The sequence below is a fragment of the Puma concolor genome, chromosome A2, assembly GCF_028749965.1.
Source record: "Puma concolor isolate L17-30 chromosome A2, mPumCon1.1.hap2, whole genome shotgun sequence".
NCBI lineage: Eukaryota > Metazoa > Chordata > Mammalia > Carnivora > Felidae > Puma > Puma concolor.
Window position 1 is genome coordinate 73,466,359 of NC_141668.1, and position 913,838 is coordinate 74,380,196.

General features: G+C 38.2%; 9 protein-coding genes, 2 long non-coding RNA genes, 2 other non-coding genes and 2 pseudogenes across 33 annotated transcripts; 10 read left to right on the forward strand and 5 right to left on the reverse strand.

Moving 5' to 3' along the window:
• Nucleotides 1-44,917: 44,917 nt before the first annotated feature.
• VPS50 (VPS50 subunit of EARP/GARPII complex) lies at nucleotides 44,918-177,979 on the reverse strand. Of its 3 annotated transcripts, XM_025929639.2 has the most exons (28): nucleotides 177,823-177,979; nucleotides 170,750-170,818; nucleotides 155,563-155,685; nucleotides 154,176-154,247; nucleotides 151,861-151,914; nucleotides 150,962-151,032; nucleotides 149,916-150,033; nucleotides 149,797-149,832; nucleotides 148,536-148,618; nucleotides 134,098-134,140; nucleotides 132,242-132,340; nucleotides 130,470-130,610; nucleotides 115,025-115,157; nucleotides 111,569-111,657; nucleotides 104,774-104,868; nucleotides 104,366-104,464; nucleotides 92,158-92,248; nucleotides 88,293-88,469; nucleotides 84,590-84,708; nucleotides 82,343-82,449; nucleotides 72,193-72,314; nucleotides 64,398-64,478; nucleotides 56,663-56,811; nucleotides 55,556-55,652; nucleotides 54,350-54,508; nucleotides 50,788-50,909; nucleotides 48,831-49,020; nucleotides 44,918-45,638 (listed from the first exon to the last, which is right to left on the reverse strand). In XM_025929639.2, the coding sequence occupies exons 1-28, from the start codon at nucleotides 177,853-177,855 to the stop codon at nucleotides 45,519-45,521; spliced, it is 2,892 nt and encodes a 963-aa protein (XP_025785424.1). In that variant the 5' UTR covers nucleotides 177,856-177,979; the 3' UTR covers nucleotides 44,918-45,518. The 3 variants fall into 3 exon arrangements, with proteins under 3 accessions (XP_025785424.1, XP_086552307.1, XP_086552300.1); XM_086696181.1 differs by lacking the exon at nucleotides 154,176-154,247; XM_086696174.1 differs by lacking the exon at nucleotides 170,750-170,818 and having other exon boundaries at nucleotides 177,823-177,964.
• A 6,483-nt stretch (nucleotides 177,980-184,462) lies between these two features.
• On the forward strand, nucleotides 184,463-228,424 carry HEPACAM2 (HEPACAM family member 2). 4 transcript variants are annotated; one of them, XM_086696200.1, is made up of 10 exons: nucleotides 184,465-184,861; nucleotides 192,262-192,612; nucleotides 196,455-196,739; nucleotides 207,755-208,051; nucleotides 218,593-218,718; nucleotides 218,808-218,832; nucleotides 218,924-218,961; nucleotides 220,319-220,392; nucleotides 224,105-224,214; nucleotides 227,754-228,424. In XM_086696200.1, exons 1-10 carry the CDS (start codon nucleotides 184,783-184,785, stop codon nucleotides 227,755-227,757), a joined length of 1,389 nt encoding a protein of 462 aa, XP_086552326.1. In that variant the 5' UTR covers nucleotides 184,465-184,782; the 3' UTR covers nucleotides 227,758-228,424. The 4 variants fall into 4 exon arrangements, with proteins under 4 accessions (XP_025785573.1, XP_086552326.1, XP_086552323.1 ...); XM_086696196.1 differs by having other exon boundaries at nucleotides 184,467-184,861; nucleotides 192,259-192,612; XM_025929788.2 differs by lacking the exon at nucleotides 227,754-228,424 and having other exon boundaries at nucleotides 184,463-184,861; nucleotides 224,105-224,218.
• A 31,740-nt stretch (nucleotides 228,425-260,164) lies between these two features.
• On the forward strand, nucleotides 260,165-279,688 carry SAMD9L (sterile alpha motif domain containing 9 like). Of its 2 annotated transcripts, XM_025929262.2 has the most exons (4): nucleotides 260,165-260,377; nucleotides 263,687-263,884; nucleotides 269,334-269,438; nucleotides 274,592-279,688. In XM_025929262.2, exon 4 carries the CDS (start codon nucleotides 274,612-274,614, stop codon nucleotides 279,382-279,384), a length of 4,773 nt encoding a protein of 1,590 aa, XP_025785047.1. In that variant the 5' UTR covers nucleotides 260,165-260,377; nucleotides 263,687-263,884; nucleotides 269,334-269,438; nucleotides 274,592-274,611; the 3' UTR covers nucleotides 279,385-279,688. The 2 variants fall into 2 exon arrangements, with proteins under 2 accessions (XP_025785047.1, XP_086552344.1); XM_086696218.1 differs by lacking the exon at nucleotides 263,687-263,884.
• A 20,587-nt stretch (nucleotides 279,689-300,275) lies between these two features.
• LOC112866329 (sterile alpha motif domain-containing protein 9) lies at nucleotides 300,276-312,738 on the forward strand. The gene is given in 15 exon segments (XM_025929280.2): nucleotides 300,276-300,410; nucleotides 300,412-300,459; nucleotides 300,462-300,543; nucleotides 300,546-300,690; nucleotides 300,692-300,777; nucleotides 300,780-300,958; nucleotides 300,961-301,186; nucleotides 301,189-301,653; nucleotides 301,656-302,119; nucleotides 302,121-302,556; nucleotides 302,559-302,732; nucleotides 302,735-302,897; nucleotides 302,899-303,011; nucleotides 303,335-303,453; nucleotides 312,565-312,738. Coding segments are annotated over 15 exon segments (3,009 nt in total).
• Nucleotides 312,739-318,033: 5,295 nt separating this feature from the next.
• LOC112866768 (uncharacterized) lies at nucleotides 318,034-481,370 on the forward strand. 2 transcript variants are annotated; one of them, XR_015247289.1, is made up of 4 exons: nucleotides 318,034-318,185; nucleotides 338,721-338,860; nucleotides 382,652-382,766; nucleotides 480,987-481,370. It is a non-coding gene; the product is annotated as an uncharacterized LOC112866768 (long non-coding RNA). The 2 variants fall into 2 exon arrangements; XR_015247295.1 differs by lacking the exon at nucleotides 480,987-481,370 and adding an exon at nucleotides 396,194-397,528.
• Nucleotides 381,091-381,632, reverse strand: LOC112866766 (chromobox protein homolog 3 pseudogene; annotated as a pseudogene).
• On the reverse strand, nucleotides 417,302-492,942 carry LOC147583264 (uncharacterized). Of its 5 annotated transcripts, none has more exons than XR_015247284.1 (5): nucleotides 492,741-492,942; nucleotides 488,736-488,809; nucleotides 479,993-480,185; nucleotides 471,236-471,298; nucleotides 417,302-417,651 (listed from the first exon to the last, which is right to left on the reverse strand). It is a non-coding gene; the product is annotated as an uncharacterized LOC147583264 (long non-coding RNA). The 5 variants fall into 5 exon arrangements; XR_015247286.1 differs by lacking the exon at nucleotides 417,302-417,651 and adding an exon at nucleotides 456,562-458,127; XR_015247285.1 differs by lacking the exon at nucleotides 417,302-417,651 and adding an exon at nucleotides 459,202-465,644.
• Nucleotides 476,381-476,489, forward strand: LOC112867143 (U6 spliceosomal RNA). The gene has a single exon (XR_003224185.1). It is a non-coding gene; the product is annotated as a U6 spliceosomal RNA (small nuclear RNA).
• On the forward strand, nucleotides 492,427-753,831 carry CDK6 (cyclin dependent kinase 6). Of its 2 annotated transcripts, none has more exons than XM_086696222.1 (8): nucleotides 492,427-492,826; nucleotides 495,705-496,310; nucleotides 563,074-563,209; nucleotides 614,287-614,454; nucleotides 677,043-677,152; nucleotides 732,183-732,233; nucleotides 737,457-737,592; nucleotides 743,266-753,831. In XM_086696222.1, the coding sequence occupies exons 2-8, from the start codon at nucleotides 496,078-496,080 to the stop codon at nucleotides 743,410-743,412; spliced, it is 981 nt and encodes a 326-aa protein (XP_086552348.1). In that variant the 5' UTR covers nucleotides 492,427-492,826; nucleotides 495,705-496,077; the 3' UTR covers nucleotides 743,413-753,831. The 2 variants fall into 2 exon arrangements, with proteins under 2 accessions (XP_086552348.1, XP_086552345.1); XM_086696219.1 differs by lacking the exon at nucleotides 492,427-492,826 and adding an exon at nucleotides 495,424-495,592.
• Nucleotides 536,194-536,298, forward strand: LOC112867085 (U6 spliceosomal RNA). The gene has a single exon (XR_003224154.1). It is a non-coding gene; the product is annotated as a U6 spliceosomal RNA (small nuclear RNA).
• Nucleotides 753,832-762,502: 8,671 nt separating the features above from the next.
• On the forward strand, nucleotides 762,503-763,608 carry LOC147583265 (large ribosomal subunit protein eL21 pseudogene; annotated as a pseudogene).
• Nucleotides 763,609-767,158: 3,550 nt separating this feature from the next.
• Nucleotides 767,159-798,681, forward strand: FAM133B (family with sequence similarity 133 member B). Of its 3 annotated transcripts, none has more exons than XM_025929808.2 (11): nucleotides 767,159-767,315; nucleotides 777,844-777,941; nucleotides 779,763-779,841; nucleotides 780,721-780,795; nucleotides 780,908-780,940; nucleotides 781,395-781,457; nucleotides 782,024-782,116; nucleotides 783,420-783,470; nucleotides 791,903-791,995; nucleotides 794,040-794,087; nucleotides 797,187-798,681. In XM_025929808.2, the coding sequence occupies exons 1-11, from the start codon at nucleotides 767,292-767,294 to the stop codon at nucleotides 797,271-797,273; spliced, it is 744 nt and encodes a 247-aa protein (XP_025785593.1). In that variant the 5' UTR covers nucleotides 767,159-767,291; the 3' UTR covers nucleotides 797,274-798,681. The 3 variants fall into 3 exon arrangements, with proteins under 3 accessions (XP_025785593.1, XP_086552428.1, XP_086552437.1); XM_086696302.1 differs by having other exon boundaries at nucleotides 794,040-794,081; XM_086696311.1 differs by lacking the exon at nucleotides 767,159-767,315 and adding an exon at nucleotides 767,353-767,664.
• Nucleotides 798,682-799,819: 1,138 nt separating this feature from the next.
• PEX1 (peroxisomal biogenesis factor 1) lies at nucleotides 799,820-886,659 on the forward strand. Of its 4 annotated transcripts, XM_086696288.1 has the most exons (29): nucleotides 799,820-800,770; nucleotides 800,802-801,001; nucleotides 810,555-810,710; nucleotides 810,965-811,069; nucleotides 818,917-819,068; nucleotides 822,308-822,412; nucleotides 837,765-837,908; nucleotides 840,720-840,803; nucleotides 841,218-841,332; nucleotides 841,424-842,109; nucleotides 843,986-844,105; nucleotides 847,156-847,279; nucleotides 847,523-847,623; nucleotides 848,514-848,596; nucleotides 849,712-849,844; nucleotides 856,927-857,023; nucleotides 858,730-858,900; nucleotides 860,326-860,480; nucleotides 865,598-865,787; nucleotides 865,991-866,157; nucleotides 867,592-867,726; nucleotides 871,036-871,100; nucleotides 874,244-874,386; nucleotides 874,465-874,568; nucleotides 875,367-875,543; nucleotides 876,937-877,167; nucleotides 878,339-878,536; nucleotides 878,822-878,952; nucleotides 880,900-885,118. In XM_086696288.1, exons 2-29 carry the CDS (start codon nucleotides 800,854-800,856, stop codon nucleotides 880,982-880,984), a joined length of 4,305 nt encoding a protein of 1,434 aa, XP_086552414.1. In that variant the 5' UTR covers nucleotides 799,820-800,770; nucleotides 800,802-800,853; the 3' UTR covers nucleotides 880,985-885,118. The 4 variants fall into 4 exon arrangements, 3 of the variants coding, with proteins under 3 accessions (XP_086552414.1, XP_086552404.1, XP_086552394.1); XR_015247303.1 differs by lacking the exons at nucleotides 799,820-800,770; nucleotides 800,802-801,001; nucleotides 810,555-810,710; ... (1 more) ...; nucleotides 818,917-819,068; nucleotides 822,308-822,412 and adding exons at nucleotides 832,477-832,701; nucleotides 885,981-886,659 and having other exon boundaries at nucleotides 880,900-882,163; XM_086696268.1 differs by lacking the exons at nucleotides 799,820-800,770; nucleotides 800,802-801,001; nucleotides 810,555-810,710; ... (1 more) ...; nucleotides 818,917-819,068; nucleotides 822,308-822,412 and adding an exon at nucleotides 832,477-832,701.
• Nucleotides 824,429-832,271, reverse strand: RBM48 (RNA binding motif protein 48). Of its 2 annotated transcripts, none has more exons than XM_025929618.2 (5): nucleotides 832,104-832,266; nucleotides 831,266-831,456; nucleotides 829,420-829,565; nucleotides 827,385-827,950; nucleotides 824,429-825,077 (listed from the first exon to the last, which is right to left on the reverse strand). In XM_025929618.2, exons 1-5 carry the CDS (start codon nucleotides 832,212-832,214, stop codon nucleotides 824,991-824,993), a joined length of 1,101 nt encoding a protein of 366 aa, XP_025785403.1. In that variant the 5' UTR covers nucleotides 832,215-832,266; the 3' UTR covers nucleotides 824,429-824,990. The 2 variants fall into 2 exon arrangements, with proteins under 2 accessions (XP_025785403.1, XP_086552423.1); XM_086696297.1 differs by lacking the exon at nucleotides 824,429-825,077 and adding an exon at nucleotides 827,051-827,144 and having other exon boundaries at nucleotides 832,104-832,271.
• Nucleotides 886,660-893,682: 7,023 nt separating the features above from the next.
• GATAD1 (GATA zinc finger domain containing 1) lies at nucleotides 893,683-905,671 on the reverse strand. Of its 3 annotated transcripts, XM_086696333.1 has the most exons (7): nucleotides 905,203-905,671; nucleotides 904,293-904,418; nucleotides 904,129-904,193; nucleotides 903,522-903,600; nucleotides 902,584-902,643; nucleotides 898,876-899,059; nucleotides 893,683-895,115 (listed from the first exon to the last, which is right to left on the reverse strand). In XM_086696333.1, the coding sequence occupies exons 1-7, from the start codon at nucleotides 905,452-905,454 to the stop codon at nucleotides 894,925-894,927; spliced, it is 957 nt and encodes a 318-aa protein (XP_086552459.1). In that variant the 5' UTR covers nucleotides 905,455-905,671; the 3' UTR covers nucleotides 893,683-894,924. The 3 variants fall into 3 exon arrangements, with proteins under 3 accessions (XP_086552459.1, XP_086552456.1, XP_086552450.1); XM_086696330.1 differs by lacking the exons at nucleotides 903,522-903,600; nucleotides 904,129-904,193 and having other exon boundaries at nucleotides 898,854-899,059; XM_086696324.1 differs by lacking the exons at nucleotides 903,522-903,600; nucleotides 904,129-904,193 and having other exon boundaries at nucleotides 905,203-905,666.
• Between the last annotated feature and the right edge of the window lie 8,167 nt (nucleotides 905,672-913,838).

The window sequence follows — 913,838 nt, forward strand, 5'->3', positions numbered from 1 at the left end:
TATGCTAGGGAAATATAAACCCAGAGAAATGTGGGGTCATCTCTTAATATCGGACTAAATAGAATTCAAAACAAAAAAATCATAAAGAACAGAAAGAAAATTATGTACTAATAAAAGAAATAATTGCACAAGAAGATTATAACCATCATAAACTCATATGTACCCTAAAATACAGCTGCAAAATACATCAATACTGAAAGAACTTCAGGAAGAAATAGGCAATTTACCAGTTGTAGTTGATGATTTTAACACACCTGCTTCAGACTCTGATAGGTGAAGCAAATATTACAAGTGTTACAAAAATATCTGGAAAATATAACTACCCAAACTCAACCTATTGAAAATATATTAACTATGCTCAACAAACAGGAAACCTGCATTCTTTTTGAGTATAGACAGAATGTTTACAAAAATAGCCATCTTTAAGATCATAAAGAAAATCTGTATTCATTCCAAATGATTAATACCATTCAGAAGATCTCAGACCATAAAGCAATATAATTAGAAATTAATAACAAAGTTATAGGTTGAGCAGTCTGATGTTGGAAATAATAAATATTTTACTATAACGTCTTAAAAATTATAGAATGGTGACTGACTTATATTAGTATCATATTACTTTTAAATTTATGAGACATACCTAAAGCAGTTCTTTGAAGGACACTTAGACTTTTTTTTTTTTTCCAACCTAAATTAGTTATTTAAGCCACCTCCTGCCTTGAGCAAAGGGATGGAAGATCAGTACATTGGTCATCATTTGATACAAGTAAGGAAGGTGAGCATAAGGTCCCATATACTTTTCTAGCCCGTGTGCAGAGTCATGGTCCAAACCAGTGCTGTGGTCCCCACTGGGTAATGGGAAGAACACTTAAACTTTAGACACATTTATCCAAGAAGAAATAAGAGGGTGAGCCACAGAATGAAAGCAAAACAACATAAGAAGGAAAATGTTATGTGAGAAAGTCCCTTGAGGCAATGGTATTTTCCATGTACTCTATCAGGCAAGATATCTCAGAATTCATGCCCCACAAAGGTTTATAGACCAAATTAAGATTGCTCAAATCATGCAGTTTTTTTTAATCAACTGAAAACACTCAATCAGAAATTTAGAGAAGAAGATCTTAGGATAGAATACAGCAAAATAGACTAACCATACTACCTGAATCCTTAGTGTTTGCATTTCTTCTCTGGGCCATATATTCCCATAGATATGAAGACCAGAGTTGAGGTTTGAGCAGTGAGGCACAGAAGAGGAAAGATGCCTAGAGCCAACATATGGTACTTGATCTACCAGACAGATGCAAGACTAAGTACTCATGGCTACAACTGTAGCTTCCAATTACCATAATTAACAGCTATGGGTTTTATCTTCTTTTCTTGGGCAGAGGACAACAGGAACTACAATGCCACCATTGATGGCATATTTAATCTCATGACCACTGAATGTCTTAGAAGCCTAATGTATATGTACAGTATCATTAATACTGGGGTTTGTATGCCTTGGTACCTTTAGTGATCTTAAATACTTGGTGCCTTGTCGTCCCTCCATATCTTATAGTCTATGTTAAACACACATATGCTCCATTCAAATTATTCTACATCTAATATAGCTCACAGGTTACTAATCTACTTATTATTCATACTTCTCATTTACTTTCTTTGTCTTCTATAGCAGAATTAAATGTTCTAAATAACTCATCACACATGTACTTCAAGGGATATAGGTTTCAGAGCAGAAGTCAATAAAAAAAAAAAGAACAAAAAAGAGAAGGACAACAAACCCAAATATTTAGTTCTTCAAAAAAAATTATTAAAGAAAAAGGCCTCTAATGAGACTGATCAAGAAAAAAAGAGGATAGGATGCTTTTACTGTAAAAATACATAATAGGGTTGCCTGGGTGGCTCAGTTGATTAACTGTCCAACTTTGGCCTAGGTCATGATCTCAGGGTTCATGAGTTTGAGCCCTAAATCAAGCTCTGCACTAACAGCTCAGAGCCTGGAGCCTGCTTCAGATTCTGTGTCTCCCTCTCTCTCTGCCCCTCCCCTGCTTATACTCTGTCTCTCTTTCTCTCTCTCAAAAATAAATATTTAAAAAAAATTTAAAATACATAATAAAATGATGAATAATTAGGACACCACAGAGATTATAAAAGCAATAAGAGCATTAAAATTTCTGTATGCTATACAACCATATGCTAATACATTTGAAAACTTAGATGAAACTAAATATCTAGAAAATATATATATAAATGGGAGAAATTGGACACAAAAAACAGAAAACTTCAATAAACTAGTCAAACACCAGTCTTAGATGGTTTTATGGATAAGTCCCATCAAATTTGTTGAGGAATTGTTAATTTCTGCCACAAAATATTTTCCAGATATACAAGATTTTCCAGAATATATAACAAAGGTGATACCACAAATCAGGGGGAAATAATGATTTGTTTAATAGATGGTATTGGAAAAACTGGATCACAACATAGAGAAAAATAAAATTGGATCACTTCTTAAGAGTCCAGGGATATTAACTTTCTAATGATATAAGGTAAATATATGCATTTATAAGGCACCTGGGTGGCTCAGTCAGTTAAGCATCTGACTCTTAATTTTGGCTCAGGTCATGATCTCACGGTTCATAGGATTGAGCCCTGTGTCAGGCTCTGTGCTAACAAGATGGAGCCTGCTTGGAACTCTCGCTCTCCCTCGCTCTCTGCCCCTCTCCCACCCTTGCAGGCACACATGTGCTCCCATGCTCTCTCTCTCAAAATAAATAAACTTAAAAATACATATGCATATATATGTATGCATATATATGTATGCAAAAAGAATATGTAAACAAATAGCTTGATGGCAGGGAAATATTTCTTAAACAAATAGCATAAATCAAAAGGCAAAAAAAAAAAAAAAAAGAATTTGTTTACATTAAAGATACCTAACCAACAAGAAACAGTGTTCCTTATTAAATAGATATCTTTAATTGGCAAATGATAGGAAGCAAGATAACACTGATTTAATAACTAGAACATAAAAAGAACTTTCACAAATCAACAAGAAAAATATTGGCATGGGATATGCACAAGCAGGTTACCGAAGAGGTCATCCAAAAAGTTAAAAAGTATATGCAGATATGCACAAAATCCTTAGTTAGCAGAAAAGTGCTCACTAAAACAATAATGCCACTATTAGATATGGGAACATGACTATTTCCAGGGGGAACCACCAAGGTCTGTACCTCATCTTGTGAGAGAAGGGAAACAAAGTGGGCATTATTTTTTACTGATTCAAAAGTTTCACAGATGAGGGGTGCCTGGATGGATCAGTCAGTTGAGCGTCCAACTCTTGATTTTGGCCTAGGTCATGATTCCTGGGTTGTGGGATCCAGCCCTGCATCAGACTCTGTACTGAGCATGGAGCCTGCTTAAAATTCTCTCTCTTTCTCCCGCTGCCTCTCTCCCCTGCTTCCACTCTCTGTCTCTAAAGTAAGAATAGGATAGGATAGTATAGGATAGGATAGGATGATAGAATAATAATAAGTAAATAAATAAAAAAAATTTTAGAGGCAGAGCCAAGATGGCGGAACAGCATAGACTTTTTTTGTGTGTCTCGTGTCCATGAAATACAGCCAGACCAACACTAAACCATCTTACACACCTAGAAAACTGATTTGAGGATTAACACAACAATCTGCACAACCTGAACCACAGAATTCAGCAGGTACGTGGCATGGAGAGGTGAACTTGGGGAGAGAGAAGCCAGTGGCCGGCAGGAAGCCACTTTTGCAGGTGGAGAGAGGACAGAGACTGGGGGGATGGGGAAGAATATAGGAAAAGCACCCCTCCCCAATAGCAGTTGGAGAGAAAGTAGAAAATTGGAAACAGCTGCAGGGACTAAACTAAAAAGGGAGAAAGGAGAAAGGAGAGGGTTTAAATTCCATTAAGACTGTAAACAAGGGGAGCTTAAAGTCTGCAACTCCGCAGCTCCATACCTGGCAGTGCTCTGGTGGGAAGGGCGAATCCCCAGGAACAGAGTGGGGTCCGAGAGGTTCTCGGTCCACACGGGGAAAAGCGGTTCCACTGATGGAAGGACATTTGGTGGAGACTGTCCCAGCAGACCCCAGAAAATGGCCACATTCGCTGGTGCTGGAACAAGGTCATTAAGGGTGAAGCCTGGTGCCAGATGTGTGTTGTGATTTTCCATAATCCCTGAAAAGCTGCTGTTACACTATCTCGCGAACTTTTTCTGTGGTGGGCTGGCACCTGGCGGCAGTCTTTAGGCACCAGCAGCAGCAGGGTCCCGCAAACATTCCTGGGTGCAGCTGACATTCGGCCATTGCTTGGAGAGACCCTCCCACAGAGGGGCTGAATGGGTCAAAGCTGCAGTCCTTCAGAAGTAAGGGGCTGGGGAAAACAGCCACATCGGAGACAAAACTTGGGAGAGAGGTACTGCCTGGGGCTTGGTCACGAACAGTGAAGAAGTGGGGAGTGGACAAAAGCTGAAGACAGAGGATGGGTGTGCGATTGCTGATCAGGGAGAACAGAATTCGGATACTGGAGCCTGGGTAGCTGGGTGACGCCATTTTTTTACCACTCCCGCACATGCTCATAGGTACTACAAGCACCTGCAACAATCCACCACAGTAGGCTAGCAGCACCATCTGGTGGAGAATGGAGCCATTACACTGAGCCCCGCCCAAATAGGCCAACCTCTCTCTTCAAGAACACAAGTCTCACCACCTACTTAGTTTATGGACTATAAAGTGCTACATAATCTGACTTCTAGGGGAAAACGAAGTAATTTCAGTCCTATTTCAATCTGTTAGCAGATCCATCTATTCAATTTTCTTTTTTTGTTTTTTTACACTACTTTTCTTTTTCTTGAATACAGAAAGAGAAAAAATTCATTTTTATTTTCAATTTTTATTAAAAATATTTTTAATTTTTTCACTATATTTTTTACTTTTGTGTAATTTTTTTTCAAATTCTATCTTACTTCCATCATTTTATTTTAGTCTACTTTGGTGTATTCACCTTTTCAAATTTTCAAACGATTTCCTTTTTTTTTCCTTTTTCTTCTTCTCTTTTTCATTTCTTTTCTTTTTCTTGAATTAATGCAGAGAGAAGAAAACTTCATTTTTACTTTCAATTTCTATTAAAAATATTTTTCTTAATTTGTTTTACTATATTTGTTGCTTTTATGTAAATTTTTTTAATTCTATTTTACTCCCATCATTTTTAGTCTACTACAGTGTATTTACTTTTTCAATTTTTCAAACGATTTCTTTTTTTCTCTTTTTCGTTTCTTTTCTTGAATACAGAAAGAAAAAAAATTCATTTTCCTTTTTAATTTTTATTACAAATATTTTTCTTTAATATTTTTATACTATATTCTTTACTTTTGTGTAAATTTTTTCAAATTCTGTTTCATTCCCATCATTTCATTTTAGTCTACTTCAGTGTATTCATTTTTTCAAATTCTCAATTTCCTTCCCCCCTCCCGCCTTTTTTTCTCTAATCTGTCAAACCACTTTCAACACCCAGACCAAAACACACCTAGGATCTAGCCACTCTGGAACACAGTATGGAGGTTTCTCAAAAAACTAAAAATAGAACTACCCTACAACCCAGAAATTTCACTACTTGGCATTTATCCAAGGGATACAGGTGTGCTGTTTCAAAGGGACACATGCACCCCCATGTTTATAGCAGCACTATCAACAATAGCTAAAGTATGGAAAGAGCCCAAATGTCCATCGATGGATGAATGGATAAAGAAGATGTGGTATATATATACAATGAAGTATTATCAGCAATCAAAAAGGATGAAATCTTGCCATTTGCAACTACATGGATGGAACCGGAGGGTATTATGCTAAGTGAAATTAGTCAGTCAGAGAAAGACAAAAATCATATGACTTCACTCATATGAGGACTTTAAGAGACAAAACAGGTGAACATAAGGGAAGGGAAACAAAAATAATATAAAAACAGGGAGGGGGACAAAACAGAAGAGACTCATAAATATGGAGAGCAAACTGAGGGTTATTGGAGTGGTTGTGGGAGGGGGGATGGCCTAATTGGATAAGGGACACTAAGGAATCTTCTTCTGAAATCATTGTTGCACTATATGCTAACTAATTTGGATGTAAATTTAAAAAAATAAAACAAGTAAAAAAAATTTTTTTTAGGGGCACCTGGGTGGCTCAGTCAGTTGGACATTTCCAACTTTGGCTCAGGTCATGATCTCACGGTCCATGAGCTTGAGCCCCACGTCGGGCTCTGTGCTGACAGCTTGGAGCCTGAAGCCTGTTTCAGATTGTGTGTCTCCCTCTCTCTGACCTTCCCCCATTCATGCTCTGTCTCTCTCTGTCTCAAAAATAAATAAATGTTAAAAAAAATTATGAAAAAAAATTTTTAAAAACAAGTTTCACAGATGATATATATTTTAGGACTGGACAGGTATCCGTATTCAGGGGAAAGCAATCCTCCTCCAGTTCATTGGGAGACTAGAAAGAATAGAGAAAAAAAATTCTGAAATACTAGAAAAAAAGCAAACCAACGTTTGGAACTTAGTGACTAGAAAAATACATAAAGAAGGGATAACTCTCAACCTGATTTATATGACAACTATGTGGTCAAGGAGGGTGAAACTAAAGCACTTAATCAGCAATGACAACCAAAAACCCTACCAATAAAAAACTCAATTAATAACAAGAAATAACCCCTGTACTTAGTATATGCTAAAATAGTTGAATCAGAGAAAATACATTGTGTGTTTAAAAAGTGAATAAATCTCCATTCTAGAACAGTGAGTATGTTGATGTACTGATAAGTCAATCATCACCTCTCCATTCACACCACCATCTAAGAGAATCTGTTTTCCACCCATGCTTTGGCAGCTATGTTTAGGCCAGATGATCTCACTGTCTGCCACAGCACATTGGACTATAAGCAGATACCTAACCTAAGCTGAACTAGTAAAATTCTCTCTGTCTCAGGAATCCTAAGAGACATAAACACTATTAATTTCATGGTGATGGACTTTGGAGATAAAAGTCCACAAAGATCCTGATTTGGTAGCCATTTTTAGCCATAAATACAGTGATAAATAATGAGAATCTGGAGAACAAAATAGACAGACTGAGGGAATAGAGACAAAGAGCTATGATGAGAGTGAGAGAGTAACAGAGAAAGAGAGAGAGAGTGAGAGAGAGAGAGAGAGATGAGGGGAGAGAGAGGGAGAGTGAGAGAAATGGAAAAAATAGCTGCCTGATTGCTTTCTATCTCTGAAGAGACCTGGCTGTATTTCCAACAATTGGATTCTATAATATTGCCATGTATTCTTACAATTAATCGCTCTTTTCTTGAAATAGTTTCAGTGGATTCCTGTCCAAATATCACAATGTGCCCTAAGATAATTGGCTTCTTAGAACATATGTCTAAGCCCTGAACAAAAACTTGCCAAGGCTAATTAAATGCACCAGACATACTCTTCTTACTCCTATAGGAATGAATAGTAATGTCATAAAAAAAAAATGTTCCCTGTCAGAGGGTTTTAGGTAAGAAGCGGAGGGTCATGGAAGCACAGATGGTTTTCATCTCTTCTTCCAAATGATGGTAGTAACTTTGTCAGGGAAAGAAGATAAAATGAAAGGAGTCCAAGCTGAGGATATGAGTGAAAAATAGAATTTGGTTTTCTGAATTTTATTACAATAGTACATTGAGTCTCTGCTGAGGAGCTTCCGGCTCTACCTAAAGGCTAAGAGGATTCTACTGGGCAGAAAACTTACTGGTAAAATTCAAAAAAAAAATGTTTTGGGAACTAAAAAATGAGAACGAAAGGAGTAATAGTGCCCAGATACTGCTCCACAACTTTCTCTGGAGGGCCCCAGCATGCCAGATAAAGCAAACCGAAGAAGAATAGGGTATGTTTCATGGAAAAGTATCTGGGAAGAAAGTCAGAAATAATTCTTCTATCCTACAAATCTATATGACAGTGTGAAGTGTGGTAGTAACAAAGTGAATCAGAAACATTAACACAAATAGACGAGTACTGTCACATGAATGTTACAGAAAGTTGGAGAGTCAACAGCAATAGAAAGATGTGATGTCATGTGTGTATGTCTGCATGTATGTGTATAATGTGTATAATGATGTCAAACACATAAGTTTTATTATATACATATATTTTTTAACTCAACTATCAAACAAGTGAAAGACCACAATACTATATTGAGAATATATGGAAAAATCATTGATATACCTATAAAACCAACAGTGGACCTAATGAGGAAGGGGAAAAGAGCATCAAAAGAAATCAGCATGGTATTCATGAAGCTCTCTAAGTAAGATACAGAACATTATGTATCTCATGAATGTGCACAGCTGGAATTCCTAGTTCTATTAGTGGTTCGTTAGGTAGTTCAGATTCTTTCAGAAACCAACCAAGAACTTTGATAAAATATTAAAATCATCTTGTTAAAAACAAAAAGTGAAAACAAGAAAAAAACCAAGGCACAAAATCAAAAGTGGATGGAAAATAATAATCCAGAATCATGAGTGCTCCCAGAAGCCATTCACACATTGAGGGCATTTGTTGATGTGAACCTTAATTTTGACAGATAAGGAAGACAGACAACTTAAAACAGAAATCCCCAATAAGCTATCATCCCCAAAATCCTGTCAGGATTCAGAAAGAGGGTAAATTTAAAGTGAAATAATTTATGGAATTACATTCCATCCCACTCTTCAAGATAAACTAGGGAATTTCAACTCTTGAACTTAGTTTAAATTCTTCAGAAACACTTGTGCTGTCCACTGGTGCTTTAGCAAAAGAAAACCTAAATGTCCTGGCAAACTCAAGTGTTCTATTTTTAAAGGGGCGCCTGGGTGGCACAGTCGGTTAAGCGTCCGACTTCAGCCAGGTCACGATCTCGCGGTCCGTGAGTTCGAGCCCCGCGACAGGCTCTGGGCTGATGGCTCAGAGCCTGGAACCTGTTTCCGATTCTGTGTCTCCCTCTCTCTCTGCCCCTCCCCCGTTCATGCTTTGTCTCTCTCTGTTCCAAAAATAAATGAACGTTGAAATATGTAAGTGTAAGCTTTGCCAATAGTAAAAAAAAAAGTGTATGCAAAGTGTAAAAAAAAAGTGTATATAGATGTGTGTGTGTGTGTATGTGTATATATATATATATATATATATATATATATATATATATATATATCTCCTGTGCAGCACACAGTCAAAAATGACTAGGCACGTAGGAACAAGGCTACATGAAAAGAACAGGAAAAAAAATAGACTTGCAAACACATTAGATATTTAAATTGGTGTGTGTGTGGGCTATGAGATAATTCTGCTATGTTAAACATACAAAAAAGACAAGATATCTGCAAACGATAAAAAAAGTTTAAGTAGTATGCTAAAAGAATCAAATACAATTTCTGTAATGAAAAATATAATAATATTTGGGAGACAGTATATGAGTTTAATGGACAGTAATAAGACAGAAGTATAGAGGATTCATGGACTAAAAGAAAAGTGAGAATACAAGGAGCCAAGATGGCAGAACAGCATAGAAGCTTTGTGTGTGTCTCGCATCCATGAAATACAGCCAGACCAACACTAAACCATCCGACACACCTAGAAAACCAATTGGAAGATTAACACAACAATCTGCACAACCTGAACCACAGAATTCAGCAGGTATGCGACACGAAGAGCTGAACTTGGGGAGCAAGAAGCCCCGGAAGGTAGGGAACCACTTTTGTGGGTAGAGAGAGGACGGAGACTGGGGACCGGGGGAGCATACAGGAAAAGCACCCCTCCCCAAAAGCAGCTGGAGAGAAAGTGGAAAATTGGAAACAGCCACAGGGACTAACCTAAAAAGGGAGAAAGGAGAAAGGAGAGGGTTTAAATTCCATTAAGACTGTAAACAAGAGGAATGCAAAGGCTGCAACTCCGCAGCTCGATACCTGGCAGTGCTCTGGTGGGAAAGGTGAATCCCCAGGAACAGAGTGGGGTCCGGGAGGTTCTCGGGCCACACGGGGAAAAGCGGTTTCACTGCTGGAAAGACATTTGGTAGAGACTGTTGAAGACACCTGGTCCCAGCAGACCCCAGAAGGCAGCCACATTCGCTGGTGCTGGGGCAAGGTTGTCGGGCCACACGGGGAAAAGCGGTTTCACTGCTGGAAAGACATTTGGTAGAGACTGTTGAAGACACCTGGTCCCAGCAGACCCCAGAAGGCAGCCACATTCGCTGGTGCTGGGGCAAGGTTGTTGAGGGTGAAGCCTGGTGCCAGATGTGTGTTGTGATTTTCCATGGTCCCTGAAACGCTGAGGCTACACTGTCTCTCAATCTTTTTTTGAGGCGGGCTGGCACCTGGCCGCAGTCCCGGGGCGCTGGCAACAGCAGGGTCCAGTGGGCATTCCTGGGTGCAGGTGACATTCAGCCATTGCTCATTTGGCCATTGCTCGGTGAGAGCCTCCCGCAGAGGGGCAGAACGGGTCAAAGCCGCAGTCCTTCAGAAGTAAGGGGCCGGGGAAAACAGCTGCATCTGAGACAAAACTTGGGAGAGAGGTACTGCCTGAGGCCTGGTCACGGAGAGTGGAAAAGCGAGGAGTGGACGAGAGCTGAAGACGGAGGACCGGTGCACGACTGCTGATCGGGAGAACAGACTGGGTGGCTGGGTGACGCCATTTTTTTACCGCTCCCGCGCATGCGCATGTGCATGCGCACCGACCAGCACTGCAACAATCCACCCCAGTAGGCTAGCAGCGCCATCTAGTGGAGAGCAGAGCTGTAACACCGAGCCCTGCCCAACTGGGCCAACTTCACACTTCAAGAACACAAACCTCACCACGGCTTAATTTATGGACTGTAAAGAGCTACGTGGACTGACCTCTAGGGGAAAACGAAGCAATTTCAGTCCTACTTCAATCTGTTACCAGGTTTGTCTATGCAATTTTTTTCTCTCTTTTTCCTTTTCTCTTTTACACTTTTTTCTTTTTCTTGAATACAGAAAGAGAAAAAACTCATTTTTATTTTCAATTTTTATTAAAAATATGTCTTTAATTTTTATTACTATATTTTTGAGTGTAAATTTTTTTCAAATCCTACTTTACTTCCACCACTTTATTTTAGTCTACTTCTGTGTACTCACCTTCTCAAATTTTCAAACAATTTCCTTTTTTTATTTCTTTTTCTTTTTTCTTTTTCATTTCTTTTCTTTTTCTTGAATGCAGAAAGAGAAAAACTTCATTTTTACTTTCAATTTCTTTTAACAATATTTTTATTTAATTTTTATTACTATATTTTTTGCTTTTATGTAAATTTTTTCAATTTCTTAGTCCCATCATTTTATTTCTGTCTACTACAGTGTATTCACTTTTTCAAATTTCAAACTATTTCTTTTTGTCTTTTCTTTTATCTTTTTTCTCTTTTTTGTTTCTTTTCTTTTTTCTTAAATACAGAAAATGAAAAAATTCCTATTTCTTTTTAATTTTTATTAAAAATATTTTTCTATAATTTTTTCTACTCTATTCTCTACTTTTGTGTATTTTAGTCTACTTTATTGTATTCATTTTTTCAAATTCTCAAACTATTTCCTTTTTCTCTCTCTCTCCCCCCTTTTCTTGTTGTTTTGTTTTTTTTTTGTTTGTTTGTTTTTTTTGTTTCTCTAATCTGTCAAACCACTTTCTACACCCAGACCAAAACATACCTAGGATCTAGCATCATCTATTCGATTTGTGTGTGTGTGTGTGTGTGTGTGTGTGTGTGTGTGTGTGTTCTCAATTTTTAATTTTAATATTTTGTTAATTTTAATTTTTTTAATTTCAATTTTTCTACCTCATTAATTCCTTTTCTCCCTTCAAAATAACAAAACGAAGGAATTCACCCCAAAAGAAAGAGCACAAAGAAACAACAGCCAGGGATTTAACCAACACAGACACAAGCAAGATGTCTGAACCAGAATTTAGAATCACAATAATAAGAATACTAGCTGAAGTCGAAAATAGATTAGAATCCCTTTCTGCAGAGATAAAAGAAGCAAAAAATAGCCAGAATGAAATTAAAAATGCTATATCTGAGCTGCAATTACGGATGGATGCAGCAGCAGCAAAGATGGACAAGGCAGAACAGAGAATCAGCGATATAGAGGACAAACTTACAGAGAATAACGAAACAGAAAACAAGAGGGAGATTAAGGCAAAAGAGCATGATTTAAGAAATAGAGAAATCAGTGACTCATTAAAAAGAAACATCAGAATCATAGGGGTCCCAGAAGAGGAAGAGAGAGATTTAGGGGGAGAAGGGTTATATGAGCAAATCATAGCAGAAAACTTTCCTAACCTGGGGAAAGACACAGACATCAAAATCCAGGAAGCACAGAGGACCCCCATTAGATTCCACAAAAACCGACCATCAACAAGGCATATCACAGTCAAATTCACAAAATACTCAGGCAAGGAGAGAATCATGAAAGTAGCAAGGGAAAAAAAGTCCCTAACCTACAAGGGAGAACAGATCAGGTTTGCAGCAGACCTATCCACAGAAACTTGGCAGGCCAGAAAGGAGTGGCAGGATATATTCGATGTGTGAATCAGAAAAATATGCAGCCAAGAATTCTTTATCCAGCAAGGCTGTCATTCAAAATAGAAGGAGAGATAAAAAGTTTCCCAGATAAACAAAAATTAAAGGAGTTTGTGATGACTAAATCAGCCCTGCAAGAAATTTTAAGGGGGACTCTCGAGGGGAGAAAAGATGGAAAAAAAAAATATATATATATATCAAAATATTTATCAAAATATCAAGATATATATAAATAAATATCAAAAAGAAGCAAAGATTAGAAAGGACCAGAGAACACCACCAGAAACTCCAACTCTACAAGCATCATAATGGCAATAAATTCATATCTTTCAGTACTCACTCTAAACATCAATGGACTCAATGCTCCAATCAAAAGACAAAGGGTAACAGAATGGATAAGAAAACAAGACCCATCTATATGCTGTTTACAAGAGACCCACATTAGACCTAAAGACACCTTCAGATTGAAAATAAGGGGATGGAGAACCATCTATAATGCTAATGGTCAACAAAAGAAAGCCAGAGTAGCCATACTTATATCAGATATCTAGACTTTAAAATAAAGACTGTATCAAGAGATGCAGAAGGGCATTATATCATAATCAAGGGGTCTATGCACCAAAAATACCTCTAACAATTGTAAACATTTATGTGCCAAATGTGAAAGCACCCAAAGATATAAATCAATTAATCACAAACATAAAGAAACTCATCGATAGTAATACCATAATACCATAGTGGGGTGACTTCAACACCCCACTCACAGCAATGGACAGATCATCTAATCCAAAAATCAACAAGGAAACAATGGTTTTGAATGACACACTGGACCCAATGGACTTAACAGATATATTCAGAACATTTCATCCTAAAGCAGCAGAATATACATTCTTCTCCAGTGCACATGGAACATTCTCTAGAATAGACCATATACTGGGACACAAATCAGCCCTAATTAAGTACAGAAAGATTGAGACCATACCGTGCATATTATCAGACCACAAGAAAAAATTTGGAAAGGTAACAAATACTTGGAGACTGAAGAACATCCTACTAAAGAATGAGTGGGCTAACCAAGCAGTTAAAGAGGAAATTAAAAAGTATACAGAAGTCAATGAAAATGATAGCACCACAACCCAAAACCTCTGGGACGCACCAAAGGCGATCATAACAGGAAAGTATATAGCAATCCAGGCCTTCCTAAAGAAGGAAGAAAGATCTCAGATACACAACCTAACGTTACGCCTTAAGGAGCTGGAAGAAGAACAGCAAATAAAACCAAAACCAGCAGAAGACAGGAAACAATAAAGATTAGAGCAAAAATTAATGCTATTGAAACCAAAAAAACAAACAAACAAACAAACAAAACCACAGTAGAACAGATCAATGAAACCAGAAGCTGGTTCTTTGAAAGAATTAACAAAATTGATAAACCACTAGCCAGTTTGATCAAGAAGAAAAAGGAAAGGACCCAAATAAGTACAATCAAGAATGAAAGAGGAGAAATCACAACCAACACAACAGAAATAAAAACAATAATAAGAGGATATTATGAACAATTCTATGCCAATAAAATGCAGAATCTGGAAGAAATGGACAAATTTCTAGAAACATATACACTACCAAAACTGAAACAGGAAGAAATAGAAAATTTGAACATACCCATAACCAGTAAGGAAATCAAATTAGTAAGCAAAAATCTACCAAAAAACAAGAGTCCAGGGCCAGATGGCTTTCCAGGGGAATTCTACCAAACATTTAAGGAAGAGTTAACACCTATTCTCTTGAAACTGTTCCAAAAAATAGAAATGGAAGGGAAACTTCCAAACTCTTTCTATGAAGCCAGCATTACCTTGATTCCAAAACCAGACAGAGACCCCACTAAAAAGAACTATAGACCAATTTCCCTGAAGAATGCGGATGCAAAAATCCTCAACAAGATATTAGCCAACTAGATCCAACAATACATTAAAAAAATTATTCACCACGACCAAGTGGGATTTATACCAGGGATGCAGGGCTGGTTCAATATCCGTAAAACAATTAATGTGATTCATCACATCAATAAAAGAAAGGACAAGAACCATATGCTCCTCTCAGTAGATGCAGAGAAAGCATTTGACAAAATACAGCATCCTTTCTTGATAAAAACCCTCAAGAAAGTAGGTATAGAAGGATCATACCTTGAGATGATAAAAGCCATATACGCGTGACCCAACTCTAATATCATCTTCAATGGGGAAAAACTGAGAGCTTCCCCCCTAAGGTCAGGAACAAGACAGGGATGTCCACTCTCGTCACTGTTATTCAACGTAGTATTGGAAGTCTTAGCCTCTGCAATCACACAACACAAAGAAATAAAGGCATCCAAATCGGCCAGGAGGAAGTCAAACTTTCCCTCTTCACAGATGACATGATACTCTATATGGAAAACCCAAAAGATTCCACCAAAAAACTGCTAGAACTGATTCATGAATTTAGCAAAGTTGCAGGATATAAAATCAATGCACAGAAATCGGTTGCATTCCTATACACCAACAATGAAGCAACAGAAAGAGAAATCAAGGAATCAATCCCATTTACAGTAGCACCAAAAACCATAAAATACCTAGGAATAAATCTAACCAAAGAGGTAAAAAATCTATATGCTGAAAACTATAGAAATCTTATGAAAGAAACTGAAGAAGACACAAAGAAACGGAAAAAGATTCCACGGTCCTGGAGAGAAAGAACAAATATTGTTAAAATGTCAATACTACCCAAAGCAATGTACATATTCAACGCAATCCCTATCAAAGAAACACCAGCACTCTTCACAGAGCTAGAACAAAGAATCTTCAAATTTGTATGGAACCAGAAAAGACCCTGAATAGCCAAAGCAATCTTGAAAAAGAAAACCAAAGCAGGAGGCATCACAATCCCAGACTTCAAGCTATACTACAAAGCTGTAATCATCAAGACAGTATGGTACTGTCTCAAGAACAGACACTCAAATCAATGGAATAGAACAGAGAACCCAGAAATGGACCCACATACGTATGGCCAACTAATCTTTGACAAAGCAGCAAAGAATATCCAATGGAATAAAGACAGTCTCTTCAGCAAGTGGTGCTGGGAAAACCGGACAGCAACATGCGGAAGAATGAACCTGGACCACTTTCTTACACCATACACAAAAATAAACCCAAATGGATGAAAGACCTCAATGTAAGACAGGAAGCCATCAAAATCCTCGAGGAGAAATCAGGTAAAAACCTCTTTGATCTTGCCCGCAGCAATTTCTTACTCAACACATCTCCGGAGGCAAGGGAAACAAAAGCAAAAATGAACTGCTGGGACCTCATCAACATTAAAAGCTTCTACAGAGTGAAGGAAACAATCAGCAAAACTAAAAGGCAACCAACAGAATGGGAGAAGATATTTGCAAATGACATATCAGATAAAGCGTTAGTATCCAAAATCTATAAAGAACTTATCAAACTCAACACCCAAAAAAACAAATAATCCAGTGAAGAAATGGGCAAAAGACATGAATAGACACTCCTCCAAAGAAGACATCCAGATGGCCAACTATACATGAGAAAATTTTCAACATCACTCATCATCAGGGAAATACAAATCAAAACCACAACGAGATACCACCTGACACCTGTCAGAATGGCTAACATTAACAACTCAGGCAAAAACAGATGTTGGCGAGGATGCAGAGAAAAGGGATCTCTTTTGCATTGCTGGTGGGAATGCAAGCTAGTGCAGCCACTCTGGAACACAGTATGGAGGTTTCTCAAAAAAACAAAAATAGAACCACCCTATGACCCAGCAATTGCACTACTAGGCATTTATCCAAGGGATACAGGTGTGCTGTTTCGAAGGGACACATGCACCCCCATGTTTATAGCAGCACTATCAACAACAGCCAAAGTGTGGAAAGAGCCCAAATGTCCATTGATGGATGAACGGATAAAGAAGATGTGGTATATATATACAATGGAGTATTATCAGCAATCAAAAAGGATGAAATCTTGCCATTTGCAACTACATGGATGGAACCGGAGGGTATTACGCTAAGTGAAATTAGTCAGTCAGAGAAAGACAAAAATCATATGACTTCACTCATATGAGGACTTTAAGAGACAAAACAGGTGAACATAAGGGAAGGGAAACAAAAATAATATAAAAACAGGGAGGGGGACAAAACAAAACAGACTCATAAATATGGATAACAAACTGAGGGTTGCTGGAGGAGTTGTGGGAGGGGGGATGGGCTAAATGGGTAAGGGGCATTAAGGAATCTACTCCTGAAATCATTGCTTCACTATATACTAATTTGGATGTAAATTTTAAAACATAAAAAATAAATTATAAAAAAAGAAGAAAGAAAGAAAATAATAAGGAAGAGAAAAAAAGAAAAGTGAGATTATAATATCTGGAGTTCACACAGACTGATAGAAGAAACAGGTAAAAGAGAGACTAAGAAATGTGAGGTCTAACATCTATTTAATCAGAACTCCAAACAGAATGAAGAGAATGAATTGCAAGTAATATTCAAAGAGATAAGGGCTTAGAATTTTCCATAAACTTGAAACACATCAATCCACAGACATAAAGAACCCAATAAAGCCAAGAAGAGTAAATAAAAAGAAATTCAGTCATACAGACTAAATTCACAGAAATCCAAAAATAGCAACTCTTTTTTTTCCTTCAAAGTTTATTTATTTTGAGAGAGGAGGGGGGAGGCACAGAGAGAAAGAGAGTGACAGTGAGAGTGAGAGAGAGAGAGAGAGAGAGACAAAGAGAGAGAGAATCCCAAGCAAGCTCCGGACTGCCAATGCAGAGCCCAACGAGGGGCCTGAACTTCCGAAATGAGATCATGAGATGATGACCTGAGCCAAAATCAAGAGTCTAACGCTGAACCAACTGAGCCACCCAGGTACTCCCAAAATAGCAACTCTTAAAGAGCAATCAATGACAAAAAACAGACTAACTCCTCATGGGTGAATGAGTTAGTTCTCAACATTAATAATGAAAGACAGTAGAATGTGAGAATCAATAGGATAAAATAAAATTAATATCAATCTAGATTATGCGCTAATTCAAAGGATCTTTTAAGAATAAAGGCAAAATAGAGAAGAGGCACATTCAGAATGGCAGAGTAAGGACTTCCAAAAATCTGCTCCTCCATGATAGCAACAGGAACACTGGCAAAAGCTGTCAAAATCAATATTCTCAGAACTCTGAAAATTAACCAAAGGCTGAATTATTCTGGGAAAGTCATTAAGCCTCAGCTAGAGGCTTCTCCCTGGGAAAGGAAAAAGTTGGAGCATACCTCTAATGTTCCAGCTTTTGGGGCCAGGGAATACCCCAGAGACTTATTTCTGTCTCACGCACTAGGAACCAGAATACTCTAGGAGCCTGGGGGCTGCTGAGGACAAAAGAAAGCTGGGAGGTTTGCAGCAGCTCCAGAGAGCCTGCAGTACTGCAGACAGACACCAGAGGGAGGAAGAGCTTACAAACTCCTGGGGGGGGAATAATGGCAAATCCCTCTAATTGAGAAATCATGCACACAAATCCAGGAAAGACACATCAAAAGCAAAGTGTTGAGAGACCGCCAGAGTCTCTAGCCAGACTGATTTGGTAGAGGGCTTTCCTTGTGCAAAGCCAATTTGTAAAGACTGATCAATCATTTCCTAAGGACACTAAGTCGGGAGCTAAATGACAGTGGCCATTCTCAAACACAGGTCTTCATACTTCAAGTGTCACCATTTTCACCACATCAGCTTACCTGTATATGAGAAAGCTTCAGATGATAATAGATGTTTCACATAACATCCATCTCCACTGGCTATTCCTGGTCTGTAAAACTTAGTAGAGATGGTGGAAGACAAATTGTGGATGCTGCTCAGATATTTCCTTGGTGGTTTAAATATGTATCATGCATCCTAAGTGAGTCCATTTGTATTCAGAATTTTCATTAGTAAATTCACAATACTTTGAAAATCAGTTAAGATTTAATTCATAGCCCTGGGGATGGCTGTTGAGGACTATATTTATAGAGACTGGTGTGCAGAGAGCATGATTGAGGATTTGTCAAGTTTCAAACACCATCATTAAAATGCATAATTATTTTTGCACTCAGGATGTTCAAAGCCTTCACATTTGTCCTAAGGAGCCTTTGCCCAACAAAGTATATAAGACACTGCTATCATAGGCATATAATTTATACTAGGCATGTATCCATCAGTTTGCAGATTTAAAAACAAAAACAAAAACAGATTGGGCTTGTGGCAGACAATGCGAGCGTTGTTTGGTTTTTCCCTTAGGAAAGCACTGGCCGCCCAGATGTGTGATTAGCTGGCAGCCACCAGCTGTTAATTCCATGTCCCCCCCCCCACCCCTGTATTCTGAGCTGAGCACACACTCTTCTCACAGTGGCCCCAACCAATGACTAAGTGACTAATTTTTTTTTTTTTTAAAGTAGGCTTCCCACTCAATGCAGAGCCCAACATGGGGCTTGAACTCAGGACCATGAGATCAGACCTAAGCTGAGATCAAGAGTCAGAGGCTTAACTGACTGAGTCACCCAGGCGCCCCTAAAACTCTGCATTTTTAACAAGCTGATGCCAGGTGATTCCCCAAGTGATCCCAATGCTGTTGGTCCTTGACCACACCTTCCTGAGTATCTTCTAGCCAGGAGAATTCAGCATGCCACATTTGCTAGTGTATTTTACAGAGGAAAGGTAAGAACATGGTTTCATCTGGAAAGCCAGAAGAGTTTCTTCGATAATGACAAATGAGGTTTTACTTTGATCACATGCTATGGTAAGTGCTATACATAATTTCGTTTTATCCCCTGAAATACCATATCAGGGAAGATATTATTCCCATCTTATGGATCACAAAGTAAGATTCAGCCAGCTAACTTGCCCAATGACACATGATCAGTAGGTGGCAAGAGACATTCTGACTAGGAAAGAACAGGTATTCTTATTTGCAGTTAAGATTTTGAAAATCAACTAAATGAAAGAAAATATAACCAGTCTGAAGAGAAGACTAGCCCACTTCTCACTTTCTTTAGATTATAGTTCTAGGAATTTTCCCAAAAGGAATGTGAAGCAAAAGAGAGAATGAATAGTGTTCAAATTCTGAGATTTCTGAACAAATTCTGGGGAAGGTAAGCCCATGCCATACTTTATTTACTGAAGGCAAAATCCTTATCTTTATTAATAGAAACACTTTCATGCTTGAAATTCTGTCGTATTTATTAATTTATGTTTGTGGATTTTTGAGTGCTCATGAATCAAACATACACCTTACATTAGCCCAAAAGGGATGCAATGTCAAAAATTACAAATATAAGTATGCAACCAAACCCAAATGGAGTTTCACTGAATCCTAAATATTTACAAAGTTGCTGAATAATCCAGCCCTTTACAGATCTGGAGGGACCCCTGGCTGGCTCAGTTGGAAGAACATGCGACTCTTGATCTTAGGGTCATGGGTTCAGCCCTATGTTGGGTGTAGAGATTACTTAAATAAAAAAAACTTTATTTTTTTTTAATTTTTTTAAATGTGTATTTATTTTGAGGGAGAGAGAGACAGAGTGTGAGAGGGGAGGGGCAGAGAGAGAGGGAGACATGGAATCCCAAGAGGGCTCCAGGCTCCTAGCTGTCAACACAGAGCCCAATGTGGATATCGAACTCACAAACTGCGAGATCATGACCCAAGCTGCAGTCAGACGTTTAACTGACTGAGCCACCCAGGCACCCAAATAAATAAAACTTAAAAAAAGTGTGTAAGTGATCCCCTTCTCTATTAGTAAGGACTTAAAAAGAAGAGTCAAATTTATATTTTATCCTATTCTTTGAATCACTCTTTTAACACCTACAAGAAAAGAAAGCAACACAATGGACTAATACCATAAGCCAAGAAAGCAGAATCCAGATGTTTTTAAGTTTTTCTTCCTGAACAATAGTACAACTAAAAGATATTGTCGATTCCACAAAAAAATTCTCTAGTTATATTAATTATTAGTTGACAGAACTTTAAAGAATAAATTTAGCTTCATAATGCACTCTATCAAAAAAGCATTTTGGAGGGGGCACCTGGCTGGCTCAGTTGGTGGAGTATGCGACTCTTGATCTTGGGGGTTGTAAGTTCAAGCCTCACATTTGGTTAGAGATTAAAATAAAATAAATATAAATTAAGTAAGTAAAAAGAAAATAAAAACTTTTTTTAAAAAAGCATTTTGCAGATGGTAATTTCAGCCTGTTATTTATGTAAAGACTTATTCAGCTTGACAACTATTTGAGTGCCCACTAGTGGTTAAAAACAGTTCTGCACAACAGTTGACCTCATCTCTTGAAGAAACTGAGGGCCCTACAAGCTTGATTCAGAGTCTGCAAAATATTCAACCAACTCTCCTGCTCTCTTCAAAAAGCCGAATCACTTGGAGGAAGCAGACATGAAAAGTGAAATTTAGTATCTATTATTTTTTAAAAATACAATTCACAAATTACATTTTCATTTTTTTGGAAAGTAAGATTTCTTCCAGCAAAAAACAATGCCAAGTAAACCTGATGTGACAGGCAGCCTGGTTGAAAGAGTGTGAGTGGAGAAGGAGCAGAGAGAGAGGGAGACACAGAATCTAAAACAAGCTCCAGGCTCTGAGCTGTCAGCACAGAGCTCAATGCTGGGGCTGGAACTCACAAACCCGCAAGATCATGACCTGAGCTGAAGTCGGACGCTTAACCGACTGAGCCACCCAGGCGCCCCTAGCTTCCTGGTTTTATGAACACCAAAGTGTAGAGAGGCCCAGTGATTCACCCAAGGCCACAAACCTTTGAACCCATGGCCTGTCCAACTCCAGAGATCCTTCGACTACAAGACTTGGGCTTCCCTAAACAGGCATCCAGGTCCTGCTGCTCTCTGGGGAGACTGTGATTTGTCCCAGATTTGTCATCATCTTAACGAGGAAATTCTGGTAAATCATGACTTTCCAAGGCTAAAAATCCTCTGCCAAGTAAACATAGTGCCTGGAATTCATTAATTCATTATTTATTTTTGAGTGGCCACTCTAATTCATTCAAAATTTATTTATTGGATACTAAGGTCTAGGAGTTCAGCAATGGATAAGAATGACAGAGTCCCTGCTCTTAAGAACCTTATATTCAAATGGAATAAAATAAACAATAGGCAAGAAAAACAATAAGTAAAATTTTCCCAATAGTAATAATGCTATGAAAAAGAATACATGGGGCGCCTGGGTTGCTCAGTTGGTTAAGCGTCCGACTTTGACTCAGGTCATGATCTCATGGTTGGTGAGTTCAAGCCCTGTGTCCTGCTCTGTGCTGACAGCTCAGAGCCTAGAGCCTGCTTCAGATTCTGTGTCTCCCCCTCTCTCTCTGCCCCTGCCATGCTCACTATCTGTCTGTCTCTACACCCCCCACCCAAAAACAAATAAGCATTGAAAAAGAATACAAAAAAAGGGGATATAATAGGGAAAAACTAGGTGGCTATAGGAGCTTTGATACTTGAGGTAGGGTTACCAGGAAAGCACCTCTAAGGAACTGACGTTTGCACTGAGCCCTAATAGGAAAGAGCCAGCCATGGGAAGATCTGGGAGAATAGCAAATGCAGAGGCCCTCAGGGGGTGAAATGTTGACATGTTTGGGTATCAGAGACAGCAGTGTGGCTGGATCAGACTGAGAATAATCAGAGTATCATCAGAGAGGTGCACGGGACATGCTCAATAGATGGTATTAGAGAACCAAGTTGGACTGTGCATTTTGAAAACAGTATCAGAACAGTGGTCTACTAAGGATATTTTTTCAGATGTTTGTATTTATTGTCATTAAAAAAAACCTCGTTAATTATATTAAACTCAAATCCCATGTTGCTGTACATTTTAAACATTTTTTTCTTACCTTTTTTAAAAATAAATATATATTATTTCAAATGTTCATTTCTGAGAGAGAGACACAGAGTGTGAGCGGGGGATAGGCAAAGAGAGAGAGGGAGACACTGAATCTGAAGCAGGCTCCAGGCTCTGAGCTGTCAGCACAGCACCCAACGTGGGGCTTGCAGTTGTGAACCACCAGATCATGACCTGACCCGAAATCAGATGCTTAACCAACTGTGCCAGCCACCCAGGCGCCTCCTTACACAATTAAAAAAAATTTTTGTGTTTATTTTTGAGAGAGAGAGACAGAGCACAAGGAGGGGTGGGCAAAGAGAGAGGGAAACAGAGAATCCGAAACAGGTCCAGGCTCTGAGCTGTCAGCACAGAGCCCGATGTGCGGCTTGAACCCACGAACTGCGAGATCATGACCTGAGCTGAAGTCAGACGCTTAACCGACTGAGCCACCCAGGCACCATGTAAACAATTTTTTTAATAATGAGACATCATGAACTTGAGTACAAAGCCCAAGAATTCAACAAGTGAAGCTAGTGTAATAGCCTTGGTAGTCTTGGCACAGATCTGCCTGGAAGGCAATGAAGAAGCAAGTGTAAACCCCTAAACATTGACTGTAAGGTTTTCTTCCCTTAGTTTATCATAATAGGGGTAGTTTACCTGGAAGATTGGAACATAACCAATCTCTTGTTAAAGATATTTTTTGCTAAACATTTTGTGGCTTTTTGGAACTCTTTACATTTGTACATAATTGTCTTGAACAATGCTGCTGTGTGAAAAAATGGTCAAATCATGCAGGGGAAATAGGTATGCCCCACTTAGCAGTGAATGATCTTTTAATTCCAATGGATGCTTCACATAATGGGGGTAAACTGAACACCAAGGCTGGGGGAAGAAAGTCTCACCACAGGCCTGCCCGAGATTTAGCATCATGGCACTTCTTTGTAGGCACTTTTCTGAACATCTTGCTTTTCATGAAAAGAGAGGTACTCACTTCACAATCTGAGAGACACCAAGGAAATCCCAAAGAATATCCCTCTGGAAAAGGACATGATACCCTAACATTAAGCTTTGAATGAACTCCACAGTAACTGCTGGGGTTTCCCTTTTTCCTTCCAATTTCTGTCTTTAGCCCCTTCTCCCCCCACCCATGAATCTTCAAGGGGCCCTCTTAGGATGTTTAACAAAGCAGAACAGAGCATTTTTCTTCCCAAACTTGCAAACCTGTTTTAGAACATGTCCTGTGTTGGGTGTGGCCCAATTGGATCTGATTTGTCAAACCAGGAACTTCCAATAAAGCTTATGTTCCCATTTTTTCACTTTATAAACCGATTATTACACAGATCTACCCCAAATAGAAACAAATGGTGTTATCCGTCTAAACAGACATACACATATTATCCTCTCTGGCACTGGAAAAATGTGTTATCTCCTGGGGACAATCAAAAGGTTTTTGGTTTATACTCTGAACAGGAACCCCGTTCTGCAGCTAATATAGGAGGTGAGGCTCTAGTCAAAGCAAGGATTTTCTGAAATCACCAGTCTCTTCTTAAAACTGTTAATTTTATATGCTAAAGTTGTTGCACTTAGTAGGAGACATGAGACCAAAGAAACTAGCCAATATTCATTCATATTTCTGTAGGCTCCAAGAGGACATACTAAAAATAAGGAAAACTTACTACATTCGTGATGGTTCTCCAGAGAAGCAGCTGAGATCTCTATACATGTATAAAAGATTTATTATGTGGAATTGGCTTGTGGAAGCTAACTAGTCCCAAGATCTGCAGGGTGAGTCAGCAAGCTGGAGATCCTGGAGAGTGATGGTATAGTTCCGGTCAGAGGACTGCTGGCTCAAGACCCAGGGAGAGCAGATATTTCAGTTTGAGTCCAAAGACAGGAAAAAGCCACTGTCCCAGTTCAAAAGCAGTCAGGTAGAAAGAAATTCTCTCCTACTTGCGGGCAGGTCAGCCTTTTTTGTTCTATTCAGACCTTCAAATGATTCCATGAGATCTGCTTCCATTAGAAAGACCAATCTGCATCACCCCATCTACTGATTCAAATGTTTTCTTTTTATTTTTTTTTAATGTTTATTTATTTTTGAGACAGAGAGAGACAGAGCATGAACGGGGGAGGGTCAGAGAGAGAGGGAGACACAGAATCTGAAACAGGCTCTAGGCTCTGAGCTGTCAGCACAGAGCCCGACACGGGGCTCAAACTCACGGACCGTGAGATCATGACCTGAGCCGAAGTCGGACGCTTAACCGACTGAGCCACCCAGGCGCCCCTCAAATGTTAATCTAATCTCAAAACCTCACCAAAACACCCAAAATAATGTTTGACCAAATATCTGGGTACCCCCATGGCCCAGTCAAGTTCACACATAAATTAACCATCTTTACCAATATCACTATATCTTAAGCCATACCTCAAAACTATAATTGTTTGATGGAGGTTATGAAGCCAGAGGCTTGACTTTTTCATTCAAAAAATAATCCTACTTTGAGGCCAGACACTGGGTTCCTGGACCTGTTTTGAAAGCATAAACAGAACTATAGTTGTATTAGTCACATTATTAACTTAGCTCCACATTTTGTTTTGTTCCCTACTTGTTTTATGTCTCTTAATCTCATGCACAATTAATCATTAACTTTGCCTTTTATCCCTACTCTCTGCCTACTGTTTGTAGAGACCTATTGGTGATGGATGGTAACATTTGTCTTGAAACTGACTTATCTTATCTTACCAGGTCCTGGATAGCTTTCATCATCTAGAAGAATGCATACCTCCTGTTTCAAGGCCCCTCCCCCCAAGGTTTCAAAAAATCCTTTACCCTCCTCTCCTGTCCCTAGGCTCAACAGGGCAAGGCAGCTTTGGGAATGATCCCCCTGCCCTTCTGATAACAAAGCTTTCTTTGCTTCAAAACCAGTGTCTCACACATTGGCTTAGTGTGTATCATGTGCATGGGCAAGTTTCAGTTCAGTAACAGCTTTACTTGGGGCATTTTCAAAGGGTTAAGTGTGGTCATCAGAAATACTGGAAGTTCTATGCTACGAGTTTTTTTGTACAATGTAGATTATGCCTCATGTATTTTGTGTAATTGAGACTTACTATTAGAAGCTGGGGATTCTCTTTATACTGTCCTTGATATTAAGAAACTTGTTAAACTTCCTTCACGAAGAACCAAACAACCTAGATGTCCCATGACCAACTTCAGAATAAAGATAAAATCTCAAATAACCAGAAGCTTTGAGTAAGTAGTATTTTCCAACATTTCTTTTAGAAGAAACAGAACACAGGTAATGCAGCACAAATCATGAGATTTAATCAAAATGCCAACCCACAAGAGACGACAGATACAGTTGATCTCTTCCACCTATATTGACGTGTTTGAATAATGAGAAATCTGAGTGAGGATTCTGAGACACTACAACGTATTCAATCACTGTCAAACAAATAATAACAAAAACCTCTCAATTATCTACCAATGAGTGTGCATTTACTAGACTGAGATACTTAGAAATAGTTTGTCAATAAATACTGAATCCCAAAGGGTGTGGAGATGCAGTTTGAGTTCTAGAGTGAGACAGGCTTCAGTGATATCAAACACGATGGCATACGGGACCTGAGCAAGCTATTTAAAAGGGTCTTCGAGGGGCGCCTGGGTGGCTCAGTGGGTTAAGCGTCCGACTTCGGCTCAGGTCATGATCTCACGGTCCGTGAGTTTGAGCCCTGCGTCGGGCTCTGTGTTGACAGCTCAGAGCCTAGAGCCTGTTTCAGATTCTATGTCTCCCTCTCTCTCTGCCCCTCCCCTGTCCATGCTCTGTCTCTCTGTCTCAAAAATAAATACGTGAAAAAAAAATTTTTTAAAGGGTCTTCGTGTTTAGCTGGTTCTGAGAAGGCAAATGTTCATGGGACTTTTGCTTGGTGTCAGGCTCATGCAGGGGAATAAAGCTGACTTTCCGGGGCGCCTGGGTGGCGCAGTCAGTTAAGCGTCCGACTTCAGCCAGGTCACGATCTCGCGGTCCGTGAGTTCGAGCCCCGCGTCGGGCTCTGGGCTGATGGCTCAGAGCCTGGAGCCTGTTTCCGATTCTGTGTCTCCCTCTCTCTCTGCCCCTCCCCCGTTCATGCTCTGTCTCTCTCTGTCCCAAAAATAAATAAACGTTGAAAAAAAAAAAAAAAAAAAAAAGCTGACTTTCCAAGAAAAGAAAGGACTCCCTGGGCAGATGAAGAAGAAATGTCCTCACCTGGGAAAGAGTAGACAATCCCTATATGCCCAATTTTGTACAAGACTCCAGATGGGGATATAAAGGAAAAGAGCTTGTGGAGGTGGCTACACAGCCCTAAGGTGCTATGGAGACCTCTGGTTCTTGATTTGTATAAAAGAATAGTGAGTAGGTTGTCATCACACGTGAGTATGAGGCTGAAGAACACAGACCCAAGAACCAAACTGTGCAGCAGCATCTGCGGTGGTCAAGGCCAACTGACCTTAACCTATTTTCCAAAAGCTACGTAAGTCCCTATAATTCCTCCATGGTCTTAGTAGACGTAAGGGCCCCAGAAAACATAACTGAAATCAAACTTAATATCTTGGCAAGTGGGAACATTAACATATATAAGTTTTTAAACAGCTTTATTGAGGCAAAATTGACACAATAAACTGCATTTGCAGTTCCTTGATAGCTAATGAGTTAGAGCATCTTTCCATGTGTTTATTGGCAAACAACAGATCTTTTTTTGGTGAGGTATACATTCATATATTTTGTTCACTTTTTAACTGTAATTCTGGTTCCTAATTATTGAGTTTTGAGAGTTCTTTATATACTCTAGATACAATTCCTTAATCAAATATGTGATTTGCAAATATGTTCTCTCAGCTTGTGACTTGTCGTTTTTTTCTCTTAATGTCTTTCAAAGATCTTAATTTTTGTGCAGTCCAATTTATAAATTTCTCTTATGGATCATGCCTTTGGTATTGAGTTTAAGAAATCTTTGCCTGATCCAAAGTTACTAAGAATTTTTCCTGTGTTTCTTTCTAGAACTTTAAAATTTTTAGATTTTATATTTAGATCTAGGATCCATTTTGAGCTAATTTTTATATATGATGCAATCTATGGATCAATTCTTTGTTGTTATTGTTGTTTTCTTTTGCATATAGGTATATAATGGTTCTAGCAACATTTGTGGAAAAGACTATCTTTCTCCAATAAATGGCCTTTGTACTTTGTTAAAAATCAATATAGAACCACATATGTGTGCATCTATTTCTGGAACTTCCAATCTGTTCCATTGGTCTATATGTTTATCTTGACAGAACTACTAAACCATCTTGATTACTGTAGGTTTATAATAAGTCTTGAATTCAAAGTGAATAAGACTATTGACAGCAGACATCTTGGCTTTGTTCCCAAACTTAGGGAGAAAGAATTCAGTCTGTCACTATTAACTATAATGTTATTTGTAGCATTTTTATAGATACTCTTCTTCAAGCGGAATAAATTCCCCTCTATTCCTTTCTCGGATAGTTTTTAGCATGAATGAATGATGAATTTTTTTCAAGTGCTTTTTGTGCATTACTCTTTCTCCACTGAATTGACTCCAATTGGGTCAAACTGGAATCAAGAGCAGAGAGATAACAGGAGAATCTCCAAACACTTGAAAACTGAGCAACATACTTCTAAGTAATCTTTATGTCAGAATTCTCAAGGAAAATCAAAAGATAAACTGAACCAAATGAAAACAGATCATATCAAAGCAAGCAGAAAGAAGAAATAACAAAATAAGAGTAGAAATAAGTGAAACTGAAAACAGAAAAACAAAGTCAATGAACTAAAGAGCTGGTTCTTCGCAAAGATCAGTAAGTTAGACAAACCTTAAGACAAGACTTAAAAATGAAAAAAGAGAAAAGACACAAATTATCAACATCAGGAATCACAAATGAAACTAGGTATCACTACAGAAACTGCAGACACCAAAAGGATAATAAGGGAGTATTACAAAGAATTCCATAGAAATAAATCTGACAGTTTACAAGAAATGAAGCAAATACTCAAAAACACAAATTACTACCACTTACTATGAAACAGATTATTGGAATAGCCCTCTATATGTTTAGGAAAGTGCATTTGTAATTTATTTTATTTTATTTTACTTATTAAAGTCTATTTATTTATTTTGAAAGAGAGAGAGAGAAAGAAAGGGGGCTGAGGGCAGAGAGAGAGAAAGAGAGAGGAAGACACAGAATCCCAACCAGGCTCTGTGCTATCAGCTCAGAGCCCAACAGAGGACTCAAATTCATGAACCGTGAGACCGTGATCTGAGCCAAAATCAAGAGTTGGATGCTTAACCAAGGCAACCCTGCAAGAAGAAATAGAAAATTTGAACAGGCCTATAACCAATAAAGAAATTGAATGAATAATCAAAAATCTCCCAAAAAATAAGAGGCCAGGGCCAGATGGCTTTCCAGGGGAATTCTACCAAACATTTAAAGAAGAGTTAAATTCTTTTGAAGCTGTTCCAAAAAATAGAAATGGAAGGAAAACTTCCAAACTCATTCTATGAAGCCAGGATTACCTTGATTCCAAAACCAAAGACCCCACTAAAAAGAACTACAGACCAATATCCTTGATGAATATGTATGCAAAAATCCTCAACAAGATACTAGCCAACCGGATCCAACAATACATTAAAAAAATTATTCACCACGACCAAGTGGGATTTATACCAGGGATGCAGGGCTGGTTTAGTCTCCACAAAACAATAAATATGATACATCACATCAATAAAAGAAAGGCAAGAACCACAAGATCCTCTCAATAGATGCAGAGAAAGAATTTGACAAAATACAGCATCCTTTTTTGATAAAAACCCTCAAGAAAGTAGGGATAGAAGGATCATACCTCAAGATCATAAAAGCCATATATGAAAGACACATTGTAAATATCATCCTCAATGGGGAAAAACTGAGAGCTTTCCCCATAAGGTCAGGAACAAGACAGGGATGTTCACTCTTGCCACTGTTATTTAACACAGTGTTGGAAGTCTTAGCCTCAGCAATCAGAGAGCACAAAGCAATAAAAGGCATCCAAATCGGCCAGGAGGAAGCCAAACTTTCAGTCTTCACAGATGACCTGAGACTCTATATGGAAAACCCAAAAGATTCCACCCAAAAAACTGTTAGAACTGATCCATGAAGTCAGCAAAGTCACAGGATAGAAAATCAATGCAAAGCAATCAGTTGCATTTCTATACACCAATAATGAAGCAACAGAAAGAGAAATCAAGGAATCGATCCCATTTACAACCGCACCAAAACCCATAAAATACCTAGGAATAAACCTAACCAAAGAGGTAAAAAAATCTATACACTGAAAACTATAGAAAGCTTATGAAAGAAGTTAAAGGCACAAAAAAATAGAAAAAGATTCCATGCTCATGTATTGGAAGAACAAATATTGCTAAAATGTTGATACTAGCCAAAGCAGTCTACATATTCCATGCAATCCCTATCACAATAACACCAGCATTCTCCACAGAGCTAGGACAAACAATCCTAAAATTTGTATGGAAACCGAAAAGACCCCAAATAGCCAAAGCAATCCTGAAAAAGAAAACCAAAGATGGAGGCATCATAATCCCAGATTTCAAAATGCATTACAAAGCTGTAATCATCAGGACAGTATGGTACTGGCACAAAAACAGACACTCAGATCAATGGAACAGAATAGAGAACCCAGAAATGGACCCACAAATATATGATCAACTAGTCTTTGACAAAGCAGGAAATAATATCCAAAGACAGTCTCTTCAGTAAATGGTGTTGGGAAAACTGGACAGCAACATGCAGAAAAATGAACCTGGACCACTTTCTTACACCATACACAAAAAAAAAAACTCAAAATGGATGAAAGACTTAGGTAAGACAGGAAGCCATCAAAATCCTAGAGGACAGAACAGGCAAAAACTTCTATGACCTCAGACACAGCAACCTCTTAGTCAACATGTCTCTGGAGGCAAGGGAAATAAGCATAACTGAACTACTGGAACAGCATCAAGAAAAAAGCTTCTGCACAGAGAAGGAAACAATAAAAAAAATCAACTTCCTCCAAAGAAGACATCCGATGGCTAACAGACACATGAAAAGATGCTCACCATCACAGATATACAAATCAAAACCACAATGAGATACCACCTGACACCAGTCAGAATGGCTAACATTAACAACACAGGCAACAACAGATATTGGTGAGGATGCATAGAAAGAGGATCTCCTTTGCATTGTTGGTGGCAATGCAAACTGGTGCAGGCACTCTGGAAAACAGTATGGAGGTTCCTCAAAAAGTTAAAAATAGAATCACCCTACAATCTAGCAATTGCACTACTAGGTATTTATCCAGGGGATACAGGTGTGCTGTTTCAAAGGGCACATGCACCCCAATGTTTATAGCAGTGCTACTGACAATAGGTAAAGTATGGAAAGAGCCCAATGTCCAACGACAGATGAATGAATAAAGAAGATGTAGTATGTATTTGTGTGTGTGTGTGTGTGTGTGTATAATGGAGTATTACTCAGCAATCAAAAGAATGAAATCTTGCCATTTGCAACTATGTGGATGGAACTAGAGGGTGATACGCTAAGCAAAATTAGTCAGAGAAAAACAAATATCATATGACTTCACTCATATGAGGACTTTAAGACACAGATGAACACAAGGGAAGGGAAGCAAAAATAATATAAAAACATGGAGGGGGACAAAATATAAGAGACTCAAATATAGAGAACAAACTTAGGGCTGCTGGAGTGGTTGTGGGTGGGTGGGGGAAGGGCTAAATGGGTAAGAGGCATTAAGATAAACACTTGTTGGGATGAGCATTGGGTGTTATATACACGGGATGAATCACTGGAATCTACTCCCGAAATCATTATTGCACTATATGCTAACTAACTTGGATGTAAATTTTAAAAAATTAAAATTAAAATTAAAAAAAATAAAACAAAAACCTATTCAGAAAATAAATAATATTTTTTCTAAGCAATGGAAGAAATTAATTATGTAACTAATACCGTGCCATCATCAGAAACCCTGAGTAAAATACTATATTTTGTTTCTCTCACAAAACATAAATACATAAATACATAAAATAATAAAAGAGAGTACAAAAGAAAACTACAGACCAATACTCCTCATGAATATAGACACAAAAGAATATTAAAAAATAGAATTCAGGGGCGCCTGGGTGGCGCAGTCAGTTAAGCATCCGATTTCAGCCAGGTCACGATCTCGCGGTCTGTGAGTTCGAGCCCCGCGTCAGGCTCTGGGCTGATGGCTCAGAGCCTGGAGCCTGTTTCCGATTCTGTGTCTCCCTCTCTCTCTGCCCCTCTCCCGTTCATGCTCTGTCTCTCTCTGTCCCCAAAAAATAAATAAACATTGAAAAAAAAATAGAATTCAGCAATTATAAAAATAATTCTACACCATGACAAAATGGGGTTTATTCCACAGATGAAAAGTTGATTCAGCATTTCAAAAAATAAGCAATGTAGGGGCGCCTGGGTGGCGCAGTCGGTTGAGCGTCCGACTTCAGCCAGGTCACGATCTCGCGGTCCGTGAGTTCGAGCCCCGCGTCGGGCTCTGGGCTGATGGCTCAGAGCCTGGAGCCTGTTTCCGATTCTGTGTCTCCCTCTCTCTCTGCCCCTCCCCCGTTCATGCTCTGTCTCTCTCTGTCCCAAAAATAAATAAACGTTGAAAAAAAAAAATTAAAAAAAAAAAATAAGCAATGTAATCCACATAACAACAGGCTAAAGGAGAAATTACATGTGGATTACGTTTCCCTCAATGGCCAGAAGTACAATTACATTACAAACCGGGATAGGCCCTAGGAACATGTCAAAACAATGGCATTTCAGAGGCACTTCAGAGCTGGGTTTTAGTATGCTTTGTAAAATTCCTAAGACACCATAAGTGGTCAAGGTATAGAGGCTTGTGCTACCTATTAGCTCTATTGAAGGTTAAAATTACCAACTTATACAGTGACTAAGTCGATTTTCCAGTTTAATGACATAGAAAGCAGAACAAAGGGAAAACAGGAAAATCATCACTCATTTAAGAGTTAATAATAATAATAGCAACTTATTAGCTGATAAGGCTTGCTTTCAGAACAAATCCTAAAGCATCATTTTTTATCCAATTGCATAATGACTGTTGCAGAGCAAATATGATGAGCCCTAACCTGTCATCTCTTTGAACTGGTGCACTGTGGAGTATGAAGAACGCCTTGCTCTAGGTGGAGGCGTCCAATGGAAAATATGGAGACTGCCTAAAACAAACAGAAGGCCTACCCAGGCTTAATGTTAAAAGTGTTCATAACATGATTCAGAAAAATATAACACATCTTAGAAACACCATAATGGCTTACTCATTTCCTATAAAGACACATTGTTTTTAGAGAATTCTAAGAAATTGACACAAAGCCAGCTAAACAGGACTGTGGAACATAGAGCATCCCCTAAGTCTTCAACTGCACAGCCTGACTGTGAAAGGCTGAGGGGACCAAGTGGTAATCAAAGCACACTTGGGGAGAAGACAACTTGCCCAAGGGAGGTGAAATATCTAATTCCAACTGCTGGTGCTATCTGTCCATATATCCCACATTCCAGTTCACGCTCATCAACTCCAACCTTCCCTCAGGGACTCTTTCCAGTTCGGCTCCCACTTGCTCCAATAAAACTATACTATAGAAGTAGATCTCAAATCTGAAGACATACTCTATACAGCTTATTCTGAGGAAGGCAGAGGCACCTGAGGAATTCTGGTTTTGCCTTGCTGATGGTTTCGTCATTCAGGAAGGAAGAAGGACTGGTGTGGGCGCACTGCACACAGTAGAAGGCACTATTTCCTGCGAAGTTCATGTGAGTGTTGCCCCCTGCAGCTGAGTGGGACACAACCTACAGCCCTGCAGGCAGTTTTTTAAAACTTCAAATAGGGGAATACTGATTAATAAAGTGGAGATGATGAGAGTATTGGAAGAACAGAACCAAATTCCTAGGATCCATGGTAGCATGGCCATAAATGGCCCCTAGGAAATAATAATAATGTTACTAAGAATCTTACAGATTTTACCTCATTTAATCCTCCACAAAATATGACAAATGATTCCATTGTTCCAATTTTACAGATGAGGAAACTGAGGCACAAGGAGGTTATATAACTTGTCCAAGTTCCCCTAGCATATTAGACTCTGAAGTTGAGTTGCTTAACCACTATGCTATATATGGTGTCCTCCAAAAGAGATCACGTTTCAGAAAATGGTCAGGAAAAGATATCACAGTCCTGTGTCCAGAGACTGAAAGGGAATTCATCTCTAGAAGAACATTTGAAGAAAGAATGAAAAAGAAAAAAAAAGGAAAGAAAGTCTTATGGAATTCCCAGCCATCATTCTGAGGAAGGAGACAGCGTTGTCTGAAGATGATAGGGTGTCTTCCAAAGGTATATTCTGCTCATCTCACTGCCAAAAATAACAATGAAAATAAAGGTAGGTATATAATCAGGGTCAAATACAAGAATGACAAGGGACCTTTTAGGAGGTTAAAGCATGGTATGGCTTGAGATAAAAGCAGCTTCACCACAACTCTAAGGGTTTTTACATATGTGCTCTAAGCAGAAAGAACAGGAAAACACATCGCTGCTTGAAGCATATGGAGTAATATTAATTAGACTTAAAAAAAAAAAAAAAACAATCCATCCATTACAGTAAGAAAGGGAAAAAAACATGATTAAGATAAGTGGAGGGGCGCCTGGGTGGCGCAGTCGGTTAAGCGTCCGACTTCAGCCAGGTCACGATCTCGCGGTCCGTGAGTTCGAGCCCCGCGTCAGGCTCTGGGCTGATGGCTCAGAGCCTGGAGCCTGCTTCGGATTCTGTGACTCCCTCTCTCTCTGCCCCTCCCCCCTTCATGCTCTGTCTCTCTCTGTCCCAAAAATAAATAAACGTTGAAAAAAAAAATTAAAAAAAAAAAAAAGATAAGTGGAACTCAAAGATAGATAATATACCAAAGCACACAAACACCTAGAAATTTACAGGAGTTCAAGTTTCCCTCCTGTGGTCATAAAGGAACTAGAAGTAAGAATTAGAAATTTATGCACAATTATATTGAGTGGAGAAGAGATGTCTGAAGTGTGGAATTAGGTGAATAATATTCTAATATATTGAAAGAATTAAGCTTCCCACACAATCATCTGGTGAGCTTACCATTGAATACTTGGCATAATTCAAGAATAAAATATTTAAAAATAGTTTGTGAGCACTTATAAAATTTAAAGGTCTTCATCAAAAGCCAGCATGGATTCAAGTGAGGACAAAAATACCAAAATATTTTCACTTTCCATTTTGAGGGCATTGCTAGTATTGTATTCCTAGAAAAGAATATCACAAAATTTCATATTACCTTGTGGCCAAACTGGAAAAACAAGGGGAAAGTGAAAAAAGGTAGTGCATTCATGGCTCTAATATACTTGTTCAAAGAGTTCTGATTACTGGAGCTGCCTTGTTACAGGGCTGAGACCTCTGTCCTTGGTTCTATCCCACTCACATTCTTGTCTACTTGACTAAGGACCTACAAGAAATACTTCCTTATCACTTGAGCAGCAAAGACATGCTTCACATTCTGAATGACAGAATCCAGAACCAAAAAATTCCAAATAGCTAACAAGGTCCAAAGTAACAAAATAGTATTTTTTTAGATGAAAATTACATAAGATGTTGAATTAACATTTAAAACAATCTACTGTACAAATGCTGAAGAGGGCAGCATTTTTTTTTTAATTAAAAAAAGATTCTTTTTTATTTTAGAGAGAGAAAGAGAGCACTAGTGAGGGAGAGGCGCAGAGGGAGAGAATCTTAAGCAGATTCTATGTTCAGCACAGAGCCCAATTCAGGGCTTGATCCTACAACCCTGGGATCATGACCTGAGCTGAAATCCATTTGGACTCCCAACCAACTGAGCCAACCAGGTATTTCTAAAGATGGCAGGATTTTAATAGCACTGAATAAACTCAAGATCTTTAGGTGAATATATGCTCAAAATGAGTTGACATTCTACATGTGATCTGGTTATCATTAGTCAACACAGCTACTCACAGGTGTTAATGGAAAAGAAACAGACAGGTTTCTATATTCTTCCTGATCACAGGGCACAACAGAGGACAATGAGAGTAGGCCCAATGGAGTGTAGTTTCAGACCTAGGAAGATCTCTGATGTTCAGAACTTGTGAGAAAGCAAGTTACCTGTTGCTGGAAATTCTCAGGAAGTAGCTAGGACTGACTGGGTAGGAATGCTGAAAGGATATCATCCCTTGTGAATACCCTCAAGTTACGGACATCCATAACTTTCCTAGTGGAAGGTTGCACTAGGTGGCCTCTTAAGTCCCCTACCAGCTTCAAAACTGTTGGATTTTACTCTGGAAGCTTCTCAGCACTTTGTCTTCTTATTCCCTGGGGCTGCATACTGAGCTCCCTGCTGTGAGGCCCGTATGCTGCTTTCCACACAGATTCACTGGATCCTGGGGAAACAGGATATTACTGGACTTGGGTTTACAAAAGACTCCTGGACACTTCCTGCCTACTCGTCACTCTCCCAACTCTATACAGATCTACTGTGGACTCCCCAAATCATGGTGAAGAGATCACTGCTTTGTCTTTTTTCTGCATGCTCAACTGTTACCAATATTTACTAAAGTATTTTTGACTCTCCAACTCTACCTTGCCAGATGGAGAATTCTAGTGTCATGCTGTTACTGCTAAGTCTTCCTATTTCAAATACTACAGTTCCATCATTTATGCATTGTCCCTGAAGCTTAGGGTACAGCAGCTCATCCCACCAACTGGTCTGTGCCTGCCCACCCCAACCCCTGCACTTCTATGCCACCATCATTTTGATTATATCACAATCTCTTCCCAAAGTTCCTCGTCACACTCTCCTGAAGATGAAATCTAAGAGCTAAAAAGGCAAAAGAAGAGTCAAAGGAAAAAGAGGAATACTTGACCTTTAACAAAAAAAACCAAAACTCTATTTTGGCTTAAAATGAAAAAAGCAGCTATCAAAATGCCTTAAACCACAAGAGCCAAGTTCCTATTATTATTGTTAAATACCAGCCAAACAACACTTCACATCACCAATATGTTGAAAACTGCTGTAATGTACGTGCTCATGGTGAGCAATGGTACTTCACTTACAAAGATCACCTTGGCTTGTCTCTACAAGATGCTTCGAAAATCATTTAAACCAGCGTCCAACAAGTGAGCTTTTAAACAGAAAGACAAGTACTTACTGAGAAAAGTGTATCAGGTAATGCCAAATCTCAGTCTCTGGTGTGTGCTAATTATAATCTCATTTACAATTTTATTACTGACACATGCTTAAGTCTCAGGGACTAAACTGCAGGTAGTTTGCTTGGAACAAGCCTTGTCTCAAAAATTAAGGACTCTGAAGAGGTAGCTGATGGACCTCAGCCTTAATAAATTTTAAAATAACCATCCCATTATCTGAAGAAACAGATACCATGTAGTACATTTGTTTGTTTAGTCAATGAAGTTGGGGTGCAGGGAGATGTGTGTGAACATAGGAGCCTGGAGAGGAAAATATCAGGTTCTTGCATTATAAATTTACAAACTACAAAGAAATTTACTAAGAGAATTGAGAGTACTCTCCTGACAATCTTAAAATACTGGTAAATGGCAGGGTTCTACCTCCATTAATGCCTCTGTTGGTCTGCTGCTTTTCTTTGCTTCTCACTAAACATCTAAATACCACTTTTCTTCTTTCAACCCTCAAGGAAGCTGAACTAGTGAGTCTAAGAAACTCCTAATTTAAGTGTGAATGAAAATGTGCCCACTTACAGAACTCCTTCTTCTTTCCCCAAAACATTGTAAGATTGGAGCTAGAGAAAGAGGTTGGGGAAGAAAGGTATGGAGAGCTAAGCAGAAAAGGGGGGAGGGCACATGGGCAAGAGAGCAGAAAAGGGACTCAGTGCTGAGCTGCCCAAGTGTGGACATTTCTATTCTGTGGGCCACCTACTACTAGACAACCCCAGATGTAAGCCCCCCAAATGGAGAAAACCTTTTCCACACCCGAGATGGAACCTGAACAGAACACCTGGAATTACCTTAGAAGCTGATATAGCAGCAGAAACACCACCACTGTCACATGAATCACACCTGAATTTCTTAAGTCAGAAGAGGGTCTCTTGGGTGGTTTACCAAGAGAATGCATGAAGGAAACGACACCTCAACACTTTCCTGTCATAATGGTATAAACAATGATTCTCACTTCCCCAAATTGAGACACATCACTCACCCACAAGAGGCTCTGCTATTAAATCTGGAATCACTAAAACCGTAAGGAATCCCACAGAGACCCAGCACACATTCTACAGTGTGCCAACTAACTCCTCACGAAGGAGGCGGATGTACAGCCAAGGAATTGATAGTAGGATGCAGTTCAGGCAGCCTAGCATTCTCAAGAAATGTGATGAGGTCCGTCAGTGGCCAGTATGTGGATCACACAGTGAGAACAATGGACTCAAGTTCTGGTTCCATCCCTTGCAGTGTGACTTTGGGAAAACTGCCTCAGCCTCCTGGCCCCTAGTCACCATCTGCACAAAACAATAGCCCTATTAAGTTGGTACTGTTATTGTTCCCATCTTAGACATACAGAAATACTCTTTAAAATTATGGCACAGAAGGGTAACTGGAGACTAGCGAGAGTGCAAGAATATGAACTCAACAGAACTCCAGCCACCAACACTCCAGCTCACGTTAAGCTTCCCTTACCAAATAGGCAACTGGCTTCTCTCTCCATCTGATTCAATTAGTGGCTGAAAGAATCAATGACCAAATCTCTGTAAAATGATACATTATTCCTCCAGTTCCATGGTCTCACTGCACATGACTCTTGCACCAATTAAAAATCTCCTGGGAAATCTCTTTCCACTCAAGTCAATGTGAAGGACATACACATGTTTGTTGGCCTGTTCCAACAGTAGTCACTCATACAGGTTCTAATGGGGAAGGCAGCACTATAAGATTTATTTTATGGAAAAGTAGCAATTGTTATACTAAAGTGGACAGAAAAATAGTGTCTAAAAACAAAAAACAAACAAAAACGGCCTTGTCAGCAGTCAGTCTGGAATAGCTATCCTACAGCCCTGTGAAGGGAAAGAAAGTTCCAGGTGAACAGCTTTTCTGGATCGCTTTGTCTCAGGGTGTCTTTGAAGTCAGTAGTTCTCAAAGTTCAGTATGCGTCAGAGTTATTAAAACGCCAATTGTACAGTCCTACCTGCAGAGTTTCTGATTCTATAGGTCTCTAGTGGGGCCTGAGAATTTGCTTGTTTAATGAGTTCTCAGGTGATGCTGAGGCTGATGATCTGGGGCCATACTTTGATAACCACTGGTCTAGGGCAGTCTATTAAAACATGTCAAGTTTTATCTCAGTCTGTAGGCGTTAAAAACTTAAGACAGTGAAGTAAGTTATTGCTTCTTTTTAAACTGCTAACCTTTTGGCTTCCAATGCCAGTGTGCACCTCTCTTCAACAATTACTAATTAATCCTTTTCCACAACACTGAGAAGTCAATAAACAAATAGCCATTACACGTCTGATCCAGTACAAGGAGCTCTGGGGTGTAAAGAAATATACTTGCGACAATCCAGCCCCAAAGAACCAAGCAGCACTTGAGGACAGTTTAGGGAGGAATTCTAGCTCAAAGGGCCTGAGTATTTATTTGCATTCCACTTGACCATTCCATCCATCATATAGTTTTGAGCTAAGTAATATTCTGTGCTAAGTGCTACCAAGATGGATATAGCGGAACACACAGATAGAAGTTCTGGGAAATTCCCTCATCTATACAGACTCCCCTCTCCCCCAAGCTGATGGATGGAGGCCATTCATTCCCTTGGATGCAGAGATTAAAATTCGAATTCAAGTGCCTGTAGGTACAGCCGGGCCCACATTGTCCACATCTCAAACTGCCTGTCATTCATTATTGAATAAGATCGGCTGCTTAATTCATTTGTGTCTCCTGCTTGGCTGCACAGGATATCTGCCACGTCTTCTCAGTCTTTTCTGTGCCCCTCTCCCTGCCCCTTGTGTGTGCCAACCACACTGCCTTTTCTGATCCTCAAGCACACTCTTCCCTCAGCCTCCTCACCTCATGCCAGTTCTTCTTCACTTGAACATGTCCTCCTCAGTGTAGTTTTTCCCACTTCTGAACTCTCCTTTGGAGTACCCCCCAGAATGAAATGTGTTTATCTTACATCTGTTTATCCTACTAGATTTAGACTCTTGAGGACAGGAACTATTTGTCCAATCCATTAGAGACCAGCCAGCTCCTGACACAAGACAGTACCCTGGAGCTAGCTCCAGTTGCCTGAACGATGAGCCAGTTAGGGAAAGGGCTGCCCCAGAACTCATCTTCCCAAAGGAGAAGGCTTCTGCTTCCCAGCCAGAGGAACTACACTGCTCACAGGCCCCAGGTCACTACACTAGGTGGTCAGTTGCTCTCACATTTGTGGCTAACACCCCCCCCCCCAAATACACACACACACACACACACACACACACACACACACACACACACACACACACAGAGTCTCTGCATTCTCCCAGCCCTCTCTCACCTCTCATGGTGATAATGTTGGGGATGGGTGAAGGGGGTTTGGGGGGGGGAGGGGAAACAACGCCTTTTCTTTCTCTCTCTCTCTCTCTTTTTTTTTACTTTTTGCTGTCCCAGGCTTGTCAGTTTCCCCAAGAAAGCCTATTCCTTAATCTATCCTGTGTGATGTGGAAACTGTCCTGAGCTCAATTTCAAGGAAGATAGCAATCCTAAAGGGATAAAATTTCTATGACCAATGCTTATTAATATTCATGGGCCAAGTAAGATTTTTCTGCCTCCTAAAGAAAGCTTTGGGTTTATTCTATATGCTGATGACTCCCACATTTACATCTACAGCCCTGACTTCTCCAGATTCACGTGCACAGCTGCCTCTTCTACACCTCCAATGTTGTATCTCAAACACAGCTGTCCAAGTATTCCCTTGATCTTCACAAACCCAGTTCTGTCAAAGACTTCTACTTTCTCAGGCGAAAGTTTTAGAATCATCTTTAATCCCTCTTTTCTCAAACATCACATCAACCAATCAACAAATCCTAATGTCTCTACCTTTGAAACACATCCAGAATCTGCTCACTCCTCACCATATCCTGCAGACAGAGCCTCCATAATTCTATTCTTGGTTTGCTGTATTAGATTCTTACTCTGTCTCATTGCTTCGGTCTTTGTCCCCCTACGGCCTTTTCTCAAATACACAGGTAGAGGGATTTTGCTAAAACCTAAGTCAGAAATGAGGTGCCCACTCTGTTCACAATCTTCCAAATGCTTCCCATCTGCAAGTAAAATCCAAAGGCTCACAGGTCTTCACTCTGTGTGACTCATCCTGCTACACCCTTTCCATTTCTAATCTCCCCCACTTACTGTGCCTGCTATGCTGGCCTCCTTACACTTCTCAGAGCTGAAGCCTTCACCCTGAGCCTTCACTTTGCATTTACTACTCCCTCAGCCTGCAACCCTCCACCTCAGATAACAGCATGACTGGCCTCCTCATTTCCTTCCAAGAGAGATCTTCTGCAATCTTCCTTGTTAAAATTCTATTTCCACCGTGATCACCACCATTCCCTATCACTTCTTCCCCAGAGCACCTACTCTGGTAAAGGACAGGTTTCATGGAAAGTAAAGCATCTTGGTTGAGTTCTTAAAGGTGGAATTGTCGGGGCGCCTGGGTGGCGCAGTCGGTTAAGCGTCCGACTTCAGCCAGGTCACGATCTCGCGGTCCGTGAGTTCGAGCCCCGCGTCGGGCTCTGGGCTGATGGCTCAGAGCCTGGAGCCTGTTTCCGATTCTGTGTCTCCCTCTCTCTCTGCCCCTCGCCTGTTCATGCTCTGTCTCTCTCTGTCCCAAAAATAAATAAACGTTGAAAAAAAAAATTAAAAAAAAAAAAGGTGGAATTGTGATAGGAAGTAGGGACAACAGAAGTAAAATAAGGTAGACAGCAGGCAGTCAGCAAAGCTGTCTTCTAATAGCTACCCAAGGGTGTAATTACATGTCAGTGTAGGCTCCAGAAGTGACTTCTGTTGAAATGGGAACCCTGACTAAAATATCCCTTCCATCTAAGGCTATGCTGTTTGTGGTAGCTGGACCAAAAGGCCCACAATATGGAAATGTCTTTTCTTTAAAACATAAATCCTTTTGGTTACTGATAGGCAGAATCAAGAAACAAGGGATGGTGAAGAAACAGAATAAAATATAGGCTGTAGATTAAAACAAAAACAAAAACACCTCTTTTCTGGACTGAAAGGCTTGGCTCAGTGTGAAAAAGTCCTCAAAGAGCAAATCTGGAAATTTCAGTCTTGAGATCAAGAAGTGATCACTAAAGAAACTTATAAATATGGCTCTTCATCAAAACCAAAAAGCAAAACAAAAAAATGTTATAAATAAATCATATCAATAAAGTACCAAAATTCCAGAAAGAGACTAGTTATCCTTCTTCCCTGAATTCCTGCCCCTTCCTCCAACATCCCTAGCAAATAGAGAATCTAACTGTGGGTTTGTTTTCAAACTGAAAAAATGATGCAGATATACTTAGCAAGATTCACAAAAGGATACAACAATCAAGAAAAGTGTATTAGAGTTAATGAACTATGTTTCTCCATTGAGTTTGAACAAGAATTCTCAGGTATAGGGGCACCTGGGTGGCTCAGTCAGTTAAGCATCCATCTTCAGCTCAGTTCTGATCTCACCGTTCATGGGTTCAAGCCCCGCATCAGGCTCTGTGCTGACAGCTCAGAGCCTGGAGCCTGCTTTGGATTCTGTGTCTCCCTCTCTCTCTGACCCTCCCCCACTTGCACTCTGTGTGTCTCTCTCTCAAAAATAAATAAACATTTTAAAAAAACTTAAAAAAAAAAAAGAATTCTCATGTATAAAATGTGACATAGTTTTGTCCTGGGGAATGTTGTGTAGCTTAAACTTTTTGATGGCCTTTAAAAATTTGTGGATGATATGAATTGAGCAAATATTTTCTGTAATACTAAAAAAGAAAATCTGCAAAAAGCTGCACTAGTCTTAATATTTACAAAGATCACACCAGAATGTTAATAATTTTGTCACTACTCATTCTGAAGAGTTAAATATCATTTGTGTTAACCACTATGTATGTATTAAAATTGCCTCAAAGGATAAATATAGAAACGTAAATATTTTCCCCTGGACTTGTTCATTTTGCTCTGAGTACAATTTGTATTTCATCTTCGGGTCCAATTTTTCATTACAAAAGATAACTATACTTTCAAAGTGAAATGAATTACAAGCTTTTTTTATGACTACATTTTAGTGAGTAGGTAAAGAAAAAAGCTATTCAATCTAACTTAAAGTTTCAGTTTAGCACTCAGCTAAACAGGAATTTTCAAAGGAAATTCTGCTTAAAGATATGATAAAATACCATATGATCCTGGCTTCAAGCAAAATTCGATTTCATTTTGTAAGTTGAGCAAATGGGCTTACTAGTCAAAGTGAACTTATAAGATCTCTGTAGATTTTACAAACTGAATCAAACTCAGTCATTTGAATTGCTATGCATCTCTCTAGCATTTTTTAATGCAAGACAATGTATTTGTAGAAATAATCATTCTTTCCCAGGGGATGCAATTTTCTCCTGCTCCCATATCAACTTAAAATCTTGAATTTCATAAGACACTTTCATACCAAATGCCACGGTTAAGGAAAACTTAGACACAAAAAGAAAATTTTTGCTACAGTAAAACTTTTGGAACACAATTAATTCCATTTATATTCTCAAGCTTTTCAATTCTATTTATCTTAATGTTAGCTTCACAAAATGTTACATGGTTATAACTCATTATCACTGCATAATGTATTTGAGAAATGTCTGGTTAACTCTCTTGTTTTTAGGTAATTTCACAGCTCAAGTATCTGGTTACTGTTTTGATGCTAATGAACACTCATTAAGCTACCTTGAAATGCACAAAAGTTTTTAAAATTTTTATCAAAGCACAGTATACGTAAGTTAAAAGATCTGTCCAATTGCATGGTTAATTCTCTAACAAGTAATTATTTTGTATTAATTCCTATCACCCTGGAAAACACTCTAACAGGTAGGTAACTGCTGTTCATGCTACCTAGGGCAAACTAAAGTAGAAATTAAAGAAAGCCAACTAGAAAGCCCATGTAAAAAAGAATAAATAAGTGGCTCCCAATCAACAGAGAAAATGAGATTGATTAGCTCTTTATGTGCCCAACTGAATATGTCATTTAAACACAAGGACCAAGCTTATTTCATATTCATTTTCTTCCAGCGGCTCTGTATGGATAATGGCTCCTGGCAAAATCTGCCTTCCAAGTACACAGTCCAATGCCACGAGTAGACCATAATAGCACCAAGCTCATACCTTTTTACAAGAGGAAAGTTTTACTGTCAATATTGACAGTAAATGAACTGCAAAGGGAGAGGCTGAAAACAAAAACCTCATCATACAGACACATATACTAGCATCCAGAGATGTATTCTCAAAGCACTTTGTATTCTAATGTGCTGGTTATGAAAATCTGCAGGGACTGGCAGACACCGAGTGGCTATCACCTCCTTATTCACCTCCATGCCTGCCCTACATGCCACCCTCTGCCCTCCATTTCAGCATCTCAGTTCCCAGAAGGCTCACAGGACACAAAGCCCATTTCTCATGAAATGATGCTTTAGGATTCTATGAGCTGTTGATGTTGTAGGTCACGCCCAGTAATCCTGGACCAACACCACACAAACCTAAGAGCCTTCTACTCCCTAGTCATAAAGAACATGAAAAAAACTCCTGATCAGTCAGTTGGAAGGAGTGCATGGGAAACTGATTTTCGTGTCATATATGTTGACAGAAGGTCTCTGGTTTCAAAAGCAAAGTACATAGTTATTAACTGAGTTCCAAAGTTTATCACTAGCTAGCTCACATTATTTTACATCTGTAATACAAAGCAGACATCTAAGAAAGATGAACATATGACCATAAACTTATTCTTGACTAACAGTCCTTTCCCTAAGTCAGCTAAGCCAGGTTTTGCCATCCTAAGACAAAAGTTGAAATCAAAGAGAGCCACTTATGTGGAAAATGTCCCACATTAAAAAAAATCCCACAATCACCATTCTGTGTGCTACTCAGGCACTGAATAGGTACACCCAATAAGTTACTTTTCACCATTGGTTTCGGGATATAAGATCATTACAATTAGACCATACTAAAAAATTCCTTATTATCGCTTCCTAAACTATACCTGCCATGGAAAAATATCAAAATTTAGTCTCACATAGGCTGATAGTGTTAGAGTATAATATTTATTCAATTTCATCATTTATGATCACTGTTTTAACCAAATTAACCCCAAGATAAACTCTGACATTCAAAAACACAGAGAGCATACTGATTTTTCAACTATTTTGCTTACATGTACTTTTCAATTCTCATGCAGTGCTCATAATTAGGAGATACTGTACAGAAAACCTCTCATTTATGCTTTCAAGAACCAAGTAGAGAGGGCAAAAAAAATACCAACATAAATTCATTCTCCAAAAAGTGTCCGTGGATGTACTGCCACTGTTCCTTCTAATTGCATATCTACAGTACATTCTTCGGTAAAATATGTTACTGCAGTCACATAACAATACTTATGACGAGGCAATGATATCATTTCAGGAAAAGAATACAACAGATGAGACTAAAAGTTGAAGAGAAGGACCAGAGCGTATAAAAGTCATTTGAGAATACCACACAGGCTTCAGTGTTTTCCACTTTCCAGCTGGAAGGAACATGCACAGAGATTTCTTAGCAGACAATTGTCAGGAGTGCATGAAAAATTGGCTTTCATGTCATCTATGTTGAGAGAAGATCAATGTCATTGAGGAAAAAAAATGCGTTCATTATCTTTTGGGTCTGTCTATATCATCTATAGCAGCTAGAAGTTTTTGTCTTGCTTTCTTATTGATATGGGATCCCAGGCAAACATTTACCAGATTGGTAAGCTGCTTCGTTGAGTACTCCTGCTTGGAAAAAAAAAAAAAAAAAATCCAAATTTAGTACGCTGAAAGACATGTTTGATCAACGCAAGGAAAGAACAGACACTCAGTTTTCAGTGCATAGTAACTGAGCACTACAAATCCGTGAAAAGCAGTGAAAATTATAGTTTAAGATATGGAAGACAAATTGTTTACTGAGCTGTAATAACAAGAAGGATACTGTAGCAACCATTTGAAACAGAAAGCACTGGAATCTTTTTAATTATGGCAAAGTAATCTGATATGCCCACTTTTAAACTACACACCTTATGCTTATTTCTGTGATACTTTATTAAGTTACTAAAATACACTGACCTCCCAAATTTTTTAAATGTTACTAAGTAAAGTATTTTCTGGAATCCACATTTTGCAAACATTTTAGGTGAAAGAAATAAATCTCTAACCACAGAACAACTTTTCTGAGATACGATAAATAAGTAAGGTAACAAGGATCAGGAAGGTACTAGATTTTAATCCTTCATACTGTCATTGTAGCTAATAAGTAAAATGAAGACTACAAGTATTTTATGCTGTACAAATCTATTTGGTTCCTGAATTTCAGATAATGAGTTGCTAGGATGAGAATGAATAGGGACTCATCAGAAAGGTTTGCATATTGATCTGGTTATAGAGGATCAATAGCAAGAGTTCAGGTAAGGAAAGAGAGTTCTACACCAAATCTAATAAGAAAAGTCATCTGTCAGGATGGCCTGGGTGGCTTAGTGGGTTAAGCGTCCAATTCTTGATCTCATCTCAGGTCATTATCTCACAGTTCATGAGCTCAAGCCCAAAGTTGGGCTCTGCACTGACAGCAGGGAGCCTGCTTGAGATTCTCTCTCTCCCTCTCTCTCTCTCTGCCCCTCCCACTTGTGTTCAAGTTCTCCTCTCTCTCTCTCTTTCTCTCTCAAAGAAATAAATATTAAAAGAAAATGAGGGCGCCTGGGTGGCGCAGTCGGTTGAGCATCCGACTTCAGCCAGGTCACGATCTCGCGGTCCGTGAGTTCGAGCCCCGCGTCAGGCTCTGGGCTGATGGCTCGGAGCCTGGAGCCTGTTTCCGATTCTGTGTCTCCCTCTCTCCCTGCCCCTCCCCCATTCATGCTCTGTCTCTCTCTGTCCCAAGAATAAATAAACGTTGAAAAAAAAATTTAAAAAAAAAAAGAAAATGAAAGAAAAGTCATCTATCTGAGGTGCCTGAGTGGCTCAGTTAGTTAAGCGTCCAACTGAGCCCTGTGTCAGGCTCCAAGCTGATAGCACAGAACCTATGGGATTCTCTCTCTCTCTCTCTCTCTCTCTCTCTCTGCACTTCCCCTGCTCTCCCTCTCCTTCAAAATAAAAACTTAAAAAAAAAAGTCATCTGTCTTCACTGGAGGTAGCCACTAAAGATAGTATAATTTAAAAATATGAGAAAGAGTTCATTTAAAAATTCAGCAGGGGCACCCGGGTGGCTCAGTTAAGCGTCCAACTTCGGCTCAGGTCATGATCTCACGGTTCGTGAGTTCGAGCCCTGCGTCGAGCTCTCTACTGTCAGCATGGAGCCCCCTTCAGATCCTCTGTCCTCTTCTCTCTCTGCCCCTCCTATGCTCTCTCTCAAAAATAAACACAAAAAAATACAAACTACCACCAAAATTTTTAAAACTTAATCTATTAATTAATTTTAAAAAATAAAAATTCAGCAAACTATTCAGTTTGTGTATCTGCTCTGAGAGCACCTGTTGTTAGCATCTGGTAAATTCTGTCAGTTAACACTTAACAAGTATTCACTGCCATCAGCACTGGGCTAGACCTTGTGAGGAGTTCCCTGGAAAGCAGGACAGTCAGCTCCTGAGAAAATTTCAGTGAATTACATATATCAGTTAAAGTTCTCACAAAATACTAGACTAAAAATTTTGGCTCACTATATTAAAAGAGGAAACTAAAAAACTAAAAACAAGAGGAAACTACAGTTCAGAAAGGTATTATTCTTGCATCGAATAATGGATATCTAAGAGCTGTGCTTTCTCTCCTCAGTTACTTGTATTCTTTCCCTAAATGCCTTCCTCAGTAGCAACATCAAAGTATTTGTAGCTTACTTTACTAAATGAATTCTAATAACATCCAGCACTTCATCTGCACCTGCTTTAGCATTCTGGTTTTCAAATGTCAGATGTCAGTGGGACTAAAAGGGGTGACATTTTTCACAATTCTGGTGTATTGGTCAAAATCATTGAAAATAATATATACATTTTCTACTTTGCTCCTACAGACCTGAAACTGACCTACAGTGGGCACATTTGCACAAAACTCAGGCTAATATTCATTTAGTTTTTCTAGAGTATTGAAACCAGACAGGATGAGGCTGATAAAATATAAATAATTCCTTATTTCCTTACCCAGTCAAATGAAGTTAAAATTTACTTAGCTTTTACCCATGATGTTACAGTATAAGTAAATGTGAGCACCAGAGTTACTGAAGGAATAAAATTTGGTGATAATTTTAATACTTCCCATATTTTCATTAAATCTGTCTTCACATACTGTCTACCTAGACAAATGACAGAACAATCACATAGAAAAGCTCCCCATATTGAGTATGCTCTGGTGATACAGGGTGAGTTGAACTGTGCCCAAAATTCAGCATCCGATATAACACATAATAAATAATATTGTTCTCTACTTATCTCTATATCCACACAAAAGAAAAATGATCACATCTATACTCAAGGTAAAGTCTAATGTAGGATGAAGTTAAATTTAGTCTTTTAAATATTAACATAAATATTTAAATTAATCATCACTAATACATGTCAGTGTGGTCAGGATGATACCAGTTCATTGTTGGGGGCTAGAAGGCTTAAGTTATATAATAGACTTTAGCTTGTAAATCATTTCAATGTTGCTGTCTTCAATTTGTCTTGATGTTAACCAACTTCAGCCTTTTCCCACAACACAGTTGAAGGATAAACATAGCTAAAGTTCAGGCTCCGGCTACCTTTCCAGATAATTACTATTACAGTTCAGAAAGATCTCAAAAGGATTTGATTACTCAAAGGGCACTGCATAGATACTGTGTGAATATGGCAAAGAACTGGCTGTTTCTTTATATTTCACTCTCATGACTTTGAATTATATAATATACCAGACAAGAACAGCACAAAGAAAAAGGAATAAAAACTTAATTAACTATTTTCCAGCTCTCACCCTGTGCTCTTTGATCCAGCGTTCCATGTCATTCTCGGTTAGATAGTAGGCTTTAATATAGGTTTCCACAAATTCTTTATCAGGAATGGGTCTGATATCTGTTAGTTTTTCAAGTTTCATTAAAAACTGTTGAAAATCCAATTGCATCAAGGCACGACCCTCATTACTGCACTTCTTGACGTTGGCATATCTAAGATACACAATAATAAAAAAAATAGAGGATGGAAAAAGAAACCTGTAGGTATTTCAACTTTTCTTAACCTGTATGTGGACAGATTCTCTAGGAATGAGAGTGTTATAAGAAAAAGAACACATGAGCCTTGTGTCAGAAGGACTGGGTTGTGTCCAGACCCTGTCACTCAGCAGTCATTTTACCTACGGGGCCTCAGTTTCTTCATTTGCAAACCAAAAAGATCAAATAACTTACAAAGTTCTTTGCTGCTCTACAGACTACAGTTCCCCACAGTCAATTAACATAATCATCTGTAAGAAAGTTAAATTGGTATTCCAATACATTTGACTGCCAAGAATTATTTATAAAAAACGAAGCTATGAATACTCCAAAGTAATCTTAGTTTCATAAAACTGTTCAATATTGTAACTACTGGGTGCAAAGGAAACAAATGTAATAATTCCCCTATGAACAGTCAGCGAACCAGAGAAACGGGTGAGCATCTGAGCAAAGAAGGTATATACATACTTTTCATAATAAAACACTTTACAGACTTATTCTGACACCTGACACTACTGAAAAACTGTGTTCTAAGGTGGAGTAGTAATAAGAATAAATGTATTAACCCTATGAGGACAACATTTTATTACTCATAAGTCAGTGTCTCATTCCTTCAATAATATTCCAACCCTAGGAACGCAGTACTTCCCCTAAGGAAATCTGCAAGGAAACTAAAGTGCATATTATTTGAAGTGACCAGGCTTTTTTTTTTTTTTTTTTAATAATAAAAAGTGCTTCGTACAGAAATAAAACCTTCACTTTTCTACTTTATTAAATAAATTTATTAAAAATACTTTTCAGTCATGACTGTTGACAAGGCCATTCTGTGACATACAGCACTGTTGATTTTTCAATACAGAGTGCCAAAACGTCAGCTTGTCACTGTCACCTTCCCACTCTCTAAGACGTTCTTTATAACAAAGAAGAACTGAAAAGAAATCAGATAAATGATAATGTGGAAATTTACCTGATGTGCAACTCCAGACCATATGAATGGTCTATACCAGATTGCTTTCCAGAGAGAGTCTGTGTTCTAGATGCAAACATGGTCTTTGAGCGAGTGGGAAAATTAGTACTGAAAGATCTTTAAACTCAACATATGAAAGATGTATATAGTTTACAATGTTATGATGATATCATTAACAGATATAGTGGTTATGAGGACTGATTTTGTCATCAGAAAATCAGTAGTTCATAAACCTTGGTGTTTGAAAACTGTGTGAACCTTGATAAGTTATTTAACCTCTCTAGGCCTCGATTTTCTGAAGGTAGATTTTCTCCTTGATAAAACAGAGAGAGAAATGCTTCTGTCAAAGAGATTATGTTAGGATTTGGTGATATAATCCTGTCAAGTGCTTGATCTAATAAATGACACACAGTGCTCAATAAATGTTATCTATAATCATCATCATCATAATTATATTATTAAGGAATAATGACTATTAGGAGTTTAACTTTCTGATAACCATTAGACGCTACTTTCCATGCTCCTCTACTAGCTGGTTCTAGGTCACCACAGAGAAAAAAAAGCACAGACAGAAGAGCCACAGTGGGGTTTAAAGTTTCTTCAATTATGTTCTATAGTCAAACCTGAATTATTATAGGATTATATTTACTATTATTTATGACATTCTCTACCTATTCTCTCCAGTGGTGATAATATGCAATGTTATTGCATTATGATTTATCACTGAAGACTCAGATAATGCTTTCATGAAAACTTACCCTTCCACAATAGTTCTATTAGCCAGCCGTATACAGTGTTCCCAAAGTATATTAGACACAGGTAGGGGTATCCGAACTCTCTTAGAAACCTCGTTTAACCTCCTGTTAAACTGCTCAAATTCCTAAGAAGACAAAAATCATGGCCATATATGAATATAATTATAATGCCACATTGTTTTCCCATCTTACTGGCAAAGAAGAATGTTTAGAAAGACTCAGAGTCAAACTAAGTAAAACAAAAAGCAAGAATGCAAAAGATAACTTGGACTTAGTATGAAGGGTTTTGTTTTTTAAAGTATATCAAACTGCATAAACTATGTTGTGATACAGAGTACACTACATTTCATCTCAACAGATTAAACAATGCAACCAATGTTCAAATGCTTCTTCATCTCAAATTCTTCTATGACTGTTGGTATGGACTAAAAGAGTTTAATCACCTAAAATGTTTTTAAAGTTATCTTCAAGAAACTCAGTTTAATTTTTTTTTTAATGTTTATTCATTTATTTTTGAGAGAGAGAGTGTGTGTGAATGGGGGAAGGACAGAGAGATACACACAAAAACCAAAGCAGGCTCCAGGTTCTGAGCTGTCAGCACAGAGCCCAATGCGGGGCTCAAACTCACAAACCGTGAGATCATGACCTGAGCCAATGCTGGACGCTTAACCAAATGAGCCACCCAGGCGCCCCAGAAACCCAGTTTAAAAAACTGTCTTAAAAGTTTTCAACTCAGAGTGAACTGTGAACCATTTGTAATTTGAGGCAATACTCCTTAGAGAGCAATCAGATAAAGTATTCTCTTTCCTAAACATTTTTTAAACGTAAATAATTATATTCTGAATGATTTGAAAGTCATGTGATAGCTGCAAATTTTTAGTACAAAGGAAAAAAATAAAATAAAACCATTCTGGTTTCCTGCAGAAAAACTGAATATTTTTATTACTTATTAGTAACTTCTATGGTACCAGTGTACTAAAAATAAAAATACATGTGACTAATTTAGACAATTTCTAACAATTACATGAAAGCAAATGGTTTACCCTTCATTAAATATATTTCTAGCTTCTCTGGACTATTATCGTCTAAATATGTTCATTTACAAAAGTAAATGCTATAGATCCTTCCTTGACAATATATTGCAAATAAATATAACAAGGCTTAAAATGACATTTCTCCTTTAGTTTCCTCAAAACAGGTGCCACACAATGCTTAATAAGTCAAGACTGACATGTGTTCAAATTTTCTAATAACACACAGGAGGAAAAAGAATCTAATCGTCACCAGTCAAGCTACTATACGATTACTTGTTATTCTTTTGCTAATCACAATTTTTTTGATGACTTATTTTTGACAGTTAATTGCTTTTAATTATTTATGAAAAAGTAAACTTTCAATCCACTAAGCTTACTTTTGAGAATCAAAGTTAAATAAACAATTGCTCTTCATCCTTTTTGTTTTATGAGTCTAGCAGACACTACCATTTGCTACTGCATTCATGCTTCACTAAACTCTGCTTTAGCTTTCCAGAGTCTTGATTCAGTACTTTTTCACTAATATATATTTAAAAAATTTTTAATGTAATTTTTTTAATGTTTATTTATTTTTGAGAGGGAGAGAGACAGAGTATGAGCAGGGGAGGGCCAGAGACAGAGGGAGACACAGAATCCAAAGTAGGCCCCAGGCTCTGAGCTGTCAGCACAGAGCCCAATACGGGGCTTCGAACTCACAAACTGTGAGAACATGACCTGAGCTGAAGTCGGACACTTAACCGACGGAGCCACCCAGGCGCGCCACTAATATTTTAAAGATAAGGTTATATGCTAACTGTATGAAATGTCACTCTACTCATTGTTAAATTCAATGTTCAAGAATGCTTCTTATTAAATGAATAATAAAAGCATTTCATTTAACTTATGATTCTGGCGGGGGCAACAAATGCAAATTGCTTTTTACCTAAAGGTTTGGACTTGGAAAAGTAATAGAAAGAATAAAAGTTATATAAAAGTTTCTTTAGAGAAGGTGGATTTAAGTTGCTCAAAACTGGGTTCAGGTTGATAATCGGAATACATTGGTTCCTTCTCATAATATTAATGTTTCTTATAATCAAGAATAACTAGACAAGTAGGTTCCATCTAGTATATATATTCACTGAGTGTAGAAGTCTCATTCTTCTTACACCCATCTATGAGTACCATGGTCAGCATGCCATAAAAAAATAAAATCAATCTTTCAAAAGCAAAATTGTTTAAAAAAAATGGTGTGTGTGATTATTTATAAATTACATTTGTCTATCACATTCCAAATTAAAATTCCCAATTGAGACCTCCTGGGTGCCCTAGAAAGCAAAGTTCTCCCAGAGTGGCAATTAGAGAGCACCCTTGTTGTCACTCACCCTTCAGACTTGACACTATCCCCTAGACATTGCTAACTGATGTCCCACCCTTAGTTCCTAAGTGGGAGTTTTCATCACAGAACTCTAGAAGGGCACCAGGCATTGCTGGGAGTTGGCACACTAGATGATGAATTCCGCTGCTATCTCTGTTTTGATCTCTGGCTTTGCTTATTGGTTCACAAGTGTCCCTGGCTACCATGTGTTGCCCAGGACTAAGCAGGTAAGAATGTTTATGTAAATGAGATAAAAGTCAGGAGCTTAAGAAGGCCCATTTTCTTTTCACTGACAAATATGAAAAACAAAACTTTTCTGAAAGTGGTTTTCCTTAGATGCCCTTTCCTCACCTCAGACACCTGCATGGCTCATCTCCTCGCTTCCTTTGGGCCTCTCCACAACCCTCCCTTTATCAGGATCCTCCTCTGACCACAAGTAAATTAACAGTATTACCACCCTGCCCCCAACCCCACCCTGCCACTCTCTATATCACTTCTGCTGCTTATTTACTTTTTCACTGGACTATTCATCATCTGACATGTGTTATCTTCATTTATGTCTTTACTGTTGTCTCTATATGGGTAGTAAATTCCTTGAGGGCATGTAAGTTCCTTAATTCCCCAACTATATTGTCAGCACCTAGATCAGTGTGTGGCAGATGTCAGGTGATCTACGAGTATCTCTTGATGCATAAATGACAAAAAATGAACAATTCTTTCCAGAAAAATTTTAAATGTAAGTTTGGAATGCAAAGGTGTTTGCATGACACACTGCAAAAGTAATGTGATTTTTAGGGAAAAAAAAAAAAAGCAAAATAGAGTAATCAAGGGCCTGGTCTCTTGCTGATAAATCTGCACAAGTACAGAAATATCTTCTAATTAAATAGAAATATCTTCTTGTCACCACAGTCATGGTTACTGAGATTACATAATATTAACTTGAACTCTCATTCAAGATGGGAAATTAGCGAGCAAAACCAAAAAATCTGCATAGTATTCTTGGGTCTGAAAGAACACAAAATTCGAAAAGCAAGTCTATTCCAGTACAGGGGCTTTAATATCACGATGCTAGAAATGTGATAACAACTATAACCTCACCACCTCAGGGCAACTGCAATGAGCGGAATAGTTCTCCTGATAGACTCCACTTTGACAAAGATGTTCCCAGAGTACTTGCCTTCAGCAGGGCATCTACATATATGTTGTGCTGTGACATAATTTCTTTCACATCCCACTTCACATTAGCCATTAGGAGCAGCATCTGTTCATAATCAATAGCTTTACCAGCTACAATCCAATAAATTGGCTTGCGTAGTTCACTGGCAGTTGAGACTGTCTGAAATAAATTTCACAGAAATGAAAAATGACAGATATTTTCTAAAAACCTCAGATTTACCAAAAATATTTTGTGCCTACTTCTAGTATAAATCACATCTAAAAATAAAACACTGCATATCTGAAGATTTCAATTACGAAAACACTTTAGTTCATAGGTAGAGGTCTTACTCAAAACATAATCTTGAGACATACAATCAGTTTGAGGCCACGGATACTACAACTTTAAAGAACCAGAGATACTCATGGAGACTAGCAAAGATTTCTCAAATTTTTACACTTCTCTCCATTTCTACTCTAAATGTCCAACCTCAAGATTTTGTCCTCTCAACTGTATATCTGTAAGAGCCTGCAAGCCAGTCTCCCTGCCTGCAGGCTTGCCATCTACTGCCGCCAGCTACTCTAACACACACACCAACTGCACCGCTTACCTGTTTCAAATCCTCCGGGACCTTCCCAGTACCTCGAAATAAAGCCCACCTCTTGGCTGAGAACACTGCGCACCATGTGGCTCCTGCTTATCACCTAGCCATCTTTCTCATCGCTAGCCCTCTTCCCTGCTCTGACAATTTGAGTTTTCTTCAGCTGCTTACATCCACCATGCTCTCACTGGCTGATATTCATGTAAGCCATTCCCTTGGTTTGGAAAATACTGATATACCCAGCTGGTCTGGTTTAAACATCACTTCCTCCAGACAGCCTTTCCAGACAACCTTCTCCCACCACACCTCCTTTCCTCCCCCCCGCCCCCCCCCCCCCCCCCCCCGCCCCCAGCCAAAGTTTAAACAGCCTGCTGCTATTTCCTTCCCATTATCGTAATTTAATGTAAATGCAGTTTTGATGGGCTCTCTCTCTCTCTTTCTCTCATTAGACTAAAAGTTATATGAGGTGCTCAGTAAGTATTTAACACAGGAATTCATGAGTGAATAAACATATTCTAATCGCTCTCGTGGAATACTGAGACTGGCCAATAGCTAAAACACCTGAAATAATGTGTGACAATCTTATCTTGCTCACAGTTGAAATGATTTCCGAGACCATCTCTGACCTGTGAATAAAACTGCTGAAGAAAGGGCTTTTTGACTGCAGGCATCACAGCATCCAGATGGGGTTGAAGGAACTCAAACTGTTCAGCCAAAAATACCCTAAAGAGAACAAATAACCCACCGTGTAAGCAGAGTGCAGGATCTAGAGCCTGTCACTACTTTTGTAATCTTTAAGATCTCTAAGCCAAAGTTTAACCATTAAAATTCTTTCCCACTTTAGTGAACTGCCTTGTATTAGCTCATTTACAACCTACCCAAAACTTAATGCTGAGTTTATCGCTGAATGTGAGCAGAGGTGCAAAAAGAGGGACTTCAAAAAACTACTCTGGAAACTACAAGGTGAAGAGCTATGCTGCTTTGCATGTGAGACAGGAGCAAAGATCACAGAAAAAAAACTGAAGAAAAAATACAACAGTATTTTTTGAAAGGATTTCTTATGAAGATCCTATTTAATTATACAGAACAGATCTCTAAATTCACAGATTTAACATCTGGCACTTCTCAGAAGTAACCTCATGTGACACTTGGCTGAGACATACACGTGAACTTCAGGTCAGGAAGCTGTGTGCAGGAGTGGGAGTCATTTGCCTGGAGAACTGCCAGCAGCTATCCCATTTTTCTCTACATTTTGTTATGTACACAAAAACTCAAGTTATATTGGACTACATTTTATGGAAGAAGTCATATGCGTTAAGTGTATTAAAAATCGGGGGATTTTTAAAGGTCAAGAAATATTCTCACTGGTGTCAAGGGCTGACTATATCTACCACTAAACTAACAATGTAACTACAGTTTCTCTAGAACCACAATTCAATAGGAAAATATAAAGTATACTACAACTTTTTTTTTTAAAGTTTTACTTTAAAGCAAGGGTCACCTTGCTAAAGACTGAAACCTAAAAGATTTCCCTTCTTTCATTTATAGAACTGAAAAACAACCATGCAGTTTTAAAAATCAATTGATAATCTATTTTAGGATATACTTCTCAGAAATATATAAGTAACATTCAGAAGAGGGAGATGTATACAGCTAGAAATCTAATTATACAATGCTTACTCTTAACTTTTCTTAAGTACTTAATGGCAAAGCAACTGTTTTTAACAACTTACAAGGATTCTGTGGCGACCACTCTTTCTGCCAACCCATATAATGTATCCCCAGATGTCAAAACCACTAGGTGACTAAGGTGTGGGCTTGGTACCTTCTCCTTTCTCTCTTCTGCTGCTGTGAGTGTGCCAGTAGGATCTGCTGAAACTTCCTGAAAATATAACACAAGTACAAACACAGCCTGAAATCAAATCTAATAGCAATAAACCATGTGATTTTACAAAACTGGACCTATAATTAAAATACTCGTAGGCATACATATTAATTACATTTAGTCTCTGTTCTTTCTTTTCCTTCCTTTATATTTTCTAACTACTGGAAATTTCCTTTTGGTATTAAGTGAATATGACCCAACTCTATGTGCCATTATTATCTGTGCATGACCTAAAGTTGGCCAACACAAGCAATCTTTATGAATTGGCAGATGTTTCATAAAGACAATAGTAAGATGCCCTTCAAGAACCTGTAAACAAGGAAAGAGATTGCCTCTTGAGGATCATCACGCTGGAACATTACAAAATCATGATATAATTAACCATTTCACATCTGAACTTTAATTAAGGTTAACTTTGGTATAATCTCAAGAAGGCAGGACTAGAATGCACTTACAACCTGAAACTGGACTAACTGTATTGTGTAAGTCTGCAGTCACACTGCTGATGAGAAGGAAGATAGATGGTTAATGGGAATAAAAGAAAGGGATGCCCGGAGAGCAGAGTGTATTGAGCTTTAAAAGATCCGCAAAGACAATTATTGCACAGAATTTGGACACAAACAAATCTAAAAGTGTACAAAATGTAAATCTAGGTTACTTCTTAAATCAGTTACATAGTCACAAATCTCCAACACTTGCCTTACGAATGAAAAAGACATCAAATGCACAGTGGGAGCATAACAGGCTTATAAATTTAGCCCAATGGAACTAAAACATTATAAAACCTTTTAAGTTAGAAAAATGGTTTTATTCTTCTTTAGTTCTTTTTTATATCTTATCTTCTACTAAAGATATTGTTTCTTTTCAATCTCTAATTACTCAATTAGCATTTAAAAGTTATTTTGGGAACAACTGCACTTTCTCTAAGGGGAATCAGGATAAGGAAACTATGCGAGTTAATCAATGTCACCACTCCATTATTTATTTCCTACTAAAAAGGAAAATAATCACACCCTCCTGCTTGTGCGTGTACACACACATGCACGTACACGCACACACGTACACACACACACAAACACAAAATTACAACTGGCTGCCTATGCTATTTAATTTAATGCCTGTGGTCATTTAAATCACCATCTACCAGACTGTCCAAGTGAGAAACCTTGGAATCATTCATGCCTCTCCCTTTCCTCCCCTCCATCATGCCTTAGCACACACCTCTCATGTCTGTTTCTTCCTCTCGCCCTGCTTCATTAGGACCTAGGCCCCACAGCATTCTTGCCTGGACTAACAGTCCCCAAATACAGACCTCTGCCTCTAGCTTTTCCTATTTCCACTCCATTTTGCACACAGTTCACTGGTTGATATTTTTAGAATCCCAAGTGATCTTCCTAAAAGGGAGACGTGATCACACCACTCCCCAGTTTAAAAGTCCCAATGGACTATCCACTCCTTACAGAAAAAAAAGCCTAAACTGTTACCATGATACTACTTTTTACAGTGATACCAGCTATCTCGCCAGCCTCATTTCCACCTAATCTATGACTCTAAGGTCTAGCCACACTGGACTTGCTACACCTGTCCTACTGACACTCTTGTCTTACCTGCTCTCTTCTTGTCTCCCTGGCTCTTTCCTCCTCATTTCTTAAGTGCGAGGTCATATTCACCTCCTTTCTATAACTTTCTCAATCTCCCAAGAAGAATTAGTATCTTTCTTGTGTTAGCATATCTACATGTATACTTAATGTCTGTATGTGGCATAAAGTACACTTAGTCAATTGTTTCCTGACCCTTCCACCTCACTGTGAGTTCTTAGAGGGCTGGGACCAATTTCACCGCCTTTGTATCTTAAGACGTTGGTATGCTTCCTGGCATTAGCAGGCCCTCTAATAGTTTAATTGATGGAGACAAGACAGTCTTTACTGTTATCAAGGTCCCCACTGGCATCCCATGGCCAAGTCCAAAAGTCAACTCTGAATATCCATTTTAGTTAACCTACTGTAGCATCCTACATAGCTAATCTTGAAAAACTTTCTTAGTTTCCAGAGCACCATACCCTTCTAGTTTTTCTCCTAAGGCACCAGCCACTTCTCAGATTCCTTTGCTAGTTTGTCCTCCTCCCCCAGATCTTTAAACAGTGGAGTGTCCTAGAGTTCAGTCCTTGGACTTCTCCCACTCACAATCTACTCCCTAGATGGATTTTCTCTCCCAGTTTAAATATCAGCCACATGCCAAGGGCTCAAAATGTACATGCTAGCCCTGACCTCTCTCTTACCTGTAGTGCATTTAACATACCTGAAAACTGAACTCAAATGTGTCCCTCCTAAAAGTCTTATCTATCTACAGTAATGGCACTTCCATTCTCCAGAAGTTAGGTGTCATCATTGACTCCTCTCACAGTCATATCCCACTTCCAATCCATCAACAGATCTGACAGGTCTACCTTCAAAACAGATCCAGCATCTGATCCTGTTTCACTACTTCTTCCGCTAACACTTTGGTACAAGCCCCCTCATCTCTCTCAGTAGCCAAAATAATTCTCTTTTACCTAATTTCAGCTCTTCTGCTTAAAGCTCTTTAATAGCTTCCTGTGTTACTCAGAGTAAAATCAGCCTTATGAGATTTAGGCTCCGGCTACCTCTTTGGTTTTATCTATCACCAACCCTCTTCTATGCTTCATTCTAATTATACTCACCTCTGTGCTGTTCCTGGAATAGGCCAAGCATGGTCCCAACCTCAGGGTCTTTGCATTCCTTGTTCCCTCCACCTGAAACACTTCTCCCCAAAATATTCCCTCTCTATTAGAAAAGAAGTTGCACATGAGTAGGGAGTTTTGTCTGATTGCTGTCTCCCCACCAAAATTGTATCCTCAATTCCCAGACAGGATATGGCATCATATATAAAGTGTTCCATAAACAGGCACTAAATAAATGTTTCTTAAATAAATGAATTCTCATTCAGGTGGCTCACTCCTCTATTTCTTCCTTCGGGGATCTACTTCAATGTTACCTTCCCAGAAAGGCCTTGTGTGATCCCCTAAACAAACTAATACCCTTTTTCTCCTCTTTCTACCCTTTCCTAGTTCTATGTAATTCCTGACACAATCTGACATTAAACTGGATATTCATTTATTCCTTATGTGCCTCTTCTACCAGAAAGCCCATCCATTGGTCTTCCACAAAGTATCCCAGCACTCACCTGTTTGCTGACTGACTTAATAATAAAGATACCTATCCAACTATCATGTATCCCTTGAGCCTTACACTGTCCTCACGTAGCTCCTTGCCTTCCATATACTTCCAATACCTCCTATAATATTCTGTATTTTCTTCTTAGGTCAGAGTTGTGAATATCCATCTCAGAACAAGTCAAGAGATGGTGAGGAGAACTGAAACACTGAAACAAGAAAAACTAATAAAGAAACTGGGCGAAGAGATCACTCACTTAGGCAAGATAGCTAACTAAGCTAGCCGAAGTGGCCCCAATGGGGTAGAAATAGATAACAGAATAGTTCCAGAGAGGGAGAAATGGCTGCATCACAACAAAGCACTTTCTATCAAGCAGAAGTCTACAGCAAGAAGGGTGATGAGTTCCCTATGGAAAGAGGTTCAGTCAGGAGCTGACAGTTACTCGGAATGTATAAAAGCTGTAAGACTGAATGAGCACAGGTAAGCTTCTTTCTATGTTTATATGAGTAGAAACTTGGGAGTATTAGACTCCATAAGTATATTCGAAGCATCAAACACACCCTGTTTCAAAATATTTTGCAATAAACTGACAAAAACAGACATGAACTTTGCCAATATTGTAAAATCTCAAACTCAAAAGAGCTCCAGGAAAACCATAAATACCACACATTTGTAACAGCAGAGTTACTTCTGAATTTCATTCTTTTATGATAAGTTATCACCATATATATAACATATATTTAAAAACTAAAGGTTTCTGTGAATGTAGATATTAACTAGTTAATTTAGGATAGAAAAGGGAGGTGGTGCTGGAAGGCAAAGAGAGGTTATATCTGTAGCCTGAGAGAAATGCAGTTGATCTCTGGGTATGATGGGAAAGGCCACAAGCACTCACCTACTACCTCCTCGACCTACTCCTTACCTACCTCCAATTCAAATGTGTTGAACTCCCTCTGTACTCACAGAGCTCTTTCACAAAAACATTCCCGCAGAGATCACTGGCATTGCTGTCCCCACTTCAAAGAGTTTGCATTAGGATGCCATTCCTTGTTCCTAGTCAACACTGGTATTTTAGGCATAAAAATTATGGTAATTATCTGCTTAAAGGCTAATGTTCTGTGTTTATATTCAGGAAAACACCCATGAAGAGAGCAAGAGAATAACAACAATGTCAAGTTGATATAAATAAATGGTATGTGCTTATTGCAACTGTCAATGGAAAAGCTCCAAAACTGGATCAGTGCTTCAGATTACACCACTACAATACGGAAAAGATATAAAACCCTTTGAAGACTTTGAGGAATAAAGCCTTAATCAAAATCTTTAGTTTCACAGTGAAAGTCACAATGTTTAACCTTTCCTGCCACTAATAATTACGACTACAAAGAGAAGTCGTTTTTATGGAATTTTCTGGACCGATTTAAAATACATTTTTATTATCAAAGCACAGGTATCAAAGCACAAAGGTTTGATAGTCAAATATCTTAAAGCAAACAATTTAACATCACCAGATAACTAAAAATTCACAGTTCTGGTACCAGTGTGATCTATACTAGCTTCCTTTTCTTGTCTTCCCCTTGTAGACTCCTTTTCTTGAAAGTCTATTTGATGTGTCAAGTTGTCTTATATTTACATTGAATTTATACAATAAATGCTTTAAGGTGGCATTTTTAAGACCATAATGATTCCAAGTTGCCTTTTACAGCTTAAAGAGAAGGAAAACTTAGAAGATATATATGGAGAAAATGGAAAAATTACCAGAAATGTGCTCATTAAAATTTTAACTAACACATAGGGGAAATACAGGAAAAAAAATACAACTTCCATCTAGTGGTTCCAGATTGATTAGGCTATAAATTATTTTAATAGCCAAAGAATGTATTGAATAGCAAGAAACCAATTAATGTTCTCTGCCAATGTAGATGCAAATTAATGAAGTGAAGAAAAAGTAATATACCAGCATATGAAAACCTGAGATCAAGGTCTAGAAAATGACAAATATATTTTCTAAAATAATAAACCAATTCTTATCAGTATGAATAATAATTTAACATGTAAAACACTGGAAACCAACAGAAAATTCGGGAAAAACTTCTGTATTACTGGAGGAGGAGTAAGGACCCTGGAGAGGCCCTGTCAAAAAACAGTCAGCACTACTTACAAACTGAAGAAGCAATGACTACTCACATGGTCTTCTGAGCCAAGATGCTATCTGATTTAAGAGATGGCAAGGGTAAGGACTTAAAGAAAAGATATCTTTAAAAGATGAAGTGCCAAAGAAAAAAGCAGGCACATCTATCTAACCATTTACTAGGGAGGGGGCATGTGGTTTTTGAAAATACATTTCTAAAGTTGACTACCAGTTCTGGAAAAAATTTATCCAATGAACACAGAACTGGTCAGACATGCTACAGATACATTGTTATCAATAGATGGGTGGCAGCTTGTCTCAAAGAATAGCTAGTTCGGTCCCACTGTTTACTCGATAATACTTCATTACACACCATAAGGCAAAATCTGAAGCATCAAATCCACTCTTTAAGACTAAAAATTGGAACTGCAGTTTGACAATCATAAACTAGTAACTAACAGGACAGAGATGTCAGAACAAATGACTCTAGTGGTAAATTTTGACCTGTCAAGCTTTTTTTCAAAAAACTGTATTATTATTATTATTATTATTATTATTATTATTATTATTATTTTACTAGGAAAATAATAATAGGAATCCATCACTACAACTGTCATGAAGCCCAGACTGGATTAAGAGCAATGAGTTCTAGAGGTAACTGCACCCCACTCTGGACTTTCTGGTTATGACTATTCAGTTCATCAATTTCAAGGCTTTCAACCAGAAACAAGAAAAACTTTAGCTGTGGACTAAGATCTGGAAAACAAGATCTGATTGATGGTCAAGGTTGTACTAAGTGTCAAACCAAGAGAAGCAAAACTGAAACACAGATACCTTCTAATGGGGTTGGAAGCCAATGGATTTTGTAAAACCAAAACAAAAAAATAAATAAATGGCTGGGTCAAATAAGGAGCCTGGACTCTGAAAATGAAGATCAGGATTAAATGGATAACAAAGCCAAGAACAAAAGCCAGATTAAGCCAGGAGACAAGAAACTCATGGACTGGAGTTTATTCACTTATTCTATGAACATTTACTGAAAAAGTGTATAGTTTGCAGAGCTAAGTGTTATGAAAATATATATGTGCTGAGCAAGAAGATCTCCAAATTATAAGGGAGATGGATATAGGTGATTTCCTCTGTGTAAACAGTGCTCATCTGAGATATGAGCACATACCTCTCTCGTTTTATTCACATCTCTGCTCAAAGATCACCATTCTTACCACTGTGCTTCATTTTCTTCTTAGCATTTCTCAGTATCTGATACTATATTACATATTTGTTTATCTGTCTGCCTCAATAAAACATAAGTTCCCAGACAGAAGTACCTCTACTGTGCAGTGATGAATATCTAGCACTACAACCATGCCCAACAAATAATAATTACAATGAGTATTTCCTAAAAGAATGAATGATTACATTGCTTTACTAAAAACTTCAATAGCAGAAGTATGTACATAGCACAGAGCTTATGAGAAAAGAGGAAAATGACTGCTTGTTTGGGTAGGTGAAGAAATAAAGAAAAATCAGAGGATCCTGAGATTAATGTAGATGCAGAGAAATGTGGCGAACAACAAAAATCTCTGGCTACAGTGACCCATCACAAGAAAAAAAAATTGTTATTTTAAATGCCGAGGTTACTTTAAACACTACAAATGCTCAGCCCTATATTGCTGCCTAATCTATTTTCTTAAGATACACATTACATCAAGTGACCCAACAGTCAAGAATCCAGACCCCATACTGCATAGCCAACTACACCCAAGCCTCTTCCTTGAATTTCAAGTGGCTCTAAATACTCCCTGCAACACAACTCTTCAGTATATATCAGTATCCCAATCACAAAGATGGCCAAACTTTGGGCCAGGCTTGCTCCCACCTCGAGGCCTGTTCTCAGCTTCTGAACCTTATTTGGAATGCCATTCTTTCTTTTTTCCCACTAACCCCTTGCCTGCTCTTCAAAGACTAGAACTCTCACTTCTTCCTTTAGCCATTCTCTGAAATCAAGTTTCCACATAAAACTTTCCTCCCTTTGGACCTGTACTGGATATATAGCCAATATTATACTCTTTCATGAGGATCAGTTTTCTCTTTCCAATCAGACTATAAGAAACCTCTATTTACTTCCTACAAGCATGTAGAGCAATACTGAGGACTCAGGCACTCAATATATATACAGACACACATTTATATGTAGTTGATTGGATGGTTAATTTTTATTTAATATAACCCCAAAGAATTAATTCCAAATGATTACTCACCATATCGATAAGGCTTTCTTGTATTCTGTTAAGAGTTGTTCTTAGTCTACTACTACTAAGGCCTAGTCCTGTTGATTCCAGCTGAAAAAGAAAAAGAAAGGCATATGCTACCATCACTTCGGAGATAATCTTTCATATGTTATACCTTCATATTAACTCAAGTTAAGTATCCATTGAGTTTTCATTCAGACACTTAGTCTTCGGAAGGTCTCCAAACTACATTTAAAAATTTCAAAACATCAAGTCAAACCTTAGCCCTTAAGGGAACAAGAGAACTATTTCACACATTTGCATTTACAGGTCACACTAGCATCTGTCAATCTCATAAATTAATTAGGAGAGAGCTCACCAGTATCTTTTTCCCATAAGTTATTATTTTTAGTTATAAAACTTATGATTTCTGATACTTAAAGATAGTGTACTGCATCATACTTATGTATAAGCATAATAATGTAGACTGTTTTAAATTTATTTTTCTAACACAAATTAGAGACAGCCCAAATCCTCAAAAATGAAGAAAACTTTTTATTAGCCTCAGTAAACATTTCACAGTATAGAATTCGCTTTACTACATCAAAGTCAAAGCACATATAAATACCCCAAGAACATAAATGAGAAGAGACAGTTGACTGTTAAATCATGAAAAGCCAGGTAGTTGCGTCCTTGGGTGATGATTCAATTGATGAATATAAATTTAATTTAGAGGTAATCATAGATATATATAGACCTCTAGAAAGATGTTAAAATGTTCTGTATGAGCCCAAAATTTTAAAGTATTAATAGTAAACTATAAAATATATCATCTCACTAATTCATTTATATATATGTTTGTGTATACATACACACACATACATACACATACACAACATATTGTTCCTCATCCTTACATATCTGAGATAGGATGAAAACAAGTAATTACTTACACAACATGTGACAGAAATCCTAAAGCTAAAATAGTTGTGTGATGGCATGGTACAGTAAAACATGAAAACATGAACTCATTTTATGTGGTAATTTCAAAATACATTTTACTTTCACTACATTTTATAAACTTTATTATTTCATTTTCCCTCTTTTTTCACTAGAGTATTATTTTTATATAGTCAAATTCAGCCATCGCAAGTATAGTTTGATGAATTTTGGTAGTTGTATAGTCTTATACTAATACCACAATCAACAGATAGAATTTTCCTCACCTTGAAAAATGCCCTTATGCCCTTTGCACTTGATTTCCTCTCTCCAATCTTACCCTCTGATCTATCACTACAGTTTTGCCTTTTTAAAAATTTTGTATAAATAGAATCATACATGTGTAGTCTTTTGTGTTTGACTTTCTTGTCTTTAGCATGCTTTTGAAATTCATCCATGTTATAAGCCTATTAGTAATTCATGCTCTTTTATTGCTTAATAGTGTTCCAAAATATGGATATATCACAGTGTGTTTACTTATTCACCAGGTGACGTACATTTGGGTTTCAGTTTGAATAATGTCACTATGAACATTCACATATATATCCTTGAGAAGACATATATTTTCTATTCTTTTGGGTAAATATCTACCAGTGGAATTTCTGATTCATATAATAAGCATAGTTTTAGCTTTATAAGGTACTGCCATACTGTATTCTAGTGGCTGTATTATTCTTCATTTCTACAAGCAATGTATGTAAATTCTAGTTATTCCATTTATGGTCTGAATGTTTGTTGTCCCCTCAGAATTCATATGGTAAAGCTCTAACCTCTAATGAGATGCTATCTGGAGATGGGAGAGGTAATTAGGGTTAGATGAGGTCATGAGAGTGGGGCCCTCATGAGAGGTTTGGTGCCCTTGTAAGAAAAGACACAGTGCATAATTTATGCTTCTTTTTCTACTTTCTTAAGGTGGAAGCTTATCATTACTTGAGTCTTTCTTCTTTTCTATTACAGGCATTTAATTTTTTTTTTTTCAACATTTATTTATTTTTGGGACAGAGAGAGACAGAGCATGAACGGGGGAGGGGCAGAGAGAGAGGGAGACACACAGAATCAGAAACAGGCTCCAGGCTCTGAGCCGTCAGCCCAGAGCCCGACGCGGGGCTCGAACTCACGGACCGCGAGACCGTGACCTGGCTGAAGTCGGACGCTTAACCGACTGCGCCACCCAGGGGCCCCTCTATTACAGGCATTTAAAACTAGACACTTCCCTTAAGTACTGATTTAGCTGTATTGCACAGCTTGATATGTTGTGCTTTCACTATTATTCACTTTTAAGTATTTTCTAACTTCTCATGATTTTTTTTCTTTAAGCCAACTTTTATTTAGAAGTGTGTTAATCTCCAAATGCTTAGATTTTTTTCCCAGTTATCTTATGGTTATTGGTTTCTAATTTAATTACATTGTCATCAGAGAACATATTCTGTATGATTTCAATCTTTTAACTTGATTAGAATATACTTAATGGTCTCTCTCTCTCTCTCTCTCTAGATACACACACACACACACACACACACACATATTATACACACACACATGCATATATATATCCTCACTTTGCGTATTTTTTACATTTAAAGTGTTTCTTTTGTTTTGTTTTAATCCATTCTGACAATCTCTACCTTTTGAGTGTTTAGTCCATTAACATTTAACGTGATTATTGATCGGATCTAAATCTACCATTCATTATATGTTATATCTTTTTTTGTTCCTTGGTTCCTCCTTTCCTGTCTCTTCTGATTATATGAATTTTATATTTTAGAATTCTAGTTTAAGGGGTGCCTGGGTGGCTTAGTTGGTTAAGTGTCCGACTCTTGGTTTCAGCTCAGGTCACAGTCTCACGGTTTGTGAGTTCAAGTCCCATGCAGACTCTGAGCTAAAAGTACAGAGCCTCCTTGGGATTTTCTCTCTCTCTCTCTCTCTCTCTCTGCCCTTCCCCTGCGCTTGCTCTCTCTTTCTCAAAATAAATAAATAAAAACTTAAAAAAGAAAAAAGAAGGGGTGACTGGTGGCTCAGTCAGTTAAGCGTCCAACTTCGGCTCAGGTCATGATCTCACAGTTTGTGAGTTCGAGCCCCACATCGATCTCTGCGCTGACACTTCGGAGCCTGGAACCTGCTTTAGATTCTCTGTCTCCCTCTCTCTCTGCCACTCCCCCACTCGTGCTCTGTTTCTCTCTCTCAAAAATAAATAAACATTAAAAAACAGTTTTTTAAAAAAAGGAATTCTAATTTAATTTTCCTTTTGGTAAAGAGTTAATCTGCAATATTATTTTTCATTGTCCTGTGAATTATAATATACATTCTTATATTACACAATCCATTTACTGTTTAACATAATATACAGAAATCTTGCCATCTTATAGATCCATATCCCCCCACGTATCTTGTGGTAGTTGTTACATGTAATATATTTACATATATTATGAACTCTAGAAAATAATGTTATGATTTCACTTTTAAACAGATACATGGTTTATAAAGAAATTAAAAGGAAAAAGAAAAAAATAATCTTTTGCATTTCCCCAAGTAGTTTCCATAACCAATGCTCTTTATTCTTTCCTCAGGATCTAAGTTTTCTGGTATCATTTTCCTTTAGCCTGAAAAAAATTCATTCAGCATTTCAGTATTACATGTCTGTTGGTGACAAATTCTTAGGTTTTTTTTTTCTTTTTATCTAAAAACAACTTAATTTCACATTCATTCTTGATATGGTGTTTTTGCTAGATATAAAATTCTGAATGGACATTCTTTTCCTCTCTTTCAGTACCTTAAAGATGTATTACTCTCTCCTACAGCCTCCACAATTTCTCATGAGAAGTCAGCTGATTCAGATCATTGGTCCCTTTATGTAATAAGTCTATTGTCATTTTCAGAGACTGCTTCACCATGAGGTACCCTGCTGTATGTTCCTTTGTTCTTATTCTGCTTGCTGTTCATTTAGTAACTTGTATCTGCAAATTTTTGGTCAAAGTTTCCTCAAATATTTTTTGTACCTCATTCTCTCTCTCTTGTCTCCATCTGGTATTCCAATTACATGTATGTTTGATCATTTGACTTAACATGTCCCTAAGGCTTTGATCATTTTGTTTTCCAATCTTCCAATTTATCTTCAAGTTTTACATATTCTTTCCTCTATCATGTCCATTTAGCTGTAAAGTACATTCAGTAATTTTTTTTAATTGCTAAAATTGCATTTTTCAGTTCTAGGATTTCCCTTTGACTTTTTATTACTGTTTCTACTAGAACTTCCTACTTCTCTACTGAGATGTTCATACATTTAAAACATCTTTCTACTTTATTCAAGATAGTTCTAATAGTCCACTTAAAATATTATCCTTTAGTTCCAACATCTTAAGGGATCAAACTAAATTGACTTTCATTTTACTTAAGGATGTACTCTGCTTTTTTTTACTTCTATGTATGTTGGGTGAAGTTAGACTGCATCATCAATTTAATTCTGGAGATTTGGGATTCTATTATTTTTTTCCACTGGGTACTGTTTCCTTTGTTTGCATTATGTAATTTTCTTGGCTGAGCTTGTACTACAAACTGTCTCTTATGCAACAACTTCACTCTCTGTTCAGATCTTTTTTCTTTGGCTGTAGTTAATCTGTTTCATATATACATGGTTATGGGTTAATCAAAGATGGAGGTAAAAAAGCTTGGGAATCCCCTCCCTGGCCCTTTTTCTTCTGAACTTCCCCCCTACTATTTTCATTGTTCTCAATTTCCTGGCTTCAATTTTCTGGTTCCCCAATCCATAAAGACAAAGTTTTCCTATGCTTGCCTCTACCTTTGTGCTGAGTGAACTGTACTTAATCCCAGGCTCAAAGACCATGGAGATGGAATTTATTTTTTTACACCTCCCCTTTCCCCAATCTACACACTAGCACGAACTCCCCCACCCAGAGTCTATATGCTTCGTTCATTCTCCAGTATCTTCAGATAGTTGTCTTTTGTATAACATTCAGGTTTTGTAATTGTTTTCTACAGGCAGTATCATCCCGTTAGACTGTAGTCCTACATATCCAGAAGTGGAAGTTAATTTGTTCATAAAAAAATTAAAAACTGAATCACAGACACTCTATTAAAGAAGTTTCATTAATGAAAGGTAACTTTAAATGATGCTCACAAACTGTTTTCAAGTAACAACACTCATCAGATTAACTTGGATAAGAAATAATTAGGACATCAATCCATGTGTCCTAAGAATCCACTATGTGCTACTTTGTTAAGGTAAGCTACAGAATGGTCTTCATGAGAGGCTATGAACAGGAAAAACCACAGAAAACATAACTCAAGAGGTGACCAATGGAAGGCTGGGGCAAGGCAAGATAAAGCAACACTACAAGTAACATTATTATAATAGAACCAAATGGATTAGATATATAATACAGTATGGTGTTGTAGGCTATAAACAGTTCAATGAAGAGCAAGAGCTTCTGGAGGAGTTAGTTTAAAGAGGAAGAATCCCTTAGCCTGCTGCATACACTATGGCCTCCCAGCCAATGACTTTCTAGAAACCCTGGGAAACAGATTCTTCCATATGCAGCACCCATCTGAATTCACTCATACAAGTATCTTTCTTCTCTGGGAGAAAAGTAGGAGCAACTATGTACCACTGTGCTCTTCCTATTCTACCCATTACCTAATTACCCCTCCCCTCCTACCACATAAGACTCAATAGCTAACAGGGCAACTTGGAGTATATGTATACACACATATACATACATACATACATATTTGAATACTGAAATTTCTAGGATTTCTAAAAGACTTAAAAGCTTATTTTCTTAGGAAATTAAAAGTTTACCTCTTCAATCTTATATACTTGCATATGCTTATTTATGCTATTTATTTAGATTGTCTTGTTCCAAAAGGAATTTAAAGTAGCTAATTAAGACGAATATAATCTTGCAAGGTAAAAAACAAAAACAAAAACAAACTTTAAATGTATGTAAAATTAAGCTAAGTAAAATATGGGTAGAAGGATGAAGTGTTTCTTTTTACAAATTTGTAAAACCCTTTATAGATTGTCTTTGTTTTGCTTTAAACAGTGTTTCCTTCATTTTTGCAGAATCAAAAACAGCAGAATCTAAATTATATTCTATTTGAAGATGTGCTGTTTTCAATATTGACATGGTCGAATAAAGCTAGTATTACTAAGCATACTCTAACAAAAGAAGTCTTTCTTAAAAAGTACAAGTAAGAGGCAGAGTAAATGCTATATTCATTCAGACATATTCACTCATATGCACATTTTGTATAGGTTCATATAATACAAAATGTTTCTAATATGATATATGGGTAGACACCCAGGTTAAAGACAGAAATGCTTATCACTGACAGCTAATTACCTGAATACAGTGAAATGTCTGTTACTGAGTCTTACAGGATTGAAAATGCTTTTAATACAAGTTATAAGGTTAATGTGTTCTTTAAAACATACTCTATTTTAAATAACATATGCAGCATATCTTATAATAAATACCTAACTATACTTTGCTAACTTTCTCAGGTCCTAGTGAACCCTACTGTAAACAAATCTGTGCCAGTATTTAATCAGTATTATAATCAGCTAGAAAGTCATGTCCAAAAGTATTAGTTCCCAAAAGTTTCCAAAGGACCCTATATTAACACATCTTATCAATAATGTGGTCCAGAACTGTTCTACCCAATATGATAGTCACTAGCTACCTGTGGCTATTTATATTTAGCAATAAATTAGCTAAAATTAAATACAATTAAAAATTCAGTTCCTCAGTCATACTAATTACATTTCAAGTGCTCAAAGGTCACATGTGGCTAGTGACTACCATATGAGTGCAAATTTAGAGCATTTCCATTACTTTAAACTTCTCTTGGATAGTGCTGCTGGTCTGCAGGTTTGGCCCAGGAGACACAGTAAGGCTCATCTAGAAGACTGAAAGATTCTGACAATTAGCTAAAACCCCAGAATGTCTTTCTTCTTTAATATTTATGTATTGAGTTTCCAAATTCAAAGAATTAATATTTAATAGCAACAAATTCTGTAGCAATAATCTGTCTGTGATTATTGGTATTCTTTCTAAAAGATATATTAGACAATTAAGAACATAGGAAATTCAGATCCCATATTAAAAGATAAATTCACATGTTTTTAAAAAGATACAAAATATACGAAAAGTTAGTATTATGATATATTCATAGGGCCCAGCAGTATACTTTTACACAGAAATCTATTGACTATCTAGGTGAACCACATAATAATTACCAAATATCATATAAGGTACCTGTCTAATACCATGTTGTTTTCTTTAGGAGTAGAAAAAGACAAATGCAATAAGAGCTTGTGGAAACACAAAAAGGAGGTACAGGAAATGATTCTGTGGCAGACAGAAGGTTCAGTTCAAAGGTTTTCAATTATTTTAATAAATGCTTGCCATTATCTTCTGACTGTAGGCGTGCCTGCTAAGATTTGTAAGCCAATATTAAAAATGTCTCATTTACTATGTAGTAATTACACACTGAGCCATATTTAAACAAGGCAACCCACACATTTTTCATTGCCAAAATGCATCAAGGTTAAAAACAGATGCTGCACTTTTTCTGCCAAAATTTGAATAACATAAAATATGTGTATCATATCAGAGCTTAAGATTAATATATAAATAAGGTAATTAAGCAGACAAAAAGGTGACATCAAAAATTCTGTTAGATTTTCGATGGATAATTTTAAAAATAATATTATTTGTATATTTCATACAAAGAGAATGAAAAATTTTACATTTTAAAAATAAATGAATTTTTAAAGAAACAGACTTTCCCACCAAAGGTGACTTACTGAATCATTTCGACCAAAAAAGGTATATATTGCATACAAGTAATAATCAAATAGCTGAGACATGAAATGGATAACATCAAAGGCAATTGGCTTAAGAATGTTCATCATCTGCATATATTTACCTGAAAAAAATCAAAATTAGAAAAAAATTAAAATCTGTTAAGTCTATCATTATAGAGACACTATATCAAATGTATTTTTTAATGAAATATTACATTCCTAGTCCCATTAGCCATTTTCAAGTACTCAATAGTCATTTGTGGCTAGTGGTTATTGTACTGGACAGCACAGATACAGAACAGTTACAGCATCTTGGAAAGTACTACTGGAGAGCACTGACATAAATAATACCTACAAAAATATTTTTATACTAATATATTTTACTGTTTGTCAAATATTCATGGAACATCTATACTCTTTTATAAATAACACAGCACACACTATAGTTCCACATTCTTGGATTCCATTTGAAATAATTTCTTCCAATAAAATAAAATAAATTAAAAAAAATTTTTTTTAATAAATTAAATAAAATAATTTCTTCAAAAATGTTTAGGCATAATAATACCAAAGACAATGTACTTGAAAAAAAGCTTTTCCTTTTTCACAAGCTTATATACACAGAGCAAAAGTAAAAAAGCAAGAAGAAAAAGGACACATAGAAGGCACATCCTATTCCCTTGAACCCTAGCCCTGTGAAATCTTGTGTCAGAGGCCAAGAACATTTCTTTATCACTACATCACTCAAGAGCTCAACACTCTCAAAGTGCCAAAAAAATGTCCTATTCGTTCCTTCCTTTGGGAGATGCCAATATTATGTTCTCTTCTCCCTAAACATATGACACAGTTACAGAAAAAAATATTTAAAAACTCAAATCTCAAAAAAAAGTAAAATGAAAAAAATAAAACCTCAAATCTCTACATTTATAAACTTGTTAATGTATTTGAAGGGTGCACGGGAGATGGGCTGAATCAAGTAATAAATAATAACAAGTCCCTAATTGTGTTTCTTTTTTATGGGGAATAATAGGGAAAGAAGCACATCTATTAAAAAATGCTCTTCTGCAGAAGATGTTAAAACAGGCCATTTGCTTAATTTCCAAATGAGCAAATAATTCAGGTGCTCACTCTACTTAATGTAACTGCTATAAATTTTAAATTGGTACTATTGAAGACACCATGACTCAAGAGAAAACACATTAACTGCAGTAGAAAAAAATTTACTCTAATGGAAATATCTACTATGGAAACCATTTCTTTATTATTTAAGAACTCAGTACAGCTGCTTTAATTTACATACGAAATGATTCTAAACAATACTCAGATGGTCAGGAAAAGAAACACACACACACACACACACACACACACACACACACCAAAAAGTAAAAACCATTCAACTCAGATTCTATTCTTATTCTTATTTGTAAGTCTTTTGTTTTAGAATCATGATTTGTAATTATTTCACACAGACTTTTTTAAAAAAATCACAATGGAAAAATATTTGAAAATTATGCTCCTAGAACTTTCTAGATCACTATGCAGGTATTTCATCAATTACAAACATGTAGGTTTTAAACTGCAACTATTTACACAAAAAATGTGACACTGAAAACAATTTTAAAATATCATGTTTTAATTGATATCTGTTTTGAGATATCAATTAGAGAGAGAGATAATAAGAGATGATAAGTAAAATGAAGTAGAATGCAAATATCTGGGTTAATATATATCCAGAACACAAAGCTCCTCTCCATTACTAGTAAGATTAACCATTGTTTATATAATTAATCTTAAGGAAGAATATATAAATGAATTATTAATAGGTAAAGCTATTTTAAATGTTGCATTCAAAAGAAAAAAAAACTAGATAAAAACCCACCACTCTCAAAAAAATGTTTAAATATATTTATATTCATTCATTCAATTCATTCAACAAACAATTTCTGAAGGCTTATTATGTCCTTGGCTTTGTGTTAAGACACAAGGTGTTAGAGTCCCTGCTCTCATACCTTAAATGGTCAGATGAGGGAGGCGGCCATTGATATGCAGGCTGCCAGCATATTAAAACATAAGAATAAGAATAAGAATAAGAATAAGAATAAGAATAAGAATAAGAATAAGAATAAGAATAAGAATAAGAATAAGAATAAGAATAAGAGCTCTGTTCCAGTTCGTGAGGGCACAGTAGGCTTTTGGAGGCTGGAGGAGGCCTATGTACCTTCTCAGAATTACTGAATTAAAAGAATTTTACAGTAGTTTAAGCCTGTATCTATGAAGAGAAAGGGATGAGGAGGGAAAGGCGAGTAGGTATGATCACCAGAAAATGAGAAATCTCGAAAAATTTCTACACCAAGCAATTTCTAAATTGGTAAACCTTTGTGATAAAGGACCAAAGAGTACATAGTTTTAGGCTTTGCATGCCATACAGTCTATGTTGCAACTACTCAGCTCTGCTGGTCTCTGTTTCAACTACTCAACTCTGCCTTTGTAGCACAAAAACAGCCATAGACAATATGTAAACAAATGAGCATGGGTGTATTCCAATAAAACTTTATTTACAAAAACAGGTAGCCTAACTCACTTGACCTGCATGTTATAGTGTCCCAACCCCTGTCTGGATGACACATAAGAGACAGGAGAGTTTGACGGAATAATACAAAGAAATCCATAAACCACAAGACGACCATGAAGGAGATAAAAGCTATTCTGTAGGATGGTGACTGCTTAGACTTGGTGGGCAGTGCAAGAGGGCAGGAGCCAGAAATAGAGCTGAGAAAGGATGGATTCATTAAGGGTCCATTACCCTTAAATTACCATTCAGCACGTCTTCCTCTATCACTATCCCTCACCAACAATAGAGTAGAGGCTACCAGAATATTCCCAAGGAAAAAACAAAAGAAAACAAAAACTCTTAGGATTTCTCTCAAAAAGAAGTAAATAAATGACATGAACAAACCAAACAAAAAAACTGAGCAAAATTAAAAAAAAATAATAAATTAGAAAGGCAAAGGCTTCTAGTGTGCATGTTAGCACCACAGATTAAAATCTACCTAATTCTAAAAATTGGGGGATCTGTCCCCATAAAGTAAAGATTGCTAGTAAATCCACCCAGCCTTGCCCGGTTCTATAGGAAGTTCCCAGTCAGGATCCCTACTGAGGAGAAAGGGGCAGGAAGAGCATAGCTCTCATTACTCAGCAAGGGACACCCACAGCAGCTATGCAGGCCTTCTATTTTGGATTTGAAGAGGTCATCAAAAATCACCAGTCCCAGAGAGTAAAAGTAAAAAGAAATGCTGATCCCAGAGAAAACAGTAAGTCAAGCTAAAGAAATGTAACAATTATATAAACCTTATAACAGAAGAATATGGGGGGTGGGGGGAAAGAATACACAAGGGCTCTTTTTTTTTTTTTTAAATTTTTTTTTTCAACGTTTTTATTTATTTTTGCGACAGAGAGAGACAGAGCATGAACGGGGGAGGGGCAGAGAGAGAGGGAGACACAGAATCGGAAACAGGCTCCAGGCTCTGAGCCATCAGCCCAGAGCCGGACGCGGGGCTCGAACTCACGGACCGCGAGATCGTGACCTGGCTGAAGTCGGACGCTTAACCGACTGCGCCACCCAGGCGCCCCACACAAGGGCTCTTAAAGAATTTAAGTGATTTTAAAATTAAAAATGAAAGAAAAAAATGGAAAAATGGAAGTCTTCTAGAAGATCGAGAAAATACAGGAGACATAAAGGGGCCATTCTAAAAGACCAACACTTAAGCAATGAGAAATCAAAGAAAGAGAGGGTAGAGAAAATGGGGAAGTGGAAATCATCAAATAAATAGTAGCATTAGTCACAGCTGAGGAGCATAAGAACTTTCAGATTGAAAAGGGTCACGAACTACCCAACACACTTAATGAAAAATAACTCACACCTAAACACATCAGCAGAGATTTCTGAAACATCAAGGAAAAAAAAAATACTAAAAGCTTTCAGAGAGAGAGAGAGAGAGAGAGAAAGAAGAGAGAGAAAAGAAATTCAACTACAGTAAAATGAGAACACTACAGGTTTCAACTTTCTGAGGAAAAATAATTCTTAATCTGTAATTCTATTATGCACAGCTGAATTGTCATTCCGTGAAAGGGCAGAATAAAGACATTCAAAATGACAAGAATTCAAAACATTTACCTCTCATTACTCTTTCCTGGGAAATTGCAACTAGAAGACAAACAAAAACAGACCAAGAAATTGCCTCCAGGCTGGTGGTAGGGAGGCCTGGGGTGGGAGACTGCTGTTTCCTCACAATCTCTTCTTTACTATTTACTGCCTTACAGTGAGAATACTACCTTAATAAAAGGGTAAAAGCAAGGCTCTGAAGTTAGCCGGCCTCGTTTAAAAATGTGGTCGGTCAGTGAATGGAGATGTGGTTCAGATGCACTCCACCTTCTCTTCCTTCCCTTCTAGAACTCCCTTCAGAGGACATGAGAGTGGAGTGCACAACAGCATGCTTTGGAAACATGGAGGAAGGTTACTTAATACACAGCCCAGATGGATGCAGGACTGGCTGATGCCTCAGGAGGGAGGACCTCAGGCCCCATGTGAGGAGGGTTCCTGGCTTTGTGAGAGAAAGAATTCAAGAGCAAGCCACTTAGAGGAAGGGACAAGGATTTATTAAATATAAAAGTAAGCAAGGAACTACTTCACAAAGTAGCAGTCTCTCCTCCCAGGTGAGAAAGAGGACCCCGCCCCCCTCCTTTGCCTCTAAGGAAAGGTTTTATAAGTTTTATTTAAATTAGCTAACCATATAGGGAGGGGTTTAGTCTTTAACTTAGGTTTTATCATTCACATTGGGCAGTTTTTCCATTGTTTTAGGGTTATGGAATTACCCACAGGAAGCAATTTTAAGAAAGTCCAGCCTGTGTAGCTTTTTACTGCTGGAGAGAGTGAGGCTTATGGTTTTCCATGAGTCTGATCTTGTGACTCTTTTTATGACCTGCTGCTTTTAGGTTAAGGGTCAGTCTAAAATCAAAATGGCTATACTTCGGTCAACTTGTCTCCCTAGCCTCCCTTCCCTCCTGCCTCAAGATGACTAAGAAAAGCATCTCTTCCCAAATGATCACCTGCAAGAAGTTCTTATTCCTGTTTCCAGTCTATATTATAACCTCTGTGAACTTCGTCCAGGTGTAAGAATCAACATTCCTGATTTCCTTTACCAGTTGTGAAGCATGAAAAGAACTTACTGGCTCTAGGAACAGACAATCTGGGCTCTACTAGTTAGCAGCTATGTGACATTAGGCAAGTTATTTACCTCTGGGCTTTAATTATTTGGTGTATAAAAGGGGTATTGTAAAGAATTCATGAGAAAATGTGTGTAAAGTGTTTACATGGCCTATAACAAGGGAGCAAGAAATCTTAGCTACTGCTATCATTTTAAAATAATTATAGTTATGACGAATGCAGGAAGGGGCAAGTACAGAGTGCTAGGTAAAGAAACTTAGGGGCGCCTGGGTGGCTCAGCTGGTTAAGCAACTGACTTCAGCTCAGGTCATGATCTCAGAGTTCCTGGGTTCGAGCCCTGTATGGAGCTCTGTGCTGACAGCTCAAAGCCTGAAGCCTGCTTCGGATTCTGTGTCTCCCAATCTTTATGCCCTTCCCTCCTCACGCTCTGTCTTTCTCTCTCTCTCTCTCTCTCTCTCAAAAATAAATACACATGAAAAAAAAAAAAAAAGAAACAAAGAAAAGAAACCTAACCTCATGAGGAAACGCAAAAGAAAGAGCATCGTTTACATTATCATCCTAAAATCTAGACTGTGGGTCCTGCATACTCATGGAGAGGAGACACGGAGGGACTGGCAAAGAAACCAACCAAGGAACAAGATGGAGGAGAACTATACCACCAAGAGGAACAGTGGGCCTGCCTTACCCAGCTCATCAGCACAGAGAACAAATATTTTAAAATATTTCACATAAATAACAGAGCAATTACCACATGAAAGCTGGCCCAGGGAAATTCATTTTGAGAGCCACACTTTTACACAGAGGAACAAATTCAAGGGTACAGAGAAGGTGCTGTGTGTGTGTTCCTCCACTGTTGATTAACACAAAAGAGGAGGAGAAAGTGTTGCTCCAATATTCAAGATTTTAAAAATCAAGGTTTGTCAGTTCAGTATACTGGGCACCTACAAAAGCACTGGCTGAATGCTCTATATGCTGCAAAGATGACTCTGACCGTTCTCATCTGTAGGGGCTGACAAATTGATGGGGAGGAGCAAGAACAGAATCTGAGCTGGAAGGATGTTAGCTATTCTTATCACAGCGCACTAAGTTGAAACACCATTAATGGATATAAATAGCACATAAAGGCAAGCTGGAAATGCTATAAATGAGCCATAAAGGAAAGGAAAAGTTAGTTCAGCTCATAAAATTTAGAAAAACACATTGAACAATGAACTGAAGACCACAGTCTATTACCTAAGTCTTTAACTACCAGCTTTTATTCTATCATTTCATTGTTATTTATTTTTATTCTGTTTTTTGAATATTCTATTTCAGCCTCCCAAATCTCCTATATGATTTTCTTGCACATTTTGCTGAAGGATGACACTTCTTGGGTCATCCTCTCAAAATATCATGTTGTATATAGAGCTATCAGCTCAGAAAGTGTTTTAAAACTGTTTAAAAGTATTTCATATAAATAACAAAATGTAAGTATCTTGTAGAGAAACAAAAATATTGGAATGTAATCTAAATTAAATAATGACATATTTTTTTCCTTAAACATTACATATCAAAATATTAAAGTTTCTGAGATAACTTTATTCTGGTTTCATGTTAAGTCTGGATACATGACGTGCTGGTGTGTTATGATTTTCAGCTGCTAAAGTAATGTAATAAATAATTTTATCCTAAGGTCTGTAGTTTTGATAAGCATGGATTTTGGCAACCTGACTTCTGCCCCTCTCAAACCTATCATACCTGCTCAAGTGAGAGCTGCCTCCAGGAGAAGAAAATCTTGAATAGGAAGCCTATCTCAGTGATGAGACACATTCCTTAAAATTTCTCTACCTCTGCAAGAAATTGTCAGGTTAACAGAATTTTCTCTTTACTCAAGCAAGCATTCTGATTAGTTCTCTGCACTTGTGAAAGGCTCCCTGGGCTTTTCTAACAGATTTAGGTACCACCTAGGGCTGGGAAACCCCATTAACACTTTTTTGTTTAATCTCTCCTAATTACCTGCCAAATAAATACTACTTGAAAAGGACATTTTGAATATGCCTTTAATGTTCTAAAATGTGCCTCCCAACTATTGAATAATTAGTTCCTTCATCTTCCCAGGCACCCAAAATTAATCAACCTTATTTACACAACTGTACTTCTGGCTTTGTAAGAAGAGACATTACCTTTGCGGGTTTATTATCTTCAAGCACCTCTATAGCATTTACTGGTTGGAGACCCCTTAGTGAGTGGTTCTCTTAAAGTTGTATTTTATGAATATGTACAAACTGAAGATAAAGACATCCCAGGGAGAGAAAGCGGTAGGCATAAAAATCTACAGGAGGGAATAATGGAAGCACCTAATCCCAGCCCTAAATGGGAAGATGTGAGAGTTAAAATAGCATACTAGGCATTGTTTACTAATTGAAATTCTAGTAAAAGATCTGGTGGTGGTGAAGGCTGCAATTACAATCGTCAGATTCTCTTCACTGAGTAAGGTTTTATTCAGGACTGTCTGCTTTATAGGGTTGACATACCAAAAGCTCGTTAGAACACAACTTTTCCCCCATTTCTTAAATCCACTATTAGAAAACAATGTCCACTATGTCAATCAGTAATCCTTCTATAAGAATTTGTTGTTACTGACTTCTGAATTTAGCACCAATAGCACATTTCTATCCATTTCTTACATAATGAGAATAGCAGAATGCAGTTTTTTCATTTCCTTATGTCTGCTAAGAAGTGAAGATTTGCATCTGTTGTCTGCATTAAACTGAATGAAACATGATTTGCCCCCCTCCTCAATTTTGTTTCAGCCTTATATTTGATTTAGTTCTACTAAATGTATGTCTTTTAGAGTAAAAGTAGTTGATAACCTCTAGTTCTTTTTGAACTAGGTGAGGTTAAAAATATAAACTATCACTAAATGGGATTGATTGTATTATTTTCCCCATTTATCCCAACCCACTCCCCTTCCCTGTAAGAAGATTATGCATCCTCCTCTACTGTAGGAGAGTATTCATACTCTAAAGAGTATGAATCTTAACCTGAATACAAATCTTAACCTGTAGTGCCTTCCTGGGCGCAAGTGTACCTCTCTCTCCAATAGTCAAGCCTGACTTACCATGGCCAGTGACATATGTCACAGGAAGTCAGTGTACCACATCAGGGTGGAAGCCTTAAGGGTCATAACATGGACTGACTCCTGCTCTTTTCCCCATGTTCCAAATTGGTACTATTCTTTCAGCGTGAATCTCAGAATGACACATGAAACAGATCAAAGGTGATCAGGAGCCAATACAGTACATCATGTAAACTTTTGTGGCTGAAAGCCACTGATGTGTTAGGGTGATTTGTTCCTTCAACACAACCAGGCAAAAGATGACTTCATTAAACTACATCTCTCAAGCAGTGTGTTCAGACACCAGAAACTACAGTGAGTCCAGAAAGCTGAGGAGGATGACAAGGATTTTGGAATATTTGTCAGTGGGAACCACATAAGGGAAATGAGCACACTGACCCCAAAGAAAGAACTGGTGGAGCATACAGAAAGGAAGGACAGTATAACTACCACCCAGACCTGAAAAGTGATCACAGGGAAGAATAGGAGAAAAAAGTATAGACTTACTCTTTTTACTTTTAAAGGCGTAACTAAGACCAACAGATAAAAGTACAGAGAAAAAGAAATTGATTTATCACAAGGAAGAGATTTCTACCAATTAAATCAGTCTAATAGTTGAATGAGTAGTCTCGCAAAAATAAGACGTACAGTCACTCACTGTGAGACATGAAACAAAAGCTAGGTGACCACCACAAATTAGGGGCATTAAAGAAAGAAATCCTAGTTTTATAGGAATTTATACCAGATGACCTCTCAGAACCCTTCCAGTTCTGGTTCTATAAATTCTAGACAGGAACTCATAATGCTATGTTCAGTTAGCTCTCTTGGATAAAGAAGAAAGGCTAATTTCCCTGGCAATAATCAGCCAAAAAAACACTTTAGAATATGGTCATTTTTTGGTGTGTCATAAAAATATACAAATTTTTCTTTTCCTCTCAATTCATTATTACTTTTCCACTATTTTTCCTAAAGGAAATGGGACTTCTAAGAAACATTTTGTCTACTTTGCCCTATTCACTAATGAAATTTAGAAATTATCTTCAAGAATACAGACTATTTTATCAGAGTCAAGAGTAATCAAACTAGGCAGCAGGATATTATCATCTCCATATAGAATACAGAGGTTTTTTGTTGTTGTTCTAGAACACCATTAAAATTCCTGACTGGTATAGATGACTTAATTAATTTGAGAAGACATCTCTATAACTTATATGCCAAATGTACAGACTTACTTGTGAGACATAAAGGTTAGGATGGCATATAAAATGTTGAAATTTTGAATGTTAAAAATTCCACATCATCTTCAAACCTAAATATTTTAAATGGCATTTCTTCACATTATTTGCTTTCTACAAAATCATCAATAAAGGTCTTATCTGTAATAAGAATAACTCTTTCTATGGTGTGAACATTTAGCTCTTATGTCTGAAAATGCCAGAGAATCACTATCCACTCTGCCTGTCTGACAGGAAGATTGTGAAGATCAATGAACTAAGCATGACATAGTATAAATGTGAAATGGGTACTATCATCATCCTACACACACCTCTAATTCACATAGAGAATTTTTCATTACATACCAAATAACTGGAATATTTTAGAAAAAGTAGAAGACACAAATACCAAGTAGTTAACTGAAAAAGAAAAACTGACATTAATATTAGTATTATACTATTTGAAACAATTATGATGAGAAAGCATTGACCTCTAACAGTCTTAAAACCTTCCTTGTGGTAAGCATTGGAGTGTACAATGAAAACCCCAATAAAAGTAACAAAAGTAGACTAATTTAACTAACAATGTTTTTTTTAAAAGGTGTAGCTACTTACCAACAAGTCTTATTACATTCAGTGTTGTATTTGTTAAGATGGGTGCATTCACTTTATTTAGACTGTAATCTGATTTCTTCCTGCTTTTTAAAGTTTCCCTAGAAACGCTTAATATGGAAAAACAAAACAGAGTTGCAATTAGGGTTGTCATCTAGTAAATCAGTAAGTTATTGAGATTAGGATCTATCCTCCATTTTTAATTAGTTATGAAAAATGTTACCATGTATCAGGTAGGGATATAAAGATTATCTCCTGTCCTTAGAAAGTTTACAGTCTAGAGGAGAAGAGTAATTCATAAACAGAGAACTAAAGTACTATACTCTATTTCTTTGATTCAAAGACATTAATTAACAACTTTAAAAAAAGCTATGTTACTTTAAAAAATAGATGTTTCAGGGAAATTCTGTATCAAATGTACCAAACATCCTGATTTCAGACTTATAAATATGAAAACATAGAATCTAAACCTAATATCTAAAACATAAGGTATAATGACAGAGTCTGGGGTTAGGTATGACACTAGGTTCAAAGAAAAAGTAGAACTTATGTGATAAGTACAGGAAAAAAGGGGGACACAGAGGTAAAAGAAGAGAGTGTGCTCAGAGAAGCATAAAGAGCTCGCAATGCCAGCATGGAGAATGCGTGGGCTGAGGGAAAAGTGATAAGAAGAAAGGTAAAAGCCAGGTCACTGAAGGCAATCACATCTAAAGAGTATGAATCTTAACCTGAATACAAATCTTAAGCAGAAAAATGACATGATCAAATTTTTAGATTAAGAAAAAAAAATCTACATTTGTATCCAAGAATGGATTAGGAGGGGGTAAAACTAGACACAGGTAGCCAAGGTAAGAGGGCTGATCCAATGATCTGGCACAGAGATGATTTCTGCATGAATTTCGGTGATATCAGTGAAATACAAGACATTTTGATAAATTCTAGAGACACTTTGAGGTTGGAATCGATAGTAATTGATTGAATGCAGGTTGTAGTTCACATTATTCATACTTCTTAGTGGTAAGTTAGGTGGGTAACTGCATAACCCTACAAAAAAATGCAAGTATATACACACATATACTGGCAGACACTATCTTACATGTTCATTTCAATTAGGGCTTTCCTTTTAGCCAAAATATACCCGAAATATCCAGTGAAGAAGTTCAACAACACAGTTCTACTTGGTTCATAACAGATCACAGATGGGAGATATTTAAACATCATATATATGTGGAAAAAAATGGAAACAATTTTTGACATTAAAATATCCATTACCACACAAGTAGATCATTTTTGAGGAGAGAAATTATATTGATTAGGGTTTCAAATTAAATAGGTACTAACTAGGTACTTTGGGGGTAAAAAGTAGGGCAGAATGTACTTAAATCTATCATTAAGAATAAAGTATATTTGCAGTCACTAAATGTCTGATGTTCAGTCATGAAATTAACTCACTCACATCTAAGAATCAGCCCATTTAAGTGGGAGAAGGTGACAAAAAATTCTTATGTAATTATCATAGTTTTTGAACAGGACAGTTTATCATAGAAACAAAACAATGAAGGAACCTTAACAGAAGGCCCAAATATATTTGTAAATGTAATTGACATCGGAAAAATGAGTGGAGACTCTCTGCATTTACTAGATTGAGGCAGAAACTCCACATACAGAACAAATGACTACTTTCCTCCTTGAGGTTTTTTTTTTCCTTTTTTTTAATGTTTATTTTTGAGAGAGAGAGAGAGAGAGCACGCGCGCGCGAGCGAGCATGAGCGGGGGAGGGGCAGAGACAGAGGGAGACACAGAATCTGAAGCAGGCTCCAAGCTCTGAGCTGTCAGCACAGAGCCCAATGCGATGCTCAAACTCACAAACCACGGCATCATGACCTGAGCCAAAGTCAGATGCTTAACCGACTGAGCTACCCAGGTGCCCTTCCTCCTTGAGGTTCTTTTAACTTATGTGAAGCAGGAACTGCCTCCAAAGACAGCTCTGATTTTATAAATCAAAAAGTTTGTTTTTCTGCAAAAACCACTGCTCTCTAAATTAAGAGCCCTTTGATTATGCCCAATATAAAAAAATAAAAACTATTTTTTTAACCTTGCAGGAATCATTTAAAAACATATCAACTTGTCACATGACATCATAACCTACAGAAATTTTTAATTTTTGTTTTTTGTTTTTTCTTAACCCTTAAAGGAAATACTGTATTTAAAAGCACAACATAGAAAAGCATACAATCTAAGAACAATTACCTTTTCACAGGTGCATCACCTGTCTGTTCATCCACATAATCTCGTTTTAGCTCCTCAGGAACATCACTGTCACTGTCATACTCCTGATAGGCACTTTTTTCTTGTTCATCAGATTCATACTGAAGAAAACACAGTATATTCAACAATGGGTATGAACAGCCAACCTTTCTTGGAATCTTTCAACACAACAAAAGTATCCAATTTTTAAGAAGTAGTTTATGGAAGAAAGTTCTTAGTAATTCATTTTTAATTTTGCCATCAAGAATCATAGTAATCATTTCCATTTTCTCCATCATCTACCTTAACCAGCTCAAAAGAAAAAAAGGAAAATAAGATACAAACATTATACCTACAAAAGTTTCTAAATGTCTCCTAAAAAATCAAATCTCCACATAAAGAAAACAAACAAACAAAAACAAGAATCCTGATAGCTCTCAGGAGAGGAAAAGAGTGTACATTTGACTAAAAACAAAAAATCTCGTCTCTTCCTCCAAGTCGTTTCATGATACTTCCATTTTGCTAATTCATTATAAAGAGGTTGAGTGTACAATTCTGGCACTCTGGAAGTGTTAATTCAGCGTAATAAACTCTTACAACACACATGCTAATGTTCTAATTTATTATGAGGAGATTCAATTCCAAGGGTGGCTTAGAAAATTATGCTTAGCACCATGGGACTAATGAGAGCAAGGGCAAAAATGGTGGATTTCCCCTTGAGAGGAAGGGTGCCTATCTAACCTTTTCATCATCTTTATGGCACCATGGCCCAGTGCCAGCATGGGAGAGGACAGTGGAGTCCAGACTCAGGAAAGAAAGCAGTTGCAGCAATAGCATTATCGCTTAGCATTTTAAGTTAGTATGATTAAATAATGGCTAACATTTCTTCAGTGTTAAGTGCTAAGTGTTTTCATGAATTTTCTCACTGAATCTTCAAAACAATTCTATGACAAAGTTTTATCCCCATATTCCAGTTGAGGAGACCAGTATAAAGACAACATGGAAAGAAATTGGTCCCCTAATTCAACACATTTTTTTGAAAGTCTAAAGCAGTGGAACAGGCCATAGTAAGATCTTGACCTTAACTCTCAAGAACTTATGTGGTACCTAGAAAGATTAGATCACATATTAATAACAGCAAACAAGATTTCTATAGGCATTCTTACCCACTTGTATACAATGTGATCGTGATAACATTCAGAAAGGTAATTCACACACACCAGGACATTCTGGTTATAACAACAGAGCTTCATGATTCCACAGTACAAGAGATCCTCATTTTTAAGGATTCTGTGTTTGCAAACTTCCCTACTTGCTAAACTTTATTTGTAACCCCAACATTCACGACACCTTCACTGTCAACCATAGATATGCACAGAGTATGCAGAAACTTTTGAGTTACCCAAAATGCACATTCCTAGCTGAAGGCAAACAAGGTAACGCTCTACCTTTTTGCCTCATCTATCTTACTTCCTTTTTTTTAGAAATTGTATTTATTTTATTTTAAAATTTATTTAAAAAAATTTTAAATGTTTATTTTTGAGACAGAGTGTGAGCAGGGGAGGGGCAGAGAGAGAGGGAGACAGAATTCAAAGCAGGCTCCAGGTTCTGAGCTGTCAGCACAGAGCCAGACACAGGGTTCGAACTTATGAACCGCGAGATCATGAGCTGAGCCGAAGTCAGACACTCAACCGATTGAGCCATCTAGGTATCCCTTTAAATTTACTTGAGAGAGAGAGAGAGAGAGAGAGCATGAGCAGGGGAGAGGGACCGGGGGGGGGGGGGGGAAAGAGAGAGAGAGAGAGAGAGAGAGAGAGAGAGAGAGAGAGAGAGAGAGAGAATTCTAAGCAGGCTCCATGCTCAGCATGGCGTCCAATGCGGGGCTCAATCCCATGACTCTGGGATCATGGCTTGAGACGAAATCAGGAGTCAGATGATCAACCGACTGAGCCACCCAAGCATCCCTTCATCTCTCTTACTTAAACAATGTCCATTTCACTGTCTATTTAGTGCCACATTTAAAAAATATCTGTGCTTTTTGCTGGTGATTTCACTGTTTAGAATGGCTCCTAAGTGTAGGACTAAAGTTTTGTCTAGTGCTCCTGAGCACAAGACTGTAGTATATCTTACAGTAAAAATACATGTGTTAGATAAGCTTCATTCAGGCAGGAATTATAGTGCTGCTGGCTGTGAGTTCAACGTTAATAGACCAACACTTTATATTAACTTAGATGTCTTTAAGCAAAAATATACATAAAACAAGGTTATACATTGATCGGTTGATGAAAATGTGACCAAAGGCTCACAGGAACTGAATCCCGTATTTCACCTAGGAACAATGGTTCTGTATTTACTAATTCAGCATTCAGAGGGACTTTATAGAACACAATTGACACGAATAATGAGAATCAAGTGCTATGCGCGATTCAATTAGCAAATCATCAGTACAGGTGGATATATTATTTCAAAATGTTGAAAAGACTTTTAATTCCTCTCAGTTTAGTCTGCTTTATAGAGGCAAAGTGTCACCCAGAATCACTAAATTACAAATGTAAGTACAGCTTCCTATGAAATAATTTCTACTTTATGATAAAACATAACAAATGGTATACTTTCATGGCAATGTTTTTTTAAATTATATCTTCACTAAACAAAAAATAAAAATGCCAAAACTAAAATACACACACAATTTCAACAGATTTTTGTCAAATCTGAACAGTTTCACTTCAGCTTCATTAAATCTAAAACAAAAATCAGGGGCGCCTGGGTGGCGCAGTCGGTTAAGCGTCCGACTTCAGCCAGGTCACGATCTCGCGGTCTGTGAGTTCAAGCCCCGCGTCAGGCTCTGGGCTGATGGCTCAGAGCCTGGAGCCTGTTTCCGATTCTGTGTCTCCCTCTCTCTCTGCCTCTCCCCCGTTCATGCTCTGTCTCTCTCTGTCCCAAAAATAAAATAAACGTTGGAAAAAAATAAAACAAAAATCATACAGGGTCCGTCTGGAAGTGACGAAGATCAGAAGAACCCATCCAAATTAAAAACTGTATAAACACAGGTAACTGTGAAGTAAGCATTCCCTCACTGTAAATATAGGGAAACGGAGGATCATAAAGTTAAAGTAAGTTGCCAAGGAACACACATCTAATAAATAATAAAGGTGATATTCATTCCAACTGCCTTCAAATCCTTTCCATTAACTCACACAAACTCTGGTTTATATTATGTTTTTGAGCTATTCAAAGTGTTAAAACATTGTACTTCTAAACATCCCGGCCAGGTAACCAAGCAAGACATTACTCTCTCAAATAAAGGAACATGGACAAAATGATTCAGGTGCCCAAGAGAGAGGATGAGAAGTAAGTGCAGATGATCTATTCCCTAATCCATCTATCCAACAAATCACATAAATATGCAGTGAAGAAACTACCCCTACCTGATTCAGTAATCTAGTAAGAACATACAGAAATCTAATAAGAGCACAAAATAAACATAAAGGCAAAATGTATTCTTCAAAAGGACATTTTCAACAGAGCATACTATAAAGCCATTACTGTACAAGTGTTATCGCAGGTATATAAGCATATAGGTAGGAAGATGGGTGGTGAATGGATAAATGGGTCTAGCCAATCACCTTGCTCCTTGGGTAGAGAACACTTTTCAATAAGAAAATCTCACTTACATTCCACAGTAGGTTTTAAAAACACTACATACCCCATTAGAAGCCAGGACATCTTCTGTTTCTTCATCTTTATGGTTGGCCTGAATTTCAAATGGATTCCCATCACTACAGTACTGCTCAAACAAGGTCACTGTTTTTGAAGAAGTTGAGGCTGGCTGCTTACTAGGTGAAACTGATGGGGAACGAGACTGTTCCATGAATTTAAATTCCTAGACATTAAAAAAAATGAGTCAGATATCTTTTAGCAACAATAAAATTCAAGTACATAATATATTCCATCAATGTACATGCAGAGTTAGAGAAAAAAAAATTAAACCTGATTCTTCAGGTTATTCACTTTTTAATCTTCAAAGTCGTCTGAAAACACAAACTTGAAAATACATGCTCAAAGTTTTCTCTAAAGACAACTCAGTTGCTGATATCACTTTAAGAAGCATTACCTAAATCAAGCTACTTTTGGCTTACTTTATGGAACTGCACAGAAAGTTTTTGAAAACAACTTGAATTTGAATAATTCTAAAAAATTTCACATAGCAGCAAAGACCTAGCAGAATATGGTTTTAATCAATAAAAGGCCACAATAAAAATTGTTAGGTCAGACATCTTGTATACTTATATGTTTACACCATTTAAGATATTCTACAAAAATACATCAAAATCTTTCTTTGTTATATTGCAGTGAAGAACTTAAAAACTTTCATTCTATAAACTTGCATTTATTTTTCTTCATATATCTAGAAGCAGGTAACACAAACACACATACTGAGGTCAAATGATAACATCTTCTAGACCTAAAGCTTGCCATTAATCAATTATATTCCATTAACTTCTTACATATGTTGGGAATATCACCTGGCTTCTCTGTGCCTCAATTTCCTCACCTAAAATGAGAGAGTCAATCTACAGTAAGAGAACCACAATGCTAATGCTAAAGAGTTGTAGCACCCAGCACAAATCATGCATTTCTCATAAGAGGAAACTGAGGTAGTCCAGAGGCATTCAGTGCTGAGTTCAAGATCACATTGCTTATTAGTGGAAAAGATGGAATAATCTTTAAAGTTTATTTGAATTCCAAAACTCTTGATATGATGATTTTTCACAAAAATTTTGTAATTTTGCAACTTGGTAATGTTTTTAATATTTTTAATATTAATACTAAATTTCACATTTTTCATATTCAAAGATAATATTCTTAAAAGTTACATAGGCTTGTTAAATTTCAAATGACGTGTTTATTTTCTTTTTAAATTGCAACTACACATTAAATCAAAATCATAATAATGCTTAAAAACAATGCTATTATTTTTATCATTCTAAACAAGGGAAGACGCTAAATTAATGAGATGATTTTTTATTTTTATTTTTTTAATTTTTTTTTAATGTATTTATTTTTGAGACAGAGAGAGACAGAGCATGAACGGGAGAGGGTCAGAGAGAGAGGGAGACACAGAATCTGAAACAGGCTCCAGGCTCTGAGCAGTCAGCACAGAGCCCGAAGCCGGGCTCGAACTCACATACCGCGAGATCGTGACCTGAGCAGAAGTCGGACGCTTAACCGACTGAGCCACCCAGGCGCCCCTGAGATGATTTTTTAAACCAAATCTATAGTACATGTGTCAAGTGAACACGATCTCAGTTGTGAATAGTTTTTAAGGTGACTACTTTTTAAAATAGTTGTTAGAACCCTTAACATTACCTCTACTCTCTCTTTTTTTTTTTTAAAGATTTTAAGTATTAATCTCCACACCCAACATGGGATTTGAACCCACAACTCTGAAATCAAGAGTTGCATACTTCACCAACTGAGCCAGCCAGACACCCCTAGAACTACTGTCTTAAGAAAACTTTAAGTGCATAATAACAGTACTTTTAACTATAGGCAAAATCTTGTACAGTAGATCTTTATCCACCTTGCAAAACTGAAAATTCAAGGTAACTACTTTAAGGAGATAATGTTCAATTGGATAGAAATATTTCAAATGTATCTTGTAAAAAAAATGTTTTATATTTACACCAAGTACATGTGCTCATATACACAAACATAATTTGATAGTTAAATACAAATTCAAACAAAATTATTTAAATAGGGATTCTAAAATCAATGCTAGAATTCTATTTTTTTTTTTAATTTGTTTTCAACTTTTATTTATTTTTGGGACAGAGAGAGACAGAGCATGAACGGGCGAGGGACAGAGAGAGAGGGAGACACAGAATCGGAAACAGGCTCCAGGCTCTGAGCCATCAGCCCAGAGCCCAACGCGGGGCTCGAACTCACGGACCACGAGATCGTGACCTGGCTGAAGTCGGACGCTTAACCGACTGCACCACCCAGGCGCCCCTTTTTTCTTTTTTTTTTTTTTTTTTTTTTTTAATTTTTTTTCAACGTTTATTTATTTTTGGGACAGAGAGAGACAGAGCATGAACGGGCGAGGGGCAGAGAGAGAGGGAGACACAGAATCGGAATTTGCTAGAATTCTAAATAATGTTATGGAATCATATTAAGATTTCTAAAATAATGTTAAAATCAATGTTAATTTTGCTGTCTTTCAAACATTTATTAATCAACACATCTCACTGTATTTAATATTTCCACACTAGGAAGGCAATATGATAGAACTGAATAAGAAGTTAGCTCTTAAAAAACCATAAAGACTATCCTTATATAAAACTTTTAATCGTGCATTCTTTACATTTATTCAGAATACAAAAGTTGCTTGTAGAATGCCATTCCTTCCAAGGGCAAAAGCTAAACATACTGGATCTTTAATGCAGGGATCTAAGTTTATATATTGTGTTTTGACATTTGGTATTTGTAGATCATCATCTATCACACAAGGAGTATTTATCTACAAGTGTGTTTCAACCAAGGCTTAGAAAACAACTCAATTAATATTTTCATAGATCATATATTCTATAAAGATGCAAGGAATAAATTAACTAATAAAAATTAATTAAGAGTATTTTTTATAAGTACCTCTTTTATTTCCGAGGAATTGTCTCACTACAAGGCACATTTATGAGTTGCAACATAAATTAAGAATCTATTAGTGGGACGCCTGGGTGGCGCAGTCGGTTAAGCGTCCGACTTCAGCCAGGTCACGATCTCGCGGTCCGTGAGTTCGAGCCCCGCGTCGGGCTCTGGGCTGATGGCTCGGAGCCTGGAGCCTGTTTCCGATTCTGTGTCTCCCTCTCTCTCTGCCCCTCCCCCGTTCATGCTCTGTCTCTCTCTGTCCCAAAAATAAATAAACGTTGAAAAAAAAAAAATTAAAAAAAAAAAAAAAAAAAAGAATCTATTAGTCCCTTTAAGAAATGACAAACAAGGGTGCTTGGGTGGGTCAGTAGGTTGAGCGTCCAACTCTTGATTTTGGCTCAGGTCATGATCCCAGCATCATGAGATCGAGCCCCATGTCAGTCTCTGCACTGGTGGAGCCTGTTTGGGATTCTCCCCCTCCCTCTTTCTCTCTTTCTCTTTAATCCTCTCCCCCACCTGCCTACTCTCTGAGCTCTCTGTCTAAAATAAAATTTTAAAATTAAAAAAAAAGAAATTACAAATATTCTGTAAATATAAGCTTTTTCATTAAAGACCATCAAAATACAGCTGATTAATTTTCTGCAAAATTTAAATAAATCATTATTAGATCTTCTTCTGAAATCAAAAGAAAAAGATTAGGCAAAAGAGCTTTCCTGAAGTGCATAAACAGAATTTGTAAAAAGAGACAGATTTTGATATCTATAAAAGGATCACTCTTACAAAAGAGGTTTGCTATTAATCACTATTAAATAAGGAAGGAAGACACTATTCTTTAATGATTTTATGAATGATTTTTTAATATCTGGGTTTTTTTAAAAAGATGACGAAATAAAAGACAGATTTATTTGTTCCTAAGAAACACTTACGTGAAGTTGCAAAATGCTGAAATTTGACTTAACAGGACAAAGCTCCCAGGTCTCATTCTCTAGAAACATCCTCAATTCATCAAGCCGTGTCCTTAAAAAAACAAAACACTCCAAAAAGTTAGGAGAAAAGTAAACTGCACACAAGATTTAAGAAAATAAAATTTAATTATAGAATTATCATCATAATCACAATCAACTTTGAGAATCCATTCAAATCAACACAGCAAACACAAACATTTACTTTTACTTGTTACTATCTTACCATTAAGAGAAAAAATTCTCAAATATTTACTAAACTCACAATATCTTTATTACAAAAATAATGTACAGGAAATGATATTTTAATTAAGGGATTAAACTAAAAGCTACTCACCAATTCACATACTTAAACTATCCCTAGCTAATTATATATCAATGCCAAAAAACAGAGAAATAATTTACAAAGTTTATGACATCAGTAACACTAATAAATGCTTTATGCTAAACAGCAAAGATCTTAATCATACTTACTAAGCCACAAGATCAAGATGATTATCAGTCTCCAAATATATTTAGCTCAGTCCCTATCTCTACACAGCATTTACAAATTAAATGAGCAAATATGGTACTTATATGGCCAGCACTGCACTAATCATTTACATCATATTGATCTCTTCTTACTTTTTTAATGCTATTGCAGTTTACTGTCTATCGTGGATCATATATATATCATACATTATATAGGCAGTTCCAGAAGAATAACTACTTCTTTCCAATTGACCCAGGAAACAAAGGGCCAGTGCCCGCCCCTACTTTTCCCTTCTTGTAACAGTTTCGTTGTTATTACTAAACTGCCAAAACCAAAATCTAGATTTTTAAAAAAATCCACAGGTTCTAAAGTAAAGAGACAATAAATAGGTAAATCTATAAACAGCAAAAACTGCTCCAAATATTAGAATTAACAGAGGGGGACTTTAAGATAACTATTATAATTAAGTTAAATAAAATAGAGAAAAAGAAGTACAAAATGGGTAGAAAAGAGAATTTCAAAGAATTGCAGTAATAAAAACAAAAAGAGAATCAGACATTCTGTAACTGAAAAATATAATCACCTTGAGTTAAAAATTGGTTAAGTAAACAGAAGACAGATTGACAGAAACTATCCAAACTGAAGCATGAATTGAAAACATAAAAGAAGCAACAGAAAAGATCATAAAACATAGATGAGTCACAGTCAAAACAGCTAGTATGCATGCAACTGAATTGAGAGGACAGAGAAATGAACAGAAGCAATATTTGAGGAGGTAATGGCTGAGAATATTCCAAAAGTGATTGTGCCCGAACCACACACCATATACAAAAATGAACTAAAATGGACCACAGACCTAATGTAAGAACTCAGAACTATAAAAGTTTACAACTCTTACAGTTCAACAATAAAAAGACAAATAACCCAACTGAGAAACGGGCAAAGGTTTTGATCAGACATTTCTGCAAAGATTCACAAATGACCAATAAGCATATAAAAAAATGTTGAATATCATCAGTCATTAGGGAAATGGAATCAAAAGCATAATGAGACACTACACCACTGAGACAGCTATACTCAGAGATCGACAATAACAGGTATTGATAAGGATCTGTAGAAATTAGAGCTCTTATACAGTGCTGATGGGAATTTAAAATGGGGCAGCCACTTTGGAAAACAGTTTGGGGGTTCTTCAAAACATTAAGCGTGGAGTTACCACTTAACCTGGGAATTCCACTCTGTATCGGTTTCTGGTGCTACTGTAACAAACCACCAGAACCTGAGTGGCTTAAAGCAACAGAAATTTATTCTCTAACAGCTCTGGAGGCCAGAGTCTGAAACAGTATTCACCAGGTTGCAATCAAGGTGTCAGCAGGGCTATACTCTCTGCAGAAGCTCCAAACATCATCTACAAATGTGTTCCTTGCTTCTTTCAGCTTATGGTGGTTATCACCATTCTATGGTTTGTAGCCTCAGCGTTCCAATCTCTGCCAATCTTCATATTACTTTCTCTGTGTCTTTTCCTCTGTGTTTGTGTCAAAGCATGAGAAAACTCAACTTGCCAATACTGGCTTTTAAGATGGAAATGGTCATGTGCAAGGACGGGTGAGCAGCTTCTAAAAGCTGAGGATGTTCCCTTGCTGACAACCACCAAGAAAATAGGGATCTCAATCCTAAAACCATAAGAAACTGAATTCTGCCAACATCCTGAATGTGCTCAAATGTGTATTCTTCCTCAAAGCCTTTTGATTAGAGCCCGGCCCTGCTTACACCTTGATTTTGGCTCTGTGAGACCTTAAAGTTGAGCACCAAGCCAATCCAGACGTCGAACCTCAGAACTGTGGCGCAATAAATGGATGTTGTTTTAAGCTGTTAAGCTCACAGCAATTTATTACCTAATAATATAAAACTATTACAGTGATAAAAGGTACCAACTCACAGACAAAAGCAGCTTTAGTAAACCCCCTCCTGCATAAGGAGTATACAAAAAATAAGACAGGAAGTAAAAGTATACAATAAAAACATAGAAAAATACTAGAAGGGTAAGACAAAGTAAATGCAGTTAGAAAGTTGGTTCTTACATTACTCTGGAAGTATACTAACCTAAGATCAACTATAACAGAACAGGAATGTACAGTGAAATGACAGTGACCACTATAAGAATCCATTTTTAAGAAGCTAACTGAGGGAAAAAAAACAGTATAAAAGTAAAAAATATGCATGATCAATCCAAAAGAAAGGAGGACAATTAATAAATGAAAAAAGAATAACACTTTTAGAAATAAAACAATATGATGGATTTAAACTCAACTATGCCAATGAATACATTAAATGGAAATAGGAAAAACCGTTCAAACAAAATACAAAACTCATAAGACTGGATTTAAAAACAACAGCAACATTGGGGGTGCCTGGGTGGCTCAGTCAATTAAGCGTCTGACTTCAGCTCAGGTCATGATCTCAAGATTCGTGAGAGTTCAAGCCCCATGTCGGGCTCCGTGTTGACAGCTCAGAGCTTGGAGCCTGCTTCAGAATCTGTGTCTCCGGCTCTCTCTCTGCCCCTCCCCTGCTTGCTCTCTCTCTCTCTCTCTCTCTCTCTCAAAAATAAATAAACATTAAAAAAAATAATAAAACAACAACAACACAACAAACTACATGCTATTTACATGAGATACACTTTAAATATAAGGCCATAATTAGACTGAAAGTAAAAATTAAACAGAAACATGATTTCTTAAAATTACGAAATAAGGTGGAATTTTTTTATCAAAATTTTTTTCTTCACCTACTGTGATGATCTTTATGGTATTTTTCCTATATCCTGTTAGTTAGTAAATTAAATTAATTTTAAATATTTCGTCAACCTTATTCTCCCTCTTAAACATTATCTGTTTGTGATGTTATTATCCTTTTTAGGTATCACTGAATGCAATTTGCTAATATTTGTTTAGAAGTTTTACATCTATATTTTTAGGAGATACTAGCCTATAATTTTTCTTTTTGTAATGTCCTTGGTACGTTTTGGTACCAGTGCTATGATGACCTCATAAAATACATTATGAAGCATTCCCTTTTCCTCTATTCTCTGAAGGAGTGGTGTTGATTTTTCCTCCTTAAGTTGGGTAGAATTTACCAGGAAAGGCAGCAGGCCTAGAGATGGAAATGTTTTAAAGTACATATTCAACTTCTTGAAAATACATATGTCTATTCAGATTTTCTGTATTTCACTTTGTTACCTTATTAAATTTTGTTTTATAAGAAACTTGCTCTTTTCATCTACATTGTCAATTTCATTAGCAGAAGGCTGTTCTTATCATTTTATTACATATCTATATTACTAAACATTTACTGTATTCTTTTTTTAATTGAAGTATAGTTGACACCCTATTATATTTTTAATGTCTAGGATCTATAAATACCCTCTTTTTAAATGCTGATATTGATAATTGGTTTTCTTTTTTTTTGGCTCAGTCATGCTAGTAGTTTTATAGAATTTTACTATACATTTGCTTTCTATTTCAGTGATTTCTGCTCTTATCATTTTTCTCCCTCTGTTTCTTCTTGTTTAATTTGCTGTCATCTTTGTAAGTTTTTGAAAGTGAAGTTAAGTGTACTGATTTTCAAACTTTCTCCTTTTCCAAAAACATGAACTTAAAGCTAGAAACTCTCCCCCCTCTACTTTAGGTGAATCCCACAATTTTGATGTGATGGTTTCATTATTATTCATTTAAAAACACTAACTTCCAATATGATTCTTCTTTGACCACTAAAAATAGGTTGCTTAATTTCCAAAAACTAGTAGGTTTTTCTTGTTACCTCTCTGTTACTTATTTCTAGTTTAATTTCACTGTGGTCAGAGAATATAATCTCTATAATTTCAATCCTTTGACATTTTTTAAGTACTTGCTTTATGGCACAACAGATGATCAATTTTGATAAACTTCCTGTGTGCTCTTGAAAAAAATACATATCCTGTAATTGTGTGTGTCTCTCACAAACACAAATGAGGCAAATGTTGGTCAAACACATATCCTTAGTGATTTCTTGCCTGCTTTCATTATCAATCATGAAAAGTGGTATATAAAAAAATTCTATCATTATAGAATTGTCTATTTCTCCTTTTAGTCTGAATATTTTGCTTTATATGTTTAAGAGTTATGTCAGTAGGGGCATACAAATTTAGAATTATTGTTCTTCCTAATGAGTAACCCCTTATTATTATGAAGTATTCTCTTTATTTTTAGCAATACTTCTTTAAAAAAATTTTTTTTCAACGTTTATTTATTTTTGGGACAGAGAGAGACAGAGCATGAACGGGGGAGGGGCAGAGAGAGAGGGAGACACAGAATCGGAAACAGGCTCCAGGCTCTGAGCCATCAGCCCAGAGCCCGACGCGGGGCTCGAACTCACGGACCGCGAGATCGTGACCTGGCTGAAGTCGGACGCTTAACCGACTGCGCCACCCAGGCGCCCCTTTAGCAATACTTCTTGACTTAAAGTCTACTTTGTCTCTTGGGAATTTCTTTAATCTAATACAAAGTATCTACAACCGACTACCACAAATATCATACTTAACAGCAAAGCACTGCACAATTAAGACACCCCCCCCACTTGTCATGACTTGTATTCAAAACTGTGCCAGAGGTCTTAACCAGTACAAAGATTAGAAAGGAATACATAAAACCATCATTATTCACAAATGACATAACTGTATACACAGAAAATTCAAAAGAATCTTCAACTATTAGATTTAATAAAATGCTAATTTAACCACCAGATCACAGGAATTTCAGGTCAACATACTAAGTCAATTTATATATATGTATATGTGTGTGTGTGTATACATATATATATGTATGCATATGTGCAAGAAACAACTGGAAACTTTAAATACAAATCAAAACTCAGAATAGCATAAAAAAGACTTTAGAGAATGTTCAAAAACAGGCATGACTAATCAACAGTGATAGAAGTCAGAACAGTGGTTACCTCTAAGGATGGTTTTGACTGGAAAATTGTGTATCTTAATCTGGGTAGTTTATGTGGTATACACATATGTAAAATTTATGGATTTGTCCATTAAGATGTATGTACACTTGAATATTACACTTCAATATTTTTTTCAAAAGATAAAACCTTAATAATCCTCTCACTCCACTCCCTAAACTGTCTGCAATAAAGGCAGGCTTATTTTAAAAATATGGCCACCAAGGGCCTTAGGAAATGTCAATCCAATTGTGAAGGGTCGCAAGGTCATGACTAGGAGACAGCAGAGAGAGGGTCCTTTATTTCCAAATCTTATTCTTTTCATTGCACTATTGTTAAAAAATCTACTTATTTTGTGACTATAAATGATAAATTGGTTAATATTGTCCAAATTGATTCATTAGAGCCACAGAAAACTTCCTTTACACCTTTTTGCCCAAGAACATTTTACACAAATTGGAAGATTTGCATTTTACTTCTTTCTTCTATTTTACTCTACTAATACACACAAAGAATAGCAGTTATGATGAAAAAGCAGTGTGTATACAAACTACAAACTGCAGTCAGATGCTGAATAACAGATATGACTGCAGACACATTACTTGAAGAGCAATCCTAGTTATTACTATTTAAGCAGTTTAGGTGCCCTCTGTGTCTTTTAGAAATAAGATACAAGTAGGATACAAAGAAGCTTCTGTGGCATACAAAAGAACAGGTACAATTAAAACGAAATTTGAAAGATTGTAAAGGGCAAATATAGTAAAGAAGAACAATGACCAATCTGAGAGGCATCTCAAATGTACTGACCTCTGAATTAAAGGAAAAAAAAATCCATGAATTAGAACTGTGTGATACCCCGATCTTTTATTTAACTTGATAAAAGACTTGATGCAATATAAGGTAGATTCCAAAAACGAATGATAAAAACAAAGACTTCAAAGAAGGTAAAGATGCCAGTACAAGCCCATCACATTTGTAAGAAAAGGAAGTTGATGCTCAGAGAAGAAAACCAAATTACTGAGGAGGTGAAGTTAGTGAGTAGCACAATAGAGGCAGGAACCCAAGGCCACTGATAACACCACACTGCCCCCAAATACTTTACCAGCGGGAAGAAAACTGGAAGTCAATAACAATAGTATAAAGGAGGAGTTTATACTCCTCCTCTTAACAATAGTATAAGTGGAGTTTAATAGTGGTCCACCCACTATTACTGTGTTCTGTTGCAGAGGGAGTTAGTCTGACATCAGATATACACCATGAAGATTCTGTTCCCAATTTAACTCAAAAATTTAAGCCCTACTGCATAGAGATGCAAATGTTTTTATTTTTTATGTAATCTAATTTACAGATTATTTTAAATGCTAAAAATAATTTATTGGTACCATTATAATCAAATTCAAGAACGTCTGTTTTCTGAAAAATATTTTTCCTATTCTCCCCAGAAATACAGTGAAGAGAGTTGCAACAATATCTCCTATCCCACACACATTCTCTCCTGCGACATGACTTTACCAGTATCCCATCAAATTTCTCTCCTCTTGAATCTGGGCCAACCTCTTGACAGGCTTGTATTCCAAGGAATGTGGTAAAAGGACTGCATGACTTTTTTTGTTTGTTTGTTTGTTTGTTTGTTTGTTTTGAGGGCAGGGAGGGAGGGGCAGAGAGAGAGAATCTTAAACAGGCTCCATGCTTCGCACAGAGCCCAACACAGGGCTCAACTTCACAGCCACTAGATCATGGCCTGAGCCGGTATCAAGAGTCAAACGCTTAACCAACTGAGCCATCCAGGACTGCATGGCTTCTAAACATACATCAGAAAAGGCCATGAAGCGTCTACCTGTGTTTTTTGGAAAATTAGTGTTGTTGGAAGCCAGCTGCCATATAAGAAGCCCAACCATTCTGAGATCACCATACTGGAAAAGCTACATGCAGGCACTCTGGCTAACAAACCCAACTTTGTACATCCTCCGAGCCACCTCCACCAAGGTACAAGCAAAGGTACCATGGATCCTCTAGTTAAATCACTTGGTCCAGGTAGAAAACAAAGAGAAGTACTGTATATGGATAATAAACTTGATCCTAGAAACACACATCTTAAAGATACTTTAAAAGTAAATCTTTCTTGGGGCGCCTGGGTGGCGCAGTCGGTTAAGCGTCCGACTTCAGCCAGGTCACGATCTCGCGGTCCGGGAGTTCGAGCCCCGCGTCAGGCTCTGGGCTGATGGCTCGGAGCCTGGAGCCTGTTTCCGATTCTGTGTCTCCCTCTCTCTCTGCCCCTCCCCCGTTCATGCTCTGTCTCTCTCTGTCCCAAAAATAAATAAAAAACATTGAAAAAAAAATTTTTTTTTAAATAAAAAAAAAAAAAAAAAAAGTAAATCTTTCTTGGGGAGCCTGGATGGCTCAGTTAGGCATCTGACTGTTGATTTCACCTCAGGTCATGATCTCATGGTTCTGAGATCAAGCCCCACATTGGGCTCCAGGCTGGGTGTGAAGCCTGCTTACTATTCTCTCTCTCCTTCTGCCCTACATGCACGCACGTATGCTCTCTCTCTCTCTCTCTCTGTCAGAAATAAAAAAGAAATAAAACTTTCTTACTCAGTCAATGGGAGAGTTTTTCTCCCTAAAAGGATAGGTGACCACTCCCCTCTTTTAACACCAGTTGCTGGACCTTTAGGATCCTTGAAAATATTTTATAAGATTTGATTATTAGAGTAATTAAAAATTAAGATGCACTTGTTTTAAATAGAATGTTTTGACAATTACATATTCTACATAATTTTTTTGTCATTACTATTTAAATCAGAGAATTTGTGCTTTGGGAATTCTGCAGCATCTGGCAGAAGGATTGCTTTGGATGTATACAAACTTGGTACATGAACATAAAGGAATTTGGGGGAATAAAACCTATATATTTGTAAGGTCAGAATTCATATTGATATAGACTGTGCTCCCTCATAGTCTCATATAATTTTGCCCTAGAAAAAGATAATTGCATACAGTCTTTTATACAACTATCACAAGCCAACATGAGCACACTTTATAAATAGAAGATGTTCCACCCAAAGAGTAAAATGCTTCTATTTTCATCTTTTTATTATGCCTACATTTTCAAACCAATAGTCTAAGTAGACTCTAAGTCTGAATAATTTGGTCCAAGAATTTCTTCATTCTCAAAAGCTCTATTTGGTAGTAGAAAACCATGAAACAAATTGGGAGCATATTTTAACATTTTTATTAACAAAATTAAAACCCACTTGATCTGTATTTCGCCATGCTTCATACTGCTTTTCAATATTTATGTAGTATAATTTGATTTGGTGACTAAGACATTAAATTGGCATTTAACAGATTTAGATTCATCACTAGCTAACGCAATGACTTCTGTCAATTCAGTATTATCATACATTGGCATCACTTCTAAACCACCTGTAAAGTTTATCTTGCTTTATAAAGAAAAAGATACACTTCAGAACACATTAATGGTTGGCACTAATTTTACCAAATGATTTTTATTGTAATTTTCTAAATGGCAGCTGTTGGAGAGATAATGACTATAGCCAGTATATAAGCTAGACTTGTTTAGAAACTGGGAGTAGAGAAAAATCTTTAAAAGAAAGTTAAATGTTTACTTTTTAACATATTCAACAGCCTAACATACAATGCAGCAAGGAAAAAAGGACAAGATCTGCTGGCAACACTTATGGAGACCTTTTCGACTAGCCACCTCATTTTGCAGTTGATAGAACCAATATCCCAGAGAAGTTAAATGATTTGTCCAATGTCAGGGAGCTGGCAAGCAGCAAAAGTGGGATAAGAGCCCAAGTCTATCTCCCAGTCCAGCTCTCTTTCTAAAAATACAGTATAGGGGCTCCTGGGTGGCTCCGTCGGTTAAGCATCCGACTTTGACCCAGGTCACAATCTCATGGTTCATGGGTTCAAGCCCCGCATCTGGCTCTGTGCTGACAGCTCAGAGCCTGGAGCCTGCTTCAGATTCTGTGTCTCCCTCTCTCTCTGCCCCTCCCCCGCTCACACTCTTGTCTGTCTCTCTCAAAAATAAATAAAACATTAGGGGCGCCTGGGTGGCTCAGTCGGTTAAGCGTCCGACTTCGGCTCAGGTCATGATCTCACGGTTCGTGAGTTCAAGCCCCGTGTCTGGCTCTGTGCTGACAGCTCAGAGCCTGAAGCCTGTTTCAGATTCTGTGTCTCCCTCTCTCTCTGCCCCGCCCCCGCTCACACTCTTGTCTGTCTCTCTCAAAAATAAATAAAACATTAGGGGCGCCTGGGTGGCTCAGTCGGTTAAGCGTCCGACTTCGGCTCAGGTCATGATCTCACGGTTCGTGAGTTCAAGCCCCGTGTCGGGCTCTGTGCTGACAGCTCAGAGCCTGAAGCCTGTTTCAGATTCTGTGTCTCCCTCTCTCTCTCTGACCCTGCCCTGTTCATGCTCTGTCTTTCTATGTCTCAAAAATAAACGTTAAAAAAAAAATTAAATAAATAAATAAAACATTAAAAATTTTTTTTTTTTTAAATACAGCACAGCCTCTTCAATGGGAAACAAATTTCATAAACACTTCTAAGAGAAGTCCATTAAAACTTTGAGTGTTTTGGAAACATTTAACAATTCATTTCTACAATCTCTAATTTCATCAAGGTGAACTTTGATGAGGAAACTCCATCATGGTCATAGTCTAGAAATGCCAGTGCCTGGCTGCCATAGATGACAGACACCTTTTGACAACAAGTAAAGTAAAAAGCAGAAGAGAGATAATTAAATAAGTGTTTTTGCATTGCACAAATCTTGCAATCACTAGAAACACCAAAATGTCTCCCAGCTGTCTTACTGAATAAAAGTAATCTTTGAAAATGCATATGTGGCATGCTTTCATTCTGACAGGTAAGTGAGGCTTCTGGTTCCTTCATAGTTCCTTATCCTTTCCCACCTCTGATTTAAAAACTAATTATTTTAGGGGCGCCTGGGTGGCTCAGTCAGCTAAGCGTCCGACTTCAGCTCAGGTCATGATCTCGCATTTCGTGGGTTCGAGCCCCGCGTCGGGCTCTGTGCTGACAGCTCAGAGCCTGGAGCCTATTTCAGATTCTATGTCTCCCTCTCTCTCTGACCCACCCCGTTCATGCTCTATCTCTGTCTCAAAAATAAATAAACGTTAAAAAAATTTTTTTAAAAATAAAAACTAATTATTTTGGAGCACCTGGGTGGTTCAGTTGGTTAAACATCCAAGTCTTGATCTTAGCTCAGGTCTTGATCTCAGGGTTCTGAGTTCAAGCCCCATGTCAGGCTCCATAAAGTAAAATAAAAACTGCTCCTTTTGTACAGCAATGCATAAAAGTCAGGCCATCTGTTTCAACATGGCTTACGTTTTAACAGGAAAAAAAAAATTATAAATAAATAAAGGCAGTGTTACTGTTTCATGCTGTCCCCTTTCCACTGTTTTCCTGAGGTATGATCAATTAAAACATTTTTTTTTAAATTTTCTAAACATTCTCTTCAATTCAATTATAAAATTCAAAGGCTCTACTTTTGTACTGGATCAATCTAAATCCCTTTCAAAACATATTTAATAGTTCACGATTAACACAGAACACTTGTACTTAAATATATTTAATAATAAATTAGTCAATAGTTTGATGTCCAATAATCTCTCTTCTGATATGACATCAATGACTGTAACCATGTATTGACCCTGAACAAGGAGAAAAAGCAGAATTTAAAATCCTCACCAACCCTGGCATCAAATAACAACCAAAAAAATCAAACCTTGGGGCACCTGGGTGGCTCAGTCGGTTGAGCATCCGACTTCAGCTCAGGTCATGATCTCGCGGTTTATGGGTTCGAGCCCCGCGTCAGGCTCTGTGCTGACAGCTCAGAGCCTGGAGCCTGCTTCGGATTCTGTGTCTCCCTCTCCCTTTGCCCCTCCCCCGCTTGTGCTCTGTCTCTGTCTCTCAAAAATGAATAAATGTAAAAACAAAATTTTTTAAAAAGTAAAAATGTACAATAAAATTAATATACAATTCAAATGATAAATTGTATATAAGGGATACAGTACATATAGTACAGGGCTCACCTTATATCAGGAAAGGGCTAACAAATAGCTCTCTCGATTTAATGCTGCTTTAATATCCAATCACATTGCTAATTAAACATTCTTTCCTACCTTCCTCCATTCCCAAAACCATTCCTAATCACCCTTTCTAAAGTCAGTGATGACTGTTTTGGAATGTAATACATAATCTTGACTTTGTGGCTTGATCCTAAATATCATGTCCTGTTCTTTAGAAGCCTTCTTACTCCTAAAAGGCAGATGCATTTCAGTAACCCCTCAGTGAGTGCTGCCTCCACCGATCTAACTTTCTTACCAGCTCACACCACATATGGAGGTATAGAATAGTGGCCAAATTGTTTTGGTGAACTCTGACATAATAATCATCTTTCACCCAAAGAGAAACTGGTTCAATATTTAGTTCAACATTTTGAGCCCCTCAAAACAATCTATTAAATTTATAATAAATAAGTAATGCGGATATTTTATGGTATTTTGGAGGGAAAAAAGTCCTTAACCATCTTAAAAAGACTTCAAAGAACAAATTCTTCCAAATTCAAAAGTAATTGTTTTAAACCCATTAATGCTATAAGGTTTAAACATGAGACAAAGTATTCTCATTATGTACATAAGTCTATTCACATTTTATTAGAGTTCCTACCTATGGTAGTTCTTAAAATAATTGACGCTTTGTTTTCTGATGGACTCTTGCAAAACTTCAGATTTGCTACCACAAAATTCTTCTCCAACTTGCATCAACCTAGTTGGATAAAAAAATTCATATTAATTTCAGTAACATCCTTATAGAACAAAAGTAGTCTAGGTCATCTTTCTTCAAAGATAACAAACCAAAAAAATGGATGTTTGAAGAAATTCTAAACATCACAAATTCATTATGGTTTAGGGACATCTGAAGGACAGAAACCCAGCAGAAATTAGATGATGAATGTTCAATTGTCTTCATTTCCATGAAGAAGTTACACCTGATAACTCACTGATTCATGATTTCTTTGATTACCATGGTTGAATGAAACAAACTAAAGAATTAAAACAAGATCTCAAACAGTACCTGCTGATTATATCCAAAACAAAGATGAAATCATCATATTTAAATATAGACAAATCTGTTCCAAGCAAGTAGGTTTTTACTTTTAGTTGAACATCCTGTAAAACAAAACAAAAAAATATTTCAGGTAAACCCAAAATATAGAAAATAAGTTCCCAGAACCATTTATTCTATAGTTACAAATTAAAATGAGACAGGAATATATTACTAAGAATATATATTTAGGACAATAACCAATATCCTTACAGTGGTATCATAGGGACAATTCCACACGCATCAGTATAAAAATAGTAATGGCCACAATCATCACTATTAATACATACACACACATGTAAGATAAGAATTATACCCAAGTGTTGGCTATGAAGATAAAAATCATCACTTATGTGTAGCTTGGTAGGCTAGAAACCCCAAAATATCCAATTAAAAAATAATTAGAATTAATAAGATAACTATTTCAAGTGATGATGTATAATACATAAAAATTAAGTTTTCAGGTATTTCTGCTGTAGCACCTTAAAATGAAGAGATACCATTTATTTATTTATTTTTAATTTTTTTTTTAACATTTATTATTTATTTTTGAGACAGAGAGAGACAGAGCATGAACGGGGGAGGGTCAGAGAGAGGGAGACACAGAAGCTGAAACAGGCTCCAGGCTCTGAGCTGTCAGCACAGAGCCCGATGCGGGGCTTAAACTCACGGACCGCGAGATCATGACCTGAGATGAAGTCGGCGGCTTAACTGACTGAGCTACTACCCAGGCGCCCCGAAGAGATTCCATTTAAAATAAATGTTAAAAGTGTAATATACTTGGGAAAAATTTTAAAAGGCAATATCAGACCTATAAGAAAGAACTATCAACTTTAATAGGATACAAAAGAAATTTCAATAAGAGAGTCAAGGGACTGAATGAGTGACTAAATAGTGCAAGTCAACTTTTCCAAATTAATGCAGTGGTTGAATGAAATTCTAACCAAATCACAAAAAACTTTTCCTTTGAACAATCACTCTAAAATTCACCAGAAATAAGAAACGGGCAATAACCTCTTTTTTTAAAATAAAGCTTTGAAAAGACAGCTTAAAAGGTATAAGTGAACGGAGTGACTGGGTGGCTCAGTCGGTTAAGCATCCGACTTCAGCTCAGGTCATGATCTCACTGCTCGTGAGTTCAAGCCCCGCATCAGGTTCTGTGTTGACAGCTCAGAGCCTGGAGCCTGCTTCAGATACTGTGTCTCCCCCCTCTCTGCCCCTCCCATGTTCATTCTCTCTCTCTCTCAATAATAAATAAATGCTTAAAAATTTTTTTTTAAAGATGTAAGTGATGTTGGAGGACTTGTACTATCTGCATTAAATACATAAAAAACTATTTTTTAAAAAAGAATACTACCAATACCCAAAGAATCAATAAAATATGACACCTCAGAAATAGTGCTAATATATATGCGTGAGCTTAAGAAACCGCAATAAAAACTACTGTTTGCCCATTATTTACTTTTTGTCAGCATTATGCTAAAAACTTCATATATTATCATTAATCCTAAAATCGTTCTGTTGAGCAGGCATTTATTATCCTAAGAGATAAAAAACTGAAAATAGGTCAAGTAATTGTCTAAATTCACATGGACCGTGAATGACAAAGCTAAGACTTGAACCCAGGTCTCTCTGCCTCCAAAGTCTCTTTTCACCACTGGACCTTGCTACAAGGAGGCATCACAAATAAAGACACAAGAAAAAAAATCATCCAGAAAATAGTGAAAGGAAAACCAACTAGATCTGGGGGGAAGAACAACTCTCTCCTCTCTATATCACACATCAAAAGATATATAAAAGGACTGAATAAGTGTTTTTGTATGTTTTCAAAAGATTAAAAATTAATCCAATAAAGCAAAAATATTTTCTGAGTACCTATTAAGTGTTCTAGGCAGTACTCTACGTACTTGGGATATAGCAATTAATGTAAAGATTGCAATGTATAGATAACGTATAGATAAATATCTATAATTACCAGATGAATTTGACCTGAGCTTTACATAGGAAAAAATAGTTTAAGAATAAATGTAGCATAAATTACAAAGGACAAAGGTCAATAGTTTGACTTCATAAAAATGCAGATCATCTGCATATTGAAAATAAGTGAACAGACATATGATATACAAAAGATTACTCATTATCATATAAATCATTTAGAACTTATGAACAAAAAACAAATAATTCACAAATCAGTTAAATTATGGAGTTTTTAAATGTTTACCTTCTCTAATAATTAAAGAAGTATGAATTAAAACACTAATAAAAATATAAACAGATTCAACTGCCTTATTAAAAGATAAAGTCTCTCAAAAAAAACATTTCTTTTATATTTATAGAAGACACAAACATGATCCAAAAGCATTTAAAATAAAGACACAAAGGAAAATATGAACAAAATAAACACAGCAATGGTAATAATAAAACAAGCTAGAACTCATAGCAAAATGCCTCAGGACAAAAGAACTATATATTTTTTTTAATTAATGAAGGGAATTATGTACAAAGAAGGTAGGTAAAGTGGTTATTAGCATTGCAGCATCAATCAACCTAGCATCCAAGTATAAAAAGCAAAAGCTATTGTTAGAAATAAAACAAAAACCTGACAAAATTACAATTCTTCTGAAAGAGTAAAACCCCTCCCTCAGAATGACACAGGCCAAGGAAACAAAAAATAAATAAAATATAGATTAGAATAATACAATTAATAATAAGCTTGCTTTAATATATACATAGAACTTAACTCCCACCACAAAGAAGAAATGCATGGTTATTTTAACAAATGCCCAAGGAAAACATTTTTCAGTGGGTGTCTAATAGGATGTAAAGAAAATCTCAAATTCACAAAAAGTAGAAATATTGCAACCCTAATTCTCTATAGTAAAAAGAAATAATAAGCACATGAATAATATGAATAATTTCTTACATATCAAATACTTAAAGATAAAATAAAAATCTTGGAAGATCAAGACTTTCATATAGTTAGGTTTGTAAGCTCCATAAGGTCAAGTATCATGGGTTCACCGCTGTGTTCTCAAATTGACAGTTTCTGCCAAATGGTACAATTGATACAAACTTTTTTATTACAGACTTTCTAGTTGAGTCAAAATGCATGGAAAATATTCTAAAAATTTTTGTATCAAAAACCACAGTCATTCTGATTTTGAATTTAATTTTTATGTACGAAAGGTTAAATATCTTCTTAGAATTTAATTATCCCTATATTTATGACGAATGTATACAAATTGTCACACACTCATTTATGCGTTGGAATTCAGGATTTCAGATGTTAGAAATGTATTATGGCACATATATAGCATATATCATATAACAGCCCCAGTGGGGTGTAAGGCAGTATCCCAAAATAAAATGCATTAATATTCCTGCAACATATAAATGTTCACTTTAATGAGATAAACACTACAAAAAGTTTAATGACAATACTGGTCTGGTTCTGCTGCTGAATGAATTCAAATTGGGTCAGGTTTGCCTGCTGAATATGTTATCAAAAAACATTTGTTTTTCATAGGTTTTGCTTTTTCAAATTGAATTGAGCCTTGTACTTTCAACTGACAAACACTAAATGCGTTCCTAATGTATGCAAAATACTGTTTAGAACTAGTTGAGAACTGTGGTAGGGGGCAAATGAGACTTGGGAGTGGTGGAGATGAAGATATTCTAAAGCTTGAAACGTACAACACAATAATCTATACTCAAAAGAATGATCACTTTCATTAAACTAGCTAAATGCTTAAATTTACTAAACCTCATATTTAACAGATTCTACTATATCAGGAATGATATCAGATTGCCAGACTGAATGGACACTAGCTATATGAAATGCCAGGTCAGTATTTCAAAGTACACTGAATTACCAGAAATTCTGCCATGGATTCTACAATTTCAAGTACAATCAGTGTTATTAGGAGACTATATCAGGAAATTAAATCAGAAATAACTCCTATCTGACCCTACACTTATATTCAGTGGGTATGAGATTTCCCTTTCCAGTATATATAAAATTCACAAAAACGTCAGCCCAAACCCATAATTAAAATAAATTAAAAAGCAGTTAAAGGGGGCAGCTGGGTGGCTCAGTCAATTAAGTATCTTACCTCGGCCTAGGTCATGATACCATAGTTTTTGAGTTCAAGCCCCACGTCGAGCTCTGTGCTGACAGCTCAGAGCCTGGAGCCTGCTTTTGATTCTGTGCCTCCCTCTCTCTCTGTCCCTGCCCCACTCCTACTCTTTCTCTCTCAAAAATAAAAACAAACATTTAAAAAAAAAAAAAAAAGCAGTTTAGGGATGCCTGGGGGGGCTCAGTTGATTAAGCACACAACTCTTGATTTCAGTTCAGGTCATGATCTCAGGGTACATGGGATCAAGCCACACATTGGGCTCCATGCACTGATATCATGGAGCCTGCTTAGGATTCTTTCTCTCCCTCTCTCTCTCTGCCCCTCACCACACTCTCTCTCTCAAAATAAATAAACTTTTTTTTTAAGTAGTTTAATATAGAATAAAGGCCATATATGAAAAACCCACAGCTAACATCATACTCAATGGTAAAAAACTGAGAGCTTTTCCTCCAAGATTAGGAATAAGAAAAAGATGCCCACTCTTGCTACTTTTATTCAACACTGGATGTCCTAGCCAAAGCAATTAGACAAGAAAAAGAAAGGAGGCATCCATATTTGTAAGGAAGAACTTAAACTGTCACTGGCAGATTATAGGGTATTATACATAGAAAACCTTAAAGACTTGACCAAAAAACTACTAGAAGTAAAAAATAAGTTCAACAAAATTTCAAATTACAAAATTAATACCTAGAAATCGGTAGCATTTCTATAAACTAATAACAAAGTGGCAGAAAGAGAAATTAAGAAAATAATTCCACTTATTGCTGCGCCAAAAAGAATAAAACACCTAGGAATAAACAACCAAAAAAGGTGAAAGACCTTTACTCTGAAAACTATGAAACAATGAAAGAAATTGAAGACAACACAAACAAATGGAAGGATATTCCATGCTCATGGACTCAAAGAATATTGTTAAAATGTCCATACCAGCCAAAGCAACCTACAGATTTAATGCAATCCCTATCAAAATACCAACAGCACTTTTCATAGAGCTAGAACAAACAATCCAAAATTTGTATGGAACCACAAAAAAGACCCCAAATAGCCAAAGCAATCTTGAGAAAGAACAACAAAGCTGGAGGTATCACAATGCCAGATTTCAAGATATATTACAAAACTGAAACAATCAAAACAGTATATTACTGGCACAAAAACAGATACATAGACCAATGGAGTATAATAGCCCAGAAATAAGCCCACACTTGTATGGTCAATTAATCTATGATAAAGAAGGCAAGAATACACCATGGGAGAAAAGACAATTTCTTCAATAAATGATGCTGGGAAAACTGGAAAGCTACATGCAAAAGAATGAAACTGGACCACTTTCTTCCCTAAGTACAAAAACAAATTCAAAATGGATTAAAGACCTAAATGTGACACCTGAAACCATAAAACTCCTAAAAGAAAACATAAGCAGTAATCTCTTGGACATTAGCCTTAGCAACATCTTTACAGATTTTTTACCTCAGGCAAGGGCAACAAAAGCAAAAATAAAGTATTGGAACTACACAAAAATAAAATGCTTTTTCATGGCGAAAGAAACCATCAACAAAATGGAAAGACAACCTACTGAATGGGAGACGATATATGCAAATGATATATCTGAGAAGGGATTAATACCCAAAATATATAAAGAAATTATACAACTCAACTGCAAAAAAAATCCTCAAATAATCCAATTAAAAATGGGAAAAGGACCTGAGTAGACATTTTTCCAAAGAAGGCATACAGATGGCCAACAGACACATGAAAAGATCTCAATGTCACTAATCATCAGAGAAATGCAAATCAGAACCATGAGATATCACCCTATACCTGTCAAAATGGCTAAAATCAAAAAAGAGATGAAATAACAAGTGTTGCTGAAGATGTGAAAAAAAAGGAACTCTTGATTTAGCACTACTGATAGGAATGTAAATTGGTGTAACCACTGTGGAAAATAGTACTGAAGTTCCTCAAAAAATTAAGAATAGAATTACTATATGATCCAAAAGAGCAGCCCAAAAAGAACAAAAAAGAGTTATCTTCAAAGAAATTACACTTTTGTCTAGGAAGTAATAAATTTAAAGAAATTAACAAATTTAATTATCTGATAATAACTATGCCACTAAACTGTAAAAGAAAAGTTTAAGAAGATACATTCAGTCAATAAACATGTAAGATGCCCTCAAGGCACAAAATCACTGACTTAGAAAAAACTTTTTCATTCTACACTAGATGTTAACCCAACTATCACCTATTTAGTTTTCCTTTATCTAAAATTAACAGAAAGGAAAGAAAACATAAATAAATGAAATAAAAATAAATAAGAGTATCTCAATAAGAAAGCAATTTCTTAAGGTAAGCGTGCATTTGCTAGGACACTAAAAGCAAAAATGTAACCAAGGAATATATATATATTTCCAATAGAGATTTTCAAATTAGAAGATTTACAGACAAATAAAACTGTGAACTAAATTACAGAAATTAAATTAAATGACAGATATAGTCCAAAGAAAAACTAACATATAACTAAATCTATAAGGAATACAAATAAGTACAGAAAAGTTCAAACACCGAATTTCTAAAACTTTGACATGAAAGTTTCAGTTGCTTTTGTAAAGAAAATAATTTTAAAAACCCAAACCTGCCATATTCGTGTAAGTCCATGTTCCAATTTCTTTTTTATGTAGCCACGATCAAAATTAGTTTCTTCAGTACCCATATTACTCCCTTCTGAAAATAAAAGAGGATACACATTTTCAGATTTGATTCCCATTTTTGTTTTCCGAAAAAAACATTTTAACTCTCATGTATTGTAAGCCTATGTAAAATATACAAATATTTATACAATCAAAACAATGTCAAAAATAGGTATTAGGATTAAACCCATTTGATAAGATACACAAATTCAGACTGTGAAATGTTAAGTACTCTACACTTAAGACCACTCAGTACCTATGTGATTGCAGCTGGAATTCTAACTTGGGTAGTGTGATTGCAGAGACAAGGTTCTCGATGACTGCCAGGGCGTTACAGGAACCAATAACCTAAGTATCAGTTAATATGCATGTTACCAAAAGTACAGATTGCAGAACTGCACATGCAGTAAGGTAATGATGCATATGTTTTATATTTTTCATAATCCAGGATAGTCTTATCCATTCCAAATAATCTAACAATGTCCAGTTCAACAGGTAAGAGCAATGATGTGCTTCAAAACAAATTTCCCCCCTAAAAGCAACTGAAAATGCAATTATGTACATTTATATTAAAAAGATTATGCCTTTTTATGACTAAACTATGTGGAACAACTGAGAAGGTTATTTCATCTTAGGCTAGCAGAGTGTCCACTGGTAACCAGCAAAAGGCCCTCGCATAGGCCACATCCCAGGTTCATGCCTCATGTACCTTTGACCACTCCTACAGCTGAAGCTATTTATTATCTGTTCAGTGTGGCTACCAAGAATCCAGCAGCTCAGGGCAGTGCACCCAGACTATACCTTTAGAGTTTTATTTTATGATAGTAAAGTGTTAAGATACCAAGAGTATCATTACAGCAGGTGACCTCGAGACTGTTTCAGCTTTATAAAGTTCTGTGAAGAAAAATTTTCAAATTTCGGACTCCTACAATTGTATTTCTTAATGTGAATATGAAAGGATTAATTTCAAGTGAAAAAAATGACTTTTTGGAGTTCTAGATAATGTCAGCTGTTAGGCTCATCAGAGTCCTGAATATTCTTAAAATACACAAAATCAGGTCAAGGAATTATAGCAGAGAGGATTAAGTATGAAAGGCTCAATTGGTGTTTTAAGTTTGACTCTATAACCCAATAAAAATACATACATATATACAATAATACATGCAAACTATGAGCCTGAAGCAGAAAAGCAAACCTCACTATGATGAATACATATTGTCCCCTAAACTCTTATTTTATATCTAAAGTTGTATTAATTTTGTTCCAAACTTTGTCTTTGGTTTCTCCTTAATGTATTAGAAAAGGGAAAACAGGTGCTGAAATGTCTTAACAGTTTCTGCAACTAGAAAAAAAAAGAAAGGTTGCCAAAACAGGATAAACTTGTGAAGATCTGGAATCCCATTAAGCCGAGCAATTCCCCAAGTAACCTGAGGTTTAAAAAGAAAAAGGCATACGTATATTTCATTAATAATAGTCTTATTATTATCTCTTGACCCATTTCATTTGATATTAACAACAACCAGTGTAAGCACTTCATATTTTCTCTAAACTTTACACCAAATCTACAAGTAGATGTGTTACTACCCTATATGGGACTTTTTATTTGTTCTGTTTTTTTTTTTAATCTATCATTCTAAGAGGAAAGCTGAGGCATGGAGAAGATAAACTTCTTCACATTCTTATCTTTGGAAAATGGCAGTCAAAATTGGAAGCCATGTATCTCTGACTGCAAAGCCCATGCTCACAGAGGTAGTACAGGGATGAGAGTATAGGAGTTAGGTAAAAACAGTCTGGCCTAGAAACCTAGCTCAGTGTCCACTCCTTTCTTCTGCTTTCTCATCTTTCCCTACCTTTGCCATCCTCCAAGCAATACTTCTAAAAGGATTCTTTCTGTAGAATTTTCCTCTGTTATTTTTTTCAAGTTTATTTATTTATTTTGAGAGAGAAAGAGAGAGAGAATGAGCAGGAGAGGGGCAGAGAGAGAGAGAGAGAGGGAGGGAGAGGGAGAGGGAGAGGGAGAGAATACCAAGAAGGCTCCATGCTTAGCACAGAGCCCGACATGGGGCTCAGTCTCATGACCATGAGATCATGACTTAAGACTATCAAGAGTTGGATGCTTAACTGAGCCACCGGGGCACCCCCATTATTTTTTGCTATCTATATATTCTATATATATTTATAAGCTTCTTATGAGTCAAGACAAATATTAAACTTATGTCTTCTATACTACCAGAATCCTACAGTAAGATTTGAGTGAGCTTCCACCCACCCAACCACAGAAACCAAGCATCTCAGAAATTAGAAGCTACTAAAATAATTTGATTGATTAGCTACATTAAATTGTGTGCAAAACAAAAACTTGTGCAGTATAATTTATTTTGACCATATTAAACAAAATGCTGATAAAAGCATTTAGTACTTTTAAAAAGTATCTCGAATACTTAATCTAAGCTATTGTACAAGGATAATCACTTAAGACATATAGTTATATAAATGAAGTAATTTAAATATAATGTCTAGTTAATATAATTTCTCAAAGATTTGTTCCTTATGTAGCTGACTATACCATAGTCATTTAAAGTTGTGGTTTTTATTCAAAGATTAATATTTTAAAACCTTGCTTTTTATGAAATTTTAAGTCCTACTGTGTTTTCACAGGAAGAAAAATGTAATTATTAATCCTTAGAATCTAGCTTTATTAGTCCAACTTGACAACTAGCAAAAAGATTTAATAGTAAACATTAGCATTAATTTTACAGTAAATTTGGACAGACCAATGCCTTAATTAGTTTGGAATTAATTTTTTCAAAAACCTTTTGTTAATAATTTAGTCCTAAAGCCATCATGACATATTCCTGAAAACTGGTAGTATCTGTCACTTAAGAAGTCCTTTGGCCCAGTTAATCCCCAAAGATAATGGAGATTGTAAAGAAAATGAATGACTTGGGGCACCTGGGTGGCTTAGTCAGTTAAGCATCTGACTTTCGCTCAGGTCATGATCTCACGGTTCATGGGTTCGAGCCCCACATCACGCTCTGTGCTGACAGCTCACAGCCTGGAGCCTGCTTCGGATTGTGTCTCCCTCTCTCTCTGCCCCTCCCCCACTTGTGCTCTGTCTGTCTCTCAAAAATGAATAAATGTTAAAAAAAAAAAATGATTTCCAGGGTGCCTGGGTGGCTCAGTCAGTTAACATCCAGCTCTTGATAACAGCTCAGGTCACAATCTCACAGTTCATGAATCGTGCCCTGCGTCAGGCTCCACGCTGACAGTGCAGAGCCTGCTTGGGATTTTCTCTCTCCCTCTCTCTCTGCCCTCCCCTGCTCAGGCTTTCTTTCTCTCTCTGTTTCTCAAAATAAATAAATAAACTTAAAAAAAAATTATAGATTAAAATGATTTCATACCAGCAGCAGAAGTAGTATCCTCATTGTCGTGCTTTTCATGCCATTCCATAGTCCTGTAATAGCTGAGCATAACTTCCCACAGTGCTTTGCACAGGTCTGCAAGGCATGGAATATAGCTGTCTGGGGTAACATGCTGAAGAAAATGAGAAAAGTTAACTTGAAAATTATCACAACTTGCCAAAAGGAAATCAATCAATCAATCATGTCATTTGTGCAAACTAAATACCTTTGACAATTTCTAAATTCTAGAAATTACATGGATATTACAGATATTCCATACCTATTAATATTTAAAAATAATGTTTTATATAATGTGGCTATGATATAATATGTGGTCTCAGATCTCCCTAATGAAAATGTGTGGATTTACCCCCCTCTATCCTTTGTATAAACTACCAGTTTGTCCTTCTTCCCTTTTTTTCCTGCAGGTAGAGTGATGCCTCCATCCTATTTTGTAGGCTTTCTGTCAAAATGGAACATCTGCTTCATCATTTGAGATTTCCTAACATTTCTTCTTTTGGTAATTAACCCACAAGAACCAATCATGCTGATAAAACACTGAAAGGCTAGTAAGACTGGTATATTAAGCTCTCCAAAGTAAATAGCTGGTAGAAATAAGTACATAGCAAGTATAGTTATGGTGTGACTGATGCTTAGGATAGCACAGGTCAGTAGTGGTCCTCTCTCTTTCAAGAAGTTTTTTCTCTCCATAATGATCTTTCCCTCCTCTAAGCTCCTTGTTTATTAAAACATTCATCAAGCAATTAATAAAAATACTAACTTGTATGACTCAGTCCATTTTTATGTAAGCATGTCAAATCTCTGAAATTCAACTAGGAAGTAGTAAAATAAAAGAGTTGTTAAGCTCTGGAGTCATAGCCCAAGTTGGGTTTAAGCCAAGAATGGCAGGATGGTTCAATCTTACAAAATCTATTAATATAATTCATCATGTTAACAGTGTAACAAAAAAAAATCAAATGATTATTCTAAAAGATGCTGGAATAAACCTTTTGACAAAATTCAACAGCCGTCTGTAATAATAACTCATAAAAAATAAAAATGGATGGATATTTCCTTAAGATAAGAAAACTAAGGCATACCCCCTGTGGTTAGGAACAAGACAAAGAAGCCCACTATCTCCACCACTATTTAACAATGTTCTGGAGGGATTAACCAATACAATTACACTATAAAAAAGAATAAGAAGCAAATAAACAGGAAAATAAGAAACCAAACTATAACTATCTGCAGATGATATAATAATATATCTAGAATATAATTCTTAGGGAATCAGTGATAAAAGTAACTAAAACAATAAAATAATTCAGCAAGGTAGCAGGTTATAAAATTAGTGCATTTGTATATATATTAATATAGATACAAATATATATATATATATATATATATATATATATATATATATATATAATAACCATTTGGAAGATACTCAGAATGAGAAACTTCCACTTATAATAACAAAAGAGATAAAAAAGATGAAATTTTTTGGAACTTAACAAATAATGATCCAAAATTCTATGAAGAAAACTGAAAGACATAAAATAGACTGGAACAGAGAGACATCTCTTATTCTTGACTAGGATGTGTCAACATCATCAAGATACCAATTCTCCCTAATTTATGAATTTACTGAGACAGAAATTAAAAAAAGGCCAGAAATAGGTCCAGCCTCATATGAAAATAGAGTATTTGATGAATATAGGTGAAGATAGTTTTTTTCATAAATAGTGTTAGGATAACTGGATAGTCAGTTGGAAAAAGACAAAGTTAGACCCACTCCTCACACCATACATAAGAATAAACTCCAAAAGGATAAGAGATCTAAATGTAAAAAATAAAACTATACTAGCACTAGAAGAAAATTTGAGTTAATTCTTCCCTCAGCTTGATGTAAGGAAAGGCTTTCTAACTATGACTCAAAATTAGAGGTAATAAAATGTAAAAGTTGATACATTTTACTACATAAAAATTTTTAAAAAGAATTTACATGGCAAAACAAAACACTATAAACAAGGTCAAAAGACAAATTTAACAAACTTGAAAAATATTCACAACATATATCGCAACAAAGTGTTAATATCATGCATTTATAAAGAACTCTCTGGGGCTTCTGGAGGGCTCAGTCAGGTATGCATCCGACTCTTGATTTCGGCTCAGGTCATGATCTCACAGTTCGTGGGATTGAGCCCCATCTTGAACTCCATACTGTCAGTGGGGCCTACTTGGGATTCTCTCTCTTCCTCTCTCTCTGTGCCTCTCCCACTCACTCTCTTGCTCTCTCTCAAAATAAATGAATAAACTTAAAAACAAACAAACAAAAAACTCCTAAAAGTTTTTGGGGGAAAAGACCAAGCATCCTATAAAAGAATGGAAAGAAGTTACAAGCAAACTTCACAAAAAGAGATACAAAAATGCCATTAAACATATGAAAAACATGTCCCACTTCACTCATAACAGGACATATGTACATTAAAACTACAATAAGATATAAATTCTCACTCATCAGATTGGTGAAAATTTTAAAGTTGACCACTAACAAAGAATCTCTTCTTGACCAAACTCTAGCTAAGATTCTCTGAGCCCTCTTCTTGACTAGGCCTCATTCTTGGCCTGTAAAAAATCAAACAAAACAGTAACATAGTTTGTAAAAGCTCAAGGCTGCATACTAGGATGACCCTAGTCCCCATTAACATGCCTACTGAGAAAACTCAAGCCTGCCAAAAGAATTTACTGTTTCTTTCAGCTAACACCTGAAGATAGGCCTCCTGTCTCCCAGCCTCTGAGGGAGAGAGTAGGAGCCTAACTTCCATAAGTGCCAGTCAGCAAACCCAGATGGGCTTCACAAGGATTAACCCCTACCTCCTGCTTTTTGTAATTTTTCATTTCCTGACTCTAAGCTCCAACTCATACCTTTCCCCTCTAAAATGCTCAGTAACCTCTGTACAAAATGAAAGGTGAACTTGGTTCACACTGGATTCTTTTCCATTTCTCAACAGTGTATTATTGATTAAAATCTTTCCATACAACTTTAATTAGTATTTGGCTTTGTTTATCTTTGATACTCTGTATACTCTGTTGGCAAGGCTATGAAAAAGCACCCACCCTCATACACTGCTAGTGGGAATGAAAAATGATATAACCCTATGGAGGAGAATTTGGCATTGTTTAACAAAACTACATGTGCATGTTCCCTTTGACCCAGCAATCCTGCTTCTAGGAATTTATCCTGAATTTATCCTCAAACAATGTGAAAATACTTATGCACAAGATTATTTATTGTGAAGGATTATTTGTAATCACAAAATATTGGAATCCATCTAAATGTCCAAATAGGAGACTGGTTGAATAAACTAGTGTTTATACACACAAAGGAGCACTATGTGTGTATAAACTATGAAAATGTAAGTTGACAACACATACTTAAATTTTAATTGAAAAAAATTTTTCCTGGTAACCATCCATTTGTTTGCTATAGCTAAGAGTCTGTTATTTGGTTTGTCTGTTTTTTATCCTTTGTTCATTTGTTTTGTTTCTTAAATTCCACATAAATTTTTTTCTCTGACTGACTTATTTCACTTAGCATCATATTCTCTAGCTCCCTGTAAGAGGGGAGGTAGTTGAGAAGATGTGTGAAACAGGTAATGGGGATTAAGAGTACATCAAGATTTTATGAGCACTGAGTAATGTACTGAATTGTTGAATTACTCTGTTGTACACCTGAAACTAATCCAACACTGTATGTTAACTATACAGGAATTAAATTTTTTTTTTAATTTCCCCTTCATGACATACATATATGAGAAAGGGAATTTTTTTTAATTATATACAGGTTTTTTATATATATAAAATATATTTTTAAAAACACTGAAGTTAGTTACCTTTACAAGGTGGGGCTGGGAATGAAATGGAAGAAACGTAGGAGGAAGTGACACTTTTCTAAATATACCACATAGGCTATAAGTAACCTATTCATAGAAGAATTAGAATGACCATCCACATTTACACATGGCTTACAGAGATTAATATAAAATATTATTGCATATTTATTCCATAATTTGGAGTAATTTTTTATGTATATATTTCATGTTTACTTTTATAATTACCACTTGACAATGAACCAGTCTTGATTGTTTTTCCCTTTGGTTTATTTTTATCCCATCATAACAAATCTCTTATAGCACACACATTTAATAAAAACTTGATACTGATGCACATGGTCAAGAAAAAGTGAAAAGCAGAGGGCAAAGAAAAAAAAATCACAAAAAAAGTTCTGGGCTGCAACTCCTCAATCATTCACCTAAATAAAGGTACTCTTCTACAAGTCAATTTTTTTCACTTTCATAAACTCAACTTTACATAAATTTATATTTACATTATGCAAATAAATTTAATCTAATTATATACCAACATTCTTTGGGGTAGATAAAAGGAAGACAATTCTTATTTCTTCCCAAAGAAAAATTATGGCTATACAAATAATTGTGTTATAGCCCACCAATTAATTTTTATTACACTTGTCACAGTTTAACAAACCAGAAAATTGAATCTTAGAACTACTACTACCTTCTATTTTCCACCCAGCCACTGTCTAGCTACATTATTTGCCTATTTTTTCTAGGAAAAGGAGGTTCTTTACTACGTTTCGTCTTGATGATTTGTTGAAATTTAATGTGTTCGGACAAGATACACAGAGATGTATACGTATTTTTTCCCAAAAAAGTTGAAATTATTGAAGTTATAGCAAGCTTTTTGTCACCAAACTGACCCAAGTGTAAATAATTCATAAATCCAGCTAAACCACTGCACATGCCCAAAAGTCTCCCAAAAGAATCCATACTTTATCATCTTCAAAAATGTTCATACATACAAACATAAGACTATGATGCACTGAGCACAAGATAACAAGATGACTCTTGCCTAAATTTTTAATTTAAAATAGAAACAAATGCAGAGATTCATTGTACTAAATACATAGTTTAAGAAAAAAGGGCAAGGTGGGCTAGATAAAAAAATACTGTTTTCAATACATTTAAGCCCGGATGTGTTCATTTCTGCACTTGAAGACCATGTTGGCAATAAATTAAAAGAGTCATTTCATTTTATAACTGGACTCCAAAAACCACTTTCCACTATACCATGTAACTAAGTGGTGTCAACTCTCATAGCAACAAATGGTTCTCTCATGCTTTTAACACCTTATTACTAAAATCATTCACAACTAGTATTCTCTCATTACTTTATAAAAATCTCCTCTAAATTTCAAATAGAGAACCTTTATTACACAGACATGGGTGAATCATAACTATAACAAAAGAAATTCAAAGAAACCAACAAATAAGCAAATAATTGCGCAAGTAATCAAAAACTAAAAGGCAGGCCAAGAAGAGAATCTGGGTTTCTGAATTAACAGCCCATGAAACCTCCACTCAGACATCTATTCTTTTTCGCACCAGCAAGGCGTATTAGAAACAGGCTTAGAGAAGGAACTGGAAGTCCTGGGTCCAGCCAGCACCAGTTCCACAACTTATCAGTCACATACCCTTCCACAAAACACCACTCTGGATTTAAGTTTCGCCTTTCATAAAATAGTGTTAGAGATTCCTGGATCTAACTACCTCATCACTAGTTTAATCCACTCACCAATTACTAAATGCCTAATACTTCATCTCAATTCAAATCCCAATTAAGGGAGGATTCGTTTAGAAAAAACCAGGAATACCAAGGCAGAGGAGCACCATATTGTAATTCCAGTTCTATGTTTGTATCACGTATCAATCATAGCAATGAAATCTTGATCAATTTAGATAATATTCACAGCAAGACATCCCAAAGAACTGAAATAACATGTCTTTAAATTCTTTTAAAAACTAAGAATATATGGGAAATAGAAATTTAATTATCAAATATTACTCTGTGTTCAAGAGTTATTTTCCATTGCCATTCTTTGAAAGCTAGTAGTGTCAATTTATTCAGCAAAGGTTGTGAGGTGAAGGGAAAAGAAAAAAAAAGTACGGTATTTTAGAAATATCTCTCAAAAACATACAGACAAGAAAGAATATTTTAAGTAATCTAAAAAATTTTAAATCCATAACCTCTATACAGATAACATAGATCTCTAGTAACTCTGAAGGTTATAAAAGGTAACAGAGGGAGCAGGATTTGGAGAATATTCACAAATCTGGATATTACAATGTAAAAAATTTCAACACAGTATTACCATTATGCTTGAACTATTCAAACATCAAAATAGGCTTTTTTTTTTAATGTGTATCTATTTTTATTTTTGAGAGAGAATGTGCGTGCATGTGAAGGGGAGGAGCAGAGAAAGAGAAGGAGAGGGAGAATCCCAAGCAGGCTCCACACTATCGGCACAGAGCCCGATGCGAGGCTCAGACTCATGAACCATGAGATCATGATCTGAGCGGAGTAGGACGCTTAACCAACTGATCTGAGCGGAGTAGGAGCTGAGTGGGACACTTAACCAACTGAACCACCCAGGCACCCCCCAAATAGGCTTCGTAATCAAATCTTGAAGAACACTTTAAAAAAATCCACAGATATCATATCCCTTTCTTCCTCACTGTCAGCTAACACTTTGCACCTTCCATTTCTGCTATTTAACCATCTCAACCAACATACCTGGTCAAAATAAAAATTATGAAATTAGCTTATTAAAACAGCAACATTCCAGCCCAGACTATAAGCAGTAAGTGAGACTCTAAGGACATTTTCAAAGAACGTGAAATGAACATAAGCAGCCTTTCCAAATCTGAAGCATGCAATGAAAAAAAGTCATCTTTTAAAAGTTGCTTAAGTGCAAAGTGGTAAATATGAAAAAAAAGATGCTGCAGAATTTAGTTTTCTCTTATTAATTTACTTTTATGTTCCTCAGAAATCTCTACTACCAAATACAAAAATTTCAGGAAGATGATTTTTCTATTAAAACGTCAAAATAAAAATTCTTAAGGAGTATCTTAAGGTATTTTTTGTTGTTGTTTCACTTTGATTTAGCATTCTGATCACATCATGACAAACATAAAGGGAACAGATGTCTTGGCATCCTCACAGGGCTCCCCAACTCCCAGCCACTGCCACCCTCCATCCCCAACTTCAAACACACACTGATAGATTTAAAAAAAAAAAAAACCCACAAAGAGTTAGCAGTATCTTCAGATGAATACTGCTAGTGCTGTGAGCTGCATCACCAGAAGCTGGTGGGGAGGATCACTGCCTATCCGGGAGGATCACTACCTGTCCGGGAGGACCACTGCCTGTTGGGGAGGCTTCAGGAAAGATGTTGCAGACTCAAACAGCACTTGGCCCTGGAGCTAAAAACATCTCTGGGGAGGCTAAACTCCAGACCTAAGGAAGTGTCTGGGCCAAGCAATTACAAGATCTTTCCAACCTTGAATTACTTCTGTGAGGGCCACGCTGTACAAAATATGAATATCTTCAGTACTTTTTAGCCACTGGAAGCCAGAAATGTGCACAGTATGGCGGACTGGATAGCCACACGTTTGGGCTTAGGGCCCGACTTTGTGACTTACTCAGTCATGATGTTATAAATATCACTTCATTTATCTAAACACCCCAAGGGATAAAGCAAATAATCTAAATTCTCTCTACTAGGTTATTCTGAAGCTTTAAACACTATGACTCTCCAAAGACAACAATATACATACGCTGTAGCAAAACTTCTCTTGTGTCAAACTAGATTCATTCATGATTTAAAAACACAAATGTATCATGGTGAAAAAACAGGCACTCTCATCTCCCAGGCATTTTTATCATTAATGCTAAAATTGTATATATCTATGAAGTCATATGCAATAAGTATGATATAAATGATGCTAACTCGGAACTAAGAACCTCGCACCTTCTAAATTGTGAAACAGAAAGGTCTCCTTTAAATTCAAATTGCTATTAAATGGCCTTAATCAAATAGTTTAATACTCAAACAAAGCAGGTATAACCAGAATACATAATTTATCTTTCAAAGTTACAAGTGATAAAATGCTGTGAGATTACCACAAAAGAAAGGGGGCAGTATTTAAATGTAAAAACACTATCAAATTAAAAATAAGGTTTCTTGACAGGTCTCAAGAATGACTTTCTACCAGGAAATTATTTTTTGTTTCTGCTGACAGTGTGTGCCAGGCTTTAAAAATAGGTTGGTTTTTCAACATTTATTCCCATCCTCCACAACAACACACACACACACACACACACACACACACACACACACACACACACATCACCCAGCAGACTACCTTACACTGACTGGTTCTTAGATGTGGGCAGCCCAGGGGCCTTGCCACACCTGAGCCAGTTTCAAGTGACCAGAAAACCCCTCCATTTCCAAAGAGGCCAGGCTGGATGCCCAGATAACTACAACCCAAAGTATGTACTCCATTGGCACTCATTAGTCTCCAAGAATACTGAAAACAACCAAATATTCATACTAAAAATCCAGTTAAAGCAAGTCAGACAACCTAACACTGCTCACTACCCCAACCCCCCAGCTCCCACCCCAGACACAGCCACATACATTGTGCTCAAAAGTTGCAGCTTTCTCTTAACAGTAAGATACGGTTTTGCTTTCCTTAGAACCTTAAAGAACTATGTTGACCCCAATGACACTTTATGTTGTTTCAACTTTTCTTATCCTACCTCTGATCATAATTAATGTGATCTTACTAGGTTATAAATTCTGTAACGCCTTATCTATCCTTGTTGAGCTAAACTACTTGATTAACAAAAGCTGAGCAATGACAAGGGAACTGGTTTCTAACTTAGCAAGTCAGAGTACCAAGATAATGGAATTTTATGTCCTATTCCAGCATCCATGAAAGAAAGGGTCACAGGCTAGCGTGTCAGTTTGCAAGTAGGATAAAATTTCAGACCCTTCACGGTTCTTGACAATCCAGAGAATAAATGGCAGAGAAAATTTTTCCTTACCTATCTTTTGATTAAGTTTTGAACTTTAAAAATTACCAAAACCTAGTTTTTACCTTAAATATATAAAAATCAATATATATTCATATATAAAAAATATGAGTGGTGATGGTACAAATATGTGATAATAAATCCAACAGCTGAATTCTTTGGAGTATTCTACAACTGACCTGAGACAGCAACTCAAGTAAATACATAATATTGCTCTTCTAACTAAAAAGGCTTCTCTCTTTGACCAAATGTTCAAATTTGTAGCTTCCAGTAAGACAGAAAATGTCTGTTCACCTATCTAACCAAATCAACCAAATTAACCCCAATAATCAATTAAGTGTCCCAGTTGAATTTCCTTCACATCCTAAATATGCCTGACTGATAAACAACATAAATTATTTTGATATGCTACCTTCTGGTATCTGACAATTAAGCTATTAAATACAAAATAATCAGCTTCATGTGTACAAGGAGAGGGATAAGAGCAGACATTGCCGATGAGGAGTGTAAACTGAAACACACTTTCTAGAGGGCAATTTTGGAAAAATGAACCAAAAGCCTTTCACAATACAATTTCATTTCTCAACACTTACCCTAAATAATTAAAGATGTAGGTAAAGACTTAGCTTTAAGTCTATTTACTATAGTGTTGTTCATAATGACAAAAGCTAGAAATAACATAAATACCTAAGAATAGGAAGCTGGTTAATTAATCCACAGGATCTTACACTGAAACACTGTCAAGCTATTAAAAGTTATGTGGGTAGCATATTTACTGAAATGGAAAATTATTTATAATATAGAAAGTGGGAAAAATGTTATAAAACTGTGTATACAGCATAATCCCACTTTTAAAAGCTATTTGCTTACATACACATTAAAAGAACCAGCTTTGCATGCATAAATATTAATTTTCTCCTTTTTGCTTATCTGTATTTTCTTACAACTAATGTTTTACTTGTATAATTTCAAATATGTATACTTTTAAGAGTAAACATGTTAATTAATGATTGCTTAATTTGAGCAACTATTTATATAATCTACATTCTGTCTAACTCTATAAAGACTGTAAGTGATATAAGAACATATAAATACTAGACTAGTTTAAGTCAGAAAACAGCAAAAGGATAAAGAGGCAGTTAATTCTACAGAGAACAAAAACATGATTATTACTATACATGAACATTGAATTTAGCTCTGAACTTCCTAGCGACTTATCATTCATTGTAAAGATAGTCCATATACTCTCACACTATTTGATGAGAGAAAATATATTCTTCATAACAGAAAATGCCCTGAGAGTTTGGGAATAGAAACATGTTTTGACTAAAAAGAAGACTTGTCTTTAGGTTTCTATATGAACATTAAAATGAACGATATCTTCAACAGAGGACTTACTAAAGACATTTACTAACTCTCAAAAAACTGACACTGAATTATAATTCAATATCAAAAGCTACTACTCAGAAGAATGAAAGTTTAAAAGCCTAGAAGAATGGAGTATTACACTAGCCTTCGGTTTGTCTCTCTACAATGTATGCACACAAGGCACCTGTAAAGTACACAGCACAAAGAAGGTACATAATGTTGGTTTCCTTTCCGTCATATTTAACTTAAATTTGAAATGTGTCAACACCACACCAATTAGACACTAAGAGGTAAATCCAATTTACTCAAGAAACATTAAGCATCTCCAATGTGCCAGACTCTGAGAAAACTCATACTGAAATGATTTCAAAAATTTTTTTCTAAAAAAACAAAAAACAAAAACAAACAAACAAACAAAAAACTAACTCATTTTTCACCAAAGTATTACTACATTACCAAGCTCATTTCAAAAACAGAACTCAAAACTCATTAAGTTCATTTGGAAATGAAAAACTGAAAAATGGTTGGGAAAATTTCAGCCAGATTTAGCCAGCTTTATTATCATAAAATTAATCAATAACATCCTAATTAACATCTTTAAAAAGCTCCCCAAAGAAATCCAACAGCCTGCCAAACAAGGCTGTAAATAAATTTTTATAAATGATGCATACTTCATAAACTTTCAAATAACCTACAAATAGTTTCTCTACAAAGTTACTAAGTAAAGAGCATCTACTTGGTGTCTAGAAATCTCTCCACAGACTGGTATAAACATGTAGGGGTACATCAATGTACCCCACAATGTATTTGTGCTTCAAAATAATGTACATATTTTTAAAGCCTAAATTACTGATCTAAATAAAAACTTTAAGCCAATATATTCAAGAAAAACAGGAAAACCAGACAGAAAGATAAACTATAAAAAGAAAAATTGTGCTTCTAATTAAATCTTTCGGAAAACATTGTTTAGTAAAGAAAGAAAAGTAAGTACATTCAATTACAAAATGATTTCAAAAAGTTCAAAGCCAACTAAACTTTTAAACTCAGAGCAGTGGCTGACAGGACACAGAATTGGAGAAATGCCATAACAGAATAGGATGCTATTGGCCTTAAAAACTCTGAAGTTCTCGGTTTATCAGAGTAAACAGAAACAGAACACTAATTTTACCCCAGATTTCTTTGTAAAGGGATATCAAAGAAAAAAAAATAGTACAATTTCATTCTAGCTCCTCTAGTAATAAACAGATACCTGTGAGTGGTTTAAAATAATACTATGAATGAGGGCAAGCGGATGATTAGAGTTCTATTTCCAATCTCTTTCCATTTAAATGAAACATAATTGTTCCCTATTTCCAGGAACTCTCATCCCTCTCTCAACTCTGCTGAGTATACTATTTCATGTATTTCACTTTTTAATGTTATATTTAAATGCTATCTAGGATTAAGGATTTCCTTCAAAATATTGCTATTAAACAGAGAAAACCAACTGCCCAAATGCCTGAACTCTTTCTTCTCATTTCTAAAATCTACCAGTCAACACCTTTTACACATCTCCTTCTTTCTTCTTTCTTACCTGACATAAGACTCTCCCACTAGCACATCCTCAATAAGTATTTTTTAAATGTTTTATTTTGTTTGTTTGTTTGTGTGTTTGTTTATTGAGACAGAGAGAGACAGAATACGAGCAGGGGAGGGCCAGAGAGAGAGGGAGATACAGTTTCTGAAGCAGGTTCCAGGCTCTGAGCTGTCAGCGCAGAACCCAATTCGGGGCTCGAACCCATGAACCGTGAGATCATGACCTGAGCCGAAGTTGGATGCTTAACCAACTGAGCCATCCAGGCGCCCCACTCAATATGTATTATCAGTTACTTTTAATTGGGGCTAAAATTATTCACAATTGCTACATATTAAAAAATCAAGAACCTTACATTCAAAAACAAGGTTCCTTCACAAATCATCTCCCTTGCTTGAGCTGTGCCATTACAGATCCTTTATATTTGTTCCCACCAGGAAAACATATTTAAATTTCCTTTCATCAGTTTATTTACTAAATTTCTAAGGGTTGTTTCCATTTTTCTCTCCTGAAGTAATCACCTTCATCTGTAGAATTCAGTTTCTAAAAGGTCACATCTTTTCATCAAACTAACAAATAAATAAATGTGATGAGAAATAATTTCTTTCTAATCTTCCCTGGTTTAAACATGTCAAATAGAATACAATATTATAAAACAAATTAAAACTTGCTTAGATTTCAAAGAGATATCCACACTCATCTGCTTGTAACAGTACTGCTTAAATACTTCTAAGAGGCATGGGGTAAAGTTCTGAACTTTGTTAATTTTTTGTTGAGAATTGTGCCAAACAAAATGGGCCACCTTAAAATGGATCACATCCTTCACCTCATTATTCAGCTCCTCTACAACATAAAGAGCCCACCATACCTAATTCTGTTAAATCCTTTTCTCAAAGAAATTCCTCCAGGGGGCATCTGGGTGGCTCCAGTTGGTTAGGTGTCCAACTCTTGATTTTGGCTCAGGTCATGATCTTACTGTTTGTGAGATGGAGCCCCGTGTTGGGCTCTGTGCTAACAGTGCAGAGGCTGCTTGGGATTCTCTCCTCCCTCTCTGTCCGCCCCTCCCCTGTGTTCTCTCTCTCTCTCACTCTCTCAAAATAAATAAATAAAATAAACTTAAAAAAAAAAAAAAAAGAAAGAAAAGAAATTTCTCCATGAAGCCATCATCAACATCTGCTATTACTCTCACCACTTCAAAACTCCTTCAAAGAATGTTTTAGCACAGCCTGAATATAAACCAGGAGTGTAAACTGTGTTGGATGTATAACAACGTATGTGCCAGCTGTTCTGTACAGGGGCTGGGAGGGTGGTTCTATGACAAAGCTCTAGTATACCGATAAATCACTTGTTTCCTTAATTTAACTGTATATACCTCGCTGTAATCATACATAGATGAATAATTTTATAAAGAATTACCAGATGTTTCCTGGAGTCATTTTAAGAAGGATTTACTCAAAATAAAATCAAGGAAGATAAGCCCTTTGTTATCTGATAATTTAAATATACACAGCTACTTCAAAAATCAGCTTCAAAAAAAACAGTGAAATTGTTTAAAAATGCTATGGTAAAAACTTTAAGCACAAATTTTTGTTCATAAACATTTATAAATTAAGTACAACTTTCATCTTTGTATTTTGTAAATGTACAGAGAACTTTCTCAAGAAGTAGGAGCACAAATATGTCTCTGACTTAAAAACACATCAAAGTTTAATGGTAACAAAGTACACTATACATATACACAAACACACACCAGATTTAATCAAAGTAAAGATTTAAGGACAAAAGCCTAATTTGTTTAAATGTTTGTTTTAATTATTTTTTTGTTTTAATTATTAAAAGTTATTTTCTGCTGTAACAGAGAAATCACTAACTTGTAATAAATTGCTTTACCATGAGACATCTATTCGTGACAACACTAATATAATAAAAAAAAATGAAATCGTGACAACACTAATATAATCAAAAAAATGAAACTGATTGCTTGGATATTTAATTTAAAAATATATACTATGAACCTAAGAAAACACATGGATAAGAAGATAAACAACACATTTCAAAATCACTGAAATATAACAAATGATGGCTGTACTTAGAACTGGATAACTAAAAATGTAATTATGCAACTATATCATACTTGAAGTTAATAATCATTAAGTTTGTGAAATAGTTCTCGTGATTTATGAAATGATTTTTGAAAAAAAAATTTTAAGCTTTATTAACAACCATCCACTGCCATTATTAACTTAATCCTTAATCTATCCTATATAATCACATCCTCCTGGAATATTTATTGTCTCTTAAGAATACTTCCCAATGGCCATAAAACCTGCACTTTTGACAAACTCAGTAAAGAATGAAGATTAGCTTAATTTTACACTGGTTTCTAGACATAATTACAGTAGAGAATAGATATCTACTTGCCATAACTGTTATTTTCTGAGTAGATGTTAGAAATAATTCAAGAAAGTCTCCAGTGAGAGACACAGAACATTGTTGAGCTAGAAATAAAGAGACCAAGGTCAACAATGACCTCCATATTATCAAATTAAGTGGTCATTTCTGTAATATCACTTTATGCAGACTCTCAGAAGCATCGGACATAGTTTTACAGTCAATTCTTCTTGAAATACTTCTTCTGTAGGCTGTTCCACCATCTCCTAGTTTTTCTCCTACCCAGCTAGCTGCTCTTTCTCAGACTCTTCTATTGGTCTCTCCTCCCTACCTAATCCCTGAATGTCACAAGGCCGAAGGGCCCCATAGTTCATTTCTCTACACCCATTTCCCCAATATTCTTATCAAGTACCATGGACTTAAGTATAGTTAGATGCTGATGACTCCCAAATCTAACTTCAGCTCGTCTCCATAAGTTCTTTTATCCAACTGCCTCCTCAACAAGTCCACTTGAATGTTAATTGGCATCAAACAGAATTCATGACTTTCTACTACAAATCAGTCTTCCTTATAAACACAAATGACACCACTGTTCTCCCAGTTGTTCATCATTCTCTTTTCCTCACACTCTATATCAATCCATCAGCAGGACCAATTCTAAAACAGAGCCCAACTCAGTTCACTTCTCACCTGTGGTTATATGACCTACAGACCTCTGTTTCTTTAAGAAGGAAAAGAAATTGGTTACAGATGCTGACAAAAATAGCATTTATACACATGGAAAGACTGACCGAAAGTGTATACAGGGAACCAGCAAAGATGATTGCTTTAGAAGGACCTTACATGCAATCACAGAAGAGAATTAAGAGCCTGAGAGAAAAGGGTAAAAGAAGCTATGACAGAGTAAAGAGTCCATTTAGAAGCAACTGCACTCCATAAATCTATACTACCTCATCAACCTTTACCATTTGTGTGACTGAATCTTCCATTACGAGAAAAAGAATAATATGGGGGAAAAAAAAACGTTTGGCAAACATATTTGTTTTTATTTCAGTAGCATCTTCAAATAATAGGTGCTATGAAAAATGGAATATGAATTTAAAAACTAAAAAAGAGAGACATATGAACAGTTATTAAATTACTACATACTGTACAGAGATCCTTATATTGCAGCTTTTGGAATTTTGTATCTGTGTTTCCTGAACATAGTTCCACATAACCAAGAACAACTTGAAACACAGTATTATGAATGGCTTGAGTGAAGTGCATGTGAAGTTGATCCATTGCTGTCTATGGAAAGAAAAAAACATATAACATAATTTCATGTTATTAAAATAAATAAATTTCAATGGATGTGAAAAACATAAGAAAAAAATCTTTACCAATTATAAATTAGGCACAAAGATCACTGTTTTTCATAAAATTATAATTGTACTGTTGATTATTTGCAAATAACCCTTCAAGTAACCATAACATCATATTCCTAAAGATAAATATGAATCATGAACACTGCTCTGTTGCTTTGTGTTTATGACTGGTACCCATCCTGCTCTTTCTTAGACATGTCAGGCATAATCACACCTTTGGATTTGCTCTGCCATCATTCCCTTATATTGTTCAGGATGCTTCTCAATGGTCACCTTCTCAAAGAACCATTTCTTGATCATCCTGTATAAATCAGTACTTGACTCTATAGACTTACGCTGATATCTATTTCTTTATAGCACTTGTTACAGCCAACATCCTGCTTCCCTCACTAAAAGACACATGAGGGCTCATACAGAGGTGCCTGGAGCAATGCACACCGTAGGTACTAATAAATATTTAACAAGTAAAAGAATTAGCCTAATGGGGGAAATTAGACGTTATGATCATATTTTTAAGGGTCTTTAAATATGTCTCTCAAAATTACCAAGCATCTACCTTCTTGTAATTTTTCCTAGGTAGCCTAAGACACACAAATTAATTAACTATGGTAAACAACCAAATTTCTTTATCCAGATTTTAAAATGTAAACAGAGTTTAAGTGGTTGGGTAAATTCTTAGATCTCCTTCTAAGACAGGAGATCATTTAAGGGAAGAAAACATTTACATCTATCATATTTAGCTATTTTTTAGATAAATGTATAATCCTATACATGGAGATGGTACAATTAACTTTCAAATAATGACACCCTTTGCAAATTTTTCAAGGAAGCCCTTGAACAGTAAGAGTATGTAAAGCCATGCACCATGAGGGTAAGTGAGAACAATCGGAGAATAAAAGAATTATTTGAAAAATCTGATAAATGAGGGGCACTGGGTGGCTCAATCAATTAAACCTCGACTCTTGATTTTGGCTCAGGTCATGATCTCACAGTGTGTGGGATCAAGCCCTGCATCGGGCTCTGTGCTTGAGATTCTTTCTCTCCCTCTCTCTCTCTGCCCCTCCCCCACATATACTCTCACACACTCTCTCTCAAAATAAATAAATAAGCATTAAAAAAAGAGAAAAATCCAATAAATGAAATGGACCTATTTTACAGGTAAACATACACAGTACACAAAAGTTGACATACCACTTTGAGGGAAACATGCTGGCCCATCTAGGAACCATGAATCTCAATCAGGACCAAGAGCTGAGGTACAAGACTACACATCCTCTCCAAATGAATTATCTTATAATACACTTTTTTAAAAAAAACCTACATAAAATTGTGAAAATATTAAACCTGACAAACACTTCATAGTTCAAAACAAACCTCTGTAACGTTACACTCCATACACTCTGAGCCTATGTGAACCTATGTTAATATGGCATAAAAATTTACTTTGTTAAATGAAACTTTTTAAGGACACTCTACATTAGTAAATATATTCAGCATTCATAAAGATCAACAGATTCCCAATTAATAAAAAGTAAATATTCTTTCAAAACTAACCTGTGTTTTTCCAAGAAGTCGATAAGCTTGCTGAACCTTGGTGTAATGGTTAATGTCAAAATTCTTGCAGATTTTGGAAAGAGCTACATCCAACTGCTCCTATGGAATTAAAAGAGAAGGCAAGAGGCAGTTAAGGAATTATGTTTTCAAGGCAATGAGAAGAAAGTATTTAATTTCTCACTTTTAATTAATATCTAAAGACATTTACTATCCTACTAGATTTAATAGTCAAAAACAAATTTAGGTATTTTTTTTTACTGTTTTTTATTTTTGAGAGAGAGAGAGAGAGGCAGAGCACGAGCAGGGGAGGGGTAGAGAGAGAGGGAGACACAATCTGAAACAGGCTCCAGGCTCTGAGCTGTCAGCATAGAGCCTGACACGGGGCTCAAACTCCCGAACCATGAGATCATGACCTGAGCTGAAGTCGGAGGCTCAACCGACTGAGTCACCCAGACACTCCTAAGATGTTCTTTTTAATTTTTTTAATGTTTATTTATTTTTGAGAGAGACAGAGCGCGAGCAGGGGAGGGACAGAGAGGGAGACACAGAACCCAAAGCAGGCTCCAGACTCTGAGCTGTCAGCACAGAGCCCAAAACGGAGCTCTAACTCACAAATTGCAGGATCATGATCTGAGCCGAAGTCCGACGCGCAACTGACTGAGCCACCCAGGTGCCCCTACTAAGATGTTACTAATATGTGAGTATCTAAAAACCCATGCTTAGTGTTTCAAGGGACACCAAATCAGTACAATAGTAACTAAAGGAATCTTATTTTTATTGGTACTTTATGTTTCCTCAAGCAATTGCTAAAATCTTACAATTGTATGAACTGAATTTGTAAGACTATTAAAAAATAATAAAACAGTCCTTCTATATAATCACTAAAAAGTAATGCTCAACAAAACTACATTGACCTTCTAAGCACATACTTTAAGGTATATCTAAATGCATGAACTTTGTTTAAGGATTTCTATGTCAATGATTTCATTGTAACATAATGATTCTCTACATAAGTACAGAATAATATTATATATTGTGAGTGAAGAAATACTGAGCTTTCAAAAGAAAGTCCTCAATATTCAAGAGATTATTTACTTAAAAGCATTACCTTTATGTTTATCAAACTGTCATTCTTATAATTAGTAAATGATTGGAGTTATGATAAAAAAAAAAAAACTACCTTCAAAAAAGGTCATTTGAAAGTCCAGCCTCATATTTTATAAGCACTCTCATCAGGAAAACAGTAAAATAAAATATCAGAAAAAAATAAGTCTAATTACATTTATTAAAACGAATAATTTTTGCAATGTTTTGCAATGACTGCCAAAGACAGCAATGAACTCTGAATAAATGCAGGAAGAAAAGCAAGACTTCATGCTCACAAGGACATATCTTTTCCTTTCCATTTCTACATTTTTGATGAACTGTATGAAATATCAGAAGGCTTAGGAATTTAGGAGGATTCATCAGCCAATAATTATTCTTATGTAACTTAGCTCACTGAACTAAAAAAGTTAATAATAAAAAAATAATTAATACATGGTAAATATTTTGTCTATAATTTACATGAAAACCTATCTATAACTAACAGTTTGGGGATCTTTCCAGATATGGTGTTTTCAGATACAAAATACCATTTTCAGATCCCAAAACTCCAAAAGCATTATTGAGTTTACAAGAAGACTAACATTAACTTGACCATGCACAGATATTCCAAACAAAAAACAATAAACAAAGTGTTGTGATCTAGAACACTGGTAATAACACAAAAGTCAAAACATAAGATTCATATGTACTATTCAAAAACCTCTGAAAAGAAAAAAAAACATTATAACTTATGATATAATCCTTCTTACCTCAATTTGTTCTAAAGTATCTTGAAGCTTTGAATTCAATTCACTATTAAATAAAACAGAGTTAGATGTTACTGTCTATCTTTAAAAGAGACAAACTAAGTGCTAAATATATACTAGCTGAATAAATAATTCATAAATTCACAAATAAATGGTAAGAGAACTAAGTTATGCTGATTCTACAGACAGTACAATAAAACAAGGAAAATAAAAGGGTAATAATTAGAAAAGAATAAAAGAGTCATTACTAGCAGCAATAGGGAGACACTCCTAAATAATCTGTAGATAAAACTAAGAACTTAAGAAATTCACAGTTGATAGCAAGTTTTAAAGATTAAAAAGTATAATATCGATAAAAAGTAAAATTTCAAACGTAAAATCAATTTCTATATATCAGGAACAAAGAATTAGATAATGAAAAATTTTAAAATACCATTTCAAAAAACCAAATATCTCAGAATAAATCTAACAAAACATATCCAATACAAAACTGTGCTAAAGTAAAGAAGATGTAAATACCTGAAGATATATACCATGTAAAAAAAACTATAACCTTTGATATAGTTATCAGTTCTCACCAAAATGATCTAGAATACCTGAAATTTTAATCAAAACTCCAGCAGGTTCTTCTTTATGTATGTATATGGAAACTGGCAAGCTGCTTCTAAAATTTATGCGGAAACTCAAATGGTTAAAAATAGTCAGGAATCAGCAACATGCAGAAGAATGAAACTAGACCACTTTCTTACACCATTCACAAAAATAAACTCAAAATGGATAAAGGACCTGAATGTGAGACAGGAAACCATCAAAACACTAGAGGAAAAAGCAGGAAAAGACCTCTCTGACCTCAGCCACAGCAATTTCTTACTTGACACATCCCCAAAGGCAAGGGAATTAAAAGCAAAAATGAACTACTGGGACCTCATGAAGATAAAAAGCTTCTGCACAGCAAAGGGAACAATCAACAAAACTAAAAGGCAACTGATGGAATGGGAAAAGATATTTGCAAATGACATATCGGACAAAGGGCTAGTATCCAAAATCTATAAAGAGCTCACCAAACTCCACACCCGAAAAACAAATAATCCAGTGAAGAAATGGGCAGAAAACATGAATAGACACTTCTCTAAAGAAGACACCTGGATAGCCAACAGGCACATGAAAAGATGCTCAACATCGCTCCTCGTCAGGGCAATACAAATTAAAACCACACTCAGATATCACCTCACGCCAGTCAGAGTGGCCAAAATTAACAAATCAGGAGACTATAGATGCTGGAGAGGAGGTGGAGAAACGGGAACCGTCTTGCACTGTTGGTGGGAATGCAAACTGGTACAGCCACTCTGGAAAACAGTGTGGAGGTTCCTCAAAAAATTAAAAATAGACCTACCCTACGACTGAGCAGTAGCACTGCTAGGAATTTACCCAAGGGATACAGGAGTACTGATGCATAGGGGCACGTGTATCCCAATGTTTATAGCAGCACTCTCAACAATAGCTAAATTGTGGAAAGAGCCTAAATGTCCATCAACTGATGAATGGATAAAGAAATTGTGGCTTATATACACAATGGAGTACTACACGGCAATGAGAAAGAATGAAATATGGCCCTTTGTAGCAACGTGGATGGAACTGGAGAGTGTGATGCTAAGTGAAATAAGCCATACAGAGAAAGACAGATACCATATGTTTTCACTCTTATGTGGATCCTGAGAAACTTAACAGAAACCCATGGGGGAGGGGAAGGAGAAAAAAAAAAAAAGAGGTTAGAGTGGGAGAGAGCCAAAGCTTAAGAGACTCTTAAAACACTGAGAACAAACTGAGGGTTGATTGGGGGTGGGAGGGAGGGGAGGGGAGGTGATGGGCATTGAAGAGGGCATCTTTTGGGATGAGCACTGGGTGTTGTACGGAAACCAATTTGACAATAAATTTCATATATTAAAAAAAAAAGGAGTATCTTGAAGAACAATGTTGGAAGGCATATACTAAAATGTGTAAAGGTTATAAAGTCACAGCAGTAAGAGTGTGTTACAAACAGAAGAACATAAGGGGCAAAAGGCTTGAACAGATACATGACAAAGGAGATGACTGGCCAATAAACACATAATAGGCACTTCAAGTAGGCATTCAGGAAATGCAAATTAAAGCTCCAATAACACTCCATAATAAACAACCAGAATGGCTAAAAACATTTTTAAAATATGAAAAGACGACATCAACAAATGTCGGCCAGGATGCAGAACAAACGGAACACTCAGTTCAATGTTGGAGGAATGGAAAATTGATACAACTTCTTTGAAAAAATATAACATCTACCAAAACTCAACACACACTTACATTCCGGGAGTCCTAGATACATATCTTACAGGAATGCATACATAACCCTTGCAGCATTACTTGTAACAAGTAAAACTTAAAGCAACACAATTGTCCATAAACAATTAAATGGATAAAGTGTGATATCTTTATATGATGAAATACTATAGCAATGAAAATGCTATCACATGAATCTCAAAGACGTATTAGACAAAAGAAGTCCACTATATAGAAGTCACTATATGATTCCATTTATATCTATATAAAGTTCAAAACAGGCAAAACTAAATTTAATGACAGAAGCTAGAATTGTGGTTACCTTGAGAGAATAATGACTGGGATTAGGCAAGAAGGTAGTTTCTGGGGTAACAGTTCCTATGACATAATTACATAACTATGTTTACTTTGTAAGAATTTATCTAGTTATACACGTAGGTTATGTGACTGAATATGATTTTGAATATGATTTTTCCCTTTAATTCCTCCTAAGTCAGTTAAAAAAACTAAAAATCAGAAGTGAAATTATTTGAATTATCTCATTATTTAAAAGGATCTGTGATATCTAACAAAATAAATACAATCATAGAGAAAGTATTTTAACAAAAAAAATTAAGGCAAACTAAAATAAAATAGAGCAAGTGAAAGGTATAATTTAGTACACAAAAATTATACAAGGTATCTTTTCTGAATTCTTTTTAATGTTTATCTATTTTTGAGACACAGAGAAAGCATTAGCAGGCGAGGGGCAGAGAGAGAGTGGGAGACAGAATTTGAAGCAGACTCCAGGCTCCGACCAGTCAGCACAGAGCTGTCAGCACAGAGCCCAAAGGTGGGGCTCGAACTCACAAACCGTGAGATCATGACCTGAACCGAAGTCAGACACTACTTAACCAACTGAGCCACCCAGGTGCCCATATACAAGGTATTGTTTTACAATTGTTAATCTCTTCATAAACTTGACTCTCAAAGTCTTACCAGCCAAAACAAATAGGGAGAGTCCAAGTATACAATTTGGTGTCCATAATATCAAAAATACTCAAGGGAAAAACAAAACCAAAAAACCCAAACAGAAGTTACTTTTGTTGGCATTTAAGTTCTGAGAGAAAATTTTACCAGAGTCCTTATAAAGGGAACAATGACCTTTTATCTCCTAAGGCACAACACTCTTCCTAATAGCCTTACAGAATATATAATAATGGATTCATGGATTCCATGCATTCACTTCTTACCAAGCCTTTTAATGCAAGCTGAGAAAATAACACCAGCGTGGTTATTTATATGTAGATACAGATATAGATACATAGATATAAAGCACTTTGTCAGAATAGTAAAACCCGTAACACAAGTACCCATTTTTGATGGTCTCAGGGATAAATGTTTAAACATACAGAGAAATTAGACAATTTTCTACAAATATTATTTATCATAAGCACACTTTTGATTAAAGTCAAGAATTGGAGATTACTTTAGTAAAACCTGCAAAATGAGCAAAACTATACACTTTGACAATCAACAGTGTAGGACTGTTAAGGTCTTTAACAAGGATTTATGCCTGAAAAATACCCATACACAGCCAAAGACATATCCAAAGGGATATTTGTAGGCAAGACTGAGATTTTCCTTAAAAAAAAAAAAAAAAAAAAAAGATTCTGGGACAATCTCTGTCCAAAGAACAATGAATGAAAGAATGAATGAATGAATGAAAGAAAATGAGACTTAAAGGCCCCAAAATAACACACTAAAAATGACAGTCATTATAAGTACCTTGGCACTTAGAAAGAATTAAAGTTTCTCAGCAATACCACCCCACCTCCCACCCCCGGCCAAGTCAGTATCTTCTCAAGTTCTACTTTGGAACATATTTGAAACATACATTCTTGAGTATATTCCTCAAGTTGTTCTTTCTCCTATGTTCTCTGTCTTTTGATTTATATCATCTTTTGATTTATATCATCACCACCCATTCAATCCAAGCTGGAAATCTCCATGTCATCTTTAATTCTTCCTTTGCTTCCTATGTGACTGATAATCAAATCCTGCCAATTCTACCATTTCAGTATTTCTCATATCCCTCTATGCTTCTCTTTTCTCAATTATGTGCCCAAACTCAAGAACTATCACCTTTTGCTTGAATTACCTTAATAGTTTCCCAACGAATCTCTGCACACGATACCCACACCCACTCTTCAATCCATCATCCATTTATTTGACAAACACCATCAACCTACTGCATACCAAACATTATACAACATCCTCCCAAAAGCTCTCAGGGATAGCTTGAGCAGGGGTCTTAATTTCAGATTGGATTTGGGCAGTATTCTGTTTGATCTGGCAGATACAATTTTTCAAATAGCTTATACATGAAAGGCTTCAGACAAGGCCTGACCACTCCTGTGGGCAGGACCATTTCTTGCTATCTTACTCACATCTGGCAGCTTCATGTTACCAACCTGAATCTGCAGCTCCTAATTAAAGTAGAATTCACGTTAATCCATGGAGGTTCTCCATTAAACCAAAGATAAAGCCCCAAACTGATATAGCATGTAAGATTCTGAACAATGACATGAAAAATTAACTTCCCCGTCACTTTTTAATGCCTACATTTCAGGGACCTGGACTACGTGCAATTCCCTAATAACCCCCAGACTTTCACACCCTCTGTTCTACTTGTATGTAACGTTCATGAGAAATAGAACATACTTTCTCTTCTTCTCACTCACAAATGCCCATCTGTCTTTCCAGGCCCATCCAAATGTCATCTTTTCCAGGAAGTCTTCTCCTGCTGACTGTTCCCCTCAGTTTCATAATACTCTGTTTCCAACATACCGAATTATAGAAGGGAGTATCTGTGACTGTCTCCCTTAGCAAAGACTGTGGCTTATTCTCCAGGAATCTCCAGGACTAACTAAACTCATAGCCTGGCTCACTGCTGAGTCAAATTTGCAATTCAAACATAGTGAAATTTTCCCAACATTCCTTTAGCCCCTATTTTCTATCTCAATAAATAAAACTACAGAGATAGAAAAAGAGAAAGGAAAATGTTTTAGAAGAAAAAGAACTGCACTAAAGTCTGGGTCTACAGGTGCCTTAGGAAGAGGAAAAGAGAAATAAGCAGAACTAAAGCAGTTCTACTCCTCTATCATACAGGGCTCAGAAGTTCACCTATGGCTGAAGATAGAGACACAGAGACAGAGAGGCAAGAATACCTGGAATCGTAAGTAGGTTAGAGCTGGTAAACATATTCTTATAGGGAGTATTTTGAGTTTGGGAGAAAAAGAAATATATCTAAACTCATTCATAGGTGAGAGTAATGATTTCAACTCCTCAACTGAAAAAAATGGACTTTAGTATTTATGAAATCATCATAAATCTGGATGCTTTTAGTGCTTCTATTACTTATGGTTAAAATGACTCTATATCCTATGTATTAAGAGTTAATGTAAACATGGTAATGTAAATAGTATGTATAAGACTTTAAATAGAAAATCTTTAAATCAAACATTTTGGCTTTAAAATGTTTTCAGAATCTACAACTGCATTTTGACAATTTATTATTAATTGAAAACACATACATAAAAAGTAGGTGATTAAGGAGTGTATATATTAACCGTGCAGCCTTCAAGAAGACCTTTAGCCATCATTTATAAATATGAATTCATGCCATTTCAGTCAATTAATGAAAGTATGCTAAAAGGATCTATTCATAAACATTTGGATAAATAAAAGCTACATTATGGTAAAAGAAATTACCAGTTCTAAGATAGAAGGCTAAAAGCTATTAAAGGCTATTTGCAAGCTGAATAGGATAAATCAAACAATTTGAGGGGGCATTTTTAACATCACTACAGAAGATATTAAACATAACATATTCATAAATAACTACCTAACATTGTTCTTTTAAACAGCTGATCTACAATATACACACTCAAAGAACAAGTCCTGGAAAGGCTGCATATAAATCAAAATTGTGTACAAGATTGACCACACAAGAGACAACATGGTACAGAGGTAGTTAGCATCTTAATTATCTTTCCCTGGTCTGTTATTAATGAGCCATGATTTAAGTCAAGTCTCTTAATATCCCTGGGCATCAGTTTCCTATATAAAAGTGTGCTATATCTAAAGGGTTGCTTCCTGCTCTAAAGTTTTAAGATTATATGCGAAATACCAGTTACCCAATTACTACATCTTTGTGTATGATTCAGTAGAGTGCTAAAACTTTAAAATGAGCTTGAGTAAAATTTATACTTCCAAGCTTACACTATGTGTCCATGGACCCTGGATATTTCAGGTATTTAGATCAGAGATCTATTCCAGTGGTTTCAATTTACTCATAGCTGGCAGAGTTTATTAACATACTGCAGAGAAAACCTGACTTTCCAACACTTTGAAGCTAAACCAACAATGGTGAGATACCAGGAAATTTCCACGTGGTCCTTCAAACCATGAACAGATTGTAAAAGAATTAAGATGACTTTGAATCTACCCAGATCTCTGTCCTCACTCTGCTCAGAAATCTGAGTCCACTACTAAGAATACTACAGATATTCAAAACATCTCTAAACTTTATGAATTATAATTCTTGAGCAGAGATCAGGCCCAGGAGCCAAATCTAGCCAATAGCCTGTTTCTAAATAAAGTTTCACTGGAAAACAGACACATGAACTTGTTTACATACCATCTATGGCTACTTTCAGACCACAAGGGCAGAGGTGAACAGTTGCAAACTGAAACCTTACTGCCTAACAAAGCTTAAACTATTATCTGGCTCCTTAAAGACAAAGCTTGCCTACCCTGTGCTAAAGTTCAGCAGACCTTTCAGCTGGTCAATTAATCAAAGTTAAAATGGGAATATTTGTATGTTGTGTGTATGTATGTTTACATGTATGTTGAACGTTTTAACAAAAATTGTATAACTGCAATTCATTTACCCACTTCTGATTTAGAGCCAAAATCTTTTCTCTTGAGCAGAGTTTTAACTTCTTAGTCTTACATGAGCCAAATCACAAATAAATTGTCCATAATTTCAAGTTTCAATTTCTCTACGATGAGGCAAGAATTTAAAGACAAATGTGGAACAATCCAAATGCCAAATCACATTTAGTTACCTTATATCCCCCAACTTTTATGAGTTGTCTCATCCAAAACAAATTCAAAAGGAAACATATTTTTAACAATATGTTTTGTTTTTCCAATGCATTTAACTTACTTTCAAAAACTTTTTTCCTTAGTTTATTTACTTAAGCAACATAAATACGATAACGGATAACAAATACAACCGGTAGAAACAGGTTTGGGAAAAAAATAAAATTAACTCAGCTACTGGGGCAGATTTAAAAAAATCATCCTCCTAGCCATGAGCATCCGCTATATATAACAGTTAGCACACTACTAGATGGTATAATGTAGTAGTAATTATTTTTTTTTTAATTTTTTTTAACGTTTATTTATTTTTGAGACAGAGCATGAACAGGGGAGGGTCAGAGAGAGGGAGACACAGAATCTGAAACAGGCTCCAGGCTCTGAGCTGTCAGCACAGAGCCCGACTCGGGGCTCAAACTCACAGACCGCGAGATCATGACCTGAGCCGAAGTCGGCCGCTTAACCGACTGAGCCACCCAGGCGCCCCAATGTAGTAGTGGTTACGAGCAACAGGTTCTGCATTCCAAGAGACCAAAGTTTAAATCCTGGCTCTGTCACTTATTTTACAAAGCACCAATTTCCTCACCTATAAAATAGAGACAATAATAATACCTTTGTGGAATATTTTGTCAACACCAAGGAAGAAAAAGTATGGGAAATGATTAGTACAGTGCTTGACACATACAAAAGTCCAAACAATGTTTAAATATTATCACAACCACCATTACTATCACCGTTACCATGATTCAATTTTTAAAAGCTAAAAAATAAAGCTTTAGTAAGAAAACCTTATACAAATCTAATTTAGAATTACTCTACAGTCAATGCTGTCAAAGCTGACAGTGCCTAGCTTCTACTCACACTCTTACAGATGTCAATATTTCCATTCTTGCAGGGGTATAAGAAAGTAAGCCATTCACAGCATGAACATTTCTGATGGTCTTTTGTTTATGTACTCTGTGTTCTTAACTGGCATATTATCCCACAGTCCTGTCCGTTAACTGCCTGTTATTATAAGCTCCTAGAGAACAAACACATTTCAAAAGCTCCTGGTAAAACAAGTAACGTAGCAACTTATGCAGATGAGGATTAAATAATACGTCCTTCTTGTCTCATCATGTAGAAGTAAAGTGTCCGACACAGATGACTTTTCTAGACAACTGGTAAAATTTTGGAACACCAAATAAAAAGAAAAATCCTTAAAATGTCTAAAAAAAGAAAAAAGACACTATTTATAAGAATGAGAACAGCATCTGACCTTGTCCTACAAACAGAAGGCTGATGGACAACTGAGCAATGTGTTCCATTTTGTAAGAAAAAAATAACTTTTCTTTCAATCATGGGTATGGACTAAGTTAACATCTCTTCAAAATCTGAAGATGTATTGCCCATGTATCCCATATCAAAACAAACAAACAAAAAAATCTTAAAGAGGTAACTGTAACAAAACTGTAACAAAACAAGACAAAGGAAAACATGTAAAAAAGGAAATATTACAGTTGAGTAGGACCTAAAAAAGGTGAAAAATGTTCAACAAATAAAAAAAAACCACCAATGGATTTTTATTTTCACAGAGACAAAAAATGACTTTTTAAATAAATCCAAACACTCTACTTAGTTCTGCACATAATATTTATATAGTCATAATACAAGAAATACAATTTCTATTAGGTTCATTTTTTTAGAAGTAACCTACCGAGAAAACACAGAAGATTTAATTATAGCTGCAAAAAGAATATAAATTTTACAAACTTGATGAAATAAAAATAACTGTTTCACTAACAAAACCTGGAAGATAGAGGAGTAAAAGGAAGTATACCAAATTCTTATATTTTACTGGAATTTTAATATGAGTAAACAGAGAATCAACAACTATCTACAATGATGAATCATGAAAAAGATACTTTGACACAGTATTTTAAATTACAATGAAATCTACTGGGAAAAAAAACTAATAAGCTGTGAAAGTGGTTTACTCCAGGGAGTAGGAAAAAGAATGGTGGGTAGGGCAGAAAGAAACAGTTCACCTTTTGTTTAAGACACTTTTGTTTAAATTTTTTTTTTGACATTTATTTATTTTTGAGAGACAGAGAGACAGAGAGACAGAGCACAAGGTGGAGAGGGGCAGAGAGTGAGGGAGGCACAGAATCTAAAGCAGGTTCCAGACTCTGAGCTGTCAGCAAAGAGCTGGATGCAGGGCTCGAACCCAGGAACCATGAGATCATGACACGAGCCGAAGTCAGACACTTAACCGACTGAGCCACCCATGTGCTCCTAAGACACTTTTGTTTAAATATTATGTTTTGCTATTAGATTTTACTTTACATTTTTTCAAAATGACGCAGCATGGGGGAGGGAGACAGAGGAAAATTAAATAAAAAGATAAGGAGTACAGGCAATATGAGAATAGCATGCTATGGATTATTCGGCCCAAGCTGACCGAACAACTAGTACTCCAGATCTACTCATGGGTCTCACTAGCTGGCCTGATGATCTAGCAGAAATACTCACTGTTCAAATGCTACCCCAGCCAGAGCTCCTATGTTCCCCTTGCTTGAACCTAAACAGAGACAGAGCATGACGTCTTGCTAGAAAGGAATGAAGGGCAACACGGGAAGCATAGTCCCTACAGTACCACTGTACTTGTACCCAAAAGCTGTGTTCGTTATTTTATGATTTATTTAAAGGAGTTCTACAACCGAAAATTTTCATTCAACTGCCAAGTTCATATTCTGAGGGGGAGGGGGGAAGGGTATTCCAAAGATTTTGAGAAATTAAATACATGTGCCTATGCTACAGTACTCAACAAAGATACTCTAGTTCTGATGGTATACAAACTTTTCAGTGCATAATCCAGAATGCTCTCAGATTCCCTCAAGTAGTTTCATTCAAATGAAACAAAAAAAAACTAAAGCAGTTTTGACTTTTAAAAACAACTTTTCTTGAAACTAATTTAGATAAATTTCAAGTGAAAAAGAAGTTAAATGCTTCATTCGCAGACACACTTAAACACATTCTGATTTCCATTCCCAGTAAATCGAACTATATGATTCTGTCGATCAACTCAAGAAATGTAAGTAATGTAAAAATGTTCCTGTCAGTTATAAAAGTGAACACAACTGGTGCTATAGTATCTTTTATCAAAGATGCTGAAACACACCGTATCTAAAGGAAAATACAAGGTACTGAAGGGGTACAAGTTTTCTTCCAGTTTTCAATCTACTGGGTACATTGTATTACTTGGTACTGTGTGTATTAAACTACACAGTCATATAACCTGAGACAATATAGTGAAGGGCTCTTTATGCAGAAGCAAATACATGTTCTTCCTGCTTTCAGAATCATAAGAGTTAGCCCTCAGTTGCCCTATGTAATCTACTCCTAAGATCACAGGGTCTCTGCCATCTACCAAAAACCTTATTTCCAATAAAAGAGCAATGTGACTAGCAAAAAAAAAAAAAAAGAGGAACATACACTCCACCTCCAAAAAATTAAGAAGTGGACAAACAGGTACATTGTGCATATGAACTTGCTTAAAATATATTTTTAAAAATATTACACCAGAGTCCAGAAATGCTCTGCATCACAGGTGGTTCTCTTCTGGACACTTCTAAAGAGAAGATACTTCATGATTCTCTAGTTATCAACAGAAATGAAAATAAATTTAAATATTAAAGAAAATGAGAGTATAAATAGTCAGAAACTAGTTACTATTCCTATGAGTACCAGAGTGTCAAATGATTTTTCACTCGGATTCACTCAGGTACAAGCAAAGATTAAATCTTGCCTTTGGTTAAATTCCACATCTCCAGGTAAATTAAATGAATTTTGAAAGTGTTGATCAATCATGTCTGAACAATCCTAATGAGAGAGCTCAAGAACAGGTTCAGTATTGTATTTAGAAGACCAGAGGAGAGGCGCCTGGGTGGCTCAGTTGGTTGAGTGTCCAACTGTGGCTCAGGTCATGATCTCATGGTTTGTGGGTTCAAGTCCCACATCGGGCTCCCTGCTGTCAGTGCAGAGTCTGCTTTAGATCCTCCGTCCCCATCTCTCTCTGCCCCTCCTGTGCTTGCACTCTCTCTCTCTCTCAAAAGTAATAAAACTAAAAAAAGAAATTAAGAAAATAAAAAATAAAATAAAAATACTAGAGGAAAAAGAAAAACAGATAGGAAAATAAATGCACAGAATAAAAAGCATGCATCTAATTAATAAAAGGAAGTTAGAATAAAATTCCTTTCATTTTTGTGGACTCAACCTGACCCACACATCTACTAACACTGTCACTATATCCCATATCACACTATCTACCAGAAGTGAACAAACTTCTCATGCTCTCCCAACTAGGAACAAAAGTGTAAAAAACAAGAGGTAAAGGGAAAAGGGGACTGGGTTGAGCAGGATGAATGGTGGCTAGCAAAACAAACGGCACTGGTGTGTGGGAAGAGGAATTCTGGTGGAGCGGCTGCCATGACTACCAAAGAATTCTAACTAATAGCTAAGCTCTCTGAGCCACCCTTGACACTGTCACTAAATCACTAAGATAAAAACACAGCTCTTAACAGATTTCCTGGGAAGCCTAAAGTAAAATTAATTCCTTAGGACATTTTAAGACATTTTTGCATGTATTTTTACCTATTTTAAGAGAGTAAGACAAACTTTTATTATTATTACATGCACAATTCACATGTGTAAACACAGCATGCTTCTTATATAAGGTACTCCCTAAAATAAAATAATTATTACTTTAAATCACCATTCTAGATCTTTTCAATTCCAACCTTTTACCAGGTTGGATAACTGTATTCACACCTCCTCCATATATCACTACATACCTTAATGAGAAAGAACTTAGAAGCCACTTCATGCTAACTTTAAAAAGCCCAAATAAAAATTTATTTAAAAAACATTTTGTATAGTTAACTCTCATCAAGTAAGAAAATTACTTTGGCACAGCTAAAATTTTTCATTATTGAAGAAAACAAAGTGCCAACACATGTCACCTGCTACCTCAATTTCCTGCCACCAAGTTTCCTATTATAATAGATGGTGACCTTTTTAAAGTCTACTCTAATACCTACAACGCCTTCACACATTATGTTCTCTATTTTATTTTCAACCTCTCACTTTCCCATAGATTTTCAGATATTCAGCTTTCCCCCCTCAATTACACATCTCCCTTCTTTATAAAATTTCCTCATCCTATACTTCTGCTTCAAGCAAACTGTCCCAACAAAGTCAGCTATGATTTCTTTGTTGCTATAAATCCAATAGATAGATATTTTCAATCCTCATTTTGCTTGTTATCTCTGCAACAAAGATTTCACCATTATACTCAGAATGTACTATCTACAACCCTCATACCTTGTCTTAGCTAACTCCTATGCCCCTCTTTCAGGCCCCCCTTAGTCTTGACCTCTAAGGAGAGTTCGATCTCAATGCTTCCCCTGTAAGTTCCACTTCTGTCTCCCTAAGGCCTCATCCCACTACGCTTTCTTCAGTCCTTCGGCCTTATCCTGATTACATTATGTGTAATTCATCATTATTCAGCCAATTCCAAAGCAAAGCGCCTGGCATATAATAAACAGTAATGTATAACCATCTGAATTATGTTCACCCAATCATACATAAGTGCTCTCACTATAACTGATCACCACAAAACAAACTAAATGTGTGCTATGCTCTTCAGGACCCAGAAAGCCTTGTTAGAAATTGTCAAATACACGCAACATATCAGAGCTAACTCTCTAATCACTCAATTTAAATTTTAAAAATCTAAATAACATAATCAAAGTTTTTAATAGTGACAGTTAATCAGTGTCACAATGGATAAAAACAAAATATCACTGGAACTATCTAACTATGCATTTCCTAATCAAATAAAAAGTGTTGCTTCAGTATGCACGATCCTAAAGAAAAAAAAAATACCATAAATATTTAAATAGCATCTCTTGCAGGGAAATTGCTAGCTCCTTTCCCACATCCTGCAGAGACCTATGATGTGGGAGTATATTAAAAGAAAAAATTTAATTAAAGCTATATTAATGTTTTCATCTACCATAATCCTTTTATTTTTCAGATACTAACAATCAACATCTATGCATCATGTTCAATGACGGCCAGAATTTCCATACAGGTGAGACTGAGGGGCTGTATATTCTAGGACAGGTATGAATTTAATTTGAAACTGGGTTTGCTTGGCAAGCACACTATTTTACTTACAGTGTATGTTTATTTGTGATGGTTTTAGAGGAATGATGGAAACTACACCTGGGGATTGAGCCTCCCCAAGGGACTGCCACCAGCAATGCAAAACCTTCATTTTAAGCAGACCAAAAACCCATTAATAAAGCAGAACTAATAACAAAGGCTGCAGTGGCCATTTTAACATTATACATTTTATAAATAACTAAAGATGTAACACCTTAAATACATAATCACTTAAATATGACAAAGATGGTTATTACATAAAATTAAAACACACTTAAGTTTTCCAAAATAATTCTTATCAGGATGAGCCAAACACTTGAACCATCTGGATCTGAAAAACAAACTGTGGTAACACTCTCAATATTTATAAGCTGGGCAAAGTTAAGTAGGAAAAATTCCCAAGAGATGCAAGAGAAACGTAAACAGATACATTATTCTTCTCTACTACTCCATATACTGGAAATAATATATGTATATACACATACATATATACATATATATATATATATATATATATATATATATATATATATATATAAGAGTTTGAATGAAGTGACAAGAAAGGCTAGGATTAAAAAGTATCTGATCTTTCCCACCTTAAGAATTATTATTTATAATTTCATCGTACTGCCCATTTATGAACAAGAATGTTAAAACAGAACATACCACTTAATGTTAATTTTCAATGTTTGTTAACATTCTATGTTACACAGCTAGCTCCTATGTTAAAAACTGGCAATAGAGTCAGCTTTAAAATTTTTACATTACCTTACCTTATGCAACTATAATGTTTAAAAGTGCTGGCGGCTTTCTGACATTCCAGGCACAACTGAATAGCTCCTGGATAGTCTTCCTCCTTAAGATAACAATAGAAGTCATTAGACAGGAACATTTTCCTAAAATGTTTCCCTTGAAAAACAACTAATCTCTGTTTACGCTCCATCCAAAAGTTAGAGAACCAGAAAATTTTAATTCCTCTTAAATAAGGATTAGAATACCAATGATAGATAAATAATAAAATATAAAAAGACAACTAGTTCCAAGCCTAACATGTATGTGTAGATAAAATATTCTCCACCCTTATATACACAGTAACAGCCTTTAAGATCATGACAGGTGGATAAAGCCTATACAGAATAACAAGATGCTTCACAGGGAAGCTGTTCTTTAACTGTTAACATATCTTCTTTCAGTAATGTTTACATAAAATGTTTCAAAACAGTATGAATTTCACTTGTAATCAACATTCAACAGTCCTACCACCAAGAAACCAATAAATATTTTAAAACAAAACTAGAAAAAAGTGAAATATTCATTAATAGCCTTGGAATGTTTTTATCACCTAAACACTAACTTAATGCCAAATAAAATTTTCTTTTTTTTTAATTATTATTATTATTTTTTAAATTATTTTTAATGTTTATTTTTGAGAGAGAGAGACACACACACAGAGCATGAGCACGGGAGGGGCAGAGAGAGAGGGAGACACAGAATCCAAAGCAGGCTCCAGGCTCTGAGCTGTCAGCACAGAGCCCAACGTAGGGCTTGAACTCTCAAACCGTGAGACTGTGACCTGAGCCAAAGTCGGACACTTAACCGACTGAGCCACCCAGGGGCCCCCCAAATGAAATTTTCACATGCATTTCTCAATTCAAAGTTTAGAAGTTATGCAGGGATTACAGATAGCTCACTCAGAAAACCGATTAATATATGAGATACCAAACATAACTCAAGTATGATATATTCCTTAAATCACTACTATATATTTGATACAAAAGATAATTTTATTGCTATTTGGGTGACTGAAGTTAACATTCCCACAATGCTACAAAGTAAACATTTTCCCAAATAAATTTTTCTAAATGAAATATGTCAATAGAAAAATGCTCTAGAGCTAGTAAATTTACATGTCTAAAAAATGTTCTTTATGCCATACAGCAATTTGAAAAAAATGTACATCTGAATGTTTTCCACTATAATTTTTTCTGTTTAATATCATCAAGATGGTGAAATTTTCAAATTTTGTTTACTTACCTCTAGCATTTCACTTAAGCGCACATCTGTTCTTTGCTGAAGAAAAACAACAATCAAAGGTTAAATCTGTTTTAACCATAAAATTAAGTTTTAATTTTTAAATAGTAACCTGTACATACCAATGTTTTTATGGTTCTCAGAGATTTCAGAAGTCCAATCAGCAACTGACGTTTCCTTTGATTTGCAAGAAGGCCTAAACTAGCTTGAGTAAAACCTTCCTTGGCAATATTCAAGTGTCTGCAAAAGTGAAGAACAGTTATACTTTTCTATAATAATAAGAATACTATTTGTACAGAACAAGTAGGCAACTGATGAGGTAGTATCCTCGATTACTCTTAAAACCAGGGATTATGACTACTATTTGACAAATTTATTCAACGGCTCAATCTAAACCAGCGCTACTCAAAGCATGGTGGGTGGACTGGTGCCAATCCTCAAATTGTTATTTATTCATCACAATAAAAGTACAGAAATTGAGAGTAAATATTAAAAAACCACTTAGAGGGGCGCCTGGGTGGCGCAGTCGGTTAAGCGTCCGACTTCAGCCAGGTCACGATCTCGCGGTCCGTGAGTTCGAGCCCCATGTCAGGCTCTGGGCTGATGGCTCGGAGCCTGGAGCCTGTTTCCGATTCTGTGTCTCCCTCTCTCTCTGCCCCTCCCCCGTTCATGCTCTGTCTCTCTCTGTCCCAAAAATAAATAAAAACGTTGAAAAAAAAAGAAAAAAAAATTTTAAAAACCACTTAGAGAAAAAACTGACATAATGATTTTATGTTTGATGAATTAATAATTAAAAAACTGAGACTATATTTTATATATTTTTGGTTATTTTGTTATTTTCTTAGAATTTTGTTTTTATTGCATTTTATAAAAATAGTCTAATAAGTTGGAAATTTAAAGAAAAAAATACTGATCCTTGTATTTTGAGAAGCACTAACCTAAGCAATATAAAAACAGTAGTATGTTAAAGCCATAACTAGACTTACAGACATTTCATTTCACACATACCTTCTCAGTGCAGTTTTTAAATCATAATATATGTTCAGTTAATGAATGGTGTTCTAAAAAACATACTCATAATAAAAAAATCAATTATCAACAATGGTTTTGCAATTTTTCTTAAAATGTTTTTCCATCTTAAAAAACAAAATACCATCAAATATAATACCTTCTCCCATTTGTGCAGATGACAGCAGCTAACTGAAGACCTGTCTGTAATGAGGTAACTCTTTCAAGTTCCTAAGGAAAATTAGGTATAGGTTATTGTTGGAGGTTTTTTTTTTTTTTAATTATTCATATGATACTCTAACAAAAACTTTAGTGGGTTTCAAAGAAAAGCTTGCTTGGGAAACAAAGTAGCAACAAAAATACCTAAACTTAAAAGTTGTTGGTATATTTTTCACAAAATAAGTTAAAATGACTACTTCCAAATGATTTTCATAATGACATATGATAAAATATTTAGTCAATATTGCTTATACGGAAATCTAGACCAAACCCATTTTACAAGCATAAACAAGTACTAATAATACATCTACTGAAACGTTTCTACCCAACAGAACTTCCGGAGATAATCAAGGATATGACAAATATGATTTCTGTTTGCTAAGATGCTATGACAATGGATGTCTTCATTTGAACAGTGCTGGATATTTCAATGGATTCTGAAGTCTCTGATTTTCAGATACAAAGATAGATTCAGCTATAAGATTCCAATTTTATTATATTTTAAAGACAGATTGTTACACTGCCATTGAGCAGTCATTATTAATGATCTATGTGTTACAAAGTACACAGAAGCAATTTTCACTGGGCCTTCTAAAGTTTGAACAAACCAAAAAGATTGCTTTAGAATCATCAATAAAACTTTCACTTCTTCAGTTTGGTAAATTCCCCAAATAAGAGAGAAAAACATACATAAAAAGGCCCTCCTACACCCCAAATAGAGTCGATATGTTGCTACAGAATAACTACAAACAAGACAATAAATTACTTCAACAGTTTCAAGTATAAGTCACTAAAGCATTTTTTAAATTTTACTATTAAAAATAACAAATATCATCCTACCTTTACATAAGCAGGCTGTTTTTCAAGGATTAAATCTGCTACTTTTTTAGAGACCTATAAAAACATGCAATCAAAGGAAGTAAAAGAAAAAGCCACATGCTTCCTATTCCACTTTACATTTTGAATTTTTGCAAGAATATTCCATAGGTCTTCCCAATAACTTCTAGCATGCTTTGGGCTATGAAATTAGTAAAAGAGGTATAACAGAGAGCACAGTACTTAATCCTTAATAGAAACTCAATAAATGGTCATTACTACTATTAATAATATCAGTATCAATTGATTTAACTAGTATGTACAAAAGTATAACATCTTTAAGGGCACAAGATTTGCTTTCAAAAGATGAACACATAAGATAAATATCTAATCAGCTGAATTTATGGAGACAGTATCTGGCAAACAGAGATCATCCTGAACCCTTCAGACCCTCTACCACATAAAAAGACAAACAGTAATTTGGTCCTCTATTTCTGAAAACTGGAAAACATGTTTTTGGATTTTTTTTTTTTTTTAATGTTATGAACATACCTAAGGTGTCCTTGGTCAATTCCATGAAAATTGTTAGTATGTTATACAAATTAGAATTATAATGATTTTGAATATGAGACTCTCATTTCACAATTTCAGGGGCACCTACTAGGCTACACTACAGGTACCATGGAGCATGGCATATCCAAGACATTTTTAGCCTTGATGCTCAGGAAACTCAATTAGTTGAGTTTCCCTTCCCCTTCCCAAGCAAACTGAGAACAAAGCATTACACATACATTCAATTATTGCATTCATCCTTCTAGATTTTAACTCCTTTGAATTTATATACATATGAATATGTATAGATGTTCCCAGACAGAAACTCACCTAATTTTACCAAATTGGTTTTTTTTTTTTTTTTTTTTTAAGTTTAAAATAGGGGCACCCGGGTGGCTCAGTTGGTAAAGCGTCCGACTTCGGCTCAGGTCATGATCTCACTGTTCATGAGTTCAAGACCCACATCAGACTCTGTGCTGACAGCTCAGAACCTGGAGCCTGCTTGGTATTCTGTGTCTGTCTCCCTCTCTCTCTGCCTCTCCCCTGCTTGCTCTCTCTCTCTCTCTGTCTTTCTCTCTCTCAAAAATAAACATTACCAAAATGTATTAAAAAATACATACATAAATAAATAGTTTAAAATAGATGATAGAGTTGTTAATCTGCACTGTGCCAGGCAGCGTACTAAGTGCATTCCCTATATTATCTCCGTTACTACTCATGACAATATATTAAAATGAATTACATGCTTCCTCATTTTCCAGATGAGTAATCTTAAATATAGTAGTAACTCACCCACAGCCCCCACAGTAAGTTACAAGGCTGGGATTCAAGCCCAGGTTGACCAAATTCCAAAGGTCATTATGCAGTATAGCCCTTGTGGTGGGATTCTTTCCCCAAAGAATACTAGCACATCCAAGTACAAGATAAACACACACATATTTAAACATGCTGAAACCAACAGAAGGCAAGAGATGCCACCATCTGCTGAAATCTAGTTCTCCAAAATCACAACACACTTTTACCACACAACCCTCTACTGGTCAAGTCCCTTTCCCAGACCACTGCTGTTACCCCGAGGGAGATCCCAGCACCCACTGAGACCACTGAGTATAACACAAAAGAAAGAGAAGTACATCTTCCTTTATTTGTCAGATGTATTATTAAAAATCACATCTTAAATTCAGATACATTTATTACTAGTGCTCCGTTACTATTAAAAAAAATTAACAAGACCACATACTAACATTAATCTTCTACAGTATAGTCTGAGTATTATTAAAAGAGCTCAGCCTAATGCAAGGAAAATCACAGAATCAAAGAATTTTACAGCATCAGAGAAAATGCAGGCCTAACGCACTGCTTCACAGAGAACATGAAATAGATTTAGCAAGGCTAGGTGACTTACCCAATGCTACACAATTAATCAGTGACTACAATTCAGACTTTCTGAATCTTAACTCTCTATTCTCTATGGGCCTCTTTCAACTAGAAGTGGGGGCCTTTATTCTGAGATAAGAAACTGTAAGTGGGGAAAAGATACTTAGCAATCTAAAAAAAAGTTCAAAATTCTTTGATTACATTTAGGATTCCAGAGAAAGAACTAGCAAATCTATATTAAGGAAATGTGAGAAGCTGAATAAATTTTAAAATAAATGTATCACTGAGTCTGAGTCATGTTAAATAATATTTGTTTAATATATTAAGTTAAACCATAAAATCTGCAAACATTACACCTCTCTGCTGTGTCTCATTTAGTCATGTCAGAAAGAAAGGTGTTTTTTACTTACTGCAGCTTGTTGTTGTTTCAATTTGTCTCTGTACTCCTCTAATTCTTGCAAATTGAGAATAGGAGGGAGCTTCTAAAAGATACCCACAAATAAAGAGTAAAAAAATAGCTTACTTTTGTTTCATTTACCTACATACCTGACTTATAAACAGTGTCACATCCCATTCCCACCCACTCCTCTTGGCCTCCCCAATCTCCCCACTGGACTTCAGACACAAAACCCTACACACCTTTGTTAGCCAACCCACTGGTGCTCAAGTTCCATCCCTCACACAGCCCTATAGGACAGGAGAACAAGAGAAAGTCCCTCATCCTAACCACCCTCTCTACCAGCCACAGGTATATCCCTATTGCCTACAACAGAATTCAAAATATATTTCCCCTCTGAAACACTATGAATAGTAACTACATGCTACAGTGTGAGAGTGATAGTTGCTGGAGTGCATTCTAGATTACACACCAGCTTTCAGAAGGTAGTATGGGAAACTAGCAAGAATACATGCCATACATGCCACTGTGTATACCAGAAACTCCAAGTTAGACTCCAAGTCTCAATCAATAGATTGATGAAACTTCAGAATGAGTGGGTGCTGACTATGTACATCCTGCGTATAAAGTAAATATGCATACTGTACTTGGTTTCATCTAAAATCAAAATTGACTATTCTTTTCTGAACTTCCTGTAAATTTAAAATGACAACAGTATAAACATTATGGCATAGAGGTCTTTATCATGGCTAAACAATTATGTAAAGATACATTCATGAGGGGCACCTGGGTGGCTTAGCTGGTTAAGCATCTGACTTTGGCTTGGTCATGATCTCATAGTTCATGAATTCAAGCCCCGCATAGGGCTCTGAACTGACAGTGTGCAGACTGCCTGGGATTCTTTCTCTCCCTCTCTCTCTGCCCCTCCCCAACTTGCTCTCTAAAAAATAAATAAATAAATAAATACATACATACATACATACATACATAAATAAAGTAAAGAAAGAAACCAACCTAAAAGAAAAAGAAACATGATTGAAAATCTTAGAGCTTTTCTAAATATATTTAGACAATATAAAATAAGATAAAGGCAGCATATCAACATATTGTAGGCTAAAAGTTAAAAACCAAAAATATAGAAACGTTTCCTGGACCAATATTCTACAGCAGCACTTAATTTTACATTTTTCTAAAATAATTTCAGTGTAAAAACAATGTGGACAGTTCATTTAATCATAATACGGTCATCAGAGACCAGTCCTGGTATTAAGACAGACAGATAGAGGAAAGAGAAAGAAAGAAAAAGAAAGAACACCCCTAAAAAGCATTCAACTCTCACCCATGAATTCAGTCACTGAACAAGACAGAGTTTAGATAGGTTTTAATGAATTTTTTTTTACCTCCAGCTCATATTTAACAATATCAAATGAGTCCGTAGAAAAATATACTTGTTCAATACTATTAATTAGTTCTTGTTCAGCTTGAGGGTCACTAGGCTGTTCTCGAAGTTCTCGGAATTCCTCCTTTAAGGAAAAAAATCACAATTAAAGTACTTGTAGCTATTATAATTCTACCTGCATGGAAATAAATAATCATCTATTTTAACAATCACAAATCTCCTGGGGGCCCATTCTGAGCAAGGAAACAAACTGACAGAAACCATGAAGGTTCATGGAAAATTAGGACTACTAAGACACTAAAAACTATTCATCTATTGGAGAAAAAAAAGGGGGGAGGGTTAGAGATTCAGATTTTATTTTCAATTCTGTGTGTGTCAACTGGTAGGTAAAAGAATTTAGAAGTTTAACAAAAGGAAAAAACAAAGTGTCTATGTAACCTGCTGTATATACATACCACATATATACATATTTTCATCATTTAACATTCTAAAATCCGTCTCAGCACAGATAACCAGCGAATGCCTCAATGACTTGTGGGGTCACCGTCAGCATTAGAACCCTGAGCAGAGCAAACATTCTTCCCCGTGCTGGCAATCTCACTGCTTGGCTAAGACATACTGGCTCCAGAAAAGACTGCAAGTTTAGCTCTGTAATCCTATGAGGCCTCCTTCAAAGGGTGCTGATACCACAGTTAATAATCTGATTATGAACCTAAAGCTCTGTATTTGATAAAATGCTTTCTTCTTAATGATATAGAACAGGGCTTCTGTGGACTTACACAACTAAAAAGAGCCTGACAGACAAATCCCTACCCCTAATGTCAGCATCCTAATCCTCTCAATTTTACTGCATCATTGGATAAACCTTCAGTTAACTGGAAGTTTCATTAATTCAGATACCCCCTCTCTGCCACACTAATTAACCAACATTATTTTTATACACATATAACAATTTCGTCCTTTGATTTTTTTATTCATATTAATCTCAAATATATTTAAGAACACAAAAGGAACTAATATTTAAAAGAATTTTACAGTCACTAAAATAACATTTCACAAAAATTCTTAATAAATCACCACTGATTAAATATGCAAAAATTATAATGTCTATCAGAGAACATTATTTTTCAGAGAAACTCTAGATTATTTTATTATAGGGCATACTTTTCATTTATAAAAAAAACCTAGCTTATATATCTTTTAGGCTTTAATTTATATTTTAAATATGTAAAGTGATTAATTATAAAATTATCTCCTCTTAGATTCAAGCTAAAAGAAAATATTAGAGCAATAAATCTGAAACTCAAGAGAAAAACTGTTTAAAATTCCAATAAATTTAAAAGAGAAGGCAAAGTCACACAAACATCAAATCTGCATAATTAAGAGTGCATGGAAAAGAAAATGCCTCTTCTGTACCAAAACTCAACTTATAAAATATACTAACCAAAAAAGGTCAAAGACACAGTCATCACTGATATAGCATGCAATCAAATACTATAAGTAAGAAACCCTGTGTCCTAACAGAAGAAGCTGCATTGGTGGGGGGGGGGGGGGGGGGGGGGTTCTACAACAAACACACTAATCTACATAACACCCTGGACAATGGAGCTGAGGAACAGACCTGGGTTAAAACCATACTACTTATAGAAAGGTTTCCAACTAACCTACTCATGGGCAACCTCCAAGCATTTAATAAAAATTTGAAATGAGTGAGACATGAAATAGAAAACAAGATCAGGGGCGCCTGGGTGGCTCAGTCAGTTGAGCATCCGACTTCAGCTCAGGTCATGATCTCACAGTTCTTGGGTTCGAGCCCCGTGTTGGGTTCTGTGCTGACAGCTCAGAGCCTGGAGCCTGTTTCAGATTCTGTGTCTCCCTCTCTCTCTGCCCCTCCCCGTTCACGCTCTGTCTCTGTCTCAAGAATAAATAAACATTAAAAAAAATAATAAAAAAAAAAGAAAACAAGATCAGATATTCCTGGAAATCTCCCTCCCTAAAAGTCCATAGGCATTTGAAATACCAGCTTCAGATGCTGCAAACTGAGGTAGGGAAAAAGACCCAAGTCAGGATATGGCAATATCCTCCCTAGGAATTTCCTCCCTAGGAATTTCACAGCACCACTAACAAACAAATGTAGTTGGTACCATTCAAAAAAAATTTTTTTTTAATATTATAAAAACTGCTAAGATTGAAAACATCAAGTACGAAGTCAAGCAAAAATTCAAATAGATTGCAATGAATGAATATTTTCATCTTAAATGTATAAATGCCAAGGATATCTAACTCCATGCTGAAGTTCTCTATACACTACCTAATTAATTGATCTGAAGGTAAAGACACTTAGGTTTTAGTTACAACTCTGGTATTAGCTTTGGGTAACTTAGTCTCTCCGTGCCTAATTTTTTTTTCATCTGTAAAGGACAAACATACACATACGATGACAGTGAAACAAATATCCAAAGTTATTAAGAATGTCAAAGGGAAAACACAATTTCAGTTATAAATATCTCACAAGTGTACATTCTACAAAATGTAATGAATCTGTAAAAGGAGTACAATCTGTATATGTATATAAAAGGTCAAATGCCATTCATTCTTGGAGAACTAAGCAATTATATCACAGAGAGCAGACAAACCCATAGAATTTCAAAGAACAGACACATAACACATGACACTCTAAGTAACCTAGACTAAGGACATTGGCATAAAACCGAGAAAGGCAGAAAAAGAAACCTAGCACACAAAGTAGAATTCAACCCAAGACAAATGCCCAATGCTATATCCCTATAAAATACCCTCTCCTTTCAGATAATTTAGTGGCTCCTGTGTGAAAACAATATATCCGAACTCATTCAGACAAACTCCATTGTGCCTACATCCCAATCACCTCGTTCCTTTTAATCCCAGTGCACCTGCAGGCTGCCAGACTCTGCTTCTACCTAATCATTCTCTAAATGTTTCACTACTGTTAGTGCTGCCTGCTCAATTTGATTATACACCTTTGGAGAACTGAGATTTCTCCTTATTCTCCATCATTATGCTCCACAGTGCCAAGGCACATTGTAGATAACAATCACTGATCTAACTAAAATTAATTTATCCAGTGAATTGTATGAAAAAAAAGGAGAACAAAAAGAAAGGAAAAGACAATATGTTGTTTTGACAGTCAAAACTTTCCCTAAAGTCTTAATAAAATGTCTCTTCTAACTAGAAATAATAATAAGTGTTAAATGATTTTAGGGATACTTTAAGCATATAAATTAGAAAAATAAACAGAAACAGCTAGATTGTACATTCTCAAAACAAATACTCCATAATTTTGCCATTATATAAACTGGTTTCCTAGGATTGGTGATGTACAAAAATACATACTTCTTCACCTCAAACCAATTTTGCAAGCCAACATATATGTATGAAGCAAAATTTTACATAAACAAAATGAACAGAAGATTTCCTACAAAAAAAATTAAAATGCAAAATCAAGGGAATAGAATATTAAATGAAACTTCTTATACCATATAAAAATAAGTGATTTTTTTAAAGTGACAATAATATTCGATACTTAAACTCAGTTTGAGAATATTTTGGTCTTACAGACTGCTTTTACTAATAAAATTCTTTAAAGGATTTTATTTTATCATAAATCTTACGTCACATAGTAACTAATACATATTATCATTGGAGTGGTACAAATGCTCCATAAAACTTGAAAATCCAAAAATAATTTGTCAATGACAAACCATCAATATGTGCCAGAACTTGCTTGTTAATGATAATCCACTACACTTCAAATAAAGAAAACTAAGCAAAAATACAATGGCAAGAACAGAACAAGTCTCTCTTCCATACTATCATTAAGAAATAACCTGTTAACTTTCAAAGCTCTGTTATCATACCTTTCTCCATCAAGTCACATATTTCAATTTAACATTTATTTTAATTCCCACTATACAAAAATTCTCTATACTAGGTAATAAAGAAACAAAGCTGAGTAAAAAAACTAGCAGCTAAATAACAGGAAAGGTCAGATGAATAAACAATGCCCCTGCCAGGCATTACATAAGGGAGTACAAACAAAACACAGGGGTATCAAAGGGCAGTGAGTTCACATCTGATGAAAAAGGTACCATTTAGAGAAGATAGAACAGGCAAAATTTCAAATTTGAGAAATGTGGGGAAATAAGGCAGCAAATACAAAGCAAAGCACAAGTAAAAAGTGTAGCAGGAAAGCATACAACAGGTTAAACATCAGAGAGTGGCTTCACAGGGTAGAAAAACGTCAGCGGGAGCATCTACATATATACCGAGGCAATAAAATGCAACAGTTGAGATTTTTTTAAACCCAATAATATATTTTTATATACACTAGAGCCATATTTTCCCTTTACTAAAAATAAAATACCTTAACACATATCACTGTGCCAGACACTATATCAAAAAAGTAAGCATAAATATTCAATATATTCTTAACGTAATAAACCAAGCAGGATTATTTTAGGAAAGTGGTAGAAAACAAAGAAGTTAGTCAATATTTTAGAAGCTGTCTTTTCCAGCAGTCACAATACACTGTAGGATTGCCTCTAATTCTACCTAGCCTATTTTTTTTCCATTTTGATCCATCTCTGAGATAAAGTGATAGGAACATACATATAAAATGCACATCATAAGTGTAACTATGAAAAATGAAGAAAAACAATCATAACAGAAATTTAAGTGAACATCTTTGTTTCAGCCAAGCCATTTTTCCTCTCAACATAACAACAAAAGGTTTTATGAGAACTGGGGATTCAAGTCTATGAAACAATTGGAGCCCTCAAGTGTAAGGTGTTATAAAACATTTCCAGTATATTTATGGTTTCTAAGGAAATAGGCTATAACTTTACAAAACAATTTCCCACTTAAGAGTTCATCTCTTAAGGGAATATATTCAAGTTTAGGAGAAAAAAAAGACCACAGATTTTGCATTTAACCACTACTTTTAAATTATACAAAATACCATGCAAATTAAAAATACAAAATCAAGTTCAAATTTTTCAATTCTATTCACTTTTGTAAGTGTAAAAAGTGAGTTATGACAACTTCACAGTTCTCCTTACCATTATTAAATTGAATTTTCTCTTTAATTTTGAAAAGCAATTTAATCTAATTTTTGAACCCACAGAACAGCCTGGAAATTTATAATCTCCAACAGTAGATCTTTATTCAAACAAAAAAAGATGAATGCAAAATCTTCATTCCACAAGTCAAGTTTCAAAACCCCACAAAAAATGTACAGAATAAAAAAATGAAATGCAAACCAACTTCCATTTCCGTGACTGGTTTATTAGACTACGGTTCACATTACATATCTGAATAGCAGACTGCATTGTGTTGAGAGGGAATGAGGTAGAAAAAAAAGAAATTTTATTCTTGTAAAGCATGAACTGAGGTTTACCAAGACAAATCTTACCAAGACAAATGCTGTGGTTTTCTTTTTAACTATTTGCACATTTCTTCGTCAATCAACATAAAAAAGCTACTCTGTTATAATAAATTCTAAAAATGGAAATTACAGTTTTATCAAACTTAGTAACACCTTACAGCTCGAAATGAGAGCAAAAAATGTTTAGCTACCAAAATCTATACAGAGCTAAAAGGAAGAACAAAACATCAAGTTTTCAATATGCAATCAGTGTTACAAAAATCATAAATCATTGAACAAAAATAGTTTTGTTTCGGATGAAAAGGATTCAAGATCAGATACCCTAAAGCCATACATAGACCATATAAATCTGTAATGAAATGCCAGATGTTGGCTTACGTGGGGAAATGGTACATTTTCTTAAAATCCCACTAGAACAACAATAATGATACATCAAAGCAGCCAGCTCATTATCAGTTTGTGTTTGTGTGTTTTAAATAAAACATAGCTTTTAAAGCCTGTTTGTGTTTGTTTTTGTTTTGTTTTTTTCCAGGCTTTCAATGCCATCTAGTGGAATACTGGTGAGGTTACAATGAAGGGAGATTTTGAGAAAATGATTTATAGATTTTTCTAGAAGGTTATTAAAGTGGCATTATTTTAACCCAGATTTACAACATATTTAAGTGATTGAAATAATGTATTTTTAATCACTTTCTACATAATAACAGCATTCCAAATGGAGACATTTGTCTTTAAAGAAAAAGATCAAGAATACGTACTGATGTTATTCACAGAAATATAATTATTAACATACGCTAAAAATACAAAATTAGAAAGCAAACATTTCATACGTGATACTCTGCCAAATATTTTTATTTACTTCTTTTACTTAACAGTTATATTCTTAACAGGCATTTTTATAAATTTATTTCTATTAAAAGGAAAATATTAAAGATAATAGCTTTAAGACATCAAATATACATATATATATATTTATTTTTAAGCTATCTTTAAAAATTTCTCAACTTCAGCAAACAACATCAAGCTGCCTGCCACATACCTGTCCATTTGGAAGCTAATACTAAAGAAAAGACACATCACAAACTGAAGAGAGAAAAATCCAGTGTATAGTCTGCATTGTTTTTCTTTTAGTTTTAAAAACATTTCATCAGACCCTTTTTCTTTTTTTTTTCAATATATGAAGTTTATTGTCAAATTGGTTTCCAAAGAACACCCAGTGCTCATCCCACAAGGTGCCCTCCTCAATACCCATCACCCACCCTCCCCTCCCTCCCACCCCCCATCAACCCTCAGTTTGTTCTCAGTTCTCAACAGTCTCTTATGCTTTGGCTCTCTCCCACTCTAACCTCTTTTTTTTTTTTTTTCCTTCCCCTCCCCCATGGGTTCCTGTTAAGTTTCTCAGGATCCACATAAGAGTGAAACCATATGGTATCTGTCTTTCTCTGTATGGCTTATTTCACTTAGCATCACACTCTCCAGTTCCATCCACGTTGCTACAAAAGGCCATATTTCATTTTTTCTCATTGCCACGTAGTACTCCATTGTGTATATAAACCACAATTTCTTTATCCATTCATCAGTTGATGGACATTTAGGCTCTTTCCATAATTTGGCTATTGTTGAGAGTGCTGCTATAAACATTGGGGTACGAGTGCCCCTATGCATCAGTACTCCTGTATTCCTTGGGTAAATTCCTAGCAGTGCTATTGCTGGGTCATAGGGCAGGTCTATTTTTAATTTTTTGAGGAACCTCCACACTGTTTTCCAGAGTGGCTGCACCAATTTGCATTCCCACCAACAGTGCAAGAGGGGTCCCATTTCTCCACCTCCTCTCCAGCATCTATAGTCTCCTGATTTGTTAATTTTGGCCACTCTGACTGGCGTGAGGTGATATCTGAGTGTGGTTTTGATTTGTATTTCTCTGATGATCAGACCCTTTTTCCAAAAGAAGAAATGCTATCTATTCTGAGAAAAGACATCACAACACCTTCAATCTCACTGTCTAAAAACTGCAGTCTTGGGGTGCATAGATGGCTCAGTGCTTTAAGCGTGGGACTTCGGCTCAGGTCATGATCTCTCGATTTCTGAGTTTGAACCCTGCCTGGGCTTTGTGCTGACAACGCAGAGCCTGCTTAGGATCTTCTGTCTCCCTCTCTCTGCCAGGCCCCTCCTCATGCTCTCTCTGTCTCTCTCAAAAGTAAGTAATCATTAAAAAAAAAAAAAAACTTAAAAACTGCAGTTTTTCCAGTATCTTCACCTTCCACATCCAATAAAATCCTCAGTCCTAAATTCTTTTAAAATGTCTCTCAAATTTAGCCCTTCTCCATTTCCTAAATTTTAGAAGTCTTTTCATGGATGCTAAAAAGTCAAGTCAAATTCATTTATCTTACTTCACAGAAGTATTTTACACGTGAGAAAACATTCTGCACAAACTCCCAGAATGTTATATAAGAGAAGGTATACAGTAAATATTTGTGGAATGCATTAAACATACAAACAAAAATACCTTCTTATATTTAGACAAATGTATTTTCAAGTTTTGACGGCAACAGAGATATCTTTTGTCCTCTTGGCCTATATTTGTCTTACATGAAAAAAGTCAAAGGCATAGCTAAACCAACCATGTGTAATAGTAAACCTAGCTGAATCCTATTTGTATTATGAGTTAGGAGAATCAGGGCCTTAAAAACAAAAAAAATTTTGTCTTTAAAGAATAATACCAGAAGGTAGAAGCTCAGAAAAATTCATAAAACAATATTAACATTATTCATAAATTCATAAAACAATATTAACAATATTAATAATAATATTAATTAAACATAAAACAATATTAACATACTCTTTTCTTATCAGTACTCTTTTTATATGTAAGCATTATGGAAGAACTATGGAAAATGTTTACTTAAAGTCAAAATACAGATTTATAAGGTTCTGAATATTAATATTTTTAATCAGGATTCAACAAATACTCTCAAATGCAACCCTAATAAGTTCTGTAACTAGTAACCACGTGGCTATTGTTATTATTATATATTATAATAAATTTTGGTCTCAAGTCTTCATAAGTCTTGTAACCAATTAAAATAAGTGAAAACCTTTCACATAATTCAGAAAGTATAAATTTCTCCAAATGAATAACAAATTTAGTCAGTAAATACTATATAGATCAGTTTCCTCTATTTTTACTTCAGCATGAAAATCCCATTAATTTGAATTATAACAGAATCCATTTCCCAGTAATGAAATTTTAGGTCATCACTAACTCTTTACTCTTTCCCACAAAAATGTCAATAAAATTTCAAAAATTTTCTTCTACAATAGTTCCTGTAGTTCCCCTTTTTCCATTCTTGTCACCGTGTCCTCCACTTGGCCAAAGATTCCCAAACACTGCTCCACATTGGAATCACATAGGGATTTCTTAACACTGCTGACACCTGGCTCCACCCCACATACTGTCACTTAATTACAATGGGTAGGGCTGTGGGTTATTAGTTATTCTAATATGCAGCAAAGCTTGGACACCACTGATCTTACCTCTGAATGATTTAAGCTAAGATTTTTGAAATCTTTCTCAAAGTTTCCTTTTCTATAGAAAATGCTGCAAATAATCCTATTTTTTTTTCTTTCTACACTATTTTCTCCACCAAAATTCCAAATTTCCAGTATATGGATTATTTGACTCACATCTCTTAAAATGGAATACAGTGTCATGCTGTCCATAAAAGGCAGAAGTTGTACTAGATGATTTCTTTTTTTCCCCCCAAGTTTATTTATTTATTTGTGGGGGGATGAGTGGGAGGGAGAGGAGAGAGAGAATCCCAAGCAGACTCCGCACTGCCAGTACACAGCCCAACGCAGGGTTCAAACTCACAACCCCTGAGATCATGCATGACCTGAGCTGAAACCAAGAGTCAGACGCTTAACCAACTGAGCCACCCAGGTGCCCCGTACCTGATGACTTCTAAGGTTTCTTCCCACTCAGAATTTATATAGTTCTCAAAACAACAACAACAACAACAACAACAACAACAAAACAGTCCTTTCTGGATTCTCAAGCACACCTAATGCCCTTCTTCAGTTTTCCTTAACCATCTGCCTTTCTGTAATGAGTTGCACCATATGAAATTTGCCAGTATTAGATTATTTTTAACCTAAACAAACAGCCTTTCTTATGATTCATCCTAACATTCCCCTTCTATTTATTCTTTACACCAGAACCTTTTAACATAACACAACCCAAGCTAAACCATTTCCTTCTTGAAAACCCCAGTGAAATCTCACTTCCTTGTTACAACTTAGATAAGAAAAGGAAGAAGACATGGGTCCATACAGAAAAACCAAGGAGGCCTTTTTTAAAAATGTTCTACATACATATACTTGAATGAGGTAAAGCATTAGATGAAGTTAATGTTTAAAAGTTTCTCTATACAAGTATTTACACAGACTACTTAAGAAGCATAAATTGGATTTTTTACTTCTGGCATTAGAATATCAAGGGAACCCAAATTAAGACAGTGAGGTGGGTTCTTTTGGTGGTGTTCTTTTGTTTGTCTGTTTTTTTACTGATGATTCAATATTTGTATATATTGCAACATGATCATAGTAAGTCCATCACCCAGTACACAGAATATTTTTTCTTGGATAAGAACTTTAAAATCTACTCTCTTAGCAACTTTAGAATATGCAATACAGTATTATTAACTATAGTCACCATGCTGTATGTTATGTCCCAATGACTTATTTAGTTTGTAACTGGAAGTTAATACTTCTTGACCCCTTCACCCATTTTGCCCACCCCCAAACCCCTTGCCTCTGGTAGCCACCAATCTGTTCTCTATATCTATGACTTGTTGCTTTTTTTGTTTTGTTTTCTTTTTAGATTCCACATATAAGTGAAATCATATGGTATTTGATCATATGGTCTTTCTCTGACTTTTTTTACTCAGTAAAATTCACGCAAGGTCCATCCATAGTGTTAAAAACGGCAAGACTGCATTCGTGTCTGTGGCTGATAATATTCCATTGTTATGTATTTGTGTGTATATGTGTGTACACACACACACACACACACATTTACGTTATCCATTCATCCATCTATGAACACTTAGGTTGTTTCCATGTCTTGGCTGTTGTAAATAACGCTGCTGTAAACATGAGGGTGCATATATCTTTTCAACTTAGTGTTTCCATTTTCCTTATAAGTGGAATTGCTGGATCATACAGTAGTTCTATTTTTAATTTTTTGTTGTCCATAGTGGTTGTACCAATGTATATTCCCACCAATGGTAAACAAGAGCTTCCTTTTCTCCTTTGCCAACTTGTTATTTCTTGTCTTTTTGATAACAGGCAATGTAACAGGTATAAATTAAGTTCAAAAATATCTACCCAAGCCAAATAACCGGGTAGCTTGTTTTTTAAACCTAGTAATATACTGCAAGCATTTTCTCTGCAATACGTTTCACTAAGTTTAAAACCCAAGCTTCAGAATAATTTATAGGAAAACATTTTTGAAACAGAAAAGGAAGGAGGAAACTACACTGACTACTCCATGTGAAAGAGCCTCCAGCTTCACAGTCTACATTACCACTCTATTTCCTTCATAGTATTTGTCATACTTTGCATCACCTTGTTTACTGCCTATCTTCCCTCTGCTTGAACCTAGGTAAGCTCTCTGGCAGCAGAGAAGTTTTCTCTTGTCTACTGCTATATTCAGTCCCTAGAGAATGTCTAGCACAAAATAGATGCTCAATAAATTTTGAATATGCATGGGGAAAAGATCAGAAGGCAAAGTTAACCTTGACTGTGTTGGTGATTTTTGTGATTTTTTTAGGTATCTTTTTCTGTTTACCGTATTTTTTGTTCACAGTATATACTAACTTTTTATTACAGGAAAAGGTTATTTTAAAATAATAATTTTGGGGCGCCTGGGTGGCGCAGTCGGTTAAGCGTCCGACTTCAGCCAGGTCACGATCTCGCGGTCCGGGAGTTCGAGCCCCGCGTCGGGCTCTGGGCTGATGGCTCAGAGCCTGGAGCCTGTTTCCGATTCTGTGTCTCCCTCTCTCTCTGCCCCTCCCCCGTTCATGCTCTGTCTCTCTCTGTCCCAAAAATAAATAAAAACGTTGAAAAAAAAATTTAAAAAAAAATAATAATAATAATTTTAGGGGCGCCTGGGTGGCGCAGTCGGTTAAGCGTCCGACTTCAGCCAGGTCACGATCTCGCGGTCCGTGAGTTCGAGCCCCGCGTCAGGCTCTGGGCTGATAGCTCAGAGCCTGGAGCCTGTTTCCGATTCTGTGTCTCCCTCTCTCTCCGCCCCTCCCCCGTTCATGCTCTGTCTCTCTCTGTCCCAAAAATAAATAAACGTTGAAAAAAAAATTTTTTTAAATAATAATTTTAAATTCATGTTTTACATTTTGTTGAAATATTTTTAACAACTTAAAAAACTCAATATAAAAGTTATTTTTTGAAGCCATAGAAGTTCAATCATCAAGAACTAGCCGTGACACTAATTTTAAGACAACTGTATAAAAATAAATCATGTAAGGGACACCTGGGTGGTTCAGTCACATAAGCATCCAACTCTTGATTTCAGCTCAGGTTTATGATCTGACAGTTCATGAATTTGAGCCCCTTGTGGAACTCTGTGCTGACAGTGCAGAGCCTGCTTAGGATGCTCTCTCTCTTGCCCTCTCCCGCTGCCCTCGCCAATGTGCACATACACTCTCTCTCTCTCTCTCTCTCTCAAAATAAATAAATAAACTTAAAAAAATAATACTTCTATTAAAAAAATAAATCATGAAAAATATATATCACCATCACTCATCATCAGGGAAATGCAAATCAAAACCACAATGCAGTATCATTTCACATCTGGTAGAATGGCTATCATCAAAAAGACAAAAGATAATGACTTAAATTAGTGAGGACGTGGAGAAAGAGGAACCCTGTGCGCTGTTGGTGGGAATAAAAATTGGTACAGCCACTATGGAAAACAGTATGAAGGTTCCTCAAAATAATTAAAAATTCAGCAATCCCATTTCTGGATATATATCCAAAGGACATGAAAATACCATCTCAAGGAGATATATGCATTCCCACGTTCACTGCAGCATTCCAATATCCAAGGTATGGAAACAATTGTCAGTCAAAAGATGAACACATCAAGATGTAGTACGTATATACAATGGAATTTTATTCAGCCATAAGAAAGAAGGAAATACTGCCATTTGTGACAGCATGGGTGGACCAAGAGGGGCATTATGCTAAGTAAAATAAATCACATAGAGACAGACAAATACTGTATGATATCACTTATATGTTGAATATTAAAAAGTCAAACTCATAGAAACAGAGACCAGAATGATGGTTACCAGAGGCTGAGGGGTGGGGTAGATGGGGAGATGTTGGTCAAAAAGTACACACTTCTAGACAGAAGATGAATAAATTCTGGGGATGTAATAAAAACTTTATATATATTATATATATTATATATATTATATATATGACCTAACTATAGAGTAACATCTAAATTGTGTTTTGGGGTTTTTTTTGAGAGAGAGACAGAGACAGAAACAGAGTGCAAGCAGGGGAGGGGCAGAGAGAGAAGAAAATACAGAATCCAAAGCAGCTCCAGGCTTTGAGCTTCCAGCACAGAGTCCCATGGGGGGCTTGAACTCACAAACCTTGAGATCATGACCTGAGCTGAAGTTGGACACTTAACCAACTGAGCCATGCAGGCGCTCAAATAACATCTAAATTATGAAACATATACTCAGCATTGAAGTTATACCAAACTACACTGTATAAGGGCATTTCTGAACACAAGTCTTCTTAACTCTTAATTTCAGTCTTGAGTAGGAACTTCACCCATCTCAAACTTGGTGTACTGACTGGAGTTTCACTACTCTCCTGATCCAGCAACTCTTAAAGTCTCAAAAATACACAGAGGAGAAGGCAGCAGTCAGCTCACCCTGCAGCACTTGTGATGTTTCCAGAGAATGCACAGAGAGAACAGAACAAGCACAAGGACTTATGAGCTTTCTTGAGTAAGGCTACATTTAAGCCCAATGCCATGATACTAATTTTACTATTAATTGTTTTATAATTTAACTTAGCTTCTTAGTGAGTGTCAATCAGACCAATGCCCCAAGCTTAATCATCACCTGAATCATATACATACCCTGATCATATGATCCCAGACTAGCCTCTCCACCCAGAAGCAGTCATCTCAAATTACACACCACAAGCCACTGATGGGGCTGCGGGTGGGGAGGTCAGTGAGGAGACTGGGTAATGAGATCATTATAAATTCACTACCTACAAGTACTGGAAAAACATCAAGGTGCACAGTGTAAAAGACAACAGGGGTGCCTGGGTAGCTTAGTCAGTTTAGTGGCCGACGTGGGCTCAGTTCGTGATCTCACAGTTTGTGGGTTCAAGCCCAGCATTGCGCTCTGTGCTGACAGCTCAGAGCCTGCAGCCTGCTTCCGATTCTGTGTCTCCCTCTCTCTCTGCCCCTCCCTGGCTTGTGCTCTGTCTCTCTCTCAAAATAATAAATAAACATTAAAAAAAAAAAAAAAGACGACAAAGTTCACACAAGGTTTAAAAACGACAAAGTTCTTACGCAATACAACATCTAATGCAATCCAATTTAAGGCATGTTTATGATGCATGATAATCTTTTTTCTAGAGTCAAAGAAATAAAAAGAATTGTCAATTAGGATTTATGGTTATTGCTTAGTTCCCAATTTCATCACATGCAATAATCTTTTATAACATTATATAAAACTATTCAAAATGCCTCTTTAAGGTTTTTGTCAAATCATTTCATGCAAAAGGGCTGGCTGGAATATTATCATATTTGGAGAATATGTTTGGGTCTGCTCCCAAATAAAGCCTAAGCTGTAAATACAAAATTCACATTAGGGGATAAGGCTCCTCACGGGGATGGGAAATCACTCTCCTAAGCAGCTGACACTGAGGCGTCATGAGAGGACTTATGATTGCTGACCAAGAGAAACAAGCCCTACGTATTAAGATGCCAGACACAGGAAACAAATAGTATTTTGAAATATCATCCTCAAATTGAAAATCACAAGAGCAGACATTCAGAAGACGATGCTTTGATCTGTGATGGAGCTGCTATTCACCAAGGCAGCTTCGAATGGCAATATCCCAGAGTGAGGAACAGCACGGTTGTTTTTTGTTTTTTGTTTTTTTTTAACAACGGTTAGTAATTCTCCTGAGGGAAAGCCAACTAGCTTTCAAGTAACACCTATTAAAATATGTAAACATAAGTTCACATGAATCAGGAGATTAAAATCTAAGATATTTATAATTTATTATAAACTATACTTTAGCTACTTACTCAAAAATGTCTGCTCCATAACAAAAATATATTTGGCTCCAAATGTTACAGCATAAAAAGTAAATTATTTCATTTTATTTCTCCAAATTACAGTATATAAATCAATAAGTTCCATATATACATATAAAACTGATTTCAGGCTAAGAATTTGATACAATAATAAATTCTAAATTTATCAATTTTGCATTTTTCTGTTTCACTATAATGAATCATACTGCATCCCAATGAGTAATGAAAGCAAAAACAAGCCCCAAGCCCACTATACTATAAAAATTTACCTAGTTTTATCATAACTACCATCTTCCTGTGGGAAGGAAAGGCTTCTGTGAATCAATTATTATCCAAAGGCAATATTATTTTTTAAGGAAGTGAAAAGTCACGCTCACACATATAGATCAATACCTTTCCAGGGACCCGGAGACTCTCAATGGCACCAAGATCACTAAGGTTCTCCGGAGGGCTTTTCAGACCCTTAAAAAAATAATAATAAAAAGAATTTTAATTCTGCTGCAGAACTATAAAATGATAGAACATATTTACTAAAATAGAAATCACCATTAAAAACAGAAATTTTCCTGCTTTAAAATATATAGAACGTACGTTCTAAAAACAGCTGTCACTTAATATACTTAATATGTATTAATATGATATTAAATAGTATTTAATAATAGTATTATTAAATCAAGTAAAGATGTACTTTTGGAAGTTTAAAATAAAAATATTATATGACATCTTCATAACTAATGGCTGAAGTCTAATTTAACCATAGTTTAAAAACAACGAAAAGAAAAGAAAATTGGGTGACAAAAAGCATTCTATAAAAGGACTTATCTATTAATCATTACCAAATTCACCTGATAAAAAGGAACAAGTATTATGATTCTCTGATATAATACACCAACCAATTGAGCTAATCAAAGACTTTTAAATAATGCTAATTGCTTAATTAATACGTAAGTAATCCCTTGATTCTACCTGATTATTTCTCACCAATGCACCCAATTTGTACCGTATAACAAATCTCCTATCTTGCTGCTTTCTACTGTTCTTTAGCTCCCTGGTACCTGGTAATTTCTATATTCACAATCTACTGAGGGACTCTGAAAGTCTCATTTGTACCAGGGAAAGTGAACAAGACAGAAAGAAGTTAGCAATCTAACTTTTCTTTGAAAGCCTCTTTTTAAACATAGGCTATTCAAAGCAGATAACTAAAATCCCTGTAAATATTAGTCTGTGAGGGGCACCTGGGTGGCTCAGTTGGTTAAGTGTCCGACTTCAGCTCAGGTCACTATCTCAGAGTTGTGGGGGTTCTGGATGGGGCTCCAGGCTGACAGCTCAGAGCCTGGAGCCTGCTTCAATTTCTGTCTCCTTCTCTGCCCCTGCCCTGCTCGCATTCTGTCTCTCTCTCTCAAAAATAAATAAACATTTGAAAAAACTGTGAGCAAAATTAGCTGATGCATAAATTTGAGTTTTGTCCTTTAGGTACCTTATATTGGTCCTTTGATGTCCTTAGTAGCCAAAATATATGGTTTACTTAGGTTGACTATTGGAGAGTTAGAGCAGAACTTGCTTATTTTTAAACTATAGAGCCATGTATTCTATCTTCCCTATTATAAAATATGGCCAGTCATGACTACAATTTTTTATGACAGCAGGTGCTTTGCCTCACTCCCAAGTATTCCATTACTCCCAGAAGACTCCACACCCAGGTTTCTCTCACTTTCATTCTCTCTCATATTCTCTCTTTCTACCCCTCTCCCTCTCTCTCTCACACACACATACACACATACATGCACATATATATACATAAACGCACAAGTGTAAAACTTCATAATTTGATTCAAAAGCATGAGCACCCCTAAAATATATTTTAAAAATATAACTGTCATGCCTTTTAAATAAATATTTTTAAAAGTACAGATTTGTGTAATCAATCCAACAGAAATTCTTGGAGGAATATATCACATGTAATTTTCTCTTTCCCCAGAGCTACTCAGTAAAGAAACCAATGCCTTAAATGTAAAGTGATACACACTAATATCTAGGAAAGGGCCTTACCTCCAGATTAGTCACCCCATATAATAATCTGCTAATACTATATGGCAACTTTCTAACAAATGTACAAAATAAAAGTCGTAAAAATTGGAAACCCTATTACATGTTGGGAAGCACGGGAGCTCAGTGATTCAGGGAATGGGCTCTGTGGTCTTGAACAACTTACCTACCTTGCCTGTCTTTATATTCTAATTATGGTGACAATAATGCAGAGGCCAGTGGTAAGGAGTAAAGGAGATAATGTATGTGGGAGGCCAAAAACAGTGTCTGGTATATGGCAAGCATTCTTTAAGTGCTAACCATTATTCTGAATATTACTGTGATCACAGAGAAATGCTTCTCTTTTATCAAAACAAAAATGAAGAATTACATAAGTGTCTCAGAGCACATCTGACACTCACCTGTATTTTTCACATAAATGTCTCAGAGCACAACATCTGGTACTCATGTGTATTTTAAGATTAGCAAGTTTATTAGCAAGTTTATAAATTTCTATTGACAAAAAAGAAATCATTTTTATCTTTACTTCTCTAAAGCAGGAATTCATGGTTATAACTGTAGTACTCTGCTTTTACCGAATTGAAACTCACTGTAATCATTAACCATTATTTGACTTTCTTTTATATTTAGTATTTGTTTTGAAAATTTCCTCGGTTTAAATTTATAAAAAGCTCAGCATAAATAATACCTGCCTCTGATCTCTTTTGCATTGCTTGTGGGAATGCAAACTGGTACAGCCACTCTGGAAAACAGTATGGAGGTTCCTCAAAAAATTAAAAATAGAACTACCCTACAACCCAGCAATTGAACTACTAGGTATTTATCCAACGGATACAGGGATGCTATTTCAAAGGGGCACATGCACCCCCATTTTTATAGCAGTGCTTTCAACAATAGCCAAATGGAAAGAGCCCAAATGTCCATCGATGGATGAATGGATAAAGAAGATGTGGTATATATATACAATGGAGTATTACTCGGCAATCAAAAAGAATGAAATCTTGCCATTTGCAACTATGTGGATGGAAATGGAGGGTGTCATGCTAAGTGAAATTAGTCAGTCAGAGAAAGACAAATATCATATGACTTAACTCATATGAGGACTTTAAGACACAGATGAACATAAGGGAAGGGAAGCAAAAATAATATAAAAACAGGGATACGGACAAAACAGAAGAGACTCTTCAATGTGGAGAACATACAGAGGGTTAATGGATGGGTTGTGGAGGGGGTGGGCTAAATGGGTAAGGGGCATTAAGGAATCTACTCCTGAAATCATTGTTGTGCTATATGCTAACTTGGATGTAAATTTAAAAATATATAAATAAAAAAATTTTTTACAAAATACCTGCCTCTGCACTTTATTTCTTTGCCCAAAGCACATTTTAACACTTCAGACTACTTCTATTATGCCTAAATGAATCTTCTATTTCCATTTATGAGACCAGCAACTAAATGTCCCAATGATCAAAAGGAGCATGTGAGGTGATGTCTGCCTCTTTCTCTCTTCAGCAAAATTCAACATAGTGGCTGTACTCAGTCCTCAATTTCTCTCTAACCCACCTAATCCAGCTTTCCTCCCCACCACTTCATGAGAAGTGCTACTGTCAGGTCACCAATGACCTCCATGCTGCTTGATCCAAAGCTCATTCTCACCTTCTGCCACCCATCTGCTGCAGCATTTAGCACAGGTGATCACTCCTTCCTCTTTTCAATTCTTTACGTGGTTTCCAGGACCCACACTACTTGGTTGTTGTCTTTATCCAACATTTATCCAACAAATATTTATTCAGTGTCTGATAGGGGACAGGTGGTCTTTGAGATGCTGTGGTCTTACCTCACCAGCTGCTCCTTCTCAGTCTGCCTTGCTAGATCCACCCTACCCTTCCAGCATTGAAATCTCAAGAGCTCCAACCATGGACTGTTTTATATCCACACTCAATCCATTGGTGATCTTAGCCACTTTATATACCTTATATATGTTTTTAAGTCCCAAATTTTTATCTATATCCTGTGCTTCTCCTCAGAAATTCAGACTCTTAGCCAAGTGCCTATTTTTAATCTTGCCACTTAAATATCTAAAAGAGGCTTTTAAAAAGCAAGTCTAAAAACTTTCTGCCTTCCCTGAATCTGTTCCTTCCTCAGCCTTACCCATTTCGTTAAATGCCAATTCTAATTGAGGGGGCCAAACCATCTGGAATCAACCTTAATGCTTCTCCTTCTCTCACAGCCCAAATCTGATCTGTCAAGAAGTCCTGTCAACTCTAAATTTACAATATACCCACAGATCCAGCCTCTTCTCAATCCTTCCACCACGAGGACTCTATATAAGGCCCACATCCTCTCTCATTCAGATACTGCAATAGCATCCTTACTGTTCTCCCTTTTTTTGCTCTTTTTCCCTCTTCAAACTATTCTTTAAAAAGAGGCCAGTCTTTGCTGGCAGTGAGGAGCCTGCTTAGGATTGTCTCTCTCTCCCTGTCTCTGCGCCTCCCTCACTCTCTCTCAAAATAAATAAATACACATTAAAAAAATAAATAAGTAAATAAAAGAGGCCAAAAATGTCTTTGTGAAGTCCACATATGTAAAATGGCATCACTCCTCTGCTTGCTATTTCAATCAAAATAGAAGCATGGCTTTGCTATTAGTAAGGAAAAAAGTAGTAGGAGATGAGGTCACGATGAGGTCCTTTGTGATCCGGCTTCCTGCTTTCGGCTCTCATCCCGACCTCATTTTCTACTATTTTCTCCTCACTTTACTCCACCCGCACTGGCCTCTGTTCCTCAGCCATGGTCCTGCCTCAAGACCTCCACATTTGCTCTTCCTTCCACCCGGAATGCTCCTTCCCAAATATCCACATGGTTTGCTTCCTCACTTCCTTCAGGTTTTTACTCAAATGTCACCTTCTCAGTGAGGCCTTCCACAGCCACCCTATCTAAAATTATCAACAACCGCAAATTGCCAACAACTCCAGACCTCCCTATCCCCTATTCTTCCAAAGCATTAATCCCTATGTCTGCCTGAGCACTTGTCTGATTTGTTCACTGCTGCACACCCCCAAACTTAGAATAGTGCCTGGCACATAGTGCTCTGTAAACATTTGTTGAATGAATTGAAAAAACAGAGGCCAGCATAATAGAGAAAGCTGAACAACAGACCTCATGTAAATAAACAGAGCTAACAAAGCCCACCCTCCCACTCTTTTCCAAAGCAAGATCCTTGCAAAGCTGAAATGCCAAAAAAACCCGTAAGTTTCATAGACCTTTCATATTTCTCCACATTAACAATATTATTTGCATATTCTTTAGCCTCACAAAAAAGAAACATCTTTGTGTATATGTAATACTACTACATTTAACCCAATAATAAATGTTACTAAATAAAAATCTCCCAATGTAACTCCAGGCAGCACTCTATTTTCACATCTTAAAGATTTATGAAATGTGTATTCATAACGATTAAATATGTGGAAGTCAAGCCATAAACAAATATAATTAGGATGACTTTTAAAATCTGTGTAAAACTTCTAACTTTACTTCACTTTTTACACAGTATGTTCCAGTTATTTTGTATGTGTTCTTTAGGGTTTTTCTATCCTAAGCACTGATTTGAGCTGCTCAAGTCCAATAAGCAACTGATTGAGGCTGAAGAGTCACCATTTACACAACAATTCACTACATTTAGGAGATCTAAACATATCACGGGTATCTGGACTTGTGTATTTTTTCTCTCCCTTCAGTATTACAAAATAAGGTTAAAAACCAATAAAACAACCAATGTTGCTATACAGTGATGACTACACTGAACTATATGGCAAGCAACATGACAGAAGACCAAATTTAGCTGATGCACAAAAGTCCAAATTCAGCATTCTAGAAGCAGTTTAGGAGTAGCAGTGATATAATGTATATTGGTGTAAAAATTAAAGAGATACTAAAAAAAAAGCAAACAGATACCAAAAATCAGCCTGAAATCATCTCCTATTGTTACTACAACAGCCTGCTTCCAGTTTTCCTGCTTTCTCAGCATCAGTGCAGCCACTGAGATGAACTCTGTGATCAAGCACTTCCTTCATAAGACCCAGATGCTGTGTTAACTCCTTGATCTCTTTACCTTCATATCATATGAACATCACCATCAATCTGACACCATGAGATACATGTTATCATCCCTATTTTAAAGATGTGGAAACAAATGCTCAAAAAAGGTGACTTCTTCAAGGTCACATAGCTACTACTGGATGGAGCAAGATGCAAACATCCCTGAGTAACAAGTGGTATGAACCATAATACCAGTACTCAACAAATGTGAGGGATCGCCACTTACTTAAATCTTTTATTGTTTACAGAACTTTTAAATTTTATTTTTGTGACATTAACAATACAATTTAAGAGGAGTAAAATAATCACGTAGGACTCATGTATTCTTCACAAGATATCTACCATTTGTAACCTATTCAGGTATCTCTCAAATTCTGAATTCTCAAATAAGAATTTAATTTGGAATCTGTTTTCTAATAAACAACAAACCTAACTCACAAATGAAACTTTCACTAAATGACTATCCTTCATATTCTCCAAAGTTCTCAAAATCTCTAATTTACAACCCTGAATTAACTTCTCTCATATAAAAGTAATAAAGTATGGCCAATTATGGTGAAATATTAGAGTTGAATAAATAAAGGTATCTAAAATCATAATTTCTTGCTTGAAGAAAGCTGAGACATGACTAGGAAGTCCATAACATTTATGAGATGGAATAAAAACCAAAGTTTTTTATTCATGAATTATCATTGTGGCAAAAAATAAAAGACCATTATTTTGCCATAACAATGATTTTTTAAGTATAATTTCTCACGCATTAACTTATTGGTGGTGACTCTCAGAATTGTAAGATAAGATTAACAAAAATAATTATTTTCATTTTAGCATCTGGAAATTTAGGCTATAAGGTTTGGGAACTTGCCCAAAGTCACCAACCTACCAATTCTGTCTTCAACTCATCCACTTTTTTTCACTCTTTCCAGGTCATCTCTATTGCACAGACCCCACCCGCCTACCCAGGCCACCTGCTCAGAGACGACAGGCAGCCTGGATAAAGGGAGTCCTGCAGGCAGCTGGGACTGTCACTGGAACGACGGCAAAAGGGAGAGGAAGGGAAACCAAGATAGCCTTCACTGAAACTCCCTCATTGACCTTATCTAAAGGAATGTTTCTGGGACGCCGCTACCCGCCTGAGCAGAGCTCGGATCAGGGCGGCTCAGATTAGTTTTCCAGGGTGTGCCCCGACTTTCCAGTGCCCCTGACACCTGCCACCAGCCATACCTTAGGCGTCCGCCCGTCCCGGTCCAGAGACAGACCATCTAGACTCCTCTACCAGCAGAAACGAAGGAGGCCTTTGCTTCAGCCTCTGCGACTTACCTGTCGGGTCATAAGAGATTTGATTTTTTGCATGTCGAAATCGTGAAAGGGGTATTCTGTGGCAAAGAACTGACAAATCACGCCCAAACACCAGACAGCTGGCCGGTACACAGGGAAGCCATAGTGAGTAGTCACGTGGAGCTGCCGACCCTGGTCATCCTCTCTCGTTCCCTGAGCATGCTGGGAATTGTAGTCTTCCGGCTGCCACCGACACCCGCAATGAAAAGGAGAGGACAGCCCAGGTACTACATTTCCCAGCAAGCAAAACAGTGGATGCTTCAGTTAAGCCTGCAAGTCTTGTTGCTCTGAGTGACCACGGCGACCGCCTGTCTTTACGGAATTCCTTGCCCTTGGTAACTCCATTGATAAAACGAAAAGCTAACTCGTAGGTGACCAGGCATTGAACGACAGGAACAAGCATTGAGAAGACAGTATATAAACCAGACTGACGTGATTCCCCTAAGAGTATAATGGAGGAAACCCCACCTGGTAGAGACGGGCGGAGTGGGAGGACCTGAGATTGACGTGACAGGAACTCAAGGGAAGGCAGTCTCCCAGAATTGACCTGAGAACCTGGGACTCTCTAGCTGGCTCTGGGCTTGGCCTGAAGAAAGGTGTGGTCCAGGTTGTCCAATAGGCAGCTGTCCAGGGTTAGGGCTGTTCTTTCTCAGTCTTGGCATCCACTAAAAAAAAACTATAAAACCCAAAGATTTAACCCCTACCTATTTCACTACCTTCCTAATCTAAGGCAAGTCAAGATGGAAAATGCAACAATAATAAGTACGCATGTCACTTTAAAGTTCTCATTTCAACTTTTAGTAATTCAGTTAAATTGAGGAAGGTAGAAGAGTCTTTCGGGTTTAATTTAAGGAAGAACTTTCCAGGGGCACCTGGCTGGCTCAGTTGGTGGAACATGTGACTCTTGATCTTGGGATTGTGAGTTCAAGTCCCATGTTGGGTGTAGAGATTACTTTAAAAAAAAAAAAAAAAAGTTCTAGTTATGAGAACACCAGGGGGGAAAAAAAGCGACCCAGCACTAACAACAGGTAACAATTATTGAGCGCTTACTACATGTCAAGAACTCTGCTAATAGCTTTACATATATTAGCTCATTTATCCACATAAGCATCCTATGGGGTTGGTACAATTATCCCCATTTTATTTTTTTTTCTATTATCCCCATTTTAAAGATGAAGAAACTAAGGTATGGAGAAACTAAATAACTTGTCTGAGATTACTGCAGGCATGCAAGCAGAAACTGAAGGACTGATTATGCAGATGTTGGATTTTTTAAGTTTATGTATTTATTTTGAGAGAGAGAGAGAGAGAAAGCACGAGGCAGGGAGGAGCAGAGAGAGACGGAGGGAGAGATAATCCCAAGCAGGCTCTGCACTGTTAGCTCAGAGCCCGACATGGGGCTCAAACCCATAAACTGCAAGATCATGACCAGAACCAAAGTGGGCCACTTAACAAACTGAGTCACCCAGACATCCCCAAGATGTTGCTTTAAGTAAGAATTTCATGTATGGTGTTGCAGAGTGAGTCCTGAAGGGTGGTAGCAATAATTCTTTTTAAATTTACTTTTAATTAATGTTTATCAGAAACCCATGATTTCAAAAGTATTTCTTAGGACAACTGAAAAAGTGTTGAAGTGTGCCAAACTAATGAAAAACTTCGGTAAAAAAAATAGTATGGATGGTACTAAGATATGGCAAAAATAATAAAAGTAGTTTGCAAATGACTGAAGTTTAGAGGACCTTACAGAGGTTATTTCCAGTTCTGAAATTATTATTTGACTTCAGTGTCTTGTCTTTTGTCTTTGTCTCATTTTTACAAATGAGGTTGTAATATTTGACCTAGGGTTTTTGTAAGCATAAATGAGATGATGTAGGTGAATGCAATTTATACATTGTAAAACACCTTACAATTATGAAGTATTCTAGTCACAATTCTTCCCAGTTCTCTGCTCCAAAAGAACCACCCTGTGCATACTTCTGTCGTGCTTAACAGTTCTTTTTGAAATTATGTTTACCTATATGCTTCTCTGTTATTTGTACCCCATAAAAAATTCCAGGTACTTTTGGGCAACCCTAGTTTAGTTTATTCTTTACCTGCTCTGGTCTTTATTGCCAGCCAGTTCTTACTGTATGAAAATCTTCAATATTTAAAAGTCTCTGAAAGCACCAAAAGAAACAGAAACTGCTGACTATATTGGCATGTAAAATGAAACCCAATTCAATTTTTGATTGTTAGGCACTAGGCAACACTACACTAAGCACTTTAGATTAGTAATATACAGTCTCAGTCCTCAAAGAGTTTACAGTCTAGTTGAAAAGCATATATTATAGCTGATCCAAGACCAGTAGTTCTCAAACCTGACCATTCAAATTCACTGGCGGAGTCTGCCATTGCTAATGTTTTCTTTTAGGTTCTTTGTTTAAGATCCTCAGTGATTCTTATAGGCAGCCAGCTCTAGAATTTCATATCCATTCTTTAGAAATGAGAAAATTTTTCCATCTCAGGTTTCAAGGTCACACATTTTAAAATTAGAGCTTGAGTCAGAACTAGAACCCATATCCAAACCCAGAATTTTCCCTTTATATAGTCAATACACAAAGTTACAAGTGACAAAACAAAAAACTTTTTTATTCCATGTATTTGTCTTTTTCTATCAGCCAAAGCGGGGAAATGAGAGTTTTCTGTATCTCCATGACCCTGAAAAGTCAAGAAAGCATTAAAACTTTGTTTTACTCGAATACTCTTAAGTTTTAGTTTATTTCTTATAAACTAAAAAGAAATGAACAATCCAGTCTTCTAAAAGTTTAAAGGCTGTAACTATAATGTTGAAAACATGTAAAGTAAATCAGTGCTATTGTCTAAATAAACTATATTTTCTAGGGGCGCCTGGGTGGCGCAGTCGGTTAAGCGTCCGACTTCAGCCAGGTCACGATCTCGCGGTCTGGGAGTTCAAGCCCCGCGTCGGGCTCTGGGCTGATGGCTCAGAGCCTGGAGCCTGTTTCTGATTCTGTGTCTCCCTCTCTCTCTGCCCCTCCCCCGTTCATGCTCTCTCTCTGTCCCAAAAATAAATAAACGTTGAAAAAAAATTAAAAAAAAAACTATATTTTCTAATTCAGCATACCCTAACATGATAGAAAATAATTGAGCCATACGTGATGCATTTTTAATTCCCTAAACTAAACAAACAAACCTAGAGCCCTAAAGAACACTTTTTAAAAAGTGAAGCATGTTATCTCATTTCCATTTTTCAAAAATGAATGTAAGGCTTATTTAGGACTTTCATATTTCCCTGAAGGACGTTAGTGGTAGGCCAGAGTAAACTAGTGGAAAGTTTCGATGGCCTGCCAATAAGTCTTAAGAAAGGCTTCCTGGATGGTAGGCCCTTGGTAAAGGAGTGACAGCCCCATTTTTGGAACATCAGAGCAAAGAGTTTAAGTTGATCTGGACAAGGCAGCAGCATTAGCAGGAAAGTAGGATAAGGGCATATTTCTGGTGGCCCAAACAAAAGGAGCCTCTGGAAACTTAAATAAAAGCTGGTTTGATTAGGAAGATACATTTCAAATCATCCTATAAACATGAAAGCAGCACAAAGTTGTGGCCTCTCCAGGATGAAGTAACTACACTTTCGGAGCAAGGAGTAGCAAAAACAAAAACAAAAACAAAAACAAAAACAAAAACACTTACTGAAGGTAAAGCAGTGACCTGGAGAAGAGCCCAGGAAGGAAGACTGCTACATAGTCATTTAGCAGCCACATGAGGAGACCTAGGCTTCTGGGAGACAGAACTATACAGGAGTGAATACCAGCACAGCCAGAGGCGATTGCGATGGCCTCCTCTAGAAGCCAGCTCTTTCCAATAGCCTGTAAATTGAAATCTAATTACAACATAAGACAGTGCTTTCTTTCACCAGTTCTTTTTAAAAATTTTTTTTTCAACGTTTATTTATTTTTGGGACAGAGAGAGACAGAGCATGAACAGGCGAGGGGCAGAGAGAGAGAGAGGGAGACACAGAATCGGAAACAGGCTCCAGGCTCTGAGCCATCAGCCCAGAGCCCGACGCGGGGCTCGAACTCACGGACCGCGAGATCGCGACCTGGCTGAAGTCGGACGCTTAACCACTGCGCCACCCAGGCGCCCCGCTTTCACCAGTTCTTAGTCCCCACTATTCTACATTGACCTTGGCATTGGCATTTTACCACTTTTCCAATTCTTCTTACCATTCCAAAATATTCATATGCTACTAATAAATAATGAATGCAGGGGTTTGAAATGCATGTAGCGGACTGCTTGCCTTATGAAACAAGACCAATCTTATTTACAATTTAAACTAGATGATAAATAGTGTGACGTGAAAAGCTGCAAAAAAAGCCCTTCCCTAAAATCTCCCCCCAACACAGTGACTCCTTTCATTGCTTGAAATTTTATTTTATTTTTTTACTTTAGAGACAGGGGAGAGTCAGAGAGAGAGAATCTTAAGCAGTCATGCTTAGATTAGAGCCTGACATGGTTCTCAATCCCATGTCCCTGGGATCATGACCTGAGCTGAAATTAAGAATTGGACCCTCAACTGACTGAGCCACCCAAGTGCCTCTCATTGCTTGAAGTTTAATTACCATGGATATAGATTGATTAATCAGACTTTTCACTTTAAATGTAATTATAACTAAGATCAATAAGTAGGCTACTGAAAAGTATAGTACAGCAGAACCCCTCTGTGGGTTACAAGTCAAATGTGAGATATTGATGGTGGGGAATTTCTCATATAATAAAGCACTTGAAACCATTTTCAGCAACCATGTAAAAATTGACAACAGTTGAAGTTCTATTTTATCATTACCTTGTACGACTTCCTGTGCAAACATCCTGTATTTAGAAATGACTGGGACCCGTAAGAGTTTATGCCCACCACCCGCCACTAGAGGGCGCCTTGCATTGCATATGCCACGTAGCACTTTCCCCAGGCGTTAGGTACAGGTGTTGCCGTTTTTTCGTGTGTGCCATGACATGAAAAGATCACAACTATGATTCATTTTGGCATTTGTTTATATAGTGTCTGTTATCACCTATTTCATAAAATAAAGGACATTTTAAAATATCATGCAAAAGAAACAAAAAATCTCAGAATAAAAATCAGCCCTTTATATTGAGTAAACCTAACATTAAGAAAAAACATCACTACATTGTCTTCATTTCTCTCATTTTGCCTAGGACCCAAAAGGTTTCCTTATGTGCCAGCACTGGGTTCGAAAAACACTGGAAAGAGCTTATTTTAAAAAAGACAATTAGAGATTAATATTGATTTAAAAGACATGAGGGAAATCTATGTGATATCGATATTTCTGAATTATATTTTGTACAAACCAATATTAAAATTATATGCACTTCTTAACATCAGCTGAGAATCAGAAGACATGGGCCAACGAGCATTTGGCGTTTATTTCTCAGGGAACAACTTAACAAAAATACGAGTTAGGCACCAGGTAGGTGCTAAGGATCCATAACAAATTCGACTGGTTTCTGTATTCGAGTTGCCCAGAGCAAAAATAAACATGCAATAAAATTAATTGAGATTAGTGAGATAAGTGCTGCAGTAGATGTATGTCCAAGATTTAGAGGCACCACAGAGAAAATTGTGCTATAGTAATTACCTGGGAGGAAGCTCTGGCTGTTTTTCCGAATCATGGAGAGATCATAAAATGACCTCTGGAGAGGCCTCAGGTTTTCCAAAAGTCACTTACTCTCTCTCTCTTTGCCTATAGAAGCATTTCTGGAAGTGTTGGGAGCCTTAATGCAAAAAGTGTTTCAAAACTTGGATTCCAAAATAACTATCATTCCTTTTTTTTTTTTAACCTTTAATTACGCTTGGGAATCTCTTTCCTCTTATCATTTAACTCCTTCAGTGAGCCTTTATGGTTAAAAATGATTTATGCTAGGAAATTTTGCTAGATTTGGTGAGATTTTCTCACATACTTTGTTATATGCTTTATGTTACATGCTTTTGTTACATACTTTATGTAGTGGAAGTCTTGGACTAGAGCCTTCTTGCAATAAATGAAATTAAATGGGAGTTAACTTATAACTTAGTAAATTAAGAGGAAGTGCTAAGGCTGCTTGCTCCCATGGCAATAAAGAGGCCAGGCTGAAAAGCTATAGCCCTGACACCACAGCAGAGACTATAAGAGCTTCTCTGGGCCATTGGTTTACTTCCTCTATGCTTCAGCTGTGAAAATGTAGCTTCAGATATTATCTGTTTTCATTATAATTATGCATGGTCCATGATTCACTGTCACTTGGAAACACACCTGCGGTTTGCTTTTAAAAATAACATGAATCCATAGATTGAATAAAACCATGCCAGACATTTGTAATAGAAAATATTACATAGAAAAAATCAGTTTTAAAGATATTCAGTGCTCTGTTTTGATTCTTTAGTATAATTTTTACATGTTACTTAGTGACTTGATGATTTATAACTATTTAGCAGATACATGAAATACTTCAATTTTCATAGAAAAAGAATTTTAATTTCAAAATTATGGTATAGTTTTTGCCTGATAGGAAACCAACTTACATTTTTCAGGAAATTTCACAATATGCTTTCATTATGAAAGCATACTATTCTTCAGTAAAGTCACCCAAAAGGATGTTCTCCTTCATGTGATTATTAATAACTAAGAATGATTCATGAAATACACTGACAATTACTGATAGTCTGATAATCGCTAAAAAGCTGTTCTAAAGTCATAAGCCGGTATTCTTGCAGAGCACATAACAGGTGTTCCCACTCCCTGTGTCCTTTGTATACACATTCATTCTGTATTCAAATCACAGAAGCAAGAGACAGGATAGGGTCTGTTACCTCACTGCTAATTTCCCTAGCAAATAAACCACCAGCTGCTGGTCCATGAACCAAGTTGCCACCAGGAACAGGGCACTGTATGCATGGGACAGGATGCTTTCATGGAGTCCTTCAGCAGCACGGTTGGGATCTTTCAGTGCAAAATATACCTCCTTCTCTTAGGTAAGGCACTGCATGAATTGTGTTTCAGCTGTTGTTTGGGTTTTCTTTAATTGTGGGCATAAGGTAAATATTTGCTTTAAGCTGCAGATTCACTCAGATAATTGAAAAACAGCTCAGAACCTTTTAAACAATAACACACTTTGTTCCAGAAAAGAAGCAGAACATTTTAGGAGAAATGAGGCTCAATAAGTAGATGATTGTAGTTTTCTTAGAACAACATTTATTGTCAACAGCATTCATTAAAGACCTAAAAACGGAATGAATTTCTTCTTTTTACAGTTTACATATAGATTTAATAGTCTTTAATGCATTCTATTTTGGCAAGTATTCACATAGGCCATAAATTTGTGACTGATTTTAGTGCAACTTGAAACAGTTTATGAAAATGATTTTAATTAAAGATATTGTAGTAAACTGTCAGCTCTACTTCATTTTGAGTTACCTATCACAAAATGTGTTAAGTATAATTTCTCCAAATACCTTTAGCCTTTCTCTTTGCCCAATGGCTAGTCCTATTTTTTTTTCTTGACTTTACTGTTTTCCCCTCATTCTCCTCTTTGGTCTTAGAGTTTGAGTCTTCCTTCAACATTCCTACTATTTTATGTCAATTTTTTTCACTAGGTGTTCTGTTTTTCATTCTTCCTACTTATCAGGTTTAAAAGTCAAGTTTATTTCTTGTTTTATCTATAGTCAATAGATAGGGACTTAAAAAAAGACTTTATTCTTTAAATTATAAGAACAGATTAGCTAAATAATTTAAGTGTTAGCCTTTTTCAGTAGTTTCAAGCCTTGCTTTCACTGGTATCTTTTGTTATAGTTTTCACTATAAATGTGATTATTATTCAAATTTATACCTAATGTTGTATATATCCCACATATTTGAAATGTTCAGTTGTAAATTTTTCTAAGAAGTGTTTGAATTTCCCATAGTTGTGATTGTTCCAGTGTTTATGTTGTCAAACTCAAGCCTATGTAGTTTTTAGTTTTTGAAATTCTTAGAAAAAATAAACAATTACCATAACAGACTTCTTGCCTTTGTGCATTTTTCTGGGTTCTGAAAGTATCCTACGTGTCAGTGCCCCCACTTATTTTTAACTGTATAACAATAGGAATGCTGCCATTTCCTTAAGTGATATTTTTGTAATTGGCTTTAAGAAGAACTTATAGACAATTTATTTGAAGATTTTGACTAAAATAAAATTAAAATGTACTTTAGAGAAATAGCATGTTCATAAGTAGTTAAAGCGGTTATCCCTTAAGTTATTCATATGTAAATCCACTTTTCTCCATTGATAGTGTGTTGTAAAGACCATATGTAATGTGGAAATCTTTTTGCTTTTAGAATATTGGATATCTGATTGTTTTTTCTTTTTTTTTTTAAGTTTATTTATTGATTTTGAGAGACAGAGAGTGCGTGAGGGGAGTAGGACGGGAGAGAGAGAGAATCCCAAGCAGTCTCCACACTGTCAGCATAGAGCCTGATGTGGGACTCACCAATAGTGAGTTGATGACCTGAGCCAAAATCAAGAGCCAAACACTTAACTGGCTGAGCCACCCAGGTGCCCCCCTGATTGTTTTTTCTTTTTGAAAAAAATCTTAAAAATCTGAAGCCCAAGGGGTGCCTGGGTGGCACAGTCAGTTAAGCTTCCAACTTTGCCTCAGGTCATGATCTTGTGGTTCGTGGGTTCAAGACTCACTTCGGGCTCTGTGCTGACAGCTCAGAGCCTGGAGCCTGATTCAGATTTATCTCCCTCTCTCTCTATCCCTCCCCTGCTCATGCTCTGTCTCTCTCTGTCTCTCAAAAATAAATAAATATTTAAAAATTTTTTTTTTAATTTGAAGCCCAAAATGTAGTTTGTAAAGTCTACTCAAAGTACAACTCCATAATTTCTATTTTCTCTAAAGATACAGGAGTTTATTTTCAGTCAACAATAGTTGTGTTATGCTTGCTAATATTATACATGATAAAGGGGAAGTAAATGCCAACTATTTTGAGGTACAGCTAGAGGTCACTTTTTGAAGTCTGATGTTTATATCCAATACAGTGCAACTAGTCTACGGAATATTTGTTGCTGGAATATAGATAAGTTTCACAATATGACTTCAAGTGTTCCTTACCACTGGATCAGTCTTTTATAGTGCTGTTGTTATACAGCTTAAGGGAGTCTCTAAAAGTGAAATTATTGCTATAATATTGTACCTCAGATTATTAATGTTTCTCCAAGTTAGTATAATGCCTTATATGCAAAAAGTCTAAGAGTTTTCCTTTTTTATATTTAGGAAGTAGGTGTTAGTGACTCTAATAATAAAATTTAATTTTTATTTAAGTCCAATTATTTGGAATATCAAAGGAAATTAAAATTTCATCAATTTTTTTACATTTATTTTCTTAAAGTTTATTTGTTCATACAGAGGTTAACTTTCTAAAATCAGTAGTTTTAATTCTTTAGGTTTTCTCATAAAACTAGAAAAGAGAGCTTGAGAAATTTTCAAAATGAAGCTAATTTTTTTAAGTTAATAAACTACTATTTTGACAGCACAGATTCATCACATCTGTGTGTGACACACAGCAATGGCAAAAAGTGTGTGTTCTGAAAGTGTAGAGGAATTATCCAAGTATCTGTTTATTCACTAAAGTTTACTACATGTAAGGATTACATCATATCAATAGGTTCTTTCCTGCAAAATGAAAAGATTTTAGTAGCTGAGATAAGTTACTGTATGAAGTGAAATACATTCTTTGCTGATAGTCTTATAATGTGCTACCTATAATTTATCTGATAAAAATGGTGTAGACGGTCTAAGGAAAAAGCTATTATAATAGCTGTGCTATCTCTCACTGTCATATGTATATTTGAAAAATCACACATATTTGAAAAAAATTTAAATGATATGATTTCATATCATTTGATATTATAAACATTGAATACATTCAGAGGTATTGGTAGCAATATATTATTTAAGGCATTATTACATGACACAGTTTTCCAAATAGCTCAAAAAACTAGTTAACCCTCCTTAAACAATTATTATAAATGCTGTATAAAATGTTATTTTCTTCTAAAGTAGTTTTATTATTCCTGGGCTGCAACATTTGTATTGTATTTAATCTTTTATTAAATAATATTTGCTTTCCACAACTCCAGTTATAGACTCTCCAATCAGTCTTTTTTGTACTTACTATTCAACATTCTGATTCAAGATACAAAAGTCACCAACATTTCTATTCCAGTCATGCTAGCACTCCATATTTGTAAAGTGCCTCCCAAGCATTTTCAGACTATTACAATCTCAGTTACTCTTTAAACTACAACTACAACTACAACTACCAAAAAAAAAAAAAAAAAAAAAAAAAAGTAGATGAAAAACCGTTCTTCCCTTTTCCAAAATACAAAAGGAAAAAAAAAAAAAAAACCTACACAAGGACTGCTGACCTCCCCAAACAAGAACGCCATCTAAACCTAGAGCTCACTGTCAAAGGCAATTCCTGAGTTGTAAGTCAGCAGCCACACAGCTTTTTCCAGGGCATTCTCAAGACAATGATGTGGATTCCCACCATCCCCCATGGTTCCTTGGCAAAAAACACAGAGTTTCTGCCTTATTAAAAGATATCCAGGGTTTGTGACTTAATAAGCAGACTAAAACCTGAGACTCAATACTTCAAATTTCTTTGGGCCCTTTCAATTAAATATGGGCCCTTCACCTTCAAGTGTAAGGTAGTCAAATGCAAAGTGTCAAATACAAAAAAATTTTATTTCTTGCTTACCGGGAATGTGTCCAGAGCTTCTTATCCCCACTTTCAATGAAAAGCATGTAGATGCATGTTGTTTGTGCAGATAACACAGATGCTAAGAAGAATCTTTTCCTTTACTGGTCCCTCATCCAAATGCCCAATGTCTTTCTGAATCTGTGACTTGAAGAACCTCACTCTCTTCTGTTGACCCCTGCTTCACATACCACAATCATTATGAGGTTTAAGTCCTAGATTCACTTTCTCTTCTTTTTTCTCTCTCTTATGATTTCCTTGCAGAAACCACCACTCCTTTTCTGCAATCCACTTTATTTCCTCTTTAGAATTCCTAGCACCAGTTCCTTCTTTTTCTAATGATTCAGATGAGGAACAACTACAAATTAAACATTCTTGCACTTGCCAGAAAAGAAAACAGAAGCAAATCCTATACCTTTGTAACTCCTTTGTTACAAACCAAATCACTAAAATGAATGTGCAGGCACAGCCCTTTCTCAGGAGGAAAAAAAAAAAAATTACAAAGTCCATCACAAATACAGAAACTAAGGAGACTATAGGACACACAATTCTTTTGCCCAGATAGTCACCTAAGTCTCAGTCCATACAGTCAGTTTCTGGTGAGCACCTAGGAGTTCCTTCTCCCCCTAACATTCTGTAATCTTCCTCTTTATGTTTTCTGCTGAGTTCTCTAACTTTCCTGCTGGACCCCAGTCTCACTCTCTACCAACAGCTAGCCAAAGACCAAAATGATGGAAACCTTTGCACTCACCTCTATCCTGGGAAGCAAAGGGAGAGGTTTACTGTTGGTAAAATTTGATTCCTTATAGTAACAGGCCTACATCTTTCCATTTCTCCAAAGAAATCATTGCACAAACAGACCTTTCTACCTTTCCCTTCCTAATACTGGTGGCCTTTTTATAACACAACTTAGAGAAAGCTTAAAGGTTGTCTCTCAAGTAGGGGTGAAAAAGGAAAGCAAGAAAAGAAAAGAACTATTTTTATACGAGAAAATTGAAATTGTAAGATCTATTTGTGCCCAAATTTTTATATTTCCTCACCTAGGATTTTATTCCACCTTTACTCATCTATATTTGGCTTCATCGAGTTTTCTCTTTGTAGTGGATCATTCCAGTAGCTACAGACATAGTGTTCAGCACCCATTCAAAGAAACAGAAGAAGGAACAGAACACTTTTCTGCTCCCCTTCACAGCAAAACTCCCCAGAAATGTTGTCTATACTCACTGTCTGCAGTTTCCATTCTTTTTTCCCCTCACTGTTCAAAATATTTCACATTTCAATTCCACCCATTCTCTCCCCCACTATTTCAAATGTTCATATGATGTTGGTAGTATACTACTCCCTTTTAAAAAGAGGATGTTGAGGGGCGCCTGGGTGGCGCAGTCGGTTAAGCGTCCGACTTCAGCCAGGTCACGATCTCGCGGTCCGGGAGTTCGAGCCCCGCGTCAGGCTCTGGGCTGATGGCTCGGAGCCTGGAGCCTGTTTCCGATTCTGTGTCTCCCTCTCTCTCTGCCCCTCCCCCGTTCATGCTCTGTCTCTCTCTGTCCCAAAAATAAATAAACGTTGAAAAAAAAAATTAAAAAAAAAAAAAAAAGAGGATGTTGAAAAGAAAGAAAGGGTGTGCCTGGATGGCTCAGTGGGTCAAGCGTCCGACTTCAGCTTGGGTCATGATCTCATGGTTCACAAGATCAGGTCCTGCCTTGGGCTCTGTGCTGACAGCTCAGAGCCTGGAGCCTGCTTTGTATTCTGTACCATCCTCTCTCTCTGCCCCTCCCCCGCTCGCTCTCTCGCTCTCTCTCTTTTTCTCTCTCTCTCCCTCAAAAATAAACATTTAAGAAAAAATGAGGATGTTGTGGGGTGCCTGGGTGGCTCAGTCAGTTAAGTGTCTGACTTTTGATTTTGGCTCAGGTCTTAATCCCAGGGTACTGGGATCAAGCCCTTCCTTGGGCTCTCTGCTGAGCATGAAGCCTACTTGAGATTCTCTCTCTCTCCCTCTGCCCCTCTCCCCTGTTCTCTCTCTCTCTCTCTCTCTAAAATAAAAAAAATATATTTAAAAAATAAAATGAGGATGTTGAAGCAAAGAGCTTTTAATTAGGATTCTAGCAACATGGTAGTCTGAACTAAGGAGTCTCTTCTCAATTGCAAACACACAGAAGTGCTACATAACATTTAAAAATGTATATCATGGCTCAAGGTAAAGGTGTGGAAATTTCCAGGTGCCAGAAAATAGGAAGAAACCTGCAGATGTAGCAGTGAGTGCATGGGCCCAAACAACTCAGGCAGCCAGGATGCTGGGAGCCAGGGCCTCGCATTAGCAGAACTCCATCCCCCCAAGTCCTCCAGGCCCTCATTCTCTCTTAAACCCACATTAATCAAGCTTTCATTCCCAGTATATCCTTTCAGTATTGCCTCTTGTATGTCAAATGGGCTTCTAAAATGAACATATCCAAAACTGACTCCCAATTTGCGCCCCCCCACCAAAAGTCTATTCTCCTCAGTCTTCCCCATGGTTAATTTATTAGTTGCCCATTAACAAATGACATCCATTCTTCCAGTTGATCATATCAACAACCTTGGACTCATTCTTGACTCTTCTTTATTTCTTGTATTTCACCCCAATGTGCCATCAAATCCTGTTAGCATCACCAGCCTTTCTCACAATACCTTTTACTACCATACTAGTCTACAGTACAAATATCTCTTGCCTACTTTATTGCAGTCACCTCCTAAGTGGTCTCCCTGCTCCTGCTCTTGCCCCTATCTCAGTCTTTTCTCACAGCTGCTAGAGTATATCTAGAAGAAGGAGAAGGAGGAGAAGGAGAAGGAGGAAGAGGGAGGAGCAGGAAGAGGAGAAGGAGGAAGTCAAGAAGAAGGAGAAATATCATATCCCTGTCTGCTCACAAAACTCCAGTTTAATCCCCATCTCACTCGGAAAAAGTGCCAAAGTGCTTGCTGTGACCATGAGACACCGCCTGATCTGGCCCCAACCACCTTGCTGACCTCATGTCCTACCACACTCCTCCTCCACTCTGTTCCCTCTGCTCCTGCCTCTTGCTGTTCCTCAAACACACACCAGGTTCCTGTTTCTGGGCAAGAATTATTGATCATAACTGGTAATGGCTTCATGCCACTCTTCTTGGGATATTTCCATGTGACAAGGCTTTGGCTAAAGGCTAAAACTTCCAATAATAGACTAGAACCCATTTCAGAAGACTTTGGAGGGAGATTCTGAGGAGGAAGTAGCCCCTCAATGTTTCTTGAATCACATAGTTTCATTATGATATAATATGAATCAAACACAGTTTCATAATTCTAGAGGTGTCATTGGACTTTAGAACTAATAATCTTTCCCAGTTCTCCTTTTCTCAAAGATAATAACTTCTGCTTTTCCTTCAATCAACTCAATCAACACTCAATCACTCAATCAACATAGTCTTTGGGTGGGGTTTTTAAAATTGCAGAAGGTTTGAGAGACAAATATTTGCCTCTCCAGGTAACAGGTACTAGAATGGTCAGTACCTAGAAGCCTCTCTCCTTTGTAAGCATTATCACCTAATCAGGTTTTCTCTGTATTGCCCCTTAGATTGTGAAATGTGGCTCAGGATCATTACAACTTTCCTTTCCTTCACAGCAGGCGCTTGCTTGGGGCTGAAAGTGACAGTGCCATCACGCACCGTTCATGGCATCAGGGGTCAGGCCCTCTACCTCCCCGTGCACTATGGATTCCACACTCCAGCATCAGACATCCAGATCATATGGCTGTTTGAGAGACCCCACACAATGCCCAAATATTTACTGGGCTCTGTGAATGAGTCTGTGGTTCCCGACTTGGAATACCAACACAAGTTCACCATGATGCCACCCAATGCATCTCTGCTTATCAACCCACTGCAATTCACTGATGAAGGCAATTACATCGTGAAGGTCAACATTCAGGGAAATGGAACTCTCTCAGCCAGTCAGAAGATACAAGTCACCGTTGATGGTGAGTCCACTATCAGTGATGTGGGCAGCTGGGTAGCATGGCAGTTAGTAACAGCTCAGGAGATTAGACCATGTGGGCTTTAGGTCCTGGCTCTGCAACTTTGGGCAATTAATTAACCCCCAAGGCCTCAGTGTTTCAGGTACAAATTACATTATCTATCTCATGAGGCACATGTAAAGTATACGCATGTGAAATATATACACAGTGCCCAACTAAAGGTAATCAAGCAATGAGTAGAACTTATTATTTGTTTGCCTGGAAACTATCAAGGATAAAGTCACTGATATAATAATATGGAGGAAATTTTATTTTCTCAGTGTCAGAACACGCTCTAGGAAGAGCCCTCTTTGTCACATGAACATTCTATTTTGGCACACAGTTTGCGGGAGGATGAGACTTGCTCAAGGACCATACTTAAGGAACAATAGAAATTGCTGGAAATAATCCTCTGAGGGAATGTAGAATCAGCTAAATTTCACACATCTATTTTCCTTAATGAGGTATATAAGTAGCGTACCCCAAATATACAGTGTCCAAATCACAGCTTCTGATGTCTCCCCTTAAACCTGATTATTTAACAGGTTAGTATTTAAAATGCCCTCCATTTTAGTAAGTACTAACTCCATTCTATCAGTTGCTCAGGACAAAACTTTGCATCACCATTGACCCCCTCTTTCTCTCGTATCCCACATCTAGGCAAGAAGTTAATAACTCTGTAGGCTTTACCTTCAAAATGTAAAGTTCAGTTACTTCTTATTACCCCCTCTCCCACCCCTTTCAACCGCACCACCAGCTCTGACCTGGACTATCCCTAATAGCCTGCTACCTGGTCTCTCTGCCTACACTCCAGCCTCCTGACACTTAAAATCCTCCCATGGTTTTCTGTCTCAATTAGAATAAGAGCCAAAGTACTAACAACATCCTACAGGGCCCACATGACTACCCACCCCCCGCCCCCGCAGCATACCCAACATCTCTGATTCCATTTCCTACCTCCCTTCCCCCTCACTCACTCTGTTCTGACCACACTGGCCTCAGAGCTCTTCCTATCACAGGACAAACATTTTGTAGATGTCAGGGCCTTATAAGTCAGGGCCTTTGTACTTGCTATTCGATCTACTTAGATTGCTTTTCTCTTAGATAATAGCATGGTTCCCTCCTCTATTTCCTTTAGGTCCCAGCCAAAATGTCACTTTATCTGTGAAGGTTTTCCTGACCACCTTATAGAAAGTATAACCTCATTCCTCCAAACAGGAGAGAGAGAGAGAGAGAGAGAGAGAGAGAGAGAGAGAGAGAGAGAGAGAGACTATCTATCTTGAGTTCTGCTTTCTTCTTTTCATAGCACTTATTTCCACCTAGATTTTATTTGATTATTATTTCTCTCCTTCCCCTAGAACATGAGGTCCATGGGAACAGGGACCTTTTATTGTTTACAGCTTTGTCCTCAGTACCTAAAAACTGATACTGGCCATTAGTAGGCACTCAGTAAGTGTGCATGGGGTAAATGAGTGGAGACCAGAGATACTGCAAGGAAGCAAAGGCACAGGATGTGAAAGCAAATGCCTACAGAGCAACTATGAAAAGAGAAAAGGGAGACAATGTTCATGAAATTCTCCTGAGTAGTATCCTATCTCTCCCTAAAACTTAATGGAATATCCATTACTTTTTAATATATAGTAAATTGGATCTGTTTAGGGAAATGCAACTAAAAAAATCATATCAGGGGTTTAGGGTCTATCTATGTAAAAAAATCTTCCCAGGAAACTTCCACATCTGAGTCACACTCTTTAAGGCAGGTGTTATGATCACAGTCTATTCTGATTGGTTCTCCCCATATAAGACCTTGACATTACTTATTTGACTTATGCCATACCACATCTATTTCCACACAGAGAGATAAGCTTTTCCTAAGTAAAACATAAGCTTTTCCTAAGTAATAGATATACACAACTCATTTTTCTTTTTTAATCATAATAATGTAAAGAAAAGCTATTCCATCCACATCCTTTGTTCTTACCAGGAACTATAAAAGACTAAACTGGGGGCACCTGGGTGGCTCACTTGGTTGAGCATCTGACTCTTGATTTCAGTGCAAGTCATGATCCCAGGGTCATAGGATTGAGCCCCAAATTGGGCTGTGCACTGGGTATGGAACCTGCTTAGGATTCTCTGCCTCTTTCCCTCTGCCCCTCTCCCTTGCTCACTTGCTCTCTAAAATAAAAGCAAAGGGGCGCCTGGGTGGCGCAGTCGGTTGAGCGTCCGACTTCAGCCAGGTCACGATCTCGCGGTCCGGGAGTTCGAGCCCCGCGTCAGGCTCTGGGCTGATGGCTCAGAGCCTGGAGCCTGTTTCCGATTCTGTGTCTCCCTCTCTCTCTGCCCCTCCCCCGTTCATGCTCTGTCTCTCTCTGTCCCAAAAATAAATAAACGTTGAAAAAAAAAAAATTTAAAATAAAAGCAAAAATAATAAAAAGTTTAAATTGAATGGACAAATTCAGTTGTCCTCATCTTAAGAAAGGCTAGAGGCTTCAGAGCTACTCGGGTCCCCTGCAAACTGTTTCAACCACCTTTCTCCTTATTTTTCATTTTCTCCTATATTCTCTAGGCTGAAGGATTGGGTCTGTCTGTTTTCTACTGCACATTTCTCCGTATAGAAAAATGTGAGCATGAGTCAAGAGAAATTTACCTGCAGAGATGCATCAACCCCAATTTAAAGCTTGATAGCAAATTGAAATCTAAACATTAGAGTCAATCATTTCTCACTTATATACCATCTCATTCTCTCTGTGTCCTGTGATGATGCATGGAAGATTATGAAATGCATATCTCTCCAAAATGCAGAAAAGAAACACAACCAGATATGCAGCTCTCTTCATTTTGTCACTGACTGCTGTGTAACTGGGCAAGTCACTGTCCTGTATCAAACAGAACCAACAACCTCAAAGATTAGTGAAATTTACTGAAAGTATTTGTGGATACTTATATAATGCCAACCTTTACCCAACAATTTTAGAGTGAAAACCAAGGGAGGAAATATTTGCTCATTCTTGGAAATGTGTTCATTTGACAAATAATACTATGTACCAGATTCATGACATGAAACTATTTTCCTATGACTTGAAGTTCCAACAGGAATCACTATTGAATTTGTCTTTTATGTCTCTAATGGGATGTAATTGCAATAACACATTTTATCCTATTTTCAAACTGAGTCAGTGTTGAAATGTAGGCTTTGGTTTTGGTAAAGTGGCTAACATAATGTTGCAATTCCACAGCAGTTAAAACGTAATTAGTTCACTCACAAAGAAAGAAAAGTAAGTGGTGAATATGTGATTCTCTAAAACTTTCCCTCAATATTCCACAAGTATAATGTATCTGAGCTTTATATTTTCAGATAGTGGATAAAGATTTAGGTTCATCTATCCCAACCAGCTGCTCTTGAGATATTAGAACAAACCAAAAAGAGGGAAATATCTTGTTAAAATTTGCCTGTGAGAGTATATATACCTTTATGGTGTTGGAGACAGTACAATGCACAGGAAATAAGGAAGCTGGTGTTCTCTACACTAACTGCATTATCTATAAAGTAAAGGTTTTCGTGAGAAAATCCTTGAAAAGTACATTCTAGAATTTGGCTATTTCTGGTATAAATGATATTTTTGTATTTTATCACTTTGCATTTTTCCATTAGTTTTTTATTCTTCTTTATCTTCTGAACCGTCCACATCTACAAAATGTAAAATTTTAGATTCATTTCCCCAGGATTTGGTATTTGAAAGACCGCACGGATTTGTATTATAACTCTGTGGTGGCAAAAATCACTTTTGTCTCTTTTGATATTGCAGATCCTGTCACAAAGCCAGTGGTACAGATTCAGCCTTCCTCTGGCGCCGTGGAGTATGTGGGGAACATGACCCTGACATGCCTCGTGGAAGAGGGCACCCGGGTGGCTTACCAGTGGCTAAAAAACAAAAGACCTGTCCGTACCAGCTCTACCACCTCCTTTTCTCTCCAAAACAACACTCTTCATATTGCTCCAGTGACCAAAGAAGACATCGGGAATTACACTTGCCTGGTGAAGAATCCTGTCAGTGAGATGGAAAGTGACATCATTATGCCTACCATATATTGTAAGTTTTTTAAAAATACGTACTCATGCGTTTTCTTCTGGGTAGTTTACACAAGGGTTGTCGTCACAGAGAATATCAATACCAGCTGTCATTTGTTTTTTAAGCTACTGTAATACAGTACTAGTTGTAATTACATTTCCTATACACTGCCTTGTCAGGAAATACAGCTCATAGCACAACCCTGTTTCTTGAAGTTCAGGTTGAGATACCGGCCATGGGCCTTTTAGGCTACATTTTCTGACTTAGTCCATTGTGTGACCTTACTTCCAGTAGCAAGTAGGAACCTCAATTTCAAAAACCCAGAACCATGCTGAAGGACTAATTTATCCAACCCAAGGACAAAGAACTGGTGATTATAAAGTGGGAGAGGGTGTGTTCTGTTGCTGACCACAGAAAGAATGTTCCCAGATTATGCATGGGTATTGTATCCCAGGTTATGGCTGTTCTCTCTGCCCATTTTCTCATCTCCGTTCTTAGAGGCTGGGTGCGGGAAGGATCATAGTCAGAAAAACCTGAATTATTCTGAAAGTAGGTATTAAGGTTCTCAGAGGATCAGTAATTACTTCAGATTTCAATTTCTCTGGTTCTTTTCTTCTGTCATTGTTGCTGTTATTGTTTAATCTCATATACAGAGTTAAGTTCATCAAACTCTTCAGTTTATGTCATATTATTATCCTAACCCAACCAAGATCCCTCTTTCTTTATTGTATTATTTTTCCCAGTCCCCTCTATTCCATGGCTCCACCTCTAATATGTTTAATATGGCATTCTAATTTCAGCTTCACACAGAGTTTCTCAACATCCACACTAGTGACATCTTGGGCTGGACAACTCTTTGTTGTGGGGGATGTCCTATGTATTATAGGATGTTTAACAGCATCCCTGGCCTCCCCCCCACCCCCTGCAATTATGATAACTAAAAATGTCGCTGGACATTGCTATATGTCCCCTGTGTGGGGAGAGGTACAAAAATCTCCCCTAGTTGAGAACCAATGACCTATCATATTGGGAAGCCTTCATATCAGTCACTATGTAGCTTAGAGCATTAGCCACAACAGTGTAACAAAAAGAGTGAGGCATGGCAAAGGAAAACTCACCCCTGTGGCAGGAGGGTGGAGGTTTCAGTTAGGTGAACCATAGGGCAGAATTAAGCGTGGTAAGTGTATCTACTTAATCTTCAAGTATATCTGTATAATAATACTAGGAGAGGCCTAAAGCCTAGTGTTTAAGTAAACAGACCTAAGTGGTAAACTGATTCTGTCATTACCCATATGAACTTAAGAATTTCCTTGACCTTGGGGTGCCTGGGTGGGTCAGTCGATTGGGCATCTAACTTTGGCTCAGGTCATGATCTCATGATTCATGGGTTCAGGCCCTGCATTGGGCTCTGTGCTCACAGCTCAGAGCCTGGAGCCTGCTTTGGAATCTGTGTCTCCCTCTCTCTCTGCCCCTCACATTCTGTCTCTCTCAAAAATAAATAAATATATTTTAAAAATTAAAAAAAAAATTCCTTGACCTTTCTGAGATAGTTAAAACCGCCTCACCATATGGCTGTGGTTCAATTAGGTACTGTCTGAAAAATAGCCAAATACTGATACAAAGCAAGCATCCAGTAAACAGAGGCTGTTTATGTTGTCAGTTCTATTTTCTTCAATAGAAAATTGATAGAGCCCTCTTGAGGAAGTGTGTTACTTTTTGGAGAAAAGCACCATATGTACCAAATGTAGGTTTTTCCAACTAAATAAAACTGAGCTCCAGCAATGGAGCAGGAATAGCGACTGCAAGGAGAGGAGTGCAGTGGTATGATTCAGGTTTACAGTTATGTTTGCTTGAACCAGCAAAATTAAGCCGATAAAAACAGAATCATTGAATCTTGGAACTGGAAGCTATTCTATAGTTACAGCAGAAGTGAGAAAATGTGCACAATAAAGTGTATAAAATAGAATGTCGTAGATACCATAGGGAAGTATACAAAGGACCATAGTAGCTAGGAACATGAACTCAGGAGCCAGGGCCCTAGTTGCAAACCCTGGATCTACTACCTTACCCCTCTGTGCCTCAGTTTCCTCATCCAAATAATGGTAATAATAGTAGTACCTATTTCATAGAGTTACTGTGAGGATTAAATCTGTTACTACATGTAAATTGCTTAGAACAGTGACTGGCTCATAGTAAGTACGCTGTTAGCCATTACTAGCACTACAATATTATGAGGCTATAGATGAATTTCATTCAGAGAAGGAAAACATTACTTCTGGCTAGAGAGAAGGTGAAATTTGAGATGGACCTTTGGGTATGGGTATGATTGGGGCAATGGCAACGTCTGGAAAAACCATTCAGGCGATGGGGACTACAGGAAACCAAACACAAAGCAGAGGTCAAAGGTTAGGCAAATGGTCCAGTTTAGAGTGTAGGATACAGCAAGGGGCATAGTAGGCCAGATGGTCAGATAGATATGTTTGAGTTAAATCATTGAGAGCTTTGAACACTGGGTATTATTTGATAAACAATGAGGAAAAATTATTTTTTAAACAAAGGTCCAAATATAAAAAGACTAGAGAATGGTCTATAAGCTAATACTTAGACATACATATTCTAGGCTAAATCAAAAAATGTTTGCCAAAAGAGCACGTTTTCAAGTTAGATCACAAACATCATACAATTATAGAAATGGTATATATAGGAAAGAAAAAAAAGGGGAAGTAGGACATATTGACCTACAATACAGAGAGAAAAAGTCATCAGTTTTGAACTATAAAGAGTGACTACACATATCTAAGAGCAATTTGAAATATTTTTTTCTGAAAAGTATTATTCACATAGAAATAGAAAACAAACTTCATACATTGTATAATTCATTTTTGGTGTAGGGGAACCTAAGAGGATTAACTCCTAGTCCACCCTAGTCCAGAATGCATTGTCTCAAAGATTAACCATTCCCCAAATTATATTCAAAAGTGCTGAAGAAGAAGGAAATTATAGTTTTTTACCAAGAAATACCAAAATGCCACACACTCCAAGCAACTTACTTAAGATTTGTTACGGTCATTAATTATATTGTGTTTGACAATGGCATTATTTTCATGGCTGAATGTTTACAGTTTTATATAATTTTATATTCAGATAACATTGTGAAAATGTTCTGTCTGTCTTAAAGTGTAGGCTGAGAAATAGATTCACAAAGAATGTATAAACTGTGCCTATCCGCATGACGACCATTGCACTGGAGTGAAAAATTCAGATTTCGTGTGGTCTGTTTATAAGTGTAGTCATATTCTTGACTGAAGTTTTTCTGACATGAATTAACACTTCCATTCAACTACAAGTAGCACAGACCTAAGTACTGAAGTTATTTAAACACAGTGAAAAAAATATGAGCAGGCCAAGTATATGAAATCTAGGATTATGTAGATAAATCTTTACATTGTTTATTGCTTGGTCTAAATGGTTTACCTTCACATACAAGGTACAAAATTCAAAACCAGATATTAAACCATCCAGATATCATCCACTGAATATCAATCCCAAGGAACTTCCCATTATTCAGTGAGATGAGAGGCAGTAGGAGCTTATGGTGGAACATTCCTTATTAACTGATGATCTGTTGTTTCAATCACATTAATTAATTCTATTTTTTTTAATTTTTTTTTAACGTTTATTTATTTTTGAGACAGAGAGAGACAGAGCATGAACAGGGGAGGGGCAGAGAGAGAGGGAGACACAGAATCTGAAACAGGCTCCAGGCTCTGAGCCGTCAGCACAGAGCCCAACGCGGGGCTCGAACTCACGGGCCGTGAGATCATGACCTGAGCCAAAGTCAGATGCTTAACTGACCGAGCCACCCAGGTGCCCCTGTTTCAATCACATTAAATACTAGTTAATATCATGTCATTTGGGAGAGCAGTGGAGAGCACAGTAGTGATGAGCCTGAGCTGAAAATTCAGACTGCCTCAGTTAAAGCCTTGGTTCTGCCATTGGCAGGATGTGTAAGTGATCCCATGTCCTCATCTCCTTATCTACAGTTCTCAGTGTAAGTCTAATACCTGTCTCAAGAGGGATAGGGAGGATTAGGTGAGATTTTATGAATAAAGAAGCCAGTGAGCAGCACATAGGAAGAACTCAATGATCTTAGCTTTTTTTTTCTTCCTTTTTTATTTCTTGTTTTTTTCCCTTGTGCCAAAACTATTCTGACATAATTGGAAACATGGCAGCAAGAAGTTATGGAGAGCTTGGGTAATTTAGAAGATGCCTGCAAAGAGAAAATGGAAAGAATACCTTGAGAAGAACATTTGTCTTTCCCAAACATTACCATTGGTTAACATACGTTATTTTGTTTACATGAAAATAGTTTCTTTACATCAATTCTTTCTTATATCTATCTATCTCTTCATCTATTTGCCTACCTTTAAACTCTAGCCATGGATTTAAATGAAAAATTCCTGGGGGAAATTGCATAAACAATCACAGATACATGAAAGTATCTTTTGCATCTTTAAATACACTTTTGTTTGGCTATATCATTTACTTTAATCTGGCAAAGTAAGAATAAGATTTTTCTTTTGACATGTACAAGTTCATGCCCCAATCTCATTATTATCATAGAATATGGTGATATACCATGTGTAAAGAATAAAAATGAGGGAAAAATCATAATCCTTTCTATAAATATTAAATATTATATGCTTTAAACTCTTGAATCTTCTTTCTTATCCTGTGTTATTTTAAAGAATTAAACTATCCCCATCTGAATAAATTCAGATTTCGCAGAACATGTCTTCTATTATAGACTGAACTTCCTTCTTTACATTCTTTTAGATATAGTATATGGAAATCTCACAGAGAAATGTCAGTCATGATTAAAGACTAATGGCAGATAGTAGAAAGAAGAACATTTAGAAAATGTACATATGTATGTTCCACTCACACATTATAAAGATGAATTATGTAAATTATTTAAGAACAATTACTAGTCTTATTAAGAGGTAATTGTGAATATAGTATTATTAATTTTCTTTCTTGATTAATTTTACATTCAAATGCAAAACTCTTCACTCAGTCAACATCTCATCTTACTGACCTTCATTCATTCTTTTATTCACTCAATCACTCATAATTTTTTGATTCAAAAATCAAACATCATGGTCTAGTTTGTGCTAAATAATTATTACTTATTACATAACATATAGAAACACAACACAGACTCATTAATTTTTAAATTTTTCTTTCTGTTGCTATTTTAGCCCATTTTATTGTTTGTTTTTGTTTGTATTGGTTTGATTTGGGATTACAGTAATTAAATAAAATATATAATGGAAATATTGGTCATTTATCCTTTCTGTTGATGTGGCACCCTTATTTTTGCAGTCTATATCATTTTATGAAAACTGGGAATGTGTGCCTTGGTTGATGTTCCCACTTCCCTTTCTTCACTTGGTTGCACCCTCCTCTTCCTTCACAGTATCATCTTCCCCAGAAAGGCTCATCTGCTCTTGCCTTGTCTCACCTCTTCAGAGTCGAAAAGAGATTTGCTGTACTCCTGTAGCACCATCTTTCCTGGCACTCACTGCACTGGAGTCTTTCTGCTCATAAGCACCCCAATCCCAAGTAGGAGCTCTGCGTTATTCATCTCAATACTCCCTGACACAGATTAAGATTAACCAACTCAATACGAGTTTCTTGAACTTGACTAAAATGGAACAGCTTTCCTCATATCCCTTTCAAATTACAGGGTTACTTGAGGATGCTGTAACAAGGCTAAATTCCCATAATAAGATAACAGCGTCTCGATTATAGTGCTTTGGCCTTTCATTTAGTTTTTTTGTTTTTTTGTGTGTTTGTTTCTGATCTTTAGAAAAGTTCCTCAATAAAAATGTCATATTGCAAAATTCTCCCATGGAGGTCTACATCATAACTTAGAATTTCAGTATGAATCTACTACTCTGTTTTCTTTTTTTTTTTCTTTTTTTTCAACGTTTTATTTATTTTTGGGACAGAGAGAGACAGAGCATGAACGGGGGAGGGGCAGAGAGAGAGGGAGACACAGAATCGGAAACAGGCTCCAGGCTCTGAGCCATCAGCCCAGAGCCCGACGCGGGGCTCGAACTCCCGGACCGCGAGATCGTGACCTGGCTGAAGTCGGACGCCTAACCGACTGCGCCACCCAGGCGCCCCTACTACTCTGTTTTCTTAAGGCACTGTTTCTATGACAGCTTCCTTCATGAAAGCAGGAGTTATTTTTTTATTTTAGCAGAAAAAGTATAACAGAATCTGTCAAGATTGGCCATGTATGTATGAGGTCATGATGTCATAACCTGGTATTGGATTTGGTGGAATATAACGTCAAGTCAGTAATTCAGACAAATACCTACTTGTAGTTCATGAAATGTCTATGCCCTCCAGCTCTGTTGTGAATAATAACCCAGTAACCACTGTATTTTGTGTGCAACATATGGCACGGCTGCAGGGAAGTACTCTAAGTGATAAAAATTAAAGGAAAAAAAAAAAAGGTCATTCACTGTAAATACTTACCATCTGCTCCCCAAGCAGGGTGGCAAGCAGCATCATGATAGAAATTTAGGTACTGTTCCCGCCCAGTCATAAATTGTGAAAAAGAACAGATGATATGTGATTTTATAAGTCACTTAGTAAACAGCCATTTCTGAGGCAAAGAGTTTAATTCTACTGGGAGTTCTCTGCCACAGGCAAGAAACTAAACCATAATCCAAAGTCAAAATAGAATTATCCTTCTTTCATTTTCAATGTCAGAGGCCACACTGGTTGAATCACTCCAAATGTCTTCAATTGGATTGCCCATTCTGATGAATAATGTATTAGGCTACACCTCACAGTAAAAGATGGACAGACTAAAGTGCTCAAAAGGAAATAACATCATAGTGTAGTAAGAAAAAACATTCTAAGAGTGAAGAGTGCAGAGTGCAAGAGAGAAGAGAAAGAAAGAAAGAAAGAAAGAAAGAAAGAAAGAAAGAAAGAAAGAAAGAAAGGCAATCTGTGTGTATGTGTGTGTGTGTGTGTGTGAGAGAGAGAGAGAGAGAGAGAGAGAGAGAGAGAGAGAAGTATAGAAGATTTAAAGATTGGGGTGCTTTGGGTGGCTCAGTCACTTAAGCGTCTGACTCTTAATCTCAGCTCAGGTTATGATCTCATGGGTTCATGAGTTTGAACCCCCAGCTCTGCACACAGACAGCATGGAACCTGCTTGGGATGCTGTCTCTGCCCCTCCCCCCCTCAAAATAAATAAATAAACTTTAAAAAATTTAAAAAAAAGATTTAAAAATCATACACTGAAATATGGATATTCATTCTTTGAATGGTAAAATAACAAATAAGTTTTCTTTCCATCTTCATGATTCTCTGAATTTTAGGGTTTTATGCAATGAACATATATTTCTTGTATAATCAGATAAAATATGTTACATTTTAATAAATCATATCAGAAGAAAGGAATTTAAATGGTTCAAGGTATTAGATTCCAGGAACTGGAAGAAATGTTTGTATGGGGGCTGAGAGAGTTTGAGGGATTCTAAGGCTAACTCTGAAGAGTCAGATATAGCATTTAATTAAGGCAGAAGAGAAAAGTTTATGCCAATCATGAAACCCAACAAATGAGGAAGTAGCAAAATCAAAATATACATGCATACAGGAAAGATATGCTAAGATTCCTTTCTTTATAAGCATATTTTATTTGAAACTAGAGCAATATTATTAAATTAGGTAATCAACCTTATTCACCACTTGGCTCTGACAGTGGACTTCCTTTACATATTGAGTCCACTCTACAAAATGAAAGAATTACTATTTTTTTCTTTTTAATTTTTTTATAATGTTTTTATTTATTTTTGCGACAGAGAGAGACAGAGCATGAACAGGGGAGGGGCAGAGAGAGAGGGAGACACAGAATTGGAAGCAGGCTCCAGGCTCTGAGCTGTCAGCACAGAGCCTGATGCGGGGCTTGAACCCACAGACTGTGAGATCATGACCTGAGCCGAAGTCGGACGCTTAACTGACTGAGCCACCCAGGCACCCCAAGAATTACTATTTTTGAGAATACTCCATTATGTGGCAGGATCCTAAGGCAATTCCAATTGAGGAGTTCTCAAAAAGTTTCGAGTAACATCAGCACACTGAAAAGAATATCACTCATTTTTATGTGTATCAAATTATCAAGCAATTTGTTTTTATAGTGACATTCCATAAACTCTGAAAGCCAGTGAAAACAGAGACTTAAACTGAATGGCTGTATTTTTATGACCACACTTCTCTTATCACAGCTCACAGAAAAGCTCTCTCAGACTTTAGTTTTTGTGCACAGACCTGGGTCTCTTGCTGTTCCAACCTTAGTTGTTTCCTTCCCTTGGTTTCCTACAATATGAAGCATAACCAGTACCCACCAGTTGGTGGTCTTTGCTTCTTTAATGTTCTATCAATGCTGACAATGTAAGGGGATGCTGTTGCTGCACTGAGCCCGGGAGAATAGCCACAGGAATCCTGTCTATCACACCTCAGATTGCCCCCGCAATGCCTAGAACAATATTATGCACACGGTAACATATCAATGCCTAGAACAATATTAGGCACACAGTAACATCTCAATATTGATTTTGGTCGAGTGACTGAAAACAACTTTTCATTTCCGTTATACAACCTACATTTAGCGGAATTCAGAATAAAAGGGTTCCATTTAGCACACACTTCTGAAAGAGTGGTTTTCCCCCTGAGACTGTATCATAGCCTGAAATGACAGGGTTCTAGTACAGCTAGTACAGTTACAGGAAAGGCTATTCATTTCTCTTCACTTTAATTATTCATCTCCTGTTCCTGATTACTTCAAATTTGAAGATACTAACTTCTATGTTCGCTTCCTGAAATCAGGATCATCTCATATATATATATATATATATATATATATATATATATATATATACCTGTAAGTTTCCTTCAGATGTCTGTGTCTTTAGGAAGCAAGAATGTGTAAAGTGCATGTTCCCTAGCTAAATATAATTTATTGTTTTGCATCTTCAGTTCCTGTTTTATCTTAGGAAATGTGTTTCTCCAATGATAGATTGGTCAGAAAATGCTGACATAATAGAGAACCACTCTGGGAATCCGCAAATTTGAGGTTGGCTTGTCAGTATCCAAAATAGCTTTAGCATATCATTAATCACTCAAAGGTATTTCAAAGGTAGAAAGAACTTTGTCAACCATTCATCCAGTCAGTGTTTCATAGTAAAGGTGAAAAAAGTGAGATCTAAAAGTTTAAATGACTTCTGAAGAACACGTAACTAACAATTGACAAAATCAGGATTAAATGTAGTGATAACTGATAATGACTACTGTATAATCATTACATCATATTATTCCATACAATGAGAGATGAATAGTCAGTACATTTTTTTAAAAAAATCAGAACCTTGGGGCACCTGGCTGACTCTTCGGTTGAGCGACTGACTCTTGGTTTCAGTGCAGGTCACTATTGGTGAGATTGAGCCCAGCATCAGGCTCTGTACTGGCAGCATGGAGCCTGCTTGGGATTCTATCTCCCTCTACCTCTGCTTCTCCCCTGCTTGCACTTTCTCTCTCTCTATCTAAATAAATAAATATTGAAAAAAAAGTCAGAACTCTGAGACTAGGTTATTACTGAGCAAACCACCATAGCCTTTTCTAGTTTACCAATTCCTTGAGTGTAAGAACTGTGTCTTACACATTTTTTTCTCTCATATATTAAATATACCATCTAACAATATCTCTCAAACAGGACTTTTTGATTTATTACTTGATTAAATGGGTACAGAATTAATATGTAATTAGATAATTACTTATTATAGAACTAATAATATAGTTATACAATAAGAAATTGTTCTGTTACAGAAAATTATGCCACATACATTTTTGGGGAGGTAATGTGAATGATCAAATACATATATTATAGAATCCTAGCTCTGCTATATAATAGCTATGTGACCATGGGAAAATTAATTTTTTAAATGTTTCTTCCTTCATCTTATAATGGGAATAACATCTACCTCATGTGGTCGCTTTAAAGATTAAATGTGGTAGTCTGTGTAAGTACTTAAAGTGCCTTTATATGGAAAGTAGCCAATAAATATTGGTTATGACCAGCTGAAAAATGAACATAATCATACCTAAACCTTGAAGTTTTTAGAATAGAAGCCAGGATTTAGACTGAACAAGAAAAACTTATCTAGCTGGGAAAATTTTTAAATCTGTCTTTATTTTTGAAAGAAAGCAATGGGAAATGTGTCTTTATCTGCAGCCATTCTGGTGCCATAGAAATAGCAAAATGCTACAAGAATATTGCAGTAAGGACAAACACCATGGGATATCCATGACTAAATATTTGTCAATGATGCTCAATGAATATTTGTTAATAATAATGAAGAGATTATTTTTCCAAATAGAATTCTAAGCTTAGTTTGCAGGGAGGAATATTTAAAATTCTTTAACTGCTAATGGGACACTTCTGTATCTATTTGCACAAATTTGTGCTCCATGTGAAACTATGTATTTTATAAATATTTGCATGGCTTACCCTAGAACTGAGAATAAAAACAGATAATACTCAAAATATGGCTGTCAATGAGAAAATAATGGCCATAATCTATTTTTTAAAGTGCTTTCAAGTGCAACTCTGTTTTAAGAAAGATGGAACTTATCTAACATGATTGCAGACGTATCAATACTTTACTCAAAACTTAGCATGACAGTTATGATGGCAGTGTCTCTGAAATTACACACTAAGTTTCAAGCCTTTCACTATATCAGATAAATTCAATCACACCTCAAATAATTTCCATTGTTGTGGATATCAGAATAACACATTTTTAGGTCCTCATGATTTATTGGGAATCTAAATGAGGATCTATCTGCCAAGTTGAACATGAAGACTTTCATAGAAAGTAAAATGCTAAGCTCTCCAAAATTCTATAACTATATTGTGATTATTTATGCCACCCCTTTATTTCCTTTTTCAATTAATGCAGATGGACCTTATGGACTTCAAGTTAATTCTGACAAAGGGCTAAAAGTAGGGGAAGTGTTTACTGTTGACACTGGAGAAGCCATCTTGTTTTACTGTTCTGCTGATTCTTACCCCCCCAACACCTACTCCTGGATCCGGAGGACTGACAATACAACATATGTCATCAAGCATGGACCTCGCTTGGAAGTTACATCTGAGAAAGTAGCCCAAAAGCCAACTGATTATGTGTGCTGTGCTTACAACAATGTAACTGGACGGCGAGATGAAGCTCATTTCACAGTCATCATCACTTCTGTAGGTAAGTGTGACATAAAAGGCAAGGATCCCAAGGAAACACAAATGCATGCTGGCCTTCTAATAGTCCAATTTTATACCTGTGTGGAAGAGAAAGCCATTGTGGATTGTTGATAAACGCTAAGAAACTCTCTTTCCTGAGTAAACTAATCCATGCTTCTATGAGTCAAAGAAAGAAAACCCAAAACATAATGGAGGGGGAATTCAATTGTTAACTCTCAAGGACTATGAAGAAAAAGGGAATTCAATAAATGACTCTAAATATGCATTTATGCTCTTGATTTTACAAACAGGAACATAAGAGAAGCAGTTTCCTCATTTAAACTGGGTTTATATCTGCTATTGCATTAGCTCAGGTGAATAAATCTCAGTGAGTTGGAAATCTGGTTTTCCTACTATCTAATTTGACTCCTCTTCTCATTGTCTTTCATGGGCCTCCCTTCCTCTTTTATCACTTAAACACCTGCAATCTGTGGAAGTTCTCAACAAGGGTCTCAACACCTTGGAAACTACAAATTTTGTAGGTCTGTGAAATTTGACATTCTTTAGAAATTAATTCTAAATTCTTCAGAAAAATCTGATTTTTCAGAAAGCTTATTGATCCACAAAAAGTTAAATATCACTGCCCAAAAATGTATGCTTGTCAAATTCCCATCCTTTTAAGCCTTCTCTTCTCTGTAATATAATTTTATTTTCCTATATGATTTCCTTCACTCCCATGGTTTCATATAACACTGGTACATCCAAAATCTATATCTTTAAAGCTCTAAAACTGTATACTCAGTTACCTTCTGATTATCTCCAATTTGAAATACCAGAGGCAGGGTATAAGTCCAACATACCAAAACTGAACCATCTTCTTTCCCCCAAATAACTATTATTTCTGTATTCCCTGTTTAAGTGAATGGCCCTGTTGTCTACCAACCTAAACCAGAAAGCTAAATGCCACTCCAGACCCCTTTCTCTTGCTTATTGCTGTGCCCAGCATCCCATCACCACGTTTGTCCATTCTCCTTCCTTCCTACCTCTTAAACCCATTTTATTCTCTCCTTATTCCTTCTCCTTCTTTCCTGAATTTCTTCTCCTCTCCCTCTCCTTTTCCCTCTCCCTTTCCTCCTCCTCATCCCCCTCTTCCATCTTGTCCTCATCCCCCACCTTTTTCTCCTTTTGCTTCTTCCTCTACTACTTCTACTGCTACTATCAAGTCCTTCCTGGACTCAGCTTTTCACATAAAGACAAGTCAGTATCCACGTGGGGAACACCTGACAGCAGGCTTGGGCAGGGATGGGTGGCTAGGGTGCCTATTAGTGGTGTAGGAACAAGTGAGCAAAAGGTAACACCAAACAATACTTTCTCAATTGATATCTTCTCTTTCTCTGTCTTTACAGCCCTTGTGTCTAGATTAGGGCCCATGATATAGAAAGAGTTAATACATTTTGTTGAATAAATGAAGCAAGAATATAATCCTTATAATTCTTAGGCTAAATGTTTTAGTATGTAGCTATTGGGCCATGTGCATCAAAATCACCTGGGGAGGTCTAATGATGTATTTTCATTAAGACACCTCAGACCTATTGGGTCAGGACCTTGAAGGTAGGATCTAGGAATCTGAATATTAAACAAGCACAAGTGTGGCAATTATGTGTTTAAGGTGTTTCTTTTTCCCCCATAGTCTTTTGAGCTTATTAAAAAGCCACCAAGAATTCTAAGACTATAACAAACTACAAATTGATAAAGAAATACATAGTGGATAGAATCCCTCCATGATTCCTTAAAGTTGAATGTATTCATATTTGTGAAATCACCTGAATATATTGGAATTTGTATAACTGTCATGGTGAAGTTTTATTTTTTTATGTGAAGAAAATACCACACTGTCTAGAAAAGTGTTATCCAATAGAAATTTTTGCAGTGAAGGAAATATTTGATCTGCACTAGCCAGTATGGTAACCACTACCTTCATTTGGTTTTTGAGCATTTAATTTTTTTTAATGTTTAGTTTTATTTTTGAGAGAAGGAAAGAGAGGGCATGAGTGGGACAGTGGCAGGGAGAGAGGGAGACACAGAATCAGAAGCAGGTTTCAGTGGCTTTTGAGCATTTAAATTTAGCTTTGCAACTGAGGGACTGAATTTATGTTATTTATTAAATATTTAAATTTTATTTGAAATTATAAATAAATTAAATAGCCACGTGTATCTGGTGGCTACCATATTGGACAATGCAGCTCTAGAATTTTTACCTGAGTTATGTGTCATTTGGGAAGTAGATAATAATTTATTTCCTTTATAGCTCCCCAAAGCGTATCTGTGTTTAGGGTGCTCTAAATCTGACACTCATTTATTCATTATTTAGCACCTAATATTGGCCAAATACTGGGGTAGGCATTGAGAATGCCAACTGAAAAAAAATTCCTGCTAACAAAATGACCACAGCTTAATATACACAGCAGGCATATGAACAGCTAAGGTGCATCATTTGCTTTCTATTTTATTAAAATTTTATTAGGATTAACCAGCTCTTAACCTCAGTGGCTGACCAAAACATAATTTTAAAGCAAGCCATAATTAAGCATATAAAGTAGTTGACTAGCAATCTGGGTGTCATCTTAGACTTGTTCCTTATTCTCATTGCAAATGAAAACATAGCTCCAATATGTAGTTGTATACCACATTGACAACTTTCACACTGCCTGAACTTTCTCCATTAATATTTGGCTAAGGTATTTTCATAATATCAGAAGCCCCCAATATTTGATTAAGATCTTATTACTGATGCCCAAAGACAGCTACAGTCTTTATATCAAATAATTGCCTTTTGCAAAATATGAAAAACCTGTTTGACCTGTACAAAGACCAGGTATTTGTTATTATAGTAAATAAGAAGAGCAGGTGCTTATTTTTCAGAGGGATTCAGAGTTGTCAACATTAGTGACCTTTTTGTGGTTTTTAGAGCTATTTTTCAACTCCTATATGTCCACAGAACTTTTACTCAAACAGCAACAAATGCCAAAGAAAATGAGTAGTATTGATGTGTTTTAAGTATTTGATTTTTTTTAAGTTTTCCAAATTAATGAATCTCCGCAATGGAGATTAAATATACACTAACCTACAGTGAAAAAATGAACATCACCTGTAACTACCATTTGAGCACTTACTGATCATACACTCTGAGAAGCAATCTATGTTAAGATCTGTAGAGAATTTTGAGGGATAAGATACCTGCCTCTGAGATATTTTCAGAGCCAAGTTGTGTTTGGTGTAACCAGAGTCTAGTACTAAGAAATAGATGAACGTTTTTGTTTTTAGTGAGGCACATAACATGGTGGCCAACCAAAAAGTTTCAGCAAAAAGCTGTGGAGGGCAATGGACAAAGGAGTCAAAGATGACTCCAAGATCACAAATAAGGAAAGAAAATAACAAGGTCAGGAAAGAATCAAAAGTTTTATTGGAGACTTTCAGTTGGGGAGAGGAAGGCCAGAGAAAGTGATGTTTGACTCCAGATGGTGCCTTCTACCTCGGGGCTATGATTCACATCTAATTTGAGACATTAATTGACCTTTCTGTCTCAGTGGAGATATACTACAGAAAACAGGGACAATGGGCAAGGTCACACAGCTAGTAAGTCATAAAATAATATCTGAATTCAAAGCCCTTGTTTTAATCATTATATAAACTGCCTCCCTTGACATTCTTGACTGAGAATATCAGTAAAACTATGGTCTTTCTAGAACGTATACCACATATCCAGGATAGTGTATATTTTCTCATCACCTTACCTAACTTTGTGCTATATACAAAGAGATACTCTGGTTTGTCCATGACATGTATATGCTTTCATATTAATGAGAAATTATGAAATACCTGTAACTAAAAATAATATCTAGAATATAAGTTTCAAGGAAACAATAGCAATTAAAATAATACATTAGCATTTGTATTTGAAAAATAAATGATTTTATTTCTTTGATTAAGGACTTCCTTGAATGCAGATGTCCATGATTTACAATTTTAATGGGGTCTAAACCACTATTGTGACATGCAATATATATAAAATGAAAGTTTATGATGAGAATTCAAGTGTTCACACTTAATGAAGATATTCAAATATATAAATTATTAGAATTCCCAAGAACCACATGGCTATAATTCAGAATTTAGATATAATAGAAATGTCTTGAATTTGTATGTGATCCTGAGAAATCTATCACTTTGAGAAAGAAAGAGAGAACGCACGTGCGCACACGTGGGGGAGGGGCAGAGAGGGAGAAGGAGAGAGAGAGAATCCCAAGCAGGCTCTGCACCACCAGCATGGAGCTCAATGTGGGGCTTGAACTCACAAACCATGAGATCATGACCTGAACCAAAGTCTGACGCTTAACTGAGTCACCCAAGTGTCCCTATCATTTTTTTATATTTATTTCTATTGTACATCATTTCATACAGAAGAGAATAGGAAAATGATCCAAAGTAGGAAAATGAATTGACTAATTTCTTCTACCTAGAAACTTCTCATGTTAAGATCTTAAGGAGACATATTTCACTTTGTGCCACTGGAGAAAACAGCTAAGATAGAACTACAGCCCTGACATCCAGACCCTAAGACCTTAGACATCCCCATGAGCTTTTAGCACAGAATAACTGTGTCAGTCAGGTGGAGCCATGGGAGAGTATAGAAACAGCATCCTCCTCAATATGGGGCTTTCATCTCTATAGGGACAGGAATCAGCTGTCATAATCAGCAAGCAGACTGTCTGGGAGAGATCTCAGAACTCCATTCTGATCTCAGAATGGACGAGCAGACTGGTGGCATATGGCTGCCCTGTTCTGGGTGCAGTCTCTCAAACAGCAGGGCTGTGATGCCATGGAAACCACACCTCTTGCCCATATTTGCACTTAATTATGTTATTTCATTTTATTTGTTTGCCTAAGGAGGGGGCAAATAGCATTTGCAGTAGAGCTTTGGTAAATGAGTCAATCATATTTAAATAATGAAGAGAATGGCATGCTATGAGATAAACTGTAGGAAACTCTCTAAAAGAAAGAATGGGGCTCCTGCAAGTGTCTAGAACTGCATTCAGAATTCCTATACATTCTCTGTAGCAATAGGATCAGAATTTATCTGCTGCCTTACTTTCAAGTGGGGGTTTCAGAAGTCCATCTCTCCAAGACACACTTGCCTAGAACTGAGACTACAGCAACTATGCCCCTTGATTTGATCCTTGACATATTTGGCATTTTTTATTTTGTGAAAGGAAGTAAATTTCAAGTTCTGGGATGGAGAATCAGTGTCAAGAGATAGTCAGGATGCTCTAGAGGAGAAGGAGGCCTAACAGGGAATATCATTTGTTCTGAGAAAAGGGACTATGCTTATTCCTCTTTTTCCAGGGAAAGGATTTGCCATAGCCAAGGTTTTGGGGTGACAGACATTGGCCACTATAGGGTGGTTCTCTGATGTAGGGCTAACAGAGCTAAAGGGAAAAGAGGCAAGAGGACAATAAGGAAGGAATCTAAAGAGATAAGGAAGTAATGGTAAAGGGAATAAGTGGGATCCTCTGAAGGACAGAATGTGCAAATTCGATCATTTTAGGAAACACAAATCAAAAAGGACAAAAAGCTAAAAATGAAGGAGACGCAAGGAGATGTCTTATCCAAATGTAAGACATCTAATCATTGTATGTTAAACTAACTGCCAGGCTTCAGAATCATGGAAGTGCCTGGCAAAGAGCTTATGTATTCAAGAGTGTAACTTCACCATTAGAATGAGAAGTACTTGGAAATAATAATTATTAGCATATTTTCAAGATTAAGGGGGTAAAAACAGCAAAGACTATACTAAAATATTTTCCTACGGTTTTTCTCATGGTATAAAGCACATAACAGAAGCTTGAGAAGAATAAATCAGCATTCAGTACTTTTTTGAGGGGTTAGTGGAATTTTGGTGAAGACAATCTATCAAGAAGTGAAACAGCTGAAACACATCAAGTCTGGTGTTAGAAAGGTGGAAGGTAAAAGTGATTATATAGGAGCCTACCTGCCATTACAAAACCACTCTTTGACTATGGATTAACAGGAAAAAAATGAACTTGCAGTCAGAAAAAAACCTATGTTCCAGTCTTAGTTATGACTTACTGTAGCAAATATTTTAGTTTCTTGGAGACTATTTCTTTATCTGTACCTATAAATGGTACTTTAATTTTTAAAATTATTTACATTTTAGTGATATGATACATCTCTACCAAATAAATGGGAAACAAATGTACATTTGGTTTTAATTACATATGATGATTATACATTTAATTGTGCACATCTGAAAATTGGCTAGTTTTGATTTTAATATATGATCTAGAATGAAGAAATAGAAGGGAACCTGGGTGGCTCAGTTGGTTGAGCATCCGACTCCAGATTTCGGCTCAGGTCAAAATCCCCCAGGGTCGGGAAATCGAGTCCTGTGTCTGGCTCCATGCTGAGCAGGGAGACTGCTTAAGATTTCTCTCTCTCTCTCTCTCTCTCTCTCTCTCTCTCTCTCTCTGCCCGTCTTCCCCTCTCAACTCTCTCTCTCAAAAAAAAATTAAATTAAACGAAGAAATAGAGAATTCACTTGCTAAAAGTGGTGCCCAAATCATATTCTATATTTAGTATTTCACCCTTATTACTTTGCTTTTCTATCCCTGCTGGTGTTTCAAGAGAGTATTCTATTTGCCTTTATCTTACTGACAATGACACCAGAGTATGGGTTCTTCCAAATTTATATTTTAGAAGTAAAACAGATTAGCTTTTGTTGAGTTTCTAAAATTCTACCTCTAGGATAATAGAGAATGTGGAAATCAATCATACAAAGAACAATAAAACCGTTCAGGGATTTTGATTCTGAAGAAGAGAATTCTCAGGGGAGATGTGACAGAAAAATCATGCAGAAAAAGGATTTGACTTATTAGTTGTAATTTCATTGGTAGAACTGAAGAGATTTGAGCTTAATGGTGGAAGGATTGCTGTTTCTCATATAATGGTAAGGTAGAAGTGATGGAAAGAGCATAGAACTATAGTCAGACATTATTGAGTTCAACTTTGTGTATCCTGAGTGTTAGCTGTCCCATCTTTTATATGGAACTTATTCTTGTATTTTGGAGGCCAGTGGAAGTGGTAAGCAGTAAAAGTATTAATTTTGGTTAGTTTTTTTTTTCATCTTCAAAGTCTAAGACACAAAGAAAAAATGTATAACCAACAAGCAACTAGAGAAGAAAAGAGAAATAAAATGAAGTCCTGATTAATCCAAATGAAGATAAGAAAGGAGAGACAAAAATGGAGGAAATATAGAAAAAATAATAAGATTGTAGATCTAAAACAAAATATATTAATAATTTCATTAAATATTAAGGTACTAAATATTCCAACTAAAAGACAAAAATTGTCAAACTGGATTACAAAAGACTATTCAGGAGCACCTGGGTGGCTCAGTAGGTTAGACGCCTGATTTCAGCTCAGGTCACAGTCTCATGATTTGTGAGATTGAGCCCCACATCCAGCTCTGTGCTGACAGTGTGGAGCCTACTTGGGATTCTCTCTCTCCCTCTCTCTCTCTTCCCATCCCCCACTCATACTCTCTCTCTCAATAAATAAATAAATAAACTTAAAAAATACTATTCAATGCAAAAAATACTATTTGATGATTATAAGATATACATCGTATATATAAGGATACTGAAATTGAAAGTAAAAGGATGAACAAATAAACCATACAAATAGCCAAAAGAAAGCTGATATACCACTACTATTATCAGACAAATTACATAAGAATTGGATAAATTTTTTGAGACAAGAAGTAATACTTCAGATTAAAAAAGTGGACATTTCATAAGCGTAAAGTGGTCTCTCGAGGTACCTGGGTGGCTTAGTCAGTTGCGCGTCTGACTTCGGTTCAGGTCATAATCTCACAGTTTGTGGGTTCGAGCCCCACATTGGGCTCTGTGCTGACGGCTCAGAGCCTGGAGCCTGCTTCGGATTCTGTGTCTCCCTCCCTCTCTGCTCCTCCCCCACTCATGCTGTCTCTCTCTCTCCTTCAAAAATAAATAAAATCATTAAAAAAAATTTTTAATAAAAAAAAAAAAGAGTAAAGTGGTCTCTCCAGCAGGAGGATATAAGCATTCTGAACTTGTATGCATCTACTAGCAGTGCTTCAAAGTGTATCTAATAAATAGCAAAAATTAACAAAGTAGAAAAATCCATAATCAGAGTAGGAGATTTTAGCGTACATCTCTTGGTAACTAATAGAATAAACAGGCAAAAACTTAGTAGGAATAGAGAAAAATAATCTGACCTAATTGAATTAATATAGAATTTAACATACAACAACTGTAGAATATACCCTCTTTTCATATGACCATGTATATGGTCATCTTTCTAAAATCTTGGTATTCAAAAGATTGAAATCAAACAGGGTCTGTCCTCTAGAGTAGACTTCAACTAAAAATCAATAACAGAAAACAAAACTAGAAAAATTCCCAACTTAAATAAATAAAGCAAGATGTTTTCTAAATAGCCCATAGGTCAAATAAGAAATCTCAGTGAAGGGGTGCCTGGGTGGCTCAGTTGGTTGAGCAGCCGACTTCAGCTCAGGTCATGATCTCATGGTTTGTGAGCTCAAGCTCCGCGTCAGGCTCTGTGCTGACAGCTGAGAGCCTGGAGCCTGCTTCAGATTCTCTGTCTCCCTCTCTCTCTCTCTCTGCCCCTCTCTCGATCACACTCTCTCTCTACCTCAGAAATAAATAAACATTAAAAAAATTTTTTTAAAGAAATCTCAATGAAAATTATAAAATATTATAATTTTATAATATAATAATTTCTTAATCATGAAAATACTACTTATAAAAAACTCACTGGATGTGTTGTTCTATAGTAAGATTGTCTACACTTAATAAAGTGATGGAGAGGGGTGCCAGTGTGGCTCACTCAGTTGAGTGTCCGACTCTTGATTTCAGCTCAGGTCATGATTTCATGGTCATGAGATCGAGCCCTGAGTCAGGCATGGAACCTGCTTAACATTCTCCCTCTCCCTCTGCCCCTCTCCCATGTGTACTCTCTCTCTTTCTCTGAAATAAAAAAAGACAAAAAAAGAGAAAGTGATGGAGAAAATAATAATGCCAAATAAATTTAAGAGTATATTATGTCCATAGCCATCACATTATCTATGGCACAAAAAATTGAGGAAATATTCTTCCAGCATCAAAAACTATTATTCAGTCCAGCAGTTATTCACATGATTGATGAATGAATGAAGTTCCAATGTATGCTGTCATTTCCTTTTCATCACACTAAATATCAACCAACATTCATATTAAAACTAAACTTGTTCATTTATGATGTAACCTATTTCTTTGTTCAATTACATAGTAATCATAGTAGTTATTTAAAGTCTAATTTTTTCAAATATGGTTGAATTTAACCCATAGATGGAAAATATAAGAGTTTAGCAAAAAGCAACAAATGCATTTCCTGAGAATCAGCTATGTGTAATTAACAGTAAAGAGTATTGCATATTTTATAATTATTTCTAAGTTATGTGCTACACTTCCTTTATACCATTAAAATTTGTAATTTTTGTATGTATATATGTGAATACATTTTTTGAGACTCAATTACTGGTAGGCCACTGGATAGTGTCCTATTTACATAATACACTTCATATAAGACTCTCTGGCTGCCCCAAATTCTAGAATATTAGAGAAACAACAAAACTTAAAGGCCTCTTACTCTAACCTCATTTCACTAGTGTGAGAATCAAGGCCATCAGTCAAGTGGCTCACCCAAAGTTGCCCAGCTCTTTAGAAAGAACAAACCTGTGAGGTAGGAGCAGAGTAACTGAAGAAAGGCTCAGACCTCACAAAGAGACCACCCAAATGCTAAAGTAGTTCCAAATTAAAAAGGCCAGCTTTCCAACAGTGGGAGAATATAAATTATTAAGAGAGAAAATAAGGAAAAATAATCTTTCTAATAAGTTTTTGGTGTTCTAGGCTAGATCTAGAATCAAAAATCACATACCACCTGCCTAGAAAATCCATGTACCTGGTTTATACTAAGAGTGAGACAAAAGGAAAGAGAGAGAACCACTTAGCATCTGGGGATATTTGATACAATGAGATCAAAGTTAAATGGTTAAATGGTGGTGAACACTATTGGAAAGTATGACATAAGCTATATACGACATCTATTTCAACACATCAGTTGTATCCTGGGCAGCTTACCACATTTCCAATCACAAATATCCTTAGCAAATTTAGGCCATTGTGATCAAATCGCTGTGTGTCCTAAAATAAGTGCATTCCTTCTGTTTGGTCTTTCTCATTCTCACTCACCTGCTCACTCCCGCTCTCTCATGTTCTCTCTCTCTCTCTCTCTCTCTCTCTTTCTCTCTACATATAAACATAAAATAAGTAATATATAATATACAGATGCAGTAATGTCCCCAGGTAAAGCATAAAAAAGTCAAACCATATAGTAATTTATTATTGATCTTTAATAAAAATATTTAAAATATGTCTTTTTATTTAGGACTCGAGAAGCTTGCACAAAAGGGGAAATCATTGTCCCCTTTAGCAAGTATAACCGGAATATCACTCTTTTTAATTATATCCATGTGTCTTCTCTTCCTATGGAAAAAATATCAACCCTATAAAGGTAGGTTAAAATTAGAAAGAAAATTTACAAATGGTTTTATATATGTGCTAAAAATTACCTTACTGTGTTTTTTTTCCTCTTGGTTTTAGTTATAAAACAGAAGCTAGAAGGCAGGTAATACATACATTTCTACAAATATAATTTTTTCTTGAATGCCTTTTCCTCAGTTATTATCAGTAACAGAAATGCCTCTTTGTCTTTTCAGACCAGAAACAGAATACAGGAAAGCTCAAACATTTTCAGGTAATGGCTATGCTGAAAGGGACTAATGTAATGTTAATGTATATTAATTAATATTGCTCATTTTAATTATTATATATAATGTACTATTGATGTAATAGAATTCATATAAGGTATGAACTGCTATAATGCAAACAATCCCTTAACTTTGAATAGTGCCCTCATTTTACAAAGCGCTATCCCTTGAATTGGTTTTACTGTAAGTCATACAAATCTGTAAAATAAACCTGAAAGGCACTGAACTCCATTTTATAGGCTAGAGAACCAAGGCTCAGAGATTAAGTCACTTGCTCACCATCACTGAGTTCTTCTGAATCCTAATTTATTGATCCTTTTATTATTTTGAAAATGCCCAAGACCCTCTCACTTCATTCATTCCTAAAGCAGGGACAATGCTGGCAGCTCCCTCCCCAGGAGCAGTGGGCAGGGAGGTTTGGCAGGTTTGCTGCTTCTTTGTCCCCAGCTGGCCCCCTTATTGCCCTTCACTATTGATTCCCTACTAAGTTGTTATAAATTAAGAATGGGGCTACCCTCCAGGCCTTGGAGTCACATGATGCTGGGTTTCAGTGCCCTGTATGCCACTTTTTCCCAATGTCACCTTGGGAAAATTAACTAATTTTTTCTGACCTCAACTTTCCTCATCTATATATATAATGGAGGTAATTACTGCCCCCTCCCTCCACCAGGGCCGTGAGGAGAATTAAATACAATGATGTAGGTGGAGTGCCTAATATGCCAGGATGCTTAGTGAATGTGGGTCTGCATCCTCTTATCAAGCCCCAGAGACCATCTGGTTCCTCCCAACCACCCCACTCCCATCATTTTACAGATGATAGTTTGGGTGATTTTGATATTACACTGCATTATATTTTGTACCTATGGGCAGCTACAATAGTACATTATATATAATAATTTAAAATGAATAATATACATTATACATAGATATTAGTAGTTCTGGTGGTCTCTATTTTAGATCTGACAGGGTGTAATAAATACTATGTGTAGACTAAGAGATGCTGTGATTCCCAGGCTGAAGCCTTGGTGTGCTAACTCTCTGAGTTAGTTACAAAGGACAAAACTGCCCACGTGCGTTTATTTGACTATATGATACACCTTTCCCACATCAGGCTTTAAGAATAATTGTCCCAATTCAATTCCAGTTCTCAGCTTCGGAATGAGTGATTTCCAACACTGCTTAGTTGACAATATGACCACAGGGAATTAGGAAATGTTAAATTGGTTTTATACACATATCACTTGAAACAAACAATAACGGTAAGTTTTACAAAGTCTTAAAAAAAAAACTACAATAGCAGATGGAGGTATTTGATTTGTAAGTAGTATTTGTTTTACATTTCAGGCCATGAAGATGCTCTGGAAGACTTCGGAATATATGAATTTGTTGCTTTTCCAGATGCTGCTGGTGTTCTCAGGGTTGGTTTTCCTAATGGCTGATTAACCAGAGGTGTAAGCAGCATTCACTTAAGTGTTTAGGCAGTGTGGTCAAGTGGTTGCACTACCTTCAGCAGAGTTTGCTCACTTTGTAAAGAAAGATGTTGTTGGATCTGAGGAGCTAAAGCATCTTTTGTGGCCTTTATAAATAAGGCTAACACGAATTAGGAAGTTACACTAATTCGTAAACATTCTTTACCTGGTAAGCTCAGTGAAGAGAAAACCAGCTAGGTTGAAGTTCAAGAGAACCGAACAAATAGGGAATCAGGGACCCTGATTTAAATCATTTTGCATCACCTTGATGGCTACAGCCTGTCACTTCACTGAACTCTCTGTCTATACCTCAGTTTTTTCTTCACTTCCCCTCATGTTTTGCGGAGACAATTGATCATACCCTTATGCTGTTCAGAAGAAAGCTACTATGTAAACCCAAATTATGCAAGTGCACATCTTTACTTTCATCCTAAATTGCCTGTGATGCAAGAAGGGGAGCTTTTACACTGTTGAAACATTTTGTTTTTCAGTGTGCAAAGACAAGATCTTTTAAAACAATCAGTTTTGTTTAACAGACATAAAGAATGTTCTCTAAACTAATCAGCTCATTAACATTTTTATAGACTTTTGTAGGGCCTCTGCTTCCGAGTTCCCCTATAATAGTTCACTTAGGGAAGGGACCATAAATCGACTACTTGCTTTGGGCATTTTCCTTTTTTTTTCTTCTTAAAGAACTATTTGTCATTAGGGATTAGTTACCTCACCTGTTCAGTGAATTCTATCAATGTGTAAGGTTCATCCAGTAATTTTCCTAGCCACCGACTTTATTTCACAAATGCCATGTGAGTAATAGAGGGAGACTGATTGGATTTCATCCTTCTGAGGGCAAGTCGGCAGCACCAGCTCCCACATCATCACAAAGCTTTGCACTGCCCTATTCAGTCTCAGACAGCATTGACTCACCTTTCACTTCTACAACCAAAAAGACAAAAATAAATATTTGTAGATCAATTATTTCAAACAGCTTCTCACCACAGCAGAAAGCACCCCTCTCAGGTGTGGCTTTTAAGTAGGAAAGCAGGAAACTGGAGAGCTAATAAGACTTAGAATTGAATTTTTGAAGCTGGGAGTTTCTTTATTTAAAATAATGCAGTTTGGGGGTGCCTGAATGGCTGTCGGTTAAGCGGCCAACTTCGGTTCGGGTCATGATCACTGGTGAGTTCCACCCCGCATTGGGCTCTGTGCTGACAGCTCAGAACCTGGAGCCTGCTTCAGATTGTGTCTCCCTCACTCTCTGCCCCTCCCTCACTTGCACTCTCTCTCTCTCTCCTCAAAAATAAATAAAACATTTAAAAAATTTTAATTAATAAAACAATGCAGTTTTTATTCCTAGGAATTCATTAGAAAGGAGTGAGATCTATGTAAAAAACTTAAAATTTAGCCTGTGATTAATCAGTACTCGGTTTCAAGATGTTATTTCGGAGGACCTCTATTTGCCCAAAATACTATAATCCCTAAGAACATGGGGCAGAGAAATGAACACTTTGAGTACATATCAAAAGCCCCACTTATTTCTGTCATAAGTGCAATAATGTAATTTGGAGCCATACCAATCTTCAAAGCCGAAAATTCCTGACGAATCAGTGAAGGTTCTTCAACTGCCGGTGCCAGGTGCTTTGGGAAAAAGTGAGAAATCAACACCAACAACAGAAAGAAAAGCATGAGCAGCAGGACACGTGTAGGAGAACCTATGTGGGAAGAAGCTGGCATGGTGGTTCTGTGTAAAGATTAGCAGCCAAATGCAATGGCTTTGAGGAGAAAGGGAAAAATAATATTAAAACCAAGATATCAAAATTGAAGTTAAGAAGGAAAACAAACTCAATTACTAACTTTTGCGGTTTTTAAAAATGAGAATAATCTCTTGGCTTGTTGTGGCACATGTACACATGGACTCCTCCTCCTCTCTCTACTTGCTGGAATTTTGCTGTCCGTTTAGCACCTCTTTGAGAAATTGGACAGAAAGCAAGGGCATGAAAGGAACAAATTTATTACTTGTTGCCAGCTCTAATATTAGCTTAGGTAAGTAAGTTAGTTATTATCTGTAGATTGCTTTTATCATAGGTCCTGGACACCCCCATACCAAAGAAAATCAAGAGTTGATCTCAAGTACACTTGACCCTTGAACATCATGGGGGTTAGGGGTGCCAACCCTACCCAGTCAAAAATCTGCCTGTAACTTTTGACTCCCCCCAAACTTAACTACTAATAACCTACTGTTGACCAACAGTCTTACCAATAACATCAACAGTCGGTTAATGCATAGTTGTCTTATATACTGTATTCTTACAATAAAATAAACTAGAGAAAAGAAAATGTTGGGTGGTTCAGTCAGTTAAGTGTCTAACTTCAGATCAGGTCATGATCTCGCGGTTTGTGAGTTCAAGCCCTGCATCAGGCTGTCTGCTGTCAGCACAGAGCCTGCTTCGGACCCTCTGTCCCCCTCTCACTCTGCCCCTCCCCCACTTGCTCTCTCTCTCTCTCTCTCTCACTCTCTCAAAAATAAAAAAAAAACATAAAAAAAGAAGAAATGTTAAGAAAATCATAAGGAAGAAAAAATATATTTATAGTATTGTCCTGTATTTATTGAAAAATATGCATGTATAAGTGGACCTGCACAGTTCAAAGCTGATTTGTGCAAGGGTCATCTGTACAAACTGTAAACCAAAATCTCCTTGGCACATAAATGAGAGGATGAATCACATATCCTAGGGCTGCGCTTTGAGAACTTTAGCAAGTGGAATGGAAACAATTTCCAAAGAAAACACAAAGCTAAGATGTTCCAATGTAACATAGCAGGCTAAACTGGAATGAGTTGTCAGATGATTTATCAAGGGCAAGAGTCCTCTAGGTGGAGCTGTATAAACAGGGAGGCCTGAAAATAGGAAATGTGATGAAAATCGGAATAGCTCGGGATGAGGAGGGGAACCAGACTTTACCTAACTAATTGGAATGCAATGTTTACAGGGGAAAAGAACATTATCGGATACAAGAAAGTGGAGTTAATAAAACATGAATGCCAGTTTTAATAAAAATGCATGTTGGCTTTTACCAGGTAGAAATATACTACAATACTTTCCACATTCTTCCAAGCCTTCAGTTTTTAGAACCCACTACTGCATTCAAACCAAAACATCTGCCTTTGTGTTCTATATTTCTTGGTACTTGTCTTTATTAACTTGCAGTGTGATCAGGGCTTTTGGTTGTGCGTTATTTTTTCTATTCAACCATCCTTGCGTGTATAATTGGCAAGTAGTGTCAAAAAGCTAACTGAGATGTAATATAAAAGATAATCATATATGCTCTCTGGTTCTAAGCTATCCTGATATCTTCTCTTTTGCTATTTTTTCTTTCTATTATATTTCCTTTACAGTACTGCCAGCTCTTTTTCTTAAATGAAGAAAAAAAAAAGCGATAGCTTTTGTCAAGCTCTTCCTCTTCTGACTTCATAGCTATGCTGCCACACAAACTACCATAGGGTAAGTGCAGGAAACTGTAGCAAGGAGAAATGAACATCGTAGGGAAGATAACCAGATCTAGTTCTCTAATCATCACTACTTCCAATTGTTTTCAACCATGCAGTAGAGTAGACACACTATTTACTAGTCTGCTAATTTTTTTTTTAACGTGCCACATTTTCTAGATGCCAAGCAGGTCTATTCCAGCCTCTGATGGTGTATCAGGACAAGATTTGAACAGTACCATTTACGAAGTCATTCAGCACATCCCTGCCCAACAGCACGACTGTCCAGAGTAAGTATGAACTTGCATTTGGTGATGCTACTTTGTAGAGGCTCAGCATTCAGTCCCTGCTTTCCCCAGAATTTATTGAAAGACTCAGAAGAAATAAATTAAAACAGGAAATTATAGCTTCTGTACATTTGAAGAAATTTCCCCACTGGAAAATAATTTTAGGGAAAAAATAGATAAACACAAGTATCTCCTAGGATTGTGCACTTGGGCCAGTGGACTAGGCGCAGAGCTCTGGAATCCAGTGTTTCCCCCAGTGAATCTACATCTGGGTATGAAACAGATTTTCAGGCAGGTTTGCAAGCCATTTTTGGTTATCTTGATGATTTTCCAATGACTGTGGTGGTTTTGGAGCCAATGATCTGTTACTACAAATAGGACCAGGAAAAAAAAAAACCTACAAAATATGCACAGCTCTGTCACCATCAAATGCCCAACCTCTTACAGATTCAAAGTAGTCTACTCTCAAGTGAACAGAATCACAGCAAGGACTGGCCTCACGCCCAGGGAGGATAAAACCTGAGCTGAGGCCAAAGCCAGGAAACTACTTATCTAGTTAACCTCAGGGCTGACACTAAGGAGTTGCCCTCCCTTCCCAGCCAGGGAGAAACTAAGCCTACAGCTTTCTGAAATAATGAAATGAACTTCCCTTTTTTGTGCTGTAGCTGCCCACAGGCATAACTGCCACAAATCATCTTCCATCGTTTCTTTATTTGTCATTTATTGACTTTGAAAAGAACATCAATAACCACATGGCAGGAACTTCCCCTCTGGCAAAAGAAACAGTGCTAGCAAAGTAATTCAGGCACACCTCTGGATAAATACCAAAAATAACAGCTAACAGTGGATGAATGCATGGGAAATCATCTTAGCAGGAGGAGACCAGTCCTGGGGGTGGCAGCGGGGGGGGGGGGACTCTGTAGTCATTTAAGGGCTAAGTGGTGAGACATGTCAGAAGACCCATCAATGCACTCCTTCTTGACCCAGGGTGCCTGGAGAAAAGGGAGTCAGGTAATTTAGAAGCAGACCCTGACAGAGCTAGGAACTTATGGTTTGAAAAGAAAAGAAAATGTTTTAAAGAATTATATTATTAATCTAGTAGAACACAAGAGTTGGACTATTATTCCATGACAGTTAAAAAAAAAAACCAAAATCCTACCTCTCAAAAATGATACCTGACTCTCTTTACTTCTGGAATAGAAAATAAGGGATATTTTTCTTTGTTACATATAAGGAACAGAAAGAGTTTTCAGAGTATATCTGCTTCCCAATTTTGAGATTATATCCAATTAAAAATGTTATCCTATTTAAATTCATGTGTTTTTCTATGTCTTTCACTCTGCATTATCTATTTTTTCCAATTAGAAGGCAAACAAAACAAATGAAAACTTGAGGTTTATCTTTTAAAGCTCCCAAATATAAAATAAATGCTGATTTATTTACAAAACTGTAGAATATGGCAGCTACAGTTTCAGAACACAAAATAAAATGATTGGGTTGGTTTTGTGTGTGTGGGGAAAAAAACACTATCTCTAAGTTAAAAAAGAAAATCACCCTCTGAAACTAGACTGCTTTCAGACATGAGCAATATCTTTAGGGTTTCTTGGGAATATAAAACTTTATTTCAGAAATAAACTTGGAAGGTTGAAAATAAAGCAGAAATGCTTTTTTTTCTAGCACATAAAGGACTATTCGAAACTGCTATTGAGGACATGCTCCCTCAAGGGGCAGCAACCCCAGAACCCAAGTTCACACCCCCTGTCCTCCTCCCCATCTCCATGGCCTCTTTTCACCTCCTTTCCTGTCTTCCTAGTCTTTCTTGGCTTCCCTTTGTTGTCTTTGTCTTCCAAAGACTCTCTTTTCCTTTACCTCCATCCTTGGACGTCTGCCTCTCTGAATCTTTCTTTCTTTTTTCTTCTCTCTCTGGAAAACTGTCTCCCTTCTCTCTAAAATCTCTTTTAAAATTTCCTTCTTCTCCCTTTCTTCCAACTCATACTAAAGGGGAGCCAACATTTTTTAAAGTGTCATTTTCCTTGAATACAGACTTATTTTACCTATTCTAAATTTTAACAATGAACAAGTACAGTGCTTTCTTTTCTTTCATCGGAAACTGTTATACACTTATTTTATTTACAGCCAATCTAATAAACATTTCCAGACTATTAACTATCTGCTAAGGATAGAGGTTAAGTAAGGCTCAGTCTCTTAAGGATTCCATAGTTTAGTGGACTCTTGTTTGTTTATTTTATCTAAAGACTCATGGTCCTTAGTAGAATAAATATTCCTCAATAAAGCAAGTATTCCCTAAACCTATGGAGGCTATTTTTCTCTCCTGACTGCCTATCACTTTATTCTTTCTTTTTTTTTTTTTTTTAATTTTTTTTTCAACGTTTTTTATTTATTTTTCGGACAGAGAGAGACAGAGCATGAACGGGGGAGGGGCAGAGAGAGAGGGAGACACAGAATCGGAAACAAGCTCCAGGCTCTGAGCCATCAGCCCAGAGCCTGACGCGGGGCTCGAACTCACGGACCGCGAGATCGTGACCTGAGCTGAAGTTGGACGCTTAACCGACTGCGCCACCCAGGCGCCCCATCACTTTATTCTTTAAGTCCAGTTAAACTTAACGATCAATTTTATGAATAATGTAGTATTACAGGTGGTTAGTGAATCTCTCTCATTCCCCCATTCCCAAAGTGAAGGTGCCAACTCTGGGTAAAGAAAAATAACTTACTGCTTTTTTGTACCTCTGTTTGACAGTTGCTTCTGTAATAGAAAAGACAGCCAAAAAATTCTTTCATTGGCTCTTAGATTATTCTAGCAGTGTTGTTTTCATTACTGCATGTGTCTGTTACCTAATTGGACTGGTGTTTAACAAATTGGTAAGTTGACCTGTTTTTGTATTTTAGTACTCAGCTGTTATTTGTTTATTGAACTGATGGGTACATTTATTTAAATGCTATCTGTTGACCGCATGGAATGCTCCAGGCACAGTTTGTTTTAAACCCATGACTGCTGGGCACCTGGGTGGCTCAGTCGGTTGAGTGTCTGACTTCTGCTCAGGTCATGATCTCGCAGTTTGTCAGTTCGAGCCCCGTGTCGGGCTCTGTGCTGACAGCTCAGAGCCTGGAGTCTGCTTCAGATTCTGTCTCTCTCTCTGCCCCTCCCCCATTCATGCTCTCTCTCTCTCTCTCTCTCTCTCTCTCTCTCTCTCTCTGCCGCTCCTCCACTCACGCTCTGTCTCTCTCCCCTTCGGAAATAAATAAACATTTAAAAAAAAAATTATAAACCCATGACTTGGCTGTTGAGTCATTTGAGTAAGTAAACCTTTTACTAAACCTTTACTTTCAAAAGGAAATTATCTACAGAATTCAGTGATCGCTTACTCTTTACACTTACTGGTTTATAAATGTAATTTTCTTGAACTAGTTTAAAACACTCGTTATTTGCAGCTATTGAAAGGAATAAGAGTTTAAGGTTCCTCTACCTGGGGAACTGGAAATCTGTAGAATATTTTATGCATCTTGTAACATCTCTTTGCCAGGTGAGCATTCTTGGGTAAAGCTGTGCACTGGAGTGAAATAATGAAGGAACATTTTGAGGAAAAAAAGTGGAAATGTATATTCACCCGGAATCAGTGAAGAAATCAAGCCCAATACCTCTTACTCATTCCTCCTTTTTAATGCAGAATATAGTCATTTATAAAACTGGACTGAAGGTTTCCCAGCATACACACAATGCATTGTGCTACAGAGGAACATGGTGGGAAAATAGTTCTCAGTGGACAGTCTTTATCATGCTGACTGAGAGGAAGAAAAAGATGGGACTTTCCAATCACTCTTTTCATATCAAATTTCTCTAAAAAGCTCAATTAGTTCTAATCTATACTTCCACTTTCAACAACACTGACTATCCTATTTGAGTGAAGAATGTGGAAACTTCATGTTTGTAAAATTTCCAGCAGGCTTTGTTTTATTAAATTCTCATTCATGCCAAACTACTATACTAATTTTAAAAAATATTATTCCCAAATTTCCTTCTTGCTATTTGTACCACAGAATAAGGGTGACCATCACAACAGCAAGACTTGCCTTCTCCTAGGTTGTCAATTACCAATGGCTTTTCTGAAAAGAAAGAAAACACTGAAGGAAATGACATTTTTATTTTTGTTCAAGGAAAGATGAATTCAAATAAATTATTCTGGTTTTGTTTTTATATGGCCTTGATTCTTTGTCTGGTAGGGCAAAATTTTTACATAAAAGTCAGATTGTACAATTAGATTTTTTATCCTTGTTTCTCAATGTGCAATAAAGTATAGATGGTAGACAGCTACTAACATAAGAATCTTGCTCTTTCATTGCTTTTTTTTTTTTCCAGGCTTGAAGTTTTTACTTTATTGAATTGCTGATTCTGGGAAAGATCTCCCTACTTGTATATTGCTGTATTAAAAAAATCAGATAGAGGGGTGTCTGGGTGGCTCATTCAGCTAAGTGGCTGGCTCTTGATTTCTGCTCAGGTCATGATCAAGCCCCACATTGGACTCTGCACTGATGGTACAGAGCCTGCTTGGGATTGTCTCTCTCCCTCTCTCTTTGCCCCTTCCCTGCTTGTGCTCTCTCTCTCTCTCTCTCTCTCTCTCTCTCTCAATAAATAAGCATTTTTTAAAAATCAGTTAGAGACCAAGTGGTAGAATCAGAAAACACCAATTTACAACCTCCAAGTGAAATAACTGATTCCGATACCAATCGTCATGAGGCAAGACTGCTAGATAAATGGTACCATATAAAACTACTAGATGACCAAGCATCAGGTTGCAGAAACGTGAAGGGAAGGTGGTCTGAGGCCTAGAGAGAAGTAAGTACACAAAGTAGCACAAGGCAGCTGGGCAGGATGCAAGAGGCCCAGGGAGTGGGGACAGTAAGGTCATCTGAGTGTGGTGGATCTGGAAGACGAAAGATGGATATTTGTGTGTAATGACATTGGCTACAAACACTCTGACCTGGCAGTGCCACACTTTAAGATTTCATTTTGGCCAAATAAAGGTAGCAACAACCCAAATATTCAACAATCGGGGGTTTTTAAATGACATTAGATCCATGCAGTGGTGCACACTGTAACTATTAAAAAAGAAGATATACGCCTGTATTTACTGACTTGAAACTATTATTATTGTACACTATTATTTTATACACTTCTTTTTCAAAGTGTTTCAACTGAACCACTATTTTTACACTGTACTTTCCGGGTTTTCACAGAAGCGGAAGGTAAAAGGAAAATTAAGACAGCCCACAGCCCCTTTCTGGTCTTCTTTCTCTGCCACCTTATGGATTTTTTTCTGCTGGAAAAGTCCACCAGTCCCACCACAAATATTTTCTTTTGCATTTGGTAAAAACTGTTTTTATCTAATTAGAAAAAGAAGTAATGCCCATTGTAAATATACATATAATATATGTACATACATACTTGGAAATGCAGAAGGCTAACCATAAGATACCTAAAATCACCCATAGAGAGTAGATCTTAAACGTTCTCACAAGAACAGCAAAAAAAAAATTGCAGTCATGTGAGGTGATGGTTGTGTTAACTAACCTTATTGTGGTAAATTATTTCACAACATATGCATGTACCAAATCATCACACCTTAAACATATACCATGTTATATGTCAATTATATCTCAATAAGTCTAGAAAAATAATATAAAATCACTTGTATTCTCTCTCAGAAATAGCCTATTAACATTTTCCTAGATTAGTTATGCATGTATTCGTTCATACACCTTCCAGTTCTGGGAAGGATTTATGGTTTATATGATTCAGCTCATATAAATGCATGATGTAACAAGAAAATACACCAAAAAAATAAAGTTGATACAGAAAACAGGATGAAGGAACAATGTGAGTTTACAAAGGCAAGCTGAAAGCAGAAATGGTGTTAATAACCAGCATGATGAATTCCCCTTCATCTCTTAGTATTGTTTTATACCGCCAAGATCACACGGCATATACAGGTAGATGTCTGAGGAGGTACTTCTAAACTGAATGCAAGATGTAACTGTCAGAGCCAAAGAAAGGTTGCAGCCCCATCGCAGGGCTGGGAGACAGTAGCTTTCCCAGCCACCACTCCTCACAGGTCCATCTGCCTCTCCCCTCCTTTCTCCATCTCTAATCCCCTTCCCCCACCCCACCCCCACATGCCCAAGCATCTCTTTCTTGGAGACCAGATTGACTACAATGAGCTGCAGCTGTACCTCTGTGTTCCCCTCCCAAGACCCAGCCCTGGAACACTTTAAACCACAGACCATCTTATACAGCCTTTTCTACAATAGTTAATCATACACTCACATGATTCACACCAAAGTCCTATAAAAAGCATATGCACCAAGGCAGGTGTTTGCATTCCTTTTTTTGATTTGTGTTTTTGGTTTGGTTACCTTTGTGTATCCCTCCAGAGTATCTTACCACAAACCAAAGGAGACACAAACACATATTTTTGTTTTTTCCAACTCACTTTCCAACCACTTGTAATGCCTCTCATTTCTGTATTGCTCTCTCTCCCCTGCACAAACACACAGACTCTCTGAGAGCATGGTTCCACTCAAAGCAACAAGGAATTGCTGAAGGGAGAAATGCACAGGATCTAGAATCCAATTAACTTTTGCTGTCATTGGTGTGTGACACTGGATGACTCACTGCTTTTGTTAGTAAATGGGAATGAAAATCTCATAAATTAATCAAGTTTCCAAGGGAAGTGATGAACCAAACCCAGGTGTTTACCTAATTAACAAATTAATCTTTAAAAACCAGCCTGAAGTTCTTTCCTTATTACTAAACATAATCTTAGCTGAGCTCTTGTTAAAATGTTTACCTTTACATTACTGCTTCTCACTTGGAATAGAATTATATTCCTGGTATTCATTAAAGAGTATACCCTACAGATAGACTTTTAAACAAAGAAAAATAAAATACTTATGAATAAAACATAGTTTCCCTTGTTTTTCTGACCATTTCTGTGTTTCCATGTTAATAAGACAATTTCAGTTAAAACAAACTGCACACGTACACTCAAAGATAGTCCATGTGATCAGTTTTACAAGATCATAGCACCTTATGAGGTTTTGTTAAAATAATAAAACTGAGTGATAACACAGTACATGGCATATGGGTAGTATTTATATATATTATTAAAGATTTAATTTGTTTTTAGGAAGTTTTTATTTTCTGTTTCTATATTACTGTGTATGCCTGTGAATTCCTATGTGATTCTTATATGTTCCTCTAAAGCTCATGTTCAAATATACATGAATGTATATGTTTTAGTTTCATGAAGCTGTAAAAAAAAGCAAAGCTTTCTTTCTCGCAAGCAGACATGGAAATCAGACATAGCACTTGGATTTAACACTGTTACTTTCTGTCCTTCTCATCTCTGAGATACAATGTTTATTGGCATTACCATGTTAACCTTGAGGTTTATAAACACTTTCATACCCATTACTGACCTTGATCTTCACAAGATAAACTTCGTGGGCTATCATAAGCATGCCCATTTTACAGATGAAGAACAGAGACTCAGGAAGTTAAAAGACTGTGAAAATCACCAAACCAGTGAGTGGCAGAGCTGATCCCTACACCGCACTTCTGGCTCCAAAGTCCAGGGTCAATTCCAACGTACCACATTATTTCTCTGGACAGAGCATGCTGGAGTAGAGGGCACGCCAACTTTTCTTCTGTCAGTCCTACTTTAGGAACTTCGTTAGTTTCAAATACTATTGGCTCCCCAGCAAACAGTTTATTTCATTTTCGGGTCAGAACTTTCTCACTTGAATATACTCCTAGGGAAGATGACAACTCAACTGCTCGCCATACAATAGGACATAAACTGGCAGATTGCTTCCTCCCTACAGCAAAATTCCACTTTAGGTTAATGACAAGATTTCTGAAGCTTTGGAGCTGTCAGCTCCTTAAATTCTACATAAAGCAGTTGTCCCAGGAGGTTGACACTTCAGAGACTCTCAGGATCACATATTCTTCTGAGCGTCCCATATGGCATCCATCCCGACATATGTGCTTTAGAACACAGACAATAAATGTTTTTTGAGTTGTACTGAATTAGATTACCTGCCCTCTGCATATTTAATGAAGACCACATTCATAGAAAGCAAATAAATTACTATGTTTCCAATAACCAAGTTTCTCTGAGACTGATTCTCAGGGGCACTTGATAACTTTGGGAGTTATTTTTCCTACAGTTCACTGAGACCTTAAACTGTTTTGTTCTTCAGGAAGACAAGTTGTGAGAGTACGACTGTATCTACAAAATTTTATCCTTATTACTTATAAAGTAACTAGTGTATGACCCACAGGTCACTTGTCAGGACTAGTTAAGGTTTCCAAATAGAAATGTCTGATAAACAGTTGCATATCCAGGATGAGAACTTTGAGAAGAGGTCTAGATTTAAGAAATAAATTTGAATCTTACAATGCCTTTGGCAGTGAATAACAGAAAACTCTGACTAAAACTGACTTAGAATAATTTATTATCTCAAATGACAGGAAGTTGAGATGCAAAGTAGACTCCAGGAATGGTTAATTTAATGACTCAAGAGTATCATTGTTACAGCAAACAGTTAGTGCCCAGGAAGAGACAAGCCACACGCACTCGGGGAATCAGAAAAGACTGTTTATTTCGCACCAGTGCTGGCCCAGCAGAGTCACCTCCAAAGGCTGACCTGGTGCTGGCCTCCTTTTATGGGTGGGATTAAAGGGACTCAAAGAGAAATAAAATGGGGGGAACCTATCGGTTGTGCTACATGGGCAGTTGGTGGACAAAGGAGGCAAGCAAGATTCCAGAAGCTAAAAGTATGCAAGGGGAGTATCCAGTATCAGACATCTGGCTGGCCCCCTTTTTTATCTGCTCTTCCCAGATTTCCTTCTCATCATCAAGAACCCAAGTTCTCCTCCATTTCTCCACTCTGCTCTCATGGTTACAGATGGCTGCAGCAATTGCAGGAATTACATCCAGACACCACAAACTCCAGAACATGGAAAAAGCCACCTTTTCCTAGGTTTTGTTTGTTTGTTTTGCTTTGTTTTTTTAGTATAAAGAAACCTTTCCCAGCAGTCTCCACCAGAATTCCAGTAATGTTTCCTTGGCTATACCACATGTCCTTTCCTAAAGGGACTACTGGCAAGAGGTATGAGATTATCTTCACTCCCCTGGACATGAAGATGAAGTCAATACTCCCAGAAGCACATGCCTGGGTGTGAGAACAGTGGACATCCGAATAGAATTGAAGTTGTTAGGGAAATGAGGAACAAGTGGAAATGAATGCAAGAGGATGAGATCAAGAGCAAACAGATGGAAACACCCTTGGAAATACCAACTTCAGGAGATTAAAGAGAAGCGAAGGAAGGTTAAGAAGCAAGAGAACCTGGAAAGAGATTTTAATGATACTCTGGGCATACTTTAAAAAGACAGTGTGAGAGAGAAATTAAACATGAATTTTATCCTTGTGTATCCATAAATATCTAAGAAAGAGGGTGGTCCTATATATTTTTGTCTCTGGTGAAGGAGGTTCCTGTGTTTACAATGACCACCATCTAAAACCACATAGTCTCAGACAATTCTATTTTAGAGAAATTTCATTAGTCTAATTAACATATAACTTAATATATTTTTAAATTAAATTCACTTTTTTAACTTTATGATTTTTCATATTAAAAAATTTACCAACTGCAAGTTCTGATTCTTAGTTTAAAGCCCTCAGTGGTAAACGCCTGGGTAGCTCAGTTAGTTAAGCATCTGACTTCGGCTCAGGTTATGATCTTATGTTCATGAGTTCAAGCCATGCGTTGGGCTCTGTGCTAACAGCTCAGAGCCTGGAGCCTGCTTCTGATACTGTGTCTCCCTCTCTCTTGGCTCCTCCCCCATTCATGTTCTGTCTCTCTCTGTCTCTCAAAAATAAATAAACATTAAAAAATTAAAAAAAAATAAAGCCCTCAGTAGTAGAGACTAACCTGTCTATAGTCATAATTGGATGTTGATACACAAAGACATTTGCTTGATTCCATATCCATCCTTGATTTAGTTTCCCATATCATGAAGGAAATTGTTCATCACCTCCCCACTTTTCCAACATACATACTTAAAATTGCATTTGTTTTAAGCCATCTACTCTCAAAAAGTCCCAATTTGAACAATAAAAATACATACTATACATGGAAAAACCTCCATGATCTGTCTCTTTGTCTTCTGGAAAATTCTTGTTTACTCTTCAAGATTATCAGTGCCAATATCACCCCTGCTGGGCAGCTGCCTTGATAATGTCCAAGTCTCTTACACGGGCTCATGGTGCTACTCACAAAACTCTGTAGGAGCCCTGGTCATGTCCACTTACCCATACAAGACAATGGGTGAAATAATTTTAAATAAATGAAATAATATTTAGTTACTAGGTTACAAACCTAGAATTGATATTAGCAAAATGTGAGTGTACATATCCATGCAAAACCAAACACTGTTTTCTTGTTCCCAGCCACCATTGTTTAATCTGTATATGAGAGGACATGACCAAACAAGCTCTTTAATTTTTTAAAATTCCATAGCCTATGATTTTATTAACTTACTAAAAATATCTCTTTCTTCTTAGCAGACAGATAATGTCAGATCGAAATCTTAACCAAGCTGCTGCCTTTGCTTAAATAACTGAACAAGGAACTAGACATAAAAGGTTTGTTTTCTCATTTAAGAACTCAGCATGTCACCTCACATGTACCCTTATCATTTTTATGCAGCACTATGTAGTGTAAGCACCAATTAGTAATTATACATACTATAGCATTGCCAAAAACTTATTATGTCAGTAAAATATTCAAAAATTTTCTAGAACATTTTTGGATTTCTTTTTCTTTTTTAAATTATCTGTTTAAAGGAAGAGAACAAGAAGCCAGCCTAAACACTTATCAATGGGTGACCAGGTAAATACTGGTCAAATAGAATTAGGTCACTCTGTGACTCTTAAAAAGCAAAGATATAAATCTATATGTAATACATGGGGGAAAGTTCTATACATATTATTAGCTGAAAAGCAGTACATCGCAGGTCAGTTTTTATGGTATGATTCTTTATGTGAATAGAAACATTATTTCTTTATGCAAAGAAAATATTCAGTAGAAAACATACTAAATTATCAATGGTAGCAACTACTGGAAAGAAGAAAGGAGTAGTGGGTGGGGAGGCTTAATTTTTTTTGTTTTTTACTTCACATAAATCTGCACTGCTTGCTATATATGTTTAAATAATAACATAAAAGAAAAAAATTTATATAAGGAGAGCCTAACATTATAAATCATTTATTTGACTGAAATTCCATTTGTTCAACATTGTTCTGTCCTTTTCAATTACTTTCTTTTCTTTTTCTCCATTTTTCTGGTGCCTTTCCTCTGATTTTCCTTCCTCCCCTCCCCCCCCCCCAATTTCATTTCTCCTTGTTTTAATTCCTGTCTTTAATTTCTTTCTTCCCGCTCCCAAACTGGATCCTGGAAGGTAGAAATCAGAGAATGTGAACAGGGAACATTCGTATCAGCTGGTGGCTCTGGGCATGGCCCAGGACTTCCTGAATGGAGGATTCTGAACTAACCATGTGGTTCTGGCCACGTGAGAGGAACCGTGGCCAAGACAGAAGGACATCAAGATCCAGAGATAAATATCAAGATATTTAAAACAAAATTTTATTGCTGAAACCCAGAATTTTTTTTCTTCATCAGAATGTATAGATATTTGGCTTAAATGGCCTGGTCATTTCTCCTACTGGACTATAGAAGGAGGAGGAAGGGTGAAACCTGGAGTAAAGAAGCCTCTGTCACCAAGAAAGGATGGGGTATTGGCTATCATGGCAACTGCAAGGTTAGTCAGAAGGGTTAGTCAAAGATATAAAATAACTGGGGTCTTGCTTCTTATGGCTAAAAGTTTATGTCATTGAACTGAATTGAATTGAAGTTGAATTAAAACACATTAAATTGGAACCCACAAGACTAATTGAAGAAGAGGGCTTTCATAGATATATTTAATTAATTTATTGTTGCAATAGATGCCCACTTCTGCTAGGTACTTAAAATATATTCTCCCCCAAAATTCAAATCAAACCCACAAGACATCATCTTACACCTGTCAGAATGTCAGAAAAACAAGAAATAACAAATGTTGGAGAAGATGTAGAGTAAAAGGAACCCTCGTACACTTTGGTAGAAATGTAAATTTATGCAAGCACTGTGGAAATCAGTAGGATATTCCTCAAAAATAAAAATAGAAATACAATACAATCCAATAATTCCACTCCTGGGTATGTGCCCAAAGAAAACTAAAACACTAATTCAAAAAGATACATGTACCCCAATGTTTATTCCAGCATTATATTTACAATAGCAAAGATTGGAAGCAGCCCAAGTGTCCATCCATAGATGAGTGGATAAAGAAGATGTGGGATGTGTGTTTGGGTGTGTGTGGGTGTGTGTGTGTGTGTGTGTGTGTGTGTGTGTGATGGAATATTACTCAGTCATAAAAAAAGAACAAGATCTTGCCATTTGCAATAAAATAGATGGACCTAGAGGGCATTATGCTAAGTGAAATAACTCAAAGAAAGAAAGACAGATACCATATGATTTCGCTTATGTGTGGAATCTAAAAACCAACACAAATGAACAAATAAAGCAGAAACTTTAGGGGGGATGGGCAAAAAGAAGTGAAGGGGAATGGGAGGTGCAGGTATCCAGTTATGGAAAGAATAAGTGACAAGAATAAAGGCACAGCATAAGGAATATAGTTGGTGATACTGCAGTGGCATTGTATGGTAACAAATGGTAGCTACACTTGCGCTGAACATAACATAATCTACAGAGTTGTCAAATCACTAAGTTGTAGACCTGAAAGAAGCTAATATAACTTTGTGTGTCAACTATACTTCAATTTTAAAAAGGCAAATATATATATTTTAAATATATATAGTCTTCAAATATACACACCTGTATGTGTGTATGTATATGTACATATATACATATATGTGTATATATGTATATTCTTCCTTAACCGTAAGAATAACTTTATAAAGCATTATCCCTACTTTATAGATGAACAAACTGAGTTTCAGAGAAGTTAGGTCACCCATTCAAAGTCATTAAGTGATGAATAAATGTCTGTGTCTCTCTCTCAGCTCTCTCCCAGCCAATCCAGCAAAGACTTTTTTTGTGAAATTCTATGAGAGGCTTCATGAAGCCATGTGTTTATTTACAATGTCCCCAGCTAAAGCCTCTAAGCTCTCTGGAATAAAACAGTCATGGAACTGTTTAATCAACTGTTTAATTTGTTTAGTGCTCAGGTGGTTTTCACTTTTCAGACGGTAACCAGAAAAAGTAGAGAATTTTTTGAGCAGAATCAACAAACTATAATCAAAAGGAGTATGTCTCTCTTGCTATGTACATAATATATACACATATATACGTACAAATACATGTATTTCTATATGTAAACATATATATACATATTTGTACATATTCAGTCAATATTTCCATTGTATGAAGCCGACCTGTATGTAAACTACTTTATCTGCAGAGAGAAAAAGATAAGGCAGTGTTCTTGAAAGTTCTGGAATTGGGTACCCAGAATTTTAACTCATATTTCTGATACCAAGCTGGTCCCAGAAGGTTGTCAGTGAGATCTTTATTTATATAGAAACAAGAAGGCCCAGGATATATGTGTGTGTGTGTGTGTGTGTGTGTGTGTGTGTGTGTGTGTGTGTGTGTAATGTGACTCTGAAAGATCTCTGAAGCAGTGGGTACTTGTTTAAACTAGTGTAAAGTAGTTTCAATGGGTAGATTCGATTCCCATGTCCTCTGCATCTAGTGCATTTTCATCATAAGTGGCAAGGTAGTAAGGATTAGCATTTCGTGACATACCTTTGGAAAGGCACAAACACAAATGCCTCCTATTGCTTTTCTTCCCTTCCTATCTTCCCACCAAAAAGTGGGGTGATAAAACCATTTTCTACTGTCATTGCTGAAGGAAGTTACAGAGGGAAAGCCAACTATCAGATTTTCATTTCAAACTAAGTCAGGGCAAGCGCTATTTGATGTATGTTCTGTCTGTATCACTAGGAGCCCTTTGGTCTTCTAAGAAAAGCAGGTTCTCTTCAAGCTTGTTTGCTTCTCAGTCACTGACCTATTGAAGTCTAGAAGTGTTAGGTAAGAAATCACATGGATGCCAAGAATAGCTGACCAATTCCCACTGCCTCTGTGTACGCAGTGGACAGTGGGAACATGCAAAACCATTTCTGCCAGGACACGTCAATTTGGCATTTATATGTTTTGCTTAAAACACAATTTTCATACCGCAAAACTAGGTTACTATACAATTTAGCAAATTAAATATGTCACATGAACTCACATTCAGAGTGGTATAGTGCTAATCTTTATGACCAGATCATGCTCACATGATCTTTCTTTGACTTTCTGACCCATGACCTATGTTTTCTTCTTGGGAAAAAAAAGACACACAAAAGCTATAGAAGCAGAAGAATGAAAAGTTTTGCATAAGACAGTTGGTATTTTAAGAAATAGCTTGCAAATAGTGTATCCCACAGCCTAGAGCACAAGAAAAATGCAAATAGGCTTACATTGTTACAGAGTCTCATGTACGTCAATTAGGACTAAAAGTATAAGTTTAGAATGGGGATTTTAGATAATGTTAAAAACAGAAACTATTATTTTTCTAGAAATGTAGCTTACCTGCCACAAAAGAGGGTGGCTGAAATGTCCATACACAATCCCTGCCAACCTAGGAGTCTGGGAGTGGTTCCTTTCCTTTATGCTTTAGTGCCACCTATGGTTCCAAATTAGAAAGTGTTCGTTTAAAACTAGCATCATTAAAAATAAATTCTAGAAACTGTAAACACTATCCTGGTTTTAAATTAGCATACTTATCACTCGATTACATTTTGCCTTTTGGGTTTGAATAAATAAACTGAATATCTTTCTGGAGGGCAATTTGACAATATGCATTATGAGATTTTAAAATGTTTAGACTCTTCAGCCCAGTAATTTCATGTTTAGGAAATGATAAGAGGCAAAGACACATGTATGAGAACATATATTATGATATTATTTAAAAGAAACTAATGTTCAAATGATTGTAATACATAAATAAGATGGAACATGATGAAGCCATTTAAAAATATTTTTTAAAAAAAGAAAATCACCTTTAGTTGTAATTTCTATAATTTTTTTCCTTATAGAAAGTTTAGGTCTTGGGGCACCTGGGTGGTTCAGTCGGTTAAGTGTTTGGCTCTTGGTTTCTGCTCAGGTCACCATTTTGTCATTTGTGAGTTTGAGCCCCACATCAGGCTCTGTGCTGACAGTGCGGAGCCTGCTTGGGATTCTCTCTCTCTCTCCCTCTCTCTCTGCCCCTCTCCCACTCACTCTCTCTCCCTCTCTCAAAATAAATAAACTTTTTTTTTAAAAAAGAAAGATTTTAGGTCTTTTATAAAGTGTTAAAAACCTAAAGAGTGTGAAATAGCATACCAAAAATAATATAATCCATAACTGACAAAACTAAACAACTATGTACCTAAAAAATCAAATTTATAAATAGGCTGGAAGAAATTATTTTTATTTTTCATACCCATCAGTAAAGATACATGTGATAAATTCCATATTTTGCAGAGAAAACGAAGTCATCAGATGGAAACTTCTCCATCTTTCTAAAATGAAGCACGCGTACCTCCTTTGTGTATCTGTCCTGGTCTGCATCTCTCCAATTATCATAGAGGGACCTAATCTCTCCACCTCTGCTTGGAGTTCTTCCCCCTCTCCTACTCAAGAACTGTACACTATCCATTATCCCTTTTCTTCTCATCAGTATAGCCAACCTTTCAATTAACTGTTTTCCACCAGCTTTAAAATATACTCAAATGTCTGTTATTTAAAATAATAAACATTAAATAATAATAATTCCTTACTCAAACTCATGTCCTCCATATCCCGACTTCTAGCAAAATATAGTCTTCTCTCTCTCACTTCACAGTGTTCTTAATTTTCTATATAAGTTATCACAATGTTTGCAACTTCTGCTCAATCCTAAACTAACTCCAGTTTGGTATATGGCCCCATTACCCCATTAAAACACCTGTTAAGCCACTAATGGCCTCAATATTGCTAAATTTACGGCTTTTTTCAGTATTCATTGCAGTATCTCAGCATAGTCAACACTCCTGACCTATGTGTTGAAATACTCACTATTTTCAATTTTCCCCTCTTTTCTAGCCACTCCTCTATCTCCTTTGCTGCTTCTCTTCCTATTGGTCACTAAATATCATGGCTCAGTCTTTGGCCCTCTTTCCACTCTATATCTCTTCTAGGCAATTTCTTCTTAGCTATGGTTGATTACCATTGATACACAAATGAGTCACAAGTGCTAATTTCTAGTCCAGTGTTTCCCTCTGAGCTCCAGGAACACATATAAAAATACATACATTTTTTTTCACTTCTTAGAGGTCTCCAAGGTATCTTAGTATCTATTTGACCAAAATCTAATTACGATTTTTCCTTCTAAATTTCTTCTTTAAGTTCTATAAATGGCTCCACCACCAATCTAGTTATGCAAACCAAATCCTAAAAGTCACCCTTGATGCTTCCACCTCCTTCACCATGCATATGTAATCTACGTTCAAGCCCTGTCGCTTCTATTTCCTACCTCTTAAACCTATCTTCTCTCCAACTCTACCACCATATAGATCCAGGTCACCATTATTTCTTGTCTGCATTACTGCAATAGACATATTAGTTGTATGTATGTATGTATGTATGTCTACACGCACTTTTTAGGGCTTCTAGTATAATGTTGGGTAGGAGTGGTGAGAGAGGAGGACATTTCTGTCTTGATCTCAGGGAAAAAGCATCTAGCTTCTCACAGCAAAGTATGATTTTAGTTGTAGGTTTTTGTAGATGTTCTTCCTCAAGCAGAGAAATTTCTCCTCTATGCCTAGTTTGCTGAGAATTTTTATTATGAATGGGTGTTGGATTTTGTCAAATGCTTTTGCTGTATCAATTGATACGATTGTATGATTTTTCTCCTTTAGCTCATTGATGAGGTGGGTCACATTAATTAATTTTCAAATGTCAAAACAGCCTTTCATACTTTCATACCTGGAATAATCCCACTTGGTTCAGATGTATAATTCTTTTTATTTTTTTTATTATTATTTTTTTAATATATGAAATTTATTGTCAAATTGGTTTCCATACAACACCCAGTGCTCATCCCAAAAGGTGCCCTCCTCAATACCCATCACCCACCCTCTCCTCCCTCCCACCCCCCATCAGCCCTCAGTTTGTTCTCAGTTTTTAACAGTCTCTTATGCTTTGGCTCTCTCCCACTCTAACCTCTTTTTTTTTTTTTTTTCCTTCCCCTCCCCCATGGGTTCCTGTTAAGTTTCTCAGGATCCACATAAGAGTGAAACCATATGGTATCTGTCTTTCTCTGTATGGCTTATTTCACTTAGCATCACACTCTCCAGTTCCATCCACGTTGCTACAAAAGGCCATATTTCATTTTTTCTCATTCCATTGTGTATATAAACCACAATTTCTTTATCCATTCATCAGTTGATGGACATTTAGGCTCTTTCCATAATTTGGCTATTGTTGAGAGTGCTGCTATGAACATTGGGGTACAAGTGCCCCTATGCATCAGTACTCCTGTATCCCTTGGATAAATTCCTAGCAGTCCTAGCAGTGTATAATTCTTTTTAAACACTGGTGGATTTGATTTGCAAATACCTTGTTGAAGATTTTTGCATGCATATTCATGAAAGATAGAGGTTTATAGCTTTTCTTTCTAATGATGTCTTTGTCAGGTTTTGGCATTAGAGCAATTCTAGCCTTGTAAAATGAGTTAGGATGTTCCCTCAGCCTCTAGTTTCTGGAAAAGATTGCATGCCACCAGTATTTGTTTCTTTCTAAATGTCTGGTAGAAATCACCAATAAAACTATCTAGGTCTAGTGCTTTCTTTTTTGGAAGATCATTAATTATTGATTTGATGCCTTAAAAAATATAGGCCTGTTCAGATTATCTATTTCTCCTTGTGTGAATTTTGATAGTTGGTGTCTTGTAAGAAATAGGTCCATTTCATCAAAGATCCCAAATTTGTAACAAAAGAGTTGTTTGTGGTATTCTCCTATTAACTTTGTAATGTCAGTGGGATAAGTAGTGATGACCTCTCTCTTTTTTATTGTTGTTGTTCACTGTTCTTTCTTACTTATTTTCTTTCCTTTGTTTTCTTTTCTTTCTTTCTTTCTTTTCTTTCTTTCATTTTATGTTTTTATTTTAATCCCAGTTAGTTAACAGTGTGATGAACTTTCTTTCATTTCTGATATCATCAATTTATGTTTTATTTTTTTATTGTTTTGTTAGTCTGTGTAATGGGTTGAATTGCATACCCCCAAAATTCATATGTTTAAGTCATAATCCCTAGTACCTAGGAATGTGACCTTTTGTAAATAAGGTCATTGCAGATATAATTTGTTAAGATGAGGTCATACTGGAGTAGGGTGGGCCTCTAATCCAATATGATTGGTGACCTGTGAGGAAACAGAGACACATACAGGGAAGACTATGTGAAGACACAAGGAGAACACCATGTACAAGCCAAGGGATGCCTGAGGCCACCAGAAGTTAGGCAAGAAGCATGGCACAGATTCTCCCTCGCAGGCCTCAGAAGAAACCAAGCCTGCCAGTGCCTCCATCTTGGACATCTAACCTCCACAACTGTGAGATAATAAATTTCTGTTGTTTATAAGCCACCCAGTTTGTTGTAATTTGTTTCACTAGCCCAACAAATTAAAACTCTGGGCCCTGGAGAATGCATGAGCTATAGGTTTCAAACGCTTTAAATTCCTCTAGTGTCCTTGGTTTTGCATCCTCCTTAAATAATGTCTGTATTTTGGAGTTCTTTTAGCTATAATCCACTATGATTATACTGGAGCCCTGTTGATGTGGTGTTAAGGTGTGGGGGAGAGAAAGCCTTCTATAATCCTATAATTAAATCTGTCTTTTAGTGGGCTTGCATTCCTTGGCTGTAACTTTCAAAACTATTCCTTAACTTCTTAAGAAAGGAAGGCAAAAGTGAGTTGGATATGGGTAAAGGCCCTTCCTCATAGATGGGGTAAGACTCTGGGAAAGTCTTTTCCACTAAGAGTAGGCCTTTGTTATGAAGTATAATCTGGGTGCAGTTCAAAATGGTTACTTTTCTTCTCCCCCCGCCAGAGCTAGGAGGCAGAATTTTCTCGGCTCTTCACCTGGAGGTAAAGCCCATGAAAATGTGGGTCCCTCTTAGGACTAAGAGTTTCTCTTCTTGTGTTAGTCCACACTCAGCCTCCAGCAATTTATCAAAATTACCATTTTGGTGTCCTCACCATTTTATGGCTTCATTGGCTTCTGCTCCAGGTAAGTAAATCTCAGCTATGATTCTTTGTGTTTGCCTATGCGTCCAGATTTTAGTTTGCAATTTTCCCTGTGACCTCAGTTCTTTGACGGGTCCAAGAAAAGTCACTGATTTTTATTTCATTCAACATTTCTCTTATTGTAAGGTTGGGAACAACTATTTCAGAGCCTCATACATGTCAAAGCTGAAACCAGAAGTCAGAATTATTATTATTTTTCAGATAATTGTGGATATTCTTTCTTTTTTTTTTGAAGTTTATTTATTTATTTTGAGAGAGAGAGAAAGAGTGCAAGAGCTGCAGCCGGGGGCGGGGGGGTGGGGGGGGTGGAGAGAGAGAGTGCGGGAGAGAATACCGAGCAGGCTCCTCACTGTCAGCACAGAACCTGACGCAGGGCTCGATCTCACAAACTGAAATCATGACCTGAGCCGAAATCAAGAGTTGGATGCTTAACCGATTTAGACACCCAGGTGACCCCCGAAATATTTTTTAAGCACAATATAATGCCTAAAATATATTTTACATTCATTTAAGATTCTTTATAATGTTAAAAAGAAAACCACAGGTCAAAAATAGTGTCTATTAGGCCAAATCCCTAAACTGGGGCTTAATATATAATCTGATTTTAGTTTCAAGCTCCCCTCAAAATCTAGTCTTAACCAGTCAGTCAGAAATTTTCCAATGGGTGCTAATGGGTTTGCTGCATGGACCTCTTTATTCCCCAAAGGAAGATGAGGTAATCTGCATGATAAGACCCGCCCCCCCTCACCTTTTACTTGCTAGATGGAATGCTGCCTGATTCATAAATCTACTAATAAAGGCAATTAGACCTTTAAAATTTACTCAGTTGAATTTTTGTTATTTAACAGTAATCATAAGCCTTTTACAGTATTATTTTCAAGTTTTTAAATTTTATTTTTTTTTCAAGTTTTTAAATTTTAAATGAATGGGGCCATATTGTAAATACCTTCCAACTCACTTTTATCATGCATTAATAAATTTTGTAGATTAATTCATGTTGATGCATGTAGGCCTAATTCATCCATCTTAATTGTTGTGTAATATTAAATTTTATGAATATCTCACAATGTATTTATCTTTCCTCTGACTGTTGGACATTTGAATTTTTTTTTGTTCTTTGCTAGAACAACAAATATTCTCATTCACTTATTTCATGAACTTATGTGAGATATTCTTCATGGTATAAACCTAGAAACTGAAAATCCAGGTTAGGGTCATGGAAATCTTTAGCTTCTCTAATGCTGACTAATTTCTCTCCTTAACAATTTATATTCCCACCAGGAACTTATGAGCATTTTGTTGCACCAACTCTTTATATTTTTCCAAAATAATGGATGTAAAATAGTACCTCATTATATAGGTTTGATATATATTTCCCTGATTACTACTGAAGATGAAATCTTTTCTTTTTTTTTTTAAATGTATATTTCTCTTTTTTTAAATTTTTTTCATGTTTATTTATTTTTGAGACAGAGAGAGACAGAGCATTAACAGGGGAGGGGCAGAGAGAAAGGGAGACACAGAATCTGAAACAGGCTCCAGGCTCTGAGCTGTCAGCACAGAGCCCGATGCGGGGCTTGAATTCACGGACCGCGAGACCATGACCTGAGCCGAAGTCGGACGCTTAACCCACCGAGCCACCCAGGCGCCCCGAAGATGAAATCTTTTCTTATGTTTACTGTCCATTCAGATTCTCTCCTCTATAAATTAATTCTTTACATCTTGTGTCCATTTTTTCTAATAAGTTGTCATTTTTATTGATTTGTAGAAGCTTTTTGCATACTGGATATTAATCCTTTGTTGATTTTATAATCCTATCTTGATTATGTGACTTGTGTTTTCTCTCTTATAAAATATCTTTGTTAGTTAGGATGCAGTGGGATGTTACGCAAATAAGAGGACTGAAAGCTATAAACAGAAGGGAGAAAGATGAAGGGACAAATGTGTTTTGTTTTGCAGAACCAACAATTCCAGCCAAGGAGACCTCAACTAGGTGTTTCACCTAATCACTCCTTGCTAGATGTGTCTTGCCTGACAGCCCCTTACACAAGCCACTTTGAGCTGAACTGGAGCTGAGGACCTGTGCAGAAGTCTCCCTGAGTTGTCCTGAAGTTACCTTTAGCTTATTATAATCCTAAGAGCTCCTGTGGGCAGAATTCGCTGCAATTTTTTGAACACATGATGTATGCACTAGCATGTTTACATACACAATTAAACCAAAGTGCTTATGTAAACTCCCTACACCCACCTCCTAATACTAATACTCCCTACACCCACCTCCTAATACTAATTTTCCATTGAATAAAAGTTTCTGATACTAACCTCATGGGAGACAGTGCTTTGAGAGCTATCTCCCTGTCTCCTTACTTGTAAGAAGAACTAAAAAAATTTCTTTGCTTTCAATATTTCCATGGGTTGTGTTCAACTTGATGCACCCCAAGAGGTGAAACCCTTGAGTTCAGTTGTATCTTGTTACAAAAGAATTTTTTAATGTTAAAAAATGTAATATTTTCCTTTATGGTTTGTGCCTTATGGCAAAAATCCTTTTTCAAGTCTCAGGTTTTAAATATTTTTCTGGGGGTGCCTGGGTGGCTCAGTCAGTTGAGCATCTGACTTTTGGTTTTGGCTCAGGTCATGATCCCAGGGTTGTGGAATTGAGCCCCATGTCGGGCTACATGCTGAGCACGGAGCCTGCTTGAGATTCTCTCTTTCTCTCCCTCTGTCCCTGGCCTCTACTCATGTGCTCTCTCTCTAAAAATAGAAAGAAAATAAATAAATATGCATATATTTTTTCTGAAATCCTTTCATTTCATATTTAGGTTTTTAATTCAACTAGATTGTGTTTTGTCAATTTCGTCATGTAATTTAGTTTTTCCTTCATATGTTTCAAGGTTATGTTTTTATTTATTTATTTATTTATTTATTTATTTATTTATTTATTTATTTATTTTTTAATTTACATCCAAGTTAGTTACCATATAGTGCAATAATGATTTCAGGAGTAGATTCCAGTGATTCATCCCCTATGTATAACACCCAGTGCTCATCCCAACAAGTGTCTTCCTTAATGCCCCTTACACATTTAGCCCATCCCCTCACCTACAACCCCTCCAGCAACCCTCAGTTTGTTGTCTATATTTAAGGGTCTGTTTTGTCCCCCTTCTTGATTTTATATTATTTTTGCTTCCCTTCCATTATGTTCATCTGTTTTGTATCTTAAATTCCTCATATGACTGAAGTCATATGATATTTGTCTTTTCTCTGACTAATTTCACTTAGTATAATACACTCTAGTTCCATCCATGTAGTTGCAAATGGCAAGATTTCATTCTTTTTGATTGCCGAGTAATACTCCAGTGTGTGTGTGTGTGTGTGTGTGTGTGTGTGTCCATTCATCTGTCTGTGGAAATTTGGGTTCTTTCCATATTTTGGCTATTGTCAACAGTGCTGCTGTAAATATTGGGGTGCATGTGCCCCTTTGAAACAGCATACCTATACCCCTGGATAAATACCTAATAATGCAATAGCTGGGTCGTAGGGTCGTTCTATTTTTTATTTTTTGAGGAACCTCTATACTGAGTGGCTGCACCAATTTGCATTCTCACCAGCAATGCAAAAGAGATCCTCTTTCTAGGCATCCTCGCCGACATCTATTGTTGCCTGAGTTGTTAATTTTAGCTATTCTGACTGGTGTGAGGTGGTATCTCACTGTGATTTAATTTGTATTTCCCTGATGATGAGTGATGGTGAGCATTTTTTCATGTGTTTGTTAGCCATCTGGATGTCTTCCTTGGAGAAGTGTCTATTCATGTCTTCTGCCCACTTCTTCACTGGATTATTTATTTTTTGGATGTTGAGTTTGGTAAGTTCTTTATAGATTTTGGATACTTACCCTTTATATATTACATTTGCAAACATCTTCTCCCATTGCATTGGTTGCCTTTTAGTTTTACTGATTGTGGCCTTCGCCATGCAGAATCTTTTTATTTTGATGAGATTCCAATAGTTCATTTTTGCTTTGGTTTCCCTTGCCTCCAGAGACGTGCTGAATAAGAAGTTGCTGCTGGCAAGGTCAAAGAGGTTTTTGCCTGCTTTCTCCTCAAGGATTTTGATGGCTTCCTACATTTAGGTATCTTATCCATTTTGAGTTTATTTTTGTGTATGGTGTGAGAAAGTGGTCCAGCTTCTGCATGTTGCTGTCCAGTTTTCCCAACACCATTTGCTGAAGAGACTATCTTTATTCCATTGGGTATTCTCTCCTGCTTTGTCAAAGATTACTTGGCCATACATTTGTGGGTCCATTTCTGGGTTCCGTATTGTGTTCCATTGATCTGAGTGTCTGTTTTTGTGCCAGTATCATACTGTCTTGATGATTACAGCTTTGTAATACAGCTTGACATCTGGGATTGTGATGCCTCCAGATTTCATTTTCTTTTTCAAGATTGCTTTGGCTATTCAGGGTCTTTTCTGATTCCATACAATTTTAGGATTGTTTGTTCTAGCCCTGTGAAGAATGCTGATGTTATTTTGATAGGGATTGCATTGAATATGCAGATTACTTTGGGTAGTATTGACATTTCAATATTTGTTCTTCCAATCCATGAGCATTGAACACTTTTCCATTTTTTGTGTGTCTTCTTCAATTTCTTTCATAAGCTTTCTATAGTTTTCAGTGTAGAGATTTTTCACCACTTTGGTTAGGTTTATTCCTAGATATTTTATGGTTTTTGGTGCAATTGTAAATGGAATCAATTCCTTAATTCTCTTTCTGTTGTTTCATTATTGATGTATAGGGATGCAACTGATTTTTGTGCATTGATTTTCTATCCTGCAACTTTGCTGAATTCATGGATCAATTCTGGCAGTTTTTTTGTGGAATCTTTTGGGTTTTCCATATAGAGTATCATGTCATCTGCAAAGAGTGAAAGTTTGACTTCCTCCTTGTCAATGTGGATACCATTTCTTCCTTTGTGTTGTCTGATTGCTGAGCCTAGGACTTCCAACACTATGTTGCATAACAGTGGTGAGAGTGTATATCCCTATCATGTTCCTGACCTTAGGAGGAAAGCTCTCAGTTTTTCCCCATTGAGGATATGTTAGTGATAGGTCTTTCATATTGGTATTTTATGATCTTGAGGTTATCATCCTTCTATCCCTAGTTTCTTGAGGGTTTTTATCAAAAAAGATGCTATATTTTGTCAAATTCTTTCTCTGCATCTATTAAGAGGATCATGTGGCTCTTGTCCTTTCTTTTATTGATGTGATGTATCACATTGATTGTTTTGCGGATATTGAACCAGCCCTGTATCCCAGGTATGAATCCCGCTTGGTCGTGGTGAATAATTTTTTTAGTGTATGTTGGATCTGGTTGGCTAGTATCTTGTTGAGGATTTTTGCATCCATGTTCATCAGGGAAATTGGTCTGTAGTTCCCCTCTTTAGTGGTTTTTTTGTCTGGTTTTGGGATCAAGGTAATGCTGACTTCATAGAATGAGTTTGGAAGTTTTCCTTCCATTTCTATTTTTTGGAACTGCTTAAAGAGAATAGGTGTTAACTCTTCTTTAAGTGTTTGGTAGAATTCCCCTGGAAAGCCATCTGGCCCTGGACTCTAGTTTTTTGGGAGATTTTTGATTACTGATTCAATTTCTTTCCTGGTTATGGGTCTGTTCAAATTTTCTATTTCTTCCTGTTTCAGTTTTGGTAGTTTATGTTTCTAGGAATTGGTCCATTTCTTCCAGATTCCCCATTTTATTGGCATATAATTGCTCATAATAGTGTATTATTATTGTTTGTATTTCTGTAGTGTTGATTGTGATCTCTCCTCTTTCATTCTTGATTTTATTTATTTGGGTCCTTTCCTTTTTCTTTTTGATCAAACTGTCTAGGGGTTTATCAATTTTGTTAATTCTTTCAAAGAACCAGCTCCTGATTCCATTGATCTCTTCTACTGTTTTGTTTTTTGGTTTGTTTTGGTTTCAATAGCAGTGACTTATGCACTAATCTTTATTATTTCCCATCTTCTGCTGGTTTTGGGTTTTATTTGCTGTTCTTTTTCCAGCTGTTTAAGGTGTAAGGTTAGGTTGTGTATCTGAAACCTTTCTTCCTTCTTTAGGAAGGCCTGGATTGCTGTATGCTTCCCTCTTATGACCACCTTTGCTACATTCCAGAGATTTGGGGTTGTGGTGTTATCATTTTCATTGGCTTCCATGTACTTTTTAATTTCCTTTTTAACTTCTTGGTTAGCCCACTCATTCTTTAGTAGGATGTTCTTTAGTCTCCAAGTATTTGTTGTCTTTCCAAATTTTTTCTTGTGGTTGGTTTCGAATTTCATAGCATTGTGGTCTGAAAATATATAAACAGTATGATCTCAATCTTTTTGTACTTGTTGAGGGCTGATTTGTATCCCAGTATGTGATCTATTCTGGAGAATGTCCCATGGCCACTCGAGAAGAATGTGTATTCTACTGCTTTAGGATGCAATATTCTGAATATATCTGTTAAGTCCATCTGGTCCAGTGTGTCATTCAAAGCAAATGTTTCCTTTCAAGGTAATGTTTTTAGGGGCCCACAAATTCATCATTATATTTTCTTGGTAGAATGTTCATTCCTATAAAAGTCTGTTGTCTTACATTCTATTTTATTTTATTTCATATTAACATTGATATATCCTTTGTTATTTGCCTGGTGTATTTTTAAATACTTTTTTTAATTTTTGAAATGTGTATTTATTTTTGGGAGAGAGACAGAGACAGAGACAGAGACAGAGACAGAGGATCCGAAGTGGGCTCTGTGCTGACAGCAGAGAGCCCAATGTGGGGCTCAAACTCCCAAACCACGAGATCATGTTGGATGATGAAGTTGGATGCTTAACCAACTGAACCACCCAGCAGCCCATTAAATATTTTATTTTTATTTTATCTGGGTTTTTTGTAAGCTATATATAGTCAACATAACAGACTGAATATCAGTAAGTGAGTTTATGCATTTACATTCACTGTGATCAGTATATATTTGCATTTTCCCTTCATGTTTCATGTTTTCTGTTTATCATCCTTTCTCTTTGTTTCTTTTTTTTTCTGTTTTCCTATCTCCTGTTAAATTGGTAAAATGTTCTACATTTCTTACATCCCCTACTTTCATGGAAGTTGTGAAATGTATTTCTCTTCCCTTAGTGGTACCCTATATTCTTAAAATCACTTTTTTAAAAAATATATGAAATCAATCCATATCTCTATCACTATCCCTGAAAAATACATACTTTAATATTACTTCATCAGAACACACACACACACACACACACACACACACCTTATTACTGCTGGCTAGAGTTCTGGTTAGAGAATAAAACTTTCAGCATATTTTATGAATTTGTGTGCCTCCATATTTTTCTCAATGTCCTATGTGTCTATAAAATGTTTTTAAGGTTTTTTTTAATTTATTTTGAGAAACAGAGAAAGAGTGCAGGCAGGGGAGGGGCAGAGAGAGAGGGAGAGAGACAATCCCAAGCAGGGATTGACAGAGAGAGACAGAGACAAGAGACAGAGGATCCGAAGTGGGCTCTGTGCTGTCAGCATAGAGTCCAATGCAAGGCTGGAACCCATGACCATGAGATCATGACCTGAGCCAAAATCAAGAGTCGGATGCTTAGCCAACTGAGCCCCCCAGGCACCTCATGTTTCCAATTTTTTAAGTCATGTGTGTTCCCTCTAGGTTCACTTCTCTTCCAATTACCATTCACCATGCAATCATTTTTTCAATAAGAATCAATTAGTGACAAATCCTCTAGATATTTTATGTCTGAAAATGTCTTAATTTAGTTTTCACCTTTGAATTATGGTTTACCTAAATGTAAGTTTCCAGACTGATGCATACTTTCTCTCAAAATATTCAATATATTACTCCACTGTCTTTTCTCATCAGATATGTCCCTTTCTTCATCTTCTTTCTTGCTATCTTTCTTTTTTTAGAGAAAGAGAGAGTGCATGAGCAGGGAAAGGGGGGGGAGAGGGGCGGAGGGAGAGAGAGTATCCTAACCAGGCTGCGTGCTCAGCATGGTGCCCAACATGGACTTCAGTCCCATGAACCTGAAATCATGACCTGAGCAGATATCAAGAGTTGGTCACTCAACTGACTGAGCCACCCAGGTGCCCTCATCAGATGTTTATGATGAGAGTTTGCTCCCAGACTTTTGTAGATTATTTGGAACTTTTCCTTTGGGAGTTTAAATCTTTTAGATTTATATTTAAGTTTCACTATGCTATGTCTAGCTATGGATTTATTTTTATTTCATCTGCTTTTGTTATCTTTATTTTCAAACTAAGATTTCATGTTTTTCCTCAATCTTGAAAAGTATCTACCATTATCTCGGTAATAATTGCAATGTCATTATTTTCTTCACTTTTTCTAGAGTAATTAGACGTATGTTGAAGTCTCTCAAGCTATTCACAATGTATTTCAATGGTTCTTTCATATATTTTTATTTACTGTTTTTCTCTGTGCTTCATTTGGAGAAATTTCTCAAAAGTATCTTTCAATGCACAAATTTTCTTTTTTACTATAATCAGAATTGATCGTGTTTTTTGAAGATAAACATATATGTATTAAATATATCTACATATTTACATAACATATAAACATACATATATACATAACATGCATACGTAACATATGCATATATCATATATAAATATAATATACAAATACAACAAAATTGATATAATATTTATGTATTTATATAATATATATTTTTATATATGTGTATATGTGTAGATTTTCCAAGATTTTCTTTTTTTTTATTTTTTAAACGTTTATTTATTTTTGAGAGAGAGAGAGAGAGAGAGAGAGAGAGAGAGACACAGAGTGCGAGCAGGGGAAGGGCAGAGAGAGAGGGAGACACAGAATCTGAAGCAGGCTCCAGGCTCTGAGCTGTCAGCATGGAGCCTGATGCAGGGCTTGAACTCATGAACTGTGAGATTATGATGTGAGCCAAAGTCAGATGCTTAACCAACTGAGCTACCCAGGTGCCCCTTCCAAGATTTTTAATTAACTATTTCCTCTCTCTCTTTTTTTAATTTAATTTCTACCTTTGGCATAATTTCTAATTATATTTATGGCTAGTATCTCTTCAATTATCTCTGTAACAATCCTAAACATGCTTATCAAAAATTTATAATCCTAAACATGCTTATCAAAAATTGAGTTACTTTTTTTGGAATGAATTCATAGTTTTGTTGTCTATCTTTCTGACATTAGTTGGTTTGTGCATTTTGGAATTTGGGTTTGTGAACTCATTTCAAGTGGACTCATTCCTTTTCTCTCTCACTCTCTCATTCCCAATCTCTTTTCTCTCTTCACCATTTATCAGTCTCAGTTTGGCAGACTTGCAATTGCCTCCACATGGCATTCAAGACTCTCATTGTAGTAATATTGAAGTTGTCACTGCTGGAGTCCTCAGACAGTTGTGTTGGTTCAGTTTCTGCTTGGTTCCTGGTTGTGAGACAATGTCTGTTTTCTCCCAACTCCCTGAATAGACCTAGCTTCACAGAAACAGTGACCACATCCCTGCCTAATGTGCAGTGGCCGTCCAAAGATTAGCCTTGTGGCCTGTTCTTGCTGCATGAATCATTCTCAGTGTTGGATAGAGAATGGCCCATGGGATTTCTTCATGGCTCCGTGGTGAGAGTTATTCAGAAGCATTACAGAAATTCCTCCCTCTCCCTCAGCAGGCAGTTTTGAGCTCATCCCAGAGCCATTCCTTAATTTACCAAGTGACCTCTTGGTGCTGACACAGTGGGACCCTTTTCCAGCTTACTTCACAACTCTTGAAATTATGATCTTTGGGGGACTGGAGCCTGCATCCCCTGCTATTCCTGCCTAGCTATCAATCTCATGCCTTGTGTCCCAACTCTATTGTCCTAGTGAGTAGGAGAGAGCTTTCCACTGCCCTTTACTCACACTACTGAGAGTAACTCAGGCTCTTTCCTCTATCCTCTTCACTACTTTCTCCCAGCTAACTCCTAGGCACCCTAGGATCCTGGATCCTAAGGCACGGTAATTTTTTAATTACCTGATCCCTCTTGTTCAAATTCTCAATGGTCTGCACTGTCCTTCAAGGTATGACACAGAAAAATTGAACTTTTTTGAATATTGAAGCTAAAGTGAGTAGTAGTACCTACTAATTGCTGGGTTCTACTAACCACTACGCCATAACATATGCCCACAGAAAACAGCGATGATGGGGCGCCTGGGTGGCGCAGTCGGTTAAGCGTCCGACTTCAGCCAGGTCACGATCTCGCGGTCCGTGAGTTCGAGCCCCGCGTCGGGCTCTGGGCTGATGGCTCAGAGCCTGGAGCCTGTTTCCGATTCTGTGTCTCCCTCTCTCTCTGCCCCTCCCCCGTTCATGCTCTGTCTCTCTCTGTCCCAAAAATAAATAAACGTTGAAAAAAAAAAAAAAAGAAAACAGCGATGATGGATCCTCTTTTCTCCACAGATAATAATTTGCCTGGGATGATGCAAGGAATAAAATACAACAGATCATTTCATTTTTTTAGTTATTTGTTTTTGCATAGCTTTGGTCTGCCATTTAAATAAACTCTACACAGAAGCTTACATGAAAAGTTTAATACATATCTAACCAAACACTTTTCTGCTCAGTATGTTCAAGAGTATTTCAGGAAGAAAGACACATGTATTACTATTAAAAGAGCTGCAAAACTGAGAGGGGTGGTCATTAGGAACCTCTGGTACACAGAGACTCTGTCCTTTGGAAGACCTGGGTCAGATCCCCCAGAAGTACCACTTGCTGTACAACCTGAATGAGGCAGAACTTCAGCTATGAACACTGATTCTCATGGAAACATAGTTCTTTTGCAGGAAACTGGACAGAGTCCAGGTAGTTGGAGAAAACAAAAGGAGTACACTAACTTGGAATGATTACTATATATGAAAGTTGCCTGAGAAAACAAAGCAAAAAGCTGCCTCCACCTGGAATCTGCTTCTAAATGGTGGAAGAAACCCCAGTCTCAGGGCCATAGGAACTGCTGCAAGCACATTTCTTTCCCTCACCAGATGGCAAATCCTGTAATACGTAATACCACTTCCCTCACAACCTACTCGTATAGACCACAGCTGCACATTCAGAATGCATTCCTATCATTATACTTAATGGTATCTTCAGGGCTTTTTTACACATTGCTTCATCTCAGATGATCTTAAAAGGAGCCCTATCATCCTCATCTTAATAGATGGAAAAACTGAGACAAATAGAGATTAAATAACTTGGCCAAGATCACAAGACTAGCATATTGCTGAGTCAGAACTTTCCAGGTCTTTCCAGAACAATAAATCTTCTTTTGTCTTCAAATAGATCTCTTGAGTCTGATGTATTTTTGTGTGGAATCTCATGTCAGTGAATCATACAACCTATAATCACTCTGGTGATATGCACTCCAGAGGCACCCTACTCAGGAAGACAAACACATATGCAAAGAGGTGTCAATTTCAGTAAGGATAAATTAGTCCAGGGTCGAAAGGGTCTGATATAACCAACCTAACACTAAGTGCCTGGCTGGGATCTTCAAAGGACAGTATCATATTGAGGGCTCAGAACTGATCTATGCTGTGGGCAGGTAGGTCAACAAGCAGGGGTAGTAGCTAGAACCAGCGTCCTAAGAAGAGTTCATGCTATTGGGAACATGAATAGCCTTCAAACCTGCCATGATGGCCACTGCATTCAAGGGCCTATTATATAAGCAGTGAAGTGACTGGGAACAGAAGCGCTGACATGAGTTGCTCTGTCTGGTAAGACAGATTGGTTTTTTAGTGCCTTCTCTTCAGTGGATGCTCTCTGGTGGGCATAACATTAGGCAAAAGGATCCACAGAGTTTGTGATCACTCCCAAAGATCCATTCATATGCCTCTTCCTCAAACTCCCTTGTTTCCAAGATTCCATTTTGCTCTTTGAAGCCCCTGAACAGCCACCTAAGCCATGTGACTGCTCGGGGTAGGGGGTGAGGTCCATGTTTATCCATACTTCAGATCATTTCCCCCTCTATACAAATGAATGACCAACTGCACTGCTTATATCCCTTCCACTGAAAGGATTTCTTTATTATTTTTTGTCAAGGTTACTGTTGAGTGTAGCTGTAGGTTAGTAACAGTCCATTTTTGATTAGCACCAATATGCTGAGCTGACTCATTTGTGAACTGAGCCTCATTTTCTACCTTTTCTCTCAGTTGTCATGAAGAATCACCCATGATGTCATATAGATAATTTGAGGAAGAGGCAACAGTGCAATTGAGATAGATGATTTGAATTCTGGGCCTGTTTCAGATATTAATACACCTGTTTCTGTAATTACTCTTGACCTCTGAACCTCCTCAGATATGATTTAAATGTACTATTCTATCATTTGACAGAATGCTATTTTACGAGCTTGACTGCATGACTCATTGGATCTGATAGTATTTATCTTGTGTTGTGAAACTCTGGTCACATAATCATTCAATGTCCAGTGGTCAGGCACTCAGTCTCTTCCACAGATCTTTTTCAAACATCAAGTAGTTCTCTGCTACAAAAGTCCTGCTACTAGTCCACAACCCTGGAGAATCTGCAATGTGTCTCTCATATTAGGCCTTTCTAGGGACTCTACGAAGGATTTTTATCCACAATGGATAGCTCTAGCATCATGGAATCTGTTGGGCCACATGCCTGAATAGCAGAGCAGCTTACACCACACTCTGGATCTTCTACAGAACTTCTTCTTCCTCTACCCTCTGTAGACCATATAATCCCTAAGAACTTTGTTGATATAACAAGGCCCTGAATTTGTGTGGTGCATCTTTCACCTTCTGGCATGTATTTGTCTTACTAAGGAATCCAGAGTATTTGCTATTTCCCATACAGAAAGTCTAATTTGCGTGATATTACCAACATAGTGGACAAATATGTTTTATGAAATAGCCACATGATCCAGGTTCTTGCAGACCATATTAAAACTACATTAAGAGACTTACTGTAATCCAGAGTAACTGCATGGATATGTATTGTTCTCCTTCCAGTTTAAATGCAAGTTGTTTTTGACTGCAATTACTTTTTTTTTTTTTTTAATTTTTTTCAACGTTTTTTATTTTATTTTTGGGACAGAGAGAGACAGAGCATGCACGGGGGAGGGGCAGAGAGAGAGGGAGACACAGAATCGGAAACAGGCTCCAGGCTCCGAGCCATCAGCCCAGAGCCCGACGCGGGGCTCGAACTCACAGACCGCAAGATCGTGACCCGGCTGAAGTCGGACGCTTAACCGACTGCGCCACCCAGGCGTCCCTTGACTGCAATTACTGACAGAGATTGAAAGTAATACATTAACCAGATCAATAGCTGCATATCAAGTCCCAGAGTTTGTGTTGATCAGTTGCAGTAGAGATACCAAATCTGGCACAGCAGCTATGGTTGGGACTACCATTTAGTTGAGCTTATGATAGTCCACCACCATATGCTTGACTTATCTACTTTTGCAAGGGTCATATAAAAGATTTGAATGGAGAAATGAGGCCCACTACTCACTCTTTTGCTATGTTTTTGATAGGAGTGCTAATCTTTGCAACTCTCCTCAGGATAACATATTGCTTCCTTATTCACTGTCTTGGCAGGAGGATGTATGGGCAACTTTAGGAGCTTCTATTTGGTCCACTCTACTGTAATGACACTTGTTTGATAGGTCATGAAACCAATGTAAGAGTTTTGTGAGCTGATAAGAATCTTTGTCACAGTTGTGTACTCTTCGACTGGAGAAGTAACCAGTGTGAGTTTGCAAATGCATTGGATCTACCTGTAAGATGGACTTGTGCCATGACTCTATTATTTGTTTCCTCCATGAGCCCCCACTCTAACCAGAGGACCACAGTGGCATTTTGGATCCTTGGCATTAGTGTCATCTCAGAACTTATATCCAACAATCCTCAAGAGGTCTAGGTAATCCTCTTTCTTCACTGTACATTCAAGTAAATGAGTACATGTCCCTGTGGGGAAGAACTGAGGAAATATTTATCATATTTATTTGTTATAGCACTGCAGGGACTTTATGAAGAGCAAGTTGGCTTAGACCTCAAAACTGGCTATAGGAACATAATTATCTAAATGGTAACTGACATCTGCTCTCCAGCTGTTAATCTTTTGGATTATGTAAGCCTGGTTATACTTGTCATAGTTATCATAGTTTTGGATTGCCCATTCATCTTCTTCCCAGAACACACTGTGATCTCTTAAACAAACAACAGGCCCTAGTTGCCATTCTGTTTTTGCTGCTATGAAAAGATGAGCTCAATGATAAATTTTTCACTGGAGAATATTACATATAAAAGAAGCAACAGACAGGACAATTGACACAAGTTTAAAATAATCTTAACTCATAATCCTGACCCCTCAACATGTTTTTCCTGTATTCCCATCCTTGATTTGTTGGACCACCATTCGACCTGTTTCTCAAATTTAAAAATTTCGGAATGATCCAAGACTTCTCACTCTTCCTACACGTGTATATCTATATCATACATTCTAACAAGTCCAAATTTTTCATAAATAAATAAAATATAAATAAAAGTAATAGATGACATGGAAAAAAAAGAACAGAAAGAAATATAGTTAAAAGTAAATTTCTTCTTATCCCTAAGCCCCAGTCTCTTTTCTCAGATGTAATGATATAATTTCCTGCTAACTTTCAAAAGTTTTATGCCTATACCAGCTTATGTGTACGTGTGTGTATGCAGAGTCTATGTTTATATACTGTTACATACTTAAAAAAATTTTTTACACAAACAGGAGTGTACAATATACCCTATCCTACTCCTGAATTATTTCCCTTGGATTCTGGAAATCATTCTGTTTTAAAAAAATTTTAATGGCTGTATTTCATTTATATGACTATATTACCAATTCCTATTTATAGTCAGTTAGGGTACTGCCAATTTTTCTTTGATATTATCAACATGCTTCAGCAAATATCTTTGTATAAACATCTTGGTACCAAGTGTTTTGAAATTTTTCACAAAAGAGTCTTAGCAGGAAATTTTCTAGTATTTTCTAGTATTTTCTTTAACTGGAAACTTTCTAGTATGAATTGATATAGTAAAGCATCCTAAAACAAATAAGAAAAACACGACTAATTTGATAGAAAAATGTACAAAAAACGTGAACAGGAATTTCACAGAAGAGGAAGCATAAATAGCCCTAAACCTATGAAAAATATTTCAAAATTTGAAGTATGGCTTCCACTGAATGCATATCACTTTTGCACCATCGTAAAAATTTTCAACCTCACTAATAATAAGGGAATGGAAATTACAACCACAGCAAGATAGGATTTCACCTGGTCTTGAATGACAAAAATTAGAAAGTCTCTAGGGGCACCTAGGTGGCTCAGTTGGTTAAGTGTCTGACTTTGGCTCAGGTCATGATCTCACAGTTCGTGAGTTCAAGCACGGTGTCAAGCTCTGTGCTGACAGCTCAGAGTCTGGAGCCTGCTTTGGATTCTGTGTCTCCCTCTGTCTCTGCCCTTCCCCCACTCACACTCTGTCTATCTCTCTCTCTCTCAAAAATAAATAAACATTAAAAAAAAGTCTCATAATACCAAGAGTTAGCAAGGATGTAGAATAAGGAGAACTCTTACTAACACTACTAATAGGAGTGTAAACTGGTGTGACAACTTTGGGAAACACTATGGCTTATAGATGCCTGTCTTCTCCCTGCATCTTCATGTAGTCTTTTCTGTGTGTGTGTGTGTGTGTGTGTGTGTGTGTGTGTGTGTGTGTGTCTATATCCTAATCTCTTCTTACAAGGACACCAGTCATGTTAGATAAGAGCCCACCCTAGTGACCTCTTTTTAACTTAAATATCTCTTTAAAGACTCTATCTCAGGGCACCTGGGTGGTCAGTCAGTTAGGTATCTGACTCTTGGTTTTGGCTCAGGCCGTGATCTCAGGGTCATGGGACCAGGCCCTGTGTCAGGATATGTGCTGGGCATAGAGCCTGCTTGGGATTCTCTCTCTCCCTCTCTCTCTGCCCTTTCCCTGCTTGCACTGTCTTGCTCTATTTCTCAAAATAAATAAATAAACTTTTTTAAAGACCTTATCTCCAAATACAGTCACGTTCTGAGGTACTGAGGGTTAGGACTTCAACATATGAATTTTGGAGAGGCACACTTCATCCCATAACAGGCACTTAAATCACATTGAGATTTTAATGTTTTCTTCTGTATTTATACGTTTTTTCCATAGGGTCCCCACCACCACAATTTCTGAACTCTTATGACTTAAAATACTGTCTGATGAATAGTTTCTAAGCAATGGTTCAAATTTTTTTGATAATTTTATGAGGTGTTAACTTTGATATTTTACATCCTTCCAAGTCCAAATAAACCATTCCTGAGCAAAACTGAAACTGACTGCATTTCTAACTTCCTCATTCTGCTTCTTCACTGCTGATCTCACACACGGTCAGAGGAGTTGGCGTATTGGGAGACCAGAGAACTCCACAAGTTCATTGTTTGGATTTCTAAAAGGATCTTACAATCTTATTTCTCCTGCCCACTAGGAAAGGATTAAGAAAACAAAGGTTGAAATCAACAGCTTCAACTTTTCAATATAAGAAGAAGTTTTCAGGAAAATCCTGGTAAGTTACAGAATCAGTAAACCTTTAAATTTTCTGCCGATGGTGTGGCTATTTTTTAAAATCCCAGCTGTACTTTTTATATAAATACTTGTGTTTATACATAAATGATTGCTTGTAAAAATGTTGAAAGTAATTAGAAATATCAATAGATTAAATATGTAGCAACATATTTAACTGAGGCTAACTTTGTGAATGCTCTTCTAGAAAGAAATGTACCGTTAAGTGTACTTGTAGTGGTGAGAACCTTATGGTCCCACAGGGCAGTAGGAAAGACAACAGAAAAACAATGCAAAGTTCAGGAATGTAAACGTTAAAGATTGTAAAGGAACCTGTGGTCATGTGAAACTGTGTAAAATTCTGTCTTCCGTAACTTAAGATGTTATTAGAAGCTTTACATTTAATCAAAGATAACACTCTCCAAAGACTATTTTTCTTTGTAAGAAGTCCCTTCACATTCATTTTTTTTTACAGCAATCTAGTTAAAAACTGAAAATGGAAACTTAACCAGGAAATGAAACTTAACTTGTGTTGTGTATGGTTTCGTTTCTTCAGACCAGCAGAGGGAGATGTGTAGCCCTCCCAGACTAGCATCAGAATCCTGCAGAGCCTCTCCCTGATGATCAGCTCTGAGTCCTACGGAACAGGACTGCTTGGGGCATAGATATCTGGGATGCTCTGAGGACGCCCCTGAGATGAGGGTGGGTGGGCACCAGTGCTTGACCCTATGCACTCTGATGATTTGGCATTTCTTGTTCAACACCTAAAGAGAGAAAACTGGAGCAGTTGCTGGAGGATGGCATCCTGTAGCTCCTTTGCTAATAATTAATGGTATTACTGATAAGATTTGTGTTCACAATTGTTTCAAAACAGGAAGATGAGGGCCCCCAGGAAGCCAGAGTTATGTCAGGTCAATCTCAAAATTTGTCCACACCAGTCATTTTGATCTTTGCTTAGCTCCAACAATATATATGCAGATGCTCTTATAACTGATAAGGTACAAACGATTTTAAAAGCATTATTGAATATAGTAAGTTCAAATCATTATATGTTCACAACTGCTGTCATGAGAGGAGAGGGAGGTTGAGAACCTTTTGTGACATTATAATAGGTCCAAGATATTAGTAAAGAGTTTAGTGTATCATATTAAGACAAGGTATTGCCGATTTTTCCATATAACAAAAGGAAAGACTCCAGATTTGGGGAATAAACGTCTGTGACCTTATCTGAGAACAGTGTTTCTATCTCCCTGGTACCTACTGGCAGAATCTGAAGGAAGAGAAAGCTGCCACCTCTAAGGTGGCACAAAGTTACCCTTGCAGCACTGGACACAGCACACAGTGAGTTGCTGGCTGTATAGAGGCATAAAAGCTGTAAGAAGAAGGGATATACTGCAGAGGGAAATTTCTGATGTGCTGCCTCATTCCTAAAATGTTGGGCCTTAAAAAATATTGTTTAAATAAAGTTAAAAAAATTAAAAGGGGTGCCTGGCTGGCTCACAGAAGAACATGTGACTCTTGATCTTGGGGTCATGAGTTCAAGCCCCACATTGCGTGTAGAGATTACGAAAAATTTAAAAAATAACAAACTTTAGAATGTTGGGCCTTGGTGGAATTGCTATAATCACTGGCTAAAACAAAAGAGAAACCTTGAGTCTGTCCTCTCAGTCTTTGGGATATCCAGAGACAGGGTGGACGGTTAAATTACTGAAAGAGAACTCTGGCTAAGAGAAGTTTTGCAGCAGATCCGAGCAGGGTGTGTCTGTGGGAAGGGGGTACGTCCCTCACGAGGAGATCAACTTTCCAGAGCAGAGGCAGCAGATGAGAACAGCAGAGGTGCTGAGGCTCTGACACTGAGGACCCGGAAGAAAGAGAAAGAGAGAGAGAGAGAGAGAGAGAGAGAGAGAGAGAGAGAGAGAGAGAGAGACACCTAGTCCAGTATGAGAAATGACCTTATTTGGAAACTGTGAGTGACACAGCAGAAATGATACAGGATATTATGAAACTAGGGTACCTAGAAGGACTGAAGGAGAAAACATACTTATTAACTTTCCTTTCCTTTGGACAAAATTTCCTTTTCCTTCTTTGTGACCAGGTGATTGAAGTTAGAACTAGTTCTGGCCCTAATGAACAGCCCAGTAAGAATGTCTAGATTTCTGTGTGAGATTCAAGCCGAGTGAAAGAACTGCCCTAGTGAAATGAGCAGTCGTTTGGTCCTTTGACCCACAGACATAGCTAATTCAAGAGTTGTCAAAAATGTATTACTTTAAACTACTCTGAGAAAATGTTGCTCATTCAACAAATTTTTTGTTAAAAGCTACTCTGCTAAGCACTGTAAAATAGTAAATACATGTAAAAACTCCTGATCCTCATGAAGTACACAGAAATAATGGGTGGGACAGAAAAAGAAACAAGATAAATAGGTAGGAGTATGTGGAATACTTTATTGTGATAAATCCTAAGTATATATATTTAAGGGAAAAAAATAACAGAGAAGAACAGGAAATACTGGAGATGGAATAAAGTTTTCAGCAGGCTGGCCACCCATGCCTCAGTAAGAAGGTGACATGTGATGAAAGACTAAGCAAAGGGAAGGAGTGAGCCCTGCAGGTATCTGAGGGCATCCCACAGAGAGGAAGCAAGGACAATGCCAGAAGCAGAAGTAGGTTCTTCCTGCAAGAAACAAGAAGGGGCTGGACCAGCTTTAGAAAGGGAAATGAAAATAAGATTTAATATCAGAAGGGTAACAGGGTGCCAGGTCATGTGAGGCCTTATAGTTTATAATAAAGGGCTCAGCTTTCACTCTGAGTCAAATGGTAAGCCACTGGAGGGACTGAACAGAATATTAGCATGTGATTTACATTTGAACAGGGTCACTCTGGCTGCTATTTTGAGAAGTCTCCAGCAGGATCAATAAGAGCAAGGGTGAAACAAGTGAGGGAGCTGCTCCTGACATCCAGGAGAGAGAGGTGGGGGCTTTGACGGGTTGGTAGTGGTGGAGATGCCAGATGTGTTTTAGAGAGACAACCTACAGGATTTGCACCACATTGAATGTGGAATGTGGCAGAAGGGGAAGAGAATGCCTGCAACAAATTTTTGGATGTTTGTTTAATTTATTAAAAGTATTTAAATACAGGGGTGATGCCATCTTGGTGGAGGATGTTCTTTTCATTATTCTTTCAAATCTTGTACATGTTTGACTTTTCACAATAGGAAGTTAGGGGGGAAATCTGTCTCATAGAGTTCCTAAGCAACAATCCAATCAATTCCATTTTAATTTTCTGTGATATCATTTTGTTTTTTGATGTAACAGATTCTCAACAAAAGGCAAACTGGAAAAGGACCAGATCTGTTCTGCCTACATCTGTATTTCCTCACAGATGCTTTCCAGGACATGACTCTTGCAAATTTTCAAGAAAGGACAACTAATCTAATAGCTTGAGATCAAAGAACCTCACAAAGAGTTATTTCAAGTTGCTGATATAAAAAGGAAGTTTTCAGAAAAGTCTCGGTGAGTTTCTAATCATTAAAGATACCTGTTTCATCAAATTTCTTTAAAAACCTGTCTTTAAAAACTAAGTCTAAAACATAGAGTAGAACTTTGAAAATGAATATATTTTCAAGTGCACATGAGCTATTTCTAATGAAACAATTTTAAAGGAATGAGAAATATTCCTGTTTGTAACATGCATGTGTCGCTAGATGTAACTTGCACTGGCTGCAGAATTCTTAAAAAAAATTTTAACACTTATTTATTTTTGAGAGACAGAGAGAGACAGAGCATGAGCAGCGGAGGGACAAAGAGAGAGGGAGACACAGAATCTGAAGCAGGCTCCGGGGCTCTGAGCTGTCAGCACAGAGCGCAACGCGAGGCTCAAACTCACAAACTGTGAGATCATGACCTGAGCCGAAGTCGGACACTTAACCGACTGAGCCACCCAGGTGCCCCTGAAGAATTCTTTAAGAAAGAAACCTTCCAACCACCATGATGCAGAGTGTTTCTGAAAGTGGAAGTCTCCAGAGATGAGTCTAGAAAGACCTACGTAAAATGTTGATCAGAGGATCAGGAATTGAAGCATAGCAACCTGTGTAGAAAATTATAGCCATGTGCAGCTATGTCAAACCCTGTCCTGTATAACTCAAAATGATATCAAAGTTAAAGATTAGACCCACCGAAGTCTAATTATTTTATTTTTTAAAACATTTATTTATTTACGTAATCTCTACACCCAAAATGGGGCTTGAACTCACAAACCCAAGATCGAGAGTTGTATGTTCTTCTGACTGAACCAGCCAGGCACCTCTAATCATTTTATTTAAGACTTTCCTTTACAACTAGCTTGTACAAAGACTATGGGAGGAAATACATCATTTTAACGTGCACTTCCAGAAAATATAACCAACCAAATTTCCCTCCATCAGTTTCATTTCTGAAGAACAGTAGGCTTGCTGATCTCCAATTGTGAGCATTCTTTACAAGAGGCAAAGATACTTGTGGGCTGCTGAGACCCAGCTTCCTGGAGGCAGGGGTGGGCACCACTGCTTGCCCTAAAAGCTGTTTGGTTTGATCCTTCCTGATCAACCCCAAAGCGAGAAAATAAAAGTCCTTAAGAAATGGGTCCTGAGGGCGCCTGGTTGGCTCAGTTGGTTAAGTGTCTAACTCTTGATTTCATTCAGTTCAGGTCATGTCTCACAGTTTGTGAGATCAAGCCCCGTGTCAGGCTCTCTGCTGATGGTGCAGAGCTTGCTTGGGATTCTCTCCTTCCTTTCTCTCTCTCCCTCTCTCTAGAAGAAAGAAAGAAAGAAAGAAAGAAAGAAAGAAAGAAAGAAAGAAAGAAAGGAAGGAAGGAAGGAAGGAAGGAAGGAAGGAAGGAAGGAAGGAAGGAAGGAAGGAAGGAAGGAAGGAAGGAAGGAAAGAAAGAAAGAAAGAAAGAAAGAAAGAAAGAAAGAAAGAAAGAAAGAAAGAAAGGAAAGGAAAGGAAAGGAAAGGAAAGGAAAGAAGGAAGGAAGGAAGGAAGGAAGGGGTCCTGAATTGAGTACTCATAAGGAGAACTCTGGGGTTCAAAAATTTCCCATAACATAATAAAGAAGATAAGGTAGAGGTCTTCTCCCCAGTTCCAAGCAGAACAACACCTTTATCCATTTCAGACCTTAAGGTTTTACATGCTTTTCTTTTGAAGAAGCAGAACAAAAGCAAACAACAACCAAGACAGCACTGGTTCTGTCCCATGCTCCTATACAATGAAAACAGGTTGGCTGAGAGGAGACATAATTAATCATGACATTGTTTTCCTGATCACAACCCCTCCCCTTTATTTATACTATGTAACTGCTTGTTATACATAAAGGTCCCTCATATTTAAATAATATGCCAACACTCCAGGACATGAATCTAATCAGATAATGTTCATGAAATGACTTTGTCAGCCTCAGAACAGTGAAATATGTCAAAGTTCTACATAAATGTTAAGGAATCATCACCCAAAACAAGGTTGAATAATACATTGAGCCAAAGAGTTATACCAAAGCATTATTAAAGCATTTTGCCCAAATCATGGCCATCTTGAATTAAATAAATGATCCAAATATGGATCATAGACTATATAAGATGCTTGTATAATTGACAGAGTGCAAAATTTATGTGAAAGCATTACCAAATATATAGTAACTTCAAATCATTATGAATCGTCTCAGCTCTTATCATAGTAGTGGGCAGCTGAGAAAGTTTTTACTGTTATAAAGGGTCTTCATCTTTGAACAGTGGGGAACCTGTGAGATAAAGTACAGATTAAAAACAGATTTGGGGAGGACAGATGCACTTCCAATTTGAGGAGAGTGCTCCCATCTCCCTGTAATTTCCAGCAGAATTCAAACAATAAAGGAGAAAATGTCTCTCTGGCAGGTGGCCCAAAGACCAGCCCTTCCACATCCCCACATTATACACAGACACACACTCCTTGTAGAGTGCTGGAGTCTAGTGGGATTGGTATACTCACTGGCTATATCAGAAGAGAAAATCTAGAGCTTTTCCTTGTAATATCTGGGGTACCCAGAGGAGAAGGTGAGAAAGGACTCTGACTAAAAGAAGATATTGCCACAGACCTGGACAGAGCACATCTGTGGAGAATGACAAGAGCATCTCCAGTAGAGATGCCCAGAGATGCGTGGGTCTCCTCTCTAGAACAGGGAGTTATAGACAGTCTGTTCAAAGAAGAGAAACTAAAATAGAATGTATGGACTTAGTAACAGAAGAGAAGTCAAGAAGCAGTACAGTGGCAGATGTGGTTTTAGGAGCTCAAGGAAGCTCTCTTCTGATTGTTTCAATTTCCTAGTTGCAATAGGAAGCAGGGTTATAGCAGAAAGTGACAATGGTGAGGAGGTGTTGGAGATTTGTGTGAATGTGTGAAATAGCCATTTAAGACAGTGAGAGAGTGAATATAGCAAGGAAACAGGATGGTAGCTCAGAGCATTTAACAGTCTGCTGGAGGACAGTGGTCATGACTATAATGTGAGACCAGGCAGGTTATGGAGGGTCATGTCCAGCCATGTTCCACCGAGTTGACACAGACAGAGTACAGAGGAGGGAGGACAGAGCAAGTGATTACAATGAATGAACAAAGAAAATCAAGCTAGTTACAAGGGAGAAGCAGTGAGGAGATGCAGGAGGGAGGTATTTGAATCTGAGATGCTGGAAGGCTTGTAGCCATTAGTGATTCTATTAGTTGGCTAGGGTTGCTGTAACAAAGTACCACAAAGTGAGTGGCTTAAACCACAGAAATGTATTATCTCACAGTTCTGGAGGCTGGAAGTCTTCAAGATCAAGATGTTGGTGAGATTGTTTCCCGCAGAGGGCTGTAAACTGGAATATGTTCCTTGCTCTTCTTCTAGCTTCTGGTGGTTTGCTGGCAATCTCTGGCATTCCTTGGCTCACAGATCACCCCTATCCCTGCCTTCTTCTGCACGTGGTGTTCTCCATGTGTGTGTGTGCCTCTGTGTCTGAATTTCCCCTTCCTATAAAGATACCAGTTATACTGAATTAGGGCCCACTCTAATGGCTTCCTGTAAACATCAGCAATGACCCTATATCCAAAAGGGCTGCATTCCAAGGTAGTGGGGCTAGGACTTTGTCACATCAACCTAAACTTGTCAGGAGGTAATAATTAAGCAAGAGTGTCTATTTGGGACCAAAGAATATGTACTTTGGGATACACAGATTTAGGTAGCAACCCACATAGTGTCCCACTAAGCAAAAGTCAGGGGGGTTTAAGGCAAAAAGGGAATGCTTATATTCATAATGTTGCTTACTAAGGATTTTTGACTGGGGATCTCAGTCGGTTAAGTGTCTGAGTTCAGCTCAGATCATGATCTACAGTTTCTGGGTTCGAGCCCTGCGTCAGACTCTGTGCTGACAGCTTAGAGCCTGGTACCTGCTTCAGATTCTGTGTCTCCCACTCTCTTTGTCCCTCCCCTACTCATGCTCTGTCTCTCTCTGTCTCTCAAAAACAAATAAACATTAAAAAAATGTTTAAAGGGGCACCTGAGTGGCTCAGTCGGTTAAGCGTCCAACTGCGGCCCAGGTCATGATCTTGTAGTTCTTGAGTTCAAGCCCCACGTTTGGCTCTGTGCTGACAGCTCAGAGACGGGAGCCTTCTTCGGATTCCGTGTCTCCCTCTCTCTCTGCCTCTCCCCAATCACACTGTTTCTCTCTCTCTCTCAAAAATAAACATTAAAAAAATTTTTTTAATGTTAAAAAAGAATTTTTGATTGTTTTTGGTGGCAGAAAGCTAATCTTGACTGAATATAACTGATTGCTAAGGCTATCACTAAGTAAAACCTCTTCCTAGCAAGTAGAAAATTTGGGCTAAGTCCTTGCAATACTTTTGATTGGGCCAGGTTTAAAAGTTCATGGTTCCTCCAGTGAGGGCATGTATATGGCCCATCTCCTTAATGGCTCCATTTTAAAACCTCTTGACATAAGTGACGCCCTTTCCTTTCACCTATCACAAACATATAGGTTTTTTGAGGGAGGTGGTCATAATTCAACCCATAACAGTTATCATAAGGTCAATGATGTGACTGTTAAGACTGGAGTTGGGGGGAGGTCAAGATCATTAGACAAGAGGCAGTCAAGAGGGAGAAACTGTATTGAAGGATCATTTGAGCCACCAAAAATTGTGACAGGAAGTGTCTGAGGGCATGAGTGCCTCTTCCCTTCAGCTACCTACAAAAGGAGGTCAAAATATATTAAAATATATAAAAAAGCAAGTTTGGTTAAACGTCGACTTCCGCTCAGGTCATGATCTCATAGTTCATTAGTTTGGGCCCCTCATAAGGTTATCTGCTGACAGCACAGAGCCCGCTTTAGATCCTGTCTCCCTCTCTCTCTCTCTCTCTCTCTCTGCCCCTCCCTCCCCCACCTCTCAAAAATAAAAGTTTAAAAATGTATGGGGCGCCTGGGTGGCGCAGTCAGTTAAGCGTCCGACTTCAGCCAGGTCACGATCTCGCGGTCCGTGAGTTCGAGCCCCGCATCAGGCTCTGGGCTGATGGCTCAGAGCCTGGAGCCTGTTTCCGATTCTGTGTCTCCCTCTCTCTCTGCCCCTCCCCCGTTCATGCTCTGTCTCTCTCTGTCCCAAAAATAAATAAACGTTGAAAAATAAATAAATAAATAAATAAATAAATAAATAAATAAATATTTAAAAATAATACAGTAGTCATTTTTTATTCAAACTTTTCTCCAAAGTGACCTCAAAAAATCTTTCATTAGGATTATGTTTACTAATAACTGCTTCTACTATTCCGCATATAGTGCTTGTAAACAGGTAAGGCAGGACCCCTCCCTTCAGCTTATCTGAAATGACACTTAGGACCTCTGCAGAGGAAGCAGGAGGATCCAGGCTCTGGGGTATGTGGAGTCATCTCCTGGTCAGTAATTCCCTTTGCTCTGGAATTCTCTTTGGCAGACCCAGTACCTGGATCTGGGAGCAGGAGCACGGACAGCCCACTGTGGAGCACCACCACACCCATCTCCTTGGACCCTGTAGATAGGACTTTGGAAGTCCTACCAGGTAGACTATGCCTTACTCCCTTCACTCTGCCCCCCAGACTTGTTCCCTCTACCTGCCTCCCACCCTACTCCAGAAGCCCCACTTTAACTTCACCTGTCCAATGTCCCCACTTTCCTCATAGTGACATTCCTCCCCTCGTCACAGATCCCAGTCCTTTGCCCGTTATTGAGTCTTACACAAAGCACGATCACAATTTATTATTATAAACTGTTTTGAATGTATGTGTGTGGCTTTTTTTTTCTTTTTTAAATTTGCTCCATTGGATTATAAGTACTATGAAAAAACTTCACATCTGTTTTGGTTACCATTATTTTTCTTGAGCATGATGCCTAACAGGTGCTCAATAAACATTTGTCGAGTGAATAAACAAATGATATTTATTTCTGGTTGCGATATGTGCACTAATTCTTATGGAACCTCAAAGACTTCTTGGATCTACACTGTAAAGTGAATGGAATCGATCATATGAAATATGTTTATAATGTTCATTGTGCCAGTAGCTCATAGTTCTGCTAATTGGCTCAGGACTAGGTATGTCCTGCAGACTGAAGGCAAAGTGAAATCATATGGTATTTGTCTTTCTCTGACTGACTTATTTAGCTTAGCATAATACTCCCTAGCTCCATCCACATTGTTACAAATGGAAAGATTTCATTTTTTTATGGCTGAGTAATATTTCATTGTATATTTACCACTTCTTTATCCATTCATCATTTGATATATACTTGAGCTGTTTCCATAGTTTGGCTATTGTAGATAAAGCTGCTATAAATATTGAGGTACATATATTCCTTTGAGTTAGTATTTTTGTATTCTTTGAGTAAATACCTAGTAGTGCAATTGCTGGATTGTAGAGTAATTCTATTTTTAACTTTTTGAGAAACATCCATACTGTAATCCAAAGTGGCTGCACCAATTTGCATTCCCACCAATAGTGCAAGATGGTTCCTGTGTCTCCACATGCTCACCAATACCTATTGTTTCTTGTGTTGTTAATTTTAGCCATTCTGACAGGTGTTGAGGGGAAATCTCATTGCAGTTTTGATTTGTATCTCCTGATTATCAATGATGTTGAGCATCTTTTCATATGTCTGTTGGCCATCTGGAACGTCTTCTTTGGAAAAATGTCTATCGTGTCTTCTGCCCATTTTAATTAGATTATTCACTTTTGTGGTGTTGAGTCTATATAGCTCTTTATAGATTTTGGATACTAACCTTTTATAAGATGTCACTTGCAAATATCTTCTCCCATTCCATATGTTGCCTTTTAGTTTTGTTGATCGTTTCCTTTGCCATACAGAAGCTTTTTATTTTGATGAAGTCCCAATAGTTTATATTTGCTTTTGTTTCCCTTGCCTCAGGAGGCATATATAGAAAGAAGTTGCTATGGCCGATGTCAAAGAAGTTACTGCATGTGTTTTCCTCCAGGATTTTTATGGTTTCAGGTTTCACCTTTAGGTCTTTAATCCATTTTGAATTTATTTTTGCTTGGTGCAAAAAGAGGTCCAGTTTCATTCTCTTGCATGTGGCCGTCCAGTTTTACCAACACCATTTGTTGAAGAGACTTTTTCCCATTGGATATTCTTTACTGGGTTTTTTTGAAGATTAATTGACCATATAATTATGGGTTTATTTCTGGGTTTTCTATTCTGTTCCACTGATCTACATATCTATTTTTGTGCCAGTACCACACTGTTTTGATTACTACAGCTTTCTAATATAACTTGAAGTCCAGAATTGTTATGCCTCCAGTTTTGCTTTTTCTTTTTCAAGATTGCTTTGGCTATTCGAGGTCTTTTGTGGTTCCACACACAAAAAAAATTTTTTTTTAATTTTAGAGAGAAAGAGCATGCAACTGGGGGAGTGGGGCAGAGAGAGAGAATGAATCTCAAGCAGGCTCCATGCTCAGCATGGAGCCCAACATGGGGCTCAATCCCACAATCTAGGGATCATGACCTGAGCCAATATCAAGAGTTGGATTTTCAACTGAGATTGAAAATTTCAGATTTTCCAACTGAGCACCAGGTACCCCAGTTCCATACAAATTTTAGGATTATTTGTTCTAATTCTGTGAAAAAATGTTGTTGATATTTTGATAGGGATTGTATTAAATGTGTAGATTGCTCTGGGTTACATGGACATTTTAACAATATTTGTTCTTCCAGTCCATGAGCATGGAATGTCTTTCCTTTTTTTTTTTTTTTTTTTTTTTTTTTTTTGCATCACCTTCAATTTCTTTCATTAGTGCTTTAAATTCTTCAAAGTACAGGTTTTTTTCACCTGTTTGGTTAGGTTTATTCCCAGGTATCTTATTGTTTTTGGTGCAATTAAAAATGGGATTGATTTTCTCTTCTTGTGGCTTCATTATTGCTGTATAGAAATGCAACATATTTTTGTACATTGATTTTGTATTCTGCAACTCTACTGAATTCATTTATCAGTTCTAGCATTTTTCTTTGGTGAAGTCTTTCAGGTTTTATGTATAGAGTATCATGTCATATGCAGATAGTGAAAGTCTTACTTCTTTCTTATAGATTTGGATGCCTTTTATTTCTTTGTGTTGTCTAAGTCCTGTTGCTAGGACTTCCAGTAATATGTTAAATAACAGTAGTGATAGTGGATATCCCCATCTTGTTCCTGACTGTAGAGGAAAGGCTCTCAATTTTTCCCCATTGAGGATGATATTAGCTGTGGGTTTTTCATATATGGTCTTTATTGTGTTGAAGTATGTTCCCTCTAGACCTACTTTGTTGAGGTTTTTATCATGAATGGATGTTGTAGCTTGTCAACTCTTTTTTTGCATATATTGAAATGATAATATGGTTCTTATCCATTATTTTATTAAGGTGGCATATCACATTGATTGATTTGAAAATATTGAACCACTTGGCAACCCAGGAATAAATCCGATTTGATCATGGTGAATAATTTGGGTCCTTTCTCTTTTTGATAAGTCTGGCTAGAGGTTTATTTTATTAATTGTATTATTTTTTTTCAAAGAACCAGCTCCTGCTTTCATTGATCTGTTCTATTGTTTTTTAAGTTTATGTATCATTTATTTCTGCTCTAATCTTTATTATTTCCTTCCTTCTGCCAGCTTTAGGCTTTTTTGTTGTTGTTGTTCTATTTCTAGCTGCTTTAGGTGTAAGGTTAGGCTGTTTATTTGAGATTTTTCTTGCTTTTGAGGCAAGCCTGTATTGTATATACTTCCCTCTTAGGACCACTTTTGCTGCATCCCAAAGACTGTTTGAGATTTCATTTTCATTTGTTTCCATGCATTTTTTAATTCCTTTTTTGATTTCCTGGTTGACCCATTCATTGTTTACTAGCATGTTGTTTAACTGCCATGTATTTGTGATCTTTCCAATTTTTATCTTGTGGTTGACTTCTAGTTTCATAGTGTCATGGTCAGAAAAAGTATGTAGTATGAGTTCAATCTTTTTGTATTTGTTGAGGCCTATTTTGTGACCTAATATGTGACCTATTCTAGAGGATGTTCTGTGAGCACTTGAAAGAATGTATATTCTGCTGTTTGGGGTCAATTTCTGGGATATTTAGGATGATTTGATAGTTAACTACTTGTGTTCATGAGTCATAATGAATCTAGGGTCCTCCTACTCCGCTGCCATCTTCCTCTCCTTTCTTATTGCAGTTTTTATTTGTAGTTCCCTGATGATAAGTGATGATGAGCATCTTTTTATATATCTGTTGGCCATCTGTATGTCTTCTTTGGCGAAATGTCTATTCATGTCTTCTCTCCATTTTTAATTGGATTATTTGTTGTTGTTGTTTGTAATGACCCATATAAGTTCTTTATATTTTGGATATGAACCCATTATCAGGTATGTAATTTGCAAATATCTCCTCCCATTCAGTAGGTTGTTTTTTAGTTTTATTGATTGTTTCCTTTGTTGTACAGAAGCTTTTTATTTTGATGGAGTCCCAACAGTTTATTTTTGCTTTTGTTTCCCTTGTCTCAGGAGATATATCTGGAAAAATGTTGCTTCATAGGCTGAAATCGTTTTAACAAAGTTAAAAACTCATACTATTTTTCTTATCTAATTTCAGTCAGGCCAGGCCAGTTTGAAATACAGCTAATTCTTTTGGTATCTCTGAGAGCCACAAGAATTAGCCAAGCAAATTGACTTCCCTAACATTTTGCTACCACATCTCTTTTTGTCTTGGTGGCCTAATAGCTTGAGTTCCAAAAGACAGTAGGTGATGAGGTAGCTGATTGCTTCATTGCTATGTAACAAAGATGGCCATCTTCCTAGTTGAGAAAGGAGTTTTCTGTTCCCCAACCCACCTCCACTCATCTGGTTTTATATTTAAAGTTTATTTGCAATATTCAGCTATGGGAATCAATGTCTTGTTACTTAAAATTCTGGTTTTAAATTACAAAAACCCTTGTTGTACCTAGGTGGCTGTCAGGTGAGCTTCCAACTTAAGCTCAGGTCATGATCTTGTGGTTCATGGGTTCTGGCCCCCCGTCAGGCTCTGTGCTGATAGCTCCAAGCCTGGAGCCTGCTTCAGATTCTGTGACTTCCCTTCCCTCTCTCCACCCCTCACCCACTCACACTCTGTCTCTGTCAAATATAAATTTAAAAAAATTCAAAAAACAGTTACAAAAACCCAACTTTCACCAAATTAAACCTAAAAGGGATAATTACTATATGGATAAAGGTGTATGTGACCCTAGTTGGAAGCAACTGCTCATTTAATGATAATAATTATAATCACCTAGGAAACAAGGGCACTAATTGGGACTACAAAACATTAGTATCAACTAGTTTTTTTTTTAATTTTTTTTTATATTTATTTACTTTTGAGAGACAGAGTGAGACAAAGTGAGAGTGGGGGAGGGGCAGAGAGAGAGGGAGGCACAGGATCGGAAGCAGGCTCCAGGCTCTAAGCTGTCAGCACAGAGCCTGACGCGGGGCTCGAACCCACAGACTGTGAGATCATGACCTGAGCTGAAGTCAGACGCTGAACTGACTGAGCCACCCAGGCGCCCCAGTATCGACTAGTTTTAAGAGTCATTCTTGAACAATATTCTATATATGTTGTTTGTGTAAAATTATGTACATAATTGACTATGTAATTTCAATCGTTAAGCATAATACTAAAATGCTTATCGTATTACTTTTTCCAAGGAAAAAACTGCAAGCTCGAAATGAGTGAAAAAGTAGAGCTACCCGAAGTGACCAACAACTGGACCAAAGAGCATGTGAAACAATGGGTAACCAAAGACCTTAAGATTGATGAGAAATATGGGCAGATTCTGATCGATGAAGAAGTAACTGGATTAGTCCTGCAGGAATTAACTGAGATGGACCTTAGAGAAATGGGGCTACCACGGGGTCCAGCACTTTTGATAAAACGTACATATAACAGATTGAATAATAGGTACCCTGAAAGTAACAATCAGGATTCTGGACAATTAGATCATACAAAACTATCCCTACAAGAACACCCAAAAAAGCCACAACAGACAAAAAAGGAAGATGAAAAATCAGGGTTACCCAATTTTAATCATGATCTCAGAGAGATCAGAGATACCAAAAAACAGAAATCAATTCTTTCGAAAGAAGATGCATTAAATGGAGGAACAACCACTGAAGACCAAAATCAGGATAAGCTAGAAACTGAACAGTTGACTTGTATGCCATATCCTTTTGATCAGTTCCATAACAGCCAACGTTACATAGAACATAGTATTCTACAACCTGAAACTGGCCCACTCAATCTCATAGACCCAATACATGAGTTCAAAGCCCTCACAAATACAGAAGCAGCCACAGAAAAGGACATTAAGATGAAATTTAGCAATGAAGTCTTCCGATTTGCAGCAGCTTGTATTAATTCACGCACCAATGGCACCATCCATTTTGGAGTTAAGAACAAACCCCATGGACAAATTGTTGGTGTGAAAGTCACCAGTAAAGATGCCTTCATTGACCACTTCAATATAACGATCAGACAATACTTTGAAGATGAGGTCAATGAAGCCAAGAAGTGCATTCGGGAACCAAGGTTTGTGGAAGTTCTACTGCAGAACAATACACCATCTGACAGATTTGTCATAGAAGTAGATGTTATTCCAAAACACTCTGTGTGTGAAGAAAAGTATTTCTTAATTAGGATGCAAAACTGTAAAAATGAAACATGGAAACCAAACCAAGATCTTTCACTGTTTGTGAGAGATGGGGCCAGCTCTAAGGATATCCTGGCCAATGTTAAGCAACGGGATATAGCTTACAAAGCATTTTTACAAAATTTAAAGTCACTAGCAGCATCTAGAAAAGAGGCTGAAGAAGAATATGAGGTGAAGGCAAATAAGAAGGAGAGTGAAGGACAAAAGCTTATCAAACTTCTCATAGGCAACCGAGACTCACTGGATAATTCATATTACAGCTGGTACATTCTTGTAACAAATAAATGCCATCCAAACCAAACAAATAACTTAGATTTTCTAAAGGAAATGAAGTGGTTTGCTGTGTTGGAGTTTGATCCTGAATCTGTGAGCAAGGGGGTGGCCAAAGTTTACAAAAAAAGCCGAGTAGCAAATCTTCACTTTCCAAATCAGTTTGAAGAAAATACAAATAACATAAGGGAGAAAATTTCTAGTTTAAATCTTTACCAGCAGCCCAGCTGGATCTTCTGCAATGGCAGATCAGACTTGAAAAATGAGAGCCATAAGCCTCTAGAACCACACTTATGGCATAGAGAAAGAGCTTCTGAAGTCAGAAAGTTGATTTTATTTCTCACAGATGAAAATATAATGACAAGAGGGAAATTTTTGGTAGTGTTTCTATTACTCTCTCCAGTGGAAAGCCCAGGAGATCCCCTCATTGAAACTTTCTGTGCTTTCTATCAAGCTCTCAGAGGAATGGAAAATATATTGTGTATCTGTGTAAACTCACAGATTTATCAACGATGGAAAGATCTGCTACAAACAAGACTGACAATGGCAGATGAATTAACAAACCACAGTATTTCCACTTTAAATTTAGAACTGGTAAACAGTACTATTCTTAAACTAAAACCAGTGACTCAGTCATCAAGAAGATTTTTGCCTTCCCATGGATTTTCTTCCGTTATCTTAGAGAAAAAGGAAGAGGATATCTTGACTGCACTGGAAATCCTCTGTGAAAATGAGTGTAAAGACACAGACATAGAGAAAGATAAATCTAAATTCCAAGAATTTAAGACATCAAAAGAGGAACACTTTTATCGAGGTGGCAAAGTATCCTGGTGGAACTTCTATTTTTCTTCTGAAAACTATTCTTCAGCTTTTGTCAAAAGAGATAGTTATGAAAAGCTTAAAGATCTCATACAGTGCTGGGCAGACTCTCCTAAACCAGTATTTGCAAAAATTATCAATCTTTATCATCATCCAGGCTGTGGGGGTACTACGTTAGCTATGAATGTCCTCTGGGACCTAAAGAAAAACTTTAGATGTGCTGTGTTAAAAAACAAAACAACTGATTTTGCAGAAATTGTAGAACAAGTGACCAAACTGATTACCTATAAAGCAACCAGCCATGAAGACTACTTTCCTGTACTTCTCCTTGTGGATGATTTTGAAGACCAGGAAAATGTTTATGTCCTACAGAATGCCATCGATTCCATTTTAGCAGAGAAGGGCTTGAGATATGAAAAAACACTGGTAATTATCCTCAACTGCATGAGATCCCAGAATCCTGATGAGACTGCAAAATTAGCAGACAGTGTTGCACTAACCTACCAACTTTCTCCTAAGGAACAAAGAGCTTTTGAGGCTAAACTGGAAGAAATTGAAAAGCAACACAAGAACTGTGAAAACTTTTATTCCTTCATGATCATGAAGAGCAATTTTAATGAAATGTACATAGAAAAGGTAGTCAAGAATATCCTAAAAGGACAGAATGTTGACAGCAAGGAAGCACAACTCATCTCCTTCCTGGCTTTACTCAACTCTTATGTTACTGATTCTACAATTTCAGTGTCACAGTGTGAAATATTTTTGGGAATCATATACACTAGTATACCCTGGGAACCTGAAAGCCTAGAGGATAAGATGGGAGCCTATTCTACACTTCTAATAAACACAGAAGTTGCAGATTTTGGGAGATACACAGGTGTGCGCATCATTCATCCTTTGATTGCCATTTTCTGTCTGAAAGAACTAGAAGAAAGCTATAACTTGACTAAATGTCAAATTGCATTGAAGATCTTAAATGAAAATTTATTCTATGTTTCTGGAATAGGAAGAGAAAAATTTCAACATGATGTGCAAACTCTTCTGCTTACAAGACAGCGCAAGGAGTATGGAGATGAAACAGACACTTTGTTTGCCCCGTTAATCGAAGCTTTAAAGAATGAAGAAATTGAAAAGGTCTTGGTGGCAGGGAGTGTTCGATTCCCACAAAATGCATTCATTTGTCAGGCCTTAGCAAGATATTTCTACATTAAAGAAAAGAATTTTAATATTGCTCTGGATTGGGCAAATCAGGCCAAGAAGAGAGCATCTAAAAATTCCTATATCTCAGATACACTTGGTCAAGTCTACAAAAGTCAAATCAAATGGTGGTGGGATGAAAGGAAGAACTCCAAGGATATTACTGTTAATGATCTGATTACTGTTAATGATCTAACATATCTCCTGGAAGCTGCTGAAAATGCCTCAAGAGCTTTCAAAAAATCCCAAGAGCAAACTGAGAGGAAAGGCTATGAAACAGAGGCCTGGGCACCACAGAAGTTGCAAAGAAAATATGACACATACAATACAGCCGGTTTCTTGGGTGAAATCGAAGTTGGTCTTTACACTATTCAGATTCTCCAGCTCACTCCCTATTTCCTCAAAGAAAATGAATTATCTAAAAAAGCTCTGGTAGAATTTTTATCAGGAAAGGGACTTACTCCCATAAATCCAAAATGTGAATATTATTTGGCTCTTAGCAAGTTCACACCCTACTTACAAGATTTACAATCAGATTTGAAAAGGTGTTTTGACTTCCTTGATGATTATATTGTTCTTTTGAAAATGAAGAACACCCAAAAAGAAATAGTAGAAATCTCATTAAGGAAAAAAATCGCTCGTTGTTTCAGGAAATACATGGAACTTTTCTGCCATTCGGATTTTGGTCCATTACAGGGCAAAGAGAGTCAGTTTCTCCAAGAAGAGAAATGCAGGAAAGGTTTAGAAGCTTTGAGAGCAGATAGGTTTTCTGGACTCCTGGAATATCTTAATCCAAATCACAAAGACGCTGCAACCAATATGGAAAATATAGTGAACAAATATTTTTTCCTATTGAAGCAAAACACAACTAAACACCTGGCAAAGGAGAAACTAAATTTCATTTTAGCCAACATTATTCTTAATTGTCTAAAACCCCACTCCAAATCCATTCAACCACTTACCACACTGAAAAAACAGCTCCGAGAAGTGTTGCAAGTCATAGGACTAAGTTATCAATATCCAGACCCTTATTTCTTGGCCTGCCTTCTGTTCTGGCCAGAAAATCAAGACCTAGATGAAGATTCCAAACTAATGGAAAAGTATGTTTCATCCTTAAACAGAACCTTCAAGAGACAGTACAGGAGCATGTGCAGGTCCAAGCAGGCAAGCACACTCTTTTATCTGGGGAAGAAGAAGGGTCTCCACAGTCTTGTTCACAAGGCTGAGATAGAGCAATACTTCAATAAAGTACAAAATATAAATTCTCTCGGGCAGAGTGGTGACGTTTGGAAAAAAAAAGAAGTCAAAGACCTCCTGTATCGTCTAACTGGTCAGGCTGAAGGCAAGCTAATCTCTATGGAATATGGAACAGAGAAAAAAATTAAAATACCAGTAACACCTGTTTATTCAGGTCCACTCAGAAGCGGTGGAAACATAGAAAGAGTGTCCTTCTACCTAGGATTTTCCATGGAAGGCCCTCTAGCATATGACATAGAAGTAATTTAAGAAGACATATTAACTCAAATATGTTTATTCATCTCTCTCTGTGATTTTATTCCCTCTCTCTAATCCCATGGCATTTTAATAACATTATTGGCTTATCTGCAATCACAGATTCTGCGTTTGTCTCCCTGAATGAATTATAATTTTTGAGGGCATGAAGTGTGTCTACACAGAGTTTGGTACACAGCAGAGTTGACTGTTCATTGTTTTAAATATGCATTTTCAGACTTATATTCTGTTGGTATTCACTGGTCACATTAGAGCTGGCTATAGATCAATAAAATCTGTTTTAATTCTATCACTCTTATGAATATTCTGAATTGTGAATTATTTATTCACTGTGAAAGCAGAGACTTAAATAAGATGAATATGAAAGGAAAAGCCCCTCCTGTGTTTGGAAATCAGACCCAGAGATCCACACCAGAGTGCCACCTACCTCATCTTGGTATCAATAAAAATGTATAGAAGGTAAATGTTTTGTTCTCTTTTCTACCTATCCCTCTACCTATCTATATAAATACACACTTCCTTGTACCCCTTGCCCTTCTCCCAACTTCTTGCTTCAGGAGGGGGAAAACAGAAAACAAAGTAGTCACAAGCTTGAACTCCCTTTGCCCCCTTGCTCCCATTTACAGATAAATCTGTTTCTACGGCCATTCTTGCTTCCTGTCAACATAGTCTTATCTCCACCTGTTCTTTAGAGCCCATCTCCCTTGGCTTCTTTTTTCCATTCACTGCCCTCTTTTCTCTTTTGACTTCTCAACCTGTGCTATATATACACGCTATTTTCTCTACCAAATATTCCCTTATTTTCATCCAACATTTTCCATATGACTATTCTGATTTGTCCATCACAACTCAGTTTGAATCAACTCCACCAGAAAGTCTTCCCTGACCCTAGAGCCCCTGCCATAACTTCCTCATGGCAATATGTGTTCCCAACTTTCCAGAATGCAATCCTAGAAGCTTGGCCCTAGACTTAAACCAAGCAGAACAGCCTCGAACAGCATTCTAGAGCTTGGATTTTAAGAGATATCCATTGCCTATAAAGTAAAACACATGCTAATATAGATTAAATTAAATACTTAACAAATACATGTTTATTTATCTACTTCCTATCTCCTTAGTAACTTAGATATTCCAGGTTGCAAAACCAATTCCTCTTGTCATCTAGAGATCTATTCCCTATCAGGGTTCTTTTCACCAGTATTTCTGTGAATCTCTGAGGAATGCTCACATGGTCCACAAACGTGCCCCTGTTGCTAGAAGCCACATCTGCTGCTGATCTTGCTCCAGACTGCTGCCTCCCTTTTCTGCAGCCCACCTGTCCATTTGGTGGGCTTCCAAGTGTCCACACACCCCTGGACATAGGCTGGACCCTTAAACCTTCATAGCTCAGCTAAGACTGGGCTACAACATTTAGCAACACTTAACTAATGGGTTGACATAAGAGAAAAAAGTTCTGATAGAAGGAAGAAAAATTGTTAAATATTCCTATTATCCATGAATATCCTCAGAGTTCACAGGCCCAGCTCCTCTACAAGGTTTTTTAGGGATCTTCTCTTTTCTCAACCTGCTTTTATTTATCCAATCACAAAAGGCTATTTATTTTTATGAATCACCAAATGAATAATGTTTTATTGATCTAAGATGGGTATGTTTTACCAAGTTTTCTTAGGCCTTTTTGAATTTTTTTTTTTTTTTTTTTTAAGTAGAGGCTTGAACTCACAACCCTGATATCAAGACCTGAGCTGAGATTGAGAGTCAGATGCTTAACCAACTGAGCAACCCAAGTGCCCCAGGCCTTCTTTAATTTAAATACTAGCTATCTTTGTCACTCCTTGTCAGTCTTTGGTTAAAGGAATTTACTAACTCAGTGATACTCTAATTCAAGCCCTGTCCCCTAATCATACAATTAGTGTTCTCACACTGTATTGTTTACCTCTTTTCCAATACTCATCTTCACAAGTAGGTATGCTGCAGTACATCAGTTTATATGATTTTAAATAAAACCAGTATTTTCCCAATACTTGAAAAACTATCACATTGAGAACAAGGAACTGAACAGTTAGATGAAAACAAAACCAAAAACCAAAAAACTATAGTTCATTACTCATAACCCTGTTAAATATGAGCTGAAAAAAATTATAACCCAAGATGTTTTTTTCAGATAACTTAAAATGTTTTATTTTTTCATTCTTATTTGAGAGAAAATATTATTTCTGAGTCTCAAATATGTGTGAGTGATCTGAGAGGCAGAATGTCTTCAAACATGGTTGACTTGCACTGAGCACTGTGAAGCCACATTCCATTATCTCATGAGGGGTGGATAAATGCTGACACTTTGGATCACCAAATCCCTTGAGGAACAATCATTCTATTTTCCAGTATTAGCAATACTTTCCATACTTTCTCAAAATACATGACTACATAAACAAAGAGACTGGATTAGAGAAAATTAAATTTACATTAAGCTTGGTATCACTATAAAGGGATTACCGGTATATTAGTTTGGAAATACTCATGATATGAATTACACAAACAATGTGGGATTTATAATCATGTGAATTATACTTAAAGTTACCAAACAGACTCTTAACAAAGCAACAAGCAAGAAGAAAAAAAAATTTAAGTAAGTACTACACCCATCGTGGAGCCCAACACAGGGCCTGAACTCATTACACTGAGATCAACACCTGAACTGAGATCAAAAGTCAGATGTCTAATCAACTGAGCCACCCAGGCGCCCCAAGAAGGAAGAAATTTTTAAAGAGAAGTCAAAGGTCAAAGTTTTCTGCTTAAAGCTGAATAACCCTTGGGTAAATAAAGCATATCTATATGCTCTGGGTCTAACCAATCTTTTTCTTTTTCTTTTTTTTTAAACATTCTGTGGAATAGAGACTCTATTGTCCAAACATGACTTGTCCCTCTGTGAAAGCTGAGCCTTCCAGGGTGGACAGTTGGCAACGTTGTATCTGACCCTCACAGGGCACAAGCCAGTTCCTAAAGGGAGTCAGATCTTCAAGAAGCCTCATGTGTCTTAAAGACTAAAGATGTGTGTTGGCCATAAATAGGCACAGGAAGATCCAAATTGTTCTTACCATCTTAGAAAAGTGGAAAGTAGCATTACAAATGAATCATGGCATACAATTTATAGGCTCATCTAGAAAGGATAATTAGTAAAAGGTAGAGAATTAATAGGCAATATCCATGTGGTCTGCTCTTACTTAAAAAGTACCAACTATGTGCTAAGGAACAATATCTGCTTGGTAGGATACAACATCCACATGTAACCCTCATAATGTCACTTTACCTTGTTCTTTCAGCCAATTGTATTAAGTTTCTAACTACCTACCCAATATGCTTAAAACACATTCATTTTACTGGCTCATCTTGGGAGTTTTGAAATGATATTCATTACAGATACTGTAAAAATATAAACATTTGCCAGTGGGTGCCACAGCTTAACCCCGTTAAGATGGTAAGAACATATTAGCTAATTCTAACATCGGGCCAGGAATTATGGGTACTAATTAAACTAAAACATCAGTTACTCACAGATGTGGTAGAGTAAAACTGTGATGCTTAGCAGCCTATGACTCTTCATATTGATGTGCTAAGTATCATTTTTTCTTTATTTCTAAACTTTCCAGGTGAAATGACATCAGTTCCTTGTTTCATTTTGACTTATACAAAAGACGGACACAAAGTCAAAGTCAAATTTAGACAAAGGCTTGACAGTTTCTTATAAAGTAAAAGGTGTGCCTATTACATCCAGTAACCCCATGCCAAGGTATTTACATAATAAAATGAAGACATATGTCCATAAAAAGACTTGTACAAAAATAGTCACAGCAGTTTTAAGCATGACTGCCAAAAACGGAAATAACTCAAACGTCTATTTAAAGGAAATTGGATAAACAAATTGGGAAATATTGACAAAAACAGAATACTATTCAGCAATAAAAAGGAGCAAACTAATGATACATGCAACACTAGGACCAATCACAATGACATTACATTGAATTTAAAAGAAGCCAGTCACGGGCGCCTGGGTGGCGCAGTCGGTTGAGCGTCCGACTTCAGCCAGGTCACGATCTCGCGCTCCGTGAGTTTGAGCCCCGCGTCGGGCTCTGGGCTGATGGCTCAGAGCCTGGAGCCTGTTTCCGATTCTGAGTCTCCCTCTCTCTCTGCCCCTCCCCCGTTCATGCTCTGTCTCTCTCTGTCCCAAAAATAAATAAACATTGAAAAAAAAAATTTAAAAAAAAAAAATAAATAAAATAAAAGAAGCCAGTCACAAAAGAGTTCATAGTATATGATTCCTTGTATATGAACATTTGGAAACTAATCTATGGTAAAAACCAAACAAAAAAAAAAAAACCCAAAAAACAAAACAGAACAGTGTTTTCCTCTTCAGGGGGTTAGGAGTAACCAGGGAGGGACATGCTATTACAGAAATGTTCTATGTCTACATTGGGGTGGGGGGATGCTACAGTTTGTCAAGCCATTTGCCAAAACTTTACATTTAATAAACATGCACTCCAATTCTATCTCAGGGAAGCTATAGCTAAAATAAGAGTAGGAGAAGTGAAAAAGAGAGAGAATAGCAGAATGTTAATAGCTTTGAAGCTGGGTGATATATACAAGGGGGTTCATTATGGTATTTTGTTTACTTGGTTTTTATTTGAAATTTTCCAAAGAAAAAGGTTTTAAAATTATGCTAAAAGTCTATTTAGTGATGTAAGAAAGAAGCTATATTTTGCTGAGTAGAAAAACACAATATTGAATGACCCATGCTTCTACTGTTGGACAAATATTTGCCTACCCATAAAACACTGGGAGATTTTATACAAAAGTGTTGACAACTTTGAATGGGGGTATAAGATCCAGGTGTCTTATGTTTTTCTTTCTTTCTAGTTGTTTCTGATTTTTTTTAATTGAACACATATTAGTTTTTCAATTAAAAAAAAATACGACATAGGGGTACCTGAGTGCTCAGTCGGTTAAGCGTCCGACCTCAGCTCAGGTCATGATCTCATAGTTCGTAAGTTTGAGCCCTGCATTGGGCTCTCTGCTGTAGGCAAAGAGCCAGCTTTTGATCCTGTCCTCTACTCTCTCTGCCTCTCACTAGCTCATTCTCTCTCTCTCTCTCTCTCTCTCTCACACACACACACACACAAAATAAATAAATAAAATTAAAAAAAAAAAAAGAAAGAAAAATACACAGTAAATGTTACGTTAAAAAAAAATAACCAAGATGGGAATGCAATCTGGTGTAGCCACTCTGGAAAACAGTATGGAGGTTCTTCAAAAAACTAAAAATAGAACTACCCTATGACCCAGCCATTGCACTACTAGGCATTTATCCACGGGATACAGGTGCTGTTTCAAAGGGACACATGCACCCCCATGTTTATAGCAGCACTATCAACAATAGCCAAAGTATGGAAAGAGCCCAAATGTCCATCGATGGATGAATGGATAAAGAAGATGTATATATATACAATGGAGTATTACTCGGCAATCAAAGAGAATGAAATCTTGCCATTTGCAACTACGGGAATGGAACTGGAGGGTATTATGCTAAGTGAAATTAGTCAGTCAGAGAAAGACAAATATCATATGACTTCACTCATATGAGGACTTTAAGATACAAAACAGATGAACATAAGGGAAGGTAAACAAAAATAATATAAAAACAGGGTGGGGGACAAAACAGAAGAGACTCGTAAATATGGAGAACAAACTGAGGGTTACAGGAGGGGGTGTGGGAAGGGGATGGGCCAATTGGGTAAGGGACACTAAGGAATCTACTCCTGAAATCACTGTTGCACTATATGCTAACTAATTTGGATGTAAATTTTAAAAAATAAAAAATAAAAAAAAAACAAGAACAGCAATGGAAAAAAATTAAAAGTATTGTTCCTAGATACTCTCAAACAATAAGAAAAGAGGGGAAAAGAGCGACCAGGACCCTTGGATAAAACCTGCCGCATAGGCTAAGAGGATTCTTGGTATTGTAATTTGGCAATACTTCCTTCATCAAAGAGAAAGAGGATCATGATAAAATGTAAAACCTTTGGTGGTTCGGTTCCTAAGATAAATTTCATATAAAAACAAGAGAAAGTAATAATAGCAAGAGATATTCTACAAAGTCTTTCTTGGTCATGAAAATTTTTTCTGTGCTTGCTGTTTTATAATAATTTTATCAAGAAATAGGGAAAACACCTCCTCACACCATCCCCACAAAGACCACAAGTGAATTAAGAGAAAAACATTGAAAAGATGCTATCCAGGGAGCTTAACTTTAAGTAATCTTCTTTTAAGAAAGGGGTCCTCACTGTCTGGATTATGAAAATAATTTCTTTTTTAAAAAAATATTTATGGGGGGGGGCCTGGGCAGCTCAGTCAGCTGAGCTTCCGACTTTGGCTCAGGTCATGATCTCACAGTTAGTGAGTTCGAGCCCCACGTCAGGCTCTGTGCTGACAGCTCAGAGCCTGGAGCCTGCTTCAGGTTCTGTGTCTCCCTCTCTCTTTCCCCTCCTCCACTCACACGTGTGCATGCTCCCTCTCTCTCTCAAAAATATACATTAAAAATTTTTTTTTTAATATTTATTTTTGAGAAAGAGAGAGAGAGAGAGAGTGCAGGGGAGTGGCAGGGACAGAGAGGGAGAGAGAATCCCAAGCAGGTTCTGCGCTGTCAGCATGGAGCCCAACTTGGAGCTCCACCTCACAAACCATGCTATCATGACCTGAGCCAAAATCAAGAGTTGGACACTTAACCAATTGAACCACCCAGGTGCTCCTAGCATTGACTATATTCTTTATGCTATGCTTTTTATTCCTGTGACACATTCATTCCATAATTGGAAGTCTGTATCTCCCACTCCCCTTCACCCATTTTGCCCATTCCCCCATACTCCTCCCCTCTGGCAACCATCAGTTTGTCCTCTGTAATTATAGGACTGATTCTGCTTTTTGTTTATTAAAAACATGGGCAGAGGATCTGAGTAGACATTTTTCCAAAAAAAAAAAAAACATACAAATGGCCAACAGACACATGAAAAGATACTCAACATTTCTAATCATCAGGGAAATGCAAATCAAAACCCAATGAGATATCACCTTACACCTGTCAGAATGGCTAGTATCAAAAACACAAGAAACAAGTATTGGCAAGGATGTGGGAAAAAAGGAACCCCCATGCATTGTTGGTAGAAATATAAATTAGCATAGCCACTGAAGAAAACAGTATAAAATTTCCTCAAAAAATTAAAAATAGAAATACAATATGATCCAAAAATTCTACTACTGAGTATTTACCCAAATAAACAGAAACACAAATTCAAAAAGATATATGCATGCACCCCTATTTTTATTGAAGCATTATATGCAACAGCCAGGATGTGGAAGCAGCCTGAGTGTCCATCAACAGACAAATGTATAAAGATTTAATAAACACACACACACACACACACACACACACACACACACACACACACACACCGAGGATATTACTCGGTCACAAAAAAGGATAGACTATTTTTAAGAGCAGTTTTAGGTTCACAGCAAAATTGAAAGGCAGGTACAGAGATTTCATATACTGTCTGCCTGCCTCCCACACACATACAACCTCCTCCACTATCAATATCCAGCACCAGAACAGCACGCTTGTTACAAATGATGAATATACACTGACTCATCATTATTACCCAACATCCATATTTTACATTAGGGTTCACTCTTGGTGTTGTATATTCTATGGGTTTTGACAAATGCATATCATATATATACATATACGTGTGTGTGTGTGTGTGTGTGTGTGTGTGTGTAGGCATGAATCCACCATTATAGTATCATTCAGAATAATTTCATTATCTTAAAAATCCTCTGTGCTCCACCAATTCATTCTTCCTTTCCCCACTAACTCCTGGCAGCCATTGATCCTTTTGCTGCCTTCATGGTTTTGCCTTTTCCAGAATGTCATATAATTGGAATCATACAGTAAGCAGCCTTTTCAGATTGGCTTCTTTCACTTAATAATTTGCATTTAATATTCTTCCATGGCTTTTCATGGCTTTACAGATCAATTCTTTTTAGTATTGAATAATGTTCCATTGTCTGGATGTACCACAGTTTATTAACTCATTCATCTACTGACGTTTGCTTCCAAGTCTGGCACTTATGAATAAACCTGCTACAAACATCAGTGTGCAGGTTTTGTGTGGATGTAAGTTTTCAATTCCTCCGGCTAAATACCAAGAATTGCAATTACTGGGTTGTAATGGTAAGAGTAGGTTTACTTTCGCAAGAAACCAACAAGCTGTCTTCCAAAGTGTCTGTACCATTTTGCATTCCCACCAGCAATGAATGTGAGTTCCTGTTGCTGTACATCCTTGTCACCATTTGGTGTTATCAGTGCTCTGGATTTTGGCCATTTGAATAGATGTGTAGTGGTATCTTGTTGTTTAAATTTGCAATTCTGTGGTGCAACACATAATGTTGTCCTTTTTATGTACAAATCACAGATATATAGTATATCTGTAGTATTAAATTTTCAAGGGGGTAGGAGAACAATTAGGTTGTTCCTTAAGTGGGCAATAATGAGATTTTTTAAAAATTAATAACTGGCCTGGTGGTCAGAGAGGCAGCATGAGGAAAAAGACACAGGACAGAAGAGAGGGCTAGCTCATGCTTAAGGCCTAGGACCTGGTGTCACAGGGAGTCTGAGCAACTATATATAAGGTACTGGCATAAAACTCAGTATGGAGAGCAGAGAGAAGTTAATTTTTATAACTTGATTGTATTACTCAGGGTTCTACAGAGAAACAGAACCCATAGGATGGATAGATAGATAGATAGATGTGTATATATATATACACATATGTATATATATATACACATATATTACACACATATACATATGTGTGTATGTATATATGTATATATATATATACATACACACATAATATATAAATATGTAAATATTAATAATTTTTTAATGTTTTTTTTATTTTTGAGATGGAGAGAGAGATTGAGACAGAGCACAAGCAGGGGAGGGGCAGAGAGGGAGACACAGAATCCAAAGCAGGCTCCAGGCTCCAAGCTGTCAACACAGAGCCTGATGTGGGCCTCGAATTCAAGTGCTGTGATCATGATCTCAGCCAAAGTCAGGTGCTTAACCAACTGAGCCACCCAGGTGCCCCAATACATAAACATTTAAACACACACACACACACACACACACACACACACACACACACACACAGAAAGAGAGAGAGAGAGAGAGAGAGTCACATTATTGAAGGTCTCTGTGCTTCAGCTTCTTCTGCTATAAAATGGAGATGATAATAGCATCTACCTCAGAGGATTGTTGTGAACAGTAAGTGCATGATAAATGTTTAAAAACCATATAAAACCAATGTGAATCAACAGTGGAATGTGGAAACAAAAAGCTAATTGAGCACACACAATAAATGCTAGTAGCACTTGGTGTTAATTTTTTAAATGGTGACTATTTTTGTCACTCTCACTCAGGTAATTCTCTACCTAACCTGGATACTGACCTTAAAAAGATAAATCTCTGGAAAGAGCGCAAATGTCCATCGACGGATGAATGGATAAAGAAAATGTGGTATATATATACAAGAGAGTATTACTTGGCAATCAAAAAGAATGAAATCTTGCCATTTGCAACTATGTGGATGGAACTAGAGGGTATTAGGCTAAGCAAAATTAGTCAGAGAAAGACAAATATCATATGACTTCACTCATATGAGGGCTTTAAGATACAAAACAGATGAACATAAGGGAAAGGAAGCAAAAGTAGCATAAAAACAGGAAGGGGAACAAAACATAAGAGACTCTTAAATATGGAGAACAAACAGAGGATTACTGGGGTTGTGGAAGGGGGGATGGGCTAACTGGGTAAGGGACACTAAGGAATCTACTCCTGAAATCATTGTTGTACTATATGCTAACTAACTTGGATGTAAATTAAAAAAATAAATTAAATTAAAAAAAAAAAGATAAATCCCTGCCATGTGGCCATCTAACCCTGGTCTGCCCTACAGAACTAACCCAGATATCTTTAGCATTTATAGGGAGCTCAAAGAGTCCCTGTAAGCCATTCCTTCATACTTGAAAACAGAGATGGATGATGAGTCCACCGTGGAAGGCCAATGAAATACCAACATAAGCTCTTCTCTACCCGGAGCTCCACAAGCTTTCAAGAGCAATAAAACTCATTATTCCAAAGTATTCCAGATACTCAGAGTATCTGGGAGTTTGTCTGTAACCAAGACAATAGGGCTCTCTGCAGTCCTCAAAACTCTCAAGTAAAGAAGAGATTTTAAACTTTGGATTTTTGACCAAACAGACCAGACTGTGGTGGAGCAATGACTTACCAAAAAAGCATTTCAGAGAGAAAAGGCACTTCTGTAAACTCAGATCTAGGAAAACAAAACTGAAATCAGCTTCCTTCCCCCACTTGCCAGTTTTCAACACGCTCATTTCTGAGACACACCCTGGAGTTTCCGAGCCAAGTGAGATAGAAGCAGAGGATAAATAAACTTTCATAAAAGCTAGAATGAAGAAAATATTTTTCTCTAACATTGAAGGAGGAAGGAAACACAAGATATTAGATGTTCTCTGCACTGAAATACATGGTTTTCCCCTCATATATGTAGAAGAAATTTGCAAGACAATCTGGGTTAAGTATAATATCTACTATTAATATTATTGTTACTATTACAGCATTTCGTTGAATAGGGAGGAATCTACTTTTCTGTTAGAGGATTGAAATATACCCCAAAACAAAAACAATATTTTGAGCCTAGAAATTCTAGACTATTCATTGCTGTGACAGGAGTCTGCTTTGTATTAGTTGAAAAATGAGTCATAACATTCCAGAAAAGATGTCATTGAAAACAAGAGGCATTTTTATTGATGAAATCCCCTAAGGCATTAGCAGTATCTTCAGAAATAACATATGATGAAAATTTAAAAATGTACTTTACATTAATCAAACATATCTTCCACCATCTACTCTAAGGAGTAGGCATCTGCCATAACATAAAACTCAGATGTCAGTGTCAGATGATATATAGAGAGTGACAGACAGAGGCAGAGGCAGAGGCAGACAGAGACAGAGACAGACAGACTACCACAGGAAGTCCTTGAAATTATGGCAGCTTTCTGTTCCTGGTAAAAATCCTAGGTTTATGTCTAACTTCCCCCAAAGGAACAAGGTGCAAGAGAATATATGGAGGGGGATTACATTTCTCAATAAAGGCCTGATTTTCAACTGTCTTTAAAAAGCTAGCAAACCCTACAATTAACACTACAATTAATAAATATATGTGTGTGTGTGGGAGGGGCGGAGGGGGTGGCGCTGGGTCACTCAGTTGGTTAAGCGTCTGACTCATGGTTTCCGCTCAGGTCATGATCTCATGGTTGGTGGGTTTGAGCCCCACATCGGGCTCTGCGCTGACAGTGCAGAGCCTGCTTGGGATTCTCTCTCTCTCTTCCTCTCTCTCCTCCCCTCCCTCACTCACACTGTCTCTGTTTCTCTCAAAAATAAATAAATAAACTGAAAAATATATATATGCAGTTAAGTAACAAATTGTGTTTCCTTTTTTTATACTCATTGCTGAGCTCAGAACTAAAATTTCAGGCCATTATAGTAAAGCATATATAATTGAAAACAATTATTTTTTTTTAATTTTTTTCAACGTTTATTTATTTTTGAGACAGAGAGAGACAGAGCATGAACAGGGGAGGGGCAGAGAGAGAGGGAGACACAGAATCGGAAACAGGCTGCAGGCTATGAGCGGTCAGCACAGAGCCCGACGCGGGGCTCGAACTCACGGGCCGTGAGATCATGACCTGAGCCGAAGTCAGACGCTTAACCAACCAAGCCACCCAGGCGCCCCAAAAACAACTATTTTAGACACTAACTCTACTCCATGCTTTCACCTTTCTTTCCCCTCTTACTTTTCTGCCATTAGCCTTCCCCCGATTTTGTTACCCGAGGGCTTTCGTACAAGTGTGATTCCATATCACTTTCTAAACTATGCAATAAACCATTTCTGGAACAAGGGATGGTATAAAGAAATCATGACTATGTGAAATAACGAATGGTGGCATAAATGGAGAAAACCCAGATGTTAGACAGCAGTCATTCTTCCGGTATATATTCGCCCAGGGTGGCATTTTCAACAATTTTTTGAAAAATTAAGTTATTGAAACATACTCCTATCAAGACTCTGACAAAGGCTATAGGATAAGCCATGTGAAAGTGAAAGCTTTTTTATTACAATGTAAAGATCCATAATCTGGTAGAGAAAATCATCAAAAGTCATTCTTTTTTCACTTGTTCACATTCCTGACCATTCAGGACTAGCTTCCCACCTCCCAACTCTTATATGAGAACCTGGCTTTTCATTTGTACATGTGTATGGTGTGCAGCTTGTGCATAAGGGCTGAGCTTGTATAACTGTGACAGAAAGTCAGAGAGACCCCAAGAGAAGTATACTGCCAGGATGGGGCAAGAGATTGGGCATGGCGAATTCAGGAGCCTGAGCATAGCTGGCATCAGAGTGATCAAGAACTCCTGATTTAGGTGTTACATTGGTGTGGGTGCAACCAAAGTGAGCTGCACTTTTACAGGGTGGAGTAGATGGCACATAGTGGATCTCATGGATACATGAAAATGACTTAGACAGTAGAGTAACTGGAGGAGAGTAGGGTAAAAAGACATTGAATCAACAGTGACATGTGAAACCAAAAGTTTTCCCATAATCTGAGGCTGCAGTTGTAATTCTCCAATGAAACTTTTAGACTTCATATGCCCAGAATTGAATTAATCACTATCCTTGATTGCTAATACACCTTCATTTTTTTTAATGCAAGTACCTCTTTTATTCATCTGTGTATCATGTATCTTGAGGCATCATTTCCTTTCAAATGAAGTATAATGTTTATGAAAGGAACAAATCATAAGGGTACAGCTCTATGAAATTTTTATGTGTATTCATCAGCATAACCAGTAACAAGATCCACACATAGACATAAATATTTTTATCCTATCAGTTTTCCTTGTGTCCCTTCCCAGAAAATATCTTCCTCCCAAAGGTAACCACTACTCTGACTTTTGCTGCAATAAATTAATTTTGCCTGTTCTTGAACTTCGTATAAATGAAGTCCTACAATGTTTTCTATTGTTACTGGCTTCTTTCATTCAACATCAGACATGTGAGATTCATTCATGTTGTTGCCTGTAACACTCTAATCTGTTTCTTTATAATTGCTGAGTCATAGGATCAGTGTACATTTAACTTTATTGAAACCGAATTGTTTCCAAAATTGGCTGAAGCAATTTATATTCCTACTAACAATGTGTGAGAGTTCTACTGACTCCACATTGTCACCAACATTTGGTATTGTCAGTCTATAATTTCAGCCATTCTTCTGAATAGTATTACCTCATTGTAGTTTTATTTTGCATTCCCATAATGATTAAAGATTTGGGAGCACTTCTAGATTCCAATCCATCATATCCACTCATGTGACTGTCAAAAGCCCCACTGGTTTCTCTTCCTCTCAGTAGGCCAACTCTGATCCTCAACTCCAGCCCAGAATCAGCAAATGCTTCCCTAGCAAGGGATCTTCCCTCTCTGGCATTTTAGCTCATCCAGTCCTTATCATCAAGTCTAGCTACAACTGTATAATAACTTCAAAAATAACTTTTATAATTTATCTGATTTTTTTCTATTTGTTGCAGTGGGAGTGTTGGTAGCCTGCTGTGATCTATGATATCACACGGGGAAGTGGGACCTTTTCCATTTCTTCTTGGGACATTTTTGGTAAGTTATATTTTTCAAGGAATGTTTTCAATTTATTTCAGTCTTCATATTTATTCAAAGTTGTCTGCAATTTCCTCTAATCCTTAGAATTTTTATAGCATGTGATATTGGTTAGTTTTTTCATCATTTTTAGTTCTTGGTTACTCTTCACAGGTGTGTCAATTTTATTATTCTTTTTTAAAAAATTTTTTAAATGTTTTTATTTATTTTTGAGAGAGAAAAACATAACGCAAGAGGGAGAGGGGCAGAGAGAGAGGAAGACACAGAATCCAAAGCAGGCCCCAGGCTCTGAACTGTCAGCACAGAGCTTGACTTGGGGCTCGAACTCACCAACTGTGAGATCACGACCTGAGCTGAAGTCAGACGCTTAACAGACTGAGACACCCAGACGCCCCAATTTTATTACTCTTTATGAAGGACAACTTTTGGGTTCCTTTGATTCTATTGTAATTTTTGTTTCTATTTCATAGATTTCTGTTCTCATCTTTATTTTCTCCTTCCTCTACTTCCTTCAAGTTTATTCTATTCTTCTCTGAATTTATTCGATTGATATTTAGTTCATTCAATTGAAAGATTTTCAGTCCTTCTTCTAATTTTATAAAAGCATTTAGGCCCTAAATACCTCTCCAAGTATTGTTGACACTATCTTTCAAGTTTTCAAATGCAGCTTGCTTGCTTGCTTGCTTTTTCTCTTTCTTTCTTTTAGAAAGAGAGTGTGCATGCGAGGAGGGGAGAGGGGCAGGGAGAGAGAGAAAATCTTTTTTATTAACTTTTAAAAAAATTTTATTTATTTATTTTGAGAGAGAGTTGGGGGCAGAGAGAGGAGAGAGAGAATCCTAAGCAGGCTCCACACTGTCAGCATGGAACCCAAAGCAGGGATCAAACTCATGAATTGTGAGATCACAACCTGAGAAAGTTAAGAGTTGGATGCTTAACCAACTGCGCCACCCAGGTGCCCTAAGAGAGAATCTCAAGCAGCTCCACGCTCAGTTCAGAGCTTGACACAGGGCTCAATCCCACAACCCTGGGATCATGACCCAAGCCAAAATCAGGAGTTGGACATTCAATTGACTGAGCCACCTAGATGCCCCCAAATGCAGCATTTTAAATAAAAATTGTATATATTTAAAGTGTACAACATGATGAGTTAATATGCATATACGTAGTGAAATGATTATGACAGTCAAGCTAATTAAATATCATCCATCTCTTCACAGTTACCATTGATTGTGTGTGATAAGTGTACTTGAAATCTATTTCTTAGATTTCAGTGTTCAATATGGCATTGTTAGGTACAGTTTCCATGCTTGTACATTAGATCTCTAGCTTATACATCCTAGAGAACTGCAAATTTGTACCCTTCGACCTATATCTGCCCATCTCTTCCCCCTCCAGCCCCTGGTATCCGTCATTCTATGTGCTTTTACCTTGTTTTGTTTTGTTTTTAGATTCCACATAAAGGTGAGATCAGACAGTATTTATGTTACTCTTTCTGGCTTATTTCACTGAGCCTAATGTCCTCCAGGTTCATCCTTGTTGTCACAATGGCAGGATTTCCTTCTTTCTCATGGCTGAGTAAGATATAGCACATCTTCTTTATCCATTTATCCACTGATGGACACTAAAGTTGCTTCCATATATTGACTATTGCAATGAGCGTGGGGGTATAGATGTCTCTTCAAGATCTTGATTTCATTTCCTTTGGATATATACCTAGATGTGGGATAGGTGGATCATATGGCAGTTCTATTTTTTATTTTTTGAAGAAGCTCCGTACTTTTTTTCATAGTGATTGGACCAATTTACATTCCCAGCAACAGTGCATGAGCATTCCCTTTTCTCCACCGCTTCACCAAAACTTGTTATCTATTGTCTTATTTCTTTTTCTTTTTCTTTTTTTTCCTACCATGGTGCTGGGGCAGGCCGTATGCCTGGGTCCATGGGAGCCAATCTAGAGTTTGGGTCTTATGGGACCTGGCCCACACTGAGAGTCTAAGCCCACAGGATCTGGCCTGGTACCGGAATGAGGCAGGAGCCTGGGTATGTGGAAGCCCACCTGGGTCTGCAGGGACTTTGCTATTAGGATTAATACTACATTATAAAATGAACTGGGAAATATTCCCTCTTTTACTGCTTTCTAGAAGAGATTGTGTAGAATCAGTGTTAATTATTTAAATGTCCAATAGAATTCTCCAGTGAACCTATCTAGGCCTGGAGATTTTTCTTTGGGGGGAGTGTTTTTTGTTTTTTTTTTTTAATTAAAAATCGAATCTTCTATAAAGTTATGGGACTATGCAAAGGATCAATTTCATATTGAGTGAGTTGTGGAAGTTTGTGGTTTTTGAGAAATTGGTCCATTTTAATTGAGTTGTCCAATTTATGTGTTTGAAGCTGTTCATAGTACTCCCATATTGACCTTTTGATGTCTACAGGGTTTTAAATAATACCGTTTCATTTCAAGTGTTGGTAAATTGTGTCTGCTCTTTTTCATTCTTTGTCAGTTTTGGTAGAGGTTTGTCAATTTTATTTATTTTTTTTTTAATTTTTTTTTCAACGTTTATTTATTTTGGGACAGAGAGAGACAGAGCATGAACGGGGGAGGGGCAGAGAGAGAGGGAGACACAGAATCGGAAACAGGCTCCAGGCTCTGAGCCATCAGCCCAGAGCCTGACGCGGGGCTTGAACTCACGGACCGCGAGATCGTGACCTGGCTGAAGTCGGACGCTTAACCGACTGCGCCACCCAGGCGCCCCGAGGTTTGTCAATTTTAATGATCTTTTTTAAGAAAGCAAATATTTGTTTCATTGATTTTCTCCATTATTTTTCTATTTTCAATTTAGTTAGTTTCTGCTCTTATCTTTATTATTTCCTTCCTTCTGCTTGCTTTGGGTTTATTTTTCTCTTCTTTTTCAAGCTCTTCTAGATTTTTGAAGCAAGAGCTTACATGATTTTTCTTCAACTTTTCTTTTCTAATATACACATTTATCACTAGAAATTTTCCTTTCAACACTGCTTTAACTGTGCCCCACAAATTTTATTATGTTGTATTTTCATTTGCATTCATTGCAATGTATTTTTTAATTTCACTTGAGACTTTTCTTTGATCCATGAATTATTTAGGAATGTGTTGTTTTAGTGTTCAGCAATTTTCCTCTTAATTTTCTGTTACTAAATTACTAATAAGATTCTATCATGATTGGCAAACATATTCTGTATGATTTCAGTTCTTTAAATTGTTGAAATTTGTTTTATCATTTATCTTGGGCACTTGAAAAGAATGATATTCTGCTGTTGTTGGATGAACTGTCCTATAATTGTGGTTTGGAAGGTATTGGTTGATGGTGTTAAATTCTTCCATATCCTCAGTTATATTCTGTCTAGTTGTTCTATCAATTGTTAAGAGAAAGGTACTGAAATATCCAACTATAATTGTGGGTTTGTCTAAGACAGTAAGTTCTATCACTGTTTCCTTCAACTTCCTTCTTTGATGCACACACTTTTAGGATTGCTATGTCATCTTGTTAGATTGGCTTATCATTATGTAATATTCCTCTGACTCTGGTTATTTTTTCTCTGTAGTCTACAGTCTTTATCTGACATTAATATAGCCATTCTTGTGTTCATTACATATCTTTATCCATATTTTTACTTTCAACCTGTCTATATTATGTTTTGAGTGAGTATCTTACAAAAAGGATATAGTTGGGTCATATTTTTAATTCACTCTACTTACTAATTCTGCCTTTTAATTTCTATACGTAGGCAATTTATATTCAATATAATTATCGGTATGTTGGGACTTATATCTACTATTTTTTTTTTCTGTTTGCTCTCTCTGGTTTTCATTTCTCTGTCTTATTTTCCTGACCTCCTATGGTAACTTGAAATTTTTTTACAATTCCACTTTTATCTACAGTGTTTTTGAGTGTATAATTTCATATAGCTTTTTCTAATAGTTGCTCTAGATGCTACATTATACATACATAACTTTCAACAATCTAATGGTGTTATCTTACCAGCTTGAATGAAGTGGAAAAAATCTTACTTCCCTTTTCACCCCCTTACCCTATCCCACTTATAATTATCCACATATATCGTTATCTCAAATATGGCCACTACATACATTTAGAACCATATCAGACAGTGCTTCAATAATCAAACATAATTTAGAAAACCAAACAAGAGACAGCTTATTATATTTACTAACATTTTTACTTAGTGTGTTCTTTTTTCCTTCCTAATGTTTCAAGGTTCCTTCTCTTATCATTTCCTTTCTGTTTGGAGAGATTCCGTTAACCATTTTTCTAAGGTAAGTTGTGTAGATTATACAATTTAACATTCTTATCAACAGTGCATAAGGGGTCCCTCCAGTTTCTCAATATCGTAACCAAGACTCAACATTTACTGTTTTTTAATAGCAGTCATCATAATGGATGTGAAATGATACATCATTGTGATTTAGGTTTGCATTTCTCTAATGATTAGTGATGTTGCTCATTTCCATATACTTGTCTGGCATTTGTTTATCATCTTTGGAGAAATGTTTATTCAAGTCCTTGACTATTTTTTAATTGGGTTATTTGTGTTGTTGAATTGTAGGAAGTTTTTTTAATATATATTCTGGATATTAACCCTTATCAAATATATTTGCAAATTATTTTGCAAATATTTTCTCTTATCCCATAGCTTGTCTTTTCATTCTGTTAATTGTGTTTTTTGCTGCACAGTGTTTGAATTTAATGTAGTCCTACAAAAGGCTACTTTTAAAGTCCTACTTCAAATCTAAAGCAATTTTCCCCTTCCACTCTCTTTTTCTCTTCCCAATTTAATTTATTTTTTTTTTAATGTTTACTTTTGAGACAGAGATAGAGCACAAGCTGGGAAGCGGCAGAGAGAGAGGGAGACACAGAATTTGAAGCAGGCTCCAAGGTCTGAGCTGTCAGCACAGAGTCTGAGGCGGGGCTCGACCTCGCTAATGGTGAGATCATGACCAGAGCCAAAGTCAGACGCTTAACTGACTGAGCCACCCAGGTTCTGCTTCCCAATTTTTTTTAAATGTGAGCTTCTCAATCTCTATAGGCTAAATTATTGAAAGAAATTTCACCTAACTCACTTTTTTTAGAAGGCATTACATCTTCTAGGTTTCTGGTTGTCATAGTGTTGTAAAGAAGTGAAATTTCTGCCAATTTTGCATATCTTTGCCTATTTGGCATTAATATAGATGTAAGGTATATTTTATTCACTCTCTATGCATACAGGAGTTATTAACCAAAAAAATAATAGGCTTAACTTTGGACCATTGCTGTGTCACCTTTATGTCTGGAAAGGAAGGTAAATCCAAATCTGAATTTGTGTCTACCACTCTGAGGCAATATTCCTGTGTATTATATCATGGAAGTGGGCATATATTATCTGCTTGCCATAATTCCCCAGGCTTGTCTTCTCTGTTTATATGATTTATTCCATGATGGTTTCACTGGAATGGTTCACATTTTTTTTGGAGCCATTTTTGGATCATACTTAGAGCTGACTATCATTATTTGGAATTTATTTTTTCTAACCATTAGTATGTTTCCATAACTCAGATTGCCACTAATTTTCCAGATATGAGATTTCCAATTTGTAGATCAAACAGCAATTATTAACCAGAAATCAGTCGTTATCTATTATGTGAAAAATCACTCTGATATAATAGTAGCCTCCAAGATCACTACCCAGGAAGCTATCTCAGAAGTCATGGAACAAAATGACTCACAGATCAAATTAAGATGCTTAAGGCAAATACCTTATTAAATCAATTAAAATACACAACAAAAAGTAGAGGGGAGGAGATGGGTAACATGCTTTGGATAAGGCACAAGATGGGTAGAAAGATCTTATTACCTGAGTTATGCAAGTTCATATATCCTCTCTCCCTCTCTCTGCTGTATCAGCATTCTCCACTGATTGTGTAATTTTGAGAACCAGAGTTGAGGTCTGTCCAAGGCAGTTCCACAGCGGGGAGACACCCTGGGTTGATACATACATTTGCTCTAATCAGAGAGATGCGGAGGGGCACATATGCCTGACCACAGCTATAGCTCATCAATTAGCCTGACAAGCAGCTGTGGATTCCTTGAGTAGAGGATACAAGGGATCAGAATGCGTATCACCACTGGGTGACCCAATTATGACCTCAAAGTATCAAATGCTTCATGTGTGTTATGAATATTTGATATCTATTTGGTCCTTCTATTCCTTCCTATGTTTAACACTCATATGCTCTATTTACTTTATCTACATCTATCATAATATAATTCACAAACCATTTGCTTCTATACTTAGTTTCTATGTCCTCCTTACTTCATTCAACCTTCTCTATTTAGTTTCACACATCCTTTGTTTCTCTTATTTTCCACAGCTGAAATGAATATTTTTTAAAGTTTATTTATTTATTTTGAGAGAGAGAGAGAGAGACAGTGTGTGAGTGGAGGAGGGGCAAAGAGAGAAGGAAAGAGAGAATCCCAAGCAGGCTCTGCACTGTCAGCACAGAGCCCAACATGGAGTTCAATCTCACAAACCATGAGACTATTACCTGTGCCGAAATTGAGTTGGACGTTCAGCCCACTGAGCCACCCAGGTGCTCCTGAATTGAGTATTTTTAAATAATACAGTTAACACACATTATAGCAAACAGCCATTAATGAGGATGAAACATCTCTCTATATATTGACCAGCACTATCCCGAAGATACAGTTAGTGAATAAAGCAAGTGAAGGAAATTGTGTATATTATGTTGCCCTTTGTGTGAAAAAAAAGTGCTTATGTATTTGCTTGGAAGTATTTTTCTGATAGGATATGGAAGAAACTGGTAATGGTAATTTCCTCTCAGGAGGATAATTAGATGGCATGTGTATCTTTTTAAACATTCTAAATTTTATAAGAAATTTTTATAATTATATATATTTTATATAACCTTTTAAAAATTAGTTGAAATTTTACTTATAAAAATACTAAATAATTTTTCTTTTTCTATATACAGCTATCAGAATGGCAATGCCACTGAACCTACCAGAAAATACAGATGACTGAACAGAAGATATAAATTGATGTTTGGAAAGTCATAGAATTAATCAAAAGCACAGGGAAATCTTGACTGCAAAAGATATGCATAGAGTAATCTTGGAAGTGGTTAACTAAAAATCACCTTGTTGATATGGGCATAGCACATGGATGAGCTATCCATATAGATGAGCTATCCATATAGAACAGCTATTCAAATAATTGCAGAAAACATCCTCTGAAGATCTTAGTCAGACATGAAAGAGGGAAAAGGTAGTAAAAATGTTCCTAAAATACAACATTTGATGTAAGAAGAAAATGGAGAAACTTCAAAGCAAAAGCAAAATGATACAGAGAAATCAGTTATGGCTAATGCCTCTACAGTGGGTACAGTCACTAAAAACTGAGTTCATGGAAGATGAAATAGATGACACAAAGGAAAGGCAGCCATCCAGAGAACTGACATGTGTATCATACTTTTTTGATGAATTTGTAACCCATATCACTACAAATCGAATTTTAGTCTACAGCCTGAAACAGGACCACCACTCAATCTCACTGATCCAACAAATTAATTCAAAACCTATTTGTGAAAATAGAGAAACAGCTGCAGAAGAGATGTTAAGGTGAAATTTAGCAATGAAGTTTTCCAATTTGCTTCGGGTTGTATGAAAATTCGCCTACTAATGGCACCATTCATTTTGGAGTTAAAGGCAAACCCTATGGAAAAATTCTTTACGTGAAAGTCACCAATTTCACCAAGGAAGCCCTCACTGACCATTTTAAATTGATGATCCACCAGTATTTTGAAGACCATCAGGTCCAAAAAGCAAAGAAGTACATTTGAGAGCCAAGATTTGTAGACGTTTTACTGCTAAACCGTAGGTATCCTGACAGATTTGTATTGAAGCAAAGGTCATTACAAAGTACTCTGAATATGAACAAGATTATTTCCATACTAAAATGCAAAATCACAACAACAGAACATGGAAACTAAGTCCAAAATACTCAGTCTTCATGTGAGATGGGGCCAGCTCTAAAGACATCATGAAAAATAATGCAGATTTCAGAGCATTTAAATTAGATTTGAAAGCACTGTCAGAGTCTAGAAAAGAGGCAGAAAAAACATGCAAAGTAAAAACAAATAAAAAAGAGAGTAAGGGACCAACACTTGCTAAATTATTGACAGGAAATCAGGATTTGTTTGATAATTCATTCAAACCACGACTGGTACACATTCTTGTGACAAATAAATGCCATCTGAATCAAATAAAACACTTAGATTCCCTAAAGGAAATTTAATGACTTGCTGTGTTGGAGTTTAATCCTAAATCTGTGAGAAGGGGGGTAGCCAAAGCTTACAAAGAAAGCCAAATCTGTATGTGTAGGGGGAAAAAATACAAAATGAGAAGATTTCTAGTCTGAATCTTTATCAACAGCCCAGCTGGATTTTCAGCAATGGCAGGTTAGACCTTAACAGTGAAAAATATAAACACTTAGATCCAAGTTCCTTGCAAAGAGAAAAACTATTTCTCTTTATTATTCTATTACTCTCTTCCATGGATGACCTAAGAGACCTCCTCCTTGAGACCTTCTGTGCTTTCTACCAAGATCTCAAAGGAATGAAAAATACATCGTGTATTTGTGTATACTCACATATGTGTCAAGGATAGAAAGGCCTACTCGAAACAAGATTAATAAACCAGCAAAATGAGCTATCAAGCTAATGTGTTTCTGACTTAAGTCTTGAAGAAATAAATGGTACTATTGTTCAACTAAAATCTGTCACTCAATCTTTTTGCCATCTATTGGTTCATCTAACTGTCCTTCTAAAAAAAGGAAGAAGTTGTCATGACTGTTCTGGAAATTCTTTGTTAAAGTGAATATGAAGACACAGTCTTAGAGGACAGAAACAAAGTATGTGAATTCTAGGCATCAGAAGAGGAAGACTTCTATCGAGGTGGGAAAGTATCATAGTGGAACTTCAACTTTTTTTCCATCGAAAAGGATAAATATGAAAAACTTGAAGCAGTGGTTCAAAACTGGGCAAATTCTTCTAAACCAATATGTGCCAATAATATTCATTCATAGCATCATCCAGGTTGTGGTGGGACTACCTTGACTCTGTGTATTCTTTGGGAACTAAGGAAGAAATTAAGATGTGCTATGTTGAAAAACAAGACAGGGGAAACTGGAGAATAAGTGATTAATTTAAACACCTTTGGGGCAACCAACCATCAGGAAAACTTACTTGAACTGCTCCTTATTGATGATTTAAAGAACAAAATTATGTCTATTTTCTCCAGGCCTCTATTAGCAGTAGCTAATAGTACATTTGACATGAGAAACCTCCAGTGATCCTAACTTGCATGAAATCACAGAATCCTGTAAAAGGTACAAAGATCTCAGATGGTAATGCTCTAATACAACAACTATCTGTCAAAGAACAGAGCTTAAATTGAAAAAAATTGAAGTGCAGCATAAAAACTTTAAAGATTTTTGTTTCTTCATGATCGTGAAAAGCAATTATAATAGAAAGTACATAGAAAATGTGGCTAGGAATATCCTGAAAAGACAAAATACTTCTATTGGGAAACAAAGCTCTTTTCTTTCTTGATTCATATATGCCTGATACAACCATTTTACTATCATAGTGTGAAAAATTCTTAAGAATCATAAAAAAGAAGGTTTTCTGGGGAACAGAAAAACCTGAAGGCAAGATAGCACCAACTCTAGGCATTAAGGAATCTACTTCTGAAATCATTGTTTCACTATATCCTAACTAATTTGGATGTAAATTTTAAAAAGTAAAAAATAAAAATAAAAATAAATTTTTAAAAACAGGGAGGGGGACAAAATAGAAGAGACTCATAAATATGGAGAACAAACTGAGGGTTGGTGGAGGGGTTGTGGGGGGGGAATGGGTAAATGGGTAAGGGGCATTAAGGAATGTACTCCTGAAATCATTGTTTCACTATATGCTAACTAATTTGGATGTAAATTTTAAAAAATAAAAAATAAAAATGAAAAAAAAATTTTTTAAAAAAGCACCAACTCTACAATTCAGATAAAAACAGAGGTGGTGGAATGTGGGAAGTACTGTGGAGTGCATATTATTCATCCTTTGTATGCCATTTGCATACAAATCTGTATGCAAGGGGAATCTGTAATATTCCCCTCCAAAGTTTTTTAATTTAAAAAAGTTAAGAGAATACTATCAATAATTCACACCAACTTTGAAAACAAACAGTAAGTTTATATATATAAATTTATATTTACAAATTTATTCACATATATATGTTTATATACATATATATAATTAAGTTTCCTGAAATTGTATGTAAGCCTGTTTGGCTTATCAGTTGTCTTAGTAGAAAGGCTTAAAACCATGATTTCAGTTTCTTTTTATTTTTATTGATTGATTGAGAGAGAGAGAGAGAGAGAAAGAGAGAGAGAGAGCAGGGGAAGGGCAGAGAGAAGGAGACAGAGAGAATTACAAGCAGACTCCAGGCTGGCAACACAGAGCCCAACACAGGGCTCAAACTCACAAACCACAACATCATGACCTGAGCCAAAAGGAAGAGTCAGATGCTCTGAGCCTACTGAGCCACCCAGATACCCCTCAGTTTCTTTAATAGTGATAAGACTTTTCAAACTTACTTTTTTAGTCAATTTTGTAAGTTTTCTATAATTTAGGTAACCTTGAGTAAATGAATTAATGTATACATATACATATGTATATGCACATATGTATGTGTAGAACATACATATAATACATATGAAATACATGTATAAATAATATATATGACTTAAAATAACTGTTAATAGCCCCTGGAATGTTATAGCACTGCAGTTCCTTTCCTCTGTGGTAAATTTGGGTGGGATACAGTGAAAAGAGGTGTACTTCCCTGTTTCATACTTCTGGCATTTACGACTTAGAAGGAAAACAGTAACTATAAAGCTCATGGAATTAGTCAGTGCTTGCTAGGTTCTACTGATGGAATGAAGAGAATGACATGCTCAGGTCACTGCAGGGTCGTAGAAGCTAGAGTTCACTGTCTAACACCCCGAGGCTCAGCAGTTCTCTAATCTGAACCATTGTTGAAGGTTTTAGAAAAATGAAGAATAATTTCCTCCTCTACTCTATGTTTAGTTCATTATTTTGCATTAGCCAGTATCCAAAACATGTTTGTTAGTTGGTAGATTTTATTCTCCAAAGGTTTTTTTATGGTTCTAGTAACTTCCATTTGTCCATGGTTCTGCTCTCCACCTTCTTCACTCTCCTTTCTGCCCAAGATGCTCACCTGTGTGGACCACATCAAAGGCATACTCACTCTCTGGCTTCCAGTTGGGGTTGGCTGTTTAGGAGGCCTCAGTAAGAAACTAAAGGGAAGGGGAAGAGTAAGATATTTATTACCCTGCTTCCTCTTTGCAAAGTCACCTTTCACCTCTTTGCACATCTTTCTGGTTGTGCTCCTGACTAAAGGTAACTACTTCTTCCTAAATTTTTTTTTAATGTTTATTTATTTCTGAGACAGAAACAGAGACAGAGCATGAGTGGGGGAGGGGCAGAGAGGGAGGGAAACACAGAATCAGAAGCAGGCTCCAGGCTCTGAGCTGTCAGCACACAGCCCGACGCAGGGCTTGAACTCACAAACCGTGAGATCATGACCTGAGCCAAAGTCGGTCGCTCAACCGACTGAGCCACCCAGGCGCCCCCCCTTTTTTTTAATTATTTTTTAATATTTATTTATTTCTGAGACAGAAAGAGAAAGAGCATGAGTGGGGGAGGGGCAGAGAGAGAGGGAGACACAGAATCGGAAGCAGGTAGGTAACTACTTCTTTCTAGTGAGACTGCTTGACAAGACTCTCTCTCCTTTTGGACTCTAAAACCTCTCCGTGTATTCATTTCTGTAGGCCTCACGGGGAACAGCTCCACTGCCATTAAGCTCAGGACAGTGCTTTTGGTTTCCTGCACTAACACTTCTGGGTATATTCCCTTAAATTATCTTCCCCAAATTATACTAGTTTGCATGTGCCATCTATTTCCTGCTGGGATCTTACTGATTTATGTATGCTCTTGGCCTTGTCCTGAAGCATCTCCTAGGGGCTGGATGTGATTAACTTGGAATGAGGTCAGCCAGTTCCAAAAGAGATGCAAACCTTAAGGAAACGTCTCATTTTTGGTACTATGAAGCCTAGAGTCTCAGGCTCTCCAAAAATGAGAAAATGGGAAAAATTTGCATCTGCCTCTTTTCTTCTTTCCCACTCCTCAGGTCAGAAATTCTGTATAACCCTCCCTTTACTGACTGCTGACAGTAATTTTATGGAATGTTTTCTAATCCTTGCCCTGAAGAACCCAAAATTTTAGTGGAGGGTCTTTGAGGAAGAAAGTACAGTGAAAATGAAGACAATCTCAGTAGGTACAGCTTTCCATTTTTATCCAGAACACTTTTCATTTTGTTTACAAATGTATATGCTCTTGTCCCATATAAATTTTTATTTGAAAAAAATTTTCATTCCACCAATTAAAAAAAATTTAACCACTGGTTTAATTCACTTAAATAGGTAACCACTAACAAATCAAAACACTTTAAGTTTCAGAAAGAAAACTCTTAATGGTAGAACTTCAGGTAATAACAGAACTTCAGGTAGAACTGGTAACACTGTGGAGATTTAGAACCAGGTTATTCCAGTCCAATGTACTTCATGTTATATCAAGTTACTAGGAACAGCCACTCAAAACCCCTGATGATTCATTTCTTTGTCGACAGGGAGGCTTCTTGCTTATTTACAAATCTCAACCTCCAACTGAGTCAATCTTTATCCATTTATTTTGATCTTCCTCTAGGAACCCTACCCAGGCTATGTGGTAATCAGCCTTCAGCATATGATATCTAGTATAATTTAGTGGCTTTCAATTTGTGAGTCACAGAATCACAGAAACGGAGTTGGAAGGGGTTTGTCAGTGTCACTTAGCCCTGCTCTAATTTCCCTGACAATTCAGGTGGTCACTCAGCCACCTGAATGCTTACCAGGTAACAGGTAAGGCCCTATTTTGCCAGGCACTCTACGTGTGAGAGATATTTCCCTGTATTAATTTCAAAATGCATGTCCCTGTGCATGACACCAGTTAGTGCCAAGTATTCCTTCCAGAACAAAGAATAGGTCCCCTCACTATTTGCAAGACAGTTTAAATATTAGCCAACAGTAATCATGTCTTCACTTAAAATAATCCACAAAATCACCCATCATCACCAGATCTAAAATTATGAGGACATGTGATCGTTTCCAGACCCATCACTATGCTTGTAGCTCGTTCCTGGCTGTGCTCCAGTTTTCACTTCATTCTTAAAATTCATGCTCAGGGTAGAACAATTCAGGAGACATGTTCTAACCAGTTGAACCCATAGGCTACTGTGCTATATAAACGTTAAACTGCCTAATGTCACCAAGACTATACCTGTCTTCTTTTTACCAGTAAGTAGACACCATGATCCTGACTGATATTGAATCAACTACAACACTCACATTTTTTTTCACGTGAATCCTTACAAAGCCAGGTAACTCCTGTCCTATATTGATATCTAAATTCAAATCTCACAACGTAGACACACTCATCCTAGTATTCAGGTGGGGAAAACTGCACTCAGAGAAGCTAAGTATTTTGCAAAGGTCACACAATTAGTAAGTGGCTTAGCAGAGATTAACTCCAGATCTAAATCTGTATATTTTCCTCATCCATTTACTCCTTATGTATCAGACATTATTCCAAGCCCTGAGGATAAAGTGCTGATGAAGACATGTCCTTTATGGAAATTATATTCCAGTGAGCAATATGACTTACAATCACAAAAACATTTAAATGCAAGTAGGAATGATATCAAAAAACACAGGAGAGAAAATGAATAGTCAAAAATGTAAACAACCTGGGTGCCTGGGTGGCTCAGTCAGTTAAGTGACTGACTCTTGATTTCAGCTCAGGTCATGATCTCATGGCTCATGAGTTTGAGCCCTGTCCTGTGGGGCTCTGCCTGCTTGGGATTCTCTCTCCCACTTTCTCTGCCCCTCCCCGGCCCACATGCCTGTGCACTTGCTCTCTCTCTTCTCTCTCTCAAAATAAACTTAAAAAATATAAACAGCCAAAACATATCAAATTTTATACTTTAAATGTATACAATTAAGTGTGTGTCACTTAACCCTGAAGTTAAGGGGGGGAAAGTGCAAGGGAGTTCCACTTCCGGTTTAGATGTAGGATAGACCATCCTATGCATGCTAGCAGGAAAACACCAGATAAATTTAAAAGTATTCTTTTCATTAAAATTATAAACAGCAATGGATGCTTTTACTCTGAATGAAGTACATTCTTCAGAGGAGTAAAATCCTCATACGTGAGCAAAGAATAGCAGTCACTTCTACACCTGGGGGGAAGTGATTAGGCCAGGTACAGTCAGAGGAGCAAACTTTCCAAGGACAGGGAGAAACGAATCCCATTTTCAATGACAATGTGGAGGAACATGGCAGATTAAAATCTGGAAGACCTCCAAAAGCAAAAAAAATAAATCGTTTAACCTGTGAATCCTTCCTCATGGTAATTTTTGCTGAGTAAGTGGGACTGGGAACTAGAGTAAAGAGCAGAAAACAATTTTTCAGTCTCTTGTAGTCTTGTAGTGTTTGAATTCCTGACCCATACTGAACTTGAACTCCATTTTTTTGGTAGTAATAGCATTACAATTTATTATCTTAACAATTTGTAAGTACCTTGTATCTGTTGAGGTACATTCCTTCTATACCTAATTTGTTGACAGTATTTATCATGAAAGAATGTCAAATTTTGTCAAATGTATCTTTTTCTATATCTATTAATATGTTTATATGGTTTTTATCTTTCATTCTAATATGTGGTATATTTTATTTTTGATTTGTGTATGTTGAACCATCCTTTCATCCCAAGGATAACTCCACTTGATAATGATGTATAATTCTTTCAATGTGCTGTTGAATTTGGTTTCTAATATTTTGTTGAGAATTTTTACACCTATGTTCATCAGGAATATTGCCCTGTAGTGTTCTTGTAGTGTCATTATCTGGCTTTGGTATCAGGATAATGCTGGCTTTGTAAAATGAATTTGGGAGTGTTACCTCTGCTTCAATTTTTTTGGAAGAGTTTGAGAAGAATTGGCATTAATTTTTCTATACACGTTCAGTAGAATTCACCAGTGAAGCCACCTGGGCCTGGATTTTATTGGGGGCTTTCTGATTTTTTACTCAACTCCTTACTCATTATTGGTCTGTTAAGCTTATTTATTTCTTCATGATTCAGTTTTCACAGGTTGTGTGTTTCTAGGACTTTATCTCTTCTACATTATCCAATTTGTTGGCTTATAACTGTTTGAAGTAGTCACTTATGATCCTTTGTATTCTGTAGTACCATTTGTAATGTCTCCTCTTTCGTTTCTGATTTTATTTTTTTGAGTCTTCCTCTTCTTTTCTTAGTCTAGCTAAAGGTTTGTCAATTTTATCTTTCAAAATAAATAAAGCTCTCAGTTTATTGTTTTTCTGGTCTCTATTTCATTTATTGCTACTCTGATTTTTTGTTGTTATTATTTCCTTTCTTCTGCTAATGTTGGGGTTCGTTTGCTCATTTTCTAATCCTCTGAGGTGTAAAGTTCAGTTATTTTTTTGAGATCTTTCTTTTTTCTTAAGTCAAACATTTATTGTTATAACTTCCCACTGCTTTTTGCTGCATATCATGAGTTTTAAATTTTTGCATGTTGAATTTTCAAATTTGCATGTTGACTTTTTGGATTTTTGTATGTTGTGTTTACAATTTCACTTGTCTGGGGATATTTTTTATTCCCTTTTTTATTTCTTCTTTTACCCCTTGGTTGTTCAGGAGTGTGTTGTTTAATTTCCACTTACTTGTGAATTTTCCAGTTTCCTCCTGTTATTGATTTCTAGTTTCATACCATTTTGGTCAGAAAAGATACTCAGTATGATTTCAATCTTTAAATTTTCTAAGACTTGTTTTGTAACTTAACATATGCTCTATCCTCAAGAATGTTAAATGTAAACTTGAGAAGAATGTGTGTTTTGCAGCTGTTGGATGAAATGTTCTGTATATTCCTGTAAGGTCCATTTGATCTAAACTATATTTCAAGTCCAACGTTTCCCTATCAATTTTTGGTCTATACGATATGTCTATTTTTGAAAGTGGTATATTGAAGTCCCTTACTATCACTGTATTGTTATTTTTCCCTTCAGATCTATTAGTATTTGTCTAATATATTTAGGTGCTCTGGTGGCAGATGAATATTTAGAAAAATGAATTTCAGGGGCACCTGGGTGGCTCAGTCAGTTAAGTGTCTGATTCTTGGCTTTGGCTCAGGTCATGATCTCATGGTTCATGGATTCGAGCTCTGCATTGGGCTCCATGCTGACAGTGCAGAGTCTGCTTGGGAATCTCTCTCTCCCTCTCTCTGCCCCTCCCCTGCACAGTCTCTCTGTCTCAAAATAAATAAATAGACATAAAAAAAGAAAAATGAATTTCAAAATAATAAACATTTTTTTAAAAATCTATGAAAGTAAAAGTACAGTCTAAGTGGGAGAAAATCCTAAGACAGGATATTAGAAGCTATAAAAGAAAATATGCATACATTTGTCTATGTAAAAGCAAAATAGGTTTTTACTCATTCCAAGACTGTTGAATTCTTATTCTGCATTAGTCCTAGACGGTAGGAATGTAACATTGAACAAAACACAAAATTATCTGCCCTCTCAAAGCTTGGATTTTACTAGAGGGAGTCAGAAAATAAACAAATAAGCTTATTATTTAGTATATCCCTATTGTAAGCCTAAGAGAAAAATAAAGCAGAGAAAGGATATAAGGAATGGCAGGCCGGAGAGTGTGGATGAAAAGTTCATTACAATTTAAAACAGTAGGTTCAGGAAAGGTGTCACTGAAAAGGTGATTAAAGTAAACTGAACCCTAGCTTTGAAGGAGATAAGGGAGCAGGTCATGTAGAATCCACCAAGCAGAAAAGACAGTAAGCACAAAGACCATGAAGCAGGAATAGGCTGGAGATATCTGAAGAACAAAAAGGAAGCCAGAGTAACTGGAGCAGAATAAGCAAGTGGGAAAATGAAGGGCATGAAGTTGGATGGTAGATGGAGGCCAGACCTGATGAGTTTGCATAAGCCATGATAGGACACTGGATTTTACTCTGGGTAAGATAGAAACCATTGAGTCCCTCTGCTTGCTTTTATCAAAAATTATCACATTAGCAAAGCTTTGTTGAAAGTAGCAATCTTTTTTATTTTCTCAAGACTTTGAGAGTAGACTAGGGGTAGAGGAGAGGGTGGGCAGGAACAAGGAGGGAGACAGGGAGACAAGCTATGGGCCATGGGCCATTGTGATTATCCAAGCCAAAGAAGATGGTGACAAAAAGTAGTCAGATTCTGGTGTATTCTTAAGTGTAGTCGACCGAATTCGCTGCCAGATTCAATGCTGGTTGGGAGAGAATGAGAACAGTAGATGATGATTCTAAGAGTTTTAGCCTAATTGGAAAGATGGAGTTTCCAGGTATTTATTTTGAAAGAGAGAGAGAGCACACGAGTGGGTTAGGGCAGAGAGAGAGAGAGAGAGAGAGAGAGAGAAAGAGAGAATCCCAAGCAGGTTCCACACTGTCAGTGCAGAGCCCTGCTAGGGTCTCAAATTCATGAACCATGAGATCATGACATGAGATGAAATCAAGAGGCAGATGCTTAACCAACTGAGCCACCCAGGCACCCCAAGATGGAGTTTGCAATAACTGAAATGGGAAAGACTGCAAATAGAGGTGATATTGAGGGAAGATCAGGAATTTCATCTTGGCCATAGCAGGTCTAAGATGCATATAAAAGCAGAGACATCCAAGTGAAAATGCTGAGTAAGCAGAGGGATAAATGAGCCCTATACATATAAATGTTTGTATATATGTAAAAGTATGATACAGGAATATTTTACACATTGACAAGAACAAGACCCCCCCTCCAAAAAAATCCAGTAGAAAAAGGGATGAATGAAACAATAATTTACAGAAGGAGAAATCGGAATGTTCAACAAACATATGAACAGATGCTCAAAGTCAGTAGCAGAAAGAAAAATGTGAATCTCAATATAACAAAGAGATAATGAATCACACCTATCAGATCGGCAAAATTTTTGAAAGATTGTCAGTAGTACGTGTTGGCAAGGACGTAGAACAAAGGGAACACTGGTCCACTGCCAATGGAAATGAAAATTGGAACAAGCACTAGTGCAATCATTTATCAATACACTACAAGTTGAAGATGTGCATGTTCTAATCCAGCAATTCCACTTCTAATTATATTCCCTTCAACCATGGATCTTCAAACCAGAGTACCTGTGTTTTTGTGGGGTAGATGGAAGCCTTTCAATGCATACCAGGGCATGGGAAAATAAATGAGTTTTAGACTTCTAATTTTCATATCTATTCTTTCCTAAAAGTGATCTACATAAAAACAATGCCTGCTCCATTCACTCTAAGACTCATATAATTTGTTCTGTTCGTCCAACCCTTTTTACAAACATCCTTCCCACTCTACAATGCTCAGAGTATTGACTTACCAGAGCAAACCACTCCAGAGCCCTGTTTTCCTTTGCTACAATAACTGGTAACACCCCAGATAGAAGCAGCTCTTTCAGCCTGGGGCCCAAAGTGAAGATAATGTACAGCAGAGCCCAGCTAATCCAAGAATGCAGGTTGAAAGATAATGAAACTTTGTTGTTTGAAGCCACTGAAATGTGGGGGTTGTTTGTTACTACATAACATAAATTGCCTATCCTGGCTGATACAGAGACATGGCTCTTCCCATTCTAAATTTTATTATGGGGTCCAGCCCAAATGTAAAAACCTCAGGGGCACCACATAAAGAAGCAGTTTGAGTTATTGGTTTCTTCTTTAATGATTGACTAATGTACTGTAATCCAAAGGTCTTTTTGTGCCTTATGCATATTTGTTTTAAGATAGAGAAGCAGAGTGTTAAGAACAGGAAATTTTGGCCCATGCTAGAATGTCATGAACTTACATAGTGGTGTAGGAAGATGGGAGAAATGACGTTCATTTTAATGATTTCATCCCTTTGGTCACTCTCCTGTTACCACACAATCCTTCCTGAAGAAAGTCCCATAAGAGTCACGCAAGGAGAACATTAGTAAGAAATAATGAATGCCAAAAGGGGTCTTCCCACATATTTATGTGTAATTTACTCTTAGCAACTAGTCTCAAAATCCTCGGAGGTGCCTTCATTTGAAAAGAAAGGACTCTTTAAACTGAAAGCTGAAGCAGAGCAAGGAAGTGATGCTGCTTCATTTACAAGAAACTGGAAAGATGTTCAGAACTACTTCATGTTTCAAAATTTATGGCATGGAATTAGGAATGACAACTGAATGGCTATCTTTCAGGTTCAATATACGTTGTTTGACATAAACTTACTGTGCCTCTTACTACCTGTGTAAGTGTTCAAGGTGCTTCTCTGTGCCTTGGTCTCCTTGGCTATAAAATGGGGATAAATGGGGGCACCTGGGGGCTCAGTTGGTTGAGCGTCTGACTTCGGCTCAGGTCTTGATCTCGTGGTTCATGGGTTCGAGCCCCACATCAGGCTTGCTGCTGTAGGCATGGAGCCCGTTTTGGATCTTCTGTCCCCTCTCTCTCTCTCTCTCTCTGCCCCTTCCCTGCTTGCACTCTCTCTCTAAAAAATATATAATCTTAAAAAAAATGGGGATAAATTACAGGAGGTATCTCACAGGACTGTTATGAGAAATAGATCAGTTAACATTTGCAGAATACTTGGAACAGAATAAACACTATTTTTATTAAACAACCAATAAATTAGTAAAGAAATATTCCATGAGATGGTGAAAGCATATTTATCAAATTGTATTATGTATTATTTATATACCACTTATATAATTATGTAGTAATAATTATATAAGTTTATATAAGATGATCTGATGTCACCTTATAAAATGTTTCTGGTTCCTATTAAATTGTGGTTCAATATATTTACAGCAAATATACCTTTATTGTTTTAAAGACAGATAAGATGATGTCTTTGAAAGCATTAAAATTATTTTAAGTTTTTTACATGATTTCCAAAAGATAAAAAAGAGAGTTCAATAAGCAAACACACACACACTTTCTTACCAAAAGAAATCCCATGTCTTTGCTTACTGCTTTTCACATATATCATGCTATTTTGGCTACATATTGTGTATTTCAAATTAAATAATGAAAAACAGTACTACTTACTACTTACAAAAAGAATATTTTATATTAGAGCTATATATATCACAGTAACTTCCTCTTTTTCAATAGAAAAATATGCACTTTTATTTTTCATTGGCTTTCATAATATACCTTGAAATGTGTATTAACACATGTTTGAATTTTAAAAAATGAAGTCACACTTTTTCTATCAGAAGCTTTAATTTGGCCGATAGTTTTGCAAATTAAGTTTTAGTCTGCCATTCTAAGTGGACTGAATTATAGAAATCTATAGTTCTAAGATTTTGATGAAAATATCTTTAAAACATGAGATTATGGATGTTTATCAAAAATTATCATATTAGCAAAGCTGTTTTGAAATTAACAATATATTTATTTTCCCCAAACTTTCTAGTTATATTGGTTTTACAAGACGCCTCTAAGTAAAACAGCAACAAGTATAATTTTTCCATAGGACTGCTAAAGACTTTTTGGTGTATTTCCCAGAATCTGAGAAAGTGAATGACTATAATATCTGTATGACAGAACATTTTGTAAATCAGGTTGTTTCCAAAATTTGCTTTCAACAAAACTGAAAGCAGATCTAATTGAGTTGTCAGCTGACAGGTTATTAACATTTATGATAGATAATTACATTATTTTTTACAGTATGACTCATTATAAGTTCAAATAATTGACATGGTTCTAGCAAAATACTCCATTCTCATCCATTTTTTTTATATGAACAATATTCTCAGCAGCTTCAGCTATACAAATAAAAAGCAGGAATAGGATTGGTGCTGCACTCATAGTTTTCTAGCAATAATAATTATTTTTCCATAGATACATAAACTAATTGAAAAACACTCAAACATATTTTACCAAATATGGTTTTGGTAAAAATTTAATATTTATGCTTAATACCCATTCACCAAAATAATTATGTTGCCTTGACCAATTTTGTACTGCTTATAATGGTACAAATAGCTCAATTCAGAATGAAATGTTTTACCACTCAGAGTCTTTTGGCCACAGAGAAAAAATGTCTACATTTTGATGTATATTTTGTTGTAAGGAAATATGATAGGGCAATAGAGAAAATATTTTCAAATATCAAACAATGCATTAGGATAAAACTCTGTAGAGTGTATTGGAAACCCGCATTGAAGCTGGAAAGGGAACAATGTAAAATTTCCGACTACTATATAATAGAACTTCTCATGTAACTTTATACTGATGATATTGGTACCTATCAACCTCCTTTGATATTTGTATTTTTTGAACAGTTATATTTTAAAATATCAATATTTACAATAAACCAAACATCACATCATTTGCTACAATTCAAATTTTAAATGAAAACATTTAAATACTATCACTAAAGAGTGCAAGAAATTACATAGTTTGTCAAGATTATTTTCGGGGGTACATCAACAAAAGAGTTGCTTTAAAGAAATTCTTACACCTGTGCACATGGAGAAATCGAAAGAACATCATTCTAACATTGTTTGAAATAAGAAAAACTTAAGGAGAAACTAAATATCCATCAACAGGAGAATAGGTAAGACAAAAATGTATATATGCAAATGGAATACTACTGTACAGGAATTAAAGTGGTGAACCAGATGCGTGTCAACTAACACAAATGGGTGTCAAAACCATAATGTTGATAAGAAAGATATATTATTCATATAGATGTTTAAAATAGCAAAACATTTAAAACTAGAAAATACAGAAAAAATGTTAAAGCAAATATGGAATTAATAAACATCTAATTCATAACAGAGGTGAATCCTTGAGAGAGAGAGAAGGAAAACTGAGATTGAGGAGGGATACACAAAGACTTCAACTGAATCTGTCCTTTTTGTTTATTTCTTATTTAATAAACCTGAGGCAGTTACAGCCAAATTCTAGGGTTAAAACTTCTTAAAGCTGGGAGAAGGGCACATGAGTGGTCATACACATACTTGCACAGTTGAACGATTTCATGATAAAAAAGCTAAAAGAAAATGATAGTACAATGTATCCTAAAATAGTGGAGAGAGGAATATATACATATATATATTGTATATATATATATATATATATATGTGTGTGTGTGTATATATATATACATATACAATGGATCATAATAAAAAGAGAAAGAAAATACAGAGAAAACACAGTAAATTTAAAAAAACACAAAATGAGATTGTGGAAGTAAGTTTAAATATATCAATAATTACAGTATTTGTAAAGAGAATAAACTCACTATTGAAAGAGATCCTCAGATATTTTTAAAAAACTTTTAACATTGGGGCGCCTGGGTGGCTCAGTCGGTTAAGCATCCGACTTCGGCTCAGGTCAGGATCTCACGGTCCGTGAGTTCGAGCTTCGCGTCGGGCTCTGGGCTGATGGCTCAGAGCCTGGAGCCTGCTTCCGATTCTGTGTCTCCCTCTCTCTCTGCCCCTCCCCCGTTCATGCTCTGTCTTTCTCTGCCTCAAAAATAAATAAACGTTAAAAAAAAAATTTTTTTTTAAACTTTTTTTTAACATAGTATTTTATTTTTTGAGAGACAGAGAGTGACAGAGTGCAAGCAGGGGAGGGACAGAAAAAGGGAGACACAGAATCTGAAGCAGGCTCCAGGCTCTGAGCCACCCAGGCGCCCCAGACTTTTTTAAGCCAGCCATGTAAGGCTTACAAGGGAAACAACTTAGACAAAAGGACACAAAAAGGTCAATAACGATAAAAGGATTTAAGAAATACCCAGCAAGTAATTTCCCAAGGGAAGCTATTGTGGCAATACTAATGATATATAAAATGGAACTTAAGGCAAAAGGCAATAATGAGGACAAAGAGAGACACTACATAATCTAAAAGACCATTTCACTAAGAAGATTGAAAAGCCATGAATTTATGTGCATTTAACAGTGTATATACAGAAAGCAAAAAACCTGACAGAAGTATAATGAGATGATGACAAACCACAATCATAGAGGAAGATTTTTACCTTATTTGTATCACAGTATAATAAAGTAATTCCCTCATGCCTCAAATCCTTAAGATACAGAAAACTTGGGACAACCAAATTCACACTTATATATAAGAACTCTGCAAAAACCAAAACCAAACCAAACCAAAGTATATTTTGTTTCTGTGTGCACATAGAACAATGACAAAAAGCTAGCATGGGCTGGCTTTTAAAAGAAGTTTCAAGAAATTCCAAGTCACCATCACACAGATCACATTCAGTTCGCAAAATAAAATAAAATTAGAAAACAACAATAAAATAACAATTTTTAAGTACTAACATATCTTTGAAAACTTTTTTTTTAATGTACTCTTAAAATAAGGGGAAGGGACTCTCAGGTCCTATCAGTCCAGTGTCTAAAATAACTGATGTTAACTTTGAGTTGATGTTAAATTTGTTAAGGTCCACCCCAAACAATGGCAATAACATGTAGAATCCACTAGATGTCAGTGTTACCTTATATTTATTCTCAGTTGTCTGCATGGTGGAGTCCAATTACACAGACCGACCAGTCCAAAGAATTAGATTTCAGACGCGGTCCTAAGCCCCTTAGAGTTCACTCAAATATCTATAAATAATATTTGTAGTAAATAATTTTAATGTGCTATACAAATGTAAATTTTTATCACACAATATTTTCCTAAATCTCTTTCTGTGTACTTCCCATATTTTTTAGCTTGCTAAAGCAGTTTGGTATAATTTTATAGGCCTTTAAAGAGACAAGGCAAGACAAAAAGTATTTCCCATTGCTTTGGGAACGAAAAAATCCCTGTAAATTCTTTAATTCATAGATGGGCATAAAATGAGTTCCTCTTAGAAACAGCTTCTGATAAAAGTAATCCTAATATTAAAGCGATCTTGAAAAACCATCTATTCTAACTGCCTGTATCTTAAAAACTGATAAACGGGTGAGTATTCTATTTTTAAGGCCTGCTGGGAAGGAAATCATCGGTCAGGAAGTTCTTCTTCCTGTCTAATCTAAATCCCTCCTGGTGAAGTATAATCCCATTTCCTCTAGTGTGAACCTTTCTGGTGAGGATGAACGAATATACTGCCCATGATCCTCATGTAAAGAATAACCCTTTACATTCTAGAATACGTGTACGTTATACTCTACCCACCCCTTAACTGTGGGGAATACGTTCCAAGATCCCTGGTGGATGGCTGAAACTGCTGGTACCCCTGAACCCTATATATGTTTTTTTCCTGTACATAGATTCCTATGATAAAGTTTAATTTATAAATTAGGCAAGGTAAGAGATTAACAGTAATAACTAATAATAAAATGGAACAATTACAACAATATACTATAATAAAAGTTATGTGAAGGTAGTCTCCTTTGCTCTCAAAATATCTTATTGTACTGTACTCACCCTCCTTCTCGTGATGACACGAGATGATAAACTGCCTGCGGAGATGAGATGAAGCGTGGTGAATGACGTAGGCGTTGCGACAGAGCGCCTCAGAACGCAGACCATCTACTTCCGGACCATGGGTGCCGGTGGGAAACGGAAGCCGCAGAAAGCGGATCGGCGGATAAGCGGGGCACATTGAATGTGAGACTCTCTTGAACTATAAAGTGGATCTCAACAAGGCGAGCAGCGAACGAGCAACCGTCAGGTAAAGTAATAACAACCCAAAAGTTACCGTTGTCACAGAGACTAACAGAAGCCCTGTAATGTAGGGTCCTTGAAGTAAAGAGATGTGAGTTCTTATCTCCGCTCTACTCCACTAGCACTCTGGGTTACCTTAGAGGGTTGGATTAAATATAATCATGATTGAGGACTTACTATGAGCAAGGTGTTTTAATTAATCCTAATAACTCTTTTTTATTTTAATGTTTATTTTTGAGAGAGAGCGTGAGCGGGGGAGGGGCAGAGACAGGGACAGAATCCGAAGCAGGCTCCAGGCTCTGAGCTGTCAGCACAGAACCTGACGCAGGGCTGGAACTTACTAACCAACCGGGGGGTTGTGACCTGAGTTAAAGTCGGGAGCTTAACCGACTGAGCCACCTAGGCACCCCTAATTCTTACAACTGGCCCGCAAGGTAGGAGGAATTATTATCATCATTACCGTTATGATTGTAATCATTTCCAAATGAGGAAACTGAGGTTTAGAAAGCTTAACTACTTTGCCTACAGGCACACAGCTGACTCCCAGGCTGTGCCTGTACAGTGTACCTCCGATCTTCAAGTTATTCCAGCTTCACAGTGATGGGCTCTAAAAAGGGAAACATAACAATGGGAAGTGGGGGGTGGGTTTCCTTATCAAAGTCACTGCACCTCCCCTAACCTTATCATGGGTAATTGAAAGTTAACGCTGTGTGTTAATATATGATGATCAGCTGTTCTGTTTCTACACTCGGGACAGAGATACTCAGAAGAAAGTAATGTCTCCTTGTCAAGATCATTACAAATGAAAATGGTTACCAAGGGAAGTGGTGGTGTCTACTATTCTGTCTTTAAAAATAAGAAATATTCGCAATTGTCTGGGGTCGAATCTGGTCCTACCTGAAGTCATTCTTCCAAGTCCTGATCAATCATGAACGCTGATGATTAGGTGGTCCTTTGGCTCTGCAGTACAGATAACTGTTGTCTCCTTCCCTCCTTCCTTCCTTCCTTCCTTCCTTCCTTCCTTGTCCTCCTTTCTTTTTGAAACAACCAGAGGTGAGGTGGGGCCAGGGAGAGGGGGTGATAGGGAAATGAATGAAGGTGATCAAAAGGCATAACTTCCACCTATAAGATAAATTAAGTTCTTGGATGTAATGTACAGTGTGGTAACTGAGTTGCTAAAAAAAATAGATCTTAAAAGTTCTCATCACAAGGAAAAAAAAGTTTGTAACTATGTGAGCTGACAGATGTTAACTAAGCTTACATGGTAGTCATTTTGCAATACATACATATATCAAATCATTACCTTGTACTTATACAATTACCTTAAACTTATACAATGTTATATGTCAATTGCATCTCAAGAAAATTAGGGAAAAAATGTTAATTACAAAACAACCATACATTCATTGAGAAGAAAAGTTAAAGTATAATAGGCATACAGAAAGTAAAAAAAAGCGGGGGGCTCTGGGGTGGCTCAGTTAGTTGGTTAAGTGTCTACTCGGGCTCAGTCATGATCCACGGTTGGTTCATGGGTTCGAGCACAGGCTCTGTGCTGACAGCTCAGAGCCTGGAGCCTGCTTCAGATTCTGTGTCTACCTCTCTCTCTCTGCGCGCCCCCCCCCCCCCCCCCCGCTCATGCTCTATCTCTCTCTGTCTGTAAAAACAATAATAAAATGTTAAAAAAATTATTTAAGAAATTTTAAAAAAAGATTAAAGTTCTCACTTGCCATCTTTCCACTCCCTTTCTCCAGGTGGTAACCACTGCTAATAGTTTGATGTGTATCCTTAGGGCATTCTCAATTCATTTACAAAGAAAAAGGAAGGAAAGAAGCAAAGAGAGGAATAAAGGAGTTATTTTTACAGAAATGAGATAATATCAGGGCACCTGGGTGGCTCAGTAGGTTAACCATCTGACCCTTGATTTCAGCTCAGGTCATGATATCACAGTTTGTGAGATCAAGCCCTGTGTCAGACTCTGTCTTGGCAGCGAGGAGCCTGCTTGGGATTCTCTCTCTCTCTCTCTCTCTCTCTCTCTCTCTCTCTCTCTCTGTCTCTACCCCTCCCCTGCTTGCACACTTGCATATGTTCTCTCTCTCTCTCAAAATAAATAATTTTTTTAAAAACGAGATATTATTATTCATGTTCTTTCACACAAAAGTATCTTTCACACAAAAAGTATCTTTCACACAAAAGTATCTCATACACATCTAATATTTATGCTTTCTTTTAACAGCTGCACAGTATTTATTAACCCAGATGGCCATAATTTGTTAACCATGGCCCTGTTGATAGACATTTAAATTGTCTCCAATTTGTTCTTATTCCAAGCCATGCTACAGTGAGATCATTGCCCACATATCTGTTGGCACTTTATGTGAATATTTCTAGGGACAAGGGGGAGAGCTGGGTCAAAGTTATAGCAATTTCTGTTTTGATAGGTCCTGTCAAAGTGTCTTTCCAAGTCTCTAAGAAGTTACATGTCTACCAGTTATTAGTTTAGGGTTTTTTTTTTTTTCCTAATTCTTTATATGTATTAGAAACAATTCTTCCACAAAACAAGCAAATAGAAGTAATGAATAGGGGCACCTGGATGGCTCAGTCAGTTACACCTCTGATTCTTGATTTGGGCTCAGGTCATGATTTCATGGTTCGTGAGTTCAAGTCCCACATCAGGCTTTGTGCTGATGGCATGGAGCCTGCTTAGGGTTCTCTGTCTCCCTCTCTCTCTGCATCTCTCCACTTGCTCTCTCTCTGTCTCTCTCTCTCTCTCTCTCTCTTTCTCTCAAAAATAAATAAACATTTGAAAAACAAAGAAGTAATGAATAGAGCATATACAAAGGCTTAAGGATTATCATTTAAGGATACTTTTACATCCTTCTTTCAATTTTTTATGAAATTGTGATTTTATCTCATAGAGAAAAAGTAGCAAGCATGAAGTTGGGTTTTTTTCTTGCTTTTTTTTTTTAAGACATTTTCTTCAGAGTAATTTCAGGTTCATAGCAAAATCAAGGGGAAGATACATAGATTTCCCATCTACTCCCTGCCCAGTAGACTCTCCCATTGTCAATAGCCCCAACCAGAGTGTTACATTTGTTACAACTGATAAACCTACATTGACACATTATAATTACCCAAAGTCCATAGTTGACATTAGGGTTCACTCTTGGTGGTGTATTTTCTATGGGTTTGAACAAATGATAAATATCCATCATTATAAAGTACCCTTCCCTCCTCCCCAATCCCTGGCAACCATTAACTTTTTATTATCTGCAGAATTTTGTCTTTCCCAGAATATTATATAGTTAGAATCATACACTGTGTAGCTGATTTCAGACTGCTTCTTTCACTTAGTAATATGCACTCAAGGTTCTCCCATGTCTTTTTGTGCCTTGAGAGCCCATTTAGTTTTAGTGTTAATTAATATTCTAGTTTCTGGATGTACCATAGTTTATTTATCCATTCACCTACTGAAAGACATTGTGGATGCTTCTAGGTTTGGGCACTTATGAATAAAGCTGCTATAATCACCTTTGTACAGGTTTTTGTGTGAGCATAAGTTTTCAGTTCCTCTGGGTAAATACCAAGGAGTGCAACTGCTGGATCATATGTGAAGACTTGTTTAGTTTTGTAAGAAATCACCAACTATCTTTCCTAATGACTGTACCATTTTTCATTCCCACCAGCAATCAATGAGAGTTTCTGTTGTTCCACCTCTTCCTCGCCATTTGGTATTGTCCGTGTTGTGGATATTAGCCATTCTAATAGGTATGTAGTGATAGCTCATTGTTGTTTTAATTTGCAGTTCTCTAATGACATATGTGATATGGAACACCTTTTCAGGTGCATATTTGCCATCTGCATGTCTTCTTCCATGAGGTATCTGATAAGATTTTTCTTATCCCACCTTTTAATCAGATTGTTTATTTTCTTCTTCTTGAGTTTTAAGGGTTCTTTGTATATTTTGGATACAGTTCTTTATCAAATGTGTCTTTTGCAAGTATTTCCTCCCAGTCTCTGGCTTGTCTTCTTATTCTCTTGACGTTATATTTCACAGAGCATAAGTGCTTAATTTTAAGGAAGTTCAGCTTATTCATTATTTCTTTCATGGATCATGCTTTTGGTGTTGTATCCAAAAAATCATCACCATACCCAAGGTCATCCAGGTTTTCTCCTATGTTATCTTTGGTTTTATCATTTCACATTTTACATTTAGGTTTTGACCCATTTTGAGTTAATTTTTGTGAAGGGTGTAAGATTTATCTAGATTCTTTTTTTTTTTTTTTTTTTTTTTTTTGCATGTGGATGTCCATTTGTTCCAATACCATTGGTTGAAGAGACTGCCTTTTCTCCATTGTATAGCCTTTGCTCCTGTGTCAAAAATCAGTTGACTCTGTTTATGTGGGTCTACATCTGGCCTCTCTATTCTGTTCCCCTGATCTGTTTTTTCACTAACAGCACACTGTCTTGACTACTCCAGTTTTTATACTAAGTTTTAAAGCCAGGTAGTGTCCATCCTCCAATTTGTTCTTTGATGTTGTATTGTCTATTCTGGGTTTTATGCATCTCCATAAAAACTTTGTAATTAGTTTGTCAGTGTCCACAAAATAACTTACTGGAACCTTGACTGGGATTGCACTGAATCTCTAAATCAAGTTTGGGGAGAACTGATAATGTTGTGGGTTTTTTAAAAAAAAATTTTGAAGTAAAATTCATTTACAGTGAAGCGCACATATCTGAAGTGTACAATTCAATGAGTTTTGATAAATGTAATAGAGAATATTTGTATCACCTTAGAAATTTCTGTTTCACCCACTTTCAGTAAATCCCAACCTCTATAATATTCTCATATACATTTTTTTTGTGGACATATTTTCAGTTCCTTTGAATAAGAACCTAGGAGTAGAATTACTGAGTGATAGGGTAGTTGTATATTTAACTTCATAAGACATTATAATATAGATGGTACCATTTTATATTCCAACTAACACAGTATGATAGTTTTAGGTATTCTACGGTCTCACCAAGATTTGGTATGAAATGATATATTGCTACGGTTTTAGTTTGCAAATCTCGACAGTGAATGATGTTTGAGCATTTATTCTTGTACATTTCTTTTGTGAAGTATATGTTGTAGTAGTGTTTTGTCCATTTTTAAATTCTTGTTTGAGTTTTACTTGTTGATTTGTAGTTATTTATGTATTCCCTATATAGCTCTTTTCTCAGATATACATATGCATTATATTTTCTTACAATCTGTGCCTTATTGTTTTATTTAATTAATGGGTCTTTTAGATAAACAGAAGTCTTAAAATTTTGATAGTCCAATTTTTAAATATCCCTTTTATGTTTAATGTTTTTGTCTCCTAATAAGAAATATTTGCCAACCCATGGTCTCAAAGATATTATATTCTCCTATGCTCTCTTCTAGAAACTTACTAGTTTTAGATTCTAGGTTCGGATCTAAAAACATCTCAATTAATACCTGTGTGTGGTGTGAGGTGGGAGCTATGGTTCATATGTTTCAAAAGGTTTATCCAATTGTTCCTATACTATCCATTAGCATAAAGGCATTACTCCCTTATTTTTTATTATCATTTTAATGTTTATAGGACCCATGGTATTATTCTCTATTTCATTCCTGATATTGGTAATTCGTGCTTCTCTTTTCTTCTTGATCAGCCTTGCTAGGAGTTTGTTAATTTTATTTAATCTTTTCAAAGAAACGTCTTTTGGCTTTTATTAATTTCTTCTATTGTTTTGTATTTTATCAATTTCTGCTCTTTAAAAAAATGGTTTTATATACGGAAATTATGTATATGGCCTAATTTCTTCTTTTAGAGCAATTTAAAGTGAAATCTTACATCATTGGTTTTATATCATTGGTTTTAAATGATATCAAAATATCATTTAATGTGCCCACTTCGGCAGAACATATACTAAAATATCGTTTAAAGTTTATTCCCTCTAAACACCGATTTAACTGCATTCTGCAAATTTTGATGTGTTATATGTTCACGATCACTTACTTTTAAATGGTTTCTGAGATGCCTGGGTGGCTCAGTTGGTTAAGCGTCTGCCTTTGGATCAGGTCATGATCTCGTGGTTAGCGGGTTTGAGCCCTGCATCAGGCTCTCTGCTGTCAGCATGGGGCCCACTTTGGATCCTCTGTCCCCTTGTCTCTCTGCCCCTCCCCCACTCATGTTCTCTGTCTCTCTCAAAAAATAAACATTAGGGGCGCCTGGGTGGCTCAGTCGGTTAAGTGTCCGACTTTGGCTCAGGTCATGATCTCGTGGTTCACGAGTTCGAGCCCCGCGTCGGGCTCTGTACTGACAGCTCGGAGCCTGGAGCCTGCTTCCGATTCTGTTTCTCCCTCTCTCTCTGACCCTCCCCCCATTCATGCTCTGTCTCTCTCTATCTCAAAACTAAATAAACGTTAAAAAAAATTAAAAAAAAATAAACATTAAAAAAATGTTTAAATGGTTTCCAATTTTCCTTTTTTATTTTTCCTTTGAACCACAGTTCCTTTTGCAGTCTTCAAGGTTCTTAGTGTTGTTAAGTTCTACTATAACTCTACTGTGTAAGGAAATAACTTTGTAAAATTTCAATCCTTTGAAATTTGAGACTTATTTTATGGCCCAACATACAGCCTATCCTGATGAATATTCTATGTGTGCTTGAAAAGAACATGTGTCCTGAAGTTTGGGGGTATAGCATTTTATAAAAGTCCATTAGGTCAGACTGGTTGATGATGTTCAAATCTGCTAGAGTCTTGATTTTTCATCTAGTTTTTCTATCAGTTACTGAAACCATGATGTTCAAGTCTCTAACTGTGATTGTGGATTTATTTCTTTCCTTGGTTCTGTCAGTTTTTGCTTCATGTATTTTGAAGCTGTTGTTAACTGCATAAACATTTATGATTATTGTGTTTCCTATTGAAATGAACATTTTATCATTATGGAATGCCTTTAAGTTCTAGTCATTCCCTTTGCTCAAAGCCCACATTTGTGTTGGGTTAATATAGCCACACCGTATTTCTTTTGCTTAGGGTTTGCATGAGTATCTCCTCACTTTTATTTTTAATCTATTAGTCTCCTTGTAGCTCTTATAGATTGCATATTCTTGAATCTTGCTTTTTATGCTATTTGCCATAATTTTAATTGGTGTTTAGTTTATTTACATTTAATATTGATATAGTTGAACTTAGGTTTACCATTTTTCTATTTGTTTTCTATTTGTTCCATCTTTTTTCCTTTGTTTTTCCTTCCTTATGCTATTTGGGTTAATCACATATTTAGAATATTCATTTTAATTTCTCTATGGATTTAGACTCTACCTTTTTGGATTTTTTAAGGTATTTTCTAGGTATTATACAATGCATTCTTAACTTACTGTGGCCTACCTAGTAGAGTGAATATTTTACTCCTGCATGTAAAATGTAAAAATCTAGCAACAGTAAAATTCTATTAATGCCCAGTCACATATATATGCATGTATTGTAAATAGTAAAATACAGTGTTATAAACTTTGCTTTAAACAGTGAGCTCTTTTTTTTAATTGGAAAGAAAATATTTTACACATATCCACTTTTGTGTAACAATTTCTGGTGCTATTTATTGCTTCTGTTGATCTGAGTTTGTACCTGCTATCATTTCCATTTAGCCTGAAAATTTTTCTTTGACATATCTTTAGGAAGTCAGACTTTACCTTCATTTCTGAAGGATATTTTTGCTGGATATAGAATTCTAAATGCACTGAATTTATCTTTCAGCACTTTAAAGATGTTCAATTGTTTCTGTTGAAAAGTCAGTGATAATCACTCTCCCTTTAGTGATGTCTTTTTCCTTTGACAACTTTTCAACTGGTTTTCAGAACCTTGGCTTAATTGTGCCTACATGTGGTTTGTTGTTGTGGGGTTTGTTTGTTTGTTTGTTTGTGTATTTGGGGTTTTTTTTGTACTTACATGGGTTTGCTGAGCTGCTTGGCTCTATAACGACGTTTTCTACCAAATTTGGGAGATTTTCATCTATTTACTAATTTATTTTTCTCTTTCATTTTCTCTCTCCTCTTCTTCTGAGAACCCAATTAAATGATTTTTAGATTGATGTTTTCCCCACAGGACCCTGAAGTTCTTTTGACATACTTGTAAAACATTTTTTTCTGTCTGTTCTTCAGATTGGATAGTCTCCACTGATGTCTTCAAATTTCCTGAATCTGGGGGCGCCTGGGTGGCGCAGTCGGTTAAGCGTCCGACTTCAGCCAGGTCACGATCTCGCGGTCCGTGAGTTCGAGCCCCGCGTCGGGCTCTGGGCTGATGGCTCAGAGCCTGGAGCCTGTTTCGGATTCTGTGTCTCCCTCTCTCTCTGCCCCTCCCCCGTTCATGCTCTGTCTCTCTCTGTCCTAAAAATAAATAAAAAACGTTGAAAAAAATTAAAAAAAAAAAAATTTCCTGAATCTTTTTACTACTCTTAAGCCTATCTGTTGAATTTGGTTTTAAATATTATACTTTTCAGTTCTATAATTTCCATATCTTTGCTCTAATTCCCTACATGTCTGCTCATTATGATTATCTTATCCTTCAAGTCCTTTTACAAATATATAATAGCTGCATTAAAGTCTTTCATACATCTGAGTCATCTTGTGTCATTTACTATTTGGTCACGTTTTCTGTTTCTTCATATGTCTAGTAATTGTTTAATGTATACTAGACATTGTAGAGGGTTCCTTATAGACTCTGGTTTTTGTTATTTTCCTCTGAATAGTAATGAATTTTGTTCTAGTTGGTAGTTACATTATTGGCTGATCACCCTGCACCCTGAACTTGTAGAGACTAGGTTTGATGCTTTGATGGAGTCCATTTCAGTTTTGTCATTAGTCCCAGGGCAAATCTCTTAAATATGATATCTAGTCTCTATGTCTAAGGCACGGCTTTTCTAAAGTTTAAGTAAAAATCTTGAGAAATCACCAAGCTCCTCAAACTTGGCAGGACTCCGATTCTAAAGTCTGTCTCTATGCAGTGGGCAGAAGCTGGAATCTCTGTTCTATTCTTTCAGTGTCCTGGCTGTAGTTTTCCACAGGGCAATTTGGAATCTCTGAACTGCACATGCATAGTTCAGAGGTCAGGCAAGGATTTGAAAGGATGATATAAGTAGTTTTGAGGCCTATTCCCTGCTGGTCCCTCTTTATGGGATTTTTACCCCTTAATTTCCAGTCACTATGATAGCTCCCAAACTTCATCCTCTGAACCCTCAGGCCAATAAGACTATGACTTTCTGTTTGAAGTGAAGTTGTCTTGTCCCAGGTAGACTCTAGAGCATCCTTGGGGAAACCCATAAACATATTGATCTTATCCAGAATGGTTCCTTATTTCAAGGATCAAATTTCCTCTGGTTTCTGCCTGCTTTGGTCTCTGTCCAATATGTTTAAATAGCTGTCCTTTAATATTTTGTCTAGAGCTTATAATTGCTTTCTATAGGAAGGATAATCTGATACTTGGTACTCCCTTATGGCCAGAACCACAACATATAACTAAAACTTTTGCATCTGATTTCACCTAAGAGCTGCCTTTCTTTACTTGCAGCAAAGATTGTAGCAGTTTGAAATTTGAGATGAGCCTTTCATTTTTCAATCAGTGGTTTCCACTTCTAGATCATCATTGCTTTACCAAAAGGTAGATGCTCCAAACAGAGAAACAAATGGTTGCCTTTCTTGAGACAATCTCAAGAGAAGTATCAAGTCTGCTTTTGCTTAATTTAGTATGTATAATAGGAAGCAGCTTAGGACCATCACCTTCTAAACTCTTCAGCTGAAAGATGCGAGTTTACTGTCCATGTGGCCTCTCCATTTTACAAATAATCCTTTGAAAACATCTCTGTGACTGACCATTCATGTAAGTAAGGGAAATCTTTGTTTTAATTTTATTGAGTATGTAGACAAATCAAGGGAAGGAGAGCCAGATAAAAGAATGTAGTAAGCTGGGAAATATTGGGTGTTTACTTTGTAGGATGTGGTTTCAAGATTCCTGGTTGGAATGGCCCATACCATAAGAGTTCCAGGTGGGTGCCATGCCACACAGGAAACAATTGTACCCTGCCCCTGGGAGTAAGCCAGAGAGCTAACAAATTCAGTGTGCATTGAAATGCTTCATCAACAGGCCTTCTGCAGGGCCTGCCCTCTCTGCTGGGTCACTGACCTTTATAAGTGCACAGTCATGGCCACCGCCTGACAGACATGAAAAGAAGACAGACAATGGACGAGAAGGAGACATGCACAGAGGGGGAAAATGCACTCATTCAAGGGATTTACTGGTCAGGGATGTCATGTCCTATGTCCAGCTCCAGAATGCAAGTGACGGTATTTAAACCATGCATACCAGGCCAAAGAAATATAAATGATTTTTATTAACATAAAAATATCTCTGAGAATCATGATCAGTTTTGTGGTAGCATAAAAAAAGGTAGAAAGTTGTTCATTGCTATAAAATTTTTTTACCAACTTCTAAAAGCTGTAGATCATTAAAATTGATTAGAGTGTCATACAGCCTGATTTCAAAGGCATTCCAGACTCCAAAGACAGCATCATACGGTAGCTTGCAAGTGGGGGAAAAAATGAATTTGGGTCCTGAGTTTGTCACAAAGTAGTATAACCTTTGGTCACTTACTGAAAACCCTCATTCTTTGTCTCTGTATTTAGTGCGTGTTCTTATAGTAAAATGATCCAATTTCCCTAATATTTTAGGACATCTGTTTGTTACTGTCCTGTTGCATTCTCAGATGACTTATACAACTTCTTGTTCAGAAAGTTTAAAAATCATATTAACACAGTGAGTTTCAAAACAAGCTTCTGGAACCCTAAATTTTTCCTCATTCAACAAGAGGCCCTACTGTTATTTTACATATTAGAATTCCATGTAGGCCTATATTTATCTTCATTTTATTTTTTATGTATTTTTTTAATGTTTATTTCTTTTGAGAAAGAGAGCGAGAGTGCTCAAGCCGGGGAGGAGTAGAGACAGAGGGAGAGAAAGAATCCCAAGCAGACTCCGTGCTGTCAGCGCAGAGCCTGATGTGGGGCTCGAACTCATGTACTGGTGAGATCATGTCCTGAGTTGAAATCGAGTCAGATGCTTAACCGAGTCACCCCGGTGCCCTTAAAATTTTCCTCATTCAGTAAGATGCCCTAGTATTATTTTACATATTAGAATTCCAGGTAGGCCTGTATTTATTTTTATTTTATTTTTTAAGGGAATCCACTACTAGGGGAAAAAAACATTTGAAAACCCATTCTCAGGGATGTTCTTTGTACTTCCAAAGGCCTATAATTCCTGTAGTGAAAAAGGAATGCAAACATTTGTACCTTTTATTGATTAATTTTCAGAGGCTTCTATCGGTGGTAATAAATTACACAGCTCTACTATTCTTGGCCAAAATACTATTCTGATAGAAAAATGCTGTACTATCAATGCGTATAGGGAGAGACACGTGTTCTGAGGAGCCTAGTCTGGAACAGGAGCCCTGTGTTAGATTGCTTTTACACCCGTTCCCACTACAGAGACAGTTCTCATAGAGTGGTGTTGTCAGCTGGTTCTCCACATTTCATGGTCTCTAAGTGCATGTAACCACCCTCATCTGGTTACCTTAGCCTAGGAGCATCTCAAAAATGGCATCTTGCCTGGGATTCCACCCCTAAGTGCCTAACAACCCATCTTGATTCTTGGAGAACTTCTCTCAATGATCAGTTATTCAGGGAAAGTGATCTAATTTTAACATTAACTGAACCCAAACATAATCATGTGCATATGTCTGCAGAAAGAACAGGCATATGATGCATTTTAAAGCCAAATACAAGCGATTCTATTATTGATCATCAAGGAGTAATCTTTCTTACTACCCCCTTCTACAAATACAAGGTAACTAAAGAGGTAAAGTGTGTGAACAATCTGCAAGCGGGTTCCTAAATCCAAAGCACATAGCTGATACTCACAGTAGCTTTGACTCAAGAACCTACTCCCATATGAGGTGGTAATTCTTTTTATTTCCAGTATGCAAAAATAAAGAAATTTGGTTCTGGAAAGGATGACATCAAAGCTCATTTTAAGTCTCTGCTAAAGAGACTGAGCTCTCTATTACTTGGCAATCAAGAAGAATGAAATCTTGCCATTTGCAACTGTGTGGATGGAACTAGAGGGTATTATGCTAAGCGAAATTAGTCAGAGAAAGACAAATATAATATGACTTCACTCATATGAGGACTTTAAGATATAAAACAGATGAACATAAGGAAAGGGAAGCAAAAATAATATAAAAACAGGGAGGGAGACAAAACATAAGAGACATTTAAGTATGAAGAGCAAACAAAGGGTTACTGGAGGAGTTATGGGAGGGGGGATGGGCTAAATGCGTAAGGGGAATTAAGGAATCTACTCCTGAAATCACTGTTGCACTATATGCTAACTAACTTGGATGTAAATTTAAATTTTTTTTTTAATAAAAAAGAAGAGACTGAGCTCTCTGTGACAGAACAGAAGTGTCTGATTAAGGATTATGGTGAAAGCCTTTTCATCTTCTGAAAGAAGAGAGTGATACTTCCTTGTTAGTCTCTTTGTGGATGGAATAGCCATTCCCAGGGCTTCATGAGAAATACTGGAAGAACAATCATTGTGTTTAATATATTTACTCCCCAAATACAAAGACCCTATAGAAGCATTTATTCTGTTGCATGAAGACTCTCGTAACATTCATGTAGCAAGAAATATCACAGTCATATACTGGACACTTGACACAATTAGGTTTTTTAGATACATTTTTAGTTTGTTCTTGATTTCTCTATTCCTTTTTTGATTTCTTTATTCCTGAAGTTTTTCTTGCTGGGACAGAGGGGGAGCCACATTTAAATGTAATGGAGAGCACTGTTAGAATTCTGAGGGAAGTGAGTGTGCTAACCCCACCCACGTCATGAAGAGAAGCTTCCTCTGTGAGGTGGGATTTAAGTCATATTAATTTGTCCCAGACCACACCAAAATTAAGCTGTTCACATCCAAAACATTCCATGAATTCAGTTGCGAGGAGGAATTTGTTCAGCCATGTTATGGATTCATATTTCTCTCCTCTCCCAAGAAGGTCTGGGTGTCCTTATAAGGGAGAACGCCTCTGTTTCCCACAGTGTGGAGAGCTAAATAAATACTCTCTCACAGTCAATGCAGAGGTAACTTTTTTTTTTAATGGATTAAAAAAAAAAAAAGCAGTTCTGAGAGCCCATCACTGTTTCAGCATCCCCATTCAGAGAGGGGGCTTTTGTCTCTCTCTCAGTGGGAGCTGCCATTTTAATGGGGCCTCCAGCGGGGCCTAGTTTGATGATGTGAAGTAGGCCTGGAAGAATTGAGGACTTTTTTTTAATTTAGATTTTGGTTAATTTAACTATACTAGCTTTCAAATGAACTGAAATTTTAAAAGTAAATACATGGTAAGTGTCCCTCAAAAGCTGCTGCCAGATAATTTCAACCATTTCTCCTTTCTGAAGCTCTCTCATGTGAAAACCAATCCCTTGAAGTTCTAACAGGCATTAGGGCACCCCCCCCCATCTATTTGCAAAAGTGAAAATCAAGAGTGTTCATTCTTAAAAATAGACCTACAGTAAACACACATACTTGGACACAAGCATGCACTAAGTGCTAGATGAAAGCATCTTCCGAAAATTGCTTTTAGCTGATTGGTGATGCCAAGCCAGAATTGGGATGACTTTGTGGTAATTCTGGGGTTTCCCTGTGGCCTGAGTCAAGAGCACAAAGGTACATGGAGTACTCCCCAGCTCCATAGCCTCAGGAGTGCCAAAGTTACTCCCGTGCCCCACGTGGGAGATTCCAACCTCCCACAACACACTTTCTAGATAAAAGTATTGTTCTCAGTAACAAGTAGAGTCTATAGAGCCAAATGGGCTGTGGGCCGCTTTCTGCAGGCCTTGGCATCAGACCTGCCCTCCCCTGGCTCACCCCAAGGCCTCAAGGCCACACACTGGCTGCTCCTGGCAGCTGTGCACCCAGATGGCAACCACTGGAATGTGTTTTATGTTCCTGAGTCTCTGCCAGGCTGGCCTCCGGGGAAGGCGCTTCCCTGGCCTTGCCGGTTCCAGTGCTAGGCTGTGGCAGCAGGCAGCACTGATGTGAAATCAGTTTACAGATGAGCCTTTCACCCTTAAAGGAACTGTCTGCCTACACAAATTCTGGGCAGGGGGTACACACTGAGCTCCTTTATAGGGCTATAGGACCACAGCTCTCTTTAGCCTAGATTTCTCTAGTAACTGACTTACTGCATGGGCCTGCTATACCATCCCAGTACCAGGAGCGTGTGTGTGTGTGTGTGTGTGTGTGCGTGTGTGTGTGCATGCACACACGCGTGCAGGTGCACGCACACCTGCACACACATACAGGTATGTGAGCTCATGTTCATATATAAAGGGGCTCACTGTTTGCAGAGATGAATGAATGGATGAATGAATGAATTGTTTAAAAATATAGTTGACACATAACGTTACATCAGCTTCAGGTGTACAACACTGTGATTCAACAACTCTAATCTCTAATTTTTTTAATGCTTATTTATTTTTGAGAGAGAGAGAGACAGAACATGAGCAAGGAAGGGGCAGAGAGAGAGGGAGACACAGAATCCAAAGCAGGCTCCAGGCTCTGAGCTGTCAGCACAGAACCCGACATGGGGCTCAAACTCACAAATGGTGAGATCATGACCTGAGCTGAAGTCAGACACTCAACCAACTGAACCACCCAGGAGCCCCTCAACAATCCTATATACTATGTTGTGCTCATCACAAATGTTGTCACCGTCCATCACCATGCAACACTACTACAGTGTCATCAACTATATTCCCTGTGCTGTACTTTTTATTCCTATGAATGAATGAATTCTTAAAAACAGGGTGGAAGAACTGATACATATCTGAAGAAGCAAGTATCTGGGAAAGTGCAGCAGGCCCATATGTGTTTTTATAACATATCTATCCATCATTCCATTATTGAGGAATTTACATAAGATATCTTATGGTCAAGCAACCAGCAAACAAGAAAGCACTCCTTGATTAAGTTGGAAGGGGGAGAGAAAAAAAGAAAGAAAAATTATCCCTGTGATATCATTTGAAATTCAGCTTTGCATTTTTCTCAGTAATTGTGTTCCCAGTAGCTGGGGGATGAGACTGGGACTGGAAAAACCCATCAGTCTTAGTTCTGCGCCTCTCAGAAGTGACTGTGAAGTCCTGCAGGCAGTCTGTAATTTGTGTTTGTTTCACACATGAAGTTCTAATTCTTTATACGTAATAAAATTTGGTATCATGTCATTCACTGGCAAGTTGGTCCAAAGCTTCTCCTGCCTGCTGGTGTAGCCCTTTGGAATATAAAAGTTTGAGACCTTCCACCACCAAGAGCTTGGATGATGATAAAAAAATCATTTTACCACTTTTTGCCTTTTCTATGCTAGAAAGAGAAAATGACAATGGCAGATCCACAACGCTAGGAAACATCTGAGCCTGAGATAAAAAGTCAGGCACTGCAGACCCAGTTTTACACATACTTCATTTTTGGAGAAGGCATGTAACAGTGGCCCTCCACTTAAAACATAGAATCTTGACAGCAGATATGCTCTAACTTCAAAAACAAAAAATTAAATTATAAATGTATTACCTTCTTGTAAAACAAGAATACAATCCAGAAATGTTTAGAATAAAAAGTGTACATTACCCTCATTCCTTCTCCCCAGAAATGATCACTTACAAGGCTACAAGTATCCTTACAGTAATTCCATACATGCATATAATATATATGTATCTATAATGTGTACGTGTGTTACATACGCATGTAAAAGGAAATAGATATTTAATATATATACATAGAGGGGATCTATTCTCTTTCAAAGGATCTTGTTAAATATATTGTTCTTCTTTTCACTCAAAAATGTATATCAGGGACAAGTTTTCATGCCAATATATACATTTTTATGTGGGTCTATAATATTCCAGAATATCAATGAATTGTGATTTATTTAGTCCTTCTTAAACTTATGGTTATATCAGTTATCCCAGTTTTTTTCAGTAATACAAAAATGCTATGGTAACTGTTCTTGCATATATATCATCAATTTTAAGCATGCCATATTTGGATGCAGCTGCACTGTGCAAATTTGTCGATTGAGCAGGCAGGAGTGAAATATGGGTGTTGCATAAAGTATAAATCTGCAAGCTGCAAAGCAGTGAGTTGCTACTGGCTTATAGAAACAGTAGACTCATTAAAAGTTGCATTTCGGGGGACACCTGGGTAACTCAATCAGTTAAGCATTCGACTTCAGCCCAGGCCATGATCCGTGCTTCATAGTTCGAGCCTTGCGTCAGGCTCCGTGCTGATAGCCTGGAGCCCAGAGCCTGCTTCAGATTCTGTATCTCTCTCTCTCTCTCTCTCTCTCTCTCTCTCTCTCTCTCGGCCCCTCCCCTGCTTGCACTCTGTCTCTCTGTGTCCCCAAAATAAATAAATATTAACAGTTGCATTTAGGTATAAATGTATTATTTTTCATAGTCAAGAGACTGTTCTCACAATGTCTTCATAAGAGAATATATCTGTAGGCATGCAGAGCTGTCTCCAACTTTACAACTAAAGGAGGTGTGGAATTGGCTCTACCCTATAACTTTGAGATAATGAGAAGGACAGGAATAGGCATAGGATTCCCTGCAGCTGAAAAGATCAGTGTTTGCTACAATACAACCTATAGCTGTATTTGTCTCCATTAGTCAATGCCTGAATTTGAAAATTACAATTTATTTTTCCTGCAGTTTGATATCCTCTCTAGTCTACCTTCTTTTATTGTATATCCTTTTTGAAAACCCCTCACGCCTTAATTAACTGGATCTAGAGTCATCCTTTATTCATTCAATTATTGATATACATCAGGATACACTAGAGCTCAACAATCTCTAGTACAGCAGGAAAAAGTAATCACCATTCACCATCTGGGCCAATGAGCCCTTTTTATTAATTCATTTTTTAATATTTTTAAGTCATTTACAAATAATTCATAGAAATAAAGGGATAGTAAAAAACAGATTGTATTTAAAATTTTAATAAGAATTTAAACATAGCAAATTCAAATTTATATTCCATACTTTCCTATTTTTAAAAGTATACATGCTCCAGATAGGCAGTATCTTTAAAATCCAACTAACTGTCCATCACCTGTCATGCAGGAGTCTGGATCATTTCTATACTATAAATACTGATTTTGGATTTTAAACACCTCTTCAGTAGGCTTTAGCTTCTCATCATTTCTGGTTTGTGTAGTGTTTGGCATTATCAAAATGTAATACAGGCCTGGAACGTACATCTAAGATGAAATCGGGCCATCACATTAGTTTCTGCACTGGAAAGAAATGGAAATTAACTGGTTATTGTTTGCACATTCTTGAAACCAAGTGTCATGTATTTCCAGGAACCATCCACAATCTTACAGTGCTTAGCAGTGTTAGTTTGGGTATGGGTATGAATACAAAGTTTTAAGTTTCAGTGAGCCTCCTGCTATAAGAAGTATGTGAACTTTAATGCCCACTCTTTTCCCAGTGAAGAGTTCTGATACCAACTTTAGCAGCATTTCCAGTATAAATGTTTATAGGGCCGTCAGGAGCCTACAACATGCAGGTAACCGGGTCCTGAGCATGGTCTCTCTCATTCATATGGGAATTTCTCATGGTAATCAGAGTATCTTGCTCCTTGCTGCTACACCAAAAGCTTGTTATTCTCTTTATTTGTTGGTCTTTGCCCACCCTTCTCCTTTTTTTTTTTTTTTTTCCTTGCAACCCAAGATTCAGATCATTAAGGGATTTGCTGGTTTTGTCATACAAAGGTGATTCAAACTCCCTTCACAACCAGACCAATTGCTTCCATGGAATAACTTCATCCACATCATTTGCAGACTGTAAATCATCAGAGAATGAACTATAAGCCATTTTCAGATAAAAGTCAAAATCTAAACTGCCAAGATTTTTTTTATTTTATTTTTTTTTAATTTTATTTTTTTAATTTTTTTTTTAACGTTTATTTATTTTTGAGACAGGGAGAGACAGAGCATGAACAGGGGAGGGTCAGAGAGAGGGAGACACAGAATATGAAGCAGGCTCCAGGCTCTGAGCTGTCAGCACAGAGCCCGATGCGGGGCTAGAACTCACGGACCGCGAGATCATGACTGACCTGAGCCGAAGTTGGCCGCCTAACCGACTGAGCCACCCAGGCGCCCCTAAACTGCCAAGATTATTAGCCATAGAGTCTTTGTACTGCCACCTGGCCTAGTGAACAAAACTCTAGGCTGGAGGTACAGATGCTGCTTCTTCCGTCTACTAGGCAGATGACTTTGACCCACTCTCTCAACCTCTCTAAGCATCAGTTTCCTATCAGTAAAACAAGCATAAAATCTACCTCACTGGGTGATGTCAATGATTAAATGAGATTAAAAGAGAAAAAGCTCTATAAACGTGCCTACCACAGTGCATGGTCCACTGTAGGAGGAGTTATTAGTGTTAACGAAATCTAAATCCTTTGAAAAAATATATCAAAAATAAAAAAACTACATATTGCACAAAATTATTAGCCCTTCCAAACCTCCAAGATTTTAACTTACAGTAAAAGATTATTTGCTTATAAAAATCCCATCTTAAGTGAAATAGTGAAATATGCTTTTATACAAAGTAACTGGTAAAAGTTTGTTCATAAGTAATTTTGTGAATATTTATATAATTTCATTAGGTTTTTGTAGATCCTAATTTAATAATAGAGGGAAAAGGAAGTACATGCATTTGATTACTGAAGGAGAAGAGAATTTTTCCAATTAAGTTCTTAAGAGCCAATTTTCATTTTCCAGAATATACATTTTTATGGAATGACTCTAGTCCTGAGTCAGATCATAAAGGCATGGTTTACTGAATTTTAGACCCAACTACCTTGGGGAGCTGGTGTGCAATCTTGAATTCCAATCAAGGGAGCATTTGAAATTAGGGCTGCTTATGTGTGATTATTCTCATCCTGTTGGAATGATCTTTTACTTAGAATTTAAGTTGTTCATTTAATCTTTCCCTTTTAATCCATTTTTCACTATCTTTATTCCTAATCCCCCTAAAACTCTGTTCTCTATTTCCCATACTACACAGTCACCAGTATTTGAAATCCCATTATCATTTTTTGGTTTGTTAGATTCAAAGTTCCACAAGTACAGAGATTTTATCAGCTTCTAATACTACTATACATATAGTGAGTACTTAACACACTACCTGACATAAAGTAGGTGTCCAAAATGAGTTCGTTGAATGAATGAAACACTTTTTTAAGTTTGTTACCATGATTTAATAATGCAAATACCTTCAGTAGTAACATAGCCTGCAAATCCATCACTAGAACCTTAACAGACTCAAAGTACTTAGATGTCCACTGTGTGCCACAACTATGCTAGTACCTTAGGCACAAAACACTTAGCAGCTATGATAAGAAATTGCTTTTCTGAGATCAGGTTTTATCTGGGGGGAAGGGAAAGGATGTATCTAGGACACAGGGCATCTTGGAAGGGAGAATTCTATAAGGGAAAACCAATAATAATAATGGCTTTCATTTACTGCGTTCTAACTGTAGAGCAGACATTATCTCATTCAACCTTTATGCCAACACTATGAGATTATTTCCATTTGACAGATAAAAAAAATTGAGGCTTATAGGTGTTAAGGAACTTCCCCAAGGTCATGCAGCAAGGCTAAGCTTTGAAACCGTTTTCTTACCCCAGAGCCTTGTTTCTGGTCACAGTGCTTCTGGCCTTTTCTTCCACAGGCAGGTTCTTGGGACAGGGTGAGGTGGGGGTAGAAGCAAAGGGAAACGTGAGCTGGTGGTGCCACCAGACCAGCCTCATCTATATCATAATGTTGTTTAGAGTAGGCTTTGTTCAGGAGGAAAGGTAACTAATACTCATAGAGTTTCATTATCCAATTTTACTCTTTCTTACTAAAAGTCCCTTGGGACAACACAGGATCCTAGACAACATTCCCACTCTTAGAGGCTTATAGCTGACCCCTGGAATGTGTGCAGGAAATACCAGAGATCCCAAGATATAGATCTACTTTAGCAAGTATGCATCAGCCATAATGTGAGAATCTTAGGTTCTCTACGTCTGAAGTTAACTCAACTGCTTACCTCAGCTGTTTCCCAGTCTTCTGAGAAAGCAGTGGCAAATGCTAGAAAGCTACATATATGACGGAAGTGAGTACAAGGTGTCTCATGCTGTCTACACAGATTATGGGACTTCAAATCAGGCCAGTAAATGCCTGCATATGATAGTAAACCCCAGAGGCAGAGACGTCTGACTTTCCACACAGTGGGATATAGATGTATTAGCCATGTCTAATGAACCAGTAGAGCTGGTCTCAGGAATTCGTTTGTGAGAGGGTTTGTGTCTGAAGAACCAGAGAGAGTGGGCTTTTAGAGGGAGAATGCAAAGAATAATGTGATGTGTGTCATTGATTCTAGCTCCTGACATCAGCCCCCATAGACTCATGTTTGAGACCTGAGGAGGCAAAACCTGATGGAAGAATTTTCCTGAGAAGCTCTGTGAGGCTGGAGGCAGGTCCCATAATGCCTGGGACCTGGTGACCAAGTAGGACAGCCAGGTAGGAAGAACTATTCTCTCCATATTGGGGTTAGCCACAGCAGCATTCTCTTTCAGAGAGCTCTGGGTGCTGCATCCTGCCCTGGGCATGTTAAGGATTGGCAGCTTGAAAAGCTCTGAAGGACCTCTATCCCAGACAAAGGCATCAGTGCCCACAGGTGGGCAGTGGCCATGGAATGGTGGCACTATCCAATGCCTTCAAAGGTGGCTGAAACCAACAGAGAAGCTATAGAAATATCACATGAAGATATTGGATGTGAATTCCCTTTAGATACCCCCCCACAACCTTCTGTGAATAAATTCCAATGTTTGCTGAAGATTCTGTGTTTGAAGGTAGTTAAAAGAACTAGATGCCTTAAATGATTACTTAAAATGTGATCCACAAAGGCTTGTATTATCCTGAGAATGGAATTTTATGCTACTAAAAATAAGTTTTGAAAATCCCAGACCCACTCATGGAAAAATGGCCTGGACCCTTTTACTTCCTTGCTCTTCTTATCAGCTCCTGCCCCCTTCTGTCATCCCAGCCTTTCTTCTTGTCCTGTGCTATCCACATGCTGCTCTTCCCTGATGATGAATACGCTGGGCTTCTCCTAATTTGACCTTTCTCTCTTGAACACTGTTGACTTGTTGACTATAGATTACCCCTCCCCAGTGTTGGCCCCTGCCAAGAGCAGCCCCATTCCTCTGCCTAGCTTTGCCTGCCTCTCACAAGTGGAGTCAAACATAGAGAAAAACTCTTTCCACACTAAGGTTTAGTGAAAACAGACAGCAAGTACTTGAGACCCTCCACATAAATGCAAAAAAACAGACATCTGTAGTTTACATGATACATGTTTCTAGGTTAAAGGACAGTATATTATAAACATAAATGACACTTTCTGAGAAGCATATTGTATATATTATAATTCCTAGCATTGTAAAACAAGAATGTTAAAGTCCCCTAAAGAGAGAAGAGACCATCTGTGGTTTTATGGCATGAAGCAGATGGAACAGTATCTGAGAAGGGCTTAAGTTTCTCTTCCTGATATTGTCATCAATTCAGTCATAACTTGAATAGTCTGAGAAGGATGTTTTCAAATTTTAAGGTGACATAGCATTTAGGAAGCACCATGTAAATGATGGAGTACATCAGAATTCACCCCAGTGATTGAGTATCAACTGTGTTCCTGGCATACACCTCATACCACGTGTTATCAAATGTAACCCTGTTACATACCCAGGCAATGCAGTTATGAGAACCAAACTTTTTCCCTCCTAGTTTTTCCCTGATCGCATTATTTCCATTATTGTCTGGCACAAGATTATTTCAAAACTTTTGCACAGCATTCCAAGGTCTTCCAGTGGAAAGAATCAAATAAAGGAAGCAAATAATTTCACCCTTCCATCTAAAAGGGCTTTGTCTCTATGATATAAACTATGGCTGTCTTAAAGCACAACAGCTACCAACTCTATTATGGGCCCTCTGAATGAGAGCCTCGAGAGGCCTTGGAATCTGCATTTTAACATACTCCACAGGTATTTTTTTGTGAAATTTGAGAACAAATACCCCCAGCATATCCTAGTTTGCTACAAAAATATGAGAAAATGCTCCACAAACACTATGTTCTTCATATACTCTTAGAGGTTGAAATGAATAGAATCAGGATACCTATTTTGTTTGTGAGGGGGTTTTGGGGTTTTTTTTTTTTTGGTTTTTTGTTGTTATTTCTGTTGTTTTTAAGGAGTGAAAGATATGCAAATAGTTGAACAAGAAAGCATGTATGATAAAGATCTACAGAAACGAATTATATATGTCCTGCAAAGGGGAATTAATACAGTAGGACTTACACATTTTTACAACCTGGATTAAGCCTATTCTATGGTGTCATACAATTAGGATTTGTGAAAGAAGAATTACTTCACTCCCAGTGAATCAAAGCAAAACAGCTTTCAAAATATCATATGTCTTTTCCCACAGACATAATGCACAAAAAACTATTTAGGCAAATTCACCCAGTGGACACTGTTTATTACAACATACTTTCAGTAAAGCCTCTTTGGACTAGATCAGCTCATGGCAGCTTGACGTGGAATGCCCAAACATTGGAACAGCTGCTCTATAAGTAAAATATCTTGTTACATTTTCATTAACTAACCTACTATTCAGAATATGTTGTCAGTGTGTCTCACAAACATATGAAGTCTCATAAGACTATTCAAAATCTACTAAAACCCAAGAACAAGAATGTATATTTCTCCAAAGAAGACCAAAGCAGGAGGCATCACAATCCCAGACTTTAGCCTCTACTACAAAGCTGTCATCATCAAGACAGCATGGTATTGGCACAAAAACAGACACATACACCAACGGAATAGAATAGAAACCCCAGAACTAGACCCACAAACGTATGGCCAACTAATCTTTGACAAAGCAGGAAAGAACATCCAATGGAAAAAAGACAGTCTCTTTAACAAATGGTGCTGGGAGAACTGGACAGCAACATGCAGAAGGTTGAAACTAGACCACTTTCTCACACCATCCACAAAAATAAACTCAAAATGGATAAAGGACCTGAATGTGAGACAGGAAACCATCAAAACCCTAGAGGAGAAAGCAGGAAAAGACCTCTCTGACCTCAGCCGTAGCAATTTCTTACTTGACACATCCCCAAAGGCAAGGGAATTAAAAGCAAAAATGAACTACTGGGACCTCACAAAGATAAAAAGCTTCTGCACAGCAAAGGAAACAACCAACAAAACTAAAAGGCAACCAACAGAATGGGAAAAGATATTTGCAAATGACATATTGGACAAAGGGCTAGTATCCAAAATCTATAAAGAGCTCACCAAACTCCACACCCAAGAAACAAATAACCCAGTGAAGAAATGGGCAGAAAACATGAATAGACACTTCTCTAAAGAAGACATCGGGTTGGCCAACAGGCTCATGAAAAGATGCTCCATGTCGCTCCTCATCAGGGAAATACAAATCAAAACAACACTCAGATATCACCTCACGCCAGTCAGAGTGGCCAAAATGAACAAATCAGGAGACAATAGATGCTGGAGAGGATGTGGAGAAACGGGAACCCTCTTGCACTGTTGGTGGGAATGCAAATTGGTGCAGCCACTCTGGAAAACAGTGTGGAGGTTCCTCAGAAAATTAAAAATAGACCTACCCTATGACCCAGCAGTAACACTGCTAGGAATTTACCCAAAGGATACAGGAGTACTGATGCAAAGGGGCACTTGTACCCCAATGTTCATAGCAGCACTCTCAACAATAGCCAAATTATGGAAAGAGCCTAAATGTCCATCAACTGATGAATGGATAAAGAAATTGTGGTTTATATACACAATGGAGTACTACGTGGCAATGAGAAAGAATGAAATATGGCCCTTTGTAGCAATGTGGATGGAACTGGAGAGTGTTATGCTAAGTGAAATAAGCCGTACAGAGAAAGACAGATACCATATGGTTTCACTCTTATGTGGATCCTGAGAAACTTAACAGGAACCCATGGGGGAGGGGAAGGAAAAAAAAAAAAAAGAGGTTAGAGTGGTAGAGAGCCAAAGCATAAGAGACTCTTAAAAACTGAGAACAAACTGAGGGTTGATGGGGAGTGGGAGGGAGGGGAGGGTGGGTGATGGGTATTGAGGAGGGCACCTTTTGGGATGAGCACTGGGTGTTGTATGGAAACCAATTTGACAATAAATTTCATATGTTGGAAAAAAAAGTCATAGAGGGGGAAAAAAATGTATACTTCTCCGAAGATGTTCACATTGAGTCACAAAGCCCATCCCAATATCCTTTGCTCAGGTTTACAGAATTAATTAGCTCACTTATTTATTTATTCATTCATTCATTCATTCATTCATTCATTCATTCATTTCACCTAGGACTACAGCTAGTCTCAAAAGCTCTTGAAGCTCCCTGTAATGGTCGAGCCAGTGCTTTGGTCCTAGGGGGCCTACCAGGCCTGAATAACATCTGATTTCTCCTGCACCAAATGATCTCACCATATAATTCCAAATCCAGAAGATTTAGGTTGCTCTTGTAGAAAGCTCCTGGAAAGACTATGACTACCCAGGTGACCCAGTTTACCCCTGAGCTTTCCTGAGAAAAAGACTCTAAATGTACTAACCATTAGCCAAACCAGATCTAGTCCCTTCTTTTCTGCCTTTTGAAGTAATTGTAACCTAATGCAGAAATCCTTAACAAGGGCTTCATGGATGGGCTTCACTGATTGCATAAAATGCTTAAGATTGTGTGTGAAGATTTTCTATGTAAATGTGCGTATTAATTTCCCTAAGGAGATTGTCTACAGAGTCCTACATTTTTTCAGAAAGGTCTGTGACATTAACGGTTATGACATTCACATCTTAAAGGTTGGTAATAGCCCTGAGTTAGAACCTATTCCTTATGTTTATTGACTTACTTTATAGCAGGAGCCTTCACTTCTTTGTGTCCTGTGTACTACCCATGTACTGAGAAAAGAGTAAGCAGCTTGCCTTCTGTATCAGTCAGGAATTGGCTTTGCCTGCTAGTAACACAGATCCTGTCACAGTGGCTTAAACAAATTAGGGATTTATTCTTTCTTGTAAAAGAAATCTGGGAAGGGAAACCCACAGTCTTTATGCAGCCACTGAGACGCCATTAGTGACATGGGCTACCTCTACCTTCCTGCTCTGATATCGTCAGGACCTAGCTTTGTACTTTACAATGACAAGAGAGCTGCCATCTGTCTGTTTTTCTTTTTAGGAACTTTCCTAGATGTTCCACCAGATAAATTTACTTTATATCGTATTGGCCAGAACTTAGCAACAAAGGAGAAATGAGAAATAAAAGCTTCATTGGCAATTGGTGTGCTTCTCCCACACCTCCCAAAATCAGGTTTTTGTTACTAAGGAGGAAGGGGAAAACATGTTCAGTAGGCAACTAGCAACCTCCTTTATCTTTCCTGAGAACAGATGTTAATGAAGTGCTTATTTTCTGCTTAGGTTTCCTCAGGAAGAAGTTCTTTGTAGCACCTATTCATTCAAGGAGGCAGAAGCATGTCTAGAAAATACACTGTTCTACATGTTTGTGAATCTCTCGCATTCCTTCTGTCTTTCCGCCTCTTGGTGTCTCTCACAAGCATGTGCATGCTCACACCCACATATACACACACACGTACATTCACAGTACCGACTAGGCTTCTGAAGCTGATTAAAGAACCACTGGCAGAACCCAGCATCCGTATTCACCTGTCGCAAGCACACCTCCCTCACACCTCATTCTACCTGCTGCCACACACCACTGAGTGAAGAAGGGGTGACTCCCCTCTTCCTGTTACTCTGTTTCCCTGTCTTGGAGACAAATGAGCAAAGAACCTGTCTCTGCCATTGGAGTATTCCTTTGCTTTTCTCCCCACACCATGGCTGCACCTCAGCCTTTCCTTGAATCTATCTGAGCTTCATGATGAGTTGAGTTCACTTTATTCAAACCCAGTTCAGCCTCTTTTTAGGACAGGATTGGAATCCCGAACTCTGGATCTCTCTCCATATTCTGCCTCACTTACTGTGATTTACATGGTGGACCAGATGGGCTGCTTTCCTGTCTTTTGTGAGAAAACACCCAGAACCCCATTTATCTTTTTTCCCCTTAAAGGACTCTGATTTATTACCCAGAATGAGTTCTCAAGATGACATCAGCCAGTCCATGGGAGCAGGGTGAGCATATCCTCCAGTGGTCGGATGGAATAGGGGTGTTCTAAGGACAAATATTTCTGTGTCCTTGAGCAAATCACTTCTGTTCACTGTCAGTAAAATGGCAGTGATCATATCTGCTCCAAAGGTGGAGAAATGGAACTTTCTCACCTGAAAGGTAGTATTTTCCACCAGTGGTTTCATCTTTGTAGCTCCTTTAGTGTGAAGAGAGCATCCTATTTGAGTGCGGGCCCCAGTGCTGTGGAATTTGCACTGTAGAACTTCACTTCCAGTCCTTGGAAGTAAGAGGGGCTTTGGGTCCTTCTGGGGAAACAGGGGAGAGGTCAACCCCTAATCCACCGGGCAAATGACAGAGAGTGTTCTGACCTCCGTGGATGGTCTATTGTGTCTTCTCAGCCAGGAAGCTAATGGCTGCAGGATGAGCTCTGAGCTACCTGAGAGGTGCAGTCAGGGGAGGAAATGGTACCCCCAGGAATGATGTGGTCATCCTTAGGACAAATTGGGAATGTCTTTCATCCAGTATGGTTTCTCTATTTGGTTTTCTGCCTTGAGAACAGCATGTGTAAGGGTCACAAATGCTGTGTGGAAGGGGCTCTTTAAAAACAATTAAACTGGAAGTCTGTAGATGCTTCTGGCTGAGCAGTGTCTCTTCTCTGCCTGCCAGAGAATGCAAGCCCTGTCTGATTTCCTGTGAAGCTAGTCAGGGCAGAACATCTTTTCTCCGGACCCTCTTCCCCGCAGCAGCCACAGCAGTAAATCTTCAGAGAGGCCTCATTAGGCAAGTTCCTTTTTCAACTCCCTCCACCCTCCAAACCTCTCAAAACCACCACTGCCATTCTAGCATGTTATTATTTTTCCTCCTAAGTTTGCATTTTCCTCAATCCTGGCACCTAGGCCTCCCCACACTGCTCTCGCTTTCCTTAACGGACTCTTCTCTGGCTGGAATCTTTCCAAAGGGTGTGTTTGGGCAATCAAAAACTTCCCTTTTTGTTTTATCGCATCACTGAACATACCAGATAAGGCTCAGCTAAGGGAGGGAGAGAGAGAGAGAGGGAAGAATCTGGTTGGTTTGGGCTGGGGGGTTTGGGGAGGGGCAGGTGAAGGGAGCACAGGAAGAAAGCAGAGGAAATCTTCACATCAGCTCTTAGGACCACGTAGGGACAGCAGACAGACATGTGAGTATGGCCTCTCCCCAACCCCAGTTGCCTCTCAGCAACCTGCACACCCACATTCAAACCTGCAGCACATGACCACAACTTGAAAAGAGCATATAGAACAAACCAGACACAAGATACAGTGAGACACAGACACCAGGGCATTAAATAGTTAATTTTTAGCAAACCCAAAATTGCATTTCCATCATGTGCAAGCAGTCAGCTGCTATTGTAGGTCACCGAGATACAACGCATTATTTCTACAGTTTGTGGAAAACATTAGGCAGCTGTAATAAAGTCAATGGTATTTCCTTCCTTACTGAAACATGACTTCAGTAAATCCCTGTTTAAATTTTTTCCCTTTCTAAACATTTCTCTCCATCTGCACGATAAGTCAATAAAAGAAATTAAAAGTTAAAATGCCTAATGAAATTTTATCAGGCATGAAATGGCATTTAAACCAGAGTTGCCACCCAGGCTTAGATGCATGAAAGCTGACCCGAACTTGAGGAGTTTATGAAAAGCAGGGGGAGGGTAATAGCAAGTTTCAGTGGCCTTTATGTATTGCAGCCACTGAAAAAGAAAATCATTCCAAAGAGGCATTCCATAAAACCGAGACTCTCAGAGCAGTTGAGATTTTTACAGGAGGTACCTCATTTCTGTAAACCTCTGCATGCTTTCAGGCCACCATTCTTTTTTCCTTATTCACTTCTCTGCACTGACATGCTTATTCTGAAATCAGTCTTCACGTGTGTATCTCTGTCATGATCCCAGGATAGTGGTGGGAAGAAAGACTGAGAACTTTTTTAAGAAGAAGAAACAGATGGGATGGGTAGGGCACTTAATCCTTAATCTTTCTTAGAGAAGAGAACCGGGATGTGTCACATAGGGTCAGAAAGAGTTTTAAATCAATGGGCACAGAGGGGAAAAAGTCACTCGTCCTTGTATAAAATTGTGTATTTTAATAATTCCAATCACCCCATACTTAGCTCATAATAGACATCTAATTTCCATAGGAGTCTGGGAAGAAAAGGAGACATCCAATGGATGTGTGGATAGTTCCCAGACTTAACAATTTAAAACATTAAACTCTTTAAAAGCAAATCCCAGAGTCCTCCTTCATGCAGAACACCCACTGAAGTCAAGGGACATTACATCTAAGAAGGGACAACAGTGTCAGACTCTGAATGGAGAGCATATTCGGAACTTTCCAGAAACGTCCTATAGCTTGTAGCCAGAGGGCTGTGTTTCAAAGAGGTTGGCCTTACTGATGGCCTTAGTGGAAGAAAGCTGTTGTCCAGCCTGCAGAGCAGGGAGAGGCAGTCTGTCCATTTCCAGTGGCTCTGAAAATAAGCATGGAATAGTGGTTTTCTCACACTGTGTTCCATTCAGCTGCACTTGAAAAGCCAGCTGTCGGAGTGCTGAGCCCAAGCAATGTGGACAAGAATCCTTGCCTCTATCAGACACTGGTATTCAGGTAGATAGGGAAGTTAAGTTTGTAAACTGCAGGCAACATCACAGCACCACCACGATTATGAATGCATCTTACCAGCACCCACTTCAACAGTATTAAAATTCCCTCAATTCTGACAAGACGATACAATTTTCAAATATTTGCACAGCTATCAGTGTCTCCCAATCAACAAAGAAAGCTGGGTCTGCAAGTCCAGAAAGAATGTATTCACTGTTGTTTAAAAAAAAAAAAAAAATCCTGACTTTCTGTAAGAACAAAATAATTGGCCTTAATTTTCAAATTTTTGCCTTCCCAGTGTAACCCCAGATATCCTGTAGTATTAGACCTTCAGTGACACTGAAACACACAAAACACTGGTAATATTGGGAGGGACAGCTGACCCAAAGAAAAATAATTGTGAATTCTATGCAACAAGTACACACAGCTCCAACGATGAGAAGCACTTGCGATTTGCAGATATGCACAAGTCTCTCATGTTTAACAGCCGTCCACCAAATCCCAAACAAGGCTATAACCCATCTGCACCAGACCAGATATAACCAGAATGCCTGCATTGTTGCCTGCTTCAGGAGAGAAATATAAGAGATAGATAGACAGGTCTGACAGAGGGAAATTCAAGGGAGATCCTCTTTGGATGGACACATGATATGAACTGTGAGGCAACAGTAGTGTCAGAAACAAAATCAAGCCAGACAAATGGTGGGAAAAAAAGGGTAATGTTTAGATGTGTGTGGTGTGGAAAAGACTGAGGCTCACAAATCTGCCATTTCTGTAACACCTGCCACAGGTAGAAACCCCATTAATAACCTCTGGGTAAAGCCAGGTCTTGTGGACCAGAGCTTGCATAATATTGGGGCCTTCTTTAAGAAAAAAAAATATTTAATTTTTTTAATGTTTATTTTTGAGAGAGAATGCATGGGCGGGGGAGTGGCAGAGAGAGAGAGACAGAGGATCCAAAGCAGGCTCTGTGCTGACAGCAGTGAATCTGATGCAGGGCTCGAACTTGTGAACCCCGAGATCATGACCTGAGCTGGTCAGATGCTTAACCAGCTGAGCCACCCAGGTGTCCCTGCTTCTAAATCATGGCATTCTACTTTCATTTCTTTACTCAGTAGCATTAGCAGTTAATCCACTCCCATTCAACCTAACAGCAGTAGGAAAATCTTGATGCTGCAACTGCCTTTGATATAAATATTCTAAATAGCATTTTATTTACTAGAAAGTGGCAAATAAGCTTTTTATTTTTTGAGGAAAATTAGACTGATGGTGCCCCTAGTCCCTGGAGAGGGGATTTGAGCTGCGTGGGCACAGATGGAACACTTAACAGCCTTCTACACAAAGCTAGTTGCCTGGAAGTTTGGCCCCCAAAGCTGGTGTGGCCAGTGGTCATAACAAAGAGAATAACCATCTCTTCCACAAGGAATTGGGGCATCATTCCAGGGTGATATAACACATTTCCCACATTGCAGAAAGAATTATAAAATTGCCAAAGTTTCTATGGTCACTACCTATCAATACATGCAAAGTCTATGTTTTTATTTTTGTTTTTGTTTTTTCATTAACTCAACTAACATTTATTCAGGGATTAGAGGTATGTAGAGATCTACAGATATGTAGAGATACTCTTGAGGAACTTAAAATACATATTATATGTATATATCTATGTGTTTATACCTCTCACATATTTAACCCACAGACACACACCAGACCTTCCTGTGTGCGCGTGCGCACACACACACACATACACACACACACACACGGTTATTTCCGGAGATTTAGCTATCTATGACAAAGCCAAGAACCTCTGAGTCACTTGAGGAGGGAAAACATGTCACAAAGTTTAATGAAAAGAAATTATGAACTCATAAGAGAAGCCTCTGGCCCCCACACAGAACCCATATGCTCCTACTTCTCTCACAGTTCCAGCAAGATCCATTATCTCATTCCTAATACAGCAGTTTGCAAATTAAAGGCCAATACCAACAGGACAGGAGGGAAGCTATTAAATGAACGCAGGAAGTAAAAAGTACAATCATTTCGTACGGGCGCAAACAACACTACGCCTCCAATAGTGCCTGAGTTACCAGGGGAGATTAAATTTGTTCAGCAGACTCCATTATGAGCACAAGGAAGTGTACAATTCATTTAAGAAAAAATGTTTTGTTTTTAAGCTGGTACTTTGTTACATTTCTTCAATAATATTGCTAAACAAATGAACTGCTATTATGCAAAGACATTTGTCACTCACTGTGAAACTCCTATTTATCAAGTTTTGTCTGTCACTAGTTTGGAGAGAGAAAATTACAGATAGGAAAATAATTATAGAATGGTAAGTGTGATGTTATATACACTTTTTCCACTGTGAAAATACTCTAGCAAAAGAAGTGTCTGTCCAAAAAAATCCCTTTGGTGACAGCGGAGAGGTTCCTGCATTCGAAAAACAAGGCTAGGGCTCTGTCTTCAGCATAAATCCCCTTGATTTGTGACATAATAGTTTGCATGAGTAATGTTTTTGATTCCTTATTTCCATGGACTGAATTGGTGAAAGTAATTCTACTTTCCCTGGAATTCCCAAGACTTAAAAGTGAGCTCTTTGCCATTTCAAATGCAACCTGTGCAACCTGTTTTCAAAGCCTCTGAAGTGAGGTGCCAGGCTCCCATGCATCAGGAAACCATGGGAGAGCAAGATAACTTGACAGTCTGAAAAGTAGAGCTGTTCAGCAATGCCTCCCACTTGCCTCCCATGGTGCTGGAGACCTGGTATTTATGACCTCCATGACAAATTACACACATCATGGACATGAAGGGATTCATTTAGGGGGTTCATTTGCAAGGGAACATGAAAGCAAGAACTTATAATGAATTCTTAGGATACGTAAGGCTTAATAGCAACTGATGTAAATTATTATAAGAAGCAAAGGGATGCTTCCAAAATATGTACAAGTGTTCAGAGTACTTATGTGAGAGAAAGTTCCCCTCTGGTTTTTCCAAATTTGACAACTCTATAAAGAATGTAGTGAAAGCTGGAGGTTGTCCACCATCTGATTTCAAGATTTAGGATAAAGCTATTATAATTAAAGCAATGTGGTATTTGCATAAGGATAAACAGAAGAGAGTCAGAAATAGATCGACACATATATAGCTGATTAATTTTTGAGAGAGGCTATTCAATGGGGGAAAACAGTCTTTTCAATAAATGGTTATGAACAATGGTCTTTGCCACCATAAAAATCATGAACAATGGTCTTTGCCACCATACCAAAAGCTAACTCAAAATGGCTCAGAGAATTAGGTATAGGTGCTAATATTATAAAACTTATAGGAAAAAAAGAATAGGTGAAAATCTTTATCATCTTTCTTAGGACACAGAAATCAAGGAATAAGTTGGTAAATTGTACTTCATTAAGTCACTTCATTAAAAATGCCTCCTCTTAGGGGCACCTGGGTGGTTCAGTCGGTTAAGCGCCCAACATCAGCTCAGGTTGTGATCTCACGGTTTGTGGGTTTGGGCCCGGTGTCAGGCTCTGTGCTGACAGCTTGGAGCCTGGAGCCTCCTTCGGATTCTGTGTCTCCCTCTCTCTCTGCCCATTCCCCCACTCACACTCTGTGTGTCTCTGTCTCTCTCTCAAAAATAAATAAACATTAATTTTTTTAAAAAAAATACCTCCCCTTTGGAACACAATGTTAAAAAAATTAAAAAACAAGAAACAGATTGGGAAAAATATTTATGAATTACATATTGGATAAAGGAATTATATCAGGATATATAAAAGATCACTCAAAACTTATATAAGAAAGCATAGGGTGCCTGAGTGGTTCAATCAGTTAAGCGTCTGACTCTTGATTTTGGCTCAGGTCATGATGTCACAGTTGTGAGATTGAGCTCTGTGTCAGCCCCCACATCAGGCTCCACATCAGGCTCCACACTGGGCATGGCACCTGCTTAAGGTTCTCCCTCTCCCTCTCCGTCTTGCCCTCCCCGCTTGTGCTCTCTCTCTCAAAACAAAACAAAACGAAACAAAACAAACAAAAACAAAAAACCTTATAAGAAAGCAAGCCACCCAGTTAAAAAATAGGCAAAAGATTTGAATAGACAGTTCACTAAAGAAATATAAATATGGCAAATAAGCATATGAAGAGATGCTTGTTGCAGAAATACAAATGAAACCATGATGTGATACTATTATACAATCATCAGAGTGGCTAAAACTTTAAAATAGTAAGTGTTGAGGATGTGGAATAGCTGAAATTCTTTTTTTTTTAATCTTTTAATATTTATTTTTGAGAGAGTGTGTGAGCAGATGAGGGGCAGAGAGAAAGAGGGAGACACAGAATCCAAAGCAGGCTCCAGGCTCTGAGCTGTCAGCACAGAGCCTGATGCAGGGCTCAAACTCACAAACTGTGAAATCATGACCTGAGCTGAAGTCAGATGCCTAACCGATTGAGCCACCCAGGCACCCCAACATGGAATAACTGAAATTCTTATACGGTGCTGATGGGAATGTAAAATGACACAGCCATGTTTGAATGAGTTTAGCAGTTAAACATTAAATTTCAACATAAACTGAACATATAGCGTAGCCATTCCATTTCTAGGAATTTACCCAAGAGAAATAACATACCTCCACACAAAGATCTATGTATAAATGTCTGTAACAGGTTTATTCATACCCACCAAAAGCTGGAAACAGCCTAAGTGCTCAGCAACTGGTGAATGGATAAATAAATTTTGGTACATCCATACGATTACTCTGTAATAAAAAATACTCTGTAATAAAAAATATACTACTGATATGCACAATGGTGTGAGTCTCGAGAGCTTTGAGCTGAGTAAAAGGCAGATTTAAAGGCTTCCCACTGTATGATTTCATGCATTAGCCTCTTAAACATAATTAAAATTGCCACATAACACAGAGGCATATTGCAGATTGTAAGGTTTTGTGTGCATTTTCTTTCTTTTTTTAAGTGTTATGTTAGAGAGAGAGAGCGCACAAGCAGGGGAAAGGGGCAGAGGGAGAGAGAGAGAAAGAAAGAGAGAGAGAGAGAATCTTAAGCAGGCTCCATGCTCAGGGTGGAGGCTGACTTGGGGCTTGATCCCACAATCCTGGGATCATGACCTGAGCCAAAATCAAGAGCCAGCTCAACCGGCTGAGCCACTCAGACACCCCTTGTGTGCATTTTCTGTTTGGTTAAACGTACAGTTTTTTCCTTCTTAACTGAATTGCTTATCAATGGAAGTTAAAGAGCTTTTCTTGAAAGTAAGATAAAAATTTTTACCATCAGATATTCAGTACTTAAAATTAAATGTCCTGGCTCTGCACTGACAGTGCATTGTGCCTCCCCCACTTGCTTGCACGCACGCACTCTCTCTTTCTCAAAATAAATAAATAAACATTTAAAAAAGAAGAAGAAAAGAAAATGCCCCGAATTCTACCATATTTCTGAATCAAATTCCATTGAAGAACACAACTGGGGACAATATGATTGATAAGATTTTGGAAGAAAGGAACTTGAGAATTGAGAAGAAAGATGGTAGCTGGTACCAGATTGGAACTTCACAATTTAGAATAGAAAGATCTGGTACGGTAGTGGTAGTTGTCACCCACCAAATCTTTAGTGAACTATCCATTTCTAGTTAATGTGTTATACACTTTAACCCATTTCTCAATTTAACCCATTAAGCACTTAGTCCTTCTTCAACATGGGAGTAGAGGAAAATGAAGGTTACCACTATGGTATAGTCATGTGCCGATTATAAGAATAATACAATTTGCTGCTTTAAATTATTTTGGGAATTAAATAAAGATAATTGAAGTATCTTGTACAATACCAGGCACTCAATATATGTTAACCAAATTTTTATTTCCTTTCACTTCCTGTAGGAAAAGGAGAAAAAAGTCAATGATGTGCCTGAGTAGCATGGCCAGGGGGTGGGGGGTGGATATGTTATGCCAAACATAATTCTAGTCAGACAGACCAAAATTCAAATCCCTCACTCTCTTACTAGCTGTGTGGCTATATGACTTTGAGCAAGTTACTTAAACTCCCCTCCCAACCCTCCTACCCTTGGAGTCTTCAAAATAAGGATACTTTAAGATTTTGTGAAGATCCAATATGATAATAGGAAGAAGGCACTGTGATCGCTGTGCTTAGAATATAATAGCTACTTTTATAATTACCATTTATTAAGCTGTACATACATATTTTATATATTTTATATATATTTGGCATAGTTCACAATAAAAATTATTCAAGCAAAATTGCTAGATTGGAGGCAGACTGGTGAGGATCTTGAATGCTAAAATGTAGAGTTTGGATGCTAACTTTTATTCTATAGTTATTGGGGAGCCATTGCTATCTGCACAGTGTTTGGGGTCCTGAGTCCAGGAACCTCTTTCTCAGTTCCCTTAAAAACTACCTAGAAAATGTTGTAGCATATGATTTCCTATAGGGTCAAGCACACATTAACCAACACAGGATGAACTGACCTGCCTTCTCTAAGCATCTTCTCCTCCCTCTGCTCCAATCTTGACAGAGAAGAAAATTAGAAGTTATAATTCTTCCCATTGATCTACTTTGTGGTGTATGAGAAATAAACAGGCATCAGACACAATCAGAAATAATTCCTACCCCATCACTTATTGATTAGCAGAATGGCCTCATCCAAATCAGTCAACCCTTTCTGAGGTCTGTACAATAGGGATAATACCAGGGTAAGGTCTTAGAATTAAGACTCTAGAGATTACCTGTTACAGGAGATGCTCAATACCTATATTTTTATTTTTGAGTTCATTAGAGCACTACCCTTAAGTTTTATGACTCCTAAGTCCCTGGAGTGCTCTTTCTCACACCTATCATAAAAATCTTGTGACTAAGTTTCAGAAGACTGTCCAAAATTGAGGACCAGTCACATAGACCAACTTTGTCTAGAAAAGTGTTCTGCCAAAATATCTTAGACAGTTGGCACCTGAGTGAGTCCTATTCTTACTCAGCCTTCCATTTGACACCATATAGGCTGTAGTCTTAAGGTTCACCCATTTCCTTGCTCATGCCTTTAGAACCTGTAGATGGGTGTTATCTGCTCCTTCTGTTTGGTCAACTTCAAGAGCTTCTAATCTTTTTATAACCAGTTCTGTTGGCTGTTATCTGGACTCCTTGTAATGCCTTGTCTATTGTACTGTTTAACAGCTCTCCACCCCCTTCCCTGGCAATGAGAAGGGCAATATAATCACTAAACAAAGTGCTAGAGTCTTCTATCAGATAAGCTCCTTAATTGGACCTTTACATCCTTTGCTGTGTGTGTGTGTGTGTGTGTGTGTGTGTGTGTGTGTGTGTGTGTGTGAAATATCACCTGAAGATTTTTCTTAAAGTTGGATTCTTACACAGTTTCCTGGGCTAAATACCAGATAAGGACCCAAAGCACCCTTCTGTCAATAATTCCCCCTCCTCCTTTCTCCATGCTTGGAGAGACAACTGTTACTTCCTATAACCTGGAAAAATTAATCAGACTTATTATTTTACTTTCATAGCTCTGTCTTTATATAATCTTACCACTCTTTTTATTCTGGTGTCTTCACCTGTATGACTCCATAGACGTTGAAATCTCCAACTCCATACCTAATCACAGGATAATGTAGGATACTGGAAAAAGTGATAGACTTTGGGTCAAGAGAGTTAAGTTTTCATCCAGGCTCTGCCCCTAACTATGTGACCTTGTCAAGACAGTTAACTGCTTTGGCTTTCAAATTCCTTATTTATAAAATACCTAGGAAATACATACTCCCCTTCAGGTTTGTGCTCTGTACATTCTCAACTCTGAAACACCCATCCTCACATTTATGGGTTTTCCCATTCATTTCCAGTCACCCAACAGAGAACTGCTTTTACCTTATTTCAGTATTTGACTCTTAATTTTTGCCAAATTCCTACTCATATACTCTTTTGCTAGCTCCAAGTGGCTCAGCTTAAACTTAACATAAACACCTCATAAATTTTTCTGAATATTCGATATTATTCACTAACCTATAGTTACACCTATTAACTATTCTCTGTAATTTAAAAATTTAGCCATAAAAGTTTTTTAAATAAATAAAATGTTAGTGATCTAAATTTAAAAGTAGAATTCGTAATTTAAAACTGAAATTGTATATTTCTTGATCAACTTGTGAAATTATCAGCAACATTTTTTCTTAAACAAAAGAAGTGGTGGGGCACCTGGGTGGCTTAGTTGGTTATGTGTCCAGCTTCAGCTCAGGTCATGATCTCACGGTCTGTGAGTCTGAGCCCCACATTGGGCGGGCTGTGTGCTGACAGCTCAGAGCCTGGAGCCTACTTTGAATTCTGTGTCTCCCTCTCTCTCTGCCCCTCCCCCACTCACTTTGTCTCTCTCTCTCTCTCTCTCTCTCACTCTCTCACTCTCACTCTTTCTCTCCATCCCTCTCAAAGATAAACATTAATTTTTTTTTTTTTAAGTGGCGTGATGGAGGAGGGTTAGCTATAAACTAGGTTTTTTACCCTCATTCTATGCAGGATGAATTAGGAGGCCAATAACCAGATGCATTATGTTCATGGAAAGGCAAACAGTAAATTCTAAATGTGAATTTGAAGACCCTCTCAGTCATTCTTGAGACTTCAAGGGTTCTTTTCTCCTCAGAGCCCAAGTTTCTCCCTGTTTGCCATTTGGAGAAGAGCTGAGTATAGCAATAGAGCTCAGTGTTTAGGGAAACTCCCCTAGGGTCTGGGCAGGAGCCTTAAGACAGGAGGTACCTACAACTCTATTTCAAATCCTTGCATTATCAGATACCTCCAGCCAGGGTGAGGACCAGCTAACCACAGTGACATGCAAAAAGCAGCCACAAATTTTACTGACCACAGGCTACACCCAGCTTTGGAGTAACAGCCTCCTTCCCACTATCCCATGGTTATTCTAGGGGAAACAAAAGGAAGAGCATCTCAACTTCAAAGGTGACGCTATGTTAATATTGAGAAGAGGCTAAGTGTGTCATTGGTGGTGTTTTCCTTTGAATATAAGTGTATATCACAAGTTAAACCCTGTAAACTCAAGAAGACATGCTGCAGAAGCTACTTCTTGCTGTGGTTGATCTCCTCTCCAGTCCCTCTTTCTTGGCTAGATTCAAGTTCCCCCATCTCATCCAGACCACCTGTAGTGCTTAAGTAGTCATCCTGTCTTCAGCCTCACCTTGCCTGCAGGGTCAAAGCGCTCATCCTAAAAACTATAATTCAACTGGTCCTTCACTCACTCCCAATCACCCTCAGGATACAGTTGAAGGTCTTTACTATTAACCTCCCTAAAGTCCTCCATAATCTTAACCCTTCATACTTATCTTGCCTCACTCAACATTCTTCTTCTCCCTCTGGCATATTAAACTCGAGCAGTGTTGAACTTTTCATGTATCTCTGAATACAAAGTACTACTTCAAACTTCTAGAGTGCCCTTTCCTTGGATCCTCACCCTCTTATCCACCTGATTAGTTCACATTCAACTCATCTGATAGATGGATCAATAAAACTCTAATGCAACCTTCAAAACCCAATTCATAAGAAGTTAGTGGGAAAAATAGTATTTCATTGCTATTTGTAGTTGCAAAATTTCTTTTTTTTTTTTTTAATTTTTTTTTCAACGTTTATTTATTTTTGGGACAGAGAGAGACAGAGCATGAACGGGGGAGGGGCAGAGAGAGAGGGAGACACAGAATCGGAAACAGGCTCCAGGCTCCGAGCCATCAGCCCAGAGCATGACGCGGGGCTCGAACTCACAGACCGCGAGATCGTGACCTGGCTGAAGTCGGACGCTTATCCAACTGCGCCACCCAGGCACCCCTGTAGTTGCAAAATTTCTTAATACTAATAACATTCAAGTTTTTCCATGTTTATCAGCCACTTACATTAATTTGAATAACTTAATTCTTAACTTTTATCTATTCTTCTATTTTTATAGTATTTTTTAAAAGCAGTGCATATATTTCTCTATAAAGAGGATCCATTTGTTTGTCATGTATGAAGAATGAAACTTCATCCATCTTACTGATTGTCTTTTAATATCCTATTTTAGTGAATAGTTTTATTTCACTGTGAAGAATTTGCCTATACTTAAATTATATCAAAGTTCTATTGCTGATGTTAGCTGTTTTGAATTATTGTTTATAACAATAATAAAGAAATTATTTTCTGATTTTTAAAAAATTGATACATTGTACCTAACAAGAACAATAACAAAACCCAGTTTATAAGTCAAAGCCCCAAACACAGAGTAGGTGTTCAGTAAACAATTGCTGAGTGGATTAATGCACAGAAAACCAGAATCCAAGCAGTGAAGTTACAACTTTTCTATTTTTAAGTCTCATCTTTCTTCTGACTTTAATGGCTTCAGAGGTATCAAATACAAGATACAGAAAAGGTATCTAGGCAAGTACCATTTTACCTCCAGTTCTTAGTCTCTCTCTCAGAAGATGACTGTCCCATCTGGAAGAGACCTAAGAAAACCAACCAAACCTTAAGTTTTCTCCATTCTGGAAGAACGCAGGGAAGGACTATTTTAATTTTACATGGACGGATCAGTCAAATTGTATAGACATTTTACTTGTTCTTTTTATTACACTTAGTCCAGAACTCCTAAAGCATCAATTACCAGTACCTGCCTCCAGACCTACTGTGATAGTCTGGCCTCTTGAACATTTACATAGTTAATTTTGGGCTAACTCAGCCAGAATTTTTAGGGCCATTTCCATCCCAAACACTACCAGAACATTAGTCCTGCATTAGGTGGTGACTGGTGTCCAGACTGGGGAGGAAAGGAGGTTCAATAGTGGTCTCTGGTCTCAGTTTTTCTCATGTGATATATTGCTTAAGGTCCTGAATTGTATTTCCCCAATACCTTTCATATAATGTGACACACTAGCTTTTCTGGGGGAAATTTAACATTAAAGATATTCACAAATTATACCAAACAGTATAGAAGACATTTTGGAGCCCATCTTAAAGATGACACAAAAACATAATATTCATGTAATCACCAGATAGGTATTGAGCACTTCTCTGGGGATAGAGTAGATCTGGAGATACATAGAGCATAGATACTTGTAATAAGTCATAGTAAATAAGTATAAAAGATTAAAAGATGAAAATAAAAAAGCTAAAACTTTTAAAGTATAATAGCTTAAGAGTCTAACATTAAAAAGGTAACTCAAAAGGTTGTAATATAATCGGGTTTTTGTTTTGAGAGAGGGAGCACGCGTGCAAGCAGGGGAGAGGGACAGAGGGAGAGAGAGAGAATCCCAAGCAGCCTCCATGCTCAGCACAGAGTCCAACACAGGGCTGAATCCCACCACCCAGGGATCATAACCTGAGCTGAAATCAAGAGTTGAACCCTCAACTGACTGAGCTACCCAGGCACCCCCATAATATATTAGTCCTAAGAGTCACCTTTTTATAAGAAGTGCCTTCACCAATGATATACAACAACATGGCATGCCACACTGTGTGGATCTAACCCAAATTCTTATCCAGCCCCAGCCTCTCCCCTAAACTCCAGGCTTCCTGAGGAATCGAGTCTGTACTCCACCAAATGCTGCCTTCTCCACTTGGGAGCTTCATAGGTCTCTCAAACTTGCCACACCCGAAATCTGCATCCTAACACTTGTTCCTCCAGTTATCTCCTACATCTCAGTTAACAGCTACTGTCATTTTCAGTGTTCCATAAAACAAAACCTTATACTCTTGACTCCTTATCCTCTTTCTCTCTAACATCCAATCCACCACCAAATCCTATATACCTATGTTTAAAGTATGCCCATACCTCTCTCTTCCTCCACCATTATCATCCTTGTCCAAGTTACTTCATCTTTTTCTTGAACATTGCAGTCTACTCTTAACTGATATTCTTGCTTCTGCCCTTGCCTACTGTAGTCTATTCTTAACCCAATAATCAAGGTGATTGCTTTCAAATATAAGCCAAGTAGGGTGCCTGGGTGGCTCAGTCAGTTAAGCATCTGACTTTGGGTCAGGTCATGATCTCATGTTTCGTGGGCTCAGGCCCCGCATTGGACTCTGTGCTGACAGCTAGGAGCCTGGAGCCTGCTTCAGATTCTGTGTCTCGCCCTCTCTCTCTCTCTCTCTCTGTCCCTCCCTTGGTCATACACACACACTCTCTCTCTCAAAAATAAATAAACATTAAAAATAAAATATAAGTCAGGTTATACCACTCCTCTACTCTGAACCCTCTTGTGGTTTTCCATGTCACCCAAGTTAATGTCCAATGTCCACAGCCTACTTTGACGCCCACTACCTCTTGAACCTATTTTACTCCCTCTCTGCTTTATGAAGAACTAATGCAATCTTGATATGTTACCAGTTTCTAGAATATAAAGTTAGTTTTTCAACTAAGACTAACCATATAGCATACAGTTGCATATCAGAACAAGAAACACATGTCAACTGAAACTAACACTCCTAGTATAGGAGGATAAATAAAGTTCTATCTTGTATTATCCAATAACGTACATCCTGCCAAATCAAACTTAACAGGGACCTTCAGACCTAGAAGGGAAGAACTCACAAAATTGTACTACGGCTTTTTTGGAGGAAAGGGACAGTGTCATCTACTACTTTATACACACATACACACACACACACACACACACACACACACACACACACACACGCCATTTCTTTTTTGTGGTGGGCACTTGTAAAATGTTTAGAGATTTTGAAGTATGTAATACAGTATTGTCTATAATCAGTATGTTATGTGTTAGATCTTAAAAATATATTCATCTTATCATTGCAGGTTTGATCCTTGCAACATCCTCCCAGTTCCCCCAGCCCTTGTTAACCACCATTCTACTCTGTTTCTGCAAGTTTGACTTTTCTATAAGTTCCACATATAAATGATACCATACAATATTTGTCTTTCTTTGGCAGGCTTATCCCACTAAGCATAATGCCCTAAAGTTCCATCCATGTTTTTGTTAATGGCGAGATTTTCTTTTTTCTCATGGCTGAATAATGTTTCATTGTATATATACCACATCTTCTTTATCCATTCATCCACTGACAGACATTTAGGTTGTTTCCATATCTTGGCCATTGTGAATAATGTTGCAATAAACACAGGAATGCAGATTTCTTTTCAATATCCTATTTTGATTTCCTTTGAACATATACCCAGGAATGGGATTGCTGGATCCTATGGTAGTTGTATTTTTAATTTTTTGAGAAACCTGAATAACATTCTCCATAGTGACTTAATCAATTTGCATTCCCAACAGCAGTGCACAAAGATTTTCTTTTCTCCACATCCTCACCAACACTTGTTACCTCCTCTTTTTGCTGATAGCCATTTTAATAGGTGCCATTTTAATTGTGGTTTTGATTTGCATTTCCCTAGTAATTAGTAATATTGAACATTCTTTCACGTACATGCTTACCATTTGGATGTGAATGTCTTCTTTGGAAAAATATCTGCTAAGTCCTCTGCCTAATTTTAATTAGATATTTGTTTTGTTGTTGTGTGTTATTGTATGACTTCTTTATATATTTTGGACATTAACCCTTTACCCAGTATGTAGTTTGCAAATATTTTCTCTGGTTCTATAGGTTGCCTTTTAATTTTACTAAATTTTTTCTGTACAGAAGCTTTTTAGCTTAATGTAAAATCCCACTTGTTGATTTTTGTTTAGATTCCTTGTGCTTTTGATATCATATCCAAAAACTTATTGCCAAAACCAATGTCAAGGAGGTTCTTCCCTCTGTTTTCTTCTAGGAGATTTACATACTAGATCTTTCTTACACATAAGTCTTTAATCTATTTCAAGTTAATTTTTATGAGTGGTGTTAAGATAGGGGTACATACTTTTCTATTATCCTCCTTTTATACAATCCTTCCTTCCTTTTTCCCTCCTTCTTTCCCTCCCTCTCTCCTACTCTTTTTCTTGTTCTTCTTTTTGTCTGTAAATCAAAACCATGTGTGTGGGGGGGGGGCTTTTTAAAGGAGTTTTCCAGTATTTACTTTATGAAAACATTTTTTTTAAGTTTTCTCTAACTTTTAATGAAAGCCAAATGTTAGAAATAGTAATTAAAATGTTTACATTGAAGTAGATTGCTAGATCTGCAGTGTAGCCAAGCCTGGCAGCTTTTGATAAATTAGAATGAACCACACAGCCTGGTCTTTTTTTGCTAAAATGCCACAGTGTCCAGAAAGCAAATCTACCCCACACACCACCGCTGTTTCAGATCAGATGAACTGAGCAAAGAAAATGCCTCTTAACAGGGCAAAATACCCACTGTATCAAAAGAAATTGGAAGATGTTCGCAGTGGGAGGGATGGCTTTGGAGAACAGGTAGGTCGGGATTTTGATGTAAAGTTTGATCTTTGGGTTTCTACCAAACTGCCCTTCGTTAGGGGAAGCATCATTCCGGGTCATTCATGCGACTTTCATTATACCTTGATCAGTTTACGTACCACTGACATATTTCAGAAAATAAAAAAGAAAGGGAGAAGAGGAACCTTTTCTAGCTCATTCTCTCTAAGTGCTCTTATGTAAAAAGCTTTCCCAGACCCCCAGAAGCACTTGTTTCATATTTTCCTGAGTGGACAAATCTTCTGTAGTCTGGAAGCATAGCATTTTTAAAAGTTTTCACACTTTTTGGTGGCATAAATATCTGGCAAAATGTCCATGGAGCCTTCACATAACCCCCATGCAGCAATGCCTTTTTAATGAAATAAAGGAATTGCCAGTGAGCAAATCTTGCTGATTGCCTCCCATATTTAAATCAGGACTTCTGATCAAGCAATAAGTCATTCCACATTTCCTCAGAATTTGTAATATATTTAGAAATTATCATGCAGATCTGTGATGCTTAACACTGGCCACACAGAGAGATTATCTGGAGAGTTTTAAAAAATATTGTTGCCTATGTTCCACACCTAGAGACCTGGGAAGGACTGAGCATCAGTATTTAATGGAAGCATTCACACATACCCTCCCACTAATTCTAATAGATAGCTGGGCTAAGAACCACTGACTATTGAGGAATTCTGATTTTTAGAACTCAGTGTTTTCATTCTTAAGGGATTTTCTTTATTGTAGCCCACCAACTTAATCTTCTCACTTGGCCAAATAACTTGTTTTGTATGGTAGGGTCAGAAACTTGAGACTGTTGTTTTTCAAGTGATCTTTAGGTATACATGTCATTACTGTGTCTATGGAATGTTCTAAGTTTCTCTAGTGGTAGCCAGGTTCTTCAAAAGAAAGATCTATAACTTGATTGTTTTGGAAATATTCAGTAAGTCCAGGTGTTAACATATAAATAGTTCTCAAGGCCATGTTTAGCACCTTAAAAATCTATCATTAGTTACATTAAAAAAAAAAAACAAAAGTGGCCAAAGACTCATTCCCAGATATTAGAGAGCTTCTTCTCTTAAGGAAATGCAGTAAGAAAAACACGGATTTTAGTTTGCTTTGCATAAATGTGTGTGTGTGTGTGATTTAGATTTTCTTTAAAAGAAAAAAAAGCCATATCAGCAACATCCACACTTTTATAAACATGAAAAAATATATAGTCTTATGAAAGTAAGAGTCATACAAATACAATGTGCGTTAATGCTGCTTTTGCTACATTTGTGGCAGATTAATTAAATAAACCCTGCCAATATGTTAATGCTTACGCAAAACAGAAAATGGTTCTTTTCCCCACCAAAATCATAATCCTTTTCAAATTCCATTTGAAAAGCTGTAAGAGAAAAAATTTTAAGGCAAAATTTTAATGAAATAAAAGGGTTTTTTTTTCCTTGTACGGCTACTACTAAACAAGAAACTCAGTCAAGTTCTTATTCCCTTGTCTGTGCATATGTATTTCCATGCAATAAATAAACCAGATTGTGCAAATCCCCAGAATAGAAATCTCCCAGCATCAAGTGGCTTTTTGCTAAGCGAGGAATAGGTCACATGAAGAACAATTTTTTACAATAAAATGAGTATGTCAATTCTTTTTTAGGAGTCTAGAAGAAAGAATATTTTCCATTGATTTACCAAGAAATCAGCAGTGTATAATCAACACACCAAGTTTCCATTACACAGTAATAAGAGAAAAAAGGAAATCATGAATGAGGTGAGGCAGTGCCAGAGACAGAAAAGGAAAGGTGACAGTTGTCAGGGTAGTGGGAAGTCCTCTCTAACATTAGCTTTAATTTGTACTCAAGGGTGATTTTTATCTATTTGCCATGAGAGTTGTGCTTTACACTCATGACATGAAGGGCAGCCACCCCCCACACATGATCTTCCACAGCAGATCTTGTAGCTCATACTAAAACTCAAGTCCAGGGTCGTATCTTACCATGATGTTAATTTAGAAAACGGCACTTTAACTATATAATGAAAACTTCCATGTTGCAATATTCAGTCACCATCCCATGGTGAAAAAGCAAACCCTGGAGCCAGAAAGACACAGGTTCAATTTTGTTTTCATAAGTAACTATCTGTATGACTTTGAACAAATAATTTTATCCTTCAGAACTTCACATGCCTTATCTGTAAAATACAGACATGGTGCCCACTTTGTAGAGATAGTACATCTGTTTCAGGATTAGGAAACTGCCCAGCACATAACTGATACTCAATAAATGGTAGCTACTATTTTTTTATAACTTCTTTAAAGAAAACTAACCTGGTGAATGGCTTATAGAAGATACTCAACAAAACTAATTAGCTGTTTCTTTTTTTCAAGGTTTATTTATAAGAGAGAGAGTGTGTGCATATGTGTGTGCACAAGTGGGAGAGGGGCAGAGGATCGAAAGCGGGCTCCATGCTGACAGTGAAGAGCCCAACATGGGGATCAAACCCACAAACAATGAGATCATGACCTGAGCTGAAGTCGGATGCTCAACTGACTGAGCCACCCAGGTGCCCCACTAGTTAGTTGTTTCTTAAACAACCTTTGTCTAAAATATTTATCCTTTCTGAGTCTACCATTTAAATCTAAGTTAAACTTATGAATAACTGACCAGATAAACCATTTTTTAAAAAAATATGAAATCTTGGGGGCGCCTGGGTGGCGCAGTCGGTTAAGCGTCCGACTTCAGCCAGGTCACGATCTCACGGTCCGTGAGTTCGAGCCCCGCGTCAGGCTCTGGGCTGATGGCTCAGAGCCTGGAGCCTGTTTCTGATTCTGTGTCTCCCTCTCTCTCTGCCCCTCCCCCATTCATGCTCTGTCTCTCTCTGTCCCAAAAAATAAATAAACGTTGAAAAAAAAAATATATGAAATCATGTAAGTGTATATTTTGTACATTTACATGAGTTCATATTTTTAAAAAAATAAAATATATATTTGATATATAAATCAATATATATATATTTTGATTTATATATATGTTCACAGTATAACATGAGCTATGATGAAATTGAGTTTATGTGGCAGAGCTTGAAAATCAGCAAAAAGATGGGGTGCCTGGGTGGCTCAATCGGTTAAGCATTTGACTCTTGGTTTCAGCTCCGGTCATGATCTCATGGTTCATGGGTTCGAGCACCGTGTTGGGCTCTTCACTGTCAGCATGGAGCCTGCTTGGGATTCTCTTTCTCTCCCTCCCTGGCTCAGGCATGTGCGCTCTCGCTCTCTCTCTCTCAAAATAAATAAACTTAAAAAAAAAAAAAAATCAGCAAAAAAAAAAAAAAAAAGAGGTGAATTTCTGACTCTCTCTTCTCTTCCCAGCTATCCCACTGGTCTGTGATATTAGACTAGGCACAAGCAGTCCCCAAAACCAACAAGCAGACAAGAGCTTCAACTTGCATCTAAAAAAGCCACATGAGGGAGGTGCCCACAGGTGGCTGAAAGCCTGGAACTGGAAAGAGTAGTCATGATGACCAGACAGACAGAGAAAGAGAAGAGAGGGAGAGAAAATTAGGAAACAGGGAGAAGGGGAACTGACTGAAGCAGCTAATAGGTACCCTTCTCATTCTGGATGCCTATTTTTAAAATTTTGTTATGGTAAAATAAAACACAGAAAGAAAAACTCACACAAATTCATAGGTTAGTGAATTATTATAAGGTTAGCACCCTGTAACCACCACCCAGGTCAAGAAAGAGAACTTTGCTAACATCCTTGAAGGACCTCCCTCTATTCCATTCCAGTTTCTCAGCGCCTCTCTCTTCCCAGATGTAAGCACCAACCTGACTAGCATCATAACCGTTCCTCTGTTTCTTCATTTTTTTATTACCCAAGAGTGTACCTCCAACACTCTAGTTAAGACTTGCTCTTTTAAAAAAAATGGTATCGGGGCGCCTGGGTGGCGCAGTCGGTTAAGCGTCCGACTTCAGCCAGGTCACGATCTCACAGTCCGTGAGTTCGAGCCCCGTGTCGGGCTCTGGGCTGATGGCTCAGAGCCTGGAGCCTGTTTGCGATTCTGTGTCTCCCTCTCTCTCTGCCCCTCCCCCGTTCATGCTCTGTCTCTCTCTGTCCCAAAAATAAATAAACGTTGAAAAAAAAATTAAAAAAAAATACAAATAAAAAAATGGTATCTCTTTTAAGTCATTTTTATTCTAGAGATTTCCTCTCCACCCATGTCTTTTCTTTGCAGTTTATCTGCTGAAGAGCCCAGGACATTTGACCTGTAAATATTCCCACGGTCTGAGTTTTGCTGATTGCACGCTCATGCTGTAATTCAGCATTTCCTCCGTCCCCTTGTATTTCCTGCAAATTGGCAGCTGGATCCAGAGGCTTGGTCAGTCTCCGGTTCCATACCTTTGGCAAGTCCATAGGTAGTGATGTATTCTTTCAGCGGGAGGCACATGATCTAGCTCCTTATGTGATGTTAGTAACCTTTGATGCTTGATGCCTAGATACATTAATTGATTAGGGATTGAAAGATGGTGATATTCTTCTAATTTTATCATTTCTTTTACATTTACATGGCTGAAATACTTATATAAAAAGATACTGCTTTTATCTACTTTAGATTACTCAGTATAATTCATACAGAAAAGACAGGATAATTGCTTGATTCTTTCATCTTATTTACCAGTGTTCAAAATAATTAATTGCTTCTTTATCATCATTTAAAGGTGACTGATTAGAGGTTTTGTTCATATCACTATGAACTCATGAATTTAAACATATTTGATGGTTCAGCTGTTTTTATCAGACTGCTCCCCATGTGTACCAAGCTACCTCCAGTGTTTTAAAGGCAATGATTGATACCAAATTCTAGATAAGTATCTATTTCTTACACCTTTATTTGTATGTACCATCAGAAAGTTGGAGTTGGGTAGATTTTCTAATCCCTGAAAACACCACTTTGCTAAAACCTAGTTTTAGGAACCTGTCTATCACATTTGTGCTAAATAAAACAACAACACACCCAAATACTGGAAAACATAAAATATTACAAATTCACTCTAAGCCGATCACTTTACTCTCTAAAAAAATACATAATTTTCAACTTTACCAAAGTAAATACATAAATCCATTATTAATTAATCAATCAATCAATCAATCTTAGAGCCTGGGAGTCATGGAAATAGAAATATGAGCCACTCAACCAGCAGAGGGAGTACAAGTTATCTGACGAATCCAGTCTCCCAAACTCTGCTTTCCTATTGGTGAAGTCACTGATAATGTTTTGGAGAGAAGGAAGATACCAGCAACAAGACAGGACATATCTGTACTTCTCTGTTGTCTGTTGGATGCAGAAAAACAACACTGATTCTTAATGAAGGGAAAATACAACAGTAAGGGGAAAAAAGTATTCCCATGAATTTCGTCAGTCTTCTTTGCTCAGAATTTATTATGTCATTGTCCATAGCCTGACTGACAACTGTCTTGGTGGATAAGAAAGGAGGAAGATAGGATTACATCACTCTTTGTAAATTTAAAAACCAGAGGCATCCAGAGGTGATATGAATTGTCTATAGTTACATCAATTCAGAAGTAGAGGCAAAATTAGTATAACTCATCCAAGTCCCATTCTAACTTTTCACACGGGACCTTAGTCAATGACAACTATTTTAAAGGGAAAAGAAGTTACAAAAGTATTTTGCAGTTTTTCTATTTGCCTTTGCTAATAATGATCCAGTCAAGAAAGAATAAGAGCTCAAGAATATAGAACACCCGAGCACTCCCTGATTTCTTTGCAAATTTTCCTCTAGGGTTGGTGCTTTAATTTCTAATCAGTCTGAGTCAATAACGTATGGTTGTCAGTGCCATTGTTGACTCTCACAATTTCTTGTCTCAATCCCATAGTTCCTAAAGCTTAGGGCTTAGGGTCACTGACAGGGGTTTTGGTTTGGAGCTTTCTATGTTTACACAATAGGGCAAGTCAATATCTCTCCTGTATCAGTGAATTCTGGACTAAACTGATCTATTAAGCATTGTAGACAAATGAAGACCTTTAGGGGTAGAAAGAGGGCTCCCTGGAAATCTCCTCTGCTTTTACATTTCATTAAATCCACAGACTCCCACTTGCTCCCCACAGAGATCTGAATGCAGCTGAATAAGAAAGGAAGAAAAGTCTCATGAGAAGAATGGAATGCTCTTACAATATTTTTAGGCTCCAATGTATACTGAATTCCATTCACACGGTCCTGCAGGAGGTTTGGCCCATCTTCACAGAGCATGCCACAACTCCTGCTTATTGCAACAGATATGTACATTTCTCAAGGACTGACAATAATTAAAGAAAAAACAAACTGGGAGGTTCTTTGCATAGGATTGTTGAGGCAAGCTTTCCCTTTTTCTTTTGTTGATTCCTGTTCTATAAAAAGGATGATGAACTGGTGTTGGAAAGTTCAAATTTTTCTCCAACTTGTTGGACTCCTAATTGTGTACCTGATTCAAACCAGTTTTGGAGATAACGGGGTTACCTCTAACTTTCCAAGAAGCTAATAAAAAGACCAAGAAGTTTTTGAAAAATCTATGATTATTTTTAAAGAAATAAAATCAATATGGAAATAAACTTTTTATGAGAAACATGAAAAATTTTCCTTGGAGACACAGGTTGAATAAATGAGGACTTTTGATGGTGGCCACAAATGAATGAGTTCAGTTTTTGCTTTCATTGAACTCAAAGGGTGCACGTTTCTACTTGCATGTTCATTTGCTTTTATTCTGTGAATCTGATCTGTCTATCCCACATCAACAGACAGAAGGGACTCTTGAAGTCTGTTCCTTCTCAGCCCAGGAGCCTTCAACATAGAGGCAAGACTTTAATGACTTCTAAGTGTTCCAAAACACCCAAATCTGTGCTAAGCTTCTTTAGCTATGTGAAATACTGAGTTAATGAAGGCAGGGTCATTGATTCAGATATATATACGATGACTCTGCAAATCTTGTCCTCCTAGGCATCAAATAAACACATTATTACCAAACATATCTATCCCCATTGGCATTATAAATCCATTACTCGCTAAGAGGAGAGGGTAGGTAGATATGGATGGAGGCAGACTGTACTAAACTTTTCTCAGCCATTTCATAGCTGTGTGAACTTATGTAGATTTCTTCGAGCTTCTATTTCCTCACTATAAAATAGGAATAATAATAGCAGCTACCTCATACAGTTGTTGTAAGGATTTAATAGATTATTCATGTTATGTGTGTAATGCAATGGCGAGTAATAAAAAATGCTCAACAAATGTTATTTTAATTTCAATTTAATGCTGTTGGTATTGCTGTTGTTATTATTGTTATTGCTGTTGGACATTTTAAAGCACAAATTCCATGATGCTCACTGCATGTATGTGTTACAGCTTAAGTTCCTTTGGCATTGGTACATATTGGCTTTAAAACTCAGATACACAAAATATATAGAATCCAGAGAAGCCAACACACCTTCATGAAAGCACAAAAGAGGCAGTAAACCTCTACTCTCAGCGCCACTTCACACATCACACACTTAAATCAATTAACACAGCTGACCAGCAAGTAACTCATTGGTGCTCACTGTGACTTTTCAATCTGCTGAGGATGTCTTCTAGTGATGAAGCTTAAACAGATGTTTAGTAATGAAGGGTGTGGGTATAATTATAGACATGAAAAATATGGTCCCCTCTCCTAAAAAATCCAGAGTGCAGTCATTTCTCTATTTTTGCTTTTTGGAAGAAAATAAGAAATGAATTAAAAGAGTTTTCTGTTTTGTTTTCATTTTTCCTCTTTTTAAAATAAAACATGGGGGCGCCTGGGTGGCGCAGTCGGTTAAGCGTCCGACTTCAGCCAGGTCATGATCTCGCGGTCCGTGAGTTCCAGCCCCGCGAGTTCGAGCCTGGAGCCTGTTTCCGATTCTGTGTCTCCCTCTCTCTCTGCCCCTCCCCCGTTCATGCTCTGTCTCTCTCTGTCCCAAAAAATAAATAAACGTTGAAAAAAAAATTTTTAAATAAAACATGTCATTAGTTCTACACTGCAGAAGTCCAACAAAGGAGTGAATAATTCCCTGATGGGTTAGAGAAATATCAATATCTATTTAAGATCATCCCCATACCAATTTCAAGTGCACATCTATTCAACTTAAATGCAGTCAATAATTGTTTACTCCTCTTGAGCTTGTGTGTGTAGCCTGAGAAGTGTATCTTTAAGATAGATGGAAAAAGAGAATGTTCCAAGTACTTGTTTACACTTTAGTAGATGCGATGACAAAAAGGGAACAGTCAGGAATAATACCAAAAACACCAATTTCTAGGGACACCTGGGTGGCTCAGTTGGTTAAGCATCAGACTCTTGGTTTCAGCTCAAGGTCATGATCTCATGGTCATGAGATTGAACCTTGCATTGGGCTCTCTGCTGGGAATGGAACCTGCTAAAATTCTCTCTCCCCCTCTTCCCCTGACCCTCCCCAGCTCTCTCTCATTCTCAAAAAACAAAAACAAACAAAAAACAAAAACAAACAAAACAATTCCTAGACAACTCCTCTAAGTGATTCTGATTCAGTAAGAATGATGTCAGATTTAGGAATCCCTGTTTTCAACACCTGTTCTGGTGATTCTTATGATCTGCCACATCAGGGACATTGATTATCTGTTTTTTCTACATGTCTGACATCTCTTCCTTCTTCTGATAAAAACACCTCAATTTTCCTTTTAGAAAGCACTCCTCCCCAGCTCTCTGTTCATGTGGGTGGTTGGGGCTGATTCCACCACCAGCTCCATAGTGGGCCTTGGTCCCAGGCCTGTTCAATCATTGTAATCAATCATTATCTCTGGTCACACTGATTGGTTCAAAGATTGGTGTGAAACCGAATCCTGGGATGTTGAAACCATTGGAAAGAGGAGCTCTCTTTCCTCTGGGTTTAGGAAAACGTAGCTACCTGAAAAAGAAGCTAACAGTGAGATGGAATAAATGGAAAAAGGAAAGTAGAGAGATTGATACACAGAGAGAAAATGTGAAAATGAGAATGAATAGATGATTTCCTTTAGATTCACACATTCAGGCAATTTTTGTTTGTTTTGAGGGAAAAAAAACACAACCTATAATGACAGCAATCAAAGGAACAAAATGGAGACATAACTCAAAGTTTAAAAATTCAGATGGAAATGTAAAAGACTTAAACTACATGACCCATTAATGACTATTTTCTAAGGGTTTATTAAATTAGGCATAGGAAACTATGGTGGTCAGATATACAATATAAGAATGAGTGTACTGTGGGTTCTTCATAAATATTTTTTTAAGTTTATTTACTTATTTAAGTAATCTCTACACCAACGTGGTTCTCAAACTCATGATCTGGAGATCAAGAGTTGCATGCTCCTACAATTGAGCCAGCCAGGTGCCCCAAGACTGTATTGTGGTTTTTATAGAGTTTTTAAAATAAGAAAAGTGCATCTAAAATGAAATGGCACAATACAGGTATAATTGTGTTTAAAATACATCCCCACCGGGGCGCCTGGGTGGCTCAGTCGGTTAAGTGTCCGACTTCAGCTCAGGTCACAATCTCGCGGTCCGTGAGTTTGAGCCCCGCGTCAGGCTCTGGGCTGATGGCTCAGAGCCTGGAGCCTGCTTCCGATTCTGTGTCTCCCTCTCTCTCTGCCCCTCCCCCATTCATGCTCTGTCTCTCTCTGTCCCCAGAATAAATAAACATTAAAAAAAATTTTTTAAATACATCCCCACCAAATGTACCCAATAACAAAGTTCCCAAATACATGAAGCAAAAACAGATAGAAATGAAGAGAGAAAAACACAGTTTAACAATAATAATTGGAGATTGTAATACCCACTTAAATAATAAATAAAACAAATAGATAAAAGATCAACAAGGAAAGAGAAGACTTAATGCTGTACACCAAATAGAACTAACATAATCTCCAGAACAATCTATACAACAATAGAATACACATTATTCTCAAGTACACATGATATTCTCCAGTATAGACCATATGTTAGGCCACAAAATAAATCTAAATAATTTCAAAGGATTGAAATAATCCAAAGTATGATCTCCAACCACAATAAATTGAAATTAGAAATTAGTAACAGAAGAAAATCTGGGAAATTCACAAATATGTGGAAATTAAATAACACACTGCTAAATAATCAATAGGTAAAAGACTAAACCAAACGAAAAATTAAAATACTTTGAAGTGAATGAAAATGAAAACAGAACATACCAAAATTTATGAACTGCAGCTCAAGCAGTGCTAAGAAATTTATAGCAATAAGGGTTCCTGGGTGGCTCAGTCGGTTAAGCATACAACTTCAGCTCAGGTCATGATCTCACAGTTCATGAGTCTGAACCCCACATCGGGCTCTGTGCTGACAGTTCAGAGCCTGGAGCCTGCTTTGGATTCTCTCTCTCTCTCCCTGTCTCTCTGTCTCTCTCTGTCTCTCTGTCTCTCTCTCTCTCTCTGCCCCTCCTTCATTCATGCTCTGTCTCTCTCAAAAATAAATAAATGTTTAAAAACTTTAAAAATAAAAGAAGTTTATAGCAATAAACATTGGTTTAAAGAGAAGAAAAGAATAGGGCGTTGGGTGGCTCAGTCAGTTGATCATCTGGCTCTTGATTTCAGCTCAAGTCAGATCTCACAATTCATAAGATCAAGTCCTGTGTCAGGCTCCTCACTGACAAATGGAGCCTTGAGATGCTGTCTCTTCCTCTCTCTCTCTCCCTCACCTGCTCATGTTCTCTCTCTCTCTCTCTCTCTCAAAATAAACATTTTTTAAAAAGAAGAAATTCTCAAATCAGTAACCTAACTTTCCACTTCAAGAAACTCGAAACAAACTAAGTGAAAACAGAAGGAAAAAAAATAATGATTAGAGCAAGAATAAATGAAATAAAGAATATAAATACAATAAATAAAATCAGTGAAAGTTTGTTCTTTGGAAACATCACAAAAATTGGAAAACCTTTAGTCAAACTACTAAAAAAAAGACTATGATAACTAAAATAAGATTTAAAATAGTGATTAGTTTCTGATCTATAGAAATAGGAAGAATTATAAGGGAATACTGTGAATTATTGTATGTCAACAAATTAGATAATCCAGTTGAGATGAACAAACACCTCAAAGGGTACAAACTACCAAAACTGACTCAAGAAGAAATAGAAAGTATGAATAGATCTATAACAAGTAGAGATTGAATTAGAACTCAAAAAATATCTCACAAAGAAAAGCCCATGCCCAGATAGTTTCACTGGTGAGTTCTGCCAAACCTGAAGAAGAATTATCACCAATATTTCACAAATTCTTTTAAAAAATAAGAAATTTTCCAAATTAATTCTACGAGGTCAACATTACTCTGCTACGAAAACCAGAGAAAACTTCAGGAGGATACAAAAAATTCTGCAACAAAAATACCAGCAAATTGTATCCAGCAACATGTAAGGATTATACTCCATAACCAAGTAAAATGGATCCCAGTGATACAAGATTGGCTCAGCATATAAAAATCAATCAACACAATGCATCATACTAATAGAAGAAAGGACAAAACCACATAATTATCTCAAATGATAAAAAAGTATTTGGCAGCGTTCAACACTCTTTAAGGATTAAAAAAAAACTCAAAAAATTAGAAATAGAAGGCAGCTTCCCCAACCTGATAAAGAGCATCTGTGAAAAATCCACAGCTAATATCATACTTAGTGGTAAAATCATTTCTGCAGACCTTAACTCCCTCATACAATACATTGAAAATGCTACAAGTCCTGGAGTTTTCTACGTCCATATTTCAGATTTTATTCTGATTTTGATGAGAAGTCATCAGAGGAATTTCAAGCAAAATAAGGTTATGATTTGATTTTTATTTTTAAAAAGTACTGTTGTTACCACATATCTATTCCACTTAGATTCCATTTGTACTGGGAGTAGAGAATAGGAAGGAGCCTTGGTATGGCTAGCAGATTATGTAAGTAGTCCAGAAGAGAGATTCTGGTGACTTGGAGGAAAGTGTAGTGGTGGAAACAGAGAAAAGTGGAAGTTTTCAGAATACTTTTAGAGGTAAAGTAAGTCAGTGGGATTTGCTAAGTGTTCAGATATGAAGATGAATGAGAAAAGGAGAATCAATGTTGACTCCTAGATTTTTGGCTTCAGCCACTGGGTGTATGGTGATGCCATATACTGAAAAGAAGATCCAGGGACACCTGGGTGGCTCAGTCGGTTAAACATCCAACTTCAGCTCAGGTCATGATATCGCAGTTTGTGAGTTTGAGACCCATGTCAGGCTCTGTGCTGGCAGCTCGGAGCCTGGAGCCTGCTTCAGATTCTGTGTCTCTGTCTTTCTCTGCCCTTCCCCCATTCACATTCTGTCTCTTTCTCTCTAAAAAATAAACATTAAAAAAAAGAAAAGAAAAGAAAAAGATCCAGTGGGGTTAGATTTGGGAAAGAAAGATAAAAGTTTTATTTGGCATACATTAAATTGGAGAGGACTGTTTAAAATTAATGTGGAGATGTCTGATAGGACTTGGGTATATACTTGGGAGCTCAGAAGAGAAGTTGGAGCTGAACATAAAGATTTGGAATTCATCAGCATACAAGTGGTATTTAAAGCCATGGGATTAAATGAGGTTTATTTTAAAAACTATTTAAATAGAGCAAAGAAGGGAGACCAAGATAGAGCCCTGAATTGCTCATACCTATAGCATTGAGACAGAGAAGACAGAGCTCAGAAAGGAGACTAAGGAAAGCAGCCAGTGAGATAGAGGAAAACCAGGAGACTATGTTGTCATGGACTCCAAGAAAAATAACTGTCTCAAGAACGAAGATGAATAATTTCTAGGGATCTGCTGTACAACATTGTGTCTATATGTAGGCACAATACCCTATAAATAACAATATTTATATAATATAAATAACAATACCCTATCATATACTTTCAAAATCAGTTAAGAGAGTAGATCTAGTGTTAAGTGTTCTTACCACAGTAAATTTTCTTAACAAATCTTTTTTAGAAAACAAGAAAGAAGTAGTGATCAACTTTGTTGAATACTGCTGAAGGGGCAAGCAAAAAAGGAATGATAGAATGGCCATTAATGTTTGAAATACAGTGATTATTAATAATCTTGACAATCATGAAGTCAATGAAGTTATAGGGACAGATGTCCTATTGAGGTTGGTTAAGAGAGAATGTGAGTTGAAAAAGTAAGGGCAGCAATTATAGATAAATCTGAGGAATATTTTAATGAAGAGGCATAGAGAAATGGAACAGAAATTCAAAGGATAGGATCTGAGAGCAAATAATTACAGAAACTAAGTCACTGGCAAGGATCTGGAACACCATGAAAGTCGTTACCAGGTTGTCTTTTGACCTGGGCCAAGCCACATCATCCACAGTACAGAGAAGGAAGTTGAAGAGGAGTCATGAGGCAAGTTTTCATGGGAGAAAATGAAGAATTTCCTGTCTAAATGTTTCTGCTTTCCTGGTAAATATAAGCTTATAGTGAGCTGTGAAGGTAGTGGAGAGACCAAGTAATATAAGAGTGTCAAAGAGAAGGAGTGAAATTATCACTTGGGAATTACAACAGACTGAATTGTGTCTCCCCCCATTTTTTTTATATTAGAGAGAGGGAGAGACAGACAGCATGAGCAGGGAGAGGGGCAGAAGAGGAGAGAGAGAGAATTTTAAGCAGGTTCCACACTCAGCACAGGGCCCAACACAGAGCTTGATCCCACAACCCTGGGATCATGACCTGAGCAGAAATCAAGAGTCAGATCCTCAACCAACTGAGCCACCCAGGCACCCCACCACCGCCCTCCAAATTTTTATGATGCAGCCCTAACCATCAATGTGATTGCATTTGGAGATAGTATCTTTAGGAGCTAATTAAGGTTAAATGAGGCCATAAAGGTGAGGCCCTGACGTGATCAGACTATGGTTTTGTAAGAAGAGGGGGAAGGAGAGAGAGAGTGAGAAAGAGGGAGAAAATCTCTGCCATGTGAGGACATAGCAAGAAAATGGCCATCTGCAATCCAGGAAGAATGCCCTCACCAGAAACTGGAATAAGCCAGCATTGATCTTAGACTTCCTGCCTCCAAAACTGTGAGAAATAAATTTCTGTTGTTTAAGCCACCCAGTCTATGTCATTTTTTTATGGCAGCCTGAGCCAGGATGTAAGATGGTGAAAATATTATTAAAGTTGAGTAAGATTCTGGACATGAGTGCCCAGCTGAGATTTGTGGCTATGGAACTTAAAGAGAGACCAGACACACAGTTGTGGTTTTTTGGTATTTTTTTTTTTTTTGGTTTTTTTTTTTTCCCAAGCCATGTCAGCTGCTCAGATGCCGGCACAGTGTCAGTAGACAGATGGGTTTAACCCAGGTCATGACTTTGGAAGCAAGTCCTGCCAAGAGAATACAGAAAATTAAGGGTATCCATAAGACAATGTTTACGTGAGATGAGACAAATAATATTGATGATGACAACTTTAGAAATAAAGTCCTTCTGCCTCCTCTCTGATATGAAGATGAGCTTCCTTAAGAAAGATTAGGCTAGATATTCTTTACCCATGTTTGCAGTGCAGTATATAAAATTTCCAACCCTTTTCATTCATATGTGGATCCTGAGAAACTCAACAGAAGACCAGTGGGGAGGAGAAGGGGGAAAAAAAAGTTACAGAGAAGGAAGGAGGCAAACCATAAGAGACTCTTAAATACTGAGAATAAACTGAGGGCTGATAGGGGTCGGGGGAGGGGAAAGTGGGTGATGGGCATTGAGGAGGGCACCTGTTGGGATGAGCACTGCGTGTTGTGTGGAAACCAATTTGACAATAAATTTCATATTAAAAAATTAAAAATAAAAAATAAAATAAAATTTCAAACCCACTGCTATATCAGTATCAAATAATGACACTACAACTGGTAGTGCATTGCTTTTAAATAATCATTGATGCAATTCATGTGTATTTTGTACCGTAAACTTCCTAATAAACTGGAGATCCATGTAGACAAGAGTCAAGTGAGTACATGTTTGTTTAAGAAAGTCTTTCAGAATAGAACTTAGGGTAATTCTATCTCTCCTAACCCATTAGATTTTTCATTTCTAACACTATTTTTTCCCTCAGAGGTTAATATGTTTGATCTCAGACTGATATTGGTATGCATAAGAGGAAGTGAAATTTTACAGATGAAATTTTGCTTTGGAAATTAAACTATGTTCCAGTCTTCCTTCCTGTCCAATTTTGAGCTAAAATCCTGCAAACAAAAACCATTTCTAGACTCCATGAATGCCCTAATCCTAAATTCTTCCTGAATTGTGAAGTGGAAAATTAAATCATTTTTGTTGGAATACTCCCTGTTCAATGGGTCCAGATCAGCACTCAGATGATGTCAGCAAATGTTACATTTTTTTCCAATTATGAAATGAATTATGGGGCGCTAGCTAACCACAGTCAGTCATTAAATAAAGCTATTTTTGCTGATATATTGTTGTCCTGCCAGAAAACACAGGTGTTTTGTTTTTAAAGAAGTTTTTAAAAATTGCTGTAAGAAAAGATTGCATTAACAATCCTTCAGCACAAGCAATATAGGAGCATAAATAAGAAGGTGCTATTTGTAGAGTTTGTGTGGCAAGGGTAGAGATTGTGTTTTCACATACGAAATAAAGAGTTGCTTTATGTCCAAGGAATTGAAACATTTGGGCTATGATGTATGAAGACAGTGATATATGACCATGCATATTTAAACACATCTATACACAGAGTCTTAAGAGTTGAATGAAAGGCACCTTATAAACATGAATTATTATTGTGAACAAACTTTCTTGCACTGGTATTTTTAAAGAATGTTAGTTCATTCATTCTTTGACAACTCCCAAAGGTTTTAAACTCATAGTCTCAAAAATGACGGCATGTACATCTGTCAATATCAAACATGTACTTGTTAATAGAAGACCTAGAGCTGTGCTTTCACTTGGAGGAAGTTCCTTGAAAAACAAATGAGCATAAAATATTTTAATTGGTCCAGTAGTCATAATGATGATTTTTAATCATTTTGCATTTTCAGTAATAGCCTTACACTTACTCATTTTCTTCCTCTCTTTCAATCAACTGTCTTCAATTTACATATCTTCAAATCATTCCTAAACTAAGCAGCTGCTTTCAGTTGATTCATGTAGGAATTTGATTATCTCATCCAAACAATGACATCTTGGATCATGCATTAATGGCATGCTTATGGAATGAAGCAGTTTTCTGTTTCAAAATGACTTTTTTTTTCTCTGTGTGTGGAAAAGAGTATAAATGGTACCTGTCTATAATCCTCAGAACTCAAAAACTAATGCAACAATCAACTTCTCATCTGGGTTAAAACTATGTTTAAAAAGAACAATGATTGGGGTGCCTGGGTAGCTTAGTCAGTTGAGTGTCCAACTCTTGATTTTGGTTCACGTCATGATTCCAGGGTCATGGGATTGAGCCCCATGTTGGGCTTCATGCTGGGTGTGGAGTCTGCTTAAGATTCTCTCTCTCTCTCTTCCCCCCTGTCCCTCTCCCCCACTTGTGCACACACTCTCTCTAAAATAAATTTTACAAAAAGAACAATGATCTATTGACAAACATACCTTAATAAACTGTTGTTGGAAATAAATCATAGCGTTTAAGTGTTGAAAATGGCATTTTAAATATATTCTAAAATTCATTTCCAAGAACTAAATTGCCCAGGTTTTATTTCAAAGTTCCTAAATTCTTTCATTTCAGACTTTAGAAAAATCTCCTCAAAATAATTATGGACATCTCACCTTTGAATACTGATATAAATCAAGATTCTTAAAATTTTCAAGAATGTCTTAAAAACATATTTTAATCAACAGTCCATTTAGAATTTCACTAATTATTCACAAATATGTGGAATTCCCTTGGGGTACAAAAACAGTTTTTAAAACTACTGAAAGACTTAAATTATTTATGAAGCCACTTTTGCCCACACAAAATCGAATGATTCAGTAACTATGAGTTATTGTTCAACTAAATGTTAAGGACAATTTATAAAATGAGAGAACTCAGACCAATGATCACATTTTATACTCTTAGAGACATGATTTTTAAAAACATTGTATCTATGAACATATAACTCCTACATCACTTCATTCATTCAATTTTAAATGTGGCAAATCCTATTATCCAGGGTAATTGGCAATACATTGTTCTTAATCAAATGTTCAGGTTAAATGGTTGGTTCAACAAAAATTTTATACAAAAATATAGCATATAACTAGATACATAATACATATATAACATATATATGCACATGTATATAACAACTTTCAAAGTTCAGTGCCCAGGTGAGCCACTAAAACTCACTTAACCACAAACAGTGGTTAAACATCATCACCATAGCATTCTAGAACTTAATTACATGTATGATGTTTCCAAGGAAAAAAGCATATATAAGTTTTGTCTGCAATGACTAAAACTTTGTTCATAGATAGAAGACCTTCCTTATTCCCTGTTACACTTGCTACCTCTGGCCCAAAGCAGGCAATAAGGACTGCATTCCCATAGTTTTACCCAATGATGGTAGCCTCTGTGATCTGATGGTCCAGTTGAGGAGATATAGAGGCTAAGGGTAAACTCCTGGAGGCTGAAGAGCTATGATGGAGTGACCAGAAGTCTTCCTAAAAATTCTAGGGAGGTTTGGGTGGGGGACACACACAGAACACTTAACTACCTAAAGATAAATTTGCAAGCTGATAAATTAAAGGGTGAAATTATTCACATAGCAAAAGAATTACAGTGGGTCCCAGGAACATTTGAAGAAATACATTTTCAAGTGTTTGGTTATAACTCTTTAATTAACAAAGGAAGACATTAAAAGCAAAAATTTTATAACATACTGCTGATTTGCAGATGTAGAAGTTCAAATATTTTTTTTTAAGATGGTGAAAGTTGTTCTTTATTTTTTCAAAATTTGTAAGAGAATATGTTTCAGGTGTTATTTTTCAGCTTTCTTTTCGTTTTAATTTTTTTCTTCCAAGATTTTATTTAAATTCAAGTTAGTTAACATATATTGTAACATATAGTGTTGGCTTCAGGATTAAAATTCAGTGATTCATCACTTACATTTAACACCCAGTGCTCCTCCCTAAGGTCCATCACTCATCTAGCCCGTCTCCCATCCACCTCCCCGTCAGCAACCCACATATTCATTTTTTAAAATATAAAATTATTAACCACTGTTCACCACTATTTACAATAAACAATATATAGTTGGATAGCACTTTAGTCACGACAAAGTTATGTTTTTCCAGGCTTCCTTTGAACCAGTCACCCAAACACTGAAAAGATTGAGCCTTACATGTAAAGAATGAGTTGTGTGTAAAGAAAAACATGCAAATTGATAGTTTAGATTACCAAAGTCTGTTTACCCATTTACTCCAGCAGGTCCTAAATTGCCAACATCTCTAACCATCTGGTTAGGTTTCCATGAACAAAGTCTTACACATTAACCTTTTAGTCAATAGAGTACAGATTTTTCCAACTGCCTGTAAAGGAAAGCTTTGCTAGAGGAAACCTTTAGATGTCCATTTAACTAAGTCCTGCTTGGCTAATGAATACACACCAGGATTTGTCTAGTTTTCTCATCTAGGTGGGGAGATGGTTGATACTGATAAAAATTTTTCTGTTAGGAGTTTTGCAAATGGCATTAAATGACAATAGATATACATATGGATTCTGATATGGCTGTTTTGAAATTGTCCAATTGGAATTGTCTAAGTTGTTTACAACACATTTAAATTGTTCAATTAATGACAGAATCATCTATTTAATTTAAAATGTTAAATTAAAATATTAATTTAATTCTAATTTAATTTAAATAATTTAATATAATGTAAATTTTAAATAATTTAATATTAAAATATTAATCTAAAATATTAAAATATAGTTTAAAATATTAAAATATTATTTTAATTAAATTAAAATATTTAATTTAAAATATTAAGTGGTTTATTTCTTGGGTTGCTTAGAATGATGGCCTTCCAGAAACACAGGTTTATCCATGGTTGTGAAATGGTGTTTTTGTTTTTCTTTTGGTGAAAGTTAAAAAAAGAAAACCATTTATGTAGGTATTTTATGTGTATGCACACGAGAAAACAAACAAAAAAATCTCAGACTGGTCATTAGACATTTATGAGTTAACCAGAAATTCTGATTGAGTAATGACTATGGAGATCTTCCCCCAACTTTTAGAAAAGCTGTTCTCTAATGCAAAGGAAATAGTATACCATGATATCAAATGTTCTTTCCTGATAAAGGAAGCAACTAAGAAAGCCTTATTTATTTGTTCAAAGCTACCAGTGCTGTAGATAAAACCCCAACTTCCTCAATACTACTTCAAAACAAACATATCAAATTTGATTCTCATTAGAATGTGGTTATTTCTTCACACTAATAAATCAAAAACCAAGACACAGATTTTATATATATGTGTGCATATATATGTATATATATAATTCTATAATATAATTGCATATATAGTTGCAAACAATTATTGAGCTTCATTTTCTGTACAAGAATGCCAAATTAGTCTCCTTTCATAAAAAGGGATTGCAATCTGACAACACTTCATATTTTTGCCTCTTTTGCCAGTACCAAGTCTGCCCCATCTAAATCTTTCCATTTCTTGAGAAGTATTAAGTCTCCACTACTGTCTGCAGCACCGATTATTCATGTGAGATCTAGACCTCTGGCAAAACCTCTTGGTTTGCCAGCAGTAGCTCTTTCCTTTGATTTGCTATCAGATTCACTGACAGATAAAGATTTCCTTTTTGTACCATCTTTTTCTTTACCAGCTCTTTGAGAATTAAGAAATATTTCTGTTAACTCCAGACAACGTAATTTTTCTTCAGGTTGCCAATATTGTCAGCATGTGTATTACCTTCCACTTCAGGAAGTACTCCTCTGCTTTCCCAGTCACTATGCATCAGTCATGTGCTCTTTCCACCACAAATTCTTTAGGCTCTGCCTCTGACTTTTTTACCCTTTCCATTCAGGTTCTTTCCTTTGCAATGTAGTTTTGTCGGAGGCCATTTTTTTTTTAATGTTTATTTATTTTTGAGCGAGAGAGACAGAGTGCAAGTGGGGGAGGGGCAGAGAGAGAGGAAGACACAGAATCTGAAGCAGGCTCCAGGCTCTGAGCTGTCAGCACAGAGCCTGACGCAGGGCTCGAACCCACAAACAGTGAGATCATGACCTGATCCAAAGTCGGATGCTCACCCAGGCGCTCCTCTCAGAGAGCGTTTTTTATTACAAACCTGGAAAGCTATTATCCACCTTCTCCAAGATGTCCCCAGATGTTTCACTTCTCCAACCCATTGAATCTCAAGTTCCATTTTTTATTTTTAATTTTCATGTTACTGGACACTTTATTTTTTTAATGTTTATTTATTTATCTTGAGAGGGAGAGTGCACAAGCAGGGGAGGGGCAGAAAGAAAGAGGGAGAGAGAGAATTTCAAGTAGGCTCAATGCTGCCAAGGCAGAGCCCATCATGGGGCTTGAACTCATGAACTGGGAGATCATGACCTGAGCTGAAACCAAGAGTCTGACACTTAACTGATTGAGCTACCCAGGCACCCGTGGACATTTTATTTTTAATTTTCATGTTTTAGGCTGTAAGATGCAATCCTAATGTCCTGGCAAAGTGAGCTATGAGGGCTACCTTGGGTCTCCCCATGTCTCCTCTGGCCTCGGCCCTACTCCTCCTGCCACATCACACATCACTGCACACAACATCCAGTCACTGTCTTTCTCCACAAAGGCAGAAAAGCAGAATGGAGGGCTCTCAGGACAAATGCCCCTCATATTTTGGGGACAGTAATAAAGTCACATCTTTGTCCAGAGAGCTCTCCCAATTCTTCAGACACCTTTGACCCTCATTTTCACAGGCCTTCCTTTCTCTGCCCTCACTCTGAAGGCCCACCTCTACCCTGGTTTTCTTTCTGATTCAAGGAGGAAAGAAGTCAAATGTATTTAAGGCTCACCAGTGACTGAGGAATTACCTACATTTGACAAGAACACTCACATATGACTGCTTTCCTTTTCTCATCAGGGCATCTTTGGTGATCATTTCCTGACAGAGCAGTGCTGGGAGCTGCCTGGGGAATTTATCTTTCTTGTCTTTGACCTTGTTTTATCACGAGACTGCTAGTGGTCAAATGATAAAGGTAAGCGAACTCCTGAAGCTTCATAAAACGTATTTATAAGGAAGTTCTTTCCTGCTTTTTTGAAGATTAATTGACCATAAAGTTGTGGATTCATGTCTGGGTTTTCTATTCCGTTCCATAGATCTATGTGTCTATTTTTGTGCCAGTATCATACTGTCTTGATCATTACAGCTTTATAATATAACTTGAAGTTGGGGCGCCTGGGTGGCGCAGTCGGTTAAGCGTCCGACTTCAGCCAGGTCACGATCTCGCGGTCCGTGAGTTCGAGCCCCGCGTCAGGCTCTGGGCTGATGGCTCAGAGCCTGGAGCCTGTTTCCGATTCTGTGTCTCCCTCTCTCTCTGACCCTCCCCCATTCATGCTCTGTCTCTCTCTGTCCCAAAAATAAATAAACGTTGAAAAAAAAATTAAAAAAAAAATAACTTGAAGTCATATAACTTGTAATATAACTTGAACTGTGATGCCTCAGCTTTGCTTTGCTTTTTCAAAGTTGCTTTGGCTATTCAGGGTCTTTTGTGGTTCCATACAAATTTGTACTAACTCTGTGAAAAATGCTGTTGGTATTTTGATAGGGATTGCATTAAATGTGTAGATTGCTTTAGGTATTATAGACATTTTAACAATGTTCTTTCAATCCATAAACATGGAATGTCTTTCCATTTCTTTGTGTCATCTTCAGTTTCTTTGAATGATATTTTACAGTTTTCAGAGTACAGATCTTTCACCTCCTTGATTGGGTTTATTCCTAGGTATCTCATGGTTTTTGGTGCAGTTGTAAATGGGATTGATTCCTTAATTTCCCCTTCTGCTGCTTCATTATAAGGAGGCATTTCTAGGCTGTGTATCATAGGCTGGCTGCTGGCTGACGCTGCTATAACCACCTTTCTTTCCAGCACATCCACCATCCCAACTAAAACCCTTCAGCATTCAGCATCATGTTTCTCTGCCAGAAGTGCAAGAGAAGATGCTATATGCCTCAGAGTGATATTTTCTAAAAATGTTTGTACCAATGAGTTCCCTGTGTGGAAAAGAATCCTTTAAAAGAGGATTTATTAGGTTTTAGTCTGCTTGCGAAAGTAATGGAAGCTCAACTTTAGAAAAGCCCCAGAAGCATAAGGAAAATAAAAATCATATGCTATTCCACCTCCCAGAGACAACTAATGTTAACATTTTAAGGTATTTCCTTTCAGCTTGAGAGACGAGAAAGAGAGTTACCACAACTGGGATCATGTTAAATTATATATGCATTTTTTTGTATCTTGCTTTTTTTATTTAGCACTACAGAATTCATTTAATATTCAACAAATAGGAAATTGCTAAAATTGCTGAAGGGGTTTCTGTTATCTGCACCTGAACTCTGAATGATCCAGCCTCCTTCTATACTTTATCCTCCAAGAGGACTAAACAAACTCTTTGCACTGCCTCACACACCATACTGTCTCATACTTTTCAAGCTCTGTTCACGGTGTTACTTCCACCTGGGAGGCATTTCCCTCCCTATTTGCCCAGGTTACTTTAGTGAGATGGGAAACTGCACACAATTAAGGAACTGTCAAAGTCCTGTCAAAGAACTAAGGCATGTAAATGTGTCCTTGGGTTTGTAAAGCCAAAAGTTCCTCTGCAACATTTCTCCTAAATCTTTCTCCTATGCCTGATTTACAAAATGTATCACCTCAATCATCAATTCATTACACATCCACAAAATTCTGGCTGATTTCTAGCTAAGTACTATTCATTACTATCTCTTCTTTTTAAAAATTGTTTTTAAATTCCATATCTATTTGTCCATCTCAAATTCCTACCAGCAAACCAAAAATAAAAGTCTGATAAATACCCACTCCCCCCTACCCCAGGAATCCATTTGCTATGGTATTCATGGAAAGCTTCTATAGCACAAGAGAAATAGAAGTGATTAGAGGCTTTTCGGAAAATACAAAATAAATTCTTTCATTCAATTCCCTGTGACCATGAGCCTGAAGATTTTATTCCTGTGAGGAGCTAGATGTCTCAAGATCATGACATGGTCTCTCTTGTATGTGGAATTAAAATTGATTTTTCACTAAGTAGTAGAACATTAGTGCTACAAGGAATTTTAGCAACCATCTCCCTCCCTCTATGGATGAAGAGACAGAGACTGAGAAGAGAGAAATAGCATACCTATAAAGGTCTGACATATTTATGGCAGAGTTGTGTCCCATAATGCAAATTAAAATATCATTTTCACTATTTTTCAATGCCTTTCTTTTCCAACATTTCCAATACTGACTAACGGTCTGCAAGAGTCAGTTGTTAAATTGTTCATTTTGGAGCAACTGAGAAATGGAGAATTTTACACAATGCAAGTGAAAGTAAAGAACAGAATATTCAAAACAGGAAACCAGATTAATCTTTTCAAATAATCACTCATTCTATACCAGGCTGGGAGGGAGCAGAACCTTAGAGAATTAGTACATGATACAAGACAATTTAATTCAATTGTTTCTTATATTTCTGCTGAGCCCAAATAGTCAGACTTTGTGGTGACTGCTTAGATTCAAAGCTATCCTTCGTATGCACTAAAACATGAGTCTATGACTTCTCTCATTTCAAGTGTATTTTGGGCTTTCCACAAGGGTTTCCAAATATGTATTATTTCTCAACTGAGTTAACATAGCCATCAGTATGTGAGGCCTCTTGCTTAACCAAGTATAAAGTAAATCTCTTTCAAGCAGACCTGTTTTATCACTATTCCCATTGCCTTATTTTGGAGCTCCCTAACTACCTAGATATCACGACAAGGTCTATAATAATTTGTGAACCTCCACAAATTAAGAAACTGGAAAATAACTAGGGAAAATATTGGCACTGTCCCAGATGCTCACGTGCAATCTCATACATATTGGTCCCTTAGAGGGTCAAGTCTGAATTGCCATCCCAGTGCTGTTGGGTAGGTCACCATCAGACTCCAACTCAGATAGCAGTTTTTACAGATCTAACTACTGTTGCTCAACTGGGTGTCCATGGAAACTAAAAAATTGGTTGGTTGCCTAGAGAAGTGGAAAGAAAACCAAGTCATTTGGTTTCTATGTGGTTTCTATGAAGCTAAAGAAATTTTTTGGCAAATGATAAAAATAAGGATGGCTAAAGCTACATGATTCCCTTGGTCAATTCTTGATCTTATCAAGAAATATTCCCTATGTTTATTACTCAAAAATATGAAAATATTCTAAATGAAGGCATACCAGATTCTCAGGTTATTTCATTCTTGGCTGGATTAGAAACAATTCCTTAAAAGAGTGACCAATATATGCAACGAAATCTAATAGGTTAAAAAGTCCTTGGATTCATTACATATGGAAAATGTTTCTCATCCACAAATTCAACATAGTTCCAAGTATGAAAGAAAAAGCTAGTATTTAATAAGGGCGGAGGAGGCTGAAACACCTATTCATTAATCCTATGGAAATATTTGTCACTCATATGTGGTTTAGGGAATTGGGTAAAAATAGCAACTTCTTAAGAATTTTTTCATCTGGGCATAGACTTTTATCTGAGCAAGAAAATATGACATAATAGTAGACAGGGGACTTGTACAATGAAATCCCTGATAAACAGGGATGCAGAGGTGACAACTTGGCACATGTTGGCATGATTTGACATCATCTGTTGGCTTGCCATCAGATCGAAAACAACTCCTGGCAGATACCCTGTCTCAATGAATACACAAAATCAGCCAGGCCAAGAAAGGTGGTATACATGTGTTATAACCAAGAGTTGGCCTGACCTTAGGTTTTCAGAACTTAGGATAATTAATGCTGCTTTTTAGCTTGTCTTAGAATACTTAGAAGAAATACCTATAAAAATTCAAATTCAGATAGGAAAAATAGAAATTGGTTTTATCCATGAGTCATAAGCTAAAATGTCTACCGGGCCAAGTAAGGAATGAAAATCAATATATGAAACTGACTAGAAGCAAAACAATAGCACTAGTGTGATAATAAACATCATTGACACACAGTCTCAGGGTCAGAGAATAGCAAGAAGTAATGATGACAACTGTAGCCAAGTATGGAACACATTTATTCTCAAAAGGGAACAGTCACTGTTCCAGTGTAGATATTTGATGCCATGTCTTCACCTATTGCAAAAGAGGCTAAGTTTTGCTTGTCTGCATCTTGCTGGAGTCCCTACAACGATCTATTAATTTAAAAAAAGAATAGTAAAAGCATGGGGATACAACCAACTATAACAAATTCATAAATCATTAGAATTGCTGTGTAATTTTGTACAAATCACAAATTTGTATAAAAAATGTATTTTTGGGGGCGCCTGGGTGGCGCAGTCGGTTAAGCGTCCGACTTCAGCCAGGTCACGATCTCGCAGTCCGTGAGTTCGAGCCCCGCGTCAGGCTCTGGGCTGATGGCTCGGAGCCTGGAGCCTGTTTCCGATTCTGTGTCTCCCTCTCTCTCTGCCCCTCCCCCGTTCATGCTCTGTCTCTCTCTGTCCCAAAAATAAATAAAAAACGTTGAAAAAAAAAATTAAAAAAAAATGTATTTTTGTATAAACTTAACACACTGCTAAAAGTACATATGTACACGTGTGTATGTCTCACACACACACACACACACACACACACACACACACACACACACACAGGTACATGGCCTAGACATAAAGGAAAGCTGACTTGCTTAAAATAACAAAAACTAAAACATGGGCTCTGAGTCCAATGTGGAGAAGGAAGATGTTCTCTGGCTCACTTTCTTCCTTTGGGCTCCTGGGCCATCTCCTATGTGTGTTTTCAGTTTAAGTCATCAAGAGGTTACAGTAAAGGAGCACCTGGGGTGATTGCTTACTTCTCCTCTGCCTATAGAAGAGTTATTCATTATAAGTCATCCCATGTCACTAATGTTAATTTCCAATCCAAGATCTGCTCAGTACCTTTGAAACAAAGTCCGATTTTTTTTTTTTTTTTTTTTTTGGTTCAGGTGTCAGTGAGCTTCCCGTATGTAGTCCACTGCACACACACCCTCAGTTTTCACCTTACCCTCCTCTTTACAATTCCCATAGCCTACTGCCACATTGCTCTCTTCTACCTTAGTATAATACTTTTACTCTGTTCTCCATCAAACACCTAAGATCCACTTAAAATCTTACCGTATGTAAGACCAATGCAAGGTGATGTCTCTCTCCTCTAAGTTTTACATGGAATCTCAGGCGCCTGGGTGGCTCAGTCAGTTAAGTGTCTGACTTTGGCTCAGGTCATGATCTTGCAGTTTGTGGGTTTGGGTCCCGCATTGAGCTCTGTGCTGACAGCTCGGAGCCTGGAACCTGCTTCAGATTCTGTGTCTCCCTCACTCTGCCTTCCCATGCTCATGCTCTGTCTGTCTCTCAATATAAATAAACATTAAAATAAATACATAAATAAATACATTTTACATGGAATCATAATAACAATGATGGTGGTCCCAGCTGGAATCTGTGCTAAATGCTCTACCTGCCTTAACTTATTTACTCTTAGCTCCTGATTCTCTATGAAACAAATACTATTATTCATCTTCATTTTACAGGTGAATCATAAGTGAGGATTCTGGGACCCAGAGATATATAAACCAGAGATCTTTTTACTGATAGAAAAATAACAGGGAGGGATCTCATTGGACAACTTGGATTATTTGCTCATCCCTGAACCAATTATTGTGGCCAGGCCTTGAGACACATATTGATGCTATAGGAGTAGGATGAACCAAACTCCAAATCATACTGACTGACGTCAGAGGGGAGAGAAGGTTCCCAAAGGAAATCTGGGGTCACCTAATGTGAGAAAGAATGCTGGGAAGGCAAAAACAAAATATCCACTGTCCTTACTTACCTGGAGAACTGTTAGCTCTCTCTAGCTTCTGCTGCAAGATTAGATTACCCCACCCCCCAGCTTTCCTTCCTTAAGTAAAATGAAGACTTCTTGTCAAGATGATGCAGGGAGTCCATTCTTTCACACAGCCCCTCTGCTCCAACAACTTAAAAAAAGAAAGATAAAATCAAAAAGGATTTAAAACACAAAGCTCTGAGCAGTGCTGGAGTTAATGGACATATGACAGTTTTAGTATGTAAAGTTAAAGAGCAAGTTGGGCCCTCTCCCCACTTCCATTCTCAATCCTCTATATTATCAGTCCCTCTGACCATATGATCTGTGACCTGTGACAGAAAACTGGGAAAAACTATTAGTGACCAATGACTAGGACTATGCTCTTAACAAGGTGAAAGTCTACAGACCATATACAGCTTCTTGATGAAGTCTCCTGCTGGCTCACTAACTGGATCTGTCATTTCTCCAGCATCATCTTTTAGGGCAGGTCCTCCAAATGCCATTATAAATTCTGGTTCTTAATAGAGGTACATGGTGAACAAAATGAAGCCACCACCAAATGTTGAACAGGGAGATGTGAGCACAGTATAGGAAAGGTCTTAATCACATACCTCCAACTGAAAATGAGCCTACACACTGAAATTACAAAATATCTGAGGAAATATAATATTAAGAAACACAAAATAATTAGAACATTAATTTATCACAGATGAAAATAATTTATGAAATAGTCTGATGCAGACTTTAAATAAATTTATACTGTTCAGCTAAAAGAAAGGGGGAATTATTTTCACTTTAAAAAGAGCAAGAAATGGTGAAACAAAAACAGACAAACAAAATTAGTACTGAACACAGTTTAAGAACTTCAGTGAGATCCCTCTTTATCCCAACTAGAATGACAAAAATTTGAAGAGTCAGATAATAACAAGTATTGCCAATGACATGGAGAAAGTGGAGCCCTCATATACTGCTGGTGGTAATATAAAGTGGTGCAACTCTTCAGAAAATAGTATGCACTTCCTCAAACAATAGAACATAGAGTTATCATTTGACCCAGTAATTGTACTCCTAGGTATATACCCAAGAGAAGTGAAAACATATGTCCACACAGAAATTGTACATGAATGTTTATAGCAACATTATTCATAGTAGCTACAAAGTGGAAACACTCCAAATGTTCCAGAGTTGATGCATGGATAATTAAAATGTGGAACATACATCCATACAATGGAATATTATTTGACCATAAAAGGGAATGAAGTATTCATGCATGCCACAACATGGGTACATTTGAAAACATTATACTACATGAAAAAACCTAGTCACAAAAGACCACATATTATATGATTCTGTTCTATGAAAGTCTAGAATAGAGAAGAGAGACAGAAAGTAAATTAGCGTTTGCTTAGGGTAAGTGGAGGAGGGAAGGAGAAGATAAAGGAATAGAGAGATAATAACTAAGGAGTACAAGGTTCCTTTTTGAGGTGATAAACATGTTCTAAAATTGACTGTGGTGATGCTTGCATATGTCTGTGAATATATTATACCATTGAATTTTACATTTTAAATTCATAACTTTTATGATATATGAATTATATCTTAATAAAGCTGTTTCAAAATGTTTCTAAAAGGTCAACCCCTCTAAAGTGTCTTAGAAATTTTTAATTTGGAATTTCCACTTCATTGAAAAAAATGCTTAAGTGTAATATAAACATTTGTTGGGATTATCTGGATGACCAGCCTATTGCCTAACATTAGTGCCCATACTCTAGTTTACAATCTCATTCTCACCACATGAAAAGCCAAAAGGCCTCAAGGCAGATAGCACAAATTAGAGGTTCAGAGTCATTTAAGTACAGAAAAGTGGTGGGAAAACCCAGCCATCACACAATGTATGGTAATAAAGGGAAACCAGACTCTAAGAACCCACCCACAGCAGCCAGGACCACATTTACCGTCTTGTATGGTATTAGCAGTGGAAGTAATAGCAAACCTACTGCAAAGGATTTGTTATAAAACAACTCTAGTAGAGTTTTCAATATTGTTTGGGGGTGCATTCAAATGATTGAGTCAATCTTGAAAACAAGATCATTAAGAGGAAAATTAATGATACCGGTAATGATAATGATTCAAACTTTGGTCACAGTGCTCAAAATCAAAAGAATCAAGTTAGGGGTGCCTGGGTGGCTCAGTCACTTAAGCATCTGACTCTTAGTTTCAGCTTAGGTCATGATCTCATGGTTCATGAATTCGAACGCTGAGTCAGGCTCTGCGCTGACAGCACAGAGCCTGCTTGGGATTCTCTGTCTCCCTCTCTCTTAGCCTCTCCCCTCTTCAAAAATAAAGAAATAAACACTTTTTTAAATTAAAAAAAATAATAGTTGACCTCAGCATTAGAAGTCCCTGTAAATTATTTTCCTCTAAAAAAGTTCTGTGCATTTCAGAGTGCACTTGTTGTAAGGATTTGATGAGGCAGTTTATAAAGTGCTCAGGCAAGAAATGCAGATTTTAGACTCAGGCCAATAACTCATGACCAAAATGCTCATAGTCTGAAACCATGGCAAAGCTATAGACTTCAGAGAAAGCAGAATATAGTCTCAATTAACTAGACTGTTGGAGGCTGATGTTTTGAATAACCAGACATTTATTTTTCAGTTTCAAGCCTCCTTGAAAATATCTGTTAAGGTGTTATTGGGATACTTTTCTCATTATAGAAGATAATTTCACCTTTATTTTTTGACCTAGAAACTGCCAGTGCCTCAGTTTTATCTTTCAATAATAAATTCATACTTATAGATCCATAATTAAAGAAAACAAGAAAGAAATTAGTCTTTGAAAAAATACAGGGTATAAGGGTTTTTTTTATGCAACTTCCTTTTTTTTTTTTAACCAGTGGAGTGTATAACATGAGATTTCTCACGTTGGAGTCCAGTTAATTTCAGTTTTATTGTGCATATATGGCCACTTTGATGTAGGATTGATAGGCCTAACTGCGGTGGAGGGGAGGGAGGGAAAGGAGGTGAGTCATTTGTCCCTATGTGCAAAGCAGTGGGGAAAGTTTATATTCCATTTTATACCCTTAAAATTGAATGACTGCTATGGAGGAGCCTGGGGGAGGGATAAAGAGAGACATAAAGAAAAGAGTGAGATACTATCACCAACTTCTTAGAAGTTTATGGCCAAAAGAGAAATCGAAACTTTGTAATCCTGTTGCTTCAGTGGACCTGAACATACAGTTACAGTGATTAACCCTGAGGCTGAGAGATTCCGGATTCCAACATCATCCACAGTGGTGGTGACAGCTCTGTCTACTAGAAAGTAACCCTGTCAACCCATCTAATTAATGGACTGATGTCAAGACAGGGCCAGTTCCTGAGGGAGTGCCACAGGCTCTGCGCAGAGCCCTGTCCTGCTACCACTTTTTTGAAAACTGAAAATAAAAAGATATTTTGCAAATTTATCAGATTTGCAGTTAAAACAAAACAGAAAGGATAGCAAACACAGGATGAGACTCAGGAGCCAAACAGCTGAAACATTTGGCTGAATTTAACAAGATGATTACAAAGGGGAAAATCTAAGTTCCTGCACTCTGACCCATTAAAAAAAAACAAAAAACAAAAACCACTGTGCACAAATACAGGATGGGAGAGGCATGGAACAGTGGGGTGTGTGTGTGTGTGTGTGTGTGTGTGCGTGTTAAAGAGTCAGACAAACTGGCTTGAACTGACAACCATACAAAGAAGACGTACAAATGATTAATAAATAAACAAAAATGTTTATCCTCATTATTAATCAAAGAAATTAAAATTAAAACAGTAATCCCTCAATCTACCAAATGAGTAAAGATGACAAAGAAAGAATGATAGTCCTCACTGCTGAAAAAGATTTGAAAAAGTAGACATTCTCATATACTTCATGTCAGAGTATGACCTGATAAGTCCTTCTGCAACAATTTGGCAATATATATCTAAAATCATAATACTGTGCAAACCTTTTATCCTAATAATTACAGTTCCAGGAATTTTCTTAAATAATTAAGGATACACTGGTGATTAGCTACTAGAATATTAATCACAGTATTTTTTTTAATGTTTATTTTTGAAGGAGAGACAGAGAGTGAGTGGGGAGAGGTACAGAGAGAGAGGGAGACAGAATCTGAAGCAGGCTGCAGGCTCCAGGCTCTGAGCTGGGCCCGAACCCATGAGCCATGAGATCATGACCTGAGCCAAAGTCAGACGTTTAACTGACTGAGCCACCAGGAGCTCCTAATCATAGTATTTATTTTTTCCAGCTTTATTGACATATTATTGACATATAACATGTAAATTTAATATATGCAACACACACACATATATAGATACACATATGTGTTATATACATTGTGAAATGATTACCTCAATAAGATTAGTTAACACATCCTCACCTCATATAATTGCCTTTATTTTTTTAGTGATAACATTTAAGATTTACTCTCTTAACAACTTTCAAGTATATAATAGAGTATCGTTAACTACAGTCACCATGATGTACATAAGATCCCCAGAACATATTCATCTTAAAACTGGAAGTTGGGGAGTTCCTGGGTGGCTCAGTCAGCTAAGTGCCTGACTCTTGATTAAGGCTCAGGTCATGATCTCACGTGTTGAGATCAAGCCCCACCTCTGGCTCCATACTGGGTGTAAAACCTGCTTAAGATTCTCTCTCTCTCCCTCTCTCTCTCTCTCTCTCTGCCCCTTCTCCACTCATGCTCATTCTCTCTCTCTCTCTCTCTCTCTCTCTCTCTCTCTCTCTCTCTGTCTCTCAAATAAATAGATAGATAGATAGATAGATAGATAGATAGATAGATAGATGCAATTAAAAATAAATTAAAAACTGGAAGTTTGTATCCCTTGACCAACATTTCCCCATTTCTCCCAACCCCTAGCCCTTGGCAACCACCATTCTACTCTATATTTCTATAAGTTTGGCCTTTTTAGATTCCACATAATCTAAATACATACATACTGTATTGTAAACATACAGTATTTGTCTTTCTCTGACTTATTTTTAGCATAATGTCTTCAACATCTATCCATGTTGTCACAAAAGGCAGGATTTCTTTCTTTTTATGGCCGAATAATATTCCTATGTATATGTATATGTATATGTATGTGTATACGTATATGTATATACACCACATTTTCTTTATCCATTCACTTATTGGTGGTCACAGGTTGTTTCCATATCTTTGCTATTGTGAATAATGCTGCAGTGAACATGAGCGTACATATTCCTCTTCAAGATCCTGTTTTCATGTCCTTGTATATATACCCAGAAGGGAGACTGTATATACACTGGATCATATGGTATATGTATTTTTAATTTTTGAGGCATCTCCATACTGTTTTCCATAGTAGCTGCACCAATTTACATTCCACCAGCAGTGCACAAGTGTTTCATTTTCTCCACATCCTCACCAACACTTAGCTCATCTTTTTAATAATATATATCCTAACAGATATGAGGTGATATTTCATTGTGGTATTGATTTGCATCTCTCTGATGGTTAGTGATGTCGAGCCTGTACCTGTTGGCCATTGGATATCTTCTTTGGAAAATATCTATTCATATCCTCTGCCCATCTTTAATAGGATTATTTGAGTTCTTCTGTTATTGAATTGCCTGAATTCCTTACATATTTTAGATGTTAATTCTTTATCAGATAGATGGCTTGCAAATATCTTCTCTCATTCCATAGGTTGCCTTGTCATTTTATTGATTGTTTCTTTTGCTGTGCAGAAGCTTTTTAGTTGGATATAGTACCACTTTTTTTTTTTAATTTTTGCTTTTGTTGCTTTAACATTTGGTGTCATTTTCAAAAATTTATAGCAAAGATCAATGTCAAGGAGGTTTCCCCTATGTTTTCCTCTAGGAATTTTACAGTTTCAGGTCTTATATTTAAGTCTTTAATCCATGTCCAGTTAATTTTTGTAAGTATGTAATATAGAGGTCCAATTCCATTCTTTTGCTTGGGAATATCCAGCTTCCTAGCATCATTTATTGAAGAGACTATCACAACATTGTTAATAGTGGCAACACATAGCAGACACATATACACTTGTACACACATAAATGTCCCAAGTTAGGAATGAATATACACATTGTGGTTTTTTACATATGCAGCAATTTCAAACGGATTTGTAGAAATAAGTATATTGAAATTGGTGAAATGCAAATAAGATCTATAATCTAGTTAGTGGTATACTAATATCGATTTTCTGATTTGAATAATGTATTATTGTTAGGTAAGATGTTACCATTGGGAGAAGTAAACTAAAGGGTATACAGGACCTCTCTATAATATTTTTACAACTTCTTGTGAGTCTATAATAATTCCAAAATAAAAAATAGAAAAAAGAACTTTTTAAAAAAGAAAGCTGGGGCACCTGGGTGACACAGTCAGTTGAGCATCCGACTCTTGGTTTCGGCTTAGGTCATGATCTTACAGTTCATGAGTTCGAACCCCACATTGAGCTCTGGGCTGCTGGCATGGAGACTGCTTGGGATTCTGTCTCTCCTTTTCTCTGTCCCTCCCCTGCTTGTGCTCTCTCTCTGTCTCTCTCTCTCTCAAAAATAATAAATAAACTTAAAAAAATTTAAAAATAATAAAAAAATAAAAAAGAAAGCTGTTCACAATGTATCTTTGAAAAAAAGCAATAAATCAGAAGGTTTAATTCTTTTTTTGTAAAATACACATGAAATTCATATAATTATGATGATGATAATAGAGTACCATTTTCTGAAGTCATGTTTTGTGGTTTACAAACAGTATCTCATTTAAATCTCACAACTAATAAGGTAAATGTTATTATTTCACTTTCCCAGTGAGGAATGCTGTTAGGAGAGATTACACAATTTTTCAAATGTTAAACAGCTAGCCAGTATTTCAGAATCCAGTGACTATCTTCCAAAGAACTTACTACATGATTTTTTTTTTTTACAGTCTAGAAAGGTACATACCAAAATTTTTACCATAGTTGTCTCTACAGTGAATATTGGAAGCATTATTTTTCTTTTTTCTTATCAGATGTGTGTCATTTGTGTAACTAAAAATAATATTTATTTTAAGAGACTTTAGTATTTTGGTTGAAAGCAAGGTCAGTATGAGTCCATAGGCTGAAGCAAGTGTCAAAAAACCTAAGTTTGGCTACGTTAACAGAAAAATAGTATGTAAAATAAGGAGGCCATTGTAGTATTCAACAATGCAGAGATAAGATGTGATCTGGCATGTAGAACCTCATTTTGATAACGACATTGACATAGAGACTGAAAGTTATTTACAGAAAAGCAATCAGAATGGTGAAAGAATCTAAAATCACATCATAATACAGATGGTGGTGAGAATTGAGGACATCTAGTTTAGAAAGAAACAGACTCAGAGACAACATTATAGCTGTCTTAAAATTTTGAAAGGGTCCACACTTATAATAATAATTGTAAACAGCTACCATTTATTGAGTGTTCACCATATACTGAGTACATACAATCCTCACCACAAACCTATGGGGTATCTAGGAAGGTATTAATATTATCCTCTTTTTACAGATGAGGAAACTGAAGCTCAGAGAGTTTGGATAATCTGCCCAAAGTCACACATGCATCAGTGATAAAGCCAACATTCAAGCCTGGATCCTTTCTGAGCTGTTAACCATCTCATAGGGCTATCTCACATCCCAACAAAGGAAAAGGGACTGGGCTTGTTGTGTGACTTCTCATGAGTATAATTAGGAACACAGAAGAGAGATTCAGGGACACAAATATCAGCTCAACACTGGAAAGATTCATCTCAGAAAAATCAAAGCTGTCCAACTGTGGGATGGATTGCCTTGGAAGATAATGAATGCCCCTCTATACATTTAATGTAGGTTCAGTGACATTCAACAGTGATGTCAGAAGGATCTCAAACTTCAGTGTGTATCAGAATCACCTGGGAGAGCTTTATCAAACACAGATTGCCATGCTCCACCTCCAGAGATACTGATTTAGGTGTCCTGAGATGGTTAGATTCGTGAATTTACAGTTCTATCAGGCTCCCAGTCAATGCCAGTGCTGTTTGTCCATGATCACATACTGAGATCCCTTCAAACCCTAAATGTCTATTACTTTTTAAAAATCATACTCCATAGACTGGACAAATTTTGTGTCCTTCACAACCTCTCTCACAGAATGGCAGCCATAATGCCCCTAAACCATACAACAAGGTTTGTTTCTTTGTTTTTTCCTATTCAAGTTACCAGTCAGTAGAATGTCCTACATCTTTTAAAATAGACTTTTATAGCTATTGTTTTTTATTAATTCCCAGAGTTTGCTAATATACTAGAGACAGGTCTTTTGGGGTTTTGTTGTTGTTGTTGTTGTTGTTGTTTAGAAACTCACCTATATTTCTGATGGAGAGAGGATGAATACAAGCAAACTTCATTAAATTGTGAGACAAGAGTCTGATAAATCTTAGCATGTTCAGACTATCCAAGAGGAAATGTACTTTTCTAATATGATTCACTCTTCAGCTGTCTAGCTCAATTTGGAATGGGAAGTGGAAATGCTATTGCTTGCCAAGAAATAAGGACGATGGCCATATGTTATAAACTATGCTTTGTTATTTTCAATATTGGCAAACTTAGCATTAAGTAGTGTTAATTTTTCAGAACTTCTGAACTCTGTTCATGTTTACCTTAAGGGCAGCTTTTCCCCCCCACTTTCTGATGAAGTTAAAATCGCCAAGTGTTTTTAAAGTAGGCCAAAACACTCCAAAATCAAATATTAAGAAAAAAGAAATAGCTTTCTGTGGACTGCCCCACTGGCCCTCTGCTTTCTGGAAGGCAGTTGATACAAGGCCCACAGCTGCTTGACACCTAGCATTGTCCCCAGCCAACCTGAACAGCCAGCATCTCCATATAAGAAGCACAAGTGGCTTTGAAGGTGATAAGATAGAGTTTCACTGCTGTATTTTATGACATAATTCTGTCGGTGTTTCTTTACAGAGTGCCACTGGCTGCCTAACTTTAAACAGTCATAAACATTTGATTGTAGAGTAATTTAATTTAATGATTTATTTGATCTTCAAATCACAAGAGGCTGTTCTCAAAACACTTTGTTGCCATGCTGATCCTCTCTTAACCTACAGGATTAATAATTGATATTGAAATACAGTTGGAAAAAAAATTGACAATGAACTTCTTTCTAAAGGAAACAACACCTGGATGAAATAGAAGATTTATACAATGACTCCCCTAGATAACAAATACCTCTATGTGAACAAACTTTTAAAGTCACAGGCATTTTGGATTGAAATCTTTCTACAATATCTCACCTGCTTTCTTACCATCTTAAACAAAGTAATAGAACATACTTAAACATCCTCTGGTAAATCAACATAATCCTTATAAACAAATATAATTCTGTAGTATAACCAAATAGTATTCTCAGAGGGCACGGTCAAGATTTGATCAACATTTTGCCTCTAAAATGCCTTCAGAAACATATACCATGTTAGTCTTTCATTGAATTTTTATAGTATTACACTTTGCTTTTCACTTAAATGTACTGACCACAATTAATTTTTCCTTGCCCTTAAATTTGCTGTTAAATTTGCTGTGCACTAGAAATCGAGGTTACTAAATTTACTGGAAGTGTGTACAATGGGTAAGGGGAGTCTTTGTGAGAATTGTCTGTGGCAGCTACTGTGTATAGAACTTGTGCCATAAATTTTCGCTTCTTAAGGAGTTTATTTTTAATTATTCCTGCTTCTTTCTATTATCCTATAAATCAGGTTGCCAGATATGTGACCCCCTAGTTAAGAAAAGTCTAACTGTGGTCAAGTGATGATAATGGCTGATATTTGTTCTCTCACCATGCTACTCCAGTGAGGCCAACTCTTTGTATTCAAATCCACATCTTAGAATGCAGTACCCACAATGGCAAGTGGAATTGAAATTACTTTTCTTTGTAAAACCTCCCATTCCCCTGTCCCTTTATCCTTTAGACCTCAGAAATGAAACCAAAGTAAGAGAAAAAGACATGACTTCAAGCAGGCATTTTACAACTCAGCCCTTAATTCCTCCTGAACCAAAGAAAGTCCCTGAATTGTAGTTTTTCATCTTTCCTAATCTCATAGATTAAGGAAGGAATGGGAATAGGAAAACAAGGAAAATCATACCATTTTATTTTACCTCCTAAAATCGTGATTCTTTGAGATTCTTTTCAAGTACATATTCTGAGTGCTACTGTGAGAAATGGCTTTCATCAAGTTAGAAAAAAAAAGTTCTAAATCTGGCCTTCAAAGGCCTTTACGATATGTCTCAACCTATCTTTCTAAGCCCATCTTCCACTGCTCTACTTCCACTAGACCAAATCCTCCATAGATCCCACATGTCTTTTGCTTCTCTGCTTTTGGAGCACTTATCAGGTGCTAATATGTGCTCCTCAAAGGGGCAAAAAACAGGGTGGGTGTTACATGGTCAAATAAATTTGGGAAATGTTGGATTAACCACTATAAAGACAGGTTTCTTTACTAGAGTACTTCTCAGAATCTTTTAAAACCCTAATGTTCATTTAAATCTCCAAAAAGGCATTATGGTATAGAAAAAGAGTAACTACTCATCTCAGTTTGCCTGGGACAGTCTCAGCGGACACCTGTTTTTCTGGCATAATTAACAGTATCTCTTCAGCTTTTAAAGTGCTTCATGTTGTACAACATGGTTTTCCTACATATAGTGCTTGCTAAATTAATCTGACCACCATACCCATTTCTCATAGAATATCTAAGTATCCTGTATAACAGTTTGGAAAATATAACTTTTGCTAGCCATCAACATCAACCTAAATCTCAAATCCTATCCCAAATAATTGACTCTGTGGTGAAGTTTCTCCTATTATTGGTCCTTCACAACTGGAATCACTTTCTCCCTCTGCTGAAGGTCATAATACCTCCTCTGTATCTTTCCCTTGTGACATTTAGCATGTTCTGCCCTATTTTATTTTGAGGGTTCAAGCCTTCCCTCCTCTACTGTACCATTCACAGTAAAATCCAGGTAGTGTTTCACTTAGTATTCCCCTACAATGCCAAACTCAAAAAATATCTTTGAATGATTAAACTTAGTTGTACCTGAACAACTCTTTTTCTCGTTACACAGAAGTGGACTTTCAACGCAGGCCAGGTGACCCCACCACTGCCCTCTCCTGCTTTCTTGGAGACCTCTGCTGATTATCACTACATCCATTTCTGTCTCCCACAATCTCTTAAACATACTCCAGATTCTCCCATCTTAAAAAAAGCCTGTTCTCAGGGTGCCTGGGTGGCTCAGTTAGTTAAGCATCCGACTCTTAATTTTGGTTCAATTCATGATCTCATGGTTCGTGAGTTCGAGCTCCATGTTAGGCTCTACAATGGCAGAATGGAGCCTGCCTGGGATTCTCGCTCTCCCTCTCTCTCTGCCCCCCACCCCCCATAAATAAATACGCTAAAAAAAAAGAAAGCCTTTTTCTCAACTTTTCTCAGCTTTCTTTCTCCCATCTTTCAGAGTCCACATTCTCAAAAGACTTGAGCAAATGTCTGTCTCTACCTGTTCACTTCCATTCACTGGCCAGCCCACTGTCATCTAGCCCCCATGTCCACCCCTTCACCCAAACTGCTCACATCAGAGTCACCAATCACTTTTTTCTTTTTTTCCTGAATCCAATTGGTACTTCTCATTTAGGTTTGAAAAGCTCAGTATTCTAAAACAAGTTGGCCTCTGTGATTTATACTCTTTACAAGTTTCCAAAGTTTCTCAAAAAGTTAAACATAGAATTATCATAAGATCCAGCAAGTCCACTTCTAAGTATACGCCCAAAGAAATTGAAAACAAGGGCTCAAACAGATACAGTCATGGTAGCAGTCACAATAGCCAAAAGGTAGAAACAACACAAAGAGGGGTACCTGGGTGGCTCAGTTGGTTAAGTGTCCGACTTTGGCTCAGGTCATGATCTCGTGGTTCATGAGTTTGAGCCCCATATCAGGCTTTGTGCTGACAGCTCAGAGCCTAGAGCTATTTTGGATTCTGTGCCCCCCTCTCTCTCTGTCTCTCCCCTGCTCATACTGTCTCTCTCTCTCTGTCTCTCTCAAATGAAAGTCTAATACATGCAACAACATGGGGTGAACCTTGAGGACATTATGCAGAGCATAAGCCAAACGCAAGAGGAAAAATATTGTATGATTCCATTTATATGATGTACCTAGAAACAGCAAAGTCATAGAGACAGAAAATAGAATAGAGGTTACCAGGGGCCAGGAGAAGGAGTTATTGTTAAATGGATATAGAGTTTCTCTTTGGGATAATGACAAAGTTCTGGGAATGAATAGTGGTTAATGGTTGCACAACATTGTGAAGTATTTAATGCCTTTGAATTGGACACTTTAAGACACTGGTTAGAATGATAAATTTTATATTGTGTATATTTCATCACAGTATGGGGGAAAAAAGAAAGAAAAGAAAGTGCCCAAAGTATTGAAGTCCCTGAAATTAAAAACTTTTGCAGTACATAGAACTGCAAAATCAGTTTCATAGCACCCTTCTGTTCAACTCTAATGTCATTCTGGGGGAAAACCTGCTGTGGGGAATTCCCAACCCGGGTAGGCGTCTTGAGTAGGTATTTTGGAAAGAGCTTTCCACTTAACCTTATCTCTGGCCTTTCTGGTTACACAGCCACACCTTATTTTACCAAGACCGATGTTTCTATAAAGTAAGAAGCTGAAGCCTATTTTCCCAGTAACTTAGGTTATATAGTTAAAGAGCTTTTATGTCACTTAAAATTGCTCTTCAGGTGGCATTGCTTGAAAAGTTTTCCCTTTAGGTTTCCTCCTGTCCCCTCCTACTCTTCTGCAACGTCTCCTTCTCTTAGAGGCTGTGATTGTAACAAATAGATGGATAGGCAAGGAGAGAACCAGACACTTGTAAAATCAAGTAAAAGAAATGCATGCAATGTGAATGGTCGTGGGTGGTTGGGAAAGGGCATAAGAGTCCACTCCTGCATGCACAAATTAAATCGCATTGAGCATTAAGTTATCAATGCTCAGGTTTCCTGCTCATGGTATATTCTGTATTTGTGCGGTATTTTCTGTCAATAATGAATGGCCTGCTCCATATGCCCAGATTTGTAACAACAGAAGACCAAATACATGAAGGTGATTTCTCTGGCTTTTCACAGGTAACACATTACTTGTTAGTCTTTGTTGAGGATGTACCCATTGCCTGATATGAAAGTCCTTATTCCTAAACCTTATAATTCTCAACCCACAAGTAAAGCATCTTGGTCCCTCACAAAGTTCGCTGTAAGTCTGTCACTGGAAAAAGCCCCTGGTGTTTCAAAGTGTGAGCTTTTATTTGGTTTGGTAGCACTTGGGAGCTCCTTATAAAATTCTCACTTAAAGGATAAGTGGGATGTCCAAATTCCCGCCTGGGGTGATTTTTACTGTTGTGAATTCGGTAGATTTGAGGGAGGACAGATAAAAGCACTGAGGCTTTTCAGTATGCCGAGTTGCTAAGGCCTGACTGTGGGCTGTGGTAGTGGAAAAGGAATGATTCCAAAAATATTAAAAACATGAGAAAGGAGGGTACTTGGTATCTCAAACATTCGTTTCTCTGAGCGTCTTATCCTTAGATTTTCTGAGCTACCTGATAACGTGGGAGAGAGTTCCCCCTTAGAATAAAGTTACAGGAGGCCTTTTCTCACTTTTTTCTCCTTAAAAAAAAATTGCCACAAAGGTTCTTTACTCCCATGGAATTTCGAGGAGATCCCATGAAACTGTGCGTGAATTGTACCTCCTCCAAGGACACTCCCTCATGCACACGACGCTGGCCGGATTTTGTAACTGCATTTATGACTGATTTACGGAACTTTTACTTGGCAGGCCCTGCTGTTACTGTTAGCTGGTTACTATGGATCTTTCAACATGCCACTCTGGCATGTTGCATTAAAAATAACCTCCCAAGACTGTACAGAATGCATAGAACAACGGGAGTACAGTCATAGCCGCGGACTCCAGGCTCCACTTTGGTGCCTATGTATTCACATGTGCTCCTATATAAAGCAACTGCAGGGGAACAATTCAAACACCTTCTAAAATGTCTGGTTGCATTGTAATTTTCCGCAGCTTCCCCAGAGCAGAAGTTCTCAGAGATCAGCAACATCCCAGAAAACTGTAGGCCAAAAGAACAACAAAACACAAATCATAAGTATCTGTTAAGGGCACAGATCCAAACACAGACTGTCTGGGTTTGAATCCTGACTCCAGGACTAACTAGCTCTGGGATCTTAGCAAGTTCTACCACAACCACAGCTCTCTCATCTGCAAAACAGTGACAACATCATCAATCCCCAATGGGTCCTTCTGAGGGTTAAGGGAGATACTCAGGTAAAAGTTCTTCATTCAGTACCAGCACACAGAAGGTGATCAATAAATAGATTATTATCCTTTGAATGCCATCCTTTTAGTACAGTCTTTACGGCAGTTAACAACATGCAACTTCAGTTACAGTGCCTGGCAATGAGTAGGTGCTTAACAAATACCTGTTGACCGACCGAGTGATGCCCGGTTACTTATGCACACATTTGATACTCTTTTCTAGATTATATACTTCTTAAGATAAGAGCTCTATTTGATTCATCTTTGTATTCTCCACAGCTCCACGGTGTGTGCTGAATAAACATTTGTCGAAATAAATGGAAAGAGAAAAGCTGTCACAATGTAAGAGGCAATAGTTAGTATGTAAACTGGTAGTAAAAAAAATTTTTTTTTTTAATCACAGGCTTCAAGTGCAGATAGAATCTAATGCCAAGAAAACACTGACATTCCCTGAAACTAAATGAATATATCAAGCTACATATGAATACAATATTTGTAATGCTGGGTCTGGTTCTAGCTGGGTATTGCAGAGGGGAGGAAAGCTTTTAACTCTATCCCACCACTGGCCTCAGCCCATGACTCAAGAGAAGACTTGCTTTCCCAGAACCAGACACCACGGTCCCCACAAGCAAAGTAGTTTCCTTATGCCACTTCAACCATCACTGGATTCAGTGGCAGCAGAATAAGCAGAGGGCTTGTGAGAGGCCAAAAGAATATAGACTCTGCCCCAGATTCCACCACTAGTGCTTGAACAAGTGTGAACACAGCTGTGTCCACAGAGTGGTGAGAGAGGGATATCTCCTCCTGATCAGAAAGCCAGCAGGCCACTGTGGATCCTTAGCAGAGAAAATAGTAACAGGGTTCTGTGACTATAGGCTCATGTCTGATCCCCAAAACAAAAGTAAAAATAGTAAATCTTTGTGTGTGTGCACGTGTATACACACACAAAGGTATGAAGAACACCATTTCCTTCATTCTGACAGTATGTCAGCACTCTCCAACCAAAAGGTAATAGGAACATACCTGTAGTCGACCTAGCTGGGTTTATTACTTGGTACAGGAAGGGATCGCATTCACTATGGGGAAACCATGGGGCATCTTAGTAAGAGGATGTTCTAAAGAACCTATTATAGAATTGGGGCTTTGGATGAGTGATTTGGTGAAGGCTCTAGAAAAGTGGGATTTATTCTAGATTGGATACTATCAGAGAGCAGGGATAGTTCTATGATTAGGTATCTGTAGATAATAAATCTTATCTACAGAAAGGACAGGCTAGAGCGAGGATAAAGCTATAATTGCCAAAGCAGCAGCAGTTACTTAAATTTGCTGGGAGAAGGGAATGATTGGTAATTTGGGGATTGAACAATATTCATGTTTTCTCTGTGTTCAGACATGTATTTCAGTAGTATTTCAATAAAGTCTCTTGGAGTTTGGTACAACCATATAGCATTTTAATTGATTGATGATGATAGTGAGAATTGATTATCAGGTTGAGATCAACCTGTGTTATTTACTGGTTTGCCACAGGCACCACCCTTGGTTATATCTTATCAATTTGTTTATCACTGAAGGCATGTGATCAAAATCTAAACATATAGTAAATATATTAGGGTAGCAGATTTTGAATGAAAAAAAAAAAAAAAAAAACCTCCACAGGCCTTGATGATGGCCTGAGTCAAATAAGATGAAGTTTAATAACAATTAATGAAAAGCAGTTAATTTGGGTTCCAAAAAATCAGTACCAAAGACAGGATGGGAAAGACCTGACTAAGAAGCAAAAGAAGGGGGGGCGGAGACTAATGTTTGGCTGACTGTAAGTTTTATTATGGTCAACAGTTAAATAAACAAGCAATAATGTAATTTTAAACTACATTAATGGAAGTATGGAATCATTAATGAGGGAATTGACAATCCGATCTATTCTGTACTGATCTGACAATACCTCAAATACTGTGTTCAGGTCTGGGCATCACAATTTTGAAGAATATAATTCCTCAGTCAGAGAATGTTACTGACTGCCCCACTTCACTTAGAAACTAAAGATGGGTCATGTCAAACAAAACAAAAACACAGAATCAGAAGGAGTGACTGATGAAGTAGTAGACATTCAACCTGGAGCCCAGGAGATCCAGGGGAAACATGAAAACTATCTTCAAGTATTTTAAGGTCTGTCATGTGGAAGAGGAATTAGACCATTTTTGTCTGGTTTAGGGACTTAGGATCAGTTAAAGTTAAAAGCAGGCAGATTTTGCTTTTAAGATACGCATACATGCATTCACACACATGACATCAGAAATCATCTTTCTCTTGAGGAAGCAAATTCCCCATCATTAGAATTTTGCAAACAGAGGCTGAAGGACCACTGGTAAGGATATTATAGGAGGGTATCAAGTGGAGAAGATTGAATTTTTAACTCCTTGACGAGAGCTTTTATATAATAAATACCTGTAATATGATATTCTCTTGTATCTTTCCAGATTCTGAATCTACTTGACATCTCTAGAAGTTATTTTTTTTTAGGCACAGATCCCATTCAGAACCTTGTAGAACAGCCTGCATGCTTATCAAATGTATATATAACTCAGCAAGAATCCTAACAGGAGCTTAAGTTTGTTCTCAAACAATCCAGTGATTTTGGACTTGGTTAACTCATTTGGCTCTATTCCACCTGACTATTTCTACCGATTTATATCTTAAATTATTTGCTTTGTATCTGAATATTAAATATTCTGAGTTACAAATTCTACTTATTGTTTTCATAGCTACACTGATCTGTGCTACCTCATACTCTTGTGTAATGACTAGATTTACCTTCAAAATATAGTTCTAGTTCTGTAGAACTTGAGAGTTATAAACTTTTATAGGATTTGAAGGTCCCTGAAACTCTGTATCCTTCCCAACTTGATAGTGAAACATTGCCAAATACAAGCAGGAATCCTTTCTGAATATGCACAATTGTCTCTTAATTTATAAGCAACTAAACTGATATTCTTTAAGTTTTCTTAATGTAAATCTTGCATACAACTAGTATTTTTAAACCTTAAATAAGCTTGTATTATACAAGCTTGTGTACACATATATATATACATATATATACATATATATACATATATATATGTACACAAGCTTGTATAATACAAGCTTATATATGTATATATATTTATGTATTTATATATTTATGTATATATATATATGTGTGTGTGTGTATATATATACACAAGCTTGTATATATATGTATATAAAGCAAGCACCACACCCAATGCCTGGGTGGCCTCAGTTCAGCTCAGGTCATGATCTCACAGTCATGATTTCAAGGTCATGAGATCGAGTCCCATCGGGTTCTGTGCTGGGCACGGAGCCTGCTTAAGATTCACTCTTCCTCCCTCTCTGCCCTTCCCCCCTACTCTCTCTCTCTTAAAAAAATAAAAAAGTTAAAAAAAATAAATAAAAAGTATTGCATGTTCTACTGACTGAGCAAGCCAGGCACCTAAGCTTGTATAATATTAATTCATCTTGTGGGCCACCTGGGTGGCTCAGTCAGTTAAGCATCCGACTTTGACTCAGGTCATTATCTCAAGGTTCATGAGTTCAAGCCCCACATTGGGCTCTGTGCTGACACCTGGGAGCCTGGAGCCTGCTTCAGATTCTGTGTTTCCCTCTCTGTCTGCCCCTCCCCTGCTCATGTTTTCTCTCTCTCACTCTCTCTCTCTCTCTCTCTCTCTCTGTCAAAAATGAATAAGCATTAAAAGAAAATTAAATCATTTTGCATGAAGGCTTCTTTTAGTCTGGGATCTCTAGAAAACACAGCCTAATCTCTGATATGTTGATATCTGTGATATTGTGATATAATAAGAAATACATATTCGAGGTTTTATCCCTGGCTCCTGGCCAGAGCTCCTAAAACCTTCCCTAAGCAATAGGGGTGCTAGGGGCATCTTTTGTTCTAACATTTGGTCTTTGACCCTGGTTCCTGATACAAAGCTCTTAAACCCCTTGAAATGTCCTGGGTGATAGGAGAATCACTTTCTACCTTTAGTGAGCTTTTAGCACTTAATCGTTACTCTTCATGCACAGATGTCTAGTATCTCCCACATGCAAATGTCCTCTCCCTCCTAGACACACAGGAAGATTACACTTCCTGCCTCCTTACTGTCAGGTGGAGCCATGTGACAGGTTCTGACTAATGGTCATGAGAGGAAGTGCTGTGTGTGCTCCTGGGCCAAGGCATGTTAAGAGACAGCTTAAGTTCTCACATTCTTTTATTGCTGCAGCAACCTTGGAAGTCAGGCTCAACTAGTGGAGCCCAAGATGGAGAGAGACTGAAGCCCTGAGACAGCATGTGTGGAAAAAAGCTATATTTGGACTTCATTAATTAGACTTAGCTGATAAGCAACAGAAATCTTGCTCTAAGTAACTCAGGCAAAATACAAAAAGAGGCTGGAGAAGCAGAGCCAGAGAGCAGGCAGGAACCAGAGATGCAACAATAAGAATGACAGTCAAGTTCAGGCCATGGGAACTTTCTGGCTAATATACTGCTGCTGACCACACCATCCCTACCCTAACAGATACCACTACTACTGGACTCTCTACCCTGCCATAAATAATTTCTAAACAATCCTATGTCTTTATATTACAGCTTTCAGGATAAAAGTACCAAGGGGAGAAAAGATCTCAGCCTACATCATCATGTCTACACCCTAGATACAAGAAAGATTCTTGTTCCATCCTACCAATACCACATTCCATTCTTCTTCCATCCTACCAATACCACACACTAGGGCATAATGAATGAAATATTTGTGATTGATGAAGAGCTGAGTAGTTTAAATTTAACTGTACAGGAAATAAATGGGAAGCTGCAGAATTCAGCACCTAAATCCTGTTTATTTCTGATGAGCACAAATCAGGATTTAAAAAGAGAATGAAAGTTAGGAACAGAAGTTGCTAAGTCAATGTAACTATTGAGATACCTCTATAGTTGCCTTCCTCACAGGTAGAGCTTTATCAATTCTATGTGGGCCTAGATATCTGCTTGTTTTTCCTTCTGAAGTCCTATTTTCTGGGAGAAGCAGAAATCACCCAATCAGCGTTTTTCTCCCCACTTCTTTGTTGAAATGAACACATGATCTCAATTATCACCCAGCTCAAGCACCTCTAACTTCCATGCCTTAGGTGACAGTCTCCTCTTCTCTGGAAACCTTGAGATTAACTAAAAAAAGATCCATATCCTTTCTCCTTTGAGACTCTCTCTACCGTAAAATATGTGACTATCTGTATCAAGAAACCAATGTGAGGAAACAAAGAAATTCTAGATATGTAAGCAATAGGTTATTAGAAGTTGTTGAAGATAACTAAGATATTTTCATAATGTTTTGAGACTCCCCATATAATTTTCCTTGATGTAGAAACAAAATACTTATATGGATAGACCCATAATCTGACAGGTTAGCACATCTTATCGCTTCAATTCTTTTTTAAAAACTTGTTTTTTAAATGTTTATTTATTTTTGAGAGAGAGGGAGCAGGGGAGGGGCAAAGAGAGAGGGAGACAGAGGGTCCGAAGCAGGCTCTGTGCTGACAGCAGAGAGCCCAATGTGGGTCTCAAACTCATGAACCGTGAGATCATGACCTGAGCCAAAGTTGGATGCTTAACCAACTGAGCCACCCAGGCTCCCCTATCTCTTAAATTCTTGAAAGAAGTAATTAAATACTGAACTCACTATTTGAGGAAGATTTTCCTGGTTATTTGTATGGAAAGAACTGGAACAAGGTCAGCAAATGTAGGTAATAAAAACCTAGATGTGGGCTGTGGAGATTTAAAAAGGACAGCATAAATCTAAGAAAATTCTGGTGTCTTGTCCAGCGTAATTTGTATGATAAATACCAGAAGAAAGTAGTACCACTAGAAGCAAGATGGCTTCAGATAGACAAAAGTCGTGGCTCCCTGGTGCAACACATGGTGACATCCTCAGAGTGAGAGCTAAGACAGTGATTGTTTTGGCAATAATCTGCAGGGCAACAGTTGAAAGCAACATGCCCCAAGGAAACAACCTGAAATGTGCTCACTGCTTACTTATTTCCTTAAAAATATATGGAATGGTCTGAAGTGTCCTAATTCAGGACAACCAGAGACAATTGGAGTTTTTCCCTTAATAATAACCATCATTGAGTAGCCACCGTACAAAGTCTACTATTATTAGATACTTGACATATACTACCTCCCATACTGTTTCTGTCATTCTGACAGATGCGGCACTGAGGCTCAGAGAGGTTCTAGAATTTTTCTAGAATCACATAGAAAAAGTGGCAAAACTAGGAACTGAAGCTAAGAATGCCTGATTTCAAGTGCAAACTCTCTTTACTGAACTATGGTGTCTAAAAACAAAGGGGCGCCTGGGTGGCGCAGTCGGTTAAGCGTCCGACTTCAGCCAGGTCACGATCTCGCGGTCCGTGAGTTCGAGCCCCGCGTCAGGCTCTGGGTTGATGGCTCAGAGCCTGGAGCCTGTTTCCGATTCTATGTCTCCCTCTCTCTCTGCCCCTCCCCCGTTCATGCTCTGTCTCTCTCTGTCCCAAAAAAAATAAATAAAAACGTTGAAAAAAAAAATAAAAAATAAAATAAAAACAAATATGCTAGAAGAGAGGGCATTTGACTTATGGTTTAAAAAAATGCCGTTGTGGATTACATTGATGGGTGATTAAAATATTTCCTTTGGTGGCATAGTAACTCACCAATGATAAAGCAAAAAACAGTTTCATGGTAATATTGTCATAATTTTTAAAATAAATGTAGGGACTATTTGTCAATGATACTGGGAATTTCCGGATATAACTCTTTGACAAGCTGATCACTGTTTTATAGATATATGTATCCTCTATTTAACATGAAACTTCTGCTTGGAAAAATCAGTTTATAGCCTACGACTTAAATGTCTCCAAATAAGGTTAATTAGGCACAATTAGATCTAAACACTGCTACTTCCCTAAGAATGTGTTTGCCTTTTCCTTATGGTAATGATAATGTGATTTTTTGTGTTTCTGTTTTTTTCCTAGCTTCCAGAACCAAAACTGATGGCTGATGCCTCAAAATAAAAATGTATATATATATGTACATATATACACACACACACACACACACATATATATATATATATATATAACTTGCTTTCTCTTATTTTCTTTGATTTGATTCTTGCTATAACATATATATACATATATATATCATATATATGTATATATATATAACTTGCTTTCTCTTATTTTCTTTGATTCTGATCTTTAATAATTTACTTATTCAGTAACTATTTGAGTACCTAATATGTGTCTATATGCAAAGTACAATGCATATAGAGATGAACACAGCTTGATTCCTACCTTCAAGGACCTCATAGTCTAATAAGAAAACTTACATTTAACAGCTAACTGTGAGGCCATATGATAAATGCCATAATAAAATTATATGCATGGAACAGCAGTAGGACAAGATAGAAGGGTCAGATTGATGAGGAGTTTTGAGTTGGATCTTTAAGTATGTATGAGTTGAGTTTAATGGGTGGTTGACTGGGGGCAAGAGGTTAGGAAAGAGCATTGTAGGTAAATTTGTAATTATTTAACTTTTATTAACCTTTTTGGGTAGATATATTTTGTTTAAAATTGCTGAAATCCTTTTGGAAAAGAAATAGGAGGTGATAAGCAAATTTCTATGCCAAAGGAATTCTATCCAGTTGGGGCAAAAAAAAAAAAAAAAAGAGGCAGGCAGCCAATAAATCCTGATCGTAGACTCAAGAATGAAAGGTCCATCCATGTTGTCACAATTGGCAAGATCTCATTCATTTTTTATGGCAGAGTAATGTTCCATTGTATGTATATACCACAACTTCTTTATCCATTCACCTGTGATGGACACTTAAGTTACTTCCATATCATGGCTATTGTAAATAATGCTGCAGTGAATATAAAGGTGCATATATCTTTTCATATTAGCATTTCCATTTTCTTTGGGTAAATACCCAGTAGTGGAATTACTGGATTGTATGGTATTTCCATTTTTAATTTTTTGAGGAATCTCCATACTGCTTTCCAACAGTGGTTGTATGAATTTATATTTCCACCAACAGTGTATGAGGATTCCTTTCTCCACATCCTCATCCACTTGTCTTTCAGATACTAGTCTTTCTGACAGGTGTAAAGTGGTATCTCATTGTGATTTTTTTTTAATGTTTATTTAAGAGAGAGCACGCATGTGCCCCTGTACACACAAGTCGGGGAGGAGCAGAGAGACAGGGAGAGAGAGAATCCCAAGCAGGCTCCAGGCTGTCAGTACAGAGCCCAACATGGGGCTTGATCCCATAAACTATGAGATCATGACTTGAGCTGAAATCAAGAGTCAGACACTTACCTGACTGAACTACCCAGACACCCCTCATTGTGATTTTGATTTGCATTTCCCTGATGATGAGTGATGCTGAGCAGTTTTTATGTATCTGTTGGCCATCTGTAATAGCATTATATGGTGACAAATGGTAGCTACACTTGTGTTGAGCATAGCATAATGTATAGAGTTGTCAAATCACTATGTTGTATAGTGAAACTGTATAACTGAAACTAATGTAACAGTGTGTGTCTACTATCCTTCAATAATTTAAAAATGGAATGAAAGGTACACTTATCTGCAAATCCATAGCTCTTAATTGTCCACTTCTTGAGGAACGTTGAAGCTTTTCCTGTTCATCTTTCCTCATTGCTCTTTTTCTCCATGGTCACACCATATATATCTGCTATCTGGTTGCTCTGCCTGTACATTAGCATAAATCTCAACGGACTTTTCTTTCTTTATATACCAGTGGTAAATGCAATTCACTTCAATCATTTAACTTACCAGCAGTGACTCCACTTTTTCTCACGTAAGGTAATTTACTCCCTTAAATGCTGAAGTCTTTGCATTGGATTGTTGCTGAGGGTGTACAATTAGCCTATGTTTTAATTCTCCTGTTTCTCATTTCTTCATGTTCTCTTTGCTTTGTAGGGAGTGCAGAGTAAAAAGTGTAAACTTTGGAGTCAGATCTGACTTTGAATTCATGCTCATTCACTTACTAGCTGCAAGGTACCTAACCTGTCTGAGCTTCCACATATGTAAAATGATGACACTAAAATTGGCTTTTTGGAATTGGTGAAATAACATATACAAGGAGCTAGTACATTGCATGTGGTAGCTTCAACACGTTGTGGCTGCTACTGAAGTACTAACACTTCTTCACTATTCATCTTATTGTTGTCACAATCCGATTCATTTTTCTTAACCTTTTCCCTTGCTCTCACAAAGTTTTTTCAAGGGCATTACACTGACTAAACATCATGCTTACTTTTAAAGGATTTCTTTAAAAGTCCTCTATTCCTTCCATATTCCCATCCCCACGTTTCCAGAGACTTCAACTTCCCTTCTCTCCTACCTAGGCAGCCTATCCCTATCTGCCAAGTCTTCCCCAAGCCAAGATCCTACCCCTTCTGTTCTGTTTGTCTGAATTGGAATATAAACTCCCCAGGGCAGGAAACTTGTCTTTCTGCATATTTGTCAAGTATCGTGTGCATGTAGAGAGCTAAGTAAATAACAACTATTACACAGTCAGAATGAATGTGTTTGATAAATACCTTAGGTATTACCTCTAAGCTCTAATTACATGAAATCTATGGACATGAGATGGATAAATATAGGGCTGGCTACAGAGTAATAAAGTTACATTTTTGGCTGCTTTTTGTTGGTAACAGCCTGTCAATGTGGATGGGTAGCCAAGGCGTTTCCTATCCTTTACTCCTAAAGAACAGAGCCTTAGCTAGCGCTCACACCAGGCATCATACTCAAAGGGCTAGCCGTTGCTCAAAGGCTAGCCCAGGACAATTTCCTTCCCCTGTGACATCGCCCACAGCCAAGCTGCTGAAACCACTCAGGTCAGATTCCTCCAGCAGGAGCAGACTGTGCTTCACAATTCCTTGCCTGCATCTATGTTACTTCCTAATTGTTGTATAGGTCTCGCTCTGTCTCCTTACTAATTGCTAGGCTCCTAGAAAGTACTTTTCCTTCCCTTTATTCTCTCACAATATTGAGCACTTAATCTGTGTTAGAGAAGTACTTTGTTTTCATTTGCAAAGCCACAAAAATGATGGTCCCTCTGTGTAAAGTTTTGGCTAATTTCTCATTTGTTTTGAATGTTTTCAAGTTGTGTATATAAAATATTTCTAACATATAGATAAGAGTGAAAACATAATATGATATTTATGTACCCAGTACCTGCATTAAACAAACATTCATATTTTGCCATATTTTTATCCACCCTCTCCTTTGTGTTTAATGGTACAAACACAGACAAAATCACCCTCATTCCTTCTCTCTCCCTCCATCCCTCAAGATATCTTTCAGTCAATCTAGTTCATTCACATCTAAAATTTTTAACTACTATATGTATAACTATCTGTAAACTACGTATTATTGTTTCGTGTGTTTTAAAATTTTACATCCTTGGTGTTATTGTGCATATCTTGCTGTACCTTGCTTTTTTTCATACAGGAATCTATTCTTGAGATTCATCCATCTTGATATTTGTGAGTCCAGTTCATTCCTTTTAGCTCCTGAATATTAGTCCATGGGTAGATTCAGCCATTCGGCTTTGGAGAGGCAGTGAAGCCATTCACACCTTTTGGTTTTCTAAGCATTGCTGTAGTGAACATTTATAAACATTGCTTCTGGGGTGTGAACTTCAGAAAGTTTGGCGGATAACAGCTGAGGCTTTGACGCCCAATTGCCCACTCTAGATCCAAGCTCCATCTTAAAATCCCAACAGTGTGATCTTGGGGATGTTTCTTAATTTCTCTGTGCCTCCTTCAGGAAAATTAGGATAATGACAGCACTTTCTTCAAGAGAATACAGCAGTGAAAACAGAGTCTTACACAAACCAAGCACTCAATATATGACAATTATTATTAGGGCAACCACCTAGGTAGGAGGAGGGTCTGAGCATCTTTGCTTTACTGAATTTACCAAATTGATTTCCAATTGGTTGTGCCAATTTACATTCCTACCAGCACTATATGACTTTCTGTTCCCCACATCCTCACCAGGACTTGGCATTAACAGTGTGGCTTCCTAATCCTTTCACATATAAGAAGATCCAAGAATGAGATGAAAGAATAGGAGGACTCAGAGGTGTGTTGGTAATGAGTAATCACAGAGATCAGGTGACCAGCAGGAAGGAAAGGAATCAGTGGGGAGGTTTGCAAAAGTGGAGGAAAGTGAATTCTTTTAGGTAAGAAATTTAAAAATCATTTAGAGTCAGACTCAGTGGAAATTGGAGATTTACAGAAAACAAGGAGGCATGGTACTAAGGAAAAATGGCCACATACAGAGTATGTAATGTGAATAAAGGAGAAGCTCAGTGGACAACAAGCCTTTTGGGAACCTGTTGGTAACTTCTCAGAGAGGGTCTATTAGGTGGTATAGGTAGTGACAGGATAACTTTTTCTGAAAAGGGACAAGGCAAGAGAGAGAGAAAGAGAGAAAATGTCAGGGTTTGTAGAGTAGCCAAGGTGAGGAGATGGAGTTTCAAGGAAAGAAATCAGTTGGAAGCACTATTTTTTTCTGGAGGCCAGAGGACCAGAGTCACCTGGATGATGCAGTGTCAGCCTCTGCAGGGCCTTTCTGATTTCTTTCTTCCACTCAGTTTCTGCATCCACTGCTGCACTCCAGATGCTGATTTCATCACACCCGTGTGACTACAGTGGCCATCAGTGGTGTGCTGAGCCATTCCTGTTTACAAATGCAAGAACTAAGGCTCAGACAATGCACTGACTTGCTCAAGATCACGTCTTAAAAATGGCGAAACCAAGACCAGAGCCTAGGTGTTCTGATTCCAAGTCTAGGGCTCTTTGTCTCAAAAAGAATTCATGGTCACCTTAAATCTTTCATTCTCAACTCTAAGGAGGGCTCCATTTTTCTCCCTAGAAAATCGCAAGTTCTCTGTTTGGCTTGCAAGAAATTCCACTAGTTGGCACTTGTCTCTCAGTCCTATTTCCCAATATACTCTGGACCATACTCTCACGTCCCCACCCAAAGCATGTCTTGGCTGATTTGTGAGGTCACCAAGTACATTCTCACCTCTGTGCCTTTGCCCATCGCATTCCCCTTTCATAGAGACACATCCCTCTTTTCTCCATCATTCCTCTAGGCCCTGTTCAAGTCTTACACATTCTGCTATGGCTTCAAACCACACTCTTTGGACTGCCATACTGGTTGTTTCATCATGAAATATCATTCCATTGTTCATTCTCCTGAACTGTCCTCAAATTGTTACCCTGTGCAACAAAATACAAAGCAAGTCACTGCAAGCAATTGTTTTCTTGCTTTGTATTTTCTTACCAGTTATTTCTTGTTCTATAGGAATTGTTCAGTTGCCCTTAGCCTAATGCTGAACATATATCAGGCCCTCCATAAATACTTGATGACTGATGAAGTATGGAAGAATCAGGATTAATAGGAAATATGAAGTATGAAGACTTTGGAAGTTATGACAAAATCGGTAATCAAAAAAAAGTCTATTGGGCATGATAGAAAATTTAAATGACGAAGTTATAAGGCAACCTGGTTAAAAAGATGCAGAGACAGAGATCATCGCCAGACCAAACCATAGTGTTTTCTGTTCTTTCTATGATGACTCTGGTTTTCTGGCACTCTGCAAGGGAAGTGACTTCTAATCACTACTTAACAAACAGGCTCACTCATGTCCAGAAATAATCAGTATTATCTGCAAATGATGATCACATTGTACGTCTGGGCAGCCAAAGGTGTATTTAACATTTTATGATGTGATGCAAAAGATTGTGTGTATTCAACTTTTCTAATTTAATGAGCATCTTGTTGGTGAAGAGATATCAAGAAGATCATGACCCCAAGCCCTTGGGGAGCTGAAAACGTGTGTAATTAGGGTAAAGTACTCCTATCTATGCACAAGTAAATGGATCCTCTGCAGAGCAACATGTAAACAAATCCAAGTTAACACAATGCTGTATGTATTTCCATGTTGAGGTGATACTGATAAAAAGGAATAAAAGGAATTATGTAGAAGATTTCCAAAATAAAGTCTGTAAAAAAGATGAACTTAATTTCATGGAGAGGAAAAGGGAAACATTCTAGTGTGTGCAAGGTCATAGAAGTGGAAGCAAATACTTTATCACAGTGTACCTGGTATAATATGGTAGTAGTAGTAGTCGTAGCAGTAATATTCCCGTTGAATAATAGGAGATGGCTGGACACTTACATAAACTTTCCCTAAATCAGATAGCAAGTTACTGGCACAGCTAAAACAAGTGGAATTTTGGGAACAATTTGCATCATGAAACACTGAGGCTGTATGTTTTTTCAATACATGCTAGTACTCCCACATACTTCTTGGACAACAATGAGTAGAAACTAAAATGTATGCTTAAAATGCCTACTTCATAAATATTGCAAATTACAGGACAAGAAGCCTTCTTATTCTACTACTTCAGGAAATCAGAGTATTAAAAAAAAAAAAAGAATCATTAACAATATTTCCTGAGGGAGAATATGGACTTCCAGCCTATGCCAGAATTCCACGTTATTACCTGAATTCAAAGATTATGGGTGTGTTTTGCCCACACCCTACATTTTTGGGAACACAGGCCCTGCCATTATGTAAGGTCTACTGAGAAGGATAACATGACTCGTCTCTTCACGACAGAGCCCTTATTCTAATCCATATTATATATTTTTTAAATGTGCTCCATTAGCCAAGCTGACAGATTATCACCCAGACTGACACACATCTATTCATCTCTGTGGCTGCCCACTCCTATAAATGGTAGCACTTACACAAGACAGAAAAATCTCTGGGAATGACCGGTATATTTGTTTTAATTCTACAGAACCATAAAATGGGGAGGACTCAGAGTAGAGGAATGGCTGGTTTTAAATACAATATAATTTTCCTCCCAGACCACTGCTGAGAGCCCAGCACACTACTATATAGTATGAGCCTTTGTTGAGACTTATATTTCCCACCTGTATTTCTTTTTCTTTTTCCAGCAACAGTCTGTCTTTGTGCCAGCTCCTAAATAACCATAAATTTTGTTCTTATAAACCTTAATGAATGCCTGGCCAAGATGCTGTAACTATTGGCTTCTACACTGGAGCATAAGTGGAAAGGAAAAAAAAAAGTGTGCACAGTGAAAAACTGGATAAAATGGAAAAAAGATCACAGCAAACCCAAAGTCGCAATTTGCCTTTAATGTGAAGGAGGCCTTGTTTTCACGGTGTGGCAGCTTTCAGGGGTTTTAATCTCAAAGTGGCTGATCAATTTAAGGTAAGTGGCAGGCATTTGGCCTGGTTCCCAGGCTTGGCTTTGCTGCTCTGAGAAAAGAAAGGATTCAGTCAGACACACAGACAACAGGCATCCTCGGCGGCTCCCACATTCCAAGCATTTTAACACAGATTAGGTTGGCATGATTCTACTGTTTACTGAAATCTCCTAGGTGTTGCATTTTTCCCTCTCCTCGCGTGGTTATCCAAGATGGTTTTCTCAGGTCAGGACCTTCATATGCCAAATAGCTTGTAGGGCTGTGAAGGGAAAAAGAAGAGCATGGGTCAAGACTTCTGATTTAAATTCTATTTTACTTGCTCATTGCAAAATATGAGACTTCAGAGAGCAGGTAATTGAGCACTGAACTTTTTGCCTTAGGCATACATCGAGACAGGAACTGTTTTACATGCATTCCTGAGGGGGGAAAAACGAAGATAATTTCTTTAACAAGGACAAACTTAATTCAGCTAGAAATGCCCAATGGATTAACAGGGTGATTTGTAGTTATTTTCTCTCCAGATTTTATAGGCATGAGCCTTTCACATATGTTGAGCAGTATTGCAACCGATACAGTCCATTTTTTAAATTAACATTTTCACGTTAAATATTCTTTATTTTTTCAAAGCCATTAATGTTAAATGAGGCTCGACAGATCCCTTACCACTATCTCATTTTTTTATTTTAGCAAAAGAAGATTTTCTTAATTCATTTGACCTAAGTTAAATAAAATATGCATTCGATTGATCAAACTCCCCAAAAAACTGTTAGTTGTCTCCGCATGTGCTTTTGGCTATATTATGCTTTATGGAAATTTTATATTTTTTAAATACATTGTCACAGTTTTAAAAATACTTTATTTTACTTTAATATAGTCAAGAACCCATTTCCTTTAGTCAACCTCATGGCAGATTTCCTCATTTTTTTCCCTAAGAATTTTATTAAAATAAATAATTAATATAGAGTTAAAATTTTTTTCCAGCTATCAAACTTTTCAAAAGCAATGTCCAAATTATTATACTTAACTACACCCAGAAATGCCTTCTTAACATTTCATAAATTTACATTAATAAAATTCTTCCAAAATTAACATTGTTGCAATTGAGTAATTATATTAAGACTGTTTTCTTGTCTGTAAGGGTTAGCTTAGAAACTAATGCAATTATATATACAATTATATGCATTTATAATCCAATTATATGCATATATATAATATATAATATATAATATATATATAATCCAATTATATGAATTTATTTTAATTTCTCTTGTTATATATGCAAGTGTGGTTTTGTAAAAAAACAATAGGTGATTCTACATTGATTAGAGAAAGAAAAAGAGATAAATGAGAAACAGCAACCATCCTTCTGCAGCAGCCAATGTGTCTTGTCGACATGGGATGCCTGGAACTGCAATAGCCGTCTTGCAACCATGAAGAAAGCTACCCCAACAGACCAAGCTGGCATTCTAGAGAAGGCAGACAGGGAAGATGAAGAGAACCTGGCTCTCAATTATGTCTTTGAGCCATAGAACCAACAATCCTGCAAACACCCAACTCAGGACTTCATCTTATATGAAATAATAAATTCCGTTTCCTTCACTCAGCAATATTTGTTGAGCACCTACCAAGTGGGATGCTCTAGTGTCCTGTTCTAGGTGCTTGGGATATCTCAGTGAACAAAGTACATAAGAGCCTTGCCCTTTTAGAACTCACATTCTAGCCAAGAGAGATAATAAACCAAAACCATAAATAAGAAAATTCTATAGTATGTTAAGAAGTAGTAAGTGGATAAAATGTAAAAGTAGAGCATGGTAAAAAAGGATCTGGAGACAGGTGTTGGTGTTGAATAAAGTGAAGGTTGGTCAGTCTCACTGAGGAAGTGAGATTTGAACAAACACTTGAAGGAAATGAAGAAATTGTTCTTTAGCCAGTAGGAAGTAGGTTTTTTGGTTTTTAATTTTTCTTATTATTGAAAATCCTCTAAATGAGAAGGTAGGCAGAGATAGATGGATATTTGGAATACATATGATGCCAGTTCCACTCATTTCTTCCTAGTTCCCATAAGCCAAAACATTTCTTCCTTAGTTTAAGTTTGAGTTGGGTTTCTGTCACTTGCCACTGAAAGAGACAGACTAATAAATTTGAAGTTGGTCACAAATAAAGTAGCTATGGTTCTACAAACAATGAGTCCAAATAGATACTGGATTGTAATTCCATCCTCTATGTAATGAGTTTGACTTTCCACACTGGGGATGTCTAGGCATCCAAAAAAACATGACTTAGTAATCTGGACAGAGTGGTATTGATGAAAAAAGAAATAAGTCAGTGGAACAGAATAGAAAGCCCAGAAACAACCCCCATAAATGTAGTTAACTGATCTTTGACAAAGGAGCAAAGGCAATACAATAGAGAAAAGACAGTCTCTTCAACAAATGGTGTTGGAACAACTGGACATCCATATGTAAGAAAAGCAAATCTTGACACAGACCTTATATCCTTTACAAAAATCAACTGAAAATGAATCAGACAGCTAAATATAAAACAAAAATTACAAAATTCCTAGAAGATGACATAGGAGAAAACCTAGATGACCTTGGGTATGTCAGTGGCTTTTTAGAGTCATTATCCATGAAAGAAATAATGGATAATGTGGACTTCATTAAAATTTAAAACTTCTGCTCTATGAGAGACAATGTCAAGAGAATGAGAAGACTAGCCATGTACTGAGAGAAAATATTTGCAAAGGACATGTCTGATAAAGAACCATTGGGGCACCTGGGTGGCTCAGTTGTTTAAAGGTCTGACTCTTGACTTCAGCTCAGGTCATGATCTCACAGTTCATGGGTTTGAGCCCCGCATCAGGCTATGCACTGACAGTGTGGAGCCTACTTGGGATTCTCTCTCTCCCTCTCTCCCTGCCACTCCCCCACTTGCACTCGTTCGCTGTCTCTCTCTCTCTCAAAATAAATAAACTTAAAAAATTTTTTGAAGAACTGTTATCCAAAATATACCAAAAAAAAAACCCCTAAAAGTCAACAATAAGAAAACAAACAACCTAGCTTAAAAATGGGCCAAGGACTCTAACAGACACTCTACCAAAGAATATAGACAGCTGAAAAATGAATATATGAAAAGATTCTCCACAACACATGTCATCAGGAAAATGCAAATTAAAATAGCAATGAGCTACCACCACAGAACAATTAAAATAGTAAAAATCCAGAATATGAATAATACCAACTGTTGGCAAAGATATGGAGCAACAGGAGGTTTCATTCATTGCTGGTGGGAATACAAAATAGAACAGCCACTTCGGCAAACAATCTGGTTGTTTCATACAAGACTAAGCATATTCTTATCATATGATCCAGCAATATACTCCTTGGGGTTTTTTTAATGTTTATTTATTTTTGAGAGAGAGAGAGAGAGTAAATGGGGCAGGGGCAGAGAGAGGGGAACAGAGGATCCAAAGCTGGCTCTATGCTGACAGCAGCAAGCCCAATGCGGGGCTCGAACTCATGAACTCTGAGATCATGACCAAGTGAGCCACACAGGTGCCCCTTCTTGGTTTTCACCCAAAAGAACAGAAAACTTATGCCTACACAAAAACCTGTCCACAGATGTTCATAGCAACTTTGTTCATAATTGCCAAATCTTGGAAGCCACCCAGGTGTCTTTCAGTAGGATGAATGGTTAGATAAACCATGGTACACCCAGTCAATGAAATGTTATTGAGTGCTAAAAAGAAATGAACTATCAAGCCATTAAAAGACTTGGAAGAACCTTAAACTCATATTACTGAGTGAAAGAAGTAAGTCTGAAAAGGCTATACACCATATGATTCCACCTATATGACATTCTCGAAAAGGTACAACTATGGAGACAGTAAAAAGATTAGCAGTTTCCAGGAGTTGGAGAGAGATGAAGAAGTGGAGCACAGGAAAATATAAGGGAAGTAAAACTATTCTAAAGGATACTGTAATGATGGATAAATAGCATTATGCATTTGTCAAAATGAAAAAAATAGTGTCCAACACTTCACAAAGTGTTCACACTTTTTCACAAAGATGAACCTTTATGTAAACTAGGACTTTAATTAGTAGTAATGTATTAATATTGGTTCATCAGTTTTAACAAATGTACCACACCAATGCAGGATGTTAATAATAGGGGAAACTGGGGAGGGGGAAGAAATATAGAAGAAAGAGTAGAACAGAGAGTAGAAATCTCTGTTCTTTCTACTCATTTTTCTGTAAACCTAAAACAGCTTTTTAAAAAATAAAGCCTAATAAAGAAGTTGTGGTGTGTGTGTGTGTGTGTGTGTGTGTGTGTGTGTGTGTGTGTGTATGGAGTACTGCTTAGCAATGAAAAAGAATGAAATCTTGCCATTTGCAACACATGGGTGGAACTGGAGGCTATTATGCCAAGTGAAATAAGTCAGTCAGAGAAACACAGATATCATATGTTTTCACTCATATGTGGAATTTGAGAAACTTAACAGAAGACCATAGGAGAAGGAAAGGAAAATTAAAGTTACAAACACAGAGGAAGGCAAACCATAAGAGACTCTTAAATACAAAGAACAAACTGAGAGTTGATGGGATTGAGGGGGCGGGGGGGGCAGGGAAAACGGGTGATGGGCATTAAGAAGGGCACTTGTTGGGATGAGCACTGGGTGTTGTATGTAAGTAATGAATCATGGGAATCTACTCCCGAAGCCAAGAGTACACTGTTTACACTGTATGTTCGCTAACTTGACAATAAATTATATCTAAAAAATAATAAAATTTTAAAAAGTTTTAAATAAAAAGTGAAGTCTATTTGGGCTCCTTGCTGGCTCAGTCAGTAGGGTATGCAATCTGATCTTGGGGTTGTAAATTTAAGCCCCACATTGGGTATAGGGATTGCTTCAAAAATAAAATAAAATAATAAAAATAAAGTCTATGTTTTTTAAAAAGCACTAAACATAGGGGCATCTGGGTGGCTCAGTTGGTTAAGCATCCAACTTTAGCTCAGATCATGATCTCATGGCTTGTGGGTTTGAGCCCTGCATTGGACTCTGTGCTGACAGCTCAGAGCCTGGAGCCTGCTTTGGATTCTGTGTCTCCCTCTCTCTCTGCCCCTCCCCCACTCACACTCTATCTCTCTCTCTCTTCCCAAAATAAATAAACATTAAAAAATGTTCTTAATTTTAAAAAGCACTAAACATAATAGGAAAGATTGATCATTTAGACTTACTACAATTTAAAACCCCTATTAATCAAAAGACATCATTAAGAGAATGAAAAGGCAAGATGCATTGTGGGAAAAGATACTTTACATATATAAATTACACAAAGAAATATGTCTAGACCATGTAAATATCTCTTATAAATCAATAGGAAAAACATAGACTCAATTACTTTTAAGAAAGGGTAAAAGACATGAATAAGTTTTTTACAAAAGAGAATATCCAAATGGCCAATGAACATGAAAAGATGCCCAACATCATTAGTTATCAGGAAAATGCAAGTTGAAAACAAAACAAGATATCTCTACACACACCCCAGAATGGCTAACATTTAAAAGGTTGACAATACCAAGTGCTAGGATATAGACTGTAAGAAACTCATACAATGCTGTAGGAGTGCAAATTGGCAAAACTACTTTAGGAATTGCGTTGCCAGTAACGTTAAGCATACACCCACCCTATAATTCAGCAATTCAACACCTAGGTGTAAATCCAAAAGAAATGCATACATATGTGCAGAAAAAGGTAATTACAAGAATATCCTTAGTACATCGTTCTTAATAGAATCAAACTAGAAGCTACCCAAATGTCCATTAGCAATAGAATGGATAAATAAAGTATACACATTAATATATGCACAATGTAATAATACTATACAGCAGCAAAGAAAACCATTCCTATGTGTAACAACATGGTTGCATCTCAAAGATACAACATTCAGCAACAAAAAGAGTACATACTATATAATCTGGTTTATTTAAAGTTCAAAAGGCAGGCAAAACTAATTCTCCTCAAGAGATATCTGTGTAGTGATTACCTTTGGAGAATGGGAGCACAAAGTAGGCCTTTGTAGTGTTAGTACAGTATCTTGCTTTCTGTGATAATCAAGCTATAAACTTAAGATTTGTGCCCCTTTCAATCCATATGTTAAACTGAAATAAGTAACACTAAAGACACGGTTGGCTAAATCAACCAACCATAAATTAAAGCCATGAGCCATAAAAATTCCTAGGTTATTGGGGTGCCTGGGTGGCTCAGTCAGTTAAATGTCTGGCTCTTGATTTCTGCTCAGGTCATGATCTTGAGGTTCGTGGGTTTGAGCTCTGCCTCAGGCTTTATGGTGACATCACAGAGCTTGCTTGGAATTCTCTTTCTCTCTCTGCCTTTCCCCTACTTGTGCATGTGCTCGCTCTCACACTCTCTCAGAATAAATGGATAAGCATTTAAAAAAAATAAAATAAATTTTAAAATTAAAAAAAAAAAAGATCATTGTATAACTTATAGAATCGCCAGCATGGTGGAATGGTGGATTGAGGACTCTGCGGTCATGAGCAATGCCCCAAATCAAGTCATGGATAGTTAATGACCAGCACTGAGAAGTGCCACCTAGTCTGCCAGCCAGGAACCCAGATGCTGCCATCAGCAGAACCACTGCTGCTATGCTGGAGCTTGCTGTAACCTCTGTCACTGTTGCACCGAGGATGCAACAATCACAGTAAGAACACACAATTCATGTCCTAGGGCAACAAAGAATGATATGTGCACACTTCTAAAATCAGAAGTCCAGGGATGGCAAGTAGGGATTTGAACCCAGTCAGCTTGGCTCCAGCACCCAGGGTCTCAACTACTATGCTAGGCTGCCTCCAGATGGGTGATATTACTGAACCGTTTTAAGAACCAGATGAAGCAAAACACCCAACAACACTTCATGCCACCATATCATGTAGGTCAGAAAGTTTCAACATTTGTTGCTTGACTAATTTGGAAAGACAGAATAAAACTACTCATATGTAAATTGGGCTTCTAAAATCACCAGCTGCTTTAATAAAGGCAAGAAGAGTGCGCCTGATATGACAGCTCATCGAGAGCCATCATGCACCATGTGGGGCCATGTGGCTGCATGCTGACTCAGATTGGTGGTGGAGAAGGGGGGCCACTTCTGAATCACCAACACCACATCCTGCCCCTCCCTCATTTTTTCCCCTGGAAGCTGCCCATCAGTCTTCTTGCTGAGATCTCCACCCAGCACATGGGGCTCAGGTATTTGTAGCAAATGTCTATGAAGCTAAGAAGTCCCATTTTCCAGGAACATTTGGCTCTGGTTCTTTCAGTGTTGTCTGCGTGTGAAGTTGACTGTGACTAAGTGTGAAACTGATAGTCTGTGCATGAAGACTCTGGGCTCAATTCCTGTCATTTCTTATGTTTCACTGTGTTGTGGTGGGCACAACATAACATCTAACATCACATATACTGGCCTTTGACACATCTTTTAACATATTTAAACTAAAAGAAAATTCGTAATCTAAACACATAATGCTAACTAGATAATGACTTGGGAGAAATGTGTTCTTCCTGAAAATTGTGTCATAGACACATATTCATTATAGCCAAAGTCTAAGCAGGCATTTCATTCTGCTCTGATTCATCTTAGAAGAACGTGTGGTAAGCAATTCAAAATTCTCCCCCATTTGCTCTCAAATAAAGAACAAGAGGAAAGGTCTTTTTTTTTTCTTTTTTGGTAAAGGCAGTTTAGTAAAATTAGTATCTGTTGGGGCTTTTGTTTTATTTTGTTTTGTTTGGGATTTTTTTGGCTTCCACTGAAGACAGTAGTAGGTGTCAGATGACAAAGGCTGAGGTCTAGGTATAGGGAGCAATTTGAATATGGAGGAGTCTGACCTTTATCCTGTAGGCAGGAAGTAATTCAAATAGATTTTTAAAATATAATTTACTTTCAACAATTTTTAAGTCAAATACAACGAACAGAAAAGTAAATTTAATTTAGAAAATTATCAGTCAGAATCTGTGCAACCACCACATGTAACAAGATGTAGGTGGTAGCTAATACAGTTGACCCTCAAGCAATGCAGGAGTTATGGGTGCTGACCACCTTCCTACAAACCCCGATTGCCCACACAGTCAAAAATCCAAGTATAACTTTTGATTCCCTCAAACTTTAACTGCTAACAGCCTACTGTTGACCAGAAACCTTACCGATAACAATTAACACGTTTTTTATGTTATATGTATTATTTACTGTATGCTTACAATAAAGGAAGGTAGAGAAAATAAAATTAAGAAAATCATGAGGAAAAGAAAATAAATTTATAGGAATATACTGTGTTGAAAAATATCCACATAGAAGAGGACCCAGGCTGTTCATACCTGTGCTGTTCAGGGTCAACAGTACTAGGGTGATGATCATTTTGCAATTTATAAGTGCATTGAATCAACACAATGTACATGTTAAACTTACACAATGTTACACATTAATTATATCTCAATAAAGCTGGAGAAAAAAGGGAAATAGGAGACTGCCAACACTGCAGAAAGTTCCCTAGTGGCATTTTTTTAAGTTGCAATAATAGAGACAAAGCATAAATCATCTGTGTTAAGTTTAACATGTTGTCCCCATCAAAGTCAAAAAGTCTAAGATCAACAGCATCCTAGAGTTCTCTTGAATTCACCTCCTCAATCACAACTCCCTTCTTCCCCCAGTTAAGGTAATCACCACCCTAACATCCGGAATAATCATTTACCTCCTTGTTTTTCTTTATGGTTTACTACCTAGCTATGCATCTCTAAATAACGTAGTTTAATTTTGCTTTGCTTTGAACTTTGTTTAAATGGAATCATACTTTGTTTTCTTTGGTTTTTGCTTCTTTTGTCCAAGAATATTTTTGAGAGTCATCCATGTTAATGTTTGTAATCTACAGTCCTTTCATTTTCTTTATTGTAAATATTCCATTACATGAATGTATCATAAGTTATTTATCCATGCTATATTATTAGACATTTGGGGTGTTTCTAGCTTGAGGCTGTTACAAACAGTGCTGTGGTATGTGGTATGTGTGTGAATGAGTGTGTATGTATGTGTTAGAGAAAAAAAGACAATTAAGATCTATCTAGCAGTAGTGTGCAAGTTGAACTTAGAGAGTAAGAAAAGGATCAGGGAATTCAGTTGTTTGCCTCAGTCACACAAGACTGATTCAATATTAAGAGTAAGAGACAATAGATTCATAGCAGTAGTTCACCAAGTAAAAGTTACGCTCATTTAAAATGTTCATATACTGCTAAGTATCTATTTTAAAAGGCTTTATCAATATACACTCTCAACCAAAAAGTTGTGTATGGGGGCGCCTGGGTGGCGCAGTCGGTTAAGCGTCTGACTTCAGCTCAGGTCACGAACTCGCGGTCCTTGAGTTCGAGCTCCACGTCGGGCTCTGGGCTGATGGCTCAGAGCCTGGAGCCTGCTTCCAATTCTGTGTCTCCCTCTCTCTCTGCCCCTCCCCCGTTCATGCTCTGTCTCTCTCTGTCTCAAAAATAAATAAACGTTAAAAAAAAAATTAAAAAAAAAAAGTTGTGTATGAATGAGAATGCCTATTCTTCTGTATTTTTGTCAACTTGAGATATTATCCATCTTTTCAAATGTTGACCAAAATTATCAGAAAATTTTTCAACTTTTTAACTTTAAAATTTTAAATCATTTAAAATTTTATTTTCTTCTTGATGAGTTTGAGCATTTTGTTACATTTTTCACCAGACATATTTTGCATATGACTTTCCTTTTTTAAAAATTTTTATTTATTTATTTTGAGAGAAAGAGCACAAATGGGGGAGGGGCAGAGAGAAAGAGGGAGAGAGAGAGAGCGAGAGAGAGAGAGAGAGAGGAATCCCAAGCAGGCCCTGAGCCATCAGCATGGAGCCCAAAACAGGGCTCAATCCCACGAACCATGAGATCATGATCTGAATCAAAATCAAGAGTTGGACACTTAACCAACTGAGCCACCCAGGCACCCCTGTGTATGAGTTTCCTATTCATATTTGCCCATTTTTCTATCAGCTGTTTATTGACTTTTTCATTGATTTCAGGGAACTCAGTAATTTTGAATATTAATCATTTTATTATCTATGTTGTAAGTACATTTTACCTATCTGTTGTCTTTCTTTCTTCACAGTATCTTTTGCTGTACATAAATTTTTAATTTTTGATGTGTCAGCTTGGCTAGGCTATAGTATCCACTTATTCAATCAAATGCCTTGGTTTTGCTGTAAAAGTATTTTGCATGTGAAATTAAAGCCCATAATCAATTGACTTTACTAAGGGAGATTATCCTTAATAATCTGGGGGAGCCTAATTCAATCAGTTGAAAAGACTTGAAAATAGAACTTAGGCCTCTCCTAAAAGAAGATACAGTTCCAACCTACCTGTGATATTTCCTTCCTGAAGACCTGCCTTGCTCATTTCAAAGTTGCTTACCTAGCTTATCTATCTATCTATCTATCTATCCATCTATCTACCTAATATTTTTATTTATTTATTTTCCCCATTGGTTCTGCTTCTCAGGTTGAATCCTGACTGATATTCAGTATAATATTTTTACATAGCCAGTCTACCATTCTTCTCATTTATAGCATCCAAGTTTCATGTCTTGCTAACGTAAGCTTTCTTTCTATAAAGATGTATGTAAATCATGCTTATGCAGCATTGGCAGTAATGACTAAAAATTGAAAACTTCTCCTTCACTCTCCTTTACCATCCCTTCCCTATCTAGAGGCACTTATTGTCAATAGGTTGACAATTTGTCTAACCTACTTTTTATGTAAAAAACTGGGAGCCCATATGTGTGTGTGCTTGTGTGTAAAAGTCTACAAAGTGGGCCAGAAGAATACACCCCACTTTAATGACGATAATTATCTGTGGATGAGGAAGGGTTGGTGGGGAGAAGTAAAAGAGGACTTTTAGGGCTTCTGTACTTTAGGGATTTTGTGATTGTCTAAATCTTATACAATGGGAATATATTCATATTTAATTTGGGAGGTTTTTTTTTTTTATCATCTTAACTATTTTTAAGCCCAGTTCAGTGTGGTTAAATAGAATGATGTTTTTAAAGGCAAAAAAAAATTTTACAAAAGTTATCAACAGTGACTCCAAGATTTTAAAGTTGGGTGACCAGGAAATGATTCCATTGAGATAAATAAATATGCCAAAAGCAAGATGGTTTATTACAAGCATCACAGACTTCAAAGCTTTTAAGGGCCTGGCTTAAATGCAGAATAGAAGATAACAGAAATGTTGAGTGTGGTGTCTGCCTACAGAGAACACTCTTGGCCTAAATTTCAAAAGCCTATAGACCAAATAAAATATACTTACAAGCCAAATTTGCCTCATACACCATAAGTATATCACCCTTGCAACTATTCAGGAAAAAGTGAGGTTGCTTTTAAACCAAGAATGATAAAATTTGAGACTTAGAGAAATATTAAAAATGACAAAACTATGACTCTAGAAAAAACAATTGTCAAGTGTTTTTAAGTCTGAGTTGAGCAGGTACGAGAATGGACAATAGCCCACAAATGCAAGGTTGACTCAACAGCCAACAATCAATTAATGTAGGTTGGAAGATGGTGGTGGGGTAGGAGGACCCTAGGCTCACCTCATCCCATGAATATGACCAGATAATCATCAAGTCATCTTAAATATCCCAGAAATTGGCCTGAAAACTGGCAGAACAAACTACACAACTACAGGTAGAGAAGAGGCCACATCCAAGGGAGGAAGTATGGAGACAGAGTTTGGGAGAGAAACAGATCATGACTGCTGCAGAAGGGAGAGAGATGCAGTCATGGAGAAGGGCAAGAGACAGACTAGCATGTAGGTCATGGCTCATGGGGAAAATGAATCACTATAGCAATTGGCGAGGAAAGCAAGAGGGGCTGAATTTTGTGAGTTCTTACAACCAGCAAGCCTGGAGTTTTAAAGGTCAGCAGGCATGGCTGGGATACAACCCAGAGGTCATTGCACTGCTCTTGAAGAGAAAGCAGACAAACAACCCACAGATGTACAGCATGGAAACAGTGATCTGAAGAGCACCTGGGCACATATTGGGGAGATTATTTGTTCATCTTAGAGTACCTCCCAGAGAAACAGCATTCACAGAGAGAACCCTCCAGAAACAAAGGAACTGACCAATGCCATTTCCCTCCTCTTCCCCTCAGCATAAGCATGGGGCCACCTGTGGGAACCAATGCAGTATTAGATATTTACTACCTGTTTACACTAAGCTCTGCCCCACATTCTGCAGTGGGACCACCCCTCCCTGTCATGCTTGTCTCAATGCCAGCACAGCAGTCCCCCTCCCCCAGAAGACTGACCCAAACCTCTGCTCACACCATGCCTCCTGACCCATGAGTTATGCAAGGCCTTTGTTCCAGCAGCAATGGTGACAGGTCTCATTTCACAAGCAGACCAGGGCATACCTAGTTACAATGTGCCACATTCAGACCAAGGACTAAACACTGCCTACAACAGGTGAAAAGAGCTTATGAAGATAAATTGCCTGAAGGATAAAGCAGCCAGGACAAAATAGCAGAGAATATACAGCGCACATTGAAGATAGTCCTGGAAGCACTAGGCTCTTGAAAACAGAGGACATCAAATGGCAGCACACTACAGGACTTCTTCATAAAGCCATTACCCTCAAGAACAGAAGTAGCTGAAATCCTAAAACTGAGAAATAGGCACAGAGACTTAGACAAAATGAGAAGACAGAGAAATTTATCCCAAATGAAAGAATAGGACAAAGCCATGGCCAGAGATATAAGCAAAACAGATATAAGTAACATGTCTGATAGTAGAAATTTTAAAATAATGATCATAAGGATACTCACTGGACTTAAGAAAAGAATGGAATACATGAGTGAGACCCTTAACACAGAGATAAGGAATAACATAGCAGAGATAAAGGGTTCAATAAACAAAATGAAAAAAAAATGCTTGGTAGAATGAATAGCAAGATAGAAGAAGCAGAGAAACAAACTATGGACTAGAAGACACAGTAAAGGAGAGTAATCAAGTTGAACAAAAGAGAGAAAAAGGAATTATGCAAAACAAGAATAGATTTAGGGAATCTAAATCTCAGTGACTCCATCAAACCTAATAACATTTGTATTATAGAAAACTAGAAGAAGAAGAAGAGAGAAAATGGGGCAGGAAATTTATTTGAAGAATAATAGCTGAAAACTTCCCTAATCTAGGAAAGGAAGCATATATCCAGATCCTGGAGGCACAAAGAACTCTGATCAAAATCAGCAAATGCAGAACCACACCAAGACATATTGCAATTAAATTGGCAAAATATAGTGATAAAGAAAAAAAAATTTAAAGCAGCAAGACAAAAGCGAATAACTTACAAGGGAAAACCAATAAGGCTAGCAGGATATTTCTCAGCAGAAACTTTCCAACCCAGAAGGGAGTGGCATGATTATTCAAAGTGCTTAAATGAGAAGAATCTGCAACCAAGAATACTCTGTCCAGTAAGGCTATCATTCAGAATAGAAGGAGAGATAATTTCCCAGAAAACAACAACAAAAAGAAAACTAAAGGAGTTCATGACCACTAAACAGCCCTGTAAGAAATATTAAAGGGGACTCTTTGAGTTGAAAGGAGAGACCACAAGTGATGGAATAAAGGTAGGAAACACAAAAACAGTAAAAATGAATATTTCTGTAAAAAATAAGTCAAGGAACTCACAAAATAAAAAGATGTAAAATATAAAAACATATACCTAAATTGTGGGGAGTAGGAAAGTAAAAAATGGCTTCAAACCTAAATGATCATCAACTTAATATAGACTGCTGTATGTTGAAGAGGTTATATACAAACCTAATGGCAACCATATATGTGAAGAATAAAGAGAAAGAAATCCAAATAGATCACTAAACAAAAGCAGCAAACATGAAGGAGAGAAAGACAATAAAGGACTAGAGGAAATCTTCAGAAATACCCAGAGAACAAATAATACAATGACAGCAAATACATATCTATCCATTAATTACTTTGAATGTGAATGCACTAAATGCTCCAATCAAAGACACAGAATGACAGAATGGATTAAAAGAACAAGGCCCATCTATATGCTGCCTACACGAGACTTAAAGATTAAAAGAACAAGGCCCATCTATATGCTGCCTACACGAGACCTAAAGATCTTTAGACCTAAAGACACGTGCAGATTAAAAGTGAGGGGATGGATGGGGCGCCTGGGTGGCTCAGTCAGTTAAGTGTCTGACATCAGTTCAGGTCATGTTCTCACAGCTCATGGGTTCAAGTCCAGCATCAGGCTCTGTGCTGACGGCTCAGAGCCTGGAGCCTGCTTCGGATTCTGTGTCTCCCTCTCTCTGTCCCTCCCCTGCTTGCTCTCTCTCTCCCTCTCTCTCTCTCAAAAATAAACATTAATTTTTTTTTCAAAAAGTGAGGGGATGGAGAAATATCTATCAAGCAAATGGCACAAGAAAGCCAGAGTAGCAATACTTACATTGGACAAAATAGACTTTAAAACAAAAACTGTAACAAAAGACAAAGACACAATATAATCATAACAGGGGCAATCCAACAAGATTTAACAATTGTAAATATTTATACACCCAACATAGAGGCACCCAAATACATAAAGTAGTAAGCAACAAACATAAAGGAACTACCTGATAATAATACAATAATAATAGGAAACTTTGACACCCCACTTACTTCAACAGAGAGATTACCTAAACAAAAAATAAATCAGCAAGGAAACAATGGCTTTGAATGATACACCAGAACAGATGAATTCAACATATATTTAAAACATTCCATCCTAAAGCAGCAGAATACACATTCTTTTGAAGAATACATAGAACATTCTCCAGAATAGATCACATATTAGCCCACAAAATAAGCCTTAACAAATTCAAGATAATCAGTCATACCATGCATCTTTTCTAATCACAACCCTTTGAAATTCAAATACAACCATAAGAAAAACTTTAGAAAGACCACAAATACATGAAGGTTAAATAACATGCTACTAAACAATGAATGGACCAACCAGAAAATTAAAAAAGAAATAAAAAATGTGCATAGAAACAAATGAAAACTTGAAATCCAAAACTTTTGTGCTTGATTCAGCAGCACATATACTAAAATCCAAAATCTATGCAATGCAGCAAAAGTGGTTCTAAAAGGAAAGTTTATACCAATAAAAGCCTACCTCAAGAAACAATAAAAATCTCAAATAAACAACCTAATCTTACACCTAAAGGAAGGAGAACAAACAAAACCTAAAACCAGCAAAAGGAAGGACATAAATATCAGAACAGAAATAAATGATATAGAAACCAAAAAAAGTATAGAACAGATCAATGAAACCAGGAGCTGGTTCTTTGAAACAAAATCAATAAAATTGATATATCTCTAGCCAGACTTATCAAGAAAAAAAGAGAAACAACTCAGGGCGCCTGGGTGGCTCAGTCAGTTAAGCATCTGACTCTTGATTTTGGCTCAGGCCATGATCTCAAGGTTATGAGACCATGCCCCTCATCAGCCTCTATGCTGGGCATGGAACCTGCATAATATTCTCTCTCTCTATCTCCCTCTGCTCCTCACCCACTCTCTCTCTCTCCAAAAGAGAGAGAGAGAAAGGACTCAAATAAATAAAATAAAAAGAAAGTGAAAAAATAACAACCAACACCACAGAAATACAATTGTAAGAGAATATTATGAAACACTATATGCCAACAAATTGGACAACCCTAGAAGAAATGAATAAATTCCTAGAAAAATATAAACTACCTAAACTGAAATAGGAAGAAATAGAAAATTTGAACAGACTGATAATCAGCAAAGAAATTAAAACAGTAATCAAAAAACTCCCCAAAAACAAAAGTCCAGGACCAGATGGTTTCACAGGTGAATTCTGCCAGATATTTTTTTTGTTTAAATGTTTATTTATTTTTGAGAGAGAGAAAGGAAGGGGCAGAGAGAGCGGGAGACAGAGAATCCTAAGCAGGCTCTGCACTGTCAGCACAGAGACCAACATGGGGCTAGAACTCACAAACTGTGAGATCATGACCTGAGCCAAAATCAAGAGTCAGACACTTAACCAACTGAACCACCCAGGTGCCTGAAAATTCCCCCAAACATGTAAAGAAGAGTTAATATCTATTGTTCTCAAACTATTTCAAAAAATAGAAGGGGAAAAAAAAACTTCCAAATTTATTCTATGATGCCAGCATTACCCTGATACCCAAAACCAGATAAAGACGTCACTAAAAAAGAGAACTGCAGACCAATAGCCCTGATGAACATAGATACAAAAATCTTCAACAAAATACTAGCGAAACAAATTCAATAATACATTGAAAAAATCATTCACCATGATCAAGAAGGATTTATTCCTGGATTGCAAGGATGGTTCAGTATTTGCATATCAATCAAGACACCTCACATCAATAAGAACAAGGATAAGAACCATATGATCATCTCAATAGATGCAGAAAAAAAGCATTTCACAAAGTACAACATCCATTCATGATTACAAAAAAAAAAAAAAAAAAAAACCTTCAACAAAGTAGGTTTAGAAGGAACATACCTTAACATAATAAAGGCTGTATATGAAAAACCGCAGCTAATATCATCCTTAAAGGGGAAAAACAGAGTTCTTCCCTCTAAGGTCAGGAACAAGACAAGGATGTCCACTCTTACCACTTTTATTCACCATAGTACTGGAAGTCCTAGATGCAGCAATCAAAGAACAGAAAGAAATAAAAGGCATCCAAATTGGTAAGGAAGTAAAACTTTCACTATTTGCAGATGACATGATACTATATAGAGAGAACCCTAAAGACTCCACCAAGAAAACTGCTAGAACTGATAAATGAATTCAGTAAAGCCACACGATTCAAAATCAATGTACAGAAATCTGTTGCACTTCTACACAGCAATAATTAAGCAGCAGAAAGAGAAATTAAGAAAACAATCCTGTTTACAATTGCACCCAAAGTAATAAGACACCTCGGAATAAACTTAACCAAAGAGGTGAGGGTCCTGTACTCTGATAACTATAAAACACTGATGAAAGAAATTGAAGATGATACAAAGAAATGGAAAGACATTCTATGCTCACAGATTGGAAGAACAAGTATTGTTAAAATGTCTATACTACCCAAGCAATCTACACATTTAATGCAATCCTTATCAAAATACCAGCAGCATTTTTCACAGAACTAGAACAAACAATTCTAAAATTGTATGGAACCACAAAAGGCTCCAAATAGCCAAAGAAACCTTGAAAAAGGAAAGCAAAGCTGGAGGCAACACAAATCCAAACTTCAAGTTATATTACAAAACTGTAGTGATTAAAACAGTAAAATACTAGTACAAAAATACATAGATCAATAGAAAAGAATAGAAAATTCAGAAATAAACTCACAAATGTATGGCCAATTAATCTTCAACAAACCAGGAAAGAATATCCAATGGGAAAAGGACAGTCTCTTCAACAAATCTTGTTGGGAAAACTGGACAGCAGCATGTAAAAGAATGAAACTGGACCACTTTCTTATACTATACACAAAAATAAAATAAAAATGGATAAAAGATTTAAATGTGAGACAGGAAACCGTAAAAATCCTAGAATAGAACACACAGGCCATAACCTCTTTGACATCAGCCATAACAACTTTTTTCTAGCTATATCTCCTGAAGCAAGGGAAACAAAAGCAAAAATAAACTATTGGGACTATGTCAAAATAAAAAGTTTCTGCACAGCAAAAGAAACCATCAACAAAACTAAAAGGCAACCTATGGAATGGGAGAAGATATTCGCAAATGACATATCTGATAAAGGGTTAGTATCCAAACTATAAAAAACTGAGTTTGGGTGGCTCAGTAGGTTGAGCATTTGGCTTTAGCTCAGGTCATGATCTTGCAGGTCTTGAGTTTGATCCCCACATCCGTCTCTCTGCTATTAGTCAGCACAGAGCCTGCCTCAAATCCTCTGTCCCCTTCTCTCTCTGCCCCTCCTCTGCTTAATATCTCTCCCTCTCTCCCCAAAATAAATAAACATGAAAAAATAAATAAACATTAAATAAATAAATAAATAAATAAATAAATAAATAAATAAATAAATAAAATCAACGACACAAGAAACAAGAGGTGTTGGCAAGGATGTGGAGAAAAGGGAACACTTGTGCACTATTGGTAGGAATGCAAACTGGTACAGCCACTGTGGAAAACAGCATGGAGTTTCCTCACAAAGTTAGAAATAGATCTATTCTATGCTCTAGCAATTGCACTACTAGGTATTTACTGAAAGAATACAAAAACACTAATTCAAAGGGATACATGCACCCCTGTGTTTATTGCAGCATTATTTACAATAGCCAAGATATTAAAGCAGCCCAATTATCCATTGATTGATGAATGTATAAAGAAGATGTGGCATGTATATATGCCAAAATATATATAATGGAATAGTATTAAATCATAAAAAAAGAATGAAATTTTGCCTTTTGCAATGACATGGATGGAGCTAAAGAGCATAATCCTAAGTGAAAGAAGTCAATCAGAGAAAAGACAAACTATGTGATTCACTCATATGTGGAATTTAAAAAATAGAATAAATGAGCAAAGGGGAGAAAAGAGAGAAATTAAGGAACAGACTCTTAATTACAGAGAACAAACTGGCAATTTCTGGGGCGGGGGGATGGGCTAAATATGTGATGGGGATTAAGGGGTGCACTGGGTGTTGAATGGAAGTGTTGAATCACTATATTGTACACCTGAAACTAATATTGTACTGTATGCTGAGTGGAATTAAAGTAAAATAAAGAAATAAAATTCTACATTTAAAATGTTTTTAAAAATCAATTAATGTAATATATCAAATAGAATAAAAGACAAAAGTCACATGTATCTCAATAGATGCACAAAAAGCATGTCACAAAATCCAATACCCTTTCACAATTAAAAACACACACATACAACTAAAAAACTAATAGAAGGGAAGTTCCTCAACCTGATAAAAGTGTATCTGTGAAGAAACCCAGTTAATATTATCGTACTTAATGGTGAAAAACTGAATGTTTTCCCTAAGATCAAGAACAAAATGAATATGTCCACTCTGAAAACTTCTATATAACATTGTACTACAGGTTCTAGGTGAACTATTTTATGGTGAGGTGGGGGAGTGCTTGAAAGAAAAGAAATAAAAGGCATATAGATTTGAAAGTAAGAGGTAAAACTATATTTACAGATGACATGATTTTGTATACAGAAAATTTTAAGGAATTCACTGAAAAACTATTAAAACTAATGAATAAATTCAGCAAAGCTATAGGATACAAAATCAACATACAAAAATGAATTGTTTCTATACACTTGTAATGAACAATCTGAAATGAAATTAAAACAGTTCCATCTACTATAGCATCAAAAGAAAAAAAAGACTTAGAAATAAATTCCACAAAATGTAAAATGTGTATTGTGGTATGAAACATTGTGAAATAAAGAAAAGACAATGTAAATAGGTGAAAAGATATGTAATTTTCATGAATTAGATATGATGGATACACCCATGTTCATTGGCAATACTCCCCCCAAATTGATTTAGAGATTCACTTCAGTCTTTATCAAAATCCCAAGTGGCTTCTTTACAGATATTACAAAACTGATCCTAAAATTCATATAGGAATACTAGGGACCCAGAAAAGGCAAAAAAAAAAAAAAAAAAAAATCTTGAAATGGAAGGACAGGGGCACATGGGTGGCTCAGTCGGTTAAGCTTTGGACTTACGCTTAGGCTATGATCTCACAGATCTTGAGTTCAGGCCCCTCACTGGGCTCTCTGCTGTCAGCTTAGAGCCTGCTTCAGATCTTCTGTTTCCCTCTCTCTCTCTCTCTCTGCCCCTCCCCAGCTTGCACTTTTTCTTTCTCTCTCTCAAAATTAAAAAAAAAAAAAATAGAAGAACAAAGTTGGAGAACTCACACATGCCAATTTTAAAACTTACTACAAAGCTACAATAATAAAGTAAAGATAGTATTGCCATAAAGATAGCCATGTAGATCAGTGGAATAGAATTTAGAGAACAGAAATAAAGCCTTGCATTTATAGTCAATTAATTGTCAAGACCATTCAGTGGGGAAAGAATAATGTTTGCAACAAAGGGTCCTTGGACAACTGGATAGCCACATGCAAAATAATGAATTGGTCCTTTGTCTCACACCATATACAAAAATTAACTCAAAATAGATGAAAAATCTAAATGTAAGAGCTGAAACCATAAAACTCTTTTTTAAAAAGGCCTAAATTGGGGCGCCTGGGTGGCGCAGTCGGTTAAGCGTCCGACTTCAGCCAGGTCACGATCTCGCGGTCCGTGAGTTCGAGCCCCGCATCAGGCTCTGGGCTGATGGCTCAGAGCCTGGAGCCTGCTTCCGATTCTGTGTCTCTCTCTCTCTCTGCCCCTCCCCCGTTCATGCTCTCTCTCTGTCCCAAAAATAAATAAACGTTAAAAAAAAAAAATTAAAAAAAAAAAAAAGGGCCTAAATTTTCATGACCTTAGAGAAGACCATGGTTTCTTAGGCTTGACACCAAAAGCACAAACAATAAAAGAAAAAAAAATAGATAAATTGAATTACATCAAAATGAAAAACTTTTATGTTGCAAAAGTTGTCACCAAAAAAAGTGAAAAGGAAACCCACAAATGGGAGAAAATATTTGCAAATCATATATCTGTTAAGGGACTCCTACCTAGAATTTATAAAGAACTCTTACAACTCAATAATTAAATAATAACTTAATTTTAAAATGGGCAAAATATCTGAATAGACTTTTCTCCTTAGAATATATGCAAATGGCCATTAAGCACATGAAAAAAATGTTCAACATCATTAGCTCATAATAAATAAAACTCAAAATACAATGAGTTACCAGTTTACAACCACTAGGTTGGCTATAATCAAAAAGACAGACAACAGCAAGTATTGGTGAGGATGTAGGAAAACTGGAAGTCTCATACTTGCCAGTGTCAGTGTAAAATGGTACAGTCATTTTGGAAAACAGAAGAGCAGTTCCTCAAAATGTTAAATGTAGAGTTACCATGTAAACCAACAATTCCACACCTAGGTATACATTCAAGAAAATGAAACCATATGTCCACACAAAAACTTACACAGGAATGTTCTAGAAGCACTATTAATAACAGCCAACAAGTAGAAATAGCCCTAGTGTCCATCAACTAATGAATAGATAAATAAACTGTGATATATACATACAATGGAATATTCTTCAGCAATAAGAGGGAATAAAGTAATGATGCATGTACAACAGAGATGACCTTTGGAAACATGCTAGATGAAAGAAGACTGACACAAAAGATTAGATATTGTATGATTCCATTTACATGTAGGCAAATTTATTGAAACTGAAGGTAAATTAGTGGTTGCCTAGGACTGGCGGGTAGGGGTTGGTGAGAAATAGGAAATAGCTACCAATTGGTCCAGAGTTTGGGGGAAAATGTTGAAAGTATTCTGGAATTAGTAGTGTTGGCTAAACAATTCTATGAATATACTGAAAACCATTGAATGGTACACTTTAAATAAGTAAAGTATATGGATATGAATTATATCTCAATAAAACTTGTTTTTATTCTTTAACTTTTTCATTCTCTCATTTTTTTTAATTTTTATTTAAATCAAAGTTAGTTAACATATAGTGTAATAATGATTTCAAGAACAGAAGTTAGTGATTCATCACATACATATAACACCCAGTGCTCTTCTTAATGCCCATCACCCATTTAGCCCATCCCCCCCCACCCACCCAACACCACACCAGCCACCCTCAGTTTGTTCTCTGTATTTAAGAGTCTCTTATGGTTTGTTTCCCTCTCTGTTTTTATCTTTTTTTTTGCTTCTCTTCCCCTATGTTCATCTATTTTGTTTCTTAAATTCCACATATGAATGAAATCATATGATGTTTGTCTTTCTCTGACTATTTCACTTAGTATAATACACTCTAGTTCCATCCACATTTTTGCAAATGGTAAGATTTCATTCTTTTTGATCACCAAGTAATATTCCATTGTATGTATATACCACATATTCTTTATCCATTCATCAGTTGATGGGCATTTGGGTTCTTTCCATACTTTGGCTATTGCCAATAGTGCTGCTATAAACGTTGTGGTGCATCTGCCCCTTTGAATCAACACTTTTGTATCCTTTGGATAAATATCTAGTAGTGCAATTGCTGGGTCATAGGGTAGTTCCATTTTTAATTTACCTCTGTACTGTTTTCCAGAGTGGATGTGCCAGTTTGCATTCCCACCAGCAGTGGGAATACTGCTCTTTCTCTGCATCCTTGGCAACATCTGTTGTTGCCTGAGTTGTTAATTTTAGCCATTCTGACAGGTGTGAGATGGTATTTCATTGTGGTTTTGATTTGTATTTCCCTGATGATGAGTGGTATTCATCATTTTTTCATGTGTCTTTTGGTCATATGGATGTCTGATTTGGAAAAGTGTCCGTTCATGTATTTTGCCCATTTCTTCACTAGATTGTTTTCTTAGGTGTTGAGTTTGATAAGTTCTTTATAGATTTTGGATACTAATCCTTTATCTGATATGTCAGTTGCAGATATATTGTGCCATTCTGTTGGTTGCTTTTTAGTTTTGCTGATTGTTTCCTTCACTGTGCAGAAGCTTTTAATCTTGATGAGGTTCCAATAGTTCATTTTTGTTGTTGTTTCCCTTGCCTCCAGAGACATGTCAAGTAAGCAGTTCCTGTGGCTGAGATCAAAGAGGTTGTTGCCTATTGTCTCCTCTAGGATTTTGATGGTTTCCTGTCTTAAGTTTAGGTCTTTCATCAATTTTGAATTTATTTTTGTGTATGGTGTAAGAAAGTGGTCCAGGTTCATTCTGCATGTTGCTGTGCAGTTTTCCCAACATCATTTGCTGAAGAGACTGCCTTTTTTCCATTGGATACTTTTTCCTGCTTTGTCAAAGATTAGTTGGCCACTGTTTTTTAAAACACAATAAAATTAAGTTAAAGACTGGATGGCAGAAAGACTGCCCAGTCAAAGCCCTACAGAGAGTGGGATGAGGTAACTATAAAGGCGCACTATTGTTGGACAGGTGGAAACGTGTTAATTCTTACATTCAAATCTTTATATAAAGGCCAGAGATTTCTGAATTTTCTCCTACAGCCCCCTAACCTCACACTGAGTTCAGTATAACACAAGTTAAGTTAGCATAACCAGTGTGTTGAGCCATTCTCTGGGAGAATTGGCACACTAGAAGATCAAACAAGATCATACATAGAAATCAAGGCCAGGCAGACTTTTGGACAGAAGTACCAGGCAAGCTAAAAGGCAAAAAATAAGTCTCAAACAGTTTCAGCCTCTAGATTATAGCTGTATCTGCATAGTTCTACATTCACTTACCATTGAAAAGACAGTTGGTCAATATTTCTGATTATGTGCCTACTGTATACCACACACTCTGCCAGGTGACAGAGACATAACAATGAGTAAACCAAGTTCTCTGCTTCTGAGAAGTTCCCAGCCTAAAGGGAACCAAATAATTACCCTACAGTAATAGACAAATGCTATAGTGGAGGTCTGGACTAAGTGCTGTGGGAGCAGAGAAAAGGGAGCAACTGACTTTGCATTAATAAAGCTGAAAAACCTTCCTGTGAAGGTGACCTTCCAGCTGGGCCTCAGAGAATGAACAAAAAAATACTTGCAATGCCATCTAGGCATTTTTTCTATGCATATAAGATTCTTGTTATGCTATTAATCCAGTGTTATATATATATATATATATATATATATATATATATATATATATATATATACACACACACATATATATGTATACACACATACATATATATATGTAATTATATATATATATTTATTTATATATGTTATATATAAATATACTCTTATCTAAAAATGAAGAATTAAATATCCAAAAGGCTATTCAGAGAATAAGATATGAGTATGTGATTTGAGACATTTACAGGCATTCTTTATCCTGCATTTTATAAGAACACAGATAATTAAGAAAATAATCTATTGTAGACTATAATTTATCTGCTAATATTTAAGATTTTTCTGTTCTATTTTGCTCTATCAAACAATAGACTCATTTCTGAATGAAAGACTAGGCTAAACCACAAAATCATTTAATTATAGGGATATGCACTATGTAGCCTGTGCACCTTGACTTTAGGCCCGGCTGGGTTTAATTACTCCTGGCTTAAAATATTTCTTTTCTTAAAATACTTTGGAAGGACTTTCCACAACTTCCCCCGATAATCTGTCTTTTGTCACCTACAGTCTCAGATGTCATCTGTTAAGTGAAACAAAGTGGAGTTTTAATGTGCAATTACTAGTAAAAACAAACTGGCAACCCAAAAGAATACTAGCATGGGACTTCTCAAAAGCTTGAATTCCTCTGACATAGAAACTTATCAGCAAATGGTCTGTCAACCAGTTTTGGCCCCCAAATATTTTGCTGGGTCTCTGAATGAGCAAAGTGCTTTTATCTCAATATGATTTTGTCAAGCAATTTCAAAGACACCCTACCATTTGATTTCCAGGATGACCATCTCCTGCTGTGATAAAATAGAAATTTCTTCTTTTGAAAGGGGCAAAAATATGATAACAGGAAGTAAAGTTTTATTTTAGGAAACAGTAAGAAACTACCCACTGGGGGTCCTGGGTGGCTCAGTCAGTTAAGCGTCCAACTTTGGCTCAGGTCATGACCTTAAAGTTTGAGCCCCGCCTTGGGCTCTGTGCCGCGTGCACTCTCGGAACCTGGAGCCTGCTTCAGATTCTCTGTCTCCCTCTTTCTTTCTGCCCCTCCCTCATCTGTGCTTTCTCTCAAAGTAAATAAACATACATTAAAAAAAAAATACCCCTTCATAGAATAGAGTTTTCTTCCTTTCCAACCTTGGATACTGCTAATGTCCCAGGAACAGACAAATACCTTCTCTTGCCTCCTATGCCTGTTTACACTCCACATTAGCCAAATAAATTTACTACTTATATTTGTGGGTTCCCCATGATTTTGTGTAACTGACAGTGTTATATGGTTTTGTTAAAACTATGTTTGCTGTTTAGAGGTAGGACTCTAATTTCAACTCCTCTCTACTTATTTTCTTTAGATTTAGTTCTTGCTTTAATTTATTTAAATTCAATGTTTCAATCTCCCCTTCCCACCCCCAGGAGGATTGGCTTTGATATGTTTTTAAAAAAAACAAACCCTACATGTGATTGAAACTCAGGATGAACTTTGAAAGTAGCCAGAGGTACTTGGAAGTCTTTTTCCAATATAATTTGGCCACAAAGCACAAGAGCAGAACAATCAGGGACTTAAATTAGTACTGAAGGTTTACAGACCTTCTACTAGTGGCAAATAATAGTTTCACTAGAAGCCAACTGAGTCACTGGTTTTATGTGAGCAATTTCCTAACAAGCACAAAAGCAGAATGTTATTTCTTCTCAAATGAAAGGTTAATTGTATATGGCAGTGTAAGAATTGAACAGAGAATTAGGGAGGAGGCCCAATTAGGAATCAACAGTCCTCTGCCCCCAATTCCACAAGCTCTGTCCCTCACCCCAGCCTCAGACACTAGCCATCACTAATCTAACCACTTCCTAGAAGCCCTTGTGATAAGAGCCTTGAAACCAGAGCCTCTCCTAGAGTAAATCCAGACCAAGAAGTTAGTGCATCCTGGCCAACTCCTTCCAGAGGAGACCAGAGGTAGACTCTTCCTCTGAGTCCATGGTTTCTTAGATGTGTGGTCAATCCACTCTTTTCAACAAGGATTCACCCTGGGCTGTTACTATTTCCAAAGTCTGTGGAAAGTTCACGATGTCTTATGGTGGCACTAAGCCTGAGAAACAGTCAATCCTGGTCAGATGAATCCTTGCTGAATAGTTTCAGAGCACCTCAACCCATCATTCGTTCTTTAGGCAAGTTTATAGGTGGCCAATCCAACCATGCAGCAGTAAATTGAGCTTTGGCAGACCATGCCAGCTATAAGGAGCCCATCAGAAAGCAGCACAGCAGAGTGATCAAAGGTTTGAGCTCTGAACCCAACTGTATGATCTTGGACAAGTCACATAATCCCTCGGTGGCTCAGTACCTTCATCCATAAAATGGGGATAATAATAGTATTATCTTATAGGAAATTTTGAAGAATGAATGAGTTAACACATCTAAAAGTGCTTAGAATAGTGCCTGGAACATGGTAATGCCACATAAATATTTGTTATTATTATTTTTGAGCATGGCCAACACAGAGGTATTTAAAAATCAGTATGATATAATTAAAAACAAATGAAATTGCACTTCAATATTGAATATCATAAACATACATTAAACATACATTTAAAAAAATCCCTTAAATATTCAGTGCAAATTCAAAAATTGCACTTCAGCTTTGATTGAATTTCCTGTATGTTGCATGGAGACACATATTTGATTATTATTCAAGAGCAACTATTCAAACACTTCTTAAATTGGTTCTTAACAGGAGATTATTCCAGGAGATGTTAATTAGGTGTGTCAGAAAAAAATTGTCCTGCGGCAAACAAATTTGTTTGTTCATCTAATAAACAAAATTTAACTGATTTCTTGACTCCAGGACTTCTTAGTCTTTCGTGTGATATGTACATTATGAAACACGCGAGAGAGATTTGGTATGCAAAGCTTACCAAGTATAATCGAATACAGAAATCTTCATTCTTAGAGTTCTCACACATCCACTAGCTTCCCCAAAGGGAATGCTAATAGGTGTTACTTGGCAACTGACCAAAAAACTATTACATCAAATAAATTTAAGTCCTGCCGTCTTAATTCCTAATTGGTATGAACAAATTATGTCAGACTGAAAAAAATATTCACAAGTGTGGAAACCAATGAGCAGTTTCCAGATTTGAAGTTTTCAAATACCAGCAAAATCAATATGTTGCCACACTTTTATCTTAGCAAAAATGATCACTAAGATAAATTGTCATTTATTATTACCATTGTTTCATAAAAGAACCAATCTCAATAACCGAAAAAGTGAAGGAATAATATAACTTAACAGTAAAGGACAATTATTAAATTTGAATAAATTCAGCTATATGAGAAAACTCACTACATTATTTGTGTTTTTGTCATTTTGCCTCAAATCAGGGAAAGTTTCTTCTTGATCCATCATCTGGGAATCACTGATGTACACAGCAGCATATGGAGCTTGTCAAATTAATACTATGTATGTCATTTATTTTAGTTTGCACAAGATTTCTTCTTATTTATTGGCCCATTGGTCACTGTCATGGAGTCCTGCATGTGCAGATGACTATCATATATATGTCTGGATAATATTATTATGCAGAGAGATGGTGCTTGTAACTTGCTGGTATGTTTGGAACACTGTGGTGGTAATAGGAGGAATGGACAAGACCGCTCCAGGCATACCACTACCTTATGAACACATCTCCACACTTCTCTGGGCATTTTGTCCAGACTTAAACTATATCCTCTGGAAATCCTTTCTGTAAAAAAGGAAAACCCTCTCTTTTCTCAGAACATATAACACCTTGCCTTAATTAAGACACAGGTCTCCCTTAAGGAGACTACAACTTCTACAGTCTTTCAAGTAGAAGTTACACATTTCCTCCACTCCATCTGGGTGAAAAAGAGGGGCTGATGTCTTCTTCATTCCCTACTACAATTTCCAAAACCATCTTGCTCCACTTTTAAATGAAAACGACTTGAAACACTCTCTTCTCAGATTTTAGGAGTACTCCCCTTCTCATGGATTTTTCTCTCTCTCCTGCTTCTCAGACTCCTTCATAGGATCCTTTCTTCACCATCCCTCCAAATATGGCATTCCTTGCTTTGGTCTGAGACCCTACTCTTTCTCACTTTATATTCTTTCCCTAAATTTCTCAATCAGTCCATTGGTATCAATTATCACTGATTTGCTAATGAATCTCCGATTTTTACTTCTTGTCCAAAACTCTCCTCTGGGCTTCAGATGTGTATATCCTGTTACTCATTCTCCTTGTACATACCTAACAGCTTCCTTGAATTCAGCATGTTTATAACTAACCTCATTTTCTTCACCCAAAACCTGTTTCCTATCTCAGACACTGCACCATCAGTCATCCAGACAATGCTGAAAACTAAGAGATACTTTCACTCTTCTTTTTCCTTCACCTTCCCAATCCCCCAGAGCACAAATCCTGTTTCTCCTGGAAATCAGTCGTTTACTTTCCAAGCATCTGTAGAAATCTACCATTTTCTCTTTTTCTGGACCATCTCCTGCCATTATGCAAGGCATATCATCTCTTGCCTGCATCACTAGGACCCCAGCCTCACTCCTTCAGTATTGTCTTCACTCTGCAGAGTGATCTTTCTACAACTCAACTGTGATCACAGCATCTCCAGGTCTGAAACCCTTCAATGGCTTCCCTACCCAACTCTTTAACATGACAGCAAGGTCCTTCATGGTCTGGCTTCTGCTTGCTTCTGCAACTTGTGCTATCTCCCCTCTGTGCCCAGTGGCCCTCAGCCCCCCCATACACATACACCATTTACCCCACACCTCTCTTTGCCTGGCTCATTTTTTTTCCTCTGACTTCAGGCCTCATCTTAGGATCTATGTAACTCTGCAGAATGAATGTTGTTTTTATTAATCATCACATTTCTTTTTCTTTAAATTTCTTTTTTAATGTTTATTTATTTTTGAGAGAGAGAGACAGAAAACAAGCAGGGGAGGGGCAGAGAGAGAGGGAGACACAGAATCCGAAGCAGGCTCCAGGCTCTGAGCTGTCTGCACAGAGCCAGACCCGGGGCTTGAACTCACAAACCGTGAGATCATGACCTGAGCCGAAGTCAGATGCTTAACCGACTGAGCTACACAGGTGCCGCTAATCATCACATTTCTTTTTTTTTAATATTTTTTTTAATTTTTCTTAACATTTATTTATTTTTGAGACAGAGAGAGACAGAGCATGAACGGGGGAGGGTCAGAGAGAGGGAGACACAGAATCCGAAACAGGCTCCAGGCTCCGAGCTGTCAGCACAGAGCCCGACGCAGGGCTCAAACTCATGGACCGCGAGATCGTGACCTGAGCCGAAGTCGGCCGCTCAACCGACTGAGCCACCCAGGCGCCCCAATCATCACATTTCTTGAGCTTCACACTTGTCTAGCTCATAATAGGCACTCAATAATAATTCAAAAAAATGAATTAGTACATTTGATGGTCGTTTTCTTTTTTTTTTCCATAGAATCTTAAGAGATCTTTTTTTAGTTTCATTTTTAAAAATATTTTTTAAATATGAAATTTATTGTCAAATTGGTTTCCGTACAACACCCAGTGCTCATCCCAACAGGTGCCCTCCTCAATGCCCATCACCCACTTTCCCCTCCCTCCCCCCACCCCCTCAACCCTCAGTTTGTTCTCAGTTTTTAAGAGTCTCTTATGGTTTGGTTCTCTCCCTCTCTAACTTTTTTTTCCTTCCCCTCCCCCATGGTCTTCTGTTAAGTTTCTCAGGATCCACATAAGAATGAAAACATATGGTATCTGTCTTTCTCTGCCTGACTTATTTCACTTAGCATAACACTCTCCAGTTCCATCCACATTGCTACAAAAGGCCATATTTCATTCTTTCTCATTGCCACGTAGTATTCCATTGTGTATATAAACCACAATTTCTTTATCCATTCATCAGTTGATGGACATTTAGGCTCTTTCCATAATTTGGCTATTGTTGAAAGTGCTGCTATAAACATTGGGTTACAAGTGCCCCTATGTATCAGCACTCCTGTATCCCTTGGGTAAATTCCTAGTAGCGCTATTGCTGGGTCATAGGGTAGATCTATTTTTAATTTTTTGAGGAACCTCCACACTGTTTTCCAGAGTGGCTGCACCAGTTTGCATTTCTCCACATCCTCGCCAGCATCTATAATCTCCTGATTTGTTCATTTTAGCCACTCTGGTGTGAGGTGGTATCTCAGTGTGGTTTTGATTTGTATTTCCCTGATGAGGAGTGACATTGAGCATCTTTTCATGTGCCTGTTGGCCATCTGGATGTCTTCTTTAGAGAAGTGTCTATTCATGTCTTCTGCCCATTTCTTCACTGGATTATTTGTTTTTCGGGTGTGGAGTTTGGTGAGTTCTTTATCGATTTTGTATACTAGCCCTTTGATACAAAATTAATGTGGGGCGCCTGGGTGGCGCAGTCGGTTAAGCGTCAGACTTCAGCCAGGTCACGATCTCGCGGTCCGTGAGTTCGAGCCCCGGGTCGGGCTCTGGGCTGATGGCTCAGGGCCTGGAGCCTGTTTCCGATTCTGTGTCTCCCTCTCTCTCTGCCCCTCCCCCGTTCATGCTCTGTCTCTCTCTGTCCCAAAAATAAATAAACGTTGAAAAAAAAATTAAAAAAAAAATTAATGTACAGAAATCAGTTGCGTTCTTATACACTAATAATGAAGCAAAGAAAGACAAATAAAAATACTGATCCCATTCACAATTGCACCAAGAATCATAAATACCTAAGAATAAGCCTAACCAAAGATGTAGAAGATCTGTATGCTGAAAACTATAGAAAGCTTATGAAGGAAATTGAAGAAGATACAAAGAAGTGGAAAAACATTCTGTGCTCATGGATTGGAAGAATAAATATTGTTAAAATGTCAATACTACCCAAAGCTATTTACATATTCAATGCAATACCAATCAAAATTGCACCAGCATTCTTCTCGAAGCTAGAACAAACAATCCTAAAATTTGTATGGAATCACAAAAGACCCCAAATAGCCAAAGTAATATTGAAGAAGAAGACCAAATGGGAGGCATCACAATCCCAGACTTTACCTTCTACTACAAAGCTGTAATCATCAAAACAACATGGTATTGGCACAAAAACAGACACATAGACCAATGGAATCGAATAGAGACTCTAGAATTGGACCCACAAAAGTATGGCCAACTAATCTTTGACAAAGCAGGAAAGAATATCCAATGGAAAAAAGACAGTCTCTTTAACAAATGGTGCTGGGAGAACTGGGCAGCAACATGCAGAAGAATGAGACTAGACCACTTTCTTACACCATTCACAAAAATAAACTCAAAATGGATAAAGGACCTGAATGTGAGACAGGAACCATCAAAATCCTAGAGGAGAAAGGAGGAAAAAACCTCTCTGACCTCAGCCGTAGCAATTTCTTACTTGACACATCTCCAAAGGCAAGGGAATTAATAGCAAAAATGAACTATTGGAACTCATGAAGATAAAAAGCTTCTGCACTGCAAAGGAAACAATCAACAAAAGTAAAAGGCAACCAACAGAATGGGAAAAGATATTTGCAAATGACGTATCAGACAAAGTGATGATTCTTTTCTAAGTATTCTTATTAGTGGATGTATCACTTAGGTTTCAGGAGGAAACAGCACACTCAAAATAGGTTAATTTGGGGACAGGTGACTTACAAAGGGATTATATACAAGTATGGGGTATACATACTTGTAGTAATTATTCAATAACTTAGGCTGTTACCACCCTTTGGCCAGAAGCAGTTGCAGAACAGAAAGGAAAGAAAGTCATATAGTCAGTCACTTGACAGGAGCCTTGGCCTTTGGTTAAGAGACATAAGCCAGCTTAAGGCTACTATATCAGTCAGGATTCAATGAGAGAAACAGAACTAGTAGGAGATAAACATTAAGACATTAAGTGTAAGGAATTGGCTTATGTAATTGTAGAGACTAGCAAGGCAAGGCCAAAATGTGTGTAATAGGCTGGAACTCTTAGGCACAGGATGAAGCTCCTGTCCACAGGCAGAATTTGGTCTTCTTAGAAGACTGTTATGCTCTTAAGTGCTTTCAACTGACCGAATCAGGCCTGTCCAGATTACCTAGGATAATCTTCCTTACATAGAGCCAATTATAGACTTTAATCATATCTAAAGATTACTTTCACAGCAACATCTAGATTAGTGTTTGATTAAATAACTGGAAAATAAAGCTAAATTGACACATAAAACTGACCATCTCAGCTAACTTGAAGGAATGGAGTGAAGGAATGCACATCCTGTCCTTACTGCCCAGGCTCTCCATTGGCTGAGCCCTAGTGGTTGTCAGTCAGAAGACAGAATCTATTGATGGAATTGTACAGGTTGCTGGATTCCTCACATTGCCTGGAGTGTGAAGCAAGGAGATAGAGCCAAGCTCCACACCACACTCTGTGGGTTGGAAGTGAGATTTCACCAAAAAAAAAAAAAAAAAAAAAAAAAGTGAATGAGGATTCAGACTGAGCAGTTTTGAAGAAAGAAGCTCCTTGAAGAGGAGAGGAGTCTCAGAATTACAGAGTTAGGTGAAAAACAAAGGTGTTTCTAATCATGGGCTCCCATGTAAAAGGTTTGTCTTTTTTTAATGCTTTTTCTTGGGGCTATAGGGATAGACCTATGTAGTATACAGTTCCACATATTGCCCTGTTAAGGCAGAAATCCCATTACTCACACCAAGATTTTCTGACAATTTGAATGCACCTCTACAAGTTCTTGTGGCATGTTGTGAGGAATGGAGCCAGCACAGTACAAAGGGATGTGGCCTGACCCTCATCCTTTTTCCTATGCTATCTACATAGGGAAACTGCAGCCTGGTGAACTAGGGCTAACCAGTCCTGAAGTGGGTGTAAAGCAGCCAGTTGGACAATACAAAACTGTGAGGTAAGCTCAACTGCCAGTCTTTACCCAGTGCAAAATAATAAGGTGACACTGGAAAAGAGTGAACTGTCTCCCGGCTAATATTTACTTTTCAGAGTTAAAAGTTCAGACTCTGAAATTAAACTTACAGGTGCAAATCCCTGCTTCACCACCTGCTGAGTATGAGATCTTAAAGAGGTTAGTTAACGCATGGAAAGAAAATTGGTATGGAGATGAGATGAATTAGTGAACATTTCAGAACAGTACTTGGCACATAGTGTCTAATGAGTGCTAGCTATTACTATTGTTATCAAAGGCAAATTGAGGTTTTTGATTTCCTAAATGCAATAACCTTCAAGAACTCTAATGAATTTAGAGTAGAGATCAGCAAACAAAGCCAAATCCAGTCTGTCACCTGTTTTTGTAAATAAAGTTTTATTGGAAAATAGCCACGCCCAGTCACTTACATAGTGTCTGTGGCTACATTCACTCTGCAGAGTTACATAGTTGTCACAGAGATGGTATGACCCACAAAAACTAAAATATTTATTCTGTGACCCTTCATAGAACCCCAGATTTAGAAAATGTGTCAACTTGAAAGAGATTAAGTGGAACTGCTTTATACCCACAAGAATAGATACCCTCTTATAATACATAAAACTCAATTTTTCCCCCAAAGATATGTTATCATTCATTACACAATATTCAGGCACAAGTCTAAAGGATGTTCCCTCCACCCTCCTCTTTTTTTTTTTTTTTTTGCCTTGACTAAAGAGAGAAACCTGAGATAAGATTTCAAAATTGAATTTTAAAATGAAGACCCAGAAAATTCCCTTTCCCTTGGTTCTGTATGTACAACTTTGATCACAATCTGTCTATGGCAAGTCAGTTCAATAGATTAGAGAAGGGTGTTACTGGAACCAAAGTCAAGATTTTCTGAGGCACCTGGGTGGCTCAGTTGGTAGAGCTTCCGACTCTTGATTTTGGCTCAGGTCATGATCCCAGATCGAGCCCCGAGTTGAGCTACGTGCTGAGCATAGAGCCTACTTTAGATTCTCTCTCTCTCTTTCTCTCCACCCCGCCCCCCGCCCCCATCTCCAATGCTCTCTCTCTCTTTCAAATAAAATAAAATAAATTTTTTTTTTAAAAAAAGACTTTGACCTATAACTGGTCAAAGCTGATGTTTTATTCTGTACAATGACCTTGAATTCAGACCAATAGCTAATTCTGGTCAACTCTTTTACCAAGCCATGTACCAGATGCTCACAATGCTATCTCAAGTGACACTTTATCCCTCCAAAATGTATCATCACTACTGATACAGTCAGTCAAGAAATATACCTTCATATGATGGTTCAGAAACATTGTTTATTTGCAACAGGCGATTGGTTTTCATGAACCATACTATTATGGGTCTTCAGCGAAACACATGGATTGACTATATAGGGTCTTATCTGATAGGTGAGGTCAGTTGGGAGATAGAAGAATTATTAAACTCCATAAAACCCTCTGTTCCAGCAATCTGCCTATCCTTTGTTGCAATATTTCCTTTAACTTTTCCTACTTTACTGATCACTACATGTCCTGACCTTGACTTGGCAACTCTTGTTTTGTTTTCTAAGTCCTGATTTAAACATAGCAACTGCTTCTGCTATCCATCTTTCCTAGATTCTCCCCTCCATGATTTTATTCAAACCTAGTGATTTGACCCTTAATTTGTGTTATTTCCTGTTATTTGATTTAAGAGAGAGGGATAAGCCCCTCCACAAACATAAAATAGTCTCCCATTGAAAAGAACCTATCAGTGCAAAACAACATCAAATGTGGAGAAGGTCAAATACTGAGTATTGTGTTTCTTCACTTCATATTGTACTTGGTATCACATCCATGATCAATCTGCAATAAAATCTACACATGGATTACATGTATGAACAGTAGACATTTGGGAAACGGCTTTATTTTTAAAACACAATGTTCTGTCTCTCAGCCAAGAATACTTATTTTAAAGAGTTGGAATGCAATTAATGTATTTGGAACACATGACTGATTAAAAATAGCAGCACTGTTAAGTTCTAACTTTGTTCTTTTGCCAGTTTTGAAGTTCCATGAGAGCAAAGGATTTAACGATCATAGTAACTAGATAAAACTGATGCTTATGTATGTTTGCCTGCTTTGTCTCCTTGAACATGTCCCAAACTGCATATGTAATCCAAATCAGGTACTGCTACAGGCATACATTTTCAGTTCAGTAGATCATTTACAAACCTGATATCACTTAAAGCTTTCTAAAGTATTTTACATATTAGCTTACTTTATTAGATACACTTACTTTCAGTGGAACTAGATATTTTTATTATTGAAGTATAATTAACATAGAGCGTTATGTTAGTTTCAGGTGTACAACATACTGATTCTACAATTCTATACATTACTAATGCTCACTGCAATAAGGGTAATCATCATTTGTCACCATACAGCATTATTACAATTATTATTGACTATATTTCCTATGTTGCCCTTTTCATCTTTGTGACTTATATATTTTATAACGAGAAGTTTGTACTTCTCAATCCCCTTTATCTATTTTACCCATTCCCCCACCCATCTGTTTTATTGTTTGTTCATTTGTTTTGTTTCTTAGATTCCACATATAAGTGAAATCACATGGTATGTGTCGTCTTTCTCTGTCTTATTTCACTAGGTTCAGCCATATTGCTGCAAATGACAAGATTTCATTCTTTTCTATGGCTCCGTAATATTTTCTATGGCTCCATCTATCAATGGACATTTTAGGTTACTTCCATATCTTAGTAACTATAATGTTGCAATAAATATAAAGGTGCATATATCTTTTCAAATTAGTGTTTCTGTTTTCTTGGGTAAATACCCAGTAGTGGAATTACTAGATCATATGGTAGTTCTATTTTTAGTTTTTTGAGGAAACTCTACACTGTTTTACACAGTGGCTGCACTGATTTCCATTCCCACCAAAAGTGTATGAGGGTTCCCTTTTCTCCATATCCACACCAGCACTTGTTATTTCTTGTCTCTCTGATACTAGCCATTCTGACGGGTGTAAGATAATATCTCATTGTGGTTTTGATCTGCATTTCCCTGGTCATTAGTGATACTGAACACCTTTTCATGTGTCCATTGGCCATCTGTATGTCCTCTTTGAAAAAAATGTCTACTCAGGTTCTCTGCCCATTTAAAAAAAATTTTTTTTAATGTTTATTCATTCTTGAGGGAGAGAGCATGAGTAGGAAAGGGGGAGAAAGAGAGGGAGAGAGAGACAATCCCAAGCGGGTTTCACACTGTCAGCATAGATTCCAATGTATAGGGCTTGAACTCACAAACTGCAAGATCATGACCTGAGCTGAAGCCAGATCCTCAACTGACTGAGCAACCCAGGCACTCCTCTGCCCATTTTTTAATTAGATTTGTTGGGGGTTTTTGTGTGTTGAGTTATGTAAATTTTTTAATGTATTTTGGATGTTAACCCCTTATTACATAAGGGGTTTGAAAATATCTTCTCCCATTCACTAAGGTTGCCTTTTAGTTTTGTTGATGGTTTCCTTTCCTGTGCAAAAGTTTTCATTTTTGTGTAGTCTTAATAGTTTATTTTTACTTCTGTTTCTTTTGCCTGATGAGACACATCCATAAAAATGTTGCTAAGGGCAATGTCCATTGCCTATGTTTTCTTTTAGGAGTTTTATGGTATTAGGTCTCACATTTAGGCATTTATTCCATTTTGGGTTTATATTGTGTATGGTGTAAAAAAGTGACCCAGTTTCATTCTTTTGGATGTAGCTGTCCAGTTTTCCCAACACCATTTATTGAAAAGATTGTCTTTTCCCCATTGTATATTCTTGCCTCTTTTGTCATAGATTAATTGGCCAGACAGCCATGGAGTTTATTCTGGGCAACAGGGTAGAGATATTCTGTTCCACTGATCCATGTTTCTATTTTTGTACCAGTACTGTACTGTTTTGATTACTATAGCTTTGCAGTATATCTTGAAATCTGCAACTGTGATGCCTCCAGTTTTGTCTTTCCAAGATTGATTTGGCTATTGAGGTCTTCATGGCTCCATGTAAATTTTAGGATTATTAGTTCTAGTTCTGTGAAGAGTGTTATAGAGCTTGCATTTGAATCTGTAGATTGCTTTGGGTAGTATGAACATTTTAACTATATTAATTCCTCCAATCCATGAGCATGGTGTATCTTTCCATTTCTTTGTGCTGTCTTCAATTTATTTCATCAGTGTATCATAGTTTTCAGAATATAAGTCTTTCATTTGCTTGGTTACATTTATTGGTAGATAATTTATTTCTTTTGGTGCAATTGTAAATGGGATCGTTTTCTTAATTTCTCTACTACTTTGTTACTAGTGTATAGAAGCACAACAGATTTCTGAATAATGGTTTTGTATCCTGCAACTTAACTGTATTCATTTGTTAATTCTAATAGTTTTTTGTGGCATGTGTAGGGTTTTCTATATATAGTATCATGTCATCTGCAAATAGCGACAGTTTTATTTCCTCCTTATCAATTTGATGCCTGTTTTTTTTTTTCTTATCTGATCATTTCAGCTAGAACTTGCAGTACTATGTTGAATAAAAGTGGTGAGAGTGGACATCCTTCTCTTGTTCTAATCTTACAGGAAAAATTTTTCACCACTGAGTACAATGTTAGCTTTGAGTTTTTCATAAATGGTCTTTATTATATTGAGGTACGTTCCCTCTAAACCCACTATGTTGACAGTTTTTATCATGAATAGATTTCGAATTTTGTCAAATGCATTTCTGCGTCTATTGAGATTGTTATATGGTTTTTATCCTTCCTCTTGTTAATATGATGTATCACATGGATTGATTTGCAAATATTGAACCATACTTGTATCCCTGGAATGGAATAAATCCCACATGATTGTGGTGAATCATCCTTTTAATGTATTGTTGAATTTGATTTGCTTATATTTGTTGAGGACTTCTGTATCTATGTTCATTAGAGATATTGGGTTGCACTTTTTAAATTTTTTAATGTTTATTAAACATTTATTTCTCTTAATGTTTTTTAATTCATTTTTTAGACAGAGAGAGACAGAGTGCAAGCAGAGGAGGGAAAAAGAGAAAGGGAGACACAGAATCTGAATCAGGCTCCAGGCTCCAAGCTGTCAGCACAGAGCCTGACACGGGGCTCTAACTCATGAACCTCAAGAACATGACCTGAGTTGAAGTTGGACACTCAACTGGCTGAGCCACCCAGGCGCCTGCACTTTTCTTTTTTTATCATGTTTTTGTCTGGTTTTGGTATCAGAGCAATACTGGTCTCATAGGGTAAATTTGGAGGTTTTCCTTTCCTCTTCTATTTTTAAGAATAGTTTGAGAAGAATAAACATTAGCTCTTCTTTAAATGTTTGGTAGAATTCACCTGTGAAGCCGTCCGGTTTTGGACTTTTGTTTGTTGGGAGTTTTTAAATTACCAGTTTAGGGGCACCTGGGTGGTTCATTTGGTTAAGCATCTGACTCTTGGTTTCGGCTCAGGTCATGACTTCATGGTTTCATGAGTTCGAGCCCCACATCAGGCTCCGTGCTGACAGTGTGGAGCCTGCTCTGCTTCTACCCCACTCGCACTGTCTCTGTCTCTCTCAAAAATGAATTAAAAAATTTTTTTAATAATATAAATAAATTACCAGTTCAATTTCATTACTAGTAGTAAGTCTGTTCAAATTTTCAATAATCATTTTCAATAATTTTCAATAAGCAGCTGACTTTGGCTCAGTTCATGATCTTGCTGTTCCTGAGTTCAGGCCCTGCATCAGGCTCTGTGCTGACAGCTCAGAGCCTGGAGCCTGCCTTAGATTCTGTGTCTGCCTCTCTCCCTCTGCCCCTTCCCCACTCATGCATGCACACTCTCTCTCAAAAATAAAAAACATTAAAAAATATTTTTTTAGGGGCACCTGGGTGGCTCAGTCAGTTGAGGGTCCAACTTCAGCTCAGGTCATTATCTCATGGTCCGTCAGTCTGTGAGTTCGAGCCCTGCGTTGGGCTCTGTGCTTACAGCTCAGAGTCAGGAGCCTGCCTCGGATTCTGTGTCTCCCTCTCTCTCTGCCCCTCCCTCACTCACACTCTGTCTCTCTCTGTCTCTCTCTCTCTCTCTCAAAAATAAATAAACATTAAAAAAAATTCAGACTTTCTTTTTTTTTTTTCAACGTTTACTTATTTTTGGGACAGAGAGAGACAGAGCATGAACGGGGGAGGGGCAGAGAGAGAGGGAGACACAGAATCGGAAACAGGCTCCAGGCTCTGAGCCATCAGCCCAGAGCCTACGCGGGGCTCGAACTCACGGACCGCGAGATCGTGACCTGGCTGAAGTCAGATGCTTAACCGACTGCGCCACCCAGGCGCCCCCAAAATTCAGACTTTCTATTTCTTCCTGATTCAGTTTTGGAAGATTGTATTCTTCTAGGAAATATATCCATTTCTTCTAGGTTGTCCAATCTGTTGGCACATAATTTTTCATAATATTCTCTAATAATCCTTTGTATTTCTGTAATATGGATTGTTATTTCTTCGCCTTCACTTCTTATTTTATTTATTTGAGTCCTGTCTCTTTCTTCTTTTTTTTTTTTTTTTTTTTTTGAGAGAGAGCATCAAAATCAAGAATCAGACACCTAGCCGCCTCAGCCACCGAGGTGCACCATCTCTCTCTTTTTTCTTATTAAGTGTGGCTAAAGGTTTATCAATTTTGTTTATCTTTTCAAATAATCAGTTCTTGGTTTCATGATATTGATTGTTTGCTTGTTTTTTAGTCTCTATTTCATGTATATTCATTCTAATCTTTATTATTTCCTTTCTTCCACTAGCTTTGAGCTTTGTTTGTTCTTCATTTTCTAGTTCTTTAGGTGTAAACTTCGGTTGTTTAGTTGAGATTTTTCTTGTTTCTTGAGATAGAACTGTATCACTATAAACTTCCTTCTTAGAACTGCTTTTGCTGCATCCCAAATATTTTGGAGCATTGTGTTTTCATTTTCATTTGTCTTCGTGTATTTTTGGATTTCTTCCTTGATTTCTTTCTTGACACACTGGTTGTTTAGTAGCATGTTGTTTAGCTTCCATGTGTTTGCGAATTTTTTAGTTTTTTTCCTTGTAATTAATTTCCAGTCTCATACCATTATGGTCAAAAAATATGTTTGATATGATTTCAGTTTTCTTAAATGTATTGAGACTTGTTTCATGGCCTGCCACGTGATCTATCTTGGGAGAATGTGGATCTAGACTTGGGTAATAACAATCCAGCATAATTTAGAGGTTTCTCAACACAATAAACTTTCCTTGCCCAAACTATGAACCTTATGCTTCCCCAAATTCTTTCTGAATTTTATCCTCTAGAACAGGTTCTTTACAGAAAAAATCTTTTTCTGCTAAATTTATTTATTTTGTTTGTGGGTTTTTGCCCAAACCTTAAAAAACCATTTCTGCCTTGCCAGTTCATGAGACCAAATGTATCAAAATATTTCTTTCCTCTGCTTCTGTGCTCCTAGAAAAATTAAATTAAATAACTATTAATTGGTTCATTTAAAATTTTGATGGGGCCTTACACTTAACCAAATACACTTCTATTCTCTTTACATAGCTCCCAGTTATTCTCCATGGCTTCTCTCTTAGACTGAAGTAATGATGGAACCTCTTGCTTCAGAAAAAATACAATCCACATTGCCTCCAATCAACTCCAGACTTCTGTACTATTAGTTACTCTCTCTTCCCTCTTGAAATTCTCACTTTGGTCTATTCCTTCAGGCTATAAACAGACTTAAGTTTCTCTGAATCGAAAACTTTTTAGATGACTACATAGATATAACATAAGAAGAGGAGTGCGTGGGTGGCTCAGTTGGTCAAGCAGCTGACTCTTGATGTCAGCTCAGGTCTTGATCTCAAGGTCGTGAGTTCAGTCCCACATGGGACTCCATGCTGGACAGAAAGCCTACTTAAAAAAAGAGACAGAGAAAGAGAGAGGGGGAAATAAAACAAGAAGTAAGTCTTGTTTCTTCTGTGCATTCTCTGTCAACCAACAACCCTTTCTCTTATTTTTTAACTGGCTTATTAAAAGGGTAATCTATACAGACCATTTAATGTCCAATGAATTCTTAAAATCTGATTTCTTCCTTATAATTCTACACAAATAATCTTGGCCCTCTTTCTCACTAATCTTTCTATTGAATTTGACCTGGTTGAATGCTCCCCAGTGTTGGGAGGGTGCCTTGATTTCTTTCTGGCTTTATGTTTTCATGTGAAGCAAAGACCACTAGGGTAGTACTTTCTTTGCTCTCCTAGGGAAGGAGTGAATTTTTTGATTGATGAGTTTGGGAGAAGGAGCAGAGTTTGCTTTCTCCATAACAGGGAATGACTTCAATAAAATGTAATAAATCCATATGATGCTTCCTCAGCATCTACTTGCATGAGAGCACCACACATTCTTTCTTGCCTTCTCCTTGCTGTAAGTGGAGGTTGTCACTTACTGACATTGGAAAACTAGACAGTTCTGTTAGCTAAGCAGGCTTGCTAACAGCAATATCTGGTTCTGATTTCTATTTGCCTTTCTCCATTAGTGCCAAAGTCATAGGGTAGATAGGTGTTTTTTTATTGGCCCTTCTCCCTCAACTTCAAAACCACCCTCTTTAGCCTCCTCTTAGGACTTTCATGTCTTCTCCCTTTGCACATATCTATAGGTGCTATTTTGCAGGACAAATTACGTTGCATCCTTAATATTTTTCTAATTATTAAAGTATTTCTTGTTATAGAAAATGTTTTAAATAAAAAATTATGAAAATAAATGTAAAAATTTATAAACTTAGAACCCAGAGATGTCCACCTTTAACATTTTGGAAGCTTTCCATCTAGTCTTCTTTTTCTAAGTGTATAATAAAAAATTATATATATATTTTCAATGTTAGGATCAAACTTTATATACTTTTGTATTCTGGTTATTTTTTAAGTTTGCAGTGAATATTTTTCTATGTCATTAAATATTCTTGTAAAATATGATTTTTAGTGCCTGCATAATATTCCATCATAATTCATTTAAACCATTTTCTATTATTGAACAATGTTCCCTTTTTTTTTTCTGTTAAATACAGTAGCTATTATCTGTTCATGTTTATTACATGCCAAGAACTATCTTATGTCTTTTTACAAAGGTTGCCTCATTATTTATTCAAACAATCCAATGAGGAGGTGATGTTATCACTGTTTTACAGAAGAGGAAATTGAGGTTCAAACACTTGATCAACACAAACAGCTGACTGTTTGCCACAAAGGCAGAGTATAATCCCTGTTTCTTCTGACACCAGTACCTATGCTTGGAATCACCTCTCTATACACCATCTCTAAACAGTGATGTGATGAACATTCTAGCACATCAATGATTATAATCTTAATCTTTTCAAACACTTATCAGTCACACAAGTCCATCCTTTTCATTGTAAACAATCAGAATATCAGATAAGCACATACTTTTCAAAAGATTCACCCCTACATCACACAATCGTCAAAAACAAAGTCAAGAGGAATTAAGAAGTAAATATTTTTAAATTTTTTAAATGTTTATTTATTTTTGAGAGAGAGAGAGAGAGACAGAGCATGAGTGGGGCAGGGGCAGAGAGAGAGGGAGACAGAATCTGAAGCAGGCTCCAGGCTCCAAGCTGTCAGCACAGAGCCTGACACGGGGCTCAAACTCACAAACCGTGAGATCATGATGAGTTGGCGTCGCACACTTAACCCACTGAGCCACCCAGGCACCCAAGAAGTAAATATTTTAAATATATACAAAATGTGGAAGATAATATGGGAAAATATATTTGTAAATTTAACATTAAATGGGATATAATCTCTAGATGCAATAAAGGAAAGGACTAACAGAACTATAGAAAAATTTAACTCTATTAAAAAGTATATACCAATCAGTGGACACAGCTTGGATTAGAGTGCCCAGTGCTTAATTACCCCCATTTAAGCAACAGCTGATTCCTATTTGGCCACCTACCCTTACCCTACTCTTACCTATTATTTTTCCAATGCAGTTGATTCCACCCCTGGTTCCAGGGTGGTCAGGTGATCTGTTCCTAGTAATAAAAGTAACACAGTTACCTAGCAGTGATTAAGAAATGGACAGAAAATCCAAGTCAGAAATATCAAAGCCAAATTCAATTGCTGGCTCTGGGAGAAGTAGATCTTCCCTCTTCCACTGGACTTGGTGTTGGGATGATGTGAGCTGGGAAATGCAAAGTCAAACCTGAGAGCAAAGCTATCACAATTTAAGGCAGAACGCAAACTCCATAGAGACAGGGATTTTTGTCTGTTTGGTTCACTCAGTGATGAAATTTTAGTTCCTAGAATATTGGTTGTACAAATTAGGCACTTAAATATCAGTTAAATGAATGAATAAACTGAGAGAGAAAGAAGTTAAGTCTTGATGACATGATTGAAATCCTGATTCCAGTTGTAACTGGCACCAGTCCATCCCTGAGTTTTTAGATATATTAACAATATATTTCCATTTTTACTTAAACCAGTTTCAGTTGACTTTTCTGTCATTTGCAACTTGCTGTGGTCTGAATATTTGTGTGCCTGCTAAAATGCATATGTTGAATTCCTAACCCCCAAAGGTGATAGTAGTAGTTAAGTGTGGTCTTTGAGAGGTGATTGGGTCAGAATGGTGGAGCCAGTGTGCATGGGAATAGTACTTTCATAAAAGAGATGCCATTTATCATTGCTGTTTTTAATATCAATATTAATTTACATTTGCCCATTTATTTACTCTCCCATTTCTCTTACTGTCATTTCTACATCTCTGCTTCCATCTGTTATTATCTTGGCTTTTTTTTTTTTTTCTCTCTCTCTCTCTTTAGTGTAAGGCAGCTGGTGGCACATTCTCTCAATTTTTGTCTGAAAATTAATTTACTTCATTTTTATTTTTAAAAGATATTTTCAGGGGCACCTGCATGGCTCAGTCGGTTGAGTGTCCCACTCTTGACTTTGGCTCAGGTCATGATCTCACAGTTCCTGAGATTGAGCCCCAAAGTCAGGTTCTGTGCCAGAGATTGCATGCAGCCTTCTTGGAATTCTCTCTCTCCCTCTCTCTGCCCCTCCCTGCTTGCACACTCCCTATCTCAAAGAAGGAATGAATGAATGAATGAATGAACGAGTAAATAAATAAATAAATAAATAAACTTTAAAGGATATTTTCACTGGGCATAGAATTCTAGACTGGCATTTTCTCCCCAACACTTTGAAGACATCATTCCATATATTTTCTGTAGTTCAATGTTTCTGTTGAGAATTCAACTATCATAATTTTTGTTCCTTTAAGTAGTTACTTTCTGCCACCTCTGACTGCTAAGATTCTTTTTCTTGGGAGAGAGAGGGAAAGAGACAGGGAGCGTGCCTGTGCAAGCAATGGGAAGGAAAGGGTAGAGAGAGAGGGAGAGAAAATCCCAAGTAGGTGCTGATGTGGAGCTTGATCCCACGAACCATGAGATCATGACCTGAGCCAAAATCAAGAGTTGGGTGCTCAAACTGACTGAGCCACCCAGGCACCCCTGACTGCTAAGATATTTTAAATTGCCTTTTATTTTCAAAGTTTTACTAAGATGGACCTAGGTATCGTTTTCTAAGGATTTATCCTGCTGTCATTCTGATACTTTCTTGAATAATGTTCATTGGTTTTGAACATTTTCAAACATTATTTCTTCCTGGTTGCTTCTGCCCCACTCTCTTGCTAGTCTCCTTCTGGAAGTTAGATATTTTCACTCTATCTCCTGTATTTCTTATTCCGATATTTTTTATATTCCATTCTTTTTTACTCCATGCTCTGTTTTGGATTTTTTCACCTATCTACCTTCTAGTTCTTTATTATTTACTTCAACTGTGTGCAATCTAAGGTTATTAATAAAAATAAATAAAGGGAACAATAGAGATCCCACAGAGCAAGAAAAATATCCAATGGGAAAAGGACCGTCTCTTCAATTAATGGTGTTGGAAAAACTGGACAGCAACATGCAAAAGAATGAAACTGGACCACTTTCTTACACCACACACACAAATAAATTCAAAATGGATGAAAGACCTCCATGTGAGATAGGAAACTATCAAAATCCTAGAGAAGGACACAAGCAGTAACCTCTTTGACATCGATTGTAGCAACTTCTTACTAGGCATGTCTCCTGAGACAAGGAAAACAAAAGCAAAAATAAACTATTGGGACTTCATCAAAATAAAATCTTCTGCACGGTGAAGGAAACAATCAATAAAACTAAAAGGCAACCTTAGGAATGGGAGAAGGGTTTTTCAAATGACATATTTGATAAAAGGGTTAGTATCCAAAATAAATAAAGAACTTATAAAAACTCAACACCCAAAAACCAAATAATACAGCTTTAAAACGGGCAGAAGACATAAGAAGACATTTTTATCAAAGAAAACATACAGATGGCTAACAGACACATGAAAAGATGCTCAACATCACTCATCATCAGGGAAATACGAATCCAAACTACAATGAGATATCACCTCACACCTGTCAGAATGGCTAAAATTAACAATACAGGAAACAACAGGTATTGGCTGATGGGGATGCAGAGAAAGGAGAACCCTCTTGCACTATTGGTGGGAATGCAAACTGGTGCAGCCACTCTGGAAAACAGTGTGGAGGTTCCTCAAAAAGTAAAAAATAGAGGGGTACCTGGGTGGCTCAGTCTGTTGAGCATGCAGCTTCAGCTCAGGACATGATCTCACAGTTCCTGATTTTGAGCCCTGCATCCTTGCTGCAGTCAGTTCAGAGCCTGCCTCAGATCTGTCCCCCTCTCTCTGCCCCTTCCGTACTTGTGCTCTCTGTCTCAAAAATAAATAAATCTTTAAAAAAAAAAAAGTTAAAAATAGAGCTACCTTGAAGCACCTGGGTGGCTCAGTCGGTGGTGTCCGAATCTTGATTTCAGCCCAGGTCATGATCTCACAGTTTGCAGGATCAAGTCCCACATTAGACTCTGCCATGATAGTGCAGAGCCTGCTTGGGATTCTCTGTCTCCCTCTCTCTCTGCCCCTCCCCTGCTTGCTCTCTCTCTCTCTCTGTCTCTCTCTCTGTCTCTCTCAAAAATTAATAAATAAGCATTAGAAAAAAAAGAGCTACCTTATGATCCAGCAATTGCACTATGAGGTATTTACACCAAAGATACAAAAATACTGATCCGAAGGGATACATGCACCCCAATGTTTATAGCAGCATTATCAATAATAGCCAAACTATGAAAAGAGCCCAAATGTCTACCAACTGATGAATGGATAAAAAATATGTGGTATATATATACTATGGAATATTACTCAGCCATCAGAAAGAATGAAATCTTACCATTTGCAACAATGTGGATAGAACTAGGATGTATTATGCTAAACAAAATAAGTCAGAAAAAGACAAATACCATATGATTTCACTTATATGTGGAATTTAAGAAACAAAACAAATAAACATAGGGGAATAAAAGAGAAGCAAACCAAGAAACAGACTCTTAAATATAGAGAACAAACTGATGGTTGCTGAAGGGGAAGTGGGGGTGGGGGGATGAGCTAAATGGATGATGGGGATTAAGGGGTTTTGTTATGATGAGCACTGGGTGTTAAAAGTAAGTGATGAATCACTATTCTACACCTGACACTAATATTACCCTGCATGTTAACCAACTGGAATTGAAATAAAAATTTGAAGAAAGAGGGGCACCTGGGTGGCTCAGTTGTTAAGCATCTGACTCTTGATTTCGGCTCGGGTCATGATCTCACAGTTCATGAGTTTGAGTCCCACATTGGGTTCTGTGCTGACAGTGCAGAGCCTCCTTGAGATTTTGTCTCTCTCTGCACCTCCCCCCTTGCACACACTGTCTCTCTCTCAAAAATATATAAATGTTAAAAAGAATTGGAGAAAAAAAAAAAGCATGGAAAGTTCTAAAAAAAAAAAAAATAGGAGAGAGAGATCTCACTTCCAGCCCCTTCTGCCCTATGAAGATACAAGGAGAAGTTTGTGACCCAGAAGAGAGCCCTCACCTGACCATGCTGGTACCCGATCTCAGACTTTCAGCCTCCAGAACTGTCAGCAATAGATTTGTTTTTTATAAGCTACTCAGTCTATGGGTTTTTTAATAGCAGCCCAAACAGACTAAAAAAGAAAATTAGTCCAAAGATGGGAGTTGCTGCTTTAACGAATACCTAAAAATGTGCAAGCAGCTTTAGAACTGGATAATGGGCAGAGGCTGAAAGAGTTTTGAGGTGCATGCCAGAGAAAGCCTACACTGCTATGAATGGACTGTAAAGAGCAAGTTTGGCAAGAGCTCAGATGAGGAAAGCTGTAGAGAAAGCCTCCATCTTCTTAGAGAATACCTAAGTGGTTGTTAGCAGCATGTTGGTAGAAACACGGATAATAGAGGTCATCCTGTTGAGGTCTCAGACAGAAATGAGGAACATGTTGTGTTAACTTGAGGAAAGGCCATCCTTGTTATACAGTGGATAAGAGCTTAACTCATTGTGTTCTTGTCCTCATGTTTTGTGGAAGGTAGAATTTGTAAGCAATGAAAAGTAGATATTTGATTGAAGAAATTTGTAAGCAAAGTTTCGAAGGAGCAGCCTGGTTTCTTTTGAATGTATATAGTAAAATTCGAAAAGAGAGAAACAATTTAAAGGTGGAATTATTAATCAAAAAGAACGCAAAAATTAAATTGGAGAATTCTCAGCCTATCTATGTATAAAGAAATAAGAAAGCTTGTTTGGGAGAGAACACAAGGAGTGGGGCCAAATTTGATAAGGAAATTAGTCTGGATTGACCAACTCAACAGAAAATAAGAGTTATTCATCAAGACAATGGGTAGATTGGTGGGCCTTCCAAAGAGAAGCCAGGACCTATTGTTCAAGACAATGGAAGAATCACCCAAAGGCAGTTCCAGACTGGCCCTACCTCCACAGGTCCAGAGTTCAAGGGCCCCAGGGCAGATCTATTTCAAAGCCTCACAGTGCAGGACGTGCTCCCCCAAAAGCACGAGCCACACCCCTTAGCCTCCAGGTGCTGTGCAAGGAGGCCAAGGCAATTGTCACAATGGAGGGGAGAGGCAGTAAACCTTGGCAGAGCCCTTCCAGAGATCAGAGTACATTAGCCTGAGCAGGGTGAAAGGCAAGGCCAGGTAAGAATCACAGGATTGAGACCTGTTTCAAATAGCTGCATAGCACCAACATTAAATTCATGAATCATTCAGTTGATTGCACAATTTTATCACACAAGTTACTCAACACAATAAAGTTAGAAGGGAATTAATGAACCACTCCAAAGAGGATACAAGAAGGAGGCATCACAGTGTGAGCAGAGAGGCACCGGTCCCATTGTTGTTCCTATAACAAGTGTTGGCCTGGACTGCTGTTAGGTGGCCTTCTGCGCCTGCCAGAGTCTCTGGCAGCTCCTGTGTGGAAAGCCTGTGAACATAACACAGCACAGAAGGTCGGTCAGCCCTCTGGCCGCTGCTAGACAGCTTCTTCTTTTAAGGGTCCACTGAGCTGGGTGTAACAGTCTGTCCGATGGTCTTTGCCATATCAGCTCAGTCCACTAGGTCTCACCCAAGTCTCTGTGTGGACCTTTCTTAATAAGTTTTACTTATCTATCAGTCACAGAGCTTATCTACAGAGGCACACTCAAAGTCCTACATCTCACGTTGACAACTGTTATGGGAGTTCACATTGGCCACTGTGATTCCATCTTGTCTTACTCTGACTTAGCTTATTCTCTATCTTCTATGACTAGGAATCACATATAAAGTATTTCACGCCATGACACAGCCACTAGCCATTAGCCAGTGGGAACATGGATATCTCCACCTAGATTTGGAAGGATGGGGTCTCCCAGAGCAGTGGGCTCAGGAGGGGGAGGGGCCACTTCAGAGAGATCTGACTAGGGCAATGACCATCTGAGTCCTAGGGCAATGACCCCTGCCCCCGAGAGAGGCATGGGACCCCAATCCATGAGAGGTGCTGTATGGGCTGCACCCAGCAAAGCTGTGGGAGCAAAACCACCTGGAGTCTCGGGGGCCCCAACTTTCACCCCAGTTTGTCGAGAAGGTGGGACCTCTGCCCCATTGGGGTTTAAGATTTTGGACTTGCTGAGAAACTATTACCCATATCTTCTTTCCTATTTCTCCCTTTTGGAATGGAAATGTCTGTCCCATGCCTGTCCCTCCTTCGAAGCACATAATTTATTTGATTTCACAAGTTCATAGCTGGAGAGCAATTTGCCAAAACATGAGTGTCTCACCCATATCTAATTCAGATGATATTTAGATGAGACTTTGGACTTAGGCTTTTGAGTTGATGCTGGAACAAGACTTCTGGGGCTATTGGGGTGCAATGAATGTATTCTGCATATGAGGACATAAATTTGGGGGACCTAGGGGTGAAATGCTGTAGTCTGAATGTTTGGGTCCCCTCCAAACTCAAATGTGGAAATCCTAATCTCCAAAGATAAAAGTATTAAGAGACTGGGCCTTTGGGAAGTGATTAATTCATGAAGGTAAAGCCCTCATGAATGCATTTCACATCCTTACAAAAGAGGCTCCAGAGAGATCGTTTGCCCCTTCCTGCAAGGGAGGACACACTGAAAGGTGCCACCTATGAACCAGGAACCCTCACCTGGCCATGCTGGAACTTTGATCTTGGACTTTCCAGCTTACAGAACTGTGAGAAATAAACTTTTGTTGTTTAGAAGCCACCCAGTCTGTGGTATTTTGTTACAGCAGCTGAACAGACTAAGATACAACTAATAGAGTCTTATAAACAGATATAGCCAAGTTCAGAGTTAAATGATAAAGAGCAGATGAAACACTTGCTACAAACATAACAGACATAACAGCACATAAAGTATTTCTTCAAATCAATTAAGACAACTATCTAATAGAAAAAATATGCAAAGGAAATAAGCAAGCAATTTATAGAAGTAATACAAATGAAGCATGTGAAAAAAAGTTCAACATCACTACTAACCTAGTAAATATAAGCTAAAACAACAGTGTGATGTAATTTTGCAAATATAACTGGCAAACTTTTAAAAGATTGACAAGGTCTAATATTAAGATTGTGAGCAAACTGTCTCTTCTGTGCTGTTGGCACAAGAGTAAACTAGTGAAGCCTTTTTTAGAAAACAACATGGCAATATCTATCACAATTCTAGATGTGCATACCCTTCAATCCAGGATTTCTATGTCTAAGTATCAGAGTCCTTGAGAAGCATCTGCATCCAGTATATGACCAGAGACAAGTACAAAGGCATTTACTACAGCATTGTTTGTAATAGCCAAAAATCAAGAATGGTCAAATAAATGACAGTAGACTTCTCTGCATCATTTAAAAAGGTTGAGGGGCACATGGGTGGCTCAGTCAACTAAGTTTCTGACTCTTGATTTCCACTCAAGTCACACTCTCATGGTTTATGAGTTCAAGCCCTGTACAAACAGCACAGAGCCTGCTTGGGATTCTCTCCCTCTCCCTTCTCTCTCTGCTCCTCCCCTGTACTTGCTTGTGCACTCTCTCTCTTTCTCAAAATAAATAAACTAAAATTAAATTAAATTAAATTAAAAAGTTGAAGTAGAGCTTTATATACTGCTTGGAAAGATCTCTAAAATATGTATATAAAATAAAAACATAACTACAAAATAATATGTATAAGCAGAAATATCCTATTTATATAATAAAAATTATTTATGTGGGTAAATATACATACCTATATTGAGAAAAATCAGGAATGATGCACATCAATTCTCAACAGAGTTGATTAACATCTATGAGCATCGAGATATGGACAAAGTGAAATGTTAACTTCTTACCCTATACTCCTAGAGGAAACCTCTGTTAATATCACTTTATTCTTCAAGACCCTTTCTAAGCACTTATTACCCAAATATCACCAGGCTTCAAAGTACTAGGGTTTTTTGTTGGCTTGTTACTACCATGTGAAAAAATGTAAGAACATGGGAAGGAGTTGCCCTTGTGCAGTTGCCCTTGCCCCAGGGCCACGTGTGCTGCTGGAGTCGCTCACCCTCACACAGTTCTGTTCAAGTTTCAGCAGCGCACAGTACAATCCTGGCTCCCCATTTGAACTACATTCAAATGTAGTGCTTCACTGTGCTTCACTCAGGCCGGTATCTCCACTCCAGTGTCACCTCCTCAGCAACTTTTAGGACCTATGCTCATCCTTCCCCTGAAAGTGGACAGGCATATGGCTATTCTTCCTGGGTTAGGCTCTCTTGGGGGGTTTCCATCACAGGGTGCCTTGGGCCCTAAAGTGTTACAGCTCTTTTTAGCTTCACACATAACACATCCTTTCTCCCACCAGGGTGCATCTCAGAGAGAATAGCTAGGTGGTCACTTTGAAATTAACAAAAGCACTAAAGACTCAGAATTACTTTTGGAGGAATTTATCATGCAGATACTCATGCATAGGTAAGGAATGACTTTTGTGCAAAGTTATTCTCTGTAGCATTGTTTGTAATAGCCAAAGATTAGAAACAACCCAAATGTTGATCAAAAGTAACTGGTTAAATAAATGATAATATGTCTATATCATAGAACATTAAACAACTGTAAAAAAGAATGAAAAAGCTTTCATTATACCAATAGGAAAAGAAGCCCAAGATAAACATACAAACAAAAAACAAGGTGCAGAATGGTATATAAAATATGCTGCCTTTGGAAGCAAATGAAGAAAAATAAGAATCTATTTGATTTTGCTTGTATATGCTTGAACAAACTGTGGAAATTTATGTAGGAAATTAAGGACAGTGCTTACCAATGGTAGAGACTGGGTAAGAATTGGTTAGATAAATGACAAGAATGGTGGGGAGACATTTTACTGTATATCATTAATATTCTTTGTTTTTTAAACCATATTTATGTTTATTCAGCCTTCAGATTTTCTTTTCTTAAAGTCAAGTCCTTGCCACGGACCTATGTAAGAAAAATCCTTGCAAGTTGGCTTTCTGGCCCCAATCCTTGTTATATTTTCATTTTGTTTTTCTTCTCCCCAGAGGTTCCTCTAGGAATTTTTTTATTTAATCAATGTAAATGGTTATGGGACAGATAGAGCACAGGCCTTTTCAATCTGATCTCCCCTTGCTCAGGATAAACTCTGTTTTACACACTGAATAGAATAAATAGAGTGTAAATAGAGTATATAACGACATATGCGTACATAATAACATGTATCATGTTTGCATAAATGAATACTCTTTGGGTTACAAATACCAGAAATTCAACTCAAACTCTTATAATAATCCTGAGATTCCCCATGCACACTAAGAGCATGAAAGCACTTAATAAAATTCCTAACTTCCAGGGTTGATGGAAATATGAAATAAATTAATGCAGAGATAAAGAGCTTGGTCATGCAGCTACTTCATAGTAAATAGAAAATAAATGTTAGTTATTGTTATCATTTGTGGTCATATTAAAGCATAATACTCATTCTTTTGTGCCACATGTCTGAGTATTGTTTATAAATGTGCAGGATCTATTATACAAGTTACAAAATAAGTTGTAGGTTTTAGGGTTAGTCTTTTACTTGCACACACAAATTTTTATATGGAAAGACAAAAAAAAGTCCACGGTAAATTTTGAAAAATTTTAAATGGTTAAACAAATTTAATTCAAACTTCCAAGTGTAATTGAGACCTAGAGTATAGGAAAACGCCAAGCAGGAGAAAATAGGGGATTCCGAATGGTGCCTGATAAACACTCATTCAAGATCTCAAATACTCACACAGGGGGAAAGATGAATGATTTGATTGGGCAGCAGTTATTGTTAAAGGAAAATAAAGTGGAAGAAACTGAAATATTTAGGTACCTATCAAGAAGTGATGAAAGCCAGCTGTGGAAAAAGATTCTGTAAGGGAGTTTCTGTATTGCAAAGGAAATAGCTGCACAATGTCAAGAAGGGAATCAGTGAGATATAAAGCAAGGAAACCCACTGCAATAAGATGCCATATTCACAAAAGTATTATTCACACATAATCTCAACATTTTCTCCCTACTGTGCTGTGGTTTAAAAATTTTGCTTCATTACTCATGAATTTACCTCCAAACATTTGTGGCTCTATCTCATTAATTTTAATATTTGTCTTCTAAAATATTTTTATATTTGTCTCTTGGGATCCCAGGAATGTACTGTGGTATGTCTCTTGTTCCACAGGTTGTATTTATTAGTTGAGATGGGAATGGAAAGTGGAATGTCTGTGGTAATTTTCAGAAGATAATATGTCAGTGCTAAAATCTGAATGTCTAGAATGTCTAGATTCCTACACATTTGTGACAACAATAAATCAATGATTTTGAATTATTCTTAATGTATATTTAAATATCGAATAGCTTTTATATACTGGAAGATAGGCCTGTTGGCATCACCTTTCTTGTAATAAATATGATCATGGTGATGGTGTTGATGATAGCAAACTAAAATTTTCTGTTTTTAAAAAATATTTTGAGGTTTAGCTATAAGAAGTCCACTGAAACGTTTTGCTGTTAAGATATGTAACAACTAGAATATGAAACTAACTGTACATGTAGCCACAGTTGATGTTTGTGCTCCTTGAAACTTCAAGTGTTTTGAAGCAATATTGTGGACTGGAAAACCATAATAAGTGCCCTGAAACTAGCTCATTTTAGACATTCATCAACAACATTTTAATGGTTAATTTTATGTGTCAACTTGAATGGGCCACAGGGTGCCCAGATATTTTGTTAAAAATTATTTCTGGGCGCCTGGGTGGCTCAGTTGGTTAAGCGTCTGACTTTGGTTCAGGTCATGATCTCACCATTTGTGAGTTCAAGCCCTGCATCAGGCTCTGTGGCGACAGCTTGGAGCCTGGAGCCTGCTTCGGATTCTGTGTCTCCCTCTCTCTCTGACCCTCCCCCACTTGCACTCTGTCTCTGTCTCTCTCTGTCAAAAATAAATAAACATTAAAAAGTTTGAAAAAAAACATTTTTTTCTGGGTGCATCTGTGAGGGTATCTCTGGATAAGACTCACATTTGAATTGGTAGACTGAATAAAGCTTATGGCCTTCCCCATTGTGGGTGGGCCTCATCCAATCTGTTGAAGACATAAATAGAATAAAAAGTTAGGAAAGGATTATTTCTCTCTTCCTGTCTTTGAGCTAAAACATTTGTTTTCCCCTGCCTTTGGATTCAGACTTGGGATGGAACTTATACCATTGGCTCTGCTGGTTCTTGGACTCAGACCAGAACTATATGCCATAGTTACAATAACTTAAAACTCATAATAACTCTCTTTTGCATGTGTGTGTGTTTGTGTGTTGTATAATTTTTTTTTCTCCAGTTGGTTCTGTTTTGTTTCTCTGGATAACCTTGACAAATACAAACATAAAATGCTCTATTAGGTCTTAAAATCAGGCTAGACAACATGAAGGAACAGACGGTCTTGCAAGATTTCCAGGACTTCCTGTGTTCAGTTAAGGCAGCAATGCCACGAGATGAGCCTTTCTTGTTTATTTTTGTACTTCCACTTCCTGTCAAGTGCTCTTAACCAGTGAATTCAGAGGTGCATGAACATTTAAATAAACTCAAAGAGTGCATAATTATGTGTTTAGTATTTCTCCCCCGCCCCCACCAATAATTTCAATTTCTTTAGAAATTTCTGTAATCGATTGGCAGAATTTTTATTTTAATTCAAAGATGAACACCATTACCTCTCTCACTTCTCTAAGGGCACATGTAAAGGTAGTGTTCTTTCTTGGGTAATAACTATAGTGACAAAAATTGTAACACCACCTATCAGTTTGTTATGGCTTATACCAGTGTTTCTCAAAATTCTGGTCCCAGACCAGCAGTGTCAGCATTACATGAGAATTTATCAGAAATGTAAATTCTTAAGGTCTATCTACTCCAGACCTTCTGAATCAGAAACTGTTTAAAGTTTGAGAACCACTGGTTTATAGAATCACTTCATAGGCATTATCTCATTAAATCTTTGAAACATGAGTTTGGTACTATTATCTGTATTTTACAGAAGAAGAAAATAAGGCTTGGAGAAACTAAAAGGTCTTCCAACGACCACACCAATAAAATGCAGAGCTAAGGCTTGAACCAAGTTCTTGTGACCCAAACCAATGCTCTTTGCACAACATCGTTGTTCTCTCCTGATATAACTCGCGTATGTTCCTGACATGTACCCCCACTGCCATAAAAGACTTGGGGTACTTTACATAATAACTCCACACAGTGGAAATGTGCCTAACCTAATAGGAAAACAACAGTAAGTGGCCTTTTCATAGAGCTCCTGTGTGTTTCCTCCTATTTATGCATGGCAATGAGGCACACAGAGAAGCAGGACCTAAAAACATTTGGTTCATGTGAAAACAGTTCATTCTGTCCTACCTTGCCTCCGATGCTCCCATCAAGAGGTTTTCATGTTCTTTCTGCTCAACTCTGATGCAGTATAGTTTTGTCACAGCAGCAGAATGTAAACAACCTCAATGTCCATCAGAATGGAATGGTTAATTAAATTTTGCAGTGGTTGTAAAGCATAAGGCAACTCTATATGGACTCATAAGGAAAAGATCTCTAAGACACCTCAACAAGAGGAAAAAGTAAGGTGCAGACAGTGCATATAGTATGCTATCATTCATGCGGTGAAATGAAGAATAACTAACACACATATATGTTTGTAAATGCAAAGAATTTCTCCAGAAGGATAAATAACTCAATAATGGTGGTTTTGTCCAGCCAAGGGAACTACGGGGAAAGGAGAGGGGAAGGGAGACGGTGATTAAGAAAGGAAAGAGGGGGAATTACTTTTCATTGTTTTGTATTGTTTGAATTCTTTTAAAGCCACAATTAAAATGGCCTATTAAATTGTATCTTTATTATACATATATATTTATTTATATTTTTTATAGATTGGAAAGGACAGCATTCCATCTGCCCTTCATAATCAATTATGTTTTCATTCCCAAGAAGCTTCTTATAATTTTAGTCTAAACTACCTCTTTATGTAAATTCCCAAATTTCATCTCATTGGGTGAAGTGGAATTAATTCTTCTTAATTAATAGGAATTAATTCCTATTTCTAGCATACTAGGAATGCTTTCTTCATCTTTCAAAAGCTGCTAAAAACTCCCCAATCTAAAATCCTCTTGCAAACCTGGGACATCTCTGAGCCTAGGGTTCTCCATCTTGATTTTTTTCTAACACAAATTGCTTTCCACCCTGGTTCCTCCAATCTCAAATCCCAACCTGCCTCATACTTTTTAAATGAGCCAATGCCCAATAGATAATTAATGAGCTGTGAAGTGCCCTCACGGCCAGGTGCCTTCTTCCTGCGAGAGAACTAACTCCCCCCAACTCCTCACCCTCTACAAAAAGCAAAACGGATGAGGAAGGAAAAAAGAAAGAATAAAAGAGTTTTGATAATTACATATAAGAGCCAGCTATAATTATGCAAACCAGGATGAGCAATGGTGAGTTCATTTAGAATGGATGTTAAAAATATTGCAAATAAAGGAGGAAGAATGGCTGTTATATACTAACAAGTAAATGTGTAATTTCTGGAATGAGTAAAATTTTGAGTGATTCATAAATAAAACTTAAAAGAGTGTAGGAAGCAGGATATGGGCTAAGTAAAAAATGTTTGTATAGGGGTTGGTAATTTATTGGGAAATACCTATAACATATCACAACCTGATTCAAGTGGGGAGGAATTGGGAAAGGAAAGGGAAAAAATATATTGGGTTGGCTGAAACAGCCCTATTTTGCTAAAAGAAAATGTGGAGTTATCTTATTAACATAACTACCAATTTATATTACTAATGATTTAAATCACCTAACTAGGTACTAGAGCGTTCACAAAATAACTCAGTTTGTTAGGGCATAGAAAGTGAGAGCTCTGAAGCCAGACTCACCTCAGATTTCTGTTCCAGTTTACAGCCCAGGAGCTTAACCATGTTGACTGATTGTTAAACAATGAATAGACATTATCTGTGCAAATCCACAAGGGTAGGCAATGTAGGGGAAGAGAGAAGAGCTGGTTTTCCTTGATCCTTGCCACCCCCATGTTTCTCCAGTTCACCCTCACACCAACCTCAGCTGATTAAAAATAAGATGCTTTCTTTTGTCCTATAACTTGACAATTATGGGGAAACTCTAATAGGAAGACACTCTACAGAAACACTATGGTTCTGGGGACTAAGGGAATTTTTAGTGTAGCTTTTAAGTTGGTTTTTAGCATAAATTTGTTAAGTGACTTCAGTTACCTTCTATTTGACTTTCTCTTTTCTAATTGATGAGGCTAATAAATTATTATAAAAATAATAACTCCAGGCTGTGGGATGTTACATATTTATTGGCATGCCAATGCTATGAGTAAGCATTGTTATTGGCATGCCAATGCCATTGGCATGACATGGCTCACTCTTTCCCTTTTAATTCAGCACTCTCTGAGGCTCAGCTTCCCACAAATCAAGATTGCTTTCTACTAACTTAGTGTGATCTGTCTCTATGACTGAGATTTTTCAATGATCTATGCAGGCGGTAGTCATTATAGGTGAATATTCATAGTATATTAATAGGGATTTAAAAATGTATCTTATATAGCTATTCAAAACAAAAGACTAATAAAGACTTAGGGGCATGACAGATGATTTAACAAACATTTATTTGGTACCTATTGTGTTCTGGGCACTGTGCTAACCATTTGGATGGCAATGATGAATAAGATGAGGTCCCTGCTTTGACATACTCTCAGTCTAATGGAAGAAATGGAAAGTACACATACAATTTCAATATAATAGTGCTGTAATAGAGTACATAAATAGAAAATCGTGGCAGGACAGAGGACCACTAATGCTGCCTGAGGCACTCAGCTAAGGCTTTCTGTTTCATCTTGAGGACAAGGTGAGCATCTTTGGCATAGCAGGAAAGGTGAACATGGCTTTAGAAGAGCTAGTAGCCCAGTAAGGGAGAGAGAGTAACAGAAAAATAGCTGTAAGACAATGAGGGAAGGACTTTAGTGGAAGCAGACATAAAATGCTATGGAACCCCAACATAAGAATTAGTTTTGTGACAGCAGTGGGAATGGGGTGGAGGCTGCGGTCAGCAAAGATGAGTGTAATAGAAAGGAGGTGACACTGCAACTCCACATAAAAGTAGAATCGAGATTTGCCAGACAGAAGAGGAGAGAAGAAACATGAGCATTCCAGGGAAAAGGAGCACCTTGATCTTAACTATGAAGGTAAAAATGAGGAACATTCTGGAGTGTGTAAAGGCATATGGCGGTGGGAGACCAGAGAGTAATTAGAAAATCAGACTTGGCTATATTCTGAAGGGAATCTTATGCTGCACAAAGGAGGTTGGGCTAAAGTATATCCTGTAGGCAGATGGAAATTGAAGAAAGTTTTTGATCCTGGTAGTGACGTGATCAGATCTAGTTGTATAAATATGACTAAGGAAAAGCTGTATAAATATGACTAAGGTCACCTGGATGTGACCTTCCAGGTGTGAGGTGATGAGCTCTGATCTAGACTGAAGCAGTGGAATGAAAAATGAAGGGGCAGGAGAAGGTTTCTCAAGAGGTAGAACTGAAAGGAAGTAAGGAATTTAGAGGAAGGTCACAGTTCACTCTGGGAGAATGACAGGGTTTTTTTTGGCTGAGCTAGGGAGAAAGGGAGAAGACATTTCTGTGAACAAATTGTAGGCACAGTGTCATTTCAATTCTTCACCAGATGTTGAATTTTTAGGTGCTTCAAAGGGAATTCCTTTGAGTAGTTGGGAGATACAGATCTACTGATGGAGGAGAAATCAAGCCAAAGCATGAGATTGCCTAAGAGTGAGGGGGACTAGCAGAAGGAGAAGAAACAAGTGAGAAAGAAACCCTAGGGAACCCCAACTTCTAAGGGCTGGACCGAGGGGCAAAAAAATAAGGGAAGAGGCAAAACACTTAGAAGGATACATGAGGATGACCAGGAGAGGAAGTGAGGCAGAACTTGGAAGAGAAGAAGACTTTCCGTCTGGAGATAGTAACAGTTAGTGGCAAATGGAGAAGAGAGGCTAGTAGGATAGTGTCCATGGAGTGGTAACTCAATGTTCTTACCCACCTTGGTGACAGCAGTAGGATGGGGGCAGAAATCCGATGGCAGTGAATTAAAAAGAGAATAGGACCATGCTCCCTTTGGCAGCACCTATACTAAAATTGGAATGATTAACAGGGAAGATTAGCATGGCCCCAGCGCAAGGATGACCCACAAATTCATGAAGCATTCCATACTTTTGTCTTCCAGAGGAGCAGTTCCAGGAGGCCAAGCTTCTTGCGTGCATCACTTCAAGCCCAGGCCAGTGTGGCTGAGTAGATGGCTAAGTGCCCAAGGAGCTAGAGTTTTATCTGAGGAAAACCAAAGCCTGAAAAGGCAAATAAATCTTCCTCCCTCCTGTCTTCGGTCATGTAAAAGAGGTGTTTATTATTCAAAAAAAAAGAAAAAAGAAAAGAAAAGAAAAAGAAAAAAAAAAGAGAATAGGACCTAATGAATAGAAGAAGTCATGTAGCCTTCTTTCTTGAGAATTTGATGATGAAAAGGTGAAATGTAAGGCATTAGCCCAGAAAAAAAGGAAGTTGAGCTAAAGAAAGAGTAGTTGTTTTTGTCACTGTTTTTTATTTCTTTAACATCTGGTGGAGTCTCGAGCACATGTGTGTACCCAGAAGAGAAAGGGTACATGAGAGGAGGGGAGATAACTGAGGAAGCCAGATTCTGGGGGCTCAGGGTGAAAGCCAAGGCTTGGAAAGTGGCGGAAGATTTTCTTCTGGGATAATAAGGAAGAAGGAAGCATATGTTGAAGCCGAGAGAAGTCTGAAGATGGTGAGGAAGGCCACATCAGTGAGTTTATCCCTGACGATCTTTTTTTTTTTTTTTTTTTGACAAGGCAGCTGGCGAGGAAATCTCTGAAGGTGAAAAGAGCATGAATATACTGAGAGAGGATGTTGTTAATAAACACCAGTGTCTTGTTGTTAATAAACACCATTGTCTTAATAAACACGTTTAAACACATTGCTTCAGTTTCTCCAGTGAGTTCATTAAAGTCTTATCTCAAGAAAGGTAGTCAAAAATGGCTATGGGAAATTCAGACCACAAACTTCTAGATACAGAAGAACCTACATAGAGCAGGACTAATACTGGGCTTACATAGCTTTGCTTGGGGTTCCACAAATGCTTTTGATAATGCTTCCTTTAAGCAACTTCAAGGCAAATTTTGGGTGTAAGATTTACATTTTATTTGGAGTAAAATATTCTAGTACTTGGTATCCTACCAAAAATAAAAAATATAAAAAGGCACAACAACCAAACCTGGACTTCGCCTTAGTATGGGAAACATCATAAGCCTGGGAAAGAATTGATGTGTCTCTCCAGCCATTTTAGAAACTCAAACTACTGATTATCAGGTCTGGTGTGTGCTGCATGGTTGCCCTGAACAAATGAGCCTCAGACACGACCATAAAAGAGAGACATCAGACTAGACAAACTATCATTTAGAAAGAATTAAGACAGCCATATTGTATGCTAACCATCAGCTCATCTATGGCTGTTCTGGTGTCACTACTCTCCAGAGGCTACTTAATCTCATTGAGACAAGACAGCCAGCCTAATTGATACAGAAAATGAAAGCCCTTTGATCTCATATCAAACAGAGTCAGACTAAGAGAAGGATCCAGCAGGCAAGATGACTGTCTTCCAAAGGAGAATTAACACTGCAGGCAGGAAAGTGGGAAAGTGGTAATATCTTACTTTGGAATTTCATGGACTTGGTTTACTTAAATAATGACTGAAAAGTAATAAATTCATCTCAATGAATGAATGGGGTGTGTGTGCTCTTACTGATAAAGTGCTAAGAAATCTTTCAAATTATCAACATTTTCAGTTAAGTGTTATAGTACTGATGAAAAGCACAATAGAAGCATAATAAATGTAAGAACACCTGCCTCTGGGCACTTAGCTCTACAGGACAGGTGTTTGCCAATGTCAACCTTTACTGATAGGATCTGCTGCCCCTACTAAATAACTTCCTTGGAAGAGGTTTATTATATTATGATTTAAATAGCATTCACTAAGCTTTGTGAACAAATTAGGTAGCTACCCATGCAAAGTACCTGGCTTTGCAATAATCAGAATATCTATGAATATACTAATATGTCTGTAAAGTTATCAGAACACTTATTTGTGTGTCAGGAAACTCATAAAAATTGGTGTTCTCTATTCTAATGCAAAAAGTACACATTTCAACGATCATATCAGTTGTATTTTACATACTTAATATAATGGTGGTTTTGAAAACCAGCCCAAGACTATGCTTATATAAGTAGGATTAACTAAATTATGGTATTTAGAAAGAAAAAAAGGATTACTACAGTGTTTTCCTTTCAGATACAGGGGATTACTCTGAAAAATAACATACTCTCTAGTTTAGTTGGTTCTGCCAACTGGATCTTATTCTTGATATATGTAAAAAGCCTCGAGTATCTGATATTTGGGAAAGTGTATCCTCCCAGTATTTGACATTTTTAAAGCTGAGAAACCATGAAAAAATACTATAAAAGAAGTGTTAGAAAGGAATCAAGACAGAATATAAAATAACATCTTTTTCTTACCCAAGACAGTATCTGTAATGATGAATAATCAAATCAACAACAACAAAATAACATGTATTTGAATGAACCTAGGAAAAAATGTGGCTGATTGCATATAATATATGGATGTCTCCAAAATAAATTCTGGCCCTCTTAGGATTTTTCTTCCAGTAATTTACAGGGCCAGACTTTAAATTTTTGGGCTGCTCAACTGTCCACTTCTTTTTTCTCCTCATTTAAAATTGACACCACTTTTCTGTTCCACCATCTTAAAGGCACCACAGCTGTTGTTTACTGAACTCACATGAGACCCATTTCCATCTTTCTAAATGAATATAGCACCTGGTTTATGATCTTCCTCCACATCCTCATTCCTCATCACCACTTTCTGACAACTTCAAAATTCATGCTGGGGACCCATCAGTTACCTCAGCTGTAGAGGCTCATGATCTTGTTCCCTGCAATCCTCCAACTCCACCCTACTTCAGCCATGCATCAGCAAGATCATCCCTGAATTTAACCATTATAGGCACTATTTGTTTTTGATGCACAACCCCCATATGTGCTACTGCACTCCTCCCCTTCCCAACCTTCTCCCTGCTTTCTGCTCACTGAGTTTAATAAACACTCAATCCTTCATAGTTTAATCCATCCATAAACACTCTTCCCAGCCTATTATTGCCCTCCCCACTGAGGTCCCTGTCATATTCTTGTGACCCACCATGTCAGTGGGCAAACCTATGTCACACATGCAGTCCAGTGTTCTGTGCGTGCCCAAGAGCATTGCTGGAGAAAAGCTGGGATGACTCTGACTCACTGTAATACACTCATGCTCCCTACCACTGTGCCACAATGCCAACAACAATCCCTGATTCAGTGCCGAGAACATTCTCCTCCACGGCTCTGCACACATAATTCTCTCCCATGTACCTCAAAATCTCATATAACCTTCCTGTGTCATTCATAGCAGAGACTTCCTGAAGCAATTGAATGTAACAGGTCTCATATCCCCTCCACATCTCAAAATACACCTGTCTCTTCATTTAACTTCCTTCAATTTACATCTGCTTCAAAGGCACTTTTAACACCATTTATCTGACTTCCAATTCTCACCTCAAGGTCTCTCCGGAAGCCCAACATCATATTACAACTTTTTACCTGAGGGGTTCCTGGGTGGCGCAGTCATTAACTTTCCAACTCTTCATCTCGGCTCAGGTGGTGATCTCATGGTTCATGGGTTTGAGCCCCACATCGGGCTCTGTGCTGATGCTGCAGAGCTTGCTTGGGATTCTGTCTTTGCTCCTCTGTGCCCCTCTGCTGCTTGTGCTTTCTCTCTCTCAAAATAAGTAAACTTAAAAAAAATAAAAGACAAAAAAAGTTTTACTTGAAATCATTATTACAATATATGTTAACTAACTTGAATTTAAATAAAATTTAAAAATAAAAAAATAAATAAAACTTTTTATAACATGTCCCCATGCTGAGTACTAAGCTGGCACGTGGTAGGCACTCAATAGATATTTATTGAATGAATGGATAAATAGATTAATCTATACCTGGATGTTTTACTTCCAGTTTGACTCTAGGTAAATGGCATTAACTGGAGAAGAAAAGGATCGTCAAAGAGGAAAACTGCTTACTGCCTCTTCCATTCCAGCTGTTGCTATTACCTTTGACTCTAGTCTTCGGTGCTGTATTGATTTTTCAACAACAGAGCTTCTTTTTTTCTTTTTTTGAAAGTAATTGTAAGATGGATCCAGGCCCACATATGATTACTCTAAGTGAAATGAAAACAACTTGATTGCACACATGGTGTTTTAAAGGGCAACAATTAAATGTATATTACTTAAGTACACAGCATGCATAAAGTAACCTATTTATAAAATCAAAGGGGCATAACATCACCCCAAAACCATCCTGATCACTATCATACTTCTTTTACATTCAAATTCTTATAGCCTGATGACTACTGTTTTTGTGTTCTTCAAATGTATAGGATCCTTATGATGGTATAAAAAATAGTCACCCACCACATCGTTCTATATATTTTCCTACATGCTGTTTCTATTATGTAAGCTATTTTAAATTTCTTATGATCTTGTTAAAAATATGTGTTTATAAATTGTAAATTCTGTTTTTCTGGTTTCTACAGCTATGATTTTTTTCCCCTCTAAATATGGAAGGATTCCAGAAAACCCAGAGACAATATCTAACAAGATCAGAGCAGAGGAAGGAGAGGAATGGCAAATAAACATTTTCCAGTGTCGAGTTAGGAAGATATTCGATCTTTCAGTGTGCTCAACAAATGGGTTTAATAATGCACATTTTGGTATAAAACAGTTCACAACAGAAATATTTGCTACTCAGCCCATTTATCCTGGGAATTACACAACATGGACCATTTTCAATAACTCTTTTCATTGTAATGATTTCCTCCTGCTCAAGCAACAGAGATGTACAAACCATTTTGGTCTAGAAATGTAATATGTCGAGATACAAATGTATTAAAAAAATTAAAATACAATCATTTTCATCACTTTGGTTCAATGTTATATTGTCTTTCTCAAGGTACTTTAGCCTTCTAAACTCTTTCCAATGAGAATATAAAACTTCTTTTTATTCAGAATCCATACAACTTGACAAAACAGATTTATTTAAAAGTCATAGTAAACTATTGATAGACCAAAACAAGAGATGAATATACTTTTTTAGGAGACCAGTTGGCTTCTCTTAATCTTGAAAGTTAAAGATCTTGAAGTGCCTTTTGAATCATAAGAAATAACATTATGTTTGATATAATTTTGACTCATGCAAATATATGTATGTGTGTATTTATTTCTTTTGAGAGAGAGAGAGAGCAAGCAGAGGAGGGGCAGAGAGAGAGGGAGAGAGAGAATCCCAAGCAGGCTCCACACTGTCAACACAGAGCCCAACATGGGGCTCCATCTCACAACTGTGAGATCATGACCTGAGCTGACATCAAGAGTCAGACACTTAACCAACTGAGCCACCCAGGTGCTCCTGTAATTTTATATTTTAATGTCAATCCATACATATCATATAGATAGTAACTTTTTTACTTAATTGAATTACGGAAAACCTCTTTGAATATTCTGAATGAGTGGAAGTCTAACATCATCCATTTAATCATTCATTAATTTATTCAGCAAACAGGTATTGAAAGCATATGATGTGTATAGCACAACAGTAGAAACTAGTTCACCGAGGAGTTAACAATTAAGAGAGAGAATTAAGATATATCTCTATATCACTATAATTTACAGTATAGTAGTAGTCTTCTCCTGCCCCAACTTACCCACCAGGGATATGTTCCAAGACACCCAGTGGATGTCTGAAACTGCAGATATAACCAAGCCCCATTATACTGGTTTTTCTTATGCATGCATACCAATGATAAAGTTTAATTTATAAAGTAGGCACAGTAAGAGACTAACAATAATAACTTACCAAAATAGAACAATAATAACAAAGCTATGTGAATGTGATCTCTCTCGCTTTCTCTCTCTCTCAAAATATCTTATTGTATCGTACTCACCTTTCTTTTTGTAATGATGTGCGATGATAAAATGCCTGCGTGAGGAGGCGAAGTGAGGTGAATGACATATGCATTGTGACATAGCGTTAGGCTACTACTGGCCTTCTGACGATAGGTCAGAGGGGGATTATCTGCTTTCTGACAGAGCTTGACCACAGGTAACTGAAACTGTGGAACGTGAAACCACGAAAGGGGGGGGGGGGTCTACTGTAATTATTGCCACAGAAGATATGTTGTAAAAGTTTACAGGATCATTGAGATTTGAGATAATTTTTTTTTTTACTGGCCTGACAATTTAGTCTTACAATTTTATGTTTCACAAAGCTACATGAATGACAACAACATAAAGCACTGCACTCACTCATGGGTTTATTCTTTCAGCCTTTGTGTACTCAGAATTTTTTACCACATTTGTCTAGTACTTGAAAAGCAAAAGTTTCATTATTGAGCATGTATTGTGAGAAAGGCACTAAGCTGAGCACTCATCCCAAACATTAAAAATGAAGGTAGCGGACATGGTCCCTTTGCTCAAGGAGTTCCTAATCTAATAGGACAAAGAGGAAAAAATACACATTTGCACTGAACATGTCTTTCATTCCTTCCTACATTCTCACCATCACTGGAATTGAATTTTATTAGGCATCAAAGTAACCACATTATTTCATCCATGCCCCCTAGGAGCAGCAAGCAATACAATTGGTTATGGTCGATTTTATGGTTAGCCCATGATTGTTGATAAGACAAGTCAGTGTTTTCAAAAGCACTGGATGCTGCTGGTATAACCCACACATAGGTTAAAAGTGCTGAGATGGCATTTCTGATCAACTTGAGCAGCAAACAGTCTTTGATAAAGGGCCTCAGATGTCTAAAGCAGAAGCTGCTTGAAAGAACAAAATTCTACTCAGGAAGTGAGAGCCTGAAAGATTTGCTTCTGGGGATTCTTCCTGGTGACATGACAGGTCTTTTCCCTCCTGTGAATGAGAGCAGAAACAACAGAAGAATGGAGGAGAGGACTGGCAGCTAATGCAGAACAGACTGCAATGTATGAGAGAGGAAGTGTAGGAGAAAGTAAGAAAAGGCAAGATTTATGAGAAGAAAGGGAGGGAAGAGGAGGAGGGAAGGAAGGAAGGAAGGAAGAAAGGAAGGAAAGAAGGAAGGAGGGAGGGAGGGAAGGAAGGAAGGAGAGAGGGAGGGAGGGAAGGGGAAAGGAGGAAGAAAGGAGAGAAGAAAGGAAAGAAGGAGGGAGCAAGGGAGCAAGGGAGGGGAAAAGTAAGAAGGGAGAAGACTGCATATATCACTAGTAGCAAGGGATCCAAGGGTGTGGTGGCTGTACCGATTGAACACAGAGTACTGTGCAGTAAATCCTGGGCCAGGTGCCCAGGAAAAAGGACAGTAAAACTCTTAAGAAGTGACAGCTGTTTTATCAGGAGGAATATTAGTAATAATCATAACTAACTATGTACTTTTTATGTGCCAATCCTGTTAAGTGCTTTACGTGGATTAACTCATTAAATCCTCAGGACAACCATAAAGGCAGGGAGTCTTAACCCAGATAAAGAAACCAAGTTTCAGAGAAGTTAAGTGACTTACCAGGGGACACAAACAGCTCAGTGGCAGGACCTGGGTTTGAATCACCAAAGCCTGGCTCCTGTGATGCAATTCTTAAGCACTGAGCTACACCTCACTGGCTCTTACCGGGCTTGCAAGACTCTAGATTTGTAATATGGTAGGAAAAAATCATGATGGATTGAGACCTGAATCTGCTCACCTCTGGCTTCCAAACTTCTTCCTACTCTTTATATGAGGAGAGACAAGTATTTTAAACAAAACTCACATTTGTTATATACACATTCCAGTGAAAGACACACATTCCAGTATAATTTCAATTAACTGAATATACTGACTTTATAGTGGCAATAATTTTAGATAACAATCTGTGGTGTGTTGAATCAAATTATCCTTAAGTAACATTTTTGTGAACAATTTCAGCTGAAGCCCCTAGCAGAATATTGGTTGCATGTAAAATACATAAATTCAGAAGGATTGCCCTAAAGTTATGTATTATAGAGAGTTATTTTCATTAATAAGCTGTCGGCTAGCCAACAATGGGCTAGTTGTGAGCTTGGGTAAGAGGAGAGATCATTTATTCATTCATTTGACAAATATTTATTGCCCACTATGTGCCAAGGAATTATTTTAGTGATAAAAGAGAACATAAAACAAATTTTGAGCTCTTCTGTAGATTATATGCTGGAGGTGGGGGGAGACTGACACTAAACAAATAAACAAATAAGCCTATAATGTGTTAGAGGAGATAAGTGCTAAGGAAGAGAAACAAAGTGAAATAAGATAGATGGGAGTAGATGCAGTTCATGTAGGGTGGTCAGAGAACATCCCTCTGATGACTTCTGAGTGAGACCTGAAGGAAGTAAGGAAGACAGCCATGCTTATGTGTGGGTGAAGAGCATTTCAGCAAAAAACAACAACAACAACCAAAACTCCAGCAAGTGCAAACCTCAGAGGCATGAATGTGCTTGGTAGGTCTGAGAAACACTAAAGAAGCCAGTATGGCTGCCGCAGAGGAAGCAAGGGGCAGAGTGATGAGAAGAATCAGAGCAGAAGTGGTGCAGGGCAAGACTGCGATTTTATTCTGAGAGAAATGGGATAACAATGGAGTGTCTGACACTAGTGAGCAGTGATTTGAACTGTGGACATAGACCTAGGAAGTTGAAAAAAAGAAAAAGAAAAAAAGAGGGTAGGATAGGGGAAGTGAGGTATCTCCCCTTGCATGCTTCTAGGGAGAGAGTATGGGATAGGAAATACAAGGTTGTCGAAGGACAAATAAACTTCTGCTAAGCTCAGAAGGCAAGGTTGACAGAGAAGAGATTGAGAGGATGACAAACAGCTCTTAAAGGGAAAAAAGTGGGAGCCAGGGACTGTGGAAGAGTGATCAGTGGAGGAACTCTTGCAGGGAAGCAACAGAATGCGTGGCTTTTAAGACAAATGTCAGCAAGTATGGGTCACACCAGAGCAGTGGGAATGAAGAACAGAGAGCCACATGGAAGGAAAAGGGTGAGGAAGATGGGGGGATGGGGGGGCTGGGAATAGATGAAGAAGGTTGAGCAGTACTGGGGTAACGTCTCAGGTGAGACAACCCACACTCTCCTCCATCTGTCACATACCCAGAGACCGTTGTGGTTTTGTCAAAGCCTAAGATGTTTGGTGTGTACTATTTCTGGGGTTGTTCCTCCTGCAATGGGTAGATGTTTCAAACCAGTTTAAAAAAGAAAATCTTGTTGGTCAAAGGGTTAGCTGTCTTTAAAAAGAGATAGACAGGGCGCCTGGGTGGCGCAGTCAGTTAAGCGTCCGACTTCAGCCAGGTCACGATCTCGCGGTCCGTGAGTTCGAGCCCCGCGTCAGGATCTGGGCTGATGGCTCGGAGCCTGGAGCCTGTTTCCGATTCTGTGTCTCCCTCTCTCTCTGCCCCTCCCCCGTTCATGCTCTGTCTCTCTCTGTCCCAAAAATAATAAATAAACGTTAAAAAAAAAACAAAAAAAAATAAAAAGAGATAGAATAGGAAGTGTGATTTCATGAAAGGGATATTGGTTGCATACTAATATTTATTAAAGGTCTGTTAAATGCAAAATGCACAAAGTAGAAAATTAATTCTCACCTCGGTTTATTATAGCAGATAATTGTATCCCTACTTTATGGGTGAGGGAAACTGGGGTTCTGAAAGTTTAGTAACCTACTCCAAGGTCACATTGTGGCCACACTTCTGGTTCCAACAGCATAAATGTCCCTGCACATCTAGGGAAGACCTTCAAGCCAACTGTGCACGTGAGCCAACGTAGTAGAAAACAACACAGGGACAACAGCCTGTTCCTCTGCACACGTTTTGGATCGGCAGTTCTCAGGATTTCTGATATTTCTGGAACTCCTCAGATTCACAGCATACTGCCTTTTACTCTCCCGACCCCCCCACCCCCACCCACCACCACTTCCCATTGCCTCACAGGACACTGGCTGCCACTCACATTTTCAATGGTTTACAGATATGTCACATCTCCCAAAGTTATGCTTCATGGTATCTTTAAAGAATTGCTGTGATTAGCCAAGACTTCTAATCTTTAGTATCCCAGCTCTGTGAGTACTACTGTAATTTACTTATCACATTTTATTAATGAGGGTTGATTGACTTAATCCATCACATTTAGTTTTAGTCCAGTAATTAAAAACCTGGCTCCTCTCGCCCCACCTAGTGAATTTTTCCAATGTTTTTTTCCCCGAGGCATTCATGTCTATTGTCTTGAAAATCCAGAGACTTATGTTAGAGAGCCCCAATATATTTCACATTTGAAGTCCAAACCCCTCTTTGGGTTGCTAACATCAGAGTCCCATCCACTGGCACTGTTCTTGTTTAGGGCATTTATAAGAACAGATGTAGAATGATGGTGCCAGACGATAGCATTTTCAAGCTGCAGCAGCACCTATACAAATCGTTGAGTCTTATCATCTTTTTTATTGACAAAGACCTTAAGGTCTCGGGGCTTAAGTGTGTTGCCCAGGGTCACACAGGTAGTTCATGGCCAACTCAGGTTAAATTTCAGGTTTTCTGACCCACAGACCAGCAACCTCAATTACTCTTCCAGATCTTCTCTTGCAAAGGTAAAACTCTCTGTTGCCTCTCTCCAAACTGTTTTCATACCATCTTCCTAAATGATTAGCAAACCCACTTAATAGGCATAGACACTGAAGGTCAGAAAGGTTACATGACTATAACTGGGGTTACAGTGAGCATTGCTGTGAGGAAGAACTAGGAATAAAACACAGGCTCTTGACTTAGAAATCAAGGATTCTTTCCTTTCACATACACTCACATAGATATTAAAGACATTGTTCAATAAAATTAGCAATCTTTCTCAGTTCTGGGCTATGTAGTTTCTAATTGATCTCATAATTTAGTACTTGCTCTTTTTAAAGAAAAATTGTTTAACTGGAATTTGCAGGGGGAGGAAATGCAGAAAATTACGTCGGTATTTTTTGCAGGTAAGATTTTAGAATTTGTCTTTCAGTCAAATTTAGAAATTTATCTGAACACATTTTCTTTCAGACAAATATGTTTTCAGTGACTAATATCTTCAACGCAAGAGAAAACATAACAAATCCACAGAAAGTAACAGGACAACCTGGTTCTTTCCTATTTAAGCAAAGTGGAACACTGTCGTCAACTTTTCAGATGTTATTCTATTTATGCCACACTGTTCTGGTCTGTCTGTGCCTGCTTGATTCCATAACACTCATAGAGAGAGACAAGAACAATTGCTGCATTTCATTGATCACCTACTATGGTCAAATGGCACAACCAGGTGCTGGATCGTTGCCAAGAGGAACAAGGATGGTAAACTCGCTTGGAGAGCTCAGGGTGGTAGAAAGCAGAGCATCAAGCTTGTAAGGAGGTAGAAAGCAGATGGCCTCAAGGAGTCAGAGCTGAGAGGGATGTCGTTCAGCTGAGGGGATCTCCCAAGTTTTGAGAGCTGGGCCCTAAAATGATCATAGGATTTAGAGAAGAGGAATAAAAGGAAGGGAACTGCAGGTAGAAGAGACTGATTCTGAAATCCTGACATCTCTATCCTTAAACTTTGCTGAGATTATATAAAAAATTATTATGCTGTATCTCCCAGAAGGGAGTAGGAAGAAGTAGTCCCAGAAAAGAGGGATGAAGGATATAAAGCCAACTTTCTCATTGACCAGTTCTTACTAGACATAAAATACTTGCCAGTTACTGTGCTAGGCATTGAGGACACTATGATGTGAATGACAACAAATTTATAACAGAGTTTAAAAATAGGACTCTCCAATTTATGGTAAAATGTTTGATCCACAGAGCTATGCTATTATATACTTTCTTACAGAAATTCAAAGACCCCTGCAAAGAATGCCGTTGTATATTATTTTTGGGAAAAACCCATAATGAGACAATGTAGAAGAGTTACATGAATATGGGCACATACATTACACAATCTCATTTCAGTTTGAAGATGGATTTCAGTGCATAACAGGACAGACACAGAATGCCATTCATCCTAAAAGAATTAGATTGCGAGGACACTCTATACTCAGAGCCCTGAGGCTACATCTCTTGGCCCCAGGACCTCAGCTTGTACTTCCTTCACTTGCCCCTATGGTCAGGCCATTCACAGAAGTTTCTCTCAGGTGCCCAAAAAGAAGCTTCTCCCTTTGCCCTTCCTTCTACCTCCCAGATCCCACTTTATCATGATTTACCCCCACTGTGTTGTACCCTCACTGCCTCATCTGAATGGTCTATGTAAAGCATGTACGCACCTTTCAGCTCAACCAAAGGCAGTTATGCCAACACAATTGTTAGGCCATGTGTGCAGCGGAGATTCAAGTATTACCTTAGGAAAGAGATGTTAGAAGTCAGTGAAAACTGTAGGACACTATAAATCAAAAGGAAATGTAAATATTTCAATGTGATTATCACCATCTTTTATAAGTGTATTTTTACAGTTATTTTACTGATTATTCAGGATACTAATATAGATGATGAAAGGATCTTAACACGTTTCGAACATGTCACGACAATACGCCAAGAACACACAGGTATTCACACACACATACATAAACACACACACACACACACACACACATACACACTAAGCAAAGAGAAGATATGAGTGCCTATCAGAAGGGAAAAATAGAAAATATGACAATTATACAAACATGAACATAGTACTGACATGTTGCACAGGAATAATTATAGAGCAGTAGAACCCACAAAAATGGAAAGTTCCAAAAAATAATAATGTCTGGGTTTTTTCTTAAATTTATAAGCTACTACCTGATACATTTTTTCCCTCACGACAAATATCAAAATTTGCAAGTTTCACTGCTTAAATCCAGTATATTAGATCACATCACATGCAACAACAAAAAGAGAAAAAAAACCAGGTGTTTTCCAAATCAACTAGAAGTAATTTATTTGGAAGACTGAATTAAAAAATCCTTTAAAATGCAGAATTTTACAATTGAAGAAAGTTGGTAGTACAATTGAGTTTTCCTAGAATATTTAGTAAATTTTCAGTATTTTAAGGGAAAACCTAAGAAAACTTCTTGAAAATGCCTGGGGAAGAAAGAATGCATTAAAATGCACTGCATTATATTATACTATTTCTGTTAACATTATAATTTTTCACAGTAATTACTCAACAAAGATAACATTTACATACACATATAAATCAAGTTAAAGATGAGGGCAACTGATCTTAAAGTTATTAAACAAAAAAAAAATTTTTATCAAAACAATAAATAGATCTTTATAGACAAAAAGTATACATTTGCATGAACCTCCAATTAAAATTATTGTATAGTGGATTATAGCAAAACATTATTTCTGAGTTTCTAGAAAATATATTTTATAAATTCAAATAGCCAATATAAATCAGAGATGATTTAAAATTAGATGTACATTATAAAGTTACTAATTTTAAATAAATTACTCATTCCTTAAACAAGACTACAAATTATAGAACAGAATTTTAAATTTCATTTTTGTTTTAGGGAAAACAAAAATTTACAGATATCTGATATAAAATGTTCACAAAGAATGCATCTCTTGTGTGACACTAAGAAAACTTTCAGCATAAGCTACAACATCATATTTGAACATAAATACATTACTTCTAATTTTTAAAAGCTTGTAAGATGATTTACAACTTTCAGATACCAGATACATGGCATGCAAATCATAATTCTTGAATGCTCCGCATTCATTCATAAAAGACTCCTAAACAAAGGGGTAAGAATTTGGTTCACAGTGTAAAAACTGTGCACAAATTTTGTTATGATAACCTATTACCCACAGAGGAAGTTATCTAATAAACAAAAACAATCTGGTATTTACTAATTTTACACAATCCATTTTAAAACTTCCTGGTCTGAGGCTTGAACCAACTGGATTTTATGTGAACCATAACCAGAGAGAGTGAACAATGATAAATTAATAATATCAGAGAAAGCAGATGACATAAAGAGAGCTAACACTCAGGAATTATAATTAAATAAAGTTTCTTTCTCTCCTTCTTTCCTTCTTTCTTTCCTTCCTTCCTTCTTTCTTTCTTTCCTTTCTTTTCCTTCCTTCCTTCCTTCCTTTTCTTTCTTTCTTTCTCTTTCTTTCTTTCTTTACCTCGTACAAGTGATATATTAATCTAAATGATGGAATTTCAAATCTATCTATGGTTGTTGTCAAATTCAGTAATTAAAAATGCAACCCAGTGTAGAAAAGACATTTTTCTGTTAATTTAAAAAATATTTATGGCTTACTATCTTTCAAACAAATTATTTACCCAAATAAATTCTTGCAATCATTTGCTGGTTTCTATGACTATTTATTGACAATTATTTCTAAATTACATAAATGTGTTAATTACCAACAAGTAAATTTTGTTTTAAAATCATTGATAACTGTAACACTTATAAAAATGGAAGATTCTCATTTGTATCTCTGTTTTAAAGTCTAATCATTTGTAGTGATCTAATATTTCATATAAATACAAAATCTAACAATTGGTTTCTTAAGTCTATAAGGTATGTGAGGTTATAGATATCTTTACAAATTTTGCTCAGAAATTGAATTTTATTTTAGAAGATATACTGCTAAGCACAAAATGTATTTTATGAATTATCTTAAGTATAAAGAAACACAAATATCCACTTTATCATTCAAGAATAAATTATTATAAGGGATTGCAAAATATTTGCTAATGGAAATGCAACAATTTTTATTTACCTAACCTGTTACTTCACACTGTAGTATAGAATGAATTTTATAAAGGCAAAATTGATTTACTCTGAAATTAGCAACATGGTTTAATTAAAAATGTCACAAGATTTATAGAGGTAATATTTCCAATTCAAATAGTGTTTTGCTGGGCTTCAATTTTTCCAGAGAGCACTGAAATAAATAAATATTTTTTGGCTTTACTTTAAGATATTTAAAAGGGTTTTAAGTATTCTACAGATACAGACTTTAAAGAACCCTGAATTCTTTAAAAAAAAAACAAACAGCTATTTCTTTCTTCTTCTTTTTTTTTTTTTTTTTTTTTTTGGTTTTGCTCCATTGTAGGAAGTCTTGAAGACTTTGTCTTTTTTTTTTTTTGTCCAAAATCTCATTTTCACCTGAAATAATTGTATTCAGGTTTTCTTAGAAGGTAAAGTATACATTCTTACAAGGTTTCAAATTTCAGAATTCCAATAATGCATTTAAACTGAGCACCCACTGAATCACGTTCACTACTCTTTGTGTGTGTGTTCTGTGTGTGTAAATGTGTGTCTATTATCTTGCAGTTCTGTTATTTGTATTAAATTTTAGTCTTTTTAGCTCCCTAGAAATGCCTTAGTGAACCCTCAGCAATTGCTAACCACTTAATAATTGTGAACCCGCCAGCCCCTTCAAGCAGATTGTTAACCACAGAGTGCCTGACAATTTCCAAATCATATCCTCTGTCCAAAAGGAATAGATAGGGCTTTGTGAGGCCGAAAGGAAGCGAAGGAAAACAAAACAAATGTAGCTCATGCTGAAAGTGAAAAGTGCTTGGACAGATTAGTATTTTCTTTTCTGCAAGGCGCCCTGCCAGATTTTTTTTTTTTTTAATAGAGAAGAGTTATTTTTTGGTTTGATTTTTCAATTTCTTGGAAAGTGTTGGTATTTACCATCCCCTCATAATTATGGTTGGTTGTTTTGTGTTTTTTCCATCCGTCCACATCACAGACTACTGATCCCCCCGCTTCACTCTGTCAAAACCCCAACTCTGGGCGACCGTGGGTTTGGAAACTCCGCGGACTCCCGACGACACATCCCACCCTCCCTCTCACGCCTCTCCCTTTAGTAGCAAGATCCCCCACTCCAGTTGCAGCGAAAGCCGGAAATTTTCATTTAACTCCCCCCCCCACACACACACACCCCCCACTCGGAGCCGAGAGCTGGGGAGCTGAGAGGCTCAGAGCACAGCCGGGTCTCAGCCGCCTCCCCTCTCTCCGGAAGGCTTTAATTTGCACACTTGCTTGCCGCTCCGCAGCGAGCCCCTAACCCCGCCGCCGGGTGGGTCTCCAGCAGAGACAGCCTCCGGGGGCCCCGCCCCGCCCCCGCTCCCCTTGCGCTCTTTCCCCGGCTCCGGCCCCGGCCCCGAGTCCCGGCCGGAGCCCCGCGGCCCCGGTTCGCCCCCAGCGAGCCGCGCGGGCGGCGCCCTCAGTTGTCCCTCCGCCCTCCGCCGCTGTGCCCACCCCTACGCAGTAAAAAGTGCTGGTGACTCCTTCCTCCTGACGGGTTACCTGCTTGGCGCCGCTGTGGACACGTGCGGAGGTCGGACAGACACTCTCAGCCCGCTCCGGAGGCCTGACGCGGCAGGGCCCCGCAGGTGAGGAGCCGTGCGTTGGTGTGGGTGGGCTGCTGGGTGGGGGGTCCCCGGGGGAGATTTGGGAGCTTGGCCAGGGTCGGAAGCCAGGGTGTGGGTGGGGGTGACTGTGATGGTGGTGGTGGTGACTGTGATGGTGGTGGTGGTGGGGGGGGGTGTATTCGAAATCGGCTTTAGTTAACCCCTTACGAACCGAGGCAGGCTAATTACGGAGAGCAATTTTGGGGAGCTAGAGGAGTCCCTCCTAATCTGGCGAGAGGAGGACAGCCTACCCTAGGGACACCCGAACACTAAGATCCTGTGCCTACTCCCACATAGCCTTACGCACAAACACCCACACACTCATCCAGCTTCTTAAAGCGGAATATCAACTCCACTCAGACATTCACAGAATAATCCACACTTTAGAGTTTAAAATGCACTGCCTCTGGGGACTCCATGCGGGACAATGTGTTTCCGTGCCCCATATTCATTTCCCCACGAAAGCTCTCTCCCCAGCTCGCGGAGGTGTGGGTGTGGCCTCCACCTTCCTCACCACGAGATAAATGTTAACGTAGGCTTCTTGCTGGCAGCCCCTGCGGGGGTGTTATCCACACTTACTGGAGTGCACGCAGGCGGCCAGTGCACAGGCTTGGAGCCCCACAAAGACGCACGTTTGCTTTAGTTTATAAAGTATAATTTACTTTTATAATTTAAAATATCCGAGTTAAAACGCACACCCTGCGGTAAGCAGCTCCGGGCCCTGCATTGCGCCCGACAGTGTGCACGTGGGGCGCATCTGCGTGTGCGCACACGCGGGAGTCGTGGTCCCAGTGCGGCCTCTTGTCGCTGCGCTGGTGGCGACCCTTGCGGTGCTTGGCAGGCTTCGGGAGAGGCACATGAAGGATTTCATTGAGTGTGAAGACAGAGAGCAGAGACAGAAAGCAGAGGGAGGCGGCTGCAGCCTTTGTAGTCGCGGAGGAATGCGGAAATGTTGAAGCACTATGTCAAACTTTTTTGAAATGGGGTCAAGTCACATTCAGCCAGCGTGGGAAAGCAACAACAACAACAAAAAAAAGTGGAGGAGAGGGGGGGAAAAGGCACTGTTGCTCCCGTTTCTCTCCGCCGGAGCCGACCGTCCGGGGAGCTAGGGGGGAGAGGTTGGGCGGGCGGTGCGGGGCCAGGCCCGGGCAGCGGGCGCAGCTCCCTGCGGGGGTGGGACGTCCGCGACGCTGCCTTCGCAGCTGAGCCTCCCGCTGGACTAGGGCAGGGAGGGGGGTGCGGGAGGGGCGGGCTGCGCTGCCGGCGGCGGCTCCTCGGCTACCTGTGTGGCCCTTTGCCTGGCTCAGACCCCTGTGCAGGCCCTGGGGGGGGTGGGGGGGTGGGGTCTCGTTCCTTGGCTCCTCCAGGATTCGCCTTCACTTTCTAAGGAGAGTTTCGAATGGAGTGAGTGTGAGGGGCTCTGCCCCCGCTGAGGTCCCTTCTGCCCGCACACCGTGGGGATCGCGCCATTTGTTTCTTTAATTCCTGGCAGAAGGCGAGCGGGCCAGAACTTGCGGGGCAGGTAATTCCGAGGCGTCCCGGGAATTCCGGACACGCGGCCGGCGTGGTGAATGCCCCGCCGAGGCCGCGGCGGCCGTGGGTTGGAGGCTCCCTAGGTCCTGGATTGCAACTCAATGGGGAAGGAAAGTGTGCCCCTCCCCTAGCCCCCTCCCCGCACTTTGTTGTGCGGAGGGCTGGGGGAGGTGGTGCGTTTGGCCCCTGATAAGACCAGGCCTTAAGCCGAAAGAGGAATGGAGCAGCCTCCTCTGCTACTTACTTCAGAGACGATCCAGGGTGTGGGAAAAGGTTCTGGAGTCCTGGCCCCGAGGACGCAGCCCCTTCTCTCTCACCCCCAAGGCTTGGCATTTACACCCCCCCTACTTCCAGCCTTTTTAAGACGAGGTTCAGTTTTGTTGAAGTTGAAATTAGTTGAAAATTTCAGGGCGAGTCACGGTCATGCTACCTTCTTCCCGAAGTTATTCTTTAAGGAGATGACAAGCTAAAGAGCGGCGAATACCCTTTTCTCCCACCCTTATGGTCCCGTGGGCGACTCCCCCTCCAGGGCCCCAGCGTTCCTCCACTCTCGAGTAGCGGGAGCCTCAGCCCTCCCCGACCCCCATGGGTTTCCACTAGGGAGGTCCTCCGAGTCGGAGAAAGAATTCCGTTTCCAATCCAGACTCCTTTACCCCAAAAAGACCATTTGTGTGTGCAAGTCGTTTTTAAATGTCTCCTCGTAGAAAAACTGAAAGTAGAAAGAAAGGAAGCAATTTCCGAGCAGATGTCTGACCACCCCTTCTCGCACACTCCCAGCATCGGGTTACAGGGTCCTGGGAGCCCCCACCCACATTCTGCAGCCCCACACCGATGGACCCACAGTCTCTCCACAGCAGCCTGGGTACGACCCCTGAAAGGCCCACGGCACCCTGGGAGCCCCACTCCCTGCACGTCCAGGCCCGGGGAGGTGGGGTGGGTAGCAGTACAACACAATGATGTAGGGATAAATATTAAGCCGTGACATTGACGTGCCCGGCACCTCCCCTCCCCCGCGCTCCCGGCACACTCTGGGCTGATCGGCACGCCCCCTCCCGTCCACTGCGTCCCGCGCCGCTCGCTCATCCCCGAGGGGCCCCTGCAACCTCTCCGCGCGAAGACGGCTCCCGCTCTGCAGGGAAAGAAAAGTAACTTCGCTTTTCTCGGAGGAACCAGGAAGGATTAAGCAGCCTGGGAGAGGGCAGGAGCGCACAGAGGGTAGCGACGGGGGCTTTTATGAAGGAGGAGGAGGGGAGTCTGCGGGGACCCGGAGGAAGGCGCTTGGGATGTCTGATTGCACTTTTTCTTGTCCTCCCGTCTCTTCTTTTAGGTGGAATGATTGTGGACTGAAACGCGCTGGGGCATAGGCTATGTAATCGCCTCGGTGTCTGTGCAGAGGACTGCGCTTCGGGGAGGGAAGAGGAGGGATCGGCTCGCTCCTTGGCGACTCGGCAGGCGGAGTTTCGCGGCGGCACCGGGGTTGCGCCCGCCCGCGGGGAGGTCGCTCCATCCAGCCCCAGCAGCCGCGAGAGCCGGAGCGCGGGAGAGCGGTAGTCGGCGGGGGCGAGGGAGAGCGAGACCGAGCTCCGGGGCGTGAGGGAGCGGGCCGGGAAGTCCGGGAGGAGGCGAGCGGCGGCCGAGAGCGAGCCGAGCGCGCCCCCCGCCCGTCCCAGCGGCGCCGCGCCGGGCGGCGTCCAGACGGCATGGAGAAGGACGGCCTGAGCCGCGCGGACCAGCAGTACGAGTGCGTGGCGGAGATCGGGGAGGGCGCCTATGGAAAGGTGTTCAAGGCCCGGGACCTGAAGAACGGAGGCCGGTTCGTGGCGCTGAAGCGCGTGCGGGTGCAGACAGGCGAGGAAGGCATGCCGCTCTCCACCATCCGCGAGGTGGCGGTGCTGAGGCACCTGGAGACCTTCGAGCACCCCAACGTGGTCAGGTGAGCGAGGGAGCGGCGTCCTCGCCGTCGGAGGCCGCGCGCGCCGGGGGAGGGCCAGGGATCCTCGGGGCCGGGACGGTGCCAGGCCGGAGGGCGGCAGGGGAGGCATGGCGCGACCCGTTGCCCTTACAGAGTGAGAGTAAGTTATGTGGACAGAGCCGCAAGCCAGAGAGGGTGACCTTGCCAGACAGCGAGCAGAAAGACAAGTCAGGAAATGTGACCTGCGCAGGCTTCCCTGCCGCTGTGCAAGTTCTGCGTATTCTCCCTGCTGGCCCTGAAAGAGGGTCCAGGAAGTTGGGTGCCTTTTAGGGACAGAACGAGCCAAGCTGAGACGTGCCCTGCCAGCCCCCGCATAGTTTCCCTAGCCATTGGGGAATTTTTGAGAGGCTGAGAATAAGAGAAGTAGCAGGATGCGGTGAAAATTGGGATGAGAATTTTCTTGGTGGAGCTTCGTTTAAATAAGGTTTAAAAATATAGAAGCATAAAAATATTTTTGCCAATCACATCCAGTTTTTCTTTAAAGTTATATAATGAAAAATAAGCATCAAACAGGGTGGCCTAAGAAACTTCTTCCAAAAATGTTGCCTATTAGTGTGTATTACTTTATGTCTCTGGGTCAGCATAATCTTTAGACTACTTCTCAAAAGTAGTGATGTTGAGTCCAAGATGTGGAATCTTTAGATTCCAAGTGTTCTGCTTTTGCTTTTTCTGGAGGGGTTGTGGCAAGTGGATGGAGAGACAGCATTTCTTAAAGCCTCTCCTGTGTGGTAACCAGTAATTAAAGTGTGTGTGACTACAATAATGGTGTTTTCTTAGTGATCCTGGAATTTCCCCATTGTGTGGTTGACATTGTGTGGTGTGTCATCCTTTTCTTTTCTAAGCAGATATGTGTAGTTTTAAGTAAAAAAGGAATGCACAGAAACTTGTACAAATTCGGGTGTGGTTTTACCTGTCAACTCTCAACCATAGTGTGTTGGAAAAAGGAGGTCTTGGGTATTCTTCCTGTCTTCTCATCTATGTGGGGATTCTGTTCAACAAATACATGCCTACTGTGTGCGCTGTGGATGAAATTATGTAAACAAACACAGCTAAATATTTTTGTAAAAAGTCCAGCAATTTAACATTAGTCATCAAAGTCAAGAGACCCAAGACTGACCTTTGAAATACCAAGCCCTCTAGAGACTCAGGGAGCCCAAGTGTCTACAAAATCTTCCTGGGAGGTTTTAACTTGTGTCCCCTTATCCTAGGCTGTTTGATTTGTGTGGTGCTTTGTTCCCAACACAGACTAAGCCTAGAAGGCTGCAAAGAATCATAAATACGTAAAAAAGGTAATAAATGGCTATGAAAATAGGACCCCCATTATACCTCTGTTTTAGCCAGTTGAGGAGAGGGTCAAAGGAAAATGAGACCAGGAGAATGAGTGTTTTAGGAAGTTGGGATTATACATAACAGCAACAGGTGACCTTTTGTGCGTGTTTTCTTTGTTGCAAACTGACAAAAACTCTTCTGGTGAATCTTTGTGATGTTGGAGGGGAAAGGGGTGAGTACCTTTTGTCCTCTGTAACTTAGGTATCTTCCTGGAAGAATCACTTAGGTTCTTCCCAGAATTTTAGGATCAAAGTTCTTGTTTTATTTTGTCTGTTGCCTATGGGGAGTGTCCAGTTTTTTACATGTAGGTAAATAAAATACTGTCCTTCCAGCATAGAGGCATTATAGAGGCACTCCTGTGTAACACTATTTTTTACAAAGCACTATCCCTTTAACAGCAGGATGGTTGTTTTTGACATAGTGTTGGTAGATTTTGGCTAATCTATCTTATTCTCTTGATTTATACTCTTGAAATTGGTATGTCTTTAGAGATTTCTAACTGACCCGTGACTTGAATTCTGTACTGAGAAATTTCAGGAGGCTATACTCAAATTGAAGGTGAAGATATCTAAAGGTTTTCTAAAATTATTTTTACAGGTTAAGTGGTGATGATGATGCCTACCTCTTAAGAGTTGTGAGTAGGAGCTGAGATGGTGTATATGAGAGCAGTTTAAATTTAAAAATGCTTCAGGTGTCCAAGTGTTATTTGTTTTCATGCTGATTAGTGGGGCTGTTGCCTCCAAACGGGTTCCCAGTAAAATATCAGTTCACCTGACCGTTTCTATAAAGCAAATCATACTCAAACCCAGACATTAGAGGCTCTGGAACCAAGAAACTACTTGGATAGAACAAGCCTGTGGTTTGTCAGAAAAGACCCATCAGTCCTATGCCATGAAATTCAGTGGCACTTGAAAAAAAATTACTGATGATGTCATCTTCATGAGCTACATATCTCCATTCCATTTTGTTTCCTTCCTGTTTCTTCTCTTTGCCTCTGCCTTGGGGCAATCTTTGGTCCCCATGACTTCCTTAAGTAGACTAGGAATTCCAGATTTTGAAGGTTGCTAATATTTGTTCAGGCAGGGTTGGGAAATGAAGGACAGGTAACAACAATTCTTTTCCTTCCAAGGGAGAGTTGTCAAAGTTGGACCCCCAAACCTGTGACTTATTGGTGCCCCACAGTGTCAGCTTTACAATGCTAGGGCTGGTTCTTAAAAGGTTTCTTAAAAGGACAGATATCTCTGTAAGCGCCTTCAAGTCATAAGTAATTGATCAGAATTATAGGCCCTTCCCACAGGTAGTTAAGCCTCAAGCTTGAAGGGGCATCATAAACATATTAGTTTTTTCAAACATTTAAGAATTAATTTTGATGGATTTGCCAGAAAGGCTGACTTGGTATTGCTGGCACTGATACTGCCTGTATGCACAGGGATAATGACTTGAAATTCTTGTTTACCTGTGCTGGATGTATCCCAGGCCCAGGCTTGATCAGCCAATCACTGTCTAGCCTGTAAATTTACTCTTATTTTACAGTTGGTAATCCTAAATCCTAGAGCATTTGCCAAAATCAGACTTCTGTGTGAACCTATGTTGGAGCTTCTATACTCCACAAAGGAATTGTTTTACCTTCTGACCTAAATATATATAGGTTAAAATATATATATATGTTTAAGCAGCAGTCTGTTGATTCACCAAATATTTATTGATGGCCTATTATGTACCAGACACTGCTAGTTGTTCTTTTTTTCTCTTCAAAAATTCACTTCTCTTTATTTCCATTGGCTTGTTGTGCTGTGTTTAGACTAACTAGTTTTATGAAACAACTAATATTTGTAATGATTTAGTTATCAAGAATTTGCTGATTGAATAAGACAGCCAAAACACGAATCAGAATCAAATGCTTTTTATAAATTTTTTTAATGTTTATTTATTTCTGAGAGAGAGACAGACAGAGTGTGAGCAGGGGAGGGGCAGAGAGAAAGAGGGAGACACAGAATCTGAAGCAGGCTCCAGGCTCTGAGCTGTCAGCATAGAGCCTGACGTGGGGCTCGAACTCATGAACCATGAGATCGTGACCTGAGCTGAAGTCAGATGCTTAACCAACTGTATCACCCAGGCGCTCCTGAATCAAATGCTTTTCAAAGATTAACTTTCACCTTAGGGACAGATGTACAAATAGATTGCTACAAGAAGATATTGACGTGTAACTAACAGATAGGAACATTTGGGCTCCATGTATTTAACAAGGATTAGGAAGAAGGACCTACTATTTAAAAACCATGGGGGTTAGGTGCTGGGAAAGATGCTTGGGTAAATCACTTCTCTCAAGTAATTCCCGGCCTGGTGTTTGAAGGAATAAGATGATCATCAAACCCTGATACTTGATGGTAGTGTGTCATTACAAAGATACTGGTAAGCGCTACCAGCCTTGTCCCCAGGTATTAAATTTGTTAGTGTAAGTGTAATTCAAATTCAAGTACTGGTTCAGAAACTCAAGGTGAATTTTCCGATTTTCTTTTTATTTTAAAAAATTTATTTAGGGGCACCTGGGTGGCTCAGTCGGTTGAGCATCTGACTTCAGCTCAGGTCATGGTCTTGCAGTTCATGAGTTCGAGCCCCTTGTTGGGCTTTGTGCTAACAAACATCTCAGAGCCTGGAGCCTGCTTCATATTCTGTATCTCTCTCTCTCTCTCTCTCTTTCCCTCTCTCTCTCTCTCTCCCGCTCCTCTGCTCATGCTCTGCCTCTGTCTCTCAAAAATAAATAAAGAAATTTTTTAAATTTATTTTTAATACTTCTTTATTTTAAGCTTATTTATTTACTTTGAGAGAGAGCATGGGAGCAGGGAGAGGGGCAGAGAGAAAGGAGAGAATCCCAAGCAAGCTTTGCACTATCAGCATGCAGCCCGATGCAAGGCTCGATCTCCCAAACCATGAGATCATGACCTGAGCTGAAATCAAGAGTTGGACACTTAACTGACTGAGCCACCCAGGTGCACCCAATTTTCTCTTTTTAAAGATCTTAGTAATGTATAACATAAAAAGAAAATAAAAATATTATTTTCTCTAGGAAAACCTAATCATTAATAGGGTAGAAGAAACCTGGCATGTTGATGCAGCAAAAAGCTGACCCTTCAGGTGGATTAGTTCATGGAAATCCTTCTGAATAGAAGTGTTATCTTGCAGATAAAGAATATGTTTCTTCGGGCTTGTTTTAGTGAAAGCAGGAAACACAGGAGTTTACTTTTCTTTTTAAGTTTCAGTATGTTAGAAGTAAGTTTGGTCCTTCCTTCTCTAAGAATTCCTTGAAAAGTTTCCAATTTATCAAGGTTATTTAATAAATAAGTATTTTCGCAGTTATGTTCTGCCCATGCCTTGTTGCTGCAGAAGAATTTGGTAATGCTGAATTGTTGGCCTTGTGCTTATATTCTTTTTTACACAACTGTTACCACCCTGGAATTATTAGAATTTCCCTATTAAGGAGGAAATGGATTACAGGAGGGAAACTTGTATAAACTTGAATATCTCTTGGTGTATTTCCCTATGTTTAAGACATGGACAAGTGAATATCTATGAAAACAGGTTCCTTGTTAAAAGTAAATTATCCTTTTTTTTTTTAATGCCTCACTATAAATGATTCCTTAAGAATGTTTTTTCATATTGAAACATCTAATTCTTATGCTATGTCATTGCAAACTCATGGGTATTAGAGTTGGAAAGACTTTGGAAGTCTTTCAGCCCTTTTATGGTATAGATCAAGAAACTAAGGCTCAGAGGTTAAGCAATTTGTCTATTGTGCCATTTTTAAGTGGTTGACTTGTTCTAAAATCTGAGTAGCAATTTTTAAAAAATTCTTTTTGTTTGTTTGATGGAAGAAGTTAAGCAAGTGAGTACATTTCTAGTTTGGAAAAAAAGAACTATATGTAGACAAAGGTAATGATTTGCTAGGAATAAATGACATATCAATTCAGGAAACTCCTGAATTCTATGGTGTGCCCTACCGAAGTTTGTCTGTAAAAAGTGATTATCTATTAAATTCTGCCATTAAGGAATTTGGGTAATAACTATGATCATATAAACAGCTATAGTTAAACAATAATGTAGGTTAATAATGTACTTAAATAAGTAATAATAGTGAATTTGTTTTAAGGAAAACGATGGAAAAAATCTAAATGCTTGTCTGATGAATGAACTATCACATAATGTGGCTCTGGCATCTACTACCCATTTAATGAAATAAACACCATAGTACTTGAAAATTAGGCAGCATAACAACCTGGAGACCTATGAGCAAATATGGTACTAATGCTCCTTGAAGAACTGATCGCACTATTGCTTTATTTGTCATGAGGTTCAGTGAGCTTATCTTCCTAGGAAGGAAATGTGTGAGTTTCTTGGCGTAATAGAACATGACAAATGAAATCTGGGTGCAGGAGGTTTGGTAATAGGACAAGGTAGTGTGCATGGTGTTGGGCTTTGTCCAGTGGCCAAGAAGCAGCATTGAAAATGGGCACTGGTGGTTGGTAGCAAGCGTGCCTACATAAAGGTCATCACCATCTGTGATGATCTATAGATGCTAAGTCTGCAGGTAGGTCAGCAGTCAGAAGGAGGAGTTTTATAAGAGACACTGGCCAGTTGTTTTAAATATCGCCAGTTTGCTGCCATACTTGCTTTTATTTTACTATCTGCACACGTAGCTCTCTGTTGAGAAATGAAGTAAAAGTACCTTAAGACATGTGGCAAGGGGGCACCTGGGTGGCTCAGTCGGTTAGGCAGCTGACTTTGGCTCAGGTCATCATCTCATGGTTCATGAGTTCGAGCCCCACGTTGGGCTCTGTGCTGACAGTTCAGAGCCTGGAGCCTGCTTCAGAATCTATGACACCCCCCCCCCCTTTGTCCCCTCTGCAGCTCATGCTCGGTCTCTGAAATATAATAAAATAAAAATAAATAAACATTTAAAAAAATTAAAAAGAAAAAAAGACATGGGGCAAGAATCTGTGTGAGTACCTAGTAGTAGCCTGGAGGTCCATTTGGGATAGGATACTTATTAAACATTTAGTAGTTTACCTAAATTTGGGCTACTGTTGTTGGCTTTGTCATTTAGGCAATGATTTTAATTTTTAATTCTTATTATCTGGCTTTCCTAAAGGATTTTAATGCAGTAGAATTAGAATTACAGTATATGGATTTTTGAATTGGAAGGAGTCTTAGATATAACCTAGTCCAAACCCCTTTGGTCTGTGTAGGAATTGTTTTGTAGATATGTAAAACAATTGTCTTATTTTTAGTCAACTGTTTTATTCCACAGTTATATGCATTTTAGATCCAAATTGAGGATGTCCAAGGTTAAGACGCAGGTTTATATCCAATGTTTGCAGGACTCATGGTCATTGCATGTCAGAAAACTCCCATTGGGGGTGCCAGGGTGGCTTAGTCAGTTGAGCATCCTACTCCTGATTTCAGCTCAGGTCATGATCCCATGCCTCTGCCCCTCTCCCCACACTCGTGGCTCTCCTTCTCTCTCTCTACAAACAATAAAAATTTTAAAAAGAAAACACTTCCTTGGGTTGTAAAAAGTGTTTTCAATTTAATGATTTTGCGTTTTTTCTGACTTGAGTACAGGATTATGTCTTTTATATCTATAAATAACAATGTCTGCAACCATGAGTTGCCCGGTATGTATTTCCTGAATGAATGAAGTAGAATAAATTAAATTATAACCCCCCAGATGAGAATTTCTCATCCTTTAGCGCTGGATACAGCATTAGCAAGTATTTCCGGCTAAACACTGGGAGATGATTGGGTATTAACTGCGACGCATCTGCACACCAAGACTGTTTAGTAAGAACCTTCAAATACTTCTCTCCATTTTTATTTTTTAATTTTTTTTTAATTTTTTTTTCAACGTTTTTTATTTATTTTTGGGACAGAGAGAGACAGAGCATGAATGGGGTAGGGGCAGAGAGAGAGGGAGACACAGAATCGGAAACAGGCTCCAGGCTCCGAGCCATCAGCCCAGAGCCCGACGCAGGGCTCGAACTCACGGACCGCGAGATCGTGACCTGGCTGAAGTCGGACGGACGCTTAACCGACTGCGCCACCCAGGCGCCCCTCCATTTTTAAATTATACAAAACCCACGTTTTGTCTTCAGTACTAGCTTGGTCTTTGGTAGGATTTTCTTGTGTTCTTCCTGTGCATTTGCTACATGTATCCTCCAGGCAGACTGACTACTCTGTATATGCCCCTTGCCATCCACCTCTGCAGCTTTAATTAGGGTTGATTTCGGAATGTGCGCTCAGTGCTCTTCCCTGTACTACTGTTTCCACCTGTTGAAATGCTACCCATCCTTCAGAGCCAAGTTCTGATGCCACCCTTTTTTTGTGTGGTGTACTCCTTAATACCTACATTTGGATAAAATTTGTTTCCTTTGAACCTCGACATCTTTGAACTTCCTTTATGACATTTAGTATATGTCTGCCCTTTTAAATTATTACATCTGTTATATAAGATATAATCTTAATTTTCTGCTCCACTCACCCTCTTATGGTCCTCTAAGACCCAGAAAGTGTCTCGTGGTCATGTTCACTTATATTCGACGTCCAGTAGAAATAAAGTGAATAAATGAACACATGCATGAAATAATAGAAAAGAGGTTCAATTATTAAGGAGGGAACCATTTGGATTATTTCCATCAAATGAATATTAATACTAAGGAGTGTCAAATAAAGAGGGAGAAGGGATCTGTATATAGAATTATACTTAACTTGGTTTCCTGGGAATAATAAAAAAATACTGAAAAGAGAACATTTCATTTTTGTTTTACTCCAATCTATATAGTTTATATTGAAGTGAGTTTCTTTTTTTTTTAATATGAAATCTATTGTCAAATTGGTTTCCATACAACACTCAGTGCTCATCCCAACAGGTGCCCTCCTCGATGCCCATCACCCACTTTCCCCTCCCTTCCACCCCTCATCAACCCTCAGTTTATTCTCAGTTTTAAGAGTCTCTTAAGGTTTGCCTCCTTCCCTCTCTGTAACATTTTTCCCCCTTCCCCTCCCCCATGGTCTTCTGTTAAGTTTCTCAAGATCCACGTAAGAGTGAAAATATATAGTATCTTTTTCTGTATGACTTACTTCACTTAGCATAACACTCTCCAGTTCCATCCTGGTTGCTACAAAAGGCATTCATCCTTTCTCATTGCCAAGTAGTATTCCATTGTATATATAAACCACAACTTCTTTATCCATTCATTAGTTGATGGACATTTAGGCTCTTTCCATAATTTGGCTATTGTTGAAAGTTCTGCTATAAACATTGGGGTACAAGTGCCCCTATGCATCAGCACTCCTGTATCCCTTGCGTAAATTCCTAGCAGCGCTATTGCTGGGTCATAGGGTAGTTCTATTTTTAATTTTTTGAGGAACCTCCACACTGTTTTCCATAGCGGCTGCACCAGTTTGCATTCCCACCAACAGTGCAAGAGGATTCCCATTTCTCCACTATTGAAGTGAGTTTCAAAATTTAAGTAATTTCCATAGTTAACTGTATAGTCGTGGACTTATTGATTGTACAGAAGACATCAACATTAGGAGGTGTGCATACATTCAGTAAAAGTTGAAAATGATTTGAACATTTTTGAATATAACAATGGAAGGTATTCTGAATCCATTAAGTTGCTTGAATTATTTTGTTTTTCCCCCCACTAAATTTTAATATTGTTGGCTTTCTTTACTGGAAAAACTCTTAGGAGGAGGAATATTAAGGAAAACTTTCCTAATATTTTCTAGAAGAATATCAGGATTCTGAGTTCATGAAAACTTTGTCTTCTACTCCATTTCATAATTTGTGTATAGAGAATTTGGATTCCACCTTGACAAACTGGTAGGTTTAGTTAAGTACTCTTCCAGCCAAACTAATTCCAATTCCTCAAGACCTACATGGTTGGGGGGTGTGTGTGTGTCTGTGTGTGTGCACGTGTGCGTGCACACGTGTACACACACGCATGTGTGCATGAGTATGTATCCAGAATAGTTGAATGCAAGATCATGGAAAGAAGGGACTGTGTTTGCTTGTTCCTTTTGCTGTATACTAAGCACTTAGCATGGCAGCTGGCATCTTGTAGCCCAAAATAAATATTTGTGAATGAATAAGTGTGTACAGTATGTACTACCTAGGAATTCAGAATTGATTTTTTTTTTAGTGAGAATTGGATAATAATGTCTGAAAGCATATGTAAGATTTATAGAACTGAACCAGGTATTTGTTGGTTATCTGTTGTATTCAACATTTTATTAAATATGATTGACTTACATCTTGAAATATTTATCAAAAAAGCGGTATTAGATCTGGAATTTATTTCAAAATGGGGTGCAGGTAAAGATAAAATAACTTTATCCTTGTTAAAACTGTGGTAGTTCATTGTTCTCTTCTCTCTTCATTTGTATATGTTTGAAATTTTCCATCATAATCTTTAAAATGTTCCTAGTCAGTGGAATAGTAGTCTGAGTACTTTCCTTTTGACTTCTTCCACCTGTTGCTGAGTGACCTAGAGTGAATTCCTTAATGTCTCTTCACTGTGGTTTCCCCACCATAAAATAGGAATTATTACTACTCTTTTGACTTTAGAGAGTTTCTATGATCAAATGAAGTTGTGTGTACGAAGATCAAAGTTACACGAATATCAGGTGTTTTTAACAAAACGAATTCTTGCCCTCAAGTTTGTGATTTTGTGGAGGACATGGACATGTACACAGATTTCTATATTGCAGATTGGTAGTATGTACTTTTATTTTTTTCACCTCACAGTGTGAAAGTATGAATGGAGCTAGGTATTTCTGAAAGGACATGTATTGGATTTGTAGTAATTATAGTAAAATACTGTCTTTAATCTGGGTATTGGTAATTGGTGTCAAGTTTACCCAGTGCTGTATCCTTTTCATTAATGGATTACTGCAGGAGGGTCCGTGGACAGAATGCTCCTAGGAACACATTGTCAAAACTGAAGGGAGCTTGATGATTTCTTTTGTATTTCACTATTCAAATTAAGGAGAGGTTGAATTCTTTGTTTGTTGTCTCTCTCTCTTTTAAAGATTTTGTTTTATTTTTTTTTTAATGTTTATTTTTGAGAGAGAGCAGGGGAGAGAGAGAGGAGACAGAGGATCTGAAGTGAGCTCTGTGCTGACAGCAGAAAGACCAATGCAGGGCTCGAATTCGAGATCATGACCAGAGCTCAGACTCTTAACCTACTGATCCACCCAGGTGCCCCTAAAGATTTTATATTTACATAATCTCTTCACCCAACATGGAACTTGAATTCATGACCTGGAGATCAAGACTCTCACACTCTTCTGACTGAGCTTGCCAGGCACCCTCTCTCTCTCTTTCTGTTTTTAAATTTCAAATCTGAAGTGGAATTATTCCTTTTTATGTCACACATTGGCATTTAAAAAAATGTTTATTTATTTTTGAGAGAGAGAGAGCATGAGCAGGGGAGGAACAAAAAGAGAGGGAGGCACAGAATCCGACGCAGGTTCCAAGCTCCCAGCTGTCAGCACAGAACCTGATGTGGGGCTTGAACTAAAAAACCGCAAGATCATGACCTGAGCCGAAGTTGGACACCTAACTGACTGTGCCACTCAAGCGCCTCACACATTGGCACTTTTGCCTGTTCACTTTCTGAGGCTCTTCTTGGCGTGCCTGGCTTATGACATTTGAAATTCTGTTCCATGTATGCTGCATTTATGTCATTAGAACTTACATCCACAGAAAAGAAGCAGTTCTCTTTCAGCAGCACTAATCTCTAGTGATTTTTTTTTGCTTCCTTTTATTTCTGAGTAATTTCATAATTTCTGTTAGGTATTTCTAACAATATAAAACATTTATTTTTTTCTAAAATGCTTTATTTGTATAAAGTTGGGAACATTAACAGCAACAGAACCAGAGAAACAAAAGATATCTTTGCATTTCAAGGGTACGACTTTTAAATTTTAGGTATTTGGCTCTTGTCAATACATTTTTTAAACTTTTTAGTGGAAACCAAGAAGCTATCTGAATAGTTTCAAGTTGGGAGTTTTAGATGATATCATCTACATTTCAACAAGTAGAATCACTTGAAGAAGTTATTAAGTAGTCTTGGGTAAAAACGGGTTGTTTTCTTGTTGAGCCAGGAAAAAACAGAGATTGAGAACTTGGGCTAGAACGTACTCCCAGTGCTAATCATGAATGCAGTGTATTTAAGTGATGGAAGTCCCCCTTAAAGAACCAGAAAAGCATCCTTTCTTTGAAATAACACACCTTCACACATTAAGACACAAATAAAAAGTTGTGACATCCTGATAGTCATTACAGATTATTTTAAGCCCATGGGATTTAATCAGTGGTAATTTAGCTAATTACTAGTTCATTAGACTAGAACTTGGGGTTGTTGATGGCAGTTGGGTTCTCAACTAATAAACCAGTTAGTAAGGCAAAGAGAAAAAAAGTCTGTTTCAGAGGCATTATTCTCTATCCCTTAAATGTTGGCTGACTCAGAATGATGGGATTGATCTCAAGGAGAACCAGATAAGAGCATGGTTGACTCAGTGGTACCAATTCTAAATCCTAGAAAAACAGGACCTTTGCGTTGAGTAAGGAGTAGTATTATTGTTTATGAAAGATGGTAGTTTTTTCCCCATCTTACTTGATAAATTAAAAGGTGGATTTACCATTAGGCAAATAGAGAATGGTCTAGTGATGTACCTTGTGATCTGAAAGGACCATATGCTTTCAAGGTGGGGCAGAAGATGAGCTAAGTTAAGGTAGAGATGAGAGATACAGTGAGGTAAAGCTACAATATGGTGATAGAACCTGGGATAGTTTATGTAAATCTGAAGTTTCTTCAACTTCGAAATCTGAAACCCAGTGATCTGAAAGTAGATGAAAACTGGTATGTTTAGAAAGGCCTCAGCCAGTACTTGCTGAAAAAGTAAACTCAGAGTATCATTCTTTAATTACATAATAATGAAATGGAACTTTATTTTCTGATTGCTTTTTCTTGGAGACCTTATTTTAACATTCTTCATATTGTCCTTTGTGCCTAGCACTCAGATTGATGCATGACTTAATGTACAATGTATGCTTCCCATTAGAACATAAACTTCATATGGGCAGGAACTTTGTTTTGTTTACTGTTTTATTCCTAATATCTAGAACAGTGCCTGGCACATAACTCAGTTAATATCTGTTGAGGGACTGACTGAGGGAATAGTTAAACTGTGACTAGAGATTACTCTTTTTACAGTAATTTTATTGACAGTAAAAATGTAAATTAACACCAAAATTTAGCAGTTATTTTTCTATTCACTTACTAGTATTGCACTTAATAGTCTTTAATAATTATAGTAGTAAATTGGATTCTGACTTAGGAAATCATTGAATAATTTAATGACTAGCAAGTAGATTGGATGCTCAGATATATCCCTTCTAAGCTAGTTCTTCCACTAATATTTTCATTTAAAGTTATAAATATAACTTTAAATGAAAATATTAAGTGGTATCTTAAGTGGTTATGTCATTTATAGCAGAATTGATTTAGATGTTTTGATAGAAATTTTAAGATATGGTTTTAGATTCTCTGAGTTATGAGATTTTTATAAAAAGGATTCACATACATTCTCCTAAAGAGTTTGACATAAGCTCTCAAGCCATTGTATAAATGACTATAGCTGCCCTTAGAAGTAATAAAGCCCAAGTGGCCAGTGCCATTGTGAACCTTGCCCCAGTACTCCTATTTGATGCTATAAGACCTTCATTTTCAGCTTAAATCAGTTGATTGTGATCATATAAGAAATCTGGCATTATTTAGTTATAACTGGCTATAAAGAAAAAACAATAATGATAAGAAGAAGAGGGAGGAGGAGATGGGAGAGGAGGGAGGGAGTCAAGGAAGGAAGGGGAGAAGAAAAGGAAGGAAGGAAAAGGAGGAATAGAATAAGAATAGACTAGACTAGACTAGACTATCAGGTATGTTGCTAGGAGTTGTTACTAAAGTAGAATACCATAGGGCACCTGCGTGGCTCAGTTAGTTAAATGTCTGAGTCTTGGTTTTGGCTCAGGTCATGATCTCGTGGTTTCGTGAATTCAAGCTCCATGTCAGGCTCTGTGCTGGCAGTGTGAAGCCTGCTTAGGATTCTCTCTCTCCCTCTCTCTCTGCCCCTCCCCCACTCATGCTGTCTCTGTCTCTCTCAAAATGAATAAACTTAAAAAAAATTTAAAGTGGAATACCAGGAGAAATGTTTGCAGTTTTTTAGTTAAAGCAATTATAGTTTTCTGTTAATTGTTTTGGTTATTATTGCCATGTAGTAAATTGCCCCCAAATTTAGGAGCTTAAAGCAACCATTTTCTTATGCTCAAAGATTCAGCGGATGGGGAATTCTGACAGAACGCAGTGAGAATGGTTATATCTCTGCTTCATGATGTCTGAAGCTTCAACTGGAGATAAAGTAGCAGCTAGAGGTTTGATTCACCTGGAGATGTCTTCACTCTCAAGTTTGTTGTTTCCTGTGGGCTGACTGACGTAGGAGAGGACCTGAACTGGGACTGTGGTCCCACCTGTATTTCCTGTGGTCTGGGGTTCCTCTAGCATCAAGGATTCAGAGTAGTTGGGCTTAAATGGTGGCTCATGGCTCCAAAAGCCAGTCATTGTCCTTAGGAACAGGCAGTGTCATTTCTCCCACATTCTGTTGGTTACAGGTGAGTTGAAAGAGTTATAGATTCCAGGGGAGGGGATGTGTATTATCTCTTATTGGAAAGAATGTTAAAGAATTTGTGCACCTCTCTGTTTTTTTGGTTTTTGTTTTTTTTTGTAATTATGACATTAATTCTTGACGATTAGTACAGAAGATTTATGATAAAAAAGCAAGGCTCCTGCCCCATTTATCCCTACTCCCAGTACACAGGTACAGCTTCTTCTAACTCTGTTTTTGGTGCTTCTAGTAGTTCCATCTGTTAATCTAGATAATATGCTGTGCTCTATTTCTTGATATTTAAACTTAGGATACCTATTGATTTCCTGCTCTGAAAGATGAGGATTTAGCTCATTGAATGCAACTATTTGTCTTCTTTACCTTTTGTTATATAGGGCTATTTTATTTCATATAATAATTTAAGATAATATCCTTAAACATCATTTTTTGTTCTTTCATTTTTGGCAGTATCTCTTGATTCTCCATTTAGTAATACCCATTTAGAAGGGTATTTTATCCCCCTAACCTTTGTATTCCTTTTAACATTACAACTTTTGTCATTTACTTTGTTAAAGCTGTTAAAACATTTGAATTCTCTTCTGCAACCACCACTTTAGGTTCAGTGTTACAACTCTATGAAGTCAAAGGAATCTTTCTTTCGTAAATACAGACATCTGGATTCTCTTTTCTTACTCTACATCACTTTTTAAAAATTGTACTCTATTTTAGTGTATAGTATTTTTTTATTTAGACCATGACATTTTTATACTGTTTGCGTTTTTCCTGGAGTTTGCAATTACCTTTCTATTTTTTCTTGCACTGTTGGCCTTTATCACAGCCTAAACTTTCTTTTCAAACACTTTATCATACCACTCATTGCTATTGAATTGCCTTATTTCCTGAAGTTTTCTCTGAAGTTTTGGTTTACTCTGGGCTAGTTATTTACTATGTCTGATGAACAGTTGTCTTTCTGAGACTTTTTCACTGCCTCTCTAGGTTAGAGCTACTCATTCCTGCATCTTGGCCTTTCCTCTCTAGTGGTTCACACCCTCGTTTTGCTAGTGTATGTTTGCAAGTAACTTCCTAAGAAATTGTGTGTAGGAGATAAACTTGCTGACCAATTTGGAAACATTTTTATTGTCCTGCACATTTGATTATAGTTTGACAGTTTTTAGAAGTCTAGCATGAAAAATTTCACCACTGAACTTGAAAGCCATTGTTCTTCTGTGTTTAGTGTTGCTAATGAGAGACCATCTGCCAGTGTGATTTTTCTAATTAGTTTTCAGTAATTTTTTTGTCTAGGAACTGCTAGGATGTGTTCTTCAGAACTAAGTATCTATATGTGGTGCTTTTAAAAATTGAATTTGCAGGGCATTCTGTGAGATCTTTCTGTGTGCAGATTAGTTTCATTTTACTTTTAAAAATTTCTTCTTTATTCTATTCTTTCTTTCTGAGGTTCTCGTGTTAATCAGATATTTGATCTTTCAGTTGGGACCTTGAAATCTATTAAAGTTTAGTTTTACACATTGGATCTCTGTATGTGTCTTGCCTTCTTGTCCTCTGTTTTCTAACTATTCTTATTTGCTTTGGTTTTGCTTTTTGTTTTGCTCTATATTCTAAAGAAATCTTCTCTATTATTTTCCAAACTGTCCATTGAATCTACTCTTGGCAATTATATTTTAACCTCAAAGCATCTTTTTTGTTATTGTTCTGTGCTTGCTTTTTTTTTTTTTTGCGTTATTTTCTGTTTTATGGGTATAATATGTCCTTGAATTGCTCTAAATGTTTAAAAACTTCTCCATATTGGGGCGCCTGGGTGGCGCAGTCGGTTAAGCGTCCGACTTCAGCCAGGTCACGATCTCGCGGTCCATGAGTTCGAGCCCCGCGTCAGGCTCTGGGCTGATGGCTTGGAGCCTGGAGCCGGTTTCCGATTCTGTGTCTCCCTCTCTTTCTGCCCCTCCCCCGTTCATGCTCTGTCTCTCTCTGTCCCAAAAATAAATAAAAAGCGTTGAAAAAAAATTAAAAAAAAAAACAAAAAAAAAAAACTTCTCCATATTATCTTTGTTTTAGTAAATCTTTAGTTTTTAACTTTTTTTGTTTTCCTGTTGCTAGATGTTTTAAATGCCTGGTGATGTTTGCATGTCCTTTGCTTTTACTAAGAAAATCAGGTGTATTCATATATACTTTATATGTGGTCAAAGATACCCATTTTTAGCTCTCAGACCAAGGAGCCCAGGGGCAGTCCAGGGCCAGCCCGGCTACGTCAGGGGCCATAGATAATATGACCAGGACTACTTGGGCACCTAGGTGCCCAAGAGAACCCCAGAACAAAGCAATAGTCTAGGCCTAAGACATGAGGGATCCGGCAGTTCAAACAACAGCCAACTTTTCCTAGAGATCAGGGCAAAATGTGGATCAGGAGGTCAGAGAGAGGAGCGGTCAGGCCCCCTGAGTCATTTAGTGGTATTGCCAACAGCTCCTGGCCCATGTGGAATCTTCCACGTGGTTCCTATCAGAGAACCGGTTCAAACAACCCATCAGCGTCAACATGTACCTGCCACGTGCAAGGCACGGGTTCAGAGTCTGGGTGGCAAACAGAAGAATGAAATTGGACCCCGCTTGCCAAACACATGGTGACCCCAGGTCCTCAGCAGGCCACAGCATGGAGCAGGCCCTCTGAGAATGGTTCCTGAGGTGGCAATCAGCACCATCAACATGAGGCTGGCTTTCTTTTGCCAGGACACAGCCTCTACCTACCCTCCTATTCCTTCCAATGAGGGTGTCTTCTTCAACCCATGTAGATGCCTGGAAAACTCACAGGCATCCTTCATGAGTTAATCCCTTCTGGGACACTACTGCCCACTCCTCGTCATTTTGCATTTGTTCCAACCATTGCTCTGGTTGCCTTGTGTTGTGAGGTGGCTTATTTTTTATCTCTCCTATCAGATGATGGGATCCTCAAGATCTCTGATTTCCCCACAGACTGACTTTTATTAAGTGCCTCTATGGACCAGATGCAGAGATAGGTGCTTCATGTATACTGTTGTTTCACAATTTCCTGCAATATCATTTAGATGACCGAAATATATTTCTCGTATATGTTTGGCTTTGATCATGGTTCCTGGCTCATTAGCTCCCAAGCCCTTGGAGCTCCCTGAGTAATAAGAGCAATGGGAACATGCTTTTGTTACAATATTTGCTCTCTAGTCCTCAGTTCTCAAAATCACTTCAGAGAGTAAAGGTGGAATGGGTGTCTTATTATTCATAACAAGCTCCTTTCTACTACAATTGGGTTTCTCTTAATGAGGTGACTCTCAGAAAGCACCTAAGGATGGGGCCTGGTTACCAGGGGAACCAACTAGGATTAGAGGCGTGGAACTTTCCATCTCAAGCCCTGATTTCCAGGGAGGGGAGAGGTACTAGAGGTGAGTCCATCACCAATGGCCAATGATTTCATCAATCATGCCTCTGTAATGAAGCCTCTATAAAAACCCCTAAGGAGGGAGTTTGGAGAGTTTCCGGTCTGGGAAACTAGAACGCACTCATGTGCTACCATGTTGGGCCCCAAACTGCATGAGGACAGAAGCTCCTTTGTTTGAGACTTCTAACTATATATCTCTTTATTTGTCTGTTGATACATACCCTTTAATTTTTTTAATTAAAGTTTTTAATTGTAATTGAAAAAAATCCATTAAAATTTTTTTTTCGTGTTTATTTATTTTTGAGAGAAAGAAAGACAGAGTGTGAGTGGGAAAGAGGCAGAAAGAGGGGGAGACACAGAATCTGAAGCAGACTCCAGGCTCTGAGCTGTCAGCACAGAGCTCGACACAGGGCTGAAACCCATGAACCAAACCCATGAACCATAAGGTCGTGACCTGAGAGGAAGCTAGATGCTTAACTGACTGAGCCACCTAGGTGCCCCAAAGACATCCATTTTTTTTTTTAATTTTTTTTTTAACGTTCATTTATTTTTGAGACAGAGAGAGACAGAGCATGAACGGGGGAGGGTCAGAGAGAGAGGGAGACACAGAATCTGAAACAGGCTCCAGGCTCTGAGCCATCACCACAGAGCCTGATGTGGGGCTTGAACTCACGAACCGCAAGATCATGACCTGAGCCGAAGTCGGACGCTTAACCGACTGAGCCACCCAGGCACCCCGAAAGACATCCGTTTTTAATAGTGTGTTTTTTTGTGAGTTCTGACAAATTTATACACCTACATAACCACCATCACAATCAAGATCTTAAATACTTCATCACCCCCAAAAGTTCCCTCAGACTCCTTTATAGTCCATCTCCTCCCCCTACCTGGACCCTTGGGAACCACTAATTTTTGTGTCATTATAGATTATATTTGTCCTTTTCTAGAGTTCTGTGTACCTGGTATCAGACAAGATTGGGTTCTTTTGTATCTGGCTTTCATCGCTAATTCTGAAATTCTTTCATGTTGACTGTATCAGTAGTTCATTCTTTTCCAGCATATGGGTTTGCCACAATTTGTATATCCATTTGCATGTTGACAGTTATTTGTGTTTCTTCTAGTTTGGGGCTGTTATGAATAGTGCTGGTATAAACATTTATATACAGGTCTTTGTGTTGGTAGGACATATGCATTCATTTCATTTGCATAAATACCTAAATGTGGTTTGCTGGATGTATGGCAAATGTGTGTTTAATTTTTAAGCTTATTTATTTATTTTGAGAGAGAGAGAGGGAGCGAGAGTGCAGGAGTAGGGGAGGGGCAGAGAGAGAGGGAGAGAGAATCCCAAGCAGGCTCCAGGCTGTCAGCACAGAGCTCAATGTGGGGCTCGATCCAACAAACCATGAGATCATGACCTGAGCTGAAATTAAGAGTTGGATGCTCAACCGACTGAGCCACCCACATGTGCCTTGTGTGTTTAATTTTTAAAGAAATTGCCGAACTTTTCCAAACTGGTTGTGCCAGTTTACATTTCCACCAGCAATGTGTGAAGGTTTCATTTGATTTGCATTCTATTCAACTCTTGGTGTTGTCAGTGTTTTTAATTTTAACCGTTCTATATTAGGTGTGTACTGATATTATATTGTGGTTTTAATTTGCATTTACCTCATGACTAATGTTGTTGAACATCTTTTCATTTGCTTATTGGCAGTTCTCTTAATTTCCTTTGGGAAGTATCTATTCAAATATTTGACCATTATTTAAAGCTGGGTGTATTTAAAGCTTGTTGTATTATGAAAGTTATTTATATTTTCTGGAATAGTCTTTCACCAGATACATGTACTGCAGATATTTTCTCCAGGTATATGGCTTGCCTTTTTCTTTTCCCTTTGTTTTTTCTTTTTAATCATCTCTCTCAAACAGAAGATTTTAATTTTTCCGAAGTCTGATTTATCATTTTTTTCTCTTAAGGTTTGTGCTTTTTTATATCTCATCTAAGAAATCTTTGCTTACCCTAGAGGCACATAGATTTTTTTCTTTTATTTTCTTCTAGAATTTTATAGTTTTTGCTTTTATGTTAAGTCCATAATACATTCAAGTTAAACCTTTGTGTGTGGCTTGAGGTAAAAGAAGTTCATTTTTTTCTTTATATAGATATCCAGCTGTCCCAGCACCATTTGTTCAAAAGTCAATGCTTTCTTTATTCTGAATACATTGGCAACTTTGCAAAAAAATCATTTGCCCATGTATATACATTTGGGTCTATTTTTGGACTCTATTCTGTTCTACTGCTTTATATATCTGTCTTTTTGCCACTGCCATGGTGTTTTATTTACTGTAGTTTTACAGTAAGTCTTAAAGTTAGGTAGTGTAAGTTTTTCAGCTTTGTTCTTCTTTTTGAAAATTATTTTTTGCAATTTTACCTTTGGAGATTTTGCTAAGAATTTTTACGTCTATATTTATGAAGGATATTGTTCTGTAATTTTCTTTTTTAATAGTGTTTCAGATTTTGGTTTTGAGGTAATGCTGGCTTTAAAAAATGAGTTGATAAGTGTTTACAGCACCACAAAGATTTTCTGAAATATTTCCTGTAGCATTACCATCAATTCTTTCTTATACATTTAATAGAATTTACCAATGAAGTTATCTGGCCTAACATTTTCTTTATGGTCAGGTTTAAACTACAAATTCTATTTCCTTAACAAACATGGGGGGCCCTATAGGTAGAATCACTTCTTGTAGTTTATTTTTCAAGGAATGTGTGTTTCATGTAGGTTTTGAGTTTATTAGTATACATTCTTGATCTTTATTCTCTTATATTTTTGTCTGCAGAATCTGTAGTGATGCCCTCTTTTTCATTCTTGATACTAGAAATTTGTATGTCCCCCCACCCCCATTTTTTTTCTTAATCATACAGGTAGAGTTTTGGCAGCTTTATTGATGAAAAATCAGTTATTGGTTTCATTAACTTCCTTTATCCATTGTCTAGTCTATATTTACTTTTATTTAATTGCCTTTCCTACTTTGGGTTTCATTTACTCTTTTAGCTTCTTAAAATAGAAACTTAGCTCATAGATTTTAGAATTTTCTTCTTTTCTAATGTAAGCATTTATGTTGTTTTATTCGCTTCCCACACGTTTTAGTATATTGTGGTTCTGTTTTCATTCATTTCAAAATATTTTAACCTTTTGGTGATTCTTCTTTGAGCCATGGGTTACTTAGATTTGTGTCCTTTAATTTTCAAACATTCCAAAATGTATAAGATTTTTCAGATACCTTTCTGTCTAATTAAATTCTGTTGTGATCAGAAAACAACTCTATATGCTTTTAATCCTTTTTAAATTTATTAAGACTTCTTTTGCTCCAGGTAGTTTATCTTGGTACATTTACATTTGATTCTTTTTAAAATAATTTTCCATTTCCTCCCTCATTATGTTCACGTTTTCCTTTAGGTTTTTGAGCATATTTATTATATTTATTATAATAGTTGCTTAATGTCTTTACTATTATATAATCTTTGTCTTTTCTGGGTCTGTTTATATTGGCTGAATTTTCTCCTGGTAATCTGCTACATTTTCCTTTATGTCTGCATGTTTAATACTTTTTTATTGGATGCCAGACATTATGAATGTTATATTGTTGACCGCTGGATTTTGTTCTATTCTTTTAAAGAGTGTTGGACTTTGTTTTGAGGGGCTTGTGGCTCAATTTGATCCTTCCAAGGTTTAATTTTACTTTATTTTGGTTTGTTTGTTTTTAAAGTTTATTTATTTATTTTTGAGAGGGAAAGAGAGAGAGAAAGAGCATACATACCTACATACACACATGAGTATAGGAGGGGCCGAGGGGGGGAGAGAGAATCCCAAACACTGATAGTGCAGAGTCTCACATGGGGCTCGATCCCCCAAACCACGAGATCATGACCTGAGCCAAAATCAAGAGTTGGAAGTTTAATCAACTGAGCCACCCAGGCACCCCCGGTTTTTTTCTTTTAATGGGGAGGGCATCTAGTATAGGCTTTACTTTAGGTCTAATGTAGGACCATTCATTCCTCTCTGGCTGGTGGGAAACTAAAAAGATGTCTTCCCTTTGTGAGCTCTAGGAATCATTCAGTTTACAATTTTCTGGTAGTTGTTCTTTCCTCAGAAGCAGTTTTTGCCTGGTCTTCTGCAGTTCCACATGTGTAGGATTCAATAGATTGTAGATTTCTGAAGATTTCTGTAGATTTCTGAAGCTCTTTTTTTGGGTGGCTTTTTGTTTTGCTTTGTCTTACGAATTTTAGCCACCTCACTCTCCTTCTTAGCTCTGATCTCTTCCTGCTCAACTAAGTGATATAGTCCTCACATTGAGTTCCTCCTCCCTGTGCCTGTCTGGAGGTCTGGAAACTGCCTCCACACAGAAAGCCAGCAGGACAGCTTGGGGCTCCCCTCATTACTTCTCTTCTCTCAGGAACACAGTTCTGTACTACCTGTAGTCCGGTATCTGAGAACAGTTATTTCATATATTTGGCCAGTTCCTAGCTGTTTGTGACAGGTAAGTCTGAACCCTCTTGCTCTCTTACTGCCTTGTATATCCATTAGTTTTTATAAAAACTGGGTATGTTAAATAAGACTTTTTTCTCCTTCCTTGATCTCATTTCTGAGTAGAATTTCTGGGAGGCTCATTTGGAGTAGGGACTCTTGGGGGGAGGAGAGTATCTTTTATCAGGCTTTACTTTTGAGTGAATGGGAAAACTGGCTGTCAGGATTAGATTCCCCCAAATGCCATAATAAGAAAGGTTTTATCCCAATATCTGTGTTCTGGGGATGCTGACCACCGCAGTTACCTGGTACAGACCTTCAGTTGACTCCCCTGCTTGGGCTGCGTTTCTTTCTCCCTTTCTCCACCACACCTGCTGGCTCAATCCAGCTCCTGCTTCCTCCACAGCGCCCTCATAGCTTGTTCCAAGGCAGTGGCCTTCCCTTCAGTAAAAATATTTGAGCATGCCACTGATACTGACTTAGAGAAATTATATCCATATACATTTACATATGTTAAAAAATAACGGTTCTTATAATTAGAAGATATTTTCTTAATATGGTTCCTGAATTACACGTTTGCCACTTTGGAGACCACTGTCTTTTTGGTGACTTTCTCTGTCAATTTCCTCTGTTAACTTGCTTCTATTTATTTTTGGTTATCCAGAAAATCTACTCAACTCTTAATTTTTTGATGATACCTTTCTTTACTTATGGGTTTTCTTTCTTTTACTTCGGTAGTATCTTAAAGACTAGAGGCAGATGTTTGTGTTGGTCTGCCATTTTGAACGGGAAGTCCATCTGATATGTTTCTGAAAACAAATTTTTAAATAATTAAAATGTCATTATTTCTTACAGTTTAGTTTGCTTTCCTGAGTGGGAGCAGAAGGATGGAGCTAAATGTAGTGGCCTGAGAATTGCTTATAACCTTCAGGAAGTTTTATTAATGTAGCAGTCTTTACATTTGGATATGTTGAAAGTAGTGTGACTCAAGGAAGTAGCCCACAGATTTCACCAGGAGCAAACAAAGTTGAAGAACGTGCTCTGGAGACATATGGAGTTCATGTGAGATAGACTTCTCTTCTATTTTTGTGACATGCCTTAATTTTAGCAACAGTCTAATCACCTGGAAAAGAGCCATGAATGTAAAGGAAACATTTTCACAGTCTCCTAATGGCACCTGGTTATCTACCATCATTGTTATTTCTAGGTTTTCATATAGCATCCCAATAGCTAGTGTAAACCCATGACAAGCAATAACTAATTTGACATCATTATTGGGAATGTTAGTCAATTGATTTTTCTTAAGAGAAACAAACTGAAAAGATAAGCCCACTATGAATTAATTCTTTGTAGGAATTTCCCATGTCTGATGATTTAAAAGAATAAATTCTGCATGTAAATGAATCATTACAAGCTTAATTGAAGCTTGTTGGATATTCAAGATTACTCACTGTGGTGTGTTTCTGATGGAGACAGGAAGTGAAAAAGCAAAGTATGAGATTTTTTTTTTGTGCATGAAGTCTCAGCCAGTCTTTTAATGTTTCTCATTGAGGCTTTGGTCTCTAGGGTAAATGACTCAAGGTATCTATTGCTGCTTAGCTGTTTTTAAGGGGGAATTTCCCTCCACAGTCCTCCCCTCCCCAAAATAGCTAATTATATACTGGAAGTTTCAGTACATTGTTCACAGTTTGTGAAGTCAGCATATTTCTGGAAGCTCACTGTGAATGTAATTCTTAGCTGTACTGATGCTTTTGTTTCTCCATCTCTGCAGCCAGCACTGTACTGTAAGGACACAATTCTATCGCTATTTTTTCCTTCACATTTGATGTGGTAGTTTGCATACAGCTGCAGAGTAGACAGTTACCTTTGAAAGGAACATTTGGCTGCTCTAATTTGATTAAAGAAAACCACCTCAATCATTTCTAGACTGAGAACGTTTTCATTTTAACTTGGCAGTAGGAGTTGGGAATGTACTCACTGCACTTAGATATGTGGGGGAGCAGTCAGGGAACAAAACCAACTGCTCGAATGGAGAAAGCTTTGGTGCAACTTTTTTTTTTTTTTTTTGAGGCAAGCGGTGTTTTATAGGATTGATTTTCTTTCTCTTTCTCTCCCAAATATTCTACAGCCTTGATTTTCACTTCTGTACCCCTTTCACGTTTGTTTTTTTTTTAAATCAGCAATTGCAGTAAACTGATTGTGGCAGGGGTAGGATATTACCCTAATGTGATTTGAAGGACTTTGAGGTCCTCAAAAAATTATTCCATTTTTATATAAAGAGAAAACCCCAAATCATAAATGGCTATGAATTGCACATGCTTTCCTGGCCGCTATTGAATGGCTAAAAAAGTTTTTAGAGCATGTGTATACTGACGACGGTTGGGAATTTAGTGGGAACTTGCATGGAAGAAAATCGCTTATTGTTGGAAGCCTGCAGCCCTAGCTCTAGACAATTACCAGTTATGTCACATGTGTCTACTTTGCTTCTGAGATACCAGGTCTAATCACACAGCTAGTATGACAGTTGAAAATATATTCTGCTGATTGTGGGTTGACATCAACTTTATACATATGTTACTGTGAATGATTGAGCAGGGGCTTTGTTTGTAGGGTAATCCATGGATGCATTCAGCATGAACCACAGTTCAGCAATGTGGTATATGGTGTTCTTGGGCAAGGTGCTATGTTGGCATCCTAAAAAGTTTGAACGCAAAGTTTTAAATAAACAGTATGAGGGTACACATGCAGTCTTGGAAATACAACTATGTTATTTGTTTTTAGTTTTTTATATTTATTTTGAGAGAGAGAACATGCGCAGGGGAAGGGCCCAGAGAGAGGGAGAGAGAGAATCCCAAGCAGGCTCTGTGATGTGGGGCTCGAAACCACGAAACTGTGAGATTATGACCTGAGTGGAAATCAAGACTCCATCGCTCAACCAACTGAGCCACCCAAGTGCACCCAACCATGTTATTATTAATTGACCCTTGGATGTTATTGATAATCTTAGAGTTGAGGTCAAATGTGGGCTCACATTCTCATTCTGCCATGTGACAGTATGACTTGACCACATTATACTTCTCACCTCTCAGCTTCAGCTTTTTCATTTGTAAAATTAGCACACATATTAAATGATGTTTCTAAATTTAGGTTCCTGTTATGTTTTTGACACTTGGCAAATATTTAGATACCTCACTGCCTCTTCCTCTCCTCCTTGGTATCACTACTCAACTACTTGTAATGTTTTGAGGGAGGGTTTTGTTCATGGAATGTGTGGCTGAACTCAACAAAGTCCCCTTGAAATTCTAATACTATGTGCAGCTCTTATTCTCTTGGACAAAATGATTAAGTCCAGCAGGACTCTATCCAGTCTGCCTAGTTTTCCTATGGGTAATAAGCCCTAGGCAGACATTATATCAGGTACTAGTTAGGATATAAGCACAGAGGATATGAGAATTGTTCAGCAAATGTTAGCTGTTTGGTAGAGTTATGTTGTCATCTTGAGTTCTTTTCCATCTTATGTCATCTTTGGGTGCTAAAATCATTTCCACATTTAATCTCAAGATTTAATGAAGTCACCTTGGTCTGTTCTTCCTTTTGGGAATTAAGGCCAAGAGGCAGTCTTCCTGTTTTGTTTTCACACACAGTCAGAAGAATATAAATCTCTTCAGTCACATCTGCATTATCTAAGCATACAAGGATGGCAAAGGGACTGAAAAGATGATTGTCCAGAGGCCGCTACTACATCTGGATTTGGCACCCCAAGATTTCTAGTAGGTACAACTTGGTAAATGTACTTGAATCCCTGGCTAGCTCACAATGCTTATTTGTTCCATAACGTAACTGAATAATTTATTACAATGAAATAAAATATTTCAAACAGTAATGCTTGCTGTTTTTGTTTTTTTCAGTTACCAAAATTTTAATATTAGATGATTTTAAAAATTAATTGCCAGTGATTGAGGAAAAGTTGATTTAAAAAAATTTTTTTTACATTTATTTAGTTTTGAGAGACAGAGAGAGACAGAGCACAAGTTGGGGGAGGGGCAGAGAGAGAAGGAGACACAGAATCCAAAGCAGGCTCCAGGCTCTGAGCCGTCGGCACAGAGCTTGATGCGGGGCTCGAACTCACAAACTGTGAGATCAGGACCTGAGCCGAAGTCGGATGCTTAACCAACTGAGCCACCAGGCACCCCGTGGAAAAGTTTATTTAATTTGAATAGGTTTTTAGAGACCTGTAGGGATTCTGCAGAGAAATGCTGAGTACTAATTATTGATGTCACTTCAAACTTTCTCTTTCTTCAATAAAGTATTGTGATGTTTCTCATATGTAATTGCCTTTTTAAAAATACACTTTTACATAGCCCAATACTGTTGAACTGTCCGTGTACTACTGTTAGTGTTCTGAGATTTTCTTCTTGTGTGGACTCTAATCTGGTGACAACATAAACATTAAAATCCAGCAAAATTATTGAAAGTGTCCAATGAAGTGCATTAGAGCCTGAGACCAGAGTTTGGTTTTGTGTTGTTTTTAAATAATGAATGTGTCATTCCTTTTTGCATGGCAGTTATCTACTTAGGTGCTATTCATGTAATTATTCTCACAGCTGGGAGGACTTGTTATTCCTATTTTATAGGTAATGAAACAGACACAGAAAATGTAAATGACCAGTTCAAGGTCACCTTGATTCCAGGTGTTATTTCCCCCATCATAGGGTTTTCTATCTAGTACTGTAAGTATTTTAGTCGTGCAAAGATAATTTGGATAGGACTATTTTGATAATGCCTGTTTGGGAATTAAATGCACATAAACTGCATTCTGGCAAAGGCATACTGATTATTTGAGGTGGAAACTGTCTTCTATTACCAGAAACTAGTGGTATAATCGCTTCATTTGGCAGATATTAAGTGTCATATATTTTTTAATTTAATTAAAAATTTTTAACAATTTGTTTTAATAGTCATATGTAGAGACTGTGCTCATGGAATTGGGACTGAAATAGAGTTATTTGTTAGGGTTCATGCTGGTCCTCAGCTTGGTAGCAGTCCGTTCTCCATTGCCTACACTGGACCAGTGAGGAAAGGAAGAGTGGCAGGTCAAAGGAAGTACACTCACCTCTGAACCTGGCACCAGAAGTGCTGACGAGGACGTCACTTATGCTCTTGATGACTCAGCACTTCCTGGTTTCTCTTTGTAGCCCTGCTAGGGCTAATAATATCCAGTGACCTTAGTCCAAACTGAGGGTTTCAAGGAACCTTTGGTTTCCTCATCATCAAAAATTTGAGGTCAGGAATCATTCTTTTCCTTTCTGTTGCGAATTAATTAATGGTACTAGGTCTCAGCCATTATGTTCTGTGTTGGACCACATGCGTTTTGTTCTTAAGATTAGAAGATCCAAAGCTACTCTGGAGTATAAATAAATATATCCTTACCTTTCAACTCAATGGCAGTCCTGTTATATAATGCATTTGGTCTTTGTGTTGTTTCTGTGCAGTCTAATGGCTGGGGAAGGAGTGGAAGGAAATGAAGTTCAAACTACACTTGCAGTGTATTTGCTTCTTTGATTTTAGGAAAGGCTTAAGGGCGACCTAAGAGGCCTAGTGAGGGTGGGCGGAAGGGAAATCGTGGATCTGTTCATGGGGACCCTCATCACCTAACAAATAGTCCAGGACAGGCGGCCTGGCCTGTTCTGTGTGAATGAAACCAAATTGTATTTATTAATTAGTTTTATATTTAGAACTAGCCAAAATTGTTAGACTCAAAACTTGTAAGTATTGAGACATCTGGAGATTTCAGAAAGCCTAGAAAAATTTAGAAAACCTTGGAATTTTTTTACCTGTTTTCCTGGGCTGTTATAACATTAATTACAGGACATGGTTGAGAGTTCATCCATGTCGACAGCCGATTTATTTAAAAATTTATGAAACAGTTTTAAAGTTATTGTATAGATTATCCAAACATCAAGTTTCTGTTAAAATATATTTTTATTAAAGACAGTCTTAAAGGTGTAGTTTACAGTGAAGAGATACTTAGAGTAAAAATAATGCTGTGTTTAAAACACAGATATTTATTATTAAATGTTTCCTTATGTGTTTTTATCTTTACAGAGGCCCCTAAATAGCAAGAACTTCACTGCTTCCAAGTAAGCAAAAGTAAAAATTCCTACAGAAAACATAGCCCTGACCTTTTTGCACATGTAATCCAAATGAAAAGTTAGCTTTGAAGTGGCATTTTGTTACATAATCATACTCAAAATATGCAGTAATATGTATTCCTTTGAATGTCTTTCATTCAGAAACATATTTTTGTTTATTTGACTATCCTACCAGCTGAAAATGGATTATGTTCTGGTTGTTCATCTAACCACCCAACCTCAAAATACTTGAGAAATTACATGAAGAGCTTCATTCCAAAGCATAACATTTTCAGAGAGATTCAGACCATTTGGAAAGTTGAACATGGAATTTCACTCCATAGATGATTAAAATAAAAAGCAAATAATAGGAGAAAATAAACAGAATTTACAAACCCAGTGTTTGCCAGACAGAACACCTGTCCAATCAGTAGTAAATTATTTTAAAGAGCATTTACTTTCTAGAAGGTACTTAATGTGGATCATTTGTTTCAGACATGTCTGTATACATTTCTACCAGACTATTTGGTCAGCTCAACATTAGGGAACAGAGCATTCAAAAGCATCACAAATCATTACAAAGAGTATGAAAATTATGACCAGTACAGGCAAAAACAAATGAAAGCCCTTCTTTTCTTGGGTGTTCTCTGAGATGCTGCTATAGAAATCTGAGAATTGATAGCATATGCTTAAGACTCCCAAGTTTCTGGTGCTGCCCACAACAATACAGAAACTGACATTTTGATTCCTTCTGCATTTCTCCTCATCTGATTTAGTGAGCACTCTGTATATTGAGGTATGGCAAGAAATTCTACTTATCACGGAAAAAGAAAAATACCATATGAGATTTCTAACTTTTGTAATTGTTTGACATTTGTAGGGAAGTCTTTTTGTTAACTTGCATAATTGAGGAATCAAGCACTCCAGTTAATAAGGAAACCTAGTTAATAGAAAGTTATCTCTTCTCTGACCATTAAGACCCATTTTCAAAGAATTCGGATATGACAAATACACTTAACACTAAAACTCATAACATAAAAACTCATAATTTAATACTTTAGTGATTATTGAGAAAATATTTCAAGATTTATACTTTATTGTAATCCTTCTGAACTACAGTTATGATGAACACTGACTATTCCTGCTATTTGGAGAATTATAGTTGACAAAATGTTAGCTTGGTTATATGATTTGGCTATCCATGCTAGAGGAGAGAAGGCCTTCAGTCATGTCTTTTAAAGAAACAAAATCTATTGTATTATGTTTTGGTTAGGTATAAAATTTTGCTTTTTAAATTTAGAGATTATGGAAGGAAAGGTTGAGAGGTTGAGATGCTAGTAGTGAAGGGCAGGCAGGGAGTTTAGACTGAGAATAAAGTAATGAAAACTGAGAAGACAAATGTATAAGAAGAAGAAAGTTCTGAATGTATAGATGTAAATAAAGTAGAGAATGCCAAAAAAAATCAGAAGAGACCAAATTAAAGAAATTATTTTTTAAAGTTTTAAAATACCATGAGGTCAAAATTAGTATGGCAAAGAACTCCTGGTTCTGAGAGAGTAACCCTAGAAAAGACAAAGAAAAAAATGAAGTTAAAGGAGAAAATAGAAGAAGAAAAAAAAACCACCTAAAACTGCAAGAGAGTAAGAAAGAATTAAAATGAGTTTGGATCCAAAATTGGTAAAAACTATAACTTCAGTATGGTTTATCTTAAATTGTTGACCTGTTACCCCAAACCTCAACAAACATAGATTTGTTTGTTCTTTTCATGTGGAAAACATAAGGTAAATTCATCTTGTACTCATCAGGTTTTGGTCTTATTGTAGAAAAATGGAGATAAAAAAGTTGTTATACTTGACATGCAAATAAGAGTTTTTGGTCTGTTCCACATTTTTTTTTTTAACATTTATTTATTTTTGAGACACAGAGCATGAGCAGGGTAGGGGCAGAGAGAGAGGGAGACACCATCTGGAAGCAAGTTCCAGGCTCCAAGCTGTCAGCATTGAGCCTGACGTGGGGCCCGAACTCAGGAATCGCGAGATCATGACCTGAGCTGAAGTCAGATGCTTAACCAACCAAGCCACCCAGGCGCCCCAAGTTCCACATGTGTTAAAGTTACTGTTGGTTTTCATTAATAGCATTACTTTTTTTACATAATTAAAAAAAAATGTTTATTTATTTTTGAGAGAGAGTGCGCATGCCTGTGCATGCAGGGGAAGGGCGGAGAGAGGGAGACAGAGGATCCGAAGCAGACTTCATGATGAAAAGAAAAGAAAGGTGATAGCGGAGAGCTAGGTGCAGGGCTCCAACTCATGAACCTTGAAGTCATGACCTGAGCAGAGTCAGACACTTAACTGTTGGAGCCATCCAAGCATGCCATACAATTGTTTACTTTTTTAAAGGAACATTTTATTGCATTTTATTTTGTTTTATTTTATTTTTGTTAAGATTTTATTTTTAAGTAATCTACACCCAATGTGGGGTTCAGACCCACAACCTCGAGATTAAGAGTCATGTGTTCCACTGACTGAGCCAGCTAGGTGCCTCAAAGGGGCATTTTAAACACCCTAGATACATTCTCAAAATACATTGCTAACTTAGGGGGAGTTTGAAAGATGTTTTATATATATTTTGTAAAGAGAAAATCTCCAACTCTCTGGTTTTACTTAATGTTGAGCATTAGAAGTTTCTATAGATAGGAAATTGTAATCATACCTTTCTCAAGAAGATAGTGTTTTTTTAACCTTTTTTTTTTTTTAGTGAAATATATATAACATAAAAGTTACCATTTTAACCATTTTCAAGTGCACAATTCAGTGGTATTAAATACAGTCACACTGTTGGAGAGCCATCACCACTATCCAACCCCAGAATTTTATTCCTCTCCTCCTTACAAGAAGATAGATTTTTAAATGACATTTTACCACCAGGAGATGAGAACCAGGCAGTAGTTCATGATACGGCCAGCAGGCTTAGTGTTAGGAATGGAAATAATAGAAGCCCACCAAAGCTAGCTCCAGAAAGAGATTTTATTGTAAATGAACAGGGCCCTCATGAGATTCTTTACACATTTGGCTTCTTGGGACAGGGGTTCTGGACTCTGGGAGCCTATAAGGAGTGCCTGTGGTCTGTCTTGCACCAGGGAATTGCCTCTGAGTGTTTGTCCTCACTACTTCCTGTGTGTCTTCACCCAGGGCTTCCTCATAACCTCCATTTCCAAGGGACCATGGTGGTCATCACAGCACTGGTTCTGTGTGAGGTTTTTGGTGTGGTGCCCCACACCAGCATGCAAACACTAGTTCTTAGTTCATATTTCAGAGAATCTGAGGCATGGTGTGGGGGAAGAAAGTCCCAGTCTAGGAAAGACTGGATTTTTGCCCTGGTTTCAGATGGTGAAGAAAATTAATTGACATTTGATTCTTTGTTGTTCTAGCTAAGGTCTGAGTCTTGAAGAAGCAAAAACCGTGTTTGTCCTGAAAACGCAGCTTTACGATAATTCTTAAATCATTTTGAAGTTTAAGTGTTTCAAAGCCATATATATATGTGTTACCCGAACAGGTTTAAAATTGTATGCCAACACTTAACAGTAGTTTTTAGTCATAGAAAGTTGGAGGAGTTTCAACTTGAGAACACTGAAGATGTTCATGAAGAGTAGGTAGCATGGATGAGCATAATCAGTTCCTAGCCACAGTGATGTCTGGAGCTTACTCGTTTTGGTGGAAAAGTCATGCTCTTTAGATTGAAAAGCTGGAACATCATTACAGAAAACGAATTTTTATTTTAAACCAATTGAGCAGAAATGCTGCTTGGCTTCATGATGGCTAGAAGACACCTTAAGTATAATTAACTCACGAGCTAATGCCTAGAAGTGGCAACATGGCATTATGCCAGTGGGGCAGGCAGCTTCACGAATCCGCTTCCAACACAGGTCTGGCCATGCCACTCTGTGTGTGCCTACTTTGGGGGCACTGGTTATTTGACCAGTTTTCTTCCACTGGGGCTCCAAGAACCCTTGAGTCAAGAGAAAGGGCCATATGTTTTTTCAAGTTAAAGAAATCATAGACTTTCAGTTATTCCTACTCATTTGTTTTGTCTTTGAACAGGAGTTATTTATACGAGCACTGCTTGACCAGTGTTTGTCTTCCAAGATCACATTATAGCAGTGGTTGTCAACTGGTAGCAGTTTTACCTCTCAGGGGATATTTGGCAATCTCTTTGTCATAGCTGGGGAAGGATGTTGCTACTGGCATCCAATAAGTGAATGTCATGGATGAATATCCTACAGGGCACAGGACAGCTCCCTACTGCAAAGAAAATGCAAAATGTTGATAGTGCTGAGGTTCAGAAGGCCTGCGTTACAGAAAGGCACCGTTAACATCAATTCATAAGAAGCAAAAAACAGTAAAAGTCTGTGTTATAAATTGATCCATAGATAGGTCCAAAACTATCTAGCATTAATATGTTTAACATTTAGGGCACCTGGGTGGCTCAATCAATTGAGTGTCCAACTCTTTTTTTTTTTTAATGTTTATTTATTTGAGGGGGGTGGGGTGCACAGAATCCAAAACAGGCTTTATGCTCTGAACTGTCAGCACAGAACCCGACACGGGGCTCAAACTCCCGAACCATGAGATCATGACCTGAGCCAAATTTGGACGTCCAACCAACTGAACCACCCAGGGGCCCCTGAGTGTCCACCTCTTGATTTTGGCTCAGGTCATGATTCCAGGGTTGTGAGATTGAGCCCTGAGCTCCACACTGAGCGTGGAGCCTCCTTAAGATTCTCTCTCTCAGAGAAGGAGAGACAAACCAAGAAAGAGAATCTTAATTATAGAAGGGTGAGGTATGTGGGAGGCTCTTAAACAAGTGACGGGGGTTAAGGAGTACAGTTGGGATGAGCACTGAGTGATGTTGGAGTTGTTGTATCACTGTATTGTATACTTGAAACCAATGTAACACTGTATGTTAACTAACTAGAATTAAAATAAAAACTTAAAAAAAAAAGATTCTCTCTGTCTCCTCCCCCCCCAAATAAAAACTAATAATAATAATTAAAAATAAAAATACATTTAACATTCATATCATCAGCTCTCTGATGTTCGTATTTCCCTTACCATCAATGGATGAGAAGAGGAAAACCCAGAGGAGGGATAAGTTTTTTCCTTCATTGTTTAATTGGGAGCAAGATGAGATGGCTGAGGTAGATGGAGCTAAAGTCAACTGGAAATTTTAATATTTCCTCAAGAGTGTGGCTTAGGACTGCAACCCATGATGAAGGTCAAGAGGTAAAAGGTTGTTACATTTTTTTCTAATTGAATTTTCATTAGTTTTATTTTATCCTTACCGGGAAATCAAGGGTTTTAAAAAAAGGACCAAGGAAGCAGGATGGCTCAGTGACCCCTTCTTCCAAGAGTATATATTTATCCTCAAGTGAAGAAAGCCCAAGGGAGTTCAGACAACTGACACCTTCAATTAGAGCCCTTTCCAGATTATGGATGCGTTGCTTCATGTCTATTCTTTATTGTCTTAACATATATCACAGTGGCTGGTATATTAGGTTTTACAGTTTTCCTTCTGATGCCTCCATTTATAAACTGTCCTTAATCCATATGAGGGGATTAAATAAAATAACCAGTGGAGACGAACTCTTTTTTTTTTTTTAAATGTTTATTTTTGAGAGAGAGAGAGCAAAAGAGAAACAGAGCACAAGTGGAGGAGAGGCAGAGTGAGGAAGATGCAGAATTGGAAGCAACCTCCAGGTTCTGAGCTATTAGCACAGAGCCCAGTGCGGGGCACGAACCCACCAACTGTGAGCTCATGAGCTGAGCCAAAGTCAGACGTTTTACCGACTGAGCCACCCAGGTGCCCCAAGACAAACTCTTAAGATTCATTAAAGTGGGTGATTCTGAAGTCTATGAATATGGTAGATGGCATAGATAGGCAGAGGCTTCATTTGTTTTTCTAGTCCTCTAGACTTGACCCTCGAAGGTTAATTTCCCTTCTACTTGAGGTGGTCTGATATTAACCAAGTCCAACAGGCTTTTCCTTCAAAATGTCCTTGGTGCCCATTTTTTTCTCTTCTTTGTCATTATTATGCTAGGGTTCTGTCAACATAGAGCTATATGGTTTAACTTTTTTCTCTCTTGTGTTAACCATCTTCCAGTTTATATCCTGCCCTCTTCCCATATCACTCTGTACTCAAAATGCCCTTTAATTTCTACCAACCACATCAAATCTGGATTTTTCTGCCTGTCTTTCAGAGCCCTGCATAATGTGGATCTGTTCTATGTGTTCATGCTCCACCATCTTGTGAGTGAACTCTGCCTTGCTTGGCCCTCAGACAGAGCCTCATTGCTATCCCCAGCAAGCCTTGCCCATGTGGCTCCCTGTATGGCCTGCCTTCTCCTCTCTTTACCTATTTGATATGCACCCATCTTCAAAGGTTAGGCTCTGATCTCATCAGCTCCATAAGAGTATTTCTGGAAACGTGAGTGCTTCCATTGATCATTTCTCCTCTGAGAAGTTTGTTTCCTGTGGTTTAACTCTGTGTTCTATCTTGTCCTGCAGTATGGGTGGTTATTTCACATGGTCATGTCTTCTTTCCTCAGCTGTAATAAAAGATCTTTGTGAATAGACCTCATGACTTTTTGATTTTTTTTTTAACGTTTATTTATTTTTGAGACAGAGAGAGACAGCATGAATGGGGGAGGGGCAGAGAGAGAGGGAGACACAGAATCGGAAGCAGGCTCCAGGCTCTGAGCCATCAGCCCAGAGCCCGACGCGGGGCTCGAACTCACGGACCGCGAGATCGTGACCTGAGCTGAAGTCGGACGCCCAACCGACTGAGCCACCCAGGCGCCCCTAGAGCTCACGACTTTTATTTGTCTTCAGTGGTTAGCATACTGCTGACCATACTGCAAGTGCTTAGTAAATGCTCTTGTTTGGTGGATTGTGTGAGATACTCTGTTTCTTTAAATATTATATCGAAATAATATGCACAGAGGCAGTAATAACAATTATGGGGTATGAGAAAGCCTAAAAAGATTAATTACTACCCATCATCCTAACATTGGGTTACATGGGAAAGGTATGTCTTAAAAATAGTATCAGAACATATATGGAGTGAACACCCCTCCCTCAATAGCAGTTTTTCAACTGAGGGAGATTTTGTCTTCGGGACATTTGGCAATGTCTGCAGATCTTTTCTGGTTGACAGTTGGAGGGATGCTGCTGGTATTTAGTGGGTAGAAGCCAAAAATGCAGCTAAACACCCTAAATGCACAGGGCAGCCTCCCACAACAAAGAGTTGTTTGGCCTCAAGGGTGAATATTCCCCTGGTTGAAACACCCCCACTCATAACGCTGTGTGGACACCACCATCAACATCCTTCACCACCTAAAGGGATGAGAGCAAGCAAAAAGCAGTGCATATTTTTATATGGAGGAAATGATTATATATTATAAACTCCTAAACAGTGGGAACTGCAGCCTTGTACATAAACTAGAACAGTAGGACAGTTTTAAAAAACGTGTGATAGCTGCTTAGGTAATAAACGGGCACTTCATGTCTTTGGCCTTGCCTTTGGGAGGACAGGACAGTAAACAGAATTCTCTTAAGGCTAACCACATCTATCCCACAATTTCAGAAAATGAGAGGCATCTGCTAACCCGAAAGATATATTCAAATATTAAGTCACGTTTTTAATAAGCTGGGATTCCTCCAAAAGGTTTGATAGTATATTAGAACATGAAAGCATACATTCTTCTGTTTTTTCAAAAATTTTAAAAGCTTCCCTGAAGAATACTTGATAATTTTTAAGGTATAGGAGTAATATGTTTTTCCTCCTGAAATTAATTTTGGGAGGTACTTTTGCTGCATCAGTGGTAGAATGGTACAGTGGGAAGGACAGTTCACAGAAAGATCCTAAGCAGGTCACCTTAACCGTTACCTACCTCATTTTCTTCATTGTCATAAAGGAGATTAAGGCTTGATGACTTTTGGTTTTAAAATTCTACGTTTTGGTTTATTTTCAAATAGTAAAAAAAGAGATTATTTAGTTATTTATGAGAGAAAATTTGAAGGCATAAATTATACCAGTTTGTTTCTTAGAAACTTCAGAAATATCCTTTCCTACAAAGGCTTACTTCCAGTGTTTAAAGAAAGCAAGGAATTCCTGTTATAAGTAAAAGTTGTCCCCACCTCCAAACAAAATAAAAAGAGTCAAATAAAATTTACAGCTGAAATTAAAATGTCATTGTTAGCCAATTTTGAAAATTCTGCCCATTTTCTTTTCTATGTTTATACTTAAGTATAAAGAAAATATTTTAATAGTACTAATAACACTGAATTTTTCACATAATTCATGTTAAGCTAGATGCTTCCAGAAATTTGCTGTTTGTAAAGGTGTAAAACACATTTGAAAGCTTTATTAAGGTTTTTAGTCTACCATTTAGTAAGCTCTTGGGCTCTGAATGAAAGGATGAAGCTTTCCTATCTGCTGGATGGAAAATTAAGTGGGACTTTGAAATTTCCTCCTTTTTCCTAACATGGCAATTCATATATTCACAAGATTGGGGATATTATAATATCACAAGTAATGAAGCTTGCTTTTGTGGTGTCTCTATTCTGATGAGACTGGGAGGCTGACTTTGGCATATCCCAGTTCATCCAGGGACCTGTTCTAGAACTTAAGAGATTAGTTATTAGGATTGCCTGATTTGAAGATGCTTTTTGGATACACTCGAAGATGCTAAGGGCATCCAGGATCTCATTCCGAGAGTTGATGTTGCCTGCAGGGAATAGCACTATGTGACATGGGATACATTCATAAAATGGTGCCTTAGATGACTTTTCACTTAGTAGAGGCTACCTGAACACCTCCTGAATGCAAGGCACTTACTATAAACAGTATGTACAGTGGGGAATCAAAATGTGTATAAATAGTCCCTGTTTTCAGTGAGCTTAGGATATAGTGGGAGGAAAGAGAGAAAGGGCCTATGCAAAATACTATAATTCGAAGAATAAAATAAGGACTATTCAGAGGCACAGATACAATTCTAAGCTACTTCAGAAGAAATGGTTTAACTTGTGGGAGTAGGAAAGTTAGACACCACAGAAGAGGTGAACCATGAGCAGAATCACACAAGTGGAGATGAAGGAAATACGATGCATGGCAGACGAGTCTGAGGTGTTAAGTTGACCACAGTAAGGGAAGAAAGGAAGTAGTAGAGATATGCACAAGTGGTGGGGTCAGAATAATAGAATAAACCAGGTTCAAATAGAATCTAGAGACAAGCAAACCAGGGAAAGGACCATTTTTGGCAGGGGAGAGAAAAGAATGGTGACCCAAATTGGCATAGTTTCCTTGTAATAAGAGGAGAGGTTAAGTAGGAGAGAACTGAGTGCAAGAATTGGCAGTCTGGGTAGCTGGTTGGTTGTGCAGGCGAACAGGGACATAGAGTCAGCAAGGTGAACTGGGGTTGTAAGCCTGTGAGAGAAGATGGTGGTGCTACTGTTGGAAATAGAACTTCAGGAGAAGGGGTGGGTTTGATGGGACACTGGTGAGTTCTGTTTTGAACATGTTGAGTTATATGTACTCTCAGGCAATAGCCAAGGCAGGGTTATAATTGAAGTACAGGAAATTGCGAGCTCCAGAGAGGAGTCCAGAAAACCTGTGATGGTCTTGAAGGAGACATAGATCTTTTTGAGTCCCACTTTGGAGTACCATATTGCACATAATATGTGTCCCACCTCAGGGAGCGACTCACAAATGCCCCGTGTGGAAACTGAGCACACAACTGGGCTTGTGTCATCAGCCAAATGACTTGTTAACACACACACCGGTTTTCAGAAGCACAGGTGGTTCAAATCATGCCTCAGAAACAGTTGCTGTCTGTAGTAGATCCTTACGGTCACTGTCAAATCAGATGCCACATGTTCAGTCAGTGACTGAGCAAGAGCAACCAGATGTTGAAGGAAAAAGTAAGACTGTGAATGGAACCTTGAGATTACCTGCATTTAGAATTGATGGGGGGAAATGGGTTGGAGAAGAATGCAGAGACCAGAGAAGTAGAGGTATTCGGGAGAACTCAGGGAAGCCATGGGAGGGGAGAGTTTCCAGGAGAAGGAGGCATTTCATTCAGGTATCCCAGGTGCTGTCAAGAGGTTGAAGAGACTGCATTTAGTAGTGGGAAATTCTCAGTATCCATTTGAGAGACAGATTTGCTGGAAGAGAGAGAGGGGAAGCCAGGTAACATAACAAAGGAATGGGAAAGTGTAGCACAGAGAGTAGACTATCATTAAAAAAATTGAGGGGATGGAATGTTGTTGGTAGAATGACAACCAGATTGAAGTAAGAGTGGTTTAACATTTTTGTTGTCATTATACAAAGGAACTATGAGTGTGCTCCTAGATGCAAAGGAGAGATTGGAGAAGAATGATAGGGGGTAATAATTGATGATGTGAGGACTTAACAGAGTGTGGAGGGCACATTTGTTGGGGGACATCTCTCCTTGGATAGAAGGATACTTTCCTGTGAAACACGAGGGATGGAAGACCCATGGATGAGGCAAATGGCTTTGATTTTCTTCTATTACAAGAAAAGACCATATGCAGATAGCAGGGAGAAATTGGGAGTCCTAGGTGAAAGCTGAAGGAAGTATCTAGAATTAGGTAGAGAGGGTGGAGGAAGAAGAGCCACGTGTCGAAGACCAGGAAGTGGAGCAATTGTCTGTCCTAAGAGAGACCTGAACAAGTAGAAGAATCTTTTTTTTTTTTTTTTTTTAAGTTTATTTATTTTGAAAGGGAGAGAGAGCACTAGCAGGGGAAGGGTAGAGAGAGAGCGAGAGGGAAAGAACGATCCCAAGCAGGCTCCACACTGACAGTGCAAAGCCCTACACGGGGCTCGAACTTACCATGAGATCATGACCTGAGCCAAGATCAAGAGTTGGACACTTAAATTGAGCCACCCAGACGCCCTCCCCACCTCTTTTTTTTTTTTTTTTTAAGTTTATGAACAAGTAGAAGAATCTAAAGTGATCAATACCCTTAGAGTCCCTTAGCCACAGAGAGAGTGTCCCTCATTCATCAATAAATTAAGGCTTTGTAATGTGCTAAAGGCATGCATAAGAAGCCTTATGCTTTAAAAAAAATTGTTCTTCGGGCGCCTGGGTGGCTCAGTCGGTTAAGCGTCCGACTTCAGCTCAGGCAGGTCACGATCTCGCGGTCCGTGAGTTCGAGCCTCGCGTCGGGCTCTGGGCTGATGGCTCAGAGCCTGGAGCCTGCTTCTGATTCTGTGTCTCCCTCTCTCTCTGCCCCTCCCCCGTTCATGCTCTGTCTCTCTCTGTCTCAAAAATAAATAAACGTTAAAAAAAATTAAAAAAAAAATTGTTCTTGTAAATGAAATAAAAATGAAATGACTTATTCTTAAGAATTTTTATATTAATCATCATCTCACAACTAAGATTCTTAAGGATAAGTCATATTCATCATCATCATCTCACAACTGACTGAACCCCTAGTTTTAAAAGCTGTACATATATATATATATGTATGTATACACACACACATAATTTTTTGGCATGTACTTAGAGTAGATTATTTAACTTATGTGTAGACACTTGAAACTTGTTAGGGTGATATATTTTTTAAAAAGTATACATAAAAAATATTTTAAAAACCTCTTTATAAAAGAGCTCTTCCATAGCCAATCCGTCCAAATTTATGCTCACTTGAGTAACGCATACACTAAAATTGGAATGATACAAAGAAGATGGACATGACCACCATGCAAGGATGACACACGAATTCGTGAAGTGTTCTGTATTAAAAAATAATTAATATGCTTAACTGGGCTTAGTAAAAGGTGGGTGAGCCTTCCATAAAACAGTTACTATTTGTTGAATTCCTTTTCCATCAAAATGTTAACTTAGAGTTGAAATGCAAAAGGAGATTTGATACAGCATTTTGGCATTTGACATTTTAAAGTAATTTCATTAGATCATCAAGCTGTGAATTATTGAAGACTGTTCTTCTGTAAACAGTTTTTTCCATTATCTTTCTTTGAGTTAGAAACAAGTTGCATGCCATTTGCCTGGCAGAAGATAAATGTATTAAGTGCTAAAATATACAAAAATTTTGGCATTATGTCTTCTCTGCTTTTTATTAATGAATGCTTTTGTTTAGTCTTACATCAGATGACTAGAACAGATTTGTATTTTGAATAGTTAAAGCCAGGAACAAAATTCTCTGTAATCGTGTTGACAAAATTCACTTGAAAAGTCGAATCTCACTTGGGATGAGTCATTTTCAATCTTCTTCCTACCCCAGCATGCCCAAGCAAGGAAGTAGACTCATCAGTTACAGTGGTTCCTCAAGACAGTGAGTCCAGTCATGTGGGGACAATTTTGCTAACTGCCATATCTCCAGTGTTAGTGCATCAGAAGTGTCCAAGAACCTACTGTTGATTAATTGGCTGATTGTCAGTGGAGGGTAAGGAAGAGGTGTTTGACAAGGTCCGCAGGGGATTCTATATTATTTGGTCCTCATCCTCCAGCATTTCCCATCACATGAGGCAATTCATAACTGAAACAATTCAATCTAAACTAAGGCTAAGAATTAGCCTTCTCAAAAGTACTTTATGTGCTTCCCAAAGAGCTGGTTGCTTTAGAGGTTCTAGCAAACCTGTAAATATGTCCTGAGGTATTGTTTTTATTCTAACAGTTTATAAGTTGCATGCATTAGAAGTCAGAATGCAGAAACATTTCTGTTACAGTGTGAAGAAAAAGTATGTCTCAAGGTCAAGGTAACCACTGTTGTCTTTTCAGGAGTCTGTCAGAATGATGGCTGGCTGCCCATAGACAGGGAGCCAATTCTGTGGTGTGGTTGCCATGTTCCAAGATCTGCCTGGCATTAAAGGCTGGAAGCCCAATTTTATTAGTATACCTAGAGGGATTGAGAATCCAGGGATGACAGATTCATGCCAACCTCATAAGAAACCGAAGTTTGAACCAAAATGTTAATTTACTCTTTTCCAGTAAAAGCTGTACTTCTCGAGCGTATTCAGATCTGCCAACCAAGGCATTGCCTTCCCTGCATGCTTATCTGTGAGAAAGCCAGATTATAGTGGGACAGTTTGCACTGTGAGTGTGGAGCCCGTGAAGGGCGTGGGCTGATGATCTTAATGTCTGATGGCCTCAAACCCTGTGCTCAGTGCGTCCATTTTGACTGTAGGGAAGAAATCTGTTTGTCATACAAACTCCCTCCTCACCTGTGACAGGGTCTGAGCCACACTGCCAAATGGGGTCTTTCCAGAGTTTGCTTCTGTAAAGATAAAATCTAGGCTTTTTAAAAAGTGCATTCAGTTGTTTCCTCTGTGCTCTGTTAGTTGCCACCACAGCCCTGTCCCTTAGATTTGAGGTGGTCATAGTCTCTTGGGCCTTTTCTGTTGGCAGTTCACCCTCATCCCTTATGTTTTCATTTTATCCACTTCAGTCTTAGACTTTTTCCTTCATTTTGGTTCAGGGGCTAAAATGGTTTCTGTCCCATGCCCTACTTACCCATCCTTTGTGTCTGTTCATTGAACTAACCTCCCTGACTGAAAACTAACCTCCTACAGATAACTTTTTGGCACATCCTTTAATAGTGGCATTTAAAAAAAGTTTAGTATATAAGTGGAGTATCTTAGAGTTCCCTAGTATTTTATTTACCTCCGTGTTTAACAAATACTAAACTATAAACTGTATGCTTGGATGTTTTAGAATTTTCGCGGATGGTTTTCTTGTGAATATCTAAAGAATAATGTATCTATTTGAGGGGAAAATGTTCTACAGTTTTTCTTTAAGAAACTGATATTCTAATTCTGAAAGGGAAATACACTGTATATCTGAAAAACAAAGAAAAGAGAAGTGAAATATCAAAGAAGGAGGTCAGAAACAATAGAAATACAATAAACAAACCGTATTTACACATTTAGCCACTTGTCAAGTATAATTATCTCTCAAGTTATTCTGTGAGGGTGATTAGAAAGACTAACCAGAGACAGTATAAACTATCGGGTTTATTGTCATTTTAGCCTGTCAGACCAAGTCAGTAAAAACTTTGCCCTCCTAGAACAACTTGTTAGCTACTCATTTCTCTGTTAGTTAAAGGAGGATATGTAGCCACTTTTGCTTCTTGGTTTTACTTTGAACAAAGAAGTATAAGCCAAGAGGGCAGTGATTAAATATCTACATGTCTATAACTTTTTGGAGGTTGTAAGAGTATGTTCGTTCCTGAGGTTCTATTTTTCAAAACTATTGCTCATTACCCAACAAGATGGGAATATTCGAAGTGATATTCTGTTAACAGCCAGGAAGCAACTAGTCAGTGACATTAGCAGAAATGTGCTTATCAGGCTAATACCGAGATCTAACCTTTGTATCTGCTCCTTGCATACACATAATGTAAAAATGTATAAAATTCTGACATTAAGAAAAACTACTTACGTTAACGTACCACGGGTAGTTGTGCTTAGAGAATTGGGCGCCATCACAGACAGGCTTATTGGTGTGTCAAGACTGAGGGTTGGAAGAAACAGAGAAATCAACTGTCTGCTGGAGCACAACTTAATTATCTTCTGTTGCTTTGTTGGGGCTCTGAATCCAGATTGGGGTAGGGCTTATCTAGGATGTGATTGAAGATGTAAAGTTGTTTGTTTCAGGAAGCTCTCTTTTTGTAGTTCCTTGGAAATTTCTCAAAATGTTGGAAGAGTGAAACATGTCGTCATGTTAAAACATTTTGTGACTAGTTTTGGCCTAAATGTACTTTTGTACTGGCAAGATACATGGGGGATTTAGGCTTTACTCTGATAGCTAAATGAACTCAAATATATGCTGAATGTAAATTGCTTTGATGGCGATTGGATCACACATTCGTAGATTCTGTACTTTGTTTTTCCTTTCATGAGCAAGACCTTCCTTGGAGTTAAGGGTAGAGTTAAGTTAAAGAGTAGCAAATTATTTCCCTCTTTGGAAATAAGCAAAATCACCCTCTGATAATAAAATATTTCTTTAACATGTCAAAATAGTTACCGAGGAAAGAAAGCATGAGTGGGGAAATGGGGATAACTCATTTAGTGGCTTGCTGTTTAGGAAATGAAATATGTTTAATAAAAGTGCAATTGCCTTATACTGTGTGACTTGAAAATAATGAGACAAAGAAAAAAATGAAAAGCACCATACTAGAACTTATATGACCAAATAAATCTTATCCCACGGGATGCAGTCCGGTTTTCTAGCTCTCCTCTAATTGAGCAAAACATTTTCAGACTCTTTCGGAATTGTCTTGAGAACTGTTTCATGAGCCAAACCCTAAAATCAACATCTTTACTTTATTATCACACCTCTTTTTGGACCCAAAAGAATATTACTCAGCCTGATCCCCCACTTAATTTATCAGAATTGGCTCAGGCTATTTCCAAAAATACAGTGTGCTCTTTTATAGGACAATTGAATATTTGTATTCATTTATTTCTTCATTCGGTGATGGAGGCCTAGTGCCTCCAGTGCATCAAGTATGTTTAGGTAAGGTATAGGGGTCTAGCTCTGGGGGCAGCAGGGAGACCAGTGAGGATCACAGAAGATGCACACCGCTGAGCAGTCTTTGCAGATGAGCAGGAGGTCACCGGATGGACAGAGAAGAGAAGAGCTTTCTAGACAGAGGTATCCGCGTGTGTTGAGGCATGGAGCAAACGCCACGCGCATTTCAGGAACTACATGTGTTTCAGGATGGATAGAATCTATTTAAAAGATGAGAACAGATTGGTAATAAGGGGCGAGATTGTGAGGATCCTAGTAAGCCATGGAATGGAGGATACAGTGGTTAAGAGTGAAGGTTCTCTCTCTCTTTTTTTTAATGTTTATTTATTTTTGAGAGAGACAGAGAGAGTGTGTGTGTATGAATGGGGAAGGGGCAGAGAGAGAGGAGGACAGAGAATCCAAAGCGGGCTCTGTGCTGACATCAGACAGTGCGATGCCAGGCTCGAACTCATGAACTGCAAGATCATGACCTGAGCTGAAGTCGGGCGCTTAACCAGCTGAGCCACCCAGGCACCCCAAGAGTGAGGGTTCTCTTGCCTGACTATCTGAGTTCAAATTCTGGCTCCTTCATTTATAAGTGTTGTGACACTGGGTGATCTCCGAATCTTCCAGCCTTAGTTCTTTTCATCTGTAAAAGAGATGATGATGCCTACATTATAGGGTTAAGAGGTTTAAATACATAGATGCAGATAAAGTTCTCAGTACCATGCCTGGCACAGGGTAAGCGCTCAATAAACATTAGGTGTTTGTACTGCTACTTTGTCCTGTTGGCAAGAAACAATAATGGAAGTATTTTAAAAAACAAAATATATGTATACTTTATTGCCTTGTGTAGCATTGACCACTCCTCTCTTCTTGAAACAGTCTCTTTCCTTGTTTTTTCTTTTCTTTTTTTAAAATTTTTTATTTTTTTATTTTACAGAGAGAGAGAGAGAAAAAAGAGCGAGGGGCAGAGCGATAGAGACAATCCCAAGTATGCTCCAAGTTCAGTGTGGAGCCCGATGTGGGGCTCGATCCCATGACGCTGAGATCGTGACCTGAGTCTGACATTCAGCTGACTGAGCCACTCAGGCGCCCCTGCTTTTTCTTTTTCAAATAGCTTTTTGACACATAATTGACATGTCGTAAAGTTTACCCATTTGAAGTGGGTGATTAAAAGATTTTAGTGTATTCGCAGGGTTGTGTAACCATCACCATAATCTAATTTTAGAATGTTTTCATTCCCCCTTATAGAAACTCCACCCCCGTTAGCAGTCAGTCCCCATTTTCCTCCACCCCCTGCTACTTAACTGCTCACCCTAAGCAACCTCCAGTCTACTTTCTGTTTTTATCGATTTGCCGATTCTAGCCATTTCATATGAATGGAATCTATTCAATATGTAGTCTTTTATGACTGGCTTCTTTCACTTAGTGTAATGTTTTCAAGAGTCATCCACATTGTAGGGTGTATCAGTCCTTCATTCTTTTTTTGTGGCTGAATGATATGCTACTGTATCTACATGACATTTTATTTATTCGTTCATCAGCTGGTAGACGTTGGGTTGTTTCCACTTGTTGGCTATTATGAATAATGGAGCTGTGAACATTCCTGGTCAAGTTTATGTGTGGACATAAGTTTTCGTTTCTCTTAGGTGTATATCAAGAAGTAGAATTGCTGGATCGTACAGTAACTCTATACCTAACAGTTGGAGGAACTACCCAACTGTTTTCCAGAGTGGCCACACCTAATTACATCCCTACCATAACAATATATGAAGGTTCCACTTTTTCTGCATTTTTGCAAATATTTGTTATTTATTGCCTTTTTAATTTTAGCGGTCTTGGTGTATATGAAGTGGTATCTCATGGTTTTGCTTTGCATTTCTCTAGTGACTAATGATGTGAACATCTCCTGTGTTTATTGGCCCTTATTATATCTTTAGAGAAATGTCTATTCAAATCCTTTGCCTGTTTTTATTTTACTTTATTTACTTTATTTTATTTTATTTTCAGCTTTATTGGGGTGTATTTGGCAACCTCTGCCCATTTTTAAATTAGGTTGTCTTTTTATTATTGATTATTTTATTGTTGATTACTGATCAGTATAATAATATTATTGTATATATTTATATATTCTGACTGCAAGTCTTTTATCAGATATATGATTTAAAGATAGTTTGTCCCATTCTTTGGGTTGTCTTTTCATTTTATTTTTATAAAATTTACTTATTTTGAGAGAGAGAGAGCACACAAAAGCAGGGGTGTGAGAGAAAGGGAGAGAGGGAGAGAGAATCCCAACCAGGCCCCGCACCGCCCACATACAGCTCAATGTGGGGCTCAGACTCACGAACCTCGAGACCATGATCTGAGCTGAAATCAAGAGCTGGAGGCCCAACCGAGGGAGCCACTCAGGTGCCCCTGTCTTTTCATTTTCTTGATTAAGTCCTTCATAGCACAAATGGCTTTAATTTTGATGAATCCAATTTACTTATTTTTTCTTCTATTGTTTGTCCTTTTGGTGTCATATCTAAGGTATCATTGCTCAACCCAAAGTCCTGAAGATATTCTCTTATGTTGTTTTTTTAAAGAGTTTTAGCCCTGCAGTTTGATTTGTGATCCATTTTGAGTTAATTTTTGTTTATGTTGTGAGGTAAGGGTCCAACTTTAGTGTTTTGTGTGTCAATATCCAGATATTCTGGCATGATTCATTGAAAAGTCTGGCCTTTCCCCATTGAATGGTCTTGTCAAACTTGTTGACAATCAGTTGAGCATAAATATGAGAGTTAATTTCTGGACCGTCAAGTCTATTCTGTTGATCTGTATATTTATCTTTATGCCAGTACCACACTGTCTTGAGTATTATAGCGTATAGTAAGTTTTAAAATCAAGAAGTCCCCCAACTTTTTCTTTTTCACGATTATTTTGGGTGTTTGGGCCGCTTGCATTTCTGTGTGGATTTCGGGATGATTTTGTCAATTTCTGCTAAAAGCTTGGCGTTTTGCTATGGATTGCATTGAAGCTATCGATCAGTTTTGGGAGTACTGCTTCTTAACAGTTTCAAGGCCCTCTCATCTATGAATACGGATGTCTTTCCATTTTTGTAGATCTTCTTTAATATCTTTTAACATTGTTTTGTAGTTTTTAGCGTACAATGAACTTTTTTTCTTAAGTTTGTTCCTAAGTATTTTGTTGTTTTTGATGCTATTGTAAGTGGAACTATTTCCTTAATTCCCTTGTTTTTTGTGATGTAATTTTGTCAGCTGTTTTCTTGCCCATCTGATTCATTCAGGGATGCTGTTCTTGTTGCATGTTATAGCCCCTAAGATTCTGTCTCCTCTTTATGCTGATAATTTTTCAAAATATTACTTGACCTGTGTCCAGAACTCCAACTATGTGTTTACAGTTGTTCACTGGACATTACCACCTGAGTGTCACAAACATCCAGTTCATCTCTTCTGGAATGAACTCATTAATTACTCCTCATATCTTCTGTTTTTTTCTTCTACTGTTTGGAAATAATACCACTATCTACCATGTTGCCTAAACCAGCACTCTGAAAATCATTCTAATCTTCTTCCCTTCTTTCAACTTGAACATCCTGGTTGATCAACAAATCCTTTGGATTCTACTCCTAGATATTACTATGGGAGTATAAATTGGTGCATTCCTCTGTGAAACCACTTGAATCCAGAGCTTTTTAAAAATATATATTTTTTGATTCAGGAAAATATTTAACTTTTGATTTTTTGCAATGTCCCAGGATTTTATCATAGGGTAATGAGCCAACATTATAAGAATAGGGTAATGGTTTAATAAATTATGTAAATTTAGTGCATCTTAAAAATGGTTTTATCATATATGTACACATATATAGAGACTTGTGAAAGCGTTTGATACATTGTCAGATTTTTAAATTGCAAAATATTTATGTAAATTATGATCCTCTTGGGTTTTTTTTGGTTTTTTTTTTAAAGAAAGAAAATTTTAATTTTTAACTTTTTAAGAGTGAGAGAGCACGAGCAGAGGAGGGGCAGAGGGAGAGGAAGAGAGAGAATCTTAAGCAGGCTCCATGCCAAGCACAGAGCCCAACACGGGACTTGATCTAACAACCATAAAATCATGACCTGAGCTGAAATCGAGAGTCGGACGCTTAACTGACTGAGCCACCCGGACACCCCTATGATTCTCTTTTGGTTTAACAAAATAGAAGATAAGTTCCAAGAGAGCAGGGATCTTGTCTGATTGACATTGATACCCCCCGAAGAGTGTAGGAGCTCAGTAAATATCTGTTGGTTGTACTGGTCTCTCTCTTTACTGTTCCACTTGCTTTAATATATCTGTATTTCTTACCTAGGCTCTTGCAAACACTTTGAACTTGGTTTCCTCACCTCCAGTTTTATTCCCCTACAGTCCAACCTCTCTTCTGCAGTCAGAATGGTATTTCCAGGTGGTAAATCTGGCCATAGCCTCGCCTACTGGGTCATCATTTGATTCTTCCCAGTGCTCATCAGATAATTTACAGACTTCTTAGCCTGGATTACCAACCCCTCTGTAATTTCACTTCTGTGTACTTTTCCAGCTCTTCTCTTGCCATTTTCCAAGATAATCATCAAGTCATGCCAAACTATCCACAGTTCCCCAAATATGAATTTTCCTGCATACCTACATACCTTTGGACATGCTGTTCCTTCTGCCCGGACCATGCCAAACTTCCTTGGTTTATCTGGCAAATTGCAGATCATCCTTAGAGATTCTGCTCCCCAGCCACTTACCCTCTAGGCACATTTGAGGGCCTCCTCTACAGGGTTTCCATAATTCTGGAACTCTTTTTTTTTTTTTAATTTTATTTTATTAGTTTTCTTTATTTTTGACAGGCAGAGAGAGACAGAGTGCATGTGGGGGAGGGGCAGAGAGAGAGGAGACACAGAGTCGGAAGCAGGCTCCAGGCTCTCAGCTGTCAGCACAGAGCCCGATGTGGGACCCAAACTCACAAACCATGAGATCATGACCTGAGCCAAAGTCGGACACTCAACCAACTGAGCCACCCAGGCGCCCCCATAATTCTGGAACTCTTTTTTAACCCTTAATATATATGAGATAGACATCTCTTTAGGGCTAGAGAGTTAGTGAGGGCAGGGACTATATTCTCCTCTGCCTTCAACTCATCATCTTACTGCTGAACGGATTTCTGCTATATCTCCATTTCAGGGCTTCCCAGCTTTGGTCTGAGGCCTGGTACTAATTTTCTATCATCTGTGATAAAATTAGAAAAAGAAGGGCCCTGTGGTAAATTTTTCAGAAAGCGAAATCTGTTTACATTTTGGGTGTTAAAATGTGCTTTTTCTAATGAAATGATGTTGATAGTGGATGGTAGGGTATATTTAGGTCTTTAGTTGACAACATTCTGTCAGAGCCCAAAATTTGTTGGAAATTTTACAGTTCCCTGAAAACCAAAGGTCTGGGAACACTGCTGTATCTCATGGGGTGGCACCAAGTCCCCAAAGTCAAAAGCCTATGAGTCATCCTTGGCTTCTCCTCCTTCCTCATCCTTCCACCCCCGCCACATTCAGACACTTAGCAAGTCCTGCCAATTCAACCTCCTAAATATTTCTGGAATCTGTACTCTCCTCTCCGTCCTTGCTGCCAATTCCTTAGGACAGGCCCTCTTTATTTTCCCTGTACAACTGCAGCAGTCTCCTGACTGGTGTTCTTGCCACTGTTCCCCTCTTCTCCATGCTCATCAGAATGAGCTACTTAAAAATCAAAAGTAGATATCCATTTACTATGGGATTAGATTTCCTTATGGCATACAAGATTTTCCGCCAGTGGGATTTCTTGCTGTCCTTTGTTCATACTTTCTCCTGGTTTCGAATGCCCTTTCTTTACCACATTCTTGGGTAACTCCTGTCTAAATTGAATTGTCACTTCGTCCACAAACACTTTCCTACAAGTCTGAGTTAGGTGCCCCTCTTTATTGCTCTTAAAGTCCCTTGTATGTATCTCTACCTCAGCATTTCCAGATTAGTCGATATTCATCTTTTTATATCTGCATTCCCGCTAGACTCTGAACAGCTTAAAAAAATGTATTTTATCCCTAGATCTTTCTATACCTAGCACTCAGTACAAAGCTAGAAAATAACAAATATTGAATAAATGTTTGTTGGCTGCATGCATTTGTTTGGTATTATGATCATATGTACACTGTGAAAGGTTTATTGGCCAGAGTGAGGGCTGAGTACAAGAAATCTCTACGAGGCAGAGAACAGGATCCCTCCATAGACATTTAGGCAAGAGTGATGAGTACTTGAACTCAGGAAGTAGCAGTGGGTAGAGAAGTATTTAGGTGGTGCAGTTGCTGGTTGATTAAATGTAAAGGGTCAGGAAAGAACCTAAAATTACTTGAAGGTTTCTGGGATTAGGAAATTGGTTGGATGGTGGTGTGATTCACCAAGGGGGGTGAGCCCTGTTCTAGACACTTTGAAATTGAGATGTTCAGGATATTGGTTGAAGTTGTCCAAAAGGTGACTGGGTATGGGGTTTGGGGAGAGAACTGTTTTGGAGAGATAGATTGTAGATTCTGCAGCCTTTCTTTAGAGTTATATGAAGTCTTTTTTTAAATTTTTTAAAAAATATTTATTTATTTTTGAGACAGACAGAGCGTGAGCGGGGGAGGGGCAGAGAGAGAGGGAGACACAGAATCCAAAGCAGCTCCAGGCTCTGAGCTGTCAGCACAGAGCCTGACGCGGGGCTCGAACTCACAGACCATGAGATCATGACCTGAGCCGAAGTCGGACGCCCAACCGACTGAGCCACCCAGGCGCCCCAAGAGTTATATGAAGTCTTGACCATGAAGGAGATAATTATCATTTGTTGTTGCACAGGTGGTTGGTGGTACATTGGGTAGGAAGAGACAAGATCATGAGATTCTAGATACTGAAGGTACAGATCAAAGAGGAGAAAAAAAGCATATGAAGGTTCTAATTGAAATCCTGGTTGTTTCTTACAGTTCTATCACTCTGGGCAAAATTACTGTTTATCTCAGCTTCTTCGTCTGTAAAATGAGAATAATAGTACCCACTTAATAGAGATATTGAAAGAATTCAGTGAGTTTGCATGTGTAAAGTCCCACGCTTTACTCTAGGGGCTCATAAATGATAGGTCAGAGAGGGGATTCAAGAAAATATTTCTCAGATCATGAAGATAGTTTGAAAACAAAGCATTTCTTAGTGGTGACATTGGGAATTACAATTAACATCTTAAACTTGAAACAGTCTAGTTTGAAATAATACTAACTTAGCTTTTATAGTATTGAAAGCTTTTTTCCTGTACAGCTCTATCCCCTTTTATGCTATGATTGTTATGCACTTCATCTTTATATATTGTATGGCCATTATCATAGATTTATAATTGTTGCCATATGCATTTGTCTTTTCAATCATATTAGAAAAAAAAAAAGTTCCAAACCAAACTACAATATTACTGGTTTTCTTTAGTTTATGTGTGTAGTTAATTACCCTTGCCAGTGTTCTTATTTGATTCATGTGGCTTTGAGTTACTCTCTTGTGCCCTTTCATTTCAACCTGATGGGCTCCCTGTAGCATTTCTTCTAGGGCAGGTCTCCTGGCCACATACTCCTGCAGCTTTTGTTTAGCTGAGCATGCCTGGAGTTTACCTTCATCTTTGAAGCATAGTTTCTCTGGATATAGAATTCTCGTTTAACAGTTTTTCCTTCAGCACTTTACATTTGTCATCCACTGCTTTCTGCCCTCCAGTGTTTGGATGAGACATGGGCTATTAATCCTACTGAGTTTCCTTTGTAGGTGGTGAGTAGCTTATCTCTTGCTGCTTTCCAGATTCCTTTTTTGCTTTTTGAAAGTTCGATTTGTACTGTCTCAGTATGGATTGCCTTGCCTCATGTTTATGTGCCTAGAAAGCACTCAAATAAAGGATCATAATAATAATGCTGAATTAAATTATTGTCATTTCATAATAACAATAATGATCATGAATTATCCATCAGTAGAACACAATCAGTATAGTGTGCTTAAAAAGTAGGGGCGCCTGGGTGGCTTGGTCGGTTAGGCGTCCGACTTCGGCTCAGGTCATGATCTCACGGTCCGTGAGTTCGAGCCCCGCGTCGGGCTCTGTGCTGACCGCTCAGAGCCTGGAGCCTGTTTCCGATTCTGTGTCTCCCTCTCTCTCTGCCCCTCCCCTGTTCATGCTCTGTCTCTCTCTGTCTCAAAAATAAATAAACGTTAAAAAAAAAATTAAAAAGTCAAGAAAATATTCAGTGCATGCTATAGAGAATTCCATTAAAAACTTTAATTAAAAAATTTTTTTTAAGTTTATTTACTTATTTTGAGAGATAGTAAGTATGTGCACAAGCGGGAGAGGGGCAGAGCAGAGAGACAGAATCCTAAGCAGTCTCCATGCCATCAGCACAGAGCCTGATGCGGGGCTTGAATTCAAGAACTGTGAGATCATGACCTGAGCCTAGACCAAGAGTTGGACACTGAACCACTTAACTGACTGTGCCACCCAGGCGCCGCAAAACTTTAGTTTTTAAAAGTAGTGTGAGGGCTTGAGATGGGTAGGAATCAGGTATCGAAAATATTCACTTATGTGGAACACCCAGTCACCTGATAGAATCCCAGTATGAGTTGTTCTTATGGTTCTTTGCAAAAGAAAAATTCTTCTTTGGGGGACATGTAGTTGCAGCTACACTTCCACATTCTTATCTCCTTTAGTTGTTTTTTTTTCAATTTTTTTGAACATTTATTTATTTTTTGAGAGACAGAGACAGAGCATGAGCAGGGGAGGGACAGAGAGAAAGGGAGACACAGAATCTGAAAAAGGCTCCAGGCTCTGAGCTGTCCGCACAGAGCCCGACGCAGGGCTGGAACCCACAAACCATGAGATCATGACCTGAGCCCAAGTCTGACGCTCAACTGACAGAGCCACCCAGGCGCCCGTATTTTTTTTTTAAGCTTTTTTTGTTAAGTTTATTTGTTTTGAGAGAGACAAAGAGAGTGAAAGTGGGGAGGGGAGAAAGAGAGAGAGAGAGAGCGAGAATCCCAAGCAGGCTGCATGCAGTCAGTGCATATACTCTTTTGAAACCTGCATTTTCTTTCATTAATATATTATGAATGTCTTGCTTTCAGTGCCATGAAATATTCACCTTATTATGTGAAATATTCCTAGAACAAAGATCAAACTCTAAAATAAAACTATGTAGGCATACTACATCATAACTTAGTATTCTACATTTTTACATGTGAACAAAACAGCCTAATTTCAGATGCCTGAGTTTGGCAGTTGATAGAGGTAACAGTTCTTTCAACTTTTCCAACTATGTTCTGTTTTTCTTATCTTTTAATATAGTTTCCTGATGGCGTTCTTAAAATATATTTATAGAACCTTTCTGAATTCTTAACACAGTAGTTCTTGGAAATTTTGCTTGAATAGATCTAATTTTAAAAGGTAAGATGTTAGATGTTAATTTTTATAATGACTTTTAAAAAACATGTGTTCGTTATTGTGGTTGCTTATACTTTATTATATTAGAAAGGGCATAGAATTCTTATTCATGAGACCCAGGTATCTTATTTCTTTAGTTAGTTTTGCCATTCTGCATTCTGTTCACCTGTGTCTCCTTATCTATAAGATAAAAGTACAAAGCCAGATAATCTCTAAAGCTCCCCATACTTTCAAAATTCCATAATTCTACCTTGTCTTGTATGGCAAACATTAAAGTAACTTGAAGAATTCGTGAGCTGTCATTGTTTCTCTTATATTTCATGGTAATTCTGTTATTTTTGACCTGACAATTAGCCAGGCATCAGAAAGGTAATTTTATTTTCCCACATTCTTTACGGAGTTACTCCATATTGGAGAAAGATTAAAATCACATACCTTCAGTGAAGCAGTAATGCATACACATTTTTTTTTCCTAGAACAAATTTAAGACTGTAAGTTGTTAACATACTTAATTTTTAAAACTGCGGTTTCAGGATTGAGGATTGGGATTTTCTCAGTAACTCAGGAGCAGATTGAAGAAAAGTATATGAGTGATGGAAGGAAGAAAACTTAAATGAGAAAAGAAGCTTTTATAATTCTTGTTTTTGAAATGGGGATTTTTTTTTCTTATTAAAAACTGTTTAAGTTCTCATTATAGAAAGTCTAGGTAGGCAAATAACAGAAAAAGCAATTCTGTAATCTTATCACCAAGAGATAACACTGTTAGCATCTTGATTCATCTTTTTTATTTTATTTTATTTTGAGAGATTGAGAGAGAGGGAATCCCAAGCAGGCTCCGCACTGTCATTACGGAGCCGGATGTGAGGCTTAAACTCACGAACCAGGAGATCATGACCTGAGCCAAAATCAAGAGTTAGATGCTTAACCGACTGAGCCTCCCAGGTGCCATTCTTGGTTTATCTTTATACCATTTTGTTTATATATATGGAATCATGCTGTACATACTCTTTGAAACCTGCATTTTCTTTTAATAATATATTATGAATGCCTTTCCATGTTCAATAAATATGAATTTGAATCCTCTATCAATTTGTGTATCTGTCTCTCCAGAAAGGTTTTTTTTTTTATTTGTTTGTTTGTTTTACCAATTTGTACTCCCACAGTGATGTGGGTCCATTTCACAAACACTCACAGACACTATGCCATTTTATCTTATAAAAATTTGTTACCCAATTTGAGGGGCTTAAACAGTATATCGCTAATGTTTTCATTTATGTTTCTTTAAGTTATTACCATAGTTTAACATTTTTTCATATGTTTACAGTCATTTATGTTTCCTTAAAAGGAACTAACTTCAGTAGTTGTTTTATTAGATAAGAACCTAATCCTAAGTACCTGAATTAGTGCTGGGATAAATTTACTCACCTCATAAGGATGTGATTATGAAAGATTTTTGGCTTAGGGTGTAGGTAAAGTTTGGTTAGTTTTCTTCTAAGACCCAGCAGACAGTCTTCAGCACAGACAGCTGCCTAGTTTTGGCTGATTCGTCGTTTTTCCTCAAGAGAGGCCCAAAGCTGGAGAACAGGGCTTTTACAGGTCAGAAATGGAGACAGAACTGAATGTTGAAAGTTTTCCAGAATCCAGCACTCTTTCTGACTCAAGCCAGAGCTGTTGACTTTGCTTTCAAAAATATCATTTAACTCTTATATTTTTGAGATCAGAATATCTTTTTCAAGCCCTGTGGGGTGAACTGAAGTGTGTCATTTTTCTAACTAGTTAAGGGGAAGACGTAAGGGGGCCTAGGGAGGATCAGTAGTCTTCAGCTTTATTTTTTCTGTGAATTTTCTGAACATTTTTTTTTCAGCCCAGCATGTAAAGCATATACTGCTATATCCAAGTTTACCAGAGACATTTGTGGATTGGCATTACCACAGCTCCTGCCAGCCAGTGTGTCTCCTTTGCCGTGGAGAGGTCTCTGACCCAAATGCTGCCCTACATACAGAGGCAGGATTGGTTAGGAAATCAGACTCTGGAAGCAGATAGCCTGACTTCGGATCCTGTCTCCACCACTTACTGTAGTGTGCTTTAGGCAAAGTACTAAACCTCTCTCTGGCTATTTCTTTTCTCCTTTTGTTTTTAAGCAATTTTATTGAGATATACTTTACATACCATCAAATTTATCTGTATAAACAATTCGGTGGTTTTTAGTGTATTTACTGAGTTGTGCAACCATCACCATGATCTAATTTTAGACCATTTTATCACCTTAAAAAGAAGCCCAGTACCCATTAGTGGTCATTTTCTATTCCTTTCCACCTCTCCCTGCCCTACCAACTTCCAGCCCCAGGCAGCCACTAATCTACTTGCTGTCCCTATGGATCTGCCTACTCAAGATTTATCCATATCACACCATGTATCTCTACTTCATTCCTTTTTATTATCAAATAATATTCCATTACGTGGATATACCACATTCTGTTTATCCATTCATTAGTTGATGGACACTTCCGTTGTTTCTACTTTAGCTATTATGGATGATGCTGCCGTGAACATTTGTTTATATACATCTGTTTCTTTATTCATAAAATGAGCACCATTTCATAGAGTTGTTGTGAAGACTAAAGAATTCTAAATACGTAGAATTACACAGTAGATAGGGAGCAAACTAACAGTGTTAAGGAATAAATGCAACTTATTAGTGTGTGTCCTCATTTACCACCAGTTACAAGATGTGGCTTACTCAGAGTGCCATGCTTTATTTCCTAGTGATGTCTCTGAGGATCCCCTCTTTTCTTTTACTGCTGACTTTTCCCTGAGTTACAATTCTGAAAACTTTAGTTCATTCAGTAAACATTATTAAACACCTGCTGTGTGTTAGATGCGGTATTGGGTACCATTCTGGGTGTCGTGGAGAATTAAAAGAACAGGATAAACACAAGTGTGGAGAGGCACACAGTTTAAGCCTGTTTTTAGTTTGTGGTCTGCAACCTCTGACCTCCCAGTAGGGTTTAAGACTTGGGGGCCCCTGAACCCCACCTTCACACCAAATGCCACAGTTTTTGAGGTCTCTTAATCCTTTCTCTCTTGTCAGGCCCTTATTTTGACCAGCATATCTATCTGTGTATGTCAGGTGGCTGATTGAAGCCAGGTGGTACATAAGAAAAAGGCTAAAAGTAAGGTAATTGAGTCTTGGGGGAGACCTCAACAGGTAAAAGTGTAGGATCTCATTCCTGCGCTATAGCTGGGGTTGCTGAATGGGGTTTATTCTAATCAATATGTAGTAGTCCCTGATTTTCTCAATTTGCAGGTTTCTTCTTTCTATGGAGTTGACTTTATGGTTTTTTGAACTTACAAAACAACTATTTTGTATTGGAACTGGACTCAGCAGAAGTATCAGCTCAGTATTGTCTAGCTACCCCTGTTTTCTCTTTCTTGATTCTGGGTAGATTGACTCGCATGGTGACTTAAAATACACTTATCGAATATTTGCCTCTGCTACCATTCTCTGCCCTCTAAGAGAACAGATATGTTTTTATGATTTCCTCATTTGTTTTAGCGCTAAAGTAGCGTTTCCTTTTTCCCATAATAGCATATAGTTGGCATAACAGAGTGGTGCTGCTACCTCATTCTCTCTGCCTTTCATTGAGACAAAATGCATTAACAGTTTAAAGAACGGTTGGGTAAGAAGTGCTTGCTGTAGGACTGACTGTGAAAGAAGTTTAAATTCTATTGTTTAATGTCCATTTCAGGAATTCATCTTGAATATGAACACAGTAGTATACAGGCACCCCATATTCCCATTAGGACATCCAGAAAGCTTATTTGGGGCCTAGCTAATAGTATACCAATTTTATGCTGTCATGTGCTATCATATGGTAGTAGTGTGTTTCCATATATACAGGTTTTACTGTTTGCTCTGTTTTAAATATTTACTGTAGTGCAAGTCATATCTTGTAAACTTGCCCAATTTGGGGGATTCCCATTTAGCTTGTAAAACATTTTCTGATTAATGCATGCAAAGATATTAACTCATAGATCCAGATGGCCACACATATATAGATAGACGCTGAAACCAGATTAGTAGAAACTCTGAGGATGAACAGGAAGATGATGAACCACAAAACTTTCTTATGAACACAGTTTATGCTGTAAAGAATCAAGTGATTTCATAAATAAAAGAGGTTGACTTTGCATTCGCTTGTCAGGTTATGGTAGCTTTAAACTTAACAACATGAACACAAAGAGATTTCCCTGCTTTAGAATTACAATTTGACATTTCAGTTGACCCTTGAATAACACGGGTTTGAATACGCACACCTACTTGTATGCAGGTTTTTTTTTCTGATATAGTACTGTAAATGTATCTTCTCTTCCTTATGATTTTTTAAATTACATTTTCTTTAGCTTACTTTATTTTAAAAATACAGTATGTAATACATATAACAGAAAATATGTGTTAATCAGCTGTTTGTGTTCTCAGTGAGGCCTCCGGTGAACAGTAGACTATTGGAAGTTAAGTTTTGGGGGAATCAAAAGTTACACATGGATTTTTGACTGCAGGGAGGTCAGCACCCCTAAAAACTCTGCATTGTGCAAGGGTCCACTTTACTGTGCATGTCCCCTTTTCAGCAATAGGTGGTGGGGTTGCTTAATTGAGGGTTCCAGGAGAACATATCTCTGAGCATTTGGATTCAGCCTTTAAATTAAACTTTGTGTTATTTTTAAATACTTCTCCTTGCCTCCTCATTTCCTCTTACCCCACTGAGTCCTTTCCTGTTTTAGGTTACATATTCCTATTTGTGATGAACTTATCCCTGTGTCTTCTGCCTTTCTCTGCTTTTTCTCCACAAAATGTTTCTGTAGTCAGAGCAGGAGCCTCAAATGGGAATCCTGAAAGGAAGTCGCATGGTTCCTTGGGAGAGATGAACTAGTCTGTTCTGGGGCTGCCCAGTGCAGCCCAGTGGACATGCTCATGGAGGGACCATTTAAGGTAAATTTTCTCCCAGCAAGTCAGGACTGGTGCAGTCACCTAGAGGAAACTACAATTGTTTATATGCTTGACCTTAATTCATTTTGTCCAATATATAAGACATATTTGAGGTCAGATGTTGATGTTTCAGAATCATTTAACCCTTCTAAGATACGTATAAATGTCTTAAGGCTGTTTTTGTTTTCTGTTGTTGTTTTTTTGTTTCTTTGTTTTTGCTAGTAATAAAAGCCCAACCCAATGTTACTAACATAACTAATAAATCCAAGGGTATATCAGGCATAGGTAGGGCCAGTACTTAACCAAAGTCTCTTGCCTGTCATTTCTCTGCTCTGGCTCTTTTCCCTGCTGGCTGCATCCTATGGTATGCTCACTAAAGTGGTGGCGGGGCGCCTGGGTGGCTCAGTCGGTTAAGCGTCCGACTTCAGCTCAGGTCACGATCTCGCGGTCCGTGAGTTCGAGCCCCGCATCGGGCTCTGGGCTGATGGCTCAGAGCCTGGAGCCTGCTTCCGATTCTGTGTCTCCCTCTCTCTCTGCCCCTCCCCCGTTCATGCTCTGTCTCTCTCTGTCTCAAAAATAAATAAACGTTAAAGTGGTGGCAATGACAGCCATTGGCAGCTGCGGGCTTATATGTTGCTGGTTTGGTAATCTCAGATAAAGAGAGTTCTACCCTCCCAGAAGTTACAGTTAAAGTCCTGGGACTGATTCACACGGTCCTGTCCATCCCTGAATCAATCATTATCACTCTCTTTGTCCAGGGTAGGTTTACATGCCATGCTGCACTCATCCCCCCAAAACCATATTGCCTGAGTAGGAGTGGTTCCTCAAAAAAATGAGGATATGGTTTATAGAAGAGATAATAGGTGTTGGAAAGGCAGACATCACAGATGTCTACTGTAATAGCACGTAGAAAGAATTTGCTTTGATGTGATATATAAAGTTTCATGTTATATTTATAGAATTTATTTGGAATTAATACACAGCCATACGTCATTACTTATGATTTTATATGTCAGTCTTCTCTCCCCTGGCTACATAGTAAGGCTCTTACAGACAGTACCTATCTTAGATGTTTTGTAGTCTCTAAAACTTAGTACCGCACCTGCACGTGGTAGGTACTCATAAATGTTTATGGATGCTGCTGAAATGGCAAGCTCCTTCTGGAAGCATGCTGATTATGACTGGTGGCAAATACCTCTGGAGTTACACCATTCAGTGTTGGTTTAGAACAAGTGCACACGCAGTCCATATTTAATGAGCAAAAGGAGAACACCCTGGCAAGGATCCAGTAGTGTAGGGCAAGTGGGATGCGTGAACATAAATTGGGTCCATGCAAGAAGCTATAGGCACAGAGTGTGCTTCATGGACAATAGAGAAAAGGAGATAAAAAAGAATACTTCTCAATTCCAAAGACTGGCTGTAGTATAAAAAAATTTTGTTTAGGGCCCTTAGGCAGCTGTGCCAGACATCTCTCAGCTCTTGAACTATTTGATGTCCAAACATTCAAGAGTATGAAAAAAAAAAAAAGTGACAGGAAAAAAAAATCCTCCTAGAACTTCCTGTGACAGGTCAAAGTTTAATCACAGCAAATAATGCAGATTTCCCTTTTATTATAACCACAACAGAAAGGCAGGGCTTGTGTTTACAAAGCATGTTGTTTGGGAGACCTTTGTAAATTGTAATCTTTGGAAATCCCAAACCTATTGGATGTAATCCCATCCATTAGATGAAGGCAACTTGCCTATGCAGTAGATCCAGAATAGCAAGTTAAATGGAAAACATGAACAGGAAGCAGTCATTAAGAATTACAATGGGTAGGATGCAGAGTTAATTCACGGAGATATTTTGTTATGAGATAATTACATCACTAGGACAGCTGGAAGGCTGAGAGCTGTGCTGGGACCGCAGTGCTTGCTCTCTGCCCTGCAGCTGAGGGGTCAGGACAATAGAGACTGGGAGAGAACTTGCTTTATGGGATAGTTAGGGGCTTTGGCTGGCTGAATTGTGAAATGGTAATGACCTATCTGCCTTTTTTGGATTGCCTTTTGCATAGCTAAACTGGATTCAAAAATTTAGTAAATGCCGAGAACCACTTTTCACTTCTACTTTTTGAATATTCGCTTGGATCACATTAAGCACAGCTCTAATGGATACATATTGAATGGTAGTTTTCATTTCCTCTAAAAGTCATCTGAGATATTTTGCTCATATTCAGCACAGTGTGAATATATTTCTCTTATGGAACTACAGCATGTAATAGTTGAAATGGTATTTTTGTCAGTTTACTGAATAGCAAAAAAAAAAAAGTTCTAGAAAGTCTTAAGATGTTGGTCAACACAAGAAATCATACAGTTGAAGTTATTTTCCAGTGTTTATGTTCAAATGTTCAGACCTGTCTGGCTCTTTTGTTTTGCAAGTGTAGGGGTTATAGGCAGCCCGGCCACATTCCTCATTGATTTATATAAATATATTACAGATTGTTAACCTCCTGCCAAATACCAGGGATTTCAGTTCTTGTTTAGCTCAGTTGCTTTATGTGAGACTTATTTGTTATATTAAAACATCTATGTTCTCTTTATTGCCCACCACAGTGACTATTATTTATTTGATTTGGGGTAATTCCAGAGGGAGTCATTGTAGACAAAAAAGCATCATAAATATTATGTTCTAAAATTCCTAAGATGAATACAGGCTTTTCCTGCTATTTGGAAGTAGACTGTTCCTATGAAACCTTCTGTAGGCTGAAGTGGTGTAAAGTGAAGAAGCAATTACCATTAATTTATATGGAAAATTTTTTGTGTTCCCAGACCCAAAAAATAACCTCTCCTTGGCTTTTCTGATACTATGGGACACATCTTGCTCATGGGTGCACAGAATAAATCGAGAAAAAGCACAGATGCTCTCAGAAACCATTCAAAGCTATGGTGGCTTGATGCCTAGAGGCTGAGTATAGTTGTGAGGACAGAGGTTGGGGGTGCCACCTCTCACTGTTTGGGGTGCATGCTGTCTCTGTAAAGGCTCACTACAAAACAAATATTGAATGCTATTTTCACTTTTCTCCTTTTTTCCTAAAAGTGAAAATCCTCGGGGCGCCTAGGTGGCTCAGTCGGTTAAGCATCCGACTTTGGCTCAGGTCATGATCTCACGGTTTGTGAGCTCAAGCCCCACTTCAGGTGAGCTGGAGCCCCAATCCAGGCTCTGCACTCTCTCTCTCTCTCTCTCTCTCTCTCTCTCTCTCTCTGCACCTGGTGGGACTCTTTCTCTCCCACTCTCTCTCTCTCTCTCTCTCTCTCTGCCCCTTGCTCACTCATGCTCTCTGTCTCTCTCATAAATACATACATACATACATACATACATACATACATACATACATAAAATACATTTTAAAAGTATTTTTCAAAAAGAAGAAATTGCTGAAAGCAGCAGGAGGATAAAAGAAAAGGGTAGCAGCACTGCCCAAACAGGAGGTTGTTCAAGAAGAGGAAGAGACAATACATGAAGACAGTGAGTGAGGTATTGAGTTGGTATCTGAGGTTTCAGAAGAGGAAATTCTTCAGGTCCAGTTCCTGACTTACCTGAAGGAATTACAGTGGCATATACAATTCCCGAAAAGTAAGGAGATTCTGTACCTGAGGTGACTGTGGGAGATTCTGGTGAAAGCTCGGAAGACCTCTTGGCCAAGATGAAGAATTTGTAGACAATGGACTGACCTGTGTTTTTCCTGAGTTTAAGCCTATGCAACATTAATACATACTCTTTACAAAATTGTTATACTTTTTGAAGATACTATGTTACTTGTTGCTTTCTCCTTTCAACTAAATCAGTAACTTTTGTCACTTTCTCCCTTCGACTAAATTAGTTACTCTCCTAAAACCCATGTTTCATTCTAGTTAAGAAAAACGTGAAAACTTAGCCACTGAAATGTTTTGGCCTCTTGGGAGGGGTGGGAAGTAAGGACCAATTTGATGCTATATTTCTTTTCTTTCCAATAATTCTGCGTGGTCTGTTTCCTGAGGCCATGGACAGTAAGTAGTATGTGGTTCTCAAATATAGGGGAAAAGGACAGGAGGTACAACCTGTTGATTAGAGCTAGCAGGCATCTACTCATTGTATTTAGAATCATGCTCTATAAGAAAACTATCCACTACCATTGACTTGGCCAACAGTGAAAATTTATAGTACTAACCTGCAAAATAAAAATATCCTCTCAAATGTTACCTGATGAAATATAAGCTGAAATGTAGCCATTAGAAAATTTTGTAGGGGCGCCTGGGTGGCGCAGTCGGTTAAGCGTCCGACTTCAGCCAGGTCACGATCTCACGGTCCGTGAGTTCGAGCCCCGCGTCGGGCTCTGGGCTGATGGCTCGGAGCCTGGAGCCTGTTTCCGATGCTGTGTCTCCCTCTCTCTCTGCCCCTCCCCCGTTCATGCTCTGTCTCTCTCTGTCCCAAAAATAAATAAAACGTTGAAAAAAAAAAAAATTTTTAAAAAAAAAGAAAATTTTGTAAACCGTGAATTATATATTCAAAACAAGACAAAGGCAAATAAAAGGAAGCTTTCTTCATGGGTAAACAGATAAAGGTACTTTCCGAAGTACAAATTATTCTATTTCTGCACTGACCAAGGAAAAGAAATAATTGCATCTGTGGAAAAATGTATCTGGAGTCACTGTACTTTATTGAAGCACAAAGAATAAATTTAGGCTAAGATCATCTAGATTATACCCATTATATGGGCTACCTTCTGAATACTGCATTTTAATTTGATTCTCTAGATAATTAGATAGTTGTATTTGGGGCATAAAAGAGACCTAAATTTCCCCAGCAATGACTGGCATATATTTATTCACTGGAAGGGTATCATTTACCCTGATCATGACCATTACATTATAAACTGATAAACTGGTTGTCTCTGAAGTTGCATACAAATAATAAAAGCTTGGAGGGCCTTGGTTACATAAATTCCCCGTGGTTTGGAAACCAATAAAAAATATGCATATGTAACCGTTATCAGTAGGATGTTAACGTGCTATGCTAATCTTGTATTTTGATGATTTTTTGCTTTGAAGATACAAATGTCTGAATTGTATCTCTAGAGAAGGGGTGCCTAGGTGGCTCAGTTGGTTGAATGCTTCTGACTCTTTTCTTTTTTTATTTTAAATGTATTTATTTTGAGAGAGAGGTGCAGAGAAAGGAGAGAGAAAATCCCAAGCAGGTTCCACACTATAAGCACAGAGCCTGATCCTGTGCTCAAACTCAAACCGTAAGGTCATGACCTGAGCCGAAGTCAAGAGTGGGATACAACAGACTGAGCCACCCGGGCACCCCTGAGTGTTCTGCTCAGGTCACGATCCCAGGGTTGTGGCATCAAGCTCCACATTGGGCTCTGTGCTGATCATGGAGCCTACTTGGAATTCTCTCTCTCCCTCTGCCCCTCTACCCTGCCCTCTAAAGAAAGAAAGAGAGAGAGGGAGAGAGAGAGAGAAAAAGAAAGAAAAGAAGGAAGGAAAGAAGGAAGGAAGGAAGGAAGGAAGGAAGGAAGGAAGGAAGGAAGAAAGAAAGAAAGAAAGAAAGAAAGAAAGAAAGAAAGAAAGAAAGAAAGAAAGAAAGAAAAAGAAAGAGAAAGAAAGAAACTCTAGGGAAGAAATGTTAGTACAAAATGAAAAATGCGATCTCCACTTATAAAATAAGGTTCTAAAAGTTGATTTCAGAAAGTGCCCCCACCCAAAAAATAATAGCACCTTAAGAAAAATGCGATCTCCACTTATAAAATAAGGTTCTAAAAGTTGATTTCAGAAAGTGCCCCCACCCAAAAAATAATAGCACCTTAAGAAATAAAAAGAATTATCTCCTTGAACCAGCATGAGCCTTCTTACCTAACACCATTCTTTACCTAGTCGAGAATACATTAAGAAGATACATTAAAATTTATACAAGAATGGTAAACACTATGCAGTGTCACATGTGTCTCTTTAACATTCCACATTTTAGCAATTGCCAATTAAAATTAGTGCCTTTTCTCCATGGCTTATGATTTACAGCAGTTGGCAGTGGCTTCCATGATTTCACCTTAGCCTAGCTCTCACATGTGGAGTCCCAATCACTGCAGGTGCCATCAGTGAGTCTTTGTATCTTGAAGAGAGTGATACAACATTGAGGAAAATAAGTTGGGTGGGTTAGATGTTATTCTTGAATTGTGTCATACGAAGAGTGTTTGAAAACATGGTTTCAGTAAAATGAAGCAACATAACATACTGCCGCGGCTGTTAGGTAACTAACAACGGTTTGGAAGCGGGTGATCTTTGGTTCAGCAGTGTTTTATGATCGTTTTATTCTCCAGTTATGTCCCTGTCAATTACAGATTATAAGCACAGTAAGAACTGGACTTACTAAGATCAGTGTTGACCTGAGGCAGTGATAAGCAATGTATTTTTTTTTTCCATGAAGGAAATGTATTCATTATAGTGGAAAGCATTTTTAAAGTGATGTTTAAGGAGCACAGCTATAGTGGTGCAGTTCCCATGTTTGTGTTTGAATTTAGTACATCATTGTGGTTTTATTGTATTACAAAAATAGAAGCAGGGGTGCCTGGGTGGCTCAGTCAGTTGAGCGTCCGACTCTTGATCTTAGCTCAAGTCATGATCTACAGTTCATGAGATTGAGCCCCAAATTGGGCTCTGCACTGACAGGGCTGAGCCTGCTTGGGACTCTCTTTGCGCCACCCCCTCCTCCCCCTCTCCCCCCCCCCCCCCCCCCCCGGTCAGGAGCTCGTTCTCTCTCTCTCTCTCTCAAAATAAATAAGTAAGCATTTTTTTAAAAAGAAAAAATAGAAAACATATAGAAAGAAGCTTCTTTTTCTTCTTCAAAAGGAAGGAAAAAGTAAAGCTGGAAAAGTATGTGGGATTAATGGAGAGAAGATGGTTCAAAGGAACCTATGAATAAATGGTAGTTGCCTCACATTACCAAATGGAAAGGGTTGTTTTGATAAACTTCCCAGGTGTCGGATTCATGCATGATAGCAAGTATATTGGTCATAGTATGACACTCATATGATTAATGGCCTTATCTTTAATAAATTTATTAGGAGTTTTTACTTTATCAGAATAATTTTTTAGAATAAGTCACATCAGTGACTTTAAGAAGACTTTAGAATTTCAAGAAAACAAAAAAATCACGTGTAGAAGTAGGTGACTAAAACTTAGAAATCAGAATACTTAAAAGTAGATAAATGTGAGAAGAAATTCAGTTGATCTTAACTGATTTTAGTGGAGTTGTAGAACTCATCCCAAATTGTGTATAATTAAAAAGTAGTGCAGATCTGGCTGTGAAATAAGTGTGGTTGGTGATGGTTGTGTTCATCCCACCAGATTTAACTTCATTATAGTGTTCTTTAGTTTATTTTAAAGTTTAGTTTAGATTCACAGAGAAGTACCAAATATTGTGAAGGACCTGTTCAGCCCAGAAATGCAGTAGGGTGGCATGCATTAAAAATTCAAGAGGTAGGATGCAAAGTAGATAATTGAGAGTCAACCCGGCATTTTAGTAATGGGTTATATGCACATTTATAGTTAGTTTCTTTGAAGGGCGTGTTTATTCCGTCTTTAAAAGTGAGAAGACTATGTATAGCATTTTGTTAGCCTTTTCTTAGTATTTATATTACATTCTTGTCAAATTTACAGCTTGTTTACAGGTGGTTTGTTTAATTATTCAAGCATGTGGTGAGCATCTCATCTGTCGGATAGTGTGTTATGTGTGGTTGAAAGTAAAGAAAAATTTGTCCCTGAGCTTAAAAATGCTTTTGACTACCAAAGGCTTTGCTTTTAAAACTTAAATTTTAAATTAGTTGTAGAATTTTATGGAAGATAGCGGATTTGCCCATCCAGACTTAATTATAATGTTTGTTCAGCTGTATCATTTAATGATGATGTAGTTTACTAATGCTGTTTAAAATACCTCCTCTCTCCAAAAAAAAGAAAAAGTTAAAATTTCAGTTTTGATTAGTGTGATATTTGAAATTTTTAAACCAAGGATTTATGCCCTTTCCAGGGAAATGATTTGATTCCCCAGGATGAGAAGGCTCTCTTAGAAATAAACCATATTTCATCATCCTTATTTTCACAGGCATGATTGTAACACCTTAAATTCCAGGAAAATCTTCATCGCAGAGTGCAACATCTCCAAAGAATACTTAATCTGTCTCTTTAATAATTCTTGAACTGTGAGCTAAGAAGAACCATATTTTTCCTAGGCTGCAGTTTTTTAAACTATCTCTGTTGGCAAGTACTACGTAAGGTCTTAACTAAGGAAACTCTCCAGGCAGACATTCCTATGCTCTAGTCATGTTGTTTTCTCTTTGCCGCTGTGGATTTTGTCATCACTTAATGAAGTGTTTCTCTCCTAAATTTCATATTGCTATTAAAGTATCAGATCCCATTAGGCATCCTTACATATTATTTGAAGGAATGATAAACGCTGCCCCCCGCCCCCCCCCCCCGCCTTTTTTTTAAACCTGTTGTGCGATTGAGTTGCAGAATATGTTACTTCTTTGCTTATTGCTACCTACTTAATATCTTTCTTTTTTCTTTTAGGTTGTTTGATGTATGCACAGTGTCACGAACAGACAGAGAAACCAAACTAACATTAGTGTTTGAACATGTTGATCAAGACCTGACCACTTATTTGGATAAAGTCCCGGAGCCTGGAGTGCCCACTGAAACCATAAAGGTACCAAGAATCATCTGTCTGTTTGATTAAATAGTCACACTATTATAGCCTATTAAGCAGTCATATTCCTTCCATATGAAAATTGCCAGAGGGCACCCAACTGGCTCAGTCAGTAGAGAATATGACTCTTGATCTTGGAGTAGTGAGTTCAAAGCCCACATTGAGCGTTAAGCTTACTTTAAAAAAATGCCAGGGGCGCCTGGGTGGCTTGGTCGGTTAAGCGTCCGACTTCGGCTCAGGTCATGATCTCACGGTCTGTGAGTTCGAGCCCCACGTCGGGGCTCTGTGCTGACAGCTCAGAGCCTGGAGCCTGTTTCAGATTCTATGTCTCCCTCTCTCTCTGCCCCTCCCCTGTTCATGCTCTGTCTCTCTCTGTCTCAAAAATAAATAAATGTTAAAAAAAAAATTGCCAGAATTAGAGCTTTTGGAACTCAATATATAGTTAAATATATCAACCAAGATGTTCATATAATGAGATATATTCTAATTCATTATTTTTAGGGTTCCGTGAAAAAACTGTTTTAGTTTTCATACATATTAAAATTATTGAAAAATATTTAAATATACATTATCTGGCCATAACCTTAGAAGGTATAGTGTTGTAAATGTAGCTCAGTCTTTTTCTGATGATTCACAGACTCTGAGGAATGTAATTTGAAACTTCACACATGAGCACATTGCATATTATAATTGTATACTGACTCCAGGATGTAACTTATACTATGTAAATCTGAAATACTGGCTTTTAGGCCCTCCTTTCTCCATTTTTCTTTCTCATTTACAAAACGTTTATAGGAAGCCTAAGTGCCAAGTACTGTCCTAAACCCTTGGGATTTAGGAATGATTTAAGACTCCTTACAGGTCAGCAGGCTACATGTGCTGTATTGACCAGACGTTCTTTCTTCCTTTAAGTCTAATGGAAAAACCTACTTAGAAAGTTTTGTTGGTCATACTTCTGTTCTGCCTAATGGAACTTTCCAGTAGATCTTTTAGATCTATGCACATCGTGTGCAGGTCTTCATGAAAGACCCTTCTGTTTATGTGAGTTAGGTGACTTCACTAAACAGACTCTTTACCTAATCATTCATTGTTGAGAAATGAATTCTGGAATTCAGCATTGTTTTAGATAGCAGGGAATAGCTGGAAATAGTTTCTCTTGTGTTTCAGTAATAGCCAGTTGGTATTGTCAGATACTGACACATTTAGAACTTTGACATATTGAATGATTTATTTCTTTGGTTTTAGATTGATAAAGAGTTTATGTTCCCATCTGCCTTTCATAAAAGAATATAATGCTCAGTAGTGCCCTCATTTCTTCCTGAGCAGTTTCAAGAACTTAAAGGCCCTTTAAATGCAGGTGTCCCTACTTATCTGTTCTTGGTCCTCTTCTCCTCCATACATGCACCCCTCTTTCCTCTGGACTTCTATTCCAGTTTTGTGGCTTCAGTTCTCTCCTTTGAAAGTTTGTCTAAAACCCCATGTTTAGCATGCAGGGCGTAGCCCCTTTTCATGGACGATATGTTCTGCCAAAATAGACTCTTAGTGTGGTTCATCATTTCCTACCTGTGTGGTCCTCCTGCTCAGTGCCATTTCTTTACTCCCCATCAATAACCATCTGCTTAAGTATCTGGCTCACCCCAGATAGTGTTTGACCAACTTTCACAGGTGGATATAACCTTATTTGTCAAACAGCACTAGTTCTACACATCTCCTCTTCTTTGTTATATTTTCTACCTTTAATTGTATTTGTATCCATATTTTAACTATTCATTCATCTTTGTATCCTGACAGTCCCTACACAATGATTTATACACATAAGTACTCAATAAATAAGACACATTGACAACCTTTCTTTAGATGTGATTATTTCAAAATTATTTTTAAGTGACTTCCAACAGCTTAAACTTATACTGTCAAAATAACCATCAGCTTCTTCTGATGCAGTTAGTTCTAAGTTCAAAATTAGTTTGAAGGGGGAGTCAATTTTTTTAAGCAGCAAAACAAGATAACCATATATGTATATATTATATCATACATTACCACCTGCATAGGTAATTTGAGTTTCACATTAAATCCTCCTGGCATTAGAGGGTACCAAGTGGAATTGTTTGCTAAAGTATCATGTAGTTAAAGTGGTTGATAAACCAGACTGATGCGCTAAACTATGGTTTGATCAGGTAGGAGTAGCAACAAAGTGGGTTAGGGGGAATTATTATTATTTTTTTAATGTTTATTTATTTTTGAGAGAGAGCAGGTGGGGGAGGGGCAGAGAGAGAGGAGGACAGAGAATCTGAAGTGGGCTCTGTGCTGACAGCAGTGCTGGGGCTCGAACTCATCAACTGTGAGATCATGACCTGAGCTGCAGTCATATGCTTAACCCACTGACCTGGAGGGCACCCCTGAGGGAATTCTTAAGGGTGGGGTGCAGGGGCAGGTAGGGTAAGATGAGGAACAGGCAGAAAGGTGGCCACCAAAGTGAGGAGAGGAGAGGAAAGGAGTTTGGGGAGTATTTGAGCCAAGGTTGATGGGGGAAGATGGGAGGCAGGAAGGGGAGAGGGAAATAATGCTTGTTACCAGAAGGTTTTGACAAATTGAACTGTTTTGTGGTTAATGATCTATCCATGCTTTCATAGTAAATTATGAAATATTGCAGTCAGTTATTGTGTATGTCAGTGGTTAATTAAACATTTTTGCTAACTTAAAGGCTAGTCAAAAGACTTTTTGTCTTCATCTTTAGCTTTTGAAAATTTTCTGAACTATGCTATGCTAATCTGCTTTTCTTCCTTATCAATTATTAGAATGTTTTTTTTTTAATAATTTGAGTGTGAGTGATCTTTTAAGGCCATTATTTAAAACACAAGTAATCACTTAGAAGCGTTACAAAACTATCAATTGTATAATTTTAGGCCAAATATACAAATGATATAAAATTATTTTTAGTAAAGATGTGTACTTTTCTTTTTGTGATTGACTTCTTTTTAAGAGTTGGTGTGCAGGGTAAACATCTGCTGAGTAAGAGGTTCTGAGTTGGGGTTCTGGTTAAATGAATTTTGGAAGGGCACAGCCAGAGAATAGAAATATTTCATTACTGTCTAGGCTTATTTATAGGAAGTCTCAATAACTAGATAACTAGATCAAGAGAATATTATTGTTCTGAAAAATCTATTGGGAACACAGTTGGATTCTTATGTGGAATGTTTGTTGTAATAAGAGTTTTTCTGAATATGCTGCTACAAATATTTATTGAATATTTATGGACAGTTTTGTGCTAGCATTTGGGGAACACAAAAGTGAATTAGGCATGAAGCTACTCTCAAGGACCTTATACTATAAAAGAAGAGATAAAGTGCACCCAGAAGCATGTGATACCCATTTTCTGTGGTTATTTCAATAGTTTAGGGAATGTTTTCAAGTAAACACACACACACACACACACACACACACACACACACACACACACGTGAATGAACACAGTATATAGCTGATTCTGTGTATTACGAAACCAAAATATTTTCTAGAATCTTCTTCAAAATCATAGATACCAGTATTGACATTGGCTTGCAAGTGTCAGAACATGCCAGATTGTAAACTATAAATATGCATAAAATCTTAACATGAAATAGATATAAAACAGAAAATCAAGAAAAGACCTCACATAAGATCATTTAGGCTAAGGGAACTTTCCTCAACTACCCCACTGTGTTTTCTGTGGCACTGTTTACCTGTTATTCACAAGTTCAGGATATTCTAGTGCCTGCTAAGGACATAAATTGCAGGAGGTAAACAGTACTTGGTTAAAACTGGAATGCTCCATGGTCTTTGACTAGATATTGTAGAGGTAAAATCTTTTTGTTCAGTACTATTTTTATCAACATGTTTGTTAGAAAAGAACCCATGATGGGCTTGTTTGACCTGCTTTAATTAGATCACCTAATTTTTCTTTTTTATGTTTTATTATTTATTTCAAGAGAGAGAGAGCCCACAAGGTGGGGGAGGAGCAGAGAAGAGAGAAGGAGACAGAATCCCAAGCAGGCTCTGTGTGCTGTCAGCACAGAGCCCAACATGGGGTTCAAACTCACAAACTGTGAGGTCATGACCTGAGCCGAAATCAGGAGTCAGATGCTTAACCAATGGAGCCACCCAGGCATCCCGATAATTTTTCAAATGCATTTAAATACCATTTGTTATTAAAAAATATAAAAGCCAGAAAAGCATCCCTGAAGTCCTAAGTATTTGTGAAGGTTGGTGGTTGGGTGAACTCACTGGGATAAGCCTGCAATTATTGTGTGGTGGTCATGTGAGACTTTGGCAAAGTAGGTGAAGGGTACAGGCCTGAACTGAAAATTGCCATTGAGAGGCTCATGAGAATAAAATAAAATCATTAGTGGTTCTTTCCAACATTTTAAAGTGTATCTTATTCTAAAAAAAATAAATAAATGCATACATACATCCTATGCATATTTCATCTTGACGTCTTTATCATCTCTTCTTGATTTTCTAAGGTACATCCATTCATGTTGATAATGACATTTGTATAGAGGAGCCTGCTGACTGCTGCGCCCAGAAATCAACAAATAATGACATTTTGCTTCATAGACTTAACCATTGCCTTATTTTGTTTTCCTATTTCTACTTGAGAGTGTTACCTTTTGATTTACTTTATTATGGAGGAATTTAGTGCCATCGTTATTTTTATATGAGATTTGGTATTGTCTTCTTGGGTTTGCTACTTAAATTTACCAGTCAATAATTGATACCTTACTGATTGTCCTTTTTTTTTTTTTTTAGGGTTCATGATACATTTAGAGTTTCTGTGCTTATATAGCACTTTTCATTTGTGAGGGCTTTATGAGAAAAAAGGGCTTCCAGATTTTTTTCCCCCTCTTTTCATGCCTTTATCTGCCACTCTGAGAGGGGATCAGAAAGAAGCTGTAAATAAAATCCCTCTCTTGTTCCAGGTAAAATCTGCTTTATGAAGCCTTTAAAATGGAATGCCCTTAGGGCGCCTGGGTGGCTCAGTAAGTTGAGTACCCAACTCTTGGTTTCAGCTCAGGTCATGATCCTAGGGTCTTGGGACTGAGCTCCACATTGGGCTCTGTGCTGAGCATGGAGCCTCCTTAAGATTCTCTTTCTCTTTCCCTTTGTCTCTCTCCCCAGCTCATGAGCACTCTCTCTCTCTCTCAAAAAACAAAACAAAAACCATACACACACACACACACACACACATAAAATGGAATGCCCTCTTTTACTGAACTTGGTACATAGGCTTAACTATAATAGTACAATATATTTCCTCGTGTATGACCTGGCTTCTCAACATCTTATAAACTCTTTAAGAACTTAGTATCATTGTTTGGACATTCTGTGCATGTAACATATCTGATGAAATTGGCAATATAATTTCACAAGTATAAATTCGAGGCACTGAAAGATTAGTCAGAAAAGATCAGTTGCCTCTCCAAAATAAAATGGGGTTCTTTTAGTTGAAGACCATATGGCCCCTTTGTATGACTCAATCTTGGAGCAAAAAATTATATTTTATTTATGTATTTCTATGATAAATGAATTCTATAGGGCTTGAGAAGGCCAAAAAGCTCAAGGTTTATGTGTCTGTGTGGGTCATTTTCTCTTTGAATTAGATTTCATTTTATCTTCAATTGAATGTTTCTTACAGATTTCTGTTGGTTGTAATCTTTTCACTAGGAGATAAAATATACTATTAGGTTTATTTTACAAAACCCAGACTTCAGAGACTGACACGCACTCTTAATAGCACCTGTTTTGTGCCTCTGGGAAATCTCTGTTTTCATGAATAATATCTGCTTGCAGTAAACAGTGGCTCTGGTGTCAGTACGGGATGCCCAGGGCCAATTCATCTTTCTCCATCTGACATAATGCAAAGTGACTGATGGGTCCCCCTCCAACTGCAGATGAGGAAAGTCTCCCAGACCCTTCTCTCCTCTCACCCCTAAAGGAATCAAGCCATCACCCCTCTCAGCTCCTGGTGGTCTCCACTTTGCCTGAATTATGAGCAGGTGATTTGTCTCATCTTTGCAGGACACAGAGCAAATTAACATGAAAATATCGCTTCTCAGAAAACAAGGCAGGCTTGAATGCCCTGTCGCTGCTGGTCATTAGCCATCTGCCACCGACACTCATACTCTGTTTATCACATTTGAAATTCAGAGCAGATGTTGCATAATAAGGTGATCCCAAAAACAAGGCAAGAAATTCAAAGAACACATACTCCACAATAACGATAAGGATCCTGGAAGGACATTTTTTTTTCCATCTAATATCATGGCTGGACTAATTGAATAGACCATGTTTTTTAAAACACACATGCACACACACACATCTGTCCTAGTGTTTAATGCTGCTTTTTGTACTAACATGAAATAATTTTAAAAGAAAATGCATATGTGAAAGATGCCTGAGAGGACTGTTTAATAAAATTAATTTTAATAAGCAAAACAGAATGTCATCGTAAGACTAGTTCTTCTGCAAAGGACCTCAAAGGCCGGTCATGCTGGTGTTGATTTTTACTCTAGGATGGGCCTCAACTTACAGCAATTTAAGTTTAAATAGTTCATTCCTGTAGTACAGTTGGATTGCTCAGGGCTCATGGCTCTCCAGTGCTGTTTCCCAGACAGTTAATTTTCTTCTTAGTACTCAATATCTTATGTTCCCTGTACTCTTTCCCTCTGCCCCTATCCCCCCACCACCCACTGTCCCCACCACTCCCACTGTCACCCACACCCTGACTCCCCACACACTTAGCTTTCCTGGGTTCTGCATAGCTCTGCCCCCACCCCCTCTTCTGTCCCTGGCTTTGGGCTCTTTCCAGTCTGAGCCCTAGGAGTCTTTCATTTTAGTTCCACTATCCTTCCACACTGGTGTAGTATTTTACAGGACTGGCTATTACCATGTTTCATCTAATCAATGTAAGCACATTCTAGACCCTTATGCCTTATAAAAAGTACATCATTCATAATATATTAACCATGGTACGTGGAGGCATTCTTTTCTTTTTCTTTTTTTTTTTTAAACAACAGGCATCTGGACTTTCATCAGAAATATAACCTAGATTATAGTTTTTGGGGTTTTTTCCTGTAGAAAGTCAGCTTTGAATATAGTCTTTTGACTCAAAAGAAATGTTTTCTCCACACAAACCACACCCTTACATATGTATGTGCTGCCCCTACACACACACACACACACACACAACACACACACACACACACACAGAATTTGGGATATTCTTAAGAGGAACAGCAGCACTATTGCTCTCAGAAAGAGTTAAGCAGCCAGTCCAAGTGGAGTAGCAGAGTGGCACCACAGTCGGCCATTGACTCCAGTATGAGAGATCATCAGAAGGAAGTGAGTCAACACTGAGTTTTGCCCAAATTTAGGGGGAAATGTGGAGTGTAAGAGCTGTAAGTGTGTGGTAACTTTCAATACTTCTTCAGAGAGAACATACTTAGATAATCTAGATTTTGAGGACTCTCCCAGGACCAAATGCTTAGGCAATTTCCCAAGCCCTGTAGTAGCTGAAAATATCAGAAGAAAAAGGACAGAATTATGCAAATACATGATTATCTAAAACTATGTAATAACAGACTATAACAGAATTATTTAGTGGTTTGGATTTTTTTTTTTTTTTTTTTTGCCTAACAGGAAATAGGGGTTAAAAAAAAAAAGCTAGTGTCTTTATAAAGGTACTGTAAGACTGACTCAGTAAAATAAATAATACTGACTCACTAAAGTAAGCATGTGACACTTTGATCAAACTAATAACAGGTAAGTTGGAATGTCTTTAGAAAATGCTTCTTCACCTTAGGCATTGAATCTGTTTATAGAGCCCATCAAAAAGTTGCAGGCAGTGTATACCCAGTCTGTATCACCATGGTGACACATAGCAAAGTGATGCTGTGCATAGAAGAGGGATATTCCTCATCTAAATTTAGTATGTGCGTAAGCTCCCTGGTTATAGTCTTTTTTCTGGCTCTCTTCCTCTAAATGTTGGAACATTCAAGGCTTCTCCCTCAGCCCTCTTTTCTTCACTGTCTATACTTTCTGGTTAGGTGATGTCACTCAGCCCAGACTTCAGATATCATATACCCTGTAGCCTGACCTCTCCCTCGAGCCCTAAATACATTATAGTCAGTCAGCCATTTGATATCTCATCACCAAAAGGTTGCCCAAGAATTCTCTTCCCAATTGAAGCCTTCCCCATCTGCTTCATTATTTGAACCCCAAACCTAGGCATTATTCTTAACTTCTTGCTTTCCTTCACAATCTTCATTTAATCCAATCTAATCTTCATCCACGTACTTTTGGCTTTATCCCCAAAAGATATCCCTGGTCCAACTAGTTTTCAGTATCTTTATTGCTAAAGCTCTAGTCAAACCCATCAAACCAGCTTCCTAACTCAACACGTTGTCTTCTAATCCTGCCTACTATATAGACCATCTTCTGTATAAGACCCAGAGGGACTTTACTAGAACATGAATCAAAGTGTTACTCCCCTACTGAAAACTTTTGTCCAGTGGTTTCCTATGACCTGTAGAATAAAAGTCCTACATAATCTAGGGCTCTTTCTTCCTACACCTGCCAAATTCCAATCTGCCTCCACCCTACTCCTGGTTCACTGTTCTTTAGCCACACCTGCTTTCTTTCTGTTCTTCCCCCATCCTTCCAGCTCAGTGTATGTACTGACTGCTCATGCTGTTTGGAATGTTCCACGCCTCTCCCTCCCACATTGTCCTATTTTATCTTCTTCATAACACTTAACTGAAATTATGTCATTCATTTTTTTATGGGTGTTTATCTTTCTCAACTAGAAGGTAAAAGCTTTGAAGTCAGGATTCTGGTTTATTGTACTTATCCCCAGTACCAGCCAGTACTAGTACAGTATTCTACTGTCTAGAATATAAGGGATACCCAGTAAACACAAGTTGGTAACTATACTCCGGTGTTTACCTTATCAACCCTCTAATTCTGAAATGTAGGAATCAGTATTCCTGCTGTATAAGTGCGTAAATTGTACTTCCTCAGGGATAGATTTTATAAGTAAATGTGCATACACACATGTATAGAAAAATAAGCTGATGTGATATGTCCTATCTCCACACATCCACTTTTGCTTTCACATTCAGCTATTTATGGTGGGGAGCAACATTGGGATTATCCATATTGTAACTAAGGATTTGCTTTATCGGCTTGGTTTACACATAGTCTAAAACCAATAACTGATCTCCACTAGAACTATAAAGCATTTTCTCTGTTCATATAGTACTGACTTAACAAAATTCCAGATATTATCCTCTTTCAATGTTGGATTCTGTTAAATATGTTTTATGTGAAAACTGGGAAACGAAGTCAAATGAAGACAATGATTGATGCTATGAATCCTCGACCCTATTCTCGTCTCCCAGGGATATATATCTAAAAGATAATTCAATAGTTACGCATTTTTTTTTAATTTGAAGATAAGCTTTCCATAAAGATATGCTCAGAACTGTGTGCAAAAGTTCTTCCCCATCCCCACTGGAAAAAGTAGCAACTTTGAAGAGTTAAGTTACTTTTAAAAATCTAATTAAAAATACTCTCCTATTCTTATTCATTTGGATGTGTATCATTCTTATCCAGAAATCTCAGATACTCATATGCATTATGGAGTTTGGAAGTTAAGAAAGTACCATTCTTTGGGGCGCCCGGGTGACCCAGTTGGTTAAGCGTCTGACTTCAACTCAGGTCATGATCTCGCAGTTCATGAGTTTGAGCCCCATGTCATGCTCTGTGCTGATAGCTCAGAGCCTGGAGACTGCTTCGGATTCTGAGTCTCCCTGTCTCTCTTGTCTTTCCCCCGCTCGCACTGTGTATCTTTCTGTCTCTCAAAAAATGAATAAATGTTCAAAAAAATTTTTTTAATTAAAAAAAGAAAGTACCATTCTTCTAGAGCATTTGCTAACAATTTACAATTGCTTTATTTTAAATTAGTGAAAGGCCTGTATAAAAGGAATCCATGAGTTATCTAAGGTGGTATTTTATTTCTCATTCCTAAGCAAGGTGGAAAGGACTAATCAGTCCTCTCACTGCACTTAAAAAACTCATTTTGGCTCTAGTAAATATTTGTTGAATGAATAAGTGCTTTCACAAACACTTCTGTCATGAAAACTTGAAAGCCCCATATATAGAGGGGCAGTCATAAGAATCAAATATCTCCAGTGTATGAAATATTGTTATGATTCTGTCATTCTGCTCTTTCTCTTCCTCACCATCATTCTGAAAGAACAAAATTCTCCAAAAAGATTTACTTCAATGGAATATCAAATAAGGAGAGTTTGACCTGAATTTGGACTTATCTATCTAAATCAGGGCCTAATGCCAAGCATCTGGATCCTGTGACACTTGAAATCTTAGGAAGTGAAAGATAATTCCTTGAATATTAGAAATAATCAAGTATAAATCTACTATCTAAAAACTCTGGCTAGTACCATACAATGGTAAGCCTAATTTAGATGCCTGAAAAATACACTAAACCCAACAAATTTTGAAAAATATAAGTTCCATCTAATAAAGGGTTAATGGCATTAGGTAAGCATGATGCTCCATGTCTCCAAGTGTGTTCATGAATCACCTACAGAACCACTGTCCCAGGGTGCTCATTTAAAACAATAGTCCTGGGGCGCCTGGGTGGCTCAGTTGGTTAAGCGGCCGACTTTGGCTCAGGTCATGATCTCGCGGTCCGTGGGTTGAGCCCCGCATCAGGCTCTGTGCTGACAGCTCAGAGCCTGGAGCCTGTTTCAGATTCTGTGTCTCCCTCTCTCTGACCCTCCCCTGTTCATGCTCTGTCTCTCCCTGTCTCAAAAATACATAAAACGTTAAAAATAAATAAAACAATAGTCCTGCCCTAACCAATTCCCCAACCTAATATACCTCTGGAGTATTTGCTTGATGTGCATGGGTAACCCCAGCCACCAGAACGTTCAGATCTAAGTCCAGGTGAAGTCAGGTGTGGCATTTTAACTAAAGTCGCCCATACACACAACACTAGTTTTATTTTTTTTTAAGTTCATTTATTTATTTTGAGAGGGAGAACAAGTAGGGGAGGGGCAGAGAGAGAGAGAGAGAGAGAGAGAGAGAGAGAGAGGGAATCCCAAGCAGGCTCCACATTGTCAGTGCAGAGCCCGACTCAGGGCTCAAACTCACAAACCATGAGATCATGACCTGAGCCGAAGTTGGACTCTTAACCACCTGAGCCACCCAAACACCCCCACAACACCTGTTTCAAAACCGAGGTTTTATTCCTTAAGATGTCCTATTGACAAATGCTAACTCACTAATATACATTAAAGAGAAGACAATTAGGAACATATGAGAATTCTAACTAGAAGTTCTTAAGCCAGCCTGAAATCTTAACTCTTTAAAAAAAATGTTAATGACACATCATGATTTGACCTTGAAAGATGCTTTTTGTTTCATTTCACTTATGTTTTCACAGTTCTCTGTGGTCTTAAATTAGTGAACAATTACTGGACTTGCAAGTGTCCCTGGTACAGAATCCCAAACTCTGTTTTATAGACAAGGAACCAAAGCCATGTGGAAGTTAGGTGGATGATAACTTTTTAACACTGACACCAGTGCCAGAAGCACAGTGTTCACGTACTATCTTGGAAGCCCATGTATTAGAAGCAATGAGTGCTCAGAATTTCTCCCAACTGTCACTCTAAGCTTTTAACAAATATAAGCTACTAGCTTTGTTTTTTATATTTACCACTGCTCTCTGCTGTCCCTAACCATACTTGTTCATTTTTCCTTTCTTGGACAAAACCAAAGAAATATTTATCATTCTATTCTAGTATAGTCATACCACTTTTAGATTGGAAAGCTAAAACAACAAAGCAGGAAATTGAGGACCACAGGGCATAGGAAATTGCATTATGATTTAAGTTTGGGAACTGCGACATTAAAGGTTAATTAAGTCTTCATTGAGCAATCAGATATTGATTGATCTGGAAATAGTTATCCCCAGTTTAAGATATTCTTTGGATACGGTTTGTATGAAACGAACACTTGAAGTGCTCCTTGTTGCCATTTTAATTTCACTTATATGTCACTTTTTAATGTTCAAATCTGGAACTGAGGAATTCACATCACCCATAGCTGAAGACCTGAAGTGTTTGTGGAGACTGATTTGGTGTAAAGGCTGTAGGCAAGGGCCTTGCCTCCCTCTGCCCCCTCCTATGAAAATATATTCCTGTCAGCAAGATGGGGAACAAGAAGAGGAAGAAATAAGTTGGTGGTAACAAGAGAAAAATTAATTGAATAGGTCCCCAGGAAAAAGGAGAAATTTATAACCCTCGATAAACCCCCAATGGTAGCTCTTTAAAAAGCATGTGATTATGTTGAATATAAATATCTGAAATGCTCTTATTCCCCCATTATGTGTATTACCCCAATCATGGCAGTTTATCTTGTAAACCTAAGTTCTTTAACACTTCATCCAGATATTAAAGATTGGTTGATTCATGTCTTCAGTGAAAAACTATATGAATGCCAATAAATGACATAGAAGGGCAAAAATACTGGTTAAGTTTTATCTTTAATATCATCTGTTCTAAATGTGGCTACTGTACTAATGGCCCTTGATATGCATCTCATCATTGCTGTAAGGCCTTGATTGAAAACACTTAAGAACTGGGAAGAAAGTGAAATATAAATTACATTAGAGTGAATTAAGAAAAGAGTTGCATTTTGGTATCGTCCCAAGCAGAGAGATTTATGAAAGCATCACACACCGAGAGAAAGGACTTCTTTCCTTTTCTGTTTCAATTCTACCGTCACTTTCACCACCACGGTTTCTCAGGACCTTCTTACTTTATTTATCACTAAGTTCCATAATTAACATATGGTTCATGTTATTGATTTCTCAGGTTTCAAAGTAAAATAAATTGAGCTTTCTTCCACATTTAGAATATACAGTTTTTTTAAGGAACTCTAAACAAAGACACGCATTATTTGTAAGTCAGAGAGCAGCTGCCAGAAAACAGAAAATTAGGAATGGAGTCATGGGTGAAATAATGGAGATACTGTTCAGAGGTAACCCTTTGTACAGCAGGAAATTTTCCTTAGAAAAGAGACAGCTGAGTTTGCTTGTAAATTTTGCTAGAAACAGGCCTGATTTAGTAACATTTAGTGCTGGTTAGGAGGCTGAAGACAGCACTTTCAGCTTCAGATACCAAGCAAGTGCCCTCTTTTATGGTTTTGTATAAAGTCTAAACACTTTATAGTTTGAAAAGGCATGTGTGTATAGGGAGTCGCTATTAATTTTTTAATGAATAGAATAATACATAAGCAAATACCAGATCCGAGAGTAGAGTTTTCTAAGCAAAACACTGTGGACATTATCACAAAGGAAACAATTCATAGATTAGACTATAAAAGTTTTAAATTTAAATAAATACATTAAATTAAAAGGCAAATTAAGTATTTACAAAAATATGACATAGGTTTGGTGTCCTTAACATATAAAAAGCTTTTATAATCCAATAAGAAAATTACCCAATTTAGATATGGGTAAGATATGAACAGAAGTCACAAAGAAATACACACACACACACACACACACACACACACACACACACACACAAAAGAAATACATATACACAGGATGGCTGAATGATAGGTAGGGGAAATATTCAGCCTTACAGATAATCAGAGAAATACACAGTAAAATCAGAATGTACTATGATTAAATAAATTATGAACATCTATCTAACAGAATTATTTATGTAAAAAAATCATATTTTTAAGAATAATTGCCTAAAACGAGACAAGCTCCAAACTGTTTATATGATATGATCTTAATTTTGAAATCCATGTCAAGTACACGTATAGACAACTAGAAGGAAATCTACTAAAATACTAATAGTGTGTATCTCTGTTGAGATATTACGGGTTGTTTACATTTATGGTCTGAAGTGAGCAGTCGACTGCTTTTGCCCTACAGAAATAGAAATTTCATATGATTTAACCTCTAATATTCTTATAATCTGACAAAAGCATGTTTTAACATTCATTTTTATGGGGAATACACTCTATGACAGAGACGTTGAAAGTTCTTACATCTGAATCTTTTCTTTATATCCCAACATGAGTATTAACAACATAGTATCGTTTCCTTTGCTGTTAAGCAACACAGTAAGACAGATTTCATAAAATAATCAGTGTATACATAAAAATTTAGTACATGCTTATTGATGCTGATACTGATAAAATGGTAAATGTAAGACTTACTGACACCATTGTTATTATCTCCTTTAATCTTATTGTCATTTTACCATTAAATAGTGTAATTGGGCTATGGAGGAATTTCACTTGATTATAAATGGAAGTAATTACTGGTGAGTAGTAAACCCTATAGAATAAACTTACAGGCCATATTTGCTACAGTGGAAGGCATAGGTGTGTGTTTCTTTAATGCACATTAAATGTTTTCACTATTTTTTACTTAAAATCAACTGTTAGTCTTGTTTTTTTTTTTAATTTTTTTTTTCAACGTTTATTTATTTTTGGGACAGAGAGAGACAGAGCATGAACGGGGGAGAGGCAGAGAGAGAGAGGGAGACACAGAATCGGAAACAGGCTCCAGGCTCTGAGCCATCAGCCCAGAGCCCGACTCGGGGCTCGAACTCCCGGACCGTGAGATCTTGACCTGGCTGAAGTCAGACGCTTAACCGACTGCGCCACCCAGGCGCCCCCTGTTAGTCTTGTTAAAATGAGCTCATAACAATTACATTATATAGTGAAGCAAAGGTTTTTTCAGACTTTGTGTTATTGTCTACCTGCTAAAAAAAGAAAAAAAAAAAAAAGAACACTTCTTTCAAACTCTGGATTGCCTATACAGGGAGATTACCACGAACAGGTAAGATATTAACCTATTTGCAAAATTAGTTTAATGTAGGGCTATCTGATGTCTTTGCAGTTTTTCCTGAAGTAAGATACTGAATATGGGACTCAGTGCTAACAGTTGTCTTTGCAACATGTAATTGCCCTTAAAATAACAAATAACTCCTCTATCTACTCAAGACAGCCTATATTTCTTCAAAGTTAAAGGAGGGGGAAAAGGGAGAAAGGTGACACCAGATGGAATTTGGATGTCTCTTTAGTATTTTCTAAACTTTTTTGGGGGGGTGGGCTTTCCTTAAAAGTCTGTCGTCCTTCCTACTGTGCTCCTTTTGAACATAGGAAGATGAAAATAGACCACACTGGGAGATAGTAAGTGAAAAATCATTAAGGATATATCGTTATAGAAAGATAATACCTGCAGCTTTGGTAGTCCCCTTGTTGGATTTAGAAAACTGGCATTACCAAACAAGCTCTTCAGAATAGCTTTTATTCCAGACCGAATCATTTGTACAATAGGTGACATTTGCTGTGTTCCAACTTAGCGCTGTGAGCCCTAGGCCATTAAACCAAATACTCTTAAGATGGGAGGCAACACACCCTAGATAATAACGTAAAGCATCACATAGGAGAGAGTCTCATTTCACCCGGACAGAAACCACTGAGCTTCCTTTCCTGCAGCCAAAATAACAAAGTCCTAGCCTCTGGTGATTGATGAGCATGTTGCCAGGGGAAATGGACTGGAAAATCATCGCCTTGTCTTTTACTTGCCACAGGAAAGCCATAACAGAGATCTCTATTCTTCTTGTTCTGATAAGAGGCCTAACGAAGCATCCAGAAGGACTGGGAAGCCTGGAAATGTTATATCCAGCTGCTTGCTGGATTGCCTTTTAAGTACGATTCGTAGCTCCCTAACTCACAAATCAAACCTGTGTGCAGTCAGACAGCCTTTAATAAGTTTTGCAGCTTTGTGACTGCTACAGTGTGGCAATTGAGCTGAGAAAGGCTATTTTAATAAGTACAGGTATCTCCTGTTTAACTGAAAAATATGCATTTCTAAAATGTATCTCTGGGGTGAAATTACACATGTAGAATTCTTTTACTCCTTCTGGCATTGTTAAGTTAGATATTTATATCTGGAAAAACTTGGGAGCTCAGAAATGTAAGGTGGAGCTAAATTCATAAATGCAAATAATATTTTAGTTAAAGAGAAACGAGGTAAAAAGCACCCCCATAGCACCCCTCTTGGCAGAGCCTTTGGTGGGAGGTTGCACAGCCGCTGAGAAACCTGTGGGCATCATACTTTAGGCTCAGGATTTCACCTGCTTGGGTCTTCAGAAATATTTGCAAAATAAATTCTGAGAGATTCCAATTCGCACCACCCAGTTGTCCCATAACAGGGAATGTCTGAAGTTGAATGGGATTCCTGTCTATTGATGTTTCCACATTGGTCTTGGCCATACAGACCTATTATTTAGACAGTTTGTTCTCAGCATCCTTTGGATTTTGAATGTTTGAACTGTCATTAAAATATTACTTTGTGATCAGAAAGCAGGGATCCTTAAAGACTATGCTGAAAGTGACAATTTTATTTTAATTTTTTTATTTATTTACTTTTATTATTTTTTATTTTTTAACATTTATTTTTTATTTTTGAGAGACAAAAAAACATGAGCAGGGGAGGGACACAGAGAGGGAGACACAGAATCTGAAGCAGGCTTCAGGCTCTGAGCTGTCAGTACAGAGGCCGATGCGGGGCTCAAACCCACGAACTGTGAGATCATGACCAGAGCCGAAGTCAGATGCTTAACCAACTGAGCCACCCAGATGCCCCATTTTTTTTATTTTAATTAAAAAAAAATTTTTTAGAAACCACGCCTATGTGCACGAGCAAGGGGGAGGGGCAAAGGGAGAGGGAGCAAGTGACTCTTAAGTAGGCTCAGCACGGAATTCAACATGGGGCTTGATCCCACGACCTGGAATCATGACCTGAGCCAAAATCAAGAGTCAAGACGCTCAATCAACTGAGCCACCCAGGTTTCCCTTGGCAGTGACTATTTTAAAAAGACTCAGTGTAGTGTTAATATAATATATTATATAACATATTTCAGGAATGTGTTTAAGAAATTAGCATTTCTATTTCCATAATTTCTTTCTTTGTGTTTTTTCCAGGCCTATAGTCCAATTGAGAGTTAGAAACATGTTAAGCCTTTCCTAATAAATTCAGTAGATCTCTCACAGATTATATTTGCAGAAATAACCACCCATCTGTTATTTGGTGGAGGGAGGGCATGCATACTGTTTCATTCTCTCTCTGGTCTTGTGCTTCTTTTCAGGGTGAGTTGGAGAATTTTGTTGTTTCCATTTGTTGGTGGAAAGATAGAATGCCTGTCCCCATACCTAACTAACTCTTTGTGGCCAAAGAGTGACCATCCTGAGGCCATCGCTCTAATGTTGGCTTTGAGAAGTCCTCTCGGAAGTGGAAACACATGTCCACTTTATTCCACAGGGTCAACCTGGTAACACTGTCAATTACATTCTCCCCCTTCCCCGCCCCCCCGCAAAAACCAAGAGGCCTGACTTAGACCAAAACCTGCACATTGTTCATTTGCTGAATTCCCTGGTTGCTGTGAGTGTTCCTTATTTTCTCAAACTATATCTTTTTTTAAAAATTTATTTAAATTCAAGTTAGTTAACATAAAGTGTAGTATTGGTTTTGGGAGTAGAACCCAGTGATTAAAACTAGCTACATCTTTACATCATCTAGTACACTTTAAATTTTTACATAGGAGAAAAAGTGAGTTGAATATATTCTTGTTTTTATGAGAGTATCCACTACTTCAGAGCACCAAAATTTCACTCTATGCCTTGTCCAGACACAAAATTGAGGAGCCTCTTTGTTGTGCCTTTTTGAAATGCCCTTAGGGCTTCCCAAGTTTGTTATAAACACGTACCGGTGTAATTTTCCTATTACAACTTTCTGTCTTTCTTCCTAAACTCGACTTTTGAGTTATACACAAGATCACGGTTAGGTGACTTTTCTACTATGCCTTTTTTTGGTTTTGGTTTTGGTTTTTAATTTATGAGCCTTTATTTGTTTGTCTGAGCCAAAATCAGCAGGGCCTAATCTATAACAGCGCCACCGTTTTAAGTGACCACCGGCAGAGTTTGATTTCTGATTATAGTGAGAGGAGAAAGTGGATCTTGCCAAGGTTGGGGCGGATTCCCCAACCTTGTAAAACGTTGCAAATAATGGGCTTGAACTCGAGATTCTTTTGTGTGTGTGCTTGTATGTGTGAGAAAGAGATGCATGTGAAAGAGATACCCATGCACAGAATTTTTAAAACGGACAGCACCATGGTAGTTAGCTAGAGGCAAGAGATACCCTGTTGGCTCCTAGGCCTTCCTGGAAGCTGCCTGCTGGAAAAGCCTCCTTGGAGATGAATCTCATGTGGCTTCTTTTTGCCCGAATGATGTTCCTACCCTAAACCTGAGAAAGCCTTGGGCGAGGAATACTTCTTATATCTAAAGTACTTTGCACATTAGAGTCTTGTACTTTGTCACTCAGGAAAATAAACCAGCATATGAACTCCCAGCAAATGCTACCTCCTTGGTTTGAAGCCGTTTGTAAAGCATTTTCTTCCTGGTTTATGCGCCCTACATTGTTTCGGCTCCTCTCATCACTGACCAGCTGGCTTGTTGGTGAATAGAGCTGTGGGCCCCTCGCCATGTTTCATGTGAGGTCTTGGCTGGGTGGCAAACAGGCAGCCTGTAGCCAGTGTCAGCAATTCAGGAGGAATTGGCACAGCAGTGTCCCCATTAATTTCTGCTTGTCACATACTGTCATGCAAGTTACACCAGAGAGGAAATGACCGTTAAAAAAAAAAAGGTACCCTTGTGGCACTGGGTCCCCTCCAGACGTTCCCCGAGGTTAAACAAGTGGATACAATTAGCTGTACACAGACAGCTGCAGGGAAGGGAAAGCCTAGAAGTGGGCCCCACAGCAATGTGTCTTTCCTGTTAGCAAGGAGTGTCAGCTATCAACATCTGCCATATTTTAACCCTTCAAAGGGACCGGTAAATTAAGGGGAGCTATTATCCCACGCTCTGCTGATCATTATCAATCATAATGCCTTGGGAAATTACCACAGCACTGCTGCCTTGGTGGCAGGTTTTGTCCTTTGGGGAGCGTTTTTTATGCTTCTGCTGGGAGCAGAGAAGAGTGGTGGAGGCAAGGAGGGTGAGGGGAAACTGGCCCTTTAATCGTTGGTAATTTACTGCCACAGGGAAGGGGGCTAGAGGGCAATAAACTCCTCTTCATTTCAAACTGAAGTCGTTAAAATTGGTGGGCTCCAGACAGCTTCCATTTCCAAGGAGATCGATCTTGCTGACTGACTTTTGTCAAGCCGTCTTCATCAAGAGCTATGGCAGCTTTCACAACACAGACCAGAACTTTGGGAAATGAGAACCGGTTTTAGAGGAGGGCCATCCAAGATGAGAAAATAAAGTCTAAGAGAAATTAGAGGCTTCTGGGAACTGTTACTTTATTTTTGAAAGATTGAAATGGTTGATCTGCTGTTTTCCAGATAGAGCCCTGACTAACCTTTGTAAGCACATACTTTGTGTTGGGGTAAATTTGTCTAGTGCAAATCTGATTCCAATATGGAAGGATAGATGAATGAGATGGTCATCCCATATAAAATTATGTTTGTTGAAACTTGTTTGTCTGAACTCCTCTTTAAAAGTGGTTGAGAAAAACAGAGAACCCATAACTCCCAACTATGTTGAGTTCGTATTTGTGTACTTGGAACATTTCTCTTTTGAAAAGGTACCATTTTGCTTGGGGGCATGGTGTTCAGATGGGTGTTCTGAAAATGATCAGCAGTGATGGCTGTAGGAGACACAGATTAATGGTTGTCTATATGATTTGCACCAAGGACAGAATATTGGAGGGAATACTCATACTTTGAATTTCACTGAGTTCTTAACATTACTGAGTAAAATTCTGGCACCATTTAACATAATCTTAAGTGAGGGCTGGAAGCAACCAGTAGGATAATTGAGTAGAAGTAACCTTGCATCATATTATCTGGACTTCATCACTTCTTATATGGAATAAGAGATGGCATGATCACCAAGGACAGCTTGGGAATAGGGTCAATGATGAATGTTAGAGCTGTTGTAATTCTATTGCATCATCTAGTCTGAAACCCTCATTTTATAGATTAAAAAACAGAAGCCCAGAGAGGTGAGGGACTTGTATAAATCTCCAATGAAGCCAAGGCAGAGTTCCAGTCTCTCCTTCCCAGGTGAACTGTTCCTATCATTCCATAGGCTGACTCAGTACAGCAGGAGTCCTAGCCAATCTCAGCAGTAACAAAGGGTCCCCTGCCCTGTTGACAGCAGGGAGTAGGAAGGAACCAGAAATCTGGGGTAGAGGTGACTTTATTCAGAAAGAGTCACAGTCAACCTCTGCCATGATGTCAGGCTATAAATTTGATGTACCCATTTTAAGTTGGCCCTGTTGGAGCAATAGATACCAATTTTAAAAGATGGTCTCCCTGTCCAGTTTTAAGTATATCTAGTAATACTTAAGAGTATTTTTTAATGTTAATGTCAAAATAATACATAGATTTAGGGAAATTGGCCTCTTTAGGTATTCATAATCTTTTACATATTAGATTGCAAAAGAGAATAAGGAAAGTATATGTAAACGTGAGTCCACATGAATATATGTTCAGCCCCTAACTATGGGATCTCTTCTTGTCTTGTATGGGTAGAGTATATGTGTTTTTCTATTATTCATGTTGATCTCTGATATTAGGGGATAATCAGTAATTGACTACTGTTTGAGCTTAGGTGAATATGGAAGCATATAATTTAATACTCTAAGAAATATCACATTTTTGTGTTCAGAAGTGTATTTATTCACTATAAAGTAGATTTTTATTTCAGTTAAAAGGGAAAACATGCAGAAACTAAATTATATTCATTTATGTTTAAATAGCATTGTTTTCTCAAAGGTGTTTCTTTGGCCTGATTTGAGGATCTGTCATACAATGTCAGGCTTTAATTAAAGCCCATACCTGAAGATTGTGCAGACTCTAGAGGAATACCAGATTATTGCAAACAAGATAGCAGAGAAAATGCCAATTTAGTGGACAATGACGAGCCAATTTGACACACACAAAAAAAAAAACCCACTGGATTGAATTTCATGGGAAGTCACTGAATGATTACTAACTCCCATGGTATTCAGAATCATAACATCAATCATGATGAACCATTTGGTAGTCATGTGTCCATAATATGTAATTCCATAAAAATTCTCTGGGTTTTGGAATTAATAGTGCTACATTTTATAAAATGGCCAACTTCATTGAAGACACTTACACTTACATGTCAGCCAAGAACTTGAAAATCTTTCCTAGCATTCATTAAGATTCTAATTACTGAGTTCTCATGGGAAAAAGTAGTTTCTCATTTTAAATCCTAAAGTTTTGACAGGATTTGGTATAGCATTTCATTTCACTTCAGTCCTAATGACTCATTACATTCTTTTCCCCAGAACTTATCCCCTGTTTACCCTCAGCCTTCTCTCTCATGTAGACACAAGCCTGGTGAATCAGTAAGCATGACTGTTTTCACAAACAGTTGAATAGTTCATCTTCAATAATGCCACTGGAAGACATTATCTAGCCCTCAAATTTAAGGAGAATTAATATTTCCTGTACATTTATATCTTAATTGGATTTGGCTTTTTAAAAAGGTTAAATTCTGGGGGAAACTTCTCAAAGCTGAGCCGGTGACATTCTCATATAGTTGAGAAGTAGCACTGTCCTCATTTTACAGATGGAGGTAGCTGGCATAACCAGCTAATTAATGACTTGCCCAAGTTCACACAAGTAAAAAGCCAGGAGCTACTTTTGTGACTCTTGCACAATCCATTAGACTGTTTTCATCTAAGTCACCATAGTAGAATTAAATATAATTTATATATCTTTGTGAGTGCTATTTAATGAGTAAGTCCTATTTACGTGAATGTTGTAGTATTTCTATGCCCTCCAGGTCATTAAGGCAATTTATTTTCATAATTTAATTATTATAAGCCTCTAAGTGTGTAAAGTAAATTCAGAAACAAAATGAAGACAGATACATTTAATTTTATTAATATTATTATTATTAAACCCCATGGTGTCAGTGATAGGATTCCAAAATAAAAGCTTTTTAGTAGATACTGGCTTTTCATTTCATGTATCGTGTTTTAACACCTCTAGAAGTAGATTCAGAGTTAAGGAGAATATGCTTTTATTTCTACAGATTTACTTTTAAACCATTAAGGAATACATAGCATGTTTTCAGAGATACAGCTTGCTTCTTTAATGTTAAGAATCTTGTAAAAAGTTAGCAGAACTACCTATGTGATCACTACTTTTATGATGTTTCCTCACAAATCTAAACTGTCACTTGTTGGTAGTTGTTTTGTCCATATTTTTTGTCACAGAGAAAAGAATCCACACTAGGATAATCTTTAAATTCTCTTCTCTCCAATGAGAGGATTCTGCCCCTTCCTTTTTAATTATTTATTTATTTATTTATTTATTTATTTATTTATTTATTTATTTTTAATTCTGGGAGAACAACATGTGAACTTTAACACAATTGTGAATTAGAGCCCAGATTAGTTCAAGGCAAAAATTTATCCCGAACATCCCTTTTCTCCTTAAAATATCAGTAATAATCTGGCATCTGAAATGCAAGATCTGTGACCACCTGAAGACTTAACAGTTTTCCTTGTGTGACTTAGTATTTTATGCCTTTATTTGAGAACAAATAAAGACTGTGAGAGACCACTGAAAATAGAATTTTTGTATTTAAAAGGAATTAATTGTATTATTACCTTGTTCTTCCAACCACTCCTGGGGGCACCTAGGTGGCCACTTAACTGACTGACTCTTGATTTCAGCTCAGGTCATGATATCACAGTTCATGGGATCGAGCCCCACATTGAGCTCTCCACTGGCAGTGTGGAGCCTGTTGGGGATTTTCTCTCTCTCTCTCTCTCTCTCTCTCTCTCTCTCTCTCTGCTCCTGCCCCGTGTGCGCTCTCTCTCTCTCTCTCTCTCTCTCTCTCAAAATAAATAAATAAACTTAAAAACAAAAAAACAAAGAAGAAACCACTCCTGGGATTTCTTTATTTAGTGCCTTATAGATATTACAATCTGTGTCTACTTCCTTTGTTAAAAATAGGAAGGCCTCCCAGGCTATAATTTTTACTAGCAACTTTTATAAGGATAAAATATAGTGCCCCTATAGAAAATGTGCCTTATAGTTGTTTTACTGATAATCTAAAACTTAGGAATGATTTTAATAAACCATTAAAAAATCTGTCATTAAATATCATTAAGTCCTTTTTTGAAAAACTTAATTTATGCCACGTTAATTTTTATATGGTGATACCTGCACTGAACCAAAGCAGACCTTGTAAAAACCTGTTAGAGTACACTTGAAATTCACATTGCAAATATAACAGGACAGATTTTCAAAGTCAGCATTCTAGTTGTTTCATCAGGTCCTCTTAAGATGACTAGAATGTTGAAAAAGGCTCACCTACAATGTGGCATAAGTCCACTTCTTTGTTTTAGTTTTCTTCAGAAATGGCTTGTTGCAATACAGTTTTGTCATTGTGACTCTGTGTTACTCTTTACAAATGGTGTACCTCCAGCCCATTCCCATCTTAAACTTTCTTGTAATTTTCTTTTTTTTTTTTAAATGTTTTTATTTATTTTGGGTGCACGAGAGAGAGACAGAGTACGAGTGGGGGAGGGGCAGAGAACGAGGGAGACACAAAATCTTGGGCTCCAGGCTCTGAGCTGTCAGCACAGAGCCCAATGGGGGCTCAAACTCATGAGCTATGAGATCATGACCTGAGCCGAACTCGGATGCTTAACCAACTGAGCTACTCAGGTGCCCCTAATTTTCTAAATATTATATAGTACCAACTCAACTTGAAATCTTGAGAAGATGACAAGGTTTATCTAGTAGGATCTAGAAATTGAAAGTGTCCACAAAACTGGGTGAATCATTTTAAACCTACTCAGGACAGCATTTTTAGAGGCTTGAAGGGGCGCCTGGGTGGCGCAGTCGGTTAAGCGTCCGACTTCAGCCAGGTCACGATCTCGCGGTCCGTGAGTTTGAGCCCCGCGTCGGGCTCTGGGCTGATGGCTCGGAGCCTGGAGCCTGTTTCCGATTCTGTGTCTCCCTCTCTCTCTGCCCCTCCCCCGTTCATGCTCTGTCTCTCTCTCTGTCCCAAAAATAAATAAACATTGAAAAAAAAAATTTTTAGAGGCTTGAAGACATCACTTATACACAAATTAATGAAATACAAAATTTTCAAAATTGGAAAATGCCTTTGAATGTATGTAGTCCAGTTTCCACATAGTACATTTAAGGAAATGAGTCCCAAAGAAGTAGGGTGAGCTGCCTAAAGTATGTAGTTAGGACCAGTGCTAGAACGATAATCCAGGTCCTATTATTGTAGTCCAGTGGACTTTCCAAAGGCTGTATAAGTGCGGTTTTGTTCTCATTTATATAGAATTATTTGCTATAATAAAGACCTAAACCTGAAACATCTTGTTATTGGTTTGAATGAGTTACCATACTAACTTGCACATTCTTCTAAAAACAATGTTAGTTTGAACTTTGCCCTTGTTTTTACTGACCTAACCTCAGAATCTGTAATGTTTCCTTTGCTAGAACTTTCATTCTTAACATTCTCTTCTCTTCAAGTAAAGCCTCATTCCAAATGTGCTTCTTTCTGTCCATGAAGAGTTGTAATGATTTCTGTATACTTATTTCATTTTAGTAATGCTCATGCAAAAGTTATTTCTTTCTCTTTCCCTGGTAGTTTCTAAGGACAGCTGTTTGTGTATTTGTCAAATAAGGATATCTGTCAGATAAACACGTGGCTTTTCAGTTCAATACATTGAATTGTGCATCTTCTGGATGTGAAGCACTCTGCCATCAAAGGGCTAGAGATGCCTAAAATAAGTAAAGCAGAATGCCTTCGAAAACTCACAGGGCAAGCGCTGCCAAGTATCAGATGTTCCCTGTGGGTCCGTAAAGGGGGAAAAGGGAGTGCAGTAGAAGCTTAAAGGTTCAAAAATGCACACGTGGTTAAAGGAATAAAAATTTAGCATGCCTACCCCAAAGAATTTCTGGTTTGGTGTTTGGACACTGGCATATATTTTACTTCTCAGCTGACTTTTTTTTTTAACCTTTGTTAAAAACATGTTTATTACAGATCTTTCTTACTGCTTCACTACATACATTATGGAATTTGTATCACTTCCATTCACTGAAAAACACTGCTGTGTGCAGCTGCAAGTAGCTTGCTAGAATCAGTTGACTTTAAGTTGCAAAAATCACCTTGCAAACTTTGCATTAACATTCATTAATTCTACAGGTGTGGATGGGGAAGTAGGGGAGGGGAGTATAAGTAGTAATATATTTTTGCCTTGTATGGAGTCTCAGGAAGCAACGTCTCAACTAGATTTGGGGAAGTACTACAATACTTGAAGGTCTTAAGGCCCAGGAGACACTGTTTATTTCATTTTATTTATTTGATATGGAGAAAGAGTCCATGGCAACAAGAGGCCTGGTTACTAGCCATGTGACCTGAGCAAGTCACTGAAATTTTCTGAGCCTTAGGTTTTGTATCTGTAAACGAGGATTAAAATGTACAAATCAAATTAGTTAAAAATGTATACAGTATTTTTAAAGAGTCCAGCATCTTACTCATACAAAGGATGGTGATTGTTCGCTTATGTACTTTCTAGTTACCTGCGTGTACTTTTCAAATGTAGAGACCCCAGATGATCACAGCACTACCCAAGGTCTGACCAGTGATGGCAGTGGCTTACCAAAAGTGTCTAAAATGGTGCATGGAGGCCTTAATGACCCACAAAGATCACTTCATCTATTTCGTGTCCCTAATGGTCTTTCTTCCTTCTGGTTTGGGCCCTCAGTGATTACAAAATGCCTTTTTGTTTTTCCTTCCACTTATTTCTTGCTGTTGATATGACAGTTACCTCCTGAATTACTATAAAAAAAGTCTTCAGATTCTCAGGAAAGTTAAATCCTACAAACTTTTATCTCTGAAATTTCTAAGTATAGAGCACACAATGTGCCATCATGATTTCAGAGAGTTGATTTTAAGAGTTTTCCATTGTGTGGGGCAGCCTGGATGGCTCAGGCAGTTAAGCATCTGACTTCAGCTCAGGCCATGATCTCATAGCCTGAGTTCCAGTCCTGCATCAGGCTTTGTGCTGACAGCTCCGGAGCCTGGAGCCTGCTTAGGATTCTGTATCTCCCTGTCTCTCTGCCCCTCTCCCCACTCTCTCTCTCTTTCTCTCTCTCTCTCTCTCTCTCTCTCTCACTCTCTCTCTCTCAAAATAAAATAAACATTAAAAAAAAAGTTTTCCATTATGAAAGGTGGAAGGCCTGAGAATAGTATATTTAACATTTGTGTATTTTCCCTCAATTTTTAGTTGTTTTCCTGATGGCAGCTGACCAAATTAAAATGCTAAGTTTTAGGGTTACCTGGGTGGCTCAGTTGGTCAAGCATCTGCCTTTGTTTCAGGGCATGATTTCACGGTTCATGAGTTCAAGCCCCACATTGGGCTCGCTCCTCTTGGCACAGAGCCTACTTTGGATTCTCTATCTTACTCTCTCTCTGCCCTTTCCCCATCCATGTCCTCTCTCTCTCTGTCTCTGTGTCTGTCTCTGTGTCTGTCTGTCTCTCTCTCTCTCTCTCTCTCACACACACACACACACACACACACACACACACACACACACACCAATAAAACATTTTATTGTTTTTTTAATTTTTTTTCAACGTTTTTTATTTATTTTTGGGACAGAGAGAGACAGAGCATGAATGGGGGAGGGACAGAGAGAGAGGGAGACACAGAATCGGAAACAGGCTCCAGGCTCCGAGCCATCAGCCCAGAGCCTGACGCGGGGCTCGAACTCACGGACCGCGAGATCGTGACCTGGCTGAAGTCGGACGCTTAACCGACTGCGCCACCCAGGCACCCCAACATTTTAAAAAATAAAATGCTAAATTTTAAAATAATCTTTGATGTACCTCAAATGCACCTTTTATTGGATGGTTTAAATGAGAATAGGAAAGCCTGTCTAGCAAGGAGATACATTTCAGTTTTGCATCTAATTTATTCTGTGAGCCATGGTACAGCAGAATGTCAAGCAATGGTGCTAAATAATGTGAATATATCATATAAACACAATTTATACATGGTTTAAAATCTAGAAAGGGAAAATAAAATATAGAGAGAAAGACATAAAGCATCAGTATATGGCAGATGCCATGTGCGTGTTACAAATGATGAGTGCTACAGGAACTCAGAGGAGGGAAAAATAAAGACTGGCTTCACGAAGAAACAGGCACTTGGGTAGGACCTTGGTGATGTCACTCTAAGGCATGAATGACACAAACCAGAAGAGGCAAGGACTTGGAAGTCTTAACTCAAGAGTGACCCATTGCCACTTGAGGAAAGAGAACAGTAGGCTGGGCATATCCAAGAGATAAGGACAAGAGGCCAGTTAAACAAGAGAGAAACAGACTTGATCGTGTGGGCACAGAGAAATAACGGCAGGCTTTTGGGTGGGTGGCTGACTTTGTCATTGTAGGGTTTTTAATTGATTTGGTGGTGATGTGCTCATTTAGGAGCATTTACGGCCAGAGTTCAATCAGAGAAGTTGCTCCAATGGTTTGAGAGGGAGATAATCAGAGTCTCTACTAGAAAGGTAGCAGTGGTGTACTGCTGGTGAGAATATAAACTATACAGGTTTTTTCTTTAATGTTTACTTATTTTTGAGAGAGAGAGGAGGTGCAGAGAGAGCGGGAGACAGAGAATCCCAAGCAAGCTTCATGCTGTCAGCGCAGAGCACAATGGAGGACTCGAACTCACAAACTGTGACCTGAGCCGAAATCCAGAGTCAGACACTTAACCGGCTTAGCTACCCAGGCGCCCCTAAACTGATACAGGATTTTGGAAGCAATCTGACAGTATCTGTTAAAACTAAAAATGAATATTTTCAGTGACCAAGAATTTTCACCTTTCAGAGATACCCTGACACTAGTGCAAAAGGAGCTTTGAATCAGGAAGTTTGCTAGAACATTAATCATATTGGAAAAAATGGAAATAACCTAAGGGCTTATCAGTAAGGGAAGGGCCAAATTGACTGTAATACCGTATGGAATTCTATGTGACAATTAAAAAGAATGTTGTAAATCTGTAAGGAATTACGTTTAAATCATAGTGTTGAGTGAAGTAAAGGGAAAAAAAGATGGTTTTAGAACTGTGAAGACAACTTGGTTCCATTTTTCTGAAACACATATGTATCTCATATAATTACAGAACCAAGTCTGGAAGAGTATACGGCAAACTGATAATAGTGGCTACCTCTTTGGAAGACACTAAGGTTAGAATAGGTGGTAAGTGTTTCAGATTTATATCTGACAATCCTAATAGGTAGTCAAGTAGAACTTCTACTCTTGAAGTTTTGCATCTTTTATAACACAAATATATTCACACGGTTTTGTGTGATAAAATAAGGCTTAAATGTATAAAGAAAAATATGATAATCACTAGGAGTTAGCTTAGTTTCCATAAGAAATTGTCCTCAGGGGTGCCTAGGTGGCTCAGTTGATTAAGCTTCCGACTTTGGCTCAGATCGTGATCTCGCGGTTTGTGAGTTCAAGCCCCACATCGGGCTCTATGCTGACAGCTTAGAGCCTGGAGCCTGCGTCGGATTCTGTGTCTCCTTCTCCCTCTACCTGTCCCCCACTTTCTCTCTCTCTCTCTCTTTCTCTCTCTCAAAAATAAACATTAAAAAAAATTTTTTTTAATTTTTTTTTTTTTCAACGTTTATTCACCTTTGGGACAGAGAGAGACAGAGCATGAACGGGGGAGGGGCAGAGAGAGAGGAAGACACAGAATCGGAAACAGGCTCCAGGCTCTGAGCCATCAGCCCAGAGCCTGATGCGGGGCTCGAACTCACGGACCACGAGATCGTGACCTGGCTGAAGTCGGACGCTTAACCGACTGCGCCACCCAGGCGCCCCTAAAAAAATTTTTAAAAAAAGAATGATACATCATAAAAACCCAAACCTGAAGAAGTCGAAGGAGCCCTTTTCCTAAGTATAACTAAACCCTCTATATGATAAGAAAGAGTAGTGTCATAGTTTCATTGGCAGTTATCTTCCTTCTTTAGTGATACATTAAAATAATAGTCTTAAAATAGATGGTGTTTTAGATTCGATGAAATACACAGACATGCCCAATGTCTAGCAGGAAAGGTACAGTCAGAACCTCATAAGCCCGTCCCCTGAGGCACTGCAGTGAACTGTAGGCTGAAAGGAATAGGTTTGGACACTTTGTAATCTTACTCATAATTAACCTCTGATGTTTTGTATCTCAAGAAATTGAGAGTTGTCAGGGAAATGGCAGTGATAAAAAATATTATATCTTTAAAAAAAATAGTGTCTTTAACATTATTTGGAGAAACCTTCAATCTTCCAAATGCCATATAAATAACAGTAATATGTACATCCATATAACCCATAGTGCTTTTCATAGCACTTACATACACACATTACCTGATTATTGTAACAGGATGTGTCATCCTGTGTCATCCTCCCACCTACCAGTGAAGAAAACGGATACAGGTGGAAATTAGGCAAAGTGATTATACTGCTGAGAAGTAAGAATGAACAGATCCCAAAGGAAAACTGAGAGCCTCGTCCATGAAGCCTCTAACACTGTGCCTGCCAGACAGGTCCTGAATAGTATGACTGACCTGGATAACTTCCCAGATTTGGATGGATATTAGAAAGACGGGGAGTTTTTTTCTAATTGCGGTATTCGAAACATATAATAAAGAAGTGCACTCATCTCAAGCATTCCTTCCACTTGATGGTTTTTTACTGTTGTAACCACAGCCCAGATCCAGAAAGAGAACATTTCTGAAGACTTCTTCGTGAGCCCTCCCAGCCTGTAACCTCTCCCTAGAGGTAATTACTACACTGGCTGTTTCATAGAAGCGCATGTACTTTTTTGTGTAAAGCTTTTATCATTCAGCATCATATCTGTGAGAGAAGTTTTTGTTCTTCTGCGTACAATAGTTTTGCCAAACAGTTTCCCACGTGGTTTAAACTATTCTGTATTTCTCCATCAGTACTATGAGAGGCTCAGTTGCTCCATGTCTTTGTCAACACTTGTTGTTGTCAACTTAAGCCATTGTAATGGTGTCTATTTATGCTTTTCAATTCCATGATGACTAATAAGGTTAATGAGCACCTTTTCATAAGCTCCTGAACATTTGGATTTCCTATTTGGTGAAGTTCCTGTTCACATCTTCGCTATTTTTAAAGATTGTGTTATATGTCTTTTTCTGATTGAATTGTAGGAGTTCTTTACATACTGAGCGTGTAAGTCCTCTGTCAGATATGTGCAGGGCTAAAATCTTCTCCCAGTGTGTTGGAATTTGAATGGGATCCTTCTCTTTCCACTCAGAGCATCAGATGTGATTTTATCATCACTTGTGTCTCTCCTAGCCAAGCACTTCAAAATACATGGAGGCAGGACATTTCCCTACTGCCTTTTTAGCCTATTTTGACATTTTAAGTATCTAGTAAGATATTTTTAGCTACAAACTAAGTATATGTGACAGATGGTAAAATCTCATATCTGGGCTTTTAAATGTTAGAAACTTTCTGTTTCCAGTGTGTAATGTCACTGCCCAAAAAATGACAAAAATACAATGCCAGAAGAGAAGAGTTTTATGAACTTTAAGTATGAAAACCATTCTTTTGGCTTACCCACTGTGCTGCTTTATAAATACATTGTGTTTGTTTGAGTGTGTGTGTGTTGGGGGGTGTAAATATCATATTCCTTTTAGGTGTATGGTAGTATATAATAAAAGTAAATCACATTGGAATATAAGCTATTAAGGAAACACCAATAAGCACTGGCAGACCTGGTACCTCTTGGCAAGCCAACAAGTGTCATATCTGACAGAGCTTGAAATGACCTTAAAATCTATGCTGACAGTTGCCTGCTTTCATCCAGGAGGTCAGATACAACATTTCAGAAACCATTTTGAAAGGGTATGTATGGTGATTCCAACAAACAGGAGGGAAGAAGCAGGGATTGGAAATAAGGCAAGGTCACATCTTTTTTTTTTTTTTTAAAGTTTATTTATTTATTTAGAGAGCACGCGGAAGGGGCAGAGAGAGAATCCTAAGCAGGCTCTTCTCTGTGCAGAGCCTGTTGTGGGGCTCGAACTCACGAACCATGAATCATGACCTGAGCTGAAACCAGGAGTCTGATGCCTAACCAACTGAGCCACCCAGGCTCCCCAAAGCAAGGTCAAGTCTTATTGCGATGGGTGCTTCTTCAAGGTTTCTACATTGGTTATTTTGCCTGCAAACATTTCAGCTTTGGACTCTCAGCCTAAAGAAAGTTGGGGGTTGTTCTAGGAAGGCGTTATTGATTTAGCTTTCATTCTAAAGTATTTCAGCAGTTAACTGAGTTAAGAGTCTAAAAACAACCCAATAATTACTTGTATCATGTAAAATGGATTTTATTGTCTTTTTAGAACCACTTGTAGCTTTTACTTTAAATATTGAAAGTATAAAATTTATTGAGTACCTATTTTTCTGTAGGATCTGTTGTCAGGAAGTGGAGGTTAAAATGTGAGTTGCACTTAGAACTTTTAGGCAGCAGTAGGATTTTTCTTGGTTCACAAATTTTATCAGAGACTTTCTAATTTTTAGATTTTCAAAAGATTGCTGCCTACTGGTTTAAAATGTGGTTGGCAAAAGGGACATTTATATATATAATTATATTAAATTATATTAAGTATTAAATTGTATGTCATATTATATAAGATTATATTAAAATATATTTTAATAAATATATATGTAATTTTAACTGACAACCTCAGAAAAACATCAGAAAGTAAAAATCATCCACAATCTTACCAATTTAAAACTTGACATAAAAAAGCAGAAATCTGGGGCTCCTGGGTGGCGCAGTCGGTTAAGCGTCCGACTTCAGCCAGGTCACGATCTCACGGTCCGTGAGTTCGAGCCCCGCGTCAGGCTCTGGGCTGATGGCTCAGAGCCTGGAGCCTGTTTCCGATTCTGTGTCTCCCTCTCTCTCTGCCCCTCCCCCGTTCATGCTCTGTCTCTCTCTGTCCCAAAAAGAAATAAACGTTGAAAAAAAAAATTTTTTTTAAAAAAAAGCAGAAATCTCTTCCTTTTGTTTCTCCTTCCTACCCCCACCTCCAGTGGTAACAACCTTTAATTGTAGCTATACTTCCTTCCAAACATTTTTATATGTGTTCAGAGAGGGTTGCCAGATTCAGCAGATAAAATAAAGTCACTCAGTTAAATTTGAGTTTCAGATAAACAACTACTTTTTTAGTTTAAATATGTCCTATGCAATATGTAAGATATTTATATGGAGAAGTATTTGTTGTTTATCTGAAATTCAAATTTAACGGAGTATTCTGTTTTTTTATCCAGCCACCTTAATACAGACATAGCCACACACGCATTAATGAACATGTACACATTTCTTTTACCAAACCAGAATCAAGCTCTGTGTATTTACTCTAAGGCTTACTTATGCCTTTTGCTGTTGATTTATCTAGTTTACAGAATTACCCAGGTTCTCCCTAATTACCCAGGTTCTCCCTTACATTGTAGACTCATAATTTACTGAACTTTTCTCCTATCGGTAGACATTTTAGGTATTTTCATTTTTTTACTATTTCAAACAACATATCATTGATCCTCTTTGTACTGACTTATTGTAAACTAATGCTGTTGCTTCTGTAGGATGAATTCCTAAAAGTGGAATTGCTAGGTCATAGCATATTTTAAAAGCATCATTTGTTCAGTTTCTTCATACTTACTCACTGAGACCCCGGGCATGAGCAGCTGAGCACCAAGTGAGTTGGCCCCTCCTCCTCCACTGTCAACTCCATGAGACCAGGCACTGTTGTTCTCTAGTGTAGCACAGTACCTGTGACACAACTTTAGAATGAATGATTGTGCATTTACTCAAGGGGTTGCTGGGAGAATTAAATGAAATAATGTCTGCAAAGTGCCTGGGATGCTTCTTTATTTTCTCATCTACTCCCATTTGCAGTTCCTTCCTTAGCATTAAGGATCTCTAAATTAGTGAGGGAGATACCATGATTCCACTAAATTAGGATAAATTCTGTAATAGAACTATACTCAGAGTGCTGTGGGATTACAGAAGGGGGCGCCTAGCTTAGCCTGGGTGTGTGAAGAGAGTTACCCAGGTCTTGGCCAAGATCTATTTAAAGTAAGTCTTGAAAGATAAATTGGAAAGAGCCAGGCAGATAAGCTGTGTGTGTTGGGCAGTAAGGCAATGGAGGGAACATCCCAGGCAGAGGGAACAGCATTACAAAGGAGCAAGATATCCTTCAGACCATGGAAAAAGCCAGAAATAAAACCAGAGGTGGTTAGGGATCAGACATAAAATGCTTCAGGTAGCAAACTAAGTTCTACCTTTGTCTTATAGTGAACAGTAGAGAACTTCTGTATGATTCGAGTTTATATTTTAGAAATGTCATTGAGTCAACACTGTGAAAAAAAAGATTAAAAGATGCTTAAATCTAAAAACAGATAGCTTATCTGTGTTGGAACACTATTACAGTCATCCAGGCAAGAGATACTGGCAACTTGACAAGGACCATGGAGATGGGAAAGAAGGGCTGATTTAAAATGTAATTTAGGAACTGTAGTTACCAGGATTTGGTACCAGGATTAGCTATTTGGTCAGGAGAAGAGAAGGAATCTAAAATGTCTGTAATATTTTGGCTTGATCATTTGGGTGAATAGTGGTACCATTTACAAGGTAAAAAATATAACAGGCTGAAGAACAGATTTTGATGGGGTTGAAAAAACTGTACCGTTGTTTTGGGGTCATATTGAGATTTCAGTTGCTGTGGAATATTCTAGAAAACATGAACAGGAAACTTTGAAGTTTGCATGTCTGAAACTCAAGAGAACAGTCCCACCTGCCATTATGACTTGGGATACCTCAGAATATGACCAAATGTTGGAGCCATAAACGAATAAGGTGAGGTAGTTAAAGCAGAATTTAGAATTTAAGATACTTTCAAAGCACATACTTGGGAACACAGATAGTGTAACCATTGTGGACAACAGAAAAGGGAGCTTACCAGAGAGCCAGAAAAGGTAATACTGAAAGCCCAGATGAAAGTGGAGACCATGATGTGGTGGTGATTTTCTCTCAGCAGCTTTAGTTGTAAGAGTAGGGATAGGCAGATAGGTACTAGGGTAAGGCATTGGAGGATCAGCGTAAGGAGAAATGCAAAGATGATTTTGTGGCGCCTCGAAAGAGAATGATCAGAAATGCTGACTGGGAGTTTCAGATGGGCCAGGAAAAGATTTGAAGGCAGGAAGGGCAGGTTTGAGACCACAATCGGTCCAAGAAGTTTTGGGGAGGGACAGCCTTAAATCAGAGCAGCACTCAGTGTTTATATGTACCTATACTTGGATACCCTTCATAACAAGTTCTCTAGCCATAGTGCCGCCCATCTTTTCCTGGACAAATCCTATTGTATTGCCTATTTTAATGTTAACTTGCTGAATTCTTTGTAAGATACACATTAGGTTCTTAATGTCATTTTCATTTTTGTTTTGGTGACAGTTCCATTTAGCTTAAAGATCCCCTTTTCTCTTGGCCTCCATCCTCTTCCTAACTAGATATGAACACCTAGAGCCTCTCTTCTTCCCATAGATTGAAGAAGTTATTAGTAAGGAGCATATGGTTCTCCTCCCCCTGGAGATGCATTTGCTCTCCTAACAGGATCAGCTTAAAAATTCAGTCCTTGCAACAACACAGAATAAAAAATGTTGAGCCCCCATAAACAGCTGTGCATGCAGCTTTCCCCAAAATAGATAATATGCACAGATGTGTTTATGGGAAGGAAGCATGAATACTCAGTGAGTTGTTTTCGGCTTCTCGCCACTGTAGGGATTTCTTTTCTTTTTCAAGGAAAGGTACATTGTGGTAAGCAGTGTTTTATGACCTATAATAAAAACCTTTGTAAAGACCATTTTTTGACCAAATGAAGCTAAGTGTTCTTTTCACAGTCCTCGTTTGCTCCTCTCTCCCCCTCTCTGTATTGGAATGCACACAGCTCAGCATTAATGGATAACATAAGGAAATAATATCACAAATTCTAGTTCTTATTTGTTAAGCTCAGAAAGCAACCAAAGTTGATTATGTAATAAAGTTCATTAGTAATGTTTTTCCCTCCTCCGTATTAGTTTCTGAATATATATGTTGATTAAGTAAAAAGTTATATTGCATTCTTTGAGTAAACGGTTATTACCCGTGAAAGCACCTATGAGACAGTTTGAGGGAACCTTACCAGTTGGACGCCTCATAGAAAAATCAGTTTAGATACAAGGTAAAAAGCAACTTAAAGCCACTTTAGAAAGTTAGGTTATTTGCAAAAAGAGACATATTATGTATTCAGTAAATAACATAATTTCTAAGGATGCATCTAGATCTAAAATGCTAGCCATCTTTAGACTTGCAAAATAAAGAACAGGCAACATAACACTTGATTTAATTAAAATAATAAATATTTTAAAGATTGTACCTTCTAATAGGCACACAGTAGTGTTTGTTGATCTTAATAATCACTGTTTGGGAAGATGGGAGGCTGTCCACGTCCTAACAAGAGAAAACTAGATGGATCTGAACTCTGCCAGATGCCATGGCTAATGGTGGGTCCTCTTCTTGATTTAGTGGCACCAGTTCCAAACCTGTTCCAGTTCCAGTTACCCAAGCTGGGGGGTTCACACACTGGTTTTAGTCTCCACAAGCATCCTAGAGGAAAGTATTATCCCCGTTTTACAGATGAGGAAACTAAGGCTTGATGCGAGGGGAGGGGAGCTTAAATAACAGGCCCAAGGCCACCCAGTGTGAAACCTGGACACGTGGCAGAGCCCTCAAAAGATGGTCTGTTAAAGTTGACCTGTGAAAACAGACATTTACATATTGCATTTCTCTTGTGAATTGACTTTCCTCTTGCTTTCCCTTTCTAGTTCAGACCCTCCTGTCTTATGTCCAGAGTAGGGGAATAGGCTCCTCACGGCACCTCCCATCCATTCTGTATGCAAAAGCATCAATAATAACATATCATTCTTTTACACATTTTCACTAGTTTCCTGACTACAAGAATCTATCCTCTCCTTACACAGGCCCAGCAGTAAAACCCTTTGCAGTGTGGTCCCCTTTCGCAATGCGCCCTCTGCAGGGGTGGTTGCTGGTCCTGAGCGCTTGTTCTCTAAAGCCTCTGCTAGTGTGGCCTTCCAGGCAGATGATTCCCCAACCTCCAAGGTCAGTGTGGATGCTAGCTTACTCCGCAGTGCTTACTCGATGCCGGTAGCACCCATGCCATCTGTAGCCCTTGCCATATACTGACCTGAAGTGTGTAGGGTAGATTTCTCTTTTCTCTCCCCAGTAAAACAAGAGCACCCCAAGTCTCTGTCTTAGGTGTTTCTGTGTAACATCACCTACATGATGCCTGACACATAGTAGGGGCTTCATATTTCTTTTGTGTAAATGGTAGCATTACGATGCATGTACTTTATACCATTTAAGTACTTCAGTATTTCATGTTCTACTTATTACGTGTAATTATATATTATTACAATATATGTAATTATATATAAATATATAATATCTTATTAAGTGTCTTCAAGGTTATTTCCATTTTTATAGCTGTGAAGACCAAGGCCCACAACGGTTGCAAATGACCTGCCTTAGATTATATGACTAGTAAGCTATATGACTAGTAAGACTAGAAATTCAGATGTAATGCTTTTTGCTCTAAATTTAGTGCTTTTTCTTTTAAATCATTAATGGAAATTTGGTATCTCACATGCAGGTGGCTTGCTTAGGTTATATACATTTCCAAGAGAGATTTCTTTTGTGTTTCCACGTGGCAAACACTTAAATTCTTAGTGAATAACTGATAAACCACAATGGAGGATTGTAGCCTCTTCTCTAACAACTCAGGAATCAGCTTAATCAGTGAGGATGTTTTATATAACTGCTGTGCACAAAGCCAAGAGCAAAAGTCATTATACTTCATCTTCATGCCTATCTATATACACTGTTAAGTAATTCATCAAATCAAGTAAAATCAACAGATTTCTCTGTGTGAGGTGCTTTGTTGGATACCATGGAGAGTATAAACATGCCCCACATTCCTGTTTCTCTGGGAATTTATTGTCTAGCTCAATAGCACTTGACAGTTTAAAAAGCAAATCAAATATATAATGTAAAATGATAATAATTATCTCTTTGCAGTTCTGTGATGGAGGAAGGGAAGAATTTATCCTGATTTTTATAAATGAAAAACTGAGGTTCAGAAAAATTGGGCCTTGGTGAGTCAATCAGCCAGTGGCCAAGATGAAATGGAATTTAGTAGCACTGGATTAAGAGACCACACTTTGAGAAACATTGATGTGGTGGCATGAAATTAAAGTGCTGGGAGATTTAGCCAGTGGTCCAATTCTGTACCTAAGTGATGTATTAAGGAAAATGATTTGATCTATAGAATGCTTTTCTTAGGGATGAGAGAGGGTAAGAGACTTACTTATAGCCATACTTCTAGCTGTGGAACAGTGTGCTAACGTCCATGTCTCTTGATGGTCAGCTGCTAAAAGAATTTTGGATAGAGGTGGTAAGATAGAAAACATCTTTAACTGTTTTTATTCCATTCTTCAGTGAAGTTCATTATAGACATAAGGGTATTATATTTATGAAATAATGAACTAAAAGTCTTAACACACATATGAAGATGCTGTATTGGCTAATAGGTAGGGATACTGATTTATATGTGATTCCTCTTGGATCCCTATCCCATGATCCAAACCTACTTTTTCTGATTTCCCTAGAGTTTTATCACTGCTAAAGCATTCCTGGGAAGAATCAGTGAGTCCTTTTTAAGCTAATGGCTTTTATAGATTGCATAGTCATTTCCAGTTTAGTTTGGGTCTCACTTCTTAGTGAAAAGTCATTGAACATTTATGGACACCTGTTAATACAGTGTCCTAGGAGCCTCATATATATGAAGGAAGAGTGACTAAAGCAGGCCCCTCTTTCAAAAGACGGGGCCATAGGGTAGCGAGTGGGTAAAGATGGAGAAAGTCTTCAGGAGTTCCAAGAGACAAGGCCAGAGAGCCAGGTGGGCTTTGTCTGAGGGCATTCTAGCATAAGACTAATCTGATGGGATCAGGTCTGCATGTTAAAAAGATCAAGCTAGCCAGAGAGTAAAGGGTAGATTTGAGGAATGAGATCAGTGGGGAAACAGTACAGTACATGTAAGCAAGGATGAGCACCAGCCTACTTTAGTAGGGGTCTCACAGATGTAGGAATTATGTGGAAAAAAGTGACAAAACTTTACTGAGGGAGTCAGAAGAAGACTTGAATAAAAAGAGAGCCACAATATGTTGCGAAAAGGAAAGATTCAAAATTATAAAAGACTCCCCAAATTATAATTTCTTAAAAATTAGTGAAAGGTGTTTGTGGAAGGATATGAGAACTTAACAAAATGATCTTAAAATCGTTTGAGAACAATAACATGTAAGAATATCCAGGAATATTTTATAAAGAATGGAAAGAGGACACTTGCCCTACCAGATATGAACACAAATTCTAATTTTTTTTTTTCAACGTTTATTTATTTTTGGGACAGAGAGAGACAGAGCATGAATGGGGGAGGGGCAGAGAGAGAAGGAGACACAGAATCGGAAACAGGCTCCAGGCTCTGAGCCATCAGCCCAGAGCCCGACGCGGTGCTCGAACTCATGGACCGCGAGATCGTGACCTGGCTGAGGTCGGACGCTTAACCGACTGCGCCACCCAGGCGCCCCTGAACACAAATTCTAAATACTTAATTATTAAAGGAGAGAGATACCCTGTACCCTAAACAGAGCCAAACAAGTCAAAGTCCAGAAACAAGTTCAAGTAATTTAGAACATGATAAAAGTAGAATTTAAAAAGTGGGTAATTTGGGGCGCCTGGGTGGCTCAGTCGGTTAAGCAGCCGACTTCGGCTCAGGTCATGATCTCGCAGTCTGTGAGTTCGAGCCCCGCGTCGGGCTCTGTGCTGACAGCTCGGAGCCTGGAGCCTGTTTCGGATTCTGTGTCTCCCTCTCTCTGACCCTCCCCCGTTCATGCTCTGTCTCTCTCTGTCTCAAAAATAAATAAACGTTAAAAAAAAAAATTTTTTTTTTTAAAAAGTGGGTAATTTGATAAATTAAAACTTCTGGCCAAAGATAGTATGTAAATAAAATAATACCACATGACCATTAAAAATTGAGCAGTAGACAAATGGATAAAGAAGTTGTGGTTTATATACACAATGGAATACTACATGGCAATGAGAATGAAATCTGGCCTTTTGTAGCAACGTGGATGGAACTGGGGAGTGTTATGCTAAGTGAAATAAGTCATACAGAGAAAGACAGATACCATATGTTTTCACTCTTATGTGGATCCTGAGAAACTTAACAGAAGACCATGGGGGAGGGGAAGGGGGGAAAAAGAGAGGGAAGGAGGCAAACCATAAGAAACTCTTAAAAACTGAGAATAAACTGAGGGTTGATGGGGGGGGTGGGGTGGGTGGGAGAGGAAAGTGGATGATGGGCATTGAGGAGGGCACCTGTTGGGTTGAGCACTGGGTGTTGTATGGAAACCAATTTGACAATAAATTTCATATTAAAAAAAACAAAAACAAATATAAAAAAAATTGAGCAGTAGACCTGTATTCATTGATGTGCAAATGAGAGTCCAGTATACATTATGTGAAAAAGGCAATTACAAAATCACATACACTAGTATTCCATTTATAAAAGGAAAATAACTTTCTATATGAGAATACATGTACAGAAAAATTACGGAAGGAACCATCAATGTGTTAATTGATTATGATTGTCTTTGGATAGGAGAATTGTGGGTGGTATTCTTTTTCCTTGTGTTTTGGCTTTTTTAACAGAACAAATATGTTTATTATGTTAATTATGCATTACATTTCTAATGAGAAACATAGAAGGTCTTTTTATTTTGGGGCGCCTGGGTGGCTCGGTCGGTTGAGCGGCCGACTTCGGCTCAGGTCATGATCTCGCGGTCCGTGAGTTCGAGCCCCGCGTCGGGCTCTGTGCTGACAGCTCAGAGCCTGGAGCCTGCTTCAGATTCTGTGTCTCCCTCTCTCTCTGCCCCTCCCCTGTTCATGCTCTCTCTGTCTCAAAAATAAATAAACGTTAAAAAAAAAAAAGGTTTTTTTATTTTGGAGAACAGTGAATAGGAGGGCGAGACCCAGTGTGAAATGCCATGACAAGGTTAAGTGAGGAGTGGAATGTCCCATTGGTTGTGGCAAACAAGTGGTTATTGGTGATCTTGGAAGAGCTGCTGCATCTGCATTCATTGTAGTGATGTGATGTGGATGAGAATTAGGAAAATGTGCATTGCTGTGTAAAGATCCTTGTCTAAGAAAAGAAGAGGAGGGGCTCCTGGCTGGTTCAATCCATGGAACATGTGACTCTTGATCTCAGGGTTGTGAGTTCGATCTCCTCGTTGGGTGTAGAGATCTTAAAAATAAAATCTTAAAAGAAAAAGGGGGCACCTGGGTAGCTCAGTCTGACTCTTGATTTTGGCTCAGGTCATGATCTCATGGTTCACAGGATTGAGCCCCCGTGTCAAGATTCTCTCTCTGCCTCTCCTGGGATTCTCTCCCCCCACACCCCCCCCCCCGCCCTTCCCTTGCTCATTTGTAAATAAATAAATAAACAAACAAATAAACTTAAAAAAAAAGAAGGGGGTCGCTTGGGTTGTTTATTGGTCAAGGGACAATAGAAAGGGAAGAAATCCCAGGTGTAGTAGGGGAATGGCTAGTAGAGCAAGGGGAGGTACTTGAATAAGCTACATTGAATGAGATCCAGAGCATAAGGAGGGAGATGAATACTGTGTAGAAGGAGGGAAACCTTTCCTACCAGAAGATAAAGAAGAAGGGTAGATGCCAGTGCTTTTAAGTTTGTAGGTGGATACAGGGAGGTAATAGCATCCCCTTGATGGAATGAGTTTCTCTCTGTAGTGGAGTATAGGCTAGTGTGCTAAGAGAAGAAAGGGAGATGGTAACTTAGGGAGACAGCAGTAAACATTCAGACTGGCCTATAAGGACAGCAAGAGAGCTTATTGGGGACCACGGGGGACTACCTGGTGGCACTATGGTAATCAGGATTTAAGACTGACTTCATATCGATAAGGGACACATACGTGATCATGCCCTACCCCTACCCCATAACAGCTGTCTGAATCACTGGTATAACAGCCAAGAAAGAGAGAGTGGTTGGGCTAACTGAGGATTAAGCTTTGTAAAGAAGATAAGATAAAATGACCAACAAGAGAGATGAGAGAATTGGCAGACCTAGCACATGGTGTGTGAAGAAGTTGCTCTCCAAATTTAATTAGTTATGCTGTCTGATAAGCTTATGTAAATTTAAGTGACATTTTGATATCCAAGTAAATGTGATTAAAGTAACTTAAACTTTTTTTATTAAAAATATTTTATGTCAGAGTTGAGTAATAACACATTCCTAGTTTTAGCCATGGAAATAAATGGTAAATAATGGAATGGGGTTAATGATGTCAAAGGTCTCTGAAGTTAAGGTACTAGCTAGGGCATCCTAGCTGCATAATGTTGAAGTCATGCAGGAAAATGGTGAGTGTAGGGTAGAGAGGATGAGCCATAGTCCCTGAGGAATATGGAGGATTGATAGCAAATGATAGCGATGAAGAAGAAAATGTTGTGACAACAAATGGAAGGAGGAATAAGTCTCAGAGAGAAAAAGATAACCCCCTGGAAGTGATAATTGGCAACAGGAAAAGAATGTTGATACAGGCCCCATGGTGGGGCAGGGGCAGGGTGTGGGGAGAGAGGCAGTGCACACTGGCAAAGGGGGCTCTGAATGAAAGATAGTGACCTTAACAGGTTTCAGTTGATACAATTTTAGTTAAGTTTGGTTTGTTAGAATAATTGTCAACTGCAAATTACGGAAGACTCAATAGAAAAAAAAAAAAAAAAAAGCTTTAAATAAGGGCATTACTGTTAAAACTACAAGACCAGAGGTGGGCAACCTCAAAGTTGTTCAGCTATTCAGCAATGTCGTAAAGACCCAGACTTTTTCTCTCATTTACACTCTGGCATTTTATGCGTACAGATGATGTCTCCCTTTGTGCTTCAGGATGGTTGCTACAACTGCAAGTTCAGGTCCTCAAGCAGCAGCATTTAGTGTAAGATGCACGGATAGGGAGTGGGGGCTGGGAGGTGAGGAGGAAGTACAGCAAGAATTTTCTACTGTGGTCCTCTTATAAAAGGGAAAAATACTTCCTGAAACTCTACAGCAGATTTGTCCATACGTCTCGCTGGCTAGGACTAGGTCTCATGTCTATCCCTAGATCAATTTCCAACAAATTTATGGGAATGTGATTAGCTTGGACCAATCATTTGTGGCTGGCAACCAACAATGTCTGCTACTGTAAACAAATAATAATATGCTCCACTCTGTGGAACAGAAAACCAACTTTTTGTAATACATTACCTCATTTGGAGAGGAGGGAAGTACTAAGGGAGGGGAAAATTCTCAAAAGAGGGAAATGAGAAGGAGAATGGGGAAAGATGAGAAGGTATTTTTCCAAATGCAGCCAATAGAGCATATTGTTTAAAGAAATTATAAAGAATATGTGTTGAAATGGGGATATATCCACAGTATGTGGTTAAATGTTTTTAAAAAGATTACAAAACAACGTGAATAGAACAGAAACCGTTTGGGTCATTAGTCAAAAACCTAGGCAGTTGTACTTTGTATTTTCTTATTTATGCAATGCTGATTTTTATATCCTGCTCTGAAAAAGTTATAATTAACACTGCTATTTGTAGTTTCAATTCCTGATGACTTTCCACTGTGAGTTAAAAATAGCCATTGTGGTGACGTAACGATTCCTTCTTTCAAACTGTCCACTTATTTAGTCATTACATTGTCCTTCAAGTACCAACATTTCCAGGCTTGGCAAAAATTAGTTATTTTCTTCTTCCTGGTTGGTTGAAATGGATTCTTTACTTACTTCAGCATTAGCATCACTCCCAGGAATGAATAATATATGGATTCTTTTCATTCTGTCTTTAGAATACACATTTTATTAATGAAATTGGCATACAAAGCCACTTTTATTATGCTTTTATCCAGTTGCCTAGAAGCAGTAAAAATAGAAAGTCAGCACTTGAAATTAGGAGCCTTGCCTTTGTTTCTGTTGAAGAGCTGGTGAGGAGCAGTGTTGCCCTCCGTTACCCATTCCCACCATCCCTGACCCACTGGGCACAGTGGTGATGTGACGGGGAATATGAGGCAGCTTGACTGCCCTTTTCTGAAACAAAGCTTGCTCATGACTCTTGCAGCTCATCTCCACCAGGTCCTCCCACTTATTGCTTGCTTTGAATTCACCAATTACATCCTTCCAGGTGGTCTGAGGTTTTAAGGAACCTGCTTTAACCCCCCTCTCTTGCTTTTCCAAAATTTGTTTTGCCCTTTGTGATTTTGGGTGAAGCATTCTTTGGGTATTCCTGAGGACCAAAACAAGAAGTGGGGGGGGGGGGGATCTCTTTATAAAGCAGTCTTTGTAGCCCATTGTTATTGTTGTGAATTGATCAGTGAAAGCTTGAAGGAGCTTCTGTCAAGTTTTGAAGTAGAGTAAAAGGTGTGTACTGTACAGTGAGCTTGATGTGGTGACAACAGCAGATTCTCCTTGAGCACAGAAATCAGAGTGAGTGACATTGCCAGTGAGTGTATGACCTGCTGAATGATCCAGACATGGCTCTGTCATTCACTACTCCGTTGCTTATGTAGAATATTGTACCATACTTTGTAGGAGAACTGTGATTTTAAAAGATCCTGGGACTGCATCTAGCAATTCCACTTCTGGGGGTGTGTGTGTGTGTGTGTGTGTGTGTGTGTGTGTGTGTATCTCCCAAATAATTGAAAGCAAAGTTGCAAAGAGATATATGTATACCTGTGTTCATAGCAGCATTATTAACCGTAACCAGAAGGTGGAAACCACCCATATGTCCCTCAACACATGAATGGATAAGCAAAATGTGGAATATACATACAATGGAATATTATTCAGCCTTAAAAAAGAAGGACATTCTGACATATGCTACAACATGGATGAATCTTGAAGACATTATGCTAAATCACAAAAATACAAATACAGTATGATTCCAGTTACATGAGGTATCTAGAGTAGTCAAATTCATAGAGTAGAAGAGTGGTTGCCAGGACCTGGAGAGAAGAGAATAATAGGGAATTGTTCAATAGGTATAGTTTAAGTTTTGCACGATGGAAAAGTTCTGGAGATTGCACAACCTTGCACAACAAGGTGAATATACTTAGTACTGAATTATATACTCAAAAATGGTTAAGATGGTAAATTTTATGTTATGTGTATTTTACCACAATTAAGAATTTTAAAATAGGGGCACCTGGGTGGCTCAGTTGGTTAAGCGTCTGACTTTGGCTCAGGTCATGATCTCATGGTTCGTGAGTTCAAGCCCCATGTCAGGCTTTCTGCGGACAGTTCAGAGCCTGGAACCTATTTCAGATTCTTTGTCTCCCTCTCTCTCTCTGCCCTCCCCTGCTCATGTTCTCTCTCTCTCTCCTCAAAAATAAATAAACATTAAAAAAAAATTTAAAACCAGCATTTTAAAATACATAGTCTTAATCAGCATAAACAAAAAACGATCCTGGGCCTAGCCCGCGTTGTTGTCATTATTATTAAAGTGCTCTACTTTTTTTATTTAATGTTTATTTAATTAATTTATTTTTATTTTATTTTATTGTATTTTATTGTATTTTATTGTATTTTATTTATTTATTTATTTTTTTTTGAGAGAGAGAGAGAGAGAGAGAGCACAAGCCAGGGAGGGACAGAGAGAGAGGGAGACACAGAATCCAAATTAGGCTTCAGGCTCCAGGCTCTGAACTGTCAGCACAGAGCCCAATGCAAGACTTGAACTCAGGAACTGTGAGATCAGGATGCTTAACTGACCGAGCCACCCAGGCACCCCCGAAGTGCTCTACTTTCTTTGTGGCTTTCCCATCACCCTTTATATGTAGGCTGTCATGATCTTTTATTTCTATTCCTAATGCTAACCCCCTACCTTAAACCAGAATGTTGTCAGTTTAATTTAAGATACCTTTGTTGTATGTAATCCATTTTAGACTGTAGACTCCTGTAACATCCTTCATAGGAAACAAACTGGATAGGAGGCTTTTGTAGGAAACAACAAATCATTAGGAAGGTACTTCTATCAAAACTTGAATAACAAATTTGAAGACTGTAGTTTACACATTATAAGGAGAAAAAAATGATTATCATTGACTATAGCTTGTACATGTCTTTTTTTAGTTCTTTTTTTTTAACATTCATTTATTTTTGAGAGAGAGACAGAGCATGAGCAGGGGAGGGGCAAAGAGAGAGAGAGGGAGACACAGAATCCGAAGCAGGCTCCAGGCTCTGAGCTGTCAGCACAGAGCCCGATACGGGGCTTGAGCTCACAAACTGCGAGATCATGATCTGAGCCGAAGCCAGACACTTAACTGAGCGGGAAAGAGGGAGAGAGAATCCAAAGCAGGCTCCATACTCAGCATAGAGCTCAACATGGGGCTCGATCCCACCACCCTGGGATCACGACCTGACCCATAATCAAGAGTCATATGCTCAACCGACTGAGCCACCCATGTGCCCCTTATTTTTAGTTTTTAGACTATTGATGTACATTTTTGTTGCTCAAATCTTGAGGATGTGACTACATCACATAGATCTATCCAAAAACCCAGAATTGTCTATTGAAAGCTGTCATTTCTGTGATTTACTATATGATATAAATTGGATGTTTTCATTATCTTTTGGAACTAATTATACTTTGTAGTTGGGGAAAAAAAAAAAAACCCAATGAAAAATCTTTTTCCCATTAGGAAAGCTTGAGGTAACTTTTCAGCTGGCTTGTTTGTTTTGTTTGTAAAGAAATAACAGGATTAAACTTGTAGAACACCTAAAAGAAATGATTACAAGGCTTTACAGATTTGTGGTATTCAGACTAAAGTCTGGAATCTTCCTAGGGGGGTTGCCAAGGACAAAACCCCACCCAAAGTCCCTGGGAGCCAGACTTCATTCCATGATGGGGTCCTGTTGAAACATGCTTCCATGGCACGTGTTTCGGAAAGATACAGAGTGATGGCCCCAAGTGACTGTTTATCTGTCATGAGTATGACTAGATGTTTAAACCTCTTCCACCACAATTGTGCACTGAAACGTAAAAAGGTTTTAAACCTGTGTTTAACTTAAAGAGCCTTAATTGGCAGTATCCGTAGTCTCACTGCATTGCATCATCAGGATTACTGTGAAATATTTGCGTCTTGTATAAAACAGATTAATTGAGATTAAAATCTTGAAGAGCTAATTTAAACGTATGTCTCACGATACTATAAACTGAGATAGAACAGATAATAAGCTTAAGTAGAGAATCCTTTGAAATATCTTTGATCCAAGCACTTCTTGTGATTCTGAAGTAAAGGTGTTTTTTCCTGCCTTGTTTACCGTTACAGTTTATTCATTCATATAATTCTCAGGAATTGGGACCACATCTTCTTCTTCTTTGTGACTGGAGTCCCCAACATAGCTGCATATATTTTCCCTTTGAGGTTAGGTGTTCTAGTGAATGATGGTTAAAGGTTGAGGAGGGTCCCCAAATCACACTTCTTACAAGTCTATAAAGTGTATCAACCTACCTTACAGTTGAATTACTGAAGATCATGAGACTTGGGCAAAATTTTTCAGATCATTTAATTCAAAGCTCACATAGTTCAAAAAACTCTTGTAGCTGGGTATTGTAGGTTTAAAAGAAAGCCCAGTTTGCTCAACAAAAATATTTTTTAAATAGCCTAATAAAATCTAAAGAATGTTAATTCTTATGTAAAACCAACTTACCATACATCTGTAAGCATCATTTACATGGAATCAGTGTTAGTGTAATTATACCGGTTGGCACTATTTAAACTATGCTGGTGGTAATAGTTATAATGGAGCAAGTCTCTTTCCTGTGCCCTAGTGTTTAAATGAAGAAGAACTAAACTCTGCGTATAAGTTCCAAAATAACACAGCTATTGGGACACCTGGGTGGCTCAGTCAGTTAAGTGTCTGACTCTTGATTTCAGCTCAGGTCATGATCTCTCAAGTTGGTGAGATGGAGCCCCGCATCAGGTTCTGTGCTGACAGCACGGAGCCTACTTGGAATTCTCTCTCTCCCTCTCTGCCCCTCCCCCACTCAGGCTCTCTCTCTCTCTCTCTCTCTCTCTCTCTCTCTCAAAATAAATAAACTAAAAAAAAAAAATAACCCAACTAAAACCAAATAGTAATTACTATGGCATATCCCAGGGAGGAAAATCATGTAGTCATTAAAAGTCATATTGTATTGGGGCACCTGGGTGTCTTATTTGGTTAAGCATCCAACTCTTGATTTTGGCTCAGGTCGTGATCTCACAGTTCTTGAGATCAAACCCCACATAGGGCTCTGCGCTAACAACATGGAGCCTGCTTGGGATTCTCTCTCGCCCCCTCTCTCTCTGCCTCTCTTCTCTCTTTCTCTCTCTCAAAACAAATAAATAAACATTTAAAATAAAATAAAAATGAAGAGGTTAGAGTGGGAGAGAGCCAAAGCATAAGAGACTCTTAAAAACTGAGAACAAACTGAGGGTTGATGGGGGGTGGGAGGGAGGGGAGGGTAGGTGATGGGCATTGAAGAGGGCATCTTTTGGGATGAGCACTGGGTGTTGTATGGACACCAATTTGACAATAAATTTCATATATCAAGATAAGATAAATAAATTAATTAAAATAAAATAAAAATGATATTGAGTTAAAAAAAGATACATTGCAGAAGAATTTTGTTGAAGTGGCAAAACATTCATAATGAATTATTAAATGTTTTTAAAACAATCACAAAATAATGTGTACAGAATAATCATTTTTATTTATAAATCTATTTATATATTAGTATTATTTGCATGTGCTATACATTATTTAGCACATATTTAATATGTAAATATATATTTATACCTACAAATACAATAATAGCTGTAATTTTGAAAGACAAGACAAAAATTATTTAACAGTGAAGTTTTCTCTGTTCTCTGAGTGATAGGATTTTGAGTAATTTCGATTCTGCCTCTGGATTTGTAAAAAATTTTGTTAAGTTTCTGCATTAAACATATACCAGTTTAATAATTAAGAAAGATGTAGTATGTCCTATATAAGTGAATACACAAGTAAAAGCAATACACACTTTTTTTTATTATTAAATATAATTTATTGTCAGATTGGTTTCCATACAACACCCAATGCTTATCCCAACGGGTGCCCTCCTCAGTGTTGTTGGTTTTTTTGTTTTTGTTTTTTTTTTACTCTGTGGATCAGCCTTTTTATAAATTTAGATGGGCTTTATTATTACTTAATGAGTTCAAATTTCAAAATTTTTATTCTGCTAATTGGCTGCTTAAACTGTTTGAACACGAAAAAATGAACCAAACAGATTTATTCTTTGTGCAGTTTTACGTGGTTGATGTTCAGCATGTAAGAAGTTATAGGCGACAAGTCAGCATGGCATTACTTTAGGTTAGTCAAGCTGTTTAAACTCCAGGGCTTACAAGTCGTGTGCATACGTTTCCAGTAGTGACGGATTTGCCCCAGTAGACTTTTGTTAACATCGCACACTTCGTTTTCACACTGGAAGTGTGTGCATTGAGAGGTGTGTGACCTGCAGTGTTTCTCAGGTCTTGAAGAACTGACCCTCGACAGTGCAGTCTTCTGCAAGGGTTTTGTCCTTGAAAATTTAGAAGGTAAACCCTGCCCATTCAGAATATCCACTGAGGTGCATCAGAAAGGATTCTAGTACACCTGTCATTCATTACACACCACTGCTTAGTCCTTTGTTCACCAACCTTGTGGCACTGGCCACATTTTCTTACGGATGTTTGTGACTCTGTCTCCCCCTGGGAAATGGGACACTTTAATGACCATCATTCATTGAATGCTTAATATGTGCCAGAACCGCACTACCCCTGTTTGCATACATTACTTCATGTAATCTCATTACATTATTTTTAAAGAGTAAGCACTGTTTTCTCTTAGTTTTATGGAATATTGAGGTTTTGGTTTTAAACAAGCCAGGATGTAAAGACAGAACCCCCAGCTCTGAAGGAAGAACCAGTACCATAACCCAATAACCAAGTATGGTCCAGCTAGTGAACAAATGTGTCCTTGCAGCCCCTGCCAGCTGTGAAGCCCATGATACTGCCTTACCATTTCTCTAACCCTTATGTGAACAAAATAATTCCATCCTCCCTTGTTTCACACGATATATGGGGGGTAGGTCAAAGATTTCAAGGATCAAATGCTCAGGGTTTTAAATTCCTACTTTCAGACACTGTTTCTGAGTTTTAAATCTTATAATTCATCGGTTCCAAAGTTAGAAGAAGATGTGACATTAGTTTTCAAAGGATCAAATGCTCAGGGTCTTAAATTCCTACTTTGAGACACTGTTTCTGAGTTTTAAATCTTTTAATTTACGGGTTCCAAAGTTAGAAGAAGATGTGACATTAGTTTTTTTTCTGAATATCCCCCATTCTCCATTCCATAAGTGGTAATAGCTACCATTTATTGAATGCTTACTGCTGTGTTAAGTGCTTTACAAACAGTGATCCTAGAAAGTAGGCTTTGTTGCATTCTCATTTTACAGACAGGAGAATTGAGGCTCAGCAAGATTAAATGGCTTACCTGGCTTTACATGCTCATTTGATCATTGATCTAATAAAGGAGTGCACTGGGAATTTGAATTTGAACTCACTTTTTCTAGACTATAGTTTGATCAACATTATTTCTTGAATAGTGGTGTTACTTTGGGCTAATTACAAACACCTGTTTCTTGGCCTATAAAATGAGGTAATGATATTATTTACCTCAGTGTTTGGTTGTGCACTGAGTTTCTAAACAGAAAGTGTTTATTTATTTTTGGGACAGAGAGAGACAGAGCATGAACGGAGGAGGGGCAGAGAGAGAGGGAGACACAGAATCGGAAACAGGCTCCAGGCTCTGAGCCATCAGCCCAGAGCCTGACGCGGGGTTCGAACTCACGGACCGCGAGATCGTGACCTGGCTGAAGTCGGACGCTTAACCACTGCGCCACCCAGGCGGCCCTAAACAGAAAGTGTTTAGAGTGGTGGTTGACCTGTAGTGACTGCTTAGTGTTAGGTGCTATAAAAATAATAGGAATTACCGGGGCACCTGGGTGGCTCAGTTGGTTAAGCGTCCGACTTCAGCTCAGGTCATATCTCATGGTTGGTTAGTTCGAGCCCCGCATCGGGCTGTGTGCTGACAGCTCGGAGCCTGGAGCCTGCTTCGGATTCTGTGGCTCCCTCTCTCTCTCTGCCCCTCCCATGCTCATGCTGTGTCTCTCAATAATAAATAAATGTTTAACAAATTTTAAATAATAGGAATTACCATTAATATTACCATTTACTGGATTTTAATTGTTGAAATAAAAAATTAAATCATATAAAAGTATATGAAGTAAAAAGTGTCTCCCTTCTTACCACCTACTTCCTCTCCCCAGCATGAACTACAGACACCAGTTTGGTATTTATCTTCCAGAATATCTCCTATGCCATCTGAACCTATTTTTAAATTTTCCTTTCATTAATAAAATACAGGCTGATGTGAAATTTTTTGTAGTGACCTTGAGAATGGTGGACTGGAGAGATGGAAAGGGAGACGAATTCATTTATTCAGCAAATACCCGTCAAGTACTTCCAACACAAAGGATTCAGTATGTTAAATTTATTGTGACAGTTTATTGATTTTCTTTTTTGTTTGTTTGTTTTATTTAGGATATGATGTTTCAGCTTCTCCGAGGTCTGGACTTTCTTCATTCTCACCGAGTAGTGCATCGTGATCTAAAACCGCAGAACATTCTGGTGACCAGCAGCGGACAAATAAAACTGGCTGACTTTGGCCTTGCCCGCATCTACAGTTTTCAGATGGCTCTCACCTCAGTGGTGAGTAAGAAAGTGCTATTCTTTCATTAGGTTTGTTTCCTCTTTTAAATGATGAACTTCCCCATACCATGCCCCTAGTATTATTACTGCCCATGGTCACTTGGGGGACAGAATGGAGCCTGGGTGGCTCAGTCAGTTGAGTGTCTGACTTCAGCTCAGGTCATGACCTCACAGTTCATGAGTTTGAGCCCCACGTCAGGCTCTGTGCTGACAGCTCAGAGCCTGGAGCCTGCCTCAGATTCTGTGTCTCCTTCTCTCTCTCTCTGTTCTCTCCCACTGTGCTCTGTCTCTCTCTCAAAAATAAATAAACATTAAAATAAATAAACAAACAAACAGGGCTAGGAAGAAAGGGTTTTGCTTACAACTACAGACATATCCAGGCTGGGCTTGCCATGAAGAGGACCTGTTGCAAAAATAGTCTGTTACATTGTAGCCGCTAGAAAAGACTCAGTTACAGGTTTCCAAATGTTTTTTGCCATAACCACTATTTCCAGAGCTGCATATGCAAAGTCTGGGGAAATACAGCTCAAGGGTTAGGGAAGAAGGGCGTCAGGAACATTGACCTGTCTGTAGTGACCTGGTTTGAGAAACAGCTAGGTACCTGCAAAGGTGTGTGAAGGCGTTCTTCTGGAGCTGTGTTGCTGTGAAGATACTAAATTTATAGTACACTTGGATAGCCCATGAACAAGCAGCACCCCACACCCCACACCCCACACCCCACACTGGGGGAAGCCTTCATCCAAGCCAAAATACAAAGAGCAAACCCAAGGCCCTATGTTGGCAGAGAATGACAGTTACGGTATCCTGTTTATTTGGTCTCATTCAGACACAAAACCATAATAAGCTACTGACTTCGGTTACCTTCTATTTCTCCTTCTAGTTCATTGTTTCTGAGATGAATTTTTGTGAAATTCTGCACCCAGAGTATAAAAAGAGCCCAGAAGTAGGCACCAGTAACTCTTACCTTTGAAAGACCTGTTTTACATACAGTGAATTCATGCAGAGATACAAAAAGCCAAGGAATGTCCCTTTACTGTGCCGCTTATTTGGGATAGGAGTTTGATGCTGAGCATCCCTTGGGATCCGTGAACACTATAAAAATTGCCCTCAAAGCATTAGATTAAGCCTTAAGAAAAGGAATCCTCTTGGGTCAGTATGTCATTTTTCACCTGGTCCATCTTTAGCCTCGAAGTGATTCTCAGTCAGGGGCAGCACTGCCCTGGGTGGAGGGCACAGCTGAGAAATGGATGGCAGCATCTTTGGTCATCTTAATGACTTGGGGAATGGCAGTGGCCACAAGGAGGCTGGTATTCTGCCTACCAAAGAATTGTTTACTGAAATTCCAGTAATGCCTCAACTGAGAAATAAACAGCAGGGGAGTTGGAAATTTTCTAAGAGAGATAATTTGTCTTAGAACAACATTCAGTTTACAAAAGTATTCCATTTCCTCACCTCCAAAATATGGATACTACAACCTGGACACTTAAGACCACGTATTCGCAACATTGTGTACTTTACCTAGGGCCGTCAGAAGTTTTACAGAGGATTCCTTGGATTCCTTGAAGTGTGTCACCAGTGTTAAAAGAGAAATCATACTTGTTTTCTCTTTGCCCATCACTTTTGAGAAGACAAGGCACAAGATGGTATTTAAAGGATACGCCTCAGCTTTGGGCTGGGTCAAGGGAGCCCTTGTATTCTTACATAATCACAGCAGAAATGCTGAGTATGTGTGTTTCCTCACTGGGAAGGGTTAGGTAGGCTGCGAGCTTCCTTAGAATGTAGTTGCAGTCCCTGAGGAAAAGCTTAAATAGGCTTTGTGATCCCTGTGGTCATCAGAGGTAGCAGATGGAAGGAACTGATCTTAGGTACATTAATTGAGGGAAAGATGAGCCATAACTGAGACAGACGCTTTATTTTGATCACCCCCAAATGGGCACAAAGAATCACAAATAAAAACAGGAAATTCAGTTGGTTTTGTTTTGTTTTTGTTTCTTTTTTGCTTATTAAATTTGAGGAATGATAGCCCAGCTTGTGCGTAACATCAATTAACATTCCATTCTTGCTGACAGTGGATATGTTCAGACAGGAAAATGTAGACAAATTATTTCATAGAGAAAAGGGGAAAGGCAGTCATAAATACCTGATTTTTCAGTGTCTAGTTTGTACTGCATACTCTATTTCTTATAGTGACATAAAGTAAAACATACTAGCAACCAGGAAAAACACTGGGAACAGATTTGACTTTTTTTGCAAGAATGATAGCTGGAATTTCATGCCAGTAATAAAGCTTATGAGTCCTAAAGGTCACTGCATTTAAAACTTTTCCCATTGTTTTGTGTTTTTCAATTTAGGGAAAATCCACTTAGTATCGTGATGCATGTAGTTTACGTACAAATGGCGATGTATAAAGACTTAGAAGCACAGTTTTTCAGACTGAACTGGTATTTATTTTTAGAATTTCTTGAAGAGAAAAAGACTGCACTCCACTTCCTGGAAATACACATTTTTTAGTGGGCTATGTCATACCGGACCTGGGAATCAACTTAATCTGTGGAATGTTAAAGGAATTACAAGTTAACTGATTCGAAACTGACATCTTACAGCCATGAGAAATGCTTATCTATTAGTCATCTTCCAAACCCTGACTAAAATGTCCCCTTCTGGTACTCCCTACAGAAATCAATCCCACCTTCGTCCCTCAGTGTTTCCAGAGTAACATCTTATTAATGTCCTTCATAATACTGCTTTCTGTTTTGTTTGTAATTATTTTGGGAGTCTGATATATCAGGCTGTAAGCTCCTTGAAGGAATTAGCCTTAGAGGTAGAAATTTAGGACAATTGTTGTAAGTCTGGTCCATAGTTGTAGCTGTAGGTGGTGCATAACTTAGGGTGTATAAAAAATGATGAAGCTTGTCTTCATCTGATAGGGGAGGGTTAAGTGTCCTTTAGATGCCTGACTTCACTGGGATGCCTCCAGCATGACACTCAGATGTCTTTAGAGAGTATTGAATACTTGCTGCTCAGTGTACAATCAGACATGCATGTGTACCCTTACAGAGAAACGGTGTTTATAGCTATTTTTTCAAAGGTTATAGAATTAAGATGTGAATGGCTACCATGGATACCTTAGACTCAGGCAAGAGGGGCCCCTGGCCTGGATCTCATACTTTATTTTTACTTAATGTTTGTCTATTTTGAGAGAGAAAGCAAGAGCATTCAAGCAGAAGAGGGGCAGACAGAGAGAGAGGGAGAGAGAAAATCCCAAGCAGGCTCCGTGCTGTCAGTGCAGAGCCCCGTGTGGGGCTCCAACTCATGAACCGTGAGATCATGATCTGAGCCGAAGTCAAGATCCGGACGCTTAACTGACTCAGCCATTCAGTCACCCCTCTCATACATTAGAGGAGCCTGCACTGGCCCCTCTCCAGCTAGGCCTCCATTCATGGAGCGTGGATTCCAAGGTGCAAGGCATATTCCAGCTAGAGCCTGAGACCCCTGACCCTCTGTTGCCTCGCTCAGGGCATTGGAATTCCCTGACTGACAGAGAACTGCATGGACTTGCCTCAGGTCCTTCCTCCTGAGAGCAGATTGCACCACTTGTGTGTTCACCCAAGTCAGACAGCAACGGTTTGCAGTCATACGGGCAGAGTGTGGACGTTTGGATTGGAGTGTCTGTAAATATGTGCCTGAGACCCCTTGTGGTCCAAGAAGGATCTGGGTCTGCAAACAGCCGGAGGGCCCATTACACTTGCCACCTGACATGGGTTCTTTTTAGCAGCAATTTCTCTGAAACCGTGAAAATCAACTTCTGTGACCTGTCTTGAAATATTGCCTGTGTGGGAAACCGAAGAGAGTAAGGGAAGGTTCTTTCCATTGCACATAAGTAATGCACGCAAGAATCATGACTCATGTGGTTCTATGATCTCGGTGACAGAAGTGTTTCGAGACTATGTGCTTATTCACTAAAATGACTACAAGGCTAGCTAAAATTATATTTAGAGTCATTCTAAACTTGCCATTTCTAAGTACTTCCCATGTCAGATGCATTGTACGGTGCACCTCATTTTTGTCTGTCAAGATCAAAGAGAAATGGAGAGCAACCACTCAGCCAATGATCATCCGTGATTGTGCAGGCAGGTCTGACAGGGAGTCTGAGAAGCAGAACCTAGGACACCACCACTAGCCCGAGGATGACTATGATAATCATGAAGCACGGTGAGCAGTGGCTCAGGGAGGGAGCAGTCTTCATATCTCTATGGTGCAAAATCTTTACTATTTTTTTTTCTAAATTGGATCATACATCATGCAGGGTGACACCATTGCTGTTAGATCCAGTGTTTGGAGAACTCTATATCAACCATCTCATTTTGGAAGTAAGGAAGCTGACACTGCGCAGGCCGTTTGTGGCCAGGTTAAGTCTGAATTCACCAGATAGATTGTAAATAACTTGGGGAATTCTAACATCTATATTCTGGCTCTTACCTACCATCCCCTTTCCCTTCCTCTTCACACCATGGGCTCCAATACTTCAGGGGACATCAGACTATTTTCTGTGGAATTATTGGGTCTGCAAAGGGCATCCAGAGATTCCACAAGTGTCCCAATAGTCTGTTTTCTAAAATGTATTTTAAGTTTTGTTAACATTGTAATTAAAAAACAACTACGTCATGCCACATTTAGACACAGGGTAGAGGCATAAAGGGAGGCACGAACTTAACACCTCCTGGTTAACTTACTTTCTATGCAAACCTCAGAATAAAACTTCTGCCGCACTTGTGCAGACTGGAACATCTTGTAAATGTATCGTTGCTTAGGAAGCACCAAGCATTCTCTTGATTCGGTCCTGTGGGTGTCCGCCCCCTTAAAATCACACAGATGCATAGTGGCAACAGTGACATGCCGTGCTGCACTCGCTGTACATCAGACTATGTCAAGGGCCATCCAGAGCAATGCCAATGTTGATGTGTTTATATCCAGATGTAATTGCCAGAACACCCAGACAGTTATAACGAGCCAGTCACTCCCTAGGACAGTCACGAGAAATCTGCTCATGGATAGAGACAAGACCGCGCCTTAAAATGAGGTCGTTCCTTTTACCGTCTCTAACTTTTCACGTGCTGAGATAAAGTCCAGGAATGGCCTGCCATAAACCAGTTTCTGCTCTGCAGTGAACAGTCTTACAGCTCATTTGGACAGTATATTTGGAGGGCCTTTATCCAACCCTTAGACAAAAGGTACAATTAGCATTTTTCCCCCAAATGCCTGTGTGTAGTACACATAGTTTGGAGAAAAAAAATCCACATTGTACTGTAATGGAAGAGTAAGCAAGTTTTCCGTCTTTTTAGTGACTTAATGACATTCTCACTAAGCTGAATTATATTCCCCTTCTCCAAAGGTCTGTTTTTCCATATCATCTGTCCTATTAAGAGACACTTGTGTTCTGAAAACATCTTCCACTCCAGAAATGACCAGTGACAACAAGTAAATAATAAACATGGGAAAACCTTTCTTTGACAGTTCTACAAATTGGAAGAATTCTCCTGGGTTTTGTTTTTTTTGTTTTTTTTATGTGGAACTTACTGATGATCATTCATCTATTTAATACCACAAGTATTACAAAAATTGGAATTGCTTACAACCCATTCTTGGCCTCCAGCAATACATGGTTCCCTACTCTCCCCCTAGTTTGGTAGCATTCGGTAAATACTGAAGGAATCTTGCAGATTCAGAAACCTTTGATAAGCCTAAGGGAGAAGAGTAATGAAATGGAGTTGTAACATTCAGTCAACAAATAATTACTGATGACTTTCCACGTGCCAAGCATTGTCCATGAACCTCAGAGATGATGGGGACTAGAAATGGGCATGGTCTTTGCTCTCCTGGAGCCCATCTTCAAAATGAGGAGACAGATCTTCATCACATAGTCACACAAAGGGATGTATAGTTAGAAACCAAAGTGCACTAAAGGAAAGGAACACGCTTCTATCAGGCCCTGTGTCTCAGGAGCCCTCACAGGCTGGGGTCAGGGAAGCTCTCCCTGCTCACCCCTGCCAGAATGTGAGATGCTTGGAGGGTCTCTTGTCGGAACCTGCCTGGATGCAGGCCCCGTGGATGTGCACATCATGCAATCTGCACTCGTTTTCTCTGTTGATGCTTGGAGTAGTTCACTTTCCAGCAGCAAGTGGGTACCGCCAGGCTGACACAGTGAAGCAGGACCAGAGATAGGAGAACAGTATCATCTTTTACAGGAGAAAGTAAATTGTTTATGCTTGTTTCCTCTTCGTGCGTGTTGTATTTACTATGGAGACCTGGCAAGGTTTGTGCCTCAGCTTGGGCAGCCGAGTTACTCCCACAGAAGCCTGCAAATGCTGCCAGTGCATACTGAGTAAATCAAACGAAGAGCATGAATCGAGTATAATGGAAAAAACCCAAAGCCCTGTCGCCTCAGCACCTCAGCGAAAGTGCAGGACAAACCTCTGAAGCCGGAAAGGCTCCTGTAATTCCCTCCCCACTCGACATCCCCTTGCCATGACACAACCAGGTCTGTTTTGTGAAAATTTCCAGTTGCCAGTACATATTTCATAGTTAACAATGGAGTGTTTGTGCCGGTTTCGTTTTCACTTTCACCAGTGAGGGAAGTGGAACACAATGGGGCAGTGCACAGAGCTGGGAACAGGACACGTTTTCTTTAGGATTCCCAGGGCTGGGTACGTGGAAAATGCTAGAGCCAAAACAAACATGAAAACCCATCCAGATCTTTCATTTGCACATTCTCAGTGGTAATAAAACATTTTGAGTTACCATCTTAGAGGTTAACTCTGCCTCCGTAGTGAAGGCAAGCATTGATGACCACTGTGAGAATTTCTCCCATGTAAAAAGATAATGTATTCCATACTGTAAAGAAAGCTGCTGTGGGTGTGTACATGTGGGTATTTAACTGCACCACGTATACTTGTGAAGTTAACTGAATGACTGCTTTCCTCATTTATAAAAGTCCTTCATTTGACTCACCTAATTCTGTCTAGCTTCTTCATAAGTGGTCACTGTTGCCAATTCGTTCTGGACGAAAATGGTTTAACTATAATGCTATTGCCTGGCGGGTGTTTTACTCGAAGAAAGGACAGGATGTTCTTTGATTCCATACATCTGTTTGGCCACCGTGTCCTATCGAGGTACCATAAAGACAGGATCTGCTTGTCACCTAGGTTTTTATATTACCTTCTATAGACACCCTGTGTGATGCCATTCAGATCTCAGAACTTGAGGCCAAGTCTGAGTGTAAACACCAAGTATTGTCTAAGCCTGGCAAGATGGAGTGCTTTTAGAAAGGTTTTTTGCAGACAAAGGGTTTGTCAGGGATCCAGAAGATAGAAAAAGTTCTGTTTAACATTTTTATGGGCATGTGCCTTCTTTGGTTGGTTAGGGGCTTGTCCAGGAAATTGTATTTAATGAGATAATTTTATCTCCCCTATATTTGCCTAACTCAGGTGTGTTAATGTTCATCCAAAGAAGTAGAAGACAAAATCCTTAGAATTGAATATAAAACAGTGTTTCTATAACTTGCGTTTTTACATCCTATTTCACATATTCTTTGGATATGTGAGCTTTCTTGTGTTTTACAAATGTTGCTACTTACTTCCAGATAAGGAAGGGAAAAGTGGTAATATCTTCATTTTGCTTGGACTTTGGCAGGTCTCATGGTATAAGTTCCTACTCTGAGATATGTTATTGAACTTCTGTTAATGTATCCATTTTTATTCCCTGAATCCAAACCTTACACTATTTGAGTGTTCCCCACAGTACCTTCCTGGCCCATGGTGGGCACTCGATAAATACACGATGAAGGAGTGAAATGAATCCTCATGATTCTTCAGTGCCTAAAGAATGAATTCCAACTCAGTAGCATGGCATGCAAAGATTTTTTTGTAGTGTAGCCCCACCCTACCCTTCTGTCCTGCTGCTGAGAGACCACCCCAGTACACATAAACGCATATTCCCTGTCATCCAAAAACACCAAATTTCTCACTTACTCTTTGAACATTCTTTCCCAGTTCCCTGCTTTCACCAATGAATCAATGAATGAATTTCCAACTCGGCATTTTCCATGTTGCTGCTGGGGTCACTGCATCATCAGTTACAAGGTTTTGTGTTTGTGTTTATGAAGCATCTAAATGTTTGTTTTGTTTTGTTTTGTTGGTTTAGACACAACTTTCAGCTAATCTTCCCAGTTGCCTGCGTCACTCCCTGATAGCAATTTGGGCTCTGAGGAAGTAAAACAATTCCACTTGCACTTATACTTTGAATGTCTGTCTGGGCAGTCATTGCTAACCTTCAGATAATCATTGTCCTTCATCCCTACTTCTTCAATATCATAAACTTTCATGCACCTCCCCACCTTGTGCACTTACATTTTCTGCATGCTATGTTTTAATTAAAAATTAAGATCTTTTGGGATCTTTGGAGGAACCATGATGTTATGGGGAAAGGTTGATATGTCTGCATTGTAGTTTTCTTTTAGTTATTTTATTTAGTCTACTTGGGTTCTTGAGATTAGGTCCATGTTTATGTTAATCTGTATATAGGTCTTTCCAAAAGTGAAGCTCAGACTTTTATATGATTGCTTTATAATGATGGATTTTCTTTTATATTTTATTGACCTTATTGCTGATATGCCAAATTGGTTTCTAGATGATGCTCTTCGGGTTGCTGAGCTGTTCCCTCTTACTGCTCCCGCTTTATGTTTTCCTTTCCTCTAAGGGATTGAAGCACAGAGTTTGAATGACAGCGTTGCCCCTTACATCTGTACGGATACTGATGATTTTTAAATCCCTCATAAATTTGAATGTTAAACTTTACAGTTGGCTGTGGAGGAATAATCTACCTTCAAGTCTCAGCGAAGCATCCAAAAGAAAGCAAGGGAAAGCGTAGGAGAATTTACTTTAGCGCTGCTCATATATTTATTTTGAAGGTTGGCAGAATCTAAAAGTGGGGCTGTAAATTTAACAACTCGGCCATAAAAGCCCCAAAATCAAGGAGAAGAATCTCTGCTCCTTCTAGGTTTGGGTACAAGGTTTCTATTCTTCTTCCATCTTAAATTTTGTTTTTTAATTTCTAAAGCTACCCTTCCCTTCCCTCTTTCTCATTTTCATATTGGTTAATTACTTTTTTAAAGGTTACAATGCTTTGAAATGTAGGGAAGCTCCAAATACTTGCTGGGAGACTTCAGTTGATCGATTTCGCAGTGACGTTGAATACTATCTGTACCTTATGTAACGCTGGGTGATTTCAGTGAGGTGGGGACTGCACATGGTATCAGTTCTTGTGGGAAAATATGCTTCAGTGGCTTACTGGCACCGCTCTTGGAATGTGGCATTTAAAAGTACCTTTTTACAGTGGGAAAGAATTCTGTCAAGAATAAACAGTCTGACCTTGTTAAATGGGCCAAAGTCTGTCTGTAACCTAGTTCCAGAAAACTAGCTTTTACTAGTTTAGAAAAAGCAGATACAAAAATTACAATTAAAACTCTCTAAAGGATGGGAAAAGTTACTATGAAGAATACGAAATTCCAAAAATGATACTCTTCACATGTATGCATGAAAATTTCTTTAGATGACTATAAAATCCCACTCCTCCGGAGTGGATGAAAGATCAGGGCTACAGTCCGAAAAAGCAGATGTTCTTTTTCCTGGAAAGACAAGACTGGCTTATAGAAAGGAGCCGTGGGAGTGGCTACGTAGCATGGACCAACTGTGGGAAGCCAGCAGGCTTGGGGAGATGAAGGAGTAAAAATTGTCATCGACTCCCCCATTGCCCACAGGTTAAAAACTCTGAATATTCTGAGCTCTGGAATGCAACAGTCCGTTCCTAACTTTTCTCTCCATCCCTGCTGTCTCACCCACGCCAAACCCATCCACACACCCCCGTGATCTTGCCACTCCAGACCTCTTTCCTCCTGCATGAGACAACATGCCATTAGATTTTGTGCCTCCGTGCCTTAGACATTCTCTCTGCTTAGATTGCCTTTCCCTTCTCAGCCTAACAAACTCCTGCTCATTTTTTAAGACTCTATGCAAGTGCCATCTCCTTTTTTGAAGTCAGCTTCACTCTGTAACATAAAGCTAGGCATTCCTTCTCTGTGCACATTTGATTTGCCTCTAATATAAGTCATTTTCAGCACTTGGGTAACAACACACAGGTACATGGTACTGCTCTGTGAATGGAAAGAGAGAGAGAGAGAGAGAGAGAGAGAGAGAGAGAGAGAGAGAGAGAGTCTTATGAAATAAGAGGTTTCTGAGTAGAGGAGTGGAGGGAGGCTGCATTGGGGCTACTGAGTGAGTTTGGGAAGAGAGGCTTCCCCTAAACAGCTTCCCTGAAAGGTATTACATTTCTGCATCTGTATCAGTATCCGTTTTGAAATTACAGCACCAGAAATCAAAGTTGTTTCATTGACCACTTTCATTGCTAAAAACCTTGTGTTCATATTTCCCTGGTATTTTGGAAAACCAAGACTTGATTTCTTTTCCTCAGATGCATGACTAGTAATTAGTTGGTTAGGTGTTAGCAGAGTATGCTAGATCTCAATGATGCTTTTTCCAGTACTAGCCATTTTTCATGTTAAACAGCTAATTTGTCAGTAATAATTTAAATTGGGGAAAATGTTTTAATGGAGTTACAGTAATAACCAAATCTTGTGTTCTAAAACATAGCTTTGAGAAAAGTGTGTTAACTTAAAAAAAAAAAAAACCCTAATGTGTAAAATAGATAAATAATCAAGTACTTTACATTTGCATTTTTACAACCATATCAGGATTATACATATTTTGTAAAGCTTCTTATTCTGTCTGGCCACCCGTGTCTTACTGGGTGTATGTACAAAGGTAGTTAACAACAGCCAAAAGGATCCATTGTGAGTGTAAGTGTTGAGTCCAGGAAGAAAGAAACTCACATGTTCTTCTTTTACCCAAACACAAATTGGCCACTCTCATGCCTTTTACTAGCAAGTTGAGGTTAAAAATGTAGCATAGAATTTAAGATTTTGACAAGATTGAATAATCAATCCATTTGAAGCTAGTAAAACTTCAAGTGTGTACTTTCTTTAGTAATTTTATAGCAAGCCAAAATATAGTATTTGTCTAGAATATCCGTCATTCTACTTTTATATCTAAAAGGACTCCTTGATTTTAGGACATACGTCTGAAATGCCACATGCAAGTGCATGTTGCGGTACCATGCCTAGAATGTCATCCAGTTTGTATTTTCCCTCAAGGTTCTTTCTCATTGGTAGTTTATGTGCTCCTGTTTTTAAGGCATCAAATTTTCCCAGTTTTTTTTCCATCAAAAAAAATTTTTTTTCATTTATTTATTGTCAACTTAGCTAACATACAGGGTAGTCTTGGCTTTCAGGAGTAGATTCCCGTGATTAGTCACTTACATACAATACCCAGTGTTCCTCCCAACAAGTGCCCTCCTCAATGCCCATCACCCATTTTCCCCATTCCCCTGCCCCCATCAACCCTCCGTTTGTTCTCTGTATTTAAGAGTCTCTTATGGTTTGCCTCCCTCTCTATTTGTATCTTTTTTTCCTTCCCTTCCCCTATGATCATCTGTTCAGTTTCTCAAATTCCACATATGAGTGAAATCATATATCTTTCTCTGACTGACTTATTTCATTTAGCATAATGCCCTCCAGTTCCATCCACGTTGTTGTGAAAGGAAAGACTTGATTCTTTTCCATTGCCAAGTAATATTCCATTGTTTATGTATACACATCTTCTTTATCCATTCATCAGTTGGTAGACATTTGGGCTCTTTCCATAGTTTGGCTATTTTTGATAGTGCTGCAGTAAATACTGGGGTGCATGTGCCCCTTCGACTCAGCACTCCTGTATCTCTTATTTTCCCAGTTTGTGAGTGTAGTATTATTATTAGTCATGCAATATTTAATAAAAGTATTATATTCATCAGTTGCTTTAAACTTCTGATATTTATATCATCCATTTGCTCTCTAGTTTTATTTTTAGAAATTTGATATCGGGAGACATTTTTTTAGAGGGAGAATTAGCATTACAGTTATCCCTGCCTTATCCACAGAAGATATTTTCTAAGACCCCCAGTGGATGTCTGAAAATGCAGATAGTGCCAAACCCCATATGTACTATGTTTTTTCCTATAGATACATACCTATGATAAAGTTAAATGTCTGAATTAAGCATGCTAAGAAATTAACAACAATAACTAATAATAAAATAGAACAATTACAATAATATACTGTGACAGAAGTTACATGAACATGGTTTCTCTCTCAATAGTTTATTGTACTCTATTCACCCTTTTTCTTTTTGTTTGTGACGATGTGAAGTGATAAAATGCCTTTGTGGTGAGATGAAGTGAAGTGAATGGCTATGACGTAGCATTAGGCTTCTGTTGACCTTCTGACAATACTTCAGAAAGATCGTCTGCTTCCAGACCATGGTTCACCACAGGTAACTGAAACCACAGAAGGCAAAACCACAGATAAGGAGGGCCCACTGTATTTGTAGAGATAGTTCACCAAATCCAGAGGCATTTTCTGCCATTTCCTGTGCATTGTCTTTGTGGCATTTGTATGCATGAGTCAGAACCCTCCTCTAAACCCTTATCCTTCCTTAATCCATTTTTTAAATCTACATTCTTTTTTAATTGCTACAGTTATTTTAAAGTTCAAAAATTCCAGATAGATAAAAAAAGAAAAAAGAAGGAAACTCCTCAATAATGTTTCTTCCCCAAAAAGCTACTGTTAACAGTTTGGTGAATGAAGTTTCACACCTTTTTCTATCTGTATGCAATCATAGGTGTGTGGAGACAATACATACACAATTATTTTTGTTTGTCTCTGCGGGGTCTTTTGTTGATTTAATGTATCTTGTGCATTTTTCCATATCTAACACTGTAGGCTGTTTATTTTTCTCTTACCTTCACTATGTAAATGTGCCTAACGGTTTTCACCCAGTCTCCGAGGATGAACCTCGCGGTGATTTCTTGTTGTGTGGCTGCAGTGTGTGTCCTTGGGCATATATCTTTTTGACCAAATACTAACCTTTTTGTAGGGTAAGTTACAAGAAATGGCATTACCAAGACAAAAGATGAAGAGTATGCACATTTTCCCCTTTTTTAAATGTTTATAAGAAACTGCCAACTGTCTTTTAAAGTGGCTGCCTCATCACATCTCCTCCTATCCCCCAGCAGTGAACAGGACTTCCTGTTGTTCCACATCCTCACCAGCATTTGGTAGTGTCAGTGTTTTGAATCTTGGCCCTTCCGGTAGGTGTGTGGTGGTGTTTCATTGGTTTAATGGGTATGCCCATTTCAGAGTCTGATAGTGCCAAATTGTTCCTCAAAAGGATTTCAGTTCTCCTTCTCTCTTCTTAATGGAATATGATTGAACTCTGCTTTGTCTTTTTGGAGTGTCTTTGGTGATCCCCTTTTCCTGCTCTTCCTGCCCCTCCTGCCCACTAAGAAAACATCCTAAACGTTCACACCTCAGTCCATCCTCAGATCTCACTTGGGTTATGGCTTTAACTCCTATCTCTATGCAGAAATGTCCCCTCCCACCTGTCAGACCTCAGCCCCACTTTCCCATTCTGTAAGGGGTGGAAACATTTTCCCTTCTCCCTTTCTAGGTTCTTTGGCTGGTCTAATAATTACATTCATATATAAGACAGATTAACAGGAAAAAGAACAAACCAACTTCATGTATACAGAACCCCGATACAAATACGAGACCCAAAAGGCAACCAGGGAATTGAAGCATATATAATTATCCTGAGCTAAGGAAAAGGGGTAGGGGTCCAGGGATACAAAAGAGAGGAAGATCGGGGCGCCTGGGTGGCGCAGTCGGTTGGCGTCTGACTTCAGCCAGGTCACGATCTCGCGGTCCGTGAGTTCGAGCCCCGCGTCGGGCTCTGGGCTGATGGCTCAGAGCCTGGAGCCTGTTTCCGATTCTGTGTCTCTCTCTCTCTCTGCCCCTCCCCCGTTCATGCTCTGTCTCTCTCTGTCCCAAAAATAAATAAACGTTGAAAAAAAAAAAATTCAAAAGAGAGGAAGACCATTGACAGGAGGCAGAGGAGATGTTTAGAAAGGAAAAAGTACTCTTATGCAGATGAGTTTCTTAGGTAAAAAGGTATCTTTGGTGATAGCTCTCTTCCTGATTCAGGCTCCCTCTCCAGTGTAAATTTAGGCATTTGAGGAGAGGGCAAAGAGCTTTTCCTGAATCTACTGGGTTTTGATTGCTTTTAGCTCAAAACGATCCTCATGCCAAAGTGACATGTTTTGGGGTGACAAATTTTGCAACCCTTCAGTCCCACCTTTGAAATGTCAAGTAAGAAGTGTCATGGTCCAGAAGTTAAGTTGATAGATTGCTCCGTATCTCACTAAACCAGTCTGTCTTGAGAAGAGGTCATTTCAGTTAAACAGTTATCTCATTTCAGAAGGTGGTGGTGCAGCTGGGCTCCCAACGTTAGGCCTACATCGTGCAAGCAATCAGGTAATTAATGAGAGGCATTTCTATAGAAACAAAAAGAAAACAAAAGTTAATGGCTAGAGCAAATTATTAACCCAATCCTGAGAACTTCCAGTTGAGAAGATTTCTAGATGTCAGACATGAAGCATCTTAAGATGGAGTGAGGGCAGGGAGTGGCAGTCTGATAAATATTCCTGGTTTGCAGTTGGAATGTCTCTGATCGTATCATTAGGTCTCCTGGGAAACTTTGAGTAGCCCATACAGCAACAGGCACAAAGAAGATTGTCTAACATGAGCTATTGTGACAGTTTCTCTGAAGTTTAAATTAAGTTGTCTAGCTTCAGTTTGTAGGACTTCAGGAAAAAGGACAGTTTTAGTTCTTAGTGATTCCAACTCAAAAGATGAGAGAAAATTGAAAACATTAGTTTGGAGAGGCATAGCCAGATATTGGAGAGAACTGGAAGAATTCAGGATCCAGTCCAGTTTACAGGTAGAAAACAAACTTCAAAAACAATGCACTAAAATCTAATGTCTATAAAGGTACAAACATAATTTTTCTCTCTGAAATTGCTGCCATTTCTACCAAAGATAATCATGGTAAAACTGATTTGTTTGCAAACTAAGTCTCATTTCAGTAACTTCGGCCTGATTAGTTACATAAGTGCATCAAGAATAGCAATTGATCATATAGGGTCTTTAAATCTGCTGTTTTGGAACTTTTCATGAGGAATCTCAGATTGAACTTCCAAAAACATCTTGAGGCTAGGAAGCCAAGCCAAGGTCTTGCCCTCAGACAAAGTATTGCCATCAATACCTATTGATCTGGGTGAATTCCTCTCTTCTCACATTCCTAAGTATTCTGAGGTTCCTGTACCTGCCAGGCAGTGACCTTCCTTACTCATATGGTTAGGCTATCAAAAACAATGAACCCTAGGTATTAAGTTATTTTTTTTCCCAGGGGGCTCCACAAAGTCAGCCTTCGTTCCTTAAAGCTGTCTGGTCAAATCTGAGTCTATGTCCGTTCTCAAATCTGACATTCTAGTCAAAACCTTGATGATATTACCAGTGCTTCCAGTTGTGTTCTGTTACAAAGAGAACAGATTCTGATTGCACTTAGGCAAATAACTACATAATAAATATTGCCATGAAAAATGAGAATACTGAGTTTCCAAATTCTGGAGGGATCAGATAGGGAGAAAAATTCTTTCATCTTTGTTCGTAAAGGTACACTTTACCAAATTGCTGTAAGTCATAGTTAGCTTGAGAGAAAAGGTTCCCTCGAATCTGGAAAAACAAAACCTTAAAGAACCAGTAGTGTTTCAAACAAAATGTCTTAAAAGTTATAATCTCCCTCTTCAGTTCATTCAGTCCCAGAATTAATTTTTGTTCTACCTGAGTGTAATTTTTGATTAATTCTGGAAATTCTTACCCTGTTCACTTTTATGATCTTAAAGTTATCTGAAACCTGTGCTCGACAGAATCCTTTCCATGAATCTCCTTGAATGTGAAACACTTTTGCAAAAGTATCAGAATAAAACAATAACTTTCTATAAATTACAAAAAACTCAAATGGTTAGAGATCTAATGAAAGTTCATTATAATGCAGTTGACAAGGAAATTTGCTTAGTAACTAGAATTATATAACTGAAAACAACATCCCAAAAACTATCAAAATTTTAGGAATTTTACACAATTTCTGGAATACTTACATACCTATACAAACAATATACTGTATTGCTTTTGATTTGACAATCCTTCCCATGTAATTTAACATATCAACTAAACCTAATTAGTTTAATAGCTCTCTATATTTTTATAAAGAGAGAGAACATATCTTTTGAGATGTTCCAGGGTTGCTGTGAAAAATTCCAAAGTTAGTTTAAAGTCAAAAAGACTTCATTTAGAATTTGATTTGGGGAAGTTTGTCAAAAATATCAAAAGTTTTGGACATTTGACTAAGGATCACATATCATTATGAAACAATACTTAGTTATTTAACCAAAATGATAATAAAAGATTACAAAGGCAAGCACAAAAGGTTACATAGGTGTTAGCAAAACTTAGCTCTTTTGACATTGAGAAGATTCAGTTTCCTAAGTAATCAAAGATCTAATTCAGACAAATGAAGCAAAGGAAATTATTTTGATAAGACATAGAATCTTTGCTTTCTAGGCAGAATACTTAAAAGTTAAAGAAAAATCCTTCACAGTCTCTTACGAGGAGTAGACCAATAACTCCAGAAAAGCTTTGTCCAGATGAAAGAAAATTAGGTTTTAGTTTTACATAAGTATACTGTTGATATTAAAGCTCATTTTAAAAACTCTTATAACAGTTCAACTTCCGCCAGCTTGAATGCACAAGGTAAAATCCTCTTTTTCTTTCTCTCTTGCCAACTTTCTATACCGTTCTGTCCCTTATTCTCTTCTTCCCCATTCTGAAATAACCAGTTTTATTTTAGGACAGATTTACTTTCCTTCCCTCTACAAACTAATCTCCATACCTCATACCATTTTGTTAGTCAAAAACACATACTGCTTTCTTTGCATACAGATATTTCCCTTACTGTTTTTTTTTTAATTTATGAATAAAATTTATGAATACATTTCATGATTCCTAGAAGCACGTGCTCCTTTTTAATAGTGCAGTCTTTTCAGTATGAAACAAGACTGTTTACTAACCCAAATTTATCTTTAGTTTCTCTATAATAAGGAAACCAAAAACCTATGTTCAGAAATTAGTGTTCAGTATTTTGTCTATTTGGAGATGATCTAGACAGTTCATGAACTTCACACCACTTAATTTAACTTAGCAAAACTTTAAAGTTTCAAGTTAACAAAGAGATTTGGAAAGCTGGTTTTAAGCATACATACCAGAAAACGTAATTATTGTTAGAAAGTTCACCTAAAAACTCTTACCCCACATATATCTGTCTAAACCACTTACTCCCAACAATTCTGTTTAAACTACTCACAGAAACTTCATGAGACATTAAACAAAGTCTGCCGTCATTCCAGACTATTTCTCTTGCTGACAAATTTTTGTGAGTGATCTAACATAAACTTATTTGACTAGTAAACTCAGGCAGAATAAAAGTTGTATACCTATATTATATTCAGTGTTGATAATACTAAAGACATGTCTATTTTAATTAAATCAATGAACTTAAGTTAGCTTTGCTACCTAATATTTTCAGATCATATGAACCTGAAAAACATTTGGGTTAGTTTCAGTTATATTCCTGAGACCTTTACAGAATATTTCATTTATAAGTGCTTAGTTTTAAGCCAGTTAAATAAAGCTCTTTGCAATATTAATTTTGGCAATACCCTTCAGAGACAGAAAAATAGCACACAATATAACACACACACATATGTATAGACCAACATAAACATATAGGCAGATGCAGAGACTTACAGCTTTTGTTTTAGAATTTTAGCCATGAGTCAGGTACAACACTGCAAAACTCACTAGTGTATAAAAGAACAGTTGGATTCAAATTTTGTTTTGGCAGTTGGAATTAATTACGTTTACCTTAGATGGCTAAAGCTTTTCACAAATATTTGTAGAGAGGATGTACAGGATTTTTTCATTTGCCTAATTTCCAAAGACCTCCTCCTGCCTTTTTGTTTCTTTTAATGAGAAGCATGTCCATAAAATTTGCCTTTTAAAGAATGGCTATTAGGTCCCAGAGGAGATGAGGTAGAAAATCTACATCACAGAGCCACAGAGGGACACCTGGATGGCTCCTTTGGTGAAATGGTTAAGTATCCAATGTTTTGCTCAAGTCCTGATCTCCCGATTCATGAGTTCAAGCCCTGCATCAGGCTCTGTGCTGACAGTGCGGAGCCTGCTTGGGATTCTCTCTCTCCTTCTCTCTCTGCCCATTCCCCACTCATGCTGTTTCTGTCTCTCTCTCAAAATAAATAAATAAACTTTGAAAAAAAAAAAAAAAGGCACAGAAAAAATGTCCAAATTTTATCCAAGGTGGAATCTAGGGCCAGATTTGTTTTTTATCAGAAGTTTTAAATTTTTTCCTTTCCTTAAGTTCAAGACAATTCTGTTTTATTGTCTTTTGTGGGGTTTTTTTTGTTTGTTTTTAAAGAGAAAGAGCATGTGCACTAGCAGGGGAGAGGGGGGGAGAGAGAGAGAGAGAGAGAGAGAGAGAGAGAGAGAGAAAGAAAGAAAGAAAGAAAGAAAGAGAGAGAGAATCCTACACAGGGTCCATGCTTAGTGCAGAGCCCAATAGCAGGGCTCGATCCCACAACCCTGGGATCATGACTTGAGCCAAAATCAAGACTTGGACACTCAACGGAGCCACCCAGGCACCCCAAGACAATTCTGTTTTTAATGTCTTGATCTTGTACAATATCCACAAGCATTTTGAGTGAACAGAAGAAGTTTGGGAATTCCTAAGGATAAGTGAGCTTTGAATTGTTTCTAGAGTCACATTCCTGGTTTTGTAAAATTTTGCAAGACAAGAGATTTCTAATTCCTCAAAAAACTGGGTTGTATCCTAAATGTCAAGGGACTGACCAGCCCATCCAATTAAACTTGCTTCTTGGGGTGCGTGGGTGGCTCAGTTGGTTAAGTGTCCGACTTCTACTCAGGTCATGATCTCATGGTTCCTAGCTCCACGTCGGGCTCTATGCTGACAGCTCAGAGCCTGGAGCCTGCTTCAGATTCTGTGTCTCCCTCTCTCTCTACACCTCCCCTGCTCATGCTCGCTCTCTCTCTCTCTCTCTCTCTCTTTCACAAATAAACATTAAAAAAAAAAAAAACTTTATATGAGGAAGATTTCCAACTAAGAAATGAAAAGATTTCTAGAACTTCAGGGTTTAATGCAGTATGCCTTTAAAAACTTAGGGTGCCTGGGTGGCTCAGTCAATTAAGCTTCCGACTCTTGGTTTCGGCTCAGGTCATGATCTCAGGGTTGGTAAATTTGAGACCCACGCTGGGCTCTGCATTGACAGTGCAGAGCCTGCTTGGAATTCTCTCTCTTCCTCTCTTTGCCCCTCTCCCACTCACATGCACATGCACTCTCTATCAAAATAAATAAATAAACTTAAAAAAATAAAAAGTCTATCTAACATATTTAACAAAGGCCTCCTTTCTAAGTTCACAGTTCAACGTTGGATCAATTCACTTTAGGGGGAAGGGTCTTCACTGTTGGTTCTGTCAGCCCCTGAACAGTGGCCTTGGCTGATCCATTTCCCTGATCATTGTAGGAGGGCCTGGGAGAAATTCTGGTAATCTATTTCCTCTGTGAAGGGTGTCAGGGAGTCGGGGGAGGGGGGGTCCCTAGGAGGCCATCTGGCATGCCTGATACCTACAGTGTAATCGTGGGTGACAAGAACACCCCTTAGCAGTCAATTGAGGCTCCTGTGAGTAGGGTTGTGAATGGCCAGGAATCTTTCCAATTCCTCTGTGAATTTGGTAGGCTCTTCTGAAAGGAGAGGTGAAAGGACTTCATAATTTAGAAGATCTACTCCTTTCCAGCAGACATGAATTTTTTGAAGTGAAGGTACAGGGTATATTTACAAAGGATGTTGCATAGGAAGACCCAAAGCTGACAGTCCGATTACCGAGCTCTGGAAAGGAGGAGGAATCTTGAGCCCTACCACCCATCCCTGGTGCTTATGCTGAATTTATTTCCTGCCTTTTTTATTTGCATGAATAACCTGTATACCCCAGGTCTAAAGAGAAGGCTGGAGTGTTTTCTGTAAATCTTGTACAGAAAAGAAGTCAAATAGGTAGCTGGATGTTTGAGGATTTTCTGTGGAAGTTGGAGGAGTTTGGGGATCCAAGGGAATTGGCTGAAGCAGTGGGGCTGGATTTTGAGAGGGGGTGTTTAGATCAGGGCCAAGGGATCTAAAAGATCTTTTTTTTTTTTTTAATTTTTTTAATGTTTATTTTTGAGAGAGACAGAGTGTGAGTGGAGGAGAGGAAGAGAGAGAGGAAGACACAGAATCTGAAGCAGGCTCCAGGCTCTGAGCTGTCAGCAGAGAGCCCGATGCAGGGCTCGAACCCACAGACCGTGAGATCGTGACCTGTGCTAAAGTCAGACACTTAACCAGCTGAGCCACCCAGGCGCCCCCCCCAAAAGATCTTCTGGAGTGCCAGGGAGAGGGAGTTGGTGATAAGGGCCTGTATAAGAAGATAGAGAAGGGGACTTTACATTAGATGTGGATTTTAATTTTTGTTTTTCCATCTTATTAAGGGAGTCCCTACAACTACCCATAATACTCCTTTGTATTCACTTCTCACCGTGGTCTTTCTATAGGTACCAATAAAACAATGTTCAGGATGAGAGCTGTCCCGAAAAAAAAAAAAAAAATGCTTTTAAAATAGCCAAGTCAGAGGATCCATTATCTGACCAATGACAAGTAAGATCTTAGGTTAATATACATTTTTTTAATGTTTATTTATTTTTGAGACAGAGAGAGGCAGAGCATGAACAGGGGAGGGGCAGAGAGAGAGGGAGACACAGAATCTGAAGCAGGCTCCAGGCTCCGAGCTGTCAACACAGAGCCTGGTGTGGGGCTCGAACTCACGGACCATGAGATCATGAATGACCAGGACCGAAGTCTGATGCTTAACCGACTGAGCCACCCAGGTTCCCCAGATCTTAGGTTAATCTAAATAGCAACTCTCAAAGCAGTAAGCCTCCTTAAGGCTTAATTGTGGATGCAGGAGGCAACCCAAAGGAGACTACAAAAGATGAAGCCCTCCCAAGATCCAGAATGAGACCATAAAGGTTGAGACAGCACAGGCCCCTTAAGGACACCTTATGACAGACTTTCCTGAGAGCTGGCATAGTCGGACAAAGAGATGCTATTGGAAGCCCAGGTTGTTACCTGTGATTCTGACTAACCAGCTCCAGCTAAACTTACCCTAACATGGGATCTTGGAGTTGGGTGGCTAGTGTTCTATCAGCTGTTAAGTGCTCAACCTGTGCCCACCAGTTTCTGTGGTTGCTCCCATTAGGAATAGCCTTTACCTTATGTGCTATTAAATCACAGTAAAGTTTGTCTAAACAGATGCTGGTCTGTTAAGAACACGAACTCAGCATGTGAGGCCTGCTTGAACAGTGGGCTTATAGGACCCCGCCTGTGTTGTATCCTGTTGTCTTCTTCCTTACGACAAACATAAAAGACAAAAACAGTGGCCATCTCTGGGAGTAAAAGGATCAATGGAAAACAGGTACTCCTAACAAATTTTTGCCAGAGTCGCTATATCCAAAGAATAAGTTCACTCAAATATTTTCCCTTGTTAATCTAAACTGAGAAAAAGAAAAGGGCTCTCACCACCCATGCCTCCATCAGACCCTGCAGGCAGAGTTCCGGGAGACTGACGTGGTAAAGAATTCTTATCTTCTGCCAGTCTCGAGGGTTTCTTGGCTGCAACAGCCCCAGAGCCAGCAGTGTTCAGACAGTGAAGGTCCCTTCACAGTTGCCAACTCTAAGGGCTGAAAATTTTTCCCTTCTTCCCTTCTAGGTTCTTTGGTTGGTCTCATAATTAAATTGATATATAAGATAGATAAACAGGAGAGGGGCGCCTTCCTGGGTGGCTCAGTTGGTTAAGCATCCAACTCTAGGTTTCACCTCTGGTCATAATCTTGCCGTTTGTGGGTTCGAGTCTGGAGTCAGACTCCACGCTGACAACACAGAGCCTGCTTGGGATTCTCTCCCTCTCTCTCTGCCCCTTCCCCATTCACATTCTCTCTCTCTTGCTCTCAAAATAGATAAATAAACTTAAGAAAAAAAGATAAACGGGAGAAAAACAAATTTTGTACATAAAGGAGCCGCATAAAAATATGACAACCAGGGGGGCCCTGGTGGCTCAGTTGGTTAAGCGTCCAACTCTTGATCTCGGCTCAAGTCGAGTTAATGTGATCAAGCCCTTGTCAGGCTCTGCACTAACAGTGTGGAGTCTGCTTGGAATTCTCTCTCTCTCTCTCTCTCTCTCTCTCACTCTCTCTCACTCTCACTGCTCCTCCCCCCGCCCCCCAGTCTCGCTCTCAAAATAAATAAACATTTAAATATATATTTGACAACCAAAAGGCAGCCAGGTAATTGAGGCTTCTATCCTTACCCTGCACTAAGGAAAGGGAGGGGAGGGGTTCTGGGATACAAAGAGGAACGCCATTCACAGGAAGGCAGAGGAGATGTTTACAAAGCAAAGGTGGTCTTGTTATGCAGATAAGTTTCTTACTTAAAAAGGTATCTCTGGTAATAATTCTCTTCCTGATGTAGGCTCCTTCTCCGAAGTAAATTTAGGCAGTTTGAGGGGAAGGTAAAGAGCTTTTTCTGAATCTGCTGGGTTTTGATTGCTTTAGCTCGAAGTAACATGGGTTTGATTGATTTAGACAAAGTGACATGTTTTGGGGAGACAAATTCTTCCCTTCACTTTACATCTCCACCTGATATGCTGTGAGCAACAGAAACATCATATGACAAAAATGTCAGTCCCTGCCCCAGGGGATCCTGCTTCATTTTCCTTTCGTATACGACTAGTGACCACCAAAGCTAGCATCCTCAGAGTCTTTTCTGGATCCGTTTATGTCAGCATTTCATTTGGTTACAAGTACAGAATACTCCATCAAAAGTGTCTTGAAGAGTAATAATTTTTAAATCTTACCTAAAGAAGTCTGGCAATTAATAATTCTTCAATTAGTGCCCTTTGATTCCTATAACCAAATTAAGAAAAGTCCATTCTTCCCTTCTCAGTGAATTATGTTTTCTTTCATGGTCTCACGATGACTGCTGCAGCCTCAAGCATCACCTTCCTCCTACAACAGCAGTCTAAGCAGCCAGTGCAGAAGCAGGGGCCAGAAGGCATTCACTGCCCTTTTGATCAGAGAAGACAATCTTTTCCAAAGGCTGTTTTCAGACTCTCACTTAGTTTCATCTCCCAGAACTGGATCATCTACCTGTTCATAGACCAGTCACACTGCTGAGAAGCATACTGCTAGCTACCCAAAGAAAATCAGGTTATGTTCACCAGGAAGAGGGGGGAACGGCTGTTAGTAGACAACCAGCAAAGACAGGCTTTCATTGATCTAGAAAACTCCCCAAGGCAGCGGGGCCACTGTATGTATAGAAACTTGTACTGTTGGTTCCTTTCAGAGGTACACAGATATATTCAGTGATCTCTAATAAAATGTTTTATGAAGTACAGTGCCTTTTTCCTGAGTGTTTCACATATGTTAAAAGCAGAAAGCTTTAGAATTTTATGAGAATGTTAATTAGGCAAAGAATGAATGCTTAGCATCCCCACCAGGACTATGATTGCTTGGATTCTTTAGTAACAGTAATTCACATACATTTAGGGAGCATTAGTAGTCTACAGATAATCTGCAGGTTAATATCTTCACATGAAATTCAGTTAGGTGTATCAGAAGCTAAGGATGATGGTTTTTAGAACAACGAATCAGCAAGAATTATTTTGTTGAACTAATTACTTTCGAAAAAAGTTTACTTTCACTTACATATTATTCTTAAAAATATTAATATATTAATGTTTATATTCAATGAATATATTAATTTATGTTTTTAAATTTTTTTTAATGTTTATTTATTTTTGAGAGAGAGCGTGAGCAGGGAGGGGGCAGAGAGAGAGGGAGACACAGAATCTGAAGCAGCCTCCAGGCTTCAAGCCATCAGCACAGAGCCAGAAGCGGGGCTCAAACTCACGAACCATGAGATCAAGACCTGAGTCGAGGTGGGACACTTAACCGACTGAGCCACCCAGGCACCCCTAATTTATGTTTTTAAAGTAATACTATTTTTTAAAACGTGTGTGCATATATGAGTCTGAAGTCACCTCGACTACATCTCCTATCTAGCCAAATACACCGAATGAGTCAGGAGGCAAGCATCGTTACACCTGAGAGGTAGGGGAATGCTTCACAGGAGAGGTGACTATTGAGCCAGGTCTACAAGAATGAAGAGTCTGCCTGGCAGACACAGGAGAAATGTGGTGTCTAGATACAGAATTGGGAAAGGGCAGAGCATGTTCACAAAACAGAAGTATGTGAGTGGATGAGCATGGTGTCTTGGGAGAATATGATCAGACTATTTTCTGACTTTTTTTCCCCCAAAAAGATCACTCTAATGCAATGTGATGAATGGATTGATAAGGAGGGTTTGGCGTAAATTAAGAAATTGCTGGCAGGAGGAGCAGTGTGGAGGCTGTTTTGAGAGAGATATAGCATGAGGGTCTGAATTCAGGCAGGAAAGAAGAGATAGAAACTGGACATATTTAAATGTAGATACAGTGAAAAGGAGGGAAACCCATTACATGCCAAAGTCTGATATGAATTTACCTTATAAAAAAACAAGAAATAGTTTATTTCTCTAAATCCAGTAAGTATCTGTGGTCATAATTCTCTTCATATTACGCTGTTGTGACAGTAATGTAGACACATGCTCAGGACATAGTGGTAACTATTGATGTAATCAACACTGTTTTTACTGGCAGTTGTATAAATATATATAGTAATTTTTCTTAGTATAATGAATGTGTCCATTCAAAATAGATTGTATAACAAAGAGTCTGCATAAGGCATCTCACTAGTAGTTGTGTGAATCACAAATTTACTAATGGTTTAATGTTTATCCCAATTATAGTTAAGATAATCAGTCATAAAATTAACTTTTTTTTTCCATTTACAAACATAATCTTTTTCTAAAAATATGTCTTTTCATCAGGACTTTAGCTTATTAGGCCTAAAGACCCTATACCATGGTTATGTTCTAATTAACCACTTGTCTGTTTCTCCTTTTTCATTCCCATAATGCAGCTTTTGCTAAAGTTGGCAAATTATATACCTCACATGTGGTCATTATATGACTAAGCCCTAATGAGGGTTCGGTAATGTAAACAGCCACAAAATGCCACAGTTTACTCTTTTCATTAGAGAACAAGCACCTTGAGGGAAGAAACCGGGCATCACGTATATTGTGCTCACAAAATAGTAATTGGTAATGATGATGTGCTTTTCAGACGTTTATGTCCACAAAGTAATACATGCTCATTATAAACAAATTTGTGTGGTCTTGCTTTATCCCTGTCTCCATCCTCTTAGTTCAGCTTGTCCATTTTTTTTAAAAATGGTAACATGGAGTTGTTTTTCAGTTTTCAAAGTCAGAAAGCCAAAGTGGAGTTTGAAAGAAAGATGTCCATAAATAAAGGTATAAAATATTTTGTCAACCCTTTGTTAAATTGTTCTGCACCTGGGGCTTCTTACTTTCTTTCATCTTTCTTCCTTTACTGCTCCTAAGGAGTATCAAGTTTAGAAATTAGATATTGGATAGGATTCCAGTAAGAGTCTGTTGAATTTGAAGATTAAAAAAAAATTTTTTTTTTTATTTCTCTGTCAGCATCATGTGCCTACCTCTCTCCCCCAAATGGCATACACTTGATAGTGGCCATTTCTCAATGTCATTTTTTGGGGGGCCAGATGTTGTTAAGTTGGAGAAGTGTAGGAAGACATCAGAATTTAAAACATTGTATATGCCTGGTGTTCTTTCTAATAATGCATTGATGTGTGTGTGTGTGTGTGTGTGTGTGTGTGTGTGTGTGTGTGTGTTTTATATCTCGTCAGGTATTGTTGAATAAATAGTTCACACCCTCCCAAGAGAATAAGTTCTTTCTTTTCTTTAAACAGTGACTCCATTGATTCTGTTCTATAATTTCTTGCCTTGTTTCTCTTCCTTCATGGCAACATTGTTTTTGAAGTCTTAAATTGATTGAGATACTCCTGGAATATTCCTTTCTCTCTTCTACCATTTTCAACTATAGGCAAAGAGATTTTTTCCCCCCAAAATCTTGCTCTATTCAAGAGGCAGTACAGGGGCACCTGGGTGGCTCAGTTGGTTAAGCATCCACCTTTGACTCAGGTCATGATCTCACAGTTTGTGAGTTCGAGCCCCGCATCAGGCTCTGTGCTGACAGCTCGGAGCCTGGAACCTGCTTCAGATTCCGTGTCTCCCTCTCTCTCTGCCCTTCCCCCACTCACTCACACTCTCTCTCTCAAAAATAAATAAACATTAAAAAACTACAAAAAAAGAGGCAATACAGGACAGCACTGTACACAGTACACAGGACAGGAGATTGATTAAGGGGACAGATTCTGTCCAGACCTTTTATTTGAAGTATATCTTGGTATTTAACAAGGTGAGTGACCTTAAGTAAATTCTATAGCCTCTCTATCTTCTGGGGGTTTTAGTTGTTAAAATGGAGACATAATTATAACTGTGTTACAGTGTTGTTATAGGATTTAAATAAGTTAATACATGAAAAGTATAAATGCTCGATCTCGATACAGTATTCTAATTGAATTACGTAATTAGTAATGCTCATCTTTGCACCTGAACATGAAGACAGGTACAGAAATGAGAGTAACTAATTAAATCACCCTCCTAGTACTGGCTAGTTACTTGGGACCACTCATACTAGGATTCAGGTTACTAACATCCCAGGAAGACCACTCTCTCGTTTTTTCATTATTATCTAAGTGTTTCTCAAAAGGGAGACTGTTTCTAGTATTTCTGAAATGAGTATGTTGAGGAACCCTTCTTTCCACTGTAAGTATTCTTTAAACAGTTTTGAAGTTTAGGAAAAATAAATATATCCTTTCCAAGAGTATACATTTCCTGGTCTTTGAATATCAAAAATTGAATATGCAAATCCAAACAGTTGCAAAATTTTCACTAATAAGACTGAGAATGGATGAGCATGTTACTGTGAATGAGCTTCATGGACAGTATAAACTGTCCAGTTTTCAGGCACCATCTCTCAGTGTAGGACGCCAGAATCCCAGAAACACAGTGCTTCAATCCAGTAATAGAGGGTAGGAAAAGAGAAACTGAGTTTTGACTTTATAGCACAAACCTTCATGATGGTACTCTTTTCTTTACCACCTACAAGGCAAACCCTAGAAAGATAAGAAAAAATTTTTTTCAGGAAGGACACGTTCTGTATTTAATCTCTAGAGAGAGGAAGGTAGTTGACTGAAAAGTAACAATTCCTAAATTATGAAAGTAAATTTATTTCCTTACTGTAGTCAAAATGGGCCTTTTTAATCTTAATTTCTGGACTAAACCATTTTGTATTCCAGTTAATCACTTTTCTCTTGGGAGTTAAGTTGCGCCATGGTTAATATTCAGAAAGTTTCCTTTCCCAAATAGGTTAGATTCTTCTCTGGTCAATAAGTGACTCATTGTACCAACCACACACAGATTAGGAATTAATTTCACAAATAACGTACACTTCCTTTCCATAGTCTGCTTAAGATGTGTCCCATAAGAACTCTTTCAGCTATTAACCTTTCAGAAAAATTAGTTAAAAGAAATTCTTGAGGCTTTCAGCCCAGCCCTTGAATAACTGAACTGTTTTGTTTTACAAAGGCTTGCAGGAATGCCCCCTACTCACAAAAGGAGTTGGTACCTAAGCTGATGCTTCAGTGGCATCTTCAACCTGCCATTCAGGGACTTGGTGTGTGGAATTTTACACAGTTGCTTACCGTCTAGTTTTTAAGAACATTTGTCTTAGTATTGCTCTTATTTACCTAGTGCCCAATTCAGGATTCAGATTAAATAATGATACTGTCTCTGAAGAAAATGTACTCTGGCTTTTCTTAGATTCAAGGTAAAGGTGTGGTTTGGCCACAAAAACAGTGTTATGTGGAAATGTAATTCAGAAGCTTCTGGAACATGACCTGACTAGAATCCAGCTCTCTTTAGACACTTCCTGCTCTGAACTCCTGCAGCACTTCTTAAGCCACCCAGTTCGCCTTTACATGAAGCCTTTTGCCCTCTGCTTAAGTTTCCTGTAACTTCCTTCTTTTTTTCTTTTTCTTTCTTTCTTTTTTTTTTTTTTTTTTTTTTTTGCCATGCTGCTCAAAGCTCCTTGACATCAGGAACGATGACTCATGTGAGCCCTGCATGCCTAGCACCATCAGGGTGGACCAGAAACCGAGGAGATGGTTGATTGCTTGGTGAATAACTACCTCTTACACTCTTCTTCTCTTGGTGTCTGTAGGACATTGTAGTGGAAATATCATCACTGTTGCAGATATTTTATTATTCTTCCTATGTATATGTAGAATTCTAAGTACAGAATACACTCATGAGATAGACATTTTCAGATAACTAAAACCAAGAGAGTTTACCATCAACTTTTCCCTAAAGAAACTTCTAACGGACATGCTTCAGAAAGAAGGAAACTAATCCTAAAAGGAATACCTGAGATGCAAGAAAGAATGGTGAGTACATAAATTGGTAAATATGTCCAAATAAATTGTTAATCACATTAAGTGTAAAATGTACAGAACTCACCAGTTAAAAGATAGAGAATGTTAGATTGGATTTTTAAAATATTTACCTAATACCAACTTATGCTTTTTCAAGAAACACCTAAAACTTTGATCCTCCCTTGGCAGGAATGTAAAGTATTACACTACTTAGGAGAGTAATTTGCTATTAACCGTGTAGTTTAACACGCTCATAGCATGAAACCCTGCAATTCTGTGCCTAGTTACATACATTAAAGAAATTTGTGCACGTGTGCACCTAGAATCACACTCGGGTATATTCATAGTAGCATTGTTCTTAACAGCAAAAAAATGGAAACAACCCCAATGTTCATGGATGAAAGAATGATTAAATCAACTCTGGTTTATTCACACAGTGGAATTATACAACAGTGAAAATGAAAATGAGCTGTAGCTATAGGCAATAACATGGGTGAATCTTAGAGATGGTACTGAGTGAAAAAAAAATTGAAGAAAGTTACAAAGTATAGGAAGTATTTATAAACTCTAGAAACAAGCAATACTAAATATTATATTTTAAGCATACTTGTATGATAAAACCAACATTTTTTTACAGCAAGGAAATGGAAACCATGGGATTTATCATAGTGGTTACATGGTGGGGGCAAGGAAGGTAAGGAGGCATGGGAAAGTAGCAGAATGTAAAAGAACAGAAAGGGGACAGGAGGGATCTGAGCACCCCAATAGCTATAAAATCATTACAGCCTTGCACTTACCTCCTTGGGCTTTTCTTTAGATTTCTACTCTTATTTAACATGATTTCTTGAAGTTCTGTGCTATGGTTTCAGCTGGCCAGGCACTGAGAGTGTCCATTGATGAGACGGGTAGAAACTCTCCTCACTCTGGTGGGGCAAGTGATTGAGATAAACAAGTAAACAAACTAATATATAACTGTAGACCGTGATACGTTCTATGAGGCACTGTGATGGGATAGGATATGACAGACCAGGAATCTTAAAGAGGGAGAGTGGTCAGAGAAGGTCTCTTATAAAAGAAGTGAGGGGCAGAAGCATGCTAAGATCCAGGAGAGAGCATTCCAGGCAAGAGGGAGTTTGACTTATCCAAGGAAAGCAAAGTCAGTATGGCTGAGGCAGAGCAAGTGGTTGGGACAGTGGACAAGGCTGACTGAGTTTCAGGGAGGTAGTTGGGGTTCCTACCCTGGGGGCCTACCGGAAGTGTTTAAATTCATGGGGTTTTTTTTTTAATGTTTATTTCTTTTAAAAAAATTTTTTTAACGTTTATTTCTTTTTGAGCAGAGAGAGACAGAGCATGAACGGGGAAGGGTCAGAGAGAGAGGGAGACACAGAATCCGAAGCAGGCTCCAGGCTCTGAGCTGTCAGCACAGAGCCTGACGCAGGGCTCGAACTCAAGGACTGTGAGATCGTGACCTGAGCCGAAGTCAGACGCTTAACCGACTGAGCCACCCACGCACCCCTTTAATGTTTATTTCTTTATTTTGAGAGAGAGCATGAGCAGGGGAGGGGCAGAGAGAGAAGGAGAAAGAATCCCAAGCGGGCTCTATGCTCAGAGCATGGGGCTCAAATCCACAAACCTTTGAGATCACAACCTGAACTGAAATCAAGAGTCCAACGCTTAACCGACTGAGCCACCAAGTGCCCCTTGTTTTTAAGTATAATAGGAAGCCACCTGAGAGCTTTGAATAGCAGCCTAGTCCAAAAACACAGGCAGCATAACAGCAGGAAAAAAAGAAAATTGATAATAAGAAACAAGCAAGAAAAAATGTAAGTGATTAAAACAATATACTTTCAGAGCTTATAAAGAGAAAAGTAATCTGGGAAATTTTGTTATATCTAAGTCTTCATTCATCTTCCCAAATATTTTTTTAAAAAATTTTTTTAATGTTTATTTTAGAGAGAGAGAGTGTGAGCAGAGGGGAGGGGCAGAGAGAGAGGGAGACAGAGAATCTGAAGCAGGCTCCAGGCTCCCAGCTATCAGTGCAGAGCCCAACATGGGGCTCGAACTCACAAAACCATGAGATCATGACCTGAGTTGAAGTCTGATGCTTAACCAACTGAGTCACCCAGGCGCCCTGAGATATTAAAATATTTAGTTACCTACGTGTATTGTGACACACATGCATACATGCAGCCCAAATGCTACATATTCTTTTCATGACACATTCATGTCATTAAAATGTGACATTTTAATCTAGTGAATTGAGAATACTCATTTTGTGCTTAAATTACGTAACTGGAAATATCCTAACGATTAGTGAGGGCATTTGAAATATGTTCTTGCCCATCCTGAGATTTGCAATGTGTGTGAAATGAACAGTAGTATCATTAATTTTTATGCAGTGTAAAAAGAGAATTTTTTTTAAAATCTGCCCTGACTCATTATTAAATGGAGTTCAGCTGGAACTCTTTATGATCAGAAGTGTATTTACTGTGCCTAATGGGTTTTCAGTTCAGAGCCCCTCACTTACAGCCCCTTCACACACACCAAGGCCGCGGGAAAGGCCCCAACAATGTGTGCATATGAGCTTTATTGTAATTGCAGAAGTAAGCTGTTTTAAATGCAATCGTTCCCCCCTGCCCCCCGCCACATGCCTCTACCCCAGCACACTCCCCCTTATGTCAGGTGGCACTGGAGTGGCCTTCACTCTAGATACCGTTAACCCTTCAGTTTCATGCAGAGAGCCTTCTGCTCCCACCATATTACTGTTGTCAATATTCTAAGGTTCTCATCTGGCTTAGCATCTGCTGGTACATGTCTGCTTCTCTCTTCTTCATTTCTTGTAAGTATCCACCTTGGCTTCTGTGACACCATCGTTTCCTGCTTTTCTTCCTATCTGTCTAACACCTCTGCCTTCCCCTCTCTCTGCCCCTACCCTGCTCGCGCTCCATCTCTCTCTCAAAAATAAATAAACACTCCTCTGTTGTCCCCATCGGTTCTGGCCTAGGTGTGCTCTCTCTCCTTCAAGACCCTCTCCCTTGAGCCCCAGACCCAGAAGTTCAACTTGTATGTCACCACAAGCAGAAAGCCTGCCTGTCATTCTCCTTCTGGATCCCCCATTCAGGCTGATGACCCCAGCATCCACCCTGTCACCAGGCCAGAAACCTGGGGTGCTTATCCTAGGTTTCTTTTTTCTCCCCTTCTGCTTCATTTGACTCATTTAAAATTATTTCTCTTGCTTCTGCTCTTCTCACAGCTATAGGTCTATAGGTCCTCTTCCCAGTGCTCCTAGATCATCACGGCCTTTTTTTTTTTTTTTAATTTTTTCAGTGTTTATTTATTTTTGAGAGAGAGAGAGATGGAGTGCAAGCAGGGTAGGGGCAGAGAGAGGGGAAGGCACAGAATCCAAAGCAGGCTCCAGGCTCCGAGCTGTCAGCATAGACCCCTATGTGGGGCTCGAACACACGAACTGTGAGATCATGACCTGAGCCAAAGTAAGATGCTTAACTGACTGAGCCATCCAGGTGCCCCCATCACAGCCTTTTGATTGAGTTCCCTGCCTCAAGGGTCACCTCTAGCTTCATCCAACACAGTTACTAGAATGTTCATTCTAAAATGCAAACATAGGGGCACCTGGGTGGCTCGGTCGGTTAGGCGGCTAACTCTTGGTTTTGGCTCAGGACATGATCTCATGGTTTATGAGTTGGAGTCCAACATCGGGCTCAGTGCTGACAACAGAACCTCTTTGGGATTCTTTCTTTCTCTCCCTTCTTCTGTGTCCCTCCCCTGCTCATGTGCACATACACAACATACTCTCTCTCTCTCAAAATAAATAAACTTTTTAAAGAATGTTAAAAATAAGTAAATAAAATGCAAATGTGAATACATTCCTGCATAAAACTCTTCAGTGCCTCCTTTCCCCTCAGGATAAAGTCTAGGCTCTGTCATCTGGTCCTTTGTCATCTGGTCCATATGATCAAGTTCCTCAACTTTGTGCTCAATCTTCTCCCTTTGCCATGCATGCCTTTACACCTCCTCTCTGAGGCCTCTACCAGTGTATACCCTGCCCTTCTCTGAGGAGTTGACATACATATTTGCTGATAACCAAAATTTATAGAGCCAGGCACCTGCAAAGTACTTCATGGACCTTACATCATATAATTCTCCAGTTGTCCTATGAAGTGTAGGTACTATGGTTCTCCATTTTGCAGATGATGAAACAGAAGCATGGAGAGGCTGTGATATTTGGCCAAGGTGATACAGCTCATAAAAGAGGAGCCAGGATTTGAACCCAGCCTCTTAAATCATGTATCTCTACCAGGCACAGGAGTTTATGCAATTGGTAGTTACACGTACGCATCTCCTGCTCAGCTGTGAGCTTTTGAGTGCAGATACCCTATCTTCAGTCATCTTCACATCATCTTTATAACTGGGATCCTGCCATCACCACATAACAGGCACATTCTTATGTGTATGAATGACTGCCTGAATGAATCATTGAAGTGTGTTGTAAATGTTGCATAAACATGAGAAGTGATACTAAAAGTATGTGGGAGTAGTACAGATGTATGTGTATTTCACCCACCGTGTTTTCTGAGGACATAACAGAAGTAAAAATGTTGTTATTGCCTTTAAGGAGAGTTTGGTTTAATTGAGAAACTTAAATAGTTGAAAGAACTTAAATATTGAGCTTTTTACAAAAGCCATTTTTATTTCTGTTAGCAGTGAACAATATTAATTTACAGGACACAACTTATCTTTTAAAGGGTTCATCATGTGCTCATAGCTGGGAGCATCAGCAGCTCAATTATTGATTTAATCGAGATCTAGAGCAGACAGATTTCCTGGCACTTTGTGAACTACTGGCCACTTTACATGTCAGCCCTGCTTTGCAAGGGACCTTAAACAAGCATAAGCTTTCCATCTTCCAGTGGTAAAGTAGTTTATCAGTTAAAATGGAAGGGATGCTTCCCAGCCCAGTTAAAGTTAGCAAGATTATTGATCTTGCGTATCAAATTTACACATCAGAAGAATTTCAGTTACTATTTTAACTGCAAGAATAATATGCTTAAAATATAGGTGTGGGCATATGGCGGTTTCTGGAACTGTCCTTGCTTGTGGAGAATCATTGAAACATGGCCTCCAATGCTCTTTGTAATAGTAACATGCTTATTCCATAAATCAGAGCCCATGTAGGAAAGAGCTTTTTTTTTTCCCCACGCAAAGGCTTATAACTGAATGAGAAAAAAATTAATTAATTACATGAATATTAAGAGGTTACTTATCTATTATAACATTGGGCCACAAGTTGACTAATTAAAAGGAATGCAGGTTGGAAAGCTGCCACAAATCTGCTCCTTTCATTTAGAGGACCACAGGCTGAAGCCAGTGATTGTGCGTGACAGACCCTGGGAACAATGGTGCAGTGCACAGACCGTCCAGATGAAGCATGCTAGTCTGAATTACACCGACAACGGGGTGGCCTACAGGCAAACAAAATGGTTAAACAATACATAATCAAGTTTTTATTTGGTATTTCCTGCGAGGCTGTACCAGTTGCCAGGGAGTGTACTGTATTTTTTCTACGGCTGTATTAATTGTTGACCATAGTTGGCAGAGCACCAAACAGGGACAGATAAGGGGGAAAATGGCATCTGGACATTAAAGCCCCAAGCGTACTGGGGGGAAAAAAAAGCACAAAAAATTACAGCATATATCAGGAATTTTCCAACTAACGATGTGCGGATGTGGTAGCGCGAGGGAAAAAGAGCCAAACTGAGCTTGCTTTGTTCACTAAGAGAGGCCCCCCTGTAACATTCCTTTTAGCTGTGCATATTTTGGCTTCATTTGTACAGTTTTAACTTTATACAGTGTGTGGAGAAGCTCCGTTGTAACTAGTTGTTCCTAATAATTATATTGCAATAATTAAAGTTCATGGTTGACTGTTTTGCTCTTAGTTATTTAGGAGCTGCTTCAAAAACCAAGTCTTAAGTTGAAAACCTTTTTTAAGTGATATGTCATTACTGTATAAAAGATGGCAACAATTATTTTCTTTGATTTCACGAGGTTTTGTGTTGTGTGTGTGTGTGTGTGTGTGTGTGTGTGTTTAAAGACCATATTCTGTGTGTGTGTGTGTGTGTGTGTGTGTGTGTGTGTGTGTGTGTGTGTGTTTAAAGACCATATTCTTTTATGGAGACCACTAGGAAACAGTGTCTTAAAATCTTGGGATAGGAGTAGCAGGTCCACACTGGGAGTGATGAGAGTGATGAGATTTTGTAGCCTGCAAATAAAACATTCCCCGACCTGTTTGTAAAACATGAAAATTCGTGATAAGGATAATCCCATTTGCTACTTTTAGATGCCATTTAAAATGTAAAGGTAATGTATAAATACTAGCAAATCTGTTGCCGAAATCAAGTATTACAGTTTCGTGACCTCTGTGAGAGATTATGGTACCGTGTTAATTCAGTAATAAAATGAAAACTCTCCAACTGCACACAGCTCTCTTCTCGATAGATTGATAAACCTTGGGGTCCCCAATAATAATAATCATAACATGTATCCCGCTGTCAGAGCCGTGTAGTATGTCCGATGGGGGCTTCTGCTGGGGGCTTCTGCAGCAGTCACAATCTGTCTGCGTGTGTGGCTCTCAGGCCCCATAGCTACACCTGCAGTCCCGGAATTACACTGGGTTTGGTCCTAGCCCCAACACGTGGCCAGCTGTAGGGCTTTACTACAGTTAGTAGCGTGTTCTGAACATCAGTTTCTGACCTAGAATACAGGTAGAAAATGTGGTACCTAACTCACAAGTTACTACAGGATTTAGATGACATAAAATTTGTGCAGTCTTTACTGAAATGGCAGGCATTTCACTGTGGAAAACTCATAGTAAATTTTAGCTGTCATTATTACATCTTCTCTGTGGTAGAGCTCTGGGATTTCTTTTAGATTCATGAAACATTATTTCTCGTCGGTGTCTGCATTTACCTGGAATATATGTGCTTAATCACCATTGACTTTTACAGTGACAGCAAGGAACACGTTGTTTGGTCTGTACTGAGAACAGGGACAGCGGTTTTGATTATCCTTAAATGTTCTTGGTGAAGCCGAAATTTTAATAACTTATTAAGACCCACTTATTAGTTCAGGAAAACTGAAAAATAGTCTTCTCAAATAGTGCCATTCTTCTGGGAATGGATCTCTACAGGATACGCATACTTTATGATGTTAGAGGCAGCTGCCTGGTAGTACAAAGGCCGTGACTTCATCTCCAAATGTTGAGAGAAAATCCTCCCTTACTACTCTTTCATATTTGATTAAATGATTTTCATAAGGTTTATTTTAATTACTTTTGTGCGTATCAGTTGCACTGGTGTTTGCTGTTAGTCATTTGCATCTCCAGAAGTCTTAACCCTTAGCCTTAAACCTGTGTCAGGGTTTTGTAGACTTAGAATATTAGGACTGCACGATTCATTTCCATAACCCAGAACTCCATGCCGTGTCCCTTCAGTAAAGGGATGCCAGTATTAATGGTGATCAATGTATAGGTCCCAAACATTGTTAAATCCACAAAGCTTCTCATAGGCCAGAGCGTTTGTTAAAATAGACACGAGTGCTTGACATCAGACCAGTTTTTTTTCCTCAAAGTAAATGTTACACCCTGAAAACGTTTTGAGGCCTTAGATAATATTACTGCTGCATCACATCTTGTGAGTCATTTAATAAAGGCTGTAATAAAACATGCACATATATAGTAGATTTTTTATAGGATCTTTGCTTCTTAGCATTAGGAATAAAAGATGATTAATTCTCCCTCACCAAAACAGTAACAGCAACTATAATCATAAGGCAAATGTGGTCAGCTTTAACTTAAGAGCTGGAAAACTCCCTTTTCATTTCTACAATTGGCTTTTTCTGTTCCGCTGCTTTTTAAGTTGGGCTGTTAGCAATTTCGCCTGTCCCTAATTTTAAGCACCATTCTTGCAGTCCGGAGATCCCTATAGGAAGCCCCCCTCTCCTAGCCTGGCCTCTCATTGGCTAGCTGGGAAAAGAGCATTTCTGCATAAATTGGATGCTTCCTTCTCCCCTGGAGACCAAATATGCTCATGTTTCACAGTCCCCTGGTTTTGAGCTTGAGTCCATTGCCTGAAGCTGGAAACTTTCACTTTGTAGAACACAGCACACATCGAAATCTAGATCCAATACCCCTGACATGCCCGTGGGTCCGATAGCAGATTGAATACATGCTTCTCAATCCAGTGTTTCTGAGCTGCCCCGACTGAAATCAGAAACCGATGTGCGTGAGAGAGGTGTCCTTCAAAGAAAGGTATTTCCTTTGTGCAGCACCAGCGCACACAGAAATCAAGGGGTTAACCTGAGAGCTGCTTTGAAAACAGAGGCGAAGGTCACTGGCGGCAACAGCAAAGACTTTTAAAGCCTGCCGTCCTGAGCCTTTCACCCTGCCTTTCCCACCCAGGGGATTGTAAACATTGGCTCCCAGCCACCACGTCCCACAGCACAAAACTTCTCTGTGCTTTCAGCATATAGCATATACATTTATGCTTTTTTATGGAAGCTGAAGCAAAGGCGCATTATTGCTGTGGAGCACAGAGAACGTGTTTCTGTTCCGTGAAAGAGGAGGAATCCTGTTCTGGAATGTGGAAGCATATAGATACGCTTATTTAGTAGTGCTTCACATGTAACTGAGCTGCTGCTCTCCTAGTCTGACTTTCTCAAGTCAAAAGAATGTGTAGAATGCTGTCACTTAATCAGAACCCAGAAGAGCTCTTTTATCTGCCATTTGTTCCTAACTAGCAATATTGCCCTTATCTCTTTGTCCTTTAGCTTGGTCCAGTGCCCTTGGATATGAGAACTGGTAACATGAAAGCACTTCTTACCTTGAGCATTGTTTCTTCTTTTTCTTTTTTTAAGCTCAGAGTTCTTTAATCACCAACAAAAAGTTGTGGAAGTCCTTTAAAACTTAAATACAGTTGTCTTAGTCCTAGGACCACAATTGCCTGATAATGTTTAAAAGAAACCAAGATGGGGGTGCCTGGATGGCTCAGTTGGTTAAGCGTCCGACTTTGCCTCAGGTCATGATCTCAGAGTCCATGAGTTCAAACCCCGCGTCAGGCTCTAGCTGACAGCTAGGAGCTTGGAGCTTGCTTTGGATCTGTGTCTCCCTCTCTCTCTTCCTGCCCCCACTGGCCTTCTCTCTCTCTCTCTCTCTCTCTCTCTCTCTCTCTCTCTCTTTCAAATATAAATGAAGATTTTTTTAAAAAGTAATAAATAAATAATATAGTAAATAAGTATTTACTTATTTATAAGTAAATAAATAAATAAGAAACCAAGATGTTTCATAGATTTATGCTTCCATTTATACCTGATTCTTCAGAAGTCTCTTGTCCATGCAACTTATCATAAGAAGTCAACCTTTATTGACTGAGTTGCATGAAAACAGAATGAAATTTCCAGAGATACTATGTGTAGCTTAAATTTCTCCCTCCTGAACTCAATGATATATTGTGTGTGAGTTAATATCTTTCCATCTATTAGTGATTTCGTGTAATTTCAGTCACTTAATACAATAACTTTTCAGTAATTTCTAAAGAAATGAATGGAGAATTCATTTTAATAGATCCATGTGATGTAGTAGGGAGGGGCAGAAAAATTACACGCTATACCATTCTTTCTCGTCATGGCCTTTTTTTTTAGAAGGGACTGTACTTCACAGGCAGACATATAAAATCTTACCCCTTTCTTCTGAAATGGCTATTACGAGCATATTTTTTAACAAGTTTGGATGCTTGCCTACCTAAAGTACAGCCAGGCACTATACATTCCTATTTGAATAATGATACCAGATTCTGAAAAGAATACAGGACAGACAGCAGCCCCTACTGTATTACACAGACACACAGACATGACTGCTCTCTGGCGTATAACCACAGGATAAGAGATATATGCCTTTGCCTTTTGCCTTTGCATGTAATGACTCGTTAAGGTTCTTTACAGTCTCTTCTGGAATTCCAGTTTTGCTTTATGGGATCAAAAACTGTTATTGGGCACTAATTCATGCCCTTTAAATTTTCATCTTGATCACAGTTCCATTTCTTAAATGTAGAGTTTCTTGGAACAGCATCATTGACCTGGATGAATAGGTACAGAGTACATTGTCCAAATAGTGTCACTGAGTGTGTAGAAATTTTTTATTCTTGATTTTAGGATTCTAGGGTTGAAAGGACTTTAAAAATAATCTAATATGACTCCTTGATTTTATAGTCGGGGAAACTGGGGCCCAATGGTATAAAATTACTTTTTTTTTTTTTGCAAGATAATTCATAGAAGTTATTTGGTGGTATATCTGAGAGTAAAACCCAGGTCTCCAGATGTCAGTGCAGGACTCTTTCTTTCCTTTATTCCATACAGTCTTGTACCCGCTGGGTTATACGAGTTCACTGATGACCAAAAATGAGATTGGTGAATGTCTGATATTTGCACCATGGGTGTATCTCAGCAGGAAGAAGTTGGCATAAGTGATTATGAGCAGATGTTACGTACACTAAGCAGGCGGCAACATGAAGTCTTGGTCTTTACTTGTTCCCAAAGCATTTGGTTCCACTCATCAGCTTGTCACACCTCAATTTCACTGATAAGTTTCTCACAATTTCTGTAGAATCTTCTCCTTCTCTAGCCTATTTAACTTGTTCTGAAGTGAGAGTAACTTCATATTTTAGCAGTGAACTCTACATCAAAGCTGACAATATAACCAAAGCCATGCATGAAGGCTGAGAGCACCGAATGCTTTTATGACTAGATAAGAAGGATTGAATATAAAAGTAAAAGCCTTCAATCCAAGGATCATTAAAGAAAAGGAATTCTTTTCAACAAGCATCTATTGAGTAGTATTGTTTTTTAAAGACAAATGCTATATATCCTTATTATGAAACATAGAAACATAATGATAAATTGGAGAAATACCTATATAAATCAGGAGATGAGAGCAAATAAAGTTTTGAACATGAATGAATTAGAAAAATTCATTCATGGGCACCTGCGTGGCTTAGTCGGTTAAGCATCCAACTTAGGCTCAGGTCATGATCTTGCAGTTCGTGGTTTTGAGCCCCACGTCAGGCTCTGTGCTGAGAGCTCAGAGCCTGGAGCCTGCTTCAGATTCTTTGTCTCCCTCTTTCTGTGCCCCTCCCCTGCTCACACTCTCTCTCTCTCTGTCTCTCAAAAATAAATAAATGTTAAAAAAAAAATTTGTTTTCAATTTAAAAAAAAAATCATTCATTAGAATGAATTAGTAGAGTACAATGGAAAATAAACCTAAGAGTTGGTCCTTCATGAATTCTCTGCAAAGCTGATCAAGAAGAAAATACAGTATGGAGCACATCTGTCAACTTTGCTGCTGGGTAGCAGGGCTAAATTGAAAGAACTGGCCACATACAAGACTGGACCAGATGAAATAGGAGGGAATGCTGATCAGAGTAACCTAGAGCATCAAGGCTCCTCCTGGGAACCCAGCCTGTCACCAGATGTCAAACCCGGTGCCCACATTTTTCCCTTTGCGTGTGTCCCTTTCCATTAACCTGGGTACGAAAAACCAGTATCTCCGATCTATGTATGTTGTTAATTCTCATGCAAGCAAGAGAATGGAGAAAATACATCCTACAAAAAAAAAAGAGTTTGGGACTGAGCAAGACAGGCACTCCGGCTAGAACTTTGTAAAGCTCCTTTTAGTCATTCTCGGCAAACACTGACTGCACATCACCTCTGTGCAAGGCATGAGGTGCTGATTCAGTACTGGGAGTATGCAGTGTTAGGAGACATGGAATACTCTGGAGAAGTTTGTGGTTTGGTGGGTGAATCAAATGTGAGAAAAAGGTACAAGAGGTGCCCTGTAAAGGGCAATGATGATAAAATATTATGGATATACCAGGGGCGAAAGTGGCTAAAAATGCCTGGTTTTCATTAATAAAACTTTTTTGTCACAATACTCCTCATGAGGAAGACCATGGAAAGGCTTAGTCCTGTGTAGCTCTGTTTTGAAATGAATTTGTTGTAACGGTCGCAAATGATTTGGGAATGCATGGTGAAAGCATCTGTTCTCTTCATAAGGTAGCAGCTTCTCAGTGTTAGAAATTGAGGCAGAAATGTACTGTTAATGGTATATATGGGCTTATCTTTGAAGTGAAACTGGCACTCTGCAGACAGCTCTTGCTAATCAGTGAACGCACGATTGAAGCTCCTTCCTACTATTGCCAATTAGTTAGATTTTGCTGCCGGTTGTGTTTTACGGAAATTTGTGATTGCTATCACTTTCAACTGGGAAAATTCATACGTTTAGTTCTGTAGGTCTCATTGGAGCAATAAGATGACAGCCTTCAATTATTCAGTAATTGCTTGTTACTCTCTTGCATTATGTTTCAGGAATTTTAAAAAATATAAATTATTTGTCTATGCAGAGAAATATGTGTCTCTGCACTCTGGTTTTCTTTTATGTCAAAGCTTTTTCTTTACATCTGAAGTCTTAAATATCTCCATATATACCTGAAGCTTTTCTTCGACGAGATTTACTCCCTCTGCTGGCTCTAACTGCGAAATGATTACACATCCCCGGAATTGCTTGCATATGATGTTCTTTGCTTTAGAGTTTTTCCAAAGTGTAAAATTAAACTTTAGCTTGGCTCCCTCTAATTCTGGATATAAAATTGCCCGAGAATCTGAGAAATATTTTACATTCCTTTTGAGAACAATATGAAATTCTATGAGACTAGTAGTAATTTGACATTTGAGAAAGTCTGGCACACAGATTTATAGTATATAATAGGTGCTCAATAAATATTTATTAATTTCTTGATTGCAGTCATATTTTTATTGTATACAGACAGATTGTGTGTGCTTTATTGTAGGAGCAATAAATCACCCATTCTCTTTAATGAAGTCATCTGTGTTTCCATGGCACTTTCTCCGTGCCTTATTATAGTTCCAACCACATTGTGTTGTGTTACAGTTATTTCTTTTTATATTCGCCTCACTAGACTATGAACTCCTCCAGAACAGGCATTGTCTATTATTTGTCTTTATAGTCTCAATCTCTTTCATGGTAGGTTGCCCAGTAAATGTTGGTTAACTTCAACATTACACTACAATAAACTTCTTCCCAAATGAAGTGCACATAGACAGAAAGCTTAAGTAACCAGAATTTTTCCTGCATTCTACTTTTACCATAAAGGGGTGATTGAAAGTAAATGAAGTATGTATTCAGAACAGCCACTTCCTAAATGTGAGCACATCTGTACTAACACAAAGAATATAGTTAATACAGACATAGCAAGACTCCGTCACCATCTACATCTATGATATTTTATAGTGATAAAAGATATTATAATGATTATACCGTAGCCCTGGGGGGGGGTACCTTTGCAACTCTTATTTACATTTTATCCTTTCATTTTCAATGCAAAACCATATTTTCATAAATGTGGCTTACTTAAAGCAAGATATACCAGCTCTTATTTTTCAGGATGTTAGTTTAGAATGTGAAGTTGCTTGCATGCATTACACTCCAATTTTATTTTGGATTATTTGTGCTCTTAATCCTGGACATTGTCATAGACTATTGCTTTTCAGAGCATTTTCCAGGGAAATCTAACTCTATAGGTGTTGCATGGGGGGAGGGCAAGGGAGAGGAATCATTCCATGGACAATACATGGGAAATGTTAAATAGGTTTCTGTTTCAACTGTAGAACTTCTCAGAGCCTTTAATATGTCAGGGTAAAAATGTGAATTTCAGAAGTGAATTCAGCATATTCCCAAAAGATTTAGAACTGGTTTTCATTAAACATCTCTGGGCATTATTATCCTCTAAACTCCCTTTGGGAAACAAGTGTGTAGACAGTGAGGACTTAATGGTATAACAAAATAGCTTCCTCCCACATCTTCTCCAAGATACTAGCAATATTTGTCTCTTACTGGAAATGTCTTTATTAATAGAAAATACTAATGGAATGTTTTGTATCTGTTTCTTTTCGAAGTTAAATGTAGAATCTCCCAGATTCTTCTGTTCACCTCAATAAACGTAACTTTCAGGGCTGAGTCAGAGTATTCCTTCCCATCTTTTCCCACTACACTTCTGCAGTCAGTCAGTCTGTGAGCCCCATCAGGGCACAAACCATGGTTCATTCATTCACAGTGAGGGCCAGCCACCAAATAGCAGTCTGCAAATGTTTACCACTAAGTGAAGAAAATAATTTCTATAGTCATTCAGAGTTTCTAAACAAGGGAAAATGGTGCCACATGTACACCAATTATTGTCCTATAGACTACCCCGCCCCTGAAATAGTTGCTGTGGTTCACCATGTTTACATTTCATGCCCGGGCAGGGGCGCCTGGGTGGTTCAGTTGGTCGAGCGTCTGACTTCAGCTCAGGTCATGATCTCACAGCTCATGAGTTCGAGCCCCACGTTGGGCTCTGTGCTGACAGCTCAGAGCTTGGAGCCTGCTTTGGATTCTGTGTCTCCCTCTCTCTCTGCCCCTAGCCCACTCACATTCTGTCTCTGTCTCTCTCAAAAATAAATAAACATCAAAAAAATTATTTAATTGCATGCCTGGGTGAATGTGAACATAGGCTCACCACAGATGGAAACGTGACTGCATGACCTGTTGGGAAGGAAATGAGGCAACAGGGGCCAATAGCATAGGGTTTGCCTCTTAACTAAGCCACGGGACTATATTCTGACCAGTACGGTTCTGTAATTTAGTTTATGCTGATATGTCTGAATTTTGTCCATAGAGGAAATCTAGTAAAAACTACCATCCAACAGCTTTGAAAACTTTTACGTTATTAATATTTTAACTTAGAATCTTGGCACAGACACTTCAAAATACTTTCCAACTTAGTTTCCCTGTTCAATGTGCAGATTGTCTAAGAACTCTGTGTAAATATATAGTTTCTCTACCTCAGGAGAACAAACAGATGTTTAATGGGTTGGGAATTTGCCAAAAGTGAGATGTAGCAGGGGCAAAAGTGAAAAGAGAAACATAACATTTAAAAAATTAAACTATTGAGTCACGCATCTATACACAAATGATAAATATCATTATTTATTCTGTCATTACAAAGAGAACCTAATTAGTGCTTTAATAAATCCAGACTATATTTTCAGTTTTAGAACCTTATATATTCTTATAAATTGGTTAGTCTGAAGTATACGAGGTGCCACTACACCTAACTTGAATGGTTGGGAATATCAAGTGGTTGCAAATTGGAAGTGTCCTACATTCCTAATGGGACTAGACAATGGTTTAACTACTTGGGAAAACTCTTTTGTAGTATCTGCCACACATATGCCTACTCCCTTTGTTTTTTTCTCATAGATAGATAGACAGGTAGCTATAGAGATATATATACCCAAGAGAAATTAGTGCTTATATCCAACAAGAGACACACACAAAAATATTCATGGCAGAATGTTCATTCACCATCACCAAAAACTAAAAACACCTATTAACAGAAAACAAAAATGGGTAAATAAAATTCTGGCATGTTGACACAATGGAATACTACAGACCAGTGAAAGGGAAAAACTACTGATATGCACGACAACATGGATAATTTACATATTAGGTTGAGCAGAAGAAATCAGATGCATATTGCATGATTCCTTTCATATGAAGTTCAAGAACCAGCAACATGAATCCATGGTGATATAAGTTAGAATAGTGATTCCAGATTTCTGGTATTGAGTAGGAAAGGCACAAAAGAGCCTTCTGTGGTGATAAAAATATTCTGTACCTTTGGTTGGAGTGGTAATTACTTAAGTGTGTACATATGTAAAAATACTTTGTACACTTTAACGTTCGTGTACACCTTAATATAAGTAAATGAATGAATGATTCTTCAAGCAGTAAGGTAGGTAGGTAGGTAGATAATGTCTGTCTAACTATCTATGCCAACAGGTAGCTAAAACTTGTTTGCTGTTTACAAGAAGTTTCCTCTAAGGTATGATGTATAAGTCTGGAACACCTTTTGTACCTTTGGAATAATTCAACGATGGACAGATTTTTTTTTCCCTTCTGCTTTTATTTTGATTTTGTAGGTTGGGAACAAATTTGAACTTCTTAGTCATACAGTTATCAAATAGTCATTGAATGCTTGATGTATGCCAGGCACTGTGCCAAGATTTGGAGATCCAAAGATAATTACATCCCAGTCCCTGTCATTCAATCTTGTGGGGGTGATAGAGCTAGAAGTCGATTCTCGTGGTCACACCACACATCATCAGGGGTTATAAGAGATGTGTGCTATGGAAGTGTAGAGCAGGGACCCTCTCCCTAGCTCAGAACCTCTCTCTGGAAGCCCAGAAGGATCACTAGGCCCTGCTTTTATTATTGCCATAAATCAGAGCCCTTCATATATTAACCATCTGCAATGATGATTTAAGACTACTTTTCAATTACTAAAGAACAATTAAAATATTTCATATAATCTACAGGTTTTCTTTGATATCATTGTGATCACTTCTTAGACCATTTCAAAATCCTGGCAGTTTCAAGGATAAAAAAAGCTACCTGCCACAGGTTTCTAGAAAGCAGCAACATTCTTTGAAATGTTTGTAAGTGGAAAAGCAGTATTTCTTTGAATTCGTTCTGAACTAAAAGCTAAGTTTTACCCAAACTGGAGGGTTACTTTTCCTTTCAAGTAACGTTTGCATGCAGCAACCACATTGCGCTGAACATACGTGCAGCATGAGCCCCCAAGCTTAGGTGAGAAGCCTTCCGCTGGTTTTTATGTTCACACATGTATTTCTCCTAGTAACGGATGTACCTAGAAGTACTCTGTAAAGTCCTTGGTATTCGTGTGGTTCTTCCTAGAAACTGAGACAGTTTTAAGACAAGTATTGCAGCTCATCACGAGCAAATGAACTTATGTTTTATAATTACCTATTTAATGAAGAGCACTGTATTCTTGTAAAGTGCTTTTCAAACTTCCCCTCTGCTCATAGAAGATACAAAAATATCAAAAATCCTAGGAGTGTAGGAAGGTGTTTTATAAAAGAAAGGAGAAATTAAATAAAATAACAAAACATTAAAAGAATAAAATTTATAAAAGAAAGAAGAGGAAAATAAAGAGGGAGGACATATATTTACACGTGACCTTTCCTGTTTTTAGTAACTTTGAAATCAGATGGTAAAACCCAGAGTGATGTCATCACATCCATACAATTGCACAGAGTCTTCAAACCTGAAAATTTCTTGTGCCCAGTGATGTGATTTTTTTCTCTTACTCGGGAACGTTTTAAAATGGAGGTTCTCCAAACTGTATTTTCCATTTTCCTGTTTCCACAACTGTAGTCCAATGTGCTTTCTGCTTTTTCTGGAGGTAAGAAAGCACCCTCTTCACATTGGGGCAGCATAAATGGGTGAGGGGTAAGTTTGAGGAAGAGCCTGGCTTGGGGAACTGGTTAGATGGTGCTGTCATTTGCAGAGATAGGGAATACAAAAGGAGAACAAGTTTGGGAGGAAGGACATTGTTGTGGTCGCCAGGGAAGGAGTGTTCTGAGAGGACACCCATGAAACATTTGTCATCAGAAACACGCCTGTGCACACAGCACCAGACCCAGATCCCTGTGCAGAGCATGTGGGTAGGGAGACTTTCCTTGCCCTCCACCCAAGCCCCAGCCATTTATTTGCACATCCATGACCTTGATGCCTTAAGTGGTAGCCATCTTGATGAAATCCTTTGGGATACCATCATGCTAGGAAAACTGTTTCTTTTGTTCTTGTCCGCTTTTCTGTTAAACCTACCCTGCTACGGAAATGATTGTGTTGGAAATACAGACTTTTAAAAATTATAATTAGGCTTAAGGCAAACAAACACACAAAAAAAGACCCGAGGTCATTCAGTCTGCTCAGTGAGAATGAACCTGAGTCGGCTAAGCCCTACTTCAAATCCTTGTATTTACTAGCTAATTGGTCCTGGACAGGTTACTTAACTTGAGTTTCAACTTCCTTATCTTTAAAGATAGATTCATTGATACTGCCTTCATACCATTAAACTGAAGATTATAGAAGGTAACAGATGAAGTCAATCCAGCATAGTACTTTACATCTTTCCCTCCTTCCCTAGCCCACTTCTTTGCCCCTAGGTAGGATGAAAATAAAAAGTATTTAGAGGAAAGATCACAAAATCCCACAGTAATCCATCTGACATTTAACAGTCTTGTCAGAAAATAACTTCCTTCTGTCTAACTACCCTGTTCCTAATGCTGCAATCTAAGTGCTTCTCCCGGTTATGTCCTTCTTTTCTGTTTGCAGTTGTAATCTTGCTAAATGCACTACGTGAAACGTCCTAGTCTTCAGAAGCATGTTTTAATTCTTGCCTTTAATAGCCAAAAGCACAAAATATAGTGGGAGCTCCAGAATCTTTGGTAGTTCTTTTCTGGTAGCCCAGGTCATTTGGAAATTCCGTAGCTGGTTTTCTTTTCCAGCATGCATTTTTGTGAACCTTTATGGATGGAGATAGGTAGCTAAAACTATGGGGGCAGTGGGTACTGAAGAATGAACCTGTGCCTTTTTTAGCTCCTTCCAGCTGAAGATCTCCAAATCCTTCTTGTTTAAGGAAGGCAGTGCCCACTGAGTTTTAAGATGTTGAAGAATGTTTGAAGCTGAACTTAATCTTAAAACTGCTCTCCCAGAGGTGCCTGGATGGTTCAGTCGGTTAAGCGTCCGACTCTTGATTTCGGCTCAGGTCACGATCTCGTGGTTCTTGAGTTTGAGCCCCACATCAGGCTCTGTGCTGACAACACAGAACCTGCTTTGGTTCTCTGTCTCCCTTACTTTCTGCCCCTTCCCCACTCCCATCTCTCAAAGATAAACATTAAAACATTTTTTTAAACCATGCTTTTCCATTTCCCTGGTCACTTGCACTAACCATGTAACTTGCCAGTGCTCGTTTGGTAGGTTTTCAAGGGAGGCATGGACTTCAGAGACATTTGACTGTTTTCATGATAAAAAGTCCATTTTTAATACTCTTACAAATCTGAGTGATGATATTGCCTCCCAGAGCATATAGATTTTCTTAAGAGTTAGAACAACTTTTGAAAGGAAATGATGAGCTCTGCAGCCTGCCATATCCTGTGCTCAGAATAATTTTCATTTCTACTTATCTGTGAAGGTTGAAGGAATGTCTACAAATATTTGCTTGGTTTCTATGGTGAAGGCAGAGAGATCAAGCGTGTGATTGTTTAGTGTCAAAATCAAAACTACACCATACTGTACTTCTAAAAAGAGAGTAAGTTTGTTACTTGAAACGTAATAGACATTTAGCAAGTGGTAACTATTTTTAAGTTTCACGAACGTTCAAGATGAAATTTAAACAATACAGCCTGAAGGAAAACATGCCCTTTGGACATTTTAAAACTTTGTTTTACAAAAATAAAACGGTCTTCAACTTTATTAAAAAGTCCTGTGATGGGGCGCCTGGGTGGCGCAGTCGGTTGAGCGTCCGACTTCAGCCAGGTCACGGTCTCGCGCTCCGTGAGTTTGAGCCCCGCGTCGGGCTCTGGGCTGATGGCTCAGGGCCTGGAGCCTGTTTCCGATTCTGTGTCTCCCTCTCTCTCTGCCCCTCCCCCGTTCATGCTCTGTCTCTCTCTGTCCCCAAAATAAATAAACGTTGAAAAAAAAAAATTTAAAAAGTCCTGTGATAACTAAAGATGGTGTTGGCGGACTCTCAGAATACCTGGTATAGGGATGGGGACATGATTGTGGTTTGTGTATTTATGCTATATTGGAAGCCCTGCATCCTGCCCTGGGTTATCTCTCCTAACTCTATAACCCTCTATTCTGCTGTCTTCTGGCTCCCCATACATTTTTTGGAATATACATTTGTTTTGTGCCTGCTATACACAGCACTCTGAGGTGGTGTGGGTGTAAAGTCCACATGGGAATGATGTCTGCCCTCAAAGGGCTGGCTTTGGGTCTAGTAGGCAGTAAGTACACAGTGAACGGGATATAGTGTGATAAGTGCTGGGGTTACATGGAATTGGGAAGGACTAGCCAGGGCAGGGTTCACAAGAAATAAGAATGATATTGTGAGAAGACATTCCCGAGAAAGGTCTCAGCACACGGCAAGGCCATGAGGCATGACACATAAAGCATCTGAGCAGCTTGAGGAAAGCATTCGTGTCAAGGAGGAGCAGGAAATAAAACCAGAGAGAAGGTGAAAGCCAGATCATAAGGGCACTGTGGGTAAACTGGACTTGAACTTGTTCCTAAAAGCTCTGAAGAATGAATGGATTTTAAGCAAAAGTGTTGTAAGCATGGCTTCAGATGCAGTGGAGAGGACAGAGTGGAAGGAGGCAGACTGGTAGGAAAAAAGCCCAAAGGAAGTTTGGGACCATCAGGAGAGGACAGGTTCACAATGGAATTGTCAGGATCTGGTGACCTCACTGATAGTGAAGCTGAGTGAGGAATGTGGGTAGCTGGTGATTTTGCTTGCAGACACAGGGAATCTAAGAGGAGAAACAAATTTCAGAGGAACAACAGTGCATGCGTTTTGAAATTGAAATACGTGTATGAGTACTGCATGGTTACGTCCAGGAGAGAGTCGGATACATGGGTCTATGGAGTTCTTGCTACAGGGTGGCGCTGGAGGGCATCCACATATGATGTTCCCCAGAGGTTGTGTACATCACATAAGAATAGTAACTGCCTGAGGATCTTAGCCTTAAAGAAAACAACTACTTAAGGGACTGGTAGGGGAAGAGACCTCCAAGTAGGAGGGACACCAGGACAGGACTCTTAACATTATGCATTTAAATCACTACAGCCCACCCCCCACCCCCATTGTTTTTCAGCCAACCCATTTGACTTGCTGCTTTCCTAATTTGTGACCATCCTGTCCAGGACTGACAGGGTGCCTCTCTAAGAGTGGGCGCTAACATGATGAACTGAACTGAAGTTCACTTGGGCCTTTAAGGCCTGATGTCTGGAGATTATCTTTTTTAGGTTGATATGCTAAAATATTAGCAGAATGAGAGAGAGGTATGCGGCTCAGAAAGAGATGGTAAGTGCCGCTGGTATCATGAAAGGTCAGAAGCCTGGATCCCTGAACTCCACCTCCCTTCATCCTTCAGTGGGGTCATTATCATCGCCTGTTGAACACAGTACACAGGCCCTTGACTACTGAGTCAGGGAAGATTCCTTCCATCTCCACTTGGAGGGAATTCTCATCTCAGTTCTGTTTCCCGGTGTCATTACCCTCCGAATCTCCTTACAAATCCTCTGAATCACATTGGGTTCAGCCTCACCTCACTCCAAAAATCCAGTTTCTTTTTTAAAGATTCATGATTATTCAAAAGTACTAAGTTATTATTAAATGTTATTGTCCCCATATTCTCCAGTCTGGCAGAGTGCCTCCATCCACCATCAGCACTGCCCCTAAGGTTCCCTGTGTTTCATTTATGTATCCAGTCATCAGATAATTACTGAACACCTTTCAGGCATGACCCTGCGTATACACTGTGACCAATAAATTGAATGACCGTAATGGAAAATAGAAGGTTCAAGTGCTGTAGAAATTCGGTGGAAGCTCAGGAGAGAGCAATCATTTCCAGTTGGGAGACCAGGAAAGGCTTCATGGAGGAAGTGATATGTGAAGATTCAGACCTGCAGAGACTGACGGAAAGAATATCCCACAAAGAGAACCACAAGCAATGGCCAGGTGGTTGGAAATCACATCTAGATGGAGCCAGTGGCTCCATTTGTGAACCAGAACAACTGTAGGTCCTAGGAAGGATAGACAACCTTGCTGCTGATAATGGATATGTCAGAGCAGAGGCCAAGATCGTTTGTTGTTGGCGCAGTGCTGTGTTGAGAATCTCATTTTTTGTCGTCTCATCTGTCAAAACATCTTATTCTGGTCCTTAGATTATAACTGAGTCTATTTGAAATGACTCGGTGATTTGTTGCAAAGTACTTTGTGTGTTAACTTTTATTGGTATTTAATTTTTTTTTAATTTTTTTTTTTTTTTTAAATTTACATCCAAGTGAGTTAGCATATAGTGCAACAATGATTTCAGGAGTAGATTTCTTAATGCCTCTTACCCATTTAGCCCATTTAGCCCATCCCCCCTCCCACAACCCCTCCAGTAACCCTCTGTTTGTTACTCCATATTGAAGAGTCTCTTATGTTTTGCCCTCCTCCCTGTTTTTATATTCTTTTTGTTTCCATTCCCTTGTGTTCATCTGTTTTTTATCTTAAATTCCTCATGAGTAAAGTCATGTGATATTTGTCTTTCTCTAATTTTGCTTAGTACAATACCCTCTAGTTCCATCCACATAGTTGCAAACGGCAAGATTTCATTCTTTTTGATTTCCCAGTAATACTCCACTGTGTGTGTGTGTGTGTGTGTGTGTGTGTGTGTGTATCACATCTTCTTTATCCATTCATCCATCAGTGGACATTGGGGCTCTTTCCATACTTTGCCTATTGTTGATAGTGCTGCTATAAACATTCGGGTGCATGTGTCCCTTTGAAACAGCATCCCTGTATCCCTTGGATAAATACCTAGTAGTGCAATTGCTGGGTTGTAGGGTAGTTCTGCTTTTAATTTTCCAAGAAACCTCCATACTGTTTTCCGGAGTGGCTGCACCAGTTTGCATTCCCACCAGCAGTACAAAAGAGATCTTCTTTCTCTGCTTCCTCGTCAACATCTGTTGTTGCCTGAGTTGTTCGTGTTAGCCATTCTGACAGGTGAGGGGTGGTATCTCATTGTGGTTTTGATTTGTATTTCCTGGATGATGAGTGATGTTGAACATTTTTTCATGTGTCGGTTGGCCATCTGGATATCTTCTTTGGAGAAGTGTCTATGCATGTCTTTTGCCGGTTTCTTCACTGGATTCTTTGTTTTTTGGGTGTTGAGTTTGGTAAGTTCTATATAGATTTTGGATACTAACCCTTTATCTGATCGGTCGTTTGCAAATATCTTCTCCCATCCTGTCGGTTGCCCTTTAGTTTTGCTGATTGTTTCCTTCACTGTACAGAAGCTTTTTGTTTTGATGAGGTCCCAATAGTTCATTTTTGCTTTTGTTTCCCTTGCCTCCAGAGACGTGTTGAGTAAGAAGTTGTTGCAGCCAAGGTCAAAGAGTTTTTTGCCTGTTTTCTCCTCGAGGATTTTGGTGGCTTCCTGTCTTACGTTTTGGTCTTTCATCCATTTTGAGGGGTTTTTTGTGTAGCATGTGAGAAAGCGGTCCAGGTTTATTTTTCTGCGTGTCACCATCTGGTTTTCCCAGCACCATTTGCTGAAGAGACTGTCTTTATTCCATTGGATATTCTTTCCTGCTTTGTCAAAGATTAGTTGGCCGTACGTTTGTGGGTCCATTTCTGGGTTCTCTATTCTGTTCCATTGATCTGCGTGTCTGTTCTTGTGCCAGTACCATACTGTCTTGATGATTACAGCTCGGTAATGTAGCTTGAAGTCCAGGATTGGTATTTAATTCTTAATAGCTTCCATTTAACTGGCTTGGCAGAATTAGAATTCTGATTATGCTACTCTATTTTTTTTAAGTGTATTTATTTATTTTGAGAGAGAGAACATGAGCAGAATAGGGGCAGAGAGGGAGAGAGAGAATCACAAGCAGGCTCTACGCTGTCAGTGTGGAGCCCGATGTAGGGCTCGATCCCAAAACTATGAGATCATGATCTGAGCCAAAATCAAGAGTCGGACACTTAACCAACTGAGCCACACAGGCATCCCTGAATATGATATTCTTTATTTAAATGTGTAACTTTAAAGAACTGAATTTTGAGACCCTTTATGAAAAGTCAGTGAAATTGCCACTAATTTTGATTTTTGCTTTGCAAAACCATAGTAGTTTTGTGAAAGGAAAAAACCATACATGCTAGAGAGTTTTATATTGGTTTGAAGCCAATAAACAGCTTAGAGCATGGTTTAGAAAGCCTTCATTTTGGCACTATAAGGATTGAGTTCTTCCAAGGATTGTATCCATATTCCTCAGAAATCCTTATCTAACTTTACATTTTAGATGTGATGTTGAAGTGGACCCCAGAAGGAGAATATCACCATACTGATACCCTCCTTAAGTAATTACTAAACCAAAGTACAGGCAAGGAAGTCCAAAGAATTCTTGGGTCTGTACAGTATCTACATTTTTTAAAGCTTCATGAACATTGCCGCATTATTTAGGGACTCTTAGAATCCGAACAGAAGTCATCTTACAGATGATTTTAGCCTAAATGCCCTTGTTGACAGAAATTAAAATGAAACTTAGGTAAGAATTTGCCAGCCATGTTCGTTTCTTCATCTGCAAATCCAATGTGTTAGTCAAGGTCCCACCGGGAAATAGATGGCACACTCACAATAAGATAATTCAAGAAAGGTTTGTTTACAGAGACCAGATCTACAAAGGTGGTTTAGAGGAAGTGCAGTGGATGGTGCCGGAACTTTGATCTCAGTTGCAGCCAAGCTGTTACCATTCCCAAGCTTGACGGGAAGAGGGCGAGCAGTTCCCGGAATGGGTAGAGTCCAGGATGGAGAGAGTTTGTAATGGCTGCACAGCCAGCTCTAGACAACCTTAATGGGAAGCAATCAGGGTGTTAAAGACTCACCTCAGGTTTCTCCCTTTCCCTGAACTCCTGCCTAGGCTTCCCAGTGGCTAAGCCCAGGAAGAAGCTGGAGGGCATGTGGTAGGTACAGATCCACCCCCGCCCCCCAGGGCAGAGACCATCTGAGAGGCAGAAGGAAGATGACCGGCAAAGTGTTCATGACGTGCTTTTCTGCTCTTCGTGCATGTAGCCGTGCAATAAGGGTGGTTCAGATAATCTACAAAGTTTTTTCAGGATCTTGGTGAAAGGATCATGAATAAAAAAGACTGTTAAATCGAATATTAAGGAAGAGTGGTTTACTCTGATGTGTTTTGAGTCCGAATTGGCTTGGGCTTTACTTTATCTTACACTGTTATTGAACTTGTTCAAAAAAATTGTGGGTAGAGATCAAAGCAGTTTAAATAGATACATCCACTTGAGTAAATATCCTTGAACTCCTCTCCCACCCTGCCGTCTTCCGCTCCCCCTCCTGTTGCCAAATCCATTCAGCACCTCTAGAGGCTGTTAATACATGTAATGATTATAATAAACATCGCATTTGCTTTGGTTCCAGCTGGCTCCAGCCACCAAACTCTGTCCCATAGTTCGTATTGTTGTCTTTGCTTAATAGACAACTGCATTGTTATCATTAGAGGCTACGTTTGTCATAGATTTCTAAATGTTGATCTTTATACATTGCATTCGTTGATTCCCTCTACATGTTTTTAATGGTTTTTATGTTTTAATGGTTTTAAACTCACCATTATATTTTGTATTTAAGAATATTTAGAATTATGAAGCCTCAGGTAGAATTGATTACATTGTTGAGAACATTCCTCACTTCATGCCCTAAAATCTTGAAACATGTTTTTTCAGTTTTGTCCATTCCTTAAAAAGCTTTGAGGTAAAAATTAATAAATCTGCTTGTGTGTGACAAACTGGTTTTAAGTTAGGCAGTCTTCCATCAGAAAACTTTAGAAGTACAGAAGTGTGATAATTCCAAAGCAAATAGAATGTATATTTTACTGTCAGGAAAAATTGTTACAGTCTATTCTAAAAAAACTTTGAATTTACATATTTTCAATCCCATGAAGTTGTAGAAATTATCATCATTTGAGATATTTTAGATAACAGTGACCTAAGCGAGGACTGAGAGACTCTGGATCAGAGAATATGGAATATTCTCCAGATAAATTAGCAAATTAAAACTGGGGACACTGCTGATATATGAGATAATATTACATAAACTAGGGAACAACTACTAGATTTATATCTATTGCAAAAGATAGTAATTTGTTATTTTTAAATGAAGGCCTTGAGCATTGTTGGGTTTATTATTATTATTTTTTTTTTAGAGAATTAACTGGAAATGAAAAGTCAATTAATACTTTCTTTTGGAATCCAAGCCTGTTGAATTCCACAAAGACGAAACCGAAAAGATGTCTCTTTAGACAAACACTGATAGAGTATAAGCAGACACCTAATTAATAATTCTGACTCCTCCCATTTTCTTACAATGATTTACACATAGACCAACCAAAAATCTTAGAAATACCAAAGAGATTTTTTAATCTTTTTTTATTGAAGTTATTAAATAGGAATTTGACAAATAGATGTCATACCATACAGAGCACTGTTGTTCAAAACTGAATTTTGAAATCTTTTTCTTAAACCTTATTTTTAAGGAAATCATTTAACCCCAAAGGATAGCTGAGGTTTTGAGATCTGTAAAACTCTTTTAAGAGTTCACATTGAAATATCTCAAAGTGAATTTAAAATCTTTCCCTCTTGGTTATTTAATTACAACCTGTATGCTCGCCTGTTGATTTATCGATGTTTCCTGTGTTGGATATTGAGGAAGGAGCACAGAGCTGGAAGCAGACGGTCCTGGTGAGAATCCCAGCTTTTCAGCATCTCTGCTCCATGATTCTGGCCAAATGACTTAGGCTCTCTGAAATTCAGTTTTCTTAGCTACCAAATGTGCTTACTAACAGCAGCTGACTGACTTTGTACTTCTGAAATCATCCTCCAGCCCCTTTTTCCTTTCCACGTTCCGTCTCCTGCACTGCCATATTTTCATAGCAACTGTTCATTTAAAGCTTGTTGTTCAGGGGCACCTGGGTGGCTCAGTCAGTTAAGTGTCTAACTCTGGATTTGTGCTCAGGTCATGATCTGGCGGTTTGTGAGTTTGAGTCCTGCATCAGGCTCTGCACTGCTTGGGATTCTCTCTCTCCCTCTCGCTCTCTGCCCCCCACCCCAACTCATGCACTCTCTCTCTCTCTCAAAATAAATAAAGTTAAAAAAATTTCTTTTAATTAAATTTTTTTTCAACGTTTTTTTATTTATTTTTGGGACAGAGAGAGACAGAACATGAACGGGGGAGGGGCAGAGAGAGAGGGAGACACAGAATCGGAAACAGGCTCCAGGCTCTGAGCCATCAGCCCAGAGCCCGACGCGGGGCTCGAACTCACGGACCGCGAGATCGTGACCTGGCTGAAGTCGGACACTTAACTGACTGCACCACCCAGGCGCCCCAAAATTTCTTTTAATTAAAAAAAAAAGGCTTGGTGTCCATGTATAGAGTCCTAGCAGACATGCTATATACGTATATGATTATTGTATTACTACATATAATCTGTTAATAAAAATGAGAAGGAATGCCGAGGGAGGGTGGTCAGTCAGTTGGGCATCACCTCTTGATTTTGGCTCAGGTCATGATCCCAAGGTCATGAGATCGAGCCCCATGTCAGGCTCCACACTAAGCGTGGAACCTGCTTGAGATTCCCTCTCTCCCTCTGCCCCTCTTCTTCACTTGCTCTCTTTCTCTCTCTCTCTCTCCAAAAAAAAAAAAAAATTATTACAATATATTTCACACTCTTCCAAAACTTATTCACTTAACAGTATATCATGGACATCTATCTGTGGTAGCACAAATGAGTGGAAATGAAAACTAGCTCATCTTTTTTGATGTCATGATAACTGAATAATATTCCCCTATTGGACATTTTGTGAGGTAAACATCCTTGTGAATACCTCTTTGTATACTAGACTAATATTTTGGATAAACTCCTGCAGGTAGAACTCTGGTTCAGCAACATGGGCACTATTCCTTTTATAAATACTATCAGATTGTCCTCTAAAAAGGGTGTGCCAATTTACTTTGAAACCGTTTTCCCATACCACAGCCAACCTGGAATGCATTTCCACTAATCAGGCAAAAATAATACCCCTTTATTGTGATGGCTTTCTTTATTCCTTCCTTATTTTTTTTAATGAAATTAAGTAATCTTTGATAGTGTGTTTCTTCTTGTGAATTGTCTTTTTATATTCTTTATCCATTTTTCTGTTGTATTGTTTATTTATGTAATTTGTTTTAGATGTTTTAATCCAGGTTGTTATTTGCCTTTTGCCTTTATTTTATACTGTTTGACAACGAGAATTTCAGCTTGAAATAGCTGGATATGTGAATCTTCATCTCAAGGTTCTATATTTCTCTTCATGCTGAAAAAGTCCTCCATATCCTAAGGTCCTCTTCTGTTTTATTTCTTTTTTTTTTTAAGTTTATTTGCTCTGAGAGAGAGAGAACATACGCAAGCAGGGGAGGGACAGAGAGAGGGTGAGAGAGAATCCCAAGCAGGCTCTGCACTGACAGTGTGGATCCTGATGTGGGGCTCAAACTCAACAAACCACGAGATCACGACTTGAGCTGAGATCGAGAGTCAGATGCTTAACCAACTGAGCCACCCATGCACCCCTCTCTTCTGTTTTCTTCTAATACATTTTTCTAGCTCTACTTTTTAGGTGTTCTATGTATGTACCATTTCTCCTTATACATGGTGTAAAGTAGGGATCAAGCTTACTTTCTTCCAAATGGATGGCCAGTTGTCTTGATTTCAAATGTTGAAGTATATTTTCTAACTAAGATGAAATTCAGCACCTCTAATAAGAGTGTTAAACTCCATAAATAGATCAGTCTCTTTCTGGACTTCATTCTTTTTTTTAACCTGTTAGCACCCACTGTTTTCATTTCCATACCTTAGAATGTATTTACAAATTCTCCTCACCCTTATTTCTCAAAACTAGTTTTAGCTCTTTTTTAAGCATTATTCTGCCAGAGGCCCTGTATTGTCAAAGTTAAATTCCTCCCACAAATCATTACATTGCCTTAAACTTCCATGTCAATATAGGAATGACAATTTTTTTTATAGTATGACTTTTTCCCCATCCTAGTCATGGTCTGTCTCATCATTTATTTAGTTTTTAAGTTCTTCAACAATATATATCATTTTATTTATATAGATTTTTCTTTTTTTTTTAATCAGTGTTTTTTTGTTACTATTGTGAATAGGATACTTTTTACATTATATTTTGTAACTGACTTATTAAGATTTATGTATTTATTTTATATCTTATGTCTACCATCAGCTAAATTATTATTATCCTAATAATATTTTTGTTGTCATAAATTTTATTTACCAGAATATAAGGCCAATGTGTATAGGGCAGAATCCCTTAGAAATACAAGGAGATTCTGGGGGAAAAAAACCAAAAACTCAATTCTCTTCCAGAGTTTGACAAAGTATAGAAAAATATAAGGATCTGTATGAGACAAAGTCTTATTAATAACCTCAGACTTGAGAATTGCTCTTCTGATACCCTATGTTACAAAATCCAGGTATGCACATAGTCCTTCAGAAAGCAATAATAAATTCTTTCAAGTAAAAATTGTACAGGTTACATTCTCTGACCATGGATTTGTAAACCTGAGATTCCAACAATTAAAAAATAACCATAGGGGCACCCAGTAGGTTGAGAGTCTGACTTCAACTGAGATCACAGCGGTTCTTGAGTTCGAGCCCCATGGGCTCTGCACTGACAGCCCCTGCTTCAGATCTTCTGTCTTTCTCTCTCTCTGCCCCTTCCCCACTCACTCAAGCATGTGTACTCTCTCTCAAAAATAAGCATTTTTTAAAAAGAGAAATAAATAACTTGACCACATGGAAATTTTAAAACATTTTTTTGAGTTTATTTATTTATTTTGAGAGAGACAGAGAGAGTAAGCAAGTGAGGGGCAGAGATAGAAGGAGAGAGGAGGGATCTCAAGCAGGCTTCTCACCGGCAGCACAGAGTCTTACTCGGACTCAAACTCATGAAACTGAGATCATGATCTGAGCCAAAACGAAGAGTTGGACACTTAACCAACTGAGCCACCCAGGCGCCCCTAAAACACTTTTCTACATAATGTATTCTTCAAAGTAGTTTATTCTTGGATTAAAGAGAAAATTAAAGTTAAATTATATATTATTTAAAGAACGAAAATGAGAAAAGTCCACTTAAAAATATATAAGTAAATTTTCTATCATTATTTAGAATTGAAAATAAGTCAAGTTTCGACATAGACAGATAAAGGCAAACAAAGAAACTAGGATGGGGAAATTTATAAAGATAAAAGTGGAAGTCAATAAAGTATAAAATAAAAGTTATTCCCCCAAAAGGGAAATAAAGCTCTATGTCAGTTGTTTTTAATAAATAATACAACTTAAGCTCCTGGAAAACTTGATATGAAGAAAAAACAAAATTACACAACATTAAGAAAGAAAATTCGATTTTCTCTTTCTCAGAAAACCAAGGAAACAAATGACATTACAATAATTATAAGAAATACTATGTACAGATTTAAGCCAATACATTTTAAAATCCAGATTAAGGGTTTTCATGGGGAAATCCTTTATCATTACCAAAATTGACTCAAAAAGAGACTGAAATCTAAACAGACTTAAGAAGAAATTCAAAAGATTGTTAAATATGTAACTGCTAACAAAGATCCTGACCCAGATGGTTTTATGAGTGAGTCCTTTTAAGAGACTGATCATTCTGATGTTGCTTATAATATTCCAGAATACAGAGGATAGAAACCTTGCACATTTCTAATATCAAAACATGAAAAATTAACCCAAAAAATAAAACTGTAGATCAGTCTCACTTATGAATATAAGTTAATATTCTAAATAAATATTAAGAGATAGAATCTAAGGGTCTATGAAAAGAATAATATATCATGATTGGGAGTGATTTACTCCAAAAAGGCAAGGATGGTACAATATTAGGATATCTGTTAGTGTGATTAATATACCACTCATAGAATGAAGGAGAATGATCACGTGGTCATTATTAATAGACATTTAAAGATATTTCATAAAAATTCATTATCCATTTTGAGTGGTAGCTAATTTTTAAAAGGAATAGAAAGGAACTTTCTAAACATATCAGTATAGTTATTTTAACTGTCTACACATTGATTTGATGATCACGATAGGTACACTAATTAAAGTACTACAAGTGAAAACAGTCCTACTAAAGAGTTTTGGGATGGGTAATCAGTCAGAAATCAGAGCCTCTTTAGAACAGCTTAAAATAATGCAATATTCAGATTAAAATTTTCATTCCATATGATGCTAGACTTTATTTCAAATGGAAGTGAGAAGGTAGGTGTGTGCCTGTACACTATGTTTATAAACCACTAGCGGAAGAAACTTTATGGGCCATTTACACCCACACTTTTGTTTGCAGTGTATCAGAGAAGCAGGGAAATATTGATAAAGCAGACATAATTTATGCAAGTAAAAACTAGAGCCCAGAATTGGATGCTCTTCTTAGCAAATGGAGTAAGTGCCTTCTTTCTCAGGAATGACTGGTGATTGAATTTTGCCCGATTATCTTCCAGCAATGATTGCCTTAAATCATTAATTAGGTATTTGTTAAACCCCAGTTGTTATGCGAGCAGTATTATGATGGGTATTTACAGATGTAACTATGGATAAAATCGGGTCCATGCCCTCTGAAACAAACCGTATTATGAACTATGTTACAAGGTGTGATTTTCAGGTGGCACTGGGTTCAGGGAGGTGATGGCATCAGAGGCAGGCTTTGTAAGATAAATAGAATTTCCACATGTGGAGAGAAGAAATGCTTCCCAGACCAGAACAGTATCAACTAAAGCATGGAGGCAGGAGCTGGAGGAAATGTCTATATAATTGAGTGGTGCTCAGACCTAGCCAAGGATCAGTATTACCTGAAGAACTTTGTTAAAAAAAAAAAAAAAGAGAGAGAGAGAGAAGAACTCCAAGGACCCCACCATGGAGACCTAATTCAGTGACAGAGAGATAAGGCCCAGACATCTATGTTTTTCTAAAATCCCCATGGATGATTCTGATGCACAGTCAGGGTTGAAACCCAGTGATGTGGTCTAGTATGTGACCAGCCTGTAAGGATTATGGAGATACTATGGGATATACTGCTGGAAAGAGAGCAGAGCCAATGATAACTGAGTAACACTATATGGTATTGTAGGTTTGTTTGCTTCCTTTTTTTTTTAAAGTTTATTAATTTTATTTTGAGAGACAGAGAAAGCACACACATTAGTGGAGAAGAGAGAGAGAGGGAGGTAGAGTATCCCAAGCAGGCTCCACGCTATCAGCACAGACCTCAATGCGGGGCTTGATCTCCTTAACTATGAGATCATGACCTAAGCTAAACTCAAAAGTCAGACACTTAACCAGCTGAGCCACCGAGGCACCCCATCTGCTTCCTTTTTTTAATTTCTATTACATCACCACCATCCCTCCATTAGATATCAACCAGATATCCCTTACACAAAATTTGACCTCTTGTGTGAATTCCAAGGAAAACCTGTTAAATGAGAGGAAGAGGAGGAACCGATCAAGAATCTTGTTCCAGTAAGATATGGCTGTATAATCCGCCCCCCCCCAAACTTAAAACAACAGTCATTTTATTATCACTTCTAATCCTGTGAGTTGACTGGACTCAGCTAGGCAGTTCTGCTCACTGTGACATTGGCAGGGGTGGGCCACAGTTGTCTGGGGGACCAGTCCAACTGGAATGTCCAAGACGGCTCACTCACATGGCTTTCAGCCAAGAGCTCAGCTGGGGCTCTACACTGGAACATCTTTGTGGGCTTCTAACTGTGTGGCACCTGGGCTCCAGAGGAAGTGTCTCAAGGGTAAGCATTCAAAAAGGCCCCGACTACCAGGCTTCTGCTGACCTAGTTTTGGTAGCCTCGGATATATTCTGTTAGTTGAGTTGACCAGATCACTGAGGCCAGCTCCTCAATGGAAGGTGAATTTAACTCCATCCCTTGATAGGAGGAGCAGCATGTGCCCACAGGAAAGAAGGAAACAGATGGCTGTCGTGTTTTGGAGAATTGCTACTGCATTCTTCATGCACCAAGTACTATAGCATCAAAGTACATAAAGGAGAATTTTAGGAAGTTTAGATAGATGTCAACAAAAGTACAATTAAACAAAACAATAAGTAAGGATAAAAGGAATCTGAATAATACAAAATGCTTATGTAATAGATTTATGTCTTGAATTCCTTATCTGACGGTAAAGAATATTACTTTATTTCAGGCATTCATAGAATATCTGCTCTCCCCAAAAGAGAAGCACTTGAACCCCTATATACTGTATACAGTATTTATACAGTATAAGGCTGAAGCCTATACATCTGTTTCCTTACCTGCCAGCCTTGCAGAAGTAGTTACAGTTGTGTTTGTTTCACCTGTTACTGTACACTACTCTGTATTAAAGGAGATTCTTCCTATTTGGGAATCCGGTACTCTGGATGGCTTTTTTACACATAGTATAAACAATTCAGTTACACATTCTGTCTTAAGTTGTTTTTATTTGTTTTCTGAAAAGAGCGGCATTGAAGGGGGTTTATTTTGATTTTGCACAGTCTCATGATACGAGTAGTTTTGACTTGTCCTGGGTGCTCTTTACACTTCAAGGTCAACATCCAGCAACCACTGGACTCATCTTCTGATTTCCCAATACTGCTGACCTAGGAATTGAGCTAGAATCATTGCCTACACTTATTTTCCATGTATTGTTTTTTTAAGCCCCTTAACAAAAAGAACAATTTTGAGATTCGTGTTTTTTTAAGTCTTTGCTTTGCTTTCTGAAATTCAGTTATTTTACCATCCTAGTAAGAAACACCCAAGTCTGAGGTGGGAACCCAGGTTGTGGGGATGATGTCATTTCCTGACCTGTCAATAATGAGTCCTAGTTGTTTATTGCTTCTATCTCAGCGTCCCCATATGATGGCTAAGAGCTCTTTCTGAACTGGATCTTGGCATTAAACCAGCCAGGATGAGAAGTTTAAGCAACCAGCCATCTTCCTCAGTAACGCTCAGATCTGTTTGCCATTGCAGGTCGTCACGCTGTGGTACAGAGCTCCAGAAGTCTTGCTTCAGTCCAGCTACGCCACCCCCGTGGACCTCTGGAGTGTTGGCTGCATATTTGCAGAAATGTTTCGTAGAAAGTAAGAGATACCTTTTGTTTCACTCTGTCTTCCTTAGAAAGAGGCTTTTTGGTCTTCAGTAATTTAAGTGACAGCATAGCATTTCTGTTGCAAGTAAGCTCATGCTAGGTCCAGATCCACCTGCTTCGTGTACCATGTCAAAGCCTGTCCTGGAGATGCTGTCTCTACGGTGTACTTACGGTGTAAGTCCTTACAGTGTACTTTTGTATGACTCTAGCTTCCAGCTCTCAGAAACTCTGTTTGGAAAGTAACATGCCACTGTTCTTCTGACTTATTTTTGTTGGTGATGATAGGACGTAAAAATATCCTCACGGTGGACTTTGTACACAGGAGAAGGACCAAGGCTGTTAAATGTATGGAAATTTTGATGGTGAGAATAGTTGCTTAAACAGAATGTTCAGATCGAAAAGGAATAGGCAAAGAAGATGTCAGCACTGCTTCAGAATACTGAAAATGCTGTCAGATGGAGGAGAGATTAGACATACCCAGGCACCACAGAGAACAAAACAAGGACCAAAGATACAGAAATTACAGAAATAAAGACTTTTGCACAGAAGTGGGAAAATCTAATGTTAGGCAGTCCTCTGAAGAGACGATTGGGGTCACTGAAAGTGGTGTATCCTCACTGGGTATTCAAGAAGAAACTGGACCACCACACATTGGAAGTGTTTGCAGTGGCATTCTTGGAGTGGGTGGATGGGCTAGATGACCTCCAGAGCCCTCTGATCCTGAGAGTCTATGATTCATTTGATTTTCAGGTCACAACAAGTAGCCAAACAATACAACAAAGATTTGCTGGGAAAATAATCCATTCCCAGTCACAAAATTCAGCAAATCAAAATTAAGCAGAGAACCTAATCATAATCTAATGACTCCTTGTTTTTCTATTTTCATTTCCCTATGTCCCTGGGAAACCTGAGTTGGGAAACTGAGTATATTCCTGTTGCGCATGTTATGTTCAGAGTGTTGGCTACATGATAGCTCACAAGGAAGAGAAGTGCTTGACTGTTCTTCTGTTTTAACCAAATGAAGTTTTAGTGCATGTAATAAATTTGGGGACCTATTTTTAGAATTCAGCATTTTTGTATATTGCTCACAGGAAGGGATCATGCCAAAGAAATCAAAGTACATAGATGTTTGATGCAGGCCTACTGTATGCCAAGTACAGGACCAAACTTCTTCCCTTCTGTTACCTTTTTATGCTTCCTTATCAAAGATAACTGAGAGGCACCTGGGTGGCTCAGTGCGTTAAGCGGCTGACTCTTGATTTTGGCTCAGGTCATGATCTCTTGGTTCGTGAGACGAGCCCCACCTTGGGCTTTACCCTGACAGCCCAAAGCCTGCTTGGGATTCTCTCTCTCTGGCCCTCTCCTGAGCACATGCTCTCTAAATAAATAAATAAACTAATTAATTAAAAAAAGATAATTGAGATGCAGTGATAAATTCATTTGTCTAACATCAAGCAGCTAAAAAGTAGCAAGGGTATTATTCCAAATGAAGTCTTGTGAGTTTTAATCCAATGTTGGTTTTCTACCAAGGAAGGAAGAAAATAAGTAATATTGAATTCAGCTGCAATGTTTACCAAACAAGCTAAATAAGTGGTTTGGAAGTGTAGTCCTTGGACCTACGGCATCAGCATCACTAAGGACCTTGGTAGAAATGCAAATTCCCAGCTCCCCCCATCCCTACCCCAGCCCAATGGATCAGAGGCTCTTGGGCTGGGGCTCAGCAACTTGTGTTTTCACCAGCCCTCCTGGCTAGTCTAATTCACCCTCCAGGGTAAGGACCACGGGGTTGGATGACAAGATCACCAGGGATGAGCAATGTAGATGTGCAATTCCCAGACCTCTCCCTTAGAGATTCTGATTCATTACTAGGCTGGGGCCAGGCATTCTTGTTTTTAAAAGTACCTCATGTAATTCTTTTCATCAGACAAGTGTAGAAAACATTGGGTTAAAGCATTATGGTCAGAACAGGAAATAATTTACTGTCAGTATGGCAAGGTGGGAGACAAGCAGGCATTCTAGTTCATCCCATAAATAACTTCGTTCACCTAAGAGCTGATTAGAGAAATGTCCGTTAAAATTACATTGATATGTCCGGAATTGTCTTCAGATATAAAGATTGATCCTGCTTTTGTAATAAGGGGGAGAGTGATCAGTTTTGCGGGTTTTGTTTTGGAGGGACTGTTTGTTTTTAAATAGGCTTCATGCAGGGTTTTTGTTTTGGGCGGACTGTTTGTTTTTAAGTAGGCTTCATGCCCAGTGTGGAGCCCAGTATTGGACTTGAACTCACAACCTGAGATCAAGACCTGACCTGAGATCAAGAGTTGGATGCTTAGGGGCACCTGGGTGGCTCAGGTGGTTAAGGGTCCGACTTTGGCTCAGGTCATGATTTCTCCGTTCTTGAGTCGAGCCCTGTGCCAGGGTCTGTGCTGACAGCTCAGAGCCTGCAGCCTGCTTTGGATTCTATATCTCCCTCTCTCTCTGCCCCTCCCCCGCTCACACTCTGTCTCTCTCTCAAAAGTGAATAAAGATTTAAAAACAAAACAAACAAAAACAGAAAACAAAAAACGAGTTGGACACTTAACCAACTGAGCAGGCTAGGCACCCCTGATCGGTTTTTTTTCAATAGTACAAGACTTGAATACCAGCCACTATTGATGATAAAACCATTATTTTTCTGAAAGATGTTAAAAGAAAGATAAAATTTAAGATATGTAGTGTTAAGCATTCACTAGTAAGGAATTTGCTGTATTCCTAAGCTAGTTGCTACCTATGCAACAGTTGTAACCTGAATTTTCATTTTATAGCATTAAAGCATTTTCCCACTGAAGTGGTGACATAATTGCTAATCTGGTTCCCAGTCTAGCTTGCAGAATCCTATATAATCTGGGATATATATGAAACATTATTTCTACTAATTCATCAAAACCTATTTTCCATTTATAACATTTTTTTCTACGGAAAAACTCATTCTGTCTTCCAATCCAACATGACAGGGATACCCGTCTCTTCACCCCAGCATGGAGTCTGGGAAGGGGGACTCAATGTTGGAGACTTAGGGAAACGCTGCTTTCATGATGGCAGCAACAGTCTGCTTCAGTTTACTAGGAAAGTGAGATGATGAGTAGAGACCCGTTGGCTTTTTAGATGTGCACAAAAGAAAGTACTCTGTCTCTTGGAGCCTTGCATAGAGGTAGTAAATTGAGATTTAACTGCCTGAAGGAGGAAGCAATATCAGAATCCAGGCCCATGTGGACGAAGGAGAATGAATCCAGGCTTAGTACACACCATTCACAGGGTGGGTGCCCTGTCTCCTAAGTAGTTCCTGCTTTGGCTTTGACCTTGAATATGGCCGTAGGATCTGACCTTTGTTCCTCCTCTGTTCTTGTTTGGTATTTCCTATGATAATACCAAGATAATCTGATTGTGCCCGCTTCTTACTTATGTCAGATGAGTTCTGTGGTCCAGTCCCCAGCTGGTCCTGATTCTGTCTTGATTCCTGAGTCCATCTTGACACACCTATTGCAGTGTCCAGCTGAGAATTTACAAGCCATAGATTCTGAAAGTAGACCCCCTCATTACCTTAGGCTAACTCTAAATCAGAGAATCCTGGCATGTGTCCACTCTGGGTTCCTACTTGTTATTATGGCAGTATTTCCCAAATTTTGTCATCTTTTTTAACACTTCCATGATTTTTGCCATATCCTCGGAACAACTATACTTACTTAATTTTTTAACCTAAACGATTTACCTTTTTTTTTAATTGGAGTATAATTGACATACAATATTATGTTAGTTTCAGGTGTACAACATAGTGATTCAACATTCGTATACATTACAAATCAATCGCCACATTAAATCTAGATCCTGTCACCATACGAAGTTGTTATGTATTATTAACTCCAGGCATACCTCATTTTATTGTGCTTTGCAGATGCTTTTCTTTTTTTTTTTTTTAACAAATTAAGGTTTGTGTCCTGCCCCAAACAAGTCTGTCAGCACCATTTTTCCAACAGCATTTGCTTACTTCATGTCTCTGTGTTTCATTTTGGTAATTCTTATAATATTTCAAGCATTTTAATTATTATCATATTTGTTATGATGATCTGTGATTAGGACTCACTGAAAATTCAGATGATGATTAACATTTATTAGCAATAAAGTATTTTTAATTAATGTATATTCATTGTGTTTTTAGACATAATCCTATTGCATACTTAATAGACAAGAGGGTAATGTTAAACATAACTTTTTTATGCACTGGGAAACCAAAAATTCATTTGGTTCACTTTACTAATATTTTATTATGGTGGTCCGGAACTAAAGCCATGGTATCTCCAAGATTTGCCTATATTGCATTCATTTCTCCTCTCTTTATTATTATCTTTCTTCTACTAACTTTAGGTTTGTTCTTCTATTCCTTTAGGTGTAAAGTTAAATTGCTTATTTGAGATTTTTTTCCTGTTTCTTGAGGTAGACCTGTATCACTGTAAAATTCGGTCTTGGAACTGCTTTTGCTGTGTCTCATAGATTTTGGACTGTTGTCTTTACATTTCATTTGATTTCCTCTTTGATTTTTTCATTGACCCTAAACAACCTAAGTTGTTTAGTAACATGTTGTTTAGTCTCCATATGTTTGTGGTTTTTCTAGTTTTCTTCTTGTAACTGATTTTTAGTTTCATACCATTGTGCTTTGAAAGACACCATATATGATTTTAATCCTTAAATTTATTAAGACTTGGTTTATGTCTTAACATGTGATCTATCCTGGATAATGTTCCATGTACACTTGAAAAGAATGTAAATTCTGTTGCTTTTGGATGTTATGTTCTGTAAATATCTGTTCAGTTCATCTGCTGTAAGATGTCATTTAGGCTAATGTTTCCTTATTGATTTTCTGTCTAAATGATCTATCCATTGGTGTAAAGTGAAGTGTTAAAGTAGTCCCCTGCTTTTACTGTGTAACTGTCAGTTTCTCCCTTTATATTTGCTAATATTTGCTTTATATGTTTAGGTGCCCCATGTTGGGTGTGTACATATATGTGTGATATCTTCTTATTGGACTGATCCCTTTATGATTATATAATGTTTTTCTTTGTCTCTTGTTACAGTCTTTGTTTTAAAGCCTGTTTTTTTCTGATACGAATATTGCTACTTTAGCTTTCTTTTCATTCCAATTTGCCTGGAATATCTTTTTACATCCCTTCATTTTCAGTCTGTGTGTCTTTAGATCTGAAATGAGTCTCTTATAGTCGACATATAGATAGGTCTTGGTTTTTTTGTTTTGTTTTGTTTTGTTTTGTTTTGTTTTTTAATCCATTCAGCCACTCTGCCTTTCTATTGGAGCATTTAGTCCGTTTACTTTTAGAGTATTTATTGATGGATATGTACTTATTGCCGTTTTATTGATTGTTTTCAGGTTCTTTTTATAGTTCTCTGTTCCTTCTAATTTTTTTCTCTTCCCTTGTGACTTGGTGACTCTCCTCAGTGTTATGTTTTATATTTCTTTCTCTTTATTTTTGCATGTCTGTCAGAGGTATTTGGTTTGTGGTTACCATGAGGTTCATATATAATATTCTATATATACATATAGCAGTCTATTTTAGGTGAATTGTTTCCTATTTTCACACACATGCTAAAACCACTACATTTTTACTCCCTTCCATCCATGTTTTATATTTTTGACACTATATTATATACTATTTTGTGTATTCCTTGACTGATTATCATAGGTCTAGATGATTTTACTATTTTTGCCTTTTAACCTTCATACTAGCTATGTGGTAGATAATCTACTACCTTTACTATAAATTTACCTTTACCGGTGAGATTTTTTTTTTCTTTCATAATTTTCTCCTTTCTAGTCATGGCATTTTCTTCTCCATTTAAGAAAAAAATTTTTTTGGGGCGCCTGGGTGGCGCAGTCGGTTAAGCGTCCGACTTCAGCCAGGTCACGATCTCGCGGTCCGTGAGTTCGAGCCCCGCATCGGGCTCTGGGCTGATGGCTCAGAGCCTGGAGCCTGTTTCCGATTCTGTGTCTCCCTCTCTCTCTGCCCCTCCCCCGTTCATGCTCTGTCTCTCTCTGTCCCAAAAATAAATAAACGTTGAAAAAAAAAAAAAAATTTAAAAAGAAAAAAATTTTTTTAAGTTTATTTTTGAGAGAGGGAGTGCACACAAATGTGCTCATGCAAATGGGAGGGGCAGAGAAAGAGAGAGAATCCCATCTGGGCTCTGCACAGTCAACACAAAGCCTGAGGTGGGGCTTGATCTCACAAACTGTGAGATCATAACCTCTGCTGAAATCAAGAGTTAGCCACTTAACCAACTGAGCCACCCAGGTGCCCCACCCCCTTTTTTTTATTTTGTAGAGAGTGTGCAAGCAGGGGCGAGAGGCAGAGGGAAAGAGAAAATCTTAAGCAGGCTCCACACTCAGTGCAGAGCCGTCCACTGCAGGGCTGAATCCCACAACCCTGGGATCCTGACCTGAGATGAAATCAAGAGTAGGATGCTCAACCTACTGAGCCACCCAGTCACCCCTCTTTTCCATTTAAAGAAATCTCTTGAAGATTTCTTGTAAGGTTAGTTTGGTGCTGATAAACTCCTTTAGCTTTTGCTTGTCTGCAAAACTCTCTATCTCTCCTATTCTGAATAATTACCATGATAGGTAGAGTATTCCTGGTTATAAATTTTTCCCTTTCAATGCTTTGAATATATCCTGCCAGTCCCTTCTGGCCTGTAAAGTTTCTGCTGAAAAATCAGATGATAGCCTTATGGGGGTTCCCATGTTTGTAACTAGTGGTTTCTCACTGCTTTTAAGAGTCTCTATCTTCAACTGTTGACACTTTAATTATAATGTGTCTTGGTGTGGATCTCTTTGAGTTTATCTTATTTGGGATTCCATGTGATTCCTGGACTTGGATGTCTTTTCTTTCACCAGGTTAGGGAAGTTTTTAGCCATTTTTTTTTCAAATAGGTTTTCTGTACTTTTCTGTCTCTCTTCTCCTTCTAGGATCCATGAAATATCAAATATTAGTGTCCCAAAGGTCTCTTACACTATCCTCAATTTTTTTTTTCATTCTTTTTTCCTTTTTCCTATTTCAGTTGGGTGATTTCTACTTACATTGTCTTCCAGATCACTGATCCATTCTTCTGGGAACCTCTAACCTGCCGTTGATTCCCTCTAGTGTATTTTTCATTTTAGTTATTGTATTCTTCAGCTCTGATTGGTTCTCTTTTTTTTTTTTTAATTTTTAATTTTATTTTGAGAGAGAGAGAGCGCACATGCAGGGGAGAGGGCCAGAGGGGAGGGGGCGGGAGAGAGAGAGAGAGAGAGAGAGAGAGAGAGAGAGAGAGAATTTCAAGCAGGCTCCACACTCAGCATGGAGCCCAATGTGGGGCTCAATCCCATGACCCTGGGATTGTGTCCTGAGCCAAAATCAAGAGTCAAACACTCAACCAACTGAGCCACCCAGGCACCCCTAGTTGGTTCTTTTTTATATTTTCTAGACAATTTACTTTTGTTAGCCTCATCCTGAGTAAAAATATATAAAATCAGATTTGATGAACCATTTATGTGCCTAGTACACACTCAAATAGAAATATAACCATTAAAATTATTGAGAAACATAGTCCATGTTCAACCCCTAAAATCATCTCTCTCACATGTCACCAGTGGTCTATGTCACATGTTGGAAACCTTTTAACAAGCATTTCATTTAATCTACAAGTAACTTACTGTGTGGCTACTATATGCAAGACCCTTTTCTAGAGAGATAAATTAAATTCTAGTGGGGAAGAGAGGCATTGCGTGCATGATTAGTTAATTAGCCAGAGCCAGGTAAATGCTATGAAGAAGCATAGGGTTCTGTGAATAGGTATAATGAGAAGAGTGTTTCCAGAGAGGGAAAGAGATTTCTTAGTGGAAGGCCAGAAGTCAGGATTAACCTAATTTAGAGGTCACATCCTAGTTGTTTAAATAAAATTATTGAGGAATAATCATTTATGTATTAGGAAGGCTCACCATTCTCCATAAAACCTAAGGAGAAAAATAAGAAACAAAGGGAGGTGACATTTGTCTGTCATGTGACAGACACAGGGCCAGGCCCTTCACACACATTATCTCACTAAACCCACATTCTGAGGACTATTATCCAGTTTCCAGATGACAGGCCAAAGTCTCCTGCAAGGAGAGTAAATAATTGTCCATGGGCACACAGCTCTTAAATGGCAGAGCCAAATTTGAACCCAAGTCTGCCTGACTGTATAACGTTTGATTGTTTTTCACTCTGTCATGTTTCTGCCCTTGCTGTTGTTTCACCTATTAGGTTATATTTTTATCTGGAATGTTTTATGCATTATTACAGTGTAGCAGCAATGACATTTTAGAAGGTCAAGAAGCAAACCATGCATTTAATACCTTTGATTTCCAGTCTCTCCTGTCTTAGAAAAGTTGGCCAATTCTCTGTGATATTATTAAGAGTTGCCAGAGGGGGACGCCTGTGTAGCTTAATCGTTTAAGTTACCAACTTGATTTTCGGCTCAGGTCATGATCTCATGGTCTTGAGAACGAGCCCTGCGTCGGGCTCCACACTGAGCATGCATGGAGCCCACTTAAGATTCTCTCCCTTTGCCCATCCCCACTTGTACATGCATGCTCTCTCTCATAAAAAAAAAAAAAAAATGAGTTGCCAGAGAGTTTTAATACTATCTATCAATATCATCTGGGTTTAATAATTGCCCCAATGACTTACAGCAGCATTTTACAAAATGGCTGAAAGTTGAAGTTTTTTTTATCCTCCTTTAGCTCTTTGTCTATGGGTAGTCCATCTGTACTCCACATTGAGTTACCTTCTAATACTAAAAAACAGTGTTAGGAATTTGGTCAGCTAGCCAGGCTGAAGGATGGGACGAGATGGGATAGGATGGATGGATGAGATAGATTGATTTTTAACTTCATAGCAAATTAAATTCACAATTGCTAACTATCCAGGTTATCTTGTGATCCTGATCAGAACTATTGTCTGTGGTTTGAAGGTTATGGGGTTTTCCAGGTTATAGCAAAGTCATAAAAAGAAAATGCACGTTTGAAAAAAAAAAACTAATTCTAAAACTAGTTCTTTGAATATGGAGATTGTGGTAAGCAGATAGTAATTCTTAGAAGTTCTCAGTTGCCAACTCTACTGATTCCTAGCTAAGAAATGCCAAAAGCTATTAGGAAGAATATAATAAATACAGTCACTGTTGGAAGGAAACAAACAAGGCTTCATGGTTATATTATCCCATGTATGGTGGCCTCTCTAGGCTTGTCGTCATTGATTTCTATGAATTAAATACCCAGTAGCTGAGAAACAGACAGTGAAACTGTCTTTTGTGGCTGAGTGGTCTGTGAACAGATGTCTTTAAAATGTCACTGAGTGCCTTGCCAGTTTTCCCATTGGTTACTGTGTTGGTGGTTCCCCATATTTGAATGCTCTCTCCTTAGTGACATCAATAAAATGTGGTCCTTAATTAAGGGCTGACCTGAATAACAAGGCACCAGAAGGCAAGCTGTAGCCTGTAAGTGGAAACCCATTACCTCAGGTTAGGTCAGAACACGTGTGTGGAAACCCGGGCACTTAGCTGGACCTTGAGATTTCTTATCTCTTCTTGGGTGCTTTCCTAGGCCCTTTTATTTATGTATTTATTTTTCTTTAAAGAACCAACCAACCAAGTGGGAAGAACTTTAAAGAAGCCTTTTCTTGAGTAAGGAAATACCCACAATGGTACTTAGGAAAAGAACTGATCTTGGTTGAATAATGCATAAAAGGTAGTTCTAATAACAAAGGAGCACCATTAATGTAATCAGTGTTGATTTCTCTTATTCTTAATATGTGTTTTATTTTAACATGAATTTGAAAAATGCATTTGTTTTCACGATCTATATCGAGATGCTGCCTTAAGCCGTGGCCTTTCCCTGTTGGGACAGCTCTGCGGCACTTGGGCATCCCAACCCACAGCCACTTGAGTCTGGCACCCTGGGTCTGCCTGTTCTGTGGTCTTCTCTGCAAACTAGATTTTATCTTTATAGTATTCTTCTGCCATTCTGTCATCCTGCCCTTCCCTCCAACTGCCCAAGTCATTGCTTCCCTTTTACTGACAATTACTGCTCTGTGACTTCTCCCCATGGTCTCATCCCTGTTCTTTTTTATTTTTTAAGCTTATTTATTTATTTTGAGAGAGAGAGAGAGAGAGAGAGCAGGAGGGGCAGAGAGAGAGGGAAAGAGAGAGAATCCCAAGCAGGCTCCACACTGTCATTGCAGAGCCCCATATGGGGCTTGAACTCATGAACCGCGAGACCATGACCTGAGCTGAGATCGAGTCGGATACTTAACCGACTGAGCCACCCAGGTGTCCCTGGTCTCATCCCTGTTCTGAGCAGCTGCTTCCCCCTTCTCTGGCTCTCGCAACTTCTACTCATCCTTTCTACTCTGTCCCTTGGAATCCCTGTTCTGAGCCACAGGTTGCCCCACTTCGCTGAACTTTCCTCACAGTCTCCTTCTCCAGGGCATTTTCTGTCCATGCTCTCTTCCCTCAGAATAGAACTGGAATGTTCTTGGGCATCTGCTCCTGAGGGCAATATTCTGCCATTATTCTCTCATCTCCTTTTTGCCATCCTCTCCTCCTCCCTCTCCCCCATCTTAATTACATCACCTGTCACATACAGGACCAGTGATTTTGTTTTGGTTTTTTTTAAGCATAAAGCTTTTTTGAAGCATAGTAGCTTTTTCAGAGCTACGCTGAGGTAAGAACTGTTACCAATGGAAGTGCTTTGAATGTAGAAGGAAACAGCAGATTGAGGGTCCTGACTGACTTCGCTCACATCACTCAGCTTACCCTGTCTCCCTGTCCCCCAGCCTGTACTTAAGCATTCAGGACCTTCTGATGTACTTGTGTCCTTTGCTCACTCCTCATGGGCACTGCACCTTAGGCGTCATCATCCAAGTGATGTGACGCCTCATCCATTTAAAATAAAGCCCGGCTTACAGACAGAATCAAGGGCAGCTAGAGCACACAAGCTTTCCAACCCTTGCCATCTGAGCTTTTGGTGGCCACATCGCCTGTCCTCTGGATCCATAGCCTCAGACCTGGTCCCATGCACAATTTCTTACCCTCCGAACCCCTCTAGTCTTTAAACTCAGTCCGTTCCCATAGTCCCAACCCAACATTCAGCCATGTCTCCACTTCATTGAGATGAGTGAGGCTATCCAAAGTGAGCTCCTCTGTGCCCCTTCTTTCAACCCAAAAAATCTCTCCTTATCCTCGCCCTCTCTCCTTCTTCTCTCCCGTTTGCAAGAAGGTTGCATTCTTCTTCCTTATAAGACAAGCCCTTCAACTTATGTTCTTGATCCTACCCTGCTTCTGGACTCTCCCACCATCCATCATCCCTTCTGATTTTCTGCTCCAGAGTCTCCCTGTCTACTAGCTCTCATGGCTCCATCCTAGAAAAGACCTCACTCCCCTTTTCTGTGCCCTCAGTCTTTCTCCTTCCTTTCATGGCCAAACTTCTAAAAAGAACAGAGTCTCTACATTGCAGCCTCCACCTCTTTACCATTTGCTATTCCCTAAGTCCTTCCAGTGATAAAAATAACAGATAATATTTATTAGGAACTTGCTATGAGCTAAACACTATACCAAGGGCCTTAAAATATATGATTTCTTACATCTCAGAGTAACTTCATGGGATACTGTTGTCCCCCACTTTACAGGTAAGAAAACTGAGGCCTGAGAAGATAAAGTAGTACAGAATCCCACAGCTAATAAATGCTGAGGAGATGCTCTGAAGCCAGGCTTATCTGACTGCACAATCCTCCTAGCGATGCATCCGCTGCCTTCTGAGTTGATACGAACCATCTCTCCATCCTCATCTTGCTTGGTGTCTTCAGCATCTGAATCCCATGACCACTTGTCCCATTAACCCTCCCTGTCCTTGCTGTTGGTGAAGAGCACCCTACAGGGTACCTCTGCCTTTGTCTCCTTTACCGGCTCTTCTTCATCTTTCTCTTCCAAACCTAGATGTTCCCAAAGACTTTCTGTCTAGATAAGATGCAGATGGGCTCCAGAGCCACGTTCCTGTTCCCTGATGGACTGTCTGTCTGCCAACCATTTCACAGACACCTTGCCTTCACCAGACCCCCACACCAGCAATTCCTCTTGCCATCACTTTTCCTATTAATGGAACCAACATCCTCACAGTTACCCAGCTGGGTCCTCAAAGTCACTTTGGGATCCTCCTCATCCTTCTCATATTTCCAAGCCCTGTGGTTCCCGTCTCCACAGGGTCGATCAGATCTTGCCTCTTTGTATCATGACTTCTGTCACCTCAGTTTGGGCCTTGACAGTCAGCCTAAAGCACTAACCTGCCAGCCTGCTTTCCTGTCTCCTGCCTGTTCATGGATTCAGGATAAATCGGTCTTTCCATTGTCACCCCTTTACAAAAACCTGTTAAAACTGGTGTAGGATCTTTGGCTCTCAAGACCTTCTAAAGAAGCCCCCAACTTTATTCTGGCCTCAGCACATATTCCTGTCCAAGATGTAACTTACAGGTTAGTGAAAGCAACCTACCTTTTGACCCTAAAATACACATCATGATTTTCCTCCTTAGAACCCATGTGATTCTCTTGACCTGGGTGCTCACCTGCCCCCTTTCATTTTCCAGAGCTAAACCTAGAGGCTACCTTTTCAGAAGGAGACCTGCCGCACTCCCCCCACCTCCATGACTCCTCAGCACCCTGTGTGCACCTGTCTCATGGCACTTTTCTCAGCCACTTTCTTCCTGCACACATATGTCGTCCACCACAGCTACAGTAATGATGTGATGCAGAGCCGTATTCTTTCTTAGGAACCAGACACTTAGCCCTGTTTTGGCCCTGCCCTGCCAGCTCTGTGACTAAAGGCAAGCCATCAGCCTGGAGTTCAGTGTCTTTATCTGTAAAATGGAGAGGCCACGAAAAGACGCAATAGCCATGGTGTCCAAACTCCTCTGCCTAGCTCAGGAACTACTGTCCTTTCTTGCTCCCACACTCCGTTTTATTCAGAGCAGCCTCACTTCATCTTTTTTATATATTGGGCTCCTGAGATTGACAAGAGTTTTAAAACACAGCAGTGGATAATGGCCAAGATTCATTCTAACTCTGATATTCTTTGCTTCTGGGTAAAAGCATGACTTGGTCATTTCTGGAACCCTTGACCATGTCTGGAACAGCTAACATTTGTTGACAGAGTTTATTACATACCCTTGCATGTGGTCCTGAGCACTTGACATGTATTCTGCAGTTTAACCTCCCCAAGTGACCAGCCCCAGGATCCACATCTGGTCATTGGCAGAACTTGAACTCACAGCTGAAGACCTATAACAGGTACACTGAATTGTAACAAGCAACACTGAATATTAGAGAGACATCAAATAATAGAGAGTAGCATTATAACGGTGTGTGTGTGTGTGTGTGTGTGTGTGTGCATGCATTCGTTCCTCCCTCTCCACCCTGCTCTTCCTTTACCTAAATATTTGAATATATAGATATCCCATCCAAAAAGGTCTAAAGCAGCTCTGTCCGATAGAAATACAACGTGAGCCATGGCGTAAGTCAAAATTTTTAGGAGCCTCGTTAAGGGGGGGGGGGGGAAGAAACAGGTAAAATTGGTTTTATTAGTGTATTTTATTTTAAATCAATGTATCCAAAATATTATTTCAGTGTAATGAATATTTAAGAATATGAATGAGTATTTTACATTCTTTCTCATGAGTCTTCAGACTCCAGTGTGTATTTTACACTCACATTTCAGATGAGCCACACGTCAAGTGCTCAGTAGCCACCTGGACTATACTAGACAGCACAGATCTACACCATCAAATAGAAGGAAAAGTAAAGAAAAGAACAGGCTGTCATTCATTGGCAAGAGGAGAAAAAGTGAGTCAGTGCCCTTCTCTCCTAAACTCATTGAATCTCAGTGAGATTCCTTTTTCTTCTGTCTCCTGTGTCTTTTCTAGTTTGGGCTGTAAAAGTTGGGGTCCTCATATGTAAAACTAAGAGAAGTGACGTTGATGCAGGTGCTTGGCCTTTGTCCCTGACTTGGTGGCACTTGAATGCCAACCTGCACGTGGTTTGTCAGCACCAGCAGATCTTCCCCACTATGTCCTCTTTTAAAATTGCTTGCACCTGGAGCCTCGCCGTCTCTGTGATCTCTCTACATACCACTTTCAGAAACAAGAATTGCTGAGTGCAGGAACAAATTAGGAGATGTAGATGCCAGCTAGCTTTATTTAAAAGAAAATAAAAATTTTTAGGGGCACCTGGGTGGCTCAGTCGGTTAAGCGTCCAACGTCGGCTCAGGTTATGAGCTTACAGTCAGTGGGTTCAAGCCCCGCGTCTTCAGAGCTGCTTCAGATTCTGTGTCTCCCTCTCTCTCTGCCCCTCCCCCACCCAAGCTCTGTCTCTCTCTCTCAAAAACAAGCGCTAAAAAATTTAAAAAAAAAAGGGAAAAAAATCTTTAACCACAAGGTAAAATAGTATGGTTGCAGAAATGCCAAGTGGTACAGAAGTATAAAAAGTGAATATTATCTTTTCTATACTCTCATCCAAAATCTGCTTCCCCAAAATAATCCCCTGGATACACCTCCAGATCTTCTTTATTGCAAATTCAAAAGTGTGTATGTTTATAAATGCATATATACATACTCACACAGGCACATCTGTAAATTTATGTCAGAGAGATGGGCTTACACTATATACCACACTCTTCTGTACATTGCTTTATTCACTATTTTATTATAATGGGTTATGTCAGTTCATAGATATCTAGCTCATTTTCAAACTGCTGAATAACTGTCAGTTCATTTATTTCACAATTTAGTTTCCCATTCATGGACATTTAGGGGTTGTTTTTAGTCTTCTTGCAAACAATTTTGCAGTAAAATCCTTGTGCTTATTTTGTGGAACATTTGTCCAAGTATTTCTGTATGGTGAATTCCAGAAGTGAAATTACAGGGTCAGATAACATGCATATTTAAAATTCTGCCAGCTAAACCAAATTGCCCTCCAAAAAGCTTCTATTAAACTCGTTTAAATTTAAGGTGGAAGGTAGGATTGAGTTTCTCAAAGATTAAGAAGGGTTGTCGAGACTAAAACAAGATACAGACTCTCATGTAAGCCCTGGCTTCCTTCTCTACCTGCATTTTAGAGTAACATTAAGAGGCACTTGGGTGGCTCAGTCAGTTGAGGGTCTGACTTTGGCTCAGGTCATGATCTTGTGGTCTGTTAGTTCAAGCCCCATGTCGGGCTCTGTACTGACAGCTCAGAGCCTGAAGCTTGCTTCAGATTCTGTGTCACCCTCTCTCTTTTCCCCACTTGTGCTCTGTTTCTCTCTGTCTCTGTCTCTTTCTCTCTCAAAAATAAATAAACATTAAAAAAATTTTTGGGGGGGGGGCGCCTGGGTGGCTCATTTGGCTAAGTGGCTCAGGTCACGACCTCACAGCCTGTGGGTTCAAGCCCCACATCGGGCTCTGTGCTGACAGCCCAGAGCCTGGAGCCTGCTTCAGATTCTGTATCCTTCTCTCCCTCTGCCCCTCCCCCACTCATGCTCTGTCTATCTCTCTCTCTCTCTCTCAAAAATAAACATCAAAAAAATTTTTAAGAAGATAATATTGAGTGAAATATAAGTAATACGGTAATTTTATAAAAACTGTTGTTAAGCTTGGTTTGAAGCATAAGAGACCTCCTTCAACCGTAAAATTCACTGTGGGTTTCCTTTTTATCAGTTGTATAGCGATAGGGAAGGAATCAACCCCTTTTGTCAGTTTAAAAAAAAAAATTATCTCAAGATTAAAGTCCCCAGCAGTCTTGCAGAGTAGTTTTTTTTCCAGTTGACAGACAACATGAAGGTCATTCTGCAGAGCTCCAGAGTGCCTAGGCTTGGATAATAATGTGTATTGATTTCTGATCTTCCTTCAGGGCAACACTTGGAACGTGGCCCTCTCTTCACATTGCCTTCCTTCTTAGTCTTCTTATTTTCCAGACCCCGTGCATATTTACTTCAGATTTTGCATTCTGAGTCTACTCACTGGAATTGTTTCAGAAGCCCTTGCATTGCTAGCACTAATAGTCTCTGTTCTACCTTGGTCATAAAGTCTCCGGTCTTCCTGGTCACCTCTTTCAGCCATTGCTTGGGATAAAAACATTTGGTTTGAGACCAGAAGCCATCCACTTCTTATTATAGAACAGCGGCAGAGAAAGTAGGTATTTTATACAGTGAGAGCCAATTCTTAACAGTCTAATCTTCAGTTGATGGCAAACTTGTCTTCGTTGTCCCCTGGCTCCCATGAATAAGAGATGCCTCTCAGCCCTGCAAAATAAAAAGTATCAGGCCTTCACAGAATTACTTCAGCTGGAGTTTGGACCTCTGATTTGGGTCAAGTCTGGCCTTGGTAATTCCTTCAAAGCTTCCTGTAACATTTTATTTGTGGCTTTACAACGATCTTGCATATTTACTAGACAAGACAATAATTCTCTCTATTCGGGAGACTTTTACTATATACCTGAATAGTTTTCCACAGAACAGTATTAAGGCACCAAATTAGAACAAATAGTAAGATGTGACAAATGATTCTACTTGGTCTTGTCCTAAAATGATAGGGTGTAATGACAATCTGTCCATAACTCCATGTGGCCCAGTGCTGTGGGGTGGTCTGGTCTATCTGGTACCCATGCTTCATTGTTTCACATTGAGTTTCTGCCTCCCATTGGCCTTCTCAGGGTGACTAGATGAGCTAGTCATCTGATAAGACCCAGAACTTGGCTTCACTGAGAAGCATTGGACATTTTTCTTATAAAAATTAAAGAGGTTTCCTAGTTTTTCTTGTTTTTCTCCTTTCAGCTTTTCTCCTCTTACCTCCTTCAGACTTCTGTCCTCCTCTTCTGACTCACTCTCTTTCTTTCTTCCATTCTCCCTGTGTCACTCTCTCCCCTCACATTCCCAGTTTAACCATGGGAGACACAGGGCATTTAACACAGCCTTCCCTGTATCCTTCTCTGATAAACACATGGTAGTACTGAGTTTCTGGTTTATTGCTCCTGTTTTGCTGGCTCAATTACATTTTCAAATGATAGAATCTACTCAGAGATAGGCCTAAGAGTGATCAGCTGCTTTAGGGGTGTGTGTGTGTGTGTGTGTGTGTGTGTGTGTGTGTGTGTGTGTGTACATACATATGTGTACACATGTATGTGCATATGTGCGGCCATGTGTTTTTATAAAACCAGGAATCTGGTTTATTATTTCTAGATCCTTTCTTGTTTTCTTACACACATTTCACAAAATCTTAATATGTGACAGATGCGACACAGAGACAGCTTATAGACGTGTGGGCTCTATTTACTTGCTAATTAAACCATTGCAAGGGACTATTCAAAAAGCAGGTTTCCATTGGAAATTAGATTTTACTGTGAGGTGAATTGGATAGTGCTAGTTCTTTTCTTATCGCTGGCACAGTTCTAGTTTGCTGGACATTCTCAGTCCAAAACCTGGGAGAAGATTCAAAACCTTAGAATCCAGCATCAGGAGGCTGCCAAATGTGTTTGCGCTATGTTGCCCAACCATTTAATAATCACATAACATACTAATATTTTGATATTCAGAAGTAATTTGGAAGCCAGTTGCTCTGTGTTTGGCTGCTCAGAGTCCTATTGGATTCTACAGGTATCAGCATGCAGTAAAGTTAATTTGGAAGACAGTCAGTTAAATGGTATATAGTCCTGATTAAAAATGGGAATGAATTGAATATATGGACATTTCACATTTTTTCTCTAAACTGGCACCTTTTTTTAAGGATTACAAATTAACAGCTTCTTGTAGTGCCTCTGTGAGCCCTCAATCAAAAGTCATTAAAAATGTTAAGAGTTTATAGTTTAAAATGATACCTACTACCCCTCTCTCAGTTTCTGACACCAGAATTAAAACTGGCACTGAAATAATTATCAGAATTATTTGGAAAAATTCCCATTTAGCCTGAACTAGATTTAAAAACCCATTTGGGGGCACCTTGGTGACTCAGTCAATTAAGCCTTCAACTCTTGATCTCAGCTCAGGTCTTGATCTCAGGGTCATTAGTTCAGGCCCCACATTGGGCTCTGTGCTGGGCTGGAGCCTACTGGATAGGTAGGTAGGAAGATAGATAGATAGATAGATAGATAGATAGATAGATAGATAGATACCCATTTGGTGACTTGGGTTTGTTATGTGCACCTAAAAATTGTTAGATAGACCTTTTTTCCTCTCCCACCTTCCCTTGTTTCAGAAACACAGGTTGACTCCAATTCAGAAAACAGTCAGCTGTTCCCACCACTGTTTCTGTTGAGATCTCCACTGTGTGTTGCCTCCCCTCTGCCATCAGCATGGTATCTCTTTCTTTTGCAGGTATGAGTGTGTATACCAGAAAAACAGATGCAAAAAGGGAACAGGGGAGCTGAGAAGAATGGGATATTTAGGAGGTAGACACGTGAGAGCAATTTTAGATGAAACATGGTAGATGTTAAAAATGGAGCTAAGAGCTGGGATGCCTGGGTGGCTCAGTCGGTTAAGCATCTGACTTTGGATTTTGGCTCAGGTTATGATCTCACAGTTCACGAGATTGAGCACCATGTTGGGCTCCATGCTGAGAGCATGGAGCCTGCTTGGGATTCTGTCTCTCTGACCCTCACCTGCTCGTGCATTCTCTCTCTCACTCTCTCATCAAATAAACATGTAAACTTTAAAACATTTTTAAAAGTAATCTAAGAGCTACTCAGAGAGTACTCAGTATTTACATAATGCATTCAAAGTAATGTCTACATTTTGTTGCCTACAACTTGTCTGGATTGATTGACCCTCTTTGAAGAATGAGAAAACCAAGCCAATTAAAAGAATAAAATTCTTATGACTTCTGAAAAAATACTACTGATCAAGAGAAGTAACATTATCCAGAAGCCTAAGTAAAAGATATAAAACTGAAAAGATTAGTGAAATCAGAAGAAATTTTCTAAAAATTAGTAGACTAATTGAAAGAATACTAGAAGACACACTCTCCAAAACAAACAAAGGCCGCAAGAATTGAACATTCTGAAATGTAAAAATAGCAAACTAAAATGGAAAGGGAAGTGGATGAGATGTGGAATTGTGAGGAAACCCAGTACAGTGGCACAATTAAAATCTGGTCAGAGGGAGTAAGAAGTAGAATTAATACTATAGGAAATTGAATCATTGATTTAAAGGACAGTATTGAGACATTGTCACAGAATGCCAAGGAAAAGAACAAAAGGTTTGAAATGGTAAGAAAATAACAGATATGAAGAATAGAGAATGGAACTCTGGTTTAAGAAATTGATGGCCTTGGGGCACTTAGGTGACTCAGTTGGTTAAGCATCCGACTTCAGCTCAGGTCATGATCTCACATCACAGCTCATGAGTCTGAGCCCTGCATTGGGCTCTGTGCTGACAGCTCAGAGCCTGGAGCCTGCTAAAGATTCTGCGTCTCCTTCTCTTTCTGCCTCTCTCCCGCTCGCTCACACGCGCATGCTCTCTCTCTCTCTCTCTCTCTCTCTCTCTCTCTCTTTCTGTCAGAAATAAATAAATATTTTTAAAAAAGAAAAAAAAATTGATGGCCTTGAAATGCAGTAATCAAAAACATAATTATAGAAATGTGTTCCTGAACAGAGACAGGACTTGGGTATGTGGATTAAAATGTCTCAGAATATTTGGATGGAAGACATTGAAAAAGAGACCCTAGTAGTTTGGGTGCTCAGGGCTGTGAGTACAGAAAATTCCATTTGGATCGACTAAAGAATAAGGAATTTATTAGTTCACATGAATGGTGATTCCAGAGATAGGTGAGCTTCAGGGTTGGCTTAATCCAGAGGCTGCAGCTCCATTTCTCTAAGATTCCCTTGTCTATGTCTTGGCATCTTAGAAGACTGTCTTCCCGCATGGCAAAGTGGTTATAGCGGTTCCAGGTTTCACACCTGCACACCAGGATACTCAGACAAAGAACACATTCTTCTGGACCAGGGCTCCAAAGAAAAGTGCAAAATTTATCCTTAGGACTGCTTATGGTCTATGCCTGCACTTGAACCAAGGACTGAGACCAGAGGAATGGATTCTGTTGACCAGATAGATGGTGGTCTGAAGAACATCAAGTTCTCTTACAAGGTGAAAGGGAAAAATGGATACTAGGGAGGCAACCCACGGAATCTGCCACAAAGACTGTCACAGAGCACATCTGGTGAATGTCTGAACTGCATGGAGAAAGGGAAAAGCCTACAAAGAACAAACTAATTTATTTGACAATTATACAAAAAGGTAGGAAAGTTGGGCTGGCTTCAAATTTCTCTTTTATTTAACCTTTAAAAGGCACAAGAGGGGCGCCTGGGTGGCGCAGTCGGTTAAGCGTCCGACTTCAGCCAGGTCACGATCTCGCGGTCTGTGAGTTCGAGCCCCGCATCGGGCTCTGGGCTGATGGCTCAGAGCCTGGAGCCTGTTTCCGATTCTGTGTCTCCCTCTCTCTCTGCTCCTCCCCCGTTCATGCTCTGTCTCTCTCTGTCCCAAAAATAAATAAACGTTGAAAAAAAAAAAAAAAAAAAGGCACAAGAGATTAGAGAAAAATCTATAGCTTTGTCGGGGGGAGTCTGTGCCCAAGAACTTTATACTCAGGTGAGTTATCTTAAATAAGTGAAGGCAGGGGCACCTGGATGTCTCAGTTGGTTAAGCATCCTACTTCAGCTCAGGTCATGATCTCACGGTTCATGGGTTCGAGCCTTGTGTCAGGCTTTGTGCTGACAGCTCGGAGCCTGGAACCTGCTTCAGATTCTGTGTCTCCCTCTCTCTCTCTCCCCTTCTCCTGCTTTTGCTATGTCTCTCTGTCTCTCAAAAATAAATAAATGTTAAAAAACATTTAAATAGGTGAAGGCAACAGAAAAGGTTCCTATGTACAAGGATTCAGTTACTGTTTTTTGTTTAATACAATTTGAGCAAATTTGAGCTAACTGAAAGAGATACCAAATTAGCACATCAAGAATGGGAGGCCACAGTCTGAAAGGACTGGCTGTCTACAGACTGAACACCCAACTTTTCACAGACGTTCTGAGGAGAACTGGGACTTAAGCAGACCTCACCTGTTTGTACTGGCCATACTAATGACCCTATAGGAATGTGGTTAGGTTAGTATATTTTTCACAACAGGATCTGGATGAAGCTTAAAAGCAAATAATTCCATTATGAATTAATAGTCCTTATTATGAGACTAGCCCTATAATTGGACTTCAGAAATTCCCCTGAAAAAGCTTCAGGCAGAGAGTACCATCAGATTTAAAAGTCTAATTAAATACGACTAAAATTATGTTTCATTTTAGCCCACCTATAAGTAGAAAAAAAATGGTTTCTAAAGACCTTTAAAAATAACAGAAGAGTAGGTCAAAGTGAAACACTAAAGATGAAATAGAAAGGGAGGTATATGGGATAAACAGTTATGAAGATGGAAATGGAGTAGCTAAATTAAAGTCCCTTAAGGAGGCACAGAAAGCTGAATTGACCCTTAAGAAAACTGCAGAAGTGATACAAAAGACAGACTGGGTTAAACTTTCAGGTTGGTGATTTGTTCCTCCTGATATCATAATTTCTGGCATCTTCCCATTTTTCTTGAATGCTGACTTTTTCTATTTAAAGATTATATTAATACAAAAAGTGGTATTGATCAAAATGTTCAACATCAATGGAATTGCTTCATAAAATAATTGTATCAATATAATTTATGAAAAGTTATAAATTATCTCTCATGATATTCACATTGTTGGATATCTTAGGGTTGCTAGTAGTACTGCATCCCGTACCCATTGTTAAAATACTGGCATACTTCCATACCCATTAGTACAAAAGCCACTGCCCGGAGCACTCTAGCTGCCTAGATGCTGCTGCATCCCCCAAAGGGTCACCATCTGGCATGCCAGGGTTGGTCCAGAATCCTGCTCCTGCCCTTCCATGTTAAAAAAAAATTGGGTTTTTTTTTGTTGTTGTTGTTGTTTTTCACTATTATCTCAGTCAATGGAGATGCACTCCTAGGTATATACATTTGCAGTAACCCTCTTTGAAGTTCCTGGAAATCATCCTGTGCTTCTGCCCATCATTTCTTCCAGCTCCCATTTGAACAATTGTTGATCTAAGGCAATTCATTATGCAATTTATGTCATAGACCTTCTACCAGTCCCTAACTGGCTGCTGATCTTTACCCTATTTCTTGGACCTAAAAAGTCTTCTGGAAGCAGAGTAAAACTTGGAATTTAACATCAAGCTGTGAAATTCTCCCTTTGTTTTGTTTTGTTTTTAAGTTTATTTTTATTTATTTTGAGAGAGATATATAGAGCAAGCAGCAGAGGGGGCAAACAGAGAGGGAGACAATACCAAACAAGCTCTGTGCTGTCTGCGCAAAGTCCATTTTGGGGCTGGAACTCGCGAACAGTGAGATCATGACTTGAGCCAAATCAAGAGTCATATACTTAACCAACTGAGCCACTCATGTGCCCTTGTTTGGGATTTTTGTTTTTGGTTTTTGTTTTTGAAGTAGTGTTAGTGTTATCATTCACTGCTGTTTAGCGATCTTGGCCAGAAACGTTCATCAAAAGTTGTACCAAAATGGCCCATAAATATGTCTGTACCCTACTCCCTGTGAATTTGTTTCGTTATAATGGCAAAAGGGATTTGGGAGATGTAATTAAGGTTATGAACTTCAAAATAGGAAGATTATTCTGGATTATCTGGGTGGGCCAAATCTAATCACAGGGGTCCTTTAAAAGAGAGAACTTTCTCAGGCTAGAGGCAAGAGATGGGGCAGAAGGGGAAGTTAGAGAGATTCTAAGTGTGAGAAGGATTCAGCCCACTGTTGCTGCCTCTGAGCCGTAGGGGCCACATTAAGAACCAGAGGGAGGCCCCTAGGAGCTAAAAGTGGCCTTCACTTGACAGCCAACAAGGAAGCAGGAACCTCAGAACAGCAACTGTATGGAGCTGAATTCAGCCAACTCCCGGAATGAGATGTGAAGCAGTATATACCCCAGAACCTCCAGAATGGATTGCAGCCAGCCAGTGCTTCAATTTCAGCTTTATAAGACTCTAGCAGAGAACCAGCTGAGCCCAGCCAGCCCTAGACTTTTGATCTACAGAACTGTGAGGTGGATCATGGGTGTTGTTGAAGCCAGTACACTTATCATGATGTGTTACAGCAGCAAATAGAAAATTAACAAATATACCAACATATAAAAGAATGGCAACACTGCAACAAAACCAGTGGAATAAACTATAAACATTGCAGAGTACAGAAAAGCTGTTGAATTGCTAAATTCAGAAAAGCTGTTGAATTGCTTTCTGGCTGAGAATGTCTACACAGTGAGGAGCACCAGTTCCAAAGGCCAAAAGGACCTAGTGGTACACTCAGCCAGCAGTAGGCACTCAACTAAGAGCATACAAAGGATTGAGTATTAGAGGCATGAGGGTGGGGGGAGGGGGCATGGGGCGGTGGTGTATGCCTGAATATGCATACACATGTATATCATTTTTTTGTAAGAAAGATATTTTAGAGATGAACCATTTCAACAAAGTGGCCTTGAGCATTACTGTGATTAAAAGAGGATGAGTATATTAGTAGTGTCTTGTTTCTTTATGTAAGGTTAATGTTGTACATGTTGTACGTAGTAACAAATCAGTGAAAAGAAATCATGCCAGGGGAAGATTGTTTTGACAATGGGTACATGCTGTCTCTTTTGTATTTTCTTTCTTCTGGCACAACTGTAAAACTTTGACAGACTTTTCAAGTTGTGTTAGCATGTGTTCTGGGTGTAATTTTATGGTCCCTGAGCTCTGCAGGCTACTTACATAAGGTTTCTTGACCCAACTGGAAGGTTTGGCGAATTGCTTTGTGGTCTGAATTGCACTTGTAATATGGAAGTTTGCTGATACATGCTGTAATTCCAAATGTAGTAGAGTGTAAGTAGGGATCAATAACTCTCGAGCCAGACTGCCTGGGTTTAAATCCCAGCTCTTTCACTTACCAGCTGTGGAGCCTTAGCCAGTTACTTACTCTCCCTGTGCCTCAGTTTCCTTTTCTGTGGAAATGGATAATAAGAGTACCTGTCTCCTAATTTATTGTGAGAATTTAATGTAAAGTGCTCAAAATAGCACCTATCACATTGATTGGCAGCAATAAATGTTGGCTATAATTATGATTGTTAGGCTTTGTGGAAAAATGGAAATATTCCTGAAATTGGGGCTTTTCAGACCCAAGAAAACAGAAGATCCTGAGGATCCCCTCAAGTTAAGATGATCCTACACATCCTGTATCAGCTACCCAAATCAGGAAATCTTTTCTGTACCTGTCCACTCTTATTTTCCACTTCAATTCAAATTAGTGAGGCTTTATAGATAATGTTGGCATTATGGTATATTCCTTACCATAAAAATCTTTATCTTTTTAACACCTCTAAAGGACATTTCTCTATCTGCTGTTTCATAGAATAGTGTTTCATAAGATGTGATATAAAGCATGCTGTGAAGTAGTAGGATAATACTAAAACAATCTTCTGACAAACGCTGGGTTAAACAAAAGTTTCCTTACTTGGGACTGACTCATCAGAGCTCTTAATATTAATGTAGATTTTAGAATTTCCAGGATATATAGTGCATTGCTCCCCAAACATCTTTAACCACAGAACTTTTTTTTTTTTTTTTGTCGTCAAGATATGCCTGTTAAAGTTTACTGGAAGTATTCTGCACATCCAGTTTGGGAGGAAACTGCCCTAAAATATGAGTGTTATTTTACCAAGATTATTTCAGATTTATGGTTAAGATTTTTATGAACTGTATTTTTGCTGTAAAGGAGATTTTATAGTTACCCATCTCAAATATATATCTGTATGTATGTGTATCTAAATTAGACTTCAATAAAACAGTGAAGAGTTTAATTTTTATTTTGTAGATTAAAAATGGCCCTGGTGAGATCGGATTAATAATTTTTCCCAATAATCCTTCTCTGACAGAGATACTGAGAATTGTGTTGCAGAAGGACATGATCCTGCACTTGGCCAAGACTGAGTCATCAAATACATATTGAATTGGGCATTCTAGGTCTGTTATCCATAAACTGAGTGAGGCCTTTTGAAAACAATTTATATTTTCAGCCAGCACCATTTACTGAGATGGTAAATTCTATAAGGTGAAGAAATTCCTCTTTTGTCCTAAATTTACCTCTCCTAAATGTTAGGGATTTACCCCTTGTTTTGATATTCATGTTTGGTGAACACAACCATGTTTCCTCTGGTTGATTTTAAGACTTTGGCCTTATCTCCCTCTGGGGTTTTACTTTTCTGAACTAAAAAGTCCCCATTCTTCAGTCTGTCCATTGACTAATGGCAAGAGCTATGAAGCATCTGAGATTTTACCCTCCTTGCAAGCTAACAAATTAGCCTGCCAGTTTCATGGAGGCTGGCAGAAGACACAAGACTTCTAGCTGAGAGACAAGGACAGTTTATTACTACCAGCAATAACAGCAGCTAGAGTACCAGTGTGTGCACAGTTCCCTTAGGGAAATGAGAAGAGGGCCAGTGGGTTGTGTTACACAATTAGACTCCAGGGAACCTGACTCTTCTAATGGGCAGCATGTCCACCTGACCTTTGCCCCAGCAGGAGACATTATTATGTTGAAGAGTAAACCGACCTGCTGGTGCTCTAGAGGGAGATACTGTCTATCTTCCAAGGCTGTTCACTTGAAAATCTAGTCCAGGACAAAAGCTGCCAGTGCCTCTAACTCAAAAGATGCACAAAAACACAAGGTTCCCATGCAGAATTATAACAGCTGTCCCCTCCATCCCTTACATCACGATTCTTTCCTCTGCTTTCATCACATACGTACCAAGATCTGTTGCCAGACCTGCAGTATTTAGATGAATATAAGTTTATAAGTGAATGCTTTATGTCTTGTCACAGAACATAAACTCCACAGGGAAAGGGACATTTGCTTTGTTTACTTGGATATCCCAAGGGCATAGAACTGTATCTTGCACATAGCATTCCATAAATATCTGTTGAATGAGTCCATGAATACCCCAAATCCTTTTTATTGAGATTCATACGTGTATTGGCTTTGCCATGCAGATGCAGCAATTATATCCATGCCTCCAAGGGACTGCTTGCAGTGATTCCTGAAGTCCTTGCCTGAACTATTCCCCGCCCACCCCCCAATTCACCTCCTGACTGCTCCATTTCATCCTTCAGATTTCATCTTAAATGTTACTTCCTCAAAGAGGTCTTCTCTAATGCAAAATAAAATCAGAATCCTGTGGTATTTTCACTGGAATAGCACCTTGTTCTTTTCTTTTGTAGCACTTACCACAGTTTGCAAATACATGTTTATTATAATAGTGTTTCCAGGTTTAAAACCCATCTGTCTCACCACTCATGCTGACCACCATATACCTAACATCTAACACCCATGGCATAAAGTAGGCCCTGAGCAAACAAGTATTGAATGCATGAATGAATCAACATGCAGCCTATGGCTCACAGCCTGTTCTGAGTAGTTTGGACATAAAGTGGACCGAATGCATCATTCAGTCCTTGCCTTCCTCAAAATAGTTTTGCCATATTTCTCCCCAGTCACACAGTCTCCACATTTTTCTTCAGTGAAGTTTGGTTTTTACTTAATATTCCCAGAAAGCACTTATTTTAAATATTGAAACGTTATATCCTTTTACTAATCAAAATGATATAAACATATTAAGTAGACACTGGTTCTAACATGTTTCCTCTGGGTACTTCTAATGTTTACACTTCTAAATATTCAGTCCACTTGAATCGTAAGGAAATGAAACTTTACCAAAACCAGGGATTCCTATGGGTTTTTTTCTCTGAAAAACCTACCAGGTGGTTAAGATTATTCTGGGCACTATGGAAGATAGCAAAGAAGTAAAAAGAAAAGACCACTTCTCTCTTATACATTCCAAGGTTGGTGGCCAGGACCTCAAAGAGGTTATAACCTACATGAACAAATAAGAAAAATGGACCTGATGTGTTAGGATGTCACGATTAGCAAGTGGACCGCAGTCTGTGCACATGTGAGTGCTAAGCTACGTGGTCCAGTTTTAAATACTACAAGAGCTTAGAAAAGCTCCATATCATTCTGAACTGGACTAGAAAAATAGAGACTTCACGAAGTTAGTCCTGAGCTGGATCTTGGAGATAGTCAATTGGATCTTTAACAAGAACTGCATTAGACAAGCCACAGGAATAGCAGTGTGTTCTGGGAAAAGCATGGCCTATCTGGAGTGGAAGGTGTAATGTGGGAAATAGTGTGTTTTATGGACAATCCCTGCTGGACTGTGAGAGCTGCACACACGATCTTTAGGACCCCTTTTCCAGTCAGTTTAACGGTGCGCAGCGATGAAGCCACACCTGTGGGCAAATACAGGTGGGATGAGAGAGGCCAAAAGATGGAGCCCTTCTAAGGAGTATCCATGAAGTAAAAAAAAACTCTAAAGGAAAGACTTGGAAGATCATCCAGTGTACTCACAAAGTCCAGCTATTACCAGAGATGAAAGGGAAGCGAGAGGCATGAAGAACAATAGGAAAGAGTGTTCCCCAGGCCCCTCCAACTGCCTGTTTACAGTAGGGGAGGAGCAGCGGGCCGCCCAGATGGCAGAGCCGAAGTTAGAATGATGCTTCCTTGCCCTAAGACCTCGTTAGGAAATCCTGTTTGTGACAGTGGCTTCACTGCAAAGTAATCAGCAGCCCTCCTTGTGTGGTAGAAGCACACTTCTGGATTGAACTACAGTTTCTAATGAGCTTGAAATCTTATTATCACGTGCACTCGGCAAGATAGAAACTGCGGATCAGGTGAGGCTTGGATCAGACCTTATTTTGCAAGCGTTTACTTATCTTTCTTGTGCCACTGAAATGCTGGTAACACAATAGTTTAAAAACAAGATAAGCCTCCTCTTTCTTCCTGTATGGGTATGTTAGGGAATGATGGTTTCGATGGCCTTTAAAAAGCAGGAAAGGGCAAAGCCCTGTGATGCCATTTCTTTGGCATTGTGTTACTTCATTAATAGAATTCTCTTAAAAGCCTAGGAAACACAGCTTAAGATTGGTGAGAGCTGGGTGAAAACACCCTGGAATCCAAATCAAATTAACCAGAAGGTTCATCTCCAAAGAGATCCCCTTTTATGTCCACACTTGGGGTCTATGCTTTTCCCCTCTTTTGCTTCTGCCACTCAAGTGCTTTTGGATATGGAGGTAGACAATTTGCTTTCTATGCCAAGCCTCATGAAATAGGATTTTCTTCCCTCGAAGACAGGTGGCCAAGCTGTGACAGAGAGTGCCCTGCCTGGCTGGCTGCTGGCCTCTTTGGAGACACAGCCCTGCCCCGGCGCAGCGCCAGGCCACATATCTGACCCTATGACCTCACGGTCTGGAGGCCCACACTGGCAGCCCCAGGTGCTGACAGCTTCGGTCAGTTGGTGTGAAGTTCCGCTGGCAGACAAAGCAGGACAGCATGCTGCTCCATGTCACTTCTGTGTGATGGAAGAAACCAAGGCCCTGGATATTTGTGACACAATAAAATGGCTGCTCTGATCATTCGAGTACAGGCTTTCCTCCCTCTTTTTTGCGGGGGACTAGGCCTTGGGAAAGGAGCGTTGGCCTTGTCAGACCGTACACGCTACTTAACGGGTAATTCTGCACTTACTCTGTGCATCTCTGTGCATCAGGAACAGATTTCACAAGCCTTTTTCTTTGAGATTAGATTAGTCATTAGGGTTAATTATTTGGTATAGAGGAAGTATTACAATGGAGAAAAAATAGATTTCTGGAAGCCAGGGAGTAGAGGGTCTTGGAATATCAAATTGCCCCATGTAGAGAGCATACAACCATTTTGTTATAGGCTTTGAACACAAGAAAATAATCATGATTCGAATCCTCTAAACATCAAAAATACTGCCTTCTTTACTGTAAATGGCCTCCAGTCCCAGTCCCACATATCTTTAGGGGGTTTCCCTTCCCTCAGAGAAAATGCAATCAGATTCTAGTAAAGAAGGAGCCTGGGTCTTCTGTGCTTTTGCCTTCAGCCGACTCTCCAGAATCTCTACTCTTGAGATGATAAAATAACCATTTTCAGAAATACAAAGAGGCTGGGTCAGGACTCCCCAGTGCCAACTATGAAAAAGCCTTTGGTTCTGAGTGCCGTATCTGACCACTACACAGATTGCATTGGTGGGAAAAAAATTGGAACCAGTTCACTGCTTTTGCCTTCTCCTGTCCCCCTCAGGGCTCATATGTGAATAGCACATTTGGCTTTGTTTCCTTAGGACCCTCCGGACCCATTTCTTTTCTTTCATCATTTTTCCTAGAACTGATTATCACCATTCCACAGGAAAGAAACAAATGGTACACTTACTTGGATGAACTCTGCAAAACACAAAGAGCTTCTCTCTTATCCCTGATTCTGAAGTGATTTGATTTTCCGTATTAAAAAAAAAAAAAAAAAATAGGCACGCCTGGGTGGTTCAGTTGGTTAAGGCATCTGACTCTTGATTTCGGCTCAGGTCCTGATTTCATGGTTTGTGAGATCTGTGAGATCGAGCCCCACATCGGGCTCTGCGCTGGCAGCAGGGAGCCTGCTTGGGATCCTCTCCCCCTCCCTCTGTCTTTGCCCCTCCCGTGCTCTCTTGGTCTCTCAAAATAAATAAATAAACTTTTTTTTAAAAATTAGAACAGTCCTAGGCCGAAGCATAAAATCTCAATTTATATCTAATTTGGGACATTTTTAACTACCGGGAGAAAGCACTAGTGATAAAGCACATGGATTGTGAAGTGTAGTGGTTGGCCTCCTTAACAGAACCCAAGGAAAGCATTCTTGAACACTGCCTGAAAATTCCAACTACTTTCACAGACGAAAGGGACGTGAATAGACCTCATCGGCTCTGCCTCTTCTGTGTCATCTTTTAGATTAAATGGCACCCCCTTTAGGTGGCCATCCCTCATTGCTCTGTTGTTCCCCACCAGAGCATCTTACTTACTTCAAAGCACTCACTGCTTATCTAACGATTATTTTCCTTTCTCTCTCCCTAAACCGTAAGCCCCACAAGGTCAGGGACCACCCACGTCAGTCCTGTCGTTTCTGTAGTCCCCACGCTCACCATGGTGAAGAGTCTGTCACAGACCCCCAAACGCGTGGAAGGAACAAATGAGCTACTGAAGTGCTAGGTGGCAAACGCACTCCGTGTTCTCCGCCGACTCGCGGTTACTTGGGATCCCCTCTTTTCTTGGGTTCAACCAAAGAACGTTACTTGGTCTCAACATCAAGCTCACCAGGATGGTTTCCATTCATTCGTTTTTCTTTTTGAAAACCTGGAAATTTTTTGTTCAGGCAGGGTCTCAAGTCCCAAGTCCGCACACGGTTCCATAGGCCTGTCTGAAGGACACCATACAGTGAAACAGCCACAAACTGGCTTTGGAGCATCTGGTGTTGCCTCCACCACTTCTTAGCTGGGTAGTTATGACTCATTATTAACCATCTCTCGACCTCAGTTTCCTCAACTGTAACATGAGGGTATTATTATAGACTTCCCACCTAGGGTTGATCTGAGGTTAAATGAAACAGTGCATGTAAAGCACTGAGCTCTGTGTTTTGCATTGCCTATGCTTCGTAAAACCGAGCCACTGTTATTATTGTTTATGTTGTTAAAGCACCTGGGTGTGTCATGTTTCTAGATCAGGATAAGGGCTAGATTCTTGTCACAAGTAATATCAGATGTTAGAAGAATTTAGTCAAAAAGCCTCGGGCCTGGAGTGCCAGGATTTGGGACAGAACCTCATGCCTAGGGCACAGAGCATGAACTTAGGTCACAGCTGACTGGGCAGTATGGCCAAATGACTCAAAATGAAGTAATGACTAATCTTTGCAGGGCTCCCTGTGTCCCCTCCACCCCACCACAGTCACCACAAAGGCTAAAACTGATCCTGGCATCTGGCAAGAGGCTGTGAGCATACGATGAGTTTCAGTAAACCCATCTAATAAGATTAGAGAAACCAGACAGTGCACTCTTCTGGTGAGGGGTCTACTCACTCCTTGAAAGGGAGGAACGGGGGCTCCAGTTTTCTTTACCTCGGTGCCTTACAGAATAGAGGGTGCAGTTCCCAACGTGCATCGGCCCTCATGGAGTCTTGCTCTGAGCCACAGGAAGCAGTGCCTCACACCAGCTCATAGGGAAACTCCAGACAGTCAGCAGGAAGAAACTCAATCACAGATGAAAATGATTTTGTCTCACTATTCTATGCAGTTTTTGGGAGCAGCCAGGGAGGGGCAAGGAGGGGGTGGGGAAAAGGAGACGTTTGGCTATGACAAATTCATTGGACAGAGTGTACTTTAACCATTTCCTTTCGTATCTGGTGTTGCATGGTTGCCTTATTGGTTTCAATCAAGAAAAGAGCCACTTACGCATTTAATGATTTTACTGGATATAATTGCCTTTCATACCGCTTTGTAAGGCAGATGCTCCCCTCTGCCATCTCAGTTGGAACTCAGAGAGAAGCCCCATTTGTTTAATATTTCTAAACCATACAGTGTCAACAATCTGTACTTTTTAAATAATCTTTCATTCTATGTAAGGTTTTTTTTTAATAGTATATATTATGTTCCTTCATTTAACAAAAGTAATACATGGGTATTTTAGGACTGTTTTGAAAATATGGTTAAAGAGGGGTACCTGGGTGGTTCACTCAGTTGAGCATCCAACTCTTGGTTGCTGCTCAGGTCATGATCTCATGGTTCGTGAGATCAAGCCCTGTGTCAGGCTCTGTGCTGACAGCACAAAGTCTGCTTAGGATTCTTCTCTCTCTCTCTCTCTCTCTCTCTCTCTCTCTCTCTCTGACCCTCTCCGCTCTCTCTCTCTCAAAAATAAATAAATATTAAAAATATAAATATATATGTGAGAAAAGAATATAAGATAAGCCTAGAGCATCTTGCTGTACCAGAAAGTAAGAAAATAATAAAAATGGGAACATGTCAAAAGCACACGGAATTTGGCTTGAGGAGATCCCTGGACAAATCTGAGACAATTTGAGCATGAAAATATGATTACATACTACTATAATTACATATTAATGGATTATAACTCATTAAAAATAATGAGTTATTTTATCAAATAAAACAAAATCCATGAGTCCATACTGACATAAATAGGTAAAAAGAAGAGAAGAAAAAGCTCTTTCTTACAGTAGAATGGTAACTAATAAATACAAAAGGAATGATAGTGTTAGAAAATCATCAACAGATGCTAAAACTTTGAGTGAACATTTGATACAGATCAGGAGATTTACATCATTTCAAAATTGATTTCTATAAAATACTTTCTCTTTTACAAAGGTAAGGAGAAAGAAGAAGAAAGAAAAATAAACCATAAGCCAGTGACCCAAAGATTACTGTTACTGATGGTTTAGCAAGTTGTCTTTTGACTGTTTGCCTATGCACTATAACCTTTTGACTTTCTTATAAAAGTGAGCTCATGTTTTTTTGTAACCTACTTTTCTCATGCAAAAATACATCCTGACCCTGGGGCAGCTGGGTGGCTCAATTGGATAGGCATCCACTTCAGCTCAGGTCATGATCTCACGGGTTCATGAGTTTTAGCCCGCATCATCTGTGCTAACAGGTTGGAGCCTGGAGCCTGCTTCAGATTCAGTGTCTCCCTCTCTCTCTGACCCTTCCCTACTTGCTCTCTCTCTTTCAAAAATAAACATTAAAACGTGTGTGTGTGTGTGTGTGTGTATATACATATATATGTATATATATATATATATATACATATCCTGATCTCATTTATGTATATATAAACATTCGCGGGCACATAGTAAGCATGTAGCAGATGTTTATTGAATGAGTGAAATTTGCAAGAATTTTTAAAGCATACCTGTGATATCTGTTCTGATACTAAAGTTTTCCACATTTTCACGACAGTTTCATTGGGACTAATTCCTGGAGGTGAAATAGTGTGGTAAAGAATATTAACAAACCTAAAGCCTTTGATGCATGGAACCAATTTGTCCTCCAGAAAGATTTTTATTCTTTATTTATGACAGTGGTGTCTTAAACACATGCCTTTCACTACATTTTTAAAGAGAAAGATTGGGGGGCGCCTGGGTGGCGCAGTCGGTTAGGCGTCCGACTTCAGCCAGGTCACGATCTCGCGGTCCGTGAGTTCGAGCCCCACGTCAGGCTCTGGGCTGATGGCTCGGAGCCTGGAGCCTGTTTCCGATTCTGTGTCTCCCTCTCTCTCTGCCCTTCCCCCGTTCATGCTCTGTCTCTCTCTGTCCCAAAAATAAATAAACGTTGAAAAAAAAAAAATTTAAAAAAAAAAAAAAGAAAGAAAGATTGGGATTGATGTGTTTGAAATACCATCCAGAGTAGGACGTAACAGTTGTCAGTTAGAAAATAATAATCGTCAAGTCCTTCTCTCTCTATGTAGATAGATTCTGTCAGGACCAAAAGATGAGGACTACTAACAATTTCCCAAACCCTTTACTCATCTAATGGAAAATTCTGTTAATGCAGAAAGCTCCAAGGTGGGATAGACTCTGATTTTTGCTGAGCCAACCATATATTATATCATATACCATACCATCCTCTCTTAGTATCACCTGCACTAGGCCTGGAGTCTGCTATGTCAAGGTAAATAATGACGAGAAAAACCAGGTTCCTGACTGTGATAGGCTAGCATTGAGTGGTACCTCCATTATCAACACAGAACCTCCAAGAGGGCCTCCTTCACTTGGACTTTGATGCTGGATGCTTAACATCCTTGAACACCAGCATCCAGTGCAGTTTCCAAAGGTGGACAGTGCAAGGTGAAGGATACAGAGGCATTCTGTGGGCAGCTGAGCACTTTGCCCTCTTATGCCATGGCAGCCCTTACCAGCTGACTTCAGCCTCCAGCTGGTTGTAGCAGGAGGGTATTATGTCCTGATCCACACATTAGGCAGATCACTAAGGAGAACCAAGTAGAGGATATCCAGAGAGGTACTTTTGGATTCAAAAGATGAGAAATCAGTAGAACTACACCATGATTTGGATTTGCTTCTATTTTCCCTTTTGGCTTCACTGGCTCTCATGTTCTCAAGTGATGACAGTTAGGCTGATTGAGAGCCGTTAGTCAAATCCAGTAATAGTATTAATCTGTGGTTGGAAATGACTGTTAAAGTAAGTGCCAGCCTATTCAGTTGTGGTTTTTCTTCCAGCTTCCAATTGTGCCAGGCTTCCAGCAGAAGGAATAGAGGCTGTGGTAAAGGAAACCGTTGATAAACGAAAGAAACCAGAAACTGTCACTACCCATAACAACGAAACAACAACCAAAAAGTTAGAGAAAAGGTGGGGGAGACAAAGGAAATTGTACAAAGTGGCTTAACCCTGCACAGTCTGATGGGATCTTTGGGCATGAAGCTAGCATGGTGGTACTCAGGCACTGACTCCAATTTTCCAGTGAGAACAGGAAGACTTTAAGTACCAAACCCGAGCTCTCTGGTAATACTGCTGAGCAAGAAAGCTTCTCTTGAGGGAAGAGAATGACTGGAGCTTAACTGAAGCTATTTTTATCAGCTTTCTAACATGCTCCTCAGTCCACTAATACACACAGGAAGCTGGAGGTCTGGTCACCAAATTGTGTCAAAAGAGTTTACCCTATAATCCTCTTTACTGAATTTTCCATGACAAGTATTCAGTAAAGTTGCTACCACTCGTCAGTTATCAAGAAGTGCGTGTTGTAACTGAGAAGTGCTTAGCAATCAAGGTTTCTGTTTGCTGTTTTTATTTTAAGAACTTTAGACTGGCAGCTCTCCATGTTTTTTCACCAAAGCTCCAATTTTTTTTTTTAATACTTTGAAAAGAAAAAAAAAACTATAAGTAAATCTGTATTCAGTGAACTGGAAAATTAAATGGATCTCTACAGCAACAGAAGACACAAGTAACAGAGTAATATTGAAGAGAGTCTGAACACAGTACCCGGAATATTTCACTACCTCCCTATGAGAAAATAACTATTTTATCAGCTATTCTACCCTATTTCAGTGTTTCCGAGATGTTCATTTTTTTTTCATATTTTATTATTTCTAGAATCAGGATGTAATTTGCGACTGGTAGCATCTTACATTTGATGAGATAGGGTGGTTGTGCTTGAAAAGCAGAAGTTCGTAATTTTCTTTGTACCATTGGTATCCAAGAGCTGGTTAACTCTGAGCGTCAAAAGACATTTTTCAAGCATTAGTAGGGAAAATGTATTTAATTTGTGGACATTTTCGTTATAACTTCGTATGTGAGTGGTGGGACATTAAAGGAGGAGACTAAGGAAACAGAGTTCATGTTGTTCTCTTGGGTCACAGCTGGTCAGTGGCAGAGCAGGTCTGGAGTCCGTGCCTGCTCTGGAGGGTCCATACAGGGTGTGTTGTCCTTCTGTCTGTCTGTTAGAGCCCACGCCTTGCAAAAGCAAGACTCTGTGAGGCAAACCCCATTTTCTCTGAAGCGTCCTTCTATCTGAGCATTGGCCAAACGCCCAAACAAGTGGGAAGAGGTACCAGAAAAGTTCAGCCTGAAATGAGTGCATCAGTGAAACCTGAGACAGTAGGACATTGTTCTGTGACAGCGCTGTGGGGTCGGTGTGACTGTGCAACTCAGCCACTCCTAGCTGAGCCTGAACACTCTTCCCTGGTATCAGAGACTTCCACTTCTCAGGTGCCAGGTTTATCTTTTGAAATAAATCGTGTATTTAAAGAACAGTACTTGGGGCGCCTGGGTGGCGCAGTCGGTGAAGCGTCCGACTTCAGCCAGGTCACGATCTCGCGGTCCGTGAGTTCGAGCCCCGCGTCAGGCTCTGGGCTGATGGCTCGGAGCCTGGAGCCTGTTTCCGATTCTGTGTCTCCCTCTCTCTCTGCCCCTCCCCCGTTCATGCTCTGTCTCTCTCTGTCCCAAAAATAAATAAAAACGTTGGAAAAAAAAAAATTAAAAAAAAAAAAATAAAGAACAGTACTCATGTTAATAAAATAATAACATCAAAGATATCCTAAAGGTATATTTTGGTAAATTAATATGTTGTTAATTATATCATATACCATACCATCCTCTCTTAGTATCACCTGCACAGTTGATACTGCACACAGGAGAGTGGTTCGGTTACCACATAAAGAAAATTTAAATGTCTTTGAGACTTCAGAGCATGAAAACCCGAAGTAATCAAAGGTGTGTGTTGGTTACATGCTAAAGCAACACAACCTGAAAGTGGGGTTTTTTTTAATGTTTATTTGTTTATTTCGGGGGGTGGGGCAGAGAGAGGGGGAGAGAGAGAATCCCAAGCAGGCTCTGCACTGTCAGTGCCAGAGGGTGACATGGGGCCCAAACCTACAAACTGTGAGATCACGACCTGAGCTGAAATCAAGAGTTGGACGCTTAACCAACTAAGTCACCCAGGTGCCCCCTGAAAGTACTTGTCTTAACTAAATGTTTCATTTGTATGACTGGCATAAAACCTCTTGCCCATGATAACCCTTCTCTTATAAAGTCAAATACGTGGCAGATAGACTCATACCTCCCTAGAGAATATGCAATGTGAACAGATTGTAAGTAGAATCCTCTGCCCTCAACCTCCTCATTCTTATAAATTCATTTGTTTTCATAAATAAAACAAAGACTGTGCTGAGGCCAAAGACTGACCTTAATATTTGTTTGGGACCATACGTTTTTCAATTCGCTTTGGTAGATTGCATTTAATATATGATAAAATAGTATCAAGAAGCAGTCGGAATTAGCAATATTGATTCCAGCTCCTACACTTACCACATACATGACTGTGTCTGTTTAAGTTACAAAACTCTCCTGAGCCCCAGCTTCCTCATCCATAAAATAAAGCTAGTAAGGACTATGTTTCAGAGTTGCTTGTAAGGATTAGCAAAGTATGTCTTACCTATCATTCTTACCCCATTTCATTAAGCAAAATTTATATGGCTGTGTTAGAACTGAGAAGTAGAAATTCACAGAAGTGTTACCAATGATAAATAAATATAAGAATTAAAATGTTCAAACTCGGGGCGCCTGGGTGGCGCAGTCGGTTAAGCGTCCGGCTTCAGCCAGGTCACGATCTCGCGGTCCGTGAGTTCGAGCCCCGCGTCGGGCTCTGGGCTGATGGCTCGGAGCCTGGAGCCTGTTTCCGATTCTGTGTCTCCCTCTCTCTCTGCCCCTCCCCCGTTCATGCTCTGTCTCTCTCTGTCCCAAAAATAAATAAAAACGTTGAAGAAAAAAAAAATTTTTTTTAAATAAAATAAAATAAAATGTTCAAACTCACTACTAATGGGGGAAATACACATTCTAACAATAATTTATTAATGTGTTCAGAGAGAGGGAGTGTATTTCATTTACTACTGTACTGAAGAGGGAGAGGGAATGATCTAACTAATGAGCTTTACTGCCATGGATACTCAATAAGGAAACACATTTCCCCCCATATTTGTCATTTTCCTGACTGCATCATCTTTAAATTTTCTAAGCCGGTGATCTTTATGAATAGCCCAGCAGAATATCATGGGTAAATTAAATTCAGAGATTTTTGTTCAGAGATAGGACCAAAACAACAGCATTGCATTTTCTTTGCACATTGAGACACAATGAGAAAAAGAAACCACGAAGGGGGTAGGAATGGGGGGAGGTAACACAATATTAAGCAAAAAGAAATAACTTTGGAATGAAAGTTCATTACATTTGCTGTTTGATAGATAGCATTACTTCCACTGAGAAGCTAATTTTACTTCTCACTGGCTCTAACTGCTTCATCCACATAGTTTATTATTTTGGTAGCACGTCTGTGGTATAGAGTAGGGCAGAAGCTGTGATAACCGTCCTTTAACAGATGAGCAGAGGTTAAGTGGCCTGCCTGCCTGCACTCAGTGATTTGTTAATCAGTTACAGAGTCAGCATTAGGAGCTGGGTCTTCTGTCTCCTGGTTTATTCTCCTTTCCATTACACATGGCTGAGTGCTTCTATCTTGTTCTACAGAAGTCTCTACAGGGCACACACCCCTGCCCCGTTCTAGAAATAGCATTGTTACCTGATAGGCTGGTCTGCCAGGGTGACCATTTTCAAATGTTTTAAGGAGCTAGGATATAACAGGGTTTTTTTCCCCAAGAGGAAGTAGCAATGAATCCTGCACCAAAAATAACGCCTTAACTGCTAATTCTGCTTAGTAGGTAGTTTCCCAAGGATGATCCAATGCAGTGAGTCATCAATCTGAGTGCTTATTAGCACATTATTTCTCTTTTTTCACTAACCCCTGGTGCTTTGGGTTGCATGTTTTTTAACCTTTACAGCCTTTCTGGGAGGTTTATAGTCTTCATACTATGAATATAAACCATTCCCCCCAACATGTCCCTCTTTTCCTTCTTCCTCCACTCTTCAAATCTAAGATAACCCATGACTCAAGAACAGTCAGGATTATGACCTCAGACAACAGAGTGACATGTCTTCAGAGTTGGTAGTAGCTCCATTTCATTCCCAGTAAAAATTAAAAATGTAGACTCAGGGGCGCCTGGGTGGCTCAGTCGTTTGAGCGTCCAACTTCGGCTCAGGTCATAATCTCGCAGTTCGTGAGTTCGAGCCCCACATCGGGCTCTGTGCTGACAGCTCAGAGCCTGGAGCCTGCTTCAGATTCTGTGTCCCCCTCTCTCTCTGCCCCACCCCTGCTTGTGCTCTCTTTCTGTCTTTCAAAAATGAATAAACATTAAAAAAATTTTTTTAAATGTAGACTCATGTGAACAAATGTGTGGGACCTATATCCAGAAAACTACAAACTTGATCGAGAGATCTAAAATGCCTACATAGATGTAGAGAACAGTTAAATGTAGAAAGATGCTACATCTTCCTGAATAAGAAGATTGAATATTGAAATTAACTCATGGGTTTATGCAACTTCAATCAGAATCCCAGGGGGATTTTCTAAAATGCATCTGAAGAGTTAAACTCGTGAAAATAGCCAAGAATAAATTAATACACACACACACACACACACACACACACACACACACACACGCACGCACGAAGGGAAACTCTCCACCGCGAACCACTAAAATGCATTATGCAGCTACAATAATGAAAACAATTTAGTACCAGCAGAAGAAATGATAGACATTTATAGAACTGAATAGAGACCCCGGTTTAGGAAGTGATGTGACTTATCAAATTCACAAATTCTGGAGGACAGACTGGCTTGTTCAACAAGTAAGATAGGGTAACTAGTCAACTTGTTAGGGAGGGTGGGTGGGGAATGATAATCTAATTAGAGTCTCTATTCCTTAGCGTGGAGCAAATAATAGTTTATTTAAGTATTAGAAATGAAACCATAAAAGGATAAAGAAACTACAGGAAATACTTACAACCTTAAAATGGAGTAGACTTTCAAAGCATTAAAAAGTAACAAAGATGGGGCGCCTGGGTGGCGCAGTCGGTTAAGCGTCCAACTTCAGCCAGGTCACGATCTCGCGGTCTGTGAGTTCGAGCCCCGCGTCAGGCTCTGGGCTGATGGCTTGGAGCCTGGAGCCTGCTTCCGATTCTGTGTCTCCCTCTCTCTGACCCTCCCCCGTTCATGCTCTGTGTCTCTCTGTCCCAAAAATAAATAAAAAAACGTTGAAAAAAAAAATTTTTTTTTAAAGTCACAATGAAACAGACGCCTGGGTGGCTCAGTTGGTTAAGCATCTGAGATTGAGCCCTGCATCACTCTGGACTGAGAAGTACGGAGTTTGCTTGGGATTTTCTCTCTGCCCCCTCCCCTGCTTGCTCTCTCTCAAAAATAAATAAATAAACTTTTTTTTTTAAGTCACAAAAATATTTGACTGTATAAAAATTGAAAACTTTAGTTCATCAAGAAATAAAAATACCTCAAAAAGCATACGGTAATCTTGGAAAAAATGTTTGCAATGAATATGACAAAGGCATAATAGACTTCATGAATAAAGAACTCTTAAACCAATAGCATACCTCAGTGTAGCTATACCATTTTCCTATCACATTATGCCCATGTCACAATGCTAATAAATAGGTTTTGTAAACAGTACAGTTCAGATGACACAAGAGAATGAGAGAAATTTAGATCTTATTTTTCATTCACATATTCTTTGTTCAAAGGCAGTTTAAGGAAACTACACATTATGCTATAAATACTTGAGGACAGTTTGTCCACATTGACACTTCCATTTCCTAAAATGAAACCCTCAGTGGCCCACAGGGAGAAAAAAGCCTGGCTTTGTTAACCAGCTTTATTTCAACAAGCACATCCATATGGTAAGAACTTCCTCTGATGAGTCAGCCACAGTTGTCAAACATCAACTTTCCTTTGTTTGACCCGTGCAGAAATAAGGTCTGTGGAAGCACAATGCAAGAGTCTGAATCATTTAATTGTGTTTTTTTTCATATCTGAATTTGCATCCGTCACAAACTCAGTGTGTACACCCTGAAAAATTACATTCCTCAAATATCACTGAAAAAATCCCATTCAAATGGGTCTGTTCTGTCTAGATAGTCTGTGAAATTTCTAAGGAATGTTGTGGGCTTTGCTTCCTGTGCTAAATTGTTGAGTTATCACACATTATTGGATTCTACCCAAAATGTACTGGATAGGAATATTATATTCATACAGGATACCAGTTGTCTGTAGCATTCAGAAAGGAAAAAAGAATAAGATGACTGCTGCTCCTTGTCATAAGATATAAACTCTATCTAAAAGGATAGGTAGAAATATGTGTGCAAATATTTTTTTCTTAAATATGTCCTTGATTCTTCTCTTTATAGAGGCTTGAGTTGTATTCAGTCACAGCTTTGTTATGACTGCTAACCACTGTCTTGTCTCTTTGTTCTTGTTCAAACCAAGGACTACAGAGCTGGATTTCAGATTCTGCTGTGGGGTATGGTACCATCCTTAGTTTGTTTGAAAGGGAAGACATCTTTAGAGATACCATCTTATCCATTTGTATATAAAAAGAGAAAAATAATTGAAGTGATGCTGTGTGATTTTTTTCTTCCACATACTTTTCTCTATTTTCCAAATTTTCTTCAGTGCATATATATTTTATAATCAGCAAAATAACTTGTTATTTAGTTTTAAGTAGGCTCCTTGCCCAGCGTGGAACCCAAGGCAGGGCTTGAACTCAGAACACTGAGATCAAGACATGAGCTGAGATCAAGAGTCAGATGCTTAACTGACTGAGCCACCCAGGCACCCCATATTGGTTATATATTTTAAAGTACCCACCCATCGTTAAAAATATAGATGCAATAGGGACACCTGGGTGGCTCAGTCGGTTAGGCGTCTGTCTGGCTCAGGTCATGATCTCATGGTTCCTGAGTTTGAGCCCTGCATCAGGCTCTGTGCTGACAGCTTGCTTTGGATTCTGTGTCTCCCTCTCTCTGCCCATCCCCTGCTTGGGCTCTGTCTCTCGCTCAAAAGTAAATAAATAAACATGTGTGTGTGTGTGTGTGTGTGTGTGTGTGTGTGTGTGTACATACATACATATATATATACACAATATATAAGCCTTTTATTTTCTTAAGTTTATTTATTTTGAGAGAGAGACAGAGTGCAAGGAAGGGAGGGGCAGAGAGAGTGAGGGAGAATTTCAAGCAGGCTCCGCATTTCAGCACAGACCCCAACTCAACACTCGAACTCATGAAACTGTGATATCATGACCTGAGCTGAAATCAAGAGGCAAACACTCAACCAGCTGAACCACCCAGGTGCCCCTAAATAAGCTTTTTAAAAAATTAAGGTGGCTCTTGAGTCAATAAAATTTTATCCAGAGAGAATAAATGCTAACTTTTGCTGACTGATCACTGCACTAATTTCTCAATCTTAGTGTCATATGTAGACATCACTAACATTTAAGGGCCAGCACCCATATTTGTATGCTAAGCAGATTTTTTTTTTAAGGAAAAAATGAGAAAATCAGTCTTCCACTGTTTGGAGTATTTTTAACCAAAGATTGAATCCAACTTAAGGATATTTTTGGATCATTTGTAATACTCTCCAAGTGATACTTTTGGTTCTCTTTTGAGCAGAGCTTTTTTTTTTTTTTTTAATCCACTTCAACCAACAGACACTTCTATTTGAGAAAATTTCTAGTGATTATTTTCCCCCAAAATCAACATTAAAAACCTTCATCCCTGGATTATGTCATTTCGCTGACAGATGGTTGATGTCAATATTACAGTGTTTGCAAGAGAAAGCATGTGTAAGTGAGCATAAAGGAGGTCAGAACTGCCTACTAAAAGAGCCACAACAGAGCTTGTAAGACTCTCTTTGGCGAAAATATTGTGTCAAAGACAAAGTCTGATGGATTCCTAGAATAAATTTAAGAAGTGGATTTGAAAGCCACATTTTTGTTACCTTAATACGTGTAATATTTGCTCTTGGAGTATGTCATTATTAGACAGGCTAACTTTTACATTTGCTAACTTTTATTCCTTGTGTATTGCTTTGATGTCAGTTTATCAGAGAGAAAAAACTTGATTCGCCTGGGTCACCTTGATTCCCATGGCTAGTTTATTTTCCATATGTGTTCCTGATTAGTCTCCGCCCTCTCTCCTGCTATACCTAGGCAGTACTTCAGAATTATTCTCAGCCCAGCTCACAGCCTATTGCTACCAGTCAATGAGGTTGAACAAGATGAATACTTCTTGTCATCTTAGATGAGTAACTCCACCCCAGTCTCTATTGGTGGTCACCTCTTAAGATCCTGCAATTCCCTCAGACTGGGTCACCAGTCTGAGACAAAGCCATTGGCAGTGCTCTTTCCTTAGGCAAGATATACAGTTGACCCTTAAACAACAACTGTATTTGGTACAGTTAAAGGCACCAAACCCCTCCCCAGCACAGTTGAAAATAGGTATATAACTTTTGGCTCCCCTCAGACTTAACTATTAATAGCCTACTGTTGACTGGAAGCCTTACCAAGAACATAAACACTTATTTTATATGTTAGATGTATTCTATGCTGGATCCTTCCAAGAAACCTGGGGAAAAGAAAATGTGACTAAGAAAATCATAAGAGAATATTACAATACTGTTTAAAAAAAAAAAATCCTCATACAAGTGAGCCCATGCAGTTCAAACCTGTGTTGCTTAAGGATCAACTATGTATAGCTTTATGAGGTCATTTGCTAGAAGAGAGTAATAACATCTTGAATTATGGTAGGAGGAGGGAGCTTACCAATAATCTGGTCCCTTATCACATAATAGCAGTCAGTTGTTAGGAAAAAAAGAGAATGAAACCTGTCTGAGCCACCTTCATTCTTACTGTTTTGAGAGATGTTTCTCTGAGTTTTCAAAACAGCCCTCAGAAATAACAATGAAAAAAATTTTTTGTAGATTTCTCTCTCTCTTTTTTTAATTTCCTTTTCTACACCCTCTTGCTCTGGGTTTCCTCGATAGTGTAACCAACCACCCCATTTGCCTGGGACAGAAAAGCTTCTTGGGATACAGGATTTTCAGTGCTAACACTAGGTCCATTGTGGGTAAGTTGGTCACCCTGTTCCTGGGGTGCTCTACCCAAATGGCCAAGTACTGAGAAGCATGGGTGCTAAGGTTCTCATTCATGAACCGGCTAGCTCCCTATTACAGCTTTTCTTTCTCTCCTAGGAAGGCACAGTATAAAGAAAGGCTAGGACTGTAGACAGATGATTTTATGATGGGGTCTAATGAGTTTCAAGTTTGGTTGAAGAAGGTCTCTAGTTCACAGTTCTGCAGAGTGAAGGTGACTGATAAGCCCTAGCCCAATTAATAATAAAAAGCCTGACTAATTAATCTATGGCACCGATTCAGCCAGATGTCCTGGTAATCTCTGATCATTTTTCTGTGTTTCCACATACCACCATCACCCTTGCCCCAAATGATCTTCCAACAACGTTGTCATTAAAGTTTCTCAATACCAAGCCCAACATAAAATACAGTGAGTATTACAGCTACAGTTTCCATATGGGAGAAAGATCCATGCCCTGGGTTTGTTTATATGACAGACCAGAAGACCACTTTCCCCAGGGCACTGAACCTAAGATGTCTGGCTGTTAATGAAGCTTACTGCCCAGGTGCTTCTAATAGGCGTCACAGGTCACACATTCTGGACTGCCTCCAGTTTCCTGGTAATTAGTAATACTGATATAAATGCTTCACCTTGCGAGTTACCTCCTTTTAGGTTTGACTCAGATTTCTTTTCCCTGTGCTAAAACTTTCTTTCAAATGCAGTATTATATAGTATTTGGTCAGACAACAGGGCAAGAGTGAGGACAAAAATGTAATAATGCAACTAGGAACCCAGCCGGTAGAAAATGCTCAACGTACGGCCATTTCTTCCCTGCCTTAAGAACTCCCCTGAGCCGTATGAAGGGAGAGCAAGAGATAAGGGAGGCACTGGGAGAGTAATGAACATGTAATTTGGCAAGAAAACTTACCAGAAAGTATGTAAAATGAGTACATGGAATGAGACAAATCATGTTTGTTGCTCCTATTGGAAAAAACGTGTCCAGCTGTCTAACTTTAAAAGTCGGAAGGGTATTGTATTTAGTAATATGAGGAATGAAGTGTTACGGACTGAACATTTGTGTCTTACCACCACTACCGCCAAACTAAGATGTTGAAGCCTTAACCTCCAATTTTGATGTTATTTGTACACAGGGCCTTTGGGATTATTCAGGGTTAGATGAGGTCGGGAGGGTGGGTCCCCCATAATGGCATTAGTGCCCTTATAAGAGAGACCAAGGGAGCTTGTTGCAAGTGAGTACACAGCAAGCAAGTGGCCATCCACGAACTGGGGAGAGAGTCCTCACCAGACACCTTTGTCTAGGACTTACAGCCTCCAGAACTATGGGAAATACTAGCCTGTGGTGTTTTGTTATGGCATCTCAAGTTGACTGAGACAAGAAAAGCTAGCGCTGGAAGAACAGAAAGATAATTCTGTAATTAAATAGGTATTTAAAAGCAATGATTATTTCTGGCAAACAATAGATAATTAATACTTATTGAAGTGCTTAGAAATGATCTTTTTTTATCTTCATGACCACTTAGGCTTCTTGAGTCATATATAAAATTGACTAAGTCAGTAAATGTATTAATTTGTAAGTTTCGTAATGTTTCAGAAGTCTCAAGTGGTTTGGTGAAGTCTGGTTTAGTTTTAATTCTCAATTTTGAATTGAAAAGTGGTGGGGTTTTCCTCTCTGCCTCTCTCATGTACTCTCTCTCTCTCTCTCTTTCTCTCTCTCTCTCTCTCTCTCTCTCTCTGTCTCAAGGAAGTTACTCATACATAGTCCAGTAAAATATGAGCCCTCTATGGAGAAATAAATTATTCACATCTGGTAACAAGGAAAAAAGTAAATTCAGCTATTTATTTGTAAGGAAATGACCAGACTCCAAATCCCCTACTATGGACAGATAGGGCAGCACACTCTAAATTGTGTTCATCTGGCCTTTCCTGTGAGGGGCACCTCCCTTTCCTGGTAGAGGTTTTTTCCTATCTGTCTCTGTCTCAGTGACAGAACTTCATCTCAGATTCTTCTTTTTGCCCTAGTACTTGCCTTGTATTACTTGGGCTTTTAATTTTTTATTTCTTATTTTTTTTTTTTTTTCTCACTTGCTCTTTCCCACCAGCCCTTCCAGGTTTCCTTCCAGAGCCTCTTTCCCCTCCACACCCTTTTTAATCCTTCACTCTGTTTGGCCTTTGCTACACTTCTTTTCATCCCTTCTCTTTCTTTGTCTTCCAAAGAGCCCATCCCTGGCCTGCCTACCTGGTGAAGTAAAGCACCTGAGGGCAAAGTTCCTATCCAGCATGCCTCTTGCTGCTTCTCGGGTGATTTTGGTGACATTTGAGATGTAGGAGACCAATGGTCAGCCAGCCCACATTTTTAAATACCCATTAGTTGCAGGATGATACCGTCTAGTAATACGGTAACACGGACCAGTTAAAGCATAAACAGATACAACAATATAAATCAAATTGGTTTTGGCTCTAAATGCCTACACATCTATTCATATATATATGTGCAAATACACATGCTCACACTTGAATTTCCCAGAGATGAACCCAAGGGCATGAATTTTGAGATGAGAAGAACTGACGTTGATGGGAAGAAGGGAGAGAAGGCCTTCTCAGTGCAGGGAACAGTAACCACTCCTGTGTATTAAATGAGTGCCAGTCATGGACAGAGTAAGCAGTAAATTATGTGCCCTGGATACAGAAGCAAGTAAGGGTTGGCCCTGTCCGCAGAGAGCTTCCAGTTTGGCTGGAGAGACCAACAAGTAACCGAGTAATAGAAGTGGGTTAGCAGAAGACATGGGAATGCAGAAGTGAGGTGGGCAGATTGCATTCATTTAGTACTGTATTGCAAGTAACAGTGTTGGGGGTTTTTTCTTCTGATTTTAAAAAGTTATTAGGGCTCATAAAATGCTCAGTGAAGAATATTAGAAAAATGCAGAAAACAAATCACCCATAATCTTGCCATCCAGAGGAAAGCAAAAGATAGTAGTTTTAAAGTAAGCCCTTTTTGTACAAAGACTTTTTTTGTCTTATTATTTAGTTCTAATCTGATAAATCAAATGTTTGGGGAAATCCAGATTCTTATTAGTAGGTTATTCAGAACTTCCAGAGCACATGTCTTCAAATGGGTACTTGACCGAATATATGGTAAAATAAATGTTTGTCATTGTATTCTAATACCATGTACTTAAGCCTTTTTTATATATATTTAGGCCTAAATCAGTTTTTTTACTGTCCTTCTGAATCTATAATGTTTGCTTGGAAATACAGTTTCTTAACTGTTTTTTAAAACTGCCTTATTGACATAAAATTCACATACCATACCATTCACCAATATAAATTGTATAATTCAGTGGGTTTTAGTTTAGTATATCCACAGAGTTGGGCAACCATCACCACAGCCAATTTTAGAACATTTTTATCAATCCAGAAAGAAACTGTATACCCATTAGCAGGCACTCCTCATTTTCCCCCAAGCCCCCCAAACTTAAACAGCCATTAATCTACTTTCTGACTCTCTAGATTTGCCTCTTCTATATAAATGGAATCATATGATAAACATGGTCTTTTGTGACTGGGTGCTTTTACTTAGCATAATGTTTTCAAGGGTCATTCATGTTGTAGGTGCTTCATTCCTTTTTATGACTGAATGAAACTCCATTGTATGGTTCCACGGCATTCTGTTGACATTCTGTTTTCCCATTGTCGGTTGGTGAACATTTGGGTTGTTTCTACTTTGGGGCTGTTATGAATAATGCTGCTGTGTGCATTCATGTACAAGTGTTTGTGTGCACATACATTGCCAGTATTCTCGGGTATATACCTAGGTGTGCTAAACTATCATTTGCATGTTTTTCATTCTCAGATTTCAAAGCATTGTTTTATGCATTATTTTGTATTGTAAAGGAACATATTTAAAATTAATTACCTTCCAATCTTCTCCCCACACCACCCTCTCCCCACCTTTTTCATTAAGCTTGATTTTACTAATACTGGAAACTTAAAACCACACTGCTTCTCCCAAGTCTTGTTGAGCCTTTTTTTTTTTTTTTTTTTACCAAATTCAGATCACCTTCCCTTAAATGTCTTTGTGGCCTTTCCCATTTGCTTGTCCACCTAGTTTAGGTCCTTGTCATCTCTTTCATACACTGACCTCCCCGCTGGCGCCTCTAGTTCTGTCTCTGTCCCCTCTGAGTGACTCAGTAAATCTCTGCCATATTAATCTTTCTAAAACACAGCTTCTGTTTCCTGCTCATTGGAGTCAGATAGACCAACTTAGCCACTTACTGAATAGAGTTTCCTTGGATAAGTTTCTTTAGTTCTCATCTGTAAAAGGCAGTTAATCAGACCACCTTCCAACATTCTAGTAAAGATTAAATGATTGCCTTGAACTTTTGTCTCCCACCAGTAAAATGAGATAAACATCTTTAATTCATGATCCTGCATTTGTATCTCTTCTCTCCCAGAAAGGCAAGGATCATTATGGTGATGTGTAATACATAGATCTTGTAAATATTATACATTTATATTGTAATGTATTTGTATCAAAATGTGTAATATAATTTAAGTATATGTATACTATATATTAAGACCATATATTATATAATATTTATATTTAATATATTTTTAGGGGGAGAGGTTCTCTCCCAGCACCTCATGCAGCCCTGTGTGCTTAGTGAGTGATCACTCAATTAGTGTTTACAAAGTAAATCAATTAATTGGTTTTCTGCTTAAGGTGGTTATTTGAATAGGTGGTAATTGAAAGGTGATAACATTTTTAAGTGAACAGATAATAGCTCTATCTAAAACTGAACATGGGAGCAAGTATAAAATAGTAGGAAATATTTTTCAAAAGGTCATTTTATGAACATGGAAAATTGCTCTACTAATCAAGAAAGATAGCAGTTAAAGCATAGCTGCAGGTCAAATACAGGTTACAGAGGTGTTCTATAGAGTGATCCATGATTTCCTCATCTTTTTAGTACAATGAACATATTGTAACCAAACGTAAGCTTTTCATCTTCCTTTATGCGTGAATCATTTCCTTTCTATAGCAGACTTATCAGCATACACGTCTCATCTGCTAGAAAACATACCCTACTTCTAAATGTTTTCCACTGTTTATTGAGCTTATGAATGACATTTATATGTTCTTTTAGTTGTTTGTTTAAAAAAGCACGTAATCTGAAACGTGGTACCCTTTGTAATTTGACCCAAGGAAATTCACTTCATGGTTAAAAGATAGGGTGCGTGCGTGTGTTGCCAAAACTACATACAGAGGAAGAAATTATATTGCCAATTCAAAATTAATCAAACTTTATCCAAAAATTTGACATTCTTTCTTTCTTTTCTTGATGATAAAGGTGTAAAAGTTGTAAGGGTGTATGACCCTAGCAGAAGAGCTACTAGGCTTTAATATGATTTGGGCATCCACCAGGTGGTGACAAATGTCCTCTTCCTTTCTGGTTCACTATGCGAAATACTTTGTCATCTGTGTATAATAGTGGCCAAGGAGCAGGAGAACTATCTACCATGTGTGAGTGTGAGAAGGTATGTGTGTTTAGTTGCCGTTTATTTTATAGGTCTGCTATAAACTGGACATTTTACAGATAAAGCAAATAAGATTCAAAGAGGCTAAGTGACTTTCCTAGGGTCATTCAGACAGAAATGGCTGAGTGGGGATTCACACCCAAGATAGTCCATCATCAAAGTCTATGCCCTTTCTCCAGTCCTGAAAAATCAACATGTCAGGGGAGGGGGACTGAAGGTGGTGTGCATTAAGGCTGAAATTCACAAATTCAAAAAAACTTTAGGAAAAATCCTTGCTAAAGAAAACCCCAAGAACCATTCTTGTTTTGATATGACAGTGCCTACGCTCATATGAGAAGAAAATTGAGTTTGCTGTGGTTTGAAACGAATGCAATCTGCCATTATATTTGGCAACAATCCTTTTAGTTAGAAAAAATGCTTTTATGTATAAATTAAAAATTTTTTTTCAGAAAGAGTTTATCTTATCAGCATTAACTATTACCAAGTATAACAGTGAAGGAAGATATTTGAAGAAAATACTTGGAAATAACCTAAAATTCTCTTTCATCAAAACATAGCGATACTCGGTTTCAGATATTTCCCCCCAAATATGATTTATCTTGTCAAATAAATTGGCCTCAAAGGTTGAAATGGTAAGGCCTTCCAGTACAGTCTTCTGTAGTTTAGGTGGGAATTTGAAATAAAAAAGAGGTTGAGAGCCATGAGAGGCAGAAGGAGGTTTATGCAAAAGAATGTGAATAGTCCTAGCAAGTGAGTGTGGAGAAAATCTTCTGAGGAAAAGGGAAGATCATAGGCCAGGTGAAGGGAAAAGAAATGTATAAAATTAAAAATGGTTTCATGAAATGTAGATGCAACAAAGGTCTTTAACAGATAATATTTGCAAGCCACTACCCAAACCTTTGCTTAAACTACTGAGAAGTGATCTGAAGCAACTAATAAATCAGAGTTTTTTGTTATAGTAGAGTGCATAAAAGTTACTGACCTTAAGTAAGGTCAGTATAATAAATAAATAAGTCCAGTATAATAAAGGGATTTTTTAATATATTAATCCAGTAAAACAGTTGCACAGTTTTTATTTGGGAATGTTCTTGATAGGCATAATCTTTCCATTTTACTAGTTAACCCCTCCATAAACTGTGTATATAAAGAAATGTTTTAAAAAATATAACACCAAACTTCAGATTTACTGCTTTCAGCAGAATATCTCTTCTGTTAATTTTACTTTTAAGTAATTAGTATAAAAGAATTAGTAAGTATGTTACGTGGGAGAATTATGGGATAATTTAGTAGATCTTCTCCCTACAGTGACTCAAAAAAAAAGAAAAAAAACCATGACTTTTTAAGAGCCTTTGTCTCATGATATATAATAGAATATTCCCCTTTCATCTTCAGTTTTCATGGAGGACCTATATAAATATACCCTAGGATTTCCACAAGAGATAGACTTTTAGGCACTAGGCAGAAACAGAGTTCAGAGTTATTTTGGACCTCCTCACATTGTCCCTGTCTGATCATCTCTAGCTCAGTCTGTGTTTCAGTCTTCTGTGTCTTACTCTCCCCCATTTTGGTCCTTCAACCCTCTACTTCCTTCCTTCCAGCTCAGCCCTATGTCATGGTAATAAAGAACTAGCCAAGTTTGACTCATGTATTTGTGTGTTTTAGCTGAATCATTCGTACAATTATAAAAATTATTCAAGGCAGTAGAATTAAACTCTCCCTCACCACTAAACCAAAGAGTATAGTCAAAGATTACGTCCATAATGGTCCACCTAAGATATGACATAAATTATATGAATTGAAGGATATTTAACTCAGCTTATCTGAGGAAGGAAGAAATATTCAAAGTAACCTTAGTGAAAATACAATCCTTCTGGCCTGATGCACACAGGTCAGAGACCTGATACAGCCAAGACTTTTGACCATGGAGCCTTAAAGACAGATTGTATCATATAATATCCTTGATGATCTTATTCTTTCATTTCCATACTCTACCATAGCACCCCCAAGAATTCATCGTGATGGAAAGTTTCATCTGTCCTCTAAATCCACCTTAACTTCCCATGCTCCTGACGAACTTAGCATCCTCTGTCATAAAACCAGCTCAAACTTGAGAATTTTCAGTCAAAAACTGAATGGATGGTTCTAAGAGTTTGATCACATTCATGACCAACCTTTTGGTCAACTAAGAGTATCAGTACCAGTACCAACTAATAAGTAGGTCTGTTACCCACTTCATGTGACTCCTTTTGATCATCTTGTGACTTTGTTTTTGCATCCAGAGACCTATCTTATAGGAGTTAATTGCATGCAGTCAGGATTTAGTGGTTCTGTATAACTCAAGCTAATCCATCTCTCTTATAAAGCCAAATTAATAGACTACAGAGTCACATGCCAGGTCTTCCTGTGTGGCAACAGTCATTTTGGGCTGTACACTGAATTGTTGCTTCCAAGTTTCTAGTATTCCCCATAGCAGGTCACAGAAAAGTGGTTATGATTAAGACCTTCTGCTTGTTGCACTCATCAAAGGATGCCAAACTAATGGGCCAGTTCTAACTCAAGGATGTAAAGCACATTTCTTTTTGTGGGCCAAGTCCAGCCAATAGAGATAAAACTTTAGGCTCTCACAGTATGGTAGACTATATGACTTGAAAGCCCTCTGCTAAAACATGTAGCAAATGTAAGATAAAATATAGCAAGCATTTGCTTGACTGCACAGGGGAGCTAGCAAAGATGTTAAAATATTGCCAAGAAAGAATAAAGGGAGCTGAAAACCAAACCAGTAAGGGCATAAGCCACTGCTACCCCTGAGCTTCAGGCTTGGGTCTTGGTACCCCTCTCTGGAAAAAGGTGCTCTTCTCCTTTTACCTGGGAACAACATCCATTTAAGTTAGTCTGCTTTGTTGATTTCCCAGTAGCCACGGCCAGTTGATTTTAAACGGTTCCATGATTCTCAAAGACAATTTCACCCTTGCCTCTGTGGATACCAGTCTTCTCCATGAAGGGTGAGGGGCTTGGCATGTTTACAAAGCTGCCTAACTAGCTCATCAGATTAAATGCATGCTCTCTGTTCCCTCTGGGCCTACTCACCTGGAATGTCCATCACTTGAGCCATGTGAGATACCTGCTAAACAAAGAGGGGTCATTTGTGTTTGTCCAAACCTTGTAATGCTGGTTACACTTAGTTTTGTAATTTCATACTTTAATATTAAGGAAACAGGGGCGCCTGGGTGGCGCAGTCGGTTAAGCGTCCGACTTCAGCCAGGTCACGATCTCGCGGTCCGTGAGTTCGAGCCCCGCGTCGGGCTCTGGGCTGATGGCTCAGAGCCTGGAGCCTGTTTCCGATTCTGTGTCTCCCTCTCTCTCTGCCCCTCCCCCGTTCATGCTCTGTCTCTCTCTGTCCCAAAAATAAATAAACGTTGAAAAAAAAAAATTTAATATTAAGGAAACAGATGAGTGTGAAAATAAGGAGCAGTGTTGTTTCTGTGCAACCCAAGTTCTATGCTTTGGAAAGGAAAAAAAAAAATAATGTACCAATTAAGATGTGAGCAAAACAGCTGTAAAAGACTACACTGGGGGGAAGAATGTAAAAATCTAGAAGGGCCTAACACTGTATGTTAACTATACTAGAATTAAAATTAAAATTTTAATCTAAAAAATCTAGAAGGGCCATCAGACAGTAAGTTTATGGAAAACAGAGAACTTCAGTCAGTCTGGTGGATTGCTTTGTTCCTTGTTAAAACAGGGCAAGAATTTAAAGACACTTGGACACTTGCAGAGTAGTATGGGTACAGAATCCCGCAGACACCTGCTTGTGAGACACCACATTCTCTATAAAGTGCCCTTCACATATTCTCTGTGCTGTTTCACCCCACAGCCTCAGCGATAGGTACTGTCTATGAGTGCGGAGGACATTAGTAAACAAAATAAATGGATCATAATATAATAATGAAGCAGATAGGCTTTGGGGCAGGGCAGACCTGTTTTGAATTTTAAGTCTGCATTTTGTTATTTGTCCTTAGATAAATCATGAAACATCTCCAATCCTATTAGCTCAACAGCAAATAGGGATAATAATAATAACTACCTTGGTCCTGAAATTTTTGTGAGAATTAAATGAGATAATGTTTGGGGAGCCCATGGCACTATGTCAGATTCAACATTAGTGTTCTGGAAATAACAGCTGTTAAGATTCCATTGTTTGGCTTTTCTAAAACTTGCTCTTTGAAGACCTGTCTGGATGGCTTTCAAAAGCCGTCTCCCTGGTTCTTTCCGAACTTGGCTGCATTAGTGATGTGGGAGTTGCCTATCTTAGTTTGCTATGGCTGGCATAACAAAATACTAAAGGCTGCGAGGCTTAAACAACATAAATTTATTTTCTCACCATTCTGGAGGCTAGAAGTCCAAAATCAAGGTGTCAGCAGATTTGGCTTCTTCCGAGGCCTCTCTCCTTGGCTTGCCTTCCTGCTGGGTCCCCACATAATCATTCCTCTGTGTGCACACATGCCCCTGATGCCCCTGTGTGTCCAAATTTCCTCTTTTTATAAGGACACTAGTTAGATGGGATTAGGGCTCACCCTAATGACCTCATTTTAACTTAATCACCTCTTTAAAGACCCTATCTCCAAATACAGTCAGTCCTCTGACTGGGGGTTGGACTTCAGCATGAATTTTGGAGGGGATACAGTTCAGCCCATAACATTGCCACAAATTAATTATTTTTGGCTGCATTTGCAAATAACCCTTTTAAAGAATAAGAACCTGAAAAAAATTAAAAAGAATAAGAACCTGAATAGAAACTATGGTTGAGGGATTTTAAGATATCTTCTAGCCACTGAAATGCTAGGACTTTGCAGGATTCTCTATATATGATCTATATAACAAGTTTACTTATTATGCCTAAAAAATAGTTAAAAGGTTTAAGGCTTTATAAAATAATATATAATACTTATATTTATAACTTGTATATAACATTTTTAAAGTACGGTCTCTGGTAATAGGCTAAAAATAGTTTTTAAAGCACATTGTTGAAAAATAGCTGTGAGGCATTGAGCAGGGGGTTAAGAAACATTTATGTGTGTACCATAGGAATATATTAAATGAAATATTTATTAACTGAGCACCTGTTCAGGTACAGCATTAGGCCAAAGATTAGGGGCAAACCAGAGAAGTACTTGCCCTTTAGGGGTATTGATCTACTTGGGAAAATGCCAGAAATGTCACCAAGTGAGCTCATTTAATTGCCAGTTAAATTCTCAGTGTAGACACTGAGGCCTGTGTGTTCATAGTCACCTCTGAAGCCAAGAGTGATGGTTGGCTTCTATAACGTGAGAAAGGAAGGTGAAAATCAGAAAAATAGGTCCAGGGGTTTTCTCCCTGCAGCGTCAGGACAAATGGAAACAGAAAGCCCTGAGGAAGTACTGTATAGCAGAGAGGTGGGGCAAGGGTGCTCAGAAAAGAATCTGACTAAGAGCAGTTTCAAAGCCCACAGACCCCTCGGTTCAGACTAGGACAGTGATGCGTTCCACCCTTTCACTAAGTTAAGTAGGATTTTGAAACTGAGGAATGTATATGCTGGTGGCACTGTTTTTGGAATGAGTACAAATAGGATACCCATGGTTAGAAAACGTGGGAGTCAGGTACCACCAGATACTTAGGAGAGATCCTCACCATGAAGTGAAATGCAAGAAAAACCTTCATTTACCAAAGGAAAGAGGTCTCACTTCTTTACCTCATCCTCACCCTTAAGGAATATTTTACTTCGTGTAAACCATGGTAATGACCAATATGATTGAAATGTAACTTGAGAAAATCCTGTTTAATGTGTATCTTTATTCTTCTAGGCCTCTTTTTCGTGGAAGTTCAGACGTTGATCAACTTGGAAAAATCTTGGAGTAAGTAGTAACTCTAATTTTGCATCAGCATCTGTAGCATTAAAACATTTATAGTGCCTTTCATATAAAATGTTTATCTCTTGTCCTTCCTACCCCAAGCTGCTGCCTCAGACAGTGTTACTATTTGTGTGGTGAGTGGGGACATGGCAGACATGCTGTTTTATGCAGAGCCCATCGTGACATGTAGCCTATCCGGGCTCTGTTCTGGCAGCTTGTATGTTGTTCGTGTGGATCTTTTCGCTAATCCTCCTTCTCCATTTGGCTGAGCTCCAGTTCTTTTCAGATGTGTTGTGTGCTTGGGCCGTTTCAGATGTCCACTGTCAGAGGTGGGGCGCTTGGTAGCCTGGTAACCCATTCTTGCCCACTGGGCTTCCTGTCCCCATTGAGTATCCTTTTGTTATCCAGATTGGTTTTGCATTGTTTTGTTTTCCTGAGCAAAAGATGGTATGCTACACAACCCATTTTTCTTGGGAGCACCAAAATAGGAAATGAGAATCCTAGATTCTAACCCTACATCTGTTGCTAAATAACTATGCAATCTTGAGAAAGTCATTTAAAATGCCTCATAAAGTGCTTACACAGTGCCTGGTGCATAGTGAATACTTTAAAAATGGTAGCTATTATTATAATTCATCCTTAATTGTTTAACCTTTTTGTTCCTTAACTTCTTCACCTGAGTAATGAAACTTTGGATGTAAATTCTAAGATTCTTTCTTGTGCTTAACATTCTTTGGTTCTAATTGTCTGTTACTTGGCTTGTTGATGATTTGCAGAGTTCCATGCATGTCTACATGTTTATGCATGTGGGGGTATGTATGCTTTCATGTTTCTAGAATGTTAAGAAGGAGCTTTATCTTCTCACAAAGCATGAAGTATGGCATCCTTTTGGGATATGTGCTTGTGCCAAGCCCCATCAGAATTGGGGGGGGGGGGAGGGAATAGGGCGCCTGGATGGCTCAGTCAGTTAAGCATCTGGCTCTTGATTTTGGCTCAGGTCATGATCTCCCTGTTTCTGAGTTCAAGCTGTGTATTGGGCTCTGCTCTAACAGTATAGAGCCTGCTTGCGATTCACTCTTTCCCTCTCTGCCTCTCTCTCTGTCTCTCTCTCTGTCTCTCTCTTTCTCTGTCTCTCTCTCTCTCAAAAATAAATAAATAAACTTAAAAAAAAAAGAATTGGGGGGAGTAAGAAAAAAGTGGGGATTCTAGAACCAAAAATAACCCTGATCATTGGTCTATAATATTTTATAGGAATCCCAGAGATTTTTATGATACTTTCAGTCCATCTGTAAAACTGATGAAAAGTATCCCTAAAGAAAAGAATTATATTTTAACACTGTCTACTCAAACAGGACTGCTTAAAACAGTTGGAATAAAACTGGAACCTGAGTTTTGTCTTTTAGTGACTAGAAAGCTTCAGTAGGCTTCCATTGGTGCTATTGCCACTGCCGAATCAGAACCCGGTGGCCTTAAGGCCTAAAAAATATTTGCTGATTTTATTGCCTGGGGGCTTCCCAAGTCCAGGGAAGCTGCCAAGACTACCACTCCCCCTCTTCCTCCCTGTCCCCCTCCCCCTCCCCCCCCCCCCCAGCCACCTCCTACTACTACTAGGCGTAGACAGTGACTATTACTGCTATTACTGTCACTCCATAAGGTAGACAGATTCAGGACAAAACTCATGTTCTCCCTGCTTCTGAATGTCAGCTTCTCTGATCATACAGTGATAAGCCGTCCATCTATTCTTCCCCCTTACTGTGTATTTTGTGTGCAGTGCAGTGGGAACTTGAAGCAGGAACTGTGAAAGTCAGACCTACCAGTGACTCTGTTTAAAGGAAAAATGATCTTGACCGAAGCCAGCTTGCCAGACATTGAAACCTGTCACCACATTTCCCTTACTGACACTACCGGGGCGTTCTCTCCAGCCCCAGGGTCTGCAAACTTGTTAGCACTATTAGTGCCCCTTAGTATCTGAAGCCACTGAGATGGACCGGAAAGAACCTTTGACAACCATGTTTGACTTGCTTCCAGTGGAAAGCCAGTTCCACTTTTGGCAAAGGCCTGAGACCCTAGGTTGCCAGCAAAAAAGAAGCCATAAAGTTCTATATATGTTGTGCCTTCAGATATTACTTCTTGGTTTCTGGCATTGTTTCACTGAAATTATGTTCTGTTTACTCTGCGTTTGTTACTTTGGCATAAAGAAAAGGGATAATGCTGCACCCTAGTGTCATTTCTAAAGTACTTGAGAAATTATTTCTGTCCCCACTGCCATTTATAGGTTTTGTGCTCTGTCAGTCTTTCCAGTACAAATGTCAACTTTTAAGGCTTATATTCAGCTGTCCAAATACTGAAACTTGATGCAAGCACTTGTTAATGGACCTATCAGAATTTCACAACACTCATATATGGGCCATAAAAGTTCATACTGGATATTAAACTGAAAAAAAATTTTTTTTGAGGAAAGCCACATTCACATTCTCTTAAGGGCAGAAATGTTTCTGCACTTGGAGACATTTATACTTTCAAAGAACAACAAGTACTTTGAAAGTGAAACTAAATGCTTTTAGCTCGTGACATTTTAGAGCATTTTTAGGAGCAGAGTCATAGTTAAATGGAAACAAAATATTGGATTTGGAATAAGGAGAACTGGGTTCACTCGAGTGAGCTGAACTCGCTGTGTGTGACTTTGGCAGTTGATTTCACTCCTGTCCTTAGTTTCCACATCTATAAAAAGGAAGTAATAACTGACCTACATGTCTCAGAAGGTCGTTATGAGATCAGAGGAGGTGATAGATTTAAAAATACTTTTGAAAGTTATTTATATAGGTAGCTATGTATATATACATGTAATTATACACCACATATACACATACATACAGAGACGCTGTTTCTTTAAGGGCTTTTGGCAGTCAGCTGCCCATATCGCCAGATTTATTTCGACATAAGTATATTCAAAGCTGCAAATAAAAAGATTTTAAATTGTTACTAGGAATTATTATAACTGATTTCTAGATGATTGGTGATGATATGCAAAAAATGATATACAAATGGCTAAAAAGCTGAAAATAAAAGGAAGAAAATTTTTAAAGTTTTTAATAAGTATTCTTTTTTCTTCCTCTGCATATTCCATTCTATCCAAACACACACATTGATGTCCTTTAATAATCAATAGTGATATCTTTTTTCTCTTTGCTCTTATTCTAGATCTTGCTATTAAGCAAATTTGTATGTTGCCCAAGTCATTTCCATTCATTTGTTCTGGTAAATATGTCCAAGAATCTGTCTTTATTTGCCTCAACAACATGGCTTTCCCAGCATGTCCAACAGATACAGGCACACAGTGTCTTTCCCCGGACACCCAGTAACAGGTGCAATTATGGTATGGGTATTTGCTCTTCCCAGGTGAGGTCTGTGATCTGGGCTCTGCTGAAATAAGGGAAGGAGGAACAAAGCCTTATAGAGAGCCTGTGATTTTCACCACCACATCTTCCTAAAACCTGGGAAACCCAATCAGGAGAACATATCTCAGGACCTCAGTCCCAGGCCAGCACCATCTCTAACTGTAGTTAAAGTAATTTGGTCATGGGGCACCTGGCTGGCTCGGTCAGTAGAGCATGTGCCTCTTGATCTCAGGGTTGTAAGTTTGAACCCACGTTGGGTGTAGAGATTACTTAAAGATAAAATCTTAAAAAAAAATAGTTTGGTCAATTTGAAAGCTATATATTCTGTCCACTAAATTATAACTTTTAGTTCGGAGTTAATCAGAGTCTGTAAGTGAGATGTAATTTCTTGCACCCCTTAACTTCCCTTGTTCAAACCTACTTACTATCTATACATAAACTTTAAATAACATCTCTATAGTGTATAAGTTGCATAAGGCCACTGACAATATTTCTGAAGAACCTCAAGTCACATATCAGTAGGACTCAAGCAGTTCATATTTTTAGCGTGATAGCAATGCATTGCCCACACATTTTAGATTAATAGCATTATTTTCTTCTCATGATAATAATAATGGGTAATGTATTGATATTGACAAGAACTGTTTATCAGGCACTGTGCTATGCACTTTATATAAATTATTGCTGTAAATTATCATTTTTTTCTTTTATTTGTTTATTTTGAGAGAGAGAGAGAGAGAGAGAGAGAGAGCATGCATGCTTGAGCAGGGCAGGAGCAGAGGGAGAGAGAGAATCCTAAGTAGGCTTCACACTTAGTACAAAGCCTGATGCAGGGCTCAGTATCACAACCAGGAGATAATGACCTGAGCCGGAATCAAGACTCGGACGGTAAACCAACTGAGCCACCCAGGCACCCCTAAATTGTCGATGTCAGTAAAGAAAGACACTAATTTGTCCTTACCTAGCAATAAGTGGTAGATGCAGAATTTGAACCTAGGTCTACCTTTTCTAAAGCCTGTGCTGTTTTTTTAAATTTATTTTTTGTATTTGAGTATAGTTGACACACAATATCTATGCTGTTTCTATATCATTGGATCCACTCTCCATGTTTCTGATTCCAGAATGATTTTCAGCAGAAACATAAATGATACTGTCTTTCGTTATTGTTTACTCTGGAATACCATAAAATAGTTTGGTAATATAAAATATATATAAGCTAAATTTAATTCAATTAATTTGAAATTAAATTATAAAATAGCATGTGCCTGATAGTTGCACAAGATTAACATACTTTTTAGCCTCTTTTTGGTCTGATTCTAGTGTATATAATTACTGTTTGGAGAATTATTCTTTAACCAAAAGTGCAACCAAATTTATGTGTTAATCATGTTAGATGAGCAACATAAAGCATGTCAGTATGAGTGTTTGATCAGAATACAAAAAGCATTCTCAGGTGTAAAGGAAATATTATATGCTCTTATGAGCCTCCTTTGAACATATAGGTTCTACTCTGTCAGTACATCAGGACTTACTGGTAATATAATAATTTCCATTTCTGCATCATCCTATATATTTGGTATCTGCTACCAGAGTAATCTTTTATCTCTTCCCAGTGAATTATACAATTCTCCCCTGAGATCACCCTGTGATCACCATACTGCAATAGGACAGAAAGAGATGAGAATCCCGCCAGTAATATAACTGAGGGGCTCCTGGACTCTGTGTCCCCCATACTTGCCTCTTAGACTGTACCATCATCTAGAATTTGGTAGGAAAACAGCTTCAGCATAGCATCTAATGTTTATGTTCACATGTGGTTCTTTTGTAGTGTAATTGGACTCCCAGGAGAAGAAGACTGGCCCAGAGATGTCGCCCTTCCCAGACAGGCTTTTCACTCAAAATCTCCTCAACCAATTGAGAAGTTCGTAACAGATATTGATGAACAAGGCAAAGACCTACTCCTGGTAAGTTCATGCGGTGCAGAGTTGGTCTGCACTGGGTGGATGAGAGCCTTGCTCTGTCCACTGGGTGGTCTGCTAGGTGGTGGGCACAGCATCAGTTCAGCATCATGTGCCACAACCACACAGGGCCGAGGCCACAACCTCTCTGCAGCTTTCATTTCCACACCTGCAGCAGCTGGTGGCTTTTGATTCTGGAATGTCTTCATTTCCTATAGAAAGAGAAAGAGAAAGAGTCTGATCCACAAACTTTCAATCTGCCATCTTTAAATGTTCGTTTGAATGCAGCCTTTGAAGCCTCTCAAATTCATCTAGACATATGCTTCTAATAAGTATTGAATGTGCCATGCACATATAAAATACCTCACTGAAAATAAGGACTCGTGTTCAGCTTAAGATTCAGACTCGTAATATTTGGCCTTGTATGTAATTCCCTAATGTGGAGGACAGAAAAGTAGGTAGAGAGTATACCTGTTGAGCTACTCTTGGTGTTCAGAACCCAGTGACTGATGAGTGTTTCCTTTACCTACTGAATAACAACCTATGATAGCTAGCCAAGAAAGTACTCCTAGACCTGGAGGAGCTAGTGCTCCCATTCTGTCAGTGTATTCTAAATTTCAAATATAGACCTAAGAGTCTATAGGTCTCAGTAGAAATGTTATACCTTAGCTCTGTATGGACACAGCCATTGATTGGCATGTTTGCAGAGCCACGGATTCTCCCAGTGAAAGCCCTAAGTCCCATCTTCACCTGATGGGGGCTCATTTTCTGATGCTTACTCTACGGTTCCCTCCACTGCCACATTATGGAGAAGGACAGCTATTTTCCCTCCCCACCGTTTATTTCTAAGACACTCACTGACAACTTTGGCCCACATCCTTTGAAACAAATTCTTATTAGAAGGGAGAATATTCTCCTATACAAAAGCTCACTATATATACACACTTGGCTGGCTCACCTACTATTTGGGAAAATTTTTTCTTGGTTTCAATTAACAGACAAGTATTTGCATTACCTTAAGAAAAGGAGGTTTGATGGAATGTTTCATGTGGCCTGGAAGTGAAAAGCCATCCAGAGTGTAAATGCTCTCCCAGTCCTGCTAAGAGCATCACCTGCTCTTAGCAACTCTGCTTTTCTCTGCCCTGCAGGCCTTTTCTCCTCTTCATTGTTTCTTTTCAGTTGTGCTGTCTGCTCCCCTTAACTTTGGCTGGCCCCTGACTATCAGAATTTCAGCTAACTCATGGATCCTTTCAGCTCTAACCCCCACCACTAACATTTCCTCTGTTAGTATTTCCTACATCAGATTCCTGAAAGGAAGAATGTGGCTGACACGCCTCACCTTTTTGCCAACCCATGATATGGGTTGCTGCCTAGGGCCTGCATTCCTGGTCCAGTCAGCTGTGCTAGGAGGGAGGGAGGGATGATGTGTTATAAATATGGCCACCATAGGCTTTCCTTTTCAGCAAGAACTCTGAGTGAAATGCTTCTCTTAGAAGATTCTGGACAGTCAGTCACAATGATAAGCAACTTTAGTAGTGAAGTATTCCACTTCTTCAGCTACTGGGACATCCAAAGACAACTCAGAGTCTCTCAACATCATTAGGAATCACCAAAAGGAACTTAAAATGTAAAGCTAGCAGACAGTGCCACATGCTCATTCATTTGGTGTCTCCACTGGTGGTGCTGACTTTCAAAGTCAGACCACACACTAGTGCTGGACTAGAGAAGTAGCAGGAAACAAAGAAGAAAAAGGAACAAAGAAACTACCAAAGGGAGAAGAAAGAGGGTGGACAAGGAGTGTCAACAGAGATTAGAAAAAGCAAAGGAAGGGAATAAGAAGCAGATCCAGTGACCTCAGGACTAGAAGCAACTTAAGGACAAAACATAGTAATCCGAGGGCATTCAGGGAAAGGATAGCCCAAGACTTCAAAGCCTAGAACCCCCTGAAAGCTCTCACTGTTTCATGCTAGAGGGACAGAAGATAGAACTATTATAATGCAGAAGAAAGCAGGCTGTTCAGTACCAGATAGGCACTGAAATAAAGGCTGAAATAAAGGCTGACTATATAATGCTCAGCCATGTATGAATGGATATATGCATTGACATTTATAAATGCTCTCACATACATATGTAAGTTGGGCATAGTAATAAGACCATTCAGAGGAAAAATTATTTTTTAACAACCAGAACCTACCCATCTTTACAAGTTTTGTCCCCTCCATCATGGTTAACTGGAGAGGCCGAGTACTTATTCTCTTGCCAAAAAAAGTTTTAGAGTTTCTGTGTCTAACTGCTTTCAGGGCCTAAGGTATATATTTGTGGGGGCTGCCAGAGGGGACGGTCCTTGGATTAGTCTACTTTTGCTGCATAACCAACAACCCCCCAGAAATCTCACTAGCGTACAACAGTAAACATTTATTTCTTGCTCATGGGTCTGCAGATGGATAGACAGCTCTGCTTCAGCCTATGGGTCAAGTACAGGTCTTCTCCATGTGTCTCATTCTAGGGCCCAGAACAAGAGGGGCTTTGGCTCCCCAAGGCCTGTTTTTCTCATAACAGATGTTATGATACTCCCAGAAAGGCAAGCAGAAACACATGATGCCCCTGAAGGCCTAGGCTTGGAAGAGGTACCCTGCTACTTCTGTCCACATTCCATTGGCCAAAGCAAGTTACGTGGTCAAGGCCAACTCTAATAGAGGGAAGAACACTCCTCCCATGAAGGAAGGGTGGGAAGAAGGAGGATACGTGCTGAAAAATGATCCAGTCCATCATAGTATTCAACCCTTGACTAAATAGAAATCCCAGAAGCTCATTTTATAAGACAGTTATTTGGCAAGTAAATTAGATTTTCTTAGAGAAATAATATTCTTACGTAAGATTTTGGATTAATTCTCAAGTCATCCAAATTGCTCTGTTGAAGTAGAGCAATGATAGAACTTAGCCACCATTTCTATGTTCTGCAGAACATAAAGGATTAAGACTTCCAACTGGAGATTCTCACACACTTCCACATTAGGCTAAGGATTTCTCCTTCTCTCCACCGTCTTCCCAGCTCTAAGCCATCAAGATAGCTGTGGGGACAGGCTTCCTCCGAGACAGTCCTCTAGGGACATGTCTCTCTATCTTGAACATATTCCCACAACATTTTTTTTTTCTTCTTTCCTATGTCCTAGGGATTACATTGGCTGCTTCTTTCTCTAATGCCGCTACCTAATTTTCTCCTTCCTAGACTCTGGGAAGAGAGAACCCAGGCTTAAGAGTTCTGCCCCTGCTCTTCTGTCCTTACAGAATTCAGCCCATACAAAGCTTTTCTCGCAATGTTTATTGCTGTTAGGGACAGTAGAACCATTCTGCCACCAAGCTCCCTCATCTGCTTGCCCTTTGGTTCTTTGGTTTTCAGGAGACACTATGAGAAACTGGCATCCATGGACTGGTGGGGAGTTCAGGATAAATAAGATTTCAGGGGACCCAAATTTGCCTGGAATTATATATAGAGTTTTCTATTTGTGAGTGTTTTTCTAGGTCAGTAGCATTCAACAGAGTGTTAAAGGGTCCCTAATCGTCAAGATCTGATGGAGACTTTGAGGTCCTTGAGGGCAAAAACCCAGATTAAATGGAAGTCAGCATAACCATGATAATGTTAAGTCTTCAGATTACATAGAGGACTGAAATTCATAGACGTGTCAGATACCCAGCTCACTTAAGTGGGCACTGCATCACAAAGATGGAGAAGCTGGTAGAGTTTCTCTCCTACTTGTGTGTTCCTGGGCAATGGATGGGTCTTACTCATCCTCCACTAGTGCTTACCACCTGCTAGTCACTCTGGAGGTGTTGGTGGAAGGACAGGTGGAGGATGTGAAGAACAGGATTACCTGGGGTTGGCGTGGAAATGGAACTAAGATTAGGGAAGTATTCTGTCTAATTGATTATGAATCGTCAGTTTGAGAATGGAGATTGCTGCCCCAGAGGTTCACCTTCCCCCTCCCCCTGCCGCCAACCCTTTCACCTTCTACCTACACTTGAGTTGACAGCCTGGAATAGAGTTTAGTACCAGAGCTGAACCTAATGGACATTGCTGCTGCCCATGAGGCACCTAGACGTGCACCAGAGGAAGGAATCATTTCCTCTGGATGGTGCAGCCCTGGGCCAGAGTGCACAACTTGCTAGCAGGTCAGGGTAAGTTGGGCCTAGGTTTTAGCCCTTACTTGCCCTCCTTAATAGAGAAAACCTTTATTTCCTGCTTTAAAATGTATTTCCTTTTTTTGTTTTCTTGTTATTTTGTTTTGCTTTTGATATTAGATATATGTCAGAAACAAGGGCACCTGGGTAGCTCAGTTGGTTAAGCATCCGACTTAAGCTCAGGTCATGATCTCCCAGTTCGTGAGTTTGAGCCCCGCGTCGGGCTCTGTGCTGACAGCTCCGAGCCTGGAGCCTGCTTCAGATTGTGTCTCCCTCTCTCTCTGCCCCTCCCCCACTTATGCTCTGTCTCTCTCAGTCTCTCAAAAATAAATAAACGTTGAAAAAAAAATATGTCAGAAATTGTTACTGTAGTTTAATAATTACCCTCTTACCCCTAAACAAGACAACTCCATTCCATTCCTGACTCCTCAACAAACCTTGGGGAAGAGTAAAAAGTTAGGGTGACATCTCTGACTACAGCACTAAGTTTTCTAGCATTAGAAAAATCACTACCTAGGGGCGCCTGGGTGGCGCAGTCGGTTAAGCGTCCGACTTCAGCCAGGTCACGATCTCGCGGTCCGTGAGTTCGAGCCCCGCGTCAGGCTCTGGGCTGATGGCTCGGAGCCTGGAGCCTGTTTCCGATTCTGTGTCTCCCTCTCTCTCTGCCCCTCCCCCGTTCATGCTCTGTCTCTCTCTGTCCCAAAAATAAATAAAAAACGTTGAAAAAAAATTTAAAAAAAAGAAAAATCACTACCTAGGGGTTCCTGGGTGGCTCAGTCAGTTAAGCGTCCAACATTGGCTCAGGTCGCCCCCTCATCGGGCTCTCTGCTGTCAGCACAGAGCCCGCTTTGGGTCCTCTGTCCCCCTCTCTGTTTGCCCCTCCTCTTCTTGTGCTCCCTCTATCTCAAAATTAATTAAACTTAGAGAAAGAAAAATCACTACCTAAATAAAATTATATACATACTATGATAATACTAATAATATCTTTTAAAGAACCTGGGATAGGTAGAAGAGAAAGCCTGGGGAGGTAAAAGTACACAGGCAACCCAAAAGCTATTGCTTTTTCCTGAAGGGCAGTTTATACATTGAGGACATATATAAGATGGCTACTGTCGGGGCGCCTGGGTGGCGCAGTCGGTTGAGCGTCCGACTTCAGCCAGGTCACGATCTCGCGGTCCGTGAGTTCGAGCCCCGCGTCAGGCTCTGGGCTGATGGCTCGGAGCCTGGAGCCTGTTTCCGATTCTGTGTCTCCCTCTCTCTCTGCCCCTCCCCCGTTCATGCTCTGTCTCTCTCTGTCCCCAAAATAAATAAACGTTGAAAAAAAAAATTTAAAAAAAAAAAGATGGCTACTGTCTACATTTTATTTAGTGTCCCATGAAGTAGATACTCATTCTGATTCTAGACACACTTAATTCATGGCAGTGAACAAATGTATAACTGTGTAAACACATTATTTAAATGGACATGTTTTATGTCAGTTATTTTTTTTCTTTATCACAGAAGTGCCTAACCTTTAATCCGGCCAAAAGAATATCTGCCTACAGTGCCCTGTCTCACCCCTACTTCCATGATCTGGAGAGGTGCAAGGAGAATCTGGATTCCCGTCTGCCTCCCAGCCAGAACAGCTCAGAGATGAATACAGCCTGAGGTCCCGACGGCCATCTTGAGCTGATTACCGGGAGAACACCCCTAGGGGCTGATGGGCCCCCCCCTGAGTAAGCCCCGCAGAGCCACTGAGGATCACTGGCTGGGGACCTTCTAGTTGCCGTCGTCTGGACGGGCTCTGCTTCTCCATGGAAACCGCCTAGTTTACTGTTTTGAAATCAATGCAAGAGCGATTGCAGCTTTATGTTCATTCGTTTGTTTGTTTGTTTGTCTGTTTGTTTGTTTGTTTCAAGAACCTGGAAAAATTCCAGAAGAGAAGCTGCTGACCAATTGTGCTGCCATTTCATTTTTCTAATCTTGAATGCTGCCAGTGTGGAGTGAGCAATCCAGGCACAGCTGAGTTATGATGTAATCTCTCTGCAGCTGCCTGAGCCTGCTTTGGTACTTTTGAGTGAGAGTGTGCACGCGCGTGTGCATGTGCATGCATGCGTGCGTATGTGTGTGCGTGAGATTCTTGATTTCTTAAAGTGTTACTTTCTGTAAACAACAAGAATAATTGAATTTTAAAGACTCAAAGTGACCTATAAATAACAGGTGTCTATTGACTAAAGGTGATTTACCAGAATGGGCTTCTCAAATTACACAGTTGAACCTATGTCCTCAGAATTTCTTTTATGGCCAAAAACAGTAAATTTGTTAGAAGTAAAACATTCACTATCTAGCTGAAGTTTTATACACACAACAAAAGGAAAAAAAATGCTAGTATCTTTTAAGAGACCTGTTTTTTAAAGCATACATTCTATTTACTCTTGATAAAAGCTGAAAATTACTCACTGTAAGCCCATTTTAACCTGTATTATATGCTTTGTTATTTCTTTTGAAAAACACCCTATAAGCTTTTTCTTACTTGCTATAGATTTAGGGAGTGTACCTCAAATAGGTAAAATGGTCAAAAAAAAAAAAAAAAAAAAAACAATTAGAGAAAGCCTTTATTTCCTGATTTGAAATGTTTCCTTTTTGGATTCTGTTGTTACTTTATTTTGTTTTTTTGATTTTAGGAATTTGTCAGAAACTGTTTCCTGTTTTGGCTCAGAGAATAGCTTTCTCTGACGAGACAGGAATACCATTTAAGTTCTCCCTATTACACTGTACTTTTTCTGCCATGCACTGCCTTGTTTGCAGAGTTTCCATCTTATCTCCTAGGGCCTCTAGTATATATTACTACCATTACATAACTAATAACAGATTGTTTAAGCCGTTCCCATGCACCTCCTGCTTGCTTTCTTTCAGTGAACCTTTTGTAAATAGTTAGATTCAGATTGTGGCTTAATGGATCCAATTTTTCAGCCCTAACAGGGTCCCCTAGGCTCTCACTCCAGTGTGATCTTCCCACCCAGCATTTGTTGTTGTTCCCTAGGCAGTGAGTGGAGGATTGGCTCTTCTCTATCACCAGCACATAGATTGCCTTAAACTGTTACTTAGTGTTTTACAGTTTTTTTAGAAGATGTCCGTGTAGAATCGGAGAGAATGTCTTTAACTATTTTTTTAGACGTATATATTTACCCTATAAAATGATCTTTTCTCCATCTCCCAGGCTGTGCTTATTTCTAGTGCCTGTGCATACTCCCTCTCCGTGCAGAGCCAGCCTGACCTGGGCATTGTGAACAGCTTTACTTTTTCTCTCGCCATTTTCTCTACCGTTCTTTATATTTCATGGCATCATCTCTGCCTTATGTGTGGTTAGTGCTCAGTTAGCTCAAGTAACCCGAAGACACAGAGATGAAGTATCCTTTTGGAAGTTTAGCTGTCTTTGCTCTCTGACTCATGTTTTGAGTACATGCAACAGATAGGCTATGTTTAGAGTTAGGGTTGTCAAAGAATGAACATTGCTTCACTCAGTAGAAAATGTTCCAGTTGATGTTTATATATTGTCTAGCCTTACTGAATTCTTCACAGCTTAATATTCTATACTACCATGATGAATAAGGGAAAAATTAAGACTTTTCTCCTTGAAAGCTTTTTGGGTTGGAAATTACTCTTTTTTTAATATGTATACTGTTTAACATTTTTCTAATTCAGTAACTTGAAGAGCAGGAAAATTGGTCTAAAGCTAGATATGAATGAGAAGATGGGCCACAAGAATGTTTGATGCTTTCTTCCTTGTTGACAATATTGCTTATGTTTTGTCATCACTGTAAATGCTTGAGATATAATGAATCCACAGCAGTCGGGGCAATGTCTCCCCTGGAAAAGGGATTTCTGCCTTTCCTTTGAAGACATGTTTTGCTGGGCCCTAGAAATTCAATTTTAAAACTCAATATAAGTACTGATTTCATCATGCGCTTTCTGGTTAGTGTCCATGGCTAGAGTGAACATAAGTTGAGTTTCTGCTTTTTTCAGGTTTTCATAAGTTCTCTCAAAAAAAATGCAGCCGTTCTGAACTGGAATTTTTCAGCATTCTTGGGAATTCTAAACAAGTAGAGAGCTCCACTTTATTTCTAGCATATACTTTTGGTTCATTTCTCAGTAGTGTTTATGAAGAAAACTTAAAGCACAAACATTTTGGCATGAGATTCATTAGATGCTTGGCAAATTATCCCCTGAGAGGCAGAAGGAGAGGGTATCTGGCCTCTCTGACCCCAGCTCGTCCATCTGTGTGGTTCTTGCAGTTGAGTAATTACCCTCGTTTTATGTCTTTTACATCCAGGCTCACCAGTTCTGAAATCCAGATGCCACACGAGCACCCTTCCCATGAGGGCACTTTGAAGCATATAGCAGCATAGGAATTTACTGAATACAGCTTATTCTTCTGTGACACATGGTTTCAAACATCTTTGCCAAAAGCCAAGCAGTGGTCAGCTAAAAAAGTCATACTGCCCCAGGGATATACTGAAGCAGCTTATATCAATAAAAATACGGTGTCAGATTCAAAATCACATTTATATTCACATTTGAGGGCTGGTGCTAGAATGTGCCTGATAGTTTCTATATGATAATTGTTCTCTTAGGGCCCAGGCATTGTGGGAACCATAGTGCATCGTGAAGTTGTAACAATCCCCTTTAAGAATAAGAGAGAAACCTGTCCATTTCAGCATCATAAGCTATCATGTGGCAAAGGTAATAAAGCCCTAATCTTACAAACTTAAAAACACAATACCCAGTGCATTGGCACCTCCCACTTTGTCTCTCCTTGAAAGTAGATAAGAACCCAAGAAACAGAGAACCTGTTTTAAACAAGACGTCGGAGCCATTTCATCCCTCTGTATTCTCATGATTTTCTCTCAGGAATCACACACTAGGAATGGCATACTTTTCATTTAGCCCAAGGTGTCTTACCAAAATAAAAATAGTTCAAAATATTTACCTAAGAATAGAATCTCAGCCATTTAGTTTTAAGTAAAAATGAAAATTTCAGAATGCACGGGATGTTAATATCTTAAAGAAAATGTACACCTCTCAATAGAAATTTATCACTTGACTCCAGAACACGGTACTGTCCATCTTGATGGGGGGGAAAAAAAACAACCAAATAGTACCAAATATTTTGAATCTTAAATTATGTATTTAAATTGAGCTTTTAACTATATGCCTCTTAAGGTCAGTAATGGCAGTCCTCATGCCATTATGGAAATTAAAATCATGTAAGCTTCCTAATATCACAAACATATTAAAATTCTTCTTTCCAAATAATTGCTTTTAAGTGACAACTTGGCTATTTTTATGATAAGCGCAGAAGAGAGTGTCTCACATTTTGCAAAAGCAGGCTTTTGTTGCATAGTCAGGTCTAGGAAAGAGTAATATTAAAAGTTAATAAGCTGCTGTAATTACTTAATTGTGTTAGTACAGTAACTATAGAATATTCACCTTGGAAAGTAAATGTTGAGACATTATAAGTTCTTAGGTATTGACAGAATTCAAAAGAATGCATGTTTTACATTGTGACACATAAAAACAGTGTCTTTATTTTAAAAAATAAAGATGGTAGCATGATTTCTAAATCTTTAAAAAGCATAAAATAATGGACAATGGATAGAGGAAATTCTAGAGAAAATGAAGGTATTCAAAGAAGGATAGTTTCAAAGTTAGATATATTTTGAAGGATAAATATTTATTAGCAAATATATTGTAAGAATTTCTATTAAAGTCATCCGGCAACTAGGAAGTTGATAACGTTCCAAAACATGTTTTATGGAAAAGGCTTTCCAAGCAGTTACCATTTCAAAGGGTGACCTGAGCAAACTACCATACTCCTTACTTCGTGGGAAGAAGCAGCCATGTGAAACTAACGCTTGTTATGCAAGCCTAAGAATGTTCACTGTAAATAATAATAATAATAAATTTTAAAAAGGCACATATTTCCTGTGCCACCAAGATTTTTTGAAAACTGGTAAAACCCAAATCCTTGATCATATGCACTTGATACATTCAGATGTATGATATGGAACATAGCTACATGTTTCCACAGTAGAAAAACTTACTGAGACTGCAAAAGCCTATCACGCAATAGAAGTCCCCAGGTAATTAGTAGTGGTGTTCTCTTCAAAAGCATACGAAAATAGCATTTTCATTTCTTATTAATGCAATTTTCAACCTAGTTGTGTTACATACCTATATCTCAAGCATTTCTGACTTGTACTTTTTCAGAAAATAAGCCACAATATTCCTTTGGCCTTTTCTATCTTCTGACCTTTGTAAACAACAGAAATGTAGAAAGAGGAGGGGTCTGATTTTTTAAATGTTTTTTTTTCCTCAGTTTGTTTGTTTGTTTTAATGACGTATGAATCAGCTCTTCAAAATGTTTTGTTTCTTAGCATTCCCAGGGAGTTGAGATAAATGAATGAACTTCCATCAACATATTTATGTTTCCTTGATACTGGTGCTCTGGCTGTCAAGAAGAAAACAAGAGCCTCTTGAAAACTAATACAGGCTTTTTTCAATCATCTATTTAAATATTGTTACAGCAGTTTGAAGGTTATATGGTAGGAAAGTGAGATGATTTTTCTTGGAAACCTCTATTTTAAAATTCACACTGTCCTAAGACATGGGCTTTCTTCTTTTATTCCAGTATTTTCCACAAGGTGGCACTTTGGGGCTGGGGGCCTGGGGGTGGGGGTGGCGGTGGGGGCTAGGGAGGGGGAAATCTGAGCAAAGCTAAAGAGGTACTTCTAAAAACTTCATTCTAACTTTGTTTTTCTGCACATATTTTACTCTTGCTTAGCACTTGTTTGTCAGGATGATGAACAGTGTTCGTAACATTCTATAACTTAAATATTTTAGTTGTTAGCTAGGTTCTGAATGATGATCTGCAGGGAAGTTGTTCTTGATAATGGATAATATACCCATTTTGATCATTTAAGTGCATCAAGAGAGCCTAATCATCCATTTTTTCAAGAAGCATTTTTTTAAGGTATTTAATTACCTTACTTTTATAGGTGCAGAAGTTACAAGGATGTACAGGCTTATTAGCTAAAAGGCAACTCTCATCTGTGAGCAGGGTAGTTTTGTTAGGAATGTAAAACTCCTCCAGTGGCCTCAGCCAAAAATACCTATGCCCACTGTCTGCTGTTCTCATATTTCCTACCATGATGGTCTTTAAACACTGATTAAAATTTTAAATCCTAATTTAAAGATCAGATAAGCAAAGAAGTAACATCAGTATGTAAGTACACAAAACTATTTTTTTCTAAAGAATTGCCATGCTGAAATACAGCCCTTAAATGCTAAAAGACCTGGTAATTTTTTTTTTACATTTATGTAATCACAAGTGTAAATTCACAAGAAATTCTAATTTTTTAAAAGTCCTGTCCAAGCATGTGAGCATAATAACCTAGGAATATATTTACATAAATCTTTAATTTCTCCATTAGTGAAATTCTTTGGCAACTACATATGTGTGTGTGTGTGTGTGTGTGTGTGTGTGTGTGTGTGTATACATATATACACACACACACACACACATATATATATATATATACACACACACACACACACACACACTCCTATGTTTTAATTCACAGGTCTGCTCAGAGACGCATTACCCCCAGATGATTTTAGTTAATTTTAGAAATCATTTTCCTCAATAAGTGTCACAGAAATTTAGGAGGAAGGAACTAGTACTTTTCAGAGTTTCCTTATTAGCACGGCATAACAGAAGGCAGTTTATTCCTTCTGAGTGGCAGAAACTCAATCCTGCCTGCCTAACTTTCCTGCAGAGTAGCGGACAGGCAAGTCTCACTAATTCATACTGAATCAAAATGGGGCGGTCACCCTAGGGGCTGTCAAAAGCTCTTCGGGAACCCAGCCTCGTCCCTCTGCTCAGAATCCCACCGAAGTAGATTCCAATTTAAGCCCCTAAATGAAAGGCCGAATTCCAACCTCGAGTCTGTTATCAGTTGGGCCAGTCTGAACTCTATTTGCTCGCGGTGAACACTTGACGCCCACCTGAAAACCCTCTGGGAGCGCTGCGCCGTCACTCCGCCCCTTTGGCCGCAGAGAGGCAGTGGGCGGAGCTGGCTGGGTCCCGCTCGCCGCTCACCTGTTAGTGCCTGAGATGACGTACAGACCCGGAGGGCTACTGTCCGAGGTCCATGTGCCCTGCTGCTGTTTCAGAAGCACCTGTTCTGCCGTCTTAGGAAATAGAATGCCCCTAGAAGCAAACGGGTGTCTTCTGTGCATAAGTAAGTACAACACAATTCTTCGAAAGTTCGGGTATAAAGAGATGCTGGTCTGTATGAAGCGTCTACCAGGCATCTCTCAAGCTCTAAGCTCAGCTTTTTTTTGTTGTTTGTTTTAAAGAGAAGATGTATAATTACAGGAAAGATTTTTTATTTTTTTATTTTCTATCATTCTACATATACGATGGCAAAAGATAATGCGTGGAAGAGTTTTGTTTTGAAAATGTGTTTATTTTCTGCTTAGGCAAAAGCTCCTAACTCTTTCGTTTCTGATTTCTTCTTTTGTTTTTGTCGAATAGTTAAAGGTATGTAAGCAAATTATCTCATGTAGTGTAGGGGATTTTCCTGTTTGGAGGAAACTTTTGTGTGAATTGTTTTGTCAAGCAAATAATCAACCCCTTCTCTACTTGAGGAGTTTGAATTGTCACATACAGGTTTCCTTAAAGGGGGCACATAACTGTACATATTGCTATAAAGAACTGTGACCGTAGCACTAATGAGCAAGCATAGAGCCCCACACAGTTCATTTAATTTCTAACGCTCTGTGGTTTCTGGCCAAATTCTGTTGACATGCTTAGGTTACGGTCCTGAAGATACCCTTTGTACCCTTAACTTGAAGTTTTCTACTCTTAAGTAATTGAGATGCAATAATATGTATTAGCTAGCAATATTTCTGTGATCACCAGCAACTCTTGATTTAACCTAGAAGTCTCTGAATAATTAAAATAAATCCCAGCAGTAATACATTTCTTGAACCACCCTCTGCCCCAGGTGCATTATATAGCTTGTCATCTTGGTCCTGTGTTTGCAACAATGTATACGTGAATATTAGAGTTCCTCACTTAACTTTGTAGTCATGTGTTTTCCTATGACCAGTAATAAATATATTAGTTAGTACATGGAATAAATAGCAGCAACGACACCTAGAATCAGCACTTAACAAGGTGGGGAATTTCTATTTCAAGTTGTTCTGCATTTGCGTAAATTATTTCTGTTATTATTCATGTATGTTATTTATTTCTGAATCACACTAGTCCTGTGAAAGTGCGTCTTAAAGGAGATGGCATTAGGATTTGCATTTAATGTTCATTACCATGGTCTTGATGGAGCTAAGTAAATTAAAATTAGACTAAGCCCCGAAATACGCTGCATGCATTTTAACATGATTAGTAGAACTTAAGTTTTTAGGTGTGGTATTTTTGTATCTAGGTGTTTTATCATTATGTAAAGGAATTCAAGTGGAGGACTTTGTAGCTTTTCTTTTGTCAAATATGCGTATAGTATAGTGTGAAGATACAGCAAAAATTAAAACTTGAGATACAAAGCATCAGATACTGCCTTAATTTAGGGACTCTGCCAGATGGCCATCAGAGTAGAGGCCAGGCAGAGACAGGGGCTTGAGTGGTGCCTCCTCTTACCTGGCCTCGAGAAGAAGCTTCCCCCTGATATCTGGTGCCCTTCTGGTATCGTGTGCCGTAGTGGGAACAGGTAGTACTGTTGCAAGAACAGCGTGAGAGTTTTCTGTAGAAGTACACTGTCAGCTTGTGCCTTGAGGCTTCCAGAATGTGTCGGATGGAGAAGTTCAAGTTTCTGTGCTTCAAGCACCTTGGTTTTGTACAGAAGCGATTTACTCTGGTCATAAAAGCAAGGACTACATGTACAGTAGTCAACAATGGATTTTAACAACCGACAGCCCCCAGCACCTCAGAAGCATGTTGCATTTCTGGTATTTTAGGTTTTGATCTGAAGGTTAATTGGCAAGTGTCTGGTATAGAAGAACAGTAGGTGTTAAGAAAAGCACAATATCGGTTCCCGTAGAAATTAGAACTAGAGGGTTTATAGGATTATCATGTCAGAGATGTCTAAATGCATGTTTTCACTGTAAAATGTAGTAGCATAGTGTCTTTGCATTCCCATAGGGCCTAGTTAAAGCTTTTATTCGAGGTTTTCAGCAAAGCTGTCATACCCAGTGAGCTTTTTCTTTTCTTTTTTCTTTTGGCTTGTTTTTTGTTTTTTGTTTTTTTTTTTTTTTTTTTGGACTTATAACAGAAAATGTGTTAAACGTAGGGAAAAAAATCTTAATTTGGACACTTGACTTGTTGGTTTCTGTGTTTAAAGTCACGGTTCTGGAGATGTAGAGATTTTGCATGTGCATGTGCACGTCCGATACTAATCTAGGCTGTGTGAACCAGTCTAGGATAACCGATATCCTCCCAGGCCCTGCATCCTTCCTCCCTCCCTCCCACTGCTCCCTTCCCCTGACCCGTCCAGGCCTGTCTGCATGGTGCTCTTTATTCTCTTCGGCCACTCTCTGGGCATCAGGGACATGACAAGAGAGATGCTTTAGGCATCACGGGTGTGCCTGCCCAGGCTTGGCCACCACTTTTACTTGACCTTTGGCTGGGCACAGAGTGTGCTCACAACACCAATCACAGATACCCTCTAGCATGTTTGTATGCATCTTGATTTCCAAACCAAGTCCTCTACAGAGCATTCAGTTTTGGCTGTGGTACAAAGAAAAACTAAACAAGACTATAAACCACATTCCAGGCTGCTGTTTTCTATCCATCTACAGGCCATACTTTTACTGTATTTCTTCATACTTGAAACTCATTCTGCTATTTTGATATCAGGGTACAGACTTACAAGGGTGCATGTTCCTTAAAGGTGCAAAATTACTCTCATTCCGTTTGCTCATGTTGCTACAGAATGCTGTTTTGGTGCTTTGAGTTGAGCAGGTCAAAGAAGCAGTGTGGAAATTCACTGCCTGGAACACAGTCTTACAAGAATGTTGGCAGATGGCTTGGTGTTAGATACTGCTTCTGCTCTTTTCTCTGTACACAAGGTTGAAAGTTACCACACTGGCCTGTCAGGTTCACCTGGGTATCCTTTCTCACAAAGCACAGAAACCCTGTGCTCTCCCCAAATGTGGGTGCGGTGCAGCTCTCTGAAAGCAGGGACCTTTCTACATACCAGATAATTTAGCCCCCAAAGAAAAATGGCTGTGGGTGTAGACAGGGGCAGGATGGGAAAGGCCCTCTCACTCTAGCAACCATCCCTCCATTCCGTACAGAAAGCTCTCCTGGGGCAACAAAAAAAAAAAAAAAAAAAAAAAAAAGAAAGAAAGAAAGAAAGAAAGAAAAGAAAAAGTGAAAGAAAGCTTATCTGTTAAGATACCCCCTTCATAGCATCCTGAGCTAAATGATCTCGCTTCTTTCCCTTTAGGTAGTTTGAAAAGACAGGTCAGTTTATCTAGACTATTCCTACCTGAAGAGGAAAATAGAAAAGTAGATTGTTTGTATCATGTAAACTATGTAATCCAAGGACTACCAAAACTTACATTAAATCCCCCATCACTAGAAATCTGTTTAAGTAGCTCAAGTAAAAGATGCTTTATGACCGGGACTGCCTGAGGTCAGAGGCAGCCATTCTAGCATGCGCCGTACTCTGAGACTTATTTGGAGAGAGAGAACTGCCAGTGCTGACGCTGTTACTGTGGCCAAGGTAGCACGTCAGAAAATTCAGAGGGTTGCAGATCACAGATCCTTTGGAAACTGGATGTCTTACCGGGTGCTAGAATGCAAATTTAGGTATTTATTGTCAGATAATGGAATTCATTGTCTTATAAGAATTAGTGTTGAAACGTCACTGTCCAGTTCATTGTTCTCACTTATGCACAAGCGAAATTGAAGCAAAAAGAGCAAATGGTTTGTATATTTGTCATACCTTTTGTATTTCTTACAATAAAAATATTGGTAGCAAATAAAAATAATAAAAAACCCAACAATCTTAGACTGCTTTCTTGGAGACGAATTACTATCCTAGCTATTTTTCTTTTTACTTAACGTAAAATGAATATAATTACGGTGAGTAAAGTACGTTATAATTAAATAGCACATTTTAGCATGATGTTTTCAACTTTTGTTACAAGAGACTCCTTTTCGGGCTTCAGATGTGTTTAAAAACTAAATAGCAGCTCATTGAGCTTAAAGTTTCAGTAACAAATGTTTAATTAGCTCTTACTAGTTGACATGCTAAACTCTGACAACTCAAAAGTAAGACATGGCAGTCCTTTCCAAAGCTTACAGATGGGGAATGTGAAAAGGTTTGTGTGAACAACTGCTGATAATCTGGAGATGAGCAGAGTTTTCCCACTGGAAATGATGCTTGAGTGGACTCAAAACCAAAAGTCAAGGTCTGCCAAGCATACAAGCAGAAATACTTTGCATTTGTAAAGGTATGCAATTATGAAAGAGGGAGCAGGAAGATTGGTGAGGCCACCCTGGGGGCAGTGGCTGTTAACATCTGGTTCATAACCTACAGAAAGACCTATAATCTCACAGCATGATCTGTTATACACACATGTGCACAGATCCACACATACATGTACTGGAAACTTACATTTCACAAAATGATGCTGGGTGCCCCACATGTTCTCTTTTCTATTTTGTTATTCTCCACTCTGAAAATACTGGTGGCAACTCACTAAACTGATCCCATAACCCCACTAATAGGCCACGACTTACAGTTTGAAAACAGTAAGGGGGGATGGGTATATGCAGGAATCTGGAGGTGATGTCGAGAAGGGTTTAATATGCCATATAAAGGAATTTGGAACCACCAAAGGGTGTTAAAGAGGAAGACAATTTCTGTTAATGTGTGCCTCTTCTTGTTCGACTGCTTATATACAGAGTGACAGATGAAGCAGCTACTGAGTTATTAACACAGCAAATCAGAAGTGTTGCTTTCTCATTCATTCTCCTCTTCATGTATGATATCAGGGTTTTTTTTCTATAATTTATTTTTTTAATAATTTGCATCCAAGTTAGTTAGCACATGGTGCAACAATGATTTCAGGAATAGATTCCTTAAGCCCCTTACCCATTTAGCCCATCCCCCTTCCCACAACACCTCCAGCAACCCTCTGTTCTCTATATTTAAGAGTCTCTTATGTTTTGTCCCCCTCCCTGTCTTTATATTATTTTTGCTTCCCTTCCCTTCTGATCATCTGTTTTGTATCTTAAAGTCCTCATATATGTGAAGTCATATGATATTTGTCTTTCTCTGACTAATTTTGCTTAACATAATATCCTCTAGTTCCATCCACATAGTTGCAAACAGCAAGATTTCATTCTTTTTGATTGCCGAGTAACACTCCATTATATATATATATATATATATATATATATATATATATATATATATATATACACACACCACATCATCTTTATCCATCCATCCATCGATGGACATTTGGGCTTTTTCCAAACTTTGGCTGTTGTTGATACTGCTGCTATAAACATTGGGGTGCATGTGTCTCTTCAAAACAGCACACCTGTATACCTTGGATACATATCTAGTAGTGTAATTGCTGGGTTGTAAGGTAGTTCTATTTTTAATTTTTTGAGGAACCTCCATACTGTTTTCCAGAGTGGCTACACCAGTTTGCATTCTTATCAGCAGTGCAAAAGAGATCCTCTTTCTCCGCATCCTCGCCAACATCTGTTGTTGCCTGAGTTGTTAATGTTAGCCATGTTGACAGGTGTGAGGTGGTATCTCCTTGTGGTTTTGATTTGTATTTCCCTGATGATGAGTGACGTTGAGCATTTTTTCATGTGTCGGTTGGCCATCTGGATGTCTTTGGAAAAGTGTCTATTCATGTTTTTTTCCCGTTTCTTCACTGGATTATTTGTTTTTTGGGTGTTGAGTTTGATAAGTTCTTTATAGATTTTGGATACTAACCCTTTATCTGATATGTCATTTGCAAATATCTTCTCCCACTCTGTTGTTTGCCTTTTAGTTTTGCTGATTGTTTCCTTTGCTGTGCAGAAGATTTTACTTTGCTGAGGTCCCAATAGCTCATTTTTGCTTTTGTTTCCCTTGCCTCTGGAGACGTGTTGAGTAAGAAGTTGCTGCAGCCAAGGTCAAAGAGGTTTTTGTCTGCTTTCTTCTCAAGGATTTTGATGGCTTCCTGTCTTAGGTTTAGGTCTTTCATCCATTTTGACTTCATTTTTGTGTATGGTGTAAGAAAGTGGTCCAGGTTCATTTTTCTGCATGTTGCTGTCCATTTTTCCCAGCACCATTTGCTGAAGAGACTGTCTTTATTCCATTGGATATTGTTTCTGGCTTTGCCAAAGATTAGTTGGCCATACATTTGGGGTCCATTTCTGGGTTCTCTATTCTGTTCCACTGATCCGAGTGTCTGTTTTTGTGCCAGTACCATACTGTCTGGATGATTACAGCTTTGTAATACAGCTTGAAGTCCGGGATTGTTGATGCTTCCTGCTTTGGTTTTCTTTTTCAAGATTGCTTTGGCTATTCGGGGTCTTTTCTGGTTCCATACAAATTTTAGGCTTGTTTGTTCTAGCTCTGTGAAGAATGCTGGTGTTATTGTGATAGGGATTGCATGGAATATGTAGATTGCTTTGGGTAGTATTGACTTTTAGCCATATTTTTTCTTCCTATCCAGGAGCATGGAATATTTTTCCTTTTGTGTGTGTGTGTGTGTGTGTGTGTGTGTGTGTGTGTGTGTGTCTTCTATTTCTTTCATAAGCTTTCTATAGTTTTCAGTGTATAGATTTTTCACCTCTTTGGTTAGATTTATTCCTAGGTATTTTATGGTTTTTGCTGCAATTGTAAATGGGATTGATTCCTTGATTTCTCTTTCTGTTCCTTCATTATTGGTGTACAGGAATGCAACTGATTTTTGTGCATTGATTTTATATCCTGCAACTTTACTGATTATGGATCAGTTCTAGCAGTTTTTTGGTGGAATCTTTTGAGTTTTCCACATAGAGTATCATGTCATCTGCAAAGAGTGAAAGTTTGACCTCCTCCTGGCCAATTTGGATGCCTTTTATTTCTTTGTGTTGTCTGCAGAGGCTAAGACTTCCCATACTATGTTGAATAACAGTGGCAAAAGTGGACATCCCTGTCTTGTTCCTGACCTTAGGGGGAAAGCTCTGTTTTTCCCCATTGAGGATGATATTAGTGGCGGGTCTTTCATACATGGCTTTTGTGATCTCAAGGTGTGATCCTTCTATCCCTACTTGAGGGTTTTTATCAAGAAAGGATGGTGTATTTTGTCACATGCTTTCTCTGCATCTATTGAGAGGATCACGTGGTTCTTGTCCTTTCTTTTATTGATGTGATGTATCACACTGATTGTTTTGTGGATATTGAACCAGCCCTGCATCCCAGGTGTAAATCCTACTTGGTTGTGGTGAATAATGTTTTTAATGTGTTGTTGGATCCAGTTGGCTAGTATCTTGTTGAGGATTTTTGCATCCATGTTCATCAGGGAAATCGGTCTACAGTTCTCCTTTTTTAGTAGGGTCTTTGTCTGGTTTTGGAATCAAGGTAATGCTGGCTTCATACAGTTTAGAAGTTTTCCTTCCATTTCTACTTTTTGGAACAGCTTCAAGAGAATAGGTGTTAACTCTTCTTTAAATATTTGGTAGAATTCCCCTGGAAAGCCATCTGGCCGTGGACTCTTGTTTTTTGGGAGATTTCTTTACTGGTTATGGGTTGATATCAGGTATGTTTAAAGTAGTCCTCCAGAATTCCCTAGGAGCTTTCAGTAGGACTTGCCTTAATTTTGTGCAACAGGTCCTGAATTGCATCTAAATTTTAAAAATTTATATGAAATATTCAGGAGGGATCGTACAGAAAGTCAAGAATATGGCCTTTATTGAGAAATTGAAAGTTTGGGGCGCCAAGGTGGCTCAGTTGGTTGAGTGTCTGACTTCAGCTCAGGTCATGATCTCACGGTTTGTAGGTTCGAGCCCGGTGTCAGGCTCTGTGCTGACAGCTAAGAGCCTGGAACCTGCTTCGGATTCTGGGTCTCCCTCTCTCTCTTTGCCCCATCCCCACTTGTGCTCACTCTCTCTCAAAAATAAATAAATATCATTTTATAAAATTGAAAGTTTGTAGTTTAAGAAGTCACTCATATATGTTTCCACAAACTGTGGGCATCAACAACCAGGTTTGACTGGACCATTTTCTTCAAAAGCAGCACACAGAAAGATCCTTCGGTTGAGCTCTAGTTATCTATGCTGTGCTCACTTAGAATTTCATTTTATAAAAAGCCCAAAGGCCTTTGCCACTGATTTTTGCCCTTTGAAGTGTCAGCCTAGTTTACTGCTATCTAGGGAAGAACTCCCAGCAGGGATGGGCCCCAGGAGGTCATACTTGTTCTGCAAATCCCCTCTTTCCTGGATGGAGCAGATTGGGGAACCATAGCATCCCAGGGGATATGGGACCAAGAGACTGTGCATCCGTCTCTTCTACATCTGTGAATGCTATCTATAAATTCAGAGCTGCGAATAGCTGTATTTCTCCCTGTGTACACAGGGGATCATGGGGTGCTGATCCGTGGAGATCGAGATGGTAATGTGCAGAGACTGGATCCAGACAACCTTCTGGCTCCTCTTCCCCAGGCTCTGAAACTCCCCATATCCTTATAATGAAGTCTGTCTCTAGCTTTTTTTCTTTTCTCCGATTAACTTACGTAGCTCAAGTAAATTTCTATCAATTGCAGCAAAAATCCTAACCCAGCTCCCTCTCTCCTCTATCAGTACTATAACTTGAGGTCGCTGCTCTGCACTGTAATTTCAAACTATTGAAAAGCTAAGTGCAAGAGTAGTATCCTTATTTAAATGTGGATAAAAACCATGATAGTGGAGCCTGCAACTTTTCCAATGGGGATTCCCAGAAATCTGGAGTATAAGGGGAGAATGCAAAGCTACACATAAAAAGATCTACATTCCTCAAACATCAATTTTCTTAAAAGAGAAAAATGTTTCATTAAGAAAGACGCTATTTTCAGAATAACATTTAAGAAGACTGGAATAGAATGCAAAATTAAAATTTTGTAATAATATAGATGACTTCAAAGACATTTCATGACTTCAGTAACTGCCCGGGACTACTACATCAACAGACCCCACCCCCCACTACAATTCACTCTCCTGCAGAACATTTTGAGAACACTTGTAATGGGGCCCATTGTTCTAAATCCTGTACCTCCTTTGGTCCCCATGATTCCTCATTGGAAAACGACATCTATTATGACAGTGTATTCAAAAAGCTGATAAGGAATGTCAAGTTCACTCCTATTCACTCAACATCTACTGGCCGCAACCTTTCAAACAGCGTATGATACAAAGATGCAGAAGTGTCAAAAGTGATGGTTTGTGATAAAAGACCCTCCCTCCTGCTTGTTGGATTTCATTGTGATACAGTGTTACTTAACTGTGTGTGCAGCAAAATAATGGCGCTCTCAGGGAGAGAACAAGGGAGGCAATTAACATTCAAGGAACCACCGCCTGAAGTGCCAGACATTCTGACATGCTATACAAATACAAATTATCTTATTTCCTGAAGTCATTCTCTCCAAGTCAGAAGTAGATGGTGGTGTTAGCTTCAAACAGTCCTGGCATACGATTGCATATAACACACAAGAAAAAAATATGAGCGTATGCTCTAGGGTCTAGAAGTGAATAAGTGAATGAGTTTCCAGTGACCAGACGATTTATATGTAGCTGGTGAAATAAAATGATTACATATTGACCATAAAATAACTTTAAAAATACAAAAACTAAAGGAAAAAATACGTTTCTTAAAAACATACAAATTATGGGGCGCCTGGGTGGCGCAGTCGGTTAAGCGTCTGACTTCAGCCAGGTCACGATCTCGCGGTCCGTGAGTTTGAGCCCCGCGTCAGGCTCTGGGCTGATGGCTCGGAGCCTGGAGCCTGTTTCCGATTCTGTGTCTCCCTCTCTCTCTGCCCCTCCCCCGTTCATGCTCTGTCTCTCTCTGTCCCAAAAATAAATAAACGTTGAAAAAAAAAATTAAAAAAAAAAAACAACATACAAATTCTACCACCTAGATAAGACTACTGCTAATATTTTGATAAACAATTTCTAGATACCTAACTTTACAAAGATACATCAATATAATTTTATACCACAGAAATGGGCTGTGCACTCCAATAAATTGTGCTTTGGGAGTTGTTTGTTTATTTGTTTACGTAATATCCTGGATAATTTGTCATTTGAATAAATACAAATTTACATCACCCTTTAGTATGGCTGTATAGTGTGCCATTGTGTAAATGTATTCTAATTTACTTAGTCGATCCCCTATTGATAGACCTTTCTCCCCAGCCATCCCATTGTTTTGTATATGAAACAGTGCTTCCATGAGCAGTACTATGAATGCATCTATTTGCACACATGAGTTAGACTTAAGTCATCTAGTCACTGGAAACTCATTCACTCATTCAACATTTATTGAACCTTTACTCTGTGCCAAGCACCTTTAAACTCTATAGATACAGCTGTGAACAAGACAAATACGGCACTTGCTCTTGTGGAGCTAACATTTTAGTAGGAGACAGACAATAAATAAATATGTGCTCAAGATAATTACGTTATGATAAGTGCCATAAAGAAAAGAAAGACATGATAAGATAAAAAGTACTTGGATCATGGTCGGCAGGAAAGGCCCTGTAAGAAGCGTTGAGTTGAAGCATAAAGGAAGAGACAGGAAACCAGGTGGAGTACTGAGCGTACAGGCACAGAAAGAAGACCGATGTGCTGAGGGCATAGAGAGCAGAGCGAGGGGAGAAGAGTAGTCAGAGATGAAATTAGGGAGGTGGAGAGAGAATGTTAGACAACCTCTTCGAGAGACTTAGCCATGAAGCGGAACAGAGAATTGAGGTACAGCTTGAAAAGGATGTGATATCAAAGGAGGACTTTTTTTCTGAGTGAGATGGAAGAGAGTCTGCTGGGGGGACACAGTGATTGAAGGGGAAGGAGTGAGAAAGAACAGCAGCAGGAATGAAGGAGCACAAGAAGGAGAACTGCACTCTGATAGAGAAAAGCTCTAATAGGAGGGCCAGCAAAGACCGTGGGTGCAGATTTAAAGATTTGGTGGTGGGAATATTCATTGATTCGTTTAGTATTTATTGAGCACCTGTTATGTGCCTAGCCCTGTCCCAGGCACCGGGTTATGGCAGCAGACAAAATAGTGAAGATTTATTGCCTTAATGGAGCTTATTTCTACTGAAGGGAGGCAAGCAAATAACTATCACAATATATCTAGGATGTTACGCAAGTGCTGTAGAAAAAAAACAAAACAGAGAAAAGGCAGAGAGAGTGCTATGGGGATGCAATTTTAAACAGGATGAAAGCCTCATGGAGAAGGACATTTGAAGACCTTAAAGAAAAGAAGGATCCAGGTGGAGATGTGATGAAAGAAACAGCAAGTGCAAACGCCTTAAGGCAGGAGCATGACAAAGATTGCCAAAGACCAGCAAGGAGACTGGTGTGGCTGCAACCGATGGCTAGAAAACGCTAGGAGATATCCAGAGAAGTAAGTGGCAGGGGGAAGCATATCTTGTAGGGGCCTGTAAGTCAATGTAAAAACTTTGCCATTTACTGTGAATAAGATGGAAAGCCATTCAAAGGTGAGACGCACAGAACTGGCACATGATCTGATGTGTGTTTTAAAGTACCACTCTGGCTGCTCTCTCGAGAATAGACTTTAGGGTAGCAAGAGCGGAAACAGGGAGACCAGTTAGGTGGCTCTTGATATAAGCCAAATGAAAGATAGCAGGGGCTTCACTCAAAGTGAAAACAGTGGAGAAGTGGAAGAAGATTATATTTTGAAAGTAAAGTTGACAGTATATACACTGAGAGATAGAGAAGAAGCTAGAACGTTTCTAAGGATGTTGGCTTGAGCACTTGGAAAAATCAAATTGCCATTTACTGAGATGAGAAGAATATAGGAGGAGCTGCTTTTAGGGGTAATACTGAGAGCTGGATTTGGAACGTGTTAAGTTGGAGATACATACTAGACAGTGAAGTGGGGATGTTGACAAGGCAGTTAAATGTGAATCTGAAGTCCAAGGAAGAGGTAGATTGGAGATGAAATTTTTGGAGTCATCAGTATATGAATGGTATTTGAAGCCAGAGATTGGATGAAATCACCAAGGGAAAAAGTATATATAAAAGGAAGAGATCCCAGAACTAAGCCTAATATTTATAGACCAGAGATGAAGAAGAAGAAGCAACAAAGACTAAATGGCCTTTAGAAGGAACATGTGGTGATGTCTAGAAAGTGAAGAAAAATCTTTTGAGGAAAAGAGAATAATCATTGTGACAACTACCACTGAGGGGCGCTTGGGTGGCTCAGTCGGTTAAGCGTCCAACTCTTGATTTTGGCTCAGGTTGTAATCTCACAGTTCATGAGATCGAACCCCGCATTAGGTAGAGCCTGCTTGGGATTCTCTCTCTTCCTCTCTGTCTTCCCCTCCCCCTTTCTCAAAATAAATAAACTTTTAAATAATGCCACTGGGGCACCAGGGTGGCTCAGTCGGTTAAGCATCTGACTTCAGCTCAGGTCATGATCTCACTCACGGCTGAAGGGTTTGAGCCCCGCATCAGGCTCACACAACACAGGTGAATCTCAAAAGTATCATTAAGTGGAAGAAATCAGACACAAAAATATACCTCATATTTGATTGCATTGATATGAAATTCTAGAAAAGGCAAAAAAACCATACTGACAGAAAATAGATCAGCCTCCCACCCTGGGAGACTGCAAGAGGGTACAAAGGCACTTTTAGAGAAATGAACACATTCTATATTTTGACTGTAATGGTCAAAATATAGACTAGGCATTTGTTAAAATTCAACAAACTGTATATTTCAAACTGGTGAATTTTATTATATGTAAGGTATACCTCAATCAAGTTAATTTTTTAAATTAAAGGTGTTCTCTTTCATTGCTAGCAAAAGTCAACCTGAAATAATTGGCAAAGAACTTTTATAGCTGGTGAGTCACCTCAATAGAGATGGGAACAAGAGGAGAATTATAGTAAAACTGTAACACGTTGATTTAGTTGAAGCTCTAATGAACATCAGGAATTTTCCTTTCTGACTCACTGTGCTTGGTAACTTCCACTGCCCCTGCCCATTAATAGTAATGAACCATGGGTTTACAAAAGGAAATGTAAGTAAAGTAAATGGCTCCCTTTTGGACGAATCGCCACCTTCCAGTAATTCACCAAAATGACCAACACAAAGGGAAAGAGGAGAGGCACCCGCTATATGTTCTCCAGACCTTTTCAGAAAACACGAAGTGGTTCCTTTGGCCACATACATGCCTATCTACAGGAAAAGTGATATTGTAGACATCAGGGGAATGGCACTATTCAAAAAGGAATGCCCCAGAAATGTTACCATGGCAAAACTGCAAGAGGCTACAGTGTTACCCAGCATGCTGTTGGCATTGTTGTAAACAGACAAGTTAAAGGCAAGATTCTTGCCAAGAGAATTAATGTACATATTGAGCATAGTAGCACTCAAAGAGCCAAGAGAGCTTCCCGAAGTGTGTGAAGGAAAATGATCAGAAAAAGAAGGAAGCCCAAGAGAAAAGTACTTGGGTTCAACTGAAGTAACAGCCTGCACTACCCAGAGAAGCACAATTTGTGAGAACCAATGGAAAGGAGCCTGAGCTGCTGGGACCCATTCCCTATGAATTCATAGCACGATAATTAAAAAAAAAAAAAAAGAGAGACCTCAAGACTATAAATAGATAGATGATAGGTAGATAGATAATAAAGTGAATGGCTATTTGGTTTTCGTGATTCAAAATCTTTTTAAAAATGTATCTTTTTGGGGCGCCTGGGTGGCTCAGTCGGTTGGGTGGCCGACTTCGGCTCAGGTCATGATCTCACAGTCCGTGAGTTCGAGCCCCGCATCGGGCTCTGTGCTGACAGCTCAGAGCCTGGAGCCTGTTTCGGATTCTGTGTCTCCCTCTCTCTGACCCTCCCCCATTCATGCTCTGTCTCTATCTCAAAAATAAAAAAAAAATTAAAAAAAATAATAATAAATAAAAAAAATAAAAATGTATCTTTTTTATATTTTTTGCAGTGAGAAATACACCTGTTTAAAGCACAAGATGATCATGTTTACTGGTCACTGTTTTCTCTCTGTGTAAGTAAAATCACATCCAGAACTGACATGGTGAGAGAGGAATCAGAAAGGGGGGTTGATTAGTTGAGCAAAATTTTAATAAAATAAATCAGAAAAGAAGGCTATATGGTGAAAAATATCCCCCCCCAACACTTCAACTCACTAATACTATTATAAAGTAACCAGCAGTAAGAGTTTAGTGTGTAAACTTTCCAGAAATTTTCCTGGACATATTCAAGCATATATATGTAATAAGTTAAACCATATGATTGCCATTCATATAGGTTAGAAATTGCTAAATATCAACAATTTCATATGGTTCAACCAATATATCCTCCTGTTAATGCATGCACTCTCATATTCTATATACTCTTCTAAAATTTTCTCTCTTAATAATGTATCATGGCTATTTTTCCATATCAATACATACAGCTGTACATCACTTTCTAAATACCTGGGTAGTTTGCCATTGCATGGATGTACCATACTTTATTTTACCAGTTCCTTTGTAATGGATATTTACCTTGGTTCCTGTCTTTTCCTGTCTTTTCCAATTAAGATAGTTGGATAATCACATGGCTATGTCTTCAAACATGAAAACTCCATGCTTCCATCTCAAGTCTAGGGATATGCCCACTCAAACAACGAACACTTGCGTTTTGTGGATTGGGTTTCTGTGTCTCTGTTGTTGAAATTCTTATATACCCACAGAACAACAATGAAGAGTATATAATATTTAACTACAGTATTAAATATGGATACAGATCCAAGTCAGTCCAAGTGTATTTAATGTTAAAGATGCCTTTTGAGTTAAAATCGTTGAATGCTATTCAAGTTGAAAATCCCTGTACCAGGGATAGTGAAAATAGGAATAGTGAAATAGGAATAGTTTCAATAGTGAAAATCCCTAGACCATCACTATTTGGAGCTTTGTGTTTTATCATTGCTCAAGTTATTCCTTTATTCAAAAACTTTGCAGAATAAAATAAAACTTCCTCCGTTAGCATTCGAGGCCCTTTGCCTCCAGCTACAATGTACCTTTCCAGCCTTGCTTCCCCGCCCCCCCAGCACATTTGGTCTATGCTGCCACACCTGATTACCTTTCCTTTTACTCAGACTGTTCCCTCTGTTTGCAGTATCTTTCCATTTCGGCTCCTCTGTGGGAGTTTGTCACCTTCCCAATCCACCTGTAATGACACTTCTCAATTATCCCTCATCCTTCAAAGGCAGTGTGATATTGTAAGGAAAGTATAGGCTTTCAAGTTTGTCACACCTGTATTTGAAGCCCCAGCTTCTCCACTTTCTAGCTATGGGACTTGGGGCAAATTACCTAACTTATCTTAGCCTCAGTTTTTCTCATGTGAAAAATGGAATGCAGTTGCTTAGTTCTGTCTAGAACATTTGGGAGGGTTATATAGGTCCATAGCTAGAAGGGAAATGTGTTTATTAGCAAATCACACTGTACAGAGGATGTATAAAGCATTTCTTTATTCTTCTGATTGAGTCACTGTAAGTTACATCCTGAGAAGGCCAGGACCAACCCTTTCTTTATGGAGTCCACTCAGGTGAGCTCCCAATTGCTCTGGCCTTCTTCATTATTTCTATGGGTTATTTTCCTGTTTCTCTATCCTCCCATGGCATCCATGTACCATCTGGAATGTGCTGTATACATTACCAGAGGGGGAACCATCTACAGGAAACAAAAAAAATTTCTGTTGGATTATATCATTATCATATTTTAAAAATCTCTGTACTCTGTATAACCAGCCAAAGGAAGTCAAAGGTAAGAAGGAGCTAAAGAGAAAAACTGTATTCTTTCACAGATATCATAATGCTTATGTTGGAGCACTGGAAATAATATCTACGAAGTTTAAAGTAGCCATGAAAAAAAACTTTAATATTCACAGATTCCTGTCTTCCTCTTGTGCATCCTGGGAAGCCTGTCTTTGGTGGAAGTCCCCAGCTTAAATCAGGGGTAATGGAAGAGGAGGAGGAGGGGGGGGGGGGGGGAGAAATGAGACTAGAGGACCAATTTACAGTAAAAAGCAAAATGAATTACTCAGGAGAATGAACATCTAGTGGGGAGTAGAACCACCAATGGCTGCATTTAAGAGAGTTTGGGAAATTTTTGAGAGAAAATGGGAGTTGGCAGCATCTGTTGTGCAATGCAGTATGAGAAAGGGGAGAGAGAGATGGAAATTGGGAAAGAGGGGTTTTTTTTTGTTTTTGTTTTTGTTTTTTAATGTTTATTTTCAAGAGCTTGCGGATGGGGAAGGGGCAGAGAGAGAGGGGGAAGAAGATCAAAAGTGGGCTTTGTGCTGACAACAAAGAGCCCCATGCGGGGTTCCAACTCACAAGCGGTGAGATCATGACCTGAGCCTAAATTGGACGCTCATCCGACTGGGCCACCGAGGCGCCCTAGGAAAGATAATTTTAAGGAGTGTTCATGTATATAATGATATAAGCCTATTTTGCTTTTTTTCAAGAGTCCAAAAAAGATTAAAGTTGATTTTCGATTACTTTCTAATGACATTGTGCTTAGATGGGCCCAGAGTGGCCCAGCTCTCACCATGTCGATAAATACTTGGCTCCTTCTCTGGAACCCAGATCACCTCCCTTGAAGTTTTAGTACTGTACTTAAGTTATTATGACACATCGTGCAATAAAGTTGGCTCTGTGTATGTATATCCCCTAGCAGGTTGTAGACAGGCCATTTGAAAGCAGGTTTGGTGTGTTTTAATCATCTTCGTGTCCACCATATCCAGCTTCCCATCACCTAGTCTATGAATTGCCCACCGGCCGGACTCTGTGAGGGAACATGTCTGTCCTGGTCTTCACTTCACCGCCAGCACTTGCACTATGTTAAGCCCACAGTAAGCGTTGGGATAATCTTTGTATCCCCTAGAGTAAGGATTTCAGCGCATAAGGAATGGAAGAGAGTAAAAACGTCTAAGCCGAGTTGGTGAGAACGCAGTATAGAAGAGCACGGGCGGCCGGCCCGGGGCTGGGTGGTTAGGAACAGGAATCCGCCTGGTAACGAACAGGAATCCGCCAGGAGAAGCCTGGGAGAAGCGGGTGATCGCCGGCGCCCTCCTCTCCTCCACAACGGCAGGTGGCGCTGTGGTCGGGTGCGGCCGCTAGGTTCGCGAGGCGCCTCTCTCTGGGCAGGGTGGGGAGTAGGCAGAAGGACCTGCGGCGGGCCCATCTCGGCCGCCTCTCTGGCTTGATCTTCCTCGGCGTCTGACTGTGCGCTTAGTCCCGCACCATGGGGAAGCGGGACAATCGAGTGGTGAGTACTGAGTGGGGAAAACAGTGGGGCGACGCGGGGCCGGCGGCAGGGGAGCAGAAACCCTTGCTCTCCCCGACGGGGCCTGAGGGTCAGCGGCGTCGCTCGGACCTCGAGCCGGGAGATCCAACTCCCCCCATCCCCTTCGGCCCCAGACGCGCGTGCGCCGAGCACGCAGTTGGCGCTTTCGGGCCCCCCACTCTCTGTCCCCTCTTTCCTCTTCCCGTGTCCCCCTCTTTTTTTCAACCCCGCCGCACCTTCTGGCAGTGCTCCCTAGCTCCCTTTCCTCCGGTACTCCGACTAGCAGTGCCCAGTTTTTACAGCTACAAGGGCTGGAGGAGTTCTGTCTCCTGTACGTTTGTCGTAAGTCTGAGGCCCACGGAGGCCCCGGGACTGGCCCTCTACCCGGTATAGAAGATCTGGCTCCGCGCCCCTCTCGTGCGCACGCTGGTGGGATGGAGGGGCGGAGGCCTCAGGCGCAGCTCCTTTTTCTGGGCTTGCTGCGCGCCTAGTTTTAGCGGCAGGTAGACTCCCGTTTGAGGACCAGGATCGAAACATTTGGCTTCGTGTCCTCAGCGCCTAGCACTGCCTGGCACTTAGTAGGACCTGTGTAGGAATGAAGGGTGAAAAACAATTGCCTTTGAAGTCAGGTCTAGACGGCAATGTCAGTTTTGGGCCCTCAGGGGTCGGGTGACTAGGATAAGTTGCTTTTCTTCTCTGAGCCTCTGTAAAGGGGCATTAGTGTTATCCACAGCTTTGCTGAGCCTCTGTAAAGGGGCATTAGTGTTATCCACAGCTTTGCAGAATAGTTGAAACCGCAAAAGGCAAATGGCCAGAGAACGTTTGGCATGGAAGTTGTTCTAGTAAATGAGATAAAAGAGACACAGGAATGTAAGAAATAACATGATGCAGTTTCGAAGTTCTTGAAGGCATTCGAAAGAGAAGGTACTTTGGACAGGAGGAGATGGGAAGAAGGCATTCTAGATGGCTACTAGGTTGGTTTGGAAAGTCTGGATTATAAATCAGACTGGATGGGCCGTAAACATTAGGGATTAACAATAAACTTAGGTTGCAGCCTTCAAGTTCCTGGATTTGTGATCGACTTTTAACCACCGAGCAGCAAAATGAAAAAAAATAAATGCAGTTAAAGTTAGTGTACTAAATTGGGGTGTCTGGGTGGCTCTGTCACTTAAGTGTCCGACTTTGGTTCAGGTCATGATCTGTGGTTGGTGGGTTCCAGCCCCATATCAGGCTCTGTGCTGACAGCTCAGTACCTGGAGCCTGCTTTGGATTCTGTGCCTCTCTCTGTCTGTACTCCTCCTCGCTCATGCTCTGTCCCTGTATCTCAAAAAAATAAATAAACGTTAAAAAAGAGTTAATGTACCAAATTTAATGAACTTTTATATTCAATGATTATTGCCTTTTTGGGTTGGGAGGGCTACTAAAAGAGCTTTACTTTTATGATATGGTGACATTTCTTCAAAACATTCGTTTTAATTTTATATACTACTCATAATCAAAGATGTTTAGGAACCACAGTGGTGAACTTTGATTACAATGTTAAGGAATGTTCTTTTTTCCTGCTTTCCCGGCTGTGGGTCAGACCTTGTGGTATCCAGTTTCTCATAGGGTTGAAATGGTGTTCTGATGGAGCATCCTTATTAGGTTTGAGGTGTTCAGAGTGTTTTGACTCTTTAAACTGTGGACTTGAAAATTTAGAAATCACCAGACCTTGGATATGGTTTCATATAGAGGCCTAAGATGTTTTGTCTTTGTTTTACTTAGGAGAAGTGTTGCTTTACACATACCTTTAAAGCATTTGAAACTTTTCAGATTAGCTTCATTTTACTAGAACATTTTGATAATAACTCTGGGCTCTACTTATTAGTTGGTATGCTTTTGTGGCATAGAGTGTTCTGGTAACATTTTATTTGCAGTTAAAAAGTGGAAAAGAGGGATGCCTGGGTGGCTTAGTCATTTGAGTGTCTGACTTCGGCTCAGGTCATGATCTCGAGGTTCATGCGTTTGAGCCCCCGTCGGGCTTTGTGCTGACAGCTCAGAGCCTGGACCCAGCTGTTTCAGATTCTTTGTTTCCCTCTCTCTCTGCCCCTCTCCTGCGCGCGCTCTCTCTGCCCCTCTCCTGCGCGCTCTCTCTCTCTCTCTCTCTCTCACAAATAACATTAAAAAAAATTTTAAAGGTGGGAATGAAAACATGAAATTAAGATTTAGAAGACAGATTGTCTAATTTTGTGTTCTCGTTGCATGGAGGAGGAGATGGAACTTTTTTCTTCCAAATTTTTATTTAAATTCTGGTTAGTTAACATATAGTATCATACTGGTTTCAGGAGTAGAATTTAGTGATTCAGCACTTAAGTATAATACCTAGTGCTCATCATAACAAGTGCCCTGCTTAATACCCATCACAGGTTTAGCCCATCCCCCACCTCCCTCCATCAACCCTCGGTTTTATTATCTTTCATTAAGAGTTTCTTATGGTTTGTTTCCCTCTCTCTCTCTTTTTTTTAATGTTTATTTTTGAGAGAGAAGGAGAGGGAGAGAGAGTGTATGTGATTGGGGGAGGGGCTAAGAGAGAGGGAAACAGAATCCGAAGCAGCCTCCAGGCTCCCAGCTGTCAGCACAGAGCCAGATGTGGGGCTCAAACTCATGAGCATGAGATCATGACCTGAGCCAAAGTCGGATGCTTAACCGACTGAACCATCCAGGCTCCCATTTCCTTCTCTTTTTAACCCCCTTCCCATATGTTCATCTGTTTTGTTTTTTAAGTTCCACATAAGAGTGAAATCATATGGTATTTGTCTTTCTCTGATTGACTTATTTCGCTTAGCATAATAGAGTCTATCACCATCCATGTTGTTGCAAATGGCAAGATTTCTTTCTTTTTGATGGCTGAGTAATATTCGTGTGTGTGTGTGTGAGAGAGAGAGAGAGAGAGAGAGACATCTTCTTTATCCATTGGCTATTGTTGATAATGCTGCTAGAAACATCAAGGAGAACATACCCCTTCGAATCTGTATTTTTGTATCCTTTGGGTAAATACCTAGTAGTGCAATTGCTGGGTCCATAGGGTAGTTCTATTTTTAACTTTTTGAGGGACCTCCATACTGTTTTCCAGAGTGGCTGCACCAGTTTGCATTCCCAGCAACAGTGTTAGAGGGTTCCCCTTTTTCTGCATCCTCAACATCTGTTGTTTCCTGTGTTAATTTTAGCCCTTATGACAGGTGTGAGGTGGTATCTCATTGTGGTTTTGATGTGTATTTACCTGATGATGAGTGATGTTGAGCATCTTTTCATGTGCATGTTAGCCATCTGGATGTCTTTGGAAAAATGTCTATTCATGTCTTCTGCCCATCTCTTTTTTTTTTTTTTTTTTAATTTTTTTTTTAAACGTTTATTTATTTTTGAGACAGAGAGAGACAGAGCATGAACGGGGGAGGGTCAGGGAAAGGGAGACACAGAATCTGAAACAGGCTCCAGGCTCTGAGCTGTCAGCACAGAGCCCGACGCAGGGCTCGAACTCACGGAACGTGAGATCATGACCTGAGCCAAAGTCAGCCGCTTAACCGACTGAGCCACCCAGGCGCCACTCTTCTGCCCATTTCTTAACTGAATTATGTGTTTTGGGGTGTTGAGTTTGATAAGTTCTTTATAGATTTTGGATACTAACCCTTTATCAGATATGTCATTTGCAATTATCTTCTCCAGTTCTGTAGGCTGCCTTTTACTTTTGTTGATTGTTTCCTTCCCTGTGCAAAAGCTTTTTATCTTGATGAAGTCCCAGTAGTTCATGTTTGCTTTTGTTTTCCTTGCCTCCTGGGACAGTGTGTCTCGTAAGAAGTTGCTACAGCCAAGGTCAGAGAAGTTGCTGCCTGTATTCTTCTCTAGGATTTTGATTGTTTCATGTCACACATTTGAATTTATTTTTGTGTATGCTGTAGGAAAGTGGTCCAGGTTTATTCTGTATGTTCTGTGTGGTGATGTCCAGCACCATTTGTTGATTCTTTCCTACTTTTTCAAAAATAGTTGACCATAGATGGAACTGTTTAAACTGGGACCAAAACTTGGGTCATTTGGTACTTAGTTCAGTATATCATAACTTTTAGGGTTTTTTTTTTAAATGTTTGTTTATTTGTTGTTTGTTTTGAGAGAGAGAGCACACACATGAGCGGGGGATGGGCAAAGAGAGGGGAGAGAGAGAATCCCAAGCAGGCTCCATGCCCAGTGTGGAGCCTGGTGCAGGGCTTGATCCTACAACTGTGACACCACAACCCCAGCTGAAATCAAGAGTTCAGTGGACTGAGCCACCCAGGCACCCCATTATAACTCTTGGTTTTAAATAAAATGAATGTTTGCCTCTGAAAATAATGGCATGTTTTTCTTCATACATTGATGGTAAATTCATAGTTCTAAAGATGATAGAATTGCTTTCTAAAAAAGCCATAAAGTCCAGGTTGAAAGTTTTGTTGTTGTTTTTGTTGTTTTTTAAAGACTTACTCTGGGGTGCCTGGCTGGCTCAGTCAGTAGAGCATGAGACTCTTGATCTCAGGGTTGTAAGTTTGACCCCACGTTGGGTGTAGAGATGACTTAAAAATAAAATCTTTAAAAAAATAGATTTTTCAGAGCGGTTTTGAATTCACAGCAAAATTGAGCCGTAAGTGCAGAGAGTTCCCATATATTCCATGTGCACAGTTACGCACAGCCTCCCCCTACTTGCAACCCTGCTCTGAAGGGCGTTGTTATAGTTGATGAACCTATCTGGCCACATCATTTTCACCTGAAGTCCGTACTTTACATTAGGGTTCGTTCTAGGTATTGTACATTCTTGAACAGTTATTTTTTTAACTGAACATTTTAGTTCTCAAGATTTATGAAGAGCTGTTAAATTCATAATGGCCACCCTTTGTCCTCATTGTTTTCCAGAAGTTTCATGTTCTTTTTGGTTACTTTGTGCCCTCTAAAACAGATGTATGCTCTAGATAAAAATAGGTAATCAAAGTAACAAATGAAGTTCTGCACATTTTGTTCTCACATTGCTCTTTTCAGTACCTGCCCACTTACCTATTCCTTCAGTTTGATTTGCTATCCTGAATTTCAAAAGCAAATTGCTTTGTTACCAAACTCATGCAGCAGTTTGGAGCCACAGACAATTCTAGTTATATATGAATACAAGTATTTGATTTGTAAGGTCACAGCATTTAATGTGATTAAGTCATAGTGAGACAGTTCGAGAAATTGCACAATTTCTGTGTTTTAACTGGTGCCTAACCACCCAGCCCCTTAATGTTAAGAACATTGTTTTTAACACTGCTGCATAATAAGCAAAAAGGCTTTATCTTTGTAAAATTATTTTTTTTGTTTTAAAAGCCTTTCTGTTCATAGTAAAAAGAAGCACTGTTGCTTATTGATTATGAGCACAGACCATCAAGTGTTTTTGCAAGGAGCCTGGCATATAAGATGTCTTTAATAAATATTGCTATTTTTAAAAAAGTTTTATTTGTTTTGAGAGTGCTCACATGAGCAGGGGAAGGGCAGAGAGAGAGGGAGAGAGAAAATCCCAAGCAGGCTCCCTGCTGTCAGCTCAGAGCCCCCCAATGAGGGGCTTATGACCTGAGCTGAGATCAAGACCTGGATGCTTGAGAAACTGAGCTACCCAGGTGCCCTTTGCTGTTTTTTAAAATAAATATTACTGTTATAGTTGAAATAAATAATTGAGATATTTGGAGTGTACTTAAGCGAACTAAGGATAGTGTTTATAATCAAAAGCTTATGTTAAGCGTATTACATAGACAATGATAGCTCTTGTAATTGTATCATAAGTTGTCTGTGATTAATAGTCTTAGGATGTGAATATACTACTTTACTATTTAATTTTCCTCTGAAAAGTAAACCGTAAGACAGACTGTATGTACTTGAGGGAAGCAATTTCACAGTAGACATAACATAAAAATGTTAATGTACTTTTAAGATACATGCCAAGTATATTTGAAGACTGTAAAACATGGTGAATGTGTTACGATTTTTTTTAAGTAGGCTGTATGCCTAAAGTGGGGCTTGAACTCATGACCTCGAGATTAAGAGTCACATGCTCTACTGACTGAACTGGTCAAGCACCCCCCAATTTTTTTTAATTAAAGTGATAAGTTGTGACTGTACTGTTTGTGAATTTTTATTTGAAAACAGTTCCGCTCTTGGAATTGGAGTGGCAGTATTGTGAGTGAATTTTTCTCATTTTGTTTACCTTTATTATTATGATAATGTTTGTGTGTAGTTTTTTTGATTTTTTTCATTTATAAAGGTAATGAATTGTTTTTTTTCAACGTTTATTTATTTTTGGGACAGAGAGAGACAGAGCATGAACGGGGGAGGGGCAGAGAGAGAGGGAGACACAGAATCGGAAACAGGCTCCAGGCTCCGAGCCATCAGCCCAGAGCCTGACGCGGGGCTCGAACTCACGGACCGCGAGATCGTGACCTGGCTGAAGTCGGACGCTTAACCGACTGCGCCACCCAGGCGCCCCATGAATTGTTGTTTTTAAAAAATTTTTTCCAGTGTATGAAATGATGAAAGTGGACATCTGCCTTTACATTTTGATGCATATAGATATTTTATCGATTTATTATGGTTTATTCATTTTTTTGGTAGAGAGAGACAGAGCATGAGCAGGGGAAGGGTAGAGAGAGGCAGATATAGAATCTGAAGCAGGCTCCAGAGTCTGAGCTGTCAGCACGGAGCCTGACACAGAGCTCGAACTCACGAACCCCAAGATGATGACTTTGGCTGAAGTCGGGTGCTTAAACTGACTGAGCCATCCAGGCCCCCTAATGCATCTAGATTTTTAAAAAATCTATAGTTGTTCATTAAAATGGCATCTTATATTTTGGCCACCTGCTTTTGCTTCACATTTAGGAAATCTCTGACATCTTTCCATATCAGAAACTATAGATCTCTCTTTTTATGGCTACATAGTATTTCATTTTGAAGGTATATTTTAATATATAATTAATGAATCTCAATTTGATGGCTCTTTGGGTGTTTTCAGTTTTCCCTATTTTAGTAATTTAGTTTTGAACATCCTTGTATATATTTGCATTCTTTGGAAATAAACAGTTTTTACAGTTTTAAACTTAAGATATTTTACTGGTAAGTGCTACTAAAATTATGACATGGGACCAAAGAAATGGGAAGGTGATAGATATCTCCTGTTTTAAAAATGATGAACTTAGTTTTGCACATATATTTGCTTCTGGTTATTAGGATTGTCAGTGTCATTATTTGGGCCACAGTTCCTCTATTGCAGCTTCCGTTGGCTGTCATATTTCCACATGAACTACATGAACTGAGTGAAATTCTCAGCAGAGGCAGTTGATTGAAATACTCAAAGACATAACAGTTGATGTAAAGAATGTCACTATATGCCTCTCTCTTGAGTTGGATTTGATATTCACATCTAGCCCTGATTCTGTAAACATGCCTGACATTAGGAGTTCTAGCATTAATTCCTGCATGGAAGAAAATTATGTTAATGGACTTTTTCATCCCATGTAATTAATTAGGCAGTATCCGGTTGAATGGGACTAGTTCTCAGTTTGTACTGTTTATAGTAGTTTTATGTTGTTTGATCTGCCAGAGAAATCTGGAAATAATATAACTCATACTTGTTTTGAGGGTGGGAAATGTTGGTTATTTTCAAGGGTTTTGTTAAATAAAATGCAACAAATACATTCTTTCACTTCTTTTGGAATATTAAGTCTTAAGTTTAAGGCCTTAAAATCAATGTTGATAATAGTAATTTTTGACCAGAATTCTTTTTGTTTAAACAGTGGAAGAGTTTTTATAAATGATTGTTGACTTGGATTAAATTTGGAAAACCAAATATGAGGATCAAGGAGTTGAGACTAATTTAAAGACCAAATTTTATATATGTAGCACAGTTAATTTTCATAAAACAGTATCTCTTTGCTAGATAGTGTCATTAATAAAGAAACCTGCTTTATTTTGTCTGGATATGTTTTTTTTTTTTTTAAAGTATCTAAAAATGTGTTTTTTCTGTCATAGTAAGTTCAGTATAGACAGCAGAATTTGATTTTTGTAGAGTTCCTTATTGTGTAAAAATAAACATAACATAAAGTTCATTGTCTTAGCCATTTTTAACTGTTTGTCAGTGGCATTAATATATTCACAGTGTTGTACAAGTGTCACCACTGTCCATTTCCAGAACTATTTTTTTACAGTTTATTTAGAGAGAGAGAGAGAGGGCACACATGTGTGTGGGGGGGAAAGGGGCAGAGAGACTCCCAAGCAGGTTCCATGCTGTCAGAACAGAGCCTGACTCAGGGTTCAAACCTATGAACCATGAGGTCATGCATGACCTGAGCCGAAATTTGACCCAGAAGCGCAACTGACTGAGCCACCCAGTTGCCCCCTCCAGAACTTTTTCAGCATCCCAGATAAGAAACTTTGTACTCGTTAAAGAGTAATTCTCAGTCATTTGTTCCCCTTCAGCCCCTGGAAACCTTTTTACTTTCTATCTCTATCCATAATTTGTTTATTCTGGATACCTCATATAAGTTCAATCGTACAGTATTTGGCCTTTTATATCTGGATTATTTCACTTAGCATGTTTCCATGGTTCATCCATATTGTAGCATGTTTAAGAATTTCATTCTTATGCAAGGTGGCATCTTGCATTGATGCATCTTGATTTGCATTTTCTTTGCATTTGCATCGTGATTTGCATTAATGGATTGTCAGTGTCTTTGGTTGGGACAGTGACTAGGGAGTTGAACATCTCTTCATGTGCTATGGGACATTTGAATATCTTCTTTAGAGAAATGTTTATATAAGTCCTTTGTACATTTTTTAATTGGGTTAGAGTTTTTTGCTGTTGAGTTGTATGATTTCTTTAGGCATTCTGGATATTAATTCCTTGTCAGATCTGTGAGTTGCAAATACTTTCTCCCATTCTGTGGATTGTCTTTTCATTCTTGATAGTGTTCTTTGATACACAGATTTTTTTTTTTAAGTTTATTTATTTATTTTGAGAGAGAAAGCAAGAGCACAAGCAAAGGAGGGGCAGAGAGAGAGGGAGACACAGAATCTGAAGCAGACTCCAGGCTCTGAGCTGTCAGTACAGAGGCCGGTGCAGGGCTCCAACTCACAAACTGTGAGATCATGACCTGAACCAAAGTCAGATGCTTAACCGACTGGCCACCCAGGCACCCCAATAAACAGATATTTTAATGTTGGTGAAGTCCTGCTGTTTTTTTTTCTTTTGTTGTCTGTCCATAATTTAATATTTGACGTTACCAATTGGCAAGTAAAATTGCCATCAGTATGGCATAGTATTTCCTGAGATAAAAGATATAGTAGAATAAGTGATGAATTTAAAGTTCGATCTTTGGGACACCTGGGTGACTCAGTTGGTTAAGCATCTGACTCTTGATATCCACTCAGGTCATGATCTCGCTCTCCTGGGATGGAGCCCCACATCAGGCTCCCCACTGGGCATGGAGCCTACTTGGTAGTCTCTATTCCTTCCCCCCTCTCTCTGCCCCTCCCCCACTCTCACTCTCTGCCCCTCCCCCGCTCCGTCTCTCCTCCCTCAAAATAAATACACTTAAAAAAAATAAAGTTAGATCTTTATTTTGCAACCAAGTTTCTTAATTTGCCAGTAAGCATAGTGTTACCATCTCATGGGATTATTGGGCTTTAGGAGAAAACATAAAATCTTCTTACAGTAAGAAAGAGGTATCATTATTATTTTTATTAAATCTCCAGTTTAAAAAAAAAGGTGGGGGGCGCCTGGGTGGCTCAGTTGGTTAAGCGTCTAACTTCAGCTCAGGTCATGATCTCACAGTCTGTGAGTTCTGTGAGTTTGAGCCCCACGTCGGGCTCTGTGCTGACAGCTCAGAGCCTGGAGCCTGCTTCGGATTCTGTGTCTCCCTCTCTCTCTGACCCTCCCTCCGTTCGTGCTCTGTCTCACCCTGTCTCGAAAAAATAAATAAACGTTAAAAAAGTTAAAAAAAAAAAAAAAAAGGTGGGGTGACACCTGGGTGGCTCATTCAGTTAAGTGGCTGACTTCGGCTCCTGTCATGATCTCGCGTTTGTGAGTTCGAGTCCGACATTAGGCTCTGTGCTGACAGCTCAGAGCCTAGAGCCTGCTTCAGATTCTCTGTCTCCCTCTCTCTCTGACCCTCCCCCTTTCGCACTGTGTCTCTCTCTTTCTCTCCCTCTGTTTCAGAAATAAATAAGCATTAAAAAAAATTTTTTTTTAATTTTAAATCTCTGGTAAAAAAAATTTTTTTTCTATGTAATAGTGATATGATTCATCTCCTGAACTTTTGAGACTTAATAGAGTATTAATTTTTTTTGTAATGAAAAATTTGGTAGATTATTCATGCTTAGTTGGACATAGTATGCATTTATAATAAAAATTGCTTGGTGAGTAAGTGAACATTTGCATTTTTGATGTTTGTTTTTTTTTAATTGAGTTAATTTTTGTTCTTTCCTCAAGGCCTATATGAACCCAATAGCAATGGCCAGATCCAGGGGTCCAATCCAGTCTTCAGGGCCAACAATCCAAGATTATCTGAATCGACCAAGGCCTACCTGGTATTTGTGTAACAATTTAACCATTTATAAGATTTTCATAGATTTTTTAAAGGTTACTGTTACAGTTTTAATTGATTGCAAAGCAATTGTCAGATACATAATTTTTTGAAGTGGTATTCATTGGTGCTTTCTTTTCAATGTATGAAATACACGCATCATGCATGAGCATAGAACAAATACTTGAGAAGCCACCACCCTGTGTAGCTAAAGAGCTAACAGTTAACCTTTCATATCAATCTCTTCTCTATCCCCTAAAAGAGACCTTAAGTTTGCAGTTTTAAGCTATTTAAAATGGTAGGTTTGACTAATCTCGCCCTTCATTGAAGTGTAAGTAGGTGTTAGGAAGGATAATGTTAAGCCATGTTTCTATTCTTACCTGATGGCTTTTCAATAAGTTGAATTTCCCATTAAAAAATTTTTGTTTTAAATTGTTTTTTGGGTTTTTATTTGCCCTCATTGAGTAACTCTGATTATTTGTAAATAAAGCATCACAGCACTGGCCTTACTTTTTTTTTAGTATGTCTTATTATTAAATATCAGACTCCTGAGATAACTTATGACAAGTTTCAGAGTTGTTAGCTTCATAATGCTTGTAAGTGCCCCTAAAAGCTGGATAACTATAGTTGAAAGTTTTGCTTATATGTAACAAGGACTCTTCCTTTGAGTTAAAGAGAAAGTAAGCCATGTCTACCTCTTAGAGTTTTCATGAATGCTGTTGTTGACTGTTGCAGCATACCAGAAAATTATCCCAAAACAAAATACATTTTACCTTCAAAATTGGTGAGAAGAAATGAACTTTAAGGGGAAGTGCTCGAGAAAGTATATTATGTGTGTATTAGAGTCCCCCAAGATAGCCCTTCAGTTGTGTAATTTGCTAGAAGGACTCCCAGATAGTTGTACTCTTGGGTAAGACTTATTACACTGAAAGAGTACCAGCCACAATCAGCAAAGAGAAAAGTTGCATGGGGTGAAGTCCAGGGGAGATTGGGCTCAGGCTTCCAAGGCTTCTTCCTATATAGTCACATGGAATGTGCTTAACCCCCACAGCAATGAGTTGTGTTAACATACATGAAATGTTGCCAACCAGGGGAGTTCATTAGAGACTCAGTGTGCCCAGGGTTTTTACTGGGGACTAGTCAGCCTCTCCCTATCAGATCCCAAAATTCCAGACTCCCTGAAGTACAGGTTCAGCCTAAGCAGTAGTATTTGTACAGATAGGCACAGTGAGCCACTCTTAACGGAATGGTAAGGAGCCTTCAAAATCCAAGTTCCCAGATGCCAGCCAAGGCCAAACTTGTAAGCAGGCCATTCTGAGAATTAGCAATCAGGCATGTTGTACCAACTCTTCTGTGCAGTATGAGAGGTGCATTGTAAAATAGATGTTTAATTAAAAAATTTAGTAGTTTAAATAGACCTTAGCTCTCCCTAACACTGAAACTATCAGCTTTGGGACCCTAGGCAGATTTCTTACCTGCCTCAAGCTTTGCTTCGTATCTGTAAAATTGGTGTAATAATACTGTGTTTTCTCACAGGATTGTTGTAAGGATTAAAGGAAAATGTATTGAAAACAGTGCTCAAACGTTTGGTGTATTAGCTCTTGTAATCCATGTTTGGGAAAGGAATAATCAGTGTTATCTGAAAGACTGTGTTAATGATAATTGACTTATAAGGCTATGAACAAAGAACTTTAAAATGTGTCAACACTGGAATGGAAGTTTATTAGGATACTAATATTTTTTTATTTACGAAATTTTGGTTTTGTTTGTAAGTATTCATCTCTAATTTGAATTGCTTGAAAACTTATGTGTCTATTTTATTAAGGGAAGAAGTGAAAGAACAACTAGAGAAGAAAAAGAAAGGCTCCAAGGCATTGGCTGAATTTGAAGAAAAAATGAATGAGGTTTGTAAATAGTACCTGTTTGAAAAAATAGACACATATGTTTTCTTAAAAGAAATATGACATTGGGGCGCCTGGGTGGCACAGTCGGTTGAGCATCCGACTTCGGCTCAGGTCATGATCTCATGGTCTGTGAGTTCAAGCCCCACATCGGGCTCTGTGCTGACAGCTCAGAGCCTGGAGCCTGCCTCGGATTCTGTGTCTCCCTCTCTCTCTGCCCCTCCCCCCGCTCATGCTCTGTCTCTCTCTGTCAAAAATAAAATAAAACATTAAAAACAGAAAAAAAAGAAATATGAAATAATTTTTTAACAAATCAGGGGTCGGGCATGGTTTTTAGGTTTAAGGGCACTCTGTACATTGAATACAGGTTTGTATATAAATGCACGATTTCTTTAAAATAAAAAGAGCAAAAAAATTAAAAAGTGGAAAATCATCTTACGGTAATTTAGGTCATCTGGGTTTTTCCCTTTATCTTCCCCTGCCCCCATGGCCCCATATTACTCTGAGTTTTCCATGATGTTTGCCTGTTTTGGTCACAAACATGTATGTAGTATTTCAGGTACAATATAGATTAATTCAGTTTTTACTGTCTGGAAAGAGAATCTCTTTTTTTTTTTGAAAAAAGTTGTCAGCTTCAGTGATAATACGTACTCCTCAATATGCACTGGAGAGCTCCCACTCTTTAATATCCCCCTTAATAAAGAGCTTTTAGAGGATTCTTTGGTGACAGGGTTCTGGCACCTGGAATACCTTTTCCCTGTTCTTAGAGGCTGAGATGGTGGGAGGTAATAGAGGATAGAGGGAAGGAAGTAGTAGCTGTCTATATCAGGTGTGTTAGAATGGGATAGATAGCCTTTGATGTTGTTCATAACCTTTTTGCAGAACTGGAAGAAAGAACTAGAAAAACACAGGGAGAAATTATTAAGTGGAAGTGAGAGCTCATCCAAAAAAAAGCAGGTAAGAGTTTAATGTTGTTTTTAATATCACAGTTGGGTGTACTACTATCAGTATAATATTAAAAACTCACATCAGCTTATTTAGATTTGTACTTTTATTTGTTTGTTTTTAGAGAAAGAAAAAAGAAAAGAAGAAATCTGGTAGGGTGAGCAAAAGTTTTCCATTTTTCTAAATGTTACGATTAAGAGCTTACAAGAAAAGTAAGATAATTTATACAACCTGTATGCTGTCAGTGAGTCAAGGAGCCTGGAGGTCCTTTGGTAGATATGGGTGGTTTTGTTCTATTAGCAATATAAAGAAAGGCACCACCCGCCTTATAACCTAGTAACTCCTCTGTTGCTATCAGGGAGGGAAAGGGGAAAATTGACTACCATTGCCATATCTGTTACTTTGTTGAGGCGTGTGTGTGTGTGTGTGTGTGTGTGTGTGTGTGTGTGTGTAAGGGCATATGACATTTCACTTTTTAATGTTTAAGTCTTCAGAATAATACAACATCTGTTTCTCAGCCACTAGATTGATTTTTGTTAAGTATTTGAAAGACTTAGTAATAAAAAAATTCCTGCATCTCACAAGCTTTAATTGTTTTGTGCTTGGTCAAGTATTCATCTTCTTCTTCATCAAGCTCTGATTCTTCCAGCAGTTCTTCGGATTCTGAAGATGAGGTAAGGTTTGCCTGTGATGGCTCATGAAATAATAATCTCTAATTTATTTAATGACAAGAGGAAATCCATTATGTAATGTTTTAGAAATGTTGACTTGCAGGTTTTGGTTAATTATCCATAACTGAGAGCACTGACAGGAATGAACAGCTAGATACTTAAATATTAACATATTTTTTTTATATTCCTAAATTTATCTTATTCACTTAAAAATATCAGAGAAGAAATACAGTTTAAAAATCTAAAATGCTATCTGACTAGAAGCTAGAGGGTACATGTGACTCAAATTACTTGACTTTTTTTTATAAAACAGGAAGGTTAGTATAAGTTATACTTTACACAATTACTAAGGGGGTGCTTGGTTGGCTCATTCGGTAGAGTATGTGACTCTTGATCTCAGGCTCAGGAGCTCAAGCCCCACATTGGGCATAAAGTTTACTTTAAAAATACTGTTAGGTAAAACATGTATTTACAACTTGGTTCTTTCATGGATAAAGTTTTTATATTAATAAAATGCATCAATTATATTTTTGAAACAAAGCAAATGTTTGTAAAAATGTTTTATATAGGATAAAAAACAAGGAAAAAGAAAAAAGAAAAAGAAGAATCGTTCACATAAATCTTCTGAAAGCTCCATGTCAGAAACTGAATCGGACAGTAAGGTAAAATTACTTAAATTAGCAGCATTTTGGATAGCAAACCACATTTAATTAGCTTCTTTTAAGTCATCCTATCTTAAATTGCTCTCAGTTTGGAAATGAGATACTATTTTTTTGTACTTTGATGGTCTGTGCCATTTAATTGATATACTTAATATCTTACATATGGTTTTCAATTGTTCTCTAAGTACTTCCACATATGTCTCCATCTCTCAACATTTCCATGATAGCTTTATGATAAATGTGACAGATACTATTTTTTCCATTTTCATAAAGAAGTCAGAGTTTAGAGAAAAAAACATACTGTACTATCTGGTCCAGTATCCTATTCCTAAATCTGCTCTGTACTGTCCAGAATTGTGAAACATAATTGGCATTGGCTCTCAGACATTTGTGATAATAAGGAATACATGCAAGTTGTAATAAAAGTGTAGATTCCTGGGCCTCATCTCCAGAGAGTATGATTCAGTAAATCTGATTAGGCTCAGAAGTCTACATTTTTAATAGATGTTCTCTATGATTCTGATATAGGGGTGTCCTCGGACCACAATTTGACAAACACTAACCTAGGGTCTCAGAAAAACAAAACAACTGTCTGGTTTTGTGGCAGATCTCTACTAGTCCTAGTGTCGTTTCTTTTGACAAAATTCCTGGCATCTAGAAAGTAGTCAGTGAACACTGGTTTTCTTTTTGTCTTTTAAGGCTGAAGACTCAGTCTCATGATAATGATAGCTAATATTTGTCCAAGTGCCTCCTCTGTGTTAGGCATAGTTGTAAGCACTTGACATTTTAACTCAATCCTCATCCACTTTTTGGATAAGGAAGGCTCAGGGAGGTTAATGGCTAGAACTGAAACAATCAAAAGAAAGAAATTCTAGCCTCTCCTCCTTACAAGGAGAGTAGGAAAATGAGATTGGTGGACGTCCACAGTCAGTGTGAATTAGAATTCCCATGCATATGACCACCACGGGCAAAAATAGGCAGATGGCATTGTCTTATTTTTTAAATAAACTAGGTGGTTATTACAGATAATCTGTTAGATTATTATTTTGAGGTATACCTAGGTTTGATATGTAGCTAGATAAATGAAGAATGCCCATTTCCTTACAAGCACATATATACACAACATAACGTTCCTCCTACATTTTCAGAATAAAATTCTGGCATTGAAGTAAACTTTTTCCAGTTTATATAATAAATTGAGTGAATCATAGAGCAAATCACTGTTTTGGTATTTTTGTCCTTATACTATTATGCTGTATCTTTTAAATTTAAAATTGATATATATATATGTTTGTATGTTTAGGATAGTTTAAAAAAGAAAAAGAAGTCAAAGGATGCAACTGAGAAAGACAAGGTAATTATAATTTTACATTGCCTTTAGTCTGTAATACAATACTTCATTTACTTCAAAAAATTGACAATATGTTCTCCCTTTTAACTTAAAGAGATTTATTTATTTTGTTTTTATAGCATTTCTCGCTGATTTAAGGAAATCATTTATTGAATTCATTATTGAAGGTTAAAAGATCAGAAAAGTATTCCTGCAGAGTTTGAATTTGTACAGATTATTATCTCAGATTAAAAATTCAAAATGATGGAGATTAAATATTTCCTTTGTTCCTTCAAGTCATTTTATTTTATTTTTTAAATGTTTATATTTTGAGAAAGGCAGAGTGTGAGTGGGGGAGGGGCAGAGAGAGAGAGAGGAAGACAGGATTGGAAGCTAGCTTTGCACTAACAGCGTGGAGCCTGCTTGGGATTCTCTGGCGCGCACTTGTGTGCTGCATCTCTCTCTCTCTCTCTCTCTCTCTCTCTCTCTCTCTCTCTCTCTCTCCCTCTCCCTCCCTCTCTCTCTCCCCCTGTCCCTCTCTCCCTCTCTCCCTCTCTCCCTCTCTCCCTCTCTCTCTCTCTCTCCCTCTCTCTCTCTCTCTCCCTCTCTCTCTCTCTCTCCCTCTCCTTCTCCCTCTCCCTCCCTCCCTCCCTCCCTCCATCACTCCCTCCCACTCTTCCTCTCTCCCCCGCCTCTCCCCTGCTCACATTCTGTCTCTTTTTCTCTCAAAATAAATACATAAACTTTTTTTAAAAAGTTAAAAAAAAAGACTTTTTATTACAGAACCTGAAGTTCTATTTCGAATTGAATACATCATAGATAAGTTTTGAAAAACCTTTTTACTACTATAGATATTTTATTTTTATTTATACTTAACTATAAATAATGCAAGTTTATTCCTGTGTTTCTGATGTACGATTAAAAATCTTTTTCTGGTTCTTAGTAATAAAAACCTAAAGGAAGCAGTTACTAATGAAAGAAAACTACAGACCAGTGTCATTATATTTTATTCAGTCTTTTTAAACATATTTTTTAAATTGGGGTGTAATTCACATAATATGCTATTAAACATTGTAAAATTACAATTTGGAGGAATATTGTGTATATACAGTGTTGTGCAATGACCACCTCTGTAGTTTAAAAAAGGTTTTCATTACCCCCTCAAAAAACAACCCATACTCATGGGGCGCCTGGGTGGCGCAGTCGGTTAAGCGTCCGACTTCAGCCAGGTCGCGATCTCGCGGTCCATGAGTTCGAGCCCCGCGTCAGGCTCTGGGCTGATGGCTCAGAGCCTGGAGCCTGTTTCTGATTCTGTGTCTCCCTCTCTCTCTGCCCCTCCCCCGTTCATGCTCTGTCTCTCTCTGTCCCAAAAATAAATAAACGTTGAAAAAAAAAAATTAAAAAAAAAAAAAAAAACAACCCATACTCATTAACTAATTACCATTCTCCCTTTCCCCCTTCCCCTAGTAACTTCTGTTCTGCTTTCCATCTCTAGATTTATATATTCTGGATATATCTTTGTTCTATTCTGTTTTGTGTTTTGTTTTGTTTTGTTGAATCAAAAGTGGAACTTCATGGGCACCTGGCTGGCTCAGTTAGTAGAGCTTGTGACTCTTGATCTTGGGGTTGTAGGCTTGAGCTCCATGTTGGGTGTAGAGATTACTTAAAAATAAAATCTTTTTTAAAAAAAAGTAGGAACTTTAATAAGTGTATCACTTGTATTTACATTAAAATAAATGGAATTTATTAGAAACAGTCCTTGCTATTTACAAATTGAATGTATAAGACAAATTATCCTTTGTATTTGTTTTCTGTTTGTTTACAAATTCAATAGTATTACACTTTGGAAAGCCAGTTACTTTTTGTTAACTTTGATACAAATATAAGGTAGCATTAACATAGCATATTCTACAGATTTAAGGACAGGTAAAACTTAGCATTAAACCCTCAAACACTGCTTCCTCTCCTACATTTTTTGGAGTAAAACACTGATATTCTTTTATAGACTGTTCAGCTTAGGCCTGATTTTTTAGTGAGAACCACTCAAGCAAGTAGGTGATTTCAGTTCCACATGGAAGAGCTTCAACAGAAGCTTTCAGGCAGCACCAAGGGCTGGGTGTGCCAAACTCCTGCCAGCTGTGCTGGTCACTGGGGCTACAGCTGGTAGCTTGTAGTGAAGTCAAGTGAAGCTTGACTTCACTGGGGCAGGTTGAAGAACAATTCTCTTATAACTTCCAGGGCTAGATCTTGACAGGGACACTCTTTGGATCACAGAGGATGACATAGACTCAGGACAGGTCCAGGTCCCTTCCCCTCTGAGTATATCATTTAAAAGCATGGGGCACCTGGGTGGCTCAGTCGGTTGAGCGGCCGACTTCGGCTCAGGTCATAATCTCACGGTCAGTGAGTTCAAGCCCCGCATCGGGCTCTGTGCTGACAGCTCGGAGCCTGGAGCCTGTTTCGGATTCTGTGTCTCCCTCTCTCTGACCCTCCCCCGTTCATGCTCTGTCTCTCTCTGTCTCAAAAATAAATAAACGTTAAAAAAAAATTTTTTTTAAAAGCAGTCATACAATGTATTGCTTTTTGTGTCTGGCTTCTTTCACTTAGTGTAAGGTTTTCAAGGTTCATCCCAAGTGGTAGCATGTATCAATACTTCATTCCTTTTTATGGATGATTAATATTCCACTGTGTGTGTATGCCACAATTTGTTTATCCATTTGTCTGTTGATATTTAAGTTGTTTCTACCTTATGCTGTTGTAAACATATATGTACAAGTTTCTGTGTGGACATATATTTTTACTAATCTTGGATATATATTTAGTAATGGTTTTAATATCAGTTTGCAAATAAAAAAACCCATTTAGGGGCACCTGGGTGGCTCAGTCAGTTGAGCGTCCGACTTCAGCTCAGGTCACAATCTCACGGTCCGTGAGTTCGAGCCCCGCGTCGGGCTCTGGGCTGATGGCTCAGAGCCTGGAGCCTGCTTCTGATTCTGTGTCTCCCTCTCTCTCTCTGCCCCTCCCCTGTTCATGCTCTGTCTCTCTCTGTCTCAAAAATAAATAAACGTTAAAAAAAATTAAAAAAAAAAAAAAAAAACCATTTAGACACTAAAAAAAAAAAAGCCATCATGATCAAAATGGGTTAATTTTAAGAATTCAGAGATAAGAACTTTATTAATACAATTTGCCATATTGTAGTAACTGCCCAAATGAAAGAAACCGTAATTGCCAAAGGGATATGATGTAATTCAACATTAATTCCTGATTTTCTAAATCATTATAGAATAAGTAGTACCTTTCATATTTAAAAAGATATATGTGTTAGGGGCGCCTGGGTGGCTCAGTCAGTTAAGTGTCTGACCGGCTCAGGTCATGATCTCCTGGTTCATAGGTTCAAGCCCCATGTTGGGCTCTGTGCTGACAGCTCAGAGCCTAGAGTCTGATTGGGATTCTGTGTCTCCCTCTCTCTTCCCCTCCCCGACTTACCATCTGTTTCTCCCTGTCTCAAAAATGAATAAACATTAAAAAAATTTTTTTTAAATATACGTGTGAAACTAAAAACTGGTAGTGTACAAACATGAAATACTAAAACAACTGCATTGTGATTTTGTACTTCAGTATAAGGTACAGAGTAATAATGTGTTTTTACAGAGTAAAAGACAAATAATACAATAAACAAATACCCATATACATACCAGCCGGAGTTGGCAAATGATTTACATTTTGTCATAGTTGCTTCAGGTCTGGTTTTATTAAAGAAAAAGTACAGGGTACCTTGGTGGCTCAGTCAGTTGAGCATCTGACTTCGGCTCAGGTCATGATCTCACGGTTTGTAAGTTCGAGCCCCGCATCGGGCTCTGTGCTGACAGCTCAGAGCCTGGAGCCTGCTTCGGATTCTGTGTCTCCTTCTCTCTCTGCCCCTCCCCCCACTCACACTCTTGTCTGTCTCTCACAAATAAACATTAAAAAAAGAAAAATTACGGGGCGCCTGGGTGGCGCAGTCGGTTAAGCGTCCGACTTCAGCCAGGTCACGATCTCGCGGTCTGTGAGTTCGAGCCCCGCGTCAGGCTCTGGGCTGATGGCTCGGAGCCTGGAGCCTGTTTCCGATTCTGTGTCTCCCTCTCTCTCTGCCCCTCCCCGTTCATGCTCTGTCTCTCTCTGTCCCAAAAATAAAAAATTAAAAAAAAAAGTTGAAAAAAAAAAAGAAAAAGTACAAGACACCCTCTCCTTCCTAAGAGGCAGCTGTTTCTGAAATTAATGTGAATTTTTCCCATCCACATTTATACACTTTTATTGCATAAGTATATGTTCTTAAATAGCATTAGATATTTTGCATTTTCAAAATGGTATCATGTTTCCTTCTGGCACCTACTTTTTTCATTCAGCATTGCTGTGGACATTTATCCTTGTTGATGCCCTCAAGTCCTTTTGCCTATAGTATTCTATTATATTAATTTGCCATAATTTATTTCTCCATTCCTTTTTTAAATTATTTTTATGTTGTAGAGAGCATGAGCAGGGGAGAGGAGCAGAAGGAGAAAGAAACTCAAGCCAGGCTCCATGCTCAGTGCAGAGCCCGATTCAGGGCTTGATCTCATGACCCCCTGGGATCATGGCCTGAGCCGAAATCAGGAGTCGGACACTCAACCAGCTGAGCGATTCAGGCGCTCCTGTTTCTCTATTCTTCTGTTTTTGGGACATCTAGCTGTTTTCATTTTTCAGTAATGCAAACAGTGCTGCAGTGACTGTTTCTTATCCGTTTTTCCTTTTCCACAAGTTATCATTACTTTTCTAAGACACACCTGGGGAAAAAGGAAATAAATAAGATATACCTGGGACTATAATTTCTAGGTTCAAAGATGTTCATACATTTAACTTGTCTAAATTTTGCCCACCCAAATGCTCATTAATTTGTATCCTGCTAGTAATGTATTGACCATACCCTTGTTCCACATACGTGATGGTCAACACTATGAGATTTCTTTTTGCCAATTTAATATGTGAAGATGGTTTAGCCTCTTCATTTGCTTATTAGCCATTCAGATACCATTTTCTGTGAATTGCCTATTCATAGTCTTTGCCTACTTTTCTGTTGGTTTTTTGTTTTTATGACTCATAGGAGTTTCATATTTTAGATATTACTCATTTTTCATATACATGATGAACATTTTGTGGTCCATGGCTTCTCTTAATATTGTTTAGAGTGACTGTTATAATCATAAAAAGGGTGTAATTTTTTCCCTTAGGCAATATTCTTTGTTTTTAGGGTTTTCATTTTAATTCCAGTATAGTTAGCATAGTGTTATAAAAAAGGGTGTGATTTCAAGTCATATATCAGTCATTGTTTTCAGCTCTTTTTTAAATTGTTACAAAAATGGAATATGGTACCTAATCATGGAAGGAATATCCTGTTTCTAATAGTAACAAAGACTATATAGGAAATTTTCAAAAAATTGATCGGAACTTACTTGAAGAAAATATGCAAATCTATTCAGAGAAGCACATGAAGATGAAGATTCAGTAAATTTTCCTGGGTATGAGCTACCCTATTAGACATTAATGCTTTGATTAAAAAATAGTGTGGTATGGTACAGGAATAGAAAACAACAACAACAACAAAAAACAGTGGATAAAATGGAACTAACAGTTGGGGGAAGAGGGAACAGTCTGGAGCCCAAGTAAAACTTTGTAAGTATTTGTGGAACTTAATATATGATACAAGTGGCTTTTCTTGGGACAAAATGATTGTCCGTTTGGAAAATATAAAGCTGGGCACTCCTTAAGGCCAGATAAATCCCAAATATGTCTATTTTAAATCTGAAAGTATAACTGGAGAAAGACCATGGAGAATATGGTATTGGGGTGGTGAAGGCCCATGCCTCAAAACTCAAAACTTTTGACCAGATAATTCTAATTCTGAATGACAAAGATCACAAAAAAGTAAACCATGAACAAAGTTTAAATATAATGAACAAACTTAGTAAAAACTAGGAATACATAATTTAAAACTTCGTAATTAAAAAACGATACTTTATATTTGCTGTGGAAGGCAGAAAAAAATACCTTATATACACAGAAAAAGTGGTAAAATTCATGTTTAGGCATTTCTTAAAATACGACTGTATTCCAATTATCTGAGATTGATATGATTGATTAAAGAGCCCAATAAGGAGGCTTCTTGGTAAAGTGTGATTCATAAATGAATGAAATAAATGATTGAGGGGTGGTGGTGGGAGAATGAGCAAATCATTTGGGTGAAGGCTACTTTGGTCTTTCATTTAAACATTGTTATTAGGTAAAGATTTTGTACTCACGCACCCTTTACTGTATTTCAACTTTGTTTTTGTTATTTTTTAAGTTTATTTATTTATTTTGAAATAGAGAGCGAGGAAGTGCGAGGGAGGGAGAGAGAGAGAATCCCAGGCGGGCTCCGTGCTGTCAGCGCGGGGCTCAATGCGGGGCTCGATCCCACGAACCATGAGATCATGACCTGAGCCGAAACCAAGGGTCGGATGCTTAACTGACTGAGCCACCCAGGTGCCCCTCAACTTTGTTTTTATTACTTATTTATTTATTAAAGTTTATTTATTTTGTTTGTTTATTTGGAGAGAGAGAGAGAGAGCACAAGCAGGGGAAAGTCAGAGTGAGAGGTAGAAAGAGAGAATCCTAAGGTGCCCCCAGGTGCCCCTCAACTTTTTTTTTTTTTAATTTTTTTTTTAATATTTATTTATTTATTTTGAGACAGGGAGAGACAGCATGAATGGAGGAGGGTCAGAGAGAGAGGGAGACATAGAATCTGAAACAGGCTCCAGGCTCTGAGCTGTCAGCACAGAGCCTGACGCGGGGCTCGAACTCACAAACTGTGAGATCATGACCTGAGCCACCCAGGCGCCCCTCAACTTTGTTTTTAATAGCAAAGAACCCATATGTATGCCTGCCCTCCAAAAAGAGATGGGTTAAGTAAATTCTGGCCTATGCTGTCAATGAATGTCAAAGGCAGCTATAAATGACAATGTAGTTGGCATGGAAAGGTACTATTGGGTGAGAAGATCAGGTTCTAAACAAGAATTTATGTAAAATAGTAAATGTACACATAGAGAGCTGTTTCCAAAAATCTTCATGATGATTAATGCCTGGTACTGGGCTTCAGGTGAATTTTCTTACAGTGAGCATTTATTATTTCTACCAAAATAATAAGCTGTTTGCAGAAACAAAATTAAGTCACCTGTAATATAACACAGATCATCACTGTTAGCTTATTTTCTATGTGATTTATTTTTGTCCAATAATCTTCAAAATTGGGTCCATGCTATATAGTTTTGTGGTTTTTTTCTATATGATTCAGTAGTGTGCATTTTTTCCATTGTAGTTTTTTTGTTGTTACAAACTAGTCAGACATACAGGAAGAGTATATGGAAAATAATAAAATGACAACCTGCATATCCACTATGAAGCTTTACTAAATCTTAACATTTTGCTGTACATCAGATGTTTTTGAAATTTTTTATTCCTCAGAGTGTATATTTTTAACTGTCTAATAACTCCTTCAGTCTTTCTTCTTCCCCAGAGTTACACATTTTCTCATCATTAAGAATACTTAGAGATGAAGATTTTTTTAATATGAATTTAACACTGGGAACATACTAAAGTAATTTATACTGCGTAGAGATCTTTTTCAATTATCACGTTTACCCTTTGGGGTGTGTGTGTGTGTGTGTGTGTGTGTGTGTGTGTGTGTGTGTGTGTATGTATGTATGTATGTGTGTAGCACTAGGCTTTTCTGATCCAACACTGGGTAGAAACAAAACAATCCAAATACAAGGGACTTAAATCTTATACCACCTGTATGGTTTCTTACGAGTTTTTATAATTCTGTCATTTATAATTAAAATAAGAGGGGTGCCTGCCTGGCTCAGTCAGAAGAGCATGTGTCTTTTGATCTCAGGGCCATGAGTTTGAGCTCCACGTTGGGTATAGAGATTACTTAAATTAACAAATATTTTTTAAAAAAGAGGCGCTTGGGTGGTTCAGTCGATTGAGTGTCTGACTTCGGCTCAGGTCATGATCTCATGGTTGTGAGTTCAAGCCCCATGTCAGGGGCTGTTCTGTCAGTGCAGAGCCTGCTTCAGATCCTCTGTCTCCCTTTCTCTCTGTCCTTCCCCCACTCATGCTCTCTCTCAAAAATAAATTAACTTTTAAAAACAAGGAAAAAAATGAGGATATTATATCTAAAAGGACATGTAGTTATGTCTTTTAGGGTTATGTAATAAAAGCATTATTTTATTGGGGTTAAAGACTGAATACTGGTGAATGTCATCAATTTTAGACATTTATAAAATGAAAATAGGTAATTTTTGTGATAATTGGAGGAACTGTTAAATAGAACTTAGAAGCGAATTTGTGTGGCATAGCATTACATCTTTTTGAGTCAACATACATGTATTTATTTTTCATAGGACATTAAAGGACTCAGCAAAAAAAGAAAGATGTATCCTGAAGATAAACCTTTATCATCTGAGTCCTTATCAGAATCAGATTACATTGAAGAAGTAAGTATATGATCAAATCCATTTTCTTCACTTGAAAATGTTATTTGATGGGGCGCCTGGGTGGCTCAGTCAGTTGAGCGGCCGACTTCGGCTCAGGTCATGATCTCACGATCAGTGAGTTCGAGCCCCGCGTCGGGCTCTGTGCTGACCGCTCAGAGCCTGGAGCCTGTTTCGGATTCTGTGTCTCCCTCTCTCTGACCCTCCCCCGTTCGTGCTCTGTCTCTTTCTGTCTCAAAAATAAATAAACGTTAAAAAAAAATTTTTTTTTTAAATGTTTATAAAAAAAGAAAATGTTAGGGGCGCCTGGGTGGCGCAGTCGGTTAAGCGTCCGACTTCAGCCAGGTCACGATCTCGCGGTCCGGGAGTTCGAGCCCCGCGTCAGGCTCTGGGCTGATGGCTCAGAGCCTGGAGCCTGTTTCCGATTCTGTGTCTCCCTCTCTCTCTGCTCCTCCCCCGTTCATGCTCTGTCTCTCTCTGTCCCAAAAATAAATAAACGTTGAAAAAAAAATTAAAAAAAAAAAAAATGTTATTTGATTTTGGGGTGCTTGGGTGGTCTAGTTGGTTAAGTGTCCAACTCTTGATTTCAGCTCAGGTCACGATCCCAGGGTCATGAGATTGAGCCCCACATCCGACTCCGCACTGACAGGGAACCTGCTTAAGATTCTCTCCCTCTGCCATTCTCCCCCCATCATGTGCATGCTTGCTCTCTCTCTCTCTCTCTCTCTCTCTCAAATATAAAAATAATTGTTCAGTTATTTGATTTTAATAAAAGAAATTAGTTAAAAGAAATACGTCATGAATATTTGATTTACTCACTTCTCTAGTCAGTGTGCTATGAAAAAGAAATGGAAGTTCTATTTCAGAACGAGTTTTTCATTTCCTAGAAGATAATTAATTATATAGCTAATATTATAATTAACCGTATTTACAAATATCTATTCTGAGCTATTTTTTAATGTTTATTTATTTTTGAGAGAGCACAAGATGGGGAGGGGCAGAGGGAGGGGAAGAGAGGATCCAAAGCAGGCTTTGCACCGACAGCAGTGAGCCCAGTGTGGGGCTTGAACTCATGAACCATGAGATCATGACTTGAGCTGAAGTTGGACACTCAACTGACTCAGGCGCCCCTATTTTATTTTATTCTTCTAATATTTACTTTTTACTATACTGCTATTTTGATTACGTGAAAGATGCTGTTTGATGTGTAGTGTATTGAAACGTAGCATTCCCTTGTTTTTATTTGGAACTACTACTATTTAAGAAGTAGAACAGTGATGAGATAGAGCAGAAATGTTGCTGTGATCTTTTTTCCTATCTATAAGGTGAGAGGAGAATTAGGTAGTCTCTATACTATGGTCCTTTTCAGCTCTGATATTCCTATCTTGGATTTTGTTTGTACTCTGTTAGAATAAGAGTCCATTTTTAGATAATTTTAGGTCTGTAAGTTACCATCTTTAAAGTGTTTTTCTCTTGGATTTTGTTTCCTCATTTGTAAAATAGGGCCTATTGCTCACCTTTTGTAATAGTATTTTGTAATACCCCTCTGAAATGAAATTGAAATGAATTGAATTGAAATTGGTAGCACATATATATGTATTACAGATCTGATCTACACATTTTATATTAATATCCCCTAACATATTTTTTTAATATATAAGAAAATATTAATGTATAATTTTACTAAATTTTATTTCAGTGCATAAATGCTGAGTGTGATAACACCAGAATACATAAAATCTTAAGACATAACAAAATCCAAGCTGTAGCAGGTACATTACATAAACCCTTCAAAAACTCTAAAGTAGCATTGTCATCAGTGCATTTTCCAAAACTCAGTAAAGCTCTGGATGAATGAAACAAAATACAGTCTTCCCTTTGTTTATATGATATCTGCATTTCTGGGATGTGCAAACGGGTTTAAGGTATAAGAAGGCATTTAAAATGCCATTTGATTGTCAAAATGGTTTTTACCTATAAATTTTTAAAAAATGTCTTGAGTGCAAGTTACATATTTGTCTTCTCAACAAAAATTCAAACTTTTTAGGTACGAGCAAAAAAGAAGAAAAGCAGTGAAGAACGAGAAAAAGTAATAGCAAGTATCATTTAAATTTTTTACATGACAATAGCGTGGTTCTTTTTGTTAAGATAAAATGAATCCTTATAAGGCATGACTTCATTTACTGGGCCTAAATGTTTATTGGGAAAAATGTGGTATTCAGCTTTACTTAATGGGTTAAAGCAAGTTAAATTGGCTTAGGAGAAAGGAAGAGTATCCTAGTAGTAAACGTGTCCTGTTTCCATTTCAGTGTTTTATTCAGCATTTCATTTTATTTTATTCCATATTCAGTGCTGTTAGAAATGAAAACTCAAACTTTTTTTGGTTTTCTTAAGCTGTAATATGAAATATGAGATTTAAGTATGGTGATTCCCTCATCTTCAATAGAAGTTACTTTCAGATCAGCCAAACCTATAACAAACAGAAAAACCCTCTAAGCACAGGATGCAATAAAAAATAAAGCAGGAATGTGACAACATAAATGATTCACTAATAAAGATGATTCTTTTGATTATTTCTAAAGCCAGCTCTGCTATTATGCAAATTGAGAAGTATAAAAGGAGAAAGAAGGAAGAGGAGAATAAAGAAAATGGAAGTGATATTCAAATGAGAAGCAGACCAACCTGGGGAAAGTGGATAACAGATTATCAAAGAGTAATTGCAGACCATATCATTAAAGTAATTTAGGAGCACTCAGTATAAGCATGGGTGATTGCCTTTGAAAGTATTTTCTTAGGGAGAGGTAGAAGAAAAATGAGAACAGCATCTTTTGTAGGTTTGAGGGTTAACTTCCCTTTCCTGGAATTTCACTCACTCTTAAATGAGGGTCTTTTTCTGGTAGAAAGAATCACTTGGTAATATATGACTCAGAAGTAACATTTACTGTACTTCATGACCAAGGCGACATTTAAGAGACTTTTTTTTCTGAATGGGAATATAATTTGAGTGAAAACTGCTTTGGTCTTTGGTTCAGATTAACTAAGACATAATAGTTAATTTAGGATAGTTCTAATTTGTACTTGCATACCACACTGTTTTCGTGCATTCAGCTAGCATATGTTTATTAAGCATCTCTATGCAGGCACTATTGGTGTTAGTAGTGTTGTTATAATGGAATACAAGATGGATAAGAGGATGATATGTAAGAAAGTGACTTTGGGGAAGGAAAGCCTTTCTGAGGAAGTAAAATTAAGCTGAAGTAGGATTTACAAGAAAGAACCAACCATGTGAAGATCAAAAGAAGAATATCCTAAACAGAGAGAGGAGCTGAGGACCTGTGGTAGGAATGAGCTTGATTTGTTTGAAGAATGGAAAGAGTAAGCATGGCTTACACCTAGTAGATGAAGAGGAATTGCATACAGTGAGGTTGGGAAGTAAGCAGAGGCCATGTCACGTAGCCAGGTGTTTCAGTTTTAATCAGAATGCTTTGGGAAGCTATTTTGAGTGTTTTTAACAAAGAAGGGACCTAAATCAACTTTACATTTTTAAAATACTGTGGCAGAGATGGAGTAGAGAGAGGTGAGGAATGGTGTTCGTATCACAGTGGTAGTAGTGAGGATGGACTGGTGTGATGGATTTGAGTTACGTTTTTGGACTTAGATGGTAGGGCTTACTTGCTGCTTTGGATGTAGAGAGTGGAGTTAAGACAGAGTAGAGCCAACCGCAGCTTAGTTTCTTTGCCTTAATAGAGGTGCCATTTACTAAGATAGCTAAGAGAATTTGGAGAGAAAAATTAGCATTTTTATGGTAATTTTAGATACACTTGTTAGGTATCCAGGAAGAACTCACAGTCTTGAGTTCAGAGCAAGGACTAGATAGGAAGATTTGGTATGTAAGTACTATTAAAAGCATGGGAGACTGAGAGAGCATGTGGAAAAGGAAGGAGGTCCTGAAAGGTCAAGCAGAGGAATAAGAACAAGGACGGGAGGTGAAAGGGTCTTTGCAGTAGAAGAAAGCAGCAGACTGAGGTGTTGTGGAAGCCACGAAGAAAAGTATTTTAGAAAGAGAGTAGTCAACTGTGCTTTTATGAAAAAGCAACCTAGACCCAAAACGTTTAAAGGGCCAAATACAGGGAATTTTGTAAAATTCCCTGTGCACTTGATCTTTTCATGAAGAGAATGATGAAAGTTAGCTTAAAGCTGCTAAGTGGTAGAGACCTTTGAGAGGGGCAGGGGGATTGTGGAAAGTACTTATTGATTCAGAAATGATAGGAAGCTTTGCTTTTGCTGTCTTTACACGTCTCCTTTCTTGCTTTTTTTTTCCTTTCTTGCTTTTTATTTTCTTTTGCAACAACTAGTCTCTCATTTGATACCACTTTTCTAAGTATCTGTTTCTAAGAGTTCCGCCTTCTCTTCTACATCAGAAATAGTCACAAGAGTCTGAGTTCAACAAAATTGTAGCTCTCTTTATCTAGTCATGAGTTGACTACTTTTTCTAGGCTTTAGTGGCATTTTTGTCTAAAAAGTAAGCATCTGAATGCATGGCTGGTTCTGCAGGTACAGCGTATGACTCTTGATCTTGGGGTTGTGAGTTGAAGCCCCATGCTGGGCATAGAGCTTACATAAAAGCTTTTTTAAAAAATTAAAGTTACTAAGCTAAGTAGACTTTTCAACTGTACATCAGTATTTTGTACCAGTTAGTTGTTGTTAATTTAATAATTAAAATAGTTACCAGTGAAGACAGGACCTAATAATTATGTTCCTGTTTACCCAAAAAATACCAGATTTAATATATATATTTTCCAAAAACTGTCATTTATAAAAACAGTTGTGTTTTGCTGTGATATGAGGACTTCTTTGCAATAACTACAATTACTTCGCCTTTACAAATTATATAGTATGAGATACAGCAGTTGATATGATTATTCATAGAATTTATTTTCTATAGAAAGTTTTATTTAGAAACTACATTAATGTGCTAATGACTTAAGAATTTTTCCATATCTTTTTGAAAACAAGCACTCTTAGTCCTCATGATATTAATTATTTAGACTTTTCCAAAAATGTTCCGAATAGTTTACTTGGTTGTGTGGATTGTTTGAAATAATTATATAGTAGCTTAGAAGTACCATGGTAAAGTTGTTTTAGACTTGCATATTTTCCTGTAGAAATGTCTAACAGGGAACTCTCTTTACAGGAAAAAACAAAAAAGAAAAAGAAGCATAAGAAACACAATAAGAAGAAGAAAAAGAAGGCTGCTAGTTCAAGTCCCAACTCGCCATAATATTAAGAAAAATCAGGATTCCTTTATAAAGAAAGTGCAATGTCTAAGGAAATCTCAACTGTGAAAATTATGACATAATTACTAAAATGCATGAATTTTCTTGTTTTTAGAATTATTACTGGACTATTCAGTAGCCACTTGGATGCCTCTGTGTGAAAGGGCCATAATTGTTGCCTGCTGCTTGAACATCAGTTTTTTCTCTTCCAGTGCTTAACAACTCTGGGAGATAATACATTGCAGTTGTGCTAGTGGTTAAGATATTTGGGGATAAAGTTAATATTTTTGACTTGAAGTATCTAATGATAAATCAACAGAAATCGAATCTGGATATATCATTAAGATGTAATTAGAAATGACCAGATGACTCGAGTTAACATTTTGGAAATAGGGATTACATTGATATTTCAAAATCCTTATTCTGTAGATAAGTGTATTTGAATTTTTTCCCCTTATATACTTTTATTTACCCGGGGAAGGAGCTTTTAGGGTTGGGGGGGTGGTTTGCTATCTCTTTAGCTAGCAGAATAGCGTGCCTTTTATCCTCACACATCCTATTTTTGTGGACACAGTAGCCATGCTTCATGGGGAGGTCAGAGCTGGTACAGCAGTCTTGCCCTTAGACATCCTTGGACTCTTGTCATTTGCTGCTTCAAGTGAACCAGAGTAACAGCCTTTTGCAGCACGACAAAGCCCCAAAAGCTCTGGGATTTACCTCCACTTCAATAATACTGAATGTTTTTTAGCATTAGAATGTGTTATAACATTTGAATTAATTTTGACTACACTTTGGCTTTGGAGAGGAATCATTTCCAATAGACACTGGTACTTTTTGAACTTGATAGCTAAAGATTCTAAAATGCATGTTTTATACTGTTAGTTTTAACCAGTCAGGAAAATTTTATGTAACCAGTGATAGTTATTTTATTTTTGTATGAATTTTGTTTAGGCTGCAGTGTTTAGCTTTTATTAACTCCTTATTCTTGCTGTCTTAAATTCCATACTGTGTTTAATGGCATACTTGCCAAGATACTTAGCATGTAAAAAAAAAAAAAGCAGACTTCTAATTTTTTTTTTTTTTTTTTCCAAACAGCTTCATATTGAAGCTGAGTCTTACCATAAACAAGTTGAGTGGCAGGCCTGGTATGCTGTGTCTTGTTACATAAAGCTATTGCCAGAATCTTAGTAAATATAACATTTTAGAAATTTGTCTTTGTATATTCATAACAAATTATGACAAGTTAAGTGAGAATTACATTATTGCTCTTCCTGTCATATTTTACTAAGATTTTGTGCCTCATATCTACTGCTGAATTGTTTACTAGTAACGTTAAAAGGAATTGATAAATCATTTTCACTTTACATTTTTATATAATCAGGTAACATGAAATATAATTTGATGTACAATTTTGCCTGTTTCAGAGGGTGTGCTAATTATAGTGGTATATGCACAAAACATTTTGGCATGACAAGAGGCTGAATAAATAGCTATTTTACTTAAAAATAGCTGTGTTCTTATCAGCTCCCTTTGAGTTGCAAGTAAAGTTATAAAGATTAAGAAACACTACTAGGGGTCCAATGGTAGGTGGATAAGACATATCCCCAAATTTTTAGCTGTAAAAATTATTTATTTCTTGGTAAACTTCCTTAAATTTTATGCTTAAAGCTTCATACTCTTTCCTAATAAAAGATATGTAGGGGCACCTGGGTGGCTCAGTCAGTTAAGCATCCAACTCTTGGTTTCGGCTCAGGTCATGATCTTGAAATTGTGAGATTGAGACCCATGTTAGGCTCTGTGCTGACAGCGCAGAGCCTGCTTGGGATTCTCTCTCTCCCTTCTCTTTCTGCCCTCTCTCTCTCTCTCTCAAATAAACTTAAAGAAATAAATAAAAGATATGTATATGCTCTTGAGTACACAATAAGTTTTGAGGAACATTTTTTTATCTGAAAGGAAGTTTCTTAGAATCGTTGTTCAAGAAAATGCTAAAAGATAAGTTTATCAGTTTATTTGGTGATCAGTTTTGGTATGAGCACACTGGTCCCGAATGTGATGATTATATCAAATTAGAAAGCAACGGTTATTAGACTGAGGAATAAGGTGACCTGGCAAAAAAACTGTTCTTTCCAGGCTGTGTTGACTGTCTGCGAAACACCTTTTTTATTGCTTCTGTGATGGTAGCCTTAATAGACTTCTTTCTAATAAGCTATGGGAAGAAAATTTGATAGAGTAATGTTATGTGCAAGTCCCTAACATTTCTTTCTTCCTTCCACCAAACCACCATTTTTCTTGAATACTTTTATACTAGTTTTATAAACACAGGGCATGTTATCTGGATAATGATGCCAAGGTAACTGCAACAAAATTGATGAGTGTCTGAATCGAAAAATTGAATTTATACCAGTACTTCTCTGTCTGATTGTTTTGGATTCATTTGGTTGCCTTTAGTATATTTAGGTGTTTTATTTTAAATACCGTAAGATTGTTCTGAGTTGACTTTATCCAGAATATAGGTTCATATTCCTCCAGTCAAGGTGTGCTAAAAGTCTTTTGCCTCATTTGCTTTCATTTCATAGAGAATAATAGACTAACCTTGGAGAAACTGAGAACAGTTATTCTTCAGACTTAAGTGACAGGTTTCACACTTTTAAAATATTGCCAGTTTTCAACTTAATTCAGTGAACACAGTATTTCCTAAAGAAAAGTTTTGGGAGAGCTTTTGTGTTCCAGTTGTGTTTGCATTATTTTACTTTTTTATAATTTGTTTTAATTTTTTTTTGTAATCTCTATACCCAACATAGGGCTTAAACTCATGACCTCAAGATCAAGAATTGCACGCTCCTCCAGTCGAGCCAGCCAGGCGCCCTACATTTGCCTTATTTTAAAATTTACTTTATATTTTATTTAAAATTTGTAAGAATATTGTATTCGAAATTCTAAAATTCATTCTGGTCCATTTTCTTGCCTTACTATAGTGAAAGCCAGTAAACAGACTAGGAAATGTTTGTTCCCTGTATTAGGATTTGACAGTAGAGTTAGAACAGTTGTTATTTTGGCCAGCTTTGGCATAGTCACACCATGCTTTCTTACCATTCAGTCAGGTATAAGTTGGAGGGGTACTAGTGGGGTTTTACATTTTTCTAGGAGCTCCCAGATTGAAGTCTCTCTTACGAGAAGATGCTTAAAGTTTTTTAAAGGAGGTTATGTAATCTTTGAAGGAGCTATTTATAGCCTAGAAAAATATGTCCACTTAAAAATAAGATCCTTATAATTTTATTTAGTTGTGTGTTCAGTTAGGAAGGAAACATTTTCAACCATACAGTTTGTGCTGAGGAAATATAAATGACAATAATACCAAGTACCACTTTAAGTGGTGTTTAGCCCTAAAGAAAAGATAAATGTAGGAATTGCTGTAATATTTCAGATCACAATAACATTCATGGAATCATTGCATTTGAGTGCTAACAACCGTTGTTGCATATTTTTGCAATCACTTGAGAACCTTCTGTGGTTGCTGGAATGTTGCCGCCAACCTTCTGTGGTTGCTGGAATGTTGCCGCCATCACATTCTGTTGGTATAGAGTAATGAACTATGGAATCAGTGACAATCCAAGACATGTAGGCTTGGAACTAGGCTATCTGAGAACTCTACAGTGTGTTGAAGCAACACTTGACATGGACCAGAAGACTCTGAAGAAACTGGTGGAATCCATTAGTAATACTGTCAAGAACTGTGAGTACTAACCAGACATCCAGCACTGCCTGAACATCTTTATTCAATCAGATAGAAACATTGATAGATACATTGGACATTAACAGGTTCTTTGTAACACCCAAAATAGAGTTCCTCTAATTTCTGTCTAATGTTTTGGCCATTTAAAAAAATAGATTACAAGTGAATTTACAAGATCCCTGCACTACACTGAGAATATTTTAATCAGGTTCCTAAAATATATTTGTGTATGTGAAAAGAAGAATTTGAGAACTTATGTGACATATGTACTAAAGGATTATCTGCCAACCAAGGACTCGTTCTGTTAACAGTCTGAAATTTAATAAGAGATCTCAAACTCTAAAGGTTTACCTTGACCAATTCCCTGAGTTCTCTGGCACAAAACCCATAGAGGCAGAGGATTGATAGAGCTATAGAAGATATTTTAGTTGCTGAAGAAATAAGCATGGTACTTTGCACATAGCAAGTGTTTATTAAAATTAATGTAACAGATTGGGGGAGGGGGGAATCCTTGCCCTGACAGACCTTAAAAAGTAATCTTATGTATCTTGTCTCACGGGCATGACAACAAGCAATCCTGACTGAGATCCATTTTGACAATGTCTTTGGACTTTGAGGAAATGACTTTTATTTCAGACACTAGTACAGCTTCGTTGGGCACTTCCATTTTTCCTTGTGTGGTCTCAGTAGGTCTCAGTAGTACCACCCTAAGAATCTTGTTGGTAGACTTAATTCAGTTTTCTCTCATTTCAGTTATATTTTAAATGATCCTCAAGCACTTCTAGGGCCTGTTTTTGCAATCTTGCTGTTCTTCAACCCTTAAAATCCATCTAGCAGATTTAACCAAAGTTGAATGTAATATCTACTGTTATTCGCCGTTTTCTTTTTCTTTTATTTTTTGGAGATTGGTTTGCTTTCTTTTTAATTTTTTAAACATTTTTAATGTTTATTTTTAAAGATTTATTTATTTTTATGTTTTATTATTTTTGAGAGCGAGAGGGAGACATAGACTCCAAAGCAGGCTCCAGGTTCTGAGCTGTCAGCACAGAGCCCGACACAGGGCTTAAGCCACCCAGGTGCCCCTTTAATGTTTATTTTTGAGAGAGAGAGTGTGAGTGGGGGGAGGGCAGAGAGAAAGGGAGAGACAGAATCTGAAGCAGGCACCAGGCTCCCAGCTGTTAGCGTAGAGCCTGACATGGGGCTCAAACCCATGAACTGTGAGATCATGACCTGAGCTGTAGTTGGACACTTAACCAACTGAGCCGCCCAGGTGCCTCTGTTTTTTTTTGTTTGGTTTTTTTTTAATTTTTTTTTACATTTATTTATTTTTGAGAAACAGACAAAGCGTGAGCGGGGAAGGGGCAGAGAGAGAAGGAGACACAGAATCTGAAGTAGGCTCCAGGCTCTGAGCAAGCAGTCACCACATAGCCTGATGCGCGGTTCGACTCCACAAACAGATCATGACCTGAGCTGAAGTCGGACGCTCAACCGACTGAGCCACTCAGGTGCCCCTATTTTTAATTTTAAGTTTATTTTGAGAGAGAGACAGCCGAGTGGGAGAGAGGAGAGAGAGAGAATCCCAACCAGGCCCCGCGCTGCCAGCACAGAACCCAATGCGGGGCTTGAACCCACGAAGCCGTGAGCTCATGACCTGAGCCAAAACCTGGAGTTGGACACTTAACCGACTGAGCCACTCAGGTGCCCCTATTTGCTGTTTTCTTAACCTGAGTTTTAAACATTCAAAAGGAAATTTTGCATACTTTAAAAATCTAACTCCTCTCCCCATCCAAATGAAACTACTTTTAGCCTGCTACCCAAATGTGTGTTTAATACCATAATTTGTTATTTGAAGACAATTCTCTGAAAGTATAGGTAATATAAGTAAAGAATATGTAATACTAGATCGGGCCCGCTTCCCATAGAGTCTCCTACAAAGAAGATACTGAACAGTATCTTTCAAAAGAGGAATGAGTTGCATTCCTTTTGCAGAATTTTGACACTAAATTAGGATCAAAAAGTTCAGTGTAACCAGATTACTATTTTATACTGAGATTATTAACAACTCATGTTTATTAATCTCTTCATTGGGGAAATGGTATGCTTAGTGGTTTATCTTCATCTTCAAGTCTCAGGAAAAAAACCCAATGAGGTAGGTGAAATTTTCCACATTTTCAGATGAGGAAACCAAGTCTCAGATTGTCTAAAATGACAGTGAACTTTTCTGGTGGAGGCAGAGCTAGAACCCAGGTAAGTCTGATGCCAGAACCTGCATTTCATCTTCATTTCTCGATGCACCTAATAAGCATTCTAGACTTCTCACGGTCATTCTGTATAGTACTCTCCCATAGTGAATGCAAAATAAAAATTGTTGAATTCAGCTCAGTTCTTGGGTCCTTGACTGGCCTCTCATGACTGGAACTTGGGTGTTTTTTTGTTGTTTTGAGATTTTGTTTTTAGTTTGTACACCCAACATGGGGCTCAAACTCACAACCCTGAGATCAAGAGTTATATGTTCTACTGACTCAGCCAGCCAGCCAGGTGCACCTAGAATTTGCTTCTCAATGGGTAGGACTGGGGAGAGCTAACAAATAGTACCACCTTGGCCTTCCCTTCTCAGGAAGAGATTGTCTTGGGGTGGCTGCATGGCTCAGTTGGTGGAATATGTGACTTGATCTCAGGGTCATGAGTTCGAGCCCCACACTGGGGGTAGAGTTTACTTAAAAAGACAAAAGGGATCGTCTTACTATTTCTCTTGGTGTACATAGATAGTTTTAGTTGTCATGTGCCAGAAAGTTGAGATGGCTTTTCTTGGGCTTTGCTTTAAAGTTTCTTAAGAGGGAGGCTTCATAATTTACTAGGCCTACATGTGCCACATGGCTTCTTGAGTCCAAACTACTAGATTGTGTGACTCTGATCCTCCACTATTTCCAGTGACCTCATGAAGAAAATTCATTACCTTACCAAGCAGCTGTTGATTTTTTTTCACACAGCTCTAGAATATAAAACATTGTAGAGCTGTATTAACCAGTATAGTAACCACTAGCAATGTGTGGCTATTTATTTACTTAAAATTTTTTTTAAGTAACCTCTACACCTAAAGTGGGGCTTGAACTCGTGACCCTGAAATGAAGAGTTGTCCTATGGTCTACCGACTGAGCCAGCCAGGTGCCCCATTTTTTAAAAAGTATGTGTGTGGCTATTTAAATGTAAGTTAAAATTAAGTAGAGTTTTTTAAATCTTTAGTGGCAGTGGCAGATCATTACCTCAGGGCATAGTAAATGGCTTCATGTGTGTGCAACCTATGCATTGTCATGGGGCCCCACGCTTAATTTAATGTTCCACTAACACTTAATGTTTTCAATGAGGGACCCATGTTTTCTTTGCATTGGGCCCGCAAGTTCTGTAGTTGATCTTGGCTGTATACCTCTTATTCATAGTATGGTAGGAGTATCTCCAGCATCAGAATCACCTAGGGGCGCCTGGGTGGCGCAGTCGGTTAAGCGTCCGACTTCAGCCAGGTCACGATCTCGCGGTCCGTGAGTTCGAGCCCCGCGTCAGGCTCTGGGCTGATGGCTCAGAGCCTGGAGCCTGTTTCCGATTCTGTGTCTCCCTCTCTCTCTGCCCCTCCCCCGTTCATGCTCTGTCTCTCTCTGTCCCAAAAATAAATAAACGTTGAAAAAAAAAAAAAAAGAATCACCTAAAGATGCTTACTGAAAATGTAGATTCCTGGATACCACCCTAGGCACATTTAAATATCTCTGCGAGTGGAGCCAATCATCCAGATTGTTTACTCCATTTGTTCTTGGACACACTGAAGTGTAGGGTTTCCTGATGAATCCCTAGTCTCTCCCAGGTGAAATTTCAGTTCTATCAACCTAATTGCAATCACAGCTTGATTAATAGTGAGTTAGGAATTGACCCAGTCTTTTTCACACATATTGTTCAGCCATAATTTTTACACATATAGACTAAGAAATTTTTTTAAAGCTCAGTGAACAATTTTAAAACTTTCTAATAATTTCATGTTGTTTGATTCAAGTGATTATTTTGGCATCTAGAGCTTACTTTGGATCCTGTCTCCTCCAGTATATTCCTTTACCTCATTTGTGTACAAGGAGTTATTTACTTAGCAAACATTTATGTGAGAGCCTACCATTGTGCTTGGCACTACTGGATACTGAGTAGATAATTGACATAAGAGTAAGAGATTTTTGTTATATGCCTTCCTAAAATGCAAATATTTTGTGGGGTTTTTTTAATATGTATTTATTTATTGGGGCGCCTGGGTGGCTCAGTTGGTAAGCATCCGACTTCAGCTCAGGTCATGATCTCACTGTTCGTGAGTTTGAGCCCCACATCGGGCTCTGTGCTGACAGCTCAGAGCCTGGAGCCCCCTTCAGATTCCGTGTCTCCCTCTCTCTCTGCTCCTCCCCCACTCACACTCTGTCTCTCTCCCTCAAAAATAAATGAACATTTAAAAAAAAAATTTTATTTATTTTGAAAGAGAATGGGGGAGGGACAGACAGAATCCCAAGCAGGCTCTGTACAGAGCCCAACAGGAGGCATGATCTCACAAATCGTGACATCATGACCTGAGCTGAAATTAAGAGTCACGTGCTTAACCAACTGAGCCACCCAGGCTCCCCTAAAATCCAGATACTTTGTGAACTGCATTTCTCTGACCCACTCCTACTAGAAGGAGGAAATAAGTTAAATCTAGTATGATTAGCCCTTATGAACTCATGAGCCCTGAGTGTTCGTGAGGTAAAAAATACAATTGATCATCTCTTCCGGGACTTAGCCCAGGACCACCTATAGACCCAGTGGTCCAATATTTGGCTTTCACTTCATTTGTCACACATAACATGGGCCAATATGTATGCATATATAGGTAGGTATACATACATATTTTCCAGCTTTGTCTGCTGAGAGGGCTTAGAAATATTCCACTGTACCCATCCCAGCTCCTGGTTATGTATTGGGCTTAGAAATATTCATCTCCCAGTAGTAATAAGCACACCCAGTGCATAATCCTTGGTGTTTAAATACCAGTCTCCAATAAAAACAACCAGGATTCCTTGAAGAAATAGCCACACAGAGTGTAAAGGAAAACCTATGCTATGCCTTGTTTCTCTTTTACTGACACTACTCTGCTACACTTCTTGACACTTCCAGTCTCCAACTGTGTGGTTTTTTCAAGCAAGCAATTTTCTGTGACATCGGCTGGGTACCCTACAATTTCTCAGTTCTGACACCACCTGAGATGGCATCAGATCCTGTACGTTGAGTTCAATGCCACAAGACTGTCTCCCACTTCAGATGCCCATCACAAGTCCAGGTTGTTACCTGCATTTCAGACTAACTGGCTATAAATTGGAGGCCCAATTAATTTGCTAGAGCAGCTCATAGAACTGAGGAAAATTGTTTACTTAATAGATTACTGATTTATTATAGAAGGATACAGTTTTTAAAATACAAGGATACAATCAGGAGCAGACAGCAGAGATGCACAGGGCAAGGTATGTAGGAAGGGGCATGGAGCTTCCATTCCCTTTCCCAGGACCTTCATATGTTAACCATCCCAGAAGCTCCCTGAACACTTTGGGGGTCTTCATGGAGTTTTCATCACATAGGCACCATAGGTCATTAACTCAATATCCAGCCCCTCTGCACAATGGGGGATACAGCTGAAAGTTCCAAGCTTTTAATCATGGATTTTTAATCAAGTCTTTTTGGTGACTAGCTCCCAGCCAGGAGCCACCGGTAGTCGCCTCCTTAGAACAAAAGATTCCTATCATCCCTGATGTTCTAAGGGATTTAGGAGCTTTGTGTTGGGGGCCAGGGTCAATGACAAAATTGAACAAAAGATACTCGTGCTGCTCACATCATTTAGGAAATCCCAAGAGTTTTGGGAGCTATGTGCCAGGAACCAGGGACAGAGACCAATATATATATTTCCTGTTACCTCACACAGGGAAAATATAAGATTGGCCTGGCAAGTAGTGCCAGAAAGCAAAGAAGTGAAAAAGCCAATGGGGTTGTGTGATGTGAAACATACAAGAGCCAACTTGAAAGCTCCCAAGGGCCAAAACTGGAACAATTTGAGTAAGATGACAGGATTGTTATAAAATAAGTGTATGTGACCCCCCCCCCCCCTTGCACACACCCTGACATAAATAATTGAGTAAATAGGGGAAAAAAGACCTCTTGCTTTCATGAAAATTCCAAGTAATAGTATAGATACTCCTTCCCAAGAAGTGGAATTACATTTTCCCTAAAAGATTGGCTTCCAAAGAATAGATTGTGGAAAGGATAAATAGCAACTACAGTGGAGAACCCTGTAGACTAGCGTAATCAAGTGATCAAAGTTCTCAGCAGTTAACCTTGTATGTGTCTCCCGACATGTGAGAAGAACAGCAATTTATCTCTAGAATTCACCCCTCAAACCCCTAACCACAGCTTATTATGCAAAAAAACAAACAAACAAAAAAAAACATTAGACAAACCCAAATTGAGGAATATTATGCAAAATGAAAAGTCAAGGTTGGGCCCTCTGGGTGGCTCAGGTTAAGCATCCAACTCTTGATTTCAGCTCCGGTCATAATGTCACGGTTTGTGGGATTGAGCCCTTGTCCATGCTCAGCATGGAGTCTGCTTGGGATTCTTTTTTCCTCCCCTGCTCATACCCCTCTCAAAATAAATCAAAACTTTAAAAAAAAAAAAGTCATGAAAGACTAAAAACTATCATAAATTGGAGGAGACATGCCAGCCAAATGTATCCTGGCTTGGATTCTGGAATCAAAAAAAGAGCATTAGTGGAAAAGTGGTAAGATCTGTATGTTAATAATGTGCCGATGTTAGTGTATTCATTTTGATAATTGTACCACGGTTCTGTAAAGTTTTAATGGAGAAACAGTGAAGATTGGGAACTCTATCATCATTACTTCTCTTGTGTAAATCTAAAGTTATCCCAAAATAAAGTTAAATAACATGAGCCAGTGCCTAGCACCTCACAATTCTCATTACCCAAGATCTCTCAAATATCATTTACAACGGTTCCTGGACCGCATGAGTAAGGTCTTTAGCTGTAATGAAATGTGAGCTTACATGGATAAAACTCAGAAAAAATTACTACCTGTCGAAGATTGTGCCTAAAATCCTTGATAGCTGTGTTGGATGACTTGTTAATATTTGGCTCAGAGCAGCATCTGACTCTTAAAACCTCCCTTTCCTCAAGGAGGAAACTAATGTTGGTGCTAACGTTTGCACTCCGATAATTCTCCATCAGATTTAAGCAGGATGACTTTCAGGCAAACATTAACATACTCTACACTTCATACAGCACATCCACACATGAGCTTCCTCTTTCTCTGTATTTTTTATGAGAATTCTTTCCAAGTTTTTGTCCTCAGAGCAGCTGCAACCCCTTCTGTGACCTAGCCTTGAAAAGTTCACACTGCCTCATTTCCACTGAGCTCTACTGGTTGAAATGTCAGAAAATGCCTTCCCTGTTTCAAGTGAAGGAGACAGATCCCATCTCAGAGGAGTATCAAAGTCTTTGTAGAAAGAGCATATGGGATGGCATAGACTGTTAAAATTGTTTTGGGGAAGACACAACCAAGTCACATGTGGACTCATTATTCATAATGTGGTTTTGAGAATCTACTGCCAAAGTGACCCTCCTTAAGTGCAAATATGATGTTAACTTGCCAGCCAAAATTTTTCAGAAACTCCCCATTGTAAAGTCTAGTCTGCCATGTGGCCATACCAACCATCTGCAGCTAGCTCTCAGAACATACCTTCATTGGGGCGCCTGGTGGCGCAGTCGGTTAAGCGTCCGACTTGAGCCAGGTCACGATCTCGCGGTCCGTGAGTTCGAGCCCCGCGTCAGGCTCTGGGCTGATGGCTCGGAGCCTGGAGCCTGTTTCCGATTCTGTGTCTCCCTCTCTCTCTGCCCCTCCCCCGTTCATGCTCTGTCTCTCTCTGTCCCAAAAATAAATAAACGTTGAAAAAAAAAATTTAAGAACATACCTTCAAGCTGCCTCCTCTGGCAAGTGACCCCTCCTCCTTGGGACCTTTGTTAATTTCCTGCTACCTCCCCAGTTGATTGTTCCTTCCTTTGGGTCACTGCCAAACACCATCAATCATAGTGCTTGCACTTTTTTTTTTTTTCTTATCTCTTAGCCAAAGTGTAACAACTTTGTGGGCAGAAACCCTGGTGTATTCACTGCCTGGTTCACAGGAGGCCTTCAATATAAATTCTTATTGGATGGGTAAAAATGAGCTTTTTGTCATATTTCTGAGCTTATAGTTACACTGTGTAGCCTGCTAAATTGAATCCCTTAATTCTCAGTCCTGATCAATGCATTAAAATCACCCTGCACTTCTTTAAAAATACCCTTTCCTAAGTCTGGACTGAAATCCAAGTGTGTGAATATTGAACATTTCTGTTTGAAAATTAGTCACCAAGTCCCACTGATTTTCTGCAACATCTCAAGCTCCCTCCCACTTTTTCAACCCTCAGGGCCTAGAAGAGTCAACTGAGGTCTTGTTTTTTAAAAGCTAATTCCTGGGTCTGATGTTAGTGATTCTGACTTGGTAAGTCAAGTAAGGCTTGGGAGTCTGCTTTTGAACAAACAAAGGAGAGGCTGTGGATTTCTCTCATTCAAATGGTCCTGGACGGTCCATTAGAAACACTGCTCCAGTAAAATGTAGTTGACCCTTGAACAAAGTGTAGGATATAAGCACCAACCCCTGCAATACAGTTGAAAATCCATATATAACTTTTGACTCCCCAAAAGCTTACCTACCAATAGCCTACTGCTGACCTTACTGATAACATAAACAATCAACCTATTTTGTATGTTTTATATATTATATACTGTATTCTTAAAGTAAGCTAAAACTTTTAAGAAAATCATAAGAAAAATACATTTACAGTACTGCGCTATATTTATTTTTTATTGCATTTAAGTAGACCCACAGTTCAAACCTATGTGGTTCAAAAGTCAACTGTAAATGTTAATTTTCTGACTAGGCATTCAAGGCTCTCTGCCATCAGCCCGTCCTCTTCAATCCTGTTTTTTCACTTCTTCCTAACTTGCTGTGCTCCCAATAAAGCATGTTCAACTTCAACCACAATTCTACCTCTTTCCTTTACCCATATTATCTCTCCCTGGAATTCTCCATTTTACCACCCCCAACACATTCCTTCCTGTATAAATACAATGTATCCTTCCAAGTCTCTGTTCAAAGTCTACTCCCATGAAAATGACCTAACTCCTCTTTCCCACACTGATTTCTCTTTCTTCACATGTCTGTAGTAGTGAGCATTATGTTACATAATTTTTCATTTACATACCGTCTTACTAGTCTTCTGGTGACACCCACCTTAATTGCATAAGCCCTTAAGTAACAAGTGATGTCATTCTTTTTTTAATCACTTAGAGCATCTAGCATCATAGGAAAAAAATAGCTGCTTAGTAAAATATTTTTAATTGGAGTACTCATTGAGTAAGTGTAAGTTGTACTTATTTGTATTTTTATTTTACAGTCAAAAAAAGTGAAGTAGAATGTCTCATAAGACTTTTTCACAGCTTGGTGGAAAGAGCTAATGTAAGACTTAATAACCTTGGACTAGATCGTAATGCTTTTCGAGCGATCCTGCACAGCGTATTTGGAATGACTGACGATATGCTAATGAACAGGGGTAAGAGGCTTAAGAAATGGAAATGGGCCAAGCTGAGATGGCGATATATATGATGTTCATAATTAATATGTGGCAAACATTTTTGTAATGACAAATTATATACACACACACACACACACATACATTTCCAATAATTTTGACTCTTAAAGATGGCTAAAACCTTTTTTTCCTCTCAATTTGGGAAGAAGGTTTATATATTTGAATTATAAAATAGCTTTAAATTACAATATACTTCTATGGTCTTTTTCTTTCAGTATTTTTTGTGTTTGACAAAGACCACGATAACTGCATAAATGTGAAAGAGTGGGTTAAAGGATTATCAGTGTTTCTTCGAGGGACTTTTGAAGAAAAGCTGAAGTGTAAGATTTCTATATGTGATTACTGACTTAGTAATATACAGTGTCAATTTTGTATTTAGTGAATGCTTAAACAAATTTTAAAAAATATAAAATCAATGTTCTCTATAGCAACCTTTCAAAAATAGTTTGTGACAGCTTTAAAAAAAATCAAAACAAATGAAATGGGTGGTCTGTTTCTTGGGAGAGTCCCTCCTTTAGACCTACACTTCCTTCACTGGTTCTGTAATGCCTAAATGTCACCAGGATGGGTCTTTGTGTCAAGTCCCAGGCGAAGACAAGCAAGTCAATGTCAGGGCTTGTGCCAACTCCGGGTTTCCCAGGCTGGCTCTGGGCTCAGCAGGAAATGCGCCTTGATATCAGGCAGTGCATAAGTCACAGTGAAGACATTCCTCATCTCTTGAACAAAGAAAATAAATGTGAGGGATTGACACAAAACAAAATGAAATACACATTAACCACCAATATTCTAGTGTTAAAATTTGTGTAGATCAGTGAAGAGAGGAAAAGAGATTGAGGACAGAGAATGCCCACAGGGAGAATGGTTACAGAGAGAATTTCCTACAGGAAAGATATGTTAGTAATTCCAAAGACAAAAATCTTCCCATTCACAATTTTGCCTAGAAGTGAATAGCTCTGGCCTCACCTCGCCTGTACCATTGTTGTGATGTGTATTTTCTATGTTTTATACCTCTGGGTCCAGGTTTTGGGGTGAGGAACCCAGGAATGAGAATAGGAACAATTTTTTTAAGTTTATTTATTTATTTAGAGAGAGAGAAAGAGAGAGTGCAGGAGGAGCAGAGAGAAAGGGAGAGAGAGAATCCCAAGCAGTCTCCGCACTGTCAGCACAGAGCCCAACATGGGGCCTGAACACACAAACCATCAGATCATGACCTGAGCCGAAACCAAGAGTTGGATGCTCAACCACGTGAGCCACCCAGGCGCCCCAAGAATAGGAACAATTTTAAATGACAGTTTTCTAGGGAACAATTGCTTAAAGTGTCAAATTGCTTAGGAAAAGACTGCAGAATTCTGAGTAAATAAACAAATCTTTATCCCTTGTTCTTCCACTTAAATTTGGATTTGGAATGTTGAAAAGAAGATCCCTAACGTTAAACACACATTTTACTTACTTATTTTTTAAAATTTTAGGTATTTATTTACTTTTGAGAGACAGAGTGCGAGCAGAAGAGGGGGAGAGAGAGAGGGAGACACAGAATCTGAAGCAGGCTCCAGGCTCTGAGCTGTCAGCACAGATCCCTATATGGGGCTTGAAACCACGAATCATTGACATTATGACCTGTGCCAAAGTCAGAGGCTTAACCGACTGAGCCACCCAGGTGCCTCTTAAACACACATTTTAAAAAATGATAGCAACATTAAAAAAAATCACCATGGGGCGCCTGGGTGGCGCAGTCGGTTAAGCGTCCGACTTCAGCCAGGTCACGATCTCGCGGTCCGTGAGTTCGAGCCCCGCGTCAGGCTCTGGGCTGATGGCTTGGAGCCTGGAGCCTGTTTCGGATTCTGTGTCTCCCTCTCTCTCTGCCCCTCCCCCGTTCATGCTCTGTCTCTCTCTGTCCCAAAAATAAATAAAAAATGTTGAAAAAAAAAAATTAAAAAAAAAAATCACCAACTTTCTTTGACATTTACAATTTTTTGTTTTGTGTTTTTTCTTTTAATTTTCTTTCTTTCTTTCTTTCTTTCTTTCTTTCTTTCTTTTTTTTTTTGAGGTAAAATTGACATTCAACATTATGTGGGTTTTTTTTTCCTTAACTTTTCTCCAGTTTAATTTTTCACAGGATAACATTGAAATATAGTTGCTACTTAAGGTTGTTGCAGCACTCTTATACAGAAGTCTCACCAAGAAGTGAAAAGCTAAGTTTTCATGGATGTAAATTCTTACGGTAATACTAATACATGGTGAAAATGGCTGTGACACTGAGTACAGCTGTATGTGATTGAATAGCATCATGCTGTCAATGAATTTTCCTCCTCTAATCCTACTTCCTAAAACTGTTTCATATATATTTCAAGATATGTTAATCTGGGAAAAATGCCACTTTTCATAGGGTTGAGCTGCATGTGATGAGGAAATGGTGGGGTTCTGAGTGAACAGTCAAGCAAGAATTCTTGAGACACCTCTGGTGCAAGAAGGTGGTTTTATTAAAGCAGGGGACAGGACCTGTGGGGAGAAAGAGCTGCACTGGGGTTGTGACAATGGCTGATTATATACTTTCAAGTTTGGAGGGGGGTAGGGATAGCATAAGGTTTCCAGACTCTTGAGGGGCTGTTAGGAAAAAGTCATTTACTACTGTCTAATAAAACCTTAGTCATCCGACCCTTCAGATGTATACCAGTGGGTCATATGCCCACTGTTTACTAACATACAACTTGGCGGGGGGTGGGGGTAGAGAAAAAGGAAATGGTTACCAAAGAAATTTTTATTTATTAAAGGAGACTACTGGAGGTTGGGTTGATGTTAAGACTGCCTTTTGCCCATAGCAAAGTATCGACATAGAGACAGTTGAGTTCCTAAAGGAAAGTCACTCTGCGTATCTCAAGGACTTGTCCATGCACTACGAGTTGTCAGGAAATTTAATTTTTTTTTTTTTTGCCTTTGTTCCCCACATCACATGTATGCTATGGATTGAAGAAACTCAACAAAAACACACAGCTAATCTGATACTCTGGAATTTTATATTGATTCTATTGCTTTTGCTAAAACATTTAACTAGATTGCGAACTCCAGAAGAGTTCCTTCATTACTGTATTCTCAGGACCTGAGTAAGGTCATCTGTGGCATGAATGAATGTATAGAAGTCACAGAAGTTCCTCTTCAGGGAGAGAGTGGTCATTTTGGGTAGTGCAGATGGGCAGACTTCCAAGGAGATGATGGACTCACTACACAGATATACTGAAAAATGTTCTTTGCCAGTGATATGCTGAAGTTTGTACTTAGTTTTTGTACTCTATGTAAGAAAATAATAATGAGATATACACACACGTATGTGTACACATGTGTATATATGTATTGCATGACCAAAGGTTTAAAAAAAATATTTACTTCTAGGGGTACCTGGCTGGCTCAGTCAGTAGAGCACGCGATTCTTGATCTCTGGGTTGTGAGTTCTAGCCCCATGTTGGGTATAGAGTTTACTTAAAAAGAAATTATTGGGGCACCTGGCTGGCTCATTTGGTTAAGTGTCTGACTCTTGGTTTCAGCTCAGGTCATTACCTCACAGTTCACAGGTTTGAGCCCCGCATCGGGCTCCTCACTGACAGTGTGGAACCTGCTTGGGATTGTCTCTCTCCCCCTCTCTCTGCCCCTCCCTAGCTCTCTCTCAAAATAAATAAATAAACTTTAAAAAAAAAAAAGCAAATTTAAAAGTAAAAAGAGATCTCTTTTATTGCAGTTTCATCACATTTTTTTTGAAGTCTATACAGTTATTGTCTTTTATTTGTGTCATTCTACAGGAGATGCTCAGTTCTGGGTCACATAATACATATAAACCAATAACCATAATATAACATGATTACTTCAAAATCTATGTATTTTCTTTTTTTTTTTTTTATTTTTTTTTTTTTAATTTTTTTTTCAACGTTTATTTATTTTTGGGACAGAGAGAGACAGAGCATGAACGGGCAAGGGGCAGAGAGAGAGGGAGACACAGAATCGGAAACAGGCTCCAGGCTCTGAGCCATCAGCCCAGAGCCCGACGCGGGGCTCGAACTCACGGACCGCGAGATCGTGACCTGGCTGAAGTCGGACACTTAACCGACTGCGCCACCCAGGCGCCCCAAAATCTATGTATTTTCAAAATTCTATATGGGAGTGATGAGAAAGTGCTTTCTAGTGGATCTGGTGGATCAGAAGACACTTCCACAGAATAACTAGCATTTCAGTTAATTCTTGTAAATCTTGAGCAGAAAGAAACTAGAAGGAAGAGCAGGCTAACCAACAGGAATGAACATGTGGAGTTGGTAGAACTGATGTTGAGACATGTAGTATTAAGGTCAACTGAATGTGTATTATTAAGGTTGAATCGTCTACTGAGCAACATTCCTCTCCCCAACATTCCCTAAGAGGACAGCTGTGAATCAACTATAATAAATAATGAAATATTGGATGGAGGCAGGAGAGTTTCCTAGATTGTTGAAGTTACCTAGGAAATAACAGTGGGGACAGAGAAGAGGAAAAGGACTATTAATATCTACAAATTGGAATTGATGGTTATCTCTGAACACAGAAGGTATTGTTTGTTTATAGTTTCAAGTACCTAAATTAACGTCATTGATTTCAAAGTATTCCAACTTTATTATTTTTTTAAGTTTATTTATTTTGAGAGAGAGAGAGCATGAGCAGGGGAGGGGCAGAGAGAGAAGAAGAGAGAGAATCCCAGGAAGGCTCCCTGCTGTCAGAACAGAGTATGACGTGGGGCTCGATCCCACAAACTGGGAGATCACAACCTGAGCTGAAATCCAGAGTCAGACTCTTAACCCACTTAGCCACCCAAGTGCCCCTAAAGTATTCCAACTTAAAAAAAAAAAAAAAAAGGCAGGGGGCAGTCCTTGAGTGGCTTAGTCGGTTAAGAGACTGGCTCTTGATTTCAGCTCAGGTTATGATCTCACAGTTGGTGAGATTGAGCCCCACATAGGGCTCTGCTGTTAGCGCACTTGGGAGTCTCTCTCTTCCCCCAATTGTGTTCTAACTCTCTCTCAAAATAAATACATGAACAACAACAAAAAGTATTACAGAAACAAGAAGTCCCCAACGTAGATAATGTAGTATATTAAAACATAGTTCATAGGGGCGCCTGGGTGGCGCAGTCGGTTAAGCGTCCGACTTCAGCCAGGTCACGATCTCGCGGTCCGTGAGTTTGAGCCCCGCGTCGGGCTCTGGGCTGATGGCTCAGAGCCTGGAGCCTGTTTCCGATTCTGTGTCTCCCTCTCTCTCTGCCCCTCCCCGTTCATGCTCTGTCTCTCTCTGTCCCAAAAATAAATAAACGTTGAAAAAAAAATAAAACATAGTTCATAAATGCCAAGACAGAAAGAAAAATCTTAGGTATGTAAATTTCTAATGAGCCACTTTTTTTTTTTTTTTTTGTTTAGTGTTTATTTATTTTGAGAGAGACAGCATGGAAGTATGGAGGGGCAGAGAGAGGGAGAGAGAATCCCCAGCAGGCTCCATGTTGACAGTGCAGAACGCAACACGGGGCTCAAACCCACAAACCATGAATCATCCTGAGCATAAACCAAGACTCAGACACTCAGTCAACTGAGCCACCCAGGCACCCCTTTAAGGAGCTGCTTTTTAAATTAAGGCTACAATGTAAAGTACCTATAAGACTGATTCTCCAATGTGGATTGAAGACTGGTTTCAACTGGCTACATCGGTTTTACCTTGGGAACGTTTTAAAATAGCATTCTCTGAGCTACTACCACCAAGGAATCCATACTCTTATTTTGTGCTATATCAGGAAAAGTTCTGTTTATTTGTGTGTTTTTTTAAAAATGTTTATTTATTTTTGAGAGAGTGTGCAAGTCATGAACATTGAGATCATGACCTAAGCCAAACTCGGAAGCTTAACTGACTGAGTCACCCAGGCATCCCCATTTATTTGTTTTTTTTAATTATGAAGATTTAGTATCAAATCTGTTCCTTACAAAGATCGCTTGATATCTAATCTGTAACTGTTTCCTCTCCCATCTAGGTACAGGTGAACAGGAATCTGCATCTTTATCAACTACTTTTTTTCCCCCAAATTCTTTTATTTTTCTAGTTTTATTGAGAAATAATTGACATATATCACTTTATAAATTTAAGGCATACAGATCAGTTCTACATATACTACAAAAATGATTACCACAATAGGTTCAGCTAACATCCATCTTCTTATATAGATACAATAAGAAGAAAAGTATAAAGGAAAAAAATATTTCTCCTTGTGATGAGAACTCTTAGAATTCACTCTCTTAACAACTTTTCTATATATCATACATCAGTGTTAGTTATGGTCTTCATGTTGTATGTTACTTTCCTAGTACATATTTATCTCATAACTGGAAGTTTGTGCCTTTTAGCCATCTTCCTCTAGTTCCTCCTCCCTCCAACTGCCCATCTTTGATCACCACAAGTCTGATCTCTTTTTCTATGAGTCTGTTGTTATTGTCAGGTTTCTTGTTTGTTTTGTTTTGTTTTTGTTTTGGGGATTCCACATATAAGGGAGGTCATAGAGTATTTGTCACTCCCTGTCTCAATTATTTTCCTTAGCATAATGCCTTCAAGTTTCACCTACGTTATTGCAAATGATAGCATTTTCTCATTTTTTATGGCTGAGTAATATTGTTATTTATATTTATTCATCCATTGATAGAAACTTAGATTGTTTCCAAACCTTGGCTATTGTACATAATGCTGCTATGAACATGGAGGTGCAGATATCTTTTTGAGTTAGTGTTTTCATTACCTTTGGATATATTCCCACACATAGAATTGCTGGGTAGGGGCGCCTGGGTGGCGCAGTCGGTTAAGCGTCCGACTTCAGCCAGGTCACGATCTCGCGGTCCGTGAGTTCGAGCCCCACGTCAGGCTCTGGGCTGATGGCTCAGAGCCTGGAGCCTGTTTCCGATTCTGTGTCTCCCTCTCTCTCTGCCCCTCCCCCGTTCATGCTCTGTCTCTCTCTGTCCCAAAAATAAATAAACGTTGAAAAAAAAAATTAAAAAAAAAAAAAAAAAAAAAAAAGAATTGCTGGGTTATGTGGAAGTTCTATTTTTAATATTTTGAGGATCCTCCATACTATGTTCCATAGTGGCTCTACCAATTTATAATCGTAACAATGGTAAATAAGCATTCCCTTTTCTGCACATCCACACCAGCATTTGTTATCTTATTTTTGGCATTTTTTGTTTATTTGTTTGTTTTAATGATAGCCATTCTTGCAGGCATGCGGTGATATCTCATTGTGGTTTTAATTTGCATTTCCCTAATGACTAGTTATGTTGAGCATCTTTTCCTATAGCTGTTGGCTTTTCATTTATCTTCTTTGGAGAAATGTCTATTCAGGTCCTTTGCCTATTTTTAATTTTTTTTTTCTTTTTTGCTATTGAGTTGTAGGAGTTCCTTATATATTTTGGATATTAACACCTTATCTGATATTGTTTGCAAATATTATTTTCCCATGTCACAGGTTGTCTTTTCATTTTGATGATGGTTTCTTTTACTATGCAGAAGCTTTTTAGTTTGATGTGGTCCCACTTGTGTTTTTATTTTGTTGCTTGTGCTTTTGGTGTCAGAGCCATGAAATCATCACCAAGACCCATGTCAAGGAACTTGTTCCTATGATTTCTTCTAACAGTCTCATGGTTTCAGGTTTCATAACATTTTTAAACTCTCAATTTCAAATTCCACATTCCAAGGAGTATTTAATCTTGTGCCAGTAAGTATAAAAGGTGCTTTATTTTAAAATTCATCTGTCTGGGGCGCCTGGGTGGCGCAGTCGGTTAAGCATCCGACTTCAGCCAGGTCACGATCTCGCGGTCCGGGAGTTCGAGCCCCGCGTCAGGCTCTGGGCTGATGGCTCGGAGCCTGGAGCCTGTTTCCGATTCTGTGTCTCCCTCTCTCTCTGCCCCTCCCCCATTCATGCTCTGTCTCTCTCTGTCCCAAAAATAAATAAACGTTGAAAAAAAAATTAAAAAAAATAAAATTCATCTGTCATACAGACCAATAATTGTAGGTTGTATAAATTGTTTTTATCTTTTTAAAAACTATATATTAAAATAACTTAAGGAGAAGACTAGTGATATTTTAACTGTTCTTATCCAAGTCTTTACATTTCTTGTGCTTTGGACAGTCTGTTTTGAAGTTTACTATTTGAATGGTGATGGTTACATTTCTCGAGAAGAGATATTTGACATGTTAAAGAACAGTCTACACCAACAGTCATCTGAAGAAGAGAATGATGAAGGAATAAAAGAGTTGGTAGATATAACACTGAAAAAAATGGTAAGAATGAAAACCTATAAGCAGATATTGGGGAAAGCTAAAGACAAAGAAATTATTTATTTCCCTTTATAATGAAAGTAACCTTTATGAGGACAGGAGATTTTGTTCTCTGCTCTATCCATTGCCTACAACAGTGCTTGGATGATAGTGGGTGCTCAATAAATACTTATGGAATGGCTGGGTGATTAAATGAATCACTACACAAAATATGAACTATATTATTTTAAAATATTTTACTCAATGTGGGGGTTGGGAGGGAGTGGTGCAGCAGATTCAGTTTGTGTAAAATTGGATGCCACTCTAGTCTGTCTGCATGACCTCCAATCCATCTAAACATTCGTTATAACAAAATAACATAATAATTAAAATAGCTGTCCCTTATAAAGTACTTAACTATATGCCAAGGGCCTTCATAGAACTTTAATTATAGGAACTCATTTTACCCTCAAAACAACCCTATGCAGTAGAAATTACTATCTCTATTTTACAGATGAGAAAACAGAAATACTAATAGTTTTACCCAAAATCATGATAGAAAATGGGGTGCAGAATTCTTCTTTCAATGAAACAAAAAGTACCACTTTATTATGGACATAGTGATTTCTTCCCTTTTCTTACTATGCCCCTATCCTGGATACCAGTGAAAAGTTGTTAACTCTAAAGCATTCTGGACCCAGCTCACTTCCATTACTCTGGAGATGAGGAAAGAAATACATGATGGGGGCTGCCAAGTATTAGATTCAGCTATCAGACTCCAGCATACCTTCTTCCTTCAGAAATACTCTCACTGGGACGCCTGGATGGCTCAGTCAGTTAAGCATCTGACTCTTGGTTTCAGCTCAGATCATGATCTCATGGGTTTTGTGGGTTCAAGCTCCACATCTACCCTTGTGGTGCAGAGCCTTCTTGGGATTAGGAATTACTCTCACTAGCCACTGCTAGGGCTGAGGGTAGACTTCTTGAGAGACAGTATTTTCCCCAATTCCAAATTCACTCTTTTCTTGTTTAATTAAAAACAAAATTTTTTTTAACATTTATTTATTTTTGAGAGACAGAACATGAACACAGGGGAGGGGCAGAAAGAGAGAAGGAGACACAGAATCTGAAGCAGACTCCAGGCTCTGAGCTGTCAGCACAGAGCCTGATGCGGGGGCTCGAACCCAAGAACCATGAGATCATGACCTGAGCCAATGTCGGACACTTAACTGACTGAAACACCAAGACACCCCTTTAATTTTTTTAAATGTTTACTTATTTTTGAGAGAGAGAGAGGAGCGTGCGCGCATGAGCGGGGTAGGGGCAGAGAGAGAGGGAAACACAGGATTCAAAGCATGCTCCAGGCTCTGAGCTATAGCACAGAGCCTGACGCAGGGCTCAAACCCACAAACTGCGAGATCATGACCTCAGCAGAAGTTGGACACTTAATCTACTGAGCCACCCAGGCATCCCTCTTCTTTTTTTAAAGGACATGTTATGGAGTGAAATTTTTCCTTTTTTAATTTTTATTTATTTTTGAGAGAGAGAGAGACAAAGCATGAGCGGGGAAGGGGCAGAGAGAGAGGAAGATACAGAATCTGAAGTAGGCTCCAGGCTCTGAGCTGTAAGCACAGAGCCTGACATGGGGCTCAAACTCATGAACCATGAGATCATAACCTGAGCCAAAGTCGGACGCGTAACTGAGCCACCCAGGTGCCCCTGGAGTGAATTTTTTTCTGGTAATTATTCAAACCTTTCTCTAAGTTAGACTCTCAGCAACGCTGAGTTATGCTCAGAAGTAAAAAAACAAGGACCCATCAAATCAAACCCAAACTGAATTAAGCAGTTAAAGCATTTATAATCTACATATATGGTCCCCTGCCCCTCCCGTGATTTAATCCCCCACAGTCCCTGTCATTAATGCTCCACTCCAGGCAGGTCTGTCTTCTTCCTGACTTACATCGCTCATGTTGTCAGACTTCAGTTTGGGCCATTCTTCTGCATTTCCACCCCAGACCTCTTCAGCTACCTAAAAGTCCTCTCAATCATCCTTAAAGGCCTCCCAGTAGTCTGCAAGCATCTTCTTATGATTCTAGTCCATCTTGAACTATTACTGCTCTGACTCCCAGTGCCTTGCTCCTTAAGTGAGTAACTTCACTTTTATCCTTTTTACATGATGAGCTCTCAAGTCAGAGATCCTTTGAGGAACAAATTCTATTACTAAAAATTAAGTTTGAAAATCTTTGCCCTATGGCACTGATTTTATCACAAATGTAGCACTATAATGTGTCCTCTTTTTGTTTTACTCCCCAGTTACAGTATAAATCCTTTAGAGACACGACCGTATTTTATATATTTAAGGTAACTCAGGTGTCTTAGTCTGCTTGGACTGCCGTAACAAAATACCAGACTGGGTGACTTAGACAATAGGAATTTGTTTCTCAAAATCCTGAGACTGGGGAGTGCCTGGCTGGCTCAGTTGGTGGAATGTGTGACTCTTTATCTCAGGGTTGTAAGTTCGAGCCCCTGTTGGGTGTAGAGATTACTTAAAAATAAAGTCTGCCTGAGTGGCTCAGTCAGTTGAATGTCCAACTTCGGCTCAGGCCATGATCTCGTGATTTGTGAGTTCAAGCCCCGCACTGGACTCTGTGCTGATGGCTCAGAGCCTGGAGCCTGCTTCGGATCCTGTGTCTCCCTCTCTTTCCGCCCCTCACCCATTCACACTCTGCCTTTCTCTCAAAAATAATTTAAAAATATTAAAAATGAAATAAAAATAAATAAAATCTTAAAAAAAATCCTGAGACTGGGAAGTCCAAGATCAAGGTGCCAGTCAATTTGCTTCCATAGTGAGGGTGCTCTTCCTTGCTTGCAGACAGCCACCACCTCAATGTGTCCTCACATGGCAGAGAGAGGGAGCTCTGGTCTCTACTTACAGAGATGCTAATTATATCATGGGGGCTCCACCTTCAATACCTCATCTAAACCTAATTACCTCCCAAAGACACCTCCCAAATCATCACATTGGGGGCATTAACATTGGATTTAGAGGCAAGAGGGACACAAACTTTCAACCTCTAATAACAGGTATTCTAAACAGACTTCCAGGAATAAAGTAAGTAGCCTTGGTAAATAAGTACCTTTTGATTTATGTAAGTAGTGCCCACAGAAATGTAAACTAATAGTTTTACTTGGCAAAGAGTTATTTTCCATGCGAAATTAAAAACTACTCTTATCATTTATCAAGAACTCATCTTCCTCTCTAGGATTATGACAACGATGGCAAGATATCTTTTGCAGACTTTGAAAAAGCAGTTAGAGAAGAGAGACTTTTGTTGGAGGCATTTGGACCGTGTTTACCAGAAGCAAAGGTACAGTGCCAATAGCTCAAAGCGCTTAAGAGCAAAGTTTTTAAGGGATCAGACAGTAATACCTGCTGGACACTCACCTCTGTAGGGGCTTTAGCCCACAGCTGAAGTTTAGGCAACCATGACAATCTCAGCTCCATCCTCACGTTTTGGGAATCAACAATAGTGAGGATTCTATTCAACAGACTTTTTGAGCTTGCAGCCTCTTTAGCTATACACAATTCCTGATTTCTTGTATGTTAATATTTTCCCAAAGAAAACTTGAGTCTATTGGCATGGTTAAGGGATAGAACATTGAACAGTGTACTCAGCAAGTACCCACCATAACTGCCAGGACAAAATTTGATTTCTTTCAACCCAAATGTTGCCAAACCATGAGAATAATTATTAAAAATTTTGAATACATTTAAAGTACTTTATAGTATTTATGCTTAGGAAGGTTTTTCATGTATGAATTTGACAAGTTTTCTGAGCCAGAAGAGCCAGCCTAATAATTTGACACATTAAAATTTCCTTTAATTCTTCCTTTGAAGAAGAAAGTAGAAACTTTTTAATTCTCTGCAGTGATCTAGATGGCGATTTTATGCACAAACTTGCATGTTAAGTTCTCCTGTGCTATCTTCTGCTCATTTCTCTAACTTGTCCCACTGTAGTTTATTCCTGGAAATAAATAGTAAAATGCAGTGTGTGAAAGGCACACTTCTCATTTTGAGACTGATGGAGGAAGCCACATAGAATGGACTGGATTGGAGCAACTACTTAGGTCAGATGGAACACCAACAGATCTCCAGTTGCTCCCAGAACTCAGTAGCCCAGTTACTGAGAACCTTGCTACTCACCAGCAGCAATGTTGTCACCTAAGAACCTGGGGAAAATGGGGAATCTCAGGCCCCAACCCAAACCAACTGACTCAATCGTTGTTGTTGTTGTTGTTGTTTTTATGATGCTTGACACAGCAAAGGTTACTTCCACTCATCTTGATCAAATATTGTGCATGTTGGTGGGGATGGGAAGGCATGCTGGCTTCCACATGGTCACTGGAAAGATCCTGCAAACTCCTGAGAAGATCGGGAATCCATTCAACAAAACTGAACCCACTGAGCAGCTCCTCCTTTTAAGGCTGTCAGATAATTTTTTTTTCAGTTGTGGTAAAATACATCTAACACAAAATTTACCCATCTTAACCAATTGTAAACATACAGTTCAGTGATGTTAAGTACATTCACAATGTTGTACAACCAATCTCCAGACTGCTTTCCATCTTGGAAAACTGTAAACCGTTCTGCATTCCCATCATCCACCAGCTTCTGGCCACCACTATCAGAATCTACATTTTAATACGACCCTGAGGTAGAAATTCATAGCACCTTAAAGTCAGAAGCATGTTGTAGATAGTAACTTGCTCTTTCCAATTCTATGCTTGGGTCTGTAACATGTCTTTTACCTGGGAGTTCAGCAGAAAAAAATAATTAATTACCTTACAAGGAAGTAAGGCCAAACCCCTTGCCTCCAGCTTCTTTTAATACCATCTACCATTTGGTGCCATCCCAGCAAGTTTGAATCAGGTCATAACTGATGATGAACCTTCTTAACCGGTATGTTCAAATTCAATCCATTAGGTAAGAGGCCTTTAGGTATATAGAGAAAAGAAAAACAGTTTGGTATGGGCCTTCTCAAGGTATTTTTAGCAGTTTAAAAAAAAAAAAAGGACACAGCTTGAACATACTTGTTCCAGTTTCCAATTTTGTAGTCTGATAGGACAAACAATGTAGGTATGCTAAATGTACTGGTTAGCAGTCTAGCATTGACAAATACAGATTTGTTTCTGCCATAGATAAGCAAATTCTTCTTAGAGACTAACTAAAGAATATAGGCTCCTAATTTCAGCTTTGTTCTAATAGTTTAACTTTTTTACTTTACAGAATTGTATTGATTTTGAAGCCCTGGCATTCAGACACATCCTGAATTCTAGTTTTTGAATGTGAAACACTTAATACTTGTATTAAAATCAGAAACAGATCCTGGTTGCCTGTCTTTATTTGCATTGTAAAATTTTTATCTTTTGTTCACTTAATTTACATATAACTATTGCAAAGTGAGAAGTAATAATAGAAAAACACTTTCTGTAATATTAAGTAATGATAAACTAATTTTATTTTTTAAGTTAGCCAACGACCTTGGCCCCTGTGGGAAATACTTTCACAACCCTCTTTTCTCCTGCTTCCTCAACCAGAGAAGTTGGAAACCTAAAACATTCACCATTCCAGACCTTCCCGGTTATGAACAGCCATGAGCCCAGTTTTAGCCAATAAAATGTAACCAAAGTCACTGGATGGAGCTTCCGGAAAACTTTAATTTTTTTTTTTTTTTTTTTAAGGAACATATTTGGCTGACATGTATTCTGTGAATGATAAGCTAATTTTAAAAGATGAACCTTCATTAGATACAATAGCTTGAATGGTATCACAAAGAGGAGTGCACTAAAAAATACCAGCAGTAAAATCTCTTAAAGAATTAAAATGATAGGCTAAAAAATAAAAGATAAATAGTCCCTTAGAAAATATAATTTGCTGCTGGCAATCTATATTCTTCTTCTTTGTTTTAACGGACGACTTGTATGTACATCTTCCAGCTTGTCTTCTGGAGGTTTTGGCGTAGATGAAATTACCTAGTTTAAAAAAAAGAGAACCATCAAAACTTAGTTTTTATAGTACAAGAATAAATAAATTATTAGGAGAGGTAGGAGATACATCTAGTAGTTCAATTCTTGCTGTCACATTTAAGGCAGTTAGCCCAATTTCAGGTTACAGCCTATGGTCTACGCACAAAGTTTTCTGTCCAAACACCGATGGGAGTAAAATTTCTAAAGCCATTTAACAAGAAAAAAAAAAACTTGAGGGGATAAGAGTAAACATATACTCTAACAATCCTTTATAGATGTGAAGTCACTTGCTATTTTATAGACACAGATAGAGATCTCCATTCTGTGTAACCTGAAACACTGATAACATTTGATGTATTTACAGACATGGAGGCTTGACGGGTGGGGGGGGGGGGAGTATGAAAAATTGGAGAAATAAGTAGAAAATGGTATAATCCTCAATTTCCTAGGGAAGTGAAACCAAACACATCATTGGAAAAAGAGTTGACAATGAGTTAAAGCAGAGTAAGACAGTCTTCACTTAACATGTAAAATTATTAGAAACTGTGTAAGTTGTATTCAGTATTTCTCCATTTTGTTGTTCTATTGTCTCCTTACTTAGGATTTGGACCTAACAACTTTTTTCTTGAAAATATAGTCATTTCTGGCTGAGGGAGCTATGTACCCGCATCTATGCCTCAGTTCAACTGTATCTGAAGGAAGAAAAGGGCCAGCACAAACTCAAACATTTAAAAAGAGGCTTAAGCATGGAAATTGTGTTCACAGACTTTTAATATTATAACATAAGCCCTCATCCTTAATCAGATAGTAATTTTCAGGTAAAAACATATACATAAAATAAATGAAGCTACCTTAGATTCCCTTAATCACATTGTAAAATACATTTACAACTGCGTGAAAAGCCCTTTCTGAACCTCCAGAGTTAAAGTTTAAAAGAAGGTTGTTTTCCCTCAGTTTGATTTATAAAAGGTTTACCCCACAAAAAGCTATCTTTCAAAAGCTAACTCAAACGTTAGCTTTCTTTTATTTGTGCTTAGAAAATGGAAAATGATTATGTAAATATGTAAAAAAATTAGTACTTAATTAGGACAGTTGAGTTGTAATCTATTTAAGAAGTTTACATTTTGAAATGCAGACCTTAGGGCCTAGTCTTTAGAATAATCTCACCTCATTCTATGGCTATCTTTATCAAAGAAGCAAAAACCATTTTGATGTAATTTGTAAGAACACTGAACTTGAGAAAAAGTTTTCCTTCAACACAATAATTCTGTACTTTGACTCATAATAGAACCATTTGGGGAGCTTTAAAAAGAGAGGGCCTGGGCTCCACTCTCACAGATTGATCTCATGGACTGAAACCACTGCTTTTATGTTTTATATCTAGAATGACATAGAATATGTTCTGTTCATTTTTTTAATGTTTATTCTTGAGACAGAGAGAACAAGTGGGGGAGGAGCAGAGAGAAGGGGACAGAGGATCCAAAGCAGGCTCCTTGCTGACAGCAGAGAGCCTGATGCAGGGCTCAAACTCATGTACCAAGAGTTCATGACCTGAGCTGAAATCAAGAGTCAAATGCTCAATTGACTGAGCCACCCAGGCGCCTCTGTTCTGCTCACTGTTTAAAGCAAAGGCTAATGATATCAAAGCACATACTTTTCTGTTCATCAGATTCAGTTAATTCAACAGGAACTGTAGAAAAACACATCAAAAAACTGAAAACAGGGCACCTGGGTGGCGCAGTCGGTTAAGCGTCTGACTTCAGCCAGGTCACGATCTCGCGGTCCGTGAGTTCGAGCCCCGCGTCAGGCTCTGGGCTGATGGCTCAGAGCCTGGAGCCTGTTTCCGATTCTGTGTCTCCCTCTCTCTCTGCCCCTCCCCCGTTCATGTTCTGTCTCTCTCTGTCCCAAAAATAAATAAACGTTGAAAAAAAAAATTTTTTTTTTAAAAAATAAAAAAAAAACTGAAAACAAAAAAAATTAATGACAATACTTTAGTTGCCACAAATCTCCATTTAGTTGTTAGCCCTATAACCAAATGATCTCTCAAAACAGTTTTTTTAAAAATGATCTTACCTCAGGGGCGCCTGGGTGGCGCAGTCGGTTAAGCGTCCGACTTCGGCCAGGTCACGATCTCGCGGTCCGTGAGTTCGAGCCCCGCGTCAGGCTCTGGGCTGATGGCTCAGAGCCTGGAGCCTGTTTCCGATTCTGTGTCTCCCTCTCTCTCTGCCCCTCCCCCGTTCATGCTCTGTCTCTCTCTGTCCCAAAAATAAATAAAAATGTGGAAAAAAAAAAAATTTTTAAAAATGATCTTACCTCTTTAAGTTTATTCCGAATTAAATTTGCTGTCGTGTTCAACGAGTCATCGTGCATATCCACTTTGGGTAAGTCTGGTAACAGAGGCCCAATCATAACCTCATCACTACTTGTGCTTGTTCCAAGAAAAGTTCCAATTTTACGATCATCTTCTCTTCTTCTTTTCCGCTCCTGCAGTTGTGTTGTCCTAGGCATAAATCTGTCAACTGCCTCTGAAGAAGTAATAGCCTTCTGTGCGCCAGGGCAGGCCGATGAATTTTTAAACGGTTTCACCCGTATTTTCTGCAAAGAGTCACTGTGCATACAATGCTCCAATGTTTCTTCATGGTTTCTACCATCCTGAGAGAAGTTTGATGCCCTGTCCATATGCTCCCCTGATGAACATGTACATTTCGAGGAAAAATAACATAAAGGCAATTCACAAGAATAAGGAAGACAAGGATCTGAGTTGCCAGTAGAAGTGTTCAATGTGGCTGCACATCCAGAGGTCTCTGAATGGAAGTCCTGTCTAAAATCTTGTGTGTTTTTAAGCTCCGTAACCAGTTTCTTCTTTGTCACGTAATGATCTTTATGTTACAATTTAAAAGATGAGAGAAGAGGAAAAAAATGGTTTGTTTACTGTTTTCATTATTCAGAAATGTGTGATTTTAAAAACAAACACTACTTTAAAATGTTAACAAATGCTACCCTGAAAATTTTTTTTTCTTGAGCAGGTAATACATTCATGTGTTTAAAAAGTATAAAGAGTATATTAGTGTCACACTTCACACTGTCTTTACCCCCTATATGCCTGGTTTCCACCCTCCACCCATAAGTAATCCCATTCTTACTTTCTTATTTATCTGTCCAGTATGTCTTACTTTTCTTCCCCCTGCCTACTCCTCTTTTTTTCCCCGTAATAGCCATTTCTCTGCACCTTTGTGTTTTCCACTTAATTGTAGATCTTAGAGATTTTTTTTCCTAGGTCATTACATAGAATGCTCCTTTTTTTACAGCTTTGGAGCATTCTACTACATGAATGTATCATGCTGCTTAGTTGGTGTTTGTTAGTTTTTAAAGGAGGCAACAGGCTGGACCCATATTTTGTAATTTTATTTGGCACACAAACATAAGTTCTCCTGGAGCTATTCACATATCCCACAGGTTAAAAGTTCATTGTCTACAAGTAATCAGGGACTCTCAACAGCTCTCTTGCCAAATTTTAAGGTAAGTTTTCCAAGAGTCTTCCTACCTTCTATCTCTCTTCACCTCTGCCACCTGCCCTTTCCCCAATCACTCATTATATTCAATAGGTGTCTGCACAATTACTTTGTCCTTCAACTAAAGGGTAGATATTTAGTAATGTGGATTTCCAGTACTATTCAGATTTCAGACCACACACATTATTTCAGTCCAATTCTTAGTACTCTGTTCCTACAGTCCATGTACCAAAGCCCATGGCTCCATTCCAGGCACCTAGAATTTGTGTCTAGGGAAACTCAGTTGGGCATATGGGGCACCTGGCCAGCTGCTGGTCAAAAGTGGAACTTTTCCACAATTAGCAGTTTTAGATTAGCAGTTGGTAACTGGTCTGCAAATCATAATTGTTTCTCATTGCCTTTAGGTCAAACCTTAATTCCGCAGCCTGTGACACAATGCCCTTCATGATTCAGTTCCTGTCCTCTAATCTTCCCTCTCACTGCAATCCCTGTGTTGCGGTTATCCTGTACTATTCATAGTTCCTTCAAACGCATACTGCTCATTTATTCCTCTGGACCTTTAAACTTTCTACCTGGCCGACCTTTCCATCTCTTCCTCTCGCCTCCTGAGTAATGTCTACTCCTTCAAAACTCAGCCACCTCTCTCATCCTATAGGAAGGCTTCCACAAACCAACATCTCTCCCTTTCCAGCCCATATTCCATAAGAGTGCTGCAGAGTTCTTAAATATTGTGATCATTTATTTGCCTCTCTTCCCACCAGACTGGGAGCTCCATGATGATATACCTAGCAGAGTGCCTTACACATTGAAGGTGTTTAGTAACAGGCTTTCCATACCTTTATTTTTAGTAGTTCTTGCTATATAAGCCTTCCTCTCCTGTAATTTTTTTCTAGTTTCTTCAACTGTTTCAAATTCTGGAGCATAGCACACGTGAAGCAATCCACCAAAGAAACTCTGTTCATCCATTTTTCTCTTGGCTGTCCTAAACAGAAATACATGATAGCATGGTTTATTAATCTTGACTTACTTAGGATAATAGCTGAACTAGGATACAGTGCATTGATCTAAACAGTAAAGTTCAGCTTTTGTTATGTGTATATACTTCCTATGGGTTGGGAATTAAGATGTTCTCCTTATGGATGGTATTGATTCTACTGATGTAGGGAATACTCTTAGAACTCTCTATAGTGCTAACAGGTTTTGAGCTAAGTTATCCACACATATCCAGACCCCCTTTAACCAACTTAGGATCCCCAGCAGTTAACCTGAGGTACACAATCTATGGTCATGAAATACAGATTTCTCTGTGTTAAATTAAATGGCCCTTAAGAGTTAGCTCATACCCAGTTTAGTCTTTTCACCACAGTTTTGTTCCTATGATGGGATTCATATATAAAAATTAATAATATTATAATTATAAAATCTTCAGTAATTGAGTAAATGCTGAATATATAACTAATCAATGACAAAGTCAAAGAATGGTATTCAAAAAATATTTATTAAACATTTATGACTGGCCAGGCATTATACTACAATAAATATTTAAGTACTTCTGTGCCCAGGGATAATGATAAAAATACTGATATTTTTCACGCACCAGGCAGTGCCTGAAATGCTTCACCTGAATTAACACTTCATAAAAACCCTATGATGAAACTGAGGCCTAGGAAGATTTATAACTTAGCCATACTCACATTGGTTTGTAGAGCTACAATTCGAAGCAAGATATTGAACTTCACATAATGTACTATGTGCTATGGGAGGTGCAAAAGTTCTAGCAAATATGTTTCCCTGACCATGAAGAGCAGGCTAGGGGGAAGTGATTAGGGGAAGTGAGATTACATATAAGAGCAAACTGAGAATAATATACAACCACATAAAATCAATTGCTTTTGTGGCAGGCTGCAAGTGCTATTTGTAGTACAGAAAGAAAATATGAATGATGGGGCTCCTGGCTGGCTTAGCTGGGTAGAGCATGCAACATTTGATCTTGGGGTTGTAAGTTTGAGCCCCATGTTGGGTATAGAGATTACTTAAAATCTTTAAAAAATATAATAAAGAAACTATGAATGGCAACAGCCAAAGAAGGATGAGTCTTGGAGCAAATTAGTGACAAGAATGGGGTCAACATAAAACTAGGTAAGGCATTTCATACTTCAGCCTTATTGGAGAAGAATTTATGTTACAGAGAAGACTGGAAAAAATGGGGTCAATTCACATAGATGCGTAACAATAAGAACTTCAATACCTAACGTTTACTGCATTCTGAACAGGAGGCACTACACTTAGCCCTTTACATAGGTTATCTCATTATCCTCACACAACTTCAGTGAATAGGTCCTTTTACCATACAGATTTTACAGAATGGAAAAAAAACAGGCTTACTGAAGTTAAACAACTTGTCCAAAGTCATGATGTTAGTAAGCAGTGGAGCTCAAAAACTTAACTCCAAACCCATTTTTTAATCTACCACAATACACGACAGAAGATTCTTAAGCATGGGAATGACACAATGTGAATAGTGTTTTGATAAGGCTAACACTTAAGACTAGAGTAAGACCAGAGTAATACAGGGCAATATTAGGTTATTGGGTAATTCAGATATAAATGAGGGAAAACCAGGGCCAAAATGATAGCAATGGGGATGGGGGAGACAAAACTTATGCTTAACTTGCAAATTACCTTGCACTTTGTAGATTCATAAATTTAATAAGATAAACTTCTGTAAAGTCTTCTGCTGGGTATTCATCTAGAGCATTATATTGTTCAATTGCACCATACAAAGCAAATCGCTCAACTAATTCCTTCATCGCTCCCACTGCAGGAACTCCTTGTATTAACAAGTACCGAGATTCCAAATTGATTGTATATACCTAAAAGAAATGCAAACACATAAAAATATACTTCCCCAAAAAGCCTAGGACAAAACTATTTTTAAAAACTGCTCTAGGGTTAATGAGTACACTTATCATGAAGAATACTGAGTAATATACAGAACTGCTGAATCACTATATTGCCCACCTGAAACTAACATAACACTGTATATTACTTACACTGATATTTAAAGTAAAAAAGCTTAAAAAAAAAGCCTCTGAAAACAAGAAACATTCTGTTCAACCTGTCTGCAGAAAAGAAAAAGTAAATTCACCCCACGAGAATCTAACTAAAGAATAAATTTTCTTCAATCGACATGTTTTCCAGAAGTTGGCTTGGGAGAAGTTACTACAAAGAGAGAACAAATATTCATTGAGTGCTTACCACGCACCACGCACTATTGTAAACATGAAAGACGCAATGACTAACGCAAAGCACTGTGTTTGCGGAGCTGACGTTCTAGCAGTTGACCGAAGGGTTCTTGAGAATCTTTGGTAACTTGAGTACCAGAGATTCTCATACCCATCTCCAATGAGTGACGGATAGGATCGCAGCCTTTCAAACCTTTATTTACATATGCTGGGATGTGGGATCACAGCGAAAATAAAGCTCTCAAGGACAAAGGATGAAACCGAAATCACTTTACCTTGACAGCACGAGGCCGTCGCCCCTCCCGATACTTGGCCCGCGTGTCGCATACAGCCCTCTGGACATGGTGATCAAATACACCTCCAAGCTCCCCGCCACTAGCCGCCATCTTGACGGCTTGGCCCCTTGCAAAAACGACAACATCCGTCTCGTCGCACTCCCGCTCACCCAATAAGAGGGGGAGATAGGTCAAGGCGTGCCACGATTGGCTGGAGAATCGATAGCGTCGGGCATCGTTTCCTGTGAGTGTGACTTCGGTGAACGAGATGCCGCCCTCCAGCGGACCGGCGGAGAGGCCTCGGAGAGCTGGAGACGCTTGCTTGCCCACTGGGTACGGGGGCGAGGCGAGAGGGGCGTGGCCTCAGGGGGCGGGGCCGATCGATCTTCTCCGGTTCTGACACACTCGGCAGGCCCAGTGGCCCGAGTCCGCTGGAGCGTACGTTCGGAGGAATTTGTGCTTGCCGGCCATGTGGGGTGGCGATCGCCTGGCGGGTGCGGAGGGTGGTGGGGTAGCGGTGACTGTGGTCTTCACCAACGTTCGAGACTGCTTCCTCCACTTGCCGCGGCGTCTCGTGGCCCAGCTTCACTTGCTGCAGGTAAGGCGCCGGCCCTGGACGTGGGCCCCCAGCTCGGACTCGGGACACCTGGTCGGCAGCCTGGGGGCGGACCGAGTCAAGGTCTTTCAGGGACGCGGCGGCGGCTCGGGCCTCTCCCGGAGGCGTGGAACGGGCTGCCTTTCCGTCTCCGCCGAGCCGTTCCGAGGCCAGACTGAAGGCCCCTCGAGGGCAGGGCCCGCGGGGGGCACACTATGCAGCCCACACCACGTCTGGTGCAGCACTGGGCCTTAAACTTATCCTATTCCAGGTGTTTTCACTCGCTAAGAGTGGGCTTTCAATCATCCCAGTGTTCTACGTGTGCTTTGGGAAATATTCCTCACTCCAGTTTGGAAAGGCTCCTGGGAAGTCGGTAATTTTTATTACCTTCAAGAATGTTTTTCCTGCTAGTGATTTCCTGGTGCCTGCCCGACTGCCGTCCGGGCCTCCAGAGGGAGGGGCAGATTTGGTTTGCAGAGTCCCTGTTAACTGAAGGGCACGTTAACAGAGACTAAGCACCGTCTCCCTGAGCAGGGTAGGTTAGAAAATGAAGGTTCTTCCCTGTGTCGCCGATGCTCGGAACCCATCCGAGGTGTACCAGGAATGTGCAGTAGAATTATGCATACTTGGAAGTACAGAGGTAGGTTTGCTTGAAACTCTGTCGTCAGTTACCCTTCTAAGCACTGGCAGAGACAGCATCCGTATTTTCATAAGTAGAAATAGAGGCACATAGTCTACAAGTGTGAGTGTGCTTATGCGGGCAGAAGGATAGGATATTTGAAATCCTCAGAAATCGTGGATGCATGGTACCCAGCACTGACTGATCATGCAGGAAATATTTAATAGTTTACAATAATTTTTTAAAAATTTTTTAACATTTATTTACTTTTGAGACAGAGAGAGACAGAGCATGAACGGGGGAGGGTCGAGAGAGAGGGATCTGAAACAGGCTCCAGGCTCTGAGCGGTCAGCACAGAGCCGTATGCGGGGCTTGAACTCACGGACCGCGAGATCATGACCTGAGCTGAAGTCGGACGCTTAACCGACTGAGCCACCCGGGTGCCCCAATAGTTTACAATAATTTTAAGTATCCTACTTTTTCACTTTACTTCTCTGTAATTTTTTCTGGATAATTTTCCCCCTAGAATTACTGGGCTAGAGGGCATGGCTAATTATTAAAGCATAAAGTCATGAGTTGGGAGTTAATGGGTTGAATTATTTTATTTGGGTTGAAGCATGGAATACATAATGTCTATAATGTTGAAATGAGAAGAGGGCCAGAACAATGGCCTTCTGGCCTGTGTCAGACTTACCTTGAGCTTTTAAAAATACGAATGTTCTGTTCCTTCCTCAGGCCTACTGAATCAGAATCTTGGGGAGTGAACTTCAGGCATCTGTAATTTAAAAAGTAACTTTGGGCTATTTGGATGTACAAGAATTGGGACCCACTGTTACAGATTCCTAGGTTGTTGATGGTGAAAGGAACGTTGGGTATCTAGGCCATTTCTGTACTCACTGGCACTCCTAGGCTGGTATTTCCACACAGTTAATTTGTCCTCTTGTCTCTCACTCAGTGTGCAGCACTGTTTCTTCCATAACCCTGCTCCTTTCCACTTGTGTATTTGTGCTATTCTTTCTTCCCAAAATGTTTTCCCTCCTTCCATGACTTTAAAAACTGAGCATAATCAATCTTACCTCCTCTGCCTAGCTTTCAGATTCTCTGTTGCTCACCTGTGTCTCCTTTTCAAAACTTCACTGCTCTGTTTATGTGACACATCTCCCTTGTCATGCTCTGTGTTTCAAGTATTGTTTTGTTTATCCAAGTTCTTATTTCAGGACTGGGTACCCAGTAGATGCTTTAACTCAGGATTTTTTAATCTTGGCTCTTTAGGCTGGATAATTTTTTCTTATGGGGGATTGTGCTGGGTATGGTAAGATGTTTACAGGAACTTTGATCTCTAGGCCCTACATACCAGTAGCATCTCTCCCCTTCAGCAGTGACAGCTAAAAATGTCTCCAGACATTGCCGGATGTCTCCTGGGAAACAAAATCACCCTTGCGTTGAGAACTATTGCTTTACCTGAGTTATTTTGTCTGTATGCTAGGCTCAGTGCTTGCTGTGATGGCTGAAATGGGGGAAAGGATTCACATCCACACTGAATTCAAACAAATAAACCTAAATGGCCATCCGGAAATGGCCAGGTACAGACTTGTCATTTCTTTTGTGTTAGCAAAAGATAACCTGGGCCTCAAATCTGGCCAGTCCTAAGGCATGACTACCTGTGATTTCACCTGAAAAGTTCCCTCCAGATTATACCAATACCACAGGTAATGGCAAAAGCAGATATTTACTGATTGAATTCCTGGGAGAGGGGCTCCTCTCTTTCCAGTCTGTGGGTTTCTTCTCTTTACCTGAGTGCCCAGTGGTTCTGCAGTTCAGGTGGAAAATGTTTTACATGAAAATGGACTCACAATATTAGTTTGCAAAATCCAACTGAACGTGTATTATGATTATGGAGCTGGTTATTACACATTGACCAAAGGAATAATTGAAGTATTTTTCCTGTTTAATAAAGTCAGTTTTTCCCTTTTCCAGTGAGTTGGTAGAATTCTCATTTTTGATATTTGAGGCCATATTTTGCATCTCCTTATTTAACGTCTCTAGTTTTTTTTTTTTTTAATTTTTTTTTTCAACGTTTATTTATTTTTGGGACAGAGAGAGACAGAGCATGAACAGGGGAGGGGCAGAGAGAGAGGGAGACACAGAATCGGAAACAGGCTCCAGGCTCTGAGCCATCAGCCCAGAGCCCGACGCGGGGCTCGAACTCACGGACCGCGAGATCGTGACCTGGCTGAAGTCGGACGCTCAACCGACTGCGCCACCCAGGCGCCCCTAACATCTCTAGTTTTAAAAGTTTCTTCTGTAGGGGTGCCTGGCTGACTCAGTCGGTGGAGTGTGCAACTCTTGATCGCGGGCTTGTGAGTTTGAGGCCCACATTAGGTGTAGAGATTACTTAAAAATAAATAAATTTAAAACCTGCCCCATTTAAAAAAATAAAATTTTCTTCTTATGAAATAAGAGTTGATCTGGATTATATGCCACTGACTGATGAAACTGTGGAAAACACCCAGGGAGTTGGTCATCTTCACCCTGTAACCTCAGTTAACATACTTACAGCTGACATAATAATCTGGAATTTGACTCCAGTCCAGTGCTCTGTATACTTTATTACACTGTGCTTAGCATCAGCAAGAACAGTTAGACTATCCTGTGAATTGTGAGAAAAATTATACAATTAAGAGATACACGATGACTTTCTTGTATAAAAAGTTTTAATAACATGGTTAGTTGAAAGTACATTATATTGCCTCAAAATCCTTTGAAATTTTTCCTATGTAAAGAAACACAGTAGGGGTGCCTGGGTGGCTTAGTCAGTTGAGTGTCAGATTCGACTCAGCTCATGATCTTCTGAGTTCAAGACCTACATGGGGCTCGCTGCTGTCAGCACAGAGCCCACTGTGGATCCTCTGCCCTCTCTCCCCCTACCCCGCCCGTGCCCTCTCTCAAAAATGAAATATTTAAAAAAAAGAAAGAAGCACAATAAGCAGCCTATAACCAGTTTTGAGGTAGTAAGATTTGATGGAAATGAATGAATTTAATATTTAACAATTCAGTGCATCAATGACTTAATTTTAATATTAATAAATGACTTTAATAATACTAAAATGTCATGAAGTGGTAAGTTTTCATGGCTATCAATGAAGTCCTTTTAATTTTTTTAAGTGTTTATTTTTGAGAGAGAGAGAGAGAACAGGAGTGGGGGAGGGGCAGAGAGAGAGGGAGACAGAATCTGAAACAGGCTCCAAGCTCTGAGCTGTCAGCATAGAGTCTGATGAGGGACTTGAACCCATGAGCCATGAGATCATGACCTGAGCTGAAGTCAGACACTCAACTAACTGAGCCACCCAGGCATCCTGAGAACACATTTTTTAAAATATTTTTATTTTTAAGTAATCTCTATACCCAACATGGGACTCAAACCTAGAATCCCGAGATCAAGAGTCGCATGCTGCACCTACCGAGCAGCCAGGCGCCCTGAAAATACATGTTATATTTTGATTTAATTACTTGCACATACAATTTCTTAGTTCTAAAGCTTAAAGTTATTTATGAAGCTGCATAATATAAAATTTCTGAAAGTGTACATAAGAAGCTGCTAATAGTAATTACCTCTGGGAACAGGAACCTGCCTTCATGTTTTATGCTTTTGTAATTTTTGTGGTTTTACCATGTGCATTTATTCCCCTTTAATTAACATACTGTTACATTAAAAAAATTTTTTTAATGTTTATTTATTTTTGAGAGAGAGAGAGAGAGTCAGAGTGCAAGCTGGGAAGGGGCAGAGAGAGAGGGAGACACAGAATCCAAAGTAGGCTCCAGGCTCTGAGCTGTCAGCACAGAGCCCGACATGGGGCTTGAACCCACAAACTGAGATCATGACCTGAGCTGAAGTCGGACGCTTAACTGACTGAGCCACCTAGGCGCCCCAGTTATATTTTTAATGATCATGATATATTTCTACTTACTGACTCATGCTTTACCAAAATGGTAAATTTGTAACTTATTTAATGATATTCTTATTAATAGATATTTGAGACAGTTCTAAGTTTTTACTGTTACAGAAAATATTGCAGAGATATGTTTTGGTGTGGTTTTCTTCTGTCAATCATTAATTCAGAATAAATATTCAAATATATACATCTAGCTCAAAGTTTATATAAATTCATTGGCTACCTGTTGCCATTTTGAATTCTGGAATGGTTGAATCAATTTGTATTGCCATCATAAGAATGTAAGAGTATTGGTTTTACCCACAGCATCACCAGTCTTGGGTATTAGAAATGATTATAGTTTTTTAAATGCTCTGATGTGCACAACCAAGACCTATCGCCTATCTATAGAACTCTTTTTGTATGTGTGGATTGCAATAATAGTTTATCTTTAATGTGAATACAGAAAAGCACACAAAAACTCTCATACACCTCCTTTCTTCTTTAATAAATAGAATCAAGCTATAGAAGTGGCCTGGGGTCATCAGCCTGCATTCTTGAGCTGGGTAGAAGGCAGGCATTTTAGTGATCAAGGTGACAGTGTGGCTGAAATTAACAGACAACTTGGTCAGAAACTTGGACTCTCAAATGGGGACCAGGTGAGTACAAAATGTGATGACTGTAACTTTTTCCTGATGTCACATAATATAACAATGGAAAGTAAACATTCAAATTAATTTTTTAAGGAGGTGAGATGACACCTAACTTGTGTGCTGCTATAACCAGTCCAGGATATGCAAGTTGACTGTAAGCTCTGTTGTTAAATCTTTATCTTGTATTCTGCTCCCTAGTTGATTTTGTGTTCTATCTATTTCACTCACTTTCCAGGTTCCCTAATTTTGTTTGTGTGCAATTATTTTTACTTTATGAATTATTGAGTTTTACTTACTATTACTAGACTTCATTTACTTCCAGCAAATCTTCTAACCTTCCAGAGTCATACATGATTTTTAAAAAATCTATCCAACAAAAAAGTTGTTATTTTTCTATTTTTGTCTTGCCTATGAATTTAATTATAAACCTCAAAGCTTAAGGACTTACGTCTAGTTTTTCATTTTATTGTATTCACCAATTTATGTCCTTCTAAATACTTTAAACTATGGAAATAATACATATTCATTGCAAATATTTACAATTGAAAGTAAAAAAAATGGATTTCTCTAACCCCAGCCTCAGAATGAATGTGTACTGTATGTTGGGATCTTAGTACACCTTTAGGATTTAAAGAATGGGAGGAAGGAAAGGAAAGGGAAGGAAGAATACACATTTTCTTTTTTTTTAATCATACACATTTTCTGCAGTTTTCCCCACAAAGTATATCAGAGGTACCTTTCCACATACTACAGTATGCATTGAACATCTCTGAATCCGTATAGAATGAAACATTACAGATTGACTTACAGAGTCCGGGGGGCTACACATTGAAAATTCTGATAGATGGGGCTAAAATGCATTCTATTACCAGCTTCCCATAACAGTATATGAGAATGTTACATCTCTTTATCTTGTTTTGAACATAGACTAATTTTGTTCATGCTTGCTTTTGATAATGAGAAAAGGCCACTAATGAGAAATCCATAGTCCTAGTATTAGTCCTTCGCTTACCCTAAGTCTTTGTTAGAATCTTAAAACTTTAGCACCAGAGTGACTTAGACATCACTAATTTTGGTTCCTTGCTCTACAAACCTAGGGAGACAGAACATTTTGCCCAGGATTGCACAGCAAGTTAAAGTTCTGCTCTCTTAGAATATGTGGTACTTTCCAGAGAGAAACACCAGCTTCTTGTCCCTGATCTTGATGTCTTCATCTGCCTCTGAACAGGCCTGTTGGTTTCTAATGCCTGTTTGCTTCAGAATGAACTTTTACCTGATTTTCTGCAGATCTTCTATATTGTAGCAATACCACTAAGTCACTGTCTCCCAAAGAATAGGAACAAGGTGAACTGGCTCACCCAGGACTCTAGCTTCTTGGTGGGTGGGAGCTGCTCTGTGCTTCCCTGGAATCGCCCCTTTCAAACAGGGTGTATGGGGAAATACTAACGGGAAATTCACTGAGGGTGAGGCACTTGGGGGAAATTCTGCTCCAATCCGCAGAAGCAATAAAGGAAGGGCTGGTTAACTGGAGCATGTAACATTTGGTGGCTTTGGATTTTACTCCTCAATCCTCAGAAATGCCTAAAGAAAGGGAAAAGAAAGTTAGGTGGTAGATTGCAGCTTCTTGAAACACTAACATTTCTTTCTTTCTTTTTTTTAAATTTTTTTCTTTTATTTTGAGAGAGAGAGAGGGAGAGAGAGTGAGTGCAGGGAGGGATAGAGAGAGAGAGAATCCCAAGCAGGCTCCACACTGTCAGCATGGAGCCCAGTGCAGGGCTCATGAACTGATGTAGGGCTCATGACCATGGTGAGATCATGACCTGAGCTGAAATCAAGAGTTGGACACTTAACTGACCGAGCAACTCAGGTGCCCCATCTTTTTATTTTTTTTTAAGTTCTATTTATTTATTTCTCGAACTCACAACCTCGAGATCAAGAGTTGCATGCTCTGACTGAGCCAGCCAGGCACCCCAAAAGACACACTGGCATTTCATATGTATCTGTAGACTGGAATGAGGGTATATTTGTTTTACTTTACTTTTAGCTGTGAATGTTTATACTTCTAAATAATTTTCTCTGATCTCTGAGCATTATTATTATTATTATTTTTTTTTTACTTTTCTAGACTTTTCTAGAAGTACCATGCAGGTTAGTTATAAAACTAAAAGTCTTAAAACTTCTAGAAATAATAGAGTGTGTATATGCTAGATTAAGCCATGACTTGATGACATTGTTTCTTCTTCTATTTTCTTTTAAGTTTATTTATTTATTTTGAGAGAGAGAGAGAGAGCATGGGCAGGGGAGGGGCCAAGAGAGAGGGAGAGAGAGAGAATCCCAAGTAGGCTCCATGCCATCAGCACAGAGCCTGACGCAGGGCTCAAACTCACGAACTGTGAGATCGTGACCTGAGCCGAAGTCGGATGCTTAACCAACTGAGCCACCTAGGCACCCTTCTCGCATTTTTAAATTACATTTCTTTTGTTAATGGTTATCTTTATTTTGTTTTTTTTTTTTAAATCTGTTGTGCTAGGGTGTATTTTCTTTTTTTCTATAATTAGTTGTGAAACAATTTTTCCTAAAATGTTGGGGTATATGAAGGCCTAGCTAAGAATAGGTACTTAATAAATATTTGTCAAATGAAGGTCCACCCAGTGCAGGCAGGCACACACTCACACAGGCACGCACACTCGTTCATTCACTCACTCACACTTTATTATTTACCTAAAGAGAGAACTTCTTCTTTTCTAGGGATGCAAAAAAAAATTTTTTTTACAAAAAATATTTTAAAAGTAGTTTTACATTTTTTATTTATTCCAGGTGTTTCTCAAGCTGTGCTCCCATGTGGTGTCTTGTCAACAAGTGGAGGTGGAACCCCTATCAGCAGATGATTGGGAGATACTGGTAAAGAAAACACAATGAGAATTATCCCGGTTTAAGGTTAAACTGCTTCAAAATAGTTGTTTGTTTGTATTGAAGTATAGTTGACGTACAATGTTACAGTAGTTTCAGGCATACAACATAGTGATTCAACATCTCTGTACATTACGCTATGCTCACAAGTGTAGCTGCCATCTGTCCCCATACAACACTGTGATGATACCACTGACTATATTTCCTATGCTGTACCTTTTAGCCCTGTGACTTACTCCTTCCATAACTGGAAGCCAAAATATCAGTGTCTCTAGATTTCTCTTTTCTGAGCTTCATTATATATTCTGAGCTGGTTCGAGTTATAAGAATGACTTGTGATTTCCTTACCAGACACAGAATGGACTAAACATGAAGTGAATTGATTTGTTTGTTTGTTGGTTGTAGGAACTACATGCTGCTTCCCTTGAACAGCATCTGCTAGATCAGATTCGAATAGTTTTTCCGAAAGCCATTTTTCCTGTTTGGGTTGATCAACAAACTTACATATTCATCCAAATTGGTAGGTGTTATTATATTTTTCCACTGTACTCCATGGTAATGCATCCATAGCAGAGGTGAACACGTACTAATGAGCTTTATTTTCCACACAGTTGCACTGATTCCAGCTGCTGCTTATGGAAGGCTGGAAGCTGACACCACACTCCTTATTCAGCCAAAGACCCGCCAGGCCAAAGAGAAGACAGTTTCAAAAGCAGATAATGCACATGGGAAATTTCACAATAGGTCTAATAAAACAGAAGTTACAGTTGACTCACCATCCGTGCCAAGCTTATGGACTTTGATAGGAAGCATTTTTTCTTTTGGGTCTGAGAAGAAACAAGAGCTATCTTGGGGTTTAACTGAAATGAATGCATTCAAAAATATGCAGTCCAAAGTCGTTCCTCTAGACAATATTTTTAGAGTGTGCAAATCGCAGCCTCCCAGCATGTGTAATGCAACAACAACTTCTGAGTTTCGCAAACACTATGCTGTTCATGTATTTCCATGGGACCAGGAATATTTTGATGTGGAGCCCAGCTTTACTGTGACCTATGGAAAGCTAATTAAGCTACTTTCTCCAAAGCAACAGCAAAGTAAAACAAAACAAAATGTCCTGTCACCTGAAAAAGGGAAGCAGATATCAGAACCACTAGATCAAAAACAAATCAGCTCAGAACATAGTCAAGAAGCTGCTAAGTCCTGTGTGCTAAAGGTTGTCTGGAATGGACTTGAGGAATTGAAGAATGCCATAAAGTACACCAAAGACATAGAAGCGCTTCATCTTGGGAAAGTCTGGGTTAGTATAAATTTTGAGAGAAAGCAATTTCATGTTGCTTGAAATTCTCCAAATTCTGAGTTAGAATAATATTTTATATACAATTTGAAAATCAGTATAAGAAGTGGTGTCTAAAGTCCCTGCAGGGGCACATTTCTGATTATATGGTAAAGTCCTTGTTTGGGTAAAGATTGTGTATATTCTGGTTAAGTAAACTTGGACAGCTATAAGCTTAGATAGTTACAGGCCCAGAGAGGTAAAAATTACTTGCCTTAGGTTACACAGTAAATAAAACTAGGATTTATGCCCAGGTGTGCCAACTCTAGAGTTCATGCTTAGCCTGGGGTGCCCTACAAAGCCTCACAATTTTTTTTTAAAGTGTATTTATTTTGAGGGGGCGCCTGGGTGGCTCAGTCGGTTAAGCTTCCGACTTCGGCTCAGGTCATGATCTCGCGGTTTGTGAGTTCGAGCCCCGCATCGGGCTCTGTGCTGACAGCTCAGAGCCTGGAGCCTGTTTCGGATTCTGTGTCTCCCTCTCTCTCTGACCCTCCCCTGCTCATGCTTTGTCTCTCTCTGTCTCAAAAATAAATAAAACATTAAAAAAATAATAATAATTAAAGTATTTATTTTGAGAGAGGGCACGTGCATGCATGAGCAGTGGAAGAGCAGAGAGAGAGAAAGGGGGAGGGAAAACCACACTCTCAGCATGGAACCTTACATAGGGCTCTAACTCACGAACCCTGAGATCATGACCTGAGCCAAAATCAAGAGTCGGACACTTAACTGACTGAGCCACGCAGATGCCCCATGAAGCCTTACGTTTTTAATACCTGCCAAAGGTTTGTTCCCCAGTTCCTGAAAGCAGAGGAGGGACTTGTTATATGTTGGGGGAAATGCCCAGGTAGGGAGATACCCACGGTGTGAGCTGGCACCAGGATGGGAACGTGTCCAGAAGCTGCTTACCCTGATGAGGTCAGCTCTTTAATTGTGGGCCTGGCGGGGAGGTGATGGGGGGTGGGGGGGTTGGTGGAGAGAGGAGAGCAGCTGTTGTTTCATCTTCTCATCCCGGCCTCAGGTAGTAATGCTTCATTTATGTGAAATGAGTCACTAGCCCCCTCTTACTTGAACTTAATTTGAGCATTGTAAAGTGAGACTTCATGGTGATAAAGGGAGGAAACTGTTAGGGAAGAAAAATGGGAAAGGAAGGGGGTCATCTTTGTAGATTTCTTTTACTGCCAGTTTCACATATGGCCTCTGTGCTGGCAACTTACAAAGTTTTAATCTCTTTGGCTTATATCATTTTCTAAAATTCTAGACCATCAGCTCATTATTTTCTGTTAGCTCTAAACTCCCAGTTTAAGAGATCCTGCTACATCTTCAAAATAAAAAATGTCTAACACTGAACTTGTTAGGACTTTCCTTCTGTGAATGGTTCTGCCACGTGGTGGGAATATTTTTTTTTTTTCCTTATGAATATGTGGTGAGTACGGGGTGAAGAAGTGCCAGGTAAAGGCCTGGAGACCATATAAGATAGCAGCAGGGAGTCCACACTTCCCACTCCACTTTAAAGGTTGGCAGCCGTGGGCACTGAACAGTGGTGGTACTGGTAGCAGGTGCCATCCCGTACTCACACAGGCTTGACTCAAGAGAGCACAGCTGATGGATTGCATTCTGAGGAGGGTGTGAGAAGAAAGAAATGAAGGGGAAAAACTAAAATGTTTGTGATACAACGATACCTGAACATCCATCTGGTTACTCTCTGAATCATGATAACGCAAATTTACTTACCCATTAATTTACCCGAGTTTATGAAAGTTAATACCAATATTTACACTGTGGAATATTTTTAAATCAAGTTTTAGACATATTTATATTTTTATTTATTTTTATATTTCAGATTCCAGATGACCTGAGAAAGAGACTAAATATAGAAATGCATGCAGTAGTCAGAATAACTCCAGTGGAAATTACCCCTAAAATTCCAAGATCTCTAAAATTACAACCTAGAGAAAACTTAGTGAGTTCAAATTTATGTTTTGTCAGTTGTTTTACACATCTTATGAGATGCTTTGGCTAAATAATAATGTTGTATTTCTTTTTGCTAGAAGGGTGAAGAAGTCTTTTTGTGGTAAAATATATATAACAAAATGCTGTTTTAACCATTTTTAAGTGTACGGTTCAGCATTAATTACATTCATAATGTGCAATCATTGCCACATCTATTTCCAAAACTTTCCCATCTCCCCAAACAGAAACTCTATGCCCAGTAAGCAATAACTCCCTATCCCGTCCTCCCCCAGCTCCTGGTAACCCTATGTACATTCTGTCTCTGTGAATTTGGTTATTCTAGATGTTTCATATAAGTGGAATCATACAGTATTTGCCCTTTGTGTCTGGCTTATTTCACTTAGCATGTTTTCAAGGTTCACCCATGTTATAGAATGTATTAGAACTTCATTCCTATTCATGGGTAAATAATATTCCATTGTATGTATTTACCACATTTTGTTTACCCATTCATTTGTTGATGGACCCTTGGATTGTTTCTACCTTTTTGGCTCTTGTGAATAATGCTGCTATAGAACCTGTTTGAGTCTCTGCTCTCAGTTCTTTTGGGTATATACCTAGGAGTTGAGTTGATGGATTTTATGGTAATTCTGTGTTTAATTTTTCGAGAAACTAAGAAGTCTTTAGTAAGCAACACACATATTATGTATATTGTGCCAATGCAAATATGATAATTTAGCTTTTTTTTTTATTATTAAGTAAGCTTTACACCCAATATGAGGCTTGAAATCATGTCCCCAAGATCAAGAGTTGCATGCTTTATTGACTGAGCCAGCCAGGTGCCCTGATAATTTGGCTTTTAGAAGATAGGTATTTTTGCTATATTCATGTAATTTTTAAAAATTTTCCCATATTACAGCATTAATATTGCAACCAAAAGAGTGCTAGACTGCTCGCTAATAGAGTATTATCACCTGTACCAGTTTAGTTTACCAGTTCTCAGAGCACTACAATCCAGGAAAATTACTGTTTTCTAGGTTTTGAAACTTCCAAACATGACTTTATCCTTCTCTGATTATTTGAATGGTCCTTTTGGGTCTTTAGGATCATGATGGTCATTATAGCATGGAAGAGCCATTTTAACAGAACTTTGATGAAACCCCAGATAAGATTGCTTGTATTATGTACTGGAGAAGAGAAAAATAAATAGAATAAATGCCATTTCCACAATAGTATGGAACTGAACATTTAACACATTGGCAGAACTGTACACAGTGATTTCTAGTTTTAACTTTTTAGCTAACTGATCTTCGTATTTTTCAAAAGTTAGGTCTTGTGTACAGACATTTGACTTTTTTTTTTTTTGTCTCAGTATGAGGCTCTTAGTGCAGAATTCCTTTTTTAATCCTGAGTTGCATATTTTAGTGGAACTTTTAGGATGTTGGCAGGTGTCTCTGGGGTGATTATATCTCTTAGGACCTAAACATGTTTGATTCTAGAGGAACTGTGAGTTGCTTTCTGATTCTTCAGGTCTTGATTTTAAATATATTTTTTTAAGTAAACTCTACAGTGGATGTGGGGCTTGAACTCATGACCCCAAGATCAGGAGTCTCATGCTCTACCAACTGAACCAGCCGGGCACCCGGTTTTAAATAGTTTTCATTTTCATTTTCAGACTTCCTTTAGGTCTTTAATCCCATTGCCCAATAACATCGAAAGAAGTGACAGATGGTTTCTGTGATCTTTAAGAATGGGAAAGCGATGCCTGTACTTAGTTTAGCCTGCTTTTGTGGTGATCAAGTTCTAAACCAAGCTTAATCAGCAGAGCTAAGCTTGACTCTGGATGAATAGAGGCTTATTTTCCTAGGCAGATATTAATGATCTTTCCTATATGAACTTTTGTGTATTCCTGTTTTTGTCTTCACGTAGGTTTTAAAAACTTAAATTAAAAGCTTTAAAAATTAATAGTGTTTTTCTCAGAATTTCTTTATACCTCTTAATTTATTAACGTTACACTTACTGGGTATAACAGTACTACAATCTGCTTAACAGAAAAACAAAGAAAAGTGACTTGAACATACAAAGAATTTATTTTTCTTATGTACAGAGAAGTTTGGAGGAGCTCATAGGTGGTTAAACCATATCATCAGGGACCTAGGCTCCTTTGGTCTTTCTGCCATCCTTAGCCTATAACTTTCCTCCTCTTAGATGCAAGGCATTTGCTGTACGTATAGGCATCACATATGCATTCTTGGCAGAAGGAAAGACACAAAGCAAAAACCTCCTTGCAAGGTTTGTATACCTTTTAATTAGGAAGAGAGGCCCTTCTCAACAATTGCTGATTGCACACTATTGGTCAGAAGGGAGTCACATGTATGTGCACACATATGCACACACAGGTCCACTCTGGGAATTGGAGAGTTTTCTTTCTCACCTCTTTAATAGAGGGAAGCAAGGGAGAATGGAGTTGGAATGGTTTTCCATCCAGTGAGCCAAATTATGGTATATGTGTCACTGGTCCTAGAGGTAGGGAGTGTTAAAACTTTGCCACTTGTGTAAATGTTTCTTCCAGCTTCAGTGTATTCCTTGGGCTGTAATATCAATTCCCAGATCTGTGCCTCTAAATATGAACATCCTTCCTGGTTTTGTTTGGTAAGGTTTGCCTTTTTTTTTTTTTTAATGTTTAAGTTGTTTCTTTTTAGTTGCTCCATTTAATAGATTATAAAATTGAGGTTCAGACAGTTTCATTAATTTGCCCACAGTCACACAGATAATAAATGGTCATGCCAGACTGGTTTGCACCTTGAACTAGCACATTTATTTTTGCCACACTGTTGTAGAATGGGTATACTGTGATTTACTTCCCCAGTCTCCTACCAATGGATACCATCTTATGGTTCTCACATGAAGTGAGCAAGGCTCAGAGAGGTTAAGAAGCTTGCTTAAGGTCCATCAGCCATATCAAGGTTTACATATTAATGTAAGGCGTTAAACTAAGGATGTTAACGTTAAATTTAGGTATTTGGATAATTCATTACTGTTCTTCCCTTTCTCTGGCAGCCTAAAGATGTAAGTGAAGAAGATGTAAAAAGTGTGTTCTCTTCATGGCTACAGCAATGTACCACTACCACACTTCCTTTGATAATATCAGAGGAAGAATATATTAAGCTGAGAATTAAAGATGGTGGGTAAATTTTGTTATTTGGATATTTTTCCTACTAAAGAAGTGAAATATTTTCATTGTTGTTACAACCTTTAATACATGTGAACAGGAAGCATAATAATGATAAGTAAATGGTAGATTTTACATATTGAAGAATGCTTTTATTTAAATTTAAAGAAATTTGAATCTTAAATTATCTCTGTTTCAGTACTAACACATTTATTACTTGTTTTTTTCTTTTTCTTTTTTTTTTTTTTTTGATAGAGTTGGAGGAGTTTTCTCTAAATATAGTTCATTCTTGGGAAAAAGAAAAAGAAAACATTTTTTTATTGAGTCCCAATCTGCTGCAGAAGATCACAATACAAGTAATCATATAACTATTGAATCTTTAATAAGATAATATTTGTCACATTGGATCAATAATAAAGTATGAATTTACCTGTAAGACTTTGCATCCTGAAGTGTATTAGAAACGTGAATGATAAGAGTAAGGAATAACTTGATTTAAAATATTTTATTATATAGTCTCTTTAAGTTATCTAAACAAATTGATTTATCCTAAATTTAAAATCAATGCACAATTAAGTTTCAAGAATAGAATTGATTGTGTTAGCTGGAAGATAGATCATGATTTCAAATTATTCTCATATTGAAACAAAGGAAAACTTAGCTTTTGGGATTTGATTTTTAAAATTCCTATTTTTAGTTGGAGTTCTGCTGCACAACCCCTATTATTTTGTCACTTCTTAAATTCTCAACTCTTCACAAATATTACCAGATCACTTTTCTTCTAGCAGTATTTTAAAAGTGGTCTTTTTTAGAATATTATCTTTTAGCTAGGATATTCACTTCCATTGTTAAAGAATTGAAGATGCTCTAGTCGTTTAGAATTTGAATGGTTTGGAACTAGACCTTGTCTCTACTTTTGAGATACAATTGAAGGAATACCATTCAAAGAAGATACAAATGGAAGAATTTTGGAGAGTAAATATGACACAAATCAAAATTATAAATAAAGATGTATCTGCAAAATGTATGAAGGAGATGACATTCTTTACTGCTTGGATGAGTAAATTATGTTCCTTGGATGAATAAATTATGATTGTCAAGGCTAATTTGAATAATGATCTTGCATGCACAATGTATATTTTCTTGGTGGTGTAACAAAATCAGTAATCAGTTTCCTAGGACCCAAGAAAAACAGGCCACAGATATAACTTTGAAATGTAAAATTGATTTTTCCTTGCTACTGTAGGTCCTTCTAGATCCTATGGTAAAAGAAGAAAACAGTGAGGAAATTGACTTTATTCTTCCTTTTTTAAAGCTGAACTGCTTGGGGTAAGAAGTTATGGCCAAACTAATATGTTTACAGACATGTTTGACATTATCTCTGGCAGGGTTTTTATATGTAAATATTAAAGTAGATGTTAATGTCATTGAATAATCTCAGTAATGCATTAGTAGATATTTTTTCAAGGATTGTTTCTGTTTTCACACCTAGCTTGGTGATTTGCCTTGTCTTCTTAGGTAACTACATAAAAGTCTGAAGCTTATTAGAAATTTTACTTCAAGATTTGATTTGTGAGAAGGAAACAACTGGTTATGACCCAGATTATATGGGCTCGAATAAAACAATAATTCTTAAGAGTTAATACATTTACTTTAAAAGTTAATCTAAAAACATTATTTGAATGTTTAAAAATATTTCAAATTAAGTTATTCCTTCAGCTATTTTATTAATGTACTAATTGGGATTATTTGTGTTTTCCTTAACTTTTAAGACAAGTCTGAAAAGAACCTCGTCTTAACTTATCTCTTAGGAAATATGAGACTCTCGTATAAACATTATATCTCAGAATTCCTCACAGAAACCTTTAGTGGTTATAGTAGCAGTGAGTTGATTTCCTGTAATAGTATAGTCTGTAAATGTTTTAATAAAAGTACTAAACCATAAAGTAACAATGTTTATAGCATAATGCTCATGTAGAAAGTAAAATCTCTTCAGCTCAGATTCTGATTTTCAGAATTTATATTATCAGAAATAAAGTGGTAGAGTCAGGAAGTAGGTTGAAGTTCATGCTTGTATCATCTACAAATTGAAACCGGATTTCAAAGCTTAATTTAAGAGGAAATAAGTCTTCAATTCTTTTAACACTTCAAATGCTCTCATTTATGATTTGTTGTTTGTGTCTGTTAAGACAAATTCCTTGAGATGTCCTGTTAAGACAAAACTTTTAGTTACTGTACATGTTTGAAAGTAATAAAATTAATTTTAAAAGTTGTGACTCAGATTTGGCATTAATTCAATACTCTGTCAACTAAGGGAAACTTTCTAACATTTTACTCTTTTAAAAATCATTAATTAGCCTGGAAAGGAAAGTTTCAGAATTTTTTACAGCTGGATTTTATCCTGCTTCAGCGTTTTATCATGCAATAATGTATATATTTTGCAGAGGAGTGAATTCTTTAGGTGTGTCTTCCATGGAACACATCACTCACAGCCTCCTGGGGCGCCCTTTGTCTCGGCAGCTGATGTCCCTTGTAGCGGGACTTAGGAATGGAGCCCTTTTATTCACAGGAGGAAAGGTACGTAGTTAAAATGTGCCCATTTCACTAATAACTAATTTTATTTTTTTCTTTGAGTTTTGATCATCTGTTATATAGAGTTGTTAATACAAGATATAGGAAGTGGTGATTTAGAAAGTGGTGATGAATAAAATGAATAAGGTGTCATGCTCACTGCCTTTTTTATGTATCATTTGATACAGTTGTATGATTTTTCTTTTTTAGGGTGTTGATAGGGTTGATTTTTTTTCACATGTTGAACCAGCCTTGCATGTATGTAATAAATCTCACTTGGTCGTGGTGTATTTTCTTTGTATACATTGCTGAGTTCTGTTTGCTAAAAATCCTTTTTTTTTTTAATGTTTTAAAAAAATTTATTTAATCTCCATACCCGACATGGGGCTCAAACTCACAACTGAGATCAAGAGTCTCTTCTGACTGAGCCAGCTAGGCACCCCATTATTTGCTAATATTTCTGTTGAGGATTTTTGCATCTAAATTCATGAGCAACAGCCGTTGTTAATTATCTGACTTTAGCTCAGGTCATGATCTCTCAGTCCCTGGGTTTGAGCCCCGTGTCCAGATCTGTGCTGACAGTTCAGAACCTGGAGCCTGCTTCAAATTCTTTGTTTCCCTTTCTTTCTGCCCCTTCCCCGCTCACACTCTTTCTCTCTCAAAAATATATAAACATTAAAAAAATTGTTTTAATTCATGAGCAATATTAGCCTATAGTTTTCTGGTTTTGTACCACTTTTGTGTGGTGTTGCTATTAGGGTAATACTGGCCTCATAAAATGAGTTGAGAAGTGTTCTTTCCTGTTCTGTTTTCTAGAAGAGAGCATATACAGTTGGTATTCATTCTTCCTTAAATGTTTAGTAAAATCTCCAGTGAAACCATCTAGGTGTTGAGATTTTTGTCACCTTTGACTTTTTTTTTTTTTTAATGTTTATTTATTTTTGAGAGTGTGAGCGGAGGAGGGGCAGAGAGGGAGACACAGAATCCGAAGCAGGCTCCAGTCTCCAGGCTGTCAGCACAGAGCCTAGTATGAGGCCCTGACTCATAAACCATGAAATCATGACATGAGACATGTTGGACACTTAACCGACTGAGCCACAGAGGCGCCCCGACCTTTAACTTTAAAAAAAAATTTTTTTATGTTTATTCATTTTTGAAAGACAGAGAGACACAGAGCACAAGCACGGGTGGGGCAGAGAGAGAGGGGGACACAGAATCTGAAGCAGGCTCCAGACTCTGAGCTGTCAGCACAGAGCCTGATGTGGGGCCCGAACTCATGAACCGCGAGATCATGACCTGAGCCGAAGTCAGACACTCAACTGACTGAGCCACCCAGCTGTCCCAGGACCTTTAACTTCTTAATTATAAAATAAATTAAATTTCCTTAATTGTCTTATTTCACCATGGCAGACATTTGGTAGTTTGTAATTTTCAAGGAATTGGTCCATTTCTTCTAAGTTGTCAAATTTATGAGCATAAAGTTGTTTGTAGTATTCCTTTCATTATCCTTTGAATGGCTGTGGAATCTACTGTGGTGTTCCATTTCCTGATTTTGGTGTTTTGCGTCTTTTCTCTTTTTAATCTTCATCAGTTTTACTAGAGTTTCCCTGCCCTTTTTTTAAAAAAAAATTTTTTTTTTTTTTAACGCTTATTTATTTTTGAGACAGAGAGAGACAGAGCATGAATGGGGGAGGGTCAGAGAGAGGGAGACACAGAATCCGAAACAGGCTCCAGGCTCTGAGCTGTCAGCACAGAGCCCGATGCGGGGCTCAAACTCACGGGCCACGAGATCATGACCTGAGCCGAAGTCGGCCGCTTAACCAACCGAGCCACCCAGGCGCCCCTCCCTGCCCTTTTAAAGGGCTTACAGTTTTATTATTTGCCAGTGCAAAATTATTTTCAGAGGTACAGTGTGGTCTCTGTGAATCTTTGTTCTTTTATTCAATTCAAAATTTTAAGACTTTTTCATTTCCATTCACTTTTAACTTTAGTAAAATAGCTCTTTTTCCTGTTACTAGTTCAGTTGCTTTCTTCTGATTCTTACTTAAAATGTAACAGCTACTCCAAGGGTGCCTGGCTGGCTCATCAGTAGAACATGTGACTCCTGATCTTGGGGTTGTGAGTTCAAGCCCCACACTGGGTGTAGAGATTACTTAAAAATAAAATTTAAAAAAATACATATTTTTATATACATATCTATATGCAGTAAAAAATATATATGTGTGTGTGCATGTGTATGTGTGTGTGTGTATATATACACATACATGTATATATATGTGTATATATGTGTATACACCAATAACCCTAGTATTCCCTTTAGGAAACCAGAAAAAAAGAGCAAATTAAGTCCAGTGTAAGGAGAAGAAAAGAAATAAGAATTAGAGCATAAATCATTGAATTAAAGACAGGAAATCAACAGAGAAAAATCAGTGAAACCAAAGCTGCTTCTTTTTTTTTTTTTTTTTTTTTATGAAATTTATTGTCAAATTGGTTTCCATACAACACCCAGTGCTCATCCCAAAAGGTGCCCTCCTCAATACCCATCACCCACCCTCTCCTCCCTCCCACCCCCCATCAACCCTTAGTTTGTTCTCAGTTCTCAACAGTCTCTTATGCTTTGGCTCTCTCCCACTCTAACCTCTTTTTTTTTTTTTTTTTTTTTTTTTTAATCCTTCCCCTCCCCCATGGGTTCCTGTTAAGTTTCTCAGGATCCACATAAGAGTGAAACCATATGGTATCTGTCTTTCTCTGTATGGCTTATTTCACTTAGCATCACACTCTCCAGTTCCATCCATGTTGCTACAAAAGGCCATATTTCATTTTTTCTCATTGCCGCGTAGTACTCCATTGTGTATATAAACCACAATTTCTTTATCCATTCATCAGTTGATGGACATTTAGGCTCTTTCCATAATTTGGCTATTGTTGAGAGTGCTGCTATGAACATTGGGGTACAAGTGCCCCTATGCATCAGTACTCCTGTGTCCCTTGGATAAATTCCTAGCAGTGCTATTGCTGGGTCATAGGGTAGGTCTATTTTTAATTTTCTGAGGAACCTCCACACTGCTTTCCAGAGCGGCTGCACCAATTTGCATTCCCACCAACAGTGCAAGAGGGTTCCCGTTTCTCCACATCCTCTCCAGCATCTATAGTCTCCTGATTTGTTCATTTTGGCCACTCTGACTGGCGTGAGGTGATACCTGAGTGTGGTTTTGATTTGTATTTCCCTGATAAGGAGCGACGCTGAACATCTTTTCATGTGCCTGTTGGCCATCCGGATGTCTTCTTTAGAGAAGTGTCTATTCATGTTTTCTGCCCATTTCTTCACTGGGTTATTTGCTTTTCGGGTGTGGAGTTTGGTGAGCTCTTTATAGATTTTGGATACTAGCCCTTTGTCCGATATGTCATTTGCAAATATCTTTTCCCATTCCGTTGGTTGCCTTTTAGTTTTGTTGGTTGTTTCCTTTGCTGTGCAGAAGCTTTTTATCTTCATAAGGTCCCAGTAATTCACTTTTGCTTTTAATTCCCTTGCCTTTGGGGATGTGTCGAGTAAGAGATTGCTACGGCTGAGGTCAGAGAGGTCTTTTCCTGCTTTCTCCTCTAAGGTTTTGATGGTTTCCTGTCTCACATTCAGGTCCTTTATCCATTTTGAGTTTATTTTTGTGAATGGTGTGAGAAAGTGGTCTAGTTTCAACCTTCTGCATGTTGCTGTCCAGTTCTCCCAGCACCATTTGTTAAAGAGACTGTCTTTTTTCCATTGGATGTTCTTTCCTGCTTTGTCAAAGATGAGTTGGCCATACGTTTGTGGGTCTAGTTCTGGGGTTTCTATTCTATTCCATTGGTCTATGTGTCTGTTTTTGTGCCATAAAGCTGCTTCTTTGAAAAGATCAATAAAATTGATAAGCCTTTAGCCAGTCTAAGAAAAAAAAAAGAAGACACAAATTACTAATACCAGAAATGAAAGAGGGAACATCACTACAGATCCCATAAACATTAAAAGGATAATAAAGTCGTAATCGTAATAGGCAACTCTATGCCCACAAATTTGATAACCATCTTAGATGAATGGACCAATTCTTTGAAAGACACAAGTTCCCAAAACTTGCACAAGAAGTGTACAATATAAAAAGGCCTATAAGGAAGATATTATACCAGTTTTCTACAATCTCTTTCAGAGGATAGAAGCAGAAGGAATGCTTCCTAAGTCATCCTGTGAGTCCAGCATTACCTTAATACCAAAACCAGACAAAGACGTTAAAAGAAAACTGCAGACTGATAACCTCTCATGAACATAGATACAAAAATCCTCAACAAAATATTAGCAAATCAAATCAACCAATGTGTATAAAGAATTGTATACCATGATCAAGTGGAGATTTATCCCAGGTATGCAAGCTGGTGAAATATAGGAACTATTCTATGTGGTTTCTAGGTTTCTGTGTCACATTTCAAAATGCATCATCATTTTATATTTATTTTGAAAAAGCAATATCGTATTGACTCAGAAATCAGACTTCTCCATCTCACCTAGGGGTATCATGGGTAATATGAAGAACAAGCAGAAGACCTGGATTTGAGTCCCACCTCTGTCATGTACTTTCTATGACCACAGGCAGTTTTGTGGTTTCTTAATCTGCCTTCTTAGGATAAACCTCACTTAAGGGAAATAATATATGGAAAAACACTTTGTAAACTCAAAAGTGCTATACAAGTGTGATTTACTTTGTGAGGAGAAAGCCCTCAAACTAAGCAAAGTATGATAGATGGGACCTGTACCCCAGCACCCTTAATTTCTTTATTTTTTGGAGCCCGTTGACTTTAAATGTAAATACAATTCTGTAAGGTGTAAGTGTGGTAGTATTTGTTGAGTGGCTGCTAAATTTCAGATTTTGTATAACAAGCTTGGCTGTTTTTCCAGTCCATGGTGCTGAAAAACAAAATGTTAGAACTGGTGCAGGGCTGTTAAAGCTAGACAAAACAGCAAGGGTAGGAAATAATACTAGATCGAGGGAAAAAACCTATATTAAAAGAACTGTAAAAACCTGCCAACATTCAGCTTTTCTAGGGGGCACTATAGCAACGGTCAGCAAAAAAATTTTTTTAAATGTTTGTTTATTTTTGAGAGACAGAGAGAGACAGAGTGTGAGCCGGGGAGGGGCAGAGAGAGAGAGAGAAAGACACAGAATCTGAAGAGGCTCCAGGCCCCGAGCCGTCAGCACAGAGCCCTATGTGGGGCTCGAACTCACAAGCGGCGAGATCATGACCTGAGCTGAAGTCGGACACTCAACCGACTGAACCACCCAGGGGCCCCGGTCAGCAAAATTTTAAATATGTGTGTGTACCTTTTGATACAGTAATTCTGCTTCTAGAAATTTATTCTAAAGGTGTAATCTGACAAATAAGTTAACACATATATGGGTATTTATTTTAGCTTTATTTATAATAGTTAAAAATTAGAAACAACATTATTATACATTAGGAAGGGGCTTATTAAACGTGTTATGTGCAGTATGTCCCACAGTGGTGGTGTGCTGGGGAGCCGAAGCAGCTCCATAATTGTGGATAAAGAGGACAGTGATTTATCATGAACCCACATAAATACTGTAATCCCATCTTTACAAATTTACTTAAATGTGTATGAGGTGTCTGGAAGGGTGATACCTCAGAACAATGGACTGTGGTTACTTCTGTGAGGTGGTAAGATTACAGAAAATTTTTTACATTTCTCTTATACTAAGTGTTTACAGTTCCTTTGTATGCTTCACATGTTAATTTATAAACCAGGAAAAAAATAAAGCTTTTACTTGAAAACAAGAAGTACACATTGGATCAAACTCTATATAGTCTAGAGTCACTTAATAAAAAAGTAAATAGTTCTGCCCACTTTAATAGTCTCTGAGGGCTACATAGTACACTAAGGTCAACAGTAATACTGTATATCACCAAGAAACTGTAAATTAAAATTGCAGTTAATTTAAGATAACAAGGAAGTGGGTAATAATTTTTTTTTCACTGAAAATAGTTGAAATTAAATGGGATTAGGTTTCATTTCTCTAGAAAGATTATTTAATGTTTACATTATTCCCTTCTAGTAACAAATAATGAAGCATTGACTGTTTTTAAAGGTAAAAGATTTAAATATCAGTGATTTAAAAAATTGTAAAAACAAATTAAATGTTTATTTTCTGTCTGTGCGGTGTAATGAACATAGGACACATCCAGCTTTTAACAGGTTAAAAGAAAAGACATATTTTGGTGATATCTGCATATCTTCCCCAGCAACTAGACCTGGTGTATTTTTTTTTAACTTTCTCAAAGCAATTGATTATTTTTAGTATTAGTACCAATTAAGGTTGAAGTTGGGGTGGGAAATGTACCTTTTTGGGGGGTTTATATTCCTGAGATTGGGTTGTCATCTGTTAACCTTGCCTGTGTTTATATACCACTTGAGTCATTCTATTAGAGCTGGGAAGCTAGAGCCTTCTGGGTTTTTTTGCAAAATATTACATATTTTTCTTTGCTAGACTTGAATACATGTTTAGGAAATCATTCTTTCCCACTTAATCCTGGAGTGCTCTTAAAACTTCCTGAGTCTCTGGGGCACCTGGATGGCTCAGTCAGTTAAGCGGCTGACTTCGGCTCAGGTCATGATCTTGTGGTCTGTGAGTTCGAGCCCCACGTCGGGCTCTGTGCTAACAGCTCAGAGCCTGGAGCCTGTTTCGGATTCTGTGTCTCCCTCTCTCTGACCCTCCCCTGTTCATGCTCTGTCTCTCCCTGTCTCAAAAATAAATAAAATGTTAAAAAAAAAAATTTAAAACCTCCTGAGTCTAGAGTTTCAGTCCTTCCTGTTAGTTTACTTTATGCTAAATGTCACGCACCATAATGTGATCCTAGAACTCCAGGGAGGTGGGTTTTCTTTTTTTCTTTTTCTTTTTCTTCCCCCCCCCCCCCCGAGCTTTATTGAGTTAGAATTGACATAGAATGTTGTGTAGTGTATACTTGATTGGTGAGGCTGAGTCTTGGTTGCCACAGTAACAGAAGCTATTTCTGTGATTGAATATATTGCTTATGAAGCAATTATTTTCTAGGGCAGTGGAAAATCAACTTTAGCCAAGGCAGTCTGTAAAGAAGCATTTGACATATTGGATGCCCATGTGGAGATAGTGGACTGTAAAACTTTACGAGGTATGAATATGGTAACACTCTACATAAATCCCTTTTTTGCTAGAAAGGCAGAAATGTTATTTCATGCTGTTAATCTAGTAAGTACAAATATCTAATCTTCCCTTATCTTTTCTGTTAGTTGTTGAAATTCCTTACAAAAAAAATTTTTTTCCTTTGGAAAGAGAGCATGAGCTGGGGAGGGGAAGAGGGAGAGAGAAAGAATCCTAAGTAGGCTCCACACCCAGCACAGAGCCTGATGTGGGACTCAGTCTCAGAGATCATGACCTGAGTCAAAATCAAGAATCAGACGCTTAACCGACTGCGCCACCCAGGTGCCCCAATTCCTTAGAAATTTTAAATCTTTAGCTTTCTAATATTTTCAGCAAAATTTTCTAAACTCTCTATACTTGATGGAGACCCCCCCCCTCCTTTTATTTTCTTAGCCAAAACTCTTTGTAGACTATATTCCTGGAAATGCCAACTTAGACCATTCTGAAAAAGTTTGTATTTAGGATATACTCTAATGGGTGTAAATATTCCTAAATTGCTAGGGAAACTCGGCTGTGGACAGTGAAGAGGAGAATTACAATTTACTATATATATACTTTTGTACTTTAAAAATCTTTAATGCTTATGTTATCATCTATTTGATCAAAAAACAAGATTGGAAAGATTTTATTTTGAGTAACCTTTTTTTTTCCCCCTTGGCTACCTCTACCTTGTCATCCCAACCAGTCCATGCTCTGTGTGTGTGTGTGTGTGTGTGTGTGTGTGTGTGTGTGTGTGTGTGTGTGTTTTATGTCTACCATATGGTAAGAAACTAAGAAATAGCCTTCAAAAACTGATTAATTCATATGCTGCAAAGGTGGTTTTAGAGATACTGTCCATCTCTCAGAGTCATGCTTGAACTTCATGTAAATTTTTGTTTTATTTTTTACATTTATATTTTTTTAATAATTTTTTTTTTTAAAGTCTGAGATAGTGTATGTGCATGAGTGAGTGTGCTAGTGGGGAAAGGGCAGAGAGAGAGAGAGAGAGGGAGAGAGAATCTCAGGTAGGCTCCATGCCATCAGCACAGAGCCTGATGTGGGGCTTGATCCCACGAATGATGAGATCATGACCTGAGCTGAAATCAGGAGTCAAATGCTTAACCAAAAATAGCCACCCAAGAACCTCCAAAATTTTGTTTTTGACCTCAGTCAAAGTAACAGTAAGTAACAGAAATTCTTTACATTGGCTTATGAATGTGTATGTTTTCTATTCTTTGAAAATTAAAACTTGGTAATTCACCAGGAAGTTTGAAGCCAAATGTACGATTCAAATATAGCAACTCTGGGATCTCTAGATAGCTACATTTGTGTTTGATTTTATTTGAATCTTGATCCCCTAGTCTTTCATTTATGTTTTTCCATATCCTGCTTTTATTTTGCTATTTTTTAAGATAGTAATTTTTTATACTGTAATTTTCTGTGGAATGAGTCCAGGTAAAAATAACATGCATAGTATCCTATTCCTTTTTTCAGCTTTATAAAATTCAGCACTTTACTGGGTCCTTTGAGGTTCTATTAATTAAACCACGTTAATGATCAAAGTTTAGTGATTGGTATATTAACAAAATATGGATCAAATTTTCATGGTTAAATCAATATTGAGTGTTTCTAATGCTCTGAAAAGGGCAACCTATACTTACCAGCCCTGAAATAACATTTCATATCTTGCATATTAAGGAAAAAGGCTTGAACACATACAAAAAACCCTGGAGCTGGCTTTCTCAGAGGCGACATGGAGGCAGCCTTCTGTGGTTCTGCTGGATGACCTTGACCTCATTGTTGGCCTGCCTGCTCTCCCAGAACATGAGCATAGCCCTGAGGCTGCGCAGAGCCAGAGGCTTGCACATGGTAATGGTAACACATCCACTCGTGGCCATGGGCCTTTTTCTTTGGTTAGACAGAAGTTTTAGTCTTAATGTTAAATCTTCTGTCTTCAGAAAACAGATATATGTTATATTGCTTTTGTGGCCTCTGTATTAGCAAAATTGGTAAATAAGAGCCATGTGAAAATTCTACAACCTTGTGATTAGTCTGTTGGGGCCTTTCATTCTCATATACTTATTAGAAATTGCTTAAGTATACAGATTTACTCTGTTCATTTGAAGAACATTTCTATAATGCTTATGCAGAGTCTCTATTCTTAAAATCTAGGAGAGGAAAGAAAAGGAAACCATTTTAGTACAGAATACTGATAGTAATAATGACAGCTACCATGTGCTGAGTGCCTTTTCTGGGCTAGGGATTGTTTTGTACTCTACAGGTAAATATTCTGCTTTTACAGGTGAGTAAATGGAAATTCAGAGATTAGGTAACTGACCAGGGTGGCATAAGTAGGAGGTGGTAGGCTGTGCTCTGCTGGAAGTGTGCACAGGGCACTGTAGGAACATGCACCCTCAACCGGGACTGGGAAGGGGTGGGTAAGGAGCTATCAGAGAAGGCTTTTGGAGCAAGTTAACAACTGAGATTAATGCAATTTTGATGGAGAAGTATAAATTAGCATTAAGTAGCTTCATGCTAATAAAGAAGCACAGGAAGCGTGATCCATAGGCAAAGATACAGAGGTACAAGAAATCGTGGTATGTTAGGGAATACGTGGCTGGAGTTCAGAATTCATGGAGAGCTCAGGTTGGCTGCTGGAGGATTTGGTAGCGTTCGGCTGCCTCAAGGTTCTTGAGATCTGGAATTGATAGAAAATGCAACCACAGTGCCTTGGTTATTGCAAATAGTGTTAACCACACAGTTTGAATCCTGTAGCATCTGCGAAACTTATTAGAGTAGTGTTTAATGGAATGCTGCAGATTTCTAGGTCACGATTCCTACACATTGTTAATGCTTGGTTCAGTTCTGACAAAGAACTGGCGTAGAAAGAGATTGTTTAGAAAGTCATAGGAATGGGAACTGTATTTTGCCCAATCAACAGAACACAATATTGGAAATTTATCTTCCTTCTATATTTCAGAGACTCCTGTTTGTTTACTTTCTGAGATCCAGAAGTAAGGAACCTCCTAGGCATTGTTTTGAGCTTATAAATCGAGTTTATAGTACCTGCTAGGCCTCCGTTAGATTGGTTAGAGTGTGGCAGATATTAGGTTCTCAATAGATAAATCAATGAATGAGTGGCAGATGTAATATTTAAAAGGTATGAAGGATCCATACTCTTTGTACTCCACCTTAAAGCTCAACTTTAGTTTATCATTATTTTTAGTGATTTTATAATTTTTAAATGTCATGTTTATATTTACTAAGCTTCTAAACTATATTGCTTAATTCTAGCTTTGAATGATGCAATGAAAGAGTTTATTTCCATGGGAAGTTTGGTAGCATTGGTTGCCACAAGCCAGTCTCAACATTCACTGCAACCTCTGCTCGTCTCGGCTCAAGGAATTCACATATTTCAGTGTGTCCAACATATTCAGCCACCTGATCAGGTAACATACGACTTGTGAGAATTGCTGAAATATATCCCTCTTTATATAAACCTTTTTTCAGTTTTATTAATGATTTGTGTCTTTAAACTTATGGTTAAGGATATTTAAAAGGTGACATTTGGGGGGAGGGCTCAAAAAAAAGGTGACATTTGGTGCATGTTGTGCTTAGATGCACAGTTTCCATTTATAACCATCTGAAATGTTACGATGTACTTTCCAAGGCTTTTTTGAAAGCATTTCTTCTTCTTCTTAAAGTTTTCTTATTCCATTTAAAAGGAAACAAAAACCCTAAAAATTCTGAACTGCTTCATTTCCCATTGGTGAAATCTGTAAATACATCGTGGAAATTAGAATTTTTTCAGTTTATTCAGATATAATTGACAAATAAGTTTGTATATATTTTAAGTGTACAATATGATTTATACATTGTGAAATAATTTACCACAATCAAGTTAATTGAACACATCCATCACCTTACATAATTACCTTTTTTTCTTTTTAATAAGAAAGAGCATTTAGTGAGAAATGTGTATCGGTTTGTATATGTGTGTGTGTATATGTGTGTGTGTGTGTATGTGTGTATATGTAAATTGTATATATATAATGTATGTATATATAATATACACATTTTATATATATATATATATATATATATATATATATATATGTAAAATTCCCCCCTGCCATCATGGTAAGTCTACTCTTTAATCCCCTTCACCTATTTTACCCATGCTCCCACCCACCTCCCTTCTGGTAACCATCAGTTTGTTCTCTGCAGTTAAGAGTTTCCTGATTTGTCCCTTTTTTTTTTCCTTTTCCTTTGCTCACTTGCTTTGTTTCTTAAATTCTGTGTATGAGTGAAGTCATATTTATCTTTCTCTGACTTATTTCACTTAACATTATACTATGGTTCTAGGCATGCCATTGCAAATAATCTCATTCTTTCTTATGACTGAATACTCCATTGTATGCATATACCACACCTTATCTATTCATCTGTCAGTGGACACTTGGGCTACTTTCATAGTTTGGCTTTTGTAAATAATGCTACAATGAACATAGGGGTGCATGTATCCCTTTGAATTAGTGTTTTTGTATTTTTTTGGTAAATACCCAGTAGTGTGATCACTGGATTGTAGGGTGGTTCTATTTTTAATTTTTTGGGGAACCTCCATGCTTTCCACAATGGCTGCACCAGTTTGCATTCCCACCAAAAGTGCAAGAGGGTTCCACTTTCTCCACATCCTCGCCAACATTTGTTGTTTCTTGAGTTTTTGATTTTAGCCATTCTGGCGAGTGTCGGGTAATATCTCACTGTAGTTGTGATTTGCATTTCCCTGATGATGAGTGATGTTGAGCATCTTTTTATGTGTCTGTTGGCTATCTGGATGTCTTCTTTGGAAAAATGTCTCTTCATGTCTTCTACCCATTCTTAATTGGATTATTTGGTTTTTGGGTATTGAGTTTTATCAGTTCTTTATGTATTTTGGATACTAAGCCTTTATCAAATGTGTCATTTGAAAATATCTTCTATTCAGTAGGCTGCCTTTTAGTTTTGTTGATTGTTTCCTTCAATGTGCAGCAGCTTTTTATTTTGATGTAATCCCAGTAGTTCATTTTTGCCTCTATTTCCCTTGCCTCAGGAGTTACATGTAGAAAAATGTTGCATTGGCTAATGTCAGAGAAATTACTGCCTGTGCCCTCTTTAAGGATTTTTTTTTTCTTTAAGGATTTTTATGGTTTCAGGTCTCACATTTAGGTCTTTAATCCATTTTGAGTCTATTTTTGTAGATGGTGAAAGAAAGTGGTCCAGTTTCATTCTTTTGCATGTGGCTATCCAGTTTTCCCAACACCATTTGTTGAAGAGACTGTCTTTTTCCCATTGTATATTTATTAATTGACCATATAATTGTGGTTTATTTCTGTGCTTTCTGTTCTGTTCCATTGATCTGTGTGTCTATTTTTATGCCAGTACCATACTGTTTTAATTACTACCACTTTGTAATATAACTTGAAATCTGGAATTGCGGGGCGCCTGGGTGGCTTGGTCGGTTAAGTGTCCGACTTCGGCTCGGGTCGTGATCTCACGGTCCGTGGGTTCGAGTCCCGCGTCGGGCTCTGTGCTGACAGCTCAGAGCCTGGAGCCTGTTTCAGATTCTGTGTCTCCCTCTCTCTCTGCCCCTCCCCTGTTCATACTCTGTCTCTCTCTGTCTCAAAAATAAATAAATGTTAAAAAAAAAATTAAAAAAAAAAAAAAAAGAAATCTGGAATTGTGACACCTGCAGTTTTGTTTTTCTTTTTCAAGATTGCTTTGGCTATTTGGGGTCTTTTCTGGTTCCATATAAATTTTAGGATTGTTCTAATTCTGTGAAAAATGCTGGTATTATTTTGATTTAGGGATTTCATTAAATATGTAGATTGCTTTGGGTAGTATAGACATTTTAACAATATCTGTTATTCTAACCTGTGAGTGTGAAATGTTTTCCCATTTCTTTGCGTTGTCATGAATTTCTTTCATTAGTATTTTATGGTTTTCAGGGTACAGATCTTTCACCTCTTTGGTTAGGTTTATTACTAGATATCTTACTATTTTTGGTGTGGTTGTAAATGGGATTATTTTCTTAATTTCAGTTTCTGCTGTTTCATTATTAGTGTATAAGAATGCAACAGATTTCTATACATTGATTTTGTATCCTGCAACTTTACTGAATTCATTTCTTAGTTCTAATCTTTTTTTGATGGGGTCTTTCTACATATGGTATCATGTCATCTGTATATGGTGAAAGTTTTATTTCATCTTTACCAAATTGGGTATCTTTTATTTCTTTTTGTTGTCTGATTGCTGTGGCTAGGATTTCAGTATCATGTTGAATAAAAGTGGTGAGGGTAGACATGCTTGTATTATTCCTGACCTTAAGGGAAAAGCTTTCAGTTTTTCACCATTGAGTATGATGTTTACTATGGGATTTTCATATAAGGGCTTTATTATGTTGAAGTATGTTCCCTCTAGGCCTACTTTGCAGAGGATTTTTATCATGAATGGCTGTTGCACTTTGTCAAATGCTTTTTCTGCATCTATTGAAATGATCCTATGGTTTTTATCCTCTTTTATCCAAATAAATGTTTTTTAAAATTTGATTAAACATTGTTTCTTTACCAGCACCCTGATATTCTTTTTTTTTTTTTAAGTTTATTTATTTCTTTTGAGAGAGAGAGACCACGCAAACAGGGGAGGGGCAGAGAGAGAGAGAGGGAGACAGAGAATCTCAGAGTCTCTGCACTGTGAGCGCAGAGCTGGATGCGGGGCTCAAACTTAGGAACTCTGAGGTCATGACCTGAACTGAGATCAAGAGTCAGATGCTTAACTGACTGAGCCACCCAGGTGCCTCCTGGTATTCCTTACCCACTATGATTTTAGCACTCATTTCTAATGTGTGGGTTTTTCCCTCACACCACCAAGCAATTCTCAGACACCAGATGGGTGTGCTACAATTCAATTCAATTCTGATACCATCTAGTCAAGATATCAGATTCCACAGGTTAAATAGGAGCTGAGTCCTCTAAGACTGCTCTCCCCTTCCAATGCCAATTGGAAGTCTAGCTTGTTACCTTTGCTTCTGACCAACTGGCTATAAATCAGAGATTCCCCCGACCCACTCCTTGGCTTTGATTGATTTGCTAGAGTAGCTCATAGAACTCAGGAAACTAGTTTACTCAGTAGATTACTGGTTTATTACAGAGGCTATTAAAGGATACAAATCAATAGCCAGATGAAGAGATGCATAGGGTGAGGTTCTATTCTCACAAAGTTGCTTCTCTCCTTGTGAAGTTTAGGGCCTGGCATGGTGGCTTAGGTTTTTGTGGAGGTTTCATTACATAGGCACAATTGATTAAATCTTTGGCCGTTTGAAGTTAATTCAACCTCCAGTCCTGGAGGTTTCCCCTTCCTGGAACCAAAAGGTGGGACTGCAAGTTTCAACCCTCTATTTATGGTTGATTCCCTGGCCACCAGCCCCCCATCCTTAGGTGCTTTCTGAAAATCACCTCATTAACATAAACTCTGGTGTGTTGTGAATATCAAGACACTTTTATCACTCTTATCACTTAGGAAATTCTAAGAGTTTTAGGATATCTGTGCTAGAAACAGGACAAAGACCAAATATATGTTTCTTATTATGAATCACAATATCACAAGCACATATGGTCCATCATCCCCTTTGGAGACTTCTGTTCATGATGGTTTTAGAGACAGGGAGCTCAAAGAAGAATGTTCTAGGGCTGGCAAACACATTTTAACCTCCTCTTTAAATTTTTTTTTTAGTGTTTGTTTATTTTAGAGAGAGAGAGATAGAGTACGAGCAGCAGGGGGCAGAGAGAGAGAGAGAGAGAGGGAGAAACAGAATCGGAAGCAGGATCCAGTCTCTGAGCTGTCAGCACAGAGCCCGACGCGGGGCTTGAACCCACGAACCTTGAGATCATGACCTGAGCCGAAGTCAGACGCTTATCCAACTGAGCCACCCAGGCGCCCCTTAACCTCCCCTTTAAAATTTTTATCCTAAATATTCAGGCCCTGTGCTAATTAACTGTTATTGAAAAAAGAAAGTATTATACCTATTATTAAGCATAACACAATGGTAGTGGGATTGGTCATTGAATATCATTTTAGAAGTAAGTTTTATAGGAACAACAACAAAAGCCACTCTTGAACCAAATGTTACTAAAAAGGCTTCTTACTGGAGAAAGAAATAGCAATCGTTTATCAATGTGATTTTTTTTTTGCAACTTTATTGAGGTATATTTGAAGACAACAAACTCAGTATTTAAAGTGTACAATTTGATCGGTTTTAACATGTATATACATTATATATTGTATATACACCACTTAATATGTATAGACCATAAAACCATCACCACAGTTAAGGTAGCAAACATTGCCATCACTCTCAAAAGTTTCCTGGTGCCCCTTTGCAATTCCCGCCCCCCCCCACTCAATCTGCAGACAACCACTAGTCTGCTTTCTATCACCGTAGATTATTCAACCTGATTTTTTCAAAATATATGTACTAAAATTTAAATTTGAGTAAAATTAGAAATCGAATTTTGTGTTTTTTCTTTAGGAGCAAAGATGTGAAATGCTACGTAATGTAATAAAAAATAAACTGGGCTCTGATGTAAACAAGTTCACTAATCTTGACCTGCATTGGATAGCTAAACGAACTGAAGGGTTTGTGGCTAGAGATTTTACACTGCTTGTGGATCGAGCCATACATTTTCATCTCTCTCACCAGAGCATATCCACCAGAGAAGGTATGTGTTCTTATTCAAACCAAAATCTGAAATTGTTCCGTTGCAGAGGAATGTTAACATCCATTAATGTAAGTATTAAATATATTCTATTTTAGTATACAAGCAGTTTAGTAGAAAATCGACATCTCCAGCTAAGATGGTAGCAAATTTTGAAGATTCATACATAGATGTGACTACCAAAAGTTGTGTTTATTTTTAAACAGAATTAGTTTTAACAACATTGGACTTCCAAAAGGCTCTCCAAGGATTTCTTCCTGCATCTCTGCGAAATGTCAACTTGCATAAACCTAGGGACCTGGGCTGGGATAAAATTGGTGGATTACATGAAGTTCGGCAGATACTCATGGATACTATCCAGTTACCAGCCAAGGTAACTTTTAAAAAAAAAAGAAAAAAGAAAAAAAGAAAAAAATCAAGTATCCCAGAAGAATTACTGAATGGCTTTATGTGTTGACTTGCCTACTCTCAGTTTGATTAAAGAAAACTTTATTGAGTTATCAAATAAATGCCAGCACTATTTTTGGCACTCTAATGGATTTTTTAAAGTATTTGATAAAGTCCTTGTCTGTAAGAAACTTAGAAAGCTGGGATGATATTTACAGTAAATATATTTTGATGTGAATTTCACAATTCTTGTGTTTTGCTTGAATCATTCAGATTGTACTAAAGCAAGATGAACTGTCAGCTGGGATTTGAACAAAAATGGGTAGAAATAAGCTGAAAGAGTCATCTAGGTCCACAGAACTGATGGAGTAAGCCAGATTTCCAGACTCTGGGTGTCAGTCCTGGAAAGATAGAGTTAGCAGGCAGCATAGACCAAGCAGGTGTCAGGATAAAGGGGGCAGAGGTAAATTTTTCGGAATCTAGGTGGTAGTGCATTTGAACCACAAACCTGAGAAACGAGTATCATTGCATGAGATCAGGGATCCATGCAGAGAGATAAAGACATGGGTGAGTAAGGACCTCAGTTATATGTAACTAGATGGCAAGTCCTGGAAGTGTGGCCAGTGGGGCCTGGGACACATTGAGTGCAGCCCAGGACTTCAGGTTGAAGCCTGTCAGAGAGAATGCAGGCGTGGAATAACTTGCCAGCAGGATCATGATGCCAAATGCTGAGTCTGGGCATTGGAAACCAGATGCGCAGAGACTCTCTGCATGATGGCTGACTCTGGGGCCTCTTCAGATCAGAATGGAGGTAGAGATGGGGTTAGAATTTTGTCAGCAGGTGGAACTCAACAGGCATTCCTCACAGAGGAATCCAGGATATTGCTCACAGTAGCCTGATGTCTGGCTCGCCTGTTGACACAGTCTTCTTGCTCTTTGGTAATTTAGAAGCAGTCAGTCGCTTGCTTAGCATGGAGACTCTTGGGAGAGCTTACTGTTATCATTACACATACTTCTCTATTATTTTTCTTCCTTTGATGGAGTATATTTGAATATGCATAGTTATCATAACTTGCCCTGTGAACCATACAAGGGAAGGCAATCTACTTGTTAAAAGATTTTTATTTTCTTAATGTACTTTTTATAATATTTTTAAAAGCCAGGAAAAAAACACGAAGAAGTTCTGATGCAGTTGTGCCCACTTTATGTAGAGTGTATTCCATGGTCCAGTTGGTAAAAAAATCTGTGGTAATTCCTTTGAACTTATGCACTGAGTAGGAATTTTATTTTCTGTCCTTATCCTGTTAATAAAGGTGGCAGTTACTAACAATCTGAATACTTTTTCTCTGTACATTGACTTGGGCTGCTCCTTAGTTATTTTTTTAGACTTAGCTCTTGATCATAGTTCTATATTTTTCAGTACCCAGAACTATTTGCAAACTTGCCCATACGACAAAGAACGGGAGTACTGCTGTATGGTCCTCCTGGGACAGGAAAAACCTTACTAGCTGGAGTAGTTGCACGAGAGAGTGGAATGAATTTTATTAGTATCAAGGTATGTTTTGCATTTATCTTTTCTTCTTTTTTCTATCGAGATAAATTTACATAACAAAGTTATGTGGTGTGTAATGCAATTACAGTGCCATGTAACCACCACGTCTCTCTTACTTCAAAACGTTTTCATCCTGTTCCCTGTCCCCCGAGCCCCTGACAGCCACTAATCTGCTTTCTGTCTATGGATTTTCCTGTTCTGGACATTTCATGTAAAAGGAGTCATGCAGCATGTCGTGTTTTGTCACCGGCTTCTTTTACTTAGCATGTTTTCAAGGTTTATCCAAGTGGTACTGTGTGTCAGTACTTCAGTTCTTTTTAAAACTGAGTGATGGGGCGCCTGGGTGGCGCAGTCGGTTAAGCGTCCGACTTCAGCCAGGTCACGATCTCACGGTTCGTGAGTTCGAGCCCTGCGTCGGGCTCTGGGCTGATGGCTCAGAGCCTGGAGCCTGTTTCCGATTCTGTGTCTCCCTCTCTCTCTGCCCCTCCCCCGTTCATGCTCTGTCTCTCTCTGTCCCAAAAATAAATAAACATTGAAAAAAAAAAATAAAAAAAAAAATAAAACTGACTGATAATGGTGTGGGTATGTGAGTTTTTTATCCATTCATCATTGGGGGATATTTGGGTTATTTCCACCTTTGGGCTCTTAGGAATAATGTTGCTGTAAACACTTGTGTACACATTTCTCTGTGGACATAGGTTTTCGTTTCTCTTGAGTGTGTACCTAGCAGCGTAGTTGCTGGGACATGTGCTAATTCTGTGTGTGACTTTCTGAGGAACTGCCAGACTGTTTTTCCCAGTGACTGCATCATTTTCTATCCCCACTGGCAATGATGAGTGTACCTATTTCTCCATATCTTTGCCAACATCATTTATGTTTCTGGATTGTAGGTTAGTCTCATATTTGGAAAACGAGTAGCAGCTATCCATCTGTTAGTGAAAGCTGTGTGGGAAATTGGATAATAAGCCACTTCTTTTTTGTAGAGCTTATGATAGTCTTAAGGTAAACAATTATAAAATAGAATTATAAGTTCTTTAATATATAAATATATAAAACTTTATAAATATAATAAACTAGAATTATAAATTATATTAATATATATAAATATAATAAGACATTATAAAATAGAATTATGTATAAATACTCAGATAAAAAAATCAAACTGTACCTGAAGGGAGGAGAAAACCTAGAAGACTAGGGGCTGGAGACCACATTGAGACAGGAAGCTGGGTTTTTATAGCTCTGTTCCTTGTTGGCTGTATTTCATCCTTACGTGGGCCACACTGTGCCTGAGTTTTCTCCAAAGTGCATGTAGTAATTAAGGGACACAGTAGCATACAACTTTGGGTAGTGCCTCAGGCTGCCACGGATGTGTCATTATGGTCTGAGGTCCGATATATTATTTGTACTGTTTCAGTAACCCCACAATATTAGTTTACCAAAGAGTGATTAGATTTCAAAGGAAAGGAATCATATATTGTAGCTTTATTCATAACTGATTGAGAAATATGCAGTTGGGTTATGCCTACCCTCTTTTTTTTTAATGTTTATTTTTTAGAGAGAGAGAGAGAGAGAGAGAGAGACAGCAGGAGGAGGGGGAGAAGCAGAGAGAGAAGGAAACATAGAATTCGAAGCAGGCTCCAGGCTCCTACCTGTCAGCACAGAGCCCGATGCTGGGCTAGAACCCACGAACCATGAGACCATGACCTGAGTTGGAGTCGGATGCTTAACTGAGCCACCCAGGCGCCTCAGGCTGACCCTCTTTTTAATCACATGATTTGTGTGTGTGTGTGTGTGTGTGTGTGTGTGTGTGTGTGTGTGTGTGTGTATGATATGATTACATGGCTACTGGCTACCCTGGCAATAATGGAGAAACACTGTAACTAAAATTTCCCTACCTTCTTTTTCTGGATTCTGGAATAACTGTGATTATACATACTCTTCTTTTCTGCTTATGACTAAACTGTAGTTTCACTGTTAAAAAAATAATATTCAAGATGAAAGATATTGTTGTATTTCAGATTGTTCCATTAGGGAGGACATTTTATCCCTTTTAGTAAACCTTCAAATCACAGTTTGGGATGAATTCTCAATGGAAAGGTTTCAGTGAAGAGAATTCTCTCTGGGTGGGTAAGAGTAGATCCTAGGAGACATGCATCAAAGACCGGGGCCATCCCTGACACCAGTATGTTGCCTTGTTCCTAATATTTTGCCTGGCTTCTTGTTCCATCCTCTTTGGCTCTTGATTGACTAGGAAATCTAATTAAATGCTAGTATATTAATAGATATTTAGCTGGCTTAATATTAGAAAGTCCTTATTTGTGGTCACATATTCTGATCAGTATTTGGTCTTTTGAGGTAATGATTTTTCACTGGAGATCACGTTAGAGCCTATTTAGTTTTTTAAAAGATCCCAATTTAAGCAAAGTTCATCCTCATTATTAATTTTGTTAAATGGAGTAGTTTTGAAAGTTTTTCAGTTGACTTAGAAAAGATGATCTCTTCTGCACCTCTGTACAAATAAACTGGTTTCAGTAATTGAAGATGATTAAAATAATTCATGTCTCATTACGTATTTTTTGTAGTCTCCAAAAATTTGAGATAGATGGAAGATTTTCCCTTTTTAAGCCATTTGTTACTAAACAAATAATTATTCAGTATTTATGCAACACTGTTTTTGGCACTGGGGATTCAGTAGTGAACAAACCCACCTTTTTGGAACATACATTTTACTGGCAGAGAGAAACAAGAAACAGACACATTCACTATATAATGTATTATCAGATGGGAGAAGGTTCTATGCAGGAAGACAAGCAGGATAAGATGGGGTCATCACACAGGGCCTTTCTGGGGCTGTGGCCTTCTGTAGAGAGCTACACCATGAGATGGCTAGACAGAGGAGACACAAAGTGTGGAACTTGTGATGGGATATTTATTCTAGCCACATAATTTTTGAAATGTATTTAAGAGACATCTGTTTAATCATATTAAAAGAATTTCCCATGAGGGTCCCCTAGGTGGCTCAGTTGGTTAAGCATCTGACTTCAGCTGAGGTCATGATCTCGCATTTGTGGGTTCAAGCCCTGTGTCAGGCTCTGTGCTGACAGCTCAGAGCCTAGAGCCTGCTTCAGATTCTGTCTCCCTCTCTCTCTGCCCCTTGCCCGTTCACACACTCTCTCTCTCTCAAAAGTAAACATTTAAAAAAATAAAAATAAATTTTCCCATTAGTGCATTTGGACTAAGTCCTAAACAAAAATTATATTTTGTTTTTAAATAACTTTATCTCAGGTCTAATTTAATTTTATCTCCTAGGGGCCAGAGTTACTGAGCAAATACATTGGAGCAAGTGAACAAGCTGTTCGGGATATTTTTATTAGGTTGGTTCCCTCTGAATATTTTTTAAGTAATGGACACTATCATTTTTCAGTGCTTTTTGGTATTCACTTGTTTATTTTAGAGAACTGATGTTTAAAACTTTAATTTATGTGGATTAATAAGCTAGAGAATTCTCCAGATATCACTTAAAATATAACATCTTTGATATTAAATTCTGGAAGTTAGTATTATATTTACAATAGAAATATTCCTAAAATGCTATCTCAAAGGAATCTCAAAGTAGATTTTTATGGGAAACACATAATTACTCCAGTTTAATTAAGTTGGCCAAATGCAATGTTAATTTATAAAAGAGATAAAATTATTATGGCATTTATATAAAAATACAGAAGATAATATTTAAGGATTAAAGTAAAATTTTTAAATGCAAAAACTACTGTTTTATCCCAAAATTTCATTATAAAATATGATCTGTAGTTAGGAGAATATAATGTCCTTATATTTTATAACTTTTTAAAATATTTATTTTAAGATAAGTCTCAAACCATGAGATGATGACCTGAGCCAAAAAGTCAAACACTTAACCTACTGAGCCACCCAGGTGCTTCAAGTTCATAATTTTCTAAAATATTTATTTTAAAATAAGTCTCGAACCACGAGATCATGACCTGAGCCAAAGTCAGACACTTAACCAACTGAGCCACCCAGGTGCCCCAAGTTTATTTATTTTGAGAGAGAGAGAGAGAATATGAATGAATCTCAGGCAGGCTCCATGCTGTCAATGGGGCCTGATGTGGGGCTCAGTCTCATGAACCATGCGATCATGACCTGAGCTGAAATGGAGAGTTGGACATTTAACCCACTGAACCACCCAGGTGCCGCCTCATATACATTTTAACTAAAATGAACTCTTTGGCGGCACCTGGGTGGCTCAGTCGGTTAAATGTCTGCCTCTTGATTTCAGCTCAGGTCATGAGTCATGAGATTGAGCCCTGTGTCAGGCTTTGCTTTGAGTGTGGAGCCTGTTTAAAATTATCTCTCATCCTCTCTCTCTCTGCCCCTTCCCCACTCACTCTGTGTCTCTCTGTCTCTAAAATAAATAAATAAATAAATAAATAAATAAATAGTAATAAAATAAATAAAATGAACTCTTATATATCCACCACCCAATTTAAGAACATTAATAGGAAAGCATTATTAGAGATAAAGGCAGTCGTCACCATATGGTGACAAAAGATTCAGTTTACCAGGAGGATATTACAGTTCTAAAATTGTATCCAATACCCTAGCTTCAAACTATTTAATAAAGGCAAAAATTGATAGAATTGCAAGGAGAAATTGATAAATCCACCTTCATAGAAGACTTTCACATAGTTCTTAGTAAGTAGTTAGATTGAGGTTTAAGAAAAACCAACAAAACAGTAAAACTTCAGAAGATTTAAACATCATATTCAAGATCTAAGCATATTTAGAACACATACCCAACAACTGGAGAGTACATTCTTTTTAAGCACACTCGGATATTTTTGAAAATTGGCCACATGGGTGGCCAACTGTAGTAAGTTTCAAAGAAACAGTATCATACAGTCTATTTTTTGAAAACACAAGTTAAAATAAATAACAAAAAGATAATCCCCTCATGTACTTTTAGATTCTTAAAAATAAAACTCTTCTAAATAATTCATGGGTGAAAGAAGAGATCATAATGGAAAATCCTGGGCACTAAATAATAATGAAAATGCTATTAAAATTGTGAGATGCTGCAAAATTTATTCCAAGGAAAATTTATAGCCTTAAATTTTTAGGGGAAAAAAAGTTAAAAATCACTATGTATCCATCTCATGAAATTAGGAAAATATAAGCTAAAAAAATAAGTAAAAAGGAAATAATAAGAGCAAAAATTAATGAACTAGAAAACATTTCAGTGGAAAAGTTCATAAGCCCAGATATTTTTGACAGCCTAGTACAATTGATAGATCTCCAGCAGGACTGATAAAGAAAGCAAGCATGAATTAATAGTATTAGTGATAAAAAAGGGGATATGACTAAAGTTATACCAGAAATGTAAAAGATAGTAAGGGAATATTATGGAATAATATTACAAACTTTATGCTGTTAATACATTTAAGACTTGGGTGACATAGACAAAAATATAATTGACCAAAATCAAGCAAAGAAGAAACAAAATCTGAAAAATCCTGTAACTATAGAAAACAATTGAGTCACTAGTTAAAAATCTTTACCCAAATCAAACATGGTTTTCTGAGAGTAAACTTTCAAGGAACAGGTAATTCCAATCTACTTATTGGCCCTGGGAGATTTATCTTATGTGCCAGTATTTCATGAGCTATGTATTGGGTTTTTTTCATTCAGCCTGACAGGCTCTATAAAGAGCAAACTGAGGGTTGGTGGAGGGAGGAGGGGTGGGGATTGGCTAAATGGGTGATAGGTATTAAGGAAAGCACATGGGATGAGCACTGGGTGTTATACATAAATGGTGAATCACTATGTTCTACTGAAATCAATTTTACCATATAGGTTAACTAACTAGAATTTAAAAACTTGAAATTAAAAAATCAGCACAACAAGTATTCTGTATGGGTATTCTGTATGGGTGATTCTTCAGACATCTAGTTCACCCTGTTACCAGGTATGGAATTTGTTTTTCATTAAAACAAAATTTAGTTAATAAATTAAAAGCAAAGTTCAAATTAGGAAAAGATACAATATATGTAACTAAAATATATTTTATAGAGATCCCCTATAAAAATATGTGAAAATAATGAGCTTGTCAAATTTTAAAATAATAAGCTTGACAAAAGACGTGAATCAGTATTTCACAAAAGAAGTAAAGGTGGCCAATAAGCATATAAGAAATGCTTACTTACAATAAGAATCAAAGAAACATTTCACTTATTGAATAAGACTCTAGTTTTTGGTTTAGTCCCTGTCTAGAAGGTATGAGTCTTAGGCATACATCTTGACTTATTTATTGAAAACAAATTTACATATACTTTTTATTCTTTAAGGATTTGTTATGAAGATTTAAATAAATACACAGATACATATGTCTATCTGTATACAGATACATATATGTACCTATATATATATATGTATACACACACACACAATTACTTTACAAACACCGAAGCCCTATTCAAATATGAAATACTGTTTTTCCCAGAGCACAGGCAGCCAAGCCCTGCATTCTTTTCTTTGATGAATTTGAATCCATTGCCCCTCGACGAGGCCATGATAATACAGGAGTTACAGATCGTGTGGTTAACCAGCTGCTGACTCAGTTGGATGGGGTAGAAGGCTTACAGGGTAAGAACTGCAAATACAGAAATATCTTATTGTAACAGATTTCACCAGGACTTAGTAAAGAATTTTTTTTTTCCCCAGGTGTTTATGTATTGGCTGCTACTAGTCGCCCTGACTTGATTGACCCTGCCCTGCTTAGGCCTGGCCGACTCGATAAATGTGTATACTGTCCTCCTCCTGATCAGGTGACAGTTTCATACTTTGAGTCCAAAACTAACAAATGCCACACTCTTTCCTTATGAACTTCTTCCTGGTAACAGCAGTTGTCCTTAGAAGACCAGCTTTAGGCAAGGCCTTTGCCATGATTTGCTCATGGCATGGAAGGATTCTGAATTAGATGGAAAGCCCAGCCATTTCCATGCAAGTCTGAAAACTTTGTAGTCTTTCAGTGTTAGCAGGTTGGGAAAAAAGGAAAGAAACCTAAAGTATGTATGTCCACATGCCCTGTGCTCAAAGATCACAGGCCTCATTATCCTGGCAAGACTCTGAGAATCAAGCGTACGACTAGTGTGCATTAAGCAGGTTACACAGAGATGAGGTTTTAACTGTTTCTGGTCTGTGTTGTTCCAGCTCTTGTCCTCAGATTTAGAAACTGATGAATAAATGAGGGAAAGAGCAAATAGACAAATGAATTGTCGAAGGTATAAAATATCTAAATATGTCATTTGTAGCTATTACTTGGATGGTTTCTTTTGAAACACTTTCTGGGCACATTTGTTGAAATCTAGAAAATAAGCACTAAGAAATGATTTACACTGAATGGTTAAGAATGTCGATTTTCATTCACTTTCCTATGTCTCTTCTGTTAGGGAGAAAGTTCATCTATCCTCCACAGAGGATACATAGTAGATTGGTGGTACATTTTTCAACTTGTAAAAGCTCATTAGAGATACAGTTAATTTGTAAAAACAAAAACATAAAATACACAGTTTAATATTTAATTTTGTTTTATTTGTTAAGTCAATTAGTTTTTCTCCCTTCAGGTGTCACGTCTTGAAATTTTAAATGTTCTCAGTGACTCTCTACCTCTGGCAGATGATGTGGACCTTCAGCACGTGGCATCAGTAACCGACTCCTTCACGGGAGCTGACCTGAAAGCTTTACTGTACAATGCCCAGTTAGAGGCCTTACAGGGAAGGCTGCTGTTCTGTGGGCTCCAAGTAAGTTATAGGAGATCATTGCTGTGGTGTTTCAAGAGGAAGAAGAGCAGTTCACGGTTAAAATTCCAACCTTAAAAAAATCCTATTTTTTAACAACTTTAGTAAAACTGTATACAAATTTACCTGTAGTCAAGTGTTCCATAGTTGGAATATTGGCTCTGCAGAGAACTTGTAATTATGAAGTATTTAAGTGTCTGTTTCTTTAATGTTACCTTACTACTGACAAAATATGTTAGGGAATGGAAGGATATTATTTAAATTGGGACATCATGAATGAGAGAATAGGAACAGAAATATATTGAGATTTTTAGTTAGTTTTACACTTAAGAAAAAAAAAAAATCAGAGTATTTATTTTGAAGCTCAAATAGTCCCAGATCTGGCCCATAGGAGCTGCTTTTAGATGGCCTCTGTGTCCTTTTGATTTGTCCTCTTCATTCTTTGATCATGTACTTTCTTCCTGATACAACAAGGTATTCTAGCTGTATTTTGTACTTTCTGTACCCCAGACCTAACATCAGTCTTTTCCTCTAGGGATAGTATTTTTACAGCAGATAATTTGACCTCTGCTACATTATGGACTTTACTGCATAGTTTCTAGGAAGGGTTTTCCTGTGTACTCCTCTCCCCTATGTTTTGTTGAGATTCTTGCAGGGCCTAAAGTTCCTAAATCAGATATTACCAAGTTTTTGCTATTTATTTTGGCAAGTCACTGAACTTCTCCACCCTCTTCACTAACAGAAAACATGTTCATGTATAAAGCACTCTGTAATGACAAAGCACTGCATGACGTGGTTGACTCATCATTTCACAGTTGAAAGATTCATACAAATAAAATTCAGAGGTATGAATCCTAGCTTTGTTAGAGTTCCTGGGGAGATGGTTGGTAAATTATGTACACATTCCATCTTATTTTAATAATTAAATTTTATTATGTGCCTCAACCGTTAGAAAAGTAGTAAGAGCCAAAGTTTGGCCCAATGCATGTTTCCTGAATGCTGGTTGTTTTCTTTCTGTAAGCGTCAGACAGCCTGATCATGTGCTGTCTGCTGGTAAGGATTCGTTACATAATCAGGCAGCCTACTTAATCTGCCACTGAGTCATATTAATAATGGCCTAAACAGCATTTGCACAAAAGAAACATAGTTGGTGCCTGGCTCTCAGAACTGTTGTATTCTGGGTGTGGGAGAGCTGTAACACCTTTGCCATTCGTGCCATACGTACTGGTCTGTGGGGATCATAGAGGACAAGAACCTCACCAAAAAAATAAGAGCTTTTTTGGAAAATGCCTCTGGTTTTCCTCGTACTGGTCTGTTAAAATGCTATCTGTGTTGCTAATTTCAGAGTCATAGATTATTTAGATTTTTACAACTGTTGTCCTTTTGTGTGTTTTAGGATGGAAGTTCCAGCTCTGATAGTGACCTAAGTCTGTCTTCAATGGTTTTTCTCAACCACAGCAGCGGCTCCGATGATTCAGCTGGAGATGGAGAGTGTGGCTTGGAGCAGTCCCTGGTTTCTCTAGAGTTGTCTGAGATGCTTCCAGATGAATCAAAATTCAATATGTACCGGCTCTACTTTGGAAGCTCCTACGAATCAGAACTCGGGAACGGAACATCTTCTGATCTGGTATCATGTTCAGTCGCCATTGTACGGTTCTGATGCGTAAAGCCATAGTGTGTCCAGTTGGACAGTGACTTACCCCCTAACCTGTCCCACATGTACTTTCTGGTTGGTTGGTTCTTCAGTGAAGTAGTCTTGTTTTCCCTTACTCACACTGATGAATCATCTCATTCCTCGTTAAGAGCTGTGAAATGTAGCTGGCAACAAAGAGGGAGCCAAAGTAGCCACTGGTGGTGAGGACCCTTTGGTTCCTCGCAGGTTTATTATCTCCTTCATTAGTTGTTTTAAAACATCTTTGGTCGCAGATCCATTTTATATTAAACTCTATTTATATTAAACTCTATTATCATTAAGATAATTGAAGATGAGAAATTTGATGTAACGTTGCAACAATGAAAATGTTGTGGGTGATATCCTTGCTTTTCTAAATTAAAATAGCATTTCACACATGTCCGCAAATTATTTACTGTGGTTCACGATTACTTTATTGGTACAAGTAACAGTTATATTTTTGTTTTTTGTACATCTGCTTTAATTTAAAAATGAACTATTTTGGGGCACCTGGGTGGCCCAGTCGGTTAAGCATCCATGATTTCAGCTCAGGTCATGATCTCATGGTTTCATGAGTTCAAGCCCAGGGTCAAGCTCTGCACTGAGTGTGGGGCCTGCTTGGGATTTTCTCTCTCTCTCTGCCCATCTCTCTAGCTTGTGCTCTCTCTAAAAAAAAGTAAAAGTAAACCATTTTTCTTTCAAAGAATAGTAAGCTGTTGTTTTTGTTGTTTTATTTCTAGTCTTTAATTCTGTTTTCTGTTTCTTAACTTCTGTACTATGTTCTCCAACCTTATACTAGAATTAACTCTATTTGCTGAAACTGAGAATAAGGCACATTTGGAACCTGTCGCTAGGACATTAGTGTGGTGAATTTAATAAAAAAGCATTAAAACAGTTTTTTGTGTTATGGCAGTTTTCACTTTATGATGGTTGAATGACATATAGAAGATAAACATATTTTGAACTTGCTTATTAATTCCAGTTAATTCAAATGTAAGCTTGTCCATGTTAAGGTTTTACTGCTTAAAATGTTTAAATTTAGCCTTGGTAAATATATACTTCTTTTCTCCCTCTCTTTTCCTCCTTTCTCCTTCCCCTTCTCTCCTTCCTACACTTAACCTTGCAGAGCTCACAGTGCCTGTCTGCACCAAGCTCCATGACACAGGACTTTTCTGGAGTCCCTGGGAAAGACCAGTCGTTTTCACGACCTCCAGTGTTCAGAACATCCTCACAAGAGGGTTCCCAAGAACTTACACAGGAACAAAGAGATCAGCTACGGGCAGATATCAGTGTCATCAAAGGCAGATACCGGAGCCAAAGTGGAGTATGGCTTTTCTCCCCCCAACCCCATGAAAATTGTAAAAACTGTAAAAACTGTTTTTCCTTTTTTGATGTGTGTTTTGGTTAGTAAATGAGCTCTATTTATAAAGAAGGGACTGAAACACATTGACCATTTGATTATATGCATTCTGCTTTCAAACAATTTTTAATCTTATGAGAAAGAGAATGTTTGGTCTCCTAAAAAAAACCTGATGGAAAGAAACAACACATGGGCTGCTACTTTTTCCATCACAGCCCTAGGTTAACTTTGTGTCCTTTTCTGTTTAAGGAGGATGACTCCCTTAACCAACCAGGACCAGTCAAAACCAGTGTGGCTATTAGCCAGTCGCATTTAATGGCCGCCCTCAGTCACACAAGGCCATCCATTAGCGAAGACGACTGGAAGAATTTTGCTGAACTGTAAGTAACCGATTCTCCTTCAGAAGTACAGATATTACAGGGTGACAGTTCTTCACTTAAACTTTTGAAGCTACTTATAGTGAATATATAAAAGGCCACTTCGAGCCAATAGCTATGCATTTAAATACCCCAAAACTTAAAGAGTACTGAAGTAAAAAATGAATTTTCATTAACTGGTTCACTTGATTATATTTGAATTATTTATAATGAACTGGTTTCATTTTTAATTTTTTTTTTCAACGTTTATTTATTTTTGGGACAGAGAGAGACAGAGCATGAACGGGGGAGGGGCAGAGAGAGAGGGAGACACAGAATCGGAAACAGGCTCCAGGCTCTGAGCCATCAGCCCAGAGCCTGACGCGGGGCTCGAACTCACGGACCGCGAGATCGTGATCTGGCTGAAGTCGGACGCTTAACCGACTGCGTCACCCAGGCGCCCCTGATTTCATTTTTAAAGCTTTGAATAAAAGGAAAATTAAAATCTCAAAATGATTCCAATATAGTTTGTAAAAATTGTTCTGAAAAATATACCTGTTTTACTTTCTTTAAATGCATTCGAATTTATTCCCTTGTGGACTGTGGCCAGCACACATTTAGATTTACAGGCTTCTTGCAGTTGTCTCTGGGCACCTTAGAAGTTGGAGACCCATAGATTGGGGACCATTCACGTTAAGGATTTCACTTAATTCAGTGCAAGAAAGGTTTATTCCCGGTTCTAGAAGTTACAACTCTTTAATTTTGTAGTAGTTGGGGTGGGCATGTGTGGGTACACTGTAAAGGCAGAAAGATTTTCCCTTCTTCCCTTCTTGTTCTTTGGCTGGTCTATTAATTAACTGACCTAAGATAGTAACAGGAGAAAAATAACTTCTTACATACAGGAGCTCCATTAAAATAGATATGCCATCCTGAACTAAAGAAAGAGGTTAGGGGCCTGGGGCTTCAAAGGGGAGGCAGGAATTCACAGAAGGTGAAAAGAGCAGATGTTTGCCCTGCTGTCAGTCTTGCAGATTAAAAAGTCTTCTCTGGTAATAGGAAACTAAACTCATCAGTCAGGTAAGGGAGGGAAAAAGCTTCTCCTGAATCTGCTGGGTCTTGATCTCCTTCAGCTCAAAATAGTCTACATGCCAGAGTGGCGCTTCTGCTCCGCCTCAACATGTATAAGTAATATGTGCTTACTGTAGAAAAATCAGAAAATAAAGAATAAGAAAACAAATTTCCCTTAATCCCACCCCTCCCAAAGTATACATTTGTATGTTTTTTTTTTTCTTCACTAAAACACTCTGCACGTATTGCCATATAGCAGGCCCGCTTTCATCCATCTTGAACATTCTTTCACATTTTAAATGTTACTGCTTGGTTTTTAATGTCATTTTATAGTATGGCTAGGCCACAATTTCCAATATTTGGATATTTAAGTTGCTTCCGGATTTTCCCTATTACACTAATATGATAAAGAACTTCCTTAGAGCCAAATGTTTGCACATATCCTCCATTATCTGAGTTTGAGGTGGAATTGTTGGAGCATAGGATACATTTTGTTTTTATGGCTTTTGAGATCAGTTGCCTTCTAGAAACACTGTACAGCCCAATACATGGAAAGGGCCAGTTTCACCACAACCCTCACTAACATTGGGCATAATGTCTTTCTAAACTTGGCCAGTGTGACTGGAAAAAAATCTAACAATTTACATGCCTTTGATTAAAACAGTAGGGTTTTTTTCATGTCACTGCCATGTGCATTTTATCTTTTCTAACTTGTCTCTTTATCCCTTTTGCTACTTTTTTGATTGGAATGTTTAACTTTAGAAAATTTAAGAACTATTATTTGTTAGGTTTTCTTCCCCCAGTTATTTCCCTTTTGTTTCTTAAAATATAATCTGTTTGCAAACAATTCCTTGTCTTTTGTAATTTAGAATTTACATGTATTAAATATTATCTCTTTTTAAGGTATGAAAGCTTCCAAAATCCAAAGAAAAGAAAGAATCAAAGTGGAACAATGTTTCGACCTGGACAGAAAGTAACTCTAGCATAAAACATACTTTTGATTTTGTTTTTGCTGGCTTGTTCCTATGTTGTGACAGTAAAAATGGGATCTGTAAATTTCTTTTTAACAAATTAGGTTAATCTATAAAATCACAGATTGGCAAACCTGTGGTTATGTCATAATCAGGATTACTTGAGATTAATTCTGTAGAATAAATTGGGATATTTATAACTGATTATCTTATTTCCTATAAATCTAAATTAAATCCTTAGTGAAAAAATATTGTCTTAATGGTGTAACTAATTATTTTCTCATTTGAGGAAAATACATTTCTTAGAACTCACATATTCAACATCTTCCTTGCGTTTGACAAATCTTATACTTAGCACCTTTGACCATTTGAAAATGTCCTATTATTTACTGATCCAATGCTCTGTTCTTCTATCAGAACATGTAGACTTTACATACAATTCCAAATAAATTCAGTTATTCCCACCACCAGAAATGAGATCGTATCCCCCTTAATATACTACATCTAGTTCCAAGGCCAAGATCTTAAATGAGGTCCATTCCCCCCCTGATCCATCATGACTTTGTCTGGATGTTCTCTGATCTGTGAACTAGATGTAAACTGAGCCACCATCAACACAAACTGTGTATAGTAATGCAGTAGGAGAAAGGAAAAGGGAGAAAGTTAGGTGAAGTATATAAATAAATACATGAAATGGCAAAGAGGGGTTGCCTGTGTGTTTCTGTCCATTGAGCATCTGACTCTGGACTTCACCTCAGGTCATGATCTCACGGTTTGTGAGATCAAGCCCCATATCGGGCTCTGCACTGGTGGTGTAGGGCCTGCTTGGGATTCTCTCTCTCCTCTCTGACCCTCTCCCCTCCCAATAAATAAGTAAACATTTAAAAAAGAAAGAGAGAAACAGCAAAGAAAAATGTACAGGCAGCAACTATTGCCCTTTCTACAATTAATCATGAGGTCATGGTTGGTAATTTTGATTTCTTTTTTTTTCTTTTTTTTTTTTTTTAAAGCTTATTTATTTTTGACAGGGAGAGAGAGAGCATGAGTGGGGGAGGGGCAGAGAGGGAGACACAGAGTCCGAAGCAGCCTCTAGCCTCTGAGCTGTCAGCACAGAGCCCGATGCGGGGCTTGAACTCACGGACTGCGAGATCATGACCTGAGCTGAAGTTGGACGCTCAACCGACTGAGCCACCCAGGTGCCCATGGTATTTTTGATTTCTGTCTTCAGTTACTTATTCCATGTTTCTTTGAGTTCAGCCAGAACATCAGTGGATTAGTCTTTTAGTAGGTGGAATGGTCTAAACCTTCATTGCCATCTGAGCTACTGGTGGTCTGTTTATTATCACAGAAATCTTCCATTAACTCCTACTATATTTAGTATTACCACAGGGTTCCATTCATACTTCTCCCATCCTTTATCATGCAGCAGCAAGACTGTTCACTCAGCCGACACTCTAACCCTCCCACACCTTCCAAACCACTGGAATCATCACTGTGTTCCTCTTGTATTTCTCCTTTGCTCACCTCTCAGTCAGCAAAGCCCAGAATCACAGGGAATGGAGGCAGAGATTTTGGGTCACTGAGGTATTAACAGAGGAGTGCTATCCCCCTTCCTCTTTAGTTCCCAGACCCTTGCTTATATAGAGGCCATGGTCATGGATTCACAGCATATAACAACTCTACTGTATTTATTCCAACCTCACAAATTGCAGTCTCCTTGGAAGGCCAGCTGATTCAGGGTGCTGGGTGTTTATGTTGAATATAGTGAATTCTGCTGGTATAGCCTACCATCTTCCTCTTCAATGTGAAGAAAATTTTGTGATCAGAAAGCAAGTGTCCAATGGGATAACTTAACAACATAAAAACATGCGAGTGAGTCCTTGAAAGATGGTATTGGTAGAAGTTTGGAGGACAAAGGAAACCCAATTCCAGAATGTGCCCCTCCAGGGAGGACAAATTGCTGCTTCTTCCCCTCTGCTCATTCTAAGAAATCTGACCATATTTTTCCTGCAGACCTCCTCACTGCCAGTGCTCTAGTCCTGCTCTCACAAATCTCTGATCACCAGGTTATTAGCCACAGACTATGGATTAGCATGGATTTTTATATCAGTCATCTCTACCTCCTGCCACAATGGAAGAGACATGTTGCTCCAAAATTCTGCTGCCTTGGAGGGTTTTCTGTGTCCACTGGTCATCAGGGCTAGTATAGTAACAGTGCCTTCACTTAGACGGGTAGGTCACAGTGGAGTTCTGGGTCTCCAGGAGTTAACATTAGCACAGGCCCAGTGTCTCTGATAATCCCCAGAATGTCTGGTTATTTCTCAGGATACCTGGACAATGGTCTGGTGAGTGGCTTCAGGTCCTTTGGGGAAAACTTGGAGGAAGCAAGATCCATAGCAAGTACTTATGATGCTATTTCAGGGCCCTTTCCCTAGGCACCTGGCTTCCTCTTTCTTTGACCTAGACCTGAGACTGGGTCAGGTGCCATGACTATGTTGTGACGACTCCAGTCAGACCTTTGTTTATTAAGTGGAAGATTTTTAAATTCTAAAAATCAAATAGGATCTTTGACCATCTATTTTGGTCTTCAGGACCCCACAATTAGTTGGGCAGCACCAAAGAACCCTGCGGGTCAGACCCTTGTAATAAATGCACTGTCTTCTGGTTATGGTAGCCACATCCACCTGGCTTCACACATTGCAGCTACCTGGTCTCTGCTATCCCAGGATCCACTCATCCCCACTGAAACCAGAAAGCCCATTTGTACTGCAGTGTCTCCCTATCAATTGCATCTCCCACCAGTTGTCACAGTTTCTACGGACAGAGTCACTCAACAATCTTTCCAGCACTCTCTCCCTTGCCTTCCTATGCTCCTTGGCAAGTGAATTACTGAGTCACGTGATTTCCATTACAGCCACACATGGCTATGTGACATAGTTCTAGATAGCACAAGGAAATAGAAATCCCTGGGACAGGCTTTCTTCCTGAAATGAGGGCACAACCTTTAGAGATGCAGCAACCATCTTCAAACATGAAGGTGAGAACCATGGGTGACTGAGGCAGTGCAAGAACACAAGGAGCCTGTTTCCCTGAGAGCACCACTGAGGTGACCTACTAGCCCTAGATGTCCTATGCCCAGATTTTTTTATATGCCAGAGACAGATAAACCTCTTGATTACTTCTCTGAGTAGGGTACCTATTACAACCAAGATCAATCCTAACAAATACACCAGTGTATTTCTAAGGCCTTGTTGAGGGAGTATTTTCTGACACCCCCTCTATCTTGGGGGACCTGGTTGGGTAGTGGTAAGTTGGTGAGTTAGACATGATTCATTCACTCAACATGTCTATCTCAGTCTTTGAATTTCTTCCTTTATGTTACACAAAGGTATTTCAGCCATCTCAGTGAGGTAGGAGGGCTAAAAGGACTCCACTTATTTTTATTTATTACTTTTTCAAAGAAAGTTTTGGTTTATTATTTATTGGAGAGAAAGAGCATGTGCGCACATGAGCAGGAGAGGGGGGAAAACGGAAACAAGCAGGCTCCACACTCAGCACAGAGCCCTACTCGGGTCTCTATCCCATGACCATGAGATCATGACCTGAGCCAAAATCAAGTCAGAGGCTTAACTGAGCTACCCAGGTGGGTAGCTACCCAGGTGGGACCCCTAAAGGGTTCCATTTTATAAGGGCTCCATCCCTGCTGTTTTTCTGCTAGGCCTCATTTACTTGTATTCCATATTTTGCCTCTGAAGAAGCCCAAGCAGCTATGTTCTCACTTCAAGGAGGAAGCAAGAAAGTTAATCCTTTCCTGAGTTTTGTCCTAGGCCCCCAAACACCTGATGACATCTAAGAAGATCCAGATCCCAAGCATGTTCTAGGACATTAGCTTCAAACAAATCTTAGGTTACACTGGCATCAAAACCCCTTACCTTCGGTAATTTATGGAATAACACCTATAGTTCACCTGACACACACCTTTGGTCGGATCCTACCCTGGATTCCCCGGGGGAACATGTACCCTAGATTCCTCCCTTCCAATACAAACCCCTAACCCCAAGTGACAGACATTCTTTCCTTTCTGAGTCTCTCAGACCTCCATCTGCTACTCTCTACCTGTCACACCACTCAATAAACTCTGTTTTCACTTTCTCTGGCTCACGTTTGATTTCTATCCTGCACAAAGCCAAGGACCCTCCTCTGGGTCCTTGGACCTGGCTTACCCGCATCATATTTTGATGACATGAAGGAACCCTTAGAGGAACAACGGTACCCCAAACTACATCTGTGTAGTACAATTTGACCTCCTCACCATGCAGGGGTACTGGTATGTTCCTCCTCTGGGAAACAGAGTTGGAAAGTACAGGGTTACTTCCTATCTCTGTACTTTTTCTGTGAACTGGACTGTTCTCTGGGAAGAAGGAAATGTGGAAAAACATGTCTGGGGACCTGTTCTCACTCTCTCCTCTCCTGGTGCTCTGACACCACCTCCGGGGATCCCAAGACAGAGCAGGATCTCATGGTGGTGCACCAGGGCTCACTGGTGCATTTCCCCGGGCTAGTAACTCAGATGACCACAGGAGGTTCCTCCTGCTCTCTGTGTGCTCTGCTGGCTCCAAGTTTTACTTTCACCACAAACTCTCTCCACTCTGGCTTCTGGACAATTTCAAGGTTGTTGGTTGGCATAAGAGACTGAGTCACTAGCTCTGAAGAAATGGGACTCTTGCTTCTTTTCCCTGAAGGGAACAGTCCTATAGGGAACTCTGTCTCATGGCAACTAATTTCTGGCTCGGCCAGGAATGCACATGGAAGGATTGATCATCCAGTGCTGTGACAAACCCCTACAGCAGTTTTAGACTGCTGCTTGGGAGAAACCAAGACACATCAAAGAGGAAGATCAGTTCCTTGGTGACTATCTGAGAAGTTGTCCCCGTAAGTAGCCCATTCCACCCACCACTTTGTTCCCCTAGAATAGACTCCTAACTGTCTCTCTACTTTTTTGTCCACTGTCAGGTGACTGTGTCATTGCAGTTCTGGTACATCAAGATTGAATTGAGGCAATTCCGGGACAGTAGAACTGCCTTAAAGATTGTTGGACAATCCTGTTGTTGGACCAAAGGATGGTCCTGCCGCCCCAGTTGCGCTGGGTTATTGGATGATGGTAGAGGAGACACACGGCGGGCTGGAAATGTGGCAGGTATGAAGGAGTGGGATTTACACCCAGGCTGGTTTTCTGTCTTTTGTAGACTACACCCTCCTACTCACAGTGCCAGACCTTATCATGCTGCTGTGTCTGCTGTGTCACAGGCTCAGTGGCATCACTGGGCATGTCCAGAGATGTCTACTTCCTCCCTTCCATCTTCTTCTTCCCACTTACCTTTGAGCTGTTTGCTTCACTATTGTTTACAAGCACATTGGAAACTATCCCATTTATAGGATTTGGTTTGTCTGTATTACTATCGTCACATTGATGAATGGCATAATTCCTCGTCCCTCAGAACCTCTCTCTCTCTCTTCAGTTTCTAGGAAACCCTGTGACTTTCATCCACCTCACTCAGCTGGGACCACGAAGGCCAGGAACTCTTTACTCTACCTTAGCTCTCTGGCATTCCTGACAATACTTTCCTAGAATCTTATCCTCCCTCTGTACCCAACCTGATTTTTGCTTAATGCAACACAACTGTTTGACTTCTGTTGTGCATTTGGATCCTTTTGTTGTATTTGCCTGGAAGGACAACATCCAGACCTGTCCTTTGTCTATTTCTGCCTCAAGTGCCATTTAAAACATCTGTTTTGCCAGATTACCCATTCTGGGCTAGCAAGTCAAACTTCCTCTCCCCGTTTATATTATACACTTAATTTCAGGATAATTATCTAGCAGACTCCATCTAAAACCTTAGCAGAGTAAACTGCTGTTGCTTTCCTCTTGTGCCTGGAAAGATAAAGGCAGGAAAACAAAGTGCAGAATCTGGGTCTTATGTGACTGAGGGAAACCATAGTGTCACGGAAGAATCCCCACATGCAGGTCCTAAATGGGGGCTGCTATGAACATCCCAAGGATGCACTAGGGTGCATCCTAGAGAATTGGGCACAATTTAAATTGGGTAATTTAAAGAGAAATTAATATTGCACTGTAATGAAACTTGGCTTCAATATCAACTGCATGTCGCTGTCCAGGTTTCCCAGCACCACTTGCTGAAGAGACTGTCTTTATTCCATTGGATATTCTTTCCTGCTTTGTCAAAGATTAGTTGGCCATACGCTTGTGGGTCCATTTCTGGGTTCTCTATTCTGTTCCATTGATCTGAGTGTCTGTTTTTGTGCCAGTAAGTACTGTCTGGATGATTACAGCTTTATAATACACCTTGAAGTCCAGGATTATTGATGCCTCCTGCTTTGGTTTTCTTTTTCAAGATTGCTTTGGCTATTTGGGTCTTTTTTGTTCCATACAAATTTTAGGATTGTTTGTTCTAGCTCTGTGAAGAGTGGTGGTGTTATGTTGATAGATGTTGCATGGAATATGTAGATTGCTTTGGGTAGTATTGACATTTTAACCATATTTGTTCTTCCTATCCAGGAGCATGGAATATTTTTCCTTTTTTTGTGTGTGTCTTCTTCTATTTCTTTCATAAGCTTTCTACAGTTTTCAGTGTATGGGTTTTTCACCTCTTTGGTTAGATTTATTCCTAGGTATTTTATGGGTTTTGGTGCAACTGTAAATGGGATCGATTCCTTGATTTCTCTTTCTGTTGCTTCATTATTGGTGTATAGGAATATGACCGATTTCTGTGCACTATTTTATATCCTGTAACATTGCTGAATTCATGGATCAGTTCTAGAAGTTTGTTTGTTTGTTTGTGTGTTTGTTTGTTTTGGTGGAATCTTTTGGGTTTTCCACATAGAGTGTCATGTCATCTGCGAAGAGTGAAAGTTTGACCTCCTCCTGGCCAATTTGGATGCCTTTTATTGCTTTGTGCTGTCTGATTACTGAGGCTAAGACTTCCAACACTGTGTTGAATAACAGTGGCGACAGTGGACAGCCCTGTATTGTTTCTGACCTTAGGGGGAAAGCTCTCAGTTTCTCCCCATTGAGGATGATATTAGCGGCAGGTCATTCATATATGGCTTTTCTGATCTTGAGGTATGCTCCTTCTATCCCTACTTTCCTGAGGGTTTTTATCAAGAAAGGATGCTGTATTTTGTCAAATGCTTTCTCTGCATCTATGGAGAGGATCGTGTGGTTCTTGTCCTTTCTTTTATTGATGTGAAGAATCACATTGATTGTGTTGCAGATATTGAACCAGCCCTGCATCCCAGGTATCAATCCCACTTGGTCATAGTGCATAATTTTTTTAATGTATTGTTGGATCCAGTTGGCTAATACCTTGTTGAGGACTTTTTGCCTCCATGTTCATTAGGGAAATTGGTCTATAGTTCTCCTTCTTAGTGGGGTCTTTGTCTGGTTTTGGAATCAAGGTAATTCTGGCTTCATAGAGTTTGGAAGTTTTCCTTCCATTTCTATTTTTGGGAACAGCTTCAAGAGAATAGGTGTTAACTCTTGCTTAAATGTTTGGTAGAATTCCCCCGGAGAGCCATCTGGCCCTGGACTCTTGGGTTTTTTGTTTGTTTGTTTTTTGTTTGTTTGTTTTTGTTTCTGGGAGATTTTTGATTACTAATTCAGTTTCTTTACTGGTTATGGGACTGTTCAAATTTTCTACTTCTTCCTGTTTCAGTTTTGGTAGTTTATATGTTTCTAGGAATTTGTCCATTTCTTCCAGATTGCCCATTTTATTGGCATATAATTGCTCATAATATTCTCTTATTATTGTTTTTATTTCTGCTGTGTTGGAGGTGATCTCTCGTCTTTCACTCTTGATTTTATTTGTTTGGGTCCTTTCCTTTTTCCGTTTGATCAGACCGGCCAGGGGTTTATCAATTTTGTTAATTCTGTCAAAGAACCAGCTTCTGGTTTCATTGATCTGTTCTACTGGGTTTTTTGGGGGTTCGATAGCATGGATTTCTGCCCTAATCTTTACTATTTCCTGTCTTCTGCTGGTTTGGGGTTTTATCTTGCTGTTCTTTTTCCAGCTCCTTAAGGTGTAAGGTTAGGCTGTGTATCAGAGACCTTCCTTACCTCTTTAGGAAGGCCTGGATTGCTATATACTTCCCTCCTATGACCCCCTTTACTGTGTCCTGGAGGTTGTGGGCTGTGGTGTTATCATTATCATTGGCTTCCATGTACCTTTTAATTTCCCCTTTAACTTCTTGCTTAGCCCACTCATTCTTCAGTAGGATGTTCTTTCGTCTCCAAGTATTTTTTATCTTTCCAAGTTTTTTCTTGTTGATTACGAGTTTCATGGTGTTGTGGTATGAAAATATGCATGGTATGATCTCGACTTTTTTGTACTTGTTGAGGGCTGATTTGTGTCCCAGTATGTGATGTATTCTGGAGAACGTTCCATGTGCACTGAAGAAGAATGTATATTCCACTGCTTTAGGATGAAATGTTTTGACTATCTCTGTTAAGTCCATCGGGTCCAGTGTGTCATTCAAAGCCATTGTTTCCTTGTTGATTTTGTCTTTAGATGATCTGTCCATTGTTGTCAGTGGGGTGTTGAAGTCCCCTACTATTATGGTATTGTTCTCAATGAGTTTCTTTATGTTTGTGGCTAATTGATTTATCTATTTGTGTGCTCTCACATTTGGAGCATACATGTTTACAATTGTCAGGTCTTCTTGGTGGGTAGACCCCTTAATTATGATATAATGCCCTTCTTCATCTCTTGTTACAGTCTTTATTTTAAAGTCTAGATTGTCTGATATAAGCATGGCTACTCTGGCTTTCTTTTGGTGACCGTTAGCATGATAGAGGGTTCTCCATCCCCTTACTTTCAGTCTGAAGGTGTCGTTAGGTCTAAAGTGGGTCTCTTGTAAACAGCACATATAGATGGATCTCATTTTCTTATCCATTCTGTTACCCTATGTCTTTTGATTGGAGCATTTAGTCCTTTGACGTTTAGAGTGAGTACTGAAAGATATGAATTTATTGCCATTATGTTTCTTGTAGAGTTGGAGTGTCTGGTGGTGTTCTCTGGTCCTTTCTAGGACCTTTGTAGTTTTTGGTCTCTCTCTCTCTCTCTCTCTCTTTTCTCTTTGAGTTTTATCCCCTCAGAAACTCCCCCTAAAAATTTCTTGCAGGGCTGATTTAGTGGTCCCAAGCTCCTTTAATATTTGTTTGTGTGGGAAACTTTTAATCTCTCCCTCCATTTTGATTTTTTTTTTTTTTCAACATTTATTTTTATTTTTGGGACAGAGAGAGACAGAGCATGAACGGGGGAGGGGCAGAGAGAGAGGGAGACACAGAATCTGAAACAGGCTCCAGGCTCTGAGCCATCAGCCCAGAGCCTGACACGGGGCTCGAACTCACGGACTGCGAGATCGTGACCTGGCTGAAGTCGGACGCTTAACCGACTGCGCCACCCAGGCGCCCCAACTCTCCCTCCATTTTGAATGACAGCCTTGCTGGATAAAGAATTCTTGGCTGCATATTTTTCAGATTCAGCACATTGAATATATCCTGCCACTCCTTTCTGGCCTGCCAAGTTTCTGTGGCTAGGTCTGCTGTAAACCTACCTGATCTGCCTTCCCTTGTAGGTTAAGGACTTTTTTTCCCCTTGCTGCTTTCATGATCCTTTCCTTGCCTGAGTATTTTGGGAATTTGACTATAATACGCCTTGCCGATGGTCGGTTTTTGTTGAATCTTATGGGAGTCCTCTGTGCTTCCTGGATTTTGATGTCTGTGTCTTTCCCCAGCTAAGGAAAGTTTTCTGCTGTGATTTGCTCACATAATGCTTCTACCCCTTTTTCCCCTCTCTTCATCTTCTGGGACCCCCCTATGATTCTAATGTTGTTCCTTTTTAATAAGTCACTGATTTCTCTAATACTTAATTGTGCTCTTTTGCCTTAGTCTCCCTCTTTTTTTATGCTTCATTATTCTCCATAAGTTTGTCCTCTGTATCACTGATTCGCTGTTCTGCCTCATCCATCCATGTTGCCGTGGCATCCACTCGAGATTTCAGCTCAGTTATGGCATTTTTTTATTTCATCTTGACTAGCTTTTCCTTCTTTTATCTCCACGGAAAGGGATTCTAATTTTTTTGGACCCCAGCTGGAATTCTTATCATCATAATTCTAAATTCTGGTTCAGACTTCTTGCTTGTATCTGTGTTGAGTAAGTCCCTGGCTGTCGTTTCTTCTTGCTCTTGCTTTTGGGGTGAATTCCTTCGTTTCATCATTTTGAAGGAAGAAAAGGAATTAATAAGGTAAAAAAAATTAAAATTAAAAAGTTTAAAATAACACACACACACACGCACACACACACACACACATATCAAATAAATGATGCTAGATCCTAGGTGTGTTTTGGTCTGGGTGTTTAAAGGAGCTTGATAGATTAGAGAAAAAGTGGAAAAAATAAAAGGAAAATGTCTGAAAATTTGAAAAAATGAATACAATGAAATAGAATATAATGAAATGATGGAAGTAAAATAGAATTTGAAAAATTTACAAAGAATTAAACAATATAGTAGAAAAAATAAAAATATTTTTAATAAAAATTGAACATAAAAATAATTTTTTTCTCTTTCTGTATTCATGAAAAAGAAAAAAAGAAAATTAATAGATGGACCAGCAAACGGACTGAAATTCGTGAAATTACATTGTTTTCCCGTTGAAGTCAAGTTATTAGGCACTTTATATTCTGTACACTAAGCAGGCAGAGAGACTTGTGGTGTTCCTGAAGAGCAAAGTTGGCCCAATTTGGGGGGCTTAGTGCAACGGCTCCGTTCCCCACTAGATGGCGCTGCTTAGCTTACTGGGGTGGATTGTTGTGGTGCTTGTAGGTGTGTAAGTGCATGTGCGGGGAGGGGTGGAAATGGTGTCGCCCAGCTACCCAGTGTCTGGTATCGGAACTCTGCTCTCCCCAACAAGCAATCGTGTACCCATCCTTTGTCTCTGGCTTCCATCCACTCCCCACTTTTACACTGTGACCAAGCCATCAGGTTGCCAGGTGGCACCTCCCTCCTGAGTTTTCTCTCAATTGTGGCTGTTTTTCCTGCCCCTTGCTTCTGAGGGACTGAAGCTTTGACCTGTTCTGACCCTCTGGGGGAGCGTCTCACTGAGCAAGGCTGAGTGCCGGCCACACCCAGGAATGTTTGCGGGACCATGCTGTTGCCAATGGCCAGAGACTGCAGTTGGGTGGCAGCCTGACCCAATAAAAGTTCATGGGATCATGTAGCAGCAGTGTTTCATGGATTATGGAAAATCACAACACACATCTGGCACCAGGCTTAACCCTTAACAATCTTGTTCCAGCATCAGCAAATATGGTTGTTTTCCAGGGTCCACTGGGGCCTTTGCCTGTCGGGGGGGGCACACAGTCTCTACCAAACAACCTCCCTGCAGTGGAATCGCCTCTCCCCATGTGGCTCAAGGACCCCTGGATTCACTCTGCTCCTGGGGATTTGCCCTTCTCACCAGAGCACTGTCAGGTATTGACGTGCGGTGTTTTAGACTCTGCGCTCCCCGTTTATAGAGTCTTAATGGAATTTAAATGCTCTCCTTTCTCCCCTTTTAGTCCAGTCCTTGTGGCTGTTTTCACTTTTCCACTTTCCAGGTGCTTTTGGCGGGGGGGGGGGGGGGGGGGGGGCGGGGAGGGGAGGGGGAGGGCTTTCCCCATACTATCCCCCATCTTTGTCCTCTCTTTGCAAGCAAAAACAGCTCCCTGCCCTCCATGGCTTCTCTCTCCTGTTCACCTCTCTGCGCCTCATACCTGCTGAGTTCTGTGGTTCAGGTGTGTAGATTGTTGTGTTAATACTCCAATCAGTTTTCTAGGTGTGCAGGATGGTTTAGCATTGATCTGGCTGTATTTCATGGCTAAGAGACACACACACAAAAACCTTCCATGCTGTTCTGCCATCTTGGCTCCTCCCCTTGGTTTTTAATTTTTTTTTAAGTTTATTTTATTTTTTTGACAGAGGGTATGTGCACATGGGAGGGGCAGAGAGAGAAGGAGAGAGAGAATTCCAAGCAGGATCCTCACTGTCAGCACGGAGCCTGACTTGGGGTACGATCCCACACACTGGGAGATCATAACCTGAGCCGAAATCAAGAGTTGGATGCTCAATTGACTGAATCATCCAGGCACCCTGGTTTTAATTTTGTATACACATTTTACTGACAGATAGAAATTTAAAAATTTTGGGGGGTACCTGGCTAGCTCAGTCTGTAGAGTCTGTTGAGGAAGAACGTGAAAATTCAATCTTTATTTTAAAAGATACTACACAAGTATTTACCAATTTATAAACACATGGTATTTATTGTTTTTTCAATATTTCCTAATTTTATTAATTAATTTTTAAAAGATTTTAAGGAATCTCTACACCCAACATGAGGCTTGAATTTACAACCCCAGGACCAAGAGTACCATGCTCCCCTGACTGAACCAGCCAGGCCACCCCATTATTTTTACATTTTAATAAGTATCTTACATTAAGTATTTCTTTTCCCAAGTAGCCATTCTTTGAAATTTTCCTAAAATCAAGTATATGTTGATCAATCTGTTGCTCCAAATTAAGAGTATAACCTTGGTGTTTTATATTTATACCATTAGAAAGCCCCACATTTAAATGTTTAAATGAAATAAATCCAAAGTGAATACAATATGAAAAATACATTTTAATCCAAAAGTTTGAATATTGGCACTTAGCTATTTACAATAGTATTTACAACAAATTTTACTGTAACTTTTGTAGAGATAACTAGGTACATAGAGCTATCTACAGTTGCTTGCTTCTAACATACAAACCATCACTGTGTAGAAAAATGTGAACAGGTAAAACTCAACAACTCAAAATCACTACGATTAAATAAGAGTTGTTTTGCTACAACTCAAAATCACTACGATTAAATAAGATTCTGACAAATTTTCCTGGAGTTGAAAAATGCTGGTTAAGTCACGACAGAATTGGAGGCACGAGTGTATGGTCCCCACTTCTTCCCATTTTCACATTGTTGTCCCCTTACTTAGCTGACCTGCATTTGAAGTAAAACTTACACCTGAATTCTAGACAATTTCATAGAAAACAGGGCTTCTAAGTCTAAGACTTTGTTTTAGGCCTGTTACTATGACTCTATAGCAGATGGTAGACTTTTTGAAGATATTAAATGCTTATGGCCCATTAATCATTTTTATGACGGCCAAAAGGTTGTTCTAATGGTAGTCAAGAAACTACCAAGTGGGATGCCTGAACACTAGGTGTCTCCTATGTGCTTTTCATGAAGTTCAGTCTGCTCTACAAAATTTTATTGTTTGATTGGAAACCTCAGTTTGAGAAAGGGAGGTAAAAACAATGAAGAATGAGCAGCTCTGTTAAGATCAACAAAATAATTCTGAATCTCTTTGCTGCAGAATAAAGTTTTAAAAAGCCCAGTCTAATACAATCATCCACCTATCAGTTTCTTTAAGGTTTAAGTGGCCAAGAGTCTACCTAACATTTTCTAGATGAGAAAATAAAGCTTGTGTAACTTTGTGATAGATACAGTTGGTCATAGCTATATTTTATTTGATTAAGTCCTTAGTCAGAAATCTAAACCTTAATTACCATTTTGTTCTTGTAGAAAAATACAATCCATTTAGAGAATACAATCCATGGAGAAAAATAGATACCACCTGTTCCTAATGGTCTCCCTGGAAATTATAGCCTTTGCCTGTAATTTAATTCCTTGTTATCCCTTTTCACTTTCCAAGTGACTAGTAATAAATAAGGTACTGGTTACTGGGTAGTAGGGAAAAACTTCTTAGTCTTCTTTCCGTCTAGGAATTTCATGAAAGAAATATGTGGCAAGTCATAGAGTACTATGAATCCAAGATAACTGGAAATAAGTTTTACTTTCTAAACTACAAATGGTTGGCAACTGTTTCCTTAATAGTGATTGCAGGAGTAGGTCCAACATGAGTCCATATATAGCCCTTCTCTGGTCTGGTTGGAACCGTGGGAAATGGTGATGAACGTGACTTGAAATATTCAGAAGGTGCGTGACACACAAATTCCAAGTATTCCATCTTCCTTGGAAGATCCTCCTCTGGTCCTAAAAGGCAGTCAGTGGAAAGATTAAATATCTTTTGAACATATATGTCATTTTCACAAAGGGTTAAAATTCCTAAATGGTAGGACAAACCACTCTGGTGACCTGACATTAGTCCTTGACACATGTATTACTCTGAAGTCACTCTCCCCTACTTTTTCTACTTTACCTGTTTAACTCCCCCAAACAGTGACTCAATATAGGAAGGACTCTAAAAATATTAGCACACCAGTGTTTATTATTATGTGCCCATACTGTTCTAAGTACTGCACATACACGGATACTTTGAGTCCTCACAACTTTGCTTGGAGGAAGGCACTATTATTATTCCTGTTCTATGTATCAGGAAAACGAGGCAAGAGAGATTAAGGAACTTGCTCAGGGCCACACAACTAGTAAGTGCTTGGCTATGAACCCAGACAGTCTGGCGCCAGCACCTGTGTTCTGAATCTCTATGGCATACTTCCCATTCTAGTATCTGAGGATTAGAGGAGGAGGTGGGAGAGGAGCCCCAGAGGTGATTCTTCACATCACCGCCTCTGCTGAGAACCCAGTCCTAGAAGTCAGGGAGATGAAAGTCCACTCTTCTATGTACCTACAAGCAGAAGACTTAGAACTGATTGTGTATCAAGCTTCACTCATAGGTGAGAATAACAGCAGTAGTTATTTGTCCCTGAGTTCCCTCTGGAAAAAACGAAAAACCCTTCGTATGAAAAGTAATGCAAGTTCACTGCAGAAAGGTTGAAAATATGGGGTAATTTAAAAACTCTGAACACTGGCACAAAAACAGACACATAGACCAATGGAATAGAATAGAAACCCCAGAACTAGACCCACAAACGTATGGCCAACTCATCTTTGACAAAGCAGGAAAGAACATCCAATGGAAAAAAGACAGTCTCTTTAACAAATGGTGCTGGGAGAACTGGACAGCAACATGCAGAAGGTTGAAACTAGACCACTTTCTCACACCATTCACAAAAATAAACTCAAAATGGATAAAGGACCCGAATGTGAGACAGGAAACCATCAAAACCTTAGAGAAGAAAGCAGGAAAAGACCTCTCTGACCTCAGCCGTAGCAATCTCTTACTCGACACATCCCCAAAGGCAAGGGAATTAAAAGCAAAAGTGAATTACTGGGACCTTATGAAGATAAAAAGCTTCTGCACAGCAAAGGAAACAACCAACAAAACTAAAAGGCAACCAACGGAATGGGAAAAGATATTTGCAAATGACATATCGGACAAAGGGCTAGTATCCAAAATCTATCAAGAGCTCACCAAACTCCACACCCGAAAAGCAAATAACCCAGTGAAGAAATGGGCAGAAAACATGGATAGACACTTCTCTAAAGAAGACATCCGGATGGCCAACAGGCACATGAAAAGATGTTCAGCGTCGCTCCTTATCAGGGAAATACAAATCAAAACCACACTCAGGTATCACCTCACGCCAGTCAGAGTGGCCAAAATGAACAAATCAGGAGACTATAGATGCTGGAGAGGATGTGGAGAAACGGGAACCCTCTTGCACTGTTGGTGGGAATGCAAATTGGTGCAGCCGCTCTGGAAAGCAGTGTGGAGGTTCCTCAGAAAATTAAAAATAGACCTACCCTATGACCCAGCAATAGCACTGCTAGGAATTTATCCAAGGGACACAGGAGTACTGATGCATAGGGGCACTTGTACCCCAATGTTCATAGCAGCACTCTCAACAATAGCCAAATTATGGAAAGAGCCTAAATGTCCATCAACTGATGAATGGATAAAGAAATTGTGGTTTATATACACAATGGAGTACTACGCGGCAATGAGAAAAAATGAAATATGGCCTTTTGTAGCAACATGGATGGAACTGGAGAGTGTGATGCTAAGTGAAATAAGCCATACAGAGAAAGACAGATACCATATGGTTTCACTCTTATGTGGATCCTGAGAAACTTAACAGGAACCCATGGGGGAGGGGAAGGAAAAAAAAAAAAAAGAGGTTAGAGTGGGAGAGAGCCAAAGCATAAGAGACTGTTGAGAACTGAGAGCAAACTGAGGGTTGATGGGGGGTGGGAGGGAGGAGAGGGTGGGTGATGGGTATTGAGGAGGGCACCTTTTGGGATGAGCACTGGGTGTTGTATGGAAACCAATTTGACAATAAATTTCATATATAAATAAAAAAAAAAAACAAAAAAAAAAAAAAACAAAAAACTCTGAACACGTTTTAAACTGTATTAATCAGCAACTTCTTCCTGCAAGTCTATGAGAAACATTTATACCACTTCTTTTGTCAGCTTTGAAATGCATAAAAGTACAGTGGCTGCCATTCCAACTGTACACAATGACATGTTATAAATGTCTAGGATGAATATGTGTGACATGTGGAGGGATACATAATGAAATTTGTTAAGATGCCAGAAATAATAGGGATGGTTGCTTTTCAAATTATTTTTAACTAGATTTTTATAAGTCAATATGCCTAAATAAGCCTAACTCCTGAGCAATAAATTCTTTTAATAGAGTTTAACCTGGGTCGCTCAGAAAAATCTTATCCACATCACTTGTTAGTAGGTATGTATTGCCCCAACTCAAAAACTGATAGCACTCAAACCCCAACTATATAAAATATCTTTCATATTTTCTATAAAGTTCCTTCCTTTTTAACATTTAATGATACTTATGTTTCTTTGCCATGGACTGAGTTATAGTCCCACAAATTCATATGTTGAGGTCCTAACCCCTGAAGTGATGGTGTTTAGAGATGTGCCTTTAGGGAGATAATTAAGGTTAAGTGAGGTCATAGGTGGAAATGCAAGCTGGTGCAGCCACTCTGGAAAACAGTATGGAGGTTCCTCAAAAAACTAAAAATAGAACTACCCTACGACCCAGCAATTGCACTACTAGGCATTTATCCACAGGATACAGGTGTGCTGTCTCGAAGGGACACACGCACCCCAATGTTTATGGCAGCACTATCAACAACAGCCAAAGTTTGGAAAAAGCCCAAATGTCTATCGATGGATGAATGGATAAAGATGTGGTGCATATATATACAATGGAGTATTACTCGGCAATTAAAAAGAATGAAATCTTGCCATTTGCAACTGCATGGATGGAGTTGGGAGGTATTATGCTAAGTGAAATTAGTCAGAGAAAGACAAAAATCATATGACTTAACTCATATGAGGACTTTAAGAGACAAAACAGATGACCATAAGGGAAGGGAAGCAAAAATAATATAAAAACAGGGAGGGGGACAAAACAGAAGAGACTCTTCAATATGGAGAACAAACTGAGGGTTACTGGAGGGGTTGTGGGAGGGGGGATGGGTTTAATGGGTCAGGGGCACTAAGGAATCTACTCCTGAAATCATTGTTGTACTATATGCTAACTAATTTGGATGTAAATTAAAAAAAATAAATAAATAAAACAAGTTAATAAAAAAAAAAATGAGGTCATAGGGTAGAGCCCTAATTTGCTAGGACTGATGTTCTTCTAAGGAGAGGAAGAGACACTAGGAGTGTGCACACACAGAGGAAAGGCCATTTGAGGCCTTAGGGAGAAGGTGGTGCCTACAAGCCAGGAAGAAAGCTCTTATCAGAAAGTGATCTTGACAGCACCTTGATCTTCAACTTCTGGCCTCCAGCATTGTGAGAAAACAGGTTTTGTGTTTATGGCACTCAGCCTGTGCTATTTTGTTATGGCAGCCTGAGCAGACTAATACATTCCTTTATGTAGTAGTGGAGACTTACCTGTGCCACTTGTCATACTCACCGATGATGTACGATGCAGGATCAAACTGGCCCCGGGGGCTAGAGAGGGTGGGAATGAGCCACGTCAGTGCGGCACTCTTCTCGCAATACTGGTCCTGGATGAAGCCCCTGATCTGAGCATAGTAGGGCTTTCCATCTTGTTCATCAATCACAGAAACAACGTCTCCAATTTGGTAATAGACTCCCTGGGGGAGACAGAAGATAATCCCATATTTGAAGTGAAAATAAAAACCACAGCTATGAACTGAAACCTCCTTAACATGAAATAAACAGTTTGCAAAGTGGTCAGTAAAACACCTTTGAGATGGTCTAATATGCATCAACATTTATACTGTTGATGCCAATCCTGAAGTTTTTCACTCTTGAATGAAAATTACACACACGTGAAACTTGCATCTGGAGGAAACATTTATTTATAATGACACTTTGATTTCATATCAGAATTTTCATATCAGATTTTCATATCAGACTTGCTGAAGGCTACATAAGGCAGAGAACGCAGCTGGGGCTCCTTTATCAGCTCAGTGGTCCTTCTCTGTCCTGTACTGAAAAGCAGTGCTTCCTGGATGAGAATATGCTCTATACATCTCCCTCATTGGCATCCATAAAGAAAACGGACATGACAAATTCAAACCCAAAGAAATGACAGAAACTCTTCTGATTATAGTCAGTCTTCAGGATAGGTCCTTTCCCATTCACTTTGATATCCTCCCACAAGACAATTACCTGTATGTCTGGCACTCAAGCTTTCATGTCTTTTTTTAATGTATTTTTTATTTATTTATATTTATTTTTTTAATGTTTATCTTTGGGAGGGGCAGAGAGAATGGGATACACAGAATCAGAAGCAGGCTCCAGATTCTGAGCTGTCTGCACAGAGCCTGATGCTCCAACTCACAGACTGCGAGATCATGACTTGAGTCAAAGTTGGATGCTTAACCGACTGAGCCACCCAGGTGCCCCTCAAGGCCTCATGTCTTATCCCCACTCTACTTCACAGCCAACTAACTAATCTGTACATGTCTGTGTCTAGCCCTCCCTATGACTCTGTCTGCTATCTGTTGTATGTTTTCTCCCCTAGGTCTTGAAAAGGAAATAATCTCTCCTTCCAACACCTATAATGGCTGATCCAAATGATACTCAGCACTTCCTTAGGTACGTGTGGTTCTCAGCTGGTGAAGGAATCCTTGACTTGCAGGAACCAAGTGTGATTTATCACTGCTTCACTCAAAATAGGGCCTTGGCAGCCGGTAAAGCCATTAAAGATATTGTGCGTCTCAACCCTAAAAATAATTCTGAAGAAATACTTGCAGTGAGTGAACTGTGACAGGAGTTTCTCCAGGTGGATCCTTCATTCATGTGTCTAAGGCTGACTGCTGTATGTAGATCACTATGGACAGGTAGGGTTAATGGGGGCTACCATCTGCTACTTCCTAGTTCACATCCATCATCATCTGGTCCTTGTAGACACTACTCAAAGTTCTTTGTCATATAAATACTTTACACTTATGGTTTACTTTGTCTACACATAGAATCATTATTCCCAAATTACCAATGATTAGTTTGTTTTTTCACACATAAAAAAACAGGACCTTGCTTATCATAGGCACTCAAATATATGCTTAATAAATATTAACTCAAAATATATAATCATGTGAAAACAGAACTGCAAGGCAAAGACAATATCTTGGTGAAAGATTCCAATGGCAAGCAGTACCTGGCACATGGTAAGTGTTTATAAACATGTGTTGTGTATGTACCTACATAGAGCAATGGACGTGACTAAGGTACTTGATCTAAAGAGTCCCTTCATTTGCAGGGAGGTTTCAGGGTTTTTGGCAGACAAGAAAGAAGGTCAACACAACATACTGAAGAACACTGGATTAGGAGTAAGCAGAGTGGTTCATGGAGCTCTTTTGCCACAGGAAGGCCATTTAACCATCTGGGGTCTTGGCTGCCCATACTCTTGGCCATCAGACCCAGTGGTTCCCACTCAGCTCCCCCTAGCATGCCTGATCTGGACTCCAGTTCAACAGATTGCAGTGACCTTTTAACTCTCCTGCCCTGGTGCTGACCACAGTGGCACTGCAGTGATGGCCTCTGCAGTACTGGGTATGGTATCTGCAGCATTACCCGAATATCTTGTTGCACTTTGTCCTTATTGTTTAACAAATGTGGATGGTAGATAGCGATAAGAAATCCTGATACTTGTGATAACAGGTCCCACACGCCATTGCCTTTTTGTCAGTTGAGACATGCGTGGAAATCACTAGTACACTAAATCCTTAGCCAAACCAGTTGCTTCTTTTTTTTTTTTTTTTAAGTTTATTTATTTAAGTAAACCCCACATCCAGTGTGGAGATCCCCAAGATCAAGAGCCACATGCTCTTCTGACTGAGCCAGCCAGGTGCCCCCCAAACCAGCTGCTTCTGGACTCAATCTGTAAACTGTATGTTCAGCTGTGAGAGTGATACACAAATTTGAAAACATGATGGATATCAATTTCTACTCTTCATTGAGTGCTTACTCTGCTAAGTGTTTAACATACATGATCTTGCTTGACCCACTGAGGTAGCTGCTATTTACAATCCCTATTTTATAGATGAAGAAACACGAGAGAGGTTGCCACACAGCCCAGTCACACAGCCACTTGCCAGTGCAGCCAGGAGCTGAGCTCGCTCCATGACTTGTTGACTATTTTATCTTTGACAAGTTCATTAATTTCTCTGTGCCTCACTATTTTCATCCATAAAGTGGGAATAACAGCAGCACTTCATGGAGGGGATTGAATGAAGTAAAGCATGTGACATGCTCACCTCGGTGGCTGATGCATAGCAAGCACATGCTAAACTTCAGCTATTTTATTCTTAACAATGATGAAAGGCTGGAAATACAGGACAGATGTTTGCCTGTGTATACAGACCGTTAGTCTGGGCTAACAACAACAACAAAAAAGGTACACAGTATAACACTTGAGTTTCTCAGTGTTTGGTCCACTTTAGTCAGGTATGAAGCACTAATTTGTGTCACTGCCCCCCAAAAGATAATTCAGATCCCAAAACATCAACAGTATTTAATGGCTGCTGCCTGTGCCAGGCCTGCAGGTTTTGGGGCTCTTTTCTGTGTTGCAACTGCTTTCCTAAGGCTTCTGGTTAAAAAATAACAATAGGTCATGTCTCTCCGGAGTAGCAGATGTCTGTGGGCTTTGGATCCCAGGAAACCTGACTTCCTCACTCTTGTATCAAAACATTTTGGACTATTTCACCATGGACTTCTAGTAGATGTTAATCACCACCACTATCCTTATTCCTCTCACTTCTCCTTAAAGGCATTTTAGAATCTCTGTGCCTCCTCTACCCACCAGATATCAGGTCTATACAATCTCTACTAGTCCAAGCCCCTACTCTGCTTCTCACACAGTGACTGTCACAGTGACTAGGATGGTTCACTCTTTCATGACTCCACACTATACGTTAGCATTTCGAGATACTTAAAATAGTTAAAAATAACATGTTTCAATAAGCAACTACCCCTCAGCTCTGGATGAGATGTCTTATACCAGCCACCTATGAGGGAAAATAGTTTAGAAAAGAACAAGAAATAATCACATACCGTACAGAGGAGCAGAGACCTTTGGACTAACCCAACATTTGGCAGCATATCACACAACAGGTCCAAATCTTCCCTCAGTGACCCTACAGGTGCTTACCTTGTAGAAGATCGATTCTGCAGTGATTATAGTGGAAACAGACTCAGGAGCTTTGATGGGCTAGGAAAAAAAACAAAAGCAAACATATTAGCACACTCATAGTGTATTATATGTGTGTAGTGTGTATAGACATTTTCCCAGCCATCTATGAGAATTCTGTAACTTCAGAAATCCTAAATCTATTTATTGACAAGGAGTGCAATAAAAAGACACACGATTTTCTGAATGTTGTGGCAAGGCAGTTTGAATATTTCCACGGCTATTTCTGCTACCAGCAGCTTAAGAATTGCTGAGAACCAAAGCACAAGCTTCTGATTACACTGCTTAGATCCACTGCATGCACTCTCAAAGCTTTATTACATATTAACATTCTAGTTATAAAAATATCCTGGCTCCGATGGCCTGGGCATGATAGGAGTGGAAGTCATAAAAAATGTGTAGGTGAACACAAGGTGAAAAAGTGTCTCCTTTGAAGACATTTTCCATCTCAGCTTATCTGTGGAACTACTAGGATACTCATTGTCATCAGAAGTAATTTTCTAGCAAGGCTGAATTAAGGCTATATGAAGCTTCCTTGGGAGTTCTTAGTAAATTTGTCACCACCCAACCATTCCTGAAATCCCTTCTAAAGCTGCAGTATATGCTGTGTGCCACAACACAAAAACCAGGCCTCCCCAAATATGTCTTGGCATCATCCTTGAAGAAAGGGGTTGCTAGAGAAACTGATACTGAAATAACTGCAGGGCATATTCAGCCACACATGAGTGGAAAATATGTGTTTAAGTGACACAACTATAGTCAAATGCACATTTACTTAACATGCTTTGTCTAGTCAATAAATGCCTCATTTTAAGAAAACTAAATTATAAAAGTCTTAAGTAAATTAGGGGCAACTCTTCTCAATGGGAAAAGAATCTGCAACCTGCACAAGAATATACTGCAGGGCCCCTCTGTGTTTTACAAATGAATATGCCCAACTTCAGAAATGCCTTTGCAGGTAAGTGAAACATTCCTGTTCTGAAAGAACACCATACTAAGGTTTATTTTATTTTATTTTTTTCACCATACTAAGGTTTAAAGAAAGTAGTCTACATTTGTGTTTGACTATTTTCCCCTTGTGTTTACAAAAATCCTGAGTATTTAACTGCAAAAAAGGCGCTTTCAACTACCCCCAGCACAAGTCTGTCAACCATCTATTTTCTTACAGCAGAAGAAGAAAAGGTTAGCAAAATATTTGATTCATATTCATCAAACTGATCATCATAAGTCAGTAAGATACATTTTCTGGGGCTGTAATAACAAACATGTAAATGAATAAGTTACGGTATTATTTACTTCAATCTTTAAAGAATAAAAAGAAATTTTTTTTCCTAATATACCTGGTGATACCAAGAACCATAATCCCACCTCCTCCTTTGCACAGAGGACCCAATAAAATGCATTTGAGGCTTAGGTTTCTTTTAGACTCATATTTTATATTTCCCAGTGGAAACAATTAAAAGCTAAAAAAAAGAGAAAGGATATTATTAACTATAAACAGTAAGCCTCCTGCAACAGTGTTCACTTCCTTTCAGGTAGTGTGGACCACTCCCCAGAATACTGCAGAAAGGCTCCCAAGAGCGAAGTCCAAATGAGAGATGAAGGCAGTGACAGACACACTACACACACAATGCCGTTACCGTAAAAGACACTGTCCACAATCATCTTACATTTTTTAATTTAAAAATATGTCTTCTCCCTTTTCCTTTGGTGGAAACTTTCTTTTCAGCAGCTGGAGCAGATTTGTATTTAGTGTTTCTCAGCCGAGCAGACCTCCTGTGAATTTCCTGCTTACTCTGTTATATGAACAATTAAAGAACAAAAAAGATAAATAAAATTATAGAAAGACTGCTGTCCCGATACAACCATCTTACAAAGACTCCAGAGTACACACTTTATGCTGATTTATAAAAATTAAGTAAAAATGTACCTTTTCCTTTTATGCTGGGTAATCACAGGAACTGGGCTAATTAGAACGCCCTGGGCAAGCATCTCCATAGCCTCCAAAAACGTGTGAACTACTTACAGAAGGGCAGGGGGGCAGGAGTAGCGAGTAAGTCTAGGCCAAGGCAAGAACTATTCATTTGTTGGCATTTATAGTAGTGAACAACCCTTAACGACTGAACTCTCCAGGGCGAGGGTTAGTTAGGTATGGCACTTCCTACAATGGAATACTTACGCTGCCATTTAAAACAATGACAATATTACTTAACATGACATAATGGTAAAATAACTTTAACAGAGAAAGGTCCAGTAGCGTGATCCTGTTTAGTGTCTGTGTATACGTGTGTGTATTGAGATGTCTGGTTACTCCTGCAACTGTTATTACAATGAGGGGGATTTCCGAAGGGTTTTTAATTTTCTTACTTTCTGTACACTTTCAATTTCTGAAAATAACAAAAGGTGCTTACGATGGGCCAAATCAACGAAGATCTTTTCGTGGTGGGAGGAGGCGGCCCGCTCTAGCAGGGTCCCACGGTCGGGGAAGGGCCCAGGGCGCGCCCCCTCCCCGCCCAGCCGGCCTCCGCCCGCCTCAAGCCCAGTCGGCCTCCGCCTGCGGGAGGGGCCATTGAAGCTCACCTGCTTGCCGCCCCCGCCCCCGTTGCTCTGCGGAGGGGCAGCAGAGGTGCTAGCGAAGGTCGCCGCGCCGAAGCCGCCACCGCCGCTGCTGCCCCCCGTCCCGCCAGTCGCCCCTGTGCCGGCGCCCCCGCCGCCCGCGCCGCCCCGGCCCGTGCAGTGGTGGCAGAGGATCTCCCCTTGCGGGCCCTTCTTCCACATAGAGGACGACGTGGTCTTGCAGACGCTGCAGGTAGGCTTCAGGCCCAGTGGCATCGTGGCGGGCTCGGACGGCCCCCGCGGGCGCAGCGACACGGGAATGGCGACCGCCGGCCCGGGCCGCCCGCTGGTCGGCCCGCCACTCCCAGCGACAGGAAGAGCGGCGCGGGCGCCGAGCTGTCCACGAAGGGAACAGAGCGCGGCCGCTGCCCCCTGGAGGCAGGAAGGCGGTTCCACCCGCTCTGCGCGGGACACCTACACCCGGAGGCTCTCAGCGCCAGGAGGTGGGCTCGGAGGCGGGACCCGGCCTGGGAAACTTCCGGCGATGAGCGGGGCCTGCGCGGCGCTGGCCTGCCCCCACCCCCTGACCGGAAGTGCGCCCCCCCCCCCCCCCCGGGATTTCTGGAATTGGACCCTTGATCTCCTACTAGGGAACTGATCTCCTACTAGGGCAGACTTTTGCAAACTTTTTGGCCTTAGGCCTGGGACTGGCAGGTAAAATGCAGAACACCAAATTAAATTTGAATTTCAGATAATATTTTGGTATGGGTGTATCCCATGCAATATTTGTTTATCTGAAATTCAATTTAACTGGGTGTGCTGTATTTTTATTTGCTAAATCTGGCACTCCTACTGAGGACCCCTTTACGGTCTTAAAAATTATAATTTAGAACCCCCTCTCCCCCCCCCCCCCCCCTGCCCCCCAGTACTCTTGTTTACAGGAGTTACATCCATGGACATTTATGCATTAGGAGTTGAAATACATTTTATTTTATTTTTATTTTTATTTTTTTATCATTTCTTTTTTCAATATATGAAATTTATTGTCAAACTGGTTTCCATACAACACCCAGTGCTCATCCCAAAAGGTGCCCTCCTCAGTACCCATCACCCACCCTCCCCTCCCTCCCACCCCCCATCAACCCTCAGTTTGTTCTCAGTTTTTAAGAGTCTCTTATGCTTTGGCTCTCTCCCACTCTAACCTCTTTTTTTTTTTTTTTCTTCTCCTCCCCCATGGGTTTCTGTTAAGTTTCTCAGGATCCACATAAGAGTGAAAACATATGGTATCTGTCTTTCTCTGTATGGCTTATTTCACTTAGCATCACACTCTCCAGTTCCATCCACGTTGCTACAAAGGGCCATATTTCGTTCTTTCTCATTGCCATGTACTACTCCATTGTGTATATAAACCACAATTTCTTTATCCATTCATCAGTTGATGGACATTTAGGCTCTTTCCATAATTTGGCTATTGGTGAGAGTGCTGCTATAAACATTGGGGTACAAGTGCCCCTATGCATCAGTACTCCTGTATCCCTTGGGTAAATTCCTAGCAGTGCTATTGCTGGGTCATAGGGTAGGTCTATTTTTAATTTTCTGAGGAACCTCCACACTGTTTGCCAGAGTGGCTGCACCAATTTGCATTCCCACCAACAGTGCAAGACGGTTCCCGTTTCTCCACATTCTCTCCAGCATCTATAGTCTCCTGATTTGTTCATTTTGGCCACTCTGACTGGCGTGAGGTGATATCTGAGTGTGGTTTTGATTTGTATTTCCCTGATAAGGAGCGACATTGAGCATCTTTTCATGTGCCTGTTGGCCATCTGGATGTCTTCTTTAGAGAAGTGTCTATCCATGTTTTCTGCCCATTTCTTCACTGGGTTATTTGTTTTTCGGGTGTGGAGTTTGGTGAGCTCTTGATAGATTTTGGATACTAGCCCTTTGTCCGATATGTCATTTGCAAATATCTTTTCCCATTCCGTTGGTTGCCTTTTCATTTTCTTGGTTGTTTCCTTTGCTGTGCAGAAGCTTTTTATCTTCATAAGGTCCCAGTAATTCATTTTTGCTTTTAATTCCCTTGCCTTTGGGGATGTGTCGAGTAAGAGATTGCTACGGCTGAGGTCAGAGAGGTCTTTTCCTGCTTTCTCCTCTAGGGTTTTGATGGTTTCCTGTCTCACATTCAGGTCCTTTATCCATTTTGAGTTTATTTTTGTGAATGGTGTGAGAAAGTGGTCTAGTTTCAACCTTCTGCATGTTGCTGTCCAGTTCTCCCAGCACCATTTGTTAAAGAGACTGTCTTTTTTTCCATTGGATGTTCTTTCCTGCTTTGTCAAAGATGAGTTGGCCATACGTTTGTGGGTCTAGTTCTGGGGTTTCTATTCTATTCCATTGGTCTATGTGTCTGTTTTTGTGCCAATACCATGCTGTCTTGATGATGACAGCTTTGTAGTACAGGCTAAAGTCTGGGATCGTGATGCCTCCTACTTTGGTCTTCTTCAAAATTACTTTGGCCATTCGGGGCCTTTTGTGGTTCCATATGAATTTTAGGATTGCTTGTTCTAGTTTCGAGAAGAATGCTCGTGCAATTTTGATTGGGATTGCATTGAATGTGTAGATAGCTTTGGGTAGTATTGACATTTTGACAATATTTATTCTTCCAATCCATGAGCACAGAATATTTTTCCATTTCTTTATATCTTCTTCAATACCTTCATAAGCTTTCTATAGTTTTCAGCATACAGATCTGTTACATCTTTGGTTAGCTTTATTCCTAGGTATTTTATGCTTCTTGGTGCAATTGTGAATGGGATCAGTTTCTTTATTTGTCTTTCTGTTGCTTCATTATTAGTGTATAAGAATGCAACTGTCTTCTGTACATTGATTTTGTATCCTGCAACTTTGCTGAATTCATGTATCAGTTCTAGCAGACTTCTGGTGGAGTCTATCGGATTTTCCATGTATAGTATCATGTCATCTGCGAAAAGTGAAAGCTTGACTTCATCTTTGCCCATTTTGACGCCTTTGATTTCCTTTTGTTGCCTGATTGCTGATGCTAGAACTTCCAGCACTATGTTAAACAACAGCGGTGAGAGTGGGCATCCCTGTCGTGTTCCTGATCTCAGGGAAAAAGCTCTCAGTTTTTCCCCATTGAGGATGATGTTAGCTGTGGGCTTTTCATAAATGGCTTTTATGATGTTTAAGTATGTTCCTTCTATCCCGACTTTCTCAAGGGTTTTTATTAAGAAAGGGTGCTGAATTTTGTCAAAGGTCTTTTCTGCATTGATTGACAGGATCATATGGTTCTTATCTTTTCTTTTATTAATATGATGTATCACGTTGATTGATTTGCGAATGTTGAACCAGCCCTGCATCCCAAGAATGAATCCCACTTGATCATGGTGAATAATTCTTTTTATATGCTGTTGAATTCGATTTGCTAGTATCTTATTGAGAATTTTTGCATCCATATTCATCAGGGATATTGGCCTGTAGTTCTCTTTTTTTACTGGGTCTCTGTCTGGTTTAGAAATCGAAGTAATACTGGCTTCATAGAACGAGTCTGGAAGTTTTTTGGAATAGCTTGAGAAGGATAGGTATTATCTTTGCTTTAAACGTCTGGTAGAACTCCCCTGGGAAGCCATCTGGTCCTGGACTCTTATTTGTTGGGAGATTTTTGATGACTGATTCAATTTCTTCACTGGTTATGGGTCTGTTCAGGCTTTCTATTTCCTCCTGATTGAGTTTTGGAAGAGTGTGGGTGTTTAGGAACGTGTCCATTTCTTCCAGGTTGTCCAATTTGTTGGCATATAATTTTTCATAGTATTCCCTGATAATTGTTTGTATCTCTGAGGGATTGGTTGTAATCATTCCATTTTCATTCATGATTTTATCTATTTGGGTCATCTCCCTTTTCTTTTTGAGAAGCCTGGCTAGAGGTTTGTCAATTTTGTTTATTTTTTCAAAAAACCAACTCTTGGTTTCGTTGATCTGCTCTACAGTTTTTTTAGATTCTATCTTGTTTATTTCTGCTCTGATCTTTATTATTTCTCTTCTTCTGCTGGGTTAGGCTGACTTGGCTGTTCTGCTTCTATTTCCTTTAGGTGTGCTGTTAGATTTTATATTTGAGATTTTTCTTGTTTCTTGAGATAGGCCTGGATTGCAATATATTTTCCTCTCAGGACTGCCTTCGCTGCATCCCAAAGCGTTTGGATTGTTGTATTTTCATTTTCGTTTGTTTCCATATATTTTTAAATTTCTTCTCTAATTGCCTGGTTGACCCATTAATTCTTTAGTAGGGTGTTCTTTAACCTCCATGCTTTTGGAGGTTTTCCAGACTTCTTCCTGTGGTTGATTTCAAGCTTCATAGCATTGTGGTCTGAAAGTATGCATGGTATAATTTCAATTCTTGTATACTTATGAAGGGCTGTTTTGTGACCCAGTATATGATCTATCTTGGAGAATGTTCCATGTGCACTCGAGAAGAAAGTATATTCTGTTGCTTTGGGATGCAGAGTTCTAAATATATCTGTCAAGTCCATCTGATCCAATGTCTCATTCAGGGCCCTTGTTTCTTTATTGACCGTGTGTCTAGATGATCTATCCATTTCTGTAAGTGGGGTGTTAAAGTCCCCTGCAATGACCACATCCTTATCAATAAGGTTGCTTATGTTTATGAGTAATTGTTTTATATATTTGGGGGCACCCGTATTCGGCGCATAGACATTTATAATTGTTAGCTCTTCCTGGTGGATAGACCCTGTAATTATTATATAATGCCCTTCTTCATGTCTTGTTACAGCCATTAATTTAAAGTCTAGTTTATCTGATATAAGTATGGCTCCTCCAGCTTTCTTTTGGCTTCCAGTAGCATGATAAATAGTTCTCCATCCCCTCACTCTCAATCTAAAGGTGTCCTCAGGTCTAAAATGAGTCTCTTGTAGACAGCAAATAGATGGTCTTGTTTTTTTATCCATTCTGATACCCTATGTCTTTTGGTTGGTGCATTTAATCCATTTACATTCAGTGTTATTATAGAAAGATACGGGTTTAGAGTCATTGTGATGTCTGTATGTTTTATGCTTGTAGCGATGTCTCTGGTACTTTGTCTCACAGGATCCCCCTTAGGATCTCTTGTAGGGCTGGTTAGTGGTGACAAATTCCTTCAGTTTTTGTTTGTTTGGGAAGACCTTTATCTCTCCTTCTATTCTAAATGACAGACTTGCTGGATAAAGGATTCTCGGATGCATATTTTTTCTGTTCAACACATTGAAGATCTCCTGCCAATCCTTTCTTGCCTGCCAAGTTTCAAAAGAGAGTTCAGTCACCAGTCTTATAGGTCTCCCTTTATATGTGAGGGCACGTTTATCCCTTGCTGCTTTCAGAATTTTCTCTTTATCCTTGTATTTTGCCAGTTTCACTATGATATGTCATGCAGAAGATCGATTCAAGTTACGTCTGAAGGGAGTTCTCTGTGCCTCTTGGATTTCAATGCCTTTTTCCTTCCCCAGTTCAGGGAAGTTCTCAGGTATTATTTCTTCAAGTACACCTTCAGCACCTTTCCCTCTCTCTTCCTCCTCTGGGATACCAATTATGCGTTTTTATTTCTTTTTAGTGTATTACTTAGTTCTCTAATTTTCCCCTCATACTCCTGGATTTTTTTATCTCTCTTTTTCTCAGCTTCTTCTTTTTCCATAATTTTATCTTCTAGTTCACCCATTTTCTCCTCTGCCTCTTCAATCCGAGCCGTGGTCGTTTCCATTTTATTTTGCATCTCGTTTAAAGCATTTTTCAGCTCCTCGTGACTGTTCCTTAGTCCCTTGATCTCTGTAGCAAGAGATTCTCTGCTGTCCTTATACTGTTTTCAAGCCCAGCGATTAATTTTATGATTATTATTCTAAATTCACTTTCTGTTATATTATTTAAATCCTTTTTGATCAGTTCATTAGCTGTTGTTATTTCCTGGAGATTCTTTTGAGGGGAATTCTTCCATTTGGTCATTTTGGATAGTCCCTGGAGTGGTGCGGATCTGCAGGGCACTTCCCCTGTGCTGTGGTGTATAACTGGAGCTGGTGGGCGGAGTCGCAGTCAGACCTGATGTCTGCCCCCGGCCCACCGCTGGAGCCACAGTCAGACTGGCGTGTGCCTTCTCTTCCCCTCTCCTAGGGGCGGGATTCACTGTGGGGTGGCGTGGCCCATCTGGGCTACTTGCACACTGCCAGGCTTGTGGTGCTGGGGATCTGGCGTATTAGCTGGGGTGGATCGCCAAGGTGCACAGGGGCGGGAGGGGCAGGCTTAGCTCACTTCTCCTTTTGTGATCCACTTCAGGAGGGGCCCTGTGGCACCGGGAGGGAGTCAGACCCGCTGCCGGAGGTTTGGCTCCGCAGAAGCACAGCGTTGGGTGTTTGCGCGGAGCAAGTAAGTTCCCTGGCAGGAACTGGTTCCCTTTGGGATTTTGGCTGGGGGATGGGCGAGGGAGATGGCGCTGGCGAGCGCCTTTGTTCCCCACCAAACTGAGCTCTGTTGTCCCCAGGGCTCAGCAACTCTCCCTCCCTTTGTCCTCCAGCCTTCCCACTTTCCAAGCAGAGCTGTTAACTTATGACTTCCCAGATGCTAAGTCATGCTTGCTGTCGGAACACACTCCGGCCCCTCCGCTTTTGCAAGCCAGACGGGGGGCTCTGCTTGGCCGGCAGGCCGCCCCTCCACCCCAGCTCCCTCCCGCCAGTCCATGCAGCACGCACCGCCTCTCTGTCTTTCCTACCCTCTTCCGTGGGCCTCTTGTCTGGGCTTGACTCCAGAGCCTCCGTTCTGCTAGTCTTCTGGCGGTTTTCTGGGTTATTTAGGCAGGTGTAGGTGGAATCTAAGTGATCAGCAGGACTCACGGTGAGCCCAGCGTCCTCCTACGCCGCCATCTTCTGCACCACATTTTCTGAAATACATTTTAAAGCCTACGATGTCAAGCATGTGTTCATTAGCTGTTGGGTGTTGATGTCGTCACATGCCCTGTAGCCTCTGATCTTGAGCACTCCACTGAAAGCGTGAGAGTGTAAAGGCAAATAACTGGCTTGGCTTTGTTGGAAACACTTTTGACCAGGAGGACCTTCAGAAAGGGTCTTGGGACCTCCCTGGGCCACACTGGTGAACAGCTGACCTAGTACGAGGGCATCATGACAAGCCAGCCCCCTTCTTATTAATATTGCTAGTCAAACAGGCTTCACCAGGTAAAGGGGTCTCTGCTTTTCAGCCTCACTTCATAGTGTAGTGGTTGCATACCTGTCTTCAAGATCCTGGGTTTTCTAGGCTTGATATACTTGGAGAGATCTCAATGAGTATGTTGGTGGCATCTCCCAAGGAGAAAAAGAAGAAAACTATACTGAAAGGCTACGATATCACAAAATCTCATTTAGTGCTTATGACAACCCTGAAAGGAGTTATTATCCCTATTTTATTGTTAACTGATGATTAACAGAGGATCATGATTTGGACCCACTGCAGGCACATAGCCTCTGCTCTGGCACCACATCTGGAAAGACCTTAAAAGCAGCCCAGGGTCCAGGCTGTGGCTCAGGCATTCTTGCTCTGAGTCTAGGTTTCCCCAATAGTAGAACAAAATATCAACTGCTTTCCAGGACCGTTCTGGGGATTAAGACCAAGTGTAAAAATGGTTGAGAAAAATAGGTAAAGACTAATGTCTCCTCATTTTAGAATAGTGCATTCTGTGAAGGGCACCTAGGTGGTAAATTTCACGCCCCCTAATGCATCTCTCCGTCTCCTAATGTACTTCTCTTTGCAGTTCATCTGCAGATTACTCCCTCTCTTGCACTGAGAACCTTGACCCCTGGATCACCAGCTTCCTCTCCACCATAGGACACCATCCTGGGTTGGGTCAACATCCACATGTGTGAAAACACCCAACGCTGTTTCCTCCATTCCTCCTCAGCCCATATCTCCATCTCCTGTTTTTGTCAGCTCCTACAGCTCCTGGTCATCTCCTTCTGAGATCATCAGGAAGAACTACATTTCCCTCCCTTTTATCACAAAGTAACTCTGGCCACCAAATCAAGAAATAGAACATTACCACCATGAAAGCCCCTACTTGCCCCTTATCCAGAAATGACCAGGGTATTGGCCTCAGACACCATAGATTTTGTAGATTCCTCTTGTTGGGTTAAGAAAGTTGCCTTCTGGTTCTACTTTCATCAGAAATGTATAAAGTTTTATCACATAGTTTTCTCTATGAGATGATCACAATGTTTTTTCTTCTTTATCAATGTGTGGATAACACGGGTAGATTTCTGAATGTTAAACTAACATTACAACTCCTGGAATGAATCCAACTTGGTTGTGATACACCATCCTTTTCACATATTGCTGGATTTGGTTCAGTAATATTTTTCAAATTTTGTGTCTATGTTCATGAGATGGGCTTATAATTTCCTTTCTTGTAATATCTTTGTCAAATTTTTGCATCAAGATTATGTTGGCCAAAGTAAGGACTTAGGATTTCATTCTGAGTGACACATGACTATTTGAGGCTCTTCTATGTGCTTATATGAAGATAAAGGAAAGAAAGCAGTTTATAAAACAGTGTATAAAATATGATCATTTTGCATACATTTGAAAGCTATATGTGTGTGATGAGTATGTGTGTTAGTCGTTTAGAA

Excerpts from the sequence above, each read along its gene's own strand:
- GATAD1 (XM_086696333.1), bottom strand. The coding sequence starts at position 905,454 with ATGCCACTGGGCCTGAAGCCTACCTGCAGCGTCTGCAAGACCACGTCG. Across the intron at positions 904,419-905,202 it reads GGGGCGGGGGCGGCAAGCAG|AGTAAGCAGGAAATTCACAG; the intron begins GTGAGCTTCAAT and ends TTCATATAACAG. Across the intron at positions 902,644-903,521 it reads AAACACAGAGGGGCCCTGCA|CCCATCAAAGCTCCTGAGTC; the intron begins GTATATTCTTGT and ends TTTTTTTCCTAG.
- CDK6 (XM_086696222.1), top strand. The coding sequence starts at position 496,078 with ATGGAGAAGGACGGCCTGAGCCGCGCGGACCAGCAGTACGAGTGCGTG. Across the intron at positions 496,311-563,073 it reads GAGCACCCCAACGTGGTCAG|GTTGTTTGATGTATGCACAG; the intron begins GTGAGCGAGGGA and ends TTTTTCTTTTAG. Across the intron at positions 677,153-732,182 it reads GCAGAAATGTTTCGTAGAAA|GCCTCTTTTTCGTGGAAGTT; the intron begins GTAAGAGATACC and ends TTATTCTTCTAG.
- FAM133B (XM_025929808.2), top strand. The coding sequence starts at position 767,292 with ATGGGGAAGCGGGACAATCGAGTG. Across the intron at positions 777,942-779,762 it reads AATCGACCAAGGCCTACCTG|GGAAGAAGTGAAAGAACAAC; the intron begins GTATTTGTGTAA and ends TATTTTATTAAG. Across the intron at positions 791,996-794,039 it reads AATCAGATTACATTGAAGAA|GTACGAGCAAAAAAGAAGAA; the intron begins GTAAGTATATGA and ends CAAACTTTTTAG.
- HEPACAM2 (XM_086696197.1), top strand. The coding sequence starts at position 184,783 with ATGGGACAGGATGCTTTCATGGAGTCCTTCAGCAGCACGGTTGGGATC. Across the intron at positions 184,862-192,258 it reads AATATACCTCCTTCTCTTAG|CAGGCGCTTGCTTGGGGCTG; the intron begins GTAAGGCACTGC and ends TTTCCTTCACAG. Across the intron at positions 208,052-218,592 it reads AGTCATCATCACTTCTGTAG|GACTCGAGAAGCTTGCACAA; the intron begins GTAAGTGTGACA and ends CTTTTTATTTAG.
- RBM48 (XM_025929618.2), bottom strand. The coding sequence starts at position 832,214 with ATGGCGGCTAGTGGCGGGGAGCTTGGAGGTGTATTTGATCACCATGTC. Across the intron at positions 827,951-829,419 it reads AAGAACTACTAAAAATAAAG|ATCATTACGTGACAAAGAAG; the intron begins GTATGGAAAGCC and ends TGTAACATAAAG. Across the intron at positions 825,078-827,384 it reads TTCGGAATAAACTTAAAGAG|GTAATTTCATCTACGCCAAA; the intron begins GTAAGATCATTT and ends TTTTTAAACTAG.
- PEX1 (XM_086696288.1), top strand. The coding sequence starts at position 800,854 with ATGAACTATGGAATCAGTGACAATCCAAGACATGTAGGCTTGGAACTA. Across the intron at positions 810,711-810,964 it reads CGATATGCTAATGAACAGGG|TATTTTTTGTGTTTGACAAA; the intron begins GTAAGAGGCTTA and ends TTTTTCTTTCAG. Across the intron at positions 847,624-848,513 it reads TGCAGAAGATCACAATACAA|GTCCTTCTAGATCCTATGGT; the intron begins GTAATCATATAA and ends TTGCTACTGTAG.
- SAMD9L (XM_025929262.2), top strand. The coding sequence starts at position 274,612 with ATGAGTGAAAAAGTAGAGCTACCCGAAGTGACCAACAACTGGACCAAA.
- VPS50 (XM_025929639.2), bottom strand. The coding sequence starts at position 177,855 with ATGCAAAAAATCAAATCTCTTATGACCCGACAG. Across the intron at positions 150,034-150,961 it reads ATCTGCACAAATGGGAGAAG|ACACTTGAATATTGCCAAGG; the intron begins GTATTATATTTG and ends TCACTTTTGCAG. Across the intron at positions 88,470-92,157 it reads TCAGCATTTTGCAACTTCAC|GAATTTAAATTCATGGAACA; the intron begins GTAAGTGTTTCT and ends TTTAATGTCTAG.